The sequence below is a fragment of the Chionomys nivalis genome, chromosome 16 (genome assembly GCF_950005125.1).
Source record: "Chionomys nivalis chromosome 16, mChiNiv1.1, whole genome shotgun sequence".
NCBI lineage: Eukaryota > Metazoa > Chordata > Mammalia > Rodentia > Cricetidae > Chionomys > Chionomys nivalis.
The window spans coordinates 23,819,431-24,970,357 of NC_080101.1; the positions used below are offsets into that span (position 1 = coordinate 23,819,431).

The 1,150,927-nt window shown below is 47.9% G+C and overlaps 17 protein-coding genes and 3 pseudogenes across 29 annotated transcripts; 10 read left to right on the plus strand and 10 right to left on the minus strand.

Moving 5' to 3' along the window:
* The first annotated feature begins 234 nt into the window (after nt 1-234).
* Nucleotides 235-34,153, plus strand: Anks6 (ankyrin repeat and sterile alpha motif domain containing 6). Of its 6 annotated transcripts, none has more exons than XR_009058416.1 (17): nt 235-602; nt 7,174-7,676; nt 7,808-7,852; nt 8,852-9,056; nt 10,767-10,873; nt 12,347-12,495; nt 12,687-12,885; nt 13,611-13,660; nt 16,608-16,811; nt 18,817-18,970; nt 20,910-21,097; nt 23,735-23,918; nt 25,287-25,354; nt 26,185-26,495; nt 26,714-26,797; nt 27,220-27,336; nt 28,269-28,289. XR_009058416.1 is itself a non-coding variant. In XM_057790607.1 (16 exons), exons 1-16 carry the CDS (start codon nt 271-273, stop codon nt 32,142-32,144), a joined length of 2,652 nt encoding a protein of 883 aa, XP_057646590.1. In that variant the 5' UTR covers nt 235-270; the 3' UTR covers nt 32,145-34,153. The 6 variants fall into 6 exon arrangements, 1 of the variants encoding a protein (XP_057646590.1); XR_009058414.1 differs by having other exon boundaries at nt 26,379-26,495; XR_009058415.1 differs by having other exon boundaries at nt 26,379-26,495; nt 26,717-26,797.
* A 21,163-nt stretch (nt 34,154-55,316) lies between these two features.
* Nucleotides 55,317-398,858, plus strand: Gabbr2 (gamma-aminobutyric acid type B receptor subunit 2). The gene is made up of 19 exons (XM_057790816.1): nt 55,317-56,157; nt 172,717-172,854; nt 203,093-203,263; nt 232,851-232,952; nt 246,226-246,291; nt 250,198-250,398; nt 264,043-264,279; nt 311,796-311,856; nt 320,346-320,426; nt 324,721-324,871; nt 326,902-327,034; nt 336,818-336,925; nt 343,986-344,108; nt 380,000-380,110; nt 382,439-382,663; nt 385,618-385,800; nt 388,295-388,424; nt 393,300-393,417; nt 396,271-398,858. The coding sequence occupies exons 1-19, from the start codon at nt 55,843-55,845 to the stop codon at nt 396,434-396,436; spliced, it is 2,820 nt and encodes a 939-aa protein (XP_057646799.1). The 5' UTR covers nt 55,317-55,842; the 3' UTR covers nt 396,437-398,858.
* Nucleotides 379,657-379,751, minus strand: LOC130888314 (U6 spliceosomal RNA; annotated as a pseudogene).
* Nucleotides 398,859-413,850: 14,992 nt separating the features above from the next.
* Tbc1d2 (TBC1 domain family member 2) lies at nt 413,851-460,228 on the plus strand. Of its 2 annotated transcripts, XM_057791152.1 has the most exons (13): nt 413,851-414,358; nt 417,651-417,792; nt 426,852-426,999; nt 433,341-433,474; nt 434,781-434,977; nt 443,629-444,003; nt 447,296-447,406; nt 448,395-448,579; nt 449,205-449,681; nt 454,829-454,949; nt 456,886-457,071; nt 457,563-457,684; nt 458,114-460,228. In XM_057791152.1, the coding sequence occupies exons 1-13, from the start codon at nt 413,996-413,998 to the stop codon at nt 458,319-458,321; spliced, it is 2,769 nt and encodes a 922-aa protein (XP_057647135.1). In that variant the 5' UTR covers nt 413,851-413,995; the 3' UTR covers nt 458,322-460,228. The 2 variants fall into 2 exon arrangements, with proteins under 2 accessions (XP_057647135.1, XP_057647136.1); XM_057791153.1 differs by lacking the exons at nt 413,851-414,358; nt 417,651-417,792; nt 426,852-426,999; nt 433,341-433,474; nt 434,781-434,977 and adding an exon at nt 446,075-446,099 and having other exon boundaries at nt 443,912-444,003.
* Nucleotides 460,229-462,719: 2,491 nt separating this feature from the next.
* Nucleotides 462,720-520,078, plus strand: Coro2a (coronin 2A). Its single transcript, XM_057791009.1, has 12 exons — nt 462,720-463,099; nt 490,802-491,002; nt 506,341-506,457; nt 508,701-508,850; nt 509,866-510,045; nt 510,812-510,928; nt 512,459-512,563; nt 513,166-513,262; nt 514,428-514,540; nt 514,829-514,919; nt 515,805-516,079; nt 517,322-520,078. The coding sequence occupies exons 2-12, from the start codon at nt 490,802-490,804 to the stop codon at nt 517,451-517,453; spliced, it is 1,578 nt and encodes a 525-aa protein (XP_057646992.1). The 5' UTR covers nt 462,720-463,099; the 3' UTR covers nt 517,454-520,078.
* Nucleotides 520,079-520,852: 774 nt separating this feature from the next.
* Nucleotides 520,853-540,860, plus strand: Trim14 (tripartite motif containing 14). The gene is made up of 6 exons (XM_057790753.1): nt 520,853-521,086; nt 523,394-523,489; nt 531,468-531,701; nt 533,167-533,329; nt 536,060-536,152; nt 538,806-540,860. The coding sequence occupies exons 1-6, from the start codon at nt 520,886-520,888 to the stop codon at nt 539,339-539,341; spliced, it is 1,323 nt and encodes a 440-aa protein (XP_057646736.1). The 5' UTR covers nt 520,853-520,885; the 3' UTR covers nt 539,342-540,860.
* A 3,583-nt stretch (nt 540,861-544,443) lies between these two features.
* Nucleotides 544,444-559,469, minus strand: Nans (N-acetylneuraminate synthase). Its single transcript, XM_057790672.1, has 6 exons — nt 559,279-559,469; nt 557,769-557,984; nt 551,999-552,098; nt 549,826-549,980; nt 547,029-547,295; nt 544,444-545,540 (listed from the first exon to the last, which is right to left on the minus strand). Exons 1-6 carry the CDS (start codon nt 559,408-559,410, stop codon nt 545,331-545,333), a joined length of 1,080 nt encoding a protein of 359 aa, XP_057646655.1. The 5' UTR covers nt 559,411-559,469; the 3' UTR covers nt 544,444-545,330.
* A 16,346-nt stretch (nt 559,470-575,815) lies between these two features.
* Nucleotides 575,816-598,342, minus strand: Anp32b (acidic nuclear phosphoprotein 32 family member B). Its single transcript, XM_057791058.1, has 7 exons — nt 597,947-598,342; nt 588,623-588,772; nt 584,995-585,117; nt 580,131-580,359; nt 579,027-579,151; nt 576,887-576,944; nt 575,816-576,373 (listed from the first exon to the last, which is right to left on the minus strand). Exons 1-7 carry the CDS (start codon nt 597,998-598,000, stop codon nt 576,306-576,308), a joined length of 807 nt encoding a protein of 268 aa, XP_057647041.1. The 5' UTR covers nt 598,001-598,342; the 3' UTR covers nt 575,816-576,305.
* Nucleotides 598,343-649,295: 50,953 nt separating this feature from the next.
* On the plus strand, nt 649,296-657,896 carry Hemgn (hemogen). Its single transcript, XM_057790955.1, has 4 exons — nt 649,296-649,433; nt 652,326-652,419; nt 654,873-656,440; nt 657,662-657,896. Exons 1-4 carry the CDS (start codon nt 649,355-649,357, stop codon nt 657,769-657,771), a joined length of 1,851 nt encoding a protein of 616 aa, XP_057646938.1. The 5' UTR covers nt 649,296-649,354; the 3' UTR covers nt 657,772-657,896.
* Nucleotides 657,897-661,325: 3,429 nt separating this feature from the next.
* Trmo (tRNA methyltransferase O) lies at nt 661,326-675,045 on the plus strand. The gene is made up of 5 exons (XM_057790647.1): nt 661,326-661,565; nt 662,847-663,021; nt 664,268-664,425; nt 666,929-667,561; nt 671,583-675,045. The coding sequence occupies exons 1-5, from the start codon at nt 661,490-661,492 to the stop codon at nt 671,840-671,842; spliced, it is 1,302 nt and encodes a 433-aa protein (XP_057646630.1). The 5' UTR covers nt 661,326-661,489; the 3' UTR covers nt 671,843-675,045.
* Nucleotides 675,046-675,504: 459 nt separating this feature from the next.
* On the minus strand, nt 675,505-675,694 carry LOC130888295 (small nucleolar RNA U3; annotated as a pseudogene).
* Nucleotides 675,695-703,800: 28,106 nt separating this feature from the next.
* Nucleotides 703,801-704,910, minus strand: Foxe1 (forkhead box E1). Its single transcript, XM_057790229.1, has one exon. It carries the CDS (start codon nt 704,908-704,910, stop codon nt 703,801-703,803), a length of 1,110 nt encoding a protein of 369 aa, XP_057646212.1.
* Nucleotides 704,911-802,387: 97,477 nt separating this feature from the next.
* On the plus strand, nt 802,388-802,798 carry LOC130888121 (60S ribosomal protein L27-like; annotated as a pseudogene).
* A 13,994-nt stretch (nt 802,799-816,792) lies between these two features.
* Nucleotides 816,793-837,011, plus strand: Xpa (XPA, DNA damage recognition and repair factor). 2 transcript variants are annotated; one of them, XR_009058411.1, is made up of 7 exons: nt 816,793-817,026; nt 819,717-819,827; nt 826,157-826,262; nt 827,612-827,777; nt 829,006-829,123; nt 831,281-831,490; nt 836,734-836,855. XR_009058411.1 is itself a non-coding variant. In XM_057790357.1 (6 exons), exons 1-6 carry the CDS (start codon nt 816,864-816,866, stop codon nt 836,880-836,882), a joined length of 813 nt encoding a protein of 270 aa, XP_057646340.1. In that variant the 5' UTR covers nt 816,793-816,863; the 3' UTR covers nt 836,883-837,011. The 2 variants fall into 2 exon arrangements, 1 of the variants encoding a protein (XP_057646340.1); XM_057790357.1 differs by lacking the exon at nt 831,281-831,490 and having other exon boundaries at nt 836,734-837,011.
* Ncbp1 (nuclear cap binding protein subunit 1) lies at nt 836,894-875,782 on the minus strand. Of its 2 annotated transcripts, XM_057790349.1 has the most exons (23): nt 874,962-875,782; nt 868,064-868,152; nt 867,517-867,617; nt 865,236-865,392; nt 862,661-862,768; nt 862,084-862,205; nt 860,679-860,748; nt 859,716-859,931; nt 856,980-857,077; nt 855,932-855,995; nt 854,885-854,995; nt 853,255-853,319; nt 851,766-851,828; nt 850,949-851,023; nt 849,977-850,080; nt 848,136-848,258; nt 846,637-846,739; nt 846,099-846,192; nt 844,672-844,775; nt 843,767-843,881; nt 842,563-842,691; nt 841,789-841,902; nt 836,896-840,803 (listed from the first exon to the last, which is right to left on the minus strand). In XM_057790349.1, exons 1-23 carry the CDS (start codon nt 874,993-874,995, stop codon nt 840,690-840,692), a joined length of 2,373 nt encoding a protein of 790 aa, XP_057646332.1. In that variant the 5' UTR covers nt 874,996-875,782; the 3' UTR covers nt 836,896-840,689. The 2 variants fall into 2 exon arrangements, with proteins under 2 accessions (XP_057646333.1, XP_057646332.1); XM_057790350.1 differs by lacking the exons at nt 868,064-868,152; nt 874,962-875,782 and having other exon boundaries at nt 836,894-840,803; nt 867,488-867,619.
* Tstd2 (thiosulfate sulfurtransferase like domain containing 2) lies at nt 875,392-900,065 on the plus strand. 2 transcript variants are annotated; one of them, XM_057790352.1, is made up of 10 exons: nt 875,392-875,476; nt 877,730-877,937; nt 883,775-884,070; nt 886,394-886,514; nt 891,175-891,300; nt 892,160-892,265; nt 895,411-895,529; nt 896,004-896,162; nt 896,768-896,906; nt 899,047-900,065. In XM_057790352.1, the coding sequence occupies exons 2-10, from the start codon at nt 877,773-877,775 to the stop codon at nt 899,277-899,279; spliced, it is 1,464 nt and encodes a 487-aa protein (XP_057646335.1). In that variant the 5' UTR covers nt 875,392-875,476; nt 877,730-877,772; the 3' UTR covers nt 899,280-900,065. The 2 variants fall into 2 exon arrangements, with proteins under 2 accessions (XP_057646335.1, XP_057646334.1); XM_057790351.1 differs by having other exon boundaries at nt 875,413-875,476; nt 877,733-877,937.
* Tmod1 (tropomodulin 1) lies at nt 891,177-974,105 on the minus strand. Of its 3 annotated transcripts, none has more exons than XM_057790354.1 (10): nt 973,986-974,105; nt 953,738-953,906; nt 936,553-936,709; nt 930,015-930,134; nt 922,824-922,913; nt 921,517-921,647; nt 919,800-919,907; nt 916,657-916,800; nt 905,222-905,366; nt 891,177-891,279 (listed from the first exon to the last, which is right to left on the minus strand). In XM_057790354.1, exons 2-10 carry the CDS (start codon nt 953,855-953,857, stop codon nt 891,269-891,271), a joined length of 1,026 nt encoding a protein of 341 aa, XP_057646337.1. In that variant the 5' UTR covers nt 953,858-953,906; nt 973,986-974,105; the 3' UTR covers nt 891,177-891,268. The 3 variants fall into 3 exon arrangements, with proteins under 3 accessions (XP_057646337.1, XP_057646336.1, XP_057646339.1); XM_057790353.1 differs by lacking the exon at nt 891,177-891,279 and adding an exon at nt 900,203-901,745; XM_057790356.1 differs by lacking the exons at nt 891,177-891,279; nt 936,553-936,709; nt 973,986-974,105 and adding an exon at nt 900,203-901,745 and having other exon boundaries at nt 953,738-953,874.
* Nucleotides 974,106-977,756: 3,651 nt separating this feature from the next.
* Tdrd7 (tudor domain containing 7) lies at nt 977,757-1,040,602 on the minus strand. Of its 2 annotated transcripts, none has more exons than XM_057790859.1 (17): nt 1,040,481-1,040,602; nt 1,026,525-1,026,737; nt 1,023,861-1,024,002; nt 1,022,820-1,023,000; nt 1,020,744-1,020,817; nt 1,018,201-1,018,418; nt 1,008,505-1,009,088; nt 1,005,839-1,006,025; nt 1,003,235-1,003,346; nt 1,000,726-1,000,928; nt 997,954-998,088; nt 995,929-996,015; nt 993,596-993,730; nt 990,869-990,979; nt 988,506-989,008; nt 984,893-985,053; nt 977,757-978,708 (listed from the first exon to the last, which is right to left on the minus strand). In XM_057790859.1, the coding sequence occupies exons 2-17, from the start codon at nt 1,026,729-1,026,731 to the stop codon at nt 978,488-978,490; spliced, it is 3,261 nt and encodes a 1,086-aa protein (XP_057646842.1). In that variant the 5' UTR covers nt 1,026,732-1,026,737; nt 1,040,481-1,040,602; the 3' UTR covers nt 977,757-978,487. The 2 variants fall into 2 exon arrangements, with proteins under 2 accessions (XP_057646842.1, XP_057646843.1); XM_057790860.1 differs by lacking the exon at nt 1,040,481-1,040,602 and adding an exon at nt 1,039,978-1,040,046.
* A 16,965-nt stretch (nt 1,040,603-1,057,567) lies between these two features.
* On the minus strand, nt 1,057,568-1,107,916 carry Ccdc180 (coiled-coil domain containing 180). The gene is made up of 37 exons (XM_057791188.1): nt 1,107,827-1,107,916; nt 1,104,914-1,105,104; nt 1,103,399-1,103,487; nt 1,101,634-1,101,743; nt 1,099,755-1,099,883; nt 1,099,567-1,099,677; nt 1,099,355-1,099,450; nt 1,096,769-1,096,932; nt 1,095,725-1,095,844; nt 1,095,078-1,095,157; nt 1,093,712-1,093,800; nt 1,093,083-1,093,205; nt 1,091,290-1,091,463; nt 1,089,597-1,089,712; nt 1,088,433-1,088,559; nt 1,087,538-1,087,577; nt 1,086,879-1,087,417; nt 1,085,300-1,085,526; nt 1,084,421-1,084,596; nt 1,082,421-1,082,601; nt 1,081,361-1,081,507; nt 1,078,322-1,078,466; nt 1,078,032-1,078,148; nt 1,076,604-1,076,702; nt 1,074,854-1,074,973; nt 1,072,760-1,072,932; nt 1,072,497-1,072,549; nt 1,072,302-1,072,380; nt 1,071,292-1,071,369; nt 1,068,936-1,069,002; nt 1,067,257-1,067,398; nt 1,064,412-1,064,572; nt 1,063,775-1,063,912; nt 1,062,718-1,062,829; nt 1,059,657-1,059,762; nt 1,058,813-1,058,948; nt 1,057,568-1,057,723 (listed from the first exon to the last, which is right to left on the minus strand). The coding sequence occupies exons 1-37, from the start codon at nt 1,107,893-1,107,895 to the stop codon at nt 1,057,568-1,057,570; spliced, it is 4,980 nt and encodes a 1,659-aa protein (XP_057647171.1). The 5' UTR covers nt 1,107,896-1,107,916.
* A 5,229-nt stretch (nt 1,107,917-1,113,145) lies between these two features.
* Nucleotides 1,113,146-1,132,586, minus strand: LOC130888218 (stimulated by retinoic acid gene 6 protein-like). The gene is made up of 15 exons (XM_057791148.1): nt 1,132,517-1,132,586; nt 1,131,225-1,131,345; nt 1,130,081-1,130,126; nt 1,127,616-1,127,744; nt 1,127,209-1,127,279; nt 1,125,947-1,126,058; nt 1,122,661-1,122,814; nt 1,120,541-1,120,616; nt 1,118,086-1,118,167; nt 1,117,837-1,117,885; nt 1,117,291-1,117,408; nt 1,116,535-1,116,654; nt 1,115,013-1,115,176; nt 1,113,815-1,113,961; nt 1,113,146-1,113,294 (listed from the first exon to the last, which is right to left on the minus strand). The coding sequence occupies exons 1-15, from the start codon at nt 1,132,569-1,132,571 to the stop codon at nt 1,113,146-1,113,148; spliced, it is 1,593 nt and encodes a 530-aa protein (XP_057647131.1). The 5' UTR covers nt 1,132,572-1,132,586.
* Between the last annotated feature and the right edge of the window lie 18,341 nt (nt 1,132,587-1,150,927).

Consider the following 1,150,927-nt stretch of genomic DNA (forward strand, 5'->3'; position numbering starts at 1 on the left):
TGCGGTCGGAGGAGCTGCGGTTTGCCGGCCGAGGCCCGATTCCGAGGCCCGCTAGGCCCAGAGGTCGGATTGGCACTGGGCACCAAGGCTGAGAAGTCACCAGACAGTCACAGGCCCACACTCCAAGCCCGGAGGCGGGCCCTGCGCGCGCGTACCCGGCAGGCGCGGCCCCGGCGGCGCGCGCGCACCCAGGGGGTGGGCCTGCGGGCGGCGGCGGGCGCGCGCGGACGCGGGTGGGAGCGGGCAGCGGCGCGGAGCGGGTGGCCGGCGATGGGCGAGGGCGCCCTGGCCCCGGGCCTGCAACTGCTGCTCCGCGCCTGCGAGCAAGGCGACACCGACACCGCGCGACGCCTGCTGGAGCCCGGCGCGGAGCCGGCCGTAGGACCAGAAGTGGGAGCCGAGCAGGCAGGGCCCGAGGCGGCCCGGGCGGCCGAGGCCGGAGCGCCGGTACCGGTGGACTGCTCGGATGAGGCGGGCAACTCGGCGCTGCAGCTGGCGGCGGCCGGTGGCCACGAGCCGCTCGTGCGGTTCCTGCTGCGCCGCGGAGCCTCGGTCAACAGCCGCAACCACTACGGCTGGAGCGCGCTCATGCAGGCGGCCAGGTGAGCGGGGACCGGGAGAGAGAGAGTCCGGGACTCGTGGAAGTGCAAATGGCAGACTTGGAGCATTGCTTTTTGGGTCGTCTGTTGCTGGAAATAGAAGGACTCTTTCAGAAACACAAGATTAGGATGTTAGACACTTTGGCTTTTGAACAGTTTGGAGGCTCCCGAGTGCATCTTCCAGGCGTTCATTCATTCCGTTTATGCATCAAGGGTCTCCTAAGAACCTGTCTGCTCTTTTGGAAGATAGATAACCGGGATCCAGTTAAGTCCCCACCTGGGGGTAGGAGTGGGGTGGTAGATTAAAGTAGTAATTTTGATCTGGAAGGTCTGACTGTAGTAGCTGACCCCTTTGAGAGAACGGGGCAATTTTTAGTAGAAATGATGTGTGTGTTCATGTCGAGACCCGAGGGAGTGTAAAAACTAACCATGATTCAAAAATTTATGTGTGGAAGGGGCACAGTGCGAACACATCATGATGGCAAGTGTCAGACACCTGGGAGGATGCTGGTACCCGGAAGGAGCTGGAAGTAGTGGGAGAGGAGCCCACCATTGGAAAGAAGGAAGCAGGCAGGCGCCAGATACTGGGGCTGAGAAGGATGTTGGGAGCGACTGGATCAGAGTTTTGTTTTGGATAGGCTCACTCACCACATGTGAGAATGGGCGGAGAGATAGCCTAGAGTCAGGGAGGCGGGTTAGAAAGGCAGCAGCCCAGAGAGGAGACAGTAGTGGCCTGGACCAGACTGAAGTTGATACTTGTGACTGAGGCCCTGCAAAGGGGTCAGGAGTGAGGGGGGACAGCAAAATCCATCTCTAGATTTCTGGCTGTGGGTAACAAATGTACTGAGCTGGAGAGTACAAGAGAAGAGACAATATTTTTGTCTTTTTAAATTTATTTATCTCTATTTTATGTGGACGAGTGTTTGTGTGCCCGTATGCATGTGTACCACATGGGTACCTGAGGGAAGCCAGGCAGCCCAGTGGATCCCCAGGAACTGTACTCTTGACCACTGAGCTATCTCTAGTCCCAGGGGGGCAATCTAAGAGTGCGCTTGGCTTTCAGGCACAAAGGAGGTGGCACCAGAGGGGAAGACCAGGGCAGCGGAATCGCCCTTAGAATCTTTCTTCTAGCTCCCTTTCCCCTTCGTGGCAGCTCCCACTCTTCCTCCAGGCGAGCCTTCCTCTGCCTAGTACCCACCCGCCCCTGTTGACTTGAGATAGCCCCCGGAATCCACACCCTTCTCTCCATCCCCTCATCCTTGTCCGCAGACACCTCTGCAGAGGTCTCCCGCCATGTTCTTTTCCTCCAAGCATGTCCTTGCCTTTGCCTCCTTGAAGAGCTTCCAGATCTTTCTGGAACGAGTGCTTGCTTGTGCCTGTCTGCAGTGGCTTCCCAGTCTCAGATTGACACTTTGTCCATACTCTTCTGTATATCCCTTCTGGTCTCTTAAGCTCAGGTCAAGATTTCAGCCACTCCTTCTCTGTATCACCTTGTACCTTAAAAAATATTTAATTTTGTTTTGTTTTGTGTGCTTTGGTGTGCAGGTGTCAGATCCTCTGGAGCTGGAGTTACAGACAGGCGTGAGCTGTCACACGGGTGCTGGAATTGAATCTGGGTCCTCCGGTAGAGCAGTCAGCGCTCTTAATCGCTGAGCCATTTCTCCAGCCCCTCTTTGTACATTTTAAAATGCTAACGCTGAGCCTTTACTCTGTGCCAAGAGTATCTTCTCCACCTTACAGGTGAGAGAGAACCTGAGATTTCGATGGCAAAACGAGCCTCCAGCATACAGCTAGTCGGTGCATGTGTGGGCAGGGAGTCTCTCTGCAGAACCGTTAGCGTGAGGCTTTCCTCTTCTGCCCTCAGCAAAGCCCCTTTAGTCTCAAGCTTAGCTCCTTCCAGGAAGCCTTCTGTGCTTGGCCACACCAGGAAAGCCTGTCCACATGCAGCTGGCTCCCTCCCTGCATGTACCCCACCCTGCTATACCAGAGGCTCACTGGGATGTCCTTCCAGATGGGGATCCTAGGGTGACCTTTCTAAAGGCTGTGACTGAAGGTCTGAAGTCTCACGAGAGGGGTGGAGGGTGGGAGGAGACACGAGAAAGAGGCTCGGAACAACTTTGTACATTTTATTTTAGAGCCCTGGTCATACACCTTATTTCTGAGCTCCGCCCAACACAAAGGCCTTCCAGGTCCCAGGGAACTCGCTGAGAGCATTGCTTGGAATGGATGCAGCCTGGTTTGCCCCAGGGCCACCAACCCCTAGTCACCTGTTTTGTAGGTTACCAAGTCCTGCAGGATGGTCCACATCACCCGATTAATTTCAGTTCCTTAATATGGGCACAAAAGAGATTCTGTTACCCCAGAGGGGTCAAGTGGAGGGTAGGGATGGCAGTGTGGGGGCACTGCCTCTGGATAGGTCAGCGGTGTCTCTGCAGGAGTGTTTTTTAAGGAGAAAAGGGGGAAGTCAGTACAAAGGTGAGTTGGGACGTCCTGATTGGACCTGAAGTCAGTGTGGCCAAAGAATGACTTTTGATTGCTAGGCCTTGGTGTTTTGATAGCTGGGCCTTGCTGTTTTGGTCAGGCATAAGAGAGTGGTCAAATGAAGGAATAGACCTTGGTCACTAGCTTCAGGAATGTAATCTAACGGTTTAGCAACGGAGAGGAAAGGAGGGATGTAAGAGCTGCGTGTGGACCTGACAGAGCCCTTCAGGTGGTATTGTAAAGCGAGCTGGGATTTGTGGTGCAAACAGTCCAGCTTTGACACTTCCAGATGGAGAAGCTTTGGGCTGCCTTTTCATGCCTCAGTTTGCCACAGGCGCTGTTTTTTAATTATTATTTTGTGTGTGTGTGTTCACCTGCCGTGTGCATGCCTGGTACTCTCAGAAGCCAGAGGAGGCCATGAGAGTCCTTAGAACTGGAGTTTTAGGCAGTTGTCAGGAGGCGTGTGGGTGCTGGGAATTGAAGCTAGGTTCTCTGGAAGAGCAGTCAGTGCTCATAACCACTGAGCCATCTCTCTGGCTCTGACATGTGCTGTTTTTAGAGCATTAGTGTGACACACTCCTTACTGTTGAACAAGACCAAGGTAGAGGGTTCCCCCGTAAGAACAAGATTCGAATTCACACTTGCCTGTTCCCCAGGGCCTGGGCATTTTTTAGGTGCTGTCCCTCACAAGTGACCCCACTGTCCTGGAGTTGAGATACACTGAGCCATCTGCTGCTAGGTCCATGCGGATGTTCAGTGTCAGGGACTGAGGTAGGGAGACTTCCTGGAGGGTCTATTAGTTGGTCCCTCTGGTCAGGGGAGCCCGTGCTTGGACACTCTCCATCCCGGGACCGTGTTCCAGTCACTGTCTACCTAAGTGGACTTGTGTTTATTATCTTGTGTGTTCTAGCATCCACCAATGAGGCGAGCCCTAGAGGCCTTGGGGCAGGACTTGGAGACACTGGTTTCTTATGGTTTTAGTAATAGCAGTAGCTTTCCATTGCAAAATAATGGATTATTCTCCCTTTCCCTCTCCCCAGTCATGGGGCTTGAATTTAGGGGCTTGCACCTGGCAGGCAAGCATGCTACCACTGAGTTACAACCTCAGCCCTCTCCAAAAGCAAAGTCTCACTGATTGGTCCAGGTTGTCCTTGAACTTTCCCAGTAGTCCAAGCAGGTCTGCTCTACCTTCCTCAGCCAGGCCTCCGTCGTCTGTCCAGCTAATGGTGACCTTTCTTGAGCACCTAAAAGTGTTCAAAACTGTACTCACTGCTTTAAATGAATTTGCTCCTCCAGTCCGCCCAGAACCTTGGGAAGTATGTATTATCGTTGTACCTCTTCTACAGATAGGGAATCGAGCCACAGGGAAGGTAGGGAACTTGCCTATAGCCACACAGCTAGTTGAGAGACAGCAAGATTCACACTTGGACTGCTGGCCCGGGGGAGCTGTGAATCCCGCAATTGACAACTCACTCCCTTTGGGTGCTTTTCTAGTCACACCTTGGTCTGTTTACCTTCCATCCGCTCCTGTCTTTACCCAGCTCCTCTGGGTGGCCGCCAGGTGCTCTGAGTGGCAAGATCACGTGCCAGCCCTTAAAGCACAGGTGTTAATTGCTGAAATTAATTGACAGTCTCAGCACCTGCTCAGAAGCCCCCAGCAGCCTCATCTCCAGTAATTACCTATTAGAAACTGAACATCCGCAAAATTATCTCAGGCTCCGTTGGATCATTTTGTATTTTCAGCCTAATTGAATGCTCTCTAGGGCTACCCGAGAGTTCAGAAAACATCCCCAAATTCAGTATTTCTGCTCGAATTCAGTCCTTTGCTTCCTCTGTAGGTACTGGGCAGGCTGGAAGAGCTGTGATTGGAAATTCTTGGGGCTGGTTTGGGTCCTGTCACTTTCAAATTGAGATTAATTACTCTCTGCTCTAATCTTAAGCCTCCTTATCTGTGAAATGGGAGGCTGTGCTCAAGTCTCGGTTTTCAAATTAGATAAGAATCTGAACATATCATGTACCCTGCAGTTGGGGATTACCCTAGGGTTTATTTTGTGTTCTCAAGACCTATGGGAGCTTTGAACTCTACTCAAGTGGAGGCCAACACAGCAGCCCTTGGTTGCTTTCTGTCTCTCAGACGTCCCCATCCCTCCTCTCCCCTCCCCTCCCCTGCCCTCCCCTCCCCTCCCCTCCCGTTACCCTTTCTATGCATTCATTTATTTGTTCACTGGACGGACGATTTTGAACTCTAATATGGGCCATTTGTGTTATGGGCTGGCGAAGTTGCCTAACCCTGTCCTTAGCCACAGTCAGGTAGGGGAGACATGGTTTTTGAAGAAGGGCTCAGGCATAGGCAAAGGGAAGCTCCACACTGTGGATCCTTGGGAGGGAGCCCAGGAAACGGCTCATTCGGAGCTGGTGAAATGGGGGCGGGGATGAGCAGGACAGAGGCCAAGTACTTTGGCAGAAGAGTAGAGTCAGACTCCACCGCAAGTGCAAGGAAGGAGGATGGGAGGGGGTGGCGAGGGGCTGGGAGGTATTAGCCATATAGGCAGCCCTCCTGACTCTGGGCACTTGGGAGGGACCTTGAGGTTTAGGTTGTGGGCTGCTCGGAGGATGGACAGGAGGGAGCAGGACAGGGGAGGCCTCAGCACGTGGGTGTAACTCCCCAGACTCGCCTCTCCGCCTCAAAGAAGAGGCCCCCATCCTGCCCCAGGCTGGGGCACCAGGCCACCAAGTTCTCATTCGCATGCTGTAGGAGGCAGCCTGTTGTGTCAAGGTTCACCGCCCAGAAGGTATTTTATATTTCGCCGGAGCCTGAGACCAGAGTTCAGCCCTGGCCTTGCCTCCTTTAGGGAGAGGAAACCCCTAGATTTAGCTGAAGCACGAAGTCCACTTCCAGAAATGAGGACTGAGCAACCAGTTCAGAACCTGCCTCTGAGGTCGTCTAACACCCCCTTCTCTGGTTTGTCATTCCTTCCTGTTAGTCAGGAACCTTCTCTAGCTTGGACACTCTCCATTCAGAGCCCTCAGAAACGACATCTATCCTCCCACTGGACTCTGGGAGTTGGTGGGAGCCTGTCTGTCTTCTCTGGGCCCCAGTGCACAGTTGGAACTTTTTTGGTCTGGCCACTCCAGGTTCACAGCCACCTACAGTGAACATTCCTGCCAGCAGGTGGCAGTAGGCCTCCACAGAGGTACCAGAGTCCTTCTGCCCAGCACAGCTGTCAGGGCAGAAATGAATCACAGGGGCTTTGCCCATGAGGGAATCAGAACGCTTAGCAGGCCATGTAGCAGGGTACAGAGAACTCAGATGTGGGGGGCAGAGTGGTGTAGGGAAGTCAAGGCAGATGAGTTGAGACCTCAGGGTGTATGTATGTGGGAGTCTGTGAGTAGGTCACAGATCTACCTCAGGTGTATTTCCTCATATAAAGTCCACCTCGTGTTTTGTTTTTTAGATTTATTTCTTTTTGTGATGATTTTGGCCTGCATGTCTGTGCCCTAGCCTCAGGACTGGGTTTTTTTTTGTTTGTTTGTTTGTTTTTTCTTTCAGTTTTGGGCATCCGGAATCTTACTATGTAGGTAGGCTGCTTCAAACTCACGGGGATCCTCCTGCCTCTGCCTCTTGAGTGCTAGGATTAAAGGTGTGTATCACCGTGCTGCCCCGGGGCTGGACGTTTTATCCCAGAGTGGTCCTTAACCAGGCAGGTGACTGCAGCAGGTTTTAGAATGAGAAAAGCATAGCAGTTATCATCGCTAAGGCTGAGTGCCTGCTTCCTTGGCCAAGCATGGCTCCAGGAGCTCCCGCTATCTGCCCTGTAAGCCACAAGCAGCCCTCCATGGAGGTATGGTTATAGCCCCATTTTACAGACCAGGAAATGAGGGACAAAGAAACAAACTCTTCCTCAGTGTCACATGGAGGAGGGACAGAGTCCAGCCTAGCCAGGGCTTCTGTCACCATATGAGGATGGTTGCATAGGGCCTGGTACCTCACACCAGGCCTCAGCCATTCCGTCTGAGCATCCCCTGTAGTTGGCAATGGTGAGGTTCTTCTCACCTGGCCTGTTTAGTACTCTCATTCCCATCTTTCTGGCAGGTGTGGGCATGCGAGTGTGGCACATCTCCTCTTGGATCACGGGGCTGATGTCAATGCTCAGAATCGGCTGGGTGCCAGCGTGCTCACCGTGGCTTCTCGGGGTGGCCACCTGGGCGTGGTGAAGCTGCTGCTGGAGGCTGGCGCCATTGTGGATCATCACAGCCCGTCCAGTGAGTCACCAGCCACGGGAGGCAGCAAGGACGAGCTGCTGGGCATCACGGCCCTGATGGCTGCCGTTCAGCACGGGCATGAGGCCGTGGTACGCCTCCTGATGGAGTGGGGTGCGGACCCCAACCACACAGCCCGGACCGTGGGCTGGAGCCCCCTGATGCTGGCGGCCCTCCTTGGGAAGCTCAGCGTGGCACAGCAGCTGGTTGAGAAGGGAGCCAACCCCGACCACCTCAGTGTGCTGGAGAAGACGGCCTTCGAGGTTGCCCTTGACCGCAAGCACAGGGATCTGGCTGACTACCTGGACCCGCTGACCACTGTCAGGCCGAAAACAGGTCAGGCCAAAGCCTCAGCCCCATGGCTCCTCATGGCCTGCCTGTTAGAATGCTAACCTGTCTCTCTGACCCTACAAATTTGCAGTTATAATTAGACTTCTCGGTTAATTCTGAAATCTCTTTTTGCCCAGATGAGGAGAAAAGTCGGCCTGACATCTTCCACGCGCTGAAGATGGGTAAGTTCCTCAGAGAGGAGCCTTGGATTGCAGGGCTCTGACCTCTGCACCTATCCATGGGCACAGGAATCTGGGAAAGAGATGCAGTTTGGGTTTTTAATTTATATATATATATCTTTTGTGAGATTATAATTCACTCTTCCCAGTGAGTGATTATAATTTACTCTTCCCAGGTGAGCCCTGGGGGCCTGTATTTATTAGCGTGTTATACCCACAGATTCTAGAACATTCTCCCATGTCCCCGCTGTCCCACAGCTAGAGTGGAGCTGTACCCTGGCCTCTCTCTCTACTGGCCTCAGTTTTGTTACGACAGAAGGGCTCTTTACCCAGAGTTTCTATGTGTATGAGAAAGAATGTGTCGCACACATGCCATGGCATCAGGTGGAGGGCAGAGGGCAGCTTTTAGTGTTGCTCATCTTCCACCTTCCTTCCGTCTACCATGAGAGGGGGTTTGTTGATGTTCTGCTTCATATGCCAGGCCAGGCGGGCTGCAAGCTGCTGGGGTTTCCGTGTCCATGCCTCCTTACGGGAGCACTGAGATTACGGATACTCACGCTACATATGTCTGCCTTTTGTCTCAGTCAGAGATTTGAACTCAGGTCCTCATGCTTGCATGGCAACACTTTTACCCACTGGTCCATCTCCCAAGATCCAGACATCACCTCCAGGCAGCCCTCCTGGATCTCCACTCGACATCTAGACCTGTATGTTCCCTCTTCAGGCCTGTGACCCTTCCTCACTCTCCCTGCAACACAGGAAGTACATCTGTTTATTCACTCCCTGTGACACAGGAAGTACTCTGTTGCTCAAGTGCTGGCTTCCATCTGTCATAGACACAGGGATCGAAGTGCCTCTCTCACGCAGCTTAGTGACCCCCATGACCACAGCAGAGGTAGCAAATGTTCATCCTGGGAGACAACTGGATGCATGAGCTTGTAGTGCCAGGGCCAAGGGTCACCACGGGTCACCATGGGTCACCTGGACTCCTGCCGTTTGTAGGAAACTTTCAGCTGGTCAAGGAAATCGCCGATGAAGACCCTAACCACGTGAACCTGGTGAACGGGGACGGGGCAACCCCACTGATGCTGGCGGCCGTCACAGGGCAGCTGCCCCTGGTACAGCTGCTGGTGGAGAAGCACGCAGACATGAACAAGCAGGACAGTGTGCACGGCTGGACGGCCCTCATGCAGGCCACCTACCACGGGTCTGTATCTCCCACGTGCTCTGCCACGCCCTCCACGTGAGACCAAGCAACTGCCCTGCCTGGGGGAATGGGGTTTTCTGGCCCGAGATTCAGCCTGTAGCCCAGGACTTTGAGGGCACTGCTGAGGCCTGCAGGAAAGGCAGAATAGGTGTGGATGCAGTTCAGCCAACCTCCTGTTGCTGGCCTGCCGTGGAATTGCCCCGTGGCTGTCGAAACCCTGCAGCGGGCACATCCTAGGCAGAAGGACACATTTCTCAAGTTTGTGTTCAGCTCATCAGTGGGATTGGTTCATTTGGAATTTTCACATGGCAGTTCAGAGGCCCCCATTAAGTGTCCCCTCTGTGATATGAGCAGTGGTCACACCTGCCTGGGCTTTTTATGACCTTAGACACTGATAGTCACCTTTAAAATAATGTGATCCCCCCAGCCAGGCGGGCTATCATCCTCCTGCAGTCCCCTCTGGGGACATCTTGTAGCTGTTCATTGTCCTGGTCCTGGCGCTCCTAAGGGGCTTTTCTCTTGCTCGGTTCACCTGGCCATATCACACACCTGCATTGGCTATCTATCATCTTATCTGATAAGCTGACCCTGCAGAAGCTTCTGGAAGGAGGTCTCTGTAGGTCTTCCCTACAGAGAGGCAGGCATGGTGACTGAGCCCTTTAGGGCAGAGGTCCTGGTTTTTATCATCATTAAGGAGGGGGCATTAGGACTGATACTAGGCACCTTTGCCCCGGAACTGCTGAGCGATAGGACATGATGGTCCGGGCCCTGCTTACACATCTGAGGACTGTGTGCCTGGTTACCATTGCCAGGCTTGTGGTCTGGGAACACAGCCACACCTTTCCTGTCACTCGGTGGGTTAGCCAATTTTGTGTCACTCTTAACAAAATGCTCGAGGCAGTTAATTTATGAAGAAAAAGGTTTATTTTGGCTCATGGTCTAGAGGTTGCTGTTCAAGTTGGAAGGGTCCCAAGGCTTCCAACCTCTGCCGAAAGTATCCATGGCATGGGCAGTGTCTTAGTTAGGGTTTCTGTTGCTGTGAAGACACACCAACTCTTTTTTTCGAGACAGGTTGTCCTGGAACTCACTCTGTAGACCAGGCTGGCCACAAACTCACAGAGATCTGTCTGCCTCTGCCTCCCAAGTGATGGGGATTAAAAGTGTGCACCACCACCTGGCCTGACCATAACAACTCTCACAAAGGAAAACGTTTAATGGGGTGGCTTAGGTTCAGAGGTTCAGTCCGTTATCATTATGGTGGGGCATGGTGGCGGTGCAGGCAGACATGGTGCTGGAGAGGAGCTGAGAATTCTACATCTTTGATCTGCAGGCAACAGGAAGTGGTCTGAGACACTGAGCATGGCTTGAGCATATGTGAGACCTCAAAGCCCATACCCCAGTGACACACTTCCTCCAACAAGGCCATCCCCACTCCAACAAACCACGTCTCCTAATAGTGCCGCTCCCCATGAACTATGGAGACCAGTTGCATTCACACTACCATAGGCCGGGAGCAAGTGTCCAGACAAGTGCTCAGTGCAGAGATCAGAATCCCCTTTGGGGCACATCTATGACCAGTATGCTTCTCTAAGGCCCCACCTCTAACGGAGCACAGCACCTGCCGTGACCAGGCCTTTGCACATGAGCTGTAGGGTGATCAGGACCCACATGAGAACAGGGAGGCTAACTGTCTGCCCCTTTGCTCCCCAGAAACAAGGAAATTGTCAAGTATCTGCTCAATCAGGGGGCCGATGTTGCTCTACGTGCCAAAAATGGGTACACGGCCTTCGACCTGGTGATGCTACTGAATGATCCTGGTGAGTAAACCTGCAGGCAGTGCCTGTCCTCCGTGCTCTTCCTCGCCTGGGGGCCAAACAGTGCCTCCCGTAACTGTGTGAGCCTTTACTGATACACTGTAGAGACACCAGTCTCAGGTGTCAGGGCACACCCCAGTCCTTGGGACATCCTCTACTAACCGCCTCCCAGCACCAGCCACTGTGGAGTTGCTGGGGAGAGAGGACAAACAAGGGCCTGTGGCTTTGCAGGCAGTTAGGACCTAGACCCATTCTGTGGTCACAGCCAGAAATGTTGAGTGACTTTGCAGGAAACATAAAGGGCCTTTGACAAAAAAAAAAAAAAAAAAAAAAGTGGGGGAGGACCCCACTCTACTCCACGTGAGAGGCTGCAGGCCAAGGTCCTGCACTAGTCGGTCCACCTTATTCGCCTCTGGGTTGTCGATGGCCCTGCTGCTCCCCTCTGCACCCCCCCACACTGACCCTCTTCTAAGGCCTTGGGCTTCCGAATAGGGGCTGGGTCTCTGGCATGTCTTTATCTTGATTATCCTGGAGGTTCAGTCTAGACACAGAGAAAGTCAGAGGCCTCCTGAGCCATTGACTTTGAACCTGAGCTGGGATCCCAACCCCAAGTTGTAATAATGGAGGCTTTTTAAAAAACTGTATTTGCTGTACGTGCCATGGTGTATGTGTGGTTGGGATGACTGGCAGAAGCTAGTTTTCTCTTCCCACCATGTGGGCTTTCGGGATTGTACTCAGCATGTTAAGTTGGTAACAGGTGCCGTTGCCCTCTGGATCATCTCTACACCCTAGTCTCCCCCCCCCCATTTTTTTCTCCTTCCAAGACAGGGTCTCACTGTTCATTCTAGGCTGGCCTTAAACTCAGCCTCCTGACTGGGCATGTGGGCATGTACTATACCCATTCTTAGTGTTTGGGGACTTTTTTAGGATTAAAAACATTTTTTTGTATGTATGATTGGTTTGCTTACATGTATATCTTGGTTTGCATGGTTTTGTAGGTTTTCTGGGTCTACAGAATAGCAAACCTTTTCCATAGGTTGCCCTAGGCGCTTGCAGGAAGTGATAATGTGGTGTGAAGCCCTCTTAGGTGCATCCTGCGCTCCCTAGGATTCCCCTTGAAATCCTCAAGACATGTTTATGTGCTGGGGGTCAGTGCCACCTCCTTATGAGCCACACAGAAGGACTGTGTGATTTACCTGCCATTACCCAGGGCAGGACAGAGACAGACTAGGGACTCCGGTAGTCTGGCTGAGATCCTGTGCTTTTCAGCACCCAGTCTCCTGACTTCTGAGAAGGGCAGAGTTCCTCTGACAACAGCAAATGGACAGGTGAGGAGGTTGAGCTGTGGCCTCAGGGGTTATGCTCCCCCTGGTGCTGCAGGACTGAGTTCCGAGTCTGAGTAGGGTTGATTTGGGTCCTTCTCCAGGGCCAGGAATATGTATTCACAGGTCAAACACTGTTTTTTTGTGCCCATAGACACTGAACTTGTTCGACTGCTGGCATCTGTGTGCATGCAAGTGAACAAGGACCGAGGCCGGCCCAGCCACCGGCCCCCGCTGCCCCACTCAAAGGCCAGGCAACCCTGGAGCATCCCCATGCTGCCGGATGACAAGGGAGGCCTGAAGGTTGGCCTTCCTCTTTGAAAGGGCTAGGGAAGAATTTGGCGAGCTGTGTGATATTTAAGGAAGGGTGCTGTGGTGGATTGGCAGTGTCTGCCTGGGACCTAGGAAGGGGGAAGCTGTATGGAGTAGGACCCTTGTCCCTGGACCTGTTCTTTGGTCCCTTCACCTCCTTCCGTCTCTTTCCTCCCACACAGTCCTGGTGGAGCCGGATGTCTAATAGGTTCCGAAAGCTGAAACTTATGCAGACCCTGCCACGTGGGCTGGCTGCCAACCAACCTTTGCCTTTCTCTGATGAGCCTGAGCTGGCACTGGACTCAACCATGCGGGCGTCCCCCCAGGACAGGACTAGCCACCCTGGGCCACCGGAAGCAGCCCATGCGACCAAAGACAGTGGTGAGAAGGGCTGCACCTGGGGTAGTTGTCAGCAGAGGCACCAAGGCCCAGGTCCCACCCCCGAACTGCTGACCATAAGATGGTGTGGGGATGAGACACAGGAGCGGTGGCCGGTCTGGAAGACACTAGAAGCAGATAGACACCATGTGGGATGTAATAAAGTGGGGAGCAGTAACCAGCACTGGAGCCCTGTGTTCTGGATCTTTCCTCCCCGCTAAGAGACCAGAGGCCAGGCACTGCCTCTCTTGCCTTTGACACTTGGTGCCTGCACAGTGTGATTGGCTTGTGGTGCTATGCATGAAATACAATGAGTCCCTGCAGTGAGCTACTGAGCTACACAGCGCCAAGGGCATTGAACAGACTGCACGACCTCACCAGGTTACCGAAGGATATTTCCACACTGGAAAAGAAATGGACTGGATAAGATCCCTCTGGCAATCAGATTCCATCCTGGGTTGACTCCTTTGGCACCTCTGTTAGAGACAGACCATTGAGTGGGCATGTTGCTGTCTGACCCAGCATGGCAGCAGCTTGTGGAGAGGCTGAAAACATCCTCTGAGATGCCTTTAAATGCCTTCCATCTGTTAGTATATTGAACACCAATTGCTATTAAATATTTAAGCCCCCAGGAGAGCTGGATTTCCAGGATGTGGGGCCCCCAGCACCACTCTGCAGGCTGTGGTCACGGGGAGGGGCATTTCAGGAAGCTTCTGTTTGTTTTACAGGTCCTGGGAGCCCGAGAAGAGAGAAGGAAGATGTGTTACTGACAACCATGGTGAGTGGGATACCCAGAGAGGCAGTGTTTGGCCTGTGGTCCCTTAGTGGGGAGTGACGGACAAGAGCACGTGCTCCTGTGCTGGTTACTGCTGCCCCTCTGTGAGCACTCGGCATGGTGGCTGCCAGTCCCTAGCTGGCTGATAGGAGGAGGGGTGTGTTTGCCCCCATGGCATCCACAGGTAGATGGATGATCAGAATGGGCACCAATGAATGAAGACTGGCTCCTATAGGGGTCAGAACAGATGCCAGTCCTGAACTTTGAACGAGACCTCATGAGCGTTTGGGATCTCATGTAATCCAGGCTGGTCTCACACTCACTGTGTGACCAAGGGTGGCTTAACTTCAGACACCCCCCAACACACACACCCTGCACCTCTGTCTCCTGAGTTCTAGGATTAGGGGAATTCATCATGCCAAGTTACACAGTACCAGGGCCTTGTGTACTAGGGAAACACGCTTCCACTGGAGATGCATCCCCTGATCTTGATGGCCAAATCCAAGTCCTGTCCATGTTATAGGGACTAGAGGGGACAAACTGATGGCCAGCATTGGTCAGGAAGACTTGCCATCCTGGTTAAATGGGCGAGCAGATGAAGGGTGTTTCTAGTCTAGGAGAGGCCTCAGTTTCCTGATCTGTAAACTGAGAATTAGGCTAAGCTAAGAGTATCAAATAGTCCCTGAGGTGGTGATGGTACAAAAAGACAGCAACTTATTCCATGGAACTGGGAACCCAAATTCCTCTATTCCCAGTTCTCAGTGCACGACCGGTCATCTGTTACCAAGGCTACCACACGGTCCAAGACGGCTTCCAGAACTCTGGCCATTACAACCTGTGTTAGACTTTCTTCCGCTAAAACAGAATCTTCTCAGTACAAATTAAAAGGAAGAAAGATTTCGAGGGCTTGTAGCTCTAGGGGTTTCCGTCTGTGCTCTTGGTTCTGTGGCTGAAGCCGTGTGGTGACTCTGACCATCATGGTAAAGGAAAACCATTCAGCATGTGATGTAAGGAAGAGGGCATGGATCCCGCATGTCCCTTTAGCAGCTTAGTCACGTGGGCACAGCACACTGCAGAAGGCTGGCCCCTGAAGTCTGTTCCAGGTGGTCAGTCCCCATTAAACACCAGTGATGCCCCTGCTGAAGAGATGTGGAAGGCGGACTCCTGCAGAAAAGCTGCACACTATAACTTGGGTGATTGTCACTACAGTGGTAGCTTTTAAATGACATCGTTCCCCCAGGAGGCTCAGCCTAGTGCTTGGCTCAGAATAAGCACTGTGTGACCTTGACTGTGTTATCTCTCCTGTCTTGCTGTTGTCTGGGCTAAAAAGTCTCCAGGTTAGAGCACCTTGGCGTCAAGATCCCAATTCCAATTCTGGCCAGCAGGGGGAAGTATTGTCAAGGACAGGCAAGCCTGAGCTACTTGGCCTGCCAAGGGACAGGGCCAGAGCTGCAGAGCACAGAGTGGTCCTGGCCCTTGTCCACCCTCTACCTGGCTACCAGGTGTAATTGATGGTACTCAGGATTATCAAGATCACACATCCAGAGTGAGTCATGGTGGCATTTTTTGGTTTTCATCCCTTGTGTGTTTTCCTAAGTCGTTTTAGCATTTAAGATGGTGAAATCATGTTATATTAATAACAGCAAATACTTCAGCACTTCCTAAATGTTCGTCTCTTTACTCAACCTTCCCAGAGCCGCACAAGACCAGTGGTATTACAATTTCCACCTAATTTATTAACAATTTACCATGATCTTTTCCACGTCATTAGAACCTTGTTTAGCCGCATCATGTTTAACAGCCGAGTGACAGGACAGTCCATCACAGAATGACTTCACCCAAAGCAGACCCATGGGAGTTGGGGGGGGTGGGGTGGTCTGTAGCTCTTTGTAATTCTAACAGCTCTGTTGAACATCCGTGTACTGCTATCTCCTTCCCCATTATTCCTCAGGCAAAGACTGTGAAAGTCATTGGCTTCCAGAAGGGTTACAGCAACTTCACCCAAGGAGTGGAAGTACCAATCTGTGGTGGGCTGGCTGTCCTGAGTAACTAACCCAGTTCCCCTCAGGTAGAGGCCAGAGAGGGTGATACCCGTTCACCGACTGGCAGAGAGACAGCTTAGCCAGTGAGGGAGGCCTGGGCATTCTTGCCCCACTGCTTGTGGGCACCAGAGGGGATCAGTGTGCACACTTGGTGGCCCATGGTGGGTGGCTGCTGGTCCATGACTCTGCTGGCTCCAGGGTGGATGTTTGCAGCCACTGGTGTAAAGATTCCTGCCTGCCTGCCCTCCCCCAGGCAGGGCTGGCTGTGGGGTGTCTGTCCCCAGAGAGGACACTCTGTGGCACTACGTTCAGTCTGTTCTTAATTACCGTGAGTGTAGTCATGGGAATGCAGATGTCTGGCCATCAGAGCTATGTGGGCTTATACCGACCTCAGCACAGATTCACAGTGTGAAACTAGAATGTCAGTGCTGGAAGCATGGGCAGGGTGTGGCTGGGCTTGGATCCCTCGGCCTCTGCCCCTTATGCCTTCATTTCAGCCTGGCACATGCAGGTTCTGCAGCACTGCACCCTCCTCCTGCACCCCGGGGCTGCAGGCTTGCCTACATCCTGTCCAGCCTAGATCTGGAATGTGCTTTGCTTCCCTGCACTGTCCACTGGGCTCAGTTCTCTGCCACTGCAGAGTGGTCCCCCATCCCCTCTGCCCTCCACTCTAGTGTCTCTTCATCTCTCTGATTCTCTGTCCCCTGTCAATGCCCTCATCTTGCCACAGTGCCCTGGGTTACCGAGAGGAGAGCCCGTACTGCTCTCCAGGCTCCTGTTTCCAGTGGAGAAGTGGGCAGGGGTACCATCATCTACAGTGCTGGAAAACTGGATCCTTCCCCACACCCCACCCCACCCCCTGTGTGGGAGCTGCCTGGGCCCAGCTAATCCTGGCTCGTCTTTTTCAGCTACGGAATGGAGCTCCCTTCCCCCGGCTCCCCAGTGACAAGCTGAAGGCCGTCATCCCACCCTTCCTGCCCCCATCCAGCTTCGAGCTGTGGAGCTCGGACAGGTCTCGCACATGTCACAACGGGAAAGCAGACCCCACAAAGACCGTGCTGCCCCCAAGAGCCAGCAGGGCCCACCCTGTGGGCTGCGTGGGCACAGACACAGTAAGTGATCTAGTGCTGGGCTGTGGCACTGCTCACAGAGATCCAGATGTGTGGCAAGCAGAGGGACCTCAGATTAGGGTCCCAGGTTACAGCTGCTCTGTCCTTTAAAGTGAGTCATGTCCTTTAGTCTAGGTAAATCCTACCAAAGAGTTAAACACGTGGAAGGTTAAAATGCTGCAAGGGTTGTGTCTGGAACCTCTGTCCTCTCTGGGGAACGCAGTTCGAAGATCTATTCTAGCTTTCCAGCCTCTCTTCCAGCTGCTGAGGCAAGGGAAGTGACTTGGGAAATGACTTTCTATCGCTGTCCTGATGGGGGCGGGTCAAAAATCATTTGTGACTTCTAAGGAACTCTATAATGCTACTCAGGGCTATGACCAAGAGCACATGCCAGAGGGCCACTGTGTGCACTCTCGGTGATTCTGTGCGTGGAGACTCCTACCTCTTTGCCACAGTGGTCTCTAGCCTGGAGCTGCCCACTGTGGACCTTGTCAGCAGGGCCAGGTGGTCTTTGGCTGTGTAGACTATCCACACTATGGTTGCAGAAAGTGGGTCAATTGTAGATGAGGATTTAGGACAGGCCCTGCTGCTTTGGTGACTGAGTGACTGCATATACCTGGGACTTCCCCTGAATCTGTATAACAGGACTGTCCCGAGACTGAGCTCTCAGGTCCTAGTAGAGACAGGGATGCTGGTGGGTTGCGTGTGTGCAACAAGGTGGGACTGTCAATCCGTACATCCCCTAAGATCTCTTCCCATGGCTACCCTTTCTGGGAAATGCCCCCAACCCCAGGGGCCTGGATATCAACACTGATGCTGCATCCCCTCAGCACGGTGTTCACTGACCCCATGAAACATAGAGTCTACAAGGGGTGTCTGAGTACCCAGAAGATGAGTATGTGTTGTGGGGGCTGGGTGAGCAGCCAGGAAGTCCTCCAGGAGCCCCCAGCAGAGGGAGAGAGCGCAGATGTGAGGCCTCACTGCTCTGCCTACCTTAGGCTGGATGTTTTCTTACCATGCTGTGTGTGCTGCAGTGTACGTGGTAGGGCTGTGCCCCCGCTGACGCTTAGAGGGGCAATTCTGCCCAGTAACATAACACTTACGCAGTCTCTGCAGGGCATGCCCTGTCCTGTGGCTGCTGTATCTCCTCAGCCCCTGCCTCTGGGGTCTCAGCTTCTTTGGTCAGAATTCCCTTTGTTACAGTGAGGCCTGAGATTATACTTAGGGAGTATCTGGGTGACCCAGGAAGGTTCCTGTTCTATTCTATTCTGTTCTGCTCTGATTTTGTTTATTTTTATCTTATGTTTAGGAGTGCTTCTAGTATGTCCAGACCAGGACTGAGGACAGGCCATAGAGAGGAGGCAGGTCTGAGTGGCCAGCAGGCCATTGCGGATCAACAGAGTGGGTGGTTAGAGTGAGCACTTGCACTCAGTTTGTGGTCAGGCTCTGTAGATGTCCAGGGTGCTGGGGCAGGAACTGCGGCATGACAGGAGCCAAGCCTCTGAGACCAAAGGATGAGGTGTCGTGATAAAGAATGAGGAAGATGGCTGGTGGAGGGCCTGGAGGTGAAGGGACTTTCCAGCAGGCAAGTCAGTGTCACAGCGGGGAGCAGGTCCTCCTGGAGGGACATGGTCAGAACACTGGCACCTGGTGGAACTGGCCTCCTGGAAGGGAGTCGGAGGATGTATTTCAGGAGATGTTTTAGTTGGAGGGGCTGTTTCAGCAGCAGAGGTAGCATGGCAGAGGGAAGCTGGACCCAGGTAGACCTGTCTTGGATATACTGTGACTTTCAGGGAGTGGGCTCCCTCACACTGCCTGGAGGGCACTGTAGCCGAGACTGAAGTCGAGTGGCCAGTGTTGGGCTCAGCCTGAGTTAATGGGTTGTTAGCAGGGGGAGCAAGCTCTTTCCATGGGGGAGGCACCCTGGTGGGCACAGCATGCATTCACTGCTCTGCTGCTGTGCAGGAAGAAAGGCCCAGCCCTAACTGGTCCCACCTTGCATTTGCAGGCTGCTGGCCGGCCAGTGAAATTCCCCAGCATCTCCCGAAGCCCCACCTCCCCTGCCAGCTCCGGGAGCTTCAACCATTCACCTCATTCCTCAGGAGGTGCCAGTGGCATTGGGGGCATGAGCAGACTGGGTGGGGAGCTGCATAACCGCTCAGGTGAGTAGCCACAAACCCGGGAGATGGCATGGTCCCTGGCCAAAACACCAACTGGCTCTGAGCTACACTCAACACCAGAAATGGCTGCACTCCAGCCCACTTCTTGGTGTGGCTGGAGAACTTTCAATGAACTAACAATTCAGGGTTGCTTTCACTCATTTTCCCGAGATGAAGCCGGATGGAGAAGGAAGAAGTCAAGTCCGTAGTGTTTTCCTTACTTGTAAAAACATTTTTAAAATGGAGAAACATGCCAAGGGCTTTCCGGGTGCAAACTTCTTGAAGGCTGAGCCTCGGGGCTTCTGTTCTACCGTCCATCAAATAGACAAGGATACCCAAGTGCCGAGTGGGAAAGAGACATACCCAGGCTTACCTAGCAAGCTGGAGGCGAGGAAATGTCAAAGCAGGGGGCCCCAGAGTTCTAAGCCACAGCATACTTCCAAGTTCTCCCAAAGACCTTAAGGACTAGCGAAAGCCAGCTCTTTGACAGGGACCCACTGTGGCAGGCCACTGCATAAGGCATATATGTATCTGGCAGAAAAAAAAAAAACCTCAAAGACCAGATGAGCCAAAAGACAAGAAAGGTGGGGGGGTAGAGAACATAAGCTCACCCACAAGGGCTCACTCATCACCAGCATTTTTGCTGTAACTTTGCAGTGTTTTATTTTGTACATATTATGAATATTTATAGCCAGAGTGGTTTATTGGACACTGTGCCAGGAACGATGCTGAGCCATTTAAATGGTCCCTGAACAATTCGTTTATGTTATCCTCTGCATATTACAGGTGAGGGAGCCGGGGTTCCAATGACCCACCTGAGGCTATATACCTCTGAGGTGAACCCAGGCTGCCTGCTGCAGAGCCCTGAGGAGTGGGAGTGTGGGTGTGGATGTTGGGGGGGGGCGGTGTCTTCTGTGTCACCAGTGTTTCAGGAGGATGTGGGCATGTCTGCTGCTGCTCTTCGGTGCTCTCCACCCTGCACTCAGAGCTTGGTGTGGCCGCTGCATAGTGAACTCTGTCCTATAGTCCTGCTCATGAATACTCCAGAAATTTAAAAAGAATTAATTTATTTTGTGGTGTGTCTCTGTGTGTGCGCATGCGTTCGCACGCGCCATAACAGGAGAGTGGGGGGTCAGAGAACAGTTTACAGGAGTCTGTTCTCTCCTTCCACCCTACCCTATGGGTCCCGGGGATTTCCCTGAGGTCTTTAGGCTTGGCAGATGCCTCTAGCCAGTGAGTCATCTTGCTGACCCCCAGGTGATACTTTCAGGTCTATCCACTGATCTCTGTAGTCTAAACTCCATAGCTGTGCCATCCGTTTGCCTTTTAAAAAAGTTCGTGCAGTTAGTTTGTTGCCAACAAGCTCTCTTCTATTACATCACTCTCTCTCTCTCTCTCTTTTTTTTTTTTTTTTTTTTTTTTTTTAACCATGAGGTTGGCAATCACTAAGTTGCTCAGGCAGGCCTTGAACTTGCAGTCCTCCTCAGTCCTCCCAGTAGCTTCAGTTCCAGGCTTGCACCACTTGACCCAGCTAGTCAATCTGCCCTATCTTCCACCCTGGCAGGGAGTAACCAACAACAATGCTCCATGAGCTCCTGTTGCCAGTGGCTTCCTGGAAACAGCCCTAGGAATTAAGTGTCTGTGTGTCCATCCCAGCCCCTCTCCATGGAAGCCGAGAGGGAAAATGGCTATTAGGTTGCCATTAGAAGTCGAACTCTCAGAGTTCTGTGGGGTTAGGGATTTATTCATGCCGGCCCTGGGACGAACAAAAGCAAGCTGGCTCTTACCCTGCTCACCATGACAGCGGCACCCTCCCCCACCCCAGCCCCTTTGAGCCCTTGTGTAGAACTCTTCCCAGCCTGAGCCTTGAGCCAGCTCACAATCCACCCTGAGGCAGGACAGACTCTTGCCCTGGTGCTCACTCTTGTCTCTGTCTCCTCAGGTGGCAGCGTAGACAGTGTCTTGTCCCAGATCGCTGCTCAGAGGAAAAAGGCAGCTGGATTGTCTGAGCAGAAGCCTAGCCAGCGGTCCAGTCCCGTGGGGCCAGCGCCAGGTTCCAGCCCGCCTGAGCTTCCAGCCTCCCTTGTGGCCAGTGGTGGTGGCTCTTCCAGTGGAACTTCCAGCACCAAGGTGCTTGTTCTCCTGTGACCCACATGTGGAACTGGGGTGTGGGGCTGGAGGGAGCCTCGGGGGTACTACAGTCGTGGCCTCTCCTAAGCTTCCTGCAGAGGTCTGAATCTGCCCCCTGCAGGCCTGTGTTCACCTCTCCTCTTCTTCAGTGGGGATAGGGCTGAGCCTTGCACACACTGTTCACTGTTGAGAGCAGAGGGTCAACAGGGTGGGCACAGCCTGCTGCACTAACCCTCAACTCACTGAGCTACATCCCAGCTCTTAGGTTCGCGTCTCAGCAGAAGTGTGAGAAATGTCTGTTTCTGCCCAGCTGTTACTGGCTCTACAACTTTCCCTTATCCCAAATCTCTCTCAGCAAATCCTCAACATTTAAGTTCCTTTTATAATTTGGTCCCGGAAGTTTCTCCCTAACACATGAACTTATTTCTGTTATGTTCAGAATTATGTATGTGAAGGACCTGTATAATTATGTTTATTTTAGAGTTCAACTATAGACCAAAAAGTTCCTCCTGATATTTTGATGCATTTTCTTTATCAGACACAGAAAGTTATGTAACTAGTGTATTTCATTTCGCATTTTCTACTTGGCTATTCACAGCTACACATCAAAATAAGTCTACTAGCTGAGGGCTTTTGGGATAGTTTTCTCCTTTGTTGTCTAAATGTTTTCTTCTGTCCTGATGGTTTTATTAACAGTGTTAGATATCACTTAGCTTTCTATCGTTGCTGTTGGAAATAGCCATGTAAGCTGTTAACTGTTACCTAACGTAGCCATATCTGTCAACTCTAACAACATATAAGTATGATCTGATGAAAAGAAATCAGCTGTCATAAGCTGTACCCCAGGAGCAGTCATCGGGAGAACGACCCAGTTCCAAGTGTCCTGGCGCCTGGTGTAGTAACGACTCTCTGCCCTGCCCTCCTGCCCTTGGCTCCCAGGGTGAGGGCTGGGGAGTCTGTTTCAACCAGGACTCTTAGAGACCATTGCTCCAATCGGAGGACACAGACACGGTCTCCTGTTGGTAGTGAGGAGGAAGTGCTTTCCAGTGGCTCCCTTAGGAAGAGGAGACTTAGGCTTCAAACTGGAGCCCCTAGATCCGGACTCTGTACTTTCAAGCAGGAGGCTCGCTGCCTGGTGAGGTAGGCATGGGACTGGCATCTGGCTGGTTCCCTGATCATGGCCAGGGTGAGAGGAAGTCTGCTCCTCCTCCACTATAAAGCTAAGAGTCATGCTTGGAGCATCCATGAGCAGTCACAGCTGAATCTGGACCTTGGTCCTGACCCGTTATTAGATGTTTTCTTGTTTTTTGTTTTGTTTTAACTTTCCAGTCACTTGAGGGTTTTCTAGGAATCTTCCTGTTTCTGATGCATAGCTCGGCTCTGCTGCACTTCTGCTCCCCTCCTGTAAGCGTGTCTTATGCCTTGGAGTGTGATCTGTCTTGGTGAGAGTCCCATAGCCACTTGCTGTCTCTGTGAATGTCCCTGGTGTGGTTGGCTGGTAGGTAGCGTGGTTCATGTGCTCTGTATCCTGATTCCCCGACTCCATCAGTTCCCCAGAGGAGTGGTAACATCTGTAATTACAACAGGGGGCCAGTTATTCTCTTTTTAGATCTATCGTTTTCTGCCTCACTTACTTTAAAGTTCTACACACATTTATTTGGGACTGTTTTCTTTTTTGTTTGTTTTTGAGGCAGAAACTCACTCTGTAGACTAGACTGACCTCAAACCACGCGCTTCCCTGTTGGGGAACTAGGATGGTGTTACACACTAGGATGCTGTCACACCGAGGGTGCTCACAGCTGACAACCTATACCATGGGGGAAGAAAAAGCAAGAGTAGAAAGGAAAAAATCAAACTCCTGTCCTTAGGCAGTGTGCCTGACCACATATGAAACTATAAGGAATCTGTGCAGGTGCCCAGGGCTAATAAACTAGTTTAGCAAGCTCAGAATAGGAGGCCAAGACTGGGCTGCAGTCCACAGAATACAAGAGTACTGCAGTTCATAGAATAAAGGGGTAATATATGAGGTCAGTTGCATTTCTTTATACTAACAGTAAACAATTAGAATATTATAAAAAAAACCCTCTATTTTGTGTGTATGAGCTTTTTGTGTGCATGTGTGTATCTGTACCATGTGTGTTCACAGGTGCCCACAGACATCAGAAAAGGATTTGGATGTCCTGGAATTGGAGCTACCAGTGGGTCTGAGCTGCCATGTGGGTACTGGGAACTGAACCTGGGTCCTCTGTGCAAGAGCAACAGGTGCTCTTAACCACCGAGCCATCTCTCCAGCCCCAACAATTAGACTTTTTAATTTGACATTTTATAAGTATCATTTACATAAGATTATATGAAAATGAGATGTGTTTAAATTTAGTGAAATGTGTTGAAAACTGTGGAGCACTGGTAAATCTAAGGGGCTCATGAGAAGATGGGAGGCTCAGTAGTGTTTAGGTACAGACCTACCCCTCCTGGCACCCAAGCCCAGGCTTCCTGGTCTTGTTGCTGCTCTGCATCTCTCAGTCCCAGCAAGATGTACTGTTGAGTAGGTACCACTGTGTTCCAAGATACAGCATCCATTCTCATCCTCTCCAGCTACCAGTGATGGCTTCAATTTTTGTTTAATGCCCTGCACAGAAACTGGACCCCAGCAAACGGCCCCCATCTGGAACGTCTGCTGCCTCTAAAAGCACGTCCCCTACCCTCACGCCCTCGCCCTCTCCCAAAGGCCAAGCTGCGGAATCCTCCGTGTCCTCCTCGTCCTCCCATCGGCAGTCCAAGAGCAGTGGGGGCTCCAGCAGCGGCACCATCACAGACGAGGGTGAGTCCCCAGAGGTCCACACCTGTTCCTCCACCGCAGTGACCTCGCAGCACAGAACCATGCGGTACCAGCCAAGATCTTACATCTCTTCCCTCCCCCGGTTGTTAGTGCACTCAACGGGATTTGAGTATAGGCTGTTGTGCTGACATGCACAGACACCTGTAGAAGGCCCTTCCAAACCCGATTGCTCCATCTCTCTCTGCACTAGACAAGTCAGTATCCTACAGCTACTAGTGGGTGGGGGAAGCTCTATTCAAACCAGCTTAAGAAAAATACATTAATTGGTTCATCTGATGGAGATGTTTGGAGCAACCTTCAGGTGAGTGTGGACCCAGGGGCTTTGGGAATGCTTTCTCCAGATCTCGGTAGACCTCAGTGGGCAACTTCAAGCTTTTTTCATCTTCACCACCCAGCTAAAGGAACAGTAAATACTCTATCAGTGGGTCCAAGCAAAACTCCAGGGGTTCAGGTCACAGAGACCTCCCCACCTGTGAATTCTCAGCACACAGACACCACACTGATAGTCCCTGCTGAGTGAGTGAAGAAGGAACCCATTCTCCATGACCTTCTTTGAACTCACTACCTCAGGACCTTTGCACCTGCTGCTCATGCTCCCTGGATGCTGCCCAATGCTCTGCCCTCAAATATCTGCATAGCTTGTTCCTTCATTTATTGTCAGATGTCTCTGTTCCCCCTCTGTCAAACAGCATCTTGTTCCTTGTCATTCATCCACCCTGTTCTCCCTTCCTGCCTTGGCTGTCAGCCTGTGAGTCCTCTGTTTGATGTCTCTAGTCCCTCCTGAGCACGTTCTTGATTTCTTCTAGTCCCAGACACTGCTCTGGGTCCTCTTCTTGCCCGACCTTGTCTGGTGCCCACCTTCATACCCTGATCTAAGTCCTTCTGGCTCTGCTACCCCTGCTCTGGGAAGGTCATGGGCTCCATGCACATGAGCCTCCTCCCCCAACTCATCTGCCACACCTGCCTACTCTGGTGCCATTCTCACATCAGCTGAGGACTCTGGCCTCAGCCGCGCCATTGAATGCATGCTCTGCACTGGCAGTTTTCATTCCCAGTAGCTAGAACTCCCCGCATCTGCTGCTGCTTACAGCCCTGGGACCATCAGCTTAGGACACCCTGGTTTCCACAGACTGATCTTGGCTTTCTAGAGAGCTAGGGCCTGGAGGGTATAGCTGAGCATACCTAATAGCCACAGTCACCTGGGGTACAACCCCAAGATATCTTAAGCTAGGGTTTCTTAGGGGCTCATACTAATATCCTAGAGAAGTGCAAGACCCATTCCTGCTGTGTGTTTTCAGACTCCAAAATGCATTTGTGTGTGTGTTTAATCCCTATCTCTTTTTCACAAAGACGAGCTGACTGGAATACTTAAGAAGTTGTCCCTAGAGAAGTACCAGCCCATCTTTGAGGAGCAAGAGGTAAGGGTGTTATTCTTGGGTGTCAACTAAGACTTACCATTAAAACAAAGACTTTGCACGAGTGGTTCCCTCCTGTCCGTCTGCGACTATTGCATCTGAGTCCTTCCCAGTGGCACGGAGCCTGAGTTTGCCTTTGGGATGAAAGTCTGTAACCAGACACTTTGCTGAATTGAAAACAAGTTTGTTGTATGGGCTTCGCACAAGCCACATGTGAATCAGAGTTTGAGAAGTGTCTAAAAACAGTGTCAAGGGTCATCTGAGTGCGTACCTACAAGCACGCCAAAACCACATTTCAAATGGGTGAGGTGACTCATGTCTGTCATCACAGCACTCAGATCACTAAGGCAGGAGGATTGCTACAAGTCCCAGATCATCCTGGATTAAAGAGTGAGAGTATGGGGGGGGGGATATGAAAGAGAGAGAAAGAGAGAGGGGGAAGGGGCCTAGAGAGAGACGTTGAGGCTGAATTCAGAGTGACTGCCACTGGGTATAGGCTTCCAAACAGGGAATGAAAATGCCCTAAAGCTGGGGTGTAGTTCAGGTGTAGACTGCTCACCTAGCATCCCGAAGTCCTAGCTTCATCTCCCAGCACCACACCTACCAGGGGTGGTTGTGCACCCAACCCCAGCCTCCAGGAAGTGGAAGCAGGAAGTTCAAGGTCAGCCTGGGATACTTGAGACCATTTCCCTGGAAGGATGGCCTGATGCCAGGTGTGCTAATCCAGATGCATACTTTAAGCGCAGCTGTATTTGGTGAACTGTAGAGCAGGTGGGTTATACAACAATCAAATTTTAAAGTTCACCGTATTTGCCCAATAAAAACCCCTGCAGGCCGCCAGCCGTGGGCTGTGGTCACTGGTGTAGGAGTCTGCTGCAGCTTGGCACATGACAGCTGTCTTGAGTACTGTCACTCATGATCCCCACCAAACCTGAGACACGGGGAGAGCTCCAGACACAGATGTGTGTGCAGCCTTCTTCCTCGGTTTTCCTCCTGTCCTGTCCTGTCTGTCTCCTTGGCCTTTGAGACTCCCACCGAGGTTTCCTCGTTTCCAAGAGCCGTCTCCTGATTTCCGGCTGCCGCCTGCTCTGCTTTGCCGTGTCTATAGACTGTCTCAGAATGTACCTCGCTTCTGATTCATGAGGTGTGTGACCCTCTCCCAGCCACCACACCCACACTCTGTGTGCAGGGTCCGGGGCACAGGACTGGGTTTGTTGGGTATGGGAGCATGTTCCTGGCCCCTGGGTTTCAGGCTGCTGCTGTCCCATATGTGGGGTGGTGGGATGTCTTTACCTGGGCCACTTTGACCGTCTCTTAGCCCCAATTTCCTGGAGCAGAAGTCTGTTAGCTTTTCTCCTATAGCAGGGCCATCTCTTCAGCACCCAGGCAGGCCGGGAAGGCGGGCAGCTTGTCACCTACACAGACAAGGGGCACATGGCTCTGCTGGTAACTCTGCCTCAGTCCCCCATGGCCCTTCTCTCGTCTCCTGCCCCTGCTTATCTCTCACTCTGTCCTTCCCCAGTGCACCTCTCTTGTCCTGTGGAGGGGAGGGTGTGCTGACTGCGCCCATGCAGCCTGTTTGCTGTGCAGGGTCCGGTATCGCTGCATACGGCCACATGGGGATTCCTTGGCTAGTGGCAGAACGTCAAGTCCTTCAGATCCCTGTCCCCAAGATGTCCCAGTCTTCCCACAGTGCCTCTGTTAGAAAGCCAAGGGCTAGGGCTGTGAGCAGTTAGCCGTCTTTAAGAGTCAGATTGGACCTGGAAGTAGTGAGTAATAACGGGTTCATAGAGATAAGGCTCAGCAGCCCCTCCTGGGGCACATGTGCAGTAGGGGGGTGTCCCACAGAGAGTCCCTTCTCCCCCCAGGTGGACATGGAAGCCTTCCTCACTCTCACCGATGGCGACCTGCAGGAGCTGGGTATTAAGACGGATGGTTCCCGGCAGCAGATCCTGGCTGCCATCTCCGAGTTGAATGCAGGCAAGGTACTGTGTTCTAGCTTCCTACCCGCCTTGTTCAAATGCTGAAGACCACCAGGATCGCCATGATGGTCCCTCTGTGTCTCCTCTGGCGGGTGACAGAGGCGGCCTACTTGCACACTTCTCATGACTAAGAGCCCACCACCTCCCCATGCAGCCTGTTCCCTCTGCAGATGCCTCTCCCGCAATTTACGTACATATTTCCTTATGTGGTTTCAACCATGAGGGATGGGTATTATGTCTGACAGCCCTGGGATCAGACTGGCTGTGGGTGGGATCTCAGGACACGGCGTTCCTTCCGTCCTGTCCCCAGTATCAGGACTAGCGCTGTTGCATGCACTAAGGTTCCTACAGAGCCTCCTGGCTGCCCTGCAGCATCCCATGGTGGTACCCTACCTGCTGAGCTACTATCCTTGCACCACTTACGGATGAGGAAACCAAGGCCTGGAGAGGCGGAGAGGCAAATGGAACAGCCGGGATTTGAACCCGGGCTATTGGGTTTTAGTTCATGTTTAATCTGTATGTGTCTGTTGCTGCTTCTCACCTGGACACTGGGGGAGGGGAGCTCTCCTAGGGCTGACAAAACAGATACCTCCGCCTTCCCCCACATCAAAATTGGGGGTTAGGGCTTTGTTGTGAGGATCCCATTGCATTCCTAAAGTTGTGCAAGTGAGAAACTTTCCCCATGAGCCAGGTGGGACCCCCTAGTCATACCTCAGCTAGAGACAGGACCCCTGCGCTAGGGTCTCACTTCAGCAGCCGTCACTGTGGGCGCTGGGAGCTTCTGACTCGGTCTGACTCTGCCCGGTGATGAGGTAGTCGTTTCCCTCCAGAGAGGTTGGAGTTTTCCAAGTGTGCACTGAGCCTCGGCCGCAGTCAGCTGATGAACAGCCACAGATCTAATAGGACCTCTGTGTGTGCTTCTGTTCTGTCCACAGGGCCGTGAGAGGCAGATTCTACAGGAAACCATTCACAACTTCCACTCTTCCTTTGAGAGCAGCGCCAGCAACACCAGGGCCCCCGGCAACAGTCCCTGTACGTGAGCCTCTTTGCTGTGACCATCAGTGTGAGCGCCCTGAGCATCAACATCCCTGCACACAGCCGGGGCCCAAGCTACTGCCCCAAACTGCTGCTTTACATATTGGCCCTTTCACTGGCCCCTCCACCAGAACAGCTCAGGTGATACTTGTCCTATAGGTAGAGAGACTGAGGACTCCTGTGTGTAGAGACTGAGTCTCTCCCAATATTCCATTAGTGTGCTCCTGGTTGGTAGTGGGGTTCATACAGTGACTCGGGGACCCCTACTACCCCTGGTGACTTACCATCATCAGGAGTTTTAAAGTGTTTGCTTCTAACAGACAGAAAGAATGGAAGTGACAGACCCAGCTTCTTCCTAAATCCTTTTGCTCATGCTTCATTGGCCCTCAGTCATCACATGGCTCTACCTGGGTGCAAAGTAGGCTGGGAAATGTAGTTCCTGCAGTGACTTCAGCAACACTAACCACAGATAGGGGAGAGAGGTGGAAGGTAAGCCCTGCCTGCTACATCTTGCTGTAAAACCTCCTCCTGTAGCTGGGGATGAGGCTTAGTTGGTAGAGTGCTTGTCTAGCGTGAAGACCCAGGTTCAATCCCCAGCACAACATAAATGATGCGGTGCTGTGAGCTTATAATCTTAGCACTCATGGAGGTGAAGGCAGCAAGATCAGAAGTTCGAAGTATTCATTGGCTGTGTAGTGAGTTTTTGGCCAGCCTTGGATACATGCAACCATTTGCTACAGAACAACAACTTCTAACTCATTCCCGGTCATCCAGTCCTGGCCTTTCTTAGTGTCCCTACATATGCACATGGTTCTGCGCTGTGTACATCACTACGATATCTCTTCACTGCAGCTGCTGCACAGAAGCAACAAATGTCAGGTTACAGTATGCTTTCCTCTGCTGGAAAGCCTGGAGACCCATTATGTGGGTACCTCCTCCTTTGTGGCCTTTGTCTTCCCTACCTACAGGGTAGAGGGCTGGGGAAATGAGGCTCTGGGCCCATGATGCCCTCCAGAGCCAGGTACGACTTTCTGCACATAGCCGGAGACTGAGGCACTGTCTCAGGCTTTGGGGCTTCAATCCCAGCACTTGGGAGGCAGAGGCAGACATATCTCTGTGAGTTCAAGGCCAGCCTGGTCTATAGAACAAGTTCCAGAGCAGGCAGGACTATACAGAGAAATCCTGTCTCGAAAATCTGAGAGAGGGAGGGAGGGAGTGAGGGAGAGAGAGAGAGAGAGGACTCAGATGACTGTGAAGTAGAAACTTTGGGGTTTCTTTTCTACCTTATTAATGCTGTGACCCTCAAGGGTGAGATGGCTTTTCAAATCCACTCTATTTTATACTGGGTGCTGAGCATAAGAGAGAAGCTGGAGATGTCTGGAGAATCTTGATGGGAAAACTGAGCAGGGGGTCCCAGTCTCAGGAACAGCAGGAAAGAGTAGGCTCTGTGCTGTGGACTTGGGGTCAGGGCCAGGGCCAGCCACATAGCTGGCCAGGGATGTGGTAAGAGAGGCCTGTGCACCTCAAGCATTTGGTCCGCAGGAGGCGCCTCGCAGACAGCGGTTCTTCTATGAACTGTGTTGGGTCATCTCTTACGTGTCCCTCCATACTGGCTGTTAGAGGCCTTGGCCACCACATTGCCCAGAGCCTCATGTTTTCCTCTGATGGCCCCGTGGATCCAGTAAGTGTCTTGTTCCTCACATCCCTGCTCACTAAAACTGTTAGTAGATAGGAAGGCTTCTGTCTGCTAACTACCCTCAAAAGCCGTGGTTCTCAACCTTCCGAGTGTGCCTCTTTAATACAGAGCCATAAAATTATTTCTGTTGCTACTTCACAACTGTGATTTTCTACTGTTATAAACTGTAATAATGTAAATCTTTTTAGAGATAGAGGTTTGGCAAAGGGGCTGCGACCCACAGGTTGGGAACCACTGCTTTATGCAGACATGCTCACTAAGTTCCTGTTATGTGCTCAAGCTTCTTGGCATGGTCATCTGTCCTCCGCACTGATTAATGTCACACTGTACATGAGGAAGCAGACCCAGGAGGCAGAAAGCAGCCCTGAAGTAGCAGTGCTGAGTGTGTCAGAGCGGGTGGCCAACATGTCCAGGCCCTCCCTGTCCTGTCCACCTCTAGAGTTAGATGCAGTAGTGCTACTTGTCACGGGTGACCAGTGTCCTCAGAGGTGACCCCTGGCAGAGGTTCAAATCCCCAGCGTTGAGTCTGAGGCTGTGGGTGTGCTGCCTGCTGTTACCCCATCTTGCATGCCTACATGATCAGCACGGGTCTCAGGTGGGCACCTGTGACAGGTGCGCTAGAGCTGGCTTCTATAGGACAGGCCTCACGCACCTCACCTGACGGCTGGACAGCGGGGTTGGTGTGAGACAGACAGGCTCTGGGCGATGCCATTTTTACCCTTACTGCACTCAGATGGTTCTGAGCCCCTTCCTCCCATGCAGCATGCTGATTGGCAAGAGTCCTGGCATCCTTTCTGAGCCTTCACCATCTCTTCTGGGGACCCTTCTCTGCTCATGGTTGTTCCTAGCCCTCCAAATGACTTCCAGTAATTCCCAGAATGCACTCTGTGGAACACTAGTCCCACGAGATGATAGGTTTTGACGGGAGGGTTTGTGGAAGTTGGGTCAGGTTCTCTATCAGGAAGGTTTGGCAAACACTAGTCAAAGCCAAAGGCATGAGATTGCCCTTGCAGTGAGGCACCTCCATACCTTCATTGTGCTGGGTCGCTTCATGGGCCACAGAGCTGGTGCCATTTCTCATGGTGGCTTTTAAGGTGTTCTTGCGAGACCAGGGTCCCTTGAACACCTGAGAAAGCCCTGATTCATCTGGAATAGTGACAGTCTGAGCCAGGCCGGAGTCCTCAGGAATCACCACCTCTGTTCTTAGTAGCCCTGCAGGAGTGGCCTGCTTGACTGTAGGACATCAGGGTAAGGGAGTTCCTTGACTCAGCTGGCAGGAACCCTGCTCAGTGGGCTTCTTGTCCACTGCACAGTGGGAGGCGTTCTGCCCAGCATCCTGCTAAAATGTTCTGGCCACCTCATTCTAACCCACACTATTCCAAGAAGGCCGGCAGAATTTGTAAGAACAAAGTTTCCTTTTTTATCCTTTCGTTCTTGGGACATTGATTGAGCATCTGCCCCAAACCAGACCCATTTGGCTCTGAGAACACAGAAAGACTCACTATGGCCCCTGACCAGCCAGCCAGTGGGAGCCATGTCGGGATGTATGATAACGTATGTGGTGAGCCAAGCACTCAGTCATTAGTGAGATCTCCGGCTCCACCTGGGTGGTCCTTAGGGCAGGTGTGGACATGGCACAGTTGGGGATGGGGGGATGGTAAGTGGCAGCAGGTACCCTCATTGTATTATGTCCAGGGAATATGTCTGCTATGTCACCGTCACCTGACATCCCTTTTTGAAGTGAGCAGAAGCACTAGAAAGAAACCGCGCATGGAGCGGGCCCAGCCCTAGCTTAGCCACTGTTCCCTAAGCAATGCACAGGATGCTGCTTTATCTCCAAGCCTCAGTTTTCCTTTTGACATTACCAGGGAACAGCTGTCCCAAGGTGCCAAAATCAGATGGAAACCAGAAAGCCCCCTTTGCCCTGGAGCTGTATAGATGGTAGGAATCTCAAAAATGGTTGCATGTTTTAAATCTGTTCCTTCTCCTTCTCCCTCTTTCTTCCATCTGTCCATCTATGACAATATAAGCCATGGCCGGATGGATAAAGCCAGAAGAAGCAGTGTCTAGCAAGAGGTAGCTGCAGCTGTGCAAGAGGGAGCTGTGGTTGTGATGGCTCTGCTGGCATCAGAGCCCTGGGATATTGAGGGCTGAGCAGGGAATTGCCGCCCTTCTCTTGCCTGGATTATTTCTTCACTGGAACTCACAGCAAGTGGACAGAAGACTGGCTGATGCAGTATGCAAGGGCCAGGGATGCCCCTCTCTTGCTAATGCTTTGGAGAGGCTAAGTTGGAGGCCACATGGCTGCAGATGTAAACCCTAATCTCTACATGCAAGTAGGTGCTACCCTTCAAGGCCTGGGACCCTTCCAGGAAAGATGCTGCACACAGATGAAGCCCTGCAGAAGGTGTGGTGCAGTACCCCACTCTGGCAGTCCTTGTTCATTTTAAGCAATCACCTGTTCAACATGTGAGGACATGTAATGCTGTCCCTAATGAAGCTGGGGCCAAATTCTGCAGGCTGCCATGGAGAGACAGCCGAGACACTTGGGAGTGTCACACTTTCCAGTTGCTTCCAGCGGGTCGGCCAGGCTCCGCCTGCTCTTGGGGCGCTGCAGGAGCAGACTTGGACACACATGTGGTTGCAGCCCAATGGGAGCACACATGGACAGTGGGCTGAAGGTGCAGGAGGGAGCTGTGGATGAAGAGCCACACACGAGAGCACCAAGCCCACTTCTCTGACTTCAGTTCCTCCAGGGCACCTCAGAGCGGGGTCCTGCTTCCCACGAGAGCCCCCCCCCCAAGACCAATAGACACAGCCCCAGGCATCTTCATCAAGATACCCTGGTGGCAGGACTGGAGTGTGACTTTGTCCCAAGCCACACTAGGGTGTCTGCACCCAATGGTCAGAGATGGCGGTGCCATTTTGTTTCAGCCTGCAGTTCTCATTTTCTTCACTTCAGACATACATTATTTCCACATAAAGACTTGATTCTTAGAAAGACTTTTGCTTGCCAAACTGCATATATTAAAAATGGGAAATGTGTCTCCTGTCTCTGTGCTCTTCAGGGCACAGCATGCAGCGGGGGTCCCTCCTATGCCCCTGTAACATGCTGCAGGGTGTTTCTGTGTCCCACCTTACCCCATCTCCACAGTAACCCTTTGAGGCAGCTGGAACCTTTAATTCCTGTCAGTTTGGGGACTATTGACACACCGATAGTAACCGGCTTTGTGAAGGTCAAACCCAGCTAATGAGGGACACTCGTTTGAATGCAGGTCTCACCTCTGAGTCCATCTTCCTGCTGTCTGGCTGCCTGTCAGCAATGAGTAACCCAGCCAGCAACCAAACAAATGATACTTTGTCATTTCCTCCTTGAAGTTTGTTTACAGTGGGGAGGGGGTACAAAGTGCTATAAATAGCTTGGAAAGCTCTCCTTGTTTCTGTGAAGAACTGTGCCTCAGCCACCTGGAGCACAGGCAAACAGAAGGTGGTGTCTAGGTGTGTGGAGACGGGGGAGCCTATGGACAGGCCAATTCCCCATGAGGAAGAACACTCAGAGACCAGCGCTGCCAGGAGGGAGATTCCCCCAGAGGGGCACAGAGGTGCCCTGTGTGCTGAGCTAGCTAGAGGGGAATTCAGACTAGTGAAGAATGGACTGGCAGGTGTCAGTAGCAGGTAGAAGTGACAGGAATGGGTGCCCAATCGCTCCAATAACCATGAAAAAGTAGGAAGCAGGAGAGAGTCTTCAATAAGTAAAACAGAATGTCCACCTAGCCCGGCTGGGGTGAAGCTCAGCGGTAGAGTGTTTGCCTCTACGTTTGCAAGACCCTGGTATGGAGCCCAGAACCGGAAGGTGTAAGTACAGAGTATATCTAACCCAGAAGTTCCTCAGCGTATTTCCAAAGGCATTGGAAATCATGTTCCAATGTGACCTCACCTTCACAGGTGCATGGAGGTGGCAGTGCCCGGGTCTTGGTTTCTTCTGTTGCTGCCGACAAATGTGTATTGAGGAGGAAAGGTTCCATTTGGCTCGCTGTTCCACGTTACAGTCCACCATGGCAAGGGAGTCCTGAGGCTGGAGCTTGAGAGAGGTGGTCGCGTCTGTAGTCAGCAGAGCCAGGGACGCGTGCCCAGTTCTCCTTTTCATTGTCCAAGGCCAAACTCATTAAACAGTGCCACCCACATTCAGCGTGTGGAACACGATTATTAAAAACTCAGAGACATGCCGGGCAATGGTGACGCACGCCTTTAATCCTAGCACTTGGGAGGCAGAGGCAGGCGGATCTCTGTGAGTTCGAGACCAGCCTGGTCTACAGAGCGAGTTCCAGGACAGGCTCCAAAGCCACAGAGAAACCCTGTCTCCAAAAACAAAAACTCAGAGACAAATGCTGGGGTTCAACCCGAAGGTAAGAAAAGCAAAGCAGCCAGCCACTGCTCTTAGCTCTGCCTCAGTCTGAAAATGATGACCCTGCCTCCGGGAAACCTCAGGGTGTGACTGAGACTGAGAGCTCTTCTCTAGCTCTGGAATTAAGGGCGTGCACCACTACCGTAGCCTGGTTTCTATGGCAAGCTAGTGTGGCTACTGGGATTAAAGGTGTGTGTCACCACTGCCTGGTTTGTAAGGTTGATCAGCTATTTTACTCTCTGATCTTTAGGCAAGCTTTATTTGTTAAAATACAAATGAAATACCACTACAAGCTTAGATCTTCCCACCTCAGGAACCTAAGAAAATGCCTCTCAAGTGTGCCCACAGCCCAACCTAATCTATAGGCAGTCCTTCCCCGAGACAGGTGATTGTAGATTCTGTCAAGTTGGCAGTAACCATGACACCAGGTGTCCACCAATGTATGTGGTCTGCCTATAGGAAGGAATGTTACTCATTTGGCACATGCCTTGACTAGGATGAACCTGAGACTGGCCCTAAGGGAAAACACAGACAGGAGACCACAGTGTCAGATCCACAGAGATGGAAAGGATGTCGGTGGTGGGTCAGGCTGGAGTGCGAGCAGAGGGGGTTTTCCTTAGGGGCTGTATATGCACAGTGGTGTGGCTCTGCTGTTGCATTCTAGACCTGGGCGGTGCCGGGTGAGCTCTGCTTGCAGCTTCAGTTACCAGACATAGGAGACGGGAGGGGAGGCTGTGGGGTGCTCATGGCCTGTTATCCAGTGGCCTTCCACCCTTTGAGTCGGTCTTGTTCGCCTCTGCTCTGTCGTCTGAGAGATCAGTACCTGATCTGGGGACACTGGGCCTAGATATACTGAGACTCCAGGCCAGTGTCCCCGAAGCCCAGCACAGCAAATGCTTCAGAATGTGCTAATAAACTCCCTTCCAAAGGTGAGACTGTCCCCTGGGGTAGAGTCACCACACTCTGCACCCTCTCGTTTTTCCAGTTCTCAGCTAATTGCGGCTCATTCAGCAGAGCAATTGTCTCTGCTCATCAGCAGATGGATGTGGGGCTCAGAGCTTGTCACATGCGTGGTCACCCACTCCTTCAGGATCTGCTCAGCCATTGTTCAGCCACTGAGGCCCCGCCTGAGAACTCAGTAGCCCCTTGCCACGCACCCCGCCCCAGTGTCTGCGCTCTGCACGCCGGCACCCAGTTGGTGAGCTTCGGACAAGGGGGCTGGAGGTTAAAATACACAGACAGCGACACGGGTCATCCTTGAATTCCCCAAGAATGCCCCCTTTATTGTGTTCAGGGGCAGATTATATAGAGATAGCCACGCCCCAGCCAAACCCACCAGAAACCACTCTCCTGCCATCAGGAACTCCTGAAGGTCTCGTGCTCAGAGCAGCTGTAGGCACTCAGATCAGGGAAAAACAAGTTGTTTACAAGAAATTCAGGATCTGGGGTCTCACTGCCCCCAACAGCCCCTCACATGCTTCTCATTCCCCTTGTTCCCCTCTTGCCACCCAGTCCCACTGTCCTGTCTACAAGTGTCCCAGTCCCACTGTCCTGTCTACAAGTGTCCACTCAAACGCTGGAGGCCAGTGTCTTGATTAGGGTCACTATTGTGATGAACACCATGACCAAAGAAACCTGGGGAGGAGAGGGTCTGTTTGGCTCACAACGTAGTCAGTCACTGAGGATGTCAGCAGGAACCTGGAGGTAGGAGCTGATGCAGGGGCCATGGAGGGGTATTGCTTACTGGTTTGTTCCTCAAGGCTTGCTTAGCCTGCTTTCTTGCTCATCAGCCCAGGGATGGCACCGTCAATCACTAATTAAGAAAATACCTTACAGGATCATCTGCTTACAACCCAGTCTTCTGGAGGCCTTTTCTTAACCGAGGTTTCCTCCTTTCAGATGACTATAGCTGTGTCAAGTTGACAAAAGGCCAGACTGCAGAGCCATTTACACTAGTGTGGTCTGCCTCCTGGCACCCACATAGAATAAGGGGGTTAGGGCCACGCAGCGTGGGGAACCAGTGGTAAGGGCCCACAGTTGGAGAGCTTTGCGAATGAACTACTGGGCAAGCTGACTTCACTTTGTCCTTAGGGATCGTGGGAACTGGGTAGCAAGCTCGTCCGCTGAGGCCCAAGCATTGTCAGGCACGGGGGAAGCCCCGGGAGCCAAGCCAAGTCCTTGCCTTGCTTGTCAGCCTCTAGAATAATGACTGTCCTGGCTCAAGGGGCAGGTGTGACGCTTAACTGGCAGCCTGAGGGCTTGTCACCAGGAAAGCACTCCTGGGCACCAGAGCTCCTGGTCATTTTTTTCTTCCTGTCTGTCGTGTAGGGGTCAAGCCATATGAACTGCTTGCTCATCAGCCACTTGGCACGGCCACATTGACCACCACAGAGTTGGGGACAGGCAAAAGAGCTGGTGATGGGATGCACCAGTCAGACTGATTGCAAGAATGAATGGAAAATATTTGTTAATTGGATAGCAATTAACTTAATGCACATAATTCAGTTTGCAAAACCGCAGTCATACAGAATACAGGGCAAAGAAAACTGGCAGGAAGAGCAACACCAGGTGCCGGCTGTCAGTTCCACTTCGATCCCCCTTCTGTAATGAGCTTACGTGTGTCCATTGGCATTCCTAAGGAAGGATGACTTTTAAAAAGTAATTTTTGTTTCTAAAGCTTTGGCCAAGTCATTATCAATAAGCATAATTTTGTCATGCAAGATATGGCCTGTTGACATCTTTCCATGCTCTATTGAATGTCCCAAGGTCAGGAACAATTACTGCCAAAACCCAATGGGGTCCCAGGATACGCAGGACCTAGGCAGCAGCCTCAGGAGCCCTTCTAACAATCTTATACCTGGAGGAATACTGTACGCCAGCTCCTGCCCACACTCCTCGAGCCCGAAGCTTCTGGAATTTTCTATAGATATGACCATGCCTCTCTGCACAATGAACCATTCAGAAAACTCACATAATGCTTCATTGGCGACAGTCCTGCACTTAAAGCAGGGTCTCCTCCCCAGGTCATTCATAAGCGAAACCCTGTATCCCTCAGGGATGTGCATTCTGAGAAGTTCTATGCTGCCCTTACCACATCAAGCAAGCATTGTATGCTGCTACCTCTCACAGACATGCCCAACCTGCGGCCTGCAAGCTGCGTGCATCGCATAGCTGTGTGGCCCAACACGTCTGTAGATGATAATGTCATGCTGCAGTGTCAAAATGTTGGACACCCCACGAGGTGTGGGGGAGGTCAGGCAGTGGTGGCGCATGCCTTTGATCCCAGCACTCGGTAGGCAGAGGCAGGTGGAGTTTGAAGCTGGCTTGGTCTACAGAGTGAGTTCCAGGACAGCCTCCAAAGCCACACAGAGAAACCCTGTCTTGAAAAACCACACACAAAAGAAGTTGGACACCTGTCAGACTTTCATGAATCGGCTTCCACAAGCAAAATAATCCACCCAGTGTCTTGTGGGTAATCAGGTTAATCTTAGATGTCCTTCAAATACAGTAGGCAGATACTGTGGCTATATATACAGTTATCCATATGTAATCTCCCACCCTTTCAGAGGCATCATTATTACCATTTTGCAGATAAAGTGAGGTTCAGAGAAGTTAACTTGGTAAAGATGCCGCATCTTGATTTCAGCCCAGCTTACAAAGGAAATTGACCCCTTAGGAACTGAGGAACCGTAAGCACAGCAGAGGGTGTGCTGGAGGATGCTCATCCCACCACGGGTCCAGAGATATCAGACCTGGCTGGAGTCCTGCTGACGGCAGCGAGGCTAAGTGGAGCCTGGGTTTCCCTGAGCAAAGCAGAGGGACAGCAGATGCTCCGTGACAGGGCTGCAGTGAGGAATGAGGTCATAAACAGAGCGTGGTGTCACTGTGAAGTGCAGTGCAACTCACTAGCTAACAGCTTTATTCTCCTGGGCCCCTGACTATGGTGGAAGAGGAAGAAGCTTGGAGAATGAGGAAGTTGCAGTAGGTGGAACTTCAGGGTTGCCATGGGAACCAAAACTCCCAGGCTGATCAAGGCAGGAAAAACCATCTGGCTTTAAACACCAAAAAAGCCTCCACTCACACCGGACTTCTTTTTGTAAACAGCAAAATTAACAGCATCCGTGGCTACCATGTCAGCCCAGAGCGGCAGAGCGGGCAGGAGATGGCTTGTCATTCACTTGCTGTCCATGGTCAGATCTAGACAGAACCCCTCAGGAGGTTCGTATTCACCAGCTGTCACATCCAGAGTCTAAGTCACTCAGTAACCCCGAGCTAAAATGGGAGAAAAACCTCCATCTCAACCCCAACCCTTTCCCAGGCTTTGCAACCCTGACACAAGAGTAAAAGTGGTACCCAGGGTCAGCAGTGAGGAGGACAAGGGTCTCAGCAAACCCAGTGCTGGAATAGTGTCGAGGAAGCAGGGGGTGGCACCCACCCGAGATCACACAGCAGGTCAATGACAAGACAAAGTCACATTTTCAATGACTTCACTCTGACTTTTCCTTACCACACCTGCCTTTGCTGTGGCCCCAGCCTTGCAATTTGCTCCTCGGGAAACACTAGGCTTGGGACTTCTCGGGCACCCCATGAGCTCTCCGCAGGCTCTCAGTCTACATCTCCCAGGGGTCCAGCAAGGGGAAAGCCAGTCCATCGCTGGTGTCTTTGTGACGTGCACCCACTAAAATGAACCAGGATGCAGTCTTTAAACAACAGGGCTGTGTCCTTAAAGGACTCAGAGTCTAGGGGAGCGTGCTCTTTTATGACAACACACAGGCTGAGCACTTATAGGGATGGTGACTTTTATCACAGGGACTGCCAGGAGAGAGTACACCTGGGAGTGTGGACTCGGTGGCTGGGTGTGCTGTGCAGCCTTGCTTGCCCTCTCTGAGCCTGCTTTCTACATCACAAGACAGTGCTGCAGAGTGTTTCAGGCACCTGCCTTCCAGTCTGAAGTGCTCGGATCTGAGAACCTGTTGCTCCTGGAATCACCTGATGCCTTGTTTACTCAGTGGCCCCAACCAGAGTTTAAAGGCGTCAGACCTGGGCTCTTCAGGCCCTCCCTGACTGGGCTCTATGTTTCCTGGGAGTGAGTCTTAGAGGAAAATGGCCTCTATGCTTTCTCAAACTAAGGGACAACCTGAGACCAGAATGCCCATGCGACTCTAGACCCTTTACACAAAAGGTAACTGTGGCTGAGCCCTTGACTGTTTGCCCAAAGTCACCCGCTACACACTCTGACCCCCAGCCTGTGCCTGAACACTTCTCCCCAGTGCCCTATGCAGCTTCATTACCGCGCTCAGGGAAGGCTCATTCTGCAACGACACCTTCCTCACTTGTCATAGGAAGTCATGACTCCTGGGGCTTTCGCTTACCAGCTCGGGAACAACAGGTCTTTCCAGCCTCTGCACCTGCTTGGAGCTATAGGAACTACCTCCCAGGAGGCTGCAAGCTTCAGCAGCCAGATGGGGGATCCCTGGGGCTGCCAGCGCTCTGAGCACTGCCTAAGCCATGGGGGAGGAGAGACCTGGAAATACCATGTGTGACTGCTGCTCATCTGGCTCCCAGGGCAAGAGAATGGTGGGGAGGATGGGGAGCAGCCCGAGAGAACACCAGGAAGACCAGGGAGAGGCGGCGAGCCCTCCAATCAAATGGCTCTGTGATTCAACTTAACCAAGAGAAAGAATGTTCACCCTGCCCAATAGTGACTACATTGTTTTGGAACCTCTAAATCTCAATAGCTTCGCCCATAAAGTGGGGAGAGTAAGTCCCTCCTGTTGTGGTGATGGGAGAATTAAGTGAGAAAAGGGGTCCCTGGTACATCCCACACAGCAGGTGCTTCACCATCTGTAAAGACCTAACGTGGGGGTGCCCTGGATGCCTGTAATCCTAGCCCTCAGGAGATGGAGGCAGGAGGCCCACCATTTGGAGGTCATCCTGGATTACACAGCTACACTCTGTCTCAGAACAAAAGTCTCCTTAACTAGGCAAGGTGAAGCAGGCCTGCAATCCTAGCAATTGGAAAGCTGAGGCAGGAGGATCACAAGTTCATAGCCAGCCTGGGCTACAACAGGTCAATCTTCAAGGGCTGGGGAGCCCTTCAGTTGCACCCACATCTAAGTGTCCTCAGGGAAGGCGCACACACTGCAGGTGAGGGGACAGGGCACCTTAAGCAGATGGGGTGCTGTATACAGATCCCCTCGGCTTTCTGTCACACTGGCATGTATCTGACCCCCATACTCGGATGGCCTCTACAGCTGTGAATTGGGTCACATTCTGAACCTTTCGACAGTTTGCAGGGCTGAAAATGAACTTGAGGTGTGCACATGCCCTTGAGACAGAACCCTGAGGGGGTGGGAGCGGATGTGCCCACTCAGTTTTCCTTCACTTTTCTTACGTTTCCCTGGAGAGGACCTGCTTTGGAAGCCAGCTGTGCTCCACATGTAATGCGTATCTTTCCCCCCAATTCAGCATTGCTATTTCCAGCTGTGGTGTTGCTGGTGATGACAGTGTTTAGTATGTGCTCTGGGAAATTGATGCTGCAGTAGACTGTCTTCGGTGAAGAGCCTTCATCCTGGGAAACAGGCAGAAATCATCCAGCTCCCAGAATGAAGGGTCCACCCAGGGCCGAGCAGGAAACCTAGAGGGACACAGTTCCTACTCCCCACAGTTCCCTGTGGTTTAGAGAATGCAATCCAGGGCACAGGGAGGACATGACCTGCCAGGTGGGAATTGGCTCATATTTTTGTTTTGTTGTTTACTGGGGTAGAATCTCATACTGTGTAGCCTAGGCTGATCAAACTCGTGATCCTCCTACCTCCGCCCTCAAGTCCCCAAATTCTGGGGTTACAGGTGAATGCTACCCATCTCAGGCTCCTTGAACAGGTACCAAAACCATCATGAAGCCCTGATAAAGTAGTAATAATGATAGATTGGGGGGCACGAGAGCCAAAGATGCAACGGGAGGATACAAAGTGAACGGCCCTGTCCACATTTGACAGGACCCAGAGGGGGAGCAGGTAGATACAAAGTGTTCAGAACCCAGGGAGCGTGCTTGTCCTAGTAGAGTGAGGTCCACAAGGGAAGGGAAGTCCAGCCTCAGGAGTAACAGAGGGAACGAACATTGTCTGTCTGTCCATTTCATACCAAAGGCTGGACAGGCAGACAGGCTCATTCCGAAGCAGATGTGGTTTGTAACAGCTGACGCGATCAGTTCTGCAAAACAGGCTGTTTTTTGTTTGTTTGGTTGGTTGGTTTTTTTGTTTTGTTTTGTGTGTGTGTGTTTTGAGGAAGTGTCTCCTGTGGTCCAGGTTGGCCTCAAACTCAACTGAGGGTGACCTTGAACTGTGTGTGTGTGTGTGCGCGCGCGCGCGCGTGCGTGTGCCTGTGTTTTGAGGAAGTGTCTCATGTGGTCCAGATTGGCCTCGACTGAGGGTGACCTTGAACTGTGTGTGTGTGTGTGTGTGTGCGTGCGTGTGTGCGTGTTTTGAGATAGTGTCTCATATGGTCCAAGTTGGCCTCATAGTCATCTGAGGGTGACCTTGAACTGTGTGTTTGTGCGTAAGTGTGCATGCCTGCGCACAAATGCGAGCACTTATAGATGAGTGTGGAGGCCAGAGGTCAGCCTCGGGTGTAAGCCCCAGGGACCTTTCTGTCCCTGCCTCCCAGCACTGGGAATACACGCACACACCGCCACGGCTGGAACTTTTCTATGGGCTCTTGGTGTCACGCTCAGGCCCACCTGTTTGCAAGCCCTTTACCAGCTAAGCTGTCTCTCCAGCCCTGCTTTAAGCTCTTGATCTTTTTGCCTTCACCCCCTGAGTGCTGGGATTACAGTTGTGTGCCTCTGGGACCATCTTGTGCAGTGCTGGGGAATGGACATGGGGCTCTGTGTAGCTTAGCCAGCACTCTGGTAACCGATCTACATTTTAACCCATGACTGGTATCTTTTAGCTAGGGCTATACCAGCCTGCGGTGCTGGCTGGAACTTCTGTTCTGAGGGGTTTCTTAATTCTTCCCCCTCTACACTGTGTCACAAAGGACTGGTTCCTGAAGGTCTCATTCCCAAGTGGCTTCAGCAGGATTTCTCCAGAGAAGTCACCAGTACTGCACTGGGCTCTCTTAGGGGCCATGGCTTTCTTAAGGGTGCAGCTGGGGCTGCCGTCTCACAAGAGAAGGCACTGTGGAGCTGCCAGAGGGCAGAAACAGCTGGTTCTCCTCCATGTGGGCATCAGGGTGTGTCCTCAGTGGCACCCGGGTCCCCTCCAAAGGGCACTCTGAAGCTATCAGTCATCAGTCCTGCTTTCTCAGTGACTTCTTGTCACTCTGCTCCCCAGCAGGGGACAGTAGTCACTTCTGCTCTTTACCGATGCTGGGGACAGCTCATCTTCCTCAAGAAGCGACTCAACCTTCCGTGCCTCCAGTCCCCAGTGTCCTATGCTCAGCCCTCTGTGGTAAACACTGTTTTCTGCTTAGACTGATTAATACCTGGGGCCTATCATCCCCAACCCTGGCCACAGAACCTCAGGGGAACTCCTGTGTGTTCCTAAGGACACAAAAGATGCTTGTATCCATGGAGAGCTGGAGGCAGCACAGACGCTTTTAAAAATAGTTTTATTATGATTTATTTTTATTTTATGTGTACTGGTATCTTGCCCACATATATGCCTATGTGAGAATGTTGGAACTGGAGTTACAGACAGTATGTATGTGAGCTGCCGGGTGGGTATTGAGAATTGAACCCAGGTCCTCTGGAAGAGCAGCTAGTGCTCTTAACCCCTGAGCCATCTCTCTAGCCCTCTATTTTTTAATTTTTTAAAAGCAGAGTCATACCAAGGCTGGCCTTGAATTTGCCAGGAATGACCTTCAACCTCTGGGCCCCTTGCTTCCGCCTCTCAAACACTGGGATTACAGGTGTGTTCCATCACAGCATTTTATGAGGAATTTGTGGACTCATGCAAGGCAGGCCCTCTCTCAACTGAGCTACACCCCCAGCTCGGGGATGGATACTCATGTAGCATGCCTTAGGCTCATTGGAGGAGTAGCCATGTTGGAGGGTGGGAGAAGAGTCAGATTTAAGAACAACAATGAGAGGGGGGGGGGGTAGGGACTTTGCAGAGAAGTGATGGTGAACACACCTCCAACAGCAGAGCTGGGAAGCCCCCTGTTGCAGAGAGTTAAACAAAAGCGCAGGACACTCTCAAAGGATGCATGGGAAGCAGTGGGGCCAGTAATATAGAAAGGAGCAGAGGGCCGGGCTGTAGTGGCTGTGGTGGTGGTGGTGGCGGTGGCAGCGCATGCCTTTAATCCCAGCACTCAGGAGGCAAAGGCAGGCAGATCTCAGTGAGTTTCAGGCCAGCCTGGTCTACAGAGTGAATTTCAGGACACACAGAGAAATGTTGTCTCAAAAAACAAGCAAAACTGAACAGAGGACAAGAAAAGGCATGCGCAGACCATAGCAGGAAGTAGAAGTGGCTGGAAAAGAAGCTCTTGTGACCTTATCAGGGGTTGTGGATTCTGTTCTGTGGGATTACAGTAAGGCCATCTCCCCTCAGATCTGATCTGTGCAGCTTCTCATAGTATACATAGAGAAACTGAGGTTCAAGGACTGGTCAAGGGCTCTTGGTTAGGGACTATTCTCTTTTCACTCCTCCCTGTGCTAGCCCTGGGGACACAGCCCTGCCCCTAAGGAGCCCTGCACATGGGAGGAGACAGACAGACCTGGGGTGTGGTGTGGTGTGTGTTGTTCTCCATTTGGAGGTTGGAGAGACGGCCAATGGCTAAGAGCATGTACTTAATCTTGTAGCTGAGACCGGCTAGAAAAAACTACTTGACTTCTCAAGTCCAGAATTACACTTCCGAATTTGTCTCTTGTCTCACATGTTTACAACAAAATTGTTAGATCTGAGATCCCATTTCCTGTTCTGAGGAGTGGGCACCTGAATGACTCCCAGGGTCATTGATGATCTAATGATAACTAAGTGAGGTGATGCGGGCAGAAGGTGAAGGTGAGGGAGCTCAAAGAGCTTACACATGCATGTGCACGCGCACAGACACAGACACACACACACACACACATGCACACACCCAGGTTTTCTAGAGGGTTCCTAACAACCTGCTTCAAGTTTTAAAGATGCTGATAGCACATTCTTTCTAAGATGCTGATAGCACATTCTTTTCTTTTGTTTCCATTAAAAGTTTAAATCTGGTGTCAAAATGATCAGAGCAAAGAGACAGAGAAAGAAACCAAATACAGAAGAACAATAATAAACAATAAAACCACAAGGTGGTGGGTTGGTTTTCTTTTAATCTCCCTACTCCCTGCCCCCGACCCGAGACAGGGTTTCTCTGTATAAGCTCTGACTGTTCTGGGACTCACTCTGTAGACCAGGCTGACCTGCCTCTGCCTTCTGAGTGCTGGGATAAAAGGTGTGTACTACCACACCAACTCTTTTAATCCTTTTATCTCTTTTGTTTTTGCTATTATTTTTGAATGAGCAAAGTCATTCTCTGAATACAAAGTGAAAACAAACGAGAGAGAAAGAACCAAAAATAATAACAAAATTGTCAAATACTATGGTCAGCTCTTCCTGTGTGCGAAAGCAACAATGCTCACACAATAGAGAAAGCTAGAAGGAAAAAAAAACCCAAAAACTGTTCCCACCCCTTCCTATTGTCCCCACCCCACTTCCCATTGGCCAGGAGCTTTATCTCCGCTATCTTCACATGGCCAATGATGGGATCCAGTCGTTGAATGAGAAGATGGAATTTAGAGAATTCCCAGAGGCCTCTAATTTGCCGAAAGATAACAAACATCTATGGAAGAATTAAGCACCTTCTTCAGTCTCAACAAAATAAAGATGTCAGGAAAAGAAATTCCCCAAGGGAAGTCCAGATGGCCACAATTGAACTTTACCAAGCTCTGCAGCCTGGCGATCCTGCAGTGTCCAAACATCCAGGAAAGCCAGGCAACAGCAAGCAACACCAGGCTCATTCTCCAGGGGGCTCACCCAGAACTGGGGACAAACTCCTATGGTAACTTTCAGTGCTGTGACAACCGGCTTCACATAAACTTAAAGAGAGGAAGTTATTTTTGCTCATAGTTTCTGAGGTTTCAGCCCCATAGTCTTTGGTTCTGTTTTTTTCTGGGACCTGGTGGCAGTGAAGACATGAGGGTGGCAGACTGGTCACCTAGTGAACAGGAAGCAGAGAACGAAGGAAATGTGACCAGGGACCAGGTATAAACTTCAGAGAACTCCACGCAGTAGCCCAATTCCTCTGATAGGCTCTTCCTCCTCAAGTTCCTATGACCCTCTAGAATAGTGCTACCAGGTGGAGACCAAGTATTCAGTGCATGAGTCTGGAGGGATGCATCTCATATTCAAAACAGCACACGTAAACTTACACCCTATGAAGCTGATTCAGGACACCCCAAGAAGTCAGGAACAAAGTTTCTTCCAAGCCAGCTGCGGATCATCACACATTGTGGGGGTCTTATGCAGGATGTTACAATACCAGTAAATCGTGTTTCTTTTTTGTTGTGTGTGGATGTGTGTGAGTGTGTGGTGTGTGTGTGCATAGTGTTGTGTAAGTGTGCACATGTGAGGTGCACCTGTATGTGGATGCCAGAGGTCCATGCCAGGCGTCTTCTACAATGGCTCTTCCCCTTATCCCTTGAGACAGATCTCTCGCTGAACCTGAAGCTCACCCATTCAGCTGTGTTGGCTGGCTCAACAGGATCTGCCTGTCTCGTGCCTCACCTCCGGCCTGGGGATTACAAATGTGTACAGCTGTGCCTGGCCCTCACGCTTGTGAGGCAGATGTTTTACTGGCTGAACCTTAGAATTCTGTGCAGGACATAAAATGCACTGTCCTGAGACCACTGGCCATTGATTCTGGAATCCCAAATCTTGTGAAAAGACAACAGGGCGTGGTCTAAATGGCTCAGTCTCTCCCAAGTTCACACTGAAGCTGACTTCTATAACAGTGGTGCTAAGATGTAGGATCTTCACACAGTGATGAAGCTGTAGGGGTGCCACCTTCAGAAATGAGATTTGTGCCCTTAGAAAAGGGGCTTGAGGGAAGCTTCTCTTGGACACAGGCCCTGAAGGCACCAGGTATGAAGACTGACCCTTCTTAGTCATCAGATGTGCTGTTTGGTGTGCTGATCTTGGATTTCACAGGCTGCAAAACTATGAGCAATGAATTTCTGTTTGTGAACTGCCCAGTCTAAAGTTTTTTTGTTTTTTTTTTTTTTTTTTTTTTTTTTTTTTTTGTTTTTTTTTTTTTTTACAGTAGCCTAAACTGACTAAAACGAGTAATGACCGGACTTCACTAAAATTCCCATGAAACTGGAATGGTTGGCATCTTAAGAAATGGACAAAAAGTAACTAAAATAAACTAAGGTCAGATGCCATCTTGCCTGTGCTTTGGCCTGTGTTAGAACACAGAGGCAGGGCAGGTGCAATAGGGAAAGGTAAATTAAGACTCGTTGTTATACAAAGATGGTGTCTTGGAACATGTATTGTGTTATAGGACAGTGTGCATCTGAAGATAGGACCGGGAAAGACCCCAAAAAGCAAATCACATTTACTCCCTAGGAATGGCGCTGTGACTGAAACTGGCTTTGTTGATCCAGCGAGAGGTGAAGCTAATGTAAAAGCCCTTCCCCTACTTCTGCTGTCACCTGCTAGCAATGTCACCCCCTTCTCAGGTGGGAAAGCTCCAGGAGGAACCATGCAGAGCCCTCCCCACTCCACCCCTCCTCTGTCTCAGCAGCACACGCGAGAATGCCTGCACCAGACAGAGCACACTTCTCCATTCAACAAATGCGTATTGATTATCTTGGGTGTGCCTGTGGCCTCGTACACAGAGAAGGATCCTGAGTTGCAGACAGCTGACTCTTCACGGCAATGCGATGCCAAAAAGCCATTCTAGAATATGCTGAGGTAAGAATAAATGTTCTATTTTTGACTCTTAAGATACCAGAGATGTATGTGCTATCAAGAAAGGAAAAAACAAACATAAAAGCCCCCAGATCTCCACACTTCCAACTCTAAGGTATCATTGAGGGCATAGTACATCCTGGTCCCAGAAATGAGCTGGAATACCTGTCTCGGGATAGCAAAATGTGGTAATTAACTTCTAAAAAAGTGATAAGTGTTATCTTTCAGCATGGAGGGAGCCTTAGCATGGGAGCTGAGAAAGGGAGCAATTATTCCTAGGAGGGACTGGAGGAGGCATTGCAGGGGAGGTGACACCTGAGTTGGGTCTTGACAATTTTGCCAGTGGGAGAAAGAGTGGGGAGAGCATTCTGGGCTGAAGGAATACACGATCAGGCAGTGAAGTAAGAACAGAGCAGGTGCACTATGGACCTACTGCAGTGTGAGATGGACCGCCTGATGCAGTGTGAGTTGGACCGCCTGATGCAGTGTGAGATGAACTGTCTGATGCAGTGTGAGATGGACCATCTGATGCAGTGTGAGATGGGCTGCCTGATGCAGTGTGAGATGGGCTGTCTGATGCAGTGTGAGATGGACCGCCTGATGCAGTGTAAGGAGCTGGAATCTGAACAATGCAGGGAGAGAAGCTGATTGTATTATCTAATCCTGGAATCTTTGAAGCCACACTGTAAATAACATATATTGAGCCAGGGAGTGTGTGCCCCGTGGTAACTGTGAACCCCAGGAGTTTTTGAGTTGGGAATGACACTGAGCTTTGGACAGATGGGTCTGCTTGGTAGGACCATGAAGGTCAGGCTACAACAGAGCTAGAGGAGAGGCCAGCATTACAAGTTAGACTGTGACAAGCAGCCAGGCGCCGGAGTGGGTGGCAACAAAACCTCACACGTGGATCACTGTGCTGAAGGTGGGTTGTGAAAAGCTAAGGCCACCACACAGCTGTGAAAACAGATCTGTCAACATACACGAGCTCGTGGATGAACCTTACAGGTGTTACTGACTCCAGAGAGACAATGCTAAGGTCCAAGAAGAGGCCCACACCAATCTCTGGTGTTGACGCTCAGCTCAGCTCAGTGCACTGGCTTCCTCTCGAGAGAGGAGGCCACCCGGGGCTGCAGGTCCCTGGTGCTCCTCTGGCTCTTTCTGTGGGTTCTGCGAGTGTGTCTGATTTGTGCTAATCCACTGGACCACATGTTTAACAGTTGTGTGGTTTTCAGGACACATGTTACATCTCAACATTTACCATGAGGCACCCTGAGAGGAGGAGTCTAGAATGGAGATACAGCTGCCCTCCTGGCACTCAGTCCCAGAACAAGCAGAGGCTTTGAGAAGGTTTGCAGACACTAGCGGAGCTCGAGTGGCACACAGAGCAAGGAGGGTGGGTGAACAGAAGAAGGTAGGACTTTCCCATCACTAGGCCTGCGACAGAGACACGGCAGAGATTTCGGGAGAAATTGACCAGTGGGTGGGGAATTGGAGTCTGTGTGATCAAAAGGAAAATGGAGATGACTTTCCTAAGGGGGGCACATGCTTCTACTGAGCCCACACGGAGGTACCAGCCAGACAAACGCAGAGAGCGCAAGGAACCCTGGAAGGGGAGAGGCAGCAAGGCTGGCAGTGGAGCTGTATCTGGGTTCCAGTTTCTCTAAGGGCCTTCACAGGTGTTCTCAGCACTAGGGGATTCAGGTGCCAGCTCTGTAGCCTTCCAGAAACGCTGGCTGCAGTTTCCCAGGAGTGTTTGCCAAGACACAGACAGCCGTGATCACCTGGATTCAAGGCCTTGGTGGTGTGGCTGGTCTGAGAAGCCCTGAGACAATGTACGAGAGTTTTGACCCAGTGTGTCAAGAAGGAGCATGTTGTGGTGTGGACGGTGGGGAAATGCAGGCTGTAGGGTGTGCAAGTGGAGTTGTCACAAGATTTAATCTTAGTAAAAGACGACACCTGGAGTAGGCAAACTGGAACTGTGGGTTTTGCTCTCTCCTATTTACCATTCCAGTAAGTGTTTAAGGGCAGGAAAGACAGTCAGGTTGCCTAATAACAGTGTCACGAACTGGAAGAGGTGTCAGGTATGAACAATGAGAGGTCCGCCATGCAGGACACCTTCAGCAGGGCAGGACAGTAGAGGGGGTCACTGGAGAAGCAATGCACTCCTGGGTGGGGGTTTCCAAATAAAACTGCTGGTGAGTGGGATAGGAAAAGTCTGGCTATTTGGAAACAGCAGCAGTGGCAGCTTCATAGAAAAGAAACCTAGGCTTTTACAGTGCATTTCCTAGGAGCCCAAGGGTGATGGCGTCACTAGAAAAATCTGAACAACTAGACAGCAGTCCCGTGACTGCACTGGGGCCTGGCCCTATTCCACTATGTGCTTCTTGGCCTATTCAGAGAGTTTGCGGTCAGCTCTGACTTTACCATGGAAGAGAAGCCTGGAATGATGACTGATGGCCAAAGGATTCAGGGTCATTTCTGCTGAGGAAGAAAGTCTGGAGAGATGCCTATAGCGATTGTTGGTTAAATGCCGCCATGAGAAAAGCTAGGAGTACCACAGAAACCTGCGGCAGACTCGGGTGTCCTCAGGGAGAGAGCTTTAGGGTATTTGACTTTGGTGGATCCAAGGAGAACACATATATGAAAATCGTGTCAGTGCTGGGCACGTGGTGGCAGACAGCAGCACTTGGGAGGCAGAAGCAGGTGGATCTCTGAGTTCAAGGCCAGCCTGGTCTACAGAGTGAGTTCCAGGACAAGCTCCAAAAGCCACAAAGAAACCCTGTCTCAACAAAAAAAAAAAGAAAAGAAAAGAAAAAGAAAGAAAGGAAGGAAGGAAGGAAGGAAGGAAGAAAAGAAAGAAAGAAAGAAAGATAGAAAGAAAGAAAGAAAGAAAGAAAGAAAGAAAGAAAGAAAGAAAGAAAGAAAGATGTCAATCAAGTAGCAGAGTAGGGCCCTCAGCAGGCATGGGTCTTACCATCTTTGGTGGCCTTATTATTCCTGATTTCTTTCCTAATAAGTGCTTAGGGCTCTGTTAAGGACTACAGTTGCATCGGCACACTTGGTGAGGGAATTCAATACAGCAGCCAACTGTTGTTACTGTTTAATCCTCACAGTGATGCTATAAAGGAGGAACCGCTATCATCCTGGCTTCACAGAGTGCAAACCGAAAGACAGGAGGTTCTGTGGTTGACCTGGAGTTGCAGCACGCACTAAGGTTGAAAGACAGACCCAGGAGTGTCTTACTCCAAAGTTCCCATGGCCCCTAAAAGTAATGAGGACTCAAACTTGGACAGGTGGCCACACCAAAGGCTTTCTAAGTGCCCCCCCCACCTGAGGCTCTGTGGCAAAAGCGTACCTCTTGTCTGTCCTTGGTTCCTTTTGGGTTTTATTTTGTTTTCAAGACAGAGTTTCTCTATGTATCCTTGGCTGTCCTGAAACTTGCTCTGTAGACCAGGCTGGCCTCGAATTCAGAGATCCCCCTGTCTCTGGTGCCCAAGTGCTGGGATTAAAGGATTTTACCACCACCACCCAGCTGTCAATGATCTTAATATTTTTGAAATTTCTAAAAGAGAGGGCTGTTGAGCTCTTGCCAATCTGTGCCCTTTGGAAACCGTCTGATTAGGAATTTTTACTGCGTATGTTAGAAATGCAGTCCCCAGTGTTGGCTCTGATGAGAGATCCAGCCACAAGGGCACTGCATTCCTGAAGCATTGGTGAGGTCATTGTCATCATAGAGGCTTCTTGGGTAGGTCAGGAGACCCAGACCCATCCTTCATTCAGTAGAGTCCCCTGGCCAGCTCTTCTTCCTACTTGTCAGTGCTGGTTTCAGCTGTTCTGTGCATATAGACATATGTGTTTGGAAGACCAGGGTTTGATGTCATGTGTCTTCCTTCTTTACTCTCTACCTTCCTTTTTGAGACAAGCTCTCTCTCTCTAGTTCTGGAGATCACTGATTTAGCTAAATAAGGTAGCCAATGAGCCCCTCTGATTATCTTGCTAAAACTAAGATGGGCATTAGCATGCCTCGTTTTTATTTTATTTTATTCATTAAGATTTATTCAATTTATTTTCATATATGTAGGTGTTTTGCCTGCATGTATGTTTGTTTACTAAATGTATGTAGGAGTCCCTGGAAGCCAGAACAGGGCATTGGCACCCCTGGAACCAGAGGTACAGATGCCACCATATAGGTGCTGGGGATCAGACCCTGGTCCTCTGGAATATCAACCAGTGTTCTTAACTGCTGAGCCATCTCTCTAACCCCTTTAGTATGGGTACTGCAGTTTCAAACTTTGGTTCTCATACTTAGGCAGCAAGCGCTTTATCAACTCAACCATCTCCCCAGACATTCAACGGTGTTCTTAGCCTCTTTAGAATGTTGCTGATCAGCTATAGACATGTGTCCTCAGAGACAGGTGAGTGCCAGAGAGGCAAGCACAGGAGCAGGGATGTATGGGTGGCTTGTGTCTATCACCGACTCTGCCCTTAGGACACAGCCGAGACAAGAGAGCCCCTCGTCCCTCTATTCAGAGATGAAGATGCTAACACCCATTTTCCCGGCTGCCATGAAGACTCAGATGATGCATCTCAAGGTGTCTGGCACAGAGCAGGTGGGTGGTTAATGTAAGTGGCAGCTATTATTATTACTCGAAGATGTCACTAGACCACATTTGATGCCTGAAACCCAATTTTTCAGTTTTAAAAACATGCCTTGGGAAAAAAGGAACAAGCTCTCGAGAGTCATTCAGGGAATCTTTCTCAGAGACATCACTCATGGCTTCTCCATTAAAAAAAAAAAAAAGAAGAAGAAATGTAAAACAACACACTTTCTATAAAAACAGCTTAATTGCTCGTTGGAAAGAAATATCCAAGTGTAAACACAGATCCATGGGAGATGTTTGCAAGAGTGGCTTGTTGATATTCTTAAAGAAAAGGAGCGAGAGGTGGGCGAGTGGCTTGTCACCGAGCCTAATGGCCTGCGTTCATTTCCCTAGGACCCATAAGGTGAAGGAGAGAACTGATTCCTGCCAGCTGTCCTCTGACCGCCACAGGTGTGCCATAGTACACACTTGTGCACATGTGTGCATGCATCCTTGTGTTTACACAACAAAAAATTTAAATCTAAATAAAAATGTAAAAAGTGTTTAAACAGAGTGACAGGGGCCTTACTGCTTCTGGGAGATGAGTAGAGGCAAGCATGGATCACTGGTGGGAAAGGGAAGTGGGTGGGTAGTTTCCATCCAGGTCTTAGAGGAAAACAGCTGTTATGGCTGAGCTGGGCAACCTCAACTCCCCCAACCAAGGTGGCAAAGGATTCCCAGCCTAATAGAGGCAAAAATAGACAGTAGGGCTGGAGGTGGTTGTTTTCCTGTGCCAGAACCCTGCTCACAAGGGGTGTTCTACCCCGATAGCCAATGAACCACAGAGTTCACAAGTCCCCACAAAGCCAGCGAGAGACTATCTCAGCATAGCCTGACACCTGGTCTGGAATTTGGAGACAAATGTTTATTTGTAGGGAAAGGTGGAAATGAGAGGATTGCTGAGAAGCAGGTGTGGGAAGACCCTGAGACTTTAAACATTGCAGACCCAGCTGACACTGACACCCATCTGGTTCTGGAGGGGTACCCTGAGGCACGTTACTTGCCGAGTCTATTGAGTTTCTTATAAGGGGAGGACTACAGTCAAGAGTTTCCACAGCCCTGGGACTTGGCCAGTGCATTCGATTCCCATTAATACTAAGAACAATTACGACTCCACTCATTTTCACCTCCTCTGCTTCTACCCTGATTCTTGCCATGCCACTGAATATAAGAGCTGCTGTGCCTACCTCTGCCCTTTCCTCTGCCTAATGGATCTTCACTCTGCTGCCAGAGTAGCCTGATCACATAGCTCAGATCATGGCCTGGTTCCTGTAATTCTCCATTTTGTCAAGTGCAGCCAATGTCCTCAGAGCACCGAGGCCCCAATGATCTCCCCCATTTTTGACCTTGGCTCATTCCACTCTTGGCTTTGTTCACTCTGTGCCAGCCACCCTGGTTCCTGGCTGTCCTCAAACGTGCCAAGCTCCCTTCTGCCCCCTATTCTGTGTCCTTACCTCTCACGGGACACTGTCTACCTGTCTTACTTCCCTCACATCTCTGTAAGGAGTCACTGTAGTGAGCACTTCCCTGAACTCTGTATTTTGAACCTTAGCCTGACCTCACCTGTCTCAATCCTCTTTCCTGCTGTATTCTTGTCCTCCAGTGGGTTTCCCCTCAAACCCATACACTGTAATGTCTTCTTATTCCTAGATATAATCTCTCTTTCTCAACAAGAGCACCAGCTCAACAAGAACAGTGACTTTCTTCACTCTGTGCCAAACTGCCAAGCATGGAAGAGGGTCCCCAGTTGGAATGTAGTAGAAGGGAGAAATGGCTATTAACTGAAAGCATCCCAGCTCTACCTCTACAAGAACTTGGATCCTAGGCTGCTGACTGAGACAGGAACTCAGACCCAGCAAGAACACCAAGGACCCAGTTATCCACAGTGGTATGAACTGAGAGCCAGAGGGATGAACAGACAAGCAAAGTGAGACATTAGGTCACAACCTGGCATGGAGCCAGACACATAGGCAGGTAGATAGATCTCTTCCCATCAGTAAGACACCTGCTAGAGTGTCTTGGGTGACTTATGAACTATTTTTGGGGGGCTAGAGGATTGGGGTGCTTGGATGAACTTACACAAACCTCCAGCCCAGAAGGAGGAAACAGACACCTAGAAAGAGAAAAGGGCTGTGCTGACTTGGCCTCGCTTTCGCTGGAGCTGTCCAAGGTCCTGCCCATCCTCTTAGCTCAGGCTGGGCTCTACTTCTTGACACTCAGGGCTTCTTCAGGGTGCATGCCTCGCTTCTTGACACTCAGGGCTTCTTCAGGGTGCATGCCTCGCTCTAGACATGCAGACTCCATTTAGACCCCTTACCAAATGTGTGGAAGAATCGGACCCAGAGCTACTGAGAGCACCGTGCCCTCCTTCCGGAGGGACTTCCCAACTTCAGGGTGCAGAAGAGTGCTCTGTGCCTGTGCATTCCACTCCCCTGAGCTAACTGTGTTTATTATCAAGCTACTGACCCCACCAGTGCATTCTGGCAAACTGAGATGCTAGACTCAGTTTATTGTTTATAGGGCTGTTCTGAGGATTGCACTATATACCAAGTAGCGAGCACTTGGAGAAGGCTAAATTCCCACCCTTGTTACAAGGTCGTACATATGGTCCAGAGTTTGGATGGGCTGTTTTGTTACATGACATACCCTCTCATTCATCAGATGATGGAATTTGCAGGTTAGTGTGCACAGCTGTCATGGTTCATGGGCACACGGGAGTCACTCAGGTTCACCTGACCCAGAACTGCTTTGCCTGAGGTTAGCCAGTGTGCCTATGCCACCTGGCAGAGAAAGCGAGCCAGGTCCAGGGGTGTGCAGTGCTTCTTGGGCCTGAAGACAGAGTTCCCACCCAGGGGAGAATTTTAAGGCGGGGCCCTCTGGGATTGGGGACACTAGGAGGTCAAATGCCTGGAGGGGGCGATAGTACACGTAGGACTCTGGATCCCAGCCCTGGCATGGGGTTGGCAAAGGACTCCAGGCTGGATCAAGAGCCCCAGGTGCCGCGGCAGTAAGCACAGGAGAGCGCAGGTTGCAGGTGCCCCTAGGACACCTTTGTGGAACATTCGTTCCCTCAATTCGCCCGCCTAGACCTGGGAGAAGCAGCACCCAACCACCTTGTAGGTGCTACAGGAAGCGCAGGGCGAGGCGTGGCAGCTCCGGGTTGCGATTCCCGAAACCGCGGTGCTCTGGAGCTCAGGTTACCGGTGGGGTCAGCCGGCCTCGGCAGCCGGCGCGGCACAGAGCCTCGGGCGCGAGTGTGCGTGTGCCGGGAGCACGGCCCTCCCCGCGGCCGCCGCAGCGCCAGCGCCTCCCCCTCCCCCGGCGCGCACGGCCCGTCCCTGTCCCCGGAGGCGGCCCGAGCCGCCGCTCAGCAGCCTCGCCTTCGCCTTGCGCGTCTCCCGCCGCCCTCCCTCCCCCGGCTGGGCTCCAGGGTCCGCTGGCCCGCAGCTCCGGGCAGGAAAGCGCTGCGATCGCGCACGGGGGCGGGAGGAGGCGGCCGGGTGCGGGGCGGCCGCGCTGGAGAGAGGCGCGCGGAGACTCGGCCCCCTCGGCGCTCGCTCGCTGGCTCCCCGCCTCCCGCACTCCGCTCGCTCCCACCCCTTCCCGGCGTGATTGATCCGTCACGGGCGCCGCCGCCGCCGCGGCCGTTCTAAGCGAGCAGGAGCCGGAGCCGAGCCGGGGCCCGTGCCGGCGCCATTGCGCGGGAGCCGCGGGCAGAGCTCGGCGCCGGGCGGCGGGCCGGGCCAGGCCATGCGGGCCGAGTGAGCTGGCGCCCGCAGCCCGCGGCGCGGCATGGCTTCCCCGCCGAGCTCCGGGCAGCCCCGGCCGCCGCCGCCGCCGCCGCCCGCGCGCCTGCTGCTGCCCCTGCTGCTGTCACTGCTGCTGTCGTTGGCGCCCGGGGCCTGGGGCTGGGCGCGGGGTGCCCCCCGGCCGCCGCCCAGCAGCCCGCCGCTCTCCATCATGGGCCTCATGCCGCTCACCAAGGAGGTGGCCAAGGGCAGCATCGGGCGCGGCGTGCTCCCAGCCGTGGAGCTAGCCATCGAGCAGATCCGCAACGAGTCACTCCTTCGCCCCTACTTCCTGGACCTACGACTCTATGACACCGAGGTGAGTGTCCGGATGCCTGTGCCGTCGGGGCTGGGGGAGGCGAGGAAGGGGTGAAACCGCGATTGTCCGATCCTCGCTGGCCGAGGGCACCGCGAACTGTGCCCACGAGGGTCCCACTGGGCTTGGCTGGTGCAGATGGGACCCTGATTTTTAAGAACCTTCCACCTCTGGGAGTGTGTGTGGGTGTGTGCAGAATGGGGTCTCTTGACCAGAGGAGTAGAGACGGTATAGGCTGGACCCTCAAAGACCTGAGGTGGTTGTCCCTGTCCAGGTGCCGCTCCTAGGGTCATGGGGTGCCAAGTGGGAAAAACAGGCACATTGATTATAAAATGGGCCAGCCACAACTGGACTGGCCACAGGGCCTGTTCCCAGACCCCAAGAAAACCAAGACGCTCTTTAGGGTCCAAAGGGCTCCGGGACCCTGAGGGCCTGAGCTCCCGGCAAGACTGGTCGTGTGGTGCGCGTCTACAGCTCAGACCTCGCGCGCCACGGGCAGTCTTGGGGCCGAAGGTTCTGCAGCGCTGCTGCCGGGATCTACCCAGCGCTAGCCATAGCTTCAGCGGTTTTGGGAGACTCCTCTTCCCCCCTCCCTGCCTAAGGTTAGTTGCTCATAGAGTGGCCTGACAGGTCTTGCCCGGGACTCGAGGTGGTGTCCGGCTGCGCTGCCACTTTTGTTCGGCAGCTGCAAGCACAGCAGAGCAGGTGTACACTTGAGGCGTCTGAGTCGTGGAAGCCTTGACTTGGAGTGTAGCAGAGGGTTCCCCTCTGGACTCCTTCTCTGAGCAGAGCTAGAGAACCAAAACCTTTCCATCCCAAGGCCCCGTCTCACTCCCTCTGTCTAGGTTTCCAAAACGCCTCAGCTCAGACCTTGACAGCCCACCCTGAGGCTAGGACACAGAGGGCCTGGAGAAGCGATCAGTAGTGAGTGCAAGGTCGGGTTTTTGAGTTTTTCCGGACCCAAAGATCCCCTTCTCTTTGGTCGCAGCCTCGGGAGATGCGGCCTGAAGGGGGCAGTGATTTCCTTTACCGTGAGCTCTGTTTGCACCTCTTGCTTCGCTCAGCACTGCCAAGGTGCAGATTTTGGCCCTGGCTTCCCGGGCTCCTCTCCTGCGTGCCTCTGCTGGAGCCCCGGGACAGACCCCTTAGGGAAGGAGCATCCCCACTACGTGGTGTAACCTGGGTAGGGCTTCCTCCCCTACCTGACCCCCCCCTTTTTTATAACCCCAGGAAAAGAGCAGAATGTAGATTGTATCTCATTCCCCACCTCCCCGCTTCACTGATGAAGCAGCCTGCTGTTCTGCTCTGTAAATAAAAGGTGAAAGAATCGGTGGCAGTTGGTGGCGGTGAGCGCAGGTTGCTGCAGGCGGAGAGGCGTCCTCTGCCTCAGGAAGAGGCACGCTGGGTGGCTGTGCAGGGCTAACCGTGTGTGAAATCACTTTCGAATGACGTTCCTGGCGCTCTCATATTTTACCTGAGCGTTTCAAGTTCTTTCGGGGTACTGGTCTGGCACACTCAAATGAGAGCGCTGTTCATTTATATAGAGGCATATCTCGACACTCTTTCCTGTGGCTTCCACACATAATTCTGGAAGGGACAAGGAAAGGCCGGTTCTTTGGAGACAAAAACATTTGGGGACAGGGGCAGCCCTGCTTGCATCCTGACTATGTCCTGTAGAATGTTTCAAATGACTCCCCGAGAAGTTTCTTATGAATCCACTCGTGGTAGCAGAGGGATGGGTGCTTGGTTGCAGGGTGTGGGCCAAAGCTTGCTTTCTTTTTTTTTTTCAAGTGCATTTTGGTGACTTTCTAAGTGAGATGGCCCAAAGTCAAGAGGATGCGGCAGAGGCACTTCAGTTGTTTGGGAACATTTAGGTGACAACAGGAGAGGAGCAGGTGCCAGCCTAGTGTCAACTGAGCCTGACTTGGGGGCTTTGGGGTTGAACACTCAGAAACAGGTTATTCCCACCCCTACCCTGCCCACCCATGACCTTGAACCAGGCACCTAATCTCTGATCTCTCTAAACCCAGGTGTCCATAGCTCAACAGTGGAGTGGTTAGACATCCTCTGCCGGGTGGCGTCCAGGGGTTGACAGAGAGATGCCGGCAGGCTCCATCCACTGCCAGTGCTCTGTCTGGCAGGCCATAAGCACTCGATACATGAGTCTGCCTCCCTTCCTGCACTTTCATTTGGTGTGGCTCCACCAGTAAGACGCTGTGGCTTTAGGGGGATAACTCAGTCACTGCTAGCATATTAAGAATGCTTCTTTCTCCTGCTTGGTTTTCCGATCTCTAAGAGAGTCAGGGAGGCTACCACTAGAAAAGGGAATTCTGGCTGACAGTCAATGTATCATCTCTTGCAGGAGGTATCACATCTGGGAGAGTGCCCAGGGGCTATAATTACTTTCCCTGCCCCAAGTAAGCTCATCTTTAACATTTTTTTTCTGAGCCAGAGTTAAGGAAAAAAATCAGTGTGAGAATTTGCAGTGGATCCAGGGCAATTTGAAAGGTGTTTGTCATTTCAGAGTGAGCGATGGCTGTGTTTGTGGACTGTGAGAACTGCCTTCACACTCGCCGGCTGGTCCCTTTTGTCAGAAGATGGGTGTAGTGGGCTAATCTTGCCTGGCTTTGTTGACATTTGATGTTAGTAAATGGTCCCAATAGTCAATGACTACCTGTAGTCAATGCCACCACCTGTAAAAAAGATGGAAGGTACAGTCAGTATGTTGTCTCATCTCACAGGCCAGGTACCTCCTGTATGTGTTGATGTTGGTTGAGCCTCTCCTGTGATGAGTGAAACAGAACTTTCTGTTTTCCATTTTGCAATACTGTAGCCAAATCCTTTACCATTGAGCCATATCCCCAGCTCTCTTTCCACATTTTCATCTTGAGACAGAGTTTCCAGAAGCTGCCCAAGCTGGTCTTGAATTCACTCAGTAGCTCACGCAAGCCTTGAACTTGTACCAACATCCCTAGTACCTGGTATTCCAAGCCTAGCCTAGAACTTTCAAGGCCTCTGTCAGTGCCGTGGTCATAACAGTGAGGCATCACAACAGATCATAGGACTGTCGGGCTTTTTCTTCTTTGGTGTGGCATTGGGTCACTTCAATAAACACTTGTTTATGGATTCCAGGAGGACATGCATAATAAAAACACAATCAAGGCACTGAAAGGGTAGACAAGAGGAAGTAACCAGAAGCTATGTAGAGGCTTTGAAGATCCCACTTTAAGATAAAGCTGGGTGTAGCATTTGGAGTATTGGATTCTTTGCTCTGAAAGCAGTCCAGATACAAAAGTGAGCTCAGTGGATTGCACTGCTTATGTTTATGATAAAAAGGAACTGAGTTTCTCTGGTAGTCACATTTGTAAAAGAAAATAATCATCAAGGAATATGCCTAAAAGTAATGGTTGTGGGTCTGGTCTAATTAGTGCCTATTTTAGAAAAACTGACAGACATAGAAAAGCAGAAAGAAAATAATTGCCCACAATCTAACTTCACAAAAATTATTGCATCTAATAAGTAGGATTATTTATTCCATTTGCCAGTGTTTACTATGCTATATACCTGAGATTCTACTGCATGCGCATTTTAATGTTTTCTTTCTTCAGCTGACATTAGCTCATGTGCATTTCCTATGTCTTCAAATCTATTTGTAAATATGATTTTTAGTGACTGTATGCTATTCTGTCCCATGCACACAAATTCATCTTTTCTCCGCTATTGAATTTCTGATTTCTGACTTGTTACTATTTAAAAAAAAAAAAAAGAGGCTGTAATCGAATAAAATCAAGTTCTGGAAACAAAGGCACAGAAGCCAAGTGTGCAGCTAGCTCTCAGGAAGCTCACTCTGATGGTGCAGGGATCCAGCTTAAAGGACAGCACGTGCAAATGATTGACAGACGTGCATTCTTACATGCCCTGATTGGCCAGCATGCCTTCCTACATGCCCCTGCCTTGAACGGGTTTGCTAACTACCTCCTCTCTTGTGTGCTGTGCTTTTTTTTTATGTGCACAGCAGTGCACATGTAGATGTCAGAGGACAACTTAAGAGACCCATTTGTGTCCTTCTCCTGTGTAGGTCCTGGAGATTGAGCTCAGGTCACCAGGCTTTGTGACAAGTGTCCTTTCCTCTCAGCCATCTCGCTGGTCCCCGCGTTGTGTTGTATGAGGGACTCAGATGGTTTTAAGCTGTGTCTGTGAACAGCAGAAAGAGGGCATGGCGAGAGAACCCCCGTCATCCTCAGCTCAGTCTAGAACATGAGAGTGGAGACAGCTGTACAACCGAGGGACGCACTGCACATTCTGGAATCGCGCTTCCAGAAGAGTGAGCGCTAACAGTATGTGAATTCTACCAATGCAGTCATTAATAAAAATAAAAACAGATAGATCGGAGCCTGGTGGCACAGACTGCCGTCCCGGGTACTCCGGAGGATGTGGCAGGAAGAGCATACATTTAAGGCCTGCTTGGGATCCAGAGTGAATTCCAGAACAGCCTAGACAACTTAGTGTGACCTTGTCTCAAAATAAGTGTTTGCCCAGCATGTGTTAGGCTCTGGGTTCAATTCTACTGGGGTGGGGTGGGGGAGGAATGAACTGAGCCGTTTTAGGTTTGGCTTACATTGAGTGGTTATACTCCCACTGAGCAGCTTTTAGTGAGTTCCAGGCTTAGGACTCCTCTTGTAGAAACCCAGATTCTCGTAGTTCATATCACTGAACAAAACCTGGAGCGATCTGTGTTCCGGTATGTCTGTATCCAGAGCCACAGCGAGGTTTTTAAAAATGCCTTCCTCTCTGGGTCTTGGCTCTGGTCCCTTGCTAGTTCACAGTGAGGCATGCTGTCCCGAGTGGTGGCAGATGGCCTCACACAACTGCAGCTTTGCACACTCCCAGGAAATCCAGCGTGAATAATGGTGTCTCCCAAATGCTCCAGCAGAGGTTCTAGACTTACAGCGTTGGCACAAATTGGGTCATGAGTTCATCCCCTAGGCAATCACACGGCATTGATGTGCCAGGCCGGTGCCACGTACCAGCCTGTTATGGAGAGAGAGAGAGAGAGAGAGAGAGAGAGAGAGAGAGAGAGAGAGAGAGAGAGAGAGAGAGAGAAGAGGTTAGCAGCATCCAATCTCGGGAATACAGAGTCGAGAGGAATTTGAACCTACTAGGAAATCAGAGCTGGATAAAGGGGTGTGTGTGTCAGGAGGGTCAGATGATGCTATCCATACATGCTCTTGGCATCTCTGTCCCTGACAGTGGGATGGAACAGAGGTCAGGTACCTCCCTGTACCTGCAGGCTCATGGGAAATGCAAAACTGACAAAAGAGACAACAGACTTGAGGACACTGAGAAAAAGCAATCATGTCTGTGCTCGGAGAGACTTCTGGAGGAGGGCTTGGATACAGTGAATGGAACACAGGCACAGAGAGCAGGGGCATAGCGGAAGTGGGGGTGGGGCCCAGGTAAGATTCTCAGAATTAAAGCATGGAGACAGCAAGGAGTGAGATGTGGCATCGTAGGACAGGCCTTATGGGGAAGAAAGGGAGCCCAGGAGTAGGCGTGGCTACCTTAAAGAAGGGTGGAATGTGAGGAGCCAGGCTTTAGTGATCTGGTAGGAAAGCAGAGGCTGGCTGTGGATAGAGGAAGCTTGGAGACCTGGAAACTGTTGAATCATTGACCCAAGGGAGAAAGGCTAGGGTCTTAACAGGGATGGAGAGGTAGAGGCAGAAGGAGGAGAGAGGGAAAGTGAGGCAGGAGACCTGACTGGACAGGAGAGGTACAGAAAGGGACCCAGAGGAGCGTATGTTCTTGACAGCTCTGTCCCTGGTAGAAGACAGGCAAGGATGGGACGGGGTCAGGTTGGTGACCTCCCTCTGCCTCTGCACCTCGACCTCTCACTTGATACCTGTTGAGTGAGGCTAGGCTCATGGGCAGGAGATTGGGGTCTGCATGCTACTTACCTGTGTGTAGATCTGGCAAGCCCACTTGGCCACTGGAGGCAGCGAGGGGACAGCTCTTCGGTGGCATCTATGCTCAGGGTGTAGTGAGTGTTAGCATTTTGTTGTTGCATGTTGTCACTGTGATTTTGGTTCAGTGTGAGGATTCTTATGTTGACCACATAGAGCTGCTATAAGGAAGGAGAAAGACATATAAGGAAGCTTCAAACATGATGTCAACACAAGGCGCTGTTTTCCGACTCCGTTGCTGAGGAGGGTGTTGGGGACAAAGGAGGCAGACACTGAGGACGTCATTGGGTTCACTTTCCAGCACAGCTCTTGTTCTCTCTCATGTGACAGCCATGCTGGTGTGTACTACCTCTCGGGGCTGTAGCTGCTTGCAGACAGGGCCAGTCTGATTCTTGGGGGCTGGCAGAGCTGGGTATGTGTGGGCCTGAGTGAATGGTTGCCCAGTTGAACTGTACCTGGATGAGTTGGGATCTTGTGGGATGGTTTCCCTGGACCACCACCCTGGGGTTTTATCTTCTCATGTCAGGGTGTAAGCGACTTTAGGAACCAGAATTGTCTTCGCTGCCAAGTTGGTACTATATTCTGAAGCTCCTACCACTACCAATTCCTGAACCCCCATCCCCCAAATGGGGCAACATCTTCATCATACCCATCCCTTACCAACTCCTCAATCTGGACAGGCACCCACAGACACACCTTCTCTGTTCCCAAATTCCTTTAGAAAAGAGATAGGAGGGATTGATAAACCTGTTCAGTGCAAGTTTGATGTCGGGGTAGAGTTTCGTGGGTCTTTGCCTTTAAAGGGGCGTTTTCATGCATTTGGCCAACCATATTTAAGGGCACAGAGAACACATCATCCCACACAGAGGCCCAAGATCCTAGCAGGGAACTTAGGAGATGGTTGTTCAAGATGACCAATGGGAACAGTCCTGTTGAGCGAATACATACTCGGGAATTATGTCTTCCACTAGGGTGGACTGGGCAACACTGCAGTAACAAATGAGTCCTGGAATCACTGCTGCATATTTAGCTCAAAGTCCTGTGTGTCAGAGACCCTTCTTGTTGACACTCATCCAAGAAGCAACATAAGGGATACAGGCTGTTTTCGCGCTGCATCAAGAAAAACCCTCAAGAAGGCACTGTGTGCGCTGGCATCTCAAAGGTGGATTGGGTTTTAGTTGTCTTCACTTGCAAGTAACATGTATGATTTCTGGTCCTTTATCTTTGACCAGACCAGAAACAGTTATTTCCCTCCTCCTAAATTCAAAGGAGTCTAGGAAATATAGAGGGGTACAGGGATGTCATGGACATTTGCCATTTGGGGTCCTTAAGGAAGGTGCTAAGGGGTAATTTATAGATGTCAGAGATCTCAGGTTATACCTGTGAGAGATGAAAGAATAGGATTTGGGATGAGGGTAGAATAGCAAGGGTACAGATAGTGAGCCTGGCCAAAGTACATGATGTGCCTGAATTTTAAGATGTCCTTAGAAACACATCGCTCTGCGCACTGAATTTATACAAATAACAAAATTGAAGGCTCAGACCATGGCACTGTTCTCATACTTATGGAAAGAGGAGGCATGGAAGGACAGTTGAGTGGGAGGAGTTACAGACTCAGGAGCCACTCTCAGAAGTCTTGGATAGGCCAGTGGGGAGCTCTAAAGTCAAGGCTGTCCGCTTCAGATGGGGGTTCCACACTGGGCTTGGAGAGTGGCTCTAGAATCTTCCTGTGAGGTTGCGTGCCGACCTTGGGTTCCTGCAAAGGTGTCAGTCAGTGCACCTCCTTGGTGCTATAACAAGGTGTGTTCCTGCCTCGGGGCCTTGATACCACACCCACCTGACTGGGAGAACTGCACCAGGTTCTGAGTGAAGCTCTGTGATGTCGTCCTCAATGAGAATCAGGTACTGCCCTCGGGAGCTTGCTGTGTCCCAGGCCTAAGCCACAGACACATGTGGTGTGGTTCACCCATAACAGCCCGCAGAGGCTACAGTAGAACACCTTCCCCTGCTCGGCCATTCACAGCGTATCTGAGAGCGGAACCTGACTTCTCGTCTCTCAGTGCTTTGGTTCCAGGAAGGTGAGAGCAGGAACAGGCAGAGCTGCCCAAGAAGCACAAGCCTTGCGTCTGCTGCTCTGCTCACTTCTTCCTTGTGGTTATATACCAACAGGCCCGGCTGGGAGGCTGGTGTAACGCCTTCCTCTGGTTACTTGACCATCTAGGGATGCACAAGTGTGCCAGTCTGAGAAGATATGAGGAGGACTCCTAGACAGGGCCAGTGAGCTGGGTCCTGCTGGACCATCAGTGGCTGAACTTGTTGGCAAGTCCTCTCTGCTATCTGTGACCGGCAGCTTGGACTGAGCCTCTCTGAACTATCTTAGCACCGAAAGCTCCACATTCCCCGCCCTGGTACCATCTCAGGTCTGGGTTATAGAACAGGAGCTCCAAAAATATCCATGAAACAAGCAAACGGTCTATAAACCTGGTTCCAGCTCCCTGGTTCTAGGATTCACGAGTGTCAGCGTAGTAAGTTGGAGGCAAACTTTGGGTGCCACACATTGGGGAGAGCTTCCTGGTCAGTCTCCATATTCTTCAGGGGTCATGGGAGAGGAAAGGGAATGAGTTGGATGGTCCAACAAGGGATGACAGGCCAAGTTAATGTCACCCTCCTTTCCCCCTGAAGAACACACATAGCATCCTTTAATGCCCAACCAACCTGGGGCAGGGGAATCTGCCTGGATTGTAGAGAGGTTCTCTGGTCTCGGTTTATTAGAGCAATATTTCAAAGAAGACTTAGGAGCTGGGTTCTGATACCCTGCACACACTTCCAGAGACCACACTGCGCCAATGGAGGTGGGGCCGGGCTCTGGTCCCAGGAGACATTGTAGGAACGAAGCCAAATCATCAGTCTGGGTGAGTCAGGTGGTCTCGTGCCAAGCCTGGGCACCCCCTGAATAGCAAGACTTCTTCCAGGTGCCAAGCCTCTGCTCTGTGCCTCTGTGTGGTCAGTACTGACTCAGAAACCGAGGGAGCAGGGTTAGGAAGCCACCATCTCCCTGATGCACTGGACGCCACTAAATAAGCAAATCTGTTAGGACCACGTGCAAACAAAAGTCAGGTATTTTGAATCAGAATATTCTCATCCAAGTAAAAGGTGTGGCCGTTGTGATGCTGTTTGGACAGACTGGGGGTTGTTTTGCTGGCTTTTACTTTCCTGCTGTCTTGGAGTGTGCTGTGCCGCTGAAGGATGAGGCGTCATTGTTGTCTGGAAAATTAGTAGACCCAAGGTAGAGAGTGCGGGGAGCGATCCATCTTCGTAGGTGCCCAGGGTGGCCGGCTGCTGGCTAAGGCAAGACCCCTTCTCCCGCGACTTAGCAAGCATCTCTTGGGTCAGGGTTCTGATGAAATCTAACCAGCAGAGGCCCTGGGGAGTCACGCATTACTGCTGTTCCTGGGCAGTGGGGTCGGGAAGGGCACAGAGAAAACGATATTGTCACACTCTGCTCAAGATCCACTTGACTTGGTTCAGAGGGAGCTGATTCTGAAAGCAGAAGCCACACGTACAATAATCAGCGCTGTGTCCTCCAAACAAAACCGCCTGCTTCTGGAGCTAGCCGGTCACCGAAACGTCTATGCGAAGGCCCAGAGTGGCTTCCAGGACCTGATCACCTATGGCAGGTGACCAGAACCCATGATGATGGCCCCTTTAGCCAGGACTGGAGGATGCCTTGACTTGGGTGGGAGAACTGGTCCCCATCTCCCTGCTGTAAACTGGGGCCCAGTGGACCCTTCTAGATCCTGGAAGGACTCTGGGAATTTTAGGAAGGTTAGGAAACCGTCACAGAGCTTCTGCTGTCACTGTCATAGACCAAGGACAAGGAAGTAGGGTGATGTAGTGGCAGGTTGGTAGTTGAGGGCAAGAAGGACACCCCTTTTCCTTGTACTTCTCGCCTGTTGGTATCATGGGGAGTGCTGCATCTGCCACTCACTGGGCTGCCGGTCTCTTGAGGGGAAGGCTATTCCTGCTCACATCTCACAGATGAGAAGAGCAAGGTGAAGAGATTCATTTCATGCAGTTAGCCAGAAAGGAGCTGAGATTTGAGCCGCGCACTGATGTCCACATACATCACCCTGTGCCACTGCCCCCCCCACCCACCCAACCAGATCAGTTTTGATTTTTTTGTTTCAGATGATAGGTTGTTTTCCCTGGTGAATTTCACTCCCAACTGCTTGTTCTCCCTCTAGTTCATCCCCATCCTCCCTGCCTCCTATCCAGCTCACTTAGCCACACACACACCCAGCTCCTCACTCTCGGCTCACTGAGTCTATCTATCTACACGCCTGGTTCATGCACATCCTCTCTCTGTTCCCTTGCACCTGGAGAGCTTGGCTCTTGGGGAGAACTTGTCACCTCCCATTGTGTTTACTTCCATGCCAGGATTTGTGCCTCCTGTTAGACTCAGCTGGTCTCCAGGGCAACAGTTGTGCTTCCTATATGTAACTGGGATCACCCTCCTAAGCACAGCTAGGGCCAAGGCCTGGGTGAGGATGGGGCATGCATAGATGGACCAGAAGCAGCTTAGAAGGCGCATGGAGAAGGAAGTGGACCAGGAATAGCTCCCTTGTGCATGAGCAGCAGGGTGGTACAAGGGCTGCCCTTACTGGCCTCTACACCCCAGCATCAGCACCACTGCTTACCCAGCTTTCCTGTGCTATACCCTGAAGGGATGCCCTATTGCTCTGGGACTGGCAGCCAGACTTCCCCATGGCCTTGGAGGCCCTCCAGGGTCCGCTCTATCAACTCCCAGAGCCAATGCAGACCACTGTCCCCGTCTTCCTCTGGGCCCAGCCATGCGGTCCTTTGTGCCTCCTGGATGAACATGCTCATTCTGGCAGAGGGCCTTCGCACAAGCTGCCATTGTCGGCAATGCCTCAGCCACCTTTCTTCCTCCATTGGGGCCTAGCTTGAGCGTTTCCTGAATCCTCTAAGAACTATGGCTGTTCCTTGCTAGTGAATGTACATTTGTCGTTTGCCACTTGTTGGATTAGTCAATCAATGTTGGTCTGTTTTCATCTTCCAGAGGGTGAGAACCGGTCTGGCTCCCTTCAGTGTCCAGCGTAGTTTCTCGCACACAAAAGATACTCAGGAAATACTTGCAGAGTGAATGGGGGCCAGCTGAAGACTTGGAGGGAGGCTGATTAAGAAGTTTATGATGACTTGCTAGAGTGTGGGCTGCAGGGAGAAAAGCGGCCACTATGAGGAGTTATTCAAAGCAGGCAACCTGTGTAGTATGCCCCGCTTGATCCCTGTGCCTCTGTGTTCTGTCTGTGAAATGAGGGTGAAACGCACAGGGTCATTGTGAGGGTTGACAGGGACCCTTCATTGAAGCACTGAGCATGGGGGACCTCATGCCGGAGTCAGCCGCTAACTTTCAGTGTGAGCATCGATTATAATGCCTCTGAAAATGTGAACTGCTGTAGTTGCAAAACACTTCGTTCTCGTTCAGTGAGGCTGCGTTTGAGACTGTAGGGGGTCTGTGACCTGGGTCTGAACATTATGGTTGGAGGTATTTCTAGGTGAAATTGCTGGCGAGACTCTGGAAGCTCAGTGGTGTCTCCCGCCTAGGCGCGGAGTCTGTCATCTCCAGCGAGGTCCCTACATTTCTGTCTTGTGGAGGCTTGTGGCTGTCTCCTACTCCCCTCTCCCCTAGCCAAGAGCTTGCCCAGCCCACGAAGGCAGGCCTAGCACCTGTTTTCCACCTGAGGGATCCTAACACCCAGGTTCGAGCCTGCAGGTGGCCAGGAACATTTGCATGTGACTGAAGCCTCTGCCTGGGCACCTAGCATGGCCCTTGGCATGCCGCTGCTGCTGAGCAAATGTGTTCTGTGTGAGTGGTGTTAAGCACATTGCTAAAGCAACGCTTGCAGATAAACTTACAACTAAGCCTGCTAATGGAGAAAGGTGTTAGGAGGTGTTCCCAGAGAGCAGATTGCCTGTCTGAAGCTAGGAATAGGTAATCTGCTGTCCTGGCTGGAGAAGACACATTTCTTTAGCATCCAGAGGCAAATTGTTTAGGTCAGGATAGTTCAGTGGATGGCACCCTGGATGTACCGAGAGTCACCTGACCTGTTGTTCTCTGGTGATGGTCTTGAACTAGTCGCTGGACTTCTCTATACTTTGAGTCCGTCATCTGTAAAGGGAAATATTGTGCTGTCCCTAGTTCTTCATAGAGTTACTGTAGCGGAGAGGGGGTGTTGGGGACAAAGGCCATCATACCTGTAATCCGAGCTCTGAGCAGGTTGAGGCAGGAGGATGTCAGGAGTTTGAAGTCAATGTGGGCTACAGAGTAAGACTCTGTCTTTATCAAAACAAAGCAGTTGAAAACAAACAAACAAACAAAAAAAGACTTCAGGGCTGGAAAGATGGCTCAGTGACTGCTTTCGCAGGGTCCTAGGTTTGTTTTCTGGTACTCAATAATAGCTTACAACCAACTCTAGTTTCCATGGATACGATGCCCTCTTCTGGGCACTGCACACATGTGGTACACATATGTACATGTAGGCAAAACACCCATACACATATTAAGTAAAAACAACAAATAATTTTATTTATTTATCTATTTTTGAGATAGGGTTTCCCAGTGTAATCCCAGTTGTCCTGGAACTCATTCTGTAGCCAGGCTGCTGCCTGCCTCTGCCTCCCAAGTGCTGGGCTGTGACCCTCCAGGCCCGGTGGAATCATTTTTTAAAAAGGAAAAGCTTCAAAGAGTCGTGAGCACTCACAGCTGTAAGATGCACCTGAATTATCTACAAAGATTGACTGATTTAGCGTTCTCTCAGAGTCAAAAGATGTTTGAAACATCTTTTTGTTTTGTTCTAGTTGAGACAGAGTCTAGCTGTATAGCTCTGGACGATCTGTAACTTCCTATGTAGACCAGGCTAGCCTTCAGCTTGCAGCAATCCTCCTGCCTCTGTCTTCTGAGTGCTTGAGCTGCAGGCTCGCACCACCATGCTCAGCCCCCGAGAACATCTTCATAACAGACACAGGGATGCCGTGGCCACTCAAGCTGAATGCGTCGTTAGCTTCAGTGCTGCCTTGGTACGGAGCTAGGGGCCTCTACCACACAACGAGAGGGAGATGAGGTTGGGGGAATATTTTCTTTGAAGGGACACGTGCATGGAGGAGAGGTAACTCACAGCAGGTGACCTGTGAGCTGACCTTGAAGGAGAGAGAGCAGAAAGAGACCTATTAGAGGAAAGAACTAGCGGGCCAAGGTCAGGAGGAAGGACTTCGGGCGACTCATGTGAGGGCCATTCAGACATGGCTGCCCCTAGTGATATCAGCTGTGGGAAAGACCTAGAAGGCCATTATCCTTGGGCCATGGGCATTGTTTAACCAGGCAGGGCTCACCTAGGGCTTCCTCAGTGTCCTGGTTTAGTGTTGGCAGCAAAGAGGCTTCTTGCTGGGACACACACCCTCGTCACCTGGAAGCGGAGCAAGTAACCTTCAGAAACATTACAAAGCTTAGGGCGCAGGGGAAGAAGGATGGGTTAGACAGACTTGGGGTTTGGCTCAGGCTGTACCTGCCATGTTTGTGAACAGGCCCTGTGACTTGCAAACCCCGTAACTTACTCATACTGCTTCTCTAGCAGCAGGGGGATGAATAGTTACTAAGAGGCTAGGAGAGATGGATCCAGGCACAACCAGTCATGCCTGGAAAATACTGAATGGGTGCAGGACCAGCCTTATTGGATGCAGAGAGAGTCTGCCGGGGAACATTCTAATTTGAACAATGGAAAAATGACTCAAGGCCTGAAGAGGGCCCAGGAGTGAAGTTAAGCTTACTTGAAGCTGGGTCTGTAGGTAGACAGAATGGAGGCAATGAGCTTCAAACTTCTCTTAATGGCTTTCTTGTGAAGGAAGCAAGGGAGCATGGCCCAGGCTAGAGTAAATGTGGACAAAAGCCACAAGAAGACAGGTTGCCAGGCCTGGCTGTGAGTCTGAAAGCAGAGGCTGGCATCGACTTCCGGGACTGTTCCTCCTGTCGGGCTGGTGGGCGGCCAGGCTGGCATCGAAAGAGGCCTCCCTCCGAGATGGGGGGGGTGAGGGGAGTGGGGGAACAATCCCCAGCACCTGTCTCTGTTAACATTGGTGTGGTGGGAGATGTGTGCAGGATCTTCCACTCCCGTGACTCCTCTGTGGGAGCAGAGCCTGGATTTAGAGACAGCAGAGCCGCTGGGGCCGCTGTCATTTTGGATTCTTGTGATTAATCAGCCCGCCTGGGAAGGATGGAGTCCTGGCTCCCCAGCTGGGGCGACGGATGGTTTTGCTTTTGAGAACTGCCAGGTTCCAGCCCTGCCACAGCCTGCCTCAGATTGCTTCTTCTCCGGGCAGAGAATGATGAGCCATTTGGAAAATGCATTTGGAAGGAAGAGATTCTGAGCCGCGCAATACAGTGGTTCACACACAGCACTGATAAAGAAGTTGATGGATAAAGACTAAATTGGATTTTTACCAAAAAAGACTCAGTGCTGGGTGTTTAGTGAAAGAGAGTTATAATGGCTTAGGGGAGCTGTGGGCAAGGGAGGGCTGCGTTCAGAATCCAGGCCTGGGGCTGGGAACACTTGGTCCCATGCTCTAATTTTGGTGGGGTTTTGCCTCCATTTCCATAGCCGTGAAAGGGAAAGGCAGTTTCTAAATGACTCGTTTTCCCAGAATTGGGGATGGACCCTAGACCTCATTTATGGGAGGCAGATATCTTACCACTAGGCTATAGCTTCCTCTGACTTTAAGCACAAACAAGCAAAAAGCTTTTGAAAATTTGAGATGCGTCTAAGTCGCACAAACTGGCCATGAATTTGTGATCCTCCTGTCTTATCGTTCCAAGTAGCTGGGATTTCAGGCCTGTACTACCATGCCTGGTTCTAGGTTATCTTCTGCTTGACTGAAGTAGCAACCCCAAAGGCCTTTCATGACAAAAGCCAGGCCACAGCATCGCTGTGAGGGCCCCACTGTGCAGCACCCACCTCTGTGAGACAGGGACCCCGCAAGTCGCAGGGGAAACGGCACAGTGGAGATAATAGGGCCTAAGTAGGTCTCATTTCAGTTTTAAGAAGAACTTAAATAGGGCAGGAGATGTCAAGATTGCGCCATCTATTCTTGTTTTTAAGTCGGAATTTACCTTTTAGGGAAGAAAATGGGCAGTTGGAATCTTTTATCCTGTAAAAGGCAGAAGTCAGGAGTCAGCATAGATTTAAGGACAACAGAACAAACAAATGTTCCATCCCAGGAAGGATTTTGTGGGTGGCTCAGATGTAGGAGAAGGAGGTTTAGCAGGGGCAGTGGTGCATGCCTGTGATCCTGCCACTTAGGAGGCTGAAACCAGAGGCTGCTGAGCTCAAGGCCAGCCTGGTCTGTTTAGAGAAAACTTGTCTCAAAACAATGAGCAAGCAAGTCAACAAGAAAGTTTAGGAGTTTGAGGCCTTTGGTGATGGACTTTAATTGCATAGTGGCGGTCAAGTGGTACCCGAAAGCCTAGCATCTTGAGTCTCGGAGACAAGCTACCTGGGATCGCGAGACTGAGGGAAGTGGTCCTGCCCCTGCATAGGTGCGGTGATGGCTGTGTCTGGTGCAGGTCTTCTTGTTGGAAGCCAAACACTGTCCTCCAGAAACCAGGGATATGGCCATCCTGGCAACTGTGACCCAGCACAGGAGCGGGCAGACCCTTGCCTGTGTGAAGTGACGACACTCCGGCTGTCCCCTCCCCAGTCCATTCAGTCACCCGAGCCTTCAATCTTAGCCCCTGGTCCAGGCAGGAAATAGACTATTCCCACCTCTCTCTCTGAAACTGGGACAGCATCAGCATCCAGACTGCACTGGTCTCCTTCCCACCATGCTTTGCACACCCCATAAGCACCAATGCTCTTAGTATTTGGCCACATAGCCAGACAATGCACTTTTCTGGTACGCCATTCCCTGCTGTCTGTAGAGGGTTGGCCATGCTCCCATAGGTTGTTAGGAATCTTGATCACTTGTGAGTCCCACACATGCATGCTCAGAGTGGGGATGGGACCTTCAAATGTAAAAGTGAGAATCCCTGGGCTTCCTCTGAGTTCATGAAGAGTAAGGTATATAGAGCTGACCTTGCTTGCTGCATTGAACAATGGCTAAATTGTGTAGGTAAGGTGAGTTATAAGGGACTGTATAGATTCTGTGAAGGTTACTTAGCAAAAATCCCAGTGACTCCTCAACAAGATAGAGAAGATGGACCATTTAGGGACACTTGCTGATTCTTGGACTCTTCAGGTCAGAAGATGTTAAGCTGCAAGTGTTCAGTAGAGATTGTCCATAAGGACCCTGAGTCTTGCCTGAACCTTTAAGGTTTGTGTGTGTGTATCTCCTATGTGTGTGTGTGTAGCCAGATTTTGCTACTAATGCTAAGCTTGCAGGATTAGCATTGCAGATGTCAGAGCTAGAAAACAAATTTCCTCTTCTTCCATTTGCTTCATTTCTCAAGATTCTTTTCTTACGGTGTGATGTATTATCTACCGCTTGGCCCCAGAAGCCAACTGTGTGAGGACAAGAAGAAGTCAATGAGCCTTAGGGGACTAAGAAGAGTCCCAGCCACTTGTGACCCAGGAGGCATTCTAAGAGAACCTCTTCTACTGACCTTGAACTCCTTGAATGCCTTCCACAATGACTGAGAGACCACTGTGGACCAGCACTAGCTGATGCTGGTGGCATCAGGCCCAGTCCTCATCCCTGGAGTATATGGGCCAGTTCTTCCTGTACCATTCATAGATGACAGGTGTCCAGGATCTGTGGGACGGAGTCTCGGGATGTCAATCAGGATGTCTAGTTAGTTACCCTGAGGGTGGGCAGCTGTGGGGTCAGGAGCTGAAGGGCTGTGTGTGAATCTTGAGCACCGTGCTGAGCAGTGAGAGAGCACAGACAGTATCCAATCATCCAGCTCTCAGCTGCTCGGAGCGCTCTCCACCTCAGCCTTGACCTTTGCCCAAGAGTCTGCTAAGTCAGTGTGTGGAGGATTCCCACCCTTCATAACGAGTCCGGTTCTTCCACACCTCCTCAGTGTGTCGCTCACATCTGTAATCTCAGCTCATTTGGAAGTAGAGGGAAGAGGATCAGAAGTTCAAGGTCACCCTTGTCAGAGGTTAGACCCTGTATCAGAGGGTTGGGGAGATGGAGGAGGAGGAGAAAGGACATGGAAAGAGAAGCATGGAGTCAGGCAGTAGCCTAACATGGGAGAAATAGATCAGACTGAGGATCGTGGCCATCAGAGGAGAGAGGCCTCTGTGCAGAACTGGCCTCAATTTGAATGGAACAAGGTCATAGCCCCAGAGCAGGGTGGGAGTTGAGAGATGGGAAATCACTAAGAGGAAATATCAGGAACGGGGGATTCTTGACCTTCTTGCCTCTACTTCCAGAGTGCTTAGATCATAGATGTGTGGCACCGTGCCCAGATTATATAACGCTGGGGACCAAACTCAGGGCTTCATACATCTAGGTTAGCACTCTACTGAGTTGCACCCTCAACCCCCATGCTGTTCTTTAACAGCTGGTAGTGAAACATCATGTAGGACAGGAGGGAAGGAAACCATGCCAACCACGGAGAAGGGACAAAGTTAGATGTGCATGGAAGGAGCACTTCTCTTCTTTGGAAGCTGTGAACCACCCAAGGATGCAACCTGAGCTCAGAGTTAGAAGCAGAGAGGAGGGGAGAAGTGGCCAGGAGAACTTTGGAGATGGCTTCTCCCATCCACCCCCAATCTGATAGGCTGTGAAGGTGGCAGAAAGGAAGACAGCTAAGAGCTGCAGGCCCATGGGGGACCCTTCACCCATGAGACTGGGGATCCCCAGAGGAGAGGCAGTGGCTGCTAAAGAAATCCAGGGCTGGGTAGTAACTAAAGTAAGACAAAAAGCACTTCTGACTTATGGTCTATGGCTACAGGGGCAAAGAAACCTCAGTATGGAACCGGGCTCTGTCCAGAACATGGACAGGGACTCCAGTGGGGACCAGTGGGGATTCATTGGCAAGGAACTGGCTGAGGGTCTGGGGATGTTACTAAGAGGGAACATCCATGGGGCTGTGACTGAGCTGACCAGTTAGGATGCTAACAAGGCAGGCTAGGTGAGCAGACAATGTGTGGGGATGATACAGGAAGAGGGATGGACAGAAGGTGATGGTAAGCTTTCTCAGAATATTGGCAATTGATTACAGTAAACCTTGGAAATACAACTTTGACAGACTTCTGATGTGGGAGTGTCATATCAATCTGTTGATTTCATTGGTTAAGTAATAAAGAGACTGCTTGGCCCTCATAGGTTAAAACATAGGTGGGTGGAGTAAACAGAACAGAATGCTGGGAGGAAGAGGAAGTGAGCTCAGACTCGACAGCTCTGGGCAGACGCGATGCAGCCAGCCGCCAGGTCAGACATGCTGAATCTTTCCCGGTAAGACTGGTGCTACACAGATTATTTAAGATGGGTTGATCAGGATATGAGAATTAGCCAGTAAGGGCTAGAGCTAAAGGGCCAAGCAGTGTTTAAAAGAATACAGTTTGTGTGTTGTTATTTTGGGGCATAAGCTAGCCAGGTGGCCCAGGAGCTGGGGCGGCAGGAACGCAGCCCGCAGCTCCATACTACAGACTTCAAAGCCCAAAGGCCCAGTGGAGAAGAATACTCAGATGAGGATGACTTGAATATGGTCAAGGAGGCCTTTTGCCTGGACAGTTGGGAGAATCTAAATGGAATCCTTGCCCATAAGGACATCAGAGGCAGTTTAGAGACAAGGTGGTGATGCAGTTCCTAGCCTGGAGGAAGACACTGACTTTAGTCTTTGAGGCAGGTAATTCAAACAGAGACCACTATGGAGACAAAACAGAGCCACCAAAAGATACTTTGCCAGGGCAGGTGGACTCTACCAGAAACTGAGTTATTGGAGAGCATCACTCACATGTTTGGGTTTGATCTTTGAAGGCAGACCTGCATGCTGTCTTGACGTCATGAGTCCCTTTCCAGAACGAGGATCAATCACATAAGAATGGGTGTCCTCAAGACCCAGCAATACCACTTTTGGGTATATACCCAAAAGATGCTCAATTGTATCACAAGGATGTGTGCTCAACTATGTTCATAGCAGCATTGTTTGTCATAGCCAGAACCTGGAAACAACCTAAATGCCCCTCAACCAAAGAATAGATAAGCAGAATGTGGTACATTTACACAATGGAGTACTACACAGCAGAAAAAAATGATGACATCTTGAAATTTGTGGGAAAATGGATGGAGCTAGAAAACATCATATTGAGTGAGGTAACTAAGACCCAGAAAGACAAATATCATATGTACTCACTCACAAGTGGTTTTTAGACATAAAGCAAAGAAAAACCAGCCTACAATTCACAATCCCAGAAAACCTAGACAACAAAGAGGACCCTAAGAGAGACATGATAGATCTAATCTACATGGGAAGTAGAAAAAGACAAGATCTCCTGAGTAAATTGGGAGCATGGGGACCATGGGAGAGGGTAGAAGGGGAGGGGTGAGGATGGGAGGGAAGCAGGGGAAAATATATAGCTCAATAAAAACAATAAAAAAGAATGGTGGGGTGTCATTGAGTGTCATGATAGTGGCTCTCTGGAGACATTTGCCAAGGCTATACTATGGGTCATTGTGTATCTACTTTGGACATTCCCTAGTCAGAAAAGGAAGCACACTTGTATGACATCACTTGCATATTTGCAAAGCCGTCTATGCTGGGGAGATGACTCAAGGATAAAGTACCTGCTATGTGAAATGAGTTTCCCAGAACCCATGTAATAACAGATTTGGTAGCATACCTGTAATCCCAACATCATACAGGAGCAGGGAAGACAGGAGGACCAGCTAGCCTGGCATATACAGTGGTGAACATGAGACCGCGTCTCTAGGATGATGATACTGAGGACCAGTATCAAGGTTGCCATCTGACCTGTGTCCCTGGGCTCTGGCACATATGCCCTCACGCATGCACATGAGCACAGAACTGCCTGCACATTCCCACCCCAACACGGATAGACAAAAAGAAAACAAAAAACAAAATCCCGATACTAAGTGAGTTGTTCTGATTAGTTTCTGTCAGCATGACACAAACTGAGTCACCTGGGAAGAGGGAACATCAATTAAGGAATTCTCTCCATTAGATTGGTTTGTGGGCATTTTCTTGACTTGATTAATGATTGGTGTGGGAGGGCTCAGGCCACTGTGAGTGATGCCACCCCTGGACAAGTAGTCCTGAGATGCATAAGAAAGCTAGCTGGACAGCCCTTTAGCAGTGTTCCTTCGTGGACTCTGCTTCAGTTCTCACTTCCAGGTTCCTGCCCGAGCTGCTGCCTTGGTTCCCCTCAATGATGAACAGGGATGAGAAAGGATAAGTCAAGGAAACACTGCCCTTGCCCACACTGCTTTTTGTCTCGGTGTTTTGTTATAACAACAGAAAAGCTAGCCAGGGTGCTTGTGGTTTCACACTCGGAGAATTTGCATTTAGAAAGCTAATTTATGATTTCACCTTATAGACATAGCCTGTGTTTATTATAGAGAATTAGGAAGGTGCACATAAAAAGAAGAAAGCACAAACCACGCATAACCCTGCTCTCTCACGCATGCCTGCTGATGTTACATGGTTATCATCGTGCATCTAGAAACACAAATCCCGCTCATCTGCTGCCCGCTGCATCTAATCTCCCCCACATTGGTTTTTTTTGGGGGGGTGGTTATTTTCTGTTTTTAAACATGGCAAAATATGCTCTCACCCCACACTTTAATTCTTTATCAAGAGCCTTCTAGGCCTTTTAGGGGTCCTCTGTGCATGTGTACAAGACTTCCCACTATTCCACTAGGCTGTTGTTTTATTTGAATAATCAGTTGTTGACCATGTGAGTGACTTGTAGTTGTGGGAGTGTGTTTGTGCATGAGTGTGTATGCACAAGAGTGTGTGTGTGTGTCTGTGTGCATGCACATATGGTATTAAATGGTGCTGCAGTACATGGCCTTCAAAGTATGTCTGCTTCCCAGAGATTGGTTTCTCTCTTTTTCAATCTTAAAAAGATTATTTGTGTCTGTATTTAATTTTATCTGTATGTGAGCCTGCATGTGTGTCTGTGCACCATGTGTGTGAAGGTGTCGATGGGGGTCAGAAGAGAGTGTCAGATCCCCTGAAGCTGGAGTTGTGAGCTACCTGATGTGAGTGCTGGGAACCAAATCTTGGTCCTTTGCAAGAGCAGCAAGTGCTCCTAACCGATGAGCCATGTTTTCCACCTCTGATATTTGTTTCTTTGGTTTTAGTCTTGGATAGAACAAAGAGGATGGGAGACTGATGCCTTTTGATGCATCCTTATCTCTGGCATTATGGCTTGAGATGCACCATCCCCTGTAATAGTTTTTATTCCTCTTTCAAGATAAAACTGTGAGGCTTTGGAAGTGCTGGCAATTACCCCAAGCCTCAGAACTGGGGGATGACAGGAGAGAGGAAGCCCACACACAGAGCCACCTGCAGGTCCCTGCAGTGGTATCCTCCCCTAGATCTCCGGTCTAGGTGGATAGCCAATGATAGGTGGGGGGGGGGGACCCTTTGCTGGAGCCCCTGACTGGGAATTAGCACTAAATAAAAATGAAATCAAATGCCTTACCCCTTGGATAGTTAATAAATTTTGATTTGCATTTCTTTGTTAGTAAGGTTGGGCTAGGAATATGGCTTAGCAGTGGAACATTTGCTGAACATGCATGAGGCCCTTGGGTTCCATTCTCTGCACTGAAAAATAAAAGTTGAATGTATTTAGATGCTTAATGAGCCCTTCCGTTTTTGTGAATGGACTTGTCATAGCTCTTGCCTATTTTTATGAATATGCAGTATTTTCTGCTACTGATTTGTGAACTGCATTAGAGGCACGTGGCCCCTGTCCCATGCCGGCGGTAAATGTGCTTCCAGTTTTTACTCCTGTCTTTTAGTTTTCTGCTCCTTTCAACATAGGCGATCCTTAAATTTCATACAAGATTCACATCTTCATGTTTCCTGCCCTTGGACTCCAGCCTAGGAACCCCTGCAGCGCTCCATGGCTTTAGAATTAACCCCTTTTATGTTTCTTTTTTATTGTTGTTGTTCCTATTTTTGGTTTATTAATGGTTTCACTTTAATATTTAACTTTCACACATGTAGAATTTTGTATGCCTGTGTGATATGTGTGGGGGGGAGGGGAGAAGTTGTATGCACATGCATGCCGTGGCCAGAGGGGGGGATGTTGGTGTCTTCCTCAGCCATTCTTGTATTAACCGCCTTATATTGTTTGAGTCAAAATCCCTCACTGAAGCTAGATCTCACTGATGCAACCAAGTTGAGCTCCAGGGACCCGCCTGCATTGGGTTTGCAGGCATTCACCCAGGTTTTATGTGGATTCTAGGAGTCCCAACTCAGGCCCTCCCTTTTGAGCAGCAATCACTTTACCCACCATCTCCCAGTGCTTTTAATAGAATGAAAGCTTTTTGGTAATTGTCTTTATGAACAGGTAAACCAAGGCCCCAGTATCAGTTGCTGAATGACTTCCTTCTCCACCTAACCTATAGTCGATCAGGCTGACACTTTCCGGATTCTTGCCTTGGTAGTGAAATTGCCCTGACCTCATAATGCATTTTAGGATCTTGTACAGGAATCCTTTCCATGTTCGTACAGTGGGCATCAAGAAAACTCTTGGTTAAAAGCACTGACTCTTTACTTGAGCTAAAAGCACAATAAAACTTGGCATCTACCTTCGTTTTGCATCTGTGGCTTTTCCACAAAGCTTTGGGGATATGGATGTAACTCAGTGGTCCAAGCATTTGTGTAGCACAGGCAAGTCTCTGGATTTTATCGTCATCATGTTCATGGGAGAGGGCACTTTGGGTCAGATCATATTCTGGCTCATACCTTCAGGTGGATATCTTAGATATTTAAATGTATCTGTCAAAGTTTGTAGGGACACAAACTGTCATCTTTTACAGTGCTGATGTCCTAGGAAGTTTCCACTCACTGCTCCAAATCCACAGTTGCCTTCAATTCTAGACAGTGGCACCATAACCATGAAAGCAGCATTAGAATCTGATGGCAGCATAGTGATCAAAATCGCGTGTGCTGATTGTGATAGCAGCATCGTGATCACGACAGTGGCCTGCAGTCATGACAGTGGTCAAAAGAGATCACGACAGTGGCATGGTAGTCACGGTTGCAACAACCCACGCCATAGTGATCGAGATCGTGGCCTAGCAATCACGACAGTGGCATTGACACCATGATCTTGACGTTGTAATCATGATAGTGATGGAGATCGTGTCCTAGCAATCACGACAGTAGCATTGACACCATGATCTTGACGTTGTAATCATGATAGTGATGGAGATCGTGGCCTAGCAATCATGACAGTGGCATTGACACCATGATCTTGACGTTGTAGTCATGATAGTGATGGAGATCGTGTCCTAGCAATCACGACAGTAGCATCCTAATCAAGACAGCAGCGTTAGTGAGGCTCCTGAATTGTGAAGCATCATAACAGTGACAAAGCAGACCATGTGTTCAGAGCCACACTTCATGAGACCTTGTCTTGAGGTAAAAACAGGGAAAGGCTGGGTTGTAGCTAGAGCTAGAATAGCATTCAGGAAGCCAGGCTTCAAGCTTCAGTGCTGCAAACATGAAACACTGGGGAGGGCAGGCCAAAGACCCGCACTTGGCAATTTGAGACTCTCTGCATTTACTTGAAAGAGCACTGAATTTTACTGGAATTGATTTTTTTTGTTTGTTTGATATTTGAAACTTTTTTTTTTGCTCTGTAGTCCAGGCAGGCTTTGAAGTCAGAATAATTCTGCTTTGTCCCCCCTCCCCAAGTGTATGAGCTACCACGTCCAGTTTAAAATCAGTATTTGAGGCTGAAGATTCTCTAAGGATGAACACCATCAGCCAGTGTTGCTGGAGCACCTGTAGCCCTGAGAGTTCTTTCCACATGCATCCAATTGATAGAGTTTGCTGCGTTAATTAGTCAGTAGTATTTCCTCTTCGCTGCAGCGTGGATGATCTGCTGCCGGAGTCACTCCTGGTCCCCAGGGGTGTCTTCTCACTCTCCGTTTCTGTGTGCAGAAAACCTTACTCTGTGAACGTACCACTCTCAGAACCAGAGGCCCAACCGCACATTGTTTCCCGATTCTATTAGTTTCCCATGAGGTTCTCTGAGTTTCCCATGTAGACAGACAGATGATATGCAGCTATCCATGACCCTTCCTCCTTATTGTCGTGAGTTTGTCAGCCTCCTTTGCCCATGGATTAAATGTCCCTGATCTGCTTTGAGGATGGAACTAAGCAGAGACCTAAGCAGCTTTCTCGACTGCATTCTGAGTTTGAACGTGATGGCTGTTTGATGACTGTGTGGACGCTGGCTGCTCTTTGTGACGGCTGTGGTTGTGTCCCAGAGCTGTCCCCTGGGTCATTTGCTGAGAGGGTTTTGTCCTAGATCAGAAATGAGTGGTGAGGTTTCCATACTTCCGTTTCATTCTGAAGAGTTAGTTCAGCAAACAGGTGGGCTTCCTCTCCTCAGGTAGGCCAGTAGGCCAGACATCCCTTAGAGCCTTGGATGTCTGGGGATGGGGATGTCTTGAAAATCAAGGACATTCCTTCTCAACTGTCTGGAGGAGTGAGGAGACGTGAAGACATCTACCTGAAGCTTTACCCTCATCTTCTTCAATGTGCCCCTTGTCTGCAAGAACTCAGCCGGCATGTGCTCCCCAGTCCTTGGTACTGGTGTCAGGAACGGTGAAGGGAAAAAATGGTAGAAATTTGGAGGTAGAGTGACAGAGAAGCGTCGTGTCCCACGTGCCCTCGTTAGGAGGACAGGGTTGTGAGGAGGCGTCTCATCTAGTTTTCTAGATGAGGTTAGTAGCATGTTCACTCCAAGAAGGAACTGAATTACACCACCACAGACATTTCAATTGCGGGCCATAAAGAGCTTGTCAAGTGCTAATTGCAGGCTTGCCGAGGCGCACACTACAAACCTCGTGATTATGCCAGCTGCCGCCTGCCTGGCAGTGCCATGTGCTTTGCAGGAAAGGTGTGCCTGGCTGGGGTGGATGGGTTCCGTTTGTTTAGTTGGAGATCAGACCTGGGCTCTGAGTAGGTGCGTGGAGAGGAGGGCAGTGTGGGAGAGCCGAGGATGGAGGTGCCCCTGGGAGGGCAGCAGGTGTGCTGGAAACAGGTTGTCTGTTGCAGTTTAGCTGAAAGATGTGTATTCAAGGTGGAAATGAGTTGCCGAGGGGTGAGCTGTCAAAAAAAAAAAATGAAAATAAAAATGAGTGGTCTCTATCACCATATTCCCATTGCTGATGTCACCACACTGTTGATTGAACAAATATTCCCCATCTACTTCCCTGTGCGCCAGGGACTGGTGTAAGCAGTAAGGAGTCTCGGGTGGGCCTATAAGAATGAGACAAAGAAACTTTCCACAAAGAGTTTTCATGGCGGTCAAGGGACAATCAATGCATAAATTAACGTCATCTTAACCTAGCTAGAGATAGTCAGAAAACACGGCACACCCCTTTGGGGTTTGGACTATTTACTTACATGTTGTGAAATACCTTGTGGGGACCCAAGTCTGAACGTGAGATTCAGGTGTGCTTTCTATACCCCCAATGTATATGCTAAAGATAATTTACACAATATTTTAAGTAATTTTGTAGATGAAATAAAGTTTTGAACATCAAACCATTGGGAAACAAGTGTTTCTGTCACTGCGGGACAGTCTGTGGTTGTGTGGCATCAGTCCAGGTTCTGAATTTTCAATTTTTGGATTATTTGGGATTTGAGATGTTTGGATTAGGGATGAGTTGCGCGCGTGTGTGTGTGTGTGTGTGTGTGAGCATGGTGTGGGGTAGGAGTGTTCTCTTTGGACTGCTCTAGCAGTCTCTGCGATGTGCTAGAGGAGGCTGTCAAGAGGAAATGAGAGCTTTGCTAGGGTTGAGGACAGTAGGGAGCCTGTGGACTGGAGGAGAGTGGGGTCAACTTAGAGGGTGGGGCACCATCCCTCGGGATTCTGTGGTAGAGGACTTTGGAGGATTTGGAGCAGGGAAATAGTGTGATGGCCCTGTGACACTTTCCAGTATGCCTTTAGGTGGTTTTGGTTCATTTTTCATATAAATATATATATATATATATATATATATATATATATATATCAGGCATAATTGGCTGAAAATAAGAGATACCAAAAATGATAGAGAATATAGCCAACTACCACCAGAAAAAAACCAACCACACAGAAAAAAAAAATGATGAAACATTGGAAGGCTGTTTAAGTCCCCGTAAGAGCCAGGGAGCCAGTCTAAGGGGCCCTTAAGTTGTTAAAAGCACAAAACCAATGGGCAAGAAGGTTTGTCTTCCACAGCTGTTGTCTGGGTTAAGACTGAAGCTGTCTGGGGCTGGCCAGCACCATTTTCTTTAGTCAAGAGCCTGGGTCTGGAAGCAGGCATGAGGCCAGCTCATCTTGAGCTGCCATAGATGGGGGACTTGGGTGATTGAACTACCATAGATGGGGGACTTGGGTGATCTGCACACTGAGAACTGAAGGAGCTCTAGTCTTTGTGGCCACGTGGGAAGACCGTTCCCTTGGTGATGGATGTCTGCTGTTTTATAGGCGTAGGAGGCATGGAGGGTAGTACTGAGGACATGTGGTGTGAATGGCCTCTCTGTCAATTTCAAATTCTTTCCCTGGGTCAGGGGAGGCTGTGCTTCCAGGGTGCCTGGCCGCCTCTGTACCATGCATTCAACTCCATAGAGTGTGAACATTTGTGTCTGGACACATTTGTCCAGATAAATTCGGCCTTGGGTATGTGGGTTTGTGAATGCGTTCACGTGTTACATACACATGTGTGCACATGCACACAGAGGTCAGAGGTCAACGTTTTCCATCTTATTGCTTTGAGACACGGTCTCTTACTGAGTCTGGAGATCACAGATTTGGCTAGACTGGCTGGTCGCAAGCCCAAAAGCTCATCCTTTCTCTCACCCAGCAACAAGATCTGCTGGCGTACAACTTCAAGTCAGCTGGGGACCAAAGTTAGGTCCTCATGGTTGTAGTGTACATATTACCAGTTTAGCTATCTACACACCACAGACACACACACACACACACACACACATTGGTTCTTCTGTCGGTAGTGTGTTTGCACTACAGGTAAGCTGCCATGATAGCTGCTATGACTGTGGCAAAAATAAATTGAGAATGTATTTCTTGGTGGAGACAGATAGGTCCCTAGGGTTAGTGTCTATCCGGCTTAACCTGATCAACTTGCCCTAGGTCCCAGTGAGAGAGCTTGTTTCCAAAAAACAATAACTCCTAAGGAACAACACCCATGGTTTACCTCTGACATATATATGTGAACACACACATGTGTACACCCACATGAAATCCCCCACACACACATACAGTCACCACAAACACATTTATCCCTCAGGTTATGATCTGAATGGTCATGGCTAGTGAGCCAGCAATCTCTACTCCACAGAGTCATTCAAGGACCCACGTTCCCCATCCCTCATGCTGTAGAACTTTACCCTCATAGGCATGGTTAGAACGGTGTTTTTGCATATCTGTACTGTTGTCCCCCAGAAATGGAAGTTGGAGAAAAGGAAGTGCAGAAGTTAAGAGCAAGTTGCTTGTATTAAAGCTAAAGCTGGCCCAGGAGTTGTACACACTGCTGCTGTTCAAATGCATTGCCAGAGACGAGTCACATAGTCATAGATAGCTGCAAGGGAGGCTGGTTAAATTCAATCACTTGATGGATAGTCTCACCTTAAAATGAGTGACATACAATATTTGTTTACTGCTGGTACTGTAACAAAAAACCATGAGTTTGGGGGTTTAAAATCACACAAATGTATCACCTCTCTTTTCTAAAAGTCAGGAGTCCAAAATGGTCTAATTGAGCCCCAGTCAATATGCTGACGGGCTGATTGCTTCCAGAGGGTCTTCAGACAAGTCCTTCAGCCCTTTTTAATTTATACAGGTCACTTGTATTCCTTGGCTCATAACCCCCTCTCTGCTCACTTGAAGGTTTTGATCCCACCCTTGCCTCTGTGTCTTCAGTATCCCCATGTTCTCTTCTGTTTTTTTCTTTCTGCTCATGGAGTTGCTTTGGCCTGTATTAGGGAGGGTGTGGCGATTTGACTCTTTTTAGAGGGCATGTCATCTTTTAGCCTCTCATTTGTGTGTGTATGTGTGTGCAGTGTTTGATGGTGTATACATGTGTATATGCATATATGTGCTTGCATGAGTGCATATGCATGCATGTGCATGTGTGTATGTGTGTGCAGTATATGATGGTGTATACATGTGTATGTGCATACATTTGCTTGAATGAGTGCATGGTTTGTGCGTATGTGCATGTGTGTGTGTGTGCATGTGTGTGTGTTGGGGGAAAGAACATTTGGTCTCTTCAGTGACTCTCCATTTTAGTTTTTGATACAGGAACTCATTGAGTCTGGAACTCAATGATTCAACTAAATTGACTGGCAAACAAGCCTCAGGGATTCTCTTGTTTCTGCTTCCCCAGGACTGGGATTACAGCCATGCATATACTTCCATGGGTTATAGGGATCCGAACTCAGGCCCTTATGCCTGCATACCAAGCACTATACTGTAGAGCTCTTGCCTCACCCTCTCTTCCGATCTAATCTGCACAGGTAACTCTTCGTATCCACCTGTCACAACCAATGATGAGCCCTGTCCCACTGCTGGCCACACACAGGGTGCTGCTCCTTGGTCGTTTGTTAGATTGGACATGGCTTCAGGAGCTTCCTGTTAACCCACTGCTGGTCCTTCCAATCTACACTCATCCACCCACCAGGCACCAGCCCCAGAGCCTCCCAAACAGGGGCTAGCACTAGCAATAGGCATGGAAATGAGCAAGGAGAAGGTCCCACATGTTCTCGAGGGCTCTCTTGGCCGCCTAAGAGGAATGGGCTCTGACTATGTGGGTAGGTCTCTGACAATATGTAACAGGAGGCAACTTTGCAGACTCAGGGCTCAGGAGGCTGAACATCAACTTTCTAGGTACTGTGTGTCCCCTTTGTGCTCCAGGCTCCTAGGTATCCTGAGACTTAAAGGGAAGAATTGAAAAGGGAAGTTACAAACTCCTCTGGTTCTTCCCTGGAGGATGGCGGAGAAGGAAGAAACCCAGCAGTCCCAGTGGCTGCAAGACTGGAGGAGCAGGTGCTCCCTCGTTAAATAAAGTTTATAAACCTCTGCTCCCTCCCCGGAAGATTGATGTGGGCTGCAGGGATGGGGTGTGCAGTGACTGATGGGCCCCAGCCAAGGCTTCATCCTTAAAAAAGCCATTACCATTTATCTCATCCTCAACAGGGCTTCTCGTGACCTTCAGAGATAGCACCCACAGCATCAGACCAGGGCTGCCCGCCCTACACTCTATAGCAAACTCGAGGTGGTACTGGTGATTCCGCCAGGGTTTTATGCTCACTTTGCCCCGCTTAACTCAGGCTCTTCTGGCAGGCTTTGCATTATGTCCCTTATTTCTGTTGAACGAAGGTTTCTTCACGTCAGTGTCAAAAGTGTTTTCTTTTCAGAGATCAGGCATTTTGTATTGCTTTTTAGAATGCTTTTCTTCTTGGGTTTTTGTTTGTTTGTTTCGGTGAGTGTGTGAATGCATGTACCTGAGGGAGCAGGAGGACCACTTTAGGTGTCTGTTCTTCATGCCCTGCCAATCACCCCTCCCTCCATCCCCTCCCTCCCTCCCTCCCTCCTACCCTCCCTCCTTCCTTCCCCCCCTCCCTCCCCACCTTTCTGAGTCAGGGTCTCCCACTGTCCTGGGCCAGTCAGCCCCAGCAATGTTGCTGTCTCTGCCTCCTGCCTCCCCAGTGGTGGGATATGGAAGAGCGTTTTTTACACCTGAAGGCAAACACTTTACTGACACAGCCATCTCTCCAGCTGCGCTTCTGTTTTGCTAATGTGTGAAGTCTTTTTCATCTATGTGTCTGTTGCACGGAAGACAAACAGGAAGCGGCTTACAAACAGCAAAAGCCCTCCCTGCCTCCACCTGCTGCCTTGGGAGGTCACAGGTCTAGCATCCCACCTTCTAAGAGAGGAGAGTTTTAATTAATGACTCATCGATGCTTCAAGCTCTTCATCTCCAGGCTGGGAAGATGGCCGACTGGGTGAGGCAAATGAGGACAGGAGCTCAGACCCCTGGCACTTACTAAAGCCAGACTCCGGAAAGCACACACGCCTGTGATTCTGGTGTTCCTATGGAGATGTGGGGGAGGGGCAGAGACATGAGAATCCCCCCAAACTCTTGAACCAGCCAACCTGTTATACACACTGATGGACAAGACACTGTCTCAAACAAGGGAGGAGGTAAAGACTGACTCCTGCGGTTGTCCGAGAGAGAGAGAGAGAGAGAGAGAGAGAGAGAGAGAGAGAGAAACATAAAGCTCTTCGGCTCTTTCACTAGCTGTCCTTTACGACCATGTGGGACTTTTGGCTCCTGCCCTGTGACCAGAGAGAGCATGGGAAGTACTTGTGTGGCTGCCATCTCTTCATCTTGGTTTCTTATTGTCTTGGTTCCTGTTGGCACTGTTAGGAATATTTTCTAACATGAACTCTCTGCCCACGCAAAATAATCCCAATCAAATCAAATCGAACCAAATTAAAAGCTATTCAGGCTTAATTGGACTCCTGCGCTCTCGGGTGGCCCAGAGGGCTACCGGAAAGCCACCAACGCGACCACTGGGGGAAAGAGGGAAAACCACGTGTTTATTTTTTGGGGAGCAGTTTAAATAGCCTGGGGGAGTGGTCTTGACCTTTTTTAGGGAGGGGTCAAGGTTTGGTGGGCTACATTGACCCTCCTTGGGGAGGGTTCAAGGTTCAAAGGGCACAGGGGCGGGGCCTCCAAAAAATGGAGGCCAGAGACCGGGATTTACAGGCACCTGCCTTCAGTGTGCATATCCCTTTGCCCTCAGCAGACACTGCACCTTCCCGATCCTAAGACATGTGTCTCCCCTCAGCCTCTCAACACTTCAGTGCTTCTGAAACCATCTTGCTAGGGCTCAAAGGAGAGCTTCACAGTGAAGCTGGTCCTCTCTCGTGCATAGGCCGGGTTTCATCTTTCGTCCACCCATTGCTGTGGGCATTTATTTTATGGGCGAACTCACACTCACTTGAATTTTAACAAACATTCAGACACCTAAATTATTACTTATGATGTGTTCTGAAAGATTACCCTGTAATGAAGTAATAAAATCATCGCGAATGTTTGAGATGGCCTGTCACGAGCCTGGCAGGATGATTAAAAGTGGTAGAAATTGCCAGATCTTTTGGAATGGATCACAGAATGCTCAGAAGTCAGGGCAGTGCGCACGGCCAACTTTCGTGGCATAAAGAAATACCAAGCTTTATTAAGAGCCTCAGAATGATTTTTAAGATAAACTATTTAGTTTCAGCCTATGCATAATTCAAGAGCAAATGACCCTGCAGATAGCCAAACAGGAAATTCAAGCTTCAGCCCCTTTTCTCCCAGCACCACCATACCTATCTCCGGACAGACAGCTCGGTGGTACCAAGCACATAAGCATCCATCTCCACGATCCAGCTCCAGAGCTTAAACACATCAAATAACAGTTCCACTCTAGACCTTGAAGACACTGCCGCTTTCTCCCTCTATGGTTTTATTAAAAATAAAAATTAAAGGGCCCACATAAGCAGAATCCTATAGTGCTTGTCTTTTTAGGACACGCTCAGTAAACCTAACCGAGCATCCTGAAGGTTCGTTCATGTTGGGGCAAGAATCAGAACTGCCTTCATTTTCAAGGCTGAATGGTACTCCTTGTGTGTGCATCTTCCATCTGCTGGTGGGGGCTGTGTTGCTCCCACCCTCTCTAGGTGTTGTGAATCTGCTGGAACATGGATGGACAGATACTTCCCGGGACCTTGCCTTCACATCTTTAGGGGCTTATACACCGACAGAGTCACTGCTGAGTTAGATGATAATTCGCTGCCCGTGTTTCTACAGAACTACACATTGTTTTCTGCAGCGGCTGCTCCGTTCTCATTCTCACCAGCCATGCATGGCGTTATCCTTTCTTCACATCCTCACCAGAGCCATTATTTTCTGGGTTTTGCTTCTTTGAGAGTAGCTGTCCAGACAAACATGAGATAGTATCTGGGTTACCCTCTAAGGTGACCACGGCCTTCTAAAATTGAGCATGGTGGCACTTGCATAGACACGGGAAATCCTGAATTGTTTTGTGTGTGAAGAGCTCTTTTGTGGCCTTCTTCTGCCTTTCGGAGACAATCCTTTGGTCAGCCCCCAGGGCTCATCTCCACTGGAGACCGCGCCCATCTCTCCCACTAGCTCTTTGCCATTTCCTTGAATGTAGCCCCCAAACTAGGTCCCTTCCTGGATGAAGCTTGTCCTCCTCATGCCAGAGGTGAGCCATGGCCTGGTCCACTACCTCAGGGACATCCTTGACAGCTTAGGGAGCATCTGACGCACAGCTGCCGTGAGAAGTGAAACTACAATGCTGTCAGCGTTCAGATTTGTCCAATCTTGTCACCACGGCTCTCCAAGGAGCACTGTGCAGGTTCTTCTCCCTGGAAGTCGAGCTCAGCAAAACCATAGTTTTGATCTCCAGACACATTTAAGTGTTATAGTCCCAGTCCCATATACCAGTGTTAGCTTCCATGTCACTACCCTGGGGTATCAGGATCAACAGCCTGACAGCTTCCCCGTGGCCACGTCAGAGCCACTGCTGATGATGTCGCACAGTGCAGCCTTTAGCCTCAAAGTTGCCACCCTGCAGTAAAATCATGAACTGGGAGGTAGAAAGCAAACATGTTAACTGGCCTTACTTTATTTGTTTGTTTGTTTGTTTGTTTGTTTGTTTTCAGAGACAGAGACTCATTGTGTAGCCCAGGCTGGCCTCAAACTCCAGATCTTCATGCCTCTGCCCCCCAAATGCTGGGATTACAAGGATGCTCTTTGTTTTAGATAAAAATGGACATAATGTAAAATGTTGCCAGTTTAGCAGTTCTAAAGAAGCAGTGTCCAGAGCCTTAAGCTCATTTACTGATCCAGTATGACTGTGAGGTGTGGTGTGAGGCAGGTCCCCAAGCATGAGGACAAGCTCCAACCGGGGAGGGTCCCAGTTGTGAGCTCTTAGTGACTGGAAATGGGATGGAGCCCACAATATTCACGATAGCAGTAAACACAACCAGAACAAACACACACAGCAGAAGCGTCTCAGGTCCTGTGTCTTAAGAAATGGTCTAAGTAGAGATGTGTGTGTGTGCGCAAGAAGGCACATGGCAGCATGTTCTCTCTCTCTCTTCTCTCTCTCTTAATGTAGGCTTTTATTTATTCATAAGTGTGTGTGTGCATATGTGGTGTGTGTATGTAAGTGTGTTTGTGTGTGATGTATGTGTGTGTATGTGCGGGTGTGTGCATGAATGTGTGTGCGGGTATGTGTAATGTACGTGTGTGTGTGTGTGATGTATGTGTGTGTGAGTAATGTACGTGTGTGTGTGAGTGTGTGTGATGTATGTGAATGCAGGTGCAGAGTGCCACAGTGCCTATGTGGAGGTCAGAGGACAACTTTGGGGCTCTCCCCTTCAACCTTGTTGAGGCAGGCCCCTCTTTTACCACACTGTGAACTCTACCTGGCCTGTGAGTTCTGGGAACCCCTTGTCTTGCCTCCCATCTCACTATAGGAGTGCTGGGATTGCAGATCTGACTCCTGAGGATCAAACTTGGGCCATCAGGATTGCACAGCAAGTGTTTTTATCTGCTGAGTCCTCTTGCTGGAGTGTTCTCTAGGACATCTTTTAGGGAGAGAGATGGGCTGAGTGGGCAGGACAACAATGTGAAGGGGAGGAGCACAAAGCACATGGTGGCATCAGAGGCTTCTGTAGATGCCATGGGGCGCTGCCACCAGGAGACCCTCTTCAGATATGAGGGTGTGGCACTGTCCACTGATGGTTCATTGACTTCTGTCCACCATACATGGGCTCGTCCCTGCGCTGACCCCTCATCTGTGCCTATGAAAGGCTGTGGCAGGACCAGCAGGTCCTCTGGCATAGTCACTCTTACTTACTCTGATTTGAGGTGGTGGCATACAGCATTCCAAGTCAGTGGTCGAGGCTTCTGTAAGGATGGTGCTGGCAAGGGCCTTATGGCAAGGTGATAGGTCAGCCTGAACCCACAGTGTATTTTTATTACTGTCAAGATTGGCCACTCACCTTCTGTAGCTGGAGGTTGCCCACAGAATCAACTCATCCCTGAGAGGCTTGTTGGGCTCCGCGAGGCTCCATGCCATATGGGACGGGGCTTTGGGCTTCTCTCCTAGCAGACTGGGTGCCCAGTGATGGGAGATGGTGGACGACCCCCACTGAGTGGGAGGCCACATGCCATCACCGCCAGGGCTCAGTAGCACATTAAGTGCTCCATTCGGATGCTCTGTTCCCTGCTGCAGATGGTGTGGCCCTGCTCCAGAACCCCGGGGTCTGTGTTTTGATTTTCCTCGTCTGGCTTGACACACACTCCACACGGAATTTCTCACCCTCAAGCTCCTGCTAAGACTTGGGGGTCTGATGCGTCATATGGTTGGACTTGCTGCAGACCTTCCCTGCCCTGGAACCCACCGGCAGCATCCTGTCGGCCACTGAGTGGGTCATAGCAGGACTCTCAAGTGTGGACCACAATGCTTTGGGAACCAGAAGAGCCCTCTTAGTGTTGGGTGGGGCAAGTTACAAAATGAGTGCTATGCACAACAGGAACCATCTTGCCCTGTCTCCCCTCCTCCTCCAACACTTCTGTCTCTTCTGGGACTCTGTCTAGCTCCCTCTGAAGGATAGGTGTCCCTGGGATGTATTTGCCCCTTCTTGCCCTTACCACTCCAGTCTAATACTGAGTCCCTGAGGTCAAACACCAGGGTGGTACCTGCACCGTCAGGTCCTTGCAGACTATTGCCAAGGGAGAGAGAGCATCAACACAGACCACAGATATATATTCCCCATGTTCCATTTGTGTGCAAACAGCCTTTGTCCCCTCCTCCTTCGGGGACTGCCAGGATGATTCACGAGTCCCTGAAGCCTTTAATCCAGCCTCAAGGACACCCCTCTCGTCCTGGTTGCAGCAGCTGACTGTCACTCACTGGTGTCTGTCTGGTTATTGAAGGAGAAAGACTGAGGAGTGGAGTGGGACTTGGTTGGGAACCACAGACCCTTTATTCTTGGGGTCTTCCACCATTCTCTTTTTGTCCCTTCCCAGGCTGCCAATATGGCTCTTGACTTACTCTCTTGGCAAGCTTTTGCATGGCTTTGCTCATGATGGAAACCCTCCCTCTCCAGGCCAGAAAACCAACGTGGGCCTGGTTTCTGGGAGTTGTCTGTCTAGGGAACTCAAAGTTGGAGGTGGATGAGCATCCTTAAGGTATTTCCTTACAGCCCCGACTCACTGTGAAAGGAGAGCGTAGAACCCCAGGCCAGCAGCAGAGGAAGGAATCACAGGGCAGGCAGCAGGGAGCTGTGTGGGGTGGGCACAGAAGGGGCCCTAGAGAGCACTAAGATGCCATCTGTCTGGTTGGTGAAAATAAACAACAGTCCCCATTACTGGTGAGGGTTAAGAAGTGTTTGTCCCCTGTAGAGGGTTATTGGCTGAGTGTGCACAGCTCTCTAGAGAGTGACCTGGGATGTCACTGACCGACTTCGAGCTGTGTATCTTCTGGTCTATAAAATCCCTTCTTAGGACTTCATCCTACTATGGCAGTTGGAGCATTATTTATAACAGTGGAAACCAGGAAGTGGCCTAACTGTTGATGAGAAAGGATTGATACAGCCATGTTGTGTTCATATAATACTTCCTTTAAGTTTTATTTGTGTGTGTGCACACATGTAAATGCTCTCACGGAGGCCAGAGGAGTGTGTCACATCCCTGGAACTAGAGTCACAGGTAGTTGTGAGCTACCCAGCATGGGTTCTCTGGAAGTAAAGCAGGTGCTTTTAGATGCCGAGTCATCGCTCCAGCCTCCCTCCCTCTCCCTCCCTCCCTCTCCCTCCCTCCCTCTCTCTCTCTCTCTATATATATATATATGTGTGTGTGTGTGTGTGTGTGTGTATATGTATATATGTAAAAATATTGGTGAATAATTAACTTTAAAAAAACAAGTCACAAAACTGCATGTATAATAGAATCTAAATAATATCCAAAATAGGCATATCAAAATGTCTTGGAAAATATATTCCATAACTTTCGTAGTGGTTATTTCTGGTAAGTTTCAGTTTAATATGATTTTCAATCTTTACCACACAGCAGCAAACGATAGCACCTGTTTCTTTTTTTTTTTTTTTTGCCTGAAAGCTGAGAATGGTTTTAAAACAAGTTTTAAAAGGATGGTTAAAAAAAAAGGAATATGTGCTGGGGACCATATGTTCTGCAAAGGATAAAATATTACGATCTGGGCCTTTACAGAAAAAGAGTTTGCTGACCCAAATTTTTTTTAGTAACTAAAATAATGCGAACGTGTAAAACAAACAAACGGAACATTATAAACATCCCATAGGACAGTGCTTCCGATGAACAGGTCAGCTGGAGGGCTGTCAAGTGTGGGAACAGAGGAGTGGCATGGGTGTGGAGACACGTATTCAGAGCATAGCGTGAATCTAATTAGTCATAATCAATAAAAGCCTGGAGTCAGATATTAGCGTGAAAGTTGAAAGATCAGAGAAGCAGAGCAGCCAGCCACTAGTTCTTACCTCTACGAAATCCTCAGACCGAATGGGGTATCCTGTCTCTGTAAGTCCCCAGATGGAATGCCTTGTGCTCCTGTCTCCTCCTGCCTTAGATTCCTGTCTTCACACAACCATATGCCTTCCTGTCTCCACCTCCCTAGTGTTGGGATTAAGGGCAGAGGACTCCCAAATACTGGGATTAAAGGTGTGAGCCACCACCACCCGGCTCTGTTTCTCTTTGAGACTAGATCAATCTAGTGTAGCACAGGGTAGCCTTGAACTCACAGAGATCCATCTGCCTCTGCCTTCCGAGTGCTGGAATTAAAGGTGTGTGCCACAATTGCCTGGCCTCTATGGCTAACTAGTGGCTTGTCCCACACTCTGATCTTCAGGCAAGCTTTATTTGTTAGAGCACAAACAAAATATCACCGCACAGAAGGCCTTGATGGGTTGCTAAAAAGCAGATCAGAAACTTGACTCTGAGCATTTAGTGATCAAGGTAAGAACAGATCACCATCCATTTCACCCAGGCTCCTGGAGACTAGAACCCCTTTTCTTAGTTGAGATAGTATTGCTGCTAAGGTTGGCCAAGTAAATTTTTCATGTAACCTTGAAGAATTTTGCCAGAAGAGGGCAAGCGGACTTTGAGTGTGTCTGACAGCTGTCATGAGCAGGGACTTAGGAGCCACCTGCTGCCCAGAATCCTACTTCCTCCTTGTTTCTTGTTTGGTTCCGATTTGGTCTTCTGGGTCAGTGAGTGAACTGGGTCCTAAGATTTGTGGTGATGATCATGATCTGAGACTGATGATCAAAATGAACGCCAACCGCTGCTCCAAGACCTGGATGAGGTTCCATGGTCCCCCTCAGTCTCTGTTTCAGTACTGTTTCCCTTAGGAAAAGCTAGAGCAAAACACTCTGCACACATAGCTCTTGGGAGAAGGCTGGCCTCTAAGGATGCTACGGCTGGGCTTTGAGGAGAGCCATCTTTGAGGCTGCCACCCTGATTAAGGACTGCTTTTGTGTGTGTGTGTGTGTGGCAGATGGTGTGACCTTTGGAGGGTTGCCTGAGTGAATGGCTAGAGAAACTTTTGTCTATGGGGGCAGGTGCCTCTCCCCAGAGGCTGTGAGAATGCAGTAACCAGGGAGCTTTTTTTTTTAAAAAAAAAAAAACAAAACAAAGACTCCAGGACTTACCCAGTTAGAGTCTTCAGGGACCGTGACCAGATATGTCTATAATTATCGTCTTGATTGTTATATGTATCTCTGGTAGAAATCACTATGGGTGTGCGCTTGGAGTCCTGGCTTTTGCACCTCCACTTTCTATGGGGTGAATGACTGAAGTCTGAGCCTCAGATCTGTGAGATGTGTGTGTAAAGCATCTGGCTTGCCTCTTGGTCACAGTCCGCATAGTCAAGGTTGTTCGCGACTGTCACTATCGGAGCTGTTACTGTCCGTTCTGCCCAGCTGGCCTCATCCTGGAACCTGTTTCCAGTTCCGAAATGTGGTCCTTAGTTGTGGCTATGTCTCATTCATACCCCTTATCCCTGAACTGGGCCCTCTTGTGTTGGACCTGGGGCTGACTGAGTACCTTGAGAACCCGCAGCACCCAGGGCATCTGGGGAGGCGGGGCCAGGCGGATCATATGTGGGCATGCAGAGAGCTGGCCGGGACTTTATGTGGGGCAGCAGTTGAAGAAGGTTTTAATGCTGTGTGGAATCTGCTCGATTCCTCTTAGAGATACAGATCTTGATTTGGGTGTTACTTTTCTCCTCTGGCGACATGGCCAGAGAGAAATATTTCTTCACCATAAGAAAAACAAACCTTCGTTGGCTGCAGTGACCCAAATCAGATGGCCCTGAGCTGGTGGGCTTGTAGAGCTGGAGGCGTGAGACGTGGGGGGTGGAGGAGACAGACCTTCCCACCAAAAACGGACCACGGTGGCTCAGCTGACCACAGTGAGAGGCAACCCATCCGAATAGAGCCGCTGAAGCCAGGATCTTATGTTTTAAATATTGGTTTAGTTGAAAGAAAAAAAAAATCTCTGTGTGTATCAAATGAAATATATGGTAAGCTTGAATCTGCTAAGGGCCAGCAGTTCGTGGCCTCTGGTTGCCACTTAAGGACTTGGCTCTTGCCTGCCCGCTCACACCGCTGCCAGCTCGCACAGACCGTGCTCTCCTCATCTGAACTGTCCCACAGGTCGTCCTGTCACCGTCAGAGGGTGACACTCCTGCCTCACCCCCTGCCCTGTTCCTAAACAGCTAGCAGAGTGGTCCTATTCCTGGGCTTAAAATTAGGTAGGACGAGGGAGGCACAACTGGTAACTGGCTTACAGCGCCCTGGCAGTGAAAAAAAGATTCTTTGCCAGTAACTTCTCTCAATACTTTTTCAGGCAAAGCAACATACGGGATGATTATTTTTAGATCAGAAATAATTCGGGTGTTATAATGTCAGTGTACATAAACCTGGTAAAATTATAGAGAGGTTTTAAAATGAGTTTTGAAACTACTGACATACAAATTAAATGTTGAAGCACTTGCCCACTTATTACTCAAAATATCAACTCAACTGCCCCCCCACCACCACACTTTATAATAAGACAGCACACCAGGCTGGGCTTAGCCCTCAGCGACACCATTTGGGTGTGGCTCCTGAGGCGTGAGCTCTGTTCCAGGTCCTACACTTGCTTCAGGGCTCCCCCTCTCAGTCTGTGTTCCTGTCACCCATGCATTTTTGCAAGCTAGAAACCTAGAGGTCAAACACAACCCCTGTGCCTGCCTGCTGCCATACCCACCCTTGTACCTCCTGAATCTGAGTCCTCTGGCCTCCACCCTCAGCCTGGCTGGTCCACCATCGTCTCACCCAGCCAGCCTTCTGGAACTGCACCAATTTCCCAGTGTCTCTGTACCCAGTCCCACTCCTCTGTCCTCTCCTGGGCTCGATTTGTGCTCTTCCTAATGCTCAGAACCCCTTGCCTTCCTACTGTCCTCAGACCACAGATCCAAGTCTTCATGTATGCTCAGATGTCACTGTCAGCTCTTCCTGCCAGCTCCTGCTCTCTAGGTGCTTGCCTCTGGATCTCCCTCCCCATTTAAAATTTGTTTTCGTGCAGAAGTTACTCACAGAAACACTGAGAGAGGGCCACGTGCCTCCTCTTCATGCTTCTGCATCTTTAACATCAGGACCGAAGTAGTATATTAGTAACAACGAGGACCCTCCTTTGACACTTCCTTTATCCCCAATGCCCATAGTTAGTGATCAAGGTCACTCTCCCACTCCACATTCTGTGGGCTTGGACAAAAGCATTAGGATACCTGCTTGCTGTTACAGCATCACGCTTGAGAGCTTCCCTGCTCCCACATGCCTCTGTCCCCTCTCTTTATCCCTCCAACTCTGGAAGCCACTGGTTCTCCACTGAATCCCGAGTTTGGCCTCTTCCATAAAGTAGCGCGGCTGGAATCCTGTGTAGGTGGGCTTCAGCCTGACTCCCTTAACCTGTAGGTGGCAAGTGATGCCTTCTGTGTTTGCCTGTGACTCACGGCTTATGTGTCATTTTGTATTATTGTCATTTGCAGGGCTGGGGATTTAACCCAGGACCTTCTTCATGTTAGGCAAACGCTTTACTACCAAGCTATCACTGCATTGCCAGAACCCTTCAATTTTAGGACTGGGTCTAGCTAAGTTGCCTAGGCTGGCTAGTCTTGTGCCCGTTCCGTAGCCCAGATAGGGCTTAAACTTGTGATCTTCCTACTTCTGCTTCCTGAGTACCCAGAATCACAGGACTGCACCATCATGTCTATCTTCTTTTTAAAAACTAACATATGTTAGTTATATAGTACAATGGGTTTCATTGTGATGTCATCACACACGTATATGACAGGTCAGTCATATTCTTCCTGTTACCCTCTTTCACCGCCAACATCTTCCCGCTGCTCCCTTCTTCTTCCCGCATAGTCTTTCCTCTACCTTCATATCTTACTTATTAAAACATCTAGAATCCATAGTGAGAGAAAATATACACTTGTCTTTTAGACTGTTGAACCTACAGCTTTTTTTTTTATTTTAGATTTTCTTATAGGTATATATTATGTGCTGGTCATATTCCCCCTCCCCCTCCCATGAGTCCTTGTTCCCTAGAGAGTTTCACATGAATCTTCATGTCAAACATATATATGTGTGTGTATATATATGTATCTGTACATATATATACATATATATATGAAGCATGATCAATGAAAACTCAGAGAAATTGAGGTCAACCTGAAGATCCATAAAGTAAGGCAGACAACCACTGGCTCTTACCTCAGCCTCAGACCAAAAAAGATGTTCCTGCCTCCAGGAATCTCAGAACGAGACTGTGTGTGAGAGCTGTCTCCTCCCATTTTATAATCTTCTCTAGTTCTGGGATTAAAGGTGTGCACCATTGGGATTAAAGTCATGTATCATCTGGTTTCTTTTTTTTTTTTTGAGACAGGGTTTCTCTGTAGCTTTGGAGTCTGTCCTGGAACTAGCTCTTGTAGACCTATCATCTGGTTTCTATGGTAACTAGTGTGGCTACTGGGATTAAAGGTGTGTGTTACCACTGCCTGGTAGTAAGGCTGACCAGTGTGGTTGTTTTACTCTCCCGATCCCCAGGCAAGCTTTATTTATTAAAATACAATAGAAATGCCACTATGTATATATGAATATATATGATTTTATGTGACTATACAGAATCTAGGGATCACAAACAAGAGGAACATACAATATTTGTCTTTCTGAGACTGGCCTAACTGCTTATATGATGATCTCCAGTTATACTCATTTTCCTACAAATAGCATGACTTCTTTCTTATGACTGAAAAACAGGCCAGGGCGTATATACACCACATTTCCAGCATTCCTTCCTCTGCTGATGGACGCCTAGGCTGGTTCCGTAACTTCGCTCTGTAAACACGCTGTAGTGAACACACTTGTGCAAATGTGTAATGTGTTGACTTGGAGCCTTGGGGTGAACAATCACCCAGGAGTGGTGGATTTGGGTCACATGGTAGGTCTAGGTCTAGTTTCTTGAGAAACATCCTTCGTGATTTCCACAGAGGTTGGAAAATTTGCATTCCCACAAACAGGGTAATAGGCTCCCCTTTTGTCTACATCCTCACCAGAATTTGCTTGGTTTTTGTTCTGAATGACTTTCATTCTAACTGGGATGTCGTAGAATCTCAAAGTAGTTTTAATTTGCATTTCTCAGGTAACTAGTAACGTCTAACCTTATATTTCATCTTTCACTGCCTGTTCGTTTAGTTATCAATTTATTGATTGGCTTGATTGTTTGATACTTATATCCTCTAGTTATCAGTCCTCTATGAGATGTACGGCCGGCAAATATTAGATTGGAGGCAGTTTCTGTACTTAATTGTTTCCTTTGCTGTACTGACACTTCGTAATTTCATGAGGTCCCATTTGTTGGCTGCTGGTTTCATTTCCTGAATGGCTGAGGCTCTGTGCAGGAGGTCCTTGATTACGCCAACATCTTGAAGTATTCATATTTTTCCTCTAATGGTTTCAGAGTTCCGGGTCTTACATTAAGGTCTTGGATCCGTGTGAAGTTGGGTTTTATGCAGGGTGAGAGACAGGGATTTAGTTTCATTTTGCTATACTCAGATACCTAGGTTTCCTGGCACCTTGTGTTGAAGAAGCTGTTCTTTCTGTAATGTATACTGTTAGCAGCTTTGTAAAAAGTCACGTGTCTGGAGCTGCATGGGTTTAGATCTGGCTCTTCTGTTTGCTCCATTGATCTACATGTCTGTCTTGAACCAGCTTCATCCTTTGTTCCCAGGCCCTTAGCATAACTTGAAATCAGCTACAGTGACACCTCTGGCATCATCATCATCGTCACCACCGCCACTAGGGACTACTTTGTCTATTCAAGGTCTTTAGTGCTTATCTATGAACTTTAAGATTATTTTCTCATTTCCCAGAAGAATGACATAGAAATTTTGATGAGGATTGCCTTGGATCTATAGATTGCTTTTGGTAAGATAGTTATTTTCACAATTAATTCTTCCATCCATAAGCATGGGAAGTCTTTAATCTCCTAGTGTCTTCTAATTTTTTCTTGTTTTTTCCCCCACTACTATATACTATGTAGCCCTGGCTGGTCTGGAGTTCACCATACATGGACCAGGTTGGTCTCAAACTCACAGATGTCCTTCTGCCTCCCAAGTGCTGGGATTGAAGATGTGCATCTCCAGACCCAGCCTTTCTTGGATACTTGAAAGTTTTAATTGCTCAGGTCTTTTACTTCCTTGGTTAGATTTATTCGCAAGAATTCTGTTTTATTATTATGTTTTGAAGCAATTATGCGTGAGATCGTGTCCCTGGTTTCTTTCTCAGTATGTTTGTCAGTGTTGTTTCTGAAGGATACTCATTTGTATGTTAATTTTGTTCCCTGCCACTTCGCTGAAACTGTTCATCACCAGCTCTAAGTTTGCTGGTGGAGTCTGCAGGGTCTCTCGTGTATAGAATCATCATCTGCAAATAAGGATGCCCTGGCTCTTTCCTTTTCTATCTGCATCCCTTTTATCTGCATCTCTTGACTTAGTGCTTGGCTAAGACTTCCCGCCAGCACCAGACTGAATAAGAGTATAGGAAGTGGACGCCTGTGTCTTGTTCAGTGAGTTTAATGGAAATACTTTCAGTTTCCCCTCACGGAGCATCATGTTAGTTATTGTTGTATGCAGCTTTTGTCATGTTGAGATATGTCTCCTCCGCTCCTAGTTTTGTCAGGACCTTTATCACAAAAGGATGCTGGATTTGTCAACAGCCTTTTCGGCAACTGGGGAGAAGATCACGTGGTTTCGTTCCTTGAGTTCATTTATATGATGTATCCCATTGATTGATTTGCATATGTTGAGCCATTTATGCATCTCTGGAATAAAGCCAGTTGGATCCGTTATGAATGATCTTTTGATGTATTCTTGAATTCAGTGTGTGATTATATTATTGGGAACTTCTGCATCTGTGTATCGGGGAGATTGGTCCATAATTCTTTTTGTTTTCTGCATCCTCACCTGTGTGTGGGACTAAGCTGACTCTGGCCCCAGGAGAAGAGCTTGGTGTGTTCTTTCCTTTCCTGGTATAGAATAGTGAGAGAAGTGCTGTTGTGTTTTTTTTTAAGGGTCTGGTAGCTTCCCACAGAGCATCCATCAGGACCTGGACTTTTCCACTTCTTTTGGATCTTTTGTTTTGATGGGATATATACTTTTAAGGCATATTCTAATAATTTATTGAATTTCATTGGTGTCTTGCAATGGTCACTTTTTCATCTCTAATTTTATAATTTGGGTCTCTCTCTCCTCTTAGTTGGATGAGTTTGTCCATCTTACCCTTTTAAAGAACAAACTTTGTCTTGTTGATTTATTTTGTAACATTTTTAGCTTTCATTTCATTAACTTCTACCCTGATCTTGATTATTTATTTTTCTTACTGATTTGGGGTTTGGCTCACTTGCTCTTCCTTCCTTCCTTTCTTCCTTCCTCCCTCCCTTCTTTTTTTTCTTTTTCTTCCTATTCTTTATTTCTTTTTCCTTTTTTCTTTATTTCTTCCCTTCCTCCTTCCTATATATATCATATATACTTATATATGGATATTTATGTGATATATATATATATTCCATATACATATTCCAGTTTCTTATCTTATTTATCTCTTTGGGGACAAAGGCTGATTCCCTAACTTGCAGATTGTGAGCAGTGCCACATTAAACATGGCTGTACAAGTATCTGTCTCTGCAGTACACTGATTTAGATTCCTTCTGGTAGATGCTCAGGAGAGGTAAAGATGGTATCAGGGTATGGAAATTTTATGATCAACTTCCATACTTATTTCTTTACAGTTCATGCCCTTTAAAAGATTTACTTATTTTTATTTTATGTGTAGCTAGTTTATCCTCCTGATAATCTGTGTCCCATATGTGTGCAGTGCCCCTGAAGGCCAGAAGAGGGCATCAAGTCCCCTGGAACTGGAGTTGCAGATGGTTATGAGCCATCTTGTAGGTGTTGGGAATTGAACTCAGGTCCTCTGGAAGTTCTCTTAACCACTGAGCCAGCTCTCCCGCCCCTAGTTCATTCCTTTCAAACAGTGACTAATATTCTAGCATCTGGATGTACTGTGATTATTAATTTACTTATTTATCTATGAAGGGCATCCTAAATGCGAGTCTTACTCTCTCCTCAGCTGCATGGGTTGGGTGGACGGTCCTCTCTCAGCCCCAGAGATCAAAAGAGCAGCCACTATTTGACCTTTACAGTACAGCCAGGATCTCAGGGTCTGGGCTTACCTTTGTGCTTCCCAGGAGCTGAGTTTCCCAAGCCTAGGTGCCTTCAGAAGCCACCAGGGCAGGGCCCAGGGATGCTGACTAGGGTGGACTGGGGCAGCTGCTGCATGGACCACTGCAGAATTCCTCAACTTCTTCTAAATTGTACCAGGCCTGCAGCCTCAGGGATAACACCTGGAACTTCATTTTTAAATGCATGGCTGAGAGCAATGAACATTGGTACTAATACAGCACATCATCAGAACCCACCTTGCACACTGGTACCAATACAGCACATCAACAGAACCCACCTTGCACACTCGCTGAAAAGACAAATTCAATGAGAAAGCAAGGTATACAGAAATGTAAGTTCCCAAGTTCCCAGGCCAGCCTCTCTGCATGGCAAGTTCCAAGCCAGGGAGGGCTACATTGTGAGACTCTGTCTTGGGGTGGGGAGAGCTCAGCATAGAAATAGAGAGGTCTCTAACTTCCCCTGTCCATACATTCCCCCCTGTCCATACAGCTGAAACACAACCTCTCGCTGACATGCCAAAGAGACTCCCTAGAGGCTTTCAGTGTGGAGGCAGACACATATACAAGTTTACATGAGCACGTGAGAATGAGCACACACACATGTACTTCAAGTCTCTCTATGTCTTCTCACAGCATGATAATGACCAGCATCATGAATAGCTAACAGCATCTTTCTAGCAAATGAGAAAGGAAGGCAATCAGTGCACAGCACCAACCTTTAGTACCTGGAGAAACTGAGGCCGGTCCCTGTACTCACATGGCATGTCAGACACTGTCTGCATAATTCCTGCGCTTTATCCCCCCACCCTTCAGTGGGGTGTGTCTATTCTTTTTCCTGTTTCATCTGTGAGTGACATGACGCACCTAGGGTGTAAGTGGCTTGCTCAGGTCACATTGCACCCTGGGGACTCATAGGTGGATTTATAGTCTGGTTTGCAGTGTCCTTCTGTCTAATGCCCGCTTCTCAGCGACTCAGGATGGGTGTGGATGCTCCTGAGGAATGCCGACCAACAGTGCATGTGTGTGTGTAAGTGAGTGTGTGTGTGTGTGGGGGGGGGTAACATGCATGAATATCCACAAACAGCTGGTGCCCATTCTTACCAGGTACTGTGGTGGGCCTGATAGAAACAGCCAGGTACCATGTAAAGTGTCCTGGATCCCTCTGCACCTGGTGCCTGCGTCTGTCACATTCCCTCCAGGTCTGCCTCCGGAGGAGGGAGAGGAGAACTCTACCCACAGGTCCACAGGTGCATGGGGGAAGTCCCGGTCTATTGCTCTTGACTTCAGCCACTGACGGAATAGCAGGTGGTTCTGCCGAGACATTGGCTGTCAGGGTGAGGCAGTCTGCTCCAATGCCTGAGCAATAGGAAAGCAATCTGCACTGGATGCAAGAGTGTGCAGAGGGATGAGAGGGAAGGGAGGGGAACAGAACAGGCCGAGCTGAGAAGTAGCCATCAGCGTCTGTCAGCATCTGCACCTGGCCGCAGAGCACAGATACTATACATATCCTCTAACAGCCTTTTCTGCAATGGTTACAGTCTGCCTTTATTTTGTTAAAGAAACCCACAAGCAATAGAACAGCAGAAGGACCCTCCAGGTGCTCATGAGCCGGTTGCAACATCAATTCCCGGTTAATCTTGTGTCTCCTGCTTCTTACATACCCTTTTTATCTTGAAGTCAGTGCCACACTCGATACAGTTTTGTCTGTGGATATTTCCATGTGTATCCCCAGAAGATACGGGCCTCTTAAAAACCACCATGACATCTTGCAGAAAAAATCCACACCGGTCTTTACTATGGTAAAATGGCCAGTCAAGATTTGAATTTCTGGTTGTGTCAAACAGGCCACACTTTCTTAAGTTTGCTTCTTGACTCAGATCCATACCTTGTGGGGTAGTTGATAGATGTTTTAAACATCTTTTAAAAAATTAAGGTAAAATTCACGAACATAAAGTTTACGATTTTAATCACTCTAGTGAGTTCCATTAATGATGGCCATTAAGTCCATTCATATTATTGTGCCACCGTCACTGTCACCGGTCTCTAGAACGTCCATCATTGCAGTCTGAAACCCTTTACTCTCTGTGTGCTAACTTCCAATGCTTCATCCCCACAGCACCAGGACTAACACCCCATTTTTTACCCCACCTGCCCCCTGCCACAACAGGGCAGCCTTCATTCCACTTCTTTCTCTATGACTTGACTATTTCAACACTTTCTGTAAACCAAGACCTCCTTAATGTAGCAAGGTCGTGCCACCCGGTGGTGATGCATGCCTTTAATTCCAGCACTTGGGAGGCAGAAGCAGGAGAATCTCTGGGACTTCAAAGTCCAGTCTACAAAGTGAGTTCTAGGATGGTCAGAGCCATTATACAGAGAAACCCTGTTTTGAGAAAACAGAAACAAAATGAAACAAACAAGCAGACAAACAGCAACAAATGCAATACAGCTATCAGGTTGAGACGGTGTGATGTGTTTCAGAATTCCCTCCTCTTGGGGTAGGGAAACGGCTCAGTGGGTAAAGCACCTGCTACATGCACATGAGGATTTGAGTTCCCCAGAAAGGGCGGCTGTGGTGGTAATGTGTGCTGGCAAGGTGGATCCCAGGGGCTTGCTGGCCAGTCAGGCTTGCCAAAATGCAAGATTAATGTTCAGTAAGAGACCCTGTGTCAAAAAATAAGGTTGAGTCTTTGACCTCTGGCTCCTACATGACCACACAGGGGTGAGCACACACATGTACCATGCAAACATATACAGTTCTGTCTTTTAAAGACGTGGCGGTATTCCGTGGTGTGTATGCGTCACCTCCCGCTCACCCTCTCATCTGCCCACAGGCACTTCTGTCCTTTCTCCCCCTTGGCTTTTGTGACTAACGTCTCTGTGAGCACAGAGCACACACTTCTCTTAAGAATCCTCTAGTCTAGAGGTTCCCTCCCCACCTCCTTCTTCCTTCTCCCTCTCTCTTTTTCTTCCTCCTTGTAATTTATTTGTTGATGAAACTGGGTCATCCGTCTTGGAGTGTTCCTCTCTCTCTGGGATTTTATTGGTGACCTCATTAACTTCCAGGCTAACAATGGTATTTTAAAATTTGTCAATTATATTGTGCTCATTTGGCGCTAGGTATGAATCTAAGTTCTTTAAAAAAAAAAAAAAAACTAGAAACCGGGGTTAACCCTGTGAGGTGGGGACTGCCCTTTGAATCTCTACGTAAGGCAGGAGGCAGATTCACAGAAGAGAGTCTCAGCAGCCCAGCAAGAAGGTGGTAGAAGCAAAACCCTTCCCACGCAGCCTGGGGTCATAATTCTACACTGTCCCTCCAGCTGGGTGCTTGTTCTTCAAGAAAAATGTAGTGGTTGTGATTCACGGGGATGTAGAACTCATGCATGTGAAAACCAGAAAGTGAGCAAATATAAGTGAAAAAAAATGAAGCTGGAAACCCCCTCCACCATCACCGGTTTTAGGGGTACTATTTTTGTCATCCAGCTATTTAGGGGGCTGAGGCAGGAAGATTGCAAGTTTGAGGCCAGCCTGGGCTACTTAGTGAGCCCCTGCTTCAAAACAGAAGTTCCGAGAAAGAGCTAGGGATGGAGCTCAGTGGTAGAACACTTTCCTGGCATTCATAAGGCCCCAGGTTCAATCCTTACTACCGGAAAAAAAGAAAAAAAAATGAAACTCTACTGAAAGAGGTGATGCTATGGGGCCATACCTGTGGACTTCCAGAGATGACAGCAGGTGAGGCCCCCAGAGTGCTTGATGATGTCAGTAAAAATACAGATGTGTGTGAATTCCTCTCACGATTGTACTTTTGTTAATGTGTCCAAGAGGCTCTTTGTTAGAAAGCACCAGTGATGGATATTTAGCAGAAACAGAGCAAGGAGAATGACTGCCCTGTCTTTTTGCTCAACCTCAACATGACCTTTGCCGAGGGCTTCATCATGCATTCTTTTGGTTGTAAAGTTCGTATATGCTTTTGAAATATGGCAGTACCTTTTTAGCAGAGCAGAGCTGGAGGCTAGGAATCCAGACTCTCTGTTTGTGGCTCTGTCTGTGTTTCTTGTTGCACTTTTAGGCTGAGAGTCTTATGGCCAATTAAAGGGAACCTCGGCCGTGGGCTGGGGACCTTGAGTTACCTATTTCCATCTTTCTCTGCTGTCTGTGCATCCCAGGTGCTCTTGGGTAATAGGACAATGAAGTGTGGTCAGGGTTCTGCCAGAGCTGCGGGATTCTAGGAAGGACAGAATGAAGCAGCTGGGTGGGGTAAAAAAAGACCGTCTTGGGGCCTAGAGTAGGTGTCTCCTGCCTACCAACCCTCTCAGGGTGACCTCAGAAGGTCACTTGCTGCCTCTGGGGGGCCTGATTGTGGAACATTAGATGATCACTGAGGCTTTCAGCTTTGAATTTTCAGAATGCTTGAATTCTAATAAAAAATCACCTTCTTTTCCTTTAACAACAACAAAAGGAGCTACATTTGACTCTGAGCTATAAAGGAGGCTTTAAGGTTATATTTCTGGAAAAAGAACACATCTTTTGTTGGAGAAAAATTGGTCAAATTGAGTCCTCCTGACTGATGAGCTAAGTCGCTGAGATTTAAATGAAACCCTCCCAGCCCTGCCCTCTCTTCACCGAGAGATGAATCAGGAGAAATCTGCCTTTGAAATTGACCTGGATTCTGAGACATCCATCACTTTTCCTGGACCCTTGCAGGTGGAGGTGGACTTTGCTTTGCTCTCCCAATCCTCCCTCTGCTGATGCATGTGAGCAGATAGGACTGTGGGACCCGTTTGAAAAGACCCACACTGATGAAAACAGAAAAGAACCGAGGGCCTGGAGGATGGGGAGTGATGTCGATGTCCATTGGCTGAGGCCCATCCTCCAGAAAGTAGAGCAGCAACTCTTAAAAGAGCTTAGAGCTGGTCTGAACTAGCTGGTCTATGTCCGGATACCAGATGAAGTCTAGTGGGGAGAGCGGTCTTGCTAAACTCAGACTTCAAGGCCCTGCTCCCAATGGCACCGTGCTGTAGGCTGGTGTCTTACTTAGGATCACTATTGCTGTGATGAAACACAGTGACTAAAATGTAAGTTGGGGAAGAAAGGGTTTATTGGGCTTACACTTCTGTATCACTGTTAACCATTAAAGGAAGTCAGAACAGGAACTCATGCAGGGCAGGAACCTGGAGGCAGGGGCTGATGCAGAGGTCACAGAAAGGTGCTGTTTATCAGCCTGCTCTACATAGCTTGATCAGCCTGCTTTCTTATAGAACCCAGGACTACCAGCCCAGGGATGGCCCCACCCACCATGGACTGGGCCCTGCCCCATCAATAACTAATTAAGAAAATGCCTTACAGCTGGGTCTTATGGAGATGTTTTCTCAATTCAGGTTCCTCCCTGACAGGGGCGGAGGAGGGCCACCTGGGTCAGGAGGCATCACCATTGTCACCCTTCCCTACAGCAGCAACCGTAAGGGCAATGTGGAGACCAACAGATGCATCTTTCCACTCGGCTAAGTGTTGGAATGGCATCCTGCAGAACAGAAACGGCTCGGGAGGCCTCAGAAAAGAGTCTTGGATTTGGGTGCCCAACTGTTGGGAGTGGTATTCTCCGTTGCTCTGAATTTGCCTGAGGAAAAAACAAAAGCCCCAACATTCAATAATGTAGGTTCCCATTGATATGTAAAAATGATTTTTATTCTTGCCTAAGCGGAGCGGTGCATGAGTAGCTGGGTCTTTTTGGTGACTAAGCACCATGCACTCAAGGTAAGGAGGTCAAAATCTCCCCATCTCCTGGGCAATAGCTTTTACATTTATTTAACTTGTGAACAAAAGATGCGACCGGAGACCTTATTACCCTCTTGTACTTCTTCCCGGTGTAATTAACCTCGTTCTCCCTCCTGTTGGTGGAAAGTAGGTGGCCTATTCATAAGTGGTACAGTTGGCCCTCAGCATCCAGGGCGTAGGGCACAACCCACTGCGCCAGGCTAGAGACAGGTGCAGATTCAGGTCGTCTCCAGACCCCTAAAATTCACACATGAGAACAGCAGGCTCACAGAACTCGCCAGAAACCCAGAGCTAGTGGGTAGAGCTGAGATCAGGACCGAGGCCATCTGTTTCCAGAGCCATTACATCCTCCTGGGATGTGCTTTCTCTGAAGAACGATGGAGCAGAGAGGGAAGCCGAGGAAGAAATAGTGCTGGAGGATGCTTGCCCAGCGTGGTCAGGTTTGTGGCAGGTGCTGGAAGGCAGGGGTAAACCGCCCTGCATGCTAAGCATTTCCAGGAAGGTCAGTTCAGTCCCTAAGCTTCCTCTTAGGTGTAGGCACCACAGAATAGGGACCATACCTGTATCGCTTACAACTAAGCCTCTGGCCTGTGTTTGTCCCCTGTCACAGGAGGTTTTTGTATCTCCTCAGGCTGTAGTATCTGGGATAGGTCAATGGTGAGTTCCGGAAGTGATGTCAAGTGACCTAGGCCGACCAGCCCGAATCTCAGTTTCCCTATGAATAAATACAGCACTGCAGGTCTGGCTGGTGGAGGATGGGCTACTTCTGCTGCTTGTGACTGGAGGGGTTATGAGAGAACCCTCCTGAAGGCTTCCCCAGCAACCCCGTGGCCCTTGACTCCTGACCCAACCCAGTGCTAGGCAACCCACTTCAAGGTACACTGCCATACCAGAGAGGTAATTTTACATGACCTGTGAGCAAGAATCTGAGGCAAATGTCATCTCAGGGCCAGCTGGATGAGGAGGCACATGCCAATAATCCCAGATATTCGGGGACCAAAGCAGAATTACTGGTTCAAGACCATCCAAGGCATTTTAGTGAGTCATACCTCAGTGAAGAGTGACAGAACGCTGGAGATACAGCTTGGTGGCACGGGGCTTGCCTAGTACACTTGAGGCCTAGTTTGGATTCCTAGTGTGCATATGCACACACGTGCGTGCACATACATACACACACACAGAGAGAGAGAGAGAGAGAGAGAAAGAGAGAGAGAGAGAACCAGACCAGCTGAACTGACGTGGGGGAGAGAGAGAGAGAGAGAGAGAGAGAGAGAGAGAGAGAGTCTTTCACATGTCAGCTTTAGGATGTCTGGGGATATGTCAGGGTCCCCAAGTCCAGGTTTCATATTTTTTCTAGGGGGACTCAGACATCAGCATCTGCTTGTGTTTTACATCTGCAATGCATGACAGGAAAAAGGCACAGAGGAAGATCAGCCATAGGGACAGACATGTGGCAGAATCCTGAGGAGTCCAGGTGCAAGGCCTCTCCTGGAGGAATCACACAGGACACATGTAGTTCCCCTAGCAGCATACTGTGACAGAACATGTCCCATGTGTTCTCCTGGGAAAGCTCATTAGAGGTCCAGTATCCTGGGTGTCTGCCAGGGCTGGTCACCAAGGTGCTCTCTGCCTAGCCTGCTGCAGTATTCTACCTGAGCAGAAGGAAGGAGGTGCTTAGGTTAAGCCATGCTGTCTGTATTACAGGGAGCAAGAGGAATCTTAAATCCAGGTTCTGGGGCTGAAGCCTTTCCCATAGGCCTTCCTGTGGATACAGCTTACAACTTCAGACATGCCGTGTTAACCCTTTCCTGCCCAGGGGAACTATTGCAGTCATCAATTCACTAGACTGAATCTACTCATTTGCGGGTGGTGGTGGTGGTGGTGTGTGAGATATGTTGTTGTTATTGTTGTTGTTGTTGTTTATTTGAGACTGGCTCTCATGTGTCCTAGGGCTAGCCTTGAGCTCTCTGAGTAGTCAAGGTTAGTCCCTACCTCCTGGCCTTACTGCTTCCACCTCCAAAATGTGAGGGTTACTGGCATGCACACTGCGCACGGCTTGAGTTCTTGACTCTTCTGTTGCCGTTCTTCATCTGTCAACCAAGGGCGATAATGGTGTTCACCTCCCAGATCTAGTCTGTGGAAGGATGGGGTTGTGCAATGTTTACTAGCATATCTGCTGTTATTATTACTGCTGTGGACGTAATTTAAGGTTCCATGATGCTAAAGATACATGCTTAGTTGCAGCAAGAAGAACTCCCCAAGGAACCCAGGCATCATGTTCACCCCAGGCTTGGTCCAAGACAAGACTGCAACATGCCTTTGATGTCCCCAGGAGCACTGAAAACCTTTGGAGTAGGTGAAGGTCTCTTGAGCACTGGAGAACGCACCGGTGGAGAACATCCTAATGAGGATGGCCCAGGGAGGTGGACCTCTTCAATCGTATCTGTGGTTAACATGCTAAATAAATATAAGAACACCTCCCCGGGAGGCCCGAGGGTGCGGGGAGCCCTCCAGCTGAGCCACCCCACAGTAGCAGGGTGGGTGCCACCACTAGCTTCATCTCTGTTCAGTGAGATGATCACAGGGCCAGCTTCTATAGCCAGTGGCACTGCGTTCATGCAGAGTGACAGGTCGGCCCTATTCCTCCTCAGGTTTGGCAACAATGTTCTCAGTTGCCTGCTAGAATGTTGCGGCTCTCGGGTACCCTCAGCACTCTGAGCACTTTTGTGTCAGGTACCCTCAGCGCTCTGAGCACTTTTGTGTCGGGTACCCTCAGCGCTTTGAGCACTTTTTTGCTCACCCCATTCAAGTGTGAGGATATTAGGGTTACAGAAAAGGGTTTTCTATAGAAGTGGCAGGAATGATGGAAGTCTGGGACTTCACTGAGTTTCCCGAGGGCAGGCTGGATGGGCTGTCATTGGCGCATGCTCATCCTGTTTTGCAGCTGAGGCATCTTAGTTCTCCCTGATGGAACAACATGCCATGCTGGGCTGCAGTTTTGGCTCTTCTGACAGCTCTTCCCTCCTCAGGATGCCATATTCCAGCACATTCTACAGTTATTTTTGAGAAAGGGATCAAGCAAGAGGGCAGAACTGGGTCAGCCAATGCTACCTGGAGAACCATCCTGCATGAGGGGCCCTTTCTGGAGCTGAAACTGGGTTAATACGCTGTCATGTTCTGAGGTCCCTGTGTTCAAGCCTGGGATTCCTTTTAGACTGACCCAGACAGTGCCGACCAGGCTCCTGGCCTCCTTTCTCAGCCTCGGACCCTCTGTTCCTCTGTCACCACACTATGTGGGCATCTCTGCTTTGGAGTCTGGAGACTTTGGTCATGACAGAATTGGTAAAAAAAAAAAAAAAAAAAAAAAAAAAGTACAGAATTGGTGACACTGTGTCTGTGCCAGGAATGGAAGTGTCCTGGAAAATATGTTGGGTGGAATGTGTTGAGAGTCAGGCAACACAGAGGGTTCATGCACCCTCCATGGACAGCGCAGAACTGAGCAACCACCAGGGATTCTGGGATGTGAGCCCGAAATTGGAGCCAAGCTAACTTCAGAGGAAAAAAAAAACCTGCCTGTCTCAGAACAGGTTATTTTGGGGGCTGGGGGACAACTGGCCCAAGGGTTCACACAGCTTGCATCCTTACCAGGGATTCATCCTCTCCCTTTTCCCTTCTGTGTTGACTGTTCTCTAAAATTTTCTTCTTCTCTTGGTGGCCAGTGGAGAGCCAGCTGCTCTCAACAACACCAGCAAGGAAATACAAGTCTTCAGGTTGAATTTCAGTAGGTCGCTTTGCTGTAATAATGTAGTCTCAGGGATGCTGCTAGTGCCTGCAGACTGAGGGCAGAGGAAGGGCTGTTTCCCACGGGAAAGTATGGGATCCAGTTCTAGGAAGGAAAAGATATAGTTAGTGAGCTGATTGGTCCTCCCCTTGAGGAGACCCCGCTTGTTGGTGGAAGTGGCCACCTCCTTGCCCTTGGGCACACTCTATGCTTCCAACCTGTCCTGAACCTCTCCAACTATAAGATCTCCCCCAGTGCCTGATAGGAGTCTATAGACAAAGGATCCCAGAGGGACTGAACTCCCGGGAGCCTGCCCAGCTGCACACCTGGGCCAGCTCTTTTTCTCATTTCCTTGTCATGCTTTATGGGGTCAGTTCCTAAGTTACTTTCCTCCCAAGGTCTGCTTCTGGAAGAGCAGCCAGAACAGGCTTGGAGAATATGTGTGTTTGGATGAACAGTGGCAGCTGGAGACAGACAGACAGACACACTCACGACAGACTTTCCATGAAGTGAACATTTTCTATGCACACAGCACTGCATTAAAACAACAACAACAACAAAAAAAAAAAAAAAAAAAAAAACCAACTCCTGTTCTACTTGCTACATTAATTTTACATGCCTCCAGCAGGGCGGGATCTATAGTTTGGAGACCTCTGGGCTAGCAGGAAGAAAGAGCATTGGAAGCAGAGAGATGGGAGAACAGGAGGATGCTGGGCTTAGGCCAGACCTCAGGGGAGCTTGGCTGTGGGGCAGCTGTATTTGCACTTGACCCCGGAGCCGTGGGAGCCATTTCAGGTCTGAGTAAGCGTCTGACATGTTCCTAACTGAGCTTCCAGGACACTCTTGGGCCCAAGCAGGAAAGTGGGAGGCGGAAACTGCCTGGAGGAGGCGTGGAGACCCAGAGGAATCAGTTGTCTGGTCCTGCTGAGTGAGAAGCTACGGGGTCTACTAGGTGTCTGAGCAGGGGCCGGAGGAGTAGTTAGGCGGGTGTGTGTGTGTGTGTGTGTGTGTGTGTGTGTGTGTGTGGTGTGGGGGGGGGCGCGCTGAGCCTCGGTGGCTAGGTGGCTGATTGGAGGAGGGAAGGAAACCGGAAGCTTGGAGATCCGGGTTGGAGCTGAAAGGAACCCTGACCATCACCCTCTTGGTTCATGATGAACGGCTTCTCCAGGCATGAAACTTTCATTAATATTATTCTGGTGTGAGAGTTGGAAAGCTGCATAAAGGACTTGTTGAGTGGTCAAGCGGCCGGTACTTAACGTGCCCAGGAAGCCGAACTGTTCCCAGGGCTGCCGTGAGTGCCAAGCGGCTGTGCCGAGGAGCCCTGCTTCTTGATGAATTTCATCCTCACGACTCCTCTGAGCGCCCTGGGCCTCCCTTGGGCGAGGCCGTTCCGGGTTCCCCCAGCTCATCGACCTACTTACTGCAGCCGTCTGGGCAGCGTCTGCAGTGGCCCTGTCTTCTCACGGACACCTCCCTAAAGAGGTTCCAACTTCAAAGGCAAAACACATCCACAGAACTATCAGCAGCAACTCTATCAGATATGTGTTAGTTTCTTTATGCCCATTGGATTACAGTTACTGAAGCTGCCATTGCATTCACTGGTCCGTAGACTCCCTCCCACCACCGCTTTGATGACCTCTGTGTGTGACCATGGAGTGATGGTCTTTATTAAGGCAGTGTCGGGTCCTGTCTTCAACTCGGGCTGTAGTGTTTGTACAGGGAGGATTAGAGAGGAAAGCTGAGCCGTTTGCTTCCATAAGCTAATGTGTGAGGACCAGCGAGGAGGCAGAGCTTATCGTCCCCACTTTGCAGATGAACCAATTGAGGACACTCTAGGAACTCCACCCAGCTCAGTCTGTTCACGCCTAACCCCAAATCCTGCCCACCAGACTCCTGATCTGCCAGTATTTCCTCAGACACCTGCTGACTTCCTCCGCATCTCGAGCTTCCACAGGGCTTCTTTCCACCGCACTCAGTCGGGCTGAGCCTCACCTAGAGGCCTGTACAGCCTCTTCTGTGCTTCTGCCTCTCGAGGCTCTTTCCCCCTTAGTCTAGAACAACTCTTGTCTATCTGTGGAACTTTCTGATTCTCGCTCTGTGAGCCCAGTGTCTGGGCTTTGCTGGATCACTTGATATTACTCGAAGAGTGGCAGGTTCTGTTAGACAGGAAGTGGACGCTGGCGGTCTCCTGCAGAAGGGAGAGAAAGCAATGGTAACACACCCCTTGAGGCTGCCAGCAGCTTCCCTCTGTGCTCCCATAACTCACAGCCCTGCGTGGAGAGCAGTGCAAGTCAGTAGCACTCACAGTTTGAGATGGAGTTCAGCTCAGCAGGAATTATTTCTCCATCTACAGTGTGCACAGGAGCAGTGGGCTCAACGGTGAATATGCCCCTCCCTTAACAAGGGCACTTCCAGCCGTCTTGAGAACATTAATTACTATCAGACTGTTTAAGTCAGAGATAGATAGATGATAGATGGATGGATAGATATGATAGATGATGGATGGATAGATAGATAGATGATAGATAGGTAGATAGATAGATAGATAGATAGATAGATAGATAGATAGATAGATAGATAGATAGATAGATGATATAGAGGCTTTACAGAGGTTCCAGGTTAAAAATGGAAGTCATTTCTTCTTAGCACTGAGGTTTGAACTCTGGGCCTTATGATGTTAGGCAAGTACTCTACCACTGAGCCCCATCCCTAGCCATATTTTTGCTTTTTATTCCAAGAAGAGTCTGGCTAAGCTGCCTAGGTTGGCCTTAGACTTACAACCCCATGTCTTGGTCCCCTGAGTAGTTGGGATTCCCCAGCTAATCACTAGGTCTGACTTGGTGGTCTTAAAGGGCTGAAGGAGTGGAATTCAGCCAAGGATCTCCTTTAAATGCAGATGAGGTGATCCCCAGGGAAGAGGCAGAGCCTTTCCAAGGATGGAGGATACCTGGCCAGCTGCCATCCCGGTGGCTCTTTCTGACCTAGAGAGAAAAACTGAGTGACGGGAAGACTCTGATGTGTCCTCAGGCTGAGCAGGACAGGACCTGAAGCCTCCAAGTCCAGCCTGGTTGGAAGGAACCACAGGGACCCTGGGACCTGGCAGTGGTCCCGCAGGAGATGTATCCATCTCTAGGAACGCTCTAGGGGGAGGGGCAAGGCCCTCCGCAAGCCCAGTGTGGAAAGCTGAGGTTCCTTCCTGCTTTTGCAAATAAACAGAGTTTAAAATACTCTTTTACATTGTGCTTATTTGTTTTGGGGGTGTAGGGTTGTTGTTCGTGGGTTAGATTCTCCCCTTCCTCTATGGATCTTAGATCATTGGGCCTGGCACCAAGTGCCTTTACTGGCTAAGCTATCCTGAGAGCCCAGAAGCTAGGATTTCTTGATTCCTCCTATGAGGGTCTCCTGTTTGGATTTTTTTCTCTCTTCATATACATGTGTGAGAGCAGCAATAAGATCTGAGGCTGAAATATGTGCCAAGCTAATTAAGTTGTGCTTGTAGGAAAGTGTGTCACTCTAAGTGTGCTCTTCCTCTGGGGAAGGGGTTGGGCTGGGCCCCTAAGTCCACTTCCAGGCCAGTGCCAGCCTCCTAGAATTAAGACCTTTAGGGGACAGAGCCTTGACCCTGGCATCCCTCACAGCCTAGGCTTGGCTGCCTGTCCTCAATAAAAGAGACAAGGAATACGAAAAGGCAGAGAATGGAGGATTTTTCACAGTGGCCACATTGGGAAGAGGGCCAGGTAAAGGGATCTAGGGACCCTTTCAAGTTATCTTCCTAAAAGGCACTGACATGAAGTTTAGGTTCAAATGGAGGACAAAGGTATGCAGAACTTGCCAATCCTACTCAGAGTGTGGCCCTGCTTGTCAGTGAACCATCGTTGCCTCCCACCTCCCAAATATAGCCTGACAAGTGGTCAGACTGTTTGAAATCTCTTTCACACTGGACAAATTCCTTTTCTGGCTGGCACTGGACTTCAACCTCTTCCTTCTCCCAGAAGGAGATCCCGAGGTGAGTCCCGGTGCCTTGGGGTCTATGATGGAGAGGGTGTCTTTCTTTAGATTATCTTTGTACCTGCCAGGATACCTGCAGCAGCATCTTCATGTGGCTTGCTTACGGCATTGGGTAGAGTAGGAATGAGAGGCCAGGTAGAGGCGCACTGTTTTGAGACCTCCCCTTGTACAGGGTTCCAGCTCGCTCTCTCGGTCACAGCCCAGGCTACAGTAGTGACTCATGCATTTTAGCTACGCGGGAGTTGGCATCAATTCTTGCAGAAAGAGGACTACAATACAGCTATAGAGGAACAAGAGTCTGCCTTAGTGATGGTGTGTGCACCTATGTGCGTGCTCATGCATGTGCACGCGTGTGTGTTGAGATAACCTTGATCTTTCCGCCTCCACCTCCTAAGTGCTGGGATCTCGGTGTGCACCACTGTCCTCTATGAATGTAATGCTGGGCATTGAACCCAGGGTTTCACACATGCTAGGACCAGAACTCTAGCAACTCAGCCACATTCCTAGCCCTAGAATTTGTTTCCTTCTAAAACTTCATGTTTGCTTCTTTAATCCCCCCTTCAACCCTTGTAGCTCCTTTGGGAAGGAGCTGTAAAGGCGGAATTCTGTATCCAGTAAGGTCTCAGGGGTGAAACCAGCGGAGGCCCTGAAATCATTGAGGGCTTTTTTCTTTGTAAAGTGTGGGCAGGCTCTGAGGGTTGGTGAGAAGCAGGGCACTCCCAGAAGTCACTGCTCCACCCATGCAGGTAATTGCCGAGAAATCCTTGGCCTTTCATTTTCACCAATCACAATGATGGAGACTTGAAATTGGTTTTCTTTCCCAGGTGCATCCTCCCAATGAACTTAAATTGCCAGTGTTTCTGGTGTAACCTAATGTGTTGTCTGCCTCCCACACTATTTTCCATAATGGAGAAAGGCGAGACGTGGGATTGTTTCCCAGGTGAGGTTTATGCGGTGCTGGGGTTGAACCCCCGACACATACATACATTGCAGGAACTATCTCAGGAACATGTTGCAGAGGCAGAAACCTGGTTCCTGCTCATTGACCCATGAATCAGAATAAGGGAGGATGTGCTGAAGATCTGGGCCACAGGGCGCTGGCGCGACAAGGCTGGGTACTGAATGCTAAGCAGACTCCAGGTCACTTCCCGTGCCCGTGGAAGCCCGAGAACCACTGTAAACTCAATTCAATAAGGAACCATCAACCAAAGAGAGAGACCTGCCATCTTGTATTCTTCTTCTGACGGGCACATTCCCTTTGTCCCTAGACACATCATCTTGTCCTCAAGCCTTGGCTTGGCTGGCGTAGCTCATCCTCATACTCCCTGAACCTCCTTCTGGAAGCCTGCCCTGATTGCTCGGCAGGAGGCTTTCTCTCTGCTTGTGTCTTCCTTTGTTTAAGCCACAGTGTAGCAGTTTTAATTGAGTCACACTGAGCCCTAGGTGACATTTCTGGCTCTGGCGCTCTCACTGTCGATCTGGGAGTCCCTTGATGGCAATTACGGTCATCCTTCTCTGGTGACTGCTTCTGCCCGGCCCTTACCTTGACATCATCCTAGCCCACCTCCATGGCCAGCCTGACTTCTTGAGTCTAGGGGTCACTCCCTAACCGTCTGTATGACCAAGGGACCTCTCTTCCTGGGCCTTGGGTCTGTCACATCCGCTCAGTCTTCGTGGCTGTCCCTAAATGCCCTATGGTTGCTAGAAGCTCTGGGTGTGCCAGTTCTGTGAATCCCAGATGAAAATAGTCAGAGCAGTATGCTAATCAGGGGAAGATTGTCTTTATGGAGTACAGCTGATAAGATGATTTGCATATTCCGTTTCATTGTTGGATTTCGAGTAAGTTACATTATTCCTTAAAGGAACTGGGGCCAAGTGGCTTACGGGAAGATTTAGCAAAAGATGGGCCGTCAAAGAGCAGGCCAGGACCCGGAGAATCAAGCCGGAAGCTGATACTGTAGGTCAGCATGGGAAGGTCTGGGCTTTCTCAGCTACCTGGAACAGCCCCCATTTCCCCTGGAGGTGGTAAGCTGCCCAGCAGTGGTGGCATGTGAGCGGCAGCAGAGTCTCCTGCGGTCCCATTCCAGAGCCACACCACTCTTGCTGGCTTGGGTAGTGCTTTTCTCCTGCCGGCCCCGCCTACACTTTCCATGGGTATCGAATCATCTATTAGTTTCCTCGATAATAGAATAGTCCATTAGCTTTCACGTCTGCTAGAACAAACCACTACACTCTAGGTGGTCTGAGTGACGGAAATGTGTTGCCTCGTGGTCTGGAAGCTTGAAGTGTGAAATGAAGGAACTTGAAGGATTGAGGATCCTTCCCACCTCTTTAGCTTCCAGTGACTGCTGGTCTGCTTGGCACACGACTCTACCACTATGGCCTCTGCCCAGACTTCACGTCTTCACATGACCTGCCTTTATGTCCATGTCCTAGTCTATTCTTTTTTTGGGTGGGGGCGGGTTTTCAAGACAGGGTTTCTCTGTAGCTTTGGAGCCTGTCCTGGAACTAGCTCTTGTAGACCAGGCTGGCCTTGAACTCACAGCAAACACTCTATTTCTAAATAAAGCCCTGAGGTTTCCATGGACATGGATTCTGGGGGGACACTCTCCAGCCCACTATAGATAGGCATAAGAATTTCACCAAGGCAGTGGGTTCCTAGTCTAACATTGTGCCCTGGGAAGTTCTAGGTTCTTTGGCTGTGGCTCCTCATGGGCTGGGAGGAAGATTCCAGAGAATGTCCTCATGGAGGACACAGATGAGGGACTACATCCATTGTTCTTTTCTTTGCTGTGACAAAAAAAAAAACAAAAAAAAAAACAAAAAACAAAAAAACAAAAAAACAAACCAAAGAAGCAGCTTGAGAGAAAAAAGACTTGTTTTTGCTCATGGTTTCAGTTCATCATGGTGGAGAAGGCAAGGCAGAGTTCGTGCTAACAGGAGCTTCTAGCCTGGTTCCTGACGTGGTGGCCAGACCAAGAAGCAGAGAACAAAACTAGAAACAGGATTTGGCTCTAGTCCTCGAGGTTCAGCCTCCAGTGGCCCCACCCTCTCTCTCTGGGTGAGCCCTCTATAGGTCTCAGGAACCCCGCGAACGGAGCTACCAGCTTGGTACCAAGTGCTCAGAACAAGAGCGTATGGGGATCCTTCTACACCGAAACCCTAACAGAGGTGAACTGCTGCCTTCTGCCTCCATGTATGCCCTAGGACCCCTGGAGATTGACTGCATCTTTTGTACTGTGGGTGTCCCCACTCAAGGGTCTTCTGCTAGGTCCCTGCCTCTTGGCCAGCCCTGCATGTCACCTCTGAGCTCCCAGTGGACAGCTCCCATCTAGTACTGAGCAGAAAAACTGGACAGGAAGTCAGGCCTGTTCCTGGGTGTGTAGGAAATCACCTAAAGGAAGACTCCCATCTACCTAGCCGAGCACCCTGGAGCTACACTACCCCCTCCCGGTCTGGGTCTGACTGTAGCTGCCCTCTCTCCACCATGGTTCTCATAGGCTCATGGCGTCTTTTGTTCTGCTAATACCGTCCTTACCTGTCTGGACCAAGCTGAGGATAAATCCATCTCACCCTCTTGGTCTTCACAGGAATCACTCCAAGAAGCATTCTAGACTGTTCCTTGGTCTGTTCTTCCCCTCACCCATCCTCCCTGCTGCTTTTCTTCCTGCTTTCTCTACTGTGACCTGGGGTCACCCCCATGCCCTCAAGCTCGCTCTGCTTGTAGGGGAACCCAAATAGACACAGCAAAGAGCCTTTTTAGAGGTACTGTGGATGCCCTCTTAAGTGACATGATGCTGATTAGAATATGAGTCATAAAAATGCAGACCTAGACACAGGGCGCAACCTCACGCTCCAGATGGGACGCCATTGACTCCAGGGAGACACAGGCTATCTTCCAGGGAGAGGGGTTGTGCCAACTTAACTCCTTCAGTCCTTTGTCCTATATCATATATTGCCCTCTTGTTTCTTCCTCCCTTCAGTGTGGATACTGCTCCCACTCAGCCCTTTCTCCTTCTCCCCTTCCACTTTGTCCCCTCTCTCCTCCCCATCTCAGCATCCTCTATCCAAGCTTGCCTCCCATCTCCCCGTCAAACCCAAGCCCGAGGCAGTTATTTCTCTTCACTGTGTTCTTATTTAGGGTAAACTTGAACCTCCTCCATCCAAGGTGGTCTATGATGGGCTCGACCCATACCATGGCATCAGCTCCTGCTGTCTCCTTGCGGTTTCCTACAAACTGTACCTGTTCTCACTCAAAATCACTTCACTTTTGTTATTCTTCGTTGCTGGAGGCTTGGGGGTAGTTCTAGCTTCACGGTGCAACAAGGGTGTGTGTATGTGTGTGTGTGTGTGTGTTATTTGTTGATGTTCCTTTTTCTTTTCTTTTTTTGAGAAGATAGTTGGGAGGTTGGGACTTAAATAGTTACCATTGCCCTGCCCACCCAGACCTGCTCACCGTGCCTTTTTCTTAGAAAGTTTCATACTAGAATGTATGTAGTCTTCTGTGAAATTTTGGTGCCAGCTCATACTGGCTCCTGAGAGCCAGGCTAACTTCTCAGGGTTCAAGCTGCCCTCACCTTGCATGGGGAGACTGAAACTTCCAGTGCCTGGAATACTGATGGCCTGGGTAGGAGAACACAGCAAGCTGGGCCCGTCTTGCCCCCAAAGACACGCTGCTGTTTACAGCCATGTGCTGGCATGGATATAATAAGCAGGAAGGAGCGTCCTGGGGCTCCCTTGTACTCCGTTAGTTTGTTCAAAGACGGTCCAAAGAATGTAGAAGGAATGAATGGCACCTGCTGAGTGTTCCAGGTACTGACTTTATGTAACAAGCCGTCCTTTTGTTACACCCAGAGCTCCTTGGATTGGAATTCCAGGCAGAATAGGCTGGGGGACTCAAGGCTGAGCTTAGCGAAGACTTACCATTGAGCTTGGCCTATAATGACCTATAATGACCTCTCTTGTCAAGGAGCAAAGCCATGAAGGGTTTATGTCCCATTTAAAACCCAGCACATCAAATAAGCAAGTCAAAAAGCTGCATCTATTGAGCACTTCCTGTGTACAAGATATTTGAAATACATTATCTCAACTTCTTCCTCGCTATCTTGAAGGTACTGCAGCCATTCTCTCTTTGCAGATAAAGAAACACAGAGGCTAAGAAATGTCCCTAAAACCCCAAATGCTCATTTATTGTGATTCTCCTACCAGGATGTATGTATAGGGCACTGTGGCTTTTGTTGACCCGAGGGGAGAAATGGCTAAGGCAATAAATACACTCAAGCTGGCTCATGCCTAGCCCTGGTGCACCGTAGAGCTCGGCATCTGGGCCAGGCTAACCTTCCAGTCTCTGTTCCTAAAAGTCAGTCAAGGCAGTTGGGGCTGCAAGCGCTGAGTCACTGCTCTGGTCCAGGCTAATTCTGCTTCATAACCTCGAGTCTGAAGCCAGTAGTGCAGAGTACTTTAAATTAGCAATACAATTTCAACCCAATTGCTAAACTGCCTAAATTATCAAGTTTGCTCATTGCAACTTGAATGCATGCATAATTAATTTTTCCAAAGTCTGGACTAAAAGCTGCTGAAATCAGATCTTTTTTTCTTGAATTAGATTCAAATGTCATAGGACGGCTTTGGTGTGATGATGTAACCTGGCGCTGCACAGCCGCTTCAAGAGCTGCTACTGAGATCATCTTTGCAAGGAAGTTGGATGAGCTGGGGGAGTCAATATTGTTACATTGAAATGGGTTTTTACTACCTGAAAGATGACCCGACCCTCTGTTGATGGGAACAATGATTTGTAGTGTTGTCCTATCGGTGGGTAGTAGTATCAGTGTTAACAGCTTTGTTAGCTAAAATCCCTCAGAAGGTGAGTTTCCTGAAGACAGGGACAGCTGTCTGTTCCCAGACTGCTTTTGTCTCACTATGGGGAACAAATGACGGGCAGCACATAGTGGGTGCTCAGCCAGTATCCGTTGAGTGTCTTCATTAGCGAATGCAATTGTAAGAGCAGCCTCACAGGATGGACCGACTGTTCTACCTGGGAGGTCAGGAAGTTAAGTTGAGGGATGCCAGTTGTCCTTCCAAGTGGCCCACAATCAAGACATGTGACCGTCAGGGCTTGAGTCCACATTAACAAAAAACATTACTTTTAAGTCACGTGTGTTGGGTGGTGGTATGTGCATGTGAGTGCGTGTACCTGCGGAAGCCAGAGACATCAGAGCCCCTTGGAGCTGGAGTCAGAGATGGTTGTGGGCCTCTCAATATGGATTCTAGGAACTGAACTCAGGTCTCCTGGAAGAGCAGTAACTTCAAAACTGCTTAGCCATCTCTGTAGCCCACAAATATAAAAAACCAAGTGTGTGCATGTGTGTGTGTGTACACGGTGTATGAGTGTGACACACGTGTAGAGTGAAGGTATTGATCCTCGCCTTCTGCCTTGCTTGAAACAATCTCTTTGCTGTCTGCCACCGCATGTGCCCTGCTACCTGACCCTTGTGCTTCCAGATCTGCTCCTGCCTCCCATGTCTCCTTAGCACTGGGGTTACAGAACAGCCGGCTGAGTCTGGGGATCCAAACTCACGTCCTCACGTGAGGCGAGAACTTTACCCATCACGCCATCTCCCCAGCCTAAACCCAGATCTTAAGACCCTGCTCTGTGACTTTCCTTTGGTCTGTAGACTCAACACGAGAGCTCAGAGGTGATAATGAGCTGAGAATCCACACAGCCTGACCTGATGGGGATAGTGATAGTTCTGAGACTAAGATATCTAAATTAAGAAGAAGAGGACCAGGTCCGCTCACCCTGCAGTAGCTCTGAACTGTCCCTCACGGAGTGCTAAGGTGGCATTAGCCTTGTGTGGCTGGCGAGGACCTGAGAGAGGCATAGTGCAACCCAGAACGTGCGTTTTTGTTTAAGCGATTGAATTCATCTCAGTATAGACAGCAGCCATGTGTAGCTGGTGGCCCTTGCTGGACATGGCAGTTCTATGGCTTAAAGAGATTAAGCAAGACACTGGCCCCTTAAAAATCATTTTTATTCAGTCCTTAAAGACAATTCCTTTTATTTCACAAAAACTTCAGGCCCAAGAGGAAAAGAAAAGAAACTTCCCAAGGGCCAGACTAATGGCTCCTAGGCCTGGGTTAGGACCCGGGCCTGCTTCCCATACTGCCCCCACCTCTTTCTCTCTCTCTTTCTCGTTTTTGTTGCCTTATTCTCCAGCTCCCAACAGCCTACCAACTGACACACACACATTTCTCTTCTCTCTTCTCTTTTCACATTTGACCATGTTTACATCATCTCTTTGACCTTGCTGCTGAACCAAAGAAAGAAAGCTCAAGAAGGAAGTCAAGTTAGGTGTGTCCTGCTTTGGTGGCCACTTTAGCTCTCGTATCACCACACTTGGCCGTTGCTAGGGACCCACATCATGCCTCTATGTTGCCAAGCAAGCTGACTGCCTTAGCAGACACCATTGAGTAATAAGCTCTCTCCCTGCCCGGCACGGCTCACAGGAAGCCATCTTGTCTGTGAAGGGATGTTTTCTCCACTCACATGCCACAGTGCCGACCTAGAAGGATCAGTGTGGAGGGGACGGAAGCTAAAGTCTGACTGAATGCACGTCTGGGCCCATTTGCTGTCTGTGGAGGCTGCTCCTGGGTGGCTATTGCTCCTGACGGGACTGAAGGCCCCGCCTGTCGGTCTCAGGAATGCCTGTCTCAGAGCAGCAGACATCAGCTTCATGGCTCGCAAGGAGAAGCCTTGAAGAAGGACAGGAACCAGGTCAACATGGGGCCTACCTGCCCATGGGCACAAAAATGTTTTAATACATTTTAAAATAAGAAGAGCTTGTAGGTTGGGAAATGTTCTGATATATAATATTAATATATTAATCTTTATACCAATGCAGTACTAAAATATAGTTTTATATTTATATTAATAAATACATTTATATTATGCAATTTATTCTGTGTGTATGTGTGGTGTCTGGATGAGGGCCCCAGGATGGCAAAATGTCTTAAACCCCTTGTTATAATATGGCCCTCTTTTAACAGTTCCATTTGTAGAGTTCATTGACCCAAATTTTCTAAGTATGAGTGTTTCAGGAATTGTGTATTATCATTGGCTTATTTTAAAACCAATCACAGTTAAGGAAAATGGATTGGCATGATTGGCTGGGACAATGCACCCATCTCCCAGGCACCAGGCTCCCATCCAGTGGGAAGGTAAGCACCATGGAATTCAGAGTCTGTCTGAAATTCAAAAGAGGAGCTGGAAGGCCATCAGTGGGGCTCTGCCCAGCTAAAGCTGTGGCAGCAGGGATTACTGGAGCTGCTGGGTGGGGGAGAAGACCCTGTGTATATGCCTTCTAGACCTGCATCCTGAGAACACGGGAAGGGCTTGTGCTGTAAGGAACAATATGCTCATTTAGGCTAAATGTTTGTCATCTCCTCGGGTGTAAGTCACAACTTACAGGAAGTTTAAACTTATCATCTGAGCACTTCCGGTCATGAAGCCTGGCCTCGTCAGTGTGTGTTTAGATGGACTTTAGTGTCGACGGTGATGTGGGTCAGTTTACCCCCCCCAACAGACCTGTTTTCTTCACATCTGAGACCTCAAGCGTTTTATTCCTCACTCTGAGATAGACTGCTTCACATTTGATAACAAATTCAGTTTTGATTAAGGCAGGGGGTGGACACAGAGATTAGAACATAGCAGTTGAGGGCCTATAGCAGCTTCCAGTGTGTGTGCATGGTTGGACATGCAGGCATGCATATATGCACTTTAAACCCGTAAATATGCACCCTTTCCCATTTGCCCAGGAGAGAGCTGGGAGGCCCGCAGGTTTGAGGAACTGGCTAGTGGGAGACCCTCATTGTTGTGCAAGACCCTTGCTCTTTGGTCACCAGGAACGATGCTTGGGAAAATAGGTGCAAGAGATGATGGAGGGATGACGTTCAGTTCCTTCTCAGCTGTGGCTTGGATCGCTCACAGGGCAGACAACAAGGTGCAGCTGCTCAGAGAGAAGCCAAGTGCAGTGGTGTGGGGGACAGGCAGGCTTTGAAAGGGAAACAACTGTGCTTTTCACCTAAAGGGAAAGCAGAAAGGTGTGACTCAAAGGGACCCAGCCAATTCCACAGAAGGCTCTAACTTGGGCACTTTGTAGCCAGTGAGCCATATGATCAGCTACTGTTGTTTCAAATTCTGTTTGAGCACTTGCCTTCAGGATACTTGGGGTAGTAACAAAACCCCATTGGAGGCAGCAGGTTTAAAGTGAGCCCAGGTTTAGAAGTTTCCTGCCATTTACCCTCTTTGTTTATACAGCAAGGCTAAAATGAAGACACTTTCTTGTTGGGTCTGCAGAGAGGGCTACTTGGATGTCTTGCAATTAGTCAAGGAAGTCCGTCCTGGTTGCTGCTTGCTCTGGGTTTAAGGGAAAGCTGCTGTCTTCTTTAGGGCTCACGGCACATCTCTTTCTGACAAAAAGCCATTTGCTTTGGATCCGAGGAGAGGGCTCCCAGTGAGAAAGCGCCTGCTCTGGCCGAACTCAGTCTGGATTCTTAGCACCCAAGTAAACGCTGAGCTGAGTGTGTGGCTAGAACCCCAGTTCCAGAAGGAAGAGACAGGAGGACTCTTGGAGTTATTGGCTGGCCAGCCTATCTGAGTTGATTAGTGTTGGTTTTAGGGAGAGTTACTATCTTGCCAGTGAGGGCAGGCAAGATGACTCAGTGGGTAGAGGTGCTTGCTGCACAAGCCCAGGGCTAGGGTTTGATCCACATAAAGGTCGGATAGAGCCAACTCCACAACGCTGTTCTCAAGCTCCACACATCCACCTCTCTCTCTCTCTCTCTCTCTCTCTCTCTCTCTCTCTCTCTCTCTCTCTCTCTCTCTCTCATAAAAGGCATTTGTTTGGCTACTCTTGGAAACAGTGTCTTGACACAGGATGTTTTCAGCTGCAAGTCTGGCCATCAGCGTCCGACTTCAGGCCCCATTGAACACAGCAGTTGAAGACTCCAGGCTCTTCCTTGAATAGATGTCTGACCTTGGGCAAGTGAAGTTATCATCTGTGAAATCTATTTTTTCCTGGGTAAAATAGGAGGCTGGACGGGGAGTTTGATAGAGCCTTGGGTTAAGAGGACAATAAAAGCACGGAAAATGGCCGTGGACTCCATCCATCACCAGGCTGGGACTGAATCTCCACTGGATCCCTTGGTGATGTTTTGCACATCTTCCCTGTGTAGATGTCTTTGAATGATGGTGCAGACACCGCCTCCCTAGACCTCTCTGTCCAGCCATTCATGTGTGGTCAGGTCCTCTGATGAGGCTGAGAGACCGACAAGTGGGTACAGGCCCCTGGAATGCAGTACTTCTCATGGTTGGCCCAGGTGATTCCTGACTAACCAGGATGGCTTAGAATGAGTCCCAACCCTTCCAACCTCACTGATAGCCCCGGTCCCTAAAGGTGGTACCTTTGTCTTGGGTGTACAGGGCTACTTTCCCAGCCTCTTGCCTCTGAGTTTGGAAGGTAACCTCGGCTGAGTCAGAGCGCCTTCCTTGGGGTGGGAAAGTCAGGTCTCAGCCAATGCCTGGCCTTCATCTCTGTAGTTTACCTAGGGAAGAAGCCAGGGAGTCCAGCTGGGCTCAGAATGCAATGTGGGCCTCTGGAATTGGGCTCTCCTCCCACCGGCAGCCCATCAGTGGTCATGATTACCTATTCAGAGCCTCGTCATGCAAGCTTTCAGCCACAGCACCTCAGTTTGTTCAGTGAAGTGACTCTCAGGGGTCATAGACAGAAGTATGTGAGAAAAGCCAGACATTCTCACCGTCTCTACCCAAGAGAGGAGCCTGTGCACTGATGGGTGAGTGCAGTGGACCCTTGAGATGCCCTCTTTCCAGGAAGCAGTGTGTGAAAACCTGTCCTCCGCACAGGGAACACTTATGTCCCTGCGCAGTGAGCTACGGGTGCAGCTACACCTAGGTAGCAGGGAGATGGGGCCAGAGGCCACGGTCGTTTTTTTTTCCACTCGGAAACAGCAGCGCTTATGAAGTTTTCAATGACCGAGACTTTGAAGTGCAGGCATCTGTATCATGCAACTCAAGCTAATATGTAGAAAGGGAAACTGAGGCTCAGAGTTATGCAACATGCCCCCACATTACACAGATAGAAACTAGTAGAAGATTTGAACCCAGGCTTTTAGCTACTGAAACTCCACCTTTAAGTCAAATCTTTATTTTGTCAAAATAGTCCTTTGGGTTATAATTCACTTACTCTCTTTTTCCTCCCTTCCATTTTGGAGATGATGTCATTCTGTGTAGCCCTGGCTAGCCCAGAATTCCCTGTGTAGTTTGTGTGGTCATCCTCCTGCCTCTGGCTCCCAAGAGTTGGCATACACCATCACACCCAGCAAAATTCACTTGCTTCAAGAGTATGAACTAATTAATGGATCTAGTAATTCACCAGTCAGGGCAACTGTCACCATCATCGTAAGCTTACATTTTTATCATCCTACACACACACACACACACACACACACGCACACACACGGCCATTTACACTCCCTCTGCGCTCCTCCAGTCACGGCAGCCGTCAACAGTCACTGTGCGATCCTGTGACCACTCCAGCCCTGGTATCCGCTGCTCTCCATTCCGGGTCTGCCCGTTCTTGATAATTCCTATAAACAGAGCGAGGCAATACAGTCCCCCTGTAACTGGCTTCTTCCCCTCATTGTGTCTTCAAGGTTCATTCCCGATCCATGCTCTTGCCCTTTGTCTGCACTTTCCCTTCAACTGGGTTTGCAGCGAGTACCCCCCAATCATTCTCCCACAGGCTCTAGTTTCTGGGCTCCAGCTTTCCTGTGTCAGGCTGACCCACTGCTCAGGTTTCGGGACTCCTGATGCAATCCAAGCCACTATATGTTGTGTGTCCTTCCATAAGCCAGTGCTCCCCGATGCGCAGATTTGTATTCTGTGAAATGGGCCCAGCCCCCTGCTTCTTGATGTGTGTCTGAGGATTAGCGGAAAGGGCTGGAGAATGTCCCTCCAGCCTGTGACTGGCCTGTGGACCCAAAAGACGGTGGATTTGGTTCATCTCATCCTGGTCTCGAATTCCAGAGGAGTTTCTTAGGCCAGCATTGTAAGTCACTAGCAAGGAGAGGCTTTTGGAAGGAGGCCTTCCTGCTACTCACTTCAGGCTGGATGATGACAGGAGGATGTTCTGGTTACACGTACCAGAAAATCCTGCAGGACAGCAGGTCAATCCCTCCTCTCTGGTTCCTCCCAATGCATGGGGAACTGAGTTCCAGAAAGAGAGGCTGACTGGACTGCCTGTCTTCCTGAGGGACTCCTCCCCTGGACTGCAGTTTATTCTGTGCCCAGCCTCCCTGCCCTGTGGCTTCTGCCCCTCTCCCTTGCATTGTCTCCTCTTCCTCCCTGTTCCCAGCACCTCCCTTCCTGCCTGCCCTGCCTCCCACCCCAACTCTTTCTGACTATGTTACAACCGCCCGCCTACCTTGTGTTTAACATCTCATTTCTTTTCTACTAGAAGACAGTATTTGAACAATTAGGATAATTGCAGTTTTTCTCTCCCACAATTCTGGCCAAAATATACCAACCTTTCCTGGAACTGGAGCAGAACACACAGAACATCCGCATCCCAGAAGAAGCCAAGTTCTCGCGGGTCAGGTGTCTTTGCTCAGCCCCCCATCTTCGCAGGTCGTGTGGTTTGAGACCGGCAGGACTGGGCCTGGCCTGCAGCTGGCTGTCCCGTGCATGCCACCTGAAATATTCTGAGGCAAGACCAGACCTGGTGATCTCCGTACTCTGAGATCAAGTCCACCTCCTCCCACTGAGTCTCCCATCTCCATCCCCTGCCCTCAGATCTTGCTATTTCCCCATCCCCTTCAGTTCCGCAGCCAGACGGAACAGCTCATACATCTCCACATTTTCTGTGCCTCTCACTCTCACAGTGAAGATGGGCTTGGCCTCCAAGACACAGTGTATCTCTGGATTCCGGTCATCTGTTTCCTTGTCGGGCCAGGAAACTGAGACCCCATGGTGCCTCAGGTTCCTCATCTGACAAATGAAGAAGGGGACTGTCGCAGACAGAATAATGGCCCCTAGAGGTGGCTCCATCCTGATTCCAGATCTGTGGCTCTGTTATCTCCCACAGGAAAAGGACTGTGTGGGGGCGACAGAGTTAGGGACCTAGACTGGGTGAGCTCCATGAAGTCCAGGCTCCTGGGGAGGGAGGTGGGATGGTTGAGTCCAGGAGGGTGGTAACAGCAGAAGGCAGGGCCAGTATAGAGGACCGCTGTGTTGGGTTCTGTGAAAAGGGATGGAGGGGCTGCCTGCAAGGCAAGGCTTACCTGTAGCTTCTAGAATCTGGGAAACTCAGGGAACTGAATCTGTCCAGAATTAGCGTTTGCTAACACCTGTGTTTTAGCCAATGAGACCAGCATGGGACTTCAGACATGCAGAATTGTAAGATAGTCATAGGCTCTGTCTATAAAAAGACCTTAATCACAGAGGCTCATTTAGAGCAGCTTTTGATTCACAGCAGAATTGAGAGGAAGGAAGCATGTGCCACCCCAATCCCCATCAGCAGCATCCTCTGCCTTTGCATCCATGGCAAGCAATGATCCTGTGTCCACACTGTCCCTGAAGTCTGGAGTTCCCATGGGCTTCACCCATGGGGGCGGGTGTTCTATGGATTTGAACAAAGGCACGTATGTGGCATGGCCCAGCACAGCTGCATCACACAAAGTACTGTCCTTCCCCGTAGGTTCTGTGCATGCCACTTGCTTTGTTCTAGGTCACTGAGTTGGGATGGTTTGTGACAGAATTATTATTAGGAAACTGATAGAAGTCCCATATCCCAGGTGATTGCAAGGATTCAGTGTGTTACAACAGTTGCTTAAGGAGTGGCTTCTGCATGTTTGCTCAAGGCAACACTAAAAGTCATCCTCAATATCATCGTCATCATCACCACCACCCCCCCCCTCATCACCATCAACATCATTACCATCACCATCCCTCACCACATCACCACCATCACTACCATCTCTATCACCACCACCATTACCATCATCATCATCGCCACCACAACCACCCCCATCACTATCACCACCATCATTACCATCACTATCACCACCACCATTATCATCATTATCATTACCATCACCACCACTATTACAACCAGCCCTAATCACCATCACCATCATCACCATCACCATCCCTCACCACATCACCACTCTCACCACCACCATCATCACCATTACCACCATCATCACAATCATCTAGTATATCTAGAGTCTCCCATCTGAAACCCACACCTCAGCTCTCACCCTCTATACCCACATCCCTGGGACGACTTGCTCTCTTGCTGACACTGCAGGTACCCTTCTCCGGGTAGCCACCTGACTCCTCCCTCCTCACACTCAAACGATTTTTCCAGAAGCCTGTGTATATCTGGGTGTGTTGCTTTGTGTCCTGACTTTGTCCTGTTCCCACATTAGGTCCTACATTCACCCCACAAGAAGCTCTTCAGTGTTTACAGCCTGCTTGAACCAGTTCTTAGCACAGGAGATGAATCTTACAAGACAAGCAGAAATCTCTGAACTCGTGAAGAGTCCTTTTGGTTCTAGCAAGGGAGGCAGACAAGCAAATAAATGGGTAAATTACAGTCAGTAAGGGAGAGGTAATAAATAGGCAGGGAGCATCCAGCGGGAAGTTTTTGTCTGATGGAGGAGAATGAAGAAGACCTCCCCAACAAGACTATATTGTGCAATGACCTAGAGGTGACAAAGGAGCGAGGCATTGCTGATATCTAGAGGAGGAGCCCAAGAGGCCCAGCAAAAGACACATGCACACAGCCTAAGGCTCCAGGTTTACTGTAGACTGAGCAGTGGTCTCTAAAAAGATATCCAAGCATGTGGTACTTGACTATGTGCCTTGTTTGGAGACAAGAGTCCTTGAACATCCCCTAAGGTGTGTGTCGGGGGGACACAGAGGCAGAGAGACCCACTGGGTATAGCACTGTAACCACAGAATCTGAGACTGAAGCCGAAGGACATCCAGAACTGCCAGAAGTCACTGGAAGCCAAAGAAAGGTCTGACCACTCAGCCTTAGAGCCTCAGAGAGGGGAGGGCCTGTCCACATCTTGGTCTTGGTCTAACTTTCAGAATGGCGAGAGAAGACATTTCCACAGCTAAGCACCTCCATCCGGGTCATCGGTAGGACCAGGACTAATATGCTGAAGGAAGAGGGAGAAGAAGGGAGAGACAGTAGGAGGACACCCCTCCACACACCCGGGGCAGGCACTTCCTGAGGCCTTGGGGAAGAGTCGAGACCTGCGTGGATTGGCAGTGGCCTGACCCACACATCTTGAGTACAGGGCTAATCTTGACCTTCCTGGTTCCCAGGACAGCTTGTATAGATCGTGGCCTGTGGCTAGCCCAGAGTTTACAGGTCCTACCTTCCTACTTCCCATCGTGGCTGTGAACGATATTGGCAGCTTGAAATACAAGAGCAGTCGGGAAGACGAGGGAGGAGTGACTGGTCCTAGAACACTGTGTTCGGGGCTGTTAAACAAACACATTGGACGGGCAAGAGGGCTTCCTGGGTAAAGGTGCTGCCAAACCTGACAACCTAAGTTTTGACTCCTTGGACCCACGTAAAGGAAGGAGAGAACCAACTCCCAAGGGCTGTCTTCTGACCACCCACTAAATAAAAAATATAAAAACTAAAATAATACAATCTTGGGGGCTGGAGAGGTAGCCCAAATGGTGAAGTGCCGGCTGTGCCAGCCTGAGTTCAGAGCCCAGCCCCCATGTAAATGCCAGGTATAGCAGTCCACATCTGGAACCGCGGAGCTAATGCGGAGAGACAGCCAGCCTAGTGAAATCAGTGAGCTCTAGGTCCAGTGAGAGACCTTGTTTCCAAAAGTAAGATGGAGAGTGACTGAGAACACATACATGTACAAATGCATATGTCCACATGCTCAGTCAAACACATGCAAAAGAAACACACACACACAAACAGAAAAGGTGGGGAAAGGAGACAGAGAGAGAGACAGAGAGAGAGCGACAGAGACAGAGACAGAGAGACAGAGACAGAGAACACATTCCTTATTTGGGATACATACAAACTTTCCCTTTGTATATGTGGCAAGATGCTCTACGCCTTAAAACTTTTTTTGTTTTGTTTTTCGAGACAGGGCTTCTTTGTGTAGCCTTGGCTGTCCTAGAACTAGCTATGTAGACCAGGCTGGCCTCGTACTGACAGCAATCCACCTGCCTCTGCCTCCCGAGTTATAGGTTTGCACCAACACTGGGTTTCTTAAAACTTCTTAGTTGTTCTGCTTTTGGACATTAGCATGGTGCATTTTCCTCACAAGCCCACGGGACACCGACTTTCCCATTCTCAGCGTGGCCACTGCGGCATCCACGAGGCTCTCGGTGCAGCATGTCTGTGGGCACGTGATTACGGAGCAGCATGGGTTTCGCTGATCATCAGAAGCCTTCTGCTTGAGGAAATGAAAATCCTGAATAGAAACTGTTTTCACACTGACTTTGCCGTTTGTTTTAATAAGTAAGCTCTAGGAAATGCGACCCTATTTTCAGTGACTCCTTTGGCTCCATGTGACAGGGCAGTTTGTGCTGAAGGGGCCCTTAGCAGGCTCATGGACACGTGATGGACATGCGCAGTTCTCGCCTGCCTGGTTTGCAGCATTGCTGCCCCACCAGCAGGAGGGCCCGTGTGTCACTGAAATGTGGGGATCAAGTTCCCGAAACTGTCTCTTTCCCACAACCGCACTGGACCCAGAACTGCCCAGATCCGGCTGGACACTCAATGGACTGAAACAATTCAAGATGAGTATCATCAAGGACGGGACGGATGAGGAGCCACGCTACAAGATGCCATGGCAACAGGACGGGAGCTGGAAACTTCTGCTAGCCAGCCCGTGACCTCAGTCAACCTGCCCAGCCTTTCTGAGCCTTAGGGTCTCCTCTCTCAAGTGGGGATAATTGTCCCACGTGGCCCACCTCCTGGGACTGCTGTGTCTTCCCCAGGAGATAATGGAGAAAGCACTTCATTGACTGTGAAGGGCTCTTCATACGCTTGGGATAATTGCCGTGCAGATGAGGGCTGCCATTGGAGTCTGCAGTTTCCCCGAGTAACAACAAGGGCTTTTGTCTGTCACTCCTGTGTGCATGCTGTTGGGCCTCAGCTTTCCCAAGGATAAACACTTACCTCTAATTGTAGCCCCAGGAGTTAGGCGCTCATTCCACACACCCATTTTGTTCCACACACCCATTTTGTTCCACACACCCATTTTGTTCCACACACCCATTTTGCAGACATGGAAGCTGAGGCTCAGAGAGGTCAGGTGGTCTGTGGAGGGTCAGAGCCAGAGCAATTCAATCTGACTGCCGTATGACTTCAGAGGTCAACAGGCCCGACTCAGCTCTCGCCACCAGGTTGGCAGTGCAAGCACTCCACTGAAGATGTGGAAACATCTGGAAGAAAGGGGAGCAAGGCCCAGAACCCAATCCCCAGGGCTCCTTTCCTTCTGAGGTTGCCAGGTTCTTTCTGGCTTGCCTTGGAGGAATGTCCTCTCCCCCAAACCATTCAAAACTCCGGGCTCAGGTTGGCTGCTCAATAGAATGTGGGGTTTTATTTTTAATCTGAGATTAAACAACAAGCATAAAATAGATGCATCAAAAATTGGGAAAATTTAAATATAGGTTTATTTTGAAGAGTGTTTTAGTAGTATTGCTGCCTTAAAGCAATGTGAAGGGAATGTGTACGCAGAGGAGGATGTCACAGATTCAGAGACAATGCTCAGCTGTTAGAGGGGAAGTGGTCCCATGTTGCTGCATTCAACGTGGGGGCGGGAGGCGGCAAGCACGGGGGCATATTAATAATCACTGAGTACGTAACAGGTGTATGAGGGATTTAAAATTATTTCTTATTGTTTCATCCGTGTGTGTGTTCGCAGTATGTGGTATATGTGAACATTTGTGTGTGAGTGTGTACCCGTCCGTGCGTGCACACAGAAGCCAGAGGAGTATATGGGGTGTCCTGCTCTATGGCTCCCTACCTCATTCACTTACTTAAGACAGAGTCTCTCATGGAACATAGAGATAAGCTGGTACCCAGCAAGGCCTTGTGATCCTGTGTCTGCCAATACAATGCTGCCTGACACCCAAGGGCACGCCTGGCTTTTTACTTGAATGCTGGGGATTTGAACTCTGATCTCCATGCTTACAGGGCAAGCACTCTTCCCCGCTGTCTCTCCAGGCCTGATAAATGAATCTTTTGTTTGTTTTGTTTGGGGAGTTTTTTTTTGTAGACCAGGCTGGTCTCAAACTCAGAGATCTTCCTGCTTCTGCCTCCTGAGTGCTGGAATTAAAGGTGTGTGCCACTACTGCCAGCCTGATATATGAGTTTTAATTGTTATTCTTTATACTTTTCTGTGACTTTGAAATGTTCTCTATAAAATTCAAGCCGCAAAGTGGTACCAGACCAGGAGTCTGGGGAGACTGACACTGGCGACCACCACTGTGAACCAGGCTCTGGGCCAGGCTGATCACGAACCCTTGTTTCTCGTAACCTGCCTTTGTGCAGATGTTGTCCCCATTTTACACATGGACCCAGCAAAACGTGGAGAAATAAATGGCCATAAAGATCACACAGCTCTTGAACTGTGAGCTGGGTTACTGTGCAATTCTCCTGGCTTGGGAAACTTTCAGCTACATCCCAGTGAACCATCTTCTGGAGCACAATTAATAAAAACTCAGAGACAGAAGTTGAGGTTCAACCTGAAGATCCAAAAAGTAAAACAGTTGGGCTGGATCTTACCTCTACCTCAGTCCGAAATGGTGATTCTGCCTCCAGGAGTCTCAGAATGAGACTGAGATTGAGAGCTGACTCCTCCCATTTTTTTTCAATTAATTATCTTCTCAATTTTATTTAAGTTCTCCTATGTCCCAGTCGCAAGCTGGGGTCTCTGCTCAGTCACCATGACAACTCATGTCTCAGGATGGTGATGGTCAAGCTAAGCTTGGAGGACCAGCTCTCCCAAATCCACCTCTTAAGAATTTCTTTAAAGTTTATGCGCATGGGTATTTTGTCTGCATGTATGTCTGTGAACCACTTGTGTGCCTGGCATCCTTGGAGACCAGAAGAGGTCATTATATCCCCCTGGAACTGGAGTTAAGAGATGGTTGTGAGCCTCCATGAAGGTGCTGGGAATCGAACTCAGATCCCGTGGAAGAGCAGCCAGTGCTCATAAGCACTGGGTCATCTCTCCAGTTCCACTCACCCACCTCTTGATATTACTGCACAGTGATTTCATTTCCTCAGTTCCCTGCTAGTGTGATCAGAGACAGCCTTGGCTTTGGGGACTCACTTGGGAAACTAGTGTACAAAGATTTGGGGAGCCAGCCAGTCCCATGTGGTCACCCCAAAGTAGTACCAAATGGGAAGGCAAGAGCAGTGGGGATTTCTTGGGAACTCAGATGTAAAATTGAAGTGCAGGTTGGATCTGGATAGGATCCTCCTGTCTTATAATCCCCTCTGGGGCTGGGATTAAAGGCGTGCACCACCCAGTTTCTATGGCAACTAGTGTGGCTACTGGGATTAAAGGCATGTGTCACACTACCTGGTCTGTAAGGCTGACCAATGGGGCTATTTTACTCTCTGATCTTTAGGCAAACTTTATTTATTAAAACACAGTGAAATGCCACTGCAATCTTCCTTTACCTACATGGTGACCCTTCATCTCCTGAAGTTCTCATATAGGGGATGCATACAGAAATCTTGTTTGTAATCCAACAGGAATCCCAAAGACCCAGAGATACACATTTCACATTCAAAATCAAGGCCCTCAGACAGAAACAAGCAAAACTGGGAACCCCAAGACCTAAAGCTACATTGTAGGGTGACCCAGAGACCCTAATAGAAAGGAAAGATCTAAAAAACTAAGTGTTGACATTTGACACCACAGGAGCAGCCCGTGTGGAAAAGCACTTCCAACCAAAATTGACTCCACAAAAATCAATATTGAAGAGTCAGACTTGGATCCCAATGAAATATCAGTTTGATGTTTATTGACTTGGGCAAATGTTGGCATTTTCCAGCCCAGCATTCAAATAATACGATTTCTGAGCTAGCCGGGGCCTCCGTGATCACCACGTTTCCTGCTGACGTCTCTGTCGGGCTCTGCTTTACCGGACATGGCGTCTGTTGTGTTCCATGAGCCCTTCTTCAGTGGGTCAGGTTTGTGAGTCTCTCACGCATCTTGTCTCTGTGGTACAACGCCTAGCTAATGTCTTCCTTTAAAGAGTCAGACTCTTTCTTCATAAGCTAGGAAAGTGGTATGAATAGAAGAGGTCAGAGTTAAGGGCCCAGGTCAAAGTTGGGGACCCCGGGTACCACACTTTCTCCTTCTGCTCTTCCTCTTTGATTCAAGTTCAAGATTCAAGAAACAAAATGCGGAAGACAAGGCTTGCCCACCCACCATAGTGGTAAGGTGGGACTGTGTTCAACAAACTTCAGGAATGGGGGGGCTCCCCTCAGAAGGAAGAGTCTTTTGCTGTGCGCTGTGGCTTCAGGATGCCACGTTTTTCTGAAATGAGCTTTTGTCTGCTTAATTAAATACTGTACACAGCCCCAATGACTGTGATATATCTCCCCAAAGTCATGACTGCAGTAGAAAGGAGCAAACCAGTAATTACCCACCAAGTAGCTCCTGTTCTGTTTTTAAGACATTTGGAGGGTAGTGGGTGATAAAGGTAGGGCCCTTTGTAATGTCTGAGCTCAGAGTATAGATCTGTAGTAATTAGCCAAGGTGATTGCCTTGGGGACACAGGCCTCTGACAGGCATAGGCAAAGGCCGTGCGTGCGTGCGTGCTTGCGTGCGTGCGTGCGTGTGTGTGTGTGTGTGTGTGTGTGTGTATTTAATGGCAAGGACCTAAGTAGCAGCTGCTCCTTTGCGCACTTGTTCATGCTGACCAGGCTACTCTTCTAAATGTTTTTTTTACTTTGAGTAGAGCCCAGTTGAATGGATAGTGTTCTATCTTTTAGACAAGGAAACAGAGGGTCCGGGTGGTAAGGGGATAGCATTCAAAGTCACACAATCAAACTTCACATCCAGCTCTCTGATGTACCTCCACTGTTATAGCTATCCCCAGTCCCTGTCCCCACCCCTGCTAGTATTGGTTTGATACCTGTACCTGGTCCTTGAACTCCCCCATCTTTGTCAAGGCTGATCTTCAGCCAGAAGACTAGTTGGTTCCTCATCCAGTAGCCTCATTCAGGTCTAGGCAGGATCCAGACCCGCACCCCCCCCCCCCAAATGTCCCCGAGTTCTCTGTGAGCCTCTCTATCTGGCCCATGGGGCCACCAGTTCTCCTAAGCTGTATTGGGGTCCCCCTCCTCTGGGAACCCACAACCCTTTTGTCCTCTTTACTTCTCTGAGCCACACCGCACCTCACTCTTGAGGCTTGGCCTCTCTTTCGGAACAGCAGCTGCCCTTCCCTGAGTTCCAGGAGGTCGCTGGTCTGTCAGTCTAGCTGGTCCGTCAGTCTAACTGAAACAGCGGGCTCCAGGTTCAGTGAGGGACCCCAACTCAAAACCATGAAGAGGAAGGGTAATCATAGAAAGACATCCTAATGTCAGTCTTCAGCCTCCGTGCATGCCTGCACAAGCAAGCACATACATGCACACACACATGTACTCATGTGCACGCATGTGTGCACGCACACATATAATTCACATGTACATGCATATAACACACACACACTTTTAACAATGAGTTGAGCATGGTGCTGTACACTTGTAATCCAGTGTTGGAGACACCGAGGTGGGAGCCAGGTACATCCCTGGGCTTGCTGGCCAGTCAGACCACCCAAGTAGGAGGCTTCCAGGCCAGTGAGAGAACCTGACTCAAAAAACAAGGTGGAAGGTAGATAGCACTTGAGCAACAGCCGTCAATGTTGGTTGACCTCTGACCTCCACATGTACACAGAGAGAGAGACAGAGACAGAGAGCCAGCCATGGCTTCAGTTCTTGCATGCTTGGCTTTATTGCTTCAGGCCTAGGATGGCACAGCGTGAGACCATGTGGTGACCTGGAAGCAAAAATAAATAAATAAATGAATAAATAAATAAGTGGATAAAGAGTCAGACCCAGCATTTCCTTCAAGGACACACACATGACCTCATTTCCTCCCATGTGGCCCCACCTCCTGAGGGTTCTACCACTCTCCAGGAGCACTGAGGTTGGGGGCCAGGCCTTGATTATGTGGAACATTCCAGATGTCCATGGCAGCTCCATAGGGCCTTCTTCAGTCCTGGGTAGGAGGCGGTGTCCATGGCTTCCCTTTCATAACCGCCTGCTAGACTCAAGAATCACTTGTCCCTGGTGAGCCATGCCTTTATGTGTGAAATAGACCATGCCCTGTCTTAGGTTTCCATGTGTCAGGCGCTGTTCTGGCTTTTGCACACCCCATCACACTCAGCATCTGCTGTGAAGGAAGCACTATCTCTGAACACCAAGAAGCTGGGGTGGAGCCGTGTGCAAACCTTCCTGAGGTCACCATGGTGAATGGCAGTGCTAGTTCCAGGCGCTGCAGCCTGGCCCCGGGCACCTTCTCCACATTCGCCCTTCTCCCGGGGCCGTGCTATCCTTCTCATATAGAGCACTTCATATGGGTAAATTAAATGCCCGAGTGCCGTGTTACTGGAATGACAAGGTCTGGGCTGTGGTCAGAACCCCTAAAGCTAGAAGACAGCAGGAGTGAGGGACCTTCATTGTCTTTTTCATACATTGCTAGGATATTGGGTTTTTCTACAAATGTATTAGCAATTCCCAACATATTCTTGAGTTGAATGACTGTGATCTTAGCACTGGGAAGGCTGAAGTAGGAGGACTGTGAGTTCAAGGCCAGGCTACACTAAATGGTGAAAACCTGTCCAAAGACCCAAGAAACAATAACAACCATCACAACAATAATAACAATAACAAAAAATGTTCTTGGGAAAAACAATCATAAACAACGTCGACGTGGGCAAATTCTGCAGACAGCATAAATGCATACTGCTTGTTCTTCTATTTCCCCACCACCACCCCCCAGTGTATATTGCTTTTTAGAAGGAGCCTAGGAAAGCTCCCTGTGTAGGTGCATTTAAACCTGCATGCTCTACTCACGATATGCTTCTCTTCAGTTAGCAGCAGGTCACAAGCCCCACTCTGAACATGGCCGACTGTACACAGATGGGGTTGTGTCTGTCCTCGTTCTGGTGCCTCTTGCTCTAGGGATGACTCTCTATGCCCCTGAGGAGTGGATAGATCATCCAGTTCTCCTGTGTGAACTGAAAGCTCCTAGCAAAATATGCCACATGCGTCTTAAAAGCTCCACAGATTAGCTGATTAGAAGCCTGCCGTTGCAGAGTTGGAATGTTGCAGATCCAGAGCCAAGCGATCTGAGGCTACCTTTTCCCCTTCACGCCCTGCATAACTGACGTCAGTGTCTGACTTAATGCCCCTGTGACTTCCTTGGGAAACCCCAACCCCGAAGCTGAAAGTGTCACGAGAAAGCACCTGAGACTGACCAGTGGGATTTCCCCGCTCTAACCCGTTCTATTTGATGTTCCACTGATATCTCTAAAAAAGTGACTTGATTTATTACTTTCTTCTATTCTGAAGAAAGTAAAAGCTTTGTGAAGCCTTATCTACATTGAAACATCTTATTTGGGGCAATCTGAAGCTGGGCTCCTGGGCCACGGTCACTCATACTTGACTCCAGAATAAACTGTCTCTCGCTCCTTTGAGGTGAGAGCTGTTTTTCACCAACACCTGCCCAGATGCCTGTAGTTCCCTGTTGGGGACTGGAGATCAGAGAGGACAAGGACAGAATCCCTAGGAGTCACCAGATGAGACAGACAGATGTGGCCGCCCACCTGGACCTGGTTTGAGGGATAAGCCTGATGGAAGCATAGGTTTTCTTGCTGGAAGCACCAAGCAAGGTCTGTCAGCCAAGCCCAAATGGGGATTAGGCTGTGACAGAAAAGGCTGCAAGACAGAGCTGTGTCACACTGAGAGAGCTATGTGGACAGGGAGAAGGCCTGTGTCCCAAGAATATAGAATTACAGAGACCTGGAGTGAAAGGAACCAGTCTTTGGATGGACTTTGTGTTCTGTCTCCGTTTCTGGTCCAGATCTATCTGATTGGTCTTCACATGCACCCACCTGCTGCCCCGCCCCGCTTCTTCCCTCTCTCATACCATGGTTTCCAGGATTTGTTTTTAGCAGGTGTAATAATACTCAGGAAACACCGGCATGAAACAGGTCCTTACAGTTCCCTGAAAGCGAGAGGCTTCCCCCAGGCGAGGCATGGAACATGCTGGGCTGGGATAGCGTAGTGGGGAAAGTACTTGCCCCAAGAGCATGAAGACCAGAGTTCAGATCCCCAGCACCGCACGAAAAGCCAGGCGTGGTGGGGTGTGCCTGTACTCCCAGCTGGAAGGCAGGACAGGGAGTAACCTCATCATGTAGTGAGCTCCAGGTTCAAAGGATAAGGTGGAGGGACTGGAGGGGGAGGGTCACTGGCCAAAAGTGTGCTCTGTTCTTGTAGAACTTTCGTTCAATTCTCAAAACCCATGTGAAACCTGTAACTCCAACTCCAAGGCATCTGATACCCTCATCTGGCCTCCTGGGGGTATATGCTTACACACACACACACACACACACTGTTCCTAGGAGGTTAGGAGCAGTTAGTTTAAAAACTTCAACAGCTGGTCTGTGCATTGCTTTAAGCAGCCTTGGCTTGTGTCAAGTCCTGGGTGATAGTTAATCTTAGGTGTCTAACTTAATGAGCTCTCCAATCACCTTGGACCTCTGGGCGTGCCCTTGGGGGATTATCTTGACTGGGCTAATTGAGATGAAAGGACCTGCCCACTGTGGGCAGCATCATTTCCTGAGCTTCCTGGGCTTAGATCTTAGACGATAGGAAAGGAAAAAGCAAACTGAGCACTGCTTCTGACCGTGGGCATGGTACGGCCCTTAAGCTCCTGCTTCCAGGACTTGCTACCATAACGGACCGTATCCTCGAACTGTGAGCTGAGATAAACCTTGTGTTTCTTAAGTTGCATTGGTTGTGGTATTTTTATCTTCATGTTAGAAAAGGAATTGAGGCAGGTGTGTGGATGGTGCCCGGTAAATGAGGCAACTCTTGGCCTGGGCTCTGGGTCAGTTCTTTTGCAGATAAACATCTCACAGAAAAGTTGTTGGCTATCTCAAAAAATTAGTCGCATTCTAGGAAGGGTTGTTCCAGGGTCAGTAAGTCCCCAAGATGTCAAAGCAGCAGAGTAGATCCCTCCGCCCTTGCTCTGGCTTCATATTCTATGCCAATGCAACACAAGCTAAAATTCTTTTAGAAGAGGGAATTTTAGTTGAGGTAAAGTCCCCAGATCGGTCTGTGGGCAAGCCTGTGGTAAATTTTGATTTATGATTGATGTGGGAGGGCCCAGATCACTGTGGACAATGCCACCCCTTGGGAAGGTGATCCTGAGTTGTATAAGCAAACAGGCTGAACAAGCCATGGAGAACAAGCCAATAGGCAATGTTTATTCATGACCTCTGCTTCGGTTCCTGCCTCCAGATTCCTGCCCTGCTTGAGTTCCCTGCCCTAACTTCTCTCACTGATGGACCTGGAAGTATAGGCTGAAATAAACCCTTTTCCTCCCCAGGTTGCTTTTGGTCGTGGTCTTTCTTGCAGGAGAAACCCTAAGAGTCCTTTTGTGCCTTACAGGTGTTTTCCATTCTTCCATTCACATACCGTGACGGGGCATTTCCAACACTCTGTCCCCCTCAAGACTCATTATAAATCGAACATGGCTTAAAGCCACAGTAGAATTTGAAGAACGGGAATATTTCCCTCCAGATCTTCTTTTCAAGGAACTATTTTGCGGAGAAGGAAGAGCCGCCTTCCGCCTCCTTCATCCTGGCGATGCATTTTCTCTGCAGTCACGGCGCTAGCTGGATGTCGCCGCATTTTTCCCGTCTCTATTTTTATATCTTACTCCAGATGCCGGTGCCCATAAACAATACACTGCACATTTTAAGTAGTAAACAAATGCCACACTCTATCTGCAACTGGCGTGTTTGTCTCGTTTGAGCTGCCCATGCCACAGGTGGTTTCTTTGGCTTATTGTTACCGCCGTTGCTGACATAATTCTACCACCTCATTTTGGGCATCCTTCTGCCTTTCTTCTCTTTCTGCCCTGCTGATGTAGTTATATCCTTAACCTTTTAATGGGCATCCTAAATTATATTTTGTTTCCATTAAGATCTTTAGATATTTGGTATCTTTTACATTTACTGATGTGTGAGCGTTGTAACCACCTTCAGTGAGGCTTGGTATTTGCTCTATATTTCTTATTGTGTCCTAGAATTTGGGTCCCAAACTTTCTGGTTGTTATTATTTTTATTTTTCTGTCAGTAGTTAATTAAAATTGCCAACAGATTTTTCTGGTATCTTTGCTCACTGTTTTTGTGCCCCATTCCTTTCTCAGCATTCTCTTTCTCTTGCTGAGTTCATTCTTAGTTTATACTTGTAGGAATAATAAGGGTCAAGGGTGGCCAGCTCTCAGTATTTGGATGACTTAAACTGTCTCTGTTTACTTCTTTCCCTGGAGTGATAGTTTAGCGGGGTATAGTACTCCAGGAAAATGTTGTTTTCCTTCTGACATAATTATTTGGACTTCTGATGGCTCACAAGAGTCTGCTGTGGTTCTCCTTTCTCCCTCGGAGGATCGTCGGCCACTGGTCTGCAATGGGGATGGGAACAGAATCAAGTGAGCATGGTCAGATGACTTGTGGGTTGACGGAGATAGCTCTTCTGGGGACAGCTTCAGTGAGTCAGCTCAACTTTATACCAGTGTATAGGGAACGTATAGGATTGGGGATGGTAACTGGGGACTCACCTAATTTGCATTAAAGAACATGCTCCTATCATAAAGCTCCTAGTACAAGTCCTAGTTATCATGTGTAGAAACATGGTCCTATCGTGAATCTCCTAGCACAGTGTCTAACTACCTTATGGCCAGCTGGGGCAGAGCTTTAGCAGGGAACTGTGCCAAGAGTCACACTAGCGATAAACCAATCAGGCATCCGGACTTGGGGACAGCCTTCAGAAAAGGGCAGTCTCGCTGGAGAGGGAGTACTCCATGGGAGAGCTGCCAGGCCATGGTGGACTGCAACCTCTGACCTGCAGGGTCCCCCAGCATCTGCTATCTACCCAGTTCTTGGCTGCTTATGAACCCCCGCACGTTGCCTTGGAGTCTCCTAAGACCTGACCCGGGGAAAGTCTTTCACCTCTGTCTTATCTTTTTAGCCAGATCATGCCAGCACCCAGCTCAGATTCAGGATGATGGAAGAAGACACCAAGTCACATGACCAGGACCACAGGGGCAGGAAGTAGGGCTAGGTTAGGACCCACCACTTTGCATTCTTCTAGTGTTATTTGGCACGGACTGTGGCTCTGCCTTTACTGGGGTACCATGGGTGTCTTTATCCTCTAGAACCTAGGCCCAAACATCAGTGTTTCACCCAAAGTCCATTGGACCCACGGCCTCATTAACAATTTATTTCAGAGATTTCTTCCTGTAGAATTAAATTCTATTTTTAAAACGTTTTGTTTCTATTATTTTACAGTTGTGTGTATTCGTGTGTACTGTGTGGGGATTTGTGCATACGAGTGCAGGTGTCCATGGAGGCCAGAGATTTGGGATCCTACTAGAGTGGTGAGCCACCCAGTGTGGGTGAAGGGACTCAAACTCGGGTCCCCTGTACTCTTAACTGCTGAGCTGTCACTCGAGCTCCTCGGGTCCCCTGTACTCTTAACTGCTGAGCCATCTCTCGAGCTCCTCGGCTCCTATTTTTGAACAAAGTCATGTCTTTCGCCTTCCTGCTTTTGCGTCTCGTCTATCATTCTTGTGTATTCAGCGTGGCAGGGAGGAAGAGGCTGAGGAATGTGAACTGAATTTGAGCCACACTCTGCCTGGGAATCTTTTGTTTACAACAGCGCTTGTCGCGTTCTGCAAGACATAGTTGGGGGTGTAACAGCATGTTAGGATGTGAGCACTGTGATCCTGAGAACATGGGTTCAGGCTTCCGGGGGGGGGCAGGGGAGAGGGCCTTCCTGTACGACTGTCCCTCAGGAGCCCACAGGTGACATCCTGGGCCTGGACACCTCCAGTAAACACTTGTCCCTGGCTTGTTCCTCTTCATCGTGTCTTGTATTTCTCTGCTGAGGAGAAAGGGGTGGCTCCCGCCAGACAGCTGATGTCTGCCCCCCTGAAGTTTCTAGTTCATATGAGAGTGGTGGCTGGAGCCAGGGTGAGCAGAGGAGGTGGCAATGCCAGACCATGCCAGCTGGTAAGGCCACAGGAGTTGTTGATTTTGATCCCAGATCTGGACAGGTTAGGGGCAGGGTGAGAAAGGTCAGGGTACTTTTCTGGGATTGCTGGTGCCAGGGAAGGAGCTAACAGACTCCAGATGCCAGAGAGGAGCAATGGGACTTGAGAGACTCCAAGAAAGGAGTGGAGGGTGGAGAGGGTAATGCCAAGAAGTCCCCATATACTGCTGCAACCCCTAAACTTGGAAAGTTGCAAACAGCACCCATTTCCTCTCCTCCTTCTAGAAGACAGAAGTCAAGGTGTGGCTGTTCCTGCTTCCTCTGAAAGGTCTAGAAAATCTACCCCTGCCTCTTCCAGCTTTGGGGATATTGAGCCTTCCTTGATTCGTGCCTACAAAGCTACCTGTGGTCAAACAGTGCCCCCCCCCCCCCCGCAACCTGTCATCTGCTCTCTCCCTCACTCAGGAGTTGCAGCCCCTCACTCCCACAGTCCAGCAGGCTCCGCGCAAAGCCCTTAGGTGCTGTTCACTCTCTTACAAGGGAATGAGCACCTGGAAGTAATTTCTGGGGTCCCATTCAACACTGTCGCTAATGACTGGGAACCAGCCTTGAATGGTGTCAACCATGGGCCAAACTCTGTGGTTTCTGACTCACAAAATCAGGGCACCTTAGGAATCAGGAACTAGTGTGGCCCACTAGTGACAGACGAGAAAACCGAAGCTTGTAGGGGCACACTCACTGTCACAACCCCAGGAATTCACAGAGCTGAGTTTTAGACATAAATGGTCTGGCTCCCTGCTCCTCCTTCCAACTGCCTCAGTGCCAGCTAGAGGGAGATACAGAGCCCTCCTAAAGAAAAGTGGCTCCCAGAGGCACAGGGGTGAAGAAGGGAGGGGAGAGTTAGTTATAGGGCTAAGAGGGGAGGGGAGAGGCAAAGGGGTGCAGAGGGGAGGGGAGAGGCACAGGGGTGCAGAGGGGAGGGGAGAGGCACAGGGGTGCAGAGGGGAGGGGAGAGGCAAAGGGGTGAAGAGGGGAGAAGAGAGGCAAAGGGGTGAAGAGGGGAGGGGAGAGGCAAAGGGGTGAAGAGGGAAAAGCACAGGGATGAAGAGGAGGAGGACAAGGGTGAAGAGGGGAGGGGAGTACGGTTCTGATGAGCTGCAGATTCTGTTTCCCCCTTCAAGGTCATGGCAGTTGCAAGTCAGGGTCTCCCACCCAGCACACCCCTCCCCTGCCCTGTTAGTGTGGGAAAAAAACAACCACTCTCAGTCTGAGTTGGACCCTCAATGCCCGCAGGCTTCTGAGAGACTACCATCAGGACTTTGAGAATGTAGGGGTCTGCTTGAGCCACCCAGGGAGGCTAGAGCTTAGCAATGCCCCAGGCCACACTCCTTCCTGAAACCAGAAAGTCAGTGAGGTCAGTTTTACACACACACACACACACACACACACACACACCTCCCTAGGTTTCTGCTCACTGCCAGACACCCATCTGTAAGCCTTTTCCTCATCTACTTCTTCCTGGCCTGGGGCTTAGGACTCAGCTCACCAGGCTGGGTTACGGCTGCAAGAGATAAGGTGCCCTGTGGTGTATGAAAACTACTCCATTGTATGTCAGGAAACTCATTCCTGCTCTCCTTCACACTCACCTGAAACATGGGCAAGTTTTGGATTGTGTGGGCTGGGGAGAAGGAACGTTTGGTGAGCAAAATGAAGGCACGTCCATGGGAAAAGATGCAATCTGCCTGACAAGTGTCAGCAGCAAAGGGTTGGAAGGTGGATGCCTGAGGAGGAGGGGCTGGAAGGAGAAAGGGACCGGATTCCCAGGCTGGAAGTGGAAGCCAGGAACATTGGTTTTTTTTCCTGAGGCACAATTATCTTTCAGCTGCAGAAGTTCTCTGCTGATATAGATATTTGCACCTTTAAAAAAAAAAGAATGTGGTAATTAAAAAAAAATAATGATAGTAGACACCCTAGTGTTTGATGATGTACCAGGCACAGGTCCAAGTTTATCCATATTTGCTCATTTCAACTGATCCTCCCACCAACTGCAGGGAGAAGGTCCCATTATTCCCTCTCTTGGGAGAAGAAAGAAGGGGGCGTGAGGTTGGGTGACGAGCCCATATCTCATGGCTAGTCTGCAAGCGTCATGTGGCTTGAAGCTTAAGTTAAAGGAAGTTTGAATGTGGCAGGGCACATAGAGGCCCTCCTTGCCCCAGCTTCAAATGGCACCAGCAGTTTGGGGCCCAGAGAAGACGAGCTGTGACAGATAAAAGATCTTCACCGCCTAGAAATCACAGTGGTGACTGACCCTAAAGCTGGGCTTTTGAGCTGTGCCGGGATATGATGGCAGCCATCGCAGCATCTCTGTGAGGCCTGGGAGGGAAGGTGATTGGAGGTCCATATGGATGGAGGTTCAGAGTGGTACCCTAGCAAGTGTGCAGCACAGCCCTAGCGGGTGGCAGCTTATTCCATTTTTTTTTTTTTTTTGAAATCTCTCTCTACCCCTTTCTCACGAACAGCTCTGCTTCCTGGGTCTCTGACACTTTCAAGGAAGGTGCCATAGGCTCTCTGCTCGCCCACTGCATTGCACATCCCTGTGGCAGAAGGGGGGACATGGCCACCCACACTGTGCCCCACCGGCACACGTTGCCCTGCTCTGTTACTGTCTGCAGCCTTCCCAAACATGTGGCTCATCTCCTGTTGACAATGTCTATGGCTTGGTTTGGGGCAGTGACGCTGGGAGGAGACCAGGAGGACAGCCACCCCATCAGCCTTGGCTCTTCCATCCCCAGCTCCAGGGTGTTGACTGATTATGTAGTCAGCGCTTAAAGCATGGTCGAGGTCCTGGGAGTCAGGAGCTCTGGCCTGAAGCACTAAGTCTTCAGCTGGCCAACTATACGTCCATTAAAAAAGCCATTTAACCTCTGTAAGCCACATTGCCCCTTCGTAAAGTGGGTAGAATAGGGCTCATTCTAACTTATAGATGTAGATGATAGCAAGGGTCCGAAGAAGAATGTGATGTAGTATTATAAACTGGAAGAGCCGAGCTTGCAGCATTGTTACCATATTGCTGTACGATAACTATTGTTGTTGGTGCTAGCTGGGGGAATTTATAGCCTTTGGGGAATCTTACTTATCTCTCCAAAACAGGCCACTCCTTGGCTCATGAACTGAGGTGCCTGTAAAAGACAGGGCCCGGCAGAGTGGAGGCATTTATTGGCATCTGGAACTGGCATCCGGTTAGCAATCAAGCCGTGCACACCTAAGGGATGATCTTCCAGCACGTAGTTGCAACTCATGAAGATGTGGGTCAGCAAGCAGTCTGCAGGGGTCTCTCCTCTACATGGTGAATGAGAGGGCAGAGCAAGAAACTCTGACCTCCTGGAGAAACAGCAGGCCAAAATGGGGGGCAGGGGAGACTGGCTGCCAGTTCAGCTGGGTTGGGGGGACAGCTAGACTATAGACCAGGACCCCGAGGACTTAGGCAGGCTCACCATCTGTGACCCCATGAATGAGCTGCCTGAAGGAGCTACATGGGAAGTGGGGAGCAGGATGGGGAACCAGGCTAGGCAAAGCCTGTTAGTGTGGCAATGAGCTCTCCCTGTGAGCAGGAGCACACCTGGTTGTCAGGTGCTTATTCAGTAGGGAGCAGTGAAGGGATTTCAATGCGGTAAGTCTGGAATACAGTTTAAGAAGCCACATTTTAAAGAGCTGTCTCCAATGGAGAGGAAGTGCCACCCTGTGTCCTGTGTGGGTCTTTTAGACCTAGCTTTTAGTTCCTAAGACCTATTCTGATCGCTTTTAAACATGCACAAACCCCAGCATTCTCTCTCTGCTTACCTATCCCAGACACAGTTTTAAATGCTCTTTTGCTTTTAGAGGGGTGAATTGTATGTTATGAGAACCGTGTCTCAATAAATCTGTTTTTAAAACACTCACAGAACACAATGCCAATCTGAATTCTCAGTGCTATTTTCCACGGAACAGGACCATTGAAGGAAGGTTCTTATGGTTTGTGAACTGGGGCTAAGGCTGTTTCTCCTCGCTGTTTTAATTATGGTCCCCCAAAGCTCTCAGTGGGAAGCAAAACCCAGAATATTCTTTCTGAAGATCTTGTGTGCTACCCTGGAAGGTCTGTTTTTGCAAAATTAATCAGCTTTGGGCCAGTTTCTCCTCCTGAACCGGCTGGGTTTTCCGAGCTATGCTGGAGCCGGCATGTTCAGGGAAAATCATTTCTTCTTCTTATGTTAGTTGGCAGTGCATTTGCTTCAGCCAGCTGATGTGCCAGGCCCCGGAGTGGGGTGCAAACTGCACAGATGCAATTCTTGCCTTGAGGGAGGACCCTCCCCCAAAAAAGAAAAAAACAAAAATAGTCAATATATATCTTCAATATGAAGGAGTGGAGATATTGCAAGGCCCACTGAGGGTCTCAAGAGAAAAACATCAACCAAGGGGAAACTGGATGAAAATCAATTGCAATCCTTTTTCTAGGCACAAACTGCTCCCTAAAAAGTAATTAGAAATATTAAATTCCTCCTCTCGCCAGCATCAGAGAATGCTGTCCATTGAGGGAACACAGTGGAAAGATTCCAGATCAAATCCATCGCTCCAAAACAGCCGCTCAGATCTTGGGTGCAGCAGAGAGGGAGGTGCTGCTGGGAGAATTGCTTCCAGCCTCTGGGATCCTGTTTGTCTCTCTGAAACAGGGGGTGCCTGGGAAAGCAAAATGAGGTGCACTGCAGGAGACAGGACCCAGAGACCTCAATGTTCATTCACAGTTTTCTTCCTTAACCCAAACTCACTGAGCATGGGATCTGACTTGCTGAGCACCACGTGGAGAACTGAGTCTACCCAGAAAGGCAGAGCCCCTTGTCAGGTGCCACCCACCTGCGCCTAGGCTGTGCCCACTTCTGCCTGGCGAGTCCCAGACTCTCTGCTGCAGGTGTGGCTTCCCACTTCGTGGCAGGCGCAAGGAGTTGCTCTCCGGTACATGTTTGCTTGATTGTTATTTCTGTTGTTTAATTTATTTAATTTGTTTGTTTATTCATTCATTTATTTAGTTTTGGTTTTTTGAGACCGTGTTTCTCTGTGTAGCCATGGCTGTTCTGCAACTCACTTGGTAGACCAGGCTGGACTCAAACTCAGATCCGCCTGCCTCTGCCTTCCAAGTGCTGGGATTAGAAGCATGTGCCACCATCACCACCTGGCTATTTTTGTTATTTCCATTGGATGTGTGTCCTGAGTAATCCAAGTAGCTTTTTCCAAAATACACCTGGCTTTCCTAGGAGCTGAGGGGCTTGTATTGGACTTGATGAGATCCCTTGCTCAGGCAAGTGGTCACCAACAACCCGCAGCATTGTGGGCTGTGCACACATGTCCAGCTTTGCCAACAGGACTCACCTTTGGATCATGCCCAGCTTACTGCAGGACACTCAGCAGCCTTGGGGACATTGACAATGATCAGCCCTCATCCCACAGTGTCCTTGGCTTCCACGGCAGCATGAGATAAACAGAGGGACTTCCCTTAGAGCCAGTGTGATTGCTTCAAAGGTCTCTTCACTGTGTAATGGTGTCCTTCCTTCCCATGCCGTCTCTTCCTGTCCTCTGAAGATTAAATCGAGGTGATAGATAATGTTGGAGTTTCCTCAATTGCTTTTGAAAGCTGATACCAACTTTCATTAAATTTAAAAACTTTGTTCATTAAAATACAGTATCTGAAAAAAAAAAAAGAAAAGAATATCAGAGTGTGAGATGAAACCCAAGAGTTTTATTCACTTAAAAAATGAATAGGCAGCCTGGCAGTGGTGGTGCATGCCTTTAATCCCAGCACGTGGGAGACAGAGGCAGGTGGATCTCTGTGAGTTTGAGGCCAGCCTGGTCTATAAGAACTAGTTCCAGGACAGTCTCCAACGCTACACAGAGAAACCTTGTCTCAAAAAAAAAAAAAAAAAGAATAGGCAAAGGCTGGGTGTAACGGTGTACTCCTTTTGTTTCAGCACTAGGGAGGCAGAGGCAGGGGGATCTCTGTGAGTTCAAAGCCAGCATGGTCTATATAGCGAGTCCCAGGGCTACATAGTGAGAGCCTGTCTCAAATAAAAAAATAAGCTTATGTGTGTGTGTGAATTCATTAATTATACCGAAATAACTTTGGTAATAGATAAGAAAAAGGAAAAGTCCAGTTTTACAGAGTTGTACAGATACTTTTATGTAAAAGTATATTCCTCTTATAGATAATGGATGTCCAAGTGTCCAGATACAAATGCTACCCACTCCAGCATCAATATTTATCACAGAAATGCAAAGGGTTTGTTTCTTGGGGCAACCGTTACCCAGATGCCAGAATGCCTATGAATAGAGTGAGGGCTATATTGAGAATGGAGTACAGCCGGGATGCTGGTTTCCTAATGATCTCACTTGGGGAAAAATGACAAGCATCCTTGTGTCTTGATCCTTCTGCTGTTGAAGGTGAGCATTTTCCAACAGCCTGGAATCTGGCCTTGGCTATGGTGCACCGTGTAGATGTGGGCAGGGTGGACGAGGCCTGTCGTGATCAGAGAGGATTTGGAGCAGAAAGTAGCATCCAGGCTGTGTGATGGAAAAGGTCCTAGTTAGGGAACAGGAGTGTGGATCAGAGGACACTTGAGTCTGGAACCCCTCTTTGCATGTCATCCTGTCGTCTCACCTTCTGCTACACTGTCTAGGATCCAGGTTTGGACCAGTGGTACTCTGTGACCTGGAGCTGTGGGGAGGCAGCTGGGATAGCTTCTGGAGATGCTGACCTGTGGGCGTGGCTACTTCTGAGGAGGGTGGAGTGGCCTAGAGACACTGCCAGTGGAGAACAGGAAAGAGGTGGGAGCTACCCTGCCTGATGGAGCTTTTAGAACATGCCTGGCCCTTCTTTTGTTCTTTCTGTTTATTCATTCTTGAGTTTTTGCTATGGCAAAAAGCCAATTTTTTCCTCTTTTGGTTCAGTAGAAGAGTGGGATAATCCGCCTCAGCCAGCCCCCTGCCAGTCCTGGCAAATTGTACCAGCATGCTCCTTTCTTGGTTGGCCTCCATACATTAAACCTCCTACGTGTATGCGCCCTCCGTTCTAAGGGATCTCCCCACCGATCCTTCCATCCGCTTTGGCTCCATGGGCCTGGAGCATCTTTGGCTCCTGCCCCAACCTTTTGAATTCTGGCCTTATCTTCCAATCCCGAACACCATCCTTCTTTCCTCACTTGGGAAAATGTTCCTGGTGCCTCATGTGTAGGATCCCAGGTCTGGTGTGTGTCCTGGATTTACACTGAACCTCTGAATCGTGCATCTAGGGTCCCTGTTGGCACTATTGCAGGCTGTGGGGTAGGGGTGCAGAGACCACTTTCTCTGTGGGACACAGAGACCCCTGAGTTTTTGCAATTTAAAGGCTGTTTGCAATTTAACTTGAGTTGGCTTAAGAGAGAACTCTAGGGGCAGTGAAATGGCTCTGGATAAAGGCGCTTGCTGCAGAGCCTGACACCTTGAAGTTTGATACCTGAGACCCACATGGTAGAAGGAGAGAGCTGACATGGAGGAACACGTTGTCATCTGACCTCTACTGTGGCACAGGCTCAGGCACACGCACACACACACACACACACACACCAAATAAAAACAAGGTGGGCTGCATTTAAGAAGAGAGAGAGAAAAAACCCTGGCCCCTTATGACTGCTTGCTTGTTTCCCGACTGCTCAGACCCGAATAATCACATAGAAATTATACTAATTATAGCTCTGCTTGGCCTAATAGCTCAGGCTTCTTATTAACTAACTCTTACATCTTAAATTAACCCATTTTTATTCATCTGGGTATCAGCATGAGGCTGGTGAGGATCTGGCATCTGTCTCCTTTGGCAGCTACATGGCGTCTCTCTAACTCCGCCTACTTTATATATATCTTCCAGCCTGGCTATATTCCGCCCTGCTATAGGCCAAAGTAGCTTTTTTATTAACCAATGGTAACAAAACATATTTATAGCATACAGAGGAGAATCCCACATCAGTGAGCTGAGACCTGGAGGGTGTACTGGTGTCTGGGAGGTTTTGTGGGGGAAGGGTACATGTTAACTAAGTTGATTGATGATCAGTTCTACAAACACTCCTGTACAGAAGAACCTGCCCTGCCCAGAATTAGGAGTAGAGAGGACCCAAGTCCCTGTAGCAAGCCACGGATGCCATGGAGGATGATACCAGGCTGCTCTTACCTTCAGGTATCCACCGTTCTGCTCGGCAGCATCTTCTGGAAGCCTGCATTGTTTACTTGTCTAGCTGCTGTGACAAAATATCTAAAAATGACTTATGGAAGGATGGGTCTGTGTTGGCTCACAGTTTGAGGGTACTGTCCGTCATGGTGGGGAACCCACAGCAGCAGGAGCTCAAGGCAGCTGCTCACGGGCCCACAGTCAGGAATGAGACAGAGAGGAATGCTGGGGCTCAGGTCACTTTCCCTTTTAATTTAGCCCAGAATCCCAGCCAGTGTAGTGGTGCCTCTGCTACTTAGGGGAATTTAGGTCAAATCCTCCCACTTTAGTTAACTTAATCTGGATAATGCCTTATAGGCTTGCCTAGAGGCTGGTCTCTTCTGTCATTCTAGATCCTATGACACTAACAATTGACACTAACTCCCCAAAAGCCTGTGTATAAAGTCAGCAGAAAGGACCTGTGTGGTTAGATGGTGGTGGTAACCCTAAGTCCGCCCTACAGACTCAGACTAAGCCTGCTGCATAGAATGCTTACCTTCTCGGCTACTAGAGACCCCACCCAGGAATGAGACCCTCCTTATCTCTCCCTACTGGCACAGCAATGGGTGGGTGTCTTCTTTGTATCTGGTATAGTTTGGAAAGATGGCACAGAGCCCCAGTTCAGTGTCACGCCTAGGAGAGCTGGTACCACATGTGTCCCACCCCCAGGTGAGCACTCTGGGGCATGGGACAGAAAGGGAGCCAGCAACATAAAGAGACCTGGTAATGAAGGGCAGAGTGCCACTCACATGGAGGCCCCTGCGTTCACCCACATGGAGGCCCCTGCGTTCACCCTCATGGCCTATGGCGGGCTCAGGACTGTCCCATGGGTGACTGTACTCCTGATCACTGGGTGGCCTTCTAGATCCTCAGTCTGCCAGCCCTGCAGAAATACATCCACGCCCTGCTGCCTCCGGCCGGGCCTGCCCAAACTCAGAAGGTGGCCCCAGTCAGCTCAGTTACACACAAGCTGATCTTGTACAACTTTGAAGATTTTCTTCTCCTTTCCTATGCAAAGTTTCTGTTTTCCAGTAAATAGTAATTAAAACCAACATACACAGAGACAACAATGCTACAATTTAATTTATTTATTGCGGCTGACTGCATCGCCAGCCTCCTATCGAAATCCCTTTGTTTCCTCGTGTAACGCTCCGCATCAGTGATCCGGCTCGCTGTGTGGCTTTGTGTTCCCTCTGCTTCTGGAGAAAGTGGGTGATGGTGTGTGGGTGTAGGGTCACAGTTCTGTACCGTACTTAATGTTTTGGCTCAAGATGGTGGGGCGGTCCTGTTCCCCCTCCTATTGAAAAGCTATCACCTCCCACTTCTTTCTCCCTCTTCTTCCTCCATCTCCTCCTCATCCCTCCCCTTCCTCCACAAAGCCTCTCTGACCTCCAGTCTACTTCAGAGGTGACCGCCTTCATGACCTGGCTCTGTAACATCCTCACACCCTCCAATGTTACCAGCAGCACATGCTGGGCCCTGCTGTCCTCTGCCACACACATACACACACACACACACACACACACACAGATTGTGGCTCTTCCTCCTCAGAGAGTATTTCTGGAGTCTTCCTTGTCTGTGTCATCACCCAGGTGGCTTTAGAAACCAAAGATGGTTAGGATGCTTGTTGCTACTTCATTCTTGATACTCGGTCCCTAGACTCCTGGGCACGAGGAAGCGTGTGGATAGTGGCTCCACGCTGGTTCCTCCTCAACACGCATCGTGATGCTGAGCAGGTGATGTGCATTCTAGACCTAGTATCTCTGAACCTGTAGAGCGGAGACATGGGAAGTGACATGATGTGGGGGCATGAGTCGGGTTTGGCACCCCCCCAGCAAGCCTCAGGAATGGAGAGCTGTTGTGATCCATGAGTGTGTCCTCTGTGCCCTAGTAGACACTCAGTCCTTATGTGTTGTCCCCAGCGTGTCATGTGTCACCACCAAGTTCCCAGTTTAAGAATTGGGTTTAGTGCTCCATTAGTGTGTGTGGAATCAAGTACCTCTGTAAGTGTGTGTTTTCCAGTTTATGAAGGTGCTGGGGTGGACTGTCCTGAATCCTGGTCCCACAGAATTGTCATGTGGGCTCAGACTAGCCAGACTCCTTGGGTTTCCTGGCAGAACATTGCACCATTTGGCCCAGTTGGCTCCACAATCCCTTCTTGACTGAACTGACTTTTCCTTGGATCTGGGTCACAGTGATAGGCACCCATGGGGGTGGCCACAGTAGCTATGGTTGAGAAGACAAATCAGCACTGAGCAGCGTAGAATGCCCCACCTCCCTGTGGAGGACTTGCACACGCCTGCTTTGAGAAGAAGAGCTATAGGTTCCCCAACCCGTATCTTGATCAGGATGCCAGGGCGGACATCCCACCTGCTGTCTCCTGAGGGAAGCAGATCTCAGCAGAACCCATGAAAACAAACCTCCCACTATGGAGGCCAGTGCCTTGTAAAATGCATGCAAGGATGGAGACTGATGGTAGCAGGGTTGGCAAGTCTGGTTGTCATGCCAACGGATTGTCCTGAAATAGCAAGCAAGAGCAAGGAGCGGGTCCCCATATGGTCCTGTCATGACCACACTGCCCTTTCCTTCAGTGTTGCTCCCGAAACTGGTCCAGGCTTACATAGGAATGAAATGGGAGATGGGGGTGCCTAGGGTGACACCTCTCACCTGTCTTGATTGGCACTGTACAGATGTGAGTGGGGAGGGTGCAGTGAGTCACACCCCAAGGCCCAGTGGTGACTCCACCTTTCTCCCATGGGGCTGTGCAGTAAACACTGACTTATCATCCAGGGTTCCAGGATCAGGAGGTCCTGAGACAATCGCTGGAAGAGCCTGCCACATTCAAGCACTCCTAGAGTATAGCTGCAGTGTCCCTGGTACTGAGAACAGTGCCTGCAGGAAGAGCTACACTATAAATTCTTGCAGTGTGAATGAAGGATGGAACGAATGTCTTCCTCACTGTGGGCTGTCCTCCCTGCCTTCCCATCTGGATGGCCTTTTGAGCATCCAAACCCAGCACAAGCAGCAGCATCTTTGGCTGCACGAAGTCCTCCCTCACTCCTTGCTGTGGCCCAGGAGCCTCCTTGAGGCCCCGCATTTGCCCATTCATGATGGGCCTTCCTATCAACTATCATATTGATGTATGTGGTCCCCCAAAAAAGTATCCCTTGAGATCTTCACCCTCAAGACAATGGCCTTAGAACGTAGTGCCTCAGGGAGGTGATTAGATCATAAGGGCAGAGCCCTCATGATGGAATCTTATCCTTATGAAATAGGCTCAAGGGAACTTGCTCTCACCACAAGAGTCTGTGACAAGAAGCCACTGTCTTTGAAACAGGAACTGGAGCCTTCAGGAAACAATGGATCTCTTTTATCATGGACTCTGTAGACTCAGAACTGGGAAAGGAGTGTCTGTGGTCCATATGTTGCCCCGTCCGTGGTGTTTTGTCCCAGTGCCTAAATAAACAAAGACACTGCACTATGCTGTGGCTGCCCCTTGGCTCCTTTGGTCCCATGCACTTGTGAAGACAGGCTCTGACTTCTTCCCTCTGTTTGCCCAAATCCTGGCAGAACTTGCTGGAAGGAGCTCCTTTGTTGATTCCTAATTCATCAAACTGAGTAAACACAGCACTCATGGCTGGCTGAGGCTACCGGGCTGGCTCCACATGTCCCTCTGATGGGTTGGCCTTCTGCACTGATCAACTTCCCATTGATGTAACAAAATGCTGGACGCAGGCTACTTATAAACTAGAGAAGTGTTTCTAGCGCATAGTTTTGGAGATCAAAGTACAGGTTAATTCAAGAGCCTGGTACATTGGTTTGGCCTCTGAGGAAAGGGGAAGATGGCAGCACACTGAAATGAGGGGTCCCACTTCAGCCCTGAGCAGAGAGCAGGGATGAGCCCAAACCCAGGTCTCTTACCAATCCTTGCCTTAGTTACTTTCTCCACTGCTGCGGCCAAATACCATCGAAAGCAACTTAAAGGAGTTTGGGCTTATTTTTGTTTTCTGTTTGAGGGGATACGATCACTCATGGTTGGAGGAAGGGTCGTAGAGGCAAGGGTGTGAGGCACCCACAGTCAGTGTGCTGGTTTGTTTTTGAAAACTTGTCACAAATCTAGGTATATCTGGGCAGAGAGAATCTCAATCGAAGCCTTGCTTTCATCAGGTTGGCTTATAGGCCAGTGGCATAATAATGATGCCCAGAGATGAATGATTGATGGTCACAGGGAAATGTAGCACTCACTCAGCCCTAGTCCATGATGCTGGGGAGTGGCTGCTGTCCCAAGCCAGAAGACAAGTGAGGCACATAAAGAACTGTCTCTGGGACTAGGGATGCATGGCTGCATGCAGGAGCAGCAGTCTGCCTCCCATAGAAACCACCCTTCACTTCAAGCAGGTGCCTAGCGAATGTTGGAGCAAGAATCCTGGGCTTCTGGGTGAACCACGGGACAGCTCCCTGTGAACTGTCAGTGATGGCTGGGCTTGAAGATGTAGCTTCCCAAGGTGGTGGGCAGAGGTGTGGGCCAGCTTAACCCACTTTGTGGCATCCCCAGGGCCCAAAGTACCCTCTTCTTCAGTTCCCGATGACCCAGAACTCACGGATTCCATTGGAGAGGTTGGGATTTCTCCCTCTCTCCGAGTCTCCCTTCCTGTCTCTCCCCTCAGCTCTCTGCTATAGACAGGTGTGCTCCTCTCCTGCTGGTCTCTGCTATAGACAGGTGTGCTCCTCTCCTGCTGGTCTCTGCTATAGACAGGTGTGCTCCTCACCTGCCTCCCCTCCTTCATCACGGCCTTCACACATCTGCCTGGGTCCTCTTCCCTGCCCTCAACTCTGGTGACGCTACTGCCAGAGTGGAGCAACTTAAGAACCTCCAGAGCTTAATAGACAGAGAGATTTTCTGTTTGAGATGATGGAGAGTTCTGGAAATAGATAGTGGCCGTGGCTGCACAACATTGAGTGCACTTAATGCCACAGAACCGGCCACTTACAATGATTAAAATGCTAAGAACAAGGCCTAGAGAACAAGGGGAGCCCATGGCCTGTGCTGCAAGCCTGCCAAGTGTGGCTCAGAAGTCTATTCCTTTCCACTTACCCAGTGAGCGCCCCAGCACAGGCCCATCACAGTGCTCTAGCCTTACCTCCACAGTTCCCATCTCTGCCTCTCCTCAAAGCTTCTCAGGATTAGAAATCTGTCTGGAATACACTTCCATGCCGTGCCCCTGCAGAGCTCCCCCATTCTCTCACTGTACCCCACCTGGGGCAGCTTTAAATAGCCGTTTGTTCCAAAGAGCTTATGGTTCAGAGTATGATGGCCCACTCTGAATACAGACTTCATGACTCTCCCTCCTTGTGACCTTGAGCTTGTCAGCGAAGCTCCCCGAACCTCTATTTCCTCCTCTGTTAAGTGAGGGCTAAAAGGGTCATTGCAAATATTGAACAAGATACATTATGAATAGCAAATGAGATAATGCATGGGAAGACTTCGGCATGACGCCTGGCACTCAGGTCAATGCTAAGGAAGAGCTGTGTATGAATTGAGTCAAAACTCAGCTGTGAACGGAAACCAAACTGGGAAGGCTGGAGGGGCCCGAGGAAGGAGCAGGACCCTCCTCTGTGGGCTTGTGACACCTGCTTCTCCATTCCCTATGACTGGGGTGTAAGCTGCTCTCTAGCCCCTGTACGTGGGTGTGGCTATGCATCTCACCACCCTGTCTGGTCAGAGGGTTGCATTCAAGGGCTTGCTGAGCCCCTGCATGCTCGTCACCTTCTCCTTGGGCAACCAGCAGGGTGCAAGGTGGTGTCTGTTCCATCAGATGGACAGAGTATCTATGATGTGTCAAGTCTCTTTGATGAGGAAGAAATCAGCTTCTCTGAGAAGACTCATTTAGGTGGTGGTGGTGATGGTGGTGGTGGTGTGTGTGTGTGTGTGTGTGTGTGTGTTGGAGGGGAAGGAGTTTGTCGCCACAACGTAGCCCAGCTTTCTTCACTGACATATCCAGTAACTCCTATTAAAGTGAAGGGCAGACGAGGCAGGTCGCAGAGGGAAGCAGGGTAGGTCTAGAACCCTGTGCTGATGTAGGATGGCTTACTCTGTTCTTGTGCCTTCATCTTTTACCTTCCCATTCCTGGCTCCTGTGTGTTTTGAATGCATTTCATGGATAGCATGAGACACTCGAGCCCACAGCGTCTGGTAGTGCCTAGGTTCCCTGATGATTCGTGTCTCTTCCAAGGCGCTACGCCGTATTCTCACCAAGCCACTGGCCAGCTCCTCTTACCCAGACAACCATTCCCAGCTGACCTCTTTCCTCCCTGGGGCCATCCCACTGAGTGCCAGCTGCCATTGGTGTGTAGGTGAGGCAAGCATGGCTCCCCTCAGCCACCTCCAATTCTTGTTCTCCACTGGTCTGTTCCTTCCTAAAAGAAAGAAAACAGTACCTGCTTGCAGTTCATTGGCTAGGTGCTGGTCAAGCCTGCCTCACCCCAGCCACCCTATTTCTTGCCACACCCCTTCCTTCCCTCTTCCATGTTCCTGCAGGCCCTGCCCCTTCCCACTGCCAGGCCTTTGATCTTGTGGGTAACCTGGCTTGGTGTTCCTTCCTACCATACCACCCTTTTCCTATTTTCAAGCCTCAGCTGAGATGTCACCTCCTCCAAGAAATCCCAGCAGACTGTTCCAGTGTTTTATTTATTTATTTATTTATTTATTGAATGCAATTTTTCCCACACTGTCCTGCCTCATATGCGGGCTTTTGTTTGAACGTGTCCTTCCTTGCTAGCCAGAGATGTAGTAATATTTTCTGCATCCCCCAAACCTGGTTCAGTCTGGGAAGAAACACAGGAATGTTCTATAAGTCCTTATTGAAATCTCCATTATGTTACTTATTACAGTTCCCTCAAATATGCCCATATCTTTCACTCCCTATAGATTACAAGTATCCTGATGGCAGGGCCATGCCCTTAGCTCCTCCCTCAGCACTCTGCTCAGGCCCCCATGCGCCCCTCAGTGCTGGAGATGATCTGGTGGCACACAGCAGGAGTTTGGTCCCTCTTTTGCAGGTGACCTGAGGCCCCCCCATCCCTAGGGAAAGGGCTGAAAATGCCTGATATTTGCACAGACCTGCAGGAAGGAACAGCCCCTCCTGACAGGCAGCCCAGGCAAGCTCCGCGTTTGTGACCCTGACTTTTTAAAAATGTCACACCTGCATATGCAGTGAGATTTATCGACAGCTAATTAGGAAACGCAGTTTGTATCTACCAAGCTCTGAAAAACATTTTGTAAACCAGGTAATTGGCTTTCCCGGTGCCGAGGAGAGCTGGGCGGTGGGGCTCCATCCTTCTCATGTAACTTCATCTGCAGCTGGCCAAGAATTCAGAGTGGCAGCTTCAGGGGAGAATACAGAAACGCCAGTGGTGCAGTCTTCCAGGTGGACAGCTGGTCAGGGGGCTCTGCTCGGCGGCTATGTGAGCCTCTCCTGCTCTTCCTTGGCAACCAGTAGCATCCAAGATGGTGGCCGCTCCTTCTTGACTGAGAAGCAGATGGCCCGTCCACCACCCTGAGGACGGGGTGTGAAAAACTCAGGCTGGCTGCAGTAAATAAGCTCTTGGGACAGAGCTCTGGAGGCGACTGCTTTTATTTCAGGGTGTTCACGCCATCGGAGATGGAATCAATTTCACAGCAATGGCTCTGTTCATCCTGGTGCCTGAGACTCCTGGGCAGGACCAGGTCCTTCCTAGGCGAAGGGAGAATGAGATGGTGCACTCCAGCACACAACAGACACTTTAATGCTGTTCCTTTAGCCTCCTGCTGATGTCGCATCCTGAATGATAGTGAATGATTGCTTTTCAAGAGCAAGGCAAACTTTCTGGCTTCCTGCCATTTCCCCAAATCCTCCTTTGTCTATCCATAATGTCTTTTTGCTTTCTCTAATACTTTATCAGATGTGCTGAATTTCTTTAAAGAGATATGGCAGGCCCTTAAAGAAGCGTACTATTGGTCCCTGTGATCTGACTGGCTGACCACACCCTATGCTCCAGAGAATCAGTCCTTTCTCTTAAGGTCCTTTCTTACTCATGCCACAGACAAGTGCAGGAAAACAAAACAGTGAGAAATAGAGTCGTCTGGGGGCAGGGGATGTTCAGCCAGAGTTGGAGGTTCTGGAGAGATGCCTGTGGTGGGAGGCGGAGAGCAGGAACAGACAGGTAAGGAGGGCTAGACCTCCAGGACTGGAAACCCTGAAGATGGGGACTAGAAAGACCAGCGAAGCTCAAATACTGCCCATGGGAGACTCCTGCACTGGCCAGACATGTGGGGGAGGGGGGTCTGTGTTCTGTTATGATGCCTACTCCATGTAGTGGGTGCTCTCAGAAAGAGAGTGGCCTCATCCCCAAAGTTAAGGAGGATTCTTAAGGTGCAGTCCCTGATTTTGTCAGGGCTGCCTCCCCTCCCATCCACTGGTCTTTCTACGACTCCATCCCAAACGCACCTCTTCTTCTAAGTCCTTGGATTCTTCCTCCCTCAAACCTTGGCTCACTCCGGCATGGTGCACTTCTTGCCTTTGCTCACCTCCCATGACCAAAACTCATACTCAATACGCCAGGGGAACTGGGGCCTGTGGTCTCCCTTTGTGCTTTAGATGAAGAGGGTGAGAACACCGACACCATGAAGCATGTGTTCAGGAATGCCACCCCTTAGCTGACTGGCTTCTCTGACACTCGGTTTCCTCATCTATAAGAATAATGACACTAAAAGGATGCGATCTTATGGCCGGCTGCGAGATGTCAGTGAGACCGTATATGAAGCATTTAGGATAGCTAGGCACAAATAATTGCTATGTAAAGGCTGCCCGTGATGTGATTTATTATTGTTCTCTGTTTCAAATGTAACACGCCAGTAACCCTTTAGTGAGTATCTATTCCGCTCAAGGGTGTGTGAGCTCGTTCTTTCCTAGACAGCTCCTAGTCTTTAGTGGATGGCCAGAAAGTGTTTGAATGAATTACTTGCAATTGCAAGTCAATACAGCATGTGCTCTGCTCAGCTGTCCATGACGCTGCGCTAATTTTTAACGTCACTTAGCAATGATAAGGATGAAGTCCTGTCCTCGGGTTCAGAAAGCCAACGGCAGAAGACCAGGAAAGAGACGGGAGTGGCTGAAAAAGCTTCCTAGTTTGGAAATGTCTTTCTTCGGGCTGGGAATGTAACCCAGTTCAGAGAGTGATTGCTAGCATTCCTAAGGCATTGGGCTAGATCCCCAGTAGGGCATAAACCGGGTGTGGTGGTGCAAGCATGCAATCTAGCACTGGGGCAGCAAAAGCAGGAGGATCAGAAGTGCAGGGTTTTTCTTAGCCAGACCCATGGGCTGCATACGACCCTGTCTCAAAGTGGGGGAACTTTCAGTCTGTATAAAAGTCACAGGTGCTTTAAAAAAAGTTCAAGCGAAACAAACAAATAAATATCAAGGGGAAAGATAAGACAAAAGTCACCCCAAATCTCACTGTATTTAGCATCACCTGACCACCGTTCTTGACATCTCTCTATGTATTAAAGTAGAGAGGGGAGCATGAAGAATTTAGGACATGAGGTCTTTACCGTAGCCTGCTACACTAGGGTTGCTGCTTCTGCATCCGCCTGTCAAAGAGGAAGAACGCAAAGTAGAAGGAACTGCATTAAGCAATTTTGCCAGCAGCACGGTGAACATTTGTTTCTGGCTTTGCTCTCGGAGAGTCGCAGAAGATTCTGGAAAGCGGTGAGGTTAGACTCTGGGCTTTTTAACTCCAGTGTTCATTTTTAGATGGTATTGATTAAAGGCCACCCATGACAGAAGGGGAAATGAACCAGCTTCCAATTCCATCCCTGTCTCTGCCTTCTCAAGTTCACTTTCCGAGTGTCCTCCCTTCGTGTTAAGTGGGCCCAGCTCAGCGTCACTACCGTATCACAAGCTGCATCCCTCGTTTTCTTTTTCATTTCTCTTCTGAGTGGCTGCACTTTGTCTTGGAGTTTCCCTGTCCCCTGCCACCATGAAGGTGCATGCAACCTTTCCTGACTGTGAGTCCTGCGTGACACAGCACAGGACTGCAGTCCGCAGCACAGAGGAAGTCAATCGCAGGATGCAGGAGGTGATGTTTCATTCAGCTTGGCGATGTGGCTGGAAGGGCTCTGAATAAATCAACAGGGGAAAGACAAACAGCCCAATAAAAATCTGGGCAAAGTCACCCGCGTGGAAGAGGAAGTTCAGACAGCCCATAAACACAGGAAAGGATGCCTTAGCTACCCAGTAATCGGGAAGGCATGCACTGAAGTGAGACAGCAGATACCCACAGACTGGCAAAATTGGAAGCTGGCATGGGTGTAGCTGTGAGGTGTCTCAGCGACTGCTGTGGGGAGTGTCGATGGCTCACCGAGAGAGCCGGGCATGCCCTATGAGTCAGCTGTTCCATTTCCAGGTTTGTGCCATGGAGAACGCTCCATCTTTGGCAGGATCTATGCATGGGAAGTCTAGCTGTCCTGCCCGGAACAACCAAGGCACTGGGAACACCTCAAGGGTCATAGTTAACTTCAGCTGTGAAGTTGACACAAACCAGCGTCACCCCGGAAGAGAAAACCTCCACGGAGGAATCGTCTAGATCGGATTGGCCTAGAGTCAAGTCCAATGAGGCATTTGTTTAAAAAATTGCTAATTGGTGGAAGAGTGCCAAGCCCTCTGTGGGCGGTGCCATCCCTCAGTGGGCTAAGGCTGTATAAGCAAGCCAGTAATCCATATTCTCCATGGTGTTTACTTCAAGCTCTTGTCTTCCCTGGATGCTGATGGTAACCTGTTAACCTGTTAGTGAACATTGATTCTTTCTGCCCCAGATTACTGTGGTCAGTGTTTGTCACAGCAACAGAGAAGGCACACTGGGACACCAAGTATCCTTGGACAGAGGAGTTAACAGAGAGGGTAGTGTATTCAGAAGACCTCAGCTGGCCACACCACTACAAAACGAAAATACCTGAACTGTGTTCCGCAACACACACGTTGCAAAAACATAACGTAGAGCCAGAAGGGCCTGCTTTTGGAGTAACACAAAGTGATCCCACTTACACAGTAAACTAAATTTTGCGGAGCTGGGGGAAGCTATACACACGAAACCGTAAAGACAAGCTAGAACAGGTACACGCCAAGTGCCCCAAGGGCCCCCTTGAGTGAGGAAGGGTGTGTGCAAGCGGTACAGGACTCAGCCCAAATTGGATATTAGATGCGGTGTATCTCATAAGTAGGAATTACTTTTCATTTTCTTATCTTATGTATTAGTGTGTGTGTGTTAAGAGCACTGGTGTCTGGTGTGTGTGGTTCACAAGTGGCGGTCGGAAGGCAGCTGTGAGGGGTGAGTTCCCTCCGCCTCCTGTGTGTTCCAGGGACTGAACTCAGGCTGTCCGGCTTGCGCATCGAGTGACTTTAGCTGCTGAGCCATATTGCTGGCCCAGGAAACTTCTTTTCTATTTTTGTACATACTGATGATTCCAGTTCTCCCTTCTCTCCTCCCATTCCTCCCGCTCCTCTCCCTTCCCCCCACCCCACCCCTCATCCTCTCCTTAGAGAGGTTAAGACCTCCCCTGGGAGGTCAACTAAGTCTGTCCCATCACCTGTAGAGCCAGGACCAAGTCCCTCCTCGCCGTGCCTAGGCTGAGCAAGGTAGCTCTCCATAGAGAATGGGCTCTACAAAGTCAGTTCATGCATTAGAGTTACATCCTGTCCCACTGCCAATGGCCCCATATACTGCCCAAGTCACACCATTGTCTGTATTCAGGTGGTCTGGGAATTTTAATTTAAAACAAAAGTGTTCTGAAATCACATTGCCTAGAATTGAATTTTTGCCATTTATGTGACCTTGAATAAATTATTTAACCTTTGGGAGCCTCAGCTTCTCTACCTGTAAAATGGAAATGGAAACAGAACTGACATTAGCAATACTATAAGGCATAAAATCACCTACAATTCTTAATACTGAGCCTAACACACACAGTCAGGGTGCAATACATGGTAGCCAGTTTTCTTTTCTGTTTAGCTTTGCTTTGGAGTTTTAGATAGAGTCTTTGTATGTAGCTCAAGTATAGAGTGCTGGGATTACAGGCATGAACCATCGTAACCGCATCTAGTATTGTTTCCTGTCAGGCAGATGGAGGTATTTGGAAGACCACTGTAGGCTCCAGAACTCCCAAACACTTGTGCTCCCAAGCCTGCCCAGGGACTAACACAGACAGAAGCATCATCTGTAAGGAGTGATTAGCGGAGCCAAGGGTGATTTAGCCTGAAGGCATCTCTGAGAAACACAGGCTGAGTTGAGGTATCTGGGGGGCTCTCCTGAGGTGGAGGACCGTGCTTGTTCAATGAGGCTACAGAGCTCGGGTGAGCAAAATGTGGCTCCAGGGCCATATCCAGCTGCTGCAGCTTTTAAAAAGAAAGTTTGATTGGTTCACAGCCCTCGCTCCTTCATGTATTATCTGCCACTGTTCACACTACAGTGGCAGGGATGAGTAGCTTCTCAGGCCCATTGAAGATGAAGATGCTCGCCATCTGGTCCTTTATGGGACTTTGGGACAGAAGATGCAAAAGAAACAGTGGTTTCCAGGCCAACCTGAGGGAGAACTCTATCAGAAGAGTCCCTGGCCCTGGAGGGACGTTGGCAGACACAGCTGCTCTGGAGAGCAGGTTGGACACATTCGCTTTTAAGGTCTCCTTCCAGTCTAACATTCTGTGGGGGAATAAGTCTCAGTTTCCAATGGGTTGTTATTAATTCTGACATTTTCTTGGCATTTTTTTAAAAGGAAAAAAATTTTTTTCACTCCCAGCATCATTTTCTTTGAAAGTCTCAAGTCAAAGAAATATTTTAACCCTTTATAAATGAGATTTAAATGAAAATGGAACTCATTCTGGGGTCTTAACTTTTTCATTAAGAGAAAGAGAGGGGGGAGGGAGGGGAAGGGAGGAAGAGAGAGAGAGAGAGAGAGAGAGAGAGAGAGAGAGAGAGAGAGAGAGAGATTGATTTTCATGGCTGTTGAATCTATTCCCGTCTATAGTGCTAAATTTTAAGAGCACATGTGTGCTGGTGATTTCTCCGAGGCAGGTTCTCACAAGCATAGAGAAGCTGTTGGGGCCAAGACAGTGCATTGGAATGCGGGTGGCAGTCATTGGCAGGACTACGGTACTGTTTCCAGCTGTGCATGGCAGTGTGAGCTATGAGTAAGCAGTGGGGCTACTTCCCATATGCTGGACAGGTAGTGACCATGCCAACAATCAGAATGCCCTCTTGAAGTGCATGAAGGACGGTCTAGTGGGGGCTTGCAGGGCAAAAAGGCATCCACCTCTTCCAGGACATGGAGCTCCCTTCTAGAGGTCTGAGTGCAACGTTTTAAAAGCCAAATGATTGAAAGACACCTTCCACATAACTTCCCATAATCATCGGTTCAGTGAATGGCTTTTTAAAAGGGTCAGACAGATGCCATACATAGGATATCAAAAAGCTTCCAGCATTTTGCTGGCTTCTGCAGAGGCAGTCCCTAAGAGAGGATGATAATCAACAGAGCTTTGGGGACCATCTCCAAGGGCAGGCTTTAGGAAGGAGGAAAATGTGCACTCCATGTGAAGCTGACTTCCACCTGAGCTGGAAGGACAAATCTGGGCAATGTGACTGGGGAAGTGTCCCCAAGGCCTCCCTTGGGAGTTGCTTGGAGAAATTCCTCATGTTTCAGTGAACTGGCCATTGAGCAAATTGATACTCAGCAGGTGACCTGTAGGTGAATCACTCTGGTGTACACCAGCCACCTTGTCCACGACAGAGTCCTGAGGCCACACAGGAAAGCTACACTTTGGGAAGGGCCTCTGGGATTCTCTCTTTCCTCGGCTTCAAACATCAATTGCTTTCAGCACGTGAGTTTCTGGAAGCTCGGGCAATGTGTAGCACAGACTCGGATGCTATCTCAGAATGCAGAGGAAGTTCAGAACCCATTCTACCCCAAGACAGCTCTGTTGTACGAGGAACAAACGTGGGGAGATACTGGCCGCAGGGAAAGGAGGGAGCCCACAGCAGCTTCTAAATCAGTGCAGTTCTGCTGGGCCCAGGTCCCTGCTGGGATAAGGTCAAAGCCCCAAGCTGATCCAGCTGTGGTTAGCTGGAAAGTCCACCTTCTTGGGATCCTAAATGTCAGCTAAGAAGATTCAGAATCAGAACTTAAGATTAGGGAGAGTAGCTTTAAAGTAGGATAGTAGGCAGCTGCGGCTGGGGGCACGAGCCTGTAATTTCCGCATGTGGGAGAATCAAGGTGAAGTCAGCCTGGCACACATCTGGAATTCCATGCCAGCCTGTGCTATGTAGTGAGACACTTACTCAAGAAAGGAAAAAGAAGGAGGCCAACAAGATGGCTTGACAGGTAAAAGTGCTCGCCACCAAGCCCGAAGAGCTGAGTTTAATTCCCAGAACCCAAATAAAGATGGGTGAATAGCACTGACTCCACGTGCCATGACATGCTATATCCCTCCACCCCAAGAGAAAAAAAACAAAGAGAAAAATAGAGGCTGGGAGGTTGCTCAGTCGGAAAAATACCTGTTACGCATGCCTGAGGCCTGAGTTCAGATCCCCAGCACCCACTCACACAGAAGTCTGCCATAGTGGCATGTGTCTGGGACAGTAGTACTGAGAGGGAGGGCTGGGCAGAGACAGGTGGATCTATGGAGCTCCCTGGCTGGCCAGACTAGCTAACTGTTAGCTCCAGGTTTAATGAGAGGCTCTATTTAAAAACATAATTAGAGTATATCCTAGCTATTTTCCTGCTTCTGTGATACACACCATGATCAAAAGCAGCTTGTGGAGAAAGGCTTCCAGGTCATTATAGTCCCTCGTTCTCAGAAGGGAGGCAGAAACTGATGCAGTTATGGAGGAATACTGCTTACTGGCTGGCTCTGAGGCTTACAGTCATCTACATTCCTCACACAACCCAGGACCACCTGCTCAGAGTTGGCACTGCCCACAGTGGACCAGACTCTCCTCGTCAAAAGCAGTCAGGAAAATGCCCCTGCAGACGTGCCTAAAAGCCAATCTGATGGAGGCAGTTCCTCAACTGAGCATGCCCCTTCCCAGATATCTATCTCTAGCTTATGTCAAGTTGACAGAAACTAACTCGCACAGAAAGAGAGTAAAGACAGATGTTAATATCTAACCTACACACAGACACAGAGAGAGAGACACACACACAGACACACACACATTGTATGCGTACGTGTATTCACATGCATGCACACATGCACACGTGCACACACATGTATTCGCATGCATGCACACATGCACACGTGCACGCGTGCACACACACACGGGCATGCATACAAATGCATGTACACAAATTACAAATTACACTATGCACACAGGGTGTGGAGGAAGAGGTGCGAAGGAGGCAAAGATTCCTTTGGGTAGCTTTTAGGACTCCTGTCGGGAGGAAGGGTCTTAGTCTCCAGTAGGCGAGTTCTCCTGCCTTAGACCAAGAGCTCTGATGCAGAGGAGGTCCCGGCTTGCAGCACTGTCTGGGGGAAATGGTCTTTTTTGAACACTTAGTTTTAACCTTCTCTTCACTTGCTGAGTTCACTAATTATTAGAAACCTCTAAATCGGGAATCAGAAGTCCCCTCCTGACCCTGGCGAGATGGAGGAGAGACCCTCCTCTTCGGTCCTCAGTTTCCCCTGCAACAGGAGCAGTGCAAGGGGGGCGGGTACATTACATCACCTGGATTCACACATAAAGAAGTGGACTGGGGACAAAAGGCTAAGGAGGGCACAGGGATCTTTATTTTGCCACATCAGCACATTCAAAACAAGACCTCCCACTACCTGTTACTTTATAGAGAAAACAGCTTTGGCACCATGTAGACCAGGAAGGACCTGGCCTATATACATGGCACCAGTTCTTTAAATGGAAGGAAACACACTACACCAATCATGTTTTGCTCATTCTGCCTGAAGGCATTAGCTTCTTGTCTGGCTGCAACAGATCACCACGACCATGGTGGTTCAAACCTCATTCATCTCCTGGCTCAGAAATCTGTGCTGGTGGAGTCCTGTGCTTGGAGCTTTCTATGACGTCATCAGGTTGAGTCTTTATTTTTATATATTTATTTCTTTTGGTTATAGTAGGAGTTGGACTCAAGACCTTGCACAGGCTAAGAAAGCACACTATGCCTGGACTAGATCCTCAGTCATTTACAATCTGTTTGGCTAGTTTGAGACAGGCTAAGTTGCCCAAACAGGCTATGAACTTGTGGTCTTGCTGCCTCCACAGTGACTGTGACTCCACTCAGGTGCCAAACGCAGGGCTGGATATGAATACAATGACTGAAGAAGGGTCTGCTTCGATGCCAGCTTCAATTCCTGGCAGAATCTGAAATCATTAAACATGTTTTTTAAAATTTTCTGTGTCTGCATGAGTTCCTATGTGTACGTATGTATGTGTATGTATGTATGTGCACTGTGCACATGCCTTGTGTTTATGGAGGCCAGAAGAGGGCACTATGAACCACCAATGTAGTGTCAGGAACCGAACCTGGGTCCTCTGCAAGAGCAGCAAACTCTCTTAACTGCTGAGCCACCTTTCCAACTGGGACTGAGGTTCTTGCCATTGCAGGACCAAGCCCTCCTCTCCTTGACACCTGGCCCTTCTTCACCTCTAAACTGCAATGACGCAAAGATGCTGCCACGCTTCCAATCTCTAATTTCCCTGTTGCTCTCAGCCAAAGATCTCTGCTGTCAAGGGCTTGTGGGACGACGGTGAGTTCACGTGGATCTTAATTTAAGGTCAGCTAATTAGTACCTCAATTACGTGAGCAAAATCCCGTCTGCCAGGAAATGATATTCCTGGGAGTAGCAACACTCCAGAGTGAAGGCCTTTGGAGCCAAAACCCTACCTGCCATTTCATAGTCCGGTGAAAATTGAGGCAGGCACACACTCGGTGACCTTGGGAGAGTCTTCCGGCTGCAATAAGGGGTTGTCAGATGCGCCGAAATTTGTGAGCTGACCAAGCCAGGAGCTGTGTGCCTGGGAGCAGCCAGCCCTGTAGCTAATGCAGCGTCTTGGGCAGATGGGTGATGTTGCTAAGCAAACAAGTATGAAAAGCTCTTTGTCCTTAATATTGCTTTCACGCAGCTCTGACGCTAGATGTCGGGGCTCTGCACTGTAATTGTCATTAGATGAGAACACAAGAAAATCCCTTTCAGATATGTATTCAAACCAGAAACAGCTCGGGAAATCAGGGCAGATAAATGAACCCTGAGCGGCTGTGTCTACACACTTCTGCTCTGCGGAGGGTGGGGCGCCCTCAACGGCCGAGTGGAGTCAGCTAGTTAGCTCAGGACCCCAAGAAACACAAAGGGGAAGATTTCCTCTCCATCATTGCCTAACTTCTTCCCTTTCTCTCCCTCCCCTCTTCTTTCTTGATTGCCCCCCCCAGATTAATCCACTTGTTTATTGTTTGTTTGTTTATATACCAGGGTGTCTGGGACCCCAGACTGGCCTTAAACTCACTGTGTAGTGAGTCCCCAACCAAGCTCAGGATTTCAGAGGAGCAGCACCCTAGCCGGTTATGCAGTGGCAAGGCTTGAACCAAGGCCTCTTGTATGTCAGGCAAGGAAGGACTCTACCAACTGAGTTGCATCTCCAGCTCCAAAATCAAATGAAGATGTGAAAGTTGAATTCTCTAAGTTATCTACAGGTTACAGTCTAAACTCCCCAAGGGGGCAGTGAGGGTCCTCCATCCCCCTTCTCCAGGTCTCGAGTCCTCTTCAGTCAGTGTGTGTGTGCATGCATGCATATGCACATGCGTGCATGGGGCTGGGTTATTTCTCTTTCCTGATTCCCTTCTTGTGTTTTTTCTGACCCTACACCATACGCTGCCTTCTCTCAGAGCATCCCCGTGGCTCTCCTTGAGCCTGTGAACTGATCTGCCCCTAAGTGCTATCCACCGCACAAAGTGGACATCACACAGCCCAGCTCACAGCCTCTGAGGTCAGAGGCCAGAGTTTCTGGACAGGGTTATCCTCCGTGCTAACACCTGCTCTACCCCTACAATGACCACTTACAGGAGCCATGGGAATAAGCGAGAAGAAAGGAGACGAAGGACAGTGGTCAGACAATGGAGAGACAGGGTGGGTGTGGTGGTTCAGGCCCATCGTAGCAACTTCTCTTCTCAGGAGGCTGAAGCAGGAGGACCAGCCCAGGCAATTTAGGGAGACTCAGGCACAGAGCGAAGCCTAAAGAGGGCCGTGGTGTAGTTCAGTGGTGTAGCACTGGTATAGCGTGTGCAAAACCCTGGGTACAATCCCTGAGAGTGCAAAAAAGGCAAAGGAGACAGGTGTGCAAGCAGAAAGCAGTGGGGACAGTTCAGGGCTCCCCACACTTACCCTGTCCTCGTGGAATCCAGACTGAAGCTCTGAGCAGACCACGATGAAGCCCATGCCCTCTGGTCAGCATCCAGACAGACAAACAAAATATAGGATGATTATCGAAAAACCATAATATATATGTATATATATTATATATATATATACATATATAGAGAGAGACTGTTAGAGGCCAACCTTTGATACAGCAACATGGTATCATCCAAAAGTTCACACTGCAGAACCCCCCACCCCAAGAATCACAAAGCAGTCTCATAATATTTTAAGTAAACCTATGATTTGATGTTGGATTTGATTCATAGCTATCATGGGCTGGGTGGGGCCTCAGAGTCACTGGTTGGACATAACTGTTTAGACGGTGGTGGGGGTTGGGTACCATTGGTCGGGAGGTCCGATTGATGAGAGGTCAGCTGGAAATGTGTTTCTGGCAAAGGAAGCGACAGGTGCAGTAACCTAGAGGCCGGAAAGAGATGCCTTTGATTTCAAGGATCTAGAGGAGGCTGGGGAGGCCTGGCTGGGTGAGCAGCAGGGAGGGAGGAGTATGGCATCCTGAGAAGCAGAGCTCTCACTGTGACGAGCATTGTGAACATTCTCCCAGCCTTGTGAATAGCACAGAGAAGTGGCTCTGTGGTTCTTTCCACGAGTACCCGAGCGTTTTCTAACTGCCCTGCTGGAGGATCATCTGGCTGGAGGGATGGATGCCTGCCAGTTGACTGGGGCCCAGATCTTCACAGGTCCCAACAGCTAGTGCCATTCCCTGATTTTCAAAGATTTTTTTAAATCTATAAATGTGCTAGCTTTTTTTTAATCCGTAAAAAAAAAATTTATGTTTATAGGTATTTTGTTTGCGTGTATATCTGAGCACTATGTGCCTGTGGAAGCCAGAAGATAGTGTTGAGTGTTGGGTCCTCTGATACTAGAGTTACAGATAGCTGTGAGCTGCCATGTGGGTGCTGGGAATTGAACCCTGGTCCTCTGGAAGAACAGCCAGTACTCTTAAGCGGTGTGCATAGGCTCCATTGTCACGGGGAGAGGGGTTCTTCTCCTTTTGAGACTTGCACCCTGGTAGACCTCTCACCTCTAAGAGCAGGGAAGGCAGTGGGGTAAGAAGGAGGAATTCATGTTTCTCAGCACAGTGAGGCAGCTGAGTTGATGCCCTTTGCTGAGCTCCAGGCTGGGAGGCATCCTCTGTTCACGGGGAGCTGACCACTAGCTGAGAGGGAGAGCTTGAAGGGAATAAAAAGACTTAAGGATGGCTGCCAGGTTTTTCCTCTTGTCTTTTCCTCCTTGGGGTGCCCTGGTATGTGTCCTTGGTCAGGTTTTCTTTCTAGTCCTGAGCAGAGCCATGCCCTTAGCAACCAGCTCTGGGCTGAGCACTGAACGGCAAGTTTGCACTGCTGAATTCTGCTCTCGAGATGCGCAGCATCTTTTCTCTCCAGCCCCCGCCCCCGCCCGCCTGCGCGGTGTGACAAGTGTACACCACAGCGAGTTGCCGTTTTGAACATTGTTCTAGTGTCTTGTGACATTCGGTGCATTCATATTGTCACAGCATTCATCTCCAGACCTTTGCCATAGTCTCACACTCAAGCCCTGGGCCTATTGAGCAGTGATCCCCTCTCCCGACTCTCTGCCCTGCCCCACCCCCAAACCACAATTGTAGTTCCTGCTTCTATGAATTTGTCCACTCAAGGTACTTCAAATGAGTAGAATCATTCAGTAACCGGCCTGTCAGAAATGAAGGTAAAGAGACACTTTTGTTCCTCAATCTGACTATCAGACTATTGAAATAATGGAGCCCAAAGTAATGGGGCTCCCCCAGGAATCTCACACCAGGAGGAGGAAGAGATTGAGAGCTTGCTGGAAGTTAGAAGAGGAGCTTGTCTCAGAAAAGAGATGTCACAGTTCTAGCAACTTGTTAGACCACCTTGCAGGGTGAGATGGAAGCCCAGACAACTGTAGATCGGTGTTGGGTGGGACCACACCATGAGCAGACTGCTTAGATGCACCCATCCCCAGTGCCCTAGTTAACCTTCAGTCTCAGTTCAGGACTCTAAAGATGAACTAGGGGGGGTCACTGACTCCCTTTCTCCTACTTTCCAGTGTGGCCACATCAGATGAATCTTCTTTTCCTGCATTTTGCCATTAATTTGGCTGTATCGTGCATCCGAATGTCTTCCCTCTTTAAGGCTGAATGATATTCCACGGGGCGGGGGGGGGGGCACGTACCACAGTCTGTGTGTTCCTGTGTTTGTTGATGGACTTTGGGCTGTTGTGGGACTGGTCCTGCTCTGAACACGGGGTACAGATATCTTTGAGTCCTTCCTCTCAGTGCTTTAGGGTTCCCATCTAGAAATAGAGTTATTGTCATATGGTAATTCTTCTTTGACTCTTGTGGGTAGACATACTGTTTTCCTCGGTGTAACTGTTTCATGTCATCACCTCTAGTGTACGGAGCTTGCGGTTTCTTCACGTCCTGTCAACACTTGTCCTTGGCTGTTTTCACAATAGCCAGAGTGTGGCCTCATCTTTTAAAATGTGGAAAGGCCGCTGTGGAGGGAGTGGTTTTCCTCTGTGTATAAAGGAGATGGCTAGGGGCTGGGTTTTAAGGGAGCTTAGAGAAAATCTGGGATGTGGTACCCAACACCTCCCTAAGCTCAGGGCCTGGGCTTGGGGCTGGATGGAATGGCCCACCCTGGGCAAACTGAGGCCTAAGAGTTTCCCATGATGGCAGATTGACTATCTGACCCCCCTATGGGACTTTTGGCTTAGAGCCTGTGTCTAATTTGGGCCTTGCTCTTTCTTTGTTTCTCCCCAGTGTGACAATGCAAAGGGCCTGAAAGCCTTCTACGATGCAATAAAGTACGGGCCGAACCACTTGATGGTGTTTGGAGGCGTCTGTCCATCTGTCACGTCTATCATCGCCGAGTCCCTCCAAGGCTGGAATCTGGTGCAGGTAAGGCTGGAGCCCCCTACCCTACTCACAGGGGAATTGTCTTTGTGGGCTGCAAGACTTAGCAGGAACGGGCCATGCATAATGTGATTCCTAAGCTGCACAACCACCATTGCCCTCACTCCCAACCCCTGCCTGGCCTGTCCATCTATTGAACATACTAAGGGTCCTTAAACTGTGTGTCTGAAGCAGCGGTGCCGCTGACTCCCTAGGCAGACATTTGGGTCCATAAAATTCTTTAAATCTGCCTATGCAGATGATAATCCTCTCTCTGCTCTTGTCACCTACTCCACAGTGCTGCTCTTAGGCAGCTCCATACCTCAGGTAGCACTGGGGTAGTACCACCCCCAGACAGCCCCGCCCCCATTCAGGTAGCACCATTACCATCCTCCAGACAGCAACAACCCCACATGAACCCAGGGCTGCCTCCGAGTCCATCCACTGTACCATATGTCAGATGCCCTTAGCTTTTCCTTACCGGACACTGAAGTTCTCTTTTGACCAGCGAGACTGCCCTTTTCTTCATTAAACCATTCATGGGCTCCTGGTCAGGTATTGGCTTTTTTTTAACAACGGCTGAATTTTACACCATTGAATGTTTTAGTGGGTCTATAGTTGGTTGTAGATGAGGCTCAACAGTGAGAGCTGTTACTTGGAAAAGGAAAGAAAAAGTAGAGAAAGATATGACCATGAGGATGAGAGGTGGAGAGCCATGTGCGTTCCATCCATCCACTCGTCCATCCATCCATCCATCCATCCATCCATCCATCCACTCATCCATCCATCCATCTATTATCTATTATCTATTTATCTCTCTATCAGTCCATCCATCATTTATTCACGCCTCCATCAATCCATCTATCCATCATCCATCCAGCTACCCATCTCTCCATCTATCTATCTATCATCTGTTTACCCATCCATCCATCATTTATCCATCATCCATCCAGCTACCCATCTCTCCATCTATCCATCTATCATCTGTTTACCCATCCATCCATCATTTATCCATTATCCATCCAGCTACCCATCTACCCATCTCTCCATCTATCCATTCATCTACCCATCCACTTATCATCTATCTTCCTTCATTTCAACCAAACAAGAAATGTTTGAGGCAACTTCCTCTCTGTCTGGAATTCCGGTAGGCACTTGGGATGGAAAACTGAAGGGTGGAAATGGTCCTTATCATGTCAGAGTTGCTTATATACTAAGAAGAGGCCAAGCAATAAGCAATGAAATAACAGTAATCCTAAGGGTTGTCCCTGCAGCCTGCCATGCACCAGACACTGTTCTGAGCCATAATGTGCATAATGTATCTTTATTGCTGATCTATTATCATCCCCATTTTATGTATAAGAAAACTGAGACACCCAGGGGCTCCAGAGCTTGCCTGAGGACTCACAGCTAATGAGTTGTGAGACAAATTTAAATTCAACTAGGCAGACCATTGAAATGAGATTGTTGTAAGAAGACAGAGCTGTGCTCAAAATAAGCAGGGGTTAAATAGTGACTCTGTAGGCCCTCGGCAAAAGCCTCTGGGAGACAGTGACACTGAATTTGCGATCTGAAGGGTAGGGAAAGGCTGCTGGGAGAAGCGCATCGCTGTCCTTGAGTGGGATGGCAAATACAGACAGGCAGCCAGTAATGAAGAAGAGTCTCCATGTCTGGGGACAGAAGTCGGGGCTCAGGAGCTGCAGCGCTGGGGCTGAGCAGTCAAGACAGTGACAGAGCACCAACGGGAATCTTCCCTGAATCCCTGAGGTCTGCCTGCCTTGGGTACTTTAGATAGAGTCCAAGCTTTCGAGAGAAGAGATGAGGTACTAGTCACGGCAGAGGCGTGGTGCAGTACTGGTGGCCCGCTGAGCCGGGCTCGCATGAGCTTTCCCGGCAGGTGACAGAGTTACTGCTGAGACCGGAGAACGTGACAGCAGATGGTGATACAGGGGCAAGCACTGCTGGGGGAATACAATATCAGGAGGTGGGAATGTGGGTGGGCTTGGGTAGCTATGCTCCTTCATTTGGCTAAGTGTGGGCCTGAGCAACAGGAGCAGAGGCTAGAAGCACCAAACCTCATAGCATCCAGGGAGCTAGAACAGGGCAGGGTGTGTGAGAGCCTGCCTTTAAGCCCCAGGGTGTGCCCAGCTGTTAGAAAACCTTGGCCCAGTCCCTTGCCTTTTCTGAACTTTGCTCTTGATCGTGGGAGGCTCCATAAACACGGAGCCAAGGGCAGAGGACAGCTAGGCTGAAGACCACAAAGCCTCCATAGAGAGCCCATGGTAACTGTGGCCGTGGCTATAGGACCACATGGAGCATGCAAGCCTGCCAGCTCTGTCTCCCCCTCCCTCTTTCAAATTTGCTGTGCATCTGTGACCAGCTTCTTGAATGGCACTCAAATGCAGCCTACCACTTTCCAGGTTCAAGGACCAGGTTTAAGGGCTCTGGTGGGAAGCAGAAGTGTAGGGGCCCAGACACAGGGAAGTGGGCTGTGCTGGACAGATCTGCGTGCTTCAGTGAGTTGGGAGGCAGAATGGTAGACTAAGCCCAAGGGAGTCATTCTTCTCTTGCCTTGTGGAGTCTCAGTGTGGGAAGGAAGGCAGAGCTGGATCCTGGTGGGAGTGGCCTGCCAGCCTGGAAATCTTCCTCTCTCCTTCACTCGCAGGAACTGGACGCCCATTTGTCAGGATCTGAACTATGGGTTTTCCCAAGCTGCCTCTGCCCTCTCGGGAGGCTGAGTTCACCCGCAAAGGGTGGGTGGGCCTGCAGCTGCTGAAGAATTTGAATGCCTTGAGTCATTTCAGGACTGGGCTCTGGGGGGTGGGCTGCACAAGGAGCTCTGACTGCCCCTTGAGGATGTGGGACACAAGCTGGTCAGAGACCCACCTGGAACGCTGGAATGGGAATAAACCGCCTCCGTTTCTTGGGCCACAAAAAATAGGGATTCGCACATCACTGGGGAGAAAATCCATGCTGGTGCTGAAACAGGCTAATTTTAACTTTTGCCTTTCGCTGCGTCTCTAGATTCAGGCCTGCCGTGAGGGAAGCTCATACTGTGTTTGTCCTGTCCTGAGTCACTCAGTCACTAGGAACCTAAATTCCCACACCTCAACGTGAGGACCAGGGAAGGGTAACTCAATTCCTCTTCCACTCCAGGCAGGTCCTGGACATGATACGGGGCTCTAATCTGGGCATCACAAAGGGTGGGACCAACTAGGGTACCAGCAGGAAGGAGCTAGCTGGACATCAAGAAGGGAGCATGCTGGGACTGTGGAGAAGGCTAGGGTTTAGGTCACTGGAGCTGCATGGGCATCTGGGAGATTGCCTGGTGATCTGAGGTACAGGTGTGAGAGGAAGGAGGCACTGTAGAAGACAGAGGGGATCAGGTTTTCAGCACCTGCAGGCAATCCGTGGTTGTGACGTCATAGGGTTGCTAGCAGTCCTTCCCTGGGAGACATGTGAACATCTACTCTCCCTATAGTTCTGGTGACCAACTAAAGTACGGTTCCACTGCAGCTCACCCCATGAGGGAACCATGAGTCTATTGGACCATCTACATAGCATGTGTGGGAGGAGTTACCGGCCCCAAAGCAGCCTCATTGTAAGGCCTTCCCTCAGCATGGATGAGGCTTTTGTTGTAGCCACATAGACGGAAGCCTTTTGTTACCTCTTCTCCAGCTCATATATGATAGATAGCACCATCTCTCAGCCATGAGGACACAGCAATTAGGTCAGACCCGCGTATAAATGGCTCTGAGGAGGGGTTGGATACTCAGGTGAGGCTCCAGTGACTCCCCTGACCCCCTCCTCCTAGGAGGGAATGTCAACACTCCATATGCCCAATCATGACAGTCCCTTGCTAAGTAGGCACAGACAGCAGTTAGGTTGTGCTTTGAGTATAATACTGTACCACACCCTCATAGCTGAAGGTGCCCTGAGCCATGCGGTGTCAGCAAAGTCTGCTCTGGGAAGACTGAACCTGGAGCAGAAAGATCAGACTGTCAGCTTGCAGCCCCTGTGAGAGGCTGGGGATAAGCTTGCTTCAAGGAAAAAACTGTGGGACTCAACTCTCTGCAGGACTAGGTTAGAAGATTCATCCACTCCCTCAGTGACCCACCCATCACCCTGGACCAGCCCAGTGCCAGCAGCTCAGGTGACTGCTATGCACTCTGCCCTTGGAGACTAGGTGGCCAGGTGCTCACTAGGACCGCCCGTGTCTAGGGATCCTTAGTAAACGCTGCTGCACAGGTGTGGGGAGGAGGTCACAGGGCAATTGTAAAAGACCAGCTGGGGCACATTGGCCCATGCCACCAAGGCAAAGCCCCACTATGTGGTGTGGCAAAGACATTTCCCCAACCCGCCTTCTGCTTCTTCGTGCTGCTGGCCTTAGTCCATGCTGCTCCCTCAGCCTCTGCAGTTCTTTTACCCAGCAGGAGCCTGTTCATCCTTCATGGTACATCTTCCCACTTCTCAGGAGCAGGCCAGGGGATGCAGCCTCAGCTCAGGACAGATCTCTCTGCTTCTCAGGTGCAGGCCAGGGGATGCAGCCTCAGCTCAGGACAGCTCTCTCTGCTTCTCAGGAGCAGGCCAAGGGCTGCTTCGGCTTATACCACCACCACCACAGTAAAGATGAAAATAAGGTCAGTCTCCTGTCAGGCTAAAGGGTGACTCGTGAGAAAGGCAAACACCAGATACCTAAGAGCTGCATCCCACGGAGCTTGTCCTTTTAAAGGCTCCATGATAGCTTATTAACTGTTAGATGCCTGTCTCCAAACATCCCCAAGATGCCCTTGCAGCCCACCTTGCCTCCTGGCCACAGTCCTGAGGAACTTAAACAGAAAAGCTCTGACTGCCATAGGAGCTGTCTCCTTGGATAAGCTCTTTGCGAGGTTGGAGTGGGTGGAGGTCCTGGGGCCATTCCAATGGAGAAGGCAGATTCTGCAGACCCAATGCCAGCTAAGTTCCAGTACATTCAGGACTCTGTTTCCCCAAAGTGGAAATCTTGCTTGGTTTTGACATTAAGAAGAAAATAAAAATCTCCATAAACACCTAAATCTAGTCCTTTGCTGTCTGACAAATTCCGGTGTCTCTCTGAACTGCCAGTCAGAGCGCCTTTTGCTTCCTAGGAACAGAAATTTTGTGATTTGATTTGATGTTCTCGCATGATTATTTTATTAAACTGTAGGTTGCCTGAGAAATCAAACACTTCCTACTGAGCTGTGGGTTGTAGGATTTGAGGTGGGTTTCCAGGATGGCAGGGCTGGGAGGGGCTTAGGCGCCACTGGGTTTGTAGGAAGGAGCATGGCCTCACCCATCTCCTCCCCATTAGAGTTCCACCCCTCGGCTCACTGAGGCTTGCTAGAGAACGCCATCTTATCTCTCAGACTCCCCTTTCTGCAAAATGGGAATTGCAAGCCTGACGCGCGTTCCGTGCAGGTGTAGTAAGAGTGAATGAGAGCTTCTTTCTCTCTTGCCAAGTGAAAGGATTTTTATGAATGATGAAACAGGAGCTGCCCTTCCCATGGCCGTGACTCTTCCAGTCGGAGCAGACATCTGATGGCAGCTGTTGGGAGTTTTGAAATCTTTGCTCTGCTCTGCATAGGCCGCAAGGCTTGTTTCCCTTGGCCTTGCAGATCTTTAGAGCAGAAGGGTTGAGGGTGGGTGGGGATTCTGCCGCTGGACCCTCAAAGTTCGCACTTCTGCCTCTCCACCCCCCAGGAGCCAAAGCCTACCAGGCCAGCATCCTGCCACAGCCCAGTTCCTATGGCTGCCATGCCCTTGCCACAGAGAACTGGAAAGCACTTAGGGTGGCAGTATGGTTAGGCACTGAAGCGTTCCTCCTGCTGTGATTGCTGCTGTCTAAGAAATAGAACAGAAGCCAATGATTCAGGGCGGTTGGAGCCTTTCTTGGCACTGGTCTCCAGAGGGGCCATTTAGAACATTAATAATCTATGAGATGCTTCTACCTTCTGGAGTCATCAAAAACAAAGGAAGGGAGGGAAAAGAATGAGCAATATTAACATCAGGGAAGGCTCTGTGGGCCAAGCAGAGGGAAGGTGTGGGAGAGACCCCAGGAACGTGGGGACTTCAGAAAGTCGTCGCTGGCCATGTCATAGGAGGCCAGGTCCAATACAGACCAGTTGTCTGAGCCAGCTGGACAGAATTCCATGCACAGGACAAGGGAAATGCTGGATACTTTTGGCTTGGATGCTCTTTATAGGCGGGAGGAGCAGTCCTTGGTGGATTTTCATGGTAAAGAAACTGGAGCTGTCTCCAGGCAGGTCCAATCCCGGCGGCTGTGCTAACTGTGAGCTGCTGTGGACACAGGGCTGAGGAACTTCAAGGCTGAGAGTTGAAGGGCACAGTGCTCCATGGGGCCTGCCCCTCCTTCCCATTCGCCCTTTAACGTGGACCACCCAGAAGGTCTTGGCCTTTCTCAGCCGCCCACTCAGGCAGCCCTCCCTCTTCTTTTCCTTGTAAAGCCTGCCTTTAAATTGGGTTCCTTCCATAGAACCTTTCCTGATTACTCTGGAGTTTGCAGGTGAATTACTGGGTTCCCCCCATCCCCCAGCTTCATTGTACCCTCTCTCCCCTTCCCAGGCCTAGCTACACAGAGTCATGTCATCACAGTACCCAGTTCTGTGTCCCCTGTGATACTGTGGCACCCCACGGACATGGCCACGACTCATCGGTTTCTTCCTGCCTAGAGGTCATTCTATGTTTAGCCTGGAGCTGAACGGGGTCCCAGTCACGTGTGTGAGGTTAGAGCAGAGAGTTCATGCCACGGCTGTGCGTGGGCCTTTGGGATGCACAGCCTTTTAGGATCTAAACTGCCATGTGTTTGGCAGAAGGGTTGAAGAGCTGGAGGGGGATTCCCCTCTTACTGGTTCACTCATTCATTCATTCATTCATTCATTCACTGGCTCATGCTGAGTCATTTGTTAGGCCTGTCACCCACTAGACACAGTACCTGCAGCGTGCCCTCGCAGGCTTTCCCAGATCAGCTTACCATAAGAAATCCCAAGAGAGGGACGCGTGTGGACACCTGGGAGTCTGGTGCAGTAGTTAGAACAGAGGTCTGAGGTTGAGGATGACTGAGCCTCTGACTATGCTCACTAGCAGGGTGGCAGGTGCGAGTCCCCCAGAGCCTCATTGTGCTTGTCTGTGAAATGGGGCAAAAACACCCGCCCTTCGTCGGAGGCCATGGCAAAGGACTCAAGGACAGGGAAGGTGCAGCGTGCGGAAGCCCCCTACAGATGTGAGCCCCCACAATGCCCTATTGATGCACTTGTGATCTGAGATGCCAGCCAAACCCGCGTTGGGGGGAAATTCTTGAGGATTTATAGGTCTCCACTAGTCTCTAGATTCGGAGTTGTGTGCAGAAATGAACTATCAGAAACCATGAAGGTGACTCAGAACAATACAGTCAGAGCAGAGCACCTGCCAAGAAGGTGGGGCAAGTCCACAGGCTGTGATTGAGTTTTCTCCAGCAGCAGCAGAAGCTGGCTGAGGAAGGGATGGGATGCTTTCAAGTGTGTGGCTGGTCCCAATCTATTCTTGCCACAGACCCAGCCCGTATCTTCCCTGTCAATCTGATTGAAGATTCAATTCAAGGTTCTGACCCCCATTTTTAATTCAAGACCACGGCATCGAACGTAACAGCAGCTCCCAGTGTGTAGCTCCAGTGGCCTCGTTGCTGATGTGTCTTTCCCCATCAGCCACTTCCACTGCTTTCTGGAAGTCTGAAGGGTGTAAATAATTCATTTAAGATAAATAAATCACTCGAAGTACTTACGGTACAAGAGTGGCGGCTGGCCGTTGCTGCAGCTGTGGCATGTACTGGGTGGAGATAGGAGGAGGAAAGGAGCCCCCCCGCCAGGGTACAAGCACGTGGGACCCCAGGATATTAGGTATAGTGCTTCCCAAGGTCACACAAGTGAGGTGCAAACAGAACCAGGTGCTGGTGTTTGTGGTGGTGACGCGGGTCGGCTGCTTAGCCTGTTCCAGCCTAGGTGGCCGGTTACAAAATCCACATACTTCCATCACCATGGCCTTGGCTTAGGCCATGCTCCTAACACTGCGTGAGCTCTTTCCTCCTCCTCGTGTGCCAAACCTATGAAGTGATCAGTTGATCTCCTCACATCACAGAGGAGGAAGCTGAGGCACAGAGAGGCTGAACGAGCTCCCAAAGGAGTCCTAAATGACTCTTGAATCACTGCTGGCACCGCCAAGCTACTGCCCATCACACGATCTCACAAACATTCACAGGGCTCTGGAGGCAGGAGAGGGAGTGCAGATTGTCCCAGGTAGGTGGTTTCCAGGTGAAGATGAAAGGACGGTGCAAAGAGGCTACACAGCCCTGCACTGCTGTGACTATCCCTGAGCTCCCAGAGGACACTCTAGACCCCGTTTCTTTGCAGTCTGCATGGGTAGAGGCCTATCCATAGAGGATCAAGGTTAGCCCAGGGCTCTTTGTAAGGAAGGGGTTCTCATTGGAAGTTATTCTGGATCCATGTGTAGACACCACACACACACACACACACACACACACACACGGGTGGGGGAACCTATTATTTTGGTTGTGGTGACCCTGTTGTTATGTAAGAGAAAACAACCATTTTTAGGGGATTCCTGCTACTGTATTGCTATGTTGAGGTGAAACATTACATGCAGGCACAAATACAGAGACACATAGGCACCCACACAAACAGGCACATACATACATACACACAAGGGTATACACATGGAGACACATAAGCACACATGCAGAGGCACACATATAGACAGAAGCACACAGGTACATACAAACATATACCCGGGGGCATATGCACACATGTGCCGGCACACAGAAACAAAGGTAAGGCACAGACAAAAATACCCAGAGGGGTACACACACAGGTGTACACACGCAGGGACATACAAGCACATACACCCAGACACAAACAGGCAGACATAGACACACAGGCACATACAAATATGTGCACAGGTGTACGTGTACACGCACACGAAGGGACAAACACACAGGTACACACACCACTTAAACTTATTTCCCATCCAATAAGTGGTTGTGTATAAAAATAGATGGTCCTTTTGGGTCCAAGGCTGGATGGGCTAGCTGCTGGTGAGTGGACACCTGCCAAGCCTTCCAAGCATACGCTCCTAGCTCCACTCCGGAGGTCCTATAATAAATGTCCTGGTTGTTTTAGTAGCACGTAGCTTGCATTACTTGTGAATTATACAGAAGGCCTTTGCTTTGAATCAGTTTATAAAGAATCTTAAATTATTTAGTATTTCCATGATGAGGGCCTGAACCTCATGCAGCAGAAAGGGTTCCGCTTGAGAAAAACAGTCCTCGGTTAGATAGTTAGACATCATGCCTAAAAGGGAATAGCGACATCAATTTCTCCGCTTTCCCCAAGTTCTCAGACAGGGTGTTCCATCCTGTTGAAAAGATGGCATGTTAGCCTAGTATGTATTGGGGGTAGGGCTCCCATCAGTGATTCTGAACCACGCAGCTGTCCCCTCAGTAGTGGGAGGGAGGACTTTTAGCACAGCAGAATGGTCCAAACCTTCATTCATGTCTACAGAAAATGGTACACCCCCATTTACAGCTGAAGACTTTCCACAGCTTCTAACGAACACATCTGTACCTGCCCCACCCCCACCACTGCCGCCAACATCCTCCTAGTTCAAGCCACTGTAGTGTTCATCCTACTTGGTGACATCAGCTCCCTCTGCAAAGCCAGGCGCCCAGTGTCTGGCTGCAACCCTTGAGGCCTTCAGGAGCCTCCGTATTTCAATTAGAATCCTTTGGTAGCCTCTCTCTTTTATGTAAGTAGCACTCAGAGCTCATGGCTTATCAAAAGTGTGGCAATTGTATACAATTTGTCTGTGGCAGACATTTTCACTTTGGACCATGAGTGCTGCCTTACTTGTATTTCTCCCGAATTCTCTCTCCTAAAAGTACACTGAATATCGAATACCCTTTGCCCTACTCCCCAGCTGTTTCCAGTTGCCAATCTTGCTCCACCTGCCTTTACCCCTTTCACCTATATTAAGTGCGCGTGTGTGTGCGCGTGCGCACACACACACGCACACACACACACACCAGCTCCCCATCTCATACTCATCCATATACAACCACTTACTTCTTGAGGATGCACTGGACAGCAGTCTGAAGACATAGTGTTTCGCCCTGATACCGTAGCAGGAATCCCCTAAGAGTGGTTGTATTCCCTTACATAATAATAATAGGCTCATCACGACCAAAACAATTCAGTGCCACAGTCACATTACATAATAGATGGTCTATATTCTGATTTTCCTCTTGACCCCAAAATGTCTGCGTTGCATTTATTTATAGGTGAAGAGAATAATCAAGGATCCACTCCAAGAGCCAGAGCCCTGTTTTGACACTTGAGTCTCCTTTAGGCTGCAGCAGCTTCCCCGCCTTTCTTCTTCCTGCGTGTGTGCAAGCCTGTGTGTGTGTGTGTGTACATGTGTGGGTGTGAAAGAGAGAAACAGAGACACAGAGAGACAGAAACAGAAACAGAAAAACAAGGACGGAGAGGGACAGAAAAAGATAGACTGTGTGTGTGTGTGTGTGTGTGTGTGTGTGTGTGTGTGGAGTATAGTGTGTGGGTGTGAGAGACACAAAGAGACAGAAACAGAGACAAGGACAGAGAGAGAGACTGTGTGTGTGTGTGTGTGTGTGTGTGTACGAGAGACAGAGACAGAAAGAGAGACAGGGACAGAGAGAGAGAGAGACTGTGTGTGTGTGTGTGTGTGTGTGTAGGAGTATAGTGTGTGTGTGTGTGTGTGTGTGTGGAGTATAGTGTGTGGGTGTGAGAGACACAGAGAGACAGAAACAGAGACAAGGACAGAGAGAGACTGTGTGTGTGTGTGTGTGTGTAGGAGTATAGTGTGTGGGTGTGAAAGACACAGAGAGACAGAAACAGAGACAAGGACAGAGAGAGAGAGACTGTGTGTGTGTGTGTGTGTGTGTGTGTGTGTACGAGAGACAGAGACAGAAAGAGAGACAGGGACAGAGAGACAGACTGTGAGAGAGACAGACAGACAGAGTCAGAGACAGAGAGACAAGGACAGAGAGAGAGAGACAGAGGAGAGAGTGAAAGAGAGCACCCAGGGCCCTGCTAAGCAAGCGCTCTTGCCACACTTCCCGATAGATGTCTTGCAGTTCTGTAATTAAAAAAAAAAAAACAACAACAACAAAACTTCATCTCTTCAAGCAGCCCTGATTCTTCCTGGTGGAAGATATTTTAGAGCCAATTCCCCGGCCTGGGCGAGCTCCCCCTTGCTGTACTGGGGCTCACTACTCCTAAGGGTTTCTCCAGTGAACTGAGCTTGAAGAGAGAACTTTACAATATAATAAAAACGTCTAAACTGAGCACGAGAGACTTTCTGCTAGTCACCCAGCCTGTATTCATCAAGGCAATCGATGTCATGGAAAACAACAGGATCCATGAAAAGGCAGGAGAATGTTCTAGACAGAAAAAAAAAAAAAAAAAAAGGCTAAAGCAAGCACGCAAAATACCAGTGAGCCACACAGCGTGAGTGCAGCTTGGATCCTGGATTTTGAATATGAGAAGGAAATTTTGAGGGAATTACAGACATCTTCAACGATAACAAATTTAACAATCCTTTTCACACATGTGGTAAAGACACCACAGTGGTCTCAGAGAATACAGCTCTGTACTCTAGGAGTAAGGTGTCCTGATGTACATAAGTGAATTTACATTCAAGAGGTGGCATGCATACATATGTGTGCTTGTATGAGCATGCGAGACCATGGAGATGGAGACTCAGGATTATGCTAGCCTCCTCTGCGTCTACATGGCTTTGCTGTGCCTTCAGATTCCAGGGGTTGATCAAATTCTTCCAGTTGAATAGTTTTACTTTTTCAAATACATACAACTTTTGTCTGATTCCAGAGTAAAAAATCACACAGGAAGGCGTAGTGGAGAGCCCCTGGTCCTGACCTGGGCTCCATCCATGCTATCTGTGTTCTCCTTATAGCTGATCTTTTATTTATTTGTAAAAAAAAATTACTATTTATCTTTCCAGTGTTTCCTAAGTGCAGATGTGTGTTCAATCCCTTTCTCTTCCTTCTTCCACCGACAGCTTGCTGCCCCTTTCACCAAGTTCCACGGACTTCACGGTTTCCTCACTGTCGAGTGGCATCCCTTATTCTTTCCATAGATGTACAGCACTTCTCGGTGTGGCTACACCAGAGCCCACACAGCCAACCCTGCCCAAGGATGCCTAGATTGGCTCCAGGCTTCTGAACAACACTGGCCATACGTACACACAGGCCGATGTACTGCTGAGAAGTGGGCTTTTTGGGTCAAAAAAGCACATCTATAGTTGCACTAAAATATAAAGCTTCGTTGAGTGGATGAGAAAACTAATGAATGCACTTGATTAAGAAGAGCAGAGAGTAAAAGGCTAATATCTAAATGGGGATATAAAACAATTAGGGTAAATAAATATCTTTGTGAGTGAGCTGGTGGAAGGCCCTTCTGGCACTGCCGGCTCTTATCCAGCCATTTTCATTTTCTCGCCTAAAGAAAGAGTTTTTCTTTGCTTTGTAAATTAAACACAGAGTTAATTATAAAATCATGAAGTCTTGGATCTGAAATTAAAACCACCCCGTGCGGGCTCCTCGTTTGAACAATAAGGAGACCAGGAGCCAGAATGAGGGAGGAACAAACAGAAAGATTAAGAAAACAATCAAATCCAGTTCAGTTCTGTTCATGTCAACGGACACGGACTGAAATGCTTGCTTTGCACTGTGGCATGGCTCTTGTTTTTCTTCTCCATTGGCAGTCAAGAGCCCCGGTCGCAGTGCCTGCCTCCGGTCCCTGAAAGGTGATTGTCACAGTGACATCTTCTACAGTCTTTCTGCGAGTGGGTTTTGTTTCCCTCCTTGGCATCTCAGGGCATTTGCATGTAGTCACTGGGATGAACTGGATCAGGTGGGGCTCAGCCTGGCTGTGCGTCCTCTGCCCGATGCTGTGGGCGATTGCGTTTGACAAGGATTATCTGAAATTACAGAATCTGGCATGAGTAGCCTTCTGCTTTGGTTTTTAGCAGGCCACATGGAGATGAATATAGAGTTAGCCCAGTCCAGCCATGATTTTGGGGGTGAACCTAGGCAAACCCTTCTTTCTGGTCCTGAGAATATAAAATGAAGATTAGAACAAGCCTAAAATGTCATGTAGATAAATCAGCCTATAACATTGTTTTCTCTTTCTGTGTCAATGCAGACATAATTAGTTGATCTTGGCACACTCGCTTCTTACTTCCTTAATCTCTTTCCCTCAGCAGACAAGCAGCCCACTGCCGATACTACCTAAGTTCAAGCTGATTTCCTATACTTGGTGTGAAGAATTATTTAGTGTTAGATTTTTATTGAGATAAGGGGGTTTACGTAGTGCAAGAATGTCCACATATTGCTGAAATCAGCAGCCCTATTCCTTAGGCCACTTCCGTTATCTCTCTGTGCCTTGGCCCTTCCCTAGAGAGATCCACTCACTCTTCTAGTCTTTCTGTAGCGCCATTTCTGGTGCATAGGTAAAAGTCAGGCTCATTCTATAACCATATATTTTCACATTGAGACCTGACGGGTAGAGGGTTTTCACTCTTGGGGTCCCCATGTTCCAGTCACATTTCTCCATGAGACTCAAACCCTGGGTTTCCCAGGCTTTGCCACTGGTCAATTTCTCAGTCTGGCCAAAATCTATATTATTAACTTGTGTATTATTTTCAATTAAGCTAACTCATTATTTTATTTCAATGACTTTAATGAGAAAACTGGTATCATTTACCTACATGAGAATGTAAATGTAATAAAATGAGAACCGCCCATAAATATACAAAGCCAAACCTGGGGTTCACCTGGAATTCTGGGGGTGCCTGATCATTGGTATATCTACAATATAACCAACTAGTTCTACTTTCCTGTGGATTTGGGGACTCCTTCTCGCACACGGGAAGATGGTTCCTGATCATCTTCTTGAACACCTCCCATAACATGGAAGCTACTCAGTACTTTGTAAAATTTTGATTTGTTCTTGAATCTTTTACTCTTGAAAGTGACTTCTTCACACTGATTTGAATGAGCCCCTCTGAAAAGGTTATTTATTGATTCTAGCTTTGGTTCTGGGATGCACACACGCACACGCACACACACACACACACACACACACACACAAAGTTTGCTCCCTCTGAATTCACTTTGACAACAAGTGTTTGAGGATTAATCATTGTTGGAAAAGAATGTTCTTGGTGTCACACAAAGAAACAGGTAGTGACTGGATGCCAACTCATAATATAATGTGATTGGCTAATCCCCTCCCCCTTTTTTTTTGGTTTTTCGAGACAGGGTTTCTCTGTGGCTTTGGAGCCTGTCCTGGAACTAGCTCTTGTAGACCAGGTTGGTCTCGAACTCACAGAGATCCGCCTGCCTCTGCCTCCCGAGTGCTGGGATTAAAGCTGCACCACCACCACTGGGCTGTGATTGGCTAATTCCTAATCTGCACAAAAAGGAAGGGAGTGACAGGAAGTCAAGTCAGGAGGGTCCTGGGTTGGGCAAACAGGCGCACAGGAGTTTCACAGATGAGTGAAGTTATGAAAAATCGGCTCTTAGTGGGAGAGCCACGTTGCATAGGGAAATACATGTTTCTTACTTCATGACTTGTGTGCTTGTCCCATTCTTCAGTCTTTCCAGGTAGAAAGGGTGCACTGCACTGTCACGTGGTGGAGCCACTTGATGGGTTGTAGCTGGGGGCACCCTTGGCCTGGCCATTGTTCTGGAAGCTTCTTCATAGGGGATTGAGCACCTCATCTCCTTTGGGAAGTAGAAGAAGCCCATGAGAGGGCAAGAAAAGAGGCCTGACGGAGGATGGGGTGGAGGCACAAGGTAGAAGCAGGCAGACAGGGGCTTGCAGCCCTGTGGTCCTCCAAGCCCTCACATCTTTTCTCCCTGTAAGACCCCTGCCCACCCAGCCTCGGCCTTGATCTCAGCCCTGCAGAATTAGGGCAGGGCCTGTTCTCTGAAGTCACACTGTGGAAGCTGAGGCCCAGTAGGTGCTTGTGGGCTGCAGGCTGGCACACAGCTTCACAGCAGAGCTCAGTGCCTCTTGCAGCCCCTCCAGGTCTCCAGTCCCGGCCCCACAAAGACGACCTCCCCATTCACCAACAGTGTCTTTGAGTCTTTTCCCTTGATTCCACCACCCTCTCCCCAAAGTGAAAGAAGCAAGCCTCTGTAGCCTGAAGTTTTTCATAGAGACTCCATTTCTGGCCTGTGGAAGGGGCTGGGCACACAGGGCTGAATTAGATCCTAGATGGTAACCTCTTTGGGAGCCTAGGTGTTGCTGGGACCTGGACTGTAAAGTGCCTGATGACCCCTGGCCTCTGACCTCTGACCTATAGCCCTTCTAAGACCTCTGGATTAGTGTGTCTCATCCTCTTCAGAACTCTTCCTCCAGGCCCAGTCCCCTCTCAGGCCCCTTTCCTTGCTTCTTGGCTCTATTCCATGTGAGTTTCTGTCCAGTGGAAGGTACAGAGGTATCTTCCCTCCCTCGCCTCTCCTCCACTGGAAGCCCTCAAAGAGCCCATAGGGCATGAGAAATGTGGGCCTGACTGCCCACCACTGCTCCCGCAGCACTTACTGCAAGGGCAAGAGCAGCACTGGGAAAGCAGAGAGGAGGCATCTGTGAGTGGTCATCCTCAGATGTGTAGGAGCTTGTCTAAAGAGCTGGGAGGGCAAGGTACATTCTTGGAGACTGGAAACACTGCATCCTCTCCCAGTGCCAGACTGGAGCTCGGGCCCCAACGCCTCTCCTCTCATGGGTGTGATTTCAACCGAGTGGCTGATTAGAGGTGCCGAGGAGACACTAGGAGGCACGATTTCCGCAGTGTGGCAATTAAAAGGTATTGGCTTCCCAGCTGTGATCGCGCAAGCATTCAGTTACCCCTAAAGATGTCGGCGGAGAACAAAGTGCAGAGGAGCCGAGGGAGCTGAGAGGCTTCGGATGCAATTTGTTAATTTCCTGAGTTTGTCACCTGCACAGCTGTGAGGGGAAATAGAACATTTTACCAGAAGTGTAAGGGAAAATTAGAGACATACATCCTAATTGTACACAATTGGAAGAGCCATATAATCATTATTATTTTTGTAATTAGACAGCCTTTTATCCATCATGAGGGTAGGTTTTAGAAAGGCTGACTAAGAACAATGTCTCTGCCAGGTGGGGAGGGCCGGGGAAGGTCGGTGGTCTAACTCAGTGTAACTCTCCCAGCTTAAAGCTCAGACCTTGGAGTCTAGAAGCTGGGATTTACCGAGGTAGTCTGCAGTTGAAACCCCTGTTGCTGTGATCCTCATCATAGCCCTGCAACAGGGCGTGCTACCCTGTTCTAAGAGGCTCCCAAAAGGGAGGTCTCTTGCCCCAAGACGCAAGTGACAGAGAAGGCAGCACCCAGGCCGGCCTGTCGGAGCTAAAACCCAGAGCTCTGTCCTTCTGCCACACTGTCTAGCCCAGGCTTGCCTCTGTTGCCCTCCATGCCCTCATTTCTCTTTTTTATTAAAACAAAAGGATTGGAGAAAGCTGTATTTATTTTGTGATCTATTTATATAAAACAAAGGTAAAATGTTGAAGAAAATGGAGGAACTTTAAAGATTCACAGCGTGTCTCGTAGCAGGACAGTCCTTAAAGAGCAAGGATTAAATTACTTTGCTAGTTACTGTCTATAAATAAATTAAAGCTATTTCTTAAAGCAGGTGATAGGCAATTGGTTTTATTATTATTATTATTATTACTATTACTATTACTATTAGAATATTGCATGCACTCAGTATACAGTTTCTATTTGACGGCCAAGTCTGTCTCTGTGTGTGTGTGTGTGTGTGTGTGTGTGTGCGCGTGCATGTGAATGTGTGTGGCGTGCACTCAAATCTGTGTGCTGGTGCCTATAGAGGCCAGAGATCGATAGCAGATGTCTTCCTCAATCTCTCTCTACTTTATGTTTGGAGACAAGGCCTCTCACTGGCCCTGTAGCTCACCAATTGACAAGGCTGTCTGGGCAGCGAGCTCCAGTCTCTACTGCCCAGTGTCCTGGTTACTGCTGTGTGTGACATGTCTGCCTTCTGCATAGATCCTGGGGATCCGAACTCAGGTCCTCAGGCTTACATGGCAGGCACTTTACCCCCTAGGGAATCTCCCCAGCCTGCCAGTAAAAATTTCTTTAAAGTATTTATAATATCCAGGAATGGTAGTGCACACCTTGAATTCCAGAATGCGGGAGACAGAGGCAGGTGGATCTCTGTGAGTTAGAGGCCAGCCTGGTCTACAGAACAAGTTTCAGGACAGTCAGGGCTATATAAGAGAAACCTTGTCTAAAAAAAACCAAATATGTGTGTGTGTATACACACATATGTACATATACATGTATATATGTACATACTTATTATATATAAGGTACAGTATTTTCTGATTATAGTTTCCCCACCCCCAACTTCTCCAATTCCTTTCACACCCAAATCTGCATCCTTTATTTCTCCCTCTCATCAGAATACAAGCAGGCATCTAAAAACAGCAATAAAATAAAATAAGATGGAAATTTTTTAAATGGGACTAGAAAGAAACAAACTAACAGAAGAAAAAAAACCTGAAAGGGAAAATAAATTAATTAATTTTTAAAATGCCCACACGACACATTATGAGATAAGGAACCTCAAAAAGATGCCACTGAGTTCATTTCGTGTTGGCCATCCACTGCTGGTCTGTCTGTAAGATTTGTCCGTATACCTTGTGAGACTCCATCAGCGAAAACTAATTTAGCCTTTGCTGTGGTTGTCAATTGAAGATAGCTTCTGGGTTAGGGATGGGACATGTGTCCGCATCCCTCCTTAGCACTGGAACTGCATCTGGCGCAGCCCTGTGCAAGCACTGCGCGTGCAGCCTCAGTCTCTGTGAATTCAAGTGCGCATTGGTCCTGCTGTGTCTGGAAGTTCTTGTTTCCTAGATGTCATCCGTCCCCTCTTGCTCTAACAGTTTTCCTGCCTCCTCTCCCACAAGGTCCCCTGAACCCTGAGGGATTTGCTAGAGACATCCTCTTTAGAACTGAGTGTCCCAAGGTCTCTCACTCAGCACGTTGTCTGTCTGTGGATAGCGTCTACTAATAACAATGTTTCTCTGGTAATGACTGAGTCAGGCACCGTTCTAGGAGCACAGCAGAATGTTGCTAGGAGTCATTTTATTGCTGCCTTTTATTGAGTAGTATTTAGATTTCCCCAAGGACCCTGGCCTTTCTAGCCTCAGGTTCTTGGTTACTCGAGCAATATCAAAAATGGATTCCTTCTCCTGAAGCGGGCATTAAAGTCAATAAGATATTGGCTGGTTACTTCTACAAGCCTTGTACCACTATTGCACCAGTGTGTCTTACAGGCAGATCACCATTGTCAATCAAAGGGTGTGTGGCTGGATTGATGGTTTACCTTGATCCTCTGGCTTGAGAGTACTTTTCAGTACCGTGAACTCTAATCAGTAGGGGTGCCGGCTCTAAGTGGGCACCAGCCTGACTCCTCCGTGTTCAGTGAGTTACAGAGGTGTTGTCTTCAGCAATAGAGCCTTACCAGCAGTTTGAAGGGAGCATCTAATAATTTGGCAATAGCATAGGCCATTTGAAGGTTTCCATGGGGCCTCTTTAGCCAATAACTCAAAGAATATTTTCTTTAAAAAACAAAAACAAAAATGCAGAGCTGGAGAAATAGCTCAGTGGTTGCCTAGTTAAGTATGAGACAATCAATTCTCAGCACTGAAAAAAAAAGGGATATGATTTTTATTTTCTGTCATTGAATTGGATCATCTGAGGAATTCAAACATGCACAAAGCATTGATGCTGTACCATATTCTTTAAGGAAATCTCATTCCCTTCTTTAATCTGCCCGGTGAGTCCTCATTTCCCACACAAAGCATCCTGGCACACTGGAGGAAAACCCTTACTCTAAGAACACAAGTACAGAGCCCTACCCTCCCCTGCCTCTGTCCCTGCCCCTGTTGACATGTGACTTTGGCCACATCAGTTAACTCTCTGAGCTTCTATTTTGCCATCTATAAAACCAGAGTATCCAAGTCAATTTCCCCTAGACGACGAAATTTGTGAAAATCAAAATTCGACTAAAGAGAGTGTGGGAAGACCATTCAGTCAGTTAAGAGCTTGCCACACAAAGGATGAGGGCCTGAGTTCAAACCCCTGCATGCATATGAGAGTCATGGCAAGCCTGTGCCTGTGACCCCCCAGGTCCAGAGTTCAATCCCCTGCATGCATATGAGAGTCATGGCAAGCCTGTGCCTGTGACCCCCAGGGCCAGAGTCGGCCATGGAGGAAGACAGCCTCCTGGGGGTTTGCTAGCCAACCAGTCCAGCCTAAACTGTGAGCTCTAGGTTCAGTGAGAGACCCTGTCTCAAAAAAATGAGGAGAGTAATTGGGAAAGATGTTTGATATTAGCTTCCTACCTCCACACGACCAGGCTCATGTATACACACCCCCATGCATGTGTGTGAACACACACACACATGAACATACAACAATTATGAAGAAGCAAATGTTTGGGGAAGGGTGCTGGGTTCTAGGGTGTGGCACGGCAGTCTGTGAGACGGGACTGGGTGGGAAATAAGTTCCTTTCCATGATCTGCTAGTGTTTGCTGCATGACCATGTGCAAATGACTTAACCTCTGTGCACCTCAGTCGCCTCAAAAACTGCAGCATGCACTAGTAGCTACCTCAGATGGCTGCTCTGCACTTCCAACGAGAAAGCATGTCCAGTCTTTCCAGCATGCTTGCTCCACCACAGAGGTTCTTTGTGCAATGACTCTGAGGAGTCAAAGCATGGAAACACAATGCCAGCCTTACTACTCTCTCACTGCGATCCCCAGGCAAGCTACTACCCCTCCTCCAGCCTCAGTTTCCCCAAGAGGAAACAAAGATAACAATGCCTCTTCTGGTTCCCTTTCAAATTGTTCCCACACAGCGGGGGGTGAAGGCATGGCTAGGAATGGCTGTGAGGGTGAGTGGCATATGTTGAATGGCCGGGCATGTCTTAGCAATGAAAACACAACTCCATTAGCAGGCAGGTAGAATTTGGCTCCCAAGGTGGCTGCAGCCCAGGCCCCTCTGACCCGGATTTAATACCTGTGCATAGAACCCCAAAGGCCCCTGTGGGAACCCGGCTTCAAGCAAAATTCACCAGCATGCCAGACATTCATTCTCCCTCATTAACTTGATAACACTTTGCCGCCACTCTGCACCACATGAATCCCACAACACTGATGTTGAAGCACATAGTGTCCAAACAGTCCTGCCCCTGGGCTTGGGGGCCACCGTGACCTGGCACAGCCCCTAAGTGGCCCTGAGTTACCAGTGCACACGCCCAGTGTCTTTGTATGTGTCCTGGCACCAGACACAAACACTGTTTTGTCAGAAGCTTCCTGAGAAAGTTGTGTTGCATTCAGTTGGGCTGAAAGGGACCCACGATGACAAATACCTCCCTCATTTAATTACAGGCACAGTCGGCAAACCCACTGCAAAAGATTAAACCTAGTGAAGAAAAGAGCAAGCCTCCCTCATCCCTCCTCCCCTCCCACCTGGCACGAGTTGCCTCCCAAGCTCTTAGCAACTATGGCCACCCCTGCTGACCCCATCCCCTAGAGATGGTTCGTCTCTTCAGAAGAACTCAGTTCAGGAGCCCCAGACCAGGTTTTTTTTTTTCTAAAAAAAAAAAAAGAATTGCATTCAGACAAGAATTCATCGGTGGCTTGGAATCTAATAAAGATGGTGAGGTTGGGAGATGTGTTTATCCGCAGAGAAGTGAGGTACAAGGCAATTGTCTAACTAAATCAGATCAAAAAACCACCCACTCCCTCAAAACCACAAGCCCCATCGTTCTCTTAAGCTGTCAGGTTGGGGGTGGGGAAGCACAAGTCTGTGGCTGCCGGGAACCTTTGAAATCTCTGGTCCAACCCATCATTTCAGAGATGCGAAGGACGGCAGCCTCAGGGACCCAACAATTCACCCTTCCCTCCTCTCGGGGACCGGGAACTCGGGTCTTTGTGTGTCCTTGAAGTTTCTTCATTATCCACTTGTGTCTCCATTTGGGGCCTCACTGCTGAAGCCTTGAGCCGGACCACGTACAGACCCTAAACTCTCGCGAGACTCTCACTGCCACACAGCTCCTGTCGCAGAGAGCGCTCCCCACACACCTCCTTCCTGTGCCACTCTGTTGGTTACCAGAACAATCCACACCCACCATGGAAACGCCTGCGTTTGAGAGATAAACTCCCCTCCGAGTAGCCCTAGAACATCCCGTCTCCTCCAAATTCCACCAGATCTCCAGGATGGAGCAAGCCCCAGTTCATTGCCAGCCTCTGCTCAAGGCTCAAGGCTCTGTACTGGGCTGCAGAAGAAGACGCAGAAAAGGCATCTGAAGATCAGCTCCACATCTCACTCCCTGACCTTGTGCCATTTATGTCACATGGGTTAGAGCATCACCATTTGGAAGATACCTGGTACCTCAGGTGATGCATCTTAGCTTAATGATTCCACGTCTATGAAGACGCCTTAGATGGCTCCCATCAGGACTAGCACCGGAGTGGGTGCATCTCCGTCCCCCCCCTAGGCAATCCATTCACTGCCCTACGAGTTCTGCTCTTGAGCACGTTAGAGAATGGATTTGCCTGTGGGCATATGGAGTGGGAGGATCAAAGCCGTTCTGCACAGAGATTGCCCAGCCTCCCCGCAGTGCTGACAGACTCACCCCAAGCTCTGCCTCACTCCTCCCAACCACCCAGGGGGACAGTGGACTTCTTACCTGCACAGCTGTGCTGCAGCAGTTCCACTCCACGGTGGTCTAGACTCCCGGGGACTGGAAGCCAGCAAGATGACTCAGTAGGTAAAGGTGTTTGCCACCAGCCTGATGACCTGAGTTCAACCCCAGAGACTTAAGATTTGTGTTTTGACCTCCGTACTCATCTTATTATGTATGTACCTCCCCACATACATAATAAGATGAAAAAAAAAAGAAAGAAAGAAAAAAAAGTTATAATAAGCCCTTCCTTTCTTAAGTTGCTTTAGTCAAAAGTTTGGTTGGTTGGTTGATTGGCTGGTTTTGTTTTTGTTTTTTGACCAAGTAACCAATGAGTCAAGTAACTAACACAGGCCCCACACTTCTGCATACAGCTTTCATAATCATGGTCAGTTTTTTTTCTTTATTTGTGTGTTAAAATACACATTGCAGCCGGGCGGTGGTGGCGCACGCCTTTAATCCCAGCACTCGGGAGGCAGAGGCAGGCGGATCTCTGTGAGTTCGAGGCCAGCCTGGTCTACAAGAGCTAGTTCCAGGACAGGAACCAAAAAGCTACGGAGAAACCCTGTCTCGAAAAATCAAAAAAAAAAAAATACACATTGCATAAACTCGCCATATTAGTAGTTCAAAGAGAATACAGTGTCACTGAGTACATTCAATGCTATTGCGTCAACAGTAGTATCTAATGCTAGAGCATTCTAATCTCTTTCAAAGCATGCCCTCCACCCTGAGCAGGAGCTCCCCAGTCTGTCTTCGCCCCACCCCCTCACTGCTGATGACCTCTGATCTGCTTCTTGGCAGATTCTGAGCCTCTAACTCCGTTTCCCAGCCTATGAGAGTAGAGAGACACATATACATACACAAATATACGCATATACAAATACATACATATACACCAGAGACGTACATACACACATATATAAATACATACAGGCTGACATATAAATACATACAAAAATACATGCTTGTGCTCACAGACACAGATACAGACAGACACACATACACACAGACAAATACATATACACATACAAATAAACACACATACACACTAGACTTCGAACTTGTCATTTTGGACATTAGAAAGGATCACTAAACTTTGCTCAGAAAGTAACAATTGTCTGAGAGATCATGAGATGTCTCCTCTATTCCCTATGATCTGAATTAGAGACCCCTTGCTTATATAGTCAGGGAATTGAAAATGATTTCTCCACCTCCAGGTACCCATCACCAGGGCAACCAGAAGGCCTCTTCCCTTCACTCTCACATGTCCTTCTACATTCAAAAGGATAACAAATTCCTAGAAAAGTGCTGGAGAGAGGGAGCCAGAGTGCAATGCATTCTGGAAAATGAGTTTTTATGGTCAGAAAAGAAGCGGCACTGCAGCAGTGCATGATGGGAACTTAACATCCTATGTTGATCCAGAGTGATAGAAAATCAGTTATGGAGGGCAGACAATGATGTCACCCTGCTACTATAGACCAGCGTAAGGTGAGCACCTATTAGACACCAAAAATTGCTTAAGTGCTTACCCTTCAGGTTCATATTCCCAGGTAAAATGTAAATAGGCAGCAAATGCCGGGGCCTCCAGTGTCTGTCTCTGCCAACAAGCTGAATGTGGAAAGTCACCAAAAACACCTCTGGAAAAGCATCAGAGAGAGCCAGAGGAAGCAGAGGAGTCCACTTCTGAAAACAACCTATTACAGGGTAAAACTTTAGAACGCCTCTTGCTATTCTCAACCATACTCAAAATACACAGAGAATTCTCATACCCACCCAGCACAGTCTTCCAGAAATAGAAAGCTTGAGATGAGAGTGCAGAGCGAGGGGATATGACCATAAAACACTGATAGGAAACTAGAAATATCAATAACAATAAAAATGTGTTGGTCAATAAAGCTCGAAGCCGAGGTCCCGGGTGGCAGCAGAGGCTGTATAGCTGTCAGTCACAGTACAGCCAGAGAGCTGCAGAGTGCAACAGTACTAAATACTAAGACAAATAAGGAAGTCAGATAATGCCAGATGCTGGCTGGGTTGTGTCAGGAGCCCCTGTGCTCCGCTGTGAGGACTGTGGATGATACAGCCACATTACCAGAAAACAGCATAAGTTAGTTTGCCCAGACCCTGAAATAAGACCATAGGATAAGCCAGTTGGCACTTGGGAGGCTAGGGCCAGAGGATCCAGAGTTAAAGGCTCGTCTCTCCCTGTCTCACAGACAAACAAAATACAGGTAGGATAAAATGAGATGTTCTTCCACCACTCAGAGGACAAGGACCAAGAACTGAAATCACAAGAGAAAATAGAGCAGATAAGGATTTAGAAAATAAAAAGATGATGTAGGGGACCAGGTATTCCAGAGGAGAGACAAGGATGTAGATGGATATTATATAAGAGGCAGACATAATTTGACACATGCACTATAATATATATACAGAATAAAATGCACAAAAATCTCAGTATATAAATAATAAATATATTATATACAATGCAAAGTATTTAAAATACAGTAGATTTCTCTTCTATTTACATGTTCTGAGTTAGAAGACTAAAATGCACAAATTGGAGGGTTTCTTACATCCCAGACCAAGCTGAGAAGGCCAAACCCAGCTCTATACTGGCAAGTTTTTTTTTTTTAATTCCAAGAACAAAGAAAAACAATCTTTCAGGCACACAGGCAAAGAAAACTTGGTACCTACAAGTAAAGACAGATCAAGTTTGCCCTGATTCCTTCTCTGCATCATGCTGTACTTTTAAAGAGAAGGCATAGTCCAAGAATTTTATACCCAGCTGTTTAGCCCTGTGTCGAGGCGACAGAGGGTCAGGTCAGCTCAGGATATCAAGGTCAGGATATCAAAAGGTGTTCCTTCAGGCTGACACTGGAGTAAGGTGAAGTCATACAACCAGAACAGCAATAAAAACATAGCTATACTCTAAAGGAAAGATAGAAAAATAAAAAGATCAAGAGAGTCTATGAGACAAGACATGGAAGATCAAGTGCTTATTACAGTAATAAGTATTTATGTCTAAACATCTAGCCACTTGGTACTGCCCAGAAGCGTCTGTCTGTCTGTCTGTCTGTTTGTGTGTATGTATGTATGTGATATATATAGATGAATATAATAATCTTGATAGAGCATAAATAGAAGGAGGCTCAAAGCTATGATAGGTAAATATGAGCAATAAGTTAATAGGGGCAATGCTATAACTATCAAGCAAGATACAGCGCAAGAAGCAGTAAATGACAGAGGCTTCTTTTGCCTTCATAAATATTTCAGCTCTTGGTGCAGCCCATGAATATCTATTAAGTACCTGCTGTTCACACTAGGCAAGGATATGCATGGCTGAAAAATAAAGACACATTTGTGATGAACGCTTACGCTCAAAACAACATAGAATCAAAGGCAACAAAACCCAGACCTGTTGAGATGCAAGGAGGTGGTGGGAGACAATGGAGGGGAACCGACCAAGCCTCTCAGCTTTGATAGATCAAGTAAACAAACACGGGAACCATACAATAGTAACATAATTAGGCTGGTTGTATCTATTATTCATTAGTAGTCTAATAAAGAATTCTGTAGCTTACATCCAGAGATTGAATCATTTTTCCCAGCCTTTGTGGAACTTTTACCAAAGTTGATTCTATAAAAGGCCACCGAACCAGATTTCAACACATTCCCAAAGCAGGTACTGTCTGGGCCAAAGTCTCAAAACAATCGCAGGGAAACTAGATGAAGCAAATCTATGAATTAAAATTTAAAATCCTCTCTTCAGTAAGTCTGCGGTTTGAGATTATCTGGAAACTTCCATCACAGTCTGTTCAGAAACTAATTTGGTTGAGAGAAATGAGGCAGGAGGACCAGAAATATAGGCCTTCAAGTTAGGGAGCTAGTGCTAGGAGTCCTGGCATTGCCAGGTGGTGGGGAAGTGTGGGGACCACCCAGGCGCAGGTGGGCAGCGTCAAGCCAAGAATGAGCACTGGTGCTGAGCGTTCTTTAGACCTGAGTTCGAATTCTCTTTCCATCTTTCCTTGGCTTTGATGGATGTCTCAGTTTGCCCCACCTTAGGTTAGCTGTCTGCTTATTCAGGACTATGGCACTGAGCCTATCGGGGTTTCTCAGCCCTCTCTGGGTTCTCTTCCATGAACTGTTTTTTTGTTTTGTTTTGTTTTGTTTTTTAAGGTTCATTTTATATTATGAGTATCGGTGTAGTGCCAGCACCTATGTATGTGTACCATGTGGTGCAGCATACATGGAGGTCAGAAGAGGGTGTCAGGTCTCGGGAACTGGAGTTACAGATAGTTGTGAACTGCCATGTGGGTGCTGGGAATCCAATCTTAGGGTAAAAGCAACAAATGCTCTTAACCTTTGAGCTGTCTCTTCAGCAGCACCCATCCTCTAAAAAGAAAAAAAAAAGCCCAGCATGTTTTTAAATATGACTACGACGTGGCCTTTCTGCCCAGAGGGTCTGATTTTCTTGGTTTGAACCAAGTTGCTCAGTGCATGGATAAGATAAAGAACCACATACATGATTTCTAGTTTCTGAAATTCTGTGGTACTATGAGACCCCTAAAGCCTTCCCGTGGAAAAGTTTTAAAGGACATGTTCTAAAGCCCATGAAACAGTAATGCAACCCAATCAAAGTGTGTATTATCTCAAATGGTGCAGAAAATGCCAGCTCCAGTTAATATTTTGTACCCAACATGATTTAGACCTGAGGCATACATTGTACTCCAAGACCATTGTAAACACAACGGACCATTTATTCACTGAACAGTAACCACTGTAATTACCTACAGGGCAAACATATGAGGTTATTCGAGCAACAATTAATTGTGGACCTGGAACTAATGGGACACTAACGGTAAAGCATCAGCCAGAGCACAAATCAGAGATCACATCAGAAGACTAATATTTCCCAATGTGTATCAGATCAGATAAGTGTCTGAGGGATGTGGTAGGCATGCATAATGTTCCAGGTCCTGAGGTAGTCACCCCCAGATTTTTTTTTTCTGATAGCTTCTTAACTGGTGAGAGAAGGAGACTTACTATGGGCTTCTAATCTCAAGAGGAAAGTTGTGAATACTACATTGAGTGAGACTGGGCACAGCTGCTGTTTCTTGTGTTCTCTGTAGGACCCATGTGTCAGTGTGTCACCTGCAAGCAGGTGTACAGACCGTGTCTGGGTTGTAGGGCGTTCTTTGTGATTCTGATAACAGTCATGGGATCTTTTTTGTTGTTGTTGTTGTTTTGTTTTGTTTTTGGAAAAAAACTGTGTGTATCTGTATGTACTAAAATGCCCATGCAAGTCTTTCCTGCAGTGTGTGGAAGGGTTCATGGACAGTGGTTCTCTCTGTTCTCATTGCATAGCTCAGCCTCTGTGTGTACCTCCCAATATGGGGGTCTCACTTCTTCTCATGCCAGGCTTTCCAGTGTGGTAAGCCCAAGGAATAAAGATGCTTCCATGTGTCTAGCTGGAATTCCACTCCATGGGGAGTCTTCCCTCTGGTCCCGAGTTTCTACAATTTTTTTAAATAGCCATATGTTCTTTATCTTTATCAATCTTGGGACATCTTTGGAGCCTTGGGGTTTCTATTGCTGTGAAGAGACACTATAACCATGACAACTCTTATAAAGGAAAGCACTTAGTTGGGGATGACTTACAGTTCAGAGGTTTAATCCCTTGTCACCATGACAGGAAGCATGATGGGACATAGGGAGACATGGTGTGGAAAGGTAGCTGAGAGTTCTACATCTGGATCCTCGGGCAGCAGGAAGAGACAGACAGTGGGCCTGGCTTGAGCTTCTGAACCCTCAAAGCCTACCCCCAATGCCACACCTGCTCCAACAAGACACCTCTCCTAGTAGTGGCATTCCCTCGTGACCAAGCATTCAAATCTATGAGCCTATAGGGGCCATTCCTCTTCAACCACTTCAGAGAACTTAGAAGTTAGTTTTCTAGGTGTTTCCTAACCCCATATGGAGACCATTAGGTTCTTGTATGGTCAGCTCCAATGGGTAGGGTCTATGGGGGCTGCAGTGTGGATGTAGGACATGCAGGGACCTTAGGGAGTAGCCATATGCTCTCTGATCCAGGCCAAGGAGAAGGACAGATCTTCACCACCTTTCCTGGAGCCCTGGAGAGAATTGGTAAAAGCAGCAGTAAAGACTTTCCATCCACAGCGCAAGGGTCCTGGATGCCGTCCCTTGGGTGCTGAAGCGCGGCTCACATATATCAGAATTAGTGCTACTGCTGCGACACACGAAGGCTCAGAGAAAGCTCTCAGCAGCAAGAAAGCTCCAGCCTTCCGCTCTGTATCAAAGATTAAATGAAACAAAAGGAGGAAGGAAGATGCAGCCATGGAGGAATTCTTTCAGAACCCCAGAGTAGGAGAGACCTTTCTAAATATCACGCAAAATCTAACAAAGCAAATAAGAATAAAGAGAATTTAAACCATGGATCAATTTTTTTTCTTTAAAGATTTTTAGTGCATTTGAGTGGGAGAGCATTCATAAGTGTGTATGTGAGTGCAGGCACATGTATGTGGAAGCCTGATTCTCTTCTTCTACCATGTGAGCCTAGGGAACCCAACTTCGTCAAGCTTGGTGACAAGCGCCTTTACTCACTGAGCCATCTCCTTGTCCCCCCAAACCGTTTCTGTGTGGAAAAGACTATGAGTGACAGCAAAAGATAAAGTACAAACTGTTAATAAATGGAAAAATAGGGCCCTCGATTACTTCTTAAATATGAAAGATCACTTTTTTTTTCCAGACAGACAAGGAAGGGTAAGAGTCAAATTGGAAAGGGGACAAAGGATAAGAGTCCTTTCCATCCAGAGAGGAACGACAGATTGCTCTCAGACCTTGGAGGAGACTCAATGCAAATGAGAAGGGCATCCAGATGCCGCTCTCCTACTTCTCACTGCAGGGATCAAAAGGGTTGATGCCACCTTCCATGAATGAGGCTGGGGAAGGAGAGCAGAGATCAGAGACAGCGTTAGGAAGTGGTGACATTTAAGCTGGACAGATAATTAAAATCCAATTTAACAACTTACTGGCACTTAAAAGAAAGCGAGAAAATGATAAAGGGAAGGGTGGACAGATCTGACTGCTGGGTGTAAATTAAAATACCATGTGTAAGGACAAACAACATGAGGTTTGCGGCAGCCGCGGTAGGCCAAGTCTGAAGGCTATACATTTTTAACATCTTCTCTAAATTCAATTAAAAAGCACCAGAGCCCCACTCAGAGAGGAAGGTATGCAAAAGTACTTCCTAAAATAGGACCCACCTCCTGGGAACCACCCATAAGGGCTCAACAGGGTATGTAACCGTGACTGTAAGCGGATCCCATTTCTGTGATAGCTCATTAAAAAACCGCGTGGAAAAATGGTGTGCATTCCCTGTTGACAAGAATGTAGTGACTCTGGACCTTTAATTATCTCTGACTAGTCGATATGCAAAGCAGACAGGATATTTTCAGATTATTTAAATAAGAAGATATTGAAGGTTTGCAGCCTTATTTGTTTATTTCATTATTTTATTTTTAAAACATAACCTCATGCTGCCCAGGCTGGCCTCAGAGTCATTATGTGACAGAGGATAATCTCAGATTTCTGACCCTCCACCTCCTGAGCGCTGGGATTGCAGGCATACTGCCATTAATACATCACCGGGGAGAGAGCCCAAGGCTTCATGCATGCTAACTAGTCAAGCACACTACCAACTGCGCCCCAGGGCCAGGTCTTTACCCGAAACATTTACATCACAGACTGTCTCATGGAAATACCTAAATACACATGAAACGATATGCACTAAGACACCCCCGTGACAATGACGACAGACGTGGCAAACTAAACAATGTTAACGTCCCTAAATCAAAGGCGACTCAGAAAACGGGTGTGTTCACATGCCAGACAATGGTGGTGAAAATGAAACGCTGCGAGACTATCGGGTTGGATGTCCCCTCGCTTAAATGCAAACTGCTCATTTGTGTATAGAGAATAGCCTAACAAGAGACACGCAAACCAAAAGCACCGTTCACAGAGAAAGTTCTGGAATGAAACAGGTCACAGCAATAATGGTTCCATTTCTTTGGAGAGGTGTAGCTCTCTGGTCCATCCAACCCCTTTCTCCTTACCTTACATTCTTTTTATCTTCTAGTCAAGACTGCTCTTCCAGAGGACCAGAGTTTGGTTTCCAGCTCACATTTGCCTGTAACTCCAGCTCCGAGGCATCTGACGCCCTCTTCTGGTATCCTCAGGCACCTGCACCTACACAAAGACTCAATCTTGTCCCAAGTGAGAAATGGCTGCCAGGAAGGACTAAGTGCAAGGCCCCAATAAAAGTGTCCTTTTTCGTTTTCGCAGCTTTCCTTCGCCGCCACCACGCCTGTTCTTGCGGACAAGAAAAAGTACCCATATTTCTTCCGGACGGTGCCCTCTGACAACGCAGTGAACCCGGCCATCCTGAAGCTGCTGAAGCACTTCCGATGGCGGCGCGTGGGCACACTCACGCAGGACGTTCAGCGCTTCTCTGAGGTACTCCCGACACACATTTTAAGAGGATTTCACTATGACATTTCCATACATAAGTGTCATTGTATCTAGCTCCAGTAACCTACCTGTCCCTCCTTCCCTCACCTTCTTCCTCTCCCAAACCGTCCCCTTAGTTTCTCACACCATTATCCTCCCTTGTTCCCTCTCCCGGTTTCCATCACTTTCTCTGCCCCCTTTATTCCTAACTCCCGTTCTAACTTTCGCACCCACGTTCCTTTTATTTACTATTCATCCATCTAGAACTCTTCTCAACATACACCTTTAAGCCCAAATGACGTCAGACCATATATGAATAATGTTGTTTTCATTTGCTCTGTAATGGGTCCCGGAGACCTTGATTGGACTCCTGTTTAATAGGGTGGTGTGTACGCTCAGATGGGTGCATTGTAGCTCGTGGAATCAGACCGCTGGGGGTGTTCCTCACAGCCACCTCAGGCCTACGTGCACATGTTGGCAATGTCTTTCTAAAAGTAGAGTTATGGGCTATTAAAACTGAGAGGAACTGACTTCCAGGACGTCTGGTCCACTTTCAGGACGTTTGAAGATTGCCATCTGGGCACCTCCTTATCAGTAGTGGGCAATGGCCCTCCGTGCAGCGTGGCGGTCTGTCCTTTTCTCTTTCTATCATCTCTTCCTCCTTCTAGTCTCCTTCCGATCACGTCATCAGGGAGGCTTAGAAGCCCCAAAGAAGCATCCTGTGGGCCATGAGTCCCGGAGGGTTACACTCGTGAGTCCAGTGTGCAGGTTAACCTCAACACCTTCAGCCTTGAAAAGGGGCGGGGCTAGGGGTCACAAGCTCGGCTTCAGCTGATTCCACAAAACCCTTTCCGAAGCTCTATCCCGATCCAGCAGTCACTCGAAGGTTGCCTTTGAGAGCCTGGAAAGGCCCCCTCACTGCTCTGAGATGTGTTTCCAGCCCCACCCCCCCACCCCCCAGCAAATAAGGGAAACAACCCCCACCCGGATGCCTCCCTGTGTGTGAACTGGCACTGAGATCTGTAAAATCCCTGCACTGAAAGGAGCTGGAAGTGCTTGGGAATGGAAGCGTTAGGCGGCGATCCAAGCCAGGCGTGCGTTCCCAGGCAAGCCCCCGGTGGGGACCAAAGGGATGTTGACCTCCAGTGGGAACCGCTCCCTGCCAATCCCTGAAGAGGCTGTTGCTGGCAGAGTCCTTTGTGGCACAGGGACAGTGCTCTCAGTGAGTCAGAAGCCCCGCAGTGATTCAGGGGTGCCTGCTCAAATCGCATCTTTGGCTGTGAGAGTCTAAAAAGTCCTTAGAGATGCCTCCCCTAATCTCTTTATTATGCAGAAGGGGAAACTGAGGCCCACAGCAGGGAAGGCCAGTGTTCAAAGTTTCTAAGTAACTCCAAAGCCACAAAAGATTGTTCAAAGACAAACCGGGAGTGGATAAAGGAATGTGCTCAGGTTGTCTATCACGCAGCATGCGTGAAGCCCTCAATTCCACTCCCTGAACCACATAAACTAGGCAATACACACCAGTAATCTCAGCACCAGGAAGGCAGAGGGAAAGCCACCTGCAATTTATAGAGCAAAATCAAGGTCTGCCTGGGATACATGAGACTCTCTTTCAAAAAAAGAAAAGGAAGGAAGGAAGGAGGGAGGGAGGGAAGGAGAGAGGGAGGGAGGAAGGAAGGAATCTCTAGGTCCAGCTTTACAGGCTGAGTCCTCAGACGGTGCCCTTCTGAGGTTTCTCTCATGTGTGTCAGACTGAGAAACTCAGCAGAGACGACAAAGTATTTGTGGGTAGAAAGACTAAGTGTGCTGCAGCCATGCCCTCTCTAGGTTAGAAGCTGTAAAACTAAGAAAGGAATGCTCAATACCCGCCGACTCGTCTGTAAGCCAGGCTTTGTGGGCAATGCTGCAACTCCACGTGCTTGTTCAACTTACAGAGGCAGGGATTTCCTGGTGTAAGAGCAGATACCGCTCCGGGAGACAGCGGTACAGGCAGCAAAAGGAACTTAAAGGCCCCCATATAGGTGATGCTCACCCACTGCTCCAGGAGTTCAGGAAGCAAGCTCTGGGGACTTATGCCTATTCAAAGTATGACAATGAGGTCACACTGTCTGCAAGACCCCGTGCTCGTGGACATAGCCCCAGTGTTATCAGCTGCAGTGGCTTCTTAGTTCTTGCTGCTTATTGCCATCTCCAGGGGAATTCTTCTTCTCCTGTGTCCCAACCCACGTATGTGTGTTTGTGTCTCTCTGTGTGCATGTGTGCAGGCAGAAGCCAGCCTTCTATGCCAGGTGTTTCCCTCAAACACTCTTCACCTTGCTTTTGAAGCAGGGGCTGTCACTGAACCCAGCGCTTACAGATTCAGATGGGTTGGCTGGCAGCAAGCACAGGGATCCACTTGTCCCCATCTCCCTGCAGAGGGGTCACCTGACATTCTGCATGGGTGCCAAGATCTGAACTCAGGTCCTCGTGCGTGCACAGACAGTACTTGACTGGCTTAGCCATCTTCCCATCCCTGTTTTGTTTTGGTTGGTTGGTTGGGTTGGGTTTTAGACATAGGATCACACTGTGCAGCTTTGGCCTCTATCCTCCAAGTGCTGGGATTATAGACACACTTTTTTAAAAATCTAACCTAAATTTTAAATTCCCTAAATTAGATTTTCCGCTCTCGGCAGCTTTGTTGGGATGCAACTTTCCAGCCAGACAACATCCATTGCTAGTGTCTGTGTCAGTGACTTTGACACATTTACACCATTCCGCACCCTTCACTCACTTGTAATTAGCCCCACCCCCAGCCTCTTGTGACTGCTAAGACATCCTCTCCACATGACACAGAAGACCAGCAAGCCACCTCGGACAAGTCACTCAGACTGTCTGCGTCTGTCCACTTTTGTGAGACAAATGAGCTGGGGCAGTTGACTGGGAAGCGCCTCTAGCTTGGAGTAATTAACGGGTGAAGGGATGTCCATGGACCCTGACGCTGCCGTTCCCAGGGACACAGTCATGAAACTTCACCTTCACGTGCCACGCTTCATTTCATTTGGGTGGGTTTTTTTTAAGGTTTTATTATTTTGCAGCAGTTTCAAGTTCTCGAAAGACAGAAAGTAACATCCAAAGATGACCTGTATGTCTTCACCCCACAGGCTTGCACAGCCTCTACCGTCACCCACTGCCTCCTCCATGGAGCGATCTCGCTACACCTGAAGATTTGATCTTGATTCATCATTTAACGCGGTGGTGCACATTCTGCATTTAGGCAGGCCTGCACTGGATACAGCTTTGGTTCCAGCATCACCTGAGTCCTGTTTACCTGGCAGTGCTGGGCATTGAACCCAGGGCCTGGTTCATGCTAAGCACACACAAAACATTTTCACTGCTCTAAAACATCATGTCACTGCGCTGGCACGCAACCAACTCTCCCATGTCTTTCCCTGGTTTGATAGCCACTTTCTGTTTAGTACTAATATCCCATTGTCTGGATATGCCACTCATTACTGAAGGATATCTTAGTTACTTCCAAGTTTGGGCAATTAGGAGAAATTCAGCCATAAACACCCATATGTAGATTTTTTACGTGGTCATATTGTTTTCTGTGCCATTGAGTAAAGACCAAGGAGTTGACTGCTGGATCACCGGGTAGGGCTGTGTTTAGTTCTATGGAACACTGCCCTCCAGTGCAACTGTAACACTGTGCATTCCAACAGTGACAATCAGCCTTGCTCTGACTCTGCATCTCCGCTGGCATTTGGTGGTGCGGGTGCTCAGGGTGGGCCTTTCTGAGAGGTGCGCGGTGGCATCTCACCGTTTCAATTGGTGTCTCGCTGTTGAAGCAGGAAGTGGAGCAACTCCTTGCCTCTGCGTTCTCCATCTTGGTTTGGGGATGTGGCTGTACCGACAGTGCTTCTTTCTCTCTGGAGCACTGGGGTGAGTAAGCACCTAGGAGAGTTCCAACGCAAGGAAAGGCGCCTTGCTAGGCAGATGCAGCCTGCAAGTGGAAACTGTTGTTTTCAACATCCTTTGGAATCCAGTTCCTCACCTGGGGCTGGGTCCTCTGTCAACACAGCGTGATTCCCTGTAAACAGATTCCAAGACTTCCAAACCTGGCCTTTGGTGATCTAGAAGGTTCTGGGGGTGACCTTTTCACACCAAAGATCACCTTCAAGTGGTAGGACCCACCATGGTGCTTGATCTGCCCATGACCAGAGCACAGCCATCTGTGAAGTTTGTTCTTCAAAGCCCCTGCCCTTCGGGATCCTCCTGAACCTTTTGAAACATTCCCCAGGTCCAAGTGGCCATCTGCTCCACCACAGGGGTGGTGAGCCCCTCTGAAGTGCCGCTTGCTCTTCTGGAGAGCATCCTGACACCAAGCCTGCGGTAGAGGACAGGAGGACCCCGCGCACCAAAGCCACAGGGCATCTTTGCGAGAATCTCAACCCTTCCTTTCTCTATAAGCAGGAACTTGACCTATAGCATGGGTAGTATATTTCAAAAGACCCTCTGAGGAGGTCCCTCAGAGAGCCCGCTGCCCTGGAAGAAGCACCCTTCCCCACTATCCACATCCCTCTCCTGTGGAATTTGCATGCTCAGGCTTCTGAGATCATTCCTCCCTGTATGGGCTCTTAGCATGGTGCAGAATAAGATACTGCCTGCTCACCTCATAGCCCCACCGGCCACTCCAGCTCTGTGGCTCATCCCTGGATGTGCTGCCTGGCTTGGGTAGATTGAACGAGGGCTCCCTTGAGGATTTCTGTTTAGTCCATTAGATTTGAAAAGGCTAACGCTTCCTTCTACCTGCACCAGGAATGGTGAGATGAGGATGCGAGATGCAGAGAAATGTCAGCACCACCCTCCATGTGTGTACCAGCCCCGCCTCCTGCCCAAGCCCCCAGGAACACTGAGAAAATGAGAGAAGCCAGTAACTCGAATTCCCAAAGAACTCAACCAAGGCATCAATGGCTTTTGGGAATATGATATTGTTTACTGACGGGAACCCTTCTAGACATCTCAGCGAAAATACTGAGCCAGACGCTGGAACCAGCAGCAACCCAGAGTTTGCCATGTGGTGCTTGATGTTGGTTGATGTTGGTTTTAAGCATTGAGAAACTATGTAGTCAGTGCCGAGTGATTGACATTTGAGTCCTCTACCTTCAGGATGTCCTCTACTGCAGAGATTCCTCAAGTGTGGTACCAGCATAGGAAGCATCAGTAGCATCGCAGGGCTTCACATCAGAGCCAATGAGTCAGACGTGAGACACAGTGACAGATCTGAACTAGGACTCGAATTTCACTGTATTGGAGAAGTTGGCAGCCTTTGGATGGCAATGGGCGCAAAGTAGGCCAGGAGCACTGAAAACCTCTGATCTCTGTCCCTAACCCACCCCTACCCCTTAATGGCTTGCCAGTACATCAGCAGATCTGTCATTTGGAGACAGGACAGGATGTGGGATGGGGTCAGATTCTAGTTCTAATGGTCAAGTGCCCTGCTCCTCATGCTAACTCCAGCTGAAGAACTGATACTTTTGACTGGCTTGGCTGCAACCTAAGCATGCATCTACTCAGTTTCCCCAACTCTGCCTCTGGGTGCAACTAAGCCTGTAAGGCAGCTGCCAGGATCAACTCTACAGCCCGCCCATACCAAGGTGGCTGTTTGCCTCTTTGGCATGCAGGAGGACAGAGGTCCGCTGTTCTCCAAAGCGTGGTCTGAATCCAGGCTGTGACTTTTGCAGCTTCACGGTGTTCTAATTCACATTCCATAAACAGAATACATGAAATCATTGCCAGCTCATGCACTGCATTCCCGGAGGTGGCTTAGGGTGGGATCCTCATGGAGAAGTGGGGCCGGGGGGGGGGGGGGAGGAAAATACTGCTGGGCATGCACACACCTGGTGAGATGGCCATAGACGTTTGGGAGCCTAGCTGGGCATGTGCACACCTGGTGAGATGGTGACAAAGGGTTAGGAACCTAGCTTGACATGCGCACACCTGGTGTGATGGTGATGGAGGGTTGGGAACCTAGCTGGGCATGCGCACACCTGGTGAGATGCTGCTGGAGGTTTGGCAACCTAGGGCAACTGAAGCAGGGCAGGGGTCTGTCAATGGCTTTTCCTTGAAGCTTAACTTAGAGAAGGTATCCAGTGGGAGGGACCTTAGGTTGTTGTGCCCAGTCTGTGGGGACCCCAAAAGACCACCAGAGAAACCAACTCACTGAAATCCAAAAGCAAGGTGTATTATCGTGCGCAAGAACAAGCCGGCAAGGACCTGGTCAGCGCAGCGGTGAGAGGAGGTACCCCACCCTTCTAGAGGACACTATTTAAAGGCAAAACCCAGAAAAGTTACATTAGCAGGGTTTGGGGTGACGGGTTCAATCCCGATTGGCTGACATTTGTCTAGGGGTGTCCTGGTGAAAAACGATGGGTGTGTGCTGACAGGTGACCCTGTCTACAACGATTGGAACGTTAGGAGTTTCCTTTGGATGGTCTGTTCCTGGGTGGTGCTTGGGTAGTCTCAGTTTGTGATCTTTCTTGCACCCAAGTATTGCCTTAGGGAAAGCCACTGAGACTCAGGCCTCTATTAAGTTTATCATGGTTGAGTCCTACAAGGTCTTCATATCTGCTGCGACCCCATTGGGTCAGACCCTGGACTTTATGTGGTATTTGTTACTTCTCGTAAATGTATTCCATGCATGTGACTCTCCAGTAGGTTCCCTGTGGCACCCTTCCCTACACAGTGGGGGACCACCACAGCTAGAGAGAACTATTGTCCCCGAGAGTCTCCATGGCCCATACCTGTAACGTTGGTGGCAGTACATCCTGGGACTTCTGGAGAGAAGGCAGAGCTCCATGTTGGATGCCTTGGTCTGACTCAGAGCACCTGCCCGGGCACAGCTGGTATGTGGCTGTTCCCCTCCCCTGAACTGGGAGACCATGGCTGACAGGCATGGTGATGAAAGCCCTTGGGCCTGGCAGATGGTCCTTCTTGACACTCCAGCAGGACCTCAGGGTCCTCTGCTCCAAACTGGGAAGAGAGGTGCCACTAGTCCCTTCTCACAGAGGCTGGGGTAGCTGTGTGAGGGTCACTCAACAAAGGGCCACAAAGATTCTAGAACACAGAGGTGATGGGAGGGGTGTGCCTTTTTGCAACCATCTCTGGGCGGTCCTTACTACCCTCAAAGCTCTCTCAGGGACACTTCCTGTACCTCCTTCACCCCAGCCAGTTCCAAGGATGCTACGCTGGCCCTGGGAAGCAGCTACTGCATCAGACCCTATGGAGACAGAAGAAGCATTACCTTGTCATCTGAGGCCACTCTCTGAGTACCATTTTAATCACCCAAAATGATGACATGTTTTAGAAAAGACTTACCCAGGGAGAGCTGTGTGCCCTTGCTGGGGTGTGACAGGAAGACATATCAGGTATACATGTGATCTGTAGTCTACACCTGCCCCTAGGCAGCGGAGAGCCTGGGAGCCTTTGGCAAGCATCCTTGACTCCTTACCCCCAGGAGCAAGCAGGTGGCTGTGTGGGCCGAGCAGCCGTCTCCTGGGGGCTTCCTCACAGACCCTTAGAACTCTTGCCACAGCATTTTGCATGCCATTTTATTATTCCCCAGTTCCCGAATCTTGGAGACCAGCACTCCCCTCCACAGATGCTCACACGGTACTCCCAGGACATCTTATTTCAGACAGGCCTCTGGGCTAACAGGCAGCCTTGTGTAGGTTCTCCACGGCTATTCCGGTGCATTCTGACTGCGAGTGTTTCTCCCCCAAGGTCCACCTGCCAGGCTTCAGGAGTATCAGGGCCACATGAGAAAAGGGGTGGAATGGGGAGGTTGTGCAGAATCTAGAACCTGCAGGAAAGAGCAAGTAGTTCGTTGGGAGATCCAGCTGCAAGGAAGCTAAGTTTCCTGTCAGCTAAAGGGACATTTTTTAAAAGAGTGTGGGGTGGTCACAGTTCTGAGAAGAGATTGGGGCAAGGAGACCCAAAGCCAGGAAACCAGTCAGAGTTCCCTTCAGTCATGAAGAAAAAAAGTTATAAAGCTGTGCTTACTCTTGGCATGTAAATGTCAAGTTTTCTTTTAAAATATTGATTATTATTTTCTAGCTGTAATGTTGGAAAACTCTTAAGGCAGGAGCCTGGGAAAACAGCAGAAAAACAGAAGAAAAATTCAAAATCAATCATAACCCAATATGTTAGCCCATTTTCCTATTGCTTTTTATAGAACATCAGTGAGTGGGTATACACTCAAGCTATATAAAGTGAAACTATATAAAGAGAAAATGTTTACCCAGTTCATCATCCTGGAGCTGTGGTGCATGGCACTAGCCTTGGCTGGACTCAAGTCAGAGCCTCACTGTGGATCCAAGGGCATGAGGAGGAGGAAGGACATGGCTTCCCAACCCTCTCTTCAGAACTGCGTCTCTTTCTTCTGAAAGAAACCCTTGTGGCAACCTAGTTACTTCCAACAAGGTGACATGTCCTCAAGGTCTGCACCTCCCACCACAGCCAACAGAGGAGGACAAGTCCCCAACACACAGACCTTAGGAGGATGAAGCCTACAAGCCACCCTCAGCATCAGGTTCCCCTCACGATGGTTTTCCTACCACCACGAAGAGGCCCATGGTCACGAGCCATGTCCTCTTCCTGTGTACCCAACTTGGAGGAAGCGTCCTCCCAGGTCAGCAAGTGCCCCCCACCACCCTGACTCAGCACTGGGAGAGCACCGTGATGACCTGGGCTGCCCAACCCTCTGGACCGAGTTTCAGGTGCTTTATCCTGGCCGTATCTCCTCGACCATCTGTCCCTTCCTTCCCTCGATTCCAGACATTCTGCAAATGCTCTGCTTGCTGCTGGCCTTCCAGAAGGATTAGCGCTTCTGCTTTTCTTCAGAACTTTTGTCATTTCGAGATATTTTGGAACGAGGAAAGAGGCAGATCTGTATCCTGTCACCTCCACCCAGTCTCTGTTCAAAACTCCTGCCGTGTGTGCACGCTATCATTCCCTCACGCGAGGCGCCGTTGCAGAACATGGCGGTAACTGCCAGTTTTCCCTGATTATGCGCACAGATACAATGGACTCACATTGGAACGTCTGTCTGCGCATCTCTGATTGTTTTCCAAGGATGGTTCCTAGAAATAGCACTCGTGCGTTTTGAACCTTTTGTGTGTATTGCCAAATTGTCCTCTGAAAAGATCACACCAATGAGTTCCAGCTCTCCGCCGCGTATTCTCTCATCCTTGGCAAGGGCTGTTTTAATTTGCATTTCTTTGATTACTATTGAGATTGAATCTGTTTCCTAAGGATCCTCTTGTTTCTAATTTTCCCTTTTTGTGAGTTTGGCGGCTCATGTGATTGGCACTTTTTCTGACTGTCCTTCCCTCGCAGGTTTGAGAGCCTTTTTTATATAAGGCTACTGGCCCTTTTCACGTTTGTGGTAGGTAGTTTAATGTTTTATGTATCCTTGAGCCTTGGCTTTGATGTTACATGACATGTGGAGAATCCTGATATTTTATGTAGTTGGATTTATTTGAGCCACGTTTCCCACCTTTGATGCTGTGCTGAGCTTTCTCCTCACAGGGATTCTTGTAATCATGTCTCTGTTTTCTTCTAGCGCTTCTATCGCTGCGTTTCAGCTTAGCTGAAATTTCAGTAAAGAAAGTCTGAAACATCAAATCTTTCTTCTCCTGCCCCCAGACACTCAATTACTCTCTTGCCATTTAATGGCTGTATCTATTCCAGACTCACTAAAATGCTTGTGCTAAAGTTGACCTTTAACGTCAACATATGTTTCTATATGCTTTGGACCGGTTTTGACGGACAAGCCGCAGATGTGATTTTTAAATTTTCTTGTGGCTACGTTTAAAGTGTTAAAAAATAAATAGGTACATTTAACTTTAATAATGCATTTCCTGGGCTGCAATATGTCCAAAATATTATCATTTCAGCACATGTCACTAACCTCGATGAGTGAGTGCCCGGGGACGCAGTGGCACCGAGTCGAGCTGCCCCAGCTTCATCCTCTGTTCCTGCATTTAAACTTGTCCCATTGCTCTACCCACCAGTGTGGACCCTGTGATTTAAGGAATGCTGGATTATAATATAGTGAGAGCACAAATCCTTTCCTACTCACAAGTCTAATTTTCACCAAGTTAATGTGGTAAGACTCCCAGAATGCTTTGATACTCTTGCCTGAATTCTGGCCATCCTCTGATTGCTCTGTTGACGATATGACAGATCAAGGGCATTGCTGTAGCCTTTGGTGCACATTCATGAACATGGTGTGCTTGGCTTTTGGTTCCTGGTAAAGTAACCTCATTTTCTTTATGTAGGTCCTTTCCCCTTGACCATTGGGGTTGTGTCTGTGTCCTGCATTGAGGACTGATTTGGAGAGTGGGATCTACTTTCCAGGATATTTTTAAAGTAGTTACCACTGGCGTATAGGAAAGCCATTGATCTCCATACACCTCTTAGGACTGGTATGTTGAATGCATTGCTGCCAGAAGTTTATCCTCTCTTCATTCCCATGAGTTTTCTAGGCTTTCAGTAGCAACATTCACAGAGAGAAGGAACTCGCTTGCGGCTCCCAACCTCACAGAATCTCTATCTGCTTGGTTTCTTATTGTGCTGCCCTGCACAGTTGTTCAGAGCAAACAGACAGATTTCTGGCTGGTTTCAAACAGGGTTCTAACTCTAGCTGAGTTCCACAGGGGCTGGGTGACTTTGGGGACATCATTGAATTTTCCCATGTCTCTGAAGGCGGGGGCAGGCTCAAATTACCTCTCAGGGGTTGTGAGTATTAAAATAACTCATACACCTAAGTACTCAAGGATTTGAACGGTACCCAGGGGGCACCCTCTGTCATTTGCCCTTGCTGTTCATTCTGTTTTGTTCACTAGGCGTTAGAGTGATGTCTTCAAATAATGATACTTCTGAGTAATCCCATCTCATGCTTGTCTCCAATGAGAACGTCACTGGCAAGATGTGACGCCAGGTGTGTATTCCTCCCCGTCTCGAGAGATGTTCCGCTCTCACTGGCTCCACAGAGGCATCTAGATCTTTCACCTACAAAACGGCGCCTGCTTAGACTCTAAACTGGTAGCCACCACATTGTCTTGTCTTCAGTGTGAGAAATGGCGGTCATTGGTCTTCTTGACTTCGCCTCACAATGCACTCACACGGCACATCTTCATGACGTGCATCCGGCTCCAGTAACGTGAACCCGGCAGAGAACGGAATGCTTCCTACCCACAGGGATTCCGCATCCTCGTGCTGGAAGGCAGACCAGAAAAGACACAAGGGGAGGTGATAGCAAGCGCCCAGGAGATTAGTCAGGAAGGCTCGGGGGTTCCACTGGGTGGTGCCGAGTGTGGTGAGGTGAGAAGATGTGCCACGGTCAGCATGTCAGGGACAGGAGAGCTCCAGAAGGAACAGCCCATGGGGTGCTGGCATGGATGGGTCTGGTGTGAAAAGAAATGCCATCAGAGGCCATCATGGTCGGGGCAGACTGAGGACTGAGGAGGAGGAGAGTGTAGTGACCGTCCAGATTCTGGGAGGGATTTGTGGGCCTTCTAAGAGCATGGCTGACTGTGAATCATCAGACTCTTAACAGAGAGCACTTTGGTTCTGTATTTACTTTGAAAAAGAAATTTAAAAATAGAAGAGTATTCTAAAGTATTCCATTAAATTTTCTGTGGTATACGCCCTACCTCATCTAGAACATGTCTGTTCCAGAAGAAACTCCAAGCCTACGTCCATCAGCCTTCATTCCCCCATCTTAGCCCCTGAGAATATCCAATCTTTTGTCTCAATGGATTTGCCTCTAATAGACTTGCATATAAATGGAACCATAAAATATATTGCCCACTGGGTTTAACTTATTTCATTTAGCATAATGTTCCCAAGATTCATTCATATAGCAACATCTATCACCACTTTGCTCTTTTTATGGCCAAATAATATTCCATTATGCGGCTATAACACATTTTTTAATCCACTCACCAGGTGATATATATTTTGCTTGTTTCTGCCTTGCCCTGCTGTGAATAATACTGTGATAAAAGCTTGTGTGTAATCTTTTTGGGGTGTACATATGTCTGATTCTTTTGCATATGTACTCATCCAACGACTGGACCCACTGAGCCATATGGTGACTCTGTGTTTACATTTGGAGAAATAGTTAAATACCCTCTTGTTTGCACCAATATCCAATGCATCTTCGCATTCCCACCAGCCAAATGTGAGGGTTCCAACTTCTCCTTGTCCTTGTCAACACTTGTTATTTTCCGTTTAAAAAATTACAGCCACCCCAGTAGACGACAAGCGGTGCCTCGTCGTGGGTTTGATGGTATTTCCCCTCAGATCTTGGCTTTTGTATACGCTCTTTCGAGATATGCCTATTTGGATCTTTCGTTTAATTTTTAATTGGGTTGTCTCTTTTGAGATTGGGTTGTAAGAATTCTTCTGTCTCGGATATTAGATTCCTGTCAGGCACTCATACCTCCTGACTCAAAACTTAAAATGGAGCCATCCTGTTGAACTTATAGACTGAAATTGTAAGAGCTAGATAGAGCAGATGAAGCATGTGTTTAAACATACCCAAGCCGGCGAGCACTGTGGCTTAGCCTGCATTGTCTCCCATGTGCTGACACTTACACTGGCCTACATGTGTATAAAACGGTCTACACGAGGCCAATTTAGAGTAAAATGTCAGACTGGAGGTGTAGCTGAGTGATTAGAGTGCTCGCCTAACACGCAGGAATCCCTGATTCAGGCCCCAGCACCACAGAAAACTGAGCATAGCCAGGCAGGCAGCGCACGCCTTTAATCCCAGCACTTGGGAGGCAGAAGCAGGCAGATCTGTGAGTTCAAGGCCAACCTGGTCTACAGAGTGAGTTCCAGGACAGCCAGGGCTATGTGAAGAGATTCTGTCTCAAAAACAAAACAAAACAATCAACAACTGAGCATGGCGGTACACACTTAACTCTAGCACTGGAGACAGGAGGCTCAAAAGTTCATGGTCATCTTCGGATATATAGGAAGTTATGGGCTACTTTAAACCATGCTTCAAAAATCAATCGGCCAACCGGGCGGTGGTGGCGCACGCCTTTAATCCCAGCACTTGGGAGGCAGAGGCAGGTGGATCTCTGTGAGTTCGAGACCAGCCTGGTCTACAAGAGCTAGTTCCAGGACAGGCTCCAAAACCACAGAGAAACCCCGTCTCGAAAAAGCAAAAAACAAAAACAAAAAACAAAAATCAATCGGCCAATTAATTAATTAGAAGCAAAGTATTAAGCAATGCAGTTTATTGAATGTAGGTAACCAAGAAGCAGCGGTAACCAGGGCTGCTGTGGAGAATGGGATTTTCATGCGTAGACAGGTGTGGCTGCGTGGGACTGGGGCTCAGTGCCGCTCATCATCATCGAGAGTACATCCCGCGTATCACTAGCTTAAGAGGGAATTATCAGAATTCAAAATCTGAAATCTCATTTTTATTGAGCGTGTGTCACTTTTGCGCCATTGTGAATTCAAACGCCCAGAAGTGGTTGTTCGCAGGCTGAGGACTGTCCTGATAAGAACTGAAGTGTTTCCTTGAGCGCTGGGGATGTTTTCCACTTTCTTCAGGAAGCCCTGTGTGAGCACGCTTTTTATTCTGCTGAAGTCAAAGTTGTCCTTTGAAGCCAGGCAGCCGTGGTGCACACCTTTAATTCCAGCACTTGGGAGGCAGAGGCAAGAGGATCTCTGAGTTCAGGGCCAGCTTGGTCTACAAAATGAGTTCCAGGACAAATCAAGGCTACACAGAGGAACCCTGATGAGGGCCGGGGGTGGGGGGTTGCTTTGGTCCTTAGATTTAAGGAGCACTGTCTAAGTCCAAGGTTATTAAATTTTAAGAGTTTTGTGGTTTTAATTTCAGTCCCCTACGAGGAAATTTGGAAATTTGGTCATAGACTTCTCTGAAATGAGCAATGACTCCAGGAGCTTCAGGGGCTGACACAAACCTGTCAGCCCACTTTCTGCGGCCCTTGCTTCCTGCTGTCCCTTGGTGGCGCTGGTGGCGCTGGTCTGCCAGGTTACCGCTCTGATCCTGGTTCCCTGAGCACGCTTCCCTGCACCTTCAGCTCCTCCTGTAGCTCTAAAATCTTTCTTGACCTCCCCTCCCCACCCCGCCTCTCCTCTGTCCCTCTTCTCCACTTCCTCTCCCCTCCTCCACATTCTTACAAACCAGAAAGCATCTCTCTTAGGCTCCTTCTATTTTCCCATTTTCCGACCCCAGACTCCATGCAGCTACTTTATAAAACAGTCATCCTGATTGGTGGAAGCAAAGCGGGGGGCGGGGCAAAGCTAAATTTTTGGAAAAGCTTTGTTATCTTGTCCTGTAAAGAAAAGGGCAAACTCAGACCTTACCGGTCTTGTTCTATTCCACCACTTCCTGGTTTACTTTCTTTTGCTTTTCTCTTTAATAATATTTCCTCTATGTAGTCATTCTTTTTCTACTTCTAATTGGGTTTGCACAGTTGTTCTTTACTCTTATCTCGGTTGCTATGAAATGCATTTTCAGAGTTAAGTTTGTATTTAATTATGGTTTTAACCAATACTATACTTTCAGACAAAGGCTGTATCCTAACCATTTTAATGAAGTGTTTTGAAGTTTTGTTTAAATTTAAAATATTTGGCTTCTACTTATCTAATTTCCAAAGTAGAAACGCAGGAATGTCTGTGGCAAGCTCCAGAAGTTATGATGCCTTCAATCCCTGTCCTCATCATCTCTGATTTTGAGTTTTTATTCAATTTTACTTCTTAAATTATAGATATTCCTTGTCAATTGTAGTCTCACATACTGACTTTATTTTGAAACTGCATGACAGAAACCATGATCTCACACTAAAATCTTTACTTAGCCAACTCCTGACATGCCTTGGAATTGCTCTCTCTCTCTCTTTCTCTCTCTCTCTCTCTCTCTCTCTCTCTCTCTCTCTAGCACAGTGCATATTTTATTGAAATTTTGAATATAACATTTTATTGTTTTTTTGAGAATTTCATATATGCATGCAATGTATTTTTTAGCATATCTGGCTCCTATTCTTACCCCTTACTCCTCCCAGATCTATCCCAGTGCCTCTCAACCTCGCATTCTCTTTTGTTGATGCTTTTTAAAACAACCCATTGAGTCCCATTTGCGCTGCCCACATGAACATAGGTATGGCATCTCCTGGAGAGAAAGCATACAAACATCAGATGTGCAGCCAAGACAGTAAAGCAAACCAGGAAGTGGTAAATGAAAGCAGACCCAGAGAAAGTCTAAGGTTCCCTACCAGAGGTTACATCCTAAACGAAGTTTCCCTGGCCTAGCAGCCATTAACTGCCAAGAGCACCTCAGTTACAGGTAAGGAGCTCCTGAACCCTTGCCCTCCCCATGCTGGGGTACGGGCTGGTTTGATCTATGCAGGTCGTGTGCAGGCAGCCACAACTGTTGCTAGCTCATGAGTGCAGTGACCCTGTCATGCCCTGTCATTTCCAAAGACACTGTTTGGGTCTGGTCCTCTCTGACCTTGACTCTCACTGTCCCCCTCTTTCTCAGTGGCCCCTGAGCCTTGGAGGAGGGAGTGTGATGGAGATGTCTCATTTGTGACTGAGCATGCCAGCATCTTTAAGTCATGGTTGTCAGGATGGTTACATGACTTTTCTATCGGGACCTTACATACGTCATAGCTTCTCTGTTGTCTCCTTCCAATGACAAGTTATCCACCTGTCTTCTTCAAACCTCTCCAGGCGTTGCATCAAGGTTTAATGGCTCCAATTCAATTCCAATTGTTTTGTTGATAGCAGCCCTGCCCTGTAATCGCTGCTTACAGAATTCTTCATCTTTGAAATGAAGAAAGAAAATACCACACATCTGGTATTTGAACGTTTATTCTAAAACATGAGTATTGCTTTTTTTTTTTTTTAGTAATTTAGTCTCTTAAAAAATTTTATTAAGACTCTCTTACAAAGAACTTGCAAATAAAAAAAGATCACACCGCGATGTTAACCAGACCCCAGGGCTGTCATCTCGGCGAACTCCTAAACAGTCAGAACAGCCATTCTAGAACTCTGGGTTCACACAATTTTACAACTTCGTTATCAAATGTATTTTATGTACCTGTCCACCACACATACACACACGCACCCACACACACACACACACACATATAAATGCACACACACACACACGTGCTCACATCCCATGACATAGCTCAAGCTAGAAAAAGAGCTTCATCCATATCAGTTCTTCCTCCTCACCTGGTACCCTCTGCTCCCTGTTCTGCACATTCCCGGGGACTCACGTGCACATTCGTTTTCCACATGGAAGAGAGAACATGTGGTTTCCTCTTTCTGAGAGTGTTTGCCCCAGCTGAAGATGCATTCTAAGTCCATCCATTTTCACGGGAGTGCTGTGCTTTCATTTTTCTTTAGAGCTAGACAGTGTTCCATTGTATGTGCATCAGATTTTCACTGCCCACTTGTTAGGCAGCTAAGTAGGTGACATCTCCTTGCCACGGTGAGTAATTCTGCAGCAATCATGACTGTTAAGCTTACCTGATATTTGTATGTCTTTTCTAAAGCATGATCGCAGCTTTTGTCCGAAGATGTCGGTCTTCTCCTATTGTGAAAGCCTTCTTCTATTAGATCTGTAGTTATTTCTCTTTTGTTCCGGGACCTTGAGCGCATTAGTCAACCTGGGTGGATTTAGAACCACCTAAGGAACCTGCTCTGGGCATGTCTGTGAGGGAGTTTCCTGAGAGGTTTCACAGGAGGAAAGACCCATGGGAACACGGCTGCCTCATGCCCCGCTGCCCTGCCTCCCCTGCCACATGAACCGAAGCCTGTACTCTTACACTCCCCCTTCCTTCCTTCCAGTTGACTTTGTCAGGTATTGTCACGGCTACAGGAAAAGCATCCCCACCGCCACCCCTCTAGAAATACTTCCAATTCCAGAGTGAGTCTCTGCAGCTACTCTTCCTGTTGCTCTTTCCTCTCAAGCATCTTTATCTCCGCCCTTGCCTACCACATCCAGGAGATGTCCCCTCCTAGCGACCTCAGGTTATCCTGAACAACCGCCGTCCATGTTCTGTAACTAAGTGTTGCTTCTGACTACTTCCAATGCGTCTTAACTCTCACCTTTGATCATCCAATTCATCTCCTGCTACTGTTTTCTAGGCTCTACCTGGGGTCCTCTGAATTCTGGTTTCTTTTATCGTATCTAGCATTTTCAGCATTTCTGAGTTCTGGTTCTATTTCCACTCTGAAATACAAAACGGGTGTCACAGTTAACTTTTATTTACGGTAGCAAATCTGTTGATGAAGTTCTTCCTCTGCTCATGTTCTCCCCTGTTTGTTTCCTTTACTGCTCAAAGTCTCTGCAGATTACGAGTGCGTCATGGGCCTTCCCTGACCTGGGTCTGCCTTGTGTCAGTAGTGAACTCGCCCTGGGTCTCCAATGTTTGAGTTGTCTCTGCTGAGCTTCTCCCCTAAGTCTGCGATAATACAAAACTACACAGCCAGAGACAGGCAGCTGAGTGGGCCAGGGACAGGCAGCTGGGCGGTAAGGAGTTGCAGGGCGCAGAACTGTTTCAGCTGTCCATGGTTTCTCCTTGTAGGCAGGGAACAGGTGCTCCAGATGTTCAGGGTCACTCCTAGCCTCTGCCCTTGATCCCTTACCTGCAGTGTCTGGAAGGTACCTTGACTGCCCATGGGGAAACAGGATCTGGGTGTCTCTGCTTCCTCATTATCAGACAGCATGGCCAAGTCACGCCTGAAGGAGGGTGGGCTGCATGGTGAGAAGGGGGCTCCCCTGAGTGGGCTCTGAACCTCTCCTGGGGCCCAGCCTTTCCCCCAGCACTTGGGCTCTGTGGTCAGTCCCCCGGCACAGTCCCCCTCCCCACAGCACAGTGCCCCCTTCTTGGGAAGCAGGGCTGTGAGTCAGCCTTCAATCTGCTCTCCTTGGCATGGTACCTCCCTGAAATTCCTCAAAATTGCTGGCATGTTGATGCCTCCCGCTCCTCTTTTTCCAACACCAAGGCAGATTCTCCTATTTTTGTACTCCCTTGCAAGGTCCTTTCTGTCACTTGCAGAAGGAGGTGGCTTTGGTGGGAGGTGGACATCTGTGCTCAGCTTTCCTGTCTACAGTCAAGATGGCCTCTCTCTTTGCACTTTGGTGTACCGGCCAGGAGTACCAAGCACCGAAGAGGAGTCTTGGGTGTTTCCTGGTCCACGAACCCTCTCTGGAGTTCTCTAAGCTGCTCCTCTCATCACCTGGTTCATAGTTTTGGTTTCTGCTTTTGTTTTCCTGGACACATCCCCTCTCCCTCGCAAATTTTAAGTTAGCATGCCCTCTGATGAGAAATTCTCCTGCCAAACACGGCTTGCCAGGCTCAGGCAGCGCCTGCTGCCATGGCCAGGGACTCATCATCTGGCAACCTGATCCATAGCCCAGCATTCAGCAACATCTTCCCTGCCCTGCCAAGGTGACGACCTTCAGATGGAAACAGCAGAAGCCGCTCCCCTGGCTCCTGGGCCCCGTGTGTCCCTTCCAGAAGCGGTGTGTTCCACTAGAGAGCCATTTCGGATCCTTCTGGCACACTCCTGCCCTGCCCATGAGTCAGCAGCAGGGCAGCAGGCGGTGGAGGGGTGGGGTGTAGAGGCACCCCAGCTCTGCTTGGCAGCCTGCCCCGGAACATAGCGCATCGCACGATTTGCCGTCTCCAGCCTGTGAACAGCTGCCTCTGGTCCTCTGTGGGGAGTCACCAAGCTGGCACAACTGCCCCTTCCAGGGAAGAGTGAAAAGATCTCTCCCACCAGGGGCATCTGTGCATCCCTTTGGGGTTTCATGGGATGCAGGCTAGCTTGCTCCTGCCGAAACCACACACCTCTTGGCTTTAGTTCAATGGCATTACCGCCACTTGCCCCCCAGACCCTGAACCCCGAGCGTGTTTTCTCACCCTCTCTCTGATTAGCTGTCCCTGAGATGACCACTGCCCCCTCACATCTAATGTGGATGATGTTATTTTTAACTTTACAAGCTCCCGGGGTAAGCTGTGGAGGTACACAAAGGGATTCCAGGGTTCTCTTGTCCCCCAGAGTAGTCAGAAAGGAGAGTTACAGCAAGCAGAGCCATGGGAATACAGATCTGTGTAGTTTCCTCTTTCACACAGTGAGCTGCAGCGAGCCCGGAACCATGGGCTCGAGGCTCTAAGAACACAGCCACGCTCATTGCTTTGCATGTTGCTTATGGCTTCTTTTGCAATATAACAGCGGAACCAGACCCCAGAAGGCCAGCAATGCCTAAACCACTTACACTCTGGCCCCTTGCAGGAAATGATAGAGGCTTCCTTGCTGCAGACCAGAAATAAGACTGAAGTTAAGCCCTGGGTTCCGTGTGTTCTGTGTGAACTGTGTGACCTTAGGCAGCTGCCTCAACCTCTCTGTGTCTCCTTATACTAATTACCCACCGGTTGCTCATAGCTATGCCTTCTAGGTCTACACCAGTGACCAAAAGTGGCATCCTCACACAACCGAGGGACAAGGCATCTGAAGGGCACTGGGGAGGGGAGTTCCCACCTTTCTGGTTAGAGACGTGTTGTCTTCCCCAGCCTGTCTTTTCCATCTCCCTCTGGAGTGTTCTGGCACTTCTACCTAAGCTGTCCTCTTATTACCTGGAGCAAAGGTGACATATAGGCTCCTCTCTAGCCTCCCTTTAGTCGGCACCAAGCACTCAGTGATATAGCCCCCAGACTCTCTCTGGGTGGGTTAACATGCCATGGAGACAGCTATGCTTTCGGAGTTGCACCCCAGTTGGAAAATTCCACTTCGACCTGGCAGAGTAGATTCGATCCCCAGCTCCTATGAAAGTCGCACCGTCCAAACTGCTGAGCTCAGCACAGTCCAGGCCCTGTTGCCTCTGCAGCCTGCTCAGCACCGGGGGTGGCCGTGTCCACCCAAGACGCACACTCAGCACCTGCGCGGGATGAGGGCTGGCTCCAGGCTCGGGGCCAGGGATAGACAGGTTGTCATTCCTAACCTTGAGGGAGCTGAGACAGCTCAGCTTCTCTCTGTCAGAAGCAGTGGGGAGTCTGAATCTGAGAGGACCTTATGTGAGAGTCCCCGTGATTCTCGGGGTGACACGAGGAAGTTCCTGGTTACAGGAAATGAGGTTGGAGGAGTGGGGGAGGAGGGTATTGGTGGGGAGAGCAGCAGGAGGGGCATCGGAGAGCTGAGCCTGGAACCCCCTAGAGGACTTCATGGGAAGGAGTTGTTTACGTCGAGCAGCGAGGGTGAGCAGAGCCCAGGAACTGGACTCTAGCAAGTGTGGCGTAAAAAACAAGATGCGAGTAAAGGCATCAGGCTATCCTTTGGTAACCTGCACCTGCAAAGCAGGCCGGAGCGTCCATCCAATAGGGGCCCTGCGGGAAACGTGACCTGTGATGGGGGCGGGGTCAGCAGGAGCGTTCTATCCAGTAGGGACCCTATAGGAAACGTGACATGTGGTGGGGGACTGGAGGTCAGAAAAAAAAAAAAAAGCAAACTTCACAGAAGTGTTTTGGGCAAGGACAGGGGAACCAATCAGGCTAACGAGGCCCCAAGGAGAGACAGTGGTGGGAGTCAGGACCACAACCGCACACTCTTGAGGGCAAGAGGAAGGGCCAACCTTACCAGTGCTGGAACCCAGTCAGAGAGAACGGAGCAGAGGGACAAAGAAAGATCCTGAACTTTCAGCTTTCTCCTCCTTGCCCTCTGACTCCTGCTGAGGCCTCTTTGGGCCTTGTGGTGCCTTTTCACACCTGCTGGTCTCCGGGCCTCTGATGCCTTCTGGAGTCCTTCTGGCCCTCTGTCTCCTGCTGGGTTCCCATTGGCTCGCTGAACCCCGCAGGGCTCCTATTGGCCCTTAGACCCCTGCTGGCATCTTATTGGCTCTCTGACTCCTACTGGGCCAGCCATTAGCCCTTACACCCCTGGAGCCCATTGTTTTTCTGATACCTGTTGAGACCTCACCACCCGCCCAGCGGCCTCCCACTGGACCAACCTAACTGGGAGTCTCAGAGATGCTTCTCATTAAAGTCAAATTCCAGAGAGAGCAGGACCGGGCTGCTGGGGGGTGTGGGTAAGGACAAGTGTTGGGTTCCAGCAAGAGAGACAGCCTAGTTAGTGTTCTGGGCCTAGGGCTCCAGGGCTCTATCCCGACTGAAGCCAAGCAGGTTAGACCAGTCGTTCAGGGTGCTGTCTTGGAGAAGGGACATGATCCGCGTTGAGGCTGCCCATATAGTCATAGGTGAATCTGACCAGAGATGGGAATAAGAAGGTTCTAGCCGTGGTGTCCATGATAGTAACCAGGAAAGGATTTTAAACTGGAAAGCCAGCCTGCAGTACCCTAAAAGGGTGTCATTCAATTTGTAAGAATGGGAGGGGCCACAAGGATCCATCCAGGGTTACACATATTCAAGTCTCAGAGAGGCTAGGGCAGAGGCTTAGCATGGAGCTCCAAGAGAGGGAGGGAGCTGAGGCAGGAGGGACTGGGATGTAGACAGAGGGGTGGCTACCACGGCTAGAGCCATGGGCCACCCTGGAAAGTCGTTTCACTGTTTCCCCATTGATGCTGACTCCATAGAGTTCTCCCACTCTGTCTTCAGCCCCTGGCAGCCAAGTATGAAGGGATTTAGTGCCCGCTGGGCATCCTCCCATCCTTCGCTCACCCCTCATAGGCTTCCTGTGTGCCATTCTACACAGGACTCCGCTTTCCTCCAGGGTCTGAGGAGCTTGTGGCGAAAAGGAACGTGGACCAACTCCACCAGGGTCAGCTCCTTACAAGCCAGCCCCAAATCCAAGGACCCCCTTTACAGCCCCCAGCAAGGTGTCCCAAAGTCCAACTCATGTTTGCCTACTCCCCATCTATGTTCCTGTCCTCAGTAACAGAAATAAGACACCCTGGGACAGACAGGGAGAGAAAAAGCAGATTCCCCTCAGAAAGCCCAGGTGTGAGGGTCTAGACTGAGCAGGACATCGGTGGGAACCTCGCTTGGATCCATGAACAGCAGGTTTCTGGAGGCCCCATTTGTTCTCTTCCTTGATGGCCGAACGAAATCAGAACACACTGGAGGTGAAAGCAACAGGAATGTGTTTTCCGCCAAGTCTGGAGTTCACGGCTCTCAGGCAAGGCGTCAGCGGACTGTACCTATCCTCACTGCTTCTGGCTTCTGGTAGCTGCAGACATGGCTTCACGGGTCACCTCCCTTCACACACCTTCCTCCCTCTGTGTCTCTACTCTCACTTGACCTTACTCTTAGGGGAAACCCAGCACTGGGTTTTGGCAGCGACTCTCTTCTCTAGATCCTTATCTGCACCATAAAGACACATTTCCCAAGGAAGGTCAGGCTCTCAGGTTCAAAATGAAGACTTCAACCTATCTTGAGATCATCACCCAGAAAACTGACTCTACACAGTGAGGGATGTTAGTACAAATCAATGATGCTAGTGCAAATCAGTGATGCTAGTGCAAGTCAGTGATGCTAGTGCACAACGAGGGATGCCAGTGCACAGCGAGGGATGCTAGTGCACAGCTGCGTGTGCCCTCCCACACGGCCTGCACACAGAGGGTCTAATGCACTTCTCTGTAGAGTGCTGTCCTCTGGCTGTAACAGGATCATTGTCCTCTTGAACTCTCTGCACTTGTGATTACCCACATGGCACAAGCACAAAGTTGGGACTATTGATGTTCCATTGTGGCAGAGGTGGGGTGGGACTCATGAGACCCATCTCCACCGCCAGAGAGAAATGTCTAAAAGAATTGAAGTGCATGGGTCAGACCCTAGGGGAGAGGGTAAGCAAAAAATACTCCCCCACAGCTATCCAGAGGTGCTTCAGCAACTTTAACATTCAAAAAGAACAGCGAATGGGGTAAGCATTGTGTAGAAAAATCACCCACATTGGTGGTAAAGAGGAAGCCTCCACTTAGCGTCCAGCTCCTGATTGCTTGCCTCTGGGGTTGGGGAGCTCACTACCACCTTTCCCTTCACTGGAATGTTTTCTTCTTCATCGTCTTCACCTTCTACGTCATTATTCTCATTTTCTGCCCGCCACTTCTTCCTCCTTCTGGTTTGGAGCCAGAATCTACCTTCTAACTGTTGACTCACTGGCTGCTACAGGGTGTCCCCTTTCCTGTGACAGCTCTTCCATTTTGAAGTCAGCCATCTCTTCCTGCCTTGATCTTCTCTGTGCTAATTTTCTAATTAGTTTAAATTAATGGTAGTTCCTGGGGAGCTGAAGCCCCAGTAAAAGTGACCTGAATTATTCAAACGTTGGGACATTTCAAAGCCTGTTTAGCCTAATTACCATCTTAACTCTGTCGGCGCCCTCAGCATTGAAGGAGCCATATTTGAACATGCTCCGTGTGTTAATGGATTTTTCTTGAATGAACTGTTTAATCAAGTGAAGACACATTTCATGAATGAATAGCAGTAAATCTATAATTATACGTTTTAGTCAGGTAAGAGGAGTGACATTTCAGCACAATCTGTTGCTATATATAGCGGGTGCATTTGAATGACAAAGTAGGTTACCTCGGCTTCCGTAGGAGAGCCCGGACGCATTTTTTTCTCTGAGTTCATTTCTAACCTAATTAGAACATTCAGACTTAGAAGTGCAGGTAGATCTGTAGTCACCTCCACCTGGAGCTCTCACTGTCTTTCTGGATGATTTCTCGGCTGGGGCAGTGGCCTCCAGGGGAATGGTGTCCTGGGAATGGCTGGCCATCAGAGTGAGGTGTCTTGGGATCTCAGGTGCTCCCACAGCCTCCTGTCCTTGGCTGCCCACTTCACTGGCTCTGAATCTGCCCTGCTTGAGACCTGTGGTCTGACCACGAATGCTCAGTCAATACTCTCAGGACAGGAGGGAACTGAGATGAAGAGGGTAGGAGAAGAGCCCCAGCATGGAGGAAAGATGCACCTCTTCCTTGGTCTGCAGCTGGAAAGATTCCCCCCTAAACTCAGAGCGAGAAATCTGAGCAGCTCACTGGACTAACATAGAAAATCTCAATCCCACCAATCGGTTGGGAGATACCCAGGCATCCTCAGGTGCCCTTGAGGCACGATAGTCTTTCCAATGACAGGCCAGTGCTGTCATAAAAAGGACCTGGCCAGGGCTACCATACTGCCATGCCCTCGTTCTCCATTGCTGGGAATGAGGGCGATCATGTGTGTTTATTGTTTAAAGTTGCCAGTATAATTTGTTCCACAGCAATAGAAGACAAATACACATTATCAGTTACCCTCAATGCTTCTGTGACTCGTGGCTTCTGGCAGCCCTCCCATTCTCCCCTGGTCATCAGCCTTTGGAATCTCTCACCTGGATCTCTCTCTCTCTCTCTCTCTCTCTCTCTCTCTCTCTCTCTCTCTCTCTCTCTCACACACACACACACACACACACACACAAACACACACACACACACACACGCACGCCTCATGTCTTACTCATCATTGGCCTCACAGCTACCTGAGTTATCACCGCAAACGCAGCTCCACTCAGGTTGGCTCCCCTCTGGACTCCTCACAATGACTTTCCATAGCATGGAGATCACAGCATCTTTAATATAAATTGTAAGACTCACATGCTCCAGGCCCACCCACCTCTCCTTTCTTGCTTGCTTCATTCCAACACTGTCCCCCAACCACTCATTCTTTTAGTCTCCTTTTCAATTTCAGTTTCGATAGTCTCTAGTTTCTGTACCATCATCCTCCAGCCCAGGACCTTTGCGTATGCTGCTGCCCAGGCTGGACACTTCCTGCTCTTCTTCTTGGCCTGAGTCTGACTCTGTTGCACTAAACTCAAGAGCCTCAGCAGGTACCAACTACTCATGCGTTCACCAGTGCCATCATCTGAGGGATGCTTCCCACTCCCACTTGACAGAGAGCAGCACAGGGCAGAGAGTAGGGCAGCTCCATCACCGGCCACCCTCATCAGTAACCATCATCTGTGCCTGAGCAGAGATGTCAGTGTCACGCATGAACGAGCATGAAACAGGCACATGAGATTGGAGGGACAGACAGCTCTCATGCTGGAAAACCCAGGGCCCTGTTCATGAAAGTGTGAGGTCCCAAAGTCAGTTAGTGGTTAGACAGGATGTGTGATTTCAGCCCTGCAAGAGTGTTGTCTGAGAACAGTGAGGTCTGTAAATGTCCCTCCCCAGATGCTTGGGCTTCATCCTGGCACTTCTGAGCTTGGCTTCGATATTGCCTTGCTGGAGGTCAGGCATCTGAGGCTGCCGTGGAGGATCGGTAGGGACAAAAGGGACCTCATTGGTCCTGTGTGTGGGCAGCAGAACATGGTGGGGACAAGGGTCTGGCAGGGCAAGCCATCACAGGACCCAGACAGGGTAGGGTAGTCAGTGAGATTACTGGGAGATTTCCACATTGGCCCACATGGCCCACCCAACACAAGGTTATAAGCTTACTTAAAACATGAGGTCATGTTTGTGACTTGATTGCATGGTTATCCGGTGTGTGTCTCCTAGACAAAGTGTCCTGGCACAGCACTCCTAGAAGGAATTTTCAACTCTACCATGATACAAACAGGATTCCCATTTGACAGCCTGGGATCTGGGGTTTTGATCTTGTGTGTGTGTGTGTGTGTGTGTGTGTGTGTGTGTGTGTGTGTGTATTTGGTAGAACACCCTCGCACTGTACAGGGAGCAGCAACCGCGTGATCCCAGGCACAACTGAGCTTCCAGTGTCCTGGGCCGCTGAGACATGTGCTCTGCTATTCCGTGGTTTTCCAGTTCTCAGTTTTGAACTCACCCTCCCCATCATGCATCAATCAGCATCTTCGTTTTATCTTCCCGGGAATGAAGGGCTCTTACTTTCCCAGAAGAGCATGTTCTTGCTTTTATTAAATAGAAACGAAAAGAATCATAGAATCGGAGACTCGCAGACTAGAGCAAACAGCTCAGACACTGGCCCCATTACCCCAGAGAACCTGCAGGTTCAGGGCAAACCTGGGCGCCTGGGGGCTAAGCAGTGCGTCTTCCAGTCCCCACACGAGGGTGGGGTGGTTCCTTACACCCTTCTTTCCTGTGCTTTAGAGTGAATTTCTTTTGCTTGCCACCCTCAAATGTCCATCAGAATAAATACCCGAACCGAGTGCAAACAAGGAGCTGCAGCCATGCTAATGGCTAACAGTGCAAACCAGGCACTTGAGCCAGCTCCGAAGCAGCAGGCAGGAGTGTGGAAAGATCACAAGACCGGGAGTCTCCCCTCAGTTGCTCGTGGATGAAATCGGAGACAGGAGAATACTGTCTTTAGGGTGGATGTGTTTGTTTATCAAGCAAAATATGATCCAGATTTTCACACCTGCCCTGACATACTCACGGACACCTCAACCACGAGTTTCTTTCTTGCTTTTAAGCAGTGTACAGAACTCCATAGTGTGCAAAGCCGTTCCACGGCTCCAAGATGAGCCTGAAACCGAGGCAGTGAGCCATTCGCCGGCTGCCTCCACTTTCAGGTGAGAAGACAGAGATTCAAAGGAAGTTGGGTCACCTCTCCACATGTGAGTGACACACAGAGAGCTGGGTCTTGACAGTGCCTGTCCCTGGGTGAGCCCACTGATTTGCACCCCCACGCAGGCAGACAACACAGAGATGAGACCCACTTGTGGAAGTAGCAGAGTGCTTCTTCCTTTTACAAAATGTCTCCAGCATCCGGAAAACCATAGAATAAAATAAACACCCAGGACCGTCAAGTGGAACTCACAAATAACCGTCTACATCCCTCTCCCAAGGAAATAAAACATGGTGGCCCCACTGGCATGCTTGCTCCCCTTCTTTGTGGTGGCTTCCTGATGACCAGTGACATGCAGGGGCAGATTATCCAAAACAACACATTGATGTTTGCTTTAGATGGATCTTCTGAATGTTAACATAAGATCTATTGTGTCTGTTTTTGTTTTGTTTTTTAGAGACAGGGTTTCTCTGTGTAACAGCCCTGGCTGTCCTAGAGCTATCTATAGACCAGGCTGGTCTCAAACTCACAAATATCCGCTTGCCTTTGCCCCCAAAGTGCTGGGATTGAAGGCATTCACCACCACTGTTCAGCTAAGAAGGTCAGTTTTTATTGGGGTAAAGTATACAGAACACCTTGGCCAGCAATGACAAGGGACTTCACAAGCTGTGTAACTGCCATGTTATACTTCCCATGAACATTTGCACCACCCTAAACTGAGGCTCTGAGCCCATTAAGCACCAAATGCTATTCTATCTGCCTACTCCCAGTGACTGTTCCACTCCTGTCTCTAGGAATTTGCCTATTCCAAGTACCTTGTATAATTGTCTTTTTGCATCTGCCTTTCTTTAGATTAATTCATTGTGATCGTTTGGATGTAATTGACCCCTATAAGCTCTTAGGGGAGTGGCATTATTAGGAGGTGTGGCTTTGTTGGAGTAAATGTGACCTTGTTGGAGGAAGCTTGTCATTGTTGGGATGCATTCTGCGGTCTCCTATGATCAAGCTATGCTCAGTATAGAGACAGATCACTTTCTCTTTCCTGCAGATCAAAATGTTGAACTTTCATCTTCTTCTCCAACACCATATCTGCCAACACACCACCATGTCTCACTGTGATGACAATGGACTAAACCTCTGAAACTATAAGCAACCCCAGTTAAATGTTTTCCTTTATAAGAGTTGCTGTAGTCATAGTGTCTCTACACATCAATAGAAACTCTAAGACAGCCATGTTGTAACAAATACAGAATCTCAATCTTTTTGAAAGTTGACTAGTGTATCACACTGTGTGTGCATACCATGTGTTTATGGTGTCCATCCAGCAACAGGCTCCTGGGTTGCTTCTACTTTGGAGCTATTGTGAATAATATCCTGTGGACGAGGATGTTACAGTTGGAAGGTAAAATCTCCCCCATTGGCTCCTGTGTTTGACTCCTTGGTCCCCCATCCACAGTACCATTTAGGGAACCTTTAGGAGACAGGGCCTCGCTGGAGGAAGTGGGTCACTGGGGACCTGGCCCTGAGGGTTGTAACCTGGCTCCAGTTCTGGCCTGAGCTCTCCTGGTTTGTTGAGATGTGAGAATTTCCGACTGTACACACCACCGCCATGAACTCCTTCATCATTTTCTGCCACGATGGACTGTGTCCTCTCAGACTGTGAGCCAAAACAAACACTTCCTTGGGGCTGCAGAGATGAACCAACAGTTAAGAGTACTTGCCATACTTCTAAAGAACCTGAGTTCATTTCCTATGACTCATGTTGGGCAGCTCACAACCATCTGTAACTCTAACTCCACAATATCTCTACGGGCAACCACACATATGTGGCATGGATTCACATACACACACGATAGATAGATAGATAGGTAGATAGATAGATAGATAGATAGATAGATAGATAGATAGATAGATTAAAAATAAGACAAAAAAATCCTCCCTCATTTCAGCTGCTCTACTTTGACATAGTGCTGAAAAAGCAGCTGACAGAATGAGTGGACATGACAGGTCCCTGCTATCATTTCTTGTGGGAACTATTCCCAGGAGTGGGGTTGCTGGAGCAGGTGGTAATCAGTGTTTGCTTTTCTGAGACACTGCCATTCTGTTTCCCAGAATCTTGAACCACCGCGCATTCCCAGACATGGTTCCCAAGGGTCCCAGGTGCTCTCTCATCCTCACAAACACTGGTTGCTGTCAGTTCTGATAGTGGCCGTCCCAGCAGGGTGAGCAAGCCATGCTCTTCAGAATCTCCTCCTCTTAGGCTCCGAGAGAGGAAGGTCACACCTGGGGGACAGGGTCACAAACAAACCAGAAATCAAGACACAAGCTGGGTCCCAGCCACTCATCTTCTTAATAGCCCTATAGTATTGGGTCCATTGTTGCATATCAGGGGCAACCAGCTATGGCTTCCAGCTAGATTCACTCTCCATCTTTGTTCCATTCAATCCAAACTTTAAACAAAGATTAACACCAGAAATTATAAGGGATTTTATATAGGAAAAGCCTGGATTTCTGATTTCTTCCCCCAAAATGTCCTGGGGCCATTTCCAGCATGGCAGTGGAACAGCAGTGGTTGCCCTTAGAGCATGAAGTCTCTAGGGTGCCACAGTCCCCCTGAAAGTCCTGATGTCTTTCCTCACTGGCTGACCATGATGACGTGACAGTTGGCAGCCCCCTGCCTTGTAGGCACATGCACAACCCGCAGGTCAGAACCTCATGGTCAGGTACCACCGTTTCCTTCCCCGCTCTGCCCTGTATTGTCTCTCTGGGAGTCTTGGCTATGTCTTCACTGCAACAGAAAGCCATACTGGAGCTTATACTGCAAAACATAAACAGACAGCCTGACCCGGGCCCGGCCACACGGGCTGCTGGCCATGCCATCTCTTCACCTTGCCTCTTGTGGGAACTCTGAGAGCAGGCTGAGCAGCCCCAGCCTGGAGTCATGCCCTAGTATCACTGACAGGGTGGTGCTCCCTTCTTTCTCTTAGAGGAGTGGGGAAAATCGCTCCCCGGTTTGGCCAACCCTGATGAATGGGCCTCCCTACAACAGCCCGCCTGAGCTCTTGATCTGTCTCTGTCCACAGGTGAGGAATGACCTGACCGGGGTTCTGTACGGGGAGGACATCGAGATCTCAGACACAGAGAGCTTCTCCAACGATCCCTGCACCAGCGTCAAAAAGCTCAAGGTAGGTGCCGCCTGTCACTAGGACAATGATGCCCCTGGGTGTGGGGGTCCACATGCCCTGTCCCAGCCTTGACTTCAGTATAGGCCTCAGGGCCAACTCTCCCTTCTGACCTCTCAGACCTCAGGAGTCAGCCTCCTTGAGCTTCCCCATGGCTTATTAGCTCACTGATAGCCAGGTTCTGTGCCCCTGGAACTTGTATGGCTATTTCAGCCATGTTTGAATGACAAGTAGGGCACCCACCCATGTCTCGTCTCTTGCAAAGGGGCGGGAGCCAGGAGCTATCTGGCCCATCACGAAGCATTGCTGTTAGGACTGAGAGCCCATCTCCTGATCCCACCCAGCGTCAGTCACTCTAGGGATGGAGGGAGACAACTTGAGACTCTTGTAAATATGTCTTCCTTTCACTGTCTGCTGCAAACTCCAACCCCTATCAGATGCTGGCCCCTCTCCTGGGCACCCGGATATCATTGCACCCACCCCTGTTCTCAGGTCGGTCACAGCATGGCCAGGAAGAATATCCACTCTCAAGGGAAATGAGGGATCTAGGGCAAAGGAGGGGGAAGTGACTCCTGCCACCAGGGTAAGGGATCAGCTCTGCCTCTAAGGAAGAGAGTGCTGGGCAGAGGCCCAGCAGGATCCCAGACTGCAGGATGCAGGGAAGGAGAGCTGCAGGGCCAAGGGTAGCAGGCACACTCTGCTAGGGGAGCATCAGAGTTCCACAGAACGTGAGGCACGGGGAGCAGGAGTACCAGGGTGATGCGGAGGCTGGAAACAGAGCTTCAAGCCAGTTCCCAACATCTGAGCACTCAGCTAAGAAACTTGCTCTTCTCCTGAGTGTGGAGGGAAGCAGCTGGCGCTCAGAGCTATGGACTTCTTTCTTTCCCTCCCATCCCCGCGTGGCCACAGGTAACGCTGTCGGCATGAAGATCTCACATGCCGACTGCTGGCGTCTTTTCTGACTCAAACGGGTCCAAGGTTTGCTTTGACACAGCAGATGGCAGTTCTAAATCATAGGTCATAAGATTGTCCAGTTTCACTGATGGGGATCCAGAGCTCAGAGCTAGGGAGCCAGGGGACCCAGAAGAACTGCACACCTCCTGGTCTCCTCCAAAATAGACAGAGCCTGTGGGTCACACTTTGACCCTGGAGGTCTCTGCAAATGAGGACCAGCCCCCGTGGATAACCCAGGTTGCTATTGCCCATGCTTTCCCTCCATGTTGTCAAGGAGTATGCTGTTGCAGGCTCTAGATGGGCCCTGTGGAGCCTGGAGGACTTGGGCCAGTGGGGAAGGAGGCTCTGCTGTGCCAGTCTTGTCCTGTCACACGTGGAATGTCTCCCCAGAGCAGGCTCTTGAAATAGCTTCTGGCCTCCAAGGCCCAGCTGAGTTCTAAAGGAAAGGCCACATGTGCGGAGCTGAGGTTTCAGGATCCAGGGCGGAGCGGGATGCTCTGCTCATCGACCAAGTTCAAAAAAGACGTAATGGAAACAGTGCTGAAAGCAGCAACCCAAATACCCTGCCTTTCCAGCCTCCAGCCCCTGACTAGTCACCAACACAGGGCCGGCCACCAACCCAAGGCTCCACCCCTTGCCCATCATTTCTTCTTTAGAGCTTCCCAAAGTCCTCTGGCAAAGAGGTTTTGAGATCAATTTCGCTGAGCGTCAAAGTGGTTGGGTAACCTCTCAGTCCCACAGGGGAAGTGGAGGGCTGGAATTCCACCTGGAGTCTGGTGCTGCCTCTGCCCCGCTGCCCCCAGCTCCCTGTGCAGCCAAGGTTGGGAGAAAAGATCCTAGCGGTGCATAGCTCAGAGGCTCAGGGAAAGAGGCATTGTCCTTTCTCCTGGCCATCTCCAGCTCACAAACCCACATCCGTGTTGGTTTCCTAGGGCTGATTTCACTGTGCTGCAGCATGGTGCGGCTTGGCAGTAGGAGTGTGTACTCTCTGGTCTGGTTCTAGAGGTTGGGGTGGGGGCAGAGGGTGGGGTGTGGGCGGCACCGTGAGTTCTCCAAGCTTACCTTTCCATCAGCCTCTGGTGTCCACAGTCCTGGGAGCTCCTGGCCTGTGGCTGCCAAGTTCTAGCTGCACCTCTTGTGGTCCCACCTCCCTTTTCCACACTGGCCTCTCATCAGGACACTCCCCAAGCTGAACTAAGAGTCAACCCCATTCCATTATAGCCGAATCCTGGTTTAAAAAAAAAAAAAAACACCCTCTGCTGCTGACCCTGTTTTCCCATGAGATTCTATTCCAGAGTGCTGGGCTTTCAGCATATCTTCCGGGGTGGGGCATGGCCCACGACTTTAGACAGACTATCCACCTTCTCCTTCTAGGGCCCATTCCTCCCATTAAAAGGGAAGCTTCCAGAATCATTTCTCATCACCTACAACCAAACCTAACTGCTCAGTAAGCTGTATGTGAGTGTCTAGATAGTAAAGACCACTAAGGAAATAGGGATAAAATACTCAGAAGAGAGAACAGGCAGGAAGTTCTGGGGAGCCTGGAAGAAAGGCAGCCTCTGCTTTAGTGTGGGCGAAGTGATGCGGGGACGGGACACAGAGGACTGGGAAGAAGCTGCACATCGGATAATGGGACAGGAATCTGCAGCAGAGGCAGAGAGGGAAAAAAAATCAATGGTGTGGAGGATGCACTTGAGACGCTCTTCCAGAATTCAGAGGAAATGGCTGGCAGGATCAATCCAGTGAGAGGAAAGAAAGAGAGCTAAGAGGACACCAGGACAGGAGGCAGAGCCGAAATAGACGCCCCAGCAGCAGCAGCCCACGGGGCAGCCAGAATTTGGCTTCTGGTACATTCCGCAGTAAGGGGATAGGGACAACTGAGGAAAGGGTATCTGGAAAGACTGATAAAGCACAAGCACGGTCCATCTCCAGAATCCCACATAAAAGTCCAGGCATGGTGGCACGCACTTGTAACCCCAATGCTGGGAGCAAGGAGAGAGACCAGTGGGTCCCTGGGGCTCACTGGTCAGCTGCTCAGTCTAATGGGATAGCTCCAGGCTCCTCAGGAGGAACAATGCCTAAGATTGACCTCTGGCCTCAACACTCATGCGCACATATATGAATGCTCACTCATACACAAACATGCGCACATCCAAACATACACACACACACTGTAGGGAGCAAACCCAGATCACATGAAATTGCCAGCATTCAACCACTGGGGAGCTATAAAACCCACAGTTAGCTCAGCAGCGTAAAACTCTATGTACTGGCTAGCTGGTCTCTGCTTCCCAGCCACTTTGGCATAGTAAAGGACACCTAGACACATTTTAGCAAATGTTTTGATGTACGAACTCTAAGGATAAATCTTGCAAATATCTAGGCAGGGGTGTCGGGATGAGGTGAGGGGGGGGTCAAACTTCCCACAAGGCTCTCAAGCACAGGCTGCCCTCTATCCTTTCTGCATCATGAAACCCCAGGGTTAATGGAGCAACTGGGACATACACATTACTGTGTGAGGCTCACGTGATGTACCAACCAGGAAACCTTCTGGAAGTTGATCCTGAGAGCCAGCTGGGAGCAACGGCACACTTTACAACTGAGGTCAAGACAGAAACCGCCAAGTGGGGAACATAGAACCCGGGGAAAGAGAGATAAGTCTAAATAACTGCTGTAAGTGGAGATACAGATGGGAGAGAGCATGCGGCTTCCCACAGGATACAGAAACACGTACAACAACACCAGAGATGTGAAATCCAGACTGCACCCTCAGAGCCTGAGAAATGGGAAATGTAAGAAAACGTGCACCAAACTCCTCGTCTCCATAAGAGAAGGAACAGTTTAAAATGAGGTGGTTTCTCAAGCCAAGGAGGCTGAGGTGACCTGAGCAGTGGATCATTAGCCTTGCTAGTGTGAGGCCCTAAAAAAACGCTCTCTGTCGCCACCTAGAAGCTAAAATTGTAGACAGAGACACCTAAGATAAACCCGCACTGAAGGACCCTCTGGACAGCATGGTAGTAAATGGGACCCAAAGCTACCAAAGCGTGGAAGACAGCAGTAAAGAAAATCTGGTTCGTGTGTCCAAACAGAAAACAAGCCTGTAACCAGAACACTCCAAACAGGCCTTTGCAGACCAGACAGAAGTTCTGACCAGAAATTCGAGCCCGTCAGCTTCACCATGAAAACACCAGTGGCCCCAGATTGTGCTTTTTGCACGTTTCTGTTGGGGTGTGTGGGAGGGTTGTTTGCTTGTTTCTTGTTTTTGAGATAAAATCTATGTGGCACAGCCTGGTCTTGAAGGAGTGGTCATCCTGCCTCTGCCTCTTGAGTTTCTGAAGTATGGAACACACCGAAGTGTCCTCTCCTCACAATTTGGAACAAAGTGATGCAGATGTCAAGGGTAAAAGACCGAGCAGAGGTCTACCACAATGCGTCCAGGGCCCTGCCAGAGGGCGGTCAAGAAACGGGCACTGTGCAGGCCTGCTACAGACGAGGGGACAGCACTGAGATGTCCCGCTGCAGGTGGCAGACTAATGAAATGCAGAGCCGCCTGCAGGACTCCAGAGGAGATGGGCGGGAACACAGAGCACCCTCCTTTTAGTTACCTACATAGCTGACACTTGCGTTTTAATTCTGGTTTAAGTGCGCTCTCCTCACCGACCATAGCCCTCCCATGGTACACATTTCTTCCTCATCCCAAACAGAAGCTGGGCTTAGGCTTTGAATCAAACAGGCCTGCACTTACTTCTCTCCCTGCCTCAGGTATCCCCATCTTTCAGACATGCTCCTGTGGTGGTCCTCATTCTCACGAGACTGAAAAATCGGCAGTTGATGTCATATTAGAAACCTAGAAAGAACTAAGCAAAAATGTGATGAGAATCAAGGAATAAATCCATGGCACGTCCCGTCCTGAAATAATCATGGAGGTTCCTGGAAAAACCACGAGAAGCCAGGCGACTGGGAACTCCACGTGGCCCTTGGAACCACAGGGCAATCAATCACTGTGTGGTCATTAGTGGAGGGGGTAGCCTGTACCTGCTCTACTGCTGGGAAAGCCCAGGCATCTCTAGGCTGCTTTTTGGACACCAACCACACCACAGCCTGTCCTCTCTGGCCCGTGCTTCTGCTTTGATACCCAGGACAGACACTGTCCAGTACTTGCTTTGTTCTCACAGATTTATTCATTCTTTTAATCCTCCCAGTTACTGAACAGTAGCAACCAACAAACGATGGCCCAATAGGCCAAATCTGGCCCTCCATTCGGTTTTATAAATAAAGTTTTATTGTAACACATTTATTTAGAACACTGTTCTTGGCTGCTTTTGTGCTACAGTCGTAAGACAGAGTAATAGTCACAGAGAGTAATTGCCCATGAAACCTAGACTATTTTCTACCTGGTCCTCTATAGGAAATGTTATTATCTCCATTTTACAAGTTGAGCTCGAGTTATCACATACCAGAGGCCATGCAGCAGTCGCTGATGGAGGTTGCAACACAGGAGTGAGGCAGCAGGAGGGCTTGTAGCCACCACAGCTCCATGCCCATCTACTCTTCAGTGGCTGGAAAATTCTTCTGCAGTCTCTTAATGTTCTGGAAAGTCAGAGTGAAAGGCAACCTCGTCCTCATGAGCCTTCTCAGCAATAAAGCAGGAAGGCAGTGGCTTTGTGGCTTCCACCCATGGAAGGGAGGAAAGACGAAGGACAGCAGAGTCAACAGGCCCAGGCTGGGCAGAAAGTTCTAGTCCTTGACTTTAAATACCTGTGAAAGGCTGGGCTCCAGCAATGCATCATGGGAACTCTACCTGCATCCCACAGGCCGCGTGTAACCCAGGACAGCTGTGAGTGAGGACTGACACAAAATCATAGACCTTTTAGAATGTTCTGAGATTTTTTTTTTTTTTGCAGTTTCTTTTTGTAACTAGGTTGTGCAGTTCTTGAGGATGAACGTTGTAGATGACATCACCGAGTCTCGCCGTCAAAAGGCTCGGTACACCTGCTGGAGCCAGGTTTCTGACTCTAAAAAGAGGAACCTATTTTTGAGTGAATCACAAAAATAGCCCAACACTGGGAAGCGTTCCTGTGGCTCACGGAGCACAGAGGGGGAACCAGCAGAGGCCAGAAAAGCTACCAGCAGGTCAGCAGTGGCCAAGAGATCTCAGGGCCCACTAAAGAGGAGAGGACGGTAGAGTCTCTCTCAGCTTGGCACTCACAGGTCACGGGGAGGGACATGCATTCCCTACGGCTGGCGGGACAAAGCTATGCAACTACAAATCATTCAGATCTGTCTTTCTGGCCTCGAGGCTAGAAGCCAAGCGTGTGTCTTGGTGGGCGAAGATGGAGTTGTCCCCAGGGATGAAGAGGGCATCGTCTCTGTGCCCTGACTAGTGACCTCCTCCTCTGTCCTCAGAGCCACCTGTTGTCACTCAGGCTGCATCCCCATTTGTAAGCACCTTGTAATAATACTGTACCTACCCAGATCATCCAAGACACCTCCCCATTTCACATCAGCAGCCTGAGCGCCTCCTGAAGCTCAAATCTCATGCCACGGGGCATTACATCCCCAGAGACTCTGGTACTGGGATGCGCATGTCTGCGGAAAGCCTCTACTCTACGCTGAGACAGCCTGAAGGTGCACCCTCCCGACCTTTGCTCCATGGGAGAACCGTAACCAAGATTGGTTACTTCTTTCCCTGACTGTCCAGGAAGGTCTTGGTGGGGGCTGTCTCCCTTTTCCTGAACTAACCACCCCCACATCTGTACAGGCAGAAAACCCGGGCCAACCTCTGGAAATAGATCTGCCTGGGCCCTGGGGGTGCACAACCAAAGAGTAACCATGCTGCATTGGCCCCAAGGCCAATTTTGCTCAGAGACATGGAGAAGAAAGAGCAGTATTTTTGTCAGAAGCCAGATATATTATTGGAAAGCTAAATATACACGAGTTAAAGAAATGTCACACGTCGCCGGTAGGCTGCTGTGGGCTGTCCCCTTTCCATACTCTTCCTGGATGTGAGGACATGTTTCCTGCTTCTGTGCCTTCAGGGGTATGTCTGGTGGGAGGGGGAGGAAAGGTCCAAGTCAAATTTTGGTTAAATAAGAGAGTATTTATCCTGGAGGGGATCAGCCTGTCTGAGCCGGGACTTTAGAGACAGTCTCAGCTGGTCCTTCCAGCCATGCCAGATAAGCTTCTAGTAGCTTGGTGGCTCATGTCACCTCATCCTCTCACAGTACGGTGGTGCGTGATATTGTTGGGATTTTGAAAGCCCTGTGGTTAAGAGGGGGGGCCTACAGGAGACTCCAGATGACCCAGAAGTCAGTGTCAGGTGACCCTGACCTTCCTTGCAGGACTCTGCACTCCAGTGGCAAGAAGGCCGTCAAGCTGTGCTGGGCTCTCAGGGTGCTCATGTCCAGTCTGTCTTTTTCATGACTCACGATGGCATGTGCCACTCATGACCTTGCCTCCGCTCTGCCTGGCTTTTTCAAGAGTGATTCTATAGACTTGATGCTGAGCACTGCAGCCCAGGCCAGTTGGGGCGGGGGTTGTTGTCTTACTCGGCCTGGGAGGATGTGCCCTAGGCAGGATGTGCGGCCAGCCCTGAGGTTCTGGGACCTCACTTAGCTGGCATCGAAACATGCCACCTCTTCCCACCTGTGTGCTTTGGAATCCAGAGCTGAAGTACCCTGGAGCTGAGCCTGGGGTGTACCACTGGCTGGTTTTGTGCATCAACTTGACACAAACTAGAGTCATCAGAGAGGAAGGCGCCTCCGTTGAGGAAAAGCCTCCATGAGATCCAGCTGTAAGGCATTTTCTCAATTAGTGACCAATGGTGGGAGGGCCCAGTGCACTGTGGGTAGTGCATCCCTAGGCTGGTGGTCCTGGGTTCTGTAAGAAAGCGGGCTGAGGAAGCCATGACGAACAAGCCAGTAAGCAGCTCCCCTCCATGACCTCTGCATCAGCTCCTTCCTCCGGGATCCTGCCCTGTTTGAGTTCCTGTCCTGACTTCCATCGCTAATGAACAGTGATGCTAAGTGTAGGCCACCTAAACCCTTCCCTCCCCAGCTTGTGTTTTGGTCACGGAGTTTCATGCAGCAATAGAAACCCTAACTAAGAGGCTGGGGATTGTGTGAAAGAGGCTAATAGAGCGTATATACTCAGGAGACAGCAGAACAGGATGAGGCCGTAGGGGGTTAGTTCAGAACGCCAGCAGACACCCCGGAGATCTGGTATCTATACACGTAGATGTTTTCTCCCCTTGCCTGTTGACAGCACCTGTTTGCCTGTGCTGTGTGTACAGTGTGGTCTTCCCCATTCAGTCCCTGGCACTTCCCAGAGAAGGGACAAAGTGGGGAACTGTGGATTTCCATGCTCACAGCAGCTTAGGGTCCAGGGTAACCCCAACATCCACTGCTGAATCCTCTGTTGCTCAAAGTGGCCATGACAATGGTGTCTCTCTTGGGATAGGGTTGAGGTGCCACTTACCAGCCAGATGGAGCTTGAGGGCTCTTCCTGTGTTAGAACCCTCACAAACTGGAGTTAAAATCAGTCAGTGGATTGGGTGGTCATTCAGAAGTGTGTGATTTTTAGGTCCCTTAAGGATCCTGGAAACAAGGCAGTCTGGACAATGGATAACAGAGCACCAAGAAAGAAGAAAGGCCATCTATCCTGGGCTAGGGCATGTCCTGTGTGTTTATGGGGATTCTGGAAGTTGGGCGCCTGAGACAGGGTTCTAGGTGTGAGGAGCTGAAAGGATCCGGGCAGTGCTTCTCACTTCCAACCTGCATCCATGGCTGCTTCATTCAAAATGCCCTCCTTGGAACAGTGGCCTGCTAGGGTGGGAATGCAGCTCTCTGTGTAAGCGTTTTACCTGGGACCATCGATCATGGAAACTGGACCATCGATCATGGAAACTGTCATCTGTCCCCACACATCCACCTTCACTCCAGGAGGCCCCAGAAGAATCGGGTCATGAAAGCTCGGGATTTTCCAGTCGATGCCCTCAGTCATGGCCTTGTTCTCTGGCGTTCATAGCTCTACTCTGTTGTTCTCGTCTGCGGGGACAGACCCAGCTCCTCCTCCGTTTGCCTTGTGCTTATTTCATTTTCAGTACCGGGGTTTGAGTCTGGGCTTCACGCATGCTAAGCAGGCTGTACGGCAGGCTCTCTCTACACAGCCCAGGGTGACTTTGAATGTACAAGCCCCCTGCTTACCTGAGATTTACAAGCCTGCTTCATCAAGCCTTATTCCCAGTACTTCTTAAACTGCCCAGGCCCTTAGATTAGGAAGGGGAGCTCCAGCCCCGGCAGGGTAGAGAGTTGGCCAGAGATAGGGCCATTGCCTATCTGGATTTTAGTTTTTACCTTCTGGGCTTCCAGGAAGAGGCTCATGTACTAGGCAGTGACAGATGTGACTCTGGAGCTTGTAGTGGGTGTGGTGTGTGTGTGTGGTGTGTATGTGTATATGTGTAGTGTGTGTGGTGTGTGTGTATGGCGTGTATGTGTGTGTGTGTGGTGTATGTGTACATGTATGTGTGGTGTGTGTGTGTGGTGTGTGTATACATGTCTGTGTGGTGTGTGTGGTGTATGTGTATGTGTGTTATGTGGTGTGTTGTGTGAGGTGTGTGTGGTGTGTGTGTGGTGTGTGTGTAGTGTATGTGTGTGTGGTATGCAGTGTGTGTGTAGTGTATGTGTGTGTCTTGTGTGTGGTGTGTGTGTATAGTGTGTGTGGTATACAATGTGTGTGTGAGGTATGTGATGTGTGTGTGTACTATCCATCCTTCCTAGAACTTCTTTCTCCCCAACCCTGGAACCCACACACTAGTGCCAGTCCGGGGTGAGAGAACACCACTCTCCACACCCCCTCAGATGCAACCTTAACTCCAGATGAATGTGTCCCATCCAAGATGTGAGCCAACACTTCACCTGATCTCAAGGCAGCACCTCCCTAAGACCAGGATTCCTCTGACTCCCTTGGCCAAGGCTCCTCCCTGCCCTCCTAGCCTGGGAACAGCCCTCCTGCTCTTTAGAAGCATAGTAGACAGAAATAGCTTGCTGCCTCAGGGGCGTCCTGGTTCCCAACAGTGCCTGTCTTCCAGGCCCTCTGAGGGTCCTGAGAACCAGAGTGAGAGGCCAACTCTGGGTGCTACACAGCCGGGGAAAGCCACTGGCCTCTTTAGGAAGGGGCTTCTGGGATCTGTGATTCCTCAGACCCATCTAAACCTGACAGCTTGAGAGCCTATAGCCGAGTGGTCCTTGCAGCACAGTTGTCATGGCAACGGAGACACTAACTGGACTAAATGGAAAGGCAGAGCTGGTTGCTTATCTGTCAGCAGGTGGTGAGTTGGTCACCATGAAGAAGTGGTTTCTTTGGTCCATTTGAGAAATGGACATGTAAACCCGGTCAGTAGCAGGCCCCAGGACTAGCAGGGTGTCAGTGCAGTGACAATCATGCCTTCTGAACTTGCAGAAGGTCAAGCTGCTGAGCAGCCAAGGGCCCACCATGGAGTCCAGTGCTGTGTCAGCATCTTCTCCCTACATCAGGCCACACGCATGCTTATTGCTCCATACATTGTGCCCTGTGCTGGCTCAGGGGCCAGAGGGTCAGGAGAAGATTTTTTAAAAATTGAATTTGGGTCATGATGGAAGGAAGTGTAGATGTCCTCAGGCCATAGGGGAATGGCTGCTGGGCTTGGTGGTCGGTGACATCACAAGGGAGCCTGAGCTAATGATGGCCAAGCAGCTGTGATGCAGGAGAGTACGGGGAGAGAGCAGGACACTCAGGATGTACAGCTTGTACACAAAAGGGAACAGAGCGAGGGAGGATGGATGGATGGATGGATGGATGGATGGATGGATGGATGGGTGGGTGGATGGATGGATGGATGGGTAGATGAATGGATGGGTGGATGGGTGGGTGGATAGTTTAGTGGGTATATGAATGGATGGACAGATGGATGAGGTGGTGGGTGGATGGATGGATGGGTAGGTGGGTGGATGGGCGGTTAGTGGGTATATGAATGGATGGACAGATGGATGGATGAGGTGGTGGGTGGATGAATGGCAAACAGGTGTGTCTGTGGAACTTCAGGTAGTTCTTTATTACTCCATAGAAAAGTAGGGAAATATGATGCAGGAGGCAGTTGGCGTAGAGCCTCAAGCTCAAGAGACTGAGATGGGTGTCTGATCTACCTTGGGAAACCATGTCAGATTTTTTCGGTCAGATCTGGAGGTCGCTGTGATTCTCCCTCTTCTGTAGAGGCCACTGGACGTGGTAGGATGAAGGCAGGGGTCCAGCTATTCTCTACGGGAAGAGAAGTGGTAACCAAACCCAGAGCTCGGGGCTGCAGGGACAGGCTGACTCTGGAGCTGGTGAACAGGTGGAACCGGCATGCTGAGGGGCTGGGACGTGGGAGGGGAAGGAGAGCAGCAAGTGGAAGATGACTCCAGTCTCCAGCTCGGCGAGTGGGAGGCTGTGGTACCACTCCTAGAGATGGAAACAGGAGGAGGAAGGGGCTTGCAAGAGAAAGATGAGGGTTCAGCTTAGGACATGTTGGGCTGCAGAAGACACCGATTGAGGTGTTCTGTGGAAAGCGGCGGATGAGTCCATGCTGGTGACACAGGCTGGATGATTGCAGTCAGGATGCAGCAAAAGCTGAGGGCAGAATGGGATACCAGGGGCTGAATCTGAGGAGGGCAATCAGGAGGGATCAGTCATGACAAGATGCCAGGGGGAGCATCCTGAAGACCAGAAGGCATTTTGTGTTGTAATGAGTTACCTGTACCGCAAAGCAGGCCAGGGAGGACAGTGCCTGTTTCAGACATGACAAGATGCAGGCTTAGCAGACTAAGCCCAGGCATGGGATCAGAACCCAGTTTCTCTGGCTCTCAAACCCAATAGGCTGTTTCTCTGTACCGTGTTTACCAAGTGGGGTTAGCGATCCAGATGCACAATAAACCCAGAAGATGGATGAATAAACAATGAATGGGTGGAGACAGACAGATGGACAGATGGCCACTGTTAGTAACAAACAATGTAAAAAGATTTCAACCAATAGCAAAGAGGCTGGCATGTGCCTGGGAGCCCTTCCACGGACAGGAGACAGCCTGAAACTTCTCATAGTGCTGCAGATTGCAGAGACAAAGGCTCGCCTTCCTCCAGCTTCTGCAAACAACCCTTAAAGTCCTTTCCCAAGCAAGTATGGGGTTTTGTGTCCAACCCCCCTCCCATTCTTTCCATTCTTTCTTGTGAGCCAAGGCCAGTTTTAGCACAGGGCTTTCTCTATTTTGCTAACACACATGATGAGTAAGATGGCCTCTCAGTCAGCATTTTCCAGTTTTAAAAGATGCTAAAAACTGATCTTTGAAGTCACGCTTCCTGCCCACCACCATCAGAGGGTCTGGGGTGTCGGGAGAGGCTGGCAGAGAGATGGTGCCCCCTGCAAATCTGGGTCCTGCAAAGCAGGAAGCCATGGGACAGGAGCAGGTGCCAGCCTTCATCCAGCTGGTCTCCTGATGACAGGGCCCAGGCTGAATCCCCATGCCCAGAAAGTGACCAAGAGTCTCAGGCAGGAGCTGGGCAAATGCTTCGTAGGTGAGTGAGTCTCGTGGGCTTTTCTCTGCAACACACATCTGTTAGCCACCCTGAGAAAACCAGCACATGCCAGGGTAGAGCTTGCAGGCAAAAAGTAAAGATAGCCCGGGGGAGTTACGGGCACATAGCTAGCTGGCATACACTGGGTGCCTGCTGTGTGGCAGGCACTGTGTTAAGCACCTCTTGAAGGATGCTTCTCTGAGTCCTCTCGGAACTCATACAAGGGAGTTGCTACCACTGTCCCCATATCACAGAGGAGTAAAGTAGAGCTGAGATGAGAAAGGGAAACGCCTGAAGCCACCCAAGGCTTGTTGATGGTACTGAGGTCTTAATACAACTCCAAAACACCCCAAAAACTACGAACTGGAGAGCTCTGCGAGCTCAGACGATACCTCCAGGGACTGACTGACTGAAAAGTCCAAGACATTATGGAGGGTGTGGCTGACTTGGGCCCTGCCTCTATCACCTTCCTCTGGCCTCAGTTTCCCTGTAGGTAAAATGAGAAAGGAGATTCAAGATAGCCCAGTTCCTTGGCAGAGGGAGCAGGGAGCCTGAGGTATGCTGTTTTGGCTCAGAGTCACCCATGAAAGCAGAGAGGGTGATTGCAGATGAGCCAAGAGTGGCGCAGCAAGTCTCTGGGGGTGCACAGCACAGGGGAGCCTCGCCTCCCTCCCTGTCGGCAGAGCTCTTGACTGTGAATTTGGCCATCACTCACCTTCACATCCTCTTCTGCCCACAGGGGAATGACGTGCGGATCATCCTTGGCCAGTTTGACCAGAACATGGCAGCGAAAGTCTTCTGTTGTGTAAGTGAGACTCCACCTGGGTTCACCAAGCCTCTCCAGCCTGGAATCCCTCCTGGGGTCAGAAGCTGTGCTCAGAGCGGGATGGTCCCGGGGGTACTGGGGGTGTTTCAGCAGCTGCAGGGCTTTTCTGAGTCAGCATGGGACACTCCCGACACCCCAGGGGACTCAGGTCCCTCCCTGCCCTGCAGATAGAGTTCAGAACTGGCAGAGGACACACTGTCTATTCTGAGGAAGGATATAAGGAGTGGGTGACCGAGTGCTTTTATACCTTGTCCAACTTACCCTGCTCAGTGAGGTAAGGGGCTTCTCTAGTGACCTCAGCCACCTCATGAGTGGAGCCCTGAACCTGGTGCAATCTATTCATGATCTATTCATGACATACATGGTAGGGGTTGCACCCAGAAGCCATGTCTGTTTCCATGGCTGTGCTGCGCTCCCCTTGCTCCCTTTGGGTCAGGAGGGAAGTTCACCAAGTGACAACCCAGTCATGAGTCAGCATGTCACCCCCGGCCTTTCTGTATAAGGTCATCCTTGGTGCAGTCTCTAGCAAAAGGCCACAGTTCTCTGTTCTCTTGCCCTTTCTGAGGTGTGAACAGCAGGCCTGTAGGGAAGAACAGAGGAGGCTGAGGATGAACCTAGAAGGTGAGGCTAAATGAAGAGACAGAGGACCCTAGCAGGTCTAAGAGGGACAGAAGAGAAGCGGCTAGAAGCCAAGGACACACAGGTTACCCTAGCCCGCGAGCTTGGCAGCGAAGAGAGGAAGTTGAGGCATCCCGGGGGGAGGCTGAGGAGGTAATGAAGAGAGGTGATGTTGGAGTCTGGTGGCCACTGAGGCCCCATGCTGTCACACTGGCACTGGACCCCTACAGCTTCAGCGCACTTCTGAAAGAGAGGGTGGTCACCCCATCTCACTAGCTCACGGAGGACATTAACTGCCAGCAACACTCTCTCTTGAAACCTGAGCCCCAGCCCCCAAGGCCCCCCGATCCTCCTGTCTGAAGGCAGACATGATGGAAAGTGACTTGGGAGGGGTCCCAAGGGGTCTGAGCACCAGGACCCTGAGAAGCAATGAGATGCTGCAGGGTCCAAACCTGAGGAAGAGGCTCAGAGGAGGCCAGCGCTGACACAACAATATTTCCAGATTCAGAAAAGCCTTCCCTTCCGCAGGAGAGCCCAGAAACGGATTCTCTGAGTATCAAGCAAGCTCCTGCATGGAGGGACTCTGGAAAGGACTGCACTTGACCCCACCCACCAATTTCCCTAGACCTTTGAAAGCCTTAGTGTCCATCCAGAAAGGAATCAAAGGACTCTGGGAGAAAATGATGAATGTAAGAGCCCAGCCAGTGGCCCAGGGGAGGCCAGTTCCTGTGAGCTATGAACACGCACCTCGGTCTTGTGGCCTGGCTCCAACTCAAAGCCCTGTGTACAGAAGCCTTCATTTGTGCTGGCCAGAGAGAGGTGGTTCCAGGAGCACTGGCGTCTGCTTTGGGTCCTCCAGCTCGGCCTCAGGCCACAGGCCCAGGCTGGGCTCCCTCTTACCTCCTCTCCTACCTCCCGTCCTGCCTGTGCTCCGGAGAAATCTCCTTGCTAACAGTGAGAAGTTTCTGCTATAGTTGGTTGCTCACCCACGGAGGAGGCTCTTGGAGCTTTGGGTTGGACTCTTGGCTGGGGCCTACCCTCAAGGACATCCACGGTCTGTGCCTCTCAGGGAATGCATGGAAGCAGAGAGACTGCACACTCCGTCAGTGCCGCACCGCCACTGCTGAGCATGGTTCATCATCAATGAACTCAGGACAAGAACTCAAACAAGGCTGGAAACTCAAGGCAGAAACCGATGCAGATGCTCTGGCCGTGAGGAGCTGCTTACGGCTCGCTCTTCATGGCTTGCTCAGCCTGCTTTCTTACAGAACCCAGGACCACCAGCCCAGGGATGGCACCACCCATGATGGGCTGGGCCCTCCCCCATCAATCACTGGAGGCTTGCCTGCAGCCCAATGTTATGGAAGCTTTTTCCTAATTAAGGTTCTGCATCTCAGATGACTTTGGCTTGTGTCAAGTTGACATCAACCATCCGGCACTGTACACTGGCCCTGGCTTGGCTCTGGAGGTCCACAGCCCTACCCTCCATCTGGCAAAGGTCGCAGACCAGTGTCCCAGCCCCAAGAAGCCCTCTATATCCCATGGGGTATATATATATATGGGACTCTTAGGGACCAACACAGAAGGGGGCACATGGCCACTCCCACCTGACAGTGGACTGAGCCAGGCCACACCCTTCCTGTGAGCCTGTCCACGGATGCTTCACCTGTGGTTCTGCCCTGCACGTGTGCCTCAAGGCTCTCCGCAGGGCTCTCCACTTTGGGGACAGGCGAGAGAGAGCAGAAATGAGCAGGACTTTTGTACATTGATAAGACCTCATGACCCCTGGCTGCCCTGAGGAAGCAGGAGGACCAAGAGGCTGGGAGCTGGTAGAAAGTTGTGGAAAGGGCTCAGACCATTAACACCTGTGCTGCCTTCCCCATGGACCAGGCTTCTGTCTCCTGGAAAAGTCCCTCAGGGAGCAGCCTGGAGGGACCATGAGGGTCTGCTCACACAGCTACCCCGATCCTGCTGCCTCCTGAACACTGTACGGTCCACAGTCCTGGTGCTGGTCACAGCCATGTCTGAACTGGGCCTTGTGCTGCCCCCTTGTTCCCGGTGCCTCCTAAGCAATATGCCTCTCCTGTAGACAGGAAGGCCTTTAAGATCAAAGAAGCTTCCAGAAAGAGGTTTTGTTTTGCTAAGAGAAGGTGGCTCTAGAATCTTTTTCTCCGTAGCTTTGTTTAGGGAAATTCCTCACATCAAGTTGGGCAGTCTTCATCTATACAGGGGGAGATAACAGCCAGGAGATAACTCCCTTAGGCTAGCCAGGCCCTGGTCAGACTGTGTGTGGGGGTTCCCCCACGGGTGGCAGACGAGGGGCTGGACTCTCACAGGGCCTGCCCCTGAAGGAGTGACCGAGGACTTGGGGATTTCCTCCTGTTCCTAAGGCTAGTCCCTCCCAGGATGAGGGTACCACTTATCATCCCTGCCATACTCTGGGGTCACAAGTTCAAGACCAGCCCAGGCTACACAGCGAGACTGTCTCAAAAAGAAAACAAAACACCCAAGTCTTGTTCCCGGTCAGAACCCTGCATTATCCTCCTGTAAACAGTGTTTCTGAAGCTGAACCCTGTTCATCAGAGGCCCCAGCTGCTGCCTGCTTTTGTCCAGCTGTGAATTTGTAATGCGTGTGAAAGATGAGTTCTCTGTGCCCACCCCCGAAACTCTGGCTGGGGCACAATTTGTGTAGTCGCTAGAAAAAAAAAAATGAGCCGTTTCATCATTAGAAGTACGGTGTCTAGGAGAGGGGCGTTGTGAGTCTGAAAGCATCAAAGAACTCCATAAAGGAGGCAGCTGAAGGACCCTCTAGTCTCCCAGCCTCAAGCAGATTTGAGAACTCTGTTGTAGAGAGGGTGTTGGTGTACACCCGTGGCTCTGATAGCATCCTGGATGTAAGGCACCTTTTAGGGCTAACGACCAGGAATGCGCTTCTTGTTCCTCATGGGTGATGAGAGCTTTGTGGAAACCTGCTGCCCTTTTCCCTTGGGTCACCAGGAAGTTCATGGTGAAGCACACTGCTCTTAGGTGCGGTGCCAGAACCTTCCACCTGCTTCTCCACAAGCAGTTCCCTTTCCCTCCTTCAAACAAAGTCCTCGGTTTCTCCAGGTTTTAGGCCTTCCCGCAGCTACCTGAGGTCCTTAGAATGATGGGGAGAGGGGACCGGCAGAAGTCTGTACACCCTCTGGGAGGAGGAAGCGTGGCTCTCCCACCCTCTCCTGACACCCCAAGCCCCGCTGATCCCGAGTCTCTGCCCATCTCCCACAGGCCTTCGAGGAGAGCATGTTCGGCAGCAAGTACCAGTGGATCATCCCAGGCTGGTACGAGCCGGCGTGGTGGGATCAGGTGCACGTGGAGGCCAACTCCTCCCGCTGCCTGCGCAGGAGCCTCCTGGCCGCCATGGAGGGCTACATCGGAGTAGACTTTGAGCCCCTGAGCTCCAAACAGATCAAGACCATCTCAGGGAAGGTCAGTGGTGAAGTTTACCCCTCCCGCCGACCTGGCTTGTTTTGTTGGTAAACACTGACAATGTGTCTCAGAGGGGCTGTGTGCTCCCAGCAAGTCGCTTGACCTCCCTGGGCAGCAACACTTGGAGACGGGGCTAGGTGACTGACTCTTCATCCAGACAGCGTGAGGATCCAGTGAGGAGAGGGGGGTAGGTCGGCAGCACGTGACACAGGGTAGACAGTGTGGGTGCTCACACCTAAGGAGTAGAGCCTCAACTTGTGGGACACCAGTCACAGCCAGAGTCACTTCCTGGGCTCCTATCTCTCTCCTGATAACCAGCTCACTGATGTTTCCCTAGGTTAGGTGGTTCTCACACACTTGGGGTAACATACTGGAGGCCAGCCAGCTGGGGCTGGGCCCAGCTGTGCTTCACCACTGAGCAAATCTCTGCCCCCCTGGGCTTGCAAGGTTGATGGTGGGCAACACAGTGCAGCCGGCATCCTGGTGTTGGAAGCAGGACTTTGCTCAAGGGATGGAAGCTCCACCATGAGGGTCATGTTCCTGCCTCCGTGCCTCATAGAGCTGGCAATATGCAAATTCCTGCTGCCCCTTTCAGAATGAGAGAGATGGCCATAGCTGACCCTGCTGTCACAGACCTGTGATCCTAGCCCTCACGAGTGCTAGGCCAACCTCAAACCTCAGCTACATAGGAGTTTCAGGCCAGCCTAGGCTGCATTAATAAGATCCTGTCCCCCCCCCAAAAAAAAAGAAAGAAAGAAAAAGAAAGGAAGGAAGGAAGGAAGGAAGGAAGGAAGGAAAGAAAGAAAGAAAGAAAGAAAGAAAGAAAGAAAGAAAGAAAGAAAGAAAAAAGAAAGAAAGAAAGAAAAAGAAAGAAGAAAGAAAACTATCAAAAGCAAGAGGCCACAACCCAGGTGACCGTGAGGTCCACCATCCCACCTCTGACCAGCAGCAAATCCCTTATGCTGTGATATGAGCCTCACCCACCCGAGCTCAGAGCTTGGTTTTTGTTTGGTTTTTTTTTTTTTTTTTTGCTTGTCTCTTTTTAAGACAGAGTTTAACTGTATAGCCCTGTCTGGCCTGGAATTCACTGTGTAGACCAGGCTGGCTCTTAAACCCACAGAGATTCATTCACTTGCCTCTGTTCTCAAGTTCTGAGATTGAAGGTGTGCACCACCGTGGCCCCTGTGTTCCAAGAATTTCCTCCTCATTCAACCACAGGCTCTTACAGACCTAGTCCATTTCCTGGGGAAGCTTCATAACCAAGTGTAGATAAATGTTTTTATTCATTATTTAATCCCAATCAGAGCCACCTCTCCACCAGTGATTTATTGGTTTGTCAAAAAACTAGCAAATCATTAGGACAGATTTTGTAAACAGCTCCTTAGATCATGTTGGCACCTGGCTAGAAAAGGCTGGAAGAAATATTTTCCTATCAAAATCAATGTGCGCAGGAAAAAAAAAATAAGCAAGACGTTGAGGAATGTACGGAAATAACTCATTTGGGTAAATGTTATTTTTATGGGTGTCAAAGTTTGCAAGTTATTAAGAGTCTTGGATCCAGAGTACACTATATTTTAATTTAAAAATAGTGAAGTTTGAGAAAAATTCAAAAACTAAGGGGAAAAAAATCCCAGAGGCAGACAGGATATTAACCAAACTAAGCCTTAGGCAACGAAAGCCATAATGGTCTACAGGAGCCCTGTGAAGCTAAGTGGGGTGGCTGGTGCCCCAGAAGGCTCTTGATGGCCATCTGAAAGCGTGATGTCACCCAGGGCAGGAGCCTGAAGGCAGGAACTGAAGCAGAAGCCCTGAGGAGTGCTGCTGACTGGCTTGCTTCCCCTGCCCCCTGGCTTCCTTTATACAACCGAGGACCACTTGCCAGGGGTGGCACCACCCACAGTAGACTGCCTGCCCCCAACACACACACACACACCAATCATCAACCAAGATAATACGCCACGGCCTCATCTACAGGCTAATCTGATGGAGGCATTCCTCAACTGAAGTTCCCTCTTTCCACATAGCCTGAGCTTAGATCAAGTCACCAAAAGCCAACAGGACACCTAGGGAGAGGTCCCTGTGCCCAGTGGGATTGAGGGGACAGTCACCAAGGGAGCAGAGGCAGCCACAGGCAGGGGCCTTTTAAAACTGACATGTCTCATTGCCACAGTGATGGGAAGAGATGGCATGGCTGGGAGGTTTGGGGGGGTCACCGTGACCACTCTGTGCTCTGAAATGAAGGCAGGAAAGGACATGGAAAGGCAGGAGAACCCCAGGACCAGCCTCACAGTGCTGATGCCCCACCCCCTACAGTTTCTAGGTGACCCCTTTCATGGGAGGCGGTGCAGGGGAGAGGGGCAGGCTTAGGAGGAGGAGCTTGGCGGCCTATGGACACACACTAGCTAGATCTGAATCCTTGCTGGACAGGTGGCTGTGTCCATAGCAACATTCTTATCTCTTCTCCTCCTAGTACCCAGTAACAGCACTTTGTCTTTAAGCAGTTAGATGGCCACCCTTTGATAAATGGACATTCCCAGCTTCCCAAGCTAGCTGTGGCCAGGGTTCTAGCACAACCAATGAGATGAGTGTTCTTCTCAGACTACCAGAAAGCCCTCCGGGGAGTGATTCTACCTTCTGCGTTGGAACTTGTATTGGAGCTCGCTGGGACTCTGGCGCCACCTTGGCGCACAGCACAAAAAGCAAACTCCATTCTAGACACTGAGATTAGAATCGGGAGCCAGGCCTCTGATCCCGAGGTGAGGCTGTCCTGGAAGCCCACAGGTGACATTTGCAGGACACAGACCTGAGCCATCTCAATGGAAGTCACAGATAGCTTGCTTGTTGTTACATGGTGAGCCTATGATGGGCAGAGGGTACGTCATTTAACTGCCCCTCTTCTCTTACAGTGTCTCCTCCATAGCTCTGTGAGAACATATGGGATAGCACAGTGGGAATATCTTAGTCTGCAGGCAACACACAGAAGATGCTCATTAGCATTCAGACTGAGCACTGGGGCCAGAGGTTCATGGGGAGGAGCTCACAGCCACAGTCATGGGGTGTGAGCCATAAGACCACTAGAGACGGCTCTAGATTTTCCAGACAGTTCGAACCAGGGAAGAGAAGCCAACCAGAAGCTATCCTTGTGTCCTGCCCAGCCAACACCACTACCAGCTGCAGCCACTCTCCGACTCTGCCCTACAGATGACTGCCCTTGGCTTTGAATGCGTGGTCTTATGGGCCTTCCCTCTTTCCTGTAACACTTATGAGTGATACCCAAGGTGTTCTGTATGCATTATCACATAGTATTCTGTGGTGTGATGTTCTGAATCCTCTCATCCTACCTTGAGCAGACCTCTGGGTCGCGTGGTATGGAAGTCTTATCAGCGTGCATCTCTGAGTGGATGTGTGGTTTCTCTGTCCTCACCTGCAGCAAGTGCTCTTAAATTTCCGTGTGGTCTGACCACGTCATCTGTTTGCACACCCTGCACACAGGCCTATTCTGCTTGTTATTGGGATTGTACTGGCTATAAATCAAAGTCTGGGAAACAGGCGTGTTAGTCATATAGTTGTTCAGTCTAGGAATCCTGTGATTTTTCACTTTTCTCTCATTTCTGAGAACTGCTTTGTGCGTCTCTGGGTGGGGCTTTTGCGCTCATTTTGCTCCTGCCCGTCTGCCATGTTGTGATGGATGCCTGCTCACCCAGATCTTGGGCATGGAGTCTGGTGGAACTTCTGAGTCACAGAATGGGCATCTGTTGGCTCTCACAGACACTGCCAAGCAGCTTTCTAAAGTGAGTCTACTAGCTTACACACCCACCGGCAGTGAGGGGGACTTCCACTCCGGGCACAGGTTTGTCGGCACTTGGTGCTGTCAGCTTTTTAATTTTAACCAGGCTAGTGGGTGGGACGTGGCATTCCATTCTAGTTTCACTTTGCACATCCCTGACTGCTGATGAAATTGGACATGACAAAATTTCTCATCTTTTTCATATGCGTGCGCACGCGTGTGCGTGAGGGGGTACATGTGGAGGCAAGGGGACAACTCCAGAATGTCACCCACCTTCTTTGAGACACGGGATTCACAGAAATAGGGTAGTCTAGTTGGCCAGTGGGATTGCCCGTCTCTGCCTCCCCAGGGCTGAGATGACACACAGGCATCATGGCACCTGGAGTTTTATGTAGGTCCTGGGAATCAAACTCAGGCCCTTGCAACAGCACAGCCAGTGAGTGCCCTTACCAAGCTCTTATCGCCTTCCACTCCTGTGTTTTGGTTGGTTTTGAGCTTCCTTTGTAATTGCCTTTCACTCACTTTCCTACTAGAGTTCCTGCCTGGTTGTTGTTGACTTGTTTTTTGTTTTTAGGATTTTTTGTTTTTTTCCTTGCTCACTGGTGATCCAGAGATAGAAATGCCCTCTGTGTTCTACCTGAGGAGCCTTTGGGAAGTCTATGTGGGACTTTTCTCTCCTCCCACTCTCTGACTTGCCTCCCACTCTCTTGGTGGCTTCGGTGGATAGAAATTCTCCATTTTGATGTAGTCCAGCTCATTAGGTGTTCCCTGCTGTGCCTTGTCTAAGCGCTTTGCCCTCCCTCGCCCAGGTGGGCCGCTAAGCCTTCTGCTTTATCCTTTAGTTTAGTTCTGCATCATGTTAAATAGCGGGTGTGCATGAAAGTGATTTTATGTATGTCTAAAGTAAAAATCAATATTTGTTTTGTTTTCTGTATGACAAGTAATTGATCTGGACCATTTATTGAAAGGGCCATTGCTGCCCTCCTCCCAGGCTGCACGACTTCGGGGCATGAATCCAGCACCTGCATAGTGTGGCCCGTCTCTGCGCTGCTCACTGTCTTCTGTGGTTTGTCTGTCTTTACGGCACCGGCATGCCATCTTGATCACTAACGTCATAAAACAAAGCCTGGCATCGTCGGGTGTGAGTCTGAGATCTCTAATCTTCATTAGGATCTTCTAGGATGTTCTTGGCCAGATGTTGGTTTTCATTCGTGGGTTCTCTCCTGTGTACAAGTTCTTGCAGCGTTTCGTTCTGTGTAGGGCCATTCTCTTTCTGCCTGAAGATTCTTCCCGGATCCTTCCTTAGCTACCGTGGCCAGATGTGGTCTCCCTGCTCCTGGCTGTGCTAAGTGTCCTTTACTTCACCTTTAATTCCGAGTGCATTCTTAGCAAGCGGTGCCTCCAGCTCGTTTGCTGTTTCCCTCCAGCTTTATGATGTCACTGTCTCCTGGCTTCCATTATTCCTGTTAGACCAGTCACCACACATTGCTCTTTTAACAGTGCTGTGTCTCTTCTGTCTAGCTACTTTGTTTTGAAGCCAGGCGGTGGTGGCACACACCTTTAATCTCATCCCTCTGGAGGCAAAGGCAGGCAGATCTCTGTGAGTTTGAGGCCAGCCTGATCTACAGAGTTAAGTCCATGACAGCTAGGGCTACACAAAGAAACCTGTCTCAAAAACAAACAAACAAAAAAATGCTTTTGTCTTGATGAAAATCTTCAACTTTTGTGGTTGTTATTATTGTAGTAGTATTTTGATCAGGTGATGTGTGCACATGCACACACATGTATGTGTATGTGCACTCGTGTGTGTGTGTGTGCATGTACATGTGTGCATGCATACATGTGTGTGCTTTTCTTTATTAGACTCCATGGCTCCATGAGCTGGTCTCTACACTTACGCTTTCCTTCACTTTTCCTTACCTTTCAGGACAATGATTATGTCCATGATATGCATTTCCAGTGTATTCCAGGCATTTCTCGTGCTTCTTATTTTCTGTCCCTTCCTTGCTAGCCCCTAAATAGCAGCTAGTCCATGTTGTCTCATCTGTGCCTTCTGCTGGTCAAACCCACTGCTGCCACCACCCGTCAAGTCTTTTACGTTGGAGGTTGCATTTTTGTCTTTTTCCATTTTCTCCTGTTTACTTTTCTTCTTTTGTAGCTTTCAGTTCCTTGGTGTTGTTTTTATTTTTTAATTTTCTCACCTATCTGCTTGAATACAGCAGCCTTGCTAATATTAAAGTCCAAGTCTCATAACTTCATGATTTGGGTTTCTTGTGGGATTATTTCTAACGCCCTTCCTTCCTTTTCTACGATACTTCTGGTCATAACTGATGGACTTTGATGACATGATGCTTGTGAGAGATTGCAACAGATACAGACATTGCCATCTTTCTCTTCAGTGGGGAAAAAAAAACCTTTATTTTTAACACAGTGTGGTGAAGATGGTTCCAAGATTGGCTATGACTTTGCAAGGCCTGGTCTGTTTTAACTTATTCTTATTCCCCAGTGGTCAGTCCTTCTGCATTCTCATCGGAAACCCCAAGGTGTTGACTGACCCTAGACTCTATAAAGGTTCTGTCCCTTCTCCTGGTGCTTTTTGCCTTGTTTTGTAGTCCCTTGCTTCATGCAGCTTAGCTATAAAATATTTCAAATGAAAATACCTCTTGTCATGTCAGCATCGTGATTCACATCTTGCTGCCTGGGCAGCCCTGAAATGCAGCCTGACTTCCATACGGGATTACCACAAGGTCTTGCCCAATGCTTCCTGTTCAAGCCTTAGCTGGACAACTTCCGGCTGGCAAACTTGCCAGTGCCTCAGCAAGGAGTCTGTGACCATCTCAAAGCATGTCTCAATGAACATGGTCCCTACCGTCCCGGTTGGCCTGGTTGCTTGCCTTTCCTTTTCTTTCTTTGTATTGTTTTGTTGTTTTGTTTGTTTGTTTGTTTGTTTTTCGAGGCAGCGTTTCTCTGTGTAATAGTCCTGGCTATCCTGGAACTCTCTTTGTAGACCAGGCTGGCTTCGAACTCACTGCCTCTGCTTCCTGAGCGCTGGGATTAATGGCACGCACCACCATTGCCTGACAGTTGCCTTTTCTTTCTTTCTTTCTTTCTTTCTTTCTTTCTTTCTTTCTTTCTTTCTCTCTCTCTCTCTCTCTCTCTCTCTCTCTCTCTCTCTCTCTCTCTCTCTCTTTCTTTCTTCCTCCCTTCCTTCCTTCCTTCCTTCTTTCCTTCCTTTCTTCCTTTCTTCTTTTTCTGAGATAGTCTTGGCTGTGCTGCCCAGACTGACCTCGAACTCATGACTTTCCTGCCTCAGCCTTCTGCATGCTGGGATCCCAGGCCTGTCCCACCACCCTGACCCCTGCTTGCTTTCTAGTATCTGAACAGAAGCTGCTCTTTGTTTTTGGAAGCTCTGCTTGAATCCGATGTCGTTCTCAATTCCTTGTGTGCTCTTTCGTTGGCTCTTGGGTCTGACAGGAGTCTCTCATCACAGCCACGGAAGTCCAAACTGAAACTAATTAGCTTGGCAGGAGAATGCCTCTGGGGGAAGGAATGTCCCTGTCTTTTGCTCTGTGCGGAGCCGCATGGTGTGAAAAGGAACAGATGTGTCTCCGGTGGCTCTTCAGGGTCGTGCAGCTTGCTGAAGAAGAGTTACAGGGAGACAGATGCCACCTCAGCTAGGAAGGGATTCACTTTCTATTGAGAGGTCCCAATGACAGTTGTAGGAGGGCCGTCATAGTTCGTGTGTATTCCAAAAATGAGATTTTAAAAACTACACACACCTAACTGAACTCCCTCGCTGACATGGAAAAACAGGCAGCCCTGGAATTCACGTTTAACAAACCACCCCAGGGGCCAACTTCGCTGGAGTGCAGGAACCAGTGTAGGAGCTATACCAATGAAACTCTGTGAACAAAACTTCTTCCGGGGGAGATAGGCAGTGGGGCAGTAAAGAGGGTGTGCCCCTGTCCCCTCTCTTCTGTTCACAATGCTTGATTCTCCCAGGAAGCCATAAATGACAAAAAAAAAACTCAAGAAAGGAAGAAGAGGAAGGTTTGTGTGGCTCACAGTGTGGGCCAGTCCATCACAGCCTGGAAATCGTGGTAACAGGAGTTTACATCTGCATCCAGGAAGCAGAGAAAGATAAACACTGGTGCTCAGCTCACTTCCTCCTTTTTATTCCGTGCAGGACCCCAGCCACGCCATGGTGCCGCTCACTCCCCACCTAAGCTTGCCCAATGTAGGCACTCCCTTATTCACATGGGTGAGCCTGCATCCTGTCAGGCAGATGATCCCTATCAACCATGCCAGCATGGTTGTGCTGGGATCACAAGCGCACAGCGTTGGGCCACCTGTTAGCTTTGCAAGCCCCTGCAGGCTGGGAGTTCCACCACTCTCTATAACACGTTTCAGAGGGAAAATACGTTCCACCTCCCAAACGCTGCCTCTCAGAACACTGAAATCCAGCCTATGGTTGAGGGGAACCGTCTATGTAAAGTTATTTCCAGAAACTTCTAGCACCTTATGATAAACATAACCTCTAGAAGAACAATAGCCAGGACTCCTTGTCAGTTTAGCAACAGAAGCCAGCTTTAGGGCGGCTATACCTTGTCTCTGGCAGTCATGAGAGCTTGCCCTCCGGATGGCTCGGAATCACCTGGGAAGAATGGTAAATGGTCCGGGATATGATACAAGAGGAAAAGCAGCAAGGCCTATACCCAGTCCTATCTCAAGCCATTACTCTCAGAAGTCCTGCGGATAGCCAGATCCTTTGTCTCCATGGCCACGCTTCTGCTCCTCATCCCCCAGAAGAACAACCAAAGTAGAAAAGTAAAGTAGAAAAAAATAGAGATTTGTAAGCAACTGATATAAAAAACAGACATAGAGGCCTGTGTTGGTCCCAAGGCCAAATCAAAAAAACCTGTATGATCTTGGTTTTTTTATGGTCCTTGCACACAAGTGCACAGACACACATGCCTAAACACCACACACACACATACACACACACACACTCATTACAGCAAGAAAGTTAAAATATGCAGGCAATGACCTCCTGTGGAGCCATCCTGGGTCTGTCCACCTCGGGCAGTAGCCACTATCTCATTGCTATGACTCCGCACGTGAGAAGAAGCACCTTAAGACAGGGAGATCTACCTTGTCTGACAGCCGGAGGGGACGCAGTCCATCGTGGTGGGGAAGGCATGGCAGCCAGAGTGGCTTGCGGCTGTGGTAGGTGGAACCTGTGGCCTTGCTTGTTCACGTCTTGGCTGCCCACCAGGAAACACACAGAGAGGCTTAGATTAGAAGTGGGCAAAGCTGTAACCCACAAAGCCCGGCTCCTCGCCTTTCTCTTCCTCCAGAAAAGTCCTGCCTCCCACAGTTTCCTCAGACTCCCAAAACAGAGCTGCCATCTGGAGACCAAGTGTCAAAGTACACGAACAAGTGGGGGACATTTTCTATCTGAACCTAACAGCCTCTGACTTTCAGAGGGTCCCAGACAGCCTAAGGTGCTGTCTAAAATATCATCTGACTGAACCATTGGGTAGAGTAAATGAAATGCTGCCATAGTCTAGACACATGTCCCCAAAGGCCATGTGTTAAAGGTTTTGTCCCCAGGAGGGCACTATCGGGAATTTATACAACCTTTGAGAGTCTGGGCCTGGTGGGAAATCGTTAGGTCACTGGAGACCTGCCTTGGGAAGGAACTGTAGGACTCAGTTCTCCCTGCTCCCTGGTTCATGAGGTTAGTGGCTTCGTTGGCCATACCCCCTACCTGATGAGCTACCTCACCACAGAACAAAAGCAGGGCCTGCCAATCAACTCCACCAAAAGAAACCTTTTCCCTCCTAACAGTTATGAGCCTGGATATCATGTTATAGTCTCAGAAAGCTACTCCCCCTTCTGGTGCTATTGTGTGCCTCAGAGAACACAGGTAGAGAGGGAAATTCAAGACGAAGGGAACCAGAGGGTCTCATTCCTCTTACACTTGCGAGTTCCAGGACAGCCAGGGCTATACAGAGAAACCCTGCCTCAAGAAACAAATTAAGGGCTGGAGAGATAGCTCAGAGGTTAAGAGCACTGATTGTTCTTCCAGAGGTCCTGAGTTCAATTCCCAGCAACCACACAGTGGCTCATAACCATCTGTAGTGAGATCTGGTGCCCCCTTCTGGCCTGCAGGCATACAGACAGACAGAACACATAATAAATAAATCTTTAAAAAAAGAAATAAAATAATAACAGTGATAATACTAATAGAGGAATACATATCTAGGTAGATTTTACATACTTTAAAACTATCCAAGAGCTAGGTTAACAATCAGAAATAGACAGTCTTGGTTTCTCTCTCGGTTACCATGACAAAACATCCTGACAAAGCCAATTAGAGAAAAAGGGTGCAGCTTGGCTCCCAGTTCCAGGTCACAGTCCATCACAGCAGGTGGGGACATCACAGCAGTAGGGGCTGGAGGCAGCTGCCCATCACACTGCAGTCAGGAGAAGAGAGCGATGAGCGCGTGCTCAGCTCCACCTCTCCGTCTGATACAGTCCAGGATACCAGCCCAGGGAGTGCTCCCACCCGAGCTAAGATGGAAGGTCCGCCCACATCCTCACAAGCATGCCCAGAGGCCCATCTCCCAGGCGATTCTAGATTTTGTCAAGTTGAAAATTAACACCGACCATCACTTAGCTCCAAGTCACATTTAAAATGTAAAGATCTGTGTATGATAGTCCAAGCCTATAGCCCGGGTTACTTGGGAGGATGAGGTAGGAGGCTTGCAAACTCAAGGCCTGAGAGTGTGGAGGGATGGAGTGGGGGAGGGGTAGAATGCCTGCTGTTCCATGCCTGAAGATCAATACTCAGCAAGCAAGCCTGTAGTACAGGCATGCATGCACACACTTACATACTCATACACTCACACACACACACAGAGAGAGAGAGAGAGAGAGAGAGAGAGAGAGAGAGAGAGAGAGAGAGAGAGAGAGAGAACCAAGCAATAAAAACTGGAAGCAGAGCAAGATGACTTACCATTGACAGAGATCCGGCCATCACTGCAGCAATGTGGCGTAAAGAAGAAATTTACCTCAGAAGTAATAACAACTTTTAGTCAATATTTGAAAGGAGCTCATTCTACTAGAAAGAAAATGCAAATTAAGAGAATATAATACTTTTTCTTGGCAAACTGACGATTTTTTTTTTTTAAATTAGAGCACCTATTGTTGAAGATGCTGGGAAACAGGTGCCTTCACACACAGGGGCATGGCACAACGGGTCCTTCACACATAGGGGCATGGCACATTTCAGTATCAGGGAGCACTTCTCTCGTGGTGCGTGAATAGGAATGCCCCTGAATTTATCCCCATGGTGTGTATGTACATAAACATGTCCTACATTCGGCCCTGTGGTGTATACATAGGTGTGTCCTTGCATTTATTCCTGTGGTATGTGTGTAGGCATGTCCCTGCATTTAGCTCTGTGGTGTGCTTATAAGCGTGTCTTGCATTTAGCCCTGTGGTGTATATGTAAGTGTGTTCCTGTGATGTGTGCACAGGTATGTCCCTGCATTTAGCAGGCAGCATGGCTGAGTCCTGTGTGTGTCATGTGATTCTGAGAACCCCTCAGTGACTGAAGCACGCTATGTTCTGACCCTGTGGCATCAGTGCTAGCACGTAAAAACAGAGGCCAACCAAGAGGCCACACCGGAACGTCAGATGCTAGAAAGAATAGAGATTCCCAACTCAGGAGGGCTGTTCCCGTGACATGATGCCATGGCTGTGAAGCACTCCAAGACGGGGGAGTTTTCCAATGGGCATAACCAGTGTAAACACCTTGGGGTACAAGGAACCTTCATGGGATGTAGAGACCTGGAAGGCTAGAAGACAGAGAGAGAGCACCTCATGCTGGATAGCTTCCCAGGAGGAGTGAACTTGGCCAGGGAAGGTGCTGGCACTTTGTAGCCATGCCTGGAAAGAGGTCAGGACACACAGGGATGTGAGGTGAGTCACTGTGTGAGGTGTGGATGCAGAAGCTAAGCTGACCCAAAGGCCTGGCCTCCCAGGAGCTGAAGTCAGTTCTGCTCGGATTTGGGGAGACAAATAGAGAATTGGTGACTGGGGATGAGTGACAGGTGGGGACAGCCTGGGCTTCCAGAAGAGTCTGAGACTAGAGGGAGGACTATGAACTCAATGCCGGACACGTTCCACTTGAGCAATCAGAGTCCTGCAGGGCCACAACCTATGCTGGGGTCCTGGACACCTGTCTGGTTGACTCTACCAGAGACCCTGCTTCCCAGCATGGTGGGATCCATGCATGTAAAACCCCTTGACCTTTGTACAGATCCACCTTCCCTGCCTACTGTCCAGGGACAGTTGTGCAAGGTTACAATGAGCAATAATGACCTTATGGCCAGCAAGCAGCTACAGGGTGGGGGCCCATACAACTTCACACACAAGCTCACACACTTGTACCAACCTCTGCAACTCTCGGTCCCTAAGGCTGTTCTGGGAGGGGGTGACCATCTCTGAGGGCCCTTCTGAGTGTAAACTGACCAGGAACCCAGTTTCTGTGTGATTTAACCTCTTAGAGGGTTTTCCCAGATGGCTGTGATGACATTTCCCACTGAGGAGGTCAGAAGGAATTTGAGAAATGTTCACGGACAGGCTGAGGTCAAGAGTTCCCCGGGTGACATCATACAGAAGGAAAAACTCAGGCACTGGAGTAAAAGAGCAATTTCAGAACTTTGTGGCCAATCAAGATGTCAGTATCACCAGTGGATTTTTTTATTAAATTCAGCAAGGAGTAGGGGACGACCTGTGTCAAACTATTCACAGACCCTGTGGAGCTTTGAAGTGACCAGTAGAAGGCACAGATCGCCCTTGCTTGGATCTGCTTCAGGGCCTATGCTCCTAGAGGGCCTTACAGAGTCCTGTGGGGCACAGAACTAGAAGCTTCTAGAATCTCAACCCAGCATATCCATGCAGGCAAGGACAGCCATGAATGCAGCCCAACACAGAATCAGTCAGAAGCTTAAAATATTGAGGGGTTGAACCATATGTTTTGTGACCTGACCCCATGATTCTAGACTGTGAACTTCGTAGATGGCAGTATCATAGCGGAAGGTAAAATGTTGGACACATCGTTTAGACCGTGTTCTGAGTTCCTTGCCCATTTCCAGAGTTCTGAATCCTAGAGCCATTTCCAGAGCCGGGGAACCTGTAGCCTTGCTTGGCTCCAGTTCCTAAGGATGACCACCTCTTGGGTGGTTCAGAGGCCCCCGAAGCTGAGGACAAAAACAGAGAGAACCCACGAGCTGCTGACTGGAGGCAATGGGAAGGGAGGGGGCTGGAGGGGAAGGACTGCCCAGCAATGCTGGCTTTCCCCATGCACGGTCTGGCCTGAAGCTCTGAGGAGCCTTCAGAGTTGAACACAAACCCTGACTTTCAGATCAAAAGCTATTTTTATTTTGGTGGGAGATTGAAAAAATTTCAATGAATATTTTGCTGACATGTATATAGCTTCAATTTCTAGGCTTAGTAAGTGGGTTTCTAGGAGTTCTCCAGATCCAGGCCCTGTAAATATGGCAGGGGGGGAGGGTTCCATGTTTAGGGTGTATTACACCCTCTGTTTAGTCTTCCAGGGAGGCAGCCCTAGATCAGCCCTGTCATTTAGAAACCCTCAATGTTCACTTCTGTAAAATGGGGACAGTAATGGCTGCCACCTTTGGAAATCACCATAGAATTAAATGGCAGGATAGACAGTGAGCCTAGCATAGCTTTGTGATGGGCACACAGCCGATTCCGAAGAGTATCGGTGTCCCTGGAGTCCCTGCTGTAACTTGATGTCCCCCGCCCCGTTGCTCTTCCAGACTCCACAGCAATACGAAAGAGAATACAACAGCAAGCGCTCAGGTGTGGGGCCCAGCAAGTTCCACGGGTACGCCTATGATGGCATCTGGGTCATCGCCAAGACACTGCAGAGGGCCATGGAGACCCTGCATGCCAGCAGCAGGCACCAGCGGATCCAGGACTTCAATTACACAGACCACACGCTGGGCAGGATCATCCTCAATGCCATGAACGAAACCAACTTCTTCGGGGTCACGGTCAGTTCCCAAGCCTCATGGGCTGTTTGCCTACTGCCCTCTGGGGTCATGAAAGGCCAAAAGAGGGGCTGCTAAGCACCTGCCAGTGTGTGTTTTCTTCTCTGGGTAACGGAAGGAACTCCCTGGGAAATATTGGAAGGAGGTGTGGGGTGGGTAGGCTCTTGCACTGGGGAAATAACCTCCCTGACTCACCAAGAAGAAAGGATAGGTGTCTGTAAGGGTAGGTCTGCTCTACCACCCTGTGGATGGGGTGGGCCAAATTCAAGTTCAAATCCTGCGTCTTTACTTATGAGTGGGGTGACTTTCTTTGAACTACAGACTTTTCATTCACAAAATGAGGACAACGCTTCTCTTTACAAAGTAGTTAAAGATTAGTCCTTGCGTTGGGCCTGGAGGTGTAGCCCTGTAATCCTAGCTACTTGAGAGGCAGAGGTAAGAAGTTCTCAAGTTCAAAACCTGCCTGCTTTACAGAGTAAGTTCACGACCGGTCTGACCAAGTCAGTGAGACCATTGCAAAACTGAAAGCAAGAAGAGACCTGGAGACTTGGCTCTAGGGTTGAATGCTTGCCCAACATTCCCAGGACCCTTGGTTCCCAAGCTCCAGTACAAGAGAATAAAAGTTCTTTGTGTGGCAACTGCTAATATTGATTGGGAGAATTGCCCAATCTGAGCTTCAAGTATTTCTCTGGGGAAATGCAGATGGTAATACATGCCTTATGCACATTGGAAGATTAGCACTGGTAATACTCAATAGTTCCCAAACACTCACCCAGAGGCTCCATGCCATCCCTGAACCCTGGGCATTGCATGGCTTCTACGTCATCATGTATGTCTAGTGCCAGCTCTTGCTACTGTCCCGAATGGTCCTGTTGCATCTTTATGTCCCATGAGAGCAGGTGCCGTTATTATACCTATTAAAACAAGCAACCCTGAGCTTTGACAAGGACAGCTAACCAGAGGAAGAGCTGGGACTTGGGTGTGGGTCTAGCTCTTTGGGGCTACACGGCACTGCCTTCTGGAGATGGACATTATTGTGAGCATTTCTTGGTGTTCTGGCTGCCTCTCATCTTCCTGGCAAATACAGAAACTTTGCCAAAAGTGGGGAGGTGTGGTGGCTGAAAGTGCTGTTCTGTGTTCTGTTGAACCCCAAATCAGATAGTGATCAGTTCACCATGGGGTAGCACAAAGAGAGGAGGGGATTGGGTGCATTTCTTTAACACTGGGTTTGGAAGATGTTTTCAGGCCACTGGTAGTATGGCAGGCTGGTCTTGCAGAGTGTGTGTGGCAGTGTAGATATAGGGGTGGCATCTGAACAACGCTGGCATGGAAAAGTTAAAAGCATTTGGCACGGGGGAGAACTTCCCCAGCCTACAAGGATGTCTTTGGCCTTTGTGGAAAATTCAGGGAAGGCTTCTCAGAAGAGGCAGCCTTTGAGTCTGGCTTCAAGTAGCATGCGAGTACTAGGCACTCAAGACTGGCTAACCAGATGGAAGCTGAGTAAGAGAGCAGGTGGAGCTTGATTAGAGGAGGGAATAGTCTCTGAGACAGAGCCTTGGGTGGAGGCAGTGGTAGGGCTGGGGAGGTAAGCTGGAACTCAGCTCTAGAGTTGATAAGCAAAGGACTCTCATAGACCAGCCATTCTCAGAGTGTGGTCAGCACCACCTGAGTGTTGGTTAGATTCACTCACTGGGACTCTAGACCCTAGGTCCTTAACCGACCCTCCAGGTGATTCTACGGCAGGCTGTCGCTCAACAGCCACTTCCTGGCTGGGGAGGAGGCTCTGAGTTTGCTGAAGGGAAGTTAGTTTCCAAAATCCATAGGTAGAGGGATCTAAACGCAGACATCCCCTCCCACGTTCAGACGCGAAGGCTCAGTATAGATGTTGACTAAGGACATTTTTGCAGCACAGCCTAGATTCAGGCTTGGAAACTGTAGCCGCGTCTCTCAAACTGTGGCTTAACGAGATGCCTTTATCCCTTGTAAAATCACACTCAGAGCCCATTACGTAAAACTTACTAAAAATCCAGGCATGGCGGCACACGTCTGTAACCCAGGCACTTGGGAGGTGGCGGTAGGAGGATTGCGAACTTGAGACCAGCCTCGGCTACATAGTGAGGGCCTTAAACACTTTTTAAAAAGAGGCTTCCTAAACTGGGGGTGTGACTCAGTGTGAATAAAGCCCTCGGTTCAATCCTCAGCATCACGTCTGTCACACCTAGTGGCACAGACCTGTAATTACAACACTCTGGAGTCAGCATTAGAAGGACCAGAAGTCCAAGGTCATGCATGGCTACAGAACAAGTTCAGGGCTAGCCTGGGCTATATGGGCTTCTGGATTAGCAGAGGAACCTCTCCCCATGGCCTCTCTTTTCTAAAAATATTTATTTGTTTATTTATTTGTTTGTTTGTTTGTTTATTATGTATACAATATTCTGTCTGCATGTATGTCTTCAGGTCAGAAGAGGGCACCAGACCTCATTACAGATGGTTGTGAGCCACCATGTGGTTGCCAGGAATTGAACTCAGGACCTTTGGGAGAGCAGGCAATGCCCTTAACTGCTGAGCCATCTCTCCAGCCCCCGCCCCCCCCCCCCCATAGCCTCTGTTCCCAGTGCAAACAATCAGGTCCACTCCCCTCACTGGACACATTCTCTGTTCACCCTTGAAGAGGGGATGGGCAGGGCTGCCTCGCCTACCCTCCACTGAGCTTCTCGCTGGTAGACTGAGTTCATGACACCCAGTGCTGCCTGGCTGATGGAGCACGGCTGAAGCCCAGAAACCTTTCTGCTGCTGCGTCTCTAAGCCCAGAGGCTGGCCCTTTGGCGCCTGGCTCCTGGCGCCTGGCGCAGCTTCGCAGGAGCTCATTTATAACCCCTGCAAAGTGTACCCTGTCATCTAAGCCAAATAATCACTACTTGATGAGCAATTAGCTAAGACGGGCTAAAATGCTTTCCAGGGCTCGAAGATGAATTTCTTACTAATGGGAAATTCCTTGACACCTGCACCAGTCTGAGTCATAATTCAGCAAATGGCAGACCTTCACACACCCTTAAAACTCCGCAGACCAACACCTTCATGCTATCAGTGACACTGATCTGGGGGAGGAATATGGCTCCCTCGTGGTCCCCAGCACCAAGGCTTGGCAGACCCACCATGCCTCCACCAGCCTCTCCCACTGTCCCTGCTGCCCTCGTGAGTCCTCTTCAGGCGAGAAATGCTGCAAATTGACTCCGTTTGGCCCTTTGCTCTCTCTTCCCCTTATCCCTTTGTTGCATATTAAGGCGCACCTGACTCTGGCTTGCAGACAGGTCTCATTAAAATTATCGTCGGATTGCTGGAAATACAATATCCTTTGACGCAGTAGAAAGTACCTTTGTGGCCCAGGGAGGCGGCAGAAGGCCAAGTTGAGCCGTCAGTGAGGGGTTGGGAGGAGGAAGCAAGTGGGAAGAGACTGACACGTTCTGCGCTTGCCGAAGTGTTTTCAACCCTCTCACCGTCTCCGTTTCTCAGGCAGTCACTTTCTTCGGGGTCACCCTCATTCAGCATGTTTACTATACCGAAAACCATTTAAATGTGTTAAATTAATTATATCCGTGACTCAATTGATTGATCATGTGCAGTCTGCTGGGAGCTGGGCCTGGGTGCCTAGCTGGTATATTGGAGAAGAAATTCCTTCTCTAAATGTCATCACAAGATCCAGCTCAGCCTGAGGCCAAGCTCCGTTTCTCCTGTGTGGGGACTGGAGGCCCCAGAAATGGACATCTATGGCCCCGCTGCATGCAAATGACAGAGGCATGCTGCATCTGCATACCTCTGGCTTCTGGAGATGCAGTGCAATATTCAGGCATCAGGAGCCCCAGAATTCTTCCTCCCCTAGAACCTCCTCTGCTGAACACGTGGGGGTGAATCCCAGGCTAGAGTCCCCTGCGTTGGTCTCAGAAGCTCACAGAGTGCTCCCCAGACATTTTTCTGAAAGTGGAAGGATCTTTGAGCACGATTTCCACCCAAACTTGAGGCTCTTCCAGGAGCTGTGTTAAAATTCACAGTCTGAGCAAGGACACCCCCACCAAATATGCCCGTGTGGATGAGGAGGGGTGACTCATGAGGTCTCAGCCCTACACAAAGAGCTACAGGCATCTAAGGAATGCTGGGAGTGGGAGACATGGTCTTCCCCAGGGAAGAGCACACCAGTTGGTTATATTGAGGTGGTTTGATGAGAGTGACCTCCACAGGCTCACATATTTGAACACTTGGTCCCCAGTTAGTGGAATTGTTTGGGAAGGATTAGGAGGTGTGGCCTTGTTGGAGAAGGTATGTCACTATGGATGGCCTTTCAGGGCTCAAAAGCACAGGACACTTCTAGTTGGTGCCCCCACCCCCACTCTGTCTCATGCTCATGGGTCAGATGTAAGCTCTCAGCTACTGCTCCAGTGCCTTGCCTGCCTGCCTGTCATGCTCCCCACCGTGACTCTCATGCACTAATCCTCTGAAATCATGATCTCCAAATCAAACACTTTCTTTTATAAGTTTCCTTGGCCATGGTGTTCTGTCGTGGTAATAGAAAAGTAACTAAGATAGTTACCCAATACCAAATGGCTGTGGCATGGGCAAGGCAGTAAGGACCTGGGAGGGCAGTGAGGGCCTGGCAGAGCCTAGAGGTTGCTTGTTGTGCAGCCAAGAGTGGCCAGAGTAGGTCAGGGTGTTGGATGTGGAACCTGGGCTAGATCTGAAGGATTGGGGAGGGTGATGGAGGTGATGATCAGGCAGACTGACAGGCAAGATCCTGGATAAGGATGTGTAGTGTCTGACTGGGTAGACAGATGGATGTGGTATGAGTGGGCTCTGGTGGGGGGGAGGCTGGCTTAGCTCCGAATACACCCATACAACTACCTTATACAAACTGAGCAGGTTGTAGTTATATTTAGGAATATATATATATATATATCACTTCAATTAAAGAAAAAAGAGGCCATGAGAAGAAATTCAAGTGCCAAGCAATGCAATGCCCAGAACTTCTCATTCACTGGTTTCTTAGTAAGGGCCCGTGTCTTAGTCTCTGTTTTATGGCTGTGAAGAGACACCATGACCAAGGCAACAATTATACAAGGAAGTATTTAATTGAGGACTCACATTCAGTTTCTGAGGGTGAGTCCATTATCATCATAGTAGGGAGCATGATCGCACACAGGCAGGCATAGCCCTGGAGCTGAGAGCTTTATGACCTGAGAGAGAGAGAGAGAGAGAGAGAGAGAGAGAGAGAGAGAGAGAGAGAGAGACTAGGACTGGCATGGGCTTTTGAAACCTCAAAGCCCATCCCAATGACACACTTCCTCCAAGTTCATGCCTCTAATCCTTCCAATACTTCCAAACTGTCCACTCCCTGGTTACTAAGCCTTCAAACACACGAGCCTATGGGGCCACGCTCACTCAAACATGTTCCACCCATAGGCCTGTCTTAGTCAGGGTTACTATTGCTGTGATGAAAAGGATCTTTCAGATTAATCTTTATGTGGGTGTCGGTGGAGGCGCGTGTTTGTCTGGATGCAGGTGTATGGGTGCACACACATGTGTGGAGACCAGAAATCAATCTCAGATGTCATGACTTAGGATCTTTCTTCTTGGTTTTTTGAGATAAGGTCTTTCATTGACCTGAAGATTCCTGATCAACCTAGTCTGGGCCATTAAGCCCCAGAGTTCTGCCTGTCCCCATGTCCCTAGTGCTGGGACTGTAAATGTGTGTCACTATATCCTACTTTTTACATGGGTGCTGGTGATTGAACATAGGCCCTATGCTTCCATGGCAGGAGCCTTTCCAATTGAGCCTTCTCCCTGGACTCCTTTCTGCTTATTCTTTAAAACTCGTCATATTTAGTAAGTGGTACCTATGACATGCAGTAGCCCAAGTAGTGGACAACTTAGGGAAAGCAGCAGATTACCCCTGGAAAGCATGCAGAGTGAGCTCAAATTGCATGCTGTCCCATGCCACTGTGGCCCAGACCAGCTGTCATCCTTCATGCATACACACACACACACACACACACACACACACACACACACCTTCAATACACACATTTGGACATATATGCAAGTCCACACTGACACACCCACTCCTTGTGCATGTATAGATAGATACATGCACACATGCACAGAAACACATGTGCACACACATCCAAACACCATCTCTGTGAGTTAGCCCATCTCTCCTACCTGTGTGATCCTGTGGGTGGCTTGTTTCATTTTCCAATACAGGACCTACATGTCTGTGTCCTGTATCTGATGCCCTCATTCAGCCCAGAGGCATGGGTCTGTTTGTGTTTTAACACATTTGACTGAAACAAGAAACAACCTCAGGAACTCCATCCAGGAGTGGAGAGTATCTGCCACCTAAGACTTGATGGTTTGGAGACTATCATTCAGCCAGCCCCGACTCTGTCCTGGCACTGTATGATCTGGTTCAGATCGTATAGTCTCAGACTTCTGCTCCAGACCTTGTCTGAAGCTCTGCCGTTTGATGACTCTACTCTGCAGCCTAGAAAATCAACCTTGTCCCAGGGACCTGGCTCACTCCCAAGTCACTATAGTGTTCCATCCTAGGGTCCCACTCAGAAACCTCCTTGGCCAACACTGAGGAGCAATAAAAATCCCTTCCAGAACTTTCCCTGCCCTGCAGTGGTCCCTGGCATCTTGAACTATATTGTCACAGTAGAACAGGGACTCACACACACTTAATGGAGAAGGCGCCCTGGGAACCAGTCTCTCCCTGTCCGTGTTGTTGAACCAGCCACCCTCTAACACAAGAAACTGCCTAGGACAGTCCCTGCAGTCTGGAACTGGAATTGTAGCCATGGAGTCAGACCAAGAGACAGCAGTGCCTGATAGAGCTAGGTGACCTGGGAAGATTTGCACTGTCTGGGCCTCAGCTTTCTCATCTGCAGAATGGAAATACGTCCTACTTGGTAATGTTCTCATGTGAAATCACATGAGTGTCCGGTGCCTCCTGACAGCAGTTTTTGTTATGGGTGCTGTTCCAAGGGGGACGCAGCATGTCACTGTGTACGTATGGGCTGTGCACTTCACATACACTCAATCCTCTCAATGTCAAGCCACGCGATTAGCCCTTGTTAAGGTTACAGTGATCAGTCTCAAAACAAAGTCTGCCTGTGAGGGATGTGATTTTGATTTTAAGCATTCCCGCTGCTTGCTCACTCTAGGAATTTGTGCTGAGCTGGGAAGGTGTCTGTCACCTACCTGCCTCTTGTCTGGCTCTATGCCGCTTGGCTCCAGCTGCCTGAGAATTACCACTTAGCTTTATGCGCAAGCCTAATCACACAGGTGCTCTTGGCACCCCCCCCCCCCCCCGGTCCCCTGGGATCCCTTTGAAGGGTTTGGCTAGATTAACCCATCCCCCAGATGCTGCAGGTGCCTGGCTAATAGCTCCCACCTGGGAGCGGCCTCGGGGCTCAGTGCCTGGGAGTCCCATCCTTCCTGGAGATGCAGGGATGGCTGACTTGGTCCAGGGTTAGGTAGGAGCCCACCACCCTCACACCGCTTCTGATGTGGCATCCTTCTGAGAGCATGTCCATAGTGTGTCACTTCCTTATGCTTCTGGGGGACCCAGCCTAAGATGGCCAGGTGTTTCTATAGGAAAATCAAGCATTTCCTAAAAAGAAGGTTAACTTTCACCTAATTGCTTTCTTGGGTGTTGAATTTAGCACCAATCTTCTTTCTCCCTGGCTTCCCCCACCTGAGATGGGAACTCAGGAAGGCTCCCTCCTGCTCAGTCTGCCCACCTCACTGGTGTCCTTGCCTGGTACCCCCAGTCTCAGCTGAGTCTCATTTGTCTCCTCTGATGAATCAGCATCTGGCATCTCTGGGGTGCTCAGGCACCAGGACACTTTGTGTCCGTGTCCCCAAGCAGTCCACTGGACTGCACATCTAGGTAAGCCCAGCCATCAGTGTTTCCTCTGATCACTTTATTAACTAAGAAATCTAACAATTCTTCCTCGCCCGTGCTTTCGGGGCCTCTGGGCATAAAAGGCCATTTTCAACCCAGTCGCTAACCAGAGCTGACAGTAGGCAGGTCGTTGGGACTTGAAGTTCATTGACATTCATGGATCCATCAAGAACGATTCCCAAGGTCTCGCTGTGACATGGTGTCAGGAATTTACCCAAGTTGTGAGGCGTCCCCTTCCCCAGTCTCTCATTGCTCCCATGGGTGTCTTCCTGGGGCTCAGATCCCAGCCTGATCAGGATGAGATGTGCTCCCGTGGGTGTCTTCCTGGGGCTCAGACCCCAGCCTGATCAGGTTGAGACGCGCTCCCGTGGCCTTGCAAGTTCATACCAGCAAGAACATTTTCCAGGCAGTAACCGCCAACGAGACAGCGTAATAGCAACTGAGCTTTCCGAGTCACCGTCGCCCTTCCTCTAACGCAGTCACACTGTCTAGGAGGTGACCCCCGCTGCGGCTGGGCAGCACCCCAGTTCTGGGTGCAGCACACAAGAAGACGAGAGGCTGAGATCAGACCCACACAGGGTGGACTCATCCCAAGAGTCTAGTATACTGTGCTGGTGACCTGGCCTCCCTTTCATGCCTTATGTCCCTACCCTCCCTCCCATCACCTTCCTAACCAGGACTCTCCTGATACCATATATGGAGTTGCTGTTCCCTCCCCCATCTACTCACTGCCCCAAGCCTGTCCTTGTCCCCAGTGGTTCCCATCCGACACATAACATGGCTCACTTAGTTATTGCCTGCTGGGTTTTCTGCAGTATCTTAGACACAGACATGGGAGATGTCTGCTAAATAGTATCCGAATGAACGAGTGAAGGAGTGAACGCTCCTGTTATAGATTATAAAAAGAGGCCCAGCACATATAAGTGGCGTACCCAGACTGTACAGGTGGTGAGGAGAGGTTAGTCCAGGATACCCATCTGGCTGACGCAGATGATATTCCCAGCTCCTCTTACAAGCTGACTTTGTCCAAGTGGGGCAGAGGCTGGAGGGGAAATAGGGTTTGCCTACAAGATACCTGGGCTGAGCAACCAGATAAGATACCTAGGAGGTCGAGAACACCGCCATCCTATATAAGTGCTGGAGGGCAGTATGGTTCCAGCTCACACGGTTAGGATGTAAGCCTGCCCCCTCCCTCAGACAGTGAGCCAATGACAGTCATGTAGGTATAGTTGTTGGGACTTTGAGTGGGACCTGGCTCTTAGTCTATAAAATGAATACTTGTTGGTGGAATAAATAATCGTAGTGCAGTAGGCTGGTAAACCCAACTTAGAACCACATTCCAGGCTTCTCATTCCAAAACTAGAGGTCTTGGGTGGGGGCAGTGAATAAAGTGTCCCGCAAGCACAGAGATCTGAGTTTGAATCCCCAAGAACCCATGTGAAGCCAGACACAGGAGCACATGTCCGCAATCCCAGGACTCCTACGGTGATATAGGAGGCAGAGGTGGGGGTGTCACTAGCTCGTGGACAATCTAGCCGGGCCTGTTGAACAAGAGATCCTGCCTCCAACAACGTGGAAAGAAGACCAACACCTGGGGTTACCCTCTGACCTCCACATATGTGTGGTGGCATGTGCGCATGCACACACACACACACAAATGGTTTTTTAGAAAACAGGAAAACCAGAGATCTCAAAACCCTGTGTCTGAGACATTGATGCAAACGCAATTACACTTGAGTGCAGACAACACACAGCTCAGACATCCACCGCCTCCCACTCCCGCTGTCAGATGCATCCGAGAGATCCAAACAGTGCGGCTTAGCAATTTGTGTGAATTGATACCTACCCACCAAAGCTTTCAGGTTTTACTTCCTCAAGGCAGTGGAGAAAACTACCTATTTTTTTAAACAAAAAGAACAGCATGGGGGAGTGTATCGTTTAGAACGTTAGTGGCCGCTCTGAGCACTGGCAGTTGGTCCCAGAGAGAAGCAGGCCATGAGCCCTGGAAGGAGCCGCGAACATGGCAGTCACCATAGCGCTTGCTGTATCAACAGGTGGAAGATGATAGGAAGGCTGAGTGCTTGCCCTGTGCTGGGTACTGTGCTTAGCTCTCCACTGTAGTATCCCACGTAGCTCTCACAATCAACCCTATTGTGGTTTGAGCTGCTTCCCCCGACCCCGGATTTGTATGTTGGATTCCTAACCCCAAGGGCCTTGGAATGTTACAGGTGCAGTTGGCCATGGTCACACTGGAACAGGATAATAGTGTCCTTATAAAACGGAGAGTTGAGACAGGCACACAGGCAGGAGGGGTAAGGCCCGGGACAGAAGAAGGTAGAGGAACTTCTCATCATCGTGAGACACCAAAGACTGCCAACAAGCCACCAAAAGTCAGGAGGCGGGCACTTCATCCTCCCTCCCTGTTCCTGGAAGCAATCGGCCTACCCACAACAATCTTTGGCCTCCAGGAATGGGGTACCATGTGCTGTTGTCCTGTGAACCTCCCAATTCTGGGGTCTTTGTTTGAAACTAGTAAGGCCCCACAAAGAAGAAATTAGCAACACTTTGTGAGAAAACCGGGAAGTTAATCAATTAATTTCCTTAAAGCAGCAGTTGGTAAGTGGAGAAGCTGGGATTTGAACCTAAGCTGTCTACCTTTCAACCTCCACTCTTTTTTTAAAATATTTATTTATTATGTATACAATATTCTGTCTGTGTGTATTCCTGAAGGCCAGAAGAGGGCGCCAGACCTCCTTACAGATGGTTGTGAGCCACCATGTGGTTGCTGGGAATTGAACTCAGGACCTTTGGAAGAGCAGGCAATGCTCTTAACCACTGAGCCATCTCTCCAGCCCCCATCAACCTCCACTTTTAACTTGCATTCTACAGCTCTATAAACTCTCTTCCTTTAGGGGGGAAAAAAAAAGAAAGAAAGAAAGAAAGAAAGAAAGAAAGAAAGAAAGAAAGAAAGAAAGAAAGAAAGAAAGAGCCACACTCAAAAAATGAAATAAACCAGTAAGTCCTCCCACCAGCCAACTTTCCAGGTGGGAAAACCGTGGTCCCTGGGGATTAAGCATGGCTGAAGCCAGGAGGGGCTCTGCCTTTGGTTTTTTAAGGGCAGTCACTTCTCTGAAGACCCTTAATTCCCCCCCCCCCCCTTTTAGAAAAGGTCTGGTGTCTCCCAGGCTGGTCTACTCACTATGTAACCAAAGACGACTGAACCTCTGATCCCCCTGCCTCTGCCTTCCTCAATGTGGGGATCACAGGTACACACCCTGCTGGTGTTCATTTGGGGATTAGACCCAGGTGAGCTGCCTTACACTGCGCCTTCCCCTGCCCCTCTACAACCCCAGTCTGGGCTTCTTTTTTCTTTGTATCCTTAAGAATAACACCCATGGATCTCTTCTTCACAGGGAGTAGGTTCATTGCAAAGGTTGGGGAACGTCCAGACCAGTATCAACACGCCCTCAAAGCCACCTGACACCGTTACTCAGTGGACACAATTCTCTTCTGTCCCTTCACTGTTTGCTTTCACCTATCAAATCATGACCACACCGTCCTTTGAATTCTTACTGGTCTTTATGCTTCTCCAGAGAGTCCTAGTTTGGTTCCCAGCACCCATGTTGAGTAGTTCACAACTGCCTGTGACTCCAGCTCCTAAGGATCTGATGCCCTCTTCTGGCCATCATGAGTACCCATACCCATGCTGCTCTGCTCTCTCTCTCTCTCTCTCTCTCTCTCTCTCTCTCTCTCTCTCTCACACACACACACAACACACACACACACACACACGATAAATATTTTTTTTAAAGTAAAGCCAAGTGTGGAACATGATTTTAATCCCAGTACTTAGTAGGCAGAGACAGGTGGAACTCTGTTAGTTTGAAGGCAGCCTGGTTTATGTAGCATGTTCCAGATCAGCCACAGCAGTCATGCCTATATAATAAGACACCTCTTTCTCTCTCTCTCTCTCTCTCTCTCTCTCTCTCTCTCTCTCTCTCTCTCTCTCTCTCTCACACACACACACACACACACACACGTGAAACTATCATCTTTGCTCAATTTTTAAGCAAAAATAATGAAGCATCGTTGATGACCCATGGCCCCGCTGTGGAAAACACTCAGGAAAAATCCTGAGTGAAAACAACCCAGGGAAGCACCACACCCACCCAGGATGCTGAGCAGGACAGTAGTCTCCTGGGCTCTGAGGAAGACAGTGGACATAAATTACAGCCGACCTTATGTGTGGCACTGAGCCATGATGCATGTTGCCAGCCTGTGTGTGCTTGTGCCGAGCCCTCCTGGCTCCTGCCAGCCCCCGTGGCAGTCATGAAGGTGGCTCCAGAGACCCATTCACTCATAGCGTTGTGAATCCCATTCTTCCCAGCACCCACCTACATCTTCCTCCTTAACAGAATTGAAGCCTCCCACAGTCCTTGCTTCAGCTTGTCAAGACCTAGAATCTAATGGGGCATAAAACACTGTGGAAGAGCAAGTGGCACCACAGTGAGGGTACAGAGGATGCCTGCCCGTGTCTCCCTAAGACATGTTGGGTATTAAAAGCAGCCACTCCAAAGGCAAGTTATTGCCTGATTGTTGAATAAACCTAGACAAGAACTCAGTTTCCCAATTTCCACTTGAGGCTCCCCTATCCCCGGTACACAGGTGATGAGACACACACTCCCTTTGTGTGACTCTGAGACTGAACTCGAGAGGTACACCTGTAAGGATGAGTGTGGGGACCACAGAGCCACCACTACTGAGTCGGTAGTATCTGTAGGGAGCCCTGGAGCTGGGCTGGGCAAAGCCTGGGCCTCCAGGCTCTCTGTAATCCTGCCAGACCCTGGCTGATGCTGGGAATGGTTGTACCCTTGGACAAGGCTGTTCCTCAAAGTGGAAGGTAATTCCCAGCCAGGGACTTCACTGAGACTCACTGGCCTCTACTCTTAGGAGCTAGGGGTGGCACTTGGCCCCTAAAGAGGGGAACTGGACATGGCTTAGAGCTCCTATAGGGGACCACAGGGCCTAGCTTAAAGGGCTGTTTGTTTTAAACAAGATTTTGCTATGCAGCCCAGGCTGGCCTGAAACTCATCATCGTCCTGCCTCCACATCACGAGGGCAGGGATGCACTCAGCCACGGCCAGGCTTTAGTTAGAGTCTCGGTACCCTCAGCATCTTTAGTAATTCACATCCTCACATTCGTTTGTACAGAAACAAAAACTCTGACACTTGGGACGTACGGGATTCATAGTCACCGTAAATGAAGGTACTTATCAATGCATTCCAGTGGCTTCCAAACATCTTTCAAAAGGAATTTTCCACAGAAGCCTAAAGTCACTGGCCCATATAACATTTAAATTAACATTGACTTTACATTTAACTTTGCTGCTGCTTCTCCTTTTTTCAAACCTGCTCCTTAGAAAAGTCTTTTTATCATCCCTTTAAATTTAAAAATGAGAATGCACATGTGTATGGTACCAAAGGGCTTCGAAGTCATGCCTTAATGAATGAACAGGATCAGAGTCCTTGGTCAGCTCACCGGCTCAGGCTCCAAGAGCCCATTAGTTGTGCCGCGTTCCCTGTCTATGTCCTAGATGCAGAAGAGAGGACACTGAGACCCAGACCACAGTCTGTGTTTATTTTAATGTGTGATCTAAAACCATAACATCCCTGCAAGGCAGCAAGACGAGGTTTCTTTTTCCACATTCCTAGGAGGCAGGCTCTCAGGAAAAGCAAGCACAGATGGGATGTGGATGTGTGAAATCACAAACGAGTTGGTGTGTGGTGGAGGTGTGGGAAACAGTGACCTCTTTTGAGCTTTCTCTTGAAAGCCACTGTGGTCATCCCATAAAAGGTTAAGGCATGAATCACAGAGGAGCGGAAAAGACGGTGAGCACAATCCATCGGCAGGAGAGCATCGATTGATCGCCTTGGCGAGCTTGCAGCGAGGAAGATGGCCGCCATAAGGCGCTTTCACCTTATGGTGTGTGGTTTTTGTGGGACTGTTAATAGTCTTTTTGTTTAATACCCTTTCACCTCATTCCCATGCTTTTTGTTCTTAAAAACTGCGGCTGAGTTCAGGAGTAGAAGTCCTCGGATTCATCTCCCTTTGGCAATCACGTTGGCACCATGCATGCCACTGGAGTTTTACAGAAGGAACTTCTACTACCAAACCATGCAGGGAGGCTCTTTCTGAGGTTTACTCCTCTGTGGTCAGGGGCTAGCATATGGTCTGACGTACATCCGCATCTCAGATGATCAAAAATGAACAGGAGCATCAAAGTCAGCTTCTCATCCCTGCCCCTGCCTCCCAGGATCTCCCCAGGGCTTCCCATGGAGGTGACATATGGGGCAGACTGTGGGGTGGGGGCAAGGAAGACTGCATAGACATGTAGAGGGATCAATGAATAGATGCAGATGGATGGGTGATTATATGAATCTGTGGATGGATGGGTGGTTGGATGGATAAACAGATGGGTTTATAAGTGGATAGATAGATATATGGGTAGGTAAGTAGATGACAGATTGGCGGGTGGGTGGCAGATCAATAGGCAGGTGAGCGGCTGGCGAGAGGATGAAGAGGTGGGTGATCTGGTGGGTGGGTGAGTGGGTGGCTGGAGGCGTGCGGTATCGAGCAGCAGCCACAGAAGTCATCTCCCCTTTCTGCTTCATTTTAATCTCAGAAGTGATTGGCCCCGGAGTCGTGGCTCCTTTTCTGCACAAGTCCTGACCTCTTGACAGCTTTTACTGCATTTCCTGACGTGAGGCCCCCATCTTTTCATCTGACTCCGAGAGCCACGTTTCATCTCAGGCCTTTCTTCTTCACTCAACTTCACCCTTGCAGGTTTTGGGCCTCATTAAAATCTGTCCTCTGCCCAGTTTCTCTTTGAGGAAGTTCCTTGTTAGGGCATTTCTGCTGTGAAATGGATCACAGCAGCCCACGTGGGCGCCTAGCCTGAATGCTAAAGACTGTTATTAGCAGATGTAGCCCCGAGATGTTTCAGGGTTGTCAGTTCTGATGTTCACAGGATTATATTTTCAAACATCATCAGGCATCCTCCGTGACAGACTTGATTACGGTGATGAACTAGTTTTCTTCCTTTGAGAGATGTTCTAGTTGCAAAAATGATGCTGAAAGCATTTCAGAAAAGTACTGGGCAAAACTGAAGTGACACTTTTTTTCGTTTGGGTGGCTCCATTAGCTTGCCGGGAGAGGCAGCTTGCGATGACAGAAAGATGACCACACTAGGGTCGCTGAAGTCCTTAATGTTTGCATTGTCTTCTGCAAAGTGAGACCAAACGACCCAGGGCCCCTGTGTAGGACCCTCAGAAGATGAACTGAGAAAGGCACATAGCACACACACGCACACACACATGCACACGCACATGCACGCACACACACGCACGTGAATTCACACCTAGGATTCCGAGGGGAGCAGACACTCTCTCACACCCATGCTGTTCAGCCTGGTCACCACAGTCTCTGTTCAGGAGTACTTGACATATGGCTGGGCCCAAAGCGTAAACTCGGGGCTGGATGTCAGACTCAGTACACACATGTTAAAATGTCTAAGCCAGTGTGCGTACCTGTAACCCCCACTACTCAGGAAGCCAAGACAAGAAAGTCATGAATCGGAACCCAGCCATTGCTGCATGGTGAGATCCTGTCACAGAAGGCAGCAAACAGGTGATATGGCTCAGCAAGGACAGGTTTTTGCTGCCAGGTCTGATACCCCTGAGTCAAATCCCCAGGACCCACATGGTGGAGGGAGAGAGTCACCTCCACTAGTTGTCCTCTAACCCCCACGTGTGTTCTATGACATGCATGTCACACACACAAACAAAATAAACATTAAAAACTCAATAAAAAAATATAACATATCTTAGTTTTTACATTGTTTTCAATTGAAATGCTATTATTTTGGATGTTCTAAGTTTGATAAAATTTACTAACCACCTGGGCTGAAGAAGCGGCTCAGCGGGGAAGAGCACTTGTTGCGTTTCCAGAAGACCCAGGTTCAATTCCCAGTGCCCACACCAGACAACTCACAAGAGCTTGCTAACTCCGACTACAATGGGTCTGATGCCCTCTGCTGGCCTCCACAGGTGGCGTCATACATGCGGGGCACATACACAAGCATGTAAATAAATACTTTTAATTTAGTGTCAATATTAATTTTTCTTGTGCTTTCCATCTTTTTGTGTGGAAGGCAGTGCAGTGCTGGGGACAGCCTGAAGTCCTGGTGCAAGTCAGGCGACCACTGCCAATGGGCCATATCTTCTCTTCGTTCACCTTTTGAATGTGACTATTGATCAGGCAGCTCATCTCTCTCTCTCTCTCTCTCTCTCTCTCTCTCTCTCTCTCTCTCTCTCTCTCTCTCCCTCCCTCCCTCCCTCCCTCCCTACTCTCTTCCCCTTGCTTCCTTCTTCACCCCCATCCCTTTTGGTCTTCTGGCAACAAGACTCTAGAAATAAAGCCTAGGGTGGCCTTGAACTCAAAGCAATTCTGCCTTGGACTCCTGAGTACCAGCGGTACCAGCGGTACAAGTGTGTGTTTTTATGGCCCACTTCACTTTCTCTCTGCAGCAGTGACTTAAATTCTGAAGGTCCCTCCAGCCCCCAGCAGTGGTCTCACAGTCAGGCAGTGGGCTAGACATCAGAGACAGGCAGCATTCAGAAGGTCAGAGATGCTGGGGCAGGTGGGCAGGGAATTTCCCTCAGATAAGGACTGGGAGTCCCTGGGTATCCTGAGAGAGGAGGTGCATCTTCTCTGGCCTGGAACCTGTAGGTGGGCAGCTGGCCTTCAGGATGGGCAGGCAGCGTTCATGACAACCTGGCTTCTTATGACAGGCAGAGGAAAAACTGGAGGGTGCTGGCTAGATAGATTCTGATGTGCCCGGACTGTGGGATTGTTCGCATCCATTAAAAACAATTGTTCTGAAAAGATATTCATAGCATAGATCATTAATAATACATAGTTTTGCAAAAACCAGCATAGTCACGTTAGAAAATGATTGCATGACAAGGTCTCACATTCAATTTTAAAAGGTATTTTAATTGATTTTGTGTTGTGGAGGAGGGAGGTGCATGCACTGTGGTACACAGGTGTCAGGGCTCAGAGGAAAACCTGTGGAAGTCAGCCCGCCCCTCTACAGTGTGGGTCACAGTGACTGAACTCCACAGGCCTGGCAGCTAATGTCCTCACCTACTCAGCTGTCTCTCTACCAGCACTGATGAAAATTTTAAATACATGAAGACTAGAAGAATGTGTCCCTAAACATTAGCAGTGTTTCCTCTAGGTGGGTTTCTTTCTTTTTCTTTCTTCCTTCCTTCCTTCCTTCCTTCCCTCCTTCCTTCATTCTTTTTGCCTTTCTCCTTCCATATTTTCTATAATATATACAATTACCTTAGGTCTCAGCTTAAGGAAGGAAGAAGGGAGGGAGGGAGGGAGGGAGGGAGGGAGGGAGGGAGGGAGGGAGGGAAAGGAAGGAAAGGAAGGAAGGAAGGAAGGAAGGAAGGAAGGAAGGAAGGAAGGAAGGAAGGAAGGAAGGAAGGAAAGGGGGTTGGGGAGAGATACAGAGAACCAAAAGTTAAGCACTAGTTGCAGACTATCTTAGTTAGGGTTTCTATTGCTGTGAAGAGGCACCATGACCATGACCAGTGGTGGCACACACCTTTAATCCCAGCACTCTAGAGGCAGAAGCAGGCAAATCTCTGTGAGTTTGGGGCTAACCTGGTGTAAAAACCAAATTCCTGGATAGACAAGGCTACACAAAGAAACCCTGTCTCAGAAAACAAGGAAGGAAGGAAGGAAGGAAGGAAGGAAGGAAGGAAGGAAGGAAGGAAGGAAGGAAGGAAGGAAGGAAGGAAGGAAGAAAAGGGGGTTGGGGGGAGATACAAGAACCAAAAGTTAAACACTAGTTGCAAATGGCTTGGACACTCATCCAATTTGGCTGTTTCTAGTCAGGGGATTTAGTTAACCGTCAGCCTCCTTCTGTACAATGGTTATAGTATCACTTGCTTCGTTAGGTACCATGAACACAAACAGTGATGTTCCCTGCCTGATACAGTTCCTGTTATCACCAGACACTCTGCCAATATGAATGATCTTCCCCTGTCCTAGCTTGCTTTCTGTTACTGTGATAAAACACCATAACCATCTTAGTTAGGGTTTCTATTGCTGTGAACCATGGCAACTCTTGTAGAGAAAAGCATTCAGTTGATGCTGGCTTCACAGTTTCAGAGGTTTAGTTCATTATCATCAAGGCAGGACATGGCAGTGTGCAGGCAGACATGGTGCTGGAGAAGGAGCTGAGAGTCCTGAATCTTGATCTGCAGGTAGCAGAAGGAGAGTCTATGTACTGGGTGTAGCTTGAGCATAGATGAGACCTCAAAGCCCATACTTCTTCCAACAAGGCCACACCTCCTAAAAGTGCCACCACAATAACCACAAGCAACTTGGAGAGGAAAGGGATTGGTTCAGCTTCCAGCGTCCAGTCCATTATGAAAGGAAGTCAGCATAGGAACTCAAGGCAGGAACCTAGAGGCTGGAACTGATGCAGAGGCCATGGACAAACACTGCTTAATAGTTTGCTCCCCACAGCTTGCTCAGACTGCTTTCTTTTTTCTCTTTTCATTTTTTCCTCTTTTTTTATTGATTTTATTGAGCTATACATTTTTCTCTGCTCCCCTCCCTTCCTTTCCTCTCCCCCTCAACCCTCTCCCATGGTCCCCATGCTCCCAATTTATTGAGATCTTTTTCTACTTCTCATATAGATTAGATCTATGTATGTCTCTTAGGGTCTTCATTGTTGTCTAGGTTCTCTGGGATTGTGATTTGTAGGCTGATTATCTTTATGTCTAAAAGTGACTTATGAGTAGATATATTTGTCTTTCTGGATCTGGGTTACCGTACTCAATATGGTGTTTTCTAGATCCATCCATTTGCCTGCAAATTTCAAGATGTCATTTTTTTCTGCTGTGTAGTACTCCATTGTGTAAATGCACCACATTTTCCTTATTCATTCTTTGGTCAAGGGGCATTTAGGTTGTGTCCAGGTTCTGGCTGTGACAAACAATGCTGCTATGAACATAGTTGAGCACATGTCCTTGTGGTACAATTGATCATCCTTTGGGTATATACCCAAAAGTGATATTGCTGGGTCTTGAGGAAAATTGTTTCCTAATTTTCTGAGAAATCACCACACTGATATTCAAAGGGGCTGTACCAGCTTGCACTCCCACCAGCAATGCAGAAGTGTTCCCTTTATCCCCATATCCTCTCCAGTATAAGCTGTCATCAGTGTTTTTAATCTTAGTCATTCTTACAGGTATAAGATGGAATCTCAGAGTTGTTTTGATTTGCATTTCTCTGATGGCAAAGGATGTTGAGCATTTCCTTAAATGTCTTTGTCATTTTAGATTCCTCTGTTGAGAGTTCTCTATTTAGGTTTTTTTTTTTTTTTTTTTTTTTTTTGGATTTTCGAGACAGGGTTTCTCTGTAGCTTTTGGTTCCTGTCCTGGAACTAGCTCTTGTAGACCAGGCTGGTCTCGAACTCACAGAGATCCACCTGCCTCTGCCTCCCGAGTGCTGGGATTAAAGGCGTGCACCACCACCGCCCAGCTTTGTACTCCATTTTTTATTAGATTGTTTTTTTGATGACCAATTTCTTGAGTTCTTTGTATATTTTGGAGATCAGTCCTCTGTGTGATGTGGGGTTGGTGAAGATCTTTTCCCAGTCTTTAGACTGTCATTTTGTTTTGTTGACTGTGTCCTTTGCTTTACAGAAGCTTCTCAGTTTCAGGAGGTCCCATTTATTGTTTCTCTCAGTATCTATGCTACTGGGGTTATATTTAAGAAGTGGTCTCCTATGCCAATGTGTTCAAGTGTATTTCCCACTTTCCCTTCTATAAGGTTCAGTGTGGCTGGCTCTCTTTTACCTTCTCTGTGGCCCTGGGGATTATATTTAGAGCCCCAAGCATGCTAGGCACATGCTATAGCACTGAACTGCATCTCCGACCCTTTCTTAGCTTTTAAGACAAGTTCTCACAAGGCCTGGGCTGATCTTCGATTTTGGTCCCCTCTTGTCTCATCCTCCCAAATACCTGGCATTATAGCCTGGGCAACTAGTTCTGGCTTCCCAGTCTGTTTTGGATAGAACTAGTTCTTATTTACAGATGACTCGGGCAGGAAAAGGGTAAAAGTTTGAAATTGAATCAGAGAGGCCTGGAATGTACCCTGGCCTAAGAAGGCCCTGAGTTTCTGAGCAGGAGGCCCTGCTGCTCCAGGCCTCGCGCTCTCTCTCTTAGAGGCCTCAGATCTAAGTTGGATCCCTGCTGGTCATAGTCCAGTTGGGGACATTATGTAACTTCGTCCTGGATGTGAGAGAGGCTACCTAACACAGGGTAGAGGCCAGCATGAAAAACCTTTCAAATTCAAAGTCAAATAGGTGCAGAGACTGCCGCGACCAACCAGCTACAGACCGTGACAGTCACACACTGAGTATGAGTCTACACCACACATAGGGATTCTGTGTGGGCTTACACAGGCCTGCATGTGTACACACATGTGTGGAGCATTGTTTGACGGTATGGGATAGCACAATGCCTCCCTCCCCCAGGGTTTTAGTCGGCCATATGTTGTGACAAGCTAATCCACTTCCATAATCTTGCAGGGCCCCTGCAGAGGCTGTGCAATGCCTTCCACAGTGTATGAAAATATTCCTGCTTGGCCTCAAATCTAGTAATTCCATCAAGTAGATTATGAAGAGATGCTTCAGTAACCCAGGGCTAATGACCTTAACTGCTGGACAGATGTCCAGAGAATTAAGTCTCTGGCACAACATGAACCCCTCCCCAACCCCAGCCATGAGATTTGGGGCAGACATCTGTCTGGAGTCCTCTCTTAGGGTTTCCTGCTACCCCCGTGGCAATGGTAACAGAGATGGTGCTTGACCCGGTGTCTCCTCTGTTAGATACTCAGTGGTCTTTAGTGAGTGCAAGCCTCAGTAAGTCAGCCATCTGAAAGAGAAACCATGAGCCTGACATGTGGTTAGAGGGGGCCTTCAGATCTCTCAGCCCTATGGAACTTTGGAGGAGCCAGCTCTAAGCCCCTGAAGGTCTCAGTCTCCAGCAGCGAGACACAGTGGGTACCTTCTCACAGAGGCAGGAATGAAACCATGAGAGGTCTCATAGCTCACCCAAGTCTAATTTCTTACACAGGTAAGAAATGACAGGGTCCAGTTTTCCTGCTAGGATCCCCTGCTTCTAATGCCAGTTTCCACCCTGCAGTCTCTCTCGGGTCTCCGTGCAATCCTGTGGAGCTTACTCCCGTCCAGGCATGGCGGCCGTCTTTCCACAGAGCCTGCTGAGAGTGGGGAGGAGTCACTTCCTCTTCAGGTCAGGATGAAGGGGTAATAGGACAGGAAAAGTTCTCCTACTGTGAGAACTGACAAAGAACAAAGGAAGAGGTGATCCAAAACACAGTCTCCAGACGCTGTACTCCTCACAGGAAGTCAAAAGGAGGTGACTCGAGTCTGCCCAGATGAGGGCCCGGAGGGTTTCCAGGCCCAAACACTGGAATGGGGAACCACTCCAGCAGTGACATAGAATTGAAGAGATGAGACAGAGCAGAGATGAATCCCAGGGACTAAGGATGCAGGAGTTTGTAGGCAAAGTATGAGAGAAAAGAGAATTGTATGGCCATGTCCCCAGGGTCACCTGTCTCCTCAGCTCAGCCTTTGTCCGTACACGGTGTCATGAGGCTGCTGCCTGAATATAGGCAGAGAAGCAGCAGACACAGGTGAAGGATTCTGCTGGACTGGGCAAGACCAGACTGGAGAGAACACATCGATGTCTATGTGAAGAATGCCCAGAGAGACCCACCTGTCTCCATACTTCAGTGGTTAACTGCAGACTGGTTAACCCAGGTCCTACCTAAGAAAACTTAAGGACAAGACTCAAAGAGGAGACTCTTTCTAGACACCTATGTCCAGAAGATTAAGAATAGGTAACGGGATTTTTTTAGTTATTTTTTTAAATTTTCTCTGTGTGTATGGGGAGGGGGGGAGAGATTGCTGAGATCAGAAAAGGAAGTCAGACGTCCTGCTCCATCACTCCCCCACTTTATTCCCTTGAGACGGGATTTCTCACTAAACTGAATGCTAAGCTGCTAGCCTGCAAACCCAGGAGATCATGCTGTCTCCATCCCCACAGCACTGCAAACCCCAGAGATCATGCTGTCTCCATCCCCACAGCACTGCCAAGCTTTTTAAGTGGGTGTGCAGATTAGATTTCAAGTTCCCAAACTTAGCGAGCACTCTTACATGCTGAGCTGTCTCCCAGCCTGGAATTCTGTTTGTTTGTTTGTTTGTTTGTTCATTTGTTTTACTTAGCATTCTGTGAAAGTCTGACATCCAATCAAGAATGGGCAAGTAGAAAAAGAATCTAAGGTATGGAAGAGCCCCAATAGGGGTCAGTGTAACTGGAACATGTTAGCCAAGGGGAGAGAAATTGGGGACCACATCATGGAAGTCTAGACTTCATCCAACCTAGTGAGCCTTGTACAAGGACTCATCTGATGATACAGGACAGCACATCCTTCCCACACAGTGAAAGGCTCCCTGCTTTGTTCTCAAGTCCTTGAGAAGTCGCTAAGGCAGTGGTGACCTCCACTGTCTATCCCTGCCCACTTACAACTCTCACCTGACTCTCCGAGGAACAGCAGTTCAATGAAGAGACCCAACGGGAGGCAGAGCTAAATGGGAAAATGATGAGCTAGGCTGTCTGGAGTGGGAAAGAGCCTGGGTCCCCTGTCGTCCTGGGACCACCATCTGTAAGAGATGTGAGCACCAGACCTAGCTTGCTCATCTAACCAAAAGAGATAATCGTCGCGTCTTCTAAAGACATTTTAAAGCAGCTTTCAAGGAAAAGCACATGGGCACAAGGCCCCCATGAGAGGACTCTAATATACAGTATGAACAATAGAGAGGTACCAGAAAAGCTACGAAATCAAGTGAACTGGTTTCCAGATGACAGAGAACTGGAACTCATTTTCTTCATCAGTGACTTAGAACTAATGGTCCTTGCCATCTTAGCCCAGGAAGCTGCCACTCAACTCCTCTGGTACAGGTAACAGCAACAAAGATCACGAGTAGTCCAAGTTGAGGTCTGCCCATCCCTCCATCTCTAGGTCTGTATTTTCCTAGGCCAGCTCCCTTCTTACCCTCCAGGCTGTTGCTTGGGCAACGCATCCAGCAAAAAGCAATACCACACACAACATAGCCACTTGTGAGCCCCCTTAGCTTTGATTGATGGACTTGGGTCATGTGCTTGTTCCCTAACTAATCAAAAGCAGTTATACTGATTGTCTAAATCACTGGGCCCATCTTTGCATAGGGCCAGCTTCGAAGATTTCTGGCAATGTGGATCTGTGTTGACCTTTCACCTCTTTCATTGGCTGTATCTGCCATTAACCCATTCTCTGCCCTGTGCCCTGGGCTGTGAATAGTATCACACAGATCCATTGTCTTCTAGTTTCATGTTGGGATTCTCCAATGGTAATACAGGCAGCGAAAAGGAAAGGGACAGTTGGGACTCTGTGCTCTGAGTCTCCTGTAGTAGCTCTGTCCTTCTGGCTGCATCTTGTCACAGTGGCTGTGGGTTCTGTATCCCCCACATACAGAAGGCCCTGGGTACACTATTTCTTTCCCCCTTTGACTCTAAAGCATGGACACAGCTCCAGCTATTGCCAGTCTGTGGCTGGCACCTTCCCTTGTGCCCAGTGACTCAGCTCTCCACCCAGTAAGAACCTTAATAATCTCTTCCTTTGTGCCATCCAGGGTGAATTCCATTTCCTGCCATGGCTTTAAAGATACAAACCCTTTTTCCTGCTCACAGTGGCTGTGGGTCTGGAATTCAGGAGTGACTCAGCTGGAAGGCTCTGGAATGAGATCTCTTCTACAATTGCTAATCCTGAAATTCACCAGAGGAAAACCAGTTCACCATTTGAGCCAAATGTGAAGCAAGCTTTAATTAAATACTGACCAAGATGGCCTTAGATCAGGACCATCCCCTGAAATTCCCAGCTGAGTGGCCCCAAGACACATGCCTTGGGGCTTTTTATAGATAAAACCGTTCAGCTACTTGTTTTCCCATGTGGCTCTGTTAATATTTTTCAATACTTATAATTCCCAGTATCCCAGAAAGTCCTTGGGTGGTTGGGGCTTACAGGTTAATTTCAGTTTTTATAATCTCCCCTTGAGTTGTATCCTGGGTCAAATCCTTGACTCTGTTGTAGGTACTTATTTATATTTGGATTTAATAACCATGAGTTTAATGGTACCCAGATAGGAATTATCATTTAGTTATTGTCTCAGTGATGTAAGAGCCAATAGTAATTAGCAGAAACAGAAGGGCCAAAGGTCCTGTGGTGGCTGACATAAGAGTTACTATCTGGAAGGAGCCTGGAAATGGATGGGACATCATTCATTTATTTTATCTCATGTCCCCTTTTTGTAATATTTTTTAGTACAGCCAGATTATAATCCCAAATGGTTTATAAAGAAACAACAACTAGCTCTTGTAGACCAGGCTGGCCTCGAACTCACAGAGATCCGCCTGCCTCTGCCTCCCAAGTGCTGGAATTAAAGGCATGTGCCATCACCGCCTGGTTAGAAACAACAATTCTTTCTTAAAACCATATAATATCTCATTTTTCTACATAAAGCAAGCCAATGCCCTATCATATTGTAGAACTGTAATGAATTTACCAGTTGATAAATCTGGGCCTACCTTCCTGGTTTGCCAATTGGCATGATAGGTAGTCATTTTGTCCCCTATGCCAGGGAGTTTTCTTTTGACTTAGCATTTCAGCCTGTTGAGGGACGAAGAATAATATATTCTCTCCTGTAACTACTTCCTGAAACTGGGGCGTCATTGTCAGGGCTCAGGAAGGCTGAAAGGCTAGTCAAAGGCTGAGAAATGGGACATTCATCAGAAGCAGCTGATTAGCTGATCTAGGTGGAGGGACACGGAGCAATTACATCAGCTGGACTGGTTCACGTCAGCTTTCCACAAGTCCAGAGCTCAGCAGTTTGAAGTCTGTGGGTGATCCCTGGCTGGTGTCTGTCAGCCAAGTGGAAATATGCTGAGACAAATATAGACTAGGGACAGAGGTTAAAACTTAGGAACTTAAAAGAAAACTTTATATTTGTTGCTTTCAGGCCCACACTCCTAGTAATTGGGAAAGCGGAGGTCTCAAGAGCAGGGGAGCGATCCCAGCCTCAGGAACAGACAGGTGGGGCGCTCTTCATCTGGAGTCCTTTCACCTGTGACAGGTGGCTCCCACTCTTGTGCCTTCTTTGACCCCCCAGTACTTACATGAATTTTTAGCTTAGAAAGAGGCATAAAAGCTTTAGATGTGCTAGCATCGCTACTGTTTGTAATCTGTACTGAAATCCACACCGTAGGGAAGCAGTCAGCAGGTGTCTGTAGGACAGCAAGAGCAGACTCACACCTTGGAGTCCTCACAGCAGCTATAGCACTGGGTTAAACATCGTGAGTAGTTTTCTTCCATCTGGAGAGCTTGATGTCAATTGGACAGGCATGGTTTGGGCCCAGTGAGAAGCACCTCCAAGTCCATACTTAGAAGACAACCAAAGGAAATTTAAAATCTTTAGCTTGCGATTGAATAGTAAGCAGTCAGTGTTCTTCCAATTTATCAGAACTCCATTTATCAATGTTAAAACATTGAATCTTTGTAGAATAATGGCATAGAAGGGGAAAGAAATTTTGAAACATTTTTTAATTTTACATACCTTAAATCATTTTAAGACCCTCATAACCTATTTAAGCCTTTTTCTAGCCTCAAACCTTTATATACTCCAGAATAATTCTTTTATCTTATCATTTACCAGAGATACAAGTAGTTATTACTGAGAACAGTCATTACAAAGCATATTTCTTTAGTGGAAAATTACGCCTGAAACCTGTTTATCCTTTAAGGTAAAGGCTGGGAGCAAGGACAACCCTGTCTGCCTTTTTTTTTTTTTTTTTCGTTTTTCGAGACAGGGTTTCTCTGTGGTTTTGGAGCCTGTCCTGGAACTAGCTCTTGTAGACCAGGCTGGTCTCGAACTCACAGAGATCCGCCTGCCTCTGCCTCCCGAGTGTTGGGATTAAAGGCGTGCGCCACCACCGCCCAGGTGTCTGCCTTTTCTTAACAAGAGATCTAGTGACTTTACCTAGCCAATGACCTAATGAGCTAACAAGGTGGGCTCAGCCTTGGGGGAAGGAGCTGATTGCCTGCTGCCACCTAGCTGACAAGACTACAGTTAGCCTAGCTGTCAGTGCCATCAGAGACCTGAGAAGGACAAATTATATCAGGAAGTATAATCCAAATGGCCTCTGTATCAATTAAAATGACAGAGGCCAGTCCATAGTTTATTACCTAGACAGTCAACCCAGACTCCTGTAGTTTCCATGGCAGTGAAGGCAGAGATACCAGAACATCATCAGTCTTTGGCCACCTGATGATGAGAGACTTTCCTGTGGAGGAGGAACATGGGGAACTGACCTTACTTCGTTCAGGAAAAATGGGGCAATCAATTCTCCAGTTTCATGCTTTTCCACAATTCGGGCCAGGCCCTGGCAGCAGGTGAGGCATTGGGGCAGTTTTACCCAGTGGCTAGTGTTGGTGGTGTCACTGTGTCCATTATCTTCTCGGAGACCTTGGGGGTCACTGTTAGATCTAGGTGTATCTCTCATGGTAAGCTTTTTCCATTAAACATCTTAAATGCCATATTCAGCAGTTCTCTGACAAGTTTGAGCAATCATTATATATAAAGTTTTATGAGCTAAACATCCCTAGTTTGTTTTTAATTATTTGCTTAGGCTGTATCTTGAAAACACATACAGGAGGCTAATTAAATCCTTTTTCTTGCAACTGATTACATTAGTAGTTAGCATGACTATAAGTATAGTTCTGAATATCTCAGAGCTGTTTTGAGATATTCATCATTAACAATTTATAATAAAAATAACAGTTTTTTAGTTGAAGCTTTTTTCAAGAGCTCAGTCCATAGAGAGATTAGCAACTTCACTTTCTTGATCTTTAAGTAGTAGACAATTAAAGAACACAGTGAGACAGGGCTTCTTAGTGTAGCTTTTTGGAGCCTGTCCTAGAGCTCACTCTGTAGACCAGGCTGGCCTCGAACTCACAGAGATCCACCTGCTTCTGCCTCCCAAGTGCTGGGATTAAAGGTGTGCACCACCACTGCCCTGCATAAACTTAAATATTTTTAAAAGCTGTTCTTTAAAAGATATCCAGGATTTTTATTTAAATTTTCTGGAAAACCCTGCACTTTTCTTTTAAAGCAGCTTCAAGCCTCTCAACTGTGTGTTCTTGTAATATCAAAATCAAGCACCTTTTTTTTAATCTTAAGAGTGAAGATTCAGGGCACAACCATAATCTGTAGAAGGCAAATCCAAGCTCCAACTGTGCAAAGAATTCCATGTCTCTAAGATCAATACCATCTGGGTGAGTCTTAGGCTACAAAGTCTGGCTGCCACCGAGGTACTTCTTGCATATGAACACATAGAGGTGCAGCTTGAACACCTAGTTACACCAGCATTGTTTTCAAATCCTATCCATATAAACCTGGTTTAAAAGACAGGACAGGAATCATCATACAAAAATCCTAACCCAATTTAAAAATATCCTCAGAGACCCTGTTGCCTCCTTGAGGGGCCTATACCTCGTGGTTGCCCTTAGTCAAGATGGCGGTGAAGCCACGACATCCGTCTTCTCCAACCCTAGCAAATATGTCTGCCAGCCACATGGCTGCCTAGAGACGGCCACAAGCCATGTGGTGCTTGTATCCCAGAATGGTTCCTTTAAGATTACCTATGTGCTGACTTTTAATTACCAATCCCATGTTATGAATTTTTAAGTTAACTGTTACAAATATTACAGGTTTTTAGCTATACCCAATACACTTAAAAGACCAATAATCCCTTTAGCTGTCCTGCTCTTTCCTTTCTCCTTGTCAGTTTCTGACCCCAGACATACAGGTTTTAAAAGCACGCCTGGGTCTCAAAAAGGGTGAGCCATAACCCAATTCCAGAACCAGCCCTTTAATAAAGTAGAACGGCATAAAACAACTCTAGTATTACCCATACCCTAATAACATTTGAATCCCTATTACATTAGATTCAGTAGCCAGAACCCCAGAGATAAATTCTGAGTCCAGGCAGCTGGCTGCAATAGTAACAGCTGAGCTACAACCAAGAAACACAGAACACGGTAAGCTCACACATTCAAGACCAGTCAGAGACACACAAGAAACACAGAACACAGTAAGCTCACACATTCAAGACCAGTCAGAGACACACAGTGGCCATAGCCATACATTCAAAGCAGACAGACAAAACTTACCTCCTCCAATGCTGTAACTCCAAGGAGGGGAGCGCCTTGCTAGCTGCTGAATCTGAATCTCATGGGCACAGCAGTGCTATGGCAGGACTGGCTTCCGGCTTCCCTACAGGAACCCTGAGTTTCTCAAAGCTGCCCACTGGCCCCAAGCATTGCATTCTGCACCCAACACACACTGCTGTTTCATCCCATGCCCCCAAAGTGTCACAATTTTAGGAGTGACCCCTCCAAGAGTATCTTGATGAGCAGGTAGGTGCAGAGCCAGAGGCCCAGGTGGTCGAGGCTCAGCAGCCATACCTGGTACTCTAGGATATGAAGTTCCATCGCAAATCACAAGGCCTGGGCCTCCTTGCCAGCTAGACCCAGGCAGGAGGTGGAGAGGCAGGGCTGGCGTCCTGCTTAAAGGAGCCATAGTTGTGGGGCTCCACACTGCCCACCTGGGCCCTCCAAGAGCTGCTCCAACTTCTCAGGCTGGTCATTAGTTCATCCACTTAGCCGCCCTGAGTCAAAAAGACAGGTACAGACATAGATAAGACCAGGAACCAAAGCTACGATGAAAAACATAGTCAACTGACAGCAGAGAACAGGAGACAACAACATTTAACAATCAGAGTCCTCAGCTTCAGCGGCCCACCAGTCTAAGAAAAACATTCTAGCCGGGCAGTGGTGGTGCACGCCTTTAATCCCAGCACTCACGAGGCAGAGGCAGGCGGATCTCTGTGAGTTCGAGACCAGTCTGGTCTACAAGAGCTAGTTCCAGGACAGGCTCCAAAACCAGAGAAACCCTGTCTTGAAAAAAACCAAAAAAAAAAAAAAAAAAAAAAGGAAAAAGAAAAAAGAAAAACATTCTAAAGCCTTTTTTGTATACCTCAGATGCTAGGAACCCATCAAAGGCTGGGCCTCTCTGAGTTTTCCCTGGATCCAAACCCACAGCTTGATTCTCAGTGGTGGAATGCCCCTATAGTTCCTAGCTCCTTTGTGCAGCCTGGGCATTGGAATCTTGTTGACAGTGCCAAGTCTGGGCCTCTCCAGGTTTCCTGACTCAGTTTCCAACATCACCTGGGTATCCTGAGAATTCCAAGGTAGGTCAGAAAACAACCGGTGGCTCTGGCTGAGCTCCCAATTAACCAGAAATAACCATAGGATGTCTCCCTTTGCCCTGGACAAAGGATTTGGTGGGCCTCATTAGGCCACTTAGAACCAGAATCCAGAAACCAGGCAGGAGATTGTCCCAAGAAGTTAGCATAAAAGAGGCTTCTATGACTTATCAAAAGAGAAGGCCTCTATTAAAAAATGCTTACTATACCCTTTTCTGAGCATGGCCATTCACTGCTGTGGGGAGTGGGGGTTCCCGGAGCTGGAGTAAAGAGCCTAGCTTCAGAATTTCGGGTAGAATTATCTCACTGGGGCCTCCCAATGTTAATCCTGAGATTCACCAGAGCCAAACCAATTCCACCATTTGAGTTAAATTTGAAACAAGCTTTAATTAGATATTGACCAAGATGGCCTTTGGTCAGGACCTGGAATCCCCAGCTGAGTGGCCCTGACACAGATGTTGTAGGACTTTTTATGAACAAAATCATTCACCCACTGTATTTTCCCATGTGGCATGGTTGTTATTTTTCAAAAACTACAGTTCCCAGCATCCCAGGAAGTTACCTGGTCCTTTGCCGCGCACTCTGTGCTCTGTGCGCTGGCACCCAGTTCGCGAGCTTCGGGCAAGGGGCTAGAGGTTAAAATACACAGACACACACAGACAGAGAGACAGCGACACGGGTCATCCTTGAATTCCCCAAGAATGCCCCCTTTATTGTGTTCAGGGGCAGATTATATAGAGATCGCCACGCCCCAGCCAAACCCACCAGAAACCACTCTCCTGCCATCAGGAACTCCTGAAGGTCTCGTGCTCAGAGCAGCTGTAGGCACTCAGATCAGGGGAAAACAAGAAATTCAGGATCTGGGGTCTCACTGCTCCCAACAGTCCTTGGGTAGGTGGGGCTGACAGGTTAATTTCGGGTTTTATACAAGGCAGAGATACCACCTGGGACAGTGATCCCCCTGAGACCTGGAAAGACTGGAGATACACTTCCAAGATAGCCTCTCTCATGTCTGGCAAGCTGGTTCTAGTTCTTAGCAGAAGGACTCAGTTTCCTGCCACAGGGGTACTTGAGTGTCCTTGTGGTACATGGTTGCTCCTGCTCCTATTAGTAACCCAGGCTGCACTGTCTCTTCATGGTCTATGTCTGGGCACCATACTCTGCCATGTCTGTAGTACCCTACTGTTCACATAGGTTGACCCCATTCAATGTGGAAGGGACTCTACCAGGGCATGTCCCCAAACTGCCATCAGGGGCCACCGTGCATTAGAAGGGTCATCACAGATTCCGGCAGACACAATCTCGCTTAATACCAGGTAATCTTAGCACCCAAAAGGTTGCCAAGCAACAAAAATTAATGTCTATTACAACAGGTACAGGCTCTAGCAATGTGAGCACTGGACTCTGGAATGGCTAGCAGGTCTCAAAGGTTGGGTCTTAGAATAGCCATGGGAAGTGGGGATGAGGACTCTCAGGCCAAAGTAAGAAAGAGAGAAGAGGTTCCCTTCATCTTCTAGCCCCCCAGTCCTACTCCAGCCCTGTAAACCACACCAAGCCATCTGGCTGTGCAAGCAGTCTGCCCGACCCTGGCCTCCTTCATCATACATTCTGGTTTCTGAGCATCCGTGAGAAGCCCCTAAGGCTGGCGGTCAAGCTGTCCTCCTTCATCATACATTCTGGTTTCTGAGCATCCGTGAGAAGCCCCTAAGGCTAGCGGTCAAGCTGTCCTCCTTCATCACACATTCTGGTTTCTGAGCATCCGTGAGAAGCCCCTAAGGCGGTCAAGCTGTCCTGCCTCCCTCTTTCTGCCTGCAGCTGTCACTTAATAGAAGCTGTTAGGGTTAGGCTGTGAACCAGGTGAATAGTCTCCTGCTCTCTGCTATCTGGGGAGCCAGGTAGGGAGCCTAGGCAAACAATGAGTTCTCAGTCAGGTGGCACCTGACTACTAGTCTGGCCTGATGGTCAGAGGTATGAGTGGTGATTCACCAGATGCCACAGATCATTAGGTCTGGAAGTACGCTGAGATGTTCCCTGCTTGTTTTCTGCTATCCTGGGGCAGGCAGGCACTGCCTGCTGCCAACTCACACAGAGGAACTGAGATTCAGGACTCACCTGAGCCTTGTCTTCCTTAGCCCATCCATGTGGAGGTGGTAACATCCTCAGGGCCTATGAACCCCCTGAGCAAACTGAGACATCTGCCACTCAGCAAACATCAGAGCAGTCCCATCAGGTCCTTGGCCTTGCAGTTGGACCAAAAGCAAGAGAAGCCCGCTACTTTAGAGCACCAGGAACCCTGGAGTCAGCACAGTGCCTTGCTCAGAGGCTGCCCCTAATGGTTTATCGTGATGAATTGGTGTGTGCACAGACAGCTTCCGGAGGAGCACACATACAGGGAAACAAGACCTCAGAACCCCTTGGCCCCCTCACCACCACTTTCCTACCCTCAGGGTGGTGTCTAGGTTCTGTTTCTGCCCTTTCACCTCCTCTAGGTACAGAGCATGGAGCGAGCTGGTCCTCACCATCCATTCTGACAGTGAACATCACTAGCTCAGAAGTCGTTCACCTGCCCCTTTCTGTCCCATGTGTCCTATTCCTGAGCCCATTTCCCACAGTGGGCATTCTGAAAACGCCCAATCAGTCACTTGTGCATTATTTTACTTCATGCAAATTTGTGTTGCAGTTTGCAGATATGATCTCTCTTTTTCCCCTTTTATTATATATATTTTATTTATTTTTAAAAGAGAACAAACTGTCTTTTTTCATTTTACATACCAATTCCAGTTCCCACTCCCTCCCCTCCTCCCATTCCCTCCACCTATCCCCCACCCCACCCCCTTCCACTCCTCAGAGAGGGTAAGGTACATTGCTTTGGGGAAGGGCCAAAGCCCTCCCTACTATCTAGGCTGAGCAAGGTATCCATCCAAAGAAAAAAAAAACAAAAACAAAAAACAGTACAAGCAGTACAAGCAGTAGGGATAAATCCTGGTACCACTGCCAGTGGCTCCACAGTCTGCCCCAGCCATAAACTGTCACCCACATTACCACATTAGAGGGACTAGTTTGGACCTATGCTGGTTCCTTTCCTGTCCTGTTGGAGTTGGTGAGCTCCCATTAGCTCAGGTAAACTGTCTCTGTTTCAATGGACATCCCCCACCATGGTCTTGACCTCTTTGCTCATATTCTCACTCCTCGTCAACTGGACTTTGGGCGCTCAATCCAGCGCTCAGATGCAGATCTGTGCCTCTGTTTCCATCAGTTGATGGATGAAGGTTCTATGGTGATATTAAGATATTCATCAGTCTTACTACAGGGCAAGGCCAGTTCAGGCCCCCTCTCCTCTATTGCTTAGGGTCTTAGCGGGGGTCATCCTTGTGGTTTCTTGGGAATTTCTCTAGTGCCAGGTTTCTTGCTAGCCCCATAATGGCTCCCTCAATCAAGATATCTCTTTCCTTGCTCTCATCTCTGTCCTTCCTCCATCTCGACTATTCCATTCCCTTAAATTCTCCTCAGGCCTCCCCTTTCCCTTCATCTTCCCTTTCTACTCTCCCTACTCCCTCCACCCCCATGCTCCCAATTTTATCAGGCGATCTTGTCTATTTCCCCTTTGCAGGTGGATCTATGTATGTTTGTCTTAGGGTTCACCTTGTTACTTAGCTTCTCTAGGATCATGAACTATAGGCTCAATATCCTTTGCTTTACAGCTAGTATCCACTTATAAATGTGATAAACAATGGTCCTCTTTGAAAAGTTTCTACACCCTAATAAGCCTCTCCACCGACACAATAATCCGAATCAGACCAAACCGAACCAATTTAGAAAGGGCCCAGGTTTAATGGATACAAATGCTCCCAGGTGGTCTCTGGAGGGCAGTTAAATGCCCTGTGGGAGTGGTCTTGAACATCTTTGGGGAGGGGTCATCCTTTGGAAGGTTTTCTTCGGGGTTGTAGCTGGACACAGGCCGGTTCCAAGCATGGCTGTAAATGAATCATCAGATACTATTTATAACAATGAAGTAGTGTGTTTGTGAGATGATAACTCTGGGAAGGGGAGAGGAAAGAGGAGGGAGGAAAGAGAGTGGAAAAAAAAACATAAAATGGGCAGCTTTCCAAATGTTCCCTTGTGAGTATCTCTTTTTTTATTGTTTTTATTGAGCTATATATTTTTCTCTGTTCCCCTTCCTTCCTCTCCCCCTTCCCTTCTACCCTCTCCCATGATCCCTATGCTCCCAATTTACTCAGGAGATCTTGTCTTTTTCTACCTCCCATGCAGATTAGAATCCATATATGTCTCTGGTAGGGTCCTCTTTGTTATTTAGGTTCTCTGGGGTTGTGAACTGTACATTGGTTTTTCTTTGCTTTATGTCTAAAAGTCACTTATGAGTGAGTAGATATGATTATATTTGTCTTTCTTGATCTGGGTTACCTCACTCAATATGATGTTTTCTAGATCCATCCATTTGCCTGCAAATTTCAAGATGTCATTATTTTTTCCCCGCTGTGTAGTACATTGTGTAAATGTACCACATCTTCTTTATCCATTTGTCAGTCGAGGGACATTTAGGTTGTGTCCAGGTTCTGGCTATGACAACCAATGCTGCTATGAACATAGCTGAGCACATGTCCTTGTGGTACGATTGAGCATCCTTTGGCTATATACCCAAAAGTGGTATTGCTGGGTCTTGAGGTAGATTGTTGCCTAATTTTCTGAGAAATCATCATACTCATTTCCAAAGCAGCTGTACCAGTTGCACTCCCACCAGCAATGGAGAATATTCTCTTTACCCCACATCCTTTCCAGCATAAGCTATCATCAGTGTTTTTTATCTTGGTCATTCTTACAGGTATAAGATGGAATCTCAGAGTTGTTTTGATTTGCATTTCTCTGATGGCTAAGGATGTTGAGCATTTCTTTAAGTGTCTTTCAGCCATTTTAGATTCATCTGCTGAGAGTTCTCTGTTTAGGTCTTTACGCCATTTTTTATTGGATTATTTGTTCTTTTGATGACCAGTTTCTTTAGTTCTTTGTATATTTCAGAGATCAGCCCTCTGTCAGATGTGGGGTTGGTGAAGATCTTTTCCCATTCTATAGGCTGTCGTTTTGTCTTGTTGACCATGTCCTTTGCTTTACAAAAACTTCTCAGTTTCAAGGAGGTCCCATTTATTAATTGTCTCTCTCAGTGTCTGTGCTGCTGGAGTTATATTTAGGAAGTGGTCTCCTGTACCAACGCACTCAAGTGTACTTCCCACTTTCTCTTCTATGAGGTTCAGTGTGGCTGGCTTTATGCTGAGGCCTTTGATCCGTTTGGATTTGAGTTTTGTGCATGACGATAGATATGGATCTATTTTCATTCTTCCACATGTTGATATCCAGTTATGCCAGCATCATTTGTTAAATATGCTTTCTTTTTTCCATTTTATAATTTTTGCTTTGTCAAAAATCAGGTGTTCGTAGGTGTGTGGGTTCAGGTCTTCAATTCAGTCCTCCTGTCTATTTTTATGCCAATACCAGGCTGTTTTCAGTACTGTAGCTCTGTAGTAGAGTTTGAAGTCAGGGATTGTGATGCTTCCAGAAGTTCCTTTATTGTACAGGATTGTTTTGGCTATCCTGGGTTTTTTACTTTTCCATATGAAATTGAGTACCGTTCTTTCTAGGTCTGTGAAGAATTTTGCTGGACTTTGCATTGAATCTGTCGATTGCTTTTGATAAGATTGCCATTTTTACTATGTTAATTCTAACTGCCCAGGAGCATGGGAGATCTTTCTACTTTCTGGTGTCTTCTTCAATTTCTTTCATCAAAGATTTAAGGTTTTTGTCATACAGGTATTCCACTTGTTTAGTTAGAGTTACTCTGAGATATTTTATGATATTTGTGGCTATTGTGAAAGGTGATATTTTTATGATTTCTTTCTCAGACCTTTTATCATCTGTATTAGGAGGGCTACTGATTTTTTTGAGTCAATCTTGTATCCTGCTACATTACTGAAAGAGTTTATGAGTTGTAGGAGTTCCCTGGTAGAGTTTTTGGGGTCACTTATGTAAATTATCATATCCTCAGCAAATAGTGAGAGTTTGACTTCTTTTCTATTTTGTATCCCCTTGATCTCCTTTTGTTATCTTATTGCTCTAGCTAGAACTATATTGAATAGATATGGAGAGAGTGGGCAATCTTGTCTTGTTCCTGTTTTCAGTGGGATCACTTTGAGTTTCTTGCTGTAGGAAATCATACAGCCAATAGCCTTTAGGTTAATCGCCCACTGGGGCATGGCCTCTTACACTATTTATGCCAATGGAAAGCATGTATGGAGCCTCTTTTCTGGCTGCGGGATTTGGTTTCTGTTTTCCGTTCCAGCAGAGGATTCTGATTTGTGAGTCTACCCCTAAATAAATAATCGCCTATTATTCTCAATTCTAAGCTAGTGTGGGATTTAAGCGTCCTTCTTCAGGTTCTCTCCATTTAGTTTGATATTGGCTGTTGGCTTGCTGTATATTGCCTTTATCATGTTTAGGTATGTTCCTTGCTCTCTCCAAGACCTTTATCATGAAGGGATGTTGTATTTTGTCAAAGGTTTTTTTCAGCATCTAATGAGATGAGTATGTGGGTTTTTTTTTTTTCAGTTTGTTTATATGGTGGATTACATTGACTTCATATGTTGAACCATCCCTACATCTCTGGGATGAAGCCTACTTGGTCATTGTGGATGATTTTTCTGATATGTTCTTAAATTCTATTTGTCAGTATTTTATTAAGTATTTTTGTATCAATGTTCATGAGTGAGATTGGTCTGTAATTCTCTTTCTTAGTAATTTCTTTGTGTGGTTTGGGTATCAGGGTAACTGTAGCCTCATAAAAAGAGTTTGACAATGTTCCCTCTGCTTTCTATTGAATTTGAAGAATTCGAGGAGTATTGGTATTAGTTCTTTGAAAATCTTGTAGAATTCTGTGCTGAAACCGTCTGGTCCTGAGCTTTTTTCGGTTGGGAGACTTTTGATGACTGTTTCTATTTTAGCAGTTATTGGTATATTTAATTTTCTTATCTGGTCTTGATTTAATTTTGGTAAGTGATATTTATCCTGAAAATTGTCCATTTCCTTAAATTTTCCAATTTTGTGAAGCATGGGTTTTTGAAGTATGACCTGTTGATTCTCTGAATTTCCTCCGTGTCTGTTGTTATATCCTCCTTTTCTTTTCTGAGTTTGTTAATTTGAATATTCTCTCTCTGCCTTTTGGTTAGTTTGGATAAAGGCTTGTATATTTTGTTAATTTTCTCGAAGAACCAACTCTTTGTCTCATTGATTCGGTGTACTGTTTTCTTTGTTTCTATTTTGTTGGTGAGTATCTCTCAGGACTGCATGCAGAGGTGACATTTTGGGTGAGTGTGATTCTGTCCACAATGGCTGCTCCTAAGGCATCCCACCAGAAGCGATGATGTCGCTAGGCCTTTCTGTTCCCTCCAACACGCTTGTTCCTGATGGATGCACCTGATAGCTACACAGAGCTTTCGCATTCACACCGTGACCTCCTTTCAGCCCCTTCTGGCTTCTCTGTCTCAGGTCTCTGCTTGTTCTCCACCTTCTTTGTCCCTCTGCTGGGGTCTCTGCCTTTGGAGGGCTCCTCCGGGGTTTCTGGATGCTAGCGGCACATGGATTTCAGACCTTCCCAGAACCACCTTCCCTTCTGTTGACCCCCCACCCAGCTTTGTCCCGGGCTTTCAGTATCGATTTATCTTTTACTTCATGATTTGTGCTCTGGAAAGGAAACCCACACTTCCTTTCTCCCGAAACGTCCCCACCTAGAGCTATGTCTGCGGCTTACAGTATGCTCTGCATTCTCACCCCCGGGCCTTCACATATGTTGTTCCTCTTTCTGGTTTTGGCTCACTAACCCCAGCCTCTCCTTCGCCAGCTAGCTGTTCCTAGCCCTTCTGGGCTCACTTGAGATGCTCTCTCTCACTCTCCTGAAGCCTTCCCTGACAAACCAGAGAGCCTCCATTAGTTGAAATCACTCCCATCCCCTCTTCATCGAATGTACAATGTGAGGTCACCATTCAGCCCATGGAAAGGCTGTTGGGAAACCCTGTCCCTCACTTTGGAGGTACCCACAACTAACATCAGAGTATTTCAAATTGGAGGTTGGATTCATGCCCCCGTGGCCCCGCGTGTGCTGAGTATATTCAGATCTAGAATGTGGCACGGTCCTTCCCGCCTGCCTCAGCTCTGAGTTGTGTGCCATGCAGCCCTTCCACGCCATGAGGAATCAAGGAGCACAAACGCTGGCTTCTCTTACAAGGACTCAGGGCGGGGAAGGGGGGATCTCCCTGAAGAGGAGAATGAAGCAGAGCGTTGAGCTCCCAGCCTCCTCAGAGTTCCCTCTCTTTCCACCTTTCCATATCCTTGTGCCCTACCTCCTCGCCTGTGGTATTCCACGGTGACCCCCTTCTACCGCCATCTTGGCTTCTGCCTGCCAGGTGCCCACTGGGATGGCTCCCTTTCCCTGGGAAGCCAAACAAGGCTTCTCCCCACACTGAGCTTGCTCTCCTATTATGACCTGAACCTGGCTCTCAAAACATGCAAATTATTTTCTTGTACTCTGGGTTAACAATGACCAACTTCACTGGGGGCCGAGTTGGCCCCTTTCTGGGTCACCTGCCGGGTTAGTTACCACTTCCCGGTGCCCCTTCCTATTTCTCCCATCTATGCACCCCCACCCTTGCCAGGACCCTCCTGCAGCTGAGCCCCTCCCTTAATCCCCGCCCCCGCGGCTGGTGCACCAGATGCCTGCTTGGAGTCCTGCCTGCCCCCCAGGCCAGTCTGCAGCCCACCCTGGTGGACAAAGAAACAGACCGCAAATTGTATGTCTCGGACTTTGGGGTCGACTGGTCAGCAATTTGGTTTTCCTGTTGGAGAGACTGATCTATTTAACAAAAATAGAACGTACCGTAAAGCAAAAATTAAATGCTGCTCATGGCGGGCCTGCTTACAGCTGCGAAGAGCCAGGAAGGCAGACTTGGTGTCTGGAAGGAGGCGTCCAGCCTTATGGTCTCATAGCCGTGCTATCTGAAGCCGAACAGGCTAGCGATGCCACCCACCACTCCAACCAGGTCCCCATGCCAACTATGCCCTTAAAGAGTGGTGACATCATCTCTCCACCTTCCCAAGCTAGAAAGCAATCACTCTGTCATTTGGAAAGCAAAGGTCTTTGTTTCAGATCAGTGTTTGGGTCCTGCACAAGGAGGCTGAATTAATGTCAAGATCATGAATTTGAAGTGGCAGCCTGGAGCAAAGGCCCCGTCCCTTCCTGGCTTGTCATGTGACCTGAGACAAACTCCTGCCCTCTCAGACCCCTGTCTCCTCACCTGAAAGATAGAAAGACGGAGCCCACTCCATCCCACTGAGGCTGGCGAGGGGTACTTGTTAATCAGAAAAGCCAGGGGGAGAGCTCAGGTGTCTTACACAGTCATCTCAGCAGAATTCAAAATAGCATGGAGGGTTTCTCTGCAAGGCTGTGGGGCAGGTGGTTTCACCATGCATGCTTGTAGAGGGAACCTGAGGACAGATGAGCAGGGACTTGCACCCTACGGGCCAGGTCCAGCCTGAGTGTATGCCTTCTGACTCCTTGCTACCAGCTTTTTTTGTCGCGGGCCGATGAGAGGAAATGTCTTTATGTTCACACAGCCCCTCAGCCCTTGTACAGGAAACCGCTAAGCCATTCGTGAGAATTCATATATTTCAAGAGGGAGAATTAATTTGCTGGTGATGAAGTTGCTATTTTTTGCCCCGAAAACATGTCTTCTTATAATAACATTTCAAAGAAAAAAAACTTTTAAGTAAACTTTTCATATTAGTAAAATAATACTTAATAATAACAAATTAGTAAAAAGTATTATTAGAAAGCATTGCCAAGAAAAAGGAAGGAAACAAATGTCTGATATTTGCTGCTCCCAAAATCCTGCCTCTGCTTTCGTACCAACTGAAAGAGAACATGGGAGCCGGTCTCCTCTCCTGGACCATCCGCCAGCCTTCTCTGGGCCTCACTTCCTTCTGCTATGCTCAGCCCTGCCACGGACTGCTTTGTGCGAAATTGCCACTTGGTCTTTTACCCCATCTAAGCACAGCAGAGAGTGGCAGTAGGCAGGCCACGCCTCCAGCCCAGGCCTTCCTCTGATTTTCGTCATGTGTGTACATCACACATCTGAAAGCTTGGACCTAGCAAAAGAGCCTCCAGGGTAAGGAAAATATTTTAAACAGAGGCAAAATATGACCTCTTCAATAGCCCAATGGGACATGCAGGGGGACTTTTTTTCACCTTGACAGAACACAGGATAGAGAGACACAGTTGTTTGATCTTTCCCTCTCTTTTAAGTCCTGCTGTCTCTGCAGGGACAAAGGATACCTTCTCCTTCAAGCCTGAATGGTGTCGGGCTCCACGCACCATGGATGGGAACCTACTGCAGTATCATAGCCCCAAATATCATAGCAGTGTTAATGTTAATCCTTTGAGACTGGTGCTACCCCAGCTGAAGAGCCTGCCAATGTGGACAGGATTGTCCACCCAGCCTGCAATGGCTGCCCTCTCCTCCAAAAGCTGGGCAGGGTCCTTGGCTCCTCAGCTTTCAGTTGTTTAGACATCCACTCAGCTGGGAGGCTGGAGACATGGCTAAGCAGTTAAGAGCAATTGCTGCCCACACAAAGAACCTGGGTTGGGTTCCCAGCACCGGCATGGACATTGGGTAGCACATAACCACCAGTTCCAAGGAATGCAGTGCCCTCTTCTGGCCTCCACTGGCACCTGCACACATGTGGCACATATAGACAAGCAGGTACACATACATACACTTAAATATTTTTAACATTAAATTAAAAAACTAATTCCCCATCTCTGTACAGATTTTACACTGTGTGTAAAATACACACATGCATATGCACACAGATATGCACATGGACATTAAAACACATGCACACACATTTACATACATACCCATGCACATACAGATGCACAACTGTGCACATACACGTGCACTCAAACACATGTACAAGGGAGCTTACATGAGCACACACACATGCTGAGCTTCCGTGTTTTTAACACACACATACTCAGTCACACATGCTCTCTCTTTCACTCACTCATGCATACACACACACAGCAAAAAGGTTGCCCTGGCCAGGTCAACCCACCCTCTGCTGTGACCATGCTGAGACCAAACAAAAGGAAGGAAGAAAAGAGGCCCCAGTCTAGGGCTTGACCCATTCCACTATACGTCAGCGGTGCGTGTGTGTTCTCCATCCAGTAGCGGGCCACTGGAGATGGACTCAGGAGCCTGCAGCATGTGCCTCCCCATCTCAGCCCCGCCCTGACCATTGGACCTGTGCTTACAGTGACTTAGCTGATACAGATTGCCTACTAATGGTCTCTCTAGGCCCAGTGCAGGGCCAGCGTCCTTTCCTAGTTTCTTTAATCCTCCCATACTGTCCTGAGAGGTAGGAATTGTTCTTTCAGATAGAAGGCCCGAGGCTCTGAGACAGCATGACAGTCCGTCCATCCATGTCGTCTGTCCCCCTTCCCCACCGCCCACCCCCACCCCCTCATACCATGGAGACAGTAGCTCTAGCTGCTATTGTCTGCCCAGTCCTGAAGGTTGAGTTCCCCCACACCCCACCGCATTCCCCACACCCCAGTGTGTAGCCCACACCCCACCACATCCCCCACACCCCACCGCAGCCCCCACACCCTACTGCATCCCCAACACCCCGGTGTGTAGCCCCCACACCCCATCGCAGCCCCCACACCCCACCGCATCCCCCACACCCCATTGTATCCCCCACACCCCACCGCAGCCCCCACACCCTACTGCATCCCCAACACCCCGGTGTGTAGCCCCCACACCCCATCGCAGCCCCCACACCCCACCGCATCCCCCACACCCCACCGCATCCCCCACACCCCATTGTATCCCCCACACCCCACCGCATCCCCCACACCCCACTGCATCCCCCACACCCCACCGCATTCCCCACACCCCAGTGTGTAGCCCACACCCCACCGCATCCCCCACACCCCACCACATCCCCCACACCCCACCGCATCCCCCACACCCCGGTGTGTAGCCCCCACACCATAGGATCAGTTGAGATTGATCGTCATGAAGGAGACTGCTTTTTAAAATTCTCCCTTTAGCCACAGCGCTTTTAAATTAATTTTTAAGGTTGGCATACGAAGTGAAGGCATCTTTGTGTATGTGTCATTGTACTGTGTTCTCATTGGCTGTCCTCTCCATTGTCCACTTCCCCTAGGGCTCATGGTCTTCATACCCCGCTTTTTGGAGCAGCGTCTCTTTGAGGGGAAAGTAAGCCTTTATCTCTTCTCCACCTGAAAGCTTTCCTCCATGATTTTATTTCCACATCTACTCCATAGTGGTTCTTATTAAAACAGGGTAGGCCCCATGTCAGTCTGTGCCTTCCTTGGAAGGGCTGGAATGAGAAGAGTTGTCCCTGAAGTGGCATGTTGCAGGCATTGCCAGGTCCCTAGAGATGGAGGTACAGGAAAGAAGGTGGAGCTGCCCCTGCCTCTGCAAGGCCTGGGACCCTGGCTTCTTCACAGGGTGCTAATCGTGATGGCGTCTAACTTCCAATGGGTTTCTAAAAATGATCAAGGAGCAGATTTGGAATACAAGTCAAATAACGAGGTGATATCCAGGCCTGCCAGACCCTAGCCTTGCCAGAGCTGCTACATGGGAGGCTGAGTCTCTCTGGGCACTGAGCAGGTAGCCCGGTGGGTACCAGTTGGCCCCCCTACATCCTCAATCACTTGTAACTTTTACTGCTGTGACCAAAACCAGGGTGGGGATAGGATGAAATTTTTCCCTGATGTAAACTTTTCCCCATGAATGCTTCCCATTAGCAAGATGTAAATGGAACAGGCTGGCAGGGGATTCTGGGAAATGTGACTTGGAGGCCTGAAGCCCCTGCCACACAGAGGAGAATACACGGAAGAATGACTGAACTATGAGTACTGCCCAGGTCACAGCTACCGAACTCCATGCCTTAGGAGTTAATTTCTCACATGGATTGGTCCCCATTGTCACAACAGCCCCAGCTGGCTCCGCTCGAGGAGAAATGTATCATTATGTACAAAAGTCTTTGGGAGCCGGGCGGTGGTGGCGCACACCTTTAATCCCAGCACTCGGGAGGCAGAGGCAGGAGGATCTCTGTGAGCTTGAGGCCAGCCTGGTCTACAAGAGCTAGTTCCAGGACAGGCTCCAAAGCTATAGAGAAACCCTGTCTCAGACTTTCAGGATAGGGAGCACAGGAGCACAATTCTTGCGTGGAGAAAAGGACTCACACTGGAGTTAAGAAAGCAGTACCACCTACTGGTACCAGTGAGGAACAGAGACATGGGTACACACTGTCCCCTCAGCAGCCACAGGAGTCCTCTGATCGTCTAGGAGCCTTAGTGAGGGTCAAACTGGGATTGGTGGCTTCAGTGCAGAAAAGTATTTTAAAGGAGGCTGGAGAGATGGCTCAGAGGTTAAGAGTTTTGGCTGTTCTTCCAGAGGTCCTGAGTTCAATTCCCAGCAACCACATGGTGGCTCACAACCATCTATAATGAGATCTGGTGCCCTGTTCTGGCATGCAGACAGAATGCTGTATACATAATAAATAAAATCTTTTTTTTTAAAAAAAAAGAAGAATTATTTTAGGTTGAGACACTTTAAACATAGACTTAAATAGGAGGGGTAGAAGAAAGAGAATTCAGAAGGAAATACAAGGCTCACCTGAGGGCCCGTGAGGAGAGAGTTACGAAGAGTTATGCACTCCCACGTGTGGGCCCAGGCTCCTCTAAGGACAGAAGTAACTGTCTTAGCAATAATTCTGTATACCATTTCGGTGACTCTTGAGGTGCATCTCAAAAGGTTGCTAAGAAACAGTATTTTATTTTCTTCCCTTCTCTTTTGATAAGTGAGATAAGTGAGCTCTGGAGACATCAGAGGTGGAATTATAACCTGACAGGGCAAAACCAGGAGCCAAACGGGGCGTTAGTACGCATCCTGGCCCTGTAAATGGGGCTTCTAGTGAGCGTCCTAGGAGATCACAGGTCTGCATCTGGGAAAGCAGAAAGGCCTTAAGCAGTTGCTGACTGAGCTGCAACTCTTGCCTCACTGCAGGAGAGGTCAGCTGGGTTCCAGGATGAAGGCTCCTCTCTGCTTATGTCTCCAGGCCTCCTCCCCCTCCCCATCCTGACTCCCCCACTGCCTGAGCCACCACAGTAAGTCACAGAAGGTTGGTGGTCATTGGGATGTCACCCAGAATCCCTTACTCCCCACTTCCTGCCCAGGCCCTTCACACTGGATATATTGGGTTGGGTTACTCGAAGCAGCCCTGAAGGCAAGGGCTGCCTACAGGAAATGAGTCTGGAAGTTGTCTCGGGAGCCAAAGTCAAAAGGGACTGAGAGAAGCAAGACCAGCTCTGCAATTAAATCGGTCTCTTCCTTTGTCACAGCCCCGCCACTGACTGACATTTCCTATTCATTTACTGAGGCAAAGTTTCCCTGGAGATTCGCTGCTCAGGGAGGTACTTAGACAAGACGCGGTGAGGCCCCCTGGAGACCCAACTGCCCTTCAAGAGACTGAGGCAGGAGGACCTCTTGAGACACGGAATTTGAGACCTGCCTGGGCAACAGAGTGAGAGCTAATTTAAAACAAAGAATGCTTGTCATAGGGTAGGTCAAATATTGTGTTCGGAGCTGGTCATCTTATAACACAGAGGGTAGCTTCTAAAGAGGCCTTCTTGAAAATCTTCTCACGGACGGGAGGCCTTCCTCGGCTGGACCAACAGCCCTGTGAGTAGTTGGCAATGATACAGAGAACAGTAAAGGAGAGGTCACTCGGCACACTGGGTCACATGACACAGTTTCCTCAGAGGGGTTTCTCCGAGCTCTGGGCCTCCTCTCTGGTACAAAGAGACCATCAGGAGTGAACCGCTATCCGTGTATCATCTACACCGTCTATCACAATCAAAAACCATCCCTATTAAGGATAAACCACCCTCTTGTGGGGAGACAGAGCACACGCTGGTGGCTCATGAGGTTTGTGGGTCTGTCATCTGGGGATGACCCTTCTGGGAGGATGAGGCTACCTGGTTAACTCCTTGCCAAGTGATGTCACTTGGGAGTTGAAAATCTCTTCCCAAGTGTTGACAGCTTCCTGGCGTCTCAGATCTTTTGCTTTCAACTCTCTGCTATTAAGAGTATTTAAATGAAAACGACCACTGCCGCCCCCTGAGGTCCTGTGTCCTATCAGGAGCCGCCCACTGGGTACCTATGTCCTATCAGGAGCCGCCCCCTGAGTCCCTGTGTATCAGGTGCCGCCCCCTAAGGGCCTGTGTCCTATCAGGAGCTAGAAGGGGCTGTAATTTAGGGATAGTGTCCGAAAAGTCGCCTCGGAGGAGAAGGAGCCTGGCTTATGAGACTCTGGTCTTGCTCTCCTACCTCTATGTTTCCTGAGACATTAAAAGGAAGGGGTGAGTTCCTGCTAATAAAATCAGCTACCGCTGGTTAACTAAAACATGACAAAGTCTTACTTTAAAATGGAGTACTTAGTTTTGTTTAAAAAGAAAACAGGAAACTGCAAAGATGGGGCCGAAGTGAAGAGCACCTGCAGAGGACCTGAGTTCAGTTCCCAGGCTTCGGGAGGCTCACAGCCCCAGGGCATCTGATGCCCTCTTCTGACCCCTGTGAGCACCTGCACTAATGTAGACGGGCAGATGGACCACACACACACACACACACACACACACACACACACGCGCGCGCGCGCGCGCGCATGATTTGAAAGAAACAATAAATCTTTTCAAAAGGAAAAAACAAAATACTAAAAAAAAAAAATTCAGAGGGAGAATCTTTTTTCCACCCCTACCCCTGTTCCACCGGTTTCATCTGGACAAGGACACCCTCCCACTCACTTTTTAACGGCACCAGAATCTGTAGAACATCCGCACTGTAGACCTAAACACCTTTGGAATTCTTCAGATCCTAGCAAGAGATCAGTAAGGAATTTAGGACTCTGCCCTTGGGGGATTTTTTTTTTTCCATTTTCTCCTTGTGGAGAGCTGTTTGCATCTTTCCCACCCAGGTAAAGTGGTCCATTTGCATAAACATGATCCTTTTGGAAGGTGTTCTGAGGTTTCCAATCATCCCTAGAAATAAAATCACAGCTCCTGTCTCACCTTCTGTTGAAGCGTTTTCGCACTTTAGGGAATTGCTTACTGCCACCTGAGTGTGGAATTGGGGTGGGTGTTCAGTTTCAAACTGGTGCCGCTCACAGCTGTCTTCAGGACTTCAAAAAGGTGTCAAAGTGGCATGGGAAGGTGTTTCTGAGGACACATTGCGGGATCCTCTTTGCTCTCCAAGCCATGGGGCCACACACCGTGGATTTCCCCCACAGAAGATGCTCCCAGGACCTTCTCCTGAGAATGGAGTGGATGCGCAGCACCGTTGCCCTGGCAGGGCAGGTGCATCGCAGGGAGAGGGAAGCAGGGTACCATGGAAACAGCTTCCTTCCTGAATTTCACCGTAACAGCAAGAGGAGGAGGCATGTGTTTTTGGAGCTGAAGCAACAGTAGTGAAATAGCATGGGTCTTAATGAAATATGGTCAGGGGTGTAGCTCAGTGGTAGAACATTCGCCTCAGAGCCACGAGGTCCTGCGTTTGATCCTCGGCAACTTCTAAACAAAGAAAATGAAACTGGGATTGGATTCCAGCCTCATTTACAATAACCTTGCAATCAGCACATTAGCCTTTCTCCATTTCTTTTCTTTATGTGCTTCCCCACGCACGCATGTACATACATGTCCGTGCATGTGTGTGTGTGTGTGTGCACGTGTTCATATGTGTGTGCATGAGGAAATGGAGCAGTCTTAGGTATTGGTCCTCACCTTTCACCTTGTTTGAGGCAGGATCTCTTTGTTCTTGAAGGCTTCCTACACTAGGTCAGATGCCCCAGTTGCTGCCAGGGACTCTCCCTGCTTCACCTTCCGTTTCAACGTAACAGCACAGGGGTTACAGATGTACCCTGCCACTCCCAGTTTTATGCGCAGATTCTAAAGAATCAAACTCAGGTCCTCACAGTACTTTATCCACCGAGCCATTTCCCCATCTTAGTCTCGGTTTCTTGATCTGTAAAGTGGGCATCACCCACACCACCTAAGCTAGTTGTCAAGATGCAGTGACAGGCTGCATGTCAGTTTCTCCTCGTTGGTTTCCTTCCATGGTTACAGAATTCTAGCAGGGACCACAAGCGGGCAAAAAGAACTGATGTGGCTTCTTTAATCCCTAGTGTTCTCAGCCAAGCATATGGGAACCATCAAGGCAGATGCTGGAGATGACAGCAATCTTTAGCCCCCAAGTCCCTAATGAGAGGCGCTCAGCTGCCTGTGACTGTGGATGGAGATGCTTAATTTCGAGCTGCATCATAGCCCAGTTATAATTGGGGCTGACATCACCGCAGGATGAGTTTTCCAAAACAGTCTCCATCCTTAGTATTAAACCACACACACTGATCTATAGGTAGATAGATAGATAGATAGATAGATAGATAGATAGATAGTAATTTTTTAAAAGAACCCCTCCACCCTCCAGCACTCTGATGGTCCTCCAACCAGATAGCCTCCTCAGGAAAGCCCTATATCTTTCTGAGTGCTCACAGAACCCACCATCAGAAGCCTCACCTCTGCCTTCAACTCTCTAGAAGACCTTGTCCCATGACAACACAGCCACGTGGGCATTCCATAATCACTGTGCTAATGACAATGCTATCTCGGCTTTTGTTCATCGATGACAGTTCCATTATTGATTTTGTGATCTCGCATATTAAGCAGATAAAGTCACAACTAACGTGTAGGCGATGAGTTTGACTTTGGTGTCTGCCTCCAATGGGAGCTGATTTCTCTCCAGTATTAATAGCCACATCACGCCGTTCAAGATCTTGGTGAGCTAATGTGACATTTCTCTTTTGTTCCCGTTTGTTTGTTTTGTTTTGTTTTTAGGGTCAAGTTGTGTTCCGGAACGGAGAGAGAATGGGAACCATTAAATTTACTCAATTTCAAGGTAGGCTTTCTGATGCTTATTCTTTCCAGCTGACAGCATTTATATTCAGGGATGTTGTGTTTCTGCAATAAAAGGCATCAGAAGAGATGGAAATCTGATATGAGATTCCAGATAAAACAAGAGTCGATAGGAAGCGCTTCCCCATGAGAGCATGAGTTACAGCTATGTGAAAAATTGTTTCTCAAATGCCTAGCTCCCCAAGCCTACCCTACCCCCCTGTAACTCCTAGACTTTCAGAAAGGGGAGCGTGGGTAAGTCGATAGCACTATGCCGAGAAGGCTGCATCACTTCAGGATTTGATCACAGGAGTGTTCAACAGACCCCAAGACAGACAGGCCAATGTAAAGATCCCCGCATCTCCATCCCCCAGCCAAAGCCACTGCCTGCCCTTTGCCAGTCTTACGTTGTCTTGGCTCACCCCCACCTGCCCGCTTTTTGCTAGCCATTGCAAAGCCACTCCTAGACATTAGCTCATTTCAATATATAAATCCTTCAGTGTGCATTTCTTCTAGAGGACATAGCCGCTGTACCTACAGGAAGGTTTCACGGTTCTTAATGTCTTTCCACGCCCCATCTATCAGTCCTCCAACCATTCCGAGCTGACAGTTTAATGGAGAACCCTCACAAGGTCCAACAATCACACAAGTCCGGTGTGTCTCCTTAGCCTCTGCTTTATTGCACCCTCCACTCCCTCTGCCTGCCCCCTCCCCCATGCACACACTTTTTGTTTACCACTTGGTGTTCTGCAGGAACCAACCCATTTGGTGGATTTGGCTGCTGCTACCGGAGTCAAGGTGGGGCTCAGAAACCACCCCAGCCATGTTCCCTGTGTGGCGAGAACACAGTTCAGAGAGGCTGGTAGCTCGTCAGAGTCCTGGGGCACATGGGGGAGCAGGGCTGGACACTCCTTGAGACAGTTGCCTCTGTCATTATGATTGTGGTTAGCCTGCCCCACTAAAGAGACCGTTTGTAAGAGCGCTTCCTCTTGGCATCTTGATGAGAAGGGAAGCAGATCCCACAGTCATTCCAGGAAAAGCCAGAATTAAAGTAAGCTCTTCAGATTCTTTCCGACGAATCCCACCAGGCTTCCGATCAGTCTGGAGAGGTGTTTCTCAGGCTGCCTCCTCCTAATGCGACTGCGTAGTTTGCTCATTCATCTTCCTAGGGCAGGTAATTGAAACACATGTCAGCTCTCTAGCGTGCACAAAAGGTGTCATCTTAGGCAAATGTAATTATTTTCCCATTTGTTAAGTCTTCTTCATTGGCTGAACAAAGTAAGCAGCCTAGCAAATATGCTTGTTTTTTGAATGATGGCAACTAAATCCTTTTGTCACGTTTCTAGTTCTCAAATTATATCCCTCGCCCAAGTGCTTTGTAAAATGTGGGTTCCCTGATCGCAGTGGTGCATGCTGATTTTATCGCCTTCTTCTTTTTTCGTATGTTAAGCTTGCCATCAACTTCAGCAGCTGTGGGTTGAGCATACCTGAACTCATAGGGCAGTCAGCACAGCAAATGGTAAGGACCAGGTTTGTGGTCCTGCCCAGAACAAGTCAAACAGCATCCCCCTAAGACCAGTGGCTTCTCCTCCTGCGGAACCAGAAGTAGGTCCTGTTGTCTAGGAAGTCAATGCTTCCATTTCTGGGATCAATCCAGAGCCACGATACCGACTAGGTACAAATATCCAGAAGCCTTCACTTTGGATAGAACACCTCCAAAGAATATTGACTTTCCTCCCCAAAGTTAATGGCAGCTCCAGCCTCAGCTGCCCAGGTAGAAACCTACAACTGCCCATTCATGTCCCTCTCCTCTCCCTTGCCTGCCCCACTGGCCATGCCCCCATCACCATATCCTAGACCCTCCTCCGCATAGCTCATGTGTATGTGCCCTTCCCTGCTGGGCAGTAAGCTCTGCACCCTAGGTGGCAGGTGAGGCCATCCTGCAGAGCCACGCCCACGCTGGCTGTGCCCATTTCCAGTCCTACCCATTTCCTGCTCATCCTCCACCCACTCTGCCTTCTCCTGAGCTCTGTGTGGATGGAAATGAATATTGGAAAAGTAGCTTTTTCCTCCCCTTTAAGAGAAAAAAGATTCCCAGTAACTGCCTCTTCTAAGCAGCGCTGGGAATGTGTAGCCGGGAGGAAGCCAAACAGGGCGTGATTAGGCCTTGTTTGGTGTTCCCATAGAAGGCCCGGCATCTGCTCCCAGCAGCCTGCCTTCATTAGACCCGTTTGTGAGACTGACACATGGTGGCTTCCTTGAGATATAAAGGCCGGCCTCTGGGGCTGGTGTCTGCACACCTCATCTAAAGGGATGGGCTCTTCCAGGCTCTTAATGCTATAATTGTCATTCATAATGTACCCCAAGCAGTGGAAGCCCCTCCTTCCCACCCTTAATTACTGCCTGGTCTTCTGGGTGCACAGATGCGGACACAGCGTCTCCCGTCCCCAGCGTCTGCTTGGTGCTTTGTTGTGCCCTCTAGGGGAGCACCAAGCTGGATAAGACACAGTTCCTGCCCCCAAGTCTAGGGACTTCATAATCTCTCTGGCCAAATGTCAGCGCCCATAAAGATGGGAAGTCGCATCCCAGAACCTACTAGAGAACTCTCAGAACAGTTTGGCCCTGATTGGAGACTCCTGGGGCTGGTTTTTAATGTCCCTTTCTGTCTCATGACACACACTGCCATACCCTTCACCACCCACAGTCTGAAAGGCTCCGTGGATTCAAACACTGGCTTCTGTAAGACTGGAGATGGAGGGCTGGAGAGATAGCTCAGAGGTTAAGAGCATTGCCTGCTCTTCCAAAGGTCCTGAGTTCAATTCCCAGCAACCACATGGTGGCTCACAACCATCTGTAATGGGGTCTGGTGCCCTTTTCTGGCCTTCAGGCATATACACAGACAGAGTATTGTATACATAATAAATAAATAAATAAATAAATAAATAAATAAATAAATACATACATACATACATACATACATACATACATACTTTAAAAAAAAGACTGGAGATGGAGTCCCCTGAACTTCAGCACACTCTAGCAGGGTCGTGGGTCAGCAGGGACAGGGCACTAGTGAAGGTGGACTTACTGGGACCAGGGTGTTGTCCCAGTCTAGAGACTTCCCCGCCTTCACTGTCCACGAGGAACCCCCTCATGGAAGGGGGCCCAGAAGATAGAAGGCATTGTGCTTCATAGAATTGCAGATTCTGTGTGTTACATGGAGTGCTAACTCTCCATGTCTCTGCTTGAATACCTCCAGGGATGGGGAGCTCATTTCCATCATGTGAAAACATCACTGTTTTCCAGGTGGTGTAGCCTAATCGCTCTGAAATTTCACTTCAGAGTTTATCTAAAAATAGTGAAATAAAAGACGGTCGTGTCCCTGGCTGTAAAAGTGACTGAGTATTCAGTGACCTGCTGCAGTCGTATGTCTGGCTAGGTGACTGGCATGGAGGACAGTCATGTCAGCTGCTGATCGCTTTCTCAAATCCTGGCCATTCTCAACAATGACCACAAGTGTGGCCTTGCCTCACACGTCTCACTGGCACACGAAAGACCCTCTGGCTTGTTCAGACCCCTGTTCCCCTCACTTACACCGTACCCCGCTTCCCCAGTGGGTAACCCACACCTTCATTGCTTAGTGAGAATATTGCCTTTGTGTGTCCTCCCCCACCATGAACTGTCATCTTCTGTGTGAATAACTTGAGTTTGCCTCAATGCCACGGGCTTATATGGCTTTTTGGCTTTCCCTGTTCTTGGGGTTGCTGTTGTTTTACACTCACCACACTGTTTTTAAAAATACCTCTGATTCCTTGGTGGGAGCGCTTCACTGTCTCCATGGATACGTCCATCCTGAGCGCCCACACCCCCCCCCCAGTTACAAGCACCAGCTTATCTTAAACTCTGTATCCTCGTGAATAGTAAGGCCTTATACATGTCCCCTTATGGATTCAACTGGGACTTCTGCCGGCCATTAGGTCAGAGACTGTGTGCACCTTAAATGCGCATACGTCTGTCGGACTTCTGTGACTATTGCTTCCTGCCACTAGTGCAGGGATGCCTATGCCCCTCCTTCCTGCCTGTGGTTCCCCCTCTTCCTCCCTCCCTCCCTCTTTCCCTCCCTCCTCTTTTCTTCCTCCTTCTCCCTCTTTTTTCCTCCCCTCTTCCTAACTAAGTTATGCAGTGACTTTCAGGGTCAGCTCCCTAACATGTTAAGCCTCTGAGCCATTTGCTAGCTGACAGTTCTGACCCTCTGACACTCATTAGCTTTAGACTTTAAAAGTGTCACCTGGTCTGCCTCTGCTCTGTAAATTTCAAGTCCTTATAGAGCAGAACTTTTAAGTTTGGGTGTGCACACCCCCACGCTCCCCCCATGATAAGGTCCTCTGCTTTGCCTTTTTTGAATTTTGTGATAGTTGGGTCTTTCTCTTTCTGCGTTGTTGTTTCTGACACCATCTCCACAGAGAGAAAGCCTCCATCGAACTTCCAGGAACTTATTTTGCAGTCTGACCTATAGCCCACATCAAACTTGTGATCCTTCTGGCTCTAGCTCCTAAATTCTAAATTACAGGGATTCACCACTCTGGCAGGCCAATAATTTAACTTCAACACATATGTTTGCCTCCTTCAAACTAGAATCAAGTAAGAATGGGCATTTGGGGGGATGAGATAGAGACCATGTCACAGGGAGCATAAGGGGACGGGATAGAGACCATGTCACAGGGAGCATAGGGGGACAGGATAGAGACCATGCCACATGCAACAACAAGGATGGGATAGAGACCATGTCAAATGGAGTATAGAGCCAGCTTATTCTCCTGCCTGGAGGATGCAGCTCAGGGAAGAGACCATGTCACTTCCTGATAAAGCCTTGGTCCAACTGACTCCTGGACACTCTTTGGCTCACAGCCAGAAATTATTTTCAAACTGGACATTTTTCAGCATCCAAATTGTTGCCAGTGGGCTCTGTTTTCTCTAGGTTCCAAAATGCAAGGTTTAGAAAGAAAGATAAGCGTGATAACGCACCTTTTAAAGAGAGTGTGAGAAAAGCTAGGATTGTTCTGGTTCATAATATTTTTAGCCTCTAAGAGCCAGAAAATTGAAGCCGGGCAGTGGTGGCACACACCTTTAATCCCAGCACTTGGGAGGCAGAGGCAGGTGGATCTCTGTGAATTCGAGGCCAGCCTGGTCTACAAGAGCTAGTTCCAGGACAGGCTCCAAAGCTACAGAGAGACCCAGTTTCAAACAACAAAAAAAGAATCAGAGATTGTCCATACTGAAAGTCCAGAGTGTGGCCCAGTGTGGCTGTCCACACCACCTTTGTGGTAGGGTCTGCTTTGGGGGCTTTTAAAAAACACTACCCTGCCCCATGATCCACTTCTTAACATCTGGGATTCTATGATGAATAGGCTGGTACTCAGAAATCTGAAAGTTTCAGAACCCCAGGCCTCTAAGGCCCCAGTAAGGCTGAGAGCCACCAGAGCCACTCAACACTGCTGGAGAAAGAGCTGATAGCAAACACAGCCAAGCACGGGGACAGGAAACCAGCCAGTGACAGCCATTGTAATGGCCCCTACCCCTGCGTAGAATTGCCACATGCTTTTAGAGTAGAGGCCCAGGCTGAAAATCTGGAAGTGCTGGGCCAGCGATATGGCTCAGTGGGTAAAATCACTTGCCGTTGCAAACTGACAGCCTGAATTTGCCACCCAAAACCCACTGTGAAAGGAAAGAACCAACCCGCAACAATTGACCCTGACCCTTACACACCTACACACTAATGATAATAAATAAAAGATTTTTGCTACAAGTGTTGGCTTCATGTCAAGCTGACACATAGCCAATAGATGGAAAAACAGAAAGGGGCAAGTGTCTTGTTCACGCTTGTGATCCCAGCGGCCAGGCAGACTGAAGCAGCAGGACCACAAATTCAAGGCCAGCCTCGGCAACTTAGAAGTTCAAAGCCAGCCCGTGCAACTTAGTGAGACTGTGTTAAAAACAAAATAAACTTGGTTGGGGATAAGGAAAGCATGAAGGAGAGACAGCGATTGCAGTAAGAGAATGCATGGAGTGTCTGAGTTCCGCAAGGCTCACTCGCTCTCTTCATGGGTTAAATAACTACCATTTCCTGGTAGTTGAGCCAGCGGTGAGGCGCTTGGTAAATGTTCTGAGACAGGCTCTCATTATGTAGCCCAGGCTGGCCCTGACCACCTTGCTATTCTCCTGCCGCAGCCTCCCTAATGCTGAGGCGGCAGGTACATACATGCACACTGTATGTTTTACATCTTTGTGTCTCCAGCCCCCAGCTTGGAGCCTGGTCCATTGCAGGTACTTGACAAACTCAGGGACTTAGTGTAAACACTTCTGTGACATCAAAGATGTCCCACGCCGCCCTAGTAAAGGACGTGGGAGTAACTTTGACTTTGAACTGCTTGTGGAAAATTAGTGATGGTTTGAGCCCCTGAGCTGGGCTCAGCATGCAAATAAGTACTCAACAAATGGAGGCAGGATGATGGGCATCCCGGCTCAGCATGAGCAGGAGAGGTACCCTGAAGCAGAAGCAGGGCAATCCTATCAGGTACTCCTTGGGCACTGGCCCATGTGACTTCAAGCCCTTCCTTTGCCTGTCTGAGGCCCATCTCTTCTCTCTGGACAGGGGAGTTAGGTCATGGTTCCAATCACGCAATGCAGAAACTTGCTAGGTCCTGGAGCCTCCCAGTATTACCTCCTGGGAGAAACTATGGTGATTATGATCTTCATGGGAAGTTGATTATTTCATTTCCATGGGGCAGTGCATTCGGCAGGTTGTATGAGTCTGTAGCTGACTGTGTGACTGTGGGCGCCATGGGGTCCCTGCAGTGCCACTTCCCCAGTCCTGAGGGTTTGTTCCAATGGGTCTGCATATTTCATGTGCTACCTTCCTATGCTGAATAAATAAATTAAGGCCTCCTCCTTCTGGTGATGGGAGCTGACAGGGGAGCCTGTGGGACTCAGAACTTCCAAAGGTGACAATGGGGAACCCGGAGCCCCCTTCAGAGTGTGTTAATACGACATTTAAGACCTAGGTGACCCAAGCAAGCAGCAGCCACCTACACGGTGTGAATCCCCTCCCCCGTGACTTTTACCATTCTCTTTCCCTGAAGTCTAGGAAGCAGGCAGAAGTGTGGCCTAAGAAATCCTCCAGTCTGCCTTCCGAATGCTTACAAGGGATGAGCAGGGCTTCTGTATTTCTGCAAACTCAGCCCAGGCTCTGTCTCCCTGGGGTCCCCTTGGGTCCCTTTATAAGCTCCAGACACTTTGCTGGCTGGAGTCTGCAGCTTCGGGGACCCACCTGCACCTTGGTGGCTTTAGAGCAGTCGATGAGCTCCTCTAGGGGTGAGCCATGGAGCCAGCCACTCCGTAGCCAGGCACAGAGCCATCACTCAGAAATCCCATCACGGCACCATAGTCAGGAAGAGCAGAAGTCATGAGAAAAGCCCAGGGTTGGAATTGAGCTCCGTTCCTAGTGCTGCTGGGGCCTAGTGCTGCTGGCCAACTCTCAAGACTTAGTTTTGTTGCCAGCAAAGGAGCACTAAGAGCCCCTTCACCACACACTGAAGGTATCACACAGAGAATAGACATAAAGGAGCCTACGTCTAGCCACTGTTGGTCATTATCTGTTACTGTAACAAAATACCTGAGGCTGAGTGTTTTCTAAAGAAAAGAGACTTGCTTGGCAGACAGTTCAGCAGGTACCTGCCCTCCCATCAAATCACTCTCACAGAAGAAACCACACCCCATTAAGAATGGCGTCCATGTCACTAGAAAGGGACACCTCCAGTGACCCAAATGCCTCCCACCAGGCCTCTTCTTAAAGGTCCCGCCACCTCAACACTGTCACACAGGAATCACCATTTGTCACCCAGTGTCCTATGTTACTTGGGAAAAGAAAGCCTTTTTTCCTGATACCTTCCTGAGCAGTCATTGCCATCTTTATCCTTGACGATGGCCAATACAGTGAACTAAAGCCAAGAAATAATAATGAGGATGAAGGCATCCAGAATTGACCAGTGAGACAGGAGAATACACTGAACAGTTGTGCAGGGAAATAAGAGTATTGGGGTACCGCTCAATGTCTCGACAGAGCAGCCTGGCTATTGAACCATCCTGGTTCTGCCTCAGGATGCACTCGCAGGCTGGTCCTATCCAGAATGAAGGAAGAGGTGGTCCCCACTACCTACAGCTGGTGGAATGCCTACAGTGCTTTGGGGTCCTCACTTATCAGGGTCTTCAGGAGATTGTGGGTTAGAAATGGGCTTCCCATCTTGAGAGATGCTACACAGGGGGTGGGGGGAAATACCTGCTGAGGTGCCAGCCCAGGACAGTGACAAGCTCTGTGATCCTAACTGGAGTTGGTGTGAGAAGAAGGGGAAACTACGGACAGCCAGGGTCCATGAGAGCCCCCAGACACGAGCCTGGGACCCCAGCTGACTGGCCTCTGTCTCTCATTCTCCACAGACAAAAAGGAGGTGAAGGTGGGCGAGTACAACGCAGTGGCTGACACGCTGGAGATCATCAACGACACCATCAGGTTCCAGGGTAAGGCTCGCAGACTTCCCGGAGGGCACACCAGGCGCTTAGCGTCTTCGGCTTTGTGAGGTCAAGAGACTCCTCGACACAACTACTCACTCACTGAGCACAGTTCCCCACCCACTCCGTGGGGTCCAGCTCCTGGGGCGAACCTGTGGAGTTTGGGAGCTAATCGCTCCCTTCTCTTTGCTTCTGGTCTTTTGTCTTCGTTTGTGCCTTTTCTATGACCACCATTGCTTTATATTGGAAGAGACCATGAGCCTCTTTCTGAGTTCTATTTCTCTCTAAATTCCTGCTGTCAGCCAGGATCTGCCATGTTGGAAACTTGGTAGTTAATGAAAAAAACTAAAACATCAAGTAGATGTCTGAGTAAATGGATACATAGGTGTATGGATGAGTAGGTGGGTAAGTGGATGAGTGGATGGATATGGATGAATGCGTGGGTCGGTGGATAAGTGGTGAGTGGGTGGATGGATGGATGGATGGATGGATGGATGGATGGATGAAAGAATAGGCTGGTTAATGGTGGCTGAGCATATAAGCAGATAGGACAGATAAAAGCCTGGAAATGAGTTGGGTGGGTATATAGATAAGAGGGTAGATAGATATATATGGATAAATGAATGGATGCATGAATACATAAATAACTGGATGCATAGATGGACGCACGGATGAACTAGTAGGCCTGCATGGATGTATGGACAGCTGCATGCATGCAAATATGCATACAGATATGGATGAGTAATTAGTGACGAAAGCATAGATGCGCGGAGAGATACATGGATAGGTAAACTGGACGAACGGCCTAGTCTCTGGATAGCAGTCGAGGAAACTGGAAGTCTGTGGCACCCAGACAGTTGTTGCTTAAATCATATTAGGTCATCAGGAATTTTTCTGTGCCCAGAGTTAATCATTAAACCCAAGACCACCATAAGAGCTCTCTTATGGTGCCTTAGGTGGGACTTGGTTGTGTCCATCTATGGATCTATAGATCTGAGATAGGATCTCAGCTCCTAGAACGTCGCAGAGATTCAGTTAGTGTCCACATGTGTCACCTGAGTGTGTCCTCCACTGTCGGCCATCCTTCCCACACCACCTGAGGGAACCAACACCGGGTACATAATGGCATGTTATGGTTCACACCCCCACTGAAAATCGATGGGTTTGTCTTTTTGTACATTTAAGAAAACAGCTCAGGCCAGACATTGGTGGAGCCTGTCTTTAATCCCAGCTCTGAGGAGGCAGAGGCAGGTGGATCTCTGTGAGTTCGAGGCTAGCCTAGTCTATGGAGCAAGCTCCAAGACAACCAGGGATACACAGAGAAATCTTGTCTGGAAAAACCAAAAAAAGGAAACAGAAAAGAGCTCAGAAATGGTGTCACACCAAATTTATACCACCTGTGAAGGACACAGACTGTCTTATCCGCTAGAGTCCTGATATCGTGAGAGATCTGTCTGCTCCTAGACTGAGGAGAGGGCGGCTTTTGGAATAAGGATTCTGGGTACTGAGCTCCTGATAGGGTGCTGGCCCAGCACGCAGGAGGCCCAGGCTCTGCCCCCAGCCCTGGGGAAGACAATAGAGAGAAAGTATCAAGTACAAAATAAAGAAAAGACACAGGCTGGTAGCAGAGAGCATTTTCACTGTGGTCCCAGGGTTCAGAGAGGCGCCTTGCTCTGTGCTGTGTCCCTAAGACATCCATGAGGGGACCCTCTCCGCAGTTCTCCATCTTCTCTCAGAAATCTGCCTGGCTCAGAGGTTAAGAGCACTGACTGCTCTTCTAGAGGTCCTGAGTTCAAGTCCCAGGAACCACATGGTGGCTCACAACCATCTGTAATGAGATCTGTGCACTGTATACATAATAAATAAATAAATCTAAAAAAAAAAAAAGAAAGAAATCTGCCTGGCCAAACGGCTTCAGTTCCTCCAATGTTGGGACACATTGGTGCCTATCCCCAGGCTATGTCCTATCCCCAGGCTATGTCCCCGGAAGCCTTCCTTCTCATCTGGTGACCGCCAGCCACTCTTCTCACCCTCCAACAGTTGCTTCCCACTCCCCACTCTAGGAAGCATCTCCTGACTCCATCCTGGGGAGCTGCTCTCTGCTGCCTGCTGGGTACTCAGATTATCCTAGGCCTGAGAGCCTGGGGGATGCCCACCCCAGGCTGTATCCACAGGAACTGTTTGCACCAGCTTTAGAGCCAGGCAGATCTGGGTCTCAGTTCTGCCAGCCAGCCACTTACTAGCTCTAGAAGTCACAAAACACCTAGAAGACTGTTCAGCCCACCACCCATAAGGGTGATGGATGATTCGATTGAGAAGGCTCTAATATTTATATCTTATTTATAGTGTGCAGATAAGCTGAGCGTCCATACATTAAAGCCTCCATCTGTTCATCTCTCGTCTCCGCATCATCCTGAAGCCAGCATTCAGAAATTGGTGTTGCCTTATATTGCTCTGCTCTTTCCCCAAGGCTGGACCCCACCCCCGAGGGCAGAGACTGTATCTTGTTCATTATGTATCCTTAATGTCCAGCATCAGGCCTGACTGATGGGAGGTGATTCTCAATGGTGCATGGATGAATGAGGAATGAACGAAAACAAAATTCAGGGCTGCATCCAGCACAGCTGCTCAGCATCTCCATCACGCTCCCGTGATTCTAGCCGAGATACACTTAGTGGAGGTGCCATTCAGTAGAGAAGGGAGCTGGAGAGAGGAAGCTGTGTGTAAAGAGATGGTGCAGGAGGGGATGGTGAAGTTGTAGCTGAACAATAGACCCAAACCCACTAGTGATCATACCATCATTGATCCAGGACTCAGGGCCTTGAGAGGGACTTATTTTCAGCCAGGAACCCTAAGGACTGTCCTTGAGTTTAGGAGCAGGAAGACCCCTGAACCAGCCCCAGCACAGCACATTCTGGGGTGGAGGTGGGGGTATAAGGAGGAAGTTCCTGGATATGAAGCTCTGGCTTCTGGAAGTGGAAAATGCTGTCTGTCTGTCTGTCTGCCTGCCTTAGGCCTCCCTCTCATGGATCTGTCTGTCTGTCTGTCTGTCTATCTCCCTCTCTCCCTCCCTCCCTCCCTCCCTCCCTCCTTGAAGCTTTTCCTTAACACTCTGGACCATCCCTAGATCCTTTAGAACCCACAGTTTTTCTGGGTCTCTTAGACAGAGATCTCCACTGCCCCCACTGACTGTCTCTACACACATTTGAACTTGCAAGCACAGGTTTCCAGCCCAAGTGAGGCAGTGTGTTCTCTACTCCACTGCTGCCTGCCTATCCCCCAGCTTGTCCCCTGGAAACGGAGGCCTAACTGAGGCTCTGCCACCGGGTCACCATCATCCTTGACAGGGCTCCAGTCTTGGCCACTCCTCTGCATCTGGCAGATCTCACATCTGTCCACTGGAGAGGAAGGTCTTGATGGTTTATAATCTCACAGCAGACACCTGACTTGAGATAGCACACGAGAGAAGAGGATTTCCAGGAAGCCAGGGTGGGGAAGCTCCTGCCTCCCTCCATCCCAGACCATCCCATACAAGGTCACCTAAGAGAGCAAACAGGTAGCCATGCAGGACGATGCATTTGTTCTGAGCCTTTCAGTGCCCACCCCCTGAGTTCCTCGTGCCCTTGAAGAATGAAGTAGGCAGCCTGGCAGGCACAGAGAGAAACGGAACCCCGTAGCTTCAGCCTGGCCCTGGCTCCATGTGAAAGGGGGTTAGCTTCCACCTCCCACAGTTAGCCAGGTCTTAGGAAACAGAAAACCAAAGAGCTTTTGTGATAATGACCTTGAGGCTGAGAATCTGCAGCTGGAGCACATATCTGTCACCCTAGAATTGACAGACCAGGTGTCTGCCCTAGTGAGCAAGATCGTTTATCATGTTCAGGTAGGAGAGGAGTCCTTGAGACCCGTGCCAAGTTCTTTACCACCGCTTCCCCACCCCCCCCCTCACCCCCGCCCAGTGGCACCCAGCTACGGTACCTCTCTGCCTTCCCAGACATGGTTACCTTCGGGGATAAATGGTGATGGTTTTTCAACAGCATAATTAGACCAAATCAAATTCTAGTCTCCTAATGGCTGTTAAATGCATCGCAGACCCCTTATTGATTCTATTTAGAGAAAGAAATAAGTCCTGGCTCAGGCTCCTGCTGGGAAGGCTGGGCAGTCACTAGAGCCTCTCACCCAGTGGGTCGACAGGCCTGGTGTGGGGTACAGGTGTTGTGTTTGGCCAGATACGAAGGACACAGAGGCCGAACGTCCTTGGAGAATGACTGCACCGGAATCTGATAGCTTCTCCTTGACCTTGCAGGGTCTGAGCCACCCAAGGACAAGACCATCATCCTGGAACAGCTGCGAAAGATCTCCCTTCCGCTGTACAGCATCCTATCGGCCCTCACCATCCTCGGCATGATCATGGCCAGCGCCTTCCTCTTCTTCAACATCAAGAACCGGAACCAGAAGTAAGCAGCCCTGCCCCGTGCTGGGAGAATGATTTCTGGATGGACCAGGTCCTTGCTCCACCATCAGCATGGCAGATTCTCTGGGAGCACTGAAATTTTTGGATGGGGTTCCTGAAGTGGGCTACCTAGTCATTAAGATGATTTAGGACACGCGCACAGAGGGAGGGGTAGGGAGGGGGAAGCTGGACCGCTGGAGGACCAAGTTAAATAAAGTGGAAATGGGAAGTCCAAGTCCATGGACCTTCTCAGCACTCTGGACATGATCATCACCTTGTAAGTCCAGCAATAACACAGAAGACCCCAGAGTCCCCAGCTTCTCATCCCTACTCTCAATACCTTTAGGTAGAGCTGGTGAAAAGGACTTCCAGGTTCAGTCACAGAGGCTCCCATTGGTACAGCACATGGCAGCCCAGGAAGCCCCTCCCTCACATCATCCATTTGACCCTTCTCCTGACTCCCAGTATAACCAGGGGTCTGCTGTCCAGGGGACATAGCCTGTGCCATCTGTGTCAGGTACTTTGCATAACTGAGCACCCTCAGCTCTCCCCAGGAAGTCCTCACTCTGAGGTACCATGCTCAGCTGTGGGTAGCCAGGCCACCATGCCTTGATCATGACCTTTGCCAGTTTCCATAGCAAATCACTAAACCCAGCTCCTGCCTTGTCGTGAGAGAGGCTGGACCAAAGCTAGAAGCGTGTGTGCATTGGGGGAGCCCCTACATGTGTCCACAGGACATGGGACCTTTGCCATTGTCCCCCAAAGCCACATTGTATTACCCACAGACTTGTAGGGAGCAGGGCAATTCCAGGGAATGGGTTTTGCTCTGATGTTGCTTCTTTTTCTGCTTGCCAAAGAGGAACTTGGAGGCTCCGAGCTCTGATTGTTTGTTTGTTTGTTTAAGTAATTGCTTAGGTCAAACCCATTTCCTAAAAAGTAAAAGCAATTCACCTAGGGTCTTTTTCCTAAGCACCTGCAATTTACACAGCTATTGGAACAGTCCTGAGTGAGGGCTGCACCTGGTAGCGTTTGGCTCAAGACCTAGGCACATAGTCTTTTCTCCGTGCCCTACAGCCTTCCCACACGTCTAAGGAGATCTTAGAGCTGCAAACTGCCTCTCAAGATTAATTCTCTAATTTTCCCCTCGTGGCCAAATCATTCAGTTACCCGAATGATTTATACGGCTGGCTCAGCCATTGGAAAAAATCTGCAAAAATTGTGGGAACTAAATCTCCCTCCTTTCTCACTTCTCCAATCACACTTTCGCAAACCGCCTCCTCCAGGAAGCACTCTGAGCCTAAGACTGATTCACTTGTAGACCTGCAGAACACAAAGAAAATGTCTGGAGAACAATTGGCCATAGCTGCAGTCTACAAAACTATTCCAAGCCAGTTGTGCTCAGAGGGTCAAGGGCCTCTGGGTTGGGTAGAAAGCCTAGCCCTCTTGGGGCTTAACTCAGCACTGGTTTGCTGGGCCTAGGGAATGCCTTTCGCCTGTAGTCAGTGAAGATGAGGACAGATGGCAGGAGGCCCAGCTGCCAACTCCTGGGGTAAGGGTTGTGACTGAGGTGTTGCTACTCCTGTCCCCCTTTGCACGTCGAACAATGGGAGCTTTCTGGGTGCTCCAAGGGAGGCTCAAGGCCTGATGAGCAGTCCCTGAGGAAGCCTGGATACTCACTGCAGGGCTCTGCAACATCCCCTCTCAGGCAGGAGAGTGTGGTATGAGCACCACCCTCCTCACTATAATCGTTAGATTTAACTCTATTCCCAATCCTGGCCCCAAATCCTATAAACCGGAAGTTCAGATAGACGAAGCTGTTGTAGCCAGTGTCCCTTGAGAAGTGATAGGAAGGAAGACTGGAGGAAGAAGGTGGGAAAATGCGCAGTTATGGGATTCCTCTCCAGAAGTAGCGAGGTATCAACCTGGAAGCAGAATAGCTGGGGGTTGGGGGACGGGCATTTCCCTCATCCCTGAAGACTTAGCAGCAGCGCTCACCCAGAGCACTTGGAAGATGCTGTGTCTCTTACCCACCAGGCTGATCAAGATGTCGAGTCCCTACATGAACAACCTCATCATCCTGGGCGGAATGCTGTCCTACGCATCCATCTTCCTCTTCGGCCTCGATGGATCCTTCGTCTCGGAAAAGACCTTTGAAACACTCTGCACGGTAAGCCCTTTGGTATGTGCCAGTCCGACGTGACATAAAGAGCTCTTGGTGACCTTATCCTCAGACAAAGCTGTATGGAAACACAGGACGGGTCAACAGGTCTGCAACCAGGCCAGAAAGGCAGAGGCGGTGCCTGACTGCAGTGAGCATAGACAGCGGCTGTCCCACTGAGATGACCAGGTGACAGGCCAATGCCAGGTAACGGCCAACACAGAAAGGAGCGATACTAGAAAGGGGCAGAAGAGCCCGGCCTCCCACCAGGATCAAAAGCATCAGCACCCAGAGCCGCAGGAGCAGGGAGAGGATACATCCGTGGCCTGCGGGCTTTGGTGTGGTGACCTGGAGTCCGAGAAAAGCGCTGTCTTATTCCTTCTGTCAGTGATGTTTCAAAACAATCTCTTCATTACTGCTCAACCCAGGGATCTGTTGGGAAGTATTTTTCCCCCAAATTATCCTTCCTGAAAGCGCGCGTGTGTGTGTGCGTGTGTGTGTGTGTGTGTGTGTAAGGTGAAGGAAGATATGTGAATGTGTTATACACTGATGCATATGTGTGTACATGTGTTTATGTGAGAGGTAAAGAGTATGTATGCATGTGTGTGCAAATGTGTGTGTAGATGGGTATGTACACGTGGATATATATGTGAATGGATAGATATGTATAGATAAATATGTGTGTGTGCCGGTGAAATTATACGTGTGAGTGGGGGTCGGTAGGTGAGGTGTGTGTTGGTGTGTACAGAGGCCAGAGATCAGACTTGGGTGTTGTTCCTTGGAGCAGACAGAGTGTCTCACTAGAACTTGAGGCTTGCCAACTAAACTAGACTGGTTAACCAGCAGGTCTCAGGGACCCTTCTGTCATCCCCTCCCCAGTGCTGGGGTCCCAGACATGTGCCACCATGTTGGGTTTTTTATGTGGGGTCTTACAAAACAAAACAAGCAAACACAAAAGAACTGGGTGAGGCCTTGGGTTCTTTGCAGCCACCCAGGGCAGTCACTGGTCCTGCTGTGTCCCTCAAATAACTGGAGGGGGGGGCAATGAGTGCGTCAGTATTAACGGATGATGGATGGGCAGCCCTACCTGTGGTTGCTTCCGCATGGTGTGAGAGTAAGGTAGCCCTCTGCAAAGCCACCTCTTCCAGGTCCTGCCTACTGCTCTGAAGCTTCAGGTCACCCACCGGCCGGCCATGAATAGGATAGAAATAGGGAGTGAAGGGTACACTAGAGAGCACCTTAAAACATGCGCAAAACATGCACACACACACACACATGAGCACACACACACATACACAAACACACACACACACACACCGTATGTCAAACTTTTTAGGATCACACATGTCCCCTGCTGTGGGGGCAGCTCCGGAAAAGCCTTAAGCCCCAGGTAACAGTGCCCCGCCCCTACTGTTCCCAAGTCAGCAATGTCCTGCCCTTCTTGGATGTTATCTTGGCCTGTGCTGAGCTCATCAGATGGTAAGAACCTAGCCAGGTGCCAGGTGCACGCCCTGCGGCACCTCACTAAGTACTTGGGAAAGAGCAAAAATGCCCTAAACTTTTGCTCCAAAGGGCTTAGAGCCCTGCCCTCCCCAAGTCCAGGAACCGTGATGACAACAATATGAAACTAGTTCCAGGGTCCTCCTGGGGACCTCTAGGCTGTACACCGACCCAATCCGTCACTGTTCCCCAAGTCTACTGCTGAACTGTACCCCCGGTTCTACAGCTGCCCCAGTCCCTTCTGAGATTCTGCTGGCCCCTTGGCATTGCCTCCTGTGGGGGAGTTAAGTCCTGGATGCAGAGAAACTCTGAGAGCCGGCGTCCAGGAGCGTCCTTCCCAGAGGCAGGCCCTCCATACATGTCACCCTGTACCCCACCCCTGAAGGCACTTCCCAGCTGGGGTTTTCTGGGATTTGACCTGAATTCTTCAAGTGCTAATGACAGGCTAGGGAGCTAGGGAGCAAGGAAAGGGCCATCCCCACACTGGGGCGTTTTCCTTAATGAAGCCTGACATTCTATTCTGGGAGTCGCGCTCATTTGTGTGAGAGGAAGGTCGTCCTGGGAAGCCCGGGGAGGCGGCATGAATAAATCATGACGTGCTTTACAAATCGACCTGAGCCTGAGCTCCGGGGCTGGGGAAATGACAATTCTCTTGCCCAGAATTCCTTTATCAGCAGTGGGAACTGCATGGAGCGAGCCCACATGTGACTGGGAGAAACAGCCTCCTCCGGATTGAACCGGTTCAGCCCAAATGCATGACCAGGATCACTTCCAGAATAATTCCTTCTGTCGCTCAAGAAGAGGAGCTAGCTACTCTTGACAGCAGAGCCCAAATACCATGCAGGGGGTGCGGAGGGGGCACTTGTTCTATTGCAAGAAGCCTCCTTCCTCAACCCATTGATGTCAAGAGTTGGGCTCTATTCTATCTTGAGACCTGCTGGCCGCTCCCAGTGCCCTCCCGCCACCCTGAGCAAGCAAGGAGCAGGAAACGGGATGCAGAAAGGAGAATCAGGGCCTGAAATTTCACCTCACTTTTGTCATCTGTAAAATGGGCATGCCAGCTCTCTCTGGTGGGGCAGGGACAAATGTGGGAAGAAAGGCAGACATCACAGTGTGTCACTTTTGTTATCAAACTTGGGGTCGCAGAGAATGCCCCAGGAAGTCAAGTCCAGCCACCTGTCCTTAAGAATCAGTTAAAACAGTCAAGTTAATAGTAAAAAGCAGGAAAAGTGGACTCAGTTAATGTGGCCACATTGGAAAGAAGGACACAGAGATCCAGTGACACCTGCCAGCCAGTCTTCAGGGTGCTGTGGGAAGAGCAAGCAGATCGGCTGGGGCGATGGTGCAGCCGCTAAGAGCCCTGGCTGCTCCTGCAGAGTGCTCGGGTTTGATCCACAATCCCGCACTGGTGGCTCACAACCACCCGTTCTCCAGTTCCAGAAGATCCAATGGCCTTTTCCGGCCTCCGTGGGCACCTGCACACATATATGTTCACATGCATACGTGCAGGCACACATATATACACATAAAACAAAAAGTAAATCTTTTCGGAAAAAATTAGATAGAGGACCGGGGTACCGCCCTCTGAGCAGTCAAGGAGTGGTCCCTCCCAACACTGACCCTTCATTGCCAACATCAGCTGCAGTCTCATCCTGAGACACGGTCTGAGAAGTTCTCAGAACTGTGTTAGATCTCCTTCCAGGAGACAAGCTCTCTGGCTGAGGCCTTTCCCTTCTCCCAGATTGAGATTCCTGGGGAAATTTCCACTTCTTGGGATCCGGTGTTTCAATAGTCTGACAGAGAGGTTAAAGGACACAAGTGTCTCTTTAGAATATCTTCATTTCTACCATATTGATGACAACCTGGCCTCCAGACCAGTGACATCCTCAAAGTCAGTGGATGGGTGAGGTGGACCCTGAAGTCAGCCTCCATCCTGAACATCTTTCCAGGGTCACTCTGTTCTGCCTCCCCACACGTGGCCCTTTTCTACCCTTCAGATCTTAATATAGACAACGGTGACAGTACCTCAGCAAGAAGCTGTGACAACCCCAGGGTCAGGCCTCTGCTCAGGAAGGCCATTAGCATCCCTGCAGGGACAGTGTGAGCATGCATGTGTGCACACACACAGATGCTACTGCTGGGGAAGCAGCCACACGCAGCTCCCATCCCCCACCTTCCATCCTTTCTGGAATCTTCCCAGCCTTCAGTGCCAGCTTCAGCAAGGCCTGCAGGTAGCTCCAGCTCCATGGTGCTGTCTCCCTGGACACTGTCAGAAGTAGAGTCACCATAGCAACACGGCCCCTGTGGGCAGAGTCGCTGGGAGACGGATGCTGGGTGTGGGCAAGGCCCTGGTGTTGGGGGAAGGAAACCTCGGTCTTCCTTCCAGATAACAAGCCCACCTGGCTCAGGAACCCCAGCTCCAGCAGGAGCCAGCCAGGTGGCAGAAATGACAGTTGCCGTCCTGTGAACGTTAGGCAGGAACCACACCCAGGGCATGGGAAGTGATAGAACAATCCAGAGAGGGAGAGAGAGCCAAAGAGAGGACCCAGAGGGAAAGAGAGAGCCGCAGAGAGAGAGGACCCAGAGGCCTGGTGGACAACGAGCCCCATAGGACCTGCCGCGCTCCCAGCCTCCGCAGCATGGCTGAGGATGGAAGCAAGCCAGCAGCTCTGTGTAGCGCTGCACACACACACACACAAGCCCACTCCATGTCGGAATTCAACACTATCAACATTGCTCTACCCTGGTGCAGCCCCTCCCTCCAACCTGGAGGCAGGTCACCAGGCAAAACAAAACTAACCCCCCACCTGTCCTGAGAGCAAGCCCAGACCCTGCCCTGCAATACTTGACAAGGGTAAGGGTCCAAACACCAGGAGACTAAAGGGATGCATGCCGTGTGTCTTCTTCTCAAAAAACATAAACAAGCAAACAAACAAAAAACACCCACATTGAATGTTCTTTTTTAATCTAGTACATTTATTCATTGCGGGGGTGTGGGGGGCACATGTGCCAAGACACACATGTGGAGGTCAGAGGACATTGTGGGATCCACTCTCTCCTACCTTGTGAGTTCCAGGGACCAAGCTCGGGCATCAGGCCTTCACGGTCACTTGCCACTAAGCTGTCGACTGCATTTTACCAGGAAGAACAGGCCAGCAGGCCAGCTAAGGTCTGTCTACCAAACGAGTATCCCAGATAAATGTTTGCCCATTTGGACCTTAAAAAAAAAAAATGAGATAGTGAAAGAAAAGAAAATCTACCCTTTATGATGTATATTTGAGCGGTTTTAGTGTGTGCATTCATTTCTAGTGTGTCCCCAGAGTATTCTAGAAAGGCCATTGGCAAATGTCTGTGTCCAAAACTCTACCACATGACTTCCTAGCTGTGTGACTTTGCCTCGGTTACTAACATCTCTGAACCTTAGTTCATTCACTCCCCTGTGAAAGTGGGGCTATACTAAGCTTTGGGGGTTTTTGTTTGCTTGGTTGGTTGGAGTTTTGGTTTGGTTTGGTTTTTTGAGACAGGGTTTCTCTGTAGCTTTGGAGCCTGTCCTGGAACTAGCTCTCATAGACCAGGCTGGCCTTGAACTCACAGATCCGCCTACCTCTGCCTCCCAAGTGCTGGTATTAAAGGTGTGTGCCACCACCACTGGTGAGGCTTGTAAGGGTTAAATGAGAGCATGTATTAAAGCTCTAGGTCCCAGCGGATGCTTGTGAATGAATGAATAGCAGGGCAAATCACTTATGAATGAGTGATAGACTATTAGGATAACCGTGGTCACTTCTAGAAGGCAGAGTGAGAAGAGCCGGGAACCTGGGGTGGGTGCTGGGAGTTTTGGTGCAGGTGTTTCCATGGCAACTCTGACCCGCTGTGGCCTTGCTCTGCTAGAACTGGAATGGAGACAAGAGAAGCTGCAGTGAGCCTCTGCCACCTGCAGTGTGGAGGGCCCGGGGGCAGGCCATAGGACAGTAAGAGTAACCAGCAGGGACCTCTGTGAATATCCTCTCCGGGAATCCCCAGTTGCTGGACTCTAGTTAAAAGCCCGTCCAGCCAGGGGCTGCTCAGTGAACTCTCAAGGAACCAGACTCAGCATTGCAGCTCCCTGACTGGAACAGGAGAAGCCTGATTCACTGCCTCACTTAAAACATACACGTGCATTCAGACACATGCCCACCATGAACAGATTCTGATGGATATCTGCAGGACTCCACACGGCAAGCCACAGGTGCACACCTAAAGGAGCTGTAGTCCCTGGGGCTGTGCTGCGGTGGATCCCTTGGGGACCAGGGATCCAGGGATTCTGGAAACCCAGAAATAACATGCTCTGAACACCAGCCGTGGAAGCACGGAGCTCGAGAATGGGAGATGCTGGCTTGCGCCCCCTCCCTCAAGTCTCCAGGAGCAGAGCAGCCCTGTCCTGGTGTGCAGGGTTGAGTCCTGCAGGTGATCTTAGTGCCCCCCTTGTTTACAGGGAGCTGTGTGCTCAGCATGGGCAGCAGCTGGGCAAAGGTGGGGCAGAGGAGCCTTCTTTGGGTCCTTCCAGAAATCCTGGATTTTTCTCTTAAATAAGGTAGAGGTTACCCAAGAAACCCCCACTTTGCCTCCTAGTAAATTCAAGTCTTATAGAATTAGTGAGATATTTTTGTTGAAAGGGGTTTGCTTGCTTGTTTTGTCCTGTGGGGTTTCCCTTTGGGGTAGCTGATCACCACCAGTCTGTGAGTGATCCCTGGAGATGAACAGGAGAGGGAGGGCAGGAAGGGGTTGGCGTCGTTCTCGAGGCCTCTAACTTGGGTGACAAGTGTGTGGTGGCAAAACTCCCTGTGTCTGAGGAAGCAGCAGCTCAGAGAAGAGTGTGAAGCCTGGCTGTGAAAGTGAGGGTTTCGTGGGACACCTCCTTGTCACTGAGGCCTCCTGTGACAGCAGCATGTAGCGCTTTAGAGCCCCGAAGATGAGTCTAGGAGTCAAGATGACATCCAGGGACAGCCTTGGGTGGGCAGAGGAAGCCCCATCCTGAGCGGCTTCCTTCTCACAGATAGAGGAAGAGAAAAGAAATGGACATTCTCTCCAGCAGAGTCCCTCATGGGTGAGCCAGCCTGCGGAGGCCACCCTGCTGGGATCATTCTGCTGTCCTTCTTGCTGCTCTGTTCTCTGCTGCTGGCTTGCCCTTATCGAGAATTTGCTGCAGATGGGATGGAAGATCTGCTGGTCTGGTGACACACAGAAGCCCTCCCAATGACACAGAACTGCTCAGGCTGTTGGTCAGGCCATCATTATATTCAACAGTCACAGCCCCAGCCCAGTGATTCACTGAGATTCTCACGCCTGAACATCCAGTCATAGTCACGGTTCTGATCAATTACCAAAACTAGTCAAGGCATAGACCCCTGAGAGCACATCCTGGGAAGACCTGGTGAGCATCCAGAACCTTCTCCAGGGACCTAGGACAAACAGGAGAGCTCCCAGGGCAATCCAAGGCCCAGCTACATAAGTACCAGGCCTGCAATACACCCACATTCTAGGCAGAAAGAACACAGCTGCCTGGAATTCTGAATAAAGCACAAATTACACCTTTTGCATAGATTGCTTAGGCATAGTGAGACCCTACATCACGGAGTGAATGGGTCCCCAAGTTCAAGTTTGCAGACGCCAGCCAGGGCCAGCATCTCCAGCGAGTGAAAAAGTGTCTGTGGGGCGCTCTGCCCAGGCGCCCTTGGCCTTCTCTGCTTCCAATTCACTGTAACACATTGCAGCTTCCAGATACCAGATTAAATTTCTCTCATCGAGTTTTAACTCACTTAATTTATGTTATTGAATCTTAATGAAATCGGCTCTCTCAGAAGAGACGAGTGGCCCAGTAATGATGGCTTCAGAGAAAGCATGGGTCAAAAGGAGCGTGAGTAAGCCAGGCCCAGGGCAGTGGCATGTGGCCTCCAAATAAGGTCTTTGTTGGCCACAGAACAACAGAATGGCATTGTTTCATCTTTTCCATACTTTATTTTTAAAAAAATTGAGGGGAGGATGGAAAGGGTGTGGAGAAAAATGTATAACTCAATTAAAACCAATAAAGTATTAAAAATGACATTGTTCTGTGTATGTTTACAATTAAGAGTTACTTTCCTTTTTTTAGTAAGTCATTTAACTTTATTTTATGTGCATTGGTATGAAGGTATCGGATCTCCTGGAAGAGGAGTTACAGTCAGTTGTGAACTGTCCTGTGGGTGCTGGGAATTGAACACAGGTCCTATGGAGGAGCGGTCAGCGCTCTCACCCACTGAGCCATCTCTCCAGTCCCTAAGAGTTCCTTTCTAATAGCGTGATCTGGGGTGGACAGTCACTTTCAAGTGTGTGGAGGCTGAGAGTTCTTTTTCTCTGTGCCATCTCAATCACCTGACGAAAACAGCCTAAGAAAGGAAGAGTTTACGCCGCCTCACAGTTTGAGGGTACAAACCTAATCAAAAAACTTCATCCCAGACACACCCAGGGGTTTGTTTCCATGGTGATTCTGATTCCCCCTCAAGTTGACAATTGAGATGAAAGGTCCTGATGCGTCAGACTTTCATCTCTGTGATGAAGGAGCTGGAAAAACAGCTCAAGGGATAGGAATGTCTTTGGGCTGACAGTTCCACTCTGTCCACCGTAGTAAGGAATGCGTGGCCCAGCAGAGCAGCTCGCCCCCGTGGTGGGCAGGAAGCAGAGACAGAGAGAGCCAGGCACCAGGTCCAACCTTCAAAGGCCAGTCACTAGTGACCCCCTTCCTCCAAGAGCCTACCTCATAAGGCTTCCACGACCTCCCCAGATAGCACCAGCTTCAGCACTTGAGCCTGTAAGGACAGTGCAATCAAAGCATTCCAGAGAGCCTGGCGGAGCTTGTCCTGGCTGGTGGGCCAGCTCCCGAGTGTAGACAAAGCTGACTTGAGTTAAGCAGACTGTCTAGATAGGAGAAAAATACTGTCAGAGAAAGAAGGCCACTCTGGCTCAAGGCGCTGAATTGGAGTTCTGGGGAACCGGTGGGCTGGTAAGGAACTGTGTAAGTGTGGGCCTCTGTCTCCTCATTTATAGAGTGATTCCCTCACCTTGCAGCTCCCTAGTCATCCTGGTTACTAGTAGAGTTAGCATCGTCCACACGGCCTCTGACCTCATGGTCCATGTTGAAGGACCAGATGCACCTTCAAGTGTCTGGCTGAGCGAACGCTGTGTGGGTGCCCCAGTGATTAAGATAGAGGACAGTGATGCTCTGAGTCATGGGAGGAACTCGGGTCTCAGTCCACAGGGATCAGCTACTCCTTCCTCCATGTTCTCCGCTTTCCTTAGCATCCTTGGCTTATAACATGGATGCTACATATCCACATTACAATGTAGGTGACGATGTGGCCATCCCCCACCCGAAAAAACACTGTCACTTATTGCCCACCTAATTTCCTACCTATTGAAGGCTGCGTTCCCACCTGTGCTGGGTCCCCACTCATATGTCGCATGCGTCTCTCAACAGTGGCTAGACTGCTGCTGACTTCCCTAGCTTAGGGATTGGCCTTGCCATGTCCTCATCCAATCAAGTGGGACTGGGACACCTGTGACCCACATCGCTGGAAAGGCAGAAGCAGGCACCAAAAATGGGGGTTAGAAGCTGTACTGGGAAGCCAAGGTCCTGTGTGTTGGGGGCATCCAAGTCAGCCAGTGAAGGTAGCATCTGGCTGTCATTACAGTCCTGGCAGAAATTGGACATCCTAGAGGCCCCCTGGTGGACATCAGATGGTGGCCATCCGGTCTCAACCTCCAGGAACCCAGAGTGTAGGCTCCTTCAGACTGGCTGTTCCCATCAGTCATCAGCCGGGACTGGTAACCAACGCACATCTCAGACTTGGGGAGCATGTCAGAGTCAGACAGGACCTTAGTCCTGCTCCCCAAGGTCACTCAAAGCATGAGACTAGCACCACCCAAAGGAAGGGGAGAGGAAGGAGGAGGAGAGAGCAGAAGGGAAGATGCCTGGGTCTTCACTTCCCTAGTGAGTCCTCAACAGTGCAGAGATTTCTGCTTCTTGCCAGTGGGTGGCGCTCTCTGAGCTAGGGTCCATTTGGAGGCAGGATTTGAACCTTTTTGATCTCTGCACCTAGTGCCCAGGACCTGATGAGTGCCCAATAGTACTAGCCATCTATGAAATCAGAATCCAACTGCAGGATGCTCAGGAGATCACAAGCATGCATGGCAGTGTCTGTACCCAGCACCTAGGTTCCACTTGCTGGGTGGTCAGTCACCTGGGTGATGTTAACTCTGCCGTGTTGTTCTGGCTTCTAGGTCCGGACCTGGATTCTCACCGTGGGCTACACAACCGCCTTTGGGGCCATGTTTGCAAAGACCTGGAGGGTCCATGCCATCTTTAAAAATGTAAAGATGAAGAAGAAGGTAATGAGAGCTTCCGCTTCGTTTGGCTGTGTTCATTTGACTTTTCTTGTGTAAACAGGCATTAGGCGCCTACTGTGTACGGGTACTGAGCAACTTGGTGGAGAGTCAAGAGAAATTCAGCTTCCCCAGGAATCTGTTCACAATGCCTTTACAACTCACAGTGGCAGGAGCTGTTTAGGGACATGTAGGGTGTTCTGGGGAGCGAGGTGCTCAGGGAAGGCTTCATGTAAGAAGTGACACCCATGTTAGGACCTGGGGGTAAGTGGGAGTCATCAGGCGACAAGGATGGGTGGGGACTGCATACCTGTAGAGGGGATCCTGATAATAGTGGAAGGGAATGGGTGCTCTAGGAACTGAAAGGCTTGACATGGTCAGGATTTAGGCTTCACATGGACAGGGTGCAAGAAGAGGCTAGAGGAAAAGGCAGGGGTGGCATTAGGGAACCAAAACTGCAACTTAGGGCTCACGGGAACCTCTTTGAAAGAGGGGAGAGAAGCAGGGCCAGGCCCCCAACTTAATAGAGTTGGCCTAGAGGGCAGGAGCTCTGCCTCGAGGCGGGTAGAGGGCATTTGCCCCATGTTGTGGGTGACCATGATATCAACCAAGCATGACTGGGCATCTGGCCATAGATGAATCCCAATGCTGTTCTTTAAATTCCTGTTGTGGGCTTGCTGGTCGGGCAGAATTCAAGCAGGCATCGTCTCCTAAGCTGCCACTCCCTCTCCTGCCTGAGGCCTATGGCACCCTTCACCTTCAGTGCCACCACCCCATCCCCACTGTCAGAGCCACTTTCCAAGCTGCAGTCCCCACCCTGGATGGACGGGACAGTCTGGACCCTGCCTACTCCCTAACCCCATCTGTCAGACACCCAGACCTCCTCAGACAGACGCAGGCTGCTCTCAGAGAGAGGGACAGAGGGACACACAGTACTGCCATCTCCCTGTGCTCCTCCAGCCTCTGTCCCCACAGATCATGTGACCGTTTCCTTCTGTGAGATGGAAGTGGCTCAGCCATCCCATCCTTTTCTGGTCCTGGTTATGGATTTCAGTCCAGTGGGTGATTACAAACACAGGCCATCCAGCTCAGGTCGCTTTAGCTCAAAGCTCCGAGGATGTAGCTGAACATCAGTGTTTCTAGACTTTCTCGGGTGATACAGCTGTCCCTCTGCTTCCTTTTGGCACTGGGTTCACACACACACACACACACACCACTCAAAACAACCAAATCCACAGGCGCTTGGTACCTTTGTATAAAATGGAGTACTCATCAACATACCCCACTATCCTCACATATACCTTAAATCATCTCCACACTGTGTCCAGTAACTAATGCAATGCAAATGCTGTGTAAACATTGTTACACGGTATGGTTACAAATCATTGTAAGAGAAGACAGTTTGCATATTTTCCTTACAAATGCAAACACCAGGGGCCTGCTGCCTGGTGAACTGCCTTGGTTGGTGGAATCTGTGAATGTAGCATAGCAGCACAAAGGAAGGAGGATTGTGCTGATCTACAGCCAGAGCAAAGGCCCTCTGGCTTGCCTTGGGGCTGTCCTGTGTGGGCTATCCTTACCTGAGAGCCTTAGCGATGCAGGCTCTTGGGGCTAGGAAGCCCTAAGGAAGCAGAGTGCTTGCATGGGGCCCAGGCTGCCATGCTTGCACCAGCCTTTCCCGGAGCTAAGGGCTGCTGACCCAGGCTCTCCTGCTCTGAGGCTCTGCTTTGAGCTGCTCTATCACTAATGCAACCCAGCATTGATTCTGTGTGCTACTGGGGGGTTATCCACATTGTCACCTGCAGCCAAGAGCTGACCACCATGTTTATGGAGTGACTACAGAGAACACACCAACGGGCAGCAGCCCAATGAACACGTCATGAGAAGCTTGGGAGTTAGTGGTGCACACCCCTGAGCGGTGACAATGGGATGTCTCCAGGGACCCCAAGCTCTGGTCACATTTGACAGCATTGCCCGGTGCCGGAGCCCAAAGCAGAATGCACGCCACTGAGAGAGAAAATCCGGCAGCCTGTTCACAGGAGGGGCTTCTTTGACACACAAGGCCCCCCATTACTTTTTTTCTCATTCTTTATTCTTTTTTTTAACTCTGGAGAGGTACCTTTCGCTTTTTTTTTCATTTTCTTTTGTGTTTTTTCCTACCTTTTAAAAAGGCAATGCTGTGAGGGAGAGCAGACGCTAGGGTCCTTGGGGTACGACGTTAGACTCAGGAGAAGGCATTAATTGTGTCCTTGGAGACCTGAAAGACACCTTTGGAGAAACCAGTGGGGAAAGTGACATCAAGGGTGTCAAGAGTCACAGACAGGAAGGGGACAATCTTCCTGGATAGGAATGAAGATAGCTTTGCCCTCAGGGAGGAGACTGATGACATCAGGGGCCCAATCATACGGAGCCACCTCCATCCGGTTAACCAGGCTAAACGGCCCACTTGAAAGCAGCTAAAATGAGAAACTAGATGTATTTTGCCATAATTTTAAAAGTCAACAAAATCCAGGGCATGATGACTTCTGCCTGTAATCCCAACACTTGGGCTGCCAAGGTGGGAGGATTGCCATGAGACCAAATCGAGTCTGGGCTAAATAGTGAGTTCAAGGCCAGCCTAAGCTACAGAGTGAGACCTTGTCTCAAAAATCAAACAAACCAAAAAAGCTGATATAACAAAACTCAACCTCATTGGAGCCACTATTGCCTGTCCTTCAACATGATCTGGCTCCCCACTGTATGCTTGGCAGGCCAGTTGGAAGCCTGTTTCTCCTCTCTCCTGTACCCTTCTCCACCTGCTCGAGGAATCAGCTTTAAACTCAGAGCGATCCCTCTGAGGACATCACATCCTCCAGCTTTCCCACAACAAAACCAGTGCCCAGTTCTTGTCCCCAAAGACCACAGCACCTCACACTGTGTTTATATTCTGTGACCTTCACCACCATCCACCGCCAAAACACAAGCCAAAGCTGCACACCCATCCGCCACCAGCCCCCATTCCCTCCTGCAGCCAGGGACCACCTTACACTGCCCCTCTGAATCTGACACCAGGCAGCCTCACGTAAATTGAATCACGCGGTGTGTGTTTTGAATAATTGACCCGTTTTATTAGGCTTCTGCTGCGTTTGGATTCTGTTTTGAGGACCCCTTCATTTTCCTCTAACAACACGTACACTAGACTTTCAGAAACATAAAAATGCAATCGCATGCCTTTTTCATTACAGGCTTCTTACACCTCCCTTTCTCTCTGAACACCCTCTACTCCCCCCTTCCACCTGGGGCGGTGGGCCCTCCCCAAACATACGTGCAGGCTTCACCTCACATGCCCCTATTGTCACAGGCACTCAGGGAAGGGAGCCTATTAAGAGAGCATCGGCACACGGTGACTTCATGTTCCAAATTCGGCGTTTTCATAGCATGTTACTATTTTTCTAAAGACCAATCATAAAGTCTTACACGGAGAAACTCATGACAGCCTTCCTTCTGCCTCGCACGAAGCAAAGCGAAGTGTGGAAAGGAGGCAGCCGCCCAGGGAGGGAATTTTCTGTGCTGGGGCAGATGTTTTCTGAGGACGAATATATCTTAGCTCCATCCCCAACAAGATAACACAAGCAACAAAACATCTGAGGTCATTGTGCAGACGGTTACCTGACTCACCCAAAGAGCTAACTTCAGAGGGCTTCCAGCAGCTACCTGGACAGTTCGGTTGTGAGGGACTGCAGGGTGAGAGGGTGGGGTGAGGGGACACCAGCCCCCCATGCTGCTTTTCCCAGGAAGGGGGCACTGTAGAGCAGAGTGTCAGCCCAGCTAAACCAGTCAGTACCAGACAAAAATCTGAAGTCAAGCCCCATGTGATGGCACACACCTGTAATGTCAGCTCCTAGGAGGCTGAGGCAGGAGGATTCCAAATTTAGGCCACTCTGGGCTACAGAACAAGCCTTTGTCTGAAAAAAAATAATTTAAGGTTTTCTTCATTTTGTTCTTGTTTTTAAGCAATAAAAAATGCTCCCTTTTTTAAACTAGAGGTCAGCCAGGTTTCTCCTGTAAAGAACCAGGTGGTAAATGCTTCAACCTTGTGGGCCCTGCTGTCTCATGTGCAGGGACTCTTCTCTGCCTGACAAATGAAGGCAGCTTGGGACAGATGTGCCCATGGATAGGTATGGTTACATTCCCATAAAACATTGCCTACAAAAGCAAGTGGTGGGCTTCCCAACTCCTGCTCAGAACAGCGGTGAGAGGTGACATTCACAAAAGACAGCCGGCTTCTGCCTCTGTGGAGCAGTCACCATAAGCCAGACTTTGTACATCACGTGTGAACTGGGAGCATATCACACCGTGTCACAGACGGTGAAAGCAGCTCAGAGGGGCAGGGCCATATCCAAGATGGCAACTAGTTAGTCCATGTCCGACTTAGATCTAGAACCAAATACTTGGTCACTGCTGGTGCCTTGATGCCATGTAGAGAGAATGTGGCACTGTGACACACTAGTTCAGACGGGCAACAGGTGATGAAGTCATGAGCGTTGGCAGACAGGCAGAAGGTGATGATGTTATGAGTGTTGGCAGACAGGCAGCAGGCGATGATGTCATGATTATTGGCAGACAGGCAGCAGGTGATGATGTCATGAGTGTTAAAAGACAGGCAGCAGATGATGATGTCATGAGCATTGGAAGACAGGCAGCAAGTGATGATGTCATGAGTGTTAAAAGACAGGCAGCAGGTGATGATGTCATGAGCGTTGGAAGACAGACAACAGGTGATGAAGTCATGAGCGTTGGAAGACAGACAACAGGTGATGAAGTCTTGAGTGTTGGCAGACAGGCAACAGGTAATGATGTCATGAGTGTTAAAAGACAGGCAGCAGGTGATGATGTCATGAGCATTGGCAGAACCCAGAGGGTTATAGGCAGCTACTAAGAGAAATCTAAAAAAGAAGGACGAGAGAAATCTTGAGCACTGAGAGGTATTCTCTGGGGCTCTGCTTGCAGCCAGGGTGACACCATGCCTGTTCTCTCCCCTGTTTTCATTTCTTGGGATTGTTTTGAATCATTTTCTTTGTCACTCTGTGATATGTGCAGGCAAGTTTGTTCAATCTTTCACTGTTAGTCTTCCTCATTATAATGCTGTAGACAGAAGTTTCTGTCCCACTGGGTCCTACAGCCATTCAGTCCCAAAGAAACACACAGAGGCTTATATTAATTATAAACTGTTTGACCTATTAGCTCAGGCTTATTATTAAGTAGCTCTTATAACTTAAATTAACCTAAATTCTTGTCTATGTTTAGCCATGTGGCTTGGTACCTTTTCTCAGTGAGGCATTCTCATCTTGCTTCCTCTGTGTCTGACTGGTGACTGTGTCTCTGCTTTTCCTCTTCCCAGAATTCTCCAAGTCTGGTCACCCCACCTATACTTCCCGCCTGACTATTGGCCAATCAGCATTTTATTAAATCAATACAAGTGACAAATGTTTACAATGTACAAAAACATTATCCCACAGCATAATGCATTTATAATTTCCAAACAGAAATTATAATGTTGTCTTCCCCTATCCTCAGGGCCTTTCCACCATGTGTCCCCCGTAGATTGACAGCATTGTCTACTAGAGCTGAGGTGTCATATCACACTTTGCCCTTAAGTGTCACAGTCCTACACACAAACACAGCATCACTAATAATCAAACCCAGAATAATGGTAGCCAGGTACCATTCCTTGGGCATCTTGTCTAAGCAGACCCCACAATAAGTGCTTTCCACATTTCATCTCACTTGATTCTAATGCCAACTGTGTTACTTGGGAGTCAGTGACCCCCTTTATTAAAGAGGAAACAGAAGCCCAATAAAGAAGCACTTGGCAGCACCTGGGGTTAAGATGAGGTCTTTGTTCATTCCTCTATGCCATCCTCAGAGGATGAAACATGAGCCTCCTTCCTCCCCTCTCTCCCTCTGGCTGTCACTACACAAGCAGCGAAAGGGGAGCCAGGATTCCACCCAGCTCCCACTGCCTGGTGTCATCCCCAACTTCCTCCTTGAGCCTTCAGGGAAAGGGATTTGCCCTACTGCACCAATGAGAGGCATCCTTGGTCGTCTAAGGTCAGCTGAGCTTGCACAATGTGTGCCAGAGGCATGGGGTCCCGGGAAACTGCTTGGTTCCACTAGTGGGAAAGTGGGGAGCACCCTGGAAGGTGCATGCACCACTACTTCCAGCACAGGAGCAGAGGCTCCTTCCTGCCTTTCCTGAACCTCAGGTTCCTGAGACACTTTCTCAAGCCTGGTATGGAGTTGCTGGCTCCCCAGAGGCAAAGGTTAGGCCACATTCCCACAAAGCCTCAGCAGCCGGGGTGGGGGCAATGCCCCAGGTTCCATCCCCAGGTAAAACTATTCTTGTGAATTTCATCAGCAGCACTTGTTGTCATTGTTGTTTGTTTGTTTTTATTCAGCTATGGTGAGGCTCCTCAGTTATTATTTCCTCCCTAGAAGTCGGAGCTGGCGATGTTTCTCGAGCTTACGTCGCAGCTTTGTTTATTTTCCCATTAGTCTTTTCCAGATGGACTTCATTGCATTAGCTTTTTTATTTATGTGGTGGCTGTGGGGGGGGGGGGGACCTGCAGTCAGTGAAATACACTGGTCACTGCCAAGGTTTGTCCCCCAGGTCCCTCCCTGTTAGCAGATGGAAAGTGGAGTTGGAAGCAGGAGGATCAGAAGTTCAAACCCACTCCTGGCAACATAGGTAGTTGGAAGCCAGCCTAGGCTGCAGGAGAGTGTGTCTGGAGGAGGAAGGGGGGCTAGGAGGAGAGAAGGGGGAAAGGGAGAATGAGAACGAGGAAGAGAGGAAGAGGAGAAAATAGTTTGCCAGACCGTAACAACTGGTGTTTCACACTGAAGACCTGGAGGGTGGAAACCACCATTGAGCAGAGACTAAAAGAGGCCAGGTTCCAGCAAGTCCAGGTGTGTGTTCAGATGCTGGTCTTCCTCAGGAAAGACCTTGCCTGCCAAACAATGACTGGGCTGAGCTCCCCCTGTCTGGGCAGCTCTCATGTCTGCCTCCCTTTGCTCTTTCCCTCTGCAGATCATCAAAGACCAGAAGCTGCTTGTGATTGTGGGGGGCATGCTACTGATCGACCTGTGCATCCTGATCTGTTGGCAGGCGGTGGACCCCCTGCGGAGGACGGTGGAGAGGTACAGCATGGAGGTGAGAGGTCAAGGCAGGAGGGGGGCAGGAGGTACCATGGGCACTTCCGGACATGACGGACGGTGGTAGGCTCTGCGCCACGTGGTTTCCTCCGCAACTCAACTCTGCCTCCTTCCATTTGAGGCATAGGTTATTTCAGGAAGGGCAAATCGAAGGTAGCATGGAACAACTTAATATCATACTAATGAATGCAGGATAAAGGTTGGACTACTTGAAGGAGTCTATTGTCGTAACCAGGGAAGCACCCGTGTATCAGCTCATTCACATGAGAGATTACCCTGCCTGTGTCCCACCTTTGAGCAGGGACGCACACTCGGAGAGCTTGTGCTTACCGTATGATAGCCAAGGGCACTGAGCAATGAAGTTCTTTCCACACATTCCATATTGGTTGTTAAGATAAAGAGCCTTACAGAAAAGTCTCGTGGCTTATCCATTGTGAGCCAGGTATGGCAGCCCAGGTTTGTAATCCCAGCACAACAGAAGGGAAGGCAGGGCATCCAAGGTCAAGACCAACCCAGGCTATATATGGTAGATCCTTTTTCGCTGTATGTACATAGAGGTTTTAATTGTCTTGCTCGAAGCCTTCCACTGATCATTGTGAGGTGCCCCAGTTTGGGGAGCCTGAGTCCCCTGGTGTCTGCTGGCTCTCTCCTCACACATGTCAGCTTGGCTTTGTGGGGTGCTGACTGGCAGGTGATATTTACTGTCATTTCAGTATAGCAAATTTCAAAAGCCCCTGAGAGTCTCCACACCCCTTGCTCCATTATCAGGGGAATCACTTTTTACAAAATGTCATGTGTCTTCTTAAACTAAACCAGAAGTGGTGGTTCTATGAGCTAGGAGCAGGGGTTTATGTCCTTCAGGCAAATAAGATGCCCAGCCACACTGAGGTGGAAGTGGACCGGGGCTTTCTTCAAGCCAGTGAGGAGTCGTACAATCAGAATGTCATTTAGGAAAGAGACTGGAGACCGACCGTACCAATCTGCACGCTCCCTGGAAAAGTGCAGGAGTGACAGGTGGGCCAATATCAGTTGTGCTTGTGGGTCAGAGGGACAGCCATCAGGGCACCCAGTCAGACAGGTTCTTCCACACCTGTATGGAGGTACATCTGGTACCTCAGGCACTCCGTCAGGCATAACTAACAAAAGAACATGGTCCACCCACTCAGTGCCCTAGGGGATCCCTCACCCACCTTCTGTGCCCTTGAACCCCTGGATAAATGCTTTGCAGTTATCCAAGTTATTGCCTTGGAGCTTTGATCACCGGCCACGTATCTTGTGAAAATGGAAGGAGCAAGGTATGTCCATCCCACCGGCCAGGGAAGACAGAGGGCCCAGGAAAGCAGGGGAGGGGGCTAAAGAAAATGAGGCAGGGGAGCCCAGGGCAGGCTTGAGCTGGGGCAGGTCACTGGAGACCAGGTTTGGGGTGTCCCAAAGACCCGAAGGCTGCATCATTCCCTGTGTCTGCGGTGGAGTGAGGATGATCCAGGGCTCCTAGGACTGAGACTGGGGCAGGGACAAGCATGCAGGGTAGGAGTCAGCCCAAGCGGCGGATTTTGGAAACGGAAAGTGTGTCCTCAGTACCATTCAAATGGAATCTTTCTCATGCCACTTGCCCTGTGACTGACGGCTTGCTTGCTGGGGTCTTTCTGCCTCCTGCCTGTCTGCTGTCAGTGGCTCCGCTCATTTAGACCTGTTAGGTTAGTGTTCCAAGCTGTCAGCACAGATGAGGAAACTGAGTCTGGGAGGGATAGAATGCTACCCAGGGCCATCCAGTTTGTCCAAGACAAAAGTCCAGACTGACTCTGTTCCCACTCTCTGATCTTCCTACTCTTTCCCCCACCCCCACTCCCTCCCATCTCACCCCACACCCACCCCACCCCCACCCCCACCCCCCCCACCCCCGCCCCGGGTGCCTGTTGAAACTTTTCTCACACCTCTTCCTAGGACATTCCTCCTTTTCTGCTCTGATTTGGGAGCAGCTTGCCCGGCTGCTCTGTTGCCATGGTAGCAGAACCCTTTCATGTGTCAACCCACAGCAGGGTCCCTATAGTTTCCCAGGAAGGATACTAAGCTGTCCAGAGGTTTCTCCCAGACTGCCTGCCAGGTACAGCGCAATGCAGTGGTGAAACAATGTGTCCAGGCTGCGGGGTGCTAAGGGCTCATTGCAGGGGCAGGATTTTCAGGTCAGCCAGGATGGAACTCTGGGCTGAAGGGAATTCGTTGATTGAAGGTCTTTGTGGTCTGTCCCTTTTTCCTCCCCCTACCCCAAAAGCATTTCGGTTTGCTCTGAGCTCTCTAATACCATTATGATCCAAGCTCTCACGAGGGTCCTGCCCCCTTCTGGGACCTTCTCTACCCAAATAAATGGTTTGAGCTTCAGCACCACGGTCATTTATTACAGGGCTGTGTCGATGACTTCCCTGGCCCTACCAGACCTCCCCAGCCTCTCTGAACTCTCCTCAAACTCTGCCAACACCCAGCCTCAACACTGGCCTCCTAGGACATGATCACAGCAGTTGAGCTAGCCCCGAACTGCCCAGTCCAGCACCCAAGGACATCTTCCACAGGGACACAGGATTCAAAGCTACCAGCCTTGGTCTCACAATAGCCACGGGCTACTGTGTTGGGAGTGGACTAAACTCACATGCCCACTTACACCGTCCCTTCAGGTTGCAGTAAGGAAGAAGCAAAAGGACAAACAGCTGGAGAGTGACAGGGATGGCCCCATGAGCACATACTTCCCCAGAGACTGCACGTAAGGTCCAAGAAGATAAAACACCCCACAGCCCTCCAGAGAGCAGTCTGATTCCCGTTCGCCTTCATTTTTCTGTAATAAATATTGATATCTCACCTGTCACATGCCAGGAACCATGCTAAACATGTTATAAATCAGAACTCACTTAATTTAAGCCTTGTAACAGAACTCTGAGAAGTGAGCTCATATTTTCCCGACTTTGAAGATGAGAAAACTATTATATGCACCGAAAGGTTCAGTGCATGCCCAAAGTCACACAAACAGTGGGTAGTCTGCCTTCAGCCCGCTGTCCCTGCTCAAAAGTGGGAAGGCTGCCTTGGGGCTTGGGGGCGAGGGGGGATCTGAATTCTTTCTTCCCTGCCTCATCCCCCCTTTCAAGACTGCACATAACAATCCCTCAGGGCAGGCTGAGCATTTGACCTCTGTGCCCACCATCTAGCCCCTGGCCTCCCTATGTGCCCCGGACTGACACAAATCATTGTTTGGGGCATCTGTCCATTAGCTGGACTCCCTGATAACTGAGGTGTGGCCCTATCTTCAGGGACCATCACAGAGGCAGGGGAGATGGATACGTTTGTGGCTAACTCACAGTTCCCCTTGAACAGCATGCTGGGGAGTTCAAGGTGCTGGGGTGCAGTGGGTGAGGGCAGAGATGGCCTCCTAGGTTGGGAAAGCTCAGAGACATGGCAATGAAGGAGGTGGGAAGGACCCAGGCAGGTGTACTGGGGAAGAAACAACTCATTGGGTTGGTCAGGTACCCGGAGGCATGGAGCTGTGGGAGGTTGTGTACGGTAGGTTGGTGGACACATTGGCCCAACCTCAGGCAACAGTTTGGCATGCACAGCCTATAGCCCAGTGAAGACATTTCAAGGGGACATCGAGAAAACCTCACATTGTGCCTGGGGTACTCTCATGTGGGTGTTCAGGAGAATGTAGAGCTGAGAGCACCTGTTTGTCTCAGCAACACATATGGTACCCAAACAACCGCTAGAGATACGCACCTCAGTGCAGATGGGCAGAAGCAGCCAGCAGGGTTGGGGAAATGGCTTAATGACAAGCTGCCTTACGAGCATGAATACCTGAATCCTGGGACCTGCCGTAGAAGCCAAGTGTAGTAGCGCGCTTCTTAAACCCAGCCCTGGGAGAGAAGAGATGTGTGGGTCCTGGAGCTCGCGGGTCAGCCTGGCTAGTTGAATTAGTTTCCTGCACGTTCAGTGAGAGACCATGTCTCACAAAATAAGGAAGAGGATGACTCTCATCCACACACATATTCGTGTGTGCTCACAAACACACACACGCAGGCATGCACGCATGCACACACCTGCGCGCACACACACACATACCAGCAGTAGTAAGGCTTGGGTGAGATTTAAAGCATTTTTTTTCACATACTTCAAGTTCAAAGATGGAAGCTATTTAATACTCTTTAAGGATCCATAAAAGTAATGACACCATCTTAAAATAAAAGGCAGGTAATTGTTCATTTGAAATCCAAGATCAGTGTTACCTCTGGTTGAGGTAAGAGGGCGTCATTGGAAAAGGCACACAGGCACATAGGAGGTTCTGGCAAGGCCACTCTTCACCTTTTGCAGACGTATTTTATCTACTTTTCAGAAATGTGTGTGTGTGGATACACACACACACACACACACACATATATATATATATATCAGTTTAGAACATATATCAGTTTAGAATTCTTGGCACTTCATTAGATCGGTTTTAGGTTTCCAGAAAGCTTTCATAAAAGTCCTGCATTGCTGTACCCTCCCGGGTGCTGGGATGAACATGTGGTCCTAGGTAGACATCCTCTACTTGGTGCCTTAGAGAAGGTGCTTTCTCACTGATGCCCTAATGTACAATCCAGTGAGGCCACTGTGGGCCTTGCTGCACATGTGATGTCCTGTGGACCCTGTCACAGAATAAGACTGCAGTCTCATGTCTTAACCACCCTCCGTTCCCTCCTTGACAACCACTTGTCCACCCTTGCCTCTCCACAATGCCACACTGCTGAAATCAGTTTTCTCTTACCAGCTTCTTCTGTGTGGCAATATGCATTTCATTATGCATGTCTGTTCACAGCTCACATTCTGTGGGTGACGAGCCTCTACTTCCCGTCTGGGCCACCTGCATCCTTCCCATCTCTGACAACCATTTTAGTTGCTTCTAGACTTAGACAGTCACAGCTAAAGCTGCTGTAAGAGTTTATGGGCAGATTTCTGTACAGACCCAAGTTCACTTTCTCAGTGTTGCATTGGATCTTCTGGGTCTTGTGTGCCTCAAAATCTAAAACCAGTTTATTAATATCTGCAAAGTAGCTTTCTGCATTTACATTTGTCGAATACAGCACTAAATTCATTGATCAAGCTGGGAGGCACTGACATCAACTGATGTTAGATCTTTTGTCCATGAACATGAAACACAACCTCTCCGTTTCTTCAGAATGTCTTTAGCCTTTTCATCTGTTGTCTAGTTCTTCATTCAGATGTTGAAAACGAGTCAACACATCTCTGTCTACTGCATTGTACTGTTGTACTGGATGCTAATGTAAATGGTGCCGTGATTTTCATTCCAGTTTGCTGATATATAGAGTATAAGGAATACACAAACACACACGCACACACACAAAAGCAACTACAGCAGCTAGAACTGTTCATTAGCGTAGTTTTGTGTTAACTCTATCAGGACATGCTATCTAGAAAACATTGTTGTCCGCGATATACTTTTTTTTCCCATTTCTAATCTGTATAACATTATTTTCTTTTTTTGAAGTATTACATTGGTTAGGGTTTCTGCTGCAATACGTTAAATAGAGTGGGGGTTTTTTATAACTTAAAAAAACTATGAAATAGTTTTGATGGTCAAGTTGAAACTGCCTTTGGGGAAGTAATAAGAAAGTGAATAATTACATAGGCAAGAGCCCAGATTGTGAGGGGCCTTGAATGCTAAGCCGATGAATTTAGACTTCAAAATGAAGGAGATTTTATCTCAGGAATGACATGGTCACATTTTTCACAGCTGCAGGGTGAGAACAGGTGGAGGGTGCAGCTTGAGGATCAAAAAGACAGTGATTCAGCCGTGAGTTGGTGGTGACCTGAACCAAGGTGAGCAAAAAAGGACATAGAAGAGTGTGACATGTGGATAGATTCAGGGAGCATTTGAGAACAGAGTTAGTAATTGATTGAGTCCAGGGGATAGGGACACAGAAAAGCAGCAAGGCCATATCCAGATTTCTGCTGGGGTGGTAGATGGCAGCTTCATCACTGAGTAAGGGTGCAGAATGAGAAGTGGGCTTGAGGAAGAATTGAGAGTCTCACTTCTGGTCATGGTTTTTGAAATGCCTGTGTGCTTGAACCTCCTGGGCAAAGGAACCCAGAAGGTGGGACTCAAGGGACTGGGGACACATGGTGGTCATTTATCCAGTAGAGGGTACAGGTGGGGAGGTCAGCACATGGAAGCTGGGAGTCATGAGGACAGCTGTGGAGCCTCAGAGAATGTGGGTACAAGGAGAAGAAAGCGCTTCCGGGAGCCCTGGGGGAGCCACTGAGTGAGTGTGGATACCAGAGGAGACCCAGGGAAGAAAGCTGGAAATGGCCTTCAGACAGACGGAAGACACTGGGGAAGAAGTGTCCGTGTGGGGCTGGTGGTCAGAGGCAGAGCTGTCCACAGGCAGGGTGTCAGAACTGCACCACCCAGAGAGGATGTGAAGAAGGAAGGCATCTCCAGAGCGAGGCACAGGCTGGCGGGTGTCCCAGGCGCGTGCTGAGGGCTCCTGGTGTCTCCGCCACACCTCTGCCTGCACAGTCATGGGAAGAGTCCTTGTTTCTGCAATTCAGACACCAGAGGTGTTGATGAACCTGCCAAGGATGTTTGAAACGCTTGTAAAATATGATTTGGATTCTTGGCAGAAAGGAAAATAGCATTTTTTCAAGTGCCTTGCATTGCTAGTAATGATGGTGAGAGTGTAGAATATACAGTTCTGGACTTCAGGGGGACAGGTAGGGTGCAGACGAGACCTGAGAGAGGTCAACACACAGGTGACATCAAAAGCTCCATACAAAGACCTCAGCTCAGGGCATAGGGATGGAATGGAGTTGGGACCGAGGAGGTATCCAGGAACAGTGATGCTCAGCATCTGGGGATGTAGGCAGGAGGCAACAAAGGATACCTGGCAGGAGACTCATGAGGCGGATGAGAAGAAAATCACATGGGTTCAGTGCCTTGGAAACCAAAGGAAGAAAACACTTCAAGAAGGAAGTTTTGATGAGCCATGCCAAGTGCTGCTTTTAGATCAAGTAAGATGAGGACCAAGAATTGACAGTGTGCATGTGTACACTCACTCACGCTCACACATACAGAGAGAGAGAGAGAGAGAGAGAGAGAGAGAGAGAGAGAGAGAGAGAGAGAGAATTTATTTTTTTCATTGGAGAAAAATGGTTTGAAATGAGTTTGCTATGAAGCTCAGCCTGTAGTAACAATGTAGTTGTCGCTGCCCTGAAGGGAAGGGTTCTTTTCCCCTTCCCTCTGTGTTGAGCCCTCTGTGTTGAGCCGTTCATCCACCTGATCATCACAAAGGGGTTTTTGTTGTTGTTGTTTCTCTTTCTTTTTATTTATTCAATGCGTCTTTCACATCCTGCATCTTGATCCCATTTATGTCCCCATCCCTTTGCAACTGCCCTCTGCCCCTACAACACCCCCCTTAAAACAAAATTTAAGAGAAAAAAAAGGAAAAATTAAAAATCTCTTTGTGGAAACCGTCGTGTGACACCGGGAGTTATGCAGTAAACCCCTTCGTCCCCTTTGCAAGTAAGTGTTCCTGGCAGAGTCACTGATCTTGTTCGAGGCCTCTGGTTTCTGTTACACCATCCATGCTGGGCCCTCACTGAGACTCTTCTTGGATATCCTGTGGTTGCCTGTGTTGTGGAGAGCCTCCAGCTTTGGGTGTGCAGGTCAGGCACCTTCATGTGCTCCAGCAGATCATAGATGGAGTGGATATTGGGGCAGGCCAAGTCATAACTCTGGTTCTGCCTGGGCAGCTACAGGGTTGGTCAGCCTGCTAGTTCTCCCCTGCTCTCACCAGCATTCCCCCTCCCCACTTCTCTATCCCACTCCCCCACCCCCGCCCTACCCCATCCCACCCCCCACTAATTCACTCTTACAGCAATGAGTGAGGGGTGGGGCCAGTTCTCTTGCTTTCCCGACCCCAGGGTCAACTCTCCCCCTTCAAGGCCAACTCTACTGTGTTGCCCAGGCAAGGTGCAGGGGCCACTCTCCTGAGTGCTACAGCTGGTGGGATGCAGGGACAGCTCTCGCACTCTTGTGGCCTCAAGCCTTGGTGGGCAGGGGTGGGAGATGGTTTTGATATGGAGAAACCCAATGGAAGCCCTCACACTTGCTGAGTGTAGACATTCAGACAAGCCACTGGGGGCCACTGTCATAGCACCCTGAGGTCACCACCCAAGGTCTCCCCCAGTCTGCCTCACTGGCAGGTTGCAATGAGAGAGAATCACACATGCTGCTGTCACCCATGGGAGCCATGTGTGGGGGACGCATTTGCTGAAATGCTAGCCATCCCCATAGGCTGCCCAGTCAGGAGCTACCTCAGGAGCTCCCTATATTCGGGTGTCTGTGACTTGCTGGCCATTCTGGCGTAATCGGGTTAACAGGCAGTTTGGCACACAGGGGTGCTTCAAACTTCCCTCCAGACTCTGTGGCCTTACCATTCTGTATTCGCAGAGGCAAACGGGGATTGGGGGGGATGAGGGACCTGCACTTGGCTTTGAAATGAGTGACTTATACCAATAATGTTTCTATGGAAACAGATATTGGAAGAGGCAAACACATGGAATTTTAAGGAATTTTAACCCTTACCTTCTACCTCCCTCCACAGATGTCTGGGTAAAGGAGGGGGGAGCCACTCGGAGCTTTCTGGTAACAGCTGGGATCTTCACAAAGCTAACCAAGCCCCACCTCTGGGTGCTACTGTAAAGCAGACAGCACATGGCAGAGGAGGGAGAGTGCTGGCCAGCGGCTCCTTAAGCTGCCCACAGCCTGGTGGCCCATGGCTTTTTTTTTGTTTGTTTGTTTGTTTTGTTTGGTTTTGTTTTTGTTTTGTTTTTTGTTTTTTCGAGACAGGGTTTCTCTGTGGCTTTGGAGCCTGTCCTGGAACTAGCTCTGTAGACCAGGCTGGTCTCGAACTCACAGAGATCCGCCTGCCTCTGCCTCCCAAGTGCTGGGATTAAAGGCGTGCGCCACCACCGCCCGGCTGGCCCATGGCTTTTAAGGCTAAGATCACATTCTCCAAGTGGCAGAGAGTCACTGCTGAAGTGATAGCCCTGGACAGCAGGGCAAATCTCTGTCACACACAGTCATCCTAACTAGCCAGGCCTAGGTCAGGGAGTACATGGCTCAGGTTGCCTGGATGAGTCCTCCCAGGGCAGCTGCCCCTTAGGAAGTTCAGACCACACCATCCTACATCAGAGACAGAAGTCTGCATTCTTCAAATAGGCCAGAGGCCTCTGGTGATCTGGGGATTGGCCTCCAGTCTCAGGGTGGTGACGCAATCCTTCCTCAAACCTGATTGGCTACTCCAACCTATGTGCTTCTTTCTCTGGGGCCTCTGTCCACTCTACACGGAGCACCCTCCTTCCTGCCCCAGTGTGTCATTGTCCCTCGTAAAAACCGCACCTCCATCTGTGAGAAGCTGCTCAGGAGGATTTTCCCCAGGAGCTGTGGGGCCAAGTCTGAGGCCTTGGAGGTCTCTGCCCATCCCATGCCTCTCACCCTGTGCACTCGCTCATTCTGGTCACAGCACTGGCGACTATCTCTGCACCTGTCCCCCTTGTCTGTGACCTCCTCAGAGGCCAAGGCCATCTGTGTGTCCCCAGCACCCACCACCAGGCCCTGGCTCAAAGCAGGCTCTTGGTAAATATTTACCGACTGAACCGCTCCCTCCACCTGGACCTCTCTCCCCATGCCCCATATGTCCACATTCAAACCATCTGGCTGGAGCCATTAAGCCAGCGTCTCAAAGACACCTCTCTGCCGAGTTGCAATTTAATTTAATGTCACACCCTCGCTTTTTGTCAAGAGCCCACTTCTGGGGCCAAGGCTGCCAAGAGGATGACTCGGCATCTCTAGGAGGGACGGTGGTTCTGCTGCTGGACCCATGGCCCCGAGATAAGGGTCCACCAGAGACCTGAGTAGTGTGCTGCCAAGAATGGGCCCCACTCACCCATGAACCTCTACTTGTCTGAGTGTGCTTCCTTCCTGAGATCAGGAAGTCTTAGTGGAGTAGTCGCTTTAGTTTTTAAATTATATTTATTTATTTGTGTGTATGTGTGCATGCATGATCATACGTGCAAATTTTTAACCTTGACTGCCAGCAAGTCAAAGCCAAATTCAGTCACCATCAAGGGCAGTCACATCTTCCGTGGGGTTTCTGGAGGATTATTTTGCCCTCTTATATCTGACATTTATTTTTAAATCTCCCATTGTGTTTGGGTGGTTATTATGTATTGCTTCCAGCCCTTTGGAAAAAGAAGCAAGGCAGAAATTCCAGGTTAGGTCACAAATGTTAGAACTCAAGACTTGGTCCGAGTCCCAGGATGCACCAGTGTTGTGTGACTGGGTTGTAAGAGAACACATCCAGAGTCATTTAGAACAACAGCTCCCTCCTGATAGCATGGGCCTGCAGAATCTTGGCTTTATGCCTGGATTACTGTACTAAGAGAGAAGGCTTAAGAGTCTAACATACTACAGTGGGTGTGAATTAATGTCCCTTAGAGGGTACATAAAAAGAATGAGAGTATGCACTAGTCAGGGCAGATTAGGTTTTGCTGCATAACAAAACAACCCTCAGTGAATTAAAGCAAATGAGAGCCTGTTACTTAGCTCTTGCCCATTGAGGATCAAGAGTGGCTCCCCCATGGTGTCCTCCTTCTGGGACACAGCTGGCAATGCCCTTCTGGGATCATTTTCATAGCAAAGGGAAGAACTTCAGGCAAGGCATGTAACTGAGTTTAAAAACTTCTATCTCTATACCTTTTACTACTGCCACTCAGTTTTTAGGGTTTTTTTTTTTTTTCATTCTCTAAAATGTGCCTTGTGTCCAGGCCTGAATTCAGTGTGGCTGGAAAGAGACCCTACAATGCCCGGAAGATAAGAACACAGCAGGCAGTGCTGGCCAGTCATAACAACTATGACACTGCCCCATCCGGCTTTTCGTTGCTGTCGCAAATAACGCCTGTGCCACTAAGATGTAGGCTCATGAGAGCAGAGCAAGAAGAAGGACTAGTTTGTATCCCCTGTCACATCTACGGTGCCTGAGAAAGTACCTGCCCAGTGGGTCTAGCCTCAGGGCAGTCGTGTTAGAGGCTCCACAGGATAGTCTCTGAGACAGTCTGCTCTACACTTGCCAGATCCCATTCCATCCAGTCATTTCTGTCTCCACTGCTCTCCAAACAGCCCCTGTCATTCATCACCTGACACCCTGGAGTGGGAGACATTGTGGGCACAGCTATAGCATGTGACGTGCCTGCAGCAAGACGAGCAGAGAACTCTGCCGCCCAGACCCTGGCTAGAAGGTGGCTGTGTCAGGCCCACCCCCGACAGGTACTTAGGTGGGGCTGTGGTAAAGTAAAGTGTTTGCTGTGCACGCGCAAGGACCTGAGGTAAATCCCTGAGACCCAAGGACAAGCTGTGTGTGATGCTCACAGAAACCCCAGTGCTAGAAAGACTGAGGCAAGCAGAGCCCTGCGGCCCCCTGATAGGAAGTCTAGAGTAATTAAATGATGAGCTCCAGGCCTACGAGAGGAAAACCTCTGAGTAATGACAGCTGAGGTTAACTTCTGGCCTCCACAGCATATGTACACACACAGGCATGTGTACCCATACATGCATGAACACACACACACACACACCTGAGATAAGCAACTAAAAAACAAGGAAGGCTTGATTTGGCCTATAGTCCCAGGGGCTGTGTCCAGTCGCTTGGCCTCGTTTGGGGCTCATGAAAGCCATTGCGCCATGACAGAAGCACATGAAGAAGGGGACTGTTCATCTCTTGGCAGCCAGGAAGTGGAGAGTGTAAGAAATGGGCTTGGACCTCCATGTCCCCTTCAGAGGCCTAATTCTCTTCTGCTGGGCCACACCTCCTGAAGTTTGCACCAGCTCTCTGGAGCACCACAGGTGGGTGGGGGCAGGCACTACCACACTGACCTTGCGGGTGCTACACAGATCCATCCATAGTGCTGAGGGTGACCGCTGGCTCCAGTGTCTCAGGCTCCAGCCCCCTGCTCCTTCTAGGCCATTCTCAACCTGACAGACACAGGTTAGTTTTATTATTAACATCATTATCATTATTATCATCATTTTTATTATTATTGTCTATTGAAAGGCAGTTAATATAAAATTCCTATTCTTAGCCGGGCGGTGGTGGCGCACACCTTTAATCCCAGCACTTGGGAGGCAGAGGCAGGCGGATCTCTGTGAGTTCGAGACCAGCCTGGTCTACAAGAGCTAGTTCCAGGACAGGCTCCAAAACCACAGAGAAACCCTGTCTCGAAAAAACCCAAAAAAAAAAAATTCCTATTCTTAGAAAGTACACTTTGAGGGTTCCAGAACCTTCACGAGGCACACAGCTGTCAACAACTGATCCCAGAAGCCCTTCATCACCCAAGGAGAAATCCTGTCCCTTTGCCCTCACCTCTGACTTTCCCTCTCTCTCAGGGCTCAAGGGCATTTTAGGTCAGCCTGTGTTTCCAGTTCTCTTACATATATACCTAAGGGTGGAATTTCTGGGAAGTTCTGTAACCTTGCATTTTGTATTTTTAAGAGCTAACCAGTTTCCACCAACGCTAAACAGAGCTATGATGTCTCCACATTGTTTCTTGGAATGTCTGGTGGGTATAAAGGGTTATCCCGTGATTTATATGAGAATGACTATCAAATAACAGTGGACAATGGTGGAGAACATGCTACGTGTGTGTTGGAAAAACATGCCCACATGTGTGTAGAGAGAACATGCCTACACACGTGTAAGCCTACACTACATGTGTGTAGGGAGAACATGCCCACATGTGTGTAGGGACCACTGTGCTTCTTCCTTAGAGAAATAACTGCTCAGAGCCTTGGCTCATTTTTAATTTAATTGGACTTCTTTCTTTAATGTCGATTTGTAAGAACTCTTTATGTCTTCTGAAGCCAGACCCTTATCAGATAGAAGATATGCAAACATCGTGCCCTGCTCTTTGAGTTATTCCTTTGCTTTCTCATCAGTGGCCTGTGATACACAACAATTTTTAATCTGATTTATCTATTCTTCCCTTTGACAAAAACCATTGTCCGAGCCAGGGTCGTGAAGATTTACACTAGTGTTTTCTCCTGAGTGTTTGCTAGTAGTAGGCCTTACATTTAGGTGGTGGGACCATTCTGAGCTAATTTTGAACATCATAGGAGGCAATGTCCCAGATCTGTTACTTTACTCATGGATATTTAGTTGCTTAAACACTTCATTGAAAAGAATACCTTCTCTGGAAAAGTCCCACAATCCTGTTGAAACTAGTTGGCCAAGGCATATGGTTGGGTCCTGAGCTCTCCATCTTTCCCACTGTCTGTGTGTCTGTCCTCATGCCAGCCCCACACTGCCATGGCTGCTGGACCTGGTAGTAAGCTGAAACAGAAAAGTGAGTCTTCCAGCTCTCTTCCTCTTTTCCTGGATTTCTGTGTCTACAGAAAGGGCTGTTGGGAGTGCCAGTGTCACAGGGATGGACTGAGACTCTCAGTCAGTTTGGGGAGTATTGCTACCTTGTCACCTAAACCATCCAGCCCAGGTGGGAGCTGCAAGGGTGGGAGCTGCCATCCTATTTATCAGGCTTGCTTGCTTGCTTGCTTGCTTGCTTGCTTGCTTGCTTCCTTCCTTCCTTCCTTTCCCTTGTGTGTGTGCGTGCGCACGTGAGGGAGGGAGAGAGAGAGAGAGAGAGAGAGAGAGAGAGAGAGAGAGAGAGAGAGAATTTCTAGACAGGGTTTCTCTGTTTAACAGGTCTGGTGCTCTGGAACTCTGTAGACCAGGCTCGCCCCCAATTCAGAGATCCACCTGCCTCTGTTTCCTGAGTGCCGTGATTAAATGTGCGCCGCCACACCTGACTTTCCTTAACTATTTAGTCAACTTCTAATTCTTTCGTCTATGTCTTGTAATTTTTTGTGTGTAAGTTGTAAGTCTCACACTTCCTTGGATAAATTTATTTCTAAGTATTCATTCTCTCTGGTGCCATCATTGGTTTGATGACTATCTTCGTTTCTGCTGTTCATGACCAAGAAGTGCAGATGTGTTCATGACTAAGGGGTGCAGATGTGTTCATGACTAAGGGGTGCAGATGTGTTCATGACTAAGGGGTGCAGATGTGTTCATGACTAAGGGGTGCAGATGTGTTCATGACTAAGGAGTGCAGATGCGTTCAAGACTAAGGGGTGCAGATGTGTTCATGACTACGGGGGTGCAGGTGTGTTCATGACTACGGGGGTGCAGGTGTGTTCATGACTACAGGGGTGCAGGTGTGTTCAACACTAAGGGGTGCAGATGTGTTCATGACTACAGGGGTGAAGATGTGTTCATGACTACGGGGGTGCAGATGTGTTCATGACTAAGGGGTGCAGATGTGTTCATGACTACGGAGGTGCAGGTGTGTTCATGACTACGGGGGTGCAGATGTGTTTATGTCTACAGGGTGCAGATGTGTTCATGACTACAGGGGTGCAGATGTGTTCAAGACTAAGGGGTGCAGATGTGTTCATGACTACGGGGGTGCAGGTGTGTTCATGACTACAGGGGTGCAGATGTGTTTATGACTACAGGGGTGCAGATGTGTTCATGACTACGGGGGTGCAGATGTGTTCAAGACTAAGGGGTGCAGGTGTGTTCATGACTACGGGGGTGCAGATGTGTTCATGACACGGGGGTGCAGGTGTGTTCATGACTACGGGGGTGCAGATGTGTTCATGACTAAGGGGTACAGATGTGTTCATGACTAAGAGGTGCAAATGTGTTCATGACTAAGGGGTGCAGGGGTGTTCATGACTACGGGGGTGCAGATGTGTTCATGACACGGGGGTGCAGGTATGTTCATGACTACGGGGGTGCAGATGTGTTCATGACTACAGGGGTGCAGATGTGTTCATGACTAAGGGGTGCAGATGTGCTGCATATTTCTCTCCATCACTCCAGTTTCTCCCTGATCCCATGATCATGTTATTTGTGGCAGTCTCACTTCTCCCTTTCCACTTTAATATATTTTATTTACATTTCTTGGATAGCCAAAATAAGTTTAATATATTTTTAGCCTATCTGTTTCTTTGAATCTAAGTGAATCTCTTCTGCCCAACAAATACAGTTGGATCATGTCTTTTAATCCAGTGTGCCGATCTCTGCTCTTTAATTGGAGCACTGAGTCTATTTAAGGCAATTAGTGATAAGGTGAGGATTACATCCACCATTCTAAAAGAGAGCCTTGACAGGGCCATAGTCTGTATATCTTGCTGTTCTCCACTTAAAATTCTTCAATTAGGAATGAAATTCCAAAGTCCTGCCCTGATCTTGGCCCTGAAGAACACAGCCCCTGCCTGTGTATCTGGTACCCTGTCTGCAGCCCCACAGGCTTCGCCTCTGTGACTCCCACATTCAAACGCCATCCCTACTCTTGACTCCACTCCTGCTCCATCTGCCTAGATGCTTTCTCCTGACTCTCCCATACCAGATCTTTCTTGTCATTGGGGTCTCAGTGTAAACTCCACTCCCTGACCACAAGCCACAAAGAATCCCAACCTTGGACTCGCCCTGCCCTCAGTCTCTGTCCTCTGTCTTCCTCCTCCCAAGGGAGGAGACCCATCCCTGCCTTTCTCGGGGTCTCTTCCAGGGTTTGGCAGATAGAATGGCCAGTGAGTTTGTCCCCAAAGGAAGAGGAGATGATGCTAAGCGAATAGAGGCACAGCACTGGTCCCTCGACTTCCCAGCATCAACATTCAAGCTCTGCCCCATACCCACAGCTGGGTTAAACCAGAATGAGTGTGCTGAGACCAGAAAGGAAAACCAGAAATGCTTTAAGGTTCAAAAGGAGGCGGGGCTTGGGGTTCTCAATCCCAGCTGTCCCGTGAGTGCTGGTCCTGGGTCCTGCCCTCCCCACCCCCAAGCCTGAAATGATTCATTCACAGAGGTCCTGGTCATCAGGAGTTTTTGAGAATTTCTGTCGGTTCTAGAAAAAAGCCAGGCTAAGGGTTGAACTCCTCCAGACATGATCCCCACTAATATAGAGGGAGACTCCAGGAAACCTGAGGAAGAGAGGCAGGAAAGAAGATGGAGCTGGAGCCAGGGTCCCCACAGCCCTGCTTGACTCGAGGCTGGGAAAGGGGAATGACAGGGATGTATGCTCTGGACTTGAAACTGACTGCAAACCCCACAGAGAAGAGAAGAGAAGGAGGTGCCAGTCTCTGGAGCATCACTTGCCAGAAAGGACAGGTTGGGGAGTGAGTTCCACACCAGAACTTTAGGTAGTTCCCCCCCCCCCCGCCAAAAAATAGTATCCTGATGACAGAATGCCACCTGCCAGCCGAGCACTGTGGTGCCTGGATTTGGGAAGGCTGAGGAAGAAGATTGTGAGTTGCAGGGTAGCCTAGGCTACATGGTGAGTCTGAAAGAGGTAGGGAGTGGGGGCTGGGTTTATATAAAAGAAACTGGCCTAGAAGAAGAGGAGGAGGAGGAAGAGGAGGAGGAGGAAGAGGAGGAGGAGGAGGAGAACAAGAACAAGAAGAACAAGAAGAACAAGAAGACACCACCAACTGCAGAGCGCATCTTGACTGACAGGCAGACACAAGCTTTCACAGCAGACCATGGAGCACCACCATGGAACTGTGGAGTTCTTGAAAAAATGCTTCCCGTGAGCACTGGAGTCTCTTCCCCATGCACTGTGGAATGCTTCAAATGCTTGCCCTTGACACAGCACAGGACATTTTGAATGCCCCAGGGATGCTCAGTTCATGTGAAGGAGACTGACAGAGGAGGTGACAACAGGCAGAGAAGCAGCATTGTCTCTATTCCTGGCCAGGCCACCCGCACCCCACTTGCACCAGCAGCACCCCACCTGAGCATTGCAGAGAGCAGGCACATTCATAGTAACAGCTGCAGCACCCTATGTCCCTTGTTAAGAGACAAGAAAGCAAGGCCATATGCCCCGGCTGGCCAGGGACGGCCTTGCCTGATCCGCTCTACTTAGCCTTGCTCCGCGGCTTTATAGCTTAGCCTCTTTTCACCAGATTTGCACTCTGGTCCATGCATGCTCGCTGCTGCTTCTGTGTGAAGCTTGGAATCTCCTTCCCATTCTTCACAGGAGCTTCGTGTTCCTCTTGGGCAACCGCTTGTGCCCGATGGCCTCTTAGGAATATGTGTATGTCTCTCATGTCTGTAATGAACAGGGTGCTGTTGACTGTGAGACAGCTCAGTGGGTAAAGGCACCTGCCACCAAGCCTGACGACCTGAGTCTGAGTTCCCAGAACCCCCACGGTGGGAGAAAACTGACTCCCAAAAGTTGTCCTCTGACCTCCACGCATGCATGCTTGCACAGCTGAATGAGTGTGTGAGCAGATATTCAAACCCGCGACCCAAGCCTGAGAAACCCCTCCCAGGCCATGCAATCCTTCGGAACACGTCTGCTCATTGTATGATTCCAATCATCTTGGCAACCATGGGGAGAGTCAGAAGAGCAGGGGCTTTTTGGTGCATGCTCTGTGTTCCAGGCTCCACTCCCGGGGCTGCACTCTGCCACTCATGTAAGGCTCCCCAAACCCTGGTGTCCGTGACAAATACTGCCTTCAGTTTACAGTCAAGGAACCGGAGGCACAGAGAGGTCAACTAATATGCACGTCAACATCCAGCAGGTAGCCAAATTGGCTAAGCAAGCACTCTGGATTGGGGCTTGACTTTGAAACTCAAGTCAGCCACTTCCTGTATGAAGTTAGGTCTGTACAGGGGTTAGTCAGGTGAGCACCATGATTCTTGGAACCCATGGCTACAGCCTCATCTGGGAAAGAGTCTTTATGGATATGAAGGAACTGTATATAAGAGGAGGTCATTCTGGGTGAGGGATGGGCTATCACCCAATGACACATGTTCTTAAAAGAAACAAACATGGGGCAGAGAAAGCTGGAGGCAGGAATCCGAGAGATGCAGCCACAAGCAGAGGAATGCCTGGGGTTCCCAAAGCAGACAGAATCAAAAGAGGGCCCTCCAGAGAAGAGGGAATTTGGCCCACGTATTTCTGGTCTCTACATCTCTATGTGAGCAAATTCCTGTTGTTTGAAATCAGAACCCTTCTCAAATTGTGGTCATTTGCCCCAGCAGCCCCAGGAAATGAGATAGTGGCTTCTGTTCTGAGAGCCACAGTTTCTCCATCTTTAAAATGGATTCAGATATGAATACACTCACCTAAATTCACACAGTAACTCACACCCCAGCATTGAGTAGCTGAGACAGGAGGGTCACGAGTTCAGAGCCAGCCTGGGCTACATGTGGAGGTCCTATCCCACTTGTATTATCAAAAATGGAAAATATAAACATACATTGGATTTGGGGAAGGGTCTACCCCAAGCGAAGAGCCTGGAGAGACCTGACTATGAACATCAACTGCGGAGCCCTGCTTGTCATCAAGCCCTTGACTATCCTGTCCCTCAGTCTTCTCTAGGCCCACCATGCCAGCCCCTCCTGCTGCCACATCACACCAATCCAGTCTGGCATGGCACTGACTCAGGAACCTCCCAAGACTGGAACTGACTCCCAGGCCAGAGTGAGAAGCAGACCCTCTGAGCTGTTACCATCCAAGCCCCCCGCCCCGGAGTAAGACCGGCAGCTTGCTGGCAGTGAATATCTCACATGGGAACTTGCCTTGTATAAGTCAGGCACTGAAGGCTTGGAAAATTAAAACCAGCAATGTTTGGAGGCCAGAGCAATTTCTGCCGCTGGGAAAGGATTGTCCTGCATCCCTCCACCTGGTTCTTTCTTATCTACTTCTCACAGTAGCATACCAGCTGACAGTGGATTGCTTGTTCTTACCAATTATTAAAAATATGTGGCAGGCTTCTGAGGATGCATTCACTTGCTTAGGAAATGGACCATATCCCCATCCTGGGCTTCTGAGGAGTGATAGCGCCACCAAAAACGCCTCGACAGGTTTAACTTCATTGTCTACCACCTCCCGGCTGTGTGACCTGGATCAAAGACTTGCCCTCTCTGAGCTCCTGTGCCCACAGGAGAGGTGCATCCTCTCTTCTAGATTTGCTGTGAACATGAACTGAGGTTAACGTGAAAGCACCTAGACCTGACCCTGGCACACAGAAGGCGATAGATCAGCATGACGTCATCTTCCAGACCCTGACCCAGAGTGTCCTGACTCCATAAGCAAGTTAACTATCCTGGCATCCTGAGGCACAGTGATGCTGCGTGCCAGCATGGGAATGGATCTCCTAGTGCCTTCCATGGACATCCTCTCATGCCATCTTGGAGATGAATGAGCGTCGTCCTGCAGAATTTTCCATTCCCATTGGACATCCATATATGTGCCAGTTCAGGAAGAAACTGGGTTCCTAGTCCACGCTCCCTGAAGCCAGGCCTGTTCACACTCCGAGTTGCCTGAGAAGAAGGACAAAGGGTGACAGAGGGCTTCTGGGCAGAGTGCCTCCCTGGCAAAGGTCCCTTCCCATCTCTCCCACACCTGCCCTCCGAACTCGTTTTCCATCCCTCCCCTTCTCCAGGTATGATCCCCTTGGACCAGCTTCTTGTGACTCAGTCCCAGGCAGTTTGTCAACCTGAGGACAGGTGGCAGCGGCACACCCCACCGCCACCCCGGGACTGCTAGAGCATCCACACCCTCTGCTGGCCACACTCACATGCTCTTGTGGCTTAGAGGACTCACCATGCCTGTCTCCTACCTTCAAGATGCCTCGTGGAACTCAGCTGCCCACTGAGGCACATGAGAGATCATTCATTCATCTCCCAACCCTACATAAATCATCACTCCGCCAGCCACAGAGCCAAGGTGATGGATGCCACGGTGATGGGTGAGGCCCTGACCCTAGTCCCAGACTGGGGACAAAGAAGCCATTGGGGATGCGGGTGTGGATGACAAGAACCGTAACAGCTCAGCCTGAGTCTGCGGAAGACTGGAGGAGGTGTCTTCCTGTCCTGCCCTGAGAAAGAATTCGTATGCAAAGCACACATCCTGAAAGCACAAGTAGGATTTTGGGAAACGGAACTGAAACAAAACATCAAGTCCCGCCCCTCACAACATTAAACAGTCACCATGTGACTGGGAAATCTGCCCGTAGACACGCAGGAGATATGAAAATATGCATCACGTAGAAAAGTGCGCCTGCGTGCCACAGTGCTGTCTTCCAGAGACCAGAAGAGCGCACATATCTATCAGCTGTAAACAGACAAGCAAAAGTGGTGTATCAACGCAAGGGAATATTATACAACTATGCGCTCACACCTGACACACACGAGTGCACTTGTGAAGCTTGTTCAGTGAAAGAAGCCATTCACCAAAGGCCACTTAGTAAATAGTCCGTTGACAAGGAGTTTCTAGAACAGGGTAAGTCACTGGGAATCAAAGTGTGGTTAGCTGGGTATGGGGAGGGGAGAAGAGAAGTGACCATCTGTAAGTCATATTTCTAAAGACATAGTTGAGCCTGGAGCCCAGGCAGCTGACCCCGAGGTCACCTCGCTATCAACTACACCACCCACCTGGTGTAGGGGACAGCAGTGTCACCTGACCTAGCAGCAGCAATCAACTGGCTGATTCATTTGGCCAGGGCGGGGATAACTGTGAATGCTGGTCCCAGCCTTAGTGCTACTGCAGGTCTGTCTGTGACTCCTGTGGTGTTTGGGGGACCCAGGACAAAAGGAAATACAGCCACCCCCGGCCTCTCTTCCACACACTCGCTCTATTTAATAACTGCTCTTATCAGTCTCCTGGCAGCCTCCTCACTTCCTGTGCATGCTAATTACTCTATTAATTACACTCATATCCGTGGTGCTTCCTGGCAGATCTCCGTGAGCTTTGTCACCAGCGCACACCCATTCTGCTGTGCCCACTGGCACACACGGGCCCGCTCACTTCTGGAAGAGCATCTTTGATCCTCAGTAAACACGTGCCTTTCGATTAGTCTCAAGGAATTCAGTCTTCCTGTTCTCATCCCCACCGCGTCAGGACCAGTGATTTTACTTTAACCCCACAACCCAGGCCCATGTTGGGGGGCTTCAGACATTGTCCCCCATGCTTTGTTTTCTCCCCAGATCACAGCTCAGAGAACCCTAGAGCCTAGCACTGAGAGAGGTGACAACCACTAAGAAATCTGGGGGAGGACTGAGGAGGCAGGAATGGACCGAGGAGTGCAGCATGAAGAAGCGGAATGGGGTCTAGGAACACATCCCAGGAGGCCTCCAGCATAGGCTAAGACCGGCAGACTTTGTTCTAACAGCCAGTCACCTCCCAAAGTATATGAGCAGGTGACATCCCAGACATCCCAGGCAGTACGCAGCAGACAGACAGGAGGATCAGGCGTCCCTTGTCTCATGGTAAGAAAAAAGACACAGTGAATGACACAGAATACAGAAGACCCCATCACATGTCTCAAAATCAGTAGAGTCGTGGGTTTCATGGTCTGAAGTTGAAGAACTCCTAGGAGCCATCTCTGCCTCTTGCAAAGCGTATATGTGTATCTTTTGCAAGTTGAAGAGTCTAGAAAGTTCTACAATTTAAATTTTTGAATTAGTCCATTATTTTTAATGTTTTACAGTAGGAAAATCTCTTAATTAGCATTCGCCAATCCTCTGGTCCTGGGACCAGCTTGCCGTTTGTTTACATTTCCACGTGCTGAGGTCCATTCTCTACACCACGCACCTGAAGGGCAGCATCTCCCCATGGGTTCAGGGAGGCCTGAACCCCTCTACCTCAGAAAGCTACAGAGAACCAAAACGGGGAGACTGGGGCAGAAGGGAATCCGCTGAGCTGTTCCGGGAAAACATGACGAGCTAAACTGAAAGTCTCAAATGCTCCGCTGTTTTCCTTCCGTCTCACTTGAGGCTGTGTTGACTTAAAATCAGGAACTCGGCATTGCTGTAAAATAAATCACAACACAAGGATTTGCTTGCCCATAAAATCTGAATGTGATCTGTTCAGTCTCCCATCATGGCTGAGAGCGCTTAGCCCGACAGAGGCTCGGGATATCATGGCTGCCTGCTTCTGCCAGCACCCCGAACCACTGGCCTCCCGAAGCTTTCCAATCCCAGGCCTACCAGACCTAAGACGCTGGGATCCTGAACAAATGGCTTCCCTACTCTGTGCCTCCGTTTCCCTATATAGCAAGAAAAAAACTATAAGTAACATAAATATGTTCCCGTGCATGGGAGGATGCGTGAAAGCTGCATGAGCATCGGCTGTTCTACACGGGGGCTTGGGTATCTGTGGCTCTGAGTCCTCACGGGATCCTCTATGCATGCCATGGGATGCCAAGGGAACCCTTTCCAAGAGTGAATACGGTGACTGGGCAAAGCACTGAGTGCAGGGCCAGTCTCACTGCGCTCCCGTGTTGGCAAAGCTCAGCAAGGCCACAGTAACAAAGAGCCACAGTGTCTCCATAGCTGACACAGCAGAGACTCGGTCCAGCTGTGAGTCCAGGTGGCTGTCCCGGACAGCCATCTTCTTCCCGGAGGCAATTTGCCATCTGGACCACAAATAAAGCAGCATGGCTCTCACAACGGCTCTCCGTACTTCAGCCCAGGTGGGTCAGCTGACACGTCCACCTACAGCCCATTGGCCAGGCTTAGTGATAGGCCCCTCAGCTGGCTATCGGGGGCTAAGATGTGGGTGCGTAGGGGGATGTCAGTGTGCACCTGTGCTGCCTCTGACCCCTCCTGTCAGCCCCTTTTGCCCCCCTCAGCCCAGATCCCCCCATCTATAATTAGCACAGATACTTCCTGTCCAACCACACTGGCTCAGAGTCCCGGAAGATCGTAATGGTGAAAATTAGGCTAATGTTACAGACTGGCCTTCTCACTGGGCCAAAGGCAGGTACATTTTCTGGGTCTTTTATAAGTCTAACTTCCCAGATCTCATCCCTACTCATCTCCTCCTGCATTGTTGCTCTTCTCTCAGGTTGGGCCTCTGTCATCCTTCTGGCCCCAGATCATTAAGGTCATTTATCAATAGCCCTTGTGACCTAGTTTTGAAATAGCATGCTGAGTGATACATCCTGCCTCAGAAAGGAGATATGGAAAAGTCAGGAGGGGTGATGGGAGGCCAAGGGGCCCCTTCTTCTATGTGCATGGGCATCCATGTGTGCAAGTGTGTATGTGTGTGTGTGTATGAGTGTGTATGTGTATTGTGCCGTGAGCCTCTTCAATGTGTGTTGTTACATAACCAATGCAAGCTCAGGGGACAGCTCCAGGTAAATAGGATGCTAGGCATGCAGAGGGAACATCAGGTTAGACCCCATGGCCCATGGAAATAGTAAGTAATGTTAACAGTTAAGGGGAGCTCAATAGAGAAAGAATTAGACACTGTCCTGTGCAGGCAGAGTTGACATTTACCCAGAAAAGAGCAGGCAGGGTGGACGAGCTCTGTCCCTAACCTCAGAGGGGCTGTGCAAAACTGAAGGAAGAGGCCCCAAGGACGGAGTGGAGGCATGTGGAGAAGCCCCTGGATCCAGCTTAGGCAGAAGAGAACGTTTCTTCTGAAGCCCTGCCTAAGGACAAGTAAACTGGGCTCCCTTAGGAGGCAGTGAGCTCCTCACCACTAGAGGTATGCAGAGAAAGGCTGGGGAGTGCAGGAAGATTCTGTTCAGAGGCACAGTGCTGCCTTTTAGACCATTCCCCGCAGGATATGCAACACCTTCACATGCTCTCTGCTCTCCGTTCCTTGCTGAAGGGGATGGTAGAGACGAGGGGCGAGCAGCTTCGTGCTCTGACCCGGGAGCACCTTGTCATCCCTAGTGACTCTGGCAACAGTGTGGAGCTGACAACCCCAGCAGGCTCGGAACAATGAGCCTCAGTGCGCAGTAGGAAGGGGTGCACACTCTGTGGCCTCTGGCCACACGGGGATCCCCACTTCCACCCAACGTGGCAGCAGCCACAGCAGCTATTTTTGGAGCTGTCTCTACGGCAGCACACTTTGGGGCTCCCAGGATGATGCTTCATGGAATGACAACGGGAAAATCAAATGCCTGCATTGTTCTCGCCCATGTTACACGGGCGTGCATGTCTCATGGCCTTGTCGTCTTTTGTCTCCTCGTGTACTTACTTAAATGCTCAGAACAACCCTCTAGCAGGTGATGCCAACATTTCTCCAAAGACAAGTGAGCATGCAGTGGTCCTGGCACGGCAGCCCCGGTCCAGCACACCAGCCCGCCATCACACCAGGGCCCCAAGGGAATTCCAGGCTACCTTTAGCTGCATGCAAACTGTCGATTTGGAGCAGAAGCAGGAACTAGGAGAGGGGGCAATCCGACTCCACCAAGCAGCGCCCTTCCTTTCTCCTTGGTGAGCAGGAATGCCCAGAGTGGCAGAGAAGAACATGACGTGCAAGGAGGGGCTCAAGCGTCAGCTGTGTGACCTTGGCTGAGGTCCACCGGGCTCTGGGCTCGGTGCTTTCCTGTTCAGATGGGACCAAGGCTAATGGCTATGGAATGATCAGGGTGGGTGGCAGAGCAAGGAACTGATGCAATGACCAATGTAACACAGAGCTTGCACGCAGCCAGAGTAGCGTGGCCAGGCTCTGTCCTAGTCCCCTGGCACAGTGTCCTGATTGTAAGCCTCTTCACACCCTAGTTCTGTCACTTCCCTCTTCACGGTAGACTGGACTGGAACTTGACAGCCAGCGTAGTCTGTACGTCGCCAGGGCGAGTACTGAGTGAGAAGCTGATGGGGCTGTGTGGCCAGGCCCTGGCTGAGCTGTGTATCCCCATTGCCTCAAGGTCAGAGACTGGGTAGGAGAGAGCTCAGCCCTGCCAACTATGGGGCAGGAAAGCCTGGACATAGCTTGTCTCATGTCACCCAAAGTCAGAGGCAATTGTCCCATCAAAGACCTTGTAACTTAAGGGTTTAGCAAAGCAGGAGGAAAATATGGAAAAGATGGGATAGCCCTGGCCAGCTTAGGGTGGGGTTCCCATCCTCCCCTGAGTCATAAGCACAAAGGATAAGATACTGCACTGGGCAGTACCAGCGGCTGCAGAGGCTACCCTGGCTGCAGGTACATGGAAAATGTCTGAAAGGGAGAACCATCCAGGGGCATTTGAGATCTCCTCCTGGCAGTGTGGTAACACTGTCGGGTACCCTGTGTTAGAGCAGAGGTTCAGAGCTCCTGTGACCCTGGTGCCAGTGCCAACTCTGTCCCTTGTTATGCCTCTGTGGCCTGGAGCTTGTTACTCAACCTCTCTGAGCCTCACAGTGTCCCCTAGCACGGAGGGTGTCCTGGAGCCAAGCCCAGGATGATGGATGAATAAAGTGAGCTCGTCATGTGACACACTTAGTCTAGAATCTGGCCCAAAGCAAGTGGTCAGTCAGGGCAGGGATTGGCAGGAGGAGGGACAAGCGGTGGGGACAAAGGAGAGAGCAAAGCACAGGGGACATGCACCACTGTCGGAAAGAAAGGCCTGGAGAACAATTGTGATGGCCGCAGTACCTGGAGAATAAAGGCAGGACCCAACCCGGGCTGAATCTAAGCCGGGGATGTGGTTGCATGGGTAATGGGACTGTCACCGAGGCAGACAAGAGGATTAAGAACTTTCCTGCAACATGGAAGCCACTGGTGCGGCTGGAGGAGCTGGGTGGTGAGGGACATTTAGAAGTGACCAGGTACTAAAGGCCTCAGGAGCCTGGGACAGGAAGGAGTTGCCAGGGGTCAAACCTCCACCCAGGTTTGTGAACTAGCCACCCCATGTAGCTGCTCGGTGAGGGGTAGGTGGGTATCATGAAGGAACCAGAAGGATTAGGGAGACACCTGGTCAAGGTCTCACCTGGTAGATAGTGACTGTGGCCACTCTTGGACCAGCAAATCAAGGAGCAGTGGCAAGTTGAAGGGAGAAGGTGGTGAGCTCACGTTGGCGAATGCTGGGCTAGAGGGGTGCCCATGGGCAGGAAGGGGACAGGATGTAAGTGGAGATCCCTAAGAAGGACCCAAAGCGGGAAGGACAGGGTGAGAAGAAGCTGGAGACCTGTAATGCTCAAAGGCGCCCTGCACTGGGTCTCTTGGAGTTGCCCAGGGGCCACTGGGAGCTTTCCTAGCTTAGGGGAACATCAGAACCAGTGCCCACAGAACTGGGTGTGAAACTGCAGGAGGCAAAGATCACAGGCTCCGTCTCAGGCCCAGGAACAGAAGAGAAGACCCGAGAGAGTGGAAAGAGAGAGACAGGAGACAGGTGTGACAGTGAGGTGGGTCTGAGGTGATCTCGGAAGCAAATAGCTTGCTGTTTTCTTCCCTGTGGTCAGATTCCGTCAGTGCTGGGTACAGGACAAACGACCTGTGCTCAGGACTTGGTACTGTCACCTTGGTTAGGGCTGTGCTGCCTCAGCGCCTGAGGAACCCACGTTTCTCCTCGTTCCTGCTGTCTCTGTCTCTGGCTGCTATTTGTCCTTGGCTCACAGACAGCAAGTGGGAGGGGACCCTACCCTCAGGGGTCCCCTGAACACACCTGTGAGGTCAAACTGCAGCAGCAGAGCCAGGTGTTTGCTGCCTGCTGGGAGCTGCTGCCTTGGCATCCCCAGAGCTGCCCTTATAGGACGTAGGAGGAAATGGACTTGCTTTCCCAAGGTCAGCAGGGATACTTTCCGTTCAGTATTGTCACTTCAGGTGACCATGTGGCTAATTATATTCCCCACGGCAGCAGAGACCTCCCAGGAAGGTCTGCCTCCAACCCCAAGATCGAGGTCTGGAAATCCTGAGTCAGCTAAATGTCTGCCTTTCCTGTTGGCTCCTGGGCCAGTTCCTGCTCACAGTCCCAGCACCCTATACATGCCTCCAGCCCTCCCTGGATATTGGTAGAAATTCTTGAACAAGTATCCACAGAGGGTGGTGTTCCTAAAGGGACTTCCCTCCAGCTTCTGGTGCAGCACGTTCCCCAGCACTTTGTACCTGGGAGGGAAGGGGGGCTGCCTGCTTCCCATCCACAGACTTCATCTCTGGCTGCTCACACCAGGTTCTAGCACTTCAGTAAGAAAACCTGGGAAAAAAAGCTCCTAAGAGCTGGGGAGATAGCTCAGCTGGTAAAGCCAGCCTTGTAAGCATGAGGATGTGGATCTTGAAGCATGCATGATTAATAAAAACTCAGAGACAGAAATTGGGGTTTAACCTGAAAACCAGAAAAGCAAAGCAGCCAGCTTTTACCTCGACCTCAGTCTGAAAATGGCTGTCCTGCCTCCAGTTATCTCAGAATAAGACTGTGTATGAGAGTTGTCTCCTCCCATTTTATAATCCTCTCTACCCTGAGATTAAAGGCGTGCACCGACCAGTTTCTGTGGCAATTTTAAAGGTGTGTGTTATCACTGTCTGGTCTGTAAGGCTGACCATTGGGACTGTTTTACTCTCTGGTCTTCAGGCAAGCTTTATTTATTAAAATACAAATGAAATGTCACTACAGATTCAATCTCTACAACCTATTTTTTTTTTAAGCCAAGCTGGGCAGTGATGGTGCAAACCTTTAATCCCAGCACTCAGGAGGCAGAGGTAGGCAGATCTCTTGAGTTCAAGGCCAGCCTGGTCTACAGATCTAGTCTCAGGACAGCCAGAGCTACATAGAGAACCCTGTCTCCAGAAAAACAAACAAAGCCAAGCATGTCAACGCCTATAATCCCATGACTGGGGAGACAGAAACAAGAGGATCCCTAGGGTTCTCTGGCCTCTCAGCCCAATTGGCAAGCCCCAGGCCAAATGAGAAATACTGCGTCAAAAACTAAGCTTGACAGCTCCTGAGGAACAGCATCCAAGCTTTTCCTCTGGCCTCCACATCTCCACATGCATGTACAGGTATGGGCACATGCACCACACACACACACACACATACATGGACACACAGAGAAGCAAAGGCTCCTTCAGGCTTCCTCTTGACTCTAAGACATGAATGGAGACATCAGTCCCCATAAAGGCTACACTTGAAGTGCAAGCAGCCCACCCTCACTATGGCAGCACTGAGCCAAGGCTACCCCAAGCCAAGGATACCCCATGTTGCCAAGGGGCTTGTGTATTCCAAAGAAAGCTGGAAATCTGTGTGCCATATGAAGTCACTAGAGTTTTACCCACTGGTAATGAGGCCTAGCGAAGTTAAACATGGTCCAAATGACGTGATGTGTGTCTGCAGACCACCAATCTATCTCTCTCCTCTGAAGCATAAGGACTGTCTCTACAAGTCCCTTGCCTCCCATTCCTGGTTGCTAGGTCATCCTTGCATTTGTAGTGGTGGTAGGGTGGGGAGTCTAGGTGAAGACACTGGTCTCCCTTGACTTAGCGAGTTCGCTGAAGGGTGTTCAGGCCCTGCAGACCCCCTAGGAGACAACAAACCCACAGCCCCTCATGAAAGTCCCCCTTGAGGAGTGCTGGTTGGCTCAGAATCATTGGCTGTGCCAAGGATGTCTTTTGCCTCCCAGGATGCGAGACCAGCAGGGAAGTGCACAGGTGCGCAACCCTACACCGTGCTGTGCAGAAGGCCGCCCTCTCTGAGAAGAGATGCGGAAGGCAGTGGAGATTTCCCACGTACTCTGTGGGAAGGCTCTCTGGCCTAGATTCTGCCTCTGTCTTGCTGTCTCTCTTGCTAGGTCCTCTCACACAAGTGTCTTGTCTGCTCTGCTCTACATGGATATAAAACTCCTATTCCTTGTCATACTGCCCTGAGGTCAGTCCAGGAAAACCTGCTAGATGAACGCCTGCAGCTGCTGCAGCACAGGTGGCTGCACCGTCAGCCTCAATCCCCCCACTACTGTGGCTTACAGAGCCTTGGAATGTCCACTGGACCCCAAGGTCATACTCAGGATACCTCTGAGAATGGAGAGGTCCTTGCTGCCTCAGCCAAGCCCCCCACTGTCCCACTTCACATCCCCTGATTGTTAGTGCCTTCCCTCATTACTTTCTGGACACAGTTCAATGATCTGGCCTCTGCTTTTGCCCAGGCTGTTCCCTCCAGCACACAGGACAGAGGCCAGAACATTGCGCCAATACTTGCCGCGAGTCTTTTTCTGAACCTCGGTTTCTCTAATATGAAAAGAAGAGCTAGATTTGTACATAAACTTCTTAGTGTTTGCAAACTGAGTCAGGGAAGAGAGTGGCTGTCACGAGACTAAAGGGCACAGTGGTGTTTAGTGCGTAGGCTCAGGGTATCCTTCAAAGCACAGATAACCCCTCACCATAAAGACCCGCACTCTGCACCCACAAAGGAAAAGCTACCAGAAGTACCCTCAAGGGTACCTGGGGATGATGTCATACTTCCCTGTCCGATCTGTGATTCTGGGGGCAGGTAAAAACTTGTAATCAAAATGTTCAAAACGTAATTCTTCTTCCTGCTGGTGGTGGCGCACGCCTTTAATCCCAGCACTCAGGAGGCAGAGGCAGGCGGATCTCTGAGTTTGAGGCCAGCGTGGTCTCCAGAGTGAGTTCTAGGCCAGCCAGGGCTACACAGAGAAAAGAAAAGAAGGAAAAGGAAAAGAAAAGACGGAAAGGAAAGGAAAGGAAAGGAAGGGAAGGGAAGGGAAGGGAAGGGAAGGGAAGGGAAAGAGGGAGAGAGAGAGAGAATTCTTACCTGAAGTGACAACTTCTAGCCTGCTGCTGAGATAAGCAGCCTAGCCCCTGAGGCTTCTGGAAGGTTCCTCCTGGCTGCAGCACTCTGAGACTCTCGCAGTTGAAGATAATAATGACGGTTGACACATCAGGAGGCCTCTCAGCTTCTGCGGGTGGTAAACACACCTGTTAGTTACCCCCTTCATCTCCCTGCTAGCCCTGGGAGTCTGCAGGTGAGGAAACCAGGGCTCAGAGAGGCCTATGTTCAAACTCACCAGCTGCGGAGTGATGGAGACCATGCTCTCTCTCTCTACCCAGGTTTCTTGTTAGGATTCTCCATCTTCCCCCAAAAGAGGTAGCATCGACTAACCTGCCCCAGAAAAGAAGGCATCTCAAGGCACTGAAAATAAATCCCCCAAAAGTTACATGCCCACCAGCACACACACACACACTCAGGCACACACACAGGCACACACACATACATCTATACATACAGTAAGAAGAAAATCTACCTGCTGGCTCCAGGACAGCTCTGGGGGCAGCACAACCTCTAAAGGGTTACAATGAAATTTAAAAAAAAAAAAATATTACTCCGTATGTATATGTGAGTGCATGTGGAGGCCAGAGGACAACTCTGGAGGAGTTGGAACACTCTTTCCAACATTACGGAGTAATATTTTGTTACTCCAGAGGGGCTGACCTGAGACAGGCCTTCCATCTGAGCTTCCCACAGGATGTTGGGGTTCTTTGGGGAGCACCTGTTACCTCTGCTCTTTACAGTAGTTCTGTGTGGCTTGCCCAACATCTGGGTTGGCTAGGACACTGGCATCAGAGTGGTCTTGAACACCCAGGCTCTAGTGCCTGCATGGTGTACAGCAGGGAAATACAGGAAGAGCTCCTATGAAGGAGTAAATGATGGACAGGAATAACTACCCGCCAGTGACCCAGCTCCCATTCACTATGCAGTGAACTGAGCGGTGAGGGCAATGGCGCTGGGAGACAGTAAGTGTGAACACACGAATTCGCCTCCAGCACCTACGTAAAAAGTCAGGCACAGGGCTCACATGCTTGCAACCTCAGAACTAGGGAGGTGGAGAAAGACAAACTCCTGAGGCTCCCTGGCCAGCCAGCTCAGCCTAAACTGACAAGTCCCAGGTCCAACAGAGAGACAAGAGACCCTTTCTCAGAAAAACAAAGTGGATGGGTCCAAGAGTGACCTCTGACCTCTGTACTGACATAAACAGAAATATACACATGCATGTATGTACACACACACACAAACACACACACACATGCAAGCACCAATAAGGGTCTCCCTTTGCAGCTAGGATGCTAAAACTTGAAAAAAAGGCTTGCCAAAGTTCTCCTAATAAGACTGGGCCAGGACCAAGGTCTTTATCCTTCCAGGCCCACGTGGGTGGACCCAGGTGCTGACCTGCCTGCCCACATGTGCTTCCTGATAATGCAGGATGTGCCCAGGGGCCACTGACCTACATTGTCAGCAACTGCATCCTACAGAGGGACTCGGGTCAGCTGCTCTCCTTCCCGTGCACAGATGAGGTAGGCTTTCCCGGACAGCTTGTGGATCCCTCCTGCTGAGCAGTGCTGGACCAGGAGCCAACATGTCTGCCCTCCGGCCATTCCAGGCAGGTGTCCACAGAGCCCTGCCACACAGGCAAGCATATCCTTAGCTTGGGTTCAGCCTTCTCGGAGTACCAGGGCTTTTAAAATCTTCTACCGAATGCTCAACAGTGAAGTTGTTCCCCACTGAAGCACCAAACAGGTTCATACCTATGGTCTCCTTAGAGTTTAGCGGGATGCTTAGGAGAAGCAGGGCAGTGTGGGTTAGGTTAGAAGGGCAAATGGTGAGGTTGGGAGAAATACCAGAAATCCCCGTGACTTAGCAGCTGGAGGGCCTGGGCTGGTTACTCAGTTTTCTGTGCCTCTGCGTCCTGTAGAGTGAGCATAAGATCTTGCTGCATTCTGAGAGTGGCGTTCTTACCCTAGCAACCAGCAGGAGGTGAGTCGTAGCCTTACTGTTGTTTATCCCTTGTTTATCCATTACCATTGCATGGGAGGAGGTCTCACAGCCCTGGACCACCTCTCATTGAAGCCACCCAGTCCTGAATGGGAGATCCGTGAGAGCAGGACCCTCTTCTGTCCTGCTGGCGGTGACATTCCTATGCCCACAGCAGTACCTGGAAAATAAGGTTGCTTTGGTAGTTATGGGATGGATGGTTGGATGGACGGATAAGCACCTGGCTAATTGCCAGGTGAGAGAAATGGAAGGAAGGGAGAAATCGAGAGAGAATGGAGCAGACGGCAAATCTTCACAGTCCGTCATCCCAAGCAAGAGCAGCTCTGTTAAGCCAGAGGAAATGCAGTCCTTGGAAGAGAGGCAGACCCAAGGACCAGGCACACAGGCCCTGGACTGTGTGGACAGCCCACAGTAAGATGAGCCCAGGGCAGTGCCGCATCCCCCAGCAACCCCTCATAGCTGCCCTGGAAGCTGAGTGGCTCTACCACAGTGCTTGGACATCTGGCCTCAGTGGCCTCTGTTAGGCCAATCAATACTTCCCTGTGTCTCAGGGAATGCCTCTGACAGCTTCCCCATTTTCAGCCTCGCTGAACTCGTGATTCTGTGTTCCCAGAAGCAGGTAGATTAATCCACCACACACCGCACAATTCTCTGCTGACCTCTAGTGGCAGTTTGGTGCGTGACAATGATACCTCAAAAATTCTCAGGTGGCGACTCTTCCTCCCCCACGGGTGTGACTCCGCAAGTCTACTTGAGGACCCAAGTCCCAAGTAGGATCTGGATAACCCAACAATGGCTTGCTTAGTTTGCCTTGAGATTCGGTACCAGGGTCCCTCGACTGTGTTCAAAGACTCCCATCATCGCCTAACCTCCCAAGGACAGGAACCTCGTTGCTCCTGACGGAGAGAGGGTAGCAAGAGGATGATGTGAAAAGCCTCTGCTCCTGCATCCTGATGTCTGCGTGGTTGTCACTGCTGGCCTTGGGAGCAAGTTCATTCTGTCTCCTTAATTAAACCAGGAAACTTATCTGGAAACCATAGCTCATGATGGATGCAGCCCAGTCCCTGAGGGTGCTGTGAAGGGGTCGTCTCCAGCCCAGGCCACCTCAGGAACCTCCTGTCCCTTCTAACACTCCTGCTCACATGTGGACTCCAACCCCATGGACTTGAAGAAATGAAGCTAATGTCTTTCGTGCCTTGGCACAGCTAAGGAAGGGGACATAGAGCCCAAAAGAGCATGCAGGCGAGCAATCTGAAAATACGATGCCCTGAACCCATAGACCCCCAACCTCTTCCTGTTTCCTTATGGTAACACCATCTTTTCTCACCCACAGGAACCCAGGCAGTACCTGCCTCCAAAGCCAAGCCTAGAGAATAGCTAGGTAAAAGAGGATTTCTAGTCTCGCGTGCCTTCCACACCATGAGTCCCATCAAAGTGCCCTTTCTTCCTATGATTGACCCTGGGCATGCCCATCTCTTACTGTCAGGAACACCTTCAGAAGAAAACAGCAGCCTGAACACCTTTCTTTGACAATGTGCTCACGGGGGACCCACTGAACTGGCAAACAGATTTGCTAAGAAAGGTCAACTTTACTAAGTAAGCTTCTTGTTAGTATCTATCTATGAGTGGAGTATGAAGCTGTGTTGTGGAAAAGCAAGTCAGTAAATATGGTGAGTTGGTTGGAAGTCAAATCTCATTGCAAGAAGAGAGGTGAGATTAGGGAATGGGAGAGAAAGGAAAGATCTCGGAGGCATAGATTTATCTGAAAAAACATAAATGAGCTGGGCGGTGGTGGCGCACGCCTTTAATCCCAGCACTCGGGAGGCAGAGGCAGGTGGGTCTCTGGGAGTTTGAGGCCAGCCTGGTCTACAAGAGCTAGTTCCAGGACAGGCTCCAAAACCACAGAGAAACCAGAAACCCTGTCTCAAAAAACCAAAAAAAAAAAAAAACATAAATGAACAGATATGGACTAGATGATAGATGGGGGATAAGTAGATGACCTATGATAGATACATGGATGATTGATAGATGACTGGTAGATGTGAGATAAAGGATTCATAGTTGATAGGTGAATAATACATAGATGATAGATAGATAAATAGACAAATAATTGATAGATGCTTAAATAATAAAGAAAGATAAATGATAAATAGATCTTTGAAAAGTGACAGATGATAATTGATACTTAATAGATAAAACTAATAGATGATAGATATATGCATGCATATATACATACATGTACACACATACATACATAGGACTAAAAGTAATGATACCCTCAGGCAGCCCATAAACTTCTCAGATGTTGGTTTCTAAACACCATTGCACTGAAAGGAAAAATAACCAGTTCCGATGCTGGGGCAAGGGAAATGCCAGGCGAGCTGAGAACATCCTGTGCCAAGAAATAAGAAAGTGTTCAAAAAATAAAGATGACAGGAACATGTGGGAGAAAGCATTGGCGGCAACATGCCGGCGTTTTCTCTGGCCAGATCTGCATAAGCGAGTCAAAATGCATAATGATAGCAACGGGCTGTGAGACGCTGCATTTAAAAGAACTCACGAGGCCAACAGTAACAAGGGAAGAGAGAAAGGGCTGTTTCGAGCAGAATGTGTTCTGTCCAGATGGGGTGACAGCAAATCCCTGGTTCTCAGTTCCCAGAGTCACTAGCCCCGAGCTGATGTTTGTGGGACACAGGATCTTCACAGGGTCTCCCAGCGGCTCCAACAGGTGACTGCTTAATCACAGAGGGGCAAGGCTACCTTTCAAGTGGTGAGGCCACCACAGCCATGTGAGCACAGTTGCTATCCCCAGCCATTGGACAAAGTGTCATCTTATGCCCTGAGGTGACACGCGGAAGGGACATCTCTTCTGCAGGGTTCCTGCCCCACATGCATGACCTGAAGCCAGTAATGACAACAGCTAGTAAATTCACATCAAGGAAGAGTTAACAACAGTTAACGGTTAACCAAGCTGTTGAAATGAAAGACCAAAGTGAGCCGGGGTGTTGTTTGAGACAAAAGCAAGTGAGGGAGACACAAGAAAACGCTGTGGACTGGTCCTGGGGTGAATCCTGATTTGGGGGGAAAAAATGTAAGATTCCTTAAAGTTGGGCCCACTGGTGAAGTGTGGGAATGGCGAACAGAGAGTGCCCACTGTTCCAGCTGGAAAATGTGAACGTGTGGCCGCCAGACAGTGTCCTCACTCTTAGCAAACACACGCTGAGATATTTAAGAGTGGAGAGTTAAGTCTGCAGCTTGTCTTCAAGTGACTCAGGAAAGACGAGTGCCCAGGATAGCTTATTCCAGTCCCTAGCATCTCTGTGGGAAGAGCACCATCAAATTGCGTGCGCAACCACCGTAGATCTCTGACCTGCCTCAGGATTGGCTGCCTGGAGTCAGGTACCCACCTCTTGTCCAATCGGCTTTGGCCCAGGCTGTGTCCTGTGATACATAACATGGCTGCCGTGACAGCTTCTTCAATGTATGTTTTCCTAGATGGGCTCGTAATGGACCCTATGTATGGGTGAGCCAAGCTGTCCTGCAATCTCAGCTGCCCAAGCCCACTCCAGGGACTCCTCCAGACCTCCCTGCCCAACTTACAGCCCTTGCTCACTTGCTCTTTCAACAAGCCTTACACGTACCTCCTCTGGGCTGAGTTGTTACTGGAATTTTCTTACTATAATATTTTTGTTGATTCCTTGAGAATTTCTTACAATGGATTTTGATCATATTCCGTACACACACTCTTCCCCCTAACTTCTCCCATACCCCATCTTCTATTCCCCCTAATTTTGTGCCCCCTCCCCCATTTTATATAACCCCAGAATCCAGTTTGTGCTGTCCATACATTTCTGAGTGTGGAGCCAGCCACTAGAACACAGCCAGGGACCACACCCTTAAAGAAAACTGACTCTGTCTCCCAGAGGCCATTGACTGTCCATAGCTCCTCAGCACAAATATGGAACACTTCAGGAATTTGCTTGTCTTTGAGCAGGGGCCATGCTAATCCCATCAGTACCATTCCAGTTTTGAGATCTGTGCTGCCACTGTTACTACAATCAAGAGTCAGAACCTGGGCCCTGGCAGCCCCATCAGCCAGGTTTGGCCAGGCTTGAATGAACAACCATCAAGCAGAAAATGGTGTCAGCTGGCACTTCCATCCCAGCATGGGAATGCGAGGTCTCCTGATGCATCACTGGTTGTGGAGTACAGGAGGAAAGGGGGCCTCGGCTAGGGACTCCGCTGCTGGAAGATAGCCAGCCCATCCCTGGGGTTTTTGTTTTCTCTTGATGCAGCCGGACCCAGCAGGCCGGGACATCTCCATCCGCCCGCTGCTGGAACACTGTGAAAACACCCACATGACCATCTGGCTCGGCATCGTCTACGCCTACAAGGGGCTCCTCATGGTAAGTGCCAAGCGGGAGGCAGAGTTTGGGGAGGCTGCTTTGCCAGGCCTGTTTCTCCTAGGGGCCTTCACAACATGAAAATAAACAGAGCATCCTCCATATGACTAAACCCTTAGTCTCTACACCCTGGTCTCAGACCCCACCACAGTCCTGGGAGACAGGCAGAAATGATGCCCATTTCCCTCCTGAAGCAAGGTTGTGTTTCCTCTGCAGGCTCTAAGGAAGAGCCCTTCCGGGACTCCTCCAGTGAAGGTGGCTCCAGGCAGTCCTTGACTTGTGATTGGTGATTTATCTCTAACTCATTCCCCTCTTCTCTCTTAATCCTTATCATTGGATTTAGGGACCAACTAGATGATCTGGAAAAATTCCATTCACAGGTCCCTAATTGTACCTCCAAAGATTCTCTCGCCCACCCACGCCACGCACCGCCACCAGTAAGGCCACATTCATCACTCCCACGGCTCTGGATGTGGATATACCTGTGAGGGCCACTATTGCAGATTACAGACGGCAAGAAAGCTCTTCCTAGTCTCAGCTCAGCACCCTGAGTCCTCATTCCACTCCTTGAAGGTCTAAGAACACGTGACTCTGTCCCTCCTGACACTGATGCTCTCCAGAGCTCTGCAGCCAACCGCCAGGTCTCCAGACAAGCCCGTGCTGGTCGGTGCATCCCAGTCAGAGCTACAGTCTTAGGCTCCCACCAGGCCCTGCCACTCGCCACCATGGGCCCCACCCAGGCAGGTCCCCGCGTCTGGTCCATCCTGTGCTTCTTCCTCTGAGAGGTGACCTCTGGGGACTGACAGGATAATGCATGAAGGACCTGCCCAGGGAAGGTTTCCAGCAGACGATGGCTTCCTTGCCTCACCTGGTGCTGCTTCCAAGGCTTCCCTTTCCTAGTAAATGGATCTGAGAAAGAACCCGTCAGCATGGTGTGGGGCACAAACCTGTAATCCCAGTGTTACTGAACTCGAGGTACAGCCTGTGCCCCAGACAGCCACCCATCCTCTATAAACCAATTAGAACAGTTGAAGCTTTATGAAAAGCAGAAAGGGGAGAGTTTTCTATGTAAAAACATTGGGAAGATGGCGAAAGACCACCCCAGATATCCCACCCCACCCCATCCTAAGTCCCCTGACACCCACCCCACCCCATCCTAAGTCCCCTGACACCCACCCCACCCCATCCTAAGTCCCCTGACACCCAATCCTAAGTCCCCTGACACCTATCCCACCCCATCCTAAGTCCCCTGACACCCAATCCTAAGTCCCCTGACACCCCATCCCACCCCATCCTAACTCCCCTGAAACCCCACCCCACCCATTCTAAGTCCATCTCCAAGGTCTGGAAGGGAGGTTTAGGTTTAAGAAGCCATACACACCTAAACAGTCCCGGCCAAGGTGCAGTCCTGCCCACCCTTGACCCTGAGCTGTCTGAGAAGTTATAAATCTCTTTTCATTGCTATTCCTCTCAGGCTGGCCAGGCCTTCTCTTCTTCCTGAGATTCCTGGAGGAAATCTAGTTCCTTGAGGTCCATTGTTTGAATAGTCTGAGAGTCAAAGTGTCTCTTTGGGTACCTCTGTCCCTCCCTGGATGGGTAAACCAGCGCTCAGGAGACCGAGACTTCATGGCCAGCCTGGGCTAAAATAAATAAATAAATAAAATAATCGATCAGGCTGCTAGAGGACACACTTGGTTGGGAAGAGGATGCCTCCATCCATCAGAGAAGCTCACTTGGGACTATCCCGCCTGTCCCATAGCTTAGTTAGGGTTTTTATTGCTGTGAAGTGACACCATGACCATGGCAACTCTTTTTTTTTTTTTTTTTTTTTTTTTTTGGTTTCTCGAGACAGGGTTTCTCTGTGGTTTTGGAGCCTGTCCTGGAACTAGCTCTTGTAGACCAGGCTGGTCTCGAACTCACAGAGATCCGCCTGCCTCTGCCTCCCAAGTGCTGGGATTAAAGGCGTGCGCCACCACCGCCCAGCCTCTCCTGGAGTTCTATAAACACAGCCCGCTCCTGCCACTCCAGTACTGTGTGGCAGCCATCTTTCCTCTTGGTACCTCAGTGCTCAACAGAGAGTGAGGGAAAACACTCAAGGTCTTATGTGAGGTTCCTTCACCCGTGGCCTCTCATAGGTCTCTGCAGGAGCCAGTCGTGAGTGTGAAGGAGAACTGGGGGGCTCACACACCCCCGGTCTGCATTTCCTCAGGATGCAACTTGGGGCCACACACATAGGCAGTTGGTAGCAACCCGACGCCCCTGCAGTTTGCTGAGCAGGGAGAGGGGCCTCTGCCAGGTAGTGACCACCTCCCCTTTCTGTCACCATTTCAGTTGTTCGGTTGCTTCTTAGCGTGGGAAACACGCAACGTGAGCATCCCTGCCCTCAACGACAGCAAGTACATCGGGATGAGCGTGTACAACGTGGGCATCATGTGCATCATCGGGGCTGCCGTCTCCTTCCTGACACGGGACCAGCCCAACGTGCAGTTCTGTATCGTGGCCCTGGTGATCATCTTCTGCAGCACGATCACGCTCTGCCTGGTGTTTGTGCCAAAGGTACCTGCCCCTGCCTCTGCCCCTGCCCCTGCCTCTGCCCCTGCCCCTGCCCCTGCCTCTGCCTCTGCCCCACACAAGGCGATTGCAGAACCCACCATACCTGGGGGCACACAGGGGGAAAAACTAGGAAAGAAAGAGAAGAACAAGATCCCCCGAAACTTCACACTCTCATCACCCCCGAACTATCAAGCTCTTAGTGTTTACTTTGGTACTCCTGCTGTTGATGTGCGTCCTGTCTATGTGGTGAGGGGAGGAGGGGTTGCATGAGTGCCGTGTCATATACACGCCAGGAGTCAGTTTTCTCCTTCCACCGTGTGGGTGCTGGGATCTTTCCGACCTCCTGGTCTCTGTTTTTTGAAAGACTGGAAGCCTTGCCTCTGAAAACCAGGCTGTAACTACAGTGCACACCTTCTTTTCCTTTGTGTCTTTAGCTTAGCTTCCCACCCTTCATCTTTTCCCACACCCACTGTGTCCCGGAGGGCGGGTCCATTGCTTTCAAGAGCACTTGGTCCCTTTTTGCTGAACATTTCGATTATTACAGATTTTTCTTTTTTGAGACAGGGTTTCTCCGTGTAGCCTTGGCTATCCTAGAACTCACTCTGTAGACCAGGCTGGCCTCGAACTCACAGAAATACACCTATCTCTGCCTCCAAAGTACTGGGATTAAAGGCACGCGCCACCACCACCACTACCACCACCTGGCCTATTGTAGATCTTTTTAAAGAACTTTTTTTTTCTACGTAACACATTTTTCTTGTTTCCAATTATCTGCTGAAGTGGTCTTGGAAGTGATATTTCGGGGTCCAAAGGAACAGCCATGCTCAGTGTCCACTTGCATCTCAGAGCACAAGCACTCCCAGCCCTTTGACCCTGTGACACGACAGTGTCATCCGCAAAGATCATGCTCGAGAGGCAGTTTCTTAACTCAGTGGAGGGTTTAGAGATCACACAAAAGTACATAGCTTCAAGTAAGCTTATGATTCTGCATTGGGCAGCACCCATAGCTCTGTTCAGCCACATTTGGCCTGTAGTCATAGTGGAACGTATCTGTCACACCAGTCCGGAGGACCAGCTTGGAGAGATATTTGGCAAGAACTATCTTTCACATCCATAAATGAAGAGGCCTTAACCTCTTAGGGACCCGTGCAACCTGACCTCAGTGGCCCCAAGGGCCAGAAGACAGTCCGGGAAAGTCACCCCTGAGACAGGAGTGTTAAAAGCAGAGAAGGAGAGAAGAGAGGTTCCTGGGGTTACTGGGGTACCTCCATCCCCGGGCACATTCTTTCAACCAGGATGGACCCAGAGATCCTCCAGTGTGTAGTCTCCATCTCTAATTGTTCACTCCCTACGCAAGTCCCAGGCCAGCATCAGCACCTCCCTGCCTGCACCCGAATATTCTGCATCCTGAAAAGTGTGCCAGATTCTGTAAGCCCAGCTCTGAATGAGCCATTTGTCATGTCAGCTTTGACAGCATCTCATTGATCTCTGAGCACAGAAGCCAAACTCCCAATGCTGAGTTGTGTTTCAGCTCTCTGGGGGCTCTTCCAGTACCCCAAGAACCCCATCTTCCATTCCACCCTCCCTTCCCATGGTAGCACAAGCCTGCAATCCCAGCGTCTGGTAGATAGACACAGGAGGACCAGAAGTTCAAGACCAGGCTGGGCTACATAGTAAATTGAGTTCAACCTGGGCTGTAGAAGAACTTGTCTTAAAAATAAAAGCTGGCAAGATGAGTCAGAGGCTAAAGCCCTTAACACAAAGGCTTGACAGCCTGAGTTGGAGCCTCCGAACCCACATAAAAAGTGGGAAGAAAGAATGGGCTCCTGTTCTCCGACCCTCGCATGCATGCCTTGCAATGTGCCCACACACCATAATAAATATAATAATAATAATAATAATAATAATAATAATAATAATAATAATTGTTCCACCCTAAGTATCCTGAGACCCAGACCCCTTTGCCTATACTGGGTCTCCCCCATCCTTGGAATTGCCTCCCGCACTGTCCCTTCCAGACAAGCCCCCATCCCCACCCCGGCCCCCACCCCAGCCCCCACCCCAGTCTGTGCCACCCACAGCGCAGCAGCTCCTGGTAGCCACTCTATCCTTAATCCCTTCGGGCCTGATGACAATCAAGCCCCTCTTCATACCCACACCCCAAATCTAAGGAGTCCTGATGGAGGCATGGTAATTCCACCAGAGCTCTTAGGCCCAGAGCCCACCATGGGCTGGGGAAAATTCTAGAATGCATGGGTAAGATCAGGGCCAAGTCACAACTTTTCTTCTCAGCTTTTTAAGAATTATTTTTCATGGGGCTGGGGGTGTGCTACTGTATAGCTCACGGCCCAAACTGTGCTTCCAGGGAGACCAGGTTCAGGTCCACGCACCCAATCAGGTGGCTCATAGCTCTGCCTCTAACTCCAGCTCCAGAAGATCCAGCTCCCTCTTCTGGCCTCCACAGGCACCTGCATCACATGCACACACACAACCACCCCTACATACATGTACACATATACACATAATTAAAAGTAAAATGAAAATCTTCATTAATTGTTCAAGCACACCAGACCCCTGCCCCGTGGAAGCTGTACTGTAACAGGTGTGAGGGCTTTAAGCCGTTAAATGACTTTGCCCGGGCAAACAGGTCGTGACTGATCACTAAATTCACCATGGTTGTGGAAGTCTTTACTTTCCATCTCACCGCTGTAAAAAAACGCTCCACAGCGGGACTCCACCCGCGGCCGAGGACTGCTCTGTCCTGTCCCAGAAGGACTCTAAGGCTCAGTGAGCTGAAGCTGCCTGCCCACTGTCGTGCTCAAGGCTGTGCCAGAACGGAGCACGAGCCCCAGCCTGCCTCTTTCCCAGGGCCCCTGTTGGTCCAGGGGGGGGGGGGCGTGGTTGGGGAGAGAGGAACGCGGCAGGAGTCTCACATCAAATCCCCTCTGTGCCTTCAGCTCATCACTCTGAGGACAAACCCCGACGCAGCCACTCAGAACAGGCGATTCCAGTTCACACAGAACCAGAAGAAAGAAGATTCGAAGACTTCCACTTCGGTCACCAGCGTAAACCAGGCGAGCACGTCACGCCTAGAAGGGTTGCAGTCAGAAAACCACCGCCTACGGATGAAGATCACAGAGGTGCGGGGTCCCATCTGGAGGCCACGCCTCCTCCTGTCCTGGCCCCTCTGCCTGGCCTCCACTGTCCTCCAAAACACCCCGGGTCATGACAGCAGGGAGTTGGTCACATCTGACCCAAACTTAGTGCCCAGTTGGCCTGGACTCCTAGAATACAAATTCCCCTGATCCAGGACACATTCAGAGAGGAATCTTTGGCCCACATAACTCTCTGATGCCCAACATGAAAAGAGGGTACAAGGACAGGTGCCCCAGGCTGTGCTGCCATGACCCTGTCCCCAAGGTCGGAACTGCTTTTTGAATAGTCCAGAGAGGCCATAGTTAGGGTGCTTCGTGTCTAAGCCACACCCTAGAATGGAACCCATCTCTCTCTCACTGCCTAGGGTCAGGGGTCTGGCTGAATTTATTTCTGGGCTGAGTCAGATCAGGATGTAACAGCAGCAAAGAGACTTCAAACACAAGAAGCCCCAAAAGGGAAGCTGAGGAAGGAGGGTCACGGGTTTGAGGCCAGCCTGGGTTCCATAGCAGGGGCACATCTCAAAAAGGAAAGTGAGCCAAAGAAAGTGTATTAGCCGGGTCATAGTAGCACATGCCATTGATCCTGGCACTTGGGAGGCAGAGGCAAGTGTAGATCATTGTGAGTTTGAGGCCAGCCTGGTCTGCAGAGTTCCCTGACAGCCAGGGCTATATATATAGAGAGAGAGACCCTGTCTAAAAAAAAAAAAAAAAAAAAGCGTTTATTTCTTTCTCACCTAATGGCCCCGAGGACGGGGTGCCAGCAGAGTCATTTGTGGGGTGAAGGCCCTTCTCCTGCTCCCTGCCACTCCCCAGGCACAGCAGGGTGTAGGTATAGATTCTCAGGAAGGGGAAACATAGAAAGCCCACACAAGGGATCACCTCTTAAGACAATTACACACATCTATACCCCCCAAAAAATGCAGTTTGGTTCTGCCTCCCTCTGCTGCCAAATGTTCATAAGCTTGCTTAGCGACAGAGGATGCTGAGAAATGTAGCCTCCTGCTAGACACTTGCAGGGAAGAAGCCAGCTGCTAGATCAGATATGGCTGCCCAGTTAAATCTGTGTTTCAAATAAATGACCGATCGTGTTTTCTGTAACAGCATACTCCATACCGAGTGCAGGCTATACCTAAACTGCAAGGGGGGTTTTTGCTCTTTGAGATTTAAATTCCTCTGGGACTTCTGTGTTTTCATTTGCTAGATCCAGTGACCTCTAATAGGGTTCATAGAACCCTGCCACACAGGGAGAGAATCAACACACTCGGTCCATGCACCTGCAATGCTTTAAGACAAGGCATCCCACACCCGCCTCTGTGGCAAGGAGGAATCAGCATTTGCCCCTCTGAGCCCATTGCTAGTCCTCTCTGAATAGCAGACATCTATAGCAAACAATAGGTAGCACCATGCTAAGCCTTCCACATCCTTCCAGCAATGCAATCTCCCACTGCAGGAAGCCTGAGCCACCGCTGACAGCCCCAATGTAACATTGTTTGCCCTAGAATTGGGCCACAGTCTGACTTCCCATTGGGCCCATCCTCCACTCCCAGCCCTGCTACTGTGTAGCACAAATAAGAGTCTTTTTTTTTTTTTCTTTCATGTAGAAACTTATTAAGCATTAAGTTTGCCCCTGACCTCAGAAGCATGATTGACAGTTAACATGACTCCCTTCCTGTTCTACAGAAGGATACACACTAGCCATCCCAACTCCCACTGCCTACCTCCAACATACCCCCCTGGCTTAGTAACCCGGATTCTTCAGTAACCTGGGTGTGACTGAGCCCCATTATACTCAACTCCCCCAGGTGACCCCAAGCTGGCTGGAGCCTGGATGATAGTGTGGGACTCAGAGATACGGAGCTCTGCCTTCAGGCCTGCTGGCTGGGGACTGATGGGTCGCTATGATGACAGTCCTCTAACACTGACAGTCCTCTAGCAGCTGGTCCCCTTATGAGTCAGGCACTGGGCTAAAGTCCCCATCCGTCATCTCACGGAGTTTCCATCCGCCCTGTGAGGGAGGAACTGTGATGCCCTTGTGCTACAAACAGAGACCCAGACTCAGTACAGAGCCACAAAGCGCAGCCTGGCTCCTCCTGCTGGCCTGAACTGGCCTAGTACCTTGTCCCTGGTCCTTGTCTTGCCTCCTGGGCTTGCTTGGTGCCTCTCAAAGCTCAAGTCCAGACAGCCCTGATCCATCTCATGTCAGCTCATGCTTGAATGAGTGCGACAAAGTCCTTCTACATACAGAGGTCATGCCGAGTGGTGGTAGTACATGCCTTTTAGTCTTGGCACTCAGAGGCAAGTGGACCTCTGAGTTGGAGGTCGGCCTGGTCTACAGAGCAAGCTCCAAGACAGCTAGGGCTACACAGAGAAACCCTGTCTCAAAAAAACAAAAGGAAAAAAAAAAGATGCAGAAGCAGAACCCTGGGGGTGGGGGGACCGGGCCTGGGGACTCAGTCTCAAATGGAGCCTTGTCTTCCAGCTGGACAAAGACTTGGAAGAAGTCACCATGCAGCTACAAGACACCCCAGAGAAGACCACATACATCAAACAGAATCACTACCAAGAACTCAACGACATCCTCAGCATGGGCAACTTCACAGAGAGCTCAGGTGAGAAGAGACGGGGTCCAGAGATGGAACCCATCACTTTGTAGATGAAAGTGAAGCTCAGAAAAAGCGGGGGGGGGGGGCACCTGGTCTGGAGCCATGCACACAGGCCAGGCTGACACACTGGGTCCTTGTCTCCTGCCTACAGCTTCGAGTCTCTCCAGAGCCTGCTCCCCACATCCCCAGCCCTGAGCTTTAACTTCTTACCCTCAGGCACCGTGTCCACTTGTACACAGCACAGCGGCGCCCCAGTGTTCTCACAGGGACACTCTATTTCCCTCTCTGTTCCTCGGAGCTCATTTATAGTTACTCCTTAAACAGTATTTCACAGTTCAAGAAGCAGCTCATCTGTGTACAGGAAAAGAACAGTCAGGTGACTGTGTTACAGTGTCCCTCTTACCAACCACCTGAGAAGAGTAGGTCACCATGACATGGCCGCTCTAGCTACCTCTCAGCAAAAGCCAGTGTGGGGGGATGTTTGGAAGAGGACGTTTGCCTTTGATGTTGGAAATCACGCCAGCCCTCTGCAAATACGAACTGTTAAACTTGAGTTGGCAGCTTCCCAAGCAGGCACCCACCCTTGGAAATACATCCACGTAGGAAATACATGCTACGTGCTCAACACAACATTATTGGTAGGTAGTAAAGACTCCCACTAATGTACATGCACATCATTTAGAGTGACCTCATTGATTATGAAACAACAGAGCCATTGTATAGCCACTTAGGAGTGCGGTAAGGGATAGGAGGACAGCTGAGGGGCAGGGTAGAGTCTACTTATCATGTTTGAGGCCCTGGTTTCCATCCCTAGCGATGATGGGAGGTAGTAAAGGGTCTGGAGAAATGGCTCAATGGCTAAGAACATGCCTTGAGAGGACCTGGGTTCAATTCCCAGCACCCACACTGAGCAGCTCATAACCAGCCATAGCTCTAGTTTCCAGGGGTCTGATGCCCTCTCCTGGACTCCTTGGGCATGCCTGCGGATCACATAAACTCATACAGGCACACACATATACATTAAAATAAAAAAATCTCTTTAAAATTTAAAAAAGATATGAGAGAGATCTCCAAGTGCGAGAAGCCAGCATTACGGTGTACATACATACAGAGGCATGCAGCCTGTCTTAGTTAGGGTTTCAGTTGCTGTGAAGAGACATCATGACCATGGCAACTCTTAAAAAGAAAACTTTAGCTGGGCGGTGGTAGAGCATGCCTTTAATTCCAGCACTCAGGAGGCAGAGACAGGTGGATCTCTGTGAATTTGAGGCCAGCCTGGTCTACAGAGTAAGTTCCAGGACAGGTTCCAAAGCTACACAGAGAAACCCTGTCTCAAAAAAACAAAAACAAAAAAATAACTACACTAAAAATAAAACCAAAAAAGATTTCATTGGGCTGGCTTACAGTTTCAAAGGTTCAATCCATTCTCATCATGGTGGGACATGATGGCGGTGCAGGCAGATATGGTGGCATGCAGGCAGACATGGTGGCGTGCAGGCAGACATGGTGGCATGCAGGCAGACATGGTGCTGGAGAAAGAGCTGAGAGTTCTACATCTGGATCCACAGGCAGCAGAAGAAGGCTGCTATGCCACCCTGGACATAGCTCAAGCATAAACAAAGTCAAAGCTCACCCCCACAGTGACACTTCCTCCAACAAGGCCACACCTCCTAATAGTGCCATTCCCTATAGGCCAAGCATGCAAACTTTGAGCCTGTGGAGATCATTCCTGCTCAAACCAGCACACAGTCGTGTGTGAATGTTGGTGTGAGTGCAGCTTTTAAAGGACCAGAGAACAAGCCGGCTGTCAGCAGTGTCCTCCGGGAAAGGAAGGCTGATACTGCAGGGCACAGTGGGCGAGCTGGGCAAGCATTCTCTGACTTTTCATGGATACACTCCCCTGCTGTTCAGCTTCTGCTGGCACAGGGGCATCATTTGTTACAAAGTTGTTTCAGGAGCTGTGGCTGCAGCTCACTGTAGAGGACTTGCCTAGCCGGGCTCCAGGTTCAACCTCCAATGACACACACAAAATCTATGTTTAAATCAATGAAAATATTTTGTTTCTTTTATTCTCCTATTTTCCTTTTTCGCCACCCTCCCCTTCCCTTCCAGTGTTCTTACTATAGAAAAATCTATATTCATATTTGTGAGAAGGTCACATTTAGCCCAGGTTAGCCTAGAATTTTCAATGTGTTTAGCCAAGGATGATCTTGAACTCTTGCTCTTCCCGCCTCCACCTAAAAGTACAGGTATCAAAATAACAAAATATCAAAAGTATGTGCAGGGTTTTGAAGTCATACACATGTATACACACAGCTTACAGAAAAGTTAACTGTAAAGAAATATTTAAATTAAAATAGTTACAAAGAATTTTAAAGAATAAAAATTACTTCTGGGCCAACCATAGTGGCACACACCTTTAATCCCAGCACTCTGGAGGCAGAGGCACCTGAGGAACACCAAAGGTGTATGACAGGGTGCCCAAAGAGTGACACCCACAATATGAGCACATCACACACACACACACACACACACACACAAAGGAGGAAGGAAGGAAGGAAGGAAGGAAGGAAGGAAGGAAGGAAGGAAGGAAGGAAGGAAGGAAGGAAGGAAGGAGAAAGAAAATCTGTAACATAATGTATTTTCTTGCAGCTCTGGAGACTGAGTCCTGAACAAGGGTATTGGTAGGCTCAGTGTCTAGAGCGGTCCTTGCCTCTGTTTCTGAGATGGTGCCTCAGAAACACTTCCATTCTGCAGAAGAGAACAATGCCTTCACAAGTGGAAGGGACAGAAAAGGCTCAAACTCTGTCCCTTGGGCCCCTTAGAAGGACACTAAAGCCTTCCCTAAGAGATTTCCTTCGAAACTCAGTCACCTGAAGGCACCACCTTTTAACCCACCACAATAATTACTCAGTAACCCAGATGGCTGAGGCAGGGGGATCATCTGAGCCTAGATCATCCTAGACCAGCCTGGGCAACATAATGATATCCCTATGTCAAATAAATAAATAAAAATGGAACCATGAACTTAAAAGGACATGTTCAGACCCAGCACTGGGGCTATACATTGGTCCATGGGGGCTGCGCAAAGACGGGACAGACAACCAGAGTCAAGTAAACCAGAAGCAAACTTTATTTCAGGAAAAAAAAGAAAAAGAAATCTCCATGGGGCACAAAAAGCTTATTGGCTAGCTGAGACCACAGCCAGAGATGGACTTGTAAGACTGTAGCAAAAAACAGTTTCTGAACTCCCTTTTTTATAGTAAGAAGCAACAAGCATTAGGCAATAACAAAGGAAATTTTACAATCTCGAGGTAAAACTCAGATACAAATTGCCCTTCTTTACAATTTCCATTAACAGGTTTTTTTCAGTTAAACTATTGTTTGTATCTAACCCATTGTTTCTGCCTGGTACTTGCTGATGGTATTTACCGAAGCTCTGCATTCCCCTGATACGGCCACTTTTGCATGGACAATGCAAAACCAAAAAGTCAAAAATTGCCTACAGCCCATCATTTAAAAGTTAACTCAGCTCACATCAATTACTGGTCACTAGTGGTCAAGGGGGTTATGTTAGGACGAACTCTCAGTTTGCAGAGTTGACCCTCAGTTTATAGAGTGAAGCTTCGGTCTTGTAAACAGAGCAGTTGGTTGTAAAACAAAGTAACCCACTGTTAATAGTTAATCCTTAAGCTGCTGAGAAAGCTTCTGACAGCCTGCTCTCATTCTAGGCTTACAACATTGTATTTCTTTATTTATACATTCTTATTTTGGGACTCTACATTTCTATATTCTTTTTTTTTTTGTTTTGTTTTGTTTTGTTTTTCGAGACAGGGTTTCTCTGTGGTTTTGGAGCCTGTCCTGGAACTAGCTCTTGTAGACCAGGCTGGTCTCGAACTCACAGAGATATCCGCCTGCCTCTGCCTCCCAAGTGCTGGGATTAAAGGCGTGCGCCACCACCGCCCGGCCCATTTCTATATTCTTATTCTTGGACTCTTCACTATACAGTTGACTCTTGGGAGTCACGGCACTGGTGTGGTTGTGTTCTGTAAGGTCACCATGAATAGTGACAAACACCACTGCTCTGGGGGAAGCACAGGGGAGGCTCCTGTGAGCTCCTCCTAGGTTGGCACTTATTGTCAATCAATGAATGTCTTGCTTTCTGTGCATGTCACCGTCCTAGCACACACTGCATTTAGCAGCACTGTGCGCATGGCCGGCAGCACTACAGCTTGTGCCTGAAGGGAACTTGCCTGACACCTGTGTTTTAGGAACACTCAGCACTACACTTGGGGACCATTTTAAACATGAAAGTCTCGGAAAAAAAAAAAAAAAAAAAAAAAAAAACACCTGTCAAGCGGCTCTAAAGCAACTTCAAGGATAGAGTGGTGCAGACGCTACCCAAAAGAGGCCACCTCGGGCTGGAATATATATGCCAGGCAACTCAAAATTACTCAGACAGCAGCTCAAAATTGCTCACGTGCCATATGCATTAAAAAAAGACCATGGTGCATCTGAAGTATTGATTGCAGGCTGACAAGTCCATTTGAGAAAGCAAATGAGTTTGCAAATGCAGAATCCATGAATAATGTGGATCAAATCACACAGATGGAAAATCACACACCTATACCATCCCCCATGACAGCAAAAAACAAACCCTAATCAGTTCACTTGATTCCCACGCTACCCCCCTCCCCAATTAAAAGAGGACAGATCAGTCACACACTTCCCCTTGCTGTTGTCCATGGATGGCAGGGTTCACAAGGGCTGGGGGACAGACCCTGGCTCGGAGAATGTTATTCCATGGACAGCATCCTCAAAGGTCCCACGGTTGATTTTTAAAAACTAACTTAACAAAATGTGTGCTGTTCTTTTCAACAGATGGAGGAAAGACCATTCTAAAAAATCACCTCGATCAAAATCCCCAGCTACAGTGGAACACAACAGAGCCCTCGAGAACATGCAAAGATCCCATAGAAGACATCAACTCCCCAGAGCAGTAAGTACCTTCACCACGAGAACTATGCCCAAGAACACATTGCCCCAGCACAGCTGTCTACAATGTGCGCAGCAATTATTTCACCTGAGCTCTGCAGCCATATCACAATGCAGCCATATCACAATGCTCCTTTTACAGGCGGGAAAGCTAATGTCCAAAAGGGGGGAGGTGACCCATACAAGCTCACCTAGTGCTTGAGTGCAGGACATAGGATTTGAACTCGATACTACCCCACTTTAAATCCCATGTTCTCCACCAGAGCTCACTGCTTTTGTTGTGTGCATACTGTATGTAACCTTATGAAATTCATGTGCTCCATGATAGTTGAAACCAGTTAGTGTCAGACAGATGCTGGAGACACAACAGTATCCAAAACAGAGACCCCTTATTTCCAGTGAGTCCATATTTATGGAGTCTCTATTTTCTTTGGTAGGCTCATTAATTAATTAGCAGACAGGAGGACACATTGGCTCTTAAAACACTGGGTGCACCCCCTTACCTAGACAGACTGCCTTGCCCAGGCTGCTCGAACGGCACCTTCCCTGTATCCGTGTGTTCTTCAATTCCTCTTTCTCGCAGATGCTCAGCCAACAGATCTTGCCCCAAGGAATGATCATGGCTGACATCATACATGGTTAACTTCATTTCAAACATGAAGCTATTATCAGTTACTCAGGTCCCTAAATTGCTGGCTTTGTTACCCTGGATCCCAAAAGAAATTTAAAACTATAAATTAGGTAACAGAAAGTGGACTGATTTATAATTTGGTCAAACTGAAGGGAGAAAGAGCCCACTTTCCCTCCAATGTGCTGGTGGCTGTCTGAGGATTATGGAAAACCCTGAGGCAAAGGGCAGAGCAATGCAGCTTTAGTGTGAGATGGTTTAGCCCTTGGAGAGGAAGGTGAGTGGTTCAAGGCTCCCTCCATCGTCTCTGCTCTCAGCAAGGAGAGCCCAGGTGTTTTTCTCCCTATGAATTTTGAAAGTCCCTTCTGCCAGCCAGGACCCCAGCCTGTTCTCAGCACAGGATGACAACTACAAAGTTTTTAGTCCTCTCTTCTGTGAACTTCTGAGGAGTCTTCCTGAGTAACAGGTCCTTGGGGGACAGGGGTATGCTTCATATGCACCCACAGATCTCAGAGGCCACCAGGGCCTGAGTAAACTCTGAGAAACACCCTGTTGGGATTGAGTGCCTTCACCCCTATGCCATGTGACTCCGCAGAAGCTAGGACCCAGCCTCCCCGGGGTTCAGCTTCACCAGAAGTGCTCTGTCTCTCTTTGTCTTTGTTTTTTGTTTTTTGTTTGTTTGTTTTGGTTTTTTTTTTTTTTTTTTTTTTTTTTTTGGTTTTTCGAGACAGGGTTTCTCTGTGGTTTTGGAGCCTGTCCTGGAACTAGCTCTTGTAGACCAGGCTGGTCTCGAACTCACAGAGATCCGCCTGCCTCTGCCTCCCAAGTGCTGGGATTAAAGGCGTGCGCCACCACCGCCCGGCCTTGTTTTGGTTTTTTTGTGTGTGTGGTTTTTTTTGTTGTTTTGTTTTGTTTTTTTTTGTTTGTTTGTTTTTCGAGACAGGGTTTCTCTGTGGTTTTGGAGCCTGTCCTGGAACTAGCTCTTGTAGACCAGGCTGGTCTCGAACTCACAGAGATCTGCCTGCCTCTGCCTCCCAAGTGCTGGGATTAAAGGCGTGTGCCACCACCGCCCAGCTCTCTTTGTCTTTGTAACAGGGGTAGTGATGCTTTGCTCTTTGTTTTATGTTTCTCTCCAAGAGGATCTCTGTTTGATTTGGAGTGGTTTGCCCCTGAGAACTCAGATGTGGAACGTACCCCTGGAGGCACTGCAATGCAAATCCGGCAAAAATGCCTCTGGGAGCAGGAAGCCATCCCCTGGGCACATTCCCTGTAAACAGCCCTTTTAGAAACTAAAGTGACTCACGGACTTGACTTTCTATTAAGACTTTAAGGATGTGGCCAGGAGAAGGGAGCCAGGGGGCAGCTACCTCATCCCTACTCCATCAGTACCATGAGTATGCCTCCTCCCACTGCCAGCTCATCCCATCTCCAGCTTCTGGCTTCCTTCCAAGAGTTCTGGAGTCTTTGATGAGGAAGGGACTCACTCCCAGAGAAGGTAGCACAAAGAGGGTGGTACTTAAACTGGGTCATGAGCTCCAGAGGAATCAAATTCCAGGTGGGAAACTTAAAAGCAAAACCGCAAGGAGCAACCAGGGTGCGTTGTCAGAAATGAGCCACCAGAGGGCAGCACTTAGGGGCGAAAAGACAGATGGTTCATCCAGAGCATTTGGAGAAATGACCTTAAGGGTCATATCAGGGTGGGTGGGTGTGTGTCCCCCACCTTCTGTGACTTCCCAATGCTAGGATGGCAGGGTTAATCACCAAAGAAGCTGTAAGGCCAAGAAGGAGCCTCTGGGAGAGCTGAGTTGCTGGGTACAGCAGTGGCAGAGGGGAGGGGAGGAGGGAGTAGGCAGTGGGGAAGCCCAGGATTGAAAGCTAGGGGCTGGAATTGAAAGCCATACCACACAGAGCCTTGTGCAATTCAAGATGAGTGGTACCTATGTGGGAAGCATTGGTTGAGTCCTTATAAAGTTGCCATGGTAATTACAGTAGTCAGCGATCCCCCTCCATGGGGACGATAGGGAGTTGGCAAGATGCAATCTTGTTCCTGCTAGTCCCAAGACGGATAGTAGGTACCTGTGAGCTTCTGTCAAATGCCTGCTTTGTGTCTGAAGGTTTAGACTATTGAGCCAACAGGTCTTGGATTTAAGGGGACACAGATCCCTACACTCAGAATAGATTAGCCAGAGTGGGAGCAAGTACCCCTCACTGTGTCTCTCTTTCCTGCAGCATCCAGCGCCGGTTGTCCCTCCAGCTCCCGATCCTCCACCACGCCTACCTTCCGTCCATTGGAGGCGTGGACGCCAGCTGTGTGAGCCCCTGTGTCAGCCCTACCGCCAGCCCCCGCCACAGACATGTGCCACCCTCCTTCCGAGTCATGGTCTCGGGCCTGTAGGGGTAGGAGGCCTGGGGCCGGGGCCTCCCCGGGGACAGCACCATGCTGGGCCAAGGCACCCGCCGCTGGCGCGCTGACGGCGGTGAGAAGCTGAGCACTACGCTGCCTCTCCAGGGCTGGAACAGCGCTCAGGCAGAGGGACTCGGCACCGACCGCGAGCCTTATCTGCGGAAGGTCTTACTCTCGCGAGGGAGGCGATGACTTCTCCTTGGTGTCTGCAAGCAAAGAGGAGTTGGGACGCCTGAAACTTGCAAAAACAAATCAAAATCTAGACAAAGGAGAGAGGTCACGGACTCCAGCCATCCTCACCAAGTGGCCAGAGCAAGGGCTCGGCAGAAATGGCCTCTGCACTCTGCACACGCGCATCATCGGCGGTGCCCGCCCCCGCACACCAGCCCTTCTCCACTCTGGGGAAGAAGGTGAGCAGGGCCACTAGGTCCCCAGCAGCTGGTCCAGCCCACCTCAGGCTCCCTGGAACAGGGAGTCCGCCGCGGGAAGGGCAGATAGACAGACGGACAGACACAGCCCTGGGGCTGGGGGACCAGAGCCGGCAGCTGTGCATGCTCCCAGGGGACACTGATCGGAAGAGAGATGTTTGTTACTCTCTGATAAATGCCACACATTAACACAATAACACCCGTTCTGGGGACTGTGGGGATTCAGGGCACCTCACTGCAGAAACTGCAGTGTTCAACCGACAGTCTGTCATGCTCCCATCGTGTCGGCCATGTCCTTGTGTTCAATTTTAGGGTTCCCGGTAATAAGGGGAACCACCCAAGCTAATCATGGAATGTCTGCTCCCAGAAAACACGATAAAGAAAGATTGTGCACTTTAACCTCTCCCGTGGGGGCCCAAGGGCTGCTGGGATTTTCCCCCCCATTGTCTTTGTTTCTGACCAAAGTGAATCAGGGGCATTCTACTACAAGTCACCCCTGTGTTCCAGGGGAGAGTTGCTTTCCAGTGCCCCTCCAGCCCAGCCCGTGTGTGTGACCCCTCCGGTGTCACTGGGGTGGTCAGTCAGCAGGCTGGTTTTCACCTTCCACATCACATTTCCTTTGTCATTGAACCCCAAAGAGCACTGGCCCGAGAGTCAGACCTGGATTTGAGTCTTCAGTCCCCTCAGGCTCCCTACGTGACCTTGGGCAAGTCACCAGTGTCACTCTGAGCCTCAGTTTCCACTCCGTGTAACAGACTGGGGTTGAAATAACACCCATCCTGCCTACCTCACAGGGTCACTCTGGGGATGGACACTCATCCAGGAGCTTTGCACTGTGAAGCAGCCCCGACCCGTGAGGTATTAGTGTGACCATGACCTTCAGCCCTCCCACAAGCCGGGGGTGCGGTGTGGCCCAGAGAAGCTTTCAGCAAGGCCGTCTCCCCCAGGGACAGCCCAGCGGGAGGGAGGCTCAGGACTCTCCTGACATTCCTAGACAGGTTCATCCCTTGCTAAAGGCCTGAATGGCAATGTCCAGGGGCGTCTGCACCACTGAGCGGCTCACTCACGCCCTAAAGAATCCTAACGGCAGCTTCCACAAGCAGGCAATAATCTCTTCCCAGACCATGGCAGTCAGGAACACACTGCTGTCAGCTACCAGGCTGTGACAAAAGAGCCCGCGGGAATGACCATCACCAACATTTCAAGACACCCTAATTCACGGAGCATAGCTCTCCCTTTCCCTCCCTCAAAGAGAGGTTACGGAGGTTCTGTAGCTTTTAAGGGGGAAAAAATGTCAACACATCACAGGTCAAGTTGATGTCATTCTCTGTTTAGGCACTAAAACTCCCTGCTGTCACTCACTGTGTGTTAACCAGTATTTCCTTGCTCTTTTGATTTCACCGAAACCAAATTTCATTTAAAAGATCACATTAATTTTTTTCAAAGGGAAAGAGATAATTAACTGTACATAATGTATACAGACAAAAAAAAAACCTGTAGAAATATTACTCCAGCATAGCAGGAAAAAAAAAACAAAAACAAAAGTATTGGATTGTCGGAGGTGAGCGTGTGTCTGTAATCCCTTGTGACTCCGATCCGTGCTCTGTCTTCTAGGTAAACCCACAAGGTACATCTCTGTCTACTGATCCTGTAGGTTCACCATTTTTTTTTTAATTTCTCTGCAATTAACAAGCCCCACAAAATGATTCTGGCTATCTACTGGTTCTGTTCTTTTATATGCAGCAAACACTTGGTCCATTTCCTAGAGGCTTCCGCCCGAGGGCATCTTCCAATGATGTTAGTGCACACACACACACACACACACACACACACATACACACACACACACCTGCTTTCAATTAGACCGGAACTGGCAGAATCAAATGTAAATGAGGAGTTTCTCTCACCCCACTGCATGGTATCGATTTTTAATAAATTGTTGCAAATTTGTTTTTATGAATAAAAGGGGGGAAAATCCTGTTGGTTTTAATGTCTGTTCTTTCCTGGGGTCTGAAACTCAGGAGTGACTCTGAGGGGCTGCTGGGCACTGATGTTCTTTCATTTGCGTTCTATTGACAGTCACAGAGGAGTCTGCAGCCTTGTGACCCCCAGCTTCCTTCCTTCCTTCCTTCCTTCCTTCCTTCCTTCCTTCCTTCCTTCCTTCCTTCCTTCCTTCCTTTTTAGGTTTGAGTCTCTCTCACTATTTATTCCAAGGTTAGCCTTGAACTCATGATCCTCCTGCTTCCTCCTGCTTCCTGCCACAGTCATCTTGACCTCAGCTTCTGATTGTCCCAAGGGTTGGAACCTGACCTAAGCTATGTCAGTAAACCCCTTCCTTCCATAAAGAGGAATTTACTCTGCCACAAATAGAAAAATAGAGTCCACTGAACAGGAGATGAGGCGCTAAGTGCTGGCAGAGTGCACACCTTCAGGGAATTGTTTGTAGAGTTCAGCGGCATCCTGCTTCTTCATCTGCTGCTTGGTTAGGCCTTCCTCAAATCCTAGACCTAGCTCAGACTGGTGGCCAAGTCCTTCCTGCATCCCAGGGTGCCATCCAATGTATGCTTGCACTTTCTCCCAAGCCCTAGAGCCTGCAGCTCCAGCCGTCCTCCAAGTCTCCCCCAGGAAACACTCACTCTCACTTCCTCTTCTCTGTGCATGCTTGCACACACTCCTCTAGCCCACACTGTGAGCTCCTGAGGGTTATTTAGCTCACAGTGCGAAGGGCTGAGAGTCCAAGGTTGGACTGTCCTATCCGGTCTGCTTGTGACGAGAGCTTTCTTGGTTGAGTCACCAGATGGTTGAAGAGTGAAAAGGGATCTGCCTGAGTGGGAAGGAGCCAAGAACATGAGAGGCCCTACTTTCTATTACCCCATTCTCATGAGAGCTCCCTCACTCCTCAGGACCAGCATGCATCTCTTCCAAAGGTAATGCCCCGTAGCTTAACTACCTTCACCAGCCCCATCTGTCGGAGATTCCACCACTCAGCCTGCTGCCCTGGGAACTGATCTTCCAGCCCAAGGGCCTAAGGGAACCAGGCCGAGAACACTGTGGTCACCTGGATTGAAAATTGGACTCTACACAGAAAGCTTCCAGAACCAGGCAGCTAGAAGCCAACCCAAAGGCTCGGCTGGAGCTTAGGAGCAATTCACTGGGCTACCTTTGCTCTCCAGTGCGCTACGACTCCATTGTTCTCCACACCTGCAAAGGGAGCCTTCTGGAATAGTCAGGAAATGAGAGACTCTGTGCAGGTGAGAGATGTGCGAATTCCCTCTGACTGAGTGAGCCAGGCGCTGGTGGCACAGGCCTTTAATCCCAGCACTGGGGAAACAGAAGCAAGTGGACCTCTGTGAGTTTAAGGCCACAGCTACTGTCAGGACAGCCAGGACTGTGCAGAGAAACCCTGTCTCAAAAAAAACAAACAAAAGTCTGATAGAAAAACCTGGAGCAGGATCCTTAGTCTTGAAAAACATACAGATAGCTTTTTTTTCCGTTTTTCTATGTATGGGTGTTTTCACTGCATGTGCATTTATGCATCATGTGTGTGTGATGCCTATGGAGGCCAGAGGAAGGCACTGGATCCCCTACAACTGGAGTTCCAGACAGTTGTGAACTGACGGGTGGACAGCTTTTAAAGAATGCCACTGACTTAAATCTTCTTGTTGTTGTTTGTTTGTTTGCTCGAGACAGGGTCTCCTGTAACCTTGAATTCACTACTAGCCAAGGGTGACCTTGAACTTCTGATCTCTCTGCCTCCATGCCTCAAGCACTAGGCTACAGCATGTGCTACCAGGCAAGGTTTGGGGGGTGCTGAGGTTCAAGACCACAGCTCTGTACATGCTAAGCGAGCACTGGGCCAGCCCAGACTTGAATCCTTTGTATAAAGTCACCTACGCACATGTTCCAGCTAAATACAAACCCATGCTAAGAGCCTTCGAGGAAAAGCCAAACAAATGTGTAGATTAAGCACAAACAGAATGACAAATCTGGTTTAAAAAACAAAACAAAACATATTAGCCACCTTGGTGTGGAGGGCTAGATGTGGTTTCCTGAGGAGTAAATAGTGGTTTGTGGAGCCAGTAAGCCCAGTGTGGCTCAGGGATCATTCTAGGCTGTCCAGCCTGGTGTGAGGACTCCACCGTCACACTGTTTTTCTCTACTTAAGCCACAATGAACATCTCTGACACAGAACCCCACAGGAAGCTCACCTCTGCTGTTCATTTCTGCACCTGTGGCAGCCCTGGCCAAGTAACAGACAATAGCAACTGTGATTGCAATGTCAATGAGCCCTTAAGGCTGAGGCTGAGCGTCTCCATGGAAGGCACGTAACTCTCAAGCCACCCTCAACCAGATGAAAGTTCTCGGCTCAGAGGATAAGTCCTGGGATGTACAGCCAGGATGTGAGGGAGGAACTGGACACACACACCACCCCAGTGTGTCTTCTTTATTTTTTGTTTTTATTCTTGTTTATTTTAGATTCTATTGAAATGAAAACTTACCTTTTCTTAGTGTTACAATAGAGTTACAGACACCTGAGATCAGATCGACCTGAGGCATGTCCTAAGGATCCAGGCCCCAGACTGAGAACCTCTGGCCCAAGCCCAGTGACCTAGAGAAACAGAGACCAGCCAGTAGTTTGGAATTGTGCCTGTCAGAGGCATAAAATAGTCCCTTGGAGATGCAGGGTCTCGGGACATCTGCTTTGGAGGGGCCCTTGGGAGACTGAGGGCAAGTCTGCTTTGACTAGTGTTGGTAGCGGACCTCGGGGCAACTGTCACAGCAGAGGCTTGCCACGGCCTTGGTGGCCACCTGTCTGAAAGCATCAGTTCCTTGATAGGGTAGCACACAGATGGGGGTGGAACTGGTCAGAACTGGCTGAAGAGGCAGGGCTGTCTCTGTTCCGTCAGAAGTCACCCAGGGCTGGGGGTCTAGTTCAGGAGTAGAGCCCTTGCCCAGCATGTGTGGGGCCGTAGGTTCCATTTCCAGCAACTCCAATCAAAGAAAGGGAGGCATAACCTGGCAGAACAGATGTAGGCTTGCTCAACTTCTGGGAAATGAAAAGATCCAAGAGTCTGTTTGTCATGAGGTTTGTGAAGGACAGATCTGAAGAAGGGGACTGCGGAGCAGCAAACTGAGAAGCCATTTCCTTAGTGCCACCAAGACTTAGGGTTCGGTGGAACAACATGGCATGACAATGTTACCTCCTGTGTGTGGCTTGTCACCATACATGAAAGACCTGCCTGAGTTGGCCTGTTGTGTCCTCAAAGATACCTGTACTAGAAGCTCAATGACCAGCATGTGATGTGACAGAAATAGAACTGCAAGGAAGCGACCTGGTGAATGATGGCTATGTCCCCGAGGAGGCTGACCTTGGAAAGGATGGAGTTCTCGAAGAACTCTAGTTCAGTAAGAAAAGTTCTTGCTGTACAAGCGTGAGGACCTGCGTTCCATCCCCAGAACCCACATTCTGTGAAGAAGGAGGAAAAGGAGAAGAAGGAGGAGGAGGAGGAGGAGGAGGAGGAGGAGGAGGAGGAGGAGGAAGAAGAAGAAGAAGAAGAAGAAGAAGAAGAAGAAGAAGAAGAAGAAGAAGAAGAAGAAGAAGAAGAAGAAGAAGAAGAAGAAGAAGAAGAAGAGAAGGAGGAGGAGGAGAAGGAGGTTGGAGGTGTCATCCCAGCCCCTGGCATCCCTATACCCAAAGAGTCTGGAATGTTCGGGTGGAAGTTCCATCCTAAGCCCCCTCCCCTAGGAGTTGCCTGGGTCCAGACTCCACCTCCAAGAAATCCCACCAAATGATGACCCCTCCCCAGAGATGCTCAAGACCACGCCCACAGGGTATTTAAATTGTACCCCAGAGAACAAACAGGTGGTTTTCCAGTCTTCCTTTCCTGTCTCCTCTCTGGGGGGCTGGAAATCTATCCAGGAGCATTGGTATCCACTAAACCTGGGTTTTCTCTAATTCAGTTTGATTTGCATCGTTGCATCAGCGGAGAGGTTTATTGGGGTACAGAAACTTTTCAGGAAGGAAGAAAAACAACAAAAACAGACAAAACCAACCAAACAAAAAAGCCCTTGCCACTAAGCCTGATGACCTGATTTCAATCTTTGGGATCCACATGGTGGAGATCCTCAAACTACGTGTTCTGTGGCATGTACACCTACACACTCACACACACACACACACACAAACAGTGGGTTATAAAGTAAGGTCATCTCACAGGCTCCACACCTTTTAAACACAGCCATTTTTCCCCCTGCTATTCCACCATGAACTGGAGTAACCAGAGAGCCCCTTGCCAGAGAAGAGATGGGGCCAGACTTTCTGCCTCCAAATCTATGAACTAAATAAGCCTTCTTTACAAAGTGTCCAGCCTTGGATATTGTTACAGCGATAGAGCTAAGATCTCTCCAAAGGGACAAACATGGACAAACGACAACAAATCCCACAAAGACATTCATTTTGGCTTTTGACTTAGTAAACGGGTCACACAATGGAATGGGGTGCTGTGTGAGGAAGCGTTCAGAGGCGGGGAGTGAGAGACCTTTGCTCCAGGGGGTACCAGATTGAAATGAGCAAGCCTGAAGAGCCTTGCGGAGACTACAGATGTGGATGTTAATTAAATAACTAGTTAGGAATCTTGACTTGGAAGGCACTAGGGCAGACTCCTCCCCCACAACCAATAAGTTGTGAAACCGAGGCCTTTAATTGCTAGTCAGAAGACTGGGAACCGGAGTCCTGTCTCTGGTCCTGGAAGAAGAGATGATATCTTGGGTTAACCAAAAGTCACTATTGCAGTATTGCGGGCTCTCTAACCTTGGCCCCAGCTCTACAGTTTACCAGATTCCCAGCCCCGCCCGCAGCAGATATTCTGGTGAGAACAATGGCAGGCCACTTCACCTTCCCGCGTAGGCCAGGCAAGACGGGCTGTCCACCCCTGCACAGGACAGTGTCTGGGGAAAGGCTGCTTACGTAGAGAGTTTAGAAGATCGTAGAGAGTTTAGAAGATCGTCTGCAGCCCACCAAGAATCCAGAGCATAGGGGTCTCCTAGGCCACATGGCTTCGAAGCACTCGTTATTTCATAACAAATTCTGCACCTCTTCTACACTCTGTGTCTCCTCTGATTTCTTTCCATGGATAGCTCTGCAGCAGTGGCTTTTCTGGCACATTTGCGGTGTGAGATCCTTGCTAATACCCACATCCAAGCGGTCATTTCCAGGTAGTGTTCTGCCTGAGCTGGCGTTTTCCCCTCACACCAGCCCACTTAGCTCAGACCCGGCCGCCTTCTTGCTGTGGCTCTTGGGCTTCACCTGGAGACAACAGCATGGAGCTGTGTGCGAGCCAGTCCGCCCTCCCTCCCCAGGCCACCCCATCATACATCTGTGAGCACAGACAGCTGCCCTGCAGCTTTGCGGCGTGTCTGAACAACACGGAGGCGGTCCTCATGTGGCCCTGGGATCCCAGAAGGCCAGGAGAGGCGACTCCTGGGATGTGAGGTGACAGAGGGTCACTCAGGGAGGAATATTGCACACCAGAACAGTGCATTGCTCGCCTTACTGTTGACTTCTCTTTTTTCTTTTTTCATGCTTTTCTGTTTAAAAATTTTACTTTTCATTTTACATACCAACCCCAGTTCCCCCTCCCTTCCCTTACCCTGCTCCCTCCCTCCCCTTCCCATCCCCCATTCATACTGTTGACTTCTGTGAGAGCTCAAAGCTCTCTAGTCTGCTGATCTGGGATACAAACAACAGAGTCTGGACACTGGTGGAATCAATATTTCAAATATTCAGATCCTCAAAAACCAAGGATTTCCCATCTTCTCTCAGAAAATGGCCTTACTGCATTTCTTACTAAGCAAACCAAGAACATAGAACACAGAGTCTAGAGCTTTCGGTGCTGTGTGAAATGAAATGAAGTCTGGAAATGAAAGTATTCCACTTTTTGTTTGGTTTTGGTTTTTTTCGAGACAAGATTTCTCTGTGTAATAGTCCTGGTTGCCCTGGGAACTCGCTCTGTAGACTAGGCTGGCCTCAAACTCACTGAGATTCACCTGCCTCTACCTCCTAAGTGCTGGGACTAAAGATGTGCACCACCACTGCCTGACATTATTTCACATTTCCTCATTCTTTAAAATACAAAATAAGTGGCCGAGGACTGTGGCTCCATGGTACAACACATGCCAGGCGTATGTAAGGCCTTGGGTTCAATCCCCAGTATTAGAAAGAAAAAGCTAAAAGACCTAAAAAGACAAATTAACCAGGCATGATGGTACACACCTGCAATATGGAACCTCAGCCTTTGAGAGACAGAGGCTAGGAGGACCAGAAATTCAAGGCCATTCCTTGGCTATAGCAAGGGTAGGCTGGGCTACATGAAGCCCTGCCTGAAAGAAAAGAAGAAAGAAAGAAAGAAAGAAAGAAAGAAAGAAAGAAAGAAAGAAAGAAAGAAAGAAAGAAAGAAAGAGGGAGGGAGAGAAGAAAGAAGAGAGAGAGAGAGAGAGAAAGAAAGAACGAACGAAAGAAAGAAAGAAAGAAAGAAAGAAAGAAAGAAAGAAAGAAAGAAAGAAAGAAAGAAAGAGAAAACACTCTAGGACCAGCAAGGCAAGATGGCTCAGTGGGGTAAAGGCACTTGTTAGCTGATGAGACCTGTTCAATCACCAGAATATACATGGTGACTTCCATGTGTGTGCCATGACATGCGCACACACACACACACACACACACACAATGCCATGGCATGCACATATGCACACGTACTAAATAAATAAATATAAAAACCTATATATGTACTAGAAAATAATTCTGAGTTAAGTTTTTCTTGCAGAACCTATTTCACATTCCAAATTCAACATGAAACTAAATTTCCATTATGCTCAATCGAGCGAGATGTGACTGATGACAGCACCACTTATTCCAAGGTCCCGCCGGGTGGTGCAGGGAGCCTGTCCTGTCCTCGGAGACCCCATCATGCCATGAGCATGCACAGATGATGACGATACTCTGTCCTTCATTTCCAGCACTCACTGGTTACCTCGTTCAATATTTTACAGAACACCTATTTGCAGAGGATGTGTGGCTTTAAATAAAGTTGATTCTCTGGAGGGAAGGAAGGAAGGAAGGAAGGAAGGAAGGAAGGAAGGAAGGAAAGAAGGAAAGAAGGAAGGAAGGAAGGGGAAGGGAAGGAGAGAGGGAGGGAGGGAGAGAGGGAGGGAGGGAGGGAGGGAGGGAGGGAGGGAGGGAGGGAGAGGAGGGGGGGTTAGTGACATGCGTAGTGGATAAGGGCATTTACTGCTAAATCTGATAACCCAGTTTAGTCCCTGAGATTCATGTGGTAGAAAGGAAAGAAAGAACTTCTGCAGGTTTCCTGCTCCATACTTCATGTATTCTCTCTCTCTCTCTCTCTCTCTCTCTCTCTCTCTCTCTCTCTCTCTCTGTCTTTCACACACACACATTTAAAATATATATATTGGTTTTTTGATACAGGGTTTCTCTGTGTAACAGTCCTGACTGTCCTGGGTCTCATTCTGTAGATCAGGCTGGTCTCAAACTTCACTGAGATCTCCCTGCCTCTGCCTCCCGGATGTTGGGATTGAAGGTGTGCGCCACCACCACCTGGCTTTAAACATATTTCCAATTCTACTCTATAATCACATTCATGTAAGGTACTCCTATTCCATAAAGAAAAAATAGCAAAAAAGATAACTTAAAATAACCTGAAGCTTGTGTTTCTTGCTTTGCTTTTTTCAGACAGGTCTCTCTTTGGAGTGAAATGTACAGTAATTATTTCAGAAATAAAATTTTTTTAATTATATATTCTTTAGTTATTCTAGTTTAATTATTTTGTTTAATACACAGGAATCTCAAAAGTTTTGCCAACGCAGCCAGCCGTGACTGTTTCAGGGAGAGAGGTACATATACGGCTGAGAACTGTCTAAACAAACACAAAATGGAGTCAGAGCTAGATGGTATTACCATAGTCATTTCAGTGGCTCTGGCTGTCCTGGAACTCACATAGACCAGACAGACCTTGAACCCAGAGGGCTCTGCCTGCCTTTGCTTCCCAAGTTCTGGGATTAAAGATGGATGCCACTAAGCCCAGCTTAAATTCTTTATTAATACATATAATACAATTCTGAACAGGAACATGTGATTTGGATAGAGAGTTTATCTGGCTTTCACTAAATAAATTGGGTGGAGGTATTCTAAAGATTTTAAAGGGGTCAAATTAGTGGCATGTCTGGTTGGAATACATATGGGTGAAAGGTTACACCTGGTGGCTTTTAAGTACTTAGGAAAGATTATAGGAACCCTTGAGCAGGAGGATAGTACCCACGAAAGCCACAAGGTGTCGCTTTCTGACAGGCTCCTGTTTACAGCGATCCCCCACCCCCACCCACACCTGGACCTTGTCTCCTCCTGATCTAACCCACACAAAATATGACAGGAAGACCTGAAGTGGGGGAGGGGATGAACAGCACCGTTCTTTAAGTCAGAACCCGGGTGTGTATCTCTGGATGTTCAGCCATAGGTTCTAGGGCCCTTCCTCCTCCAGCTCAGTCAGCGGTGGCAAAACTCCACTGTAGGACTGAGCGCTTCATTTTTTGTCTGGACAAAATTCTCCTAGAAGCTTCTTTCTCGTCCTTGCACATAGCTTGCAAACCTGCACATCTCTGAGTGTGTCTCCTGCTGCTTTCTCCGTTTCTGCTGCTGAATCCATTCAACCTCTCCAACTTGGAAATTAATTTAGAATACTTTAAACTAAGTTTTGTAATGTGACTCACATTTATCCTTGCTCAACATGGCTTCCAAGGAATTGCCTGGGTATGCTAAGCCACTTTGAGGTGCTCCTGGCATGGTTCTTTGTTGATCCGGGGATGTAGGTTTGTGAGGGCCATGGTTGAAGCAACAGAAACAGGTCCTTCACTGTTTTAAAGTCTGGGAGTCAGGATGAGGTCTCAACTGGGTTGCTTTCTTCTCATCGTCCCGCCACCTTGTCCGGCAGATGGCTGCTTTCTCCTGTGTCCTCAGGTGGTCTGCCCTCTGTGTGTGTGTGCATGTGTGTGCCTCCTGATCAAATTTCATAAGGTCAGATTAAATTAGATTATTTTATGCAACTTAACTCTTTAAAGCCAATCTTCAATTATAGTGCTATTTGGAGGCACTAGAGGGCAGGCCTTCTTACGAATTTAAAGAGAGGACAGAATTCAGGCACAGCGGGCCAGAAAGTGAGAAGCCGGAGTTCTTCTTTCTGACTCTCCCATGAAGATGAAGCTAGTCTAGGTTGTGTTGTATGCCTGTACCACGGGGTGTTGGTTGAGATATACAGATACAGATATAGATGGTTTTTTTGAGATGGAGTCTGCTGTGTTCCAGTCTGGCCCAAACCCACCTTGTAACTGGGGATCATCTTGAATTTCCATCTCCCCAGCTTCCCTTCTCAGCTGCTGGGATTACATGAATGTGCTCCCATGTCTGCTTTATGTAATACTGGGAATGGAAGCCAGGGCCAGGACTTTGAACCCAGAGTCTTGGGCATGCAAAGCAGTCACTCTACCAACTGAAGTATGTCCAAATCCATAAATTTCTATTCTTAAGGGTGGCTGAAGAGCTTGGCCCAGCAGCTAAGTGCAGAGGACCCACATTCAGTTCCCAGCACCCACAGGGGCAGCTCACACCTGCCTACAGCTCAAGCACCAGGGAATCCAACACCTCTGGCCTCTGCATACATCCAAAACTCACACATATGTACACACATAGACACATATGTATAATTGAAACTAAAGAGAGAAATCTTTTTATAGAATTTCATTTTCTAAGAAAACTTCTCAATTATTTGATGTGTGACCCCTTGATTGTTTGGGGGTATTGATATTCCACAGTGCTGGAGACTGAACCCAGGCTCTTGTGTGTGTAGGTGCACATTTGCTAGACAGATGCTCTACTACTGAGCCGCATCCCCAAGCCCTTGACTGTTGCAAAGTCCAAGAAAAGTTTGAACATTCTATGAAGTGCCTGGCCTTGAACTCTTGTCCCTCCCAACCCTACCTCCTAAGCGCTGTCAACTACAATCTTTTACCTAGCTGTCTCAAGGTGTCCAGGGAATGTCTGGTTCAGGCATGAAGGTAGTTGGGTTGGCGATTTGACCAATATCCCTTATGTCTGACGTAAGATGGGCAGCAGAGGTCAAAACTTCTAATTAGGAAGTCAAGTCATCCTCCCTCCCCAGTGTGTTTACTATAGAAAATGAAGAGCATAAGTGTTTACAAACATAAATAGCATATCACAACACTAACAGCAATCTTCCAAGGACAGAGCGAGAGGTAGGGCTCCCTGGTGTCTCAGGAGTGGAGCTTGGAGATTTTCTGATCTCTGATCTTGAGTTAAAGAATTGGGTTCAATGTCTTTTCAACTATATATTTCTGAAACATAGGAACAGATGAAAGTTTGCAAACTTTTAGGGCTTAGAATTTTTTAGAATTTTGTGACAGAGACTCACTCTGTAACCCGGACTGACCACAAACACATTATCATCCAGCCTCAGCCCCACTTGCGCTGAGGTCACAGACGTGTCCCCAGTTCCTGCTGGCTCTGTGACAACAGGGTCTCACAGTGCAGGCCTGGTCATGCTTGAGCCCTCTGCATCCCAATGCACCACCACACCCACCACTGACTGTATTGTTAAATGTGGAAAAACACATAAAAGCGAGAAAGAGTGGAAATTATGTTTTGTGATAGTTTAAATAGGCTCATAGATTTGAATGATTGATCCCTAGTTGGTGGAACTGTTTGGGAGAGATGATGTTTGGCCTTTTTGGAGGTGTGTCACTGAAGGTGGGCTTTGGGGTCTCAAAAGTGCAACACATTTCCATTTAGACACCCTCCCCCGCACAACAGCCTCATGATTGTGGATCAGATGTAAGGCTCAGCCACTGTCCCAGTGCCAGACCTGCCTGCCAGCTGCCATGATCCCACTGTGATGGCCATGGACTCGCCCTCTGAAACTATAAGTAAGCTGCCAGTTAATAAGTAGCTTTGGCTATGGTGTCTCTTCTCAGCAATAAAACATAACTACGACATTGTTTAATCTCACCACTCAGAGATAATTATCAATATTCTCAATTATTGGTTCAATTTTATTGCAGGTATACACACATACACATTTGTTCATTACCAAATAGCAATTGTCTTACGGGAATAGTTTATGGCCTACTTTGTTACCTAATATTTCTCGTATTACTCAATGTCTGTCCTAGTTACTTTAGCTGTTGCTCTGACAAAAATCAACTTAAAGAAGAGCTTATTGTGGCTTAGTTTTAGGTAGTCTACCCTAGCGGGGAAATGGAGGCAAGGGGCGCTCAGAGCACCCATAGTGAGGAAGGAGGAGGCAGTGAATGTCTGTACTCATTGCAACCCAGGGAATGGTGCTGCCCATAGTGGGCAGGTCTTCCCACCTCAATTAGTGCTATCAAAATAACCCCCTACAGGCCTGCCAGAGGCCTGTCTCCCAAATCGACAGTTGAGATTAACCAACATGTCTTAATGCCTTATGTAACTAACTAACTCTTGATTTGGGGACATTTATACTACTTTTGATTTTTCATAATGATGCAGTGATGAGCACACCTGTAAGCATGTGTAGGGTTTTTTCTTACAACAAATCCTTACAACTGAACTCCTAAACTTAAATGCAAATTCCTAAAACTTTCTTATTTTATCTTCCTTTTTCTTTTAGTAATAATGAAAATGACAAGATTAAAAAGACATTTTGCTTTTTACAGAATGTTCAATGGCTCACTGGTCATTTAAGATCTGTCCTTTGTGACCCCTGGCAACCCCTCTTCCATGAGTTAACTGCTTTCAATTTATATTTGCCCTCTGAGCCTGGCTTCCTTCGCTTAGAATAATGTCCAAGTTCACCCACATTGTTAAAAAAAAAAAAAAAAAAAGCAGGATTTTCTGCCTTTTAAAGGCCTATTTCACAAATCAAAAAACTACAAGCCAGAGAAATTAAAGGTCACAGTTAATTGTCATTGGTTCTAAAATTCTGATAGTCTATGAGCTCTAGTGACTTAGTGGAAAGTGGTGGATTTTGGAAACAAGTTTTATTGGCTTTTATTCTCCTCCATCAAATGATTTATAATGGCCACTTCTATCTACCTTTTAAATAATTTGTGGGTGAGGATATGGATTGTGTGAGAACGTGGATGTGGGTGTAACAGTGGCGTGACTTGCATGTAGAGGTCACAGGATTTGTAGGAGTTGGTTCTTTCCTTCTACCTTGTGGAATCCGGGGATTTAACTCAAATCAATCAGACTTGTGCAGTGGGCACTTTATCCAGAGCCATCCAGCCAGTGCTGTGTCCCCTTTTACCTATAGTTACACAGAGAATTTGGATTTATTTCAAAAGCTTGAGGTTGTGATTAACTTTTTTAAATTTCAAAAATTATGTGTATGTGTGTGTGGGTGTTTGCACAAAGGTCAGGTAACAACTTTTGGGAGTCTGTTCTCTCCTTCCGCCGTGTGGGGCCCAGGGACAAAACTCAAGTTATTACTCAAGTTATCAGCTTAGGCAGCAAGCACCTTTACCCACAGAGCTATCTTATCAGCCCGAGATTAACTGTTTTATACTGTTTTTAAGAGTTCTGTCATTGTGGTCAAAGTATTTGCACAGACTCTTGGTAGAAACCAAAACTCTCCTTCTGACTTGGAACATCAGAGATTGGATGTTTGTCTACTAATGTCAGATTTATTACAGATTTAATATTTTTTCTGCAGGGAGGGGCACAGGGTGGGGGAGGAAGTGGTCTACTGACACGTACAGAGACTGAAAGCAGTGTTAAAAATCCATGACAGCCAGGCATGGCACTGTATACCTGTCATCTCAGCACTTGAGAAGTGGAACCAAGAGGGTGGCAGGGTAAAAGGACTGAGAAAATTATTCAGACCCAGGAAGAGAAAGCAGCCCTTCATTCCAGAGTCTAGACCCAGGAAGAGAAAGCAGCCCTTCATTCCAGAGTCTAGACCCAGGAAGAGAAAGCAGCCCTTCATTCCAGAGTCTGGCTCAAGTCTTTTCCTCACTGAGAATCCCGAGATAAAGGACAATTGCTTCAGGCCTTTCTCCCTTCTTAGCAGAAAGCCTGCAATTTTTTAGGAATCTCACTAGAAACCCCCTTTGAGGTGAGAGATGTCCTAACTCCCTTGTGCAACCGGGATGGATCCTGATTTTATCTTCTCAGATTGTTAATTCCAGCAAAGGTACTTCCAGAGCCACCCTATACTCATATTTATCAAAAAAGAGGACAAAAGTAAATTTTCTTAGCAATTCTTGGAGATATTACTTGAAGCCACCAAAATAATATCTATGGCTAGTGCTAAGACGTGCAAGTACTGCTTTCCTTTGAGAAGTCCACGCCCATGCTCTGGGGTGTGCCTTGATTTCCTTGGTGCCCTTTAAACTCCAATCCTGATTCTGACTGGTTCATCTTCAAGTTCTTTTCCTGCAAAAAAGCCAAGGATTCTGTTTCATGTAAACTAAGATCCCGAAAAGTTTACGAGGACTCCCCAGCCAACACAGCTGCCAATAATAGGACTGTCAGAACTGAAAACCATACTTGGCTACATAGCAAGTTTGATAGCCTCGGCTATACAAGACCGTATCTTTAAAAAGATAACGAAATTGCAGTAGCTTCCAGTTTTCAGTGGTGTGAATTCTGCTAACTATTCTACTGTTCTCTTGGTGGCTTTACTGCCTACTGCTTTCATGTCTGGTTTATTGACCTTTAATTCCCGCTAACCCCTTTCTACCTGCTGTTTTCAGAGCTTCCTGCATATTATCAAAAAACAGTTCTAAAAATTGAGGAATTTCTTGAAAAAATATAAAATTAAGAACAAAGAATTAAGTTAGATAGTCAATGTTGATTTGGGATGAGAAATTATAATCAATTAAGAGATCTGTCTGGCATTTAGAAGATAGGCTGACTGTAACGTTCCTGTCTAGAAAACAATCCCCAGTGGCCTCCGCAAATCTAGGAGGGCTCCTTAGCATTCCCATAAAACCGCTCTTGTTACGGAGTGGCGGCAAGGGGAGGCCTGAGCACTATCCCTCCTTACATGAGAAAACCTTGGTAGAGCAAGTCTCTCAAGACTGGGGAAATCAGGCTCTTAAAGGTACACAGGTACTCAGATAGGCCGCCACTGCCACACTCCGCTCCGTTAATACTCCTGACTGTACACGGATTTCTTTTAAGGATGGCGAGGTTGTGGGGTGAGTTAAAGCAACAGGAGCTGGAGCGGCGAAAAAGGCGAGATGAAGTCCCAGAAGAGAGGTGAACCGGAACAAAGTGTCTAGCTGTTTTGCCGTAATGCGCCTTGGGACGGTATTTGTAAACTGAGGCAGGATCGCTAATAAGGGAGTTGATCCTGGGCTCAGCGACGTCCTAGATCTGCTCTGGGTCCCGGCGACCTCAGCCGCGTACTGGACGCCCGAGGCAAGGCGAGCCGAGGACCGGGCGGTGAAGGCCGTGGGCCGACCTCAGGGAAAGAGGGAGGGCAAAGAGAAGAATTCCAAAGTTTCTCAGTGAGGACAACCTCGCGCCGGAAACGGAGCTTCCCCGCCCCGCATTCACTCCGCCAATGGCTGCGCGATGCGCCGTCCAACGGTGGCTCGCGCGGCACCCGTAGGGTGGCGGCCATAGGGGACGCCATCCCCCGTGCCAACACGCGAGCCTCACGGTTGCATAGCCAGGGTGTGGCGTGTCTCCCCGCATCCCCTCCCATGGCTAAAGCACCTCGGAGCCACTTTGTCTTTACACCGAAGCGCCTGCACACACGACAGACGCGCGTAGCCAGCTGGCCGACGACGTGGAGGAAAAGCCGGAAGTGGGTTGCGTGGGCGGGGCCGAGGGCGGGCCCTCGCGTGACAGGGAATAGGGGCGCGGCCTGCCGGGGAGCGGGGTTTGCAGTCAGGTGTCTGCGGCTCTCTCCCGGCCGCCGACTGGGGCTCTCCGCCTTCTTCTGGGGGCCGGGCTGGAACCGACTCCGCCCCAGCCAGGTGTCGGCCGGTTCCCAGGTGCCCGCCGGATCTTCGAGACTCTGGTGCTGCAGGCCTGTGCAGCGGGCCAGCAGCGATGCAGAAGGACCCCGAGTGCACCCCTCCCTCCGAATCCACACAACCGCACAACTCGGCCAGGGAGCCCGAAGTGGTGCCTCCGGGAGACGCAGAGGGCTGCGCCCGGCCACTAGACACGGTCCCCAAGAAACTCTGTGGGTATTTAAGTAAGTTTGGTGGCAAAGGGCCCATCAAGGGCTGGAAATGCCGCTGGTTCTTCTACGACGAGAAGAAGTGTCACCTGTATTATTCGCGCACCGCTCAGGATGCTAACCCATTGGACAGTATCGACCTCTCCAGTGCGGTCTTTGATTGCAAGGTGGACGCTGAGGATGAGGGCACTTTCGAAGTCAAGACTCCCAACCGGGTTATTACTCTCAAGGTAAATGGAACTTTTCTCTCTTTTCCAGCTTGAGCTAGTTTTGGGGGCCAATGCCTGGACACCTTAATTGACCTGTACAGTGATTACTGCCATGTGCCCAGAGCCTGGAGCTTTGCCACAGAGTCTTCACACCGTTTCCTTATTGCCTTCCCACAGGCAAGGGTGAGGGACTCATTTTATGGAGTGAGAAACTGAGTCATAGCCAATAAGGGTATGACTCAGACCGGGCATTTACAAACGATGGGGTCCACTTTTGGAATCTTCCAGTGCTGTATCAAAACTTTACTTTGATGGTGCCTAACCACCCAGTTTCCTTGACTTACTTCCTTGGTACTGAAGCAAGAGTCAAGATTTGTGGTTGCCTTCTTTAAGGCCGGATCTGATTCGTGTCTTGGTGGTTTGGCCAACGGGAGCGAACACAGACATGGGCAGGGGTTAGGAGGGAAAATATGTAAGTTTAGCGATCAGTCTAAGTTGTTTGTCCAGGCGTGTCTGAACTGGTGAGTTCTTAGTAAATGTTGTTTAAATAAACACGTAGGCACACACACAGGGTGGTGGAGCCCCAGGTCAGATTCTACCAAGTTGAGAGGAAATGGCCTTTCGCTTAACTGGGAAGACAGATGGGGGGGGCGGGGGGGTAGTTCTTGAGTCTCAAGAGTGTAAGGACGAAGATCTTCCTCCCCACCGCCTCTGCTCCTGCTCCCTATGCCCCCAACCTGCCGCTGTCCAGACACTGGGATGCCCACAGGTTTTCCTTCTCCTTTCCTTGAAGGGTGTGGCTAGTTAACTAGGCTCCAGGGGAGATGGGAGGAGGTTGCTGTTAAAATAATGGAAACTCAGACATTTAGGCCAGAAAGGATGTTTTAGAGGTCTTGTGGGCTTTAGGTCTTGGGCTTGTTCCATAAGACAAGCGCTCTCTCAGCACATGGTTTTACTGTTCCGGGAGTCCACGCATTAGGCTCTGGGGTGTGGAACAAGTCTGACTTGTTTGCCTCTGCCCCTTCTTCTCAAACAGCATAAGGTGGCAGTGTATTTAAATGCCTTTGGAGACACTGTGAAGAGTCTGGGTAGTGAGAGTGTGGAGACAGGAAGGGTCAGCGCCTCCACGTAACAGGGGGGTGGGGGAGCTCTTTTAAAAGGCACCCCTTAAATGAGAGAAATAATGAGCTTTTGGACAGGCAAATGATCAAGGCAATGATGCTGAGGGAGCCTGTGTGCTAAGATGGGAAGACGCAGTGTAACCCTGAGCATCCATCCAGGCAAGCCACAGGAGCCTGGCCCGGAAGATGGAGGTGAAGAAGGAGACACTGGTGAATTCGGCTCAAGAGCTTAGACTTTGTCCAGCAGGCTGTAGAGGTTGTCTAAGAGCCTTACACTAAGGGAGTACAGTGAGATTAGGGGGTTGAGAGAGCTCAGCCTGGCTGTTGGGCAGGGAACAAATTCGGGGGAGAGGAAACTGGTAGTCTGAGAGCCTCTCAGAAAGTAACCAGGGGGGAATGATGGCCAAGCAGGAGCTGTGACCCTGGAGAAAAAGCAGATGGAGGTGGCCAGGAGATGGAGGAGATGGTAGCTGGCTGGTTGCATGATGGGGGTAGTGCTGACAGGAGAGAGAGACCTCAGGGTGAAGAAACTGTAGGACACTCAGATCTGTGTTATCTGAAGTAAATCTGGCCTGAAGATCTAAGGGCTACTTTCTGAACCTCAGTGTGAACCAAGATCACGTGTGCTGGGCTGTCACAGGGTTTCCAGTGTTAGCAGAGCCTCCGACAGAGTGGCGGCTCAGTGTGACCGTGTCAGGCGAGTTCAGGAATAAAATGAGGTGCCTGTGCTTGGCTGGGGATTATCAGGTCTGCTGAAGCCTGAGAGTAATTGAAGCTTTGGAGGAACAGCGTATGAAAAGAAAAGACTGACAGGCATCATTCTGTCCTACTGATGTCTGCGTAACAGGCCAGAGGACTATCATAGAAACACCCTTGTTCTAGTTGAGTTTCTGTTGCCTTGAGAAATACCACAACCAAAAGCAATTTGGGGGAAGAAAAGGTTTATTTGAATTATTTAACATCCCGGTCCATCACTGAAGGGCAGGAACTCAAACAGGAACCTGGAAGCAGTAACTAGAGTGAAGACCATAATGGACCCGTACTGACTGGCTTGCTCTTTCTAGCCTGCTCTGCTATCTTTTTATACAGACACACCTGCCTAGGCATGGCACCACCTAGGCTGGGCTCTCCTGTATCATAGACATGGCCACAGGCCAATCTGATCTGGACAGTTCTTCAGTTAAGGTTCTCTTTTCCCAGGTGACTCTTAGCTTGTGTGCCATGTTGTCAGCTGAAGCTTACTGTGGCAACCTCTCTCCCCACCCGAGTCACACCACATCTGTGGCCCTCTCCAAAGAGGGAGCTTGCCCTGGTCGCTCTGTAGCCTGCTGCCATTCTTTTGTAGCCTTGATTGTGGGTAGCTCCACGAGGCTCACTGTCTACTCTCGTGAGCTGCCCATCACTCGTGCCCACATAAGCTCATGCCTTTAAAATTAGTTCTGCTCTACAGTGGAAAGACCTAGTTCTTGGTCCAGCATGCCATAGCCACTACATGTCTGGACCGCTTGTGTCTCCATCTGGAAAAGGGCCGATCACTCCTACCGTCTCCCTAGAAGATCCAGCAAGCTAATGGATGTACAAACACTGTTTGGGCTATTAGTTGGGAAAGAAATGACTGACATCAACTGCTGACTTGTTGGAGTGGTGCAGGTTTCCAGTGTGTTAGCACAGTGTGTTTGTGGCTTTCCTGCCCCCATCCAGAGTCTTGAGCTGGTGTAGCCCTGCAGTAGGTGGGATTACCTCCATCCCACAGAAAGGCAGCTAGGATTTGGGGCTGTCACACAAGGAGAGTGGCAGTCGCTGGGCCCCGCCAGGTCACAGTTCACAGCTCTCTCCTCTCTCATGGTACCTCTCTTTCTTTGTCTAGGGAATGCATTTGTGCACCTGCCGTGTACCGGGCACTGTGCCAAGCACTCTATTCCCCCTATTTTGTCTTCATAAGCACTCTATAAAATCAGTAGTACTGTCCCTACAAAATGCTCGAGGAAACAGAGACAGACGTGAGGAGCCCAAGCAGGAAACCAGAGCCTGGTTCTTTTCTGTGATGTTCCAGAAGTGGATGCAGGCCTGCAGTGTTGATGGATTTTTTTCTGGGCAGGACAAAGTTTCTAAACATCTGTGATCTCTGAAGGCCATGCTTGGTGCCACCCTGCAGGCCTGGGACCTGACTAACTAATGCTTGTTCTTCTCAGGCCGCCACCAAACAAGTGATGCTATACTGGCTACAGCAGCTGCAGATGAAGCGCTGGGAGTTCCACAACAGCCCACCTGCACTTCCCGTCACCCCTGCTGCCGGCCTGTCTGGGAATGGGCCCACCCTGCACCTCAAGCTAGGTACCAATGGGCTGACCTCCTGCCACATATGCACGCATTTAATAGCCAGGCCTTTCCCTTACTGCTGGGAGCATGGGAGGATCTCTGTCCGCCAAGGAGTGGAACCAGGAATGGAATATAGGATCAATTAGGACAGGGATATGGGCTCAAAGATCAGCCACTTGAGTTCAGGTCTCAGCTGTGGATGATGTCAGGCAAGTTACCAAGCCTGCCTGGGCTTCAGTTTCCTTCTCTACTAAATGAAGTGAATAAAACACCCATCTTAGTGCTCTTCAGAGGCTTAGCTGAATCCACGTACCTCAAACGCTTAGAACAATGCCTGCCTATGGTCGAAACTCAATAGAACATTGTGATATCCTGAGAATATCTTAAGAAGTTACACCTGCCCGGAGTTGTGAGAAGGAAGGGTCGATGCAAAAGTGCCTTGCAAGCCGGGCAGTGGTGGCACACACCTTTAATCCCAGCACTCGGGAGGCAGAGGCAGGCGGATCTCTGAGTTTGAGGCCAGCCTGGTCTACAAGAGCTAGTTCCAGGACAGGCACCAAAGCTACAGAGAAACCTTGTCTTGAAAAAACAAAAACAAAACAACAACAAAAAAGCAAAAGTGCCAATGCAGTGGGTTTCTAGGGCATTTTGTAATACTTTGGAGTATCTGTTACTTTAACCCTGATGATTTCAGAGATCAAAGTTCATATTGCCTACAAGTGCACACTCTCTTTCTCTGTCTCTGTCTCTGTGTGTGTGTGTGTGTGTGTGTGTGTGTGTGTGTGTATGTGTGTTTACTGGGGGTTGAATCCAGGACCTCATGAACGCTAGCCAAGCACTCTGCCACTAAACTGTCATTCTTTGCCCTTGGATTTGGGGACAGGCAGGTTCTTGCTGTGTAGCCCAGATTGGCCTCAAAGCTCTCAACCCTGCCTCAGCCTTCCAAGTGCTAGGATAATAAACATGAGCCATCACACCTTGGTGTAGGTTCTAGGATATCTCAACGTGGAGAAACCTGAAAGTCACACTTCCTCCCACCAGGTGCTGATAGATTTCAGCACGGGGATGGACTACCCCACAGCTGCCATGGCAACAGGATGCATAATCAGTTAGGTCCCAGTACAGAGTCAGTGTCTAAAATGCCACAACTTCAGGCCAGTTAGCCAGAATAGCACGTCACATGTCCGACATTGAGCACACCTGCCTGTGAGAGTTCCCCCTCCCTTGGTAGATGCCCGTGTGTGCCCACTCACAAGAGCCCACTCACAACACCCCCACCCTTCCTCAGTTTCTACCAGCCAGTCCAACCAGGAGTTGCCCTGGGCCTCTTGCCCCTTAAACTGCCTGTCAGTTCCAGGTCCCCTCACTGCCATTCCTAGGTTAGATCTCTCAGCTAGGAAGCCCTAGCATCCTCCTCTCCTCGGTAGTGTCCTCTCTCAAGGCCTGTGTCCGAGCCTGTGCCCTGTAGTCTGAGTGAGCTTTCTAAAATGAAAGATATGCAGGGTCTTACACACTGCCTAGGGCTAGCTCCCCAGCCCCATCACATCTCTGCCAGCCCCCAGTGCCCCCCAGTGCCCCCCAGTGCCCATGCTCTAGCAGGAGGTTCTCATGTACCTCTGTCTGGCCTGATCAATCCCTGCTTATTCTGTAAGGCGAGGCTCATGTCCTCTCATCTTGTCAGCTTCCCCTCAGATGCCTGCTAGGACTTTGCCACCTAGACTCGGTGTAAGTCCTTGACACTTTTTCAAACATTGCTGGGAGACCTGTCACATGTTGTTCCGATGACCAGTGTCCTTGTCAGTCTCCACTAGTCCTTAAGACTAGTGTCCCTAGTCCTTGCTAGTGTCTAGTCTGGCACAATTTTTATTTGCAGAGTGAATTTGAGAGCAAATGCATTGAATTTTATGCCCAAGAAAAGGACTGTAACATGTAATGTCAGGCACACGGGCACACACGGTAGCGACACTAATGATACATTTTGGTGTGTGACACACACACATTATTTATTATTTATGCTATTATTGTCATTGTAGTACCTACAAGCACATGTGTGCTAGTACTATCATAGCATATATGTTGACACTATCACAGTAGCACACACCATAATACACACTATCATAGTATACACTATCATAGTACATACTATCACAGTAGCACGCACACACCATAGTACACTATCACTATGCATGTGTGTTCTGCAGCTATCGTAGTAGCATATACACACTATTGCTATCCTAATAGTGCCTACATACCATGACTACTGTAACAGTACACCCACATCAGTGGGCTATCACTACTGTAATATAACAGTACTGCTCCTTGCTGTGAATAGCCATTAACCTCTTTGGGCAGCCTCTTTTTCTTCTGTGAGACAGTGTCTCGTGTAATGCAGGCTGCTGACCTTGAATTCACTATGTAGCTAAGGCTCTTCTGGAACTCCTGAGCCCCTACCTCTTCTCTTCCCCCTCCTCTTCTCAGGTGCCGGGACTACAGATACGCACCGCCATACAGCTTCAAGCAGGGTTTTAAAGGGTTTCTTGGCACCCATCCTTCTGCTATAGCTCACATTCACCATCATCACACAGTCAGGCATCCCTGTCTATGTGGAAGATTATAGCCTGAGTTGACAGTCACCATAACCAACTTCAGGGCAAAGACAAGTTGATCTGAAATGTGAGGAACAAGGCTCCAAGACAGTATGGAGCCACACGGTGTGGAACCCCGAAGGCCTCAGCTCTGCCAGTCTTGGTCCAGGTTCTTAGTTCTGTAGCTTTGCTTCAGTAGACGGACTAGGCCTGTTTGGGACTAGCGTTGTTTTTCTCATGGGGCAGGCCACATGGTGTCCCCATAACCAGGGTGGTGGTATCCTAGGGAGAGCGCTGGCCTGAGATGTGGGAAGCAGAGGTACAGACTTTACCTTCCATCAGCCTTTCCGTCCTGTAGCGAGCCTATCCCTGCTGGACCCAGGGCCTAAGTGAAAACTTTTACATCACACGTACACATGCGCCTGCACACACAGAAAACCCTTTATGGAGTCCATTGCTTGTTTGCTTTGTAGCCCAGGATGGCTTCAGTCTTACCACGTAGCCCAGGTTGACTTTATATTCACAGTGATCATCTTGGCTCAGCTTCCCAGATGCTGGGGTTATAAGCCTGTGCCGCTATGCCTGACTCCTTTTCTTTCTGGAGTCTTGAGCAAGCTGCTGAGCCTGAGATTAACTGTTTGGAACATGCTGCCCTACCTTAGCCCTTCCCTATCCTTCCTGAGGAAGCAGAAGGCTGTGCAAGCCTCCTGATCCACTTCTGACTTTGAGTCACGGAGGCTGGGTCCCGTTTAAAAAAAAAAAAAAGTTCCATCAACACCCTTGAGCAATCTGGAGGCACGGCCTCTCCCTACAGCTTTATAGCATTTCCAGCTTTCTTTTATACCTACATAGTGGTCCCCAGAGAGCCAAGGACAATGAGGATGACGGACAGATTTCTGTAATTGTATGTTGCCAAAGGAAGCCACAGCTTACAGGGGTTGTTCATAACTGTCTGCCATCAGAAATTCCCATTTACCAACACTGCTCTAGCTCTGACACTTAATCCTTAGTCTTCTAGGTGTTATTCTCATTTTATAGCAGAGGAAGCTGAGGCCCCTTGGAAAGGAAATGCCAACCCTAAAATTCAAACTGCATCCTATAGGTTCATACCTCAGAGCTGAAGGGGCATTCAGGGCTACACCACAGAAGCAGCAACCTCCTGCCCTAGGCCCTATTTTGTGTGTAGGCAGGGACTTCTTTGTAGTGCAGGAATAGTCCAAGCTCTCAGACCAGAGAAGTCTGAGGGCTGCAGGATATGCTTAGCGCGATCATCTCACCAGAGGCCTTTTTCTTCGGGCAAGAGGAGCCAGGGCCATGGCCATCAAGTCTGTCTCCAGCGGGAAGTGCTGGTCTCAGCTGCAGTAAGGCCACTATGTGTGCCTGTTCCTTCAGTGCTCTGCAGTAGGCTGTGCTTTCTGGGCACCCCCACTTTTCAGGAACTTCGTTCTGCCCCAGTGAGCCACAGAGTTTAGCGAAAATGAATTGCATCTGAGCTCTAGTCACCCGCTGGCTTTGGCTTCCCCACAGACCTTCTTTCCCAGCTGCTCTTTCCCTATTGGTGATACCCCCCTCCCCTCCACACACACACAGGACAGTTAAGTGTGGCCACAGAGTTGATCTTGGGCCACAGGCAGAGAGCTGTGGGAGACCTGACACACCTAAGAAGCACACACTAAGGTACTAAAATCTGAGAGAAACTGATTTTGTTTGCTCTGAATGAAGGAGAGGGAAGGCGATTAAAGTATCTCTGAGTAAGACAACTTTATATTGAATCTGTTTAAAACCTGAAAGGTCAGAGTCCACATTATGGGGCCATATCCTTTTCTATTTCCGTGTACTCTAACCTCGAAGAACACAGGGTAGAGAGGAGCCTTCCTGAATTTTCATTTGCTTGTTTTGGTGTAAGGAATTTCCAACAGATCTTAGAATCCTCCCTGTGGAAATAGGACCTGGCCATGGATCTTCTAACCAAAGGCAGAGCTAGTATTTCGGCTCTTGTTGAACAACAAACAACATATATACACACACGTATATACACTTATACATGCATGTATACACATAAACACATTCCGCCTCATACATACATACAAACATACATACTCCCCCTCACACACACACATACACACACACACACCCCTCATGATCCAACCTCCTAGCCATACCCTACACACGGCCTTCCTGTCTTGTTACCCTGGTCCTTGTCCCCAGGCTCAATTCTGGTGCTGGAACCTGACCCTTTGCCTTTCCTCCTCAGGCAGGTCCAGTCAGCTCCAGCCCTCCCTCCCTCACTGTTCTTCCCCCAGGGAGTCTGCTCTGGCTTGAGGTAGAAGGACTGTCTTGGCCTCCCAGAACAGCCCTCTCTGTCCCAGCTCCTGCCTAACTGGGTCTGGAGTTGTGACTTCTTCCCCTTGCCTGCTCCTTAGCCTCAGCATCCTTAGCCTCAGCATCCTACAGCCTCAGCATCCTGCAGCTTTGCCTCATCTTACTTCCTCCAGGTCTTCCTGGAAGCCCAGTTCCTATCTGGGGAGAGGGGGAATAGAGAGGAGGCCTCAGAAGAATGGCTTTGAATGTTGTTGCCAAGTCAACTGACCAGCCTGTGACGTTGATGGAGCCTGCTGAGGGTTAGCAACGTGTGACCCACTATTGTTTAAGTGACTGCAGGTTTCTTGGATGAGTGGAGCAGCCTCCACTCCCACCCTACCCACCTCTCATGATCACCACTATGATGATGAATGTTTTTATACCCACATCTTTTTTTACAGATATTATGCACAGATAAAGTTCCCCCACCCCTAAAGTCATAGGTTATTTTATTTTATGTGTGTGTGTGTCAGTGTGTGTGTCCCCACATCAGTGTGATGCCTTTGGAGTCCGGAAGGCTTTGGATCACCTGGAGCTGGAGTTACAGGCAATTGTGAGCTGCAGGTGGGTGTTGGGAACTGAACTCTAGTACCCAGTAAAAGCAGTCAGTGTGGCTCTAGGGAAACCCCCAGGAACCCACAAGGATGACCCCAGCTAAGACTCCTAGCAGTAGAGCAGAGGGTGCCTGAACGGGCCATCTGCTATAAGCAGATTGGTGACTACCCTAATTGTTATCAGAGATACTCTGTCCAGTAACTGATGGAAGCAGATGCAGAGATTCACAGACAAGCACTGGGCTGAGTTCTGGGAGTCTTGCTGAAGAAAGGGAGGAAGGATTATATGAGCCAGAGGGGCTCTTAATAGGAGAACCCACAGAGACAGCCGCCCTGAGCTCGTGGGAGCTCATGGACCTGGACCAACAGTTAGAGGATCTGACATGGGACCAACCTAGGCCCTCTGCATGTGTGTGACAGTTGTGTAGCTTGGTCTCTTTGTAAGGCTCCTAACAGTGAGATCAGGACCTGATCTCTGGCATCTAGCTGACTTTTGGGAACCTGTTCCCCATGCTGGATGACCTCACCCAGCCTTGTGCAAGGGGTGAGAGGCTAGGTCCTTCCTCAACTTGATGCCATGCTTTCTTCAAGCCGGTGGGAGACCTGCCCCTTTCTCAATGGAGATGGAGGAAGAGTGGAAGGGGAGGAGGTGGATGGGAAGCAGGGGATGGGGGTAAGACTCCGGAGGAGAGGAGGGAAGGGAAACGAAAAAGAAGAAAGAGCAGCTAGTGCACTGAACTGCTGAGCCATCTCTCCAGCCTCACACCCCAAATCGTTCACTCCTTCCAGATAAGGGCTCCACATGAGAAGTGGCCCTGGCTCTTTCCTCCTTTCTGTAGTATTCCATACTAACTTCCAGAATGCTGGATCCTCTCTCTTACATTTCAAATGATGGTTTTTTTAGTGTAGAAACTTACCTTAACATTAAACATTTTGAAGCCACTTTCTCTAGAAGAATTCTTGTCAGAATATTGGGGAAGCAGTAAAGAGAGAAAGGCAGCCCACGTTCATCTTCTAGTGAGGCCCGTGGTAATGTTGTGTTATGACCTCCACCCTCCTTTGTTTTTGTGTATTTTGGACCATGTGCCAATGTAAAACATCTTTAGTTTTCAGTATTTAGGATTGCGATCTTAATATGTCTCTGTGATTTAAGTTCTTTTTGTAGCTTCCTATTTTTAATGAATCTAAATTTGTTTTCTAGTTATGAAGGTAGGCCTAGATTTTTTACAATAGCAAATCTGGTGAGAAAAATAATAAATTGAGAATAGCCTGCTCACCTATAATCCCATCATGAAACCTCAGTCACTTCTTCCCAGTATCCAAGCATTTAGTAAGTCAGGTAAGGGCTCTCCAAACTGCTGCATACCAGCTGTGCGGTTATCAGGGCTTGTCGTTTGTCTCCGGAGATGGCTGAGATAGGTTGGCATGACATTCAAAAGCTAACATAGGAAAGGTCACGCAGATTCCAGAACGGTGAGTCATGGCACGGCTCATTCTTTCTTATCTTCAAAATCCAGGGTTTCAACCAGAAAGAAGAAATCTGAAGAAATCACTACTCAGTATTAAAGCTCTTACAAACTTACTATTTTGATTAGGAACAACCCTTATAATGGTAGAGGACATGACTTTTTTTTTTTTTTTGTAGGTTTTTCAAGACAGGGTAGTTTGTGTAGCTCTGGCTGTCCTGGAACTCACTCTGTAGACCAGGCTGGCCTTGAACTCAGAGATCCACCTGCTTCTGCCTCCCGAGTTCTAGGATTAAAAGGTGCTCCACCACCCAGCATAAGCAGAGGGTATTTGTAAAGAGACTCACATGGTAAAATTCATGCCCTTTAGCCATACTATGCCTTGAAATCCCATTAAGGTGCTTGTGGTGATGCCCAGACAGGAAGCCAGCCTATGATCTTCTCACTTAGTGATCTACATACTGGTACAAGAGAACACTGAAGATTAAAGAGACTGAGACTTGGTAGCAAAACAGTTCAGTGCAGCCATAAAATAACCTGCTTGATGTCACTTGAGTGAGTGGTAAGACCTTGAGACCCTGGTGACTTTTTGTTAGGTGGTGGTTTTGAACTGCCCTGTGACAAATGGCTGATGATTAGATTCAAAATGATAACTGACTGGAAGTCTTTGCTGCTAATCGATCTTAAATCTTGTTCCTATCCACGTAGTTTAGAGCACCATAGTGATGGGAAGGTTCCAGCAACTCTTAAGATCAAGAAGTGTATTTGTTTATTATGTTTTGTTTTGAGAGTTGGAGCCTTGAATCCCAGAGCTTGTGCATCTGGGCAACATCCCTGACCCGTGCAAGTTTATTTTGAAACTTTTCAGTGTAATTGAGACCAACTGTGACTCCATTTTTAAGTCTGGCATTTTCCATTTGATATTATGTTCCATGTATGTTCCTATGTTCTCTGGAGGAAAAGGCTGACCTGGAACTCACAGCAGTTCTCCTGCTTCAGCTGTCCACTTCTCTTGTGTTACACAGTGGAGCGGCAGTTGTATGGAGGTATCAGGGTTTACCCGACCTGCTCCCGGGTTGTAAAATCTTCATTTCTAGCTGAGCTTGTTGTTACGCACCTGTAACCCCCAGTACTTTAGAGCTGGAGGCAGGTGTGTGTGGAATACAAGGTTAAGGCCGGTGTGAGTAATTTAACGAGACTCCAGGTCCAAATAAAGAATCGGGGAGCTGGCTCAGTAGATAGAGTTGCTATGCAAGCCTGAGAACCAGCAGTCGGATCCTAGAACTCATGGAATACCCAGGTGGGTGTGGCATTCAGCCCCTGTAATTCTGCCTCTGGGAAGTTCGAGCCAGGAGATTCAGAGCAAGCTCTGGGTGCAGTGAGAGACCCTGTGTTAGTAAATAAAGCAGAGATGGGGGGCTGGAGAGATGGCTCAGTGTTTAGGAGCATTACCTGCTCTTCCAAAGGTCCTGAGTTCAATTCCCGGCAACCACATGGTGGCTCACAACCATCTGTGAAGAGGTCTGGTGCCCTCTTCCGGCCTGCAGGCATACACACAGACAGAATATTGTATACATAATAAATAAATAAAATAAATATAAAAAAATAAAGCAGAGATGGAGAAAGATAATCTGATGTCAACCTCTGGCCACCACACACTAGCACATACATATGCACGTGTGTCCAATATACATTCAAGCATGTATATATTCTCCCACACATACATGCACATGCTAAAAAACAAAACAAGCAAACGAACAAACAACAAAACCCTGAAAAAGTTATTTCCACTTTAAGGTACTACAGATGATGCTAGGAGAGACGTATCAGGTTTCAGTACATTTCAGACATCTTCTAAATGGCTCATCAGATACAGAATAACCTGCAGGCCTGCTTGTTCGTGAAGAGTCTCTGCAAAGGCTGCAGCAGCAAAACAGATCATGTTGCAGCACTTTGCCGTTGTTAGCCTGCATCAAGGTCGTTAGCCGAGCAGCTGTCACAACCCTGTATGCTGTCAGTCAGAGCTGAGCCCACAGCCCAGGACAAGGTCGTTCCTATCAAGTATGCTAGCTCACACCAGTCTTGACTGCCTGCCTTTGGCTCCCTAGAACAAGAGGAGGCGGAGCTGGAAGAGTTCCTGTGTCCTGTGAAAACACCCATCGGATTTGTGGGTGCAGCAGCTGCCTTGCAGCCTGTCCCTGCCATGCCCTCAGCCCTTCAGAATATCTCCCTGAAGCATCTCGGAACGGAAATACAGTAAGTACCCGAGGAGATAAGAGGCAGCCAGCCCACCAGACCCCCTTTCTGTGAGCTTCATCAGGTGGGGTTCTGTGTAGAGTGGACAACGGTGGGATTGTTGCCTTATTTTCAACTAATCACATTGTTATTTAAAAATAGACCAGGTACTGTAGTCCCAGCACTCGGGAGGCAGAGGCAGGAGTGTCATGAGTTCTAGGCCAGCCTGGGCCACATAGATCTTGTTTCACAATACACAAACAAGGCTCAGCTGGTAAAGCACTTGCTGCTCAGATCTTGTGACCTGAGTCCCTGAAATGAGCACAAAGGTGGGAGAGAGAGAACCAACTCCAGAGAGCTGTCCCCACGTGTACTGTGCACAAGCACCCACAGGCACACCATGCCTCATAATAATGAACAACATCTTAAAAGGACAATCGTTAGAAATTACCTATACTTTTATCATTCATCACGTTTAGCAGTAGTAAATAGCTCTATATATCCACTATAGCTGAGATCACATCAAATGATCAATTTGTATCAAATTATTTACTTCTAATACTTGTACTTTATCACGTCAGTCATGTCAGCTACTCTATAGTGAAAGGTGTTGAGATAAGGTCTTACTCTGTAGCCCCAGGCTAGCCTGGCACTCACTTTGTGACCCTGGCTGGCTTTGAACTTGCAGCAATCCTCCAGTCTCAGCTTTTTGAGTGCTGGAATTATAAGCACGAACCACCACACCAGGTCCTAACTCCTTCACATTTTTTATTTTATTTTATTATTTTATGTGTATGTGTGTTTGAGAGGGTAGTCATGTTCTTCCCAGAGAGAAACAGGCTTTGGAGAGAAGATGAGATGTGACCTTTTAGGGCCTGCTTGGCTGGAGGAAGTGCCAACTACAGTTATTTGGACAGAGGGGCATGGAGCCCATAGAGAGAAGCCTAGGGAACATGGAGCATGGGTGAGCACCCAGGGTGCAGGGCTTATCCCCTGAGATTCTGGGAGGAACTGGATATGTTGGCAACACGCTAAAGGGAAGAGGAACCTGGGAAGGCCAGCCTCCTAGCCACCGTGTATCCAGAGCGGGTGGTTTGTGCCTGAGGGAGGCCACAGCCCCAAAAGTGGAACAGAGGGCATGTGGAAACTGAGAAAGGGAGGTGGTTGCACAGCCTCGCCCAGGCAGTGCCCTCCCGTCACTTGTGATGGCCACAGATGCAAGGCAACAGCAGCATTGCAAGACTGCCCCCTGCACCTCCGGGGCCCCAGACGATGTGGTGAAATGAGATCCTGCCCACGGGCCTTGCATAGGCCCTGGTAAGCCTTGAGCTTGCGGTTGTGCGGCCTGAGCGCAGGATGAGGGGCATACTGAGCACCGCCCGAGACTGTTCTCACTGACCGCCATAGCAAACGGCCGTGTGTCCCAGTGTTAGACCCGACACTGGGTTCTCCTCCCCTTCTGCCCAGGGGCACTTCCAGGGCTGTCGGGAGGTGAACCGAGGAGAATGCATCTTCCTGTTACTCTCAGGACTTAGCCCCCAGGGGAGCATGTGTTGGGATTTGTTCTTAATCCCCCTGGCTGGCAGGAAGCCACCCTGGAGGATAGCTGGCTTGCTCGCTGAGGTTGCCCTTCACCCCTATGCAGAACAGAGCTGAGTTAGGTACTCTTCTCATTGCTATGACCAAATCCCTAACTAACCTCAAGGAAGCAGGGCTTGTTCTGGTTTAAGAACAGGTAGGCATGGAGGCGGGAGCCAGGCACACGGCATTCACAGTCAGGAAGCAGACACAAATGAGTGGTAGTGTTCAGCTCCTTTCCTCCTTTTTATTCCTTCTGGAACCCTCCTTGTCCATTGATGCTGCCCACCCCATTCTAGGTGGGTTGTCTCCCTTCTGGAAACACCCTCACAGGCGCATGGAGAGATGCATTTCCATGGTGAGTCAGATCTAGTAAAGCAGACAGTGAGGGTCAGCCACGCCAGGAGCCAGCGTACAAAGAGAGTAATCTAAATTGCTCCAAGCAAAATTGATGGGTTGATGGCAGAGAGATGCTTCCTTCAGGGACAGTGGCCGCTTGGACAGTGGTAAAAGGGAGAGAGCACCCTGTCCCAGAGAGATACCAGCCAGGACCAGAAAGGTCCTTTCCTGCCTTAAAGTTGGAGTTTTCTTGCTCTCCCACACCCAAGGACCACTAGTCACAAGCCCTGTGACATACTGGGGAAGCTTAATTCCTGACAACAGGAAGTGTGGGCAGCAGTGACCGTCACCCCACTCAGCCAGTGCCTCTGGCTGTGGCGTGTGTCCCTCAGTCACTCTCCAACTTTTGTGGCTTGTGACCTGTGAGACCCCTGCATAGCAGCTCTTAGCACACACTAATCCCCATCGTGGTGGTTGCTGGTCTTTCCAGCATGCCCACTGCACTGTGAGTTTCTGATAGGGGGTGTAAGAACCAAGAAGGGAAATGACTAGCCCGAGAAGTCAGGGCTAGTCTTTTGTAACAGGGTTTTAATTATGATCAAATGCCACGATCTGGTTATTAGCATCGTAATGCTGACCTTAATCTAATTGATGACTGCATTCTTTATCAATCCATGAAAAGACAATCACATTCTCTTTTTTTGTGAACCCATCTATTTAAAACGAGCCGACTGGATCTTCTTTCACCACTGAGTTTCCCACTGGTGAGATGGTGACGGTGTTTGATGCCAAGCCCGATGACCCGGGTTCTCTCTCTGGAACACACTTGGTGGAGGGCGAGAACTCTCTCCCACAAGTGTTCTCTGACCTCCTTACGTGTGCTGTGGCAGATGTATATGTGCATGTTCACACACACACAAATAAAATGAAATGGCTTTTCTTTTAAGAGTCTAACAAGGTTGATAACTTTTAGCTAGGTCATGAAAGGGAGAAAATTAAAAAAGCTAAAGTTGGGAACAACAACAACAAAGGGTCATTACTGCCAATGTTATAGAGATAAAAAGGATTGCTAAGGCCAGGCGTGGTGATTGGGAGGATCCAGTGCTCAGGAGGTTGAGACAGGAAGATTCTGAGTTCAAGGTAGCGTGGGGTACTTACTGAGTCCCTGTCAAAAAATAAACAGGGTCCATGGGATAAATTTGAAATCTTAGATGAAATGGACAAATTCCTAAAAAGACACAGATTGCTGGGACTGACTGAGAAAGAACTCAAAATCTGAGTAGACCTAACAACTAGAGCCTGCAGGGATGGGGTGGCTTCCCCAGGAAGTTCTGCAGCTATCCGAAGAGAGGCGCTGCACTCCCTTGGGGGGTGGCCTTTGCTGAGGCGCTAGTCTGATCTGTGCACCCACTTTCCTTTTTGCCCTGGCCCAGTTTCATATCCATTACTAGGCTCAGTCCCTTATTTCTTCTGGGACTGTGTTTTGAGCTTCTCCAGCATCTGAGCAGATTTGTGGAATGAGGGTTTTCCAGAGTGACTTGTCTGTCATATTCCTCAAAGTATGTGTCTCACACGGGTGACTCAACAGAGCCAGGGGCCCGTGCAGGTCTATTGACTTTCGTATCCTCTTGTCTGACTACCCCCCACCCTCCTAACCCCCTCTGCTCCTTAGTAAATGCCCTCCGGGTGCAGTGTCACACAAAGTGGTAACGGGTCATAGTGAAAACTAGTGGTCTGTTATGGCTCAGAACAAATTTCTGGGGTTCACAGAAAATCTTAACCCTCACTAGGTGGGATAACTCTTAATGTTTTTCTCTTTGTTTTCTTTCTCTTTTAGAAAAAGAGTCACCATATCAAATCTATTTCACTTTTTCCTATCCTTTATTTAAGGCAGGAAATGTTGGTGGATACTCTGTAATAGTAAGCATTTTCAGTAAGACTGGGCCAAGAGAAACGTGGGGATGGGGATGTGGCTCAGTTAGTAGAGAGAGCCCTTGTCCCTCAGGCTCACTGAAGCTCTGCGTTTGATCCCTAGCACCCACAGCAGAAGGATGAGAAGTCCAAAGTCGCCCTGTCACACCGTAAACCTGTGATGCAGTCTGAGATGCATGAGACCCTGCCTCAAAAATAAAAAATAATAAGAATGGAAAGAGAAATGGCCCAGTGGTAAAGTGCTTGCTGGAGAAACCTCAGGTCCTTGGGCACCTGTCCCTAACTAGAGCACTGGGGAAGCAGAGACAGGAAGCTGTCTGGGGCTCACCAGCCAGCTCTGGGTTCAGTGAGACTCCCTGTCCCAAAGAAAAAAGTAGATAGTGAATGAAGAAAACACCCGCTGTCCCAGTGTTCGCCGTGGCCTGCACACAAACATGCGGTGTGGGGAGGGCTGAGTTTAACTTTTTTTTTTCTGAATGGCGAAAGGATTTTAACTGTAAGATCACTGTGGACTCACCAATAGAAACATTCAAAGTACGGTTCAGTCACTCAGCACCGGATTCTTCCCCATCGTTTGCATTTACATTGAAACAGATCTCGGGGAATTTCAAAGGCCAGTGAGTAAATCTCTCTGCCTTCAGAACCCCTCCCAGAACTCCACTAGGAAGCACGGGTGCTCTGCGGCTGGCTTTCAGACACCATCGCCCTCCCTGCCACACGCCGGCCGTGGCTGCCCTCCCTGGACAGGTGTGCCTCCGTGGCCTATTTCTTTTTGTAGCACCTAGGCTACGTAATATATACATATACATCTTGCATAGCCTGAGTTTTAAACAGTTCACTTAGGGAACACTTTTTCTCTCCCTTACTATTGATTTCAGAATCTATGAGCTTTTATCTCTTTGCCAGGGAAAATAAACACTTAGCTACCTCTTCAATTGGTAGACTGTGGATTTTGCTATATTCTGTACTCTCAGGCTAGTCTTTGGTGCTACCTGGTTCCTTTCTATAAACTGCAACAAGGGTTAAGTCTGGACTCAGGAATGGGGCCTCAGCCTCAACAAGCTTTATTGGCTGAAGCTGGCCTGGGCATGAGTGTATTTAGTCCCTTGGAAACCGTGAGTCAGTGAAACCTGCAAGCTTGGGTGGGTCTGGGTCCAGGAAGAGAGCAAAAGCAGAAAGCTGCCAGGAAATGCTTACAACATGCCTCAGCAGATCAGAGCTGGGAACCACTGATGGCCTTTGGCCATAGGATTTAGGGAAGTTAGGTCGACAAGTGCATTCAACATTCGTTCGGTAAACATGAAGCAGTTTCTTATTACAGTCGCTGCTCTAAGTCTACGAGCAAGCAGAACGACAAGTGCGGACACCGCTCCAGGCGCGGGGTTGGGGCTGCAGGAACCAAGCCTGTGAGAAACGCAGTGTTCATTGCACTTGTGAACTTGCAGCAGCTGGGGTTACCTGTTCAAGATAGAGCCATCAGTAATTGCAGCATCAGTGGGGGGAAGGGGCTCATGAGGCCCCACCCCCAGCTGAGGAGCTATTGGTAGCTGGTGACTGTTGGGGGCGGGGTCATTGTTCTTCAGGGTTATGGCCAACAGTAGGTTCTTCATGCTCAAGCTGGCAACAGTCATTGGACTCAGTAGGAAGGGCATATGTTGGGGGTACTGAGGAATAGGGGAGGATGGGGTAGATACATTGTAGGGAACTGGGGAAATAGCTCAATGGTTAAGAGCACTTGTTCTTGTAGAAGATCACCTGGGTTCAGTTTCCAGCACCAACATGGTGGCTCACAACCATCTGTAACTCCATTGCTAAGAGATCTGATGTCCTCTTCTGACCTCCACAGACACCAGAAATACACATGGTTCACAGACATATATGGTGGTTTGAAAGAAAATGACCCCCCCCCATAGGGAGTAGCACTATTAGGAGGTGTGCTCTTGTTGAAGTAGGTGTGGCCTTGTTGGAGGAAGTGTGTCACTGTGGAGGCGGACTTTGAGGTCTTATATATGCTCAAACCACATCCAGTATCTTAGACTACTTCCCGTTGCCTGAAAGTCAAGATGTAGGACTCTGAGCTAAGTCTCCAGCACCATGTCTGCCTGCATGCCACACCATGATGGTAATGGACTAAACCTCTGAATGATAAGCCACCCCAATTAAATATTTTCCTTTATAAGAGTTACCAGTCATAATGTCTCTTCACAGCAATAAAAACCCTAAGACAGCCATACATGCAAGCAAAACACTCATAAAATAAATCTAAAAAAAAAAATACACGGTATATATGTGTGAAATTAACCAGGAATAAAAGGATATGGGAGTGTAGTGTGGCAGGGGATAAATGAGAAGGGTGAGGGGGTTGGGGCTTGGGGGGGCAGGTGCGTCACACAGGATGCTGAGGATGGAGACAATCTGGGTAGTTGGAGACATGCTGGTGAGGTCAGAGCTCCAGCAGGCAGCAAGCAGGGCAGAGAGGTTGCCAGCCTCATGCTCCTCGCTTCTCCTTCCAGAAACACTATGCACAGTATCCGGGGCAACAAGCAGGCCCAAGCCATAGGCCATGGACCACTAATGGAAGAGTCTTCACAGGGTGTGGAGCCTCAAGGTGGTGAGCAGCCCTCGACCTCTGACACCAGCACTCCAGGTGAGCTCTGGCCTGTCTCCTCCCTGCCTGCAAGAGCATGTGTATGTGGCTCACGCATAACACTCTTACTGGAATTCTTCTAGTTAAGTGGAAGGCTGAGAAACACGAGGTCAGCATGCTGAAGATTGGGATCTAGTCAAGGCTCTCTCTTCCAGGCTTGTCGACTGTGTGCTCTGTCTTCTAGGTGGCTGAGACTCTCATCTTCATCTTCCTCTCATCTTCATCCCCGTCATGGGGCTCTGCCCTCATGCCTTCATCTCAATTACTTAAGTCCCTGCCTCCTAATGTCATCACACAGGGGACTGGAGCTTCTTCCTGGGGCTATGGGCAACACAAACGTTCAGTCCTTAGCAGGGTGTGTTGTGTGACAGACTTTTCCTGTGGAGTTGTAACACACACACACACACACACACGACTATTAACCCCAGAAAGGGAACCCATGACAGACTAAAATAATGATTCCACCGAAGTCCTAATTGGCAGAACCAGTGGGTTTGGGGCTACTAACAGGGGCAAGCACGACCAGGGAGGGGGGCAGTATTTAAAAGGGTCAGGGATGAATCAGAAAAGCAACCACATCACCCAAAAGAGCCCAACACAGGTACAGACTCCCAAAAGCTGCAACCCGGAGTTCCCTGCACACCTTGCAGGCAGATGGGCAATCTGTGCGGTCGACTTGATCGGTCTCCTCCCCAGCCGTAGTTTACCTAGTTTTACACTACTGGGGAGGGGGCTTCCAGAGTCTTCCAAGCGTCTCTTCTCCAAATGAGTTACCTTTTTCTTTTTTTACATTCTGAGTCTTACGAGTCTCCCTTCCCTCTGGGGAGAAGTGTCAAAGGCGAAGGTCTCCAGCGTTCTCCTGGGCCTCCAGAGGATTGGCTTGTTTCCACCATGAGACAGGGTCTCATGTATCCCAGGCCTTTAACTTGCTCCATAGCTGAGGGTGACCTTGAACTTCTGATCTGCTGCCTTTGCCTCTGTACTGGGATACAGGAGTGCACCACCACACCAGGTTCAAGTGTGTTTTATTGTAATAAAATACACATAACAAAACTTACCGTTGGACTACTTTCCATCACACCATTCTGTGGCATTGAGTGTGTTCACACTGTTAATGACTGCCGCTGCCATCTTTCCCACAGAATTCCTAGTAACGATTCATAAATAAAGCAAAGAGTATTCCCCCCTTTCTAACCCATAGGGAAAGAGCAGGAAGGTGCCATTGTGCGGATGAGGCACCTGTAGGTGGATGGACCATTCCATTGTTTCTGCCCATTCTGACATCTGTGTTTTTCATCTCGAGCAGGAAAAGAGCCGGAGGAGCCTCCCAAGCCTACACCCAGGTCCTCTCTGCCCTCAAGTCCCATACAGAAGCCTAAGCGACAAAGCAACACCTTCCCATTCTTTTCTGATGGACTGTCTCGGAGCCGCACAGCCCAGGAAAAGGTGGCAGCCTTGGAACAGCAGGTGCTGATGCTCACGGAAGAGCTAAAGTCACAGAAGGTGAGCCCCAGCCCCTTCCTGGGAACTCCATTTGTGCCCCCTGGCCTCTGAGCCTTGCCGAGAACTGTGCAGTACATCAACCCAACCCAACACAGCTTGTGTATGGTCTTCAGAGAACAACTGTGGAGGTCAGAGGTGCCTCACTATCAGTCTCTCAGAGGCATGCTGTCACACAAACTAGGTGATAGGTGGCCCCCAAAGGCACGGGTCTCTGGGAGTTTGCTTTAATAATTGATTTTTGGATGCCTCTTAGAGAAACTTGGGCAGTCTGATCCAACACGAAAGCAAGGCAGTGTCTGGGAGGTGCTGTCGCAATGCGAGTTCTCGGGAGGGGTCTCAGGGAGGGTGGGTGGTAGAACCTGGTGATGTGTACTGAGACCCGAGAGACTGACCTGGAACAGAGAATGCTGGCAGTGTGTGGCAGAGAACAGTGGCCGGAAAGGTGACTTAGTTTTCACATGAGTTCACCATAGCAGACAGAAAGGAGATGGATGTGGGGCCATTGTGGAGCACACAGGGCATATGCCCAGAGGCGTTAACATTCAGAGGGCTTCAACTTGGAACAAGTCAGGTTTTTATGGGTAAAGGCCGTTCTCTGACATGGTGAGCTGCAGGGGTAGAGGCAGGGGCATGGGAGAGCTGCAGCATCATGAAAATGAAGCTCTCACAGCTGTTATCACAAAGCCCAGGCAGGGCCTTGGTGGGCTCCTGTGCCCCTGTGAGGAAAGCGGAAGTTTGTGTTTGAGCTCTGGCCACCCAGAGCGCTTCCAGCTTCCTTCCCTGGTCCCTGTCTGCCCAGGACTCCGGCTGGGGTGGGGCATGTGGTCTGTGCTGCGGAGTCTTTACTCCCTTCTGTGATTCTGCTTGTGCTCTCTGCCCAGTTTGGGGAGAGGCGGTTGAGAGAGGCCCTCTCTCCTACCTAATGTTGCCCCTTCACAACAGGCCAGGCCTGACACAATTCGCAAAGCAGATGGTGATTGGAGGGGCTTCTTCCATTGGTGTGTCTTTACCTCAGGACCATAGTGAGCACACACGCAGCACAGTGTACTGCTGTCCTGGAAGAACAGAGTGAAGGTCACAGGCTCAGCCCATCTGGGACTTGCATTGCATCACAGAGGTGTGGGGCAAATGAACACCCAGGCATGCACTTGCTGCATGTGACATATCCTATGAGAACACAGCAGCCATGTGTGAGCTCAGGTCTCTCCTGAGCCCCGTAATCTGTCGTAAAAGTGTGTCCAGTTGAACTGTAATGCATATTGGATCCCCAGATTCATGTCATTGAAGCTTCTCAGCCAAACTTGGATGAAAAAGGAAAAGGAACCATGATTGTAAACACTGCATGTCCTGTTACCGCATGTCGCTTCTTCCTTGAATATATGGGTAGCTCGCCCTTTACCTGTTCTTCCTTTCTAAGGTATAACAAATGGCCAGAGGAACTCACAAAGCCCTTGGAGACCTGTGCGCCTCTGGAGTCTCCCTGCCTTCCATAAACGAAGACAAGACTCTTAGGGGCCTTTAAGGGTTGCCAGGCTATGAATTCAAAGGAGAAGATCATGGGGAAGTGGTCTGGGTCTTTCAAAATGTAGACTTTTATGGGGCAATTTCCCAGGAAGCCTTCAGTTTATTGGGACAGATGGTTGGGAGAAAAGGGCTTGTGGTTCACCCATTGACTTTTAGCTTAAGTGCACATTACTGCTCCCAGCCTGTCTGATGCGTGCATTGCAGTCTAGCGGTGACTCCCAGCACAGGCCCACATTCTGACTGTGATGTGTCTGTTAACTTCCCAGCTCCTCTTATGGCCGTTCTTGCTGGAGAGGTCCAGGTCTGAACCCTCAGGTCAATGCCTGGTACCCCACAGTGCACCACAGCTGCCAGTGTCCCCTCCCTTGGGCTCTGAGGAGAGATGCTCATCTCAGGCCCTCGGGGTCTGTTGCACTTTGCCTTTCTGTCACTGTGGTAAACTCCATGGCCAAAAGCAACTTGAGGAGAAAAGGGTTTAATTTGTCTTACATATTGCAGTCTGTCAGTCATTAAGGGAAGTCATGGCAGGGACTCAAGGCAGAGCTTACAGTAGAAAACATGAAGGACACCACAGAGCCACTTACTGGTTTGTCCCCACTAGTTTGCTCAGCCACTTGTTTTTAATGCGGTCTAGGCTCACAAGCTTCACAGGCCCGTCTGATGGGGGCAGTTCTAAAGTTGAAGTTGTGTTTCCCAGCGACCAGGTTTGTGTCAAGCTGACAGCGGAAGCTCACTGGGACAGAACCCATCAGGAGGAAAGTGGCTCCTGGCTTTCCCAGGGGCAGCACCTCCGAGGCGCTTTCCTGTGTTTGGTAGGAAAGTGTGCTAGCGTCAGGAAAAATGGCAACATGTCTAAGTTTAGCCGTCCAAGTAGACCAGTGGTTCTCAGCCTGTGGGTTGTAATAACCCCTTTGGGGACTGAACAACCCTTCCACAAGGGTCACCTAAGAGCACCCCAAAATACAGATATTTATGATTCTTAACAGTAGCAAAATTACAATTATGAGATAGCAACAAAAATTATGTTATGTTTGGGGATCACCACAATGTGAGGAGCTATGTTAAAGGGTCACAGCATTAGGCAGGCCGAGAACAACTTAAGTAGATGAACATGAGTGGATTCAGAAGCCCTGTGAGGATTTACCTCAAATTTTATGCTGTGGAAAACATGCTGGGACCAAACCCTGCCCTTGAAGACTCTGCCATCCTTCTGGGAAGAGAAAATAAGGTATGCTCATTGCCCGTGTTGTGTGGTCCCAGCACAGGGCAGTCTGAGCGCCAGCTATAGCTCTTAACCATGGATGCCCTCCTAAACAGAAAACGGAAGGTCTGAAGTCTGAGACCTCTCCAAACCAGGCCTCAAGTCTGATCTTTACCACTGAGGAGTCCTTTCGCTGGGCCTAGAGGTCACTTGCCTGAGACCCTGTCTGCAGGCCTGGAATGCTGCCCACAGCCAAGGCTAGCTCCCTTATTTCCCAATCCCATGGCCTAGCGTCAGACACAAATGCCAGGGCTGCTCTTGGAACACGTCAGTGCACTCTGAATGCTTCCCCGTGTCAGTAGGTCCACAGGGACTCTGGTACCCATTATCCATCTGGACAATCCCATGCTGGCCCTGTAGAGGTTTAGACTCCAGGAGACAGCTCCAGGTGGCTAGCTGACTGGGTGCCTGGGGCCCCTGAGCTGAGAGTCACACCCAGTTTGAAAGATGTCCGCCCTGGCAGATGGCTGGTGTTGGCCATCTGTCAGTTGCTGGGAAGGTTGGACCCCAGTGGGCCCACTTAGGCTCACTCAGGAGGTCTTGGCTGTTTGTTTAGATGGGGGGCAGTACTTCAGCCTCTTCCCCGAAACTCTGACCAGAAACTTCAGAGTACTGCAGACAGGGCCTGGTCCTTGATTTGGAGGGAGGGTGGGAGGCACCCTGGCTAAAGCAACTTGAGGAAAGGCTTTTGACACTTCTTTCTTTAATTCTTGAGGCAGCTCTTCAGGGAACTGAGATCTTTATCACCAACCTAATTAGGAGAAAGTTGATACTCTGTGAAGTGGCCAGCCCAAAGCCACCCTCCTTGGATCTGTTAGCCTAAGGCAGGTTGCTTTATGAAGAAAAGGGTGGTTGTGTCTCAAGGTTCCCCTGATTGCTGGGTTTACAAGCACATACAACCTCATAGTTTGTAGGCAAGCACCCCACTAGCTTGAGCTGTCAGGCTGAGGTGTCATACCTGGGGTGGCCTTGCTGGCAGAGTTCTGAGGCAATTCGAGGCATCCCATGGCAGGAGACAGGGAGTTCATATGTGTGTGACCTTTGGTCTTCACCAGCAGGACTGAGTTGTGGGGACTCCACCATCATAACCTCTCGGTGACCCCAGAGGCCCAAGGACCATTTCCTCCCTCTTAGAAGCTTCCAGTGGGACCACAGATCAATACGTGAAGCTTAAACACACTCACGCCACACAGAGCCTGAGGCCTGTGCTGACTCCCAGTTCCTCTCCTGAGCATCACTTAGCGATGTACATATTGGCACTCTAGGGAATAAAGGCTGGATTGAAATGACTTACTGGCTTGCAGAAATGAAAATAAAACAACTCATGGCCAGGTATGAAAACCTGAGATGGGCCAGACAACTGTTGGGTTGAGAAGTATCACTCAGTCAGCCTTTCTGCTTCCTCTAGCTGGTCCTCAGTACACCTTCTGACCTTGGAAACCACCTGGCCGTTCCTCCACAGGGGCCCAGGGTGCCAGGAATTGTGCCACATCCATCCTTGTGTTCCTGACATGTCACGTGTGGGTGCTGCTAACCAGCCTCCTAAGGACACAGCAGCTTCAAATCTGTGGTATTGGATTGGGGTGTAGCCCAGGCTGGTGGAGTTCAGGTCTAAATGACGCAGGCCTGATAGCACACCCTTGTAATCCTAGCACTCAGGAGATAAAGGCTGGACGATCAGATGTTCAAGGCTGTCTTTAGTCACACAGCAAATTCCTGAGGCTCCATGAGAGTGTGTCCCCAACATGATGAAGTGCAAGCTTCCCTCAGCGTTTCTCTGTGGTATATGTGTGGGGAGCGAATCCCGTTTCCACAGGATGGCTGCAAGCCTGGCATGTGGCTTATATACTTGGCTCTATGGTGACTGTCACCAGACCTGTCCATCTCTGCCCACTCTCCGGCCCTCGCTGGTCCTGCTCTCATTGTGCACCTGTCTAGGCTCATCTGCTAGAGTTCTCCCAGGTGTGTCCACATCGTAACTTCTTAGCAGGTGAGAGTTTGAGCCGTTCGTGACCATATAATCAGTGCTGGCTCTAAGTGGTAGTTTTATTATTTTTTTCCAAATCATCAAAAATTTGCATAAGAAATATGAAGCCTTTGGTCAGAAGAAAAGTAAACCATGTGCCTTTTTAACCACTGTTCTGTGGTGCTGGGGCTGGAACCCATGCCGAGGCCCATGCCCATGCTAGGTGGGCCCTCCAAGTGCTGTCTGACTCCAGCCTGCCATCTGCATTTTTAAGAGTGTTTGTTCGTTATGGACTTGAATGGTTATTTTTAGTTTAAAAAAAATATTATATTAAAATGGTTCAATTACTGCATCTTTTGGCACCCCCAACTTTGTAGTTAAAAATAATAATAATAATAATAATAATAATAATAATAGCAAGATCACTAGGGGTGGGCCCCGGGTTCCAGGCCCAGCACCACAAAAAAAAAAAAAAAAAAAAAAAAAAAAAAAAAAAAAACAAGTAAGCAAAAAAAGTACCATAAAATCACAGTCTGATTTTAGGTTTGTTTTGTTTTATTTTGTTGGTTGGGATCTCCCTGTCACTGTTCCCCAGCGCCAGGACCTTAGATGCATGCTACCACGTGGCATCCTGTAGTCATTTTGAAGCATTCAGGCCTGCAATGATGTATACGTTCATATTGTACAACAAATCAGCCACTTACCAGCTACACTCCTGCTCCCCGCCCTGGGGACCACACTCTGCTGGGCTCTGAGTCTGAGCATTCTAGTTTACCCCTGACCTGCAGATTCACAGCTCGTTAGTGCACCACCCTCGCAGGTGCATTCAGAGCTGACAAGGTAGTTCGGTGGATAAAAGCACTTGACATCAAGCCCAGTGACCTGAGTTCAGTTCCAGGAACTGGAGGAAGAAGAGAACCAACTCCCATCCATGAAGGGGCAGACATGGCATACACATATACACATACGCAAATAATAGCTAAACATTAATGTTTTGTTTTGGTTTGATTTTTTGAGACAGGATTTCTTCTCTGTACAACAGCTCTGGCTGTCCTGGAACTCACTCTGTAGTTTGAGGTTGGCCTTGAACTCACAGAGATCTGCCTGTCTTAGTCTCCCAAGTGCTGGGATTAAAGATGTATGCCACTACCAACTGGCTACTATAAAAAATTTTAATACTAAAATTTTAAAATATTTTTAAATATTAAATTTTTTTTTAAAATATTAAAAATTTAACAAGCTTTTTTAATTAATAAAACATCCCTGTGATGATGTATATCAAAGTTCCTTCTTTTTAAGGTTGAACAATATTTTTTTGCATGTATACAACACATTTTGTTTATATAGTCACTCACTGGTGATAGATACCCTTTGACTGTGTTATAGTAATGAGGTCTCGCTGTAGATGGCCTCAAATCTCTGATCCTCCTGCCTCCACCTCCCAAAAGCTGGCATGGCAGGTGTGCCCCACCACCCTTCACTCTTGGCTACCTTGACTGATATTGCTGTTTATGGGCTGTTTCCATTTCAAAGAGAAATGGAATGAAAGCATTCTGCTTCAGAACCTGTGTGCTAAGGGCATGGAGAAGCCAGGACTCCTGAATTGAGACTTGGCGTCCCCTGCTCGAACCCACTTTATTTAGTCTTAGCTTTTCTCTATGTGCCAGCATGGTGGCTGGGCAGGAGGTCCACGGGGTCTCTCTGGCCTCCAGGTTTTCCATATCTTTGCATTTCCTGTGGGCTGTGCCCTCTTCCCAGGCTCCTTTCTCCCAAGCATGACTTGTGTAGGGATGGAGTGGGGTGGTAGTTGGGGCTTCAGGCTGGAAGCTGAGAATCAGAGAAAGAAGGCACTCGCTGGCTGTAAAGAGCTGGCTTCCAGACCCTCTGAAGGAGGGGACGGTGTTTGCCTGCTTCTGGTCCAGAGCAAGACTCAGCTATGGTGTCTGGGCCTATTTCACCCAGCAGTGACCCAGGACCATCTCCATGTTTCAGCTGGACCCTGGAGTCACAGGAATGTTAATCTCTCACCCAGGAAGCTGTGTCTCCATTCTGGGACATTCCATACATAGTGGTCTGGTGTGTAGTCATGTCTCCACCCCCACCTTCTGGCCACTCCCAAGAGCTCCCAAGGCTTTGAATCTTCTCTTTTTGCTCCCCAGACCTTTGCTCTGGCTGTCTTTTGAGCTTTTGCTGGGGCCCAGCCTGGAAAGGCTCCCCTGCCCTCACCACCTGTGTGCTGTTGGCCATCTCTGACCCCTCTTCGTTCCTCAGGACTCTGAATTGCTTTGTCATGTTGTCCGGTGTAAGGACCTCTTCCGCCCCTCATCTCCACCCCAGGTAGAAGCCACTGTGCCCACCCAAATGCCTTTGGCAAACCATCCCACTACAGTGGTCCATCCGTACTCCCAGTACTTAGAGGTGGGAACAGTGACCTATCCCTTTCTGGACTGCAGCACCTGGCATGACGGTGTGGGGTTCTTGAATGTGGAAGCCTGAGGCAGGAGGATCATGAGTTTGAGGCCAGCCTAAGTTGACTGTGAAGTCCTGTCTCAAAAGCAATCAAGAGCTGGGGAAGAGATTGTCAGTAGACCCGAGGTGGTCTTATCAGCTGCTCAGTCATGGTCTCTGGCTCTTCTCCCAGATGGAGTCATGCTAAGTAATTAATTCCATGCAGCTGATTCACGTACTGAACTGCTGCAGCTTGGACATAGTTGAGGTGTCACTAAGAGAATGTGTGTTCCGAGTGCACTATCAGGGTCAGGATAGTGGCCTGTGGGGCTTCCCCACTCCTGGCTGCTGGGCCGCCTGGCTTCTGAAATTCCGATTCTGGCCCTGGATCCATTCATTCCCAGCTTTGGGCACGGCAAACCTGAGTCCTGGGGAGGTTAGAGTACTCCGTCCCAGTGACACACTGTAGACCTGGAGGGCCAAAGGGGGAAAGGCCAGTGCGATTTCCCAGCTATCCAGCTATCCAGCATTTACTTCCTGTACCGGCCTTGCAGGCACTGTTTATTGTTGCTAGGCTGAAGGCTAGACTCAAAGAGATTGAGTCTGCTTGGTGAGTGTCCTCCAGTGTGTGTGTCTCTATAGTGGTTCTAAATCCCATCAAATTGATAGTGTGAGCCATCACAGATGCCATCTTGAAGATTCTGAGACTTGCACTACCATAGCAAGAAGGGCTGTCACACAGTCTTTAGTAATATGTGGAGACGAGAGAGAGAGAGAGAGAGAGAGAGAGAGAGAGAGAGAGAGAGAGAGGTCATACCTGCGTGCCATACACCTGCACCCCAACTTTATCACTAAGCTTGGGCTTTGGGGTCTGGATGTCTTAGGAATGAACTCTCCTTTCCTGGACTTCAGTTTGCTCTTCTCTAAAATAGACTTGTGTAAGTCAGAGTGTGGGTTCAGCCCCTGGAACAGAGAAACCTCAGGATGCCATAGCCTAAAGCAAGTTCAGAATTTCTTTTTTTATTTTGCACTGAAGAATCCAGATAAACAAGTCCAAGCTGGTGGAGGTGGGCAGCTCTGCTATCCTCAGCATGGACTCTGGGGTCTGGTGGCCATTCCCTTCCAGTCCCCTCCCAGCCAGAAGGAAAAGGAACAGGACCCATAGAACTTGTTTCTAGTGGTCTCCGAGGTGACCCAGAAGCTGCCTACCTCTCTGGTTATCCATGTTAAGGCAGAACTTGCTGAGATGTGTTTTGTTGGTGGTGGTGGTCTGTTTGTTTTTTGGTCAGATAGCCTGTGCTCAGCTACCATTCTTGCTGGACCAAGAAAGCAGAAAGGAATGCTGGCATAAGATGCCCAGGGGAGCTGCTGGGCACCTCAGAGTTTTGACGTCTAGGACAGCACATACCTACCAGGGCTTCCAGTACTCACCGCTGCTCCCTTCCCATCCAGGAGCTGGTGATAATCCTACACAAGGCACTGGAGGCTGCCCAGCAAGAGAAGCGAGCATCCAGTGCATACCTGGCAGCCGCTGAAGACAAGGATCGGCTGGAGCTGGTCCGGCACAAGGTGCGGCAGATCGTGGAGCTGAGCCAGCGGGTGGAGACTCTAGAGCAGGACCGAGAGCGCCTGGTGCATGAGGCTGGCCTGCTGGAGCAACAAGTGCAGGAGCTCCAGCAGCACGTGCAGCTGCTCATGGATAAGAATCAGGCCAAGCAGCAGGTCATCTGCAAGCTCTCGCAGAAGCTCACGGAAGACCTCGCCCAGCCAGAGCAGCCTGCCAATGGTGACTTCCTGAACCAGCAGGAGAGAATAGAGCACCTGAAGGTAGGCCCCCTCTCTGCCCAGCATGCTCTCCTGGCATCTGGGTGCCATCAATGGATTTCTAGTTGGGGCAGAAGTCACCCCTCATGCTGGAGCATCCAAACCAGAACTAGGTAGCAAGAGGAAAATTCTCTTCCCTCTTTCAGTTTTTGAAAGCCCACTGCAGTTTGACCTTCCATGCTGTGCAGGGAGGGCCTCTGAAAAGCGAGCAGGTTCCCAGCTTATCAGTTTAGAGCCGAAAAAGCTAACTAGTCTCGAGCCTGGTTTGCACAGCCCCCTTCAATGCCGTTCTGCTGCTCAGGATCCCCAAGGTGCCCTCAGCGTGGTCTCACACATAGAACAAATGACCTGTCCTGGCTGTAGCTGACCCAAGGCAAGGGCTCTCCACATGCCAGTCCCGTCTCCAGTGTTTGCTGTATCAGCTCACTGTGGCCTGTGCCAGCCCTGCGAGGCGGTGGCTGGCAGGTTCTATTTTTGCAGCTTCGGTTGCTGAGGCAGAGATGTTTGCCCGGCAGCCGGCACAGGGGTGGGAGCAGAACTGACTGGCCAACCTGCCCTGCACCTCCCAGCCCCTCTGTGCCACCTTCAGGCCTCACCCTGCTTCCCTTCTCTGTCTTCACCTCTCTTTTCAAGCCTCCCCAATTCACAGGGACCAGCCGTAACCTTTAGGGCTATCATTTGAGGTGTGATACCTTCTGTGGGCCACAGGCTGCTCTTAAGGCTGTGACGGGGCTGCCCGAGCACCAGCATTCGAGAGGCTGAGAATAGGCGCTCTTGCCCCTCACTGTCCCTAAGGACAGCACACAGAACCGAGTCAGTCTGGTCCCAAACGCTGCTTCTCATGGCCTCCCATGCTCTTGCACACCTTGAGCCAAAGGGCTGCTGGGCAGGAGGAGGTCGGGAGAAGCGATAGTGAATCAGGTGTGGCCACTGTCCACCTGTGACATAAGCTGGCCTTGGTGCTGACCCTGCTCTGCCTTACAAGCTGAGCGACTTCAGACAAGTTCCTTCTCTCTGTGTGGGAAGTGGCCTTACTATTCCTGAGCTAAAGAGTCTAGGGACGTAGGAAGAGGACTTGAGACCCTTACTCCCTTCCCTGCCAGGCAAAACTAGCAAGCACAGGACCACTGTTAGCCTGAAGCCAAAGACTACAGAATGAAGAACAGCTGAGGCCTGCTAGAAAGCCGCTGGCCGTGCGTGGGGTGGTGGGAACACTTCTTGTTGCCTTGTATGCCAGAGGTCTCCTTACCTCCCTGTTCTAGACCCATTAGAGCAGCACAGGGCTGAGACATAGATCAGCTGGATGGTTCTGGATTGCCAAGGGCCACTTTTTATCCTGCCTCCCCTAGGAGCCCAAATATGTCCCTCATTCACATGTGCGTGAACATCACTTATCAGTGAGGTGTGAGGAGACTCGCCATTGTGGGATTTCATGCTTGTAGATCATGCTCCCGAGCCCATACTGGGGTCTGACAGAGCTGCTGCTGTCGTAGTTGATAGCTCTTAGAAGGCCCATCAAATGCCAGGCCTCATCATATGTGGCCACAGAGAAGTGCTCACATTTCCTGCTTGCCTGAGACAGGATGTCAGTCTTAGCTAAAGGCCCTCTTATCCTGTTATTTCAAGAGCAGTGTCATTGATCTCTTGAATTTCAGAGCTGGGGTGGGGAGAACCCACTATTACCAGACTAGGCTCGTAATCCCAGTGCTAGGAGCAAAGTGGAGGCAGGAGGATTAGGTCAAGGCCATCCTCAGCATAGAGTTGGAGGACAGCCTGGATTATATGAGGGGTTCAGAGATGGGAAGGCTGGGGAATCCAGCTGTGCAGGTGCGCTGCAGGCAGGTACAATAGCCACAGGGGGAGTCAGGTCCTGGTCTTACAGTTTGGGCAGCAGGATCATGGTAGACTCAGGTCCCTTACAGGAGCATTTCCTGTGAGAACCTGTGATATCTGACCCCGCACAGGCTGCAGCAGGCTCTCCTCCTGGGCCCCTTCTGCATGTTGTCCTCTTGCTTTGCTTGTGACTTTGTGTGGCTTTTTTCTTCTCTGAGGTTTCTCTTTTTCCTCCCTACAGTTCTGAGCCAAGGAGCACAGCCAAGGTAGGGCACCAGTCTGATTGGAGGCTGCCCAGCTGCCATTCCTTACCCACTGTGCTCCGAGGGATGTTCATACCCACCTCCCCTCCTGGGCACGGCTTGGCTTTCCTTTGACCCAGAAATGGGCACCCTTAATGACAAATAACATATTCTCAAATTCTGAAGGGGTGTCCATCCACGCTGAGCCTGGGTGAAGAAGGGGTGCGAGCAAGGAGCAGGAATGGGTGTGGTCTGGTCAGTCAGTGGCGTGGGCTGAACACTCCCAGGTTGGGATCCTTGCTATGGCATTGGGGCTTTACCTAGATCCATGTTTCCTCATCAGTAAAATGGGAACAGTGCTACTTTTAACACTCATCGCCGTACACATGCACTCAGGACTTCGCTCACTCCACACAGCCTGTGGTCTTAGCACTTGGCAGACAAAGGCAGGAGGGTCTGCAGCTCAAATCCATCTTTAGCTATGGAGCGGATTTGAAACCAGCCTGCGATATATGAGACCTTGTTCAAACAAACAAACGAAACCAGAAAGGAAAATAGAAAGAAAAGAAAATTAGTGTCCCGTGTCCGGGAGAGTGTGGCCCCATGGCAGAGCCCATATTCCGATGCCACAGAGGCTGGATTTGAGTCCTAGTGTCAAAAGTAGGCAAGCAACTGAACCCCCTGAGCGTCACACAGTCATGTTTACAAAGTGATACTTAGCACAAAGCAATCCACACACGGCTGCAAATACTTGGAACATAGAGCAACCAAAGCGATTCTAGGGGCGGTGCCTTTTCCTAGAGTTTGAGGGGTGGAGGAATTCCAAGTCACCCACAGCAACCTAGTGAGCTGGAACGAGCCCGGGGTTCCTGAGACCCTGTCTGAACTGAACAGAACAAGCTGAATGCTTTGCTAGGTTCTGTTTGCTTCCTTGCCACTGCCTGTTAGCTATGTACTGTCCCAGCCGCTGAGGGCTGGAGAGTCATGGCTGCCTCTCACAGGTGGGAAAATAAGGGTCAGAACGATTCAGAGATGGCAGCCATCTTGAGCTCCAGGCCTCTGGCTCTCCCCGCATTGTGCTGGGGAGTCTTTCAGACCCCCTTTCTCTGTAGCTTTGGGCATTCCTCAAGGAAGGAAGCTTTGGCAGCTCCTTTGAGGGTAGACGTCTCCCCACCAGGATGTTTGTGGCGCCCCTGCTGATTCACTTTGCTTTTCTCCAGGACGACATGGAAGCATATCGGACCCAGAACCGGTTCCTCAACTCTGAGATCCACCAGGTCACCAAGATCTGGAGGAAGGTGGCAGAGAAGGAGAAGGCCCTGCTGACCAAGGTACAGGGAGTGATGGCCACGTCTATGGTCTGTCCCCTCCCTGACCCTTGGCTTTCCTCCTCTACTTCCCTAATCCCCTCCAGCCCCTCACGCCTGTGGCTGCTTTTCAGAAGGTAGACTTGGCATAGGGGACAGTTTGGAGTCTGTACCAGAAATCCCTGCACTCCTGGGGTCAGGTTCTCCAGGAGAAGAAGAAGGTGGACAGGAAGAAACGGGAGTGTGGGGAGGCCAAGGCAGGGTTGGATTGAAGTGGCTTAGAGTGTCCATAGCAAGTGGCTCCTGGGCAGGACTACAGTGCCTGCAGCCTCAGCCCTGAGCTCAGGATGGGAACCTAGCTGGCCCAGTCATCACAGCAAATGCATCAAGACAAAATTCCACCATCCCCATCCTGCAGAGACAAAAAGCAAGGCCCAGAGAGCTCACCTGACTCACCCAAAAGCATCTGACTTGTGCACTGAAGTGGGAGCAGGGGTGGGAGTGCAGGGCACACCCTAGGCTGAAGATGAGGGTCTCCAGAAGCCCGAGGAAGGGAAGAACAAAGGAAGGGCAGCAGTATCCTGCTGGTCACCACCTGCAGGGAGCTGTCTCTGTGTCCAGTGCCTGGCAGGACTTCAAACAGGGCTCACTGCTCCTTGCCAGACAGAATCCTGAGGAGACCCCATGATACCCCTGTTCTGAAGAGCCTGAGGTACAGGGTGAACTAGCACACTGGCTGACCTGTCACAGGCCACACCACTTGCAGTGTCTGAACCAGGATGGGGTTCCAGACCCTACATGAGCCGAGCTGGCCCTTGCTTCCCTCCCCTATTTTGAACCCAGCTCCCTCCTTGATCCTGGTTTCTTTTACTTCCCTTGCAGTAAGCCTTTCTCCATCTGTCACTCCAGGAAGGGGCAGACAGGGAGCCCAGAGCTGGGAGGGTTTGAAGCTGCTCGGGGCTTTGGCAGCATGAGTGGCCCAGAAGCCTGACCAGCTGCTCCATTCCCACAGTGTGCCTACCTCCAAGCCAGGAACTGCCAAGTAGAAAGCAAGTACCTGGCCGGGTTGCGGAGGCTGCAGGAGGCAGCGGGGGCTGAGGCTGGTGGCCTTTCTGAATTGCTGCAGCAACTGGTCCAGGAGGCATTACAATGGGAAGCAGGAGAGGCCTCAGGCAGCGTGGAGCTGAGACCCATCAGGTGAACCCAGTGGGCAGCGAGGGAGGGGCTGCGGGCATGATGAGATCATTGTTGCTAATGCCAAAGGCCACATATGCCAGCACTACATAGCTGTGGATTCCCCAGGCTCAGGCACATAGTATGCAGTGTCACCTGGGGCAGGGGCAGGCTCAATGGAGGCACACAGACCTCTCAGTCACCACACCCATCACACCCAAGCTGTCTCCTCCAGCCAAACCCTTGCTGAGCATGGCAAAAGGGGGAAGCTGTGCCTGATGGGCTCTGGGGATCACGGGCAGAAGTTTGCTTGTTTTGCTGTATGCCCCAAGCAAGGTACCTTACCTTTCTGCATCCCATATTCAGCCCCTGTGTAAGTTGGGTAAAGAGCCCTGGCTCTCGGGCTCCCTGGGAATGACCGAGATGGCACACACAGGACACACAGTGAATTGCAATCAGTGAGTACATCTCTCCTGGGCCACACGCAGGCTCTTCTAGTTTACCAGAGGGGTCTCCCATGTCTTCAGGAGGCAGAGCAGTTCTCCCAACTGTGCAGATAAACTGAGGCTGGGCCCTGGGGTGATCTCAGTGCCGCCAGGGTGGACGCCCATCTGAGACAGCCGTGCTGATGCGGCCCTTTTGCCAGCAGTGAGTACGATGACTATGGCTTCCTGACGGTGCCGGACTACGAGGTGGAGGACCTGAAACTGCTAGCCAAGATCCAGGCCTTGGAGGTGTGCTCCCATCAGCTGCTGGCCCTCGAGGCTGTGGAGCGGCCACTGAGGGAGCGCTGGGCTGCCCTGACTGAGCTGGCACCCTCAGCTGAGCTCAAGCAGCTGCTGCGGGCAGGTGTGCCCCGCGAGCACCGTGCGCGTGTCTGGAGGTGGCTGGTCCACCGCCGTGTCCGGCACCTGCACTCTCCAGGCTGCTACCAGGAGCTCCTGGCCCGGGGGAGGGCGTGCGAACACCCCGCTGCCCGCCAGATTGAGCTGGACCTCAACCGGACCTTCCCCACCAACAAGCACTTCACCTGCCCAACCTCCAGCTTCCCGGATAAGCTCCGCCGAGTGCTCCTGGCCTTTTCCTGGCAAAACCCCACCATAGGCTACTGCCAAGGCCTGAACAGGTGAGAACAAAGCTCTCTCTTCCCAGCACTATCTGGCTGCTCAGAGCCCAGGAGACAGAGAGAGGGCATAGTCATGGCTGAGATAGGCTGGGGTTCAGGTCCTCGTCCTGTGTGCCTCTGACTTGATCTAGGGAGGTTTTACTCATGGACCGGTCAGAAGTGGCTCTCTGTGGCCAGACAGACCGAGTCAAGATCATGTGCTCAGATAAAACCCACCCAGGGGAGCCCAGAGGAGCAGGAGTTTGCAAATGGTAAGGAAAGAAAGCAGACTCTAGCAGCAGAGGCCTCAGCTTGCATGCCTGCATTCTTCCTGCGTGCACTCGCCCCTCTGCAGCCACACAGACCCTGGCCTCTCCCTCTCCACCTCTTCATCCTCCTCTCAGGGGGGCAACCTCTGGACGTGTAGGTTCCATCAGGGTCGCCTTCAGCCTGCCTACTTCACCCCTCCCTTCCCACGCTTGGCCCCTCATATCCAGGCTTGGAATTCCAAAAGCGGAGCGTGAGTGGTTCAGCCTGGTTACTGCCTGCCTGGCTCCAGTCAGTGGCTGAGGGAGAGCGATCAGGCTGAGGCTGGAACCACTCAGTTGGTAGAGGTGTGTGTCGCCTCCAACCCTGGGGGACTCTCATGGGTACCCTGGTTATTGCCATGGAAATTGCATAGTCTCACATATTTCCCAAAGCAAGTTTGACTCAATTTAGTTCAAGCACACATATTCTTGGGCTGAATTTACATAAGCTGTCTACTCTCCCTTCCGAACAGGTGATGTGTGACATTTGTTTAGCACAGCATCAGGCTCAGAATGTCCTCACTCAGGTTTCAGTGGGCCCCAAGGGCAGAGACTTTTGATATGCCCATCTCTAGTCCAAATGCGAGTAAAATTGAGCAGGCGTATGTAATTTCTGTGATTTGTGAGTTAACCCCAGCAGTCACGTAGCTCAGTACCCCTCAACAAGATTGTCAGGATGCATTGCCGCTCTGCCTGGGACAGAAGATGACTGTAGACAGTCTGCCCACTCACTCCTCGCCCAGAAAGACTGCCGTGCTTTCTAAATGTGTCAGACTCCAGAAGGGACACGCGTGAAGCTTCTTTAGGAATAGCTAGCTGCGAAGGGACCTGCATGATGGCCTGGAAAGTAAAGGAGTTGGCTGCCATACTTGATGAGCGAGCCCCAGGGTGGAACGCACATGGCCCCTGCACATTCAACAATGCCCAGCACACATAGAAATAAATGTAATTTTAAAAATAAAGTTTAAGCCGGGCGGTGGTGGCGCACGCCTTTAATCCCAGCACTCGGGAGGCAGAGGCAAGCGGATCTCTGGGAGTTTGAGGCCAGCATGGTCTACAAGAGCTAGTTCCAGGACAGGCACCAAAGCTACAGAGAAACCCTGTCTCGAAAAACCAAAATAAATAAATAAATAAATAAAGTTTAAGAGGGGCTAGAGAGATAGTGTTCTGGTGAGTGTTTCTATTGTGATAAAACACCATGACCAAATTAGGGGGGGCAGAGATTATTTCATTTTGCTGCTTGTAGTCCCTCATCCAGGCAGGGCAGGGCAGGGTTCAAGGCAGGACCTTATACAGAGGCCATGGAGAAACACCAATTACTGACTGATCACATGACTTGCTCTGCCTGCTTTCTTTCTTTTTTTTAGTATTTTTATTGAGCTATATTTTTTTTCTCTTCTCCCCTCCCTACTTTCCCTTCTGCCCTCTCTCCTTAATCCCCATGCTCCCAATTTACTCATCTGCCTGCTTTCTTATAGCACTCAGGAGTGCCTGCCCAGCGATGGGCCCTCCCTCACCAAACACTAATTAAGAAAATGCCCCACAGACTTGCCTATAGGTGGATTATATGGGAGTATTTTCTCTTTTGGAATTCCCTTTCCCAAATGTCTGTAGCTGGGGTCAAGTTGATAAAATACTAGCCAGAACAGGTAGTTTGGTAGCTAAGAGCGCTTGCTGCTCCTCCAGAGGACTAGGATTTGGTTGCCAGCACCCACATGGTGGCTTGCAACCACCCATAACTCCAACTCCAGGGGATCTGATGCCCTCCTCTGGCCTTCATGGACACATGCACATAAATGTGCTGTGCATAAACCCACGTAAGCACACACACAGATGTGCATAAAAATAGTAAGCAATTCTTTAAAGTAAAATAGCAAATGCTAATGAATTCCTGACCAAATAAATAATAAAATAGAGGAGAAGGAGTTAAGAAGATGGGTCAGAGACCTATAATCTTAGTTACTCCAGAGACTGAAGCAGGAAAATCACAAGTTCAAGCCTGTCTAGACTATTGTTGAGTACAAGGACAGCCTGCATGATTTAGTGAGTACCTTGTCTGGGGTGGGGATGGGGGATGAGGGTGGGGGTGAGGGGGAATGCCCGAGGATATAGCTTAGTGATAGAATGGTTGCCCAGCATGTGTAAGGCCATGGGTTCAATCCAGAGGGACCATAAACTCTGGGATTGGGCGAGTGGCAGGTTTTACCTGTGACCCTGCAGGTGGGAATGAGCTGAGCACCCTATTTCCAGCCGAGACCTGAGATGTTGAAGAAACTGCCCAGAATTTCACCATGCACTGCAGCCCTGCCGCCCCTGGCCTGGGTTGGCCCCATACCCAGTCCTTCATACGACCACCGTCTAAGTGGGAGCTGGGCTAGAGAGGATGTTGGGCTACATCAAAGCCTTCCTGATCCATGTGTCCTCTTTGGAGACCAGGGAACTTAGCCACACTGGGGCTCTGGACTTCAGAGGTTGGCCAGTGGTTGAGGGACAAGGGAAGGTCTGATGGTAGGAGGGACTTAAGGTCAAAGTCAGCCTGGGAGGAAAATGTCCTGGTGTAGAAGGGAACAACACGAACACAGAAGGCCACAGGGACACGTGAATCAAAAAGGGCAGGTGACTTTCAGTATATCTCTCCGTTCTGCCTTTATTTAAATTGATGTGCAAGCACACTTAGTTGGTATTTACACAAACATTTATATTATTGCTTTAAATTGAAAGCTATGTATAATAGCACCTACCTGGATCTCAAGAGATGTGTTTTGCAGCTGCAAGCACCTTATGACTGTCTATGTCACCATCTAGTGGTCAATCTCAGTACTGCTTGCAGTGGGTCAGAATAAGGGCGGCAACACAATGGAGCTTGTTCCGGAGGTAACAGATAATGTGAAGATGTCTAATGCCCACTTAGAACAAGCCCTTGAAATCCATTTCCCTATGATAATCATTGTAGTGCGCTAAATGGAGTTCTTCCCTATCTGCACACGCCTTTGCAGGCCTGCTTGTTGGTAGCCCCTGATCTGTGGTGAGCCCCAATGAACTAGTCTCGGATAACCGACCTTACATATACAGAAGTCTAAACCAATACTGACAGCAGTTCCTGGGGTCATTCTTGGGCTTCAGGGGGACAGGTGGGCTAGGGTAGACAGCCATAGGCTGGACTTTGGGGGCCTGGATTCTGTCCCCTCTGCCAATATGATCTTAAGTGATGGCCACTTTTGCCTTCTGAGCTCCAGTTTCCCATCTGTATGGTAAGAGGTTTGCTTTGATCAGAGGTGACCCATGGGAAGAAGCTTCCTAGAGACCCGTTTGAAGTGTCCAGGCTCAGTAGCAAACAGTTCCATGATCCATTACATATGTCTGCCCTGGGCATTGGTAATACTGACCACTGTGGGTACTGACACACGGGGCATTTTCTGTTCTTGAGCCCAATGACCTCTGCAGGTCCCCTCCCCCAGCTTGGAGAGGGCAGAGCCTCCTGTGTCCCAGGAGACCTGAGGCTGTTTTTCTCTTTTTGCACTCAGCTCAGACTCAGGAGGGTTTGTATAAACACATAAGTCAGGGCAGGGAACAGTTCCCTCTCAATCCGCTGGGAAAGGAGAAAGGATCCCCCCCCACACACACACACACACATACACACCACCCACTTTGTGAGAATCAGTCCTGGTTCTAAAAGTCATGAATCCAATCCATTAAGACCCCCAGAAGCATAAATGCGGCTCTGAAAGGCTCTGCAGACTGTGGGGTTGCACCCCTGTGACCCTAGCACCCAAAAACTGAGGCCAAAGAATTCCAAGTTCTAGGCCAGACTGGCTAGATATCGAGACTCTTAACAAAAAACGAAACAAAACAAAAACCTTTTTAAAATAAAAATCAAAGCTTCTTGAAGTCCACAGAGAGCCCATGACTTCCAATGAAGGCCCCTGTTTCCTTATAGGTACCCTGAGGAGGGCTGCGCCTCATGTACAATGTACAAAAAGGGCCCCATAGTCTCCGTCCCTCCTCCCCTCATCTGACTCTCCCAGGGGCTTGTTGCTGTAGAATGTCCTGAGGCTTTGCTGATGCTGAGCACTGTGCGCCTCCAAGAGTGGCTGGAACGGGCAGTGTTCCCAGATGTGGGACCTTGTGTTTACCAGGCTCCATGGAAGACCTGCTGGGGCTGAGGCTGGCCCTGGATGTGACCCCTCAAGGAAGGTGGAAGAGCCAAGTGCTTCTCTGGGGAAGATGCCCCCACTGAGCTCTAAGCTCGTGTCTGTCCTGCCCCCGGTCTCAGCCGACCTAACTGGGTGAACATGCACAGGAGGGAAGGTTGTGTGTGCTGAGCACAGGCTGTGCAGATGAGTGGGGCATGAGGTCTGTCTGCCATCACTGGGGACCCCGCAGCTCTGTCCGGTGGGCAGTATCCCTGAGAGACTCTGAAAGCCTGACAGTATGAAGGTGAAGATAGCCAGCATTTCCTGCACTAACTGCATGCCATGCACGGTTGGACAGCAAACGTGCTGACAACCCACAGGGCTGACCACTGATCTTCACCCAGCCCTGGTGACCATAAGGAGGCTGAGGCTCAGAGAGGCTAAGTTCACCCAAGGCCACCCAGGAAACAATCCTTGCCATAATTCACACCCAGGCAGCCCAGGCTGGGAGCCTCTGTTCTGAATTGGTCCTCATCGCTCTGAAAGCCAACCCGGGCATCCTCCTCCAAGCACACCAGGTGCCATGACTACCAGCCTGGTAGGGGGAGTGGGGCTAGGTCAGCTAAGGCCAGGTTCACTAGGGCTCAGCCCCAGGACCCAGGATGCTGCCTCTACCATACAGCACCACAGCTGCTATGGGTCACTCAGGCCTCTCCCTTCTCCACAGGTTGGCGGCCATTGCCCTCTTGGTCCTGGAGGATGAGGAGAGTGCCTTCTGGTGCCTGGTGGCCATCGTGGAGACCATACTGCCAGCTGAGTACTACAGCAAGACACTGACTGCATCCCAGGTGAGCTGGCTGCATCTCAGGGTGGGGTGGAACCTGGTGACTGATCAAGGCAATCCGCCAGAGGGTTCCTTCAGGCCAGCAGATCCTGGGTCTCCTCCTCTCCTACACAGGGGCCTATAACCCCTCTCTGGTACTGAGCGGAGGGCCTGTAAGAGTGTGAGGTCCTGCCCACCAGCAGGTGTGTTAGTCTAGAGGTGACATCATACCACTGGCAAGAGCTGATTCCTGGGGAAGAGAGAAAAAAATTAATGTCCCTTGCCATCTGCCAGTCAAGAACTGAGAGAGACTACAGGATGGCGGGATAGGCAACGGGCTGGGGGTGATGGCCGCCATCCCTACACATACGCGCGGTTATACCATATCGCTGGGGAGGGTTTGGCTACCCTGAATCAGGCAGAGCAGGGCTCACAGTCCACTCCTCTGCATATTACCACTCTAAATCCCAGGCTGGTCTATTCTACAATAGGAATGTCTCTGTGGACTTAAAATTCTCAGTGCAAAGTCATGCCTCGGTCCCCCACCCCATTTTTACGGAGGCAGCCTTCAGCTTTGACACACCCAGCCTTCCTCCTCACCTCTCTGCCCCCCTCCTGTCATGTCTGACACCTATCCCCCACTTCCTGGGCTGTCCTTTGGATGGCAGGGATCATGTCCAGCTGCAGGGAGAGAGAGCCAGCTTGGACTCTGAAGGACTGAGGGAAGGGACTGCATCCAGCCTCACAGAAAGGGAGGGCCCGAGAGTGGTACCCGGTCCTCCATGCTGTCAGTGGTCAGGCTCCTCCCAGCTCCCTACTCTACCATCCTCATACTTCCGAGTGGCTTCAAGAGGGATGCATCTCCCTTAACCCTGTGGCCATGGTGTATGCCAGAAAAATCAGACAAAGGTGGGACTGGCCCTTTAAGTCCATAGTTTCTACTTCCTGTTTAATTCTATTTTTTAATGCCCCCCTTAATTCTTAAGGTCAGAACTATATCTTAGGTTTGCCCCCCCACTACAAGGCAGCCTAGGAAATACCATATTTCACCTCTGGATCTTAATGTCTGAAAGGGAAATGCATTGAACAGCAGCATCAAGCTTACCTTTGGTTTTATTTTGGTAGTGGAGAATTTGCCACATTCAGAACAGTAGAGAAGGTTCCCACTCAGTGTCCCTGGCCACCAGCAGAGGGAAGAGGCCTGTCCCCTGCCTTGACTGCCTTGGTGTGGATCACAGGCAGTTCTTTGGCTCCCCTGTGTCAGCTCTGATGACTCACCTGAGCTCTGGACTGACCGTGGCCTCTGCGACTACCATGCTTCTGAGGGAAGGGGGAAAGGCTGCCCTGAGTACTCAACACAGCAACTCTGAAGCCCAGACAAACTGCATGGGGGCTGCCATGGTTCTAGACAAGAAGGTGCAGGAGGAAACACAGATCAGGACAGTGCCGGGGAGGAGTAATCAGTCCACAGAAATAAATAAGCCAGCGCCACCAGGAGTAGTCACCAGGAGTGGTCTTCAGCGTCCTGCTGTCTGATATGGCAGGACACCGTTCTCCCCGCCAGTATCTGTCCCAGGCACTCACCCCAAGGTCAATATGGGTCTGAAGCCCAGAAAAGAAGCCTAGAAAAGATGCTCCTGGCTTTCTGTGCCTGTGAGCATGAGACTGATTGCCTTGATTGCCAGGGACGCTGGCTGAGTGGAGGGGCCATGGACTTACCCATGACGAGGCACATGTCAAAGCCTGTTGTTCCGCCTGGGTATTCCACTTGTGCTGGGAGCCATGGTGATGCCAATGCACCCGCCACAGGCACGTGCGCGCGCACACACACACACAGACACAGACCACCCCTGGTACAAGAGAGGCCCACCCAAGCAGCTCTGAGCGTATAGACCTCTGGGGTCTGAAGAGCAGGCAGAGAGGGAGACAGCAGGTGTGACAGGGTCTCTGCTGCCTTCCAGGTGGACCAGCGGGTGCTCCGGGACCTCCTGTCAGAGAAGCTGCCCCGGCTGACAGCACACTTGGGGCAGCACCACATAGACCTCTCCCTCATCACCTTCAACTGGTTCCTCGTGGTCTTTGCCGACTCTCTCATCAGTGACATCCTCCTGCGAGTCTGGGATGCTTTCCTCTACGAAGGGACAAAGGTGGGTATGCCTGGGCCCAGCTGCCCAGCCAGGTCTCACGGAATAGACAGCCTGCCAACTGTCAGAGCCATTTGGGACACCTGAGAACACAGCTCCCTAAACCGTAGTGTTCTGTGCAATATGAGAGGAAGCGATGGCCCCACCTTTGAAGCTTGGCTCTGGTCCAAAACTTGCCTGTGACCTTGCCGGGAGATCTCGGTGGGGGCTGCCACTGGCAAAGATGCTGGTGATACTAACCCCTTGACTCCAGCAGGGCCCTGCTCCCTTGTGCCATGTAGAGGGATCAGGTACTCAGAGACCAGATATAAAGCCATGCTTCAAGCTGTGTTCCCTTTAGGGTCTTCTGTCACCTGCTCTTCTAGCCCTCCCCCCTCCCCGGCTCCCCACACTGGCCTGCCAGGAATCACCACGTTCCCAGAGTCTCTGGGCTTCTCCTTGAGCAGTACCTTCCTGGGCTCCTGCACCCCACCTGAACCCCCACCTTGCCCCAGGTGGTGTTCCGATATGCCCTGGCCATCTTCAAGTACAACGAGGAGGAGATCCTGCGGCTGCAGGACAGCCTGGAGATCTACCAGTACCTACGCTTCTTCACCAAGACCATCTGCGACAGCCGGTGAGCTGCCCACCTCTCTCTCGCCCACCCCTCCCCCAGCTTAGGAGTCCTGAGGGCCAGTCTACCTTCAGTTCATCTGTGTCCTTGTATGGCATGCCAGCTCCAGCCCATCTTCACCCTGCCATCCACAACCAGGGTGTGGAGCGACCAACCCCACCTTAGTTTCTCCTACTTGGAGCCTCCTGGCCGCTTCCTTCACTGCCACCACCGTGTCTTGGGCCTGGTCCATTTCTTCAAAGCTAAGCCCCTTACCCCTCCCCCAGGAGCCCTACTGGGTCAGGGGCCTGCTGAGCTCCTTCTAGTCCCCGCTCTGGGTAGAAATGGTCTTTATTGCCTCCTGGAAGATAAGTTCCAGAAGGCAGGGCCACCATCCCAGGGCAGACCCAGAAGTAGCCATCATTACCCTGGCTGACTATGCCTTCCTCCCAGGAAGCTCATGAGCATCGCCTTCAATGATATGAACCCCTTCCCCATGAAGCAGCTGCGGCAGCTGCGGGCAGTCCACCAGGAGCGGCTAGAGGCCGAGCTGCGGGAGCTGGAAGTGCTAAAAGCCGAGTACTTGGAGAGACGGGCTTCCAGGGGCAGAGCGGTGCCCGAGAGCTGTGTCAGCGAGGACGAAGCGGAAGGCGATGGCTAATCTGCCACTCTGCTTCCCAAAGCCTTTCTTACCTTTGCTGGCAGGAACACAGAATACAGGCACGGGCCAGAGGTCTGCGTGACCCCTGAGAAGGCCCATCTCCTCCCGTGCGGACAATGCTTGCTGGGAAGTCATTGCTTGGAGTCTCTCTTCTAAGCCTCCCAGGCTTACCAGGCTGTATTACAGCACCACAGAGCACTTTAGCTTGTAGGGAGGCAGGAGGACACTCGGGATCGCCTGGAGCGTTCTCTGAGGCATGACTGTTTCGGTTTGGCTTAGGTTTGGTCTTCTGAGATCGGGTTTTGTGGAGCTCAAGCTGACCTCAAACTCACTACATAATTGAGCCTGGCCTTGACCTTCTGGTTTTCCTGTCTGAGACATGTGGGCATAAAGCAACAACCCTTTGATTGATGTCTCTCCACCTTTAGGACAGACATGCTCTCCTTACCAGTGTTCCTGGGCAGGCCAAGGTTTCAGGAATGTTCCCTGGCACCCTCTGACTCAGGGCCTTGGTCCCTATTTTTGTGGATTCCAAATTAAAGACCTGCACTTTCAGGGGATCTGTCTTTCCGGGCAGTAGCCCCTCTAAAGTGCCACCTGGATCCGTGTTGAGACCACCCTGCTCGAGGGGACTGTTTGTGGAGCCCCATGCCCGAGCCTTCCTTCCTTTTTGTTTACAGCCTACTGGGGACATCCCAGGGGAAACCCCTGCCTGCCACCCTGAGGAACTCAGGACCGTGGGCCCAAACAGCTATCTACTCTAACATGCCCTTGTCTATGGGGTCAACAGTTCAGGGTTGGGAAGGCAGGTGGGGCTGCAGCCCACCTGGCTCAGCAGAGCAAGTTGAACACAGTTTTCTGGCCCAGCGTAGCCCTGTTCTCCATGTTCTTCCTGTCTTTTCAGTCGAGAGGGCTGCCTGCCCGGTGTCCTCCCTACCTCGGACAGACAAGGAGCACAAGGGGTCCATATCTCTGCAAACTGGGGCTGCCATCGGAGCCTTGAGCCTGGCTCTCAGAGGGCTGGGGATGGGGGACGGGAGGCTCTTTGTGGAGGCTGTTCTGGAAATTCCCAAAGTCAAGGTTCCTGTGGAGCTGGGGCCACACCCATTGTATACAGGGTAGCATCTGAGAGCCATGGTGTGACCCTGAAGGCACAGCATGCCTGGTACCCACAGAGTACCTTCCCCACCCCACCCCCACAGCACACACCAGCTCCTGGGCTAAGGAGTCCTGTGAGCACCCTGCACTGGGGCTTGCCTGCTGCCTCTGCCAAGGCCTCTTACCTGCAGAGTTTCCAGGAAGTGGGAGAAGATGTAGGAGGGAGGGTTTGGGATCTGGGCTGTACCCTGACAGGCACAGTAACCCTAGCGTGAGTCATGGAGGAAGAGGCAGCTCAGCTCTGTGGAGCACGCAGCAGAGTTAAAGTTGTTGCTGGGGCCTGGTGCAATGAAGTGCCCAAGGCGGTAAGCAGCCTGAGGAGACCTGGCGAGGTGGGGTCCGGATATCCCCCAAACAGGCCAAATAGTGGGCACAGGCTGCTGGATAAACGGTTCCTTCTGCCCTTCTCTGCCACTCCCTCCCCCAAGCCACTGCCCCCACTTTTCCTCACCCCTCCCTAGAGGAGGTCTCTGCCCAAGCCCTTGTGCTCCTCCTCGGGGGGACTAGACCAGCTTTCTTACCAAGCTACCCCCTAGAATCCTGAGCAAGCTTTGTTCTGTCCGTGTTGCTGGGCTTGTCCTCTGATGCTGTTGGGGCCATGGCGTTCTGATAACTGTGGGAGGGTTAGAGTTCTGGAACTAATTGCCTCCTCCAGCCCTGAATGAGGAAGCAGGCTAAGAACAGCTTGTCTTACGGTTTTTCACCGAGGTCTGGCTCTGGTGAAGGGGCACAGAGAAGTTAATGTCACACAGCAGGGGAGGGCGGGCGGGCCTGGTCTGTGATGGCCTGCAGGCACACCCACAGGTTAACTCTAGGAAGAGAAAAGGGAGTGCCATGTGTGATGGTACACACCTCTGGTCCCAGCAGTCTGGGCTATACCCTGGGCTACATAGCCAGACAGTGTCGCAAAGAACAAAACAATAAAAAGAAAACAGATGCATGTCTGAGTTGCTTGAACTGGAACAGGGATGGACAAGGGGTACAGGGTGTCCCGAGCCTGAGAATATCGGGCTGCTGCTGGGCAGAGTCCGCCCCTCCCTCGGGGGCGTGGGGCTACCCCTAGTGTCAGGTTCCTTACTCGCCCCACAGCTGCTGCCCCTTCCCCAGGGATCACTGCTTCCTAGACTGGGGGATCTGATCCCACAATTCACCTTCCTACCCACAACAGGGATGAAACTCCAGGCTCCACCCCTCCCATCGCTGGACCTGCAGGCCTTATCACAGAGAACAAAGGGACTGGGTCAAAGGAGGGGCCTGGGGACATGATAAGCTCCTCGGTCCTTGTGGGAAGGGCCAACTCCCTTCCAGACTACTTTGTTATAGACCCTCGTCCTAGGGGCTGTCTTCTCTCGGTACCCCCACCTCTGCCCACAGACAGGCACATTCTGTGGGAAACTCCACGTGGGACAAACAGGTAGATGGAAATAAAGCAGTAGATGACATAAACAATGTCCCTGTGACCATGGCTCTCCACCGTCAGGACAGAAGCACTCTCCTCAGGAGCTCCCCTTGGGACTCCATGCCCCCACCCCAGGAACATGGAGTTGAGCCTGGTTCATAGCCTCAAATTAGTCATTGTCGCTGTCCCCACCCCAACCCCATGTGGGTTTAACCAGGCCCTGGTAAGTTGTGTCCTTGCCCAGTGTTCCCATGTGTGTAACTTGAGTTTTTGGGCAGAGTCTTCCACACTTGGGGCAGGACTAGGAGAAGGCAACAGGAAACAGGGATGGTCCTTCCCCAGGCACAGAAGGGTCATGCCAGGTTTCAGGCCTCCCCTCTGATTTGTGGGTCCATATGTTCATGGTCCACAGAGAATTCCTGTCAAACAAGACTGTCCCAAGACTGCCTCAGCCGCCAACTGGCCTGGCACCCATGAACAAAGGTTTCTTAGAAGATGACTCTGAAAGAGTGGACCGTGTGAGCAGAGACTCGGGGGAGGGGTGATGTTGGGAGAGATAGCAGAGAGCCTGGCTTCAGCCTTTAGTGAGCTGGGACATTCAGGTGGCTCTCAGCCCGCTCCCAGATAACACCTTAGCTGACCTAACACGACGGTACAAATCTGCAATCCCAGCTCTTGGGAGGTGGAGATGGGGTGAGTTTAAGGTTCTTCTTAGTTCATAGACAGTTTAAGACCAACCTGGGCTATGTATGTGGGGGACCATGTCTAAAAGAATAAGAAAGCAAACAGGCTGGCAAAATGGCTAAGGGGGTAAAAGTACTTGCCACAGAAGCCTAACAGCCTGAGTTCTATCCCTAGAAACCATAGAATATGTAGCATGGCAGAAACAAGAGAGACCTTGTCTCAACAAGATGGAAGGAAAGAACCAACTCCTGAAAGATTCCTCCTGACCTCTACACAAAGGAACACACACACATAAATACACATGTAAAAAAAAATGATAAAAAACTCTTTTGAAATGCAATGGACCCATGAGTGCAAAGGTCCAACTGCTGTATGGCCACATCTGAGGTGTGCTGTGTGCCTCTGCCATGTAGCTCCCAGGGGCCAAGTTTGAACTGCAGGGGAGGCTTTGATGCAGGGAACCCTCAGCTCTAGACAGCTGAGTAACCAGAGCACTGTCATTCAGACCCCCCAGGCAAGCTGTTCTAAAGTGACCAGGGACTCCACCAGAACTGAGTGTGGTGGTGCACTCTTCTAACTCCATCTACTTGAAGCTGAGGCAGGAAAATAGCTAGTTCAAAGTCAAAGAGAGAGACGGAAAGAGGATTCTCACAATGTAGATCAATATAACACTAGAACACTTGTCTGGCATGCACAAAGCTCTGTGTTCAATTCCACTGTCACAAATGCACACACACACACACATTAGTTAATAGAGCCTGCCAAGAACTTAGCCAGTCTCAACCTCTTAGCTATGAAATGGGGGTATTATTATGACTAGATTGAAGAGGTGGTAGGTCAATGTAATAATACGTCTACTTATTCAATATATACAGCACCTACTATGTGCCTGGTACCACGCTAGCACCGCTCCCCCCCCCCCACACACACACTACCACCACCACCAAATGCGTCACTACAAGACACGAAGAACTCTATCCAAGATAAGTGGCGTGGCGTGGTTATTACGAAAGACGCGAACATCCCATCTTCCATGTTCAGTGTGCACAGGGCTGATAGTGGACTAGGCTGGGCAGCAGCGCCCCCTATTGGCAACCGCGGGAGAAGGGTCTCCCTCCCGGGTGCGCAGCCGCCCTCAGCTTCCCGGTTCTCCCGCCGCCTGCGGAGCCGCGGTGCGGGCACTCGCTGCGTGAACCAGCCAGGAGCCACCTGGGAGGCAGACGCGGTGACTGTCTCCATCTCAGCAAGGGCAAACTGAGGCTCGGGACCCGAGTCCCACCAAAAGCCTGCCGCTAGAGCGTGCGGGAGGCGAGAGCGTGTGCACGCGGGACGAGATTCGAGCTGCGGGCGGCGGGCGGCGCACAGGCGGGGCCTCCCCGTCCCGCCCCGCCCCGGCCCCGGCCCCACCCGGCCCGGTCCCGCCCGCCGGGCTGCGCGGGGAGGTGGCGGCGCTGGGCGCGGGGACTCGGCGGGCGTCGCGGAGCGCGGAGCGGGAGCTGGAGCCGCCGCCGCCGCCACTTGCGCGGCCGCCAACAAGGTAGGGTGGGACAGGGCCACGCGGGACGCGCGCTGCTCCCGGGTTGCGGCTAGGCGGCGGGAGGGATGCTGCCCCCGTTACCACGAGACCTGTCTTCTAGCCCCCTGCACAACCTCACACAAAGCCCTGCCCCAGTCTGGTCCTCAGTTTCCCCAACGGGATAGCGGTGCGGCCGCCCCCTCAACGGGTGACTAGCAGCAGCGACCAGGTTTGGGCTCCAGGGGCTCTGGGCTAGTCCGCATCGCCCGCGCCTCCTGCAGCGGTGAGCGGCCCGCCCTGGGCGCGGCAGCCAGTCCCGACAGGCCCCAGTGTGGCCCTGGTGCCCCGTGAACCCGAGTCGTGATTGTTCCTGTCCTGAAGGGGTTATCCGCGGGGCTTCAGCTTCCAGTCCCTGCCTGCCGAGGGGACCTGGGCGCGCGGGTGGGGCGAGCAGTCTGCCACCCAGACCAGCCTCACGCCTGGAGCTGGAGGAGGAGCCCCGCTCTGGCGGTGGCCAGATCTCAGGGGCAGGAGCCCAGTTCTGTGTACCAGTCTGGTGGGACAGGGTTGATTCTGCCACAGAGAGTCCAGGAGGGCACTATCTCCTGGGATTGGGGGACAGAGCACTTGTCTACGGGTACAGTGGCTCTAAGGTCTGTGAAGACCTCTGCTGTGGGGCTAGGACCGTTCTATAAAGATGCCCCTGGATGAAGGTCTTGTGTTGCATTCTTCCTGCGATGGGGATCTCATTAGCTGAAACTGGGAAGCCTGCTCCCGCTGCAGCTGTAGCCCTGGCTAGTGTTCTTTAGACAGCATCTGGCCCTTCTGCCCCAGAGTCTGCCCTTGTGCATATGGTCCAGAGGCTTGTTCCTAACCATCTGCCTCAGCATAGGAATGTGTTCTTATGCTGTCTTCGCCTTCTGACATCTCTTGTGGTATGTGGTGGGAGAGAAGGACCAGGACCATCTCTGGGCCTTTCTGCCTCATTTCCTGGCATTTGTCCCGATTAAGGAATAGGTTCAGCGCCTGCTGATTTCCTCTCTCCCTCCCCCTCACCTGTCGAAAACCTGCTTTGACAAAACTCATACCTTCCAGGGTAGGAGCGTGAAGATTAGAATTATTAAGCAAAAGGAACAGATATATAGGAGAAATAAGAGACAGAAACACAGAACAGCCTCGGGAGGGACGCTCAGAGAATACTGAATTCTCCTCATTTAGCCTTCCCCAAACCTGTCTACTTCACTCCAGAAAGGGAGGGGAGATGCGGCAGATTTCATTAACATGATATAAAGAATAGACTTGAATTCTCCAACCTTTGGTCCAAGTGGAGAGGATCCACCTTTACCTCCAAAATACTAATTAACCACGCCGTAGGTCAGCATCTCACCTGTTGTCAACAACTTTGAGAGAGCAAAAATAAGCTCAAACTCTCTGACCTCCAGTCAAGGTGGGACAGGCTCACGTCAGTGTGTGCTCTGACCCTCACTCAAGGGCTTTCTTGGGGCTGAAAGAGGGGACTTGTCCCTCCCCCAGCATCCGGGCAGGTGGTGAACCCAGTGTCATCCTAAGTCTACAGGCAGAGGACTGGGTGGGCATTATAGGGTGCCATGGTATTCCATGGCTGAGGCAGGGTGGCAGGGACCTTGCACCTTGGCCCCCAACCTGGAGCTTCACTTCCAATGAGGGTTATTATCCTCTCATAAAGGGAGGCTAAGTATAAGTGTGGCTGTGCCAGAGCCCGGCACCAGCTTGGAGGCCTAAGTACTACCTGAGTCCCCTGTCATTGCGTACCTGTGTGATCTGCAAGGCCACTGGATGGTGCCTGAGGAAGGCAGGTTTCGGGTTATTACAAAGCCATCCCATACTTTAAAAATAGACTGTGGAGTTGTGGGTTATCTGCCTTGAAAGGGGGCTCTAGAAATCACCTCATCCAATCTCCTTATTCTATGGGTAGCTGTCACCTGTCCCTGAAGGGGATGTGACTGGTAAAAGCCGCACAATAACCAGCCAGGAATCCTAATTCTAAGCAGGGCGCGTTTAGCCTCTAGCATGCAGCCCAGCGGGTAGAGTGCTTATCTAGCTGCGTGAAGCCCAGTGCCATCTCAGAATAGACTGAGCATGGTGACTCACGTCTGTAATTCTTCCACTTGGAGGTGGAGGAAGGAGGATCGGGAGTTCAAGACCACCCTCTGCTACAATCAAGATCTAGGACAGCCTTGGATGTGCTGCTCCAAATTAAAGTGGGTGGGAGTAAAACCGTATCATAAATGAAACAGTCTTATTGCTTTGTAAAAGCAGCGAGATATAAACGTAAAAGGTTAAAACTCCGCCCTGGCAGGGCTGCAAGGATTAGCCTGGGGTGTGTCATTCTCCCGTCGAAACAAAAGTCTACTCAGTGGATCTGCCTGCCCTTTGCTCCCAGGCTTCTCCTTCCTCGGGGACTTTACCCTAAGGCGGTCACTAGAGAGACTTGTACTTATTACTACTATCTCGGAGTTGCCTGACCCTGAAGAGCAGGTCGAGGCTTCTGAAACATTTTATTTGAAGAAAAGTGGTGTCAAAGTGACAACAGTGAAGTTCCCACCACTGCCCCAATGATCAGGCGGGAAGACCCTGAAGCAAGGTGGCAGATCCAGACTCCCGCCCCACTGTGTGGCCTCAGGTCAGCCCTGCTCCTCAGGACCTCGCTTTCTCCCTTATGAAGTGGGTGTGGCCTTGGCAGTAACTGCACCTCACTTTCTCCCTTGTGAAGTGGGCGTGGCCTTGGTGGTGGCTGCATCTGCCCAGCTCAGCTAATGGAGCCTTTTACTGGAGGAGCTGAGCGCTCTGGACGTCCTGAGATTGTGACACCCTCCCTCCCCCAGAGATAAGTGTCCTCCCTCAGGGAGGGTTGCCAGCTCCCCTCAAGGGGTTCTGCTTGAAGCTTTTGCTCTTTTGAAATAGCTCTGATTCAGGCCTTGGGGAGCTTTTCCTCTTCTCTGCCAGTCACAGGGGGACCCCAGATGCTACTGCTTTCGTTACGAGGCAGAGGCTTCACCTTTAGGACTGGAGGGAAGAACTTGGTGGCCGCTGCATCCGCGGGGCTAGGAGCCCTCACTCTCTCTCTGAATGCCTCCTGGGGACCTGCAAGGGGCTTACACATTAGTTTAAACCTCTCCAGAAAGGCTTATGTCCAACTTTTTTTTTTACTTACAAAAAAAAAATTGTGTGGTTCAGCCTAAGTAGAAAAGGATATAATTAAAGATGTAATTATGGTTCCTTACAATAAGCGAGCCATGGGGTGTGGTAGGGGACTGGGAAGGTGTGATTTGAGACTCAAGGAGGCCTTGAGTCAGACAATACAGTACTGGCAACCGCTGGGCTGCTGTGCTCTCTGTTGGACACTCCAGACCTCTGTCCCCAGTGTTTACCAAACACCTCCACTGTAAACAAAACACTCAAAGAAGATGCCCTGAAGGAGTCTGCAGTCTGTCTGACAGAAGGCAGAAGGTGACAAAGGAAAGAAAACAAAGGAATCAGGAAGGAACAAGGAGTTTGACCACAGAAAGGGGGACTGCCATTTTAGGCAGGGGTCTGCAGAACTCGCTAAGAGGGTGATTTGGGCAAACGGGGTTGAACTGTGGAGGAGGAGCCAGTAAAAAGGCCCTGAGGTAGGTGGGTACTGCGAAGACCAGGAAAACAGGTAAAAAGAGTGAGGCAGAGAAGAAGGGCAGAGGCCACAGTCCTGATTATCTTACCCCCCTTCCGTGTGCAGTGTGGAATCCTACAAGTCAGTGAGAGAGTACTATTTTTATGCCTTTTTCGGTTAAAACAAACAAACAAGAGGTACAGAGAGGTTTGGAAACTTCGAGCTCTGTCTGAGAGAAAAGCTAAGGCTTCTGGCGCAAGGCAGTGGGAGCCACACAGGTTTTTGCGCTATTGGGATTCCCCAAGATCGCTGTGATCTGCCGAGATCATTGGTTGGAACCGGCACCCCCAAGGTGGAAGGAGGTAATTGGGTCAGGGAGACAGAACACTTCTTCTTTTTTTTGTTTTTTTTTTGTTTGTTTGTTTTTTTTTTTTTGTTGTTGTTGTTGTTTTTCGAGACAGGGTTTCTCTGTGGCTTTGGAGCCTGTCCTGGAACTAGCTCTTGTAGACCAGGCTGGCCTCGAACTCACAGAGATCCGCCTGCCTCTGCCTCCCGAGTGCTGGGATTAAAGGCATGCGCCACCATGGCCCGGCAACAGAACACTTCTGATGAGGGCTCGTGTCCCTGCAAAAGAGGTCCCCTGAGACACACCAGCCAGCAGGCACCCTTCCCTGACCCCGGAAGCTGGCCCTCCTGCACACTCCCAGTCGGCAGCCTTATCTTGGCCTCTGGGCTACAGTAACAGTGAGAACTGTATTGTGTGATTCACAGGCCACCATTCATGGCACCTTGTTACCAGGTCTCAGGGTGACTGTCACAGAGTCCAGACCTAGGCGTGGGACGGTGGGCGGGTGGGCGTGAGCTAGGGCCAGAGGAACTGTTGATCTCCGTGTTTGCAGAACAGTAGAGGGCCCAGCAGGTAAACAGCAGGAGAGGAGGCCAGGCTGGCCCGGCTTCCTGACTATTCTAGGCAGGTGAAGGATTTACACCCCTAGCTCACTCCAGCCTTCGGAAGCCATAGGTCTGGACAGGGTAAGGGTAGATACTAGTATCTGTTTTTATCTTTCCTGTGCTTCCTTTGGTTTGGTTTTGATTCTTTTTGGAGACAGTGTGTTGCTCTGTATTCCAGGCCAGCCCCTGGACTCACAGCAGTCCCCCTGCCTCAGCCTCCCCAGTGCTGGTATTGCAGGTGGGAACCACTATGCCTGGATTCTCATTTTTAAATGGATCTGTTATGTTATAGGTAGACTGTATCTCAATAAAGTTAACTTACAAAGAACATTCTCTTGGTTTTTCTGCTATGCCTATTTGATGATGTGGATAAAACATTAGAAAAGAGGAAAAGTAGAAAATTTATGTCCCGTGTCCTCTTGTCCTGGGTCATCAGTGTGATCACCCTGTGGGGAGGTTCCTTCCTTTTGGATATTGCCACCCCCATTCTGCAGATGAAAGACTAAGGCCCCCGTGTTGCCCAGGGGCTCACTTTTGTACCGTGCCATCTGCCTGCAGAGTTCAGATCTGGCACTGTTCTCTGTGTCTGACGGCAAAACCCAGAGTGCCCAAATTGGCATGTTTTATTGAGTCACCCTCACCACCCACCCACCCAGCCTACTCCTAGCCATGTCCCAAGTGCAGCAAGAGGGACCTTGTCCAAGGGTTCCGGAGACTGGGGTCTCATTCCAAAGGGAAACCAGGCAGAGGAGAACCTGTGTGGGATTCTCACCACAGCTGCTTCTAGCCTGGCCTGGAGCCCAGAGAGCTGGTAGAGAGTTGGCAGGTGTCATGACCCTGTCCCCCAGGGAGTCCTAGGGACTTCAGGGAGGCCTGAGCCAGAGTCTCATCCTTCAGCCCTTGTTGGGAGGTGGCAGGGAAAAGGGAAAGGGCGGAACTTTGCCACAGACACGCCGCCCCTCCCCCTGAGGACTTTTCTCCTGCAACCTGACTGCATTTCTCTTCAGCACTGGGCCAACACGCCCTGGCAGCCAGCCACTGCTCAGGGTGCAGCCATCCAGTTCTATCCAGCTCAGCCTTAACTGATCTTAGGCCAGGGTCTTTGCATGCTCATCTGCAATATATCATGATGACACCAACCACTGGCTTGGGGGACATATGTGGCGAGTACTTGACAGGGCTTGGTATGTGGGTGCTCAATACATGGGCAGGTCCTGCCGCTACCCTGGGGGGTGGCCAAGCTGGTGGACTGAGCTCCCTCAATCTCCTGCCAAGCTCCCAGCCTGTGCCAGAGAAGACAAACGTGAGCTTCAGGGTGAGACCCAGAGTCCAAGGTTGTAGATAAAGGGCTCAGTGGGGTGGAAGGAACACTTGCTCTAGGAAAGGGGCTTGGCCTTACCACTGTGGTGTGCCTCTGTTATGCCGCAGTACCCCTCGGGAAGATGAAGTTTTCCTCCCAAGCTTATTGATCGTGGGTACCACCATCCACTGAGGTGCTTCTGAGTTTAGAGGGAGGGAGGGATAAGCCAGAATCGGCACCACCCTCAGTAGCTCATAGCCCCAGGGGGAGCCATGGCTACCTACCATCCATACCTGGGAACCAGGAATCTCCTAGCTAGGACTTCCAATCCAGCCTGGGAGGGGTGGGAGCCCAGGAAGACAGCCTGGAGGAGGTGTGGAGTCAGCCACCTCTAAAGGTCAGACACGGGGTACCTCGCCCATCTCTCCAACCTTTGTTTCTTCCTTTATAAAAATAGGGATGGTTGGGCTGGAATGTGGCTTAATTGGCAGAGTGCTTATCTAGCGTGTAGGAACTCTGGGTTCAGTTTCCAGTATCCCATAAACTGGGTGTGGTAGCCGTGTCCTAATCCCAACACTTGGGAGATGGAGGCAGGAGGATCTTTAAGTTCAGAACTGTACGGCAAGTCTGAGGCCAATGTGGGATGCCTGAGAGTATCGCAAAAACTGGGAGCGTGCGGATAAGTGTGTGTTGCACCGAGTGTACCGGCCTCTTTAGAGCCACAGGCCTTGAAGGATATGGAGGTGCTCTTGACCTGCACAGCGCCGGGCACCCCTCCCATTGTGCTTGATCCTGAGTTCTGGACTATCCAGGCAGAGGGTGCTTCCAGTGTGTCCTGCAAGTTCTGTGACCAAACTGGACAGACAGGTGTCCACCACTGCCCTCAGACTGCTTGACTGAAGAGTTCCAGAGAATGTCGCTACAGTTCACTTGCAGGGGGCCCTGGTGGCCGCTGCCACTCAGTCACCAATCACAGCCCCCTGGGGAAGAGTTCTGTCTGTGCCAATAAGACCCTTGAGGCTCACAGTGTTGCCCCTACAGGTGAAGGCCCCTGGAACCTGCCTGAGGGGCCGTAGGGAGCTGCCAGGCACAGGGGTGGGGTGTCATGACGTCATAATGAGGACCGGCCTACCAGAGACAGGCCCAAGGTGGCATGCTGTTGGAAAGAGAACAGTCTGGGGGCAGAAAGAGCATGTTTGAGTTCAGATATGATAAAAGGATATGTGTGCATACGTAAATGTAGAAAAACATTCGAGCCAGGCTTGGTGATACAGATCATAATCCTAGATGTCTGGGAGGCTGAGACTGGGATTGCGAGTTGAAAGCTAGACATTTAGATTGTGTCTCCTGCAGCAACAAAGAGGGCTGCCAGTGTATCTCAGTGGGAGAGCGCTTACCTGGCCCATAAGATGCCCAAGGTTTGATCCTCAGTACCAAGGAGGGTGGAGGGTAGGAAGACTATTCAGACATTTGTCTGGGGATCTTCCGTGGTAAGGTGGTGTTTTCTGTGTTTTGAATCTTCTAGACATGTACCCATTTTCCTGCTATAATTGTTGTGCTCTCTGTATCTGTACCACGGGTACAGCGAGCCATAAGACCCAGTTGGCATCAGCAGGCCAGAAGGTGAAGTACTCTTCAGGTCAGAGCGACGGGGTACATCATGAGGCCTCGATGCCATTTCCAGGCTGTATGGAAACACCCAGAGGAGAGGTCTCACTTCTCTGGGACTGCAGACACAACTGCAGTCAGGAGCGAAAGACCAGACCCAGGAGGTGGGGGTCCTGCTATAAGTGGGGCCCTCCTCTGAGTGGGGCTGAGATAGCTGGCACGGATCTGGGGACACCAGGGTGGGCAGGGGCCCAAGCCTTGGGGTCTTTGATGCATCAGAACCCAGGATAATGAAAGGTGTCCCGTTCCCTGAGCAGCATGGGGCCTGGGTCTTTGTCCCTTGGAACACACAGACTTTCAGCCACTCTGCACAGTAGAAAGAAGCTAAGCTACTATATTGATTTGATGTGGTTTTTGAGACAGGGTTTTGCTATATAGCCCTAGCAGATAGGCTACTTATTATACAGCCCATGCTAGCCCGGAGCTCCTGGCAAGCCTTTTGCCTCAGCTTCTGGAGTGCTGGTCATGCTACCATGCCTGGCTCCCATCTAGACGTGTGTGTGTGTGTGTGTGTGTGTGTGTGTGTGTGTGTGTGTGTGATGAGTGTTTTGTCTACACACGAATATCTGTGCATGACTTTCATACCTGTACCCGCAGAGTCTAGAAGACGGTGTTGTTGGAATTACAGACTGTTGTAAACCACCGTGTGGGTGCCGGGGATTAAACCCGGGTCCTCTGGAAAAGCAGCCAGTGCCCTTAACCACCGAATCATCTCTTCAGCCCTACATTTAGACTCCTAAATCTCTCCTCTCTAATCCCCATAGCAGCTTCACGCTAGATTAGAGGCACAACTGGATTCACACCTATTCACACTAGGTCCTGCCTCTAAAGAGCTTCCTCATCCACAGCAGGTGCTGTCTCCAGGGACAGCTGCATGGAAACACCCTAGCTTAGGGCAGAGGAACATGCCCACACTGGAGCAGTTCACACGGCCCAGTGGGCTGCCCATTAAACATCCCGGCAGTGGTCAGAGATAATGGCCAGCAGGAGATTGGAGAACTTGCTAGCCACCCACTAGCCTCACCCCTGCTGTCACTGTTACCCAGAGTGGCTTGGCCAGTGGCCCACCTGGAGAAAAGCATGGATATTTACTCTCCACGGGGTGCTGGAGTGTGGCCCAGACTGGATCCACTCTTCACTCCCTACATTGTTACTGTTTTTCTGTTCTGTCTTTGAGACAAGGTTGCACTGTGTAGACCCAGCTAGCTTGGAACTTGCTATGTGTATCAGGCTGGCCTTGAACTCCGTAATCTGTCTTCCTCTGCTTCCCCTTGCTAGGATTAAAGTATGTACCACCATGCTTTTCTTTTTTGATGCTATTTTTTCTTCCTTTTAAATAGTATTTTTTTTTTCAGTAGGAAAATACTTTTTACATAGTATTTTTGTCTCCATATCCATAGCTTTCTGGGTATATAATCCAGGGCTCAGTTAGAGACACTAAGGGGATCCAACAGACCTTGCCCTTATAGACTCATGGCCTAAAGGTGTCAGAGGCATTGTACAGTCCCACAAAACCTGAGGCAGGTGTGTGGAGAGGGGAGGGGAATAAGGAGGGATGGAGTAGAGTGTGGCCGGGCCCTGAGCTGGAAGACTAAATGGCTTCCCTGAGGGAAGAGCTTTTGAGCTGAGCTCTGAGAGGCGAGCTAGGGTGTGTGGGTGAGGGTGGGGAATGGGCAGAGCGGACAGGAAAGACAGCCAGGGCAAAGCCTGGGGCAAAGGGGAAGAGCCTCCAGGAAACAGAAAGGGCTGTGCATTAGCTCCTGAGCAAGATGGGGCTGGAGAGTGGGGTGCTTCAGGTCAAATACTTCAAAAAGTAGAGGGACAGGGAAGACCCGTGAGGGGCCTTGAGCCAAGTAATCTCAGCCTTTGGGAGGGAGGACCAGGAGTTGAAGGTCATCATCTATTACAAAGTCGGTTCAAGGCCAGCTTGAGCTACAAGAGGCCCTCTCTCAAACAAAACAACAGAGCAGAGGAGGAGGATCGCTGACCTGGTGAAGGGGTAGGCTTCGTCCTGGGAGAGGGAAGTTACAGATGTCTTGAGAGGTGTCTAAGAGGAGGGTCCATCCACGGTGGCTTGGCTTTGGGTGCAAGGAGGAAGAAGCCAGATAGAAAGTCTGAGTTCCACTTGGTCCCTCAGTGCCCTTCCAGGCCATGCTTGCAGAGGGGAGCAGGTGGAAAAAGCAGCCTGCACCCCGTCAGTGCCTCCTGCCCCTGGCTGGGCCCCTTTCCATAGCCACCACCAAGGAGGCAGAGACAGAGGCTCCCCTAGTGCAGGGTTATTCTAGGCGCTGTGGGAAGTGGCAGAGAAAAGGCTTTAACGGGTTGATAAAAGAAACGCGATGTCCCAGGAGTGTGCATCCAAAGAATGTGATCATCCTGTTGCCCAGAAGCTGCCCCTGGAGCTGGCCTCCTCCACACAACCTGAGCCAAGCAAGTTAGTGGGGTCAGCTGTCACTCACTGAGTCGTTTTGTCCTGGAGGGATCCTGGCAAGGGCTCTGTGGTGGGTGAGATGTGGTCAGGTCAGCAAGAGGCTTCTGGAATTCCCTTAGAAACAGGGTAGTGTTCTATTCATCAGTGGTTCTCAACCTTCCTAATGCTGCAACAGTTCCTCATGTTGTGGTGACCCCCTCACCTCCAGGTCATTGTTGCTTCATAACTTTAATTTTGCTACTGTTATGAATCATAATGTAAATATCTGTGTTTTCCGATGGTCTTGAGCGACCCCTATGAAAGGGTCATTAGACCCCAAAGGGGTCACAACCCACAGAACCAAGTTTGGCGTGTGACCAACAGACAGGAGGCCAGCATCGGGAGATGACTTGGAGATGAAACACACTTTACAGAGGTGAAAGAGTCTCAGGGAGGCTGTAGGACTTGTTGAGGTCCAATACCTAGGAAGTAGAGCGTCTTGCAGGGCACTCTGTACTCTGAGTCCCTTTCCTGAATTTTCCTTTGGAGCTGAAAACCGCTGCTGAGTCCACACTGTAGGAGTCCGGAGGATGGGCAAGAGTCATGGCCACTGGAGGAGACACAGAATGGGCATGTGGGAGGCTTCCCAGAGGAGAAAGCCTTCCCTGCCGTAGTCGACCAGAGTACTGAGAAGGAAGGTTGTGGGAAGGAATGTCCTGTGTCCTGTGCCGTGTCAGGCCTGGGGAGGAGAGACTTGCTTAGCCTGGGGGACCGTGGCTTTATACTCTGATTTAGTCACTAGAAGGGTACAAAGAAGGGTTGGGCTGCTCTAGAAAGGAGAGGTGTTTTTTTTTTTTTTTTTAATTATTTTTATTGTTGTTACTGTTTACTTTTGGTATTGAGAACAGACTCGGGGCCTCCCACATGCTGAGTACACACTTCGCTATGAACTGCACCCTAGCCACTTAGGAGTGCTTGCTCATTGACACGGACCAGAACTGCAGAGCGGTCATCACCACAGGAAGTCAGGCTGGGGTCAGTGCTGTCACCCATTGGAAATTCTCTATAGAAAATGCCCCCATCTGACCCATCTCCTGTTGTCCTAACTCTCTCTTCTAACCCCCCAGGCTCCCCCTAAACTGCACCTTGGATTTCAGTGCCAGGTGGAGAGACTGTGGGGAGGTGTGGAACAGGTGCTTCCCTCTGACAGCAGCCCACAGGAAGGTTCAGCCTGAGAGGCAGTCTCTGATGAGCAGGACAGCCTGGAGGGTACGGGAAAGAACTGGAGAATGCCATGGACAGGAACAGGTCTCAGGCCATTGCCTGACCAGTCCCAGGACCATAGCTGCCCAGGCAGAAGCTGGTGACCTGGGTCCTAGACCCCCTATATCTCAGCTCACAGTTGTCACCAAACGTCATAGGCCCTCTGAGAGCAAACCAAGCCAGCTCTGATGGATCCTGTTTCAGAGGTGAGGAGTCAGGCTTGACAGTAAAGTAGAGATGCAGAGACCCACATGTAGTGCAGGAAGAGAACTAACGAGGGTACTTGGTAGCCTGAGCTCCAAAGCAAGGCAGGTCTCTAGGTCAAAGCATTTTGGGTCTCTAGATGTAGGGATATAGCCCCACCCATTGGGGGCGTGTTCGCCTTGGGCTAATGTTTACTGATAAATCTGCCGGGCGTGATCCCAGCAGCCTTTTGCTCCGCTTTTCCTGTTCTCCGCGGGAACCTGTGATCCTGTAAGTCTATTTCCTTATTAAAGCTGTATATATTTTTATAATCTGTCTACATTCATTTACGCCGCCACATTTTGGCGTCCAACGTCGGGCTATTTTGCCCCCGCTAAGAACTAGCCAATAAGAGGCTAAAACTAATGGGCCAGGCAGTGATTAAAAAAATACAAATTCCGGTGTAATTATTCCGGGTAAAACTAGCCGGGTGGCGGGACGCAGCCCGCTGCTCCATACAACATCTAGAACTGGAAAGAAGTGTCCTTCCCATATGGCCATGAGCTCCTGGCTCTTGTATTCACACATGAAGACTGGACGGTGTGTCCAGTCCCCATAGCATCAACACCCTCTCTCACTCCAGGGGCTTCCAGAGTGAGGCCATGTATAACCCGCACCAACAAGGACAGGACTCCGGGCTGAGTGTGGGCACAGTGAAAGGGCATTGTGGCAAGCAGGAGGCCCTGGGCTCCACTCCCAGCACCAAAAAGAAAAGATCCAGGGTCACTTCTGATTGTCAGGTGTGGACACTCAGCTCCCCAGTCAGTATCTGGCAGATCTGCCTGTCTCGTGATTCAGGAATCTCTGGGGAGCAGGGGAGACACCAAAAAGTGGTGATGGGGACTGCTATGTTTAGTAGGATAGCCCAATTAGTTTACCATGGTTGATTAATCCAGACTAATGCTCAGATTAACAGATATATTAACCATCCTTTATCTAATTTGACCTGACTCTTTCCCAAGGGACGAGTTTTTTGTTTATTTGTTTGGCTGTTTTTGTTTGTTTGTTTTTTGAAACAGGGTTTCTCTGTGTAGCCCTGGTTGTCATAGAACTCATTGTGTAGACCTGTAGCTTGAGGCTGGCCTCAGACTCAGAGATCTGTCTGTCTCTGGCTCCTGAGTGCTGGGACTAAAGGTGTGCACCACCGCCCACCCCCCACAAGTGTTTGTATTGTTTAATTATATTCTGCTCATGTATTTGGTGTGTGAGGTATGCACGTGTGTGGAGGTCAGAGGACAGCTGAGGAGTCCGTTCTCTCTTTCTATTATGCGGGGCCTGGACGTTAAACTCAGGAACTCAGGTTATCAGACTTGGTGGCAGTCACTTTCACACACTGAGCCGTCTTGCCAGTCACCTAAGAAAAGTGGTTTTGAGAGAACTGGTTCTGATAACATACCTGTAATCACAGCAGTCAGGAGCCCGAGGCAGGAGGGTCTCTCTCTCCCCCTCCTACCCTCCTTTCTTCCTTCCCTCAGTCCCCACACACAATCAAAACTAAAAACAGTTTAATTGTCCTGACCACACCACCCCTGTGGCTTTTTCACTTGGGGACAGTAGTCAAAGGGCAGATTGACAGCTGTTCTGAGTAGCTCTCATGTATGCGTCATATCTTTTAGTGATGGGTTCTGGCATTTAATATGAAATACTGGCTGTCAGGCAGTGGTGGCACACACTTTAAGTCCCAGCACTTGGGAAGCAGAGATAGGCAGATCTCTGGCCAGCCTGGTCTACAAAGTGTGTTCCGGGACAGCCAGAGCTACACAGAGAAACCCTGTCTCAAAATAAATAAATAAATAGATATATAGATAGATAAAATAAAAATAATAAAACTAAACACTGGAGTGCAATCTCAGGGGCTCTGCCCTTTAGAGAAGCGGTGCTGGAAACTTTGGAAGCTGGAGCTGGAGAGCCGGCTCAGCAGTTTGAAAGAGCACTGGCTTCTATCGCAGAGGACCAGCTTTTGATTCCCAGCACTCACACCGGGTTCACAACTGTCTGTAGCTCCACTTCCAGGGAATCTGATGCCTCTTCTGACCTCCAAAACCACCAGGCACACACATGCCGTACAGGCATATGCAGGCAAAACACCTATACACATAAAAATAATGCTTTTTAAAGTTTGGAAGTCTTGTGGTACCCAAGTGTAACACAAACACACGTGAGGAGCAGACTGCAGAGCTGCCATCTACTACACAGCCGGTGTGAGGCCAGCCTAGGATATATGAGAACCTGTTTCAGATAAAACAAACAAAAATTCAAAGCCTGTTCTAAACTCCTTGGTCTCCTTGGCTTCACCCCATCGCTGTTACGTATTTGCACATGCGCATACATGTGCATGCTTGCAAACACAGACACGCTCACACTGGCTGCCCTGGGTTCGCAGAGCCCAACCCAGCGCTGACCGAACAGCCTTGGGAAGATGCTGGGTGAAGCAATGTGTTCAGGTTCACGCCATAGTGCTTAGGGCTGCTGGCCTGGCCAGCAGGAAAGACATCCTTGGGTTTGTCTTCTCTCCTGGCCACCATAAGCCCCATGTTTCCAACACAAGCCGCTCTCAGTTGAAGCATCTCACCTTTCAAAGGCCTGAGCACAAAGCCAAGGGAGGTGGCACACACCCACCGGTAACCCCAACCTGTGGGAACCTGCAGCAGGGCTGTGTGTTCAAGACCAGCCTGGGCCACATAACGAGGCCCTTCCTTTAAAGGGGAAAGGAGATCTGACCCCCAGGAGGATGCTGATAATGTGGATGACCTCTGACCTCTCCACAGAAAGCCTTTTCTCCTTCACTTGCCATCCTTGGAATTCAGCCCTCCACAGACAAGTCCCCACTATGACTTAGAGTGACAGATAAGAGGGAAAATATTTGGTGCTGTAACCAGGCCCAGAATGAAAGAAAACTTTGTTCATTGCCCTAGAAGACTCCCAGGCCTGTTCCCAGAATGCTCTGGGTGGCTACTAGCGTGCTGACTCGGTTTCCCCTCCTGGGGCTTGCCAGTGTGATCATTCTAAGTTGTAGAGGAGCTGTTGCATAGTGTGTGTGTTTGTGTGTGTGGATGTGTGTCAACACACCAGGATCCAGACTGGGTGAGGTGACAGCTCTGCACACTAAGGGAAGATACCATGAGAGGAAATTAAAAAAAAAAAATAGTCCCAAAAGCCGGGCGTGGTGGTGCATGTCTTTATTTCTAGCACCTGGGAGGCATTGGCAGACAAATCTCTGTGCATTCGAGGCCAGCCTGGTCTACAAATGAGTTCCAGGACAACTAGGGCTGCACAGAGAAACTCTGTCTTAGGGAAGGAAGGAAGAAGAAAGAAAGACAGAAAGAGAAAGAGAATCCCAGGAGGTAATTTCCAGCCTGAATCGGAGCCATCCCCGTAGTCTGTGGTCAGGGAACTCTGATGTCTGTGAGGCTGTCACTGTAGAAGCCACAGATGGCTGGTGGGGCTCCGGGGACTGATAGCAGCAGCAGAAGCCAGAAAATTCCATTCCCAAAGGAGTGAGTTCTCCATTACTGGCAAGATGCAAGCCCCCAAATCTCAAGAGTTAAGCAGGAAAGGTGTGGAATGGGAGGCAGGGAGCCAGGCTGGCCCTGACTGAGCCTGGTCCAATCTGGGACTCTGGGCCTTCCTTTTGCTTCCTTGGCAATGCCAGGCCCGACTGAAAGGAAGAGCTAGTGGGTCTGCAGAGAATTAGATTCTGAGTGAGTCAGCATGGCGAGGTGCAGGATACAACAGACTTTCTCCGATTTCATCTCGTTGTAGGGAGATAGCGTGTGCGTGTGCGCACACACACACACATACACACGCACGCACGCACACACGCACGTCCAAAGTGCTGCCTCAGAGTAAAAGAACATGGCCACCTTTGTCCTGCTCCATCCCTGTCTGAGTCCAGGACACTTTTTACTGCAGACCGCTTAGATCTGAGCCTGGCTCATGGCAAGGACTCAGTAAAATTCTCCATTCTTTACACCTTTAATTTTTGGCCTTTAATTCTCTATATAGTTGAGGCTGACCTTGAAATTCTGATCTTCCTCTCTCTACTCAAGTGGCTGAGATAACAGGTGTGTACCACCACGCTTGGATTTCTGCAGCACTAGTGACCAACCCCAGGGTTTCATGCATTCTAGGCAACCGCTCTACCAAACTGTGCCCCAGCCCCAGCCCAGAGCTCCTTATTTAAAGCAGCTATAGCTTTTGAGTCACTTTGGACCAGGCAAGATGCCAAGGGTTTGATAGATGTTAAAGCATCTTCCAAACGAAGAAACCAAAAGAGGCCTCCCTGCCCATGTGTGGTGGGATGAAGTGTGAGCCTGGCAGGTGGGCTCCCAACCACATCCCTAATGGTTACATACATGGACCGCCATGTTTCCTAAGTAAATCGAGCCCCTTTTTCCCATTCTCCCTTCAAGGCTCCCTGCAACATCAAGAGGGCAAGCTGAATGCTAATGTATTCCCTTTTATTAGATGAAGTACAGGGGCCAGGGATCTTCCTTCTCTAGGGGACAGTGGTTGGGAAGAGCCTTCACTGCCTGGACCATCGGGCATCTTCTCAGGAAGAGAAGACCTGTCAGTCACCAGGCTCCCTGTGCCAGGGTCCCTCCACTCCCAAGAAGGCCCTGAGTAGCCAAGAAGACAAAGATAAGACAGCATCAGTGGGGAGCCACCTGTCTCAGCCCCCACCTCTAAGTCCACATCAGGAGCTGGCTCTGAGGCCCAGGAAAAGCTGGAGGTTGGGAGCTCCGCAGGGAAGTGGATGGAAAAAATGATGCTGTCCACCCCACCAAGGGAAAGTGGGTATGACCCAATCTGCCCCGTAGGGTGGTGGTAAAGAGGAGGATGGACAGTGACCTGGAGGGAATTTGCAGATCCTAAACAGGATGAAGGGCAGTGGTCCTTCCAGTACAGTTCCCAGACCCTGAGTCAGAAACTGTAAGGTGGGGATGTGGCGCCCATGTGACTAGAATCAGCTCTCCAGGGGTTTCAAATGTCAGACCCCAGCAAACACATGTAAACCAGGTGCTGTCACCTCCCTCAACCATTGGTCCTGGGGCAGACGCACCTCCTTCTGGGGACACTGTTATCTTTTTCCTGAACTCTTCACCCCCAGCTCCTGGCTGCTAGCAGTTGTAATCTGGCAGGAAAAGCTGTTTGGCCTCTGCCCTCCAAGCCTGCAGGCCCAGCCTTCTTGGAGGATCTGGGCAGAGCCTGGGGGCCTACAGCAGACGGTCCTGCCAGCTGTTGCTGACCTGCCTGGGGAATTAAGACTGACCATTTATCTCCATGGTGACAATCGGGTGAGAAAGAAGAAGGAAAAACTTCCCATCACCCTCCTTGTGAGCGCTGAGCGTTGAGATGTTTGTATCTGGGGTCTCGAGTCATAGGGTAGTCACAGGGTCACTCTGAGCACAGCCAAGGATGACCTCAGACTTCTGCCCTCTGCAGCAGCTGCATGCAGCACCTAACCTGCATGCAGTAAAGCCTGCTGATTTCCTTTTAGACCCGCCTAGCTTGAGGAAAGAAAATCCCCTCTCAGCCCAAGGGTTCTGGTTCCCTAAGAGCAGGCCTAAGACCCCTGCAGCTCTGATCACATGACAGTTCCAGTTACATACCTGGGTGACCCCTTTTGCTACAGGCCGATCCCCAGGCTGGCCTTCAGCACCCTGGCCAGCTGCAGCACCCCCTGCTCTCACCCTGCTCTGGGTACATGCCCAGACCCTCTTGCTTCTCATGCTCGCCTACATACCATGAACCCTACATGCATCTCACATACCATGCTGGGCCCGGCGGTGCAAGCCTTCCCTCTCGCCTGGGTTCCTTCCCCTTTCTGCAGGGCTCGCTTCTGCCTTGAAGCATCCTCCCAGTATTCCTCCAGGGTCCTCTGGTCACTGCAGCTTGGGGACTGGGACTGTAACTCAGTGGTAAGGCGTTTGGCCAGCATGCTTGAAGCCTTGGGTTCAGCCTCAGGAAAAAATAAACCGATCTCAGCTCAGGCCATTCAGCTGTGTTCTCCAGAAACGAGCTTAACGATTTCCTGTTGTCTCCCACACCCCAGTCAACTGAACACCCATAGTTGGCTGTTTCCACTTTGTCTTTATCTCTGGCCCATGGTTCCCAGTGTGGCACCAGGTTCAGAGGGCAATGGTAACCTCTGTAGGACTGACTGTGGGCCACTGATCCCCACAACAGGAAGTAATGACTGACTTGTGGGCTTGTGGGGATCTGTGACTCAATCCCCATCCTCGGTCAGAAGCTACAGGGCCTCACCCCTTCTGTGGAACAATAAACAAACATTTTCCCTGTGTATACTTGTGGGTGTCTCTGCCCAAAGGTAGAGCCGGAGAATATACGATCTATTGGACAGGGTGCAGAGGGTGGGGCCTGCAGGTTTGAACCTCCAGGAGGCATCTAGGAAGCTTCTTGGTGACCTTGTGGTTGAAAGTCCCAGATAAAGAACTTGAGGGCCAATAAACCTGGATAGAGTTTGTCTTGGGGTAATAAATAGGAAATGATTCTGTTCTGGGTTTCTAGAAGGTTGAAGTAGCAAGAAATCAGCCCCCTGTGTACTGGGACAGCTGACGGCCAGTGTACTGTCCTCGTGGGCTTTAGAGTATCTGGCTGTGTCCATGCCGGCTCCAGACCCTCTGTGCACCATCCTCCCTGGTGGACAAGTCAGTGTTGTGACCATTAATTGAGAGAATGGAAAAGCAGAGGGACACGGATCTGCCCAAGGTCACAGATCAGTGTCAGAGTTAGGGCTGTCCAACCTGCCGGGCATGCATGCTATGATGTGGACAGTTCCAGCCCCTCTGCTCAGAGGGCCCAGAAGAGTGACATTGCCAGCCAGGGTTCAACAGCCCCTGCTGGTGGACCCTTTGGTCTGTGGGTGAGCAAAGCAGAGGGAGGAACCATTTGAACTGGACAGTCTGTGGGTGGGAAGAGAAAGGGCAAGGAGCATCCTCTATGAGCCTGACAAGTGCAAGACATGTTGCATCCATCGCCCTGGCCCTCCAGAGTCTGTGGGGACAGTAAGATAGGTACGTTGTTGGCAGTGCAGGGGATGGATGGAACCCAGAGCTTCGCACATGCTCAGCAAGCATGTTACCATCAAGCTACATCCCCAGTCCTCTTTCTATTTTTATTTTGAGGCGGGATTTCACCAAATTGCCCAAGCTGGCTTGAACTCACTCTAGTCCAGGTTGCCTTGATTTTTGTTGATGATTTTTTTTTTGTTCAGTTTCTTTTTTTTTAATTATAATTTAATTACCATGTTTCTCCCTTCCCTTTCTACCCTCTAAACCTTTCAGCTCTCCTTCAAATTCATGGCCTTTCTTCATTAGTTATTACATACATATGTGTATACATATTACATGTATTTGGCTATACACATATATCCAAAATATAACCTGTTGAGTCCATATGATGTTACTTGCATGTATGTTTTTAGGGATGACCGTTGGTGTGCTCTTCCCTAGGGAGAACCACCTCCCCACTCCTGGCTTCCCTCAGTTGCCTAGAGTTCTTTGTGTAGGGTTGAGGCCTCATGGGCTTTTCCCCGTCCAGTTTGGGATGCTCGTTGGTGTCATCCTTGTTTGCCCTGGGTTTGGGCAGCCGTGTTGGTGAGATTTCCTGAGTGGAAACTTATGATGTTTTTAGGAGACACAATCTCAGAGCAAAGTCCCTGATCCTTTGACTCTTAAAATCGTTCTGCCCTCTCTTCCATGATGCTCCCTGAGCCTTGGGTGCAGGAGTGTTTTGTAGATGCATCCATTGAGTAGGGCTCTGCAACTCTGCATTTTGACTGGTTGTGGTTTTCTGGAGTGGTCTCAGTCTGTTACAAAGAGAAGTTCCCTTGATAAAGTGTGGTGTACTCTTACCTGTGGGTATAAAGACGAATATTTAAAGATGTTGGTTGTTACAGAGATTGTGCTGGGTTGGTAAATTAGTGGTTGTAGATCTCCTCCAACAGTAGATTCATTAACACTGCGTAATTGGGTAACTCACTGGTACCAGGCATAATATCTCTTTTGTTAAGCCAGCCTTAAGTCCAATTAGAGAGCTAATGGTTATCACCAAGGTCTGTGCGCCACTGCTGCCCAGGGTTAATGTGCCATGGTAGTTGTTGAGGTGCTTCGTGACTGTTGGCTGCTGTAAGCTTTCTCTCTCTCTCTCTCTCTCTCTCTCTCTCTCTCTCTCTCTCTCTCTCTCCCTCTCCCTCTCCCTCCCTCCCTCCCTCCCTCCCTCCCTCCCTCCCTCCCTCCGTGTGTGTGTGTGTGTGTGTGTGTGTGTGTGATATGTATGCAGGTGTTCACAGAGACCTGCTCTCTTGGAGCTAGAGTTGTAGGCTGTTGTGAGTCACCAGAGTGGGTCCAGGGACTCGGCCACTTGAAGAGAGCGTGCATTCTTCATTCCTGAACCATCTCTCCTGCCTAAGGCCTTGAACTTTTGATCCTCCTGGCTTGTAGCTAAGATTACAGGACTATTCTGCCAGAGTTCGTTTAGAACAACCTGTTAATAGGCTTAGCTGGACACGATGGCATTTCCAACTGTAAAGGCAGAGGCAGGAAGATCTCTGTGAGTTCAATGCCAACCTGGTCTACATAGTGAGTTTCCAGCCCGCCAGGGTGACATATTAAAAGCCTGTCTCAAAAAAGTTAGGGGAGAGGGTATGCTAAGGCCCACCAACAGCATGCAAGTCTTAAACCTGGGACTTCTCTCCCTGCTTTAGCTACCCCACCCCAAGTATGAAGATAGGTATTTCATACAGTGGGGTGGTCTGGAGGGGGAGTGTCATGGTGGAACCTGGCGCACGAGGAGGACAAGAGGCAGGGGCATCCTCAGAGTCTAGCGAGTGCCAGCCTCATGGCTTCATTTCAGATTCTGCAGGGAGAAGCAGTATGTGCCAAGATGGGGTAACCAAAATGCATAGTGGTCTGGGGGGCAGGGCAGACAGCACAGAAAGTGGGGAGCATAGGACCCACCACCCAAGTCCAGCAGAAACCTTTGAAGAATAAAGGCAACTCATGGTGGGACTTGAGGGGCCGCACGGGTGAGAGAAATAGGTCCCTGCCGAAGATCACAGCGATTAGAGCCTGGGTCTTGAACAAGGGGCCAGGCCCGCAGAGGATCCCTCAGTCATCTCTGGAGGTGTCCTGCCAGCTAACCCTGGCCCGCGCAGTTGGGTGGGGGAGGAAGAGGCTCTCCCTCCAGCCTAATCTCATCAGGAAGACTTTCTCTTGGCTACCGCCAGCCTCAATCTGTGTTTCCTATGGGCCTGTGGGAGGCCAGAGTGCCAGACCAGAAGGATGGGGGGAGGGGAGGCAGCAGGCTGACCTGAGAACTGGGTTCTGTGTGCGTTTGCTGGCTGCAGGGTGCTTGTTCCTGCGTTAGGATATTTGATGCCATGAAGGGATCCCGAAATTTGCCCTGGGCTGTGTTGCTGGACAAAACAAAGGGCTTCCTTCACTCTCCACCTCCCCAGACCTCAGCACATAGGTAGAGCCATATAAAGCAGTGGTTCTCAACCTGTGGGTTGTGGCCCCTTTGGGGGGCTGCATATCTGATATCCTGTGTATCACATATTTACATTATTATTCATAGCAGTAGCAAAATTACAGTTATGAAGTAGCAATGAAATTAATTTTATGGTTGGGGTCACCACAACATGAGGAGCTGTATGCTGGGGTTGCAGCAACAGAAAGGCTGAGAGCCGCTGCTCCAGAGGCTTCTGTTGGGCAGAGCTGTGGGAATTGGATGAAAACCTTGCAGTCCTTGGCTGGCTCCCCTCCCCACCTCCTCCTGGGTTACTTTATTGTAATTTGTGTGGATGCTGCTAGGGGATTGAGCCTGGAGCCTTTCAATAATTTCTTCTTTATTATTATTTTCTTTTTGAGACAGAGTCTCATATACCCTAGACTGGCTCAAAAATGTAGAAAATAGTCAAGCATGATCTTGAACTCCTGAATCTGCCTTTACCTCCTGAGCCCTGAATTGCAGCTGTGATGCCCACACCAGGTTTTATGTGGTGCTGAGGATGGAACCCAGAGCTTTGGGTATGCCAGCCAGCCCTAGCCCCTGGCTTACTTCAAAGTCGGCACCAGGCGCCCTATCATTTAATCTGTGCCTATTAAGCATTTGTCTCTAAGAGACAGACTGCAACCACAATATTGCTGCCACCCCAGAAGACAGCTAGTGACGTTGTTTAATATCACCGGGGGTCTCCAGGCAGTGGTGCCACCAAGCCTGACAACCTGAGTTCTTGAGTTTAATGTCCGGGTCCCAAATGGTAGAAAGAGAGAACGGACTCCTTAGTTGTCCTCTGACCGCCACACACGTGCATACCTGCACATACCAAATACATGAGTAGAATCTAATTAAATTGATATGGGAGAGTCTTCTGTTTTGTGTTGATTTCATTGGTTAAATAAAGAAACTGCCTTGGTCTTTGATAGGCCAGCCCTTAGGTGGATGGAGTAAACAGAACAGAATTCTGGGAGAAAGAAAACCAAGTCAGTCAGTCACCATGATTCTCCCACCTGACACAGATGCAGGTTAAGATCTTCCCTGGTAGATAATACCGGACTCACTGAACATAGCGGACAATGAGGACTGCTGAGAAGTCAAGAACAATGGCCCTGGGTTTTGATCCTACTGCACATACTGGCTTTGTGGGAGCCTAGGCTGTTTGGATGTTCACCTTAATAGACCTGGAAGGAGGTGGGAGGTCCTTGGACTCCCCACAGGGCAGGGAACCCTGACTGCTCTTAGGGCTGATGAGAGAGGGGGAGTTGATTGGGGGACGGGGAGGGATATGGGAGGCGGTGGCGGGGAAGAGACAGAAATCTTTAATAAATAAATAAATTAATAAAAAAAATCTTCCCTGGTAAGCCACCTTGTGGTGCTATACACATTATTAGAAATGGGTTAATCGAGATGTGAGAGTTAGCCAATAAGAGGCTGGAACTAATGGGCCAAGCAATGTTTAAATGAATACAATTTGTGTGTTGTTATTTCGGGACATAAGCTAGCCAGGCGGCTGGGCGGCAGGAACGTAGCCCGCCGTTCCCCACTACAGAGTGGCACCCAACGATTCCGTGTAATTATTTTGGGTAAAGCTAGCCGGGTGGCGGGAAGCGACCCGCCACTACTCACAACATTATATATTTTTTAAAAAAACCTGTCAGCCAGGGGCACACCTTTAATCCCAGCACTCGGGAGACAGAGGCAGGCAAATCTCTGTGAGTCAGAGTCCAGTCTGGTCTACAGAGCTAGCTAGGGCTACACAGGGAAACCTGTGTGTTTGGTTTTCCTTCAGGGGTCATTCTAGTTGCTCAGCCACTCCAGATTGACTTTCCATGGCTGAATGCCGTGACTCAGGATTCTGCTTGCTGTGGAACTTCATGTTGCACGTCACCCGTGACGTCTCTTCCAGTCTGGACAGATAGCATTGGCACTGTCACCTGTTAAAGACACAAGGCAGTTTTTCAAATTCTGTTCTGTCCTGTTGAGACAGGGTCTCACTCTGTAGTCCAGGTTGGCCTCGACTCACAGCAATCCCCCTGCCTTAGCTTCTGGAGTGTTGGAAATACATGCGTTTGCCACCAAGCCAGATGACCTTTCTGTCCTGGTTGTTGTTAGGTCTGAGGGATTCTATTTGTTCTGTTTGTCAATCCTTTCCCAAATATACCTCCCAGGTACTCCCCATTCTTCAGGCTGCCTTTTGCCCCACTGATAGAGTTCTTTTTTTTTTTTTTTTTTTTTTTTTTTTTTTTTTGGTTTTTCGAGACAGGGTTTCTCTGTGGTTTTGGAGCCTGTCCTGGAACTAGCTCTTGTAGACCAGGCTGGTCTCGAACTCACAGAGATCCGCCTGCCTCTGCCTCCCAAGTGCTGGGATTAAAGGCGTGCGCCACCACCGCCCGGCTGATAGAGTTCTTGATACATGAAAGTTCTCAATTTTCTCTAAGTCATTAAGTCCAGTTTATCTGGGTTTTCTGCCCACTGCTTTTGGTCACCACCAAATCTAATATCTTGAGTTTGGTCTTTAATTTCTCTAAGTGTTTTATAGTTTTAGCCCTTTGTTTTGGCTCTTTGGTTCATTTTGAGTTCTTAGGACTACAAAAATTCAACACACGGGATTTCCTGTGTTCTAGAACCTGCCAGTTGCCTCCTGGTGAACCCGTTTCTCCCAGCTTGGTGTGCAGACTAACACTGACTTGGTCTGCATGGGGTTCAGTGTCTGGGCAAGGCCTCTTTATAAAGAGCAGGAATAATGGCGGCTTTTTTACCGCTTATGATGCTGAGACGGACGGTCTCAAGGCTCCGCTACACCTTTGAGCCTCAGACTTGGCTACAGAGCGAGCCATGAGGAAGGCTAGTTAATATACAGCAGATTCTGCCCTGCACCCTAGGGTGCCAGATTCTGTCAGGGTGGGGTGGGGTGGGGCCCAGGAATTTACAGTTTTGGCAAGCTCCCTGGTGGTGTCACAGTGGAGACTCTACCGCGAGCCTCTGTGTCCCAGCCGCTGTAGGTTTCATTAAATGCACACAGGGATTTTCTGAGGACCTGACTGCTTACTGGGACACGGTTGTTTGTTTGTTTACTTTTTTGGTGATTCTGCCTGCAGCCCAGGCAGGCCTTGAACTTGTGTCTCTGTGGCCTTATCCTTACAAATGCTGGGGTGACAGGCTTGAGCTTCTGGTGGGATTCAGTCCATCCCAGTGTTCATCTGACCACTGTCAACCCTATTATCAGCCCTCAAATTCACCATAATTTCTCTTCCCATACTTGGGACTTTAGAAAAGAGGTGACCTCAGAGAGAGCAGTAACCCCCAAGAGCAGTGACCCAGATATTCCTTCCTTATCCTCAAATCCTGGGTACTAAGTAAGCCCTGAACCTGCCCTGGGTAGAGATTGGTGGCTGAATGAAATCATAGTCACCTCTCTTTACAAACCTTCTGGAACATTCTGCTTTGGAATGTTCTAATCTCTGGTTCAGGATGCTGGGCTTGCTCACTTGCGTAGCTTTCTCTTTCACAGGCAAGTTGTCCAAGTCAGGGCTCCTAGGAACTTAGCCATTGCCTGTGGTAGAGTGACCAGCTTGTCCCTGTCTGTCTGGGACATCCTCAGGTTTGGGGGTTTTGTTTGTTTGTTGTTTTTCTTCCAGTCCCAGACTTTAAACCCGGGGCCTTGTACATGGTAGGTAAGTGTCCTGCCACTGAGCTCTCCTCAAACCTCTTGTCGTTGTGTTTGTTTCCTGAGGTAGGATCTCACTATGTAGTCCAGGCTAGCCTCCGAATTGTGGCAGTTGTCCCTGTGCCTCCCCAGTGTTGGGATCCAGAAATCAAGCCACCATGCCCAGCTCCTTTTTTCATGTTTTTATTTTGAATCAGGCTCTTACTTCATTTCCCAGGCTGCCCTTGACCCTGCAAGCCTCCTCCACTTTGGCATCTTAGTTACAGCACAGAAACCCCTTGTCCAGGGAGCCATCCATGGTCCCTGGCAGACGAGTACAGTTGCTCACTCTCCTGAGGAACCCCCAGGCCTCCTCTTGCTTTGAAACCCTGAGGTCCTAGTGCCTGTGTCTCGGTGACACTTGAGATGGTTGCTGGCTGGAGAAGGGCAGAATTAAAAGATGCCTCGTGGCGAGAGGTTGTGGTTTCAGCCAGGGTTTGGCCTCAGATTGAGAGACTCTGTGTTGAGGGAACCTTTACCAGAAGGAAACCTGTGCTTTCTTCTTCCTTGTGAGATAAGAGCACACCATGAGAAAGAGCTGGGAAAGCAGAGGTGTGGGTGCTTAACCTTAACCCCAAAAGGACTACCTGGGGCTGCCCCACCTCGTCTGGTATGGATGGATGGAGGCCCTCGCTAGGAATTCTGGGTGCGGTAAAAAGAGACTTGGCAAACAGTCTTAGCAGGTAAAACAGATGACTGTGGAAGCTAAGGCCTTGAGTTCAGTGCTGGAACCCATGTAAAAAGCCAGATGCCATCGGGCACATCTGTAACGCTAGCACTTCTGTGGTGAGATGGGAGGCCAAGACAGGAAAATCAGCTGGAAGAAACAGCACCTGCCTCACCAAGACGAAAAGAGAGAACCATCTCCCAAAAAATTGGTCTCTGATCTCCATGGAGAGATTTTTCTCATCAGGGTTGAGGCCAAGGTCGGGGTCATGATGCTTGTTGGGATTTTAGTCTGGGTGTGGGTGCACCCCTAGTCAGGTTTTATTGTGTCCAGTCTGGATCTTTGAAGATCACTTTCAAATGAAATACTTCGGCTTGGTTTGGCTTTGTGAGACAGGGTCGTGCCAAGTAGCCCAGGGTAGCTTTGAATTTGCTGTGTACCTCAGACTGCTGGCCTTGGATTCACCATGTCGCCTGAGCTGACTTTTAAACTTTTGACCTGCGCGCTGGAATTTGGCATGTTTCACCACACCTATCTTGCCCTTCTAATCTCCCTCTTAATAACCAGGCTATGATAGAAAGTGGTGGTTCAGACCCTCCCACAGAACACTTAGAGGGAGCGGCCTCTGTGCCCACAAGGTCAACTCTTAAGAGGAAGAATCAAAAGAAAAACTTGAGATTTCAGATGTGGAATGGCTCTGGCAATAGCAGACTCCGGCCCAGCCCACCCATCCTCAAACCAAATCAGGTAAAGTCCTGCTCACCACGAGATCGCCAACAGTGGCACTAAGGAATACTCCATTGGATAATTTGTGCCCTTCACTCCTTGGGTTCCATTCCAGCTTCCTGCCGGGCTGGGTGAAGAAGGGGGCCTTGGAGAGCAGGCAGGAAAAGCTGTTGTTTGCCCCCACGTTCCCCACCAGCACCGTCACCCACACAGGTGCACTTGCGCACACCCGTCATGGCAAGAGGTACAGCTTTGACTTTCCACAGTTGCCGCTCATCCCTGTACAATCTTGATCCCGTGGTTCCCCTGCATCTCCGTCCCCCATTGTCAGATGGGGCCAGGACTCCCCATCTTCCTCTCAGGAGGGTTGGAGAGAATGAGACAGTCCCCCAGTCCACAGCCAGACATTGGGAAATACCCGCCAGGGCTGTCACACCTAGAGTCAACTAAGGCTTTGTCAGGGTGGAGATTTCCAGCCCCCAGCCTAATCCCAGGCCCTCAAGCCACTGGGCACACACGGATAGGATAGCAGCCAAGTGGAAGCTGTCCCAGTGCCCCTCCCGAGAGAAGGCTGCTTTGGAGGGATGATGTAGGCCCTGCCTGCTGTTGGGACAAGTGCCTACTAGCAGGGAAACTTAAACTGTGGCTCCTGAATTGCTGAGTCATCAAAGCCACCCATGAAGGCAGGGTCCCTGAGCAGAAGGTCCCGAACACACCTGGGACAATGCCAGCACCCCAAGAGTTCCCTGATGAATGAAGGCAAGTTGTGTGCACAGATGTGTGTACACGGTCACACAATGCAGACACTCCCGTGCTGCGCACAGAGGGCCTGACCTTATGAGATGTCTCTTACCCCCACCTCTGAGACACCTCCCCCATTGCAAAGGTCTGGACAAACCTTGATAATGGAAACAAGGACTGGGGTGGGGCAGATGGGTATTGGCGATCGCGTTGCTCTGCACTGGGTGGTTTCGTCCATCCGTGGAGAGCAGCAAGTCCCTTTCCAGAGGCGAGACACAAGTCTGTGAGACAGGTACTTAGGTCAGCCCATTTTATAGACAAGAGTATGGAGACCCCCAAGGTTTATGTCATTTGTCCATCCCTGTGAGGCAGAGTTAGAACTGGAGGCCAGACCGGCTGGCTGCAGAAGATGCACTGGTTCTTGCTTAGTTGGCAGGAGAGCTTGTCTGGAGAGAAGAGTTGGGGGTGGAGGCTGTAGCCGATATTCTGTGGTCCCTCTGCTTTGGGGGGGCTCGTACTTGAAAAAGAAACAGAAAAGCCTTAATATATCAGCAAACAGATCAATAATAATGACTCCTCGGATAGCCTGCTCACCTGGCTGTCCTTCATAGTGGACCTCTGCCTTTGTAGAACTGGCCCCTGTCACCAGACTTGGTAGCACAACCTGTAATCCTAACACTCAAGAGGTTAAGGCAAAACAATCACAAGTTCAAGGCCATCCTGGCCTACGCAGTGAGTTCCAGGTCAGCCTGACCTACATACTGAGACCTTGCCTCAAACAGAATCAGCAGTGACACCTGACCGCTGCTCCAGCTGTGCCTGTTAAGTAAGCCTCAGGTATGCCCCTTGATGAGGCAGTGAGCCTCACGCCCGTTGGTCCCTCCATCCCCTGCAGATGTCATGGCACCCCCAGTACCGCAGCTCCAAGTTCCGACACGTCTACGGCAAGCCCGCCAGCAAAGAGAACTGCTACGACTCGGTGCCCATCACGCGCAGTGTCCATGACAACCACTTCTGTGCCGTGAACCCCCATTTCATCGCTGTGGTCACTGAATGCGCCGGCGGGGGGGCCTTCCTCGTCATCCCCTTGCACCAGGTAAGAACCCTAGTGATCCCAGGGCCCCGACTCATCTCTAGAGCCTACGGGACTGATGGAAAAGATAGGGAGCCCAGTCTGAGTATGATTGAAGGCCTGGCCTGCTTTCCTAGTTGTGTGAGCTTACGTCAGCCAGCTCTTTGAGTCTTGGTTTCCTTCTTGGGGAAGAACCTTTCCTTCTTGGGTGAACGTTCAGCAGCTGGCCCAGCCCCTTCTAAGACCTTCTCTCATGCATGCGGAACAGTGCTCACTCCTGTTTTCTCTCTTGAATGAAATATAATTATTAGTACATTGCTGGACTCGTGTGAAATGGGAACTTGCCCAAGCTACTTCCCCTTCCTGAGAGGTGGGGATGGGAGGCACAGAAACAAGTGTTGGGCTAGAACCTACATTGGAGAGGGAACCAACAGGCAGAAGGGCAAACACTTACCCTTGGAGCCAGCAGTGGGCCATGAACCATTAATGTCACTCAGTGTTTGAACTTACAGAGTGACAGGTTCAGAGAGATCACCCTAATAGCGGGGTCTTTGTGGGACACCAGCGCTGAACCTGCCTTTGGCAGACCACCTGAAGAGGCAGGCCTGGGAGAGAGGGGGGCTCCCAGGCTGCACTTCTACCTCATGGCCAAAGGGGCTGGGGAACCATGGGAAAACAAAGCAGCCCACAGACTTAGATCAGGCAGCTGAGGCGTCACCAAGACTGGCAAGCAAGAGTCTGCTGAAAGGCCAGAAGCAGGCCTGGAGCACCGAGGACTTGCGCAGTCAAAGCCCCGCGTGACATGAGTTCACAGGTTGCTTTCCTCCTCCCGGCACCGAGGCTTTAGAAACCAGTGACCACAGACAAGTTCAATGAGGCCAGCTGTCCCCTCTCGTTTGGAGTGTTTGCTTGCTTGCTTCTTCGTGACAGGGTCTCCTGTAGTCCAGCTCTTTAATTCTGTGTAGCCAAGGTCGGCTTTGACCTCGCCTCCTAAATTCACCCCCGAGGGTGAGTTTCAGGTGTGTGCCACATTTCCAAATTTATAAGCCAGAGGAGGAATCAAAGTGAAAATCTGCTTACTTTGTTTTTGGTTATTTATTTATTTAGTGTGCATGCATTCCTGTGTGTGTGTGTGTGTGTGTGTGTGTGTGTGTGTGTGTGTGTTTACGTGCATGCCACAGCGCAAATGCGAAAGCCAAAGGGCAGCTTCTAGGAGTCAGTTCTCACCCGCAGCTTGTGGAGGTGGGGTCCCCATTATTATCTCTACCGCTATGCAGCTTACTCCAGGCTAGCTGGCGCTCCAGCTTCTAGCTGATTCTCCTGTCTCCTCCTCCCATCTCCTAGAATACACAAGAGCACTGCCACAACCAGTTTTTTGTTTTTGTTTGGGGTGGGCTTTTGGTTTGTTTGCTTTGTTTTTCAGTTCCTTGGGACAGGGTCTCACTAAGTAGCCCTGTATCACCTGGTACTTGCTGTATAGACCAAGCTGACCTCAGTCACAGAGATTCACCTGCCTACGTTTCTCCAGTGCTGGGATGAGAGTTATGGATCATCACACCCAGCATTTTAGGTTTTGTTTTATTTTGTTATTTGGAGACAGGCAGCTCTGGCTACCCTGAAACTCACTCTGTAGACCAGGCTGGCCTCGAACTCACAGAGATCCACCTGCCTCTGCCTCCCTAGTGCTGGGATTAAAGGTTTGCTCCTCCACCACCTGGCCATATTAGCTTTTTATGTGGGTTTTGAGAATTGAACTCAGATTGTCAAGCTTACACAGCCTGAAGCATCTGGGCCCTTTTTTTTTCTGCCTGGATTGTGTTGTTGTAGTTTTCCATTGGCTTTAATCACAAGACATGGTAACACCAAGGGACACCCTAAAGGGTCCCCTGACTAGCTGGGCCACAGCCTGTAAGCTGCTTTAATAAACCCCTTTGTGTATATGTATGTATGTGTGTGTGTGTGTGTGTGTATGTATGTATGTATATATATATAAATTCATCCAATCAACTTTTTTTTTTTTTTGAGACAGGGTTTCTCTGTAGCTTTTTTGGTTCCTGTCCTGGAACTAGCTCTCTTTGACCAGGCTGGCCTCGAACTCACAGAGATCCGCCTGCCTCTGCCTCCCGAGTGCTGGGATTAAAGGCATGCGCTACCACCGCCCTCCAATCAACTTTTTTAAATAGTGCTAGAGATCAGACTTTGTACTTGCTAGTTAAGTGTTCAACCACAGAGCCACATCCCCTGTGAAGTGCAAATTTCAAATGCTTGTAAATGAGTGATAATCAGATGAATCTATAAACACCAGGCATTCAAGGGATGGATCCAGCCAGGGGGGCACAACACTAATGCTTCCATTAGAGAAGGAGAAGACTGAAGTTAGTGAGGGAGCATTCAACCTTAGGGGTAAACAAAGGGAGCAAACCCAAAGAAAGCTGAGGGGGGGGGGGATAAAAGGCAGAAGTCAGGGGAGACGGCCCAGCAGTTAGGAGACCATCGGCAGTTCCAGGGAACTCAAGTTTGGTTCTCAGCGTCCACTCCTGGCAACTCACAGTGCCTAGAACCAGTCTCCACAGGTAGCTGCACACATTCACATACACACACACATACACACATGTACACATGCATTTAAAAAAAAGCAGAAGTCGAGCAAGCCGAGGACCGTAATCTGAAAGCATGGGTGAAGTGGGCAGACTCCTGGTGTTCTGATTCAAGTAGGAATCAAAAGCTTGGACAGTCCTGCAACCATTAACAAATCGACCAATAAAACACTTCCCTCAAAGAAACAATGGAAAGAAGTGGTAAATTGTGATGTAGAAGAAAAAGATATTTGCTTTGTGTGTGTGTGTGTGCGTGTGCACATGCACGAGCTCGAGTACACTGTGCACAAGTGCACATGGACACCAGAGGTGCTCAATCCCAGGAACTGGAATTGTAGCTGTTAGCTGCCTGACGTGGGTGCTGCAAACCAAACTCTTGGGTCCTCTATGAGAGTAATCTTCACTTTTAACTATTGAGCCAGCTCTTAAACACCATCCCATTTTGAGACAGGGTCTTACTCTGCAGCCTATGCTGGCCTCAGATTCATGGCAACCATCCTGCCTCTGCCTCCAGAGTGCTGGGATTACAGATGTGAGCCACCACACCTGGCTGAGGGTATTTGCTTACTAAAGAATTCAGTTCGTGGGGTCGAGGATGAGGCTCTGTTGGTAGAGTTCGTGCTAACATGCATGAAGCCGTGAGCTCTATCCCCCAGTGCTGCATAAACCCAGCATGACTATGCACACCTATAATCCTAGCACTCGGAAGTGAGGGTGCCAGGGTTAGAAGTAAGATCGTCCTCGGCTAGGTAAGGAGATTGAGGGTAGCCTGGGCTTCATGAGATCGTCTCAAAAAAAAAAACTTGAAGGAAAAATAAGGGTTAGCAAGCAATTGAGTGTGAGAGTATTGTTCATATTATATACCAAGTGGAAAAACCCCTGTATCAGTAGATAAGTTGCTGTCCAAAGTACTTAGCATACATAGCCACATACAACAATCTCACATTGAGATTACAAAGTACAGATGCTGTCATCCCATTTCCCTAAAATTAAAAACAGTTGTACTATAAGGAACAAGTAATTAAGTGGTAAATTTTCAAAGAAAACCAAGTTAGGGAATACCATGAGAACCAAGACACTAGTTCCCTCCTGCAGCAGGGAGTGGCTGTGAAGCCAGGCACCCCAAAGGTTCCTACACTCTAGTGATGGCTCCTGTCATGACCTGGGAGGGCTGGGTCCTGTTTATCTGTTGGCTTATTGCCCAAGTGTTCATGTGACTGAACATTTCAAGTCCATGCCCTCTGGGGCATGGTTGTTGCATTTTACAGAAACAGATACACATAAGAACAATGCCAGGGTAGATACCATTACAAAGTCCTGCGGAGCCTTCAGGGTGGAGATGGCTCTGTGATTAAAAGCACTGGCTGCTCTTCCAGAGGACTCAGGTTCGATTCCCAGCACCTACAAGGCAACTCACAACTGTCTGTAACTCCAGTTCCAGGGATCTGGCACCCTCACACAGACATTCATGCAGGCAAAACACAATGCACATAAAAATAAATAATTTTTAAAAAGAGGGACTGAGAGAGGAAGAAAATGAGACCAAAAAAAAAAAAAAAAAAAAGTCCTACAAAGCTTTCAAGGAAGCGATTCCTCTAAACTATTCCGAACTCTTTCAGAAATAGGGAAAGGGGCTACTTACTCCCTCTGGTGTTCTGGGAAGTTTGCATAACCTTAATTCCAAAACCACATAAGGACAGAACAAGAAATGCACAGATCAGCTGCCCTCCAGAAGAGGAATGAAACCTGACTAGCAAAGATATTCTGCCTACAGAGGGGGCACATGTGATCTGGAGAAGTGGCTCAGTTAGGGGAGTGCTTGCTTGCCTGCTGTTCCTGGATCTCCAGGTTCGATCCCAGCACCCCAGAAACGGGACATGGTGGAACATGCCTGTAATCCCAGCACCCCAGAAACAGGACATGGTGGAACATGCCCATAATCCCAGCACCCCAGAAACGGGACATGGTGGAACATGCCCATAATCTCAGCACCCCAGAAACGGGACATGGTGGAACATGCCCATAATCTCAGCACCCCAGAAACGGGACATGGTGGAACACGCCTATAATCCCAGCATTTAGGATATGGAGGCAGGAGGCTCAGGCTTCAAAGGTTGCTTAGCGCATTCAGGGCCAACCTGGGATACATGAATGAAACGGTATTTTTTTTAATGATTTATTTAACTTTATGTTCATTGGTGTGAAGGTGTCAGATCTCGTGGAACTGCCTTTTCAGAATGCTGTGAGCTGCCATGTGGGTGCTGGGAATTGAACCCGGGTCCTCTGGAAGAGCAGTCAGTGCTCTTAACCGCTGAGCCATCTCTCCAGTCCGAAACGGTATTTTTTAAAAACAAAGGAAGAAGTTACATCTGCTTTAAGGTAGACTTATTTTAGAATCTAAAGGTGGCTTGCTAGGAAAATCATCGTTTAACAGCTGCAAGGGGGCACTTACAATGACCCCTGTAGATGCAGAAAGAGCTTGGCTAAGGCTGCATTTGAGCAGTTTCAGTCAGTGATACACTGTTACTTTGGGAAGGTGGCACATCTCAGGGGAAGCACAAGCCAGATAGCTCTCTCTGCTCACACATCACCAACAAGCAAGAGACCATAGCCCCACCATCCCTTTTCTTTTGTGAGACAGATCTCCCAGTGTAGACCACACTAGGCCCAAACTTGGAATCCTCCTGCCTCAATCTCCTGAACACTGGGAGATTCTACTGTTCCCACCCCAGTCTCCTGCCAGGGGCATGCCCCCAGCCACCTCCTGTTAGGCCCTACTTCCTCAAGACTCCCCCACATCCTAGTCACACCTACCGGGGACATCATCTTCAGCACAGACCTTCTGAGAGCCACTCTATACCCAAAGTGTAGCACTGGGAATCAAAGGTAATTGTGAGCCGGGCAGTGGTGGTGCATGTGTTTAATCCCAGCACTCCAGAGGCAGAGGCAGGCGGATCTCTGTGAGTTTGAGGCCAGCCTGGTCTACAAGAGCTAGTTCAGGACAGGCTCCAAAGCTACCGAGAAACCCTGTCTTGAAAACTGGAGAAAAAAAAATGTGGCTTCCCAGTTATTAACCTTTGCCGCACTGCAGTGAGTGCGTGTGTGTGCGCGCGTGTTTATATATGCGTGTGCTTGGAAACAGTTATCGATCTAACCCTTCACCCCCAAATACTGCCCATCAATCACACTCTGTAAGAACAGGGCCATTTTACAGAACTACTTCCTGGAAACTAAAGGATCTGTGAAGGAATGAGAGCATGCAGTCCACATTCAAATTTCCCGTTCATTGTCCCTACCCTTACACTGATTTCTACCTGATCTAGACTCCAGTTCAGGACCACGCATTACATTGAGTTTTCGTGTCGCCTTGTCATCTTTTAAGGATCTTACATATTTTGTATTTAAGGAGCGATGGCTGGTGATTTTGTAGATCGTGACTAAATTTAGATTTGTCAGGCTCTTGCCTCATGATTGGACCACTTGTGTATTTGTGGCTGGAATATTATACACAGTGTTGTTCCCTTCTGGTTCGCTGCACCATGGGTCAGCGGTGTACTCTTGCCCACTGTTGGACTGTTAGCCTTGGTAAATAACGCCAGCATGACACACGTAAAGGATACAGTCATGAGCGTTCTGTCGAAAAGTAATGGCCCGTGATGGCTGCCGAGATGACTCAGAGGGTAAAGGTGATTGATTGTCATCAAGCCTGGCAACCTAAGTCCAACCCCTGGCCCCTAAATGGTGGAAAGAGAGAACTGACTCCTGAAAACGTCTCTCGTGTCCACACGTGTGCTATGGCATGTGTCCAGACATGCAAATGTAAACAGAGTATGTAGTCGATTGTTTTAAAAAAATAGCTAAATATAAAACTCAGAATTTAAAAATGAATTACATTTGTACATTACAGAAATAGCAAATGTCACTAAACATTTCTAGTAGAATAAAACTTGCACACCTAGCCGGGCATGGTGGCACACACTTTTAATCTCAGCACTCGGGAGGCCGAGGCAGGAGGATCTCTGTGAGTTTCAGATCAGCCTGATCTATACAGTGAGTTCCAGGAGAGCCAGGACTACATAGTGAAACCCTGTCTCAAACAAACAAACAGACACAAAGTTTGTTTTACACAAACAAACCAGGCTTAGGAGAAAATTACAGAGCACTATTGAAGGACTCATAAAAGACGGCATGAATAACTGGAAACACATACCAGGTTCATGGATAACCACTCTGTAGCTGAAGATGAGACTTGAACAGATCCACCTGCCTCCCCCTCTCCTGCTCAGGGATTACATAAAGGCCTATTCCTGAGGCCCAGTACATTCCCCTTTCCTAAAATACACCCCACAGAATGTTTCTTGCTTAGGACTCTGTGCGGGGTGGAGGGGGGGCTCGGTGCCTCCACTCCCACCTGTAATGTTATGAGAGAGGGGGAGGGGTGGGCCTTGTTTACTGCTGTGCTGGTTGCTGCCAGATTTTCATTGACTGAGCCAATTACCTAACCATTGTTCAGGCTGCTAAGCAGCGTGGTTCTCAATGGCCAAAGGAAGGGCCCCCGACAGAGGTGTGGAGTTCTCTGAGAACAATTCCAAACGCAGTCTGACCAGAACTGAAGAGCAGGCTTTGAAAATGAGGAAGCAAAGAAAGAGCCCTGGAGAAGCAGATTGGGCTTTGCCAAAAGGGCCTTGACTGCCAGGGCGAGACGTGGAAAACTGTGCTCTAGGGAGATGAAGGTTTACAAGCTGGAGAAGAATGAGTCAGAGAGAGATGTACAGGTCACTGCTGGAGGAGCTGTCTACAGGTCAGGGATAGAGGGGCCTAGAAGCTCCTCGTTTGCCGCAAGTTTCTCCCGACTCTGGGTACTTCTAAAAGGTTTTGTCCATCAAATGATCTACATTCTTCACTAATTAAGGAATTAATTAGGGCTGGGAGTGTAGCTGGGTAGGAGAATCCACAAGGTTGTGGGTTCGATCCCCAGAGCAGGAAAAAGAAAACGAATTGGTTTACTACTCCAATTCTAATTTGCATTTACTACTGATGAAAATATCAGCGTGTTCAGGCAATGCATATCAGGTTTGTGTGGTGGATGATGACAAGGGTTGGGGGGCCTGCTTCACCCAGGATGGTTCAGGAAGGCCTTCTTTAGGAGATGCCCCTAGACAACGGCTTTGATGCTGAAGAACATGTTTAGGCAGAGCGAGAAGCCAGTGCAGAGATCCTGACTGCCTTTGAACTGACTCCCTTCAACCAAGAGTACTGCAGTTCAGTATCACAGCCTTGGTGAGGGTGTGTGTGTCACCCCACAGACCTCTCCTTGGCCTATTGCACAGACACTCCTCACCACCCCCACTTCCTCCTTCACCCCTGGCGAGTGCTAATTCGTTCTCCACTTCATTACTGTTGGCATTATAAGGCTGGGTAACTAGGACTGGACAGCCCTGCCACCTTTGCATTTGAATCATTTGGCACTGGGGACTCACACACACACACACACACACACACACATACTGCCAGGCCATCAGCAAGCACTCCAGTGTGGCCCTGAACTTGGCTGTTTTCACTCAGCCCAGGTTCTCTGGACATCCACCCATATGCCCGCTGGCTGGGAGACTATCATCGGAAAGGGAAAGGACACCCCCACGAAGATGTGGAAGGCTTTTCAGGGCAAGTTGCCCTCACCTGTCTTTACGGCAGCTGGGTATATGATCTTGTGCTGTTACGGTTCTCAAAGGGTGTAATTTATGAGATTTAAAAATGTAGCGAAGCTTAAAATTTGAAGTTTGAAGCTAAATAAGATATATGACCAGGGTTATTTACTTTTCTTAAAAAGTTTTCTTTTGGAAATAAAATCCTGAGGTGTGTTGTTTAAAAAGATGAGGAGCGAGCACTGACACAAGACCCCAGGCATTCTGTCCCTAAGTAAACAGCGTTCATTGTTTGATGCTCTTGTTTTGTTTTGTTGTTTTTTTGTTTTGGGCGATGTTGAGACAGGTCCCTACATTGCCTTGGCTGTTCTAGAACTCAGTATGTAGATTAGGCTGGCCTGGAACTCACAGAACTCCTGCTTCTGCCTCCTGAGTGCTGGAATTAAAGGCTTGTGCCACCATGGCCAGCTAGCTGTTGCTTTTTTTTGGTTTAGTTTGAGCCCTGGCTAACCTGGAACTCTCTGTGTAGACCACACTGGTCTTGTACTTATGACAGTTTTCCTGCCTCTGCCTCTCAAATGCTGGAAGTACTGGAGTCCACCACCATATCTGGCTTCTTTTTCCTTCCCTTTTCCCTTCCTTCCTTTCTTTCTCCTTCCTTCCTTCCTTCCTTCCTTCCTTCCTTCCTTCCTTCCTTCCCCACCTCTCTCTCTCTCTTGCTCCCCTTTCTTTTTCCTTTCTTTCTTTCTTTCTTTCTTTCTTTCTTTCTTTCTTTCTTTCTTTCATTTTTTGCTTTCAACATCCTTATTTGAGATGCTTCTATGAAAACACACTTTATCTCTGTAGGCGGTTTTGCTTTTCTCTTTAGGAAAGGGCCTCCCTACCTAGCCCAGGCTTGCCTCAAGCTTGTAGTCTTCCTTGCCTCAGCCTCCCAAAGACTGAATTACAAGGTGTGAGCTACCACACCTGGCCACATCTAGGTTTTCTGAGCAGGCACTAAAGATAGAGAAAGAGACAGGAACCCACCTGTGCCCCTTCCCCTAGAACTCAGCAGCACGGCAGCCCTTTGTAACATAGTGTGTGCAGGGGTATTTGTGCAGGCTGGGGCCTCACCCACACTGCTTGGAGGAAGCATTGCTCCTCGTCCAGATTGGCTGCCAGCGCCCTGTGCACCATAGATGAGAAGCCTGTAACTGGGTATGGCTAGAAAGCCACCTGTTCTCTTAAGCCCCTGCGGCTGCAGAGCTTTGGCTGTTTATGCGCGGGTTCCTCAGGCTGCAGCCAGGTCAGGCCCAGAGCCTGGGTGAAAAGCAGCATAGCCCCAGTGCCCTACCGGAAGTGCAGGGGAGAGCCTGGCTTGGGAAATGTCTGACATTGCCACAGCTTCCTGTATGTACTAGGTGTTACCATAGTACCAGGCTGTCCCAAGCAGAGATTCAAGGCTCATAAAGGGTGCCACCTCAGGCAGGGTGCCTCTCCCCTGTGCCCTGTGCAGTGAGCCTCTGGAGGAAGGCCAGAGGGTGAGTTTCACAACCTACCCTGCAGCCTTGGCAACCAAAGCCTACTGGGGTACAAAGGGGAATGGCAAGGTGTGGGCAGAAACTGCCTGGAGCTTCCAGACAGGAATGGGATGTGCTTCTAGATCTGGGCCTGTACCAGGGCCTCCCAGGGCACTAGGGATGTGGACTTTGGATGGGGTATGGAGGAAGAAAGGAGAAAGGAGGTGAGTCCTGGGCCATTGCTGCACAGGGACCAGATCAAAGAGACCCAGGGCCTGAGGGACCAGATGGGTCCCATGACTGTGCTGCCCTAGAGGAAATAGGACAGTTCACTGGGTTCTCGGAGGCAGACTGGCCCTCCTTCAGCCACCATAGGTAGTGGTGTGTCTGTTCCTGAACTCATGTACGTGTGTGTGTCTGTCTGTGTCCATGTGCATATGTGTGTGTTTATCTGTGTGCATGTGTCTGTCTTTTTATCTGTGTATTATATATTCATGCATATGTCTGTCTCTGTGTGTCTTTTGTGTGCATGTATGCAAGTGTATGCATGTGTGTATGCATGTGTGTGCACATATGTCTGCATATATGCACATATGTGGTTGTGTGTGCACGCACATGTATGTGTGCTGTGTGTATTGGTGTGTGGATACATGTGGGTGTGCACGCGTGCGTGCATGTATGCACATTTGTGTGCATGCTTAACTCTACCCTCACCCCTGGAACAGTATGTTCTCACACTAAGTATATCCCGGGGCCCTGGAACATACCAAGCAACAATTAAAGTTGGGTGTGTTTTGGGTGTAGCCCAGTGGTAGTAAAGGCTGCCTAGCATGTATGACACCCCGGGTTCCTCCCCTTCACCCACAGAGCTTTAGTTGGGTAGTTGATAGCCCAGATGAAGGGAAACAGGCTGGTTTGTGAAACGTTCCATCCCAGACAAGTTCTCCGTCCATATCTGTACATCTCCTCCCTCACCCCCACTGCAAGTGAATTTTTTTCCTGACCCTGTTCTGTAGAGAAAGAAACTGTGGGCCTGAGCAGAGCTCAGAGGCCCAGCTTGAACAGTAAGGAGTGGTAGGGTTGGGGTGGGGGGTCCAACCCCAGGAAGCAGGAGTCAGATGAACTGTACAGCGTGACCTTCCTCTACCTTCTCTCCTACCCTTGCCTCCCGTCTTCACCTTGCACCTGGGGGACGTTTGAAGCTGTTAGCTTACTGTTGTAGCAATGTGCCATGGCCCTGGGCAGCCCTTCCCGTCCCAGGAGCTGGGCCTTACCCCCCACCCCCACCCCTTCATTCTGCCTTGTCGGGACTGCAACTTCCTGCCCTCTCCACCTGCCTCAGGACAGCCCCCTGGTGGCTTGTAGGCCTCTTGGTAGCCAGCTCCCGTGGCCAGCCAGGCTTCTCTGGTTTGAGATTCACCCCTGAATTAAAGCTTGTGTCCCAGTAAACCAGAGGCCCGTCCCTGGCTGAGTGCTCATCTAATTTACAAAAAGGTAGAAATGGCTTCCTGATTATAAATGTCCCTCCCTGACAGGCTTTTAGCAGCCCTGACTAATGTCACCAATGCCTGAGTCTTGAATGACACAGACAGCCCCTGAGGCCTGAGGAGAATGGAATGATGGTGCTTCTGCTTTGGGGGTCCCAGAAGAGCTCAGCTCCCATGGTCAGCCTAGCCCTGAAGCCACAGGCTCTGAAGGAGGTGAGGGTGTAGTGTCAGCGGGCTCTTGGCAGCTTGCCTAGGGTTAGCCCAAGACCTGTCTGACAATTAGCATTTCCTGAGAAACCTGCAGGGCAGAAATGAGGGCATGGCTCTGGGCCAGAGAACAGAGATAAAGGCCCAGAGCAATCAGGCCTATAGCAAAAGATTCTGTATTGTGTACTGCCATGCCCTTTGACCCAGGAAATGGTACAAGAAAAGGGAAAGAATGTAGGAAGGGGGGGTCAGGACACAATTCAGAGAAGACTAGAACTCCTCAGAGCACAGGAAGTCCACTAGAGATTCACTTCAGTTTGTTGGGCAGAGACCAGGGCTCTTTCTCTAGCTCTGTTCCTCTGAGTCCTAATGACTCTGGGAGTGTCCCTCCTCTAGTCTGTGCTTGATTGTGCTGTGATTCATTAGTGATGCCTGCCACAGGTCAGCATTAGAAAGCCTGGTCCATGTGCCCACCATTCCTACTCTCTGAAAATGCTTTGAACTTGTAGGACAAATTTTTGACTAATACTAGAAAGACCATCTTTTCAGAAATATTATAGTTCCGTTGGTATTGTTTAAGACAAGTTCTCATTTCACAGGCCTAGCTGATCTGGCACTTGCTGCCTAGGGACAGTCGTGCCTCTGCCTCCCAAGTGCTGGGATTACATAAATAAATGCTATTTGTTTTAATTGCCAAAGATATGAAAAAAATGAAAATTTGCTTTAAAAAATAGCAAAGATAGTGTGGTCATGTAACCCCAGCATTTAGAAACCAGAGTTGAGACTAAAAAGTACAAAACCAAGCCGGGCAATGGTGGTGCGTGCCTTTAATCCCAGCACTCAGGAGGCAGAGCAGCTTTTCTATTTTTCTTTCTTTGCTTTGAGACACAGACTGTCACAGGTGTAGCTGCTCTGGCTGAGCATTTACCTCAGCTCCTCCCTCCCTGTTGGGCTGTATCATCTCTGTGAGTTCGAGGCCACCCTGGTCTACAGAATGAGTTCAAGGATAGCCAGAGCTGTTACACAGAGAAACCCTATCTTGAAAAGCCAAAATAGAATGAAATAAAAATACAGAACCATCCTTGTCTACATAACAGGTTGAAAGCCAGTCCTGAGCTACAAAAGATCCTATTCAAAAAAAAAAAAAAAGAAAAGAAATAAAAAGAAATCAGTGATGTAAAAAGAAGTCTGTGTGTGTCTCACCATCTGCAAGTACAGCTATAGTGCGTTTTCTTCTGTTTGCTTTTTTATTTTTCTTTCTTTGCTTTGAGATACAGACTGCCACAGGTGTAGCTACTCTGGCTGAGCATTTACCTCAGCTCCTCCCTCCCTGTTGGGCTGTCTCATCTAACCCTTCGCAGACCTACAAGGAAGAGATGGTTACAGCGCAAGCCTGAGGAAGGGGCTTGCGGAGTGGACATGGGTACATGACTTGGTTGGCTTTTAATTTTAAAACCTTACCCTGAAAGCCAGTTGTAGTGGTGTACACCTAAAATGCCTTGTAATCCTATCTCATGAAAAGTGGAGGTAGGAGAATCAGGAGTTCAAGGCCAGCCTGATCAACACAGCCTACATGTGAGGGGGCGCTGGGGCACTCTGAAGACAGTGTATGGAATGACCTGGAGGCTGGGCAAGGTGCTGGTAGCTAAGACTGGTCCTCTTCCTGGAAGCTGAGTTGCACATGACCTGTCTGTCCTATACAGGAGGCTCCTACTTCTGAAAACAGAGGCAGAGTCATTTGACAGAGAGGGGCAGCCTTTTGTCCCGCTTCTCAAACATAAGTAACAAATGATGTAGCTCATGTTTGTTGAGTGTGTGTATGCACACTTCTTTATTCTTTGGTGGTGGAGAGGACTGAGCCCAGGGTCCTCAGCATGCTAGGAAGGGACTTTGCCTCTGAGTTACAGGCCCTACCCTGCTTTCCACTTTGTAGAATTTGGAGACCCACAAAGTTTCCCAGGCTGGCCTTGAACTTGTCACCTTCCTACTTCAGCTTCATAAATATCCTGTACTTCCAGGCTTGATTTAATGTTTGTTTTGTCTGAACCATTTGAGAGTAAGTTACACATATAATACCAATTTCCTTAGCATATTTCTTAAATAAAGCAAATAAGTTTAACATTGCAATATTTCATATGAAACATTTTTCATATGTGTCAAATAATGTCCTAATGTCTAGAGAGATGGGGGAAGGGGGAGAGAGAGAGGCACTGTGGCATATGCCTGTAATCCCAACACTCTAGAAACTGTGACAAGAGGATTGCCGTGAGTTCAAGGCCAGCCTGGTCTACAGAGAGTTCCAGGTTAGCTTGGGCTATAGAATGAGACTGTTTCAAAAGAAAATAATCAAAATGATAAAATAATAATTAGACCAAAAAAAAAAATCAAAAAGAGCTAAGCATGGTAGAGCAGGCCTGGTCCTGCTCACCTACAGTCTCAGCTCCCAGAAGGAAGAGATAAGGAGGTCCAGAGATCAAGGTCATCCTTCCTGGCTACACTTGGAGCCTGAAACAAAAACAAAGTCTCGCCAGGCGGTGGTGGCGCACGCCTTTAATCCCAGCACTTGGGAGGCAGAGGCAGGCGGATCTCTGTGAGTTCGAGACCAGCCTGGTCTACAGAGCTAGTTCCAGGACAGGCTCCAAAACCACAGAGAAACCCTGTCTCGAAAAACCAAAAAAAACAAAAAAACAAAAACAAAGTCTGGGGCAGGACTGGAGAGACAGCTCGGGGGTTAAGAGCACAGACTGTTCTTCCAGAGGACCTGGGTGAAACCCAGGATCCACAGGCAGCTCACAGTCATCCAAACTCCAGTGCTAAAGGATTCAGTGCCCTTTTCTGGTCTCTGGTCTCCCTGGGTACATGGTGCACAGACAGACATGTAGGCAAAACATCCATACACATAAAATAAATGAAAATTTAAAATAATAATAATAAAGACAGAAAGCAAAGGGGAAGGGAGGGAGGGAGCCACCCCCACCCTTGGCACTGGCCTCTCCAAATGCAGTAGTTGGGATTCTGTGAGCCAGGTACGGGGTGGGACTAAACTGCTCACACAGTGACCTATGTCTGAGCATCATCCAAGTGGGATCCCTAGGTAATGCATGTACGCGGAAGAGACCATTTCACTGTCCTGCCAGGCTTTCAATTTCTGGGCGCCAAAGATCCTTCTGCCTCAGCCTCCTCATTTGCTGGGAAACTAGGTACATGCCTCCAGCGCCTAACTAATAACTGGCTCTATGTTTATGTGAGTCCAGACTGACCTCGACTCGTCTTGATTTGTCTGCCCAGCCTCCCCCGTGCTGGAGTCACGGGGGTGTGCCACCTCACCTGTTGATAAGTAGCTTTTCGTGCCTGTTTCTCTCGCTTAGGATATTGCTTTAAGGTGCCTTTACAGCATCCCTTTTTCTGGCTGAATAATATCCCACCACATAACTGTGCCGCACACTGTGCATTCCGCATGTCACTCGGTGGGCGCCTGGGCTGCCTCCAGTTTCTGGTTGTCATAGCGCTGCTGTGGATGCTGAGGATGAGTGAGTCTCGAGTGTTTCCATGTTTTCGTTCCTCTCGGGGATACATCTAGGAACAGAACAGCTGGATCACGTGGTATCTCTTAGCATTTAACTCCTGGGGAACTGCCAGGCCGTTTTCAGAAAGGGTTCTGTATACCACATTAGTTCCTGGAGCTGAGCACCTGCTGGGCACTGGGCCAGACCGCTGTGAAACACTCATATCCTCCCATGTACCAAAGAGGACAGGAAGGTTCAGAGAAGTGAAGTGATCCCCTAGGGTCACACAGGGTGTGTGGGAAGGTGTGCTGCCTTGGAGCTGCCCCTTACATGACCTGCTTCCTCGGTGATGACCAACTGGCTGAGGAACCAACGTCATCCCGCCGGCTTCCTCTCCCATGCCTGTGACACTCTTTTGCAGACAGGAAAGTTGGACCCTCACTACCCCAAGGTCTGCGGTCACAGAGGGAACGTCTTAGACATCAAGTGGAATCCTTTCAATGACTTTGAGATCGCCTCCTGTTCTGAAGATGCCACGGTGAGTGAGTGCCAAGGCAGTGCTTCTGGGAGAATGCCATGAGGAAGTGAGTGACAGGAAAGTTCCCAAGCCATCAGTGTCCAGGGCCCGGCTTTATCTCACTGATGGCTTCACAGGGAGGAAGTGAGAGGTGGAGGAGGCGTCATGGGTGTGTGGGGCTTGGGCCCATGATGCCTCTCGACGGGTCTCAGTTTTCCCTCCCATAAAATGGGTGTACTACTTCTGCCCATCGCAGGAAGACCCCGTGAGACTCATTCTCTGTGACATGCTGAGAGGGGACCAGGAAATAGAAGCTCATTTCATGACACAGTGGATGAGTGACGGAAAGGGAGGGGCTTATATGAACATGACCCCAAGACACCCCAAGAGACCAAGCCCACCAACTTTCTGTGTTACTGAGGGTGATCTCAAACTCCTAGATTCAAGCGATCCTCCTGCCCCCCCGCCTCCTGGAAAGTTGGGAGCATAGCCATCTTTGCTCCACCCATGCAGGAGTGCATGCCTCATCCCCACAATGCTCGCATTTGTTATCCCTCAGACACCTGCTTCAAAAATACAGTGATGGGGACTTCAAAGGCCCAGTCGTGAACAGATAATTAAATTATGGGCAGTCCTGAGACCCAGCTCATCAGGTAAAGGGCCCATGTGGAAGGAGAGAACTGACTCCTACAAGTTGTCCCCAGACCTCCATATAGACACAGGGGCAAGTATGTGCACTCAATAAACAAACTGTAATCAGATACAGATAAAAGCCACGGTCAGCATTTCTTGTGATCCCACTGTATTCTGACCACATCACACTGACCCCTTCGCTCGGTCTTCCCAGTGCCCCATTTCTCCCATGGAAAAGCCGAGGATTAGAAAGGAGCAGCAACTTGTCCCAAGTTACACAGCCCGGGCAGCGGAGCTGGCTTCAAACTGAGGCCAATTCTCTCGAGAGACATGGCCACATATAGCAGAAGTGAGGGACTACTAGAAATGTCAGTGATACAGGATGCTAAAATAGTCCCTGATTAAACTCAGCACTGCCTGGCGGCTTAGACAAAAAGGGAAAGAGAAATCATTATGGAAGGAAGCAGAGTAGGAGGCAGGAGAGAAAGGCAGAAAACTGAGGGCTGGGTGTGGTGGTGCATACCTGCAGCCCTAGCTCTTCAGACGCTGATGCAGGAAGATCTCAAGTTCAAGCTCTCCCCCCCGCCAGGGTTGTAAAGCAAGACTAGCTCAAGCAGAAAGTTCCATGTAGAAGATTGCTAAGAGACCTAAGAATAAAGGACGGTCGGGCCTGCCTCATGACGCCTGTCCTGAAAGATATTTGGGGGGAGCCAAATATTGTAGTGTTTTGTTGCTGTTGTTTAATTTGGAGGGTGTTTGTTAGAATTTCACAACGTAACCCAGACTGACGTCAAACTTAGGATCGTCCCACTCTAGACCCCCAGTGGGTCTATGATACAAGTGTGTACCACCACACCCTGCCAGATCTTCCTAGAAGGCTCTGGCCTGCTGCTGTCCCTTCTGGATTCCAGGAGATGCAGGGGGGCAGACAGGATGATGGAGCCTAAGGTGGTAACAGACCTAGTCCATGTCAATGCATCCTTGCGAATTGTTCCCTGCTCGTCCTCCCCAGATGGGGTAGTTGCCACCTCCTTCAGGATACACCTCCTCCTCTGTAACCTGTCTCCCTCCAGCCCCACCCCAGGTTCAGCTCTGTGTGTCCTGCAGATGGAGCAGGTTAGACTTCATGGCCTGTTATCAAAACCAAAACCAGGAAATAAATGTCCCTGAGATGCAAGCAAAACCTCCTGGGAAACCTGCCTGTCTTGGGGATATGATTTGAACACTGACTTTGAGCCTGAGACCCCAGCAGAATGGAAGGAATATACATGCAACATTTCCCGGGTGCTATGGCCCCATGCGGCTCTCCCTGGGGCTCTTCCCATGATAGAGACCTTCCTTTTACCGTGGCAGTCTCTTCTATCCTCAGTCCACCCTACCTGCTCACCTCGGGTCGTGGGAATGGTTAAAGTCCCTGGGGCAGGTTTAAGAATGAAGCCTCCCCCTGATCAAGGTCACCCCTGCTTGATGGAGGACCCTGAGGAGACTCCAGTTTTCTCTCCATCGGGTGGTGGTGGCAAGAGAGAGCGACAGCGAGGTCCTTCTGCTAGGCACTACCTGCGCCACGGCTGAGGACAGCAACATCCCCAAGATGTCCCCAGCTCACACTCCTGTCCTTGTCTCCTCTCCAGATTAAGATCTGGAACATCCCCAAGCAACTGTTGGCAAGGAACCTCACTACCTACAGGAAGGAGCTGGTGGGTCATGCACGCAGGGTGGGGCTGGTGGAGTGGCACCCCACGGCTGCCAACATCCTCTTCAGTGCTGGCTATGACTACAAGGTGAGTCTGGGGCTCCTGGGCAGAGAAAACCACAGTCTGGCGCTTGTCTCAACTTCCCTGACAGCCCTGTAGACTAGAAAGACTCAGGCAAGGTGCTGGCAGCCTATTGCGTCCACAAGCCTGGGGAAGCACCCCTCCACACCTCCCTGTCACTATTGTCTCTGCCTTCACAGCCTTGTCCTCCCCTCACTTACTGTTAGATTGAGACCCCTCCTTCATTTGCTGTGGCCTCATGTTAACTAATTACATCCAAGACCTTGTTGCCAAATAAATCCCATTTGAGGTTCTAGGTAGACAGGATTAGGACATAATTCAATCCACTGTAGCTTGCCTCAGGTTGCTGGGCTGAGCCCACCGGACACTTTCCCATCCCTTCCTAGTGCCTCGAGGCCATGGGCCCTGGAGACTAGGGACCTGATGCAATTCATCTCTGACTTGTATGAGAATGTCCCATGGTTCTCCTTGGGTCTTAGTTTTTTGAACACCAGACTGCAGACAGAGTGGGTTGGTGGGACCATTGCTATGGTTTTTCAACTCTTTCTCTGCTGACTGTATTGGGGTTCGCAGCGATACCTCAGGAACCTCTCAGATCCAAAACAGACAGAAGCTGTTGGAAGTTCTGGTCAGAAATGCTTGTTTATCTGTTGATGTGAACGGTGTGTGCGGCTATGTCTCTCTGGGGATGCTACTCACAGCTTCTGCTCTGGCTATGGGTTCCTCTGGCATCCCCGGTTATGCACCGGAAAGTGGGATGTGACCCCCACGCGCCAGGTCCTCCCAGCATAATGTTTTCTGGCTCAGAGGTGGGTGGTGGTTTCCTTCTATTACAAGACAGCCTGACTCCCAGCATCCCCGGCTGTGCATACAGCCGCAGCCACACCCCTCGCTCTCAGTGGCCTGGCTGCCAGCTGCCTCTTCCCTCCTGGGAATACCGTGTTTCTCGCCGATGCCTGCTGCTGTGTGACTGTGGGGGCTGGGTGGCCACTGTGCTCAGTGCCAGCACTCTGCCAAGCAGGTGATGGTGTGGAACCTGGACACAAAGGAGTCTGTAGTTGCAAGCCCCGTGAAGACAATCGCCTGTCACCAAGATGTGATCCTCTCCATGTCCTTCAACACCAACGGCAGCCTACTGGCCACCACCTGTAAAGACCGCAAGATTCGTGTTGTCGACCCCCGACTAGGGACTGTCCTCCAGGTTGGTGCTGGCCAAGATTCAGGGGTACTTTAAGGATGGGGTGACAGTGTTGTCAGCAGCTGGGTTCAGCCTCTGGAGGCAGCATCCTTAGGTAGCCTCAGCATCGTGGGGGTGGAGGGGATGCTGAGATTTGCCACGTTCACTCTACGGATAAGAAAACTAAGGCCAGAGAAAGGAAATGACTATGTATACAGGTGGGTTGTGAACCGTTCTGACCTCAGAGCTAGCCATAGTGCCTCATCTCTGTTCCTGGAAGGGGACAGCAGCCACCGTAGGCCAGCACCTTCTGCTTTGTGAGCCTCTGTTTGCTCAGAAGCTACAATGGACCATCCATCCTTCCTCACTGGAGCTAAAAAGGACAATGTCCACTGTCCCTCTGCCTCACTCAGGGCTCACTGTGCTCCTGGAATCGAGGATGGAGTGGGGCAGGGTTTGGTGGCATGTGTTGTAATCCTGAGACAGAAGGAGTGAGGGTTCAAAGCCAGCCTGGGCTACATCTTGAGGCCCTGTCTCAAGAAAAAAGAGTGTGGAGGGCCAAGGTTTGCCTGACTCTACTCAGAGGCAGCTCTCAATAGAATTGGGAAGTTTCACTTGAAGGAAAGGACCCAGGACGCCTTCCTAGAAGAGGTGTACCAAGTGACTCCACAGGTGCCAAAAGGGACAACCAGGGTTGCATCAGGCGCCAAGCAGGGAGCCAGGAACCCCACCTATAGCTGTGAGTCCCCTCCCCACAGCTCTTCAACAGTGACCACACTTATCCCTCCAGGAAGCCAGCTACAAGGGGCACCGGGCCAACAAAGTGCTGTTCCTGGGGAACCTCAAGAAGCTGCTATCCACGGGTACATCCAGATGGAACAACCGGCAGATGGCCCTGTGGGACCAGGTGAGTCTCCCATCCTCACCACCACCCTGCAGCCCCGCACAGCCTCCCTTCACTCATCTGGGTACTTTCCCATTCAGCCTGGCACTCACAGTCAGCGGACAGTGGGGCTGGGGGCTGGGAATGAATACCAGGGATGGGATAGTAGTCCATCAGACCAGCTAGCCTTGGGCCTCTCATCATTCGGGAGAGAGGTGGAAGTCCCAAGAGAGGGTCTGGGGAGGGAGTAGAGTAAGGCAGGAACAGCTGGAGAGCTGCTGAGTGTAATTGTGACCCACTGTGGGTGGAAGATGAGCAGTGCTGTTCTGTTAGGTGTTTTGAAGACTTGAGGACAAGATGCAGGGCCTCCCACCTGCTAGACAAAGCAAGGTCTCCTTCATTTGTTAAAATAAGCTGGAAACCAAACTTAGCTTGGAGATCAAGGTCATCTTTTGCTGTATATTAAGTCCAAGTATGGTGTGGGAAAGCTTGTTTCCTGGAGAGGCTTAGGTATAGGGACAGTGTGCTAAAAGCCAGCCTCAAAACCATCCCCAAGTTTTCTATTTTAAAAGAGACTTATAGATGTGGCTCGGTGGTAGAGTATTTTCCTAGTATCATGAAGCCCTGGGTGGGGGAAAAAGCCAGGTATAGTAAGTAATTTTTATAATCCCAGGCAGAATTGCTCTGAGTTCAGGGCTAGCACGGCTAGCGTGGGCTACAGAGTGAAGCCCGTCTCAAAAAATTTTTAAAAAGACTTGTTGCCGGGCGGTGGTGGCGCACGCCTTTAATCCCAGCACTCGGGAGGCAGAGACAGGCAGATCTCTGTGAGTTCGAGACCAGCCTGGTCTACAAGAGCTAGTTCCAGGACAGGCTCCAAAACCACAGTGAAACCCTGTCTCAAAAAAAAAAAAAAAAAAAACTTGTTAAAGCCAGGTGCCATTAATCTCAGCACTTGGGAGACAGAGGCAGGCAGATCTCTGTGAGTTTGAGGCCAACTTGAGAGCAAATTCCAGGACAGCCAGGGCTACACAAAGAAACCCTGTCTATAAAACAAAACAAGAAGACTTTTGTTAAAGCAAAATGCTGGCAAAGATAGAAAGATGGATTGGGGCTGAGAGCACTCATTGCTCTTGCAGAGGACCAGGATTTGGTTCCTAGCCCTGGAGCTCACAACTGTAACTCCAGTTTCAGAGAGTCTGACATCTTCCCCTTGCCTCTTGGGCACTGCACATGGTACCCAGACATACATACAGGCAAAACACCCATATACATAAAATAAAATAAATCTTTTTGTAAAAGGCTGACAAATTGGGGTGGGGCAGTACTGCCTTTGAAATATCATTTCCACCAGAGCATAATTCACAGACTGAATCTTGAGAACCAGGACCTCTTTACAAAACATGTGTATAATACAGAAAAGCAAACTTTCTGTCTCAGATACTAACACGCACTCTTATGGACACATTCAGAGCCAAGGGCAGCAGATCAAATCTCAGCTCCCCTGGAGACTGCAGGAATGATGCTCATGTCTTGACGGTCTCCCTTCCCTTGCAGGACAACCTTTCTGTGCCCCTCACAGAGGAGGACCTGGATGGCTCCTCGGGTGTGCTGTTTCCCTTCTATGACTCGGACACCAGCATGCTGTACATTGTGGGAAAGGTCAGCCTGGCACAGCGGGAGGCAGAAACAGCCTGAGCTTAGCTGTGTATGCTCAAAAAACGACCTAGGGTCCTTGGAGACAGGGTGGAGACAGGCACTAGTGACTAGCCTCTCCCCTGAGCGAATACCTGCTCCTCCCTTTCTAGCTCCTTAGCCCGGGCTTTGGTGTGACCCCCTCCATCCTAGCTTGTTCCTCCCCAATTCCTGGTCCAGGTGGTAGTTCTCAACAGGGGAATCTTTGGATTTGAAGCAGAATAGATGTTCATGGGTGGGGGTGTCCAGTATCTAGAGCCTCTGGTTCCCTGCTCAATATGCCAGTAATGATACCTCCAAGTGACTCTGTCAATGAGAAATGTCCCCAATGGTCTCTGACATCCTGACTTCCTCAGTGGTTGTCATGTGGGAATGTTCCCAGGGCTTCTGCACTAGAGGAACATGGGTGGGCTGGGGTTGTTGATTGTTAGCCATAGGCTCCCTGGTGTCCCTGTATGGGATGGGTTCATCAGCTTGTCCACTCTGAAAGTCAGGGTCTGACTACTCGCTCATGGGGGCCAGTGAAACACTGATGGCCCAGCTCTGACCCTCCCGGTTCCCCTCCCCAGGGAGATGGGAACATACGATACTATGAGGTGAGCGTTGAGAAGCCTTACCTGAGCTACCTGACTGAGTTCCGCTCCTACAACCCACAGAAGGGGATCGGTGAGTGGAACTCCCAAGCCATGTATGGCCAGGGCGCCAGGGCTTGGTCTTGGTATGGGAAGACATCAGACAGCAAGGGGATAGCCAAGGGGTACTAACCTGTGGGCTGTATCCATCTGTTTCTTGATACCGGTATCAGCACCCCAGACTGGATGAGTTGGGACGAGCAAGGCGCGGTGGGGCTCTTGGCTCTGGAAGTCCAAGGGGCTGCATCTGGTGGTGCTTCCTGTGTCAACAGATTACTAAGATAGGCATTTGGCAGATGGAGGCAAGGGGATCAGGAGTTCAAGGTCATCCTCATCTATATAACAAGTTTGAGGTCGTGGCAGGTTTATATGGGACCTTGTGTCAAGTAAACAAAAGGAAGAAAAGAAAAGAAAAACGAAGAACTGGAGTGGCCATATTAGGAGTGTTTAGGAAGCCAGGTACAGAGACACAGGTCTATAATCCTAGCCTTGAGTATTAAGAGCTTATGGCCAGCCTGGGCTGTATAACAGCAAGACCCTGCCTCAAATGAGGCTTGGTGTTGTGGCATACACCTGTAATCTGAGCACTCAAGAGATGAAAGCAGGAGGGTCAGGAGTTCAAGACCATTCTCTGCTACATAGCAAGTTTTATTCCATGAGATCCTGTCTCAAAAAATAAATAAACTAAAATACAAAATAAACATTTAGGTTCTAGGTCTATGAGGATGGAAGGGGGGACCTTTAGGCAGGTTAAACCATCTTCAGGATCCAGATAAAAGAATTCAACCTTGGGGCTGGAGAGATGGCTCAGTGGTTAAGAGCACTGGTTGCTCTTCCAGATTCAATTCCCAGCACCCACGTGGCAGCTCCCAACTATCTCTAACTCCAGTTCCATGGGCTCTGGCACCCTCACACAGACATGCATGCAGGCAAAACACCAATGCACATAAAATTAAAATAAATATTCAAAAAAAATTTAAACTTTGAAGGTAGAGGCAGTACCTGGTTATGGAATCCTTCGGTTGTTTCCCTGCTCAAGGCAACCCGCATAGGTGACCTTCAGGAGCTTGGCTGAGGGGAAATGACAGGGGAGGGCAGTCTCTGATCACAGGTGCACAGTCTGCCTTTTTCCTTAGCTGCTGGATCTCACCTCTAGCCCAGCCAGGATTTCTCATCTCTTCTTGGCCATCTGGCCACAGGTATCATGCCAAAGAGAGGTCTCGATGTGTCTTCCTGTGAGATCTTCCGCTTCTACAAGCTGATCACAACCAAAAGCCTCATTGAGCCCGTGTCCATGATTGTACCCCGGAGGGTAAGTGTGGTGGGTACCAGACCCCAGATGTCAGAATTCCAGATCCCAGGCCCATGCTGGGGGATCATGGCTGAGGGTGGCTCCTGCAAGGCAAGGCTCTTCTCATGGTCAGTACCACAGCCCTGTATCCTGAAACACTGGATATTGTCCTGCTTCTGCTCCTAAGCTTCTGTACCCATGGAGCCAGCGCCCTTGTTTTCTGGCTGCTGGGCTCCTCATTCAGCAGGGGTGAGGAGAGCCAGACTCCAAGGCTCAGCCCTACGCTCACTGTCCCCACTTCTCCCGCAGTCAGAATCCTACCAAGAGGACATCTACCCGCCCACGGCAGCACCTCAGCCCTCCCTGACAGCCCACGAGTGGCTCAGCGGAATAAACAGAGGTGAGGGAGGCGGGGAGCAGGCCACTACCTAGGAAAATGGGAGTCCCAGAGATCCCAAGTAGCTGAGGGGAGAGGCCCTTGTCAACCAGCTCCCGGTAATTGTTTAAAGAAAATGCCAGGGAAACAGAGGCTTCACCTGCCTTGTTCCTAAACGCCTCCTGGTCGGAAATGTCTGTCACTCCACAGAAAAACTGCCACTGTGACTATCTGGGTGGCTTATTCACATTCCTCCCCACCCTCACTATTTCCTCCATGGTTATTTTATGGCCCAAGATTCTCTAGGCAACAGATCGCTGTCTGACCTTCCTCTGCTCCTACGCAGGCTCCCTCCATGCCTCAACAGCCCCCCCCGCCCCCCGCCGGTCACTTCATGTATTCCCAGAGCATGGGCAGCCTCATGCTCCAGTGCCACTTACCAGTTATGTGTAACCCTCAAACAGCCCCTGCTCACACAACACACACCCATCTGCTCTCTGTGTCTGCAAGATTTTCCTGAAGATGTGAGAAAAATGACTGTGCTTCATAGGTGGCAGAGGACCCTATGACTGGGTCTCTCCTTACAAAGCAAAGCCAAGGCAGCTCATGCCCTAAGATTGTGAGTTCATAGCCACCCAGAACTACAGAGTAAGACCCTGGCTAAGGGGAGCAGGGAGCAGGCAAGGACAAGCTTCATTTGAGCTCAGGGACCCGGATGCCACTCCAGTGTACGTCTATGCTGTGCCCCTGTGCTGGCTTCCCTTCCCCACACATGGGCGACACATGTTGCTTCCTGATTGCCATGGCACGGGTACATGCCTGTCTACAAGCCTGCCGTGTCCATGCCCCCGCATGCCCATCTACTCATGGCCACTCAGCCCTCTTCACAGCCTTTTAAATCCCTTCCAGAGCCCATCATGATGTCCCTTCGACCTGGCTCCGAGCCGTTGGAGCCCCAGCCACTGCCTCCAGAGAAGAAACCTTTCTCCAATTCTATGGTCCAAGTTTCACCTGGGCTCTTGGAACCCATGGCACAGCTGGCCACCAATGATGACCGGAAACCCCGCTCTCTGCTGGGAGAGAAGACACCAAAGTGGGCCACAGAGTGGCGGCTGGAGGAGAAGTCCCGGCTCAGCAATGGCACTGATATTTTTGAATGCCCCCCACCAAAGACAGAAAATGAGGTGGGAGGAGAGAGAGGCCTGCAGGATGGGGGGGCGTGGTGGGCTGGGAGGGAAATGAGGGCAGAAGGGCAGCCTGCTGGACCTGACCTCTTGGCCTGGACCTTAACTCTCTTGGCAAAATGTAGTCACCTCATGGGCTCTGATTAGCAGCCATATACCAAGGTGATGGATGTGCACACAGTGGTGGGGACAGTCTATGAAATGCAGAAGATAGGACTTGGTGCCATTATGGCCCTGGCACCAGCACTGTGGAATTTTGAGGCCTGTTTTTAAGAGCCAGTACATGTTAAGCATCTGCTGTATACCTGCTGGTACACTAGTTATTTCCCTGCTGCTGTGGGCAAAATGCCAATGGAAACAGCTTCAGCCTCAGTTTCCACACCGAGAGAGGAGGTACTAACACCGCCACCCTAAGAGATGTCACAGACATTTTGGGGGAACAACAGAGACCCTCGAGAGGTGCCCCACATCTAATGGCTGTTTGGTGCAGAGGTAGCAATTACGGTAAGGGGTTAGTTTATCATGGTGAGGAAGGCATGGTGAGGAAGGCAGGAGCTCAGGGAAGCCGGTCACATGGCATCCACAGTCAGAAGCAGAGAGAGAGATGAACGCTCACTTCCTCATTCCTATTCACTTCGGGACCCCAGCCCATGGGATAATGTCACCCACAGTTAGGGTGTGTCTTCTCTCATTTAGCCCATTCTACAAACTCCATAGGTCATTCTAGATCCTGCCAAGTTTTTATTTTTTTTTAAATATTTATTTATTTATTTATTATGTATACAATATTCTGTATGTATGTATGCCTGCAGGCCAGAAGAGGGCACCAGACCTCATTACAGATGGTTGTGAGCCACCATGTGGTTGCTGGGAATTGAACTCAGGGCCTTTGGAAGAGCCCGCAATGCTCTTAACCTCTGAGCCATCTCTCTAGCTCCCCTGCCAAGTTTTTAATATTAACTACACAGCCCGATGGTGGTGAAAACCCAAGTTTTCATACTCAGGCCCAAATACCCTTTGCTCTACCCCTGAGGGACCCTGGAAGGAGAAATGGGACACATTCACACACACACACAGTCTGTTTGAACTTCATGGGTAAAGTGAGCAAGGCTTTTGTGTCCGAGCCAAGCAATGACTGTCCCTTGATAATTTAACCACTCTCAAGTTGAAAGTCAGTTCAACTGACTTTGGTGTTGTTGCCCACCCTGGCCACCCAGATGACCTTGCCCTCTGCTTCCCCAGCTGCTGCACATGTTCTACCGGCAACAGGAGGAGATCCGGAGGCTCCGGGAGCTGTTGATGCAGAGGGAGGTCCAGACCAAGCAGCTGGAACTGGAGATCAAGAACCTGAGGATGGGCTTAGGACAGTTCTGAACAGAGGTCCCCGCCATCCTTGCCCTCAGGGACACCAAGAGGCTCTGTGGGGAGGTCCAGAACCGAACCATAGGTCCCCAAGAACAACCACTATTTCTATATTTTATACCAGAAAACTCTCGGTCGCTGAAAGAGATCCCAGTGGGACATGGTGCCACTTTCCTGTTGCCTTCTCACCGCTGTGGTTTCTGCCCCGGCTGGTTTCGATTGCACCCTGCCTTCTGCTGAATTCTGGTTTTAAGGGTCGGGGAGGACCTATGACCTCCCAGAGGTAGAAAGCTCAGGAAGGACTGGGTAGGTCAACCTCCCTGTGGTCGTAGAGTAGGGAGCGGTTTTGGTCGGTGGACTCATTCTAACAGATAGCCTCCATCTTCATCAGCCCACTTTGGAATATATGCTTTGACTGCTAAATTATCTCTTAGAAGCTTGAAAACCACTGATCTGACTTACTTAACTCTGAAGCCCAAAGAGAGACACGTAAGATCTGTTTCCTGGCAGGGCTGGACTGAGGTCCTGTCCTGGGTCTGTCTGACAGTGTTGTTCTGAGTCCCCATAGTAGGGTCCATTGGTTTCTGACCTCAGCTATGTCTGGACTTCCCTGGTGACCTTTACCAAGTACTGCTCTCTCTGGTCTCAGTTTCTCCGTCTGAACAAGGGGAAAGTTCCAGTGAGCTATCACCCCCTCTGTGACTTGCCACCACATACTTGATTTTGATCGTGCCTGTGGGTTGGTGACCTGTGCTTAATGAAGAAACTCAGGCTGGTGCGGAGTCTCAGTCTGAAAGGAATGAGTGAAGATTGGGCCCAATTCTAAACTACAGACAGGTAGCCAAACCCATCCTTCCAACCAGAACCAGTCAGGTGAGAGTAGATAGTCCTATAGCTGGGGACACCAGCCATATCTGTTGACTCCAGAGCCTGCAGCCTCCAGGAGGGCAGACACAGGCTTCCACCCAGGTTATCAAAAGGCCTCTGCGAGGTTGGGGATGTGGAGGGAGGGCAGCACTGGAAGTGGCCAAGCCCTGTGGCCACCCACCAGGAAGGGCTCTGGTTGGCCTGTACCAGGTGAGAAAGTGGGGCCAGACAGCATCTGGTCTGCAGGCCTGGGCCCTCCCCCCTTGTGTGTCCTGGGCCCTGTTCTGAGGCTCTTTCTCTCTTGGTGGTCAGTACAGCAGCGCAGCTGTTGCCTGAGAAGAATCTGAGACAGAGCTTACTCCCAAAGTTTACCAGACACCCACTCCCCTCTGGACAGGCAGGCAGTGTTTTTCCCATACACGGGTCATGCTGGAGCTCAAGTGGGAATTGCAGGAGCCCCACAGGCTAACAGACTTTGACCATGCTAACGATTAGCATCCCTCTGGATGGACATAGTGATGACCAGACCCACCCCCACTGCAGCTGACTCCTCAGTGGGAAGTGTGGCCCTCTGGACAAGCTGCCACAAGACAAGGTGACTTCAATACAGTGAGGACGCAGAGGCTTTGGGCGGGTCTCCTGCACCTGAGCTGGCAATCAAAGTAGGACAATCTCAAGACTCCCTCCCATGATGCCTTGCCCCTCACAGTCCCGTGTTTCTTGGTTTATTCTCCATCCATCAATCACTAGACCAGGACTCTATCCACCACCACGACGACGACAAGCCGGCTGTGCTTGCCGTATTTGTGCTCCCGAGAAAAAGGCTAAGTCCCAGGCATTTGACAGGAGCTGGCGCTCCTGGATCAGGGCTCTCTGTCCTTTCATTTGTGACTAGTTTGTCAAGCTCCCATCCCCCATGTTCAGAAGGCGGGACAGCCTCAGAGTGAAGACACCAGTCCAAAGCCACTGCCTCCTGTATGTGGCTGAGGGTGGGGTCTCCAGAGCTCCCCATCGTGGTATCTCTGTACAACACCATCCATCCCACCCCAAGAGAAACTCACCCCACTGTAAGGGACCCAGACTCAGACCTCACATTCAAGAACAGGTCACAGGTGGCTATGAACAAATTTATTTGTTGTTTTTTTTTTTTACACCTAGAATAAATTATTTAAATTATTTCATAGCAAGGGAGAGGGATAGGTAATTTTTATCAGATATTTTTTTAAAGTCATCTTTTTTTTTAAGATTATGTTTTTGTGTTCTTGAGTTGATGGAGCAACCGTGCCCACAAAGGCAGTGCCCACCCAGGGGCAAAGCAGCCCTTGCCTCACTGTCTCACGCCTTGGGAGCTCCCTTTCTGTTGACTCAGGAACTTTGTGTGGTGTGGATGAGGAGAGCGCTTGGAGGTGAGCCTTCGGCTGGTACCCACCTTAGCTCTAGAATAAATCTGTTTCCTGGAACAAAACTTGAGGGTCTGCCCTAGAGGGAAACAGGAAGTGAGAAAGGAGCTGTGCTTGTCATTGAAGCCGTGCCTGAAGCCGTTTGAATGATTGTTTTAATGTTTCTTAAATTCCTTGTACCTTTGTAAAAACAAAATAATAAAGAAATAAAAGTAAAAAAATCGATGCAGAAATTGTGCAATGGAAGAATATAACAATCAACACTGGGTGATAATTGCCCCCCTGTAATCCCAGCGTTTGGAAGGCTGAGGCAGAAGGATTGAATTTCAGTCCAGCCTGGACAGAGTGTGAGTCCCTGCCTCAACCAAAATAATAATAATAAAACACCAAGCTCGATATTGTAATGCATGGAGATTTTCTTTTGTTAATTCCTTCTACGAGTACCAATTTAGCAACAGATACCCTGCTCACAAACTGGCCAGTAAGGTCCTGATACCCTAGTGTTTTCAGTCGTGGTTAAGAGAACGTAGGGAACGGAATGAGATATAGTGAGTGATGGCTGATCTGGAAAATTGAGGCTTCCTGGAGGAGGAGGGAGCTAAACCAAAACCCCACGTGGATGGGTGGCCATGAACAGCAGCTGTACTCCAATCCCCCAGGCTACAAACAAAGGGTGGGCCACCACCCACCAGGGGAGGAGGGATCCCAACATCTTCAGAGTTTTAGCCTGGGGCTAATTGCGGTTTCCTGGAAATCTGTTCCAAACTCCCAAGGCTGACCCCAGGAAAGAAGCCCTGCAGGAAAAGGGACAAGTGGGAGTGTGGGAAATGCAGGACCCTCCGGGCAGGCCACACCTACCAGGCATCTCCACTCCGGAAGTTTGCCGAAACCCCCAAGACCACCGCAACCAAGGGGGAAGCCCTCCTGCCAGTTAATCCATTCGAGCGAGCTCCTGCGTTCCCTGTCTGTGGCAGCCTCCTCCCGCACAGGGCGGAAGAGTGAGAAGGTGCTGTGCTGTGGATCCAGCACTAGGCGGGACCAAGGCTCATCACCGTCCCCCGCCCCCTCCGCCCCAGCCCGCCACTGGGTGCTGGGTCGCCAACCCCGCCCCGCGCAAGGTTTCGTTTCTCGCAGCCATCCCACCGGCTACACTGCGGGACAGGGGTTGCCACAGCGAATGGCGAGTGAGACAGCCTGCGTGCTGGAGCCCGTCCAGGCCAACGGGGCTTGCCGCTGGCGCTGCCCTGAGCACAGCGAACGCCCGGCTGAGCTCTTCTGTCGCCGCTGCAGCCGTTGCGTGTGCGCGCTGTGCCCGGTGCTGGGTGCCCACCGCGGCCACCCGGTGGGCCTGGCCCAGGAGGAGGCTGCGAGCGTGCAGGTGGGGAGACGTGGGGCGTGGGGCGTTCACGCAGGTCTGGGCGGGCGGAGATTGAACATAGGAGTAACAACAGAAATAACGGACGAAGGAGCACCAGGCCGGGCAGGTCTCACTCCCACATCACGTTAGGACTTGGAAACTGCGGTCCCCTAGGTAGTAGACGGAAGATTTGAAGGCAGAACCCCGTGCGAAGGTAGACCAAGCCACCAGTGAAGTTTTAGAATACTTGTTGAGGGTACTGGGAGGCTCAGGCTGATCCTCAGATGTCCTTTACCGCTTCTGCTAGGGCAGGTGCCCGACGCTGCCACCGGCTTAAAGAAAACCTGAGGTTTAGTGAACACAGACAAGGGTTCTGGGACGCTCGCCTAACGCTCGCTCGGCATCAGGGAGATTGAGGCAGGGAGACTAGAATTTAAGGCCAACCCGTGCTACATAGCAAGACTATGTCAAAAGGCCGGACTGGAGCTGTGGGTGTAGAAAAAGAAAACTCCACGATTGCGCATCATGAAGCCTAGAAAAGTCTCTGGACACTGGAGTTCATAATAGGCCATTTTCAACTGGAGCCTGTAGGCCTGTATTGCTTTGCAAACTCAATAAGACCATCTTCCTGCCTTGAATCCGGCTCCTCCCCCTATGCAAACACACCACTGCTCCCCTCTAGCCTATCACAGCCTTCTCTGCAAATAACCACTGAGCAGGACCCCACCAGGCATGCCTGGCTCTTCAGAACCGGAAGGCTGGCCAGGCCCAACCTTCTGTCTTCACAAAGCTGATTTTATTATTTCTATCCCTAAGACGTCTTTTGACCTCTGCCCGGCCACACGTCATTTATGACCTCCTTTGACTTCACCACCTGTTACAAGTATAATCTGAAATCAGGCCAATGGGAGCATAGGCTGGCTCGTGGAGTCCTGGGTTCATAAGAAATGTCCCCGCTTCCAGAACCTTCCTTTTGGTGCCTGTGAATGACTGTAATAGAGATCCCCAGATGCTGCTACCTGGACATCCAAGGCTATTTTCCAGAGATGTGGCCCAAGTGTCTCCCTCCTTTGTCTGTCTCGGGGTTCCTCTTATCAGTGCATACACATACGCCCCAGCTCTACGAGCTTACAGAGCCATTCACTCATCAAACACCTGTTCAGTGAGGTGGGTCATAGGTCAGATCCTCCTCTTACCTGGATGCCTTGCTTGGCTTGTCAGGGGGAGAATGGTAACAGTGCCTTGTGGTAAATACCCTAGTAGGGAGCCCAAGGTGGTGGTCAGTGAGAGCTTGGATAAAAGAGATGGAACTTGAGGCAGGAAGCCAAGGCAGGGAAGCGCCACTGGGCATGGCCTTGAAGGGTATTGGAGGTTTTCTGGGGTCCCAAGACAGATTCTTATTGTTGGAGGTGGAGGGTTCAAGCCAGAAGGCTGGGGTATTCTTGGGCCACCTTGGGCTGTAGGTGACTTAGGTGTCACAGGAGATATGCATAGAGAAGCTAAGACCAAGGCTGACCCCCTCTCTGCCCCCAGTTCCCTCTTCCAGTAAAGCCATTCACCACGGCCGGCCACTACAGCTTGTTGGGTGTTGATGGCCAGGCACGAGAATCTCATTCAGTCTCCACAGCAACCCTGTTTGCAGTGAAGGAAATGGGTATGAGGCACAGGGCTGCAGAGGCAGGGCCACGACCTAGCCTTAGCCTTACTCTAGAGCCCACACTCCTGCCCACTTCCTCGGGCTTCCAGCTCTCCTCTGGAAATTGGCATGCCCTGGTAATCCTGGTTGATCCTATGAGGTAGGCCTAGGTGTCAAGTGGAAGACGAGCTGTAAGGAAGGCTAAGGTGGAGAAGGGCCATTGTCGGAGGAAGAAGACCCAAAACAGGCATTTAGTAGAATTGTAACTTCTAAAAGCAGACACATGGAAGGTAGAGGAGAGACACCCAGGCTGGAGGCATCCTGGAGAGGGCCAGAATTTGCTCACCACCCTCCTAGCCACATGACTTTGGGCAAGCTACCCACTCTCAGAGCCTCGGGTACCTCTGCTGAAAAGGAATTCAGGGATGGGCCCGCGAGATGACTCAGCAGGCAAAGGTATCTGCTGCCAAGCCTGACGACCTGGGTTCAAGCCCTGAGACCCATGAGGTGGAAAGAGAGAGGGGACTCTGCAGATTGTCCCCTGACCTCCCCATGTACCCTATGGCCCCAGTGTGCCCTACTCCCACCCTGTAGATAAAGAAAAATGTGATTAAGGAAAACCAGTAAAAGGGAGAGCAAGGACAAGGGCTTGAAAGTGACAGCTTCCCTCTCTCTCCTGACCCCCATCGCAGAAACTCTTCCAGGACTGTTTAGAGTGTTTGGCGACCAAGAAGCGGCAACACGCTGACAACATAGCCCACTTGGAAGACGCTGGGGAAAAGCTCAAGGCAAGTGCACCCATCTTCCCTTCTCCGTGCAGAGCTTTCCCCTTGTGGAAACCCAGAAAAACAAGGACTAGCCTCAAAACAGGTGTCAGAGCTGTTGCTGAGGATTGGGGGTCCTCTTGGAAAGAATGCAAAGTTAAAAATTTCAGTAAAAGATCACGAAGGAAACACGCGTGCAGTTGAGTGGCCCTGAAGGTCGGTTTTACCAGCCTTGTGGAGGGAGGCTCAGCCTCTGCCCCTCCTTCTCCCCCAGGCAGCAGACCAGCGCCTTCACTTTGCCAATGCCAGGACTCCATCTTTCCTCAGCAAGACCAGAGGAACTGGCCCTCCATCCTCCCACACCCCAAACTGCCTTAAGGAATGCAGAATATCTCCCGGGGCAGGCAAACCATTCTTAAGGGTTTTGGCCATGAGAAGCAGAGTCTAAATATAATCCATAGATATACACTCTTCAGCTTTACCCCCTATACAATGTTAGTTATTTACTTGATTACTTCTTGGTTTTTTGTTTGTTTGTTTGTGTGTTTTGGGTTTTTTTTTTTTTTTTTTTTTTTTTTTTTTTTTTTTTTTTGAGACAAGGTTTCTCTCTGTAGCCCTGGCTGTCCTGGAACTCACTCTGTAGACCAATCTGGCCTCATACTCAGATCCATCAGCCTCTGCCTCCCAAGTGTTGGGATTAAGGGTTTTTGCCACCACCACCTGGCACAATATTATTTCTTTCTTTTATGGTGGTACTATAGATTGAACCCAGGGCCACACATATGCTAGGCAAGTGTTTTTCCACCTAGTTATACATTTTAAGACTTCTCTTTATTTGATGGGCCGGTGTGTGTCTGAAAATGTGAATTTTTTTATTAAAATCGGAGTCTCTGCAAAATCTCTTTTAGAAAAGAATTTTATTGTTGGCATATGTGAATTATACATGACAAGGGGCTGCCTATGTTTTCAGACATGTATATAATGTATTTGATCATACTCACCTCATTTCCCTCCCTGTCCCCATCCCACTGATTTCCAGCTAGTGATCCTCTGTGTGTATGTGGGTACCAATGAGTTTAATTGGTATTACATAAAAGAAATGAGTGATGGTTATTTATAGGATCATGGGAAACATTTCTGTTTTGAGACAGGGTCTTATTAAGCTAATCAAACTAGCCTCGAACTCACTCTATCTCAGGCTGAACTTGAACTCGTGAGTCTCCTGCCTTAGCCTCCTGAGTGTTTGGGATTACAGACCTTAACCACAAGGATCAAAAAGAGTGGCCAGCAAGATGACTCAGCCCTTGCCGCCCAAGATTGATGACCTGAGTTCAAGCCTAGAATCCCACAGAAGAGAACAGACTGCTGAAAGTTGCCCTCTGACACCCACATACATATGTTGTCACCCGCAACATACACATGCACTAACAGTAAATAAAATAGAAGTCTCAAAAAAGCAAGGCGCTGGGCTCAAGGAGATAAACCAGTTCACAAGGACCCGGCAAGTGATCCCAGAAAGTGTTCCCCAGACAACAGCAGCGTGCAGGAGAGTCCAAGGGAGGAGAGAGGAGGGTGTCAGCAACTCTTACGTGTTTACTTTGGAACAATTCTAGATCTTGTGGAGAAGTGCCTTGTTCCGTCTCCTAGATGACTGGGGGTTCTTTCTATGACACATAACTGTCCTTCAGAGCCACACATGGAATCTGACAGTGTCTATGTCAGCTCGGCACATGGGGTCTACATGCAGAGCAGGTTCTTTTTATTATTTATGCATATTTGTGTGCGTCTGTGAACCATGTGTCTAAATGGTTAGGATCAATATAGCTGATAATGGATCTTGAAATAGTTGATGAACCCTCTTTGCCTTTCCAAAATTATTTAGGCTCTTTAGCTGGGTGCAGGGCTCACACCTGTAATCCCAGTACTCAGGAGAGTGAAACAGGTTTGGTGCAGGTCTTAGGATAGCCTGAGCTACATAGTGTGTTGCAGGACAGTCTGGCCATACAATGTGAGATGATTCTGTCTCAGGAAGAAAGAAAAAAGATCCAGGAGGTGCTGTCATTTATAATTCCACAACATAGGCAGCTGAGACCCAAGGGGCACAAGTCTAAGGCTAGTCTGAACAACGTATCTCCATGGTGTTAAGGCACCAAATCCATGAGCATGGGATGTCCCTTGGTTTATTTAGGTTCTTGGATCAGTGTCTAGTATTCAACATATTCAACATATAGTAGTTGAACTCTGTATGTTTCCAATTTGGTTTCATTTGTGTGTATGTGTCTTTGACTTTGTGTCTGCCACATGTATTTGGGTCGCCCACGAAGGCCAGAACAGGGCATTAGATCACTTGGAGCTAGAATTACAGGTGGTTGTGAGCTGCCCAAGATGGGTGCAAGAATCCAAATTCAGGACCTCTGCGAGAGCAGCACTCAACCACTGAGCCACATCCCCCACTCGCTTCCCAGTTCTCACGTTGAGACAGGGCCCAAGCGTGCTGGTGAACACGCAGGTGTCAACTGTGGCAGACAGGGCCACTGTGGATTTAGAGGCCTAACTGAGGAAAGTTTTCTTTGGTGTGGAAACGAACCCGTGGAGCTTTGTAAACAGATCAATAAAGTTCAGATACAGTCCAAAGTCTATGGAATAGAAGCCAGTGACCCAGCCAATCACCACTCCTTTCCAGGGGACAGTTAAAGTCCTGGTTAACAATCTCCAGCCGACACCCTCTAAGGCTGTGCGCTTCCCTGCCGTGGCTCTTCAGCGGTCAGGGCGTTCATGTGGCAGGGGTAGCCCCACCTCGATGCAGCCCTAGATGTCTCCTCGTGCCAGTCCTGAGCATTGGCAACGCAGCAACACCATTCTCTCTGAATCTCCCGCATCTTGGGCAACGAAGTTGTTTGGGGAGAGGGTTTTACCAGCATGTGTCTTGTAGGTTGCCCGTGTGTGTGTGTGTGTGTGTGTGTGTGTGTGTGTGCATGTATTCATGAGGTAAGTGTGCATCTGTGTGCCTGTGATCAGGGGGCCAGAGGTCAACTTCAAGTGTCGTCTTTTTTAAGATTTTATTTATTTATTTATTATGGATACATAATATGATACGCCATCCAATCTCATTATAGACGATTGTGAGCCACCATGTCATTGCTGGGAATGGACTCAGGACCTCAAGAGTCTTTCTGAGTCATTCTCTTTTTGTTTTGTTTGTTTGTTTGTCTTTTCAAGACAGGGTTTCTCTGGGTAGCCCTGGATGTCTTGGAACTCCCTCTGTAGACCAGGCTGACCTTGAACTCAGAGATCCACCTGCCTCTGCCTCCCAAATGCTGGGATTAAAGGCATGCACCACTGTGCCCAGCTTTGGTTCTTTCTAAATAGTCTAGGCTGGTCTTGAACTCACTATGTAGACCAGGCTTGAATTTATGATAATCTCATGCCTCAGCTTTCTGACTACTGGGATTCCAAGCATACACAGAAATGCCCGGTTGGTCTTGAGCCTCAATTCTCCTGTTTCATCCTCCGAAGTGCCGGAAGTACAGGCATGTGCCACCGCATCGTACTTTGATACTTTTTGCTTTGTCTTGCTTTTTGAGACAGGGTTTCTCTGTGTAGCCCTGGCTGTCCTGGAACTCACTCTGTAGACCAGGCTGGCCTCGAACTCAGAAACCCACCTTCCTCTGCTTCCCAAGTGCTGGGATTAAAGGTGTGCGCCACCTCTTCTCCGCATACTTCGATACTTTTATAAATGGATGGGAAAGTAGGAGGAGAGAGAGAGTTTGTGTGGATGAAGATTGCTTGTTGCCTGTTGAAGCAAACATAATAACAGACTTAGAATGTGCAGTCTGTTAGAACTGAAAGGCCCATAGGAGATGCATGTCTAAGCCAGACAAAATGGTGCTGCCTGCAGTCCATGCTACATGAGAAGTTGAGGCAGGAGGATTGCTTGAGCCATGGCATTCAAGCCAATGTAGGCAACAGTAATACGCATCTTAGAGAGAGAGAGAGAGAGAGAGAGAGAGAGAGAGAGAGAGAGAGAGAGATTACTCCAATAAACAAAAAACCAAAACACCCAAAAAGCAAAGCAAACAAGTCTGCCTCAGTATGGTTGGCCAAACGCTTGGGCTGGGGATATGGACCAGTCGGTCGAGTGCTTGCCTAGTATGCATAGACCACTAAGGTCAACTTCCAGCACCCCACAATCCTCCATAAAACCAGGCATAGCAGCGATGAATGCCTGTAATCCCAGAACTAGGGGAGTAAAGGCAGGCAATTCAAGGATTCAAGGTATCCTCAGCTACAAGTTCAAGGTGAGCCTGCTCTTTGTGAGAGTCTGTCCTAAAAGGGAAGGGGAGATATATATAGAAAGAGAGGCTAGGAAAGGAAGTACTTTATCATGGGTCACATAGCAGGGCGGACCTGGGCCACCCAGGAGCACAGAAACACTCTGTGGTTTCAGCTGGAGGAAAAGAGCATGCTCAGTGCAAGGTCGAAGGACCCATCAGAGGTGCTCAGACAGGAAGCCAGCCAGCCTGTCTGCCTGCAGTCAGTATGACAAGGATCTCCTGAGCTGAATCTAGAACTACAAGCAGGCTTCTCCTGGGACCTAGGGGAGGGAGGGACTCGATGGGAGCCACCCCTGGGTCATTGCCTTGCTGGGAGAAGCACCCTGCTGCTCCCTCACCCCCTGCCTTCCCTCTAGTTTCTCTTCCTGTTGACCCAAGGAAGTCTGAGAACCTCAGCCTACAGAGGAAGCTAAGGAAAGGCAGGACAGGGACCTGAGGCACAGTCTGAGGCTGGTATTGGACCTGGCTGCCTATAAAGGCTGAAATAACTGTCCTCAGCTCCCGGCTCTGTGCGTTCGTGGTCCTGAGCACTACAGGAACGGAACCAGAACGTGGGTCTGTGGACATGACACACAGGGTGACATGAGCCAACTTTTGCCAGATTGGAAATGAGGCCATGAGGATGTAGCCTTGCTGCTGACGTTGAACATACTACTGACCTCTACCACGCTGCTGGGCAGGCTCAGCCACTCCTCTGCCCGCTATACTGGCCATGTCCACTCTAACTAAAATAGCTTGGGAAGGATTGGAGGACTTATCTTACACCCTGACTGCACCACTCACAAGAGCCCCCAGTGGGGTTGTCCTAGGGTTGTCCTGTCATGCCCAGCATGCAGGAAACAGCTTCTTGCCTTCTCCTCACAGCCCCACCCGCCCCCGGAAGGAAGGTGGAGTCACAGAACAACCTGCATCCCTTGCACTGAGTCCCTTGGGCTCCCTGAACAAGGCTTCCTGGCCGGTCAAGTTCTTTCTTGTTGGTCTTTCTTAGGCATTTCTCATCCAGACTCCACCAGCCCCACCCAGCCCAGCTCCAAAGTTCAGTGTGGGCATCCAGTTTCCCTTCGACTCCATGGGACCCAGACTGGCAGCCAACTTCCTTCTCTCTGTGTCTCTCTCTGTGCCTCCCTCCCTCACTCACTCACTCTATCTCTTCCCCCTCCCCTTTCCCTTCCTCTTTCTTCCCTCTGCCATTTCCTTTCCCTCTCTTCTCTCTTTCCCCCTTTCCCTCTGTCTCTCTACTTTCTCATCTCCCTCTCCTCCCCTTCTCCCCCTTCATACCCCACCCCTGCATCTCCTGCCACCACTCAGCATCCTGTCCTTTCCTGTACCTTCTCTGCTGACCCTTCAGTAGCCCCTGCCCCCACAGAGACAGTACAGTGCAGTGCCACTACTTGAGATATTCTTTGCGACAAAATGGATCTTTGGGACTGCTTGAAACTCAGCTCAGCTGGAAGGAACAATGAATCCCGCCGATGTCTCTACAGAGGCCTGTCGGATTCTCTCCGTTGCCTCTAACACATATTCCTCATCCAAGTGCCAACCAGGCCCAAGCTGCCTCCTTTCTGAGATCACACTGAGTCAGTCGCATTCAGTGTGGTATGGCTGTGGACAGGAACACATTTTCTTCCCTCTCCTTGGTCATTCATTAAGGATACATCAGTCGCCAGGCGCACAGACCCTCTGCAGCCATGTTACAAATAAGGCCATGGGCGCTCAAGCTGGCTCCGGCACCTAGCTACTGCTTAAAGCCTTCTGTAGGAGACACATAGAAACTCACTTCCCATTTCTCGTCAAACCATAGCTGTCCTGTCAAGACAGCACATGGGGACATGTACAATGTCACTGGCTGTAATCCTCTCACTTGGGAGGCAGTGGCAAGAAGATCTGTGTTTGAGACCATCCTGGGCTACATAAGGGTGACCTTGTCTTAAAAAAAAAAAGAGGGTACATCTTAGTAGGTAAGGGCTGGCCTGGCCTCTGCAAGGCTCGAGATTCATCCCTAGTACTGGAAAAACAAACAAAAAACCCAGTGTCACAGGGAAGCCAGGTCCTTACGGGACCCACTCTGCTGTGTGGGCCGAAGACAGTTTGCATGAGGAAGGAACTGCTCTAGTTTTTAGACTTTATTTTTCCAAATGTTTACTGCAGTTTTTTCTGCTTTTCCGTTGTATAAGGAAACATAGGAAGGTATTTTCACTTTTTAATTTAAAACTTTATTCTACATGTATGATGTTATGCCTGCATGTATGGCTGTACACCACACCACATGCATGCCTGGTGCTCATGGAGGCTAGAAGAGGAGTTACAGGGCTTGTGAGCCATCTTGTAGGTGATGGGAATCGAACTCCGGTCCTCTGATCTCTATCCCTGATACCCTTTCATAGTGACAAATATACATAAAAAATGCTGATTCTTCATTCTGGGGCATGACCAATACTCATGTTGTGTGCAAACATGACCGTTATTTATTTCTAGAACTTATTCATATAGCAGCTTCTCAAATAGCAACTCTGGCTGGGTGTGGCAGCACAGCCTGTAATCTCTACATGTGAAAGGCTGAGGTGGTGCGGAGTGTCCACCAGAGAAGACTGCTCAGACATGGGTTTAAGTCAATAGAAAGTCTTTATTGACTAGCTGGTGACTACCCTGGGTTTTGGTGATCCCCATGTGGCCCCGAGCCTTTCTCAGGGTGAGCATGTATGTAAAAAAAAAAAAAAAAAAAAAAAATCTTCTGGGTTGACATACTTCAGTTAACAAGAGTAGTCAGCCAGAAACAGAACTACAGAAGCTAAAAAAAACAAGGTGAGTTCATTAGATACTTTCCCAGAACCATGGGCTCTGAAAGATCAGGTCTTTTCCCTCATTTTGTCAGGTGGTGCTGCCTACGTGCTGAGTTTGATGGCCTGGGTGAGGGTGATAATTCTATCATGGAGTCAGTTATGCTAAGATCTGGGGCTCTGTTACAAAGGCAGGAGGATAGCTGTGAGTTCAAGGCCAGCCTGGGGTATATAGCAAGCAATAGGTCAGCCAAGGGAAACATCCTATTACAAACAAACAAACAAAGAACCCCACCTAGCAAGAACAACAAAACCAGATCGAGGCTGAAAACAGCAGGAGACATGGCTCAGTGGCCGATGACCTGAGTTCTGTCTGTTCCGAGTACCAGGACCTCTGATGCCTTTGTCCCTCCCCTGTACTCCTGCTCATGAGTACATACCCACACACGAACATGCACATACTGTAATTTTTAAAAAATTAACTACAAAAGAAAAAGACCAGGCCATGGTGGCACACACCTTTAATCCCAGCACCTGAGAGGCAGGGGCAGGTGGATCTTTATGAGTTTGAGACCAGCCTGGTTGACAGAATGAGTTCCAGGACAGCCAGGGTTACTCAGAGAAATCCTGTCTTGAAACTACTTGCTAGGGGCAGGAGAGAAGGCTCAGCAGTTAAGGGCATTGGCTATTCTTCCAGAGGACCTGAGTTCAATTCCCAGCAACCACCTGGTGGCTCACAACCATCTGTAATGAGATCTGGCGCCCTCTTCTGGCCTGCAGGCATACATGTTGACTGCCACCTTGCTGGACTCACTCTGTAGGTGTTTTCTGTTCCAGACTTCCTGGTTGGCAAGTGTATTGTCTACAGTCGACTTTTCTTTTTCCTTTAAGGTTTACGCAGACTCAAGTAAAGCCTGGCTGACACAGAAATTCACCGAACTCAGGTTACTCCTTGATGAAGAGGAAGTACTGGCCAGACAATTCATCGAGAAGAACACAGAGCTCACCCTCCAGGTGTACAGGGAGCAGGCCGAGTCTTGCAGGAAGCAAATTGAGGTCATGGATGATTTCTCCACTAGGGTGTGGGTCATGAGCCTGGAGCCCAACCCCGTTCAGCTGCTGCAGGTAAAGCCGGACTTCCTCATCTTACTGCTGCCACGGGCTACCCACATGCACCTGGGTCACCGTGGCAACGACCATGATCTTTACACACTGGGGAAGTGCACAGAGATTTCCCTGGCTAGCGTGTAGACTTCGCTGCCAGCACGCATGTGGTCAGGAAGTATACTGTTATAATAATTAATATCTATCTTTTTTTTTTTTTTTAAATTATGAAGGCATATTTTTATGGTTTATTTAACTTTATTTTATGTGCATTGGTGTGAAGGTGTCAGATCCCCTGGAACTGGATTTTCAGACAGTTGTGAGCTGCCATGTGGGTGCTGGGAATTGAACCCGGGTCCTTGAGAAGAGCAGTCAGTGCTCTTAACCGCTGAGCCATCTCTCCAGCCCCAATTAATATCTATCTTGAACTATAGTCTTAACAGTACCGTTGCCCAGGGCCCCCAGGCTGCAAGCACTTTGTGAACTGTCTTCATCAGTTTTATTGTGTGAAGAGACACTATGACCATGGTCACTGGCCTCCAACTCACAGGAGATCCACCTGCCTCTGACCTCCGGGTGCTGGGATTAAAGGTGTGTGCCACCACTGCCTGGCTGACCATGGCAACTCTTAGAAAAGAAAGCATTTAATTGGGGCTGGCTGACCGTTTCAGAGGTTTAGTCCCTATTGTCATGACAGCATGCAGGCAGATGTGGTGCTGGAGATACCCGGACCCAAAGGCAGCAGGAAGAGACTATAAGACACACTGGGCCTGGCTTGAGCATCTGAAACCTCAAAGCTCAACCCCAGTGACATAGTTCCTCCAACAAGGCCACACCTACTCCAATAAGGCCACACCCCCAAATCCCTCTCAAGCAGTGCCACTCCTTGATGACCAAATATGTGAGCCTATGGGGCCATTCTTATTCAGCCCAACACACGAATCTTAGCTTAGGTGTTTACTGGAGCTCTGCAGCAAGGCTTCTGGTAGGTGAGATGTGGGGGTAAGGGTCGCAGGACTCAGCAGGGCTCACACTCTGCTAGAATCAGAACCTGGACCTGGCCAGGAATGGTGAAGTGTACCTGTAATCCCAGTGTTTTGGAGGTAGAGGTAGGAGGATCAGGAGTTCAAGGTCAGCCTATGCTCCATAAAATTCTGTCCCAGGAAAACAAGATAAAACAGAATGGAACTCAGGTCAGCCCTGAGGCAGACCCTCATGGTGACCTGAACTCTAGAGCAATGTCCTGGTCATTCCTCCTTGCTTGGGCCCTCCTAGGGAAGGGGAAGAAGGGGAGGAAGGGTGAAGGGGAACCAACCAACAACTCTAGGTGCCTTATATCTCAGGTGGCTGAGCAGCCTCTCCAGGGCACTGCTTTGTGGTACAGCTCATCCTGACCACGGTGGCCAGGCACAATGGGGTATACAGCGGAGGCTAGATTCAGCTTGCAGCCCCTGGAGCCATCCTGACCCTATGCCCATCTACACAGGCATATGTAGCCACTAAGTCAGAGATGGGACAGCAGATGAGCCCCCCGGAGCTGAGCCACCCTGTGCCCCTGTCCTTCGAGCCCATCAAGAACTTCTTTAAGGAGTTTATGGAAGCCATCCGGGACACTTTACAGACACCAATGGACACTCGCCTGAAGGAAAGTGAGTTGCCCAATGACGGACTTGGAGCCCTTACTCCCTGCAGGGTCGAGCAGCACAGACCAGACACACTCAGCCTCTGGAAGGAAGGGTTGGTTTGGCTTGCACCTGCAGCCTGCCCTGTGAGGGACTCGGGGTGGCAGGAGCTGGAGGCTGCGCGTCACGCTGCATTTGCAGCCGGGTGCTGGAGCTTGGGTCACTGTCACCTTTCTGTCCATTCTGGGACCCCAGCCGATGGAGCAGTATTTCCGACAGTTAGAATGGGTCTCCCCCATCTAGAGACTCTCCCGAAGATCTCCCCAGAGACTTGTTTCGTGATGACTTCCGTCCCAACAATGTGACAGTCAGAGGTAGCCAACAACTTAAGCCATGCCTTTCCTGCACAATGCCCTAGCTGGGCAGTTAGGGAGGTCCTGGCTTAGTGCCCACCCCACCCCCACCCCCACTACTTGGAATGGAACCTAAGGCCTGGAGCATGCTAAGCAAGCACTCTGCCACTGAGGCACATCCTTAGCTCTCTTTATTTTGAAAGAGTCCTCCTAAGTTGCTCAGGCTGGCCTTGGCCTTTCAATCCTCCTGACTCAGTCCCCGGGTAGACTATAGGTGTGTGCCACCATGCCCCACTCCACCTCGGCCTGTCCTGCTTGCCACTCTCCAGCCACCACTTCTGGGGTCTGCTCACGCCAATACCTTGCTAGCTCTCACCCCTCCTCTTCTGCCCAGGGCCAGTCATACCCCTGCAGGTGGCTAACACAGCTGTACACACCCAGAGGCCTTTCTGCCGACTCCAGTTCACTCCCCTCCCTGTCACCTCACCTCTGCCCCACTCCTTCTAGGACCTGCCCCATCATGTGCCTGGGGCCTCATGAGACGGCTGCAGGAGCCCCTCCTCAACCTCAGTACCCATTTGGGGTCCAGCCCTGAAGTGCCCACAAAGCCTGTGGAGAACTCGGAAGTCCCTGGCACTGATCCCCTCAGCTGTGGTGGCAATACGCTCTCCACACTGGCTGTGTGCCTGTCGTGTGTTGCTGTTTCCGTGGCTCCCACATTTCTCTGAGGGGAAAACAGACAGCATGTGTTTGGGGCCGCGGGAACTGTTGTGAGGCAAAATAAAGTCAGAGGAGACAGAGATGAGGAACCTTTTGTAGCAGGCTCTGAGGAGGCCTCTTTAGGAAGGTCATGAGGCAAACTGGAGTGGCATTCTGTAGGCCCTGGAGTTCTAAGGACAGGAGCACAGGGGTGACACACAGCTCTGAAGTCATTCTGCCTCCTTGTGCAGAGGTTTTCTTGTTTGCACATCTGTATGATGGAGCTCCTGTTGGGAGGCTGCCGTCCAGGGTTGGATACAATCCGCTCCGCCTGGGTTCTCTGTTCTCACTGATGCCCCGTTCTTGGGGAAATGTGCTCTTGACAGAAGGAAAAACAAACACCAAGGCCTATGGTGAAGTGAGAGCGAGCTGGTCACGCTGCAGGACAGTAAAAGGCTTAGCTGACAGGAATGGGCATAGCTTAGAGGGGAGTAATGAGAGCTGGGGTGGGGAGAACCAGGTGTATCTTCCTTTGGTTTCTTTTGCTGTGATAAACACTTGACCAGAAGCAACTTGGGGAGGGAAGGGTTTATTTCACAGTACAGTTAATAGGCTATTACTGAGGGAAACCAGGGCAGGAACTCAAGGCAGGAACTGATGCAAAGACCATGGAGAAACACTGCTTACTGCCTGACTCCCTATCTCTTGTTCAGCCTGCTTTCTTATGCCACCCAGGTCTGCCTGCCCGGGGTGGCATCACCCACAGTGGACTGGGTGATTCTGCATCAATCATTACAGAAAACTGTCCTACAGTGCCAGGCATGGTGACACAGACCTTCAATCCCAGCACTCGGGGTGTGTGTGTGTGTGTGTGTGTGTGTGTGTGTGTGTGTGTATGTGTGTGAGGGGCAGAGGCAGACAGATCGCTGTGAGTTCGAGGCCATCCTGCTCTACCTAACAAGTTCTGGGACAGCCAGGGATACACAGAAAAACCCTGTCTCAAAACAAAACAAACAAAAAAAGTGGGGGGGAAGAAGGAGGAAAAAGGAGACACACACACACACAAAAAAAAGCCTACAAACTGCTCTACCGGCCAATCTTGATGGAGGTGGGTCTTGTATCTTATCTGTTGCTTTCATTGGTTAACTAATAAAGAAAACTGCTTGGCCTGATAGGACAGAAAATTAGGTAGGCGGAGTAGACAGAACTGAATGCTGGGAGAAAGAAGCCGAGTCAGGCAGTTGCCATGATTCTCCCACTCCAGACAGACGCAGGTTAAGATCTTTCCTGGTAAGCCAACTCGTGGTGCTACACAGAATATTAGAAATGGGTTAGATCAATATGTAAGAGCTAGCCAATAAGAGGCTGGAACTAATGGGCCAGGCAGTGTTTAAAAGAATACAGTTTCCATGTAATTATTTTGGGTAAAGCTAACCATGTGGGCGGCTGGGCGCTGGGAACGCAGCCGCAGCTCCTACAACACAATCTGATGGCGGCGTTTTCTCAGCTGAGGCTCCTCTTCCCAGATAACTCTATCTTAAGTCAACGTGACAAAAAATAACCAGGATAAGAAGGGGCTCAGGGCTTGGGCAAAAAGTATCTTTTTCTAAGTTTGCACATGATTCTTGGGAGGCTTTGGTGTGTTTGTCTGGGCTGCCTGCATGAGCTCCAGATGTTGGCATCTCACAACTACCATCCCTTACAGACATAAACTGCCAGCTCTCGGGATCCTCCAGCGCCAAGCCAGGCACCCTGTTGAAAATCAGCCCTTCTCCGGAGAGATCACTCTTCCTGAAATGTAAGACCGGGAGTGGGGGAGGGAAGTTGGGTGAGGAGCAAAAGTGGAAGAAGGACAGGAAATGAGCCTGCCCCCACCCCAACACACATTCTTACTGTTTAGCAAACTTGTTTTCAAAACATTTTTGCTGGGTGTGGTTCCACACTTTTTTGTTTTTTGTGTTTTCAAGACAGGGGTTCTCTGTGTAGCCCTGGCTATCCTGTCCTGGAAATTACTTTGTAGATCAGGCTGTCCTTGAACTCAAGATCCACCTGCCTTTACCTCTCAAATATTGGGATTAGAGGTAAGAACCATCAAGGCCTGGTGTCCACACAATTTTTAATCCCAGTAATCAGAGGCTTAGGAAGGAAGATCTCAAGTTCTAGACTAGTCTCGGCTATATAGTAGGTCTAGGTCTCAAAATCTGGAACAAATGGCTAATTGAGGTACCCATTAAAATATCAAAGCGGGGGGGGGGAATGGGGGCTGTGGAGATGGCTCAGGGATTAGGAGCACTGGCTGCTCTTCCAGAGGACCTGGGTTCAATTCTTAGCACCCATATGGCAGATCACAACTGTCTGTAACTCCAGGAGATCTGACACCTTCACATCAATGCACATAAAATAAAGTAAAATAAATTTAAAAATAAATAAACTAAAATAAAATATCAAAGCGGACACTAGCTGCCAGGTTCTCCCAGCATGCCTCAATCCCTCCCTGTTACAGGGTATGGCTGGCATAAACTTCTTCAGCCCAAGTGCTGAGTTTCTGTCCCCCTCCCCCCCGTTTATAATTCCCCATACAATCCAGCCATTTTGGTTACCTCCCCTTTTGGCCTATGCTTTACTCTCTTGGCCAGTCACTTGGCCTAGGCCACCCTTCATGGTCAGGGACTCCTCTCCCCTTGCCCAGCTCAATTTCCTGAATTAGTAAAGGAGTGGATAAATATACCTTATTTTTTGTATGTCTTCAGGAGTGATTTCTCAAAACAGAATCACTGAGCATATATTTTCTTTTCTTTTCTTTTCTTTTTTTTTTTTTTTTTTTTTTTTTTTGAGACAGGGCTTCACTATGTAGCTTTGGAGGCTGTCCTGGAACTAGCTTTTGTAGACGAGACTGGCCTTGAACTCACAGAGATCCACCTGCTTCTGCCTCCCAAATGCTGGGATTAAAGACGTGCGCCACCGCCGCCCAGCCTTGAACACATATTTTTAAAAGAAATGTTTGGGGCTGGAGAGATGGCTCACTGGTTAAGAGCACTGGCTGCTCTTCCAGAGGTCCTGAGTTCAATTCCCAGCACCCATATGGTGACTCACAATCATCTGTAATGAGATCTGATGCCCTCTTCTGGCCTGCAGACATACAGACAGACAAAGCATTCTTACATTAAAAATTATAAATAAATAAATAAATAGAAAAAAAGAAATGTTTGGCTACCTGTGGTGGCTCATGCAGGAGAATCATGAGTTCGAGGCCAGCCTGAACTACATATTTTTTAAAAAGAAGAAAAAGAAACATTTGAAAAATAAAATGCATTCAAAAAAAGTACACAAAACAAAGGGGTACACCTGAACAATTCCTGTAAAAGTAAACATTACTTCACCTCCTTCAGATCAAAAGTTTGAAACTTCTAGAAGCCTTTCTCATGATCCCTCATTTACTATGCCAAAAGGATGGCTGTTGTTCCAATTTCTAACTCTTTAACCTAGAGAAACTCTAACTAGAGATGGCTCAGTGTTAGAGAGCATTCACAGCTCTCCTTAGGGACACCAGGTTCTGTTCCCAGCTCCCGGAGGCTCCAGTGCATGGCATCTGGCTCCCTCTTCTGGCAGATACATGTACTGCACACGTCACACTGTGATGGACTTGGGTCCCTAAGTTAAACACACGCACAAACTAGGATCACCACTGAAACATGTTTGATATGGTTCAAGAATATGCCGGCAGGTTTTAAAAGGCAGATTGCCTAAGAGTATGCGTGGTATGATACCAATATTAGGACCAAGCATAACCCTCAAAATTAAAGAATAAAAGGATGATGCAACTGAGTCCTAATAGTTATGGGATTTTCTATCTCTTTTTTTGTTTCTGAGACAGGGTCTCTTTGTGTAGCCCTGGCTGTCCAGGAACACGCTATGGAGACCTCCCTATGTTGACCTCAAACTCACAGAACTGCCACCTCCTGCCTCCCGAGTGTTGGGATTAAGGGCTTCCTCGGCAGTAAAATTTTTGTTTGTTTTGTTTTTTCAAGACAGGGTTTCTCTGTGTAGCCTTGGTTCTCCTGGAACGCACGTTGTTGTTGTTGTTGTTGTTGTTGTTGCTGCTGCTGTTGTTGAGACAGGGTTTCTCTTGAACTCACAGAGATCCGCCCGCCTCTGCCTCCAGAGTGCTGGGATTTAAGACATGCTCCTCCTGGCTTCCTTTTTTTTTTTTTTTTTAAAGCAGTAAATTCCATGATCGAAACTCGGGCCGTAATAGAGCGTGTGATAAGTCTATCTTTCTCTCTTGTCCGGGCCAACAGGCTCTGGGGATCGGGACAGCAAAAGCGGCGAGGTGGGCGTGGGCCCCTGTGGCCCCGCCTACAGCCCCTCCCTCCGCCAGGCCGCGCTGGGTCGGAGGGCCCGAGGTGGGCGGGGCCGCCCCCTGACCTTCGTCTTTCCCGCCTCTTCCGCAGACGCCCGCACGCCCACTCTGGACCCGGACACGATGCACTCGCGTCTGCGGCTGTCGACAGACGGACTGACTGTCCGCTGCGCACTGCTAGGCCGCCTGGGGCCGCGCCCCGCGCCCCGGTTCGACGCCCTGCGTCAGGTGCTGGGCCGCGACGGCTTCGCAGCCGGCCGCCACTACTGGGAGGTGGACGTGCAGGAGGCGGGCGTGGGCTGGTGGGTGGGCGCGGCCTACCCGTCACTGCGGCGCCGCGGGTCCTCGGCCGCCTCCCGCCTGGGCTGCAACCGCGAGTCGTGGTGCGTGAAGCGCTACGACCTCGAGTACTGGGCTTTCCACGATTGCCAGCGAAGCCGCCTGCGACCCCGCCGCGACCCCCACCGGATCGGCGTCTTCCTGGACTACGAAGCCGGCGTGCTGGCCTTCTACGACGTGGGCGGTGGCATGAGCCACTTGCACACCTTCCATGCCACCTTCCAGGAACCACTCTACCCGGCCCTGCGCCTCTGGGAGGGGGCCATCAGCATCCCCCGGTTGCCCTAGGCGACCGTGCTTCCTTTTCTAGGCTGGTCTACAGGCTCTGCCCACGCAACCCAGGCGCTGCCTGTGTCTGGGACACCGTCGTGCAGCGCTTAGAACCTCCTGGCACACAGCAGGCACACAGTAATTTTCATTGAAAGATTCCCGGCGGAGGCACTGTATCTCCTTAAAGGACCCCATGGGAGTCACCTGCTCTCCACTTCAGTTTATCTCGGCCACCTTGAGCCAGAGAACCCGAGAGGGTTTCTAATCTCCCGCTCCTCTCGCATCTTCATCTTCTACACTTAAACCAGGGTGAACTCAAATATGTACAAGAAAAAATCAGGAAGGCCTTCTTAGCGTCCCGGCTTTTCTGGCCTGCTCTTTGACAGGACATAGCTAACATGGGAGATGTACACTTGATGCTACATCTTCATCTACAAAAGACAAGAGCTTTTCCCACACACACCACTGCAGGGGCCAAGCCAGGCATCTCTTAACAATCGTATCAGGCGTTTATCACGCAAGTTGTCCACCGTACACTTGATCCTTACGTCCCTTCAAAGTGGGACATGAGCCCATCGTCCACGCAGCAGAATTGGTACGCTTGAGTCAGGTGACTGACTGCCCAAGGTAACGGAACCGGTTGCAGTCAGGGTCTGTGCTCCCAGCAGGTGGTGTGGACACGGCAGCCTGGCTCCCTGTTGGCAGTGGCCACCCTAGCTTTCCCACCTGCTTTCCTTGGGCCGAATCTGCCTCTAGATTACGTCCGCTGGTCTCTGAGATGGGTTTCCTACCCTTCACAGTGTGGGGTGGGATTGTTATGAGTATAAAGTTTCCCATCAGCTGTGTGGCCTCGGGCAAGACGCGTTCTCCTCATGGCCCCCATCTGTGAAATGCGGGCCAGTGCCAGAAGACTCCAGGGAGCCAAAGCTAGTGAAATTGCCTTAATAACTACTTTGTATCGGGTTAGGATCTCCAACAGATTCTCCCCTGTACCCCGTCACAGTGTGGGACCATGGATACCCAGCAGCTGGGTGGCAGCCGCCGGGGCTGCCCTAATACACTCAGGGCAGTTTTCTTGGAATTCATGTTCTTGAAGGTAGAAGGCATCTGTCTTGATGCTCTTGGTTTTGTAGAATTTACCTCAAAGGTAAACCACAAATTGTTTTCCCATGGTGTGTGGGTTAGAACCAGAGTGGCCTTGCGCATCCCAGGTGTGTGCCCCACGGAGCTACACTCTGACCCCAGCGGGTGTTTGTTTTGTAAGAAAAGGGCTTAGTCCAGGCCACCCTGAGGGGAATGGAGGACAGACACCTGTCTCAAATGTCCAGCTTCAAGGGCCAGACCGTGGAACATAAGATTTCTGAGACTGGGCTCGGCAGGGACTGACTCTTCTGAGCGTTCTCAGACCTGGGGCCGGCTGCTGTGATTTCTGGACACTACCTCCCAGAGAGGCTTGTGTATCGTTTCCTTTGGGCACATGGTTTCAGTCCATGTTGGCTAGTGACAACCATATTTGTAAATGACAAGTTCTCTAATAATATGCATTGTATAATAAAATACGAATGCTCTCCCGTATAACTGTTCTTTATTGGGAGTCAAGTACCTATCATAGAGGCCTGGCTATCACCTCATGTACCTGCCATCCCTTCATAGTTTTCTATTCACCCAGTGATGGGGAGCTCACCATTCATGAGGATAACCAAGTTCTTTTTAACATTCAGTTTGAGGGGGCAGAGGGGCCTGGTACACATGTGGATGTCAGGGGATAACTGGTGGAAAAGGGTTTCCTTCCACCGTGTGGTTCTGAGGATTGAACTCAGGGTATCAGGATGATGACAACCATCAACCTCTGAGCCATCCCAATGGCCCCTAAACACAACTCTCGGCTGTCTCCAGCCACAGCAGTACTGCAAAACTTGTTTGTGGCCACCCTTTAGCACCACAGAAGCCTTGGGTGGTCTCTAGCCTTTAGGGAATGATGTAGGAAGGTCATATGTCAATCTGTTGATTTCATTGGTTAATAAAGAAACTGCCTTGGCCCATTTGATAGGCTACCCCTTGGGTGGGTGGAGTAGACAGAACAGAATGCTGGGAAGAAGGGAAGTGAGCTCAGTCGCCATTCCTCTCCTCTCCAGGACGGACGCAATGAAGCTCTCGCCCAAGATGGACGTAGGCTAGAATCCTTCCCGGTAAGCCACACAGATTATTAGAAATGGGTTAGTCAAGATGTGAGAGTTAGCCAGTAAGAGGCTAGAGCTAATGGACTAGGCAGTGTTTAAAGGAATACAGTTTCCGTGTTGTTATTTTGGGTGTAAAGCTATCCGTGCAGGAGCCGGGCGGGAATGCTGCCCGCAGCTCATTCTACAAGGGAATTCAGGGGCTCTTTTGCCTACATCTCTTCTGCCCCAAATTCTACTTTGTCAGTGACACTGACCTCTGGTAACTCCATACAAGTGTTGCTAGTGGATAGAAGCATTTGGTGTTGTGAGAGAAAGTTCACACAAGACAGCACCGAGTTTATGACAGGGAGTGACTGAGGAGGGCCCAGGCCAGAGTCCATCATGTTCTGATCAGAAGTTTTCTAGGTGGGATGAGGAGGGGGGAGGCTGGTGAGATGATTCAGCAGGTCAAGGTGCTTGCCTTCCACCCTGGCATCCGAATTCAACCCTGGGGAGGGCACACGTGGTGGAAAGAGAGACCAGCTCCTAAAACTTGTCCTCTGACTGCTACACAGAGTGCACACCCAGCCATACACACACACACACACACACACACACACACAAACGCAGAGGCCAGAACGATGTCTCAGAGCTTAAGGGAACTGGCTGCTCTTGGAGAGGGCCCGAGTTCAGTTTCCACCAATCGCATGGTAGCTCACAACTGTGCCGATTTCATGAGACTGAACACTCCTCTGGCTCCTGTTGGCACCAGACACACATGTGGTGCAGACATACATGCAGGCACAGCCATACACATGGAATAAATGTAAAAAAAAAAAAAATCCTTGTTTTACCCCTCTCTGGAGAACCTGGAAGGCTAAACTCCCCTTCCCCACGGGCTGCCCCTCTCAAATCACTTCCCGACACTGGGGATTTCCCAAGCTTACACGGTTCATCTCAGTCATTGCTCTGTGTACAAGGCTTAAACTGGCTGTAACTTCTGGGAGGCTTTCCCAGGTCAGTGCCCTCCCCCCACCCGCCCTTTCCAGTGAAGGTCAGCTCAGTGGATCCTGTCCACAGCACACCTGCAAGCACTTAGGTATGTCTTCCAACTGTGAGCGGGCTGGGAATGTGCTTAGATCCCAGGCCGGCTACCAACCAGAGCACCCCAGAAGTTAGTCCAGGTTCCGAGAAAGGGAGTCCTAATTCACATATTAGCCTTTCAGGGCTAACTATGCACTGAGAAAAGACTTGAACATACACTTTCCAATAGTATTGATGCAGCAAATAAGGGTTAGATTGGGCATGGAGAGGTGATGGCTCAGAGGTTATGAGCTCAAACTGCTCTTGCAGAGGATCTAAGTTTGGGACCCAGCACCCATATCAGGCAGCTCACAACTGCTTATAACTCCAGCTCCAGGGGATCTGACACCCTTGTCCTCTGTAGGCAGGCACACACACCCTAACAATAAGGTCAAATACCCCTGACTCTGGGATCTGACACCCCTGGCTTCTGTAGGCAGCTGCGCATGTGCAAGTACACGCACACACACCTTAACAAAATAAGGCTAAGTATGAACACAAAAATTAAGAACTTGCAAAGGGAACTGGAGTGTTGGGGCACACAGATGTGAGCCCATTCCACCTTGTCTGAAGGTCAGAGTTCGAGCTTATTTTTGCTCTCTTGATGTTAACAGGTGTGGCTACACACGAGATTCTGGCCTAGGGTGTGGTTAATTAGTATTTTGAGTGTTGAAGTGGATCTGCTCCCCCTGGACCAAAGGTCGGAGAACTCAAGTCTGTTCCTTGTGTCGTGCTAATGATGTCTGTTCCCCCCCTCCTTTTGTAGTGAAGTATATAAACGTATGGAAAAATAAATGAGGCGGATTCAGTATTTGCTGAATGTCCCTCCCAATGCTGTCCTGTTTCTCCTATTTCTCCTACATCTCTGTTCCTTTTGCCTAATGATTCTAATCCTCAGGCTCCTACCCCGGAACGGTCAAGTTTTGTGGAAGCTAGTTTTCAACACTAGAGAGATGACTCAGAGGTTAAAAGAATTCATTGCTCTTTCTGAGGACCCGGGTTCAATTCCTAGCAGCCACATGGCATCTCACAACTGTCTGTAACTCCAATTCCAGGGAATCCAAGACCCTCACACAGACATACGTGCCAATGCACACACACATAACATCTTTAATCCCAGCACTCAGGAAGCAGAGGCAGGTGGATCTCTGAGTTTGAAGCCAGCCCCGTACACAGTGAGTTCCAGGACAGCCAAAGCTATACAGAGGAACCCTGTCTAAAAACACCAAAACACACACACACACAACACCACCACCACCTTGAAAAGAAGCGGCTGAAGAGATCTCAGCGGTTAAGGGCAGTTGCTGCTCTTGCAGAGAAATCCTGGGTTCAGTTCTCATCACGTATGTAGAGGCTCATAACTAATTCCAGTAAGGGAATCTGATGCCTTCTTCTGACTTCCATTGGTATTGTACACATATACATACACAGAGAATAAAGACAACCCTTTAAAAAGAGAGAAAGGGCTTGAAAAGGGCTTAAGATGGCTCAATAGAGAAGGGCCCTTGCTGCTTAAACACTGGGGCCTGAGTTCGGATCTCAACACCCAAGCAAAATGCCATGCCTGGCAGAGACAGATTTTTGGAGCCTACTAGGTACTTACACAGCTAATGCTGCCCTGGATAAAGTTGACAGAGATAAAGCAGGACACTGACCTCTGCAAACACACAAAATGGGAGGGGGTGGCCAACGGGCCAGCGATACAGGTCAGCTGGTAAGGGAGACTGCTGCCAGGCCTGATGGCCTCAGTTTGATCCTTGGGACCAATATGGTAGAGGGGAGACCTGACTCCCACAAACCATTCTTTGTAATTCATACACACACACATATAAAAAATAAATGCGGGCCAAGTGTGATGGCGCACACCTTTAATCTCAGCCCTCGGGAGGCAGAGGCAGGCGGATCTTGGAGTTCGAGTCCAGTCTGGTCTACAAAGCAAGTGCTGGGTCAGGCAGGGATATAGAGTGAGATCTTGTCTCAGAAAAATAAAAAACAAACAAGTAAATTTTTTAAAAATAAAATGTAGACGAGAAGACACTTGAAAAGAACAAATTAATTCCAGCTCTGATTCAGCAAAGAACAAAGTGCAACGTGACAATGAACCTCTATAAAAAGTTCACCCAGCTTAAAGAAGTCGAACAGTGGAGGCTTTGTGCCTGAGTTGTCATCTGTCATCTGTGACAAGACACTGGGGATTATGGCAGAGATGATTTCTGCACCCCCCTCACACTTACGGCATGCCAGCTCCACGCCCCACACCACTACCCCTTACCCAGACTGTTCCTCCCTGCTCACATCCCCTTTCTAAGGGTCACCTCATGGACCAAGTGTACCATGGTGTAGCGTGCACTACCCTCTGAGTAAGGCTGCCCTGAGGGTTTGCCAAAGGGAAAATCGACTGCTCTCTTCCTACCAACCTTCACTCAGAGACAGGAGCGCTTGCCTCTGCCCACAAGGCCTCGGGAGAGTCTAATGTAAGCGACCACTATTTGGTACTCTGAGGAACCCAGCTGTCTGTGAGGTTCCTGGAGTTGCTATGTAGGGTGGGAACATGAAGGGTTAAGACGAAAACAGCCTCACAGAAACCCTAAAGGAGCTACGTTTGCTCAGGGCTGCCTTCTCTGGCTGGACACCTCAGAGTAGAAAGGCCTCATTGGTCCTTCCTTTCCAATGGGCTGGACACAGGTGGCTGCTGTGACAGGTATACCCAACACACTGGACAGTAGTAGCATGGTGGCTGAGAAGCCAGAGAGAGGCACTTTATTTTAAGACTTGATTTTCTTGCTGTGATTTTCCACAGAGTCTTCCATGATTGTGTCATCTTCTTCCACAGTGACCAGCACCTTTCTGCCCACGAGGCTGAAGATGTCTTCAGGAGGATAGCCTTTGGGCTCTCCCACCTTCACGGTGAGCATGTCCAGGGTCAGGATGGTGCCTTCTGGGATTTTCACTTTGGCCACCACAGACTTGCCCAGCTGTGGACACAGAAGACCAGCGTCAGATCTTAGAAGTAACTCCTGCACACTCCACGTCCCTGTGACGTCACAGCCGGGACTTCCTCACCACAATGCCCAGAGCAGCACCTCACAGAAGCAGAGACACAGCCCATGTTAGGTGACATCGCAGACTAGGAGGAGAGGCTTTTCCAGTCACACAGCACAAAGAAAAGGGCTCAGGCTGTGTAGCCAGATCGATCCAGGTTCAGTACCTGTTGGCCTGGGTGCTGTGTTTGGCTTCCCCGCTAAAGGGGCTGGCACCTTATCAGAGTGCTAACAGAGTGTGCTCCCAACATGTGACAGCCGTGATTACTTCTGTCCCTGTGTCATCAACATCTTATGGAAAACTGAGTTCAAAAGAAGGCGGGCAACTTGGTCAAGCTGCCAATAACCAAGATGAGAACCCCCAAAAAGGAAACTCCTAGTTCTGGTCCAGTGTGTATACAAACCTGTTTTGCCACTTTGTTCTATAAAATAGGGTGATGGAGGGCTCACGAGCAATGAGGGTGACTTATTCAGATGACAAGGGGTACCCAGAAAGGGGGCAGACAGGACAGGCAGATGTGGAGACCAAGGGATGGTTCACAGCCAGCATCCCCGCCTCCCTGTACATACTTGGAAGCAGCATTCGCCGTCCTCCACAGCTTACATAAGAGCCTCCGAGTTCTGCTTGGAACTTAGCACCAGGAGAAGCTGTGTCAGCTGCTTATTGTCACATAGTGGCCCTGGCTGCCTTTCACCCTCCGCTTTGAGTGCTCCACGCCCGACTGCGTAACTTTCACTCTAGGCTCCTGCACGACTCTCTCCATTTCATCTGCAGGACAATTATGTTCTTTAACTGCTAACTCCCCAGTCCATGTGACCCAGAATTGTGGGGGTCGGGTCAGCAGGTAGTCTCCAGCAGAACAAAAGACAATGCTTCTCATGTATACCCCGGGTCTGGCCTGACCCACACGACTACAGGTAAGGAGTCTTGCACCCAGAACTCCTGGGACTCCTGCCTCTAAACTCACAAGAACAGAGAGGTCCAGGCTGAGGCTTCTAGGAGGCTGGGAGGCATGCCTCAGCCTCACTGTCAGTGCCCACCAGCCCCACCCACCCAGTGCCCCTTTGTACTAAGGACTGCCCTGGCTCTCTTCCCAGTGCCTCGGTATGCCTACTCCAAGTGACCAGACTTGGCCATCGTAGGACTTCACTCTGTATCTCCTAGGGTTCAGAGCCCTGAGGCCGCAGGCTTCAGAGGCTTAGTGGAAAGGCTAATGTGACCATGGGTAGCTAAAAAGCCTGACCTGCTCTCATGTGACGCATCACCCCGCTGCTCCCATAGCCTAATGGCGCCCAGAAGGGTCGGTGTGACGTTCCTGCACCTGCTCTGTCAGGCTCAGACAGGTCAGAAGCCCAGCTCCTGGTCACATGTGCCACACCTGCCCCAGGACAGCAGGCGAGGCAGGGACAGGCAGCACCCACCTTCTCGTTGCAGGCCACCTCACAGGGCAGCAGCTGCTTGACTGGGGAGCCCAATGCCCGCTCCACCAGGCGCACGGACCGCACCAGCTCTGCCAGCTCTCCAGGCTCCAACGAGGCCGAGTGGTCACTCCCCTTCCAAGTTTTGTCCAAAGTTATGTGGCGTTCCAACACCTTGGCCCCCAGAGCCACTGCAGCCACGGATATGGCGATGCCTGTCTCATGTCCGGAATACCCTATGGGAATGTCGGGAAAGAGCTTCTGGTACTCCTGTAAAATAGAAGAGGGGCACGCTTACCCTTCTGGGCTTCTCGTCAGGGAGATCAGAACAGCACCCCACTTCAGCCGCTCCCAAGCAGAGCAGCCAGGGCTGAGACAGTAAGGCAGGCACTCTGAGCCTCTCCCTTACAAGGATAAAAGTGCCCACTGAGGGTTGCTGGGAACAGGGAGGGCACCCGCTGTACTGACTGGTTTTATGTAAACTGACACAGGCTAGAGTCATCAGAGAGGAGGGAGCCTCGATTGAGAAAATATCTCCATAAGAGCTGCCTGTAAGGTATATTTTTACTTAGTGATCAATGAGGGCGGGCCCAACCCACTGTGGGTGGTACCAACTATGGGCTGGTGGTCCTGGGTTCTATAAGAACGCAGGCTGAATAAGCTATGTGGAGCAAGTCAGTAAGCAGCACCGCTTCGTGGCCTCTGCATCAGTTCCAGCCTCCAGATTCCTGATGATGAACTGTAATAAGGAACTGTGAGTGGAAAAAAAAAACCTCTTTCCTCCCTGAGTTACTTACAGCAATAGAAACCCTAACTAAGACACCCGCCATACTGTGAAAGTTACTGCTGCCATTGAGAATGTCTTCTGTGGGCTCAGAGGGTGAAGGCAAGTGCCTGTCATCGAGCCTGATGGCATGAGTTTGATCCCTGGAAACCACCAAATGAAAGGAGAGTACAGCCCCCACAGACTGTCTTCTGAGTGCCATACACTTGCCATGGTGTGTACACACACATGCATACTCATACACATAGTAAATTCAAAACATTCTAATCAACCAACACCTTGTATGACTGTTTGATCCTGTGCAGACCAAGAATAACAACCTAACTGAAATGGAATGCCTGAGATCACCCCAAAAGCACTTGTCACAAGTGTGAAATCAACTATGTTACACACAAAAATATCAATTAGGGCTGGAGAGATGGGTCAGAAGTTAAGGGCACTGGCTGTTTTTCCAGAGGTCCTGAGTTCAATTCTCAGCACCTGCATGGTGGCTCACAGCCATCTATAATGAGATCTTATGTCTTCTTCTGGTATACAGGCATACATACAGGCAGAACACTGTACACATAATAAAAATTTTTTAAAAATATTAAGTATACACACAGCCCAGGCCCCAAACATTCCATTGATGGGAATACTGAATAATTAATGTCATCTATAATCCACCTGATGCAGCAAAGTGGTGTAGGAGGTCCTTCTGTCTTTGTGTTACTTTCATTGGTTAATAAAAGAAACTGCTTTGGGCCGGTTGATAGGGCAGAACTTAGGTAGGAGGTGGGGGTGGGGGTGGGCGACTAAATGTCATGCTGGGAAAAAGGAGGCAGTCAGGGAGAGACGCCATGGATCCTCTGCCTGAGACGGATACTGGTTAGAATCTTGCTGGTAAGCCACTGCCACATGGTGATATACAAAGATAGAAATGGGTTAAATCAAGATATGAGAGTTAGCCAATAAGAAGCTAGAGCTAATGGGCCAAGCAGTGATTTAATTAATACAGTTTCTGTGTGGTTATTTCAGGTGTAAGCTAGCCAGGTGGCCAAGATGAACAAGCAGGCCCTCTCCTTGCAACGGTAAAGCCCTTCTCAGATGAGTGAGTGCTGTCAGTGACGGTGGCCAGAAAGCTGAAGCCCAGTAGGAGATGCGGTGGAGGGCAGTAGCAGATGAGGAATGCTGAATGGCGAAAGCCTTGAGATCTAGCCTACAGAAGTGTGATAAGAGCATAGGCTGCAGCTAGGCAATGGTGGCACACACCTTTAGTCTCAGCACTCTGGAGGCAGAGGTAGGCAATGAGTTCAAGGCCAGCCTCATCTACAGAGTGAGTTCCAGGACAACCAGGGCTGCACAGAGAAACCCTGTCTCAAAAAAACCAACCCTCCCCCAAAGAGAAAAAGAGAGAGAGTACAGGCTTCTAGGCCAGGGAATTCTGCTGGGACTGGGTGGGCCACTCTCGCCGTGTAGCCATGTCCAGAGAGCGGATATGATAGGACTTCCGGTGAGGGAAAACCAGGGAGAGCACCTGGAGTCAAAGACACTAAGTCGTTAACTATATTCATCTATGGAGGCCTTTAATCCCAGCATTTGGGAGGCAGAGGCAGGCAGATCTCTTTGAGTTTGAGGCCAGCCTGGTCTGCAGAGTGAGTTACAGACCAGACAATTCTACACAGTTAGACCTTACCAAAAAAAAAAGTATATGAAGACAAATCATGACGTATGAGGCATAACTACATACATACACACACATACACACAGGGAAGAAACTAAGATTGGTGTTAATACGCTTTCATTTACAGCTTCCCGCTTTGGAATGCCATACTTCCTTGGCTGCCTAGGTCTAATCTGGTTCTGTCACACTAAGATAGGATCTGTACATCTACAAAGTGTGCCATGGTTGGTTACAATTTTGGTTATAACAACAGGGCTAGGGCTACCTATAGTTCAGTGGGAGAACACTTGGTTGGCATGCCCATGGCCCTAGATCAGTCTCCAGCACCGCAAATGAATGAACTTCCTGCTCACCGAGATGACGCGCAGGTTGGCATCCTCTGGCTGCAGTGGGTACGCGCTGGTGCACTGGAGGAAGCAGAAGTTGGGGTTGAGGGGCTTCACGATCTGGTAGACTTGCTTCATGGTGTCCATCGACTGCATCCCACTGGAGATCACCATAGGACGACCTGAAGAACCAGCACCTTCTTCACAGGGCTCAGAATCTCCCCCACCCACATCTCCTAAGACATCTCACAGCAACCAATAGGGAAACACACTTCCTCAGGATCATGCTTCAGCAAAGGGAAGCATGCCGAGGGATCTCAGGACCTTGAGGGGAAGAGAGGCATCTCTACAGATCAAGAGGCTGTGCAGGGGCTGGAGAGATGGCTCAGTGGTTAAGAGCATTGCCTGCTCTTCCAAAGGTCATGAGTTCAATTCCCAGCAACCACATGGTGGCTCACAACCATCTGTAATGAGGTCTGGTGCCCTCTTCTGGCCTACAGACATACATGCAGGCAGAATATTGTATACAAAGTAAATAAATATTTAAAAAAAAAAAAAGAGGCTGTGCAATACAGAACAGGCTTCATCTTATGCTGTGGGACAATGGTTTTACCCTGTAAAGATTTGTTTCTTGTACTTGTTTAATAAAATGCTGATTGGCCAGTAGCCAGGTAGGAAGTAGAGGAGGGGCAATGAGAACAAGAGGATTCTGGGAAGAGGAAAGAGTCAGTCTGCAGTCGTCACCCAGACACAGAACAACCAAGATGTGACTGCCTCACCAAAAAAGGTACCAAGCCACGTGGCTAACACAGACAAGAATTATGGGCTAATATAAGTTACAAGAGTTAATAAGAGCCGGGCAGTGGTGGCGCATGCCTTTAATCCCAGCACTCGGGAGGCAGAGGCAGGCGGATCTCTGGGAGTTCGAGGCCAGCCTGGTCTACAAGAGCTAGTTCCAGGCCAGGCTCCAAAGCTACAGAGAAACCCTGTCTCGAAAAAAAAAAAAAAAAAAAAAGAGTTAATAAGAAGCCTGAGCTAATAGGCCAATCCATTTATAATTAATGTAGGCCTCTGTGTTTATTTAGGACTGAATGAATGCGGGACCAGGTGGGACAGGAACCTCAGTCAACAATCTTAGTCTAAAACCCCCAAACTCAAAAGACTCCAAATTCAGGAACACTCCTGCTCATAAGCATTTGGTTAAGGGATACACAGCCAGCGCTGTGGAAGACTTCCCAGTGCATGAGCACAGCCAAGAGGCCGAGAGCTGCCAGCTTGGGATGCTGTCCTGCATAGAGTCCTGCCCTTAGGGCTTCTGATACCTTGCCTAGGAGACAAGTGCAGAATCTCCCGGGAGCATGACCTGGTCTGTAAGGTGGGTCAACTGAGATCATTCACACTGGCAAATCAATTTACCAAGTGTAATGTGGAGACACCCGGGGAGATTCCTACAGGGCCTGGGGGTGTGGCTTAGTGGTGGGATACTCACATCAGGTACATAGTCCCTAGCACTGCCCCAGAACAAACAGGTAGGAGGTTTCTAGAATGTGTCTCCTAAGCTGGGTGTGGTGGTGCACACCTTTAACCCCAGCACCTGGGAGGCAGAGGCAGGAGGATCTCTAGGGGTTTGAAGCCAGTCTGAGCTACAGAGTGAGTTCCATGCCAGCCAGGAATAGTGAGACTATCTAAAAACCAAACCAAAGCCAGGCGGTGGTGGCACACGCCTTTAATCCCAGCACTTGGGAGGCAGAGGCAGGCGGATCTCTGTGAGTTCGAGACCAGCCTGGTCTACAAGAGCTAGTTCCAGGACAGGCTCCAAAACCACAGAGAAACCCTGTCTCGAAAAAGCAAAAAAAAAAAAATTAAAAAATAAAAACCAAACCAAAATAAAAAATAAAACCAGATGAGTCGGGGCTGGAGAGATGGCTCAGAGGTTAAGAGCATTGTCTGCTCTTCCAAAGGTCCTGAGTTCAATTCCCAGCAACCACACGATGGCTTACAACCATCTGTAATGAGGTCTGGTGCCCTCTTCGGGCCCGCATGCATACACACAGACAGAATATTGTATACATAGTAAATAAATAGTTAAAAAAAAAAAAACCTAGATGAGTCTCCATGAATGCTATTACAGTGAGTGGCCACTAGGGGGCAGAAACACAAAGCTTGGACTCTGGTTTTAAGGGAAAAAAACCACACTTACCTTTCTTGGCTGTCTTCTCCAGATAAGGAAAATTGTTAGTGTCGCCAGATCCAACTTTGAAAAACGGGACATTCAGTTCATGCAGAAACTCAACCGCCATCTACAAAGTAATCCGAGTGAGTGCCTTTCAGCGTTGTTCAGAAACACTGCCCTGTGGTACAGGACGGGTGACAGAGGAACCCAGTGCGGGAGACTAGAGAACACGTCACCGCATGTCCACCCATGTGTCCAGTGCACACCCAGGACTTGCTCTTCACGAGCTGACCATCAATGGCTGCGAGCATCTGCACGGGACACACTGCCTCTGGCCAGACTCTTCCTCCCCAACGAACTTGTGAACAGAGGCAAAAGGGCATGACCCAGAAACCAGGCAGAGATAAAGTGACTGGTCCTCAGAGGTCAAAGGACAGAAAGAAGACACTGCATCCTTGCCCAGAGGGGCAACTGGAGCAATCTCTGTCCCAGGCCAAGTGTGGCCTCAGGAGAGGAACCAAGCAGTGAGAGCTAAGGATGCCTAGTGAAGAAAGAAGACGAAATAAAAACAATTCAAAGATTTATCTATAAGAATTGTGAAATTTGCATGGAATTCTATCATCGTCAAGTTATTTTTTAATGGGGGGGGAGGGGAGTTCCTCCTAAGGAAGAGAGTGACTCATTTTGCAGTCCACCTGGGGACCAGTGCCACCTAGTGACTGTTTTGAAAATTGCCACCTTGGTTCATCACCCTACAAGGGTGCAAACATGCCACCCCCTTCGGTCACAGCACAGTGGCTTTCTTTCCCAAAGCCTGCCTTACTGCTGTGAAGCCCTATCCCTGGCACAAGTCAAACAGCCCTACCACTTCCTCTTCTCAGTTTGCCTTAAAGTAATTCAATCAATACATAGGACCTCAGATGCCTGAGGTTCAGAGCATGGAATAGGCCACCCCCAGGCGGCTGGAGCTAAACTGTCCACCTATGGCTCCCAGGAGGGAGGGTCCCAGAGATAAACCTGTCTGATCTCAAACTTAGGTCTTCCGAGCTGATTTGACTTAGGATGTGTTTCTTTGCTTTTTGTATTATTCTAGGCTGGCCCTGATCTTGCTATATAAACTGCACTGGCCTCCAACTCTTGATTCTCCTGCCTCAGTCTCTCGAGGACTAAGATTACAAGCAAGCACCACCATGCCTGGTTGACTGACTCAGAACTGTTTAGACTTTAGTAAGAGCAGACAGTGGGCCTGGCGGTGCACACTGTTGACCCCAGTACTCAGAAGGCAGAGGCAGGAGGATCTCTGTGAGTTCCTGGTCTACAATTATTTCCAGGACAACCAGTGCTATAGAGACCCTGTCTCAAAAATAAATACACAAATAAAATACAGACAGACAACAGGTGCTCACAGAACCTTTCTGTGTATATACGAAGAGAAAGAGAAACTACTGGTCCAAGGAAGGGTAACAGAGAGAGAAGACCTGGGCTTCTCATTTTGGAAACAATGTCACCTTATGTAGCCCAGGATAGCCTCAAAATTGCCTTCCTCCTATCCCTGCTTTGAGTGCTGGGATCACAAGCACGCTCAGCCACACTGGGGAACTGGGACTTTCTGAAGTCCCTTTGGCTGCGATCATGCAGGAGAGAAACAAAGCCCATGATGATGAACTGGAGGGCAGGGGTGGGCGACCACTGGGGAGCTGACAAAAAAGGGTCTGGCTATGAACAACAAAACAACCAAAAACCCTGGCAAGAGTTTCTGTGTCTGCAGAGAATGATGAACCAATCAGAATGTCAGTGCTGTGGACAGACTGGAATTTTTAGGTTCAGACACCAATTACTTTATCCTGGACTAGTTTTAGCCTTCTGAAACAGCCATGCCTTGCCCGCTGTATACCTGAACTAACACCTCATGGTCATAAATAAAAACCTCAGTCAGAAAGTGGTAGCACAGGCCTTTAGTCCCAGCACTCAGGAGGCAGAGTGTGATACAAGCCTGGTCCACAGAGCAAGTTCCAGGACAGCAAGGGAAAAACCAAAACTAAATAAAAAGTGAGTAAATAAATACCTTTTGCTATTAGCTTAGGGCTGGAGAGGTGGTTCAGTGGTTAAGAGCACTGGCTGCTCTTCCAGAGGTTGTGACTTCAATTCCCAGCAACCACATGGTGGCTCACAACCATCTGTAATGACATCTGGTGCCCCCTTCTGGTCTACAGGCATACATGCAGGCAGAACACTGTATACATAATAAATAAATAAACTTTTTAAAAAAGAAGCAATTAACTTAGCAGAACACTAGCTTCCGCCAATCCAAGAGCAAACTGTCTGTCATCAGAGAGTACCTTGGGCAGATAGAATGGCTGCCCCATCTCATTATATCCACCTCTCTGGTCTACTCACCAACATATTTGAAACTGCTTAGATTTATGACTCTCTTTATTCTGTAAAACTATAAAAACCCTGTGAAACTGCTTCCATGTTGGGACATGGAATTTGGGGTAACCTAAATCTGTGTTCTCAGGCCCTGGTTACTCAGAATGGTTCCAGAATAGACTCTCTTGCTCCACTTAAGATGAGAGGAACCAAAAAGACAGAGCACAGAACCAAAAAGGACAGGCCAGCCCTGTCATAGGCACCAGGCACCAGGCAGCCAGGGGAAGAAGGTGGAGAGGACAGAGTGCAGGGGCAGGAGTGGGGGGGGGGTGACTCTGTGGCAACCATCACTGAGCAGTGCCCCCCACTTCCCCACCCCTTACCCCCAGCTCATTGCTTCTATCTGCAGCTGCCTTGCCCCTAAGCTTTCTTTGGCTGAAGTCCGCCTCCTCGGCACACCCTCCTGCGGGGTGTCCTGCAAACTTCTGCAGTCCCCCTACAATTCCGCCACCCCTTACCCTTCCCCGAGCACACAGCACGCCCAAGAACAGCAGGCACAGCAGAGAGGAGGCGCTCAGGAAATGCTAGCTGTTATAACGCAGTCAGGAAGGAGAACCCTGGGAGCCACCTGCTGCAGAAATGGAGGTGGGAGACCCGGAAGGACAGACAGAACTCAACCAGGCTGCTCTGAGGAGGCTGGGCAGGAAATGCTAGCTTGGCAAAGAAAGATCTTTGTAAATTTACTTTTTGTAAAGGCTTTATGGGCCCATTTCCCTCTCCCTGCCCTTTCTCCTGTCTACCTGTGCCACCAAGTCAGCCATGACACCAGCTGCAAACAAACCCCAGAGGAACTTCCTTCCCAAACTGGCAGCAGAGAAACCCTGGCATGTTTTCAGTAGAGAAAATCAGTACTGTTTCTGGCTTGTAGACTCTGTTGCCCAGGCTCACCACCAAGTGCTGGGACTATTAGCCTTTTTACTTTTCATCAATTGCTTTTTGGGATTTTTGCTTGCCTGTTTGTTTTTTTTTCCATGATGGAAGGAGAGAAGCGACAGAATCTCACTTTGTAGCTCTGACTGTATGAAACTCACGATACAACACAGGCTGGTTTTGAACTCACAACAATCTTCCTGTCTACCAGTGCTGGAATGAAAGGCACAAGCCACCATGTGGGGTTTCCTTCCTTTTCACAAGGATCAATGTTTACAATTACAAACATATTCTGAAGTCTGGAAGACTAACAAAGACAGGGCTGTGTTTTATGAACAAGGTGTGATAGGGCACACCTTCAATTCCAGTACTGGGGAAGTAGAGGCAGGGGCAGGAGGCTCTCTGTAAGTTCCAGGTCAGCTTCATCAGTGTGCGTGCATGCACACACACACACACACACACACACTTTCAACAATCTAATTAAAGCGATGAGAAACTAAGGGCAGTAAAAGCACACCCCTAAAGCCCACTCTAAAGCCCATTTCTACAAAGCAACCCTAAGGAAACAACTGAGAACAGACGGAAAAGATGCTCACCTTGGCATCTGTTTCATTTTGAGACAGTCTCGTGTATTCCAGGCCAGCCTCAAACTTATTTTGTAGCTGAGGCTGACCTGAACTAATTCTCTTACCTCCATCTCCCAAATACTAGAGTTAAAAGTGGGTGCCACCAAGCCTGGTTCAGCATCATTTATCGGTATAAAAAACTAAAAGTAATAGCCAGAAGGTGGTGGCACACACCTTTAATCCCAGTACTCAGAAGCAGGCGGTCTCTGTGAGTATGAGTCCAGCCTGGTCTACGAAGAGAGTTCCAGGGCTGTTACACAGAGAAACCTTGTCTGGAGAAACTAAAGGGGAAAAAACAAAACAAAACAAACAAACAGATAAATAAATAATAAAAATACTAAAAGTAAGTCTGTAACCCAGCACTCAACTCAGGATTCTGGAGTTGGAGGATCATGAGGCCAGCCTGGTCTACACAGTGAGTTGTAGACCAGCCAAGGCTACATGCTGAGACACTGTCTCAGGAACCAAAAACAACATATAACATTCTAGTAAATCCTCCAAAAGAAACATTGCACTGCTGTCACGGTCTTTACACAGGGAAAGCTATGTTCTAACACGAACTAGAAAAAGAACACAGAAAACCAGATATGACCAGCAGTGACAGGCACTGTAAGAGTCAGAGAGGGAACCCATAGAGAGACAGCATATAGAAACCACAGGCCACTCCCTCTTATTCCCTGTTTTTTGTTTTTGTTTTTTTTCAAGATAGGCTTTCTTTGTGTTAACAGTTCTGGCTGTCCTGGAACGGACTTTGTGCTTTGTATATCGGGCTAGCCTTGAACTCACAGAGCTCTGCCTGCCTCTGCCTCTGGAGTGCAGGGATTGAAGGCCTGTGCCATCACCAGTCCAGCATTGTTCCTGCTTCCTAAATTGTGCTGGTTTGAAAGAAAGTGTGACCTGTTAGGTTCATAGGGAGTGGCATTATTAGGAGGTGAAGAAAGTGTCCCTCATAGGTTCATAGGGAGTGGCATTATTAGGAGGTGTGGCCTTGTTGGAGGGGTGTGTCTCAGTCTCTTCCTGCTGCCTATAGATTCTGTAGAACTCTCAGCTACCTCTCCAGCACTGTCTGTGTGTCACCATGCTTCCCGCCATGATGACAATGGACTGAACCTCTGAACTGTAAGCCAACCCCAATTAAATGTTTTCTTTTATAATAAGAGTTGCCATGGTCATGGTGTCTCTACACAGCAACAGAAACCCTAAGACATAAACTTTCTGTACCATTGTCCTTGTTTCTAAGACTAAAGTTTTTGACATTCAGAAAAGAGAGAACATAGGATCATCAAAGGACAGAAGCTACACCTGGCAGTGGTGGCGCACACCTTTAATGCCAGCACTCGCTAGGCAGAGGCAGACAGATCCCGGCCTAAATTCAAAGTCAGTCTGTTCTACAGAGTAAGTTCCAGGACAGTCAGGGTTAGAGAGAGAGACAGAGACAGAGACCCTGACTCAAAAATAAAGAAAAGAAATTATAGTGCAAAATGGACCTGAGGCCTAGTACCAGCTGGACTGCTCTAGGACGTCAGCACAGCCAGCCCGAGACACTTCCGTGTGGGTGATGCCAGCTGCACTCCAGGGAGCCAGTCAGAGATGGCTGGTGAGGCACCCTGGTTCCCAATCTCAACCACACTCCAATGGGAAAGCCTTGCCCAGCTCAGCTGTCCCACGGTGGGAAGGATGTTGGGGTCTAGCACAGCTGCTCTGATGTGGGGGTAGTTTTTAAACCATGGTACTCTTCTCTCAATAAAAACCCCTTCTCCGGGCCACCGGCCCATCGGCCTCCCACTTAGCCGGACATAGTTAAGGTGAGCAGAGCTAGAGCCGACTTTACACCATAGCTGCCTGCATCCCAAGAGAGGCTGAGCGCTTACCTCGTCCATGCCAGAGGCAGTGAAGAAGATGCCAATCTCCTGCGCATAGCGCTGCAGCTCCCTGTACTGGGCGTGGCTGAATTCTAGATGCCGTTTATGCTCCCCATATGTCGACCCCCATGAATGCTTCGAAGTATATGGTCTCTCCAGGGCCTTCCGGTTAAACTTGAACTCCAACTCGCTCTTCTGAAATTTAGCGCAGTCAGCCCCGCACTCCTGCAACACACAGTAGGACATTTACAGTGACCTGGAGCAGGAATGGGGGGGGGCAATGATATGACGTCATTATATTTAGACAAAACAAACCGGGGCCGAAGAGATGCATCCTGGGAGCAAGTGAGCTCGTCCACTACAAACCCTAGGCAGTAAACTGACGCACGTGCCTCCAGCTACAAATGGCAGCGAAGTCAAAACGCAGGGACTGTAGGAAATTCCTCTGCAACACCGCAGAAAGGGAGAGAAGTAAGAAAAGTTTGAGGCCTAGGAAAGTCACCTGCTCAAGACCACTCAGCTAGTGACGTCCTGACTCTAGGCCAGGCCCCTCACACTACAGGGCAGCACCAGCCTTGCCGCTGTGTCCTCTGGCCCCCATGCCTTCCAGAACTAAAGAGAACCTGTGAGAGAAAAACTGTAACTCTGTTTGCACAGTTTTTATATCTCTAGGCATCTTTACAACCTCATCACACAAAGAGGTCACACCTTGGAAAAACAGGCCGTTCCTTTGAAATAAAAGCAGGAATTTCCCCCTTTACAGAACAATGACTGGAGACCTGTGTCTAAAACTAAACAGTGTGAGTCCTAGGGCTGGGGGCTGCGGGTGGGGGGGCTGGAGAAATCACCCTGTGATCCTGACTGAGAAACGGGAAGAGATTTACTATGAGGGTGCACACTGCATTTTAGCAGTGGCAGTGATCACCTAAGGAGCGCTGAGTCGACGACCGTGCTTTTCACGCCTTTCTTTAAGAGAGGCTCATCACAACCCCACGAAGGCGGCCTTTCAGATCAGGCAGCTTAGGTGCACAGGGGTGCCCTTCGGAGACCTGCACTTTTCACCGGTTAGCAGTTCAAACACTGGGATTGTCAGGTGGGGGAAAAAGCCACACCAACTTCCAACGACTATAGTTCATGGAAACCAACGTTACGAGAGGATCGCCGAAGTGGCATATGACAAGCAGGAAGGAGCTGGATCCCTAAGATCCTGGTCAGGTGGCTCCCTACGGACGATGCCAGGCTGATCTAACCGGAAGGGGGAAGAAAGGAGTCGAGTGGGCAGGGAGGCGGAGAGGGCGAGTAAAAGCTCCTGGAAGACCGAGCTGGGAAATCGAGGCAAGTGAGACACGGGGCACAGAACCAGAAAGCTCTCGCGACCGCGCTCTCCCGAGCCTCTCCGGGAACTCTCCTAGGCCCCTCCGTTAACTCTCCCCGTGGGATCTCCTCCCAAAGCCCTCCGTTAACCTTCACGGACTCCACCGCTAACCCACCGCGGACCCTCCCGAGCCCCGCCCCTTACCTTGGCAGTGCGGATCATGCGCTTGGCGATGTCCAGGTCGCCCTGGTGGTTCTGGCCGATTTCCGCGATGATGAAGCAAGGGTGCTGCCCACCCACCCAACGCCCGGGACACAGCTCCAGTTCGAGCGGCATGATGTCTATCCGCGCCCGCACGCTTCCAGCGGCGTTTCCGCACCCGCCGTGCAGGCCCGCAAGGTCCCGGCCCCGCCACGTCAGCCGGCGGTCGCCGCGCAGCCAATCCACGGGTTCCGTCTCGCTCGACAGCCAATAGGAGCCCTCCCTCGAGTAGAGCCGGGAGCGGGGAAGAGCAAACCCCGCCCCGCCCCGCCCCGCCGCGGGCCCGGGAGGCGGGATCCCGGCTTTGATACTAAGGGCGAGGAAAGAGTGCGCCTCACGGTGCAGCCAGGAAAATAGGTGATCGAGAGTTCGATTCCCATGACTGCTGATTCTGAGACGGAACTGAAAGACATGGTAATCTTACGAACATGAAAAGAAAAAAAAGAGCACCTCACCCAAAAATACAGGCGACGCTTCTGGTCTGCAGCCTAGCAAGAATTTCTGCGCCGGGGCTGGAGAGATGGCTCAGAGGGCAAGAGCACTGGCTGCTGTCCCGAGTTCAATTCCCAGCAACCACATGGTGGCTCACAACCATCTTTAATGAGACCTGGTGCCTTCCTTGCCAGCAGTACATTGTATGCTTAATAAATAAATAAATCTTTTTTATTTATTTATTTATTTATTACGTATACAATATTCTGTCTGTGTGTCTGCAGCCAGAAGAGGGCATCAGATCTCATTTCAGATGGTTGTGAGCCACCATGTGGTTGCTGGGAATTGAACTCAGGACCTTTGGAAGAGCAGGCAGTGCTCTTAACCTCTGAGCCATCTCTCCAGCCCCCAATAAATAAATCTTAAAAAAAAAAAAAAAGAATTTCTGCACCATTAACAACTGACATTTTCCTTCGCAGCTGTAGTTTTCTAGAAATCTCATGAGAAATCACGTTTAGAAGGAAAGGGCAGATACCACACCCTCATGTAACCCTAGTGGCTCCCGGGTTTGTCTTCTCAGGTTATCTATAACTCAGTTCAAGGAGCCACCTCACTTACCAAGAGAGGGAGAAGGAAAGCAGGGACAGGTTCCTAGTAGCTTTTGAGATATAACTTGAACACACCAAAATGGTACTTATGTCTAATGCCCAGTCTTCCTTCTCGAGCATTTTCTGTTCTTCTCTGAAGCAGAAACATATAACAATGTATGGAAACCATCGATCACAGTCACTGGTGTAGCACTGAAAAAAATATTTTTATGTATATGAGTGTTTTGCCTGCATGTATGTCTGTACACCATGTGTATCCAGTACCCACGGAAGTGAGAAGAGGGCATCAGATTCCCAGGAACTGGAGTACAGATGATTGTGAGTTACCATGTGGATGCTGGGAACTAAGCCTAGGGCTTCTGCAAGAGCAGCCAATGTTCCAAATCACTGAGCCATCTCTCCAGGCCCTAGCATAGTACATTTTAAATAGCCATAGCTGTTTCTACAATATGACAGGCAGTAGGGTCTGTGAGTTTCACCGATTTGACCAAAGCCATCTTGAACTCCAGGGCTCAGACTGAGGCCTTGGGGTGTCTCCCAGTCCAGGGCTCCTCAGTACACCCCTTGGATTTCAGACCAAGTTGAGATCCAAGAGTTAGACAGATTGCCTGTTTGACTACACAGAACTGAAGAACGGAGTAACAGCCAGAAGTGGGGGAGGGCACGGCTGGAACCCATTGTAGTATGGTGCAGTTCAAACTACCCACCAGACAGGAAGGAGCACAGCCGTACCTGGCTGGGAGGAAGGTGACACTGGAAGCTCTCCCCAGTGAGAGGGAGGCCGAGCCTGACTGGTGACTGAGAAAGCAGGGCAGTTGAGGGGCTCAGGCGAGCATAGCGGAGAAAGCAGAGAGCAGATCACACCCACAGAGAACTAGAAGGCCGGTCAACGCCGGAGGCCTGTAGCTGGAAAATGAGGAGAAGGGAGTCGATGGAAGCTGGGCTTACGGCTGGACACATGGTGTGCTTTATTAAATGGCGGGATCTTACGGTCTCAAGTGTAGTTGGCAGAGCCGCAGATCCTGATCCCAGCGAGCATGAAACATGATACTAAAGAAACTCAGTCACTTTTGGCTAAAGAAAAGAATTTTAAGCCAAGCATGGTGGCTCGTGCCCATAATCACAGCAGTTGCCGGAATCACCGCCACACAGTGAGTTCCACGTCACCACGTCAGCCAGGACTGCAGAGAAGTGGGGGTGGCGTGTTATTCTGCCACTGATTTTATTGTTGTTGGTTTTTTGTTTTTTGTTGGTTTTTTTTTTTGATAAAGGGTCTCATGTAGCTCAGGCTGGTTTCGGACCTGCGACATAGCAGAAGATTGAGCTCCTGATCCGCCTAAGTGCTGGGTGTACTAGTGTTGTAATATGAGCGGCGGGGCTGCGTCCCCGGCACCCAGCCGCCCACATGGCTTATGCCCCAAAATAATTACACGGAAACTGTATTCTTTTGAACACTGCCTGGCCCATTAGTTTTAGCCTCTTATTGGCTAGCTCTTACATATTGATCTAACCCATTTCTAATATTCTGTGTAGTACCACGAGTTGGCTTACCAGGAAAGATCTTAACCTGCGTCTGTCTGGAGTGGGAGAATCATGGCGACTCACTGACTCGGCTTTTTTCTCCCAGTAATTTGTTCTGTTTACTCCACCCACCTAAGGGTTGGCCTACAAATGGGCCTAGGCAGTTTCTTTATTAATTAACCAATGAAAGCAACAGATTATAAAGAAATCACTCCCACATCATACTAGCATGTGCTACTACGTCTATTTAAAGAAAAAACAAGATTTAAGAAAAAAAGAAAAGAAATAAAAATCATTGTAATTTTGCATAATCTGTGACTAAATAGAAAATTAACCTGGGCTAGTAGCATGTGCCTTTAATCCCAGCACTCGGGAGGCAGAAGCAGACAGATCCCTGTGAGTTCTAAGCCAGCCTGATCTGCATAGTTCCAGGGCAGAGTTAGACAGAGAGACCTTATCCTGAAAAAAATAAAGAAAAAAAAAACAACTCTACAATGACGATAAATCACATTTTAAAATAGTCATCCCTCGGTGATGGTGCATGCCTTTCATCCCAGCACTCGGGAGACAGAGGTAGGCGGATCTCTGTGAGTTCAAGGCCAGCCTGGTCTATAGAGTGAGTTCCAGCATAGCCAGGGTTACAGAGAGAAACCCTGTCTCAAAAATAAATAAATAAAAAAGCATTCCTACATTATGAGCCTTCCCTGTCTCAAAATAGGACCAGGTTCAATTCCCAGCTCCCAGCACCCACATGGTGGTTTACAGCTGTCTATTACTCCAGTCCTGAGGGATCTGACACCCTCTTCTGACCTCTGTGGGCACTGCATGCACAGAAAACATCCACACACATAAAATAAAAGAGAAGAAGAAGAAGCCGTCCCACCAAAGCCAGATAGGCTGACACTGCCGGGATTACTCCCCACTGCAGTCAGCAGTAAAGGGGTTTTGCCAGTTGGCTTCCCTGCTTTTTGCAGATGAAGCCCAGCACCCGGACATGCTGGGCAAGTTCCTACCACGGAACAGTCCACCCAACTCTCAGTCTCGTGTTTCTGGCACTTTCTGTGGCTTTTTCTGGTTGGCTGGTTAATCAATGTTTAATCTGTCCAGGTAGGGACTACTCAGGAAGGGTTTTCAAAGCAAACTAAAAAAACAGCCAGGACTCTTTCCTGTGGCTGGCAAAGAGGGCAAGGAAGAACCTCGTTTTGGAGAAACTAGAGAGCCCTGACTGTATTAGGTCTCTGAGGCCCCGGGGCCACCCAGACTATGCCAAGTCTCTCCTGAACTTGGCTTGGCAAAGCTTCCTCTATCTGATGGCTCCTGCCTAACATGTTGTCACTGTGTGGTCCAGCTACGCTGAACTATTTTGAGTCCCTTAAGGATCATATTCTGTCACTCCAGGCCGGGGCCCAGGCTGTTTCCTGGTAGGGTTCTTTCTGATCTCCTCCTCTCCAGCATTCTTTTTTTTTATTTTTTTTTCTAAGACTTATTTACTGGGCTGGAGAGACAGATCAGAGGTTAAGAGCATGGGCTCTTCCAGAAGTCCTGAGTTCAATTCCCAGCAACTACATGGTGACTCACAACCATCTGTAATAAGATCTGGTGCCCTCTTCTGGTGTGTAGGCGTACATGCAGACAGAACACTATACATAATAAGTAAACCTTAAAAAAATTTTTTTACTTTTATGTGCATTGATGTTTTGCCTGCATGTATGTCTGTGGGAGGGTGCCAGATCCCCTGCAACTGGAGTTACAGACAGTTGTGAGCTGCCATGTGGGTGCAGGTCCTTCTCTCATCTCCTACTCTCAGGAAACTGGCTTCTTCTTCTTCTTCTTCTTCTTCTTCTTCTTCTTCTTCTTCTTCTTCTTCTTCTTCTTCTTCTTCTTCTTCTTCTTCTTCTTCTTGCCTACTTCTTACCTTTTAATTAGCTGTCCCTCTTTGATGTCCCCCTGAGGTACTTGGGGTCAGGGACCTATACAAAACACCAAACCCAGGGCAGTCCTGGAATATGCAGAGTCCCAAAGAGATAGCCACCACTCTGCTTTATGTTGTGCAGAGCAGTTTGTCGGAACTGTGTTCTGGAGCCAGCGGGGTGAAGGGGGGGCAGAGGTGGTAGTTGTACGCACATACGTGGTCAGGGGGGAGTCCTTCACATGCTTGTAATCTCAGTACTGCAGAGCACAGGCTGGACAGTTGGGTGCTGTGTTCCAGAAGTCTGAGGATTGACTGTATCTGTTTACTCTTCTGATCTCATTCAGCATCTTGGGAGAACATGATTGATCCATTAGTTACTGATGTCAGTTTTCTGGCTCGTTCGTCTGAGGAAGAAGTGAGTTATCAAACCACTCATAGGTCCCCACCCAAGCTGCCTAAGACCTGCCTTGATGTCAAGAGGCCAGAGTCTGGTCTCCCAGTGTTCTCAGCCCCACTTATAGGCATCATCACCAGTGACACAAACACCCCACTTCCTGCTTCCTCTGCCTTGGGCATCTCCCTATAGCACAAAGCTAGTTTCTCAGTTGTCTTGATGCAGACAAATCCCCATCCTACCCTGGGGCGACCCGAGAGCTAAAAGTCAACTGTGGACATCCCCTGCTTGCAGGATTTTGACCTTTGACAACTTGGCCTGCTTCCGTTTCCTGAAGGTAGCTCACTCTTACATCCAGAAACTCATTCCTGTCAGCCTACTGTCTGCCAGGGAATAGAATGTGGTCCTTTCCTGTAAAGTGTTGTAAAATGAAAGGCATTTGCAGTGAAAGTCAATTATATTCACACACAAATGTCTGATCACAAATTATGCAGAAGGCAAAGAAAACCACAAACTTAGTCTGCTTTAGAAACCAACAAATGAGAAGGGTCTATCTCTGTGAGTTCAAGGCCATCTAGGTCTACTACAGAGAGAATTCCAGGACAGCCAGTGGTACACATGGAGAGACAGTGTCTCAAAAAAAACCTACCTCCCAAAAAAGCCAACAAATGATGGCAATCTTGTTAGCCAAAGATTTTAGCATGTAAACATGGGCCCTGGCAACCATAACAAGGCAGACTTGGCTACTCTCCTCAATGCACCAATAAAAGAAACAAGTGAGGAGCTGCAGAGCTGGTTCCGTGGTCAAAAGCTCTGGCGGCTCTTCCAGAAGACCTGGGATGGACTCCCAGCTCCCATATGGTGGTTCACAACCAGCCAGTTCTGGAGAATCAAATGTCCTCTTCTGGCTCTGTGGGTATCAGGCATGTATATATATGAAAGCAAAACACCTATGAAGTAAAAAGTTTTTCGAGGCATGGTTTCTGTGTATATCCCTAGCTGTCCTGGAACTCACTCTGTAGACCCGACTGGCCTTGAACTCAGAGTTTCGCCTGCCTCTGCCTCCTGAGTGCTGGGATTAAAGGAGTGCGTCACCACCGCCCAGCTGTAATTCTTTCTTTCTTTCTTTCTTTCTTTCTTTCTTTCTTTCTTTCTTTCTTTCTTTCTTTCTTTCTTTCTTTCTTTTTAGACAGGGTTTCTCAGTAGCTATGGAGCCAGTCCTAGAACTCTTAGTAGCTATGGAGCCAGGCTAGCCTCGAACTCACAGAGATTGCCTGCCGCTGCCTCCCAAGTGCTAGGATTAAAGGCATCTGCAGCCATCACCACCTAAAAAATTATTTATTATTATTATTATTATTATTTTTTTTTTTTTTTGGTTTTTCGAGACAGGGTTTCTCTGTGGTTTTTGGAGCCTGTCCTGGAACTAGCTCTGTAGACCAGGCTGGTCTCAAACTCACAGAGATCCGCTTGCCTCTGCCTCCCAAGTGCTGGGATTAAAGGCGTGCGCCACCACCGTCCGGCTATTATTATTATTATTATTGAGACAGGGTTTCTCTACGTAATAGTCCTAGCTGTCCTGGAACTAGCTCCATAGACCAGTCTCTGGCCTTAAACTCACAAAGATCTGCCTGTCTCTGCCTCCCAAGTGCTGGGATTAAAGGCGTGCGCCACCACCGCCTGGCAAAAAAATATTTTTTAATTAAAGAATAATAATAAAGAGACAAAAGGGAAACAGAGAAAGATTTTTCCAGGGTGGCTGCTTTGAAAAGAGGAAAAAATAAAGGCCCAGTGACACGTATGTCAGTGTGCTAACATGAGGGTTAAGTTTAAATAGAGAACAAGAGTATACATCACCTGCTCAAGCCAATAACCTCCCATCCCTACTCCAGTAAGCAATTCTAATTAAATGCAGTAGAACACCTGCGCACACACACAGACACACGCACGCACGCGCACGCACGCGCACACGCGGAAAAGGAAAGATGGTGTCTGCTGGTATTAAGAAAATACTCTGAAGAGTAAACATTTAGGCCCAGACTCCACCTACCCCCTGCTTCAACTCCTTCCTACTGATAATAAACCTTTCCTGCTCTGGCTCCTCTCTGTAGGATACTGTAAACACACACACACACACACACACACACACACGGTATAGGGTCCTGAAACGGGAAGATGGCATAAGCATAGTGGGGACAAAACTGGGGAAAGAATGCGTGCTTAGAGACACGAAGCCTGGGAACAGCCCCCCAAAAGCAGAGCCATAGGGCTCAGTCAGACACCGGTTCCCTCCCCTCTAGCTGGGGAATTTCCTCCTGTGGGGGATGGGCCACCAGAGGGCAGTGGTGAGGATCACAGGGAAGCCTGTTGCATTGCTGCCACCTTCCCTGAGGATGAAGGCATCCTCGGGCTTCGTCCTTACAGAGGGTCACAGTGCCATCCCCTAGCTGGGTTCTGCTCTTCCCTGCAGCCCTGGGAGGACCGTCATTCCATGCCATTTCCATCTCCTTTGCTGAGTTCTTATTGAAAATCCTTCTGTTTCTAACTTTTGCTCTTCTTTCCTGAAGGGCTTCAGGATGTCAAATATGAGCTTTTGCGCGCGCACACACACACACAAACCACCCCTAACGTAGCCTAGACTAACTTCAAAATTTCAATCCTCCTGACTCAGCTTCCCCATCCCTCAGATTTACTTTCGTGTGTGTGTGCGTGTGTGTGTGTGCGTGTGTGTGTGTGTGTGTATGTGCATACACAGGTGCCTGGCTTCCCCCATACCTCAGATTTAATTTTATGTGTATGTGTGTGTGCATACACAGGTGCCCAGCTTTCCCCATCCCACAGATTTACTTTCATTTCTGTGTGTGTGTGTGTACACGCGTGCACGCACAGGTGCCCAAGGAGACAAAAGAGGGCTCCAGACCACCTACAGCTGTAGTTAGAGGCAGTTATGAGCCATCCTGAGTGTTCTTCATGGCTGAGCCATCTCTCAAGCACCAAACCCATCTCTCTCTGAGGCCCTTCTCTGAAGTCTCTGGCTCACTCCAAGAAGCCGCAGGAATCATTCACTTTTACTTTTGTCTGTCCACCCTATCCACAACCCCTTATCCCTTGACAGCCATGACTACAATTGTGTCATTTATATTATATTATAATATTAATGGGACCCTGTTGTATAGGAGCTTTTGTGATGGACTTCTTTTTTCTATCAAGGTTTGGCTATGTCACCCTGGCTGGCCTGGAACTTCCTATGTAGACTAGGTTGGCTTCAAACTTATGCATAACCCTCCTGTCTGCTTTCCAATTGGTGGGGTTATAGGTGTGTGGTTGCCGTACCCAAACCTCAGGATGAACTTTTTCACTCAGCGTTATTTTGGGGGTTTCATTCAGGTGCTGCCTGTCTGCGTGCACATGTGTGCACATGAATGCATCATAGTTTGTGGCTCCTTACGGCCGAGTAATACTCCACGACTAGTGCTCAGAGTGCAGCCTCCCTAACTGTGCACCCTGATGAGCATTTGGTTATTTCCTCCTGGGGCTACTATGAAGCAGCTGCTCCAGACATCCGTGTCTTAACCGTGAAGATCAGTTTACAGTCTCTGAAATCATGCCCAAGAGTACATTCTCTGGGTCCCCTGGCGGTTGAGTAAGAAACTGTCGACTTGCTTTTCAGGGTGTCTCAAAGGGAAACAGCCTGAGGCTTGTCACAGCTGCTTTTCTTGTTGAGCTGGGATCTCAGGTAGCTCAGGCTGGTCTTGAACTCTGTGTTACACAGGCTGGTCTTGGACTCCTGATCCTCCTGGCCCCACCTGCCCAGTGCTAGGATTATAAGCATGCACTATCATGCCAGCTTTTTACCGGGCATGCTAGGCAAGCATTCTACCAACCAAGCTAAAATACAGCTGAAGAGATCTGTTAACCTTTCCTCTGAGTCACTTTGTATCTCAAGAAAAGCAAAACTTGAAGGACAGACTCCCCAGTCAGAGGACAGTTACCCCTGGAGGTTCAACCCTCAGAGGTTAACACATTAAAATTGGAGCAGACTGTTTTGTTTTGCAAAGACAACAGCAGAGATAATGGGTCAATGACCACACCTCGACCAGTGTATTAAGTCTTAAATGTTGTACTTAAGAATGTATGCACTTGCTCTCTACGTGTATTCAAATCTTGTATCAGCACTCCGAAGACAAAATTGCTGTCACAGACCCTTTGTGTTCTTCTCCCCGTGTGTCCAGTGGGTCTTTCTCTTACTTTCTGACTTCTCTTTAGCTGGAGACAAGTGGCTGGGTTGTACCTACTCTGTGGGGCCTGCCAGAGCTCACGCTTTTACCCTAAAAACTGGCCAGGCGGTGGTGGCACACGCCTTTAATCCCAGCACTCAGTAGGCAGAGGCAGGCAGATCTCTGTGAGTTCAAGGCCAGCCGGGTCTACAAGAGCTAGTTCCAGGACAGGCTTGGACAGGCTCCAAAACTACAGAGAAACCCTGTCTCGAAAAAACCAAGGGTTGGGGGGGACAGAAAACAAAAAAGAAACTGGTATCATTTTCTTCTTTCCACGTTGTTTTCCAAGCATCTTACCTCAATATGGGGACCGCTCCAGAGGGCCTCATGAATTGCTTATTTTGTGTTTGTGTTCAGGTATGCTACCTTCACACTCATGTGTTGGAATCCTAATCCCAGCACCTCAGAGGGTGATTCAATTTGGAAACGGTCACTGTAACAAGAGTTTGTTAAGATGAGGTCACGAGAGGGGGCCCTAGTCCAAAATAGCTGCTGTCCTTCTCAAAAGGAGGAATTTGCATGTTCATATGCCCTCCTGTACACGTAGACATCCTCAGGCCAAAAGGAGAGCCTGGAGCTGCCTTCAGTTGTTGCAGGGGGTGGCTGCTTGTTTGTCCTGGCTGCCCAGAAGCAAAATATCACACAGAAACTGTATTAATTAAATCACTGTTTGACCCATTAGCTTTAACTTCTTATTGGCTAATTCTTACATATTAATTTAACCCATTTCTATTAATGTGTATATCACCACGAGGTGGTGGCCTACCAGAAAAATTTCTGGCAGTGGATCCATGGTATCTCCTGACTCTGCCCTTTTTTTCCCCAGATTCAGTGCAGTCCTCCCCACCTACCTAAGTTCTGCCATATCAACGGGCTAAGGCAGTTTCTTTATTCATTAATGGTAATCACAGCACACAGAGGGAACTCCCACATCACCTCCCCTTTTCTGTTTAAATAAAAAAAGGTTTTAACTTTAACATAGTAAAGTTGCATATAACAAAACAGGTATCAAAGCAAGAATTACAGTTAGAATATCTCCTCTATATCTCTACTACTTTTTTTTTTTTGGTTTTTCGAGACAGGGTTTCTCTGTAGCTTTGGAGTCTGTCCTGGAACTAGCTCTTGTAGAACCGGCTGGCCTCGAACTCGCAAAGATCCACCCTGCCTATGCCTCCAAAGTGCTGGGATTAAAGGTGTGCGCCACCACAGCCTGGTTTCTATTTATCTTTTTATCATAACTAAGGAAACTATAACTATCTATTCTTCAACTCCATCAAAACTCCAGAAGGATATAATATTACCTAAGTAAACAGGAAGTACATTGTAAGCAACTTCCAAAACTCTAGAATTGACAGAGACATCTCATTGCCTGGACAGTCACCCAAAGTTCTTTTGTATCATTGGGGCATCCATCTTCAGCCTACAGGCCCATAGTATCCATCAGAGTCTTTCATGAAGCAGGAAATTTTAAGGACAGTTTAGCCTATATTGGCAGTTTTTCAGTTACTTCTGTGTCCTGCAGACTTCTGGCAGACTCTTTCATGAAGCAGGAACCCAGAAGGACCATCTCACCTTTAGGCAAGTTCAACAGTCATTTCTCTGTGGATCCTGCATGTCCAGTTCATCTAACAAACTCCATAAGGAGGCTCTTTCGATGCCCATCTTCCTCTTGAAGTAGATTGGTGCTGCCAGGAGCAGATGTATCTCACTGTCATGAAAACTCCTAAATTTTTAAAACATTTAAATGCCATATTCTGAAGGTCTCTGAATGATTTGAAGAATAACTATCTGAAATATATCTCTACACATCTAGAAAATAAACTAACATGACTACAAGCCTGACTATTATAGATGACTATCTATAAACCTGTATTTCTTAATTATACATTACATTTTTTAATGAACTACATAATCATAATACCTTAATCAAGAGCAGAAATATACATATAACAAGATTGACCTTAAATTTGTATCAATAAACCAAGATCCATATCCATGCAAATCTCTATAGCATTCAGCCTCCAGCACTAGAGGCTGCCTCTGCATGTCTGTGGGAAACCCCTGCATGTGACTGTCTGTTATAGCTGTCTGTTAGGGTGGCTCTGGGAATCCATGGAGGCAAGCACACCAGTGTCCTAGGGTAGGGAGGGGAAGCTGAGGTGGGCCACGGCCACTCTGGTGCCCAGGGGATGATGCCACTGGGCACCTGAAGTTCCTCAGCCTTTTATATCATTCACCTGCTGGACCCACCTGCAATGTGCAGAGATCAGCAGGAGGCAGGCACAGCCATGGTGCTCACCATCAGGCAAAGGAGACAACAGCATTAGAAGACAGTTTGGCCAGCATCCTGAGGTGGTACCGTTAGGGAGCCTCTGGAAACTTCCTGCAGAATATTGCGGCACTAATGCCTTTGCTCTGGTTCTCTCTCTCTCTCTCTCTCTCTCTCTCTCTCTCTCTCTCTCTCTCTCTCTCTCTCTGTATACAGAAGAGAGGGAGGTTTTTCTTCTACCAATGAAGGAAAAGTGACTAGACTGTAGAGACGGTGTGAATGAGAGTGAAGTGGTCAGGAATGCACGAGGAAGCAGATGGCTGGAAGACTAAGAAGGGAGAGCAGGAGCAGCTGTGGTGGCAATCCAAGTCAGGAGTGCCCTGCAGACATTGGGAGGTTAGAGAACGCTCCTTAGTGGAGCCTCATTGGACAAGAGCAGAGAGAGGGCAAGCTGGGGTGGACCGCGACCACGGTGGTACCCAGGGATGAGGCCACTGGGCATCTGAAGTCACTCAGTCTTCTTTTATGTCATTCACCTGCTGAACCAGCTGCATCATGCAGAGATCACAGCTTCCAAATTCTCAAGTCCTCTTCTGCCATGAGCATTGAGGCCAAGGTCTGGAAGGCTCCCTACATCCCCAGATTTCTCCCTGGAAATGGGATAAGGCAGGAAGAGACATTACATTGCCCTTGTTCTGTGTGCTGGGTCTTTGCAAAGGTCTCTGCGAGCCTTAATACCCTCATATTCCAGATGTGAGAACCCCCACAGCACCTCCTCAAAGCAGATAATGTGTCCGAAAGAGTCACATAAACCGTGGCATGCCATGGACACATCAGGGGCCACCACTGCCATCTGCAGAAACAGGTGTCGAGCCAAGCAGAGGTTATGTACCTGTAGCCCCAGCTACGCAGGAAACTGAGGCTGGAGGATTGTTTGAGCCTAGGACTTAAAGGTGAGCATGGCTAACATGGCAGCTTTCACTTAGAGATGGAAGGCTCAGGCCAGGCCAGAGCTGCAGCTGGTTGCAGACAGGCCTAAGCAGGTGGCTGTGAGGACAGGATTGACTAGACCAGGGAGTCAGTAACTGCTCAAGGGCAGACCAAGGTCCTGCCACTTCCTGATAATGGCCTGACAGGGTTTCCCACACCAAAGGCTGTGGTTGTGTTCCCTTCTGTTGGACTCCCGGGTGCCAGTACTGTACAGCTATTGTCCAGACAATGGCTTCCCTTCCACTGTCAGAGTCCCCACATCTGAGGGCCTAGTCAGCCTTGTAGGACTAAGGAATTCTTGTATGTCCACGTCACAGCTGAATCCACACCCATAGTCTGTTACCAACAAAAGCCCCTGGAAAGAACCGTTCCCAGTCCTTCTAAACAGCACCCCGGAGGTATACAGCCCTGTCAACGCAATGGCTCATCAAAGGCAGTCCTAATTTACAGATAGAGAATGAAGTTCACCAAGGTGCCTCCACAGGTCACCTCGAGGAAGAGTGGCAGGCTGGCCAGTACTTAAGTTGTATCCATCCTAGGGGTCCATGGCTCCAGCCCCAGACTTCAGTTTGTTCTCCCAGTCCATAGCTTTTGGAAACAAGTAATGTGGGACATTTGTACACTGTGTGAAAATATATTGTTGTGTTTGGTGTAATAGAAAGCTGAATGGCCAACAGCTAGGCAGGAGGTATAGGCAGGACTTTACCTACAAAGAACTCTGGGAAGGCGGACTTGCCAGCCAGACACAGAGGCAGCATCATTAGCAGTACAGAGAAATGGGGTGACGAGCTACGCAACAGAAAGAGTAAAATAAACGGGTTAATTTAAGTTATAAGCCTAAACTATGACTGAGCTTTCATTGAGCTGGAGACCAAAGAAAAATCTGAGTACAAGATTTTGTTAGCCAGTGAACAGCGAGTTCTCAGGCCATTATGAGGTGAGGAGCCTTCACCACACACCGTGTCCTGCCTTCCCTTAAGCTTCACCAAGGGACTTGCATCAACAGAGTACGGATTATGAACTGAAATCTTTGAAACGAATACAAAATTAAGTCCGTTCTCCTTTAATTTAAAAAAAAAGTCCTAGAACTTTCTCACCAGAACTGGGCCAGAGCCAGGTGTGGTAATGCATGCCTTTGGTCCTTGCACTCGGGAGGCAGAGGCAGGCGGATCTCTGAATTTGAGATCAGCCTGATCTAGAGGGAGTTCCAGGCCAGCCAGGGCTGCACAGAGAAACTCTGTTTTGAAAACAAAAACCTAGTGCTAAGCCAGAAGCCAGGATCCTAATAACAATCAGCAAACGAACAGGTTAGATTATGGGGGCTGGGTTGGAATCCCATCAGTTAGCTGTGTGGCTGCCTCAAAATTCCTGCTTCAGTACCTGTAATGGGATTCGCTCCTTGTTTGTAAGTGAAAGACTGAAATAATCCTCAACAAATCCAGACTCCTCCCTTTCTCCTCCAACTGAAAGCTGGAGCTCTGTTACTGAGTATCTGTTCACCTAAATTCATGTCCAGAATCTCCTAAACTGACCAACACAATGAACTCCCTGGTATTCCCGAGTTTTCCAGAGCTATTTCATTCACTAGAGCCAGTGCCTAGGGGTGGGAGGCTGTGGGAGAGCATGGCCCATTTGGTTTTGTCAAGATAAACCAACAACCTCTTCACTGGCCTTCACTTCTCATCTGCACTTCTTCATGAGCCACAAGTTTAGGTGATATCCCCCACTAACCCAAACCCTCATCCCTTCTGGATGGTGAGGCACTGGAAGGGCACAAAAAAATACCCTGCTGCTGAATTCTTCGACAGAATTCAGAGTGGTCCACACTGGCACCTGGACAGCTGGAGTCTCTGCCAGCTCAAGGGTCCAGCACCTTATTCCTAGAAATATGTCTGAAAAAAGAGTTACTTTGATAGAGTAAATAATAGAGGTTTAAACATCAGCAAAGGTGCCAGAGGCCGGGGTTTTGATATCTTGAGTCTCCACCCTGTGATTGGGACAGGACAGGGCTTACAAATATACCTGTAAATCCTCAAGCCCCTTCCTCTAAGAGAAGTGACCCCTCTGATACCTCCCACAATGTGGTAGTCCCATCTCTTCTACCCCCATCAGATTATTTACTAGGCTGGCTCATAGGCTCTGGGATGGACTTTCATGCTCACTGCAATCTTGGTGACTTTCCTAGGACTGCCTGGCACCCGGAAGCAGGCTGGTAACTTGACTCCCTTTCCAAACTGTCAACGCAGCGGTACCATCAGACTCATTAAAATTGATGTCAGCATAACTTGACAGGGCTGGAGAAGGCAGAAGGTCACAGAAAAGGGCAGTGTTCAGTGCTTCTGTCCAGCCCTCCTTAGGATGCTAGGGTAGTGTAGCTCAGAGAAGCCAGAGACCAGGTTTCACTGTGCTTAGAAGCCTGAATGTGGGCAAGGTACTTGTGTAAGCCTGAAGACTGTACCATTATGTGGGTTTGGGGAATCCTCTGGAAGACAGCAGTTTCTAAGTATCATCACTACTGTGGCTAGATTGCTGTAGCAGAGTGAACTCAACGCAAAAAACACATGGTTTGTAGCAGGCCTTTTCCAAAAGGCCTCAGCTGTTTCACCTCCACTGGCATTTCACTCAGCTGAGTTAGATCACCACTGGCCCCACCGGGGCCAGCCAGTCTTGGCTGGCTATGCACTCCAGCACAGCTCCCACCCGACACATCTTTTTCTTTCTCCAACTGTTGGAATTAAGCCCACCAAGTGAAGTCCTTCATGTAGGCAACAAGTGTAGAAATACAGTCTGCTCCATGACAGTGTCACTATAAAACTTGCTTCCTACAACTAATATTCTTCAGCCAAAAGTGGCTGAGCCTTAAGTCCTATCCAAAAGAGTATCATGTCAGAGGCTCCTAGCAAACCCAGTTTTAAAAGACAAAAACCAACCCCTGGCTTAAGAATTACCCAAGCACCTGAATGGCCACATTAGAGGCCGAAGTCAGCAACCAGTAACTGCAGGAAAGCCTTGGCAGGTGATGTCTCCAGCCCTCTACTTCCCTAGTCAAATCTGCCTGAGGTTTTCTCAACACGTCCTCCTCTATTTGTCCTGGTCTCCTTCTTGCCCAGCTAAGGAACCCGGTGTATCCTAGACAGACATTGTCATGTTCTATGAATGTCTAAAAGAATCCAAGTTACTGTTGTTGGTATTTGATAAGGTATAAACTGTCTGTCTGGATGCATGGAGGCCAGAAGAGGGCATCCAATCCAAATAAATGCTCTTAATTGCTGAGCATGCTCTTTTGCCCCAGACTACAATTAAGACATCTAGGCTGATAAAAACTACTGAAAAATATACTGAAGGCTTACTATGCAGGGAATAAGGCCTTGTGGTTGAGGAAAGTAATATGGGTTCAAATCGGAATTTCCTTTGCAAAATATAAAAAATATCTTAAATCATGAGACTTGGATTTTAAAACACCTAATTTGAAAGCTCTATTGACATTGTGACTTTTCTTAAGTTATAAACTCAGGTTCTAATCTTTCATAATCATTTAAATGGTACAGCTAGGCTCATCACACCTCCAAATCAGCACCTGCCCAAACCGGCATCACCCACACTACAGCGTATCACCCCTCCTCCCAGCCCCCGTAAGAGCAGGGCATATGGGCAATCTTCACAGTGAGCTGAGCACAGGACCTGCCCATCCTTTGCACACACACTCTAGCATGGCTTCAAGTCCAGTATTTATCTAGAGCCTCTTCACCTATGCCGACATGCAAGTCATTTTTAGGCTAAATTTTAGACTTAAAAGGCTTTTCCCTTCAACTCACGTACTGGTTTGCAGAGGCTCCCGACTACTCAATTGCAGTACTGTTTTTTTCTGGTTCTGGGGCTCTAACCTAGGGCCTTACACACACTGGCCAAGTACTGTCACTACTCCAGGTTCCAAACCATTTTAAAGTAACTCACTTACTTCCATAGTCGCGATAGAGAGGATTCTAACAGAGATGGTCAAAGACTCTGTACTTCTTCAGAGCTAGAGCACAGACCCCAATCCTGTCCTCCAGAGACCACTTAGAAACGTGAGAGCACAAGTAGGCTTTACCAAAGAGTAATGCGTTTATTTTACTTCGTCTTAGAAAATACTTTTTGAGCAGTCATCACATAAAATGTCCTACTGTCTTAAAAAAAGAAAGAAAAGCATGAGAAAACAGACCCAAAATGTTAAGATTTTATTTACAAAGCTTTTCCTTGTTGTACAGAAAGTAAAAATGTTGTTACAATCGCAGTGTAACTGGCAGCCAGGACGGTCAACTCACCAATCACTGCTGTCACGATACAGCAAGAGTCTTACACGAAAACCTAACAACGTTTACAATTTTGTTGGGGCAGAAGTCCCCAGGCTTGGTGGTGGATTACCAAGGGGCTAAACGGAGGAAGGCGGAATGTCTTGGGAACTATTCTTTGGCTCTTTGGGTGGGGTGTCCTGGGGTCGTATCACAGCTACCTTTTTAAACAGCTACCAAATCCATGAGCAGTCCAACCAATACTCAACAGTTCTGGTTCTTGCAGATTGTTTCGGGTCTCAATCATCTTCTCCTTCATCGTCTGTTTCCCTCTTTCTCTTTTCACCTTTCCCGCTTTCTTCCTCCTCTGTAATAAAATAATTAGCTGTGAGACCATGTAAAGGCATTCTGCCTGGGATTCTCTGGTGATGTGGTATTCCCCTCTTTATATATGTTGTGAATACCATTGGTTAATAAAGAAACTGGCTTGGCCTGATAGGGTAGAACAGAGCTAGCAGGGAGAAACTAAACTGAATGCTGGGAGAAAGGAGGCAGAGTCCAGAGAAGCCATGGAGCCCCCGCCAGAGATAAGACATGCTGAAACCTTGACGGTAGGCCACGAAACTCGTGGTAAAATATAAAATAGTGGAGATGGGTTAATTCTAGAAGAGATAGCTAGCAATACACTTAATATAGTTTTCTGTATGGTTATTTTGGAGTCTGGGCGGTAACACTAGCAACCTCTTACAATGAGAGAGAGAGAGAGAGAGAGAGAGAGAGAGAGAGAGAGAGAGAGAGAGAGAGAGAGAGAGAACATGCAAGCACTAACTCATCCAATTTTTTACTGAGAAGAGAAACGGAATATATGCATCAGACCCACCTTCATCCTCATCTTCTTCATCTTCATCAACTTCACCATCATGTCCAAATTCTTCTTCCTAAACGAAAGAGAATAGCTCAACACCACTGTATGCTGCTAAGGCTCAACTGGTAGAGGTGAAACCCTGACAACCTAAGGTCAATCACTAGAACCCACACAGACAAAATGGGAGAATTAAAGAAGAAAACAACTCTCAAAAGTCCTATGTCTCCATGCAGGTTGTTATGGGTGTGCATCCGTGTGCCTACCCACACACCCACACCAAAACAAAATCAGGCTTGATGGCTTACCACTGTTATTCCAGCAATTGGATATGGAGGCAGGAGGATCAGGAATTCAAGCAAGGCTAGCCTGGTGATGTGGGAGTCCCCTCTGTGTACTGTGATTACCATTAATAAATAAAGAAACTGCCTTAGCCTGTTGACAGGGCAGAACTTAGGTAGGCAGGGGGAAAATGGAACTGAATGCTGAGAGGAAGAAGGCAGAGTCAGGGAGAGCAATGGGTTAAATTAAGATGTAGGAGTAGGCCAATAAGAAGCTAGAGCTAATGGACCAAGCAGTGATTTAAATAATATGGTTTCTCTGTGATTATTTCAATTCTGGGTGGCCAGGACAAACAAGCAGCCTCCTCCAACAGCCTAGGCTACATAAGCACTCACTCACCAATCCCTCTAAAAAAACCAAAAATGCAAATAGGAATATACTTTCAGATAGTTGTAACATCACATTGGGGGAAAACTGTTATTTTTACATACTTGGCTGCAAAGAGATGCTAATTTTTTTTTTAACAAGCAAAAGTCTGGAGAGATGGCTCAGAAGTTAAGAGTCTTGAACGTTTGATTCCCAGCACCTACCTAGTAGCTGTAACTTCAGCCCTAGTGAATCCAATGCTCTTCCATCTGACTTTAAAGGGCACCAGGCTCGTATGTAATATATAGACATATATGCAAGCGACTCATACAATATACATTTGGGCACGTGCACACACGCAAATCTTGGGGGTGGGGGAGAGGTCAGGAAAAGAGCACTTTCAGGGCTCTAGCTTCCTTCCTTCGATTATTATTACATCCTAACCAGTTTCCCCTTCCTCGAGGCTCTGGTTTCTTTTCTTCCTTCTCCCTCCCCCCTGATTAGTATTACATCTCTACCACAGTTTTCCCTCTCCAAGGTTCTGATTTAAAAAGAAAAACTGCCCTCTAAGCCAGGTATTTTTGTACACACCTGTTATCCCAACCATTAAAACAGGATGGGGGTAGGCAGGTGGTCAGTTTAGTCTATTCTGAGATACTGAGACCTGAGTTCAATAAGTAAAATAAAAATATTTTAAAAATATCAATGTTCAAAAATAAGCAGTTTGGGGCTAGAGAGATGGCGCAGAGGTTAAGAGCACTGACTGCTCTTCCAGAGGTCCTGAGTTCAATTCCCAGCAACCACATGGTGGCTCACAACCATCTGTAACAGATCTGGCGCCCTCTTCTGGTCTTCAGGCAGAACATTGTATACATAATAAATAAATTATTGGTTTGAACAGATTCCCCCCCCGAATGTGGGGTAGGAGTGTACACCAGACCCTATGCATCTATGCATAGAATTTTAGCCCAGGTTGGTCTTGAACTTGTGATCTTCCTGCTTCTGCCTAGGTTCTGGATTATAAACATACACCGTTGTCTTTTTTTTTCTTTAAAAAAAAAAAAAAAAGATTTATTTATTTATTTATTTATTATGTAGTATTCTGCCTGCGTGTATGCCTGCAACCTAGAAGAGGGTATCAGATTCCATTATCAATAGTTGTGAGCCACCATGTAGTTGCTGGCAATTGAACTCAGGACCTCTAGAAGAATAGTCAGTGCTCTTAACCTCGGAGCCATTCCTCATTTCTCCAGTCCTAACCATACACTCTTATAGAAAACTCAGCCATTTGTTGCTCTTCTAAAGGAAAAGAACATTTAACTTTAAATCACAATGCTACATCCTTTCTTTGAAAGGTATCTCAGACACAAGTGCTGTATCTAGGCAGCACTGAGCAGGCATATCCTGTATTAAGACTAAAGCTGCCATTGTCAGTCAAGCCTTTGCCTGTCTTTCTACTCCACCTTTTTCTCTGCCTTTACACAGAAGGAAAGAAAACAGTTACATTCACCTCCCCACTGACTTCATCTTCATCATCTTCTCCTTCTACATCCTCGTCTTCATCTTCATCCTCTTCTTCATCATCCTCTTCCTCTTCACCATCCTCATCTTCCTCTTCCTCTTCATCTTCTCCTTCTGAAGATAGTCCAAAGGAGCAATTATTAAGGTTGGGCACACCTTTAACCCCAGTACTTGGGAGACAGAGGCAGGCAGATCTCTGTGAGTTCGAGGCCAGCCTGGTCTACAGAGAGACCAGGGCCACACAAAGAAACACGGTCTCAAAAAACCAAAAGAAAGAAAAGAAATTACCGAATAACCTTGATGACTCATAGGGTCTACCTGAAAAAGCCAGAGAGCCCAAAGTTGCCCTACGTTAAGGGGCGACTTACAGCTTTGACCAGTCCTTAATCCTAAAAGCAAAAAACTTCAAACTTCATCCTACTCTTACTGAATGAAATCTGCCTCAATTTCATACAGGAGGAAGGCTTTCTACTTCTTCCATGACTGAAAACTCCTAGGTTTTTGTTTGGTTGTGGGAAGCACGGTGTGATGGCATAACCAAGTGCCCAGGACAGTAGAAAGAAGACCAGGGGTTCATGACCGTCACCCTAGGAAAGGCACCTGAGAGCAGCTGTCAAATCAGGACCCCTGTAGGCTTAATCCCAAGGCCACACAATAGTCCAGAGTCCTAGGTGCCCAGGCTAGAGGCAGTTTCCTTCCTGTTCTGCGTGCCCAGCCCTACAAACTCACTTTCAGCACCTACTTTGGCAGACCTGGAGCTCTTTACCCCAGCTATGGGCTTTAATGGTTAAACGCACCAAGAGCTTATAAACGAGGAAACAGGAACACAGGCACACAAACTGAGCACATGCATGGTCAAGACTGTGGAAAGGCACGGGGGCTGGAGAGATGGTTCAGAGGTTAAGAGCACTAGCTACTCTTCCAGAGGTCCTGAGTTCAATTCCCAGCAACCACATGGTGGCTCACAACCATCTGTAATGAGATCTGGCACTGTATCCTGGTAAGTGTATATATAATAAATAAATAATTAAAAAAAAAAAAAAAAGACCATGGAAAGGCAGAAGTCAGGTCACAAGATGCCCAGTCTACCCACCTTCATCCTCTTCTTCTTTGTCCACACCATCCACCTCTGCATCTGAGTCGGGGGCTTCCTCTACACCATCCACCTCCACATCGGAGTCAGGTGCTTCCTGGTCCTCTCGGTCATAGCCGTCCAGATAGGACAGCTGGGGCAGGAGTTTGAAGACACTCTCTCGGTAATCGTTCAGGTTAGTGACCTCACAGCCAAAGAGATCCAGGCTTTTCAGACAATCCAATTTTTTCTAAAGCAAAGAACCAAAAACCAAGATTCCTAAGTCAAAAGAACATGTCACCAAACCATTTTCAAGAGGTAAAAGTCTAGGCTCCCTATCAATCAGCTGCTACCCATTTATCCCTGGCTCCCCTAGAGAACAATCTTTTCCTGGTAGCGACAGGATTCTAAGTGTGACCTCGCTGAAAAGTACACAGGACCTGCCCATGAGCAGCACTGGAGGATGGAGTGAAACCTGGGATGAGGTATGCCACCGTGGGCAGAAGGGTACACAAGAGCTTAGATTTCACCAACAGAGAAACCTCACACCCCTTTTGTCTATTTAAGATATTTGGAAGAGGTTAATATTACCAGACATTTTAATGTAAACTTAAAGCATCATCACATACAGCCTGCTGCCTTCTGTAATAGTACAAACAGCCTTCTAGGGTGCAGGTGACTTTCCTATATGTGTACACACAGACAGACACATGTAACTATCATTTTTTTTTTTTTTTTTTTTGGTTTTTCGAGACAGGGTTTCTCTGTGGCTTTGGAGCCTGTCCTGGAACTAGCTCTGTAGACCAGGCTGATCTCGAACTCACAGAGATCCGCCTGCCTCTGCCTCCCGAGTGCTGGGATTAAAGGCGAGCGCCACCACCGCCCGGCGTAACTATTAATTTTAAAATCAAAATAAAGTTTGGCACTCTCACAAAGCTAAACAAAAAACACCAATATGGGGGCAAGGAAGTAGCTCATTTGATAGAGTGCTTGCCCAGAGCAAGGCTTTGATCCCCAGCAGTGGTAGCACAGGCCAGTGGTCTCAGTTTGTAGGAGGTTAGGCTATCATAATGTCAGGGTTATCGTCAGCTACCGGAGATCCCTTCCTCAAAAAGTTCTGGATGAGGTAAGCACTAGCAAATCCAGCAGTGACATTTCATCTTCAAAGTTACTGCCACACTCACACAACCTCCAAGAAATATGGACACAACATATCTGCTTCAGGACTGAAGGCATCTCTCTAATTCTCTGCTTTCAAAGTTGGCTTTAAAATGGGCTAATCTGACTCCCTACCTATTTTTGTAAACTAATATTTTGTTTTAAAGACAGGGTCTCTCTCTCCACATGGACCTGGCTGGCCCCAAACTCAGAGATCACCTGCCTGCACCCGCCTCCCAAGTGTTCTAGCAAAGGCAAGCATCACCATGCGCAACTACAAAATAAAGTCTTACTGCCACACGACATTCATCTGCGCACATATCACACATCTAATGCCAACCGAGCTTCATGTTTGCATTATCTGACCCTCGGAATGGGCTGCTGACCCTTAAAGAAGAATCTCTATCCTCTCATCAGGAAAAGGCTCACAGAATTTATTCTCAGAGAAGTCTCTGGAACATATAACTGGGGAAGACCCAGCAGCAGGATTACAGGCGGATGCTATACCCACCCACCAAACACACAATATACAGTGATTTAAGATTGGTCATCAAGGTGGGCTGGAGAGATGGCTCAACAGTTAAGAGCATTGCCTGCTTTCCCAAACGTCCTGAATTCAATTCCCAGCAACCACATGGTGGCTCACAACCATCTGTAATGAGGTCTGGTGCCCTCTTCTGGCCTGCAGGCATATACCAGAGTGGTCATCAAACACTGTGCTTATGAAAGCCAACTCCCAAATGTCTAGGGGTGGCTGATTTTTTTAAGCAGGCAATTTTTATATTAGGTTTCTTACCGGGCAGACCATGACCTCAGAAACCCAGGTATGATTTCTTGCCAAAGAGAAAAAAAAAAATGCTGTAATATCATCCCAAATAACCAGCACAGGCTATTCACTAGCTTTCTTTTTGGAGACAGAGCCTTTCTATATTGTCTAGGCTGGCCTAGAACTCCCGATCCTCCCACCTCAATCTCAAGATCTAAGATTCGATACTATCCCTGGCTACAGTAACAGCCGACTCTATATCACATAAGACATAAAAGGAAAATCAATTCAAGCAATCTCTAGAAAGGTTTACTGTAATGTGCTCCTCCCTCCTCCACCCTCTTCTGAAGTGTATGTCTCACCATGTAGCCTTTGTCTCAGTCCTCTTGCTTTGGCCCCTCAGGTCACCACCCCTGGATAGCCTAAAATTATTTACTTAGTGGACTGGGCCACTGATGAAACAGGGTCCTCAAGGCCTTCCTGTTTCCAAACAGCATGAATCTTAGATGTTTGACAAAGCACCCATTATCAAGTAATTTGGACATGTCATATAGTACGTATGAAATGTAGGAAATGAAATATAAGCAAGTTGACAATAACAAATCCTACACGACTACAGTCCTATGTAGATTGTTTAAAGCAGTAAAACTGTACCTATAGCCCAGCAGGCTCAAAATATAGATTATACAGGATCCCGATGTGATGTGTAAATATTGCTAAGAACTTAACAAGTGTACCATGCCGGAAACTTGATCTAAGCTAATAGGCTAGCCATAATAAACATTAAACATTTTATTAACAATAATTTTGCTTGCCTTCTTAGAATTTAGAAGGGCTTTGGGGGATGATTTGGATGGCCCAGGTCTCTTAAAAAAGGTGTGTCCCAGGAAGTTGGAACTGATGCCTTCTTTGTCTCTCGTTAATGTCCCTGTAGCAAGCAGAGGCATTCACAATCATTGCATTGCCTGTCAAAACTGGGCTCAACGCAGTGTTCACAATGTGTGGTGATGAGGATGAGGATGGTGTCTTCCCCACTCTAGAACATTTACAAGTCAACACTGGACCCAGAGTCTCCCCCCTCACCTTTCCTACAGATTTCCTTTATTCCAGGTGAGAACCAGGAGGCCAACCTAGCTCAGGCTTTTCCAAGCAGCCTGGGGCACATGGAGCTACGGTAGCTCTGCCACATGTTGTCGGTTCCCTCATTGTAAAACAAGGGCCATACTACTTCTATTCACTCTGTAGAGACTTCTCAACAACTACCACAGGATCCACAGGGCCCCATGTGTAACACATCTGCTACAGTAGTACAGTATAGCAACGAAGATTACTTCTCCTGTGTTGGGACCATAATCTATTACAGCCCAGAACAAGAACCCTTAAGGAAACAATCCCTGCACAGTATTTGTCTGTGCTATGCTTCACTGCTAAGTAAAACCAACACAGGGATTCCCAGGGGAATTCAGTCTCCAAGAGAACCAGGAACAGCTGGTTATCCAACAAGAAAAGACACTTTCCGTCCTACAAACACAACACACCTCTGTATAGGGGGTGCTAGTTCTCAGCTCGGCACAGCCCAGAATAAAGAGATCTGCCACCAAACAATAAACACAGGCTTGGCACAGACCATGGGTAAGTGTTAACATGACTATTCCTTTGGGAATTCCATTTTCTCGAAATTTAGGTATGGAATCAATTTACATGTAGAAAGAAAACAGTTCCCAAGGGCAATGAAAAATTAAGTGAATTTGGATTTGATCCTGTCATTAAATCCAAACAATTACTTAAGCTTTCTAAACCCAGTTTCCTCTCTAAACAGGACAGCCATTCTCTCTTCCCTGGGTTACAAGCCTTCAATGAGAAATATTAAATGTCCTTGGATACAGCAAAGCTCAATGCATTACCTTTAACTCAGGAAACAGGCTGCTCTACACAGAAAAAAAAAAAAGAAACTAGCAAAGCTGAGGACATGGGAGCACCTAGTGATGGACAGCAGAAAAGATCTGTGGAACAAGGGTAAGAAATAAGCTCTAAACACATACAGCAAATAGAAGCTCAAATATGAATATATAAATAAAGGGACTTAGTAGTTCAGGCTGGCCTCAAACTTGCTATGAATGGTGGATGACCTTGAACTTTTGATCTCCTGGGATTAAGGCAGGCACCAGTGTGAGGTAATGGAATCCAGGGCTTCATGCATTCTGAGCAAGTACTTCACCAACTGAGCCAAACCCACAGCCTCAAACATAGCATTCTTCCAGTCAGACAAAACCCTTTATTTTCTACGACACCTCTGTCTAACTCTCTCACAGTGCAGTCTGAGCTCAGGGGCTGCCTCTCCTGTTATTAACCCTGCCTGCAATCATTTCAACAATTTTCCAGTCCACAAAATAGTGTCTTCTTCCCGATTGTCCTGCACTCTTAAGAAAGGCAGGAAACACCGCCTTTTCTGCTCAGTTTGCTTAAGGCCATATTCCAGGTTCACAACCCAAAAGACACTTTAAATTTGGTCTCTTTAGCTAACCTACAGTAAGACTGAAGATCTATTTCTACCTAAAACTCTGCAACAGTAATATAGGGGGTACACAGATCACCAATCTCTGAGGTTGCCCTTGACTGTGCTGAAATGCCACCTAAGACGGACAGTTCTGTTACAATACAGAATAGTTTGGCCAGTCTAGTGGGAAAAATTAGGAGACACGTTTAAGGCTATAATAACTATGTATTTTAAAAAGGATTAAAAAAATAAAAAAGTCTCTACTGCAAGATTCCATTATAGTTTCAGCCAGTGAAGCAAAGCCCCAGGAATACACCTTAGAGACTGTGACCTTTAAAAGTCACTCTATGAAGAGTATAATTCTAGCATTTTTTTAGCCAATTATATTTCCCAATCATTTCTCCCACTAGAAATATGAAAATGAATATGACAACAATCCATTCTCTATATTCTCAATTACCTACCAAAGGTTCCAAGGTGCTGATATCTTTCAGCTTATTTCCACTTAGGTTCAGATGTGTGAGGCTTGGAAGTTCTTCTGCTAGTCTGTCCAGACCTCCAAAGATTCTATTATCGCTGAGCTCAAGCTAAAAGGAAACACATGTACAGAAAAATCACTCACTATTGAACTGAGGTAAAAAGCAAATACCTGTAACAAAGAACCAGGCAGAAGGCAGACACTACACACATCTGCAACCCCATGATTCAGTAGAGGGCAAGGCGGAAGGAGCCTGAGTTCCAGGCCAGCCCAAGAACCAAAGCGACCCTTTCCCCTAACAAAAATAAATAGCAGTCAAACTACAAGGGCTGGTGAAGTACTCCTCAGGTAAAGGCTGACCTGATCTGTCAGGTCCAACACGTGGTGGAGAAAACTGACTCCCTTGGTAGTTCTCAGAAGTCAACACATGTAGCATGTGTAGAACTGCTCCCTCCAAAGCCTTGTTTGTTAGATCATTATACATTATTTTATATGATTAAATCCAAATCAGAGAGTTTATAGATACCACCAACATTTAGGACGAGTGAAGCAGACACACCAGAAGGTGGAAAGTTTGTAAAAAGACTTTGTGTGCTTTGTATAGGCACCAGGTGCACGCAGTGCCTATGGAGGCTGGAAGAGGGCACCAGATACCCCCTTCAAGACCATGCAATCAACACCGAGCACTGAGTATGTGTTATGGCAAGGGGGTTGTAAAACCTGATCCCCAGAGGCTTCTTGGGAAGCCTGGCACTAGCCTCCACAGTAAGTTCCTTTCAGTCTCTCAGCTGCAGGTCAGGCAATAGCATCCTCAGTAAAGTGCCACACTAAAAATTGCCAATGTCTCAGAGTACAAGACGTAGAGATTAGGTAAGTGAAACTCTTTTGCAGATTAACACTCAGGTCATGAGACTCCGCAGTTCAGAGCAGGTGTTGTCTTTCCAGAAGATGGAGTTCAGTTCCTAGCACCCATGTTGGAATGCTCACAATCACTTGTAACTCCAGCTCCAGGGGATCCACTATCTTCTTCTGGCCTCCAAGGGCATCCCCCACCTCCCATACACATAAATAAAAAAAAGACAAGACAGGCAGACAGGAAGTACAAGATACCCCAGGCCACACAGATGGCTCCAATTTTTCATACTGGTGACAAGATAAAGGTAGCCAATCATCATACAGTGTTTGGGGTGCTGGTCACTTTTCAGAGCACATCACACCTCACTTGTTCTTATAATAAACACATTCTTTTGTTTACACGTAGGGAAATGAACTGCAAAACTGTGACTGGTCCATGATCAAAGCTGCACACTGACTCCATATACTTGAGCTCAAGGACTCCTGATCTACCCACTGTGCTACAACACACATGCCTGGTATGCTAAATGTGGACATGTCATGTGGCTGGGCATGGTGGTGACCCAGGAGGCTGAAACAACATGTCACCCTATGCAACTCAGAGAGAACTTGTCTCCAAGTTTAAAAGGGACAAAAGACCTGGGAATATATAGCCAGTGTGTAGAGTGCTTGTCTAGGATTCATGAGACCCGTGAGTTCAATCCTTAGTACACAAGACAGAACTGCCAAAGAAAACAACAAAAAAGGAAAACCAAGTAAAAAAAAAAATACCAACTTCATGAAATAAACTTTGGCACATCATGAAATACTCTACTTGACACAGAGCAATGACCCACAATTTAGACTCCTGGTCTAAGAGGGTAGGAGAGAGATGGCTCTGTAATAAAGCACATGGGACAAGCCCGAGAACCCGAGTTTTGAGCTGTTCTTTGACTGACATATGAATGCTGCAGTAGGTGCCCCACTCACATAAACCCCTGCTAGTCTATAATCAATAAAGAGTCAGGCACTGGCTCTCATAGTTTCTGGAAACCATTAATAGTAGAAACTTCCTTTCTGTGTTTAGCCCACATGGCTAGAATATCACATCTTCCTACAGGAAGAAACAAGGCATTTACTAGCATAACATTTAAAGCCATTTATATATCAATTTTTTTAGTACTTGTTTCTTAACATTCAACCTGCCTGCCTTTTAAGTAAGATAACCTCCTCAGTCTGTTGAGTGATCTCTGTTTAAAGTCTTCAGAAAAAGCCCAGTATGGTGCAACTTGCAATCTCAGCATTTGAGAGGCTGAGGCAGAACTGTTCTAGTTCATCCTAGCTGCACAATGAGACTGTGTCTTAAAGAACCAAACATCTGAGAAAGAGTGGGTAAAACCAGTGTGGTGCTTAATCTCATTGCTGACTCAAAAGATTTGGAATTAGTGAGGAACACACTAATTAAGGGTTTCCAGAGAAGGCTAACGGAGGGGAAGACCACGATGAACATATGCATCCAATCTCATGGCCTGAAGCCCAAATTGAGTCCAATGAAGAATCCAGGTCTCTTCTCCCAACTGCACTGTACCTCAATCCCAAAAGATTCTTATTTGACCCTAGCACAAGCGTTCTGTGGGTGGCTTTAGAAAAACTGTAGTTTCTTTCTGAGTCTGTGGCCACACCTACCAATAAACAGTACACAGGAGCAATGCTTCTTCCACCTCTAAAAAAAAAAACACTTTTCTTAAGTATTCTGCCCTTTCTGGGAAGTACTAGAAGGCAAGAGGGTGACTATAGGGAAGTAAACTACTAACAACGGTCAAGGCCAGAGAGAAATGTAGGTCTTTTTTTTTTTTTTTTTTTTTTTTTAAATGGGATGGGGAGCCCAGACACAGGAGACAGTACCTCTGCCTGGTCTGGGATCCACAGTCCTTTACATGTTTTTACCTCCTAAGAGCAGAATTACAAGCAGATACCACATGGCCTGGCTTGTAGCAGGTTTTGTTACATGCATAGACTGTCTAGTAAACCAGAACACATTTTAAACTCTATTATTAAAAATTACATGATAGGGCTAGAGAAATGATACAGCAGTTAAGAGTATTTGCTATCCTTGCAGAACTTGGGTTCGGTTCCCAGCTCCCACAGGAGCAGCTTACAATTCTCTGTACTCCACCTCCAGATCTGATGCCTCTGAGGCAATACATAACCACATGTACACCCTACATAGAAAGACAAGTCTTCACTTTCCTTTTCATCAACAGTTATGTTAGAGCATGGAGAGAGGGAGGCTCTTGGGACTCCTGAGCCTGAGCCTAAGAGCAAACCTAGCTAATGGAAATAAAACTTCCAACAATTAACCAATTATTTATAAAGTAATTCATAATCTAACAGGGATTATTTCCAAAGCACTGCTGCAACTCTGCATGCCAAGTGTAATAAAAACTGGTGATGAAACCGAACCACCTTAGGAAGAAAGACAGCCTACAACTTCACAGTGCCATAGTTCACTAAAGCCCGTGTTTCTGCCACACAGACCTAACCTATACATTTCTCCTTCGCAATGGTTCCTTTAAACACTAAAGAAAGAGTAAGGCAGTGGTGGCACACAGCTTTAATCCTAGCACTCAGGAGGCAGAGTCAGGTGGATCTCTTGTGTGTTAGAGGCCAGCCTGGCTTACACGCAAGTTCCAGGACAGTCAGAGCTGTTACACAAAGAAACCCTATCTCAACAAACAAACAAACAAACAAACAAACAAACAAACAAACAGAAAACTCACCTTTTTCAATTTCGGTAGCTTGGGGAGATCTGAAACTGAAAACAAGCCTACGCTTATTAAACTGAGGAACTCTAGGTTCACAAATTCATCCGTTAACCCCTCGATTTTTCCATCGTTCGCTTTGCAATTGTCCAAGACAAGTTCTCGAACCTGTGGACACAAACAAAAAGGTAATAAGCTTTAAAAAGCATAACAGGAGACAACAAAAGCAAAAACTCTAAATAGAACCCCACAAAACATCCACATAAAGAACAGCTTTTAGTTAAAGCAGGCCCAGCTACACACAAAGCACGATCAGCCCTACAGTAGTAGCATAGTAAGACCCAAAGACCACTGTTAATTCAAGCCAATTAAAAACAAAACCAAAGCCAACGCGCCCCCACAAATGGTGTATATCCCATATCCCAGACAGACACCACAGTTCTCAGAACTATGTCCTAGATCCAGTACGAAGTGAAGAAACCCTCTCAGACGCTCTTAAAGCCCAGGAGGAGCACAGCCACAGGGCGATGAACACTCTACTTCACCATCAAGATCACCATGGCACTAAGCACTTGATCTCAAGGAGCCCACTGCTCTGAAGCACAGTAACTGACCTTACCACCACCCAGCTTTTGAATAGGTTCCCTGCCAGATTTTTTTTTTTAATTTTGTCTTATTTTTTTAAAAAATATTTATTAGCCGGGCGGTGGTGGCGCACGCCTTTAATCCCAGCACTCGGGAGGCAGAGGCAGGCGGATCTCTGTGAGTTCGAGACCAGCCTGGTCTACAAGAGCTAGTTCCAGGACAGGCTCCAAAACCACAGAGAAATCTTGTCTCGAAAAACCAAAAAAAAAAAAAAAAAAAAAAAATTATTTATTATGTATACAATATTCTGTCTGTGTGCATGTCTGCAGGCCAGAAGAGGGCACCAGACCTCCTTACAGATGGTTGTAAGCCACCATGTGGTTGCTGGGAATTGAACTCAGGACCTTTGGAAGAGCAAACAGTGCTCTTAACCACTGAGCCATCTCTCCAGCCCTTTTGTCTTATTTTTTTGACACAGGGTCTCTCTATATAGTCCTGGCTGTCCTGAAAATCACTATGTAGTCCAGGCTGGCCACAAACAAAGAGTTCGGCCTGCCTTTCTCTGTCTCCTGAGTGATGGGATTAAAGGCGTACCTCACCATGCTTAGCCTTTCTTTGCCATTTTCAAAGAAAAGTCACAAATAAATCTTGGCTAAGGATTTTTACACCTGCACACTTTCCAGTTTCAGATCTTTTGTTTTAGCCAGAGTTTCACTATGCAGTCCTGGCTGAGCAGAACTCAATATGGATCTGACTGTCTTCTAACTCAGAGACCTGACTGCCTCTACCTCCTGAGTGTTGATATTACAGATGTACACCATCATGCCCAACTAAGATTTTGATTCATTTCCTGTGTAACAATGTAATTAAAATGTCATATAAAAATGACATTAATGGCCGGGCAGTGGTGGCGCATGACCTTAATCCCAGCACTCAGGAGGCAGGTAAATCTCTGAGTTTGAGGCTAGCCTGGTCTACAAGAGCTAGCATAGCTACAGAGAAACCCTGTCTCGAAAAACCAAAAAGACATGAATATGTCCAAAGAGGGATGAAAGAGTATGTTACACTGCCTCCCAGGTAGGGATAAAAATCACCTCTTGGATAGTTCTTTCAGTTGCCAAGATTCTGCTTTAACCACTGGGAGGGGTCATAAGAAACTACTACTGGGGCTGAGGGCCAAAATATCACAGCAACTCCATCACTGAGGCAGAGGCAGGTGTACTCTGAATTCAAAGTCCACGTTGTCTCTATACAAAGAAACCCTGCCACAACAAGCAACACAGATACACGTAGGCTAAGGCGAACAGCAAAATGCAATGCAGATGATCGAGAGGCAGCTGGGGAAAAGGGCTTTTAAAGTAGTTGACACACGTGGGCCTGAGTTTAGGGTTGGATATGGATGATGATCAGAGAGGTTTTATGTTCTGGTTAGGAGAAACGAGGACCTACAAGGAACATTTTTTGAGGAGAAAATGAATACCACGGGAAGTACAGGTGCACACAGGCAGCTGGACATACAGACCCTGAGTTTCGGGGGATGCCTCATTTAAAACAAACAAAAAAACAAGACGGGAGTGGTGACACACGCCTGTAACCTCAGCAGCCTAAGCTAGCTACATAGTCCCAGTCAGCCTCAAAGCAAATCTTCAAAAAAATATAACCTAAAATAAGAGGACCCTGAACACAGCAGGGCTCCCGTCCATCCCACCTCGGAGGTAAACAGGACTACATCAAGCCAATCTATCACTAGGACTACAAGGTTGGTGCTAGGGAAGCATTGCTGTTCATGCTTCAAGACCAGAGTTCAAGGCCAGCCTGGGCTACAACAGAGAAACCCTGTAAAAAGTACCAGAGAACTAACTATACAGTTGACCCCTGACCTCCACACGCACTACCTGGTACTTCCACATCATACACACAGAATATTATTTTTTTAATTGAGAAAAAAAATCAAAAAACGGAAGGGGCTGGGAAGACACCAACCTGGTAGCTGGATCTGCCACCTAAGGCCAAGTCTTAGGGCTGTGCTCAGAGCAAGTCTACAAGTACTACTGGTTAGCTGCCCTCAGGTCTGTGTAAAGTTCTCAACAGAGCCCGAGTGGTGGTCCAAGACAGTCATGCCTGCTTCTCAGGGGTGAAGGCAGTAGGACCACAGATTCAAGACCATCTCAGAAAAAGAGACAGCAAGGCACGATGGTGGTACATGCCTGTTAATCTTAGTGCATAGGCAGGTGCGGAATAGGCAAGTTTGAGTTCAACCTTGATCTAAGCTTAGAGTTTGAAAAAGCCTCTGTTCATGAGACACAGACTCAAACAAAAATTTTGCGCCTGGGGAGATAGCTCAGCAGTTAAAAGCACTTGCTGCTCCTCCATCAGTTTCCAGTGCCCAAACTGTGAGCAGGTGGCTCACAACTGCATCCAATTCCAGGTCCAGAGGATCTGACATCCTCTTCTGGCCTCTGTACAGACCTTAATACATGTGGCAGGGATATAGATATACACAAATAAAAGTACTTCATTAATTTCATAAGCAGCCAGACATGGTAGCACACACCATTAATCCCAGCATTTACTGTGAGTTCTAGGACAGCCAGGGTGACATAGTAAGACTCAGTCTCAAACAAACAATACAAACAAACCCCTAAATATGGAAAGGCGGCCCCCAACCTGCACACTGTGACTGGAAAGACCAGCAGGGCAGCCTTCTGCTCAGAGATGGAAAAGTTTAATTTTTGAGGCCAAATTTACTCATATTGGTCATTCTCCATTGAACTTGCTTCTTTCTCAAACGTGAATAAAGTAAATGTTTTTTTTTGGTTTTTCGAGACAGGGTTTCTCTGTGGCTTTGGAGCCTGTCCTGGATCTAGCTCTTGTAGACCAGGCTGGTCTCGAACTCACAGAGATCCGCCTGCCTCTGCCTCCCAAGTGCTGGGATTAAAGGTGTGCGCCACCACCGCCCGGCAAAGTAAATGTTTAAGAACTAAAAACAGCGGTGGTAGCGCACACCTTTAATCCCAGCACTTGGGAGGCAGAGGCAGGCGGATCTCTGTGAGTTCGAGACCAGCCTGGTCTACAAGAGCTAGATCCAGGACAGGCTCCAAAGCCACAGAGAAACCCTGTCTCGAAAAACCAAAAAAAAAAAAACAAAAAAAAAAAAACCCACAAAAAACTAAAAACAGCCTGGCAGTAGTAGTGTACACCTTTAATCCCAGCACTCGGGAGGCACAGGCAGGCAGATCTCTGTGAGTTCAAGACCAGCCTGGTCTACAAGAGCTAGTTCCAGGTCAAGCTCCAAAGTCAGAGAGAAACCCTGTCTAGAACCCCCCCCAAAAAAACAAAACAAAAAAACAAACAAAAAACCCTAAAACCAAATGGCACAGTGCTTCAGGCTTGCAATCCCAATACTTTGTGCAAAAAAGGCAGCAGGATCAGGATTCAAGGTCATCCTCAGCTAGAGTTTGAAGCCAGCTATTCTTATTTTATTTTTTGGACAGAGTCTCACTGTAAAGCCCCAGGCTGGCCTGGAACCTAGAGATCCACCTGCCTCTGCCCTCCTGAGTGGGGCCACCAGCTTTTCTTTAGCTCTCTTTCACTGGGTTTTCTAGTTACCAGTAAAGTCAAATATCCAGCACTTTTTCATTAAGTTTCCTTTTTTTCCCTTTCCAACCCTTTCTCAGTTCCATTCCTTCAGCTACTCTAGAAATGACCGCGTTTACCTATGGTCAGGGTAAATACTTCCCCAGCTACATACTTGTCCCAGGAGAGGAAAAAGACCCAGAAATGTAAAAATATTTTGAGTTATGGTGGTTTGAATAAATGCCCCCCATAGGTTGATGTATTTGAAATGTTTGGTCCCCAGGGAGTGGCACTAGTTGAGAAGCATTAGGGGGTAGGGCACTGTTGGAGGAAGAGTGTCACTGGAAATGGGCTGTGAAGTTTCACAAGTCCACGCTAGGCCCATATTCTGACTCTCCACACCACTGTCCTCATATTCATGGCAATCCTTCTGCTTAGTGCCGGGTGACAGTCCTGTGTCAAAGTACAGTGGTTTGTTACTGCCATACCTGCTTCTCTCTGCAGTGTACTAAATATGCTTGTTTTATGAAAAGACTGCCCTATACCAAATACCCCATAAACTCAAACAGGGGACAATAGATTCCCCAAGTTGTCCTCTGACCCCCACAGAAACTTAACAGTGAACACACATAACTTTTTTTTTTAATTTCAAAAATAAAAACAAGAATGATTGCAATGTATTCACAGAGGGCAAAGGGGTAGAGCTGGGTACTATGGTTAATTCAGCATGCTGGGAGCCTTGAATTCAATACCCAAAACACAATAAAATGGCAAGGCTGGGCAGGGATGGCAGAAGACACCTTTAATCCCAGCACTTGGGAGGCAGAGCCTGGAGGATCTGGAGTTCCAGATAGGGTTTCTCAGAAAAACAAAATAAACAACAAAGGACAAGGCTGAGAATGGAGTTCTGTTGGTAGCATTTGCTCAGTATGCAGAACACCCTAGGTCGGATGCCCAGCACCCCAAAAATCCACAGCAGTGATGCACACCTTTGACCCCAGAATTTGGGAGAAAGGAGGTGAAGCTGGACACGGTGGCATGCACCTTTAGTCCCAGAACCCAGCAGAGGCAGGTTTTGAAACTGAGTTTAAGGACAGGCTGATTTACACAGCAAGTTCCAGGACAGCCAGGGTGACGGGTCAGCAGTAAAAATGCTCACTGCTAACAACCTGAGACCCACACGGGGAGAGAACCAACTCCCAAAAGCTGTTTTTCTGACCCCCCCCCCACTTTAAAAACCCAAAGACAACTAGGCTCATATTCATAGCAACAGTCGTTCAGTGTGTTCAGATGGCAGGAAAGTTGAGAAAGATACCCCACCCTAGAAGAGGAAATGCCTGTGTCCTAAGTGTGGATTAAAGAGAACAATTCTGAAAAGCAATTAGACACTGGGGCTGTTCTCTAAGCACCAGACAGTCCATGTTTATAACACGGTTCAAGTTAGGAACAAAATGAAGCAATTTTGTAGGCCACACACCAAACAAAATGCACGGAAAGGTTAAGTGTGTACTGCATATTTTTATCAACCGTTTTTGGCTTATCTGCATCTAATTTTCGTTAAAGATGTATTACTGTACAAAGGAAAACAACCCCAATTAGTTGCTATGCAACCAATTAGAATATCCCATAGAGCTCAGAATTATATCACACTAAACAACAGATGCCAAAACTTGGGGGTGGGGGCCACAAAGAGGACAATAAAAAAGGAAGATGTGCCTAAGAAGTCTGCTTCCCCAGTGAGCTAGTCATAAGACAGACTGATGAGCAGTGTAAGTACACAGCACAGCGAGGCTGGGGGGGGGGGAGGAGGGGAAAGAAATTCCTTTTTAAAAAAAACTCCAGTATGAAGCTACTTGGTTTTCCAACTCCGGGTAGAGGGTTAGCTGTCCCTTGGCTGTGGGGTGAGAAGGGGCACACAGAGCAGCCTGTGTGCACGAATGGAGGCTGAGAACCTCATACCAGAGCAGGCCGCCTTCCAACCGAGGTGTGCCTGCTACTGTGTGCCAGCGCTTTCCCACCAGCTTCTGTGGCATATATGTTCTAGCACTGTGCGATTTACTCTCAGTAAAAACTCTTTCCTATTTGGGGGGTGGCAATGCTGGGGAATGAACCAATGGCTTCATACTGCATGAGATCTGGCACCAAGAGTCCCCCATCTAGTTCATGGTATTCTACACAAACTAAGCTCGTAGGAGATAAGGCTGGGAGCTGGTAGAGCAATGTTCTTGGTCCAATCCCCAGCACCCTCATCCTATGCTTGCCCATAAAATCTTTTGAATATTTTTTTGGGGGGAGGGCGATGCCATTTTCCCCCCACTGTGAAAATACACTCTTCTACAAGAGCTGTTTTGGACTTAAAAAAAAAAATCAAGTATTTAAAAATCTCCTTTGAGGAAAGGGGCACACCCATGTTTATAACTAATAAGAGGTGTAGCATATGGTCCTGAACATGTCATCTTGGGCCTTTTATACTTTGAAGGAAAAAGAACCCACCACCAAGATGGGAAATATCATTTCGGAGATGTCCAAGATTCAAACAAACAACCCCACAACACCGACAAACGCATACACCTCACTTAGTTTTAAACACCAGTATGTATTTAAACATCAAACCTCCACTCACCCCCTTCACTTAGACCTCATTTGACTTTAAAAGTACACTCGGGTTGGAGACAAGGCTCAGAGGTTAGGAACACTGACTGCTCTCCCAAGAGGCCAGGGTTCAATTCAAAGCACCCACATGGCGGCTCACAAACTGTCTATAACTACAGTTCCGGGGATCTGACACCCTTACACAGGCAAAACACAAATGTATGTGAAAATAATTTAAAAAAAAAAAAAACAACAACAAAAAAACACGTTGAGAAGGGACCTGGGATCTTTTTGGCACCCCACATGACAAGTCTGTAGGGTCTTAAGGGCCAACCTTACTCCCTAGCACAGGAAGTAGCACAGGTTTTAGGACATTACCTGATTTTTTTTTTTTTTGAGACAAGGTTGACCTCACATTTACTGAGATCTCCCCTGCTTCTGTCTCCTGAGTGCTGGGATCAAAAGGTGTGTGCCATCACACTCAAGAGAGATGAGCTCATTTAAAAGGCGCCATCTCTGAACTTGTCACTTTTAACCCTTATGACACTTGGAAAAGCCTTTCAGAGCCCCCAAACTACAGCATTACTGTATGTGATAGGACCAGCTCTCGGGAGGCTGAGGCAGAGCAATGAAAACTTAGAAGAGACCCTGACTTTAGGAAAAAATAAAATAAAATCACAAAAATATCTACAGCATGTTCCCCTTCAAACCCTTCAGCTTGAGGTCAAAGTTCTTCCAAATAAGCATCGGCCAATGGTTCGGCTCCCCCTAGGAGATTCCCCTTCACACCTCCACAATCTTGGCGCTTTCACAAGGCCCCTCTAACCCAAGTTAGCGTGGCCCATGACTCTGCTGAGGCCCAGAAGGCCCATGTCTCGTTTACACCGTTTCTCGCAATAACTCAATGTTCCTGGAGACCAAGGATGTCCAGCGCGGTACCCACCAACCACTTGTTGCTTTTGGGCGCTTTAAACGTATAGACACAGATACGCTTTTATAGTTCCGTGGCAAGACAGTTTCAGCTGAAAATGGGTCTTTTACCAAATTTAGTTATTTCTCACTCTGTTGAATTTTTGTGGCTCGCCTGGACTCACATTAACTCATCTTTGCAAGTTGAAGGAAGAAGATGGTTTAACAACTCAATCTCCCAGCACGTGGTGGGCACAAAATGTCTGACTGAGAGGTAGAAGGGACGGACACGTGCCGGTGAGATCCTCAAGGCCCCGGGAACAGGGACACCACCCAATCAGTCCTCAGGGACCGCCCCGCACCTCGGCGGGGCCGACCTCAAGGCCTGTGGCAGGAACACAAAGCCTCGGGCACGCCAGGCGCACCTAGGCAGGCCATCGCCACAAGTTCCCAACTTGTTAGCCACAGCCACCTGCGTGCGCCAGCCCGGGCCGGGCCCCCCCGTGTCCCAGACGACAGCTCGGGCCCGGGGTCGTGGCCACCGGCGCCGCGGCGCACGAGGGCGGCGTCGGGCCCGCGGCCTGCGCACGGTCGGTCGCGGAGGCCGCGCGGAGCACGTGCGGGGCCCAGGCCACCCCAGCCCCGCGTCGGCCACCGTTGCCCTTTTAAGAAGGGGGAGGGCGCCCGCGAGGGGATGAGGCGGCGGCGGTGGCCGAGTGCCGCGCTTCCAGCGCGCGCGGAGCCGAGCCCGCGGGGCGGGGGCAGCCCGGGGACCGACAGGCAGCGCGAGGGCGGCCGGCTCACCCGGCGGAGGAAGACGGCGCCCGCCAACATGGCGCTGTGGCGCGCCCCGGCTGGCGCGCGGAGCCGCCGGCCGCCCACACCGAGGGGCCGGCCTCCCTCTCGGGCAAGGCCCCGGGCGGCGGCGCGGGGGAGGGCGAAGCCACCGCGGTGACGGTGCCCGGCCGAACCCGGGAGGCCCGCGTGGGCAAGGCCGAGGGCGAAGGCGAGCCGGGCAAAGGAGGGGGAAAGTTGTATTTTTAGGCTTGAAAAATGGCGGGAAGCGCATCCTTTTTTCAAACTTGGCCTCGGGAGGGGCGGCGGTTGCGCCACCTCCGCCGCCAGGCCCGCCCCTCCCCCGTTCCGCGCCAGGCCGCGCCCGAGGGGCTCCGCGCCCCTCAGGGACCCGAACCCCCCTCCTCGGCGCGGCCCGCGACGCCTCCCGAGCCGCTTCCCCGCCAGCCGCGGGGAGCATGGAAGCCGGGCCGGCCCCGCGGCGGGCCTGGCGGCGCGGCTCCTCGGCAGGCCCGGCCTCCGCCCGGCCGCGCATCCCGGGAGGCTGCAAACATGGCTCCCAGCGTTACACAACCCCCGCGCCCGCCCTCGCCGCCGGCCACACGCACACGCGCTCCCTCCGGGAGAGGACCGGGCGGGCGAGCGGCTCAAAGTTTGCTTTTCCACCCGCCGTCCTCCCCGTGGCCACGGGGGCCCGCGGGCGCCAAAGAGTTAATGCCCGCGCGCTCGCTCCCCCCTCCGCGCCTTCCGCCCGCCTTCCCCTGTCCCCGTCCGAGCTGCGAGCAGCGCCTTCCCCGCGCCGTGGCCGGAGCCCGGTGGCCCGCAGGTGGCCACCATTACTTGCAAGTCATCGGGGGCGCGGGCGCCCGAGGGGGTTCTGCTTACTGCTGCCGGGGTCCGGTTCCTCAGCTCCAGGTGGATCCTCTTCTTCATGTCCATGTTTCCCTCGTCCCCCCTCTTCAAACTTAACTTTCCGCGGCGGGGGCGGAGGGGGGAGAGGCGACCCGGCCTGCGCGGCGAGGGCCGTCGGAAGGAGGCGGCTGGCGGAGGCGGCGTGGTCCCGAGCGGCGTGCGGCGTGCGGGCGTGCGGGCGAGCGGAGCCCCCGGAGCCAAGTTACTCGCGGGAGCGGAGAGAAACCATGGAGGGAAAAGGGGGCTGGAGCGCGGCGCTGGCCTCACTACCGCCGCCCCCGGCCAAGGCCGCGCACTGCGCTTAAACCGGCGACGCGACGCGGCGGCTGCTCGGCTCCACTCGGCCCTGCGCGGCGCCGCTCGGCTCTGGAGCCCGGGCTGCAGCACGGACCAAGGGAGGCGCACGGAGGGCGGGGCGGGGCCGCCCTAAGCTCAGCCCGGACTGCGGCACCGCCTCCCGGGCCGCGCGCGCCTCCTGGCCCTCGGGTCGCACGTGGGCTGGCTGATGTAAGACCTTCCGGGGCCGGGGACCCCCTCCCACTCTCGCCTGCACGTCCGTGCGACAGCGACAGCCTTTGCCTCGCGCCTTCGGGGGTGTCCCGGACCCAGTTCCGCCCGCCGACCCGCTCTCCCTAGCCTTCCGATGCCGCCCTCAGAGGCTGTGGCTTTGGGGTTCACCCTGTTCCCCCCAGCCTGGAGTCAACAGCCTGACCCCCACAGCCTTTAGGTGCAGAGATGTTGAAAGTGCCTTCGAGGCCCCTCATGAGGGTGTGATCACTGCCTGGTCGTGTTGTACCGCGTGGCTCCAGCGAGGCGATTGCACTAGGGCATGGGCAGCAGCATCAGGTATCCCAGTTCAGGAGACTTAATCCTTGGTGCTTGTTTTTAAATATTTTTAAAAATATACCTTAAAACTTTATTGCTTCACCAATACATAAACTACAAACTAGCCGAGAAGAAACAAAAGAACTTTACATAAATGCTGCTTTTAAGCATTTTAACAGGCGCTACTAGCAAAGGAAACCATTAGCAATTCTGAAGAAGCCTCAGTTTCCACGTCTGAGGCACTCGTGGAAGGTACATACATTCTTGATCTCCATTAAAGTGAATGTGGGCAGGCCTAATCTCGAGGGTTCTTGAATTTAAAGCACAGCGTTAGGGTGAGGGAATTCAGAGTGTTAATTCGGGTGCCTGCTTGCTTCTGATGTTAATCAAAGGCACCAAAGATTAAGCACAGTTTACTAAAGAAAAACAAAATTCTATACTTTACCCTAAGATTTTTGTTGAAAAAGCCTTTCTCCATTCCATTTTGCTTTAGGGGCTCAAACTTTTAAATGAATTATATGTCAGTTTCAGAAATAGCAACCCAAGAGGAAACGTTTGAAGGTTATGGGGAATACTAAGTGTAGACTCATCCTTGCCTCCTGTTGGAGTCTGGAAGACCTAAGACAAGAGAATGTGAGGAAAGGAAGGGTGTGGTGTGCTCCTTGTCACCAAAGATCTCTAACTATAAGGTGATGGATGGGCTTCACTAGCAAGAAACTTCCATAAACTAACAGTCACAGAGCTCTGACTCTCAAGGGTTTGCTGTGTTATTTCCGGTTTAATCTCTGGTGGAGTTGGTGATATTTTAATTGCAAAAATGAGGAGTTGGAGCTTAATCACTGTCAGTAGCCTCAACAAGGTTAAGTCTCATAGGTCTGGCTCCAAATCTGCCATATTTTTTGCTGCACCCCTAGTCTAAAGTGAGTCATCTCGGGGGACTCTGACTTTGGTACAGCAGATGGGGAACAGTTGAGGGAGCCTGTGGGACCAGGTGGCCCCCAGGTGTCATCTTGTGCTGCTGTTGGTAGGGATAATTTCTGCTAGAGGTGTGACCCGGTGCCTCCGGAGGAGGGTGGGGTTAATCCTAGCTAGTGCACTGAGACTGTCAGCTCCTAAAGGCAAACTCTTTCCAGTGGTGGATGGGCCACAGGATAAATGTGTATTTTGTAAGATTAAGCGACAAAGTAATTAATAAACAGGGCCACAGCGTGCAACAAATAAAAAGAAAGCGGGCGAGTCCAGGAGGAGAGACTACAGACAGGGCACTGTGCCTTCTTGCACAGCCGGTGCTGGCATGCACCTCTGCGAACAAAGAGCATGTGTTCCAGTGACATGCCTCTTTGTCAGGGGCTTCACTGCCAGAGGCATAAATAACACAGGCAGCACAGGGTGTGTCCCATTGCCCTGCCAACGTCTACAGGACTGTCAGTCCAAGGGCCTGAAGGAGCTGCTGTCACAGGGCCTGGTGTTAAATATTGCTGGGCTGAACGTCAGTGCTAATGGGTCTGTGTGAGGAAGAGCGACGGTATGCGGTCATAGCTAACCTGCAGTTACTATCTTGTCCATGAATTTATGGTGTGAGCTAAAGATGGAAGAAAATGAGGGACGGTGAAAACATTTTAGTCTCTTAGAGGCAACTGTACAAGTGGATTTCTTTTCAGTTCCATGGATGCTAATGTCCACTCAGTAAGTAATAAAAATACTTAGCAAGCACTTCTTTCATCTTAAACCACCTGTGTATAGAATGTGCGTGAATTACAGTAAACTTTGACATGTCAGAGAGCAAATACTGAGCACTGGTAACTTTGGACATGCTCCTCACTTCAGAGTGGGAGATGACCCGAGCCCTCCACAAACGCTGTGAGAGGAAACGCCACCACTCAGGCTACAGAAGCGCTGCTCTTCAGGGCTGGCAAGAGGCCTGACCCGGTGGAAGGAGAAAGCTGACTTCCCACAAGTTCTTCTCTGGCCTCTATGCACGTGCTCTGCTGCACTGAGCACACAGAGTCACAGGGACACTCTAAAGCGCCGTCATGCCAGTGTTTCCCTTTATCCCTGCATCATGGCATGGATAACTAATGAGAGCTAGGGACAGGGCTCGAGGTCAGTGGTGGAGCCTAGCATGTACATGACCTCGAGTTCCCTCCCCAAATCACACTGGGAAGAAGAGGGAGGGGACAGGAAGAGGAGGGAGTCTGAGGCTACACATTTCTAGGTGATTATGGTGAGGAGAAGCCTGGGGGCCAGCTTGAGAGCGCCGGAGGGCCTTGGCAAATGTGCACATTGTAAATGACGTCAGTTGTACTGAGAATTGGGACAGCTTACTTGTTGAGGAAAGGGAAACGCAAACAGGTGTCAGGAACTCGTTTGAGCCATTCTGATCTAAGGGCAAGTTCCAGGACAGCCAGGGCTACACAGAAAAAGCCTGTCTTGAAAAACCAAAGAGAGAAATCACCAAGGTAAAAACAGAAGCAGGAGGGTGGCCAGAATGCATCCAGCCTGATCCCGCTGTAGGACCCTTGTGAAGGGAACCAGGTTTCTTTCTGGACAGTCAAGTCTAATGATTAAGTGCTGGCCTTGTGCCCCGTGCTGCCCTGGGGACGTTTGCACACATTGCTCCTCCATCCCGGCAGGGTCCCTGGGACAGAACTGTCGTCCACTCTCTGCTGGGTTTGGGAAATGGGCGGTGAAGCCAAATGGGTTTTCTGGCAGCTGTTAGAGGCTGGATTCCTCTGTTGTCGAGGGTTCACTGGAGGTCATTCTCACCTCTTTGATCCTTACAACTATTTCTGTGCCAATCCCATTTCTCCTCTGAAATTTACATAGAGTCATGCGTAACAGCGCAGCTCTCTACTTTCGAAGACAGGTGTACTGACCAAGCTGGTCCAGGCCAGACAGGTTTATATAGTTAGACTTTGTCCCCAAAACCAAAGAAACTATATCTGGTGATGCACACTTTTGAATTCACCGCACTCTGGAGGCAGAGTGAGTTTATAGCCACTCTGCTCTACATAGAGTATTCCAGGCCAGTCAGGACTAGACAGTAAAATCTGGACTAAAATAAATAATAAAATAAATAATAACATCTATACTTTTCATTGTATATATCTATAAGGAGTAAAAGCAAAAAAAAAAAATACAGTACAAAAACCAGCCCAATACAGAGGCTTGTGCTTATGTTCTAATCTCTGAGCACGTGGGTAGGATTCTGGCGGCAGGATCTCCATTAGGGACTGAGTTAGTGCGGATAAAAGCCAGTGGCTGGCTGTTTTGCTATTTTGACCTTCACGTTGAACCCCAATATCTGTCTCTGGGCTTTTATTATTTATGCCACAGGAGCCAGCCTGGGCAACTTAGTGAAACTCCACCTCAAAAAAACAACAGAAAAGCACCCTGGTTTCCTTCCCTGCCATTATGATGAATTAGAATTGCTGGAGGATTCTAGCAAGGTGGGATTCTCATCCCCACACCAGCAGTGTGCTTTTGAACAAACTCTGTGACCTCTCTGAGTCTCAGGTTACCTGTGAAAATTTTATTTTGTATATATAATATTTTACATTTATTACTTTATTTTCTTTTAGGTGGGTGACCATGAGTGTCACAGGGCACATGTGGAAGGACAGCTTACAAGAGTTGGTTCTGTTTAGATTTTCAGACTTGGTGGCATCGCCTTTAGTGGCTGAGCCGTCTTACCAGACCTGTTTTTGTTTTTTGAGACTATGTGGTCCAGTCTGGCCTTGAACAATGCTACCCTGCCCCAGCCTCCCAATTCCCCTGCCTCTCTCACCTCAGAGGAGCCCACCTTGGTGTGGCTCCATGATAAGCCAGGGTTTTATGCTCTCCTCCCCATCCCAGCCACAATGTGAGCCCAAGATCCTCCGTCAGCCCCCAGGCTCCAGAGCACTCTGATTTCCTCGGGGCTCCCAACTTTCTGCTGGGGCCAAAAGATGTGGCTGCTGCCCCTGTACCTTTCTTACCCTGCAGCAGAGAGCTCATCTCAACCTGATGTTTTGAGACTCGTTGTCTGTTGCAGCCCCAGGTCTCGCCTGAATGACCTAGAATGTGCCCCTGAGCTAGACTCAAAAAGAGCTGAGTGCCCTTCCTGCCATCAGTGTCTGCACAGTACCATCTGGAGCCTCTCGGAGCACACAGGGATTTCCTTGTCAGGAGCCGTGAGGGCTGATCAGAGTCCAGCTTCTGCTGCCTGAAGCCACCATCTGTTGCCCAGTTCTCCCTACCTGCCCCTGGCCAGCCTAGAGTCTCTGCAGTGCATATGCAGTGAGTTCCCCCTCACTCCAGACCCTGGCTGCTCTCTGAGTTGCTTTCACTGACTCCTTACAGCAGTGGTTTCTGGGTTGGTAGAGGTCAAATCCCAGATAACCTGGCACTCTCATCCCTGGAACCAGGGCAGCCAGGCTGCAAGCTTCATGTCACGATTATCTGTGCATGTACCGTAGCAAACTTGGAAAACAGACAGAAGGAATGAAAGGGTCAGCCTGGCCTGTAACTGCAGCTACTCAGTAGGCAGAGCAGGAGGATCATAAGTTCAAGGCAAGTATGAGCTACTGAGTGAATTTTAAGCCAGTTTGGGTTACAGAATGCAATCTCATTTGAAAACAATAATTTAATTAATTAAAAAAAATAGCTGGGCGTTGGTGGTGCATGACTTTAATCCCAGCATTTGGGAGGCAGAGGCAGGCGGATCTCTGTGAGTTCGAGGCCAGCCTGGTCTATAGAGGGAGTTCCAGGACAGCCAGGGATACACAGAGAAATCCTGTCTTGAGAGTAAAATAAAATAAAAATAATAAAGGCCTTAGCGACATATCTTGACCTAGTATGTGTGAGAGGCCCTACATTCAATCCTCAAGTACCCACAAGTAATTGATTGATTAGTTAATTAAAAATAAAAATATCTGTTCTCGGGATTGGAGAAATGGCTCAGTGGTTAAGATCACTGGCTGCTCTTCCAGAGGACCCTGGTGTAATCCCAGCACACACATGGCAGCTCACAACTGTCTGTAACTCCAGCTCCAGAGGTTCTGGTGCCTTCACACAGATATCAGCAATACACATAAAAATAGAATAAACCTTTTTTATTAAATTTTTTCATTTATTTTATATCCTGACTGTAGTTTCACCTCCTTTCCCTCCTCCCATTTCTCCTCCCCAACCACCTCGTCTCTGCTCCCCCATCCATCCCTCCTCTGTTTGTTCAGAAAGGGGCAGGTCTCCCAAGGGTGTCAATAAAGCATGGCATATCAAGTTGAGGTAGGACTGAGATCCTTTCTTTGTATCAAGACTGGGCAAGGTAACCCAGTATGGGGAGTAGGTTTCCAAAAGCCAGCCAAGGCATTAGGGACAGACCCCAGTTCCACTGCTAGGTGTCCCACAGAAGATCAAGCTACACAACTGTCACTATATGTAGAGGGCCAAGACCAGTCCCATGCAGGCTCTCTGGCTGTTGGTCCAGAGTCTGTGAGCTCCTATGAGCCCAGGTTAGTTGTTTCTGTGGTTTCCTTGTGATGACCTTGACTCCCTTGGCTCGTGCAATCCTTAGACTAAATCTTAAAAAAATTCTGGGGGTCAGGGAAGGTACTAGGAGGAGAGGAAACTGGCCAGGAAATGAAATAAATAATTAAAAAATAAAATGCTTATCATTAAAAAATAAAAATCTGTTTTAAAAAATGTCTGTTGTGGAGCAAACACTGTTTATGTTTTGGTGTCTTTGCTCTGCATCTGTGACTCTGCCTCAAGTGTCAGCTTGTGAGAACATGGCCTCAGCGGTGCAGCCTTTCAGGAGGAGGGGAGAGGGGACCGGCATTCAGATACCTGTATGAATGGTAAGAGGCACCCTTACTTCAGAAATAAAGAAGAAAAATAGCATACTCTCGAGGAAGTGCTGTATACATTACATTTGAGGGTTTTGATTTTTTTTTTCCAAAGTGGACTATGACTTTTTTTTTTTTTGGAGCCTGTCCTGGAACTTGCTCTTGTAGACCAGGCTGGCCTTGAACTAACAAAGATCCACCTGTGTCAGCCTCCCAAGTGTTGGGATTAAAGGCGTGCGCCACCACCGCCTGGCGGGCTATGAGTTTTTAAAATATTTTTTTAAAAAATTATTACTCCGGTGGTAGTGGCGCATATCTTTAATCCCAGTACTTACGAGGCAGAAGCAGAAGCAGGAGGATCTCTGTGAGTTTGAGGCCAGCCTGGTCTACAAAGCGAGTTCCAGGACAGGAACCAAAAGCTACAGAGAAACCCTGCCTCGAAAAACCAAAATAAATAAATAAAATTAAAAATTATTATGCTGTTTTATTATTTTGCAGGCTTGTGTGGGCATGTGTATGCCACACTGCCCACGAGGCTTCTGTCCTTCCACTACGTAGGCCCTGGGTCTCATACTTAGCTTCTCAGGCTTGGCAGCAGGTGTCTTTACTCTGCGCCATCTTGAAGACCCCAGACATTTTGAATATGACATTGGATAATTTTCTATAATACTTATCTCTTGAGGATATTCATCTACAAAATGAAACTTTGTTTTTCCCTACTTTTTAAAAGTTATTTTAAATTTTTTATTATTTTATGCATGTTGGTGTCTTGCTTGCATGTTTGTGTACCACATGTGTGCTTTATCTTTCCTTTTCTGTGTATAAACATAAGAAAAATGTCACAGTACAATAAAGCCTGCCTCTGTCTCCTGAGTGCAGACTTTAAAGTGTGCGCCACAACACCTGTCTTCATCAGCCACTACTTTTAACTTTTTTTTCTTTTTTAAGTTTTTCGAGACAAGGTTTCTCTGTGTAGCTCTGCTTGTCCTAGAACTCGCTTTATAGACTAAGCTGGCCTGGAACTCAGAGATCCTCCTGCGTCTGCCTTCAAAGTGCTGGGATTTAAGGTGTGTACCACCATTTTTAAAGGATGCATCTTTTTTTTTTTGTTTTGTTTTGAGACAGGGTTTGTCGGCATAGTCTTGGCTACCCTAGAATTTGCTCTGTAGATCAGGCTAGCCTCAAATTCACAGAGTTCTGCCTGCCTTTGCCTCAGAGTGCTGGGATTGAAGGCAAGCACTACCACTGTCTCTTTTTTAAAATTAATTTATTTATTATATGTACAGTATTCTGCCTCCATGTCTGTCTACACGCCAGAAGGCAGCACCAGATCTCATTACAGATGGTGTGAGCCACCATGTGGTTGCTGGGAATTGAACTCAGACTTCTGGAAGAGCAGCCAGTGCTCTTAACCTCTGGGTCGTCTCTCCAGTCTCTTGTTAATGATCAAGGATTAATTTATGTTCCTTCTTGTGTGCCTTTTGACATAATGGTTTTCTTTTGTTTTGTTTTTGCATTTTTTGAAGCAGGGTTTCTCTGAATAACACTCCAGGCAGTGGTGGTGCACTCCTTTAATCCCAGCACTTGGAAGGCAGAGGCAGGCAGATCTCTGAGTTCGAAGCCAGCCTGGTCTACAGAGTGAGCTTTAGGACAGCTAGGGCTGTTACACAGAGAAATCCTGTTTCAAAAAAAAAAAAAAAAAAAAAACTGGCACTGAACTTCTAGAGGATCCCGGTTTAGATTCCAGCACCCACACACTGGCTCACAAACACTTGTAACTCCCAGGGATATTTGTCTCTCCTTGCCTCTTTGGCCACCTACACTCACAGGAGCACAGACCTAGATACATATATACACACACTCTCAATTTAAAATAAAATCTTTAGGGCTGGAGAGATGGCTCAGAGGTTAAGAGCACTGTCTGCTCTTCCAGAAGTCCTGAGTTCAATTCCCAGCACCCACATAGTGGCTCACAACCATCTGTAATGAGATATGATGCCCTCTTCTGGTGTGCAGGCTTACATGTAGGTAGAACACTGTATACATAAATAAATCTTAAAAAAAAATAAAATCTTTAAAAAACTGTACTACTTGCATATACAGCTGTTAGCAACATACAAGATTCCCTTTACCCTTGCCTAACTGGAGGTTATTTGGTAGGGGTCTGGTACAGCCGACCCGCCGGTGCAGACACAACTGTACCCCAAGCAGGCAGGTAAAGAGACTGAGGCAGTAATAAAAAAAATTTCCAAGGCCAAAAATAGTAATTTTTTTTTTTTTTTTTTTTTTACTGAGACCGTGCTTTGGAATAAAAGTTAAAAAAGAGAGCTCAGGGCTGGGCGGTGGTGGCGCACGCCTTTAATCCCAGCACTCGGGAGGCAGAGGCAGGGGGATCTCTGTGAGTTCGAGACCAGCCTGGTCTACAAGAGCTAGTTCCAGGACAGGCTCCAAAGCCACAGAGAAACCCTGTCTCGAAAAACCAAAAAAAAAAAAAAAAAAAAAAGAGCTCAGCATGTAACTTAGTGGTAAAGAACTTACCTGAAGCCAGGCAGTGGTGGCACATGCCTGTAATCCCAGCACTCGGGAGGCAGAGACAGGTGACTCTCTGTGAGTTCAAGGCCAGCCTGGTCTACAGAGTGAATTCCTGGACAGCTAGGGCTGTTATACAGAGAAACCCTGCTTCAGGGTGGGCAGCAGAGAACTTGTCTGCCATGCGTGAGCCCTGGGTCCAGTCACCAGGACTGATGTGGGAATCTGTATGCTGTGAATATGTTTTATTACCATTGGTTAATAAAGAAGCTGCTTTGGCTATGGTGGGGCAGAATATAGCCAAGCTGGAAGAGATATATAGAGAGAGAGTAGGTGGAGTCAGAGAGATGCCACATAGCTGCCAAAGGAGACCGGAACCTTACTGGTAGGCCACAGCCTGGTGATACTTAGATGAGTAGAAATGGGTTAATTTAAGATATAAGTTACTTAAAAAGAAGCTTGAGCTAATTGGCCTTACAGTGTTGTAATTAATATAGTTTCTGTGTGATTATTCAGGTCTGGGCAGCCAGGAAGAAAATGAGCGGTCTCTGCTTATACAGGACCACAAAAATAAACAAGCAAATAGATGGAGGAGATGAATGTAGCTCAGTGGCTGGAGTGTCTGCTAGGGATGCACAGAGCCCTGGGATAGATCTCCAGAACTAAGCTTCCCTATTGTCCTGCGGGAGGAAGCTCTATGGCCACATGGTCCTTGGGGGAATTAGTCTCACTGATGGAGCAATTTAGGAAGAGACTTCACTTTATTATAGAGTTGAACAGAAAAGTCCCAGGTCAGGCAAGCTGGGCCTTGGCAGCCACTCAGAAGAATGGAGAGAAGGGGAAAGCCCTGGCTCTGGAGTTAAGTCAGCATGGAGCCTGGTCACAAAGCAGGAAGAGGAGTTTTAGGAAAAGGGTAAGGAGGGACTGGAGAGACACTCAGAGGCTAAGAGCACTGGCTGCTCTTCCCCAGGACCCAAATTTGATTTCCCAATACACATCGGCAGCTCGTAGCAATCTGTAACTCCGGGTAATGGTGATTCGGCACCCTTTCTGGTCTCAGAGGGCAACTGGCATGCATGCGGCGCGCAGACAAACGTGCGGGAAACCGCCCACGCCATACAATAAGTTAAAAAAGAAAAAGATCAGGGAGGCCCAAAGTATCAGGAAAAGCACATGGAGACTGTGGTCAGCTTCTGAAAGTAAATGGCCAAAGAGGGGACAAAGTTAGATATTCCGGAGGCCTGATGGGTAGCTGGCTTCTTAGAGTCTGCAAGGGCGTTCTGGGAAGGACATGCGTATTTTTTTTTTTTTTTTTTTTTTTTTTTTTGGTTTTTCGAGACAGGGGACACTGGGGGGGAGACACTGGCATGGTGTCACTCAGAGGTAGGTGTCATTCATTTGGTTAAGAGGCCGCAGCTTTTCCTTAATGAGCCTTCAATGCTTTTTTTATTTCATTTCATTTTATTTTTTAACGTGCATTGGTGTTTTTACCTGCATGTGTGTCTGTGTGAAGGTGTCAGAACTCCTGGAGTTGCAATTACAGACAGTGGTGAGCCACCATGTGGGTGCTGGGAATTGAACCCAGGTCCTCTGGAAGATCAGCCAGTGCTCTTACCCACTGAGCTCCAATGCTCTTTTAACAGAAGCAGGTGAATCAGAAGTTCAAATTCATCTTTGCCTACATGAGAGTTCGGGGCCAGGCTAGGATATGATATAGATTAAAAGCGTAAGATCCAGGGAATATAGGAGTGAATCTTTATGACCTTAGGATAGACAAAATCTTCTTAGACAGTGAAACAAAAAAAAACCATAGAAATTATATTTTATCAAAATTAAAAACACAGCTAGGCAGTGGTGGTGCACACCTTTAATCCCAGCACTTGAGGGGCAGAGACAGCGTTTCAGGCCAGCCTGGTTTACAGAGTGAGTTCCAGGGCAACCAGGTCTATGTATTGAAAGCCTGTCTCAAAAATAATTTTTTTTTTTTAAAGAAAAAGGAAAACAAAAACCACCAAATCAAGGGTTGTGGGTTCATGAGGTTCCAGCAGCCCTTGAGTGCCTGTAGGCAGTTAATCGTTCCTGGGGCAAGAACGTTTTCTTCAGAGGTGTAGCTGTTTGTTAATTAGTAATCCCTCACCCAGGATCTTCTAAGAAACCCTAAAATCCAGCTGAGGGGAGTGCACATATTTAATCCCAGCACTCGGGAGGCAGGGACAGGTGGATCTGTGTGAGTTCGAGGCCCACCTAGTCTACAGAGTGAGTACACAGAGAAACCCTGTCTCGAAAAAACAGAACAAAAAGCCAAAAGAAGGCAGACCCATAGAAACAGATGGTAGGTCAGAGGTATCGGGGCTAGAACAACGGGGGAAGTGATTAGTAAGGACTGTGGGGTTTATTTAGGTAGGAAGTAATAGAACATTCTAGAATTTGGTAGTGGTGGTGATTGAACTGAGAACACTGACTTGTATACTATAGGAGAGTGAATTTTTAGCATATCTAAGCAAAAACTAAAAGCTTCATTAGCAAGTAAGTTCACAAGGATATAGCTTTCCTGTTTTAATTAATTTTCACTTTTTTGATGTTGTTTTTTTTTTCTCATGTAGGCCAAGCTGGCCCTGAATTCTCTAAGCAGACTTTGAATTTCTGATTCTCCTAACTCTACCTCTTGAGGGCTGGGTGCATGTATGCCACCACACCCATTCTTAAAAATGTTCTATTGGCCAGGCGGTGGTGGCACACGCCTTTAATCCCAGAACTTGGGAGGCAGAGGCAGGCGGATCTCTGTGAGTTTGAGGCCAGCCTGGTCTACAAGAGCTAGTTCCAGGACAGGCTCCAAAGCCACAGAGAAACCCTGTCTCGAAAAAAGAAAAGTTCAGAGGCAGGTGGATCTCCATGAGTTCCAGGCCAGACTGGTCTACAAGAGCTAGTTCCAGGACAGGAACCAAAAGCTACGGAGAAACCTTGTCTCGAAAATCAAAAAAAAAAAAAAAAGAAAAAGTTCTATTGGCCGGGCGGTGTGCATGGCTTTAATCTCAGCACTTGGGAGGCAGAGGCAGGCAGATCTCTGTGGCCAGTATGGTCTACAGAGCAAGTTCCAGGACAGGTCCCACAGCTACTGAGAAACCCTGTCTCAAACAACAACAGCAAAAAGTTCTATTTATTTATTTATTTGTTTGTTTGTTTGTTTGTTTGTTTATGTATTTATTTTGAGACAGGCTTTCAAAACTCTGGCTGTCCTGGAACTCACTATGTAGACCAAGCTGGCCTTAAACTCACAGAGATATGTCTCCCAAGTGCTGGGATTTAAGGCATATGTCACCATACCACATCAAGCCTTAAGAAAGATGTATATTTTAATTTGTGTATGTGTGTGTACGTGGAGGCCAGATGTTGACCCTGGGTGTCTGTTCCACTGTGTGCCTATCTATAGGTGTGTGTGTGTGTGTATGTTTGTGGTTTATTTTCATTGTTTTTAGTTATGTGTATATATCTTTATGTGGGTTCATACATGTGGGGCCAGAGGTGTGGATCTCCCTGGGCCTGGAGTTACAGGCACTTGCGAGCCATCCAACATGGGTGCTGACCTCAAGTCTTTTGGAAGAGCAAGAAGCACTCTTTGACCAGCTGAGTCCTCTTTCCAGTTCCTCTGGTTTTTGAAGTCAGGGTTTCTCCAGCCCAGGCTGGACAACTCACCATGTAGCTGTGGATGACTGTGAAATTATGCTATTCCTGCCTTCATCATACAGTCTTGGGGGTCACAGGCATGTGTCACTATATCTGGTTTCATTATTAAGTAAACTATAAAAAGCCATTGTGCTTGCCCAGCTCCTCAACAGACCAGACTAAAAATAAAAATGGAGTCATCCATGCTGAAGTTCCCTGTTACCAAGTTAAAGCTGTGACCTCATCTTCCTAGAAACCTGGAAAGAGAAGGAGATAAAAGCCATATTTCCCAACAGACCGGTTTCAACAGGTCTGATAGTGAAGCTCCCCAGGCTATACTCCTTAGGCAAAAAAAAAAAAGGAAGGCGAACTAACTGAACTAACCTGCTTCAGCTGTTGTTCTGTGCCATTCTGTCTCCTGTCCCCGGTTTATAGAGAAAGTGCTTTTGAAATGACTGATCCACTTTCTCCTTCCCTCCCCTCCCCTTCTCTCTTTCTCACTCATTCTCTCTCTCTCATTTCTCTCTATTTTTTATTTGTTTGTTAGGTCAGCCCTAGCAGGGAAAGCTTTGACCTGATGCGTTGATTCACATCTTCCTGCTCTTCCAAAAGACTTAAGGTCAGCACCCTTGTTAGATGGCTCACAACTGCTTGTAACTCCAGGCCCAGTGAGATCCAACACCATTGTGAATCCCAGCACTTAGAAGGCTGAGGCAGGAGCATCCCTGTGAATTGGAGGACGGTCTAGGCTACACACTGTGTTCAAGGACAGAGAGAGACTGAAACAAAGAAAAGAATGAGCTTTGACAGGACAGATCCACTGTTTGCTTCCCTTTTGGCTTCCTTCACTTTCTGTGCATAAAATAGCCTGCCCTGCTTGATTCACTGAAGCTCTTTTTCTCTTTTATGAAAGGTTACTTGATCCTAGAAAAAAAAATGGAGCCAATAGCCAGGCAGTGGTGGCACACACCTTTAATCCCAGTACTTGACAAGCAGAGATAGGCGGATCTCTGTGAGTTCGAGGCCAGCCTGGTCTACAAGAGCTAGTTCCAGGACAGTCTTCAAAGCTACAGAGAAACCCTGTCTCGAAAAACCAAAGAAAATGGAACCAAATAAACTCTACACAATAAATTATTGTAATTTTGGCTTTTGGCAATGGGATGGATGAATTCCTTCCCCTCTTCTTAAATAAACTCCACAGTTTAACAAAAAACTCATACTCTCTTTGCATTCTCCCCCCCTTTTTTTAAAAAAGATTTTTCTCTCTGTGTGTGTAGGTTTTGAATGCATGTACATCTGTGTGAGGGTGCCAGGTCCCCCAGAACTGGAGTTACAGACTGTTGGGAGCTGCCACGCAGGTGCTGGGAATTTAATCTAGGTCCTTTAGAACAGCAGTCAGTGCTCTTAACCCCTGAGTCATTTCTCCAGCCCTGACTTTTTTTTTTGAGACAGGGTTTCTCTGAGCATTTTGTTATCTGACTCAAATGCAGATAATTTAGAAAGAATCTTTGAAGAAGTAAAAAAAAAAAAAAGTTTTGCCTAAATGGGGATTACGGATTGCTCATGAAAAAATACAAAGAGGAGATTCTGTCAATTACCTAGGTTACAAAATAGGTTTACAGACTATTAGAACACAAAAGGCATAAATTAGGAGAGACTCATTGCGGACTCTTAATGACTTTCAAAGATTGTTAGGAGATATTTCCAGTCTTTGACTGGCTGTTGGGATAACACCTGACCTAATAATTTTTTTTTTAAAACAAAACCTTAGATGGTGACAAAGACTTAAATAGTCTCAGAGAATTAACAGCTGAAAAGGAAAAAGAATTGATGGTCATTGAAGAGAAATTTACAGGAGGCATGTGTAGATAAAGTGAATCCAAATCTTAATTGTATTCTAGTCATATTGTCTTCCAGAATTTCCCCTACAGGAATTTTAATGCAGAGGGAAGATATTATCTTATAGTGAATCTTTTTACCACATAAACCAAGTAAAAAATGAAAAACTTATGTGGAAAAAGTCTCTGAATTAATTATAAAAGGAAAATTGAAACTTCGTCAACCAGCAGGTACAGACCCAGCAGAGATTATTGTCCCTTTCACTGCTGATGAAATTTTAAAAATTATGGGACGACAATGAACCTTGGCAAAGAGCTTGTGGTACTTTTTTGGGGGAGAAATTAATAGCAATTATCCCAAAAGTGGTAGAATTAACCTTATAATCCTTTCCTGAATTGTACATGACACACCAATAACTGGAGTCCGTACATTTTATACAGATGCAAATAAACCAGGGAAGACAGGTTACAAATCAGAAGAATTAAGTAAGGTGGAACAAAGTCCTTATAATTCTGTCCAAAAAGCAAATTATATGCTATTCTAATGATACTAAGGGATTTAAAAAAAAACTCTCAATATAGTTACTGATTCACAATATGTAGAAAGAGTTGTCTTGCATATTGAAACTGCTGAATTTTACCAGATGATACAGAATTGACTTCATTATTCATGCAGGTTTAAGATATAATCAGGAATAGACTTTGTCCCATATGCATAACACACATTCAATCCCATATGGGTCTGCCAGGTACTCTAGCACAAGGGAACGCAGAAATTGATTGATTATTGATTGGAAGTGTGCTGAAGGCCTCAGAATTTCATAAGAAATATGTCACTAGCAAAGGTTTAAAGAAAGAGTTTTCTACTACATGGCAACAAGCTAAGGAGATTATAAAGAGATGTCCTACTTGCTCTTTCTATAATCAAACACTATTACCAGCAAGGAGTAACCCAAAGGGTACTCAAAGGAATGAGATATGGCAGATGGATGTGTTCCACTTTATGAAATTTGGTAAATTAAAATATGTACACCACACCATAGACACGTATTCAGGTTTTCAATGAGCAACTACCTTCAGCTCATAAAAGGCTGATTCAGTAATCACACATTTACAGAAAGTTATGGCCATCATGGATATACCTGCACAAATAGAGACAGACAATGGTACAGCATATGAGTCTAATAAAATGAAACAGTTTTTTGCTTATTATAACATAAAGCAAATTACAGGTATACCAAACAATCCTACAAGTAACGAAGTTACAGAAAGATCAAATTGAACTACAAAGGATAGCTAAACAAACAGAAAGGGATGGAAAATACCCAGAAATAGATTGCATAATGCTTTATTAGTCTTGAATTTTCTTAATGCTAATGAGAAAGGAACAACAACAGCAGAGAGACATTGGATAACAGAAAAAAACTTCTTAATTAAATCAACCAGTATATTTCAAGGATGTGCTGACCTCACAATGGAAACCAGGAGATGTGCTACATTGGGGAAGGGCTTTTGCTTTTGTTTCCACAGGAGAAGAAAAGCTATGGATACCATAAAAATTGATAAAGATTCAGTTTGAAAAAGAGAAACCTCTTGAGAAAGAGAAATGATGGCATATCCACAGAGGTGACAATCATAGAGGTGGTGAGAAAACCTCATAAGGGTTGGGGCAGGGTTCTGTTCTTGTCTTTGCAGGAAAGTATTCATCTTCAAAGAGTGGAGAGACCTTGGACATCTTGATGCCTAAAGTTAAAAAGATAGCTATCCAGAAAGAATCAACAAGCAAAGGGAAATCTTCCTTATGATGCTGTATTATCTGCATAGTAAAATTTGATTATTTGGACACGTATACATCTCTACTTTAAAATAAGAGCTGGCTTTGGAGTTGTACAGAATCTATCCTTCTCTAAATCCAAGCATGTTGTTAAAAGAAAAATTCAGAATTTCTGTCTCATGTCAGGAGCCATCTGGTATGGGACAGAAAGAAGATAGATTTTAAGGAAATATTTTACTTTTCTCCATGCCCATTTTGTTTATATCGTATCTTTCATTGAATATGTGTTTATATGAATAATGCTATGTTTTCCACAATGAGCAGTAGATTTTCTTGCAGTAATCTTTGAAGCTTCCCGGAACAAGATGGGGCCCCACAATAATGACTCCACCTGGTTGATATGACATCATGATGCTGATAGTGCTACTATGAGACTAGTTTTTGGGTACCAGCTGTGGAAATGGTGCACCTTCTTACAACATTCCAGCCAGAACTCCAAATAAGAACTTCAAAACAAACAAACAAACAAACAAACAAACAAACTCTATTGATTACTCAGAGACCATTTGTAATTATACAAACATCAATCTTGAAACTTGGCCATCATTTTACTTTTATAGGATCCCATAGAAAAACATCACCCCTATGACAGCAGGAAGCAATTTTAAAAAGCAACATCCCCTTTTCCAACAAAGTTTGTCCTCACAGTTAGAGACACCATTTATGGGTTGATTATTACTCGCATAGGGTTGGGGGTTGGAAATTATGTAGACCTAGAGATCTCAACAAAAAAAAAAGAAGATTGAATGGGATCATAGGTAATTTTGTTTGAACTTATTCACACTAATAATAATAATGAGTAATAGAGTGAATACTTGTGAGCTATTATTTATGGACAATTTACACTAGTATAGTTTTTTTGTATATTAATACAAGTTCAAATTATATTTATTTCTATTTACAATATTTATACACTTATGCAAAGTTATTTTTTTATATTGTATGCATGCATGTTTCTATCTCTCTTTAAGACATTTTATATATCATAGGATATATTTATCATATTGCTTTATATATTTCTACCTGATTAATGTATTTATACATTGTTTACATTTTGATGTCATTGTCCTCCTTTACTGTACAGTTGTATAAAGATTGTTTAATATTCTGATATGAAGTCTTAATCTTTAAGTTATATAGGTATTAAGTATTATAGGTCAATAGTCATTCATGCTTGTTGTACTTTTAGTCAGACTAATTAGGTTCTTTAGATACAGAGATTGTATTTGGCATAGATAGGTAACCTTCAACCACTTCAAAGATCTGTAGAACATGGCATTAAAATAACTTAGGATTCTGTTGAAATGAGACAGAATTGCTCCTGGCAGCACTGATCTATTCCCAAGAGAGTGTAGTGCACCAAAGATACTCCACTTGGAGTTTGTTTTCTTCTTGGCACAACTGGCCTTTGGACAAGAAACTGCCCATGCCTTCACCACTGACAAAGTGATCTGGACTAGACAAGCAGGATACAAGAAAAAAGACTGTCAAATCTTGCCAAGACAGGGTAAGACAATTTTGAAAAATTTCCTGCCCCTGAAAATGGTCTGTCAGTTACTCTAGGCCTTAGCCAAAGTTGGTTGTTTCAACATTGCAAATGAGACTTTGGGTAACTGCTCAGGCAGCCAGTTGTCTCTGTCATCTACTGCACATTTTGGAAACTGCTTGATTGCACTTCCTGCCTACTCAAGTAATATTATCTTCCTCCTCAGGCCTTCGATGGAGTTGAAGATTAGATAGCTGTAGTTACTGTCTTCTTATGTTCTAGCCAAGTCATTTCCAATACAAGACTTAGACTCCTTCAGATAGAATATTTATTAAAACATTTAGCATGTGTTCCTTGCTTAATATTGTTTATGCTGGTTGTAATTCTAATCTTATACTTGATATATGTTACTCGTGTATATAGTTTTGTATTGTATTTGGAACTCTCTTATTTAAACAAAAGGGGGAGGTGCTGTGTGAGAGCTCCTTCTGCTCCTTCAGCCAATAGCCTTTAAGATACTAGCCCACTTGGGCATGGTCTTAGACTATAAATGCAGCTGTAAACCCCTCACTAGTGCTTTTGTTTCTGGTTCTCACTTCCAGCTGCTAGACTCTGTTCCTCTTCACCATTTGTGCAGAGGACTGTGATCTAGGACAGTGATCTCTAAGTCTCCCCTAAATAAATAATCCTTTATTATACATAATTCTGAACTAGTGTGGGATTATTTTGTATCTTCCACTGTCATGTATATTATATATTATTGTATTTATATGTATACACATATAGTAAATTGTATAAATTACATATTTATATTCATATATGTTTTATACAGAACTATATATTCTTTATATTTAAGTGTTATATGCATTTAAATATATGATTATTGTATTTGTGTATATATAATTTAGAGATTGGCTCAGAAGGCCCAACACTTGATATCCTGTGTTTGCGAAAAGGAAAAGATAAAATGTAGGGAAATAGGTGGAAATTCACAACCCAAATGACGAATCTTCCAGCTCTCTTTGCCCTGCTTAACTCCAGAATGCTCGTAGCCAGTCTCCAAAGGTGGGAAATGACAGGATTCTTCTCTGGAGAAAGAACTGATTTAAGATAACTAAATTTGTCTTAGTCTTAGTGATCATATTTTTATTTTTTAAGAGCTTCTAATGTCAAAGTTTTAGAGCATGCTCTGATATTCCATTAGTGTAAAATCTGTTAACATTCATCTTCCTCCCTTGAAGACAGAGTTTCTCTGTGTAACCCTGGCTGTCCTGGAACTCACTTTGTAGACCAGGCTGGCCTTGAACTCAGAATCCACCTGCTAATTATACCTCCCAAGTGCTGGCATTAAAGGTATGTATGTATCACCATTGTCCAACCATCTAAAAATTTTAATGTCTACAAAGTATGCTAGCTTGTCAGAGTTTATTGTCTCTTCATTTTTTTTTTTAAATTTACTGTGTATGGGTGTTTTGCATGCATGTGTGTTTGTGTACCACTTGTATTCTTAGAGCCCACAGAGGTCAGAAGAGGATGTTGGAACTAGACTTACAGGCAATTGTTAGCTGCTATATGGGGGGATGGGAAGGGAATCCAAGTCCTCTGCAAGAGCAGTGAATGCTCTTAAACACGGTATCATCTCTCCAATAACATCTTTTCTTTTTCCTTCCTTCCTTCCTGCCTTCCTTCCTTCCTTCCTTCCTTTCTCTCTTTCTTCTTTCCTTCTCTCCTTCTCCTTCTCCTTCTCCTTCTCCTTCTTCTTCTTCTTCTAGGTCTTTTTTAAAAAATAATTTATTTAACTTTATTTTATGTGCATTGATGTGAAGGTGTAAGATCCTCTGGAACTGAAGTTACAGTTGTGAGCTGTCACATGTGGGTACTGGGAATTGAACCCTGGACCCTCTGGAAGAGCAGCCAGTGCTTTTAACCTGAGCCATCTCTCCAGCCCTAAAGCAGGGTCTTACTGTGTAGCTCTGGCTGTCCTAGAACTCAGTATGTAGACCAGGCTAATTCAAAGTCAGAGAGTTCCACCTGCCTCTGCCTCCCAAGTGTTGGGATTAAAGGTGTGTGCCAGCACCCCAGTTCTATTAACATTTTTAGATGTAATATATTTGTATATTAAATAGAAGGGTACACAGACACACAGACACCACACACAGACACACACTGCACACCAAACACATACCACATGTTCACAGGCTTTCCAAGCTCTAACTTCTCTCCACTTTCTCCAAATTGCTTGCTAGCAGCACAGAGCTCTCTCCCACCTTTCCTGAGTGTCCAGTGTCCTGGGACATCCATCCACGTGTAGAAGGGAGTCTCTACGAAGGGGACTGGGAAGTCTGTGGGAACCAGGCCATCTCAGAGGCTCACGGACACTGTTTTGGGGTGTATCCCGGTCTGTTTCATGCTGCTGTTGTAAAACATCCTGACAAGAGCCACATCGAGGGAGAGAGGGCTTATTCAGTTTGGGATTCCAGATCCCCCTCACTTCAGGGAAGTCGAGGCAGTTATTTAAAGCAGCTAGTCACACCCACAGCCGAGAGCAGAGGGCTTACATTCAATGTGGGTTTTCCCATCTTCGTTGCACCAATTAAGAAAGTCCCTCCAGCCGGGCAATGGTGGCGCACGCCTTTAATCCCAGCACTCGGGAGGCAGAGGCAGGCGGATCTCTGTGAGTTCGAGGCCAGCCTGATCTACAAGAGCTAGTTCTGGGACAGGCACCAAAGCTACAGAGAAACCCTGTCTCGAAAAAACAAACAAACAAAAAAGATAGTCCCTCAAGGGCATGCACACGGGTCAACCCAGTGGGTTGATCTAGACTGAGTGGCACACGGGTCAACCCAGTGGGTTGATCTAGACCAAGTGACTCTAGATTGTGTCAAGCTGATAATTAGCACTAACCATGGCAGGGCCATCAGGAAGTCAGCTGCTATTTTCACCGAGGGAACCACAGATGTTATTGATATTTTTAGTAACTTATCTGTAAGGATGTAATTGTTGGGGAATACTCTGTCATGATTCCTTTCGATCGCTAGAGTCCCCCAAGGGATGCTATGGAATGGAATCTCAGGCATGCTAAAAGTCCTGAGAGGAAGACAGGTTCAAACAGAGACAGCCAAAAGATCAGAACTCAGTGGCTCAAAAGTCTTCAATGAAGTTCTCAGCCACAATATTCTTTTTTTTTTTTTTTTTTTTTTTCTCGAGACAGGGTTTCGCTGTCGTTTTGGAGCCTGTCCTGGAACTAGCTCTTGTAGACCAGGCTGGTCTCGAACTCACAGAGATCCGCCTGCCTCTGCCTCCCAAGTGCTGGGATTAAAGGCGTGCGCCACCACCGCCCAGCTTCAGCCACAATATTCTGAGCAAAGTGTTTGCATGAAAAAAAGAACCAGAAAGGAAGGACATGGCTTCTCCTAGGTACGGTGGAGGCGAGGGTTTATTGTAGATGTGAGGGAGAGCATAGCCAGTGGCAGGGACATCTGGGAGAGACTAGAGGGAACATGACTCTGAGCCAGGCCAGGAGGGAGAGGGAGAGGAGAGTAAAGATAACCGACTAGGTCCGGGTAAACAAAATGGCTGAATTATAGAGGGAAGGGCAAGTAGGAGAGAAGAATTAGCCCAGTCCCCGGGCTGGAGAAGTTTAGGGTAAGGGGCTGGTACCTCCTTTTGGCTTCTAAAGGCACTGACACACATGTGACATGAACACACATACAAACACACAGATAAGAAATAAAATAAATAAAATTTATTAATGATATCTGAATTTGGTTTCCAACATTAAATATCATGGGGTTAAACTTTAATTTTCAATTAATTTTGTTATTTAGTATGTCATCATTATCTGTGTGTATATGCATGTGCATGATGCTCGTCTGCACATATGAATGCAGGAACGTGTGTGGCAAAGCAAGTGTGTAGAGATCAGAGGACAACGTTTGGAGGTCAGTTCTCTCCTACTGTATTTCAGAGTCTGAAATATGGTAAGGCTTCCCTGGTGAATGCTTTTACCTGCTGACCCATCTTGCTGGTCTAAATAAATTAATTTTATGAAGCATATACTTTTGTTTTGTTTTGTTTTGTTTTTTTGAGACAGGGTTTCTCTGTAGCTTTGGAGCCTCTCCTGGAACTAGCGCTTGTAGACCAGGCTGGCCTCGAACTCACAAAGATCCACCTGCCTCTGCCTCCCGAGTGCTGGGATTAAAGGCGTGCGTCACACTGCCTGGCCCATAAAGCATATACTTAATTATTTTGTTGTTGTTGATTTTTGAAACAGCGTCTCACTGTGTAGCCCTGGCTGTCCTGGAAGTCACTGTTGTTTATCAGGTTGGCCTTGAACTCACAGAAATCTGCCTGCCTCTGTCTCCTAAATGCTGGGATTAAAGGCATCTGACATGCCTGATTGTATATTTAAAGTTTTTTTTTTTCCAGGCAGGGTTTCTCTATGTAGCCTTTGCTGTCCTGGAACTCACTCTGTAGAACAGGCTGTCCTTGAACTCACAGAGATCTGCCTAACTCTGCCATTAGGCCTGACTTCAGGTGTCTTTACACACTGAGTCCTGTCATTGGCCCGTATGTGTGTATTTGAAGACAAAGTCTCATGTAACCCAGGCTAGCTTCAGATTTGCCGTATACTGGAGAGTGACCTTGAATTTCTGGTCTTCCAGTCCCTACTTTGAGAGTTCTGAGAAGTGTGTGCCATGATTTTGAAAATATTAATTTTTTGTTTGTATGTTTTTTGAGATAGAATTTCTCTGTATAACAGCCCTGACTGTCCTTGAACTCACTTTGTAGACCAGGCTGGCCTCTAAGTCACAGAGATCTGCCTACCTCTGCCTCCAGAGTGCTAGGATTAAAGACGCACCACCACCATCTGGCCTTTAATATTATTTTTTTTTTTTTTGGTTTTTCGAGACAGGGTTTCTCTGTGGTTTTGGAGCCTGTCCTGGAACTAGCTCTTGTAGACCAGGCTGGTCTCGAACTCACAGAGATCCGCCTGCCTCTGCCTCCCAAGTGCTGGGATTAAAGGCGTGCACCACCTGGCTAATAAACAGGACCTTGCTTTTTAGCCCAGGCTGGCTTCAAATTCCTGAACTCAAGATCCTCCTGGCCTCAGCAGGCAGTGCTGGGATTGTTCTTCTGATTGGTTTTACTGAGGCAGTTTCATTAGGTTGCTCCTGCTGGCCTCAAACTGCCTTCCTGCCTCAGACTCGGGGGTTGGGAAAGCAGAAGTGTGCCGCCATGCTAGGCCAGGTGGGTCGTTTTAAAGAGCCTCACACATCAGCGCAACCAAGATGTATGTCATCCCTTTCAGAAGTGGAGCTGTGGGAAGGTCTGCTAAGACAACTTCCAGGATGAGAGAACCCTCAAGAAGAATTGTCCCTCCCCCCGATCCAGTGTGTGCCCTGTGCAGTGTGTGGTGAGCTGCACTGGAGCATCTCAGAATACACAGGATCTTCACCCTGTCAGGCCGACTGCTACCTTGCTCCGGAACATTTTGTCTTGACAGAAGAAACCCCTGAAGGCATTAAGGAGTTACTCAAGCTTGGCTGGGGTGGAATCCTTTTTGTGATCTGTTGTTGGCCCCCTTTCTGGAAAACAGACACGGTTGTTCATAGTCCCCCTCCCCCCAGGAAAAGTTAGACGAAATAGCTCAGACTGGTATCAAACTAGAGATTCTCCTACCTCTAAGACTACTCGTGTGGGATACCACACCAGCCTTAAATAACATCTTATTTGTGTGCGGGTGGGAGGTTCTAGAGATGGAAGCCAGGGGCTGGAGAGATGGTTCAGTGATTAAGAGCCCTGGTTGGGCCAGGCAATAGTGGCGTATGCCGTTGATCCCAGCACTCAGGAGGCAGAGGCAGGCGGATCTCTGTGAGTTCGAGACCAGCCTGGTCTTCAGAACTAGTTTCAGGACAGCCAGAACCACATAGAGAAACCCTGTCTCATGAAACAAAACACAGAGACTATTTAAATTATGTGTATGTCTGCCTGTCTGTGTGAGGATACATGCACATGAGTGCAGGTGCCTGAGGGGCCAGAGGTATGGGTCCTCTGAGAAAGCAGCAAGTGCTTTTACCTGCTGAGCTATCTCTTCAGGCCCCCAGCCACCCTGTGTTTTTGAGACAGCCGATCTCACTGGAACCTGGGATTCACCAGTTGGGGTAGGCTGCTGGCCAGGGAGCCCCAGAGATCTGACTGGCTTTGCCTCCCCAGTTATGGGATTACAAACCTTTGCCACTACGCCCAGCTTTTTACATGGGTGCGAGGGATTAGAGTCAATCCTCATGCTTGCATTGCCACATACTTTACTGGGTGAGCTGCCTCACAGCCCTGGTTCCAACTTTCATTCCTCTGTGTGTGTGTGTGTGTGTCTGTGTGTCTGTGTGTGTGTGTATGTGTGTGTGTCTCAGGGGTTGGACTTAGGGCCTCATACATGCTAGGTAAATACTGTAGGTACCACCCACCTACAACCCCAGTTCCCTTTTTACTTTTCATTTTGAGACAGGGTCTCACAAAGTTGCCCAGACTAGACTTAAACTCACTTTGTAGCATGGTTAGGTATTCAACTTGTGATCCTCCTGCCTCAGCCTCCGAGCAGCTGGAATTATAGGCTTGCATCAGCAGGCCTGGAGACACGTTCTTAGTTTGTTTTTCTCTTTTCTCTTTCTTTTGAGACACATTCATAATAGTAGAAAATTGAAATATGCTTATTTAAGCTGTATCATGCTTGCTTTAAAAGAGATTATCATCACTATCGCACCATCAATGCATTTGCTATCACAACGGTGATTCCCTGCTCCTTGGGATGAGGGTCATCGTGTCCTTTGGAAGACTGTCAGGCAGCAGCCCATGCCACGAGCTGCTGGCCCCTTTCTCCTCTAACGATCACAGCTCATTCTATTCCTCATGTCTTCTTCTCTTCTATAGTTAGCATGCTTATTATGGAGTGTATTCAGATGCTAATGCGCACGCTGTACTGATGCGATGGTGAGAGTCAGTTTGCGCAGGAGCTAAGATTACGCTGCCATCCGGCCTGACGCTCAGGGTTCCGTGCTTGAAGCGTGTTTCCAGTAACCAGGAGCCAAGGCTGTTTGGTGAGCACGCTGAGCTGGGAGGAGAAGAGCCTGACAACAGGCACCTGTAAACTAAACAGGGTCAACAAGGAGAGGGGCCTGCTTGCTTGACAGGAGCTGTCCGTCCCTATGGAGACCGTGCTGGCACCCGTGGGTACTCAACAGCTTTGTCCTTCCTCAGGCTAGGCCATCAGAAGGCACAGGTCTGACCCTTAGAAACATCTCACAGGAATTTAGCTAAAATCCAATCAAGTTCCCCTTCTTGGTGACTGTACTTCAGTGGAGAGTGATCTTGTCCTGAGGGCTGTTTGTCACAGGTCTTTCGGTAGTTGTGGTCAGTCCCCTCAGTCAGTTTTGTCAACTCATGTCTTTCTTTTCTTTTCTCTCCTTTCTGTTTCTTCTTTCTTTCTTTCTTACTCTTTCTTTCTTTCTCTCTCTTTTCCTTTCTTTCTTCCTTCCTTCCTTCCTTCCTTCCTTCCTTCCTTTCTTTCTTTCTTTCTTTCTTTCTTTCTTCTTTCTGTTTTTTTTTTCTTTTCAAGACAGGGTTTCTTTGTGCAGCCTTAGGTGCCCTAGAACTTGCTCTGTAGATCAAGTTGGCCATGAACTCACAGAGATCTTCCTGGCTCTGCTTCTGGAGTGCTGGGATAAAAGGTGTGCGCCACCACACTCGGTGCACGCCTTCCTTCCTTCCTTCCTTCCTTCCTTCCTTCCTTCCTTCCTTCCTTCCTTCCTCCCTCCCTCCCTCCCTCCCTCCCTCCTTCCCTCCCTCCCTTCCTCCCTTCCTTCCTTCTTTTCTTTTTTTCTTTTAGACAGGGTCTCAGTGAGTAGACAATAGGCTGGACTTGAATTCACAGAGTTCAGCTGGAGTTTGCCTCCCAGGTGCTTACCATCAAGCCCAGCTCACTCAATGACTCTGAGTGTAAATGGAGGTTTCTCTGTCCTGCGCACCCTGAAGCCGCTTCTAAATAATCACTCAGTGGCTTTATATTAATAATGAACTGCTTGCGCTATTGTTTAGTCTTATGACTACCTAGCTCTTACAACTTAAATTAACCCATTTCTACTAATCTATATTTTGCCACATGGTTTTATGGCATTACCTGTTCTCTGGTACATCTTGCTGTTCCTACAGCCCATTTATTTTTTATAATGTGAGGCTTTAAGCTATATAGGTTAATAAGAATTACAGGTTAAAAAAAAAAAAAAAGAATTACAGGTTAATAGCCGCCCATGCTTGTCAAACTTAAAGTCATGTTAGTGGGGTTTTCTAGATGTGCAGAGATATATCCCATAAAGATAGGTAATCTTCAAAGACCTACAAAAGATGGCGTTTAAATGATTTTGGGTTTTTGGTTTGTTTGTTTTTGTTTTTCTAAACAGGGTTGCTCTGTGTAACTTTGGAGCCTATCTTGGAACTCACTCTGTAGACCAGGCTGGTCTCGAACTCATTGAGATATGCCTGCTTCTGCCTTCCAAGTGCTGGGATTAAAGGCGTGCGCCACCACCACCTGGCTTCATTTAAATGTTGTAGTAACTTAGAATTCTGTTGAATTCTGGGAGCACCCATCTACTCCCGAGAGGATGACGGGCATCAAAGGCTCCATATGGAGTTTGTTTCTTTCTTGGCCAAACTGCCCTATTGGGCAAAAAATTGTCTTGCCTTGACCGCTGACAGTAAATATTTTGTCCAATCTGGACAAGCAAGACACAAAGAGAAACTACTGCTGAACTTTCCCAAGACAAGCTAGAACAGTCCTTCAAAATTCCCTGTTTCACAGGAAAGTCTGTCAGATATGCTAGGCCTGTAGGCCAAAGTTGGATGCCCTAATGTTGAAGAGGAAACTTGGGTGACTGTCCAGGCAGACAGCTGTTTCTGTCATTTCTTACATTTTAGAAGTCGCTTGCTCACACTTCCTGCTTACTCAGGTAATATTATTTTCCTTTTCAGACATTTGATGGGATTGAAGACAGATAGTTACAGTTCTATTCCTCCTGAATCTTAGCTAAGAACATATCAGGTCCAAGCCTAGATTCTGCAGAAAAGGACAGCTAATGGAGTAATCTCTATAATTTGCCAATTATCTATGGTCTGGACATCTAGAATGTATTTCCTACTTGACATGGTTCTTATTGTCTGTCATTTCATTTTTGTTTATGTTACTACCTTTTCTTTCTTCTGGATAACATTTGGTAATTTTTCTTATTGTATGTAGGTTTTATTACATTAGGGCTAGAACCCTCCTTTTTATTTTGGACTAAAAATGGAAAATGTTATGGGAATTCGATATGACAGTCAATCATATTAGGGTGACTTGATCCAATGGGCGAGGTCTTCTCTGGGATTACTTAACCCGAATACCTCAAATAAAGGTTCAGGTTGGGGTGAAGCTCGCTCTTGGACTGTGGAGAGCTGGCTGGCAGCAGCTGCTTGGTGACCTTTCCGGGACCTCCCCTATCTCCCTTGGAAACGAGAGGCTCAGCAGCTGCAGTGTTGCAGCCTCGTTCGGTATTGTGGGTGTGCATTTTATTTCTCACCTGTTCAGAAATCCATCCCTCATCATCCGGGAACTGTCCCCCCTGCTGTTGCCTCCTCACTGCTGAAGACAGACCACCAACCACACCTCTGCTGTAGTGTCCTAGAAGTGCCTTCGCTCTCCTGCTCATGACCAGCTGAAACCGCCACCAAATACTCAGATGATACACTGCAACTGAAGCAGTGGCTATTTTTAGACCCCCAAACAGGATCAGCCACTTGTCACCATTATATACCATTCTTTTAGATCTGCCCTAGTTCTTTGGCTTGTCAATAAATGTCTGTAACCTGAACTTATCTTTTCTCTCTAGGAAGGTAATCCAATCCATCTATCCATCAATGTTGCTTTTTTTTTTTCTTTTTTGGTTTTGGTTTTTCGAGACAAGGTTTCTTTGTGTAGCTCTGGCTGTCCTGGAACTCACTCTGTAGACCAGGTTGGCCTCGAGTTCAGAGATCCACCTGCCTCTGCCTCCTGAGTGCACCACCACACCTGGTTCAACATTGCTATTTGTGTATAAATCAAAGTTCAAACTTCCTGATAGAAAAAGCTTCACCTACTAGCATAGACTTGGAATAAAAACATTCTTGCACACAGACAGACAGACAGACACACAGCCCCAATACTCTCTCTCTTTCATGATAGCTGTTCCATTCTTTAATTTGTGTGGCCAGGGAGAGAAAAGACCAGATACTGTTATAGTCTAATGACTGATTGGCCAAACCATCCAGGAAGAGTAGTGCAGCAACTAAGTCCTGCTCAAGGGCTAAGCCTGGCAGGACAGACAGAGGGACAGCACTGAAGCCCACGCGTGCCCAAGCTGGACAGAAGCCAGGCTGAATCTGGTGGAAGACAATTCCTGGGTCCTACTACAATTTCAGAGATGAAATTAATGACCAGGAAAGAGAGCCAGTGCCGGGAGCTAAGGTCAGCAGTCAGTGTGCCAGGTGGGAGGGAAGAGCCAGAGGAGGACGAGCAAGGGTCACCAAGAGGACAAAGCTGGGAGGGAGACATGCCAGAATCTAGAAACCCAAACTGGACTCCCAGTTTCAGGGTTCCATACGGTGGCCGTATGTAATGGCCTGTGCTTGTGTTGTCGTTGGGATGTGGGTTGTCTCCCAAAGGCTGTGAGCTCAAGGCTTGGTTTCCAGGTGGCAGTGATTTGGGGAAGGGGGAAACATGAGGTCCCTAGTCAGAGGAAGCCAGTCACAGACAGGGCCCTGAATGGTCTATCTTGTCTCTGGCATCCCCCTCTCTTTATTTTTGATTCTCCTGATAGCCCTTCCTGCCATTAAGCCTGCCTCACCATAGCCTGAAGAGATGGAGCTAAGTGACCATGGATTCAAACCTCTAAAACCATGTGCCTAAATAAATAATTTCTCCTTTAAACTAACTTTCTCAGGCATTTTGTGGCATGGATGGAAAACTGACGAACATGACATAACCCCTGTGGTCAAGAACTCATTTAGCGTGTGTGAATCCTGGTTTGATCCTCAAATGTGAAAAATAAGGAAAAACATTTAATGTTTTACATGCATCTATTTTCCTATTTTAGGCAGACTGCTATTTTGGCTGCTTGCGTGGTTGCACACCATATGCATGCAGTGCCCTCAGAGACCAGAAGAGGGCACTGATCCCCTGGGACTGCAGCTGTGAGCCACTGTGTGGGGGCTGGGAACCAAACCCAGGTCCTCTGCAAGACCAGCAAATACTCTTAACCACTGAGCCATCGCTCCATCTCCTAAATAAAGTAAAATAAAATGTGAAAGTGTTCCGTCATATTAAGTCCTTCAGGTGTTCAGGAGCTGTGAGTGACTGATTATGGGCTATTGGATAAGACGGAATGTGTGTGTGTGCATGTATGTGTGTGTGCAAGTATGTGTATGTGGTGTATGTGTCTGTGCATGTACGTGTGTCGTGTATGTGTGTGCATGTATGTGTGTGGTGTGTGTGTGGTGTGTATGTGTGTTGTGTGTGAGTGTGTGCATGTATGTGTGTGTGGTGTGTATGTGTGTTGTGTTGTATGTGAGTGTGTGGTGTATGTTGTGTGGTGCATGGGGGCATGTGCTGTGTGTGGTATGTGTGGGGTATTTGTGGTGTATATGTGTGTGGTATGTGTGTGTGTGGTATGTGTATGTGGGGGGTATCTTTTTAAAATTACATTTATTTTAGTGTGTGTATGTGGGGTGTGTATGCATGTAGCAATCAGAAGAAAACTTTCAGGTCAGCTCTCTCCTTCCACCTTGTGGGTCTCAGGGCTCAAACCCAGGGCTTCAGGCTTCTCCACAAGTGCCCTTACTTGCTGAGCCAGCCCAGAATATCATTTAAGTGTAATGATTTTCCCTTGCTTTCCTCCAAGACCCAACTGAAATGTCCATCCTCTATGGTGTGCATTCTGAGTTCTTAGTGATATCACTTAGGGTTTAACAATCTCGCACTGTCTCTTCTCAACCCTCCTCTAGCCTTGTCTGAGGAGAGTGTCCTCTTTTCAAAAACAAAAACCCAGGAATTCATTCCTTATTCAGGCTGGCCTGGAACTCATACCTTATACCACAGCCCAGACCGGCCTTGAAGTCTTGTCAGCCCTCCTGTCTCAGCTTCCCCTGTGTTAAAATTACCACGACATTTCCACTAACACAATCGCCACCCCCAGTTTAAGATATCCTCCTTGACAGAGAGAGTAACTGGACTTGGAGCCAAGACATGCGGCAGGAGCTAGGGTGGAAGGGAACACTGGCTGAGCCAGCTGGACCTGCTGAGTCCCCCCTCCATAGCTGCAAAAACAGGTTTATTGCAAAGCTTTTGACCTACTGGCCGCAGCTGTTATGTAAATCAGGCAGTCAAAGCTGCAATCCAGGTCTGATTTGTGAGACGAGATATCTTGTCGTCTTGCTTCTGGGCTCCCAGAGACTGCAGTCTGCCTTCTCTTTCTTTAATTTCCTGTCCCCCAAAGCTCACAGAATTTCTATCAAGATCTAGCAGTTCTACTTTCTAAGTCTTCCTAGAGTATGCCCCTTCTTGTAGTCCCACCAGCTCCCTTCTTGCCTCTCCCACCCACGCAGGAGACTTCCAAGCTCTGAGAGCCCTACTAGCCTACCGCATCTTTTCCCCTAACCCTCTCAGTGGCTCCCTAGAGGGTAAGATTGGCTCCTGGGGCCTCCAAGTGCCTCTTCTGTACCAGGTCTTCCTCTAGCCTCAGAGTGGAGAAGCCCTCCTGTCTCTGTGTCTTTGAACTGCTAGCCCTCCATCTTAAATCCCTCAAGGTGAATTGACTCTTTCTCCCCTTCCCTTCTCTCTAATGTCCTCTCCTTTCATTCCCTCTCTCTCTCCTTCCTTTCTTTCATTTCTCCCCTACCCCCACTAAGTACCTCAGGCTGGTCTTGAAGTTGGCACTCCTGCCCCACTCCTAAGGGTCCTAAGTGTATGTTACAGACAGGCACCACCGAACCTGGCTTCCCCAGTGAATTTCTACACTCTACTTACTAAATATCTTCCTCAAAACTTTCCCCGAGCCCTCAGACAGCTAGCTCCCTCAGCTATGCCCAGAACTGAAGGCGTTGGTCATCACACTTCCTGTGCCTGACGTTCGTGGGTCTGTTTCTCTCAGTAAACTGTGAGGTCTCACAAGCCAGCAACTGCGTGACTCATCTCTCACCCCAAGTGACAGCGCAGGTCCTTACTCATAACCAGTACTCCCTGGATGCCAGGCAGACTGACCAACATCTCCATCATTCTCAGCTTCTGTTGAAGCCCAGAAGAGTGACTGCAAGGGTCCCTGCACCCCTCAGCACAGTCCTGATCCTGGGAGCTCACCCATAAGCTAAGACGCTGGAGCCCTGGAGCTTGAGGGTGTGGGCGAAAGGAGAGGCCTGCAGCTGTCCTGCTGAAAGCGTCTCTGTCTGTGGCTGCGACCCCAGCAGACGTGCTGCCCAGCACAAGCTCCTTCCTTGTTTCTCTTTAAACACTGGGCTCCTTAAAGGATGCTCTAGTAGGAACCCATTTGTGGCTAACTCCATGGGGGAAATTGGTGACGGCAGAAGAGAAGGTTGTATATAGTAGGAGTGTCTCTGGCTAAAGAATGGGAGAGCTCTTAGCAACACTGCTTTTGACGTTGCTATCATCTAGTTATGCATTCAGACCCACCTCAAAGTCATTATCCTCCCGCCTCAGTTCCCAAGTGTTGAGATTACAGGTAAAAACCACCACCCCTGGTCTGCTATTCTTTTCTAAATGCGCCCTACACCATAATGGTTACCAAGACACTTTCAGCCAGGCTGTGGTAGCTCATGCCTTTAATCCCAGAATTTGGGAGGCTGAGGCAGGTGGGTCTTTGTGAGTTTGAGGCCAGCCTGGTGTTTAGAGCAAGTTCAAGGACAGTCAGCTCACACAGAGAAAACTTGTCTCGAAAAATAAACAAACAAAGCCACTTCCAGGACCATCATTTCCGTTAGCCAGTGGTCTACTCTGAGAGGCAGCTGAGGGAGGGTTGTGATTGTGTTGTTCTTATTATTATTAGGGCTTTTAGATCAGGGCCTCTCTGTGTAATAGTCCTAACTGTTCTGGAACTAGCTCTTGTAGACCAGGCTGGCCTTGAACTCACAGAGATCTGCCTGCCTCTGCCTCCCAAGTGCTGGGATTAAAGGCATGTGCCACCACCACCCGTTGTTATTGTTATTATTAGAGACAGGGTTTTTCTGTGTAGCTCTGGCTGTCCTGAAACTCCCGATGTAGACCTGGCTGGCCTTGGACCCAGAGATCTGCTTGCCTCTGCCTCCCAAGCTCTGGGATTAAAGATGTGAACCACTCCACCAGATTTAGGGGATTATTACATATAAAGAAAGACACTAATACCATTCTGAAAGGGAAAGTGACTGGCTGACCTGTAGCCATGCACATTAAAAGCAAAGATCTGTTGAATTGAAGTCACTCTCCCAGGCCATGAGGCAATAATCACAGCCGTATTATATGGGGTTCGGTGTTGGAATGGGGAGATGATTGAGGGAGAAAGGATTTGGGACAGGGTCTTATGTAGTCTATATTGGTCTCAAACTTACACAAGTTGCCAAGGCTTTCTGGGAACTCCTGAATCTCAAATACTGGGATTACAGATATGTGCAACCACACCTGGGCTAGGTTTTCTTGAAAAAAACAAAAACCCTGCTTAAAATAAGACCCATTTTCTAATAAACCAAGTCTGTAGAGTGACTCATGGAAAATTTGGTTAGATGACATAGACTATTTCTCTTGATGTCCTGACTTATCTTGAGATGGCATCTCATGATTGTTCAGGCTGCTCTGAACTCTGGATGCTCATACCCTAACCTCCTAAGTAGAAGGGATTACACATTTCTTGAATTTAATATATGCTATGTTTCAACTTCATCTTATTCTAGAAATTGATGGGCTTCCTCTAAGGGAATTTCCAGACCAAACAAGTATTGTATCTGCACGGCTTATCAAAGAGTGAGGGCTGTTCTGTGTTTGAGCCACCCACTCACCAACCGATTCTTCCCACTGAGGCTGGCTGCAGCATGGCCTCTTACCTGATCAACCTTTGCTTCCTCTGCCTGTGATGGCCATAATTTACAGCCAAAGGGGTTTCCTCGGAGACCACAGGCACAAGTGTCAGCAGAGTTGGTTGAGACTTTAATTTAACTCCTACTGAGAATTCAACCAACTAATTAGGACGGTTTCCCTTTCTTCATCCCATCCTCTAGGGATGGCTACGTCCTTTAGGGTGTCATCTTGGGGAGTATATAGGAGAAGGAGATAATTAGGTTTTTGCTGTTGTTTTCTGTTTTCCTGGCAGGACCAGCGGTTAAATCTACAGTTTTAACTATGCTAGGCAAGCATTCTACAGAGCTACAGCCCAGCCCAAGCGGGTTTTTGCTTGCTTGTTTTGGGCTTTTTCGAGACAAACATCTTGACTCATGCCAATTTTTCTTGGATTCAGGTTATACCAATCTTGGAAAGAAGTCTTTTTTGGGATTTGAGACAGGGTCTCCTAAAGCCTAGTTGGTCTTGAGTTTGCTGTGTAGTGGAAGATGACCTTGACTTCTGATCACCTTGCCTCCTCTTCCTAAGTGCACCACCACACCAGGGTTTATTTGGTGCTGGGGATCAAACCCAAGATCTTGGGCATGTTAGGCTAAACATCCCTAGTTCTTGTTTTTGCTAGCTTGTTTTTAGTGTATTTATGCTACCTGTGTAGGTGCCTATGTGTGTAGGAGTCCCTGGAGTCCATGGTGAGTTTACTCATAGGGGTATAGGGAACTAAACTTGGGTCCTCTGGAAGAACAGGAAGTGCTCTTCCTAATCACTGAGCCATCCTTCCAACCCTTAGTTCTTGAATACACTGTGAGGCCAAAGGCGATTTTGAAATACTGATCATCTTGCCTCCAACTCCTGAGTACTGAGTGCTGAGACTGTGGATGTACACCGTCATGCCCAGCTAAGAAGGGAGGTCTTTCCTCTAGATGCAAGGTTTTACTGTGTAGTTCAGGCTACACTGAGTGTTGGTATGCCAGAATACGAACAAGGTGCCCTGGAAGGGCAGTCTGCATTAGCTAGATAAATCAAGTTATTTATGATATTGACCCTGGGCATGATTACATTGACACTTGTAATCATTACATTTGGAGGCTGACAGGAACATCAGAAGTTCAAGGTCAGCCTGGCAGTGGTGGCACACGGCTTTAGTCCTAGCATTTGGGAGGCAGAGGCAGGAAGATCTTTGTGAGTTTGAGGCCAGCCCGCTCTACAGAGTGAGTTCCAGGACAGGAAAGTCAGGGTTGTTACACAGAGTAACCCTATATCAAAAAATCAAATTAATTAATTAATTAAAAAGGAGGGGAAAAAAGGCTCAAGATCATCCTTACATTATATATCAAGTTCGAGGTCAGCCTGGGCTACATCTTTTTCTTTTTATGTTTATTTGTGTGAGGCCGTGAGGCCACAGGAGCTTACATTGTGTAGGTGCCTGCCAACTGGTATCAGGCCAGACAACTGTGATGAACCAGTTAAGTGCTCTTAATCATTGAGCCATCCCCCAGCCCAAAACTTGTCTTAAAACAAACAAACATTTTTTGTTGTTGTTGTTTTTTTGAGACAGGTTTCTCAGTATAGCTTTGGAGCCTATCCTGGAACTCACTCTGTAGACCAGGCTGGCCTCGAACTCACAGAGATCCACCTGCCTCTGCCTCCTGAGTGCTGAGATTAAAGGCGTGTGCGACTGACCGGCTTGCCAGTCTTGACTTTACAATGAGTTCTAGGCCAGCCTGGATTTCATGAGACACTGTTTCATGTAAAAACAAAACAAAACAAAACAAAACAGATAAACAAAACAGTCTAGCAGGCTTCTGCCGGCTTTCCAGTATGAGAACAATACATTGTTCGTGTGTCCCAACTGAGCCAGAACAGAAGTTAAGAGCATCTCAGTGGCATCATACACCTTTCTCATGCGATTCAAGAGTCCAGGTTCTGGCCAGGCATGAGGGTGTGTTCTTTTAGTTCCAGGACTTGGGAAGCTAAAGATGGAGGACTCTGAGTTCAAGACCAGCCCAGGCTATAGAGAGCTTCAGGTCAGCCTGGGCTACAAGGGAAAGCCCACAAGATAGCTCAGCAGGTAAAGGCACTTGCCACCGAACCCAACGGACGCCCCAGGTTTGATCCCTGGGAACCCACAGTCAAAGAAAGAGAGACGAACTCCTGGGAGTTGTTCTTTGGCCTTAACTTGGGCATCATGGCAAGCATGGGGACCCTGCAAATACTCCGTGTAATTTAAAGATGGCACAGAAGAAAATGAAAAAAGGAAGGGAAGGGAAAGGGGCAAGGTAAGGCCCGAGCTCTGTGTACTGCGCCACATTCTCTTCTGCTGGTGTAACCTAGGAACGCTGTATGTTTTATGTACTGTGTGCCATCCAGCGTCTGCTTGGGCAGAAGGCTTTCCAGACAGAGAAAGTGTGAATCATGCCAGTGGTTCCTAGCAGTCCTTGAGGGTGACTGTTCTTCCTGGGTTTGCTTTAATTTCACTCTCGATCATCAAGGACATTCTGACATTTAGACACAAGCGTAAGAAGTGCCGACCCAGGGAGATGACTCAGTGGGTAAAAGCGCTTGCCACGGAGACTGACAATTTGAGTTTGATCCCCAGGAACCCACATGGCAGAAGGAGAGAACCGGCTCCTGTGGGTTGCCCTCTGACCTCCACGAGCATGCTGTGGCACTTGTGTTCCCTCCCCTGATTCTTACACAAATAAAAATAAACGTGATAAAAGGAACACGACTCTTGGCCAGGTGTGTTGACTCATATCTGTAGAACCAGTTGAGGCAGGAGGATTGCCACAAGTTTTCTGCCATTGTGAATTACATCACGGAGTTTGAGGCCAGCCTGAGCTACAGAGAGAGAGAGAGAGAGAGAGAGAGAGAGAGAGAGACTGGGCGATGGCAGCACACACTTTAAATCTCAGCACTCAGGAGTAAGAGGCAGGTGAATTTCTGTGAATTTGAGGCCAGCCTGGTCTACAGAGTGAGTTCCAGGATAGCGAAGGCTATTACATAGAGAAAAGGACTGATTCAAAAGAGGCAGGGGGAGGAAGAGACGGGAGAGAGAGATTTTTGCTGATGTGGGCCCTCCTTACGGTCTGTGTAGGCTTGTTATCCCTTCACGCCCAGGGAGTGTGAGTCTTTGCTCCGGGGTTCCCAGACAAAGGTCTGCCAAGGCTGAACATGGCTGGCCTCTCTGTTTTTATTTTTCACTTTTTGAGTCAGGGTCTCACGTCACTCAGAACTTGTAGACAAGGATGACCTTGAATTCCCGATCCTCCTCTTCCATCGGAATGCTCACTAGACGGTGCACGGCCCCCACCCTCACCCCCAATGTGGGGAAGGAAGCCAGGGTTTCACACGTGGTAGGTAAGCCCCGAACTACACCCCCAATCCCACTCTGGACTTGAGAAAGAACGAGAAAGCGTGAGAACAACAAATGGCCGCAATTCGGAACACCGAGAAGCACAGCCTCACCTGGAATGTTCCCAGGATATCTGCAGAGAAAACGAGACCAGAGCAGACCAGATCCTGAGCATCCTCTGTTAAAGGTGCTTACCGTTGCTTAGGAGCACGTCAGGCAAAAAAGACCTGCATGCCGTTGAAGTAATTCTTCCCCCCCCCGCCCTCCCCCCCGCCCCCCCCCCGCCCTCCCCCCCGCCCCCCCCCCCCCGCCTCCACCTGGCTAAAAATACAACCCGGGTGTCACTGGGTAATAACAAAGCACACAGGAAAAACCCTAACATTTGTTGAGCAGAAGGCAATAGACTATCAATTAGCTAAGTGTTTGGTATGCAAACACTCTCAGCGCTTAAGTCACCCAGAGGAGGAGTCAAAGGGAAGAGGAAACGGAAGATCCGAGGATTAGGAAGCAGACTGGTTCCCTCCAGGGAAAGCACCAGAGCCAGAGCTCAGGGCCCAGAATCACAGTTACCACCCTGGTCCACCAGAGGCACCAGGAGCCTCATTGGTTCACGCAGAGGCTGTACTGAGTGCATCTGTCCCTTCCCCGGATCCTCCGGCAGTCCCCGGAGTTGGAATGTCTCCTACGAGTCGGAATCTGCTGTAGGTGATTACAGCTCTAAACTCCAGCTCCAGGGGACAGAATCTGCTAGAAGCAGAGTGTTGAAATTTCCAAACGAATGCGGATAGACATCAGGTTAGGCTCTAGCACATAGTCTACGTAGGGAAGTTAAAATTCGAGGGGTGAATCCAGCTAGAACTGGACAACTGAGCATCCATCTGTCGACCTCAGAGAGCAGCTGATTGGATAACGGCGGGAATCAGTTCAGTCCTTCACTCTAATTCTTTGAAGCATAAAGCAACCCCAGCAAAAGGCAGTTGGTTTAATTTCAGAACGGATCTGGACTTGGTTTCCAAGTCTGATGATGGTAAATCAGTAGCCGAGAGTGGTGGGTGTGCACGAGGGATACTAAGGCAGAAAGGTCTGGGGAGGAGCGTTAGTTGGAGCTATATAAAGGAGACCCTCCCTCATTGAAAACCAAACATACAAATAAATTTTTAAAATTATGTATGTCTTGTCGTGATGGGGATTGAATTTAGGCTCCAGTTCTAGCTGATTTTCACCCCTCGGGTTTTAGCTTCCCTACATACACTATGCATTGGAACCTAACCTGATGGAGATTGCCAGGCAAACACTCGGCCACTAACTACATTCATAGCCCTCTTTATTTGTTTGCTGTTGTGGTTTTTTTTTTTTAAGTTTCTTTATTTTGCAAAGTAACAAGGAAACATTATTCAAAAGCAAAGTGATAATGCAGATGCAAAGAATACACTGCAAATGAGGAGCAGGCCACCCAAGTAAGAAAATACTCAGGAAAATAAACTTTTCCTTTAGATTTGTTTATTTAGCCTGGCAGAGGCAGGCGGATCTCTGTGAGTTCGAGGCCAGACTGGTCTACAAATTGAGTTCCAGGGCCGCCAAGGCTACACAGAGAAATCCTGCCTCAAAAAATCACCCAAATAATAAATAAATCTAAAAAAAAAATGATCTATTCAATTTTTTTGAGACGAGGTCTCACTGTGGATCTCTGGCTGGTCTGGAACTTGCTATGTAGACCAGGTTGCTCACCAACTCGCAGTCTTCCTCCCAAGTTCTGGGCTTAAAGTCATGTACCACCACATGCAGTGGTCTCTTTAGAATTTTTGTAGCTCTGGCTGTCCTGGAACTCACTGTGCAAACCAGGTTGGCCTCAGACTCACAGAGACCCGCCTGCCTCTGTCTGTTGAGTGCTGGGACCAAAGGTGTGCACCACCATGCCCAGCTTCTTTTGATTTTTGAGGCAAGGCTTCATGAGTCCCAGGCTGACCTCACATTCACTGTATAACAGATGAGAAGGCTTTTATTTTGATAGGGCCGGTACTTATTTAAATGTGTTTTAGAAGAAATATAACTTGTTGTGCCTCTGGCCTGCGGTTTCAGAGATGATGTTTATGGCAGCAGTGACATAAACATTCCATTTTAAACACTTATGGAAAAACAAGTTTATTCAAGGACAAATATTAAATAATAGTGCAAGGGAAACGAAGATAGAATATTAACAACCTGAAAATTGTGTTACTGCTTCAGCAGGCCAGGGGACAAGGTGGATGGACTGCCAACAGGGACCTCAGAATGCCAGCCAGTCAGTTTCAGCTGCCTCTGAGTCCAGCAGACACTGATCTATGGCTGGGCCTCCACATCATTGTCTATGGTCCCTGTCTAGGAGATGCAGGGAAGCCCTCCTTAGCTTTGTGATTTGGTGTTTCTGATCGTTTAATGCTACCTAGAGCACGAACCATACAGTGAGGAGACCTTTGTGGAAGGCATTGTGTTGGAAGCTGTCAATAAGCATCCCCCCCCCCTTTTTTTTTTGGTTTTTCGAGACAGGGTTACTCTGTAGCTTTGGAGCCTGCCCTGGAACTAGCTCTCGTAGATCAGACTGGCCTCAAACTCACAGAGATCTGCCTGCCTCTGCCTCCTGAGTGGTGGGATTAAAGGCGTGCACCGCCACCACCCAGCATAAATTACTATTCTTAATCCTAATAAGAGCCCTGAAAGGTGAGTGCTCTAATGCCCATAAGGGAGAGTTGGCACTGGGAGACTTGCAGTAGTTGACCCGGCATCTTGAAGAATCTGCTTTGTTGAACTGAGGCCTGACTCCTGCTGCTTGTGTGTCCCCCTGTTCACTGCTGTGTCCCAATACCTTATCCCTGTGTAGTGGCATTTTATTTGTATTTTAATAAATAAAACTTGTCTGAAGAACAGAAAAGTAAGAGTCATATTGGCCAGCCTCACAGGCAGCAATGACACACAACTTTAATCCCAGTAGCCACACTACCTTGCCATAGAAACCAGGTGATAGTAGTGTATGTCCTTAATCCCAGAACTAGAGAGGAATATAAAACGGGAGGAGACAGCTCTCAGTCTCAGCTCATTGTGAGGTTTCCTGGAGTCAGCACCACCATTTTCGGACTGAGGTCGAGGTAAGAGCCAGTGTTTTGCTGCTTTGCTTTTCTGGTCTTTAGGTTGAACCCCAATATCTGTCTCTGAGTTTTTATTAATCGTGCTTCAACCATGTTCACCTCTTTTTTAAAATGTTAAAGATTTATTAATTTTATTTTGTGTATGAGTATTCTGTCTTCATGTATGTATGTATGTTTAGTACACACTTGCCACAGAAGTCAGAAGAGAATGTTGGGTCCTCTGGGACTGGAGTTATGGATGGCTGTGAGCCACCATGTGAGTGCTGGTAACCAAAATCAGGCCCTCTGCAAGAGAACAGGAACTCTTTGTTGTTGTTGTTGTTGTTTTTGAGACAGGATTTCTCTATACAGCAGCTCTGGCTGCCCTGGAACTCCCTCAAGACCATATCTTGAATTTACAGAGTCTCACCTCCCAAGTGCTGTGATTAAAGGTGTGCTCCTCTCTTACTTTTCTATTTTTAGGTTTTGAGAGGCAGGAGGAGTAGCCTTTGTGTAGCCAGCAACTGGCATAGTTCTGGGCATCGAGTGGTCAACAAATGAGTAGAGAGAGACCGAGTGTGATGGAGGGAAAGGCGAAAAGGAGACTAGGAAGGAAGATATGTTGTCTCCTATGGTACTGAGCACCAGGGGAATAGACTTGAGAGGTGCATAAGGTGCATAAGGACAGGGCCAGTCTCTCAGTCCAAATTGTCTACTTTTGTCACAGAGGATGTTATCTAGACAGCTTTAACTGTCAACATGTCATGACCACTGGGAAGGGTCCACTTGAACCGCACAGATTGGGTTGTATGAACCGAGGTTTCTCCGTCTCGTCCCATCCCATCCAGCAGTCGCTTCTAAGTAATCACTCAGAGGCTTAATATTAATTACAAACTACTTGACCTATAGTTCAGGTTTATTACTAACTAGCTCTTACATTTTAAATTTGCTCATTTCCTGTTTTGTTTCGTTTGTTTTGTTTTTTGAGACACGGTTTCTCTGTGTAGCTTTGGAGCCTGATCTGGAACCCTCTCTGTAGACTCAGCCTTGAACTCACAGAGATCCATCTGCCTCTGCCTCCTGAGTGCTGGGATTAAAGGCATGTGCCACCATTCGCCAACTAAATTTACCCATTTCTAATAATCTTTGCATTGCTACGTGGCTATGACTTTTACCTGTCCACTGGCATCTTGTTTCTTGAGCAGTTGGTTTGTGTCTCTCTCAACTATGTCCTTCTTTCTCCCTGTATTCAGTTTGACTTTTTAGCCTAGCTATATTCTGCCTTGCTATGGGCCAAAGCAGCTTTTATTATCAACCAATGAGCACAACATATATTCACAGCATACAGAAGGGTTATCCCACACACAACAAGGTTGTCCTGTGGGCATGTCTGTGGGGGATTGTCTTGGTTATTAATTGATATAGGAGGACCCAGCCCACTGTGGGTGGCACTATTCCCTAGACAGATGGTCCTGAACTGTATAAGAAAGCTAGTTGAGTATGCGGTTTCATGAGCCAGTAAAGCTCCACTCATGGTTTCTGCTATACTTCCTTGGCTGTGGATGAGTTCCTCGGTAACACTATGGAATAGCAAGCATGCCTGGCTTCCAGTTCCTTCCCTTCACTCAACGATGGATTGTAACTCAGAAGCTAAAGGAAACCCTTTCTTCTCCTAAGCTGCTTTTGGTCAGAGTGTTTTTATCACAGCAATGAGTGGACCTAGGGCTTGGGTTTAGTGCCTGTGCTTCAGTGGTTTCTTCTATACAATGGAGACCTCAGTTGTACCAGCGTGGAAGGATGCTATAAAGAGTTTTTACTATACATGAAGTATGTAGGACAGTATCTAGGATACAGCAAGCAAAGGCTTGATATATATTGGTTATTACTATTATTTCTGTGAAATAAAGTGGAGAATATATCCCTATCACGAAAAAAAATACAAGAAGCTATTATATCAAAAAGAGCTCTGAGGGCTGGAGAGATGGCTCAACGGTTAAGAGCATTGCCTGCTCTCCCGAAGGTCCTGAATTCAAATCCCAGCAACCACATGGTGGCTCACAACCATCTGTAATGAGGTCTGGTGCCCTCTTCTGGTCTGAAGGCATACATGTAGACAGAATATTGTATACATAATAAATAAAATGAATTTTTTAAAAAAAGAGCTCTGATATCCTTTCAGTTCCGGCTGATGACCAAGGCCAAGGTCATCATAGGCTACAACATACAATGTCCTAACCTTTTCAGTTCCATGGTAGCAGCATTAGGTATCCATCTCTACCCTCAGAATATAGATATATCAATATAAAAGGATCAGGGTGTAGCCAGGTATGGTGATGCTGGTGTATACTCTCAGCACTTGGGATGCTAGACATGAGGGTGACGAACTCAAGGCCAACCTGCACGAAAGGTCTAGTCTCCAATAAACAACAGCAGGTCAGACAGTGGTGGCACATGCCTTTAATACCAGCACTTAGGAGGCAGAGGCAGACAGATCTCTGTGGGCTCAAGGCCAACCTGGTCTATAGAACTAGTTCCAGGACAGCTAGGGCCACACTGAGAAACCCTGCCTCAAAATCACCCCCCCACACCGTCATAAAACGACAGCATAAATTTATTCAATGTTTGGTGAATACATATAGCATAGCAGATGTATTTATATATGAAAAATAAAATATGTGCTTGTTAGTAAAATCATGGTTCTGAAAAGAGAGCTCATGCTAGATAGGAAAAGGCAGTGGAATTGTAGAATCAGACGGCCTTGGTTTTGAGCCTTAGCTCTGTCTCTTTTGAAATTATGGGATGTTAATTTATAGTTTCTTACCAGTGAAATGGGACTAATATTGGCTGGCAGAGGTTGTTCAGGTAAGTGCTGGGTACCCACTATGAGCTCATCATCTAGTCAGCATCATCAAAGGCTTTGTGATGGAGACACTTGCTGCCGGGATAGCTGGGCACAGGGAAGAATACAGGCTAATCAAAGGTACTGGGCATGCTGGAAAGATCCAAGGAGAAATAGGGAAGGCAAGTGGTGCTGTTTGACTGGAATGGGAGAGAACACTGGGAAGCTGACATTATCCGTTGGACCAAGGTTAGTCTTTCTTTCTTCCACAGGCATGCTGAGACTTTATGGGATTCTAAGCAAGGTGATGGTGGGTTCAATGCCAGCAATAGGGAAAATCAAATAGGGATTTGTTCAGGACGGGCTGGGAGAGTAGGCAGAGATAGAGGGGTAATAAACCTCTTCTGAGGTTTTCCCCACACTTTCTAACAAAGTGGTAGGAAAGGTAGAGGCCGTGTGAGGAGAAACAAGGATGATGGAGGGACATGGGCAAGTTAAGAGTTTATGGGGCTGTTTAAGAAGCCGGACGGCCAGGCGTGGCGCCACCTACCCTTAGCTTCAGCACTCTGGAAGCAGCGGTCAGCCTGTCCTACAGAGTGAGTTCCAGGCAAGGCTGTACATAGTGAGACCCCGTATAAGAAAGAAAAGAGAAGGAACAGGAGAAGGAAGAGCAGCAAGAGGAAAGGCTGGGCCTGTGGCACAGCCTGAACCACAGGTCCTAGCTGTTTTGGAGGCTGAGTCACATCAGTTACAAATTCAAGGCCTACTTGGCTGCAGGGTAAATCCAAGGCCAGTCTGGGCAATTTAGTGAGCAACCTGTCTCAAAAAGTCTTAGAAAAACAAAACAAAAATCCTTGTCATTAAAAAAAAAAAGAAAAAAGGCACAGGGTATAGTTCAGGAGTAGGGGGTTTGACTAGCATGTCCAAGGCCCTGGCTTCAAACTCAATCTTGACAAAAAGTATATTTTTCTGTTCATCCCCCAAATAATATCAAGATGATCGCTCTTAAGAACTCTTTGCCTACTTCTCTTTATCTTCTTTAGATGTCGCTTCTGTCTTTTCCTGCTTTTTTTCTTTTTCTTTTTTTTCTTTTTCTTTTTCTTCTTTTTTTTTTTGAGGGAATCTCGTGTAGCCCAGGATGACCTTGAACTCACACTAATTAGTCAAGGATGGCCTGGAACTTCTGGTTCTCCTGATCCTGGGATTATAGGGATGTAGTACCTCACCTGTTGTATGCAGTGCTGGGGGTCAAATTGAAGAGATCACGCAGGACAGACCAGCACTCTATCTATCAGCTGCGCATAGCCTCAGCTCAGCTGCACTACGGTTTAAGCATCGTGAGACCTCTTGACCACAAAGAATGGTCATCAGGGAATGGGAGCTTTGTACTCATTTATGTGGGTACTGCTGTATAGCCGTAATAGCTGAGAGTAGATGGTCCACTCAGCTTCTAAGATGAGAGGTTAAAGCCAAGAGGAACAGGGACGCATCCTCAGCCAACTCCAGCCACAGTCAGGGAGTGAAAGCAAGCCTGTGAGGAGGAAGAAAGTGGAGCCGAACACCGTTGAGAAACCACGATCAGCAATCGAGCCAAGCGAGCTACAAGGAAGTGCTCAGAGTACGCTGGCTGCAGAAACGCTGAAGAACAGGGACCACTAGCTTTCGCACATAGGAACACCAATGTCTTAGGTGCAAGGAAAAGCTAGATTGCACGTGCATGGGAGGGACGGGCAGCTGGAGGTCTTGCCGTTCATGCGCGCGTGTTTCAGGGCTGAGTGCTGAACTCTGCACCTTGCTGGGCATGCACCCCGCCTCTCCACTCCACTTCTCACCGGGTGAAGCGGTGTGGGAGGAGAAGGATCTGAGGATGCACTATTCCATCACTCAGGGACAAATAGACAGATGTCAGATGCTGTCTTGAGAGAAACACAGGTGTCTTTCCCCAAGTGAGTATCCCTCCCCTAGTGTCTACTCCCCAACGCTTAGCTGAGTTACCGTTAAATACTTTAATATTTGTGCATACACACATTAGAACACACACATCCAATACAGTATCAAATTTAATATTAAAAGTATAAGTGTATACTTCTAAGATAATGGGGGCTAGATGGAAGCCAGGCTTCAGCCGTTCTACAGCTGTGGAATACGTTATCTGTGTGTGCAGGGCAGCATCTGGGTGACTAGAGACAACCCTTGTTATCACATCACCACAGACTGAGAGGGAAACAGGAGCCAGGAGCCCCTTCCATTCTCTGAGGAACAACCAGAAGTTTCAGAAAGTATTCTGTCAAGGAAGGAGGGCAGCTGGGAGGTGGTGGCACATGCCTTTGACCTAGCACTCGGAAGGCAGAGGCAGGTGGATATCTGTGAGTTGGAGGCCAGTGTGGTCTACAAAGTGAGTTCCAGGACAGCCAAGGTTACACAGTGAGGCTCCTCTCTGGACTATTCCACCCCAGTGTGCTTTAGGAACAGGCCCAAACGCCTCGGAGCTCTCTGATGTGAAATGAGTGTTGCCCAGAAGCGAGGGCCTCACATCTGCAGAGATTTTCTCATTTCCTAAAGAGCACTTGTGGGCTTCTTAATCCTCAGAGAAACTGAGGAGGGGAAAGAGCGACATCACTATATCCCAATTACTCTGTGAGGAAATGGCTCAGCCTTTGCCCTTTGCTCTTTTGGGCCACTTCAGACCCTGCTCACGTGGTCGTCACAGCACCAGCTAGCTGAGGAGTCATGGCTCTAAGCAGACCAAAGCTCTCATGCTTTAAGGGTTCTGAAATTCTGTCAGTCAGGGATGCAGGCCTGTAATTCTAGCAACTTGTGAAGCTGGGGTAGGAGGATCGAAAGTTTAAGGGCTGGTGAGATGGCCCAGTGGGTAAAGGCACTGCACTTGCTGCCCAGCCTGACCCTTGGTGCAATCCCTGGAATCTATATGATGTAAGGAGTCTGAACCAGGGTGCATATGGATGCACACACACACACACACACACGCGCGCGCGCGCGCACACACTCAAATAAATGTTTTTTTTTTTTTTTTAAAAAAAAAACAACAAAGACTCCCAACTAGCCTAAAATGATGTTATCTTTTTCTAATCAGCTTTGCTATTGACTAAATTACATCTGCTCCAGGACTGAGCCGCTTCCATACAGACCTCCAGCAGACGTTCTCAGCTGTATGCCTCCTTCTCTTCCACATTTCCCGTCCCTCCCAGCTTCAGCAAGACTCAGCCAAGACCTCTCTCCTTAGCTAGACCTGCTCCAGGTGGGCAGACAGGAGAACCAGCCCTTCTCTTGATCCCCAGCTTCATATAGTTCACGAAGGGCTGGGTTTGGAGACTGAAGGCCCAGTTTCCAAGCTCAAACTGTCAGCCTAGCTCTGTGACCTTAGTCACACCAGTGTCCTGATGGAGTTTCTTGGTTTGAGAAGGGAGGACAGACAGTAAGAGCTGTGCTGTAAGCATACTGCAAGGACCCAGCAAAATGCTGAATGAGGCCCTGTGCTCGGTTAATTGTCTGTTTCTGTCATCTTGAAAAATCTTAATGATGTTCAAAGGAAGAGACCTGGGTTTCCATTTTGCCCTGGGGCCTCAGCAAATTATGTATCTGGTCTAACCTGTATGTCCACAGCCAAATCTATGTTTAACCTCCCAGGATGCATAGCCTGTAATTAGCTGGGTTGAATTGTTAGGAAAGAAACTGTTCGGGCAGTCTCCAGGCCCTCCTTTACTTCACACCAGCAAAGTCTGATGTGAAGTTTAAGGGAGATGTCGGTCTTCCCCAGCTGAACAACCTTCCATCTGGCTTCCAGTCCACCCTGTTCTTCTGGTTCTCCATCCCTTGACTGTTCCCCTGGCTGTGCTCTCACTCTGGGGCAACACATTCGTATTACTCCGCCTATCTCCCCACGTCTTCTCCTCCTGGTCAGGACGACTCCATCCTCCCAGCCCTTCAGACCCAAACCCTTGTCTTTGGCTTCTTCAACCCACACCCCATTTGTAAGTTAACGCGGCCACCGTGCTATTTTCTGACCACTGCTTCACCATCAACCTTGAAGTCCAAGCTTCGTCATCTGTCACTTGGACTATGGAGATGCCCTTCTGATTGCTCTCCCTGGTTCACCTCCTTCTCAGCCCACACAGAAGCCGGAACTACCTTTTTTTTTTTTTTTTTTTTTTTTGGTTTTTTCGAGACAGGGTTTCTCTGTGGCTTTGGAGCCTGTCCTGGAACTAGCTCTGTAGACCAGGCTGGTCTCGAACTCACAGAGATCCGCCTGCCTCTGCCTCCCGAGTGCTGGGATTAAAGGCGTGCGCCACCACCGCCCGGCCCGGAACTACCTTTTAAAGTCAGGAGTCAGATTGTGTTAGTCCTCTGCTCAACTCATCCATGGCCGTCCAGCCCAATAGGCCTTCTCCTTCTCCTTATCCCTCCCTCTCCTTAGGCCCTCTGCCTGGGAGATCTCAGAGCTGTCAGCATCCCGAGTCTTCTCCTTCCTCCCCAAGTCAACTCTACACTCCCACAGCTGCCAGCAGCAGCCGCCACTGATCGTCCCTTTATTCTTATTTGTTTATTTATTTTTTGAAACAGGATTTCTCTGTGTAGCTTTGGAGCCTGTTCTAGAACTCGCTCTGTAGACCAGGTTGGCCTCGAAATTACAAATCCGCCTATCTCTGCCTCCTGAGTTCTGGGATCAAAGATATCACCACCATCGCCCAGCTCCCTTTTAACTTTTTTTTTTAATTCTTTGTCTTTCACATCATGCCTCCCGATCCCACCCATCCCCCTCTCTCCCAGAAGAAAACAAAAATTTTAAGAGAAAAAACGGGTAAAAAAGGAAGAAAGGGAAACTCTCGTCATGGAAGCTGCAGTGTGACACAGGGAGTCACACAGTAAACCCTTTTATCCATATATATACATTATATATATACATATTTTTTGTTTTGTTTTTTTGAGACAGGGTTTCTCTGTAGTTTTGGAGCCTGCCCTGGAACTAGCTCTTGTAGACCAGGCTGGCCTTGAATTCACAGAGATCCGCCTGCCTCTGCCTCCCCAGGGCTGGGGTTAAAGGAGTGCACCACCACTGTCTGGCTTCTCATACATTTTTACATGCAGGTGTTCACCACAAAGAATCATTCATCGACACAGGGCCCCTGTCCCTTTATTCTTATCCCTGTATTCCTAGTTATTATTGTCATCGGATACACTGATATTACTTGCTTTCTTTTTAAAACTGTAGACTATTGCTGGGTGGTGGTGGCACATGTCTTTAACTCCAGCACTTGGGAGGTAGAGGCAAGTGGATCTCTGTGAGTTAGAGGCCATCCTGATCTACAGAAAGAGTTCCAGGACAGTCGGGTACAGAAAGAAATCCCGTCTCAAAAAACCAAACATAAACAAAAAACAAACAACAACAAAAACTACATAATGTCAGGGCTTTTCTTTTTTGGTTTTAAACAGGCCTCACTTAGTCCAGGATGACCTTACACTTTCCACACTCCTACCTCAGCTTCCTAGAGCTGGGCATTGGGTGAGCGGCGATGGTAAGAATTCTAGAATGACTATGGTACAGTTTTAAGTAAGTCACAGCAGTCATTGTCCCTCACCCCAGGAGGCTGTCCCCACACACTGCAGTGTGGGCACTTATGGAGATGACAGGGGTCAAGCCTCCTTCAAGATCATGTTATGGGGACAAACAGGTGACTCAAGACTGGTATTTGCCCATTCTGCCAAGAGTTTGAGCCTAGAGGGAGGGTTTGTTTACATATGCACATAGCTCTAAAATAAGGCAGCTTTTGTTTAAAAGAGCTGGCCTTATAGGTAGAATGCAAAACTCTCACATTCTGGTAATAAAGCTAAACTTTTCTATAGATAGAGGGACCCTAAGTCAGGCTTGCAAAATAACAGTGTGGTTATTTCTGTCCCAAATTCCCGCTCTTGACTGCTTATCACGCTAGAGACACCTTGCCTGGCTTCCAATCTAGTTCCCTCCAAAGCATCTCCACTGATCTCCCCCGCCCAGCATCACCCTCAGTTTGTTAACTTGAGACCCCACCCTCTGGAGTTTCTCTTCACCCTGTTTCTAGATACAAGGGAAGTGGGGCGGAGACAGAATGGTGCTGGGGAGTTGTCATGAGCACGAAAGACGTAAGTTCTAGTTCCTTCCAATAATGATGTATGTCCTTGGGCTGGCAATGAGCTCAGTTGGTAGAGTATTTGCCTAGCATTCATGAGTTCCTAGGTTCCATTTCAGCACCAAAAGGGTGCGGTGGTGCCCGCCTGTAATTCCAGGACTCCTGGCACTTGGGAGATGGGGGCAGAAGGATCAGGTGTTCAAAACTCATCCTGGGATGCATTAGATCCTGATTTTAAGAAAGGAAAACATGTTGTCTGTCCCTTTGGAGTACTCAGATCTCAGGGACTATAGTGCCCACTTCTCTAGCCTGACAGTTTTGCTCAGAAGGTAGCACAGAGTGGACATCCTGTCTAGTCTGCTACCTCCCTGAACAGGTGTCAAGAGCTCTGGAGAAAATCTGTTTTAGAAGTACCTCTGCCATCCTCTGAAGGTGTTCTCAGAAGGATTTCACAATAACTAGTCTACAATATTTATTATTGAACTATCACCCAACTATTGAGAATTAAAACGTTCTAGGGCAAAACATGGTGGCACATGGCTTTAATCCCAGCACTCAGGAAGCAGAGGCAGACAGAATCCTGTGAGTTCCAGGACAGCCAGGGCTATATAGAGAGATCCTGTCTCAAAACAAAACAAAACAAAACAAAACAAAAAACAAACATCAGAACACTTAAAATGCTGGTTTAGATTATAAAACACATAATTTTAAAATTTGTATTGAGACCTTTAATCCTATACATGAAAAATCCAAAAAATTTAAGAGGTAGATTGTAGAAAATGCCTGTTATTATTTTCTACGAGGCTCCTCTGACTAGCACCCTGCCTCAGAGTTACCTGATCTTTAATTGGTTTACATAAGAGAAAGATCAAGGGACTAAGAATGGAGCACAAGTCTTGCTCATTCAGTACAAAGATACAGTTTAGTGGCAGGGCCTTGGGTGTTTGCTATGTCTAAGAACTTATTCCTCAGTTAGCATGGTGACACACGTATGCTATCATAGCACTCAGGAGGCTGAGGCAGGAGGATGGTGAGTTGAGATCTGTCTGGGCTGTGGAGGAGATCTTGTCTCAAAGCAAACAAGAAAAAAAAGTAACTAGCGTTTGGCAGATTGAGTTATAGTTTAAACTCACTCGGAAGCTCATGTGCACCACCACATTCGACTGGTCACCCCCATTGTATGTATTTCACTATACACACATAGGAGAAGGTGTGTACATTCATATGTGCATAAAGAGAAAGAAGGTGGCAGGAGAGACACAGAGGAAGACGTTCTCATGTATCCCAGGCTGGCCCCTAGCTCCCTGTGGAGCTGAGGGTAATCTTGAACTTCTAATCCTTCTGCATTTACCTTCCAAGTTCCAGGACGACAATGTGTGCCACTATGCTGGGCTCACACTTTTATTATTAGTAAAGCAGCTACCATTTACGGAGGTTAGATACCAAAAGTACCACTTATCGATGTGTTAGGCATATGGAAGATGTCTTGCATAACTAAAGAGACTTTACCATCCCTGCGAACCCACAAAGCCAGGGCTACTGTCTCTGTGTTCCAGGTCTGTGCTGGCTCCACTCTAGCTTGAACTCAAGAGGCTCTGGAATCCAAGCCTTTTCCCTCTTAGTCTGGCTCCAGAACACAATGGGTCCTGTGTCTCCTGACCTTGGCTTCTGCGTTCCCTTCTTGGCTGAGCCACGTCTCCTGAGCCCCTCTCCTTCATGGGTCTGGTGATCATTGGAGAGAGAGAGCAGTTCCTTTGACTTCAGCTTCGCTTCTGGAACACAAAGCCGAATCTTTTCATTCAGAGGCTTTCCAGCTTCCCCTGGTGAACTGACAGTGGTCACTAGTCGTTCTGAGTGGTTGAGCACAAGTGTAGAGATTAGCTTAGAATGTCTAGTTAGGGCTTTGTGTCTATTTCCTGCCTATTCTAGGGAGATACACAGCAAGGCTTGCTAATAGTTTACAACAGGTGAAGGCGAAAAGAGTCACACCCAGGAAGATTAATCAATAGCTAACTCCACAATCTTCAGTGTCATAAAAATGTAGGCTGGGTGGTGGTGGCGCATGCCTTTAATCCCAGCAGGCAGATCTCTGTGAGTTTGAGGCCAGCCTGATCTACAGAGAGCGAGTTCCAGGACAGGCTCCAAAGTTACATAGAGAAACCCTGTCTCAAACCACCCTCACCACAAAAGAAAAAAAAACAAAAAAAAACCCCAAAACAACAACAACAACAAAAAACACGAAGAAGAAGAAACATATGAAATAGGCAAGAGAGTGACTATTTACTCATTTTGCAAACAGAGGCTCAGGAAAGGGATGTGGGTTGCTCTGGGCCACTGAGTTGATCAGAACCTAGACCCAGGGTTCTTTCTACGCTCAGTCATCTCCATTCATAAAAAAGCCACCACTCTCCACAGCCTGGAGTGCACAACCCCCAGTCATCTGGTGCCTTAAAAAGGAAACCAGGTATATGCTGGCACAAGGAACCACATGGCTGCTGGGCAGGAGGCTGCACACACCAGACTGTGCCAGAGGGGGTTCCCTAGATAAATATGGAGCTTGCAGGAGGACAGGGCCAGCCCAGCGACTTCCCCCTTCACACCTGTGCAGTGTGATAAAGAAGAGTGGAATTTGCTCACAGCTGTGGTCTAACCAGATAAAACTTTTAGGCGGGAAGTGACAAGCAAACTTGAGTGTGTGTGTGTGTGTGTGTGTTTTAAGTGTTAGTTTTGACATTTTAAAAAAAGTTTTTAGGGCGCTGGTGAAGTCAGAGCGAATACCAAGAAGGTGGTGTGCCGAGATGGACGTGGGGAAGGATGAATCTCACCTGAAGCTCCTCCAGACACCTGAACCTCATCCACGGAGAGCCCGTGTCCCAGGTAATGACAGACCTGCAGAGGTGGTGGCTGCGGGGGACATGTTATTTTCCTCTTTATTGATTAGGTATAACACAGCATATATCCCATGGGATACATCCATGGGAAGATGGACTGTGACCCGCTGAGTTGCATTTTGGTGCTAAGAACCTCGGGCTCTAAAGAAGCACAATGGGCAGTAAACAATTAGTGAGAAATTCTCTTCAATGAAAGATAGTGAAGGTACCCAGGACATTCCTTCTGTTCTGTGGCAGAGCAGGCTGGCAGGACATCTGGAAGGATATAGCAGCAGGAGTTCCGCTAGGGCCTTGTCTAGCTGGCTGCTCACTCTTTTGCCTTCTAATTTATCTTATGGTCTGTTCTAAAGAAGGATTTTTCAATGTTTTGTGGAACTCTGGACTTTCAAGGGCACAGTTGGAAAACTTGTAGCTTCTGATGAACCTATGTACCCTTCCTTAAAATAAAAAAAAATTAAAGACATCATTGTACTAAGAGAGTAATCAACATTGTTAAAATTGTGATATTGCAATATATGTGCTTATTTATAGATGCATGAAGTCATGTATACAGTAGAGGGGCTAATAAATATAACACCACATCCAACGGATCCATACCCACAAGTGGTCACTGATACTACATGCAAGAATTGTGGTGTCATGTAGGAAAAAATTCTGTCATTTATTTGAGTGATAAAGTGCCACACTGCTAAAACCACTGTGGCTTTTACTTACATTCACACTTTAGAGGGAAATGTAATTAGAAGTGGGTAAAAATATAATTTTTCCTCATCAAGAATCCCTGGGCTGGGGATGGAGCTCAGTAGCATAATGCTTACCTTGCATGTGTGAGGCCCTGGGTTCAATTCCCAGCACTACCAGAAAAAAAAAGAAAAGAAAGGAATGGAGGGAGGGAGGGAAGAAGGGAGGGAGGGAGGGAAAGAAAGAACTCTTGTCTAAGAACAAAAAGTGTCCTAATCCAAGGGCACTTTATTTCTTGGAGTTCCCAGTGCATATTGGACAGCCACAGGCTGAGATGGTTAGTGTCAAAGGCCTACTAGTTTTTTCTCAAATTTAGGTAGGAATAGACTTCTTTTTTTTTTTTTTTTTTCCCCTTGGTTTTTCAAGACAGGGTTTCTCTGTGTAGCTTTGGAGCCTGTCCTGGAACTCACTCTGTAGACCAGGCTGGCCTTGAACTCACAGCATTCTGCCTTCCTCTGCCTCCCAAGTGCTGGGATTAAAGGTGTGTGCCACCACCACCCAGCTGGTAATAGACTTCTTTAAAAAAATGTTCTTGCAAACTTTGTGTGTGTAGTGCATATTTGCATGTATATGAACCCGTATGTTTGTGTGTGTTGTTTAGGCAAGAGGTTGACATCAAGTGTCTTTTTCCTTCATCATTCTCTATCTTATTTATTGAGTTAGAATCACAAACCTGAACCCCAAGCTTGCCAGTTTGACCTGTCTACTTAGCCTGTTTGCTTTGGGAATCCCCGTGTCAGGCCCTATGAACTAGGGTTGCGGGCCAACCACCGGACCCACTTAACCTGTGCATTTGGGCACTGGAGATATGAACTGTGGTCCTTATGCTTCCGAGGCAATCATCCCAGCCTGGAATTTGCTTTTCATAGTACCCCGAGTATCTCAAATAATTTTAAGAAACACAATCCTAAGGACAAAAATCTAATAATAAAAGCACAAGTTGAATAGATGTGGTGGAGCACTTTGGAGGCTTGGGATCGGGAATCCAAGGCCACCCACAGATGTGCCAGATCCCTCTAGACAGGATGCACCCCGTCTACCATTCCTTTCCTGAGTGAATATGCTTATTTCAGTTGGTGATTATGATTATTGACAGGTTTCTCTGTGTAGCCCAAGCTGGTCTGGAACCCACTTTGAACTCACTTTGTAGACCAGGCTGACATCGAACTCAGTGACCCGCCTACCTTTGTCTCCTGAGAGCTGGGATTAAAGACGTGTGTCACCATTGCTCAGCTATCAATTGGATATGATTACAGTTTGATATAAAAAGGACAAAAACAAGTAGTGATATGCTTGTTTCCCGTGAGTGGAGTGACTGGCTAGAGATGTGTCAGCTAACTTAAGTACCATGTCACAGGGAAATTAGAGTGTTGAAGACTGTGTGAAGGAACTATCTTTGATCTAAGTTAGGTTAATAAAAGATAGGATCACAGTATGCTATCATAACTACTTTGTCTAATATATGGCCTGGATGCAAATAGGAAATACAATGAAAATAGGTTATTATGTCAAAGATGACCAAAAGTCAGTAGGTCAATAGTGCACTTTTGAGCAAATACCATCTGTGTAGGACTCTAAGCTTTTCTCATTCAAATTCTCACTAAATGTCTGCTCCACTGGGTGTGCGTTGCTGCATGCCTCCTCTTCCAGCACTCAGGGGCAGAGGCAGGCAGATCTCTGAGTCTGAGGCCATCCTAGTCTACCCAGCAAGTTCCAGGCCAGGTCTGCAGTGTGAGACCCTGCCTCAAAAAAAAAAAAAAAAGAAAAGAAAAACCTCTTCCATATTCTCAAAAGTCAAGGGTAAAATTCAGAATAGGGGGTCTAAAAATCTGTAGGGGGCTGGAGAGATGACTCAGCATTTAAGAGCACTTGCTGATCTTCCAGAGGAGCTGGGTTCAAATGTTTCCTAACTGTCCTTAATGCCAGGTCCAAGGTATCTGATGCCCTCTTCTGGCCCCCTTAGGCACCAGGTATACACGTGGTGAAGACACACATGCAGACAAAACACCTATAGACATGAAATAGTAAGACTTACAAATAATAACTAAATAAACAAAGCTTCAGGGGCAGGATACTTGCTGAAGCACCCCGCGGGTCACCATCACAGCCCCCAGTAACTTTCCTTCTCACCCTGCAGAAGTCATTGGAACTTGGAGTCTGAGGAACAGAGAGCAGCTCAGGAAGAGGAAAGCTGAAGTGCAGGAGAAGCAGACGTCGCAATGGCTCCTTGGGTAAGTTCCTTACCTGAGGCGGGCATGAGTGTGCATGTTGCATGTCCATGCTCTTGCTTACGCCATCTTCCCAAGCATCCTACGTCAGGTGGTGGTGTGCCTGTGTGTTTTATTCTGTCTGTTTTTAATGTAGTCTCCAGTGGGTTTACTCTCTTGCCCAATGTCCCAGCAGTAGAGTCACGGCCACAGAAACTTCCCGTTGTCTTTCTCTGTGTTTTCACCGTCTCCTGAGGCAGGCTCCAGCCACTGAAGCTGGGTCATCCAGGGTAGCTCCTGCTACTTTATTGGTTCTGCTAGTGTTTAATAAAGGTGCATAAGGCCTGCTTGGTAGTGCATATGAGTAACCCCAGCCCTCGAGAGAGTGGTGGTTGGAAGCTGTGAGTTCTAGGCCTCACATGGCTTAGTGAGAACATATACTGACACATGAAAACAAGGGGCTGGAGAGACAGTTCAGCCGTCAAGAGCATTGCTCCCACGCGGTATAGATGGACATGCAGGCAGAGCGTCCATGCACGTTAAAATTAGAGTGCAGGTGGGGAGGACCTAGCTGATAAGCAGAAATGACCATCCTGACGTCCCAACTTCCTAGTCACTGGCCTTGGGCAATTTACAGACCATCCCATTGCACCTCAATTTTGTCCCCTGCCCAATGGAGATAATACCCTTTACCTCCTGGCCTGAAGGAAATACAGCAGGATAGTGCCAGAGACATAGGAAAGCCTAGAGATGGCTCCTATGGTAATGCCATAGTCCTATTTTATACTCTTTGTGAGTCATTCACCCAGGTTGTATGTAATTCTTATGGTATTATTTGTCTCATCTTACCTATAAGGCAGCCAAGAAATGGAGAGGATGAATGACTTGCCCTTGTCACGAGGGAGCATGGACTAAACTTTAGGCCACTCAGATATTTTTGTATCTTTAAAATAAATTTTATTATTATTATTTTACTTTTTTTTTTCGAGACAGGGTTTCTCTGTGTGGCCCTGACTATCCTAGAACTCACTTTGTAGACCATGTTGGCCTCGAACCCACAGAGATTCACCTGCCTCTACCTCCCAAGTGCTGGGATTAAAGGTGTGCATCACTACACCCAGCTTTACATTTTATTTTATCTGTGTGTTTTCCACTGAACTGTCTCTCTGGCCTTGATGATGACGATGACTTATCAGAGAGAAAGAGAATTTATTAGAGAGTCAGAACACAACTTTCACTAGTTGGTTATGTCCACCATGCAAGCCCTAGGGATGAATCGGGTTTGATGGCAAGTTCCTTCCCCACTGAGCCATCTCACTGGCTTGGCTTCATATTTTAAAAATTTATTATTATTTAAAAATTGTGTGTGTGTGCGCACGTGCGTGTGCACACACACATGCACGTGAGAGCAGATGCACCCAGAGGCCAGAGGTCCAGGGGATCCCTCTGGAGCTGGCATTATATGCAGTTGTGAGTCGCCCCATGTGGATGGTGGGAAACAAACTTGAGTCCTTGGCCAGAATAGTATATACTTTTTAACTATTGATCCATCTCTCCATCCAAGCTCAATTTTGTAAAGTTATATTTTAAGTTATATTTTATTGATTTAGTATGTGAGGGTGTGGGTGCATCCATGCATGCAGAAGTCAGAGGACAACTTTGGGGAGTCAGTTCTCTCCTCCCGCTGCATGAATCCTAGGTCAGTTCTCTTCTCCCACCACACGGATGCTGCAAATGAATGCAGGCCAGCAGGCTTTGCAGGACATACTGAGCCATCTCCTCAGTCCTAATAAAGACTTCAGTTAGCTCACCAAGCAGTGAGTTTCCATAGGTTTTTCATATATTCTTAGGTTAGGTTAACACCCTCTCTCTAGTGCATGCATATGTACAGGTATATGCACATATGTGTATTTGTGTGTGTGTGTCTGCGTGCGTGTGCGTGCAAGTGTGAGCAAGTAGGCAGACAACCTGAAGTGTCATCTTCAGGAACACCATCCACCGCCTTTGAGACAGGGTCTCTCACTGGCCTGGAGCTTATCGATTAGGATCCACTAGCTGGCCAGGAGGGTCCAGGGATCTCTGCCTCTGCAGCTCTGAGATTACAAACTCTGTTTTCACCTGGGTGCCGAAGATAGAGTTCAGCTAAGCCCTTTACCCTCAGAACCACCTCCCCAAGATTGAGTGTTCTCTCTCATTCCCCTCCCCCTCCTCCATTATACATTATACACATGCACACACACACATGCACACACACTCTAGTTTTAAAACCATAAAATCCTGTATGGACACTTTCCGAGCAAATGAACACTGAGGACTCTCAGGACTGTTCATTTTGCAAGCTCAGAGACTAAGGTCTGGGGAGAATAAGGGCTTGTTTAAGGTCATATAACAAGGCCACAAAGACAGGGGTGGGTATTGGAAGCATCCATTTAAATCCTGTAGCCCTGTTGCTGACATTCATTCTGGTGACTCTGCAGAGAACAGAAAAAACGCAAGTGTCAAAGCACAGGAAAAGGAAATTCAAGAGGCCGAACGAGACAAAGAAGCACAAAGGTGCAGGCAGAAAAGCAAAGGGTGCAGGAAATACCTGCTGAGGAAGAAACGGAGCGCCCTGTAAGCCCGGTGACTGCAGTCCCCACACTGGTGGTGTGCTCCCCAGAAGCTGTGCCTGCACAACACTGTGCTGAAGTGCGCCAGGAGAGAGCAATACAGAACCACTCTCAAGCACACAAACACACGGCCAAACCGGAAGACCTCTTTCCTAGCACGTGCCAAGAAATGACTGTACTTCAACATTCTTCTAAAATGTGCCAAGACACAGCTGAACCCGAGGTGCTCTCTCCTGAAATGTGGCAGGAAACAGCTGTGCCCCAAGACCATTCTTCAAAAGTACCCCAAGATATGGCTGGACCTGAGGTGCTCTCTCCTAAAATGTGCCAGGAAACAGCTGTGCTCCAAAACCATTCCTTCAAGGCACCCCAAGATACAGCTGGACCCGAGGCGCTCTCTCCTAAAATGTGCCAGGAAACAGCTGTGCCCCAAAACCATTCCTTCAAGGCACCCCAAGATATGGCTGGACCCGAGGCGCTCTCTCCTAAAATGTGCCAGGAAACAGCTGTGCCCCAAAACCATTCTTTCAAGGCACCCCAAGATATGGCTGGACCTGGGGCGCTCTCTCCTAAAATGTGCCAGGAAACAGCTGTGCCCCAAAACCATTCTTTCAAGGCACCCCAAGATATGGCTGGACCTGAGGCGCTCTCTCCTAAAATGTGCCAGGAAACAGCTGTGCCCCAAAACCATTCTTTCAAGGCACCCCAAGATATGGCTGGATCTGAGGTGCTCTCTCCTAAAATGTGTCAGGAAACAGCTGTGCCCCAAAACCATTCTTTCAAGGCACCCCAAGATATGGCTGGACCTGAGGCGCTCTCTCCTAAAATGTGCCAGGAAACAGCTGCGCTTCAAGAACATACTTTGAAAATGTGCCAAGATGTGGCCAGACCTGAAGTCCTCTCTCCTAAAACACATCAAGAGGCGGCCGTTGTTCCCTGGACAACACTGGGAGATGCTGCTGGCCCAGGATGCTTTCCTGCAGCACTCCCCCCATCAGATGTGCCTGAAGGCTGCCCACTTGACGCATGCCCCAAATCAGTCACACCAGAGAAAACTGCTTGCCAAGCAAATCAGGGCTTGGCTGTGACTGGAGGCTGCTTTCCTGAAACACGAGAACGCAGTGCGTTTGAAGACGTTTCTATAAAAACACGCCAAGGAGGAACGGAACCTGAATTCATTTCTCATGAGATCTACAAACTCAATGAGCCTAGAGTTTCCTCTCCTGAAACAATGCAAGACTCACTTGGGCCTGAAGAATATTCACCTGAAGCCTGCCGTGAAATGCCTGGGCCTGAAGACCTCTCTATCAAGACCTGTGAGAAAAGGGATGGGCCTAAAGACTGCCTTCCAGAACAAACCCAGGAAGCAGGTGGGGCCCAAGGACAGGACCCTCATGCCTACCAGGACAGTGATGGTGCTTGTCATTTCTCTCAAGGTAGGATATTTGAATAGCAACAACTCCCTCTAGATTCGTGATTGGAAGCTGTTGCTGACAGTAGCTAGTTATCTCAATGGGAGCTGTGACTATCACTGAATCCTTTCAAGGAAAAGGTATTTTTCAGGTGACCAATATTCTGTTGGCACATTTCCAAAACATTTAAGTAATTGGGAATTCTATTTACCCATTTTGAGAAACCATAGTAAGAGAAACAAACCTGGAATAGGATTAATTATGTGCAAAAAATGCTCTTTTTTGGTTTCTGAGCTAGTACTTACTATGTAACTGTGCTGGTTGGTTTTTATTGCTTGGTCCTCTGGAAGAGCCCCAAGTCCTCTTAAACAGTCAGACATTTCTCAACCCCTAGAAAGGCCACACACATACGCGTGCGCGTACACACACACTCACACACATGCACGCACACTGAGAGAGAGAGAGAGAAAGGGAGAGAGGATAGAGACACACCTCCCTCTCTTTAAACACAGCATCCTGAGCTAGGGGTGCTGGTGCACACCTTTAATCCTAGCATTGAAGGGGCAGAGGCAGGTGGATCTCCGTGAGTTCCAGGTTAGCATACACAGTGAGTTCCACACAGCTGGTGCTACATAATTAGACTCTGTAAAACAAAACAAGCCAACAAAATCCACCTTGGCCTAGAGGAGAGAGGGCTTAGTGGTTAAGAGCATGTACTGTTCTTGCAGAAGACTCAAATTTGGCTTCTAGCACCCATGGTGACTTTACAAGTGCCTGTAATTCCAGTTCCAGGAGGTCTAATGCCTTTCTCTAGCCTTGAAGGACTCCTGCACATGTCTGGTGCACACAAACGAACCCGGCACACAAATACACTTAAAAATAAATCTTTCAAAAACAGCACATACTGCTCTCTCTAAAAAAAGAATCCCATTGGACGGTGGTGGTGCACACCTTTAATCCCAGCACTGGGGAGGCAGAGGCAGGCGGATCTCTGTGAGCTCGAGACCAGCCTGGTCTACAAAGTGAGTTCCAGCACAGCTAGGGCTACACACAGAAACCCTATCTCCAAAACAAAAAAACAAAAAACCCCACAAACCCCACATCTCTGTGAAGTGACATGACATTTTGCTATCTAATCTAGCTAAAATGTGTATGCAAGGCCTGTAGCATGGTCTCCCTCTTCCAAGTAACAGGCTCTGCCAAAATTGTTTATTGAATCTATTATTTTGTGTTTTGATTTTACAGAAATGAAGGAAAAAGCCAAAGCAGATCAAGATCCAGAAATACCATCAAGTCCACAGGGTCCACAAGAGAACTGTTCAGAAGACGACCCCGATAGCTATGTTCTGTTTTAACAATACTCAGCGATGAAGTTGCAGTCCAACCGAATATAGCATACACATCTTCTCTTGTAAAATTTTACTGAAACATTGTAGCAATTGCTACAATTTGCATTACTGTTTTAGCTTGTGTTTTTTCCATGTAGATCTTTTTTTTTTTTTTGGTTTTTTGAGACAGGGTTTCTCTGTGGCTTTGGAGCCTGTCCTGGAACTAGCTCTGTAGACCAGGCTGGTCTCGAACTCACAGAGATCCGCCTGCCTCTGCCTCCCGAGTGCTGGGATTAAAGGCGTGTGCCACCATCGCCCGGCTTCTCCATGTAGATCTTATCTGAAAGATAGAATTAACTTTCAAAGGCTCTAACACATAGACAATAGTGACAATAGTGTGTGTGTGTGTGCGCGTGTGTAGTGTGTGTGCTGTCTGAGGATGTAAATATGTATGTGGGGGAAGATAGTAGAGGGAGGATGAATAAGAGCAGAGGAAGGGGTGAGTAGTTGATTTTCCTTTAAGAAGAAACATATATTTGGTAATTGTGAGAAGACAGCAATTTGATATGAACACTTAATATTTTGAAAGTATATAGTTTTTTGTGAATTTTGTCAGTTATTGATATAATTTCAGAATTTTATTCAAGCTTTACATGGCTCGCTGAGCTAATCTAAACAATTCTTATTCTAGAATTTCTTGCAAAATATTTTGGAATTATAAACATCATTTACTTCTGTGTGTGAATCTAGACCTTCTACTTCTATTTTTTTAAAAGATGAGTTTGTGAAAAATGTACATTGAATCATCACTTGCAGGCTAAGCTGTTGCCAAGACAGCATCTTGATATGTGCTGGAACGGGGAAGGTGGTAAAGGACCTAATGGCAGGCTATCTTTGTTCACTAGGGTTTAATCTGGTCTCGTGGAGAAACAAAACAGAAAACAAATCATTCCGAAAGAAAGCAGCGAGTGCAGCAGCTTCCTCTCCGAGGAGCCTCCAGCCTGGCTCTTGGCTGTGCTGTCCTCTCTATGAGAGTGCCTCTCTTTCTTTAACCCCCATACTTAAAACCTGTATTAAAGTAGCATTAACATGCTCCCCCAAAGAGAACAGTGCTGGTGCCATAGAAATGGGACCTGGAGACGGGAGGAGTGCTCACCTCTCCGGAGTGGAGACTTGGAGGATTGCAAGATCCCTTAGAACTGCAGTTATGGGGAGTTAACACCTGTCCATGTGGGTGTTGGGAATTGAACCTAGGCATTCCACAAGAGCAACAAGTGTTCTTAACCACTCAGGTTTTTCTTTTCTTTATCGTTGGTCTTTTTGAAGACAGGGTCTTATAGAGTCCAGGCTGGCCAGAAACTCACCTCGGAAGCATGTGTCCCATGCATGGCTTCATGCAGTGCTAGGGCTCAAACCAAGGACTTTGTACATACCAGGCAAACACTCTTCCAACTGAGCATCCCAGTCTGCTTTAAAAATAAAAAGTGTGTATGTGTTCTTGGGTACTAGTGAAAGTGTGTGGGTTCATGGGTGCCCATGCATGGCATGCCTGTGAGACCAGATGTTTGTCTTCTTCAGGCTCTCCATTTTATATATATTCAGGTAGGCTCTCTCACTTGGACCCAGAGTTCATACTTGAGCTAGCCAGCTTCTTCCAGGGGTTGTTTGTCTCCAGCTCCAGGAGGCCAATCCACCTCCCCGGCATTTACATGGGTTCTGACAACCCAAACTCTAGCCCCTGACATGCATGGCAAGTGCTTTACCCACTGAGCCATCCCGCCAGCCCCTTGTCCTGTTTCCCTCCACCGTTGCCTATAAATTTATACTATTTTCTTAGTTCTACCCAGACACCAGTGTGAATCAAATTATTTCTGTTTTCTTGTTGGTTTGGAGGTCTGAGATCATGAATTAGAATTCCCCCAAGAAGCCACCTGAGCTCCACTTTGTACTGCCCTTTTCTTGTGGCAGGAAGGAGTTTGGGCATGCTGGAACTACAGCTGAAGACTTACTGTGTGTGGGTGTGGCCCTGGCTGGCCTCCAACTCACAGAGATCAGCCTGCTTCTGCCTCCCCAGTGCAGGGATTCAGGTCACGAGTGACCATTCCCAATATATATATATATATATTGTGTGTGTGTGTGCACATATGTGCAGGTGCCCGTGGAGGCCAGAAGAGGCATCAGATCCCGTGGAAATGGAGTTACTGCCCGTTGTGAGCTGCCCAACATGGGTGCTCGAAATCTAACCTGGATGCTGAGCCATCTCTCCAGCTCCCTTGAGGTTGTTTTTAAAGGCAGATTCCTAGGTCTAGTGTCTCCAAGTTTACTTTGAGTTTCAGTAGTTGGCACAGTTGGTAATTACACACTTTTGGTATGATTAGCAAGTGACTAGCATGTCTTTCTGGAGGACAAATACCTTCCACTGTTCAGTTTGACTCTCGTATTAATAGCGCCGACTAGTGGTAACTGCAGCTTTTATTCGGTTCATTTTTAAAAGCGTGCAGATGTTGCCCGAAGGTACTCAAACTTGTTTCTCCAGCTAGACTGGACCAGTGTCTCCTAAAAGAAAAAAGCCTTTCGTAAATTTCATGTACAAGACTCTTGATAGCGGACACAGTATCAGTTTTAACTTTAAAAAGAAAAAAACCCACAATTTCCTCAAAAATCCACAATTTCCTCTTAAATACCTGCCTCCTAATACTGGTTATTTCCCACTCGTGACTTGCTAGTCTGTGACAATGAACTTAGAAGAAATAGCTTTTCATAGTTAAGCCTTTAGTCTGCGGACTTGCTTATTTTTAATATTTTACGTTACAGGTAATAGGTGGATTCTCGCTGCCCCCTCCCCCCCCCCAAGATTTTGAAATTCCAGAAACACAATCATGTACGCAAAGAAAGAGTTTGGCTAAAAGACTCTTACAAGTGGTTAAAGCGCCGGCAATTGGTACAGAGACAACTGGATGTTGCATGAGATTAAAATACAATTCTTGCCGGTCCCAGCTTTTCAATGTGTGTTCTGGCTCTTTACCCTCATTTTGGTTCTGGCGGTTTGGAGCTCACGAAACGTCCCCATGTATTAACTCCTAGCCTAGGTTGGCTGAATAATATGCAGCACTCTTGATTTATTTGGGCTTCTTTCTCGACAAATAGTTATTACTGAAAAAGTGAAGCAGGGCGGCAAATATAACCCACAGCCCACAGCCAAACAGAATTTTATATATTTAACCTCAGCGGGTAAAGGAACCCGCTAACACTGACGAGCCGAATTTGATCACCGGAGCCACGCGGTGAAAGGAGAGAAGCGCCTCCTGCACTGTCATCTGACTTCCACATGCTCCCACGCACACATAAATGTAATAAAAAGAAAAGAAAAAAGAAAAATAAGCTCCCAAACTTCAGTTCTTTAGCTGTGCGGTCATATATTTTTACACATTTCCCTTTAAAACGCTGGGTCATTTTTTAGTCATGGAGGACGCTTATGATTTAAAAGTATCTTTGCGTGTTCATCTTTGTCCATGTGTACCATCTTCGGAGGGCACACTGCATGCCGCATAATGGATAGAAGGTGGGCCTCCCGCACCGCTTCTCTGCGACCACCGCAGCCCTCCACGCGGAAACTGGGCCGCCATTGACGGCGTTCTCCAAGACCCGGCACCAAGCGACAACTGCGCAGGCGCCCAAGCCCACAGGGCGGAAGCGGAAGCGGAAAGCTGCGTACGGCGTGTGGACGATTCAGCGGCCTGCAGCCATGCGCGGCTTGGCGGAGCGGGGTTCCTGCACCCCAGCGGCCCCGTGCGGGTGCACTCAGCCGGCCTTGGAGACAGGTAAATTATAGAGACTCGTAGGCGCCGCCGCCGGCTTCCTCGCCGAGAAGAACGCGAACTACCTGACGGGCCTTCTTGTCTTTGCCGCCAAAGTGAGGGTCACGTGGCCCCACGATCACGTGACTTGCCAAGGCCAACGAGAGTGACGTAGCACGTTCTTGGTACACGGGGGTGTGGTTTGGCCTTAGTCCCAGCACAGTATATGTGGGGCGGCCATGTGTTTTCTGGTCCTTTTTCTTTAGGGAGCTAAAGAGAGCTAGGATGTGTGTGGCTGATGCTGTCATTTGGTCCCAGTTTCTTCGTCTTTAATCCTATTACACAGGAACATGGATGAGAATTTAGCAACAATAAAAGAAAATAAAAAAACAAACCCAAACAAACAGCAGTACCTGAAAATACTCTTGGAAGAAACTTGGAAGTCGTCAGAAATATACATAATATAGGTGGACAGAGAAAGCCAGTCTAGGAAGCTAATTTTCAGTGTGGTGTCTGCTTTTACAGAATTAGGAGTATTGTTTAGGCTCAAAAGTACATATGATAAGATCATATTCTGAAAGGAAACAGATAAAGATCGGATTGCAGCTCCTGAAGGCAGTCCGCGGGCATGCAAGCAGAGATGCAAGTAGCACTGTAGTTGGTGTGGCTGCTGGGCGTGTTATGCTTCTTCCATATATATTGCATATAATCTTTGCTATGTATAAGTAATAGAGTTTTGTGAGAGACAGTCCCAGACTTAATAGCCTTCCTGGTTGTGCTAAAAAAATAGATTTAATGCAAATTAGGTAAAAATGGAGATCTTTTCAAAGAACATACAAAGAAGTAATTATAACTATAAATTGTAATTTATACCTCAATATATAATCAACACATTTGTTATGTTAGTGTAATTTATGTAACTACACATAAAAATTGAGGTGGGTATGCTGGTGCACAGCTGTTTTCCTAGCAGCTGGGAGATGGGACTGATGCTGGAGGTTCATGAGTTCGAGGCTGGCCTGAGCTACTTAGCAGGACTCTGTATTTAAACATTTTTTTTTAAAGATTTATTTATTTATTATCTGTACAGTATTCTACCTGCAGCACCAGAAGAAGGCCCCAGATCTCATTACAGATGGTTGAGAGCCACCATGTGGTTGCTGGGAATTGAACTCAGGATCTTTGGAAGAGCAGTCAGTGCTCTTAACCTCTGAGCCATCTCTCCAGCCCTTAAACATGTTTTTAATAGTTGTATTTGTACCTAGATTTTTCTTTTGAGTGATCTTATCCAATTTTCTTCCATAGGAAATCTTTTAACTGAGCCAATAGGCTACTTGGAGTCATGTTTCTTGGCCAAGAATGGTACTCCAAGGCAGCCGTCCATTTGCAGCTACTCCAGAGCCTGTTTGAAGATCAGAAAGAGCATCTTTAATAATCCTGAGCATTCCTTGATGGGCCTGGAACAGTTTTCTCATGTTTGGTAAGTTGTTTAAGAAGTGGTGGTTTGGGCTCTGAGAAAGCACAGTCATTTGAAGGCGACTTTGGTATCTTCCATCTCTATCCCCCTAATCTGTATGATTATAGATTATGTATGGATTCCCATACTCAATTTCTGCTTTTGGTTGTTTGCATATCTGGGTACCTTTAGGAATCTGGGATTCACTGAAGGAACATGTTTTAACTACAGCTTGTTCTAATTATGATGGCTTCCTTGTGTTAAACTGAAGCCGTAGATCTTCTAGATTCTGCCCATGGGTCCTTATGCTGGTCTCTACAATAAGAATCAACCAAACTGTGACTTGTGGTCCCCTCTTTATTTGTGTACATCCGCTTATGGATCACAGCTGTGCCTGTGTGTAACCTGATCTGAAGCTGCATGTCTCTGGCGTGCCTATTGGTTTATGTATTATGTGTGGCTACCACTGTGAAACTCTGCTCTGGTAGCAGAATAATTGAAACTATGACTGATTGGCCTCAAATCCTAAAATATTTGCCACCTGACCTTTCACAGAATAAGTTTGTGGGCCCTGTTGTAGGCCCTTGAAGAGTTCAGTTTACCCTCCCTAGAAGGCAGAAAGCCATAAGAGTTTGGATTCTACTTGCTCTCATTAGGAGTTCTGTTTCTACCCATGTTTACCTTGCCCGAGAGGGAAATGCGGTGTTAGGTTTTTAGTTCATCCTCTTAATTATCACTGAGGCTCGGTGTTAGCTGTTTTGTGGTCCCTGTATAAATTGCATGCTCTTGTTCCTGGCTTTGAGTTCTGTGTTGAGTTCTTTACTTGATCTTTTATATAAGAATGATATATATTATAAATAATCACCTAACCCACTGTATAGCAAAGATGTATAGCAAACGTATTTCCTGTTCTGTTTAGAAAGGCCTTGTCAGGTTGAATGTTTCTGAGCTTTGATTTCTTCTCCCTCAGCGTGAGGGCTAAATTATGCTTCCTAGGATTGTTACGGTACAAAGTGGCTATGAAAATGTTAGCATACTACATGGCAAACAGCAGGCCCTGCGAAGTGGCGTTCCTTTGGCCATGTGCGAGTCTGTTAAGTTCTTGCTGTATGCTGGTCGTTGTGTGGAGATGACTCTCTTCCCACCGGGATGGAGGGAGGACTCATTTCCCATGATTGAGAAACTGAATAAAAACTGTTCCCTTCTCAAATCATTATACTAAAATAATTTGTCCTCTTTTTAAACAAGTGGCTTGGTTTGTTTTCAATAGGATTTTGTTTGTTTTTCACAAAAATGGCCATTTGAACTACAAGGCAAAAGTACAGCCGCCTAGGTTGAATGGGGCAAAGACTGGAGTGTTCTCCACAAGGAGCCCACATCGCCCTAATGCAATAGGACTGACGCTGGCCAAGCTGGAGAAGGTGGAAGGTAACTTACTTACTGTACTCTACTAATGCTGGCTGCTGGGCGAGGCGGGAGGTTGCTCACGCGCTGCTACTTTGCCCTTTCCTGTCATACTCCTAAAAGTCTCTTAAAATCAGCTTAAATTCACTGTTAGCTGCTGTTCGTGCCAACACTGTGGCATCACTTTTGAGAGCCCTTGGTTGCCTAAGAATGTAGGATGATTGAAAGGGTGTCAACATTAGAAACACTACAAAACCAGCTCTTAGAAGGTGCTCAGAGCTTGTTTTTATCATTCTGCTATGAAAAACCAGTGCTACTTTTTAAAACTCATAACTTTTGTAATCATTAGATTAGTAATAACATTTTTTAAGACCTGGGATGTAGGAAATACAAGATGATTCAAGTTTACTGACTGTTTCCAGTTGTGATGCATAGTGCCCAGTTGTTCATGCGTTTCTGGAAAGCAGGAGAAGAGTGGTGTCATTTTTCTGTAGCCTGAAGGAAAGAGACATTTGGGCTACAGTACAGGCCATCACTGTGTTAGTGGCCTGGGATGTTACATTACAGGCTTTAGCACTGTCAGACTATAGAAGTGCCACTGTAGAGTATGGGATTGGTTTTAACCCTGTTCCTGTATAACCTAGTCAGACATTTTCAGAGATCTTCTGGTTTCCGTTTTGTTGTGTTATTGTTTTTAATACAGGGTCTCTTGTACCCAGGTTGACCTTGAAATCCATATAGAGCTGAAGATGACCTTGAACTTCCTATCTCCTGCCTCTGCCTTCTGAGAGCTGTGGTTACACTCAGTTTACGCGGTGCTGGGGTTGAGCCCGAGCTTTGTGCATAGTAGGCGAGCACTCTACCGATTGAGTTCCACTCAAGATCTGAGAGCTTCTCCCTCTCGAATAACGGGCCGAGTTGTGTTAAAGGGTGGAAGATGACAGCGTGTGGATAGGAATAGGGAGTCCATTCCACGCGCATCTTGATGGTTTGCTCCTGCAGTGGGTGGAAGCGTGGGGCCTGCCTCTCTGACCCCACAGAGCTTTTGTTGCTGAGGATCTTATACAGCAGATTTTCAGTTTCTGCAGGACACTGGACTAAATGGTTGAGAGGCTATTTTGTTCTTTTTGGTACCTGAACTCAACTGAATTGTGCTCAATAGTTTGGTAGGGTTTCCAGCAAATTCAGTTGCTTATCCACCTGGTTTTCTTAAGATGGCTTACCAAATTGGACAACAGCACTAGACCATTTTCTGTTCATTCATGCAAACTGCTTGTCTTGGTTATTTTCCTATTGCTCTGGTAAGACACCATGACCAAGACAACTTATAAAAGAAAGTGTTTATTCAGGGCTTACAGTTTAGAAGATTGGAGTCCATGACCATCGTGGTGGGGAGCCGCCACCACCACCTGGCTATCTGGGTCTCCTTGCAATGTGTTTTTCTTTAAGTCAGAGTCAATGTGAACACATGCTGTGTTTTGGTTCTCATTCATCAGTGTTCCAGGAGTCAGGATAGGAGACTCTGTACCAGCAGCAGGAAGTGGACAACAGCTCTCCAAGTGGGACAGCCAGAGACCTGTGTTAATATTTAGTTATAGGGTCTTGTGTCCTGCTGACTGTATTGAGTCTTCATGGATACCTTTCTAGTTTTGTATAACAAAACGATCCAAAGTGCATCTGCTTAGGCAGCATACTTTGATGATGTGTTTAAAACACTGCTGTTTTTCCAGGAGTCAGTAGGATGGGCTTATCTTTGCTGGTCCTCTGCACTGAAGTTGTTACAGAGTTTATTTCCTCGTAGGTAGGATTGAGGGCCCAGCTTTGTGCCAGTGTTGTCTGCAGGCTGCCCACATTGCTAGGGCATCTTATAGCTGTTTGGCACTAGGCCTTCCCAGCATGCTTGTGCACTGCACCAGGGTGCAGGGAGAATTGGTCAGGTTGAGTCTGTGGCCAGCAAGGACTCCTTTATGGAAGGCATTATTGAAGGGTACCAGAACTCTTTTGCTATGTTCTTTGACTTATATTAAGTTGAACTCAGAAAAGAAGGGGTTACACAGGACATGAGCACCAAGTTGGGGAGCATGTCAGACCTCCTAAAGTCTCCTCATCACAGTGGAAATACACATTGTTGGTCTTGTGAGATGCTGAGGATTGGCCTGTGTCTAGAAGTGATACAAAGATGAGTGAACCCCAACATGTGTTCCAGGGGCCTGCTCACTGTCAAGGTGCAGAGGCGTCGGTAAGTCATTGCCATTCTGTAGGAAAAGGCTTGAGTGGAGGTTTATACACTTAGGCCTCTGTGAGACCCAGAGGAAAGAGCCAGGAAGGTTTGTAAGTGATGTGTTCTGTATGAGCCTTGAGGAGTTGGAGTTTGGCAGGTGAAGACGTGGGTTTCCAGGCAGAACAGTGTAAGTGGGCTCAATGAGGTGCAAGGGGGTATTTGGAGAGAGAAGGGATTATCCTGCCTTCCATTTGCCTGCACCGCTGTCCACTGTAAACACCTAAGAGGACCTTTATCCTCCTTCAGGTGGCTCTGTATTCCTGTCTGGAATCGACATGATCCATGGCACACCCGTTCTAGACATAAAGCCCTACATTGCTGACTATGACACACCACAGAACTTGGAGCCTCTGGATGTGCAGTGTAACCACCATAAGCCTAGGGCCGCATCCCAGTCTGACGGCACAGCTGACAGTTGTGACCAGCGGCTGCTCCCAGGGTGTGAGAACACATTGCACTGCCATAGTGCTGAGGAGAAACTGAAATGCTTTGAAGACAGGACCCCAGAAGACACCTCCCAGAAGCCCACAGATGGCACAGAAACACGGCACGCTTTGCCTGGGGACAGAGAGAGAACGGTGGGTGTGGTACTGGAATCAAGCAGAAGTGCCGGTGTGGATGTGGCTGAAGAGCAGCGTGGCCCACAGGATCTGAAGAACTTTCTGGACAGCGGCACAGATAGGTCAAGAAACATAGACCGTGCCGTGGTCCTTCAGGGTAACAATGCAGAGACACGGTGGGCTGCCTTCCATGCCAGGACAGCTGACAGAGCGCCCTGCAGTGTCGTCCCTGCCTGGGTGAAGGAGGCCCCTGCAGCCTCGTTACAAGTCCGGTTTACTCCTCATGCGGAGATGGACCTGAGGAAGCTCAGTTCAGGAGGTAAGCCAGGGTTCCTGGTATCTCCCAGGCCTGAGTGAGAGATGAACAGCCTTCATTTCGTATCAGTTCTTACTGTGTTGGGGATCAGGTCCTGTGCATGTTAGCTACAGACTCAATAAAAGGATGAGCTTTTTTTTTTTTTAGTGGAATCTAGACAGGATTATAACTTGGGAAAGCAGTTATATATATGGAATATTTGTCAACGTGACAGGGTCTTTTATATATTTATTTTTATATTCATTGGTGTTTTGCCAGCACGTATGTCTGTGTGAGGGTATCAGGTCCCCCTAGAACTGGAGTTACAGATAGTTGTGAGTCATCATCTGGGTGCTGGGAATGAACCTCGGTCCTCTGGAAGAACAGTCAGTGCTCTTAACCACTGAACCATCTCTCCAGCCCCCACTCCTTTTTAAATATATATATATATATATATATATTCCCCCCACTCTTTGGTTTTTCGAGACAGGGTTTCTCTGTAGCTTTAGAACCTGACCCGGAACTCACTCTGTAGACCAGACTGGCCTCAAACTCAGAGATTTATCTGCCTCTGCCTCCCAAGTGCTGGGATTAAAGGCGTACACCACTGCTGCCCAGCTTTTTAAATAGTTTTATTTATGTATATGGTACTCTATCTGCATATACACCTGCATGCCAGAAGAGGGCATCAGATTCCCATTATAGATGGCCACGAGCCATCATGTGGTTGCTGGACATTGAATTTAGGACCTCTGGAGCTGTTAATGCTCTTAACTTCCGAGCCATCTTTCCAGTCCCGGTGACAGGGTTTTTAAGGAGCAGGACATAAACTTTGGGCATCACATGGCACTTTCTGTTGGACAATTGTTCTTTAGTTTTCAGTGCAGGTGCTCAGAAGGCATCTGTGGAGAGTGGCTGCTGCCTCAGGAGACGCCCATGACTTGTGGCCCTTACCTTTCATTTATCTATTTAATATTTCTTTTTTTTTAAAAATATTTATTTATTTATTATATATACAATATTCTGTCTGTGTGTACACCTGCAGGCCAGAAGAGGGCACCAGACCCCATTACAGATGGTTGTGAGCCACCATGTGGTTGCTGGGAATTGAACTCAGGACCTTTGGAAGAGCAGGCAATGCTCTTAACCTCTGAGCCATCTCTCCAGCCCTTAATATTTCTTTTAATCACATACATGCATATGTGTCTGTCTTGTGGGTATGTGTTCACATAGGTGCTGGAGGAGACCAGGGGAGGACTTTGGATTTCCTGGAGCTGGAGTTATAGGCATTTCTGAGCTGCCCAACATGGGTAGTAAAAACCAAATTCACTTCCTTTGTATGAGCAGGAAGTGCTCTTAAGCACTGAGCCATCTTCCCTGCTCTGCTTTTTTTTTTTTTTTTTTTTTAACTCTTTTCTAATAGCATTCAGATGGTGGATTGTGTTTGGTTTATACTTGGATACACTCAATTTCTTACTTGCTTTTCTATCTGGCCAAAGCGGTTTCTGTTTTCTTCTGTCATGCGAAAACCCTCCTGCCATAGTATTTTTCCCCCATAGGATATACACTTCCTACCAAAGGAAGGCCACAGGGCTCTGTTTGGAACCCATTTAACACATGGTTCTTAGCATGTGTTGTTTGTTTTCCCTAGTCTATAGCAGATGGAGAGTGAAGGAAGTGGGTGCCTGTTAAGAGGTGGAGATGAGGATGCTAGCAAGAGGTAGCTGGTTTCCAAGGAGATGACAGGTGTCCAAAGGGCTGAGAACTATTCTTGTGTTACTTTTCTTTTCTTTTTCTTTTTTTTTTTTTTTTTTTTTGCTTTTTCAAGACAGGGTTTCTCTGTGGTTTTGGAGCCTGTCCTGGAACTAGCTCTTGTAGACCAGGCTGGTCTCGAACTCACAGAGATCCGCCTGCCTCTGCCTCCCAAGTGCTGGGATTAAAGCGTGCGCCACCACCGCCTGGCATGTGTTACTTTTCTTTTCTCTCTCTCTCTTTCTCTTTTTTTGTTTTGTTTGTTTGTTTTTCAAGACAGGGTTTCTCTGTGTAACAGTCCTGGCTGTCCTGGAACTCTATTGTAGACCAGGCTGGCCTCGAACTCACAGAGATCCACCTGTCTCTGCCTCCCGAGTGCTGGGACTAAAGACATGCACCACCACTGCCCAGCTTGTGTTACTTTTCAGTAACTAGCCAGCATGGCCATGGGAAGAGGGAAATGTGCTTGTTTACTGAGCGTCTCCAGCACTGTTCTGGCCTGTGGGGTAAACATCAGTGAGGAAAGGGGCTCAGAAAATCCACAGAGTTTGCATTCTAATGGGTGGAAAGACACCGGAAGTCAGCACACTGCTGTGCAAAGCACACAGAAGCATACACCGTTGGAAGGTAATGGTGGCCTGGGGCATGACTAAGAGAGGGCAGTGCTGAGGGCTGCATTTGGAAATAGATGGCTGGGGAGGTCTCACTGAGGGGACACAATGAGAGCTGACATGAAGGAAATGGAGTGAGTTCACTTGACCAGAGGAAGGAAAACAGCCTCCGGAGAGCCAGTGCTCGGCCCCAAGAGGGAAGGTGTGTGGCTCCTGAGAGGTCATTAGCACAGTGAACTGAGGAGGGTCCCAGAGGCTACAGCAAGGGCATGAGGCCACATGGGTTCTATATGCCACTTAAAAAAACATTGGCAGTGGTGGCACATGCCTTTAGTCCTAGCAGTCTGGAGGCAGACAGAGGCAGGTGGATCTCTGTGAATTCAAGGCTAGCCTGGTCGATAGAGTGAGCTCCAAGATAGCCAGGGCTGTTACACAGAGAAACCCTGTCTCAAACAAACAAGCATACCAAATGAAAACAAACAAAACAAAACAAAAAAGCATTTGGCCAGGCATGGTGGCACACATCTTTTATCCTAGCTCTTGGGAGGCAGAGGCAGGTGGATCTCTGTAAATTTGAGGCCAGCCTGATCTATATAGTGAGTTCCAAGCAAGCCAGGGCTACACAGAGAGACTCTGTCTCAAAAAGTCAAATGTGTTGCACCTGTGCACACCATAGTGCCTTTGTGGACTTCAGAGGAACTTGCAGGAGTCAGGTCTTTTTTCCACCACTGGGTGTAGAACTGAGGTTGTCAGGCTTGGAAACAAACACCTTTACTCACCGAGCCTTCTCATCAGTTCCTTAAAATGCACACATACACATATGTAATTTACTTATTTTACTTTATGCATATGATTGTTTTGCCTGCATGGGTGTGTGTGCTTGTTGCCTGAGGTCAGAACAGGGTGTTCTATCTCCTGGACTTGTCACCCACCATATGGGTGCTGGGAAGTGAATCTGAGTCCTCTGCACAAGTTCTCTTCACTGCTAAGCCTTCTCCAGCCCCCCCCTTATATACTTTATTTTTGTTAAAGAATTTATGCCCGTAGGAGGTTTTGTCCCTTGGAAGAGTGAGTATCTGTTTACCTGAAACACATGACTGGGTCTCTGTGAGGGTGCTGAGCTTCTAATGGGCTTTGTCCTTTGCCTTTTGCAGTTTTGTCCTGGACTCTCCATCTACTAGGCATTGCTTCTAGCAGTGGGGTTTGGATGCCTAGTTTTTCTGCCCTTCCTCCTTCCCTCTTTCCCTCTGTACTGAATGGCTTGGTGTTTACTATCTAGATCAGGCTAACTTTAAACTCACAGAGATCTACCTGCCTCTGCCTCTCAAGTGCTGGGATTAAAGATGTCTGGGGTGGGTGGTGGGGCGCTTTGAGGACACAGAATGCTACTTGTTTCCTTGACAGTGTCTCTTCCACTGGAAAAGTGACGAGAGTTAGTTATCGATTGAACCTGGAGAGAATGGTAGTTAGTGGGCAGAAATGAGAGCTTGCCTCTCCTGGTTTGGAGACTTGTGGAGAATACACCCTGAGTATTTTGTTCAGTAGGAGAGAAATTTTGGAGGTGCAAGTCTCTGAAGTGAATGTTTTCAGACCCTGTTCCTTTTATGTGACATGCAGAGCTACCACATTTCATGCTGAAACTCGCTATCTCTGGGTTTGACCTTGTGTGTTTGTCGTTGCAGATGCGGGTCAGATGTCATTTAAATACTTCCAGTCTGCAGAGGAAGCCAGGCGTGCCATCGAGGCCGTGCTGTCGGCAGACCCCCGGTCTGTGTACCGGCGGAAGCTCTGCCAGGACCGCCTTTTCTTCTTCACTGTTGACATAGCTCATGTCACCTGCTGGTTTGGCCAGGGCTTTGCCGAGGTTCTGCAGATTAAACTGGCTTCTGAGCCTGTTGAGATGACTGACCCTGAGGAGTCCTTGGTGGCCCTGGGGTCTTGAGCCCCATTGTGTATTTAGACGGCCTAGTTGACCTGTGGGTGTAGCTGCTTTTGTCCTCTTACTGCTTCAGTTGGTGCCTTTTACAATATTTATTTCAAGGAAATTGTTGTTTGATTTTGGTTTTGGTTTTGATTTTTCAAGACTATTTTCTGTGTAGCCCTGGATGTCCTGGAACTCCAGGATAGACCAGGCTGACCTCAAACTCACAAAGATCCACCTGCCTCTGCCTCCAGTGTGTGCCCTCATGCTTGGTGAAGAAAACGTGTGTTCATCAACGTCCCTGAGAGCTGTAAAACACAGTGTCCCCACCATGTGCTGTGCTCCAGTGCCGCAGACTCCCAAAGCCTGGAAACTCTCATTACTAGTGCTTGACACAGAGAACATTCTCCTTTATTTTATTGGTTTTTCAAGATAGGGTTTCTCTGTTAACTCTGACTGTCCTGGAACCATGCTCTCTAGACCAGGCTGGCCTTGAACTCAGATTCACCAGCCTGTGCCTCCTGAGGGCTGGAATTAAAGATGCACGCCTTACCGCCCGTTGACAGAGAACACTGATGGGTTTCCACGTCACAGCTGATCCATTCATCAGTTCACACTGACTTTCCCCACTCAAGAGCCTGTTGTAAATCACACTGAGTTATAATGTCTTAGGTGACCATAGCAATCTTTATGGATTAAATTGCTGCTTTGGAAGGACTTTGTTACACACACATGCAAATAACAAATCTGAGCTCCTTCAATATCCCGAGTCAGAAAGGAAAACTACCCCCTCCCCCACCTCAAAGTGGCTACTGGTTTGTCTCTGACTCTGCTAAGAAGCCATGACTCAGCTTTTGGTGATTACCATGAGCTGAACAAAATGTGGGGCAGAGTTCAAGGCACACACTCACATAGCCCAGGCTGTCCTGGAACTCTGATCCTCTTGCCGCGGTCCCCTGGTCTCTGATGTGTTTCGTGTCACAAGTCATGGGTTGTGGAGGAAGTAGACACCCGTGCCGGAGTGGATACAGTTTGATAAACTAACACTGCACAGTTCTGTGCCGCTCAGGAAGCAATTACAGGGGTGTGTGGCTTGTAGGTGATTTTAATGAGGCGCTCTGAGATAACTGAAGATTTATGATCGGTGTAGCCAAATTAGACTCCTGTCAACTTGGTACTCTTTCCTAATCACAGCTACAGATCTCAGAGCTGATTGATCATGGTTTGGAACCAGCCCATGGCCTGTGGGAACTTGTGCAGCCATTGGCAGGTGCCATCCCACTCCTGAGCTGTCTGCTGGGTAGCTGTCGTTCCCTTTGACACTGCTTACAGTGTTTTCTGACAGGATCTTAAATTTGATTTTTCTAAAGCTTTTTTTTTCTTCTGAAATACAGACTAAGAAGTTGTGAAAATAACTCAGAGGTTTCTTCTAGCCTTTCTGATCTTCCAGTGGAAACATCTAAAAGTATAGTATTATAGTGAAGTGCTTGGCATTGGTAGGGCCTATCTTGTAGTCTGCTTCTGATGCCTCTTTGTGTGTGTTTGTGTGGGTGTATGTTGTGTGGATATGTGCACATGTATGTGGAGTCCAAAAATGGTATCCACATTAAAAAAAATATTACTATGATAAAACCCAGGGCTGCACAGAGAAACCCTGTCTTGAAAACACAAAAACACCAAACCCCAAAAAACAACAAACAAAAAATAGCAATAAACCCCTCCTTCTTAGAAACTCAAAACAAAAGTCCCTCGCAGATAAATAAAAACAAACCAGATCTAATGTCTCTACAATTTAATGAACTTCTGTACAGTTAGAGTTAGCATTTGGAGTGGAATCTGTGGTATTTCTTTTTATTGATTTTTATTGAGCTCTACATTTTTCTCTGCTCCCCTCCCTGCCTCTCCCTTCCCCCTTTTAACCCTCCCCCAAGGTCCCCATGCTCCCAATTTATTCAGGAGATCTTGTCTTTTTCTACTTCCCATATAGATTAGGTCTAGGTAAATCTCTCTTAGTGTCCTCATTGTTGTCTAGGTTTTCTGGGATTGTGGTTTGTAGGCTGGTTTTCTTTGCTTTATGTTTAAAAACCACCTATGAATGAGTACATGTGATAATTGTCTTTCTGTGTCTGGGTTACCTCACTCAAAATAATGTTTTCTAGCTCCATCCATTTTCCTGTAAAATTTAAGCTGTTTTTTTTTTTTTTCTGCTGTGCAGTACTCCGTTGTGTAAATGTACCACATTTTCTTTATCCATTCTTCGGTCGAGGGGCATTTAGGTTGTTTCCAGGTTCTGGCTATGACAAACAAAGCTGCTATGAACATAATTGAGCACATGTCCTTGTGGCACGGTTGAGCATCCTTTGGATATATACTCAAAAGTGGTATTACTGGGTCTTGAGGAAGGTTGTTTCCTAATTTTCTGAGAAATCACCACACTGACATTCAAAGGGGCTGTACCAGCCTGCATTACCACCAGCAATGCAGAAGTGTTCCCTTTCCTCACAACCTCTCCAGAAGCTGTGGAATTTCACATTAAGCTTACACTTTCAGTACTGAATATATTTTTTCTTTCTTTTTTCTTTTTTTTTAAACATCGTCTCACTGTCTTGGAACTCACTGTGTAGACTAGATTGGCCTTGAGCTCCTACAGATACCTGTCCAGCTCCCCCCACCCCAGATAGGGTTTCCTCTGTGTAACAGCCTTGGCTGTCCTAGAACTCGCTTTGCAGGCTGACCTCAAACTCACCTGCCTCCAAGTGCTGGGATCAAAGGCATGCACCACCACTGCCTGGCTTGAATATATTTTATACTCTTATCCACCACCCAAATAAAAGATCTGTGACAGAACAAATACTCTTAACCACTGAGCTCTCTCCCCAGCCTGTTTCTCTCTTTTAAAATGAAGATACTTTTATTTAGCATGTATGCAGTGTTCTGCCTGCATGTGATGTGTCCCTGCAGGCCAGAAGGGGGCACCAGATCTCATTAAATGGCTGTGAGCCACCATGTGGTTGCTGGAAACTGAACTCAAGACCTCTGGAAGAAGCAGTCAGTGCTCTTAACCTCTGAGCCATCTCTCCAGCCCCCAAGAGTTTTGTACATATTTTGATCATGTTTATCCCTCCTCCAATTCTCAGGTCCACCCCTGCCTACTCATCCAACCCCACCCAACTTTGTTTCTTTTTTTAAAAAACCCATCAAGACCAGTTTGTGCTTCCTGATAATTGTGGGTGTGTGTTCTTCACTATGACCTGGTTGACTCTCAGGGAATACAGTCTTACACAAAACTGCCTCTTCCTCTCCTAGCACCTAACAGTTGCTCTCCCAGCACCTAGCTCCATGGCTAGGGATAGGATTCGGTGCTAACTCTCATCTCCATGCTGGGATGGTGCCTGGAGCTTGCACAAGTCTCGTGTGTGCTGTCAAAACGCTGAGTTCATTTGTGCTGCAGCTGCCCTGCTGTCTAGAAGATAAATCTTGTCATCCTCATCCTAGCTCCCAGGCTCTTTACATCCCCTCTTTTGTAAGGGTCCATGAACTTTGGGAGGGTTGGTGTGCTACAGATGTTCGTTCCTCTTGGGCTGAGCCCTCTATAATCTCTTACACTCTGTACCCCGGCATATAGAAGGCCGAGAGCAGCACTGGTCTCGTCTGTGGCTACAAGCATAAGCACCTTTTCTTCCTCTACCCAGACTGCATTCTCTCCGTCTCCCAAAGGAGAATGATCAACGGAAGATGAGGAGGTGCAACAGAGCAGCACCTAGAGCCTCTGCCTTCACACTCAGGAGGTAACGCTGTGTCTTGTCCTTGTGGTCTTGAGTGCTCTGCCCAATCAGAGAGACTGCTCTAGTGACAGGAATGACCTAGTGACTATAGAAAGGATACCTCAAAGAATAGTCTTACAGACTTAAATATTCAGAAGGCATTTTGACAGCACAACCATTTAGCAAAACAGTAGTGTATGTTCCAATGGCCTGGGACCTCCCTAGCCATGGCTTTTGACTAGGCTTTAGAGTATTCGACATTATTGTTTTTAAGAATGACACCTAGGGCCAGTGAGACGCCTCGGCAGGTAGGGTCCTGACCACTTGAGCTTGGCCTGTAGGACCCATGGGCTAGGAGGAGAGAAAAAAACAAAATAAATAAATAGATTGTGTGCGGGGGAGCTAGCTTGCAGCCTGTCCGCAGACTACTGTGGCCCAAAGCCAACTCTCTTTTATACATTTTTTTAATTCACTTTGTGTGTGTGTGTTTGTGTGTGTGTGTGTATACACGTACCTGTGCAGAGCCGTACCTGCGGAGGTAGGTGGATCCTGGGGATTGAACTCAGATCATCAAGCCTGGCAGCAAGCTCCCTTAGCCACTGAACCATCTCACTGCCCCCTCCCTCCTGTTCTTTTTCTGACTGCTGCTAAGATTGGTCTTTACATTGTCAGAAAAGAGTATAATAAAAACTACTCAACCAACAAAAACTAAGAAGACACACGTGACGCATGGACTCACAGAGTTAGAAACATTCGTTAACTGGTCCTTTTTGGAAACATTGGGGCCGCTGACCTAGAGTGTTGGTTCTCTGAACAGTGTTTGAGTTCCAGAAAAGTTATTTGTGAATGAAATTTTCATGTTACCACATGAATACTAAAATGCTCTTTGTAATTTAAAAGGGTTTCCATGGCTGGAAATTGGTGGAGTAAAAGATAAATTGTATCTTCTTTTTGTATTTCCCATCCATGTGTGCAAATGAGGTTATACAAACCCATGCTTATATGTGTGTAGTGTTTCTAGAAGGGTGGACACACACGTTGGTGAAGATTGCTGCTTTTCTTGGTGCTGTGGGTTGAACAGTGTTCCCAGCCTGCTAGGCAGATGCTGTGCCCCAGAGTCACTTCCCATCAATGGTGTCTCTGCAAAGGGTTCTCTGGAACTCACTGGGAAAGGCGCTGTTTGCTATATTCTCTTCAGTCTAGTGTGAATTTTTTCTGACCAGGAGCACACATTATTTTTAAATGTAGAACATGAGGAAATGTCCTCCATCCCACTTGGAGTGGGTCTGACCTGGGTGAGTGTAAACGAGCGAGTTAGATCTCTGTGTTTAAATTCACCACTCTATCTCCTTCCTCCCTTGCCTTATGAAGTGTGGTGTTTATGATAAAGGGCATGGCCTTTCCTGCCGTGTCACCCGTGCGTCAGGAAGCCAAACCCACCCGCATTGCACCTGTACCTGTTCAAGCAGGTAGCTTAGGCCTTGTTCCTGAGAGTGGCCACTGTCTCCTGCTCTTCCAGACCTTTGGACATAGTCTTGTGTCTCCCGGGAGTAGAAGGCACCCAGTCCACGGTGCTGCTGGTCGCCCACACTCCTTGTTCCAGAAATGGCCAAAGCGGTCCATCCTATCTGATGGGAAGGGCTCAGTTTATAGGATCCACTCGCTCGTCGTCGCCATCTACTGGCCCACTGTGTACTTGCATGGTAGAGCGCTCACCTATCACGTGACTGCTGAGGTTGCTCTCCAAGTGTCCCCAGGGTTGGCTTTTACCGGCTGTCTGCACAGGAGCCCTGAGCTTGGTCAATCGAGTCAGCAATAAAAGCCCACTTTGAAACCCAAGACTGGCTATGTCTACTGAATGAGTGCCTAAGCTGAGCTGTTATGTGGGTGCACAGCAGGAAGGCCCGGCCAGCATGTTGGCAGGGCAGAGCCTGTGTGTGGCGTGCAGTACGACTGTCCACGGGCTTGGAGGTGGGGGGAACTGGATCTGAGAGAACTAGTAAAGTCGTGCCAGATACAGTCTAGGAACACACGGGAGACCGGAGAGTTTTCCTGCTGGGCTTCTTTTCCTTTCCTAGTGTCACTGTCGTTATCGTTGCTGTCTTGTTATTATTACTGAAAAAGATTTATTGTGTGTGCATGAGTGTCTTACACACACACATAAACACACAAATACGTATGCATCCCTTCCAAAAGGTGAAGAATATGGGGCATAAGTGATTAAGAGCACCAGTCGCACCTCCAGGGGACCTGAGTTCGAGTCCCTGCATCTACACGGTGGGTCACAACTGTCTGCAACTCCAGTTGCAGAGGATCTTACACGTCTTCTGGCTTTTAGGGGGCACTGCAGTCATGTGGATGATATACAAAATGGAGACAAGACACTCAAATACACAAAATAAAAAGGAAAAATAATTTTAAGTGGAGAATATGAATAGTGGAGACCCGCTGGTCACCCCTGACCCAGCATCTGGCTGAGAAATGTAATGTCAGTTAACTAAAGCGGCGGCTTCCCCAGCTTCTGGGGACAAGACTGGGAGGTTTCACAGGCTCTGGCCAGTAGAAGCTTCTAATGCAATTTTATTGAAAACGAAACCAAAAAACCTACTTAATGGTATTACTTTGAACAAAACGCCTTGCCAATTTCTAAAAGTGAAGCTACAAGAGACCCACATTTCCTTCTTGCGAGCCTGTCTCTCAAAGCATCCCTTGCCTCGAGGGGCGGTTTGGAAATCAGATCCGCCCAGTTTTCTCAGAGCCCAGCGCAGGGCTGGGCGCGGGTAGCGCGGAGGGAGGGAAGCTTGAAGCGGCTTGCAGCGGGTCTGTTCTCATCCGCGGCCGCTCATCCCTCCCACGTGTCCAACCTAGTGGGTCTGCGCTGGAGCACGCACCGCTTCAGCCCTGAGACCCTGGCGGGGCTCCAAGCGGTGTAGGCTCTGCTGGAAGGAGCCAGAGGAATGCCTGCTAGGCTGAGCGTATTCCGGGGCCGTGTGCAAACGGTGATGCAATTCTCGCAGCTTTCTGGGGGTGGGGGGAAGCCGGGCACTATAACCTCAAGCCCAGAAGGAAGGTACTCTGTGTGTGTGTGTGTTGTGGGGGGGAAGGGAAAGTATTTTCCACGATGTCTTTGGCCTTTGACTCCACCCAGGGAAGTGGGAGCAGAAACAACTTTATCTCTCCCTTTGACTTCCCATGTGGTTGAGATTGGTTTTCTTAGATCCCCGCGTGCCCGGGGTTGAAGTGGGCTGCCATGGGAAGTTGTGAGCTCCCTGCCTGCGGTGCGGGATAACTACTTGGCAGCAATGTTGTGGAGGCGAAGGGGACTCCAACACCAACATGCTATGAGTCTTTGGTGCCCATTGTCCCTAAGACGCTGCCAGAGGTACGCAACCTGATGCGGATTTCACAATCATCTTCTCAGGTCGATGATGCAAGCTCCTTGAGGAGAAAGTCCCGGCTGCTGAGATGCATGGACCCTGGGCTGTTGGGGCTGGGAGTGCCTGACTCACGCTTCTCAGCCCATGCCAGCATTTCCGAGGGAAGCGATGCAGTCTCCCCCACTTCTTCCTCCGCTCGCCCCCTGAAGGCAAGCGTCTCCCCTCCTCCTGCCTTTGACTGCTCATAACTTCTGGGAGATCTCAGCCACAGCCCTGACTCCAGCCCTCACGCCTGTGGATCTCAAGCTGTTTGCAGCCTTGTCCTCATTCCTGAGCCCCTCGCCCACGGAGCCATCCATCCGGGAACCCAGCATCTTCGTCTCTTCTCCACATCTCACCCTCATATCCCAAAGGGGTCTGCTTCTTCTGCCTTTAAATTGAACACTGTTCTCAGCTCCAGCTTAGTTTGTTTCTATGTGTGTTCAAGCCTCCACATGTCTCCTCAGGGCGCAGCTTTTTTGACCTTTCTCATTCCAGCTCCATCCCTGTCAATTGTGTTCTTCCTGTGTTGGCCACTAATGTCTGGCCAAGGGACTAGCCCCATCCTCCTTTCCCTCCCACTCCTCCAAACACTGTATTCCTCCCACTGCCAGAAGGATGTGGGATTCGGCCTCCACCAGGTGGTCATTCCCTTATGAACAAGTGCAAAGCATAAAAAGACAGACACGACCAAGTGTGGGCAAGGACACAGTGCAACCCAAGCCCTGGTGCAGGTCCTGGTGGGTGTGTGGAGGGGAAACAAGCCTGGAAAGCTAGTTGCATCTGTTAAGGAGGGAAATACAAAACCCACGGCCCAACGAGACTACTGCGAGATCTGAACCCAGCAAATACAGTACCACGAGAGCAGTGGTCTCAACTTGTGGGTCACGACCCCCTGGGGGGTCAAACAATCCTTTCACCTAAGACCGTTGGAAAGCACATTTACATTATGATTCATAACAGTAGTAATGAAAATAATTTTATGGTTGGGAGTCAGCACACGAGGAGCTGTATTAAAGAGTTGCAGGGCATTGGGAAGGGTGAGAAACACTGCTCTAGAGCATCACAGGGCACTGCGGAAAGGCGCTGTCCATGGATGGGACGTTACAGAGCAGCAAGAAGAAGCCCGGCTTGTGTGTAGTAAAATGAGTCACATACGTGGGTGAGACGGGAAAGTCTCTGGTGTGGCCAGGATGGTGTTTTGTCTGTGTGTACAGAGTTCTTGAGAGGGGCCACCAGGGATTTCAGGAGTTTTAGCAACAACTTGTATCTTTTAAAAATTATTTTTATGATTTTGAAATTATGCATACATGTATATATGTGGGTGACTGTGTGCCCAGGAGTGCAAGTGCTCTCTGTATCCAGAAGAGGGCGCCAGATCCCCTGGAGCGGGAGTTCCAGGTGCCTGTGAGCTGCCTGAAATGCAGGTCCTCTGCAGGAGCAGCAAGTGCTCTTAACCTCAGAAACCATCCCTCCAGCCCCAACAACTGTAGTGTGTGTGTGTGTGTGTGTGTGTGTGTGTGTGTGTGTGTGTGTGTGAATTTTTAAAATTATTTCTGGGCTGTGGCGGCATAGGCCTTTAATCCAAGCATTTGGGAGGTAGAGGCAGGCAGATCTCTGAATTTGAGGTCAACCTGGTCTATAGAGTGATTCCCAGGACAGCCAGGGCTGTTACACAGAGAAACCCTGTCTTGGAAAAACAAAGCAAAACAAAACAAAAACCCAAGATTATTTATTTTATGTGTATGACTGTTTTGTCTGCGTGTCTGTCTGTGCAGCATGTGTTGGGTCCCCTGGAATTTGAGTTGCAGATGGTTGTGAACCACCATGTGGGTACTGGGAACTGAATCCAGGCTCCCTGGAAGAGTAACCAGTGCTCCTAACCACTAAGTCACCTCTGCAGTCCCAACATCTATATTTTACTCCCTCCACCCCCGATCTCCTCCTTTCTTTTCCCAGGGTCTCCCTATGTAGCCCAGATGGCCTTTCTCTCAGGATCCTCCTGTCTCTGCCTCCCAAGTATTGGGATTCCCGACGTCCCTGGCGCTGATGGTTTCCTCATCTGGCGCTGTTTCCATAGGCGTGGTTAGTTCTGAGAAGTTTGGCCGTATATCATTCATACTTCCACGGAAACTCACTAGACCCGCCTCCCCCCCCCCCATACACACCAACAGAAAGCCTCCCCTCCCCCCTCCCCCAAGCCCATGCCCAGAGGAGACCCCCGTAGAACTGGGAGCAGACTAAGCTCTCCTGGATGCTCACAGTCTGCCAGGCCTCCTTTCCACCCACGCCTTCTCTGCCTGCCATCTAGACCACTCCTGGTTCTGCTGGCTGGGCTGTGTCCTGGAGGTCTTTCTCTATGTCTTCAGCATGGAGCACCTCTTTATGTGGTTCTGGCTGAAGTTTTTACCTTCTCCTTCACTCATGACTCCTCCCTGCCTCCCAGCTCCGGTCTCTGCTTGCCTGTAATTCCCTTAAAGGGAAACCCGAGGGGTGGTACGAAGGGTGTCTCTTTCACCTTTGTAAACCCCCTGGGGCCAAATCTGCGCCTGGTACGGAGCCTCAGCTAATGGATGTTTGGTGTTTGACAAATGATCGCATGTGCGTCCACAGTTAAGCTGTCATCCGTCCTGCCTGGAAGCCAAGGCATGCAGTGTGTCAAAAAAGAAAAAAAAAAAAAAAAAAAAAAAAAAAAAAAAAAAAAAAAAAAAAGGTTTGTGCAGGGACAAGCCCCTTTAGAAGTCCGACACGGCATCCTGCCGGCCCTTCACGGGCTGCTGACAGCTCGGTAGATGGAACTGTGTTCTGCAGCCTTGTGGGCGTGTCCAATTAGACTCGGTGAGACCGAGCTGCCCTCCTAACATGAATAAGCCGTGCAAATATGTGGTTAATGACCGTGTCGCTCCGTGTCAGTTCTTAATCCCAGATAATTAGCAGATAGATAATTGGTGGAAGAATGGGAGGTGCTGACAGACATCCCATCACTTGGGTGAAGTTAATGATCCTCCGTGGATTAAGACCCACCCTCTGGGAGTGTTGATGGCTCCTTTTGAAAGGGCCGGGATCCAAGAAGAGGTGTCAAGAACTCCAGCTGGGGGGGGGGGGGAGGCGCGTGGGGGCGTGGTGTCGGAACTAATTCCCCCGAGCTGCTTCCGGGAAGGTGGGTGGACAGATGCAGGGCAGCAAGCCTGGAACAGGCAGCAAGACTGTCCTGTGCTGACCACACCCTACTGAAGCCCCCGCTGACCCTTCTCCCTGGGTTTTGCCGTGTCGGGAAGGCTGCAGCGTGAGACTATGTAGCAAACAAGAGTTTTCCTAGGTGACCTCTCTGATTTAAAAAATAGACTTTTTTTTTCTGCTGTCAATTTATTTGGGTACTTTGACTGGGTGAGAAAGCCTGTCGAAGAAATATTTGGGGAATGAAAAGAGACATCTGAAACTGGGCAGTAGTGGCGCACGCCTTTAATCCCAGCATTCGGGAGGCAGAGGCAGGAGGATCTCTTATGAATTCTAGGCCAGCCTGGTCTACAAGAGCTAGTTCCAGGACACCCAGGCCAGCCTGGTCTACAAGAGCTAGTTCCAGGACACCCAGGGCTGCACAGAGAAACCCAGTCTTGAAAAAAACAAAATGAGGGGGGAGGAGAGAGAGAGAGAGAGAGAGAGAGAGAGAGAGAGAGAGAGAGAGAGAGAGAGAGAGAGAGAGATCTGAGATGTGAGCCAGTAGGAGGGCCACTTAGCTGTCTACCATGATGTGTCCATTGGGATTCTTTGTGTTCAGTCATCTCTGGGAGGTGATGCTCAGACTGGACTCTGCTTCCTGGGCCTGTTGCCTGCCCCCGGGAGTCAGGGAGGTGATTTTCACCATAATGAGGTTGAGGGTGATGTGGGTGTGTCTGGGCCTGGGCCCAGTCCCCACTGCCTTTTGAGGAGGTCATTTCTCTTTGCTGCCTGGATTTCTAGGAAGGCAGGAAGCTAAACCCAAATCACCACACAGAGCAAAGGGACACAGGCATCCATTCGCATGAGTAGGCCACAAATCTCATTAAGTCATAAATGTGAATTTCTCTTATAGCATTTAAAGATGCCCTGGGTGCCTGGATAAGCAGGGAGTCAGTTTGTTTCTGTGGGGCTGATTCTGAGAATTTGAAAGGGAAATTCAGTTACAATTAAGAGCTTTGGATACTGTGAGCTAAGGCGTCAGTCTAAAGCACCAAATCAGTGCTGATATCGGCAACACGCGACCACGGCAAAACATGAGAAAATAAACTATCTGACCGGGCGGGCGGGCGGGCAGGCAAGGAAGCAAGCAAGGTGATCTTCAGAAAGCAACTTGAAGGTTGAAAGCTTTTTGCCATTCGTTTTGAGAGATAGGACCTTACTATGTAGCCCAGGCAGGCCTTGCTCTCCTGCCTCAGTCTCCCCATTGCTAGGGACACACATGTGTGCCACCACAAAACTGACGATGAAGATGGGAAAAAAAAACATATTGCCAGACAAGTGTCAGAACCAAAGTGATTGGACCCTGCCCCACCTCCAGAGGCTCAGTACAGCGGTTTCCATAAGTGGCGGCCTTGGAATCTGACAGTGTCTGGAGCCCTTTGTCACATCCCTCTGGAGAGGGTGGGATTGTCTTGAGGACAGCACCAGAGAGGCTGCCACGCATCCTACAACGCATAGACTCACTCACCAAAGTGTTACCGGGTTCGGAACACCAGTAGTGCGGAGGTGGAAAGTTCCGGTTTCGTGGTTCCCTAAGAACCATAGGGTAATGGTGTGATCCTCTGCAGGCTCCAGATTTCCAGAGACAATGAGCACCGAGCAGTGCTGTCGTCCTATGGGAAAGAACCTATCTGAGGGGATTTTGCAAAATCCCTGGAGTGAGTGGGTATAAGTAAGCTATGGGTCAGATTGCTCCATGGGTCGCATGGGCAGAGAGAAACATTGCAGAAATGCTGAAGTCGGAGGAGAACAGTGGTAAACGGCAGCTGTGGGCATGCGCCAACCCGGAACCCTGGGCAACGGGTTTGGCGATACTTGGTAATGTGAGGGGTCGAATCCAGGAGTTGGGTGTTGTATCAGAGTTTTGAGTCCAAACTGTTCTTTTTTTTTTTTTTTTTTTTTTTTATAGTATCTCACGCTGTAGCCCAGTATGGGCTGAAACTTGTGGCAATCCTCCTGCCTCAGCATTCCAAATACCGGGATTACAGACATGAATCAACATGCCTGGCCAAAACTTTACAATTTTTGAAAGAGATTTTTTTATTTCTATTTCTATTTCTCTCTCTCTCTCTCTCTCTCTCTCTCTGTGTGTGTGTGTGTGTGTGTGTAAGCACACACGAGTGCAGGTGTCCTTGGAGGCCAGAAGAAGGCGTGAGCTCCCTTGGAGCTGGAGTTAGAAATGGCTGCCTGACATGGAAGCTAAAAGGGAACTCTGCTCATCTGGAAGAACAGGAAGGGCTTGTAACTGCTGAGCCGTCTCGCTAGCCCCCTTCATCATATATATATATATATATATATATATATATATATATATATATATATGATTAGGGGATAGCAATCTTGAACCTGCAGTAACTTTCTTTTCTTTCTTTCTTTTTTGTGTCTCCTTCAGAAATTTTCCTTAAGGTTCAGGTTTGGATATAACGTTGTGTGACCATGTTGTCCACTTAGGGGCACCAATCACACAGATGGTCATGTACACAGAGGTCTTGTTCTGGAACCCCTGGTTCAACTAGCTAAGCCCCCAGCATTGAAAAACTATGGAAGTTCAAGAGGATAGAACTTAAGGGAAGCATAGAACCCAGTGGTCAGAGTCCCTTCCTGAGCTCAGGAGGCTTCTGTTCTACAGGCACCAGTCAGACCTCTCTAGGCCCAATGTTCTTAGTAAAGTGTGTACATGTGCGCGCATGCGTGTGTAGGTCCGAGGTCAACCTTGAATGTTATTCCTCAGGCCCCCCCCTCCCCCCGTTATTTTTGAGATAGGGTCTCTCATCAGCCTGGAGCTTGTCCACTAGTGTAGGCCGGCTGGCCAGTGAGGGAATCCCCAGAACCCACCTGTCTCTATCTTCCCCATGCTAGGACTACAAGTGTTTGTCACTATACGGGGCTCTCTGAAAACATGGTTTTGAGGGGTTGAGTTCAGGTTTCTCACACTGTGACAAGCACATCATCCACTCAGCTCTCCCCCTAGGCCCACAAGCATTTTTGAGGAGACATATCATGCACACAAGAGGAGGAATACACACAGCACTCACCTCCATCACCACGTAAACGGATTTTCCCAGGGAAACAGCCTCACATGGCGAAGACTCCTCTGCTGACTGAGTGGAACTCCTTGACCGTAGAGAGTTGGAATGTTACGGATTCAGACAGCTTCGGCACTCTCAGTCCCGCTAGTGACCACTTAACAGCCACCTTGAGTCTGACCTAATGTCCTTTTCACTCTCAGGTAAAGCCTTGAGGTGTATTAACTTAGGAGACGCTAGCCTCCCTGACCCAAAGCCCGAGACTGCCATCTGAACCTGTCAAAGAGCGACTCCTCTTTGCTCTGCCCTGCCCCCCTGTTGTTGCCACCAGGGCTTTGTTCAGAGCCTGGTCCCTGGTCACTCGTGTTTGGCGGAGACTAAATCGTCTCGTATTCCCTTTGAGGGTTACAGCTGTGTTTTGACTGACAGCTAGCATCATGTGAACCTTCTTTTAAAAGATGTATTTATTCTTATCTGATGCACATGGGTGTTTGCCTGCATGTTTGTGTGTGTACCACATGTGTTCAGTGTCTGTGGAGGCCAGAGGAGGGCGTCAGATTACCTGAAGGTGAAGCTGATTGATGGGAACCACCATGCGATGCTGGGAACAGAGCCTGTGTCCTCAAGTGCTTTCCAGTGCTGAGCCCCCTCTCCAGCCCCCGAGGAACCTTCTCGAACTTAGCATCCAGCCTACGGAAAGCAGCCTAGACTGACCTCTCCCATATGTCTTTCTGATTCTTTCTCTCCTGACACAAACACCAGCTTGTTGGAACTAATCAGTTCTTTCTTTTCTTTAAAAAATGATTTATCTATTTTTATTTTATGTGCATTAGTGTTTTGCATGCATGCCTGTCTAGATCCTCTGGAGCTGGAGTCACAGACCCTTGCTAGCTGCCATGCGGGTGTTGGAAATTGAACCTGGGTCCTCTGGAAGAGCAGCCAGTGCTCTGAACTGCTGAGCCACCTCTCCAGCTCCTAATCAGTTCTTTCTGTCTGTCTGCCTGTTGTCATTTTCTTCTTCTTCATCATCATCCTCTTCATCTTTTTCCTCCTCTTCCTCCTCACCCTTTTCCTCCTCCTCTTCTTCCTCCTCCTCATCACTGTTTTCAGGGCTGGGGATTAAGCCCAACGCCTCTAAACTTCTGGGAAAATGCTCCACCCCCTGTCATCTGTGTATTTCTTTAGAGTCCTGCCTCAGTGGTGTGGAGGACAGACATTCTTCAGCTCCTCTGGCGTAGTGTTGTTGACAGCAGGTGCCCACTCTGATTGCCTGGGGCTGTGTCGAACTAGTTGGCAGATCTTTCTGACATCACTCCCAGAAGCGTGAGCAGGAGACACATAATGTGAAAGACACAAATAATGAATAAAAAGTAAGTTATGATAGAATATGTTAATTTTGTATTTATATGAATTCATACATGTCTGTGTGAGTGTGTGCCGTGGGTGTGCAGGTGCCCACAGAAGCCAGCAGATGGCATCAGATCCACTGAAGCTGGAGTTACAGATGCGTGTGAGCCACCCAACACGGGTTCTGGGAACCAAACCGGACTCTTGTAGAAGAGTAGCAGGCGCTTACAGCTGAGCCCTCACTCTAGTTTTCCCACTCCCTTCTCTCTCTCTCTCTCTCTGCTATTTTGCTAATATGATTAAAGCAACTATAAACATTCATGAACTTTTCTTAAGAAGATTTTTTTATTTTTATGTGCATTGCTGTTTTGCCGGCACGTATGTCTGTGTGAGGGAGTTGGATCCCCTGAAACTGGAGTTGCAGACAGCTGTGAGCTGCCATTTGGGTGCTGGGAACTGAACCTGGATCCTCTGGAAGAGCAGCCAGTGCTCTTAACCCCTGAGCCATCTCTCACGAACTGTAGCATGAAAAAAAAATCTTTTTCTCTAGAATGAATGGCCAGGAGTTTGAATGTTGAGTCATGCGGTGGCTCCGTTTGGGCTTCTGGGAGCTGCCAAGCCGAGTGGCCTTCCCACTTTGAACTCCCACATCCCTTTCTGAGTGAGCAGTCTCTGGCTCCTTGCCAGCTTCTGTTGGCGTCACTGCTTTTATCTGTGGTTTTGATTTGCACTCCCCCGTTGGCTGACAATGCTGCCCCTCTCTTCACGGGTCCTTTTCTGTCCTCTAGATGAGAACATCTCTGTGTCTTCTACCCATCCTCTAGTGGGAATGTTTGTCTTCTGACTGCTGATCTTTGAGAGCGGTCTGTAGATCCTAGAAGGGAGTCCTTTGCCAAATGTGTAGTTTTCAGATATAGTCATGTGATTTTCTTAGTCTGTTAATATGGTAGAGTGTATTGTTTTTACATTATGAATGTCTTGTTTTATGAATGGAGTAGAGAGAACTCCATTGACGACAGTTTAATTTGAGTCAAAGTTTTCAGGATTGCATTTGTCTTCGTATTGAAGATTGATTGCAAGTTTTGCTTGAAGTCCATTATAATCTGTCTAACCATACACAAGTTATAAGCAAGTGAACACTCCAGAGGAAACACAATCTGATTGGTTTTTTTTTTTGTTTTTTTTGTTTTTTTTTTTCGAGACAGGGTTTCTCTGTAGCTTTGAAGTCTGTCCTGGAATTAGCTCTTGTAGACCAGGCTGGCCTCGAACTCACAGAGATCTGCCTGCCTCTGCCTCCCGAGTGCTGGGATTAAAAGCATGCGCCACCACCGCCTGGCTGATTATTTTATTTTTAATACTGAACCAGCCTGAGATAGCTTAATACTCAGTCATCTAAGATAAACTCTGATCCATGATGGGTACAATTCTTTGTGTACTGCCGTATTCTGTTCGCAAATGTTTTGTTTAAGGCTTTTCCATTTGTACCTATGAGGCATTAGGATTTTTCAGTCTTCTGGTTTTGTAACGGGCCTCTATCTATCTATCTATCTATCTATCTATCTATCTATCTATCTATCATCTATCTATCTATCTATCTATCTATCTATCATCTATCTATCTATCTATCTATCTATCTATCTATCTATCTATCTATCTACTTATCTGCGTGTGCTGCTTCTCTCCTTTGACCACGTGGAGAATCCGGCTCAGTGGCCAGGCGTGGGAGCAGACATCTTGACCTGCCGAGCCATCTCACTGGCCCTTTTGTACTGTCTTTATGTAGTCTCGGTATCCGAGTCATTCTAGTGCCCCAAAAGAAAATGGGATATATTTCCTTCTCTTCTGCTTTTGGGAAGAAATGTTGTTAATTGTTGTTAATTAGTTAATTCTTCAAACAATTGTAGACATTTCATTTTAAGAGCTAAAGAAAATTGTGTGTAGTTATATGTGTGTGTGTGGTTCTATATGTGTGTAGTTGAGTGTGTGTGGTTATATGTGTAGTTATGTGTGGTTATGTGTGTATGTATGTGGTTATGTGTGCACGTGCACGTGGTTGTGTGTGTATGGTTGTGTATGTGTGGTTATGTATGTGTGTAGTTACATGTGTGTGATTGTGTATTGTAGGGCCCAGGTCTGCCCTTGTTTCTGGGTGCATTTGCGGGGACAGTTTCTGGTCAGCTTACTAAGCATCCTGTTTGTTTCTGTGCTCTCCCTGCCCCGCCTGGTGATTAGCTGCAGGTCTTTGACTCCATTGTTAATATGATAATTTCCCACCTGCCTGGGCAGGGGTCCTTGTGCAGCAGTTAGGTACTTAAAGACTTCCCCAAGTCTGAATAAACGGTATTCTGCTGATCTCCTTTCGAATGACCCTGGTCTCTTTGTGTGTTCAATCTCCAGGCCCTTGCCCGACTTGCAAGGTACAGTGGCGCACGAACTGTACTGAGGGTGTAACACAGTTACAGTGTATGTGGTTATGTATGTATGTGGTTATGTGTGGTCATGTGTATGTGTGTACACACACGTGTGGTGGCACACATGTGCCTGTGCACATGAGCAGAGTCAAAGGAGAATGTCAGCTCTTCTCTCTGCTTCTCTCTGAACCTGGGACCCACTGTTTTCCAGCGAGGCTGACGGCCACCAAGCTGGGCATCCTCTTGTCCCACTGTAAAGGGACAGGTTCTGGGAACGTAAACTCAGTCCTTACTCTTGCATGAGAAGCATTCTTACACCCTGACCCATCTTTCCACAGTGGGATTTTTAAAAATAAATTACAAATTAACTTTATTAATGGGTAGAGGCTTCCTCAGATTGCCCTGCGTTTGGTGAATTGAGGCGGTTTATGCTTAGAGGGATGAGTGCAGCTTCTAAACTCTCATTTACAGGCTGGGTGGTTTGTAGATCTCTTGCCGTCAGGGATCGTCTCTGCCTTCTTACGGAGGTCACTGTGTCCCCTCTTCTGTTGCTCCTGGTTTATTTTAGATGTTCATCAGATTTATTCTTTGTCCTCCCAAGGATCAGCTCCTTGACTTTCTGTGCTATTTGATTCTTCAGTTTCTCTGATTTCTGCTCATGGATGCATTTTTCCTCTTTGATGCAGGTTTATTTTGTTCCTTTCTTCACTTAGGCAGTTCAGGCTAACGCTTTGAGACTATTCTCGGAACACAGCAGCTGAATCCCACAGATGCTGTATTTTAACTTTCATTCACCTTTGCGATTTTTCTTTGGGACATCACCGGTGTTTCCTCTTTGGCCCGTGGATTGTTATTATTGGCATGCTGCATGTTTTCCAAGTATCTGGTGATTTTTAAAAAGATTTTATTTCTATTGTATATGTAGGAGCATCTGACTGCATGAATGTATGTGAGCCGTGAGTTCAATGCCCTCAGAGACCAGAAGGGGTGTTGGAACTCTGGAACTGGAGTTATAGACGGTTGTGAGCAGACACAAGGGTGCTGGGAGCCAATTTTGGTCCTCTACAAGAATTGTCACCTTTTGAGCCATCTCTCTAGCCCAGTATTCTGTGCTTTTTATTTTATTTTTCTTACAGGAAGTCTGAGAACTTTTCAGAATTCACTCTGTAGATTCGCAGCTCTCTTAAGCTGCGGCAGAAGGGCTTGTTCCCTGGTACAGTGTATGGTGTGTTCTTCTCTCTGCACCATACACACCGGAATGACCTGTCTGTGTGTGGTGTGTTCTGCTGTGTGTAGCATACACACCGGAATGTCCTGTGTGTGTGTGGCGTGTTCTTCTGTTTGCACCATACACACCTGAATGACCTGTGTGTGTGTGGTGCGTTCTTCTGTCTGCACCATACACACCGGAATGACCTACCCCTTGTGGGGTAGAATGGTCCAGAAATATTGACTAGACACCTTGCTGGTTCCTGCTTTTTTGTTTAATTGCTCAGCCGGTTGTTGAAAGATAAGTGCTGAAATCTCTGATTTCTCTCTCTTTCCCACCCTCCTCTCTCTTTCTTTGACACAGGGTCTCACTGTTCAGCCCTGGCTATCTTGGAACTCACCGTGTAGACAGAGGTTGACCTCAAAGTCATAGAGATTCTCCTGCCTCTGCTTCTTGAGTGCTGAGACTAAAGGTGGGCACCACCCCAGGCGGTTTTCTCTTTTTGAGGCAGTGTCTATAGTTCGGTCTGACAATGACCTCCCTTTGTAGCTGAGGATGGTCTTGAATATCTGATGACCCAGCTTCCTCCTCTGGAGGGCTGGCATGTGTGTGCCACAGTCCTGACTTATAATAGCTCTATATATTAAAATAGCTAATTTTTGAGACAAGGTGTCTCATAATATATTTTATTCCACCTGGCCTTTACCTTGCCTCAAGCTCCTGAACCTCCTCCTTCCACCTCCCAAGTGCTGGGACTACAGGCATGGGCCCCAATGCCTGAATCAAAGTCTCCGATTTTACTTGTGAGTTTTTCTCTTCCGTGTTATCCGCTTCTGCTTCTCTTACTTGTTCTGATGTCACACGTTCAGGGTTATTATGTGATCTTGGTTGGCTGACTTGTTTATTATCTTACAATATTCCTCCTTGTCTTATTTTCTTTGCTCTGACGTTGACCTTATCTGATTTTAGTGCAACCCTCCTATTTTCTTATGATCAGTGGTGCACAAGATAGATTTTAGTTTCTTTTACTTTCAGCTGTTTGTGGCATGATGTTTGAAGTGAGTTTTTGGGAGACAGCTATGAAGCATTTATCTAGTTATTCTTTATCACAAAAACTCGGGAGTCAGATAGCAGGGTAAGAATGAGCAGAGAAGTGGCAGAGACGCAACCTGCGACCTCCTCTCTCTCCTTCCTCCATTGAAAAAGGCCGAGAATCTTTCTAAGTCCCTCCCTGTTACTTCCTGTATCTCTCTCTCTGTCCTCGGTCCTCCAAAACCTCATGGCTAATTTTGATCAACTTGTAGCTAGTTCAAAGAAATTTCATGGGGCCGGGCAGTGGTGGTGCACACCTTTAATCCCAGCACTTGAGAGGCAGAGGCAGGCAGATCTCTGTGAGTTCGAGACCAGCCTGGTTTACAAGAGCTAGTTCCGTGACAGGCTCCAAAGCTACAGAGAAACCCTGTCTCGAAAAACAAAAAAAACAACAAAAAAAAAAAAAAAAAAAGAAAAAGAAAAAAGAAAGAAAAAGAAATTTCATGGGTAGTTTCAGGAATTTCAGAATGAGATCAAAATATTCCATAACACAGCTATGTCAGTTTCTTAAAGCCGCCAAACCACAAATTTGGTGACTTAAAACAAGACATTTTGGAGGCACTAGAGATTGAACCTGGGACCTTGCACATGGTAGGCAAGTACTCTACCTTGAGCTATAGCCCCACCCATTTTTTCTTTATTTTATATAGAATCTCACTATGTTACCCAGATTGGCCTTGAATTTGCCACCCTCCTGCTTTAGCATCCACCAAGCCTGGAGAAGACACACTTATTCTGGAGGTCTGAAGTCCAAAGTCAGCATCTGTGAGCTAAACTCAGCTTCTTAGTAAAGTCATTGACAAAACTCTCTAAATTCTTGGGTTCGTCCTCACCACTCCTCATGCCAAATATCCTTCTGCCTGCTTCTCAGAGGACATTGTGATGACATTTAGGGCTCCCTAGATGATCCAGGACGACACAATCCTGCCCTCGCAGTCTTTTTGCCTATGATAAACCTTCACAGAGCTCATCTCTGGGAACCATCGCTCAGCCCATCCCGAGGGCACAGAGTTGGTCAGATCTCCATCCTGGACTAGCACTGTGGGCGGGGTGGTCTGCCTGCTGGCAGGCAGAAGCGCCCTCTCCACTTCTTTGCTTAAGGGGACTAGACTCTGGAGGCCGTTTGGGTCTGCATTCTGAGATGTTTTGAAGTGCAGTCTCCGTTAGTTCCAAGGCTGAGTTATTTGGAGCAAAAGGATATAAATCATTCACCCTGAACTCTGAAAACTGAGCTCCAGCAAAGGCACAAACCTCGCTTTGTGTGCCTTTTCAAGGGCACGCTGCCTGCCAGTGTAGGGAAAGGCAGTGTTAGAGTCGTGGAGAAACGTCATTCCCACCTGACTTTTCCCAAGGTCAAATGCCAGTCTCTCAATCTTTTATCACACCAGTACAGTCTCTTCCCTGTTTATGAAACAGTCTCATGTATCCTAGGCTAGCCATGTATCCCAGGGTGACCAGACCTTGTATGGGGGATGATCTCGAACCCCTGATCTTCCTGCTCCCCAACCCGGGTACTGAGATGAGGTGCTTGTGCTATCTGGTGTTGTTTCTTTTCTTTCTTTTGGTCTCCCCGTCTTGACAGCGCTTTGGAGTGTGTATCAGGATTGCTCCATCTAACTCTGGTCAGCAGAGCCTGCCCCCTGCTGGCCACAGTGAGAATGATTCTGTAGAGAGAGGACAAACAGCTTGGGTTGGGGGCTGGCTGTAAACTAGGTGGCTCAGTGACCAGTCACCCAATGCACACTGACAGTACAACTCAGGGGATTGTTACTGGCTCCTGGCTTTTGCTATACGCAGAAGGGTTCATCCATTCGATCCAGGTCTGTGTTTTGTCCTGAATTTCAAAGCCCTTTCAAGACCGTTCGTTTCATTACCGCCTGCGGACTATCCCTTGCCTTCTGGTACATCCCTGCTATTGCTGAATCATGTAGGGTTGAGTTTGCTGCTTGCAGTTAGAGTATTCTGACTGATAGCGCTGTGGGAAAAGAGGCCCCCGTTGGAAGGGTGTGGAGCCAAGAAATGTGTGTGAGTATGAGTCTTCAGTGGGTGTGTGACAGTCCAGAGGCTCGGGGCTGGAGATGTCTTTAGAAATCCTGCGGCATTCCACCCACGGAGTGCGTCTCTGACATCTCTACAGACCGGCTTCAGCGTTGCTCAGAGGCCCTTCCGGAAGCGAGTGAGTCCCCCCTCCCCCAGGCAGCTGGCATCACCCTTGGCTTCCTCCAATCATTTCTTTCTCTTATTAGCTAAAATTTGATGCGATGCCAGCACTGATCCTCTATATGTACCCCCAAACCATCCCTTCTCTGCCTGGAAAGCTCTTCACAGATTTAAGACAGGAGAAGGCACCCCAGATAGGCATCCTCAGGCAGCGTAAAGCACATGCTTCCAGGACTTAGGCCACTGCCCCCCAGCGGGGATATTTAGTTCCTGTTAAACAATATTCACCAATAAGTATGAGGCGTTGGGGCAACCCAGACACACAGAAAAGGTCAAAGTCAGGCAGGACCATCGCTTCCTCACTCTGGACCCTCTGCTTTTTAAAATGTAGCCTCAAATAAGATTGGCTGTAAGGCAGCTTGCCGACACTCCTGCCTCTTCTGACTCATGGGGCTTAGTTCTCACTAAGTCCTTTTCATACAGGCTTCCAGCAGCCCTCCCTTCTCTAGTTGGCCCCCAAGCTCCCTATTCTTTTGTGTGTGTTTTTTTCTTTGCGTTTACAGCCCGAGTTAAAAACATAGCAGAACCTGTCTAACTTTGCTATAGCACACACAGAAAGCCGTTACCTTTAGATTCCCTTGCAGCGCTGGTGGGGAACACACAGAAGAAGGGCCCATTAGGAAGCTTGGCATCGCTCTCCAAGAGTTCGAACAGCTGGGAGCAGGAAGAGCCACAGCCCAGCTTCGGGCTGGCTGAGGTCTCTAAAGGCAAGCCTCTGCTCCCGCGGTAACGGGCTGTTATTCATTTTCTTTTGGGAGCAGTTAATTCCGATCTTAACGTCAGAGGTAGCAGCCAAAGACAGCGGGTTGAATCTGCAGTTACGGACGCCGAGCACAGTCGTTTGCAAAAAGGCTACAAAGTGGATTTGGTTCATTGTGAAACTTGGATCCTGTCCACAGAAGCCATCAATTACTCGATGTCGTTTGGCTCCTGGAGGGGGGGTGGGGGGTGTCAGTTCACTTGATCATGCTCTGCTCTGTCAGCTCAGGGACTTCCATGTGTCTCTTTGGTCCCTCTGTCTGCCAGTACTGCAGAAGGTGGGGTCCCCAGGTTCTAGGCTGCTCTCGGCAAATCTTGGCCTTAGGAGCTAAAGGGCGGGGAAGATGGCTCAGCAGGTAAAGGTGCTGCTGTTAGCATCGTAAGTCTGAGGACCCGAGTTCAGTTCCTGAGAAAGCAGGATGTGGTGGGGAATACCTGCAATGCTAGCTCCCCTGTGGTGAGATGGGAGGTGGAGACAGGAGAAGCACCCAGAAGCTTATGAACCAGTTACCCTTGAGTACACAGTGCAGCAGCAGAAACAAGGGGCATCCTGCCTCAAGGCAGAAGATAAACAGACTCCTGAAAGTTGTCCTCTGACCTCCACACATACGCTGTAATATAAATGTACTTGTACACACACACACAACACACACACACACACACACACACACACACACACACACACACAGAGGAAGGCTATAAATCTTCCACTTCAGGGGACAAAGCTCTCCTACCCACACCATATAGTAGACACATGCGCACATGCATGCGTGTGGGGGGGGGTGCGCGCGCATGCGCATTCGGGTATCCTGGTCCGCGATTGTGTGGTACAAGTGAGCCATCCGTGATTCAGTCAGCTGTGCTGCATAACAAGTTACTCTGAAAGTTAGTGACTTACAAGAAACAGCGTTTTTCATCTTATAGTTTCTATGGCTCCACTCTTTTTTGTCCTCTTTAGGCTCTCCCCCTGGAATCATCAGTTTCCTGGCCCACTTGTGTGACTGATGACGGTATTCAGATGTGTGTGTGTGTGTATTTATTTTGGAGTGTTGTGCTGCTGGAGTATCCCACACAGCAGGTATCCACGGAGCTGCATCTCCAGTGCACAGAGGCCTCAGGTCCATGTCATTATTTCACAAAGTCCCACACGTGAGTGGCTAAGGCAGCCTTACCACACTGACTGTATAGCACAGACAATCAAACCTTCCTCCAGGGAGAGGAAGCCTGCAAGCCCAGAGAACCACGCTGGATCCCAGGCTCAGCCATCTCACTGCAACCCTGCATGTGGGTACCCACGGTGGGCTCAGGAGCTCCCATTTATGTCTGGGTTGGGGCCTTGCCCGTAGTGAGTGCTCCGGAGGCTGCTCTCAGTCAGGTTGCTCAGATGCTTGAGATCCTTGGGACTGCTGAGGCCAAGGGTAACTTAGAACCCACATAGAAGCTGAGCCCTGGGCATTCTGAGAATCAGGAAGGGAAGGTGTTCCTATTTTATTTCTGGGGAAGTTGAGCAAGATAGGAACCTGCTCTCTTGGGTCGGGTAGTTGCCCTTTGGAAAACAGCAAAGTTCACGTGACAGGTCGGAGCTGGCTGAATTCCGAGCAGCGTGGAGACCAGGTTCATTTCCTGTTGGTGTGGTGTGCAGGGGCAAAGACCCAGTCTCTGAACAAGGAATCCGAGAAGAAGCCCCTAGGGGAGCCTGCAAGCTCTTCCTGAGAGATACATTTCCTGGCAAGCCAGCCTGGGGGGAGCGGTGCAGTTCTTTGAGAAAGCACCTATGCGAATCACAGTTTGGGTAGAAAGCTACTTCAACGCTCTGCTCTCCTCTGGCCCTGTGGCAGGCCCAGGCCCGCCTCTGCTGGAAGGAAGTCAGGCCTTCCCCACAGGAGGAAGGGCCCTCTTGCCTGTGGTTGGGCATTGTGCTCACTGGATTCCAAGCTGTCAGTCTCCCTGGAGGCAGGGCTCCGGGATGCTGACCCTGCAGATTGCTTTGTTAGGTTTCTCCCACAATTAATTTGGAAATTACCCACCTGCCCACAACCTCTCCAGGTGTCCTATAAATCACCAGCCTTTTCCTGCAGTTTGTGTAAAGCGTAGACCAGAGCCAGGAGGGTCTGCCACAAGGCACCAGACCTGGAAGATAGATAGGCTTGTTGTTTAGAAAAGCCAGCCCCCTTCAGCTTTGGCACTAACCGTCTGAAGCAAGTAGATCCACAGGCATTATCTTTAAGCCTCACACGCCCTGTGGAGATAAGTCATGGGTGTGTGGAGTCACCAAGCTCAGAGGCCCAAGGAGAGAAGGCTCCAGGCAGGACTAACACACTAGTGTCCTGACTGCACATCCAGGCAGGGGAATTCCTCAGACTTCTGTTCACTTAACGCTGCCAGTCCAGCTCCTGAAGAGACACCACGTGGCCTAGAGCCAGCCTCCTTTCCTTGCCCAAAGAACCCATGAGAAGCCTGGTCCACCTCAGGGCTGTTGTGAGAATCCAGAGGTTACAAATCTTGTAAACCCCAATGGCAGTGGACTCTGAGGTGATATTAGCTAGGGACCGCTGGGGAGCTGGGAAGGGCCCTGGCCTGGGTCTGTGACTGACGTTAATTCACTGTAGTTCATCAGTCTCACTGCTTTTTGCCATCAGGTGTGGGTAAGACTACAGAGTCTTTTGGCTGTGTTTGGTGATAAGAGGGGCAGAAGAGGTTTTAGGGAAATAAACCAAGGGTCAGTCTGACCCCCAACACCTGACCCTGTAAGGTCACCTCTGCATCGGTGTACATACTCTTGGTTTTAGGTAACAAGGGCAGTCTCAAACTTGATTGGATATTGTGTATTTCCAACAACAACGCCCACAGGTAGAATGGAGGCTTTGGGGGTTGGTTCAGCTTGGTGATATCCCCAGGCTCCACGTACCCATGGGCAGGCTGATGTGTTTTTAGGCTACACACCCTGGCTTCACATGATGGCCATGCTTCCAGGGGTCACACTCAATATCCAAAGATTAAAAAAAATACCGGCACCTCCAACATACTGCCCGGGGTATCTCATTGGCCCAGAAAGTACCTGTGGCAAGAGTGGAGTTATCACCATGTCAGCCTTGGAAAGGCTGAGATTTAACTAACGGGACCCCTAAGCAGGGAAGATGGCCACTAAGACACCGGACAACTGAAATTTGAACCAAATCAGGGCTATGTGTGTAAAGAAGGTGGGAAGGTGGCTGGCTGTGTTTGCCCTTTGAATACACCAGAGGGAAGATGGAGTGTTTTATTTCTGCCCCCAGCAGTACTCTGTACCATTCTCTTCTATCTGGTCACCCCCAGTAACACCACCAAAAGTTTAGAGTAGAAGGGGTGGGGACTGGGATGTGACAGAGCACTTGCCTGGCATGCACAAGATCCTGGGTTCAAACAGCCCTGTGGCCATGCCCAGACCCGTGAGCTTCTGGCCAGGGAAGGTGAGGACTTTTCTTTTCTTTTTTTCTTTTCTTTTCTTTTTTTTTTTTTTTTGAGACAGGGTTTTTCTGTAGTTTTGGATCCTATCCTGGAACTAGTTCTTGTAGACCAGGCTGGCCTCGAACTCACAGAGATCTGCCTGCTTCTGCCTCCCGATTACTGGGATTAAAGGCGTGTGACACCACTGCCCAGCTAAAAAGGACTCTTAACACGAAGTTGAAGAGTGGGGTGAAGTTTTGGTGACTGAGTTAGAGAAAGGAAAGTGAGAATACTCACATAAGATATGATTTTTCGGGTTGGAGAGATGGCTCAGTGGTTAAGAGCACTGGCTGTTTTTCCAGAGGTCCTGAGTTCAATTCCCAGCAACCACATGGTGGCTCACAACCATCTGTAATGAGATCTGGTGCCCTCTTCTGGCCTGCAGATGTACATGCAGGCAGAACACTGTGTACGTAATAAATTAATAAATAAATCTTAAAAAAAAAGATATGATTTTTCTCAGGACTGGGGAGATGGCTCAGTGGTTAAGAGCACTGCCTGCTCTTCCAGAGGACCCAGGGTCCAGTTCCCAGCATCCATATGGCAGCTCACAACTGTCTGTAATTACAGTTCCAGGGGACATGATACCCATTGCAAAACACCCATACACATATAAATAAGAAATAAAAATTAAGAACAAAATATGGTTTTCTCATGGTATGAGACACACTAATCCCTATCTCTGAACTCTCATCTTAGGTCAGGCTCCTTCCTGGAAAGGAACTGGTCCAGTTGAAGTTTGGAGCTGGGCTGCACACTGGTTGCTGAGTGAGGACAGATGGACAGATAAGGAGGCATCAGGAACCTCTGTGAACAGACTCAGAGAGAGGAGGGGCTCCCACAGGACAGGTCTTAGAGCCAGGATGCAGGGTTAGGTGGTTCACCGAGGGAGTGGTCACTGAATAGGATTCATGGGGTATGAATCCTCCAAATGGCAATGGTGACTGAAGCTCAGGGTGCAGGCATGGCAGCTATGGGAAATGAGGGCAGTGAGAGAGAGGGTGAGAAGCTGGGACTCTATGTTGCACACAGTGGAACAAGCTTCGGGATAGACTGGCATTGAGAGCAGAGTGGAGGCAGGAGACAGAAGCACCCTTGGAAACCTTGCTAATTGCTGGAGGTGCGAGAGGGTTAAGCTCTGTTGGGCATGGTCCTCACACTTTATTTCTCTCTCCCTACCTGCAGAACCATAGCTGCCTTGCTTTGCCCCCATGGAGAAGCTGCTCCAGGTTCCCAGGTATTGAGGAGGTACATACCTCCTTCTCACTAGCCTGAGATCCATCCCTCACCTTCCCCATCCCTCTTTCCTCTGGGAGGGCCTGATCCCTGATCCCTGGACCTCTCAGACTCTGTCCTCCTGTACCTGGGAAACCCTCTGGGTTTAGCTGGAAATCTGAGCTTTGGCTCTCAAAAGGGGTGGGGTGTGGGGCTGGCACCATGCGGACTGAACTCTACAGGAAGCAGACAATGTGCCAAGCCATGAGGACCACTCCACTGGGAAGGCCATTTTGGTCTCAACCAAGAAAATGGCTTGCAGGACCAAGGGCAAGGGCTGGAAAGATGGTGCACCTGCTCATTAAGGACCCACCTCTTTCTGCTCCCTCTCTGGCTATCCATTTCGGTTTTCTCTATTTTTTTTTTAAATGAAAAATACTATTTATTTTTTTGAGACAGAGTCTCCTGTATCTCAGGCTAGCTTTGAAGTTACCATGTAGCCAAGAATGACTTTGAACTTCTGGCCCTCCTGTCTTCACCTCCTGGGGGAAAGCTGGGAGTGCAGGTTTGCACCCCCACACCTGGTATATAGGTGCTGAGGCGGGAACCCAGGGATCCCCACAGGCCCTCTGCTCACTGAGCCATAGTCCCACGTCACCGCTTTAGCTTTTCATGCTGCTCACTGCTCTGTTTGCTTTGAGAATCTGACCTACTCTGCCTCTCCTCCTCTTTTATTTCTTTTTAACCAGCATAACCATACAATGAGGGGACCTGAAGGCTGCATTCCCTTGCAAATCAACAGCCCTCTCCCACCTCCTGTCATAGCTGACCACTTCTATTTTCAGAGTCTCCCTTAGGATGATGGCCAGACATAGTCTCCCTTGCTCTGATACCAATGACCGTGAAACTGGGGGAAGGTCTCACTCATCTCTGGGTTCCAGAGAATGCACACGCATGGTATCCCTGCGGATCCCCATAATTGTGAGTGCACTTGAGCCCTGAGATGCATGAGCCCCGAGATGCATGCATGATGCTGAGATGCATGAGCCCTGAGATGTGTGAGCCCCGAGATGCATGAGCCCTGAGACACATGTGAGCCCTGAGATGTGTGACGCTGAGATGCATGAGCCCTGAGATGCGTGAGCCCTGAGATGCGTGAGCCCTGAGATGCGTGAGCACTGAGACATGTGAGCCCTGAGATGTGTGACACTGAGGTGTGTGCGCGCGCGCGCGCGCGTGCGTGCGTGTGTGTGTGTGTGTGTGTGCATATCTCTCACACATATACACATCAACACTACAAAATCAAGCAGAAACACAAGGGAAGAGTCGAGATTCTGGCCTACATTGGGAAAACAAAAACAAAAACAAAAACAAATTTAGAAAAGGGACTGCCCAACTAACTTGGGCCAACTTTAGGACCCTCTGTTTTTGTCTGTTTCCTTATTGTTTTGTTTCTGAGACAGAGCCACGGAGTCCAGGCTGCTCTGGAACTTACTGTGTAGCCAGGCAGCCTCAGCTTTCCTGGTGCTAGGATTGCGTGTGTGAGCCACCTTCTCTTTCTTTTACACTCTTTTTTTTTTCAGGCAATGAACAAACATTCTGATTTTATAATAAGAAAAACTAATTTGAACAAAAACAATTTTGCACAAACTTCGTAGAAAATTGGGAGTGTGCTTTAGTAAACTGCAGTGGCAAACTAGATTCGTGTCTCCGTGGAGGAGCTGCGCTGGTATCTTTCATAGACTCTTCTGGGATCACCGCAGTGGTGGTGAGGAGAGCGCTGAGGCGGCCAAGGCTCTCTCCTGGCCCCTAACCTCCACAGAGCCGCGGACCGGCCGGTGTCGTCTTTCAGCTCAAGTTGGGAAGGAAGCGCTCTAACCGAACTAAACAACCCAGGGCGAAGTCTGCTTTTGTTGCTAGTTTCCTCACCTTAATTGCAAAGCAAAATTAATTTGAAAGAAAATAAATGTTACAGCTCTGGGGCAAATTCTAACGAGCCTCCGGCAATTAGGGAAGAAAGCATCTAATTACCCGCAGCCTGTTAAGGTGCTAGGCCTGCTCACCTGCAAACTGGCTCTCAACAGAGAGAGGGGGAAGAGAAAAGAATGAACGCACGGGTCTCAGAGCACCCCTAAAACGGGAGCCGGAGTCCACAGATTTGGAGGAGAGCTACGAAGACAATACGCTGAAATGTTCATAAGCATCCTGCCACCTGACGCGGAAGGGGGTCCCTGTCCTTATCCTACGGTCCCTGTCTTCCAGGACCGCCAATCCAGTCCCGAGGGTACCACAAACTCAATTTCCTCTGAGCAGCATCTTTCTTGGACACCAACCTTTCCTTGGGCGATATCTCACCGAGTGCCAAAGCCCACACTTCAGATGCGAAGGCTCAGCTTTCCGGTCCTGTCTTTTGCCTGCTTTCTGGCAACAGGACACCCCAAGTTTCCACGATAAGGCAGTTTTTCCCGCCTCCTTACTCTTAGCAACGAGTTTTTTTTGTTGTTTTTCTGGCCTCCTTACTCTTTGCAACGAGTTTTGTTGTTGTTGTTGCTGTTTTAATTTCATTTACTACACCTTCCTCCCACCCCACCCCTACTGTTTGATGGTCTCTTTCTCCCTTCTCCTTTAACTTTAGGAGAACCGTGTGAGGTAAGCAATCACAAAATCCTATTTTGAAAGTGAGGACACTGGAGAGGCCGGTTTAAGGTTAATGGTGTTGTCAGAGCTCCCAATTTGGTAATTAGGAAACAAAGGCTCAGTTCCGGAACTAATGTGGGCAAAAACTGCTCCTTTTCAGCCCAGAGGAGAATGCCCCAGGGGTGGGAGGCAAGGCCATAGCATCACACCCAGAAGAGACCTTCAGGAGAGGAGCGGACCTCAACACTGGCACTATTCCGGAGTTACAGGGCTGAAAAGTACCTGCCTCCAAGTCATCTACCACCGCAAAAGCCTGGAAAGCTCCTGGTGCTGTTGAGTGTGTGGCTAGATCAAAGATGCTAGAACTGTAAGGGTGGCATAGTCCCACCATCTGAAGGCACAGATGAAATAAGATGGAAACATTTTAACGGCCTTTATCTTGAGTATGTGAGAAGGATATTTCAGATATATTGGGTTAAATAAATCTACTATTACAGCTAATCTCACCTGTTAATTTTTATTTTTTTAATGTAGCTACTAGGAAAATTTAAATTACATTTGTGGCTTGTGCTGTATTTCTATTGGATTTGTGACTTAGATAAATACTCTGATAGGGACCAAATTCTTTGCGAACAGGATAGTACAGCGCCCCCCCCCAATACTTTCATGGCAGTTTTTCACAGCCACTCCCTTCCTTATCAGTATAACTACACAGAAAGAGACCGAGTTTCTCTTGCTGGTGTTCACTTTCTCACAGATTTTTTATTAAATCAGTCCATTCAAAAAATTAGGCTGTCTGAAGGAAGGGAGTGGAGCTCTTCCTCAATGCTAGATGTTTTTGCTCTAAAACCAAACCTTTCCAAGAGAAAGATGGAGACAGGTTGGACTTTCCCCGATGTGAAGTTCTGATATCCATGAACCTGAAGCCTCAAATAAAGAAGATGCACAATGAAGTTTTTTTTTTAAAAAAACCCTTCTTTTAAAAAGATGGTTTTGTTAATCATCCAATTTATTACTTTTTCTTTCCTTTTTGTTCGAGGAGGGTACTGAGGCGGGCGTGGCAGAGGGCAAGGGAAGGAACAGCCAGCTCCAATTACTGTAAGCCATCTCTCTTACATCCTCCTTATCAGAAAACAGAGTTTTGCCTGGATAGTGATCACTGAAGAATGACCAATAACATCTTACTCAGAAGATTCAATAATTAGGACATAATCTCTTCTTGGAGCTAGCCCGGGGTCTTTGGGTTAAATACTCGCCAGCCATCTGTTCCCAATTCCTGGCCGGCTACTGGGCAGCCTTGGGTGGCTCACAAATGCTGCCAGATATGGAACCATGGATAATGAGAGGTGATTAAAAACGAGAGGGTAGCTGGGGGCGGTGGTGGCGCATGCCTTTAATCCCAGCACTCGGGGAGGCGGAATCAGGTGTATCTTTAGAGTTCGAGGCCAGCCTGGTCTACAGCGCTGTTCCAAAGACAGGTTCCAAAGCTACAGAGAAACCCCTGCCTCGAAAAATTAAAAACAGGGTAAAATCACACAGCTCTCCTGTGTAGCAGACTGACAGAAAATCCAGGAGATGGGGCTGGACCACACTGGGGAACTGTGCCTCAGTTATGATTGCGACCCAGGTTTGTGGTTCTCGGAAGCAGGTAAAACCAGTCCAGTTGAACAGAACCATTTTAGTTAAAGAAAAAAACTTCTTTTGCAATTTCGTTTTCTCTTTAAGAAGAAAGGCACTGTCCGAGCCTTTTATTGTAGTAAGGTAGTCAAAAATACAAGAGGCCGAGCGTGTAGCTCTCTAGCCCGAGTTTGGCGCAGCACAGCACACATTGAAGCCACTCGACTCCACCACAGTTCGGATTCTACAACTAGGCTGCTTTCCACCCTTTTAGCCTAGGACCCTCCCAAGTAAAAAGGCAGAAAGGCAAGCACTTTGGAGCTTCGCATCGACGAGGGTCTCTTGCCAGTTCAAACGCGGCTGTAACCTCCCCACGTCCGCCCACGTCCAAAACAAATCGGGTCTGCGAATCGTGTGCAAGACACCGGGCCCCTACGGTCCTCAGGGGCTTTGCACGAGGGTCTCAACCCGATACACTTTTTAGTCCTCTCCGCCGGTTTCGGGGATTAATATCTTTCGGACAGTCTTGGAGTCTGTGAGGTTTCGCGCCAATCTCCTGCTCACATGGCAGACACGAACCGATCCACCGCGCCGGTATAGGCGGTGGGGTGGCGGGCGTGATAGGCGCCGCCACCGCCCGCTCCGAGCTGCCCGCTGGGATTGTAGCAGGGCCCGAGCGCCGCTCCGAACTGGCCCGGCGACGTGCGCCCATAGAAGTCCACCGCGGCTTCCACGCCGCCGCCGCCGCCCGCGGTGGGCGAGGCGGGTCCCGCTAGGCGACCCGCTGCAGCGGCGAAGAGCGCGCTGCTCGCCCCCTGCGGGTACGCGCCGTCGGGGCCCGCGTAGGCGGCGGCGTAGGCGGCGGGGTTGACGGGTCGCGCGCCCGCGCAGACCGACGGCTGGAAGCTCCCGGTGCCGGCCGCGCCCGCCGCCGCGAAGGCACATGAGCCGCCAGCGGCTGCAGACGTCGCGGGGCCCAGATCCGGGCTGAGCGGCCGCTCCGGAACCAGGCCGAAGACGCGGCAGGGCCCCGGGGAAGCGGCGGGGTAGTAGACCGGCGGGGGCGCAGCGAGCGGAGGCGCGTAGCCCGCGTAGACGGCGCCCGGGTAGGTCGGCCTCGCGGTGGGCACGGCGCCCGGGAAGATGGCGGCGGCTGCGGCGGCGGCAGCTGCAGCGGCATCGTGCATGTAGGCGGGGTAGGTGGACAGGTCCGAGCGCTTGAAGCGCTTGCGGCGGCGCAGGAAGCTGCCGCTCTCGAACATGTCCTCGGCGTTGGGGTCGAGCGCCCAGTAGTTGCCCTTGCCCGGGCGGCCCGCCTCGCGCGGGATCTTGAGGAAGCAGTCGTTGAGCGTGAGGTTGTGGCGGATGCTGTTCTGCCACTTCTTGGGGTTGTCGCGGTAGAACGGGAAGCGCTCGGTGATGAACTTGTAGATGCCGCCCAGAGTCAGGCGGCGCTCGGGAGCGTGCGCGATGGCCATGGCGATGAGCGCGATGTAGCTGTAGGGCGGCTTCCCCCGCTGCAGGGGGCGCTTGCGTCGCCGTCCCCCCGCGCCACGGCCCGCTGCCTCCGCCGGGACCCCCGCGCTCGCCGTCGCCTCGCCGCGCTCCTCCTTCACGGCCGCCAGCGCCTCGGGCTGCGGCGGGGGCGGCGGCGCGCTCTCGGCCGTCATGGCGCCGCGGTCCCCCGTACCCCCCGTCGTCCGCCGCTGCCGACGGCCGCGCCGGCCCGGGACCCCCGAACCCCGGGTGCCGACGCCGGGCTCACGCGGCTGGCAGCGAAAGCGCTGCGAGCGTGGGGACCTCGGGACCTGGAGCGCTGCGCTCACCGACGGCTCGTCTGGGGCGCCGGCCGGAGGGTCTTTGGTGCTCTGGTGCCAGGCGATCAGGGGGTCCGGATGCGGCTCCGAGGACGAGGTGGCGGCAGCTGTTTGGGAGAACCTTCGGGTCCCAGGACGACCGTCGAGGCTGTGCTAGTAGAGGAGGCTGCGGGCTGGAGTTCCGGGCGAGGGCAGTCAATGGGGGTTCCGTAGACCCCGGCCGGGTCCGCCCATGCCGCGCCCCTGCGACAGAGATACAGCCCAAGCCAAGGGCAGAGTGGCGAGACCGGCGGCGGGCCGGGCCGGGTGGCGGGCGACTCACTCGGCTCAGCAGCCCCCGACTCCCGCTCGGAGCACCGGCGGCGTGGCGCTCGCTCTCCTGCACACACCTGGGCCAGCTCCTCCCTCCGCCGGCTTCTTCTCCTTAAAGGCGCCAGCAAGCACGGGGCGTAGCCGGTTCCCTGCCCGCCCCCGACTGCCCACCCCCCCGTCGGCTGGCACACCTCCCCAGGTAGCGGCGACCGCTCAGCGGGAGCCCCACAAACGTCAGAGCGGGGAGGGCTCCTGGTGAACCTCGGGCCGTCCCTTTCTGCGTGCCAAGCGGGAGATTGAGGCCCTAGGAGTCCAGGAGATCTCCGTGCCCGTCTCAGCACTGCAGGATTTCTGTCGGTGTCTGCGGAAAGTTGGGAGTCTCAGGCGGAAAGAAGCTTCACTGCCTTTTCTTGTCCAGAGAGGGTAAGAACTGGACGAGGGTGGGGCGCGTTTAATTATTGTGGGGAGGAGAATAGGAAGTTCTTGGGATGTTTTCCTAACCCAGGTCTAGGCTGCCCGGCCCACTCTCCGGTCCGGTTCTTTTTCAGAAGAGGATTTCCAGGTTCCTAGCCAACTTCACTGCCCTTAGGAACCTGCAGCCTGCGTCTGTTTTAGTATGTGCCACAGGTAATCCGGTAGTTCCTAGACTGTTCGGGGGTTTTGTATCTCTAGAAAGTCTCCCCAGCGCATCGCCCGTCTTTAGGTGGCTTGGGACCCTTCCTTATACGCTGGGGCGTGTTGCCCGGCGAGACGACTTGGCTCCTGCTTTCTAGCGGTCAGTTCTCCTTCCCTCCGGTCCTCCGGGGCCAGAGTGTGCCAGCTGGCTCTAGAGGCTTCGGTGGAGGCGGCAGCATTCTGCTCACAACTCTGCTGTTCCGAGGTGTCCGGTTTCTGCCCTCCTGTGGTAGGATTCCCTGCTAGAGCGAGAGAGACTCCCCGTGGTGCAGCCTCGCCGGCTGGTTCGCCTTCTAGCCATTTTTGGGACCCGTTTCGTTCCCATCTTAGGAATCTAAGACTTGAGTCTTAAGATTCTGATCTTGAAGCCAGAGGCCTCAGCCAGGAGTGGGAACTGTGGGTGCAGAACCGTGCGGAAGGTGCCCGGTTGGGAAGAAGAAACACCGCGGAGGGTTGAGGTCTAACGTGGGTGGCCGGGCCTTCTGGTTTTTATTGCGTTCTTCAGTGAACACAGGGTGGCTGCCTTTGGAAAACAGAGGCAGAGAACCCAGACCCTCTCCCTCAGTTGACCTAGGCTTGCTTGAAGACACCTCCCCCCAAAACCCCCCATCAGGAGTGTTCCAGTGAATGCCGCCCTCCCTCCCTGCAGTTTTCTTCTTCTAAGGAGACTGGGGAAATCCTGTTTCTTTTTCCCAAAGCAAACTTTAAACTAATGGATTCCAAGACTTGTAGGTCCAGATTTTAAATTCCGAGTCACTATGTCAGTGTGATTCTATACATTCTTGTGGCGATAAATATCTGGAAAACATCGAAAAGGCTGTTGAGGGGCATGCAAGGTGTCAAAGTCTGTGGGCCCGAGAAAGACCTCTAGAGGTAGTCCTTTACAAAAGGGTGTGTGTGCGCGCCTGAGCTAGCGCTAGTGCAACACACACTCACACACAAAAAATTAATGAGTGTAAAACATAAAGGGGCTTTATATGAAGATATTAGAACTAAGGCTTTGCGCCTGGGCTGGCTCCACTTTGGAAGCTGTTGCTTCTCTGGTTTGTTTTGTTTTCCTTTCCTATGCTCTGAAGCGTATCATATTTAACTTGAATTCCCACACAAGGATGTCTAATTGGAAGATTTGGGTCTTAATAAATCCACAGTTACTATCTTCCTTACTTCTAAAATGTGAGTAGCAGACCAACTATTTTGTACTGGACTAAAAGAACCTCATTCTTGTTATTTGTACAGTGTTCGTTACAGTATGCTTTGATGATGGTCCAACGACTTTCTGACGACCCCCTTGAGCTCCTGTGCCTATGGCTGGCAGCCTCCAGGTCTCAGTGGTTTCTGGTCCTGCACACCTCATTCTTCTGGAATTCTGATTTCTCTCCACTTTCCTGCACCTCTGCTCACGGTGCTGCTTTGGCCTTCTGGGATTCAAATTCTCAAGATCACAACTGCCATATTTGATAGACAAAAGATTCCTGAGATCCTATCACATAAAATTTTATTCAGATAATATGCTTCTACATCCCGTAGGTTGAAGATTCCATCCATGCTGCAAAATTCTGATAAATTATTTGATTAATACAAAGGTCATAAGTTTTCCCATTTTGGATTAAAGCAATATGGAAAAAATTTTCTCCTAGCTTTCCCCTTTGCTTCCTTCTTAGTTTTTTGTCGTTGTTGTTGTTTTTGTTTTGTTTGTGTCTTTGAGCAGGGGGAGGGGGTTGATAATGATCAAGTTCCCTGTTCCTGAGGTGTGGCCACAGGCTCCACTGGCATTCTATTGAATGCTCGAGGGCGAGGGATTCCAGGGACTTGAAAATCTTTCTCCACCTTCCAGCAGAGGTGGGGTTGGTAGCTAAGCATGGGCCAGTTTATTTCCTTACAGTAGCCAACCACAAGTGTTCCCAGGACCTTTTGGGGAAACTTACTCCATTAATGGTGTGTGTGTGTGTGTGTGTGTGTGTGTGTTGGTTGCTGAGGTGCACAGACCTGGAAGTCTTCTGCAACACTGACTTTCTCAGGTTTGAAGCCCCTGGGGAGGGCTTTTAAATGAAATCCAAGGCCATGGAAAATTCTTCTATTTTCCTTGACCCAGGTGTCCCTGTCTAAAGAGTTCTTGGGGGTTAGAGCTGGAGGGAGACTGGGCCCAGGTCTTGGACCAGGACCTTGGATCGAGAGGGTACAGGCCTCTGGTTCTTATCCCAGGGGGTGGCCTCATGGTCTTCTCCAGAGTTCTCAGTGTCTCCTTCCTGGTTGCTTCTTTTAACCCTTCTCATTTATTCAGCAGCAACAGAAGATGCTTGCCCATCTCAGAGCGGCACAGCCACCATTAGCAGAGTTATTTTAGGGGAGCCTGTCAGGTCCTACAGTTCCAGAGAGCATGCAGAGCACTGCACTGTCACAAAACAAACAAAACAAAACTGCCCAGTGTGGTTGTGACAACCCCAGGTCACTCATCCCAGGCCCAGGGTTTGGGAGTCAGTCTGGGGCCTTATGAGAACTTAATTTCCCCTTGAGTGAAAGGAGGGATCTTTTACCCACCTCGGTTCTCCTCAGAAATGAGAAGTAGGGTGGGTGCTCATAGCCATCCCTCAGTCGTTTTCTTCATCTTTTATGTTGTTTTCAGGTTGAAATATGGGTGCAGAGAAAAGACATGCCACCAACATTCTAGCCTGTGCCACTGTGGGCCTAGGTGAGCTGCCCCCATCGAAGAAGTACTAAGTAATTAAGTCAAATGTTTTTTTGTGGCCTAGCTGGGATTTCGAGTCTCTGGCGGCGCGGGGTGGGGAGGAGGGGGAGGGAGAAGGGGGAGCAGTGTGCAGGGACCTTGAATCAGGCTCCCAGGGTAGTCTGGGGGACCCCCGGAGCTGGCTTAGAAAACGCTTTCTTGCTGCTCATTCATTTAACCACTGTGAACAGAATTGCCATTCCGTGAGAGTGGGATTCAGGAACCGGGGTCCAGGGAGCGGACCGGCCACCAGTTTAAGGAAGAGCCTTTCTATGGGTGCCATGAGTCCTCCCTCAACACCAGTCACAGGGCCAAGGACTTTCCTGGACACTTGACTCTACAAGCGGGTGCTGGCTGGAACCGCCCGGAGCTCCAAGCTCCGTAGCGCTGCAAAGGGACAGGAGGCCTAGAGCGCCGAGCGCGTGCTCACGTCGCACTGCCCGCCGCCCTAGGGTGGTACACCACGCTTTTGGCTCCGAGTGTTTTCACCCAGGACATCAAAGGCTCTATCACGCTCCGCGGGCTGGGGAGGGACAGGGTGGGGTGTACAGCGCCTTTTCATCTTCCCTGATCCGCTCACGCTGATTCGATTCCAGGATCCTAGGTACACGATCGGCCTCTTGGTTCCTAGGACTGGGGCGGAGCTCTGTGTGAGGCTCGGAGCCTCCCCAAGCCCAGAATTTGCAGGCATGATTGCTCGTCTTTATTTCGGAGGAAATAAACTTAATTACTTAATTACGCGGCACCCGTAGAGAGGCGCTTCCTTAAGCTGGTGGCAAGGTCCGCTCCCTGGACCCCGGTTCCCGTACCCCACCCTCTCTGGAGTGTAATTCTATTTACAGTATTTAAGTGAATGAGCTAAGCCAGCCCTGGGGGTCCCCACGTTACTCTGGGAGCCTAAGAGTCAAGGTCTCTGCACCGTCTGACGTCCCCCTTCCCCAGCACGCGGAGGCTTGAATTCCCAGTTAGGCTACAGAAAACATTTTACTTAATTACTTGGTACTTCTTCAATGGGGGACATCTCAACTCCGTCCACAGTGGCACAGGCTGGAATGTTTGCTGCTTGTCTTTTTTGCTGAGGAAATGCTAGACAGTCTTGAATAGACCAGACATTATCCCTTCCCCTTCAGCAGAGAGTTGTCTGGACTAGATGCTAGCTCTAGTCAGCAGCACAGGAAGATGCCGCGACTTGCAGCATCTTTTCTTGGGTCCTGGACACTTCCAGCTGATCAGGGCGGCTCACTCTGCAGCTCTGTTCTCAGTCTGAAAAGAGGCAGGTAGTGGCACCCAGGGCTAGAAGGCATTTGAGCTCCCATCCTCTGTACCTGCACCCGTCTTTCAGAGTTCTGGGGTGCCTGCCTGTTTGATATCACCTTCTTTATGACTGTTAGGGTCTTGACTTGGAAATAAAAAAGGAAGAGAAAAGTCAGTGGATCCCACAGCCCATATCAGCCTCCCCCTCCCCTCCTGGAGGGGCAAGACCAGGACGCATGGATGTCTGTCCACATCTACCCAGGAGGATGCTGGGAGCTGTGAGGAGGAGCCTCATCCTTTCCCAGGCAACCACAGACAAGGCCAAGTGCACTTTGCTGGGCCTGCCATTCACAGATCTTCCCACACAACCCCTTCCATCTTTATTTCTTCCCTGAGTATTCATCCTTCTTCTTCTTCTTCTTCTTCTTCTTCTTCTTCTTCTTCTTCTTCTTCTTCTTCTTCTTCTTCTTCTTCTTCTTCTTCTTCTTCTTCTTCTTCTTCTTCTTCTTCTTGTTTTTTTTTTTGAGACAGGGTTTCTCTGTTGCTTGGAACCTGTCCTGGAACTAGCTCTTGCGGACCAGGTTGGCCTTGAACTCACTGATTTCCGTCTGCCTCTGCCTCCCAAGTGCTGGGATTAAAGGTGCGTGCTACCACCATCTGGCGCATTCATTCCTCTTAAAAAATTATTTTTATTGTGCTCTTTGAGACAGAGTCTCAAGTGTTCCCGACTGGTTTCCTATCACTCCCTGAGGATGACTGGGATCACAGGCATGCACCACCACACCTGGCTGGTTTGGTGCTGGGGATCAAACCCAGGGCTTCTGCAAGCTAGGCACACACTCTGCCAACTGAGCTACATCCCCCCCCCCCGCCTTCTCCCAGTCTTAAGGCAGCATTCTCAAAGACCTCCAGAAAAGCACAGACACACAACCATAATCCCACCAAATACATGAGAAAAAAATGGGATAAACTGGGGCAGGCCATAGTGTTTGGCCTCCTCCAGGTAGACTCAGAAGGGTTCCTTGAAGGGGGAGAGAAAATATTTGAACTTCTGTTTTTCTAGGCTAAGAATGGGAAATAGGATTTCATGCCACTGGGTACCTAGATCACCATTTCAGTTCAGGAAGAGAGAATATGCACACACACACACACACACATATACACACACACACACCCTATGTCCATTAATCAGCAAGGTAGGTCTCTGTTGGGGGCTAGTTGGGAAACTGAGTCTGCCTTCCTAGTGTGGACATAATCCGGGAGTGACAAAATGTGAGAGAGAGTATTGGGGGCCCTTTAGGGGGCTCTACCTGGGTGGGTGTTGTGTGGCCCCTTACCTTCCCTGAACTCTGGCCAAGCTAACTGCCTCCAGCGGGTGGGACCTGAACTTGGCTTCAGGTCAGCTGAGTAACAGTAATAAAGTCTCAGACACATGCAAGACTGGCATGGAGAAGTGACAGAGGAGAGGACAACTCTTCGGAAGTGGCGAGCAGATGGAGATGGCAGGTTTTGGCAAATGCTATCAGTTACCTGCCACACTGGGGTTAGTGTCCTAGGACTGAACTGGAAGCAGGGACCTGACATCAGCTACAGAGGGACTCACACCCGCACCTGACAACAGACCCTGCAAGTGCCTGTCCCTTTCCCTTTTAAGGCCCTAACCCTCTCCTGGGTGACGGCTGTATTCCTGTTTCTGTCTGTGTCGCCTCTGGGGAGCCTTCGCCAGTCAGAGGTGACTCGCATCAGCTTTACCTGGTGAATGACCAACATGGTCCAACGGGCTCCACCTCCAAGACATTCTCTGCTGACCCACCTTCCAGTCCTCCTGTGGGGACCTGAAATGGACTGACTCCAAGGGATGAAAGGGAGCATCCTCACCACCATGCAGGTTGGTCAGCATTTTATCAATGACTGAAAGGCAAGCTGATTGGGCTATGGCTGACCACATGGAGGTGCTGATGCTGGCAGCTGACAGACCCAAAAATCACATGGCAGTAATCCCCACGTGGGAGACAGAGCCAAAACCAACAAGGAGACATTTTTAAAGTGTTATGAAAACACTGTAATGTTACGGGAGGCAAACCAAGAGGAAAGCAGTCCCCGCATGCCAGGTAGCTGCCATTCATCCCCTGGCGTTTTCTCTTCTGTGTTTTCTTCCTCTTTGTGTTCTTGTACATGTAAAGAACACAGGGTTCACACAGATGCTGCCACAGTGTAAGTATAACTTTGTAGTAGTTTCTGCACACTGTAAATATAAATACACGAAGCATCTCACTTTTGTGTGTGTATGCTCCTGTGTGTGTGTGTGTGTGTGTGTGTGTGTGTAGACCAGAGATCAGTCTCGTTCTTCTGTGGCTGTCCACCTTGTGTTTTTGAGACAAGGTCTCTCTGCACCTGGAGCTCACTTATTAGTTCCAGCTGTCCTGGAACTCACTTTGTAGACCAGGCTGGCTTAGAACTCACAGAGATCCGCCTGCCTCTGCCTCCCAAGGTGTGCACCACCACCACCCGGTTCCCTCTACCCTTTTTAAAGCTAGGTTTTGTTATGGCATTCAGGCTCACTATGTAGCTCAGGCTGGCCTTTTTTTTTAATATTTATTTATTTATTTATTTATTATGTATACGATATTCTTTCTACGTGTATGCCTGCAGGCCAGAAGAGGGCACCAGACCTCATTATAGATGGTTGTGAGCCACCATGTGGTTGCCGGGAATTGAACTCAGGACCTTTGGAAGAGCAGGCAATGCTCTTAACCTCTGAGCCATCTCTCCAGCCCCTCAGGCTGGCCTTGAACTCATGATTCTTCAGCCTCAGCTGAAGGGATCAGAGATATGTGCTATCCATATCTGACTCTTTGCATTCTTTTTATTTTTAATTGTGAATGAAACTGTTCACTGTTGATCTATTAGCACTTGCACGGCAGCTGGGCAATTAAGTCATTTCCAGTAGTTTTTGATATAGGTGATGCTGCCAGGAAAATGTACAAGGAGCTTTTTATTTCTTTTGAAATAAAGTTAAGAGAAGTTTCTGAGAACAAGATCTATGAGGTCACAGATATTTTTATTGTTCTTAATACAATGCTATCAAAATATCTACATATACTTTGCAGTCCATCTTAATCGAGGTAGTTGACACATCAGTCACTTCTAGAAGTTTCCTGCTATCCTTTTGTGACCAAGCCATCCTGTTACTGACTGTAAACAGTCATTGATCCACCTCACGTTGCCATAGAGGAGTTTGCCTGTTACAGAACTGTAGAGAATGAAATAGTGTGAGCGTCTTACTACTCTTCATTTAGTACAGATGCTTTGACATTCGTCCATGTTGTGGTACAAAGTTCATTCATTTCCACAGACTTATGTGGTGTTCTCTCATATGAATAAGCCTCCATGTGAACACAGGTGGGTTGTTCCCATTTTTGGCTGAACATTCGTGCAACATCTTTGTGTAGACATGTTTTTCTTTCTCTTGGAATGTTGTGTGCTGTGGTGTGCTGGTTTGCATTTTAAATAGCCATTAGGTTCTTGTGCAAACTTTCATTTCCCCCACAGAATGCAGGAGTTCCAGTTGCCCTGCCTCCCCACTGACACTTGGCATGTTCGGTCTTTTTTTTTTTTTTAATATTTTATTTTGTGTAGGTTGGGTGCTTTGCCTGAATGTATGTCTATGTTTGTACAGTGCCCTTGGAGACCATAGGAGGGCTTGGATCCCCTGGGACTGCAGTTCCAGATGGTTGTGTTACAGGTGGCTGTGAAATGCCATATGGGTGCTGGGAATTAAATCCTGGTCCTCTGCAAGGGCAGCCGGAGCTCTTAACCATTAAGCCACGGCTCTAGCTTCTGAAGTTATTGTCTTGATTTCATTTAAATCATTCACTGCTAGAATAAAGGGTTGCAAGAAGACCCGTGCAATGCAGCTTTCTGAGCAGTAGTGGGTTCAGACACAGTCACCATATCCAGTTTACATTGACAATTTTGTTTTGTTTTTGTTTTTTTTTGAGACAGGGTCTCCCTGTGTAGCTTAGCTGTCCTGGAACTCAGTCTATAGACCAGGCTGGCTTCAAACTCAGAGATCTGCCTGCCTCTGCTTCCCGAGAGCTGGGATTAAAGACATGTGCCACCATCACCTGACTCAAGTTTGGTAGTAAATATCTCCAATTTGAGTCATTTCTTTGATTTTCCCTTGTCAGTTTAGCTAAAAGTTTATTTATTTATTCATTTACTTAATTTTATTTTTTGGTTTCCGAGACAGGGTTTCTCTGTGTAGTCTTGCGTGGATCTCACTCTGCAGAGCAGGCTGGCTTCTAACAGAAATCCACCTGTCTCTGACTCCCAAGTGCTGGGATTAAAGGCGAGAGCCACCACCGCCTAGCTAAGGTAGTTACTCTTTAAAATGAAGCAGAGACTTGCATTTTTAGAACCATTTTAGGATTCCAGAGCAATGAAGAGGTTAGTACAGTGTTCATTTAACCCCTTCCCTGCCACACAGCTCCTTATAAACCTCTAACATAGAGCAATCTATTTGCTATACTTGATAAGTCTACGTGGATACATTTGTTAATCAAAACTTACAGCATGTAGAAGAGTTTGTACTGTGTTATACATTACTCTGTATGTGCTGTGTGTGTGTGCTTGTGTGTCTGTGTGTGAGTGTGTATGTGATGTGTTTATGTGTGTGTGGTGTGAGTGTGTGTGCCCATGTGTGCATGTGCATGCGTGTGTTTTGAGAAATGAATAATGTAATATATTGGGTGCTGGAGAGATGTTCAGTGGTTAAGAGCACTTGCTGTTTTTCCAAAGGCTTCTAGTTCAGTTCCCAGCACCACAAAGTTGTGCTAAGCCAAGGAACAAACGCTTTAATCCACTGATTAAATCATTCTTAGTTCTTACAAACACACACACAATATATACATACATGTATGTGTGTATATACACACATGTCTATATACCTATGTGTATCTATGTGTATATGACAAGCTGTGTATGATAAATAAAATGCAAACCCACTTAAATATGTTACTGAAGCTTTGCTAAAAAATTTTGATAAAAATTTTTTTTTTGAAGCTGGGCACCTTTAATCCCAGCACTCGGGAGGCAGAGGCAGGCGGATCTCTGGGGGTTCGAGGCCAGCCTGGTCTACAAGAGCTAGTTCCAGGACGAGCACCAAAGCTACAGAGAAACCCTGTCTCAAAAAACCAAAAAAAAAAATTTTTTTTGATAAAAACTCAGTGTTTATTAAAAGATGAGTGTCCACCTTACAGCTCTGTGTGCATGATGAGGTCTGTGGAATTTATATCCTCATACTCAGAGTAACAGAGAAGCACGAAAATATTCCACAAGGCCTGTACTAGTTCAAGTAGTAATAGAAAAGATACTGAACAACTATGGGCCAGACCTGGTGGCACTGCCTACATTGGCAGCACTCAGGAGTCAGGGGAAGGAGGATCACTTCAAGTTGGAGGCCTGGCAACAGGTATTGACCAATCAGAATGTATATGTTGGAACTAGGGATCAACCATAAGGACCTTGCGGGCTGCTCAGGAGTCACACTGAAAGGAAAACCAGGACAGCTAGGGTTTGGTGGGTGGAGTCTGGGCAGCAGCTTATCTGTGTGAAATAGTGTCTGCAGATCCCAGTGTTCAGAGATCACACATAGACCATTCTTCCAGTTGTTGCAGTGCAATGACATGCAGTTCCTGTGGCATAGAGTGTCTATGGCATGCAGTGCAGTATCATACAGTGCCTATGGCACACAATTCAGTGGCATACTGTGGCATACAATGCAGTGGCATACAGTGAAGTCAGTGGCATACAGTGCAGTGGCATACAGTGAAGTCAGCGTCATACAGTGCAGGGGTATACAGTGTACTGGCATACAGTGACGTCAGTGTCATACAGTGCATATGGTATACAGTGCATATGGTATAAGCGCAGTGGCATATAGCTCCTGTGGTATACAGCGCAGTGGTATACAGCGCAGTGGCATACAGCTCCTGTGGTATACAGCGCAGTGGCATACAGCTCCTGTGGCATACAGCACAGTGGCATACAGCTCCTGTGGCATACAGCACAGTGGCATACAGTGTCTGTGGCATACAGTAAAGGCTGCAGCATGCAGTGCCTGGGGCATGGGCTTGGCCTCTGGCCTCCGGTACAGCTGACTCTCCGTGGCCACCTGGTATACACCCCTCTGTCATAAATTTGACTTTAAAATGCTGTGTTGTGCCAGGCAGGCTTCTGCCCAGGTGGCTCACTTGTGACCTCCGAGTTGGGTTTTGCCTGAATGAGCTCGCCTCCTCTTCCTTGCCTGGGGACAGGAGGACTGTATGAAGGCTGAAGCCCTATTCTGGCTTCACGGCTCAGTTCTGCTATTGTTTCCATTTGCTCCCAGGTAATTCCCTTCATGGTCGGTAGGACAGGATGGAGACTTGTGCCCTCCCAGGGGCGTCTCACAGAGCCAGGCTGAGGCTTGAGTGGAAGACAGCATGGGACATGCTTTGCAAACTATAAAGCACTGCATCCGAAGGAGCATCTGTGTTCCGTGGACCAGAAGACTCAGCTGCCTGCAAAGCTGTGGTCTGATTCTCAGCAGCCAGAGGACCCAGAGCTGTCGTTTGCTTTGATATTCCTGGTCTAAGATGTGACCATAACACAACTTCAGCTCTGATAGGAACAGAGGGGGCTGGGCTGGGATCCTTTACAGAGCGACAGCATCAGAGCTGGGACAAGCGGCCAGACAACCCCATTCACTTCCCTGTATTTATGAAGCGGGGCTCCTGAGGCCGGAGAGGGCCACTGAGAGACCCAAGGTCCTGTAGTGAGTTTCTAGTGAGGTCAGTCGGGTCTTTTGGTCCAGGCTCTTGGCGTCACCACAGATCACCACAGGCTTTCATTCATCCAGCAGCATTTATGGGGGCTTTTTTACGTGCTGGCTTCTCAGCTGACCAGTTTTTGGGCAGACGGAACAAGCTGGGTGCAGTTCTGCCCTTAGTCATCCAGAGTCCAGAGAGAACAACCTGTAGAGTGCCGTCTCACAGGTCTGGCCACTTTCCCCGGGGGTGGAGGCAAGTCTTTTTATTTATTTATTTATTTATTTGTTTATTTATTTATTTATTTATTTATTTATTTTCAGACAGGGTTTCTCTATGTAGCTCTGGCTGATCTGGAACTAGCTCTTGTAGACCATGCTGGCCTTGAACTCACAGAGATCCTCCTGCCTCTGTCTCTCCAGCGCTGGGATTAAAGGTGTGTGCCACCACCGCCATATGATTGATTCTTTTTTTTAATTAAAATAATCTTTTATATGCATTGGTGTTTTCCCTGCATGTGTGTCTGTGTGAGGATATTGGATCCCCTGGAACTTGAGTTACAGACAGCTATAAACTGCCCTGTGCGTGCTAGGAATTGAACTTGGTCCTCTAGAAGAACAGTCAGGTCTCTTAACCCGTGAGCCATCTCTTAGCCCCTGAGGTGATTCTTGAGTGTGCTAAGAACTAGGCTACGGGGTCAGTGGGCAGCCAAGTCCCCTCATCTCCTCACCCCCTTTTGCTTTTACAGCCATCTCAGGTGGAGATGTTGAGCCTCACAGAAGAGAAGGAATGTGGGCCACAGGGCTGGCAAGTGCTAGTCACTGATGGGAAATGGTGATGGCAGGCTCTTGATATTGTGATATTGATATTCATTCGAAGAGACAGAGCAGGGTTCAGGTGCTTAGGAGACCCGGGTTCAAATCCCAGCATTGCCTTTCCCAGTTGTGTGACTTGGGCTAGTATTCTCCATGACATTGTGGTCACTTCATGTGCAAAACAGAGGTGGAGGTCCATACCTTATGGGCTTTCGAAGGTGACCCAGTGGCCGAGGTGGAGCCCTCAGCCAGCGCCTGGCACCAGCAAACACCCAGCAAAGCACCCTCTGCTCTGTACTGGCGGCTACCTGCCAGCAAGGGCTACACAGTGAGACTGTTTTCGAAACCCGAGGTGGAGGAGGGCTGAGGCCTAAATACTGGACCCCTTCCCCAAGCTCTCTCTCTGTCAGTCTGTCTGGGTGGGGCCTTCACCCCTGACTGCACAGGGTCCCTGCTGTGTTGTGGCCTCTGAGTCAGGGATTCATGAAAATCTTCGGGCTTTGAATAGCCTCATGACTGCTGGGAGGCAAGAGGCTGCCTGTGTTTTGCCAGTCAAATTATTTGGCTTTGTCTGTTCTTTGTCCCAGGCTGGGCAGACATCCACACTGCACCAGGAGCTGCGGGTCTCAAAGGATGGAGGACCCTCATGGCCGGCAGCACAAGCCTGTGCTATGCCCTGTTGGAGCTGAGTGTGGCACCCACCTGCTAAATCACTCCCTTCCGAGCAGAGTCCGGGCTGAAGGCCTGGGTTCTGGGCCCGGGCTTCGCCTGCGCCACAGAAGCTACGGAAGCCTGGAGAGGGAAGATCTTGACTCTCAAAGTCCTGGGAAAGCCTGACTGATCACTTCGTTTGCCTAAACTACGACAAGACTTGAACAGATTTAGAACTGAAGGCAATAAGTAAGGCATTCAACGGCTTAGCTACTGACCTCATTCCTTTTAAGTGGTCCGCTTAGACTTTTAATATACTCTATGGAATGGGGATTCGAGCCCAAGGGGCTTATGGGCGTCAACTTTACTTCTGGTTACTTCTTGCTGAAATTGGGGCATCACTGGGGCAAAGCTCTCTCTCCAAGGTGAAGCTCTTGTACTGGATAGTTGATGATATTTGAGTGAAGGACTGTACCGGAGATGTTATTCATGTGGGTTCATGTGGCATGCTAAATAGTAGGCTCGATGAATTGGGTTAATAGGTAGAGTAGACAGGGCCTCTTAGTCACCAGGGTTTCACAGCATTTGACGATGATGGTGATGAGGATGCTGATGCTGAAGGTGATGATGATGATGGACATGAGGATGAGGATGATGATAATGATGCTGATGGTGATGATGATGATGGTGATGATGATACTGATGGTGATGATGATGATGATTAGACAGGGTCTCATTCTGTAGCCCTTGCCTGTCTCGGAACCCACTATGTTGGCCAGGCTGGCCTGAAACTTACAGAGATCTATCTGCCTCTGCCTCCTGAGTGTTGGGATTAATGGTGTGCCCTGCCACATCATGCATTTTAAATAATAATGATTGTTTTAGTTCATTAGAGAGAGGCACAGAGACAGATTAAAGGTAAAAAATATCCTTTAGTAACACTTGGCACTCACAGAAGGGAAGCTTGGATAGGAGCTCCAGCAACAGCCCCTTGATCTATATTCTTAATTAAACATTTTGACATTGCAAACATTCATAAAACAAATAGTAGACCACACCTCAGCATGTGCTTGTGAGTAGTTGTAATGTTCATTAGATGTCCCAGAAATGGGACCACTAGGCCGTAGGTACAAGCGTATTACATTGTGTGTGTGTGTGTACATGCCGAAGTACACATGTGTAGGTTAGACGTTATTTTGCTGAGTTAGTTCTCTCCTTCTACCACGTGTGTTCAGGAGCCAGACCTGAAGAGGTCAGCAGGCTTAGCAGCCAGGGCCCTTTCCTGCTACTCTGTCGTGCTGGCCTGGGATAAACATTTTAATAAAGGTTTACTTTTATTACTTTTAAAATTTGAAAATAGGGACTGGAGAGATGGCTCAGCAATTAAGAGTGTTGAACCTGGGCTCAATTCTCAGCACCCACATGGCAACTCACAAGTATCTATGACTCTGGTCCCAGGGGATCCAACACCTACTTCTGACTTCCTCAGGTGCACACATATATGCAGGCAAGACACTCATACATATAAAATAATAAAAATATATATGTGTGGGTACGTGTGTGCAATTCCCTGTAGAAATCAGAAGAGGGCAGCAGATCTCCAGGCGTTGAAGTAGTGTGAGCTACTGGTCAGTGGGTGCTGGGAACTGAGCTTGGGTCCTCTGAAGGAGCGGCAAGCTCTCTTAACTGCTGAGTCACCTCTCCAGGCTAATGTTTTAAATCTGCAGTAGATAAATTTCAGGTGGGTTTTCGAAAGCAACTGGGTAGTTTCTCTATGTAACCCAGGCTGGCCTAGAAGACACGATATAGCTTCCCACTGTAGCTCCTCCTGCATCAGCTTCCTGAGTGCTGGGATTCCAGGCATGATCGCCTCACACATCTGTATCTTTACAGTCTTAAAACATGTGCGGCAGACACGATTGCCTTTTCTGGAGTGGGAGGAGCACAGGCCGCAGTGTTAAGCATTTGTTGTTTAGATTAAATACGGATTTTATTCAAAGACCTCTACCTCAGATTAGATTTGACTCTCTGATGTTCAGCCTAAACGTCATCTAAGTTCCATCACAGCCTTGACATGTTCATACTATTTATGTGACTTGTCCAAGGTCTTTGAGAAAGTTTCAACTTGATGAGCTCATCTAGGGCATCAGGTGTGGACAGATATGTTTAATGTACTAGAAAATATGCTGGGCCAGGACCCCAAAGCCAAGGTTTACAATCTCGGATTTGTCTCTTTCCTTCTCTGAGCCTTGGTTGGAACAGATAGATATGATCTTACTGATAAGCAGCTAGATATGGGGCTGGTTTCTGGACCTCACCCCTGTGTGAACAAATCCAGGCACACAAAGCCTAGGGGTGGCAGCGCTCCCTCATCTATGTTCTCTCTTTCAGTAAACATTCATTCACCAGTGTTCCAGTGCACCCTCCACCAAGGAAGGCACTCCCATCTCCTGGGATTTTCCTTCCTTTTCCTTCCCAAAAGATCTCTATTGCTTTTTTTCTGCCCAGACCCTGGCCTACCCTCACCCTTCTGTTCCTCCCTTTTACAGATGCCTGCCTTCTGCCCTATTCAGGACAGCTGCTCCTCTCTCTGTAACTGGAGGCCAATTTGTCTGAACTAGATTAGCTGTTTGATGCAAAGAATGGGATGAGGTGAGCAGCATCTCCCCAGCACTTACTTGGCACAGTGCAGATGTGCTGAGCGAATGTCCACTAAGCAGAGAAGCATGAATGGAGAGTGTGGCTATGGCCTTGAATGAGGATTTGTTTGAGATCAGCAGTCAAATCTGCAAAGCCCATTCCCACGGGCGGTTAGGGAAATGAAGTAAGAATGGCAGGCAAAATGGCTGCTAAAAATACCAGGGCTGCAGGGTCTTATTTTTCACACCTGGCTGGGCCAGCTTTGTTTATTCAGAATTTTTTCATTTCCATGTAAACCACATTCCCTGAAATTTGGCTTTGACTCTGTATCTGCCTTTGCTTTGGTTATTTGGTTAAAACACAATCACACAGACACAGGCAGACAGGCAGATAGGCAGACAGATAGACAGACACAGACACACACCCTACTCTGTGCTCAGTGAGCTCCTGGGTTTTGCATTCTGCCATTGCGGAGAGCTATTACTACCAAAGCTACCTGCTCAGGAGGACAGAAGACCCTGGGATCTGCTTCTGAATCCTCACTGGTGAGTGCTGTGACGCCCACTTAGTAGGCGAGAAAACAAATGTGGAAAAAAAAAGCGATGTGAACTTTTTCATGGTCACCTAGGAAACAGCTGTGGAGTGGAGACTTGAACATAAGTGGGATTTTCTTCTCACATCGAGTCTTGTATCTCCCACAGGGGGGCCCACAGCTATCATTTCAGTAGCTCCGAAAGCTGCTTCCACGAGGGAGGAGAGAGCCCTAATCTCACCAGACCTGTGCGGCTGATGGGGGATGGAGTGGTGCGGGTGGAAGTTTAGGATATGGTGGCTCTACCCTCACAAATGTGTTTCTTACAAAAGGACATAGCCTGTCCCCTCTGTTCACAGGATACCTTCCAACACACCGGGAACACCTTAGTCAGATGTGACCTCCTGGTCGTGGCTTTTCAGCTTTTAGAAGTGGGAACCATTGAGTTTCTGCTCCTCGTGCATTTCAGGCTGTGGTGTTCAGTTGTAGTCGTCCAGAATGGACCTAGATGGGGATGCGCGAGAAGCTCAGAGACTGAACCTTCTTGGGGTCTCTGGCTCAGGCACTTTAAGGATGAGAATGTTGGCAGACTCAGGGTCCACAGGCACAGGATAGTGGAGATCCTGGAAGAACTCACCCACACTGTTTCTGGGGGGGCGATGAAATGAGACTTTAGGGGTACAGTTGTCAGAGGGTAAGTTGTCTGCAGGGAGCCTGCCAGGTGAAGGGAGGGAAGACAGACGCAGAGGGTCTTTGGAGCTGCCAGGCTGAACGCTGTGGGCTTTTCGAAGATACCCACCTGGGATGCACACTGTGCTGTCTAGAAGGGGTCAGAGTCGAGAGAATGGCCAAATTCAAGCCACCACAGTAACATCAGGAAGGGCAGAGTCTGGGTCCTATTTCCTCTCACTGCCCTCTTCTCTATGGCTTTATTCACACTTCCAGCTTCTCAAAGGCTCCTGTCTCCTCCCACTATCTTTCAAGTCTTTTCCACATGCAAATACACGCACACGCACAGTGCACACACACACGTGCACACACACACGTGCACACACACGCACACGTGCACACACACACATGCACATACACACACATGCACACACACACATTCACTCCTAGGATTTGGACTCTATTCCAAGAAACAGCCCATCATTTCTCCCAACAGTTAGCACAGGGAAGCTTCCTGTGTAGTTTGTAGGGCTTATCCACCCACCCATCCAACCATCCATTCATCCACCCATCCATCCACTCATCCATCCACCCACTATACATGCATCCATCCATCCGCCATCCATCTGCCATCCATCTGCCATCCATCCGCCATCCATCCACCCACCCGTTCATCCACCCATCCATCCATCCATCCACCTATACACGAATCCATCCATCCGCCCATCCATCCATCCATCCATCCATCCATCCATCCATCCGCCATCCATCCATCCATCCATCCATCCATCCATCCATCCACCCATTCATCCATCCATCCATCCATCCATCCATCCATCCATCCATCCATCCACCCACCCACCCACCCACCTATACATCCACCCACCCACCTATACATCCATCCACCCACCCACCCACCCATCCATCCCTCCACCCACCCACCCACTCACTTTGCTTAATTGTCCTCATTAACTGAACAGTCGATTTCTCAAGTCCTCAGAGATAATTCTCAGCTGAATTCTGTCTCTGGGATCTCTCCTAGCCTGTGGTGATTAGTACTATCACCAGCAGTTTCTTAAATACCCTCAAAAAGGCTGAAATTACCACTCAAACAGTATTTTATAAGACAACACTGCACTCGTGCCCTGCCGCCTGGTTCTCTAGCGTTCAGCTTTTGTCTCACTGCGAATATTGCTATCCCTATAGAGTTGGTTTTGCTGCCACGAAGACATCAGGGAGAGAAGTCTGGACATAGATTACCTGGGTTAGCGTCATGCTTGTATATCATACCAACTAGAGTGTGTGACTTACTTGCTATGAATCTCCAGTCTTTTTAAATTTGTGAGTGAGATGTTCATACCAAATTCCAAAGCCATAAGAATGAGATGGGATAATATTATAAAGCGGTTGGCATGCAATACACAGATAATTACAGCACTAATCCGCATATACAGGCATTTCCGTGACCCACTTTCTCTGCTCAACTTCACTTCATAGGTTCCCTGTCATGTTGCTCACTGCTCATATTCTCTTCTTTGATGTCCACATGCTTCATTCGCCTTCACCATCGTTATAGTTAACTCAGGCCTTTCCTTGGCGTTGGACATTTAAGCTATTTCAAGTTCTCGAGTATACATGATGTGATTAATATTTTAGAAAGTAATTAAAAAAATAGTCAAACATAGTTTGGTCCAACACATTTTTTGTCTCAAGCTTGTATAAAATCTCATTGTGATGAGTTCCACGGGTACAGAAGTCTGGCTGTTAGTGTCCTCCAGGGAGCGTCCAGTGCTGGGTGGAGATTCAGCAACAGCAGACAGTAAGGACTCCCTACTTTGTGGCTGAAGGGAAGTGGGTACGGAGGAAGGTTCTGTTGACTGGTGGGAACGTTTAGCCCTCCATCTAGACATGCTTGCGATAGGCCAAGCACCTCTGTGCACACACGCATTTAGCCCTCTGGAACTTGTGTACAGGTTGAACTGAGTTATAAGAGCTAGTGGGACAAGCATAAGATAAAGCTGAGCAGCCACCCACCAAGGCCAGCTGGACTGGGACTGAATAATCATGGGTTGAAACTGGACTCTCTGAACATGGTGGACAATGAAGGCTGATGAGAAGCCAAGGACAATGGCACTAGGTTTCGATCCTAATACATGAACTGGCTTTGTGGGAGCTTAGCCTGTTTGGACGATCACCTTCCTTGACCTAGATAGAAGTGGGAGGACCTTGGTCTTCCCGCAGGGCAGGGAATTTGGACTGCTCTTCAGTATCGAGAGGGAGGGGGAATGGAGTGGGGGGAGGAGAAGAGGAGTGGGGATAGGGGGAGGGGAGTAAGGGGAGGGGACAATATGTGGGAGGAGGGGGAGGGAAATGGGAAACGGGGAGCAGGTGGAAATTTTAATTAAAAAAGAATAATAATAAAAAAAAGCTGAGTAGCCATAGCTACTAAGTCACCATGCCATGATTGGGGCTGGCTGGCAGCCCAAAGAGCGCCTCCTACACCCTTGGGCTGGAGTTACAGGTGGTGTGAACTACCCGCGTGGGTGCTGGAAACCAAACCTGGTTCTCCACAGGTGAGTATTCAGTTTTAACCACTAAACTATCTTTGCAGACCCAGGCTTCAACTGATTTTTGACAAGAGGACCAAGACCATCCAGCAGGGTAAAGAACCATCTTTGTGACATATGGTACTGGAACTGCATGCCTATGAGCCTGAGAATGAACTGGGCCTGTACCCTACATAACATGGAAAGATTAATCCAGAATCCATCAAACACCTAAGTTAGAGACAAAGCTGAGAAGAGTCTTAGAGGAGAATATATGAGGAAGCGTACATGTCCTTGGCTTGGTAATGGTTTCTTCCACATGATACCAGGGCGTAGGCAACAGCAACGACAAAAACTGATCCAGAGGGCGTTCTCAAAATCCAGAGCTTCTGTCCATCAGAGGATGCAGCTAGATGGGAAGATAATCCTCAGGGTGGGAGAGGGTACCTAAAATCAATCTGATACACGCATATGAAGAACCCCTAAAACTGACAGCAACAACAACAATCCAACGAGCAGACTAAAAATGGACTAAAGGCTTGGGTAGGCATTCTTCCAAACAGGATATATACATGGCCAAAAGGCACATGAAAACAAACTCAACCTCGCTGGTCACTAAAGAAATTTTATCAGAATTATAGTTAGCAAATAAAACGATACCACCACCATTACCACAGCCAATAAAACTCTAACAGTTGGCTAGTGCTTGGTACCTACTAGGATAAGTAAAATAAAAATATGGAAAATCAGAAGTGTTAGAGATTGTCTTAATTTCTTTTTCTTTCTTTCTTTCTTATTTTCTTGTTTTTTGTTTTTTTGAGACAGGATTTCTCTGCAGCTTTGGAGCCTGTCCTGGAACTAGCTCTTGTAGACCGGGCCGGCCTCACAAGAGATCTGCCTGCCTCTGCCTCCCAAGTGCTGGAATTAAAGGCATGTGCCACCACCGCCTGGTGAGAGTGTCTTAATTTCTTTTCCTGTTTATGTGGTAAAACTCCTCTGACACAATCAATTTAAGAAAGTTTATTTGGGCTCATGGTTCAAGGGTATGGGACTGGTGGCAGAGTCAAAGGGGCAAGAAGCAGCTGGTCGTACTTTGTCCTCATTCAGGAAGCAGAGTGATGAGTGCAGGCTGCGGCTGGGCTCCCGTTCTCCACTCAGGCAGCACAGGATCCACTGGGGAGTGATGCTGCCGCAGTGGGCGGGGCTTCCCAGGATCCACTGGGGAGTGGTGCTGCCCACAGTGGGCGGGCCTTCCCATTTCAAATACAGAATTGGAGGCCTGTCTCCAAGGTGATTCTAGATTTTGTCAAATTGACAACACTAAGCATCCAGAGACGATGTGAAGAAGTTAGACATGTCATTCATTGGTGGTGGCTGTAAGACACTACAGCTGCAGGTGAAGACAATTCGGTAGTTCCTCAGGAAGCTAAATACAAATGCCTGTGGTGGGACACGCCTGCAATCCCAGAACTTGGGAGACAGAAATAAGAGGTGGGGGACATAATCACCCTAGGTTACAATAGTGAGTTTACAGCCAGTCTGGGCTACATGAAATCCTGTCTCAAAGCCTTAAAGAATAAAAAAAGCCAAATATGTATATTTTATCACATAGTTCATAATTCCTCTCCTAGGAACCAAAGAATATAAAACACATTTCCAAACAAAGTAAAGAGGGTTCCTTGTGCCATTACATTTTTAGTGTGTGTGTTTGCAGATGCGCAGTGCATGTGGAGCTCAGAGGGCAACTTTGAGCATTATTCCTCAGCAGTGACACCCACCTTGTCTTCTGAGACAAGGTTTCTCATTGGGACTTGCGGCTCTATGACTAGGCTGGTCTGACTGGGCAGCAAGCCACAGGGAGGCCCTATCTCCACCTTCTCAGCATTGAGAGTATAAGCATGCGCCACCATGTCCAGGGTTTTAGTGACTGCTGGGAGTTGAACTCAGGTCCTTGGGCTTATGTGGAAAGCACTTTCCTGACCTGAGTGGTTTCCCTTAAGCACTGTAGTACCCCTATTTAAAATACCTGAGATTGGGGGCTGGAGAGATGGCTCAGTCGTTAAGAGCATTGATTGTTCTTGCAGAGAACCAGGTTCAATTCCCAGCACCCACATGGTGGTTCACAACCATCAGTAACTCCAGTCCCAAGGGATCCAACACCCTCTTCTGGTTTTCATAGGAACTGCACACACTTGGTACACAGACAAATTCTTATATGCACACAATAAAAAGAAATAAAAGATAATGGAAGATACACACATGAGGGGAGTATTACACAGCCAAAAGAGGAATATAATTTTGACACATGCTCCCACCTGGACGAGCCTTGGAAAAATGCTAAGTGAAAAAGACACAAACAGACAGATACGATATAACTCTTTATACATAAATGTAAATTTGTAGATTAGTCCATATCAGGGCCAGGTAACTGGTAGGTAGGGGGCCATTTTCTGAAGTTTACAGTTGGTAGTGAGGAAGATTTGGGGATTCCTATACAGAGCTGACCACACCAAATGTGTCAACTCCTTTCCCTTTCAGAGTTACCAAAGGCCAGTCCGCAAATGTGAATTCTTACCTTTCAGGGCAGATGTCTGACCTCCCAGGTGATCTCATTCTTGTTGACAGAGGGTTTCATGCTATAGCTCAGGCTGGCCTGGAACTCCTGAACTTCCCCCTACCTCAGCCTTCAGAGCGTCAGGATTGTAGACATGAGCCGCCAAAGCCCCTTTCCATTGGCTCTTGTGTGTTATCCCTCTACCTATCCAGGCAATTCTGCCATTCAGGATTGACGAAAGGGGTTGATTCCAGGAGTCAGTGTGGCTCTAGTCAGGAGGAGAGGAGGTCAGAGCAGATTCAGAACGAGAGAATCCAAGGCTGAGGTACACCTCTGAGACTCTAGTCATGGGTATATAAACAAATCAAGACCGGAGTCATTGGCAGGAGGCCCGAGGATCAGCACCCAGCCCTCAGCCACCCAGCATGACTAGGAAACCTGGGCTCTCACCGTGGAAGGCATCAGACCTCTCAGCCCTTGGATTCCTACTGAATACCTACTATGTGCCTTGTGTTGGCAGGATGCTGGGGCTACAGAACAAATGAAGTAAGGGTAAAATACTCATACATGCCTAGATGTGGAAAATCCTCAACAAAGGCATGCTAGAAAGCCAGGCAGAGGCCACCATATAGTGTACGGTTCTGATTACATGAAATGTTCAGAGAGAGTAAAATTGTACAGACCCAGGAGACAGGGGGCTGGGATCGACTGCAATGGAAGAGGAGATCGATGAGGGATGATGGGAAAGTTGCAAAGCTGTGCTGTAGTGATGGCTCATCACCATCAATGCACTAGAATCAGCACGGTGCATTTAGTGGAAGTTTGTGGTGTATACATTATAGGGCAAAAGCAGCTTCTTGTTGTTTTTGTTTGCTTCTTTTTAAACCACAAGACTCTGCTTTTCTTCTAAGGAAATATGGACAGCTGTCAGGGGCAGGGACCTGGAGAATCTTCATTTAACTCTGAGGTGAAGCTGGCATTTGTCAGCACTCAGGGCAGGTGGGGGGCCAGAGGAGAGCCATTTCTACCATAGAAAGTGCAAGCTTGCCCTCACTGCACCTCCCACTCCGGCCCCTAGACTTTTTCTCTTCTCACACTGACTCTTATTCCCCTGCTGGGCTTTGAACCTGGCTGGTTAGCAAGAGGAAGGTACGCTGGGTTAGAGGGTACCTGGTTGCAGCCATGTTCCGAGCAATGGACGGGAGCTGGGAAGATAGAATATGGAACTTGGCAGTCGGGGCCTGGAGTTGATGCAGCACATCTGCCCAAATATATATATGTATATATACACATATATACATATATATTATGTATACAATATTCTGTCTGCAGTATATATACATATATATTATGTATACAATATTCTGTCTGTGTGTATCCCTAAAGGCCAGAAGAGGGCACCAGACCCCATTATAGATGGGTGTGAGCCACCATGTGGTTGCTGGGAATTGAACTCAGGACCTTTGGAAGAGCAGGCAATGCTCTTAACCTCTGAGCCATCTCTCCAGCCCCCTGGCTCCAGTACTTAATGTGATGTGAGTGACTTCTGGGTACCTGAGTGGTCCTCTCTAGAGCTAATTGTGTTGGTCCCTGCTAGTGTCCCTGGACAGCTCAGCAAGCCTAGAATTAACATCTCCCAGTAAGGGACAACCAGGACCTTACCAGTGTCTTTGTTGTTTTGTCTGCCACCCTGGTGAGTTTTTGTTTGCTTGACTGCTCTATTATTTTTTTCTTTTTCTTTTGGTTTTTCGAGACAGGGTTTCTCTGAAGCTATGGAGCCAGTCCTGGAACTTGCTCTGTAGACCAGGCTGGCCTCAAACTCACAGAAATCCACCTGCCTCTGCCTCCCAAGTGCTGGGATTAAAGGCATGAGCCGCTACTGCCCGGCTTGAGTGTTCTATTTTATTTTGGAGATAGGTTTTGGTTATGGTACCCAGGCTGGTGGCACTGAACCTTTGTCTCCTGACCCAGCTTGTGGCATATTGATTGATTGATGTTTTTTAATGGTCATTCCACCATTTTCTAAGTCTCAGGATTCTAAGGTCTAGAGGTAAATTGTTTGGGATGTCGCTCATGGCTGACTTAAACTCTGGTCCTCGGTCTCTTCTTGTTAGGTAGCCGCTTAACTCTTGGGGATGCGGCTGCCTCGGGCACAGTCCAGCTCCTTAGATAGTGGGGATCTGGACTTGAGACCCAGTTCTGATACGGGAGAAATTGTTTGCAGCATGGATGTGGGAAGAGGGAGTTTGGGATGATTTCCTTTGAATGAAGGCCTTTCCCCAGGGAGCTGGGTGGTTCCAATCTGCCCAGGAGCCCGGGACAGCCTTGTCTGTGGGCAGTGCCCTGGAGGTGAGTCACGGGGAGGAAGACTGCTCCTCTAAGGAACGAGGCCACCCACAAGGCTTCATTATCTAGCACAATGTAAAGTAATTGCCTCCATTTAGCCAGTGCCTAATATGAGCCTGGCACTGTGGGAGGTGCTTCCTCAGCTTTAGCCCACTTAATCCAGCAACACAGCAAAAGGTGGGCGGTAATATTCTTGTTACTGAAGAGGAAACTGAGGCTCAGGGCGAGGCAGCCTGGTAGTATGCCTCCCTTCCCTTCAGCTCAAGATCAGTCTCATTCCCTGCCTACCTCAGGGCTGTCTCTGTCCTGTGACCACTGCTTGCCTCATGGACTGTGGGTCTCAGAGCATCAAGTGCTGTATTAGCCTAGAGCTTCTGCAACCCAGGAAGCTGGTCCTACTGGGCTCTGTGGGTTGGTCCCCTAGATCTCCAGACTGGACCAAGTAACAAAGTTAAAGAGGAACTCAACCAACGTCACAAGGGGTAAAGTGAGCCCTGGCCCTCACGTTGCCCTTCAAGGTCAACATGGGGACCCTTTAAAGGTCATAAAGAAACAACCCAGTGAGTTTGAGAATGAGGTATCCACAAGCCACTGTAGTCAGAGGCTGCTTGTTTGTTTCCCAACCACCCAGACTCCCAAAATAATCACACAGAAATCTGTATTAATTACAGCACTGTTTGGCCAACAGCTTAAGTGTATTTCTGGCTAACTCTTATATCTCAAATTAACCCATTTCTATTAATCTGTGTATTGCCATGTGGCTGTGGCTTACCAGCAAGGTTCCGGTGGGCTCCAGCGGAGGCGTCTGTCTCTTGCGGGCAGCTACATGGCTTCTCTTCAACTCTGCCTTCTTTCTCTTAGCATTCAGTTTAGTTTTCTCACCTAGTTCTATTCTGCTAAGCCACTGGCTGAAACAGCTTTATTCATTAACCAATAAAAGCAACACATATACAGGACTTCCCACACCAAGCTACCTGTTAGTTTAGCCAGTAGTTTCTCTTTCAAACAACTCACTTAAAGAAAAAAAAAGCAACCCTCCCTTTGTTTTAAAAAGAAATGCTGTCTGGGAACTCACTGTCTCTAGATCATCTATCAAGTATTTTAACAACCACGCTCATCCGTGTGCACCCACTCTTGCTTTGGGTGCCATGTGCCAATGTTGACAACACTCTGTGCCCCACATGCTCCATATTGCTCCCAGGGACCCTTCCAAACTTCTCCATCCTGTTTACTGTGTGTTTTGTCACACGATGCTTAGATTCCTGGAGGGTGTGGGAAGGGCACAGAGTTTCATGTTCTTGAGTCAAAGAACACTTGTGTCATGCTGACAGGAGAGCTATAGTGAGCTAGTGAATGTGGGGTGGGGTCCAGGTTCCGAGTGTGTGTGTGTGTGTGTGCATTTCATAATGCTCATATTTCATTGGCCATGGTGCAACCTTCCTGTAAGGAGGCAGGAAATGCAGACTCTGCAGACTCCCCAGTACCCAGAGAGGAAGAACAAAATACCAGCATCCCCAGAGAGGAATAACTACAACTTGTTCTTCTACCCATGAGAGAGCTGAAGCTAGCAGAGTAGAGTGGACCAAAGCCACACTGATGGGCAGTGGTTAGGTCAGGATTCGAACCCAGAGAGGCTGATATGGGTCTGTCTCCCTGTAGTAAGATTCCTAATTTAATCATGCCTATGAAGAGCCTATTGCTACACAAAGTCAGAGTCACAGCACCAGGGACTGGGAAGTGAATACCCTCAATGTCATTATACAGTTTACCACACCATCTGGGAGAGCTCTTACCTGGTAACTATCTTTGGTCTGTTTCTTTTTGGGGTCCTGATCTCTTTCTGCATTGAAAAATAGCCACTGGTTTGCACTTTTCTGCTGGAATCACAGTTTCCTGGGTGGGAACTACGGCTGATCCATCTTCTCCTAAGCATTGGGCAAAGGCAAACAATACAATTGTGAAAGTGCTGGAATGAGTTAAAGAGATGCCCAGGCGTTAAGAGCGCTGGCTGCTCTTGCACATGACCTGAGTCCAGGTCCCAGCATCCACACGGGATGGCTTGCGACTGCCAACAAGTCCAGCTCCAAGGGATCTGATGCCTTTGGCTTCCAAGGGAACCCGCACACACATGTGCACACCGCCATACATGATTAACTCTTAAAAAAATAATAAATCTTAAAAAGAAAGTGACAGGGGCAGGAGAGATGGTTCAGTGGTTAAGAGCACTGGCTGCTCTTTCAGAGGTCTTGAGTTCAATTCCCAGCACCCACTTGGTGGCTCACGACCATCTATAATACGATCTGATGCCCTCTTCTGGCCTGCAGGTATACATGCAGTGCACTCATATATAAAATATAAATAAATAATTTTTTTAAAAAAAAGAACAAAGTGACAACAGAATAGATTAAGTTCAAAGTTCCCCTGAGGGACAAGAAGCTACTGTGGCGAGGGATGGGTTTGGAATTGGCAATGGGGCTGCCCGAATTAACCATCATCTTGAGCATGAAGAATGGATGGGCAGCTGTCTCCTAGGGCTCCCGTAGACTTCTGGCCCTGCTATTGCTTCATGCCTTCCCACGGAGGAGGTGAGAGCCGAGGAGAAAGCTGGCAGGCTTCTCCCCAACACGTTTGATTCATTGACTCATATGGAAATGTTTATTGGCTATCTCCACATTAGTAACATCCTCGCCTGGAGCAGCCATGGCCTCGGGAACCTCTTTTTGGTGCCATGTGGAAAGGCTTCAGATCACGCCTACATGTTCGATGCAGAGGCCAATTCCAAACAGAAGGAGGAGCAGAAACAGGCTCAGGGGAGCTAGGCTCCAGCCCCAGCACAGCCAATCCCTTAGACAAGTCACAGTCACATGTATTTGTTACTGAGTCTACCACACTGTTAGATTCCCATTATGTATAGTTTCCATACAATCCTTCTAGATGTCTACGCCTCTGTCTTAGCATGTTCTGTATCTTTTTATTATACTTATTTGTGTGTGGTGGATTGTGTGTGTGTGTGTACAGACCATATGAGCCAGACAACCCGTGGAAATTGGGTGTCTCTTTCCACCACATGAATCCTGGGATTGAACTCAGGTCATCAGACTTGGCAATGAGAACTTTACCTGCTGGGCCATCTCGATGGCCCTTATTCACTATCTTTAGATCCAAGTGCTTTATAATACTAGTATGATGAATGATAACAATGGTAGGGCACTTTGGAAGAGCTCCCCACGAGCCAGGCACTGTTTCATGGGCTTTCATGTAACTCACTTCATCCTGTTACTATCTCAATGAATTAAGGGATGCTATTACCCACACTCTACACAGGAGAAACCAGGGGCCCGCAGAAGCTAAGAGACTTGCCTAAAGTTGCACAATGACCAGGTGGCAGAGCTGGGATCCAGCAGGCAGAGTGCATGGTGTAAACTACCCTGAACACCATGGCTTAGGTAATTGCATGTGACATGAACTGAAGACCCCGAGGAATTTAAACCTCTCCGAACTACCTCTCTGCCACTCTAAACCCAGACACAGACCCTGGTATGGCAGGCGGGGAACGAGGGCTTCCCAGGCAGGGCTGACTTTCCTGAGAGTGCTTGATTTCTGGTTTAATATCTGACCTTGAGAAAAATCACTTCCTTGAATCTCAGGGTCCTCACAGAGCAGAGGGATGTCCTCACCTACTTCCTAGGGAGAAGACACACAAGGTATTAATAGAGGATGGTTAGGGGAGAGTGGTTGGCAAGAACTCTGCAGGTAACTGCCGCAGAGTTGATCCCTCCCCCCACCCATGTGTGTGTGTGTGTGTGTGTGTGTCAGGCCCATGACTGGGGATGGGTGGGAACATACGTTGGAATGAGCAGTAATCAGGGAGTGAGGGAATGCATCCAAATTCCAGCTCTGCCATCACCTCCCTGTGTGATCTGGCAGGTCTGGCAGGCCACCAAGTCTTCCGGTTCCAAGGTGAGGGGGTGGAATCCGAAGGTCTCCAGGGCATTGATGAACACTATCAGTTGAGAGAGCCCTTGGCTAACTTCTTCAATGAACAAACATTCCTACAGTCTCCTTTTCTACCAAAGAAGCAGCCGCCTTTTCTTCCTGCTGTGCACTTGTATAGGGAACAGAAGGCATTTTCGCTTTGGCTTCTAGGCTCCTCCCCTCTCAAGCTGGCAAGGAGCTCCAAGAAAACCAATTTACCCTAGCCAGGTTGCCCGAGGCTTGTGATTACAAATGGCCAGTCAAAGAACTTTTTTTCTTTAAATTTATAAATCTCATAATTAGATAGCAAATGCAGAAGAGACAGGCAAAATAAGATTAAAAATCTTACAATCCCATATTTGCAGAGGATCACTTTTAAGAGTCTGGCAGATGTCTTTTCAGATACTTTCCAGATTTCTTTTTTCTATATGCATTTAATTCAGTTTTAAGTTTATTTTTGAGATAGCATCTCACCTTGCAGTTTAAGCTGACCTGGAATTTTTGGCACTCTTCCTGTCTCTGCCTCCCAAGTGCTAGGATTACAGGTGTTCACACCACATCCCACTTTATGTATGAATTTTAATTAAAAATTAATCCATATAACTGTATCCAAAAACTTCGCCACAGGAGCCCAAGCATTCTTACTTCTAGAGCAAACAGGAAGGATGCCCACGTTACTGAGAGGTTGGCGAGGTCAGGAGTGGAGGGGGCGAGACTGTGCCTGAGAAGTGTCTAGGTTGAGATCTGTAGACAAGTGAATCTCCCCAAAAGTGTTTGATACAAAAGGAACAGCACATGAAGCAGGCAAGATGGATTATGGGTAAAGGTTCTTGCTGTGCAGCCCAGTGACCTGAGTGTGATCCCCAAAACCTACCTAAAGGCGGAAGGACAGAACTGACTCTACCAAGCTGTCCTCTGAATCCATATGTGCCAAGGCACACACATGCACGCACTGAAAAAGAACAGCACAAGAGAAGACTCCGCAGCATGTCACGTTGAAGGCAGAGAAAAGCTCCATGTGGCTCCCGAGGGTAGGTAAGCAACAGGACAGTTGGACAGTAGGAAAACCGTATCAAAACGCCGTAACTTACCAACAGAAATGGCGTTTCTCATAATTTTGAGCCTGGGAATTTGGCATCAAGGTGCTAATTAGAAGGGGGGATCCTTCCTGGTTCACACTTTGTGACTTTCCCCTGTCTCCCCCAAAGGTGGAAGGGCTAATGAGTTCCCTTGAGTTTATTTTATAAGGCGCTGGTCATTTCCCAGAAGGCCTCACTTCCTAATGCCGTTGCTTCGGGGTTGAGGTTTCAACGTGCAGACCTCATAGGAGAATGACAAAATGTTCTAGAAAGTGCACTCTGGCCTTCAGCATAGAGTGGATCAGAACTGCTGAGAAGGGAGAGGGACGAGCTAGGAGGTTGTTGCCATCTTCCCTGTGACGAATACGGCAGTGATCGAGGCTATGACGGCGAGGGTGGAATTGGGAATCTGAAGGATCGTTTAAGGACAGACCTTGGGGAGTAGGAGAAATACTTGAGGAAGATTCCATCTTCTATGATCAGGTGATACAGAACCCAGAATGACTGTGTGGCTTTGGAAGAGGAAGATGACAGTGTTCAACTTGGGACGCGCTGAATGTGAGGTTACTGTGCGGGCCCCATCTGTGTGGCAGTTTCCAGTAAACACAGAAGAGATATGGGGCCCATGTGACTGCTGGGATCTGAAGATGGAGAGGATGCAGCCATCAAGTCCCTTCTCTATCAAGACTTTTAAGGAACAGAAAGAAACTCCGCGCACCTGTAGTCCTGGAAGTCACAGAGAAACACATTGCTAAGAGGGCAGGGGCTGGGTTTGAGCAGGTATGTACTCTCTCGCTTTCTCAGGCGCCATCGTTTAACCCAGAGAGGAGGCCCGCAAATTTCCCAAGGTCATCCAAAAAACTCCATCAGTGGCAGAAGCAACTGGACTCTAGTCTTTAAACAAACAAAAAAAGCGTTTGTTACATTTTAAAAATTGTATGTTTGTGTGTCTACGCGCACCACAACGTGGGGGTCCGAGGACAAACTAAAAGGAATCGGTTCCTTTTACACTACGTGGGTCTCGGGGTTGGCGGCAGGTGCCTTTACCCGCGGTTTGGATCCAGTCTTGACTGGCCGTGGGGGTTGGGGGGCGGGGACGACAGACGGGGACCGCGCACAGCACTTTTGCGTGTTCTGGGCGGGCGCCCGCGGCGTTCGCCCGGCTCACCAGGCGGCCGAAGGTCCCCGCGAGGACGGAGGCGGACAAGCCCGCGGGCTCGGAGCCGAGCGTGAGAGCCGCCGCCCGGGTTCTGCTCGCGCAACCTTGCACAACGCGCCCGGATAAGCGCCGCGTCTCGGGGCAATTACCGCCCTGCCCCGCCGCCGGGGCTGCCTGGGCCGGGGGCCAGAGGCCGAGGGACTCGCAACCACCCAGGGAGCGCGGCCGGCCGACCCTCCCGGCGGCCACCAGCGTGCCCGGCGATTTCACAACGCTCGGGCGGGGGCGGCGGGGGGCGGCAGGGCGCAGTGACGTCAGGGCAGGCCACGCCCCCGGGGAAAGCGGTCTTGGAGCTGGGAAATTGTGCCCCTTAAGCTGTCTGTGTCCTTGTCTTGCTCGTCCTCTCCTTTCTGCTTTGCTTCCTTTCCTTCTGGCATCTCTTTTCTTCCCATTTCTCTCTTTTTTCTTCCATTCCCTCCTTCCCTTCCACCCTCTTTCCGCCCACCCTTTTCCTCTTCCCTTCTCTCCCCTTCCTTCTTCTCTTCTTTCTTGCTTCACCTTCGTTTCTAATCTTTTACAGATTTTAAATTTCATTTTATTGTAAAACAATCCATAAAAATTTCCATCTTAACTAAGTTTTAAGTACACTAGAGAAGAGTTCAATGTATTCACCTTGTTGAGCCGCAGATCTCTAGAACTTTCTCACTTTGCAAAACAAACTACACCCGTTGCACACTTCCCGAGATCCCTCTCCCTCCGGGGCTCTTAATCACCATCCTGTTATTTGCGGTGCAAGTTATTCTTTTCCCCTTTTGTACCGTTCTTTCTTTCTCCTCATCCTTTGTTTTTCTTCCCTTCTCTCTTTCTAATCTTTCTTTGGCTTCTGAAGACAGTGGCCTCACTGCCCTGCTGGCAGCCCTTCGCAGCCCCTGCCAGGCCAGGCCAAGAGGCCTGTCAGCAAGGCTGTTAGAGGGCTGTGAGTCATCATTCCTCCCCCGTGTGTCAGGGCCAGTGGGCGGCCCCTGGAAGCCTCACCTGGCTTTTTGTGGTAGACGAACATGTCCTGCAGGAAACGCCTGCCAGCGGGAGTTAATTAGAGATGCTCTAACTCCCCGCAGAGTCAGAGGGTCGGGCTGGGAGCCCCTCTCATCCCTGGGCCACCCCCCACCCTGGGGCTCCCCTTCTAGACATTGCAAGACTGCCGTGATACTGATGGTGGTGTTGATAGCCTGGCCCGAATGCTTTTCAGTGCACTGAGCATTCCCACAGACGTGAGCTCATGCTCATTCTCACAGCCACCCTGGCAGGTGGGAGGCCTTCTTATCCCCATTTTACAGGTAAGGAAGAGAGAGGCAGAGGGATTTCTCTGTGGCCGCAAAGCTACTATGCGGCGAGTTGGCAGGGTGGGAAACCAGACTAATATCGCCCAAACAGGAGGAAAGGTGGCCAGAGTCCAAGTTCAAACTGTTTTTCAGCCATTCCTCGCTCTCCATGCTCCCAAAGCAGCGGTGTAGACCCCTTGCCTCTGGGCAGGACAGTGAGTAAACAAGAAGGGCAGGGCTTGATGGCGAGTATGGCCAGTGCAGAAGAACTGGCAGCAGAAAGGCTTTTTGATCAAATAGTGCTGTCACCCAACAGTTATCTGGGGTCTTGACTTTTGGCGCAGGGGCTATTCTGGGAGGCGAGGAGTCTGCTTGGCATACCTGTAGCTGCAGCCCTTTCTCCTTTTGGGAGATGGTAGACTTTCTGGATGGGGATGATTCACAGTCCTGAGTGGGGTCTGTTTCTGTCTCTTTACAGTGCACTGATGTGAACACGTTTCTTTATATCATGGGTAATGCTGGTAGATTTGTAATGTTCACATGTAGCCAGCTCTCCTTTATTTTTGGTTGTTACATGATGCGCAGACTCTCTAGGCCTCCTGGAGCAAAGTGTGGTCATGTGATTTTCATTGTCCCTTACTCTGATGAGAAGTGGTGTTTAGACCCCTGACTAACTGGTGCTCAATTCTTCAGTCATGCTTGGATCAGGGAGACCTGTGTTCCCAAATGTTCCAGCGTTATTGGCCTGAGTCCCAGCACTGTTTGGAGGGGCAGCTGACTTAGGTAAAATGGTTAGCTCAGAGTTCAGTGGGTGATGCTGTCTAAAAACAAAACAAAATAAAACAAAAAATGGGAGATGCTATCGAGGAAGACACCCTGACATCAGCCTCTGATATCCAACCATCTTACATGGCTAAACACACATACATGAACATAGGTGTATACCACACACACACACGTGCGTGCTCTTTCTCTCTTTCACACACAGAACATAAGTTTTAATTTATATCATCTTTTCTAAACATCTTTTTTTTTTCTTTTTTCAAGACTAGGTCTCACTATGTAGCTCTGGCTGTCATGGAACTCAGACTGTAGACCAGGCTGGCCTCAAACTCACAGAGATCCACCTGCCTCTGTTCCTAAGTGCTGGGATCAAAGGTGTGCTCCTCCACACCTGGTTTCCCTAAACATCTTTATCACATGCACTTTTAAATTTTTTTTAAGAGCCTCATAAAGGTATTACTAAAACACAGTAGACGTCACAGGTATACATTATGCAGTTTGATAAATGTGGCCTGTGTATGCAGTGGGAAGCACTGCATGCAGAATGCACGACTCAGAAGTTGTGAGAAGTGCTTGGCCCTAAATGGGGCATCAAGCCCCCTCGTCCCCTCCACCCTGGCCCAGCCAAGGCTCAGGGAGCATCATAGAAGAGGAGGCAGGAAGAATGTAACAACCAGAGGATGGAGGGGAGTGCTGGAAACCACAACTGTCTGGCTACCTGCATAAGACCTGTGCAAGATCAAGCCCGCCAAAATTCCTGCATAGATGGATGAGATCTCCAGGCCCCCACCCACTACATTGAGGTGCTACTGGCAGTTAATCACTATAGGAAGAGGGAGAAGTATATTTTGGATGGTGTGGTACTGGTAGATTCCTCATGGTCCACTGGATGGTCTTATATTCATGTCTTTATTGGCAGCACTGACCGGACTTAGAGGCTTATAAAAAAATAAATGAAAGAAGACATAAGGTTGGGAGGAGGACATGCTGTGGAGACTTAGGAGTGAGTTGAAGGGAGAATTGGGGTGTATATGATTATATGTATATACATGTATGAAATTCTTAATAATAAAGAAAAAGTATAAAATTATTTACCATAGATAGAACCATTGCCACAATCATGCTGGTGAATATATTCATTGCCCAGGGGAAGTTTATTGTGGTCCCCCTGGTTTTTCAAGTAGACTTTTACTATGTACTCCCAGCCGGCCTCAAACTCATGACAATCCTCCTGCCCCAGCCTCCAGCATGCTGGAGCTACAGGTATGCATTGTCATTCATGGCTCTGTGTCCCTTTAAAGTCCCTTTTCACCCACCGTGGGAACCAATGATCTACTTTTGTCTCTCCTAAATAGTTGTATAAACAGAATCTTTCAGTGCTTAATGCAGTTTGATCTGGCTTCTTGTTCAGTCTGATTCAAAGCCATCCAGATGATGAAACATGCCAATAGCTCATTCATGTTTTATTGCTGGGAAACAGTTCATCATATGGATATATTACCATTTCTCATCCATTCCTGTGTTGGCGGCTTTGCCATGTTCCCAGATTCTGGCCATTCTAATAAAGGTGTTGTGAATATTTTTGTACAAGGGATTCATTTTTTTTTTTTTGAGGTACCCAGGGCAGGAATGGCTGGATCATGTGTTAGGTTAACTCTTTTTCAGAAGCTGGCAGCTGTCTTCCCATGTGACCGTAGCATCTTTCCTACCAGTGATGTAAGGGGGAGGTTCTGGTGTTACCTCCTTCTTCTTCTCAGCTCGTGCAATGGCCAGTTGGGCCCCTAGCTCCATTTTCCTTTCTTGCACTTTAATTTCCTTCCTTGTTATAGGATATTTGATCACACTGTGAACTCTGATTTTGTGTTAATTAAATAAAACCTTGGGTTAAGAGGTGGAACTTGTAATTAGTTGACAGGAAGTAATCACAGAGAGTTAGAGGGAGTCTGACAGAGAAACTCACAGGAAGTAGCAGGGAGGGACTTGATGTGTGGGTTTTTTAAATTTTGTTTTGTTTTGGTTTGGGATGACAGAAGAGAGTCCCTGTTGCTGGGTTGCCAGCTAAGGAGAAAGGTCAGTGGTTGCTCCTCAGTCTTTCTGAGTTAGCAGGTTTTCACCCCAGCATCTGATTCCTAAGTTTTTGTTGGGAATTAGAAAGATAGAGACTTAGTTTAAACCTAACCATAAGTCCCTCCAGGCTGGGGCCTTAGTAGCTGGTGAGGCGCTGACTGCAGGGCGGTAGGGCCACAGATGGTAACTAAAATATCAGTAGATTCATGTGTAGCCGCTAAACTGACAGAAAAACATCCTTGGTGTCCAACCTGGGCACGACCACATGAACAGACTTCACTGGTGTCCAACCTGGGCATGACCACATGAACGGACCCCACTTGTGGGGTCTCCACAAAGCTGGTTCATGCTTGGGAATCACAGGAAGGGTCCAGTCCCCCACCAATGGCGCTGTTGCTGAGGACAAACTGAGAAGTCAGCAGATTTGGTGAGACACTTGGGAAGTCCATAAGGAGAAAGTTAGGTAATATGAAAAGGAAAAATCTTCCCATGTTAAGAATGGGAAATATCGGGGGCTGGAGAGATGGCTCAGAGGTTAAGAGCACTGACTGTTCTTCCAAAGGTCCTGAGTTCAATTCCTAGAAACCATATGGTGGCTCACAACCATCTGTAATGGGGCCTGGTGCTCTCTTCTGGCCTGCAGACATACATGGAAGGAATGCTATATACATAATAAATAAATAATAATAAAAAAAGATTGGGAAATATCACAATGCAGGTAGTTAGGACTCTGCATAGTGCTACTCGATGAGTTGCAAACGGAAAAAAAAAAAACCAAATTCGGGAATAAATCACTCAGCTGAGGTTGACAGAAAGCTGTTTGTATTTACTACCAGTTTGGTAATCCATATTTTATCCTTAAAAAAGTGGTTTGACCAGCCTCCAATTCACAATCCCAGAGAAACTAGGGAACAGTGCGGACCCTAAGAGAGACATACATGAATGTAATCTACATAAGAAGTAGAAAAAGGCAAGATCTTCTGAGTAAATTGGGAGCATGGGGACCACGGGAGAGGGTTGAAGGGGAGGGGAGGGGAAAGGAAGGGAGGGGAGCAGAGAAAAATATATAACTCAATAAAATCAATAATAAAAAAATTTAAAAAGTGGTTTGATAACTGTGCCAAGGATGAAAATTTGATAAGATACAAGCCTTAGAAAGACATCCTAAGGAAAGTAAGAAAAATACTCAGATGCAGACAGAGAAATTTAAACAAGTACCTACTGTGCCACCCCAAGATGAAATTGGAGGGGGGCAGCCCAAGGTTATTAGAAAACCAACCTTAGGTTATGATGAAGTTAAATGGAATTCTGCAGGGACATTAGATTTGAGGAGATTTAAGGAAGCAGTCATTTCATTTGGTGTGCATTCACCCTATGGGGAGTAGGTAGTAAACTCATGGGCAACTCAGAATGGAATTATCCCTCAGGACTGGAAAGATTTGGCATCAGCAACTTGGAAGCTTATCCTCAGTTACATTGGCGAATATGGTGGGAAGAGGAAGCTAGGGCCTTAGAAAAATGAAATAGGTCTAGAAGTATTAATATTTCCCAAGATCAGTTTCCAGGTGAAGGCCAGCAGACTGACTTACAAAGGCAGCTTGAATTTGATGACCACACCTTGATGCTCAGTTGTTTAGCAGCCTTGATTGCTTGGGATGAGTTTGAAGAATCAGGAAAGAGGTCTAGGTCATTTATTAAAATTATACAAGGCCTAAAAGAAGCCTTCACTGGCTTTTTGTGAAGATTGACCTCAGCTGTCCATCAGAAGGCAGATATTTGTAGAGGAATATTATTTTCAGGTGTGTGACTTTTGTTTACGCTGCATTTGTTTAACTCTATGAAGTTATGTTACTTTGCCTGTCTAAAACACCTGATTCTAAAAAAGAGATGAATTATCAATAGTGAGGCAGGAACGAGGCTAAGTGGGGCTATCAGGAAGAGAGTATAAATAGGAGAAATTCTGGGCAGAGAGAGAAGGAGGAGCCAGAGAACAAGGAGAGGAGGACACCAAGGGCCAGCCATCCAGCTACATAGCAAGCCATGGAGAAAGAAGTAAAGTAAGGTATACAGAAACAGAGAAAGAGGCAAAAGGTAGTTGGGTCAATTTAACTTAAGAAAAGCTGGCAAGAAACAAGCCAAGTTAAGGCCAGGTATTCATAACTAAGAATAAGCCTCCATGTGTGATTTATTTGGGAGCTGGGTGGTAGGCTCCTCAAAAAGTCAGAAGAGTAAAACATCATACAATAATTAATTGAAATATTTTCTTTTTAAAATGTTAATTTTAAATGCAAAAAAAGTGACTTGGCTCCTAAAGGCAAGATCAGCACCAACAGATGAATGGATTAGAAATATGGCTGATACTGGATCCCATACTTATGATACAATTTTAATAGGAGAAGTAATCACTAAAGGTTTTAAGAAAAGTCAAACTGTCTTGGCTGTGTCAAGCAAGGTCATTTCAAAAGGGACTGTAGGCAAGACATTCCTAGAAACAATGTTTTTCTAGAAACAATTCAAAACGAAGGCCCCAGCCTTCTGGAGTATGCAGAGGTTTGGCAAAGGCCATCACTGGACTAATGAATGCAGATGAACAAGGGAAAATGAAACAATTTTTTTGTGTATCACAACATAAAGCATATTACATGTATACCACACAATCCTACAAGACAAGCAGTTATAGAAAGATCCAATCCTACTTTAAAAGATATGCTTATTAAACAGAAAGGGGTAACAAAGATTGCATAGTGCTTTATTAACTAAAATTTTTAAATGCTAATGAACAAAATACAACAGCTGCTAAGAGACATTGGATCATCTGCTGCATTGAACCAGCCTATATATTTTAAGAATGTCTTAACTTCAGATCGGAAGTCAGGAAATGTGTTGTGTTGGGGAGAGGTTGTGCTTTTGTTTCCACAGGAAACAAAAGGCTATGGATTCCTTCAAAAGTAATAAAGACCAGATTTGATCAGGAGAGACTTCCTGAAAATCATGACTGCAGACACAAAGGAAGAAACCAAGAAAACTACAGGATACATACATATGCTGACCTCTCTACCTGGGAATAGTACTAAGACTGGGCGAGACATGATCAATCTTGTTGGCTACAAAGTCTTCATGATTTATTACATATTATCCTTTCATGTGACATGGATGGAGATTTACATTACAGTTTGGTTATGCAGTCTAAATGAACTTATAAAGTAGACAGATGCCTTTTACTTGTTCAAACATAGAGAATCATCTTTTGCTGACTTGTGCACATTAAATGTTCCATACTTGTGTTGATGCAGATATATATGTTACCTTTAAGTTTGTGTGCTTTCAGAACAAAAGGACCAGATACAAGAAGGACCAGAAGACAAGACAAGTAGCTTATGGGATCCAGCTTCTCAGAATGCCTCCGTTGCCATTTCCTCAAAAATATTCACAGACTACCTCATCCAGGACTTCAGTTAAGCCCTTCACCTTCCCACCACACAGAGACTGGACAATAAAGGATACTTGACCATTATATCAATTTTCTCAGGGTCTCCTAAGGATGCTATTGTCCCCAGACTGCAGGAAGTAATTTTAGGAACATAACTCCCATGTTCCTATGGGTGGTTTTTGGTCATTTAGTGGGTTATGGGTGTTTGTCATTATTTAAGGGGGTTGGTTGCAAGTTGTTACTGGTCATGGTCAGGAAAAAAACTAAGCAAGGAAGGTTAGATTCAGGGACCTCTTTCCAAAAAGAAAATAGGGCTATAGTAAAGATAGGGTAAAGGGTAGGTTATTTAATATACTTTTAAACTGAAAAGCAACTACTAGTCTCAAATATTTTACATTGGTATGGATTTTTGTATATTGATACAAATTTAAGGTTATTTTGTTACAACATACTGTATATATGTTTTTACTCTTGTTTAAGGTATTGTACCTATGCAACTCATTTAAAAATGTAAAGTTCTAATCCTCGAAAGCTACTAATACAAACTGTTTAGGATAATTAAGAAATGCAAGTTAGTAGTTAGTCATCTATAACAATCAAACTTCTCATGTTAGGTATGTTTTCATGATTAAACAGAGATACATTTTAGATGTGGTAGTCAACCATTTCAGAGATCTGCAGGATATGGCATTTAAGATGTTTTAATAACATAAGGCTTTTTGTGAAGGTGAGCTACATCTGCTCCTGGCAGCACCAACTTATAGAAGAAGATGGGCATCAAAGAACTTCCACATAGAGTTTTCTTTAAATGTGGCAAAGTTAGCCACTGGGCAAGAAACTGCCCTTGCTTTGATTGCTGACAGTGTGCTGTCCAAATTGGACAAGCAGGACACAAAGGAAGTCGACAGCCAACCTTAGCCAAGATGAGGTAGGCTAGCCCTTCACAGGAAAGTCTGTCAGATATTCTAGGCCTGTAGGCTGAAGAGAGATGCTACAACTTTGGAGGGGAACTTTGGGTGACTGGCCAGGTAGCCAGCAGTCTCTGTCATTTCTATAGTTTTCTCTGTATTTCCTGTTTACTCAGGCAATATTGCATCCTTCTCAGGTCTCTGATAGGATTGAAGACTAGATCGTTATAATTCTACAGTTTTCCTTGTTACTGATTTAAAAAAATGAATCTCACAAGAGAAACATAAAGTTTGTAAAGGTTGAAAGACATAAAATCTTAAGTCGTTTATCTAAGAAACTATTTTAAGGTCTAAAAAGATGTTTTTAGGATGGTAATACAAGTTATAAGAGAAAGTGATTTAGGTGTAAAACTTTGGGTTCACCAAGATCGGATAGATGATAGAGTACTTTCTTCAAAGTTGCCAAATACAAATGGACTGGACATTGTGAATATGATTCTTACCGGATCATTGTTCTTATTATATACAGTTCTACTGTGTTAGAATTAATAAAAAAGTTTCCTTTTATTTAGATAAAAAAGAGGAAAATTTTGCTGGATATTTGATCACTCTGTGAACCCTGAGTTTGTGTTAATTAAATACAACCTTAGGTTAAGAGGCAGAGACAAGAAGTAGTCATAGAGAGGAGTCTGGAAAACATAAAGAAACACACAGAAAGTAGTAAGGAGGGACTTTGAGTGTGGAAATCTTTTTTGGTTTGGGACACTGGGAGAGAGTTCTTGATGGGTCAGAATCTCCGCGGGGTGATTCCTGAAGGTATTGGGAGTTGCTCCAACAGAGGTGCTTTTGTTCATTTGGGCTTGGGGGCACTCTGGAAAACAACACCTGGTATCTTTTTTTTGTAGTTAGATTGCTCAGAGAGTCTGTGACTTATCAGCATGCTTTGAATGTATGTGTGCAGGGGATGAGTAATGTTTCTCAGTCTGATACAGGACAAAGTTTCCACTTTCCCCCAATTTGTTATTTAAAAGTCCTAACTGGATCCACTTCAATACGTTCTGCAAAAGGACTGCTCCAAAATGAACAAACAAACATTTAAAAGGGCCCATTTATATTGTTACATCATTATGGGTGTTTATCAAACTCAAATAAGAATAACGGAGTCTAGAGAGATGGTTCAGAGGTTAAGAGCACCCACTGCTCTCACAGAGGACCCTGGTTTGATTCCTAGCACCCACAAGGCGCCTCGGAACCATCTGTGACTCCATCAGTTCCTGGGATTTGATACCTGATACCCTCTTCTGGCTTCCCTTAGCAGTAGGCATGCACATTGTGCACAGATGTTCATGCACGCAGAACACTTACACACATAAAACAAATAATCTTAGAAAAAGAACACTGAGTAATCTTAGAAAAAGACGACTAGGGTACAGAACACCTCAGCATTGACTTAAATATGCCTCATCTTTATGTTATTTAAGTAAGTACAGATGTAAAATGAGATATAACCTTTTTAAAAATATTTATTATTTATTTATTTATAATGTATACAATATTCTGTCTGTGTGTATGTCTGCAGGCCAGAAGAGGGCACCAGACCTCATTACAGATGGTTGTGAGCCACCATGTGGTTGCTGGGAATTGAACTCAGAACCTTTGGAAGAGCAGGCAATGCTCTTAACCACTGAGCCATCTCTCCACCCCCGAGATATAACCTTCTTATAACAAACTTATGAAGTAAATTCTCTGCTATGAAACCCACTGAGGACAGAACTGTGTGCTGAGGGTTGCAGATCTTCTGGTCTTGCCGGCATGGGGCAGCGTCTGCAGTGTTGCAATGGTTGACCTGCCAAGAGAAGGGTCTTTTGATTTTCATGAAAGCACCTCTCTCAGTGTGAATTTCCACTTCCCTCTTGCAGGGTTGTGTGTCATCTTCAGTCAGCATCACCAGATCACGTTTTCAGGTTATTGGTTATGCTCTGGGCCAGAGAGATGGCTCAGTGGCTAAGAACACTTGCTGCGGCTGTGTGATGAGACAGAGACGCAACACACACGTTTGCTAATCCCCGATAGGGAACATACAACAGGCCACGTAAGGATATCACTGAAGTTCAACTTGGTGAACCAGGGAGTTCTATTGATGTTACCAACGGGAGAGACAGCTGCATCACCAAAGCCCACGCCAACATGGGTGACAGCTCACAAAAGCTGGGAACCTGGAGCCCACTGTACAGCCTAAGGCAGCTTAGGAGGATGTAAAGTGTCCTTTCCAGGTGCCTCAGCTGCTCTAAACCTCTTCCAGGCAGCTTGGTTGGTTCCTGCTTCTTCTGGGCAGTGGGTCTGGTCTTGGAGTCTTGCCACTCAAGCACAAGAACCTGAGTTTGGATCTCCTGCACTCACACGACAGCCAGGTGTGGGGTTGGGCACCTGAAACCCCAGCATGGGGGAGACGGAGCTCGCTGGCCAGCCTGCCTAACTGAATTGGTGAGCTCTTGCCTCATTAAGAAAAAAAAAAAAGTAGAGGGATAGCAAGATGGTTTAGCTGTTAAAGGCCTTGGCTAACAAACTCCAAACTGAAGTCAACCTCTGGAGCCCACACTGTGGAGGAGACAACCTCTACGTGTGCATTGTGATATGTGGTGTGTTCCCTCCAAAAGAAATATCTAAAAATTAATTAAAAAAAATTTAAATGTGAAGCATGGAGGAAGACACCTAACATTGACCCCTCACCTACTCACACACGCACATACAATGCACATACATGATACAATTATTCAAAAACTTGCAGCCACCATTTCTGGATGGCTGTAGCAGGGAAGTCTGGCTAGCCTGCTATGTTCCCAGCAGTTAACGTCTCCCTCATCTCCTCCTCTGTTTCTACTTCATCCCAGAGATGGAAAACAAATGTGTAGAGGAACCCTAAAGTTTCTGCTGCATCCACTGTAGGAAGGGCTGATGGGGACAAAAAGATTTAGGGTTGGAGCTTTCTGGTGTAGGAAGGTGCTATGTAGCATCACATAAAAAGGCTGGTCAAGCCCACCTGAGGCCCCCTCCCAAGCACAGGAACAGTCAGTCATTCTTTGCTCTCCTGCCTACAGAACCCTGTCCATATCCACCCCCCTCAGCTCATCTGTAGGCCTCCCACCACCTACCTGGCTGCCCCCAATCTGCCTCACTGTAGTAGGAGGCTGCTCGTTCATTTCCTGGCTGCCCAGACCCAAAATAATCACACAGAAACTGTGTTGTTACAACACTGTTTGGCCTATTGGCTCACACTTCTTATTGGCTAGCTCTTATATTTTAAATCAACCCATTTCTATTAATCTGTGTATCACCATGTGGTTGTGGCCTACTGGTAAGTTTCTGTCTGGCATTGGCATCTTTCTCCTGTGGGCAGCTACATGGCTTCTCCCTGACTCAGCCTACTCTCTCCTCCTCTATCTGCTTGGAATTCCCTCCTTGCTCTATTCTGCCAAGCCACAGGCTGAAACAGCTTCTTTATTAACCAATGGCAATCAAATATTCACAGCGTATAGAGGGGAATCCCACATCACCTCACCTCCCCATTCAGCTAGCAGAAGACCGACCCATGGACCATCAGATTATCCTGTGTGTCTTCTTCTCATTTGGGGGCTCCTTTCTCTTTGACACTCAGATCTCCCTACCTCCCAAGAGAAGGCAGGGAGGCTCTTTTCACATCCTGCAGTCTTCTGTAACCCATCCCATCCCTGTGGGTGGCCTGTCAGCCACACTCCACTGTTGTCCAGCCCACATCTGTACAGTCCTTAGAGGAAGCCACGTGTAACTGACTCCGTCCTACCTCTGCTTAGCATGACACTGCTTTATTGATCGATGGTGGTGCTGGAACAGAACCCAAAGCCTCCACAGCCCAAGCATATGCTGTACCATAGCCCTAGCTCTTTGTTCTTGGCAAGTGTTTGCTGCTTTTGTATTTGATAAGAAAAGATTGTGGAGGCCATGTGTGAGTATGGCTAGCTTCCCGAGGCAGCTGGCTCCTTCCTGGACAGTGGCCGTCTCAGAGCAGCCCTGAACTCGAGGGAAGATGGCTGTTGAGACTGCTCTTCATATCCTCACCCAGAACTGCGGTGAGGGCTCAGAGGCGATGGAGAAAGCTCAACTTTGCTCTGACAGAGAACAAGTTACAGATTCATGGAAGGCCTTGAGGAGACAAGAAAGCATCCTGAGAGAGGCCTTGGTCTCCACCACTCATTGCCTGTCCCCCACTCCAGCAGCACGTCTGAGTGATGAGCAGAAGAACACAGGCCAGCTGGTGGGGAAGGATCGTTTTGGTATGGTGAGATTTTGCCCAGTACACTGATTTTAGTCCTTGACTCCGGCATTAGGCAAATCTCCACATCAGGCTTACTACGTACATGGATGAATTTTCCAGCACTGGAATGAGATGGACCTTTGTCGTTAGATGCAATCTACATTTTATGGAGAAATGAATAATGATGAGAGCCCTCAAGAGTTGACTACGTTAGGTCCCATCTTGAGCACTTTAAAATCACCCAGTTTTATCCTTATCACAACTAAGATGAAGGCTGACATCCCTCCTTCACACAGAGAGCTTGGGCAGTCTGACCGAGTTCGCAGAGCTGGCAGGTGGTGGAGTCAGCTATGTTCCAAGCCTGCTGGCTCACCCGGTTCTCTCTCACTTCCCATCACACACCTCACCTGGAGTAAACAGACCCACAAGAAGGCAGGATCTTGCCTGGGACCCCAGGCGCTCAGAGACAAGACTGCTGACTTTACCAAAGGCGCCTTCATTCCTGAGCCTTCCAAGACCATGAAAAGAATCTCAAGTGCGGTCTAAGACCCATGTCTGCCCCCCTGTTGTGTGGAAGGGAAGCCTGCTCTCAAGGAACCAGCCAGGGAGAAAGAAGATCCACTTCCCATGGCGACGCCTGCTTGAGTCGCAGCTCTGGTATGAAGCCGGACTTGTTTAGGGGAGCGAGCACGGCAATCCCCATTGTGTCAAGTGGTGACAGCGTAATCCTCCCGAGTGATTTCGTTCCCTCTTCAAACTCCCTTCCATTATGCATCCTTAAAATTTGATTTCAAACGTCTCTTTGGGTTTTCAGTCCCGTAAGTGTAGGGAGATTTGGTGGTGGTGGTGGTGGGCAGGCAGGGAGAATGTCTTCCATGCAATCAGATCAGTCACGCATGTGCAACGGAAAACTCCCCATCCTGTCTGAATCGTCTCCGAGTTATTTGTGTTTACTCTTTAATTTGTGAATGTAGTGTGTATCTGTGTGTCCGTGTGAGTGTGTGTGGTATATGCACAGATTTCTGTACTCCTGAGCACACATGCAGGGTCCAGAAGAGGATGTTGAATGTCTTGTTGTGTCACTCTCTGCCTTATGTGGTAGAGCCAGACTCTCATGGAACCTGGAGTTAGGCTGGCAGTCACAGGCTTCAGCGAGCCTCCAGTCTCTGTTCTTATAACCTAGATCATACTGGACTGTGTGACTACACCTAGCTCTTCATGTGGGTGCTGGGGATTTGAACTCGAGTCCTCTTCTGGCTCAGTGTTGTCTTCAGCAAGTATTCTTCCTCACTGAACCATCTCCCTATCCTTCGTTTATGTTTTTAAATAGAAATTTAAATTATATAAAAGATAATAGTACATTAAAACTTGTTATTTTCATCACCCACTTCAACAGTATCAACATATCGTCAGTCTTATTTTAATATGCTCTATCTACATTATAGAATATTATTACCATCAGAATATCCTTACCTCAGAATGTTTTGTGTATGGAGTGGTTCACAAAGTTCCACCCCTAGCTGAGGAACTATTGCTCATTGGCGGCTGAGGGAGGAAGAGTCATTTCCCTTTGGGATTGTGGTACATCGTCCACATTCCAAAGGACGGCCCCACATTTGTGAGCATATGACTCAATGGCTTATTAAAAAGGCAGGGGAAGGCATAAAGTTGGAGGGAAAGCAGTAGGGGTTTGGAAACAACCAAAATACATTGTACCATTGTATGAAATTATAAAGAAATCTTTACAAGATTGCAAATAACCTCTTTTTAAAGTATCTGTTTATTTTTCATAGGAATGTGTGTGCCCTCACAAGTTTATTTGCTCCATGTGCAGGTGCCCTTGGAAACCAGAGGTTGCTGTGGGTCCTCTGGAGTAGGAGTCACAGGCTATTGTGAGTCACCTGATGTAGGTGCTAGGCGCCAAACCTGGATCCTCTGAAAAGAAAGTGCTTTTGACTGACGATTCATCTTTCCAGCTAGTGAAAATAATTTAATATTATCAAATATCTAGTCTTTATCAAAGTACATGCATATCAGAACCCAAGTAATCTGCACATTGAATGTTACTGATTACACACTCTTAGCAACTGAGCCATCTCCACTTCCCTACTATATCTATCTATCTATCTATCTATCTATCTATCTATCTATCTATCTATCATCAGTTTTTTTGAGACAGAGTATCTCTGTGTAGCCCTGGCTGTCCTGGAACTCTATTTGTAGACCAGGCTGGCCTCGAACTCACAGAGTTCCACCTGCCTCTGCCTCCTAAGTGCTGGGATTAAAGGTGTGTGCCACTATGCCTGGCTCCCTGCTACATTTTTTAAGGATGGCATTTCATTATGTAGCCTAGACTGGTATCACACTTATAATCCTACCTCAGCCTCCTGAGCGCTGGGATTATAGTACCACCAAGCCCAGATTTCTTTGTCTGCTTTTACAAACATTTCTCTTCTGGAGAAATTTGGCTGTCCTGGGATGCCATTCTGTTTTGGATTTCACTGGTTATACTCCTCTTGTCCCTGGTGGTGATTTCCTGGTGTGGTCAGACCCCAGGACACTAACTCAATGGGGAAGTAGCTGTGGAGGTGGCCCTGTAGCTGTTGGCTCGCATCAGAAGGCAGGTGCTGTCTGATCTCCATTCACTCTGCCTTGTTAAGATAGTGATCAGGGCGCACGGTGTTCATTACAATGCTGGCTTTTTGCCTAATGATTTTAGCTGCTGTTGGTAATCCTTGCCTAATGCGATTGTTTCATCTGAGAGGTGATAGTCGACTTCTGAGCTTCCTTCTTTTATTAGTTATGATCAAGAGATTGCTCTCATGTACCGTTTGGTAAATGTGAGATATAATTCCTAAATTAAAGTCAGGATAAATGATCATCTGTCTGCCCGCTCACCTTTCTATCTATCTATCTATCTATCTATCTATCTATCTATCTATCTATCTATCTATCTATCTCCTCCCTCCTCCTCCCTCCCTCCTTCCCATCTTCCTGGAATTGATCATAGCATCTCACATATGCTTAGTATGTCTTCTACCATCCAGCAACATCCCCAGCCCTTTCCACTTTTCTTTATCTGTTTTTGGAATAATGAGTTTACTTTCCTCCAAAGCAGATATTTATATACTGATGCTTAATTCTTACCTGCAAACCTAGTGACTTAAAACATCAACTTTTATCATATCCCATTTTGAAAGTCAGGAATCGGGGTAGGGATCATCTGGGTGGTTCTTCAGGTCTGTGTGGCATCCACCAGGATTCTATGGGTGGACTTAGCTCGTGCCTGGGCACGGCTGAAGGAGCTGTGCCCACATGTGGGTGCCTTAGTCAGTAGGATAGGTTTTGCTGGGACGGTCCACAGGAGTGACTCTATGAGACATCTCCTGTGGTTTCTTATGTAGGAGCTCAGGACTCCCAGAGAAGGTTCTAAGAGGCTCAGGTCAAAGCTGCTAGACCTTTCTGACCTAGCTCAGGCAATCATTCATTGCTGCTGCATTGACGACAAATGAGTCCTAGAGTTGGGTCAGCATCAGGGAGGAAGGTGACATAACACTTGAGAGGCAGAGTTTACTGGGACCCTTTTCTAGCTACATGGGATAAATAATCAAAAACTGCTGCCTCTTGGAATGTATTTCCTCTCCCATGGGGTCTGGCCAACCTGGGAAGTTTGTCTGGGAACTGGCTTCTGAAGACCCAGCCAATGGTCTGTGTCTACAGTCTCCTTTGGGTCAGTAGGATATAGATGATGCTATTGTGGCTAACTCCCATCAACCCATGTCTGGATGATGTCTCAAGAAGAATACCTTTGTTGGAAGCATTTTGGAGAACTTGGCCTTGCCTGCTTAAGCCTCTGAGGAGGGATCTGTTCCGGAAGCTTAGCTCTCCATGATCCTGAAGAAGTGTTAGACCCATGGGGCTTCTGTGGATAAGGCTCGGTGTCACAGCCTTGCACCCGTGATGGCTGCTTTGGGTGACTGTCCACTCATCTTGCTTTAGTAAACTGCTTCTCCACTCTGGAAGCTGCCTACAGTATTTTGATTATTTATGAGTAGTACTCTATGTTTTTGTACACCTAGGCTTTTTATTCTGTTGAATTTTTCTTCATACGGTCAATTTTCAAGAGCAAAATGAACTTTTAGGTCTTGACATCTGTTGCTAGTTTGCGTTTCTGAACAAGTGAGCAATTTCAGTTCCAACAGCTTTGTCTGTTTATGCTCCTGTGCTCCTCCCCCATCACCGGGAGTCACCATTTTAACTGTCTTTGTCAAACTTATAGGGTGTAAAATTGAATTTGAGGGTCATTTGTCTTTTTTCTCTGACCCGTTTGAGTCTAAGTGATCAGTTCTTGTCTCTTATACCACCGCTACTAATTGATTGTGATGCTGAGGACAGTCTATCACTAAATACATCCCCAGACACTTTTTAAAAAAAGCAATGTTAACATCCATCCAATAACTGGTCTGCTCTTTTTTTCTTTAGTTGCTCAAACAAGTGGACTCAGGGCCTTGTCACTTGAGCCAACAGTCCGCCAAGGTTTCTCAGTAGTGGCACTGCTGACGTTTGGACCATTCAGCGATGAGAGGGCTGCCCTGTGCATTTCAGGGTGTTTTGCAACAGCTCTGGTCTCTACCCTACTAGAGGGCAGTGACACCGCATCCCAACTGTGACAACCCAAATTCTTTCTGGGGTAAGGGCAAAATCACTCTTGGTTTGGAACTACTGGTCTAGTCTAACACCCATAGTAACTCTTTTAGTTTTTAAAATGGTGAGGGAGACATCAAAGTACCATAAGATGATGGCAAAGAGAGGCCTGCTAGATCAAGGGGAAAATGATGCAAGAAGTGATACCAGAAAGAGATGTTGGTACTCGCAGGTGCTGGCTTTATTATAGCTATTGGAACAAAGACGAATTCCACAAAAATGAGTTGGGACTTCACCCGTGTCATAGGCAGTAATTCTCTACCTAACAATCCTCACACATGTCACAAGGTGAAGGACAAAGCAATGACAATTAGCTTGATTTCTGCTGCTTTAGATCTTTCTGCTGAGTGACTCCGAGCTTTGGGTTCAGTGAACGCTGACGGCGGCGGCAAAAGGCTTCCACACGCCCTTCCGAAGAGATCCAAGAAGCCCAAACTTGCTCAGATGAAGAGATCCCTTGCATAATGGTGTCTACAGAAGAGCAGAGAAACAGCATGAGGAGTCAGCTTCATTTTTGTTAGAACAGTGTGCGGGCGCCAGGTGAGGCAGTCATGTGGGGGTGTGCGTAGAGAGACAGCTGAGGGCTGTGCACCTCGTTCAAATCTTCCACTGACCCTGGCTCCGCATCCAGCTAGGCTGACCGGCTAATGAGCTCCAGCAATGTGCCTCTCTCACACCAGCCCCAATCCCCAGTTCTGGCGTTACACATATGTTACATTTTATGTGAGTACTGGGACCCAAACCTGGGCATTCAAGCTATGAAGCAGGAACTTGGTCAGCTTGACACAGGCCAGAGTCATCTGAAAGGAGGGAAACTCAAATTAAGAAGATGCCTCCATAAGATCCAGCAGTAAAGCCTTTTCTTAATTAGTGATTGATGGAGAGGGTTCAACCCATTGTGATTGGGGCCATCCCTGGGCTGGTGGTCCTGGGTTCTATAAAAAATCAGGCTGAGCAAGCAATGGGGAGCAAGCCAGAAAGCAGCACCCCTCCACGGCCTCTGCATCGGCTCCTGCCTCAGGTTCCTGTCCTATGTGAGTTCCTGCCCTGACTTCCTTCAGTGGTGGACTATGGCGTAGAAGTGTAAGCCATGTAAACCCCTTCCTCCTCAAGTTGCAGGTCCTGGCATTCCATCACAGCAGAGGGACCCTGATTAGGACACTGGTGTTCTGAGGTTCCTGAGAATAGTTACAAAAGCCAACAGCATGGGAAGACTCTCCTGTACCTTTCCAAATTCCTTTTCTCTTGCTGCTTAAAATGTTCCTTGGGGCCAGTGAGGTGACTCAGCAGGTGAAACCACTTGCTACATAAACATGACTACCTGAGTTTAACCCCCAGATGCTACAGTGGATGGAGAGGGCTAACTTTTTTTCCCGAGACAGGGTTTCTCTGTGGTTTTGGAGCCTGTCCTGGAACTAGCTCTGTAGACCAGGCTGGCCTCGAACTCACAGAGATCTGCCTGCCTCTGCCTCCCGAGTGCTGGGATTAAAGGCATGCACCACCACCGCCCGGTGAGAGCTAACTTTTGAAAGCTGTCCTCTGACCTTCACATACATGTTCACACACACACACACACACACACACACACACACACATACACGGTAGATTAAAGAGAATACAGTTTTTAAAATGTCCTTTTTTTCTTTAGAGCTGAAGATTAAACTTAGGACCTCATGAACAATAAGCAGGAGTTACTACAATATGTTTGCTGTAGTCTGATGTTTGAAGACATTGCTGTGTACATTTTGGTTTTCTTTTCCAGACGACTCTGATATGCCCTGGATTTGTAGCACAATATGCCTTCAGAAAGCCCCTTCTAGCCATGAACAGCATGTGGGTGAAGGTTAATATGAACTACAACAGGTTGGAAAACAGAAACCCAGAGAGGGAAAAATGACCTGCCTAAGACCACACAGCAAGCCCAGGATGGCCATAGTTTTATTTATTTTTGTTCTAGTTTGCTTTTTTCTTTTTTATTGTATTATACATTTTTTGCACTCTCCTCCCTTCCTCCCCTCTCCCCTTCTACCCTCTACTGTAACCCCCACTCTCCCAGTTTACTCAGGAGATCTTGTCCTTTTCTGCTTCCTATTTAGAGCCATGTATGCCTCTCTTAGGGTCCTCTTTGTTGTCTAGGTTCTCTAGGGTTGTGGATTGTAGGCTGGTTTTTCTTTGCTTTATATCTAAAAGTCACTTATGAGTGAGTACATATTATATTTGTCTTTCTGGGTCTGGGTTATCTCACTCAGTATACTTTTTTCTAGATCCATCCATTTGTCTGCAAATTTCAAGATGTTCTTACTTCTTACCGCTGAGTAGTACTCATTGTGTAAATGTACCACATTTCCTTTATCCATTCTTTGGTTGAGGAGCATCTATGTTGTTTCCAGGTTCTGGCTATTTTACACTTGTCAGAATGGCCATGATCAAAAACACTGATGACAACTTATGCTGGAGAGGATGTGGGATAGGGGGAAACACTCCTCCATTGCTGGTGCTAGTACAAACCGGTACAGCTGCTTTGGAAATCAATATGGCGATTTCTCAGAAAATTAGGAGACAATCTACCTCAAGACCCAGCAATACCACTTTTGGGTATATACCCCAAGGAAAAGCTCATTCATACCACAAGGACATGTGCTCAACTATGTTCATAGCAGCATTATTTGTAAGGACTATAACTTTTAAAATACAAACTCAGCATTTTCCTAACTGCACTGTTTGGAACATTCCTGAGAGTCAGCTCTGATCAACAGTGGAAGGTACTCCAAAGATGAGGGGCTTCTGGGACGTCAGTCTGTCATCCTAGACACACTTGAGTAAACCACTTTGTACAAAGTTGGGCTCCGCCCCTGGCACTGAGTGCAATGGCAGCCACCCGAGCCTCTGCATGCAAGGTGAGATGGTGCTTACACTCTCTGCTCCATGCAGACGGGGTTACACACACCCCTCCAGAGGCTGAGACCTGACAGGATGGGTAAGTGATCTCTTATATGTATTGTTGTGTGTCTCTGGCTGGCAGAGACAAGTTCCACCTTAATCCTTCCCAGACAGATCTCTTCTTGTTCCTGTTGGGAATCTGGAGGCAAGAAGTGAGATGTGGTATGGTTTCTTGCTCAAAGAGAAATCGTTTTCAATTTCTGTATCAAGTTCCGCAATACAGGAAGGGGACTGCATTCCAAAATGGCCAGCATAATTCCCGCACAATTGTGGTTGGAGTGATGGGCACAAGACAGAGGATGAAGGAGATGGGCTAAATGATCTGGAGATGGGAGGTGTCTGTGTGTCCAGCTCACAGGCAGTGGGATCTGTCTTTGACACTCTTTGATGCTCTCTCTTGCGACTCCCAAATATTCCTGACCCTTGTCCTCAGCTTAAATCCCCAGGTTCCCCCAGCTCCTGGAAGTGGGATAATCTTAGTGCCAGGAATGCCTTGACTCATCTCTGGGAACAGACAGAGGGATACTGTATGGATTAATGGCCCAGAGGTCCTGTAGAAGCTGGTAAGGGAACCTGGAAAGTGACAAGTGTCCTACCCTGACCGCGATTCTGGGGCCCACAGTATCATTAGGTTATGAAGATCACAGAGTTCCAGAGTTGGAGGGAATTTTTTAAATTAGATTTTTAAATTTTATTATACTCCATATATAAGACCATTTCCCACCCAAGCCATTTCACACTTAATATACCTTAGGTATATTGCCTACCCCTGCACATACTGCCACCGTCTTCCTCCCCACTCCCATTAGTCTCTTCATTCCCCAAGATGGTTTCCATTCTATTTCCATATCAACTGCATACATGTGATCTTATTAGTATATAAAACCTGGGATTCACAAATAAAAGAAAACATGATGGTACACACATGTCATTATCTTTATGGCTCTGTTGGAGGATACCTAGACTGGTTCTATAACTTAGCCATTGTGAACCATGCTTCAATAAACCCAGACTGATGCTCAGGAGCCCCAGAAGGAATGCTTTTGACATCCCATTTAGGAGAGAAGTCTTAGTGAGCCTGAGGGCCTCGCTGCTCAGTCAGCTTCTGCTGGGGTCGCTGACAGCTGCAGCTTTACGGGGGCTCACTGCGTGCTAAGCCAGAGTAATGTACAGCAATGCTTAGTGAAGGGTGTCCCACATCAGAGACAAGCAAACGGAGGCTCAGAATGACGACACAGCTTCCCCGAACTGTGAGGTTCTAAAAAGGCAGGAGCCATTCCTGGATGAAGGTTTCACCTTGTGGATGCCAGGGAGACACTGGATGGGAGTGCTTTGGCTAGAAATGAAGGCACAGTGCTTCCCTCTCTGTATAGTTTGCTCTCCATAGTTCTAGCTACCTGTGGTCAATCATGTTCTAAAAATACTAAATGGACAATTCTTCTTTTTAAATTGTTTTTATTGATATATATATATATATTTTTTTTTCTCTGCTCCCCTTCCTTCCTTTCCCCTCCCCTTTCCCCTCTCCCATGGCCCCCATGCTCCCAATTGTCTTTTTCTACTTCCCATGTACATTAGATCCATAAATGTCCCTCTTAGGGTCCTCATTGTTGTCTAGGTTCTCCGGGATTGTGAATTTTAGGCTGATTTTTCTTTGCTTGTCTAAAAGTCCCTTATGAGTACATATGATATTTGTCTTTCTGGGTCTGGGTTACCTCATTCTAGATTCACCCATTTGCTTGCAAATTTCAAGGTGTCATTTTTTCCCACTATGTAGTACTCTATTGTGTAAATGTACCATATTTTCTTTATTCATTCTTCAGTCAAGGGATACTTAGGTTGTTTCCAGGTTCTGGCTATAACAAATAATGCTGCTATGAACATAGTTGAGCACATGTCCTTGTGGTATGTTTGAGCATCCTTTGGGTATATACCCAAAAGTGGCATTGCTGGGTCTTGAGGTAGGTTTTTCCTAATTTTCTGAGAAATCACCATACTGATATTCAAAGTGGCTGTACCAGCTTGCACTCCCACCAGCAATGCAGCATAAGTTGTCATCAGTGTTTTTGATCTTGACCATACTTAAAGGTGTAAGATGGAATCTCAGAGTTGTTTTGATTTGCATTTCTCTGGTGGCTAAGGATGTTGAGCATTATCTTAAGGGTCTTTCAGCCACTAAATGGACAATTCCAAAAATCAATAATACATCAGATTGGGTGCCATTCTGGGTAGCGTGAGGAAACTGTATGTAAGCATCCATGTATATATGCTACCCCCTCATCTGTCCCTTACCAGGCATTGAGGTACCAGAGAACTGTCACAGTGTTACAGTGCTTGTGACAGAGTCACTTGCTCTATCTCCTGATGACGCACAAGAGTAGCAATGCTGGTGGCTCAGACTGTCAACTTGACAGGACCTAGAACCACCCAGGAGATGATCTCTGGACACATCTGGGGGGAAGTGTCTAGATTGGGTTATCTGAGGTAGAACCACCCACCCTGTAGATGGCACTACTCCATGGCTGGCATTCCAGGTTGGATGGAAAGGAAACGATAGCTGAGCAGACTCCTGCATAGTTCTGCTTCCTGATTGGGAGTCCAACGTGACTGTTGCCTCAAACTCCAGCCATGATGCCCCAGTCATGATGGACCCTGGGACTCTGAGCTGCAGTAAGTCCCTTCCTTCTGTGAGCTGTTTTCCTCAGGTATTTGTAGCAAGAGTGAGAAAAGCAGCTCATGCCCATGCCAGGGAGGAAGCCATAATTATGGCCTTCCTCTAAGCAAAAAAAAAAAAAATGCTCAATTTCACGAGAAAAGAATAGTTTTCTGAAGGGTCCTAAGATGCACAGGACAATAAGATGCTTTAAGAGACATCACATACCCTCAGTTAGAGGGCATCACTATGCTCGTTCTATTGCTCATTATTATTGCTCATCTTCTACTGTGCCTACTTAGATGTTAGACTCTGTCATACATACACACATAAGAAAAAGTGTATCGTGTACAAGGTTTGGTACTATCTTCTTGGAACCTCCCTCCCCATGAACATAAGAGAAGATGCTGAACCCATCTTCCCTATTCTGTTGTCTGGATGGTGTGTGGCACTAACTGAAGGAAGACTTTGGGGGTCTTGGTGAAGTGGCAATCAGGGGTGGGTGTCTTGGGTCCCAAGGTCCTGCTGTGCCTTGGGACAAGCATCTTCCTCGTCTCTCTGAGCGTCAGTTTCCTCCTCCTGAGGTCTCCAGTTGGAGGTGTATTCTGTGATAGCAGGTGGGGACAGCCACCATGAGAACTCCTGCCATGCTTTGGTTTGACCCTCAGTGCTGAGAGTGGGGAAAGGCCATCGGAGGAGATTCTGGGATTAGAGGAGAGCCTGGCCTCCCTGGCTGGGCCACTCCTGTTGTCTGGGCCAGCTCAAAACCTCTGCTTTGTTTGACTTGGCCCCTTGAGCCTTGTTTAGTCTGCAGGGTTGAGCTTATCTGGCAGCTTTTGTCATCGGCCATTAGGGCCCTCATAATCCCCAGGGGTTTACAGAGGCCTGCTTTCCCCAGGAATTCAGGAAGGGTGGCAGAGGACCAGCAGGGCAGCTCAGCTGAGAACCTCTGGCCTGTAATTCCAGTTGTGTGACTCTTGGCCTATCCATTCCCTCTCGGAGGCCTCAGCCTAACTGACTGTGTGAAGCCTAACTGAAGCGCTACCTCAGATGATCCAAGGCGCTCCGGTTTTATGATGATGAAAGCAGGTTTCCGCCCGCTCCTTCCCTCTTGGGCCTCCTTGGCCCCTCTGTCATCCCTCCCTCAATCTGTAAGCAATTTGTAGCGTTGGCTGGGTGTCCACTGATCCTTTCCCTGCCCGGAGCCTGAGGCCAAGCCCTCTCTCCTCTAACCTGCTGCTCGTTAACTGGGGCTAATGAAAGCTAGTAACTCGCTCTGCCGCTCTGGGGATTAACTAATCGGTGGTTATTAAGCGAAGGAGGAACGCACCTTCTCTTCCCATTGGAGATGATTTTTTTCTCTGATTCTCTGTCCGTGCTGCATCATCTCAGGGTGAGAATCTGATTTCCAGCACCTCACTGCACAGGTGGAGAAACTGAGGCCAAGGAGAGAGGAGAAACTGAAGATTTTGCTCGATCCGGGCATGGGACACAGACCTGGCTTCCTGGTTGATCCTGGGCAGGCTGCTTATCACCCGTTTCCTATTGGTTTGTCTGTCTGTGAATAGGATGAAGGCCTTTAATGACTGCTGTGGAGGCATCAGGGAAACAATAGACATTATGTTGTATGTTATTGTTGAGTCCTCTTCCCTCCCCTGTCTTCCCTGCCCTCTCCTGTCTTCCTTCCCCTTCCCTCCCCTTTCTTCTCCTCCCCTCCAGTTTTCTACAGTAAAGGAAAAGCATATCTGTATTATCCAGTCAGTAGCCAGCAGTCAGCAGCCCTGTATGGGCTCCTGGGTCCTTGAAACATAAAAGTGAGCTGAAGGACCTGAATTTTAATTCTATTTATTTAAATAGCCTGGGGGGCTGCTTGTTCCCACAGGAGACCCCTTGGCTGTGGAGAAGCCTACAGAAATCCTTTCTGACTCACCTGTCAACTGATGTGGCTGTACCCTGCGCTGGATACCACAGAGGTCACCGAGACGAAAGACACGGTCACAGGTTCCATAGAACTCACACCTTGTTGGTGGGAGACCTGGTAGACAGGAATTACAGCCCAAGGTGGGAAGTTTACCACCCTGCAGCTGGGTGGAGCAAAACAGGAAGCTCTCCGCTTAGCTGGGGTTCCTGAACCTGTGCTCTGAGGAGGAAGGTAGGGAGCTCTGGGCAGGAAAAGCCTTTCTGAGGAGGGAGCAGCACGGACAAAGGCTTGATGACACAGAAGAATGTGGCCGATCAAGAGTGCAGGCAGGAAGCTGAATATGGCCATGTTGCCTGCAGTTCTGATATTTGGGATTCTAAGGCAGGACTGTTGTGTGTGAGGCCAGCCTGGGCTATATAGTGAGTTCCCGTCCAGCCTGGGCTATAGAATGAGGCCTTGTCTAAAACATAGACATGCTTGGTGGTACTTTCCTCTAACCACAGCACTCTAGAGGTGGAGGCAGGAAGATCAGGAGTTCAAGGTTGTCTTCGGCTACAGAGTTTGAGGCCAATCTGTACAGTACAAGACACTGTTTAAAATAGTGATGATGATGATGATGATAAGGTAAAATAAAGCAAAAATAATAGCATTCATAAAAAGAACGCAGATTGCATTGTGACTGGATTTCTTGGTCTAACCACCAAGGAACACAGCTGAACTATGTCGTAGGCATCAGCGTGTTCTGGTGAGAAACCCATTATGCTATGTGCCTGGCACTAGGGAAGACAATGAAAGAATGGGGCTTCCTTCTGCCCCTTACTCTGTGATAGGCTTCATCTCCTTGCCTTGCCTATCTACAAGGGCTCAGGGATCTGATGTCCTTTTAGGGCAGGATCCCCAAGCGCTTGTCCTCTGAAAGTGTTCCCTTGTGTCCCCAGCCCTCCTGGGAGCCACATCTCTATGGAGGTAGTCTGGGCTTCTTCTGGTTTTGTGGAGCTAGGGCCGACAGTGGCCTGATTCACTACCAGATGCTCTGCTCAGCACCACGTCCCTCCAATCCAGCCCCACCGTAGCCAAGAGCACTTCCTTAATTAATGTGGTCCTAATGGTGCGTGATGGACCAAAGGCTGCTTCTTGACCAGGGGTTGAGGCCTCGACTGCTCAGCAGTTTCTGGCAGAGGCACAGGTGGGAAAACTCACTCACCCTAAGCAGCTGACATGACTCAGGTGTACGAGGTGCTCCAGCCAGGATGTCAGCTAATGTGGTACTGGGCACATGGCTGGCTCCTGTCCTCTGGCGCCCATACTTCTGTTCCTACTTGAACCCTAGTGGACCAGCTGCAGCCTATATTTGCAGGAACAACCATCTCCTCAGGGCCGTGCTATCTCTGCCTCACCTCTTGAGGACACCCTAATTGCTCTAGAGAAAATTCCTTTGGGGCTGATAATTCCAGTGCCATTTCCCTGGATGGTGGGAGGCATGAGACCCAGTGCTTATTGGGGGCTTTGAGAGAAGGTTGCCTTGTCTTAACTCTGAGAAGAAGACACTGTACAAGAAGGAGGCCCAGCCTGTATTCCCCTGGGATGACATCATGCTGACACTTCTATATCGGTATCCAGAATTGCTGTGGCTGGATCAGTCTGGACAGAGTGGGAACTCAAAAGAATCTCAAAGGTATCCTTTGAACTTTGAACCCTTAAGTTAACCTACCCTGGAAGTCATTTGTCTTAGTTATTTCTCTATCACTGTGATAAAACATCATGACTGTCTGGTGGAGGTGGCGGCACACACCATTAATCCCAGCATTTAGGAGGCAGAGGCAGGTGAATCTCTGAGTTAGAGGGCAGTCTGGTCTACAGAGTGAGTTCCAGAATAGTCAGGGCTACCCAGAGCAAACCTTTCTTGAAAAACCATGAAAAACAAACAAAAGACCATGACTGTCTTAGGGTGTTTATGGCTGTGCAGAGACATCATGACGACGGCAACTCTTACAAAGAAAACATTTAATTGAGGGGCTCGCTTGTAGTTCAGAGGTTCAGTCCATTATCATCGTGGCAGGCAGCGTGGTGGCATGCAGGCAGAGGTGGTGCTGAAGCGGAGACTGCAGGCAACAGGAAATCAACTGACTCACTGGCGGTATCCTGAGTAGATGAAACCTTAAAACCCGCCCCCACAGTGACACACTTCCTCCAACAAGGTCATACCTGCTCCAACAAATCCCCACTTCTTAATAGGGCCACTCCCTACCAGATTATGGGATTATGGAAATACGAGAGGCATTGTAAGAGTTACAAACTATCTTTATTTTGGGGACACAAAGGAAATGGGATTCCAAGGGAAAACACAGACTCATTGAACACCAGACAAGGTGGAAACTACAGTGTCCTGCTAGCTGCTCCAGGGAGATGCAAACAAGCTTGTTTCTGCTCCAACCTCCCAAGAGAACTAGCAAGCTTCTTCTCTCCACTTATCAGTGCACGTGTAGCACCTCAGACCACGCCCAAAGGGTCCGTACCCCCAAAGCTATTGGTTGAATGAATTCCCACAGCCTTATGGGATTATGGGGGCCAATTCAAACTACCACAATGACCAAGGCAACTTATGAAAGAGAGCTTTTAATTTGGCTTATGGTTTCAGAGGATTAGTTCTTGATGGAGGAGCAAAGGAACAGCTCAGAGCTCACATCGTGATCCACAACCAGAGGCAGAAGGGGAGAAAGCACTGGGAATTACATGAGCCTCTGAAGCCTCAAAGCCCCCAGTGATAGCATCTCCAACAAAGCCACACCTCCAAATCTTTCTCAAACAGTTTTACTGAGAATCAAGTATTCATATATGTGAACCTGTGAGAGACCTTCTCATTCAGACCACAACATTTGATTTCCTGTCCCTCATAGCCTTGTGGTCATATCATAATGCAAAATGTGTTTAATTCAACTTCCAAAGTCCCCATAGTGTTTCAGTCTCTAGTAGTTTTAAAAATCAAAGGCCAAATTCTCTTCTGAGATTCAAAGAAGTCCCTTAATTGTAACCCCTATAAAATTAAAAAAAATAAATTTACATACTGCCAACATACAATGGCACAGAATATACATTATCATTCCAAAATTGAGGAATGGGAGCATAGTGAGGACATATTGGACCAAAGAAAGACCAAGACCGAGCAAGGAAAGCTCTAAATCCAGATCCTGAGGCTCCATGTTGATGTCAAAGGGCTTAGATGGCTCCATTATTTGCTGCCTGAGAGATACGGCACTCTCTCTCCAGCTGGTTCCAGTTTCTGGGTGCAGGTCTCCTGGGCAGATCTCCATACGGTACTCTCTCCAGCTGGTTCCAGTTCCCATGTGCAGATCTCCTGGGCAGATCTCCATGGCTCTGTCGTGTCCAGCACCTCGGCATCTCCAGTGCAGTCCAGGCCTCTCTTTCACAGGTTCATACGATGGCCTCTCAGAGCCTCTTGCCCTTGCAGGGCCTTCATGCACCGCGCACTGCCCGCCCTCAGTGGCTCTCCTTCACCACAGAGGAAGATGCTGCCATCCTTTCACTCCTGTATCCTTCGTGATGCTACAGTGAGAAGCAGTGGATGATGCTGGCAAGCTTGGCTGCCCACTTGGGACTGAGCCTGCCCACCCCCCCCCCTTGAATGACATTTGTACTAGCTTTTATTTGTTGTTGCTTTTTTATGAGCAAAAAATTCCTTAGGCCTTTTCTTTCCAAAAGTTGGAAGCTTAACGGGCTGGGGTCTTACCCTGAGAGCATCCTTCCCTTTATTCTTTTTTGGACCAGGTCAGTGCTGAATTTCCTTACCTCTTTCAGCCCAAGCCTCTGCTCCAACATGAAATATCTTGGTTCTATTTTTCCCTTAAAATGTATGTATGTATGTATATATACTCACATACATATATGTATATATATAAACTACATATTATATATAATTAAAATTTTATCGCCCCACTTGCTCTTTTTCATTGTAGACCTGCATTAATAGTGATTACCAATAGCCACATGATAGGATCAATATTGAACTGTCTTAAAGTCTCCTCCATCAAGGAAGTACTCCATTACTGTTTGATTTAGCCTCTAGCAAATTCTTAGGACATAGGCAAATATCGGCACATTCTTTGTTAAAATATCACGAGAAACGCTTCTAGCCCAGCTGCTAATATTCTTCCTCTCTGAAACCACAGCCCACGCAGCTCTCAGCACTACTGTCTTCCAAGCTCCTGCCAGGACGGCCTATGAAGCCCCTCCTATAGCCTCCAACCACTCTTCTAGTCCAAAGTTGCAAACTCTTCTGCCTTCCTCTAAAACAAACAAACAAAATGCCAGGCTAGGCCTCAGGGTCATGCCAGAGCGTGGGCCGGTGTCCTCAGAGACCGCGACACAAATTTCAGCTCCACCACTAGCAACTGTGACGTCAGAGAAATAACTGCATCTCCCCCAACCTCACTCCCCGTGGCTGTCAGGTGAGCCTGGGCTTCCCACCTCAGCGCAGAGCTGAGAGAAGGTACTTTGTTGTTCCTGAGCAGACTTGTTCTCTCTTCACCTTCCCAGGACAGCTCAAAGACACACTTGGTGACGATCAGGAAGGGCCCCCTCTGCATTCTGCCTCTAATGAGCTCCCACTCCAGACCGCCCAAGCACTCTGTCAGCCCTGCCTGGTCTCTCTCTTCCCTCCTTCCCCTACAGCAGCCACGGATCTTAGCCTTCTGTTGACTGATTTATAGTGTTTATTTTCTGTCTCCCGTTAGCAGGTAGTCCCCAGAAGGACAGGGGATTTTGTCTGTTCAGCTTTCTCTGCTGCCCAAGGCAGTGTCTGGAACTTGGCAGGCACTCAGGAAGCATTTGTAGAACGGCTTTGGAAGAAAGACTCTCTGACTTGGTTTGGCGTCCCAGGAGCCACTGAGAGCTGTCCCAGGTGCTGTCTTGCTCCCACCTGGCTCTCCTGGAGAAGTTTGTGCTCACCTCCAGCTGCAGGCTGATGTCAGGTCCACTGTGCCCTGTCCGTCCTCAGTCCTCAGCCACTGAGTCAGCCAGAGCACAACGAGGAGCCACTAAGACAGAGGTGAAGGGCATGGAGACTTTAGGAAGCCAACTCCCAACGCTCATCAGAAAAGGCAAATTCCTTGCCCACTCCTCCGTCTATCCTCCATCCCATACCACTTCCTCCTGATGTCTGTGCCCAGTTTCTGGTCCTGCAATGATACATTCTGTTCCATCCTGTCCCTTGAACATTTTTTGTTGTCTGTTTTTTTTTTTGGGGGGGGGGGCAGGTTCTTACCATATAAGCCAGGCTGACTTTGAGCTTGCAATCCCCTGCCTCAGCTGTCCAAGTACCAGACGAGTGCCACCACACCTGGTCCTTGAACACTTCTGACTCCTGGCTCCAGGCTGTCCTTGCCTCCTAACTCCTTGCTTGGGCAAATGACAGTCAACTTTCAATGGATCTCAAATACCAGTGTCTCTGGAAGCCCTGCTGGATCCGGACAAGTTCCTGGCCTCCCCTTGGGTAAGAGTGGCCGAGCTAATGATTATCCTCAACTCCTGGCTCTTCCCACTAGACAGCGAGCTCAGGAGTCAGGGTTCTGGAGCTGTGATGCTTGCCCCTGCATGGTTGGAGCTTCGTTAGGCACAGTGATCCACAGAGAACAGGTTTAGTTAGTCGCTGTGGAGTGAACGAGGAAAAGGAAGCCCTGGGCAGAAGCCCAGGAAGAACACCCGCTCTGGCTCCAGCTGTCTGTCAGCTGTGTCATCTACAGGAAGTCATGTCTCCTGCCGAGTCTCCATTATTCATCTCTAAAGTACAGGTGGTGACAAGGCCGTCCTGGGCTCCTGTCCCATGGTGGCTGCATCTGGCACTAACTGGACACTTGGTACTTGGCCAGGCGATGAGTATATGACACCTGTGTTAATGGTGGCATGACATTCCCATCATAATCTCCCCTCATTAAGCTTCTGATTTCCAAGCTTCTGTCTAGCTTCATTTTGGGGGTAGCTTTTGGTGTTGGGAGAGGGCTGAGAAGAGACTAAGCCATGCGACCAGGTCACTCTGCCCTGAAGTAGACTCGGACATACAGAAACAATTCCAGAGTTCCTCTTGGGTGTTGTGTGTGCATGTGCATGTATGTGCAAGTGCCCATGCTCACGTGTGTGTATGTGGAGGCCAGAGGTCAATGTCAGATTTGTTTGTTTTCAAGACAGGTTTGTCTGTGTAGCCCTGGATATCCTGGAACTCCCTCTGTAGACCAAGCTGGCCTTGAATTTAGGAATCTGCCTGTCTCTGCCTCATGAGTGTATCCTTGCATCCAGCTCAGGTCTTACTACTTTTGAGATGGGGTCCAGCGAAGCTCAGGCTGGTCTCAAAGTCACTGTGTAAGTGTCGATGACCTTAAACTTCTATTCTCCTGCCTTAACCCCCAAAGTGTTAGGGTTTATTTTACATGGTGCTTGGAATTGAACCCAGGGCTTTGAACTTGCCAGGCAAGGACTCTGCCAATTGAACTCTATCCCCAGATCCCCAGTCTCTAACCTGGAGCTCACTGACTAGCTAGTGCCCCCAGAAGATCTTCAGGGGCCAGGGCTACAGACCTAGAGCACCACATGCGGCTTTTCTAATGGGGATTCAGGAGCAAGAGTCAGTGTCTCATGCTTGCTCAGCAAACACCTTCCTGACCGAAACTTCTCCCCAGCCCCCTTCAGAGTCCCTTTTCGTCATGCTCTGCTTAGCATTTTGCCTCATTGGGCTCCAATTTTCGAAGACTGTAAAGGTCAATTCAATACTGAACATGCAGATCCTGGTATAAACTAATAGAAAGCAGGCAGCTAGAAAATGTCCTTTGCATTGTGTAAATGAGGCAGTCAGTCCGTCCACAGTTCCCAACTCACTCAGTACCTTCTCGCTGCTCAGCTCAGTGAGACCCTGGCAGCTTCCAATTGGCTCCTCTTGGCAGGACCAAAGGCAGGCTCCAGAGAGGCAGGGCAGTTTACAGGGAAGCAGTGTGGACTTACTGAAGTGAGTCCCTGACTTCATTGAGAGACAAGTCAAGTATGCCCGGGAACCCTGGTCCCTCTTAGATGCCCGCCTACCTCTCTCTCTGGGTCCTGCTCGAGGAGTTAGTGACCCATGGCCTGAGCAGACCACTCTGCAGGAGAGGACCAGGATCTCTTGTTCCCAAGCTTAGCGCCCCACAGCATTTCTGGGGTTTGACTGCCATCTTAGCCCTTTGGCAGCAATTAGGGAGCCAGGCCCACCTGGGACTTGGCCAGTAAATCAAATCCTCCCAGAGGGTGTTTGAGGACCTGAGATATTTCTCATTTTATTTAGTCCAGAATACTGTTCGTTTTACAGCTATTTCCTTCTAAGTCTAAGACACAAACAAGGGGAGGAATCTGGTGGAAAGAGCTGGAAAGCCTGAGGTTCGTTCTACTTCAGTTCCCATGGTAAGGTCCCTGATCTGAATGTTTTTCATGGGGAGACCCCGAAGGTTTAGAGAAGCATTCCTGGGAGTGTAGCAGAAGGAAGCCCCTTCCTTCCCGTCCAAGCTACTCAGGCAGCCTGCTGAGAAAGACCATTGTATCGGGGAGCTCTGTGGCCTCGGTAACCCAGGCAGCCCTAAAGCCTCAGCAGTTTTGTGTGATTGCTTGTTTGTTTTTGTTTTGTTTCTCTTTCTATAATAGGGACAAAAAATACTTTCCTGACCACCTTGGGCTGCTAGGAGAATCCAGAGTTCTCGTAAATGTCCACTGTGTAGGACTTTTGGCTGAGAAGGAACCGACCAGCTTCCAAACCTCAGCCACATGCCCTTTAACTCGTTAAATGAACCAATGTCTTAAGTGCTAACCCTGGTCACATGACTTGGGGACCACAGAGACATGCAGACGTGTGTTCAATGAGTTAGAGCTCCGACCTCTCGCTGTCCGCGAGTCCCAAACGTGACTTCTTGATGCCATTACTATCCTTACCTGGGAATTCTCAAGCTGGAATAGGTTTCCTGGGGGCTGAGAAAGGTCAAAGGTTGTGCTAGGTGGAGAAGTCACTGTCACTGAGGGTCTGCTGGGTGTTGCCTGTCACACACAAGTGGAGAATACTCCTAAGAGGCAGGCGGCAGCAGCCCATTCCACACAGGAGGTGGCCGAGGCTCAGGAAAGGAAGCAGGAGAGATGGTCCGGACCCTAGAGGATCCTGGTTCTGATGCTTTTAGACTCAGACTCCCGCCCATCTTCCTCCTTAGTGGCTACCAGCGTTCCCTAAGTTCACGTGTGGGTAGAAGGATCTGATGTTAGTCTTCGCTTCTTCTGCTTCCTCCTTACTGGGTCTTCCCCCTCTCACAGGTGATGGTGTCAGAGGGAAGCAAATGGTGCTGGGTGTGAGCTGAGGAGACTGGCTGGCATCAGGAAGTGAGGGAGAGGCTGTTTGTTGGAGTCACCCCTCAACAATATCACTTTACATTTCTTAAGAATCTTGCTTTCTTTATTAGGGAATGCATATTGCTGAGTGAGGCTTCTCTTTAGACGTGGGAAGGTGTTTTGTGGGGAGGTGAACTTCATGGGTATTGAGGTGTCAAAGTCCCTGTCAGAGAAAGGGCAGGGTCAATACTGGGACATGTACTAGGCATGGGACAGGAGATTTGGGTTTAGTTCCTGTGCAAAAAACCTGTTAACTGTGCGATCTAAGTCTCTCTGCAGCCATTCTGTCTTATGGGTAGAAATGCATGGTGTTGAACAATGGCATGGATAAAGACGTGCACTGTTGCTATAGAGACAACAGTCCATAAATCTTACCTGAACAGAGGAGGGAAGTCCCACGTGGCAGCCATCACATGGGAAACATGGCAATCACAGTCCTCCTTAAAATTCCTCTTGTTTGTCAGGCGGTGGCGCACACCTTTTGTCTCAGCACTCTGGAGGCAGAGGCAGGCAGGTCTCTGTGAGTTCAAGGCCAGCTTGGGCTACAGAGCAAGTTCCAGGACAAGCTCCAAAGCTACACAGCAAACTCTGTCTGGAAAAATCAAAGAACAAACAAAACAAAACCCCACCAAAACCAGAAACAAAATACAAAACAAAACAAAAACTCTTCTAGTTTTTAATGACGACTGCAGCTTCTGTAGCCTGAGCCTCAACTCTACTTTGAGATCAAAAGACTACAACAATCCCTGAAGATATATTGGTGACCTCTTTTGTGTTCTGAATTTCTAAATTTTAGTCTCTCTATGTTTTAGGACTCAGGGAGACCATACGGTTGTAGAGTCATGAATTCTAATGATAGTGTTTTAAGTGAACATCATTGAGGCCCCCCTCACATGCACCAGGCACCGAGCTTGGCACTATGCCAAGGGAATGTGTGGCTCCTTCCTTATTTTACAGATAGGGAAACTGAGAGCCAGGGAAGGTGGGTGGTGAGGGCATTTGCTACTATTCTAAAGAGAGTATCAGGAGAGCTTCCCAAATCAGGGTATGGGGTGGCATGGGGTATCTTCTCAGTGAAGGGAGACCTTCTCAGGAAGACTTGCCATTGGTGGAAGAGGAGACAGTGAGGATAGGGGTGCACCGTGGTGACCCTGGCCTCCCACCAGCCTATGTGGGCTCCCATCAGACATCCTGCTGGGTAACGAGAGCCTCCAAGAGTCCCGATGCTCTTATGTCTGTTTATTTAGTAGGAGAGCAGGTGCCCCTCCCAGCCTGGTGGTTCCAACTCACTGAGCTGGATACAGAAAAGACTGGACACTTGTGTCCCCTGAATGTGCTTCAGGACAGAAGACCGAGTGAGGAAGGGGCTGCCTTCTGCAAAGCCCAAACTGGAGCTAGCAAATGTGATATTAGTGTTACACCAGACACCGCAAGAGTTCCCGGGTACTTCTCTGAGCCCTTCATGCCTCCTTCACCCCGCTCCTGTCGGGGATAGAAAGCCTGTCCCAACCATTTCCCACAGGAGGACACTGAGGTGGGGAGGAAGCCAGGCATTTGCCTCACACCTGCACAACCCAGGAGGACCAGAGGGAGGATCTGTGCCCAAGCTTCCTTTTAACTGTTAAAGCAATGTTTGGTGAAAGGCCAAAGGGACTGCTTATAATGTCTATAAGCACGAAACTCTTTGTTTTTGTTTGTTTTGTTTTTTGAGACAGGGTTTCTCTGTGGCTTTGGAGCCTGTCCTGGAACTTGCTCTGTAGACCAGGCTGGCCTCGAACTCACAGAGATCTGCCTGCCTCTGCCTTCTGAGTGCTGGGATTAAAGGCATGTGCCACCACCGCCTGGCAAACAAGAAGAATTTTAAGGAGGACCGTGATCGCATGCTTCCCACGTGATGGCCAGTGCACAGGTTAGCCCGTGGAAACTGATTTGCAAGGATCTGAGGGCCAAGCAAATAGACAGGTGAAGTGAGGACAATAGGACCCTGCCTACTCTGTGTGACACCCTAGAAGTGAGCACAGGGGTAAGCTAAGGTGGTCTAGTTAGACCGCGATTGTCTTACTATACATAGATTGGCACAGAAATAAATGCACATGCCTGAGACCAATCTGGTTCAGTCTGGACTGGTCGAGACCGGTATGAACCAGTTTGGTCCAGTTGAGACCAGTCTGAACCAGCCCAGAACAGACCAGACTGGTTCAGACTGGTCTCAACCAGACTGGACCGTTCCTGACCAAACTGGACTGGTCCAGACCTGTATATACTAGACCAGACTGGTCCAGACCGGTCTCAACCAGTCTAGATGGTTCCCGACCAAACCGGACTGATCCAGACCTGTACAGACTGGTCCAGACTGGTCCAAACCGGTCCAGACCTGTCTCAATCGTACCAGACTGGACCAGACTGGTTCAGACAGGTCACAAGCGGTCAAGACCAGCCCAGACTGGTTCAGACCAGTCTCGTCCAGTCCAGACCAGACCAGATCGGTCTCGACCGGCCCGGACCAGTGTCAGCCAGACCAGACTGGTCCAGACTGGTCTCGACCTTACCAGACTGGTCCAGACTGGTCTTGACTGGTCCAGACCAAACCAGACTGGATCAGACCGGTCTCGACCAGTCTGGACCTGTCTCAACCAGACTGGATTGGTCCAGACTGGTCTCAACCGGACCAGACTGGTTCAGACCGGTCTCCACCTGCACATGTGTATGTGAACACACATTCAAGTTGAGCGTCTATTATCCCAAACACTCTGGGCCAGAAGTGGTTTAGATTTTGTAGTTTTTAAAATCTTGTTGAATATTTGCATAGAGGTAATTATTTGAGCATCTTTACTCCAAAAATCACAACTCTAAAATGCTCCAAAATCTGATTTTATTTTTGTATCCCTTTGGTGCTGAAGATGATTTGAATTTTGGAGTAGTTCAAATTTGGCCATTAAGGCTAGGAACTTGCACATGTCCTTATTCTGTCCACCAGGAGGGCCCAGAAGCAGTATGGAAGAAACCAGAGTTCCCTTGAGAATCAGCTGGTTCTAGGACTGAATCAAAGAAATGGATGATCTTAAAGACTGGGGAAGCATTATTCAAGCTCAAAGAAGGGGTCTGTCAAAACCTAATGCTGAGCAATGATGGCAACCTTTACAGGATGGGATTGTAAGCCTGAGAAAAGGGAAAGACTGCTAACATAACAAAAGGGTAGGGAAACACAGATGCATGTGTGTATGCATGTATGTTGTGGAACATTACTTTAAGATGTGTTATATTCGTTTATGCTGTGGAACATTTGTTTAATGACGCAAACATGAGCTGCATTCTTTTATGTTACATTTGTTTAACTCCGTAAAGCTGTGTTAACTTGCCTGCCTAAAACTCCTGATGGTCTAATAAAGAGCTGAATAGTCAATAGCTAGGCAGGAGAGAGAAATATAGGGGAGGCCGGTGGGAAAAGAAAATAAAGAGGAGAAGAGAAGAGGGAGGAGCAAGAGGAAGGAAAAGGAGAGGAGGATATGAGGGGCCAGCTACTCAGCCACACAGCCAGCCATGGAGTAAGAAGGAAAGATACACAGAATAAAGAAAGGTTGAAAAGCCTAGAGGCAAAATGTAAAGAAAAATGGGCTAATTTAACTAATAAAAGCTGGCTAGAAACAAGTCAAGCAAGAGTTGGCATTCATAAGTAAGAATAAGCCTCTGTATATTTATTTGGGAGCTGAGCAGCATGCCCCGAAGGAGTAAAAAATAAAATAAACCTAACTACACATGTACATGTATGTTTATGCACTTGTATGTGTGTGCACACTTGTGGGCAGGTACATGTTTATATGTGTGTGTGTGGTATGTACACATTTGTGTGTGTGTACTTGTGTGTGAGCAGGTACACAAGTTTTGAATGTATGTAGGCCAGAAATATCCTCTTCTACTTCTCTCGACTTTATTTTTGGAGACAGGAATTTTTACTGAATGGAGAACACAGATTCAGCTAGAGTCACTGGCCAGTAAGCCGGAGGACCCTCCTGTCTGCCTTCCTCGCACTGAGGTTAAAGGCACATGCCCCTGCACCCCGCTTCTTACCTGACGCTGGAGACTGAGCATGGGTCCTTGTGCTTCTGTGGCCAACACTTTGCCTGCTGAGCCACTCTCCTGTCCCAGCATTCCTTTCACAGAGAATTGAGAACAGAAATGTAGACTAATGGAGGAAACAGAGAGTTGCTGTTAGAACACCATAGCAACAATTACACAAGCCCCTGCTTATGCTAGAACTGGTGGGTGAAACTTTAAGATGAAACAGGACATTTTAGAGCATCAAAGAAGTTCTCCCCAAAGTTTATTAGTCACTGTGGCCATTTAGCAGGTCCATGAACTCTTTGATACTCCTTCCTGCAGGAGGTGGGGCTTAGTTCCCCACTCCTAGAACTTAGTGTGTGGTTCCCACTGACCTTGGCGATTCTCTTCTCTGACTGGAGCGTGGGAAGGGAGAAGCATAAGACAGTGGAGAAGCTGACGGATACCACTTCAGCCAGATGACCCCCAGTGACAACGTCAGCCCCACACCACAGACACAGTCATGAGACGGGAACTCTGGGCCATTCTTTGTCCCAATCCATCAGCTTCTCCAAGTCACAAGAGACGATCAGACCGACCCGGCTGAGGATGCAAACCACCTGCACGATACTCTTCCGAAGTGTCAGGGTCCCGAGAGACCACTGGGCACTGAGGGACAGTACAGTGAAATAACAGCCGCATAAGGCTGATCCCCTCGGTTGGACTTTTAGACAGGGGGCTATTAGCAGGAACGCTGGTGGTACCAGAATAAAGACTGCGCTCAGTGGCTAACACCATGCAACACATGTCATCAAGAGCCAGGAAAAGCCTGTCTGGGGACTGTCTGATCTAACTTTGCAACTTTCCCAGCAAGTGAAGAAGCCTTTCAAGATAAAAAAAAGTTGTTTTTTGCTTTTTGTTTTTTTAAAATAGTTTGTGTTGTACAATCCAAAGAAGTGTCTGAATTGTTGAGAATTTCCCATGCGCTATGGTTCTAGCACACCCACCATCTAAATGAGACCTTTGGTTCAGATCTCATTACCTTAATGACTCAGTTGGTGGTTTTTCTAATGATAGAGGGTGAGCTCAGATAATGCCCATTTCACAGATGAAGAAACTGAGACACCAGTCCCAGAACCACATCCCATGCTGTAGATGGAGAGGCAAAAGTATAGAGAGCAGAAAGGCTTTGCCCATGGTCGTGAAGCAAGTTGAAAGGCAGCCCAGGACTAGAACTCCTGAGTCCAAATTCTTCAAACCTTTGCTGCTGACTCAATACAGCTACAGACAATACTCGAATGTGGACTATGGGAGGCAAAGGCGAGCCGTTCTCATCTCTCCCCACCTTCTTCTCACCTTCCAGTTAAGCAACAAAGCTGAAAAGATTCTTCAACAAACAAATCCCTCCTTATTGTGGAATCCACAGACACGGGGTTCTTCAGAAACCTGAAAGGCAGGCTCCCTAGCAGGAGGGCTGTTGGGACACGCCTGTCCGCCCGCCCGGATGCCCACTTCTAGCTCCTTCTAAGAGGGCTGAATGCCTGCCGTGTGGTGGCAGAGCAGTGGACATTCCAGGACCCCCTGCCTCTGAGGTAGGACTGAGGTGGGAAGAGCCTGGACTGGGGAGCGGCTTCCAGGAAGACTCCTTGACCAAAGAACAGCCCATATTCCCCTTCCAGTGCTGACTTCATCTGGATGTTGGAAAGTGCTCCAAAGAGCTACCTCACTGTTGGTGGGGAGAGGCATTTGTGGGGTCAGGCCCCGGTGCATGACAGCGCACTATGGCCAGGCCAAAGGGTGAAACTGGAAAACATGGGCCTTTTCTTTCCACACGAAAAATGAAGCCTGTCATGTTTTATAAACTAAGACTCAACTGGGCTGGGGGGGGGGATGTCTATGCTACTGAAACTGGAGAGCAGAAACTCGGGGTGAGGTCTGGCTATGCCAAGAGGCGACAGTGGCTTGGAGAAGAAAAATATTCCCTGGTGTCCTTGAAAGACAGAGTGAAGACCCCACTTGGGCATCTTGTTTAAGAGACAATGGAGACTGTGGGAAAGTAGAGTTTTTTTGTTCAAGAACCCAGTGTCCCAGGGGAAAGGGATTCGATCATTCGGGTCCGAGTCATTCCATCTGAGAACTGTGGTGTGGTCCTGACCTAGATCTGAGTCTAATCCCTTGAGTTCTCAGAAAGTACCATATTCTTCCCGTATTCTTCTCCAGAGCCTGTGAAAGGGAGATCAGCACCAACAAGAGGACTCTGGTTAGCTTTTATGTCCAAATCCCAAGTTCTTGGCTAAACAGCTCCGAAGATCAGAAGCTAAGGTTAGGGAGGTGGCTCCGTGGATTAAATCTTTGCCATATAAACATGATGATCTGAGTTCAAGTCCCTTGAATCTACATAAAAGTAGGGTATGGAAGACCACCATCTGCGAATCCAATAAGATCTCCAGAAACTCTCAGGCTAGCTAGCCTGGAGTATACAGCAGTGGGCAGCAAAGACTTTGACTCAAGCAGAGTGGAAGGTGAGGACCAACACCCTAGGTTGTTCTCTGACCTCCACACATGATATATGCTCATGAGTACACACAAGTATACTCACACATAAGAATGTTTCTCAAGGAAAGACTCTAAAGGGCACTGTCAGTCATTCCAACCTGGGCTTGGTTCCTGAACTTGCTAGGAAGCTACTGCCTGACTTTTGAAGAGCTAGGCACCCACTCGGGGACAATGGCACCTACCTAGTGAGCAGAGGCCTGGCAGATGGGGGCTCAGAAGGGATTAGCATTGAGCGTCCTGAAGTACCTTTTAAAATCATTTTTATTTATGTGTATGGGTGTTTTGTCTGCATAGATGTCTGTGCACCATGTGTCTGTCTGGTGCCCACGGAGGCCAGAAGTAGATGTTGGATTGCGTGGGATTGGAGTTACAGACATTTGTAATTGCCCACGTGGGTGTTGGGAATCTGGTCCTCTGGCAGAATGGCCAGTACTCTTAACGACTGAGGCCCCCCGCCCCCGGAATATCTTTATTTGTTCTTGAAGTTTTGTTCTCCAGGAATGGATGTTGAGCAAGGACGCCTCACTTTTATACCTCAGATAAACAGGAACGCCTCCTTGCCTGCCCTTGTTTTACAGTTGCTGCAGGGAGCTACTGAATGGTGCTTTAATGTCCTTTCTCAAAACATCCGGCGGGTTAGCTAGCACTCTCCACTGGGCCACAAAGCTAACCACCTCTCTGTGCACCAATTGCCACCATTTTAATTGGCTAATTAATTGTGGGATGAATTGTTTAACGAGGATCTGATGTTCCAGAATGCAAGCTTTCTGAAGGTAGGGACAGTGTCCATTCTGTTCACTGCTGTGCCCTTTATACCAGGCTGTGTGTGCATGCACATGTGCACGTGTATGTGCATTTGTATGTGCACATGCGTATCTGTGCATGTATGTACCCCCGCATACACATCTCATGCAGTCTAAGTATTGCCATTATTCTTTGCCATCAAATGCATTCTTTGAGGACACCATCATTTTCAGGTGTGAGCCCACAGCGGCGTGCACCCTCTAAATAAACCATCAAGAGAAGAACTAGGGTTTTTGGTAAAGACTGAGTGCTGAATCTATTAACTCACACACCATCTGTCCTCAGCACTCAGGTCAGGCGCTAGAGGTCCAGTGGAGGTGGGTGCCCTCTTGAGGGGTCTCTGTTCAGCAGGGTGCCATAGCCACACCCTGGCCCTGCAGGGCTCACTGGGCAGACGTTTAGAGTGGGAACTAGGCTCTGGTGCCAGCTGACGTTGAAGTTGCTTTGTGGCTTTGGATGAGTCCTTGCCCTCTCTGGACCTCTGTTGAAGCAGGTCCGTGTGGCATGATTTATGGAAGTGGCTCTGTGGTCTTTGCTTGTTTTATAGTTCTTTGCATTATATAGATGTCCCTTCTAGCAGCTTCCGTCTCTTGAAGCCTGGGCGGCCTCTACAGGATAGTCTGTGAATTCCATCTGCATCTTGGAGGGAAGGCCTCTCTGTGTTGACTCTAGTGGAGAGTCTGGATCTGATTCTTCCCTTACATGCGTGTGCAACCTGAAGAAAACACCCAACACTCTCTGGGCTTCAGAATCCCACGTTATAACATGGGGGCTCTGGGCTCCCTCACACCTCCATCCTCCCCACACCTCCATCCTCCTCGCACCTCCATCCTCACACCTCCATCCTCCTCACACCTCCATCTTCACACCTCCATCCTCACACCTCCATCCTCACACCTCCATCCTCACACCTCCATCCTCCTCACACCTCCATCCTCCTCACACCTCCATCCTCCTCACACCTCCATCCTCCTCACACCTCCATCCTCCTCACACCTCCATCCTCACACCTCCACCCTCCTTACACCTCCATCCTCCTCACACCTCCATCCTCCTCACACCTCCATCCTCCTCACATCCTCCATCCTCCTCACACCTCCATCCTCCTTACACCTCCATCCTCCTCACACCCCCATCCTCACACTTCCATCTTCACACCTCCATCCTCCTCACACCTCCATCCTCCTCACACCTCCATCTTCACACCTCCATCCTCACACCTCCATCCTCCTCACACCTCCATCCTCCTCACACCTCCATCCTCCTCACACCTCCATCCTCACACCTCCATCCTCCTCCACACCCCCATCCTCACACCTCCATCTTCACACCTCCATCCCAACACCTCCATTCTCCTCATACCTGCATCCTGGTCTTAGGTGACTGGCCTTTCATAAACTTGTGTTCAGTAGAGCATCCGTGTTCTCTGGGATGGCAATGGGACTCAGCAAGCATAGAGGTAAGAAGGAAACCGGTTCTGCCTAGGGAGTACTTAGTTCCTTTCATATGAGGATTTTGGGGTGTATAATATACTAATTAGTAATCAATATTGCTCAGGGAACACTGCCTTAGAAGGGAAGGCAGACTTACAGAGTGGTAGCAGGGGGTCATTGCAGTCTTGCTTCTGCTGTTTTCTCACTGTGTGGCCATTCAGGAGTTTACTACCCTTTCTGGACTGCATTTTTCTCGGTTGCAATTGAGAGAAGCATAGACCTCACCTTCTAGGGATCCGGTGGGATATTGTGCACAGTGTCCAAAGCATGTCAGGCCTGTGCTGTTTCTTTGGGAGAAACAGCTAAGCCCTGGTAGCCGCACAGCTTGGGAGTGGCCATCCAGCTGTTTACTCTGAATGTTTTGCTCTTTCCTCTCCTGGACACTAGAATACCCCGTGAGTATCGGCTCCACCTCTTTCTTCATCCAGCTGCTCCGACCTTGGGGTCCCAGGACATGAAGCTGCAGATTTATGGGCCTGTGTGCTGAGTCCCTGATGCCTAGCTGTTGGTGCTGTAGGAGGTTGGGGACCTTTGGACATGGGGCCCGGCTGGAAGATGGAGGGTTAGAGGCTGAGCTGGAAGGTGATACCCTGGCCCCAGTCCACTCAAGCCCTCTCTATTTCATGATCTGAGGAGAAGCAAGCAAGCTACTTCATCCTCCTCACAGTGGGAGCTGCTCTGGCCAACTTGTCTTCCCCAGGAGGATGGACTGGGTCCCTCAAGCCACAGGTCACATCGTTCTTCCTTTAGTTGTTTCTTCTGAGCTTCCTTCCTTCCTTCCTTCCTTCCTTCCTTCCTTCCTTCCTTCCTTCCTTCCTTCCTTCCTTCCTTCCTTCCTTCCTCCCTCCCTCCCTCCCTCCCTCCCTCCCTCCCTCCCTTCCAACCCTCTCTCGCTTCCTTCCTTCCTTCTTCCCTCTCCTCCCTCCCTTCCTCCCCTTCCCTCCCTCCCCCGTCCCTCCCTCCCTCCCTCCCTCCCTCCCTCCCTCCCTCCCTCCCTCCCTCCCTCCCTCCCTCCCTCCCTCCCTCCTTTCCTTCCTTCTGTGCTGGGGATTACACAATGGGCCTCCTGGCGTGTATTCTACACTGAGCTATATTCACATCTGTTATTATGACTTTGAATCTGAGCTGCAGTGTAGAAGACCTAATGGCACGGCTGGCAGGAGTGGTGCTTGGGTTTAAATAGCGGCCACAGTGCAAAGCTGGAAACGCGAAGCTCCCACTGCAGAATCCTAGAATTGGCTGGCAGGAAGCTTTTGTGTGACAGGGCAGTATGGTCTGGTCTCTTTGGTGTCTGTGATGGAACAGTGATGGAGGGCAGATCATAGACCCCACCCTGTGCACTAGGCTGAGGGGTTTGCTCTGTCATCTGCAGACTAAGGGGAGACTCAGCCCGAAAAGCCAGGGATTTGCAATGGAATCCATGGCATGCCCCACTTGTACAGAACCGGCTGAGTGATGAGGCTTCCTGAAGAAACACAGAGAGACTTTTGCCCTCCTCCTGCACTTAGGGGAAAGGCAGAATTAGCATAAGGCCCCCGTGTGATCCAGCTATTGTGGCTTTGCACCAGGCTTCAGGATCCAATCTGCCACAGTGCAAGGACTTAAGGCATGCAGCCCTGGAAGTCAGTCTGTAAGCCCCTGTCACAACTGAGGCTTTGGGGAGCTCCTACCTGCAATCAGGCCTGGGCTGCAAAATGGTTCCCTTGTTGCCAAGAGAAAGGGACAGCTGGGAGCAGACACTTCCCAGCCTGTAGGGAATGTCTTTCAGATTGCTGTGCCTGTCTCTCTGAGGCCTGAACTTGGCAGGGAAAGCCTGTCCCACCCAGATGTATTTTGACCTGCACATACAACATTAAACAAAAATGCAATAAAAATAGTTTTCTTGGGGCTGGAGAGACGGCTCAGTGGTTAAGAGCACTGGTTGTTCTTCCAGAGGTCCTCAGTTCAATTCCCAGCAACCACGTGGTGACTCACTTCCATCTATAATGAGATCTGGTGCCCTCTTCTGGTGGGCAGGTATACACGGAGGCAGAATGTTGTATACATAATAAATAAATCTTTGAAAAAATGGTTTTATCTTCTAAAGGGACATACTGATATATTTGTGGACAAGGTAACATAATGTCTGAGAAAAGACTCTAAGTAAGGAAAAGGTGACTCAGACGTCCGGAGATGGTCATGCATGTACAGAGGTCCACTCCTCCACGTGTTCACATTTTCCTGCAGTGAGAAGATAAATCAGTGGGCATGCATTAGAGTAAGACTTACTCATCTTCGCCTCATGTCTGTGCACGAGCCATCTCTGAACTTGGATAGCACCTAGTGGTTCGCCATGGTCCATGATAACCATGCATGATGGTACCCAGTCCATGCTGGCACATGACGGTTATCAGTTACCATCTGTCACCCCATGGCTCTGCTGGATGTAGCTGGGCAGGCTTTACGGAGAGTCCAGCCCTTGCCTCTTCTGCATGGGACCAGGGAAGGCAAGGTAGATGGGACCCCTTTGTTGATCAGAGAGTGAAATTCTAACCAACTTAATGCAACATATTTTACAGGTTCCTGCAGGCCGACTGAGAGGTGGATGGTAGAAGATGTTGGTTAGGGTGGTGGCTTCACGATAGCTGGCCAGTTTGGGGCTCACTTTCCTAATGTGATCTCTAAGAGAGGCTTCTCTACTTTCAGCTCCCATCTAAAATTCAAAAAAAAAAAAAAAGACAGAAAGAAAAGAAAGAAAAAGAAGAAGAAAAAAAAAAACTCTGAAGGACCTCCAAGACCAAATTCTCAGTTCAAAGGAGATTTATTTGCTCCAGACAGACAGAGGGCAGGGAATAAGTGACAAAGACAGGAGACAGAGAACAAGGAAGAAGGGTAAGGCAGCAAGGGGAAGTGGGTGTTTGTCGCAGAGGAATGGAGGACTACCTCTGGGTAGAGGGGAGACAGATGTGGCTCCTAAGAAAATGGCAGTGTGGTAGCTTGAATGTAATTGGCCCCTATAAACTCGTAGGGGGTGGCTCTATTAGAAGGTGTGACCTTGTTGGAGGAAGTGTGTCACTCTAGGGGCAGGCTTTGAGGTCTCCTTTGCTCAAACCTTGTTCAGTGTGACACACAGTTCACTTCCTGTTGCCTGCAGATCAAGATGTCGGATTCTTAGTTCCTTCTCCAGTTCTATGTCTGCCTGCATGCTGCCAGGTCCCACCATGATGATAGTCGACTCAACCTCTGAAACTGCAGGACAGCCCAAACTAAATGCTTTCTTTTACAAGAGTTATTGAGATCATGGTGTCTCTTCACAGCAATAGAAACCCAAACTAAGACAGGCAGCTTATAAAGATAAAGGCAGAAGCTCCATATTAGGATGCAATGGTATATTTTAATTGGGTATGTTTATTAGGTGAGCCATAGAGGGCCTTTGACTGCTAGACTTTAATACTTTGATAGCTGGACCTTGGTAGTCAGTCTCAGAAGGAAGAAGTGACCAAATAAGGGAGTGGACCTTGAGGGCTAGTTTCAGGACTATAACCTAATGGTTTTTTTTTTTAATTTTTTTTTATTTTTTTTATTTTTTTATTTTTCAAGACAGGGTTTCTCCGTAGCTTTTTGGTTCCTGTCCTGGAACTAGCTCTTGTAGACCAGGCTGGCCTCGAACTCACAGAGATCCGCCTGCCTCTGCCTCCCGAGTGCTGGGATTAAAGGCGTGTGCCACCACCGCCCGGCAACCTAATGTTTTTTTTTTTTTTTTTTTTTTATCAAGGAAGAGGGTATGAAAGAGAAGGGTAGGGTCTGCCAGAGCCACATGCTTAAGTAGGCTAGAGTCCCTACAAAAACTCTGATTGACCTATGGGTCACATGATTGATTTTTGGACCACACAACACACTGCTCACCCCAGATAGGGAATCCACAACAGACCAAAGTGCAAATACCACCAAAGTCCAACTTGGTGAACCAATGAGTTTCATTGGTGTTACTTGCAGGAGGGTAATGGATGCGGGGTTACCTATAGAAGCAGAAACAACTCAAAGACAGCTGCATCATCAAGCCCACTACTGGGTGACAAGCCACAAAAGCTGGGAACCTGAGCACACTGCACAGCCTGCAGGTAGCTTAACATATTAGTGAGTGTCCTTCCCAAGTGACTCTTATCTAAACCTCTTCCAGTCAGCTCAGCTGCTTTCTGCTTCTCCCAATGGCTGGTCTGGTCTCAGAGTCTTCTTTGCAGCTTTTCTCCTTGGCAAGCCTTCTTTACAGCTCAACTCTGCTCACCTGAGAGGGACTCTCAACTTTTATTGTTTACTCTGGCAGGGAGGGGCCTAGTGAATCCAGTCAGCTTCAGGAACTTCCTGAAGCTATTTTGAGTTGTGTTTACCTTCCTGGTTAAGGAATGTTCAACAGGATGAACTGTTTCAATCTCAGAGGAAACTCTTACACAATAGGTGCACAGTAACACATGCAGACAAAACAACCATACACACAAGGTAACTGTTAATAATAAAAGAAAGGCATTTTATCTTTATCCTATGGTCCACGAGAAAACCATAGAGAATAGTGAGAAAGCATGATTAAACATGTCTCTTAAAATTCCCACAGCTATCATTAACATTCACCAGAGACTTGAGCTATGCTTTACACGAAGGGTGTCCTGACTGCAAGAGGTGGGCAGACATGCCAGGGAGGAGGTTGTCCCAGGGACTCAGCCTGAGCTTGTGGTCACTGGTCCAGGGGACAGATGGGTTGGTAAGGGTTCAGGAGGCCAGCTTACACCAGGGGGTAAGAAAAAAAAGCAGAGTTCTTGAGAATCACAACAAGTCTTGAGAACAAGCCTCAATGAGTCTAGAAGGTCTGACTTAGATGAATGTGGAGAATTTTGGAACCAGCAACACTGTATTTCTCTGCATTGTAGAAACCTGGTTCCCAAGACTGGAAGGAAGCTAGAGGCCCTACAACTCCATGTGTCATTGGTTAGCCTGTGGTTCCCACCCCTGTGTGCGTAGCTGGGGATATAACCTTGAGCCTTGTGATCTATCTCTGGGCTACACTCCTAGTCCTTCATTTAACCCCATCTTTATCACAGATGTAACAAATACACAGGACGGAAGGTACTTCACAGAGTTTTTGTCCTCTCTTGGGATGGATGGTTCTGGCAGGCTCTTCCAACACTGTTTGCTTCAAACTCATACCTATCTCCTTGAGATCTGCCAGGACCAGTGGAGAAATGGATGCCAGGGTCTTGTTGAAGTTGAGGAGAGGCACCCGGCTTGGAAAGGCTCACACTGGTTCCTCCAGGGAGCTGGCCCAGATGCCGGCTCCTTGTCTGTGGTAAAGACAGTGTAAACTCTGCCAACAGCAGCTGAGGAAGCTGGATTTAGCCAGCATTAAACCGTATTAAGTGATACTGTTTCTACAAAGAGTGTGTTTTAGGATAAACATGATGCCAAATGCACCCTGAGAGCGGTGGCTTTGTGCCGTCCCAGCCCCTAGTGCAGAGAGCCCATCTCCTATACACACACACACACACACACACACACACACACACACACACACACACGCCCTTTGAACAGGAAATCCAGCTTGGTCTCTTCCTGTTTTTTCTAGTAGAACCCCACCCAGGGCTAAGCATTTGACTCAGGCTGGGCCAATGGAGACACTCCCGCCTCCAGGCTACTGTGATTCTTCCTGATGCATCACGTGACACAAACAAGGTGGGGCCTTTCCACTGATGGAAAATGCTGGTGGCAGAGCTTTGGAAGTCATGTGATCATCCCCCAGAACAGAAATGAGGCAGCTGTTAGAGATGAGAAGTGCAAACCTTGCTGGTGTCTGAGTCCCTGACCTCAGACCTCCTGAGGCCAGCTCCATCTTGTGCTTCTTGATTCCTTAATAAAATACTTGGCTTACTTACACTAGTATTTGATTTTTACCACTCCGAATCACAGTTTCCACATGGGATTGAGCACCACTTAGTTCAGAGCAATGAAGTCACTCGCCTAGGCTCACCCAGCATAGCTGGTGCAGGGCAGAATCCAGGACCCAATTTTCACCTAGTGTGACCCCTTTTCTGATAAATGTCCTTTCAGCTCACAGGGTTCCAGACTCTCTGCCACAGGGTCCAGGCTCAGAGGACAGTGGCATATAGTACAAAAAACACTTACTTTGTGCTCACTGAAGCCTCCTGTGGGGGCTGTGGGCAAAGTATATGCACTTGGTTCCAAGAAGAGACAGCTCCATGCTAGTGCGGGCCATGGCAGCACCTCCCTTGACTGCCACCTTATGGAACAGTTTGTAGCTGGAGGGGTTCACACTGCCCAGAAAGAGGTACTGCTGTCCCTTCTCATAAACCTAAGCTGTAGGATAATTACAGAGCATGCCTAGACCAGCAACACAACCCGCAATACAGAGCTGGGATGTGGACTCAGCTGTCTGTTTCTAGGCTTTCTCGATCGTTTTATTCTGTACTGTAGAGATGGTGCCTCATGTTGCCCATGCTGGCCCCACACGCCTGGGCTCAGGCTATCATCCTGCCTCAGCTTCCTGAATAGCTTTTGTAACTGGAGATTTCTAGTCCCACCTGATCCTACAGTCACTTTAAAAATATTCATTCAAAGACTTAATATTAATATTACATACTGTTTGGCCTATTAGCTCAGGCTTATTATTAACTAGCTCTTACAATTTAAGCTAACCCATTTCTATTCATTCATATTTTGCCACGTGGCTCATGGCTGGTTACCTAACATCTTGCTTCTCCAGTGGCTATTTGTGTCTTCCTCTACTTTGCCTTCTCCCTGTATTGGTTTGGATTTCCTGCCTAGCTAGATTCTGCCCTGTCATAGGCCAAAGCAGCTTCTTCATTAACCGATGGTAATAAAACATATTCACAGCATACAGAGGTGCAGCCTACATCTTACCCCTACGGATGGGAGCCTCTGCACAGACATGCATAGACTTTCCCCCAGTGTAGCATCTTCTCTAGGAACTGTGCACCAGAGTATTCTCTGGCAATTAGGTCAATCTGGTTTGGGGAGAGAGAGGGCATGACAGGTATTTTGAGGTTGAAACCAGCAAGTTTGTGTTCTGCTTACAGAGTATTATCTGTGGATTAGACTACATAAATCTATTAGCCACTTCAAGACAGTCTCTGTGGCTTAAACTATCACTTAAGAAAAGGGGGGCCGGGCGATGGTGGCGCACGCCTTTAATTCCAGCACTCGGGAGGCAGAGGCAGGAGGATCTCTGTGAGTTCGAGACCAGCCTGGTCTACAGAGCTAGTTCCAGGACAAGTTCCAAAGCCACAGAGAAACCCTGTCTCAAAAAAAGAAAAAAAAAAGAAAAGGGGGACGGGCCAGGCGGTGGTGGTGCACGCCTTTAATCCCAGCACTCGGGAGGCAGAGGCAGGCGGATCTCTGTGAGTTCGAGGCCAGCCTGGTCTACAAGAGCTAGTTCCAGGACAGGAACCAAAAAAGCTACGGAGAAACCCTGTCTCGAAAAAAATTCAAAAAATAAATAAATAGGGGGCTGGAGAGATGGCTCAGAGGTTAAGAGCATTGCCTGCTCTTCCAAAGGTCCTGAGTTCAATTCCCAGCAACCACATGGTGGCTCACAACCATCTGTAATGGGGTCTGGTGCCCTCTTCTGGCCTGCAGGCATACACACAGAATATTGTATATATAATAAATAAATAATTAAAAATAAATAAATAAATAAATAAAAATAAAGAAAAGAAAAAAAAGGGGGGACGGTTCTATTCTTTGCCATTCTTGGAGTCTGATTGGATGACCATTATATCAGTAGGGTCTTCCTACTACTGTCCAAGTTGCAAAGCAAACTCTAGAGTCCCTGGATTGTAAAAATCCTCTGGGAAGGCAAGAGTAGCCGAAGCCTGAGAGGGGCTGTGCTGTGTTGCATGAATGTGCAGGTGTGTTTTCACACGCATGTGTTTTTGTGTACCAGAAGGGTTGTGATTGTTCCTGTGAGAATGGATTGCAGTTGTGAGGAGCTGCCTGCCAGCGAGGAGGGGAGCGTGGAGGGGAGCGTTCCGGCCCACTGCCTGTGTTTGGAGTCACTCAGACTTAGCTGAGTACACAGCAGCCAGGAACCTAATTTCGGCAGCTGACATCAGCAAGCTGCACAAAAATGCAGGCACAGTTCCCCTCTCCTGACTTCTTCCCCTTCCCTCCCAGGGGATGGAAAAGGCCTGGCCCAATCAACAGTATACACAGGAAATATCCAGGGAACAAGTGCAGGGCAGCTCTGGGCACACATGTGTATCACATGTACACACAAGTGGCTTTCTGGGGTGCATGTGTGGGAAGGTGGGGTGCATGTGTGGGAAGGTGTGGGCTGTGGCTTCTGGTCTTGTTCGGCTCTTGCCTGACTCTTCCCTCTGAGCTTCGGCTGTCCACCTGTGTAACTGGGCAGAACAACGCTTGCCTCCCAGGACTGCTGATTCCTACAGAGAGTGAGGTTTGAGAACTTGGGTCTGAAGGCGCCTGTGAGACAGTTAGCCTCCTGCTTTCATCTCATGAACAGGGATGATGAGACCAAGATGGGACAGGGATGTGCCTGGGTCACGAAGCAAGCCCAGCTGATGTGCTAAAGCTCAAGTCAGTCCTGGAAAAACAAGAGCAAGACGCTGTCAACAGCCAGCTCTTACTGGCTCCCGTGACCTTCCATGCTGGTGTCATTTTGAGGGCAGCACACTCTGCAAACATTACGTACGAACACAGGCTCACACGGATTCTGCCGGAGGGGTCTTTCCTATGGACTATGAGCTCAAAGAGACTTAGAGAGGACGTCATGACTTTGGGTTTGCTGAGTGTGTTTGATTTACTTGATGACTACAAATTCACATGGAGTTCTCAAGGATCCTCTGGCCCCTTTATTGACTCTGCACGAATCCAGCTTTTTCTAAAAGATAAATTACAGAACAGACGGCGATATGGAGGCCAGGTTTTAGGACCATTCATCATTTGTCTTAGTGCCGGTCAGACATGGCTCATCTATAATCTGCGAAGCTGGTCCTCTTCTATGTGCCAGCTCTGCCACATCTGTCCACATCTGCAGACCTCAGTGCATCACTTCTCTTGTGTCCTCATCTCTGCACCATGCTCCCCACATGGGCATTCATCTATCAGTCCAGAGTGCTCCTTAAAGACAGGAACTGAAAAGCCCTCGTCCCACTTCAGGACCCAGCCCAGGGCAGCTGCGGTGGGAATGGGTGTCGAGTGGATGGCCCCTGGGAGAACTTGAAGATGTGCAGGTCCTCAGCTGTCATTTGGCCCAGACAACACTTCAGGTGACATGCTGATACTTCCTGGCTGATCTAGACCCTCCACATAGAAATCACACGCATCTTTTAGGCACACACCATACACCAGGATCTTCACGAGCATGAGTGTGAACCCTGATTCACATTCCTACTCCCATGTTCATGATGAGGCACCCAAGGCTCAGACACCCCTTTGCTTTTAGCAAGTGAAGCTGCCTTTGACCTCAAGACTGATTCCCTGGTCCATGCTCAAAGAGTAGCAGCACAGAGCTTCTCTCAGTGTGCTGTGTTTCCTGGAGAGTAGAATCAGGGTGCTTCCCCAAGCAGGACCTCTTCTCTTAGTGTGTGGGGTGGATTTTCCTTGATGTGGACTCCCTGTGTCTTTGCCCACATTAGCCTATGTGTGTATGTATATATATATATATATATATATATATATATATATATATATATATACACACACACACACATTTTTCTCTGCTGTGCTTCCTGCCTCTTCCCTCCCCTTCAACCCTTTCCCAAGGTCCCCATGCTCCCAATTTACTCAGGAGATCTTGTCTTTTTCTACTTCCCATGTAGATTAGGTCCATGTATGTCTCTCTTAGAGTCCTCATTGTTGTCTAGGTTCTCTGAGATTGTGGTGATTTGTATAGCATTTATTTTTTATATGAGCAGGTGGTGAGAAAAGGGACCATGTGAACCCCAGCTAATCTGTGACTCTAGTAAACTGGCTGGTTTTTTGCTGTGACTTTTTATTGGCAGAGGCAAGGAGGAGCTGCACAAGGCGTGGGCTCAGTTTTATCGGCTGCCCTTAGATGGGATTGTGAGAGACCAGAACTTCCAGGCTATGGTAACTCACCCTCTACAGACACCGGGAAGGTTCTCACAGCTGCTGAAAGGTTTGGTGGCAGGTGGATCCCTATGTCCTGCTCCTGAGGAGACATCGTGGGTCTTTCACAGTGTTCTGGGGATCAAGCCCAGGGTAATCAGTGGAAATCCCAGTGAATTCCAAAACATCGACATCAACCCACAGCCGCTGACCAGATAACAAAGCAATTGAACTGTTGAGTGGTAGCTCCCCTTGCCAATCCACGCCCCTGGCCACAGGAGCATGCCTGTGAATAACTGGGTACTAGAAAGCACACTAGTGAGTCCCAAATGACACAAGCACCGTTAGTTCCCTATACTCTGTAAGCACTCAGACGTCTGTAGAACCACGTGATCTCACTTACATGTGGAATCTCCAGTAGGGCAAACTCGTAGAGTAAAAGGGAGATTAATGGGGGCTGGGAGGCGGGGAAAGAACACTATCGGTCATCTTCAGTTGTATGAGAAGTACTGGAGATTTACTATAGACCATGGTGGCTAGTTAGTGATGATGCGTTCTATAAGGGAAATTCTCCTCATGTGTTCTTACTATACACACACACCACATACCCACCATATACTACACATACACACATGTAAACACACACTCACATACACAGTAACGTTGTGGAATGTTGGATACGTTCATTAGCTTGATTGTGCAAGTGTCTCTACTCACTGAACCATATCATTTTTAATATCAGAATCTAAGCACTGAAAACATAGCAATCAACTTTCTAAGCTCACAAACACTCTAGAGGAGGTTGTGTTCTTGCCCCGTCTCAAGATTCCAGGCCACGTATTCCTTGCTCACTTCAGTCACTGACTACTGTTTCCCTTTATGTTCGCGGGAGGGGCTCCCGCTCCGAGCTTCCTCTGTGTCTTGGGGCTCGGTACCGAGTAGATTCCCTTCTACAGGTGTGTGCTGAAACCATGTCTTGGATTAGCCCTCCCCACCCTGGATCATCTTCATGACCCCATCCTCTGGGGCAGGGACAGATTCTCAACAGCAAGGGCAGCCATTCAACCTTAGTTTCCCCATCATCAAAGAGCTAAGGAAACGGAGGGTGGGGCGGGAGCAGCACTCAGATTGTTTCTCCAGTCTTTTTCTTAGGCGTGTGAATGTAGGCTCTTGCATCTGCCCTATATGTGTCTCTTGGCTTCTCATGGAATGTACCAGAAGAAAATTTCTACATTCCCTTAGTTTTTTTTATTTTTCTCTTATAATATAAATGGTTTCTACTCTGGCTAATTCAGTTTCACTGTATCTTTTCTTTGCACATACAGTCTCCAGGCTCACTGGTCCCATGTCACCACCAATAGTGTTTTCAATTCAGAAAAATGCACTCATTTAAATAACATGGGCTTTCTTATTGTCTCAGTGACTAGCGCTGTTGGACATTTTGCTGTCAAATTTTTCTCCTGTGTGTCCTCTTAAGCAGAGAGTAAGACTGCGAGTGACTCCCAGCCCAGGAGCCCCTGGAACACAGAGGCTTTTGCCTTGCACTATGGCTTGCACTTTGGCCTTGCACTATGGCTTGCACTATGGCTTGCACTATGGCTTGCACTATGTCCACTTGCACTCTTTGCCGGAGTGGTTCCTGTCAGCTCATTAAATCCTTCTCTTTGCTGGGCTCGGTGGGCCAACTTCTGAGCCTTCGTTTGCATCTACTCTGAGAAGACCCTCCCACATCCCCGTAATCACACACTCCCCTACACCGCCACCCCTACACTGACTCCCCCGACACACACACACTGGCTTCATTACAGAGGGGCTATGTGGGTTCATACTATGGGGCACAGCTTCCCAAAGGCCTTTACTGTTCGGCTCTTGACTGAACTTGGAGTATCTCAAGATGTTGTGTCAATCACCCTAGAAACAAGGGTGACCACATACATTCGGTTTTATTAAAATCACTCACCAATGTAGATGGCAATACACTTACACGTGCATCAAATCTGACCTTGTGCCACGCCCCTTAGATGCATCATTAACCCCCACAGCCATTTCGGGATATGTGTGGCGTTACAGTGTTACCAGTGAGGATGTATAGCTCTTAAAAAACTCTGAATCTTATCCAAACCCCACTGGTCAATCCAGAGCAGCCACTGACTGGGCTCGGGACACGGCTGCTGAGTTTGTATCCAGTCTAGAATACGGTTGCTGAGCTGCATGTGAGGTCTGCGTGACTCGGGCTCCCGCGGCGCTTGGCTCCTTCACGTGTTTGCTCATGTTCAAGATGCAGGATGTGGGGAAATTTCCTCTGAGGACAATGAGGGAGCAGATGAGCTCACAGGGCCTTTTGTTTGGGATGTACCTGTTTATCTAAGGGACTCTCCTCTGATCACTCCTACCGCCTTTGTAGCCAGTAGTTGGGCCACCCTGCCTGAGATAGAGGCGTTTCTCACTGAAGTTTGCAAGGTCATGAGTCAATCTGCCTTGTTCCAGGCAACTTCAAGAGGAGGGGACCATTGTTGCCACCCAGGGGGTCTCTGAGATTTCTGAGGACAAATGGGCTTCGTAGGACGCTGTGGTGCCTGAAGGATTCTTCGTGGGTGGCCCTACACAGCCGAGGCACCTAGTCCCATGTGGTCCCCCTAGCACAGCTCTGTGAAGGGAGCGTGGGTTTGAGTCAGATGGACCAGGGCTAGAAAACTCTGCTACTAGTGTGGTCCCGGGTGGCTCGCTGGACCTCTCTATTAGCACAGTCTCCATGGGCCTTGCTGTGGAGCCTGGCACAGTCCTGTTCTATGTTGGCACTGAGTCTCCTTTACTCTCCAGCCTTGGGAATTAGCCCCTGTTTTGAGCTGATGTCACTGCTTGCCCATATCCCCTTCAAATTCCTTAGCATTTGGGGACTTATCTGCAACCATACTTGCCTCATCAGAGGACAGAGCTCAGGACTGCTGGGCACAGGGTGCTGAAGAACATGGGAGGTTCCTCAGGCCCCTCCAAGGGCTGACTGTGTAGCCTTTAGGTCCTTGCTCTTGACACGGACAACCTAAGAATGTGGTTCCCCAGCGCTCCCAGGTGTGACTTGCCCACAGTTGCTCCTGGGTGGCCAAGCAGTTCGCTAAGGTAACCCCAAGGGCCTCTTTACCTTCCCAACCTGCTCATCCACCTCCAGGTTCCCGGGAGCACTGCCAAACATGCCATTCTTACAAGACTTCTCCCTTGAGGACATTAGGGACCTGGACCCAGCTTGCAGCTGTGGAGTGACACGAGCCTTAAGATGGACTCCACATGGGCTTGCTCAGACCCCCAGGGACATCTTTGCCCAGACTCAAAAGCTATCCCAACTGACCACTCACTTAAAAAAATAAACTCCAGCTGGATATGGTGGAACACACCTGTAATCCCAGCCACTAGGGAGGTGGAGGCGGGACGATCTCGGTTTAGAGTTTAAGGCCAGCCTGGTCTACCAATCAAACATGAAACACCTGGGTTTTCAGAAGGTCTTTAAGAAAATCATTTATGGGCAAGTAGGATGGCTCAGTGGGTAAAGATGCTTGCCACAAAAGCCGATGACCTGAGTTCAATACCTGGGACCCACATGGTGGAAGGAGAGAACCCACGCCTGCAAACTGCCCTCTGACCTTCATACATGCATCACGACACAGGCATGCCCACACACAAGAATGTCCCTCCACACAAAATAAACAAATAAAACAAACTTTTAAAAGATAATAACAGAAATCTTTGCTTGTAAAGTTTAAACCATTTCCACACACGTGGCTTCATTTGAGCTTTGGTGCATCATCAATTTGGGAAGTGAGTATTAGCCCCTCTCAGACGAGTGCAGAGACTGTCCATTCCACTACTCTGTTAAAAACAAGATCTGGGGCTGGAGAGATGACTCAGCAGTGAAGAGCACTGGCTGATCTTTCAGAGGCCATGAGTTCCATTCCCAGCAACCACATGGTGGCTCACAACCATCTCTAGTGGGATCTGATGCCACCTTCTGGCTTCAAGGTGTACATGCAGTTATAACTCATGCATGAAATAAATCTTAAAAAAAAAAAGAAATCTAAAAGAGCATGGGATAAAACCGGACTCGCTGAACATAATGGACAATGAGGACTACTGAGATCTCAAGAACAATGGCAATGGGTTTTTGATCCTACTGCACGTACTGGCTTTGTGGGAGCCTAGGCAGTTTGGATGCTCACCTTACTAGACCTGGATGGAGGTGGGTGGTCCCTGGACTTCCCACAGGGCAGGGAACCCTGAGTGCTCTTAGGGCTGACGAGGGAGGGGGACTTGATCGGGGGAGGGGGAGGGAAATGGGAGGTGCTGGCGGGGAAAAGGCAGAAATCTTTAATAAATAATAATAAAAAAAAGAAACCAGATTTGTGTGATATAAAAAAAATAAAAAAGAAATCCATTTTAAGAAATTTTAATTAACCATTATAAAAATATATTTTTGGAACATAAAATTTGAGGTATACAGAAAAAAGAAGCAATATGTATTTTTCCCTCATAATTCAAAGGTTAGCTTTTAGTCTGCTAGCCATTTCTTTTTTTAATCTGCTCAGTTATTTGTTCCCTAGCTGTAAACTAAAAAGTAATTACTGAATCTTCACTGATCTCATAATTGACAGTGCACAGTCTCCTGCGCTGATCTTCAAGACCTGTTACCGTTCATGTTTGTCTTTTACAAGATGAGCTTGGCAAGATGCTCATAGACCTGAAAGGGTCTGTCCACAGATTGTCATAAGAGAATAAAGATACCTCGGCTGAGTCTCACTGATGGTGGATGAGCACCAGGTCCCTGCTGGTGAACAGTGTATCCCCGTGGACACAGTCTCACTGATGGTGGATGTGTCCCTGCTGGTGAACAGTGTATCCCCGTGGATACAGTCTCACTGATGGTGGATGTGTCCCTGCTGGTAAACAGTGTATCCCCATGGACACAGTCTCACTGATGGTGAATGTGTCCCTGCTGGTGAACAGTGTATTCCCATGGACACAGTCTCACTGATGGTGGATGAGCACCAGGTCCCTGCTGGTGAACAGTGTATCCCCGTGGATACAGTCTCACTGATGGTGGATGTGTCCCTGCTGGTGAACAGTGTATCCCCGTGGATACAGTCTCACTGATGGTGGATGTGTCCCTGCTGGTGAACAGTGTATCCCCGTGGATACAGTCTCACTATGTACTGACATAGGGACATAAAACCTGAATCTAATGGATGTAGAGATGTCAGAAGCCAGAAGAGGTGTCGCAGGCCTGTGATCCCAGCATGCATGAGTTATAGATCAGCATGGTATGTAGCAAGACCTCGTGTCAAATCGTCTTTCCCTAAAAATGACCTGTATTGTCTAAAAATGCCAATGGTGGAGAAAGATGGACGCCTGAAAGAATTGTTAGATTAAATGAGAGTAAAACATAGTGCAGCAAGCGGAGTGCAGTGTTTGATCCTGGATTGACTTGTGGGCTGAGGGCGAGTGGCTAGAAAGGATGCCATTAGGAAACATGTAACATTTGCACTACACACAATGGTTGATTAAAATTATTCTTTTCTATTGTTATTTTTTTTTAAATTGTAACATTAGATTTATTTATCTGTGGCAGGGGCATGCTGCTACAGGGCACATGTGGAGGCGGTTCCCAGTTCCGCCAGCGGGTCCCAGGAATCAAGCTCAGGTCACCAGGCTTGGAGGCCAGCACCTTTACCCCTGAGACGTCGTATGGGTTCTAGCCGTAAGTGTGTGTGTGTGTGTGTGTGTGTGTGTGTGTGTGCCCAAGACACTGGGAGGCAAGATGCTGCAGCTTTCCCTTGGATGTGTGTTGCTCAAATGTTTTTGGCGGCACAGAAAAAATGAAAAGAAAAGTCAAAGTGGTAAGAACTGGTGAATCTAAGCAAAGTCTAGAAAGAAGCCCATGTTCTAACCTTTTCTATAAGCCCCAAATTATTTCCAGATAAAAGTTAACTTTTGTACATGTTTGATAACATCAGAGGATGCTATGTGTGGCCTGATGCCCGCATTTCGCCATAGGGACAACTGGGTGGCCACCAGTTTCTTTTAAAGTCCCTGGCCCAGGTTGGAAAAAGTGAGGACAGCCTTGACTGTGCCACTGTGTCCCAGAAACAGGGACAGCCATGGGCTGCAAGCTCAGCAGGCTGAGTGCCGCCTGGGAGAGAAAGTCTGGAGAGATGGCCCAGATATTCTTGCAGAAGACCTGGGTTCAATTCCCAGCACCCATATGTCAGCTCACAACTGTCTGTAACTCCATTCCATGAAATTTGATGCCCTCTTCAGACCTCCATGGGCACCAGGCACAGGCAATACACTTTGAATAAATAAACAAATAAATAAATAAGCAAATAAATGAAAGAAGGGAGGAAAGAAAGAGCAAGCGAGCTAGAAGAGCATCGCTGCTGCTGGAAGGGCAGGCAGCACTGTGAACAGGGAAAGGAGAGCCCTTTCCCATCATGATCAAGAGCATGGTCTTTGATCCCATCAGTCAGCTAGGACAAACAGACAGTATAGGAGGCTGCAGAGTGCTGACTCAGACCCAGGGTAGTGATTGCACACAGAGACATGCAACCTGAGGACTGGCTCTGTTTCAGGAGCCAGACAGAGGCAGCTCACTCCCCGGTACTTAGGCAAGGGGACCTTCTGGGTGCCTCTCTTCGGTTCTATGTGCTGAACACCTGTCCTGGCCCAGCGCTGTGCTAAGGGCTTTGTAAGTGCCTTTTCTAATTGACTGCTGCCGCCTACCCCTCATTTTACAAAGAGTCTCAAACCCATCAGATGCTGTCCCTGAGCACCCGTGAGTATTAAGTGGGGGGTGAAACCCCTAAGCAGACCGATTGGTCTTGGGAGCCGCCACACCCTCTGGTTGTAACAGTGCAGGCAGGGACTCCGCTGTCCCATGGCTAGCTCTGCGGTCAGCTAAGGCCCACTTGGGGACAGATGAGTTCTCCATTTGACCCCCTACTTCACCTCCCCTAGAATTTCTCTACCACCTACAAACCTGAGCATCTCCAAGCCTAGTTCTGGTCCATTGTCCCCAAACCCAGCAGAATTGTTTTCCTAAACGTCCTGCCATCGCGTCTCTCCTCTCTAACAATGTAGCACGACTCTAAGGGGTCCCCTCTCCCTGATGACAGAATTTCTGATGATTTCATATTCTCTAATGACATCACTCTCTGCTCAGACACTTTCCAGGATCCTTAACACTTACATAATGAAGACCACCTTCCAAACCTGGCACCCTAAGTCCCCAGGATGTGACACAGCCAAATGCTCTCTTCTCCCTCCTCCTCTGTTTCTCAGTGCTTATGTGTTTCTCCAAACGAAGACTTATCTATTCCGTATCCCTCAGAACCTTCCTGACCCAGCTCTGTCTTCCCCACGAAGCTCTCTCCTTATTTCCTTCCAGTCAGAGCTGCTGTTTCTATTCAATGTCATCGTTGTTTTCTGAACACTGTGCTGTACCTTGACTGGAACGAAGCAGATGCATTTCTCCTCTTGCAAAATACCTCAGAAGCCATGTGCTGGGCTCTAGGACACACGGCCCTCCAGGACACACGGCCCTCACCTGAGGCTGAAGCAGTGACAGTGTGCATTTGACGTTAGCCTGGGCTACAGAGTTTGAAGCCATCCCGAGTTACCTACAGAGTTCAAGGCTTGGCCCAGTAACCAAACCCAACCCAAAGCAACAGAAAGAAAGAGAAGGCAGTGAAGCTTCATTCCACACTCTGAGAAGAGCAGTTTCTCAGGGGCTGTTACTGCAAAAATTAGAATGGAGCTGACAGCAATTTATGGATCAGAACTCCTGACTGGAGGCTTTGTAGTCAGTAACGCAGCACTGACATCTTTGTAAGCTTCACCTGTTATTAGTTGGTGGGGAGCAGCCAGGGACTTCGGCTGTAACCAATCAGGCTGCCTTAGCTACTGCTTGGAGGGGGTCAGCAACTGACCTGGATTGATGTCCCCTCCGTACACTGTCATCTGGACTGAGCCCACTACAGGAGGAAGAACAGCATACACGGCTCCATCTGGACCCCATCTGGGAACAGCTGAGCCCCCGGGAGAACTCTCTGAAGTTAATATTCCAGCCTCAACTACCTCACTGGTGCTGGCTGAGAACTGTTTGATTCCTTTAGCTTGACCGAGTTTCATTATTTTTTATTTTAATTTAGTTTTTAAAAACTCATTGCCGGGCGGTGGTGGCGCACGCCTTTAATCCCAGCACTCGGGAGGCAGAGGCAGGAGGATCTCTGTGAGTTCGAGGCCAGCCTGGTCTACAAGAGCTAGTTCCAGGACAGGAACCAAAAGCTACAGAGAAACCCTATCTCGAAAAATCCAAAAAAAAAAAAAAAAAAAAAAAAAACCTCATATATTTGGTTGGGTGTGGTGGTGCACACCTTTGATCTCAGAACTCAGGAGGCAGAGGCAGACAGAGCTCTTTAAGTTCGAGGCCAGCCTGGTCGGCAATGCGGGTTCTGGGACAGCCAGAGCTGTAACACAGAGAAACCCTGTCTCGAAAAACCACACACACACACACACACACAGACACACACACCATATATTTGATGTGCACACGTGTTTGTACATATGTGTGCAGGCACATATGTGCTCCACAGTGTATGCAGAGGAGGAGAGGGACAACCTTGGGTGTTGGTCTCAGCCCTCCACCTTGTTTGTGCCAGGGTCTCTTTATTGGGTGTTACATGCACCAGGCTAGTCGATCCTGCAGCCTGACTGCTCTTCTCCTCCCTCATCTCCCATCCCTGTCTCCCATCTCCCATCCCTGTCTCCCATCTCCCGTCTCTGTTCCCCTTCTCCCGTCTCTGGTTCCCATCTGTTAGGATGACAGCTGCGTGCGCTGCCACACTGAGCCACACTTGGACTCTGGAGTTTTGAACTCGGGTCCTTGGACTTTCATGGCAAGTGCTTTGCCCATTAATCCTCAGTTTTATTATGTTTAATAATTTTTTAAAAAATGTTTTTCCCTTTCTCTAGGTATGAGAGAAGGGCCATAGGGTGTAGGATGTTAGGTAGCTTTACTTGTCTTAGAGTAGGGCTTTGGCTTTCTTTCAGCCATTGAGAGCACGTTCTGTTGTTTTGGTTTTTGTGAGAAGACAAAAAGGAAGAAGGTTTTCATTCCCGATCATAGCCGGCGTGGGCGGGAGGCCGCTTGAGTTGTTTTCTGGTTTTGCACAACCTGGCAAGAATGAAGACAGGAGACAAACGCTGGAGAGTGACCTGTAGCAGAAGAATGTTTGCCCGACCCAGGGAAGAATCATTTGCCAATAAAAGGAGCCCCCAGCCCATCCCCAGCCCATGTCACCCCGAAGGTCAAGTGGCCTCATGCGCTAGCTAATTCCCTGCATTCCTGTCTAAGAGGCACAGGGGTGGGCGAAGTCACTGCTGTCACAGCAGCCGGTGGCCAGGAGATTAGGACCAGAGGCCACCAGGAATAACTCAAACACTCCATCCTCCCCCCTTTTAAAGGCTGAGAAACAGAGCCTTGAGACGTCCATTCTGTATACAATTTTTAAAATGAAGCTGTCAGGTAGATTAAAGCCTAGTGCCATTTAAGATGCAGGGATTTTCATAGCATGTTCTGGTTCGCCACACCTGTCTCGCTAGCCTGGTGGGCCTTGTCTTCTGGGGCAGACCTCCTGCTCCAGCTCAGCCTCCAGTTGCCAGGGACGCTTGGGGCTGTAGCTCAGCATCTCCGCTACCACTTTACACATGAGTCTGGGACTGCTTCCCAGATCTTCCCTTACCACCTCCTCTGAGCAGGTAAGGAAAAATAGTGTGGCCCCCATTTTCCAGATTTTACAGCTGAGACTCACCGAGGAGAAGAATCCTGGAGTTCCCGAGGGAGTCTGAATGCCCTGACTCCTCACACGGAAGGCCTCATACAATTGACTCTGGAACGTTCATACTCCAGACAAAATGTGTGTCTGCCAAAGGCTCATTGTGTGAAAGGAACAGGGCTCCTGACTTCACAGCCCAGGAACATGTGCAAACCCCCTTCCCCCCATAGTTCTCACGTGCTCGCTGCAGTGGTTTGTAGGGCTGCTTTATTGTGGGTGTAGAAACGGTTCCCACAGCACTCAGACAAGATGCCCATGGCAGATTGCGACTAGCCTTCAGGGGCAAGAATGCACACCTCCCTTAGGTACTGCAGCAAGAACCCGCTGATGGAGTCCACCAGGAAAGGCCTGAGCTGAGAGAACCCTCCTGAGACATGGCAACCACAGTGACGTCAGTGCCAAAGATGAGAGGGCCGGTTCCAGCCATCAGTCACCTGTACCCCGACATGGCTCCTCCTCGTCTGTGACCTCAAATTGATTGCATCCCTGTCTCTACCTGGTGACATCCTTCTGGCTCTTCAAGGCCGAGCAATGCTGGGCACTCTTTCCTCAGCAATGGCTCAGGCACTCTGTGCAGGGAGTGGGGATGTAGGGCAAACCTCTTGATGGCCTCAGCAGTGGAAGTGTGCCCCTCGTGTACCAAAGGGCCAAGGGTGAGGCCTGCTGTGAGACATCATAACAATAGCTGTGCTGGAAATACCTCAATAATCGTGTGTTCAAAATCCGTCATCTTTAAACGAGGAAACTGAGGCTGTCTTTCAGGAAACTCTAAGGACGTAGACAAAGCAAAAATATGTGACAGGCTCTATTAGCCCTCCACTTGGGGACATAGTTATCTGTGACGATGTTAAAGGACAAAGGACTCGTGTTTCAGGATGAGGTAATGGAATATGGTTTCTTCCTAACTCTTCTCTAGCTGCTACCAAGTTTCTGCTCCAATCTCACACCGTCTTGGCTCGAATGCTTCTTTTCATCTCACTCTAGCCTTTCTTTTTTCTTTCTTTTTTTTTTTTTAATGTCTCCTTCCCAGATGCAAGCCGGAACCACCCCTCAGAGTCATCGCTTCAGAGCTGTCTTTGAGAGTTCTACTTTCCCAAGGGAAAGACAGACAAGAAAATGCATGTCGCCTCCTGTAGCAAATCCCTCTTGTCTTGTAGAGTCTCAGAAAGGCGAATGAGCTGTCATCATCGGGTCTTTGTCGTCTGGCAAAGTGTGAAAGGGGTGAAGCCGAGAGACGGACCAGAACACCTGTGGCCATTATGAAAACCAAAGCCACCTCCCAGGCCTGCGTGCCTTTCACTCTGAATACTCAGCACCTGCCGGCTGAGGCTGAAAACCCAGCTACGGAGGACCCAAATGGGCTCCGAGCAGTTGACTGAGGAATTAGGAGGATTTGGAATAAGCCCATCCATTCTGCGGTATTTAAGTGTCTTCTAACTTCATGCAGCCCAGGATAACTGCACCTTAACGCTGTGTGCCTGCCTGGAAGGAGGGAAAGCCTGCACAGAAAGTGGAAGGGCCAGAGACGGGGCAGGGCTTGGGCTCCAAACCCATCACCTGTCAACGAAAATGAGCCTTGTCCAATCACAGAAGCTCCCTGGGCCTCAGCTGCCACAACTCTACAGGTTCTCATGAGGGCCACTGAAGGCCAGGGCTTTTATTTTATTTTTTGATTTTGTCTTTTAATTTTTTTTTTGTTTAAACAGAAAAAAGGGGAAATGATGGAGGAAGGTCATTGGTTAATTAATAAAGAAACTGCTTGGCCTGATAGGTTAGAACATAGGTGGGTGGAGTAAACAGAACAGAATGCTGGGAGGAAGAGGAAGTGAGGTAAGACGCCACAGGCAGATGCCATGCCTCTCCTCTCCAGGGCAGACGCGATGAAGCAAGCCGCCAGGTCAGACATGCTGAATCTTTCCTGGTAAGACTGGTGCTACACAGATTACTAAATATGGGTTATGATGTGGAAGTGTCATATCAATCTGTTGATTTCATTGGTTAAGTAATAAAGAAACTGCTTGGCCCTCATAGGTTAAAACATAGGTGGGTGGAGTAAACAGAACAGAATGCTGGGAGGAAGAGGAAGTGAGCTCAGACTCGACAGCTCTGCTCTCTGGAGCAGACGCCATGCTCCCCTCTCCCCAGCAGATGCGATGAAGCTCCGACCAGGATGGACATAGGCTAGAATCTAAGCGCACCTTGGGGTGCTACACACATGAATAGAAATGGGCCAAGCAGTGTTTAAAAGAATACAGTTTGTGTGTCGTTATTTTGGGGCATAAGCTAGCTAAGCAGCCATGAGCCGGGCTGTGGGAAGAGGCCCACAGCCCCCACTACAGGGTTAGGCAAGATATGAGAGTTAGCCAAGAAGAGGCTAGAGCTAATGGGCCAAGCAGTGTTTAAAAGAATATAATTTGTGTGTTGTTATTTTGGGGCATAAGCTAGCCAGGCGGCCAGGAGCCGGGTGGCAGGAACTCAGCCCGCAGCTCCTACAACACTTATGTATCTGTTTGGGAGTATGTGCTCATAAATGCAAGTACCCAGGCCAGAAGAGGGCATCGGATCCCCACAGAGCTGGAGTTATAAGCAGTTGTCAGCGGTCCTCTGTAAGAGCAGCATGCACCCCTAGCTGCTCTCCAGCCCACACCAGTGCTTTAGCCACGAGCTCAAAGTCAATTGCTTATGCTATGACCAACTGGGAGAAAAAAGAAAAGCAAGACTTGGTGATGGCACCGCTCATCTGGATTTTCTCTGTTTTATGGAGATTGAAGTTTCCCATCCCTCTGAACCTTGATCCTTCAACTTACAGTGATTCCCAGAGAGACGGCTTAGTGCCCTGGTAGGAGGAACTTCCTCAGGACCTGAGTGGATTTAATGTGGAGACAGGCCTGCTCTGGGGGCAAGAGCCTACCTCATGGCCACTTAGATTCTTCATAGAAGCCAGCTTATGTGCCTGTGCAGTTCATGAGGAACATGGTGACCAGTCCTCCTTGAGCTTAAATACTCGATGTGATTGGCACCTCTTGGAAGGTCTTCTCTTCTCTTCTCTTCTCTTCTCTTCTCTTCTCTTCTCTTCTCTTCTCTTCTCAATTCCCACCCCCTTTAGGAGCTACAGAGATGGCTACCCAATGAACAGCACCTACTGTTCTTGCAGAGGACTCAGATTTGGCTCCCAGGACCACATCCAGGCATCTCACAACCACCTCTAATTCCAGCTCCAGGGCATCTGATGCCCTCTTCTGTCCTCCTTGGGTACTGCATGCAAGCGGTGCACAAATACCTAGGCACATGCACATATATCTAATACAAGAATGAAATAAATCTTCTAAAAATTGTTGTCTTTGCTTACACAATCATCATATATAATAACCAATGTAAAATGCTGCTGCTAAAATGTTGAATCAATAAATACATAAAATTACAAAGTCAGATTTAACTATGCAAAAACTGTATGAACATAAAGAAGGACTACTGAAAACAGTTGTAGTGTTTGTTTGGGGGATTAGATAATAGATTTTTCTGCTTGCCTAGATTTTTCTAAAAACTTGAAAGGGCTCGTACTGAAGAAATTTTAATTTGAAACATCTTAGTAGTTCAAATGGAAAACCCACCTATGTATGGTTTGTGAAAACTGCATTTAACAATGTCATAAAAGTTATCAAAGATAATACCAAGAAGTTTGAAAATAGATTATAAAGATAATAATAACACATATAATAATAATAATAATAAGAGGAAGAGGAAGAAGAAGAACAAGAAGAGGAGGAGGAGAAGAAGGAGAAGGAGAAGAAGAGGAAGAGGAAGAGGAAGAGGAAGAAGAAGAAGAAGAAGAAGAAGAAGAAGAAGAAGAAGAAGAAGAAGAAGAAGAAGAAGAAGAAGAAGAAGAAATTAAGATATGTTAGTAAAGATTCCAAGCCTGAGTCATTTAAGAGTGTATTACAGTGAAACTACACTAACAATTTTTTTCTTATGCAATAAAGATGTCTCACAATCCATTTTGTACGTTTAACAACACAACACAGGTCCTGGAGAAAAGGCTCAGCAGTAAAGAGCATTGGCTGCCCTGACCCAGGTTTAGTTCCCAACAAGGTTGAATACAACTGTCTGTAACTCTAGTTCCAGAGGATCTGACGCCCTCTTCTGGCCTCTGTGGGCACTGCATGCACTGATACACAGATGCACAGGCAGGCAAAACACATGTGTACCAACACATAAAATAAAACCAAATCTTGAAAATTATGTTAATAGTATAAAATATTGAAGTTTCCTTTCTGCTGGGAACCGGCTGCTCGCTGTCAAAATGGGCAAGTTGATGAAACCCAGGAAAGTGGTACTCGTCCTGGCTGGACGCTACTCCGGACGCAAAGCCGTCATCATGAAGAACATTGATGATGGCACCTCAGACTGCCCTTACAGGCATGCCCTGGTGGCTGGAATTGACCGCTATCCCTGAAAAGTGACGGCTGCCATGGGCAAGAAGAAAGTCACCAAGAGATCCAAGATCAAGTCCTTTGTGAAGGTTTATAACTACGACCACCTGATGCCCACAAGGTACTCTGCGGACATCCCCCTGAACAAAACTGTTGTCAACAAGGATGTCTTTAGGGACCCAGCCCTGAAACGCAAGGCAAGGCGGGAAGCCAAGGTCAAATTTGAGGAACGATACAAGACAGGGAAGAACAAGTGGTTTTTCCAGAAGCTTCGCTTTTAGGTATATTTTTGTTTACATCATTAAAAGTTTAAAAAATAAAAATAAAAAAATAAAATATTGCAGTTGTCACTAGTATGTACTATGCAAGTGCACTTCCACCCCCCCCCCCCCGAGATGGGCTCTCACTCTGTAGTCCAGGCCAGCTGGAGCTCTCTGTGTAGCCTCAGCTAGATTCCAACTCACAGCAGTCCTCCCAATATGGGGACCACAGAGGCAAGCCACCACAGTTAGCTTAGCCATAAATGCATTTTCTGCAGTGGCACTACCTCAAATGAAGTTCCAAGGGAAGGTGTGACTCTAAGAAGCCCTGAATGTCACCTGAGAAAAGGTTCCAGGGTCAGATGCACTGAGTAAAAGGTACTCAATTTATTGTGGAGTCTCAGATAAATTGTCGCAGTTGGCCTCTAAGAACTGTGAGCCATATGCAGCTTCTGCTTGAAGCATTTAGCATAGAAATCTTCACCCCATAAAGCAGACTTGTGTAGGGTGCCCAGAGTCATAGGTGAGCAGAGACTTTCCCTGTCTTTCCAATTTTCCATTTTGTGGCTGCGAAGCAGAGAGTTTATCTATCTGTTGTAACAACGTGTATGTTATGAATTTGAAGCACATGCACACAGCCCAATAAGCCATTTCAACTGGTCACGGTTCACGGACCCTAATCCTAGTTCTCACCCTTGGGCTGCGTCTCATCCTGAGGCCTTCCCTTGCAGGAACTGAGACACCCAAAGACCAGAAAGGAGTTTGAGCTTCCTGGAAGGTTCCACGCCTGGCTCTCCTTTATGAGGTGGCTTAGGAATGACACGAAACACTGTAACTCCCCCCCTTGCACCCCTACCCCCATATGCACACCCTTTGCTGGCATGCAAAACGTGCTTAAAACGGGGAGGAAAATCCCAAGCCACAAACCCCACATTCCTTTTAAGGGCTGTCTGTGTACACACCTCGGACCTTTGACTCCATCTCCCTGGGGAACAAGGGATTTGGAGGCCTTGCAGGGTGGGGGGGGTGGGGGGATGGAGTGTGGGGGGGGGTGGGGGTGTTGCTGTAATGGCTCTTACACATTCCCATTCTGTGGCTTTCCCATTCTGGGAGTTCATTCAGTTTTTGCCCTTTGGGGATTCTGTTTCTTTATCTCCAAAACTGGGCTAGAGATCCTCAACTTTAGATTCGCTTCATAGGACTGTAGGGCAAATGGTCCCCCTTATCCCTGGTTTAACCAATCTTTGCCATCTCACCAAACAATATGCATCATCCTAAACCACAAAATGACAAATATAAATATATTTAGATAGATAGTGTTTACATGAAGAGTTCTTATAAAAAATTAAAAGAATAAGCCATATTTGATGCTCAAATCTGTAACCCCATCTACTGGGGAGGCCGAGGCAGAATGATGCAAGTTCAAGGCTAGCCTGGGCAACTTAGTGAGACCCTGTCTCAAGATGAAGCACACAAAAAAGACTGGGTATGTAGCTCAATGGGAGAGTTCCTGCACAGTGTATATGAGACCCTGAGTTCAACCCCTCTTATCATGGAAATAATAAATAATAACAATTGGCAAAAATCAAGAATGTATCTTCACAGAAGAAACAATACAAAAGGCTAATAAAATAAATGTATTTTGGGGCAAATTTTGGGATTGAACCCAGCCTGATGCATGTTAGGTGAGCACTCTGTTGCTGAGCCACACCCTTGTCCCTATGCTTTTATGTTTATGTTCATTTCAAGGGTTATTAGACCCTCTCTAGATGGTGTTATCTAACATTAATGATAAAGCTTGACTTTACTATGTCATATTTCATAAGCCTGGGTGCTCAGGCTTATGAAAATGCCAGATGTCGATGGTAAAGAACTTCTGCCTATAGGGATGTGGTCCAAAGCAAGGCTTCCTCACCATGCAATGATACACTAATAAATAGATGTGGTAGTTTGAAATGCAGAGCAATTGGAACTCATATATTGGAGATAAATGGTAAATTAGGGAAGCCAATTTTTGGAGATAATTGGCTTTTACAGCCAAACCTAAACATATGTATTGACTGTGACTTAGCAATTATATTCTTAAGGGTATAATATAGTATACGTCCATTCACCAAATAATAATATAATATATAATAATAATATAATATATATGGCCATTCACCAAAAGACATAGAAGCAACGTGTACGTCAGCTAAAATGCCCCAAATCTGGGAAGAGCCCATATGTCCATCAACAGTAGAATCAATAAAGAAATTGTGAAGTATTTACACAGAGGTATGTTATATGTAGGAGTAAATAAGTTATTATATTAACATGAATGAATTTCATTCATCTACTGCTGAATGAAAGAATATAAACATAAAAGCAGGACTCAGTGAGTGGTGCTAGTTCAGAAAGCCCAGTGACCTGAATTCAATCCTGGAACCCACTAAAAGCTGGAAGCAGAGAACAGACACCACAAAAATCGTCTTTTGTCCTTCACATGCATGCCATGGCAAGTACACACTTAAGCACCACACACACACACACACACATGCACAATACTAGTAAACTTTAAAACCCACAACTGTTGTACAGGCCACCATAGAATGTTGCAATAACAGGGAAGAACAGAAATTAGAAGTTATGCCTGGGTTACTTTGCAGGGAGGAAATACCATGAGCAGGAGACGATCCAAAGCAGGTCCTGAGGTGTTTGAAACATTCTCGTCCACATTGGTGCTGGCATGGTACAGCCAGTGTGCACCATGCTGGGCTTTCACTCATTTGGCCTGGCAAATTCCACTTATGCATGGCTTCAGCCAAAAGTCTGTAAAAATGGCACAGAAGAAACATTTTAATGTCGTGGGCCAACAAGCTGTCGTGTTATAGGATGTAGGCTGATACAGAGACAGAGTGTATGGACAGAATGCCTGCAGTGTTTCATGTGAGGGAGCCTCATATGCATACACAGCATCTTTATGCATAATCTACTTACATATAATATCCATATGCATAATGCCCTCATGTGTAACAGCTTTAGGGCGATCTGTCAGTCAGTGATAAAAGTGACTGATTCAAGGAGTAGGTGAGACAGGGAGAATTTTTACTTGATTTTTTTTCATATCTCATGAGGTCTTAATTGTGTATATATGCTCTTAACTTGATGCATAAATAAATAAGCCAGATCAGAAAACAATTTATTTCCTGAAAATAAAGAAAATATTGGCAATGTTAAGATAGAACGGTAGTCATGTAAATCTCCAGGCAATGAGATTATGTTTGAGTTCCATTTCCTTTTTTTGTAAACCATCTGTTCTTTTTTTTTTTTCTTCTGTCTTTTCTGTGATTTGTCTTTTCAGGGCTTGGGACCCAGGGTATTTTTAAAAGCAATCCCTCAACGGCTGAGCTACACCCCCAGCCAACACACTATTATTTTGAAAATAAGGAAAGTCATAGTTTGTTTGCAATTCAGTTTTTAAAATCAGTGATACTGAGGTGAAATTTGCACAGTACAAAATGTGGGAATTTAAAGAGAGCAGTTGAACTCGTCACTCAGTAAGGACACAGAATGGTTCAACTCCCCAGAAAGTTCCCCCACATTCCTTTGCAATCAAGCTTCCCCACCTCTCAGGCAGCACTCACCCGAGTTTTGTTACCCTAGCTTAATTTCACCAGCTTTAGAAATTCCCAGAATGGAAACTATAAGTATGTATTTGTTTATTTATGCATCCAATTGAGAGCTTATACACATAGTTAAGACCTCATGAGATATGGAAGACTTCTTTCACTCAAAACAATGTTTTTAAAATTTATGTTTTCGTATCAATAATCCATCATATATACATACACACACATATAGTGTGTGTGTGTGTGTGTGTGTGTGTGTGTGTGTGTGTGTGTGTGATGAATGTGGATTAAGGTCTCAAGCTCCCTGTTTTCCGATCAGTCGAATGAGACAGCATCCCAATCCTGAGCGGCCTCGGGAGCCGGGCGGGTTCTCTGGCAGCTCCGGGACCGACCCGCGCTTCCCCCTTCGCTGGCGGCAGCGCCTGTCTCAGGTGAGAGCCACCCTGCTCGCTGCCATTGTTTCGCGAGTGACAGCCTCCCGGGCAAAAGCAGAGCTGTCAACCTGAGGGCTGTCAACTGCACACAAGAATTCCTTTCTTTGTCAGGCTGGGTGGTCTCGGTGGCTGCAGCGGCAACCTGCACAAAAGGTTTGGGAGTGCAGGAAAACACGCCGCCACCCAGGTCTCAGAGCACTCCTTTGTGAGACCGGGATGAGCCCTTCCACCCTTCCCTGGACCAGGACCAAGGACCAAATCACCTGCGCAGTCCCGGTGAGGGCGTGCAGAGGTCGCTAGGGCCCTCCCCTCCCCGACCTCCACACCTGGATTCTGCCCGGCATTAATTTCTACCTTGGTGACAGACAGCTGGAAGTCTCTTAGAGGTACCCTGACCTCACTCACCATCTTGGAAAGGAGAGGTTCAGATGCAGATTGCAGTTGCCAAGGTCAAACAGCCTCGCAATTCTGCCCAGAGCAAGAACCCAAGTTCGGACGTTTTCCTTTTTAATGTGCTGTTTGTAGGACTCTCAGTGTGCTTTTGTTAGATCATGACTCCTAAGTACAGCGTAAAGTATACTTGAATTTCTAACTTTTCAACCACTGGGACTATGTTCGCTTGATGGATGTCGTTTCGTTTAGTTTGCTGCCCTCTACTGGATGGGTGACAACAACCATTGCACCTACTGAACATGCACAATTATTTCTGAAGCCAAAGAACAGGCCTGTGGGTAATTTCATACCCATTTTGTAGGTGAAGAAATTGAGGCTCACGGAGAAGACATAAGCAGCCCAACGAACTGAGCTTGGCGGAAACTCAGTGACAAATGGGATTCCGTGTCTTCCTGCCCCATTAGTGCCTGTAGCGCTTTCCCGCCTCAGCTATCCTTAGTCAGGCCAGGGGAGACTGCTGCTGTGACAGGGATGTGTGTTCAGGCCACAAGGCTAGCTAAGCCCTGGTCACTGTTCAAGGCTCTGAGCCACTGTCCAGGGAAGTCACAGGTCCCCTAGAGAGCATCTTTCCTGAGCCACTTTTGCTCAGAGTGAAATAAGGAGGTGGTATGTCGACCCCCCCCACCAGGGGAAGGGGACAACATCTGGGTGTCCCCTATCCAGGCTATAGGAGGCGAGGGTTTACTAAAAACAACCAGAGAAAAGAAGATATATTCCTCACTCCTGGGAACTCACCCCGCCCCTGCTAGAGTCAGTAGACATTGTGCAAGGAAGCCTCAGGGGGTCGCTGAGTGAGTGAATGAATGAATGAATGAGTGAATGAGTGAGTGAATGAATGAGTGAATTACTGAACTATCATACTGGTGAGTAGTGTGGGTCAGGAGTGGGGAGATGGTTTATGATAGGTAACTGGCTTTCCATGTAAGTGAAGGATCTCTTTCTGTTGGCCCCAAGCAACCTGCAGGGAGAGAAAGCTGTGTCCTTAAATCTGAGCTCCATGTGCTAGGTTAGGCGAGCAGAGCTAAGAGGACCGTGGAGGAGATGCTGGGAAGTGACAAGATGGTACACGCTTCTTGTCTTTGGTGTCAACCATTAGAGACTGAAGGTTTCACACATAACCCTGGGTTTTCACCTCTCTCTTTAACGAAGTGCAGGCCATGGCCTCGTTGGGCCTGCTCCAGCCTGTCAGTGCTGCCTGCCTCTCTTGTCATTGTCCCCTTAAATCGAAGATGACTGGCAGGCACCGTTTCACCTTGAGCGTAAGCTATTTTTCTTTTCACGAAACAAAACAATAGTCGGGCAGGGTGGCACACACCTGTAATCCTAGCTCCTCGGGAGGGTGGGGCTGGAGGACAGCGAGTTCAAAGCCAGTCTAAGCAACCTTGCAAGACTTTGTCTCAAAGCAGAACTTCCTAAAAGGGGTGTGAATGGGAGTAGGAGTGTAGTTCAGTGGAGATGTCCCATCCGGCACACGCAAGGCCTTGGGTTCTGGTCCCGCCACTGCAAGCACAAAGCGTCGACAAACCCCAAACCATTTTTCTTGCCAGGCATTTATCAAAGAGAGAACTCGAGAGACAGGAGCCATGTAAAGATGGGAAATTCCATTAAAAGTTAAAACTGGAGGTCTGGGGAGATGACCCAGCTGGTAAAAAAATACATGGTGTGCAAGCCTGAAGAACTGAGTTCGAACCCTAGAACCTACGGTGGAAGAGCAACTCCCCAAAGCTGGCCTTTGACTTCCATAGATGCATGCATAAAAACTCACACCTACGCACACTCACACACACACACACCACACACTCATACATACTAATAATAAGATAAAAATTAATAAAGCTATAACAACTACACCATCATACAGTCATACAGCAATCCCACTGGGTATACAGAATAGATGTCTAGTATTCTGACCATGAAGAAGCATGCAGGTCATATGGATGTTAACTGACTTAGTCATTTCACAATGGACAGGGTCTTACTATGTCACCCAGGCTATCCTGGAACTCACAGCAATCCTCCTGCTTCAACCTCCCAAGTACTGAGATCACAGCTTTAGTCGCTATGCTCAGTTCAAAAACAAACAAGCAAATAATAAATAATGTAACGGGAGGGGCTGGGGTGTGGCTGTTTGTAGAGTGCTTGTCTCGACTGCTCAGAGCACTGGGTTTGGTTCCTCGTACCACATAAACCAGACATGGTGGCACACGTTCCCAGCTCTTGGGAGGTTGACGGGGAAGAATCTGAAGTGTGAGGCTATTTTTGGCTATATATTGAGTTTGAGTCCAGTCTGGGATACACAGAAAGGAAAACAAAAACAGAACCTTAAGTCTGTTAAAGAATTTCTAAATAATTGAAAGATAAATGACCAACTTCCCTAAGCTGCTTGCTGCTGTTTGAATCGGAAATGTCTCAGACAGGTGGATGTATTCAATACTTCGTCCCTAGCAGGAGGGAACTGTATAAGGCAGGGCCCAACTGGAGGAAGCAGGCCACCAGGGAGTGCGTCTTTGGGAGTGTATCTGGTTTCAGGTACCGGCCACTTTGCTCGCTGGACAGCAGAGTAAGCTGCTCCACTCCATCGCACCATTTCCATTACGATGGACTACAACTTTCGACACTGGGAGCCAAAGAAGTAATCCCAAGCTGCTTACATGGTTTGTACCAGGCGAATCTTTATGCTAAGTGAAGGATGCCTGACACAGAAGGCCATGTGTTCTACGATTCCGCTTATAGGGAACATCTGGGCTAGGCCAATCTACTAAAGATGGAAGAGCTGATGCTTGCACAGGACCACAGAGGTTTGAGGTGGTGAGGGAAGTGACTGTTAATGACTGTCAGGTTTGTTTCTTGGGTGACAAGAATGTTCTAGAATGGATTGTGGTGACATTTGCACAACTGTGTAAACAGTGAACACAGCTAGATTGTTTGCTTTAAACAGACAAGATGGAGAACGTGTGGATTGTGTCAGATCAGAGCAAAGCTGGAGGCATTGCCTGCATGAGGGATTCGTATACTTGCTCAGGGTGGTGTCCCCATCAGCTCATGGTGGCTGCAAGGGCACTCAACAGTTGGTTTGACAGTGTACACTCTAGGCCGGTCCTCCTGGTTGCTCGAGGTCAAAGGCTTCTGCCTCAAGCCGGAGGGCATCTTGCACCATTCAGAGGTCTAGGAGTTGTGGAAGATGGAGGTGGGTGGTTGGAAGATGGGGCGAAGAGTGAGGGCTAAGTTTCAGATGAGCAAAGACATAATATCTAATCAAAACATCAAGAAAAGCTCCAAGGTGCAGAGAAGAGAGAGTGTAGAGTGGGGTGGGTCTAGAAAACGCAGTTTCCTTCAGTTTGGCTAAAGCATTAAGTTCATGATGAGGGATGATTGGAACAGGTCCTCCAAAGACTGTTGGGACCGGTGTGAATTTAAAATCTATGACAAGAAGTCAATTAATGAGGTTTGAGTCTGAACAACGTTGTGGTATGTGCTGCAGCCTGCCTATGTAGAAGACTTTACTAAAGCGAAAGGCTTTAGCCCGAGGCACCAGGTCAGAGGGTTGCTCAGGAAAGAGTCAGCAAGGACTGAATGAGGCCAGCAGCAGTGGACAGAGATAGGGACAGAGGCAGGGAAACTCTGCCTCTTTCTAGGCATGACAGAAACTGCAAAAGCAAATGTATCTGCTAAGTACTCGGCGGTTCTGCTAACTATTCAAGGAAGCACTCACCAGTGAACATAAGTGGTCTGTGGTTGGAAGCAGCAGCCACCATGCTATAAAGATAACTGAAGGGAAATCCCCCACTAGGGGTGGTAAGAGAACAGGGATCCAAAAGCCTAGCACTCCACTATGTGAGGTCAACCGGTGAACCAAGTTCATGTTCTTTACCTGACCTGTGAGAGGTACAGGCACTCTGGTCCAGGCTTGAGAAAGACCCAGATGTCTCTATGTTAAACTGTCAGCCGCTACATGGGAGCTCCTGACCCACCACTGTGCACTAATAGACAAGACAAACTAGTGAAAGAGATGCTGGGAAGACGTGTTCTCATAGGGAGACTTGAACCCGGCTTTCACTCTTGAGTGTTTGGTCTTAGAGAAGTTCTGTGACATCTCTTTGTTTTATTTTTCTCCTGTATGAACTGTGACTAGTGAGTCCCCTAAGTGCTAATTAGTGAATTCTAAATACTTTTAAATGGCCCATGCACTCAGGAGGCTGGAATAGAAGAACTGTGAGTTTGAGGCCAGTCTTAAACACACACACACATACATACACAGCAGACTTTGCCTCAAAACAAACTAAAAACCTTGTATATGGTCAGCTTCATGTGACTGTTGGCCATTACTTTTTTTTTTTTTTTTTTTTTTGCTGTGGGATAATGCTCTTGTACACTGTAAAGATTAGCCAGTCATGTTAGTTTAATAGAATGCTGATTGACCAGTAACCAGGCAGGAAGTATAGGCGGGGCAGCCAGACTAGAAGAATTCTGGGAGGAGGAAAGGCAGAGGGTCAGTCACCAGCCAGATGTAGAGGAAGCAAGATGAGAATGCCTTATCGAGAAAAAGTACCAAGCCATGTTGCTAAACACGGACAATTTATGGGTTATTTTTAAGTTGTAAGAGCTAATGAACAATAAGCCTGAGCTAATAGGCCAAACAACTTATAATTAACGTAAGCCTCTGTGTGTTACTTTGGGACTGAGCAGCTGTGGGACCGGGCAGGACAGAAACTTCTATCTACAGTTATTATTAAAACAGAGACAAAGCTAGGAAGCAGTGGAAGAGCCACTGTAGAGTGTCTGCTGTCACCTTAGGTGTATAAGCAGAAACAAGATGTTTGCAAGGTTCAGCTCTGAACTTGAGTTTCAGAGCTGGACAGATACACAACTAGGTTTTTTTGACATGAAGTTAAATTTATTGTATTCAGCAACCATTTGCTAAGCAGTTCCTCTGTGTCATAATACACACGGGGCCCTGTAGTAATGAGCTGACTTAGCAGCCCCTGCTCTCAAGGACATGGAGACCTAGGAAGGATGACAGGCAGCTCATGACACAGCTGGTGTGCTACTCTGTGCCCCAGCACCAGCACAAGGGTGTCACTGGAGGTTTCTTTCCTGCCCTTTCCTCTGAAGTCTCCAAAAGAAGATGGGGCCACACAACAGTGACTACCTGATCCACAAAATTACCTTTAAGCCTATTAACACACCTCAATGGTTGGATCCGGACTAAAAACTACCCAGGTGGAAATGCCTAGCTGCTCAGGGCCATTCCAAGGTGGCCAGCTGAGATGGTTTACCTTCTTACAATACTCTAACCAGAAATTCAGATAAACCTTACTTACCACCTAGAGACTTGTTACATGTTACAGCTAGTCCTCATGAGCCTTAACCATTGTTTTAGTTTTCTGCAGGACCCCATAGAGATACCATCGCCCCCAAGACAACTGGAAGTAATTCCAAGAAAATGACACCCTTTCCCAACAGATGGGATGGAATTTTTTTGTTGTTTTTTTTTTCAGGGTTGGTTATAAGTTGTTATAGGGTTGGTGGCAGAATAATAAAAGTTACACTCAGAAATCTCATTTGGTAGAGATAGGGGAACAGAAAGGAGAGGGTAATAAGGTAGATTATTGTATCTAATGTAAACTATTAGTTTTAAATAATTTGCATTGGTATAAATTCTTGTATATTGATACATATATAAAATTCTTTTGTATTACTAAGATAATTTGTATATTGATACAAATTCAAAATTCATTTGTCATATTGTATATGTTCCTACTTCTGTTTATAATACTTTTGTATATTGGTACAAATATAAAATTATTTATGTCATACTGTATGTATGTTTCTACTTCTGTTTAAGATATTTTGTACATTGATGCAAATTAAGAATATTTTTGTCGGCCGGGCGGTGGTGGCGCACGCCTTTAATCCCAGCACTCGGGAGGCAGAGGCAGGTGGATCTCTGTGAGATCGAGGCCAACCTGGTCTACAAGAGCTAGTTCCTGGACAGGTTCCAAAAACTACAGAGAAACCCTGTCTCGAAAAAACAAAACAATATTTTTGTCATATTGCATTATACATTTCTACCTCTGATTAAGATATTTTTATATATTGTCACCTAAATAAATTCTTGAGACCCTTTAACAGACTCACGAGGTTTCACGTAACACAAGGGAGGTACAGAGACGGACGGAAGGGAGTGAAGACAGGCGTCCTGTAAGAGGCATGAGAAGCAAAGCCTGGGCCGTGCTCAGATCTGGTGGAGGCACAGATCGGGGAAGGACCCGCCCTTGCTGGTGACGATGTACATCCAGATTAGGCAGTGATTTGTCCTTGGCCCTGTCCAGAGTTGCATCATTAAAACCCTCCCTCTCCCACTTGCCCCCCCCCCGCCCCAAAGACAATCTTTGAGGTTCTGAAGGCATTTTCTAAGTCTTCCTGCATGCATCTTCTGTCACCAAGGTTCTGCTCCTATAATTTTGCCTCAGTTGCTCTGTCTTTTGGCTCAGAGAGGTTAAGATCCTCACAGCCTAAGTCAGCATCATCAGGCTCATTCCTGTTGCTGCAGCCTTGTCCTGAAAACAGTCCATCCTTGATGCATTTCAACTCAGAGATGGTCTCCTATTGGGATGGATGCCAACGAAGGTCCAAGTGAGCACATTAAGGGAATCAGAGGGAAACATCCCAGTCATGCCCGTGAAGAGGAGGTCCTGGTAGGACCCCTGCCAGGTTTCTCATCCCCCTTTCCGGGTACCCTTCTCCAGAGCTGCTCTCTTTCAGTTCCACTGGGGCTCTCAATGCTCTCTCTCTGCCCTTTCTGCGGCTTCCTCGTTTAGCCAGGATCTGTAGGTCTGAGAGATGAGGGAGGTCTAACGTGGGAAGGTGAATGCAGCCACATCTCCCCAAGACAGATGGGGAGAGGCAGGAACACAGCCCCTGATTTGTTGCCCGTGCCCTTTTTCCTTTTGTGTCCCCACCAAAGTGACTCACGCGCTTCACTCTGGGCAAACCCCACAGCCTTTGTCAGCCCGTGGGACGCACAGATCAGGGCACGTACTCGTTCTTTCTCTGAGGAGGGAAGTCTGCTTTGAGCCTGGTTGAGGCGCCAGCTCACAGTCCAGCCCCGGTTATGTGAAACTCTATCACAAAAGTCCCTGTGCCGAAGGAGAGGGAGTTACCTGGAGAGGGAGAAAGAGCTGCCAAGAGTTTCAAAACCCTGGGGCCCGTGAAACATCAGAGTTGCATACTGCATCCTGCCAGAGCTGGTGGTTTGCTGAAGAGAGGATTCTGAGCACCCATCACTCTCAGAGGTTATGTTAGAAGGGACATTGTTACCTCGTTTCCTAGAAATATCCATTAGTCACCAAGTCAGAACTATGCAGAGTCTGGAGGTGATCAATGGCGCTAGTGTGTGTGTGTGTGTGGTCTATAAAATTGTGGTGTTTTGATTCCCTGTTCTGCCCAGAAAATACATCCATGAAGTGTGCAGTCATCAACACTGTCTAGTTCTAGAATTTTCAACAACCCAGGAGGAGGCCCCATCCCTACTAAGCTGCCTCTCTCTCAGTAACCCCTCAGCTTCAGGCTTCAGATACCTCTAATCTGCTTCTATCACGGTGGGCTTGCTTACTCTGTGGGTTTCATATACACATACTCAGTTGTGATGGTCTTTTTGTGAAGGGCTTCTTTCTCTTAGCATATCTTTTCCAAGGTTCAGCTGCATTGTAGCGTGGATCAGTGCTTCATTGTTTGCCAGGGCTGAAGAAGCTCATTGTATGGCAAACTATGCTTCATTTATCCATTCGTAAGTTGATGGACATCTGGGTAGTTTCCAGCTTTTGGCGATCGGGAATAGTGCTGCCATGAACATGGACCCTGGCAAATCACTCCAGAGTACAGGGAATAACAATACGCATTCCTTTTTCAATGCCATCTTGCCACACAAGTCGTACCACATTCGTATCACATTCCCCCGCTGGATGAAAGGCTTTCCGAAATGGGGGCTGTCTTCCGTGTCACAGGGCTGCCCGGCTTGCTATGTGGTTATGGCCTTGGCTCTCCACCTAAGCCCCACAGCTGGAGTTACAGACCGTGACCTACTTGTCTCTGTCGCCTTCCGGTTTCCTCATGCTTTTGAGGGTCACACTGCCATTCTTCATCCTCGATGCTCTTCTCCACACCCTTTACTCATGGAGTCAGTGTCTCCTGTAGCCCAGGCTGGTCTGGAACATTCTGTGTAGTCAGGGATGACCTTGAAGTCCTGATCCTCCTGCCTCTACCTTCCAACCGCTGCGAATACTGGATTTGTCACTGTACCTGGTTTCTGTCTTTGAAATACACCCCCCTTCTGTTATTCTCACCTTTTCCCAGCCACAGAGTGGCACTGAGGAAATTGTAACTTGCCACCTTAACCCAGGGGCCTCTCTTTGTTCCCGTGGACTAACCTTCTTGATAATGTTTTTTGAGGCGCCAGAGTTTTTAACTTTGACATACCAATTAATTATTTTTCTTTTGTGGCTTGTGCTTTTGGTGTCAGGGAACTGGAGACATTTTTCACTTCGACAAAATAAGTGGATGGGGTGGGAGATTAATCTGACAAAAAGAGAACAGGGTGGCTTGAAATATTTTTATCACCTATTCAGTCAGAAGATCTCGGCAGGTACCTGATATAAATATATTTACATGTAAATAACACAGATGGCCAATACCTTCGAACTAGTGTTATATACTTCCCGAATTCTAAGCCCTGAGCATCAGTGGGAACATTCCCAGTGTTAGACTGCAGTTTCCAAAAGCCAGTCTTGAGTGGTGAATGTAGTTATTAGACTTAATACTGTTTGAATTTAATTATGTTTTATATCCCAAGGACTCTGAAAAGCATGCTTGGGAAACATGCAGTGTTTCTTTGGAAGTTAGGACAGTTGCTCCCGATTTGGACCATTGTCTGGAAGCACAAGGAAAGTTCTATAGGAAGGATGATCAGCTGTACACATACCAATGTGATTAATAAGTTCTGCGTTTGCCAAGAAAGTTTGAGGTACGTTTCTCATTTCAAATCCGAGGCTGGTTTGGGTATGTGTCCAATATGCAATTAGCTATTGGTCTGTGTGACTGTCACAGTCTTGCAATGCTCATGGCCACTTTATATGGGCCAGGCATCCTGATGGCAGAGCAAATCTTCTCAAGGACCTGCAGGGTGACGCCAGAATCCTTTATCTACTGAAGAAACTAAGTTTTGGTTAAATAACGCGCCTAAGACCACCCAGATCTTAGAACCAAAGCTAACACTGGCTGAATGAGAGCTCAAAGCTTAGTCTGAACCACTAAGTGGAACTATTGTCTGACGACTACTAGATCTAAAAAAGTTAACCTCAGCAGCAGTCCTTGGTACAGATGACAAGTCAAAGTACACACTACCATCCCTTCCGCCACCACCCCTCTGCTGCGCAGGCGCATTGCCTCGCCCACCACCATCCCTTCCGCCAGTACTTCTCGACTGCGCAGGCGCATTTTCTTCTCTCAGGTGGATTGTGGTGGAGAGCCAGGGTAGCTGCAAGTAGCCGCTCGTGGTGCGCGTGCACGAACCCTCGGACTAGGCTGGCGATGGCGACGGCGGAGGACAAGCGCACATCTCCGGAGCCCGCGGAGCTGCCGGCCGCCGTACGCGCGAGCATAGAGCGGAAGCGGCAGCGGGCGCTGATGCTGCGCCAGGCCCGGCTGGCAGCTCGGCCCTACCCCGCGGCGGCGGCAGCAGCGGCCACAGGAGGTGGGGACCCTTCCCGGGGCTTTGTGAAGGCATCCCGGCTGCACTCCGGTAGCCCGCTCGGGCTCGGTGTGCGGGAACAGCCATGCATGCCCGTGCCTCCGTGGTTCCAGACTTGCCCTGTCATGCCCTTTGCCTGGAGCCTCTATGGCTCAGAGCTTTCGGCTTTGCCACTGTTTAAACAATAAGCCTGCACCTTCTTCCAGTCCAGCGCCCAGCAGAAACGACCCTGGCCCAGTCTTTTCCATGGGGTCCTGCCTTCCAGGGCCTCGTATGATAACGCATGCAGTGCCTCTCAGTTTGGAGTTAACCAATTGGATTCTCACGGCCACCCTGGAAAATGGCAAGGGCAGGGCTTGGTACCCCTGTTTTATCCCTGGCAGTTGAGATCAGAAAAGAAAAGGGATTCCCCCCCCCCCCCCGCCGCCCGGTTAATCAGGACCAGAACGGATCATGTGGCGCTGGGTTCATTTTGGTTATATTTGCCATCTTGGGAGCCCCTACCTGGCTATTTTACTGAGTTTTTAATGTCAGTTGTGTTTTCGGCTGCTGGCGTTGCCCCTGGGAGTGATTCATCTGAATTATTTCTGCAGAAGTAATTTCTTTTTTTTTTTTTTATTCCTCTCCCTTCTTTGGCAATTTCACTATATACATACATACATACACACACACACACACACACACACACACACATATATATTTGTATGGGCAATGCACTTGTTTTAACAGTTTGTACTGAATAATAACACGTATATTTTATGGCAGTTTGTACTTTTAGACTTGATTCTAGAATTGCCATTGAATTTGATTTGTTGCTTCTGACCAGCAGAGACGGATTGTAACTAACTTAGATTTGGATCTTTTGAAGTCATTTGAAAGTCGTTATACATCATTTTGTAATATAAACAGTTATCTTCATTTTCATTGCTCATAGTCCAGCTCTTGAAAGATCTGCCACAGCCTGTGCCTCAGTATCTATATGTGGATAGACACTGGTGGATAACCTGCTGGGAGTACAATCAGCCTGGCACGTGCAGAGACTGTGCAGTTCAATTCCACACGAGTCCAGAACAACAGGGAAATTAGAAGCAGCATAAGATGGCAGGGTCTGGTGACACAGGTCTGTAACCACAGCTGCTGGGGAGGCCGAGACAAGAGGGACCCACCTGGGCAAGAGTTCAAGGGCTGCCTGAGCAAGTTAGTGAGATGTTGACTCTAAGAATTAAAAAGAGGGCTCTGGATGTTCAGTAGTGGGGTGCTTGCCCAGCATGCTCAAGACCTGGGTTCACTCTGGTACTGAAAAAGAAAGGTAGCTTAAGATTAGGCAAGGTTGGTCAGTCCACCTGGTAATGGAAGGAAGAGTCCTGCCTCTTGTTTGAATGCTCCCCCATCTCACCCCCCTCTCCCCCCAGCCAGGAAGATGTTTCTGCCTGAGAGGATTTATAAGCTGTGAATTTTAACTCTTTGTTACAAGCTTGGGACTTTTCCTTCAGTTTGCTGTTGTAGGGAATCACTTCTCTTCCTGCTTCTGCCTCTAAATCCTCTCCAGGATGCTTTTTCAATAGATACTTTCCCTGCCAGGCTTCTCCTTGACAGGTGTCTAGTATAGAACCATTAAAGTGAATATTAGGCATTGCCATTCTGCTTTCTGTCCTTTCAAGCCTTGTGTAGAAGGGAGTTAGCAGCAGGCCAGAACCAACTCTCCTTAGGCCTGCTTAAGGCTTGGCCCTCGGCTGTTATCTAAAAGCTTGGATTGTGGTATATTTCCACTGTCCTCGAACCGGTGACTTACGGTGACTAAACTGTCTATAGAGTGTGATTTCTGTGGTATACCTGTACATAGGTCTTTGAAAGGCAGGCATTTGGGGCTAGAGTATAGTGGGGAAGGAAGCTCCCAGACTTGGGACTCTCTAGACCCCTACTTGCCCGGTATGTCCTTTCGCTTGAGTTTTCATTTGTACTTACAATTCTTTGCAGTTAATTGGTGCAAGTGAATGATTTTCCTAAGTTGTGTGTGTTGCTGTAGAAGATTAACTGTGACCAGAAAAGCTGTTTGGGGAACCTTGATTTATAGCCAGTTGATCAAAGTCCCTGGTCTGCAGTTGGTGTCTGAAGCTGGGCAGTCAGGGCCTGAACCCTCATCCCGTTGAATCCGACTCCAAGTAGATGGTGTCACCATGGAAGTGAGTTGGTATTCGCTGGAGGAACGTTACGGGTGGAGGTGTTCGTTGAATAGTGTTGAGTGATTTGTCCTGTCTATAATTGGAGCTAAATCTGAGATGTGCCGGGAGTTCATTGAGATCTGGGCTTTGGTTTGGATTTGTTGTGGCTGTAGGCATGATCTTACTTCGAAGGTCCCATTTCCTAACATGCAGTCAAGTGAGTTCCCCAAGATGCATCCCAGGGTTCTGGGTTGCCTTGATTTCTGCTGTGGCCTGTAGTGTAGAGGTGTCAGGAGGTTGTCTTCTAATCAGAACAGTAGACTCTTATGGTTGTTTTACATACCTGCTCATGTCATCTGTGAGGAAATACATTTTATTTCTTTCTAACCCTTGGGCTTTTTTTTTTCTTGCCTTGCTCCACCAGCTGGGGCCGTCTGGACAGTGTGCAAGCACTCCTTTTCCTGTTTACATAAGGGGAGCACACAGGCTTGCCTGGTTCAGCTGATGACCGCCTTTCTCTGCTTTCTGCAGGCATTACCAATGTAAAAGTCCCTCCCAAAATGATTGACACCAAAGGAGGCTTCATTTTAGAAGAAGAGGAAGAAGAGGAACAGAAGACTGCAAATGTTGTTCACGAACCAGGTAAAGCATAGTTTTTTCCACAAAAGTAGTACTGACATTGGTTATTCATAGTAACATAAAGAATTCTTTGCCCTTTGATCAATGGGGAGATTGGTGGTAGATTAAAAAGTCAGAGCCTGGGGGAGGTAGGGAGGAACTGGGAGGAGTAGAGGGAGGGGAAACTGCAATCAGGATATATTGTATGAGAAAATAATCTATTTTCAATAATGGGGAAATACAACTATATATGTCTCTATATTTACCAGTTTACAATTAGAACTTTTATATATGCTCCCTTTTCATGGTAGAACATATGCTTACACATGCAGTTTCTTGATCATAGAGTAATACGAAGTTTAACTTTATGAAGCACTACAAGACAGTTTTAGGCAGATTCATAATTTCAAACTCTCCTTAGGAATATAGGAGAGGGTTGGCTTCTCCACATCCTGGTGACAGGTGTCCTATCCATCTCTTTGGTCGTATTATCCTATGTGAATCAACAGCACGCTGCAGGTTTGAATTGTGTACACGGGATGCTAGTGGTGCTGAGCATGCTGCAGGTTTGAATTGTGTACACGGGATGCTAGTGGTGCTGAGCACGCTGCAGGGTTGAATTGTGAACACGGGAGGCTAGTGGTGCTGAGCACGCTGCAGGGTTGAATTGTGTACACGGGAGGCTAGTGGTGCTGAGCACGCTGCAGGGTTGAATTGTGTATACTGGATGCTAATGGTACCGAGCATGCTGCAGGTTTGAATTGTGTACTCGGGAGGCTAGTGGTGTTGAGCATCCTTTTAAGTATTTATTGTCCATTTTAAATTTTGGAGCAATATTTATTCAAAACTTCTGTATGATTTTAAATTAAACTGTCTATCCTTTAATGCTGGTAAGAAATTGTATAAATTCTAAATATAGTTTTCCTGTCAGCTTCAGCATATAAATGGTTTACTCTTCATTTTCTCTTAGCTCAGGGTATGTTTGATTTGACTTGATATTCTTTGAAGAGGATTTTGTTTGTAACATTAGCAAAGTCCAATTAAAATACCTCCCCTTTGCAGAGAGAGAGAGAGAAGAACAGTTCATACTTCAAAATTTATGTACAATTTTACTTCTATTTTCTGAAGTAGACAATTTATATTCTGGGGGCTTGTTTAGCTGTAAAACACATATACATATGTATATATATATATATATATATATATATATATATATAATTTATTTATTTTGGTTTTTCGAGAAAGGATTTCTCTGTGTAGCTTGGAGCTTGTTCTGGAACTCGCTCTGTAGACCAGGCTGACCTCAAATCCACAGATCCACCTACCTCCATTTCCCAAGTGCTAGGATTAAAGACATTAATGTGTAGTTTTAAATGATACTCCTCATGATAAAATTCCTAAGAACTTTATTCTCTTATGTAATTATTTGTTCATCACTATGACATTACATTTCTTAAATATATTCATTAACGACAACAACAAAGTCCAGCGCCCAGGCACTTAGGGAGTCAGTTGGTTTGTGTACGTAGAGTGGACATTTGCTGTTGTTTTATCATAGGCAGGGAGAGCCCAGATCCTGAGGGATGGAATAAATTCTCAGAAGTATTTTCATGAGCTGGGCACGGTGTTTCTTGGGAGGCTAAAGCAGGATAATTACTTGAATTTAGGAGTTTGAGGCCAGCCTGGTAAGGTCTGGCGGCACACACCTTTTTTCCCAGCAGGTGGATCTTTGGGAGCCTGAGGCCTGCCTGGTTTCCATAGTGAGTTCCAGACCAGCCAGAGCAACTAAGTGAGACTCTGTCTCAAAGAAAAAGGCAGACCAGACTGGTCAGACATATTAGAGCCCTGTTCTTGTTTCATTCTTGTGAGGAACACCCTGACAAAAGACCACGTGAGGGAGGAACCCCAGATTACAGTCCGCCTCTGAGGGGGCTCCAAGGCAGGAACGTGAGCCACTAGTCACCCACCCGAGTGAAGAGCTAAGAGAAACAGGTGTACCCATGCTGCCTGCTTGCCTAACGCTCCCCTAGCGCTCTCTTAGCATCTCCAGCCCAGGAGATGGGGGCCGCCCACAGTGGCTGTGGCCTTCCCACGTGAATTAGAAGTTAAGATGGCATAGACAGGCCACTGCCAACCGGATCTTAACAGTTCCTCGGTTCAGGCTCTTGTCTCTGGTGATTTTAGGTTGTGGCAGGTTGACAATTAAAAACTTAACAAACCCCATCTTAAAAAAAAAAAAAAAAAACCAAAACCAAAATTAGTACCAATAAAAAATAAAAATAAAAAGAGACAGTAAGAAAGAGAAATTGTGTTATAGGTCAAAATGAGAAGCCAGCACCCATGAGATAAAACTTAGGACATTCTTTTTTTTTTTTTTTTTTTTAAGATTTATTTATTTATTTATACAGTATCCTGCCTGTAGGCAGAAGAATGACCAGATCTCATTACAGATGGTTGTGAGCCACCATGTGGTTGCTGGGAATTGAACTCAGGACCTCTGGAAGAGCAGTCAATGCTCTTAACCGCTGAGCCATCTCTCCAGCCCCAGGACATTCTTTTATTTAGAGATGGACTAGAAAGAGGGCTATGAATTTGCCACATGGGGTTAATGTGTTGGTAGATAGTTATGTACACACGCTCTCAGCTGCCACACGGGGTTAACGTGTTGGTAGATAGTTATGTACACACGCTCTCAGCTGCCACACGGGGTCAACGTGTTGGTAAATCAGTTATGTATACACAGTTATGTATACACACTCAGCTGTGAATGCTTTCACACTGTGGCAGAGATAAAGGTTGGAGATCTGAAAGTGTCGGAGCTGGAAAACCCCAGTGTGGCCATTAGCTGTGGCGTAAGAAGTGTGCCCAGGGTGATGAGTAGCAGTGCCTGCCAGCGTGTCTAGGGGTAATGCGTTTATGTTTATACTGCATATCATATTTCAAGAGGGCATGTGCAGACATGTAGTCTTGCAGTTGACACATGGGAGACAGTTGTCAAAACTGGGTGTCCTAACTGAGGAACCCTTCCAGTAGCCTACAGAAGTGTTCTCTTGGGTTAAAGAAGACACATGCACTGGGATTCCGTTTGGGGAGCAGACTTGAGCCTGAGCGACCGTTGCAGAGAGGGAAGTGTCAGCCTCATATAATAAGGGCTGGACGAGGACCTGCCTCGCTGCCAAGACTAAAACATGCTTATGGTATTGTCTTAGTGAAAATAGGGCCCTGGTTCTGGTGGGATGAAAGAATTCAAGTAATAAAACAGTAGCAAAAGTGGATGTTTACTGAAGGACAGAACGGAGGGGCAAGCCTGAACTTTAGGTTCCTGCTGGTCAAGGGCTGGGGCTGGTTGAAGCTGCAGAAACTGGGCCCAGTTTTAATATCCCGTTCTTTGAGACACCTAAAAGCGCCATGTCTGGACCAGCTCTGGTGGGAGGTGTGTTCTGAGGATTCCGAGCTCTTGGCGTTCTTCACCACCCCCGCCCGGCTGGTGACTCACACTGTCCACTCGCAGCCGAGAAGCTCTGACCATGTTAGTAATTTTAGGGGGGCCGCCCACCAGTGCTGCTTCTGCAGGTCCAGGTAGAGCCTGCGATGGGGATGCCCTGGTCCTGGCGACCTGTGGGACAAAACAGCTGGGAGGCCATTGGGAGTGGGTGACAGGTGCTGATGCTGAAGGCTGGTATTCCTGGCACATACTGTCTGGAACTTGGTGGGCTGTTGGGGCACACAACTACAAGATGAATGTGAACCATCTTCTAATGCCAGAAAATATGTAAGTGTTGTGAATTGCTGGAGGCATACTACAGTGACTTAGGAGGCACCAGCTGAATTCGAGACAGTGAGCACACCAAAGTAATGAAGGACAGTAATGAAACATTTTAAAAAAAACTGTCAAAAAATAGAGACTGGGTTGTAGAGATGGCTCAGTGGTTAAGAGCTCTGGCTGCTTTTCCAGAGGTCCTGAGTTCAATTCCCATTTGCACATGGCAATTCCAACAATCTGTAATGAGATCCAGCGCCCTCTTCTGACCTGTGGCAAAACACTGTTTATATAATAAATACATCTAAAGAGAGAAAGAGACAGAGACAGACACAGACAGATCTTGGCCAAGCGGTGGTGGCACATGCCTTTAATCCCAGCAGAGGCAGGTGGATCTCTGAGTTCAAGGCCAGCCTGGTCTACCTAGCAAATTCCAGAACAACCAGGGCTACACAGAGAAACCCTGTCTTGAAGAAACCCAAATAAATGAGTAAAATAAGAACACAGAGCCTTTGATAAATGGATAAGGAGAAATGTGGCAGATGTGATGATAGTGATGGACAATCTTGTGGGAATATTTAAAAATCCCCGGGATGAATGGGCTGGAGAGATGGCTCAGAGGTTAAGAGCATTACCTGCTCTTCCAAAGGTCCTGAGTTCAATTCCCAGCAACCACATGGTGGCTCACAACCATCTGTAATGATGAGGTCTGGTGCCCTCTTCTGGCCTTTAGGCATACACAGAGACAGAATATTGTATACATAATAAATGAATAAATTAAAAAAAAAATCCCCGGGATGACCTAATTTTCACCCTACAAAAGACCCGTTCAGGGCTTTTGGATAATGATGTGCTGTGACCATCTGATGGTTCTGCCATCACCGCCTTTCTTTTCCTAGTAGACATTTTGAAGACATCAACAGCCTTGCTCTATTTTGTTTCTCTTATCGATAGCTGTGCCCTGTTTTATAAAGAGCCATTTCTTTTCTTTTCTTCTTCTTATTCCTCTTCTTCCTCCTCCTCCTCCTCCTCCTCCTCCTCCTCCTCTTCCTCTTCTTTTTTTTTTTTTCTTTTTTTTTGGTTTTTCGAGACAGGGTTTTGCTGTAGTTTTGGAGCCTGTCCTGGAACTAGCTCTTGTAGATCAGGCTAGCCTCGAACTCACAGAGATCCACCTGCCTCTGCCTCCCAAGTGCTGGGATTAAAGGCGTGCACCACCACCGCCCAGCATAAAGAGCCATTTCTTTTAAGAGCTTGGAGATTACTGGAGTTAAGGGGTGATGGGATCTTGACAGACCTAAGGAAGACTGTGCCAGGAGTGTGTCTCCCACTGTGGAGTCTTCAGAGCTGGGGCAGGGCAGTGGCAGTCATCCTACGGACTTTCCAGTGGGGCTTAGATTTGCCTGAGGACCATTAGGATTAAGGTCTTTGCTAGGCATTGAAGTCTAATCCCTTACAGAATGCAGCTTCACCTTGCCAGGGGCAGCTCTGTGTGGAGTGCTGAGGGATGCAGGACTCAGTGATTCTCCCTCAAGAAGTTTATAGTCCAGGAGGCGACACGATAAAGTGGAAGCGTTTGCTTAATTGGCAGGGTGGAATGAAAGAAAAATAATGTCCCCGGCTGAGGCCGTGTTGCCTTGCTCTTTGTGGCTTTAACTGCTCAATGAGTTGGTGGCCTCTTTCCCTCTGTAAGTAGATGCCTCCCCTCCAGTCCTGGGGCAAGTCTTTATACTTTCAGCAGTACCGTAACTGGCAGAACAGAAGCCCCCAAAGATGTCCATATGCTAATTGCCTTGGAGCCTGTATACTTTACGTAGAGGAGACTTTGCAGAGAAGTTTAAAGTTAAAGACCTTGAAGTGGGGAGATCACCATTATCCCAGGGAGCCTGGTGTAATCAGGGCTCGGAGGGCTGGGCTTGCAGAGGAAGCCAGTGATGGGATGTGGGAAGTTCTTCCTGGTCCTGAAGATGGCAGGTGGGGAGGAATACGGGCAGCCCCTAGGAGTCGAAATGCCCCCAGGAAGGAGCATAACCCCGAAGACAACTTGAATTTGACCCAGTGGGCCTCCCTGGGCTACCAAACCCCAGATTGGTGAGGCGTCAGATGTAAGTGCTAGCCTTACTGGGCCAAGGTTACCTGATATAACCCATGAGAAGTGAACCTTACGTGGGCTGAGATGGAGAGGGCCCAGCAGGACAGAGGCTGAGACAAGTTTGTTCCAAGCAATCAGACTTCTTATCCCTTATCAGAAACAATACAATGGTGGTTGCCGGGATGCTATGATGTTTGCAGGCTGTACAGGGTATACAACACTAATGTCTAAGATGATTGATTGTTCAGCCAAGAGTCTATACACTTCCCTGATTTCTAGGGAACACAGTTGGCCTGAAGGCATCACCGCCTCAGTGGGTGCACCAGTCGCTCAGGAACTGGAAGGCACATTGTGCTCCAGGAGCCACAGACTGTAACTTGACAAACTTATGACACATGCCTCTCAGGGCAGCTGGACCACCCAATGCCCTGGCTCCCCAAAGACAGAAATGTATGTGTCATTTTAGTCCCACAGAAGGATAAAGAACTCCCCTTCTTCCTGCAGGGCCCGTCATGGAGTTCGATTATGCGATCTGTGAAGAATGTGGGAAAGAGTTCATGGACTCGTACCTTATGAGCCACTTTGATTTCCCAACATGCGATAGCTGCAGGTACTTGTTTTTGTGGTGCTAGCGACAAGCACTCTAGGCAGCCCAGCTGCTGAGCCACGCCCGCAGCACGTTCTTAGAGCTCTGTGGCTAGCATTGCCTTTGCCGGCTTCCTGCCTCAGCCCTCCAAGTAGCGATCTCCTGCCTGGTCTCTGCCCCCACCCTTCCCACCTTGCACCTCTTGATTCTCGTCTCTCTAGAGCAGTCATGACCCCTTTGAGGTTCAAATGACCCCTTCACAGGGGTCACCTAAGACCATTGGAAAACACAGATATTTACATTAAGATTCATTACAAGGTGGCGCACGCCTTTGAGGCAGGCGGATCTCTGTGAGTTCGAGGCCAGCCTGGTCTACAAGAGCTAGTTCCAGGACAGGAACCAAAAAGCTATGGAGAAACCCTGTTTCGAAAAATCCAAAAAAAAAAAAAAAAAAAGAAAAGAAAAAGATTCATTACAATAACAAAATTACAGTTATGAAGTAGCAATGAAAATAATTTTATGGCTGGGGTCACCACAACATGAGGAAACTATTGTGGGGTTACAGTGTTAGGAAGGTTGAGAACCCCTACTCTAGAGAATTTTACTCCAAACTGTTAAAACGGTTTTTAATTCCATTTAGAACAAACATGTCTTCACCATGGCTGCAGGTCCGCAGCTGCCTCCTATTGCCTCTTCCCACTGCTCGCCATCACTTACTGCGCATGTGTGTGTGCATGCGTGCGTGTGCTTGCACTTGCATGTATGCACGTCGTCCATCCTGCCCAGCAGCTTCTGCGAGCATGGTGCTCTGCATGAGAGCTTTTTTTTCCTGCCCAGTTCATGGGCATAAACTCAGTGGTCCTTCACGTTCCCATCTGCCACTGTTCTTACCTTGGTTTTGAGCCACTGGAATCCAGCCGTGTTTAGGAGGTGGGATCTGTGTGTTGACATTTGTTTCTTACCATCTTTTAGAGGCAGGATCTGTGCGCCCCAGGTTGGCCCTGAACTTCGAATCTCTTTCCTAGCCTCCTGAGTGCTGGGGTGATAGGCATGACCTTGTGATTCAATTTCCAGTTCCTTTCTCAAGGGTCCTCTCTTTCATCGTATCTTCCCTTTCTTACTTCAAGTCCCTTCTGGAATAAGAGGAACTTTAAGAAGATTCTTAAATTGTTATATGCCCAGAGTCTGCCTGAGTTTTTATGACTCTGATCATGAGAGCCAAAGGCAGGGAAGAGACGTTTGCATCTTTGGGTGTGCAGACCTGCAGGGAAGAGATGTTTGCATCTTTGGGTGTGCAGACCTGTGGTTGCCAGGCTGTCTGAAAACTCATTTGAATTAAAATCGCTTACATAATGCTCTTAATCTTTTTCCAGAGATGCTGACGATAAACACAAGCTTATAACCAAAACAGAAGCCAAGCAGGAATACCTTCTGAAAGACTGCGATTTAGAGAAGAGAGAGCCCGCGCTTAGGTTCATCGTGAAGAAGAACCCTCGTCACTCACAGTGGGGTGATATGAAGCTCTACTTAAAGTTACAGGTCTCTAGTAAGCTGGGCCTGGGGATGTGGGTGAACTTCCAGCAGGCTGACAGGTTATTATTGACCGAAGCTTGCTCAGTAAAGACCACCTCTTTCAGTTCACACGTCTGTCCTGGTCACAGCTGGTGACCGCTCAGAACACACGGCTTTCTCACCTTCCTTTCGCTGTGCTAGCTTTGCCATGACCGTGTTGCTAGTGGGTGATGTCAGGAGTATCACTTGGACACAGAAAAGGACAGACCTCATTTGCCTACCAGTCTTCTTTTACCAAACAAGAAAAAGAAAGGCTCTCAAGATGATTATTGATTCATTTATTTCACAGATGCCTGAACCAGATGAACTGCACTGGGAAATACAGTCTGGGATGCTCCTGAGTGCTGGGACTTGCACAGCTCAGAGCAGCTCTCAGTGCCTGCTCTGAGCAGCTCACACATGTGCCACGGCAGAGACCCACTTACTGGTGTGCTCTAGTACCAGCCTGGTGCCTGAAGCCCCAAGTATCCTCCTGTATCTACTCCAGGATGGCTTAAATATTTTAATGTTTGTTCTCTTATATGAAAATATGGAGAGGCATTGCTTTAGAGCTGTTTATACAGAAATATTCAAGAATTATTATTCTAGTATTATTAGATAATTATATATTTGTATATAATTGTATATCTAGATTTATTATATATTTAATCATATTTAAATATAATTAGATATAAATATATAATATATTTAGTATAATTGGATATTATATCTATAATAGAATTAAGCCACATTGCAAAACAAAACATATACTAAATTTCATTAAATATGATTATTGATCTAAAAATTCACCATTTATCTTATGTACCATTCAAAATAAGTAAAAATGAAGCTAATTAAAGCAGCCCAGGTTTTCTTATCATTTGATGCTTTGTACTTAATAAAAATGCCAGTAGGCTTTATTTCAGTCTCATGTACCATGGTCATGCACACAGGCGGGAAAACAGGACTTTCATGGCACTTCCTGCCCCTCATGACCTCATGATTGGATCTTACATTTTCTTTCTCATTGAGTCTTCTTCATTTATGTTTCTGTACTCATTATTTCAATTCTTTCTTGGAAAAGCGGAACTTCAAGGGACTTCTTCAGCTGTGAGATGGTTTCGCTCCGCATGTGACATAGTGGCATCTGTGAGGTCAGGACTTCATGCCGTGCAACTCCGAGTCCCGAGTAACTCAAGTCTTAACTATGCTCTAGGTTGTCAAGCGGGCTCTTGAAGTTTGGGGTAGCCAGGAAGCACTGGAAGATGCAAAGGAAGTAAGGCAGGAAAACCGAGAGAAAATGAAGCAGAAGAAGTTTGATAAGAAAGTCAAAGGTAAGTGGTGGAATTTCCTGTCACTCGATTCACAGCAGAGCAAAGGCATTGTGGCCTTCCTGTCTGGGGGAGGTGCTGGGGTGTCTTTCCCACAGGGGAGAAAAGTGGGCTTGAACTTTGGCCTCAGTGGGTTGGTGTGTGAGGCTTGGCTCAGACCTCAGAGTACTACATTTCTGAAGGCCATCGTCTCCATGGGAGTCATTTTTGTGCAGCTGTGTGGCAGGATGGGGTGGTGGGATGGGGTGGCGGGATGGAGCATCAGTCAGATCTTAGGTGTGGCCTGCAGGGTTTAAGAAACAGTAACAAAAAGTAACAAGACTCTCAGTAGCCACTTCTCTTGTTGCTTGAACCAAAACAGTCCTCAGATTAGTAGCTGGAAGGAATAACTGATGTCAGTTAGTCTGAGTGTCTTTATTTAAATATGACTGAGGAAATACCCAGAAAGATGATTGGGTTGCTATATATGGTGGGACAGTTGTCAGGTTCTCTTCCTGAGTCTTCTTCATGTATACAGTCATTCCTGCATCTGTGTATCTGGCTCCACGCAGCATTCCTCTCCCTGGTGGCTCTGTCTCTGCATCCATTACCCATGTTTGTACCCATGCGTGCATGTTTTCATCAGTCTGTCCATCCATGCACACATCTCTAGTATTTACCATGTGCCAAGCACTGTGCTAACCAAGGTGCTGGATTGAGTGTCAGGAAAGAAACTAGAGATAGTAATAGGGTATGTGGATAGGTGCTACACCAGGGATGAACCCAGGGTGTGGCAGGAGCATTCAGGGCAACTCCCAAAGAAGTGTCTTCAGGAAGTAACCAGCTCATATCCTTCATGTGGTTGCTATGTAGAGTCCCTGTGTGGTGCCCACTGTATCCAGGTAACATGATCTTACACATAGGTTGGGTTATACATTACTAGATCCATTTCAAATCAGTATTCAGCCATGTTAGTTTTTCTTGTAATTTTAAAATTTAGAAGAGGTTTTACAGGGTGAATGGGACAGCCCAAATGTCTTAAGAACAAAGAAAATGGGGTGGTGGTACATGTCTGTAATCCTAGTACTCAGGAGGCTGAGGCAGGAGGATTGTGAGTTGGAGGGCAGCATGGGCTATAGAGTGGAGTCCTTGGCTCAGAAAACAAACCCCAAACTTACCCCCCCCCCAGCTAAACAATAACAACGAAAAGCCAACAGATCCACTAACTAACCAACCAAGTGAAAAGACTGAACAATAAGCAAAAGCAAGCAACACAAGCCTTCATGGTTTCCTTCTGGGGTTGTCCTGTACGCCTCTCCCACCCCCAGGGGTGACAGCCAGCAGTGCTCCACTTCACTCTGTGAAAAATGTGCTGCCCAGGAAGTCAAACTCCGTTTCTCATACTGGCTCTCTTACACTGAGATGGTGTGTTCTTGGATCACTGCAGTTCAAGCTTTCTCCCCAGCCCAAGTCCAGGGATTTAATCCATCTGTTCTTCAAACCTTAGAGGATACTTCGGTGCAGACAATGAAATATGGATAAGAGAATAAGTACCAGTTAGAAATTTGTATGTGTAAAAGTGTTGAAGAATGCTACCTGTAACTTTTCCTTACACACTAATTCTGTGGTCTGGTCAAGATGTCATGTAATGGTCACTAAATTTCTACAATTTGACTAGCAAAAGACTATGAGATGCACTTAATTTCTTGCCTTTTTTAATATGATTCTATTTGGATATGCATATATATTTATTTTTTCTTCTTCTGATGCATGTGACTAATCTGGTGACTTTTTGGCACCAGAAAGTTCCCGGCCACTGAACAAGGTCAAGGATATGCATATATATCAATACAGACAGAATTTCTACAGTTTCCAAAACATGAACTTAATTGGTATTTAATTGGTTTTGGTCACTGTAGCTCACCAAACTACCACGGGTTTTCCTTATTCCTTAATGTAGTTGACACAGAATTCTTTTAAGGGTTTATTTCTTGTTTGGGTGAAGCATGCTTTTTAAGGAAGTGTTTGTGTGAGTGTGTACTCTCCACGTGTCTACAGATAAAAGAGTGCCTGCATTTCCTCCTTTGCATATGACTGAGCTCACCCCTTCCCTTGGGGTGTTGGGTGTGCTGAGGTCAGTGCTGCCTTCTTTAACTGTGGCTTCTTGTCGATTCACTCTAGCGCTTGGTGGATATGTTCCTGTCCTGACTAGGCCACAGAGGGCTGAGTGGAGTAGACGGTAGAGTAGACTCGAGGAGCTGATTGTGCAGTTGGCTCAGAACAGAGAGGAGTCAAAGCCAGTCTAAAGGCTTTTTAGTTGGAAAGAAATTGGAACATGGTTCCTTTTGATGCACAGCGAAGCTGACGCAAAGCTTTCTTCTTTATGGGAAGGTAAGCAATTCCATCCGCCCGCTTTTAACATGTGGTTTATGTTAGCGGTTACAGCACTGAGTTTGCTACAGAAAAAGTGTGACTACCATAAGTACATAGACAAGTTTCACATCTCCAAGGCAGAGCCACACGCAGGCCCGCTGCTGCTCGGGGTAACTGGACTTTGAAGGATGCATCACCTCGTAGCAGATGTGAACCCTGAGTTGGTGGGATACACAGAATGTTTTTGGTCTGCATACTTTCTTGCCTTAAATAAGTTGGGACTACGGGTGTTTCGTCCATGTTACATGCTTAGTTCCAGCAATTTCTCTCCTGAAAGGCTAGTCAGCTAACCTTCATTGTTACTATGCATGGCTCCCACCCCTGCAAGGGGCAGGTAAGGACATCCTGTTTAGAGGTCCCTTCTGGGTTTGGAGGCACTGCACACTGGCCTGTGGATATATTTATGACTGTTGTGGAGTTTGAGGGGTACAACTCCAGCCTACTTAGTTCACGGAACACCAGCTTGTAATCTTTATCCTCCAGATAACAAGGGTACCCGTCCTCCCGCCCAGCATCCCTCAGCTAGCTCTTCTGTATGTTCACCTCAGAAGTAGTAGTGGGTTTCTTTGACTGCAGACAATCTCTTTTTCAAAATGTAGTTACTAAAAACAAGCTTTGAAGTAGTATTGATGTTTTTTTCACTACAACAAGCATTTTGGGAAAATCCCTTTGGGTGACCATTCTAAGCAATTTCTGAGGCTCTCAGTAGCAAGACTGGTTATGCATTTCCAGGAGAGGTAGTCTTTGGGCATCAGCCGTCTACTGCCGACTAGGCGGCTGCAACACGGCAAGCCACTCACCAGGTTCTCCAGGCTCGCATGGGCTCCAGTTTTGTACAGCACATGTACCCTGGTTTCGTTCCCGAGGTGTGTTAGACCTGCCCCTGCTTCTGTGTACTCTAACCTTTGTATCTCAAGAGTCAACAAAAGATAGTTGATTGCATCTTTCACGAGGGTTGTGAAACCTACAAATGTCCCTTATGAAAGATTTTTGGGGGCCAATGAAATGGCTCAGTGGGTAAATGTGCTTGCTGCCAATCCTAATAACCTGAGTTTGGTTCCCAAACCTATTTGGTGGAAGAAGAGAACTTGCTGCCAAGTTGCCGTCTGACCTCTACACATGTACAATACTGTGGGGCAGGGCGAGCACGCACTCTCTCTCTCTCTCTCTCTCTCTCTCTCTCTCTCTCTCTCACACACACACACACACACACACACACGCACGCGCTATTTTTTCCAAGTGTTGACATTTGGCCATTTCTAACCTTTTGCACTCACATACACTTGGCTAAGCCGTGAGTAACCTGTAAACATTGTGATTCTTACAAATCTGTGACTAAGCTCACCATAATCAAGAAACTTAAAAAGCGATTGTTGTTCCAGTGACCCCTCTCACTTCTATTAGACCCAGGAGCCACAGGGGTGCCACCTTCAATGTCACCCTCAGCCATTCTCTTTTGCCCCTGGGCACTTTGCAGCACCCAGACCAACTATGGGACAGCACACTCCTGCCCCTGGACTGTTCAGCCTCTTGTTTTTGCTAAGTTAGATTCAAGCCGAATGTCTGTGGGAGGAATACTTCCTAGGAGATAAAGGACACCATTTGAGACCTACCAGTTCATAGAGGGAGGTGACAGTCATCATTCTACACTAAACTTTCTTTTTGTAATTACACGACACTGTGGATGCACCACCATTTTACTGAGTGGTTTTAGTATATGGAGATGATTCTTAGCTGAACCAGTTTTTGTGTGTGTGCGCGTGCATTATAAATAGAGATTGTTTTCTTTTGAAACAGAGCTTTTCCTTGGGCTCTACTCTTGTTTTCTTGAGACAAGGTTCAGGTAGCCTAGAGTGGACCTGACCTTGTAGCAACCCTCCTGCTTCTGCCTTCCAAGTGCAGGGATTACAGATAACCATCACCAGGCCTGTTTTGTTTTGAGATAGGAACTCTTCTTTGTAGCTCTGGCTGACCTGGAACTTGCTATGTAGACGAAGCTGGCCTCCAACTCAGAGATCCACCTGCCTCTGCTTGTCCCATTGCTGAGACTAAAGGCCTGGGCTGCTCTGTCTGGCCTTGGTTTTGTTCTGTAAAGCATCATTTGGACTGCCATGTGGGTTCTTCTCACATCATGGCAGTGGAGGCTCCTCCTGTCACTCTTCATTTTGATGCTCAAATTGTCTCAGGTTTGGCTGGCGCCGTCTCCTGTCTCTTCCTAAAGCCTTTTTATTTGGAAAGAATTTCAGACTTGCAGAAAATTGCTGGACTAATGGAACAGAGGACCACACACATACACGCCTTCCCCAGACTGAGCTGTTCTCATGTTGCTGTCTGCATCATGTGTGTGCTCTCACCGAAAACACTTTTCTGGACCACTTAAGAGTATGTTGCATAATCACTACCCTTATGTGTTTAGTTTCCTAACATTGTTTTCACTGGTGTGACATTAGCAAATTTAGTATTTAGTGGATTTTAATCTAAACTGCTGTGTTCTGCTTCTGCTTACTAACTGAGCAAGCGTTCCCCTCCTAGAGTGAATCTGGTGTAGGCTAATGTTTTAGGCATTGAACAGGTCTTCCCTTCCTAACCTGTTCCGATTTTCACTACCCTTGCCTTTTCTGCCAGGGACATTGTTGCAGTTTGTTCCCTTCCACTTTTTTTCACTTTTGTGGATTTTCTGATAATGGAGTATCTCGAGTCAGGTGCTAACTTTCCCAGAGCCTCACATCTGGAAGATACACAGTGCCCATCTACTCTCAGTGGTAATAATTTGATTTTTATCCCGTAAAAAATATGCAAATAACCACCCCTCCCAGCTCCAATTCAGCGGCTGTCCAGGGCAGACTGCTGGAGCCAGAGCTACTGTGATGGTTCAGAGAACAGCTCTGGTTCGAGCACTCTTAGCGCCAGCCAGCAGTCTACAGCATTAGGGTCCTGAGTTTTCCAGTGTTGTCTGTTCATTTGTCTTTAATTTGGAACTCAGATTTGATCCCCTGGGGACTTCATCATATATGAGCTGCTGTTTATGCCCTTGACAAGCTGAACATGTGCAAAGCATGTATGTCTGTCCTTGTGCACAAAAAACCCCGAGTGCATGCTGATATATCCCATTTTAATCCTCCAAATTTCAGGGTTCATTCTATGCAGGGAGGAACCTGAGAACCTGGATGCTTAATAGTAAGGAAATGATACATCTTCCATCCCTCCACTTCCTGTCCTGGTGGCGCCCTAGCCCTGTGCCTGCTCTACTTCTGCATGCCTGTCCTTAGGCTTTGGACCTCTTGTTTGGAAAAGAGAAGGGCAAAGAAAACCCAAACTCGACAGTATAACACATTAAACATCTCTCATCCGAAAATCAAAAGTGCTCCAAAATCTGAAATACTGCCAACAAGGAAACCCCATGCCCAGACACTAGAAATATATAAGGTACATCAAGCTATGTGTTTTGTAAAGACTCCATCAGTAAGACATGTTCTGTATATGCAAGTACTTCAAAATCTAAGAATATCCATAAATTACTTACAAGAGTTTTGGATATGTGATACCCAGCCCATGCTTCCCTTCTACCAGGACGTCTATGGGAAGCCCTTCAGATCCAGCATCATTCGTTGTCAGTGAACAGCTTTATAGACTTACGACAGAGAAAAAAAAGTCAGTCTTCAGTCGTGACTGGAAAGCTAGGTGTTTCATGTATGTAGTATGTATGAGAAGAAAATAATTCTTATCTCTTCCCCAAGTACAGATAATATTCAAATCTGGCAGAGAAGCGAGCTTAGTCTGACTGAGGGATTTTCAGAGTGAGGAAATCAAGGAGAGAGGCAGGACATCTTCCCCAGCCACGCTGGGAAGCAGGAGCCCACACAGGAGATGCCTGCTGCCCCTCTGCAGTCAGCAGGGACACTGACTCCCTCAGGCAGCAGCCAGCTTTGCATACACTTGAGAAGCCGGGGCTCTTCATGCATGAAATGACCATGATGCTACACTGAACCCTGTAAGCCCCACAGTGGAGAGAAAGGCAGCACAACCCAGTGAGGATGCTGCCCAGGGCCAGCAAGACTGCTGGGGACCCAAGCTGGACTGTACCTCTGTCTCAGTTTGCCCATCTGTAAAACACTGGGATGACAGCTGTGTGCAGTTACACAAAAGGATATAGAGGAAATGCATCATAAGTGCTCAGCCCAGTGTCCAGTATGTCACCCTGTCTTGCTTTTACCCATGGTAAGTTATAGCTGGAAACAGAGATTCAAGTAGTGCTTTGATATTAGTTACAACAAAATGTCTCAAGGAAAATGAGCAACCCCCAGACTGTGAAGTTATTGGCTGTGAGGCAGTTGACATGGGTGCCTGGAAGCAATCTCAAGTCCTCTGGAAGAGCAGTATGAGCTCCTAACCACTGGGCATCTCTCCAGTACCTGGCAGTTTATATTTTGTTGGTTTTGTTTTGTTTTTCTTGAGACAGGATTTCTCTATGTAGCTTTGGAGCCTGTCCTGGCACTTGCTCTGTAGGTCAGGCTGGCCTCAAAATCAGAGATTTGCCTCCCTTTGCTGGGATTAAAGGCGTGTGCCACTGCCCAGTCTGGCAGGTTCTTTTTAAAAACAATGGTGTTGGTATAGAAATGTAGCTCCAGATTAGCATGCACAGAGCCAGGGCCTGATCCCCAGCACCACGTAAACCAGAGGTGGTTCTCATGCCTGAACAGTTGAGAGTAAAGGCAGGAGTGGCCGTGGGCTGAGAGTTTGAGCAGCGTGGGCCTACATGAGACTATCTTAACAAAACAAAAAAGCTAAAACAATGCTGTCATTTTATAAGCAGTTTTTCTGAGATGGAGACACATCAAGACATTACTAGTCTTGGTTTTCTGGTAAGCAGAACTCGGCTGACAGGAGCTCCTGACTGAAAACCTTGGGCTCTGAGCTATTCCTATTCTTTGCTTACCTCAGCTGACTTTGCAGCTCTGGCATCCTGTTCCGTCCCCCCAAACACACCCCATTCTGTTGTTTATTGTTACCATACAGCCACTTCTGTCAGTTCATACTGCTTGACAATGAAGAGAGCAATTGCAGACTGAGCAGGCTTGCCACGTTTGTGCAACCAACACAAAGAGCTAAAGGAAACATTATACACATCACACATACAAATACCAACGAAAGCCTCATTAAATTTATTTTGTATTTAGCTGAAAACTTTTCTTCCCCCCTAGAACTGCGGCGAGCAGTAAGAAGCAGTGTGTGGAAAAGAGAAACAGCCGCTCACCAACATGAGTACGGACCAGAGGAAAGCTTAGAAGATGACATGTTTCGCAAGACTTGTACCTTGTGTGGCCACGAGCTGACGTATGAAAAAATGTGACTTTAAAAAACATTTATATTCAAATAAAGGCTCTCTTCAGATGTATCACAGTGTAGTCTTTTTAGAAACGCGTTTTAGAAAAACCCTTATGTGATGGATATGCTTAAAGAAAAAAGGTCCACAGGTACACCTGTACATACATGTGCACACCTCTGTGTGCCCCTTTCCTTTGCACACATAAGTAAAAATCAAAGTGACAAGTTAGAACTACTCCACGGGGAACAAGGGACACAGTAAATCCTAGCCTGGCATAGGAGGAAGCGCTTTCAGGGTGAGGCTAATGGAACTGAACTTAGCTCAGGGAGCCACAGGTCTGATGTGAACTGCTGTGAAGTCTTCAGCAATGGCAACAGTGAGATACCTACAGAAATGGCACCCTGCCTCAGCGGGTGCCCAGGGCCCCATTCTTCAGGATCTTCATGCAGCAATTTGGAAATGATGGGTCAAAAGGGGAAAAGGCTACTTTCAAAGTTGAGTATCAAAACTTTCATCAAAAACATTACACTAACACTTGAATACTCTTATCTGCCTTATAGTTCTCATCTAATGGTAACAACTTGCTTCCATGTTTAACACTTCTGAGGTCGGAAGTGACAGTTCAAATATTATTTCTCCATAGCCATTTGTATCAATTCAGCTAGCCAGATTTTTCTTCAGTCTTGTTAAAAGTACTATCAAAAAGTACCATTAGCAGGGCGGCAGTGGTGGTGCACGCCTTTAATCCCAGCACTCAGGAGGCAGAGGCAGGCAGATCTCTGAGTTTGAGGCCAGCCTGGTCTACAAGAGCTAGTTCCGGGACAGGCACCAAAGCTACAGAGAAACCCTGCCTCGAAAAACCAAAAAAAAAAAAAAAAAAAAAACCATTAAAAACAACTATCAGAAACAACCATTATATGTGGAAAAAAGATCAAGAGAGAGCAGGCAGTGGTGGCACACACCTTTAATCCCAGCACTCTGGAAGCAGAGGCTGGCAGATCTCTGAGTTCAAGGCCAGGCTGACCTTGCAGAGAGTTCCAGGAGAGCCAGACAGGGCTACACAGAGATCAAAGAACCAAAAAAATCAGAAATAAAAGAATACATACAGATTTTTCTAGAAAGTAGCTCAGGCAGAACTATCTGAGGTCAAAGCTGCTCTGAGAACAGAAGCCACTCCTAACTAATAGCATGTACTGTGCCTAAGCATCAGGAAAGAGGCCTACTCTAAGAATCATGTAGCCATGGGCTATGCATCATTTTGACAGACACCCAAGTTGAGATAAAGTAGGTGTTTTCATCCCTCAGTGCACTAGGAAGCTTGTATAGCTCACTCTGTAGTTCAGCAGCTGCACTTGTAGAAAGTCAACCCCAATAACGTGGGGCCATCATTACTAACTGTACTTTAGAAACATTCAGTAGGGACATTCTGTGTGTTTTTCATGGCTGGCATGTTATATGTGCTATGCTAAATGTTACACCTCAGTAAAAACTGATCTTGGACAGGCAGCCAAACTTTCTTGTAGAGAGAGAAGTTTCTAGCCTTATGACAGGAGTAACTTGGAGTTCTAGCTGCTGTTAAGTATTACTGCATTGTGGGGAGATAAGGTGCTCCAAGACACAAGGATTTAACTTCCTGGCCATGGATTGTAGACAAGTTTTCCTGGGGTTTGCTTCTGTCTGTTGGAAAGATTCAATATGGTAAACCTCGTAACCAGCCTGTAGCAGCCAACAGTTAGTGAGTGCTGTCAAGGCCAACATGGTGCGATATGATTAGCTATATGCCTGTCCTCTGGCTGTACCAGGTATTACTGGCAGCTCAGGTTGGTAAAGGTTTCTCACACCTTTATCTTTAGGAATGATACAGTTCTTAGGGAACCAGAATCTCTAACCTTGGCAAAAGTCTGCTAAAGAGAATCAGCATGATGTGACATGTCACCCTGTCTTTGGGAGCACCAACCGAAGGGAGCAGCTGCTCTCTGTTTTTGCATCTTTTCTTCTGTAAAATACAACAGATGTCGGTGTTCCAGCTGACAGAGTAGAACAGAGCAGGGCATATTAACAGTTTCTAGAAACAACCACCGCACAGGAGGATTCAAAGAAGGGAAGGAGAGCGGAAACTTGTAGCTGTAGTGCAAGGATAACTGAACTCCACCATGCTCAGGAAAGGATACAGTTACCAATGCCTTCAGTAGTTAGTTGTTTGGCTACTGGAGGACCACAGCCATCTAAAATCAGTTACAGCTTGAGCTGTGTTAAATGGGAAGGAGGAACAGTGTAAACAGGATATTTAACAGGAACCCAGGTTTTATCTTTCTGAAGTTCTTGCCATCTAACCTTGATCTACTGAATTCAAATGATTAGATGATACTCCTGCTTTAAATGTGGTATTTAAAAAGCCTAGGAATTCCCATGTAATAAGACATTGTATTCTACAGCCACTGAATATATGGTAATTAAAGGCCCATATGTCCAAACAGACAATTGTTATGTATTCTTACTAGAATATAATATATACAAAAATAACAAATGCACAAAATTACTACCAGTAATTATATCATTATTAGCAGATTTTTCTAAGGTTTAATAAGAAGTTTAAAAATCCCAGAAATTTGGAATGTTAGGAAATGCATTATCTTACAAAACACTCATTTCACTCAAGCTTCAATAGGCTCAGGGAACAATTATCTGCCTCAGAACCCAGAGACAAGACCCAAGCCACACTGAATTCCAAGTCCATCTCAACTCATTTATCGCTTGCTGCACATCAGTTTGTGACATTACGGAATCTTGGTCAAATCCTTCTTGGAGGGCAGGGCATGACCAGATGCTTTTCCACAATGGCTGTCAAATTTGCAATCACCTGAGAGGCAGAAAAACTGCTGCCATTGCCATTGTATGTAGTGATATTTTATTTGTATTTTAATAAATAAAGCTTGCCTGAAGTTCAGAGAGTAAAACAACTGCACCTACGAGCCTTACAGACCAGGAGTGGTGACACCCACTAGGAGCCACACTAGTTTGCCACAGAAACCTGGCGGTAGTGGTACATGCCTTTAATCCCAGCCCTAGAGAGGAATATAAGATGGGAGGAGACAGCTCCCAGTCTCATTCTGAGATTCCTGGAGGCAGGATCACCATTTCAGACTGAGGGAGAGGTAAGAGCTAGGGGCTGGCTGTTCTGCTTTTCTGACCTTCAGGCTGAACGCCAATTTCTGTCTCTGGGTTTTTATTATTCGTGCTATAATTGTACCTCGAGATCACTAGAAGCCGGGTGGCTTCCAGCTTGGCACATCTGGGAATTAGTACTAATAATTTTTTATTCTAACAAGTAGTGTCATAAGATGGTTACTCAAAAACATTTGCAAGAAAGCTTCAGATAGAGGCTAAGTACATCTCTGTAAGAAAAGAGACTAAGATAATAAATCATGAAATACCAAAGTTTAAAAAACAGAACTTAGATTTATTCCAGCCATGTTGCTCAGGAGCAGAGAAAAGCTAGGCTCCCTAGTGTCCGTTGGTTGTACTCATTACTTTGCAAGCCTGACCTTGCATTGCACACATCTCAACCCTGCTGTTTTGTTCCCTAAGGAGAAGTATCAAATTCATCACAGGAAAGCTGTGTCTCACATATATACAACGTTACGGTCACCATAACATCGCTGTCATCAAGCAACACTTGCCCTTCAGGGCAACTAAGGGAAATGTCATACTCTGGGCTCTCCTCCCCTGTTTCCGTAGGAAGTGAAAGGCTACTACAAGAAAGCAAACATTCAAACCATCAAAAATAAGACAAATTATTTCAAGATAACAAAAAGGGAAGAAACATGACTATTAGGCCTGCAGAGCACAGAACTGCTGGAACACAGCCAGGATGTGAGGGTCTAGCTCGGCAGTGAAAAGCAAGTTCTCCAGGGTCACCATGTACTGCTGGATTATCTGGTGATGCTGTGGACACAGAAAAGAGCCCTGGGTCAGGAAACCAAACACAAGCAACCTTGCAGACCATTTCCCTCACAACCTACCCATGCTGAGGGACAAAAAATAGGGCAAACATCTCCAGAGAAGATTTGAGAGAGCAGGCAGGGAAAGGAACGGAGGGATGTACAATGACGTAAAACCAAACCCAGTTTTAACAGCCTTCCTATGGGATCCTTGATGCAAGACATGGCAGGAAGCCACAATTTCAGAGGGCGTCCCGAAAATCAGGACACAATACATTACAGCTTTTTGAAAAGCAGCCTGACTAGGGAGCCAAGGCATCAAAAAATGAGAACCTTTTCTCTGAAGACTAAAATGCACTCAAAGATTTCTAGAGGACTAGGGGCTCTCGGTTACCTTTTGAACTGGCTAGTCACTACAAGTGCCTGGGAGAGAATTACTATTTGGAGGCTTAAAGAATAGAACTTTAGAATGATTACTTTAGAACTGGTCACTTTCCTAGAACAAAGGAGAACTTAGGGAGTTAATGCCTTGAAGAGGAAAAAAATGAAGTTCACGCTCCTACACATCAATGTCTGGAAGCAGTGTTAGTACTCTGTGTCCAGAGACCCCAGGGGTTTGTTTACCTTGCTCCTGTGGACATGTTTACTATGGGAATTTAAGATGCTAAAATACCTTTATGAATCTAGTTCCCCCCCCCCCCACCTTACATTTTAGGTTACAGCTATGCTGGGCGCCCTACCACGGAAAATGGCAACCCAGAGCATGAGTGATATAAAACCAATTTGTCTAAATATTCTGATGAACAGTAGTGTCAACAAATGGACATAAACTAAAGGGCCTATAGGAACTACATAACCTCATACCCCCCCCCCCCCCCGATATACTTTATGAGGACTTTTTGTGGTCTTATTCGTGGCAGACAAGTGTTTTACCACTGAGATTCCTGAGGGTGTTTTAGATCAGAACGCCTGTGTGACTGAGCACAGACCTGCAGGAAGATCTGCTGCAGCCTCTCTATGCAGTTCTTATACCACGGGGTCAGAATGCTGGTGCCATCAGTCTCACATCGTACCAAGTGCTCAGTTAGGATCATGATGAAACGCTGGAAAGGATGGCAGTGGAGGAAGCATTAGAGGGAGAACTTAACTGCTGAACAAATAAATCCAAACCCAGAGTTCTCAGTGGTCTTGTTGCTCCACCAAACTGCTGTGTACTCCTGACTTTCAGGACTGTCAACTTAGCAAAGGAGAGATTTAATGTTAAATCCTTTAACCTCAGGTTGGAGAGATGGCTCAAAGGTTAAGAACACTGGCTGTTCGTCCAGAAATCCCGAGTTCAATTCCCAGCAACCACAAGTTGGCTCACAATCATCTATAAGGAGATCTGGTGCCCTCTTCTGGCATGTAGGCAGAACACTGCATACATAATAAATAAATCTTAACACACACACACCCACACCCACACACACACACCCTTTAGCTTCTAGAAATACATCCTGGCCTCTGTTATAAGAAAACAGCATGTTAACGACAATCTATGTACAAAAACGTTCACAGGAAAGAAGGCAGTCACCTAAATCATCAACCAAAAGGGATAAATGACACAGATGTGTAAACAATGAGCAGACAGCACAGATTCACTGCAGCCTCCAAGCAGTGACACTATTCTGCAAAGTTCTGTGTCCTCACTATTTTTGTGATTAAAAATGGCAACTTTTCAAACCAAGGGAATGGCTTTTATCCCATACGCCAAGCTGGCTTACCTGGAAGATGACGAGGAAAAGGTTCTTTTGTTCACTCTGAGCAGACTCCACTTTCTCCTGCAATCGTTCTATTTGTTCCTCCAGGGCCCCATCTTTCCTATCACTGCTTCTGTCATCGTCATCACTTCGCTACAAAAGGCATAGGAACAAAGTAACAATCCAAGGCGCAGAAGCCATCAAGAAAGGTGAATGGCTATGATGCGAGGCTTTGCTATGTGGCTTGGGTTGGCCTTGAATCATGCATGATCTTCCTGCCTCCACCTCCGGTTTTGGGGGTGGGAGCTCAGAGATGCTAGGCAAGTGATTTCACTGAGCCATGCCCCTAGCCCTGGGGAAGGGTTTTATATTAAAGGGCTTTTATTCTTGTAGTGATAGCTCTGGGAAAACTTAGTGGTACTAGAGGTGGGGTAATGACTATGAGGTGCATCAGCTATGGCCAGCTCAGTCATTAAACTTACTAATATCTTTCCCCTATCTTCTACTCTGGTGGAAACACTAAATACCAGGGAATACTGTAATGGAGAACACTCACTATTATCATTTATTTATTTACTTATCTATTTATTTATTTTTCTGGGACAGGTTTTTCTGTATAGCCCTGGCTGTACTGGCCTCGAACTCAAGAGATTGTCTTGCTTCTGCCTCCCAAGTGCTGGGATTAAGGCGTGCACCACCACCACCCAGCAAGAATACTAATGTAAGTCAGGATCCAGCCAGCTCACTGCTTCCCGTAAACCAGTGCTTCTCAACTTTCCTAAAACTGCGACCCTTTAATTCAGTCCCTCATTTTGTGATCCCCCAATCATAAGCTTACTTTATTACTACTTCATACTGTAATTTTGTTACTGTTATGATCATAAGGTAAATATCTGACATTCGACCTCCAAAGCGGTTGCAACCCATAGGTTGAGAACTACGGTTTTAACACAATTTTTATTTCCATGAGAAGTAATGACAAGTTGGGACTTGAAACTGACTTGCACCACCTCTCCACATAGCATCTATAATTGTCTCCCTTCCCCTTTGTGCCAGACTCAGAAATACACACAGACTTTTCTGGGAAGCCACGGTAGAGATGTAAACTAGAGAAGAAAACTGTGGTCAGCGTCAGTCCCACGGCACCCAACTGTCAAGGCATGGACTCCCACTACCCTGCAAACTAGGTCGTAACCTCTAACCACGCAGGATTCAGCACACGACTTACTCGTTTGTGTTGTCTTGCCAGTTTCTCTTTAGCTTCTTCTAGCTCTTTCTGGATCTTCAAAACATGTTTGTTCATCTTACGAATTGTGGAGTGCAAAATTTCCCAAACAAACAACCTGAACATAATACAGCAGTTGGTTAATGTATGCTAAGCTACACATACAGAGAAAACATCACAGTTTTTCAGACTACCATTCCTAAGGGCTGATAGGGCCTTCTATCCCCTGGGCTGAGTTATGCATTCTCCAGCAACACTTAATTCACCACTGCTGTGAGTTCTGAGAGCATCTAGCTCCATTCACCTGACTCAGGTGGACTCCCAGAAGGCAGTACCATACCTGTACTTGTTTAGCCCTTAATAAAACATAGAGTTGGTTTTCTCCTTCCACCAGGTGAGTTCTGAGGATCAAACCAGGAAACTCAGCTCACTAAGCCTGACAGGAAGCTCCACGACCCACTGAGCCATCTTGTTGGCCCTGTTAAAACTTCTGAACACATCTGTCACCTCAGGACTCAGTATATTTCAGACCAGTGTGTGCTGGCAGTAACAGGTATAGTGAAGAAGTTAAAGGGCTGTCATAGAGTTTAATTTGATCTCATTTGCTTTCGTTGCAGTCAACCTTGGCTGTTCTGGTTCTGATCATCTTTAAAACCTGTGTAACGCTGGGCGGTGGTGGCGCACGCCTTTAATCCCAGCACTTGGAAGGCAGAGGCAGGCGGATCTCTGTGAGTTCGAGACCAGCCTGGTCTACAAGAGCTAGTTCCAGGACAGGCTCCAAAACCACAGAGAAACCCTGTCTCGAAAAACCAAAAAAAAAAAAAAAACTGTGTAACTTCATAAAAATGTTACCAGGTGATATGAACTACTTCACACAGGTTATACGCACTCTAAATTCTGGTTCAAACCTTGTGAAGTCACGAGACAGCTCCGATGAGAAGATCCAGTTTGCTACTGCGGCACAGTCAACAATCTGTGTTCGAATCATCTTATCAACCAGGACAGCAATCATCTACAATGGAAACAGAGACAGGGTCAAGCTTGACTGATAAATGGGCAAAATGACAATGCTATGAAAATAAGTTAGCAGGGCTATAAAATTTGATTTCAGTGGCAATGGAACTGACCAGTTTAAGCAATAGGTCTTCATTTTTATTTTTTCTTCTAGGAGAGTCTCATATAGCTAAAGGTGGCCTTGAACTCCTGATTTTTTTTTTTTTTTTTTTTTTTACCATTTCCTCCCAAGTGCTGCAATTACAGGGATGTGCCACCACTCCTGATTTAACTAGTCAGTATTTAGACTTAGTTTGCTCTTTGCCAGGCTCTAAATACTGTAAGAAATACTGTATTAACAATAAAGATTGAATGAAAAGAAACTCTGGAATTTAATAGCACTTAATATTTGGGAAAATTTATTTGATAATACTTCTATAAAATATGTGTGTATGTGTGTATATAATTTCAATTTAAATCTCCAGTTGCAAAGCAGCATCTTATGGGTCTTGCTTGTAGAAATGGATAAACATAACTCCTTTCTACAAAACACCGCTGTCCAGAGCAATTTTCTCACTCAGCATCTAATATGTGTGGGAATGCAGTAGCACAAACCAACCACAATGCCGTATGAAGAACATTAGCAAGGGCTGGCGAGATGGTTCAGTGGGTAAGACACCTGATGCTCAGCTTGACAACACAAGTTCAATACCCAGAATCCACTGGGCGGAAGGAGAGAACTGACCTAAATTTGTCATCTGACTTCACACAGGCTCTGTGGCTTTACCATGTACCCCCAGTCAACAAATCAATATAATTTAAAAATTTATCAAAAGAAGGTATCGATTATTTCTACAACACAGAGTTTACGGATTTAATAACCATTCTACTGGCGGATTCAAATATACTTAATTTCTAATCTGCATATCTATATAGCCAGGACATGGTGTGGGAAGTCCTTCTGTATATGTACTGCTATTGTTGGTTAATGAATAAAGAACCTGCTTTGGCATATGATAGGACAGAATAGAGCTAGGGGGGAAAACTAAACTGTATGCTGGGAGAAAGCAGGTAGAGTCAGAGAGGCCATGTAGCTGCCAGAGGAGAAAGACACAAGCTGCTAGCTGGAACCTTGTCTGTAGGTCAACCTCATAGTAAAATATAAAATAATAGAAATGGGTTAATTTAAGATGAAGAGCTAGCTGGAAACACGCATAAGCTAATAGGCCAAGCAGTATTTTAATTAATACAGTTTCTGTGTGCTTATTTCAGGTCTGGGTGTCTAGGAAATGAACAAGCAGGCTCCCCTGACACTCACTATGTCTAAATAAATAGTTGTTACCTGTGGATGATTTCTCCAAACTTCAAACATAACTCTCAGCACATGTAACTTCCCCTCATTACTTTCTGCGAGAGTTTTGAAGACTTCATGAAACCTTTAGATGAAGGTGAAAAATACGACATGTAATTACACAAAAGCCACTCTAGTGTTTTCAAAGTCCCTTTAATCTCACTCAATTTAAAAACATAATGTGCAAATGCAAGATAGCCAAAGTAATCCCTAAATACATAAAAGCATTAGACTTTGGCCTGCAAAGAAGCTGCCACCAACTTGTGAGAGCACTCTCTTTTATTCTGGATGTTTACCACATCAACCTTGGGGCGGGCTTTCATTTCTGCTCTTTGGAAAGACAGATAGGCTGGACCTCTCTGCCCACCTCTCTGCCACATGCACATCTACACTGTATACTCAACCATGGGGAGCATTCTGGCCACCACAAACCGAATCTCATGCTATCAAATTATGTAGTAAGATCTTCATATTTAACAATTTTAGGCAAAAATTACTACAGCATTGGTGTTCGAATGCACATACTTACTTTGCAAGAGCACTGAAGGAGTGACTGAAGGATTTGGCTGCCAAGTGCAGCAGAGTCTGCACAAAGACCTCTATCTTCAATGGGTTAAAACTGAAGCCTTCATCTGAAAACATTTACAGTAGGAAATAAACATTAAGTACAGTAATTTCTTGGTGCCAAAACCAGGGATGCTAAGCAGATAGTGTGCTCTTAAGACATTCATATAATAATCTGTCAGTAAAAGTAAATAATCAAAGTCTACGCAAAATATAAAACTAGGCCGGGACAGCCAAAGCTACATAATGAGACCTCATCTCAACCCACCATCGAGAAAGCATACCCTTAATTCTCCCTTTTTTGGAGTAATTTTCCCAATTCTTCTATAAAATTCAGTGTTTTGGTTTTTTGCTTTTTTAAATTTATAACAGGGTCGTACTATGTACTTCTGGTTGGCCTGGGACTTGATATACAGACTAAATCTCAAACTGCTTGGATTATCAGGTTTTCACCATCATGCCTGATTTAAGACCCATTTCCTTAAAAAAAATTCCATATATCGCCTCCTTTATATTCTGTCTACAAGGTGTCAAATATTAATTAAAGCAAAAGCAGCAAACCTTTTAACCACTATATTAAGATATCTGCCAAAGTCTAAACTTAGTATTATCATGGCTGGCTGACACTGCCTATGTGTACTCCCCAACCAGATGGCGGGCTCTGTAGACTTGTCATCTGCTCTTATCATCTGGCTTTGTGTGCTATACACTGGCTTACTTATTCTAAGTAACTTAACTATTTTACAGTATGTTTTAAATAGTATTAGAGAACTCTTGCAGTATTTCTTTACTTATCCACTCACAAATCAGGTAACTTGTATGTCAATACAACTATGACAATTTCCTCATTCATACCAGGAAAATACAACAAAGCTAAGATGCTGGCTGAAATAGCATGCTATAGACTAAGTAAAGATTAGGTATTATTAGTACTGTAGTAGTTTATAATTTAGAGAAAACATCAATTATATCAAAAATATCTAACACACTAAGATTTCCCATTCAGCAATCCAAATATATACTAAAAGCATAAATATTAAAAAAAGTCCTTGAATAAGCAATGTGTGATTTACTTTTTACATAGGACATGGTTTGTTTTGTTTGTTTTTTTTTTTTTTTTGTTAACTATTACTTGTTTCTGAGACAAGCCCTCATTATGTAGTTCTGGCTGGCTTGAAATTCATTATGTAATCTAGGCTGGCCTTAACTCATAGGGATCCACCTGCCTCTGCCTCCCAAGAGCTGGGATAAAAGGCGTGGACTACCACATCCAGGATGGTTTATATTCTTAATATAACTTCACAGGGATTTTAGGGCCTCTTCGGTAAGGGGGTGAATATGCAGGTCTTAGGAGCAGCAGATCAATTGCTGTATGAGTACCCACAGGATTTAATAGAGCTCATGTTTCATCAGAGCTGTGGATGCTTTAATGTGGCCTATGTGCTGAAGAAGTAAGTTTCTTACCGTTATCATCATCCTGGTTAGGATTTGGTACGTCCTTCAGAATGCTGAAGATTTCATCATTAGTTGCCTTACTTTTAAAAGCAACAGATAAACAGAGTGCCACGGAATGTCCAGGAAGAGAATCTAGATACAGAGCAGAGGGGAAGGTAGATCAAGCTGGCTCTATGAGCAACTAGTAGCAGACTTCAGTTATTTTCTTTTAAAATAGAACACCCCTCAGCCAAGATCAGCATTTAAACCATTTATGATACTATATATGAAAGCTTCACCCAATTCAATGTTTTGTTAGTTTTTCTTTTCTATCTAGACTAAGAGGCTCTGTGCTTACTGTTAGGGTTTTATAAGTATGTGCTCATGGTATAGAAGTCATGTTAAGAGCAAAGGCATCATCAAGGTAACAGGAAATCTACTTTCAGTGCAGACAATGAAGACAACATTAAGACCTGTGATGACTGATGTCTATTGCAACAGGTCACAACAAAGACTCAGCTAACACCTGTTGTGAGCCTGTCCCTGAAAGTGGAAGAAAATTCTATGAAAACCAAACAAACAAATAAAAAAAATTAAAATAAAAACCAAGAAAATAAGAACTCTTTGTCACCAAGAAATTTACTTCAGAAGTAGACAAAAAGCATTTTTATGAAATAGGTTAACTAAAGATTAAAATTATTTTACAAATAACAAGCTTGGGCCAGACCTAAGGAAGAAACAGGAACTAGAGATTAAAGAGCTTTCTGTATTGAAGTAATATAATTGCACAAAGCAAGGAAGAGCAGAGTTTTCAGACACAGAGAACTTCCTTGCAGCACAAACCGTGAGGCTCATGAATGAACTACAACATTCAGTGCAATCGCAACAGCACAGCAGGATAATTGACATCTACCTCGGTACCACTGGCCACCACTGCACATACTGCCTCCACAAAGCATAAACTATGCAAAGCAGAAAGACCACAGCAATTCCAGCACCTCTGATTCAAGGTGCAAGTGGTAAAAGTCATGTTTGCAAATTTACTTTTAGAAGCAGACTGCCATGTGCTCCCAGCTAGTCTCATGTCAACTTGACACAAGCTAGTTATCTGAAAAGAGGGAACCTCAACTGAGAAAATGCTTCATAAGATCCATCTGTACCAAGCCAGTAAGCAGCATTCCTCTATGGCCTCTGCATCAGCTCCTGCCTCCAGGTTCCTGGTCTGCTTGAGTTCCTGCCTTGACTTCCTTCAATGATGAGCAGTGATATGGAAATATAAGCCAAATATACACTTTCCTCCCCAACTTGTTTTTGGTCGTGGTGTTCCATCATAGCAATAGTAACCCTAACTAAGACAAGATGATAACCAATTTAAGAGGTCTCCAGCCGGGCGGTGGTGGCTCATGCCTTTAATCCCAGCACTTGGGAGGCAGAGGCAGGCGGATCTCTGCGAGTTCGAGGCCAGCCTGGTCTACAAGAGCTAGTTCCAGGACAGGAACCAAAACAAACTATGGAGAAACCCTGTCTCGAAAAATCCAAAAAAAAAAAAAAGAAGTCTCCATCGTAACAAATATACACTTTCAGTTTCAGTACATTCCAGGTATAAATTCATCTTACTATTTTTTTTCCATATTAAAATGTCATATATAAAACAATGTAAACAATATAAATAGAAAAATGCTATAAGTTAATAACTACTAATTAGATAACAACAAAATCCTTAATCTAGTGACTAATGATGGGTCACTTTTCAAATAAAGAAATTCGGTTCTAAGAAAAAGTCGATTTTTCCTCCTATAACTAACTGGCTTCATAGCATCATGGACCAGTACTTTTTAAGGAGAGAGATTTCAAGTCGTTTCACTACTTACTGCTACTTTCATCTCCATACTTGTAAATGCAGGTTGGGTTTGCAGGACACAGAGCTGAGAAGGTGGGAGGAACAATATCTAATATATGTTGATGGTAAGACAACCTACAACACAAATAAGAACCTCAGAAAAGGTCTCACGTTTTAGTCTTCGGTAATACTCAACTTGTCCAGAGAGCCAGGATCCAAAATCCCAAACTCAGTGGACAACCAAGAAGCAAACAGGGACAAAGTACTCCAGGGCCTTTGAGTAAGTAAGCACAAGTAAACCCGGCCTGCCTCAAAACGCACTGACTTTTGCAGTGAGGTGTAGGCTGGGGCATTGCCCAGTCGGGTGGTGAAGGGCTGGGTGGAGGGGTAAGGCTGGCATGGCTGGGAGGCTGGTTGTGATGCACCAAAGAAAGGAAGAGCCAAGTTTCTTACCACCTGACAAAGCGTTTACACATCATGTTATAGATAAGGGATGGCTAAAAACAATGTTGGGTTGGATGTAACACGAAGAGAAAAGTATTTAGAGATAAATGTAATTTGTGTCTTTCCAAAGGCCTAAACCTACTTATCCCTCAAAAAATACACATTAAAAGCTCAGATCACAGTTCCCCCAAAACATAATTCTATTTTTATAAACTAAGGCTTTTTAAATAGAAGACTCTAGAGGAGGACTAAGAAAACACAAATTAGACAAAAATACAAGCTTAGAAAATGAGAAAATTCTCATAAATGTTGGGGGACATTAAAACTATCTTTTGGTTCAATTCACATAAAATTCAATGGTACAGCTGATTAATTGCAGCCCAAATCCTAATTAAAATGTGAGATGGAAGACGGACAAAGACCAAGATTTAACAAAGAATACTGTGGACATGCATCACAGATGCAAAGGCGAGAGAATCAGATGCTAACCAGTTCAAGCCGTCTCCTCAGGAGAAGCAGAGAGACCTAAATCAAGGAGGAAGTACACAGGCTTATTTACCTCATGCATTTTTCTAGAACTTCTCTTACAAACTTTGGTTTGGGACTTTCAAGATCCTGAGTGAGACAATCAGACCTGAGGAGGAAATGTGGTTTTATTAAGTTTATATATATAAAACCTTTGTATATATAATCTTCATTTCCTGACTTACAATAGGGTCTTCCTACCTGGAGACAACAGACTTTGTTTTTGTTTTTTTTTTTTCCAAGACAAGGTTTCTCTGTGTAACAGCCCTGGCTGTTCTGGAACCCGCTTTGTAGACAGAAAGGTCTCAAACTCAGAGATCCACCTGCCTCCACCTCCCAAGTGCTGAGATTAAAGGTGTGCATCACCACTGCCCAGCACAACAGACTATCTTAAAGTGAGTTTTAAATAGGAAGGTTCTTTTGTGTATGTGTATATTCATGTGCTGTTCTCCTGGTGTGCTTACTTTGGTTTCTCACTAGGCTGGCTAGTCAGTGAGCTTCAGGGATCTGCCGCCCTCTATGCCCCCAGTGCTGGGAACAGAAGCCCATGCCTCCACGCCTGGCTTTATTTTTTTTAAACAAACAAACAAACAAACAAACAAACAACAAAAAACCAGGATTTCACTGTGTAGTGCTGGCTGGTCTGGAATTTACTACATAGACCAGGCTGGCCTTGAACTCACAAAAGATTGATCTGCCTCTGCCTTCTGAGTGCTGGGCTTAAAGGAGCGTACCATCATGCAGGACTCAATAGCAGCCTTTTAAACATGGGCTCTGTGGCAAGCACTTTACAGACTTAGAGATCTCTAATGTAAGTTTCTGAATAAGGCAGAATAAAACATTACACTTACCAATCTTCCCAGCTCCAACGGAACTGGAAGTTACTTAGATGATGAGAAAACCAATTAATAAACCTACATTGGGGAGTGGGGCAGGGGAGAAGAGAAAGGAAGAATGCAATTTAGACCAGCAATTTATGTGGCTAAACCTTGTCTTTTACACCCCACTTGCTACCTGTGGCTCTTTGACTGTTTTCTCAGCAAAGACTCTTAACTCGCTGTCTTATAGTCCCCAGCTATCTCAGTTCACATGACGGTGCATCCTTTTATTCTTGTTAGACAACAGACATGATTTAAGCTCATACTTTGTGCAAAATATTCATATATGATTCTCACAGCTATGAAGGAGTATATTATTTATTCTCCTATAACTGTTGATGAAATGGAAGCAGTAAAAAAATGTAGTTAAATGTTTATAAATAATTGACAAATAGCAGAACCAAAGTAAGCCTGTTATATGTTGTTGGGAACTGAACCTGGGTTCCTGGGAGAGCAGTCAGTGCTCTTAACCACTGAGCCTTCAATCCAGCACTTAGTTTCTTACATTTATATTATGACCTTTTAAAAAAAAATATTTAATTTATGGGTTTATGTTTTATGTACACATGTATGCAGTGGCAGAGGCCAGAGTGTGGTGGATCCTCTGGAGGAGCAGCAAGCGCCATAATTGCTGAGCCAGCCCTCCACACCCACTACAACCTTTTCATGACAGTCTATATGCATTAAGTCCCACTTAAAAATATACTTAGTTCTCTAGTCAAGAGAGATCTTATTGTGTTAAATAGTGCTGTGAAGGTCATAAGAGTACTCAAAATGTTTACAGAATTGATACTCTACTAGAGCAGACACACTGGAAGACACTTTCTTAAAGCACTTCCATCACTTGAATTTTTCAGGGTCACTGACAGAGAGAGTCCCAATTTTTAATACAGAATTTGGGTAAAAGATATGGAAATTAGACAACTGTTCAATTCTTCTTCCAATCTGATTTGGGAAATGGACAGAAGAAAAAAGAACCAGCTGGTAGTCACACAGACTTTCCTAAAAGAACACAGTGAGAATGAAATGACCACGCTGTAACAATCCAAGACAGGTTTTATACATTTATTTAAAATAAATGGAGTCTTACAGCTGCAGGTTTGAAGATACTCCTCGATAATTATTTTTAAAACAGATAATCTATAAGTGTTTATATATAATAAATATAGTATTAAATTCATCATTCAAAGTAAGCTTGTCTTAAAGACTTACATATGCAATTAAGTAGGTAAAGTTAAATGATGCCTAAGCTTCAAGTGCTCAAGTAAGAACTGGAATTAAAGAGAAGCAAGAACGGGCATCATCAGAGGCTGAAACAGACTAGAAGTCATGGTGTTCTAACAAGCAAGCTGTTACATAAAGCGGTTTGGAAAACAGGAACAATTTGGGAACCCTTAAGACTTCTGATAAACTCTTGAGGGTGCTAACATAACCGTTAGTACAGAAGTAACCAATGCTGTACCTGTCTACACATGTAGTACTCATCGTGTCCAGACGCATATACAGCATCTCAGTCGCCTGTGCAAGCTGTGGATTAAAGATAAGGAAAACTCCTTTCCACTCTCCTTTAAAGTAAGCTGTGACATGAAAACAGTCACCAAGAACTTCGTGTGCCTTTCATCCTTTTACATCACTCATCTTGTTCCCCGGGTTTTGAACTGGAACTGTCCGTGACATACAATGAATCTGACTGTATCACCTCTGGGAACATCAGCTACTATTTTCATCACCTCTACAATCCCCAGACTTTTGTGATCCAGTCCTTCCTCAGTCATTCTAGATCTCTCCCCTCAAGCATCTAATGATCTCTTGTCATTAAAGGATTTTCGCATTTTTCTAGAATTTTGCAAAAACAGTATCAAGACCTGTGACTCTGTTATCTTTCCTTCAGCATTAACTATTTTTCAACTCATGCTGTCACTGTAATAAAAACAAGTTCTCTTTGTTGAATATTATCATTGCAAGAAACAAATTGTTTATCCATGTGTTGTTGGAGATTCAGGTTATTTCTGATTTCAAAATATTATAAATAAAGTTTATAAACATCGTGCCCAGTTCTCTCTAAAACCTCATATCAAAAACCAACATTACCACAAAACAAACAAAAAACAAATACAAATAAAACATTTTCTAAAAATTGTAGCAACCACCAGGAAGAAACCACCTTTAAAGAAAATTTCATAGGAAATAATTAGAGATGGACGCTCGGGACGTACAAAAAGAAATGGACACTAAGAATGATAGGGACAGATACATCTAAATGGATAGCATGCATAATTTTTTCTTTCAAATGCAAAAAAGGTAAAATAAGCATACTAGAAGGGGTTTTCTGATCTTTTTGTTATCGGAAAGGAAGGCCAGAACGGAGGAGAAAGGTATGTCTGTTATGCGTGTGTGCACAAACATACATGGGGAGGGGTCTAAATCAGCAGAGGACAAAATGTAGTAACAACTAAAACACTTTATAATCTAAGAAACAGACAGTAAGAAAAATAAAATGGGCATGAGAAATAGTGTGCGATCAAATGACACTGTCAGACTGGAGAGGAGTGTAGTGGTTTACAAGACACACAGGAATGGAAGGATGCAGCAAGCTGTAAGGAGAGTTATTATAGCTAAAGAAAGTCGTTGATGGGGCTGGAGAGATGGCTCAGAGGTTAAGAGTATTGCCTGCTCTTCCAAAGGTTCTGAGTTCAATTCCCAGCAACCACATGGTGGCGCACAACCATCTGTAATGAGATCTGGTGCCCTCTTCTGGCCTGCAGGCAGAGTACTGAGACTACTGTATACATAATAAATAAATAAATCTTTAAAAAAAAAAGAAAGCCGTTGATGCTTATTATTAACAATCCAGAAGCACCATGGATCTATGTGGAAGAGGAAGGAGGCGGAGAGACCTTAGAACCTTCATCTGGCGATGCATGTCAACTTCATATGCATGTATTTTGTCTGGTCTTATTTACTTAAAAACAAAGTAAATTAATCCATTATCCCTAAAACCCAAAGCACAGGAAATTGAGAAAAAAGCTCCAGAATGTCATCTTTTAAAAAGCACAGCCCAGGGGTGCACATTTGAAAACATGAAAGGATACAACTTGGGGCAGAGAGCCAGGCTGAAGCTTGCACAGCTCGATGAGCAGTGTAGTGTACATCACATCGATGTGAGGGGGCGCTGGGAGCTGAAACAGCTCTGCAAAGATCACCTGGAAACATAAGGTAAGAGAGATCCACGTTACAACCTAACCCTAAGTCCATGGCACCTGCAATGAAGAACGAATTACCTTTATCCTTAACAATTATGCTTTCCGAGATCTACAGCTCAACAACATAATGAGCACCCCCTTTTTCTACATCAAGTGTCCGCTAGGTGAAGGTTGATGTGACCCACACTGCAGAGACAAATGTGCAAAAATAATCCATCCTTTGACGTCTATATCAAAGGATGATAGAGCTGCATTCCTGTGGGTACTGAGAACTCTTAGTGGACCAAGGTTGAGACAGCTGAGTATTCTACGCGGCTACTCACAACAGACCCCAGATCTTTTTGGCATGCTATTTCCTACTCCTTCCTCAAAGTCTAAAGCCCTAGTCTCAGGAATTCTACGTATTTTTTTTCATATTTAAAAATATGACTTAGAGCCATGATAGCACATGCCTGGAGTCCCGGGTCAGGTTGGCTGATATGGTGACATCTAGTCTTTTTATACCTCCCCCACCCCACTTCCATTTTCTAAAACAGTGTTTCTTTGTGTAACAGTCCTAGAACTTTTGTAGACCAGGCTGACCTCAAACTCACAGATCTGCCTGCCTCTGCCTCCCGAGTGCTGGGGTTAAAGACACATGCCACTTAAAAGAGGTGATGGGGGGGGACAGGAAGAGACAGAGGGAAGGAGGGAGAGAGAGAGACAGAGAGAGAAGAGGCAGGTGAGGCCAGCAAGATGACTCAACAGGTAAAGGCTCTGAGTTTCAATCTCCTTTCTTCCTTTTACTAGCAAGGCTGAGAACCAAAACTGGCAATTTCCTTGGTTTTCTCTTCATTCTCAGAGCAGCAAGGAGAGCACAGGTAAACAAAGCCAGGAGGCCCCATACAGTCCTCAGACAGACTGGAAAAACCAGTTAGCACCACATGGAATGCATACCTCAACTATGTGGTAGTTCAAGGGGATCTTGTTCTTCCCTGGGTAGCTCACCAGCTGTGCAGCACTGTAAGAAGTGTGAGTCTAGTTAGCTAGCAAGTGTACAAAGACACACACAAAACCCAGCAGCTTCAAATGCAGTGAGCTTAGCCGAAAAAAAAACTTGCAGTAATAGTCTAGTGTTGGATTATTTATTAACATGGTATGAACTGTTTGTCTTCCACACAATAAGGAAAAGTAGTAATACTAGCACCTGCAGATCTAACTCAGCACATTCTTACAGGTGGTCCACTCCTAAAGACAACACTTCTCAAAACTGAAGCCAAAACTTTCTAGCTGTATGAAAATTTATTAATACTTAGGTTTCTAAATGTTAGAAAACAGAAAAAAAAAACAACCCAAAACATTAGTAAGCTTTAATTTCCATACATCCAAACTAAAACCAGCTTACTGTTTCATTTTAGCATATTTGGAATGTATGTACCTGTGTGGGCTGAACAGGAATGTGGAAGTCAGAGGTCCAGAGGTCAGTGCTGAGTGTCTTCAGTTACTTCTAATATAAGGCTTCTCATTAAAGCTAGGATTTAGGGACTAGAGAGATGGCTCAGCAGTTTAAGAGCACTGGCTGCTCTTGCAGAGGACTCAGCTTCAATTCCCAGCACCCACATGGTAGCTCACAACTGTCTGGAACCCCATTTCTAGGCGACTCAAAGCCCTTTCTTGGCCTTTGAGGGCACCAGACTGATATACATGCAGGAAAAATACCCATACACATAAAGAATATTCCAAACAAACAAAACACCTGGGGCTCATGGGTTGGCTTGACTGGATGGACAGCGATCCCTAGGGATATTCCTGTTTCGGTGTCTCCAGAACTGAGATACAGGTGAGTGCCAACTGTTCCATGGGTGCTGGGCACCCAAACGCTGGTCCTCATGCTTGCTAGGCTATCTCTCCAGCCTTACACACTCCCAACAGATTTTTATTGTTCTTATAAAATCATCAAAATGGTTTCCAACCCCCTTTAAAAGGACAGTGGAGAGACTCTCACCAAGTTTTCCTTTCCTTCCAGTAGGACTTTATGATGCAGTGAAGGTTCTCCTCTATGACAAACCTCTCCACCGAATGACTCCCTGGCATCACAGGACCCTGGAAAGAAGACCAATGTGCTCATGCACAGAATCACAAAACAGATCTCTTTCATTTATTCAATAAACACCCAAGTCTGGGACTGAACTGTCATGTTAAATACCTACCACAGAATCAAGAGTGCATAGTGCTCCTGATTCATCAAATACCCACCAGGGCCATTTTACAAATAAATTAAAACAAAACAAAACAAAACAAAAAACCCATCTATTTATCTACCTATCTACCTACCTACCTATCTAAAAACTCATTCCATCTACCCATCTATCTAGTGTGGGTGTGTGCTGCCATGGCACATTTGTAGAGATCAGAGAACATTTTGTGGGAACTGGTTCTTTTTTTACCATGCAGGTTAGCCAATTATGATGGAACTCTGGTACCAGATTTCATGGCCTGTGCTTTTATCCACTGAAATATCACCGAATTTCTAAACTTAATAAACACTTCTTAAAGACACTATCAAAATACAAAAGAATGCAACACTTCCATTTTGAGGTAACTATTTTGGGGTATTTATCTTTCTGATAGAGGGAGGACAGGCACAGTGTACAGCACCAGCAAGGAATATAATACATTCTGAGGTCAAACTCTTGTTTCCTTTGCTATAATAATTCATCACAAAGACCAAATGTCATGAATATAAACTAGATTTGCAGTTGATAACCCTAAACTAAACATCATGTAATTGTGAAGCAAAGTGTTTTCTTATTATTTAATATAGCAAAACAGGCAATCAAGTCCTCCCACCATTCTGGGAAGGCTGGACTACTGGATGGGAACCAAAGCCAGATGTCAAGTTAAACCAAGCCTTTCCCACTATATTCTGGTCATGCTGTTTTCGGGTTGACCCAGGGAGGAAAAGGCTGAAACTCAGACTGAAGAGCAGAGAACATTTGGAATCTCTGCTTTATTTCTGTCTGCATTCTTTTTTTTTAAAGAATATCTATTTGTTTGTTTGTTTATTTATTTATTTATTATGTATACAATATTCTATCTGTGTGTATGCCTGCAGGCCAGAAGAGGGTACCAAACCCCATTACAGATGGTTGTGAGCCACCATGTGGTTGCTGGGAATTGAACTCAGGACCTTTGGAAGAGCAGGCAATGTCTTAACCACTAAGCCATCTCTCCAGCCCTCTCTCTGCATTCTTTAAACAAATAAACAACAACAACAAAACCAAAGTCATGGGCAGTACCATTTCATCCAAAGACAGCTGATTCTCTAGATGCACAGACATTAAAGTTCACTCTGGGAATGCATGTGTTCTCTAAGTAATTTGGTACATACACATAGCTAGTTATCTGACACGGGCAACAGAGAAGTTAGAGCCAGACCAAGCACTTTATAATACATAGGCCGGTGCTCATTCACAAATACATAACCTGAGAAGTCATTATTATGAAGTCAATCTAGTGCCTGGCACACACACGTTGAGATATAAAATAATTAATGTGTGCTTAAAATGTTAATTTTTACTTCCAATACCCACAACAAACTCATGTTCTCCTGTTAAAGGGTTACCAACAGTATGACTTCATAATCATAAACACTATAAGAAGTATCTTTAAAAACTAGAATGTTAAGTTGAGAGGTTGACAAAAATCCACATTAAAAGCTATGTCAAGTGGCACATGCCTCTGTCCCCAGTGCTGTGAGTGGGCGGGCTCAAGATAGGTATATCCCATCTGGTCTGCTGGTCAGCAGTACAGCTACAGTGGTGAGCTCCAGGTTCAATGAGAAACTTGTCTCATGGGGAAAAAAGGTGGTGAGCAATGAAAGACGGTGGAAGTCAACCTCTAGTCACGACACACACAGCACAGCCTACCCAACAGCCAAAATTCATGTGAGACACTGTTCCCTTTCTACATGGGATCCATACCATTATTCTTCCTCTGGGAACTGAGGCACAGGAAGTAAACAACTCACTCATGCTCCCAGGCAGTATTTGCATTAAAACGCTAACCAATTAGGCTCTTGACTGGTAAACTATACTGTCTCTCTCACTTATATGCGCAAAACAATTTTTTTGCATAATGAGGTAATATAGTTAGCTGAATCAAAGCATATAATTGATTTTCATTAATTTTCTTATGTTAAAAAGTAACTGAAAATTAAAAGGCTATTTCAGAGCTGTGCTGGGCAATGGGAAGGCTGAGGTAAGGAAATCTGTGAACTTGAAGACAATCTGGGCCAACAGTGAGAGATCCTGTTTCACAAGGTTCCTGAAGGAACACACCTCTATTGCTGGCAACCAGACCCAGAAAGACAAATATATGTACTCGCTCATAAGTGGCCTTTAGACATAAAGCAAAGAAAAACCAGCCTACAGTACACAATCCCAGAGAACCTAGACAACAAAGAGGACCCTAAGAGAGACATATACGTATCTACAGAGGAAGGAGAAAAAGATAAGATCTCCTGAATAAACTGGGAGCATGGGGGTCATGGGAGAGGGTATTAGGAGAGGGGGAAGGAAGGAGTGGACAAAATTGTTTGGTTTAATAAAAACAATAAAAAACAAAACAAGTCCCTGAGGAAAAAAAAAGACAAAATATCTAGAATACGAGTCAAAGGACACTAAATCACAAGGACAGCTGCAAGCCAGGTCCTTCCTGGAATGCTTTGCCACTCACGTACCTCTGGGTCATCTGTGTAGTCAAACATTCTGAAGATGACCCTGGGCATTGGGTACACCGAGTCCTCCGTGTGAGGTGGCGGTGTGAAAGGAGGCAGATTGTGCTGCAGCGCTTCACAGAGGATGCTGTCAAAGGCAAGGTAGGGTCTTAGGATGTGCCTTTCCTGCCACCGGTCCTTTTTCAATTTCTGAATCTGGGCCCATAGGCAATCTAAATACTAAAAGGAGATTTTAACATTTAATATAAACATTTTAGCTAGACAGTTCAGAAAATATCTACTCTCTAAAATGCAGGACAACGTAGACTAATTTAGTATTTCATATAATAGAAAAGAATGGCATTAAGTTTTTGTTTTTCCTTAAAATTATAAATTAGAGTAGCGTGCACACACTTGCCACATTGTGCACAATGAGGTCAGAGGACAACTTGAAAGGTCTTCCTCTCCATCACTACGGCCCGAGCTCTAACTCAGGCTGCTCTACCCATGGAGCGGCTCGCTCTCCATTTTCACTCCACAGCTTGTTTCAGCACATTTGGGGCTGTTTACACTGCTTTTTAAAATTGAGTATTTAGATTTAACATGTGTCAAGCCTGTGAAAACTGATACTCTAAAAAGCAAGGGACTATTTCAATTACATTCTAGCATACATTAAATACCCCTCTATGCTGAAGACTCTGAGGAAATGAATTCCTCACTGGAAATATTTAGAAACCTAGCTAAGATATACAAATGCAATAGTTTGAGCGTTTTTAAAAATCGCGGCTTAATGTATTTGTGTACATTAAGCCATAGCGCACGCTCAGAGGTCAGAGGACAACTTGTAGGAATCAGTTTCCTCCTTCTACCTGTGGATCCTGGCAACTGAATTCAGGTTGTCAGGATTGGTGACTCAGTTGGGCATGCTAAAGAGATAAGCATCCACACAAGAGCTGTGTGTCTATCATGAGATGGAAATCAATTCACCTCTTCTTGTGGATGTGGTTTATCGGCAGTCCAAACTTGTAACATGGGCACATGAGTCTTCTGGCGTCTTCTAAAGGTAAAAAGGAAAATCTACACTTAGGCTTTAGAAACATAAAAGACACTCAATGGTTTTCATGATTAGTTAAAGCAATGAAAAACATTTTTATCCATCAGATAGCAACATATTGATAATGTTCCATATGTCATCAAGATAATAGGCACATCTGTATCTCAAACACTGGTGACAGAGGGGTTAATTGGTACAATCTGGTAGAATATGTTTCTTGAAGACAATGTGACTATTTCTGTCAAAATTTTAGTTGCTCTGACCCTTCACCCAACAATGTCATTCCTATGAATTTATACCCCCATAACTATATCTGAATATATTATATGTAGACATACACACATTATACACACATACACACAGAGTAATATATGTTATATATACAATAATATTCCCTAATACTTATTTATAGTAACAGGAGACTGCATAAGTTAAATATCCAATATTCCCTGATACTTATTTATAGTAACAGGAGACTCCACAGAGAGGACTAAAAGAAAACTAATAAAGAGAAACATTAAAAAAAATAAAAAACCAGATTACCATGCTAATGTTAATAAACCCAATCAGATGTAACCACATAATTTCACACAATAAATTCAAGTTAAAGAAAGAAAATCATGTGAAGATTATCATTTGAATAAAATTAAGTATATTCTCTCTCTCTCTCTCTCACACACACGCATACACATAGACATGGAAAACAGTCTTTAGTTGCCATGTTTATTTGTACTGAATAAAGCAGTTAATAATGGTGTCCACACAAGTATGACAAGATCAACCTGTGAAAGCTAAAGGAACACAAAGTACTGTCATCATCAAGCTGTGAAGCGATTAGGCATGTTTACTAACAAGGCTCATAACTTCATTGTATCTAACAAGATAAAGCAACTTCTTATACTGACACGGGAGAAGGGTTTGCTTTAGGATTAATGTGTATGAAATAAACCTTCGTACCAGGGCAGTGCTTCTCCTAACACATTGGTAGCCACATGTCTGAACCCCTTCCAGTCATTCCACAGCCTGGGCAGAGTGTGATTCTAAGTACTCCAGGTGACCTTTGAGCATGTGAGCACTAGGGCACGAAGGAGCTATTCCACCATGTTGTTCTACGTCTTTCACAACCATATGTGAAACAATACCGACACGATACCAACTTCATACACTAGCAAGTACTGAGAGTTATGCGAGGTATGGCAGCAGGAGAATGACATTTAATACAGAAAATTTTCAGGAGCTGAACTGGTGTCACTGCTAACAGAGAACTTAAGACATTTATTATACCAGCATGATACCTTTACACAAACAACAAAGAACATGTCAACCGCATGCCCTTACTTAAGGTAACTTTCAGTGTTGGAGAAGATGCGGTCCATTTCTGCATCTTTCTTTTCGTACAGCTCTTTTCCAACCCAGGGCAAAGAGGACAGAAACGCATACACATACCAATCCCGTCGCACCTAAACAAAGTTTAAAAAGGTAAGTTAAAAAAGAATGCTGGTTAATTTTATTCATTCATTCACTATTCTTTCTTTCCAGTGTTAGGGATCAAACTCAACGGCTAACAGTTGCTAGGCAATCATTCTGCAACTGAGCTAGACAACTCCCCAGCTCCATCTTTTTTTATTCGAAAACATGATCCTGGGGAGGCTTTTTAATAGGGCTCAAATAAAATATCTGTCTCATCTAGAGGATTTCTAGTTATACAGTTATAATCTTTTAAAATCATTTGAATTAACACAATGATGTCAAGAGAATCCACTAGTAAGCCAGTTACTTGCCCTTCAGATATTAAGCATTATAGTGTGATAACCTGTTATTGTATTTTGTTTATTGCTGCTAAAGAGTTATCAGTGGGGTGGGGGAAATCTGGTGCAGCACTTCATGGAAGAGATTCAACATAAAAATGTCTTACTTGAGGCACATCTTCTTCCTGAGTCACACTTACAAAATTCTCAAACATAGCAACCATAGATGGGGCAGCAATCACATGACAATTCACAAGATCAGACAGAAAACGGACCTGTGAGGACAAAGGATAGCTGTATTACACTTAACAGTCTTTCAGATATCCACAGAATGAACAACCTTGTGATGTCTGTAAAACTAAAGCCCATGGCTACATTTAGCTTTCTTTTTGTCTGCACAACCTAAGAGCCAAGAAATCTCTAATCCTTAAAACTCACACAAAATGACATGAATTCAAATTTCAGTGCCCATTATAACCATACTTGCAGAAGTTCACACTCATTCAGTTACTTATTGACCACAGTAGCTTTTGGGTACAGTGGCAAAGTTGGGTAGTGTGACAAAGATCTTATGTTGAATAGGAATCTGTGATTTTGTGGGTTTCCATGCTATGCTACATTGGGTACTCAGACAGCCAAATATTCTAGATACTCCATTTTACTGAAGTAGGCTGGTCTTTTTGTCTGGCTAGGGATAATATTCACTACTGAAATATAGAAATGGAAATTTTAAGTAAAAGAGATATTTGCTGGGTGTCCTCTCTGGGCCAGGGTCAAATAAACACTATGCAAGATACTGTTTAAGGGAACTTAATAGCTTATTTGGAACAAACATAATCTCAACAAAAAAATATGACTCCTGTACCAAAAGGTAAATTAAAAGGTATCCTTGGAGCTGGGCGGTGGTGGCTCACATCTTTAATCCCAGCACTCAGAAGGCAGTGGCAGGCAGATCTCTGTGAGTTCGAGGCCAGCCTGGTCTACAAGAGCTAGTTCCAGGACAGGGTCCAAGGCTATACAGAAAAAAAACCACACATGCCCTTGGGACCAGTGACAAGGGGAAACGGATAAGGTTATAAAGGGTGAGCAAAGCCCTCAGTGGGGAGGGAGGGCATTCTTGGCAGAGGGTTGTGCAAGTAATTTTATATACCTGGAAGGTATACAGAGGACAAGAGAAGGCAACCATAATGGGGCAAACATGAAACTTAATTCCATTTCCTTCTATTCAAGACACATAAAAGTTCTGTGTTGCAGAAAGAACCTAAGAACCAGAGGTTGGGGAGGAGTCTCTGGAAAGACCATGGCCGCAGCACTCACAACCTCACAGCAGCTATACAAAACCTACACAAGACTAGGCAGGTCAACATTCCTTTATGGACAAGGATGGAGCTCATGAGGCCCCACCCCTTCCTGAGGAGCTGTGGCAGCTCACAGTTTCTGGGGAAGGAGGTGTTTTCCTCAGCTGTGTAGCCATTAGTAAGGTGCCCATATTCCAGTAAATAACCACCTACACTTGTATGTAAGCAACTCTAAATTAAACATGTGAGTCACACATGTATAAAAAGACATCAAAGTAGAAAAAGAACTAGAAAGGGTACAGAAAGAGGAGGTGGAGAAAAGAGATAATGGGGGACTAATGTAACCAGAATATGTTAAATACATATATGAAACTGTATTAAAAAAATAAAAGGTTCTAATGTTCACTCCCTGCAGCCCAATGAATCATTTCATGTATCAGAATTTTAAGACCACCTACTATAAAAAACAGGAAGGAAGTGAAGGAGCAGAGCCTACTTACACAAAGGCCACTTTGGTGCTATTACTATGGATAGATTCAAAGGCAGAGACTTCCGATGGACAAATGTCATGTAAAGAAGCAGCTAAGAACACAAAAAGTTGCAAGCTGTACTAGATAGAGGCCATGGAGACAGAAAGGAGGCAAGGAAAAGCTAACAATTAATGGAAGATTTCTGGATGTCTTACCCAGCGGCACATGAATTTTGGGACTTGCAAAGACAAAATCTCTGGGCTCTATTTGGGATGCCGGTTTAGAACTCAGGAAAAAGGTTGAGGTGGGAGACGGTTATAAATTTGGGGTCCCCATCAAAATAAAGTTGGCTTATACAGCTATTAGAGTGAATGACACTGATTCAGAAGAGAAGCTTAAATAAAAGACAGAATCATTGTAAAAAAGAAAAAAACATTTAAGGGGCTGGAGAGATGGCTCAGCTTAAGAGCAGTGGCTACTCTTTGAGAGGTCCTAAGTTCAATTCCCAGCAACCACATGGTGGCTCACAACCATCTATGATTGAATCTGGTGCCCTCTTCTGGTGTGCAGGCATACATGCAGGCAAGGTTCTGGCAATTTAAAAAAAAAAAATTAAGGAATAAAAGATGACAACCCAGCAAAAGAGAGACAAGAATCAAAGACAGGAGCAATGTTGATGCTATTATTATTATTATTATTATTATTAGCAGGTTTACAAAGAGTTGTGCTGTAGAAACCAAGATATAAGAAAATAAGGAATCATATGCTGCAAGGAAAAGGATGAGGAGTCAAAGTAAACACAAGCAACCACATTGAGTAGTGAGCGACAATGGCTCCCAAAGAACGGCTACGAGATGAGCAAGGACCAGAATTCATGATAAGAGCATAGTTAACTGGCTGTAGCTTGTTTCCTCCACTTTAACACTAACTTATAGCACACGCACACACACACACACACACACACACACACTTACCAAATAGACAGCTTCGTTATAGTTATTTGCTTTTAGTGATTCTTTCAGTTGGCGAATCATGGCTTCTACAAATTCTCCACCAAAGTTGTAATTTCTGGCATTCAGCAGTCCAACTAACGTTGTATAAATTGTCAACTTCTCAGGTAACAGGCGTGCACTGATTTGAGAACCCATACAAGACAACCCCAAAACAAAGGTTTTATGTTAAGCTGTTGAATTGTACATGACATTTTAAACATCAAATGGCTTTCGAACAAAACTACTTTTAACTGTGTTTTGAAAATGATCTCAGAAATGACATATGTGTTACTGAAAAAGTATGCAGACATAGACCCCAATATTTTTCACTATAGTTAATTCAAGAGTTAAGTTACTTGTGAAGTTATCACACCAAAATTAACACAACTAATGTTAGACCAGTTTTTCTTCAAATGTATTGAGTGGAAATAACAATTCAACAAAAAATGGTTTCCATGGTAATGTGAAACAGATTCTTTAACGCAGAATCATTAAGGGGAACAGAGTACCGAGCGTTTCTAAACTTGGCTAACCAAGTACCGTGGGACCAGAATTCCACTTGGAGAAACATTATTGGATTGCTTATAAAAGATAAAGAATTAAAATCAGCTTCAACCAAGTTCTTATAAGAAATGCTTAACAGGGTATGCTAATATAGTTGAGACAACGCTGAGGATAGCTAGGTGGCTCAGCGGGTTGAGGCTCTTACCAACCTGAGTTCAACCCCAGGGTCCACAGGCAGAAGGAGAGAAATGATTCTTCTGCATGTTGTCTGGCTACCACGTATTAAGGCACATGTGCACCCACACGTGTGTGCGCACAAAATAAATAACTTAAAGGGATAGTAAAGGTAAGCCTAAAAGAAGTCAACAACACTTCCTACGAAAAGGAAACAGTACTAATGACAATTCTGTGGAGAATTCGTTCATACAGTTCCCCTCAGGTACAATGCTGACTGAGTACAGGGCAGGAGTTAGGATCTCAAAAAATACATGTATTGAAAATAAACCTAGTCCCTAAGGCTTTCTCTAATTAAAAAAAAAAAAAACATTGAAAAGACACTGTCAATCAATACCAGCCCAGCCTCACACAAACAAGCATGGCTTCCAACAGTTTCAATAGTATAACCATTCCGTAATACATACTATCAGAACAGCGGGCATCATATAGGTAACTATAATAATATAATTGTTTTCATTGTTTCTTAGTCTAGAAAAACATTTTCCTGAATTGACTGGATTTCTTTGAAAACTGAAAACAAAATTTAACTAGGGGTCTGGAGAACTCAGCAGTTGAGATCTTGTTCTTGCAGAGGACTCGGATTGGATTCCTAGCATCCATAGTGGTTCAGAACTACCAATAACTCCAATTCTATGGTACCCAACACCCTCTTCTGACCTCCACAGTCACAGACACAGATGTGCAAAACATTTATACACAAGAAATAAATCTTTTTTTTAAAAAAATTAACTATTAGAAGTTTCTGCTTTGTATGCATATTTTTAAATTAAAAATGAACTGCAAACAGGTAACAATTATTTTTAAATGACTGAAATGGTTACCTGTAGCATCAAGGACACTTATATCCTCAAAAAGATTCAAAAGTGGGGCTGGAGAGATGGATCAGAGGTTAAGAGCACTGCCTGCTCTTCCAAAGGTCCTGAGTTCAATTCCCAGCAACCACATGGTGGCTCACAACCATCTGTAATGAGGTCTGGTGCCCTCTTCTGACTTGCAGGCGTACACACAGACAGAATATTGTATACATAATAAATAAATATTTTTTTAAAAAAAAAGATTCAAAAGCATCTTCAGTCTTCAAGGAAGGCCACTCACTTGATTTACAAGTTGTCCAATATATTTGGGTCTACTGATACAAAAATAAATAAATAAAACCAACTCAATTCTACTTTAAACACACAAATGTGCATTCCTTGGTGGGGGAAAGGTCTCTAACTGAAAAAGAAAGTAAATGTCTCATATATTTTCTGAGCTAAAAAATTAACTCAAGTGATTTTTAAATTCTAAGAAAGAAAACATGAAAAATACTTTATTTTAGTTCTGCTTAATCACTTAAAAAATAAGTTAAAAAAAATAAGTTCAGCAAAGGGTCAAACAAAAATGAGCATTTCATGAGATGAGTTTCAGGACAGAAGGGAGGCCCGTGACATGTAATGTAAGCACATCCTCTGCACATCCCCCAAAGCATGTAAGAGTAGATAATACATCATCACCTGGATCCACAAATCTTTTACATACATACACTGTACAAAGAAGCCTTAAGATCTTGCTCTTGTAGTTAGGAAGATCAGCTTCCAGAACACCAGCCAAGCCTTCTAGATTGCTCTCCAAAGAGCACGCACTCTGCAGAGGACATATGTTAATTATCTGTTAGCATTCAAAGCAATCAGTGAACTAAAGTTAAAATTCCTAGATGACCATGAAAACACTAAGGTCTTCCTAAGAACTAAGGACAATTTTGTGAAGAAGTCTCTTAGCATCAATCAATTCCACGTAAAAAGAGCCAACAACATCTTCAGAATAGTCTAACACCTGTCACTAACACCCACTGCTGTCTTGGGCATCCAAGTCATCACACTGAGGACTATCCCTAGGTCTATTTTACTTACTTCTAACTTACTGAAAACCCTTAACGATCTGAATCCTAGGAGTTCCAAAACACATTCACATTGGGATACAGATGTGCAGTAATAAATCAAGCTTTGTCCATAACTTATATTACCCAGTACAACTTCAGAAATTAATCAAAGCCATCAATCACAACCCTAACCCCTGGGCTTGGTGCATACCTTTTCCCCTACTTTGCATATTAAAGACTCCAAATGATCTTCAGTTTCATTTGCATCAGAGGTCTTCCTCCTTTTGTGAGGCTGCCCACCTAGTTCAACAACATTAAAAAAAGGTTTTAAAAAAATTAAAAAAGCTACATTATATGATGCTAAATAATGAATCACTATCAATATTTTGTCACCTTAGGCTTTAATCACTTTTCTATCAGGCCGTATTTTTAAGAGTAGCTCTAACCAACAGTGTTCTAACTAGGCTAGGTACCTGGACAATTTCTTTTGTGTGCCTGTGTGTACGTGTGAGGATGTACACTCACATAAAGCCAGGACAGGGTGCTGGGTGTCCTCCACCACACTAGTCCTTCATGGCAAGGTCTTTCCCGAACCTGGAGGCTCACTTTTCTTAGCTAGACTGATAGCCAGCAAGTCCTAGCGATCCTCCTGTCTCCACTCTCCCTTGTAGCTAGGGTTAAAGGCATATATACTGCATGCCTAGCTTCTGAGAATACTGATACCCAAATTCCAGGTCTTATAATTGTGTAGTAAATGCTTTCAATGGTTGAGCCAACCCTCCAGAACCCCCCATCTCTCTATATATAAACTTTTAAAATTTTTTATTATTTTATATGTACAGATGTTTGGGCTACATGTGTAACTATGTACCACTTATATGTTTGGAGCCTGTGGAGACCAGAAGAGGACATCATATGCCCTGTAACTGGAGTTATGGACTTCTGTGAGTACTAGGAACTGAACCCAGGTTCTCGAGAAGTACAGGCAGTACTCTTAACTGCTGAGCTATCTTTCCAAGGCCTCACATCATCTCTATTACTGAGGTCACTATAAACAATACTGTCAGGAGGCATTTTTTTTTCTCAGATAAATTTTGCATAAACAGTGTCCAGGCAGCTATGTCCATTTCTGTGGATACACTGGGATGGCACCAACATCTAAACACCTGTAGTCTGAAGACTGCTGCTCCTGTTCTTTTAACTTGCTTACTGACCCTTATTGTTGGTTCCTCAACCTGACAGTGTCAATAGTACTTGTTAATTTGATGATGTAACTAAATTGCTGCATAACCTGATGAAGTAAGGATGCAAAAACTAGTTGAATCTTTGGAGATTTATTTAAACTATGACCCTAAACATTAATAGTGCTGATGCCGAGAAACAGCCTCAGAATGCACAATGCACCAGCCGTGCTCTTCATTATTATTCAGAACCAGATTTTAGATGAGGTTCAGAGAATACAAAGCCAAACACTAGATGAATGAGAGCAGCTAAACCTTACTAAACTCTTTCCTTCCTTCTGGCTGGCCCATCTATTATACCAATCAGTTAATCCCAAATCCCTCCTGATTATACAGTTAACTTGTTCCAGTTTGCAACCATTTCTGTCTTCAAAACAACCCTTCCGGGTCCTCTTGTAAGCCTTTTTAATGTCAACTTGACACAGCCTAGTCATTTGAGAGGAGGGAGCCCCAATCGAGAAAACGCGTCCACAAGACTGGGCTGTAGACAAGCCCGCAGAGCATTTCCTTAATTAGTGACTGATGGAGGAGAACCCACCATTGCAGGTGGAGCCATCCCTGAACTGGTTGGTAGTCCTGGGTTTTACAAGAAAGCAGGCTGAGCCAGATATGGTGGAGCACGCCTTTAATACTAACACTAGCAGGAGAGAGGGAGGTGGGAGGTGGATCTCTTGAGTTTGGAATCAGCTTGTCTACTTAGTGAGTTCCAGGAGAGCTAGGGCTATGTAGAGACACCGCCTCAAGAGAAAAAAAAAAAAAAGGGAAGACAAGACAAAGAAGAAAGCAAGCTGAGCAAACCACGGGGAGCAAGCGAGTAGGCAGCACTCCTCCACGGCCTCTGCATCAGCTCCTACCCCCAGATTCCTGCCCTAACTTCTCTCAATGATGGAAGTATATACCTGGAAGCATAAGCTGAAATAAACCTTTTCTTCACCAAGTTGTTTCAATCATGGCATTTCATCACCCTACCTAGATAAAAAGAAGCCAGTACAGCCATGCAGTACTCCCCCCCACACACACATATACCCTAAACTCAGTACTACGGGGAGTAGAGACACGAGGATTGTTGGGGCTCACTAGCCAACCACAGTGGTGAGTTGCAGCTTCAGCCTAGTAAGGCAGAGGGTGATAGAGGAGGGCACCCAATGGCCTCTACATGGCACATACACCATGTGCACATAAACAACATCCATACTGTTTGGAAATGGGGGTAGCTCAGTGGGTGAGGCGCCTGCTGAGCAACCATGAGAATTACACCTGTCTGTAACCTGACGGGGGCAGAGAGCATGGAAATGGGCAGATCCCTGGAGCTCCTTGATCAACTACCCTGGTCAAATCCATGGGGAAAAAAAATCAGCTGGAGTAAGAAAAAGGCAGGTAGATACCTCAGACCAGCGGTTCTCAACCTGTGGGTCACAACCCCTTTGGAGGTCAAATCTCAGCTATCAGGTATTTACAATTCATAACAGTAGCAAAATTACAGTCATGAAGTAGCAACAAAATAATTTTACGGTTGGGGTCACCACATGAGGAGTTGTATTAAGGGTCACAGCATTAGAAAAGTTGAGAACCACTGTCTTAGACACTCTAAAGAGAAAACTTAAAACACTCTTTGGGAAATGAGTTGACCATTTTCATACCCTGAACAACGAATGAGAAACAAGTCTATGGTGGCACTATAGTCCAAAACAGGCTTTAAAACATGGCTAGGTAAGTTTCACAATAGATTTGCTACAATTACATGTTGCTATACACACTAGCTAGTGCAGAGAAGAGACCTTTGCTAACAACCATCCAAGGGCTCTTAAAACAACAAGAACAAAAAAAAAACACCCCGGCATGATGGTGCACACCTTTAATCCTGGCACTCTGGCGGCAGAGGCAGGCGGATCTGAGTTTGAAGCCAACCTGGTACACACAGTCAGTTTCAGGACAGACAGGGCCACCCAGGGAGACCAAATGGTGGTGGAGGAAGTGACAACAGAACAAACAAACAAGACACCAAACAATGTTCCCACTGCAACGTGAACCTAATGTACACGGATACAATGTACTATTTCCTATACCCTTATTAGGATCAGATGTGTTTGGATCCACAATGTAGACAAAAAACAACACCATAAATAAAAGAAAAAAGTAACAAAATCCAGTCAAAAAAAGTAATATACTTTGACTACAGATATAAAACAAAAATTTAATTGATTAAAAATATCACCACTGAGAGGGAAGTGGGAGGAGGAAGTGGAAATTTATAAATTTATTATTTATAAAGTAATAAAAAAATTATCAGAGAAAAAAAAGAAATGTACTTCAAGATGGCCTTAATCACTGCCCACTGCCCTTCACCCCATGCAGCACCCCAAATTTGAGTTGTAGGGCTCCAAAGACAAAACCGGAAAGTAACTAAGAATTACTGTGTTGTTTTTACTCTGAGTGGTCCACACTACAGGGTCTGAGCAGATATGCAGGACCAGTAAATGCTTCTTTTTGTCATGTATTATTGAATACAAGGTAATGTTTCTATTGCTTAAAAAAAAAAATTACCGCTGAAACAAAGTATACTATCCCTCAGCATAACAAGCCTTTCACTTCTCTTCAGTTTTTCTTTCTACAGTTAAATTTAAAAACATCAATCACAGTCTAAAAGATAAAGACCTAAGTGGAAGAAGATTGAACAGGTTCTCTGGACTTTTGACTAAGATTTTGAACCACAAAGATTTTGAGCCACCTAAATTCCTTTTTAACGATAAAACAGTAGACTTAACACTGATAAAATTTATTTTCAACAGTAATTGAAGAGGTTCAGAGACATTTTAAAGGAATCGATGACTGCCAGACATAGTGGTCCACATCTTGGGGGAACATAGGGGCAGCTAACCTAGGCTACAATCAGGACATGGTAGTTCCAGCCTGGACTACATACTTCCAGACAGCAGGACTACAAGGCAGTCACATAGAGCCCGTCTTAAGTGTCTAAGACTACGATAGATTTGGTACTTTCCATTTAGGATAGCCCTTTCTGTGTCTCTAAATAAACTACAGGAACTTTATCTAATACTACCTCTGTGACTCTCCAATAGTATATTGTCCTAGCACAAATGTTTAAAATGGCCCAGTAAGGTAATAAAGAGCCTCATCTAAATTCTCTGCTCTTATCTCTCATAACTTCTACCCCTACTTTCTCACTTCTACCAACAACGACCTCCTTGCTCTTCTCTGAACATGACAGAAACCTCTAACCTGAGCACTACCCTCATGATTTCCTTTCGACCTCTGCTTTCTCAAACATCCATATGGCTTGTTCCTTACATCACTCATATCACAGCCCATCTGCAGGGAGGCCTCACCTGACCAGTCTCTCTCTGTAGTCCCTATACCCTTTACCTCACTTTGTTCTCCACAATCCTGCGATCATAGGATGAATTACGCTACACTTCACTGATACATGGGAGGAAGCCTCCACTGTTATACTGTCTGCTACTGTACTGTAAGTAATTAGGAAATTGATCAGCAAGTCCATGAGGTTCCAACTCAGACACTGAAACTTGAGGATACTCATGTCCCTTCTATAAAGTGCTGCTGGTATTTGCTCATGATCTATGAATATTGTGATAATTTACATTATCCCTATACTACCTAATAAGTGTTATGTGAATAGTTGTGACAGTGTATCATTTAAGGAATGGGGGGGGGGTGACTATACATTATACATTCAGTACTGAGGCCTTTTCCTTCAAATATTTTGTAACCAGATTGCTGAATTCAAGGAGAGAGAATAAAGATGCAGATGCCACTGCTCCATAGCCCAATATAGGGAAAGTCAGAGTAGAGCTGACAATAACTCAGAAATACTCAGATCTATTTGATGCCTTTAAAATCTTAAGCCACCTTTATAACAGCCATCCGAATTTTTTAAAATTGTAGATACTTCACTAAAGAGCACCATATTTTTTTACTTAGATCACTAAACTGTTTATCAAACTCTAACAATGTTTCCAAATGTGTACTACTGGAGAAATTGTAAACAACCTTTCCACTACTCAATGACTTGCTAATTTTGATTAAGAGATGTTTAATTTTACATCACTTTGTCCTAATTATTATAAGGCTTCTGTAGTCACACTGTGGGAAAATGATGTAGCTGCTAGCTGGGGTAAAAAAAGCCAATTATAACCAAAAAGTTACGCAAGCCTCCCAAACCAAAACAAAAGAGGTTTTCTATATATTTATATTCTGATTCTCCAGTTGGTTCTCCAGTGACCTTTCCCCCTCACTTCAGAGGTAGCCTGGAAGTGAGAGAAAGAATGGAGAAAAGAAGTGTAAAGTGAGGAGAGAGAAGGGGAAGAGCGAGAGACAAGGCCAAGGACAAATTCTCTCATCCAAAGCTAATTAGTACACTAATCAAATGCACAGCAAAGAAAACCTTTATTTCCTGTGTTCTGTACATGCATCACACAAGAGACCACCATGTTTAAAAAAAAAAAAAAAGAAAAAGAAAAAGAAACCCAAGCACAGAGGGTAGCTATAATGACCGATGTGGCAGAGTGCTGACTTGCACTGGTGCATCTGGGCACTGACAGCCTAGGCTATCCTCTCAGGTACCCCTTAGCAGAAATCTGGGGCTTCACTGTTAAAAATTCTACTTACAATGTGTAATTCTACTTGATGGTCTTAACATTCCAAGAGAGAAAGCTAATCCAATTGCATTGCTTCGGGTTTTTTTTTCTTATGATGTTGGCATTTATCTGTGTATATTACCTCTGAGACATTAATAATTGATAGATAAACACAACGAACTATTGATGAGCACAGTATCTCATAAAAGCAAAAAGGCTTAATATTACTCCACATTATAAACTCAGGTTTAAGGAAGTGATGTGACTCTGGCAAGATCACATAGTAAATAGCAGCTGTCGAGTTTTGAACCTAAACCCTTAGGTTCTAATACTCGAACTAGCTCTTGTGGAACAGGCTGGCCTTGAACTCACAGAGAACCGCCTGCCACTGCCTCCCGAGTGCTGGGATTAAAGGCGCGCACCACCACCTGGCTCCAAAAGTCTTTCTTGTCTTAACGACACACACTCTTCAAAGAGTATTTTAAAAAATATCAACAGCTCCAAGTTTCATTCTCGTGTGTGCCCGTGTCCTTGAAGGGCAGTAACGGTACAGAATTGAGCTTGTTTTTTTATGGTGGTAACACAACGACCTCCTTGCTGGCGACTATCAAAGCCGACATGAGACTTACTGGTCTACTCAGGGTGGTTTTCCTGCACTTTCTTAAACAGAGGAACATGATTAAGGCCAATCCAACGGAACAGCACGTGTCTGTTTCTTGGGGTGTTGGGAAGACACAAAATTCTTTCCTTGACGTTTAGAACAGGGAAATCAAGGTGGCTGGAGGAGTAGGGCTCAGATTGCAATTCAGCCGACCTCTGTCATAGCTTTGTTCTTTTCCTGTCTTCCCAGGGTCCCTTCCAGGTGCACCCTGGAGGGTTAAAACGGAAACACTGGTCCACTACATCCCCGTCACTAACTGATCCCAAAGGACAGCCCCAGACACACGTGCATTTCCAAGCTCAGCAGTGAATCGTCAAACGTCTTACGTGTCGGCGGACACCAGGTCGGGTCTGCCCACGGGGCTCATCAGGCCTTCCTTCCCCATGACCGAAGGAGCTGGGGGAGCGGGGAGGCCGTCGTTTTCCCGAAGCCACTAGCCACACCCGAGCCGCGCCAGCCACCTCCTTCCTGGGCTCCCAGAACCCTTCCCGGGGAGAAAGGGCTGCCTATCTGTTCCCTAGAGACCTGAGGATCAAAGCAGCCTGGCCTCAGTTCTCAGTCCCCCGTGGCGGCCAGGCCGAGGGCACTTACCATCGTTCTCGTAACTATGCCGCCTCCGCGACATGCTGCTGCTCGCCGGTGCGCAGCCGAGCTGAGCTGCAAGTCGCCTGCAACCCCAGAACCGTCGGGCCGCTGCCGGCCGGCCGGTGCGCGGTCAGCGGCGAGGCGCGCGGAGTGTCCGGCGCGCAAGCGCACTCGCTCACGACGCCTGCCGGAAGAGCAAGCGGAGAGGTACCAGGTGGGCTCCGCGGCGAAAAGCCGGCGTCTGCAGGTCCACGCGCGGCCGCCTCCTCTTGCCTTCCACTCTGGGGCCTTCCCGAGGGCGAGCTAAATTATCCCGGCTGGGGCGATCCCGCCTCAGCTTTGCACCGGCCCGGCGTTGTTTTCCCGGCGGCCTCTGCGCCGACGGCTTTAGAGACTTCCGGAGCGAGGTGACGTTTTCCCAGGGACTTTCTGCGCACGCGCGTGTCGGGGGCGTGGACTCGAGGGAGGGAAGCCGCGCCAAGTTGGTGAAGGGAGACCCAGGAAAGGCCTAAGACCGGCGGGTATGTGTTCTCACTCTCGCCGCCCGGCCGTAGCTGCCTCGGGAGACGTGGGCGGGCGGGAGAGCAAACCGCTCCCCAGCGGTAAGGAAGCCAGGCCGCCCGGCCGAGCCGGCTCCTGGTCGTCTTACCGCCCACTTCTCCCAGCTGACGGATGAGGACGGTGCAAATCGATCTGGTTCCAATTGTTCTTCTGTCACTTCGCACGTGTACAGTATGTGGGTGTCCTCTGCCCTGATGTCTTTGATGGGCACCAAACTGCCTTGCCCATGGCCTTGTCTGGCCGAAACTCTTCCTTCAGTCTTACTGGTTTCAGTAAAAGGTCGTTTCTGTCGTTTGCTTAATCCATGAATTAGGGAGGAGTCATTGGATCCTTCACTTCCTGTGTAACCCTTTATGCACAGACACTGCCCGCTGTACTTTGAGAGCAAGTCCGTTAATCAAACTTATTGACTACTATGCTTAAAACTTTTCACGGACTTTAAAAATAGGAATGTTTTATGTTTTTGTACCTGGGTGCGCAGGAGCCTATGGAGACCAGAAGAGGGCATCAGATCTCCTGGAATTGGAGTTTCAGACACTTGTGAGCTGCCATGTGGGTGCTTGGTGCTGATGGGGGGTGGTCGAAATCACGGGTCCTCTGCGAGAGCAGTAATCGTTCTTAACCACAGAGCCATCTTCCGGCCCTACTTTTTTCTTTTAAAAAAAAATATCTTTTATCTGTTCATTCATAAGTGTCAACAATCCATCTTCATCATATGCCCGCCAACTCTCCGGAAATTTTTATTGCAAACTCCAAACTAAGGTTTCTTGGGTTCTGTCCCCTTCGCTGTGTGCGAACCACTACGTTCTTCTGATAAGTCCAGCTTATCAGAATAATAATAATAAGTTGTTCATATTTTAGGAATCAAGGTTTATTGTTTCCTTTACGTGATGCTCTCTGCTCTGAAATAAACGTGGCTGACCATCAGGTGCCTACAGAGTTATTTCTCTGACTTTTCAACTCATGCTTCATTTCATTCAACAAGTACTTTGTTGTGTTAGGTAGCATTTGTCACCTTCTGTACACAAGGCAGTGTGTGGGCTACTGAATCTGCAGGTGAACAGAAGGAAGCCTCATCTCTTTGAGAGCTGAAGTCCTCTAAACAACCCTTTCAGGAATGACCACAGGCACTGTAGTCTGACATACAGGTTGGGTTCAGAGAGGCAGGCACAGATTGTCTGAGTAGATTGAGCCTTTGGAAAAGTCCTCCAAGAAGATAGTTAAGCATCAGAAATTCAGGCAAGAAATGCTGGGGCCTTGGACTGGGGTGCTGGTGAATGCAGTTCAAACCGGATTGCTGACTTTAAAAGGAGGGCGAAGCTTTGGGTCTGTTATGGTGGTGCAGTGTTCTAAATAGTAGAGGCAAGGGGAGTCTCAAATTCAAGATTACTAGGGGTTCAAAGCCAGTCTGTTCTACATAGCAAGACGTGGTCTCAGAAATAAATAATTTTAAAAATTAGGTGCTGGCAAGATGGCTCAGCAGGTAAGCAAGCATCTGCTGTTGAAGCCTGATGACATGAGTTTGGTCCTGGAGCCTGTGTAAGGAGAGAACTGATCCTGAACGTTGTCCCCTCTTCTCCACATCCATGTGTGGCAGTTGTCCCGGCACAAGTAGACACAAAGGAAATAAAATATAACTAAAAACAGTTCATTGGTTATAGTGTATCCATTTCAGTAAGGTTTGGCAGCAGTAGCAACTTTGAAATTTTGGCTCTGAGATTTGAGAACAAAAGAAACAAACTAGTGTTGGTTGATTTTGGATGTACATAGTACTGTCCTAGTCACCCTGTGTTTTTTACGTGGTTAGCTTCCTAATTCATGTTTCTTTGACATTCTATTGCCTCAGAAAGCCCTTCCTTCCCCTTTGTGTATAAAGAGACCTTTCACCTGCCTCCTTACTCTTCTTTTTTTCTTTAAAATATTAAATTTAAACCCTGACTTTTAAAAAAATCAATGTATTGGCTTATCTTTCCCACTAGGTTATGAACTTAAGAGGACAAACTTTTTCCTGTTGCATTTACTGCTCTTTTCCCAGTGCGTAGAAGGGAGCTTGGCCAAGAATAGTTGTCACAAAAATACTATTGAGTGAGCAAGTAAATGAATGGCAGCTTGGGGTATGCATCCACTGCTAATTCATATGATTGATTAGCTTCATGTTTGCTTCAACAAGTTCTCAAAGAGCTGAGCATTGCATTTTCTCTCTTATGTCTCAGAAGATACTCGACTGAAAGGAATCTGCCCCACTGATCAATCCAGATGCCTTCTTCCACTTCACCAGATGAAGAAGATAGCCTGCAGACCTGTGTTTTAAAGTTTGCTGATCTGGACTTAAAAGAATCAAATCTTATTAGCCCCAGCAGCAGTCTCAAAGCAGAGTTAGATGGCAATCTAAAGAAGAAATACTCATTTGCAAAGAAAAAGGTAAAATTGCTGTCAGTGTGTTCATGATCGTGTATATAAGGTTAGTTTCCTCACTGCTGTAGAAAGAAATCCAGGAGCTCAGAACTGTCGTGTAAGAAGGACAGGTATTAGGGCAGCTGGCATCTGGTGAGGCTGTTGCTGAATGCTGCTGCTGTCAGGGAAAGAGTTTGGTCTCATCTTGCTAGCTCAGTGCTTTAAAGAAAGGCCAGCCTCGCAGGATGCTGCAGGGCTACTGAGTATACTGTGACTAGGCTATAAAGAGGTGGTATTGATGCTCTTCATCAGCTATGTATCTTATTGTTGTTGAAACCATAGGCTGAAACCACCTTTTCTTAAAAGCAGGGAACCCGAGGCTCATTGTTAGGAAACTGGCTGGTTAAGGAAGTATAGCTGAGAGCTGACTTTCTGACCTTCAGCCTGTAGTTCTCTTAGCCTCTTTTTGTCTCTATGTCAGCGAAGAATAAATATCTCTCTAATTTCCCAGCTGCCACCTTCAGTCAGTCTTTTTTGTTATTGTTTTGTTTGTTTGTTTGTTTGTTTTGTTTTGTTTTTCGAGACAGGGTTTCTCTATAGCCTTGGAGCCTGTCCTAGAACTAGCTCTTGTAGACCAGGCTGGCCTCGAACTCACAGAGATCTGCCCACCTCTGCCTCCCGAGTGCTAGGATTAAAGGCGTGTGCCATCACTGCCTGGCTCTTCAATCAGTCTTATAATCAGACGTGTCTTCTTCCTGTCCTGACTGCCTGGTCCCAAGTAACCAACACAGAGGCTTAATATCACTTATAAATGCCTGGTCCGTAGCTCAGGCTTATTACTAGCTAAGTCTTAATAAATTAACCCATAATTCCTATCTATGTTTAGCCACATGGCTTGTTACCTTTTCTCAGTACATTCTCATCTTGCTTCTCTGCCTTTGCAGGCAACTCTCTGACTCCATCCTTCCTCTTCCCAGAATTCTCCCAGTCTGGATCTCTTCCTACCCAGCTACTGGCTAGTCAGTTTTTTATTAACAATGAGCATAATCCACAGCATAGTCTTATACAGATTTCCTTGAAAATGAAATTCAGAGGTTACGGAGGTCCTTTACCAGTATTATTTTGCAATAATTTCAAACTTAGAGAAATGTGAGCAGGATTTTATAAATAACGCCCATGCTGGCCTTGTCCAAAGGCTCTGTTGATACTCACCATTCACTCAATACAGGAGGCTCACCTGGTTCCACAGAAACTGAGCTGGTTACAGTGCCCACTCCCTGCGTTTGGTTGCCACACCTTAGTCCTTTCTTTTTGGCTCCACAGCCAATGCTGACCTTGAACTCATACCTGCATTTACAGTGACCTGAGTGCCGGGGCACAGGGTTACAGGCACATGACACCATGTCTCGCTTGGTCTTTAAACTAGAACACTAAATTTTTCTCTCAAGTCATAGCCATGACGTTCTTGAAAATTATAAATAAGAGTTGTTTTGTAGATAGATTCAGCTTGGCTTTGACTCACATTTCCTTCCATGAGATTTAGAGTTTGCTTTCTTTAGGAAGACTGTCCTGGAAGAAAAGCCGTGTTCATGTCGCACGTTCACCCAGGTGCTCCACAGTGCTGATGCTCCCTTACCAACTCTGTTCATTTCGGTCGGATAGTGGAGGGAACTGTCTGCTAGGTCTCCCATTTCATTTGCCAGTGGTTGGGAAGGAAACCACAGTGCTAACAGTGCCATCTCCTTTTCTTTTGGCCTGCCATGAAAGACCAACTCTAAGAAACGCTAAAAAAGCCCCACCCTGCAGACGGCAGACCCAGTCTACCCAAGGTGAGGAAGGTCCATGAGTGATGTGCTTCACCTCTGACACAGCCCCGTAGCCCACGTGGTCAGAGACGGGGAGGCAGGGAGAGAGAATTGACGCCATAGAGTTGTTCTCTGGCTTTCAAGTGTGCACCATGGCTTGTGCTCCTCCCCGCAATTATAAAGTTTAAATTTTTTTCAAAAGGAAAACAGATAACACATATAAACTAACAAGTCAGGAAAAGTAGGAAAAAATTCAGCCTTAGTACTAATTAAAAATACACAAATATAAAGTGGCATTTATCTTGCTTTTTAGCAGGGGAACAATATTTAAAATGTTGACAATAAAAAAATTAGATACCAGGCTGGAGAGATGACTCAGAGGTTAAGAGGACTGGCTGCTCTTCCAGAAGTCCTGAGTTCAATTCCCAGCAACCACATGGTGGCTCACAACCATCTGTAATGAGATCTGGCACCCTCCTCTGGCATGTGTGCAAACATGGAGGCAGAATGTTGTATACATAATAAACAAATAAATCTTTTAAAAAAAAATTAGATACCTATAAGACATAGGCCATTTATATGCTTTCTGGTTGAGAGCATACACTGACCCATGTATATAGTTTCAAACTTGGTCCTATTTGATCTACCCATTTTCCCTCTACACCTAAGTGGATAGGTGATGAAAGTGACATAGGTTCATGCTAGTTCTCGGTGCTTCCACCTACAGGTACTGGGAGCCTTTCAGTGTGTTTCAGTTGATAATTAGTTAAGAGGATTTTGTGTTAAATTTTATTTTTTTGCTTTTTTAAAATTTATTTTATGTATATGAATGTTATACCTACATGTATCTCTTTATGCCAGAAGAGAGCACTAGATCCCACTAGAGATGGTTGTGAGCCACCATGTAGTTCCTGGGAATTGAACTCAGGACCTCTGGAAGAGCAGCTGGTGCTCTTAACAACTGAACCATCTCTCCAGCCCCTTGTGTTGAATTTTTTAACAATGACCATAAATAATGTTTATGAAAACAATGTGATACTCAGCTGTAGTTGCCAGGAAGGAAGGAGATGCAAAGAGAAGTCAAGTCTCAACACTATTGCAGTTAGTTTCTGGGGCAGAGGGACAGCTAGACACCAATGCATTCCCTTCTGGTCTTTCCTAGTGTGCCTAAGGTGTCACTGGGGCTACACTGCATCAGCTGATTCTAGCCAGTGCTTTCAAGTAAAGTGTCAGGAACATTTTTCCATGAAAAGCTTCATACTAAACTTGAAAACTACTTAATGCCCATGGAAAGTAGTACTCCATAATTTATGATTTCCGTTTTTAAAGGAACACTGTCTGTTACTTGCAGTGCTTTACTGATATTTACCTGAAATTCAGCTCCATTCTTCAGAATAGTCCCTAAAATGGGTTAAAACATTTGAATATTTTGAGGTTCTTGATGTCTTTGTTAGATAATTGATAGTGTTCTAGAAAGAGGAATATATACTTCCTTCTGGTAGTATATTTTGCTATCTTTTATTTTTACCTATTGCAGAGTCAAGTCATCTTATAGAAGACTATATGTATAGGTAATAATTATGTAATAACTGTAATAGGAACTTTAATAGATACCCACAACTTTTACTATAGTAATATAATTATAAATAACTAATATATTACATGGTGTCAGTGTTATAGGGAAAAGTTAGAGAAGTTTAAAGAGATTTCAGCTTGTTCTCTATTAGGATAGTCAGAAAAAGTTCTCGTCAATAGATGAGATTTAAAGATGTACAGAATGACAAACCATACGGACACTGGAGGGAGAAGGGTCCAGTGCAAAGGCTGTAGGTAATACAGAAGCCTGCAGGCTGTGTTTGAGCAAAAGCCAAGAGGCTCAAACGGGATGGGGTAGGAGCAGGGGAAGGAACCAGGTTATTGGGAACTTCCTGGAGGATAGAAAGAGAGTCTCTGGGGAATTTTGAGCAGTGGAATATCATCTGGTCTAGTTTTTTTATTTGAATTTTTGTTTGTTGTTTCAAGACAGGGTTTTTCTGTGTAACCCTGGCCATCTTAGAACTTGGTCTGTGGACCAGACTGGCCTCAAACTCAGAGATCCATATGTCACCATGCCTGGCTTGATCTAGATTTTAAAAGAAGCATTTTGACTGAATGGAAAACAAGTGGTGATAGTATGGAAAGAGGGAGGCCAAGAAACTATTATAATAATCCAGGGAAGAGTGATGGTGAATGGGGTCAGTGGAATGGTAGCCAAGGGAGAAATGGTTAGATTTTTTGGTGTCTTTGGAAATAAGAGTTGATGGATTAGATGTAGGATGTGGAAGAAAAGACTTGAAAATGTTCTGTTAATGTTTTTTATTTATTTTTGGAGGTAGTCTTACTTTGTAACCTTGGCTGACCTAGAACTCAGACTGTCCTTGAACTCACAGAAATCTGTTTGCCTCTGCTGGTATTAAAGGTGTGCACCACCGTTTGTTTTTGTTACATATGTGTTGATACACTTGCTCCATGTTCTTCCTCATTAAGTCTTGTAGAAATTTCTAATGTATTAATTGTGGTAGCCAAGGCTCCAGTAACAAATGGCTTCATACCTATAACGGATAGAGCACATTAGGAATTTGGACTTGGGAGATGAGGTATCTTCAGTAACACACAGGTTGCAAGAATCCAGGCTAATGTTACCTCTGCAGGCCTCAACATATTTCCAAAGTTCCCACTCCAGTAAAGCTGGACAGAGAGAGAGAGAGAGAGAGAGAGAGAGAGAGAGAGAGAGAGAGAGAGAGAGAGAGAACACAGAGGAGCACACATGGAGGTTTTTATGGACCAGAAAAGGAGTTGTAACATGCCACTTCCATGAGGAAAGAGTTGTGCAGCTTTAATTGCAAAGTCTAGGAAATCCAGTTTCTCAGGAAGAAAGGAAAATGGATCTTGATGGATGAGCAGTAAGAAGTTGTTACTTTAGAACAGTCTTGCCAGTTTCCTGAGGGATACTTACCTTATTTAGGCTGCAGTTGCCTTAAGTGTATGCTTTAAAGAATGGGCATCTTTTCAATTAGATAAGATTTTGGTGACTTACAAAAGAAGAGTATTCCAGAGACTACGCTGAGCATAAACTAGGCTGGGGGCAGGGGTGTTCAAATAACACTAAGGAACAGTAAAGAAACTGGTTCATTTGAACCAAGATTGTAAAAGAGATAGAAAATGATGGGGCTGGAAGCAGGATGGGAAGCACTCGGGAGTCATTGTGTCTCTGTTCTCTATTAGACAAGGGCATAATTCTATTATGATGCTTAACATTTATGTAATCCTTTGATTTACTTTTTCCAAGTAGAAATTTGGCACCCCCAGGCTGAATAACTTCCTCACATTTGTTTTCAAAGGCAAGTAGCAGCAGAGCCAGTATTTACAACTAAGTGGAAACATTAAAATCGTAATTTTATAACCATCAAGTAGAGAAATAGCATTTTCTAATGTCAGAAGGGCCTCTGCAATGACCTTTGGAGTGTTTAAAAGTGATTCGACAGAGCAGCAGTTCTCCACTTGGGGCTGCATACCAAATACCCTGCATATCAGATATTTACAGTATGATTCATAACACTAGCAAAATTACAGTTATAAAGTAGCAATGTCATCATTTTATGGTTGGGGTTACCACAACGTGAGGAACTGTATTAAAGGGTCACAGCTTTAGGAAGGTTGAGAACCACTGTCTTAGAGGAACCAGAGGACCCTCCCATCTCAGAGACCAGTGTGGACAGGGACTCTGGAAGGTAGAGGCAGTAAGGTGTCCAGATTCAGAAGAAGAACATAGATGTTGAATGCACAGGTGTGGAAGGCCGGGATACGAAGCCATACCTTACCTTCCCAAAGTCAGTGTATGAGGTTGCTGGAAGCAATACAAGCCCATGTTCTTGCTCTTGGAATTCTTCATAGACTGGCAGGATGCCAAACTAGAACCTCCCTATCCCCACGAAAAGTAATATAAGAGATTGAGTGAAACTTTTGTTACCCCTAGACCTATTAAATAATGAATGATGTTATTTGAAATGTGAATTGCAGGCCTTTGCCCTTCTTGTCAAAACCAAACAAGTTCCAGCACCTTCTTACGAATTTAAAGGAAAGCGGTGGAGATGCTGTCAGCAGCTATTTGTGGACCAGACCAGCATCCACAGACATGTGGCGACACAGCATGCTGAGGAAGTTTACCAGCAGACTGCTTCTGTTCTGAAGCAGCTAACTGCAGCATTGCATGCTTCACAGAGTCTTACATCCACAGACAAGAAGAACCCTCCTAGTCAGGAAGTGTCTGCTTGGCTCCCTGATGTAAGTCGCTTTAGCCCTGATGAGCTGAGCAGGTAAGTTTTTCATTCTGTATTTTGGTTTGCTTTTAAAATATTTTCCAACCACAATGATATACTACAGTTAACCTACTAAAATGGATAAAATTAGAAAGACCAACAACGTTGGCAAATACGGGTGACATGGTGAAGCAACTAAAACGCCCAGTCACTGCTGGTGAGGGTAGAAATGGTCCCACCATTCTAGGAAAGAGTTTGGCAGGTTCTTTTTAAAATTTAGACATCTTCCCAGTGACCCACTCCTGGGTATATAACAAACAAAAATAAAAATATGTGCCCACCAAAGCCTAAACATGAATGTTTGTGGCGATTTTATTTGTAATAACAAAGTATTGGAAACAACCTATTATTTTGTCTGCTAACTAAAAATAAACTAGTTATATTTTAAAATGATAGGGACTTGAGAAGTGATTTACTGGGGAAATGCTTGCCCTGTAAAGATGAGGACCCATGTAAAGCCAGGCATGGTGGTGCTTATGGACAATCCTAGTGCTCCTACAGCAAAATGGAGGCAGGAACAGGATCACCAAAAGCTCACAGGCCAGCAAGCATTGGGTGCACGCAATAAAGAACAAGAGACTGTCTCAATCAAGGTGGAAGGTGAGGACTGACATCCAAAATTGTCCTCTGACTTCCACATACACACTACAACACCCATGTGCCTGCATTCACACATAAACACATTCATACCATATACACACAAAGATTAAAAAAAATAAAAATAATTTGAAATACGAATTGGAATGCAATTGAATTGGAATGCAGTTGAAATGGAAACAGTTGTAAATAGTGATAGCAGGAGCATGAAAGGATGAATACAATCATGTTAGAATATGGAGCACTGCCGCACGCCTTTAATCCCAGCACTGCAAGGCAGAGGCCGCCAGATCTCAGCCCAAGGCCAGCCTGATCTACAGAGTGAGTTCCAAGACACCAGGTCTGTCACATAGGAAAACAAAAAAAAGAAAAAAAGAACACTGTGCAGCAAGAGCCGTGGACAGTGGGTAACACAAGGCTGTGTGTGAATGGTTTGTCAAATCTTTATGCCGAGAGGCCAGAAGCCACACAGAAGAGTCTGTTTGTGGCTGCGTGAGTGGAGGGCAAAACCATTCTGTAATGATAGAAAGCTTCTTTCTGAGGGTTTGAATGGGAATGTATGCTTGAGTTTCATTGTAAGTTATCCTTTGATTTAAAATGTCTAAATAAATGGAGTAGGCAAGAATCAACAGATTTGTTTGGTCCATGTACTGATGAATTCAGAACTATACTTTCGGACAGATAAATCATTCATCAAGATGTTTGGGAAGGGCTTGGAGAGATGGCTCAGTGGTTAAGAGAACTGACTACTTTTCCACGGAGTGCAGTTTGATTCCCCGAATAAACCTGGTGGCTCACAACTGTCTTTAACTGAAGGGTATCTATCTGATGCCTTCTTCTGACTTCTGTGGGCTCTGTATGCATATGATACACAGACATACATGTAGGCAAAACATCTTATACATAAACATAGTAAATACATAAAATGTTTTTTAAAAGATTATTTGGAGAATGCATTATTCCACATGCTGAATTTTCAGAGTCCAAACTTTTCCTTTGCTTTGAGTTTTTTAAGTCTAGTTTAAAACTGTATTATACTCTTCTCTGGTCTCCTACAGTACTGATGTCTTCTTAGTGCTACTGTGTGAGCGTGCTGACAGAAAGGCTTGTCTTGTATGGCCAATACTAACATCTCTCAGCTGGGCAATGGTAGCGCATGGAAGGCAGAGGCAGGTGGATCTCTGTGAGTCAGACCAACCTGGTCTACAAAGCAAGTTCCAGGACAGCCAGAGCTGCTACACAGAGAAACTCTGTCTTGAACCACCCCACCTCCGCCTCCCCACACACACACAAAAAAAATTTTTTTTTAAATAACATGTCTTTTAGGTAAGTGGATTATATGAAAAAATGGAAGTCAAACTTTTTCATCACGAATCAATGGCCAGTCATCATGGCCAATCAAACCAGATGCTGCCTTCTGATTGATAAGTCACAGTGGACTCATTTCCAGCTTGCCATAAAGTGGGGTTAATAATATCTGTCTCTTGGGTGTGAGTGGTAAGTGAGGACAGTAAAGCAGATTTGCTTTCTGTAATGTAAGAAGTAAGTCCTATGGAGACACTCTCCTATGTAGAGAAAATATGAAAGAGAATATTAGGAGAATAATAAGAACACAGGTATGAGTTGTTCCATCTTTGTGTTCTCCCATTTCTGCATAGATTTATTGGGAACTGTGACCTCCTTGTGACACAGGTGCTCTTGCCCTCTGACTTTCTTTTTGTAGTGACCAGAGCAACGAGGATGGGGAGGTACTCCTGTATTACTGCTACTGTGATGTGGAGGACCCCCACTGGGTTTGTGCCTGGCAGACAGCTCTATGCCAGCACCTGCACCTCACAGGCAAGGTAAGCCCTGCTATACATGTGCCCTGCTGCATACATACACTGCACAGCCTTATCCTGTGCCCTTAACTCTGGACTGCAGGAGCTGTGCTTTTTGTGGTAGTTATTACTTCCCATTCTCAGAATAAGGGAAATCCTGCTTGGCATTCTAGTGAAGTATTAAACAGCTGTTAATTGTTATTTTATAGACCAGGAGTCAGTCAACTACACCTAAAGGGTCATATAGTAAATATTTTAGGCTTTGTTTTTTTTTAAAAAAACACCTCTACTCATTTGATGTGGAATTCCCTTCTTTATTTGTGTTGCTTTTATTGGTCAAGTGAATAAAGAATCTGCCTTGGCCTGTGATAGGGTAGAGTAGAGATAGATGGGAGTAGGGGAGAGGGAGGGTGACGTGACAATGACTAAACTGAATGCTGGGAGAAAGAAGGAGGAGTCAGGAAACACCATGTAGCCGCCAGAGAGAAATGATGGGAGCTGTCAGCTGGAACCTTGCCGGTAGACCACAACCCTCATGGTCAAATATAAAATAATGGAAATGGGTTAATTCTAGATGCAAGAGCTAGCTAGCAATACACTTAAGCTATTGGCCAAACAGTATTGCAAATAATAAAGTTTCTGTGTGATTATTTCGGAAGTCGTCTGAGCAGCCAGGAAATGAACAAGTTGCCTCCTACAACACTCATTACTGTTGTAGATTGAAAACATTCATGTGTGGTACTTAAAGGAGTAGATATGGCTGTGTTCTGATACATCTGTATGCTGACAGTTTGCTGATAGCTGAGACAGAGAGATGTTCTGTACTCAAAAGCCTCCACATGTAGGTTTGATTTCGAAGTATAGCATTGATTTTCCTAGAATCAGGTCTTTCAGCACCTCAGGTACTGGCATTTGTACCTCCTTCCCTTCTATGAGGCCTCTCCTCCTGGGCACACCTCACGCCCTCTCAGAGCGCTGCTCCAGTGCTGTTTCCTCAGAAGTACAATGGAAGCTGTCCTCACAACTCTCTGCCTGTGCGCCTGCTCAGAGACTATCACAGCCTGACAGTGGAACCTGTCTCACTCACAGCACAAGGCCTTATGGGGCCAGCAGCTTTATCTCAGTTGATGTAGTCTCAGTGCTGCTGCAAGCACATACCGGGTACTCTGTAAGGACTGGAGACTGTCGGATAAAGGGAAGACTGCATGTTCCTAGCATACCCACGAGTGTGTATGTGTGTATGTGTGTGTAAAGATGAGAGGAAGCATATTCCCAGATGGTAATATTCATCTCTGCATGAGAGGACAGCATTTATTTTTGCAAAATGCTGTTTGTGATCTATTCTCCATGTATATGTCTATTAAATAATTTTCAAAATTTAAGTCAGAAGGAAGTGAAGTAGAAACATTTTGAGGTTCTTCCACGCCCCAGGTATTAATAAACTGATTGGTCAGTGACATTTTCCACACCCGTGTTTGACAAGTACTGGTACTGCTCGCCGCATTCAGTTCCTCACCACACCCTGCCCTGCAATAATCCTCGACTCCATTTACTTCTCTTCTGCCACCCTAGACAAAGCTGCCACTCTGTCTTGTCTTGTCCACGTGGTAACTTGCAGACGAGCCTCGCCCCCCAGTCCCACCCTCCATTTAATCCACTCTCCACGCAACAGCCAGAATGGTCTTGTTAGAGCAGCTCCAGCAGCACCAGGTGGGCCAGGCCCTCCTTAACAGCCTAGCTACCATAGTGCTGGGCCTTTGGCCTTACCCACTCTCCACACTCCAGTCTGTCCTTCAGTTTCCTGGGACCCACCCAAATTTGTTTTGGTTGCCTTTTTTTTTTTTCCTAGGCAAATTGTCTTCAAGGCTCACTCCCACACCCACCCTGATTTGACTGTTGACACTTTCTCTGAAACCTTTCCTGACCTCCCATCTAAATTTATTTCCCCCATGTCTGCCAGGGGCACCTGTGATGCCCTCATAGCACTCGCCTATTTTAATTCTTTGCATCTTGACCTCCTTCCATCAAGGGTGGTGGGGAGGGTGTTACTTTTCAACAACTGTATCCCTAATTCCTAGCACATAATTTTGAAAACCGATAAGTATTTATGTTCTGAATATATATTACCATCTCTATTCAGTGAGCTTTCGCACCAAGAAGATAACTGTTCATACAAAATGTACATAAGCATGAAATCAAGTCTGATTTTGGTTTAAAGCTAGGTGTGGTGGTACATACTTGTAATTTCCTCACTTAGGAGACTGAGGCAGGAGGATTGCTGTAATTTCAAGAGGAGGCTAGGCTATATACAGAGAGAAAAAAGGGGGGCCCAGCCTGTGGCACCCTAGCAGTGAGTAATCCTGTCTTCCAGGTGGCAGCATCTTCCTGGATCTCAAATCCAAATGTCTAGACTTCAAAGACTTGGCCAGTCTAGGGAGATATTTAGTGTCCTAGGATTTGACAATATTGATAGGCAAGGAAAAGGAGGACCTAAATGCTCCTTGCTGTATATCATATGACCTCAAGAAATTTGAGAATGAGCTGTAGATAGGGCTCAACAGTTAAGAGCACTTACTGCTCTTCCGATGAACATGGGTTCAATTCTCAGACCCCACATGGTCTATAACTGGAGTTCCAGGGGAGCTTATGCCCTTTTCTGACTTTCACGGACTCCTGCACACACTTGTACAAATACATACATGCAGTCAAATACACATATACATAAAATGAATGCATTAATTAATAAAATTTGAAGGAGTACATTTGACAAATGATAAGATTTGAATCCTACAAGAGTTGAGTCATGGTTTGACAAGTTACCAGTTCTTTGCCCTTGAGCAAGTTACTTGATTTCTCTGCAGCTGTAGCTGCCATTTTCTTGTCTGTGGACTGGAGAACCCCATCTGCCCCTTGAGATTATAATGTTCCACAATGCCAACTATTGCTTGTCTCTGTTTCTTACTTACAAGGCCTTTCTCTAAAAGAGCATCTTTGAGCACTTGGGAGGCAGAGGCAGGAGGATCTCTGTGAGTTCGAGACCAGCCTGGTCTACAAGAGCTAGTTCCAGGACAGGCTCCAAAGCTACAGAGAAACCCTGTCTCGAAAAACCAAAAAAAAAAAAAAGAGCATCTTTGAAACTTGTTGGGAATCTAGATATTACAAATGAGTTTAGAGATGACTCCGTCCAAGGCAGTAGATGTGCATGGCATGCATTTGGTTTCTGAGATTAAAATGAAATAGGAAAGAACTTGCCCGCCAACCCAGAAACAGCCACGTAAAACTATGCATTCATCAATACCTCGATTGACTGTTTTCAGATGGATTTCTCGACTTTGCTGGCTCACAGCTTTTTTTTTTTTTTTTTTTTTTTGTAGTCTCCTGTTAGTTGGTGTTAGGTGCGGTAGCCTGTAGAACAGAGATTGCTGTGCACTCTGCTTCCCTGCCTCATACCCAGAGCAGGCTCCCTTGGACTGCAGTCCTCTTTGGTTTTTTGTTTGTTTATTTTTCAAGAAAGAGTTTTTCTATGTAGCCCTGGCTGTCCTGGAACTCACTCTGTAGACCAGGCTGTCTTCAAACTCAGAGATCCTCCTGCCTCTGCTTCCCGTGTGCTGGGATCAAAGGTGTGTTCTAGCACACCCAGCTGTAGCTCTCTTTCTCAGAGAGTCAGTGGTAATCAGGCTACTTCTCTGGGTAGTTATTACCAGTCAGCATTGGCTTGTAGCATGGCCTAGAGTGAGACGACAACTCTCTTGTCTTTTCCGGACCCTGAATGAGCATAGAACTTTCCCCTTTGGCTGTATTCATGTGTGAATAGTGGCAACAGTTCTGGACTCTTCGGAGACCATATGATGCCCCGCTGGCATTGTCTAGCACCTTGCTCTCGAGATGGGTGACTCCTTATAAAGCTGCTTCATCTGTAAACTCACCTGCAGGATTTTACCAGGACACTCAGCCCAGGCCTCCAAGCATGCCCTAGCCCAAGCTCTCATGTTCCCTTCCCAGTAAAGTGTTTCAAAGAGATTTTCAGATTAGAGAAGCCAGAGAGCCCCAGATGTGGGTACACATGCATTTACTCAGGGGACACTGAGCCCACCATGTGACAGGCATCGATACAGACACAGTGAGCAAGACATAACTTGAATTCCATCCGAGAGGTTTGGGGTGGTGGCTTTCCTTCAGCCTCCATGCAGAGATGACCTGCATATTCCGCTGTTAGATAAGTTTCCTCTTTAGAATTTTTTTTTTTTAATTCACTTTTGGCATTCTTGTACCTATGCAAGTAGCATGGAGACATCAAAGTTGAAGCTTCTTGGGCCACCTGTGAGGAAGTGGTGGAACTCATCTTCTACCCTAGCCTCTAGGAGCTCTTCTCCAGCCTGGGTTTAGGTTTCTCTCAGAATCCCCTTTGGCCACTGGGCAGTTGGAGCTCTGGAGCAAACAGGCTTTCCAGAGTTCTCAGTCCTGTTTTCTTGTTTGGTACATGTGAACTGAATTCCTCAACTGACCAGTGGGCCACACTGCTTCAGAGGGAGGGGCACACGTGCTCTGTCTTGTAATACTGTGGTGGCCACAGCAGGGCCTCTACTCTTCCTGTTAAGCTCACTGACATGAAAGTGACCTTTAGTCGGTCCTGGGAAGATAACCAAGCTAAGACTGTACCCTTCTCCCACCGTCTGTGTCTCAGATTCGGATCGCTACTGAAGGAATCAACGGAACTGTTGGAGGAAGTAAAGTGGCCACCAGACTCTACGTGGAGGTCATGCTTTCTTGCCCGTTGTTTAAGGATTACCTGTGTGAGGAAGATTTTAAGGTAAGAGAAAAAGAAAGTGAACTAAAGCTAGAGCAGTCTGCTTTCGAGGGCCATTGAAGGGTGCATACAGAGCCGGACAAATGCCTTCCTTTCCCTTTGAGTTCCAAGCCAGTGCAGTAAAACAAGTGTGCTTGTCACTGTTTCCGTCTAGTGACTGTGTCACCTCGGATCAGTCAGTACCCTTCCTAGACCCTAGTCTCCCTTCCTAGAAGGATGTTACAGTTAAACAAGCTGTTTTTACTGCAGAGACTGTTTTTGCAGATCTCTGTGTGGTACTGATGTGGGAGTCCCCTCTGTATGCTGTGATTAACATTAATGAATAAAGAAACTGCCTTGGCCTGTTATAGAGCAGAACGTAGTTAGGCAGAGGGGACTATGGTTTTAGGAAACCTGAAAAGAAAGTTGACACCACATGAGAAGAAAGTTGTGGTTCTTTCGGCAAAGGTGCTATGTCTAAGAACTTTATGCTTCATCACAGTAAGTGGTAAGCTGGCGAGAGCACCTCACTAATTCTTATGCTGATCACAGCAAGACACTAGCTGTCATTGCTCCAGAGCAAAAGCTACCTGCTGTGTGATCACATGTGAATGGCTCAGTGGTGCCAAGTTACATGTACATAGCCATACAAACACAATGTTCCTGCATGTGGAAATGTCACAGTAAGCATTTATTAACGTTGAATCATCTGGAACATTCTGGACCATAGCTTTATCTCCATTGACAGTTCCTTTTTTCTCCTAATTTGAGGTTTAAAACTTCAACTATCACACTATTAAAACAGACCATAATTCTTATATTTGGCACTTGTCTTTGGCTGGCAGTGGGAGAAGTAAACTCTGTCTTATTTCTCCTTGGCTAGAGCAGCAAAGGAGGAGCTCACTGCTTCCCAGAATTGCGAGTCGGTGTGTTTGAAGAGATCGTGCCTATGGGGATCAGTCCCAGCCAGGTCTCCTACAAGAACCCTGGTATGCTTATGTTTTAAAGAACTGTGCTTTCTGTCATAGACAAACTAGAAAGACACTGACCAGCAGAAACTGTAGTCAGTCTTCTATTTAAAATAGCCGTAGGGTGGCTAACTCTGCCTGTCCAGGACTTAAACAGGCGTCTGTGATGCTTATGGTAACTAAAGGCTCACCTTTAGACCCACCAGCACATTTTTTTTGGTGATAGTTTGGCAAGAAGTTATTTCCTCTTTCCAGAGAGAGCAATTTGAAAGCCGTGTGGTTATTACCTACAAATAGTTCATCAGCAAAAAGAGCACATGGGCTTTTACCCTGGTAAGCAAATAGCTTTCAGAACCAAAGCATTGTTCTCGAACATTCGACCCCTGCTTCCCTGTGCTTGCTATAGATTACTAAAAGACGTTTGTGTGGTGGGGATTTTTGGTTTTGTTTTACTTTTACCATGAAAATTTCCAAACATAACCAGAGTAGGGGAAATAATAGAATGAACTTCCATATGCTCACTCAGCAGCCTCAGCAGCTACACATCCATGGCAAACTTCCTCTGACTCCTTCCCTTTCTCTCATCCCAGGTCACTTTAAAGAGAACCTCCGTGCCATGTTATTTCACTCATAAATGCTTCAGCAGATAACTAAAAGATTAACAGTTAAGTTTTACTAGTAACCATTTCTAAAACATTTTAGCAGTAATTACTTAATGAATATCTTGTCAGTGAATCCCAGTTGTGTCATGATTCTTAAGTTTCTATTAGGATTAAATAAGAGGAGCTAAGATGGGTCACTGGGTAAAGCACTTGTCACTCAAGAGTGGGGACCTAAGCTCTGGTCCCCAGAACCCATGTAAAGTTGGTCCAGTGATGCACATCTGCAATCCCAGTCTCCTGCTGTGAGATGGGAAGCAGACACAGACTCTGAGGCTCAGGCCAGCCGGCACACAGGAGTCCCTTACAAACAAGATGGAAGGAGAACACTGATGCCTGAACTTGTCCTCTGACCTCCTCACAAACAGAAAACAGATTGAAGTAAGATCTCTTCAACAGCAAAACAATGTCTCTAAGTTTATATATTCAGCTCTACAGATTGGCCTTCAAAGGTCTTAGTCACTTGTTTTGTAAAGTTTCTCAGAATCTGGATAGTGTTAACTGTATCCCATGGGGTAGTCCTTAGCTGGCTGTATCTCCTGGAGATACACTCATATATGTGTGTGAGTGTGTGCATGGGCTTGCAGGCTGCAATGAGCATGTAGAAGTCATAAGATAAGTCATGAGACTGGAGGCAAGTTCCTTTACCTGAGCCATCTTGCTTACCCTGCAGGTTGATTTTGAAGGCACCCACCCTTATGTCTGTAGAGTTCTTCAGTCTTGGAATAGTACTAACTCTATCCCAATAGGGTGGTCCTCTGCTCACTTATCTCCCTAGATTGCTATTTAAAGTGAGAGCTGTGCTGTTTTGTAGAAATATGGGAGCCCTATTACATTAGTTTTCAGCTTCTAGTGTAAGTAGAAATAGGTGAAATGAGCTAACAGAATGTGTCCAGTGCATGTCAATATGTACTGAATAGAAAACTATTAGTGAGTTTCTTTACTTTTTTCGTACTAAGTCCCTGAGATGCAGTGTGTATGTCATACTTACGGTCACTTTCCTCAGAGTACACTCAGGTAGCTGTCAGCCACATTGATTAGTGACATCTGTGCTTGACAGCTCTGTGTCAGAGCCTTGATCATCAGGCTTAGTCCCTTTCTTTCCTTCTACTCACATGACTGCTTCCTAGGTAGTATTGCTTTCTCTCAAAGTACAAAGGGCCGTCTGCCTCTCAGGTATTCATTTTTAATAGATAAATATCAAAAAGAAGGCCAATAGTTAAGTTAAAGGGAAATGGGGTAAGATACAAGCATCTTAGAAATAGGCTCATGCATGAAGAGATAGGACCCAGGTAGGGATGCTTCTGTTTGGTGTCCCCATCTTAGCAGGAGGCAGTATGATAGCAGCTCTCCTTGGTGTGGCAGAACACTGCTTGGGAGCTGAGGGGAGACTGGCCTGGGCTGCCTTCAGCTCAAGCAGGTGGTTTAAAGGGACCTCTTGTCAACATGTCCATCTGGGTCGCTGTCTGTCTGAACCCTCTCTGCCAGAAGAGCAGCAATAGTAACAGCAGAAGCAGGGAACACATTTGGCTCCCGAAACTCCCTGCCGGGAGAAGGCAAAGAGAATTTCCATGATTCTCATCACAGTTTTGAACCTCATTTTTGACATCATTGTTTTGGGACCCATGCAATTATGTGATGCTACCTGAGTAGCATCAGACCTGGTTACATTCTATAATTTTAGCTTTGAGAGTTAGAAAACGAGACTGTGCTCTCCAGGTTTGGAGAGTTATGGAGCGGTTGTTGGGATTCATGCCCAATAGAGTCAGGATCCCAATGCTCACAATTGGTAAGATGCTGGGATTTCTGTCCTGAGGGTCTGGAGACAAAGCTCACAGACTACAGTCCTTTCTCTCAGTCCCTCATACTTTAATACCCTTCTCCATCCTTGTCTCTCCTGATGTATGGCTTCTCTTTTCCTCTCACTTCCTTTCCCATGTGTGGTGTCAGCTCCGCTCACCCTTTTCCCTTTTGCGTGTACACAAATTTAGATACATTCTTCTTACCCTATTATCAAACACACGCAAGCTCAAACTTTCCATAACATCATGCTCTCAACTACCTTAGTCTAAGCTGAGGTTCTAGCCTTGAATTTGGGGTCAACTTTGTTACTTGACAGTTTGTAGACAGTAGTGAATCCTGAATGTATTGAATCCCCTTTGTGGACATTGACAGTAGGACACTGTTCATTTCCTGACTCATTAGTGACCACAATGGCACATAGCAGAACAGCACTCCAAATAAATCCCCAAACATGTGGTTTAAGAAAACTGTATTTCTTATTTCTGAACTGTTAGAGCTCTGTAGTCTCAGGTTAGAGCAAGGAAATGACGATGCCTGGGACTGGGACATTTTATCCTGATGGTCAGATAGTGTCATCTGTTTCCATGGTAATGGATGGAAGGAGGGTTAGGTGGGAAGAAGCTGAGTCAGCGCTTCAGTCAGGTCAGGACAGTTGTGATTAGATTTCCCTGTTGTTTTAATGTAATTGTTTGGCTTGATTTTAGGAATCCATTTATCCCCTGGTGAATTTCATAAAGAAATAGAAAAGTTTTTATCGCAGGCAAATCAGGAACAGGGTGATACTATCCTACTGGACTGCAGAAACTTCTATGAAAGCAAAATAGTAAGTAAGAGCCAGAACTGAGTGGCATGAAAGGGTGGGTGTGCCTTGCACAGCACAGTGTATGTCCCTGTGGGACCTTTAGCCACATCAGTTTCCTTCCTGTACCAGCAGCATCAGGGAGAACGTAAATCCCAAACTCCTAGTCTGTTGAGAAAGTCTAAGTCTGTTAAAGAAATCTTGGCATATAAAGTGATTTTGTTTACCATGAACCTCCCGTTGGCATGTGCTACTGACCTTGTAAAAGCTGCCACTATAACCTAGCCCATTCCCCTGAGGGATCTGTAAGAAGGGGACCCACAGCCCCAGTCCTGTGTCTCCTTCCAGATCTTGAGATTAAAGGGTAAGAGTGTGGGATGCAAACTTTGGGTAGCAAATGCTTGTTGCTGTTGCAAAGATGGAGGTTGTTATACAGAAAGAACTGAGTTCCCAGCGGGTACATTTTTCTAATCATTTCCTTCTGTCCCTATGTTGTAGGGACGATTCCAGGGCTGCTTAGCACCAGACATCAGGAAATTCAGTTACTTCCCTAGCTACGTTGACAAAAACCTTGACATTTTCAGGCAGAAGAGGGTGCTGATGTACTGCACTGGGGGCATCCGCTGCGAGCGGGGTTCTGCATACCTCAGAGCCAAGGTGAGCCTCTGCAGGCCCAGCACACGGGTGAGCCAGCTCCACCATCACCAGCCTGTGTGGAGCCTCCCACCCTCACTCCCACCCCTTCACCCCCTGCTCAGCCCCTCCTCCCCTAGCCGGCTGAAGGATTTACTTTCCTGGCGCAGCTCCAGCATGGGGTTTGTAAGTCTAAACCCGAGCTTCTTAAGTCTCAGCACTTAGTGGTCTTGAAGATTCATTAAGTACAGAAGAGCCAGCTTAGCTGAGTGGCTCCCCTTTCCTAAACTGTGTGCCTGATCCCAAGAGGAGCAAATTCAGTAACATTGCATGTCCCAACAGATGCCCTCCTATATTTAGTGGTAGCAAAAATAGTTAGGCTTCCCAGGATCTTAGAAGGTGAAGGGCCCAACTGCTGTCATCACCCATCTCCCCAGAAGGCAAGGTCTGGCCAGGTGGTTCTTTGACCCTTTGGTCAGCATTTTCCACACTCTCGGGAGGCCACCGGGAGCCCCTGACTGATGGGCACAGGCAGTGTGGCTGCACTGCTTGGGCACTCACCACCATGGAGCTGCTTCTAAGTCTCTTTGCTTCTTTCAACATCTTGATATTTTTTTGTCTATATCCAGGGAGTGTGTAAGGAAGTGTTTCAGCTCAAGGGTGGCATCCACAAATACCTGGAAGAGTTTCCTGATGGGTTTTACAAAGGGAAGCTGTTTGTTTTTGATGAGCGGTTTGCCCTGGCCTACAACAGTTCTGTGGTATCAGGTAAGTCAGCCCAGGTCCAGAGCCTACATTGTGTCAGGTCAGAATCATTCACCATTCTACACCCGCTGCTTGGGGAAGGCTGCCAGGACTGCTACCTGAACATGACATGGAGAAGTGGAGGTCACTGTGCCACCCCTTTGTTTCCCAGCAGCTGGAGATGCAGGAATTAAACAGGCATCAGATAGTCCTGGCCATGCTATATACTGAGTAGGCAAGTCCTTTAAAGTGCAGGCAGTGGACAGGTTGTGCCAGACGTCCTAGGTCTTTGTCGCCATAGAATTCGTAATATTGCTACATCCTTCTGCTGCTGCCGCTGCCATAGGGAACTCAGCAGGGCGTCATACTCACCGCAGTCTCCCACTGGACATAGTCAGACCTCCCACTAACTCTTTGTTTAATGTTACAGGTAACTCAGCTCTTACTGTAGCACACAGTCTGGAAACTATTTTGCTATCTCTTACTTCTATACGATTGATTTCCTTTGTAATGCTGTGCATTTGGTTTTATTCATTTGAAATTATTTCTCATAGACAAGGTCCATAGTCATTACCAGGCTGCCAAGTAAACCCAGGGCAGAAGAGTTAAGAATTAGATGGCGTGGACACAAGTGCACACTTGAGGGCTTGTTTGGAGGCCCTAAGGAGAGCACAGCAGCTGGCCAGAGACTTGTCCTCTTTCGTATGGGGAAAGTCATCCTCATCAGCTGAGCTGCAGCATGAGCAGGGGCACATGGAGCCATGAGGGAGGACGGGGACACCTGCTTAGGCAGCCAGATCAGCCAGATCAACCCTGGCAATCCGTGGGGTGACAGATGCCGCAGTCAGATGCCCTCGTGTCCCCAAGTGCGCATTTGAGGGAAGGTGAGAACGGAAGAGCAGGAGCAGGCCGTGCGGTGGCTGCTGCACTGGTTATAGTGGGCCCGCAGTGCTGGGCCCACACAGCAGGGAGGAGGAGAGGCAGTCCTCCAGAAGGAGAGTTGCCCTGAATACTGCAGTTCAGTAGTGTCTGGATGACAAGTCCTAGGCAGACAACCTTCATTGCTGCTACAGTTTCTAGAACACTTGTGAACACAGGCCTCTTAGATGTAAGATTTAAGTTCATCTTCTCTCCTTCCTTTCTGGTCTTTGTAAAAAAAATTACATTTACTTATGTGCTCATGTACATTCTACAACACACATGTGGAGGTCAGAGGACAACTTACAGGAATTGGTTCTCTCCTTCCACCATGTAGATCATGGGGATGGAACTCAGGCCATCATTCTTGGTAGTAATTGTTTTATCCACTGAGCCATCTTACCTGTCTACCTTTCTAATCTCTTTACTCATTATGGTGGTCTAATATTTGTCTTATTTTAAACCTCAAATAATAAGTAGAAAGCAAATGAGGGATTTTATAGAAGAAATACCTGCAGGACTTGAATATCTGCATGTGACTTTGAATGTAAGAAAAAGCCCAAAGGTAGCATAGCCAAGCAAGGGGAGCTGTGGTATTTTGGAAGATAAGCTGGCCAGGAGACACAGGCTGAAAAGGAAAATAAGGTGCAGTTGGGGAGTCGGGTGGTAGCCTGGGGTGGAGAGCTGTGCATTCTACAAGGTGGATGAGATGTGGGGTCATTTGAATTCAGGTGTGCGGTCCCCCTGGGCAGGGAGGTTATATCAGGGAGAGCCTGTGTAACGTGGGTAATAAGCCATTTTCAGAAGTGCTCATGAGAAAGAGATGAACCTGTTTTCTGGATGGGAAAAAAGACAGTGGATGGGTGAAGACGAGTCAGAACAGTTTCCAGAAGCCTCTCCACACCAACCCCTCCCCCAGCAGAGGCTTTTCTCTTTCCTAGAAGATAGGAGTGCTATTTCCTTTTGAACTGTTTGTTTCTATTCTGAGACAGGGCCTCACTGTGCATGTAGCCCAGGCCAGCCTTGAACTTGCAATCTTCCTGTCTCAGCCTCCCAAGTTCTGAGGTGATAGTTGCTGCCACCCTGCTTGACTTGGAAACATTCCCTTGGACCAAAGAGTAGTGAACTTAGGGTTGTATCTGGGAACTGGATAAGTTCCCTGTGTGTGAGAGACAGAGAGACAGAGAGGGGGTGTGTGGAGAGGCAGTGGAGCGGGGAAAGAATAATAAGACTCTTTCTTCCCTAGAATGTTCATACTGTGGAGCCCCGTGGGACCAATATAAACTCTGTTCTACTCCCCAATGCCGCCAGCTCGTTTTAACCTGTTCTGCCTGTCAAGGACAAGGATTCACAGCCTGTTGCATCATGTGTCAAGACAAAGGGGGCAAACAGGCGTCGGGCCCTGCCCAGGACAGTTTTAAAGAAGAATGTGAGTGTACAGCCCGGAGACCACGCATCCCACAGGAGCAGCCTGCATGACGCCCTGTGAGCCTGCAGCCAGGGCCTGACGCTGGTGAAGCTGTGTGGCATCTTCAGCATCCCCTAAGCTTCACAGTGCAGGCTTCAGTGTCCATGCGTAGATTGTCAAGGTTGTAGAAACAAATTGGGAACTTTCATGTGGTCAGATGGCCACAAGCAAAGGGGACAGGGAGTCTAGTGTTAGCTACCTAACCTGCTTATTTTGATTCGGAATATGCTAGAGCCTGGAAAAGAGATGAACCGTGTGGGATCCCAAGGACGTTGAGGGGAAGAGCCTTAGCTCGGCTGCGCCATGTCTTCTCTGCCATGCAGCCGGGTAGTAGACATTGCTCTTGTCAGCAAACCTTTTTGCCTTGGCAGCAAAAGCATAGAAGCTGAGCCCTGGGTGTGGACTCTTAAACCAGGTCAGCTGCAACCTTCCACTGCGTCAGTCTCTTCACTAACTGCCCGAAGAGATCTGTAATCTGTAGCGTTGGCCACTTCCTGCTTTGAAGACTTTACTGAATCAACCTGACCCATTCCTTTACATATGATCATGGCACTACTGAGTAGTTGGCCAGAGACCACATGGCTTTCAGAGTCTAAAGTATTTGCACTCTGTCCCTTCATAGAAAACACCAGCTCCCAGTTCACGCTGACAGCTCATCTGACAGAGGCAGTCTTAAAGAAGTAGCCTACATTTTTATTGATTTGGTTTCTTTGAAAGATGTCCCCCTAACAGCCCTGCATTATCCAGCATCCCCTCTTAGCTTCTGAGTGTTCTCCTTGGGCATCAGGATGAGCAGCAGCAGCAGCGTGCTTTAAGACATTTGGGACACAAGATGCTTGCTTAGTGAGGTCCTTCAGCATGGCAGCTCTCTAGCCTTCTGACCTTTGGGCTCATGTCCCCATCATACGAGTTTTAAGAAGCACACACAGCCACACATAGACCAATGGCTTTAATATTATGTTGCAGTTTCCAGTGGTGCAGAATGCAGCTGCAGTTGTGTCTCAAGGAGAAGCTGAGTGGGGCTGGCCGTCCCTGCAGCTTGGTGCCACTCCTGGGCCCATGTGCAGCCTCACTAGACACTGTTAGTGGTGAGGCCCTGGCGTCACCTCTAGTTACCCTGTACTGTCCGTCCACAGCATTACAGTTCAGTGTGCAGGACTTTCCCTTGTCAGAAGCCCCCTGGGCTGTGCTCAACAGCTTTTGAGCCTTGTCATTATTGTAATATTGGCTGGATCCCTAAGGAAAATCATTCCCCAAAGCAACAAACAAAAATACTAGTTTAACTGGCACTGTGGTCTATTAAAAGGCACAAGAACAATGTGTTTTAGCATTTTTACTGACTCCTGTGGTGTTAAAAAAAAGGGATCCAGTAGGAACACCGAAATTAGGGTTCAGAGTAATCACTTGTGTTTGGCCAGGAGCTCCTAATTCCTTGCCGTTTGGATGTTGTACACTGCTGTCCTTCAGAGGCGTCATTTGTAGGCAAGAGCTCTGTGATTTGATTTGTCTCCTAAGTGACCAGGCAGGCACTTGGTGTCTGTAAGCAGGGCTATGCTATGTGCCATAGCCACAGTGGACTGGAAATTCTCCCAGTGGCGTTGGCCTCATGTAAGCCATTTGCCCACTGAGGTATAGGAAGATGTTTTCCTGTGGCTAAAGGTTTTCATCCATCATGAAGTTGGCATTCAATAAAGACAGAGTGATTTCTGACTGCAGTGAGTATATGCCAGGTGTTCGGACAGAGCACTCAGGAATATGTCTGTTGCCTGGGCTGGTAGATTTTAAAACTTGAAATTTCACCGTTGCCTTTTTCTCCCCCTTCTCTTACCTGGCAGAAGGAATCCTGTATCTTTCTGACTCTTAGACGATTCTGTAGCTTGTCTTTGATTCTTGGGGGGAAGGGGTTTGATCCTGGAATCAATTTGGCAGCTTTAATCTTGAGGTTAAAGTTTCAAGTGGGGTTGAAAAATCATGATTATCTGTTCTTTTTACTGAGCTGCTGTGACCAAACCTGTAATAAAGTATTTTACAGCGCTTCCAGACTAGTTGGGAGGAGTGTTCTGTGTTGATGTGTCCCATGTTGTAAATGCACCTAAACACCAAAGCATGGCCACCAAGGGGACTTCTGGGCTCTCACTGCCACTGTCATGCTATCTGCAGCAAGATCTGCCAGTTTGAGGGCTTCTTCATTTTAAATAATAACCAGACTGAACTTCTGTGACTAAAGAAAACTTCACATTGACCATATTTTATAAAAGGTCCGACTACAGTCACTAGTTAACCTAAACCTTAGTGCACAAAGAACTTAACCACAAGAGTTCCACGCCAGCATTTGCCTCCTGGTCTCCACTGGGGAACATGGATTATTGGTAGAACATGTCCAGTTCACAGGCGTGGGCTTCCCTTTGCACACTAGACACCACTACGGCACTTAGGAATAATGGGTCCCGTCAGGTCTGCGAGCCTCCTCTTCCTCACTGCAAAGGAATGGGGAAGAGAGATGAGCCAGCTATCCTTGCCAGTCCCTAGTAGCACTGGTCCACAAGGTCAGAGCCTGCTTGTCAAGGACGGTTACAAGAAGGCTGGATGTTTGTCCCTGGTTACTGATGGGAATCTATGGTAGGGTGGATATCTCTTCTAAATGGCTGACCACACACACACACCGTTTGCCTTTGCTTACAGGGGCTCCACAGTTGAAGACTGGTTCTGAGCAGGGTTAACTTTAGCCAGCCTTAGGACTGGAGTGTCAGCCTGCTGAAATGTTTCCCCTTGCTCCTGGGAATGCCTGCTCTGCCTCCTGCCAATGCCAGTAACTGAAAAGTGCCTCAAACTGTCATGCCCCCTCATGTTTTAATAGTGACATCCCTCTAGGAGCAAGGCAATTTATGCTTCAAATACTGTTCACATGACAGTTAAACCTATAGAGAAGAAAGTATGAGCCAGGAAGTTGCAAACAGAAGATAGAAGCTTATGGCTAGGGCTGGCAGGGACAAAGGCCCCTTGGGTGTAACAAGAGAAAACATGATATTGGCAGATGACTAAGAAGCAAGCTAGATTCACTACGAGAAAACACAAGGTCAGGGAAGGCTATAGAGTGGTAGATTAAAATCAAGGGGTCTGTTGATGTGGTAGAGGTGGGTGACCCTTGCTACCTTTTAGTCAAAGATGACTTTCAGTTCCCAGGCTGAGGTGGCTGTGCAGCCACCCGATAAGAGCCCATGAGCTCCACCACCCTGTCAACTTGTACGTGACTCAGATGGAGCAGGTAGTTGTGCAGGTGTGGCCAAGAGCCACAAACAGGTCTCAGGCTCACAGTTACCCAGCATGGGTCTCTACCCACTTCCCTAGCCCCAAGTCAGAAGAAGGCAAGCCAACCAGATGGGGAGGCAATCTGGAAGAAAGACACAGTCTAATCCAATTCCTGGAGGTGACTGAAAGTGTCACACAGTTTGGGAATCCACACAGGATCAAAAACCAAAACCTAAAGAATGGGAGAGGGCTGTCTGGATGTGCAGTTTCTACAGATGAGCCTGTCACCCCCACATTCGCTGTGCAAGCATGCCTGCGAGCTGCTCTTGTGGCTCTCCATACCCAGTGTGGCGTCACCCACCAACCTGAACAGAAGCCCCTCTGAAGGCTCTGAACTCTGCATGCTGTCATTTCCATGCCACAGATAAGGAAAATGATAGCAAGGATATGATGTTTGCTCAAAGCCAGAAAGCCAGTGATACACTGGATGTTACCGGTAGCACACCCCTGTAATCGTAGCACTTGTGAGGTGGATGTAATAGCATCAAGACTTCACAGCTAGTCTCTGAGACATAGCAAGTTCAAGACCAGCCTTATCTACATGAAACTGTCTCAAACAAAAAAAATAAAGCTAGAACCAGATGGAGCCAAGTCTCGCTACTCATCTTGAGCCTCAGCCTTGTGCCTCTCTCAGTAGTTTGGCTACATGTCCGTGTCTCATCTGATGCTCACAAGTTCAGCCCCCTGCCTTAGAGAAGAAAGCCATTTTACAGGGCAAGGATTGCAGCCTTACTCACTGGCCTCTGATGGTGGACATGAGGATCCTGTCAGACGCTTAATCTGTAACTAGGGAAAATGTGAAATTATTGTTTTTCAGAACAATATTTAGGATTTTTTTATCTTAATTTTTAAAGATTTATTTACTTATTATGTATACAGTGTTCTGTCTGCCTGGTGTTCATGTATGCCTGCACACCAAAAGAGGGCACCAGATCTCCTTAAAGATGGTTGTGAGCCACCATATGGTTGCTGGGAATTGAACTCAGAACTCTGGAATAGCAGCCAGTGCTCTTAACCTCTGAGCCATCTCTCAAGCCCCCAATACTCGGGGTTTTTAGGTACTGGTTCATAACCAGGTCACAGCTGGGTCTGCAATACTCTGAAAGCTGGCCCCACCCAATGATTCGGTGTAACCATCACTTCCGTGCTGTGGTAAGAATTTTGCATCTCATTTATGTTTTGATCTTACTTTCTTTCAAATAATGGCACCTCAGATAAACCAAGACAGAAGTATATTTTTCTAGACTCGAGGCTCTAGAGAAAGTGGCCTGTGAAGGAAGCAAGGAACAGACAGCCCTGGGGCTGTGCCATGCTGAAGAGCAGGGGCCTGTGCCCTCACACCCGGGCCTCAAAACTTTGACAGATGGCGCCTGGGGTTGAAGAACTGATTGGAAGTGCCTGTAAGTCTGAGTTCTGGGCGGGGTCTGTGAGTGCCTGCCTTTCCAGTGCTCACTCAACTCAATGAAGATCTGACAGCCTTGGATCATCACCCAAACCCCTGCTTCAGGGTTTTAGGCTCCTTTCTTGAGAGCCTTGGCAGTGAGGATTTGATGAAAACCTCACCAAAGACCATCTTTAAAACTCATTTGGCTTCATCATTTGCTCCAGAGATCAGCTTCCTTGTTAAGTTAGCACATTGCCTACTGTCCTCCAATAGATGGAGCGTAATTTAGTCTGTTATGGTTTTATGACACTCAGGGTAAATGTCCCCCTCAATCAAGGTAACCATAGAGACCTGCTGCGTGACTTGCTCCCCCTCCCCCACACTCCTGGGGCCTTGGGAATCATGCTGCCTTCATTTCACACCAGACCCTGCTCTCCTGAGCATCATCGGGAACATGTAATAAGCAACCACACCCAGGACGCGTGAACAATCGGCTCGTGGGAGCCAGTGGATGGTTGATGTCGACTGCACAGGTATTTGGTGCAGCCTGTCACCAAGAGACTGTGATGTTTTCTCTCTCTATTTAGAGAAATGAGGGAAATGGTAATTCAGCAGAGATGGAATGTAACTCGCTTTTACATTGTATTTCTATTTATTCTTAGTGGTGTGTGTGTGCAAGCGCAAGCATGCACGTGCATGCATGTGGAGATCAGAGGACTACTCTGTGGGTCCGAGGGACTGAACTCAGTTTGTCGAAGCTTGTTCCATGAGTACCTTTACTCATTGAGCCATCTTGCTGACCCTGCCTTTACTTTCCTATGAACCACACATTTCCAACTTTGCCTTGGGAGCCACGTGGCATCTCCTGGGCTATGGCTTTTAGTAATGGTGTTGGCTAAGAGCTTTGGGATTGTGAACAAAAACCAGTGTGACCTAGAGAAGGGTCTTCAGGAGAGGAGCAGACCTGGGATGAGCCCATGCACCATTAAATTTCATTTCCTCCAGCCAAGATGCTGGTTTGAGCTCTGGGTTCAGCCTATGGAGGAAGGGAAGGCATTTGCCCTTGGTCCTGAAGACAGGCAGCTCACAGACTGGGGGAAGTCATGCCTAAACACAGAACAAGATGTGATTCTCCTGAAAGTCAGGAGTTTGATCTCATGAACCTGGAGTCAGGGGTGTCTGTAGGATTTTCCCTGACAAACCCTGCAAAATGTGGGGGAGAAGGGCAAACAAGCAGGCAGAAGGCAGGTGTGGACTCACCAAGGTCATTGTTGTTCATCATGGCGTTGGATGCCCGCAGCCGGGGCCCCTGCTGGGTAAAGTGGTAGCCAAATTTCAGAAGCGTTGTGTTTTTCTCCAACATGTTCACGATCTCCATTTCCACTTTGTTGCCCAAGGGCTGGCTCTTTGGTTTTTTTTAAAAAAGAACAAAATACCAATAATTACACATGTGCTTTACCTAAACTACCTCTCTACATGGAAGCCTGAGTGTTGTGTGGGGATGTTACCTGCACTCTAAGAGGGAAGCCATGTAGAGAAGCTGGGATAGAAATAAAGTTGGCATTACACTGCATGGCTAAAGATCAAAAGCTTTCCCCAACGATCAGGAAAAGGCCACCATGTCCGCTTTTAGCAGCACTGTTCTAGAGGACCTGATCGAGATAATTCAGCAAAAAAAGGAAGACATCTAAATTAGAAAGGAGGGTGCATATTAAGATGTTATAATATTGGCACACACACACAAGCACATACACACACGCAGTAGTGCTAACCAGTTCATCAAGCTTATAGAAAATAAGAGCAGTAAACAAAAGCCATCTGCATCTCTACACTGTAGAAATAAGCACCCAAAACAGTCCTTTATAGTAATGTCAAAAAGAACAACATATGTAAGATCATGTTGACAGAAAGAAGACACCGAAAACTACAGGATGGCATTGAATGCCGTCAAAGAAAACCTATGAATGTAAACCAAGAGCCCATGTTCACGGGCCAGAAATCTGTTGCTGCTGGTGAGGCAATGCCACCAAACTGACCTGTGACATCAATAGGACCCTCAGCCAAATTTCAGCTCTCCTTCTTTTGTCTCTTCCCCCCAGTAATGGACAAAGCAGTCTGGAAATCCAACATCAATGCAAGTGACCTCGGAACAGTGAAAACAAAGCTAGAGGAGTCAAACTCTGACTTCAAACGACTCCAAAGCCATGGTAATTAACTGTGGTGCTGATGTGAGACAGAAGAGGTCCAGATAGGACCCTCACATCCATCCAGACCGCCTTACAAAGGGCACGAAGAAAATTTGGTGAAACGATGTGTTGACAAACAAAAGGATGAATCTAGATCCTCACGGGACATAAATATTGATTCCAAAGGGCTCGAAGGGGGCTGAGGGGATGGCTCAGTGGGTAAAAGTGCTTGCTGTGCAGGCGCAAGGGTCTGAGTGCAGATCCCCAGCATCTGTGTAGATAGCCAGGCAGGGCCGTGTGTGTCTGTCACTCCAGCGCTGGGTGCTGGGTGGAGACAGCAGGATCGCTGGGGCTGGCCGGACACCAGTCCAGCCAAGAATCCCTCATGATCTCCAGGTTCAATAAGAGACCCTGTCTCAAGGGAATAAAGCGGAGGTGGAGGAGGACACCCAAAGGCCTAACTGTGAGAACTAACACCACAGTAGTGATGTAAATGTTTATGACCTTAGCAATATTTCTTCAGGCGTGACACCTATAGCACAAACAACGGAAGGTGAAAATAAACAAATTGGATCCCACATGCAAGTCATTTATGCTTATGGAATAGGGAAGATCCTGAAAGTTCAGAGCAATAGAGAGACAGCTGATGTTGACCTCTGGGTTCACAGGTGCACGCATGGGCAGGTGCACTTTCATATACACATCACACACACACACACACACACACACACGGGCAGGGAGTGAAGAAGACAACATGGTATGGGAAAAGCTGTAGCTTATACATCTGATAAGGGTTAGTATCCAGATTATATAAAGAAAATGCCAATAAATCCTTTAGAGGCGGCCACAGTATTTGAACAGAAATTCCTTAAAGAAGATGTACGAGGACCTGGAGAGATGGCTCTGGGGTTAAGAGCACGGGCTGTTCTTCCAGAGGGCCTGGGCTCAGTCAATTCCCAGCAACCACACAGTGGCTCACAACTACCTGAGACTCCAGGCCTACGGGATCTAATACTTTGTGGCCTCCATGGGTGCACACTTGGTGTACAGACAGACACCCAGGCAAAACACTCATAATGTAAAATTTTAATAAAGAAGATGTATGGATGGCCAGTAGGCACAGGGAACGCTCACTCTTGTCAGTGACTAACCAGAATGCAACCCAAACCATAGGCAATACTGCCTGAACACTGGGCTGTGGACCCTGGGAAAGATGGTGGCAGCAAGGATATGGAGAGAGTAGGACCCACTGAAGAGATAAGGGAATGGCCCAGCTGCTGTAGAGAAGCTTGGCAATTCATTCAAAGGTAGATGTGGCATTTTATGATCCAGCAATTCCACCCATGCACAGTAATTCTTCCAGTCTTATTCATAGCAGTTAAACCCACAAACACCCTAAATGCCCACCTACACAGGGTTCCCAGTGTCTCTCCACTAAGCTCTGTGGAACTGAACACACTGGTACATAATACTACCCATGGGACTAGAGGATACCACAGCCCCACGAGCAAAGTCACAAGCTAGAAGTGTGGTCAAGGCCCTTGCTGGCGACCTCCTCTATGCTGAGTTCTGGGCTAACTGACCACAACAGGCAGGACACTGGTTAACTGCATCTGCCCATGTGACAAGGCTCCTAAGGATGCTAGCAAGAGCTGGGGCTTGTCCTTAGAGGGCTCAGCACAGTCCTGAGGCATGGATAGCAAAACCTGTTGGGGCAGCATGCATCTGAGGACCTTAGACAGGGCTGCTAACTCCCTGGCTACCTCGTGGAGCAGGAAATGTGGCTTCTTCTTTAGGGTACTTGCTGAGAAACCCTTACTGGATAGGAGTGGGCTAGGTCAAAACCATGGGTCTGACCTAGTGGAAAGGAAGGGCCATGTCTATGAGAGCTGTCTGTCCACTGTATACTGTCCCAAACCATAGGCAATGCTGCCTGAACTCTCTCCCCTTTATTCCCACAGCAATATCTTCTCTCTCTCTCTCTCTCTCTCTCTCTCTCTCTCTCTCTCTTTCTCTGTCTCTCTCTGCCTACATTTGGGGAGGCAGGAAACAGCCTCTCTATCTTGAGAATAAACAAGCATGTAGAGATGGAAGCCAGACTTCAGACCTTTAGTTTATTAATGCCAGAGCTGAGACATGACCTTGACCTTATCGATGGCCGGAAGGGCTGTAGAAGTCTAGATTCTCAGGTTGATATCGAGACTCCCAGGGATGTATGCAGACATGTCTGGATGTGTGAGGGGGTACAGACTCTTTCAGCGAATCATGACTGATCTCCTAGAGTGAGAATCTTGAATCACACTTATTCTATTTTCTTTCTCTTCCTTTTCTCTCCTCCCTCCCTCCTTCCCTCCCTCCCTCCCTCCCCTCTCTCCCTTCCATTGTTCTGTGGTACCATGGACCAAGCCCAGAGTTTGTGCATGCTAAGCATGCATTCTACCCCTGAGCCACAGCTCCGGCCTCAAACCATTATTTTTAAACTAAGGTGTAAGATAGAAAGTGAGCATATTGAGTTACTGGGCAGAACTGGGAGAGCAGCTGTAGTCTGCACAGGCCCTGGGTTTGATCCCCAGAACTGAAAAAGAAAAGGCACATATATCTCTGAGTAAGATGTCCAAGGACCATCTTGCTTGCTTCCTTCTCGGACTCCAGGGAAGTCTTCCCAGAGGAGGGAAGAAGAGCTGCTGGGAACCAAAGCAACCGCTCAGGCCTGATTTATTTTTATGGCAGCACTACTCAGCAGCGATCACAGTGTGCCAAGCAAAATCTCAAGGACACCACAAGAGGGACACACCCACTACCTCTTCACCATCAACCTGTGGGACAGAACTTTCATGTCACAGGCCAGGAAAATGGAGTGCACAGGAACAAAGAGTTTTCTCACATGTCCCAGAACTGACCAGGGGCAAAGGAGATGAACACAGGTATCTGCTCCGGAGTCTCTAGCTATAACCTCGGGCCTCGGAGGAAGCTCAAAGACAAACATGGGACAGATAGAAAAGCCACAGGTGGCCAGGAGGGCAGAACTGCTGTCCTCACATTGGGAGTCCGTGCAGCAAAGGGACCATACAGTGAAGGAGAGACCTCTGTCCCCTGAGGCAAGTGAATAGAAGGAGCAGGAAGGCTGGGACTCCATGGCCTCTAAAACCTCACAGGGCTCCAGGCTGTGACCCTATGAATAGCTTGCTTAGGTGGCATAAAAAGATCAGGAGAGTGACCTCAGACCCTGACAGTGGGTGAAAGGCAGTAAGAAGCCCCGAGGGACAGACCAGGGACTGGGTTGCCAGGACTGCGCTGGCAGAGTTTGGGCAGTGAAGGACTCTGGCTTCCTTACAGATTCAATAAATCACTTGTGGATAAATATAATATTTTTAACATTCAAATGATTGGATAGAGAGAAGTGAACAGTCTTCCTTCATACCATCCCTCCCTTCCCATCATCCTCCTGTCCATAGACTGCCCCCTCCCCCGCCACGGCCAATGGCTATGCTGGGGATAAGATACAGGGCAGAAATAGACAGGGTTGGGTTGTTTTGTTGCTCTTTCCCCCTTAAATAGATTCATCTCATATTTATTTTCTGCAACTTCCTGTTCCGTTCACTATTTTGTAGAGGTCTTCCCAAGCTAGTCACAAGAAAAATGCTGCCTTGTTTTTTTAACTGCTTCTTGGGATGCCCTTGAGATGCTGCAGTGTGGATGACTGTTGATGGCTGTGCCCACACCTCGTGCCACAAATGGCAGCGCAGTGGATTCTGCAGGGGAAGAGGGGCTGTTCCACAGTCAGCGATAGGGGCACACTTTGAACTGGCATCATGGATGTTCTGCGGAAAGCATATACGGTGGGCACGCCTTTGGACATGGCAGGACAGCCTGCTGCCCCGTGAGGTTTTAGAGGCCATGGAGTCCCAGCCTTCCTGCTGTTTCTATTCACTTGCCTCTGGGGACAGAGGTCTCTCCTTCACTGTATGGTCCCTTTGCTGCACGAACTCCCAATGAGAGGACTGCAGTTCTGCCCTCCTGGCCACCTGTGGCTTTTCTATCTGTCCCGTGTCTGTCTTTGAGCTTCCTTGGAGGCCCAAGGTTACAGCTAGAGACCCCTGAACAGATACCTGTGTTCGGCTCCTTCTGCCACTGGTCAGTTCTGGGACCTGTGGGAAAACTCTTCATGTTTACGCTTACATGCTTACGAACTGAGGGTTTTCCCTCCGGTGAGAAGAGGACAAATGTCTCAGGTGCTAGGATCGATGAGGTGGGACTGGTGGCTGAAATCCTGGCAGCAGGCCATTCACTTAGCTCATTTGATGACAGGATACTTTGTTGTGACCTGATTGACATGTGCAAAATACCATCACGCCAGCTGTCGTGGGGGCACTCCTTTAATCCCAGCACTCGGGAGGTAGAGGTGGGCGGATCTCTATGAGTTGGAGGCCAACCTGGTCTACATAGTGAGTTCCAGGACAGTCAGAGCTATTTAGTGAGACCCTGTCTCAGAAGGAAGAAGAAGAAGAAGAAGAAGAAGAAGAAGAAGAAGAAGAAGAAGAAGAAGAAGAAGAAGAAGAAGAAGAAGAAGAAGAAGAAGAAGAAGAAGAAGAAGAAGAAGAAGAAGAAGAAGAAGAAAGTAAACTTTAAAAAGAAACTACTTCATCAGGAAGGTGTCCTGGGAGTATCTTGGTCAACACTGAAGTCATAGTGCTACCTCTCACTGGCATACACGTTCGTCTAATTGCAAGCTACCAATTCTTCCACTCTGATAGCACAGCCCTGGGGAGGAATTTCACCACTTGAGACACCTGCTTTATCCTTGGGTAGCTCTGCTGATTAGAAAGGCCTTTCTCACCAAAGTGCTATGATGCAAAACCATACAGAGGGTGTTTATGTCAGTGACTTAAGAAAGTCTACAGAGAGGAGTGGAGGGATGACACTAGGGAAAAAATTTTTTTTAAAAATCATATGGAAATATACCATTTGTAAAATCTCTTAACATATATATGCATATATATTCATATAAAAGAATTTAACTAGAGTTATTTTACACAGGTAATAATGCTTATTTCAGAAGCCAGAGGTTGCCAAATAAAAAGCCTAGTGCCAGATGTGGAATTCCTCCCCTTGAGCTGTTCTCCAGGGGTGTCTCAAAAATGCCCCCCAAACAACATAGGCTATTGCTATTGCTCTGTATTGCTCACCAGAACCTGATGGTAAAACCACATCCCTGAAGACACCTCACAGTTTGGTCACAGGACATGGAGACAGCAAATGATACTGACCAGGGAGATGCTTCCTCACTGGCTAGCTTTCCTAGTACCTGAAAGGGCTAAGCAGGCTGCCAGGGGGCGGGGGAGAGGGCAGGGGAGTCATTAACAGCCTACCTGTTGTGAACCCTGTGAACTATGATAATTACTGTCCTGGCAAGACAGGTCCACGGGTGTAAGACAGGCACACGTGTTGGGGAGAACCAACTGTTTTCTGATTGGATTTAAGGCCCACTCCATGGGAAGAAAAACATGCCTGGTGCTGTAAATCTGGCCAAGAACCCACGGTTGGCAAGCACCCAGAGCCCAGGGCTGAATTGAGTGCTGTTAACCTGCTAAATGACATAGCATCAACAGCCCTCCCTTCTTGTATCTTCCTATCCATAAACTAGTACAGCCATCACACCTCAGCAGAGATGTCGCTTTTTGCAATAGATAGTGGCTAAGGCAGAAACCTAGAACCAAAGTCCAGAGAGTAAGTGTCAGTGAAGCGCTCAGTCACACCTGGGACATTCATCTGGTGCCATCTGGTGCCATCTGGTGCCATGCCCCAAGATTCAAGGACCATTAAGGAAGAGGGAGCCGAAAGATCCTAAGAGCCAGAGGTCAGGGAAGACTGGAGCAAAACAGCATCTTCTGGACACGGCAGGACCAATGCACTGTGAACTTAGAGCAGCCGTGGCTGCCTGCACAAGACCAAGCCAGTCAGCATTCTAACATGGAGGAGGAGGAGGACTCACAAGTCCCTCCCCTAGCTAAGGAGCTATTGACAGTTGATGTCTAAGGGAGGAGAGGCAGTTTTCTTGAATGGTGTTGTCCGTGGGTTTTGTTTTGTTTTGAGAGAGGGTCCCACTAGGTTATGTTTTATCAAAAAACAAGGTGGGTAGGGAGGTAGAGAAGGAATCTGGGAGGAGTTAGGTATGAATATGATCACAATATATTTTCTGATATCATCAAAGAATTATTAACAATAGACCTGAAAAATTCTTTGGTATAGCTCCCTAAAAAATTCTTTGGTATAGCTCCCTCAAAAGATAGAGCCTCGTCCACCTCCTTCCTGTGTGTGTGTGGTGCCTATTGGTTCACTTCTAAAAGAAAATGTCAGAGTAGATTTTGCTCAGGTTTCAAGGTTGGTCATCAAAGACAGCTGGAACTTTCTTCTTTGCCTTGAATGACATGTTCTGGAGGAAGTTAGCCAGCTCAGCGGCCCTGGATTCTTGTCACTCAGAAATTGAGCAAATTTGCTGAGTATTGGTTTATCCCAGAACTCTGAGGCTAAGTCTTGGGGTCATTCGTTACATAACTATAGATAACAGATATACTCCCAGACAGCGTTAAATTAGAGAAAAACCAGACACAAACAGATTAACTTGGAAAAACAACATGAATGCATAATCCACTTCCTATGGCTCCTGTCCAAAATATCAAGCAGTGTCCCTGACACACAGGGGAGGGGAAAGGGGGATTGTAACCAATATGCCCAGATGGCAGATACATCCTCATTTGGAGGGGTCATGTTTCCAGGTCTTACCTGTTCAGAGGGACTCGGAAGGACTGGGGAGGGACTGCTGGACACTGTTGGGAGGCAAGAGGAGGCTCAAGAAAGCAGAGCAGGCCTGGGGGGTGATACAGCTGGGGATGGGGATCTCCAAGCACCCTGTGGTTAGAGCGTACTTCGTGGGCCAGATAGGGTGTAGCAAGGATGCTGACAGTCTAACCCAGCTCTGTCTTGGACAATGGCCTTGACTAAACCAAGTCCCCTCCTTCTCAGTTTCCCCACTGCCAAGAACACTGGTCAGCCACTCTCAGAGCTTTTCAGGCCAGCTCAGGGCCCCTGAGGCTGCTCCCCACCCTTGTCGGATTTAGGGCAGTTTTGGGCAGAAGCAGAACATTGCCTGGAGATAACGGGAAGCACTTAGTAAACAAACTGCCTCAGAATTCATGTCACCCTGTGTAGAATGCCCCAAGTCCCTTTCTTTGGCCGTAAAAGGAGACAGAAGGAGAGTCTCTCAACACAGGTTACAATTCCAAGGACTGAGGCAAATGCTCTGGCCTTCAAGGACCTCCGTGACCAACCAAGGAGGAGGAATAAATCAATGCCACTTGTCACCTCCTCCTGGTCCCTCCCTTTTACTCTGGTCACCACGAGAAGACAACTGTGTCCAGACCTCCTGGGACACATTGCAACGCATGCATGGCCTTTCCCTGAGCTTGGGCCAGGGACGCCTCCAACCTGAAGGCTTCATCCACAGTCTTCATCCACTCAGCCCCTCCCCACCAGGCCCATTACAGCCTGAGGCCCCCACTTAGGTAGGAGTGTCACCCCAGAACCAGAAGTCTTGGTTGTAGCTTCTGCTGGCCTCCTATCCTTAGCTTTCTCTTCACTGGTCCAGGAGGAGCCACCCTGTCAGAGCAGAACCTACAGGGTTACCCACAAGTCCCTTTGCCTCTTCATCCTCACAGGCTTCTTCTGGGCCCCCAGAGTCCTGCCTAGATGGGCTGAGAGCTCTCCCCAGCCCTTTCTCTATTTTCTTTTCTCCTGGGTACCCTGACTTCCGATTTCCCTTTGATACACTCTCCACTCTCTACCACCTTCTCCCTGACACCCGCCCTGGCCTGCTCCTGACTATGGCTGATCCCTCCACTGGACCTCACCCACTTCTACCACATCTGTGGCTTACAAGAGCACCTGATGCACCTGTCTCCCCTCCTACCCAGTGTGCTTCCTAGAAGACTCAATCGGAGCCTCGCTTTAGCAGAGGCCAGCATGGCCAAGGGGATGAGGAAGAGAAAGGCCAGGCTAACCTCACGAAACCAGTCACTTCTAGAACCCCAACAGACACTGTGTGGGGGCTTTAGAGTCATATATACCTGAGCCAGGATCTTCCTCGGTCACTAATTCTGTGACCTGAGGCAGGTGACACAGTCCATATGGCAGTCAGAATCAGGGTGAGCACAGGGACACAAAGCAGCCAGCGTGCTTCCTGTGGGCACTCAACCTCTGGGTAGTGTGTGAGATCACAACCTGCACAGTTACTCTCAAAGTCACCAATGGTGTCGGTCTCCAGATCTGTAGCACCTTAGGACAGTGGCTAATTATCCTCATTTACAAGAGGGGAAGCTGAAGCCAGGCAGTGAATGTTTTTACACTGGGGTGTCTGGCCAGGGTGAAGGCAATGGTCAGCACAAAGTCTCTAATGCCCCAGGGGCACAGGTGGAATACAGCTGAACGGGGAAGGTGGGCGGCTTGATATCAGTCACCACTTGGTTGAGGGTCTGCCCTGGGAGTCAAGTTTCAGCTGATGCTCTGACTCCTTCCTGACCAGGACAGACGTCACAAGAATAGCCAGGCTGGCAGGGAGGGTGCTGTTGCAGGCTGTGATCCATCTGCTCTGCCTTTCCCACCTTCAGGGGATCAGGTCAGCAATAGCAGAGATGGTCAGGGTCAATGCAGCATCAAGGTTACCAGCGTACGAAAGATGCCCAGCCCAGTGCAGCTGCAAGTTTACATGACAGAAAGACTACTGACTAATGCAGCCTCTTTCTATACATCAGAAACGCGCGCTCTCTCCAGCACACAGTGCTCTCTCTCCAGCACACAGTTTGCAGAGTTGTTCTCTGCCCCCTCTCATTCTGCAGTGAACAGCATAACCAACCATCTGGGACACATTTGTTTACCCATGAGGCCCAGGTACCAGGCTGGGCACTCAGATAAGGAGAAGACTCTGACACGGCACCACCTTCTGAGGAGCTCATGTGGATGCTGAAGGGCCAGGGAACCACAACACCTAGCTCTGTCTGGGCAGCAAGGCTTGGAGGAGTTGTGGAGGCTAAGCAGGAAAGGCAGGGGTATAATGACTCAAAAACCAAATGGGAGAGAGGAAAGGAAGGAGGAAGGGAGGGAAGGAAGGAGGGAGGGACTTAGATGTAGTGTCTACACTTCCCACCAGCTACACTCCTGCTAGCCCAGGCGATTCAAAGCCGACCTACCAAGTGTATCACTGAGGTGCAGCCAGGCAGAGAACGCACATAGCCCTTTATGCTGGCCCAGGATGCTTTAGCACACTCCATGCAACACAAAGTCACCTGAAGCAAGAGGAGGGTTTTCTAGGCAGGGAATGGGCAGGCGGGGCATAGGATGTTCCAGAAGTCTATGGCATGGGAGCAGAGACAGGAGTGGGAGCAAGCTGGGAAGTTTCTAAAAGCCATGTCGAGGACGAGGCCTCTGGAAGCGGGTGATGCTTAGTTCTGACTGTGACAGACTCACAAGCTCATTATAATTAATCTCATTTTTATTCTAGGCACTTTCTGTCTGCCACATCTTACAAAAAGAAAGTAATTTATGGTCTTGCTTGGGCACAATAATTTCACAGTATCCCCCCCCCCCAGTCTTTCCTCCAAACAAACAACAGCCATTCAGCCGCATTTGTTAGTGCAGAGAAAATTTCAGTCTTCCCCGTCTATAAAGAAGATAGTGACTTAGTCAAGGAAGCAATGGGCAGTCGGGGATAGAAAGTGGGCTTTGGGGTTGGGGAGCTGTGGGTTCAAATCTTGCCTCTTGAGTGCTGAGTGTGACCCTGAGGAAGTCACCCCTCTCTTAGCCTCTTTCAGCAGAGGCTGACCACACCCGCATCCTACAGTGGGAGATGAAGATCAGAGATGCTGGGCACACGGCGGCACTGAGCCTCCCACCCCCATAGCAACCCGCAACTGTCCAACAGCCAAGCTATTGCCGCGTGCAGTTCCAGTTATTAACTTTCTCTTAGACAACCAAGACCAAAAGAGTTGCCCGCAAAGAACTGACTGGACCATGGAAGCCAGAGAAGCAGGAGCTCTGTGGAATATAGACAGGGGAGGTGCCATGTGGAGGAGACTCAAAAGCCATCTCAAGCACAGGGACAGAGGGAAATGGGGGTGTCACTGGTGAAGAGCCCCGTGGCTTGTGGGATCTATGCCCTCTACGTCTCAGGTTCCTCAACAGAACGACTGAGGTGACACACAGGGTTTAGAAGTATGTTCCTTTGCTCTGGGTCTAAGTAAGGACAGTCTCAAAGCCAAGGGCCAAGGCTGGAGCTGAGGTGTGAATTCCCACCACTCATGGGCACAGCGCTGGAAAGAAGGTAGTGCGGCGGGGTGGGGGTGGGGGTCGGGACAGGAACACCTAGAGGTGGCTCACAGTGGGCTCTAGAACATCAGTCACCAGAGTCCTCTGCTCCACCAGCAGCACGCGGGCAGGTGAAGACCCCGCTCGACTCACCTGGTTATCGATCTTCAGTTCCACCAGAGAGGTGTTGTGTGGGAGAGCTTCCACCAGGCGCAGGATCCCAGCTCCAGAAATGAAGTTGGATTCCACGTTCAGTGTCTTCAACACCTTGTTCACCTTCAGCATGTCAGCAAGTGCCTTCGAGAGAAAAGCAGGACCCATGAGTTACCCTGGGCAAAGTCGGAGCAGATCCAGGCAGTCCCTGGAGCTGCCTTTCGAAGCATGCCTCTGTGTCTGCTCTCCCGCAACCTGCCATGGCCCCCTAACACCCCTTTAGGAGATGGCTCATCAGTACTCAGAGACCTCTGGAGCTGCTTCTCTTTCCCTGTGCAGCCTTAGCCCTCTGGGTTTGCTGCACATGCTCAGTGCCTTCCCACCCCTCAGCCTTTCTCTGCTTCATTTGACCACTTGGAAAGTTCTGTTTCTCTTGGCTAAGTCTTGTTCATCCTTCAAGGCCTTTCTCAGTGCCTCTGGCTCCAAGAGCTTTGCTAACACCCCAGCTACCCAGGGCCTGCTCCCTGTGACCTCAGAACTTATCCACATCTCCTTCACTCAAGTCTCCATTTGTTATTATTTTGTGTGTGCATGCACGTAAATGTGTCTGTGTGCATCTGTGTCTGTGTGTGCATGTTCATGTATATGCAGGCATGTGTATGTGCATGCTCACATATGTGCGGGTATATGTATGTCCATGCGAAGGTCAGAAGACAACTCCGATGTCATCTTCATAAATACCATCTTCCTTTGTGGGGGCATCTTTCTCATTGCCTTGGAGCTATTGCCTTGGTCAGTCTATATTTGGTAGGCAGGGAGCCTCAGGGGTTTCCTGTGTCCACCTCTGTAGCGCTATGGTTACAAGTGAGCCACCGTGCCCAGCTTTCGATATGGTGCCCAGGTTGTCATGCTTGTAGGGGGAGCACTTTACTGACTGAGCTATCTCCCTTGGGTCTCACACCCCTCGTGTTTATCGTTGGTGTGTTTTCACCACTAGACATTCTACCCTTCATGGGCTGAAAATGTAGCTTAATATGTTTTTTGTTTTGTTCTTTTGTTTGTTTTTGTTTTGTTTTGCTTTTTAACATGGTTTCTTTGTAGCTTTGGGGCCTGTACTACAACTCCCCTTGTAGAGCAGGCTGGCCTCGAATTCACAGAGATCTGCTTGTCTCTGCCTCCCAAGTGCTGGGATTAAAGGCGTGCACCACCACTGCCCATCTTAACATAGTGCCCAGCACACAGTAGGCCATCAAACAATGATCACCAGGGCCCCCCCGTGAGTCTCTGTATCCCCAGTGGATGCTTGGCTTGTCTCCTCTATGGCCCTGCTGAAATGTCACCATGGTCTTTCTCTGAGCCCCAGAGAGTACAGGGCTGGCTTGCAGAGTACAGCTCAGATGGCCCTCAGCACGTTTGAGAGGGTTCTAGCCAGGGGGTATAGATGACAATCGGAGCCTCTGAAGGAAATGAGGTAATTAGCAGCTGGGGGAAACTATGCGTCATGGGGAAAGAAGATACCAGCAGCCGACAGACCTGGGACACTGTGATCTGTGTGCCAGGGAGTCAGAAGTGATGCCAGGAAAGGCTGCCCTGTTGTGCTCCCCCAGCTTGCCAGAGACCCAGCTCCCAGAGAGCCTTCATGCTGTTCACTTTCCTCCTTTGGCTCCCGCAGTCCAGCATGCCAAGAGGTGGTGTGTCAGCTTCTCTATGACCAATCTGTTCCCGACCTGTGTAGAGTGGTCTCCCTGAGCCTCACCAGCAACACTCTCTCCCAGGAAACGCCTGGCCTGACCTAACCACCAGCCAGTTTAACAACCAGTGGGCAGGTGTGCCAGGCCATGAATTGTGCATGCTGCTAACTGGGAGGCCCTGGAACCCTGTCGAGCTATGTGTCATGCGTTAGATCCTGGGTGATGGGTCACAAAAGGGGAACAGAGGGTAGGAGAGAGCGCCAGGCAGGCAGTGCAACCTGCAGGGCTCTAGCACCTGGTCTAGCATTTCAGCACTTGGTGATAGGTATGCAGGTATAAAGGGCCTGCCACCAGTTGTCAGTCTGGCACGGAGTCCATGCCCCTAAACCATCCATGGCATGGAGCTGAGTGCCAGCATGGCCGTGCTTCTGATCCATGAGCAAGTAGTACACAGGGTTTCGCCAGCTAAGTCACTACAGACAGATTTGGGAACCATCGAGGTCAGTCAGGGGTCATTGATCTAGAAGTTCCCACACTGGCAGCCTGGGAACTGCCTCTGCCCCCCCCCCCCCCACTGGGAGCTCATTCAGTTCTTTCAAAAGCACCTGCAGGAATCAGTCTCACCTACTTTAGAACTGTAAGAGGGCTGATCCCTACTACTACTCTGTGACCAATTCTCCTTGGGGAGCTAATTCCTACCTCCACACTGTGCTGGACCATTTGGCTGCCTTTAAGCCCCAACTATGGCTACGATCATGGATGTAGGATATGAGACTGGTTATGGGCAGATTCCCAGAGCCTAACTCAGCATTATGCACAGACTGTTAAGAATTTGTATGGGATATTTTTTAAAAAAGAATTAACAGTTACTTTGTAAATACAACTTACTTTAAGTAAACATGTCTTTTTTTTTCATTTGTTTGTATTTTGAGACAGAGTCTCATGAGTCTAAGCTAGTCTCAGACTTCTGATCCTCCTGCCTCCACCTTCCGAATGTAGCTATTATAGGTGTGCACATCACCATACCCAGCTGCTTAGGCAGTAAAAGTAAAATCAGTCGCTGGGAATGACTGGCAAAGATGGTGATGTGGGAGCTGGAGATGCTGAGCCCCAGGAAGGGGAGGAGTTTTGAGCGTGAAGTGTTGAGTTTGAGAAAAACCAACTGTAGGTGTCAATGTGACTCTGTTCGATCCCAGGTCTGCTTTTCTCTTTTTGTGTGGCTTTGGACAAAGCCACTTGCCTATCCTCCCTGCATACCCACCCTTCTGAGAGCAGGGTGGTTGCAAGGATTAGCTGGGATGAGAATAGGGCATTGTGCGAGGGCTGTCCCATACACATCCCTTCCTGGCTCCTAGCTGAGTCCCCTCGCATGCCACAATAGGGTTCTTCATCAGTGGGACCAGGCCCGAGTGCCCAGTGACTACATGGCAGAGCGGAGAGGTCAGAACATACAAACGCCACAGGGTCATTGCTGCGGGTCCCCACGATGCTGAACTTCTTCACATGGGTGTTCTCTTTCAGGGCGTCTGCGTAGGCCTTGAGGGTGGGTATGGGGATATTCTGCAGAGAAAAGGGCAGGAGAGTGAACAGCAGCCCTACGTGGGCCATGGGGACAGGTGGCTTGCCGAGGTGAGGGGACAGTAGCTCTCTCCCAAATGCAGTCCGGCTCCTAGCAAGTCTCTCAATGGGCCATGGGACAGAGCGCTGAGATGGTGAGGATTCCCCAGTACACAGACAGATGAAATCACCCCTGAAAGTTTCAGATAGGAACCGCAACTCTCTTCCATGCATGGGGAGGCTCAGGAAAAGGTAACATCCAGTGTCTAAAGTTGAGAGGAATATTTACAAAAGACTGGGGACTGGGAGAAGGACAGGGCTGAACCCTGGCTTCCACCCAGTGACTGGCAGTGTGTCTGACTGGCTGTGTGATGTGGGGGGATTCTCTTCCCCTCTTTGGGTCTGTTCTGAAAGACGGAATGCTCTCTGAGACCTCTGTCCCAAAGGATCTGGTCTCAGCATTGCCTCATGTCTGGGTCCTGGCGACAGTTTTTCATGCCAATGTGCAGGCCAGCTCCACACCATCACACACAGAACCTCAGAGGGACATCTGGGTATTAGCATAATTTTTTTTTATCTCAACAGATGAAAACTGGTCTATGTCCAACTGCCTCCTGGTATAGAAGGGAAACTGAGACCTGGAGGTATTCAAGCCCTTGGCTGAGGCCTCCTAATGAAATCCCATCACTTGGGCCTGTCACCACCCAGAACATACAAGTCTGGATTGTGTTAGCGACTCTCACATGGCAGACAATGGGGGCACCAAGGGAGAGCTGGCTATGCTTTCCCAGAGCTCTCATTTCAAAGTGTCACCTAAGCCCCCGTGGGAGAAGAATAAGGAGCCAGGTGGAGGAAAAAACTGGGGTACAGGTTTCCAATCTGATTGTGCTTGGGACTGGCAGCCACTGAGAAGAAAGCAGAGAAGAAAGGAGAGCAGGAGGAAGGGGCTGGCTTCCATTCCTCCCCCACCCTCTCACAGCTAATCCTGGGGCCTCAGCACTGAGCAGGTGGGCAGGAAGCTGGGCCTGCTTCCACAGTCCTCCTGTACCCTGCACCAGTAGCCACAGTGCTATGGCACACAGCTTGGGCATTTCTTGGGGGCATGTACCAGCATCTCCTTTCCTGGCTGTAAAATGAGATTGAATATGAGCATGATTCAGAGGGACCAGGGATGTCTCAGGGGCAGTGCCTGCCTGGGGTTTGTGACCCCATGAGTCTTGTAGACACGGGGCTTTGCCAGCCTTGAGGTCCCGTGCTGCAATGTGGTTCTGACTCACAATTTTAACACAGAAAAATCTCTGTGTTTGTGCACAACATGGCAGACATCCAGATCAAAGTTGGATTGGCCTCTGGTGGACTTCTGAGCCTGTAATTGTCCTCTGAGAGAAACCAGGACTATGGGATTTGCTTGTTGACACTGGCCAACCCTTAAGTGTTCCCATATGTCAAGGCTTGTCTCTGTTTCTGATCCAGACATATCCAGGTCCAGATAGGACCCTGCTGGTCTACATAGCCTGCTGGCATCTATCTGTATGTCAAGACATAGCCCCCCCCACACACAACTGAAAACCCCTACTCCCAATATACATGAATTGAAATAGTAGAACATTACCCGGATGTTGTTGAGATTAACTTCTTCAAGTTCTGGGTCATTGTTCTTTATCCGCTCCAGCGTTTCCTCTACATCTGTTGAGTTTGGTTCTTCATCGGGCACAGGCTTGTACTGTGTCGGTTTAATCACACCTAGAGTGATGGATAAAAAAGGAGCTGGCTCCCAGAAACACAGGGGTCACTTTCTTCCAACATAAGGACTCCTTGAGAGAAAGCATTGGTTGAGTTCAGAGTATACGGGAGGCAGCACATTTCAGAGGGTACCAGGGGCTGGGATAGGTCGGAAGGAGTCAGGGAGGAAGGTCGGGGTATCCCTGGATGCTGCTTTTGAGTCGTTACAAGACCTAAACACTCTGACTCTCAAGTCCTTGTCTGTTCAGTGGGGGTGGCCTTGCTGCCATGCTTGTTATCACAGTGGGCTTCTAGGAGGGGAAGACGAGGTCTGGGCTGGAAAGAAGTGGAGCTCTCTTCCAAAAGAAAGGATACTAATTCTTTTGACACCTTCATTTCTCTTTGGGTCCAAAATGTCAGCTTGGAATGATGCAATCAAATAATTGAGACAATGTGACATGGGCCCAAAGGCCAAAGGGTCTCATGGGACAGAACAGTGGAAACTGAAGAGAAAGAAAGAGCCCCACAGAGTGGTAAAGAACACATTTTTCAAAGAATATTGTGTGGGAAAAATAGATCTCTACTAGAATATTGTTTGGGCCTTGATCAGTAAAGTCCTCATCTCACAAACCTGAGCGCCTGAGTTCATCCCCAGATTCCATGTTAGAAAAGAAAAAGGAATCTGGGTGCAGCAGCCTGTGCCTATAATTTTGACACTGGGGAGGTGGAGGCAGGGGACCCCAGGAACTGAATGGCCAGTCAGCCAGTCTAGCCAAATCTGTGAGCTCTAGGTTCACTGAGAGATCGTCTCAAGGGATAAGGCGGAGAGCAACTGGTCCAGAGTCCCCAGGTACACATGCATTCGGGCAAACAGCAAAGAGGTATCTCATCCCAGCACACACACAACCCACTCTGCGAGGACTAAGGCACCGAACATAAGAAGCAAATCTCTAAAACCTTTAGAAGAAACGTGGCATTGAGATGAAGGGGGCTTTGTAAACGAGATACAAAATCCCAGTGGACTCAAAGAGAGCGATGAAGAGATTTGCCTGCTTAAAATGCGACAAGCTGGAGTATGGAGGAACACGGGATCCAAGATGCAGGAGGAGACGCCTCTCTTTCAAGGCATCCTCTGTGAGCCAGTCCCATGGCCCCCGCAAGGGCAGGGGTGGCAGCCAAGCAGGGCTGTGTACTCACTGTTGAGTCCCTCCTTGTTCACAATGGAGCTGCTGCCCAAGGCCTGGTAGTATTGCTGGTTGCTCATGAGCGTGTGCATGCCCAGGATAGCTGTGGGGAAAAAGAGGGGTCCATGACTCTGCTCTCACAGACAGAGATGCTCCCCGGGGACCCATCTTCCACATGCTGGGAGCATGGTAAGAAACATATACATGAGAATGTAAAACCATGGGTCATCCTCATCCTCGTTCTCATTCATGTGGCTCTTAGACCGCCCGCCCTCCCCAGGCCTCCCTTTGGTTCTGGTTCCCAGGTCTCCTTGAAGACCCACAGGCATGCTCCACCCAATGTGGCCCAATGGAATGAGTCTTTCCAGCAAGGATCTCTTTCAAGGAGCGCACTTCCATCTTCTACCCTGTCCTTCGGGCCCGTTTGGCCTCCCCTGGTCTCCCAGGTTGTCTCACCTCCCTTGCTGGAGCCTCTGCCCTGATTGAAGATCTACTATTTCCTGGCTGCCATCAACTTACGATTCTCCCATTATACATTTCCAACTTTATGATGGCCCTGAAAGTGATGCGCTTTAGTAGAAACAGGGCCTTTGATTTATATTTTGATTTTTTTCCTAGACTACTGACATCTGATAAGGTATTCAGGGTTCTAGACCAGGTCAATGAGCCTCGGCTCCGTCAATCCACTACCACCAGGAGAGAAAACCAAGATGGCGGCACCCTCAGTCTGGTGTGTTGTCATGTTCAGCTGGGTATCACATGCATTTTGATTTACATTTTCATTTTACATGGGGTCATGAGATCACTGCCCCATTGTTAGTGGAGAAGCACCTACATTATTGGACCTGTGGAATAGCTAGCCTGGCTCTCATTTCTCCCTACTTTCCAACATTCAACGGAGAACAGCCAGAAAGTTCTTTCTGGAAATGTCAAGTCAATTTCATTATTACTACATGCTTGGCTATTCTTTCACTCATTCACTTCTTCGGCAGTTACTGGGTGCCTTCATTGTGTGCCAGCTCTGGGGGACTGAACATGAAAGACAGGGGCTCGGTCCATGTAGCTTTCAGCCTAATAGAAGCAAGCAGAGCTGAGCAGGGGCCTACACTGCTAAAACCCTAAGCAAGGAGGCATCAAATGTTGCAAAGGACAATTCAGTACATCCCGGAAGAGCATAAATGAAGGACTCGGGAAGGGAAAGATGACCAGTTGTTGTCTAAGTCAAAATAAGGGAGATGGTAGGGGTGGTGGGAGGCAAAGGACAGAAGCAGAGCAGTGGAGATGGAGGTTCGGAGAGACAAAGAGGAACAGGTTGGGCTGGATAAGTGGTAGGTACAAGGGCGTTGACACCCCCTCTGCCCTGGGCCAGAAAAGAGCTTTGGGTCCATGATAATACCTTAGCATAAATATGCCCTGTTCAACATTTGAGATCAATTATTCAAGAGTTGTAGGCCTCGTTCCAGGTCTGGAAATTGAACCCAGGACCTTGCGCCATGCTGGATAAGTGCTCTATCACTGAGATGCACTCCCGGCCCTCTTTCTACTTCTTATTTTGAGGTAGGATCTCACTACATTGCTCAGGCTGGTCTTGGACTCATTCTGTAACCAAGGCTGACTTTGAACGTTAATCCTCCTGTCTTAGCCTCCTAAAGAGCTGACATCACAAGCCTGCTCCACCAGATTCCACTAAAAAGTTATCTGCTGTTTATTTAAAATTCAAATTCAGACAGGTGTCTGAATTAAATTAAACACACCTTTAATCCCAGCACTCAGGAGACAGAGGCTGGCGGATCTCCGAGTTCAAGGCCAGCCTGGTCTATAGCGTGAGTTCCAGGACAGCCAGGGCTGTTACACAGAGAAATCCTGTCTCAAAAAAACAAGTGAAAAAAATTAAAATTTAACTGGACAGTCTATATTTTATTTAGCTATCCCACTACTCCAAGACTTGGTGAGATTCTTCCTCCTCCAGGGAGGCTCCTTAGATTCTCCCCTCTCTTTCAGTAGGAGGTGTCCTTGCTACACCACAATGTGCTTCAGAACAAAGGTAGTTCCAGGACACCTGTGTGCTTTTTCTGCTGGGCTGGGGCTCCCCAGGGTCAGGGAGGAATATCACTGCTCTCCCGTCTCTTCTAGAATGTGGCAGACATATGGCAAATATCTGATGCCCTTTTAAAAAATTTTTAAGACATTTCAGTACATAAGTTCTCTAGGTAGAGAGAGAGCATGGCAGGTCTTAAGAAGACTCAGATCAAGTTCTAGCTCTGACCATGTTCTCAGTGCCACCCTGTGCAAGCCCCTCCTCTCTGTTGGCTTCAGCCACCTGTGTCCAGTCAGGGGTGATATAAGACCCTCACTCTGACTTCATGTGCAGACTGCCTGGAGGCTGTAAAACTCCAATATCCAGCTCCTTCCTGGACAGAAGGGTGCGGTCTCTTTGGCTGTCTTTTTCTTTTCCCTTTTCATTAAGTAACTTAGGTTGACCTTGAACTCATAATCCTCCTGCCTCAGCCTCTCAGGTGTTAGGATTACAGGAGTGCACAGCTACGCTTGGTTCCTTGAGGTGATTTTGGTGCCCCAAATGGGAACTGAGACCCACAGAAGAGATGATCTCAAAGTCCCTTCTGTTTCTCGCCCCTAGGAGTCTTTGCTAAAATTAGCCTTGCCGGCTCATCGGCTCATCCCTGAGGAGGGCTGGGGAGAGACAGCTGCTGCTTTTCCAGCTCTCGAGGTTTTAATTTAGGCTGTGTCCCCGTGGGCTGAGGGAGCCGAGGCTGAGTCAGCAGCAGGTGAGTCATGTCAGGGAGACTCATCTTCCAGAGAGGTGCTCCAGCCCCCACACAGCGGAGGTCTCAGGTTCGCGGAGGTTGGGATTATATGAAATACACTGCCTCGGTTCAGAGAACACAGGAGGGGAAGGAGATATGTAAACAAAAATAAAAATGGAAAACATATGTGGTGCCTGAATCCCCGCGTCCTGTGATGGGTTAGAGAGGGGCACGGGGAAGTGTGAGGGACCAAGAGTTAAGAGCCTTGGTTTGTTGCTACTTTTTCGAGTGAACTTGTAGAGGTCATTTCCTCCTTGGTCTCCCTGGGTTTTGCAGCTGCAAAGCCGCACGTGTGTGAATGCTGAGCTCGTACCTTCCCATGGGAGCAGCCAGGCGACCATGCCCCCAGTTTTAGGCTGTTCAGTGTTATAGGATAGGCATCCCACACTTAACAGGTTCGCTGCGTGGAGCAGAGAGGCTCCTAGTATATAAGGCAGCACTGCATCTGCTGGGCCACTAAGAGTTCTGAAGTCTAAAATTGTCCCTCAACTGGAGAATTCTAGGCCTAACAACATAGGAGAGATGGTATGCGAAGATAGGGGGCACAGAAGGAAGAAATTAGAGTTCCTGGAGAGAAGGAAAGAAGAGAGGGAAGGGAAGGGAGAAGGGAGAGAGTGTGGTTTAAGACAAATGGCGACCACCAGCCTGGGGCTACTGAAGCTTTCCCCTGGCTTGTATCCTATGCATTTGTCACCAGGAGTGAGCCTTACCACGGAAACCCCTCCCCTGACACCTTGTGTTGCTTCCTTCTCTGTAGATCTCAGCCAGGCTGATTTTAGCACCAGGAGACTTGATTTCTTTTCTTTCTTTCTCTTTTTCCTTTCCTTTTTTTTTTTTTTTAAAAGTCTAGATCTTCCTCAAAACTCGAAAAGGACTATTTTTGAACTCTGAAAAAGAACATTGAGTTCTGTTTCCTCTCTGCCTTGGCAGGGCTCCTTCCATTTGTAATTCCGCTCAGGATGCAGCGTGATCACGGCACACATCCCCGGCTCCTCCAGCTGCCACAGGCTTGAGTGGTCCTGGCGGAGGCCTGCGAGGTGTGTTCTCGCATCCCAGGTGCAGGCACAGAACCTGGCTCTGGACTTGATGCTGGGGAACTGTTCCTAGAAAAGTCACATCCCCGACAGTCTTGGAATGAGAAGAGGATGGATGCGTAAAGGCATTGAAGCCACCAGTGACCAAGAGACAGTCTAGCAAAGGCTGGCCAGTTCCTCTTGGGGAGTGGGTGCTCCCTCCAAAGGCTCAGCCTTCCCACCCCACTCCTTTCCGCATTCCTGCCCTATTGCAAGGGTTTCTAAGGGCAGCTAGGGACCAAATCTCGAGCGAGCGTGGGAGGCAATGATAATCTCAAGTGCTTGCTGCTGACTACCTTTAGTTTAGCGGCTTCTAAGCTAAAGTCGTAGGCCAGAGGCCAAGACCTTTGCATCGCCAGAGTCCTGTGAGCTCTACTTAGCACCCTGTGGGGACTTGTTTAAGACTGAAACCTACATACTTTTGGCCTGTCCTCCCATGCACTTCTTGGGCGCCCCAGGGCAAAGATTGTATCTCATCCAGCCTAGCAAAGACAGGTGTTCCACATGTCTATCAACTCAATGAGGAAGCTCATGGATTGTCAGTGATGTGCCTTCATTCTGCCACCCCTGGGTCACACCCTCTGTGGTCTCCCACAAGCTCCTGACCGTTACTGACAGATACTGAGGCTGCTACATAAAGAAGTACATCCCTGGCCGGGACCGGAGCTTTCACTGTGCCCGAGTATCCCATCCTGGAACTTCCTCTTTCCTACCCCACTCTCTCTAGATCACCCCCAGCTGTCTGACTTTCGGCTCAGTTTCCATGTCTTCCTTTCTTTCCCCTGACCCCACCCTTTACTCCAAGTGCCCCTCTTGCGCTCCCTGACTTATCACCCCCAGTGTGACACTCTTGCTGATCATGTCTCATTTGCCCGTGTAATGCCAGCTCCACGAGGGCAGACAGAGCTCTTTCCTTCTGATACTTTCTCACCAGAACCAAGTCCACAGCCTGGTACATGGTGGGTAGGAAAGCTCCGGGTAACTGTGCCATGTGGGAGAGACCTAGTGAAGGCCCGGTTCGTGGAGACACCCTGTGTCGACAGCATGTAGACCAGAGGCAGCTGAAGACCTCCCTCACCTCTCTCTAGGCTTTCCTTCCGTCAATAAGCCACCCATACTGGGAAGTCCGACTATCCCCTACTGGGCTAAACCGTCCCTTTCTGATGGGTGGGCCTGCCATGCCAACATCTCTGACCATCCAGGGCAACTTGCTTCTAGCTGCCCGGCTCTGCTTTTTACCCACAGCCACAAAGCCTGGCATCATCTTCGCTCCTTGTTTCTGACCCGGCACTAGGAACAGCTGGGTAAAACAGGGACAATAATAGAATTTACTTCATAGGGTTCGTCACGGTCAATAAATACAGCGCTGTATGGGGAACTACTCACACAGCACCTGGAACATGTTTATCACTCAGCAGACGGCCCGTGCCTCCTTCCCCATAGGCACTGCCACCTTGTCATGGCTAAAGTCAAACAGTGACAGGCACTCAGGGACAGTCAGCTAACACTGGGATGCACGCACAGTCTCCTGCTCCTTTCTGGACATCACGGGGCTGGGGATCTGAGGCAGATCACCACGGTGTGCTGACAACAAGGAAAATGTTTCCAAGAGCAGGCCCAGACGCCCAACACGGAGGCCTGCTCTGTTGAGGCTCAGGCAGCCGCAGGAACCTGCTCTGACAGCAGCCATTTACTAATCCCCGTGTGCCCTCATGAGGGCCATGATGTCACGCAGGGGTTCAGATGAGCAGGCCCCAGATAAAAACAGCTCCTGGGGAGGAAATAGAGGCAGGCAGGGCAAGGTATCCACTCTCCCTGTTGCACAGATTAACCAGGAGTCAAGGGACCTGCGGGGGAGGAGAAAGGGCTAAAATATGCGGGCACACTGAAGGATCTGGCACGGCTCCATTGGCATCTTACGTAACCCGCTGAGCCCCTGGCTCCTGAGCTGCATGTCTGGGCTCCGGTTGGGGCCATTTGGCCTCCCAGTGCTGCTTAGACTGGACACCATTCTCTGGGTCCTGTCACTCTTGTCCTTCACCACCTGAGGTGGTGCTGAGGAAAGGGGCCATCTGGAAAAAGAGGCTACCTGCCTGCTCTGTCCAATCTCTCCTCAGGTCCCTGCAGTCTGGCTTTCGCTGCCACCATCTGTGGTCACCACTGCTATGCTAAGAGGAAGGCCATCTGCAGACCCCTCCTCTTGCCTTAACGCCACCAAGAGTCACAAATAGCATCCCGGGAAGCCGGGGGACTGGATGAAGCAGAGGCAGATGCAGCCTGTCCGGCCTTGGCCTTGGCTCCACTGTCTCTGGCAGCCTGGAACCCCATTCTGCCTTTTTGGTTCTCTTACCGTCAATCTGTCTTCCCATCAGTCTGTCTGTCTTCACTCGGTCCTTTGGTCGTCGCTCTCCTGTGATTGGCTACTGGGCCCCGGGCTAGGCCTGTGCCGCCTTCACCTGCCTTGTGCTCTTCCTAAAGCCTGGCAACTCTGAGCATGTCCAAAGGAAACTTCCTGCAGAATGCTAGGCCATCATGCACAGCGGTTTCCACTTGGATGGCCCACAGATAACTCAGATGCCGCAGGCCCCAAACTGAACTCAGTATCTCCCTGATGTTAAGGACACAAAACCCACTGGATCTCTGGGCCCAGCTTGCCCTTCTCCCTGCACCACGCTCACGGCCAGCTCATCCCCATCATCCCGTTCCTCTCCTACGCCACTGGTCTGCGGCATTTCTCTCACACCTCCCACTCGCTGAGCCAGGGCACAGTGTGGGCGAGGCAGGTGGGTGCCGATGCAGGCTGCAGTGAACCCCAGAGAGACGGGGGACCGGTTGCATAGAGCAGGGACTCAACAGCATAAGGAGAGATGGGGGCAGTAGAGGGTTTGCAATAGCAGACTTACCTTCTGGAGTATATTGCTTGTGAAGATGGTAGGGGAACATCATAGGGGAGGAGGGGCACTTAAGAGGTATGAGGGTAACACTCTCAAAGCACAGTCGTGTTCCAAGCCCTTTATGAGATGCTTGGGCAGAATTTGGTGGGTATGGCTGGGACAGAGCTTATCCCAGCTCTCCCTGACGACATTCCTATTCCCCTGGGGAGTGGTCTCAGGGCAGCAGCAGGTGGTTCCGTGACAGGGCGTGTTTGAATGGTTTTATTTAGTTTGGGTTTTGGGGAACATATATTTTTTTTTAAATCATATCCTATTCCTAGAAATAGAGAGGGTGTTCAAATGTTCAAAGGAAGCAGAGGAGGCTCTCTGCACAGGAAGCCTTCAGGAAGACAGGCTTGTCCCTTGGGCTTACCTGCAATGTCACACAGTTCTGCATCCGAGGCATTTGCCAAGGCCTCCTCCAGCTCTGGCTCCAGCGTCACACTCTCCAGCACGGGATCCATGGGCTTCTGCTTGGGGACCCAGATCTTTCCTGTAAACACACAGGGTGCATGGCTACAGTGGGGTCTGAGATCCCTTCATGAAAGGTTCTGATATGAGAGAAAAACCTGTAAATGTTCTTCAACAAAATAGATAAAACGCACACAGACTGTTAAAGGTTGAAAGAGAGCTGATTGTATTCTAGCTTCACCGGAGCTTCTGTTCTTAGAGTGGCAAGCTCGTAAGTGGGTGGAGGAGAAACAAGGCAGGCAGGAGAGTGCCCACTGTGTGTCCACCAGTAAAGACTGTTGAAAGAGTCGGTACCAGACAATTCCGGAAGTTATTACAAAAGACATGGAGGGGGCAGAGCGATGCTCTTGAAGAGGACCTCATTCTCAGCACCCATCTCCCACGAGTCAAAACTGCCCATAACTCCCGCTCCAGGGAATCTGACGCCCTCTTCTGGCTGCGGTAGACCCTGCACTCATACTCAGATTCCTGCTCATAAACACAACTCAAAATCAAAGAACTCTTTTTTTTTTTTTAAGATCATGGAGATCCTTAAGAAGGAATATGTCCTAGAATAAATTTTCTGTGAAAAATCAAGTTTGAAAACCATCACAAGAAATTTCTTTTCTGAGAAACTGTGTGAGGTTTTGCATGTGTCCCTCCAAGCTTGTACCCTGGGAACCCCATCCCCAAATTTATCTGTTAAGGGTGTGTGGAGGGGGAGCTTTGGGGGAAGTAATCAGAATGAGTTGAAGTCGTGAGGTTGGGCTCCTGGGAGGGCACTGGTGACATCCATGCTTGCTGCTGCCCTCCTCACCACGTTAGCATGCAAAAACAAACACCACCTCCACCGAGCCTCTGCTGCCAGCTTTGGAACCTCTCAGCTCTTAGAACTCTGAGAGGTAAATTTCTTTCTCTATAAATGAACTAGTCTGTGATATTCAGTTCACATAGTCTATGATTGGGCATGTGTGTGCTGTTTGGGGGTAGGGCGATCAGAAGGGAGTCAGTGTGACAACTGTCTCTGACCTGGGGCCTCACAGAAGTACAAAAAGAGCCCCCAAGATCAGGAATAACCAAGGACACCCAGCTTTCCTGCTGCCATCAACAGAGCATGAGATGTTCTAGTTAGAGTGGATGCCGTGCTGCATGAGAAAGAGGAGGAACCCAAACACAAGGCATTTCTGTTTACAAATAACTCTTATGCGGAGAAAAGTCTGAACTTCTACATTTTAAAAAGCAACTAATCAGTCAAGCAACCAGACAAACCCCTACCCAAATGAAAAACAAACAGCAACGACAGCTGTCAGGACTCATCAATTCAGCAGCGTTTGGTGCCCAGGATGAGATCAGAGGGGCTTCTATGGAGCAGCAACAGGAATATGCAAAGGCAGCCAGGAAAGCAGTTCACAATAATAACCAAAGAATAAGATACTTGGGAATAAATCCATGTACACTGACAACTACAATGCATTCATAAAAGAAATAGAAAAAATAGAGATAACTGAAAACAATCTGGTTTCATAGATTAGAAAACTTTGTAATATAAAGCTAGCCAACAACACAACAGAATTGAGAGCCCAGGAAAAAGCCACACATATGTGCAAATTATTATCAGCAATGTACCATGTCTATTCAGCACGTGTTATGTACCATGTTTATTCAGCACGTGTTGGGTCACAAGATATAGTCACATGCAGAAGAATGACGTCAGACCCTACCTCACAACAAAGGCAAAAGTGAAACTCAAATGGATCAGTGACCTGACTATCAGAATTAAAACCAAGACTTTTTTTTTTTGTTTTGTTTTTCGAGACAGGGTTTCTCTGTAGCTTTGGTGCCCGTCCTGGAACTAGCTCTTGTAGACCAGGCTGGCCTCGAACTCCCAGAGATCCGCCTGCCTCTGCCTCCCAAGTGCTGGGATTAAAGGCGTGTGTCACCACTGCCCGGCTAAACCAAGACATTTTTAAAGAAAACAACAGCATGATTAGGATTATCAATGGAATCTTGCTGTGACCACAAGCAACAAAAGAGACCCTCTTGAACATCATTCAAAATTGAAAGTTTTATGTCTCAGAGGGTGTGATCAAGGAAGTACAAAGACCAATTCCGGAGTGGGCAAAATGTTCATGAGTCATATAGCCGACAAAAGCCTAGTATCAGAAATATAGAGTCAGGGCTGATGAGATGACTCAGCTGGTAAGGAAGAGCCCTGGCCACCAAACCTGACAACCTGAGATCAGCCCACCAAACTCACACAGTGGAAGGAAAGGACCAGTTTCTGCATGCTGTCTTCTGACCCACACAGGCATGCACCCTGTGGTGGTGTATGTATACATACATATGTATGTGCAAGCATGCATATGACCACACAAATCAATACATGGAATAAAGTCTAAGAATACAGAAATAAATTTTACAACTCATCAACAAAAAGTCAAATGGTCCAACTTAAAAACGGGCAAATTACTTGAGTGGACATTGCCCCGAAGAGGATAGGTACATAGCTAACAAACACACATGAAGACGCTTAACTGGGCACCACTCCACAGCTGTGAGGATGCTGCTGCAGAGGGAATGTGGCAAATCAGTGTTGGCAAAGATGAGGAAAATTGGGCCCCTTATGTATTGCTGCTGGGAAGCAAAAAAAAAAAAAAAAAAAAATAGCGCAGTTGTTATTGAAGTTTGGAATTCCTCCAGGATTAAAGAGTAATCACTGGACTCATCAATTCTTTCCTTAGGTATACACTCCAAAGAACTGAAAACAGGTTATTAATCTTGAGTAAGGCCTGGTGGTGCAAGTGTATAATCGGAGCTTGTCAGGAGGCTGAGGTAGGAGGATTGCAAGGACAAAGCCTGCCTCGGCTACAGAACAAGAGAGGTCAAAGACAGCCCAAATACCTTAGTGAGACACCCTGCCTCTGGTCATGGTGGGGGAGAGGGTGGAGGGGAGGAAGAAAGAGATGTGGCTCAGTGGTAGAGCCCTTGCCCAGATCTCTAGTCCTGCTCCTTGAACCAGAAACAACAACAACAAAAAATTCCAATACTTGTATAGGAATGTTCATTGTACTTCTACAGAAATATTTAATTTTAACTAAAGACTAAAGATGGAAAACCTAAATGTCCATCTGTGGATGAATGGCTCAACAACTGTGGAATATGACTGACTCTGAGAACACATTAAGTGAAAGAAACTAGCCAGTCATCCATACAGAGAGAGAGAGAGAGAGAGAGAGAGAGAAGAAGAAGAAGAAGAAGAAGAAGAGGAAGAGGAAGAGGAAGAGGAAGAGGAAGAGGAAGAAGAAGAGAGAAGGAGGGAGAGGGAGAGGGAGAGAGAGAGAGTGTGGTGTTTGGTTTCATTTGTAGGCGATACTCGGAATAAGCCAGTCCACAGAAACAGATTGGGAAAAGGAAAGAGAATAGAGAGAGAATTGTCTGGAACCCCCACCCCCAGCCCCGGCATGGGATCAGTACTTATTTTCCATGGGGGGAAAATACTTTGTTTTCTTATTATAGTAAATATCACTTACCTCTGCAAGAAAACCACACAATAAAATCATAGGGGGGAAATGTATGAGAAACTCTACGGTGAGGTGAGATTCTAAACAAAGGGAGAAACGTACAAGGAAAAGAAAATGCCTAAGAGTTGGGCTGTAGCTCCGCTGTGGACATGACTGACGCAGTGTGTAAATGAACATTCAGTAAAGAATTAACACCCGTGGTTTACCAGCCCCCTGCTACAGGTCCTTCCCCGATCATGTGACTCCATGATCCTCATATGAGGGACTTAACCTTCTTTTCTTCTCTTTCTCTCCCTAGTTGGAATGTGAGCGTTAGAATGGCTGGTCCTCCAGCAGCTAGAAGAGCCGTGAAGATAATGATATATTATGGGGAAACAGAAAGAAAAGCTAGAGAGGACCTTGATTCCTGGCAGTGGGCAGATGGCTAATCAGCCTTTAATTTTTTAATTTCTATTTATGCAATTTCCCAGCATATGCAGCCAAATCGAATTCTAATGAAAATATCTTGCATGGAATTCTATTCTGACCTCTCCATTCGAATGTGAGTGACTTCTGCTCCAAATTCTCCAGGATGTTTACACAGTTGCATGGCTCCCAGCACATCTTGCAGAATCTTGGGCTTACTGGATGCTTTTTTCCTCAGCTTAAGCTAGCTATGGGCCTAGTGTGGGGGGTTAAATTCTCAATAAAGCCTGGGCTAATGGCATGAGATACCTCTGGCCCTAGTCCCTCTGTGGAGATCTCTACTTATTTAATCCATAAGAATTTCAGCTACCATCAATTATATTCTGTTAAATGCTATTATTATTTTATTTTATGTGTATGGGGGCTTTGGCTGAATGGATGTCTGTGCACCGTACTCATGCTTGGTGCACCTGGAGGCCAGAAGAGGGCACTGGATCCTCTGGAACTGGAGTTATGGACATTTGTGAGTCACCATGTGGGTGCTGGGAATTGAACCTGGGTCCTCTGGAAGAAAAGTCAGATTCCACCTCCGAGTCACGTCTCCAACTCCAATTACATTCTCGATACTGTTGGACCCTTTGAGCCTGCCACATATGGGGACATAAGGGATTCTAGCTTTTCTACTGCTCCACCGGGGCCGCTGCTGACGCTGTGTTTCCTCAGGTTTCAAATGTGCAGGAGGGACTATGGGAGCCAGACAGCACTGCTTATGCCACAGGCCCTTGGGTGAAAACATTACTAGGGCGTACAGTCTTTGTTGGGTCCACTCCACAAACCCCCTCCCCTCCATCGCTGCCTGCCCCCTCTTACTATTCAGACAAGCACTCTTAGAGTTTTGTGGTTCGCATGCCCCTTGCGTCTCTTGGACTTTCTAGCTTCCAGGAGCCTAGAAAAGCTCCAACCCCAGGGCTGATGATGGTTGAACTCCCTCCACAATGTCTGCCTCTCTGTGCTTCCATTCTGTCATTAGGCAGCCACACAGTGTCACACATTCGGCTGACAACAGGGACACAGAGGGGACAGCTCTAGACACAGACCCAGATTCAGCATGTTTGTGTTCTTGCAGATAGGGGCTGTGGGAGGACTGAGAAGAGAATCGGGAACACAATCAATTAAAACAATGTTTTAATTCAACAAATACTCACGAGGCACCTTTTGTGTGCACGGTGTAGCTGGGTACTGGGGATGCAACAAGACACAGGACACTCATGGGCCTGTGGGCTAAGGCAGTATGTCACTAGAGCGGGACACATTCATCACCCGTAACTCACGCTCAGCCCACGCTCCGCTCAGCACTACGGAAGGCTAGCCCCTGTGCTAGCTGGGGCTACCAGGTAGTCAAAAATCACCCACATTCCAACCCTCAGGGACCAGCTCCTGAGAGAAGAAGATGATTAAGGAGAATCAGAGAGAATGGGAACAGCTTTGAAAGACTCACTCAGGTCCCTGAGATGGCAAACACCCAAGAAGGGAGCAGAGAGTGGCGGTACACCTTGTCAAAGGAGACAGGGGCAGTGTCCCTGAAAGACAGGTCAGGGCAGTTGGGCCGTGACAGGCAGGGCAGTCATAGCTCATGTGTCCATAGTATTTGCCATGTGCCAGGTGGGTCTATCCATGTCTCAGTTCTCCCAAAAGTCACAGGAGGCTGGGAATGTTCTCATTTAGTTTGCCAGAAGAGGAAACAGAAGTAATTCATTGAACTCTCATTGCTAAAAAGTAGTAGAACCTGGGCTATAGGCTCTTTCTAACCACAGCATCTCTTACTAGACACACCCAGGAGGCATAGAGCTGGGTGGCAGGGAAGAGTACTCACAGCCTGGGGACAAGTAAAAAGTTCCTGCAGTAAGAACAGAACTCAGACTTCTGGTCTACCCTATTCATCATCCTTCTGGTCCACAGATGCTGCAGTTAACCGGGTAGAGCATGCAAGAAGGCACACTCTAAAAGGCCAGGGAGGACCTGAAGCTTGGATTGTCATGGAGAGTGTCTAGCTATGATCCTATGAAGACATCTAGATGGCTTGTTTTTTGCTGGAGCAGAGTGTCTCGGGAAAAGAGATGAAGGAAGGCTGTTACTAGGGCCAGGAAAAAGAGACTTTAAAGAAAGTAGAGTCAGGACAGAGGGAGCTGGGTGATGTCCTTGTTTAGGTCTCATATTCTGACATCATTAGCAATAGCTTTCTCTTTCCCTTACAAGTATGTAGGTTTTGATGAAAAATAACCAATACACCCTAGTTAAAGAGGATCTGGGGAGACATTTTGGTTGTCTGGGTGAGGCTTTTTCCTCAAACCATCCCCAACTGATTGAATATAACACCACAGATGATGCTTTGGGGTAAGGGACTGTTTACTGTCCAGGCAGGAAGGACGCAAGAGAGGCCCAGGTACATTTGGCCCAAAACAGGGTAGGACACACAAGTGGTCCTCTGTGAGGCCTCAGGAAGGACAAGCTCATGAGAGCCGTGTGGTTTAGTACCTCGTTTCTCCCCTGTGTAGGGAACCAGGTCTTCTCGATCCTTAAATTCCTTCGCTTGCTTTTCCAAGTGATCCAAAAGCTCCTCTCTTTTAAAGGGGCCTGTGGGCGCCTTGGTGGTCTGATCCTTCTGCCTCAGGCCTGCAGGGAGCAGTGCATTCTAAGATGAGGGTGATGGGTGAGAGAGAGAGAGAGAAGGAGAGAGAGAGAAAGAGAGAGAGAGCAGTCAGCAGCTATAGATACGCAGTTCTCCAGAAACACAACACAGACTAGTAGGGGCCTCCGAGCTGGAGAATCCAGCCAAGTCCTTTCTTTTTCTATGTAAGGAACCAGAAAGCTGAAGAAGGGCTGGGACTTGTCCCAGGTCACACAGCAACTTAAGGGGCAGAGAGGAGCTGTGGGGCTCAGTCCTCTGGTGTCACTACCAGTAACCTTTTTAAATGTATGGTGTTAACCAATAGGGTAATCAACATAGGATGAGCATAGAGATTCTTGGAACTCAGTACATAGACACAAAATTATATTTGCTATAGCGTGGTAAGTGATCAGAGAGAGAAGCCAAGGGAGCTTGGTAGGGTCTTGGATGGAAGATGACTCAAAGAGGGAAACCCTCCCCCAACAAGCCTGAGAAAGGCTTGACAGAATGACATTGCAGCTAAGGCACACACAGTCCACAGTCTCTATGGCCTTTGGGGTCTGGTAGGTCTGTGCTCAGGAGAATTGATTGCTACATATTTTAAAAGCTGCCTCTGGAGATGGGTCTCTCAAGAATGGCAGCTACCACCCAATTGCTCTGTTCTCTTCTTCAAGCATGGGGAGACTTGTAGGTGTGGGTTCATTACCAACGTCGATTCCTACGTAGGGGGATTTCAGTCACTCAAATGGGTTTCACCTAAGTCAGCCCCTGGCACTTCAAGAATCAAAGACAATGAGAGCTTCAAGGATGCATAGAGATCAGTTTTTATGTAACTCTCCCTTCAAGGGGAAACTGAGGCCCAGAACACAGAAAGACTGCCCAAGGAGTTTCAGGGGTAGCTCATGCACAAACCCAGGGTATTCCCTTAGATTTGGGGGAGAGGCAAACTTTCTAACCCTCATGCAATCTGTGCCCCTTACGTTTAGAGAGCTAGAAGGGGATGCCTCAGAGGCAGGTGTGCAATCTTAGCTGCACCCCCAAATCGACCAAATTGGTGTCACTCCTATTTCAAGTACAGGTTCCCTTGAAGTGCTTATTCCTTGTCACTCACAACACGCTGGATCCTTCCCTGAAGACAGCCTGAGGAGAGGGTGAGAGACACACGGGAATGGCACGCCCACAGGGATGAAGCTTGGGAGAGAGACACCACTGGCAAATAGCTATGGCTGCTTATGAAGTGCTTACACCTGCTGTGGTTTCAACAGCAGCAGGGTGTGGCCTCACATTGGGTCACAAGGGTCTACAGTTTGCGAAGACTTGGGGGCCAAGGGGTTCAAAGGTGGGGGCTGGGGTATGTGCAAATAAACACAGGCCAGGGGCCAGCAGAGACACTGGGATCTGGAGTATTTTATGAGAAGAGGACCAGCAGGCAGAAAAACAAACATGAACTGATCTGAGGGAATCCAAAGGATGCCGTGAGAGACACAGCGGTTCACAGACAGCATCCACTGAGGCGATGCTTGCAGGAGAGCCACGCTTCCACAGGCAGGTACAGATCGTACGGCACTTCCTAAAGCTAGATGTGGGGGTCTACTCCTTCCCAGCAGCGCTGAGATATTAAATACCCCCAACTGATAGCGTCCCATAGTTCTGTTATCAGATAAGACACATTTTAGCAGGAGGCCAGTCATTCAAAATGTGGGTAGTAGAAAAGAGTTATCCAAATATGTTCTAGAATCCAAGGAACTCAGATACACAGATATGAAATGAGCTAATCCCTGAAGGTAAGTGCCCAATGGTCCCCTCAAGGGACATGGAATTTTCATCTTCATAAAGGGTTTCATAATTCTTTCTGGATTGTTTGCTTTATTATTGTTTTTGCTTTATTATTCTCTCTTTCTTTGTTAAAAAAATCATGGTATCATTCTGTAGCCAAGAGAGGTCTCCAATTTGCCATGCTCCTTCTTCAGCCTCCTCTCTATTACAATTACAGATGTATGCCACCTCACCAGGGTACCAGAGATTTTAATGACAGGAAGGGGTTGGGGCTCAGTATTGTAATGAAAAAAAAAACCCATGAGGTTGAAAAGGGGTTTTTAACTCTCATCACCTTTAGACTTTGCTGCAGAGGACCCTGGCTTAGCCGGGGTGGTTTCCCAACCTTGGCATTATGGTGTGCTGATCTGGATAACAGGGTCATGGCAGCTGATCTGATGCATTGGTAATGGTCGCTCTGGTTTCTACCCCTTCAGAGGTCAGCTGTCCTGCGACAACAAAAACCATCTCCAAACACTACCGCGTCTTCTGCGGGGTAGCACTGCCCTGGCTGAGAACCACTACATCAAATCAGAGCCATAGACTACGGAAGGAAAGATGGTTTTAATGTGTGTATGAATATCAGTTATACAACATATTAAAACATGGTTTCATCAAGTTAAATATTTAATGAAAGAAGCTGAGCTTTCAAAACCAAAATTTCAAAAGTATTTTCTAGAGATTCTTAGATCATCGACTTTTTAAAGTACATTGTGACCACGTCAGCCTTATTAGGGCTCAAAGTTTATTTTCTTTCCATTAAAGGCTACATTGAAAAAGTCTCACAGAATCTTCAGTTAAAATCAAAGAGAGCCACATCTTTTAAAACTTAGTTATTTATCACTTGAACTTGTTTTCAAAAACAGCATATGACCTCACAGTGTACATAAATATTAACTCACAGAGGATCAAAGACCAAAATGTAAAAGCTAAAACTATAAAATTCTTAGAAGAAAGTGTAGACATAAATCTTCAGACTCTGGATTAGGCAATGGTTTCTTAGATATGACACAAAACAATGAACAACAGAAGAAAAAAAATAAATTCCCTGGATGGACTTCACCAAAATTAAAAACATTTGTTCTCCAAAGGACACTGGCAAAGAGACAGAATGGGAGAAATGCCTTTAAATCACATATCTGATAAGAGTACAATATCCAGAATGCATGAGTTTCTTGTGGGATTCAATAATAGGGGACAAAAAAAATAAACAATTTAAATGGTCAAAGAAGTTGAATAGATATTTTTCAAAGAACATATAAAATTCCTGATGAGGGGGCTGAAGAGATGGCCCAGTCAGTAAAACATTTGCCACACAAGTGTGAGGACCTGAGTTTGATCCTTAGCACACACACAAATCTGTGAACACCTGTAATCCCAGAACTTGGCAGGTGGAGACAGGACGATCCCTGGCCTGCTGGCCAACCACCTAGCCTAACTGGAGAGCTCCAGGTTGAGTGGGAGACCATGTTGCAAAAAGATGGGGTGGATGTGCATACGGGCAGCACAGATTGGACTCAGGGGGTTATTAATAAAAAAAATAAAAAGACATGAAGCTGGGAGAGACCCAGAGTGAAGGCACTAGGAGGAGTTGGAGGAGGCAATGGCGGGCTGATGTAATCAATGGATCTTATATAAATGTATGGACCATCTAAAGAATCAGACATTATTTTAAAAAATAAGGTGAGAAGCTAACAAGGAAGACACTAGACATTGACCTCTGGTCACCATATGCAAACTAACAAACACGTTTACACATATACCCCCCACATGCACATTCACGAACACGTATACACATATACCCCCCACACGCACACTCATGAACACATATACACATACATCCCCCACATGCACACTCATGAACACGTATACACATATACCCCCACATGCACACTCATGAACACGTATACACATATACCCCCACATGCACACTCATGAACACGTATACACATATACCCCCACATGCACACTCATGAACACGTATACACATATACCCCCACATGCACACTCATGAACACGTATACACATATACCCCCACATGCACACTCATGAACACGTATACACATACACCCCCCACATGCACACTCATGAACACGTATACACACATAACCCCCTACACAAAATAAATAATTTTTTTCATTATAAAACATCCCTGATAAGCTGGGTGAAGTAGCACATGCTTGTAATTCCAACTAAAGCTGGCATGACACAGAGTTTGAAGTCACTTTGGGCTATACAATGAGACCCTGTTTCAAAAAAAGACAAGCCAAACCAAACCATAAACCTCTTTCAAAGATGTCCACTAAACACATGAAGAGACACTCAGCACCACTAGCCATCAACAAAGTGCAACCCACACTGGACAGACGCTATAAAAAACACACGTGTTGGCAAGAACGTGGTCGGACTGGCGTGTGATAATACAGACACTCTTTGGAAAGCAGCTTGGAGGTTTCTGAAGAAGCTCTATCCCCCAGACTCCAGACTCTATCCCGGGGCTTCCACGCCTCCAGAACTTGGTTCTGGCGCATAAGCCCTGCACTCTGCAGTGTTTTATTATGCTGGCCCGAGCTAAGAAATAAAATTACTTTATGACCCAGAAGGTGTAGTTAGAAATGGGAAAAGAATTCAAACCATACGTTAGCCACAAAACTTATGTGCAAATGTACATAAGGCATGATTAATAATGGCCCAAAAAATAAACATGCTAAATTCCATCAATTGATGGAGGAATAAAGTAAAATATGGTAGATCTATGCTGCTGGAACTGTCAGACTGTGAAAATGAATAGAGCACCACAGCATGAGTGAATCGGAAAGCATGCTAAGTGAAAAAAGTCAGACGCCAAGCAATTATCATATGCTGGAATTTATGTGACGTAAGCACCAGCGCTCACTTAACAAGCCAAGGTCTCCTGATATGGTTGGTGGAAGTTAAAACCAAGTCTGGTTGCAGGGGTCTCAACAAGACTGAAGCCGAGTCAAGTTTATTGCAAGAAATCAGACTTTCTACCTTATCAGAAACAGAATATAATTGGCGGTTGCCAGGGTCAGTTCAATTGTAGTTGCCAGGATGCAATGACGTTTGCAGGATATACAGGGTATACGAGATTAATTAACATCAGCCAAGCTTCTGTATGCTTCGCTGACTTTTAGGGAACACAAAGGTACACAGGAGGCCTGACTGTCTCACTGCCTGAGGGGGTGTCTTGGTTTCTCAGGAACTGAAAGGCACACAGTGCCCCAGGAGTCATGACCTCTAACCTGAAAAACTATGATGGGTGTTTCTCAAGGCAGCCTGACCAGACCAATTCCACAATTCTCTGTAATGTGATGGCCAGGGCTGGTGCTACACATTGAGCTTGGCCCCTTACCCCCAAACCACACACTGGAGCCCCGATTCCCAACATGACTCTTAGAGATAGGATCTGTGTGGAAATCATAAAGGATAACTGAGGTCATGAAGACAGAGCCCTGATCCTCCCAAGAGGAGACTTCACAGAGCTTGCTGTGCCCCTCCTCAGCCATCTGGCACAAGAGGACATAGTGCGAAGGCAGCTGAGCCCAAGCCAGAAAGGGATCCTCCATGAGAACCCCCCCAGATGGCAGACTCTGTTCTGGAGCTTCCAAGCCCCCAGAACTCAAGGCTCTTACAGAAAAGATGGTTCTAGTGCAGAAACCCTGTGCATTATCACACCAGCCTGAGCCAAGACAGACGAGAAGGAGAGGGGCTGAGCAGCAAGTCAAGAAGTTCCTGTCTGAGGTGACGGGAATGTTTTGAAATTGGCTGTGGTGAAGGCTGGGCAGTTGTGAATAGACTTAAAAAAAAACTGAACTGTCTACTTTATATGGATAAATTGGATGATGTGTGGCTTATGTCCAAATAAATAAATAAATAAAGCTGTTTTTTTTTTCCCAATGAGAAAAGATTATCAAAATAGCCAAAGCAACAATGAACTCAAGAGATCCTGGGATGCTGAGAAGGGAGGCTGTTCTCAGGCTAGGACCAGCAGGGACCAGCTGGGAATGACCAGATCAGAACCAGCTGGACTGGAAATGCTGCCGTATCCTACATCCTAATGTGCTGGAGGAGCAAAACGAACCATAAGGAGATGGTAGAAAGAAAATGCTGCCAAACCACCTATCAGGTTTGCTGAGAATCAAAACTTGACTCTCAGACTCAGGTTGGGCAATGTGGAGAAGAGCCCTCATCCCCATCTTGGTGGCCAGGAGAATATGTATGTCAAGATCACGTATGTGTAGAATATATCTTTCATTACATTTTACAAAAATGACTCAACAAACATCTATAGAATGAACATTATGAATGTGTGTCCAGGCTATGTGCAGGTTTATAAAGTCAGGACCCAACCAGGTGAAGCAAAGACACTGGGAGGTGATGAGGGTGGCGCAGATACAGAAGAGAAATCTCAATCATCTTGGTCAGTATCCTAAAAGGGTCACCCCACTGGACAGGGTACCAGGCTGTAATTTACCACCTGTGGTGGTAGACTCCGGGAAGCCTGCGGGCAAGGGGAGCCATTTGTCCTCCGAGGAATCTGAATCCCATTCTCTTGAAGTATGTCTACAGTAAGCCTACCACACAAGAACTCTGGCTTCGCCACAGTGGCCACCATTTTGCCTTCGAAGGAAAAGTCCGTGTGGGTTTAAGGAATGGATTTGTAGGCTCTGATATCGGCTTACAATGACAGCTGGAACCCTTGGGAGCAGTGCTGACTGTGGCATGTGGCTTTTGAGCCCAGCTCCACAAACTGATGACGTGTACAACTGTGTGTGTGTGTGGGGGGGGCTGATTAAACCTGCTTATTTTAATGTGAACTCTTTTGATTTAAAAACATTGACATGTAATCTCAGCATTTGCAAAATAACATCTAGGACAAATAAAAAGTGGCCTCAGCCATGGGCTGCCAGGTTGCCATGTCTGACCCAAGTTTGCTATCACACTAAAATCCCACACAGAGGAAGTCAGGACATCTCTTCTTGTAATGTTCTGCCGTTCCTGGCACTGGGCTAGAGAAAGAGGTACACGTTAATTAAAAATGTTTTTAAGCTGGGCATGGCGGCACATGCTTTTAATGTCAGCAATGGGGAGGCAGAAACTGGCGGATCTCTGTGAGTTTGAGGCCAGTCTGGTTTACATAGCTAGGGCAATGTAGCTAGACCTTGTCTCAAACAAACAAACAAACAAAAACAAACTAAAAAACTAAAAACCAAACAAACTAAACACAGCTAAAACAAAACTAAACTAAAAAAAAATACTTAAAAAAACAACTAAAACAAACTAAAAAAAAACAAAGAATATTTTTAAATGATAGAAGCACAAAGTTTAAAATATTCTTGGAAATAATCATAGAGGGGGAACTAACCACATTTCCTATGGTACTCTATTTTCCAGGTTGACCTCAAACTAACAGTCTTCCTGCAGCAGCCTCCCACGTTCTGGGGTAACAGGTGTGTGATACATGTAACTTATGTCTGGCCTTTTAAACATCAACTTCCTGTTACATAGTAGACTCAGGTGTGCCACATCTTAGTTTGACCTTCACACTCACAAGCTGGAGCCCAGTCATCCAAAGGGGCCTTTGGATGGGACCTCACAGCCTGAAAACACCCACAAGCCTTAAGATAAAGTTTCTGCAGCCCGCATTGTTACATGTAGTGAGGGCCGTGTCAGGAACCTCCCAGGCTAGACCACTACGGCTTGAGATGTGCGCATGTGCACCGTTGTCCCAGGACACGATGTACTATAACAAAGGACTGCGGGCGTCTGAAAACTCTGTCAGGAAATCTAAAAAGATCCTCTGCACTAATGATTTCAGCCTTAAAAGCCCCAGGGCAGGCGGCCCACGTTTGCATTCAAATGACACTATTTATAACGAGTTTATAACGAGTGTGCTCAGGGATCGGCAGGGCTCTGGCGATGGATGGTTAGCCATGCACAGAACGGCCCTCAACCTGATTCTCCATGGCAACGAAAATAAACAATTCTATTACTTTTGCCAAAGAAATCAGTTATGCCTAAAAAAATAAATTGTGTGTGTGTGTGTGTGTGTGTTACATGCACAGCATACTTCTTTTGGTCTGGGTACTGCTCTATGACTAAGCTCCATCACTCCCCAAATTAAAGGATGGAGCAAGGGGTATAAACTCCAGGATGGGTGCTGGGGAACACTGAAAGCCGTGGAGGGAGGACTTCACTGAGGTCCCATGCTTGACCTCCCTTGACAAACAGGCCATCTTTCCTCCTCATTGTGCCCTAGGCCTACATCCTGGAAGCCAGGTGGGTCCACAGGAGAACCAGATCAGAAGCCAGGCTCTACTTCAGTCAAACTCTGGGCGGTGTTATGATGTGGGTCTGAGTCTCAAAAAGCTTAGAGTTTAGTTAGTTAACAAATTAAACATTCAGGTGCAACAAACATTTGTTAGGTCCAAACTGTATGCCAGACAACATTCAGGGTTCTTTGTTTCTCTTTTGTTCTTTTTTGCTGCACACAAGTGCTGGTGTATGAGTTGTGTGCATGTGTGGAAGAGGCCAGAGGCTGATGCTGGTATGTCTTCCTCAGTCACTTCACTGTACTTTTCGAGACAGCATGAACAGAAGTTTCTGTCCTGCTCAGTCCCACAGCTTTTCAATCCCAAAGAAACAGAGGATTATATTAATTTTAAACTGTTTGACCTATTAGCTCAAGCTTATTATTAACTAGCTCTTATAACTTAAATTAACCCATAATTCTTATCTATGTTTAGCCACATGGCTTGATACCTTACCCAGTGAGGCACTCTCTTCTTGCTTCCTCTGCATCTGGGTGGTGACTGCAGACTGAACCTTTCTTCTTCCCAGAATTCTCCTAGTCTTGTTGCCTATACTTCCTATATTTCCTGCCTGGCTACTGGCCTATCAGCATTTCATTAAACCAATACAAGTGACAAATCTTTGCAGGGTATAAGAGCATTATTCCACAGCAAGACAGAGCTTCTCATGGAATTTAGAGCTCATTTGGTCAGCTAGATTAGCTGCCAGCAAGCCTGAGGATCCACCTATATCTGCTCCCCACTCCCCAGTACCAGTATTACAAGCATCCATGGTCAGAACTGTGGGTGCTGGGGATCTGAATTCAGGTCCCATGCTTGCACAGGAAGCACTTTATCTGCAGTGCCATCTTTCTAGCAGCCAAGATCATTTTGATATAATTATACGTACATATACATACATGTGTGTATGTTTGTACATATATATGCTAAACAAAAAAAAATAAAACTAAAACCTTCTCATATAGAGTAGAAGACAGGCCTGCAAATGGAGATACCTACCTATGGCCCAAAGAAATACAGAAGTTTGGATGTTCTTGGTTTGGTCTTGAGTGTATCAATAAAATGCTTCAAAACCAGCAGCTTGCACATGAAACACCAGATTTCCTGCACCTTTCAAAATTTTTATCTGCACGACAATACTGAACCTGTATGCTCATGCAGGCTCCAATCGGCAGAGCCCAAAGCAGGTGTCCTTTAGATAAACTCCCACTTACCTACCTTAGTCCCTGCCATTCCCTGTTGTTTCTGATGTGGGTGTCAAAGTCAGTTACTCTAATTGTTTTGGATGTTGTTTTTCTTCCTCAAAGTTTATGGCAGGTGACATTTCTTTTTCTGTGCAGTGAATCTCTTTATACACTGTGGACTTCACTATATACAAGTCGTTTCAAAGATGGGAAAAATGAAAGATGAACCGTGGAGGCCAATGACTTCTTTCTTTCCTCTTCACCCCCACCTGATGCTGTGGGTATCTGGTTTGCTGCCCGAGGGGCAGAAGTGCTCAGAGGGCTGGGGAGAGGTGGAGGTTGGCTTCAGACTTTCATCACAGAGTTATCTTTCCTTTTTAAGGAGGGTATGAGTCCAAGACAGTAAGATTTTAGGATCTGTTCAACGTGGACAGTGGGGATGTGGGTATTGTGGTTCATTCTCCTTCTGTTATTAAATATGTCAAAAGAGAAAACAGAAAACGCCTGTGGAGAAGGTGCCATGCTGGGTGCAGCGAGGCTCCAGGTGTCGAGGGGGGTTGTCGTCCTACAGAATGGGAGGATTTTCCACCTAATGTGTGACGGACTCTGGTTCTAGTTGGGGGGGCACTGAGAAGCATGAGGAGTGGAGAAAGGTAAGGAAGAGGTGTCAGGAGACAGGGTGGGGTGGGACACTGCGGCCTGGTCTGACTCTCATCCTCGCTGGCCAGGCCCCTCCCCAGCTCTGCACACACTGCTGGGCAGTGTTTCTAAGGATGAGAGCCTATTTTTAGAGGAGAGATTTATTTCTTTCCATTCCAACTGTTTACTTCTGTCCTGGCCTTGCAATTCTGCCAGTTTGTGTTACAAGGGAGCATCACAGCCCCATGGACCAAACTTGGCTGCTTCTGGGATGGTCAGGCGAGCCTGATCTGGGGCATGGGAGGATGTATCATTCTGTAGGGTCAGACTCAGAGGCCCAAGTCCTCCCCATGACCCTGCTGCTGACCTAGGGGTGTGATCTTTGGTAAGCTTTTCCCCTCTCTCGTATCACATTCTTGCCATTGTTGATATTCATCACTACCATGGTCATGAGACCCATGGAACTGGTATGATGACTTGGTCAAAGACAGTACCAACCAAACGACAGATGCCCAAGAAGATGCCACAGTTAGAGTTTTTCTCCTGTATTTTGTATGCATATTTCAGTGTATGTGTTTGTGTGTATGTGCATGTACAAGCATGTTTATACATGCATGCCTCTGTGTGCATATGTACGCATGTGTGTGCATGATGTATGTGCGAATGCATGTATTTCTGTGTGTGCCTGTACATGTGCATGCATATATGTATGCATATACACCCCTTGTTTTCAGAACCGTTGACACATATGCTCAGAAAGTATCTGTTGATTCCAGTCCACCATTTAATAGCAGTATGGTTCCCCACATTAGCCTAGCCCCATTCATAGAATGGCACTGACTCCTGCCACCATGGGGCTCAATCACAGGATCTTTGTGGAGACTTATGACAATTGCCATGAAATGCAGAACCCCTAGCACACAAAAGCATGTCTACACAGAATCATATTACGGCAGGCAGGTTGTTTCCACTAGTGTTTCTGTGGCGACACTGTGACATCAGTTCCCAACAGCTGCTTAAAAATCGACGCTTAGGCTCCAATTCCTTTATAAGGTTGGGATTAATCCACATTCTCTCCTGTAAATAGCCTCTTAAAAATAGGCAATTTCCCCTCAACATCTCATTAGCAAGCAATATTAATAAATTATTTGTTGGCAGCCTCCTAATTTTTTCTTTATTTATTTTAACTGTGTGTGTATGTGTGTGTGTTTGTGTGTGTATATGTGTGTGTGTGTGATTGAATATGCCCATGCTGGTACCCTTTCCTGCCTGTTCCTGTATATGTAGAAGCTGAAGTATTTATGGATACAGGGTCTCTTACTAAACGCGGGGCTCACTGACTGGTTAGACTGGCTGGTCAATAAGTTTCGGGAATCCATCTGTCTTCCCCTTCCTCACTCTAAGCACTAGGAATTCAGGGGAGAGCCTCTCCTCCTGGCATTTTTATTTGGGATCTGGGGATTAAAGTCAAGTTCTTGTGCTTATGAGACACTGAGCTATGGTAACCTAACCCTCATTCCTCTGAGCCTCAGTTTCCCCATCTTTTTGGTTTTGGTTTTTGTTTGTTTGTTTGTTTGTTTGAGACAGGGCATTTCTGTGAAACAGTCCTAGCTGTTCTGGTACTCGCTCTGTATACCATGCTGGCCTCGAACTCACAGAGATCCACTGGCTTCTGCCTCCCAAGCGGTGGGATTAAGGTGTGTGTAACCACTGCCTGGCTAGTTTCCCCACGGTCCACGCACCATCTGACCCATCCACTGCAAAGGTCTGGGAGTGGTGCAAGAACGCACCCACTGCTTGCTGCTGGCTCCTGTCACTGGCACGACTCGCCCTTCCCATGCTCGTTTCTCCCACCGCCCAGCACAAAGGTGAAGGGAGAGAGGAGCTGGCTGGGCTGCAGCGCAGCACCCACTTCAGTGCACGGAGAGAAAGGGCAGGGCTGGGGAATCAGTCAACAGCAGACACTTTTAGCGCATGAGGCATTCCTTTCCCAAGGGAGTCCAAGAGCAGCAATCTCATGATAAGCTCGAGTTTTTCCAGAGTGAGAGACACTAAGTTTCGAGCCTCTTTTTTTTTTCTTCGAATGTGCACAAGTTTGGAATCCTCTGTGGCAACGCTGCTTTCCAAGTGTTCTACTCGACTCTGTCACATGACACTGGGGCTTAACAGTTGCATAACCCCACTCTCTGAAGCGTTTGTTGCCATCAGGCACCGACAGGAGGGGCTCACAAAATCACAAGTGGATAGAGTCCCAGGGGCTTTCAAGCCATCTGGACCAACTGGGTCTACTTCACTGAGAAGGGAACTGAGATCCAAACAGGAAAAGACCCAGGCCTGAGCCCAGGGCAGAGCAGGCCAGACACCACTATCTGTGTTTCCATGATCTACCAGAAAGAAAGGGGATGGTTTACGTGTGCTGCTCCTGGAACCACAAAGCCACGGCACAACTGTGGCCCCAACTCTCTTCCTCCAACGTCCCATGAGGCCTTAGAAAGGTGGTTAGGGTGTGAACGCTAGGACCACGTTTGGGCTCTGCCACTGCCTACTTGTGAGACGTTGGACAAGTCGCCCTGCCTCTCAGAACTGGGATGACAAGGCACCTGCCTCCCAGGATCATGGCGAAGCTAAGCGAGCTATGTCTTCCAAGGCCTTAGAGCAGCGTGTGCACCTACTAAGTGCCACACCGTACCATGACACATAAATAAACACAGGAGTGTGGATCTGCCCAGGCGCAGTGCCTAGACACTGAGGCCTCAGGAGCGGCTCTGCTCTGATGGACATCTGCTCTAGGGGCAGGCTCCTTTCCCTCTCTGGACTCTGATTCTGCTCTGGAAAGGGGGACTGGGCACCTGTGGAGCGCCCCTCCTCCAGGCCTGCATACCTTCAGCCTCTCCCAGAGTCCTGATTACAGAACTGGGCCCGGGCCCAGTGAAACTGGAGCTGGAATGTTTTGTTCTGGGATGGAGGGAGTCCCGTTTGCCTTTCAGAACTCACTGTCTGGTAACTCAGGCAGGGGAGCCCATCCCAGTGAAGGGGTTCACTGTACGGCTGGGACACTAACTCTACCGCGCCACCGCCCCTCCTCTTTGGTTTCTCTTTTCTTCTCCCTGAACTGAGAGAGAGAGAAAGGAGCCTTTGAAAAAAAGTCACTTTTGAAACCACAGTAGCTGACAATGGCAGGACTCTGGTGCCTGCTCCAGGATCTACGCCTCTCTCCAGACTGCAATCTGACTCCTGGCACCCTGTTCCCTGACCCGGTAAGCTGGGCAGCAGTCTGAACCTCCCGTTCCCTCCCCCTCCCTCCTGTGGTACCCACAGAGTAGCCTCTTTCCTGCCACCTTCCAGGTTGAGCGGGCTGCCTGGTACAGAGGCCACACTGCCTGCTATTTGAGTAGGGGACTCTCTGTGGGAGTTCTTTGTTGGTTTAGGGGTGAAGCGGGGTCCAAGCTAGAGCCTCACCACAGTCCGTGGAAACTAAAATCTTGGTTCAGAGAGGCTCCGCCCTCCTGGGGCTGACACTGGGTTCTGACCCCTGTCATCACCTGTCCTATTTGCAGCCACAGCCTCAGCTGACCTCATCCCCACACTGCAGCTCAGGATCATGCCAACGAGGAAAGGGCCAGACACGGTAGGCAAGCAGGTGTCTGGAGTGCGGTGGATGGTTACACTGCTCCCGGGGAATGGTACAGATTCCACTCCCTACAGGGTACGTCTTTCGGGGGGCAGGGGGGAAGCGTCCTTATCTTCAGGAAAAGCCTATGACCACAGGAGCTCCCAGGATGCAAGGCTCCCACATGAACCCCTTTCACCTCCCATCTGGCCTAACACTTCATGGGTTAGCACCCAAACCACTAAGCCACATGGAATTGCCTCCCTTTAAGAGGCTCCCCAGGGGTCACTTTGCCACCTCAACTCCATACTCAACTGGAATTCTTTGCTTTTATTCTTGACTTCGAAAATCTAGGATGAGGTTCCAACCTCAACTGCTCTGTGGAAGCTCCCACCAGGAGGAAGCAATCCCCGCTCTGAGCTCCATCTGTTCCTAGGGTGTAATCCATTCTGCCCACCTGGCACACCTTGGGCCAACCAGAGGCAGTATCTGTGCCAGGCTCCAGTGATGGCACTCAGCATCAAGACAACTGTGGGCAGTCACATGGCTTGCATTCTCACTCTTAAAAGAGATTCCCTCTTGTGGTTCTATGGAACAGTGATCTAGAATAGTTGGAACAGAAACTCAGGCGTTCCTTTGTTTTGCTTCCATTGCTGTTTCCTCTGAATGGAGGCAGCAGGGGAAGAAGGCCCTAAGACCACCAAGGCCTCTTGCTAGCCACCTTGAACAGCCCCACCAAGGAAGCAAATTAACGGTTGGAAGCATTGCAAACAGCAAGATGGGGGTATACTAGTTAGATGGATGTCTTTCAGGGGACCGGAGACCAGCACTTAAACAAGCAGTCTAGGCTATCTAGGAAGAAGTCTAGTCTGTAGATGAAAACGGTGCCTAAAACTGAGCCCTGAAAGGTCCAACCAACTTCATCATTTCCCCGGTGGTACACAGGGCCTGGAGAAGGACAGACCGCAGCCCGCCCAAGATCACGTGTATCAAAGACAGGGCCCTGGCTGGGAGGCGGGGCATCTAAATCTGGCCTTGTGTGGTCCCTGCTGAGCCTTACTCACTGTACCTCAGCTGTGATGGCCTGTGAAATGCTACAGAAGTGATGTTTGCTTTATGGACCACTGCTAGGTCAGAGCTGAGCAATGCCTGGCTTTAAAAGGAGCATGCAGGTTCCATCTTTAATGCCATTCATATCTGCTTCTACTTGTGCTGAGACCTGGCATATAGTTACAGGCTGGAGACCTGTCCAGGAGGCTGGTGGGAAGGTCTCCGGTGGGGCTTGCCAAACAAGACATCACTGAGGCGCCCCGACTACACAGGAGAACTCCTAAGCATTCCTAAATATGCCAACAGCGAAATTTGCTTATGAAACATAAAACACACAAGAGGGGCCTTGGTGTTCTCTATTGCGCAATTTATTCCAACCTGTTCTGCAGGGGTGTGTGTAATAGCAGCAACACAGTGGCTTTCTGAGGACTACTGCAGGGCTAAACCAGGAGGCGGGGCTTTGCAGTGTTAGCCAGGAGGTGGGGCCTTGCAGTGCTAGCCAGAGGTGAACCTTGCAGTGTTAGCCAGGAGGTGGGGCCTTGCAGTGCTAGCCAGGGGTGAACCTTGCAGTGTTAGCCAGGAGGTGGGGCCTTGCAGTACTAGCCAGGGGTGAACCTTGCAGTGTTAGCCAGGAGGTGGGGTCTTTGCAGTGCTAGCCAGGGGTGAACCTTGCAGTGCCAGCCAGGAGGCAGGGCCTTGCAGTGCTAGCCAGGGGTGAACCTTGCAGTGCTAGCCAGGAGGCAGGGCCTTGCAGTGCTAGCCAGGGGTGAACCTTGCAGTGCTAGCCAGGAGGTGGGGTCTTGCAGTGCTGGGGCAAGGCTCCCTAGGAGTCCACATGTTCTCTGAATCAGGGACCTCATGTGGTGCTGTTTCCCTCAGAGCCAAGACCCACCGGTCCTGGATTCAAGGTTGGGCACTGGAGCTGTGGCCCACAACATCACCCTTAGCGAACCATTAGCAACCGTTTTGTGTCTCTTCTGAAGGAGCAAAGGTTTCTGTCACAGGACCCACAATGATTCCACCAAGCAGGAGGGTAACACTGCCACCTGGCCTCTGGCTTTCCTTACGCTTCAGAATTAACAGGTGAGCGTGGGTGGGGGGTGGGGGCTGAAACTGACTACCACCTGCTCTGCAGCGGAGGTACAGAAGGTGGGGGGCAGGGAACCCTTGGGATAGCTCCTGGGGCTGCCATGGTGAAGACTGCTGGAAGGTGCCAACAGCCTAACCTGAGAAGAACTGTTAACACAAACCATTCAGGCATGAGGCTCAGGGTCACCCCATCAGGTCACGAACCACAGCCAGCGGAGGTGCTTGTTGAGGGCAGAGGCTGTGCCGGATGGGTGATGGAAGAAGGTTGTTAGAGATGCTGGCTGCCTCCAGCTGACTGCTTAGAGGAGCCGGGGCTGCTGCCGCCATGAGTATCCATCCCCTCCTCCTCCTCCCCGAACATGTATGAGCACAGCAAAGCTCCTTGACCTCTCACCTTCAGTCTTTTCATGTAGCATACATTGTATTCACAGGTTATGGTACTATTTAAATATTAATTTTCCATCATGGTGTTTAAGTAAACATCCCTGGAGATTTTTAGCCTTCCCTCCTGAAGAGGAGGGATTTTTCTGTCATACAGAGTATCATGTTGGGCACAGTTATGACATGCTGTTGTCTTCATTTGCTAATAATTGCCTCTGGTGTGAAGAGACGCATACAGGGGCCAAGTTAACAAGGAGGCGAGCTTGTCATGGGCAATTCTATGAGTCACCTTGCCTGAGCCGTGGGTTGCCAGGCGTTTGGTTGGATGTTATTCTTGTTGTATCTGGGAGGGTGTTTCTGGGGGAGATGAACATTTATGTCTGTAGACTGAGTCAGGCAGATGGCCTCTGTGACGTGGGAGGGTCCATCCCATCTGTCACAGGCCTAAATAGACCTGAGAAGCTGACCCTCCCCTAGCAAGGAGGATTGCCGCCTACCTAACAACCTCAGCTGGACCACTGTTTCTTGTTTTGGACCAAAAGCATCAGTTTGCCTAGGTCTTCAGCCTACGAGCATTTAGGTCAGACTGGTATCATCGGCCCTCCTGGACTCCAGCTTGCTAAGTGCCCATCTCAGGGCTTGTCAGTCTCCAAAACCGTATGAGCCAATTGCTTATAAATCTCTTAGTAGGATATACATTTACTGGCGCATACACACACGCCTTACTGGTTCTGTTTTTCTGGAGAATCATGAGTCAATACAACATTTTAAAAATAACCTTGCCAAGGCAACACCATCCCAACACACTGTCATATAAGGAGAAAGACACTGGTGGCTTTGAGAATGGCCCACCCGCCCCTCCCTCAAGTGGCTATCACACTGCCCCTTCACCAAGTTCCCGGGGCACTGACCCCCCCCCCCCAAGACCAGTGTCCCCTCTCCTGCTACTCACATCAGGGTCTAGCTCATCCAGCTCATTCTCCAGAGTCCTGAGCTCCTCCTCTGTGAGGGCCCCCAAGATTTCATCTTCATCCAGGTCACGGTATTTCTCCAGCTCACGTCTGTAGGACATTGTGGAAGGGTGTGTCCTTGTCTTCCGAACTTCTGGGCTAACTGGTGACCTGCCAGAAAGAGGAAAAGCCTTTGAGATAGCCCCCTATCAGAGTTTCCCTACAGCAGCAGGTGGGATGTGCTTAATCGTGGCTAATTTGAATTCCTCCTCTCTCCACTTCCCAGCAAAGGGCAAGCCCTGAAGGTGTGTGGTTTGATGATGTGTATTTTATTTCTTTGATATGTGTGTGTGACATGTATGACTGCATCTGTGTGTGTGTGCGCGCATGTGCGCCTGTGACAGAGGATGACCCCAGGTGCCAGTCCTGCTTCCCCCCACCTGTGAACACCAGGTTAGCGGTCTGCAGGTTTCAGGGTTTCTCCTGCCTCTGCCATGCTCAGCTCTACAAGGGTCCCAAGGATTTTCACTCAGGTGCTCCTGCTTGTGGCGAGTGCTCCACCCACGGAACGTCTGCCCAGCGCAATGGAATACATTTCAGTTGGTGCCAGTCACCCGAAGCAAATGGGTGGCTATCGACGGTGCGAGCACTTGACTGCGAATTTATTCTTAAGGAGTTCCGTTATTCTCCAGACAATCTTCCCAGTGTCCCAGTGGGAAGGGCCAGCAACTATCAGATTAGTCTTTTAAAGGAGGAGGTTTAAGTGAGCACCCGCAGCGTGTAGGCACTCCACCTACCACAATTTCGTCAATCCCGACAGAAAGCATCCTATTGTAACTTAGGTTTTGATATCAAACACAGAGCCACCCATTAAGTCCCACACACGGTTCTCCAGTTTGACACACACGTGAGTATTTAGTGATATCTCCTTTCATAGAGGACACTGGGCTGAGGTTCAGTGACTCACCTAACCCACACCACCTAGAAGGGGTAGGTCAATTTGAACTCAGGTCTTCGGGCCCTCTAGCATTTCTATGGTGGAAGCTTTTTCATGGAATCATTGAATATCACGTGATATAAGATAACCACGGACCGGACCCCTCATTATATTCCCCAGGAAGAAGTGACTTATCCAGGGGAACCGAGTCTGTGCCTGCCACTTCCAGGCTGCTTTCTCCCGTTGGATGCCACCCAACACCCATAACATGACTGTTCATACCTGTGAACTCATTTTAGCTGGAGCTCTTAAGTGAGATATTTTATCAGTGAAGAAATTGAAAGATGGCTTTGGGCTTGCTCAGGGTCCCTGATAGCTGTGGGTGTTCCTCTGCTGTACTGCATAAGCCTCCCTCTAGTCTGAGGGGGGCAGCAAGGCCATGAGCCCTTCTCTCCCTTAGCCTGACTAAAATAATATGACAAGGCTGGCCTATCTGTCACCTCCCTGAGAAGTTCTGGCAATTTCTCATGAACCTGACTTCACTGTGGTCCCAGTACTGGCTTCATGCCTCTTTGAGCCATTTCTCCCATGAGCCCCTTGTTCCTTACCCTCAGGGCCCAGCTTATAGCAGGAAGCTTCTCACTAACACCATCCCAGCCTGTGTTTCTACTTGTCTTTGGTATCACCAAGGAGGCTTTGGACTTTTCTCCTCTTGGAGAATGCAAGCTGCTGCAGATTTCTGGCTGTGGGTCTGCCCCCCCCCCCCCCCCCCCGTCTCCTATCCCAGAGAGAAGACTGAGACAAGACAATCAATCCACTTAAATCCTGTGATTTGTTAATTAAGAAGAATTAAGGAGTCCACTAGCCACCAGAAGAAGCATCCACTTTGGAGAGCAGGGGCATGTTTAATGTAAATCTACATGTGTGGGAACATCCACAGGGGAAGGCAGAGTGAGTGACATCCACTTCCATAAGAAGGACAAGCTTCCCAAACTGAACCAAGTGCTGTCCTGCTCTCTGAGAAAGCCTCAGCTTCGGCTGAAGTCTTCCTTTGACCAGATCCCAAGAATGTAAAGCTCAGATCATAAATGCACCCTCCCCATTCATTTCCATTTGCTTTTGGGTGACCCGCTACAGATGCGACTGCTGAATGCCCTTGCGCAGCAGCCTGGTACTGGAGGCCTTAAGGGATAGGGCCAACTGGCAGGTTACCCTGTTGCAATGGATGGCCCCACACCCAGGAGTACATGGATAACACAAATTGGACTCAATGGGTCATTCAAAAAAAGATGCCATGATGTTGGGGGCAGGTAGGGAGGTGGGGATAGATCTGGGAGGAGTAGAGGTGAACAGTATCAAAACAGACTGCATGAAATTCTCAAAGAACTAATAAAATGCCATATATAGTTAGTTGGAAGTGGCTAGGGAATTGCCAGTGTTGCCTCCTGGAGGGACCAATTCTGGTCTTGTGGGATGAGTTATTTACTACCAGAAAGGTTGTGATAAAAGAATAAGAATAAGATTATTTAAATAAGCTCTTGGCCTTAAGATGCCCATTGCTGTGGTAAAACACTGACCAAAAGCAACTTGGGGAGGAAAGGGTTAATTTCACCTCACAGCTCTTGGGTCACTCTCCCTCCTGAGGGGAGTCAGGGCAGGAAGCTGGAGGCAGGAACTGAAGCAGAGGCCATGAAAGAGCGCTGCTTACTTTGTTACTCTCCACAGCTTGTTCATGCAGGGTTTTTTATATATGTGACCTAGGACCACCTGCCCACAGGTGGCACTGCTCACAGCTGGACTGGTCCCTCCCATATCAATCAATCATTCATCAAGACATTGAGCTTGCCCACCGCTCAATCTGTTGGAGGCATTTTCTCGGTTGAGGTTCCTCTTCCCAGATGACTCTATCTTGTGTCAAGTTGACAAAAGAAACAGCCAGGACCCCGTCCCCTTGCTTTCTGGGCTACAGTCTTGCCATGTGATTTCTGCTTCGGGCATTCCCGCCCACCATGTTTCTGCGGCCATGTTATGATGCGGCCGAGAAAACTCTCACTGCAGGGGAATGGATGGGGCTGCCTGACTTTGGATTTTCGCCTTCAAAACTGTGCACTAAATAAAGCTCTTTATCTTTAAAAGTACCCAGTCTCAGGTGTTTTGTCTTGGCAATAAAAAGTGAGGGTCAGACAGTCCTCAAAGACTTTAGAATGTACCAAGTCCCACAAGACGTGGACAGCGGGACTTCTCAAAACTTCGAATATACAGCTAGCCACACAAGAGATGTGCCCAGCAACAGCGTGCAGTAGAATCCCCAATTCCTTGTCATGACATGAGGTCTCTAAGACACTTCTCCACAAATCAGAATCTCGTGAAACAAACTTTGGAAAACACTATCTTAGAGTCATTTCCAGGTCATACTGGGGAGTCATCACACATGAGAAGACGTCATAGGGATAGAGTCCATTGGAACAACCTGAGAGCATCCAGACAGTGCTGAAACTCGGGAGCATCCCACGCTTGTTAGTTTTCACTGTTGACTCATTTTCTGGGGGCTTTTCAGTAAGACTTTAGGAGAAGAATCACACACACATGGTTCCTAGACAATGGGTGAGCTAGAACCCAAGAACATGGACAGATGCATCCGTGCGGAAGGCAGCTTGGGCAGAAGTTGTTGGGGAAGAAGCCAGATGAGAGAGGTAGGTGGCAACTCTGGGACCTGCTGAAGGAGACTATCGGGCCCCAGGATGCCACTGGAGAAAACGCCATTATCCAATTTCAGGGTTCTTCTTGTTGCATCCAGGGAAGTTATACTACGTCTCCACCCTGAGTCATTACTGAGTTCAAAATTTCTACTTCATAGGGTTTTTAAAGCCCTTTTGAATGTCTAGTGTCTTGTGAAGATTACAGAGGTAAGGAGGCATTGTGTTAAATAAGCCAAGAAGAACAGAGAATTCTTTGTCAGCCTCAAGCTCCACTCATCTGGTTGGCTCACGGGATGGGTTCTACAAAGAAGGATTCTCCTCTGAGGGTAGGGCCTGGGAGGAAACTGAAGGTGGGGACCAGGCAGAGTCAGAGGGACACAGACTCAGAGCTAACGGAGCCCACTGCAGGCTCAGTCTTAAAACACGGCTTGGACGAGATTGCATTTCATAATGGTTAATGCAACGCTTCTGTTGCATTAACAATGGAAGAGTGGTCGGGGATGGAGAGCCCCCCCATCTGACTGGAAAGCTAGTTTTGATGTGCAGTGCCACGGAAACCATCATTAAATTATTGAGGCCTCTGTTCACTCAACTATACAATGACAGAATCAGATCACATAGGTGGCTTTGAAACTGTGCCCAGAGATCTCTGAGAAAGTGTCTCAAGATGCCTAGAGGAGACCAAGGACTAAGAGGGCTCACCCTGACCTTCCTTGATGTGTGTGCTTAGGGCCATTGAAGAGCTCCCTGAAACACAGGATCAAATGTGAAGCTGCGATTCACTGGGCTGTAGTAGTACCAGGACTCGCCCCATAGAATGCTGCAAGAAAGAGTATTGTCAGGCCGCCAAGAGTGCAGTCCGGGGCTGCAGCACGGACCATGCAGGCTCACGTGGTGCCAGGCACTATAATGTATCTGCTGAAGCTTCAGGAGCCTCTACTTCTCTTCTTGCCCCCCACACTATCACCTGACCATAAGGGCCCTCCAAGGAGACCTGTGTTTTAATTGCCTCTGTCCTCACAGCTAAGCCCTGTGCCTGGTACAGAAGCACCATCAGAGGATCAGAGACGACATCCTTGGGCTCTTGACCTAGCATCCTTGAAAACTCAGGCAAACGCCCTCTATTCATCTTTTTAGGGAAGCCTGACCTGGGATGAGAGGCATATGGACCCTTGAGGGAGGGGCAGGCAGGGTGATTCTGCCTCAGCAGTAGCTCCCAACATGGCCCTCCGGAAGCAGAACTGTTCTGCTGTTTTGATTTGCCTTATAAACTGGGTCCTGCCTTAAGTGTCAGTATGAAGAAGAAAAGAGTAGCTGAAGAAATTTGAAAATGCCCTCACACACCCAAGCCTTTGCAATTCGGTGTGCCGGTAACACTTCGGGCAGACCTAGTCAGCCACCAGGTTTTTCACCACACAAACCTCATGCAGCCGCTAAACATAAAACAATGAATTTACAAGCCGGGGCATGGGGAATAAACCCTCCAAGTTCTGCAGTAAAAATTAGCCGGTCAAGGCAAAGGCTATCCAGCACCAAGGCCAAGGCCACAGAAACCGAAAGCCCCATCATTAGGGAGGGGTGGACCATTCCGGCAGTGGGTTCTCCAGTGTCTGCTATGGGGGGGGGGAACACTTGAGGAGGAGGTACAAGGTGACACCATCTTGATGTATGACGATCTCTCCCAGTTCAGGGAGGACTGAGCCACTATTTCAAATAAATATGCTCCATTTATGCCACCTTATTTGAGCCAGGGAACATCTTGAAGATGAGTTGGCATGTCATCCTTGGGCTCTCCTCAGTCTTTGACATGCGAGTTTCTCTTTCAGAAGACATGTCAGCTGTAGGATTCTATGCCATGGCTCTTCATGATGAAATCCTGCATCCCAGAGTACATGGTTTGTCTTCTTCTCCTGAATCTCCCTCTTCTCTAGCTTTAGGGCCACAAGAGTATCTCGTGTATGGCCTCCCTTGTATCTCCAGGAGAGCTGTCTCTCCTATGCCCTCCTTCAGGAAGAACCTGAAGCAGCCATGCTAATATCATCTGATCCTTCTCCACTCCCAGCTGATCCCAGAGTTCGGAGCTGGATGGGCAAGGGCCTATGGTGTGGCTTAGGATAGAGAAGGAGGAAGAGGAGAAGGGGAAGGGCTGGGAGCTCCTGTGGAGTCTGTCAGCCTCCAGGGACCAAGCTCCTGGGTCAGCCCAGCCACTTTTCCTGCCCCTCCAGCTCTGTCAACCCCATGCCTGACACTCTTCTCTTTTTATTGCTAGATTTTCTTTTTCCCTGTGATAAACATACATCACATGATGTTTTTCCTGTTTTTGGAGGATGCTGGGGACGGAACCTAGGGCTCCGTGCAGCCAGGGGCACCATTTCCTGACGAGCCACAGCCCAGCCATTCGCCATTTTGAAGCGTCTAGTTTTACGGCACTCGGGACGATTCAGTACCTTCTCATGTAGCCGTCACCACCACCCATCTCTGGAATTCCTTCATCTGTTTAAGCCAAAACTTGGCAACATTGAACACCAGCCCCCCTTTCTTCCCTGTGCCCAGGTCCTGCCAGTCATGCTCTCAAGGGCCCTACCTGGCTTAAGTTTGGCTCCACTTTGTGGCTCACAAGGTAGAACCAGACACTGCTGTCTTTGTGTGACTGGAATCCTGAGTCTCCCACCATCCATTTATCTGTCCTCTTTTCTCTTCCCAGGGCCTTTACCCTTTAGTATCTGTGTTAATCCCAACAGCCTGGCCCATCCCTCTGTCTCAGCTCTCCTTCCTCAGGCTACACCCAAATGCTTGTGAAAACCATTCTCCTGCAGCCCGTGAGCTTCCAATTGCCCCTAATAGCTCCCCTTTTGAGAAAGAACAAAACTCCCCACCTAGTGTCAAGACCTGGTGTCCTGACAACCATCTGAGTGCTGGTTGGCTTTTCTCCCCTAGCTGGCTGCTGTCCTGAGGTGGGACTCACTTGTACACTAATGTCCTTGGCACCTCCCCAGCTTCTAATCCCACTTCAAGCCTTCCTCTTCTAGTTGTACTGACCATCTTACCCCGGAAATTTCAGTCCCAGATCGGCTCTCATTTTTCTGCAGCCTGGATTATCCCTTCCCGCCCTGCCCTCCATGTCTTAGGAAGCCCTCAGTGCAGGGTTCCCCTAAGCTGCTCCAGGCCCTTTGATCCCCTCCCCCCACCCCCACACAACCTGGGGAGGTTGGTTATGTAATGATGCTTCCCCTGACTACCAGAAGAGAATGCATCCCAGGCAGGCCCACAGGGGAGAGCAGTCATATCTGGCATCTCGTTTCAGTGATCAGTCCCAGCCTGGCTCAGAGGAAGAAGAAGACAGTAGCTGCAAGTAGGTGGTCAGCAAGGGACACATCCCCCAGAAGCACAGCTAGGTCAGTACAGCTAGAGGAGGAAGGCTTGAAGTGGGATGAGAAGCTGAGAAGGTGCCTGATGACACCAGGGTACAAGTGAGTCCCACCTCCGAGCAGCAGCCAGCTAGGGGAGAAAAGTCAACCAGCATTCAGCTGGGTGTGGAAGGGGAAGACAAGAGGATGAATGTTTGGGGGTGCTGAACTTCATGTCTGGGGGCAAGCTCAAGGTCATAAAATGAGAGGATTGTGACAAGAGCCACTTCCCCACTGTATGGAGACCTTTGTAGCATCTAAGAAACAACCACTTTCAGGGGCAAGTTTCCATTCCTGGTGGTGTCGTCACTTGTGACCTGGTCCAAGGAGAAAAGAGGAGGAAGCAGGAATAGGGAAGTTCTCAGAGTAATCAGGATCCGAGTCCCTGGCCTCCTCACACTTCCCAGGAGCCCCCCCCCCCATAAGATGGCCCAGTACCATCTGCCATCCTGCAGGAGTCTCCTAGGCAGAACTGGTGTGACGGTTAGTCATGACTGTCACCTTGGAAGAATCTAGAATCAGCTACGGAAACCTCTGGGCATGCCTGTGAGGGACTTTCTAGATGGATGAATTGAGGCTGGAATGGCCACCCTCAATGTTGGTCCTGGACCGTCTGAAAAGGAGAAAGTGAGCTGAGCGCTAGCGTCCGTCGCTCCCTGCTCCAGAACTATGACAATGTGACACCTGCCTCGCTCTCCTGCTGCCACGCCTTCCCCGTCACGCCACGATGGACCTTAGGGCACCGGCAAACCCTAAACCTGGACCAGCCCTTCCTTCCTTGAGTTGCTTTTGTCTGGCATTTTGCCATGGCAGTGGGACAGACGACTAAGACAGCAGCTGTACTGGTTTGAATAAGAGTGGCCCCCACAGGCTCGCACAACTGAACACTCACTTAGTCACCAGGGAGTGGAACTGTTGGGAAGAACGACAAGGATTAATAGGTGTGGCCTTGTTGGAGGAAGCATGTCACTGGGGGGTGGGGCTTGAGGTTTTGGTGGACTCCAATACAGCTCTCAGCTACTATTCCAGCGCCATGCTTACCATCACACTTCCTGCCGTGATGGTGATGGACTAATCTGAAAATGTAAGCCAGCCCCCCATGAACTGCTTTCTCTTATAAAAGTTGCCACGGTCTTGGTGTCTCTTCACAGCAATAGAACAGCGTCAAAGACAATTAACTGCATATAGAATTTAATGGGTTCATTGTGTGATAGAACCATAGGGCCGTTTGAAAGGCAGGACAGCAGGCTGGAGAGATGGCTCAGCAGTTAGGAGTACACGCTGCTCTTGCATAGGACCCGAGTTCTGTTTCAAGCAACCCCATTGGGTGGTTCACAGCCACCTGTAACTCCAGCTCCAGGGGATCCAATATTTACTTCTGGCCTTTGTGAGCACCTGCACACATGTGTACATACCCACACCACACATACACACACACACACACACACACACACACACACATATGGTGGGGTGGGGAGACAGAGGAGACAAAGACAGAGACACAGAGAGAATTAAAAATAAAATAAATCCTTTTTTAAAGGTAGGGGGAAGGTATCAATAAAACGAGGCCTTTCATTTTCTCTCTTGCTCTGCCGTAGTTTCTCTTACTATGTAACGTCACAATCAACACAATCTTATTCTTCAGCTCAAAGCATGTGTGACAATGCTGCTGGCCTCAAGCCCCCGCTCCTATCACACATAGGATGGATGCACTGTGTTCTAGTGGGGCAGGGTAGGAAGCCGGTCCCCTTGACCACTGTACAACAGAATCCACCCCCCCCCATACCCTCATCTAGGTTCCCTCTGTCTTGACCCACAGATTTCCATTCCCTATGTGTATTTTATGTCTTGACTGGGCCAAGAGGCTGGGGGCTAACTGGTGAAGTAGATGTTTTTACCTTCAGTATTCCCAGGTGAGTGCACTGGGGTGGGTGGGCAGGGGTTCCAGGCAGTATCTGGTCAGGAAGGAGAGGGCCTGGGGTGCAATTCAGGGACAGAGCAGTTGCATTCCAAGAATCTCCCCCAGGAAGCAGAGATGAAGAAGAAGGGTGCACGTGAGCTGAGATTCTGATTGAACGTAAAAATATAAGCAGTGGGTGGGAGATATGCCTGATCCAATAAGAGGCCTACCATGCAAGCCTAGGGACCTAAGCCTGATGTCCAACATGTATGTAAAAATCCAGGTTTGGCAGTATAACTGGCCGCCCTAGGTTGGGGACATGAAGACAGGTGGGTCCCTGGGGCTGTTGGCCAGATAGCCAACCTAAGACAATGGGCAAGTCCCATGTTCCAGGGAGAGACCCTGCCTCAAAATCAAGGTAGAGGGGTCCTGAGGAACAACACCTGAGGTTGACCTTTAGCCTCCATATGCATGTGGACACACACATGCCACACTCACACACGCACTCACAAGTTCGAGGATGAAAGGCTCAAGCATCTCTGGATGGTGACTACAGAGTGTTTGGCCAAACACAGGGTATTTGCAGAACAAGGTTCTGGGCACCAGCAAGTGTATATATAGAATACACTTCTGCTCCCTTTCCCAGGTCACATACCCTGGAGGCCCTGGGGCCAACTTTTTTTCCCCCCACTTGTGATGACAGTCATTTTCCTCCCTGGTGACTATTCACCCACTGCAACCTGCCTGGTCTATTGAGGCCATTGTGTCATGGCAGAAGGAGCACTGGAGTAGGAGACAAGGGCCTGGCCAAAGGTTCCGACTATGCAGTGTGACTCCTCTGGGTCCGCAGCCTAATTCCCAGCGTGAGCTGTGTGACAGACCACTTATTACATGCACAGCATTCTGGACCCTTGTGGGAGAGAAAAAAAACTAAAAGGGAGGGTGAAACTCACACAGAGGTCCCTGGGGTGAGGTTACACACGACAGTTCTTTGTCCACTACCCTTGGAGGAGATGTGCTAAGCCATCAGATCTTAACGGATGAGGCGTGATCTCAGGTCATCCCTTAGAGAAGTGAATGTGGGCTAGCCCTGTCCTGGTCCTGGCTAGCTGGCAGGCTCGGGCGTGTAGCACTGAGCATCTCTGGGACCCTGTGCAGGGTGAGAATGTGCATGTACTGTTTGTCCCATGCTGGGGACATTAGATCGAATGACACAGCTCAGATGGCTAGATTATCTCTCCTCCCTCATCTCCTGAGAGGCCCAACAGCCAACTCTGCCAGTCCTGGATCATGGCAGCTGAGCAACCGAGAGGTTACACGCAATACAGTACAAACCTTAAGTGTAGAATCCAGGGACTGCCCAAATATACAGAACCGTGTAAACACTCAGCTGGCGCTCACCTTGAAGGCCTATTCCACAGCCCTACTTAGTCTCCCTAAAACATGGCAATGCTCTAACCTTCAAAACTACAAACTAGCTATGACTATATTTTGAATATCATATACATTGAAGCATACAGTGGAAAGGCTCCTGGGTTTGGCGTCTTCTTGTGTGTGCAGGTTCATATTATGTGTGGGTATGCATGGTGCACACGTGTGGAGCCAGAGGACAACCTTGGGTATCCTTCCTCAGGCACTGACCACTGTTTTGTTCTGTTTTGTTGAGACAAGATCTCCCATTGGCCTGGCACTTGCCCAGTGAGCCTGGCAGGCCGGCTAGTGAGCCCCAGGTGTCGACTCTGCCTCAGTCTCCTAGCTCTGATCACGAGATCCACACTTGGCCGATCAAACAGTCTCATGCTTGTAAGGCAAGCACTTTGTCAACCAAGCCATCTCCGCAGTCCCAGACCTGGTTTCTTTCAAACAAAGCATCCTATCGCTGAGATCCATCAGTGGCAGAGCCTGTATTAACAGTTTGTTCTTTTCGGGGTTGTGTGGTATTCTGTGACATAAAACACACCACAATAGATTGATTGATTTCTTTCTTTTTTATTTTTCAAGATGGGGTTTATTTGTGTTGCCCTGACTGTCCTAGAACTTGCTCTGTAGACCAGACTGGCCTTGAACTCAGAGATCTGCCTGCCTCTGCCACCTGAGTGCTAGGATTAAAAGTCTGTGCCACCACCACCCGACTGGATCGATTTATTCTTTAAGAATGCTTAAACTCTTTCCATTACTGGGGAATTACCAACAGTGCCCTGAATATGTCTGCTGGAAGAAAGAACCACTTACTTTTTGGCCAGTTGGGTATAGAATGGGTACACATTGAATTTCAAAAGATGCTACCAAACTGCAATAAATATGGTTTTCTGAAGTGCTTGCTATAATATAACCTGGCCTCCTCGGGTACCCATTCACACACACACACACACACACACACACACACACACACACACACACACAGATGTAGTCATACATGTCACACACACACACAATAAAGTAAATGCTTATTTAAAAGTCCTCCACTTTGACTGAGTCCAGGGAAGGTGGGCTGGTGTTAAGTGTTCATTGGTCCAGGCAATGGACCAGGAAGATCAAGGCCACAGGACAACTTGGATGTCATTCTTCAGGCACTGGAGAATGCTGATTGTTGAAGAGAAAAACGTGTGGTCTGATGGCTTCCAGAGTGAAAAAGACACATTTTGACTGAGGTCACAAAGACATGGACTCTGATCAACACAAGGAACACCTCAACAATAGATGGCACCCAGGAGGACATTGGGCTGACCCGGGGGGGGGGGAGGTTTAAGAGCGCCTGTCACTACAGGCATGTAGGCAGAGCGACACCTCCAGGCCCTTCTAGAGGGAGCTGATGTCTCCGTCCCTGGTGCTCTTGTGAACTGATACGGTTGAAGACTTGTTGGAGTCGGGTTCTCTAATGAAAGATGTGTTTGTAGCAATGATGGAAGAGGCTCAGCTATCATTAGAAAACATGTCTACTGGTTTGTGTGCTTTTCTGGTTTCAGGCTGAGCTCCTTCTGTTAGTCACGCGGGAAAGCACCTTCTAAAAAAGCAACGCCACTAAACACAGGGTTTGCCTGTCACTTTCTGCAGCTGCTGCGAATTCCAACCCAGAGCCAGCTGCGCCTCAAAGGTCCGCGTAGCTAAAGCTGCCGGTGGTTCAGATCAGAAGGTGTACATACATGCACAGACACACACACACACACACACACACACACACACAAATCCTCCAGGGATTCCAAGGCACCCTCCTCCAGCTGTCGGCTCCTTGCCCTCAAGAAGCACTGGGGCTGCCCCCTTCCTTGTCTTTGTACGGCTTCCCTGGTTCTAGCTTGTCTCTGACCTTGTCTCTGGTCAGGCTCTGTATGCCTTTTCAGGGGGCTCCAGAAGCCAAACCTTATAACACAAACAGGAAAAGATGTCAGGGTTTGTGGGAGTAACTGCACGGGTTTACAGCCCATCCACACAAAGGCAAGACTCCCAGGGCTTATACTAAGCCCTGCACTGGAGAGTCAGGGATGGAGGGTGTCGGGGGGGGGGGCAGGTAAGCTGGGAACGTGGCTTAGTTGGTCATCTGCCTAGCAGGCATAAAGCCTTGGGTTTTATCCCAGCAGCTCATAAACCCAGAGTGATGTCATATTTACACCTGTAATCCCAGCACTCAGGAGCAGGAGGCAAATGGATCAGTAATTCCAGGCCATCCTTAGATACATAGCAAGTTCGAGGCCAGCCTGGGCTACATGAGAGGCTATGTGGATGTGCCTGTGAATTTGATGGCTGTAAGGGATGAAAGTGAACTCGTAGAGAAGCCCCCTGGGATCTTCCTATCCCCACCTGGCCTCATGTGGGTATTCACAGAAAGTAGAGCTTTATAAAGCACATTTATATATTTTGAGACTATGAAAATTAGCCCAGATGAGCAATGACAAGAGGTAACTCGGGAAGAATAGATCTACTGTGCCTTGAATAAAAGGCTAACTTGCTTAATGAAGAGTCCTTACAGTAACAACAAAAACAGAACAATCCAGAAAAAACTGTAGGGTTAGGGAAGTAAAGGCAATTCACATAAAAAGGAGATGTTTACTCAACGTCTAGATGGATGATGGAACCCCACACTGAGATTTATCACTGTTCACCTGGTTAAAAGCCAGGCGCCACCCACACAGAACCTGGGGAGAGGTGGGTGCCCTCACAGGACAGGGGAGATACTGCCAGGCCTTCAAAGCCAGGCAATCCCTGCCTGTCAAAGTGCACACACTCTTTGACTCAGCGGTTTCATTTCTAGGCATCGACTCTGCCAATGGACTCATGGGATTTTACAAAGATCTGTGCACACACCATCTTGCTGTCTCAGCCCCAAACATGCAGACCCCATAGGAGATCATGAACAGGACTCTGGGTAAATAAATTGTGTTAAAACACAAAGGAAAACTGTTGACATCTCATTGAGGCTGCTATTGCCTCACGACCGTAGCTTCTCACGATTGTGTGTGTGTGAGCACACACATGAGGATGGCCAAGCGTGCGCGCGCGCACACACACACACACACACACACACACACACACGAGTATTCTCACAGAAACCAGGAGAGGCAGGGGATCTGCTGGAGCTGGAGTCACAGGTGTTGTGAACCGCCTGATGTCTGTGCTGGGAACCAAACCTGAGCACTCTGAGGGAGCACCTAGCACTCTATCTGCCAAGCCAGCTTTCCAGCCACCCTTGACTTTATTTTGGGTTAGGGTTTCCCTAAATCTCCCAACCTGGCTCACACAATGGCCCAGGAAGGTCTTGAACTTGTAATTTTTCGTCTCAAGTAGCTGAGATAACAGCCTGTGCCAGGTACAGACTATTTTTTTTTTTTTTATTTCTTCCTTTTGTGGTTGGGGATGAAGCTGAGGCCTACAGCAGGCTAGGCAAGCGTTCTACCAGCAACACCCACCGGACCAGACCAGTTTCATTCTTACTGCACAGCAGGTACCCCACTACACCAAGCTCCCTACTGGCTTACGGCCTGCAGTACTGCTAAGGCAGAGGCAGGTGCTTTCATTACCTTCATCTTACAGGTGAAAAGACTTAGGCGCCAGAACTGAAGTAACTTGACCACATCGTCTTTTAAGAGCTACCATGACAAATGACCGGTTCTGTCACAGGTCAAATGGACAGACATCCTAAATCAAGATATTAACGAGACTGGTTCCTTCTGGGAGAATCTGGGGGTGGGCACAGGGGCATGAGTTGCTCCCCACTCCCTTTCCACTTCTGGTGACTGTGGGCAATCCCTTGTCACTGCTTCTCCCAGTTTCCAGCTACACGTGGCTTCTTCCCTATGCACTCCTTTTCCTTATAAGGACACCAGCCATTGGCCACAGGATCACCCTATCTGATATGACCTCACCTTAACTAACTAACATCTCCACAAAGACCCTGTTTCCAAGTAAGGTGCCATCCGCAGTTCCGGGTGGCACAGATGGGGGTGGGTACATTAGCCCAGTATGCTAAGCAAGGCCACAGAGCCAATGCGCAAATCTCAGGAGCCATCGGCTTGTGCTCACCATCCCCGCTCAGCACGAGAACTCATGCTTCCCCAGTGAGGACCAGTCCCAGGTGCAGCCCTTAGCATCCTTCACGTACTAATTCAATCCTGACAACAACCCACTCGATGGAGGAGGAAGCCAAGACACAGAGGGGTGAAGCCAAGGAGCTGGGCTCCAGAGTCCTCAAGTTCTTAGCCACTGTGAGAAGCTTCTTAAACTGCTGGTGAGGTATGGCTTTTACAAGAAGCTCGTTTGCTGTGCTGTCATGACAACAGGCTGAGACTCGGGACTCATGGAGCTTTTCTGTCTCGAGAAAGACCCATGCCCTTCCTTGTGCCAGACACAAAGAGGCTGCCCTCGTCTCCTCAGCTGCTAGCACTAACTAGGAGTTGAGGGTCGAGAAACAGTTGCCATGTCCAGCCAGGACCCTCACATGGTCCTCTCTTCTTCTGTGTTGGGCACTCATGTTTCTGAGTGGGTTTCAGGGGGTCTCTGCACCGCCTGAAATACTATGTGAGCTGCCACATGGATGGATGGATTCATTTTTCTACAGCAAGGATCCACGACATTAGTCAGACGCTCAAAGAATGTCATGATTGCAATCTTCCAGGTTTCTGCTGCCTTTAAGAAGTCTGTCTTTGTGAGTTTCCTTGCCCTGCTAGGATTATTTTGAGCCATCTCGAATGCTTTTAAGTAAGCAAGCAGAACTTGATGCACACACATAAATGTTTGCGCGCAATCGCATACAGCCCTGCCAGCCAAAGTTCCGTTATCTGCCTGAGCTTGCATGGGGCAAGCTATCTTCATGTCTTCCTCTCTGTTTCTTTTCAACCTGCATGCCCCTGGGTGTCTGGTACTTCAGCATGGCAGCTGTCTCAGGCTCCCACCCCAACACTGACCAACTTGTTGATACCACACTCATAAGCAGGGTGCTGACTAGAAGGAGCCCTTGGTATTGAGCCACTGAGCAAAAGCATTCACCTGTGGATTTTAGAAAACACTATCTTAAAGTTCAGCAGGAGAAAGCTGCTGTGGGTATAGATAGGATGAAGGTCAGGATTGCTTTATTGTGGTGATAAGAGACGTTAGAGGCAAAGGTATGTGCTGGAAATTCATACTCTCAAGCCCTATTTTATACCCATTGAGCTAGACTCTGAGGATTTACAGTACAGGAAGATTCCACATGGCTGAGAGAGGGGAGCATTGACACAGAACGTGAGGACCCTTGTTCCTCAAGTTTATAACCCTGGAAAGCGCCTCAGTATTCTGGAATGCACACCCCCAATTCCTGCTGGGGTCCACTCACTGATTACAAAAAACAAAACAGGGCTGGAGAGATGGCTCAGAGGTTAGGAGCACTGATAGTTCTTCCAGAGGTCCTGAGTTCAATTCTCAGCAATCACATGGTGGCTCACAACCATCTATAATGCAATCTGGTGCCCTCTTCTGGCCTACAGGCATGCATGCAGATAGAACACTGTATTCAAAATAAATAAATCTTAAAAAAAAAAAAACCCAAAACAAACCAGGCTTCTCCTTCACAGGACTGTGCTGAGTTTCAAACGACATGATGGACTGTCTCATTGGTTGTTTAGTGTGATGGGACTGGCAGGAGCTTGGGACCTAACAGGAAGCAACCAAGCAGGTCTGGTCCCTGGCCCCATGGAGCCAATGGTCTGGTAGATGGGAAAACATGTAAATACCAGTTGGTGTGTATCGTATGCCTGTCACTGTGATGACTCAGTCATTCACTCATTCATTCATCTGCCAACCATTTCCTAGAACCTACACCACAGCAAGCATCTGAGCTGTGATCACTGAGGATGCTGCACACACACAAGAGCCACCAGCACTGCCCTCCAGCAGCTTCCTGCCTGCCCCACCAGAAGGCAGCAGCTGGGTTCAGTTCGAGCACCCTGTGAGGATGCTCTGGGAGTTAGAAGGGAGCACGGATGAGAAACCAAGGGCCTGGGCTTTAAAGGATGTTTTCAAGCTCCTTGGCTGAGTACCGGGACAGCAGCATCCCAAGCAGAGGGAGGAGCCAGGCAAAGGCAGGAGACACACAATGTTGGCATATTTCTGACCATGGGGAAGTCTCCTAGAATCTGGGGCAGACCTAGCAGGATTTCAAAGTACCCTGGGCCCAGACCCTGTTAATGTTAAGGAATCTCTGGACTTCAATAGGGAATGGGGAGTCAGCCCCTCCCCCGCAAAAAAAAAAAGCATTGAAAAGCCATAGCTCTGCTTTGGAAAGCCGTTTGGAGAGCAGACTCCACCAAGAGCCTCGGGTGAAGAGGCCCAAGTCCTTGACTGGAGTGGTGCACGTGGACCTAAGAACAGATAGGAGCTGTGGGAAATGTAGAGCTGACTGGGTGATCATGTGAAGGGCCAGGGAAGGGGAAGGAGGCTCTGGCTTGGTACCCTGGTGGACTGTGTCTTTGGTGACCAAGATGAGAACACAGGGAGAGCATTGACAGGAGAACCCAGCATCTTTCGAGCTGCATACTTTGTCCAGTATGCAGGAGCCTGGGGCTAAGAAGGCTGTCCAGACTGGACACAAGAACTTGTCGGGTAGGTACAGAGGTGGTGGGGGGGCTGAGAGGCCACTAGAGGCCATGGCACCAAAAGGTCAGGCTGAAGATGAGTCCATGAAGAAGGGGGAGTGAGGTTGCGAGGTGTTTCTGCTTTCCTTGGCTCGTCTGGGCACAGGGGGAAATGTCCAATGGCCACTGCAAACATCCACTACAGACATCTCTAGAAACAGCTTTGTGGTACCACTCTAATATTCCAGAACGAAGGCAGCTAGGACTGGGGACCCTGGGAGTATAAGGACCTGCCTCCTCCCCCTCCTTCCTACCTTCCTGGGCACTGCAATCTTGAGTCCTTCCCAAAGTTTATCACCATGGGGACACACGAAAGGGACAAGATAAATGCCTGAGTTTGTTCTGCTTTCCTAGCAGACAAGAACCCAGCGCCTCAGCCCAGAAGATTCCAGACCATGTCCTAGGCTGATTCCAGTGAGCTCATTCTTCATTAGCACTGAGAGCAACTGGGAGTCTGTTAGCATCAGTAATAAACCAGAGGACGTTACAAAACAGATGGAAAGGGAGATGGCTCCAGCGCTGCGTGATTGAACTCATTGACCCCAAGAAGCAGGCCCCTGGCTTTAAATGATAATGACTCCTGGTAGCCAAATAATTGATCTAGCTGGTGTTCTGGCTCGGAGGGAAAGTGAACTGGCCTCTTTAGAAATGTTGGCAGCCTGGGCTGGTCCATTAGTAAGACTGAAAAATCAAAACACTGTCCGGAAGAAGCCATATGACTGGGCTCAGCAGAAGTCATCAATAGATAACGTCATCCCTGAAAGAAGCAAGCCAGGGTCACGAGGCCCCTGCAGCAGGGTCAACTCCCCCTTCATGGCTCGCTGCCACCTTCCTTTACAGATACTGAAGTCAGTCAGGGCACAAGGAACGTGTTTCATTTTGCCCTCTTTTTGCTCAGTTAAGTCCCAAGGGTCAAAAGCCACATGCAGACCTAGTGACATGAGACATGTCCTCAATCCTGCCATGGGCACGCTGCTCAGATTCTCCTGCACCCTGTGGTCACCCCTGGATTCTCTTCTACCTCCAACCACACTTGCCATCTCATAGACACGGGCCTCCCCCTGCCCCAGCGCCTATCACCGTCCATCCTATCTGAGCTTTGAGGAAGCACTGGAAGCTGTCTTGACTTAAGCTCCTGCCTTGGCCTCACTAAGCACATCTTCCCAAGGCTGGTTCTAAGCTCAGGGCTTGCCCGCCATCACTCCCTTCCACAGCCTGAATGAAGTAGTTACTATTGTTAGCCCTGCTGCACACAGGGGAAACTGAGGCAAGACAAGTTGGGCCACCAACAGATCCTATTTTTGAAGGCTCTGCCACGTTGCAGCTAAGATCCCTGAGTCTGCTCCAATTCTGATGGCTTTCCCCCAGTTCTCAAGAACTCTGTCCCTGTGTAGTTACTGCCATTGTCCACATCTCCACTTAGCTCCTGGAAAGCCACTTTCCTCCGACCCCTGGGTCCTCACCACAGGATGGGTGCCAGATCTCCCTGCAAGCTAGAGGGCTTCTGGAAGAACTTCAGTCCTCTGTACTCAGCTCCACTGAAGACCATCTTGTCCACTGGGTCATTTCTCAAGGTCGTGCTGGGTGGGTAACAGAGCTGGGACTGGAGCCAATCCCCCTTTATTACTTAGAGCTGACAACGCCTAGTCCCTGCTTTCTGCAGTTAAGTTGCAGCAAAGAGCCCTGCCCAAGAGGAGGGAGAAGGTGTGAGACTCTGATAAGGTGGGCCAAGGCTATTTTTAGAGGACTTTAGCTTCCCACTTAGGATGCTAGGCACCCAAGGGCCAATAGCTGTCTAAACCGTGGACTGTGAGACTAGCTCATTAGAGATAAGATGCCAGAGTGACAGGTCCCTTGTCTTCACTGCTGCCTTGCTGTGAGGTTTGGAGTCAGTGGGAACCTTCCTTTGGCTAGCCTCCCCCTTCCCTCCTTTATCTGTGAAGCACAGAGATAGGCTAGAGAAACCGGAGGAATCTCCAAATCCAGTACTAGAGAGAACCTTCACACTATTACTCCAGCCTGGTAAAGTCCCAGCCATCAACAGAGGTGCTCAGACCCATCAGGGAAAGACAGGCCGACTGCAGCAGGGTATGCATGACCTTGAGCACGGGGCTGAGGCCCTTCCCGGGCAACAGTGGTGGTGACCTAGGGAGAAAGATCAGCTTTATGGGTGTCCTTTCCCCGGAACCCAGGATCTGGATTTAGGTTCTGGCTCTGTTGGGGCCAGGCGATCTTCAGGACTCACCGGAGAAGGTGAGCACCAGCTGAGGGAGGTGAACTAAGGAGAGAACAGGGCTGCGTGGTTAAGGCAGTATCACGGGTGTCATATAGTCAGGGAACTGAATTCCCCCAGCCTGCCCAGTTCATTTGGTCACTTGTTTGCCAAGCTACTCAGGCTAGAGATGTCCCCAAGCACCCCAGGCACACTTCCCAGGCTATTCCGAGGGCCCTAGTGGGTCTTAAGCCAGGACCTGACTTCTGCAGCTGTGTCCCCAGCATCCCTAGCCTGAAACTGGAGAACAGGTGCAGGAATTGTGGGCGGTTCAGAGCAAGCCTGGCCACTCTCTTGGCCTCGGGTCCCATCCCCTCGAAGGACCCTAACTTTATTCTACAAATGGGAAATCTAGGTCCAGAGAAAAACAAAACAGGATTGCCTAGGCCACCCCCGAGTTGGCAACAGCCAGTGGTCTCCAGACTCCAGGCTCTTTCCTGTCCCACCTGGCTGCGCAAAGCGAATGCCGCTGGTGCTTTAAACCTCGCTAGCTCCAGCAGTTTAGGAAACTTTTCCCGCACGCGCCAGATCGGTGCGCGGTCAGGGCTCAACGTCCCCCGAGCGCAGACTCCCTTCCTTCCCAGATTCCCAGGCGGACTAGTGCCCAGTTCGCACCGTGCCGAAGCCCGCGGGGGGCGCCCCGGGCGGCTCCCAAGGTCCCTCGGCGACCAGGTCTACAGTCCAGGCACCCTGATCAGGACCGCGCGCGCGAGGCTGCCGGGACTCGAGGTCCAGCAACCCGATCGCCAAGATGGGGATCCGGACCCCCTGAAGGCCACCCGAGGCGGTGGCTATTTATAGAGGGAATCGCGCTCAGTCCCTTCTCGGCGCTGGCGACAGCTGAATATTTTGCCCAGATATGGCTGCGCCCCGGTGCGGCGGCAGGGAGCCCCGTGAGGCCGAGGGGGACCTAGGGCTGGCGGGCTGGGGTCTTACCGAGATGCGAGGCGGCACGAGCGCGGGCGGTGGCAAGGAGCGAAACCCGGGCCTGGGCGAGTTCCCTGGCGGCCGCGGGTGGGAGCCGGGGGCGGGCCCTGTTCGGCAGTCACCGCGCCCCGCCCCACCCCGCCGCCCTCCCCGCCCTCCCGCTCCACCAGGGGCGCCCGGGTGCAGCAAGGTCTCTGGGAGCGACACTCGCTGGGAGAATCTCAGACCACCGGCAGGGCCACCCCCAAGCCCGGAGCCAGGTGAATGTGTCATTCCCTGCCTTGATCTCGGTTTCTGCAACTTCTCTCGGGAAGATTTTAAGCAACGTTGGAGGTATCTGGACAAAGATGGGGAGATCTTTATTCTCACGGGGTCTAGAATGTTCCAGTAAAATAAAACCCGGCTACACCTTGCTTCCTTTGAAGAGGCAACCTGTCCCCTCTCCCCAATAGGTCGGCCAGGTCTGGCACGCGCCCAGGCCTTAATAACCATCATCTGTGGACGCATAATTTCAACTCAGAATCGAACGCCTTCTCCCACACAGCGCTGAGAGAATGGAGCGTCTGAAATCACCACTTAAAATAACCGGAACGAAAGTTTTGCTTTCTTAAAAGGCTAATGTGTTCTCCAGAACAAACCACTTACACCCAAAGCCTCAGTGTTTCAAAAAAAAACCAAATGGCTCATACCGAAGAATCCAAACAGACACAGGGAAATGTCTCAGTTGGACTAGCCCAACGTTTTTGGTGAGGGAAACCCTAATTCTGCTGTAGATGCCTGAAGAGAAAGGCTGGAGAGTACTGAAAGTATTTTCCAAAGCATATTTTTGTATTATAAGGCCTATAATACACTATTAAGAGTGCTCCTTTCAGGGAATAAGTAGCATGTATCTTTAGACAAAGCAGGGACTCACCATTTCCAATAACTTAGGTTTAAGATTTTTGTTGTAGTTATAAACATTTTCAGGGCACACCTTAGTGTGTAGTTTCCTGAATGTTTACAGTGAGAAAACCTGTGCAACCCAACCACTAGCCCGTGCCCACCACCCCCCACGCTTGCTTATGGACCCTCCCTTACTGCCAGGTTGGTGACTCTCGCTCAATGCTGAGGCTATTTTCTGTTACACTGTTCTTTCTCGCTGTTCAATTTAGAGGTTTCATACGGAGTGAATGTGCCATATGAACATAATAAATATGGTATTTTCACAGGAACCCACCCTATTTTAAAAGGCTGTATTCGGGATAATACAGTGTGGCTGAGATCACTTTTAGGGTACACACCTGGCTGCTGTTAAGTGCAGGGTCAGAGGGTGCCCTCTCTCAGCTGTAGGAGAGATGAGCACTGGGCTCAACCACTACTTGTAAGTTTTATCTAGAACTGCTACACTGTAGCCACTCTGGGAGGGAATAATTGAGATTCTGATCTGCATTGCCCCAGGTCCGTATGTGTGGACAGCTTTTCGTTTATTGGCCAGCTAGATTTTATTAGGAAATGTTTGTTCAAATTTCTTGTCCATTTTTATTGATCATATTCAATATGTCAACACTGTATGGTTACATGTACCACATATGTAATAGCATATATCCATCCACTCTGCCTTCGCCCTCTTGACCTTTTGAGTGCAGCTGTCCTGTGCTCCGCCAGCTGTGTCCTGCTTAGGGACTCTCCCAGTAAGGGTGTTCTGTGTCACTTCCTATCCTAGTCTCTCACACTCAGGTCTCTAGCCCACCTGGAACTGATTTTGGACTTCAGCAGTCCAGGGCAGGGACCAAATTCATCCATGTGTCAAGCTACCTCACATCACAAATTGTATCTTTACACCAATGAACATGATTGCTTTAAAAATGGAAATATTTCTTAAGTCAACGAAACAGAAAAGTCTTCCTTTGACAGCACACAATTCAAGGATTTGTGCCCTTTCTGTTGTCAGAAAAACTATGAAATCACTATGAAAAACATTAACACCGTCTTAATTTACTTAAACATTTATGTTCTGTACAAAAGTTTTATTTCACCATAAATAATTACTCTAACCATTGGTGAAATTATTCTTAAATCTTGCGATTCTGGAAGAATTTTTATTTCATAATCAATCAGTCATTGGCATATGTATTCATGACAGATTTAAATACACATTTTCTCTTAAAACTAGAATACATTATACATGTTTAAGATGAAAACCTTTTACAACCTGGTCTTTTCTCTTTCTATTATTGTTTCCCCTACATTTCCTCAACTCAAAACAAATTGCCTGCAGCCTGGACTTCTCCCGAGGTGCACTCACGTCACGCTGCCCACAGCCCAGGAGCACCTCCCCAGCAGTCTATAGCTCAAACGCAGTGTGCTCAACGCAACAGCTGCCTTCTGCTCACACTGCACACACCATCCATTCGCTTGGTTTGCTCCCCTGCCTGCTTTGCCTGGCTGTCTATCCTAATATTCTAATTAAGAATGTCAAGATGTCTTCAGTGTGTTTCTTTATTCCAGCGTTTTGCCTTTTGTCTGGGGTTTCTCCACCTCTTCTTACCCACAGCTAAAGCTTACCGTCCGTCCATCTGCCCATCTGTCTGTCCATCAATTAGCCAGCACGTGCTGACCTACACAGCGTCATTTTGTCTATCTGGGTGACGCCGGAAGTGATCACGTGACACTTACAAAGCTGAAATGGTACAGGCAGTGACCACGTGGTTAGCCAGCCGTCAGCAAAGGTGGGATGTGGACTGCAGACATCTTGTCTGCCCATGAGAGACGGTAGTTTACTACCCATGGTGTGCTACTGGGTAAAGGAATGACTAGGGTCCGTCTCATTGACAGCTGCTCACTGGTGACACAGTGCATCTAGGGCATCAGGAGAGGCGTGCTCCAACTACACTGGAGAGCTAGTCTTGGTAGATATAATCCCAGTGCCTTGGAAGGAGGACCTCAAGTTTGAAGCTAGCCTGGACTACATAGAAAGAACTTTTTTTTGAGACAAAACCAAACAAAACCCGAGAACAAAGTACAAGAAGTAGAAGGGGAAGCACCGGGGAAGGTTTCATGGCCGGCCTGGGAGGCCAGAGGGGCACCGACGTGAAAACTGCTAGAGCAGAAGGAGTCAAACCACAGGCTGAGAATTTAGAGGGAAACGAGTCTCGTTTGAAATGTCAGTAGTCTTGGATGGAGGTTAAGAGGGGCCCAGGCTCCTGATAAAGGTCCATGTGGCTGGACACAGGTGCAGAAGGCAGAGCTGGGGAGGGAGATCAGAGAGAGCCTGAGATGGCTAATCAGGTAAAGGCATGTTGCCAAACTGATGAGCTGATTTCAATTCCTAAACACAATGGGAGGAACAAGAACCCACTCCCAAGTTTTCTCTGATTCCATGTATGTTGTGACATGCATGCATGTGCACACACATGTAAATCTAATTTTTTTTTTTAAGATTTGTCAATGAGTACACTGTTGTGCTTGGCTGCTCCTTTATCAGTACTGATGTACACACATTTAGGGCAATCTGCTTTAGGACCCATCACGACACCAGAGTGGACCAGAGTCACTATATTATATTCATTATATTCTCGAGTTCCTGATGAAGACCCCAACACTGCAACGCAGACATCAGTGGCAATGGATGCTTTCACCTTAGAATCAGAATACCTAGGAATACCTAGCGATTGCAAGGTAGTTAGTCAGTGTGCTGGTTAGCGTGCCAACTTGACACAACTCATACCATTTGAAAAGTAGGCGCCGCAACGGAGAAAATGTCTCCATCAGCCTGGCCTGTAGGCAAGTCTACAGAGCACATTTATTTATTTATTCATTCATTCATTTATTTATTTATTGTGTATACAATATTCTGTCTGTGTGTATGCCTGCAGGCCAGAAGAGGGCACCAGACCCCATTACAGATGGCTGTGAGCCACCATGTGGTTGCTGGGAATTGAACTCAGGACCTTTGGCAGAGCAGGCAATGCTCTTAACCTCTGAGCCATCTCTCCAGCCCCCAGAGCATCTTCTTGATTAAGGACTGATGTAGGAGAGCAAAGTTCACTGTGGGCAGGGACACCCCTGGGTCTGTGGTCCTGGGAGGTATAAGAATGCAGACTAAGCAAGTCATGGGGACAAGCCAGGACGCAGTGCTTCTCCATGGCCCCTGCTTTAGCTCCTGCTTGAGTCCTTTCCTGGGCTTCCCTGATGATGGACAGTAATCTGCAAGCCAAGCAAACTCTTTCTCCCTAAGTTCCTTTTGGTCATGGTGGTTATCACAGCACTAGAAAGCGAACTAAGACATCGGGTTTTACATTGCTAAACCTTTTATTCTAATATTATATTAATAATTCAAGTGCAATTTTCTTTGAAAAGTCAACTGTGTTAAACAAAACTTGTTAAATATCTTTCATCAAACAAAGCATATTCTTTTCAATCCTCCACAACAGTCAGAGCCATGTAGTAAAAATAAGATGTTCTGAGAGCTACTACAACATCTGTTATTGCTTAGAGAACAAGCTGCATTAACTGCTGGGGTCAAGCAGTGGTTAGTTAACTCTTGACAGCTCCACTAGATACTGTGACATGAAGTCATGAATCCAGGTGTCAGTGTCGGGCAGCGATGTGTCCACTAGATAGACCACTACTTTCCGGTCCCAAGGGTTTGTGTGTTCAATAACTGCCTGGACCAACGCCACCAGGGGTTTCTTCTCCACGTGATTTCGGAACACCATCGAAGCCTCCTCCGACCACTGGCTGCACTTCACTCCTAGGAGAAAGACAGGGAGCGAGGGGGGCAGTGAGTGGCCACTCTTGCCTTTCCCTGAGTCAACAGGAGGGAGAACTACTAATCAGTTCCAAAGTAGTTGAAGTATTCTAGGTTAGACCTGCCTATGTCAGAAAAACTGCTGATCCATGTTCCCTGGCTTACAACTCTTCTTTCCTGAATGGAGACACTTCTGTAAGCCTTGACCTGCTACAGAAGTGACCCCATGCTGTTTACCAAGGGACATAGTGATGACCGCTTCCATCTCCTACACCTAAATTGTAGACTGGCAAAATCGAGATAGCCAGAGGGAATAGTGACAGTACCAACACTGTGACATTCTTTTCAGAATGGTTTCCCCACAACAGGTTAAAAGTAAGTTAACAGAAAAGACTGGCTGGATGATCTGTGTGCATTTTGTTTTACAACATTGAGAGTCATAACGAAGAGCACAATACTTCATTTGAGCCCAAGGACCCAGAGGCTGCTCAGTTCTTACACAGCTCCCTCCTGCCCACAGCCATCCTGCTCCCCTCAAGAGGGACTCTGGACAGTTAGGAAAGTTCATACCAGAGTCATGTGGTACCCGGTTATGGGACTACAGACACCCCCAGTCCCAAACACCTCACACTACACCACTGAGGGCCTGTTCAGAAATGACTTTTACCCAGGCATCATGTTCACCTCCACCAAAACACGTGATACTAAAGGTCAAGCCTACAGTCTGAAGAGACTGAACCACCCTCAGAATCAGTCAGCATGGCAGGAATGCTGGAGAGTCAAGATCAGGAATTTAAAGAAGTCTGAGTGACAGCTGAGAGTTTCAGTGGAGGAGACAGGCTACATTTAAGAACAGGATGGTGCTGTTGAGGTACCACAGTGGAGAAGGGCTTGCTCAGTATCCCTGAGGTCTGGGTTCCATCCTAGGCACCAAAAGGAGAGAATGCATGATTTCTGCAGAAATATAAAAATATGAAAAAAAGGGAGGGAGGGAGGGAGAGGGAGAGAGAGAGAGAGAACAAGGAAAACACTGAAAGAGAAAAGAGCTCAGCTCCACAGGGTCAAGGAAAGAGTCTTTGACCTCAAGAATGTGGCAGCAGAAGCTTCAGAAACTGAAGCAAAGAGATGGCTGGAAAGGAGACCCAGCATGGAACTGCTAAGAACTGGGACAGCTAGGAAGGTGTGGAGATGAGTGTAGTGGGAACCAGGAGAAGACGACAGGGGACAGAAGCAGCTCCTGAGCAGGAATGACAACCTCAAATCAGGGTCACACCAAACAAAGACGGTAAACACATCGCTGCACACACCACATCTGACTTCAGTAAAGTTGTGAAAGGAGCCAAAGGAGGGAGAACAGCTCAGGTACAGACAAAGACCAGACTTACACCCGACACCAGAAGCCACAGGAGCAAAGAGAATGAAGTGCTGCAAAGAGGCAAAGAGGCTGAGCCGCTCACCAGTTACAACTACACACCCTGCTCAGGTGGCCCTGGCCTTCCAAGCGCAGGAGCAGGCCCAATAGCACTTCCCAGGCATGCAAGACTCCTGGGGGAGGGCGTGGAGGGAGAGAAGAAAAGAAAAACAAAAGAGGAGAAGGAGAAAGGGACTCTTGGACAAACAAAAACCTGGTGAAGTCTGCTGTGAGCAGGCTGCCTCAGAAGGAACGAGGAAAGACCTTTAGAGAGAAAGAAAATAAAACGGGTCTAAGCTAACAGGAAAAGCATCAGAGAGTGAGAGGGGAGGCAAATGCATTCTTTTGTCTGTCTGTTTGTCAGACTATGTCTCTCTATGCAGCCCAAGTTGGCTTCAGACTCACAACCCTCCTGCCTCAGCCTCCTGGTGCCCTGCTGGGCTGCTCTTAACGTAACTGACCCAGTGGTAGGTAACAGGGCGCTCCAATTACTACCATCAAAGTGTTTGATTATGCAAGCTGTATACATAAGCAAAACAAATGGCTGCAGTAATACATGGGGAAGAGGCAAAAAGTATTTTGTTATAAGATTCTTTTGTTTTATGAAGTTTGTAAGGTATTAGTACTAACTGTGAAGGAGAATAGCACTAATAAAGATTAGCCTTGCGTGCTGGGGAGACAGCTCAGCTGGTAAAGAGCCTACCACACATGAACGAGAACCTGAGTCTCTACTCCCAGCCCTGATGTGAAAGCCAGGTGTGGGGGTGCACGTGCATAACCCAACACTGGGGAGATAAAAGGCAGGTGGACGGATCCTTGGAGCTTGCTGCCTACCAGCCTAGCAGAGTCACTCAACTCTAGGTTCACTGAGAGCTCATCTTAAAGAACAAGGTGGAGAGTGACTTCTTCCAGTCATTTGAGGAAGACATCTGACATTGTCTTCTGGTTGACACATGCACACATGTGCATGTACACATACATTTACGTGCGTGCGCGTGCGCGCACGCGCACACACACACACACACACACACTGCACTTGGGAGATAAAGGGAAGAGGATTAAAGGAGTTCAAGGTTATCCTTAGCTGTACAGTGAGTTCAAGGGCTACAAATGAGATCCCATCTCAACACACACACACACACTAGCTGTAAATGTAGGTGACAGATCCCAGGGCAACCACTGACAAGGTCCCCCTTTTCCCGTGTGTACAGGTGCACAAACATGCATGTATATAAATGTAGAGGCCAAAAGCACACGAGTCGTCTTCCTCTGCCATTCGCCATCTTGTTTACTGAGCCAGAGTCTCTCACTAAACCAAGAGTCTACTGATCCCATTAGATGAGCTACCCAGGATTCCCTGTCTCTTTCTGAAGTGCTGGGACCACAGGTGGGCCGTCGGGCCTACCAGGCCTTTATGTGAGTTCTAGGAACTGAACTCAAGTCCTCAGGCTTGCACGGAAGTGCTCTATCTATTGAACCACCTCCCCAGACTAAAGCCAGTCTTTAGAAAAGGAAATAAAATTGATGTGTTAAAGCAAGAAGATGGACTCCTATAACATGCTTAACTAAGACACAGAAGCCAACTAGGCATGGTGGTATGCACTGGCAATCCGAAGACAAGACTATCAGGAGTTCAAGATCAGCCTGGGCTACATAATGACTTTGAGGGCAACATGGGTTATGGGCGACCTTGCCTCAAAACACACACACACACAGACAGAGTGTGGAAGGCAAAAAATAAGAATGATCAACAAAGATAACTAGAAAACTAATAAATGTGGTGGCCATTAATCTAGCTATATTGATAATGACATTGTATGTATGGGTACCCATGTAAATGCAGGTAATCTGCACGTGTGTGCAACTGTTACGTGGAGGTCAGAGGGCCCAACATTGGGTACTGTTCCTCAGAAGCCACCTGGCTCTTGTTTCTTTGACAAGGTTTCTCACTGGTTTTAAGCTTGCTGAGTGTGCTGAGCTAAGTGGCCAGGAACCTTCAAGATCTCTGCCACAATGCTGGGGTTACAATGAAGGAGCCACCAAGTCCAGACGTTCTTACATGGTTTGGGGGATCAAACTTGTGCTGGCAGCAAACACTTTACCAACTGACCTACCTCCCTAGTCCTTAAATGTTTAAAGTGATTACTTTAAACATCACTGGTCTAAGCACATGACTTAAAAGAGATGATCAGAGTACATAAAAAAGCAAGACCCAGTTATATGCATATAACAGAAACTTACTTGAAAGACACACATATCACATGACAATGATCATGCAGGGACATTCATTTGAGAAAGAGCAGACTTCAGTGTGAGGAAAGCTATCGGGGACAGAGAACAATGATGCAGTGGCAAAGGCTCCTTTTCCAGAAAGAATCAAAGATCCTTAATGTGGACACATTCAATATCACACCACACTCCAGGCAAAACTGGCTAGAGTTGCAGTGCAGGAAGAAACAGATGTACCCACCATTGCTGCTGAGACTTTGCAGTCCCTGCCAGAACAGCCAACCTGGGCTAGGGAGGTGGCTCAGCAGGCAACATGGAAGCACAAGGATTTGAATCGCAGGCACTCATGATGATGCATGCCAGTGATTCCAGCGCTGTGAGGGAGAGACAGGAGGACCCTGGGGCTTGCTGACCAGCCGGTCAGCCATCCAGTGAGCTTCACATCCAGTGGAAAGGCCTTTACTTAGACACAAAGGCCAGAGCAAAACAGGAGGCTGACACTGCTGCTGTCCAATAAGCACCAACAGTTATGGCACTAGCACCTGTTCTACCTGTAAACACACATTCATGCATATGCACATACACACCACACACATCACACACACTCCTCCCCACACATGAATATTCACCACACAGTCCCTGTTCCCCCATGTACACCACATATACAACACACACACACACACACACACACACACACACAGAGAGACAGACAGAGAGAGAGAGAGAGAGAGAGAGAGAGAGAGAGAGAGAGAGAGAGAGAGAGGGGATGTGAGGAGGCATACAGATCCAGCAGGACACACTGAACTCAACACTATAGTACTGGATGTAAGCAACATCTTCAGGACACTTCATCCAGTAGCAGCAGATTATAATCCTTAAGCTTTCATGGAATCATATTCTGAGACATCAAACACACTGGAACAATTCAAAACAACAGAAACCACAATGGAGTTCAACAGAAAGCTAACAGGAAAATCCCACAATATCAAGAAGGAAGAACACGATTCCAACTGACTTAGAGGCCAAGAAGAAACCCCTAAAGGGATTTAAAAATATGCTGAGCTAAATGAACATGAAAACTCAGCACATGGAAGGTGTGGTATGCAGCAAGCGCAGTGCTTAGGGAAACATTTACAGCACTATGGGTTAGACTACAGAAAGCCCTCAGAGGGCAGCTGGAGGCCTTGCTGGGTGGCGGGGACACTAGGTGCTCATCCCTCAGAGAGTTCTTTTGGCAGTGAGAGGCTGTATTTGACAAAATGTGATAGTAGCTAAACTTGGGTGTTCAAAGTGGAAATGAAGAAAAAGTAAACATTAAATCTAAAGAAACGAACGAAAATTCTAAGTCCAAAGCAGACTGACTAGTGACCACGCCACACACAAAGCACTGTTTCTGATTTATCTTCAGTCATCATGGGAAGCTGCTTTGAGCCCTAGCAGTAAGGCCCAGAGAATGGCAAGTATTTCACAATAAGACCCTGCCCAGCCTCCCACCAGCAGCTGGACAGTCAGCAAAGAATGCATACATGCCCTTGTCTACACAGCTTTCCCGACTGCCCCATGTCGTTTGGGACAGGCGATGCCAAGGCCTAAGGCAGCAGCAAAGGGTCAAGTGACACAGGGTGGCTGCAGGGACAAATATCCCAGCACAGAGCGCAGGGAAGGCAGGGCACAGAGAGCCCAGGGGAGCACAGGTGTCTTGCTGGTCTCCAGGTCCTCTGCTCAAACTAAGGGGCCCCAGTAGCTGCTTACAGCGGAATCAATCTGAACTGCTTCTCAGAAGTGCACGGAAGACCTCATTAGACAACACTACAGAGCGTGCCACTGTACAGCTACTAAACAAGCATGCCAAGTGTCAATACAGGGTAAAGTTATGTATTTGTAAGCTGTACTGTGATGCAAACAGGAAAGTCATTTGTCCCTATGTTTTGTGATTGTGTAATGTTCCTATAGTTTATGCAGTAAAGTTTGGCATAAAACAATTACACTTTCTGCTTCTTGGGTATTTGGGTTCAAAGTTTCCACTGCTTTTTGCTTGTTTTCATTACTGTCCACAGGAAATACTGTTTCACTACTGTTTACAGGGAAATTCTGACTCAAGGGAATGCTTTACACCCATCAAAATAATTAACAGAGGCTAGGGGTATAGCTCAGCTAAAGACCTGTGCTTGACATTCATACAAATGAGATGCTGGGTTCAATCTACAACTCTGGGGGGTGCGTGGGTGGGTGGGTGACAACAAGACCATCCAGGACATTATATTACCCAAATGGGAAAACTGTAAATGAGGAGAACCAGGATGCAACCCTGTATCTGTCCCTGGACTGCAGCTTTAGAAATAGTATCAGGCATGTAACCAGAGTCAGAAAGCAGAAGGAGAATAGACAACTGAGCATTAAGATGACTTCCTTCACCGGCAGGATGGTATTAGCTTTAAAAAGCTAAAACAACATGCAGAAGGCTAACTAGTGATCCTGCACTGTTAAGAACCTGGAATAGAGGAGGGTTTAAACCCCACTGCAGCCGAGTCACACTGCAGAAATTACCTGCAAGCTGAGCGGTGACCGCCTGGAATGGCAGCTTCCGGAACACATCCACTAGGGGCTGCACTTTCCTTAAGTTGACTAGCTCATGCTTGCCGTAGTCCAGCTCATACACGGACACCAGCCCATTGGTCAGGATTCCTTTTAATAGCACCCGGTACCACCTGGAATCACATTGGATTGAAAAGAAAAACGGCCGAAGTCAACACCCATTCCAAAGGGAAGCAAGCATTACAGGGTACATAGAAAAATCAGTCATGGGAGTTTGGAAGCAACTGTGGCTGCTTTCTTCAGGGGTTACCACTGCCGGCTGTGCTAGTCCTTTGATAGGGCTCATGGGGGGAGGCAGTGACTCTTGCACTGTCAATCATCCACAGGCTGAAACAGATACCATGGGGCTGGTCAGGACAAGGCAAGGGATCCCTTCATCCTGGAGACACGCAAGACAGCCACATTTGTACATGGTCCGTGTCTGCGAGAGGGAAAGGAAGATGCAGGAGGGATGAGCAGAAGCCAGAGAGTTGCCTGAGGCGAAACAGCAGAGCTGAGAAGACATGGTGGTTGGAGAGAAAATACCCCATGAGGCTCCAGTAAGGGGTGATGCAGGCATAGAGGACTCGGCGGCAGGCTGGGGAGGGATTCCAAGTTTTGAACAAAGGCTATTTTAGGGTGTTCCTCCCTTGGGCCCCCTCCCATTCTCAGTTCTCTCTTATCCTCAACCAATATACGTTTGCTCTGTTTAAAACAAAAAAACTTTGAGGCACCAGGGGCTCTCCCAAAGGATTCAGGTCCAACTCCCAGCATCCACATGGCAGCTCACACCTGTCTTTAACTTCAGTTCCAGGGGACCCAATGCTCTCTCTGGTCTCTGTAGGCACATATATACATGCAAGTAAAATATGCATGCACTTAACTTTTTAAATTTTTTTAAAAAAATTAAATGAAAAGAAAAATAGATTATTTGAATTATCCCATGCAAAAAAATGTTAAAAAAACAAAACAACCCCACAAAACCCAGCTTGCCCCTAAAATAATCAACCTGCAAAGGGCAGTCGGGCACAGAGAAGCACTTAGTTTGGCTTAAAAGCACCAGAAATTCACACGAGTGTGTTTTCTTCATTGGGTCTGTGTCACTAGTTAAAATGATAAAAACAAAACAGACTTCAAGGTGAACCTATGAAGGACCAGTCTAAAGTCTATGATCTCAACCGTAGGAAGAGGGCAGTTCATCACAGCTCAAGACAAAGCATCTACGGATGTCTTAGCAGCTGAATGGCCTACTGGACTTGCCCTCTGGTGGCAGGACCAGGCATTCTCTGAAACAAGTTTATCAGCCAGAAGCTTAGAGCAGCCCCAAGGTGAAAACACAGCTAGTGGCCTATGATGAGGCCAGTTTGGGGCAGACTCAAGATGTAGAAGGCAAGAATGCACGAGCCTCGATAGCTGGGACACAGAAAGGATTCGTGATAAGTACCTGGGGTTGGGAAGTCAAGCACATTTGAATGGGAAACCCCTGGCCCATTGTCCTGATGAGGTGTCACTCCTGCCTGAGCCTCGGTTACTCATGTAGAACATTTTATTTTTGATTGGAAGCATCTAGCTCAAGCCTTGGCATTACAACAGACACTTAGCAAGTGACAGCCACCATCTGAAGATAAGCTGAAGGAAACTGCAGAGCTGACTGGAGGGGGCATTTCCTGGTGGTAACACCAGGCAGCCCATTTGTAAGAGACAGAAGGGGTACAATAAATACACGTGGTTTCTGCCAACAGCATCGTCTTCAGGCTACAGGGACAAATGATGGTGGCCAGTGTTCCCAGTCCACTGAGTACAGAGCAGGAAAAAGTTCAGACAGGAAGTGGGGTGTTTCTGAGGAGCTGAACTCTGAAGCCAGGAGCTTACATAAAAGCTTGGTTTGGACTAGACCTCAATTTCAGAGCAAACATGTCCCAGAGTGTTAAAAACACAGATGCTGGGCCTTTTCCCCAGGTTTAGACTCAGGCTGGGTGAGAAAGGAGAATCAGGCCTTTTAATGCTATTTCCAGGTGCTTCTCTTTAAGAGATTTGGAGACCGCAACAATTTTTAAAAAGTGTCAAATTCCTACGTGTTAGTTTATAGCTGGGAATAAAATTCAGTGGTCTCCAGTCTTTAGAAGCTTTAAACACTTAACACTGATTAACTTATGATACTTTAAAAAACAGATTGATATATTCTTACTATAAAATATCTATTATCCCTGAACAATTAGCTGGCTAAAGACAGCAAGTCCTGGGGCAGAGTTGCCAACAGGCACAGCTGGGGGCAAGTGAGGAGGTAATTCCCTCTCCCTAGCAGGCCTTCCCAACACTAATCATCCTCCCTCCCCCGGACAGCTAATGCGAGGGTGGTTTTGCTATAAATTATCCTGTAAGGAGTCCTTGCTGAGATGAAGGTATATGAACTGAGTCAAACCGGGTCAAGCTTACAAAGTGACATGGTAAGAGGGACGTCTACAGAGGACGCAGGCTCGTGCTTTTCAAAGTGAACACCATTACTCTTTCTCACATTTTAGAGTCAAAAATTGTTTTTTTCCTCCCATAAAAATGACATTTTCTATATGCCTACGTTTACTACCTTAAATAAAAAATTATTTTGCGTAAAAATTTAGCAGTTTGATCTTTTAAAGTGTGTGTGTGTGTCACAGAGAGAGAGAGAGAGAGATTGATTTGTGTTCAGCACTAAGCACTTGTCTCTCCTAAGGCGGCTCTTCGTTTCCTAAGACCCCACGGCATGAGTGCGGAGTGGGGAGCTTGTACTCCACTGGAGGACACCCAGCACACCAAATACCACCCCATGAGGGCCCAGGGACAGTGAAACAAACAATGCGTGACATCATTAAGAAGGTGCCACAAGTGCCAGGAAGCAAATGACAGCATATGCTGGGCACCTGGGCATCTTTCAACTAGTCAGTTTCTTCCCAAAGACTCTCTTACTACATAATCAGGGGTGGAAACAATGGTTTATTATTTATAATAATACCTATTATCATTTGTAACACACACAGCTCTGGGAACCTACTGACCAAAGAGAACACTAGTTCTGCTTTCCCATGAGACAGATTATCCTCAGCCAGAGCTATTTCTGAGAACTGTTTAGTACAGAATATTAGTTCTGAAAAAGCAAGCACAGCACTGTACAGCTTTACCAGTGATACAAATCCACAGACGGAACTGAACAATTACAGAAGGAGCTTAACAAATAGTGTCTGGAAAGCTGGTTTCAGTTTCTTAAGGTTTTTGTTCTCTAAGTTTTCCACAATAAACATTTAATTTTTAAAAAGCCATTAAATGAAAGCAAGAATTACTTTCTGAATAAAAACATTTTCTCTGATAGGAGAACAGGGTAAGACTTCATTTTATGCATAAAACTCCTAACAGAAAAATGGTTACTGGAGTTTTATATAAATGTTATCATTTTAAACATGAAAAAATGTACACAACTCATCAAATCCGTATTTCACTCAAAATTCTCATTTGTGGGGGCCAAGCATCCCTGGGGAAACTAAGGACCCTCATCTCCTGACTGAGCACTCTACCTACTCTTAGCCGAGGAGCACAGGCCCCACCCAGGACCTACTTATTCTCCACTTTGGCAGCGTACACTTGGTCTTTCTCCACCGCTATGTGGCGCTCCTCAGACACGCTGTAGTACAGGATCATCTCTTCCATCAACACTTCCAGCTTATGGATCTCCTGCCAAGGCTGGATGACAAAATGGCCTGGGTGACAGGCCACAGGCACATACACATCCATGTGTTCCCCTGACTTTGACAAGTGGACTGGAGGGGGCAGTTCCTCCAAGGAGAAGGAGCTGGTGTGGTCCAGCAGAGGCTTCCTGATGACCTCTGGGTGGCTCTTTCTGAGACCCTCTCCAGGGCTGCCCGGTGCAGGTGTGCTGCCGTTCCTGCTGCCAGGCGAGCTGACTGCACCAGACACGGCACTCAGAAACACATCTTTCTGGTGCTTCCACAGGTCTGCGTTTGTGATCTGCCGGTTAATGCTGCGGTGAGGATCGGGGAAGTTCTTAGGAGTAAATAAATACACATATGCAACCCCCTTGGTTTCATCCACTTTTGTAACCTTTGGAAGATGTAAAAAGAAATTTAGAAAATCCATGTTGACACTAAATTCTGAGAAGCAGTTATAATATTAATCTTAAATATCAAAGCAGAGTATTTTGTAGAACAGTAATTTATGGTAAGATGAATGACCTCTCACAGTCTAATAGGTACTGAGGCGAAACATCTCTAAGACACCAGCAAATCTTATGGAAATAACAACTGAAAAATAATCCCGTAATGCAAGAAGTGGTTGCTGCCACTGAGGAGAAGAGGTACAATGTAACATCTTTAAATTAATGACATTCCAAAATCTAGAGTTGAACGAATACACTAAGCTTCCACGCACTTGCTAGCCATCCTCAGCATTAAGAGTCAGGACGATAGCAAAAGATCCAGCAGAGGACTCCAGGATGGCGATTACCTGGGCCCTCAGGTCCTACTTCTTTGTTTGCCCTTAGTCTGCCATCTTCCCTCCCCAGCTACACTGAAGAGTAGGGGGATAGGGGAGAAGGACAAGTCCACCAAAGGGGAGACCTTCTGACTTCCCATGCATCCCTTCTGCCAGGGCGTGTCCACATGGGAAGACCATGCAGCGGCCATTAGGACAGCACCATGGGTGTCTCAGAGTGTGGGCGACTTAGTGATTCTCATCAGCTCCTCCATGTCTTAAAAGAACAAAAAGGGGACACTTCCTCCTACCTCTATCATCAAAGAGGACACAAAATAGAAGACAGGGACACAAGCAGGAAGAGGGGTAGAAGCCAAGAAGGCACCCACCCATCTAGGACAGTTGACTTTGAAAAGTGTGTTCTCTCAGTTTGTAAATCATTTTGGTATTTATGATACAGAAGTACCATTAAAATTAACCATTACAAAATACTTTTAAGGCTAAGAGTGATGACATCAGCCAATCATAGTAGCACTTCAGAGCGGAGGCAAGAGGATTCTTGCAAGTTCCAGTCCAGCCAGAGCTACAAAACAAGAGACTACCTCAAAAGGAAAAACAAGTAGTAGTTTTATTGTGTACCCAACCCTTGGTCTTTACCAGTAGGTGAGAAAACACTTACTACTATATAATAAATGAAGACCATAAACAAGGCATAATCACGCAGTGTGGAGCATGCAATGCGTATGTTACACAGCAGCAGCCTAGACCCCATAGGCACAGGGCCAGAGGGTCAGAGCTGGGGGAAATGACTTAGATCTTTGGGAAGCTACTGATCAAGGGATTTCAGCTCCACATTTACACACAATAATACCATTTGTATGGGTTTAAGAGCTAAGAGAAGTATCTAATGTTTTTCATCCTAGAAATTCAAGCAACAAGCTAAGAAGCTTCAGGAAAAAATGGGCAAGCACCAGGGTTAGCAGTGGATGACCTGTCCACAAACCCCAGGGCTAGCAGTGGATGACCTGTTCACAATCCTCAGGGTTAGCACTGGAGTACTGGATGACCTGTCCACAAACCCCAGGGCTAGCAGTGGATGACCTGTCCACAAACCCCAGGGCTAGCAGTGGATGACCTGTTCACAATCCACTCTGCTTTAGGGAAAGATAGTATATTTATTGTCATAAACATTTTTCCAGAGATATGATCACAAAGTTGGAGTCAATTTAATTTTTTTTCACTTAGCAAAACTGTAGTAGAGAACCAAGTACCTTGCTACCTTATTAATAGGAGAAAAGGAATAAGTAATACAGGAGATGGGGGTAACTCTTTAAATAGAAATTAGTCATTAAATATCTTACAGTTACATGTATGATTCATCTCTTTGAAGAAAAAAAATGTCTGGTGTGAAGGTGTCCATTTACAACAGTGAGGTGCAAACCCTGAGCTCTGGCTCTTCCCAGACATCCCAGAACCCATAAGATAACTAACCTTAATGCTACAGTCCGAGCAATTCAAAACAGAGTCTCTTAACCAAAGAACAGCATCTGGTGTCCACATGTTAATGGACTGCGGAAGATCAGCCAGGCAGCACTTTATAGCCTAAAAACAAAACAAAATACAAAGTGGTGTGGAGCAAATACACCATCTTAAAACAGGTATTACAGGTAGCATCTGTCTCCCTAAAGCCAGATGCTGTGGCAGACAACAGCAGTCACAGTCTTGGTCTGACTGTCTGCTATGCTGCCTATTTATGTTGCTACTGGTTCTTTTATTATATTTTTAATCCACCCAGGGGCCAGGGGGCTTGTCACCCTATCATCCTTCTGGTCTACCATATTCTGTGCTCCATTTTATAGATGATTAAATAGCTCAATAGAGCAGCCTGTAGATCACAGAGTCAAACAGATGGGACACTTGCAACCACCTGGTTTCACTGCAGGAGTCTCAAAGGATGCTTATCTACTTCAGTTAGCATCTCTTGAGATACCCATGGCTGCTGCGCACCTCCTGCAGGAGGCAAGACAAGGAGGATAAGAGAGGGTAGATACCTAAATCTGCAGGTACCCAAGTGCCTCAGTCCCCCTGGTGCTCCCTGGCTTCCCGAGCTACTGCAGAAGGCCACAAGGAGGGAGAAGTCCCTCAGCCACAAGGGAGAAAATCTTGTGACAGGCATGAAAGCTATCCCACACCCCTCCTCAGATTCCTCTTGTTCTCTCTGAGTGCCCCACTCCATCATGCACACCCTTCCCCAGGCTCATAGCCTCTGTCCCTGGAAAAGCTGCAGCTGATAACCAGGCCATTCAGAGTGGAGAGAGCACTCTGCAGGGCCTGTGGGCAGAGGCATGAGGGAGGGAGGCAGCCTGATGGGCTGGTGCACAGGTAAGTATAGGTTCTGCTGGCAGGAAAGGTCACAGAATGCTCAGCAGCTCTGCCACCAAAAGAGGGCACATAATAAATCAGATTTTCTAAATGACTAAAATAGATGCTAGAAATAAACACTTTACTGAGAGAAAAATAATATTTTTAAAAATCCTGGCAATCTATTTAGGTTTAATTTTTTTGTTTTGTTTTTGAAACAGGGTTTCTCTGTAGCTTTGGAGCCTGTTTTGGAACTAGCTCTTGTACCCCAGTCTGGCCTCGAATGCAAGAACCAAACTTGAGATCCGCCTGCCTCTGCCTGGGATTAAAGGAGTGCGCCACCAACACCAGGCTCTATTCAAGTTTAAAATACATTAAAATCGAGAGCTGAATACAACCTTTTGGATTTCCTTCTGTGACTTAGACATCTTGGGGAGATAGATGCTAACTAGAGGCTGGGAAAGCTGGCCTTAAGGGACCTGCAATGAGTAGTCATCACACTTAACAAATAAGGAATCTGGCGAAGAGTAACAGAAACAAAAAGGTGTTTAATGCCTGTTACACACAACACTGCAGCATAAAGAAGGGAGTACAATGCGACTTTCAGAAAGGCAGTCGGAGGCCTGAAGCCCCTTTCCAGCCAGGGAACCTTGTCACTATGATTTGGCTCTAGGTGGACATAGCCATGAGGAGACATGGGGGCCAGAACTGTGTCACAGCAACAGCAGCTCTCAAAGGGCTGTGGACTTCCAGTATTGTGCCTGCATACTGAGAGGATAAAAGGCATTCTTCTCTATAACCGTCTGTCAGAAAAAGCAATGGAGACTCGAGAAATGCTAAGAGCCATGCTAGTCACAGCAAACCGTGCTGTCTATACTAGTCCTGAAGGTGAAGGTGTCTTCGAGGAAACAGTAGAGGAGCATTATGTCATCCATTTTGTTTGCTGTTTTCTGAGACCAGATCTCATGGAATCCAGGCTAACCTTAAACTAATTGTGCAGCCAAGTATGACCATCAACTCTTGATCTTTTTGCCTCTACCTCCCTAGTGCTGGGATTATAGAAGCATGCTCATCATGCCTAATGCAAATGAATATTTAATATAACATAATATTCAATCACATTATTTATTTACATAGTATTTATATATTTTTAGCTAATTTAAATATAAATATTTCATAGAATATGCAATATATACTCAGTTTATTTATATTTTAACAGAATATTAAGTATTTAATGGACGATGACCATTAATATTTAATAGAACACAATTAATTATATGTCATTTATGTATCATACACTAATTACTTATATATAAATATTTAATAGAATATAATATTTAATTAATAGAATATATTATATTCCTGTAAAAAATCCTTTATTTCCTCTCAAGGTTGTCAGAGCTTCTTAACCATAGCAAGGTCTATAGTGATTCACAACTGTCACCCGAATACTCCCTAAGAGGACAGGCTATGGGTGATGTTATCACTCCCCTTTCTCATATGGGAGAAAGTCTTACAGGAAAATGAGTATATATAAACACATTTCCAAATAAACACTTACATAGACCCTCTGGCAGCATGTGGACGCTGGCTAGGTAGATGTCAGTACTGGAACGCGATTATTACAATAAACCCCTACTTGGGTAACAGCCTATTGACTCGGCACTCTGAAGACAAGTGTTTACGAGACAGTGGTCTGTGAATGGGAGCAGACTTCTCTAAGTCAGCCAAATTCACACCTGAAGATCAGTAAACATTCGCACTCTCTAATCCTCTTACACACTGAGACTCTGCTCATGAGCATGATCGGGACTGGCACAGTGGATCAACAGACCTCCAGGCCGAGGCAGGTCATACCTGAGGGGGTATGGCAAGCATTTCCTGTAGGAACCGAGGGGGGATTTCTCTGAGCTCCGATACTTTCACGGATGTCGTATTGCCAGAGTCCAGAAACTGAACGTCGAGTGCCCGGCTGCTGTGCACGTTTGTGATCTGCAATGAGATGAGCACTGGCTAACTCATGGTCACAGTGGAAAGATGGACACTGCCACCATCACGTCCCATACAGTGCTGCAGGTCCAGAACACCTGAACTATCAGTTTCTCCTGTTCAAAAGTCAATCAACAGAGAACAGTACTGACCAGCAACCACTGTAAGAACACCAGTGTCTAATAGTTCTCTAATTCTTTAATACTGCTAATTAGACAATTCTATTTTTAAAATATTAAAACATGTAGGAAAATTCTTCTATCCTAATAAGAAAATAAAAACATCAATAATTCAAGATGGAATTTTACCTGAAGAGGGAAAATGTTTTGAAATCATACCATACTTCAGTTTCACTATAAATCTAGTCATTTTTAATCATTGTTGAAAAAAATCTGAAGCTCAAAAAGTCAGAGGGATAAGATAAAGTCCAAATTCATGTTCAGCAATAAGGAGAACTACATAGAGCCCAGCAATTCTTGTATAACTGTCAAGAACAAAGGCATCACTTAATTTTATAGAATAATTATATAGTATATTTTATTGCTAAGTATTTGTATACAGACTAAGAAACACTTCTGTCCAACATAGCAGAAATTTAAAGACACTCAAATTGAAAGAAAATTTACAAAATGACACTACTCTTTTAGAGTCATAAAAATGAAGACCAACTAGCAGCATGTTGGAGGATTTAGAGAAGCATGACAGCTATACCTAATGGGGCATCCAGACTGGATCCTAGGGCAGAAAAGGACATGATGTCACAAATGTGAGAAATGACAAAATCCTGCACACTAGTTACTTGTATTAATGTTGACTTCCTGGTTTGGGAATCAACGACTAGCTATACACACAAGATGCTGACAGGGTAAGTGGAGCCTCTTTATAGTACTTTTGTTAAGTCTTTTTTTTCCTTTTTTTCTTTTTTTTTTGGCTCTTTGAGACAGGATTTCTCTGTACTTTGGATCCTGTCCTGGAACTATCTCTTGTAGACCAGATTGGCCTCGAACTCAAAGATCCACCTGCCTCTGCCTCCCGAGTGCTGGGATTAAAGGTGTGGTCCACTGCTGCCCGGCGAATTATGTTTTAAATTAAGAACAAATCTGCACATTTACATATTATCATCTAAACAACAAAGCTTTAAGAGCTCCATAATACCATGCTGGCATGTGACACGTGACCTATGGTCACAGACCCTGGATCTCAGCCTTCAGGGAACACCGTCACATCAAAGCACTGTGCTTTCATTAGGCTAGGGATGGGTGAGCCCTGCTAAAAGGGAGGGTCAGTACAGTTAATCTGCTGAAGCACTGCTTACGTATTTCAGAAAGCAATTCGCTGATCGTTCTCATCTTCTAGGTTTGCTTTCCTTGTGATTCTCAGGAGTATGGCACACAGGAAGATGCACAGTGGCAACAGACCCCACAAACATTCACGGGGACAGCTGTGTGACAGTGCTGGGCCATTTACCTTGCTGCATTACACAGCATGGAAACACATTACTGCAACAGAGCTGTCTCACGAGGACTGAAAAGCATGCTTCGGAAGATTAATGCTTTGACACTATTTCCATAAAATTTAAAGAAGCTCATTTAACCATTTGTGTGTGTGCATGTGCGCACACATGTATGAGAGCACAGCGTGCACACATGTATGTTGAGACCAAAGGCTGATATGAATATTCTTCAATCACTCTCTATCTTATTTTTTAAACAAGATTTTTCCAATGAATTCACAGCTAATTCAAGCTCATCAATTTAGCAAGGCCGCCCCAGGGTTTCCCTACCTTCCCAGAGCTGGTGTTACAGGCACCTGCTACTGTGCCTGGCTCTTTATTTGGGTGTTGGGGACCCAAATTCGGGTCTGCATGCTTGTACTTTATTGACTGAGCCATCTCCTTAATCTTAATTTTAATACGCATATTCTAAATACATATTCATCTTCATAGTTCTAGTACATATATTCTATTGTATATGTAATACATAGCAAAGCTATGTGTATAGCTGTACACATACTAAAAACATTAAAAAGCTGCTGGCTTCCTCAGATCAGAGGCAGGAGGATGAGACTAGGAGCTCAAACCATATGGCCATCTTGGCTGTCAGAAACTGTGATGAATCCAAACATATTTACTACTGAGAAAATCTGTTCGTATATGTGAAACACTTAACAATAATCTTTACAAGTCAAGGGACTGATTTTACCTCCACTCGTAACCATTTTCCTTTGCAATGAAAGAGGCAGATCTTCCCACAGAAGGGCAGCGAGATGAAGTACTCAGAGGTCATGTGCTAGGAGACAGAAAAGCAAGAAACAGCTCTTACTCTCAGCAAACATGGCTGCAGCACTGGGAGCACGTGGAGGCATGGACTGTTTACCCACAGGTGATCGGGCTTCCCTTCCTCCCCAGAAACAGCTGCAGCAGACAAGTTTACCACGGAGCTACAGACTCTGCCCTCTGCCCTGTCAGGCTTGCTAGTACCAGTTTGTTCACAGACTGACACTTAAAGTGCCTTAAATGTCAGCAGGGTCACTGGGGTTCATGTGGGCTCTGGCTCCATTGTTACCCAGGAAAAGGGCTGCTGGAGCTGACAGACAGAGCAGATGGACGAAGTAAGGAGTCTAGGTCAGCCATGAAGGCCTCTTCTCTCTGTTTTAACATTTAACAGTAACATTAAATGTTACTGTTTTTCATTTCTTTTTTTTTCCAAACCAAAAAGTGTTATCCACACAGACATCAGTGCCTGTGAGATGCTAACAAATGGCAGGGTTCTCGTCAGCCCCTCTTCTGCCCAGCCTGCACTCAGGGCCTTCCCAGGCCTTGCTGTTCTGGTGACTGCTGCTAGTCTCTGTGGGCAAGGACTCCCCTTGGGCGGCAAAGCACTAGGAAATGTGGAGTGCTCTACAGCATCCGGGGTTGGTTATTAGGACAAACGAATCCTCACGAGGTTAGCTTCTCTAGGGTTCTCCTATTTTCCCAAACTCAACCAGTAAGTGAAACTTTACATACACAGAAACATATGACATATATAAAATATACACTATATATACTTATATAATATTTTGTTATATTATGTTGTATTTATATAATATAAATTGTGTATGTAATTTATATTTTATTTATTTCATTTTAAATGTATATGTAATTTATATTTTTATTTCATTTTAAATTTGTAGACATGTAATGTATTCATAATTATATAATTAAACATGCATTAATATAACAGTATAATATATAATTTATATACAATAAAATATATGAAATGACATCTCCAACATAAAGGAGTAAAGCTATATATTTGATGTCTCTACTCCAGACACCATGAGTAAGAGTTAAATTGACTAAATGCATACTGTAGACTACATATTCTATGGACCAAACTAAAAAAGGAATGCAGAAAACTGACAACTGTCTCTACCCCAGTGGTTCTCAACCCATGGGTGGCAACCCAATGGAGGTCACATATCAGATATTTACATTACAATTTATAGCTAGCAAAATTACAGATATAAAACAGCAACAATGTAATTTTACAGTTGAGGGTCACCACAACATAAGGACAGCTGTATTAAAGGTCACAGCATTAGGAAGGTTGAGAACCACTGCTCTTTCCTGAGGGAGGGGAGTGGCCAAACTAGCCAAAATATTATAAAGCTGAACAGAGTAACTTGAGGTGCTAGCGGTCCTTTGTGGTAAAGGGAAGGGTTCCCCGTTCCAGGGGTGAGAGGTCAGGGCTGAAGCAGAAGTTTGGTTATCTGCAAACCACAACATGTTCTGGATTATAATTACGCTGTTCCAGAGGTAAGGAAATCTTATTAGTGACTCAAAACCTCTGCATGTCCTGATTCAGAATGAAAGGGGAGGACTGGTCCGCAGAACCATATTTATGGGCCGTCTCTCCTCAGTAGAGAGCTCGAGGGTGACGCCTGACAAGCTGGCTCCTGTGGGCAGTCAGTCAGGCTGTGCTCAGGGCGCATCAGCTGCCTGCCCTAAGGAAACCACAATCCCATTTCAGGCACTGTTCTAGGCAGCACTGTGACTCCCTCTGTGATGGTTCATGGAAACACACTGCTGCACCTTCCTTTCATAAAGCAGGAGGGAGTCTGTCAGGTTTTCTACCCACCATTTGAAACATGGACCTCTAATGATTAACAGTTACTTAACCTAATGCACTCTGAGCCCTGCCTCCAGTCTGCGGCTGATCTCGGGAGACGGCGCTCTGCCATACCTTGCAGTGGAAGTAGTCCTCTGTCTTATGCAGAAGGTCACTGAGCTTGTTCAGACCTTTGCACGGCACCTGGCAGTACAGTGTTCCATCGGAGCAAATGTTAGTCACTTTGACATTTGTGTACATGGCATCCACCTGGAACAGGCAAACACAGACTGAGAACATAAGCTTGCCTTTAGTCTTTATGCAGTTACCTGAACAGCCCATTCCATTTACATACTGGTGATGGTTAATATATACAGTCAACTTGACAACGTTGAGAGCGGCAATACCTTTGAAGCATGTATGAGGTGTTTCTAGAAAGGTTTAATGAGTACCTACCTCAATGTGGGTGGCATCATCCCACAGGCTGCATTCCTAAGAGGAGAAAGTGAGCTGAGCCTCAACAGGCCATCGTTTCTACCTGTTTCCTGGCTGCAGAAGTATGTGAGGGGTGCCCCACCTGCCCACAGTGACAGCTTCCCTGCCATTTTGGGCCGATCCCCTCACAGAACGAGCCTATAAATCCTTCTTCCCTTCAGTTGCTTCTGCCAGATGTTGAGACACAGTAACAAGAAAATGAACTAATGCCACATTTTAAAATTCTCTAAGTTAAAAGACATCCAGGCAGAAGGAAATTAGTAACTTACATGATGTAAGTGTTATTTGTGTCAGGCACAAAAGAGACATCCCCTAAACAGCCCATCATCCTGAAGGCTGAATGTGTTATTAACTGGCTTATTGTCTCTCAAGAATAAAAAGTATTCTAAAATCATACTTTTATAAGATGCACAGAAGGGTTTTTGTCAGGGGACTTTTCTTTGGGCTGCCAGCTCACAAATGATGACATGGATTGCTCCTGTTTTTAAATCTCAAAAAATCCATTCCATTACCAGCCTGCTTTATCTGTTAGGTTTCTGCTGATGTGATAAACACTACGACCAAAGCAACTTGGGGAGGAAAAGGTTACTTCACCTTCAAAATTATTGCTTATCATTTAGAGAAGTCAGGGAAGGAACTAAAAGCAGGAGGTGAAGCAGAAGCCATGGAGGAATGCTGCGTACAGCCCTGTTCTTCATGGCTTACTCAGGCAGGTTTCTTACACACCCCAGGAACACCTACCCAGGGTGGTGCTGCCCACAGTGAGATCGGTTCAGCTCTGTCACAACATCAAGCAAGAACGTGCCCTTGCAGGATAATGAGATGGGGGCATTTTCTCAATTGAGAGTCCCTCTTCCCAAAGGCACTAGCTTATGCCAAACTAACATAAAACTAGCCCTTGCAATGGGGTACATGAATTTTAATCATTTTTAAAAACTATGATCAACATAAAGATTTAAACTTGACCATTTTCGTGGCCAAATCACAACATATATATAACAACAATTCATAGTCCTAATTTGTTAAAAGCCTAAACATTTTTGTATCAAGTCTTTAAAATGTTCTTTAGTGCCCACCTGATTCTTTCAGTTGAATACTCTGTAACTTACTAGTTTGTTCATTTGGAGCACTTATGTCCTACAGATTTAAAAAATGTTCAGGCCAACAATAAATATTTTCATGGATAGACTTCTTCCTCATGCTTTTTTAATCTTTATAGGAAAATTCCATATAAAATTATTTCTGCTGCAGAAACTGGAAAATAAGAAATCTAATCCATAAGAAATAATGACTAGGTCTTGCTTGGCATTGTCCATTTACTCCCCTTGCTTGCTTTTCCCTAGTAAGGTGATGTCATTTCCCTTTCTTCCTCCCTCCTTGATTTTTGAGTTATGTGGTATCAGTTATTTGCCTAAAATCTTTTTATTTTCTCTTCTCCCTCATTCACTCTTTTTTCCTTTTTCTTAAGTGCATGTGTGTGTGCAAACATATGTGTTTGTATATATGTATTAATACGTAAACCAGAGGTCGATGCCAAGTATTTTCCTCAATATTTCCTATCTCATCTTTTGAGACGAGGGCTCTTGCTGAACGGATGACTTGCCTGCTGAATCCCAGCATCACCCTGCCTTTGTTTCTGAGAGCTGGGAATAGAGATACATGCCACAGCAGCAGGGTTTTTATTGTTGTTTTGAACTATGTACAGGCTATGATGGAATTCAGGTCCTCCTGCTTGTATGGTAAGCACCTTCCCTGCTCCACAATGTCCCCAGACCCTGATGACTTACTTTTGTTGGAGGCATGTAGGGCCTGTGCTCACAGATAACCACTAGGGAAACCAGGAACGTTAAGCATGCAGGGTTGTTTCTTTAAAGTAAGAGATGTATAACCTGTTTTCTGTCCAGAAGGTTGGAAATGGAATAAGGTTGATTAATAGTCTGGTAACCTCTGTGCTATCCATATGGCAGGGCCACACTGGCTCCCCAAGACCCTTACTTTGAGCCTATTTCTCTCCATCAATCTATAGAGCTATCCTCCCCCAGACTCTCATCATGAGCATTGTTTACTTTGAGCCTGCCTTGTCAGTTAATCTACAGAACCTAGCTTTATGGACGATGCTACTTGTTTTTTACAAGGGTTTCAATGCAGTTATGTGGTAAGCTTTGTTGTGCACATGGGACTGAGTTAACTGTCACCAGGAAACTTTTTTCTAAATTGTGATGTGTTTAAAAGTACCTAAAATAAACAGATTCTCAAGGTTTGAACCAACACCGGCTACTGAGTCGTGCTGAAACAGACTTCCTCTTGCCACTCTCCTGGATCCACACTCTGCAGGCTGTGGTGTCTGTTTGTAGAGGACTCCCACCCTACCCCCACATACTTCACACTGGACAGTGACCACCACAGTGGTACCTGGAGATGGACTTGTAGAGATTTGTCGCAGATGGCTTTGAGGCAGGTGGCATTGATATTGATATCGTCTTCTCCTGAGGTGTCATACAGAACCACCAGGGGGATGTCTGACTTGTCGAGTATCTCCACAGCAAAGATCTTCCCACATGTTAGTGATTCGACCACCTTCACAAGGTCAGGGTCATCATTCAGAATCTCCAACCCTGGAAAACAGCAACTGCTTTCATTTCTACTTAGTCACAGAAGCATCACGAACAGTGCCTATTTCGACCACTCGTTGGTTTTCCCGATGTGAGCTTCATTTCCCAGTCTTCTTTACCTTGCACATCTGTAGATAAAGTGTGCGCCTCTTTAAGAGACACATTAGAGCAGGCACTCTTAACATAAGGAGACTGATGACCAAGCACAGCTTTATCACAGAAGGAGCAGCCTTCAAGTCATATGTAAATGTAGATATAAAACAAGAGACTAACACGAACAAGAAACTGTCAATCACATACTTTGTTCTTTATGTTTCTGAAATTTTTATTTATTTTGTATTTAAATAACATTTTTTTCCATTTATTTCACATACCAACCAGGTTCCCTTCCCTCCTCTCTTCCAGTCCCCTCCCCTTTTGCATCTACCCCCTCCCCCATCCACTCCTCCATCTTCATTCAGAAGGAACAAGCCTCCCACGGGCTTACGCAAGCGGGGTGTATCATGCCGAGGCAGGGCAGTCTTCCATTTTCAGTTAAACCTGCACAGCGACTTTCCTTATAAAATTAACATGTATTACTGAAAACCAAAATAGTCCCTTTCCTCCCCTTTTCCTTCCTATCCATCACTCACTCTGAGGACTCCAGAGTCCTCTGATTCATCAAAGGAAATTGATGTTCCACTAACACAGGCATCAGATACAATACTAATTACTCTTTCAGTTCTTTGACAACTGGAATCCAATATAATGCATACATAGCAACTAAACTAACCTAAAATGAGCACCCCATTTCCTGTAGTCGGGGCCTCTTTTGCTACTTTTCTCTCTGACTGAGCTACAAGGCAGACTCCTGCTCTTCCTACTCTCAGGACCCCTAGTGCTGGAACTCTCCTCACCCTTACAGTCAGCATCCAGACTCTTGGCCTGCGCTTGCAATGCACCCTTTCCAGACCAAAACCAATTTCACATTTTTGACCGGCTCTTCAAAGCTCACTGGCCTTATCCTCAGACTCAGGCCCTTCAGAGACATAAGGATCATCCTTGTGGGGAGACTGCCTCTCCACCCTTTCTGCTTTCTTCAGACAGGGACTCACTCTGTAGGTCCACATGGCCTGGAACTGACTATGCAGCCTGTCAGTTTGAGGTCTTAGACTCCGAAATGTTGGTATCACAAGTGTGAGGTATTTCTGTAGAGGGCTCATTTTCACATAAGAACCATGAGAGAGGGGCTGGAGAGATGGCTCAGAGGTTAAGAGCATTGCCTGCTCTTCCAAAGGTCCTGAGTTCAATTCCCAGCAACCACATGGTGGCTCACAACCATCTGTAATGGGGTCTGGTGCCTTCTCTGGCCTGCAGGCATACACACAGACAGAATATTGTATACATAATAAATAAATAAATATTTTTTTTAAAAAAAAAAGAACCATGAGAGATAGCTCAGTGGTTAACAGAGCTCCCATCCTTCCAGAGGACCCGAGTTCAGGTCCCAGCATCTACACTGGGAGGCTCACAATTGCTGGTAACTCCAAGTACAGAGAAGCTAATGCCTCTGGCCGGCACAGCCACTTGTATACATGGGGAATACAGATGTTTTATGTATGTGTGTCTTTACATACACTCATAGGGAGAGAGAGGGGGAGAGGAGAGAGAGAAAGAGAAAATTTAGAAAAAAAAAAGCATTATAATACCTTTTAGAAGTGCAAGCTTCCTTGCTACAAGGCCTAATCTCATTAATTTTACAGTGCCTTCCATGCCTTATTCCTAGTGCCATCCACACGTGCACATTCCTATGCTCTGTAAAGAGGAAGTGTGTAAGAACCAGCACACAACCCAGTCAAGATCACCTGAGTGCACAACGGTTTGCTAGCAGAGAGCATCTCCACAGTCCACCTCTATGGGAGGGCCGAGGGGGAGTGAGTCCCATGATAAAGGGTTGTATGGGCTTTAACTGAGACAAAAGAAAACAAAACAAGCATAAACCCTTTCAAATGTCTAGATGAACTTTTTATAATAAAATACAATGAGATATGCTCTACACAATAATATATATAACAGAAAATCCACTGTCACATCAGCATCATTACTCCATGTTAGACAGGTTAGACAGACACCTTACATACGAGTTCATTCACTCAACCTTTTAAAAAAACATGTTATGAGCTGGGAGTTGTAGGTCACATCTATAACGCAGTCACTGAAGAGATGAGGAAGGAGGAGTTTAAGTTCAAGGCCAATCTGGGCTATGTAGTGAGAATTTTCAAGCTGAACGGCTGGACTGGTAACAAGGGTTTTCTAAGAAGCCCACTTACCTGCTAGTTTGCACTTCGTAGCTTGGAAGGACAGAGAGCAGAAGCGTGGGTTCAGTCTGTATGCTTTACTCTTCTCAATATTTTCACAAAAGCCATAGTCAACATAGCACACCTAAGGAACAAAGCAAAGCCAGTAATGTCTATGACCAAAGTCTTTATCCTTATTAAAAACTGTAATACATTTAACTGGATTTAATTTATTACAAAATCAGCAAGTGGTACCTTTAGCCGTCTCCTCAAAATCAAAGGAAAGGCTCCCTGATGCACCCCAGAAGATGACAACAGGCTGGCCTCAGGGTCCCATGTTCCAGGCCATTGTCTGCCACCTTACCCCTTAGTCAACAAGGCCAAGGCAGAGCAGACTCTGAGGCCTCGCCAAAGCCATCAATGCTACTGCCTGGCTTCTCCCCATCTTCATCCAGTGCTGTGTCATCTTGTCCTTCCCACCACAAGTCTTTCCCATTCTCAGGGTCAATAGCTATTTCCAGAGAAGCCATCAGCCCTGTAATGCTGGCCACATTCTAGAATCCCAAAGCAGCACTTTGACTGCCTGCTCTGGACCACTGTGCTCCTAGGAGATGACATATTTCTGTTGGGGGCAACAATGATGTCAGGTTGGACAACAAAGAATTCTTTTTTTAAAACCTAGTGTCTTCTTCCAGTGCACAGAGCTAGATTATGTCTTCACACAACTTAGCAAAGGCCCAGCTCTCAGACAGAGCCCGGAACTATACATTCTTATCACTGTGATGGCCAGCGTGTCACCTTTACATAACCTGAAGTGTCTTGGTGAGTCTACATCAGGGTAGCCTATAGAATGTTTGTGGGGAACTATCTAAACTACCTCAATTGATATAGGAAGACCTGGGCTCAAAGTGGGCAACACCATGCCCTGGTTTTGGACCCTGCACTGAGCACCAAGCGTATATGCATTCATTTCTCCCTGCTCTTGCTGCAGACGAACTAACTGTTCTGTTACTGCCTTTACTCTCTTGCAGTAAAAGACTGCATCATGAATAAACCCTCCTGAGTTGTCTCTTGTCCGGATACTTCATTACAGCTACGGCAGTGTGACTGCAGCACACACCGGTGGCACAGAGATGACCTTTACAGCACGTACACAGCTCTGCTGAAAAGTTCTCAAGACCACAAAGACTCTAGTTTTTAAGATAAGGTCTCACTATGTAGCCCTGCCTTGCCTGGGATTCATTCATTTAGCCTCTGCTTTCCAACCTATGAAAGCTTTTTTTTTTTGTTAGTAACTAGAAACTAAGTTTTACTATCATGGGTTTAGAATAACTAAGAACCTGAGACTGTTGAAAACTTATTATGCTTTCCTAATGAAAGACATGACAGTTATTAAGAATAAATACAAAGCAAGCAACAAAAGGTAGGCAGGAGTTGGCTAGAAAATAGCAGTCAACAGAGGCAGATGCCTGTGTCTTCTGAAAAAAATGGGGTACATGCGCCAGCAGGAAATGAGGATAAATTCCTCCAGAGCAGAGTGTGGTGAGTGTGCCTGGTTGCTAAGCAAAGCCTCCCTCTCAGGCAATGATACTGGACTCTGCTGCCTGGACCCAGGCTGTGGCAGAGTCCAAAGGGTCAGCTGTTTGTCACTCAGTGCACAAGTTCACCTTTCCCACCCTTAACTTCTTCCTCTTGCAGGCCTCAAGACTCAGGCAGCTTTCATTCTCATTCAAAGCAATCTACAACTGCAACCTGATTTGTTCTTCCTGGACCCATGGCATATACTCTGATGATAGGACTCAGTGTGTGAGAGATGAGGATGCTATTGTTAGCCTAGCAGCAGATTGCAGCAGGAGCCCTCCAGAGTCTCCACAGGGTCTGTCTGCTGCTGGATTTACCATACTGTAGTTTAATTGTGGTGGCAGTAGTGGTGGATTATCGTTTCTTCTGTGGACACCGGAGACTGAACTTGAGGCCCACTGTTGTTTCCTAGGCAAGTGTTTTAGCACTGAGTTACATTCTGTAACTGAGACCGGCTCTTGCAAAAAACTTGTTCCTGGATGGGCCCATATGACTCACACACCCTGGGTTCTTTGCTCTAGGAGAGCAGAACAAACATTTGAGCTTGAGACAGGACAGCCAGCAGGGAACACCCAGTGCTTCCATTTCTGGCTCTCTGGCACCATCAAGTGGCCACAGATCTCAGTGTCACCTGAATAACAGCAGTGCCTGCACACTCCTCCTAGCTGCCAGAAGTCCTGAAGGCTGATGCCGAGGGTAACCCTGGGAGCAGACCGGTTCAGGATAAGACACTGAGAGGAAGAGGAGTGGCTGCTTCCCCAGGATAAACCTGCTTGAAGCTGCTCACAGAGCTCCTCGGAGTTGGGGTGGAGAAATGTCCTTCTGATGAGATCTGAGGCCTGCCCCCTATCAGAGGACTTAATTTGCTCTGTGACTTTAGGAAACCAAGGGATCATGACTATACTGACATAAAAGCTGATACGGACAGCTGCTACAGACACTATCCTCGAATTTCTACTGAAAATCACATAGGATATGAAAAGGACAATGAGAAGCAGCAATCATATCTGAAAACCGGTAACATATCTACCTCATGCTAGACAAAACTGAGCTTGCCTTTATCTTGTTCTCATCCGTGGAAATGATCTGCGCGCGTAACCAGGCGTCCTCCTCTGCATTGACTGCCAGCAGCTGCCCCACATGCACAGTCTGGACTGGTGTGACTTTGGGGTTCTTACTGTAATACTCCTTCATCTCATCCTCCATCAGTTCCTGAGCAGCCGAGTAGTCTTTGCCTACATACCTGGATTGATGAGTAAACAAGAGAGTCATCTCTGGGTGAGGGATCCAGAGTAGAGCCTGGCTCCCCTGCAACCATCCTCACTTCCAGTCTCAGCTGCTCACACCAGCAGGGGGAAGAGGACAGGCTATGGAGATCACAGCCTAAGGTGGAATGTTTGACAGTCCTGAGAATGGCCAGGTGAAATGTAGGCATTGGAGGCCCCAGGGAGACACCATGAAGGCCAGATGAGCCCTCCAGAGTTTGATTGAGGCTGCTGAGATCTCTATGGGCTACTTACTACAAAAAGAATCTGGCAAATAGTTTTACCCTGGCCAAGGCTGCATCTCAGAATTCTAAAGCTTTGAAAAGCAGGGAAACTACCAAAAGAACAAAATTAGGTCTGGGAACTCTATGTGGTAGAGCAACTCCCTAGCTTGTGCCAAGCCCTGGGTTCCATCTCTGGGCTCCCTGCAAGACAGACAAACATAGCAACACAATGCCCCCCAAAAAAACTTATTTAAAAAATCTGAGTTAATTACAACAAAATGTTGTGTTAGTATCTCAGAGACGACAGGTTCTGGCTAGATGCCTCTGAAATGTATAGCCTGAGCAGTACTATTTTCAACATAGCCCAGCCTTTTAAAACAGTTCTAATGTTGACATGCAGTCCTTTGATCCAGTGTTTTCAAAACACATTCCTTTCTTGTCTGCCATGAGCAGACGAGGCTGTTTTCTTGCCTTTCTTAAGGGCCACATTTCAGGATTCTAGATCTGGAAAACCAAGTCTGGCTTATAAAGTGAGAATATCTCAGCTACATGATGAAATCTGCCAGCTGGAAGAGCACCCAAGTTACCCAGCCCAGGAGATGGGGAGGCACAAGAACCCTGCCTTCTTGTATTGCTCCAGTATTTACCCAGGGCCTCAGGTGATTTGAGGAAACCCTAAGAACCTGTTCCTTATGGTCTTAGTAACTAGCAGCAGGACAGAAGACGGCTCATTCCCTGTTCTAGAGAGAAGGGGGAATGCTAGAAAGAGTTTTACACAAAAGGCGAAGACTGCACCTTTGGAGACACTGGCTATTTTAAGATGAAACTCTACATGTAGTCTTCGTCCCTGGACTGAGTGCAGTGAGCGTTAAGGAGAGGCTGAATGTGGTCTTCCACTGTTATCTCATCTCTTGGGAGCCTGGGACCTGGTAAGAGTGCCTACTTGAGGGCCTGAACTGAGGTGATGGGAGTCTGCCCAGTGCAAAGTCCTGGCAGGGTCCTGGAGCTGGAGCTGCCTCTGCTCTCAGAACAGCCGGTAGAGAAGGCTGGCTCCACTCATGGGTGAGGACAAGGGATGGTACTACAGCTGGGTGAGAGCGGGCAAGAGCAAGTACAGGCTTGTACACCATCTCCAAATGACCTGAGGGAGGGAACAGAGCCTGGAGTACAGACCAACCTCAGCATACCACCAGCACGAAGCTTCACCTGCACCCAATAGTCCATAGAAACCACAGTCCTCAAGATCCTTCCCGGCGGTGGAGCCAGGTATCATCACCTCTTTGGCCTCAGCCTGCTCAAGCCCTGGAGCTTTAATGTTGTCCAGCTCTTCCTTCCGGAAGGACTCTGATGTGGGCTTTCTCTGGGCTTTTCTAGCTCAGTTATGGGTCTTGGGAAGCCCAAACCAGAGGGCCATTTGGGGTGAAGGGGACTGGATTCTGTTTTGCTTCCGTGTTCTCCCCTCTACCCAGCCCCAGCTCAACACTGACACAGGTTCCCACTTCAGGAAGCAGCAAATTACCTTCTTCCTACATACTGTGGATGCTTCATAGTTTTCCTACAAGTCTAAGACAAGCATTCAGAAGCAAGCTGATGTTTTCAATTATAGCTATCAGCTGGGCAGTGGTAGTGCACACCTTTAATCCCAGCACTCAAGAGGCAGAGCAGGCAGATCTCTGTGAGTTCGAGGCTAGTTTGGTCTTGGTCTACAAGAGCTAGTTCTAGTATAAGCTCCAACGCTACAGAGAAATCCTGTCTCGAAAAACCAAAATATATATAAATAAATAAATAAAATTCTAGCTCTCATTATCCAGTTAAGTGAAGGTTACTTGTCCCACACTGATATCTAAAGGCTCAAGTCAGCAGGCACCTCTAGGCCCAGGAGCTACTCTGAGATGTATGGTGAAGTTAGCTACCCTGACTTTTCAGGACTGCTGGTTTGAAGAGGGCTTGCTGTTTGCAGGTTGGATAGAAATGTAATGTTTTTGATACAGTTGTCATGATGCTTATGACATAATTTTTCCAGGTTCATATTATCATTCCAATCTTTAAAAACTATTACTCATCCTTTCTCCTAAGAATGTTGTGGGCATTTAACAAATATTAGCATATTTCTGTATTTCACTACAACCCCTAAGGGAGGTAGGTAGTCTTCCTTCACTCAACAGCATCCACACAAAGGATGGCCAAGCAACAACACTGCACCACATCTTAACAACTAGAAATGCCAACTTGCCTGATAACCACATCATTTGTGTTGCTTAACTCAACCACCAGCACAGAAGGGGAGGCCTCAGTAGGGATCACCAGAGGCGGCACAGTTATGTCCTCCACAAAGTCATCAGCACTTTCAGCCATGTTTTTTTCTATTTGCAAAAACTCTTTTTCGATCATCGCCTTGATGTCAAAATCTCCTTGTGCCTGCCCTTCATCCTTTAAGCTCTTGTCAGTGGGCAATGGGAGTTTCGCATAGAGAATTGCCTTCTGGGCATTCCCGGAAATGTAGTTTATGGTGCACACATCAGAGAGTGAGGCAAGATTCTTTAAGGCATCTTCAGGGAACTTGAGTTTGTATGTGTCCTCATATGCTTTGGGGAGTGCGCTTGCCCAAAGGCCACTTGAGTATTTCACCAGCAGCTCTGCCACTTTCTGCTTGACATCTGGCATTACTGTTGGGCTCCCTTTTGATGGCACCTCCTGCTTGAGAGCAGGCAGTGGAGACGGGAGCTCCTTCTCAGGGTCCTGTTCACTTCTCAAGGGCTGCTCTTTCTTGGCAGGATAAAGAAGTAAATCTTGACCACCACCACAAGGTTTTTCTACCTGAAAATTTTAAAGAAAGCAAATGAGAGATATTTCAGAGGCTAAGAGAAACCTGAAAGCACAGTAACACATTTCACATTTGAGAAAAGCACTATTTTCAAATCAAGATGCAAAAGAGCACGACTGTTACTCTTTTTAACGTATCACCTGACAGACGGCGGGAGCCACAGGTTAGAAACAAACAGGGCAAGAAAGGGCATTCATTTCACTCAGAAGACAGTGAAGACTTAAACTGCCCCAGGGAATGATGAGGCTTCTGCCCTGACAGTGTTTACCAGAGCCACACCTGCAAAAGACACTGGACCCAGGGTGGGATGAGGCTGTCAGGACTGTACCATGGAAGGAACACAAGGACTGTTGAAGTGCAGTGGGATGCTCCCTTCCTCTCCTTTGTTCCTGGGCCTTCCCCGTGGGATTCTTTGGAGAAGATGCCCCAGGATAAGGCAGCAGGGGCAAGCACCACAAGAACAGGGTAACTGAAGGCACTGCCATCCTAATGTAGTGGGGAAAAGCTCATCACGGGTAATCCAGCCTGACTTCACTTGCCTGAGAGGCACACCCTGAGGAACTGATGATGCTGCTGTCCTCCAATTCGAAGACCTTCTCCTGACAGACCAGGATTGGCAACTACCAGCCTCCTGCCCAGTACAGTTCCCAACTCGTGAGCTAAGACGGCCTTTTAGAGTTTAAAGGCTGACAGATCAGAAGAGTCGTTTCCAGGGTGAATGTCATGTGGGATTCAGTGTTCATGAAGCCTCCCTGGCTTATGCAACCTAAGGCTGCTCTGCACTACAATGACAAAATCATGACAGGCCTGGTGACAGTCATGCAGCTCTGCAACATTTCTGAGCTTCCAAAGCCTAGACAGCCTAGACAGCCCTTCACAAAACCAGATTCCTCACCTTTACTCTGACTTCAAATTCACTGCCTTCTGGAATGGTCCCTGCTTTCAGTCCCATTTGGCTATTCCTCAACTACAATTTAAATCCTTAGAAGAATCTGCTAGGGTGGTTACATTTATAGGAAACTACCCAAGACATCAGATTGCTTCCTGTTTTATTGCTGTTGTTTGCTTCTTGCATTTTGCTTTTAGGCAGGGTTTCCTGCAGCCTCAGTCCACAACTTCATGTGTCCCCATTTAACCCCTAAAGGACACATTTCTCAGCTTTATGATGCCTTTATTTCCAGAGAAGTTACCTGAAAATATAGGGAACTTCAAGGCTGATGTGGTTGGTGCCCGCCCCCACCTACTCCAGTGCTAAGCCTCCATCTCTTCCTATGTTGTTAGGTCTGAGAGAAGTGATGACGCTACATTAACCTCAGCAAATGTCTGTGCAGTCTCTGTGACTCTCCTGAGCAGAAAGCACTGTTTTTTGACAGAAGTTATGGACAACTTAGCTACTTAGTAGAAGTAAGGCAAATGTACAACCCTATTTTTTTTCTAGTCTCTATTCAAGAATAATCTGTGCTTTTCAGACAGGGTTTCCTGTAGCCCAGACTGGCCGCAAACTTGTTGTCCATCCGATGACCTTGAACTCCTTGACCCTATCTCTACTTCTCAAGTGCTGAGACTGGAGGTGTACTCTATTATATCCAGCTAATTCCAGGATAATCTTAAAAGTCAAGTAGAAGCAGTGTGTGTACAAGTCTGTCTACAGCATTTAGGTCAAACTCTGCCAGTCTGCATAAAAAGTGAAGAGCAAGAATTTACCCAAAGTCCAAGCAACAGTCAGGAAATGGCTTAGAGGACAGCTCCCCCAGCAGTTTACGCTTTTGAATATGGTGAACTCTCCTCTCTTCCTGACTTCCTTGGAGTATAAGTTCCAGTGAGGTTGTAGTGGATTTTTCCTTATTTCAGATAAGCCTGGGTGTGTTCCTGGGGGCTATGGATATAAACTGTTTCCTTATTTCAGAAGGGAGGCTGAAGGCCTGAATGTATTGCTTCTCCAACAGTCTGGCCTGCTGACTAAGATTAAACACATACCTAACTTAGGAACATGCAATCTAGCTACAGTTAATTCATACAGCATTCAACATTTCAGGCAAATAAATGTATTTCCTGCTAAGTTTAGGGACATGGGAAACATGTTAGAACCAAATATTTCATTAACCAACCTTTAAGGTAATGGTTCTCAACCTTCCTAAAGCTGCAATAGTTCCTCATGTTGCGGTGACCCCAACCATAAAATTATTTCATTGCTACTTCATAACTGTAATGCTGCTGCTGTTATGAATTGTAATGTAAATATCTCTGTTTTCAGGTGGTTCTTAGGTGACCCCTATTCATGGGTCATTTGACTCCCTCCAGAAGGGTTGAGACCTACAGGTTAAGAACCACTGGCAAAGGGTTTCTCAGTTCAAAGGGGAATACACATGGAAGACATCATTTAGACTTAAAAATTAATATTTTTTTTAGTTCATTTGTTTTAAAATTTCCTACAGATGGAAGCTTGCTTTTTCTGGTACTTTCTCCTCTGACTGCTGTCTCCCACCAAGCATGGTGTCTCTAATTCTCTGGTAATGTGCTTACAAAGGAGACCTAACTCTCTCCCCGTACCCTCCAAGTCTCCCCACAGCTAAGGAACCATGGTTATACTGGATTGTGATGTCTGTTCTTTTCCGTACCCTGGCCCATGTCACAGGGCTTAGAATTTACACATGGGCTCCTGCCTCAGCTCCAAATGCTGATACATGGCTTTTTATAATTTCCTGCATGTGACATCCAGGAAGCCACTTCTACTAGATTTCCCAGGAGAGGGCTTTTACAACTTCTGGTTCCTCTGGCCCACCTGATTCAGGCACATTCCTGGGAAGGGATCAAGCTCCCCAGCCCCCACCCCCACCGTGGACAAAGACTCAAGCATCTTAACTGTGCTTCTGTCACCTTTCTGTTTTCTAATTCTGACTCTGGATGTCCACTCTCCATCAGTCTAGTCATGGGACCTGCACCTCCCACGTAAAATACAGGAGATAGCAGTGATGTAAGACTAACGTAACTCTATAGAGTTAATACACTCTATACCACAGAGACAAGCCACCTTCTGTGGTGACACCAGAAGATTCTATGTCAAATATGCCTTACGTCTGCTATGCTCATGCTCACAAGTTCGTTCTAGTCAGCCTCATTTCTACCTAATTTGGAATCACACCTCACCAGGTTTCTGTAAGCTTCCAGGAGACTAATCAAGATTGGTGGGTGTAGGTTCAAAGAAAAAACATCAACTTCCTTGGGCAGCTGTATGTTCGTACAGATGATGATCCCTCCTCACCGTGACTGTTTTCTCCTTAACCAGGAGGGATCTCCTTTCGTTCGAGTTTTACCTGGGAATCTAGTCTCTGAAGGATCGTCTGCCAAGAGCACAGCAGAGGCCTCTGAGGTTAACTGTTTCTATGGAAACAGAATTTTCTTTAGGGTTCTAGAAGAATACAATAACATACAAAGAAACTGAGACTTCCCACACCATCTTATACGGGTGCAGCTGTGTTGCCACAGAGTAGCAGTTTTATGTTGAAGCTTTATATAATGTTCCAAACCTCATTTTACACAGCTATCATTCCATTGAAACTCAAAATGGTACAATAAATGCTTTTATTTACTTATAGATATACTTTCTAGTGCTCTATTTTAGCATTGTTTAGCAAACATTTAGAAAAGGTCATGGACTCAAAACGAACCAATGCTAACAAAAAGAAACCAGTTTAAAAATTGAAAACTCTGATATTGGTAGTGAAGGAAAGACCCCCCACTCCCCGCCCCAGAGCCTTTCCTCGACAATGACGATTTCTGTCACTGTTCACAAGCCTGCACCTTATGCTCACTTCACAGAAGACTGCTCAATCAATTCCTTAAAAGGCAGCCTTCTGTGCTAATGGTGAAGCTGACTGGCAGTCAGAGCTGAGAATGAGAAGGAAAGAACCAGTACAATCAGAAGCACGTGATGCTCTGAGGCAAGGGAGGTACTATGTTCAAGGAAAGACAGAACCCGGTTAAACCAGCTAACCCAGTGGAGCCGCACACCGCACACACTTCTGCAGCAGTGCCCCACACTAACAACCACAGCCATGGTGCTGAAGGACTTAGACCAGAGGGTTCTGTTTAAGAAGCACAATTCGCGGTACATCCCACAGAAACTTAAAGGTAACATAAGAAGTTCTCTGTTGCTGAGATCTCTGCCGTCCACAAGCCATCTGTAGAGAACCTTTCTCTACCACCCTGAAGATGGCTGTGGAGGCAGACCCCTTTCCCTGCCAACTCTCATCTGCCTGTCTGATACTTTTTACTGATGCTGTCTCTAGACACACACACCAGCACCGTTTCAACAAGTATAAACTTCATGGCATCTAGTTCCAAACTGAAGCCACCTGTTCACACATTTGGAAGATAGTGGAGTCTTCCAGCTGTATCTATAGAACTTTCTGGGATGCTTCTGACTAAGAGCTGTGGCTCTCGCTGTACACTAGCTTTCCTCTTGCTCTCGTTACCTGTGGCAGGGGGAAGTAAAGTGAAGGGATCCTTTTCAAGGTGGCACCAATGCTCATCTCTGCTTCTTCATCTGGAACCTTTTCCACTTAATAGCATCTCCAGCTTTCATTGAGGTAACTTCCTCTGTAGGACCTGCTTCGGCAATGGCTGTGTCTGCTGTCAGGCTGGGATGAGGTTTCTGATGCTCTGCTGGCAGCTGCTTCATGTATTTTACTTCATTTAATTCTCGTAACAATCCTATGACGTGTAGCTTAGTTATCTCACAGAACAGATTAGGGCTTTAGAGGGTGGTATGTAGGCCGGAAGTTACACAGCTGAGAAGTGACACCCCTAGATGTGCATCAGAGGCCTCAGAGATTAAGTTTACTGTCTCTATGGAATTAGAATTTTCTCTAAGATTCTGTAAGAATGTAGTACCGAAACAGGTCAAGATACTTTTCGACCCATCTGTATGGGCACAGTTCTGTTGTCATGGAGTAACAGTTTTGAATTGAGGCTTTCAATCACATTCCAACTCAACTGTGATCTAAGCTCTCTGTATCCTTCTGGCCTGTGGGTAGCTTAGACAGATGGCACACCATTTCTCAGCTTCTCTATGCACTGTGCCATGTGCCAGTCAGCTTCCATCTAGTCAAAGGTCTGCTGAGACTTCTGAGTTGTAGCACTGTGTTCATCAGGACTTCCTTTTGGTGCTGAAACTCTGGAAGTCACATTCCATCTCTACAGTACTGTGGTGGACACTGCCAAGCTCTCCCATTTCCTCTGGCCACCGCTGTGCTGGCAGTCTGTGTGTGTCTGCTCCTGTGAGGGTGAGCAGTAATGATACTCACACTGCTCATGCTCCACTTCCCCAGGGTCCACTTCTGTTCATGAACAGACTTTTTTTTTAAGGCAGCCCATTTTGCATGAGCTGACAGGAATTTTATTATATCCAGCAATTAGCTCTACAATTCCATCAACACAGATTCCTGCACAGAAGAGCACAGATGCAAGTGAGGAAACAGCTGCTGCCTCTGCTTTTTCAGATGCTGTGCAGATTGCAGGACTGCTTCCCGGTCAGAAGTCCTGCAGCGCTAACTCACGGTCAGTGACTGCATGGGTTAGACAATGGTATCCAACAGAAATGCATGGAAAAGTAAATCATCTTTGTGGAAGCTGTTAATAATTAGTGTTATCAAGGCATATCCAACCACTCATGAAAGCTTATATAATATTATGTTACCAGTCACCTTCTGTGACTAAGGCCTGCTGTGCCACCAAATATGGACTAATTCTCTGGGTGTTCCAAAGCTGTGGTCCAGCAGGTCTTGAAGCCATGGGTAGAAACTCTTCTCAGCTGGGGACATCTGATCCAGCTCAAAAGCCTAGCCTCTTGGCTCTCCACACAGCTTTGGGCAGGACACTGGAGATGGACATGCCAGTGGACACAGAGATGAAGAGGTTGTTCATTCCATCCAGGTCTCGGGAGGTTTCGATCCCCTGCCACCCCACATGGAGCCCTTTTTATTCCCTTCCTGGATGGCAATCATAACTGGTACAGGCCTAGCATTATCTGTCCAATGATGAGCTTCCTCACTAGGCCAGCAAGTTCCATGAGGGCAAAGACTATGTTTAGCCTCAGCATCTAGGTCAGTGGCTAACAGACCAGTGTTTTGCAACTTCCAGTCAGGTCTCACAGAGAATCCTGTCTAGAGCAGCCAGGAGACATTACAGCCCTTCTCCTAGGTGTGGATGGGACTCCCCATAGCTAACACAGCTTCTCCATCATTTCCAATTTTCCCACAGCTGTCGAAAACCACAAAGTTTGTCATCACTATGACTTTATAGTCTCTCCAGCTGAGCACACCTTCTGCTACCTCAGTGACCCAAAAGGTTAAATGTCACACAAACCAGCATCTAAGTCTTAGCAATAATCCTAGAATTCAAGGAGCTGAAGAAGGAGCGCTGCTGTGAGCTCAAGCCTAGCCTGAGCTACAAAATGATAATATCCTGTCTACAAATAAAAACTCAGTGGCATCTAGCATCCCACGACACGGTCCTGCACATGCCTGATCTGAAGCTCCATCAAGGTAAAACCTCACAGCTGTTATTTGGTCCCTGAAGCTGAAGCTGCCCTGCTGATAGGCATATGGAAACACCCACAAGCATGTGTCTTTGTGTGGTAGGACTACAGGATAGTTCTATTTTTTAAAATGCTGAGTTGGAGTTTATTGGGAGAAAGATAACACATGCTTAAAGTATGGGCAGACAAGAGGAGTTGCCTAAGTATTTTAGCAATAGTTAAGTACACATGACTTAGTGAACTTTGATGTTATGTTGTTGAAAGTATATAATGCATAGCCCAGTTCAAAGCTTAAGAAAAGTTTTAAAATTAAGTAAAATTTAAAAAATAAAATATGGGCCAGGTATGGTGGCAAGGATATTTGTATTTTTATAACTTAGATTTTTAATCTTTTTCACAGTTTTATACAGTTGGAGAACTTAAAAGACAAAGATCTACAAGGCTCTTAGATTTTTCTTCAGTCATGTTGAGCCACAGAGCAAGGGCCCATTTCTAATCCCAGACTTTCAGCGTTGCCTTTGAGTCTGATGTTGGTTGTGGTAATACAGTATGCTATCAGTGTTTCTGCTCTTCATGGAGGAGAGAATAAAGGCACAAAAGGGATTATAAGCATCGTGCAACTGTTTAAAGCCAGGGAGAAATGACCAAGGAGTAATTAAAACACTTAAAAATACTCAGAAGTTAAAAAATAGGTATGAAAAGTATCAACAGACACCCAAATGACTGGCAGTCTGTGGTATCCGAGACACACTGTCTGCCATCAGCACGCACACTGGCAGTACTACTCAATCTAGAAAGCCAAGAGAGACACTGGTAGGGAATGAATTCTGTAGTTCTGCTGCATGCTCAACACTCCTGACTGGGCAAAAGATGACCATGAGGTACAGGTGAATCAAGTGCTGAAAACATAACAAAACAGTTGGCTGCTTCAGTACCTAAAATCTAATAGAAAGCCACTCCTTTTAGATAACAGCCTAATATCAATAGGACAGATACTTTTGTCAGACACAATCCTCTGGGTCTCTGTGGACATGCAGAGCAGCAAAGATGAAAATTTCTCCAAAAGTAATAAACTGAGCTACACAAATGCTAGTAATTATCATGAAGTATAAAGCAACCAATACAGCAATACATTGTATATTCTTTAAATATAAGCTCTGAAGAATTCCTTATCCAAATCTAGCAGCAAGTTATCTATATAACGTGACCACAAAAAGCTCTACAGTCATTTTAAATTTACTATAAAGTATGTGATTATCATTGGATTCTTTAAAAGTAACTAACTGAATGCATCTGAGATAGGCTGACAAACTGCTAACAGCTCCCTCAGGAGGGGACATCAATACCATCATGCCCAAATTCAGGAAGAATCTTCCCCAGATAAAGGGGAACAGAAAATTTCCATCTTAGGAACAAGCTCTATGCTTTAGATACAACATTCTCCTGAACGCCTGTCATTTCTGCACTTACCAGAAAATGGGGCAGTGTCTCCATTCTGACATGGCTGTTTCCCTACTTCACATGGAGAATGCTAACATCTGCCACACTGCCCTGACCATACTTTTCCATAGCTATTTACCCCACCAGCCTTCATCTCCGTGCTTCCGGAACCTAGGACAGAGATTAGCACAAGCAGTGTTGTGACTGGAGAGGGAGCAAGCAGTATGGCTGTATGGAATGGTGACTTCCGCCTGGAACTGGACACTAGACTTGGAGGGAACAATCGCCCATGGGGAAAAACAGTGACAAAACACACACTTTTCTTAGGCGAGGTACTTAAAAGATAAGGCGACCTGTACTTTCCCCAATAGGTTTGGGACCCAAATGTAAGATAAAGAAAACCCTCTTTCAAAACAAACATACTCAAGAAATTGATTCTACCAACACAGAAGCACCCAGCAGGTGTTAATGCTGTCATTTAGGACAGCTGCATTTTGAAAGACTCTATATTCATAATTAAGAAACATCTACAAAGTACTTGGGTATAAGAATCTAGCTCTCTCTCTCTCTGGCTAGACTAAGTCTAACAACCTGTCCTGATTCACCATCTTATTATAATCACTAACTCAGAGCAGAGGTGGCTACAGAGAGCTTTCAATCTAAAGTTTCTACCATGAGAAGAGGCCTGTATGGGTCTCAAATTGAGTATTATTAGCAGTTCCAAACAAAGTTCTATGTAAAAACAGTTAGCACAAATAACATAAATTTGTTCTAGCTCAAAGTCTTGAAAGCTGCTCAAGAACATGCTATTCTTGAATACAAATTGTTAGCAGTAAGTGCTAAAAGGGCAAAACAGTCAATGTTTATAGGCAGAAGTTCAATCAACACAAAGTAGTACACAGTATATATTATCAGCTATTAAATGCATCTTAAAATTAAGACAAAATAGGTAAAGCACTTCCAACCTTGAATTTTTCTTGTAGGATTAGGAAGCCACGTGTGTTAATCTTAGAGACAGATTAGTGCCAACAGCACACGTGAAACACTCTGCTCCCATGACTAGGGACTTGGGACCTGCAAGCTGGGCAAGGAGGGGCATAAGAAGGGAAGAAGGAGGAAACACGTACCGTGCAAATGTGAGGCCAATGTTCAAACTGCTGTAAAACTCCTTGGTTAAGGTCTTCTTTATAAAACTCTTTGTAAAAATGTGGAAGCTTAGATATCCAAATGCCATTGTTATGCTTGTCTAATATTTCCTTTATGCGGTTTTGAACCTCATCCATCTTATTAGTGTAAGAGGCAGGAGGCGTGACATTTGGTTTCTCAACAGTCTGATTTAAATTATCTTTAAATTAAAAGAATGATAGCATTAATAGATTATTCCCATTCCCTAGCATTTGTGTCTCTGACTTTGCTATGCTATGGGCGTATGGAGCCGTAGGTTTTAATAGACTGAGGGATTAGCTGAACAGCACTGAGGACCACCTCACCCTGTCAACCCTGAGTTTATTAGCAGGGCCAAGACACCTTCAACAAGGGAACTTACCCCTTCATTACTTTAAACATTAGGGCAATCTTGCTGGGTAAAAACCATGTTTTACTATTTAATGCTTCCTAACTGCAGCTAAGGAAGGCAACATTTTAGATAATATAAATGTATTGCAGTGCTCAACTGAAAAGTTATAATAAGTTTTCATTTTGTTCCACAAGGCACAAAAACACCTTAGTAGGAAGAGTGAAGGACATTTTATAAAAGATAAAAAGATGTCCAGGTTTTCCAATTATAATAAACTTTCTCTTTTACAAGGAAAACAATTTAGCAATTCACAAGATCCCCAAAACTATGAAACAACCCCAGTTAGTTTATGAACATCATCAACAACAGGTCTGGCACCCAGACATCACCAACACGGACTGGCTTTTACTTCCCCAATATTTATCTCTCAAAGTTTTAGCTAGCTTCTTTCATACTCATTTACTTTTGATTTAAAACTCAGAGTGCCTGAGTTTACATACTAAGTGAGAGAAACCTGGGTGTTTCTGTGACCATTCTGGTATTTTAACTATGAAGTAAAATCAAACCTATTTAGAATTCTACTAGAATATATATCAAAGTATTAAAAATCTAACACCTACATGAAGAATGTATTTACAATTTAAGCGGATACCTCTTCTGCTAAGCATAATAATTTTTATTTTTTTTTATTTTTTTTAAATATTTATTTATTTGTTTGTTATGTATACAATAGTATATCTGTGTGTATGCCTGCAGGCCAGAAGAGGGCACCAGACCTTATTACAGATGGTTGTGAGCCACCATGTGGTTGCTGGGAATTGAACTCAGGACCTTTGGCAGAGCAGGCAATGCTCTTAACTACTGAGCCATCTCTCCAGCCCCCCATAATAATTTTTAATTTGTTTTTTAACTAATTAATGGAGATAATATATAGTCTAGTCTGGGGATACTGGTCTCTAAGGATGCCAGGTACCAAAGGGAGTTTTTTTTGAGGATACTGACTGCTCTCTTCTCACTAGAAGACATGATGATGTGTCTCTGGTAGTCTTACACTGACACAGAGAGCAGAAGGGTCCAGAATACCATATACATTTCCTATTAAGGAAATACTTATTCTATTTGAAACTCTTAAAAGAGGTATACAACTTTACCAAGTAGTCATGGTTTAGAAAATGCATATGCAAAACAATTCTTATCTACAAAAATCATATTATTCATTTTCATAAGCAATACTGGAAGAACATTCCTTAGAAAAGTAATTTGAACTCACCAAGAGGCACATGTCAAGCAGCTAACTGTCTAGTCACACTCATACTGAGCACATGGTCAGCACTCTGTAAACGTGCTCCTGGTAAGAGTACTCAGCGGACTTAGACACTGCTTGCACAAGACAAGGCTATGGATGATGTACTTCTAACCATCGCTTTCCTTGACTTTATTAACTACCCTATTGTTTTCTTAATGGCCCTTTTGGATTTTATAACCAATAATTACTCATACTTAGCTGTCACATCACAGTTAAAAAATAATTTTATTCTTTGTTTCTATTTTATGTGTATGGTTGTTTTGATTGCATGTTTGTCTGTGCACTACCACATGTGTGTGGTGACTTCCAGGGTATCAGAAACTCCGGGAGTGGAAGTACAGATGGTTTTAAGTCAACCATGTTGGTGCTGGGAACCAAACTCAGGTCTTCCGAAGAGTGGTCAGTACTCTGAACTTCTGAGCCATTTTCCCAGGCCCCACAGCTCACAGGTTGTAGTGCCAACTTTACTATTAGACTATCTATCTTAGGAGTTTAAACCCCACACTTATGACCATGAAATAGAGCATGCAGTTTCCTCAAAGGTAGGCTGCTGAGTTCCAAGTCTTGAGGGTTTACCCTCTAATTATGGAGAGGGTGAAGAAAGCATACATAAGTCTGCAAAGGTCATGTGGACACGGAGCAGAATGGGACTGGTGCGATGAAGGCCTCCAGTCATGCTGACAATATCACTGAAGTATTATTTTTTTCTAAAGATCAATTTAATCCATGAGATTAAAGTTAGAAATGGAGAGAGGGAGACAAATTTCATGCAGGAGAAGGTGAGTGCACATGCCAAAAGCCACCATTACATGTTTCTCTTGGGGCCTGAGACTCGTCTGGAAACATACCGTTCACTTCCTTAGCGCAGGTCCTTGGGAGGGGTGTCTGCAAAGGTGCTGGCAGGGATGACTTCGGACTAAACCTAAGGTGTGAAAGAATGACAAGCTTTAAACTCTACTTTTCATTTAAAGTCCCAATGGCACTGACCAGCAAAATAACTTAATATAGTATTCCAAAATATGAAAATAAATCTGGTATCATATTTCATATTTACTCAGAGAAAAGCATGTTAAAAGCTAAACTTAAGGAAGGTTTTGAAAAGACTTTTTCAGAACCTGGAAGTCAGAGTTTCAACTAATCATCTTTAAAGAATAAATAAATGAAAGCACACAGAGAGTAAACACTTGACATCAAGAATATTTTGGATTATAGCCCCCAAAATGAAAGACAGGCAGCAGCAGATTGGGGTGTGCTGCCACATCGTGACATGTAACAACAGGCGCACAGATGGGTGGAAGAACATTACATTTCCCCTCTGGCTTGGCTAAAATCAAAGTAGTGTTTCAAAATAGCAAAAAGCCTGCTCAGATAACTACACGGACAAAAGAAACATAGGCATCTGCCTACCTCATATCCTTTCCAAAACAACTTACTATCAACTACTGGACTTACATAGGAAGATGTTTCCAAATATGAGGAAGAACAAACCACACCCGCCCACCCATAGAGCCACAAGCACGCACGCATGCATGCATGCATACATAGCCCCACACATTCACACAGGCACACACCCACCCACACATAGCTACACATGTATACATGGCCTTGTATTTTCTGTCACAGGTGTCTCAGCTGCATCCCAGTTCTTGAGTAACGCTTAGTACTAGTGAGAGAGTGAGTGCTGTAAGAATGACTGAATGAGCCATAATAAAGGAATCAGTGGCTACATTTCTCTCACCAGGAGAGGCAATCACAATTTTGAGCAGCACAGAAGACTTTTAAAGACTAAAGTGTTTCAAATAAAGCACATTTCCTAATAGCACTGTAATTCTAAAAGAAGCAGACTGTCAGTTACTAATAAAGGCTTCGGCACACACAACCGCCAGAGTCCACACCTCTGCGCTGATCCATGCAAAGGCTCACCAGAAAACTCCAAAGCAGACCTTTCTGCCAAACTATTATTTTTTATTAATTTTTCCTAAATAGTATCTGGAGGTAAAGCTTCTGAGGAAAAACTGACCTTTACCCCCAAAACAGACATGGATTTAAGTTGCTATGATATCACAAATTTGCAAAAAAGGCACAATTTTTCAACTTGGAAGGAAGATGGGATACTGATTCATCTCTATCAGGGTTCAGTGTGCGTTTCTTGTCAGGAGGCCAACAGGTTGTCTTCAGGCTCTGCACAACCACTCAGTTCTGCCACCGCAGTACAAAACAACACGGGCATTACAGGAACAGGATACATATGGCAATGCTCCTATAAAACTTTATTTACAAAAGCAGGCAGGGGGCTTTTGGACCGTAGCCCATGGATTGTAGTTTGCTGACCTCTGGGTGACTTCATAAAACCGTGACATTTAGAAATAGAAAGAAACCTTCCTATCAGCTACCTGCATGTTTTTTACTGGCAAAGTGAGGAAATCATAAAACATAAAATAGTGAGTTTACAATTAGCTACCTCAGGTATGGCTACTCCAAGCTAAGCCTAGAAGTGCCTCATTACCAGTCCAGTTCCATGGTACAAACATGCCAGGTGCCCCTGCACCATGATTAAACACTACCGCCTAACTGTGGGCAATTACTGGAGCAAAGGGGAGTATACAGCCAGATGAGATTTTCCATAAATCTTACTAATTGTAAAAATAATTTTGTAAAAAAACAAAAATATAAAAAATATGTAACAGCACTTCAGAAAAACCTAGAATGTGTACAGATGACAAGACAAGGGGAGGTCAGAACAGCTGGAGGGGACAGGACGGGGAGCCCAGGTGATGTCACTGGGTAGGAAGAGGACCTATTGATGATGAAGGGTATGAATGCAAACTACAAAAGGCAGCCCTTCTCAATATGAACATACTTTTCTAACAGTTGTTGCCCTAGCTTGCCAAGCTTCTCCTTTAAGTCAGATAAAGCCCAGGTACCTGCTGTTGACAGACGTGCTCAAATGCCTCTTTACTGGAAGGTCTGGGTAAGGTGGCATGTCCACATCAACCTTAACTCCCATGGTGCTTCCTTTGTCTCTTAACGGTGATGGATTAGGTTTCTTGCTGACAGAATAGTCTGAGGCAAAGCCTGGTTGCCTGAGGGTTGCCTTTGGTTTCCCTAAAAATTAAGCAGACACAACGTAATCAGTTGGCTCTTCAAACTGTAGTTTCATTGCGCTGCTCCCCTGACCAGCTAGTTCTGTGGGTCATACTTGTCTGAACAATTTGGAAGAACACAAAGAGGGGACCTGGTAGGTTGGCGACAAGGATATGAAACTGGGGAGAATTTTGTGGATGAGGGTCCTGCCTACCTCACTAGCTAGTGCTTCTCTCTGCTCACCACCAAGTGCTACCAAGCAGCCACCAGGTAGCAAGAAGCCTTCTCAGAGCACACTGTCTCTGCAGCCTAAGTCTCCTTCCTGAGGAAGCCCACCCTCCTCACCCACTCACAGGGATGGCCGCTTTGTCTAAACTGCTTCGTCTGCCATGCAGTCATATAATAATTCACAGCACTGCCTAACTGTTGCTTGAGAATTTGATTTTAGAATTTACTATAACCTCCTCGAGATAAGCGTGTAGGAAATACAGCTATCACGTTTTTAGGCCATATAATTCAAACTTCTCTGAAAAATAAGTATCTTAAAACCAAAGACTCAATCTGCTGAGTATAGACATCGTATCACAGGTTCTTGGTTCATCCAACATTCTGGATGAGGATTCTTGTCAAGAATTTTACCTGGAAGGGTAAAACTACACTTAGCCATCACCACGGTTACCATCTGCTGCATTATTCTGCACTGTGACCGCTGGATTCTGGGAGCCACATTTATCAGCACTTCCTCATTTCAACAGAAATCCCAGCTGCAGGATTTTTCTTCTGACATGTGGATATTGGCAAATTATTCACTTAATAGTTATCAGGAACAGAGGTAGCATTTCCATAAGCCCCTGGACAAACTTTTATATGAAAAGTCCTACCTTCTAGAAAGAATGGCATGGTTTTCTTCACCCTCATCTGACAATTAATTTGCCGCCCTGTTTTCCTTTTAGAGGTCCTCTGCCGAGCCACAAGCTGGGCGATCCTTGCAGTCTCTGTGCAGGCTACAGCATAGCAGATTATCTGTGAGCAGCAGAGCAAAAACAAGACATTCTGAGAGCCAGTTTGTGGAGGCTGGGTGCCAGTGGGCCGACATACCCCAAAGCCAGGTGGATGCAGTCCTCAGCAGCTCTCCCAATTCTGCAGGACCAAAATTATATTTAACACAAAAGGAATCACACATGATCTAGTATGCTGACTTTCTCCAACTTGAGATTTTCATTTATTCTTGAAACAGGTATTAAGCATCTACAATAAATCAGGTTATCATCGGGTTGGCAAATAAGCAAAAGTATCCTGTGTTCTACATGTACCAGCTTAGAGACACACGGTACATCTTTTCCCCACTTACACAAGGAAGAACAGTGAGGGCTCAGAAAGCTAAGCTCCTAGTCACACAGTAAGGCTATCTTTCTGAGGCCAAAATATATGATTTTCTTAAAATTGCATTTGTTTGTGCATATGAGACTCTCAGCTGAAGTCAAGAACAATGGGGCTTTTTGCTACAGACAAATCACATTCATACTCTTTTGGTCAGTGCTTCTATTCTTGAAATTACATTACAATATAAGTCAAAAGAAAAAACATTACCTGCCTTGGTATGTTCAGAAGGAGGTATTAAAATAGTCAGAACCTGGAAACATTTTAAAATACTCAAAATAGGGGAGAAAAGAGTTAAAGAAAAACATTTCAGAAACTGTATGAAGCTCTATTAGTTCATTCATTCATTTGGATATTTGCTCATTCAAGCATTCAACACAGATTTATGAATTATCGATTATGAAGAAAGAAAGGAGAATCTCTCACTTTCAGAAACTCTGTTTTTAAAGACAGAAAAGAAAAACTGAGAACTCTGTGATGAGTGCTGTAAGAAGCAGGAGCTGAATGAAGGTTAAACCTGGGAGGCCAGTACACACTGTATCACTGCTATCAACTGCAATGAACTGTGTCTTCCCCTTATGGAAGTTCTTACAGATGAGTTTCCCCTATGACTGTTCTCTTGATCCTGGCTCCCTTTTCTTTTCTTCCTCCTCCTGCCCACACAAAGAGAAAACCAAACATAATAAGATTGGTAGAAGACATCCCAGACTTTTAAATAAGGGAAAGGGCAGCTAGAAACCTGCACATTTGGGGCAGGGAGTACAGGGGTTCATCCTGTCTGTCTCTATCATATTGAAAATGGCAGGTACCAGAGTAAGTGAGACTATTGACACACAGAGAAAGCAAACATTGCCTGTTGCACCCACGACACTCTAATACCCTCCAAGAGAAGCTGAAGGGTTTAAAGCGGAAGAGTACTGTGATCATATTCCTGTGAAGGAGGAGCTGGCTACTGAAGGAAGAAAACTACAGCACAGCTTTTGGCAGCGAGGCTCCTGTCATGAGTGATCAGTTAGGAAATAAGCCAGGCCCAGACAGCAGGAACTGGCATGACTGTGACCAGTGATGAGAATTAAAACTGCCCATTAGATGTGGTGATAAGGTCATTTGTGACCTTTGCAAAACACTATCAACAGGGCTGGTGACATGGCTCAATAAGTAAAGGCATTTGCTGCCAAGTCTGACGACCTAAATTCAGTCCCCAGTCCCACAGGGTGGAGGGAGAGAACAAACTCTACAAACTGCCTTCTGACCTCCACATGTGTACTATGGTGTGTAAGAGTGTGTCCACACACACACAGTAAGTAAATGTGTAATAAAAAACTGAAATGGGGGCTGGAGAGATGGCTCAGAGATTAAGAGCACTGGCTGCTCTTTCAAAGGTCATGAGTTCAATTCCCAGCAACCACATGATGGCTCAGAATCATCTATAATGCATTCCGGTGCCTTCTTCTGTCCTGCATTACAGGCATACTTGGAGGCAGAACACTGTATAGATAATATATTGTTGGGGACTGCAGACCACCAGACCCTGAATTTCTTGTAAACAACTTGTTTTCCTCTGCTCTGAGCAGCCTGCAGCTGCTCTGAGCACAAGACCATCACATCAGGGATGGCAGAGGAGTGGGTTCTGATGAGTCTGCAGCTGAAAGATCCCGAGAGCTGGGGCGTGGCCAGAGCCCTACATAAGCTGCCCCTGAGCATAATAAAGTGGGCATTCTTGTTTCAAGGATGACCCATGTCCCCGTGTCTCTGTCTCTGTGTTTATGTTTTTAAATTTCCAGCTTAGTTTTGGGGCTTGCAAACCACACTATGGGTGTAGTGCTGTAGTACACATAGTACAGGTGAATAGTACAATAAATAAGTAAATCTTTAAAAAAGAAAAAATTCAAACAGTGGCACAGGTTTGTAGTGAGCAGATAAGGCTATTCCAGGCCTCCTATAGAGTCACTCTGTTTAAACATTGGAACTGGATGAATGTCATAAATACTCTGAGGCATTACATTACAGAAGACATGAGGATGTGGGCTGCACCTTAGGTGTGCATCGCTTATGGATCCAAGCTACTCAAGTCTTTTGCTTCTATGACAGATATGAGATCAGAAGCACCAGGGAGATGACTTCAACTCTATGTGAGAATTCTGATAGGCAAGATGGCATCTTACTTCTCCAGATCTACTATTCTCCATCCTGACAACCGCTGGCACACTTCTCAGGTAGGCTTCTAGAGTGGGGTAACCCAGCTGCTTGAAGGGGATCCAGTCTCCAGTCAAAGATCGGTATTCTCCTTGGAGCCGGGGTAATGCTATCCCGTTCTTATGAGACTGCAGGACAGCCCTTAGCATCTTGGAAACCAGATCTGCCTCCAGCATCTTCACCTATAAAAACACAGGAGAAGGTGACGATATTATGGCTCATCAGTCTTTAAATGGGAAAAGATTTTCAGATCTGAAGCTTTTTAGATTGTGCCACAATCGAGTGCTGAGTGTCTCCTATGTGAGAATACAGGGAAATACATATAGTGCTATGGACTACCTGGGAATGCGGGGAGTCAGAAAGGTACAAGAGGAGGCCTGCATAGGTTTCTGATGGCCAGAACAGGAGGAAAACTAGCCTGTGGGGCCAGGGAGAATGCAAAGGCAGAGGTGTGAAGGTGGGAGAGAAGGGCATGGGAGTGTTCTGAGAACTCCAGGGAGCCATGTGACTGACAGGATTGGAGGGGAATCCAAACTGGAGAGGGAGAAAGGGGCAGACTTTGAGATAACCACAGTATGCTGATGACTGCATGTGTTAAATGGAGGGAGACGGCAAACAAGGGAAACAAAGCGATCAACTCAGATGTTTGAAAGGTCACTACTCAGCCTTGGGGAAGTTAATGGGAAGAATTTTCACAGGTGTGAGGATGCTTGGAAATGTGGAGAACCTGGAAATAGGGCATGAGGAATAATAAAAACAAGCTACAAGTAGTCAGGAGGCAGAAGCCACAAGTGGTGAAGGCTCCAAGTATGTGGCTAAGGCACACTAGGTAGTAACCACTCACAGAGCCATGGGTTGGACGCAGGTTTGCAAGAGAGGAAGAAGTTGAGTTCATTCTGGACAGGTGGAGACTGGATGTCCAAGGGCAACCACATAGATATATTCACTAGGAACTCAAGTTAGAGGCCTGAGCTGGTACAGATTCACTGGTCTTCAGCATCCAGATAGAAAAAGGCAAGGATAATGATGGATTTCTGTAGAAGGTAGTCATGTAAGGGAAGGGTACAGGAAAAAGAACTACAAAAGGCTGACAAAAGTGTGGAAGAGGGAAGAATGGGTAGGAGGGATAGGAGGGAGGAGACAAGAGCTGTATCCCAGTGTCTTGCAGACCAAAAGAGTATCAATAGAATGTTCAAAAGCGCCATGACTGACACAAACAGTGCAGCAAAACTGAAGGCCCAAACATGAACACACACAACTCCATCCATCTAATATTCTACAAAGATGCCAAAAGCATACACTGGAGAAAGACATAATTTTTCAAAAAAAATTGAATGTCCATATTTAGAATAATGAAATTAGGCCCCTACCTATCACCCTGCAAAATAAAAACACAACAAAACTTAACTCCAAATGGATTAAAAACATAAATGTAAAACCCAAACCACTAAAACTACTCCAAGGAAACACAGGCAGTGCCCTACAAGAAACAGACATAAGAGAGGACTTTGTGAACAGGACCCAGCTGCCCATGAATCGAGGCCAACAACTCATGAGTGTGACTTCATAAAATATAAAAGGGCTTCTGCCTAGCTAAAATCACAATCAATTGGGTGAGAAGGAAGCCCACAGAATGGGAGAGAATCTTTGCCAGCTATACATCTAACAAAGGATTCATATCCAGAATATATAAAGAACTAAGAAAAGAAAATAGGAGTCTGAAAAACAAATGACCTATTCAAAAAAATAATGGCTTGAGACATGAACAGGAAGTTCTCAAAAGAAGACATAAAAATGGCTAAGAAGCAGCTTTTAAAAATATTCACTATCCCTAGCAATTAGGGAAGTGCAAATCAAAATAACTGAGATTTCCTCTTACCCCAGTCAGAATTGCAAAGACCAACAACAAATGCTGGAGGGGACGGACGTGGGGGAAAAGGAGCACTCTCTTACTGCTGGTCAGACTACAAACTGGCCCAGTCACTCTACAAATCAGTGTGGAAATCCTCAAAGAATAAAAATAAATCTGCCATGATCTAGCTATACTACTCCTTGAATATGCCCGAAGGACTGGCCATCCTACTTCACACACACTTGCTCAGCCATGTTCACACACACTTGCTCAGCCACGTTCACACACACACTTGCTCAGCCACGCTCACACACACTTGCTCAGCCATGCTCACACACACTTGCTCAGCCATGCTCACACACACTTGCTCAATCATGTTCACTGCCACACTACTCAAACCAGCTAGGAAACGGAAATAACCCCCATGTCCTTCAATCAATGAACAGATACTGAAAATGTGGTACATAAACAGTGGAACAGTATTCAGCTGTCAAGGGAAAAAAAACCCTAAAATCTGCAGGTAAATGGAGAGAATCATGAAAGATCATATTGGGTGAGGTAGCTCAGACCCAGAATGATGAACACTAAATTATTTTTCATCTGAAACTCTTAGTTCCAAATTATCAGATATGAGTACATATCCTAGAATAACTGCAGAAACCAGAGAAGTAAAAAGGGACCATATCCTGGGGAGGGGGCTGGGTAGAAATAGAATAGCAGGGTTTACGCGATTTGAAGGAGGAAATGAGAAAACGGGGGACTCTAAGGAGGATGAGGTAAATACGGAAGGAGGGGGAGGGTAAAATAACAGTAAGGATATCTGAAAGGTCATAAGGAATCTTATTATTAACTATATAAAAATACCTATAGTACTCATAAGTCTATGTATACATATACATTACATAGTTTAAATAAAATTTTCCCAACAGAACTAATAATGTTCCTCCTAAAAGTCATAAACTACTAGTAAAAACTCCCAACACCAGGTATGAGCCCCCTTCTTAGTTGTTGGTAAGGGTTGTCCAAGAGACTCCCAAAATATTACAGGCTATTGCTACTGCTCTTGATTGCCTTTACAGGTAAAGGTGAGTCCCAACCGCTAAGATGCATTTCAGACACAGGGATCAGGCGACACGAGCTAGACCTGACCTGAAAGCCTCCACCCTGAGGAGTAGTATTCATGGTACAGAAGGCACGACACACACTTTCAAGGGAGGGAAGCAGCAAACAGTCTGCCCAGCTATGATGCCCACAAGCCACATCAGTGACTAGCATGACACTATTATCCTAAGGATGCAACAGGAGCTCACACATCTTGGTTACAAAAGGGAAGTCATGCCTTGCATTGGAAACCTGGTCAATTACCCTGGGCTAGTAATGGCTAGTCATGGATCTTTGAGGAGAACTTATAACCACCACTTGGCTAAAACCGTTATAATCCCTAACTACACTCTAAACATTTGTCAATTACCCTGGGCTAGTAATGGCTAGTCATGGATCTTTGAGGAGAATTTATAACCACCACTTGGCTAAAACCGTTATAATCCCTAACTACACTCTAAACATTTGTCTTTACACCTAGTGAGATGAAACGCCATGCCCAAAAGCAAACTGGGGAAGACAGGGTTTACTGGCTTGTACTTCCAAATCATTGTTCACCTTTAGGGGAAGTCAGGACAGGAACTCAAGATGGGAAGGAACCTGGAGGCAGGAGCTAATGCAGAGGCCATAGAGGAGTGCTGTTTACAGCCTGCCTTCTGACCCAGGACCACAAGCCCAGAAATGGAACCATGCACAATGGGCTGAGTCCTCTGCCATCAATCACTAAGAAAAAGCTCTACAGGCTTGCCTACATCTTATGGAGGAATTTTCTTAATTGAAGGTCCCTCCTCCTCTCAGATGACTTGAGCTCGTGTAAGCTTGACATAAAACTATCCAGTACAGAGCTTCTGATCAAAATGCAGAGAACAAGATTCTGTGTGGTGCCCAGTCCCAAACAATACATGTACAGCATACTCCTGAATCTAAGGTTCAGGGATTACTGAGGAAGAGGGGGCAGAAACACTTTAAAAGTCAGAGAAATGGCAGGTTTGCTGTGAGATGTCTCCTAGAAATGACAGAGAAGCTACAATCATGAAGCCTTATCAATAAGTTGATTAAGCAAGACCTGAACATAGTAGACACCAAAAGACATACTAACATGAATGGGGGAACCTCACCAGGCCTCGGCCATAGACAGAGAACTACAGGCAACCAAGGAATGCTGAGAGTGCAAGAAACGGCTTCCCTAGGAAGAGCTCACCAATGGGCTGTCCAGTACCAAGTGGCCAGCCCAGAAACCATACACACACACACACACACACACAAAAAAAAACAATTACACAGACTGAGCAGTTGGACTTATACATTAAATATGTGTGTGTTTAAGTGTCTATGTGTGGGTGTGCACACGCATATAACAACAAAGAAAAACAGGCCACGTATTTGAGAGAGTGCAAGAGAGGAACAGAGGAGTGATTGAAGGGAGAAACGGGGATGGATGGGGAAAATGATGTAATTATAATTTCAAAAACTAAAAATGTTATTTTCAAGGATTAATGAACAGTAGACAAGCTGAGTAAGAGAGAAAACTGAAAGATGGATTTGAGTCCCTAGGAATTAGTAGGGATTTTATCTAAAGATGTTGATCTGTTAGTGACAACTCACACGTTCTTTAGACTAGTAACTGTATCTAGCTTCAGTTTTTCAGAGAAAAAGACAGAATGAAGAAACATTCAGAATATCCCTCAAGAAACCAGAAAAGGTAGCTTATCCTGTCACTAAAGGAAAGTGGAAAACCAGAGGGCATTTTTAAACCTTCATCAATGCTGCCTAATAGAGCTTTCTGTGATTAAAAAATAAATAAAAAAAGAACACTTTATCTATGTTTAAAAAACTTCTTAAGAAGACTGGATTTCATCATGTAGCCCTGGCTATGCTGGAACTCACCATGTACTCCATGGTACCCTTGAACCTGTGGTCTGTCTGCCCTAGACTCTTTAGAGCTGAGATTATAGGCCTTTGCCACCACACTCTGCTGAGGAATTATTTTATGTGGCATCCACATGGGAGCTACTAGCCACGAGTGGGTTTATGTGCCTAAAATGTACTAGGATGACTGAAGAAGTAAATTCTTGATTTAAATGTGCCTAGAGGCTTCCCCATTGGATAGTAAGTTGTACTTAAAGCAACCTTTCCCTTTCTCTGGCTTAGAAAACAAAAGGGCAAAACTGTAGCAATTTCCTTATTTGTCCATTTAAAAGGCCAGTTCCTGGGATGAGGGTCTCACAAATATGACTCAACTGAACGCAAAGCTCACACAGTAAATACAGGCCTCTATTTTCCTTATACACTTCCCTCTATGCAACATGGCCTCCTCAGACTGGACTGTCATAACTAGAATACATAATCCACACATGCCAACTGATTTTCAACAAGGTGTTAGGGAAATTCAATGGGGAAAACTCACTAACCGTCCTTACACACACACACACAAAGAACCTCACACCACATGAGAAATTAACCTGAAATAGAGTATCGAGATCTGAAGTGAAACAGCTGCTAAGAATTCAGAAAAGATTCCAGAGTGGATCTCTGATTTCTGTGACCTTGGACTATGCCAAGATTATTAGTTTTGACTGCAAATAAGGTGACAAATTGAATTTCATCAAAAATTTAAACTTCTCTTCCAAAAGATGCAAAGAAAATGAAGACAGGAACCAGTGCTCTGTATAAACACTCAATAAAGTCCAACTGAAATAACAAGCAACTTGAACACATACACACTTCAGTAGAGATGCACATGTCAAAGACAAATACTTTTTTTTAAGATTTATTTATTTATTCTGTATACAGTATTCTTAGTATTCTGCATGTATGCCTGCAGACCAGAAGAGGGCACCAGATCTCATTACAGATAGTTGTGAGCCACCATGTGGTTTCTGGGAACTGAACTCAGGACCTTTGGAAGAGCAAGCAGTGCTTTTAACCACTGAGCCATCTCTCCAGCCCCGACAAATACTTTAAAAATTGTTTTATTTTTTGAGATTATATAACAATCACATTGTTTCACCCTTCCCTTTCCTTCTTCCAAATACTCCCTGCACAGAGACAAGAAAGTCAATAATAAATCAAAATGGCAGACAGAGTCAAAAACAAAACAGAACACTTGCCATGTGAAAACCTTAGTTCAAACCTCCAGAACCTTTAAAAGGTCTGTAATGCTAGCGGCCCTATGCTGAGACGGGGGTAAAAGGTAGGTCCCCGAGAACTCTCAGCTACCTTGGCATATTCAGAAACAAACAAAGAGACTCTGTCTCAGACAAGGCAGACGGTGAGTAGACCAACTTCCAGCTATCCTCTAACTCCCGCATGTGTGCCACCACATGGGGTGCCTGTATACACGCACACACACCCCACCACTGTCACTACCAATACCAACTACTGATGGGCCGGAGTGATGTCTCGGTGAGTAAAGCGCTCCCCTCTCTCCTTCTACCCTCTCCCATGGTCCCCATGGTCCCAATTTACTCAAGAGATCTTGTCTTTTTCTACTTTCTACTTCCCATGTAGATTAGATCCATGTATGTCTCTGCTGGGGTCCTTTTGTTGTCTAGGTTCTCTGGGATTATGAATTGTAAGCTGGTTTTCTTTGTTTTATGTCTAAAAGCCACTTATGAGTACATATGATATTTGTCTTTCTGGGTCAGGGTTACCTCACTCAACATGATGTTTTCTAGATTCATCCATTCCCTGCAGACTCTAGGGTCTAGACCACAAGAGCTCAATAAATATTATATTGAACGAATGATAAATTCGCCATCTAACTATCCGTTCCCTTCTTCCTTCTACTCCCTAAAATACAACACACGTGTGAGCTATTACATAAATATCATGAAGCCATTTGTTATTAAAACTGTTCTCAAGTTACATTGGTAGTTATAAATTAAAGACTACTACTCTGCCACCAGATGAAAAGCAACTGTGAGATTATTTCTGGGCCCTGAGTTCACACTGAGCCCCGAGTTCACACTGAGTAGGCAGTGCTCAGGGCCATTACCATGGCATTACTGTCAGTCGTCCAAGCATCCCAGGGGGCAGTAAGCGCTGCTTCCGTCCTGAATGCTGCAAACTTAGACATGTTTCTGTTTTCAAACACAATGTGTTACTCTGCTGAAGCTTTTGCTAGTTATCTATTTAATCAACTAAGAAATACCAGAAGTACAATCAGTAAAGGATTTCCAGAGAGTTTTTTTTTTTTTGCTACAAAAACGAGCATATATTTGAGAAGAATAGAAAGCCATGCCTATGCATATGGCTACAGTCTGTAAACCAAGGTCACCTCCATATCCTGCTTTTTTCCTAAAGCACACTGTCTTGCAAGGGATACTAGCTCTCTAAACATCTGAGGTGAGGTTAAATGCTGCAACTCCTGGGTAGCAGATAGGATGCTGAGGTGTTTCTCTTGTTCTCGTGCATGGTGAGTTTTCTAGTCTATTCCAAATCCCATTAACTGCATTGCTTTAGGTATTGATCAAAATCAGACACACAGCTTTAAATAGTATTTTACAGTATACAGTGCTTTAGAATGCTGCAACTTATGAAATCTTTGAAAATCATGAAATTTTGTTTATCTGTTTAGAATTTTTACAGGTGGCAATTGTATTCTTCAGGTTCATGGGAATACCTTCCTCTAAAAAAAAAATCAAGTTCTTTTTAATTTTATTTTTTATAAATCTTGGGAATCATTCATTATGAATCTTGGGAATCATTCATTACAAGCACAACAGTAAGCTTATCAAGGGAATTTCAACTTTGAGATTCCAAAAGCAAAGTTTTAGGTATTCTGCCTCAACCTCTTCCTTTTATTTCTAGTCTCTAAAAATGGTGTAGTAGATGCAAGTTTGATTTTCACTAAATTTAAGTGAAATTTAAGGCTTTTATTTTGTGATTCTCAAATGTCCTATAAGATCGGGTGACCAGGCAAGGCTAGGAGAGAGAAATGGAGTGAGCCTTCTATTTCAGTCTGCAGATTCTCAGGTCCCACTCCTGAGGGCTGTCCAGTCAGTGTATAATAGGTACCTGAGTTAAGGAAGGCTCCCAAGCAGCAAAGCAAACTAGAAATAGGCATGGGGAATTATTAGTCACAAAGCCAGCTTGCAAATGCCTGCCAGTGAGCTAGAAATGCTATGGCAGTCTATGCTCCGTTTTCACTCCCTCTTGCGGAACAGAAGTAGCATACCGGCATTACACGTACTTTAGCACGGTGTGTGCATTCAGCAGCTACTCAAACACTATGTATGGAAAGTGACCATGGATAAACATACTGGCTGAAAAAAGAAAACTGGTTGAGGAAATTTCTAGTTTTGCATTTAATTCAAAATATCAGAAGTTGTCTCGATTCACTTACTTGCCTTATAAGCACATATATCAATACACTGACAAGTTTGGTGAACAAGCCAGTGGAGCGCCCTGATTTCTCTTGGAACAAAGTAGGCAAAAGGTCACTAATTGCTTTGGCAACCCGTCTTGGAGCAAAATGCAATTCCCCAGACCCAGGTGTCTAGGACAGTGTAGGACATGAATCCAACCTCAGAAGAGACTGACGCATTCCATCCTACAGGGAAACACCTTAAAGCAAGGTAAACAACTCAAAATAGCTTCAGGAAGTCCATGAAACTGACCAGACTCACTAGGCCTCTCTCTGCCAGAGTAAACAATAAAAGCTGAGAGTCCCTCTCAGCCAAGCCAAGCCAAGCCGAAAAGTAAACATCTCAAGTAAATGCAGCAGCCTGGAAGAGGTTTAGAATAACTGAGTCATTTGGGATGGACACTGTTCAACCTGTTGAGCTGCCTGCAGGCTATGCAGTGTGCTCCAGGTTTCCAACTTCCGTGAGCTGTCACCATTACTGGAGTGAGCTTTGGTGATGTAGCTATCACTGAGTCATTTCTGCTCCTGTAATTAACTCCTCAACCATATTCCTGGAAGTAACACCAATAAAACTCACTGGTTCACCAAGTTGGACTTTGGTGGCATCTGTACTTTGGTTTGTCATGGGCTTCTTATCTGGGGTGAATAGATGTGCGTGCAGAATCTCCCCAAGAAAAGTTTTGTCACACAACACGGGCACCTTAAAACTATAAGTTTAAAAATGAGGAAGCTGGAGCTTAGGAGATGGCTTAGTGGGGAAAGTGCTTGCCACACAGCATGAATACACAGTTCAGAACTCCAGCTCCATGTCAAAAGCTGGACACAGCAGATTGTCTCTGCAATTCCAAGGAAGGAGGAGAGTGGGGACAGAAGGATCCTGGGGTTCAGTGAACAGTTAGTCTAGCCAACTTGGCATGCTCCAGGTGCAGTCAGAGACGTCTCAAAAAATGACAGAGGAAGGAAGATACCCAATGCTGACCTCTGGCCTCCACACCCATGTGCACAAACACAAATGAAACTACATATTTACACACATAAAAAATGAAGAAACTGGGAGTGGAGAGATAGCTTAGACGTTAAAAGTACTCTCTGCTCTTGCAGAGGACCTGGGTTCTGTTCTCAGTCACCACATGGCAGTTCACACCTGCCTGGAACTCCAGTTCCAGGGGATCCAATGGTCTTCTGACTTTCACGGGCACCAGGCACATACCTGGTACACACACATATATACATGCAAGTAAAACATTCATACGCATAAAATAAATCTTTCAAAATTTAACTCTGGAAAAAGAGGAAACTGAGGCCCGTGACTGAGTCTTCCAGCTCTCACTCAGTTCATGGCCACGATCAAAACCTCTCGTCTCCTGACTTCCAATCTAAGAACACTACCAATCTAGATATGTGCTTGGTGACAAACCTTCAGAAGTGGAAACAGGGACCTACCACAAGCTGATTTAACAGGGATGTATCCTAATCCAATAAAATGCTGGAAAAACTCTGGTGAGCCTGACTGCTTCTCATTTCCCATCATCCTTTCTCTTTCTTCTATGTTACACAATTCACTGCAAATGTCCCAAGACACTAATGCTGTATAAGAAGTACAGGACATCAAATTTAAATGTGTATTGTGGGGGGGAGGGGAAGGGGTGGTACTGGAGACAGAAATCCAGGGCCTTCTGCATGCTAGGCAGGGGCTCTACTTCTGAGCTATACTGCCAACCCTAAATTTAAACAACGTACACAACTTCAAACAATCGTCACTGTATTTCAAAACTATACTGTGTAAAATTGCCCCTTTTTTTAAATGCACCTAAAAATGACTCAAAAAAGTCCTGTTTTGAAGAATCTGTGGAACTTGGTGTTTTCTTGAGTCGGAGTCTCACTATATAATAATGTTCAGGCTGGTCTCAAACTCCTGATCCTCCTGGCTTTGCCTTCTAAATGCTGGGATTCAGACGAGCACCACCACACATAACCTGAGCTTTGATGCATCTGAAACAGATGTTCTCTGATGCCGTCTACCACTGACCTGGGGATCCCGCAGGCAAGCATCCATATGCCTCAGATGTCCTGCCACAGTGGCACCACTCTGGCTCTCGTCTGTGTTTTTTATACTGCTAAGTTTCTCCTTTCCTTAGCTGTTCTTAACTGTATAATTTGTCTTGTCTTTCTCACGTTTTTCCAATCATAAATTCTAATCCCCTTTCATAAATTCTAATTACCCAAATAAACCCAAAGAATGATTAGGGTAAACTCTTTTCTTAGCTACTTAATGCTGAAGCATCTGTACATCTCACTAGAGCAGTAGTTCTCAACCTGTGGGTCAAACCCCCAACGGGGCTGCATATTAGATATTAATATTACAATTCATAACAGTAGTAAAATTACACTTATGAAGTAGCAACTAAAAAAATGTTATAGTTGGAGGTCACCACATCATGAGGAACTGCACTAAAGGGTGATAGCGTTAGGAATGCTGAGAACCACTGGTCTAGAGCATACACTTTGGATAACTGCTGCTCTCCAGATCTTACGTGAGCTTACCAAGTGGATACCTAAAAGCCCCTAAAAGTGTGTGCTGGAAGATTTTAGACATCATTTAGGCTAACTCAAGTCTTTCATCTTACAGAGCAGTAAGATGCCTCAGAAAAGGGAGCAACGTATTTAAGAACCTTACCCAGCAATTTCTCATATTGCAAGGTGTGTAGGCTGTTTTTGTTTTTAATTTAAAAGACATAGTTCTCCAAGAGTGATAAGATTATAGGTATGCACCACCACACCCAGTGTGCACAAGTTCAAGTGGCTGTTATTTTCTTTCCAATGATAGTCTACTTGTTGACCTAAACAGGTCTACCTACAACCAGTTTTTAAAGGAAAGAGTAATTATCTTCCTTAGAGGATTCTAGGAAGCAGTTTTCCTTTTTATTCTTGTTATTTCAAATTATTTATTTTGGCCACTACATAAATATATCTAAGTAAGGGATTTCTGTAAATTTACACACTAGAGGAAAAACCCTGAGACGAATTTGAAGTAAGTTGGTCAGGAATCTTGGTCTCAACCCTAGTTCTAACTACCAAGCACCTGCGCCTTTTTGAGCAGTCCATTTCAGTCTCTTTTGTGGAGGATAATGAGTATGGGCAAGAGCTACTGGCTCTCTGTTTTCCTCAGATTCCTCTGCGGAGGAAATGACAGACTTGATATTTCAGCTTGTGCAGCTCTGTCAAGAGTAAGCAAACCCATAATTTCCATCAAACTTTGGAGCCCACTTGTAGTTGTGTGCGTGTGTTTTAAAAACTCTTTGCTCTTTGGCTCCTTAGGGAGGCCCATCACCCAGCTCCCAAATAAATCACACACGGAGTCTTTTTCTTATGAATGCCTGGACTTAGTTTGGCTTGTTATTAGCCAGTCTTTCTTTTCTTTTTTCTTCCCCTGCGACAGGGTTTCTCTGTGTAACAGCCCTAGCTGTCCCGGATCTCACTCTGTAGACCAGACAGGCCTCGAACTCAAGAGATCCACCTGTCTCTGTCCCCCAAGTGCTGAAATCCACCTGCCTTTGTCTCCTGAGTGCTGGGATTAAAGGCGTGAGTCACCACCACCAGGTTAGCCAGCTTTTCTTAAATTATCCCATTTCTCTTTTGCCTCTCTTTGTTGTTGTTGTTGTTGTTGTTGTTGTTGTTTTTAACTTCTTTCTGGCTTGCTGTATAGCTGGGTGACTGGCCCCTGGTGTCCTCTCTTCTTTCCCTTGCTCCTCAATCTTTTCTCTCCCTAGAGGTCTCCTTTCTTCCTGCCAGCCCTGCCTATCCTTTCTCCTGTCTTGCTATTGGTCATTCAGCTCTTAGACCGATCAGCTGTTTCTGACAGGCCAAGAAACACAGCTTCACAGAGTTAAAGAAAAGCAACAACAACAAAAATGCCACACATTTTTGATCATTAAACAAATGTGCCACAGCATAAACAAGTGTAACAAGTGACTACTTTTTGTTTGAAAAGACAGACTTTGGGCTCTTGGGGAATTTATGAGGACAATGAAGGACAGTGATGGAAACAAAGAGAAAAACCAAAAAAGAAATCCTGATTCATATAAAAATGAAAGTCAAATTCACTCCAAGCAACAAGAAACTCCTGATCCATGAAAGCATCTAGACTTTTTTTTTCTGCATCAAAGCTCAATTCTTGCTGTTTGTACTGCATCAAACTCAAAACAAGCACGCAGAATTTAATTATAAAGTGTACTCCTTACATTTCTATCAAACACCTAATTATATTAGAAAGAAAACTTTAAAAGAATCTTTTCTAGAGTTCCAAATTCTTGATGCAATACACAATAGTTCACTCAGCCACGATCATGTGGTGCATTTAAAAGGTATTAGCAGGGATTACATTTCCCTTGCGATCCCCAGGGAGGAAAATCTGAGGGCTGCCAAGTGCTGCCGCACTGTCTCAGCAAAGAGGGGATCTAGGAAAGAGAAGGGCTGAGGAACTGGAGTGTGGACTCCAAGAGCAGCTGTGGACTCTGTATGCAACTGAAGCTCAACTATGTCATCTGGTGCAACTACAGAACTCTCCACCACGTGCCAACTGATCCTAGAGAAAGCTCTGTGTGTCCCTGTCCTCCTCAACGTCCCAACCTGTAAAATACGGGCAGTTTGGTGAAAGGAAAAAGAGCCAGCCACTTTGGAGGATTATTATTATGAGCCAAAGGATTTATTTACTTCGAAGATAATTTAACTATTACCATCTGGTACATGGGAAAGCAGCCTCAGAGAAAAGGTGCAATTTATTCCCGACCTCACAATGCCAATACATATCAGCAAAGGCCGCACTGTAGAATGCCACTTTCATTCACGCCAGAGGGCCCAGGAAGGGACAGGGAGTTAATTATAAATTTCCCTTCTACCACTACAGCGTTTCCATTCCCCAAAACACTCACTCCTCTGCATACTTCCACCTGCAGAGCCCAGGTGGTTTCCTTGGTTGGTCAATAGCGGCAGAATCTGAATCCTTTGGGGCTGAGTCTTCACTAACATCTATACACAGCTCCCTTCCCTGCTCCCCCAAATGACTGGGGAGTGGTAGCCCTAGATATTAATAGGAATGTACCCCTCAAGCGGATGGCAGCAGAAAAGCTGTTAGCTCCGACTTCCAAGACAACTTCTCCGTGGATGCTTCTTTCCTCCCCAGCGCTCACGGTTGACAGGAACGGCTACGAGTAGGTCCTGCCTGATGTGCGCGGCCTGCACCGGCCGGTCTCGAGGGCGGAGGCCGCCGCCGTGTGGCCCGCGGGCAGGCACAACTGAGCAGAGCTCGGGTACCGCTGTCCCGCACGGGCGGCCGCGGCCGGTAGCTCCTGCCCAGGAGCCACTTCTTGCTCAGATCTGCGCGCCGCCCACGCCCCCCTCTGCATCTTTGGCTGCACCGCGGCCTCCCCGGTGGACGCCCAGCCCACGTCCCGGGGCGTCACGCACGACGCTCTGGAACCCCGCCGCGTCGGGGACCAGGCCCGGGCCTGAGACGCCGCGCCCAGCCGCTGTCCCGCCCGAGCCCTGCCGCCCCGCAGCCTGTCCCACGTCGCCCGCACCTGTCGCGCCCCGACCTGAGCTCACCTCGTCCCGGGTGCCCTCGGCCCACGCCCGAGCCTCTGGGACCGGCTCCCTCCACTGCCTCCACCAGGGCCCCCGACACGGCCGCCGCCCACTTTCGGTTTCCCCGGCACCGCCTGAGCCGCGGCTTGGGAAATCACCTAAAGCCCCGCCCTCTAGGCCACGCCCCGCAACACCAAGCCCCGCCCCTCGGCCGCCCGGCTCGGCTGGATCTGCGCAGGCGCAAGCGCTCAGGCCACGACCGCCCGCCCCGGGGTCCGCCGACGAGAGGGGAAACCGACGCCGCCTAGCGGTTTCTGCGCGTGCGCACGCCGGGCTGGCGCTCGGGCTGTGAGCCTCACACTCCTTCCACAAAGTTCATTCTCTTCAGCATCTCAAGAGTTTCTTTTAATTCAAGTAGACAGTCCATCTTCAGCTGTCTTCTCGGTCACTCTTTGGAGGATGGTGACCACACTACAATGCCAGCCTCCTGCTACCCTTCTTTTCTGCTTTGTCACACCTCCTGCGCACCTGTATAGCTGCACCGCTACCTTTAAACTAAAGCAGGGATCCTAGAATACTGTCCAGTATGTAATAAGCATACTCAATACATACTCAAATTCATTCATTCTAAAAGCGTGGAATATATGCTATTTATTCACCCCCTTCACAGTAGTTCCACTGACATTTATTTGACGCCTGGTTTGCTTGAACCCGCAATGAACGCTTCGCATCATTCCGTCCGTTTTTGCTGAACGCCTGCTGCCTACTCCACCAGCGTCTTTTAGTTTGAGGTATACTTTCCATACTGTGAGCTGCACGATTCAGATGTACATTTGATGTATTTGGTGTGCATACAACAGAGAATCTACTACTAACAGGGAATCTGCTCCACACAGAGAAACCATAACAGAAAATATAACGAGCATAGCCACATCCTCTAAAGCTCTCCCTCTTTCCATGATATTTACCTCTCGGCCCATTCCTTAGTCCAGCAACTACTCTATTTTACTATTCATCTACTTGCATTTTCTGGGGTATTTTATACATACACACACACACACACACACATATTCCACATGTCTTGTGGAATAGTTTTAAAGATGTGTTACATTTGTTTAGGCTTCAGAGAAGGGGTTTTGCTTTTGTTCCCATAGGAGACCAGAAGCTGTAGATACCTTCAGAAAGGAGATGGACCAGATTTGATCATGGGAGGCCTCCTGAATCTTGACAGGGGCTACCTATCAACAAAGATTACAGCTGGTCTTCCCAGGATTTTCTCAGGGACTCTTAAAGATGCTTTTGCCCACAGACAACAGACACAGTCTAGAGAAAACGACGTCCACATTCCTAATAAATGGTGTGGGTGACTGTTGGTTATTTGGTGGGTTATGGATGTTTGTTATAATTTAGGGGAATATAAAATATAGGATAAAAAGACAAATATTAATCTAGATATTTTGCATTGGCATGGATTTTGGACTATTGATACAAATGTAAAGTTGTTTTTGTTATACTGTGTCTGTGTTTCTACTCTTGTTTGGGGTATTGTGCTTATGCGGCTCATTGATAAATGCAACATATAAATAAGAAATGAGGCTAGTAGTTAATCTATAATGATCAAGCTTGTAGTCACATTAGGTATATTTCCAAGGTTCAATAGGTATATTTTAAATAGATTATTTTAAAATATGTCAAAGACTTACAGAAAATGGCATTTAAGTTGATTAATAACCTAAGTTTTTTGTTTTTTGGTTTTTTTTTTTTTTTTTTTTTTGATTTTTTCGAGACAGGGTTTCTCTGTAGCTTTTGGTTCCTGTCCTGGAACTAGCCCTTGTAGACCAGGCTGGCCTCGAACTCACAGAGATCCACCTGCCTCTGCCTCCCGAGTGCTGGGATTAAAGGCGTGCGCCACCACCGCCTGGCTTAAGCCAAGGTTTTTCATGACAAGGAGACACATCTGGTCCTGACAGTACCAATATACTTTATAAAAGGATGATGGAAATCGAAGAAACACCATGGGAGTTTGCTTTCATTGTGACAAAAATTAGCCGTTTGGTCAAGAAACTGCTTTTTCCTTGACTGCTTGACTACGTGAAGACTGGACACACAGAACCCACAAGAACGTGACTGCTGAATTTTGCCAATACAAGGCAGAAGAGTCCTTTGAGATTCCTGCTTCAGAGAAGAGTCTGCTTCTACAGGACACAGTGGAAAGTGACTGACGAACTTTGCCAATACAAGGTAGGAGAATCCCTCAAATTTCCTGCTTCACTGAAAAGTCTGCCAGATACTCTAGGCCTATAGGCTAAAAATGGATGCCCCAACATTACAGAAGAACTTTGGGTGACTGTCCAGACAGCCAGATGTCTCTGTCATTTCTAGAGTTTTGAAAGTTGCTTGCACTGCACTTCCTGTTTACTCAAGTAATATTTTATCTTTCTGGGGTCTTGGATGGAGTTGAAGACTAGATAGTTACAGTTGCAGTTTCTCTTAATTATGATAGAAAGTAAATTAGATATAAAACCTTGGGGTCACTAAGATGGGATGGATGGTATTTTCTCTGAATTTGCTAAATACAAATGGACTGAATATTGTAAATGTAATTCTTCCTTGATAACTGTTTTTGTTGTATTTAGCTTTACTATGTTAAAGTCAAAATCTTTCTTTTTTATTTAGACAAAACGGGGGACATGTGGAATATTATTTTAAGATGTGTTACATTTGTCTGTGCTACAGAACACTTGCTTTAATGATGCAGAAATGTTCCTACAAGCCCTTCTGCTTACAGAACTTTCCATTCATTGAAAAGCTGCAGGAGTGATGAACAGGCCAGGAGATGTGAGAAGCCAGATATCTTGTGTTCGGAAGGTTCTGTCTTAAGGCTTTGCTCAGGGGTGTTCTTTGAACATGGTTCTCTTTCATAATCTCACATCTGACCTCTGCCTAAGTCTGCCGAAGTGTCTCTCTGAAACCGAATTCTCTACATCGCGTTTATTCGATTTCAGTCTGCTTCAGATGTCTTTCTCCTCTTTCTGTTCCCTGTTCTCAAGGCTGTCACTCTAGGGAGCTCAGAGACCTCATGCTTTCTCTCTGCCCTGTCCCCTAATCTACTTCAAACATGGCAGAATATAGCCAGCTCCCTCTTTGGATTCTGCAATACTCATGACATGCCCTGGTTCCACATTCATATGGTGGCAGGGGATAAAAGCAGCACCTACGAACCGAGAGGATGCCTGTGGGGATAGGAAGTTAGACGATACTGAGTTCCAAACATGAGATGACGTGCGTGGACCCTAAGTCCGAGATCCTTTATGCTTGTAAAGGTGCCCGTTTACAGTATCCTATATACAAAGAAAAGCCATGTGGTGCAGCTAGTTTCCATAACCAGCTTTATTTATGAATAGTTGTTACAAGCAAATATTTTCTAGTGTGCAGTTTGATGAGTTTCAACAAAGGTATCCAGCTGTGCAGCCGTCCATCATCATCAAGATGCAGAACTGGCTTTACCATTTCCAAAAGTTCCCCAGTGCCCGCTACCTACCTTCGTTCCCTCCAGCTACTCCCCGCTCCGAGGGCTGCTGATGGGGTTTCTGTCGCCACGGATTTGCTTTCTCATGAGTACCACATGCAAGGGATCATATGGTATGTAATCTTTTGTGTCTGGTTTTTCACTTAGTGTAACTCTTTTGTGATTCATCCCTGTGGTACTGATCAATAGTCAACATGATGACTGTGTATTCTGTCACTCTATGGATATGTCACAACTAATTTACTTATTAATATTTAATGTGAATTTTTGTTGTTTCTAGTCTGGGGCTGTTCTGAATCAAACTTCTATAAATAACCATTGTGTAGTCAAATGTTTTTTTTTTTTCATATACATAACCTGGGACTAGAATTAATGTGAGGATGTAGGAGGAATGTGTGCTTAATTATATATATTGACATATATGAATATATTTATATGCATATTTAATTATATAACACACAATTATATCATATATATAATTATATAGACATGTCAAAGTGCAATTTTAAGTGGCCACATCTACTCATTCCTAATGTTCAGTATTTTTTTTTTTTTAGATTTATTATGTACACAGTGTTCTGCCTGTATGTATGCCTGCATGCCAGAGGAGGGCACCAGATCTCATTATAGATGGTTGTGAGCCACCATGTGATTGCTGGGAATTGAACTCAGGACCTCTGGAAGAGCAGCCAGTGTTCTTAACCTCTGAACCATCTCTAGCCTCCATCATCTTTATTGATGGATAGAATGTTGAGAGATATGCTGAGGGCTGAAGCACTAAGGCCTTAACTAACTTGCTTTAACATGACTAATGACATAGAGCATCTTTTCATGTATACGCTAGCCTTCATATATGTTCTCGGAAAAGTATCTGTTCGGTAGGTAGATTTAACTGAGATGCATCAGAAGGAGTCTTAAGTAGCCGAATTTTAGCAAAGAAATATGTGGCCTTGTTTTATAACTGGAATTTAAGATAATTATTATATTTTTTTTTTTTTTGAGACAGGAGCTTGTCATGTGGCTGAGGTTGGCCGAAAACTCTCTATCTCTTGCCTCAGACTCTGAAGTGCTGGAATTACAGACATGTGCTACCATGCCCAGGTTAGACCGGCTACTCTTTAGATTCAGGGTTGTTATCCTTTGGTGGAACAGTATGTCAGAATGTGTAGAAGCAACATAGAGACACAGGATTTTACAGCATCAAGTTCCACTGTGAATATACATTGAAAACTACCTTAGGGGAAACCTAGAGCCAAAGAGCAGAGTTTCGAAATAGATAGAATGCTGCTGTTCAAAAGTATTCTCCCTCGGGAAAAGGCCAAGATCATCTTACGTCACCATGAGCAGAGGTGAGAACAGATGTGTGGATCTGTCATTCAGGAGAGGAATACACACACACACACACACACACACACACACACACACTTCTCATCTCAGAGGCTGCAAAGAGGTCCTCAGAGCCCAGCACAAGTGGCTTTTGCAGGAGGCAGTCTCCTGGTAATCATGTGTGCCTTCAGAGGCTTCACCAGAGGGAGTTTATCATGAAAAGGAAGTGCAAAGCAAGGCCTAAGAGTAGGGAAGGTCGATGGCCTCGCTGCCACCTTATCCTGAGCTGAGAAAGATGGAGATATAAAACCTCCACCAGGCTAGGTATGGTATCACACACCAGCACTTAGGAGGCAGAGGGAGGCAGAACTCTGTGAGGTCACAGGCCAGCATTATCTATATAGTGAGTCCCAGGGAAGCCAGAGTTACATAAAGAGGGCCTGTTTTAAAACAATAAAAACAAACAAATCTCACCACCAAAACTCCTTCATCCATTTTTGTTCATCGTGGCAGCCTACTTTTGTGGCTAGAGCCATAGTGAAGGTCCCCGGACACCTGTTTGAGGCAGGAGGAGCCAGGGCTCTTGGTGGGGAACTCTACCCTCACGCCGTTATAATAGTTCAGCAAGCCCAGTAAGGGTCTTGTTTCAAGCCATATCGATAGCTCCTGCCCTCCACCTGACAGATCTTTGTAGTACGACCCAAGAACTACATACTCTTGACCCTCCCTCTCATAGCCACTGGGGAGCGTTGCAAAACCCCCTTCCAAATCACAGTGGCATCTGGAGAGACCCGAAGTGTTGCCATCTCGCCTTCTACCCAAATATAACTGTTGCTCCTTTATATTATTTCCCAAAAAGAAAACGCAAAGAACCATGGAACTCTGATTTCTGTCACTTTCTGATCCATCAGTGAACTGCAGGAACTTGCTTGGGACATACCTGCCAGGATGAACAAAAATGAATGAAGGAGTTTTGGTGGTGAGATTTGTTTGTTTTTATTGTTTTAAAACGGGGCCTCTTTATGTAACTCTGGCTACCCTGGGACTCACTATATAGACTATGCTGGCTATATATGCATGGGTGGTACCTCTCAGAAAACCTCCCTCGTAGCCCCCACATAAAAACAACTGAAAGACCCTACAGACCCCCTCCTCAGAACCCGCAACTAGCATGCTCCCGGGAGAATGTCCTGTTTGCTTGAAAGATTCTCAGGATCAGCAGCTAGCCTACTCTCGTGAGAACATCCCATTTGCTTAGGAAAACAGGATATCTATAAGATAGGACATCTACAAAGCAGGATGACTGCAAAGTAGGATATCTATAAGATAAGAACAGGATGTCTGCTGCCAAACATTCTGCTTCTGTAAACTTGCTTTTGCTGCCCTCTTTCCTATAAAAAGACCTCCTCCCAGTCTGCAGGCGCGCAAGTCCTCCGAAAGACTTTGCTGCCTGCAGGTACCTGTGTCTACCTAATAAACCTCTTGCGATTTGCATCCATGTGGTCTCAGCCTGTTCCTTGGCTTCGGGGAGGTTTCCTCCTGAGGGAAGGTCCTCTTCGAGGGTCTTTCAACAACCACTCTCTTAGCTGAGCATCTGCGTGGTGCTTTGCTCCTCAGACGTGGTCTCATGGGAAAGCGGCCAAGGACCCTGCCTTTCTGAGTCCTCCTTCTCCCGGCTGCCCAGCTGCAAGTGACTTTAGCAGCGTTCCTGCCTGCCACTCGCCACAAGCTGAGGTGTCTCTGCACCCAGGTGGAACCCAGCTACTGGTTGCTTATACAAGGTCAGGAAAGTTAGATCCGCAACAAAAGGAACCTCTGGATAGTTCCATTTTTGATTGATCATTAATGGCATCATCACTCCCTCTTCAGTTACTGCCCCATGAACAAATAGAGAGAAATTTCTAGATACTGTGTTTGTTTTAACTGAGTAAGGAAAAAAAGTGAGGGGGGGAAACAAAACACAAAACAAAAGGGAGGGATCACCGGAGCCCTGATGAAATTCAGGCCTTGGCTGCCTTCCGGGAATGCTGAGCAAGCAAAGCCCCTAAGCTTCCCACAAAGGCTTCCAAGGTGAGTCAGCTGAAAGGCCCTAATCCCCCTGCAGGGTGATCCGGGAAGCGGCTGAGGCCACAGAGCCACCAACAACAGGGAAGAAGGGATAGTGAAAGCTTTAACAACATATTGTGCAGTGAACCAATAGGGTAGAGCCCATGGGAAGAGACCATCCTCACCCCCTTCCCTGTGAGTTACACGTCATTCCTACAGCTCAGCCTGCAGTCCCGATGGTGACTGGGTGTGGACACTAAGCACTATCAGGTAGGATGAGAGGCCCAGACGTTTGTAGTAACTCGTACTTTAAACAAGGCAATCAGGCACCAAACCGAAATAATGGTATACAACTTATGGTGTAATAATTGCGGGAGAGAAGAAAGGGGAAACCAGTAACAAGAAACTTCATGGCACTCTGCTCACAGACTCTGAACCGAAGTGGAGTTAGGATTCATGAAATGGGCCACCCAGGTAGCATCACAGTCCCTGACCCTATCCACCGTCTAAGTCCAAGGTTACACTGAACTGAAATCCAAAGCCCTTTGGCTCCAGTTCTAGTTTGGATCCCTTTCCACGACAGAGTTAATCCAGTAAGCAGCCAAAGGGCTTCTCTTGAGGCCAACGGGTCAATTCCTATTAACCAGTGCTCCGCCAGGGTGAAGCTCCCTCCCCCAGGGCATCTCGACTCTCACAATGACTGGATGCTCCCGGTCTCACGAATCAGATTTCCCTTGTCACGAGGTGTCTTGCCAGCCGTTGCTGTAGATGACAATCCTCTTTTCTGTATAACCATGAATTACTTTCCCCTTAATTTTACAATGGATTTTTCTAGGTGATTTTCGGGGTCAGGGGAGCCATGAATTTTTCGTCAGGAGTAAAGGAGCAGAGACGGAAAAACCTTCGTCATAAAATGAAGGTCGGAAGTTGTTTCCTGGGCCCTGTAGATTTAAATACGGCTAGAAATTCCCCGACAGCCAACACCACCCAGAGACAAGGAGAGCAAGATGCTCCCGTGTTTTCAGCAATAGACACGGGACGCACGCGCTTATGGTTATTGGAATTCTCCATCACCCACTACACCACAGGATGCCTTACTCACCCTAGAGCACAACCACCTGAGGACTTTTAAGGAAGTCATTCCTTTCAAAGGACTCCCTAGAGTTCTTTTAACCCAATATTTTAGCTCCCAATTTCCCCTTCACTTCCTCTTTCATTTAAAGCCGAAGCCCTTGCTCTCCGCAGCAGTTTCCTTAAAACAGGACGCTTTGTAATTTGCACTTCAAACGCTCTAACACCTGGGCCAGAGTTATACTCAAGCGGAGAGACTCGGCGGTAAACTGGCTGTTGTTACTCAGTGCTGACTTGATTGCTGCTCCTCCTACAGCGCATGCTCCAGAACTTGGACTCTAAACCTGCGTGTAAACATTACAGCTCGCTCCTTACAGAGAGCCGTTTGTGTATTCGAGGTGGGTCCGGGATCGCGATGACTACACGCTCGGGCGCCTAGCACATACAGGGTGACAGCAAATATTTACAGTGAATGAATGAATGAGCGAAGGGCTTAAGTCCAACACTTTCTGTGCTGCTAAGTCACCTGTCCGTACTCCCAATGAATGAAATAGAAGACTCCCCCCCCCCACACACACAAACACACAAAGGGCAATACATTAAAAGCATAACAACAGCCATCCTTTATCTATTATTATCAAAGCCTCCATGAAGAGCTATACACCTGTAAATTAGCCAACTTTTCCTGCCAGATCCCGGTACCAGCTGCCAACTGATGATAGCATACCCCAGTCATTTAGGCTGCTGCAACAAAGCACCACAGACTGTGTGGCTTACAAACAACAACAACAAAAATATTTCTCACGGTTTTGGAAGCTGAAAGCCCGAGGTCTGGGTGCCAGCTTGGTCCGGTTCTGCTGGCGACCCTCCTCTGGGTTGAAGACTGCTGGCTCCTCATTTTGTCCTCGTGTGGGGTTCCCCTCTGCTCCTTACATAGTGACACGGTGCAGAGAGCTCACGGAGATCTCTTTTATAAAGGTACTGGTCCCGTCTAGGAAGCCTCCACCCTCATGACCTACATCACCTCCCAAAGGCCCCGCCTCCTAACACCGTCGCACTGAGGGTTGGGATTCCAACCTGTTGATTCTGGTGAGGCGACACACAGAGTCCATGGAAGTGACAGGGGTTCATACAGAGCCTTGATCTTGACTCTGTCACTCAATATCCATACAGTTTCTCTCTTTAGATTTCTAAAACGTCTCCCGTGTGTCCTTCCTGCTTCTTCCCTAATTGCTTCCTTTCTGGGAAGCTACCAGGTACTCTGCCCCCATCCACACTTAGGGATGGTGAGGCAGAGGACAGACGGGAGCAAAGTGTGACTACTCCAGACACCTTTGTTGTCAACAAGTTCAACCAGAGAGCCAACACCCTGACCAGTGCACAGGGCACCTCTGCAGGCAGCCTCACACCCCCACCGTGAGCCTGTGTTTATGAGAAAGGCATCTCTGAATGTCATAGTTCCATTATCCAAAAGCCCCCTCTCTAGAGTGTATTCTTTGGGTCCTAACTCAGAGGCTGGAGAGGAAGAAAATAACTCTCCCTATAGAGAGTGAGCTTACTTGATATTTGGAGCATGCTGCCAACCCTTCCAAATGGTTTTTTTTTTGGGGGGGGGGGGCTCGAGGTCACACTTAATTTCCCCTAGCAATCTCGGAATAACCAGTTTTCTCGCATGACACTCAGGAGCATCATTTACTTGTTAGGCAATGGCCGGATGTTCAAACAGAATTGGTAATTGTTAGAGACCTTTCCTTAGGACTAAAGTAAAGCACAACTCTCAGTGGTACTCAGCATCCTCTCTCAATCCTGACCCCACATTGAGTCTGAAAAGGCCAAACTGAATTTCTTTGAGACTCTGAGACTTGTGGGTAATGGCTTTGGCATGCCACCTGGGTACTGTCGCTACAAACTGACAGCGATTTTATGATCTGCGTGCCAAGTCCACACATCACTTGGCACCAGTCAGGGCTGCAGTCCTGACGATGTGAAAGCCAGGCCTCTGGTAATCAGAGTAACATCCCTGAACTTGGTCTTGGGCGTTCAAGAGTTCTTGGCAGGATGGTAAATGTCTGCATTCTCACTTAGATGAGTATCTGAGTAAAAACATTTTGCATTTTCTCCATAACTACATAGAAAGAAAATATCAATGTACTGCATTTGCTTTTATGTGTTTGACAGCAAGACTATCCCTATTGCCCTGAGATAGTAACGCTACAGTTTAGTGTGCTGGGCAGCATGTGTGGCTGGTTTTGATGTATCCTAATGTTAAGATTACAATAGTCTCTCAGCATCAGTGTTTGTGCTTATGAATAAAGAGAATATTTCCCCTTCACGTTGATAATTACAGCTAAAAAAATAGCCACAGAAAAATTCTAAAAAATTTAACCTATTAAATACCATAGACACCACAAATGAGCAAATGATACTCTATAGAATTTATATACACACACACAGTCACACACAGACACACACCCATACACACACACACACACACATATATATATGCATAAATTTTGTTGTTTTTCAGACAAGGTCTCTCTACAAAGTTCTGACTATCCTGGAATTCCCTATGTAGAGCAGGCTGTCCTGGAATTCCCTATGTAGAACAGGCTGTCTTGGAACTCACAGAGATCCTCCTACCTCTGCCTCCCAAGTGCTAGGATTAAAGGCATGAGATACCACCACACCCAGAAGGATTAATATTTTTTAATTAAAAAAAAATGAAGGGGCTGGAGAAATGGCTCAGGAATTAAGAGCACTGGCTGCTCTTCCAAGGACACGGGTTCAATTCCCAGCACCCACATAGCAGCTCACAACTGTCTATCACCCCAAGATCTGACACCCTCACACAGACATACAAGTAGGCAAAACACCAATGCACATAAATTAAAAATAAATTTTTAAAAAATTTATGAAGCTCAGCAGGTTGGTATATGCTTTTAATCCCAGCACTCAGGAGGCACCCAGCTGGGAACACATAGCAAATTCCAGGATAGCGAGACCCTGTCTCAAAAATTTTTATTGCATTTTATTGTGTATTTATTTATTTTAAGTGTATGCACACACGTTTGCCATAACATGCATGTGGAGATCAGAAAACAGCCTGTGGAGGTTGGTCTCTTCTTCCCATGCGGGCTTGGGAATCCAACTTTGGCCTTCAGGCCTGGTGGCAAGAACCTTTTCCCACTGGGCCATCCTGCCAGCTCAAAGTTTGTATATGTTAGTATCCTTGGCTTTTATTGTTTTCATTTATTTTATAGGTTTTTTTTTTTGCTTTGGTGTGTGTGTGTGTGTGTGTGGTATGTGGTGTGTGTGTGTGTGTGTGTGTGATTTTATCTTATTTTTTTTCTCCCACTGCTGGAAACCAAACCTTCAGGCCTCGCTCTCACTAGCTAAGTGTTCTATCACTGAGCTGAATCTCAAACTCTGCTTTTAAAAAAGAAAGCGTTAATATAGTAATGAGACATGAGGCAATTTCACCAAATGAAGCTCAAATAATAGCCTGATCTGTGAAACAGATAAAAATGTGTGGTCCCTGGAATTGAAAAAAAAAAGGTGAGAAATTAAGCAATCATATGATCTTTTGACAATATGGTTCATCTGCCATTCTAGTTCAAACGGCTGTTCCAGATGGCAATAAATCCACACTCACCGTCACAAGAGGCTGTATTGCATAGATCCTGTCCTCCGCATACCCTGTTAATAGGTAGGTAAGAGCGAATAATATTTAGTGGTATCTTGGTGACATACTGGGCATTGATTAGCTTTTAAAAATAATGAGTTATCTGCTAAAAAGGCTTTCATTGTTGATGGAGAATAATCAACCCTAACAACAGCAACGCAAGTGATGGGTCAGTGCAAGTCAAAGTCAAGTTGGGTAACAGAAAATGAAATGTAGTTGATTTTTCTGGCTTTGTAAATCTGTTTCTGTTCGGGAACTCCACCAGACTCTGTCTCTACTGCGGTAACTCAATGTTCTGGTTCATCCTTAGCCCTCTGAATATCACCATATCCACACGCGCGCGCGCGCGCGCACACACACACACACACATACACATGCACACACACACACATCGGTCTGTCTTTACCCCATTTTACTCATTTTTTTTCTTAGCGTATCACCATCTAAAGCATCCCTTTCACAGTTCTCTCCCTTTTCCACACATTACACCTTGAAGCCAAGTCAGGAGAAGCCATGCACCTCATCTGTTTCTTGGATTATGGGGAATCTATGTATGGAACACAGAGCTCGGAGTAGATAATGAATAGAATAATACATCGGATTTGTAATTATTATTGAGGCTTGAATATAGACTAGTAATACAAGGATTTTGAGTAATATTATGCTAGAAACAAGCTAAACCTTCCATACTGAAATTTACAGATGTTCATAGCAGCGTGATGTATATCATCTAAAATGCAAACAACCAACTCTCCATCAAGTGATTAGTGAATAAATGAAATGTGCTATATTCACACAATGAAATTATTGTCAGCCTAAAAGTAATAATTGTAGAGCTGGATGATGGCTCAGTGGCTAAGAGGTCATGCTGCCCTTGCAGAGGACCTGGGTTCAGTTCCGAATACCCACCTCAATGGCTTACCACCATCTGTAACTACAGCTCCAGAGAATCTGACTTCTTCGGGACTCTGTGGACAAACACGTGTGCACACATGCTTGCACGCACTTGAATAATAAAACACATCTTTTAAAGAAAACTGTTAGTAACATCATGAAAGAGTATGTAGTGGGACATTCCAGCTGTATGTCACTCTACCTAAACAACTATTGAACTGATAGCAGTTATCCAAGACAATCATCTTCAACTTCTGGAGCCTAATATAACAACATTTACAGCATCCTGCGAGTGGGGGGACTTGATGGAAATGCTGGTAAATTTGAGTGAGTCTGAACTTTTTTCATGGTATGGTCACAATTTCCTACCTTTATCCCTGGGAAGGCAGTCTCAGGGCAGCACCTCACATTCCCGGTATGACTTGTTGAAGGCAGAATAGGAAATAAGATATTGGCTTCCAAATACGGAGTTATGTATTTATTGTAACACCATACCAAAAACATGGACAGATATATCGTGTCTTCTCACAGCAGCGGAATTTATTGACTAACAATCAATTCACAGGCTGTGTCAGTTTCATTGTTTTCACTTTGAAATCCCTCAAAAGCCTAGCTTTGGCAATTGTAGTTTTGTTCTCCCACTTCAATTATTAAAATAGATTCAGATCACACATTAGACTTCACATGATTCACACAAAACAGTAATTGACCAAATAGAGCAGCGCATCAAGAAAGAGGTGGAAATACATGAACCAAATGAAAGTCTAATCTGAAAATTTCAGTTACTAGGAGGAAAATTTCCCTGGGAACGTTCAACGACAGAGAGCAAATGGAAGAGATCTGTGGACTAAAGACAAGAACATTGAAATTAGGCAGCCATACAGAAACTCCTAAGTATTCAGAGTGCCAAGAATAACTGACTGTTGAGTGTTCAGGCATAAATAAGATGTCTGTATTAAACCTGCCAAGGCTCAGGGAACATCACAGGAGAAGGGGTGGAAAGGATATAAGGGAACAGGGAGGAGCACTGTGAAATACTGGACATGGCATAGCCATTCATACTCCAAACTCATTGCAACTATAGATACTTTCATCAAGGTCAAACCAACAAGATCAGCCCACGTTCTAGCAGGTAGCACTGACAGGACTCAAGAAGAAGACAAAGAAGAACGAAAAGCAGAAGAAGAGGAAGAGGAGGAGGAAAGTGGAGGAGGACATGCTGGAGGTAGCTTCAATAATCAAGATTCATTGTCACTGTGATTTGAATAAGACTGGCCCCCATAGGCTCATATTTGAATGCCTGGTCCACATTTGGTGAAACTGTTCATGAAAGATTAGGAGGTGTGGCATTGTTGAAGAAGATGTGTTCCTGGAAGTGGACCTAATTAACTACTAAATTAAACAAACGTATTTTAAGAATGTCTTAACTTCAAATAGATGTCAGAAAATGTGTTACATTGGGGGAGAGGATTTGTTTTTGTTTCCTATAGAAACAAAAAGCTACAGATTTTTTCAAAATTAATAAAGATAAGATTTGATCAAGGGGAGACCTCCTGAAAATCTTGACTACAGACATAAAGAAAAAAACAAAAGAAAGACTACAAGACAGGAGACATATATGCTGATTCCTCAGCATGGGACAGCTCTGAGACTGGATGAGACATGAGAAATCTTGTTGGTTACAGAGTCCTCATGACATTATATCATGCCATCCTTTGTAAGTCATGGATAGAGATTTGTAGTAGTTTGGTTATGCAGTCCAAATAGACATAAAGTTATCAGATGTCTTTTACCTGCTCAAACATAGAACAAAAAAATATCATCTTTAGCTGACTTATGCACACCTTCCATACTTGTGTTAGTGTAGGTATGTGTGTTACCTTTAAGTCTGTGTGTTTTAGGGGGAAAAAAAGACACCAATAAAGACAAGTAGCCCAGGTGCTCCGGCCTCTCAGAATGTCTTTGTTGCAGTTCCTCAAAATTCTGCATTCAGAACAACTTCAAAACTACTGACAGAGATGGCGCAGCCTCATGCACTTCCCCAGCCAAGACTTCAGATAAGCCCTGCATTTTTCCATCACAGAGAGACTATCACACAGAGACTAAACAAAAAATAATACATCTAGTTCTCCCAGGACTTTCTTATTATCCCAATTTTCTCAGGTTCCCCTAGAGATGTTGTCACCCCCCCAGACAACATGAAGCAGTCTAGAGAACATGACACCATATTCCCAAGAGGTGGGGTTGGTGGGTTTTGGTCATTCAGTGGATTATGGATGTTTATCATCATTTAGGGGGTTGTTTGCAAGTTGTTATTGGTCATAGTCCGGGAGGAAACTAAGCAAAGGAGATTAGATTCAGAGATCTCATTCTGAAAAATAAGGGGAATATAGGAACGATAGGATAAAAGGGTAGATTATTGAATCTATTTTAAAATAAAAAGTATTAATCTCAAATATTTTACATTGGTATGGACTTTTGTATATTGATACAAATTTAAGGTTATTTTTGTTATACTTAAATATATTTCTACTCTTTTTAAGATATTGTACTGATACAGTTCATTTAAAAATATAAGGTAAAGTTTTAGTCCTTGAAAGCTATTTAGAATAATAAAGAAAGGCAGGTTAGTAGTTAGTCATCTATAACAATCAAACTTACAGAGTCATGTTAGATATGTTTTCAAGGTCAAACAGAGGTAGCTATATCTTAAATAGATAGATGGTCTCCAAACACTACAGAATATGGCATTTAAAATGCTTTAAGACCATAAGGCTTTTCATTACAGTGAGATACATCTGCTCCTGGCGGCACTTCAAAAAAGAATGTTGGGCATTGAAGAACCTCCATATGGAGTTTGTTTTCTTTGTGGCAAACCTAGACACTGGGCAAGAAATTTCCCTTGCCTCAGCTGCTGACAATATGCTGCTCAAATTGTACAAGCAGGACACAAAAGAAAGCAGGGCGGTATGGTATCACAGGGCGGGACCCAGGCAGGTGCTTTTTGTTTGGATTTTTGAGACAGGGTTTCTCTGTGTAACAACCTTGGTTGTCCTGGAACCTGCTTTGTAGACCAGGGTGACTTCAAATTCAAAGAGATCCACCTGCCTCTGCCACCTGAGTGTTGGGATTAAAGGTGTGCACCACCACTGCCCAGCTCCAGGCAGGTTTTGAATTGTATTCCCATCATTCCTCCTATTCCAAGTCTGTGCAGGTGCTGCCTGGGACACCAAGGCACAGATTTTATATCCTCGCACATCCACCTAGTCGTAGCTTCTGGAAGCACACCTAGAACAAGCCTCCCAGCACCAGTCTGGAAACGGGAGATCTGAGAGGTAGAATGAACTAACTGGAAAGAAGATTCTGGAGCCCCCTGCTCAGTCTCCTCAGCCCTGCTGCCGTGGAGGTGTCCAGATCTTCTCAATGGAAGTGACTATGTCCAGTCAAGGAAGACACAAGGGAAGAAGGTTAGGTCACTAAGTGGGAGGAGCTTCATAGGTCTTATTAAAGGAAGGGCTCAGGTAATAGAACCCTGAAGAAGTGACCTTACTTCCTGGTGAGAGATCGCAATAGCTCTTCCAACTTTGGAAAACATATTAGCATGTTCTATAGACAGTGCCCTGCCTATGCATCCCACTTGACCAGAGAGCCTCAGGGGAGCAAGATGCTTGACTGCTGAATGCCTAGTTTTTTGTTTTATCTGCTTTAACACTGTATGTATGTATGTATTGTGTGTGTATGTATGTATGCATTTACTGTGTATGTGAATGTCAGAGGACTACTTGTACAAGTCAGTTCTCTCCTTCTACCACATGGGTTCCAGGGATCAAACTAGGGTCGTAAGGCAAGCATCCTTACCCACTAGGCCATCTTACTGGCCCTGCATCTGTGTTGTCAAGGTTCTGCAACTGGGAAAATCTAGAATGAGAATTTTTTCTACAGATACTGGCTCAGCTCTCACCATTGAAGCCTGTGGCCATTTGGAGAAGGTACCCTAAAGCAATAGTGGGTAATCTCACAGATTTCCCTATTAGTGTGTGTGTGTGTGTGTGTGTGTGTGTGTGTGTGTGTGGTGTACAGGTGCCTACAGAGGCCAGAAGGGGGCACTGGAACCTCCGAAGCTGGAGTTATAGTTGATCATAAGCTGCCCAGTATGAGTGCTGGAACCCAGCCTGGGTCCTCTGGAAGAGGAGGAGGTGCTCTTAACCATTGAGACATCTCTCCAGCCCCAGTAACAGACTTTCTAGTGGTGGGGATCACCCACAGTGAAGGCCAGGCAGACCCCCGACACCTCCTGGTCTGGATGCCAGACACTGTCTTATCCAATCTCCATCCAGAAAGTGAAATGAAGCCCCGAGCATGCTTCTGGATGCTGCATCCTTTAACGTCCTGGTATCTGTTTTAAGATTGGGTCCTGGTACCCACCGACCAACCCTGCTAACCATGTGAACCCTAGTCTCCACCAGTCTTCTTTACTGAAAGTGTCCTCATCTCTGATGAAACTACAGCGCTGGCGATGTCGAGTTGCAGACAGAGGGGCAGGGCGCAGAGATAAAGGCTTTATTTGAGGGGCTGAGAAGGATGGCTAGAGTACAGGGTCCGGATGGTGTCAAGGGAGCGCTTCCAGTTCTTCTTCCAGCGCTGAGCCTCCAGCTCCAGTGTCTTGAAATGGTTCTGGATATTCTTCAGTTCTTTGTCAAACAGGGCCAGGTATTTCTGAAGGGAAGCAAGAGGAAGGCCCATGGGGATGCCTGCTCTCACAGATTTCCCACAGCAAGCAGCTCCTGGCTCTCCTACAAGCCTTCTCTTGGAAATTCACCCCACAAGCTCTCAGGGAGGTGAGGTTATTCTCCTACCTTACATTTGGGAAGACTGAGATATGGAACCCTGTGGCCACCCAGCTCAAGAGAAGCTGAGCAGGAACAGAGACCCATGTGTCTCTGGTTCTGGAACCTGAGCACTCCTGACCACTGTCCTGTATGGAGCTTTCATGGGTTTCCTGGCTGCTTCAGAAGGCCGAGACCTGGGTCTCCACCCCTCACTGAATTCAGCGGGGAGAGTCTTTCCCTCCACTAGGACCTGGAGGACACACCAGCACTGGGCACTTCCGGCTTTTCCCAGGACCAGGGGATACATGGATAGGACTAGGTTTCTTTCTCCATGGGCACCGGGACCAAGGTGCCCATATCTTCAGGTATACTGCAGGTGACATTTGGATGAAGCACCATCAGGTCAGCCCCACAGCCTACCAGTGGGGATCAAATCCTGACTCTGCTCATCCGGGAGTGGTATAGAAGGGCAAGTATTTCCAGATACTAATGTCCTTGTCAATGAAATGGGGGAGGGTCTACACCCTCAGCATCTGGAGAGGATGAGGCAAGATGCCTCATGTGGAGAACAGGAGGTACTAGTTAGCACCTGGAGGCTTCGAATGTTCCTACTATTGCACCTCGGTACACCCCACAGCTGTGGGCGTTGCTGTGTCTATCTTCCTTGTGCCTGAGTCTGCTGTCTTTCCGCAAAGCCTCTCTCAACGACCACTAGGTGAGGAATCTCTCAGTTGGGTTCACACAGGGTTCACAGCTCAGTCACCATGCTAGTCCAGGAGATGGACACGGCCCCTGGCATGTGTTCTTGTGTCTGTAGAGAGTTGAGACCTGCATCTCTGGGGCACGCCGGCATGTGCTGCTTTCTCCATGGGCCAGGTGTTGGGGTACCCAGTGGAGTAAAGCTTCCTCCTTCCCAGGGTAGCCAATCTAAGATGCTTTATCCCCCCGGGGATTATACCGCCTGCCCTTGACTCACCAGGAACACAGCATCTCTGGCTTCTACGGTGGCCAAGTGGCCCAGAGTGGTCTTATAGGTGGTTATTGATGGTGTCCTCCGAGTCAGTATCTTGGTTTGAATGGTGATTTCGTTGGGTTTGATTCCTGGCCACTTCCTACAGACAAACGTGCTTGGCTTCATCACTGGCCAGCCACCCCATACCCAGCTTGAAAACTCGGCCATCAGCATGGATTTAGATGGCTTTGTTAAAGGTTCCCTATACTTTTTCTCTTTGGGTCTTTATGTTCTGTTTCTGCGATGACCTAACAGTGTGCACAGCCGTGGGGCCTGCTGTATGAGAAAGGGAAATGCCAGGCCTATGTTTTTTCCCTTTCTGGGCCTTTCTTTCCTCACCAGGCTGCCGTCCAGGTAGCAGTCAGAGCTCCTGGCTCATTTTTCTTGTAATGCTGTAGGAATGTCTGTGGAGAATACAGTTGGGAGACTCGCTGCTCCCAGCCCAGGGGGACAGGCACTTGGACAGCTGTCATTACACAAGCCAGACAGCTGCAGTGATTCAAAGCGCCAGCAGCAGCCTGAGACTGTACCTCCCCTCAGGACAGGCCTCCTTTTCTTTGCAGGCCCCTGTGGTGGTTCTTATGTGAACCCGTAGTCACAGAGTTCTCAGGATGTGCAGGGTGACCTCACCTAACTCTCTCTTCAAACAGCCTCGGTCGTTTCAGAGAAGGAAACTGAAGGCAGTAAATCAGGGGCTCTCCAGGGGTGTCAGGTCTGTCTGAGTTTAGAGCCTGAATCCCTCCCCACAAGCCTGCCCCACCCACGATGGACACAGCCATTCACACTGCCCTTGTTTCTAGACACTCACCTGCTCCCACGTTCAATCAGGGGCTTCTCACTCTCTTCCTCTAGAGAGAGTCTAGCCAGCTTCCTCCGTATGAGGATCGATAGTTTCTGCTTTTGGGGTTCCATCCCTGACAGGAAAGAGGCGTGTTACTGACTGTGACCTCATGGACAACTTGAGAACTAAGGACGTGACACGGTGGTCATATTTAGAGATAGGAGGCCACGCCCTGGAAGGAACAGTCAAGGCTGCTCAGCAGATGTCTAGCCTGGGGATCCACCTTTGACCTGCTTTCCTGGTAATGAGAGTAGGTCTCTGAGTACGGAGTGAGACAAAGACCAATCGAGCATTGTTCAAGAGAGCGACTAGCCTAAGGTGTGTGACTCCCAGCGTCCATATGGCCTGATGGTTTAGCCCCCAAACTGAAACCAAGAAGCTAGCTGGATGTGTTGTTGTGGAATATTGTTTAAAGATGTGTTACCTTCTTTTATGCTGAAGCATATTTGTTTAATGATACAAAAATGTGTGTTGTAGAATTTTTTTTTTTTTTTTTGGTTTTTCGAGACAGGGTTTCTCTGTAGTTTTGGTGCCTGTCCTGGAACTAGCTCTTGTAGACCAGGCTGGCCTCGAACTCCCAGAGATCCGCCTGCCTCTGCCTCCCAAGTGCTGGGATTAAAGGAGTGCGCCACCACCACCCGGCTGTTGCATTCTTTTCTGTAGCGTTTGTTTAACTCTGTGAAGCTGTGTTACTTTGCCTGCCTAAAACACCTGATTGGTCTAATAAAGAACTGAACAGCCAATAGCTGGTCAGGAGAAAGGATAGGTGGAATTGCCAGGCAGAGAGAATGAATAGAAGGAGAAAAAGAGAAGAAGGAGGAGTGAGGAAAGGAGGAGAGAAGAACTCCAGGGGTCAGCCACCCAGCCCCACAGCCCGCAAGCAACAGAGTAAGAAGTAAAGAAAGACATAGGATAGAGAAAGGCAAAAGCCCAGAGGAAAAATGTAGTTAAAATGTAGAAAATGTAGAAAAATGTAGATGGGATAATTTAAGAAAAGCTGACTAGAAATAAGCCAAGCAAGCAAAAAGTAAAACAAACAAACAAAAAACCCAACTACAGATACGTGCCTATGATCCCAGGCACCTGGAGGCTGAGGCAGGAGGATCTCATGTACTAATGGGTACTTCAAGAGTATCTTGAGACAGAAAGCTTCCGGTAGGCTCTTAATATTCAGCTCTATCTCAAGCACACTTATATCCACTTCACTGTTGTAGGAGAGGGCTGAGTGTCTTTTGCTATCATTGCCACAGGGACTGTTTCTCTTGGGAAATGCCTGTGTTTGGTTTTTGACTCTTTCAAGACTGACCTGTGAGAGTTCTTTGCACCCCAGGGATAACTGGTCTTTCTCTGACTCACAGGATATGAGGAGGAATACTCTTCTGGTTTGTCACTTCTTTCCATATTGGACTTTTATTTTTTCTTGTCTTAATCTTGGCCCAGAGAAGTGCCATCATTTGCTTTAATAAGACCTTTGAGTCTTATTCTATATTCAGAAATGGTGCCCAACTCTAAAACTGTGATGATATCCCCCACTAAGGCGCTATTTTTATATTCACTCTTTGATTCGGTTGGCATTACTTTTTCAGTCAAAATATGTTTTTTGATGAAAATAAGTAAAAGTTGAGCTGGAGAGATGGCTCAGCAGTTAAGAGCACTGCCTGCTGTTCCAGAGGTCCTGAGTTCAATTCCCAGCAACCACATGGTGGCTCACAACCATCTGTAGTAAGATCTGGTGCCCTCTTCTGGACTGTAGGCACACACACAGACAGAACACTGTATACAGAATGAATAAATAAATCTTAAAAAAAATAAGTAAAAGTCAATCAGTCCACTTGCGATGTACATTAAATTACTAAATTGTCATGTGTCCTTTCCTCCCTAAGGAGCTGGCTCTGGAAGCAGCCGTTCATGTCCATTTCAGACCCAAGCACGTTTGTCTTGTGTCCTCCAAGGCCATTTATCTGGGAATAGGCTGCCCTCTGCTCCCCAGAGTCTGTGACATAGAGAGAAGAGAACAGCAAAGCAGGCCACGAATAATGCCCTCGAGAGCAGCTGGAATACCTTCCAGAGGTGACCCCACCATATAAAAGCAGCTGTAGTGAGAAAGAGAAGCCAGAGGGAACCCCATCCCCCATCTGCAGGAAAAGCCTCAGGTCTCAGGTCTCAGGTCTCAGCCTCAAACCCCCAGGTAGTTTCTACTGTGTGCTGTGAGCATCGGATTGACTGACTGACCTCTATCCGGTTTTGTATTTGGTGGTGTAACTGGCCTGATAGAAGCAAAGAGATTCTAAGAGAGGCACTTGTGCCTCTCAACTTGACTATCAGGTCAGTGGCGGGTGGGAACATATTTTGACCTGGATTGCTTAGATGCTCATATACTTGGCCCTCTTTTTAAACTTTGACCTCACTTCAGGATCCAGAAGATAGATTGGGGGTTGGGGGTTGCTGGATCTCTTAGTCCCACTCCTGAATGTGACCACATTGTATAAATTTCCTTTTTCTGCTTTCCTCTGAGTTTGGCTTATTTAATAGGCTTATTAGGATGGGAGACCAGATCTGATTTGGGGCACAGGTTGTGACCCCACCCTGTTCTGTCCAGGATTGTCCATCAGTGGCTCCAGATGGTGCCTGACAGGGACTTTCCCCAGCTGCATGCTTTGAGTACCGTGTGATAAGGCTTTGAGTACTGTGTGATAAGGCTTTGAGTACTGTGTGATAAGGTTTTGAGTACTGTGTGATATGGTTTTGAGTACCGTGTGATAAGGTTTTGAGTACTGTGTGATAAGGTTTTGCTGTCTCTTGATTTGTCTGCAACTTGATTATTTATTTTTGTTACTTTGGTTTGCTATGTACTCAAACTCACTCATTCAAAGCCACAAGTGTGGCTATTACAGATCATTCTGGGGCCAGAATACCACTCAATGAAGAAGATACTTTACCCTGACTGAGGGACAGTAGACACACCTCAGTCCCAACCACCCTACACCTCTACCCTAGGGCCACAGTGAAAGTCAGGTGGACCACTTACGTGGAACCTGGAGGTCATCAATGGTGACCACTTCATCCAGCTGTATCAGGAATTTCTCTGTGAAGGAGGCCAAGCTTGCTATGAAGAAGCGGCTGTACTTTTTGGCAAATTCCTGGAAGAAACAGTGAAAATGGACTTCATAAACAAAATCTCCATTACCAGGCTGTCAGAGGAAGGGTAGATTTGGCTCTGTAGAGAGTCTCCTGGTAAGGCCTCCCCCGCACTACCTTAGCAACTGCATCAGGGCTAACTAGCACCTGGTCCTCAGAGCCCAGAGACCTCTCCCAACATCTGGTCTGGTATGAGACTAAGAAAGAAGTCAGAGGGGAAAGTACTTGCCAGAAAAGCATGAGGACCTGAGTTCAATCCCCACACTCACAAAAAAAGCTGGGTGTGATGGTATGTGTTACAGTTCTAGCACTGGGGAAAGAGAGACAGGGATTCCTGAGGCAACCAGCCTAACCTATTTGGTGAGTTCTGGGTTCAGTGAGAGACTTTGTCTCATAAAACAGTCTGACTGTTCCTGAGGAGCAATACCCTGCAGTGACCTCTGCCTTCCACATGCATGTATATACATACATACATACATACGTGCTCACACACTCCTTCCCCCTAACACACACACACACACAATCCAGAAATGGCGAAGGCACATACTCAGACAACACCAAGCAGAAAATAAAAGTAGGTATGGATCATGAAGAAAATGGTTATTGCTAGTTTTTTTTTTTTTTTATAAATAATTTAGGAGTCAAAGTATGGCCAGATGTGGTGGCCCATGCCTTTAATGGCAGCACTCAGGAGGCACTCTGTGATTTCGAGGCCAGCCTGGTCTACATGGAGAGTTCTAGAATAGCCAGGACGATATAGAAAGACCCTGTCTCAAACAAAGAGACAAAACCAAAATAATGTAAGCATCCCATAATGACCAGTTCATCTTTCAAAAAGATCTATTACTTTTGTGTTCTCTGGCTTAAGTGCCAACCGTCGGGGTCAACTTTCTGAAGGGGAGTATGGCCCTCAGCATCTGGGATGGAGACTGAATGGCAGTGCTCACCTCCATCTTCTCCTGATTTGCATGGATCACCCGGCCCCACTCTTCCTGTCTTAGCTCCTCCACAATGTTTAGGGACTCCATTTCCCGGGCAAATATGGGGTGGCCGAGATTTGGTTGGAGCTTCCGGGCATTTTCATCCTTCAATCAAACAAATCACACATAAGCTGAGGTTTTGAGTCAATCTTGGAAATCAGGACCAAGGTCTTCTGTCAACTAAGGCCACATTCAGACATGTATGTCCTGTGGTTACAAGAGCATAAGAAAGGGACTCAGCGGCAATGAGGACAAGGTGGGAGGGTGGCTGGTGCTAACGCGGAGGGTTGGAGAGGAGGCTGAGCTGAGTACCTGCTCCAACAGAATGTGGCCCTTTAGTTCAATAAAATCAGCACCAATCATATCTCACAGCACCAAGGAACACTGTGGCACTGTCATTGATCTCAACGACCAAGGCCCTACCAAAGACTCAAACACAGCCTAGAGTTTGGAGCATGCTTTCTGCCAACAAGTGCTGCCGTGGTTACTAATTCACCAGTGTCCCCTGGCCCCAGCAACCCCCAAACCTAGCTCCTCTTCTTCCCTTGGACTTAGCCTCGCTCATGACCAATCTGCCTCTGTTCTCAACTCCCTGCACCTTCACCTTCTTCTTCTCTAGATGCTTCTGCTGCTGCTCAAACTGGTCCCGAATCTCCTTCATGGATGTGCAGAACTTGTTCCAGTGCTGATCCTTGTAGTTCTCTACCACCAGCCAACACACCTGGGGCAGCAGCTCCTCGAATCGCCTCACCTGGGCACGCAATTCTGCAGAAATTGGGGGTAGGATATCAGGGAGTGGACAGAGAAGACATAGGTTGTCGAGGCCATATCTCCAAAAATAGGAAAAAGATTGGTCTCTAATGCGCTAAGATCAAAAGGGGATCTGCAGCCAGACCAAGGTGGAAAATGATGGTTAGGCAAATTCAGAGGGATCCTGGACAGTGTGCTTAAAATGTGTTGTCTTTCGTCAGTTTGGACAAGGTCCCACCTATGCCCTCTTTGGGTATTGCCTCGATTTTGGCTCTCCCCTCTCCTGGACCTCCAAACAGTCATTGGCTCAGCCTACTCTGCCATTCCTGTATCTTTACCTCTCACGTTTTCATCTTGTTGTCTTGCAGGATCTTTCCTCTGTATCTGCCTTCCAGTTCACTAATTCCACATCTAGCTATGTAAAACCTGGCTGCACACCTCTCATCATTTTAAAATGCCAGCTCATAATGTTTCTCTTTTAGAAGTTCTAGTTCATTCTCTTTGGTATCTAGTTGGCCATTTCTGTAATACCTGACTCCTGTGTTTCCAGTTTCCCCTTTTATTAAACTATAAGCACATCGTTTTCTATTTTGTGCCCAGTGCCCCCCTTCCTCTCTCCTTCCCTTTCCACCTCTTTTTTGTTCTTCCCTTACTCTTACCATGTAGCCCAGGCTAGCCTTGACTTTGAAACCCTGTCTCAGCCTTCCTAGTGCTGGAATTGAAGGTATGTTTGTGCCACCCTGCAGCTAGCTGTGCCTGAGGCTCCTTCCGTGTCTGACCCCCAAGTGATCTGTAACCACAGTGAGTACTTTGGGAACTTTATGTGTGGGAGTCAGAGGCAGATTTGAAGTTCAAGGATGTCTCAGTATGAAGCAAATGCTGGACACTGTCAGAGAATGGTAGCTTGAAGCTGGAGAATCTGTTTCAAATCCTTTTGAATGATTCCCATAAAATAAAATATGTGTTTTGGTAGATACAAATCAGGTTTAGACACCACATCAGGGCTAAACTTCTGCTCTGGATCCCCAGTGGAGCTTTTTATATCTTGTCTTCATCATCCATTACCAAGGTTTCTGCTGAGTTGTTTGATTCTAGTTGAATGTGTGTGTGTGTGGGGGGGGAGGTTGTGCCTCCCTGGCTTGAGTGAGGAGTTTGAGTCTCAAACGCCCTGCTCTGCAGACAGAGCCCTGTGTGGTCCTAGCTTTACATGGAACATCTCACCTTGGGTGGTCTTCACATGTGCCTCCTTTTCTTAATGCCCTGACTATGAAAGAGGAGCCTTGGAACTGGAGAGATGGCTCAGAAAAGCACTGACTGTTCTTCCAGAGGTTCTGCGTTCAATTCCCAGTAACCACAACTATTTATGATGAGATACGGTGCCCTCTTCTGGCATGCAGGCAAACATGCAGGTAGAACACTGTATCCATAATACATAAATAAAATCTTTAAAAAAAAAAAAAAAAAAAAGAGGAGGCTCGAGGTCCCATTGATTTAGGGCGGCAGCCAGGACCAGACTCTGGTCCATTTATTATAATTTCTATTCTCACCTAATTTTTGGTTTTTGTGTATCTCATACTTCATGACTACTTTAAAAGATTTTATGCCCCTAATTCTGTTTCTATTACTTTGTATGCCCTCAGGAGGAGACAGAGAGGGTGCTGGACTGCTATGCCAAAGGGAACAGAAGTCTCCATCGGCAGATTAGGCATCTACAAGAGAGGAACGCTGTCTACTGTGCTTCTCAAGCCCTGACCACAGGGCCTTTGCTCTGAGGACAACCGTAGAGAATGGACCACTCTGAGCTCACTGAGAAACACTGTCTACGGCTTGGATTTCTCTCATTCTACAATCAGGGGCTCTGCCCAGTCATTCCCTGTGAGAGATTGATCCTCAAAGAAGCTTTCCAGCTTACAGATAAGAGTGTGAAAGCCCAGAGAGGTAGAATCATTTTGCCAAAGTCATACAGCTGGGAGATCACAGGGCTGGGTTTTGGCTCCAGGTCTGGCTACCTCCTAATCCTCCCACCCCACCTCCCTTGCTACCTCTGAAATCACACAACAGAGCCCAATGAAGTGTGATAGATCTGCACAGAGGAATAGTATTCTGTGTTTTTTTTAAACTACTATATAATCCAAAACATGCATAACTTCAAAACATCCCATAAAGTGAAAGAGGACAGTCGCGAGGCCACGTGAATCAATCCCATGAAAGGACAGAGGGGACAATTATAGACAGGCATGAATGTGGTTTGCTTGGGTCTGGAAGGTGACAGGTGATGGGCTAACATGGACAGTGGTGGTAGTTATACAACTCTGGAAATGAACTAAAAACCACTGAATGGTCATAGCCCGCGATTGTAGAATGAGAGAAATCCAAGCCATAGACAGCGTTTCCTAGCAAGCTCAGAGGCATCCGTCCTCTACGGTTGTCTTCAAAGCAAAAGCCCTGAGGTCAGGTAGGCTAGGAGAGGCCAGGTGGGCTGTGAACGGAACCACAAACTCCAAGAAACAAAGTGGAAAACCAACTACATTTCTGAAAAAACAATGAACCTTCAAAAAAATTTTGACCCAGGTAAATTTTACAGTGCTTTCTCTTACCCCCAAGAGGCTGGCTTTTCACAGGGCCTCAGTGACTCCACCCTGGCCAGACCTGCTCCTGTGTTCCTCCTGCCGGCCTCCTCCCAACAGAATGGCACTTACCCAGAAGGCAGGAGTTGTGGTACTCATCCGCCTGATTCTGGTATTCCATAATCTTCTTGCCAATGTGCTCAGCGCATTGGTCAAAGTTTTCGTACATGCATTCAGGCCTTGTGACTGGGCGTTTCTCTTTGCGGTAAAAATCCTGCCAGAGAGAGGTGACCATGTGTGGCCCACCAGTCCTTCTTGACCTTCATACCTCTACCTGTACGCCTCCTCTACTCACGTGACACTGTCCTCATCCCAGGCCCACCAAGCATGGCTACACACAGACCAGGTTGCTACTTGAATGAGTGAATGGCAACTCCTATTTAGCCCTAGAGACCCAAGTCCATGGCATCTCAAACTGGAACAGGGCTGGGTGTTTACTAGGAAGCAACAAGATGTGGACCACAGAGATGAGCCGGAGCCCTGCCTGGCAGAACCCAGCCTGTGGAAGGCAGGCGGGAGGCCAGGGTATGTTCCGGGATATGCCGGAGAAGGACATCATGCAGATGGACCCACTGTTGGGAGCCGTGTGGCTTTGGATCAGTATATGAGTGCTTCTCTAGTGGGTCTCCGTGAGGCAAAGCCTGTGGAAGCAATCTCATTCGGCAAGGACCGGTGGACTTGGAGACAGTGCAGAGGCTTCTGGATCTGCGCAGCCCTTACACTCTATTCTCTCACGCGACATCGATGATCCTCTTAGCAGTGTTTAGTGTCATTGTGCCAGTCACTCATGGGGCAGAGCTATCAGTCCTGGAAACCCCATCTTTTCTTAAATATTTCCCCGTAAAGCTCTTTAAGTACTGATGCATCTTGGGTTTTTTATCCGGAAATACCAGCTCTCACTCCAGACCTGGGGAACTGTTCTGATTCCGTGCTGACAGGATTGGAGACAATAGAAGTCAGCGGGCAGTTGGAGTGCAAGCTAACTGTGTGCAGGCAGCTTACGGCAGACCGCCCCGTTTCTGTAAATAGGCTTTGTTAAGTTTTGAACAGTATTGTTGTTCTTGAGAATGTGTGCCTATGTTGATCACCTTTTGACTTCGAAAATACAGGATGTACCTGGCTCAGTATTTGGCCAAGTTAGCAAAATGATAGGCATTGTTCTTGGTTTAAAAGGTGTTTAGATGTAAAAGATGGGGGAACAAACTATATTTGACATATTTATTTTTGCAGGAGGTTGACCGATGGAGAAAGGGAAAAACATGTTTGTTAGTATGGAAAAACATGCTTGTTTTTGAAGTATAAAGATGGCTGGAGCTACTTGGAGCTGGCCATCTGTGTGAAACGCATCTGGTGGTCAGTCATTACCTCATTTCTTCCCACCCACGCCCCTTCCCTTTCTTGGGATTTGAACTCTGGCTGTGGCAAGACCACAGTATCCCACCATGTCTGGTGGCTGGGGCGCTTAGAGACAGAGATTGGGTTTTTTCCACTTGACACTCTACACTCATCTGCTGACACACAAACTGTGTCCATCAGTGTTTGCTGATTAACAAACACACATTGGATGCTTTAGTTTCTGAGAGGAAAAATTAAAAACAAAACAAAAAGAAGCAAACAGAACAGATCCGGGGGTCTTAAAGGGGTAGGATCTTAGAGTGCTCTGTTCCACAGACTGCATAAGGTGGAGGGGGCTGGCTGGAGGGGCTGGAGGGGCTGGAGCGATAGGCAAAGGGCCCGCAGGTGGCTCTCACCTCCACCACGAAGAGCAGGTGCTCGTTGCTGTCCCAGAGGAGAGTCAGGATAATACCTTTGAAGTCCCTGCAACCCAAACAAAGCACATCTCTGAGGTGCTTCTTACAGATGCAGCAACACAGACAGAGCCAAGCAATGGAGAGTTCGGAGTGTTCTTCTCCGACCCTATCCTAGTAATTACTCACTACTGCCCCAGGACCTTGCCCTTTAACATCCCAATTAAGGAAGGAAGGAAGGAAGGAAGGAAGGAAGGAAGGAAGGAAGGAAGGAAGGAAGGAAGGAAGGAAGGAAGGAAGGAAGGAATGGAGCTTCTTGGTCCCATTTGTCATTTGTCCCTTTTTCTTCGTCTGATCCTAGCTCTGTACCGATTCCCGATTGCTGATTCTAATACTCTCTGCTCCTCTCTGCTCCTCTGGGGCACCCTAATCAGTGGGTTGGGGATTGATTGGTTTGTCTGGCTAATTAATCTCTGTCTCTCCCAGCAGACTGTAAAGTCTACCAAGTATTTAAAATACTGATTGGGAGATTATTAGACGGATGTGTCTCTGGTTCCTGAATTTCCCGCGTGAGCTCAGAATAAACAGAAGGCCATAGTCCACAAAAAAGAAACTTCAATTTACTGAATCAGAAATAGCTAATGGGCCGCTAACTAGGGACTTTGCACAGTAGCTAATCGAGTATTTTCTTCTCGCTTCTGTGAACATGGATGCATTTCCCCCTTGGTGCCTCCTCCATGGAGCTCTCGACCACACACAGTCCACAGTCCCCATTTATGAGTGCCTATCTGCGCAAATTCACGTGGTGGTAGCATTTTAATATGCTAGAGCGCTCTGAATGAAGACCGTGGGGTGGAGAAGTTCAGCAGGGGGCGCTGGTGGTCTCTGCATCGGTTGGCCCCTGAACTCTGAAAAAATAATGAGCTGATCAGGATAGTTGCACCTATAATCCCAGTAGGAGGTCAAGGGTGAGGAAGAATTCAAGGTTGTCCTTGGCTACCTTTGAGCTCCAGGTCAGCCTGAACTACTGAAATCTTGTCTAAAACAATAACAATAAAAATGATTGGTTACGATTAAGTGGCTCAGGGGTAAAATTCATTGCCAAGCAGGTTTGAGACCTGAGTTTGATCCCAGGATCCATGTTAAAAAACAAACAAACAAACAAAAAACAGATGAAGTGGTGTCTGTCATCCCAGCACTCCTCCCACGAGAAGGGAGTTAGAGACTGGAGAGTCACCCTGAAATTAGCATGTGATACAGTAGAAACAAGAGTGGCCCTGCCTAACACGGCAGGAGAGAACCAACTCCTGAAAGTTGTTCTCTGACCACGCGCACGCGTACACACACACACACACACACACACTCGTGCACAAGTAGCATGCACACACCCGCATTCACTCTCTCTCATAATGATAATGAAACTAAATTAAAAGTTTAAACATAGTAAACCAAAGAGTAAGCCCTCTAGAGGGCGCTGTACTGCGGAGCTTTACATCCATCTGAAACAAGCTCAAGTCACCTGAGAGGATGGAGCCTTAACTGAGAAAACTGTCTCTAGACTTTCCAGCAGGCCTGTAAAGCATTTTCCTAATTAGTGATTGATGGGGGAGGGCCCAGCCCATTGTGGGTGGGGCCATCCCTGGGCTGGTGGTCTGGGTTCTATAAGAAAGCAGGCTGGTCAAGCCACTGGGAGCAAGCTAGTAAGCAGCACCCCTCTGTGGCCAGAGGTAAGAGCCCCCGGGTGTGTGTGTGTGTCAAAGTTTGCTAAGAAGACTAGGGGGGCCCCTCAGTGAGAAAGTGGGGCTCTACTCTAGGGCTTGGTGTTTTCCAAGGGCTTCTGACATCTTCAACTTGAGATTCTGCTGATTTGCTCAAAAAGAAGCTAAAGTAACCTAGCTTTTGCTTTAATCACTAAAGTGCCGATAAAGAAGATGCAGTGGGGTGGGAAAACTGCAAACAGTCAAACAAACAAACAAAAAACCAGCAAATCCCTCAAACCTCAAAAGTATCTTGTCATCATGAAATACTGAGTTTGGAAAATGTGAACTTTTGGTGAAAATGTTTCTCAACAAATACATGTATTAAGCTAAGACAAACTAACCTTGTGTGTAAGTTAACCCTCCCTGCTTCTCCACTGTTCTCACAACGGAAAGGGTCCTCACAGAGGGGAAGGGTCCTCACAGAGGGGAAGGGTCCTCACAGAGGGGAAGGGTCCTCACAGAGGGAAAGGGTCCTCACAGAGGGGAAGGGTCCTCACAGAGGGGAAGGGTCCTCACAGAGGGAAAGGGTCCTCACAGAGGGAAAGGGTTCTCAAGGCGGAAAAGAGTTCCATAACGGGAAACAATGTGTCAGTACTTACTCAGTCTGAGGAGGAGGCCTGTCCCCAAGCACCTGGTACTTCTTGTCAACTCGGATGATCTTGGTATGTCGTGTCATGCTGTCAGACAGAAGAAGGTCAGTATTTTGTAATGTGCAAGCGTGTGTGTGTGGGGGGGGATGGTTCTGTACCCATTGGGCCTTGCCTGGGATGCCTGAGAACCTGCGATGCCTATAGGGCAAGATGACTGGATTTTAGAATACCTCTACAGGATGCTTCCCTGCTCTTCAATGTTTCTGACAAAAAAATACCCTTAACTTTGGATTTATTGCTGAGTCCCAGCCAAGGTCAGGTAGAGGGCAAGTGGCAGAGGTGGTCAGGTTTAGAAGATAACATCCTCCCTTTCCCATGAAGACTCAAGGAAAGTCGTTGGGGTCAGTAGATAATCAGACAACACTTCTAGTTAGCTGTGAATTCATTTACACAAGGTATAATTAACACACACAAAACGTATACGACCCAAGGCTTGGCAAAGACCAAAGTTGGCTCAGCCATTTGACTTCTGTCATTTGCTTTCTCTAAAATATGCGGGTTAGGGCTAGTGGCCAGAGGCTCATGTGTGATGGGTGATCTCTTAAGAGCTTAGCAGGTGATCATGGACTTAGACACCATGTCCTAGTCCTGTTCCTGTGAAGTTGTTCCAGGAAACCCACCAGCTGCTGTGCTCAGTCTGCCCCCTTTCTAGTGCTGCCCCCTTTGTGTGGAGATTGAAGGGCAGGGATCTACCTGTCAACCTAGTGACAGTCACCCAAATACTTCTCCAGGTACAAGCATGTTGGAGCTGTGATCCACCGCTAAGGATGAACTCAGGCCTGAATAAGCCAGTGTTAGCAATGCTCCCCACCGCCTTCCCACACAGTTCCTGAACCTGAGTGCAAGTGGGACCCAAGACCAGAGTCTGAACAAAAGACATGCCACCTGGCCTTTGTCTGGGGACAAGTGGGCCTGGGGCGTCTGTGAAGGGGACATTTGAGATGGCCTTGCCTCCTCACCTCCCTGCCGAGGTGGCACTGGAGCTGGCCAAGGCCTTCTTCAAAGACTTGTCTCCCCGGTACCGATGTTTCTTCAAGGCTTTGGGTGACAAGTGTCCAAGACAAGAGCAGAGAAGAAGAGGTGACAATGGGCTGGAGCTGCCACCAATGCCCCCATTACTACCTTCCCTGAGACCCACAGGCCTGTGCTTCTACCTGTGTGGGAGCGATCCTTATCACATGCGCTTGTCAATTTTGTCTGAGGAATTCTGAAACCAAAGGGAAGGAAGTGAACTTTACTAAGGTGACCATGCTAAACCCTGGGTAACATCCAAAATCTCACCATGAGCTCAGGAATTTGGGTGAGTAACTGAGGTTTAAGAGGGGAAGCCTCTGGGCTGAGGTCACAGGCTCCTGGAGCAGCCCTCCCATGGTGCTCTAGGGAGGAGGGCCCCAGAGCCACAGAGGGAGGCACTCACTGAAGGATCTTCTTGACCACATCCACAGCAGGGTCTTCGATCATGGGCCTCCCCATGCGGGTTGGCTGGGCGAAGGACTCAGGGGTGACAGGGCCCACCTTGGCTTCCTCTTCAAGGTCTTCTGAAGACTCATGGATGTCACTCTCCACTTCCATTTCAGTGAGGATGGTGTCCTGCCATTCAGAGAGTAGCGGGGCCACATTTTAAGGGGGCGGCAGATACTGTCCACTGCTGTCTTATCCAAGTGATGGCTGGAGGCAAGCTGCCTGGTTCTTAGCGCTTATCTGCCCTAACAGTGGCTGTGCTCCTATTCCCTCAGGGGGTCAATTGATCATCATTCATTCATGCCAGACTTTAGGAAGGTTTCCCAAGGCCTGTTCTTCACACGGCTCTGTCTGAATTCTGGGGACATGGATAGAGAGACTGTAGAGGGTCCCTGACCTCTTGAAGCTTGCAGTCTAGGTTAAGACAGACAGACATTCAATGCACACACACACACACACACACACACACACACACACGTGTGGTCAGAATTAGGACCAGTCCTATGAAGGAAAAGTTCCAGCATATTCTGTGAGCATGAAGTGAAGCCTGCAGCATCAGCCACGATATCCCCAACTGGTGTCTTGACCCCATGGGGTGAAGGAATAAATGAAGACAAGACAAAGAGTGACCAATTGCCTGGGAGAAAGGGCAGTAAAGAGGCCCACAGAGTAATCAGTCTGGTTGTTCCATCATTTATTCTGAGTCTCCTCTACTGTCAGGCCTTTGCAAGGGCACAGGCTAGAACCCTAGAGTCTCTGTATTGCCATGAGCAGCGTAGGGAATGGATGTGTGTGTTTGTGGGGGTTACCTAGCTGCACAGAAGGGAAAGACTCCCTTTGGAAGGAAGAGTAACCAAACTCTGGCAGCTGAGTGGTTGATGTGGGATTCCTCTCTGTATGCTGTGAATATGTTTTATTACCATTGGTTAATAAAGAAGACGCTTTGGCCTCTGGCAGGGCAGAAAATAGCAAGGCGGGAAATGCAAGCAGAGATAGAGGAGGAAAGAAGGCGGAGTCAGGCAGATGCCTGTAGCTGCCCAAGAAGCAAGAGATAACAAACCATGAGCCTCGTGGTAAAATATAAAATAATAGAAATTGGTTAATTTAAGATGTAATAGTTAGTTAATAAGAAACCTGAGCTAATAGGCCAAAGAGTGTGTAATTAATATTAAGCCTCAGAATGGTTATTTCATAAGCGGCTGCAGGAACTGGTGAGCAGGACCTGGTGGGTGGAGAGAAACCGGTCCAAGGGAGCAGTGGAATGGAGGGTATTTGTAGCTGCAAGCAGCAGCCGCCCACTCATGCAGCAATTGGCTCTGGAGTTCCTTGGGAGTAACTGAGAAGCTCATGAGCAAAGTCTGATGTGGGAATGGGGAAAGGGGAAGGTCATGCAGGCTCCGCCCATGCCAGTGCTCAGTCTCTGGCAGATGGCCCCTTAACCAGAGACCTTACCTCGTGGTCAGTGGATTCATGGGGAAGTAGGAGATACGCCAGGGCCAGCAGTCCCACCTAGATCAGAAGGCAAGAGATGCCTTTGACTGGGAGAGAGGGATGAAGGGTACTGATGACAGATTATGGAGGCTTCCGTGTGACCGACTGGTTGAAGGGTTTCACTTTGTCACCGAAGGCAGGAGAATGGCAAAGTTATTTGGGCCTTTGCTGCTGTACAGGGACTGGGCATCGAGTGTGTGAGAGGATCTAGTAGCTAGAGGAGAGATGGAGGATGTGGCTGCTCCTGACAGATGGGAGGCGGAGGATGAGGTGGATGGATGTGGCTGAGGCCACATGCACTGGCTAACTTGAGAATCTTGGGAGAGAGAGTGGTGGTACCAAAGATGTGAGGAGTCTCCTAAAAGACAAGTGTAAGGAGCCAGGCCACAGGGGTCCTCAGCTGAGATCTGACTCTACGGTGAGTCCTCCTTCCCTAACATCGGACCTGGTGAAGCCTGGGCATCTCTTCTCCTCTTCCGCTGTACTAGAACTTGTGGTGTCTCCTGGGAGCCCAGACACAACTTCTCTACCCTTTCCCTGATCTCTCCGTGCTCCTTACCGTGAAGACCTCCTGGGTAATGGACACCACATCCAGGCTGCAGTTGAGGTACTTAATCCTCTGGCTCAGTTTTTCCTTCCAGGATCGGACAAAGGCAAGGAGGTCATCTGTGTTCACCATCTAATGGGAATAGAGAGGGAGGGAGTGCCCAGAAAACAGGCAGGGTCACCAGAAGCGCAGGGACAGGGGCTTACCCAGGAAGGACAACGTTAGGTTCTTCCAAGTCCCCTCTCTTATAGGAAATGGTCCTAGAGGAATATGTGCGTCAGGGGGTCACTGGCTAGCTCTCTTGGGCAGCTGTCCTAAGGTGGCAGATCCTTCACTGATGGGGGACTTCTGTTCTGGTCTTGTAGGTTCAGCTATAGACAAGTGCAAAATGGCCTGACTCAGTCTCTTCATCTATAAGATGGGGATATGGATACCTCCAGTGTCTCCTCTAACTCTAAAATTATGTTTAAAGGGTACATTTGGTCCAGCTGTCAGGAGGGTGGACTTGCCCGTCTCTAGGCACTCCCCTCAGCAGCACCCTATAGGCCCAGGCATGCACCCTTGACCATCTTTATCATCACTGTGCATACAAGACTTTACCATTGTCTCCTTATCACTGTTATGAGATTATAAACCAGGTTCCTCCATCAACACAGGAATGGGACGCCCAGCTCACACTCTCCCCACCTAGTCGGGAGGCTGGGTAAGTCTCCTGACATCCACCCAATATGAAAGAACCGGTGGAGCTTGGAAGAGAAAGAAATGAATCTAAATGCCGCTCTTCTGGACTTGCCTAAAGGAACTGTTGAAGGTCCTAGGAGGACAACTAGTCTGTCCCTTGACACTAGGAAAGGGAGACCAGAAGAGTGATGGACAAAATGTATGGACTACCTTCTATCTACACAATCTCTCTTCAGCGTGATTTACTCAACGGGTATGTAGGAACTCTGTGAAGGCAAACAATGGGACTGAGGGTGTCTCTGTCTCCAGAGGGACATTCATTCTGCACATGATGTCCTGTGGGAACTTTTCTCCAGAATCATGCGCCATACCATACAAAAATTTGCAAAGAAGATAGAAAAAAATTAATGTCCTCTTGGGGGCCCACATTGATGGAGACACAGTCCAGAGCTGGCATGAGAGAAACGGGGCAGGAAGCACTTCTCTAGGACTCACAGGCCAAGTACCCAGCTCTGGAACATCTGGGTGAACTGCCCAGAGATACCTCGTGAGACCAGGGCACATATGGACCAGGGTGCAGACAGACACTCATGCCGAAAAACCAAGTATGCACACACCCAGAGACCTGTTCTGCTTGCCTTGGGGGAGCCAGAGACACTCATCAACACGGTCCTGCTGATCTCTGTGGCAATTCCAACCTTTCACAGGTTAGACATGAAAAATCAGTTTATGTCTGTGATGAAGAGGAGCACGGAGTTCCTGCTTCTCTCACCTGGGCTGAGCTCTCAGTACAGGGCAGGAGGCCTGATGGCATTGCAGAGGGAAGTAGGGTCCCCAATCCAGTCTCAGGCCCTTACCCTCACTAACCACTGCGTGCTCACCAGAGGCTGGTGTGTGTGTGTGTGTGGGGGGGGGTTAGTTGTTTTTTTTTTTTTCTGCCTTCCATTAACACAAAAGTTGGCCGGCAAGGCTCAGAGACACCCCACCCGTTCTGTGCTGGAGAACCCTGGTACCCAGATGCAGGTCTACACCAGCTTTGCCATTCTTGACGGGGCACATTCAGATTCTGTGATGCACTCACGCCTTTGTCTCCCCGGTGGTCTCTACATGTTTGTATCTTGTGTTGAAGCTGTTCCAGGGAAGAATTCAATCCTTCTGATTGTGAATTGGACTTCGCCACCTAGAAAACCAGGAGTTTTGAGATTCTGTTTTTGGAATAGATATCAAGAACAGGCAACTGTTCTTCAAGGTACACAAGAAATTGCTTAAACACTGAAAAGATACAGTGAGAGAGTATATAGTCATATTGGAAAGTAGATCAATACAAGTTTAAAAGATTTGTTTCTGTATTAAATAGGTCTGGGTTGCCGGGCGGTGGTGGCGCACGCCTTTAATCCCAGCACTCGGGAGGCAGAGGCAGGCGGATCTCTGTGAGTTCGAGACCAGCCTGGTCTACAAGAGCTAGTTCCAGGACAGGCTCCAAAACCACAGAGAAACCCTGTCTCGAAAAAAAAAAAAATCGGTCTGGGCTAAGTGAAACTGGTGCTACGGAGTGTGGTTAAGTACGCAAGACCCACCAGGAGGCGCGCAGAGCCTTGGAACACTGACACTCTGCCACAGAGCTCCAGATTTCAGGACACCTGAGGACACAGGCAGCGTCCTGGACAAGGGTGCTTCTCACAGTCCTGGACAGGCATCATGCCGAAAGAGGACTCAAAAACAAAAACACCCTGACAACCCAGCAATGACAGGGAGGCCGCCCAAAGGGTAATCTTTAAAGAGTATGCAGGGGCCTGGAGAAATGGCTCAGTGGCTGAGTGCTTGCTCTGCTGCCTAAAGGAAGTGAGTTTGAATCCTCTGTACTCACACAGAAAGCCGGACATAGCCATTTGTGCTTGCGACCTCAGAATGGGGAGCTGGCTCTGGAGAGTGTTCTGGCCAGCCAGTCTTGCTAACCCTATCTCCTCCCAGATTTTCTCCTACCTCGTTAGCGCCCCAACTTCATGCCCTCTTTTTGTTTTATTATTATTTAATAATCCATCATCTCCCATTTGTTTTGTCCATATAGGGTGTCTCATTGACCTGGAGCTCATCAGGTAGGCTAGCCTGACTAGTTAGCAGGCTCTGGACATCTGCCTGTCTCTCTTCCCCAGCACTGGAACTGCTAGCATGTAGACCATGCCCAGCTTTTTAGACGTGGGTTCCGGGGACTGACCTCAGGTCCTACTGTGAGGCAAGCACTTTAAGGACTAAGCTGTCCCCCCAGCCCTTGCCTCAGTTTCCCTATGTCTAAAATGGCTACAAAAGCAGTCCATCCAGTTCTTATACGGACAAACAATGCTAAACCAAATCAGTTGGTAATTGTGGAGCACAGTAACTCAGTAACTGGGTGGGGCTGCTAAGAGTTATTGGTCTTCTTGGCTGAAGCACCCCGGGACAGACCCCAGGCTGCAGGTGCGTGTGATGGATGTCCGCTAGACAAAAGGACACTAGATGTCCGCTGACCTACCTGACACTTGATGTTCACTTGCAGGTTTGTCATCAGCCGTTGGATTTTCTCTACGAAAATCAGGTCTGAAGACAGGTTATGGAATTTACTCTCAAATTTGTTGATGACATCATTGGCCTAGAAGGAAAGATGAGAAGGAAATCGGAGTGAACTTGATCTGGAACACCAGACCTTGGGAGGATGGTGAAGCTTTAATATGGCTGGGGCCCAGGTGTAGCCACTGTTCAGAAGTGACAGCCTCTGGCAGACAGTCCCGGAGGCTGTCTGGGAGGAGGACAGGGAGCCCCCACCTGGTCCAAGTACTCTGTCTCCATTTTCTCCATGTGAATCATGATTAAATTTTCGACAAACTCAATCCGGGTAGCCTCCTTCTCCAATCGCTGGCACAGTAACTCAATTTCTTCAGGGGAAAAGTTGCCCCCCTCTGAGAACAATCTGAAGAACAATGGAGGAGAAGCAAAGGCCACCAGTCACATTGAACAATTCCTGCACGTCCCAAGGCAGGCACTGGGAAAATAGATGCAGGTTATGCAGAGGCAGGGGCAGTGGGATGGCCAGTTTGCTAGTGCATCAGGTTGGGTTCTCTGACAGATCAGCTGAAACAAATGAGATGCTGCACAAACTCCAGAAAGACAAGATAAGCATGCAGCTCAGGGGTAGTATGCATGCTTGTCTAACAGGCAGGAGGCTTAGGATTCAATTCCCGACACCACTGAGTGACTTACTGACTGAACGAATAAATAAAGAAGTCCATCTATGTTGGTGGAGGCTGTTTGTTTGTTCCTGGCCGTCCAGACTCCTGAAATAATCACCTAGAAACTATATTATTTGAATCACTACTTGGCCAATCACTTAAGCATATTACTAGCTAGCTCTTACATCTAGAATTAACCCATTTCCATTACTTTATACTTTACCACGAGACTCGTGGCAAGAAGGTTCCAGCTGGCAGCTCACGCCTTTCCTCTCTTGCAGCTACATGGCATCTGTCTGACTCCGCCTTCTTTCTCCCAGCATTCAGTTTAGTTTTCCCTGCCTAGCTCTATTCTACCTGTCACAGGCCAAAACAGCTTCTTTATCCATTAACCATTTAAAGCAACACATGTACAGAAGGACTTCCCACATCACACCTAAGAATGAGAAGTCTGCAGTCTCTTGAGGAAGTGAAACTAGAGGGCCCTTTTGGGATGTGGGTAGTACCAACTCTGACTTTGACCTGGAGACTTTGATGCTGAGCCTCCATGACTGCACGGGGGAAGGGCCAGCATCGAACTGGATCCTCAGGGTGGCACTTTCAAGATGAGATTGAGTGACACATGAACCTCACCAGGTTCCAGGCTATGAGACCCCAGGGCAAGGAGGAAAGAAAGTTCTTTCTAATCTGAGATTTTGTTAACTGAATATGTGTTCTCCGGAATGACAAAATGAAATAGAGCCTCAAGCAGAGAATTTCAACTGGTCCCGAGTAGGTACTGCCCCATGTGGTCCAGTAAAAACAAATGCCGACTCTCTGAAGGACTGCCGCGTGAGTACAGCCCTCAAAGAGAGACACTGGAGATAGAATCCAAGGGAAACAAGTGACTTCTGGTGAAAAGAAAAATCACAAGCAAGTAAGACACCATAAATTAAAGTCAAAAGACAACAGAGAGCAGAGCACAGAGATGCTACAATCATCTGACACAAATTACAAAATAGCCAAATGTAAGTTGGAGGGAGTCGGACATACAGAATTAGAGGTAAAAAGTCACGAGCAAAATGTAGATTGATATAAATTGGCTAACAAGTTATAAGAGCTATTGGGACAAGCCTAAGCTAAGGCCGAGCTTTCATAATTAATAAGAAATCTCCCTGTTATTTGGGAGCTGGTGGCTGACAACAAAGCTTGCTATAATACGGCATGCACATACGTGATACACATGATACACGCAGACAAAACACTCCTATGCATTAAAAAATTGATCAAGTATAGCTTGTTACAAATGTAAAACGCTAGCTCTGGTATTATATTCAGGCAGGAATGAGCAAAGATGGTGGGAAAAGGCAAAGGGAAAGAAGGGTCAGTGAGCAGACAGAAAAACACCATCATTAGTTTAGGGGGAGGCAAACTAAAACCATCCTCTGACACTGCCTCCCATCCACTGCAATTTAGAAAGAAATTCATAGTAAGTAATGGGAGGATTCAGGGAAACCAGAACTTCTACACCTGGCTAGTGGGAATACAAAATGGAAGTTACTTTCGAAAACAGAATCTAAAAATGACTCCTCAAAAGAAAAAGGACAGGACCACCACGTGACAGAGCTGTTCCCTGTCTGGACACAGACAGGACCCAAGCAGGTATTGCGATGTCCTTTGTGCCACCGTCACATCACCCAAAGGTAAACAGCCACATACCCATCAATAGGCGGGTGGAAAAATAAACTATGGTGTGCAACCCAGCACGACGGAGCATCGCTCAGCCTTAAAAGGGAAGAAAGTGTGGACGCAGATGAATCAGCCTCTGAGAGGGTACAAGCCAATGGAATGCACCAGTGAGTTCCTTACCTGTATCTAATGAATGAACCCCAATTCTGTCAACCCCCATGGCCCTCCCTCATCCCTCTCACCCTCCTTTTCCTCAACAAGCCTTGCTCCTACTGTCTTAGCTCCTGCATATGTGTGACCCACTGGGTTTACCAGGTTTGCTTGTATGAATGTTGAGGTGCAGGGGCTGCAGGGAGTTTACTTACAGAAACATGGGTGACTCATCAGTGACTACTTCACTGAAGGAGGGAACACCTTTCCCCTAGAAACCACCGACTGCCAGTTGTCCCCACAAAAGGGGCCTCGCGAGTCCATCCCCCTTCCAGGATGAAATGTCCAATGGGCCCAGTCTTGTACAGGTCTTTTGTGTGTGGGGGGGTGGGTAGCCTTAGCTCAGTGAGTTCATGGGTACAACGGTCATGTCATGCCCAGAACACATCTTTAGTAACACCACTCTCCACCCAAAGCTTCCATTCTGTCTGTAATATTTTCTGAGGTTTGGAGGAGGCGATTATAGACGATCCCTTGAGGACTGAGTGTGGAACAGTAGATTTTATAGAGATCGGAAGTAAAAGGGCAACGGCAGGGATACGGGAAGGAGACTGAGGAGCGAATGCTCATGGCACAGAGTTTTGGTCTGTGATGATGGAAAATTCTAGTGCCAGTGCTAGTGGACAGCTCTTCCACCTAATACCACTGGACGCCAGGTCGAAAGGTGGAAAAAAGTAAGTCAAGAGAGAAACATGGCTACCTCCCAGGAATAAACTACGGTGGCTCGTAGAGACATAAAACAGACATTGGTTCCCACCTGCAGTGCTTGACAAAGTCAATGTTGGTGTAGCGGAGTTTTCCCAGGCTCTCTTCTAGGTACTGCCGGAAGCTTCTCAGGGACACCTGGATGACATCCACATAGCTAAGCAGCTCCCGGTGCAGTATTTTGGTGAGACTAACCAGCCTGTGGGGTCAGGGGAGATGTGGGTGTGGTGAATGACCAGCCTGGGACGCACGAAAGGGCTGGGTGTGCCCTGAGCCTGGCGGGAATCCTGGGCATTGCCAGATTCACTGCCCAACTCCTCTGGCCAGGAAAGTGGCCAGGAAAGAAACACTGGGAAGGAGATTAAAAGACAGGCGTGGTGGAACAAGCCTGTACTCCCGGCACTCATGGGGCTGAGTCAGAAGTTCAAGGCTAGCCAGTGTGACAGTGAGCTCAAGGCCTAACTGAAAAATTTAGTGAGACAACCCCACCAAATAAAAAGTAAAAAGGCATTGTCAGCAAATTAGCAAAGGAGTCCCAGTCTCTACTGAGTCCTGGTTCTCCCGCCAGCAGACCATCTGACTCCCCAGCAGAGGGGCACCCTGACCTGTGCTCTCCTGAACCAAAAGTTACTTCCCTGCCGCAAAGGCCGCCCAAATCGGCTGCCCCTGTGATTGTCTGTTGCAGAGAGAGATACCTGCATGGTCCTTCCTGTCAACTGAATGGGGCCCCTGTCTTCCATCTCTCGGTAGCCTTGCTGGAGCTTCTTGCTCTCTCTATCCGCCCTGCAGATGGCCCTGCCCTAAGTTTTGGCAGGCGCCTCTGGGTTCATCGGCGATGCCCTCCTGCAGGAAGCCCTTCTAGCTGCCCCAACATGGACGTTTCTGAGTGCAGCAGCTGTACCCTTGCACATGGATTATGTGTATGAACCTCCTCCCTCCAAGGCTATGCACCCGCGGTCTCACACACATCAAATGTTACCCATGGAGTCTGGGTTTGTGGCTTTGGTGAAAAGGGAAGCTGACAAGTGGCCCCCTAAAGCCTTCATCCCCTTCGCCAGAAGGAGATGGGTTTCCAGAGCCAGGCCTGGGAAGGAGACACTCCCACCCCTTACTTTTGGCTCTTGGTGGCGTTCAGGAAGATGTGCTCCATGTCGTAGATCTTGCGGCGGAAGTTTTTGCTCCGCACGGCTTGCTCTTCTTGGAATTGACAGAACATCTGCCTCTCTTTCTTCAGAGTCTCAATGACGCCTGCACAGTGGTTATCCAGCCTCTCCTGGTGGAGCAGGAGCTCAGCTGCAGGAGGGGAAGGAGAGCTGCTACTCTCTGCGGCCATTCCTTCCTTGGAATGGGGCCACCTGTTGCATCTCTTTGGCCAGACAAAGGCAGGAATCACTCTCGTCAGGCAAGGACCCTTACCACGCCCCAGTTGCCCTCTCCAGGGTGGAACTGGATCTGGACTGGGACCCTGGGGAGACCAAGGAGCAGCCAGACTGGAAAGGGGCTGTGGGCCTGCAGCCCTGTTGGTGGAGCCCTCCAACTGCTGAGAGGGAAAACTAGGGATAACAGAGAGTTCCAGGGAGCAGAGAAAGGTTGGAGATGTTTGGAGAGCATTGAGATATTGGTGGGGGCACCTCTACAAGCACAGAAGTCTTGATCTGTCCCTTTACAACAATGACTAATGCCAGGTGGTGGTGGCGCACACCTTTAATCCCAGCACTTGGGAGGCAGAGGCAGACGGATCTCTGTGAGTTCGAGGCTAGCCTGGTCTATAAGAGCTAGTACCAGGAAAGGACAGGCTCCAAAGCTACAGAGAAACCCTGTCTCAAAAATCAAAAAAAAAAAAACAAAAACAAAACCAACAATAACTAATATGTCCAATAGCCCAAATTATGACTGGCTCCAAGGTGAGGTAGAATGTAAAAGGGGCAGGTTTCCAGAGTCCCTTCATGGCAAGTAAAGAACCCCACATTTCCCATCTGCCTGTCCTCCTGCCTGGAGTGATTGACAGAAGGACTGTGGGTAGTTCTGACAAAAACAAACGGTGTCAGCAAACCAGAGACCCCCGCACACTGTGCTTATTTCATCACTATTCACAGTAGCGAAGTCGGCCTCCGTGGACATCAACAGCAAGTGGCTTCCTGCACCGTAGTGTATAGTTATAAAAAATTCTATTCCGTCACCAAGGAGAATGAAATCATGTGATTTTCAAGTAAATGGGCAGAGCAGGAGATTGTTCAGCAAGACAAACCAGTCTCTGAAAGCTAAATAGTACATGTTTTATCTCTTATGTGTAATCTAGACATTATATGAATGAACACCTATCTATTCACATATGTATCTATCTATCATCTATGAATGACATGATACAAGAAGAGGAATATTTTGAGGATGGAAGGGCCAACAGGAGCATGAATAGGAACAAAAGACAGTAATGGGGGATGAATATGGGCAAAGTACAATGACACACATAGATACATGGATGAGAAAAATGCCATCATGAAACCCATTACTCTGTATCATAGTTAATTTTTTTCTTTTTGCTTTTTCACGACAGGGTTTCTCTGTGTAGCCCTAGCATCCTGGAACTCACTCTGTAGACCAGGCTCGCCTCAAACTCACAGAGATCCACCTGCCTCTGCCTCCCGAACTCTGAGATTAAAGGCGTGCGCCTGGCTGATAACTGACATTTTTTTAAATTTAAAACATTGTGGAGCTGTGACTTCATTGTTGTGGTCTGCGTTTCCGAGCTGAGCATTGGTCTGGGGAGCCAAGTCTAGGCTGGCTTAAGATGCACGCACGTGAGATGCATAATGAGTTCCAGGCCAACCTATGCTACCAACTGGAGATCTTGTTTCAAGAAGGAAGAGGGGAAAGGAAGGAGAGAGAGAAGGAGAGAGGGAGAGAAGGAAAAAAAAGGAGGAGAGGAGAGAGGGAGGAAGATTTTAAAATCCCACGTGCTGATTCTGGGCCCGCCTTTCAAGTGTGATGACCACCTAGCATTACACGGGCTAAACTGGGGCAGTTAAAAAGGAAAGAAAGGATAAGCCCATCAGACAGCGGACCCTGTAGGGATGCCTGGGGACAAGGTGGACCTTCCCAGGATGGCTCCAACCTGCTCTGACATTGTGAATATCCTTCTCCACGTGCTCCAGTCTCGGCTTGTGCAAGTGCAGACGGAGCTCCAGTTCTGAATCCAGCTCGTCCACCTTGGCAGCCACAATGATGCGAGCATTGAGGGCACATTGGTCAAACCACTTCTCCAGGTGTTCAAAGAAGCCAGCTCGAAGCCTGGGGAGAGGTGAGCAAGGGCCAGTCATCTCTGGCAGCAATAAGAGATTTGTCATACTGAGACCCAAAGTGCTCATTTCTATATTGATAGTACAAAATGCCGCACAAGATATAGAATGCCTTTGGCTTGTATCTGTAGAATTTTTTTTTTTTTTAAGAAACATAAGGGACTAGAGAGATGGTTCGGTAGTTGAGAGTATTGCTGCTGTTGTTGTGTGCCTTAGTTTGGTTCCTAACACCCAGAAAATAATTAACAACCATGTATGGGTGACTCCAGTTCTTGCGGTTCTGGTACTCTCTTCTGGCCTCCACAGGCACTGTACATACATGATGCACACATACATACATACAGGCAAACACTCATACACACATACAATAAATACATTTTTCAAAAATAAAAAACTTTAAAGTCATGGATGTACTAGGAATTAGAAGCCAGAAGTAGATGGCTTGGGGGAAGTATTTCTATGACCAGCCCAGACCAACAGAGCACCCTGGGAAGAGTGCAGGGGTCACATGCACCAAGGATATCCATGTCTGTGGAGCATTCTGGGACATTTGCTATTTCCTAGGGTATGTGTCACCCTGACGTCCCTCCGTTACCGCAGCTTTTAATCCTCTAGCTAAAGTGAATCTTTAGTACTGTCAGCGCGTGTGGAAAGTTCAGAGGAAGAGAGCGTGAGTGCCACAGTTCCCCACTCACCCTTTCTTAACTTTCACGATGAGTTTGTGGGGAATTGTCACTTGTTCTATGTACTTGGTGCTGAAGGGGTCGTGGAAGAGCACAGCGTGGTAGGAATGGGGCCTCGTGTGAATCTTTTCTTCATCTTCCACGGACAGGAAGGCAAAGTAAGTATTTCCACTCGCAGTTGTGAAAAACTCCATTTCTTTGTAGGCCATCTCTTCTAGGCTCTCTTCCTTGCCTTCGGCCTATCCAGAGAAGGAGACAGGAAACTCCACGTCAGCTGATGCGTGTGTGTGTGCTCCTAACAGCCAACAGGAGCTCCCACACCTCCTCCTTCCCCACGGCGCGCTTTTACTAATTCTTCCTTGCTTACAGAGATGACCCCAGGACCTTTTGCATGCAGGCACTGAATCCCTGAGCCACATTCTCAGTGGTTTTAAAATGGAGAAGTTTCACATCTAAGTCTCGTTCCCCGTTTCCTTTGAAGCAGCATCAACGTGACTCTGTTGGCTGTGACTGAGTGGTGACGGCACGTTCCTCACCACTTGTCATTTGTCCCTATGGCCTCCAATCCTCTTTTCTCAACATGTGCGTGAACATTTGAGTTTGTAATTAAAAAAAAAAGTCCTATGTACCAGTTCTTCCACAGCAATATAGGAAATGCATCTTTTGCCATTCTGCTACCATAGAATTCTGCATACCACAGAATATGGTTCTCTGCACTTGGATGTGTTTTGAAGACAAGGTTTATGAAAATGAGCTACTTGCCAGCTCTCAAATGGGAGTATCCTAGTTGCATTTCCTATTGCTATAAAACATCCTGACAAAAATCAGCTCCAGGGAGAATGGGTTTATTGTGGCCCACAGTTCCAGGCTACAGTCTGTGAGAGCAGGGAGTCAAGGGGGCAGGAGGCTGGCGCAGGCAGGAGGCTGGCGCGGTTAGTCACACCGCATCCACAACCAACAACAGAGAAGAATGAAGGTGTGCATGGTCCATCTGCCTGCTTGTGCTCAGCTCCACTTCTCCACTCAGACAGCTTAGAATACCCCGCCTTGGGGGTGACGCTGCCCACTGTGGACTGGGTCCTCTTAAGAAGAAGAACTTAAGACAGACATGCCCACAGGCCAACCTGATATAGACACATCTCACTGAGACTCTTTCCAGATGATTCTGAGGTTGTATCACATTCACAATGAACTGCCCATCAAGAGGAGCTTTGCCTGAATATTTTGTTATATATCTGGTGAACAGGAAGAGAGAAGGGTTGAAGTAGGGGAGGCTGAGGCAATTTATACAATGAACAGGAGGTGAGAGAGAGAGAGACCCTGGGGAGGGATGAGAAAAGCCATGTGAAGGTTGACTCCAGAATAGGCTGTAGGGGCATGTGAAATGGAAGGTAAATTTTAAAAATTATTGTTGTGAGGGAAGAACAAGATCTTTGTGGACCAAACAGAATGGAATAAATACTCTTGTAGCTCTTTATCTGGACCTCTGTAGAGACTGGGCTGTAGGGACCCCAGCTCATCTAAATGACATGCATAAGATGAGGACAGCAGACTTTCTTCATACCCAGCAATGAACCAGTGGCTGGCTTACCTGACCCGTAAAGATGCTGTCTTTATAAAACTCTGCTGCATCTTCATTCATGTCGTCAGAGTCCTCTTCGTCTTCGTCTTCGTTGTCCATCTCCTCCTCCTCTTCCTCTTCCTCCCCTTCTTCCTCCTCTTCCTTATCCTCTTTCATATCCTCCTCCTCTTCCTTCTCCTCCTCCTCTTTTTGCTCCTCTTCCTTCTCCTCCTCTTCCTCCTCCTCTTCTGCCTCTATCCCCTCCTTCTCTTCTTGAGACTTCATGTTTTCTGGTTCCTGGGAGGTCTCTGAGAAGGTCTCTTTCATGCTTCTCATCTCTTCAGTTTCTTGGGTAGACTCTTCTTTGGGCTCAGCCATGCTGCCGCTCGGTGGTGCCTCTCCGGCCATGATGGGCTCTGACTCTTCGCCCGTTGCGTCCGTCTCTTCAGCTAGCTTCTCGGAACCCATGTCTTGGCCTGTGCTTTCTTCAGCTTTGTGTAGTTCCACTCTTGTCCTTCGTTTCTTCTTCAGTTTCCTTATTTTCTGCATGAAGTGCTTTTCGTGGGTTTCTGTTGGTGAGCAATATTAAAGGATAATCAGACAGCGACTAGTGTTGCCTGGACTGCTCCCCTTCCACCCACAGAGGTACTGGAGTGATGGCAGGGAGACCCAGGCTCAGGTTATATTACCTGGTTGCCTGAATTTGAAAGTCACTTCCCCAGCCAAATTCTACAAGGAAAAAACACAAGTCACTGTGGGTGCAGCAAAGCCTCTCTCCAGAGCACTGCTTCTAAAGCTTCATGACTCTTTAGGTAAAAAGGCTCTGATGTGGGCCGTGACCAGCTTCATTCACTGGGGCAACTGCTAAGGCCTCAGTCCAGGCAAACTTTTTTTCTTAATTCCCAGCAGACTGGCACACCCTCATGGTAAACAGTAGGCAACAGAATCAGGGCTCCTTCTGACACAGACTCAGAAATGAACTAGAGAAGCAGGGTGGACCGGCTGCACGGGTGCCCAGGAAGAACAGACAGAATGAGCCTGAGGAACACAATCCTGGGTGAGTTGGTTTGGATGGGGTGGAGCTGGTGAGGAGCTCCTGAGGGAAGAGTGGATGGATCTCGGCTTAACTTTAACAGAATTATGTGCTGGTGGTAGATATCAGGGATGGAAAAAATCATTATATATATTATATACACTTTTCATTTTAAGGTTGGAGCCTATCAATCATGTGTGTGTGAGAGAGAGATGGGGGCGCCAATGAGAACAATTTGGGTGTCAGTCTTCACCTTCCACATCAAGACAGAGTCTCCTTAAGTGTTCACTGCAGTCTAGGTCAGGCTAGCTGGCTTCTGAGCTCCTGGGGATCCTCCCGTCTCTGACTCCCATCTCCCCACAGAAGCACTGGTGCTACAGGTGTGGGCTACTGTGCCTGGTTTTATGTGGGTTCTCGGAATTTGAACTCAGATCTTCACACTTGCCAGGCAAGCACTTTGTCTGTTGAGACATCATCTACCTAGCCCCCAACCCCTTTAAAACTGAGAAGAGAAGATCTTCGTTCAGGGGCATACCACCTGTCTTTGATACCTGTTCAAAGATCTCACGAATGAAGAAGTGGCGGCTGAGGGTGAAGCTGTAGCAGTTGAGTTCTTTCAGGACGAGCCCTGGGTACTCCATCACTTCTTTAGTTAGGAGGACGTGAAAACATTCATACCTGGGAGTGAAGATGGGGACTCTGTGGGGGACCCTCGCTGGAGCCATGTCCCAGGCCTCCATCGGGCAGCTAGCATTGCAGAGAGCTGCTGGGTGGCTGCGCTTTGCACAGAAGCCGTCCTTGAGCAACTGCAATATCTTCCTGATCAGACAAGGAGCACAAGCTCTTTGTTGAGAATCTGGGGACTTTCTCGTTTGTAATGTGGGCTCGCTTTTCCTGTCCACAGTCCTAACTTTGTCCTCGAACTTAATCTGCATTGTCCCATCAAAGCCCTCGAACATCACCGGATTCGGAAATGTTATCTGTTTCTCAGGCAAAGTAAACAAGGTTCAGGAGCTTACTTAGGTACCCAAAGATAAACTCCCAGGTCTGTGTGCAGCAGTCAGGTGGAAGGCGAGTCTATTTCTGTGACTGATCCCAGCGGAATCAGCTGTACAGAGACACAGAAGTACAATGCAGCTCACAGACAACTGTTAGTAATTCTGTATGAAGAACCCAGGCCAATGGGGAAAAGCTAATCATGAGATGGCTAACATATGACCAAGTATCCTATAAGTAATTATAGTAGTAAATTCTACATAGTCACTTAGAAACTGAAATAGATCTGTAATTACAGAATAACTGCATTATCTAGCTCATCCGTATTTTTAAAACACTATATTGGTATGTATGTACCTGTGCACGTAAATGTGCATACTCAAACAAAGGAACGGCTGGGTAAGAGTGAGGGGGACATCTCTATTTGCAGAAGTTGACTTCCTGTCCCTTTAACAAAGAGTATACATGTTTACATCTTAAAAGGGGAGCCCAGGTTCTTGGCCTTGATGTTTCTCCCTACAAACTTGCCCAAGTTCTCCCTGGAAAATTCTGTGGGTTCCTGAGCAAGGAGCAATGGATTGTTACTGTTCTCCAGTGTGAAGAACGAGGCTTTTATCTGAGCGTGTTGATCACAGCTCTGGTCTCCTGTGCTAGCTGGTGTTCCCTTGACTATGAATCCGAGCTATCACTTCCTGTCTTCTGTGGTCTGGGCAGCCTACCTGGACTTCATGTTCTTCAGAAAATTCCTGGCCTTTTCCATGTGTGTCTTCAGTGTCTCTTCTTGGCTTTGCTGTCTCAGTTGGTCTAGAAGCTTATCGAGGTTAACCTCTTGGGCCTGGCAGCCATTCCCGAGACAAGAGAAGCACAGACGAATGTTAGCGACATGCAGATCCCACCCACTTCTCCAGAGCTGAGGTTCAGGCCTGTGAGGAGGGGTCTCTGACCACCCTCGCTCTCTCCAGCACATACTTGCAGGCTCTTCTCTGGTATGTTCTTTTGACCCCATCTACCTCCCCAAGGACCCAGCTCAGAGAAGTCCCTTCAAGGACACTTCTCTAGTGCCACGGCCCCATAGTCAAGCTTATACTACACATTCCTGAGGCATCGGTAAGTGACAACTTGGAGCCAGTTCCCTGAAAGGCTACCTGTACCTCACTTTATCAGACCACACAGGTGAGTTAGCAACCTCCACAACTGGGACTTCAGAAGGCATGTGATCTCAAGAGGGAGATGCTTTGTGAGCTCAGGACGTGACAGGCATTGCTGTCCGCGACTCCCCCATAGACTAGGGGAGCTTAGAACTGACAAGCTTGAGAGCTTTGAAGCCGCCGGCCCGTGTTGCCACTTCCTCAGAATGAAGCAACCTCACTTGTCATGTTGGGAGCGGGAGTCTAGCCAGGTTCTCCTGAGAAACTTCTCATAAAAGATCCACCATGGTCTTTTATTAGGCTTAACTTTCCAGCAAGGTCTGCATTCCCCCTATGTGAACAACTGCATATTAATAATTCAGGAGTTCACTGTGGGGGCAGTGCTCCTGTCTATCACATGTAGACCTTGTGAGGTTTGTCACATTGCTTTCATCTTTCAACACCATGGGGAGAAAAGAATTCATTCTCTTTGCCCAGCAGTCAGCCATGGCTCATGAAATTATACTTTGATCATCTTGTTCATTTTATCTTATTTATTTACTTAGTTCTTTCTTTTGTTTTTCTCTCAAGTGTATGTGTGTGCACACGAGTTCATGCAGGCACACATGTGTGCATGCCTCTGTGTGTGTGTGTGTTTGTGTGCGTGTTTTCAGGCATCTGCACGTGAAGGTCAGAGGGCGGAGGTCCTCGGAAGCCTCTCCCGACTCTTTGTGGGAACCAGGGATTGAACTCAGGTCATTAGGCTTTCGTGCAAGTGTCTCTACCTGCTAAACCACCCCACCAGCCCCACATCATGTTAACCACCCAGGTTACTCCCCCATTTTGCCAGTCTGTCTTTCTGTCTCTCCTTCTTGTGCACACTCTTAAGGGACAGGCTTGAGTCACAAAACCCATCACAAAGCTCTGCCTAGTTTAAGATTCTTCTTGCTATTCCCATCTTCCCCCAAGACCAAGGCAAGCCTGGGTACCTCCATCCACTCACATTTTGTAATTTAAGAGTTTTACATTGAGTCTAGGGTCTATTTTCAGTTCATTTTTGTTTATGGTGCTTTTGTTCAGGTTTTTTTTTTTTTTTTTTTTTTTTTTTTTATCTGAAAGCTGGCAGCTGTGATCTGGGTACAGCTCACATCTCCCGACAGAGCCCTGCAGTCTGGGTCTAGCCCACATCTCTGACACAGGTCTCTCTCGGCCTCCCCTCTCCACCCCTCCTTCCCACAGTGTGGGTCCAGCCCACATCTCCCACAAGATCCCAAGCTTTGGGCACCTGGTTCTCCTGGTGGTGCTTCTGTCGATGCTGCTCTATCCTCTTCTCCAGCTCCAACTCTTGGGACAACAGAACACTCTGGTGCCCCTCCCACAACCTCACAGCCTCCTGGAAGTACCTGAAGAGGTCCAGGCTCTGCAATTCCGTCTGCTTGTTCAAGACTTCGAAGGAACTCTGCCGCAGTATAACACAGAGGTTACCTGGAGGGCAGGCTAGCCCAGGCCCCAAGGATAGCCTGTCCACGGGGCCCTGTGTCTTCAAACAGAGAAGTTACTACCTGAGCACCATCCCTCAGAGTCAGCTGTAGGCTCTGTGTTGGTTGGTTTTGTGCCACCTTGACACACGCTATAGTCAGCTGGGAAACAAGACTCTCTCTCAGCTGAGATAACGCCTCCAGAAGATTGGCCCATAGGTAAGTCTGTTGGACATTTTCTTGAACAATGATTTATGTGGGCAGGACTAGACCACTGTTGATGGTGCAGCTGAGCGCTGGGCAGGTGGTCCTGCACCATATAAGAGAGCAAGCTAAGCTGGCCTTTAGGAGCCGTATGCAGTGCTCCCTCGCTGCCTCTGTTCCAGCGCCTGTCTCCAGGTTCCCAACCTGCCTGAGTTTCTGTGTAAATAAAACTGACCCTTTGTTCCCTGAGTTGATTTGATCGCACTGTTTTAGAAATAGAAACCCTAACTAAGACAGGCGCCTGGCCTTCCCTGCATGGGGTGGCAGGGCTGGACCCCCTCAGTCTTGGCATCTTTCCCTGGAACAGTCTGTCTCTTAGCATCTGGGTACAATTCCACACCTGCTGGTAAAATCTCACATACGACTTCACCTTTTAAAAGCTGTATGTCACGGACTGGAAAGATGGTTCAGTGGTTAAGAGCACTCAGCCCTCTTTCAGAAGACCTGGGTTAGGCTCCCAGCAGCCACATGCTGGCTCACAACCATTCATAGCTCTTAGTTCTCTGATGCCTTCATACATGCTGCACATACATGCCTTCGGGCAAAGCATTCAAACCTGAAATAAAATACATCTAAAACCTTTTGGAAATCCCTACATGTTAGGAGTGGAGAGAGTTCACTGGCAGAGAGCTTTCTTAGCAGACGTGAGGACTTGAGTTTGATGGACTACACCACACACAGAAGAAACAAAATGCATGGATTGTATGCCCTCATCTGGGGCAGAGACTGGTAGACTAGACTGCTTGGCAAATTCGGCCCTCCATCTATTTTTGTTTGAATGTGTGAACTAAGCACAGAGTCTCCAATATTTGAACGGTGTTAAAAACAAATCAAAAGTAGCAGGGAAAAAAAATAACATGAAAATTAAACAAACTTCAAATCCTGGCCTCTAATAAAAGTATGGGAACACATCCATATACTTTGTTTCTACATTGCTTAGGTTGCAAGATGTGACAAGGGGTGACAGACACCTGTGTCCCACAGAGCCTAACACATGCTACCTGGCCCTTCACAGAAAAGGTGTGCTGACTTTGGAGCACAAATCTCTTGGGACTGAGAGTTCCTTGCCTTCCCCAGCCTGTAACACAAGGCCCAACAGTGGCTCTTGTACACTCATGGCCTAAGTGACTTTCCCAAGCCTGAACAGCTTGACGACAGGCTGGTTTCTAGGACCCAGGGGATGATCTGGTGTGGTTAGTACAGGAGGCCTGTGAAGGAAGCGACTGGTGAGGGCCAGAGAGTGGACACACCAGGACACCCTAGACTTCTAGGATTTGAGGTGTAGTACTCCAGAGATGTGCCCCACCTCAAGGGTTCCCAGCACCCCTGTACATACATCCAGGAGCTCCAGCTTCTTCTCCACCTTGCTTTGGAACTCCCCCACCACCATGAAGAAGGCTGGGTTCACCAGGCTCTCTGCTTCTGCTTCGGAGAAAGCTTTCCAGTCCAGCAGCTGCTTCTGCAGAGTGGGAGGAGAACAAGACAGAGCCTGGCTGCTTCAGGGCCCCCACAGGGCTGCAAGCGGCTCACTGACTCCCTTTAGCTCTGCTCCTGGGTGGGTAGGTGCAGAACAGAGCTGGCTTCTAATCTCCGAGGTGTCTGGAGAACAGGAGCACTCTCTGAGGGTAGAATGTAACTCCTGGGGCTCAGAACTTTCCAAAATACCTAGGCTTTTCATTTAGATACTTTTACCAAGCAGGCAGGGAGGGGCTGTTTGACAAACTATTTCCCAGATTCCAGAAACATCTGCTACTGTCCTGGACAGGTTGAGAATAAACACGCTACTTTATCCTGTCCAGGGTCAGTCAGGTAGAAGGAACCTAAACACCCAACGACCAGTGAGCACCTGGTACCTCACAGGAAGAAAGAAAAGTCGAGATTGACAGGCAGAGAAGGCTGGGAGAGAGGGGGCATCAGGTCCCGCACACAGATCCTCTCCCCAGGCCTGCAGAAAGGGAACCCTACCTTACAATCCTGCACATGGGCCAGGCACTCCTGCCAGACTTTCTCATACAGGAAGCGGACCAGAGTCATGCAGTCCATGTGGTAGTTGTCTCCAGGGGCAGAAAAGGAAACAGGTCAAAGGTCAGACACTCTCCCAAGAGGAAGGGGAACGTTAGAAGGAGAGTCGGTCCCTCAGCAAAGAGCTTCCACTGCAAAGATTGCTTGGAAGGTAGGGGCTGGTGTCTCCCTTCTCAGAGAGTTCTTAGCACCCCAAGAGGATGACCTCATAGGAGGAGCTCATCTCTAGCAGAAGCTTCAGGCGCAGAGGGTCTTCTGGGACACAAAGACAATGGTGCATGTGAGCATTTTGCATCTGAAATGTACATTGCAAGCTCCGGTTTTGGACACGTGTTTGCCAGCTGGTGGCACTATTTTTAAAAGGCTTTGGAACCTTCAGGAGGTGACACCTTGCTGACTGAAGCAGGTGGTGGACTTTTTAAATTTTCAGCCTTGCCCCTGGCTTAAGTGCCCTCCCCACTCCCTGGGCTGCTGTGATGGGTAGCTTGCAGCCACGCCTTTGAAATCCTCTAAACCCACGAGCCAAAACAGATCTTTGCTGTCTTTGTCTCCTCAGCAAGCATCGTTCACAGTAATATGAGTGATCAGTGCACGGCCACTGACCGCACTGGGCTGTGGCGAGCCTCAGTGATAGGAGGCAATAGTAAGGCTTGGCACACTTGGCACACCACAAAATGGTCGAGCCAATATTTCCAGCTTGTGTCACACTAGACAGCCAGAGAGGGCGGGGAGACCGTGAGGGTGACCACGTCCTGAACGTATTTCCCAGCCAGGCAGCTGGGCTATGGGCTGTAAGCTAACACTCTTACTGGGGACTGCTCTCAACAGTTACCACTTGCGGCTCGCTGGGAGCTAGGGACTGAACTGAGTAGACATTAATTCACAAGGTAGGGGCCATGATCAGTCCTGTTCAGATCTCGACAGAGGAGGACATTGAGGCCAAGAGATGCTTTGGCTTCCCCACGGTCGTGCAGCAGGATGCAGCAGGATTGGGCCTTAATCCCATACCCCCAACTGTAAGACTCTCGGGCCATGGCCATTGTGCCCATCCTGAGAGTTAAGCAGAGACTCTATATCTCCATCTCCATGCTTGGGGTCAGGGATCAGATGTCAAGGGTCAGAATTTGTGGCTAGCATGGCTGTGGAGTCGGGCAATGAGCAGTTGAGGGGGACTTCGGGGCTCACTCATCCTAAAGTCCCAGGATGGAGGGGCCACCACTCCTCAGACGCATAACTGGAGAGCTGACTATAGCAAGCTACTACCTGGACAGAGTTCTGGAAAGTTCTGGAAATCTCAGACACTGCTTACCAAGCTGCCTGTTCAGGGCAGTGAGAGAATCATACCACTCGGTCAGCTGGCTTTTGTTATAGTTGGGGGGGAGAAGGTTGCTGGGGAAAGAAGAGATGACAGGTAAGTCTTGCTTTCACCGAACTTGCCAAAAGGGCCTGCATATTTAACATCCTGCCAATAAAATACTGAAGAAGCTAACAAGCCTGCTGGGATTCCCTGATGCCCCAAACAAGTCCCACAAAAAGAAGTTTGTTATTCACAAGGTTGCTATCAGAGAGACCTTGAATGGCGCCTTCTACACAGCAGCCTCCCAGTGTTATGACTTCTATCCACTCTCCAAAATGCCTCAGGATGAGGGCCAAAGTGTAGGAACCACTTCTTACGAGCCTCCTCTTTCTCCTCCCCTCTCCTCCCTCTTCCCTTCTCCCTGGTCACTGCTTCCTAGTGAGGACCAATGTAAACTTTCCATAGAAAATGGGCTGTGACCTTCCTTGGCCATTGGGGCCATGGTGGTCAGTCAAGCCTTCAAGCACAAGGAGGTGGCCTGGTATGGAAAAGTTTCAGGTGAAGATCTAGCCACATGGCCTCCCAACTGGACACCCAAATGTGCTGACCCCAGTGGTCCTTCCTACACACCACACCAGATGGTGCAGAGGTGGCCATACCAGATGGTGCAGAGGTGATCCAGCCTCACTTTTTGAAGGATCTGCTGGTTCTTCAGCATTTCTTCCAGCTCTTTCTGTACAGCTGGGGGCTCTTGGATATTCTCGCTAGCCATGAACTCACTGGACAGCCAGACCCCGCATCACAGAGGGGAGAAGTGGGAAGGGAAGGAGCCTCAGGCAAGAACACTCTGAATCCCATAACCCTGGTACACACCACCCAGGCTCTAATGACCGCCCCTTCAGATCCCATGACCCGGAACAAGATCCTCTCTTCCACGCTGAGTCTTGGACTATAACGTGGAGCTAATGACGACACCCATCCTCATTGGGAACTTGTGAGGACGCAGGAAGATGACAGACAAAGCCCTGAGCCCCATGCCCCTTGCATTATGGGATGTGTTCAGGACATCAGCTGTGGCCATTGCTACTGCTATCTGTTGACTTTTGTAACAGTCCCAATCCAGGTCCAGCAGGCTCTGTTTAAAGAGTGTCCCACTGAGGCATCACCGAGACCCCTCTGTAGGGCTATTAGGGTGCCTGTCATGTGGCAGAGGCAGACTTGGCATCAAGGTCACATGCAAGGGCAAGGTTGAGTCTCAGCACACAGTGCAGAGGTGGGTCCTCTCCTCCCCCTTTCTCCCACAGAGGAAACGTGCACCTGACAGGTATCTATCCTTCCAGACCCAGGCCCTAGGTTATAATTCATACGGAAGAATAGAAAGGTACAGACCATTACATGAACACATTCTGATAATTCACACTGAGCACAGATAATAGCTGTGAAATAGTGTTCATGGACAATGCAATCTAAAATGGTGTGGACTCTGTGGATCTAAAAGTTCCGAAGTCTTAGGGGTACCTCTCCTAGGAAGGGTCAGTGGTGACTCTTTTTCGATGCCTTTATCTATTTCTAACTTTAAACACAGGGGCATAGAAAACAATAGCATTTTTAAATAATGATGAAGGGGACAGGAAAAAGCCGATGGCTGGGAGGGAGTTATGGGTGGAAGGAAGGACAGGGATGGGAGAGGTGCCACCACTGACCTGAAACTCTGCTGCAGGGCCTCTCTCTTGAGAGCCTTCCAGGTATCCACCAAGCCCTGCCAGCGGTGGCGGTTGTCAAGCTCCTGCTGCAGGGTGGCCTCAGTCAGGTTGACCAACAGCTGGGCGATGGCCCTCCGGTTGCCCAGCAGAGCCTGGTTCATGGCCTGTGGCCAGAGGTGGGTAGGGCTTTAGACACAGCAGTTCTCCGGGCAGAGCAAGGCTCGGTAAGATGGGATGGGGAGGAGTCAGGAGGGGCTTAGGCCAGGGCTAAGTGAGGCTGTGGTGGGAGGTGAGGAATGCTGGTGGCACAGACAAGGCAGCAGCTGCAAACCACAAGGGTCACCCTTGAAGGCTGGATCATGATCCTGAGAGTAGGAACCCCAACCAAGAAATGCAGCTGCACTGGGTCCCTGCTTAAAAACGGGGGAGGTGGCGCTCAATTGACTGCTGCCTTTATATGAATTTGTTTCAGAAGCAGAGCCCAGCCATGTGCGATAGCTTTGAGAACCAGACCCAGTGATGGGCTGAATCCAGATCCAGACCTGGTCCTCCCAGGACTGCTCATCTGCATGTCCCTGGCACAGGATGGGAACGGCCTCTTATCGCATAGTACGACTCTGCCCTTTGCCCTGTACCAGACAGTGTCCCCTTCCCGCCCCTGGCTAAAACGAGAGCGGCTTCCCCCTCACAGCTCCCAGCCCACCACATAAGCAAACCTCAGTGCTATGTATTTCCCAAGTCTTCAGCGCTGGCTGAAGGCCCAGCCTGGCTCAGAGGGAAGGAATTCTGGCACAGTTTTCTAGTGGGGCCTGAGACTTTGTGCCAGCAAGCACTGTGTTGCTGGGGCCTAAGCGAGTATTTCTTCCCCTGCAGACCCACAGCAGGGCTGTGTGGGCGGGGCCACAGTAAAGGAGTCAGGAAACTTGACAAGACAAATGCACACCGCAGGAGTAGCACGGGCCAGGTGGCAACAGGGAGGCCGGGAGACACCAGGAAGGAAGCACGGAGTCACAGCCCAGACTGGAGTCTCCAGAGACACACAAAGTCTAAATTTTAGGATGGAAGTTACTGTGCTAAGTGAGACAACCCACACTCAGAAAGACAAGTATTATATATTCTCTCTCATACGTGGCCCTCACTTTTAATGTTTGTGTGTGTTTGATGCACAGGTGTGGGGGTGAGTATAGGTATCAATTATGGAACTAGAAAGAGGACCAGGACCGTGAGAGAAGAAAAGGAGATGTCAAGGAAAGGGGAGTAGCAGAGGAGATGACATGAAAACAGAATGGAGGCTAACGGGGTGGTGGAGGGCACAAGGCAGTGACGGCACAAACCGTGTTTTAAAACACCATAACCAAGCATGGTTTGTATGCTAAGTTAAAATTAGATTTAGGGGCTGGAGAGCTGGCTCAGCGGTTAAGAGTGCTCTTGCTCCTCCAGAGGACTCGGCTCGGTTCCCAGCACTCGTGTTGGGTGGCTCACCACTTGTTACTCCACCTTCAGGGGATCCCGTGCCCTTTGTCGGCTCTGCAAATATTCACATAAATGTGGCACATGCACATGGAGAGACACACATATACACAAAGAGACACACATATACACAGAGAGACACATGTATACACACAAAGAGACACACATATACATACAGAGGCACACATATACACACAGAGAGACACACATATACACATAGACATATACATATACACACAGAGACACACACATATACACAGACACATATATACATACAGAGACATACACACAGAGAAACGTACACATATACACACAGAGACACACATATACATACAGAGAGACATACACATCTACACACAGAGAAGCATACACATATACACACAGAGAAACACAAATATAGGCAGAGAGACATGCACATATACATAAATTTAAAAATAAATAGCTCTTTAAGAATACAGTTTTAAAGTAAGAATGACCATTACTGTCAAGACCTCTGCTGTCACCCTCCAAACATGTCCTGGCAGGGAGCACTGCTATCCCAATTGAAGACCTAAGGAAAGCTAGGTCTGCACAATGCACCCATGAGCAGTCCAAGCAAGAGCCCTTGCACACGGCGGAAGAGTCAGGCTTTACTCTGGAGACCTCGTGAACAACCTTGAATTTCTTACTTCCCATCATCAATGACAGTGGTGGGAGAAACTGGGAGTAAAGAGACAGAGCCAAGAGGCAGGGGTGGGGCAACCACAGATACCACTGGCCGGTGGGAGAGGCGGGAAGAATAAGGAAGCCAGAGTAGGTGGGACTGGCAAGGGTGGAAAACCCTGGGACAGTGGAAGGTCTAAGACAACCACCCCAGAGTGTAGTGCCCATTGTACTACATGCACAGGAGCTGGGACATGGCCCAGTAAGTGATGGCTGAGTGTGGGCATGCAGCTATACTGCAGGAAACTGTGAAAGCATTCCTCATGGCTGCTTTGAAAATTTGCTTGGTTCCTAACCAGAGAAGCCTACCTGAGTTACTTAGGGACACCACAGATGTGTCCTGCATTCCTGAGACACCAGGTACAAGATACCTACCCTAGGCCACGCTCCTCCCCACCATAGACCACCACTCACCATGGCTTCTTTATCTATCAGCCTGTATACATCAGGCTGCAGGAGGTAGGTGGTTTTCTCTATGATGTCAACATATCTCTTCAACACGTCCTTTAGCTAGAGAGGAGAAGGCACCCCTGTGAGTGACTCTCAGTTCCTAGAGCACTAACAGGAAAAAGAGAGCAGCCCCGCAAACCCTTCTAAAGAAAGGAGCCTACGTGCAGCCCACTTGCCTTGTCAGCTCGAGAGACCTCCAGTGCCAACAGCTCTTGATCTAACTCCTTAATCTCCTGCTTCTGCTGCGTGAATCTCTCAGCCGCCTTCTCCCACAGCTCCAGTAGTGTCTGCACAGGGGAATTGGGTCAGTCCAGGCGCTCCTAGAAAGGTAGGAAGGTCAGGCACAGCCACCAGGGACCCCTACCTCAATAGTGTAGTTCTCAAGGTCCGGTTCACTTTCAACTTTTTTGAAGAGCTGGTCAACATCCTCATCGGACTGGGACATCTTTTTCAAAAGAAGCTCCCCTTTCTCCAGGATGAGAGGTTCCATCTCCTGCAATAGACCAGGAGGCTGAGGGTTAGGGCATTAACACCCCAGGTAGAAAGTGGTCTTCCCTGTAATGGGGGAGGTACCCCATCACGTCTCAAGAAGGATTATTTAGACCTGGGGAGTTGAAGCTTGATAAGGAACTGGTACCCAGAAGACCAGGGCACCCTGCAGGATACCAGGCACAGTGCCTGTGTGGCTTGTGTTGCCACTTGATTCTCCCCCTCAGCAGCTGAAGGAGGGGCTGCCATCAGACCAGTCTGTCCGCTCCCAAAGAAACTCAGGACAAATGCCTAACCATGGTGCTCTTAATGTACCAAAGTGTCTGCTTGGCCTCTAGGCTCCTCAGTACCTGTGGCTCTTCTCACCGCTTCTCACCATGCTCCACCCCACCCTTCTCAAGGCCTGAGCTTCGCTTCCCTTCCTTCCCTTGCTTCTCTTTCCTAGAGAACCCTGCCATTTTGGCCATCTTCCCTCTTGGTATTCCTTCCTTGGCTCCTCTCTCCTCTTTCTTTCTCTCACTCCCCTCCCTTCCTCTCATGACCCTGTTCAGTCTGGACTCTTCCGGATGCCTCTGGCTGTACCCTCCTTCATATCTACAATAAAATCCTTCTCCTCAACCATGCCTAGGTGTGGTCACGCCCTCATGTCATTGAGAGCCTGGAACTGGTATTCAACAAACAGTCAATAAAGGAGTAAATGAAAAAAAAAAAAAAAAAAAACAAGTTTACTTTGGATATGAAAGCCAAGGCTAATGGCAGTGGAGACGCAGTGACGGTAGGGTTGGCATCTAGTTGAGACATAATGATGACAAGACTGGAGTCTGCCCTTAGTGCTGTGGACTCACAGCCAGTTCTTGGGACTCAAGACAGGGAGTCGGAGAAGAGAGAATTGAGAGATGCAGGCTCGCGTCTCAGAGAGGAACATGGAAGGAATAAATGATTCATTAGGAACCTTCGAGTCCCAGTGTAGTTAGAGATGAGGTCTAGAGAGGGACAGGAGCCAAGGGTGGGGAAAAATGGAAGAATCTGTGGTGGTTTGAATCCCCCCTAGAGCCTCAGGCATTGGAACACTTGATCTCCAGTTGATGGCGCTGTTTGTGGAGGTTTAGGAGGTGTGGCCTTATTGGAGGAAGTGTGACACTGAGCACAGGTGTTGAGACCCTACTTCCTGCCTGCTCTCTCAGCTTTGTGCTTGCATTTGAAGGCGTGAGCTCTCAGCTTCCTGCCACCATGCCTGCCACTTTCCACACACCATGCTTCCTCACTGTAATGGAGTCAGCCCCCTGGAACCATAAGTCATCTTGGTCATGTGTTTTATCACAGCAGCAGCAAGGTAACTAATACGGACCCCACTTGTGCCAAACTGTCTGGGCTGCATTCTTAGACACCTCTGCCTCTCCATCGGCAGGACTGGCAGTCAGTCAAAGGCTGCACTTTGGAGCCAGACAAATTAGTTCGGATTTGGCCTCTTTCGTACCTGTTCTGGTAAGACTCTGGTCCTCTCTGCAAGATGAGGTAAGAGTCTCTAGCTTACTTATGAGGATTCTCTGAGAGTGAAGGGAGCCTGCACTTAGGATATCCCTGTAACAAGCCCCTTGAACACGTCCTCTGTGATTCCATCTATGCCTTTGTTTTGGTGTGGCATCGAGGATTACCCAGGGAGAGAGGAGGAGAAGGAAGATTGGGGACAATGAAATCACACCTCCCCACCCAGGGAAAGCCACAGAACAGAGGAGAGGGGAGCAGGGCCTCACCACCCCGATCTGCTCAATCTCCTCCTGAAAGCTCGTCAGTGCACTCAGGTACTTCCTCTTCTTGAATTCTTCTTGCGCTTGGAGGATGATGGAGCGCCTCTTCTCAGAAACTGTAGGGCCACAACAGAGCTGATGAGCCTCCCGGCAGAGAACAGGGCTCCCAGGGAGGCCAGCGTGGCAGAGAGCCGCAGCATGCAGGCCTGAGGTCAGAAGGCAGACCCCAAAGCCAGGCCAGCGTGACAGAGACTTTGGAAAAGACGAGGAAGACCCTGAGTGCTACAGGGAACAAGGTTCAGACTCCCAGGCGAGGGTGAGGGTGGGGATATTGTGCAGCGATTGAGCACCTGCCTACAGGCTTGAGGGCCCTGGATTCAACCCCTTGTACCACAGGTAAGTAAACAGACAACTACTGGGGCAAAATTCCCAAATGGTGTCTACAGGATGAGAGTGATTGTTAGTTTTCTTTAAAACATTTTCAGCCAAATGTGGATGGCGCATACCTGCAATCCCACCACTAAAAAAGACAAGAAGATCTGAAACTTTGGGCCGGCCTAGCCTACTTAGTGGAACTGTGTTAAAAACAAACAAACCAACGACAACAAAAAAGTTTTATAGATACAAACACACAGGCGTTTTTGATTTAAGGGAGTTCTGATCTGGTAAAAGAGAAAATACTGTAAACTGAAAATACATTTAATTATACCTAATCTAGTGAGCATCAAAGATTAGTCTACAACTGAGCAAAGATCATCTAATACAAGCCTGTTTTGTGACAGAATGTTGACTGTCTGAGCTGAAATCTGTATTGAAAGTGAAAAGGAGAATAGCTTATGGGTATGCTTTTGTGCCACTGTGAGGTCGACAGAAGGCAAGAGAAAGCCAGTAGTGACATGCACCCTTAATCCCAGCACTCGGGAGGCAGAGGCAAGTGAATCACATCTGTGAGTTCCAGGCCAGCCTGATCAGCATAGGGAGTTCCAATACAGCCAGAACTACATAACAAGGAGATCCAGTCTCAAACAAAACAAAACAAAACAAAACAAAACAAAAAACAAGCAAGGAAGAAGGAAATACAGTAAGGTGAGCCATTGTTAGCCAGAGAGGGACCATTTGCAGCAATGTTAGCCAACACTAATGTTTGCTTACTATGTGGTAGCATCCTTCTAACTATTGTACCCAAGGACCAACCCAGGAAACTGAGGCTGTGCTGTTGCTCGCCTTCTGTAATGTGCACAGCCTGGCACTCGCCTTCTGTAATGTGCACACCCTGGCTTGGTGGCTAAAGAACTAAGTCACGGGCGGCTGAGCAGGATGTGAACCTGAACCCTCAGCCTCCAGTCCTGTCACCTGCTCTGTTTATCCAGGAAGCTGGATGCTGGCTGCCACCTGGGATAGTGGGACTGGGGCTCTCAGCAGAAGGGCATGACTGCCAAGGCAGTTGTACCTTCTGTTTTTCTAATCGTGAAGACACAGGGCACCCACATGTGGATAGTGTCAAATGACGCATGTAGTGAGAAGTGAAAACCTGGCTTGAGAAGCCGCATCACGCCCAGCAGCGAGCTCTGTCCTTCCTAGGAATCGCCCACCGTGCAGCAGCCACTGGCTGTAGCTCCTGGGGGGAGTGCCCAAAAGACAACCTCTGGGAAACTGAACAGAGGACCCCAGTGAGGGCAGCAGAGCCCCTGAAGTAGAACCACAGCAGATCCTGCCATCTGGAAACTTCCCTGCCTGGCACAGGCCTGGGGCTGAAGGACAGGAGGCTCACCAATGTCGTCCATGAGGCCCTGCACCTCTCGTGCAGCAATCATGTCCTCCGTCTCACGCATCTTTTTCCTCCTGGCTTGTTCCTTCTCCCTGAGGAAACAAGTGGGCAAGAGTTAGCCCTGACCCCATCCCCACCCAGGATGGCACAGGCATTGGCGACCACCCAGCATGCCTCCTATTCCAGAGAGCCCTGGAGGCAATGTCCAGGCTCCCAACCAGTGCTTCTGACCCCAACCAAGCAGTCCCTGAGGGTCCCTGGATGGAGAGTTAGGTGCCTGCTTCAGACACAAGCTTCAGACACAAGCTGTAAAGCCCTTACCTTGCCAGTAGGGGTCAGGAGCTGGAACTAAGTTCCAGGAGTTGGAAACTAAGGGTCACAAAGGTGAACAGCCCAATAAAGAATAAATAAACAAACAAATAAATAAAGCTGTGGTTTGAATGAGAATGGCTCCCAGAGGCTCACATATTTGAATGTTTGGTGGAATTGTTTGGGAAGGACTAGGAGGTATGACCTTACTGGAGGAAGCGTGTCATTGGGGATAAGCATTGAGGTGTCAAAAGTCTATGCCATTTCCAGTTAATGCTCCCCCACCTCTCCCCTTTCTCTCTCTCCTCTCTCCCTCTCACGCTTGTGGCTCAGATGAAAGCTCTCAGCTACTGCCCCAGCACCATGCCTGCCTGCTACCATGCTCTCTGCCATGATGGTCATGGACTCTAACTAACCCTCTGGAACTGTAACCAAGACACATTCTATGAGGCAGCTGGAGCAAGCCCATTTTCTGAGAAGGGCATGTAGAGCCACTGAAGCAGAGCTGGGCTTTCAGAGCCCCTCTGTGACACCAAGGCCCCCATAGGGTTGGATCTAGGTGGGATGAGCGGAGATCTCTGGGTAAACCAACTCTGCCGGGGCCAGGAGGAGGGGCACGGCGAGGAGGGGGGGTGGCAGGGAAGACTGGAATCCAGTCTGGAGTAAAGTCTACAAACGCACCAGCTGTGAGGCAAGCACCAGAGACGCCCCAAGGCCCCAGGCGAGCAGAATTTTCCTGCTGTCTCCTAATGAGTCCCACAGCTGGGATAAGACTACAGGTCTGGACTGCAGCATGAGGAGAGTACTTCAGACGTTATTTCAAATGTCGCTGGCCCAAAGCAGTGAGGCAAGACCCTCCTGCTCGGAGCTTTATATTCTCACTGCCCCCCCCCCCTCCAGCCTCCTGTCTCTGCTTCTCAGCGGCAGCTCCTCCTCCCTAGGGAACTTCCGGGACCCTGCCCTCTGCGTGGTTTTCCTACTTATGAGGAAACATAACTGTTTGCTATTGTTGAGGAATCACGTTTCATGAGAGTTTGATCCCTATACCCAGACACTGGCCCTAGGCACCCCAATCAGGAGAAAAGCATCTTTTCACGCAGATGTGGCTACCTCCCTGTTTCAGAGGAGGTACCCGAGACTCTGTTCCTATCTGTCACCATCTTGAGTCTTTGAATGAGGACCCGCAATGTGCCTGATATCAAGACTTACCTATAGAGAACTGGGTTTTCCGTGACCCAGTCATTGGGGAGGCTGTGCACCCACTTCCTCTGCCGAGGGGTCATTGTTTCCCCTTCAGGGAAGGCCACCTTCTTCATCATGGGTGTCTTGACATTCTTTGGAGTCCCAGAATGCTCTGCAGCCCGCTTCCTGGTGGCTGCCAGAGCTTGAACCAGCTGTACCTGAGTGTGTGGGAGATGGGAGTCTGGTGAGAGTCTCAGATGCCAGAGCCCTTCACGATTACGTGCCCATCTGAGAAGGACAGGTAGCTGCCATAGAGAAGATGCTTTGCACAAAGCCTTCACCTCCACACCCGCCCACCACAGATCTCCTTCCCTTTTATAGACATGGGCTATTTCAAGGAAGAGGTAGGTAAAGAACTTTGAATGAAGATCCAGACTTAGTGTACACAACCATTTTTGTAGTCATAAGGAACTGGGAGAAAATGGGGGGGGGGGAGAAACAAACAAAACAAAACTTTCCATTTATAGGAGATTGGCTGAGTAAAATTTCTTTGATTGAAATATTAGGACCTTATTAAAAACAGAAATTACAACAAATTTCTTATGACCAGGGAATCATTATGAGACAATGTATAAGTGAACATATCAATTAAAGCATAAGTAATGGGGCTGGAGAGATGGCTCTGTAACAGCATTTGCTGTTCTTACAGAGGACCGGAGTTCCATTTTCAGTACCCTCATGGCAGCTGACAGCCACCCATAACTCCAGCGCCCCCTGCTGGCCTCCACCAGTACCAGGCATGCACACATACTGAGTCAAAACACTCAAATTCAAATCTTTTCTTGAAGCATAAATTAAATATTATAGGCAGGGGGCACTCTGGATACTGCCAGATCTACTGACCCTTTCAAAACATTAAACAAACCCACCTTCCTTCAAAGAAAAAAAAACTACAACCCAAATTATAGTGTGGTTTCGAATTTTAAGAGATGGAAAAACAGCATGCTAAAGATTAAGAATAATAACTCACTTATAGGGAGCAAAGTCATGTGAGTAACTTAAGTCTGCTTTCTCGATGCTTTCACCATTTCTAAAGGTTATACAGGCGGCATGATTTATGGTTCAAATTAGGAATTTTCAAAAACTACTTAAATAAGCAGTACACTAGGTTTGAGACTTGTGTATTTCTTTTAAGGTCTCGTTGGTCTGCAAGGAACACTCAAGAAGACACAGCAATCTTTACAATAGACGTGGCCAATGAAGTCGTTAACTCTGCAAGTCAAGTCCTCAATGGAGGGAACCACTAGGCACTCAGGGAGGTGTGTGAATATCCCAGTTGTTTATTATTATTTTTATTATTGTTGTTGCTTTGAGACAGGATATCTCTATTATGTAGCCTTGGTGCCCTAAAACTTGCTATGTATATCAGGCTGGCCTTGAACTCAGAGACACACACCTGCCTCTGTCTCCCAAGTGCTGGGGCTAAAGCCATGTGCCACCATGCCCAGCAAGACCCACTTTTTAAGCAGAAAAACATAAATTTCTTTTATGCTCAACAAAAGATCTAGGCAAAGGATGGTTAATTCCGATTGATTCTGGATAATTTTGATTAAAATTTTTAATCTTAATAAATTTCCTGATGTAATACACAATAATAGCATTTACTTTTAAAAATCAAAGTAATGTCAAAGCTCTCCTTTTAAAAATTTGGATCTTATAGGGAAGATCTGTGTTGTGGAATATTATTTTAAGATGTGTTACATTCGTTTATGTTGTGAAACATTTGTTTAATAATGCAAAGATGTGTTGCATTTGTTTGACTCTGTGAAGCTGTGTTACTCTGCCTGTCTAAAACACTTGATCGGTCTAATAAAGAACTAAGTGGCAACTAGCAAGGCAGGAGAAAGGACAGGTGGGTGGAGAGAATGAATAGAGGAAGAAATCTGAAAGGAGGTGCTAGAGGAGGAGGATAGAGAGGACTCCAGGGACAGCCACTGCACAGCAAGCCATGGAGAAAGAAGAAGGGTTTATAGAAACAGAGAAAGGAAAAAAACTAGAGGCAAAAGAGAGGCAGGATAATTTAAGAAAAACTGGCAAGAAACAAGCCAAGATAAGGCCAGGCATTTCGTGGGGGCCCACGTGTGACTCAGTTTCCATCTGGAGTCATTTCTGCCTTAAAGAAGTCATTTTAGTTCAAGCTTCCCTGCTCTGCTTTTTCCAGGAACCTTGAGGGCTGTGAGTAACATCTGTGTCAGCTCATACAAAGAGCATGTTTGCCCAGATGAAAGAGCACATTTTTCTATTAAGATTTGGGCGGGTGTATGCCAGCCGGAAGCACTCCCCGTTAGAGATTAGAAGCTGCTTAGCTGAATGAGATAGTGTGCCTGCTTGCGCTTCCTCCCAAGGACAGTGCAGGGAGGTGGTGAACGGACTGGACTGCTCTTTGTTCGGCCTTTCCCCTGTAGTACATATGCTGGCTGAGAAACTCGGGGCTGTTTGGTATTAACCTTCAGTCCTCACAGTCTACCCTATGTTTCTGTCTTTATTTCTCTTAATCTAACTTTTCCTCAGCCTCAGTGCCCCCCTCCCAGGATATCTCCGACTGATTCCTGTAGGAGTGGGCTCCGACAACATTTATAAGAAAAAATAAGGCTCCGTGTGATTTATTTGGAGCTGGGTGTTGGGGCACCCCCAAAGAGCCATAAGAGTGAAAAACAAAAACAAAAAGTTACAGACTTGGGAGTAGATAAGGGAGCGGAAATCGCTATCAAAATACATTGTGTGTGTGTGTGTGTGCATGTGTGTGCGTGTAAAATCTACTGTCAGTAAAAAATAAATAAAAAATTGAATCTTAGACACAAATCTCACAGAACAAAGAAGGGAACAGGAAAGTTAGAAGGGAGCAGATGGAAGGGGAGCTGTGGGCAGCAGGAAGCCTACCTCTGCCTGGAAGATCTGCTGGTAGACTTTTCCATTTTCTACCTGGGACATTTTCCCCACTGGCGACATCTTGGCAGCTGGCCGGATTCCCCTTCGTCCTGGAAACGAGCCTGGGTCTTGATCTTAGTGTCTGTCCACTACGAGGTGCTTGCGGGGACCGCGGGCCCTAGGACAGCACTAGGTCCCACAGGACATCCTGGGGAACTTAAATTCCAAAGAAAATAAGAAAGGAGGTGGGAGGAGGGGGAGGGAAAGGGAGACCGAGACAAGAGGAAAGGAACTTCTTCAGATAAGCAGGGGGCAAATCCAATGGGCACTTTCTGGAAAGGACAGGATTATTGTCGGCGTGCCACTGGATCTCTTACGGGAACAGTGAATTCGCCTAAGATGTCAGACGGGACAGGAACCCAGCCACATCCTCTGGGAGAAACGAGGAGTGGCGGGAGGGGAAGGATTTGCTTCTGTATGCGTCCTGCCCTCCTTCCTAGTTGCTCAGTCAACCCGTTACCCTCCAAGCCCCTGACCTAAGGTTGGCGGCTCCAGTACCTTAAACTCAGATTAGCCCAGACCACCAGCAGCAACAGTAGCAAGACGCCAGCGGTCTCCTAGGCGACGCGAGGGGCGGAGCTGGCCCTGCCACACTTCCCCTCTTCCGGAGCTGGGTCACTCGGCAACCGCAGCGACGCACGTGGAGTACTAAAACTCAATTACGACTTCCAATGTTGGGTTCTTGGAGCGCCCTTATATGTTCCCAAAGCTAGTGGGAGATCAGAGAGTCCGCGCAGATCTGGACTGTTGTGGTCAAGGAATATTCGTTGTTTGGTCAAAACAACCTGTGCGGGGAAGGTACCACAAGGTGGTCCTCGACTGTAAGAATCTGAACGAGATCAAATCTTTTCCCAATGCAAAAGAGGTTGGCAGGCTCAGAATTCAGGGCTCGAGACCTGCCTGGCGGAATGAGTTTCTCCTGTTCTGTGGGCCGCTCCGTTCCTTTCTAGAGAAGCCCACGGTGGCAAGTGTCTAGGAACAGACCAGCGGGCAAGTCTTTCCCCAAGGTGACTTTCCAGAGTGAGTGATCTTCCGCAGCGGGCTGCAGCATCAAAAATGCGAAGTGTTGACTAGACCACGCTGTTCTCATTCTTCGACGCAGGTGAATGAGGAAACAGTGAATACAAAACCCTGTAATTCTTTCTTTGATACAGGTGAAATAAAATAACGATTGGATTCATGTTAGCTGAAAAGAAAGTGTGTAGGTAACCCAGGGAAGGGAAGATAAACATGATTTTTATTAGTTTGTTTGTTTTAGTTTTGAATTTTTGAGACAGGATTTGTGTAACAGCCCTGATTGTCCTGGAACTCACAGAGATCCGCCTGCCTCTGCCTCCTGAGTGCTGGGATTAAAGGCGTGCACCACCACTATCCAGCGAAACACTTGTTTTTTTAAAACACGACATTTTATTCAGACTCTGGTTTGTTCGGTTTTTGTTTTGTTTTGTTTTGTTGTTTTTCAGTCCCAGTTCTTTTTCTCCTGGCTTGAGTTGCAGACAACAGAAGACTGTCCCTGCCCGGGCATTTTCTGCTCTAGTTCTGAGCAGTTATGGCTTCCTACGAGCTGGCCACGGTGACACATGATGTATGTGAAGTGAGATTGAAGCAGTCATTAAAAACCTCCCAACTAAAGACAATCCCCGTACAGATGGAACCACTGGTGAATTTTACCTTCGTAGAAGAACCAGTATCAATCTTTTCATCAAATGATCCCATCAAACAGAAAAGTAAAGAACTTTGTTAACCTTTTTATGAAGGTAATATTATCTTGATTCCAAAACCAGGTAAAGAAGCAACAACAAAAAAAGGAAAATGGCAGACGAATCTCCCCACTGAACATAGGTCCAAAAGTTCTCAAGAAAATGCTTGTAAACAGGATTCAAGACTACATCAAAAAGATCACCAAAATCAAGTAGGCTGTACTCCAGAGATACGGAGAGCTCAATCTAAGTAGATCAATAAATGTTATAAATTACATGAATGGATTTAAAGGTGGAAATCACAGGTTTGTCTCAACTGTGGAAAACGCTTTTGGCAAAATCCAATTTCCCTTCATATTTTCTAAGCATCTTCCTCAATTTCTTTCTTTGATGTTTTAATGTTTGCATTATAGCATTCTTTCCGGGTTTTTAGCGCCTTTCATATTCCAAGGTACTTTTTCCTTTTCTTCTTTTTTTTCTTTGTTTCTTTGAATGGGATCCTGCCTGTCTTCTGTCTTAGTATGTTTGTCGTTGTTATATAGCAGGGCTACTGACTTCAATGTTAATTTTGTATCCTACCATTTTGCTGAAAGTATTCATGTAGTGATCTTTTGTTTATGTTTTAACATATAAATCTTGCCGAAGATCAGAGTGTAGAGCTAAGCCCCTAGATACCAGAGAGTGGTGGTGCAGGCCTTTAATCCCAGGGAGGTGGAGACAGGAGTGATAGGGTTGCATGGAGAGAGGAAAATAAGGCGGGAGAGGACAGGAGCTCATGGGGTCTGGAGATGCAGTCTGAGGACAGGATCGCCCCTTCGGTCTGAGCACTGGTAGAGGTAAAGGAACTCCCTAATAGCTGGCTGCTCTGCTTCTCTGATCTTCAGCATTAACCCCTATATCTGACTCAGGTTTTTATTATTAAGACCAACTAGAATTCGTGCTACATATTCATCGCTTCTAAGAGTTTTCTGATAGATTCTGCTAAATTGCCCCTCTTCCAGAGAATGGCCACACCCATCCTATGGAGGTAGCACAAACTGGACTCATGGAGTTATATTTTCTAAAAACTAAAAAGACATTGTGCTGATAGTATTTATTGCCAACTTAACACAACTTAGTCTTCTGGAAAGAGGAATCTACTATTAAGGGGTTGCCCAAATCAGACTGACCTGTGGCTATGTCTCTGAGGCATCGCTGGTTGATGATCCCGGCCCACTGTGGGCAGTACACCTGCTGCTTAAGGTTCTGGGCGGTATACAAAAGCAGAAGAGGCAAGCCAGCAAACTGTGTTGCTCCATGGACTCTGCTTCAGTTTCTGCCTACGGGTTCCTGTCCTGCTCGAGTTCCTACCCTGATTCCCATGGTGACATACTTTGACCCGGAAATGCAAACAGAAATAAACCCTTTCTTTCCTAAGTTACTTTGATCAGAATGTTCTATCACATCAACAGAATGCCTGCCATCAGGAGCAGTCATGAAGGCAGGAGGGAGAGGTGTGTTGGGAAGTGTCTGGGAGAAAAGGAAAGGGGGGTGGGTACAATCAAGACACAGATATACATACACGAAACTGTCAAAGAATAAATGAAAAATATATTTAAAAGAATCTTTCTCACCATGAAAAGATTATGCTTATAGTTCATTTCTGATAGTATTCTATTATTAGAAATATAGCCCATTTTATTTATTTTCAATGCACCATTGGGTGTTTTCAGTTTCAGTTTGCATCCTTGCTTGGCTCTAGGGACTCAACCTGACTGTGGACATAAGGGAATTTTTAAAAATGATAGACAGCCCAACACATGGACAGAGAGCTGTGTAGTTGTCTGGGCGCTCACATGGAGAAACTGTAATACCCAGAAGCTCGGCTTGTTTGTTGCATAGAGTTGAGCAGAGAGGCTGGATGGCTGCATGCAGACAGACAAGGAAGCAGAGTTTATGGCATACATCTGGATCAAGGAGACAGGTTAGGTAAACCCCGTAGAGAAGTCTCTGTAGGAGAGCAGACTTCAGGCTGCAATGTCTGGGGGGAGAATGCTGTGGTGGACATTTCCTCCCCACACTGTCAGCACTTAAACTCAGTCCTCCAAGAAGGGTTTCTCTAACCTTCTGAGCCTGAGGCTGTGGGGTGGGGTCCTATTTCAACAACACTAACTCAGTCAGGACTTCACTCACTCGAGGCTGACTCCATTCTACACAATTTGGGAGTATATCCAAATCACTGCTCTAAGCATTCTTCTGTACAGTGAGCATATGCAGCCATCTCTACTTGCCGTGTAGTTAATATTAAAATTTCTGTGTCATAGAGTATAGTGTGTGCATCTTAGGAAAAACTACCAAAGGTTCCGAAAGTGCTAACAGTTCACACACACACACACACACACACACACACACACACCCCTAGTGGTCTGTATCCTTGGTAGTGTCATCAGACTTTCTCCTAACCATTACGTAGTAGTGTAGCACCATGGTCTTAATTTGCATTTTTCTGATGTGTAACAATATGTGTTCACAGGCTTGCACACATGTGCACACATGACACGCGCGCACACACACACAGATCTTTCTGTGACATGAGTTTTGTATTAGCTCCCTGTTACTGCAACAAAATGCCTGAGATATTGAACGTATGTCAAGGTTTATTTGGACTCATGGTTTTGGAGGCTGCAGTCTATGATGGAGTGGCCCATTGATCTTGGCTTCTAAGGAGAATATCATGGTAGGAATACCTAGTAAACAAAAATACTCATTCCATTGCTAAGAAACATAGAGACCAGGGTCCTATGATACCCTTATGGTTATGCCTCTGGTGGTTTAAGGACTCTTACTATGCACCACTCCCACAAGGTCCCATTTCTCTGCATGATGCTGTCCCAGGGACCAAGGTCTTAAAAGTGACTGGGCCTTTGGGAGATATTGCCTACACTCAGGCCATAGAGACAACCAAATTTGGATCTTTGCCTTTGAGAGTTTAGTGTCAGACACAAGCTTAAAGCTGTCTGCGTGCTCTGAATATCTTATTCTCAAGATAATACCCGGAGTGGGGTGCTGCCCCTTTTGTAGATACAGGTATTTGTGAATAGAGAAAGACAAAGTCATTCAGCCAGAGACATAAAAAGTGATGTGTGTGTGTGTAAAAAGTGATGTGTGTGTGTTTTCTCCGTTTTTTTCAGCTTCTAGAAGCAAATTGCCAAGGAGCTGTTATAGAGAGAGACTCAGCTAAAAGAGACAACCCTGGCACATGCACCAACTGGGCCAAGTGTGCACAGCAACCAGGTTCAAGCACTCTAGACTCTGGGTCCTCACAGCACTTGCTCGAGTTCCTGAGGAGCTATCAGCAGTCAGACTGTATCTGTCCTGGGTCATTTTTGAGCGTGAAGATTTGGGTAAGTGCTGGGCTCTGCGTAAGGACAATGCCCACGCCTCACAACCTGACACTTGTGCCTTTTGAATGAGCTTCCCCATCTTTCGACACCTGCACCCCATTTGCTACACGGACATCATCATCAAATGCCTTGGGCCTCCTGCTCACATAGCAGATGGCCTGGCCTTGGAGCAGAAGTTGGTGGCCCAATCAGCAATCGGAGCAGGTCGGCAGAATCTGGGCAAACTCTTGGGAACCATGTCCTGATTTTGATTTTCTAAGCATGACGAGCCTGGGGTTGTTGATCAGTGTCTGTAGCAGGAGCCACCTCGTTCGGGCCCTGGCTGAGATTCGGGGACCTAGGACAGAATCAGAGAGAGAGGGGTGGGGTGGAGTATTGACTCTGCGGTTACCTACAGTGCAAAAGGAGTGACCGGAGGCATTAGATCAGGACTCCCGGGAAACGAGAGGGAGAAGTGTGAGTTATTCCACAGACCTGCTGGGGATGTTAGTGAGGATATCTGAGCCCTTAAGGGGCAGGAGGAACTCAGAGCACTTTCTGTAAGCAATGGGGCAAAGTAACCAAACCTGAGCTCCATTTTTGAAATGGCATCTGCCAACGGCCTGAGATGTATGTTGACATGCCAAGACAATGGGATACAGATAACTGTGCAAGCAGACCTGGGTCTCAGTTCTGGGATCGGCAGGTGAGCTAGACTGCAGGACAAGGCTGTGCAGCTTGACGATGGGAGCCTGGCCTAAAGGGATGCAGAGGAGGTGGAGCAATAAGGGGATCAGACCCCTTGGGGGTCCCAGGGAGCCCAATGGGTATCCCTTTTCTGCTCTGAACTCAGTGCAGGTTCAAACAGGAGACTCTACCTGCTGATTGGTTCAGGTAGCAGTATTTCAGGGTCTTCTGCAGCTTCCGGTCCCTGTGGCTTGTGACCAGGATGTGGCAAAAGCTGACCAGCACAGGGTTGGTGTGATAGTGGTCCACAAAGAGCATGCCAACCCACGCATTGAAGCCTGAAACCCAGGTGAAAGGAGGTCAGGCCGGGCCACACTCCCATCAATGCCCGGTTTGTACTTTTTATGATATAATTATTATTTATTATTATCATCATTATTATTATTATTATTATCATTATTATTATTATTGAAATGGTCTCCCTATGAGTCCCTGGCCTAGAAGTCACTATATAGAACAGGCTGGCCTTGAACTCACAGAGGTAGATCTGCCTGCCTCTGCTCCTGTCCTGGTTAATTGCTAGTCATTTTCTTTTGCCCTAGTGGCCTGAGTTTTACAGAGAATCTCCAGAGCCCATGTAAAAATCTGGACGGATTCTTGGAGAGAGTATTCTACTCTGTGCCTTTGACGGAGAACTCGAAGCCTGAAGGGGCTGAGAGCAGCCAAGGGAAGGCAGAGGTGTCTGTGCCGATCTTAAACAGCTGAGGGAATGAGTGACCAGGGCTGGGAGCTCTAATTTTACTTCCTCAAGCATGGCTTTGATTTTAGAGTACATTAAACCAGATACTTTCTTCACTAAGTGTTCAAGTGACAATGCTAATAATTCTGACATGTGTTCTCATCTCCAATCTATGTGGAAAGTTTGACTCCTCGGTCCCATATCTCAATGGCCTGTGAGATGGGCAGGATTAAAGAGCCTTCACTTCCTCTGGCCGTCAGAATACACATTTGTATTGTGTGTGCTCACATGTATACGTGAAAGAAGAGGCCTTTCCCTGGGACCTGGGGCTCACTGTAGACTGGGCTGTCTGTCCAGTCAACCCTAGGGATCCTCTTGCCTCCACATCTGGGATTACAAACAGATCACACCTTGCATGGCTTTTTGCATGGGTTCTGGTGATCAAACTCAGGTGCTCACATATGTGCAGTAAGCCCTTTAACGACAGCCATCTCCCCAACCCAGAACGCACGCTTCTATTACTTGGCCTTATGACCTCTACCAGAAGACACGTTCTAAGCCTGTGAAGGTGTAAACTCATATCTATTTTTCCACAAAGGTGTGAGGCCAACTATTCCCCGATGGAGGTGACCAGTAGGACTGCCACTCACCCATGTCTGCGCCCTCATAGCCGCTCTGCATGATGGTCCTGTCAATCCGGGCAATCAGCCAGGTGCCCAGGAGGCAGCTGATGAGCAGCCTGGAGAGGCAGGCGCCCAGGCCCAGGAGCACATTGTAGAAAAACAGGAAGTAGTTGAAGTTGTGGAATGCTCTCCTGCAGACAGAAACAGGCAAGGGGTAGCCCCTGGGTCAGGCAAGGTAACGGCACAGTCTGCTCTGGCTGCATTCAGACCAGGCGTTAAATTTTGCAACACTGTTTCCTAAGCTTACGATCCCCTGCTGGATCACAAGTGGAGCTGAGTGCCCAGCTCACAGTGCTGGAGGGATGTGTGGTATCTGATGGGGCGTGGGGAGCACAGAGCATAGAGCAGGATGAGTGCTACTTGCTTTGTGTGACCTCCGGATTCTTGCACGAGGCTTCTTATAGGACAAGAAATACCATGGGGCTACTGCTGGCTCAGGGTTGCAGCAACACTGGGGTCCACTTTTGTCACCGCCATCGGACCTAGCCCAGCCAGAGGACCAGCTGTTCCTGGTCCTCCAGAGGAAACGTCCCAAAGGATCACCTGGCAACATGATCCTGTTGCCTTAGGACCAAACTGCATCCTGAATGTCACAGACCCCTCTGACAGAGGACTTATTGGTCTTGTCACTCTGTGTCCCTTGGCGTTCCCACTGTGTAAGGACCTTATATGGTGAACATTTGGGGATCTCATTATTCTCCCAGAGCATGCAGTTTGTGTCCTACGGCTTCTGTCCACGGTGTGGTAGCTGCCAGCGGTCCCAGTTCCTCCTCTTCACAGGCAGGAAGTCTGCTGCTGCTGGGCTCCCCTACTCCCCTCTTCTCCTGCCTCTCCCCTCCTCCCCTCTTCTCTTGCCTCTCCCCTGCTCCCCTCTTCTCCTGCCTCTCCCCTCCTCCCTTCTTCTCCTGCCTCTCCCCTGCTCCCCTCTTCTCCTGCCTCTCCCCTGCTCCTCTCTTCTCCTGCCTCTCCCCTGCTCCCCCTCTTCTCCCCTCCTCCCTACCTCTCCCATCTAGCTCTTCTTTAGATCACTCAGGAAGCCTTGTCCTTTACCCAGGTGCCAGTCCTCTCTGGTAATCTATGAAGTTCTCAGAGGCGGTGAGTAGGGATAGCTATCTCTTTGTTGTCAGTACTAAGATTGTCTCCATGAGTGAATGAATGAATGAATGAATGAGAGTTTCATTACTTTACTGTGCTGTCCATATTTTACGTGTTTTACCCTGAAAAGACTTCTTTAAGGAACACAAAATAACTTACAAATGGGGAAGCTGAAGTTCACTTATTTAGTGAGGTCATACAAAGTCACACGACTCTCCTACTACTAGAAAAGGCAATTCTGGATTCCAGGGCATGTGGCCCCAGAGCCCCCCTCTATGCACAGCGTCGTAGCCTCTCAGAGTATTCAGAGCCCTCCAGAATCTGTGCACCACTAGGCAGAAGGTGGAAGCAACAGCTGCAGCCTTATGTTCGCCCCTCCCTCCTCTGCCCTCACCTGTTGTTGAGAGCCAGGGGCTTCTGCGTGTCAGCCGTGCCTAGCTTGGGCTGCAGGAAGAAACTGCCAGCAATCCACACCTGCAGGATCATGAGGCCCACGACTATGGAGAGGGTGAGGCTGAAACACAAGGCAGGTCCGCCCTGAGGTGGTCTGTTCTGCTGTTCCAGACCCTTCTCTGATATACAGTGGGAGGGGAGAGATATAGAGATAGAGAGCAACAGATGGAGAGATAGACAGAAAGATGATAGATAGATAGATAGATAGATAGATAGATAGATAGATAGATAGCACCCAGAGAAGCAAGTGCTGGCCAATCAGCCTTCCGCTGTCTCCAGAGAGAGCTGAGTAAGGCTCTGGGAAGGGTGGGAATTCTACACCGGGCAACACAACATATCAGACAGCTTATCCATGGTTCCTGTCCTTCCTGCCTTATGTCCCACCTCTTACTTCATCCCCCTACAAACACAACATATCAGACAGCTTATCCAATGCTCCTGTCCTTCCTGCCTGATGTTCCACCTCTTACTTCATCCCCCTACCACTTATTTCTGTGTTGGGAAATGGGATTCTATGCATTACACACTTGATTGTGAAGGTCTCATGGAGCAATGGGAGAGGAAGCCTTTTGAAAACACAAGAGTCCCTCCCTGTGAAGTGCTATGATGACCCATCTCTGAGTCATCAGGACAAGACCTTGGACCCAGGGTTGGGTCCCCGGGATCAGTAAGGAGGGGTCATCTACTCAGCACTTACACCCCAACGGCCAGCCCTCGCAGCATCTCCAGGCCTTGGTGGTGGAGGATGGGCAGCACCAGACTGTACATGAGCATCACACCGCAGAGACTCTGTACCACATGGATGATGAGGTAGCCTGGAGATGAAGTAGAGGGGATCACTAGGGGCTCTCCTGATCCACTTCCATACTCCTCCCTGCAGGCCCTGGCCTGTGCCCCCTTCCACCAGAGGTACTTGGCACGTTTGCTGGCACTGTTTCTTCTGCCCCCCATGGTTTCCCCATCTTCCTGCTTGCCCAGCGCTCTGTCAGATGCAGTTCAAATGTTAACTCCCCTAGAAATCCCTTGAGTCTTGCGCTGGTGTGGAAGGTCCTTTCCTCCTCTGCTCATTATGCCCTTAGCAAAGGCAGCCAGAGAGATGAGGGAGAGGGAGGTGACATATGGCGTTTCTCCACCATTCTCCCAAAGCTAGACGCTAGGGCTGCTCCTCCAGTGTCTCTCCTCACAGTGGGGACTCTGCAGGTGCCCAGGGAACTGGGCTGGGTGGGTCCTGGGTGGCACTTACCCCAGAGGATGTAAGCTATTTGCCAGCCGGAGTACCTAGCAATGGCCACCTGAGAGAGAAGGAAAACAGAAGGTTCAGAATAGGGTGAGAGCTTCCTTTCCCTCCAAGCCTTGTACCCAGGACCCCATCCGATCTGAGGGTCACCCATAAACCAAAGCAGGTTCTTCACATGGTTGCATCTCGGGGTGGAGGCCTGGCTTGACTTCTCTGGGCTCCTGTCAGGTGTAGCCCAGCTCCCTACAGACTCACCACACTGGCTGCTGAGGAGGGACGATGGAACTTCTGAGGGAGGAAGTGTTTGTCTCCGGCCCACAGCCTCTTCATGTGCTTTCTGTGGAAGAGGAAAAGTAGGTGACATTCATAATCATGGCGCTTTCTGTAGGGTCAGGGCTCAGTGGAAAGGCCTGTGGAGGCCCGTGGCAGTGGGCATCAACAACAGCTCCTGCAGAAGTTCTGGCTTCTCTTCAACATCTTCAAGGTTACTACAGTTCATAAAAATAACACACACTGATCGAGTCATAGCAGCAAGTGAATCTGGTAGATGAGATTATGCTTTTTTTATTCTTTCTATACTTATTCTGTTATGGTAAATGCATATTACTTAATAATATTTTTTAGACAGTTAATACCAGAAAGTCACTTTTGCTGATACATAAAGAAAAATCAAGGGTGGGCTAGATGGCTCAGCAGGTAAAAGCCCTTGCTGCAAAGCCTAGTGGCCCAGGTTCAATCCCCAGGAGCACACGGTAGGAGAGAGCCACCTCCCACAAGTGGTCCCTCCGACCTCCACACATGCCATGGCACACACACACACACACACACCATACACACACCCACACAAGTAATAATAATGCATTTTTGTTGTGTGTGGGGGGAACTGTTTGTTTGTTTGTTTGTTTTGAGATAGGGTCTCTACATAGCCCTCATTATACTGGAACTCACTGTATAGACCATACTAGTCTAGAACTGACAGAGATCTGCCTAGCTCCTACTCCTGAGTGCTGGGATCAAGGTATGCACCACCATACCAAGCCTAATAATACATTTTTAAACCCGAAAAAAATTTAAAGGGGCAATAACTCTTCATAGAATCCCAGCCCCAGCGCTCCATTTCCCACATCCCTGTTCAGGTCCTGGCCTACTGGTTGGCGGTGTTCTGTTCCTAGGCCACATTCCTACCTGTGGGATAGTTCCTCTCTCTCTCTCTCTCTCTCTCTCTCTCTCTCTCTCTCTCTCTCTCTCTCTCTTCTCTCAACACTGTATTCAATCTCCAGTATTTTTCCTGGCTGGGTTCTACTTTTCATGATTACAAAATTGGAAAGTTTCACAATGACAGCAACAATCTGTCATTCTGAAACTCCCAGTCCCCACTCCTAGGGAACTGAGCCAATCCCTTCCCCAGTCTTCCCCTTGCCCATACCCCCTTAGTCTCAGACACCAGCATCCGGGGCACACTCTCCCTGGAAACCCACTGACCCTGCCAGGCAGGGAATCAGATCCTCACAGCAGACCTAGCTTTCCTCCCTCCTGTCGTCGCTCAGCCCTCTGTCCTGTCTGTCCCCACTCCTTCCTGTCAGCCCCAAAAGCTAGAAGTGAGTTCTACTCAGAACCCAGTGGTCACACCTGGAAGGGACTCAGAAGCACTCCCTATCAGGTAGCCCGCAGCCAACACGTTCTCCTAAGATCTGGAGAGAACAGCAGAAACCAAGGAGGGAAACCCACCCAACAAAGACAAGACCAGATATTAATACATAGAGTTACCATCATCCCAAACCAAGATGCTAGATGCCAGCATAAACACACAACCAATAACAGCCAGGACAATGTGTCTCCATTACAGCCCAGCAGCCATCCTATGGGAGGCCCTGCGAAATCCAACATAGCTGAAGCACAAGACAAGGACTTCAAAGTGCCTATTATATAGATATATCTATGCAGATATAGATCAAGGACTTTAGGGAGGACATGAATAAATCCATTAATGAAAACACAAACAGTGGAATGCAATGAAGGAAACTGTTCAAGACATAGAAGTGAAAGCAGAATCATTCAAACTGAGGGAGCACTGAGAATGAAAAATTTAGGAACTCAAGCAGGAACCTCAGAAGCAAACCTCACCAACAGAATACAAGAGAAGGAAGAGAGTCTCAGGCACTGAAGACAAAATATAAGAAATTAGTACTTTGGGTCAGAAAAAATGTTAAATCTAAGAAATCCCAGGCACGAAACATGAGGTAGATGCTCTCGGGTCTCTTGAGCTCCCCTCCATTGACCGTCACTGCAGCTGGATTAACCGCTGGGAGCCTGGTGGAGCAGCTCTGACGCCCAATAATAAAGCAGAATGCACAAGAAACACCAAGGTCTCTGAGTATAAGGGGGATGCACCCTTCTGCTCAGTGTTCGAGAACTCATTTAATCTTGTTGAGTCTCTGTCAGCTGTAAACGTTGAGAGGAAAATACTCAGCTCCCAAGGCTGGGTAGAGTTGGGATGAGGACTCTAGGTATAAGGGTAGATCATCAGAGATGTCCAGCCTGTTAGACTTACATTCTTCTCGACCTATGGTGCATTTGACCATACCTGGCCTGTGTATACACTCCCTAGTGCCACACTGAGCCAGGCGGGGACTGGTCAGGAATTCTGGGTGAAGAGTGTCATACACAGTTTGGGCTGAAGTCATACAAGTGGCTGCTAGAGTTCGCTTACCTGTAACAGGCCAGTATGTGGAAGAGATAGCTGACACACGTGAGGGAGGCGGGCAGAATGGCCACCACCCAGACTCCTGAAAGAGGAAGGGTGACAGGAGAGGGCTTGGAAATCACACCTGAAGGGGACTTGCAGAGAGCAGGTCCTTGTCAGAAAGGTGTAGGTGAACCTACTACACCCCTTTACCTCCTTCTCTGTGGGTGAACGTGAGCCCAGTTTAGCCACACACATCCTCCCCTGACCCGCGTATAGTTGATTTCCCGCATGGTCTTCTGAAACCTTTGAGACTAGTGTGTTTCAACTATATTCAGTTAAGGCTGGGGAAACTGTGTATGGTCCACATCAACAGTAGGCCCCATCCAGGAAAACACAGTAACAGCTAACTTTTAATTGCAACTTCTGGGGAGGGGATAACTCATTGGTCACAAGAATAGCTGGGGTCAACAGGTTGTAGCATCCACCTTTCATCAAGTTTTGTTTTTTTAGGCTCCAGCTTGGTTACTCTTCTGTTGTTATAACAAAATACCCTGGCAAGGGTTGTTTAAGGAAGGGAGGGTTTGTTCTGGCTCACAGTTCTAAGGTACATGGTAGCAGGCTCTTAAGGCTGCTGGTCACATGGAACTTGCAGCCAGGGAGCAGAGGGAGATAACTTCTGAGGACACCAGGCACACAAGGTGCACATACCCCTAAATAAAAATTGCAATAGAATAATCTTTATACACTGTAAATATGTATTACTCTCATTGATTAATAAAAGAGTTGATGGCCTATAGCTAGCTAGGTAAGATCTTCGGGGAGACAGGATGTTGGGAGGAGGACTGGCAGAATCATGGGAGTCTCAGAAGTAGCGAGGAGACACAGGGGAAGCAGGAGATGAGCATGCCGTTACTGAGAAAAGGTGCCAAGTCACGTGGTAGAATATAGATTAAAAAATATGGTTTAATTTAAGTTGTAAGAGCTAGTTAGTAACAAGCCTAAGCTATCGGCCAAGCGTAAATAATTAATATTAAGTTTCCATGTGGTTATTTGGGAGCCGGCTGGCAGGACAGAACTGATCAATGGTCCTGATAAAAAACTCTGCCTACCAAAAAGATAAATAAATCTTTTTTTCTTGGTGGGGGAGGGGATTTGAGACAGCGTTTCTCTGTGTTATAGTCCTGGCTGTCCTGGAACTTGCTTTGTAGACTAAGCTGGCCTTGAACTCACAGAGATCTGTCTGCCTCTGCCTCCCAAGTGCTGGGATTAAAAGCATGCACAACCACCACCTGGCAAAATAATTTTTTTTTTTTAAAAAAAAAAATGGATGCTACTAAAATAGAAGTAAAATTTGTCCTTTGAGTGTGGAGCTCAAGAACTCATCATACTGAACATAAATCTACATTAAAGATTTGCAAAATGTTCACAGGCCACAGTAAAGCACAGCAATCTGGAAGAACCAGCTGATGTCTGAGTGTCCACTTATAAGGTGGCTTTCTGTGACCGTAGAGTCATAAGAAAGGAATTCATAGCAAAGGTAGCACCTTCTGGCCATGATGTGCTCCCAGATCATTAGTCTTGATGGGCTGTGAATTGTTAGGATAAATCTCTCCCTTGGGCTGCTTTCTTAAGAGTCTTCTATCAACCAACAGGAAAGGAAACTAAAACAGCTCCTTCAAATGAGAAGCGTCTAAGACAGCGGTTCTCACCTTCCTAATGCTGCAACCCTTTAATACGGTTCCTCATGTTATGGTGACCCCCCAACCATAAAAGTATTTTTATTGTTAGTTCATAACTGTAAGTTTTCTCCTGTTATGAATCATAATGTAAATAGTTGTATTTTCCTATGGTCTTAGGTAACCCCTATGGAAGGGTTGTTCAACCTCCAAGGGGTTGTGACCCACTGGTTGAGAACCTGTGTTATACGGGCCTGTTCAGTTCAACTCCAATGGTTTTTTTTTTTTTTTGGTTGTTTTTTTTGTTTTGTTTTGTTTTGTTTTGTTTTTTAGCAGAATGAACTGTCCCCAGCCCTCTGTCCTAGTCAGCCTAGGAAGGGACAGGTTAACTCTAACACAGAAGAAATCCAGGCACCCTGGACAGGCCATTTCAACGCTGTTTGGATGATGGAGAGTGGGTGGCTTTACCTTTAGTGACACTGATCAGTTCTTGCACCTGAAGGATGACCGGGGTCAAGGTCTCTGTCTCATTCATATGGGTGAGATAGCTCTGCAGTCTGTCTTCAAATACATCCAGTTCGTCCTTCACAAGTAGGAACACGCAGAACTCGATGACAATAAACTGGGAATACAGAGCACAGGCGTCAAGGTCTCCTGAGACCAGCTCAGCATGGGAACTGAAGAAGATTTCTTGGGGGCTCGAGGCCAGCCTCTTCCAGGCAGCAGGATGCTTTAGAAAAGGACCATCACGAAGCCCGTTCTTCACCCATGACTCAAAGAACACTTGAAGGATAATGGCATCCAGTGATGGAGGGTTGACCCTAGGGGCAACACCAGCCACATCCGCATGGATCCCTTCACTCACACAAGCAGGAGCCAAACTGGAGAAGGTAGGCAATGTGATTGTCAGTCTTGCCCCTGTCTGCCCGCCAACACACTGTTGCTTCTCTGTTTCCCTCCACCTTCTTCCTCCACCAATCAAATCGTGTTCGTTTTTGAGAGTGGAGTACAAATGCCACCACCATCAGGCAGTTTCTTAGACCAGAATAACTCACTGAGCTTCAGAACACTGTCACCGCCTGCGTCTCTCTCCTAGAATGGCAGAGCTCCCCTCAATGTCTTCCTCCTGGAGCCCCAGCATCTCCTGGACTAGGGCTATGCTGAATCGTCCCTCTGCTCTCTCCTAGTTCCTAACGCAGTGCCTACTACACAGTAGATGTCCAATAAATTTTCAAGACACACCATAACATCAAGCCAAGTGTGTTATTTGATGCTGCAGTGAGATCTCCAGTTGTCTGGGGACTGGGGAGATGGCCCAGGGGATGAAGTGCTTGTAACACAACCGTGAGATTCAGAGTTCAGAGCCCCAGCATGCACGTAAGAAATCCAGCATGGTGGCATGTGCTTAAAAGTCCAGAGTTGGGGAGGCAGAGAAAGGCAGGAGCTCCGTGACACCTCCCCCTCCCCAGCCTAGCCTAGTCAGGGATCTCCAGGTCCCAATGAGAGGCCCTATCTCGAAACAAACAAACGAAGAAAGGAAAACAAAAATAGGGGGCAATTGTGAGGACCAGAGTTCAGATCCCTGGCATCCATATAAAAGCCTGGTGGGTGTGGCCGCCCCCCGAAATCCCAGTTCTGGGAAGGAGAGCCAGAGGATCCCTACAACAGCTGGCTAGCTAGTAGCCAAATTGCCAAACTCTGGGTTTAGGAAAAGACCCTGCCTAATGAACAAAGTAGAGATAATTGAGGAAGACATGTGACATCGACCTCTGACCTCCCCATGCACACACACACATGCCCTTGCACTTTACACATATGTGAACATACATATGCACAAATGCAAAAAAAAGTGATGACCCTGAGGAGCAACAGCCAAGTTTGATCTTTGGCCTCCATACATGTGAACACAAATGCACGCGCACACACACACACACACATTTATACAGACAAGTATACTAAATGAATTAATTAAAAAGCCATTCTCCCTTCTTTGGTCACAGAACTGGACTACATTCCCCAGACTCCCTATGTTAGGTGTGGCTACACAACCCCATTAAGACAGTAGAAGAGAAGCAGAAGGGACAGGTAGTGCACACCTTGTCCATCTTGTCCGGGGAAACTTTCTGCATCTTGCCATTTTCCCTCCATGTTATTGACTAGGTGGCCTTGAGGTCCTAGGGATGAGGAGGCACATGACAGAAGATGTGGGGTGCCTTAGGAAGATAACTGCCTCCCCTGCCTGTATCTGTCCTCAGCATTGGGGGGCAGGGGGCAAACACATGCAGTGACAAACCACTGGCATTTAGAAGCGCCAAGCACACACACACACACACCCCGCCGCCATTTTTGTTGTTGTTTTGTTTTGTTTATTGAGATGGGGGACTCCCATTGGGACATGGAGATCACTGACTAGTGGTAGCTTGAATGTAATTGGCCCCCATCAGCACCCAGGGAGTGGCACTATTTTAGGAGGTATGGCCTTGTTGGGGTAGGTGTAGCCTTGTTGGAGGAAGTGTGTCTTACTTCGCTGCCTGTTACCTGCAGATCACCACGTAGAACTCTCAGCTACTTCCCCACCATGTCTGCTGCATGCCGCCATGCTTCCTGCCATGATGATAAAGGACTGAACCTATTAAACTGTAATCCAGTCCCAATGAAATGTTTTCCCTCATAGGAGTTGCCATGGTCGTGGTGCCTCTTCACAGCAATGAGGAAAGGCATCAGAACTTATTATAACCTAATGAATGCATTCCCTTAAAACCTTAACCCCAGAGTTACTCTAAAGAACATCATCCCCCTGCCTTAAAAACAAGCAAAGATACCTAGACTTTACTGTCTGTATTCTGCATGCTACAGCTGCCTTTACTCCGTCATTTTACTTCCAATGACTTAGACCATAATGAGTGTTTTGATTTTATGTCTGATAAAACATCATGATCCGGGTAGTGGTGCATGCCTTTAATCCTGGCACTTGGGAGGCAGAGGCAAAGCGGATCTTTGTGAGTTCGAGTCCAGCCTGGGCTAAAAGAGCTAGTTCCAAGACAGCTAGGGCTGTTACACAGAGATCATTGCTATCAATTTTCCTGGGTCAATCTTGCATATCAAATGATATCAACTATATTTTTCATTATCAACTGTTAGTCAATGCTAATTTTTTAGCAATTCACTTTTTTATTTTAATGATTTATTTTAACTTTCTGTGCATTGGTGTTTTGCCTGCATGTGTGTCTGTGTGAGGGTGTCAGATCCCCTGGAATTAGAGCTACAGACAGGTTGAGCTGTCACGTGGGTGCTGGGAATTGAGCCCAGGTCCTCTGGAAAGGCAGTCAGTGCCCTTAACCCTGAGCCATCTCTCCAGCTCTGTCAATGCTAAATTTTATCACACGGCTCATTTTTTTTTTTTTTTTTTTTTTTTTGGACAGGGTCTCACTGAAGCCCTGGTTAGCCTGGAACTATAAGGAATAGATTAGCCTTGAGCTAAGAGAGCCACCTGTCTCTGTCTCCCGTGTACTGGGATTAAAGGTGTGAGCCACCACCAGCTCCGTTTGCCCTGTATAGTGAGCTGTCCTGTGACTGTCACCACTGGGACTCCTTGCAGGTAAAAGGGGAGGTTGCAGCATTGCCATTCCTTAACTCACCACACGGCCATCTGACCCAAGCTTTAGGCACACTAGGCTTGTCCCAGAGACTGGGTGACTGCAGCCCAGACACTTCTGTTTACACAGCAGGAGAGGCGATTCATGGAGCTACTTACAAGGTACAGGCAGATGGATGCCAGCACGAGGGTCCCGATCATCCTGCTGGGGAACTGGAAGAAGGGGTCCCACTCATACACTCTGGTTTGGAACCAAGACTTTTCTCTTTCTCTGTGAATGAACGAACACCAGAAAGGAACACAAGGAGTTTCTCCCACTTCTCACCTCCCTCATCCTTAAGGACAAAGGATGGAGGTTTTTGTTATGGGGGGGGGCAATTTCCCAAACAAACAAACACAGAACCCCCAACTTCTCGTGCAGCTTGAAGCTCTGACTAGGTCTGGCTACCCTGAGTGTGATGTGGGATTTTTGGGAGACTTCCCAGGAAGAACTGACACAGACACGAGCCTCTTTGGTTCTGTCCTGTTTCCTTCTGTCTGTTCTTGGAAGTGCAGACTTGTGGCTGGTCCAGGCAATGTGGGACCATGAGGCAGCACTGAGGAAGGAGGCATGTACTAAGATGCTGGAACAGAAACACAGGTAGCTTGGGAGCCGACACCATGGGCAGTCTAGGGTCACTGTGGACTGCTCACCTCCAAAGTATATGTATAAGTATATGAGAAAATAATCCATCTGGGTTTTGTTCATGTCAGTATTATTTCAAATATTTTGATATAGGTCTCCAAAGCTAACTCTACCGCAGTAGGAACTTTGCCGCTATGTGACCTGGGATGAGATACATCCCTTCTCTGGGATCTACCCAGTATGGATCTTGGCTGAGGCAGAGGTGGGCTGGACTGGACTATCTCAGAAGCTCTGGTGGAAGCTGGATCTTACTTGTTAAGTGAGGCTGCCAGTACTTCCCATCCCAGGAAGTGAGGCAGGAGGCATGTGACTCAGGCTCAGCCAATCTCTGTAGGCCAATCATCTAGATGCAGGTATTATTTTTCAGCTGGGATTTGATCCACTGGAATATACTCAAATGACTTATTTTTTAAAAAATAGAAATTGAAATGTCTCTTTCCTCTTGAAGTCTAGAGTGCCGAGGAAGCCTGCCCAGTGTGAGGCCCGGGCAGTTAAGAAAGAGCATACAGAACTGGGAGCTCTAGGAAGATCTAGTTCTGAGGTTGTCTCTCAAGCCCCTGGTCCAGTTAGCTTGAAACGGACTCCCTCTCTAGTCTTTTTGGAGTCCTGGGCCCCCCATTTCCCTCCCTGCTTGTGTCTGCTTTGGGTTGGTTCCTGCTGTCCGCAGAGCCTCTCCACAGCCCCAGGGTCTGTCCCGTGGGCCTGCTCTAATGGCAAGGGTGAAGGGTGTGCTTACTGCAGCCGGGGCTTGCTCAGGAGCCGTTTCACATGCTTTGCCTGGTGAGCCTCCAACAATGACTTTTCTTTCTGCAAGAAAGGAGGGGACGTGCTGGCTCACAGGTGTTTGCTAGGGTTTGGTCTCTTAAGGGGTCATGGCTGTGGAGGACACGATGGAGATTCAAGTTTTGCCATCCCAGCACCTGTCATCCTTCGGGGCAGGTTTCAACTCTGTGAGGCACCTGCTTCCCTCAGAAGGTCAGAGGTCTGGCCCTCCTCAACTCTCCTAGCCCAGGCTGGGCCAGCCACTGCTCGGAGAAGCTTGTCTCCCTCACCAGTGAGGGCTTCAGGGAAGCAATAGCAGAACCCCCTTCCCCACTATGAGGGCAACTCTAGGGAAACCACGGGGTTTATTTCAGTACTCACCGTTTGCGGCTCCAGGACCAGGCGAATGGGCAGAGCCTTAACAAACATGTATAGGAAGCGGCCAAGCAGGAAACCCAGGCACAGCAGTGAGGGCCAGTAGAAGACGAGAGTCTCGAACCTCCCTAGATACTGCAACAGAAACAGAGCTGGGGGTGAGGCCATCAGCAGACTGTAGTGAGGGGAGGCCTGGCTGCCCCCATGGAGACATGGATGGGACCATCTGCCCATCGGCTCCCACCCCATCCACCTTCCCTGCACAACCAAAGCAGTAACCAATCCATGCTCTATGTGCTCAGCCAATCTCTGTTCCTGCTATGTGGTCAGGAGAAAAATGGGTTTGGAGTCCAGGAATCCCGGATGGAAAACTTTGAGCCCTTTTATTTTAAGAAAACAGCTTGTTTTGTTTGTTTGTTTGTTTGATTTTAATGAAGAAAATAAATGTCCCTTTTGCGAAATATGAGAGACTGGAATACAGGGGTGAGTAGGTAGATGGAAGGAGGGGTAGGGGTGGGGAAGGAAAGAAATAGAAGAACAGAGAGGGATAGAAGAAGGGAGGGGGAGGAAGTGGGGGACAAAAGGGAAGAGGGAGGTAGAAAGTACCAGGCTTCTCAAGGGAGCATTTTCAACGTCTTGGCAATGCCTTTTGTTTTTAAACTGCTTTCAGGCAAACGCTAGTGGGACTCCGCTTTTGCAGTGTACTGGTTGGTCTCATGCTTCGTCACATTCTGGGGGCCTAGCTCCCACCCCCGGGGAGCTGGGGTTTAGTGCTGTGATGTAAGGGTACAGGATAGAGAGGCCCTGAGATGGAGGCGTCACAGTTTCCTTTCCTCCTTCTCCAACACACGCTTCTGGCTTGCCGCGACCACGGCCAGCATTTTCCTGCTTCTCCTCATGTCTGTGTGTCCCTCCATGGACTGGAGCGGAAGTAAACACACGGCAATTCATAATGAAAGAGTCCCAGTTAGAAGTAAGATCCTGTCCGCTCCCAATGCAGTCATGAACATCTGAAATTTCAGACATACCTCTGGGAGACTGAGAAGCCAACAAGGTGCCAAAGGAAGGCTGTGACCCAGAATCCGGGTCCTGGATTACTGGTAAGGAGGCATCCTCCTGGGCAGAGGTTTGCCAGGCGCTCCCAGTCCCACGTAGAGATGAGGATGGAGTGCCCCACCACCCAGGCTCACTTTTCTAACTAGGCTCTGCCACACCTCTCTTTAACACACACATCTAATGGTCCACTGTTAAATCCTGTGAGGGTGGTGAGACCTGAGTTCTAGGCCCACCCTGACTTCCCCAAACCTTCCTGGGAGCTCTTCAGCATGACACCTGAAAGACCATGAGAAGGAAGGACAGACAAGGAACAGCAGCTTGCTGATGGTGTCAGTCTTTACTTTGGAGAAACGTGCAGAGGAGGCTTCATCTGACCCGTTGCCTACAAGCTGCGATAGTTATGGCAGAAAGGGCAGGAGCGAGGAAAGAGGTTAAATAGCATCTGGCTTTGGCCTGGAGGTGGCCATTGCTAAGGGTAGCCAGTGAGTGGTCCATTAGAGTATCCACTGATGACTAGCATCATCAGTGTAGGCTGACCCCTACTGGGGTCCTCGAGACAGGGAAGGTAAAAATCTAGAGAAATATGTTTGTTTACTGCTAGAAGCCAAATTATCTCAGCACCTGGAATTGTCACAGTGTAACCAAATGGAGCTTTTACAGAACCATGTGGACCTGGCTAATAATATCCTCTTCATTTTGCTCCTTTTCTGGGTTTGCAGCTTTCACTAACTCTGGGAAAGGCAACAGGTCGGGTGGTGGTCATGCTGGAGAGTTTTCCCCTGTCTGATTCTTCAATTTCATGGCAAGGGAAGCTAGTGCTGAGGGGTCTTGACATCGGCCGTGCCCGACCTCAGCTCCCAGCTCTGTTGACCCCCGTGACTTACTTGGCAAAGTTGGCATATAATGTATGCCACCTATAAAGTAGGTTTGATGAGCCACCTTGAGACCCAAATGAGACAATGTCTTCCTGACAACGGGGCAGGGAGTGAAGGGTGCTACACAAGGCCAGGTGGTGGTGGTGGCGCACGCCTTTAATCCCAGCACTCGGGAGGCAGAGGCAGGCAGATCTCTGTGGATTCAAAGCCAGACTGGTCCACAAGAGCTAGTTCCAGGACAGGCTCCAAAGCTACAGAAAAACCCTGTCTCGAAAAACCACACAGACAGGAAGGAAGGAAGGAAGGAAGGAAGGAAGGAAGGAAGGAAGGAAGGAAGGAAGGAAGGAAGGAAGGAAGGAAGGAAGGAAGGAAGGAAGGAAGGAAGGGTGCTACACAAACAGAAGCTGGGTGAGCAATGCCCACTCCCCTCCTCCAGAGGTGAGGATCCTGAAGCCCAAAGAGGGTTTGTCTGAGCTCACAGAGCCCGGTGGCCCCAAGGTGGTGACTGAACACCCTGAGGTGAGGTCAGCAGGGACTTACCTGGCCATGGGGACACTCTGCGATCTGAAGAATGGTAACCACAAACCTGCAGGACAGGAACAGGTTAGGGTTGGCTTCCATCCCTGCGCAACCCAGACCAGCCTGGTGAACACAGTTCACAGCCTGCCTGCTACTCCTGGGAGGACTGTGTCTGGTTGAGCACCCGCTTGTACCTAGCTGAGCACCATATCTGCTGGGCCTGCCTTGCTGGAGGACACATCTCAGAGTCACTGTGGGCCAAGGAAGAAGACCCAGGATGCTCCTGGGCAGAAGTTCAGGGACAGCAAGGGATTAACCCAAGCCACTTACAGACACATAGAGCCAGGACAAGGTCTTAGGTCTCCTGACTGGTTGGGGCTCTTGCTGAATGTAGGAGTGGGTGGGTGTGTGTGTGGGGGGGAATGGGAACGAGAGAAGAGTCTCAGAGACTCAGGAGTGGAACTGTCCCAAGGCAGGTCACTCAATTGGCAGAAGTTCCCTGGTGTCAACTCTGCATACGTATGTAGTGCTCAAGTCATAGTCAACATGACCCACGCATCATCCCAGGTGGAAGGAAGATGCCCTCCACAGGGGAAAAAGCCCAGAGGCCTGGGAACCAGAGCCCAGAGTCTGTGAGGATCTTTCCTGCCTGTCTTCCCGGCTCACTGGGGAACGTAAAGAATGACTGTTGATTGAGTGAATGGAGAGGTGATGGGCTGTTGGAAACTGAGTGACTGAAGGCATGACAGGACATCCTTAGGGACTGGAGAAGGAGGAAGATGAGACCAAGCCAGGATGGCCCCGAATGTCAAGCAGAGACATGACAGTTTTCTCTAGGAGAAGCCACGGGATATGGGGATCTTACCGCCTCTCTGAGGACTCTCGTCAGTTTTCAGGAGCAAATTTTCCCCAATTCCTAGCTTCCAGGAATATTCTAATCATGAACATCCTGCTAGAATGCACACAGGGTCCTGGACAGACCGTTGGAAGCATAAGAAGTACTCCCAAGAAGAAGCAACAACAGGACACACTGGGCAAGTCACCTCTGTCCATTCTGGGCCTTGTTGTTCTTCGCAAAGAACCCCAAGTCATCTCTGTCCCCCTGTCTAGAGCTCAGCCATGCATGCCCAAAATGGCCAGAAAAAGGTCAGCAAAGTCATCTTACCAGATCAGGGAGTAGCTGAAGCCCAGGATGGAGCTGACCAACCGGAACTCTGAGGACAGGCAGGCAAAGAAGGGAAAGTAAGACAGGCCGACTTCCATGCCCCCAATGAAAAGGACAAAGGCTGCAAAAGACAAGGCCGAGATGCTGTGGACACTTCTGCTCACTATTCAGAGGCGGCCAGGAGAGCTGCGGTCGGAGCTGACTGGAAGAGCGCTAGGCCACAGGAGAGGAATGCAGCAATGTCCTTCATTCAGCCACAGCCCCTTCTTGCTTCCCTCCCCATGGCTGGTGCCAGCTGACCATGGAACTAAAGACTGAAGCCTTTACAAGTGAGCAGCTCACAGTATGGCAGGCAGAGACAGACCAGAAAGCAACCAAAATAGCTGCAAGGATGGCACCCAAGTGCATCATGGAGGCCCACACGGGCATGTTGTGTGCACTGGAGAGCATTCGAGGAAGGTGGTGGTCACAGTGGTCCTCCAACTCTGCGTACCAGAGAACACTCTCTACAGAGTGATGGTCACACTGCCCCCACCACTGGCTAGCGCTGAGATGGGCTGACATCATCCAGGAAAGGCTTAGTCATCCACGGGGACCCTTGCTACGTGTCAGCTTTGAGACACTCCTGGGCCAGGCACTGCACAGCAGAAATGGCCAGTGTTCTCGCTCTGAGACGCTGATGGTACAGTGGGGGAGACGGGCAGGAGAGCAGTGTGACATGAGCTGCAGCAGAGTCCCAGTCATCCTGCCACAGGGACACAGACAAGGAAGCCAGTGACACCCCATCCCCAGGAGGCAGAGTGGAGCAGCCTTCCTGGAGGTGTTGACTGTGCTCCAGCAGTACACAGGAGTTTATACAATGCAGAGATGGTTCTGGGATTGTTTGAGAGCTCACCATACATGTAGGTCAGAGTAGTTCCTTTACGTGATGCGCGGAGCCTGGGGAGAGAGGTCTCTGGCCAGTGGCCAAAGAAACCTGCTTCCTTCTCTTGAGGAGAGGCCCCAAAACAATGGCTATTAGAAGGCAACAGGCTTAGGGGACTGGCTGAGGAAGATGCTACTTCCTGTGCCTTTGTTATGTTGGTCCAAAGCACCTCTGAGTCTAACTGGGGGAAGCTCCCCAGGCAAGCTGGAAAGCGTTGTGGGCTACCAAATATTGACTTTGGGTAAGCGACAGGCCAAGAAGAATGTGGCTGCTCACAGAGTTTATCCTTCCAGACAGTCCCCTTGGCCTCTGTGAGAGCAAGTATGTCCAGGTGACATCCCCAGGATGTGTGAGGTAGACCTGGTACCTTGGGCCCACTGCGGAACCTCCAGGGGCTGGTAGCCTTCTGAGAACAAGAACATGATTTTATTGGCTGTGGCCCCAAAGGCAACTCCATAGGACCATCGGTTGCTGAAAGTTCCCAGGAAGTCCAGAGGCCTGTAAACAACAGAAACGGTTGTTGCATATAAAATAAAAATTAAGATTAAAAAATTATTTAGGGGAAACACACACAGAATGAGGGGCCAGAGAGCAGGCTCTGCAGATAAGAGTGCGTACCACTACTGTGGAAGACCTGATTTGATCCCTAGCACCCATGTCAGGCGACTCACAACTAAATATCTGTTAACTTCAGGACCAGGGGCCTCTGACATCTCTGAACTCTGAGGGCACCTGTACTCACACAACTAAAAATAAACCTTTAAGAAGCAATATAAAAAAATTTCTCTGAGTCGGGCAGTGGTGGCACACGCCTTTAATCCCAGCACTCAGGAGGCAGAGGCAGGTGGATCTCTGTGAGTTCAAGACCAGCCTGGTCTACAAGAGCTAGTTCCAGGACAGGCTCTAAAGCTACAGAGAAACCCTGTCTCGAAAAAACAAAAAAAAATAAAAATAAAAAAATAACAATCACCATGGAAACATGTCTCTGAGTACATCCATGACAATGTCTCTAGAAAGGTCTAGCTGACTGATCCTGAATAGAGACAATATCATCCCATCCCATACTTTGGATCCTGGTTGAACAGACAGGAGAATGTGAACAGGAATCAGCCCTCATCTCTCTCTGCTTCTGGACTGCAGATACAAGGTGACGAGCTGCCTCCTATTCCTGCCGCTGTGTCTTCTCTGCCATGATGAACTGTATTGCTTCTTAAACTGTGGGCCCAAGTGAACTCTTCCTTCCCTCTGTTGCTTTTCCTCAGGTATTTGGTCACAGCGATAGGAAAGAGTAAGCCAGCCAGTCTCAGCCCGTGGCCTTGCCGTGTAGCTTACCCCTGTTGGAGTGTGAGCAGCCCCACAAGAGGCGTCCAGAAGGAAGCCAGCTGCTGGCACTCCAGCATCCTCGGTATTGTGGTTGGGCTTCTCCTACCTTCCAGCTCACCCTTAGCCTCTGTCCTGGCATTCTGGCCTCTTCTCCCAAGGCTGAACTCTCGAGATGTCTACTGCATGGGTTTGACCAGGTTATGACATAGGAGGAACAGAGAGAAGATCAAAGCAGTCTTGGGGAAAGCTCCGTGGTCTTAGGCAAGTCATTCAGCTTCTCTGAGCCTGAGTTTTCTTATCTGCATCACAACCTCCACTATACCATGTGAGAGGTTAATGGAACTAAGACAAGCAAAGAAAATGGCCCAGGATCTGGGCCAACAGCAGTGCAATAAATACTAATTCCACCATGAAGATGCTGATGCTGATGAAGATGATGGTGATGATGGAGTCATGACACAGAATAATTAGAACTCAAGAGAAATGTGCCGAGAGGTGCCAACATGCAGAATGGCAGAGCTAGGAGGGCCCCAGAAGCTGGGCACGGCCTCATATGTGCTTCACACTGCCATCCCAACCAGAAGGGTGGCTGATTTGGGTCATTAGGAACCTCTGCCTCTTGTTTCCTCAGGTGGCCACAGTCCCCAGAGTGGGAAGGCATTATGGTTTGGATGTGAAATATTTCTTACTGTCTCGTGTGTTTGAAAACTTGGTCCCCAGCCAATGGTGTGGTTTTGGAAGGCTATGGACCTTTAGAGAAAATTCTGGATGACAGGAGTAGGTCAGTAGGAATGGGCCTTTGAAGGTCATAGGCCAGTGTTGCTTTGTGTGTTGCTTCTGCTCCCTGACCTGGCTCTGTGAGGAGCTCTGCCCACAAACCAAGCTGTGCCAACCTTCACACCTTCCTCACCATGACAGACTGACTCTCCTAAACTGTGAGCCTGGATAAGCCTCTACTCGCTTAAGTTGCCTCTGTCTCAGGTCTGTCATAGCAATGAAGCTGTCATGGAGGGCTCTTTCCACAGCTGTCCAGATCTCCTTCAGAAGTTTCCTCCTATCTGGGCATCCCTTGGTGCTGATGGTGGAAATGGCTTGGAAGTTTCTGGAGTCTCAGAGCATTGTTTCGGTAGGGAATGTGTACTGGCTAATGTTATGTCAACTTACACAAGCTAGAGTCATTTATAGAGAGGAGGGAGCCTCAGCTGAGAAGATGCCTCCACAAGACCCAGCTGTAAGGCATTTTCTTATTAGTGATTGGAAGGGCCCAGCCCATTGTAGGTGGGGCCACCCCTGTGCTGCTAGCTCTGGCTTCTGTAAACTAGCAGGCTGAGCAAGTCATGGGGAAAGCGAGCCAGTAAGCAGCACCCTCCGTGGCCTCTGCATCCGCTCCTGACTCCAGGTTCCTGCTGGTTTGAGTTTCTGTCCTGACTCTCTTCAGTGATGGACTATGATGTGGAAGTGTAAGCCAAATAAACCCTTTCCTCCCCAGCCTGCTTCTGGTCATAGAGTTTCATCACAGCGATGGAAACCCTAACACAGAATGGAAGAACAAGATGGGTACGGGCGAGAAGACTGGATCCTTGGAGCTATGTGGCCTTGTTCTTTGTGTTGGCCCCAACCACAGGGTACCCCAAACTTCAGGGGATGACACTGAATCCACTCACACGATGATTCCAAAGCGGTCCCCCAGGAGGTAGAAGGTGTCGTTTCTTTGTCTACAGTGCTTGCGTCGTTGGAGGAAGGACAAGACCAAAATGATGAAAAGCTGTAAGGGGAGGACAGTATTTCAGGGGACCCAGTGGCCCTCAGGGTGGCCTCGGTGACCACACAGGAAAAAACAACATATGTGGACAAGCGGAGAACTTAAAGCAGCTATGACACCTTGAACTCCATGTACTTCAGAGCTACCAGAAGGTTCTGGACTGATCTTTCCTCTGTGTGGCCCTTCACAGATAGAAGCTCAAGTCCAATGTCTCCCACACTTACCCTCCCTGTACCTTTGTCTCTGCTGTAGAGAGGCTGTCACGCCTGTCAAGTTTCAGCCCTGGCCTCCACATGCATGCATACACATGTTCACACACACACACACACACGCCTGTACACACATACACACAAAAAAAGAAGAAAGAAAACCCCCTTTGCACGCTGCCAAAAGTCCCACATCCTCGACTCTTAGACCCTAAATGCTTTCTTTTGTGGCTTTGGGTGCACGCTGGAAGGAAAACCATCTGCTCTCTCCCCTGAGTAATGCAGGCCTGCCCAAAAGCCCTGTGTTGGAGCATCCCAAACTCCCCCCTCACTACACCCTCCCTCTCACTGCCTCTGGCTCCGTGCCCCTCCCCTATGCTCCCACACCTGTACTTACTGATGGGATGAGGGAGTAATGGAGAAAGACCTCCCTGTCCACTGAGCTGTCACAAGTGACATTTAGCTGCCTGGTCCTGGAAAACAGCCACAAGTCAGGTTCACATCGTCAGACTGGGACAGCACTGACTCCAGACTGCAGAATTGCTCTCAGGAGTTTGGACCATCTGAGCTTCCTTCCTTGCTTTCCCAAGCCCCAGCCTGTTCACTTCCATCTTTCCCCAAAGGACTGCTGTCATCCATCGCTGTGATGATCTAGCCAGCATCTTTGGAGCTGACCCTAAGCCCCATTCATTTCTGGATGACACAGTCATGGGTAGATTTGGGTTTTGTGGGGTGTTGTTTTTTTTTTTTTTTTCAGAACATTACAGAAATGTCTGCGTTTTTCTCATTTTAAGGAAAACTAATAACCATGAAATCCCTTAACTAGAGTTCTTCCCATCTTCCCCTGGCCTCGGAAGGGCCCCTGGGCAGGCAAAGCATCTTTAGCTTCTCAAGAAGTCGGTCTGTGGACCTGGTTTTTCACAGCCAAGGTCAGAAACGCCAGTGAGCTGCAGGGGCAGGAGGGGAGCCAATGGACCACACACTGTAGTATGTCTTCAGAGTTCAGGACAAGGCTGGTGGGCTCTCAAGGCAGAATCGCCAGGCAGCATTACCTGACAAGGCTTTTCCTCTTTCCTCTTTTCTAGGCTCCATCACACCTCGTTCCTGCCTCCCTGACTGCACAGCACCACCACGACCCACACATGACCACACCTCCCACACCTCGTTCCTGCTGCCCTGACTGCACAACACCACGGCCCATCACACGATCTCCTCTCCCATCTTTGCTCTTGCCATTGCTAACTCCGATACACCCAGCCAGCCGTCTCCTTGGCTGCATCCTGAAACCAGTGACTCCTGCCCCTCGGAGGTCTCAGGGGAGAGCAACTTCAGGGGAGACCAGGAACACACAGGTCCCCTGGGATTCCTCTAAAATTCCATCTCATGTCTCATCAGAGATCAAAAACATCTAGATAGCACGGAGGGGGCCCAAGCTGTGAGAACTGAGACAGAAGTGTAGCTTCACTTCAGCTCTCAAGAAGGTAAGTTGAGCACGTGCATCGGCCTCTCCATCCCACACAGAACGCTTACGTGGTAGGAAGGAAGGAAAGAAGGCAGGGAGGGAAGAAACCATACTTGAGAGCCAAAAGTCAGAGAGCTGAACCAAAGAGAACAAGAGCCAGCAGGACCCTAGAACATGAGACCACGTGGAACAAGGTCCACACCCACGCTAGAAGCAAGAACTGGGCCGGTGAGATGACTCCGCTGGAGAAGGGGCTTGCCGCCAAGCCTGACAACCCAGGATCCACATGGTGGAAGGAGAGAATGGATGCCTCCAACTTGCCCTCTGACCTCCACAGTCACAGGATGGCATGTGCATACACACGCGCATATGCACTCAAACACACACACACACACACACACAGTGTAAAATGCAATGAGCAAGGCGGTGTGTATCTGGAAACAGAAACAGAGTGCTGACATGGACCTACAAAGGGAGCAGATAGGATGGCTTAGCCCAAGTAGCCTACCCTTGGCCCTGGCCAGCCAGGGACAATATATTTACATCTCCAGTAGAGAATGTATGGGTCACAGAGAGAAGGGCAGTGGCTGCATCAGGAGTGGCCCTTGGAGAGAGTCTGGGTCCTCACAGGCCAGCCACTGGGGTGCCAGGATTTCAGTAGCTAGTAGGACACTCTCCCTCCCCTCCCCACTGAGAGCCAGCTTTAAGTCACACCTGGCGTCGGTTAGAGCCAGGCTCCCGACACACACAGCACATACTCCATGGAACTCTCAAGCACACACGAGCACCCACTCAAAACACAGGACCCCATGGGGAAGACTGCCCTTGAGGAAACCAAAGACTCCAAACACTGTGTTTATTCTCTTCCTCCTGACGAAGTGCAGGGAGCCCAGGCTGTCTTTAGAGCGAACGCTAGAGGGCGCGCCCTCCAAGGAAAATTAGAGGCAGAATAATGCCAAGGAATCGGCAAAACACCATTATAGCCTTGGGAATTTGAATATGTAAGTAATTGTTTTAAATTTATAAATACCAAAATGTATTCACATGTAACATTCCATCTAATAATGTAGTCATTACATGTTTATGAACACAAGAACTGAAAAGTATTTTCCATCATAAACTGTCTGAAAAAACATTAGAGAAAATCCTCAGGCAGTAAGAAAAACGAAACTATAAAGAAGGGTTTAAAAGCAGCAAGAACAGAAGAACCAGAAAACACGGTGCGTAGTCAGGTAAGTACCTCGAATAGAATTGTCTGAGCTTACAAACTAGGATGTGTGAGCCTGCATCAACTTAAATAGCATCAGAGTGGAGGGCAGAGGGAACAGCGGCTGACTGAGCTCTCCCATTTAATGGGAGTCCAGACTCGCATCTCTGCCCTTTGTGACTTAGATAAAAAACATACTTCTAGACAAGCAGAGCAACAGTTCAGTGGCAGGCCACCGGAAGAGAATGACAGAACATAAGCCAGTACAGTAAAAAGTCACAGGAAATAAAACCTTCAATCGCTCTGACAACGGCCAGGAAGAGAAAGAAACTGAAGTCAAGATAAAAAGAGAAACACACCCTGGTGGCATCTAAAAACTAGTAAGTAAGTTGCTAGTGGAAGAAGAAAAAGATGTTTAAACATACTTTTTAACGGCAAGTGACATGATTTTTTCATTTCTTTTTTAAAATGATTGTTTTATTTTATTCTGTATAGAGGAGTGTTTTGCCTGCAGGTCTGGAAGCACACTGAGTGCCTGCCTACTGCCAGCAGAGGCCAGAAGAGGAGTCAGAACCCTGGAACTGGAGTTAAGGATGACTGCAAGTCGCCGTGTGGGTGCTGGGACTCGAACCTGGGTCCTCTAGAAGAGCAGTGGGTGCTTTTAACTGTGGAGCCATCTCTCCAGCCTTCTATTCTAGGCTTTCTACTCATAAGAAGACATAAGTGAGCCACCTGTGTGTGCCCTGAGCACCCGTGAGGCAGGAAATAATGGGGCTGGTAAAGGTGCAGAGAGAGGGTAACACTGAGTGTTGATGGGAATAAAAATGCGCATAGTCACCGGGAAAAACAGTAGAGGGGGTCCTCAAAATCTAAATATGGGATTGGGCATGGAGGCACATGTCTTTGAGCCCATCACTCAAGAGGCAGAGGCAGGTGGATCTCTGTGAGTCAGAGGCCAGCCTGGTCTACATAACCTGGGCCAGCTAGGGCTACATAGTGAGACCTTGTCTAAAACTAAACAAGCTGACTACACTCAGCGACACCATTCGTGGGTGTGCACATCCAAAGGGAAAGAAATGAAGTTTGTTTCCACCTTCTCGGTAGAACTACTTGCAGGAGCTAAGCTAGGGAACCAGCAAAGAATAAAGAAACCAGGGCATGTGTGTGGTGGGGTACCACTCAGTCAGAAAAATGAAGTCCTGTGATGAACAGGACTGAGCCTGTAGAATATCAGGTTGGGCAAAATAAGGTAAACACAGACAACAAACAAGCTTTTTAAAAAGCTGCTCTCATGAAAGTCCAGAGGCTGGGAAGGCTAGGGAGCAGAGGGAGACCGGCACGGGCTCGTGTTACAGAGCACGGAAGAGTGGGCACACTCAGCAGTGGAGTATCGATTGCTTCCAGAGAGCTGGAGGGGAGGATTGAGATTGCTCCCACCACACAGAAAACATCAGTGTTTGAGATGAGTGCTGGCTAATGGCCCTGCCCGGACCATCACCCAGTGTCTGAATATGAGGACCGCCACATCACACCCACAAACATTGGCTGCTATTGGTGCCAACTAAACAGTTCAAATCCAAACCAATAATCCAATATGCAGCTGCAGTTCCAGAACTCAGGAAGTGGAGGCAGGAGGATTAGGAATTCAAGGCCGTCCTCAGACATACAGGGCAACCTAGGTTACGTGAGTCCTGAACTTTTGAAAAATGCTAAAGAATCGAAATAATAAATCCTGAGCTCTCAACTAGTGGTGAGATGAAAGGAGCCGTCATCTGACCTTTTGGACCAGGAGTCCCTGAAGGGAGCTGCCAGCCTGCTGAGGGCTGAGAGAAGATGACATCCATCTCCAGCAAACAAGTGTGAGAGCTGAATGTTGCTTTGCTTATCCGCCAAGAAGCTGTCTGGATGCAGTAACTCCACTTCCAGAAACTCTACTTCTGATGGCTAGAAGAGCACCTGGAGACAAACTAGAATGCAGGTATTCTCCCCCTCCCCAAAGCTCCAGCACTCTGGGACTTTCTGATCACCCATCTGGAGTTGAGCTGGTGCCTGGCAGCTTGGGATGGCCACCGATTTCCAGAAGAACCTCCTTTTAAAGGCTAGAGTCCAGAGAGGGGCAGTGACCCAGGAAAGTACATAGCTCGGGTCTTTCTCGGGTCCTGTTCAGTTTGCTGGTCTCATGGGCTGATTCAGTGCAGAGGATGGATCATTGAAGAGGAACCAGATGTACGCAGTGTGTCTGCACAGGACACTGTGTGCATACCTGGTACTAGGAACTCTGCTTTATCTTCTTCTTTTTCTTTTTCTCTTTTTTTTTTTTGTTTGTTTGTTTGTTTTTGAGACAGGGTTTCTCTGTAGCTTTGGAGCCTGTCTTGGAACTAGCTCTTGTAGACCAGGCTGGCCTAGAACTCACAGAGATCTGCCTGCCTCTGCCTCCCGAATGCTGGGATTAAAGGCTTGCACCACCACTGCCGGCCAGGGACTCTGCTTTATGGGGAATCCCACAAATCCACAGATTCTAGCCTTGGAGGGCTGAGGTGGATACAGGTGTTGCCGAGGCTGGCTTGGCTCTGTTTGACAGGATCGGCTGTCACTGGGAGAATACCGCACGATAGTTATTAAACACCACCATCAAAAATCAAACAGAGAAAATTAAAGAAGTTACATTCATGGCGTAAGTAATGAAAACCGGAAATGCCGCAGTCCTGGGGAGTATGTCCTCATCTGCACTGTGGACACTGCCCTCCTGACCCCTGGGGCCTGGAATCAGCTGTGGCGAGAATCCAGAGGGAACCAGTGACTACTGCCAGTCAGGGCTGGGTTGACTGTTCCGTGGAAAGACTAAAAATGATAGAGAAAATGTCTATAATGCAGATGTTTTAATCTGTTATATTTCTTTTTAAGACTTATTTATTTTCATTTGATGTGCTGGGCATTTGTGTGTATGTCTAGGCCTAAAGAGGTAGGTCATCAGGTCCCCAGAACTAGAATAACAGGAGGTTATGAGCCACCATGTCAGTGCTAGCAACTGAACCTGGGTCCTCGGCGGAAGTCAGTGCCCTTGTCGGCCGAGCCATCTCTCTAGCCCCAAGCCTGTGAGGCTTGTAGCTATACTTTGTGAGCCACTCCAAGATGATTTCTTTTGTTTTCTTCTGAGGTTCTGTTCTTCCAAGATTCAAAATCTCATATCTATGGCTCAACAAAAGCAGTTTCCGCCATGGATGGAGCGGGGCCTTCTCCCTGGCAGTGTCTTGCTTCTTCCCCATTTGTCTGACTCATTCATGTAAATAAAGCATCCACCACCACTCATGTCGAAACCAAGCTCACTGATCAGCTGTAGTCCTAGGCTTGCCCGGAGACAAGAGATCGGCAAAAATCAGCGTTGCCATTCAGAGACAACCGACTGGCTCTGTGGAACTGGAATACGGAGCAGGGAGTATTTGCGTCTGTGTGTATGTCATGTGCTTACCTGTTTTATCAGTATAAACTATAACGAATTCACATACAGCTATGCCTCTTTTTGTGTAAAGAGCCCGTCATGACACATCTCCGAGCATGTTGCTGGCAGCTGTACCCCTGCCTTTGGGCATAGCCTAAGAAAAAGAGGGTGTCCACATTTGGCAGATAGAGATAAATGTTAACTGTGAACGAGCAGGGGTGGAGTTTAGAGCAAGAAAACCAAAAGTTCAGTGCTAGCAACCAGAGGAGTGTCATCTGACCATGAGCAGAGCACTGAAGGCTACGTGAAAAAAGATGGCACTCCAGCATGTGGCCAGAACGAGGGGGAAAGAAGTCAAATTATTTTTTAAAAAAAGAAACATGCAAGCAACACAGTCTGAAAACCAGCAAGCAAGCTAGTAACAAAGAGAAAAGGACATTTAAAAAAAAAAAAACAACTTATAATTCTGAATGGGCAAATGATCTAGACTTTCATTTCTTAAAATAAGAAAAAAAACTTAAGTGGACCACAGTTACCAATGCTAACCTGTGTGGGTTGTCCCAAAGCAGCCAGTGTTGGAGAAGTTACAGAGGGTAAGACCCTTAGTGGGAAATAGTGTAGCCACTGGGGACAGAGGAAGGGAGGTAATGGACAGAGGAGGAAAGAAGACAGGAGGGGAATGGATGGGAGGGAGGGAGAAGTGGGAGAGGGAAGGGGAGAAAGAGCCCCCAACTATGAAACCACCTCCTCCACTCTGCTCACAGAATCCCAAAATTCTGGTCTCTGGAATCCAAGCCCACGAGAGGCTTGTTTTAGTTTTAGGTGGTTTTCGGGGAGGGAGGGGTGACATTGAGACAGGGTTTCTCTCTGTAGCCCAGGCTAGCCTCTGGCATGAGGTTCTCCTCCAAGCCCTCAGCTCCCCTTTCTCCATTCCTCGTCCACTATAGACAGCTCTGAGAATAAACAGAGCTTTTCCAGCTGGGCACCTTCACCCTACATTCAAAGCCCTCTGGGAAACTGGTGGGGATGAGGGGGACTGGGATTATGGGGAGTCTGAGGCCAACCTAGGTTATATATTGGATTTGAAGTCAGTCTGGGCTACAGAGTGAGACCCTGTCTTCAAAATTTGAAGAGAAACACAGAAGGGGGAGGAAGAGGAGAAGGAGGAAGAGTAAAATTAGTTAGTTAGTTAGTTAGTTAGTTAATTAGTTAATTTTGTGTTTAAAGAACTGAAGGGAACTCCAGTAGCTAGACAGCTTCCCCAGACCCCAGAGCACTTGACCAATTCCCCGGAGAGCGACCTTCCTCCGAGGATCAGCTTCTGGCCCCTTCCCTCCTCTGCCCCGTGAGTCACTGTCACAGGGCTACCTTATCAGGGGCTCCCTGCCCTGGGCCCCTTGGCATGAGGTGGACTGCAGTCCTCACTTTGTTAACCGACAGCCAGGGTGCTGGTCCCATGACCAAGCCAGCAATGTAGCCCAGAGCAGGGCAACTGTGCTCGGATGGCCCAGCTGCCCCCTTGAGCAGCCAGCTTCTTCTATTGAAGAAACCACCCAAGGAAAATGTCCCTGTGTCAGCACAGGTCTGCCGTGGTCACTGGGGCTCAGAGACCCTCCGTTCTCAGCAGGTCCTTGAGAAACAACCCCTGAGGGTCAGGAGAAGGATTCCAAGGGCCCACCCAGCCACACCCTGCTTCCCTTCTCTCTTCTCCCTGGCCCCTCATCTTCTCTGTAAGCAGGCCTCTCTTCTCTTCTTGCCTCCGCTTGTTTCCTGACGGACATGGCCAGCTCCTGCTTGCTGCCTTCCCTTCAGGAGCATGCATGGCTGTTTTCATGAGTGCTTGAAAAGCCCAGAGCAACCATCATGGAAGAAAACAGCAGCAGCAGCAACAACAAAGAGCAACTGAAAAAGAAAGGGGTCCATTTCTACTCCCTGCCATTCTTTGTTCAAAGATTTATTTTATCAGGGACAGAGAGAGAGAGCTCATGGGTTAAGAGCACTGGTTGCTCTTTGGGAGGGTCTGGGCTCAATTTCCAGTACTCTCATGGCAGCTCACAACTGTCTGTACCTCCAGTTCCAGGGGATATATTTTCTTCTGGCCTCCATGGGCACAGGGCATACACATGGTACACAGACATACTTGCAGACAGAACACCCATACGTATTCAAGGAAATGGGGAAAAAAGAAAAATATTTATTTTATCATTTGTATGTGTGAGTTTCAACACATGTACAGGTGTTCAAGGAGCCATAAGAGAATTCAGACCCCGGAAGTTGGAGTTACCAAGAGTTGTGAGATACTGGACGACGGTGCTGGGAACCGAACCTAGGTCCTGTGCAAGAAAGAACTGTGCTCCTACCCACTGAGCCATCTCTCTAGCCCTTCCCTACATCTGCCCAACACAGCAGTGCTCAGCTTGTTGTCCTTCCACCCAATGGAGGCAACGCCATATGCTGTGTGGTGGGCAGGTGGTCTTCTAGCTCCTTTCCCGCCAGCCCCTTCCACGGTCCCAATGCATATCTCAGAAAAACCAAAATAAATAAATAAATAGCCCAGAGTGCCAACTTTTTAAATTTTAAATTTAATTTTTAAATTTTCCAATTGGGAACACATTCAGACACTTGGACATAGTTTGTGGTCAGGGTCCTTGGAGGGGTAATGACCCTGAAGGTTATGAAGAGAAGAAAAACCTGAGCCGCTTGCTCAGACTGGAACTTCCCTGTGAGAAGGGCCCTGATTGGCCAGGCCAGAGCCAGGGAGGAAACTGTGATTGAAGGATGCTCTTAGGAACAGAACCTACGTTGCAAGGTCAAGGGGGCCGGGCAACCGGCACAGCACAGCCTATAGACAGCTGCCTGTCTCCTGGGGAGCACTTTCTGAGTGTTCCCTGGAGTCCCAACTGCACAGCCCTCTAACCAGCTTGTCCTCTAAAGTCCTCATTGCAGGAGCTGTGGCTCCACCCTTCCATCAGGCCACATCACAGACCCAGAGCAACTCCACTGTCTTCTCCACCCCCATGGAACCCATTCATTTCCGTCCATGCTCATAACCCAGGCTGAGATCACTGTAGGACCCTCACCCCTTATTCTCAAAGTGGCGAGAAGAAATTTCCTAGCAGAATGTTTTCCCAGGAAGTTAGTGGCCTTCCCCTCTCCCACCTGTGGGATTCTGAGCACAAGGTCACTTAGCTCAGCCCAGCCAGCCACCTGGTACAGGCTGATAAAGATGGCCTAACTCAGGAACAAGGAAAAAGCTGACTTAGCAAAATGGGAGGGAGCAAAAGTCCTTGCACCCGTGCCAAAGCAGCTTTAAAATGCCTTTAAAAGCTTACCCCACAGAGGAGATACAACTCCTCTCTCTGCCTCACTGTAACGGGGTCATTTGGAGACAGGGTTTTCAAACATGTTTGTATTATGCTGATTAAACCTTGCTTTTTACAGTCTGGACCTCTCTGGTGTCTCTCTCTGGGGGTCGTAATCTGGGCACAACAATCACCTTCACTATAACCATAGAGACTCCTGTTGCGTTTCAACCCATCTTCCATGTGGACCAGAGGAACCTTTCTAGAAACTCACATTGGATGGCATCAGGCCCCTGTCACCTTAGCCTCTCCCTTCTCTCCTGGCTACAGAGCCCACCAGGGACACGGGGTGAGAGGGACAGGTTCTCCTGGGCTCTCAGTACACTGTTTCCTTCCCACATCCAGAGAAACGCAGCGTGCTCCATCTGCTTGTCCTGCTTTTCTAGGTGACACTCGGCATGCCCTCTTTGTTTCCACGGCTCCCCTCTCTCCTACTTTCCGTGTGGGCCCTCAGCATTCTGAGCAGATCCTGGAACCTCAGAAGGCACTAGGCCAGTTTTCTGTTCTTGACTGCCATATTTCCAGGTCAGAGAAAAAAAATCTCGATTCCCGCCACCTAGGCAGGACTTCCCTGCTCTCCATCCTTCCGTTCCAGTTCTCCTCTGAGCCTTTCAGGATTGTGGGCTTGCCCACTCCTGTCAGAATGGCAGTTCTCCACAAGATAACGGAAGACAGGAAAAAGGAGAACTCTTACACACCAGCACAACCACTGTGGGAAAGGGCAGGGAGGGATGTTGGGAGCTGTGAACCCCCCAGATCCTGAATTTCTTGTAAACAACTTGTTTTCCCCTGATCTGAGTGCCTACAGCTGCTCTGAGCACGAGACCCTCAGGCGTTCCTGATGGCAGGAGAATGGTTTCTGGTGTGCTTGGCTGGGGCGTGGCTATCCCTATATAAGCTGCCCCCGGACACACTAAAGGGGGCATTCTTGGGACATCCCTGTTTCAAGGATGACCTGTCTCTCTGTCTCTGTGTCTTTGTGTGTTTCAGTCTCCAGCCCCTTGCCTGGCTCAGGAACTGTATGGCAGGGCATAGAGCGTAGATGGGCGTCATGCGCCACAGAGGGACTCTAAAAGAACTAAAACCACAGTTTCCTTAGGATTCAACAGTCCTGCTAGTGAAGAAATAGACTAAGAAAATAAAACTAGCCTATCAAAGAGAGACCTGAACCTTTGTTTTTCTCATAAATGTTTGCTATGGCCACGATATGGAATCTACCAGGTGGTCCAAGAGTGGATGAGGAGATGAAGAACATGCGGTACATCTGAGTGACGGAATACTAGTTAGCTTCAAATAAACATCCGGTCTTTTGAGACGACATGGATGAACCTGGAGGACATTCCAGGAAGTGGAATGATCCAGGGACAGAAAGACAAACAGTACATGACCTCATTCATATAGGGTGTCTAGCAAAGGCCGACTCAAACAAACATACAGACACAGGGCAGGACAGAAACTGGGGAGGGCAGAGGAGGAGGGTGAGAAGAGGCTAGCCATGGCTACAAAGTTACAGTTCTGAGAAGTCAGTACCACTGTTTTGTGGCCCAGAAGGGTGACTGCAGTTAACAAATGTTTCAACATGCAAAGGGGGGTGGGGTCTTATCACAAAGAAAACATGTCCGAGGTCAAATCAGCATGCCATATGCATTCCTAAACAGCAAAGTATACTCCATAAATGTGGACAACTCTAAAACATCCATATAAAAGGGGAGGAAGGCTAGGGAGTTTTACACCAGAGTAATAGATGAAGGAACCATAGTGAGAAACCACAGATTCCAAGTTAGGATCCTATAAGTCTTTACCTGGGCTCTACCTGCTCCCTGTGTCTCTGAACTGGCAGGGAGGAAATCTACCATAGTTCTCCCTGTTTCATGTCTGTCTACCTACAAATTAGCCATTCCCTGCCTTTCTCCCGGTGTCTGTTAAGCACCAACATCAAAGGAGCTAGGAGGACCTGGCTGTCTGGAACAGCCCTTCTCAATTCAGCCTCTGCCGCTCACCTTGCACTGACTGCAAGCATCTTGCTGAAAGAGCCTCAGGTGGCGTGCCGGTGGATGCCGCTGTCCTGTATGCTGCTGCCCTGGGTGCGTCTTTGTTTCTCGGGCTCTTGGTTATGATGGCTTCCGAAGAACTAGCATTCTGCCCAGTTCGATCTGTAGACCCAAAACACAGAGAAAAGGCAAACATCCAGTCAAACATTTACCTGGGAGTGAAATCAGGCAGCAGGCCTCTTCCTGGTTTCACAACACTGCTTGCTGCCCTGCTTCTTATCCCATGCGAGGGAGCCCCCTCTCTTCTGTTGCCTTCTCCTGGGCCTTGCTGCTGTCCCTTACACCCCAGCTGTGGTCCCAGAACCACCCACCTCCCAAATGTATTGAGAGGCTTTGCTGGACAGCTGTGTGCCTTGGGCTAGCTATAAAACATTATTATAGCTAATAAACTAGGACTCTGACTAGGGGGTTGTTTCCTGCTGTCTCAGCTGCTGAGTTTACAGAGGCATCAGCCCTGTGGTGCCAGCTATCACCCCCAGCCCTTGCAATCTGTCAGCCCCCTCTTCCTCAACGATGCTGGTGCCCTGGAATGAGGGTGTGAGATATAGATGCCCGATCTAGGGCTAAGCATCCCTAAGTCTCTTATTCTCTGTAAATTGACCAGTTGTGGATCTTTGTGTTAATTGACATCTACTGAAGAAAGAAGTGTCCCTGGTGAGGGGTGCAAGAGGCACTGGTCTATGGATGAATGAAAGGCATTAGGAGGGGGCTTAATAATATGACCACTTAGCATAATAACAGTGGCAGGCTTCCCCCCAGGGACTATGATCTGGCTAGCCACATGTTCTAGCCCCTGATGGCAGTACCAGATATGAGTTTCATCTTGTGGAGTGGGCCTTAAATGCAATCGGAACATGGTTGGTTACTCTCATAACATCCTTACCACTATTGCACCAGTGGGCATGTATTATCAGGCTGGTCATTAATGTAGCTTGAATGACTCACAACTAAGTAAGATTGACGAGTACTTTTCTCCTCTGGAAGCATGCATAGAACTCAGGAAACTAAACATGAAGAACAAAGAAACAACCCAATTTTGAAATGGCGGCATGAAAAACTAAACAGAGAGCTCTCAGAAGAAATATTGTTTTGGCCGGGCGGTGGTGGCGCACGCCTTTAATCCCAGCACTCGGGAGGCAGAGGCAGGTGGATCTCTGTGAGTTCTAGGCCAGCCTGGTCTACAAAAGCTAGTGCCAGGACAGGATCCAAAGCTACAGAGAAACCCTGTCTCAGAAAAAAAAATATTGTTTTTAATGTTTAACATCCTTAGCCACCAGTGAAACACAAATTAAAACTGCTGTGAAGGGTTTTTTTGTTTTGTTTTGTTTTTTTTGAGATTTCATCTTACCCCATTTAGAATGACTAAGAATAAAAAGAAAAATGGCCACAAATGCTGATGTGGATACAAGGAAGAGAACCACTTATTGTGGTGGGAATTCAAACTGGTGCGGACACGATGAAAATCAGTGTAGTTCTTTGAGTATCTTGTTATTGGTGTGTGTAGTCATTGTTCACAATGATGGGCTTCATAAAGATATTTTCGTTTGAGTGTATCATGTATTTTGACTATATTCTCCCTCCTGTATTCCCCTTTCTCATCCCCTCCCACTAATCCTCTTCCAAAGTCTAGATTTTATATATATATATATATATATATATATTTTGGTTTTTCGAGACAGGGTTTCTCTGTGGCTTTGGAGCCTGTCCTGGAACTAGCTCTGTAGACCAGGCTGGTCTCGAACTCACAGAGATCCGCCTGCCTTTGCCTCCCGAGTGCTGGGATTAAAGGTGTGCGCCACTATCGCCCGGCTCTAGATTATATTTTTATGCCATACATAAAATTGTGTATACACACACATAAAAATACATACATAACACACATTTACACACATACACACACACACACATGAGACACAGATAAGAGAAGCATGTGTTATTTGTTTGAGTCTGGCTCATTTTCCTTAATGTGGGGCTATGCGGTTCCATCTATTTTTCTACAAATGACATAATTTATCCCTCTTTATGGTTAAATAAAACCCCACTATGTATATATGCCATGTTCTCTCTCTATCTGTTGTTGGGCACCTAGACTGATGATTGCCCAGTTTGACTGTTGTGACTAGTGTAATGGTCTGTCCTGTTCCTTTAAGAGATAAGCCCCACCTAGTCCCTCCCTCATCTGCAGAGGCAAGTGGATCTTCCTTCGGCTTCCAACCTGTGAGTCCTTCCTTTCCATCTCTTTCCTGAAGAGGCAGCTTCTGCCTCTCTCCCTTCTCCCCACTTCTCTCCTTCCCCCTTCTCTGTTTCTCTCTCCCACTAAACAAATACCCACTTTCTTTGCACAGCGTGCCTAATAGGTCTCTGTCTCTCACCCGCCACACGGTTCCCTGCCTGGGACCTGCTGCCTTCGTGGCCTGCCGAGGTCTCCTGGCCCACTGCTGACTGCTGCCACTTGGGGACCTGTGTTGTTTTATTTTTACCTTAACAACTAGTGCTGTATCAAACACTGCAGGTGTCTCTGTAATCTGCTGCCTTAGATTCCTTTGGGTCAATTCCTAGCTGTGATACATTCATGAGTGACTGTCTCAGTGTCACAGTGACAGAGCCCACTGGGGAACTTAGTGAGTAGGCAGGCATGCAGGTTGTTTATGACAAATCTGTTCCAGCATTCCCCTAGGCCATTTTATTGCTTCCTCTGCAGCACACTGAGGAGGCTCTGTCACCTTCATATTACTTCACAGGGGTTATCACATCTCTAGGCTCTAGCTGATAAGTAAATGGCAGTGCCTTCTCCTGCTGCCTGAGCCCAACCCCGAGTCCAGAATCTCTGGTAAGGGTACCTAGATCAATAAACGTGACTCCGTCGTCCAGATGTTATACTTGCCCTGTTCACACATGCCTGGAGCCTGTTGAGATTCCGGGGGTCACAGGAAGTAGGTCTCCAGGAGCAAAGCATCCTTGCTAGGCAACTGCCAATGGGACCTTACTGCAAGGTCCTCAGTAAAGACACGCCACATAAGCTTCCCCAGTCAGGGAGGCTGCTTCTTCAGAGTCCGCGCTGATACCGCAATTTTGAGTCTCAGGCGCTCACCATTTCCGAAGCGATATCCTGACTTTGATGCAGGACATTGGCAAGGCTGCGGATTCAGCTTAGGTTATGATTATGCAGTCCACACGATTCGACCGCATCCGTCATTTTCAGCAGCTGGCCCTGCAGCTAAGAAATGCGTTTCTTACTTGCTATTTTCATAAATAATTTAGGTAATTATTGGAGCTTATTTCTAGTGAAGCTCGCTGGCTGTTGGACTGCAACCCATCTTTGAGGGATGCCTTTCGGAACCACTTCCGGTACCGGTTAATGTCCTTATCAGATCATAGACAGAATGTAATGGAAGAAATTGTTAGCTAGGTAAGTGGAAGGAGGCGGAGGCATGTGCAGGAAGCAGCTGCAACCCTCAGGGCTAGAACAAAAGGAGATTGGAATAATTTCAGTTTAGAATCTCAAAGGAGGAGACCCTTGGTGCTGAGCCCCACACCTCTGCAGGGTCCTGTTGCTCAGCTGATAGGAGTGTCCCTGACCTTGCAGAAGGGACGCTGTGAGGCTGGGGTAGTCTGCTCTGGCTGGGGCTGGTCTCCAGCCTCCCATCAGTACAGGAAGAATCCAAGGATCTCTGCTCAGCTCTCAGCCTCACCCATCACTCTGTGCCACGCCCTGGTTCTGTTCCGCATGGGTACTGTACAGAGTCAGCCAAAGGTCTAAGAATCCTGGGGTTCCCTCTCTGCCTCCCTCGTTCATGTCCCTGCTCTCCTAAAGCCCTGTTGCCCCAACTCTAAACTCTGACCTCTTCCTCTTCTGCCCAGCCAGACCTCTTGGGTTCCACTCGGCACTGTGGCCAGGAACAGATGCCCAGAGAGAAAACTGTGCCTCCTTGCCCTAATGCAGCCCTGGCCAGGGCCTATCTTGGT

Coding starts and splice junctions, on each gene's coding strand:
- Tdrd7 (XM_057790859.1), bottom strand. CDS start 1,026,731: ATGCTGGAGGCAGATCTGGTTTCCAAGATGCTAAGGGCTGTCCTGCAG. Junction 993,731..995,928: donor GAAAATGGTTACGAGTGGAG/GTAAAATCAGTC, acceptor ATCTCATTGCAG/ATCACAAACGTGCACAGCAG. Junction 985,054..988,505: donor GCTGCCAAAGTGGAGAATAA/GTAGGTCCTGGG, acceptor ATGTGATTCCAG/GTGGTACCGGGTGCTATTAA.
- Trim14 (XM_057790753.1), top strand. CDS start 520,886: ATGGCGAGTGAGACAGCCTGCGTGCTGGAGCCCGTCCAGGCCAACGGG. Junction 523,490..531,467: donor ACGCTGGGGAAAAGCTCAAG/GCAAGTGCACCC, acceptor TTTTCCTTTAAG/GTTTACGCAGACTCAAGTAA. Junction 533,330..536,059: donor GGACACTCGCCTGAAGGAAA/GTGAGTTGCCCA, acceptor CATCCCTTACAG/ACATAAACTGCCAGCTCTCG.
- Ncbp1 (XM_057790349.1), bottom strand. CDS start 874,995: ATGTCGCGGAGGCGGCATAGTTACGAGAACGATG. Junction 865,393..867,516: donor TTAAGGCTTCTTTGTACAGT/GTATGTATGTAA, acceptor TTCTCAAATCAG/TGCACGCCTGTTACCTGAGA. Junction 844,776..846,098: donor TTTGGAGAAATCATCCACAG/GTAACAACTATT, acceptor TTTCCATTGTAG/ATGATTGCTGTCCTGGTTGA.
- Anp32b (XM_057791058.1), bottom strand. CDS start 598,000: ATGGACATGAAGAAGAGGATCCACCTGGAGCTGAGGAACCGGACCCCG. Junction 585,118..588,622: donor AGCTACCGAAATTGAAAAAG/GTGAGTTTTCTG, acceptor GTTTCCTTTTAG/CTTGAGCTCAGCGATAATAG. Junction 580,360..584,994: donor TCAGCACCTTGGAACCTTTG/GTAGGTAATTGA, acceptor TCTTTGCTTTAG/AAAAAATTGGATTGTCTGAA.
- Tstd2 (XM_057790352.1), top strand. CDS start 877,773: ATGCCTTCTTCCACTTCACCAGATGAAGAAGATAGCCTGCAGACCTGT. Junction 877,938..883,774: donor ACTCATTTGCAAAGAAAAAG/GTAAAATTGCTG, acceptor TGTGAATTGCAG/GCCTTTGCCCTTCTTGTCAA. Junction 892,266..895,410: donor GGTCTCCTACAAGAACCCTG/GTATGCTTATGT, acceptor GCTTGATTTTAG/GAATCCATTTATCCCCTGGT.
- Ccdc180 (XM_057791188.1), bottom strand. CDS start 1,107,895: ATGTCGCCAGTGGGGAAAATGTCCCAGGTAGAAAATGGAAAAGTCTAC. Junction 1,099,451..1,099,566: donor AGGTCTCTCGAGCTGACAAG/GCAAGTGGGCTG, acceptor TCTCCTCTCTAG/CTAAAGGACGTGTTGAAGAG. Junction 1,078,149..1,078,321: donor AGACAGAGTACTTGGACCAG/GTGGGGGCTCCC, acceptor CTTTCCTTCTAG/GCCAATGATGTCATCAACAA.
- Gabbr2 (XM_057790816.1), top strand. CDS start 55,843: ATGGCTTCCCCGCCGAGCTCCGGGCAGCCCCGGCCGCCGCCGCCGCCG. Junction 336,926..343,985: donor ATGTAAAGATGAAGAAGAAG/GTAATGAGAGCT, acceptor TTCCCTCTGCAG/ATCATCAAAGACCAGAAGCT. Junction 344,109..379,999: donor TGGAGAGGTACAGCATGGAG/GTGAGAGGTCAA, acceptor CTCTTGATGCAG/CCGGACCCAGCAGGCCGGGA.
- Foxe1 (XM_057790229.1), bottom strand. CDS start 704,910: ATGACGGCCGAGAGCGCGCCGCCGCCCCCGCCGCAGCCCGAGGCGCTG.
- Xpa (XM_057790357.1), top strand. CDS start 816,864: ATGGCGACGGCGGAGGACAAGCGCACATCTCCGGAGCCCGCGGAGCTG. Junction 826,263..827,611: donor CCAACATGCGATAGCTGCAG/GTACTTGTTTTT, acceptor ATCTTTTTCCAG/AGATGCTGACGATAAACACA. Junction 829,124..836,733: donor GTTTGATAAGAAAGTCAAAG/GTAAGTGGTGGA, acceptor CTTCCCCCCTAG/AACTGCGGCGAGCAGTAAGA.
- LOC130888218 (XM_057791148.1), bottom strand. CDS start 1,132,571: ATGTTCTTGTTCTCAGAAGGCTACCAGCCCCTGGAGGTTCCGCAGTGG. Junction 1,122,815..1,125,946: donor CATCCATCTGCCTGTACCTT/GTAAGTAGCTCC, acceptor CTGTATTCCCAG/TTTATTGTCATCGAGTTCTG. Junction 1,117,409..1,117,836: donor AATAGCTTACATCCTCTGGG/GTAAGTGCCACC, acceptor CTTCATCTCCAG/GCTACCTCATCATCCATGTG.
- Trmo (XM_057790647.1), top strand. CDS start 661,490: ATGCGCGGCTTGGCGGAGCGGGGTTCCTGCACCCCAGCGGCCCCGTGC. Junction 661,566..662,846: donor TCAGCCGGCCTTGGAGACAG/GTAAATTATAGA, acceptor TTTCTTCCATAG/GAAATCTTTTAACTGAGCCA. Junction 664,426..666,928: donor CAAGCTGGAGAAGGTGGAAG/GTAACTTACTTA, acceptor ATCCTCCTTCAG/GTGGCTCTGTATTCCTGTCT.
- Coro2a (XM_057791009.1), top strand. CDS start 490,802: ATGTCATGGCACCCCCAGTACCGCAGCTCCAAGTTCCGACACGTCTAC. Junction 506,458..508,700: donor CCTGTTCTGAAGATGCCACG/GTGAGTGAGTGC, acceptor TCTCCTCTCCAG/ATTAAGATCTGGAACATCCC. Junction 513,263..514,427: donor CAACCCACAGAAGGGGATCG/GTGAGTGGAACT, acceptor ATCTGGCCACAG/GTATCATGCCAAAGAGAGGT.
- Nans (XM_057790672.1), bottom strand. CDS start 559,410: ATGCCGCTCGAACTGGAGCTGTGTCCCGGGCGTTGGGTGGGTGGGCAG. Junction 557,985..559,278: donor GCATGATCCGCACTGCCAAG/GTAAGGGGCGGG, acceptor TGTGTGTTGCAG/GAGTGCGGGGCTGACTGCGC. Junction 547,296..549,825: donor CCAACCTGCGCGTCATCTCG/GTGAGCAGGAAG, acceptor TCTATTTTACAG/GAGTACCAGAAGCTCTTTCC.
- Anks6 (XM_057790607.1), top strand. CDS start 271: ATGGGCGAGGGCGCCCTGGCCCCGGGCCTGCAACTGCTGCTCCGCGCC. Junction 12,886..13,610: donor CCATGCGACCAAAGACAGTG/GTGAGAAGGGCT, acceptor TTTGTTTTACAG/GTCCTGGGAGCCCGAGAAGA. Junction 23,919..25,286: donor CGGCACCATCACAGACGAGG/GTGAGTCCCCAG, acceptor TTTTTCACAAAG/ACGAGCTGACTGGAATACTT.
- Tmod1 (XM_057790353.1), bottom strand. CDS start 953,857: ATGTCCTACAGACGTGAGCTGGAGAAATACCGTGACCTGGATGAAGAT. Junction 930,135..936,552: donor CTACACAGGGGAGAAACGAG/GTACTAAACCAC, acceptor GTGTGTTTACAG/GAAAGATCTGGGTCCCCAAG. Junction 901,746..905,221: donor GATGAACAACAATGACCTTG/GTGAGTCCACAC, acceptor ATTCCTTTGCAG/TGAGGAAGAGGAGGCTCGCA.
- Hemgn (XM_057790955.1), top strand. CDS start 649,355: ATGGACGTGGGGAAGGATGAATCTCACCTGAAGCTCCTCCAGACACCT. Junction 652,420..654,872: donor ACGTCGCAATGGCTCCTTGG/GTAAGTTCCTTA, acceptor GTGACTCTGCAG/AGAACAGAAAAAACGCAAGT. Junction 656,441..657,661: donor TGCTTGTCATTTCTCTCAAG/GTAGGATATTTG, acceptor TTGATTTTACAG/AAATGAAGGAAAAAGCCAAA.
- Tbc1d2 (XM_057791152.1), top strand. CDS start 413,996: ATGCAGAAGGACCCCGAGTGCACCCCTCCCTCCGAATCCACACAACCG. Junction 414,359..417,650: donor ACCGGGTTATTACTCTCAAG/GTAAATGGAACT, acceptor TGTTCTTCTCAG/GCCGCCACCAAACAAGTGAT. Junction 427,000..433,340: donor CATCTCGGAACGGAAATACA/GTAAGTACCCGA, acceptor TTCTCCTTCCAG/AAACACTATGCACAGTATCC.